This window comes from Triturus cristatus, chromosome 10 (assembly GCF_964204655.1).
Source record: "Triturus cristatus chromosome 10, aTriCri1.1, whole genome shotgun sequence".
In the NCBI taxonomy this organism is placed as follows: Eukaryota; Metazoa; Chordata; class Amphibia; order Caudata; family Salamandridae; genus Triturus; species Triturus cristatus.
Window position 1 is genome coordinate 201,108,272 of NC_140593.1, and position 1,066,216 is coordinate 202,174,487.

The window sequence follows — 1,066,216 nt, forward strand, 5'->3', positions numbered from 1 at the left end:
TTCGTCTGAACTTGACACTCCTCCGCGGAAAAAGGCTCGTAAGGACCACTTCGTGGACGCTCCCTCACATCCCCCTATACTCACTTTTGAACCCTCTGATATCGTTCATCCAAATTCTTCTTCTTGGTTGCCATCCCCTGCAGTGGAAGAATATGTACAGGCTCATATTCGCCAACCATTTGAGAAGGATGTCAGGGCCCGCTTGAGATCCGAATGTCCACGTCCTGATTTGGCTGACCATTTGGCCGAAACTCCAGAAGTGGATCCTACGATGGTCATGTATCTCAAAAAGTACGCCAAAGACCCCAAGAAGGGTCTTGACAGGTCCTGGCGTTCCTGCCAAGACAAATTGTTGGACTTGTTGGGCCCGCTTACTAAAATCTTGGAGTCCTCGCCAAGGAGTCTTCAGCCCTTGTTGATCCTGATGAGCTCATTGAATGGTCCCAGAGGGCTATTTGCCAGTTGGGCAATGCCAACTGTGCAATTTTGTGTGAGCGGCGCTGTTCCATTCTTCTCAAGCTCGATCCAAAGCTGGCGGAGCTCTCATCTTCCGAGTCCGGCCCCTTGGCTCAAGGACAGTTATTTGGTCAGCCGTTCCTGAAGGAGCTTACGCACTTTGTGGCCACTTTTAGTGGCATTGACAAGGCTCAAGCCTCGCTGCGGCGAGCATTTCGGCCGGTTTTTGCCAAGGCCGGACGACACAGGGGGCGCTCGTTCGGCCGTGGCTCTCAACAGAATTCCCAGAGATGATTCCAGTCCCACAGAGGGGGTGGTCAGGACTCCGGATTCACCACTCGTTCCAATTTCTATCCCTCTCGCAAAGGGAGAGGACAGTATAGGAAAGGTCGATTTGGTGGAAACCAAGGAGGTCACCAGGACTCCAACACTTCAGGTGAGGTTAATTCCAGCTTCCCAGGTGGTTTTGGGGGGCAGGATCCAATTTATTCTCCACAATTGGCATCTAATCTCCATCGATGCTTGGGTGCTGAAAACGGTTCAGGGTTACAAGATAGAGTTTTATCAGCCCCAGCCTTAAATCCTCCCTCCAACCCTGTTGTTTTTCTCCCTTCAGGATCAGGAGTTCATTTTAGCAGAAATAGCCTCCCTTCTCACAAAAGGGGCGATCCTTCGGACTACCCGTCATCCAAGAGGTTTTGTGAGCACGGTTTTTCTGGTTCAGAAACGAGGGGCCGGATCCCGTTTGGTTCTCAATTGAAGGAGTTCAATGGAGGGGTAGTTTATCGGCATTTCAAGATAGAAGGGATCCATCTGTTGCGAGATCTTCTCCGGGAAGGGGATTGGATGGTTCGCCTAGATCTCAAAGATGCGTATTTGTCGATTCCAATCTTCAGCCCCCATCGTCGGTTTCTTCAGTTCCATTGGCAGGGGAACTGGTTCGAATACAAAGTTCTCCCGTTCGGCCTCTCGTCAGCTCCTTGGTGCTTCACGAAGCTTCTGAGGCCCGTCGTGGAATGCTTGTGTGCTCGGGGTGTTCGCATGATTGTATACTTGGACGACATTCTGATCATGGCAGATTGTCACCGCAAGTTGATTTCACATCTGGAATGGTCGATCGACCTGTTACAATCTCTGGGATTTCTGGTGAATCCTCAGAAATCTGTTTTCACCCCTTCACAAGTGATAGATTTTCTGGGTTCCTGGTCAATTCTCCTGTCAGCTTCTCTTACCCAATCAGAAGATTTGTTACATCAAGAGGGAGTTGGCTTCGGTTATCTCCAAACAGACTGTATCGTTGAGATCTATAGCACGTGTCGTCGGACTATTGGCGTCTTTGATTCAGGCGATTTTCCCGGGCCCTCTGCATTACAGGGCGCTTCAACGTTTGAAGATCCGTCATCTCCAGAACGGCCTTCGCTATTCCGATCAAATTCCTCTCTCAGAGGAAGCGAGGTGGGAGATGCAATGGTGGTTGGACCACATGGAAGCCTGGAATGGGCGAGCCCTGTTCGTCTCTCCTCCTGAGATGGTGATAGAATCCGATGCCAGCCTGTGGGGTTGGGGAGCCCGGTGCGGTCCACTATCGACGGGGGGTCGGTGGTCTCCTCACGAGTTGACTCTCCACATAAATTGCCTGGAACTCCTGGCGGGGTCCTTTGCGATCCGTTGTTTCACTCCCCTTCCATCCAACTGTTGCATTCTTCTCCGCATGGACAATGTGTCAGTGGTTCGCTATGTCAACAAGTTGGGCGGCACGAAATCCAGGATTTTAGCAGAGATCGCCAAAGACTTTTGGCATTTTTGTCTACAAAACAAGATCACTGTTATTGCCGAATACCTTCCCGGTCGCAACAATCAGATGGCGGACTGGAATTCGCGTCACCTTCGGGATTTCAGTGATTGGAGGCTTCATCCTCGCATATTCCGTTCTCTTCTTCGGTTTTGGGGTCAGTGTCACATCGACCTGTTCGCTTCTCGCCTCAACACTCAGCTTCCTTGGTTCTTCAGCTGGAGGCCGGATCCGGAAGCCCTGGCCACGGACGCATTTCTATAGATCTGGCCATCCCTTCTGTGCTACGCCTTTCCCCCATTCATGATGATTACCAGAGTCCTGGCTTGCACAAAGCGTTATCATTCGGAACTGATTCTGATTGCTCCTCTGTGGAGGGCTCAAGCCTGGTTCCCAGTTCTCCTGGAAATGTGTTGTGCAGTGCCGCTCCTTCTTCCCCAGAAGTGGAATCTCTTGCTGGACCCTGTCGGCAATCCGCATCCCCTGATCCAGTCAGGCTCTCTCCTTCTTCTGGCATGGCGACTTTCGGGGACCGCTTGTAGGAAGGTGGAATCTGACTATATGGTTGCCCCCGCTTTTTTCCTGGTGTTTGAATGGTTTTTGACTAGTCTGGCTGGGATCCTGCTATCCAGGACCCCAGCCTATCTGCTTACTCCCTTAAATTATTGGTGTGCATCTTGGATGCACTAGTGATTGGATACTGTGGTACCTTATGAGCTCCTAGTATATGGTACCTTAGGTACCTAGGGCATTGGTACTTCACAGGCCTACCAGGGGCTGAAGCATGTATTATGCCACCCCTGGGAAGCATTCTCAATCAGACACCACAGGCCGGCTACTACAGCCTGTGTGAGGTAGTGTTAGCAATCCTCACTGAGGTATAGGTTCCTATATCTCACCATACACATGCATATAAACCTATCAGCCACCCCTATTGCAGGCCCTATCAATCCTAAGGGCAGGGTGCTTGGTTTACTATGTGAGGGGGTGCTTCTGCACGAGCAGGACCCCTCTGCAGCTGGCAGAGTCTATTCTCTGCTGCTGTTTGTGGATGCGGTTAAACCATATACTCTTAAGTGCATTATAACCTCGCGGTAAATGCTAACTTTGGAATGACTGCATCAAAACATGTTGTGTTTGGTGTCAAACAACTTGGAATCATACCCCCACACCAGTAACTGGTGTGGGAGTATGATCCCACCCTTCTAGAGGGGATGACATGTACCCACTGTACTAAACGGTAGAAATCTTCTAGAGCCCTGGCATCACAGAATGGATGCCACCAGCACAGACACTGGGCTGCCCTCCTGCTGCTGACCGAAACTCGCAGTGGAGGAAGCCCAACAAAAGGTATCCTGTCACAGGGAGGTGTCACCACCTCCCAGACAGGATTTAGTGTATTGGAGCTGGGTGGGTGCACTCTTAGAGTGCTTTGAAGTCCTGCACTGGGGGAGCAGTAGGCTCCTCTGTGCATATGCCAGCTCAAACCGGTTCAGGGGCTACCTGCCCCTGCTCTGGCGCAAAACTGGACAAAGGGAAGTGGGTGTAACCACCCACTACCCTGACCCTCCTAGAGGAGTGGTCATAGAGCTAGTCCCTCCCCTATCTTCACTATAAGATACCAAGCATTGCCAATGCAATTCAGATTACCCTGGACGACGCTCTACAAAGAAGAATCCTGGCCCTTCGACGTTCCACTATCTCTGGAAGACTGAAGAATCTCCATTGGAGTCAAGGAGTGACTCCCCTGCTTGGCAGGCACCTGTAACTTCAATCGACGGTTGCAAACTTCACCGCTCCCGCCGGAGTCCGAAGTCCCTGCGTCCCCTGAAGCAAATTTCCTGACCTCTCGACGGCCATTTTGAGTCCCCAGTGAAGCTGAGGCATCTGAACCCCACGAGTGACGAGGAACAGCAATACCAGGGAACCGTGCACTGGTTTCAAGTGCAAACCCTAAACAACGTTCTAAGAACTTGTGCTTTGGACCATCTGTAGTCCAAGTCCCTAGCAGGTCTGGTACCGAAAATCAGTGGCCTACCCCGTCCCAAGTGACCGTGGGCTCCTGTGGAACTTTTCCTGCAAAGGTGTCTTCGCAGTTACTTGCCTGTTGGCTAGTGACTCACCTGAAGACTTTCTCATCAACTTCAAGGGCTCTCCTAGTTGCTCTGGGCCTGCCCTCACTTACCCTTGCTGGGTAAGTCCATCAGACCTTGCTGGTCTGCATCATCGTCAATCTTCAGTCCACACAAGACTTGCAGTTGCCAAGGCTTGTTGGCTCCAATTCGGTTGCCGAGACTGTCATCAGCTGCAGACGTTGTGGGACACTCGGAATCCAGCTGCTGGTTATCATCAATCCCTCCTGGACCTTGTGAGCGAAGAGACAAATCACCATCGATGACCTGAAACGACGCGACATCAGTGGTCATCCATCCTGCTGGCCACCGGTCACTGGCAAGTGACTTTGAACACTGTCCCCTCAATTTTCAGGTCCTCTTCATCTTCAATCCATCTTCGGATTCCAGCGGACACCTCTTCAGTCGTCTCAAGCAGCAAGTCTTCATTGGTCTCCATTGAAAACAGCATTGCGACCCGACACCAAAAGACACCTATGCACCCGGCTTCCCTGGGTGAGGTAACTCGTGCACTCCAGTGCCCAAGTGTGTGTTGGCCCTCGACATACTTACCCTGTAAGTGGCTTGCTACTTGACTTCTTCGAAGTGCCCTAAAACTTTAAAATACAAACCGTGACTTGCTCCATTGTGACCTATAGGAAACCCGCGACTGTGTTTAGACACTGCATGCGTCTCCCGTGGGCTTGTTACTTACCTGCTAACACTGCAGTAGTGAAGCCCCAGCGATTCCCAAGGCCCTAGGCTTTGTCATTTTGCAAGTCGACTTTGTTAAACCATTTTTTTAGTATATGGTCTGGTACGCCCCTAGGGGTACAGCCATAGTTGTGCTTAATTTATTGAGAACTGTTGACATTTGAATGTGTATCTGGGTTCTAATCTCATAAAGAGATTAGTAGAGTGTATCTAGAAATAAATACATATATATTTGATATATATACCTGTGTGGTGTCCTTTTCATTTGGTAATTCAAGAGATTATAGGGTAAAACAAGCTGCTTTACATTCCTCAGAGACTTAGCCTGAAGGCTGCTCTCCACAGCTACCACTAGGATAGCTTTCTTTAAAAGGTTGTCTTAAACCTATCTACCATAAGAGTCGAATTGGACTGGTGCAAGGTGGCCACTATAACTAGTGACCAGCAGATGCCAGGCCAACTTCTCACATTGGTGGGCAGCGTGTGGGATTCCAGCTTGCCATTGTTTTACCAGAAAATATCTATTTGAATTACTAACTGAAAACCACTAAAGGTACTCAAGGTACATATAAAGTCAAGCTAGTATCAATAAGTTCTACTGAACTTAGAGCTGTTTGTTAAGGGATAAGCACACCCTTGCTACAGCTCAAGCTAGGTTCAGTAGGCCTCCACTAGTGTAGGTAGTACAACACTGCACAACACTAGTATGTCTCCCCAAGGTGGAGCCAGTGGGTCCACCCCATCTCAGTACAAATACATAGCCTACACTGACCTGAAGGCCTTATGCTTTGAAAGACAACTGAGGGTGGGCAGGAGTCCCTCTTCACAACACCTGATAGATCTGTTAGTAGCAGATGACCTGAAACAAGCTCTAGGAGCTAGTGGGTCTGCATCAGGGAGTGGGTCAGCCATAGGCTCTAGGTCTGATGATGAAAATCAAGATGACCTGGAGTCTGTGATTGAAGGGCCAGATCCAGAAAGGTCTGAAAGGAACAGAGGAATTCTCCTTAAGAGAACTGACAAAGTGGGAGATAGGCCTAGGTCCCCCTCAAGGGACTCTGACCAGTCATACCACTCTGGAAGAGAATCTGTTCCACAGAGGAACTCACACTATCCCAGAGAGACCTCCTCTGACAGAAGGTTCAAGATGCTCCAGTATGAGGAAGCTAGGCTTGCCCTCAGAACCAAGCAATTGGCCTTAGATAGGGAAGCCTTCGAGCTCCAAAGAGCTTCTAAGAAGGAGGGGTTAGATACTCCTGGTGGCAGCAACAGTGTCCCTAGAGGCAGAGATTACATTCCAGACCATAGGAACCTGTCCAAGGTTGTTCCTTCCTACCAGAGTGGGGATGATATCCACAAATGGATAACTGCTATGGAGAGGGCCTGTAGAGTTCAACAGGTCCCCCAGACACAGTGGGCAGCAATCTTGTGGCTCTCCTTTTCAGATAAAGGTAGAGACAAGCTCCTCACTGTTAGAGAAGAGGATGCTAATGACTATGAATCCCTGAAGAGTGCATTAATAGATGGGTTTGGCTTAACCACTGAACAATACAGGTTTAAGTTCAGAGACACCCAGATAGCACAGACTCAGGATTGGGTGGACTTTGTAGATTGTGCTACCAAGGCTCTGGAGGGTTGGATAGTTGGCAGTAGAGTCACTGACTTTAAAGGATTGTATAATTTGATTATGAGAGAGCAGATCCTTAATATTTGTCAAAGCCAACTCTTACACCAGTACCTGGTGGACTCTGATCTGACCTCTCCCCAAGAATTGGGAAAGAAGGCAGACAAATGGGTCAGAACCAGGGTTAGGCCCAAGAACCAAGGTGGTGACCAGAAGAAGGATTCCACTAAGCCCAAAGAGAAAGGTGGGGATAACAAAACAGAAAAGTCCTCTGAAGGGCCCCAAAAACCCAGTTCTGGGGGTGGGTCCCAAAATCCTTCCTCTTCCAATAAGAAACCATATTGCCATGTGTGCAAGCAACCTGGCCACTGGAAAACTGACTCCAGCTGTCCAAAGAAAGCCGGATAGAATATCGGGTGGCTCTCGGTACTTATAAATCTGCCATCAAGGCAGCGAAGGCTGTGTTTTTCGAGGAGAGAATAGGTCTCTCTTCCAACTCTTCGAAGGAATCCTTCAGGGTTATCAGAGAACTCCTGCAAACTCCTGAACCCCCGGTTACTCACGATAGCCCACGTGAGAAATGTTTCGAACTTGCTTCTTTCTTCAAGACCAAAGTTGAAAACATCTTGGCATCTCTTCCTCAGATAGCCCAGGAGACACACTCGGGTGGCAGCCCATGGCTTTGCCCCGGGCCGCGGGCAGTGGAGCTGGATTCCTTTGGCCTAGTCATGGTGGAGGAAGCTCTCGGGGTTTTGGCGACTGTGAAGAGTGGGTCACCGAGAGACCCTGTACCGATGAAATACCTGAAGCAGGTCGCCTCTATCATCGGCGGCCCTGTGACTGACCTTATAAATCTTTCTTTCTCCAAAGGAGTGGTGCCCCCCAGCTGGAAGGGAGCGGTTGTCAAGGCCCTTTTGAAGAAGCCTAGCCTGGACCCCGCCGACCTTGCTAATTTTAGGCCCATCTCTCTGCTCCCTGGCATTAGCAAGGTGGCGGAGAAACTCGTGAACAGGCGTCTATCGGGTTTCTTGGAATCTAATTCCCTCCTGGGTGATTCCCAAACGGGTTTTCGCCCTGGTCAGGGGACGGAAACTGCCCTGCTCGCAGACGTGAAGAATGCCAGGAGCATTTTGGATTCAGGGGGATCGGTGGCAGTGATCCTCCTGGACCTTAGTGCGGCATTTGACACCGTAGACCACCAGGTGTTACTCCAACGGCTGTCGGCGGTGGGGGTCTCCGGGATGGCCCTGAAATGGTTTGCGTCATTTTTGGAGGGCCGGACGTTTGAGGTTTGGGAAGGCCAGGAGAAATCAACATCTGTCCGTCTCCAGTGTGGTGTGCCACAGGGCTTATCGTTGAGCCCTACATTGTTGAACATTTATATGGCCCCACTGGAGAGTGTGGTGCTGCCACTGGGTATCAAGATTATCAGCTACGCTGATGATACCCAGCTGGTGGTAGGGCTCCCCCAGTCGGCAAACCAACCCGACCGGCTGCACACCTGTTTATCTCAGATCTTTACGTGGATGTGCAGCTCAGCACTCAAACTTAACGGTTCGAAAACCGAATTGATGATGCTGGGGAACTCCCCTCCCTCCCTCTCACCGAGCAGGTGGCCCAGCTGCCTGGGAGCGGCACCCACCCCCAAACAGGAGATTAAGAGCTTGGGGGTGTGGCTGGAGCAGGACCTCTCTTTTAGGACACACGCTAAAATAACAGCAGGCGTGTGCTTTGGTCTGCTCCGGGCTGCCCGGAAGATCTTACCTCTTCTCCCGATGGCTTCGAGGAGGCTGCTAATCCACGGACTCATCATCTCACGGTTGGATTTCAGCAATGCGCTGTTTCTGGGGGCCCCAGAAACAACCTTAAATAAACTGCAGCAAGTACAAAATGCTGCTGCTAGGCTCCTGACGGATCTTCCCAGGCGTCAATCTGCCCGCCCGGCGCTTAAGGTGCTTCACTGGCTTCCTATCAGAGAGAGGGTGAATTTTAAAGCACTCTGCATGGCCCACAAAATCCTGCAGGGTAAAGGACCACCCATCCTTCGGGAGATGGTTCAACCCTACAAGGCCCCTCTTACCTTGCGCTCGGATCATCAACATCTGCTGCAAGTTGCGAGAGTGAGGAAGGCCAGGTCCGGCGGCAGAAGATTTTCAATAAAGGTTGCAACTCTGTGGAATTCCCTTCCGTTATTCCTTCGCTCTGAAACGAGTACTTTACGTTTCCGAAAACTTTTAAAGACCCACCTGTTCCCTGCCTAATGCTGCTGTCCTGTGTTATGGTGTCTTTTTCTCTGGAAGAGCGCGGGGATGCCCAAGGGTAACCAGGCGCGATATAAAACTCAGTAATAATAATAATAATAATGTGTGCAAGCAACCTGGCCACTGGAAAACTGACTCCAGCTGTCCAAAGAATGGCAATAAAGAAAATGTTCCTCCCACTGCAGCTCCAACACCTCCTGTTACTACCAGTAGCAATCCCCCAGGTGGTGGGAGTGCACCCAAAAACTTAGTTGGGCTTTCTTGGGGAACTCAGGTGGACTCTGGCCTAACCAGGTCCCCTACACAAGCAACTCTAGTCTGTGATGGTGGCATGGGGTTTGCCAACTTTACCATGAGTCCCAATATCTTGGGCAGGTACAGACAAGAGCCCATGATCAATGGTCAGAAGGCTGTGGCCTACAGGGACACAGGGGCTAGTGTCACCATGGTGACAAAGAGACTAGTGCCCCTAGAACAGCTTTTACCTGAGTTTAGCTACCAGGTGACCAATATTGATGGAATTAGGACAGACCATCACATGGCAGTGGTAAATCTCAGCTGGGGAGGGGTCACTGGCCCAAAGAGAGTGGCAGTGTCCCCAACCTTGCCTGTGGATTGTCTACTGGGGAATGATCTGGAAATCTCAGACTGGGCTGAGGTAGACCACAATGCCCATTTAAGAATGTTAGGCATCCCTGAGAGAGTGGATGAGACCCTGAGGGCCTCACCTCCACCCCAGGAGAAATTAAGGGGAGTGAAGCCTGAAACTATGGATCACTCCACACAAACAGAGAGCATAGGGGGTGAGGAACAGTCCTCCCCCCACCAGACTAAAGGTAAGGGTCAGCTTTCTAAGGGAACTGACCCTGCCCCTTGTGAAGTAACTGCCCCAGAAGTGGTCAGGCCTGTCCTGGCCACAACTCTGATGGCAGGGGATCCTTCCAAGGTGGCACCCAGTCTGGAGCAGGTATCCTGCCCCTCTCTACTCTGCCTCAGCCAGCCCAGGGCTGCAGAGGTCAGGGAGGTCAGTGGACCCCTAGTGGGCCCCTGTCCAGAGGAACCCCCTCATCAGCAGATTAGGGACACCCAGCAGAGTAGTTCTAGCCAGGTAAATATTTCTCTACAAACTGAGGGATCCCCCTTACCCCTAGGTACAGGTACCCCCCAGATGGACTTTGTTGGGCACAGGGAAACCTGGGGCATAGTTGCCCCAAACATTCCAATGCCATCCACTATTCCAACCAGAGGGACCCAACCCCCAGCTGTAGGCAGCCAGAGGTTGACCCTTAGGGCCAGATATGACACAGTCATGGACAGAAAGGCTTCCATGGTGACCAGTGTCCTGAGGAGGTTGAGACCACCCCAAATAGGGCCTCACTTCCAGACTCAGACACCCCACCAGCCTACTTCTGTACCAGAAACCAATACAGGTAATTTCCCTAGACTTTGGAGAATCTCTAAAACCCCTTGGGGTAGGATTTCCCAAGTGGACCATGAGACAGGAAGCAACCATGCTAGTGCAGGTTCTTCCTTATATGGCCACTCAGGAAATAAAGGCTTAACTGGTCAAGGTTATCCTTATCTCCTTTCATTTGCGGGGGGAGGGGTGGTTATGTAGGAAGGTGGAATCTGACTATATGGTTGCCCCCACTTTTTTCCTGGTGTTTGCATGGTTTTTGACTAGTCTGGCTGGGATCCTGCTATCCAGGACCCCAGCCTATCTGCTTACTCCCTTAAATGATTGGTGTGCATATTGGATGCACTAGTAATTGGATACTGTGGTACCTTATGAGCCCCTAGTATATGGTACCTTAGGTATCTAGGGCATTGGTCCTTCACAGGCCTACCAGGGGCTAGACCCCTAGTGGGCCCCTGTCCAGAGGAACCCCCTCATCAGCAGATTAGGGACACCCAGCAGAGTAGTTCTAGCCAGGTGAATATTTCTCTACAAACTGAGGGATCTAGAGGGGATGACATGTACCCACTGTACTAAACGGTAGAAATCTTCTAGAGCCCTGGCATCACAAAATGGATGCCACCAGCACAGACACTGGGCTGCCCTCCTGCTGCTGACCGAAACTCGCAGTGGAGGAAGCCCAACAAAAGGTATCCTGCAAAAGGGAGGTGTCACCACCTCCCAGACAGGATTTAGTGTATTGGAGCTGGGTGGGTGCACTCTTGGAGTGCTTTGAAGCCCTGCACTGATTACCCTGGACGACACTCTACAAAGAAGAATCCTGGCCCTTCGACGTTCCACTATCTCTGGAAGACTGAAGAATCACCCTTGGAGTCAAGGAGTGACTGCCCTGCTTGGCAGGCACCTGTAACTTCAATCGAAGGTTGCAAACTTCACCGCTCCCGCCGGAGTCCGAAGTCCCTGCATCCCCTGAAGCAGATTTCCTGACCTCTCGACGGCCATTTTGAGTCCCCAGCGAAGCTGTGGAATCTGGACCCCACGAGTGACAAGGAACAGCAAAACCAGAGAACCGTGCACTGATTTCGAGTGCAAACCCTAAACAACGTTTTACAAACTTGAGTTTTGGACCATCTGTAGTCCAAGTCCCTAGCAGGTCTGGTACCGAAAATCAGCCGCCTACCCCATCCCGAGTGACCGTGGGCGCCTGTGGAACTTTTCCTGCAAAGGCATCTGTGCGGTTACTTGCCCGTTGGCTAGTGACTCACCCGAAGACTTTCTCATCAACTTCAAGGACTCTCCTGGTTGCTCCAGGCCTGCCCTCAGTTACCCTCACTGGGTAAGTCCATCAGACCTTGATGGTCTGCATCATCGTCAAGCTTTAGTCCACACGAGACTTGCAGTTGCCAAGGCTTGTTGGCTCCAATTCAGATGCCGACACCGTCATCAGCTACAGACGTCATGGGACACTCCGAATCCAGCTGCTGGTCATCGTCGATTGTTCCTGGACCTTGTGAGCGCAGAGACAAATTACCATCGACGACCTGAAACGACGCGACATCAGTGGTCATCCATCCTGCTGGCCACCGGTCACTGGCAAGTGACTTTGAACACTGTCCCCTCAATTTTCAGGTTCTCTTCATCTTCAATCCATCTTCGGATTCCAGCGGACACCTCTTCAGTCGTCTCAAGCAGCAAGTCTTCATTGGTCTCCATTGAAAACAGCATCGCGACCCGACACCAAAAGACACCTATGCACCCGGCTTCCCTGGGTGAGGTAACTCGTGCACTCCAGTGCCCAAGTGTGTGTTGGCCCTCGACATACTTACCCTGTAAGTGGCTTGCTACTTGACTTCTTCGAAGTGCCCTAAAACTTTAAAATACAAACCGTGACTTGCTCCATTGTGACCTATAGGAAACCCGCGACTGTGTTTAGACACTGCATGCGTCTCCCGTGGGCTTGTTACTTACCTGCTAACACTGCAGTAGTGAAGCCCCAGCGATTCCCAAGGCCCTAGGCTTTGTCATTTTGCAAGTCGACTTTGTTAAACCATTTTTTTAGTATATGGTCTGGTACGCCCCTAGGGGTACAGCCATAGTTGTGCTTAATTTATTGAGAACTGTTGACATTTGAATGTGTATCTGGGTTCTAATCTCATAAAGAGATTAGTAGAGTGTATCTAGAAATAAATACATATATATTTGATATATATACCTGTGTGGTGTCCTTTTCATTTGGTAATTCAAGAGATTATAGGGTAAAACAAGCTGCTTTACATTCCTCAGAGACTTAGCCTGAAGGCTGCTCTCCACAGCTACCACTAGGATAGCTTTCTTTAAAAGGTTGTCTTAAACCTATCTACCATAAGAGTTGAATTGGACTGGTGCAAGGTGGCCACTATAACTAGTGACCAGCATATGCCAGGCCAACTTCTCACACCGCTGGACGGTCCCAGGCCTTTCACGAGACGCTTTCAAGTTTATCAGTGGATCTTGGGCACCCAACACTCATAAACGCTACTCAGGTTCCTGGAAACGATGGTGTGCTTGGTGTGTTCAACGGGAGACTGATCCCGCTGCGGCGGATGTATCTCTGATCATTCATTTTTTAGCATCTCTTGCTTTCTCCGGTTTGGCTTATCGGACGGTTAATAATTTCCATTCCGCCATTTCGGCAGGCCACTTTCCTATTGATGGTAAACCCGCGGGTGAACATCCTTTGATTGCCAAATTGCTTAAGGGTATTCGTCTGGCGACACCCCATGTCCTAAGTACGTTTCTTTATGGGTTGTATCCATTGTTTTGAAGTTCTTGGAAGCCTGGCCTTCCAATTCTTTGCTTTTCCGTAAACAACTGTCAGCAAACTGACCATGTTGTTATGCCTTGTTTCTTGCAAACGGGTGTCTGATGTTCGTGCTTTGGACTTGGCAGGTCGCAGTTTTACACCTGAAGGTCTCACATTTCGTCTTTCCAAACGTACCAAAACGAATACTTCCTCAATTACCTACCCTTCCTTGCCTAATCATCCCAACCTTTGCGTGGTTCAATGCGTCAAGGATTATGAGGTATGTACTGCTCATTTACGTTCAGATATGCATGGTCAACTGTTGATTGCTTTGCAGAAGCCTTTTCGCGCTGTTACCCCAGCTACATTGGCTCGCTGGGTTAGATGGCTCATGTCTGAAGCTGGCATTGATGTTTCCATTTTTGGTGCTCATTCGGCACGTGGGGCTATGGCTTCTAAGGCATTCTCGATGGATGTTACTTTATTTGACATCATGAAGGCCGCAGATTGGTCTTCTGATTCCGTGTTCAAAACCTTTTATTACAAACCAATTGATCATATTGTTTCTGTGTTGGGGGATCAGCTTTGAACAAGCATAATCGGAGCCTCCTGTCCTGACATAGAATTCAAAATTTGCGAATATACGTGACAAGAATTTTCAATTCTATTAAGGACAAGGAGGCGAGGATTATCCCACCCATTGCTATTGTTTTCTGCACATGTTATGTATTTATACTGTTGCTTTTTGCATATGCATTATGTTTAGTGCAATTCATTATTTCTCTACCCCCCCCCCCTTTTTATGACCTCATTCTATATACTGGATGTGTATTACGGCTGTATGTATCTTTTCAGGTTCTGACCCGAAGTAACGGTGTTGCTGTTCCATCTGGCTTATCCTGTTTTCGATGGTCTTCTGTTTCCGGTGTTCTACTGCCGCCGAGTCCTGTGCTCTTCAAAGTGGATTTCTGCTGCTGCTGATTGTCTTTCTATCCCTGGTGTTCAACGTTTTTTCTTGGACTTCCTGTTTTAATTGAACTGTTTTTTCTCAACAAAGAAAGAGGATGTGATACTTTCTACATGACCTTTTATACTATGGTCTCTATGGTTGGTCACGTGATACCCTGGTGTTTATGGGTACTGTAGTTTTCTCTTTTATCTACTGTTTTCTAATTGGCTGCTGAGCATTTCTAATAAAGAAATGAGAAAGCATAATCCTCGCCTCCTTGTCCTTAATAGAATTGAAAATTCTTGTCACGTATGTTCACTAATTTTGAATTCTCCGTTTTTCTTCCCGCTTACTTAGCGGAGTGCAACAGGCAGGGGAGTTGTTTCCATTGGTGCAGCAGGTGCAGTGACACCGAGGCCCAGAGGAGCCCACTAAATTCTTATTATTGCTGTATTTTATCAATAAAACAGCAGCTGGGGGCAGGGTATTTCCTTCCTTGCACACTGGTTACGCTTATGGAAACAGAGACGACGCGAAAATTGAGATTTGCAAATGCTAAACAGATTGCGACATGAAAATATAAGCCCGTTTCTAACAATAACCCCCAGACGCTTCCTTGAAACATCTGGTTCATCATTTCTGCTGCTTCGTTATGTTAAGCTGCCGATTTCTTTTTCTCAGCGGACTGCAGACCCGCCCCTAGAGATGCATTACAGGCATCTTCCCCAGCCTATGGAATCATACTTCCTGGTTTCCATCGTCAACGACTACAAAAGCCACTCACTGTACGTGACCCAGTGTACTCCTGCCTGCGCCTTTAAACATAGGAGGGAGCTCTAAGGAGTCGCTGCGTTCTTCTGATCCCCACCTAAAAGGTCAGCACAGCAGATTTCATGCACGGATTACGTGCAATAGCTGACGCCTCACACGTATTTACGCAGCCAGCGAAACAGACTGCTCTCAATAACAAATAGCGATTGTATGACCTGCCTTCTGACGTGCACGTACCGTGTAGTCAAATGTAATCACATATGTCTAGGAATGGTGTATTTTAAATCCTGATAACTATGATAATTTTAAATATTTCTTCTTGACAACTTGATCTGTAAATTGTAGATCGGATTTAGGGCACATAAACTCAGATAACGCTTTTCTTTGGCTCAGAACAACTATACTCATTTTACATCATGTTTCAATGGTATGTTGAGCATTACGTTTGCAATGCCTATCATTTCTAAAATATAGAATGATTTGTATTTGTTAGTATGTACTAAGTGCTCCAAGTAGGCTACTTTGCGAATGACTTGCGAAACATAAGAATTTCTGAACATGGAAAGACAATCAAACAAAGAAGTTTGTTAAGTTTCAGCAAGTTTTTGCAACATTGATCCTTTGCTGCTTAACTTACAGCATGTCTATTATTGACTCTTTGATCAGTGCCTCCGCTATGGAGAACCCAAGTGGTGTATCTAACTCGCGGTTCAACCACGGTGTTAGGAGACGGTGCACTGCAGTAGTCTGAAGCACAGAGTTCCTCGTAGGTATCTTGTAGTCTCCCTTCACCTGCCATATTTGTATTGTTTGCATGCCAAGAATCTCCTTGCACTGATATCAGAAGTTGTCACGTGTTTCAATTACCCTTACTCTTCCCTAAACAATTCTAAGTTTGCCATGAACTGGCTTTTATTAGGTTTCTTATAAAAATATATTGCCTGCTTTCATAGCAAGTCTGTAATTTAATCAGAATGGCAGCCTGATATATGTTTTACGGCAGTTAAGAAACTTACATTTTGCCTGAAGCACATTTTAAATTGGAGACATTTGGTAGAACTGGAACTGTTTCCCTGTTAAGTGAGCTAACTACAGCAAGTCTTAAAGCTCCTCAGAGAGTTAGGGTTTTGGTAGTAGTGCCTTTGCCCCATTGATTCACCTGTATTGAACCAACAAAATGTGAAGCGAGCCCATTGAGCCCACTTTGAGCCAAGGCTTAAAACACTACCTCCTGCCAATCAAAGCTGATTGGCACCGCTGCACCTGCATTTCTGACTAGTAGCTGATGCATTCAGATTTCATGTTTAAAAGCTTTGTTGAGCAATAGAAAAAGTAGTGAAAAAAAAATTTCCTTATAGAAAACAAGAGTACAGTATATCCTCAATAATCGGTGGAATTCGAAACAATTTACAAATCAAGTATTCATAATGTCTTCTATTTTTGTGAGGGGGAAGCGAGAAGAAGGGGAGGGATAGGAACCAGGGATTGATTGTACAGAGTGTAAAAAAGGTTAACCAATAAATACATAGAGGCCAGAAAGTACATTTATCCTATAGAGACGACTAATATAATAACATACATATTCAAGCACCGGGCATTATAGAGAGAATATCAAAGTGTTTATTGTGGCTTTAAGATTCTCTGATAATGTACAAAGCATTTTGGTCCGAACGGTATCTCTAGGCTCTCCAAAAATAGGAGAAGCAATGGGGACAGGCTAGACCCAAGACCACAATGCTAATATCAAGCCTTGGCATTTGAAACACACCTTATTTTAGCTGGAGCTGTTACTGTCCAGTGCTTTTTTATCACTTAGAATTCAAACCAGCATCATCTGATTTCAAAATTAACTTGGCAGAAACAACTATTATTTTCAATACACAGGATGCAGAAGATAAAATCTAGTCTCAGCTCTAAACTCGTCTCCAAGCTAGCTACATGCCCTTCTGGATCTGCAGTAATGAGTCTGAGGTACCCTTAGGAGGGCCTTTTATGGCTTTCTCTAATTACTGTTTTAAACACAGAATTGTTGTAGGCCTTTAAACCATTAACCCTGTGTAGCAAAGTGGATTATTATTTACCATGGCCAGTCACCCACCTCAAAGGAAAATAACACTAACTTTGAAGGGTGAACCCCCCAAAAAAGTAAATTAACTTGAGGTCAAAACCCTGGTAGCTAAGTCACAGAGCAGATAGCCTTAAATTAGATCAATGTATAAAGTAGTTCTGCAGTACCAAACAATGATAAAGCCAAAGCACTAAACAATAGAAATTCAAACAAAATTAGAAAAGTAGAATACATTTTAATAAAGAAGAATGATGCCAAAATGGCAAAAATACAAGAGGAACCAGAGATATGATTTTGTAAAAAAGAATTTAAGTGAAAATAGCACTAAAAAGCAATAGGCACCAATGATAGTCTGTTAGACTTGGTATCTTTGGCATGGTTTTGCCTCTACCTCCTGTATTTTTTATGCTGTGCTGGATTTCGTTTTTGCTGGCTTAGATGCTTTGGGCACTTTGCCACTGCTTATCACTGTCAAATTGCAAGTGTTCCCAGTGTAAATTGTGATTACAATTGTTTTTCACTGATTGGCATATTTGATTTTCCCGTAAGTCCCTAGTAAGTCCCTAGTAAAGTGCACTGAGTGTGCAAGGGCCTGTAAATCAAATCCTACTAGTAGGCCTGCAGTACTGATTTTGCCACCCACATGAGTCGCCCTGAAAAGGTATCTCAGACCTGCCAATGCAGTGTCTGTGTGCAGTTTTTCAACTGCCATGTTGACTTGGCAAGTGCACCTACTTGTCAGGCCCTAACCTTCCCTTTTCTGACATTTAACATACCCCTATGGTAGGCCCAAGGTGCCCCCATGGGCATGGTGCAGTGTAGGTGAAAGGTAGGATATGTACTGGTGTGTGTGACATGTCCTGATAGTGAAATACTGCCATTTTCGTTTTTCACTATTGAAAGGCTATCTGTCCCATAGGATAGAATTGCAAATACTTTGCAACATCTTACAGGTATAACTTCCAATTGGGACAAGATTGAGAAATAAAGTTTAGGCTCTCTGAACTCAGAATTTATTAACACATCTTTAAGTAAAGATGGTTTATAAATTGTGTGTTTGAAAATGCCACTTTTAGAAACTAAAACAGAGAAACAAGGGAACCCTACTCACTTGGAGCCTGGGCAGTAAATCTAGAAAGAAAACAATGGCTCCTATGGAAAAATCTTTTAACAACTATTTGATACAAACAGGCACAATGAAGAAAGAAAGTTTGCTATACATATCAGACTAAACAATGCATGATAATACTCTTTTATATTTTTAAATAAGCAACAGATAAACAGTGTATAAATACACAATTAATTACAATAACAAACTTAACAATTCATCATATAAAAAAGATCATAAAAAAGGTGTCCCAGTGAGAAAGTGATTGAACCTAAACTAAAAGTGACATTTACTGTGACATATATACAAGGTTTCAATTATTAAACATAAGAGCGACCATCTGGAATAAAGCAATATAATTCACAAAACTTCTTAGTCATAGGTGTTGTATAATGATTCGCGCTTGTCTATTGTCGACGACGTTTCAACCCTATATTGGATGTAGGGTCTTTTCAGGACCTTAAGATGTAGGGACACCTAAAAGGAGAATGGAATAATACCATCAAAACCAGGTACATAGTAGAAAGATGGTATGAGCCAAAACTACTAGTTTGGGTGTACCTGAATGGTTGGATGCACCACCTGATGCAGAAAGATTAGTGACACCGTGAGTCTAGTGAAATAAACGGAACTCACAGGGTACCCGTCCGGGTGCTGTAAAAAGAATACATATACAGGTATCAATATTGAAAAAAGGGGAAGAAAAGGCTTGCCTGAGTCCCGAGATGATAGTTGCAGAAGCAGAAATAACTTACCCCTTATGAGGGTGATGTCAGGCAGTGAGATCGGAGAACTATTGTGGAGTCTCCGTTGTGTTCATAGATGTAAATAATCGGATGTAGTAAACCAAGGAGCGTGTGGTAGCGCTCTGTTGGCGGGGAAGTTGGAGGACTTTGTATAGTAAAAGTACCCAAAATGCGTGATAGTTCCTCTTATTGTGCACCTATTTGGTTATACGCTGAAAGAAAATACAACCAAACATTACTATAAGGTGTTAAATTATACCTTTACGGAGTGGTGTGTAAGTTATAGGTAAGGTCAATACCTGTCATACGGTGATTACGTAGACTCGAGTGCCCGCTGGTGAGTAGAACATAAGAGCGTCCGTCTCTCTGCATGGTACGATGACAGTGAGCAATGGCAGGGACGCGGTATTTCAAAGTGAGTCGCTGTCAGAATGCAATGCGACAGACCAAACTAAGGAGCGCGAAACAAGGATCCAATCAACGTATCTGCGTGCCGTAACTAAGCAACCGGTGACGTTGCAGAAAGGCTGCGTGTCACCCGGAAGCGGGGATGTAAATTGGAATAGCTATGTGTAGAGTGCCAGTATAATCGCAAAAAACCATTGATAGACACTATGAAGTGTCTACCCATTGGCAATAGTAAGAACATGATGTTACAAGCTAAAGAACACCAAAATACATTACATATGCCAATTTTACTGTTTTAGGGAATGAGCACACACACTTTAGTACTGGTTAGCAGTGGTAAAGTGCACAGAGTCATAACACCAACAAAAACAAATTCAGCAAAATAGGAGGGGTGAAGGCATAACAAAAGAATTGGGGTAAGACCACCCTAAGGCTCACAGGTCTAACAGACTGAAATTCTTTCTTTCAAAGGAAACAAAGCTCTCAAATTTGGATTAATAAACAAAGTAAAGAAAATTAGATATGCATCCCCCACAAAACACATTCTGACAATAAACTAATAGACTCTATACCATTGTTTGTTGCACTTGTAAAATATAGTGATTCTCTTTGGAGGGGTGAGGGTTCAGTATGACCCCTCTGAAGGAATTCAGATTTCCATGTAGCTAAAATGTAATATTTATCTCAGGGTTGTGTCAGATCTTATGTCATCCTCTGGTTTGGCATGATACTCAACAGAGCCCAGCTTCAGACATCACTGACTCTGACAGCAGTTGTGTACAGAGTACTAATGTGGCCAGAAAAGGGGGAAGGGATGCTAGGAAGGAGCAAATCAGAAGGAGAGCTGAAGTGACAAAAATGTACACTGAGTCTAGATCTAACTATAGCATTGATTTTTAAGAAATCCCTATTTTCTCCATGATCATCCCAAATTGTAACTTTTTTATAGATCATATTTTTGCTACCTGCCTTAGCTTTCAGAAGGCAATTAGAATTAGCCTCCGCCAACTCCCAGCCTGATTTCAGGCTTTAAGGAGTTGGGAAATTCCTCCCAAGAACCACATAATGGATAGGTGTGATTGATAGGTCAAGCTGAACGGGCAGAAATGGGCCACCTGACCTCAGCAGAAGGGTGGAGGCTGCCATCCTGTGTTCACAATAGAACCTAACCCTGCCTGATAAGTCTCTCATGTAAAACATTGGCACACTTGACAGGAAGCAAAAAGGATTCCAGGCCAGTTCTTGTGTACCCCGTCTCAGTGCAACAAGACCCTGCTGTTGCCCTACCAGACTTCTGTCTCCTAGTTTGTTGGGAGACAGTGCCTGCTTCAAACCAGATGTTAGTGTTAGGTATGAGAGGACACTAGTGATTTCCTTATGACACTAACACACACACACCCAGACCTCAGTGCCATACGGTTTCCTATGAATCAAGTAGGACTGTGTATCCGTACTACATAACTGTCAAAATATGGGGAGAGTGTGTTGGCCTAATTCCTCACAGTGCGCCAGCTGGACCCCTGATCTTACAGGATACTAGATGGTATCGGTCACCTCAGAACATGACCACTGTAATTCCACAAAGAAATCATGGATACAGATCTGCCCTTTCATTGTTACTCAGGCATGCCTTAAGGGAGACGCAAGAAATATACAAATTGGCTTTTCAATCATTTATTGAAGCAATTGTATTCTTGTGTAAAAAGAGTGAGCTGCAATTATTAGTAGGATGAAACATTCCATTGTTACCAGCATTACAAAAATGATAAAGAAGATGAAAAGTTCAACCATCGTACCGTTAGTGTGATTATATAATTTTATGATAACATATCATGTTTAGACTCTTACCTAATGCTACCTACTCTATTTCAAGCATAGTAGGAGTACCCGCTGCCAGATCTCTTGGGACAACGGAACCCTATACAAGTGTGTGATGTATCAGGAGGCCGATATGGTGTAGAGCAGGTTACCGTCTATAGCAGGCTAGAGATTAATGTCAGTTGGGCTGCATCTCAGGCACAGCATTCCAGGATAATCTCCGGTGAAGTGGTCCTTTGCCGAATTTGGCTCAGAGGTGGTTTATATAAAAAAAGCACTGTTCCAGTCGCACTGTGTCACAGGTGCAAAGCTCATGTGTTTTTTTGTCGTTCGACTTAGAACGGTCTTCAACTGGACAACAAACAGCATCGCTTACAGTGTTCCTTAGTCTTGGACAGTGTGTACGAATGACATGATGAACGCTTACCAAGAAATACGCTGCAAGCTGAATACTTGCTCAGTATGTTATATAAGTGCAAAGCATGTAAAAAGTAATTTCTACAAAGATGTCAAATTTAAACGTGTGTTTTAAAATGGAGATGTTGTGTTCGTGCCCTGTTGAACCATGCAACATCAGAGCCTAAGTTTATTGTGGTTGAAGACTTTTGCATTCTTGAAAATGCGTTGGTGCATGGCATTTTTTGGAAACAGAAACTACTGAAAAAGTGAACAGGTTTGCCCCTAGGAACTTTTACCCCATTGGCTAAGGAGTGCTCAGGATTCATCCACACCTAGGACCTGGTTTCAGGCGTAAATATGACACCCCAAGGTACTATCCTCAGAAGACCCACCCGCTTCTCCCGCTCCTTGTTGTTGCAGCCACATGGGGATGCCACTCCCGCACAGCTCTCCGGCTCCCCAGAGCATCTGGCTATATCTTTGCTAGTGCAGGAGCTGGCAACCTTCCTTTCCCTACTTGCTCCATGCAGGCAGGGTGCAGCATCCTACAGTGGCCGCCCCGCTCACCCCTAGACACTGGGCGCTCTACCTGCTCCATGCGGTCAGGGTGCAGCGTCCGGCAGTGTCCCCAGCTCAGCCCAGGCACTGGGCACAGGGGTGAGACAATCGATATTGAGGGAGGGGGAACAGCACTTCCACATCCTCCTTGATTCCTGGGGCCTGGAGTTGGGCCTGTATGCGTCAGCCCCTGGGGGGATGAGGTCCCCGGGGGCAATTCATGTATAGGGACAGAGGAGCCACGCATGCCCTCACCCCCCAAAAGAATGTATTAACAAGCTGGTGCGGGGTCCTGGCCCACCATGGGGGCAATATTTTGCAGAGCCCCAAAGTCACCAACTTTGAAACGGCCATAACTCAGGTGATCCAAAAAGCAAAAAGTCTGGGAGTGATAAATTGGCGGAATCCATTTTGTAGCACTAGGCAAAGGTCTAAAGCACATTTTTGTGGTGAGAAAGCAATTCCAAGCACATACGATGCAAGTAACTGCTTAGTTCAAACAGTTTTGATTACAGATTACCTTTGGTCTATTGAAAAACAGTTTTCCATGTCAGAAAAATATGAACTTGCTATTCTTGAGCAAGACCCAACAATGCACTAGAGATTCTACTGCCTATATGAAAGATTGGTTCCTCTAATGAACTTTTATAAACATTGGCCACTGATAATGTGCTAGACATGCAAGAAGAAACTGTTAAACATTGCATTATTCTACTGTTTCTTGCAGTGTCTAGCTACGTCTCAGTACGTTGCTCACCTCTACTGCAATACACCTACTTACTCACCCTAATGTGCACTTCAAAGAAGCAATCCACGCACCAAGCACATTCTAAACAAGGAACTGCTTCACCTCAATGTTAGTCATCTGGCATGAATTGCTCTTTATAGCAACAGACATATTGCCTTGGTAGATACTAGTAATTATTTGTGAAATTATTAAAAACTGTTTCAAATTGATCGACGGAAGTGTAATTGTGCAAACTGAAAATTTAGTGTTCTCCGCGTGTTGCTCATAGAAACTAAAAGCACCTCACAGATTATATTATAAAACCATTACAAACAAAATACCAACTTTGTTTATCCTCACAATTCCTTGTTATTGTTATTCTATTACAGAGCATAAATCTATTGCATTTGTCCTCTGGTTATGGATAAATATCCTTGTGTACAACCTCTGCACATGTAAACATAGCATGGCATAAACCGTAAATTTGATCCACGGAGTGTAATACCCAACACTTTTATACATGAACATTGGATATTTGAGAAATACTCTCATTTAAAACTTAACAGTTACATGTAAAGGTTCTAGATTTCTAAATAACGTTGCCTCCCGTAGTTGGTAGGTGCATAAAATGAAGAAGTACAAAGAAACATAAATGTATTCCTGACCTCTGGTTCAAAGGAGTTGAGTATACAAAGTTGCAGGCAACTCTCCATGTAAGTTCCAATAGTTTAATCAGAAAGTTAAATGTGGTGAAATCTCTGGTTGCACATTCTTCTCAAGGGAAGGAAAGTCAGCATTTCAAGGCTTGTTTGACTTGGAAGTTTTGTGGTAAATAATTTAATTACCGGGACTTAATTTGATGCGGAAAATATATAATAATAGTTCAGTAAAATAAGAGGCAGAATCCGTGGTATTAGAGGTTCAGAACGGGTTTTATTCCTATACAAAGGAACATAATTCGAATTATGGGCCTTCTATTCCATCACCACGAGAGTTCAGGAAGGAAGGAACATATATTATTGACAGATAATCAGTTTTATAGAAAAGACATTACAGTGGAACAGATGCAGGAGGCGTAACAGTTGAAAACAGAGATAAAAGCATACATGCGTAACTAAAATGGGTGTAACTAGGCGTAACTAAAGAACGTCATTAGATGTGATGTCATAAATGGGTGGTTCCATGAAAGAATTTCGCAATGTCAGCAAAAATACTTGGCAGAGATGCGCGCGCAGCCGCATGACGTGTGATTGACGTGTAACTAGAGGGTGAAAGGGACTTGACATTTAGCTCTACATGTGGAGACAAAAGTCTGGGGTTATGTCAACCTAATCCCAAATCATATCTAACATCCTATGTTTAAAGAACAGTGTTATCCAAAAAGAGAGGTCTCTTAGGATAGAATCTTATTCTATACTGACTATACTAACTGTTAGTGCGTGTACAAGCGTTTAAGTGTCTACACTAGATGCGAGGGGGTAGGAATATTCCATGGTAACAGGGCTATGAATTACTTGCATGAGGGCAGCGAGGCCTGGTCCTTTGCACGGTAGCTGGAGGAATGTTTACCTAAACTACCAGACAGGAATGCATCGGATGAGGAGCGGAGCAGAGCAGATAATCTTGAAGGTGACATACAGTTTTTGGCAGGCAGATAGGCCGACAGGCCGAGTCAGGCACCGTTAGCCGCGCAGGGAGTAGGACAAAGTTCATGGATACAGATGCGAGCTCAGACTGGAGCTTTCAGAGGCAGAAGGCAGGAAAAAGCTTAATGGCAGAATCAGGGCCTACTCGCCTGGACTGTAAAATTGGATAAGTGAACCATATAAAGCCGGTGGCCTTTCATACTTAGGAATAGAATATCCGGCCCATTCATGGCGGATCTGAAAGAGGACATGTTGACGGTGGACGCACATGTGTTTGCGTCTTCATAACTGGAACTGGAGGGAACATACATGTACTTGTGATTTATACATGAAACCGTTGGGGTCCAAGATAGGGGACATAACCGACCATAAAAATCCATATTTCCACATTCCCTCCTTGTCCCCTACTTGCCCTTAGGAGATATCAATCTTCATCAATCCATCGATCTGTTCATATAACATCATTTGTTCTTCTTTCTTCTTCCGGGATCTTGAACGAAAACTTGGATGTGGGATACACGAGGTGGCACATAGACCACAAATCGCTGGCCCACATTGTAGACATAAGCAGCAACTGAATAGTATGAGAAAGCCAATACCTAGGAAGGATAGTATTCTCCATCCCCAGGCTGACAACACGCCCCAGAACCAACCGGACCAAGTCCAGGTGCCTGGATTCTGGTGTATCTGGCTTACAATCTTATGAAGGCGGGTTATGGCTTTATATACTGACGGTGAATTTTCTGGTATGAAAATGCAACAACTTGATCCGATGACCCTACAAGCTCCGCCCCTATCGGCCAGGATGACGTCAAGGACAAGACGATTTTGAAGCACAACAATCCGCATAGCAGACTGTTCTTCTGTTAAATTGCCTAAGGCGGAAATAGTTTCGTTCACTACTGCTTCAAGGGTTCTGGTTAATCTACGTATCAACTTACTATTAGTGACGGTACCTATATAAGGAAAGAAGCCTTTATTGAAATCTGTGTATTTCTCCCATGCTGTTTCAGTGTAATCGACTATTGGGAGATCTCTCTGCTGTCTATTGTGTACTAAATGAGTATTTCTATGATAATCAGGAGGAGCTAGGAAAACAGGTGGTAGAAGGAATGCTATGTAACAGGTACCATCCCAATCTAAAGGTAGGCGTATATATGCGGTCTGTCCACATATAAAGTAGGAATGACGAGAAGCTCTAAATGTAGACTTGCCTTGATCACTGAATTTTATCACAGTGGTGCATTTACTATGGCCCATGTGTATGGAGCCATTCTTTCTTATGCATAGTTCCCCTTTAACTGGGAATACGGACATGGCGGGCAAAATTGGTGTAGCTTCAGATTCAACGTTCAGGATCATGAGGTTAAGTGTAAAATTACCTAATCCATATACTTCATTTTCTAGATCAGTTCCTGTTCTTTTGGGAAGTCCCTCCTTGTTAGGGTAGCAGACTTTAAGCAAAACTAAGTTCAGGTTTCCCCATACCCAGTTGTCTTGATAAACTGCTGAGTTTGTATCTAAGGAATTAATTAAACTAAACCATGCTCCACAGGAGCCATTGTGTGTGAACGGATATGGAAAGAGGGGCAAAACTCCCTTATAGTTCTGATAGGGAGGGAGTCGGCCACATATCCAACAATTTGTAGCATTGCTAGTCTGATGGGAATGATGTAACATACTAATAAAAGTGTTGTTGCGCAGCGCAAATCTATATGACAACTCATGCGGGGGTAATTCACTAAAAGAATGTTCAGCAGTAACATTATAAATATGTTTAGAAATAGGATAATATATGTGCAACAATATACTTGCAGCGATTATTAAAAGACATAAGAAAAATAAAATTAATAACGTCACTGTGCAATGACTACGCAGTGATTTACAGTACGCATGTTTTTTCAACCTCATTTGATTATTTCTTTCTCTATTCCGGTCCAGAGGATACATGTCAGAGACAAATTCAACCGATTCACCTTGGAGAGGACTTAAACAATCAAATTGTCTGACTGACTGGACCTCAATTTTAGTCTGTATAGTTCTGAGTTCGTTTGCTCAACCAAAGGGAGCTTTGAGTCTGTCTTTGAAGAAACACAGGGTTTAGTCTCTATATCGGATGGTAGTCCATGAAATTTCTTGATATGACTCGAATGTATCCAACCTTTGCGACCTTCGATCTTCACGGCTGTCCTCGTGGTGAGCAGAACAAGTTGAGGCGATTTCCACCTCGGATCCAGCTGAGTCTTCCGGTCAAAATTCCGCACCAACACCAAGTCCCCGGGAACTACGTCGTGGGGTTTCACCTCGGTATTGTCGGGAAAGGCTGCAGCTACCTGTGAACGACAAGATTGTAGTGCAGACATCAAGGAAACCAGGTAATCTGTCAGCATATTACAGTCAACGTCAGTGATTTTACGAGGTATAGGCGTCCCCCACATATTTGGTGGTCTACCGAAGATCACCTCATACGGGGATAGCCCTGTTCGAGAATGTGCTACCATTCTCATGTAAAAGAGTGCAACTGGTAAGGCTACTACCCAATCGACACCTTTCTGTCTACATATTTTGGACAATCTAATTTTCAGAGTTTGATTATGTCGTTCCACGAGACCTGCTGCCTCGGGGTGTCGGACACAGTGAAATCTCCATTGATAACCTAACAAAAGTGAAACGTGTTTCATTAGTTCGGATGAGAACGGCTGGCCGTTATCTGAGTAGACAGCACGTGGTAAACCGTACCGTGGGAAGAATTCTCGAACTAACTGTTTGGCAGTAGTCGGGGCAGTGTAATCTGAAACCGGGTATGCCTCTGTCCAACGGGAAAGAGCACAAACAACTACAAGAACATATTTGAATCCTCGACATCGTTCCATCTGGATATAATCCATCTGGAGGACTTCAAAAGGGTGATCAGGAGGCTGAAATCCACCCTGTTCTACGGGAATGCTTTTACCTGGGTTAAACTGACAACAGATCATACAGGTACGAACCTTTTGTTTAGCTGCTGCTCGTAAATGTTTGTTGAACCAAATGTGTTGAATGCTGTCTAGCATAGCCTTTTCTCCTAGGTGCGCTGGACTATGTATTGTATTAATGATAACTTGGACCATTGAGTCGGGAAGAAACCATATAGATTTTTCCTTCGTCATCCATCCCTGATCAGTTTGGATCCCTCCTAATTCAGTCCATTTCTTTATTTCTTCTGGTGTAGCATGTGTCTGTATGTCAATTACGTCAAGAGCGGGATCCTTAACCGTCATGCAATGTGTTGGCGTCAGAACTGTTGTCTTTGTCATATCAGATGTCTGAGTTTGAGCAGTCTGTTTAGCTGTTCTGTCAGCTAGGTCATTGCCTTGGGAAATGATATCAGTAACTTTCGTATGAGCTTTACATTTCATAATTGATATTGCAGTGGGTAGATGTATTGCATCTAATAAGGCATGAATGAGGGGTCCGTGCTGAATGTGGGCACCGTGAGAAGTTAAATAACCTCTCTCTCGCCATAGTACGCCGAAGTCATGGACGACTCCGAATGCATAACGTGAATCTGTGTATATGTTGACTTTCTTATTTGTGGCTTGAATACAGGCTTGTGTCAGAGCGATGAGCTCTGCTGCTTGAGCTGACAAGGTATCAATACAATTTGTTTCAATAATTTCAGTGTCTGTTGTGACTGCATACGCGGCCACTAGCTCTCCTGTACTTGTTCTCATACATGAACCATCTACATACAACGTCAGGTCTGGATCTGTCAATGGGACGTCTGTCAAGTCTTGTCTGGGTTTCGTCGTGATAGTAATAACTTCAATACAATCATGTGCTAGTGGGTCTGTTCCGTTTACTGGCAAAAGTGTGGCAGGATTCAATGTACTACAACGTCTGATTTCTATGTGTGGCTGAAACAATGTCAGTTCGTAACCGGTGAGTCTTGCTATAGTCAAGTGTTGTGTTTGCGTGCGGTTCAAGAGAACCTCCACTGCGTGTGGTACTTGTACTGTCAATGGATGTCCTAACACTATGGCATCGCTTTGTCTGATTGCTAAAGCTGTCGCTGCCACTGACTTCAGGCACGCAGGCAGAGCCTGAGCTACGGGATCTAGTGTACTAGAAAAATAAGCACATGGTTTATGTGATCCTGCTTGTTCCTGTGTGAGTACTGACAAAGCAGTACCTTCGCGTTCTGTAACAAAGAGTGTAAACTGTTTACTGTAACATGGTGTTGCTAGGACAGGTGCTTGACATAAAGCTTTCTTTAAACTTTCAAAGGCGTGTGTATGTTCTTGAGTCCAAGGGAGGACAGTCGATGTGGCTGCCTCCTGTGTTGTCAACTGAATGAGTGGTTTTGCTAGAAATGCATACTGAGGGATCCACTGCCTACAATATGTAGTGAGGCCTATAAAAGCCCGCACCTCCTTTTGTGTCTTGGGTACTGACATGTTATCAATTAACTGTATGCGGTCGGGTGTAAGCTGCCTTCCCTCCTTGGACAGCGAGTGACCAAGGTAAACAACTCGCTGGACACAGAATTGCAGCTTAGAAGGGGACACCTTGTGCCCCTTTTCGGCCAAAAAATGTAAAACCGTCAGTGAGGCTTTTTCACATTCAGGTTCGCTTCTAGCGGTGATCAGCAGATCATCGACATATTGAAGCAGGGCAGTGTTGACTGGCATGTGGATACTGTCAAGTTCTCGTTTCAGTGCTTGGCTATAGATGCTGGGGCTTTCTGTGAATCCTTGAGGTGCGCGTGTGAATTTAAAGCTTCGTCCATTTAAACTAAATCCGAACAAGTATTGACTTTCCGGATCTATTGGGACGCTAAAAAAGGCATTCTTGAGATCAATTACAGTAAAGAATGTTGCTTCGGAATCAATGGCTGTCAGTAATGAAGAAATGTCTGGAACTACGGGGTATTGTGGTACAATACATTTATTTAATTCGCGCAGATCAATAACCAATCGATATACTGGCGGGGCTTTTGGATCAGTTCGTTTAAGAATCGGAATTATCGGGGAATTACATACATTGGAGTCGGTTTCCACAACCACTCCTTGGGTAATAAGCTCGTCAATGATTTGTAGTAAAGCCACTACAGCATCTGGGGGTAACTTGTATTGTCGCATTCGTGGTAGTACCACTCCTGTCTTTAGTGTGACTCGATATGGTGTAATGGTCATGCAACCAACATCTGTAGGGCCTTGTGCCCATAAGTGTGTGGGTAAAGTCTGCAGTCGGTAATCCATGTCTCGGGACACATAGTGCCCTTTGAAATCACGTAAAAACAATCTTACTCCTTCCGGAGAACAACATATTATAGCTCCTAGAGCTTTCAATGTTTTTATACCTAACAAGTTTTCTGGACATGATTTAGTAAGCAATAAATCTGTAGTTTGTGTCAAAGGACCAATCGTAAGGGGAAGAGGCTGTGATACTTCGTTAATGATGGGTTTTCCTGAAAAACCAAGGGAAATATTCTGTGAGCCTGAGAGGGGTGCCCCTGGAACTTCACTACGTTTTATGGTTGTTCGGCTTGCCCCTGTATCAAGTAAAAATTTTCTATCCTGGCCTAATAGTTCACTGTATACATAAGGTCCTTCTTGATCTACAGGGACCTCGATAAGGGGTAAGCCAAGTTCCCTCTCTAGGCTGTTTCATGAGTATCGTTGATAATCAGGATAGTCATACTGTGCAGTCTGGTACATCTGTCGTGTCGTTGTTGGTGTAGCAGCAATAGGCTGCGGTGGTGGAGCTGGCATAGACTGTTGCGGAGCTGGCATGGCCTGTGCATGCTGCGGAGCTCATTGTTGGTTCTGATCCTGTCTAAGTGGTCGTGGTCTTTCTTTTGTATTACCTATGGCGATATTATGTTTTAAAACTGGACAATCGTGTACATAATGACCTGGCTGTTTACAATAGTTGCATGTCCCCTTTACAGAACCTGCTGAAACACTGGACTGTGTCATACCCTTTTTATGACCGTCAGCTGGAACTGTCTGGGAAACTAGCATTTTCATTTTCGTGTCTTTCATGCGTCTTTGTTCATGTTCTTGTTCCTCTCTAATTCTATTGTGATGGTACTGTAGCATTTGTAACATTTGTGACGGAGTGTTACCTTGCCAGGTACTCTCGAATTTCAATACTCTATTCTTAACTTGGGGCAGGGCATTTTCAACTAATTTTGTCACAAACAGATGTGGATACGATTCGCTACTTGCTTTTATTCCACTATTTATACCAAAACATTTTTCGAATCGGGCATAAAAGTCACTAGTGTCTTCATCTTGCTTTTGTTTACAGGCTGAGATTGCACCCCAGTCTTCCTTTTTCGTAGTTAATAAACGTGGTAGTACCTGTACTAGTAAACCTGGTAGTATTTTGGTCTTGTCCCCAAGCCCTAGACCTGGACCTCGAGCTGTTTCTTCGTTTTCTAATGCTGTCCAATCTATCTTTTGGTCTCCCACCTCCCAATCCTTTTCTTTCAGTTTTTCATAAATGCCCGCAGGCATTAATACCTTTAATATTTTCATAATGTCGGGATAGGTATACTCTCCCATGAGCAACATGTCTTTAATTTCACGGTGGAAACCCGCTGGGTCTTTGTCATGACTGGGTACCACTTTCTTCATTTCTAATAGTTCCATTTTAGATATGGGTGTGTATACAAACACACGTTTAAACTGGTTGTCATCACCTTTTATCGGGTGCACTTCGCGTAAGGGATTCTGTCTATCCATATAATACGTCGTTCTTTCCTTGATGGGCAGTGAGACATGTTCGGGGCATACAAAAAGAATGTACTGCTTTCTGGATTCTAGTATTTCTCTAATTAACTCAGTACCTGAACCTCTCCATTTATTCGTGAGTAATTCAGTCAATATATCAGGTAAGGGACCAGGATCGGAGTGTTGGCTTTTATATAATGTAAGGAGTTGTTGAATCATGTAGATACCAGCTAAACGCTGTTCATCTGGGTTGAGGTTCAAAAACGTGTGTGCTAGTGTATCATCACTATATTTTCCGGGACTGTCAACCCAGTGAACGGCTGACCTGGCTAATTCTTGTTCGTCCATAGAATCGAGTATTCTCGGAGTAATTTGTCAGCGGCTTGGAACGAATGTTCGGGGGACCTTATATTTATTATAGGTGTTTGGAAATTTCTGTTATTATCTGGACGTATCGGACGTATCGGATCAGTAAAGCATCTAGTATTATTACAAGATCTTCCTCTACCTACATAGGCCATAGTTTCTAACTGTCCTGGGGGCAGTTCTATTTCTTCCTCCTCTTCGGTTTGTTCATGCTGGTCTACTGCTAATCTTTCTTCGTGTATTCGTTCTACTTCTTTGCGGATTTTTCGGCACATAGCTATTATACTTAATCGTTTATCATGTCTCCCTTCTGATATATTCCGACTCCATGTGGTAAGAATTTGCATTTCTTCCGGATTTACCCCTGGTCGGTCTTGATTTCTGACCACACAATTTATGAGGAAACGTAACAGTTCTCCCTGTATCTCCACTTTCTGGTACTCCATGGCTCTATTAATACTTTCAGAATCTCGCCCTGACTGGACAAAATGATATATATTTTCTAAATGTGTAGTCATTCCTGGTAGCCTCCCTAAATATATTGCAGCTCGTCGGATACGTAATGATGCCAGCAGCATTTCATCCTTTTTGCCGGGCACAGGATCATATCTACAATCTATTAGAAGTTCCTTAAGCGTGTCGGGAGTTACTAGTTTGGGCGTACGTTGGTGGGCTAATTCTTGAAAGGAAAGTTTATTTACTCTGGGTGGCGTGGAGAAAATGTTTGTTGTACTTCCTGTAGCACCGCCTGGGGTGCTGGGTGTGAAAGGATTCGTTGAACGTGATATAGCAACCATAGGTGTGGGTACAGCTGTGGAAACAGATGTGCTTGCCGGAACTTGTGTCGGAATTTGTTGTTGCGGAGGTACAGACGGAGGGTCTTGGCGTTGAACCCCCTCGGTAGGCGGTCTATGTGGTGCAGTATTAGCATACTCGGGAGCTGCGTCGTCTAAATAAGAGGAAAGGAAAACATCTTCTGCGGTTCTGGGATGCCCTTTGGGATGTGCTTTTATCGGAAACAATGGGGGTGGCAAGTCTTTGGGTATCTCCAGAGTAGCCTTAGGTAACCCTTCGGCCAGAAGAGGATACATACCATTCATAAGGGCATTTCTTTGTCTGTCTACTTGTTCTGCTTTTGCTCGGGTACCTTCTTCAATTAGTAGATTTTCTCGCATTTTATCTGAATTCTCCTTACTCTTCTCTTCCTGTCTACGTGCTTTTTCTGTACGTCTATACGATTCTTTACGCCATAATTCAATGGCATCTTTCTGTGATTGTCTAGCTTTCTTTTTCCATAATTCTTCCTCTACTTTCATGATGCAATCTGCATCCCAGGTCCCAATTGCGGGCCACCTCTGACTTTCTGGTAATTCCTTGGTGTAGTCTACCCATAAATCAAGAAATAATATGGCGTCTAGGCCATGTTTATGATACATGAAGTACCCTGGAGTGTCCCTAGGAGGAATGGGAACAGCTTCTTCGAGTACCCCTTTTCTAGTTTTGATCTGTCTTAATTTCGAAAAGAGCGGCATATTGAGAACTGATCTGATACCTAATTTTGAACACGTTTAATACAACAAAACACAATAATGAACAGTCATTCACACCACAATATGCAGAACGTATTTAAAACATTTAACATTTAATATTTAATGAACAACAATGATGGCCATTTAGGGATCTAGTCACTAAGCATAATACTCGACACTAACTAGGTAATTCTGAATTATATACTAGACATACTTGATATACTGCTGAACAGTACAGATACACTGCTGAAACAGTGCAGACCGGATTTGTGTACCCAAACCCGTCTTGACCGGCACAACCTATGTGCACGTCAGAACGCCTCCCCGATAATGGTACTCACCGGGTAGCTCGGAACGGAAGGCCTCGGAACTGAACTGAACTGGACTCGGACTCGGACCGGACTGGACTCGACTCGAAACTTCGGAACTTCGGAACCTGGTGGGCCTCTGTATACCTCGGATCTTGCTCTCTCAGCTAGGCTCTGGTCGGGATACTTCGCACTTCTCACCGCCTCGTCTGGGTGTTGATCGCAGCCTCAGTTACCCCCGCTCGGCAGGAGGGAGATACAGGAAATCCTGTGGGTACGCGTTGTTGTCCGTCCAGCTGTGACAGGAGACCGGGCCTGCAACGCACCTCCGGCGCGTGAGATGAGAAAGTGTCCCTATTCGGGCGCCATTTATGTGGTAAATAATTTAATTACCGGGACTTAATTTGATGCGGAAAATATATAATAATAGTTCAGTAAAATAAGAGGCAGAATCCGTGGTATTAGAGGTTCAGAACGGGTTTTATTCCTATACAAAGGAACATAATTCGAATTATGGGCCTTCTATTCCATCACCACGAGAGTTCAGGAAGGAAGGAACATATATTATTGACAGATAATCAGTTTTATAGAAAAGACATTACAGTGGAACAGATGCAGGAGGCGTAACAGTTGAAAACAGAGATAAAAGCATACATGCGTAACTAAAATGGGTGTAACTAGGCGTAACTAAAGAACGTCATTAGATGTGATGTCATAAATGGGTGGTTCCATGAAAGAATTTCGCAATGTCAGCAAAAATACTTGGCAGAGATGCGCGCGCAGCCGCATGACGTGTGATTGACGTGTAACTAGAGGGTGAAAGGGACTTGACATTTAGCTCTACATGTGGAGACAAAAGTCTGGGGTTATGTCAACCTAATCCCAAATCATATCTAACATCCTATGTTTAAAGAACAGTGTTATCCAAAAAGAGAGGTCTCTTAGGATAGAATCTTATTCTATACTGACTATACTAACTGTTAGTGCGTGTACAAGCGTCTAAGTGTCTACACTAGATGCGAGGGGGTAGGAATATTCCATGGTAACAGGGCTATGAATTACTTGCATGAGGGCAGCGAGGCCTGGTCCTTTGCACGGTAGCTGGAGGAATGTTTACCTAAACTACCAGACAGGAATGCATCGGATGAGGAGCGGAGCAGAGCAGATAATCTTGAAGGTGACATACAGTTTTTGGCAGGCAGATAGGCCGACAGGCCGAGTCAGGCACCGTTAGCCGCGCAGGGAGTAGGACAAAGTTCATGGATACAGATGCGAGCTCAGACTGGAGCTTTCAGAGGCAGAAGGCAGGAAAAAGCTTAATGGCAGAATCAGGGCCTACTCGCCTGGACTGTAAAATGGGATAAGTGAACCATATAAAGCCGGTGGCCTTTCATACTTAGGAATAGAATATCCGGCCCATTCATGGCGGATCTGAAAGAGGACATGTTGACGGTGGACGCACATGTGTTTGCGTCTTCATAACTGGAACTGGAGGGAACATACATGTACTTGTGATTTATACATGAAACCGTTGGGGTCCAAGATAGGGGACATAACCGACCATAAAAATCCATATTTCCACAGTTTGAGAATGCCAACAAACAGATAGAACTGCTAACTTAACACCGTGCTTATTTTTGCAAAGATAGAGTTTGTCCCAATATCCCTCCTGTGTCCTATTTTCATTACCAAACAATCGAACCGTGTATATGTATATACGTTTCATAATGTACTGTCTTATGAGCTTGTTCAATAAAAAGCATTAAAAAAATTAAAAAAAGACAATGCCAACAAACATGTAAATTTGTGGGTATTTCCAAGTTCCACTCTGACAAGTCCCTCCCTTGAACTGGTCGGAGTGGCTGGACTAACTCCCTTTCCAGGACGGAAAGGTGAACTGATCCCCCCGAGATTTGCTGGGTGTTTAGGGGAAGGGTTTTTTCCCCGCAGAGAAAAATGTGCAATTGCACAGGAGGCTCCATTCCTCTCCATGGAGAACTCTGCACAGGACCAATAGGAGCATTCAGGCAAAGTACCATGGCATGCCCATTAGTATGCTAGGAAAGCTGTGCCCAGCGCTGGGATTGGTGTGAAGAGAAAAAAACCTTAAAAGCACGCTCATGCGGAGGTTCCAAATATACACCTGAACATGTATACCTTTTTTTGTGAAGAGGACCCTTAACTCTAATCTGTGAAGGGGAAGCCTCCAGGGCCAGCCAAGTCCCAGCCTTCTGCGACTGTATCTGTTAACTCACATTCGATTGTGCACTGCATTCCGGCAGGGGCGGAACACAGGCCCCCGCATCCCCTGCAGTTCGGGGGGCCCCGAGCTGCAGGGGGCCCCCTCCGCCCAGTACTCGCGCCTTAGAGGTCCGGATTAAATCCGGAATGGGGGGCACTCCGTGTACCTTGCAGTGGGGCCCCCTCAGCTTTCGTCACGCCAGTGCATTCCGGAACCTAAACATGAGTTTTCACATCCACTCGGGCCACGTGATCACGGAGCCATAATTCCGAGTGCATCTGTGCTTGTGATGTGCAATTTAAGAGACTGAAGTTTGACCTTAAACCTGAGCAGAGCGCATGATCTAACCATTTAAAGTCTTTCACGAAACACTATAAGACTACACATTAATGAATGAATACATGTTGTCTTAATGACAGTAAATAACGAGAATCAAAGTTGGAGTATATGTTTTACGTTAGCATTGTAGGTCATTGGTAAGACTTGTTTCAAGTTTATACAAAGTGTTCTGCCTTTAAACAAGGCTTAATATTTGTCCTTGTGCGGGTTATTTTCGAAGGCATCCTGTTGTTAATGTACTACTGAAAAGTGCATCCAGTTTGCTCACGGATCTATTTATTTTATTTTATTTATTTTAAAAATTGTATATAGCGCTAGCTTGACCCGTAGGTATCAGAGCGCTTTACATACATACTGTAAAGAAAAACAGACGGAAATTGCATTACATAGAAGGCAGGCAGTAAGAAAGCAAAACAAATAAAAAAAATACAGCAAGGGAGATAAGGTGGTTAACATAGTCCGGTCACCAACTATCCTTGAATGTCAAGAGAGAGGAGTAAACTCGGATCATACGTTTTCATTAAAATAATAAATACAAACTAAGAAAAATGCGAGCCATAGGTGCTGCATCACACACTACTGTAGATTCCTTATTCTGTGAGAGGAGGGACGTTGGCAGCACCTGGACCTCAAGCATCCCTGGACATCTTCTTTATGAACTGGCTGATGTCACACCAGAGGGTTGGATCCGCACCTCAATCAATGGGTTCCAGGCGCGCAACACCCATTGGACTCACAGGGCTTCAGCCCTCCCCCACCCGTCGTGTGTGACAGCCCGGGATGAGACAGCTTCCCGGCGCGCACACAGCCGCACCCGAGCACTTCACAGGTCTTTAGAAGACCATTTGCTTGTTAATGAGGCCTCGCTGTTGTTTCACCCCTTCTAGGAGCCCCTGCAGCTCCACTCTGCCTATGGCTTAAAAGATTCAGCCCCCCGCGAAACATTTCTAAGCCCCCCCCCCCTCCCCCCCGAAATTTGGCCATTGGGTCCTGCTAGGCTGGGGCTAATCTGGCAGAGCATGGCATTCACTGACTGAGCGATAATTGAACAGCAACAGATACACGAACATCGATTTATAGGCGTAATCCCGCAGTAGATGCTGATGAAAGTTTTACAGTAAATATAGAAAACATCTGAGTTCATCTTGTAATTGTGCGTTTGTTACCCGATCGGATCCCATGACTCTGAAAGATGGCAGCAATAGGTCAAAGGTGTCAATGAGCCGGAAGTCGTGACAGATCCCCAAGCCCAAAGTTTTAGTTTACTCCCTCAGATGCAATGCCTGGGAGGGTTCACTTTAAATCATTTCAGATCAATTAACTTAAATGTTATTTCATTTTTTTCGCAACTGTTAAACTTTACATCAGAGAAGCAAGTCAATCCAATCCGAAAGCGCGCCAGTGATATCTGTAGCTCACAAGTTACCTAAGGCTGCTTTGCACGCGTTGCTATCTTATCTTCATAACGATGGGTGTGCTCTGCACTTTTTTGCTGTGCCTCATTCTCAAATTGAACTTTGCCCCGGTGAATCAACCGTGTCTCTCTCTCTCAGCGCCAGATCACGTTTGGATGACAGCTGGAGTGGAGGCAGCAGATGGACCGGCACTGAGACTGGCATTGACCTGGTCACTGAGAAGCACAGAGCGTGCCCTCGCTGTGCGCTCTGTCTGCAGCCACAGACTGCCCCTTCCTCCTCTGGACAATCATGGACCACTACGCAGGCGGAAGTGAGCTGTCCTTCTCCCAGGGCGCCCGCATGATGTTCTACGTGCTGCGGCCCAATGAGACGTCATTCAAAACAATTGAGGAAGTTCCTGATTATGTAGATAAGGTACGTCACAACGTATGCAAAACTTAAGTCAATTTCTGTTTCCAATTATTAACCAGTGGCGGCTGGTGACATTTGAAAGTTGTGAGGCGTAAAACCTCTGTATGGTTGCCCGGTGGCGAGCAAGCGTAGCGAGCACCCCCGACCATCATAAGAGTTTTTTTAAAATAAAAGAGTGGGCATATGGTGCATTCCAAGTAAATTTGAGAAAGCAAGAAATTGATAAAGCAATTGTGAAAGAGTAGTTGTGACATCACATCAATAAAGAGATTTCATAGGATAATAACATAGGTAGCTGCTTACGTAATGAGCAGGTATTATGGGCAATTTTAAAGTGACATTCTTTGTTAAAAAAGTGCACATCTTTAATTCCAGCTACATGCACATCGTGTTATTCCACTTAAACAATCATGTTTTGCTTTCAGGATGCCCGCATGATCCCTTGTAGGGTGACCAACCGTCCGTAAATTTCACGGACAGTCCGTAATTTCGGACGTCTGTCCGTTGTCCGTGAAGGATTGTTTAACGGACGCCATTTGTCCGTAATTTTAACCGGGCAGCGGTCGCACCACCCTAAAGCCGGCACAGCTTCCAACCACCTCCCTGCTTGACTCCGATGCTGCTGAGGTCGGGTGTAACAGACTCCGATGCAGCACCAAAGCTCAGATACCCAGCAGCATTGGAGAGGCACAGCGGGATGGCAACCCTCACACCTTTCGCTCTTGATGAGCTGTTAAGAGGTGTTTGAAGGTGAGGGAGGGGCTGCAGCTTCAGGAGCAGGGGCATCTATTCAGATGCAAACAGCCCTGAATGCGTCATGTCTCTACAATTTAGAGGCGCCTCATACATTCCCTTTCTGCCCAGGGCCCCAAACACCCTAGAACCGGCCCTGATTACACCAGGCAGCACGTGGATCTCTTCACAGAGCTTAATTACTGTCACTAAATTGTAAGCAAACCTCGGTTCTGCAAACATGCAGTCTATAATGTAATAAAATAAAGAAATGGCACAATCACACCCACACTGATTAACAAAGTATGGAGGACAATCAGTTATCTTGGAGTATCTCCTTTAAGTACTGTACATCACAGTGAGGGGGGGGGGTGGGTGGCAAAACAAACATTTTGGAAAGAGAGCCTGTCTTCTTGTCTCGTTGTCTTGTCCAGGAGGGGGTGAGGAGCCCTACCCCACCCTGGAAGAGACCAAGATGATACTAGAGTACTGCATGCCCACCCCTGTGCCCACCCTGGTGGATCCTGTTCCCCCTCCTGTGATGGCTCCTGCCTCCCCCCCCCCATGGCTCCTGTTCCCCCATGCGGTGGCTCCTGTCGCCACCCCCCCCACCTGTGATGGCTCCATGTCCCCCCCCTGTGGTGGATCCTGTCTCCGCCCTGGGTGGCTTCTGTTCCAGTCATGGAATGGCTCCTGCAGCGAGGGTGAAGTTCTTGATGGGCGTCTTCTCAAAAAGGCTCAGCTCAAAATTATTATGAAAAGGTGAGCGAGAGAGTAAGTGAAGGGGTGGCTGGATGGCTGGATGAATTAGTGAAAGGGTGAATGGATGAATGAAAGTTTGAATAGATGGATAATGAGAGAGGATGGATGGATTGATGAGTGAGTGGAAGGATGGATGAGAGAAAAGGTAAATAGCCGGATGTATGGGTCGAAGGGTAGCTGGATGGGTAAAAGGGTGGATGGATGAGTGAAAGGATGGATGAGTGAAATGGTGGATGATGAGTGAGTGGGTGGATGGATGAGTGAAATGATGGATGGATTGATGGATTGATAAGTGAAAGGGTGAATGGATGGACTGATGAGTGAAAGGGTGGATGTAATGATGGATGAGTGAGTGAAAGGGAGTGTAGGTGGACAAAAGGATGAATAGATGAGTGAAGGAGTGAAAGGATAAATTGATGAGAGAAAGGATGGATGAGTGATATGGTCACTGGATGGATTCATGAGTGGATGAGTAGATGGGTGGGTGGATGGATGGAAGGAAGGATGGCTAAGTGAAAGGGTCGATGAAGAGAGAAAGGGAGGATGGATGGATGACTGAAAGGGTGGATGGGTGAAAGGGTAAATGGCTGGATGGATGAGTGAATGAATGGATGGGTAGAAGAGTGGATGGATGAGTGTACAGATGGATAGGGTGAAAGGGTGGATGGATGGATGAGTGAAAGGATGGATGAAGGGATGGATGAGTGAAATGATAGATGGAAGGATACATGATGGATAGGCTTGCAAATGGTTGAATATGTATGGATATGTCTGGGCTTACTTATATACTATTGCGCAACCTCCTCTGATGTGTCTGTAAAACGTACCTATTGTCCTGAAGTTTTGTCCTGAATTTTGATCTCCTGTCCTGAATTTGTGTCCTGAATTTTGGCCCTTTGTCCTGAATTTTTACACTCACCGTCCTGAATTTGCACCAATGCCAGTTGGTCACCCTAATCCCTTGTGTGCGGATGGAATGGCTGCTTCTTTCCCGCCTATACAATATAGATGACATACGTCTTGTAAGAACATCTTTTTGCAGAACCAATGTACGTGTCCCTTCCTTTGAAAGTAATCCCTGTGCTAAGAATATTCTGCTATGTTTTATCTCGTACCAGGGGAGAGTTTCTGCAAGAGAAGCCCGTCAGACTCTTGTTGAGACAAGCACAATTCAAATGTTTGCCTTTCTTTAGGTGTGCTGCTTCCCCTTGCACCAAATCTACTCCCACCCCCTTCTCAGCTACTCGGCACCTTCACAGCGACCTTGTCTGACCTCTTTCCAAACAAGGTACCGAAAATGCTGTTTTTATGGTCCTTTTCAACATTACTGGTGAATATGTCACTGTCTTGGGTACAGCGGCCCCTACTCCCGGCCCAGGCCTCCCTCCCTCCAGCGCAGTTAGCCCTGCCCCTGGAGAATGTGCCAACTCTCACTGTGCCCTTGGTCCATGCTGGTGTCTATCTCGCTAGTGAACGTGTTTCAATCTCTGAATGCAGATGTCCCTCAGCAGCACGCGGCAGTCTCTCGCTCTCGTGCAGGCCTCCCTTTCTCTAGTGCAGCTCTCCCTCTCCAGGTCTCCCCCATGAACGGGCCCCTCTCGCTAGTGCAGCATCCCCTACCCCGGAGTAGGTCTCCCTCTCCTGGTCGCCCCCCCCCCTTCCCTCCCCTACTGTGAATGGGCCCCTCTTCTCTGGTGCAGCACCCAGTCTCCGGAGCAGCAGGAGTCTTTCTTCCATGTCTAGCACTCAGTAACCAGCTGCTTTATGCCCCGGCACGGCTCGGCCCCGGCCTCTGAGATCATTTACACGCACTTTATGGCTCTGCTGGGCCGGGCGCATGAATTACCATACATTACCAACTTAATATGCTTTTAAAGTCTTTAGAGCACGCTTAAACCTATTTATCGTTATTTAGGACTCATATAACGAATTAAATCGTGTAACTTAACTGCTCTAAGGGCCAGATCACACACCCCTCCCCAGGGCATGCAAGGCTGTGTACACTAGCAAACACACCAAATGCCAGGATTACCTCTGGGGCCAAAGCCTGGCCGATCTGCTGCACCCCCTCCCTGCAGCCTCCCCCACCCCCCCCACACACACACACAACCTCCCAGGCTGGGACAAAGGGTTTTTAAGTAAGTGGCTAATTCAATTGCGGTCCAAAGGTGAAGTGATCGAAGATTCGAATTACAGAATTCCCAGAGAAATGCGAGTTTATTTAAGGAGATCAGAGGCGTGATAAAAACTTTAAAAAAAACACACTCAATATTTCGTTTAGGTATTGGGGGTTTTGATTTCCTGCCGTTTTTCCAGCCATGGGAAAAAAGACTGCGGACACCCTGTCACGGCCGGAATTGCGGGTGGGGGGAATGGAAATGGGGTTGTCGCGGGGGAATGGTGGGAAGCGGGAGGGGTTTAATTAAATACAATGAATTATCAAATAAAAAACTTTTAAAAAGTACTTACTCAGCTTATGGATGGGTCCGGGTCCGACTCCAACCGTCCTACGGAAAATTCCTGCAGCTCTCCTCGTGAGTCTGACCTCGTCATCAGGAAAGGAAGCCTCCCTCCCTCTGCCTCCGCCAATCCCGACGCTGCTGAGGCGCTGGGGAGAGCGCCCCAGCCGCGCCATTTTCTCCCGCATAGAGAACAAGGGAGAGTGGGCAGTCGCGCTGGAGGGCAGGGGGGGAGTGGCTTACCCAGTGTTGTGGGTACTGGCTGTTTGGTCGGCTCCAGGGACCGACCAAACAGTCAGTACCCACAACAGTGGGTAAGCCACTCCCCCCCTGCCCTCAAGCACGACCGCCCACCCTTCCATCCCCAACCAGGCACTTCTGCTTTCTCGCAGTGCGAGAATCAGAAACATAAAATGGTAGTTTTTACCATTTTATGTTTCTGCCTTCTCGCACTGCGAGAAAGCGGGGGGCGACACCCAAACGCCCCTATGAAGGAGCCGCCACTGTTATTAACCCGCTCGTTCGTCACTATGACAACAGCATTAGATTGGGCAGAAGTTGAACAGGTTCAACTGAAAATATTACAACCAAGGCAGTACGCCTCACCTGTGGGATAAACGTGAAAAGCATATGTTAGTCATTTAAGGGTGCATTGTTTTACTTTGTATTAATTCCCACAGAGACTCCTTTTTTATGCAGAATCTCAGATTGAATCGATGGAGAGTGCTTGGATAAGTGACAGAGTCCATGTAAAATGACATACTGAGGGGCTTATTTACAAGAGGCCTGCACCACGGAGTGTCACTTTTTTTGACTCGCCCGTAGCGCAGGCCTCTCAATCATATCTATGAGGCGGTGTAAATCCAAAGCACGTGGCTTGCATGGACTCATAGATATGGAGTAAAGCAAGGCAATGCAAAGCGCTGTGTTGCCTTACTCTGCATCACGGAGGCGGTCCATGGGCTCTGCGGAGGGTGTTCCCACGCAACACCCATGGGTTTTGATGCGGCTCCAGATTTATAAAATCACGTAGACATGGGGCAGTGCCAAAACCATACGCCTCCCCAGAGCAGCCATAACAAGGAGATATGTTATCATTTCTCCTTGTTATTGCCTCTTTCCTTGTGTGCTGCATTAGAATGAGGAAAACACTTTTTGGGATTGTTTTTGTGCAGGAAGGTGCCCCTTCCTGTACAAAAACAATCCTGCCAACAATGCAGACACCCTTGCACCAAATTGTGCATGGGTGCTGGCTGAAAGGACAGGAATGCATGTGTCTCATAAATATGGTGCAGTCTTGCCCTTTCAAATTGGCGTTTGGCAGCGCAGCAAAAAGACTTGTGGCGCTTCCCTGTGCCAATTGTTTGTAAATATGCCCCTTCCGAAGTGACACTTTCAGTTATAAGCCAAAGCATGTTTTTATTCTGCAATAGAGAAAGATTCTTGTAAGCAAATGTTTTTTGGGAGGTACTAACTTGACATTAATTAATTGATGTCATGCTTCCAACGTGCCCGCTATAAAGTTCTGCATAGGCCCATGAATTACAAATGTGTCTCTTAGATGCAATCTCCTGCCCCCATTTATTTATGCAACTCTTTTCCAAAGCGATGAAACAAAGTTCTAAATTTTGCCTGATAATAATTCAAATATCTGCCTTTAGTTATTTTTGAAAAAAATTACTTTCATATTATATATTGTGAGTTATTTTACCATCTGTGAAAATCAAGCAGTTTCCCTTTTCCGATCTTTTATAAGGAATGAAAATAAGATCAATGAGGTTAAGATTCCAGCTGAAACATTGAGGGTATTGGTAGATTGCTGAAATTACCAGTATAGGTATTAATTTTGTCAGGGTAAGTTCCTGCGAACTCCAATCTGATATCCCTGGTTGCACGCACATTTAGGAAACCTTGATCAGCCTAGCAAGTTCCTTCCAACGGGGGAGCAACCTAAAGAAGTAATTCCCATTCTCAGCTCAATATTTCCCATGCATCTTGGAACAATAGCACAGGCTCTAGGAGTGCTTTGAAATCAAGCACAGTCTCTTTCCGGGTCAGGGAATCAGTCCCCTTTGAGATGTGAGATGACTTATTATGAAACATTGTGGGGAGGCTCATGCTCTTCCTTATCCTCCCAAACAATCCAACAACTATGTTTCTGGTGCCCCTGCCCATCTTGGGTCACCACAGGGCCAGTATTGAAATTTAGTGGGCCCTTTCTGGGGCTTATGGAGCACTCCTTCACCCAGTGGTATAAATAATAGATTAACAGTATCCCTGCTGTTGGTGCTTTTTTGTTAGGGAGCCTGGGTTTACTGCTCCCTTGTCAGACCTTTTCTTTGTCTGGGCTCCTGGTTCTCTCTCCTGCTTGGAGGGGGGGGGGGGGTGTCTTTCACAGCCCCTTGAGCGCAAGCCAGAAGAACACCTCCCTGGCACACTCTGAAGGCCCCACAACCTCCTGGCTTCTTGAAGGGCACTTGTGTGTCAGTGAAATCAAGGACCTCTCCAGGAAAGTCCCCCAGCAGGTCCATATCCCCAAATATTCCTAAGGGGCCTTAAAGGGGCAAGAGTGACTGGCCCTGGAGAGACAGATCCTAGTCCTTGGGGTCAGCTGGAGTTAAAGTCCTTCAGTCTATCCCTGCAGTGGGATCGGGTCGCTTCTTCCAGCTGGGCATTCTTTCATCATTGTCGCACCAAGATACAGTGTCTTCTCATCAGGCTCTCCCTTATGCAGGAGTTTTCAAGTGAAGGTGGAAAGTTCCATTAGCCAGGTACCCCTGGACAATCCTTGGGTGCCAAATCATCATCTCAACCCTTCTGTCCGGCATTCTGAAACATACTAACATGGCAACTTCAAGTTGTCTACGGAAAGAGCTTGCCTAAAGGACTCAGCTATGCCACAACTAACATAGCTGCTTGATCCCTTACCACTAAATCCTCAAAGAGGAGCCCCTTGTGTGTTTGGCTGCAGAGGTCTGGCCCTCTTCCTTTGTTTCTGGGACAGCCCAGATGCAGCGTGACAACCTGATTAACAGATGCAGATTTCCTCCTCACCGCTTCCATTTAGTGGAACTGGGTCAAGCACTGTTTCTGGCTCTCTTATGTGTGGAGGCATTTGATCATCCTGATAGCCAGCAGAATAATTACCTTGGCCCTGTGGTAAGGAGAACGACCTGGAATCTGTCCTTGAAGGGTCCCTTCTGCACCATGCTACCTGCACGCAGATACCAGGCTGTGCAAAACTGTAGATTCACATGCACAGCCCACTCATATTGGCACACATTGTGTGCTCATGTGCTCACGTGTAACCAGCCTAGAGCGTTTGCCTTAGTTATGCAGCAATAACCTTATCTTAAAAGGTGAACACTGGCAGTTACCACTCTCTGTTCATTTATTGTGAATTTACTGTGAGTGAGACTCAGGTAGTGAGTAAAAACCCCAAAACGGAGTAGTCAAAAGCGGAAATTCCAGCGGGGATTAAATGGGTATACAGTAGGTACGTATTTAAATGTGAAATTTCGGCGCCCCCGAAACATGGTGTATCCATTTTGATTTGGAAATACTGACCCATGTTGGGCTTAAAACCTGTGTTGATCCGGAGGGTCGCTATCTATTCGTCAACTAAAGATCAATGGAAAGGTATTATGCATAGGTTGAGTGTATGCGCCTTCATTCTTCAACTCACCCAAGTATTGACGGGAATAGATATTGCGATCATCCTTATAGGTGTGTATTGGAATCTGGCCTGGGATGTGGTCTTAGATGGATGTATCCAGTATTGCAGACAGAGCCCTCTTAGGAGATCTTGGGGCTGATCATGGCCTTAATGACGCATGGCATCTCTTACATCCAATAGACTGGTAAAGCACATACTTGTCCCCGGTTCAAGGCAAACAAACACAGCTGGATTTTTTTTGATGTCACATCCATTGCTTCCCCTTCTTTGTGAGCCTTCAGTACTAGAAAGAGCACTCTGGGACCACTCCTCTATTGCCCCACAGGTTGATATAGGCCTGTCATGGCCAATTCGTAAGCCCCGTTGTCTTAATCTGTCCCACTACAACCACCCAGTAGGTAAGAACCAGCTTAAAACCCACATGTATACCTACCTGGAGAACAATGATGGCTCGGTTGACTCTGCTTTGACATTATGGCTGGGGTGAAGGTGACCATCGAGGGGCAGCTGATGAGGGACACAGCCCTGTCCAATAGACAGAGGTAGGAGCATCAAAAGGCTCTGGAGGTGGTTATAGTCTGCCTAACACAAGCTTACACAGCTCCCCCTTCTGCTATTGGCAGGAACAACCTTGAGAAGGTGCGTATGGACCTCAATGCTCTTTCTACCTCCAAAGCCGAGTATGCGTTATGGACGTTGAAATACTGGCACTCCGAACAGGGAGAGAAGGCGGGGTGGCTACTGGTGGCGCAGCTCAGGCAGAGGGAGGTGGGCATGGCCATTCCTGCCATCATCACTGACTCAGGGGTGTTAGTCACTAAGCCACAGGAAATTGCAGACACGTTCGCATCCTACTATAGGGCCCTTTACTCACCGGAAATTATCCAGGGATCAGCGCAGATTAACGCCTTTTTGGATGGTATTCACTCACCGTGCCTCTCGGAGTAATAGAGGCAACTGCTTCAGGGCACAATCACTAAAGAGGAGATTGAGCAGGCCATCTCTGATCTACCCTATCATTAAACCTGGGCGAAGACGGCTTCCTGGCAGTGTTTAAAAAATGGACCAAATCTGAGGTGGTGGATCATCTCCATGATGCCTTCTCTGAGGCTGAACGCTTGAGCTCCTTGGGTTTAGTTTCCAAGTGGGTGCTGATTTAAGTCCTTCCCAAATCAGGAAAATACCCCCTTCTTCCCAGCAGTTATTGCCCCATATGCACAAGCAGGTCCTCCCTTCTCGTATTTACCATTCACATGTAAGTTTTGTCCCAGTTCGCTCATCCTGTGATTATCTTTGCACGTTAGCTCATGCGGTGTGGCTAGCAAATGGTCTTTTGGAGGAGGCCTTGACGCTGTCGATGGGCGTTGAGAAGGCCTTTGACTGTTTGCCGTACTTTAGAAATTTGGACTTGATGACGACTTCATCTCCAGAGTGAGGTGGCTCTGCAATTCCCCCTCACCACAGGTCAATTGTAGGGGATTTCTTTCTGATTCCTTCCCAGTCCACAGGGGTACCCGACAGGGTTGCCCACTCTCCCCCTGCTATTTCTCCTTGCAGTGGAGCCTTTAGCGGTGTCCCTACGTCAATTACACCAGATCATAGGTATCCCGATGCCCGGAGGTCTCTCAACATTGTATTTATATGCATATGACATTTTACTCACCCTATCAGCCTTACCTTCCTCCATTTCCATGGTATTAGAGATCATTGAGGCTTTTGTGATAATATTCAGCTACAAGGTGAACTGGGGAAAGGGTGAGGTCTCGCCTTTATCGTGAATCACCACATGTGCTACCCTCACCGGTTAGCCATTCTTGGGCATCCTAGTTAACAGAGGCCTGGAGCGCATTGTGGCAGATAACCAGGACTCACTTATGGAGCAAATGCGAATGGACTTCAGGAAATGGTCTCACCTGAATCTCTCTCTCTAGGGACAGACTCAAACAGTGAAAGGGTTACCTTCCCCCTAAATATGTATGTGTTGGGCATGCCTCCCCAACTAACACCCCTCTCGACCCTCTATCAGATAGACAAGTCTATTAAGACTTCATCTGGTGTTCAGCAAGACCACACTCGGCAACCCGGAAGCTTATCACCCATAGATCAGAAGGAGGATCTGTGGATCATTATTGTCTAGCCTTACAATTGGCACAAATGCCCAAATGCATCAAAACCCTCAGCAACAAAAGAACCAACAAGCACTCCAAATGTTTCACCCCAAACTCAAAGCAGAAAAACCCCACTACGCCATTAGAGAAGCAAAGAAAGGAGCACTCGCCACCCCCCTCCAGTCCACCAACCGCACCAAAGAACTATTCCACATCCTCAGAGAATTCTCCCTGGAAACCGTCAAAAACACCATCTAGCCCTCCCAGTCCCTGTGCAACTCACTCGCCAACTTCTTCCACACCAAGATTGCCAACATCTACAAGAACTTTGAACCCCAACCACCCCACTCTGACCTCCCCTCTCTTCCCACCATCCTCCTGCTCTATCTCCTAACTAAGTGGACACCTCTCTGCACCGAAACCACAACATCCATCATGTCCTCCATCCATTATAGAGCACAAACTGACCCCTGCCCACTCCATGCCTTCAACCTCAGACACAAAGAAATTGTACCCTGCTCACTGGCATCATCAACTTAGTGCTCAGATCCGCCACCTTCCTAGAATTATGGAAGCATGCAGAAGTCAAGCGACCTCTGAAGAAACCCACAGCGTACCCATCAGACCTCAAGAACTACAGCCCCATCTCGCTCAATCCCTTCCCGGCCAAGGTTCTGGAGAAAGCTGTCAATCATCCACTCACAGGCTACCTGGAATCCAACCACCTGCTCGACCCCTCCCAATCCGGGTTCCTCTCAAACCACTACACTGAAACTGCCCTTATAGCCACCACAGACAACGTCAGAGCCATCCTTCACCATGGTGAGTCAGCAGCCCTGATCCTCCTCGACCTGTCAGCGGCCTTCAACACAGTCTCCCTCACCTTCTCATCCAAAGACTTCATTGCATCACCATCCACGGCAATGCCCTCAAGCTATCCTCTTTTCTCACCAGATGCACTCAGAGAATCTGCCTCATGCCACACAGCTCTGTCCCCATGAGCATCATCTGCGGTGTACCCCAGGACTCCTCACTTAGCCCCACAGTGTTCAACGTCTACATGACGCCACTGGCACCCATTGCCCACAGCCATGGTCTCAACATCATCGCCTACACAGACAACACGCAGCTGATACACTTGCTTACCAGATACACAGACACCACTAGAGAAAACTTCAAGAATGCCATGACTGATGTCGCCGACTGGATGACAGGCTACTGCCTCAAACTCAACTCCGACAAACCAATGTTCTCTTCTTCAGAAGATCTCCCTCACCGTGGGACAACTACTGGTGCCCCTCTGTCCTTGGACCAGCTCCACCCCCACCATCCACGCCTGCTACCTCAGTATCATCTTCGACAGCAAGCTCTCCATGAGGCAACAGGTCAACTCTGTCGCCTCCACCTGCTTCAATACCCTCAGAATGCTCTCTAAAGTCCTCAGATGAATCCCATCAGACACCAGAAGAACTGTTACACAAGCCCTCATCACCAGTCCACTTGGCTATTGGAACAACGTCTACTCAGGAACCACCACCCACCTCTTTAAGTGCCTCCAAACTATCCAGAACGCAGCATCAAGAGTGATCCTAGACCTGCCCAGATGATCCCACATCACTCCTACTTCCGTAGCCTTCAATGGCTCCCGGTCAAGAAGAGATGCCACTTCAAACTGCTCAGGCACACCTACAAAGCCCTCCACAACGCAAGACCACAATACCTGAACAACCGCCTGACACATGTAGTCTGCCTCCTTTCTCTGGCCCTCGCCACCATCCCCCGCATCCATCACTCCAGAGCCTGAGGACGCGCCTTCTCCCACATCACCGCCAAGGCCTGGAATGACCTCCCCATCCACCTCCGAACCTCTATCTCCCTCGCCAAATTCAGGAGCCGCTTCAAGACCTGGCTGTTCGAATAAGCCCCATGCAGCGCCTGATACTCCCCGGGGTGATGAGCGCTATACAAATACTGATTGATTAATTGATTGATTGATTGAAATGACGTACCTGCACTCTCGGGTCCAAGATCCCCGTTATGGGTTGCAATCAAACTCAGACTTCAAGAAGCCTCGTTCCGACTACAGGTCCTCTATCATCCTGGCCCAGCCACCAAATCCCCCAACTCTATGCTGAATGGCATGTACGCCACCTGGATACGGGCTTACAAGCTATTTTCAGTTGGTGCAAATCTCCATGACAAGGCTTACCTCTAAAACAATACTGGTATTTGCATGGGGGGGCATGCGTTACTGGGTCCCCTGACATAGAGCTGGGATTCTAACCCTCAAGCACCTGGTTTCTGGCAGCGAACTCAAGGTCTTTGAGATGCTGCAGGACAAATTTGTCTTGCAGCATACTCAACAATGGCGCTATATACAGTTATGTCACTGCCAACAAACTGAGTCCTGAACACTGGACCATATCGTGTTACCTGGTGTTCTCTTACCTTAACACTTGGGATCAGTTTAAAGTTGTGATGTCCAGGTTCTACAATCTTCTGATTTGCCACCTCTACTCCTAGCCACAATTGGCTAGCCTCAGGATGACCTGGCAGGCTCGCCTGTAGGTGGAATATGATGAGGAGGGCTGGTTAGAACTCATGGAAGCCCTAGAATGGGGAGTCTGGGAAGTACGGATGAAGTTCAATCTATTTAAGATTCTTCGGGACTGGATCCCGGCAAGGGTTTAGGTCGGAGGGTTGCTCCCTCACTCTACCTGCTGGTAATACGATCACTCTCCCTGTGATATAGTTGATATATTACTGGATTGTCCTGCCATTCATCCCTTCTGGACAGCAGTAGGGTCTATGCTCCTGGAATCCACGGATTTGCCCTCACCCCTTCCAGACCCCCTAATTATCCTCCATGACTTACCAGACCTTTTCAAGCTGACCCACCATGCCTGTTGTCTGATCGTCACTGCCCTTACTTTATCCAAGATATGTCCCTCTATGACATTGGCGTTCTCCACAACTGGCATTGCATGAAGAATGGCTCACAGAAAAGTCCAAGATCGATTCCTATAAAAAGATAATTTACAACTTAATGGACAAAGCAGATATATTTCCTCTCACATGGTCTCCCTTTCTGTAGGATGCCCCCCCAATTCGCCACGACTCCTGATTCTGTCTTGTCATTGTCACTGCAATCCCCCCCCCCAGCATTACTATACTTGGGCTTCGTCTGAATGATCATTTCCCTCCCCTCTCTACCCTGCTTTGTAGTTTAGTCTCATCTTCCCTCATGTCCTTTTTCCTTTCTTTTCTTTTCTTCTCTCTATCCATGGCTTATTTACTCACACCTCTCCATCTTTTTTCTTCCTTTCTTATATTTTAGCAACTGTTGGTATTGGTACAGGTATTGCAAGCAGGATTTGTATCTTGCTATTGATTTATGCTAGACTTGCATGTCATTGAATTTGCTGATATTTCTTTTTTGGCACTTAATTTATGCCAATAAAATAATTGACAAAAAAAGTCAGCTCTTTTTACCCAGATCATGTGCATGCTATGAATGCAGTTATGACAGCTCTTCCCTATCAAATGTTACTGATTTAATATTTAAGTACTTTTATACATTATTAATGTGCCATACAGCTGGCTGTTCGGAGCAACCCGAACATAAAATCACATACTATATTAGTTGGCTGTAAACATGTTAGCTGTAAAATGTCTTGACATAAGTAGTGACATAGTGTGATGTCCGTAGAATGTAAGAATAGTACAATTTTATGTTTCGAAAACAGTGCAGGTCTAGTTATGCAAGGACAGGGAATGGAGCTGCCATACATATATGCTGTTACTACATACTATTTGTCAAGAATATTTTTCAAGGATTGAATATCCTGACTGCTTTATTTTTCATGAAGCGCTTGTCTACATGCACCATTATAGTGAGTATGACACCACTGATAACTTTTTATTTCATGGTACACAGGCTAAGGAGAAGAGGAAACATTATGCAGGTAAGAAACAAATAGACAAGAAGAAAGATAGCAAATTGGAGATTTAGTGATAGTTAAACAACAGCAAATGAGGAAGTTGTACTGTAAAATCAATCCATCCCAATTGAAAATAGTGAAAACAATTCAAACAGTGGTGTAACACACCACACAGTATGCTACCCTTCAAGTCTCTTATCGTTAATAGTGCCCATTTCTAGTATTGTACATGCCAGGTACACCCTGCACCTCAAAAAACACTCAACCATCCCATCATGAGGCCCATATTTGTTCCCATTTTCTGAGTTAGCCACAATATTTTGAAACAGCTTTTTCTACTCCCATGCACCAGTCCATCATGGTGCTTTTGAGTGGTGGCAAAATATATCCTTCCGTCCTTGTTATCGATACTCTGTGCAAATGTGCTGGGGTCCGCAGACACAAAGCTATATTATCAAAGGGAACTTATAACAATTTAGGAATAGGTAAATGGCTGCCCTTTTAAACAGAGTGACTATGACAGTGCCATTAGTAGCCCTTGCAGAATCTCCTCGCTTTAGCAAGGGTATACCAGATAAAAACCTTGCCCGCAGCTAAGCTTTGTCCAATAATAGCGCATAGTTCTCTTCGACTGAGGATCAGCGGAAATAGCCTGGGTTTGCTTTACCACTGAATAGGAAAAATTCTTCACATGGGGCAAGGTTGATTTGCCATAGAAAACAGTGCCTAGGACCATCTTCCATTGGGTCCTCAGGTCACAATGATGGTTCCCTCGAATTATCTAGAACTGGGCGACAATCACTCTTACTATCTAGCTGCATCTAAGACATGATGGTTCTGAGCAGAGATATTCCACAGTGCTCGCCGTGCAGAATGAAAAGTCTTCATGCCTGTCTAGGACATTGTTATTTTGCTGTGCAAAAACAAATTCCCACTGGAAGTATTACTTTAGAAATCTGTTAAGAACGTCTGGGGCCTCAAAAAGTGTGGGCTCTTGTGCTTAATGCCCCTTTGCTCCAAACACCCAACAACTTTCTAGCCGTTCATTCACTGCTCTTGCCCAGACTGTATCTCCAGAAGTCTTTCCTGGCTGTGTCATAGGACGTACGCTGACCCTCCTTCCATTGACACCCCTAATTGTCTCCAATTATGCCTCAAAGTAAAAGGGTACAGGCTATGGCGTTTAGGTGATGGGGGTCCTAGTGTCTAAAATATGTTGAGCTGGTGGGTGGTTGGCTCAGGGCGTAGAGCAGCCAGAAATGATGGGTGCAGAAACAGAAATCTCTGCTTTCCCTTTGCCTCGGGCAAATACACATGTGCTGAAGATGCTGTCTATTGCTGTCCTTTTATCATGTCAGCGTTTTGGTATTTCATTCCTGATTTCAGAGTCATGCGTGGGCATCCACAATATTATCACAGTCATTGTCAAACCATTATTACTGATGGTTTATACATGGTCAAATATGGTTGCCAATAATTTAACCATTATTTGTACCATACATGTGATCAAGGTATTCTTGCTCTAACCCGTGTCCCACAGTCTGGTGCCTCGGTTGCTTGTAACTTTCACATGGGTCCTTTAGTGTTTTGGGTACATCAGGGTACATCAGCCAAATGTGGTGACAGGGGTCTGGGATTTGAGGTGCTGAATCAGCCATGGTATATCCCCCTCCAAAGATGCCCCGGAGTGTGGATATTATTAGATAAACAATGGCTATCTATAAGGGGCCATTTCACAAGTGTTTTCTGTTAGAGAATATATTGCAGGTAATGTGTAGCTTCAGTGCACTTCTCTTGCCAGTTTTTAGGTAGGTTTGGTCAGTTTTGTGGCATTTGTGACTCTTTGAATGGTTTCCACACCAAATGTCAGTGGTTTAGCCATTTACGGGTAGGAGGAGTGCTTACCTTGCCATTTTTTGCTTCTTTGATGACTCCCAAAGTCCTCTCAAAGTGGGATGGTCATGTGCATTACAGGAGGGGATTCAGAATGGCTCTGGTTGCTCAGGACAGGTCAGTAATATTGTAGTGAAGAAGCTGTTCATATCACATTTTCATTCTACATCCAAGCCTGATCAGGTAGCCTGGTTGGCATTCCCTGCAACACCACATTGGCAGAAACCCTATCTCAGTTGAATGTTTCACCTGCACCAGAGCTTCAACAGAGCAAAGAACATGGAGGCAAGTGATTGACATTAATACTATGATGGATATTGACTTTGCAAGTTTGGAGCGTGTCTGTGGGAGAAACAATTTTGAGGATTGGTTGAGCAAAAAGGGGGTTTTAGCTGCTATCTCGAGTATGAAATCTTCAAGAAACTAGTAGTGAGAAAATTGGCTGTTGTTTGGTTCAGTGCTTTAGCTACACAAACATTGCAAGTATGTCTGTCACATCCCTGTATTGTTTAAATAGTGTATTTAAGAGCTGGCAAAAGCGTAACATTGTACTCCCAATTCTGCCGTTTTGTGTACTGAAGCATTAAGAATATTGTTGGCCTTCATCCCATTATCACTGGAAGGTTTTAAATTAATCTCATTAAATCACACAAAAAAAAATGATGCCTGCTACTTAAATAAGCATAAACGACGGTGCTCTAAATCTTTCTTTTGGGACTCAGTTTACTGTAAGTATATCTGGGTCAACGTAAGTACTTTTTTACACTTTTACTTTTTTACTCTTTGTAAAATACTAACTAGCACGTAAACACGTTCTGTTGTGCATGGTGCTGTGAATATATTATCTTATTTCCTTTTAAAGGCTACTCCATATTTCGTCGCAATGCTGGCGCTGGAATTTGTTCTAAGCTGGCTTTGGAAAGGGAAACCTCTTCGGATAAACGACGGGCTAACATCTCTCTCTGCAGGTGTTGTGTCACGACTTCCAGAGTAAGTGCAACTATTACATTCATATTTTTTTGTGAAAAACAATAATTGTTTTCATTGTACATTGTAATAGCATTCAGTCTGAAAAACGAGCCGCCCTTGTGAGGGTTACATGCAATTAATTAAACCCATGTCCCTTACTGATAGAAAGCACTTTTTGATTTCCATGCCTAGATTTTCATCATTTATATTCCAGTTACTTTATTGATAATACATGAATATTCCTCTAAGAGCACAGAGAGCTGATTGATGTTGGTAACTCTTGCAGGAATGAACTAAAATGTGGCCAATGGTTATGGAAAAAATATTTTACAAATCTTTTTAAATGTGTAGGGTAAGGATAATTATCCAGTCCTTCCTTATCTGCTATTTGTAACCAAAATTTCCAGCATAGTAAGACCAACCCACAAACCTTGACAGAAATACTTCAAGTAGAATAAAGTTGTAAAGGGGCAGTATTGAGCCTGACATATTTGGATCAATTTTTTTTGTAAATCAACTGAAGGTAAGCCGGAAAGCAATGATTATCTGTCTTTAGTGTGACCCTAAGCTTCTCTGTCAACCAATGAAATGAGCATATAACCGAATGAAGAAAAGTCCTTCCCTAACCCTCATTTCCTTGCAACATCTGGGTTACCTGAAAGTGCCTCAACAAGTAGGATACGAGACAGTGCATTTCTATAATCAAGTGTGGCATTTAATAGTGATTGTAGCACAGATAGGTGAGGATTAGCAAGATCATACGTAAGTCAGAAACTTTCACAGCAAGCCCTTAAATAAACTAACTGAGTACCACACACTCTGGACATTCATAATGATTGTAATCATACCAGAGAAGATGTTGACCGAAAATCAGAGGATGCCAAAATCATGCAACCTTACTGATAATTTGTTATGCTCCAGAGGTGGCATTTGCGGTTGAACACCATTCAATTTATGGTTGCATACAGACATTCTATCCTACACAGATTACAGGGCCCTAGCACAGAAGCAGTGTACAAGCTGATGACGGCGATTTAGAAATATATGAGTGTCTTACGCACAAGGGTTGCAAGACAAACCTAGCAGCATGGTAAATAAACCCATATTTGGTATCATATAATGTTGACTGAGTGGTAGGTTAGAGGGAAGTATGGAGGATGTCACACTAGCAAGATAGTTATGGTATATTTTCGTCTGCACACCGTTTGTCCCTAGTGTTGTTAGATGTGCTCACTCTTATGGGTGAACCGAAAAACCCAAGTCTATACATATAACAAAACAGTGGTCTATAGTGGAATGACCTTCTTTGAATCCCCCCTGTTCAACCGGTACCACTGAATTCTGGTCTGCCCAATCTTTTAGTTTACCTAATACTATTTTTGCGAAGATCTTTTCCCAATATCTATTAGATTAATTAATCTATAGTTTTTTGGGACTTGCATATCGCCTTTCTTGTGTAAGGGCCTTATTATTGCACCCTTCCAATTATTAGGGAACTTCCCAGTTTCTAAAATAACTTGGAACATCTCAGCAAAGAATTCTGCCCACCAGTCCAACTGAGTTTTAATTACCAGGGCAAGGAGGTTGTCTGGACCTGCTGCCCTTGTTAGATTCAAACGTTTTATCGTGTTTTTCACTTCAGAGGCCGAAAAGTCGGGTTTTAAAACTGCTACCAGACCGCTCAAATCTGGTTGCAAACCCTCTTCCGGTTCTCTGCCTGGGCTATATAATTCCAGCAAGTATTCCTCCCAAGCTGCTTCTTCTACGACACAGTTCATTGTGGCCGCAGAGCGGTCTACTGCTGATTGAATTCGTTTCCAGAACTGGCGTATATTCTTTGTTTCTATTGCCTCAAGCAGCTCTTTCCAACAGTCTTCTTTAACTCTCTTTTTGCCCTCCTAATTAACATATTTATATTCTCTTTTTAATTTCATGAGGATATCAGCCTTACCCTGATCATACTTTATACTTAGGCTACGTGCTGTTCTCCTCAATTCTCTCTTCTTTTTCAAACAATTCTTTGTAAACCACCTTCCTTGTCCCTCCGGCTTTCTTTGGTTCCTTTTATCATTTATTTTGTCTTTCCTCAGACCATCGCTGAGGCTTTGGACCACTTCTTCAATTTTATCCACATACCAATCCAAGCTCTGGCCACTTAATGTGCCCAGAACTAGGTTCTGCTGCAATTTTACTAGCTGGGCTACATACTCTTCTGTTAGTCTTGTGGTGATTCGCCTGGGGTATCCCACCTGTTGTTCAATAACTTTATCACAGGGGTTCAAATGTACGTCTAGGAGCTCTAGTTCTAAGAGGTTATGGCACTCCCTTCTCTATTAGTGATCCTAAAATCTTTGAATTAGATGGAAGCACCAGGGTGACGTAAATACATAGTCTATTGGGCAGTTTTGCAAACCTAATTTAAATGTTTTCTTTGCTGGACAGTCTAATATTGATCTTCCGTTTAGTCCCCAAATAATTTCCCAACTGAATATCATTGAATGTACATACACAGTTTGGGAAAGTTGCTTGTGTTATATCATACGCCTCCAGCAATTCTTGGAACCAACAATCTACTTTCTTTGGGTCCAGTTTGTGATTAAAGTCACCCATTAGTATGATCAGATCCATACCATATTTTTCACAGATTGTGTCCATATCATATTTAAAATTCCCCATTTCGACTGCATATTCCTCTCTGGTACCCCATTGCATATACACATTTAACAGCGCCATTGTATTCTTTTTATCAGAGGTAGATAAAGTTACCCTACATGCAAGTAGCCATTTACACTTTACAGTTATTTCGATCACCTTTTTCACTATTTTGGTTGATAGCAATGTCATTAATCCCCCTACTGGGCACCCACATCTTTGCTTCTTCGCTAAGCGATTAAACTGGCGGAAGCCAACGAATGTCGGGGTCTTGCCGCATAGCCAAGTTTCCTGGATACAGATGATCTCGGTGTTTTTTCCTAGTTCCCTTATATTTTCTTGTTTGGATTGATCTCCGAGACCACTTATGTTCCAGGAAGCTATTCTTATGCCATGCGGCATGCCCTTTACCTATTCGACGTCATCTAGGGATCCTTCCTCCCCACGCCCCTCAATATACCTGTTTGAGGGACCTTCGTGGCTTAATCCCTGGCTCCAGTTTCCCCACCAATTTTCCACATCTGAATTATTTACTATTATTTTTAGGTTTCCCAAGTCAACTCCTTCATCTTCTTCCATATCAATTATCCTTACCTGTCTCTTTCTTAATCCTGCATGGTACCTTAAAAGATTCTTACCCTGCAGCTCTTTCCCTTATACTTCTATTTGTACTTCCTCTTCGGATAGTATCCGTATCCATTCTTTCTGTAACTCACTCTCCGCTTTTTCAATCATAATCTTTATCAGGTCCGAGTACATCAATACTCTGGTCACATCCTTTCCTTCTATATTTTGCCTAAATCCCACTTGTCTTAAATCATGTGACCCTTTACCTTTCAAATTTGGACACTTGGTGAACACTTGCAGAAGTTGTGACCTGTTCAACGGCAACCTCTTCCTTAACTTCTTACCCCCTTTACCTGTTGGTATTGGTTCAAAATATAACCACTTACCCTCCTTCCTTGCACCTTTTAATGCCTGCTGTTGTATCACTTGTATCTTATTTATCTGATTTGTTGGCCTATTAGTTCCTACCACCGGAATATTCCCGGTTCGAAGGCTTCCTCCGTAGCCATGACACAGGCAACTACTGTGATTTTTAGGCTGAGTTGGGGTTTTATTCCTAACTTGTTTCTCCTGCGTACTTAAGTTACTATCTAATTGCGCCGTTATGTTTTGTTTCTTTGGGATTTTCTTCTTCATTATACTCCTGATGGGGTTGAGTGCCTTTATTTCTTGCACCCTACCCTAACCTCTCGCCTCGACCTCACCCACCCTTGATCTTTTCACTGTCTTGTTACTCCCCTTTCTTAATGGTTTCCTTCCTACTCGCCCTGCTCTATTTGCTGGCGTAAATCTAGAGATCTTGCCTATTTTTATTACTCTCATTGGCCATATTTAGATATAAACCTCCGGTTTTTCTTTAGATAAATCAGCTGGATCGAGGTGTTCCTCTACCATAGGCTGTGGATCGATATCTGGGACAGGTCTTACCATAGAAGGCATTTGGCATCTAATCCCCTGTAGCTCACCCTCTATCTTAGCTAGGTACTTTTTCTGTACTTTTAAAATGTCATTGTTTGTCAGCGTGACTTCTAGAAGACCTTGTAGAGTTCTCTGTAGTATTAACATAAGGTCCAACATCGACGAAGCGGGTGTAGCAGAAAGTTCCAAATTTAGTTCAGAGTTTAGATTCAATTCCACGCTTTGTTCTATCACTGTTTCTTTCGAGTTCTCAAGCGGGCTTTGCTTTTCTTTCCTTCTTTGCCTAAGCTCTCTACCAGGTGCATCCTCCTCCTCTATCCTCGAGTCCTCCTCTGAAATCAGGGTATCCCGGTGTCCTGTCTCTGGTTCATAAATAAAAAGACTTCGCAGTGAAGAGGACATCCGTGGTGATGATAAAATGAGTTGTAGAGACTGATTGGCCAGAGTTACTGATTCTATTATGTGATCCTCAAGCGGTAGGGAGATGTTCTCAATCCCGTTCCCACTTTTACTCATACTCTCATTCTGCGGCGCAGCCTCTATTATTTCTGTGTCAGGGGCCTTTGCTGGTGAGAAAACATTTTTGAAATGTTTCCCCACAAATTCTTTTAGCGAGTTTGAGGTGATACCACCCTGTTTTTTGCTTATGGCCATACATCTCTTTGCTCTTTTCTTTGCCTTTTTCTCTGGGCTCGGCTCAGGGCACTCTCCACTTCCTTCTGAGGCACTCGGGTTAACTAGGGTCACTCTTGGTCTCAGTTTAAGTTCCAGGTTCTTTTTGAGTTTCTTGGGGGCCATCCCTAACGCTTGGTTTAGGTTAAGGTTTCACAGTCTCTATAAACCCCAAATTAGATTCTTGCTCTTTTAGGGTACAGCCTTTAAACCCTTTTAAAAGTCCAGTAACCTTTAACCAGTCTTTTAGTTCCAGTATCCAGAGGCACTGCCTCTGCTGCTCACGCTATTGCTGTCACTGACTTCAGACGTGTAGCGTAGGGCTGGGCTACTGCAACGGGGGAGTGGAATTCTCGGCGTTTGGCACAACAGAGTAGTTCCTCTTTTTCAGTCACAAATCACCAGAGCTGGAACATACGTACAGATTTTGTATCATAATAATAGTTAACATGCAAGAAGTTTTTTTGCCTGCCTTGCTTTTCTCCGCTTTTCTCCGCTCCTGTGCAAGTTCCTATACAACCCCCACCCAAACAGTGTGAGCCAACACCTTACGCACAAAGCTCCTGGTACCTTGCACCTTGTACCTTGTGCCTTGCTATAGGTCTGCTATAAACTTCTGCACCCCCTGCTGGCTCTAGCGCCGCATCCTGTTCCCTGCTCCCTACTGGTTTCCTTACTTTCCTGCAGAGTGCTGAGTGCTTCGCTGCTCCTCGCTCTGTCTGTGCCCCTGCCTCGCAGTTGCACAGGATCCGGCAGGTTCGAGCGCTAGGTTGAGCGCCGGTTATTGTGCACAGAATCGGGTGCAACAGAATCTCGCCTCCGCTGGATGTCTTCAAACCTCCGGCAGTCACCGCACTCACCGGTGTTTGCGCTGGTCCGATCGCAGACTGCCGATCGCATCCGCCATCTTGGATTCGTTATCGCGGTTGTCACTAGCACTGCCGCCAGAACGGGCGCACAAACGATAGCTTCAGGAGTTATTATCCTCGGTATACTATACGTATATCTTCACACTGATGCCGCTCACATTCGTTACTACTACGGCCGCGGGGGCTCCACACAGCAAACGCGGCTCCGCCCACCGTCTCCTCACTGCCTCGACCGATTGTAGTGGCTTAATGCAGGGGCTGCTTCCCGGGAGGGGGGCGCCCGCACCTCCGAGCCGCAGATTGAATGATCTGGAGGGACCTCCACCTCGCCCTTGCTCGGCGTCCTGCGTCTCGCACGGTGTGCCGCTCAGGAGGTTTTCTCAACTAGAGAACTATTGGCCAGGCGGAAAGCCCAGAGAGTAGATTTGGAAAAAGGTTAGGAGCCATTATTCAAAAGTAAGGTGTTTAAGAAGTCACACATTGATGAGATGCTCCTTGACTATCTGAGTATTGACATCTTTAATGGTGCATGGGGCTTACTGGGATGTAATTTCATATCCATTGGACATAGCAGATGTCATGATATCTGTTTTTTCCCTTCATGTAAATCCTGGAATGTAGTCTCATACTGATATTGCTGCAGGTTTTTCAGAATCCTCCTTGCGGAGCCTATTCATAAAGGTATTTTTGGCCATCAAAATCTATTCATGGCCAAAAATACCATACCTTCATTTATGTCTACTTGGAGGTTACAAAGGGCATTCCTATCTGACGTTAATTAATTAATTACTGCAAATATTTCAGCAGCCAGTGCAGAACAATCCACAATTGTAAATCCCACTCAATGGGTTAGAAGTGGGCATTGCAGGCCATGGTTTCCTTTAAAAGTTTAGGAACGTCTAGAAACGTGTACCGTTCTGTGCAAATCCAACCACTGAACCAACCACTTCCTATGCTGGAAATGTTCAGAGATTTACTCCAGCCATGGGCTGAAATTACTTCCCTTCCTTTATGAGAACAATAACAGATCACCCCTAGATTATCTGGGGGCGTAAAGGCCTTTTCAAATGGGGAAAATAATTCTCCCAAGAAGAAAAATATCTGTATTTGAACAGAAGGCTACTTTTTCCCCTGTAGAGAATTCTGTCATATATCGAATTCCACAGAGAGATAAATATGACTTTGTGGGACATGTCACATGACATTCTGAGTTGTATGCCTGGAAACCTGTGCCTGTTGGAGCTTTCCAGTCACACTACCAGGAATTTTGGCAAATAGTGAAAAGTAGTAGATCTGCATGTGGACGTAGGCTTAATTTGAATGGGACAAATTTACATCCTTTTTGGTGAAATTGGGCGTATGTCTTGATTTTGGATGTCAGTTATGATAGAGTGTCATAAACGATGCATCGGGTCTTGCAGATGAGGTTGGTTATCAATGGGAGCCAATGGAGATTTATAAATGTAGGTGTTATTTCCCTGAAATTTCTGAGACCTTGATGAGGGTTGCTGCAGTATGGAGGATACTTTTCAGAGGCAACAGGTAGGTGCCTGGGATTCTTTCAAGTTGGACATTATCTCCATTGAGGTTAGAGAAGCTTATGTTTTGTGCTGGCACTATGAAGTCTTTTTTTTTTTTATGAATGGGTTCACATTATGCAGTAACGATAATGAAGGTCTTGATTTTGTCAGTGCATGTCTTCTGAAGGTGAATTTGCTCTTGATATAAATCTCAAGGCATTTGCTGCTGTTGACAAGTTGTAGACTGAATTTGGTTCATCAAGTCCAGCCACCTGGACCTGTACTTCTTATAGGCATTAGTGATGAGAACACATTTGATTTTCGGTAGATTCAGCCTGGGATAAGCAATGGACGTCCAGTCTGGCATGGTTGTAAGGTGAGTTTAAAGTTTGATGATTCAGTGATTTAATGTGACCCTTATGAAAGCTGTGTGTTCTTTTGTATATTGGTGAAAGATGCAATTGTGAGGTTTCATGTGTAATAGGAATAGTATTTGTAATAGAATGGAGCCAAGTGGAATACCTCATGTACTAGCAATGGGATAGGATCTGGCAGAACTGATCAGACTATTTTGGATCTGTTCATCAAGTATGATCTCAACTACAATAGGAGTGTGTCTTTAAAGTGCGTTTGATGTCATAAGTATTTATCATGGCCCCGTGACCAATAGTTTTGAATGCTACAGTGAGACTGAGTAGAAAGAGAAGGTAGGGATCACTTTTTTTCTGCCATCACTTGAACAAATGCTGTCTTAATGCTGCACCATTGTCTGTAGCTGGACTGGCAGGACTTTTGAAGAATGTTGGATTTATCTTTTTGTGGAGCTGATCGATAATACTTTCATAATATATTCATGAAGACTGAAAGATTCAGGACTTGTTTGGTGGTAGTTGCCAGATGTGCTGTTTGTCAGTTTTGTTCATGATTGATGTTGGGACAGTGGCATGTTGGGGTCTTATATCCAGCAACATTCCTTTTTAAGATCTGGAGTAAACAATTTGACCTACAGATATGATGTACATTTGCATCTTGAACACAGCCTCTGCAGCACTGTTCAAATGATCCGGGATAAATAGTTCTATTACAGATCTTTGTAGTATAACTTGTATCAGACAGTATCTGTAGCTGAGTTATAAATATCAATTAAGTATGTTTCCTTAATTGAAAACACTTGGCTGTTTAAATTACTTGCAGAGTTGAGCCTGTTTTCCTTAATTAACACACAATCATTCACAAGCTGTTGTGGCACATTATAGTGTAACATTATATTTAAAAGTGCTCTTTTGTTCTTATGTTTCAGAAGCATATCCTTCCATATTAGGGATTTAGCAGCACTATGGTCAAACTGGACTAACAGCATTAAAATGAAGTCAAAGGAATTTAATGGAGAATCATTGGCAATTATCTTTCAATGACCTCATCAAGATAATTAGCACTAATTGAACCAGATCTCTCCAAAATTAAATGTTGCCTGTACATCGATACACTTTCCTTCCCCTACAATTGAAAAGAAACACAAAAAAGAATATCATACACAAAGGAAATCACAATGATCATATGTTGCAAAATAGACAATTTGAGATGTGAAAGTGGAACATCAAATGCTCTAATCAATTTTTAGAGTTCCCTTAAACTAGCTGTTGTCTTTCCATACTCTTGCCTGATTCACAAAGGTGACTTACACTTTTGACAATGTACAGTTTTTTTAGTAAGTTTACTACGTTTTGTTTATTCACAAAATCCGAGTGTAAGTTTCTACTAAAAAAGACCAGCACCAAACAAGGCCAGCGACTGGTACTGCATCACGCTTCCATTGAAAACAATGGAGGTGAGGAATTAAAATAAGACACCATAGGAAATAATGTTATTTTACATTAAATTATTTAGAATAGTTTAACATATACATAAATATAAATTAATGTGAAAAATATATACATATAGTACACATTTATTATTTATTTATAAAATATTGTATTATTCTAGTTTGAATTTAAAAATGTATATAACGTTAAACTTAGTCAAAAGTGTAAATCACAAAGATAACTTACACTTTTGAGTAGTTTACATATTGGAGTAAGTTTGCTACCCTAGAATTATTTTTTGGAGGCCTGTGAGCTACGGGTAACTGAGTGACTTTTTCTAGCATCAACATGATTTGGGGCTTTGCATTATGTAGTTCTATTAAGGACTGGGAGAAGGCACAAAACATCTCCGAGACAGGCCCATCCTTTCAAGCTAATGATGGCTGATTTGGTCTACTTTGAGCTTTTCCATCAAAGTTTGAAGTTGCTGTGGGACCGGATGAATGTAAGTGTCTGACCCACTGGAGCCCTTGTCAAATACAGCCTCCTACTTTGCTCAGCAGGAAATCTCTCAGAACTAAAAAAAACACTAAGGTGGTAATTACAGATTAATGAATGCTGAACATCTTCCAAAAATGTATGGCTGATATGTCCACCCTATTTATAGTTTATAGCCAGCTATACACTCTAAATGGGATGGATGGGACATCTGCCTCGTTTTGGGGATGTAATACAACAGCAAAATTCAGAATGAGCCCCAAAGTTTAAATGTAGGATTTGGACATGTGGTAGGGTGGTAAAGGCAAATAAAACAAGCATTTGCAATGCAATAGGTCTCGCATTTAGAAGAGTTGGAGCTATTGGCGTTGTAGATGATAATGTATTTTATTTGCGTGTTTGCCTTTGGGACCTTATAAGTGTTTAGCCATGCAGCACATTATCCATAACTTCTCCACACACCCACATATCGGTAGGTGCACTGCAGATGGAGTATTGCTTAACATACTGGAATTTTTTGTCCTTGCAATGCTGGCAACTTCTTCCTGTCTGTTCTAATGCTTGTTTGTTATAGCTTTTGTTGTTGTTGCTTATGGGGGGAATATAAACAATGGTATGGTGAAGGTTGAGAAATAGTACCTGAATTGCAACATGAGCAGCAGATGGCAACTAGGGTAGAATCAACAGATGCCATATTCCGAGGTCAGACTGCACTTATGGCAATTGGGCACTTTAGAAACTGTGTGGATAGTCTGAAATCTGTATAAAATTTAATAAATAGAAGTGCTGATGCCAGAGATTGAGAATGAAACACTGAGGTAAGAGTATGTATATGAGGTAAGAAATAAACGGTTGAGAAAGACAGACTGCGTTAGTATGAGAGGAGATCAATAGGATAGAAATAAAGATACCCACAGGAAGGTCAAAGGGTGACAGAGAAAGAGAAACAAGAGAGAGAGCGCAAGAAATTGTGTGTGTGTATGTTCTTCAAGAGAGATAGAGGTGGTTCTGCGCTGGTGCTTAGGTGGTGCTTCGCTGTGGCTGATTGATGCTGAGGTGGTGTTGTGGTGGGGCTCAGGTGTTGCTAAGTAATGCTTAGGCAGTGCTGTGGTCGTGCTGAGTGACGCTGAATGGTGCTGAAGTGGTGGTGCAGAGGTGCTGAGGTGGTGTTACACTGCTGCTGAGGTGGTGTTGCACTGGTGCTGAGGTGATGCTGCAGTGGTGCTCAGGTGGTGCTAAAGTGGTGCTGTGCTGTTGCTGAGTAATGGCTAGGTGGTGCTGAGTGTTGCTTAAGTTGTGCTGCATTGATGTTGAGGTGGTGCTGCGATAGAGCTGAGTTGTGTTGAGGTGATATTCCACTGATGCACTGGTGCTGAGGTGGTGCTAGAGTGGTGCTAGAGTGGTGCTGTGCTTGTGCTGAGTGATGTTGAGGTGGTGCTCAGGTGGAGCTGCACTGGTGCTAAGTTATGCTGAGGTGGTGCTCCCAACCCATGAATATACGTACACGTATGCACGAAGTTACTTTGTAAAGTGCTCATGAACTTGTCCCTTTTGATGACAATATGCCTCTGAATCTGAGTGAGGCACCTCAACTCAGATGGCCACACCAGCACAGACGTTCTGGGACAAAAAAGATATTATGCAGCACTCCTTATGCCTCACCTTTGAGAAACACTGCATGGGTGCCAGACTTGGGCAATGATGTCAACGTGCACAGTGCACTCAAAGCTTCTGAATGCACAGCCTACAGATATAAGCTGGTTAACCGGGGACCATTCAATCCAGCTCAACAAGTGCAGCACTAGGCATCCATAATCTTGCTCAAGTTAACTTTAGACTCTGGACTCCACAGATTTAACAGTCTGGTGGTTGTGAAAAACTAGTGTGGCTGCTATTCAGTATGGCTACAAGTTATTGGTGTGAAGGGGCATGGAGTGAAGTGTTCTAAAGTTGAGTAGAGTGTAGTGTTGTGGAGGGGTGTTGCGTGGAACGGCGTGGCGAAAATGTAGTAGCGTTGCGTAGCATGGCATTGTGTAGAGTGGTGTTGCATAGAGTGGCACTGAGTAGAGCAACGTGGCGTAGAGTGGAGTGCAGTTGCATGGAGTGGCGTTGTGTGGAGTGGCAATGCGTAGAGTGGCATTGTGTAGAGTGGCATTGCATAGAGTGGCATTGTGTAGAGCGGCATGGTGTGGCATGAATTGGTCTGCAGTTGCGTTGATTGGCATTGCGTAGAGTGGAGTGACGTTGAGTGGAGTGCAGTTTTATGGAATTGTGTGGTGTAGAGTGGAGTGGAGTTGCGTGGAGTAGCATTGTGTACAGTGAAGTGGCATTGGGTGGAGCTGAGTGGCATTGGGTGAAGCTGAGTGGCATTGGATGAAGCTGAGTGGCATTGGGTGAAGCTGAGTGACATTGGGTGGAGCTGAGTGGCATTGCATGGAGTGGAGTGGGGTTGAGTAGAGTGTAGTAGTGTAGAGTGGAGTGCAGTTGTGTGGAGTAACATGGTGTTGTGTAAGGTGGAGTTGCATTGCATAATGCCGAGTGGCATTGCATACATCGTGTGTATTGGTAGCTGTTTCCTCACAACATTAATGATAATATTGCACCAAAAAATCTAATATGGATGTCCAAGATTCAATATAATATATGTGCAATCCAAAGTCTGCTATGCAGAGAAATTAGTGCACATGGAAAAAAACGTTATATGCCCAACACCACACCATTTTATAGAGGTGAGAAGCCGTAACCAGAAACCATGAAGTAGAAACAAGAGTTTGCAGTCCAGGTATTTGTCAACCCCAGTGTCAAGTGGCCAGCTCCTAAGAAAAATGTTTTGCCCCTGCAAATTTTTAATAAGAAATTAGGGACTGGATAAATCTACAACTCAAAATATTACCAAGTGACGAACATTAGATTACATTGTTTAAATGTCACCACATCGTCGTTGCCCCAACACACTCGAGAAATCTAAACTCACTAGGACATTTATCAAAATACAGAGCTACCAATTTGCTTCAAACCATAGTCCCCACTTATTGCACCAATTACATGCAAACAGTAGTTTGGAAAGTGAACGAGGCATGCCCATGAAAATGAATGCAATATTTAGCACCGCCCGATCTTAAGCTAACAGGTTCTATCAGCAGATTGTTATGCAACACAACACACACCACTGCATACAACAAGAAGTGAAAGAAATTGAAGAAGGTTACCTCCTTTAATCAAGGTCAAACACATAATATTAAAAATGTAGATCCCTCATTGTAGGATAAGCTTGGAGAGTCTGTGCAAGGTTCTGGTTAATACAATGTTGCCCCCACCACACGCAAAATAAAAAAACACGCTTTAATGGACATCACTAGAATTTGCATTGAGCTATAGCTACAGTGATATTTTGCCAACACTGACGATGCTTGGCAAAGCCAATAGGTTGTGACACATTAAAGAAGATCCCTGAACATTAGCAAATGCGGATAACTGCCTTCCATCTGTCTGGAAAAAAGAAGTCTAGACAGAACACTCTTATCAGGTTTTTTTATGTAGCTGCTCAGATATAAGCCATTCTAAAATGCTCAGAGATGAGCCCTTCTAAAATGTAAGTATAGATGCTGGTATAAGATGAGTTCCCCATCAGCTGCATGCCCTCTTCTGTCTGCAATCAAAAGAAGCCGAGATCTTGTGGCCTGTCCAATAATTACACTGGCACCATAAACAGGAACTTCAGTCAGCGAACTACAAATGTGTCTGGTTCCAAAATAATTCAAACAACTCTGCTTTAACAGCCTCTCCCAAGCCACGTGTGCACTTAAGCTCAGTTTAATTAGGAATGTGTGTAAACAACACTCTGTTTTGAGAATTATTACTTAACAGTGGGCATCAGGAGCAGAATATAACATTTGGGTTTGCAACATATTGTACAGCTTGGTACATGTTTTCCATGGACAGCCGATAATAGCTGATTTAAAACGGTATATATGTTCAAGAATGGGAAAATGAACACAAAAGTAATTATTAACTAATAAGAGAGCAGTAGCATGTGTTATGAAACAGAAATAATCAGTTTGAGGATGGCACAACAGCCACCTCTTTTGCAGAGATCCGAGAGTATGAGACGCTATTAAGGTAGCGTAAAGCGCTACACAGCTAACCAGCTGCTGATGATGTCCTGCCATGAAGAGGAGAAGGGCACTTATTCCCGGAGCGCGCTTTAATTATATATAGTGTAGTTATCTTTTTAAAGTCTCTGATGTTTGGTTGGATGCGTGATTTGTGCATTCTCTTTAAAATAGGCATATTAAATCAGTATCCTGCAGAAATATGTGCCACACCTATCACATGTTTTGTGAAAGGTTTGTAGATGCTCTGCAGACCCTGCTTTTCCTTGCATGCGTGTACTTATAGTTTGTTTTTCTCCTTTCTACCAGAAGCGCTGGGTGAACTCCTCACCCGCTCTTAATATGAGCCGGCGGTTTCTGGTCATCAGCACCAGCACTTAATCATCAACACTGCTGCTTGAGCACCATTTAAGGACTCCAAAGTTGGCAGCTCTGACCATTAGGCCACATCCTCTCCCCACTTGTAAGGTTTGTTGGTGCTGTGTTAGGCAGTGCTAACATGACAAATGGGCTAGTCAAAACTGCCTCCTGATAAGAGCCTTGGCACTTCTTTTTTAGGTCTCGCCTGGTGTTGCAGCGCGCATGCGCCGCACACTTTGCGAGGATATACAATAGCGGGTAAGCTTCGTGGAAGCTCCGCTCACTCTCCGCCCATCTTGTTGTTTGGGTTAGATTGTAAATACTGTTAGTCCCTCCTCCTGATGGCCATGTCGTTATTTGTATACTTCTGAGGCTATCAGCCCCTCCAACACATTTTTCTTTCCTGTGTTCTCCGCCCCCTCCCGCAGTCCATGACTTTTCGCCCCCCCCTCACCCCCCACTCACGTTCGTGCCTTCATCAACGCCCCCACGGTTTTAATGCAATATGTCTCGTGTAAATACGAGTCCTATTGGTTTTTAAATGCTTGTTTATTGGGGGATTGGCTGGGTGAATTTGCACTCTTTTTTGGTGTCACGCGCTGCTGACGGCTTATTTTGCCTGACCAAAAGACGGCTGTTTCCAGAACACATGCGCAATCCAAGCATACAATTTTTTTAGCGCCTCCGGTTCAGGACAAGCCCTAGCAGTCGCCGAAGGGTAGCATCATATTTCACTTCAAATCCCCTGCCCTAGGCCTCTCGTGTTCGATGGGAAGACCGCAACAACACAAATCCTCACTGCCATAATATCCGTATTACAATACGTGCACTGATTACACTAATCTCTATGAAACTGCCCGACACTGCTGTACATTAAAGAACAGAATCGAACCCAAAGTAAAATGGACATCATGTGCTTCCAGGTTAACCTGTTCAAGCCTTTTATTTGCAGCTAAGCAGCGCACCGAGAGTGTAGGGTTCAATCTTTCAGCTGAAGCGTGTCTGGTCTCTTCAGGAACAGTGGTGACAACACATGCAGCCCTCTGTTTCATCGTGCCTGACCCCTGGTTGTCAAACAGCACATATTTCTAGCTGTGCAGAGCTTAATGCTGATTCGGGTTTTGGGGGAAAAGGATCGAGGGCAGCAGGGTGAGTTACACTTGTTTTTTAAAAGGTTCTGCACTTTGCCAAAAACTCTCCAGAGATTAAAAACGTGAATAGTCTATGTTGTTTGATGTCTTGGCCAGAAACTTTACAAGATGGGCAGCTAGTGATTAACGCACACATGCACTCTCTCCCTTTGAGATAAGGGAAGGTTTAGTCAGTGCCCCGTCTCAAGATTCAATTCTTCCACCTTAAAACATTCAGCTGTACGTGTGGCGTGCAGAAAATTTTGCCTGCTTATCGTGTGTCCTGTGATTTTGTTTTATTCATATATAAATATTGTCTTGACATAGAAAGAGCACTGCAAAAAAAAGACTTTCGTCCCAATTACTTTTTATGGTATATCTCTGCTCTCCATAAACGTGTAAAGAAGTTGCATAAAAGTACCTCATTATATAAGATGGTATGTTTTCCAAAATTGCCGTGATTGGGCTAGAATATAAGTGTCCTGTAACAGCCAGTCTAAAACAGTCAGCGGCAGCAGGTCACGCATCACTTGGGGTAGACGCTGCAGTTCTTGCTTCACTTAACAGCTGCATGTAGTATAATGGCTGCAGCTCCTGCTGCTGGTTAGGGGGCTTAAAAACTGCAGCTCTTGTTACAAGGTGGCAGCATTAAGGCTCTATAAACCCAAGAAGCAGCCATTGCCCTACTGCAATCAGCCTTAATGCTGCGTTTCACTGTGTAGCCAGTCTACAATCTGCGGTTCTTGCTTCAGTTATCTGGAAGTTCCCCAAAGGAACAACCGGCCGACAGTGAGATGCTGCAATGTGAACTCCCCTAGAAGGCTAAAACCTCTTATCAGTGGTCGCTGCACACGAAACAGAATACGCAGTAATATGCAATAATATCCAGCATAGGTAAATACTTATAAGGTCCCAAAGGGAGACCGATTGCATTGTAAATGCTTGTTTTACAAAGTAACCACTGCTCCTCACACAGACATGTAACAACTGCATAGGTATTTGCTATTTCACCTCAGAGCTGTTGCAGGAAGCCATGTACATTTGTTATTTGTAGTCTGGTTCAAACAGGAACAGTGACTAGCAAACATTCCTCCGTGGAGTTTAAAACACACTGCCTGACATAACTTGCAGCTATTCCTTCTTGTGCCCCGGCCTGCTGTCACATGTAATGTGTTACAACAATGAAATGATGGACGGAATGCTGACAATGCATACATTCTCCCCCAGTCAAGAGATCTGGGTTAAATCCATCGTTCTTTTGCCCACTACACCACCCCAGTTCAGACATGGCCATATGCAAATCAGTCTTGACCCTGTGCCTCATGGGAACAGTCCAGCCCGAACTGCCAAGCCATGTCTTCCCTGGACCGGAATCAAGCATCCTAGGACCGGTTTCTGGCTATCAGCCGTCATCAGCCAGGATAGCTTGACTCCAGTGGCGTAGTGAGCACGGGTCCCACGTCTGGGAATACCCATCCCACTTAGGGCGAAAAGCGTTACAACAATCAAATGATGGACGGAATGCTGACAATGCATACATTCTCCCCCAGTCAAGAGATCTGGGTTAAATCCATCGTTCTTTTGCCCACTACACCACCCCAGTTCAGACATGGCCATATGCAAATCAGTCTTGACCCTGTGCCTCATGGGAACAGTCCAGCCCGAACTGCCAAGCCATGTCTTCCCTGGACCGGAATCAAGCATCCTAGGACCGGTTTCTGGCTATCAGCCGTCATCAGCCAGGATAGCTTGACTCCAGTGGCGTAGTGAGCACGGGTCCCACGTCTGGGAATACCCATCCCACTTAGGGCGAAAAGCGTTACAACAATCAAATGATGGACGGAATGCTGACAATGCATACATTCTCCCCCAGTCAAGAGATCTGGGTTAAATCCATCGTTCTTTTGCCCACTACACCACCCCAGTTCAGACATGGCCATATGCAAATCAGTCTTGACCCTGTGCCTCATGGGAACAGTCCAGCCCGAACTGCCAAGCCATGTCTTCCCTGGACCGGAATCAAGCATCCTAGGACCGGTTTCTGGCTATCAGCCGTCATCAGCCAGGATAGCTTGACTCCAGTGGCGTAGTGAGCACGGGTCCCACGTCTGGGAATACCCATCCCACTTAGGGCGAAAAGCGTTACAACAATCAAATGATGGACGGAATGCTGACAATGCATACATTCTCCCCCAGTCAAGAGATCTGGGGTAAATCCATCGTTCTTTTGCCCACTACACCACCCCAGTTCAGACATGGCCATATGCAAATCAGTCTTGACCCTGTGCCTCATGGGAACAGTCCAGCCCGAACTGCCAAGCCATGTCTTCCCTGGACCGGAATCAAGCATCCTAGGACCGGTTTCTGGCTATCAGCCGTCATCAGCCAGGATAGCTTGACTCCAGTGGCGTAGTGAGCACGGGTCCCACGTCTGGGAATACCCATCCCACTTAGGGCGAAAAGCGTTACAACAATCAAATGATGGACGGAATGCTGACAATGCATACATTCTCCCCCAGTCAAGAGATCTGGGTTAAATCCATCGTTCTTTTGCCCACTACACCACCCCAGTTCAGACATGGCCATATGCAAATCAGTCTTGACCCTGTGCCTCATGGGAACAGTCCAGCCCGAACTGCCAAGCCATGTCTTCCCTGGACCGGAATCAAGCACCCTAGGACCGGTTTCTGGCTATCAGCCGTCATCAGCCAGGATAGCTTGACTCCAGTGGCGTAGTGAGCACGGGTCCCACGTCTGGGAATACCCATCCCACTTAGGGCGAAAAGCGTTACAACAATCAAATGATGGACGGAATGCTGACAATGCATACATTCTCCCCCAGTCAAGAGATCTGGGTTAAATCCATCGTTCTTTTGCCCACTACACCACCCCAGTTCAGACATGGCCATATGCAAATCAGTCTTGACCCTGTGCCTCATGGGAACAGTCCAGCCCGAACTGCCAAGCCATGTCTTCCCTGGACCGGAATCAAGCATCCTAGGACCGGTTTCTGGCTATCAGCCGTCATCAGCCAGGATAGCTTGACTCCAGTGGCGTAGTGAGCACGGGTCCCACGTCTGGGAATACCCATCCCACTTAGGGCGAAAAGCGTTACAACAATCAAATGATGGACGGAATGCTGACAATGCATACATTCTCCCCCAGTCAAGAGATCTGGGTTAAATCCATCGTTCTTTTGCCCACTACACCACCCCAGTTCAGACATGGCCATATGCAAATCAGTCTTGACCCTGTGCCTCATGGGAACAGTCCAGCCCGAACTGCCAAGCCATGTCTTCCCTGGACCGGAATCAAGCATCCTAGGACCGGTTTCTGGCTATCAGCCGTCATCAGCCAGGATAGCTTGACTCCAGTGGCGTAGTGAGCACGGGTCCCACGTCTGGGAATACCCATCCCACTTAGGGCGAAAAGCGTTACAACAATCAAATGATGGACGGAATGCTGACAATGCATACATTCTCCCCCAGTCAAGAGATCTGGGTTAAATCCATCGTTCTTTTGCCCACTACACCACCCCAGTTCAGACATTCTCTGTACTGGGGTGAATGTATGACATTGTTCTGCATTCTGTCCATCAATTTTTGTTTTTGCATTTGTCACCCCGAGTGGGAAGGGTATGCTCAGACGTGAGTCCCTTGCTCTCCATGCCACTGGAATCAAGCTATCCTGGCTGACGAGGGCTGAAAGCCCGAAACCGGTCCTAGGATGCTTGTTTCCAGTCCAGGGAGGACCTGGCTTGGCAGTTCAGGCTGGACTGTTCCCATGGGGCACAGGGTCAAGACTGATTTGCATATGGCTGGGTTCAAACTGGAATGGCATGGTGAGCAAAAAAACGATGGATTTAGGCCCAGATCTCTGTACTGGGGTGAATGTATGACATTGTTCTGCATTCTGTCCATCAATTGTTGTTTTTGCATTTGTCACCCCGAGTGGGAAGGGTATGCTCAGACGTGAGTCCCTTGCTCTCCATGCCACTGGAATCAAGCTATCCTGGCTGACGAGGGCTGAAAGCCCGAAACCGGTCCTAGGATGCTTGTTTCCAGTCCAGGGAGGACCTGGCTTGGCAGTTCAGGCTGGACTGTTCCCATGGGGCACAGGGTCAAGACTGATTTGCATATGGCTGGGTTCAAACTGGAATGGCATGGTGAGCAAAAAAACGATGGATTTAGGCCCAGATCTCTGTACTGGGGTGAATGTATGACATTGTTCTGCATTCTGTCCATCAATTGTTGTTTTTGCATTTGTCACCCCGAGTGGGAAGGGTATGCTCAGACGTGAGTCCCTTGCTCTCCATGCCACTGGAATCAAGCTATCCTGGCTGACGAGGGCTGAAAGCCCGAAACCGGTCCTAGGATGCTTGTTTCCAGTCCAGGGAGGACCTGGCTTGGCAGTTCAGGCTGGACTGTTCCCATGGGGCACAGGGTCAAGACTGATTTGCATATGGCTGGGTTCAAACTGGAATGGCATGGTGAGCAAAAAAACGATGGATTTAGGCCCAGATCTCTGTACTGGGGTGAATGTATGACATTGTTCTGCATTCTGTCCATCAATTGTTGTTTTTGCATTTGTCACCCCGAGTGGGAAGGGTATGCTCAGACGTGAGTCCCTTGCTCTCCATGCCACTGGAATCAAGCTATCCTGGCTGACGAGGGCTGAAAGCCCGAAACCGGTCCTAGGATGCTTGTTTCCAGTCCAGGGAGGACCTGGCTTGGCAGTTCAGGCTGGACTGTTCCCATGGGGCACAGGGTCAAGACTGATTTGCATATGGCTGGGTTCAAACTGGAATGGCATGGTGAGCAAAAAAACGATGGATTTAGGCCCAGATCTCTGTACTGGGGTGAATGTATGACATTGTTCTGCATTCTGTCCATCAATTGTTGTTTTTGCATTTGTCACATGTAATGTGAGCAACGAAAACAATGTGCTCCTGCTGGAAAGAAAAAACACACTAAAAACTTGATGTCAAATGCCAGTGGGCACATCCTGCAAGACCTGGGTTTCTAAGAAGCATTTATTGCTGAGAAATGAACCCACAAAATCAGCCCCAACACATCAAATGCGAAGAAAATGCTCAGGGTCACTGCACAACCTCATCCTAGCCACCCACTTGTGTGTGTTCTGAAAGTGTGAGCTGCTCTTTACACAAATATGTTAAAAATGAGTATACCACAACTCCACTACAATCATTACCACCATAATAGCACCTCCCAGTAGCAATACGTCCTCCTGTTAGGTTAATACGATCAACTGACTGCTGACCATACCTTATTTCATACCTCAAATCCACACTACCACTTCAGTACCTGGCTAGCACATCAAGCTGTATACTTCTAAATCTAAACAGAAGACTACTGTCATTCTCCATAATTCCCACATTACAGTACTACCACAGTACAATAACATGTCATACACCTCCTCTACCACCCAAACACCAGTATTTTACTACTGTTCTCATTACTACACTACCTCTTCACAGTACTTCCTTACCGCTCTTAAATAGGGAATATGAACACCAAGTATTGTACTAGCACCTCCTATAGCCACAGTATAACTCCCCAATCATCACAACACCATCTCCAGCAGCACATGATAACCGGAGCACCATCCATCGCTACAATGTAATCTCAAAGCCCAGCAAGCCTCTGCTGCTTTACCAACCAGCACTTTGCTATTACCAAAATCAAGTCACAGCACTACCCTTCCAAACCACCTAACGATTTCTCTGCATGGTAGTACCACCTCACAGTACTGGGCTGCCACCCCTGACTGTAGCACCCAAGATCACAGCATTGCTACATCACCACACCACTCCACCAAGCATCTGTACTTGGATATCACCTATCTCAGAAGTGCCACACAGATAATCTCTGCTACTACATTCTACTGCACCAACTCTCAAATACCATGTAGAGCCACGCCACTAATTCAAGCAGCACACAACCTCCTGGTCCATGCTGTCATGATACACTGCAATTCTACATGCAGTTTTCCACTACTGCTCCTAGTTTAGTTCAGTCTCACCTCACACTTGCATGCTCAATTAGAAATAGAAAACCAGCACGCGTACCAACATTTCAAGCACTGCTCTATCTAAACTACCATACTACCCAACCATATTGCCACTGTACATCACTGAATGTCACCACCTAGTACCACAATACCACCGTCATACACTACGCTACTATGAAACTCAACTACACTGGAATAGAACTCCCAAATGTATAATAGCACAGCTACTCTAAGCACACTATCTGAGACAAACCTAAGACATACTTTCATTGCTGAGTTTGTGACAAACAACCTAACTAGTGTATCCAGCAAATAGCACAACTTCAATACTGCCCCACAGCTGTAGCCAACACCGCATGTCTGTCACACACACTGCAGTTCTAGCACTATACATCACCACACTACCACCCCCACAGTGCACGAATATCCCAGGCACACCACTGCCCTGGTACACTACTCCGCACTATTGGTCATACAAAGCTCACACCCTCTCAAAGTACCATACTTTCATCCTTGAGTACTACCAACAGGAGAACAACCATCCCCAACCAATACTCTTCCCAGACATCACTGATCTCTCACTCTCCAGCACCACCCATTCATCATTACCACAGCTTTCCAATATGATGACAACCACACAGCTCCCTTCCACCACCATCTATCACTTTACCAATTAATCAAAAAATATATGGAAAAAAATACAGATTCTTTTTGTTACTTAGTAGTGTATTTTATGATAATTTGTAAAATACATTTATAAAAATGCAGAAAGTACATATTTTTCTGTGGATTTGTTAATTTTATTAAAAATATTTCTTTAAAAAACACAGTGTGCAAACTTTAAAAATGGGTTTTTACATATTTTTAATTGTTTATATTACAGTTATTACATATAAATTATAACAAACATGTTTGCTGCTCTGAGTCATGTCCTAGTAAAATGTTCTGAAAGAGCAAACCTTTTGACTTTTATTACTCTAACTCCAATATTTAACATTCGCAAAAGTGCTTAACATGAAAGGGTCCGATTCACTACTATAACTCCAGCCCTACCTGGAGAAAAGGGAATACATTTGTGGGATCAGACATCCCACTCTAACTACAGTCTTAACATTATTTAAAGCATCATACCTAACACGTAGCCTGGCATTTTACTCCTCGGAAACCCGCAAACTCAGCTGCGGAATGCATCAAGGTTCATTGCTCAGCCTCACCCTCTTCAACGCATATATAATCCCTCTAACCAACGTCATCCACACACACACAGCATCAACCTCCTCAGTCTTATCTCCTGAAGCCCCTTGTCGTGAGTATTCAGGAGTTATTCCCAGTCATCATCTGAGTATTTCTTGGCCAGCATGTCACACCATCTTTCCTTCAGTAGTGACCAGACTAGCTGTGATGGTGCTCCTTGAGAAACATTTTGTATAGTCCGGAAACAACTTCCATATTGGAGCTCCAAATCTGCAAGTAGTCATGGATAATCGCTCAAGGAAAGGCATCTGGCAGTAGCTGCAAGGTGTTGGATATGTAGTGGGACAATTCCAGGTATCGCCAGTATTGTCCGGCATTAGGGTGAAATTTCTCCCGGAGGGAGGGAAATGATTTGAATGCTCCATTTCGAACTAGTTGGTCCACTGTGAAAAATAGCTTGGTTCCAGTGACACAGTGAGCATGGGACTCACATCTGGGCATACCCATACCACTTAAGGCACTACATGAAAAACACAAAGAATTTCACAAGCTGCTTCTCTGAGGGCAGTTGCTGGGGGGGAAAATGACTATTCTAACTCCACCGGATACGTACCTCAAGGAAGGTGCTGGACAGTGTCTGGGGTAAAATTAATATTCTAACTCCACCAGGTCGTTACCTCAGGGAAGGGTCTGGACAGTGGCTGTTTTGCAAAATTACTATTTGAACTCCACCAAATACTTCCCTCAGGGCAAGTGTCTGTGGTGCAAAATGTTGTGTTCTAACTCCTCTAGGCAAGTGAAGGACAGTGGCTAAATTTTAAATTAGTACTCTAATTGTGCCAGATACTTCCCTCAGGCCAATTGCTGAACAATGACTGGGGTGCTAAATTACTATTCTAACTTCAACGCATATTATCCTCAGGGTAGATGCTGGCCAGTGATTAGGGGGAAATATTACTATTCTAACTCCACCAAATACTTACCTCAGGGAAGGTGCTGGACAGTGTCTGGGGGATAACATTTCTGTTCTAACTCCACCTGATACTTGCCTCAGGGAAGTTGCTAGACACTGACTGTGGTGCCAAATTATTATTCGAACTCCACCGAGTACTTCCCTCAGGGCAAGTGGTGAACAGTGGCTGGAGTTTAAAATTACTATTTCAACTCCGCCAGACACTTTTGTCAAAGCAGATCCTGGACAGTGACTGTGGTCCAAAATGACTATTCTAACTCCACCAAGCACTTACCTCAGGGCAGGAGGTGGACAGTGACTAGGGGTCAACATTACTATTCTAGCTCCACCAGGTACTTACCTCAGGGCAGGTCATGGACAGTGATTGGGGGGCAAAATTACTATTCTAACTCCACCAGATACTTACCTCAGGAAAGGTGCGGGACAGGGGCTGCAGAGCAAAATTAGTACTCTAACCACCAGATACTTCCCTCAGGGAAAATGTTGCTGAACCATGACTGGGTTTGTAAAATAAATACTAAAACAACATGTATTTTGTTTCTTATTAAAACAGATACATCTACATACATTAACACTACAAATACATCAAACTGCAGAACACATTCTACCCAAAAAAACAATTTTCCAAGTAAGTATTGTATAAAGTGATAATAAATAATAAGAAATTCACCAAAAATGTCAAAGTCAAATAATACATTATGAAATGCATTTTTCTCTTTTTAACAGATAACCTAACTGAAAAAAGATTAATCTTCCAAAAGAACACTTCAAAGTAGAAAACACCTACTACCAATTGCCTCCATCAAAATCAAACAACACACCAATCTCCATGTAAAAAAACTAGGCCTTACATTTCTTCTAACATTACAAACAATGTATTTTCTAAAAAATTAACAAACTATAAGAATTATTTTTCAACAGAGCAGCCAACTTTTTTCTTTCTCCTCAGAATGCAAACATTAACAATACATTTTTTCATTTGTTTGACAGGCAAAACACTAAGGTGCCGATCACGATCCGGTAAAAACCGGGTACGAACCGTCGGACGGAGCATATTCTCCGTCCGACGCGTACCCGGTCGTCAATTTCTACAAACAAGGAATTACGAATCGCACGGGTACACCATGACCGTACGATTCGTAAAAAAGTCCGACCGAACAAAAAAACACCTACCAATGCGATCCGGGAAAGTGCCGACCTGACGTCGGGACGCTCACAGCCAGCCATTCACGACCCAGGAATCACGATTCGCACCGACGTCACCCCGCACGGTGAATATTTTGCGGCAGCCAAAAACTGCCGGGAAATCAGGACGACGCGAACAAGGACCACCAGTACGCGACGGACAGACGACGACGCGAACAAGGAGGACCAGTACGTGACGGACACACAGGACGACGCCACCAAGGAGGACCCGTACGCGACAGGACGACGCGATTGGAGTACCAGTACGCGACGGACAGACATGGACCCGAACCTACGAGTCATCCCTGCCCTCATAGCAGTCCACCTGCTCTACAGGCACCGACGCAGACGCCGCAGAAGGTCAGAATAACTAAGGGAGGGGGGAAAGTGGGGTGGGGTGGGGGTGGCACGACCAGGGCAGACCACAAAACAACCACATAAGTCACACATGGCCTGGACATACCTGACTCCCATGCCCTGGTCACCACGAGGGGGTGGGGGTGTGTCCTGATAAGCCAGCGACCGCCACAACGGAAGTCCGTCACCACGCGAACCGGCAACACAACCAGACAGGTACGTCCCGTACCCACGCCTCAAGAGCGTGGGTACGAGTCGTACCACGCCCACACACACGTCACCCCAACAATGGCGGGACGGATCGTACCCACGTGGCAAAGGCCTCGGTACGGCCCGCACAAGCATCACATAGCGTGGGGACGGATATGTACGGACCCTACCCCCACCCGCGTATGCATGGAGCGTACCCCCACCCCAACAGTGTAAGTACGACTCGAACCCTCACCCGCGGACGTACGGACCGTACCCCCCATGCCAACAGTGGAAGTACGACCCGTACCCCCACCCGCGTATGCATGGAGCGTACCCCCCATGCCAACAGTGTAAGTACGACCCGTACCCCCACCCGCGTATGCATGGAGCGTACCCCCACCCCCACCAGTGTAAGTACGACCCGTACCCCCACCCGCGTATGCAAGGAGCGTACCCCCCACCCCAACAGTGTAAGTACGACTCGAACCCTCACCCGCGGACGTACGGACCGTACCCCCACCCCCACCAGTGTAAGTATGACCCGTACCCCCACCCGCGTATGCATGGAGCGTACCCCCCATGCCAACAGTGTAAGTACGACACGAACCCTCACCCGCGTATGCATGGAGCGTACCCCCCCACCCCAACAGTGTAAGTACGACCCGTACCCCCAACCGCGTATGCATGGAGCGTACCCCCCACCCCAACAGTGTAAGTACGACCCGTACCCCCAACCGCGTATGCATGGAGCGTACCCCCCACCCCAACAGTGTAAGTACGACCCGTACCCTCACCTCGAATGCATGGAGCGCACCCACACCGTGTATGTCCCAAGCGTACATATCCAGAAATTGGAGGTGTGTGTGCAGAGTCCTCCCAGCAGTGCCCTGAGACAGGAGGGGTGGGTGCCCATCACTCCCAGCAGTGCCCTGATACAGGAGGGGTGTAACACATGTGTGTGAGGCCAGAATTATCCACATGCATACTGGCTACAAGGGAACATGTCCCCATGAACTCATGTCAACAGACTCCACACACAAGTACAGTGATCACCAAGGATGCCACGATTGTCGCAGGTGGAGACATGGCCCTGCATGCATGGCCAAAGTAGAAGGGCTCCGTCACACACACAGCTCATGTAGACACAGCTCTGCGCTAAACATTGGGAACACCCTGCAGGGAAGAAAGCTGGGTACACAGAGGAAGGAATACACCCTGGGACAAGTGCACCATGCAGTAACTGCTTACATGAACAAAGAAAGTTAGCCAACACCTTGTGATGGCACACAGATCACAGGGTCCCACCAATGAGCAGTACACTACTACACATCCCACACACCCAAACCCTTACACACCACCCAAAACCATGTAGCAGCCCCACCAACACCAATACCAGCATAGCAGTAGTGTGATAATGAAAACAAAATTAAGCTTTATTCAGCATGAGCACAATGTCCGTGGATCGCAGGCAGTTCAATCTTCACAAAGCCCATAGGGCAGTCAATGATTCTCAGCTGGATGGGGGACACAGTGGGATGCGTGTCCCCTACATTGCCTGCACAGTCAAATGGCATCGTCTTCCACACTGGTGAGGGCATCAGGGGGGGGAGAAGCAACAGGCACCGCAGGGACATCAGGGCAAAGGGGCGGCGTTGTGGGTGCAGGGATGGAGGACTCCACCACAGGGGGTGGGTCAGTGCCAAAGGCGGAGGCCAGGATGGCACTACACACCTTTGCAAGGTCCTCCAGGGAGTCCCCTGCACCCGAAGGGACCTCAGGCCCCAAGGAGGGGGGGGGGGTCAGAGGGATGGGTCGCAGCGCCACCGGGGGAGGGTGGAGACAGGGGGGGAGACTCAACCACCCTGACCGGGGACCTCCTTGACCGCTTGCGTGGTGGTGTAACTGTGGGGCTCAGGGACAGAGCGGCCATGAAGGTGTCCTTGGGGGAGATGTGGCCAGGAGAGCTGAGGGGAGGGGATTTGGAGGGAGTGGACTGGGTGGAATGCGGACTCCCACTATGGCTGCGTGTCACACGTTTGCCCCCCGACCCAGTGGGTGTGCCTACCTCACCCTGTGTGTGCGTGTCAGGAGGAGTGCGGTGGACCTTCCCTGCTGGTGTGGTGCCCGTGTCCGTTGATGTGGGTGCATGCCGACGTCTGGGTGTACGTGTGACAGGCATGGGAGCGGGAAGTGTGGATGGGGCAGGGGTAGGTGGGGGGAGGTCGCGCTGCAGGAGACCCACTGCTGCAGTCAGTGTGGAGTCGATGGACCTCAGCAAGTTGCGTTGGTCAGCCTGCGATGAATGAATGCCCTCCAAGAAAGCCTCGATGTTGGTGAGGGTTTTGCCGTGGGCATGGAGGACATTAAGGATCGCAGCCTGACCAACCTGCAGTTGCCGCTGGATGTCCACAGACTCTGCATTGGCGGCAGCAGTGGAGACAGGGGCAGGGGGTGCGGTGCCTGGCAGGAAGGAGACATGCTGTGACCGGGCACGCTGGGAAGGGACACGAGCAAGTGGGAGGCGGCTGGTGGAAACTGAGGGGGCGGTGCGAGGTGTTGTTCCGCTGTCAGCTGCTGGTGCAGCCTCCGCCCACTCGGAGACATCGTCCCCGGACCTGTCAGCTTCGTAGTCTGATGTGCCAGTCGACAGGTCCTCGGCCACACTCTCCTCCGCCTCTGTACCACTCGATGTGCCAGACCCGATGTCACGGCTGGCACTGGTGCTCGGTCCCTCCGCCTGGTCTGTGTCCATGTCTCCCTCTGTGTCCCCCGACGATGCTGTGGGCAGGGTGGAGAGACAGAAATAATCAGACATCTGTACACATCTGTCACATGAGTCCAATCCACATAGGTAACATTGCATGGCCTGAAAAGGAAGATCCCTAACATCTACTGAACAGGGTACCGATGTAGGGCATGAAACACACAGTTGGTTGAGCCACCATGCCACTGAAATACCATGGAGAGCATGAGACAATAGCTAAACACAGGAAAAGGAGTCTGACATAGCACCCAGGCCCTGGGGACAATCCAGCACTGCATCTGCACCACACAGCGTTGGCGAAAATACCGATGACCAGGGACCATATCCATGAACTTGAGACACATGCTGCATAGGTAATGCTGAAAACATGCACAACATGACTCTGTCACTGCACATTGCGTGTGTGTCCAGACACATCACACACTGCCCAGACCCAGCAAGTGGTAATCAGGATTTAACACATAGGCATTGCCCGCCCCAACAAGACCCTACACGAGGCAAATTGTTGAGACACAGGTGGCACCAACATCTCATAGTCTGGGTGATACACACAGGGGCAGGCAAAAAGCGAGATTGAACGCCAAACAGCCAAGGTGCGCCTGTACAAATAATGTGGTACCAGTGCCCATCCTCAGATGAGTATAGCAAGACACACAGGCACTGGCAACTGTGAGTATGAAGAAGGACAATCAGGTCAGGCTGCACAGTGGACACCTGTACAAAATAGCACGTCTATATACATGGTGACAGGGGACAATGGCAGAGAGCACAACTTACGCTGTAGACACTGACAGTGGCCACGTTTATGATGACACATACACCACTGAGGAAAAGGTGCCCCAGGGGACAGTAGTGGGCACGCAACTACATGCTACTGAATGGTAATGACTGCAACACACGTCACCATCCCTGCACTATGTGTATCGCACACTCATGCACATCATGTCACAGGCCACTACATGGGACATGCGCGCTGTAAGGCATGACACATGAGAGACCAACTCCCATGTCTGGAGTCAGCATCAGTGCCAACTGATATGGAACCCACATGCAGTGAACTTGACAGTGCACAGGCAATGTCCCACAACCTGTTACACACCACCCCCACACATGATGCTACAGACATTGTTCCCGTGGACAAAGCGCGAGCCTACATTACCCTGTGGAGGAGTGACTACACACAGACCAGGGAACACATTGCAAGGAGGGGAAGGGTGGCAGGGGCACAGCGCTATACTGGGGCAAACAGGATCTGCACAGCACCTTTAAACCCTGCCAGTGAATTCATGCTACTGTGCCCTTACAAATGCCGGTGACACACAACAAACACAAATGTACCTACCCCCTTCCGGCTGCTGCATCGCCTGTAAGCGCCTCTCCAGGTCTGGAAAGACCACCGGCAGCACACGCCTGTGGAGGTGGCTCAGACGGCGGCGGCCGCGGTTCTTGTGGCTCTCAGGTGAGTCCCCCAGCAGGAGCCGTGCAATCCTCCGCGTCCAGCACCGGATATCCTGCCAGCGTTTCCTCACCTGGGGAAGGCTCCGCCTCCGACCATCCACACGCCTCACGGCACTGACGGCGGTCAGCCAGATCTGCTCCTTGGCAGTGGCGCCTACCTGTGAGGTAGAACAAGTGACACCACATCAATACACCAGCCACATGTCACAGAGAGACATATGGGTACAAATTAGCTGGTTACAACAAGGCATGTCATGCAGCCAACGCATTGCACCTTTGTCATAGGGACATCATCCCCTGTTGAGGGGAAAAAGCACTACGTGCCACAGTGGGTACACAGGTGGAATGATGGCAATGTCACAATCAATGATCAAGGCTCACACTGTGCATCACACCCACCCCTCCTGTCTCAGGGCACTGCTGTTAGTGACAGGCACACACCCCTCCTGTCTCAGGGCACTGCTGGGAGCACACTGTACCCACCCCTCCTGTCTCAGGGCACTGCTGGGAGCACTCTGTACCCACCCCTCCTGTCTCAGGGCACTGCTGGGAGCACTCTGTACCCACCCCTCCTGTCTCAGGGCACTGCTGTTAGTGATAGGCACACACCCCTCCTGTCTCAGGGCACTGCTGGGAGCACACTGTACCCACCCCTCCTGTCTCAGGGCACTGCTGGGAGCACTCTGTACCCACCCCTCCTGTCTCAGGGCACTGCTGGGAGCACTCTGTACCCACCCCTCCTGTCTCAGGGCACTGCTGTTAGTGATAGGCACACACCCCTCCTGTCTCAGGGCACTGCTGGGAGCACACTGTACCCACCCCTCCTGTCTCAGGGCACTGCTGGGAGCACTCTGGACCCACCCCTCCTGTCTCAGGGCACTGCTGTGAGTGATAGGCCCCCACCCCTCCTGTCTCAGGGCACTGCTGGGAGACATCAGGCACCCCCCCCTGGGACCCCCCCGACAGTACATGGCATGTGTGTTACACCTGGACGCAATGGCAGAAGTCACAGTCACAACATAGGGACAGTCTGTGGCAGTGGCCTATGCACTCACCTGATACCCTGGTCGCCCATACAGCATGGGGTACTGTGGGAGGATCACATCCAGCAGAGCCATGTTTTCCTCCAGGGTGAATGGCTGTGTCCTCTCCACAGCCCTTGACATGGTTCCAGGGAATCAGTAGCAGCAGCTGGGTCGACGAATGCAAAGATGTGCAGGCAAGTGCTCCCTCATGGGACCTGGCTGCCTTATATGTGCCCTTCTGCCCAGTCTCATGCACAGGAGTACAGAGAGATTGGTCACTCACATTTGCATCCTATGTTTCCACCAATCCCTACAAACCTAGCAGTCTGTGTGTTCTCTATCGGTTTCATTCTCCTGCATGATGTCAGCCCCACAAACACATTGCAACAAAGTAGACAAATTCCAACTGACTTCTGCTGTGCACCTTCCAGAACAATTTCGAATTTTGAACTTGGTCTCCATGACAACCAGCATGCATGTAGGCCTTAATACTTGTCCCCTATGTAATTTGGAGCATCACACACAGGTACGGTGCGTGTGGGGGCCCTAGGGCACCCCAAATGCATGGCAACGGCCCGTACATGCATGCCTACCCTCTCCATCACTATGGGTCTGCACGCGTATGCGTACCCGTAGTGGTACGGACCGTACACTCGCATCTACGCTCACTATCACTATGGGTCTGCACGCGTATGCGTACCCGTAGTGGTACGGACCGTACACTCGCATCTACGCTCTCCATCACTATGGGTCTGCACGCGTATGCGTACTCGTAGTGATAGTGAGCGTAGATGCGAGTGTACGGTCCGTACCACTACGGGTACGCATACGCGTGCAGACCCATAGTGATAGTGAGCGTAGATGCGAGTGTACGGTCCGTACCACTACGGGTACGCATACGCGTGCAGACCCATAGTGATAGTGAGCGTAGATGCGAGTGTACGGTCCGTACCACTACGGGTACGCATACGCGTGCAGGCCCATAGTGATAGTGAGCGTAGATGCGAGTGTACGGTCCGTACCACTACGGGTACGCATACGCGTGCAGACCCATAGTGATAGTGAGCGTAGATGCGAGTGTACGGTCCGTACCACTACGGGTACGCATACGCGTGCAGGCCCATAGTGATAGTGAGCGTAGATGCGAGTGTACGGTCCGTACCACTACGGGTACGCATACGCGTGCAGACCCATAGTGATAGTGAGCGTAGATGCGAGTGTACGGTCCGTACCACTACGGGTACGCATACGCGTGCAGACCCATAGTGATAGGGCCGTACACTCGCATCTACGCTCTCCATCACTATGGGTCTGCACGCGTATGCGTACTCGTAGTGATAGTGAGCGTAGATGCGAGTGTACGGTCCGTACCACTACGGGTACGCATACGCGTGCAGACCCATAGTGATAGTGAGCGTAGATGCGAGTGTACGGTCCGTACCACTACGGGTACGCATACGCGTGCAGACCCATAGTGATAGTGAGCGTAGATGCGAGTGTACGGTCCGTACCACTACGGGTACGCATACGCGTGCAGACCCATAGTGATAGTGAGCGTAGATGCGAGTGTACGGTCCGTACCACTACGGGTACGCATACGCGTGCAGACCCATAGTGATAGGGCCGTACACTCGCATCTACGCTCTCCATCACTATGGGTCTGCACGCGTATGCGTACCCGTAGTGACACGGACCGTACACTCGCATCCACGCTCGCCATCACGATGGGTACACATACGGCAGCACTCCCACAGTGATTTGGGAACATGCACAGGCCCTCTCAGCAGCAGTACGGCGGATTTTACACATCACTGTGGTGATAGGCGACACACATGTAGGAATAGGGCGGACATACTTGTCCATGGATGGACATACTTGTCCAGGAATGGACATCAAGGCATCGTCTGTGCATTACCACATGTGTGGGGCACAGGTGTCACAGGCTGTGATGTGGAACATGCCTCCTGAGTGGAGAAGGCACCAGATGTATGATGAGATGTGTACATGTGTACTGTGTGAGGGTGCAATGTGTGCCAGGCATGCCCTTGACTCCTTTGACATGTGTGCATGTGGGACTGCGCACTTGGGGTGAGCGTCACTGGCATGGCACCGACACCAACACACGGAAGTGTCCCATGATGCCAGGTACAGGGTTCATGACACATGACTTATCACTACCCACAGTGCACAATGTGACTATGCCATATATGTGTCCGGGATTTACATCAGGTTGATGTTGTAGCACCCTCAAAAGCTGCAGCCGTTGCAGCAACCAACATGTGGCTGTGTGTAGATTGTCATTGCACACTGTTCCCAACACCATGCCACATGTGTTCTCGGATGTGAGGTGCACATGTATGCAAGGGACACGGAGTAGCGTGACAAGGCCATGTCAGCAAACTCACAAGGAATGTGTGGTGAGTCATGACATGTGCACCTTCATGGCAAGGTGTGTGGGCTGGACTAGTGTAATGTCATGTGACCTGTGGCTCAAGTGTTCCGCTGCCAGTCTCTGCAATCGGCATCACACTTCTGCTGATGTGTGGGTGTATGTCACTCCTGTCTTGCGTCGGGCAGTGCACTTGCACTGGGACACAGCTATTTCCATGGCGTGGCATGGGGAGGTTCTCAATCACCGTGTGTAGCAGGGTCTTGGAAGGAGTGTCACCTTGCATCCATACGTGTCCTGGGCATGTAGCACATGCCTGACTCCCTATGTGGCATGTGTGTATTGCCAGATTTACATGTGCTCAGTAGACATGAGTTGTTCTCGTAGTGCACTCACTCTTCCTTGTCACTTCCAAATTACTGCAGAGCGCCTCCTGTTGCCCGAAGAATTCCAGACTTGGCCACCATGCAGGAGAATGACAGGATCCGGCTCTACCGCTTCACCCAACCGTTGATTCTGGAGCTGACGGCGAGACTGGCACCACACCTGCAACCGCAGCACAGGTATCCTACGGCACTGACACCCCAGCTGAAGGTAATGGCTGCCCTACATTTCCTTGCCACGGGTACCTTCCAAAATACCATAGCTCATGTTGGTGGCATGTCCCAGAGCATGTTCAGCGGTGTGCTGCATGATTTCTTGGAGGCCATGTTGATTCACCTGGATGACTTCATCAAGTTCCCAACCCCTGAACAGATGACTGAGGTCAAGCGTGGTTTCTATGCCCTGGGAGGGATGCCCCATGTCATTGGGTCCATAGATGGGACACATGTAGGTTTGGTACCACCACACGCACGGGAGGTGGCGTACCGCAATCGGAAGCACTACCACTCCATCAATGCCCTTGTGGTGTGTCTGTCCAACATGGTGATTTCACATGTCTGTGCTCGTTTCCCAGGATCAGCACACGATGCCTACATCATGAGGCGTAGCGGGATGCCTGATATGATGATGCAGCTAAGCAACGAACGAGCATGTGTTGTTGGTGGGTACAGTCTGTCTGTCCTGTATTCTGTTTGGCCGAGCAGCACTACCGCTTCGCCAGTTCTAACGATGTCCATGTGCTTCCCATGTAGGGGACGCTGGCTATCCCAACATGCCTTGGCTGCTGACACCTCTCCGCAACCCCCTCACGCCGGCCCAGCTCCGCTACAACACCGCCCATGGCCGGACAAGGCGAGTGATAGAGAGGACGTTTGGCATGCTGAAGAGCCGATTCCGGTGCCTCCACAAGACCGGCGGCGCACTCCCATATGCCCCGGCAAAGGTTTGCAAGATCTTCATGGTCTGCTGCATGCTGCACAACATGGCAGTTGAAAGAGCTGTGCCACTCATCCTGAATCAACATGACGAGGACCATCCACCCGTGGAGGACGAAGGGCTTGGCAATGGGGCTAGTGATGTGGAGGATGTGGAGCCGCAAGAGGACATCCGGACTCGGCTCATACGCGACTTCTTTGCTTAGTGGTGAGTACCAGTGTCTGAGTGTGCACGCCTTGGTCCCCGTGTGGCATGTGTTGTGATGTGTGTGTCCACCTGCATGTATGGCACGTGAGTCAGAGGTGTGTGTGGGTGTGTCACTGGAGTGATGGTGGCAGTGATGGTAGTATTTCCCCAGTCATAATTGTGACCTAGCATGTTGTCATCCATACATGTGTCGAGTCAATGCACATGCAAGTGGCTGTGCTTTTTGTGGCTGACTTCTTGTGTGTCTCTCTTCCCCAGGTACATGCGCATGCCATCTGCTGGTTGCATTGTTGTGGCACTGCTATTCCTCATGGACATGGCATCGTGGGCTGACTCAGCGTTACAGGCACGGACACGTTTGGAAGTCTCCATGGGGTAAGGGATGCATCTGGGGTGTATTGGGTGTGGCAGTTGTTCACGATGTGTGCACACTGCCCAGGTCGGGGTTTGGTTCCTCTGCAGTCATGTTGCATCCCCATGGGACACGACATGCAGCTGGGTACACCAGAATAGATGGGCTGCCTGGTTGTCAGTCATCAGTGATGGGATGGTGGATTGTGATGATGGCATCAATGTGTGTGACACTGCCCTCGGACACATACGGTTGACATTGGCTTGACATGGCGTGGGACTTCCACATCAGCGGATCTATGGTGTATGGCAGGCTCTCCGTGTGCAGCTGTGGGTATTTAGCTGTTAGCCGACGCTTGTGTGCCAGTACCATGGCTATCACGCATTTGTGCTGCAGAAGGGGGGTGCCAGTGTTTGAGCCACATGTTACTCCACATGATGTGTTCATGTGTACTTCAAGTTGCCTCTGCAATCCCAAAAACATGACTATTAAAGGTGTCCCTATGCCTCCAAGGTGCCTCTGCTCAGTCAATGCTGGTGTGTTGGCACGGTGCATCCTGCATGTCTGGCATGGTATTCCCAGATTGTGGCTATGTGTCAATGTGTCGAGTGGCAAGATGCAAGCTGTGTGTGTGTGCTGAGACTGTGTATTGGGCATGATGTCCATGACTGTGTGGGTAGTGTGACATGTGCCATCCCCATGCATCCAACGTTGTCCAGGCCCCCATTCTCTGCATCCACCGGACTCAAGCTTGCAGGACATGGTTCTGCCACCTGTCTACACGTACCTGGGTGCCCCCCAGGACACGGGCCAGGTTCCCTGACCTCTGCGCATGACTGTTGCTGTACTCAATGTGTCTGTCAGCACGGTTGTTCGGCCACCCCCTCAGCTGGTTCTGCACATCACGGGTGTGTATGGTGCTCCATGTCTGTCTTGCCTAATAAACTGTGACCCATGTGTCCTGTGCCAGACTCAGGCCCCAGGGTGTGGATGGTTGAAGTGAACAGATGACTCAGGCATGTTTAGACTGTACAAGACACATGTTAGGTAATAATGCTACCAGCAGGCATCTACTCTTAATAGTGTGATTTATTAGGGGGGGGGGGACAAAGTGGGGGGCTTTCCGGGATTAGGGAATCCAAAGTTCAGTAGGGGAGTTGGTGTCCTTGCCATTGGAAATCCTCATAGTCCATGCCACAGTCTTTGTCAACATTGGTCAGCCAGTGACCAGCAGGGCCATGTGGCAGAGAATGTCTCTTGATGCTGTGATGCTGTTGCTCCAGTGGGCCAGGTGCCAGGCCAGGTGTCCTGGGAGATGGTGATGTAGCAGCCACCCTCACGGTCCTTTCCGTGGACGACCCGGCTTCCTGCGGGGAACCTCAGCAGCAGGCCGTGACGACGTCTGGGATGCTCCGTCGGATGTTTCCTCCTCCTCCTCATGATCCCTCCCTGTGGGTGGTGATGTTCTCCGCCTTCTGGCACAGGGAGGGTCGGCCATGGTGTCGGCCATCCGACGGAGTTCAGCGTGAATCCCCTGGGACGCCGTCACTTGCTCAGCCTGTCTGTCCTCCATCCTCCGTTGGTGTAGCTGTAGACAGGCTATTAGCTCCGCATGTTGCTGGGCCTGCTGGACCTTGATCCCCTCGAGGACGGACACAACCTGGGCCATGCCCGTGGTGTCCTGCCGGTATGAGTCCAGGATGTTACGGACATGTGAAAATACCGGATCCCCAGCCAACTGGTCAGGCTCGCGCCTCCGCCGTCCTCCACTCCCACCACCCCTGCCCACTTGCGTCTGGCCTGCACTTGTGGGCACATCGGGTCTCCGGGACCCCTGAGGGGTGGCATTGGCGTTGTCGCCTGCCTCCTCCTGGGTGCCCGGGACACCGTGTCCCTCCTGGCGAGCCTGGCTGCATTGTGGTGTTGGGGCAGGGATCCTGGGTGTCTCCTGGGATGTGGCAGGAGTGGGGGTGGTGGTTGGCACGGTTGTACCTGACGCAGGTGCTGCAGGTGGTTGGACACCAGAGGGGCCAGGTCGGTCGGGGTCGTCCGCAGAGTGGTGAGAGTGGTCGCTGCCGGTGGGATCGGTCTCCTGCAGATCCGGGTCCTGTGAGTGTTCCCCCCCAGTGTTGGGGGGTGCAGCACGACGTTGACCTGTGTGTGAGAGAGAAAATGTTAATTTTGATCCATGCAACATCCATGTTTCATCCGTTACAAAGTTGGCACATTTCCTCTTGGAATTAGGATCTGTCTTGCATTCCACTCACAGTGCACTTGTGCATGTGTGTGTCCCTTGGGCACCAATTTGGCCCCTTTAACTATGTGTGGCACAGTCTTACTTGCTGCGTCAAGTGTGACTGCAGTCAGCAGTGGAGTGTGCATGTGTGCCGAGCTATGCATTTGCGCCTTCCTTGTAGCACTGTACATGTGCACATGGAGTGGATCCACACACTCATATGATGCAGGTGGCTGTCCTTGTGCTCGTGTACAGGTTGTGACATGGCCCTGCGTTTTGCCATGATGAAGAGGGGGGGTTCTGGCACTGGCCACCCTTGTCTACATGCACGCAGTCCACCTGCTGACGAGCAGACATTCCCACACACCACAGGACTGATTTGCTCTCCCTGTGTCTCCCTCCTTCTCTGTCCCCCTCTCCCTCCCTCTCTGTCCCCCTCTCCCTCCCTCTGTGTCCCCCTCTCCCTCCCTCTGTGTCCCCCTCTCCCTCCCTCTGTGTCCCCCTCTCCCTCCCTCTGTGTGTCAGCCTCCTCCCTCTGTCCATCTTCCTGTGTCTCCCTCCCTCTGTGTCCCCCTCTCCCTCCCTCTGTGTGTCAGCCTCCTCCCTCTGTCCATCTTCCTGTGTCTCCCTCCCTCTGTGTCCCCCTCTCCCTCCCTCTGTGTGTCAGCCTCCTCCCTCTGTCCATCTTCCTGTGTCTCCCTCCCTCTCTGTCCCCCTCTCCCTCCCTCTCTGTCCCCCTCTCCCTCCCTCTCTGTCCCCCTCTCCCTCCCTCTGTGTGTCAGCCTCCTCCCTCTGTCCATCTTCCTGTGTCTCCCTCCCTCTCTGTCCCCCTCTCCCTCCCTCTCTGTCCCCCTCTCCCTCCCTCTGTGTGTCAGCCTCCTCCCTCTGTCCATCTTCCTGTGTCTCCCTCCCTCTCAGTCCCCCTCTCCCTCCCTCTGTGTCCCCCTCTCCCTCCCTCCGTGTGTCACCCTCTGTCACCTTGGCCCAGCTTCCTGGGCACACACTGTTAGCAGATCTTTGAGTGGCCCTTGGCCTGTTGATGTGAGTTTGTTTCTGATCTCCAGGCACCCATTTTGTCTGCTGTGTGTCTGTGCGCTGCTGCTGTGGTGGTGTGTGCTGCCACTCTTTCACACTGTTGGCTGTTCATTAGCTGCTGGCATGTGCAAAACAGTGCCTTCACCCCCATGTGTTGATGCAAGGCATCCGCCATTTGCTGGCAAGTCATTCCTGTGTTGGGACACAGTGTTTGTCTGGCTGTGACCTAGGCCATATGGGCAGAGGGCATTGTTGTCTGCTTTGGAGTCGCACTATGTGATTCTTGGTGCCCAGCCTCCCGCCATCCGGGTTACCGTGTCATGTGTTGTTGTCTTCTGTGGCCTGTGACTGGACATTGTCCAGCTGGGTGCATGGGGCATGGTGGCAGCAGTGGCATGTGCCTGCTCATGGAGTGTGGTTGAGTAATGCGATGGCTTGTGGTGGTTGCGTGCCTGTTATTAATTTTGGTTGTGGTTGCAGTTCCCCCCATGTGAGGTGCGATGTTTGTGTACTCACCCGGGTCTCGGAGTCCTTCTACTCCTTCAACTGCCTCCACCGGCAGTATGGCCATCACCCTCTCCTCCCAGGGATGGTACTGTACGGGTCTGCGGGAGGGCCCTCCTCCGGTGGCGTTGGCCTGGTCGTGTTCCTCCTGTCTCTTGGCTCTGACCCTCCTCTGCAGATCGTACCACCTGTTCTGGCAATCCTGCTTGGTCCTCCTGGTGTCCGCAACAGCATTCACAGCATCGACGATGGTCTGCCACATGGCTGTTTTGGCTGCCTGGCTGGTGCTTCTGACCAATGTTCCAAAGATCTGTGGCTCGACTCTGAGGATTTGATCAACAAGGACCTCCAACTCTCGGTGACTGAACTTTGGATTCTTGGTAGTGGGCATGGTGAGGGGTGTGGGTGGGGATGGTGTGGGTGTGGGGGGTGTGTGGATGTTGGGGGGGGGTGTGGATGGTTGTGTGTGTGTGTGAATGTGATGAGAGGGTGTTTGTGAGGGTGGTCGTGTGAAGGTGTGCAAGTGTAAGATGTGGTGTCGCTTGTAGTCTGGTTCTGTGGTGTCTGGCAGCAGTGGGTCTGTTGCAAAGGCTCATGGTTTGTGTGTGTGGGCCCTTTTTATTGGTCCATGGGTGGGTGTGGCAGTGTTTGAATTTTGGGTGGGTGTGTTATAAGGAGTGGTGGTGTATTGGGCCTCTGTTTGTTTTTGACAGTTGCAGGTCAGTGATTGTGTTATTTTAGTGGTTGTTGGCCATGTTTAGTGGCTGTGTGCCTTTCGAATGGTGTATTGTTGAGTTGTTTTGTTTTGTCCTTGTTGTGTACGTGCGTTTTGAGCGTGTGTACGGTGTGTACATGGGCCATTTGGTTGTACGATTTGGTCCTTGTGTGTGGCTTTGTACGACTCGTACATGCGGTTGTGATGTTGGGGCATGGGGTGCGCTCCGTACTTAGGTGGTTGTGTTGGGGGTGCGCCAGGAACGTACTGGGGCGGGGGTACGACTGGAACGTACTGGGGTGTACATAGACGGTGGTACGACACGTACAGGGGTGGGGGGGTGTACATTGACGGTGGTACGACACGTACTGGGGTGGGGGTACGACTGGAACGTACTGGGGTGTACATAGACGGTGGTACGACACGTACAGGGGTGGGGGGGTGTACATTGACGGTGGTACGACACGTACAGGGGTGGGGGGGTGTACATTGACGGTGGTACGACACGTACAGGGGTGGGGGGGTGTACATAGACGGTGGTACGACACGTACAGGGGTGGGGGGGTGTACATTGACGGTGGTACGACACGTACAGGGGTGGGGGGGTGTACATTGACGGTGGTACGACACGTACAGGGGTGGGGGGGTGTACATTGACGGTGGTACGACACGTACAGGGGTGGGGGGGTGTACATTGACGGTGGTACGACACGTACTGGGGTGGGGGTACGACTGGAACGTACTGGGGTGTACATAGACGGTGGTACGACACGTACAGGGGTGGGGGGGTGTACATTGACGGTGGTACGACACGTACAGGGGTGGGGGGGTGTACATTGACGGTGGTACGACACGTACTGGGGTGGGGGTACGACTGGAACGTACTAGGGTGTAGGTAGACGGGGCTATGACACGTACTGGGGTGGGGGTGTGGCTCGAACGTACTGGGGTGTAGGTACACGGGGGGTACGACACGTACTGGGGTGGGGGTACGACTGGAACGTACTGGGGTGTAGGTAGACGGGGCTGTGACACGTACTGGGGTGGGGGTGTGGCTCGAACGTACTGGGGTGTAGGTACACGGGGGGTACGACACGTACTGGGGTGGGGGTGCGACTGGAACGTACTGGGGTGTACATAGACGGTGGTACGACACGTACAGGGGTGGGGGGTGTACATTGACGGTGGTACGACACGTACTGGGGTGGGGGTACGACTGGAACGTACTGGGGTGTACATAGACGGGTGGGGGTATACATATACGGGGGGTACGTGTCGGACGTACGGGGGCTGGGGGGAGTGTTGGGCGCGTATGCGGGCACATGTCTCCATGGTTGCTATTGGTGTTCGGTGCGGACGGTGTTTTTTCCATACGGTTGTAGGCTCGGACGCACGGGATGGATCGTGATTCCTCGGTCGGACTTGGATTTTTACGTTTGTAAGGTAAATCGTCCGAGGACGTGTCGGACACATTTTCCGACCCGAGGACGTGTGGGGAATGATTCCCGGTGCGGTTCGTATGGACTTTTTACCATGCGAATCGTGATTGCCAGTTCGTACGGCACTTGTACGATTCGTACGGTAAAAAGACCCGATACGAGTCGCACGGGGGAATTTTTTACCGGATCGTGATCGGCACCTAAATATAAAAATACATAAAACAGCAAAAGCATTTGCTTATACTTTTTTTTATTTCTCTTTTTTAACAGAACCATCATCAGTAGCATCAGCTAATCAAGCAAGTTCTGTCAAATCCCGGAGAGGCAACATACTCTTAAAGTGTACTGGGTACATTTGCTTTAAAGACCTGTTAACGGAGCCTAGGTGTCACTGGAGGTGTGTGCAGTATTTATTATCCCATTCCACAGGCAGAGTAGTTACTCTGGAAGACTCTGTAGTCAGGACAACAGAGCATAACCACTCCACCTCTGCAATGGAGATTGAAGTACGTGAAAAAGTACAAAAGATTAAAGAACTTGCAATCACCTCCAATGAGCCCTGTTGCTCAATTTTGAGACAGGTTTCCAAAACCATTCCCATGCATGTAGCTAATAGTATGCCCACAATTCCCAGTATTTGGTACAAAGACAAAAACAGCCAAGTAATCTCCAACGAGTAACACTACCCACTTATTCTGACATTAACACCCCCCGCATTAACTGTTACATTCTCTGATAAACCTTTCCTATTGCATGGCAATGCAAAGCATCAGAAAAGAATAATAATATTTAGCAGAGCCCATAGCATTTTAACCCTTGAGAATAATGAAATTTGGATGATAGATGGGACTTTTAAATCAACATCCCATCCATTTGTCCAAATATATGCTATTCACGCTAAAATAAATAACACAACTGTCCCATTAGTGTATAGTTTACTCCCTGATCAGCAATCCTCAACATACACTGAAATATTAATGGTTGTAAAATCCAAAACAATGAATAAAAGTCCTAGAAAAGTAATAATTGAATTATCAATGATTAATACAATTACAGACATTTACTCTAACACCCAACTTCAAGGATGCTTTTTCTTTTTTCAAAGGCGTATTGGTGAAAAAAGAAAAAATCTTCCTTAGTTGAGGATTACTTATCAAACAGTAAACTTCAGTACAAGTTAAAAAAACAAATTGCCCTGTGCTTTGTACCTCCTGACAGTGTGGATGAGTTAAACACAACAGTTTCAGAATCAGTGTATTTCACAAAAAATGCAGTGAAATCGGTCCCCCTTCTAAACTTTTTCGAAAGATACATGGATTGGCCATATAAGCAGGTCACACCACAGGAGGAAGCCAAGGTTTCCCACTGAATGGTGGAACTGTTACATGACCTTCTTAGAGGGAGGTGCAAAGATTAAGAATGCCATTTTAGAATTGCACAGTTCCTTCAATAAATCAATTGGCAGACTTAACACAAACCTATATAATTTTTGGGAAATTTTGAAGGAGCAAAGTTTCCAAGAAATGAGACTTGCACAGTCACTGTCAGGAAGACTTAATCAACATGTTTTCCAAAAAAGTAAAGGAATGTCCGAGAGACTATTGGCTCAAATTCAATAATTTTCGTTGATGGTGGCTTCAGACTACCTGGACAGTATTGCATACATATTACATTACTAATCCTCACTAACAATTCTCTAAATTACTTGCCAGTTTTTAACAACTGTATACAATTCAATTGGCATTTTTCCAAACATGGTTTTAGTAAATTAAAGGAATTTTGGGGTTCCTACCTGTAGTTGTCTTCTTTATTCCAATCTTGGTGACTGTTTCAAGAGTCAGCAGTACTCCATTAATCCATAACGCTTGATTTTAAATGTAAAACCATCACCTACAACCCAATTATTAGAATTGTATGCAAATTAAATACCAAAAACACAATAGCATAAGTGTAATGCATACATGTTGAATTTTTTGATTTCTTTTATTCACATCTGTATCAAAAACTCTGTTGAGTAAAGCATAACTATCAAAATTAGCAGTTTCCAAATAGAAATTTCCAAAAATCAACCCTGTAGTAGTCGATGAACAACATCCATTTTCGTCCTGCAGCCATATGATCTTCATCCCAATAATTCTCCGAACAGTTTCAAAAGCCTAGCCCAAAAAATGTAGATATTTCTTTCAACTTTTCGAAACCTGCATTGAAAAAACCCTCCTGATGTGAGCATTTGAACACAACCTGCATGGGAATGGAAAAATGGAAAAACACATAAACATACAATTTATTACTATCTACCATCTAACTACCTCCCCCTTCTACCTAACAATAAATGTAGCCATCTATGTACTTAATAATGTGAAAGAAATGTTTTTTACCTCGCCGCAACTATTCCTAGCTTCCGACCTTGACCATGAGCATCATATCCCAAAGGAAGAATAAACAAAATGCAATATTCACCATTGAAATCAATGGAAAACAGTTGGAAAATACATCTAAATTGTAAAAACTAAAGTGCACACATTTATAATTTTTTAAAAATCTTTTTGTAAAATATATTATATGGTTTATTAGTTTTATTAAATTTTTGTCTATTTTATACTATTTATGAATACATATAAATATTACCCCTTGTATTTTGTCTATATGTAATTTTTTTATATGAAATTGTTTTTTACTATTTTTTTAAAATCATTTGGTTTATTGCTACTTAATTCAACTAAGTTTTAAAATTACTACCACCTTTTTAAATTAAATAAATTATATTTACGTATTAATATTCAAGTATGAAAATTAATACCTGAGTATTAATACACTTCCCCACCAACATTTTTTTAACACTTAATATTAATATTAATTTACGTGGATTATAATGCTTAAATATTAATACTCAAATAAAAATAATAATAGCTGAGTATACACTTAGCCCACACAACCCCTATTTCCCTTGCTTCCATTCCTAAAACAATGTATTATAGTTACCATTTTTCTAAACTATTAACATTAATCTGAATTAACAGAAACCTCATTATCAATATATTAATATTCCAGTATTAAAAGTAATACCTGAATATTCAAACGCTTCCCACCCAATACCCGTATGCCCCTTGCATCCATCCCTGAAAAATAGTATTATAATTAAAAAAATTGTAACCATTAATATTATTCTGAATTAACATAAAGTGCATTATTGAAATATTAATACTTCAGCTTTAAAATTAATATCCAAGTATTAATACACGTCCCAACCCAATACCCCTATATCCCTTGCATCCCTTCACTAAATAGTAATGTTACAATTGTTAAAAAAGCATGAAAATGTAAAATGTATATTATTTACAACAATTGCAAGTCTTATATATCAATACTCAAGTATTAAAATGAATACCTGTGCATTGATGCACTTCTTCACCCAACACCCCTAAATCCCTTGCATCCCATCCCTAAAATATTGCATTACAGTTGCTAAAATGGATTTAAACTATTAACATTAATCTGAATTAAATATTCAAATTAGTAACTGATTATTCATATACTTTGCCAACCAATACCTCTATATCCCTTCTCTTAAAGTTATTGTGCATTTAAAAAGAATTATCTAAAATAATTCTAAAAATGAATATTTACCAAATATCTATAACATATACTTACTTCTATATTTACCCTTATACTTACAGATTAATGTGTTGTAAAACATTTGTGGTAATGACACTAGTTGTAAAAATATGCATGCTAATGAGACTAGTGGTAAATACTTGCGTGGTAAATGTCTAGATCTAAAATACTTTGTAAAGTCATGCGTGGTAATGACACTTTTGGTGAAGACATATGCGTTGTTTTAACCTGCGTGGTAAAGACTTAAGTGTGTATAAGACTTCATTATAAAGGTACTTCGTGGTTTAGACTGCGTTATAAATGATGTTTGCTGCTGGTCACTATCGGGCTGGGCCGTGAGGTCCAGGGTGATCATACAATGTGGCGCCTTTGTGCTTGCCGCCTTATGGACACGATCGTGGTTGACTATCTGTCACAGGCGTTAGTTACGTTTCTGCAACTCAATGTTGAGTCCATGAGGTAAGGCGTATATGAGAGTTATAGCCCCTACACTTTTTCGCGCTCAGGACCGTCTTTGGCTGCTGCAGGTGGAAGGGCTTGAACTCTGTATTGCTCAGGCAGAAAAAGCATCTGTGACGGACCCTGTTGAATCTCACCAGCTTGCCTAAGACTGGCTTCTGCTGCACCAATTGAGCCTAGATGAGGCTCGGCAATGCTGACCTGCCTCTCAGAGCAGTGTATTCGGCTGGGGCGATAAATCTAGAAAACTTTCATATTGGTTGATCCATCTGAACAGTGCTGGCCTTTTCAAACCAATGGGGCACTAGACCGGGATTTCCCCTCTCTCTGCTGTTCGCTCTCGGTGACGTGGTTTTATTGCGATGCACAGGTTCAGGGCATTTGGTGGGGTGGTGATGTGCCGGAGGAATGCATCGCACTCTATGTAGATGATGTGGAGCTATTCTTACATGAACCCTTGCTGTCAGGTCCTCGAGCCCTGGACATGCTCACTTTCTATGGCCAAGCATCTGTGCTCCTGGTTAACTGCTGTAAATCTGTGTTGATATCATTGACGGGCCTACTGCAAGATCATAGCTGGAGCAGCTCTATAACCCTGTGCCGACTGTGCTTTCCTTACTTAAACATATACAACTCATTGGTGTCCGCTTTGTCATGGTTGCTGAACATTACTCCTCTGATGGCATGCATGAAGACAGATCTTAACTGTTGGGCATCCCTGCCCCTCAATCTATTTGGCAGGATTGATCTTTTTAAAATAATGGTCTTGCCCCAATTCCTTTATGTATTACTGAACTTCCCCCAAGGTATTCTCTCAGCGTTTTTACGCTCAGTTCAGGCACTTATCCACCCCTACTTGTGGCACCACAGATTTCCACATATAGCTTTCCGCAACTGTGTGCAATTCACCTTTGATGGGGGCCTAGCTGCAGCTGATCTGCGGCTTTACTATTGGGCTTCCCACTTTGTGGTCTTAGATTATTATTTCAATGGGGGATGGACAGGAGGACCCAGCATACCGTGCAGTACTTTCACTTATAACATGGGAGTTGACTACGGATCACCTATAAGGGTCACCAATTCCCAGAGATCTGCCTGATCTTACAGGGATGGTTTATTGGAAATGGCAGGAGGCTACTAACTGGACTGGTTGGGGTGAAGGATAAAACTACAGGTTCCCCTTTGGAGTAGCATTCTTCTCCGTCACGTAAGGGGCCTTGGAGTGTTCAGACAATGGGACCTAATTGGCATCTCCCAGCTTGGTGATGTATGGCAGGGCTCTGCTGTGCGCTCCTTCTCAGAGTTACAGGCTGAGTTTACTTACAACATATGCAGTTCTTCCGTTTTTTCCAGATCCGTCAAGTCTTATTTTATCATCAGTTAAAACTTAGAGAGGTCCCTAGTACAGCCCCATGTACATAAAGGTCCTTATGTCCCCCCTGGGTCCTGGGGGTCTCCCAGATTTACCTGTCCATGGCCATAAACTCCCAGACTTATTTTTTCCTCTCCATACTGGTTGGGAGGCTTGACTGAGTTCCCTGGCGGATGGGAAGTGGAGGGAAGCACTCATGGTGCCTCGGGAGCTGGCTATTACCGCCCAGCTTCGCATGATCCAATTTAATGTGCTTCATATGACTTATCTGATGCCAGAACAAGTATAGAAGGTGGGTAAACTCCCATCACCCACATGCCATTGTTGCGGTGCTGATACTGCAGATTTATATCATATGATTTGGCTGTGCTGATTAAAACAGAGATTTTGGTCCCAGCAACTGGTGGTCTTATCAGATGTGTTGGGAAAACCAATAGACTGCTCACCTCGGATTGTGGTTTTGGGCCTGATGGAAAAGCTGGGGGGCAGATAATGTGAAAGTTACTTGTTGGGGACCCTGATGGGGAAATGTGTGATTACTTGAAACTTGATCTTGAGGACTGCTTTGGACTTACATGCATGGCAGAATACCATGGACTGGTGTTCGAAGATGGAGGTACCTGTGTATGCAGTGCGTGGCTGCCCTCACAAAGACTGTAAATTATGGGGCATTTGGTGGGACTATTTTGGGCTCAAGGGATTGTGATGTGGATCCTTCCACTCCTTTGTGTTCAGGGATTATCGCTGCTTGCCTGTGCTCTGTTGTTTCTGTTGTTTCAAATACGTTCTCTAATTTTGTAAACTAATAAAAAATATTTTATAAAAAACAGTGCTTGTACTCTCTTTAAATGTGGTGGAATTGGCTTCTACCCAATTACCACATTAACTTTACTTGTAAGACCCTAGTAAGGTGGACGGCATGTACCCTGGGCCTGTAAATTAAATGCTCTTAGTAGGCCTGCAGCACTTATGGTGTCACCCACTTAAGTCACCCTTTAAACATGTCTCAGGCCTGCCGGTTTAAACTACCATTTTGACCTTCCAAAAGCAACCTTTAGCCAGATTCAAACATTTCTTTTTTAATTCAAGTAAGTCACCACTAGGGTAGGTCCTGGGCAGCCCAGATGGCAGGGTGCAGTGTATTTAAAAGGTTGGACATGTACTTTTCAGTTTTAGCTGTCCTGGTAGGGAAAACTTGCAAATTCATTTTCCACTATTGCAAGGCCTACCTCTCCCATAGGATAACATTGGAGTTCCCTTATTATATTTAATAAGTGATAGCTTCCAAATGGGAACAGGTAACCAATTCATGTTTGGTGTCTTTGGAATTGTAATTCAAAAGCCTCCCTTATCGTAAGGTAAGATTTTAAATTACAATTTTGAAAATGCCACTTTTAGAAAGTTTCATTGAAAGCTGATGACCGGTTTGGTTCAACAGTCCCAAGGTGTACAGCCATATTAACTGCTAGTTTGCTATTAAACTTATTTAATCAATTTTGTATCATTTAATTTAATTTGAGTCCAATTTAAACAAGATGCAACATTGATATCCAAGTCTGAGTTCTATTGTCAACATGATAATCACAAGCTGTAAAATCCACTGTGGTTGATTCTTTTTTGAATGACACTTTACTGTTCAAACCAAACCGGTCATCAGTTTTCAATTAAGCAATTCACATGCATGGGCAGAGCACTTATCAGGAGCTGCATGCCACAATTCTTGCCTTAGTGCGTAGGTTAAACATTTTTTGAAAATGGGGTATGCATTCTTCTATGTATACTGACTTTTAGAAAGTTGACTTTTTCCTCCCCTAGCCATTTAGTGCCTGCAGCCTGTCTCTGTGTTACATGACTGAGTGTAGCTGACAGTTGGGCTATATGTATTCCTTCTAGACAGCCACACACAGTAAAGAGCTTAGGTGTGCCTGGATGGGCATCACTAACAAGATAGATGACGGGAGGCACTTGATATAAATATTGGACCTCAGACACAAACTCTTCAGTACACTTGTGGACCTGTGGAGACTCTGCCTGTAAGAAGGGCTGCTGTGCTGCTGTAATGACTGCCACTCTGGTGAACTGCTGCATTACTGGACTGCTGTCTTGTTTTTTTGCTGCTCTGCCACCCTGCCCCCCTACAGCCAGTCAGAGGAATTGGACCTGCAACTGAAACAGGACTTCTAGAGTGACTCCAAGAACTAGTCTGCTGGCCTTCTTTTCAGAGCTTCAGTGACATAGCATAATCCCTACGTCCTGAACCAGCACCCAGATCCATCTGGAGTAAATCCCTGACCAACAAGTGGTGCACCTCAGGTCCCGCACCTTTGGTGTGGCCTCAGTAGAGCTGAACCGAAGTTTTTCTGCTTTTATGACTGCGAACAGTCCTGTTGGCACCAAAACCTTGTCGCTTGCACTGCCAGTGCAAAGTTCTGGCAACCAAACCTTTTGCGCTACAGCATTGGCCATTCAGGAAGAGTGCAACTGCAAAAGCTTTGGCCTGACTGTTCACAAGGACAACAGGATCTTCGTGCTACAGTGATGATCATCTGCAATGCCAGGTCAGCTCTTTGCGTTATTTGTCAACCATCCACAACGCTTCCCTCCTCCTTGTGGACCCCTCCAACATGAACAGGACTCTTTGCGCTGGAAGGAGAAGGGCACTTTTTAGCAGGTCTTTCCTTGTCCCTGCATCCAACCCTGAACCCATTGTGGTCAGCCTGAACTTGTGACTTTCTCCCGGTCGCGCACAACCAGATCGCTGTTTGTGGCACTTTCTGCTTTTTGGTGCTATTTTTACTTAAATATTTAGAATTGCATATCTCCGGTTCTACTGATTGGATTTTTAGTGTATTGGTCTTGAAATATTTACTAAACTGTGCTCTGCTATTCTAACCTGTTGTCTGATTTTTTGTGTGTTTTGTTTTCACTTTAAAACTGTTGAAAGCGCTGCATAAATACTTTACAAATTGCCTCTATGTTAAGCCTGACTGCTCTGTGCCAAGCTACCAGAAGGTTGAGTACAGATTAATTTGGTGTTTGCTTGTGACTCACCAAGAAAAGGATTGTAGTTGCTGCTTGAGTATGGTTTCATCCCCCTCAAACAGTAACCCAGTTTCTCGCAAGCATACATTTTGCTGTGCTCAGATTTACTATTCTACCCCTAGCCTTACCAAAAACATATACATTGGTGGTAATTAAATCTTCCACTCTATCTCCTATATAAGTATGATAGTTAAAGTTAAAGTTTATTTTATTCACATAGTTAATGAAAACCATTACAAACAGTAAACTAGCCAATAAAACCATGAAAATACACAGTATTCAAAATACACACAAATAGATAATAATGGCTCCCGGAGAGCAAGTACCAGTTACAAATGTGATCATCGTGCACAGTTTTGTAATTGCCTGGGCGAGATTAAAAAGGGGTGGCATTGTCAGATGGCAGCCAATCTCGTCTCACTAGGCCGAATGCAAAGTCAAGCGCAGAGTGCACCATGTGCAATGAAGCGTCTCAGATGTTTATAAAGTGCTAAGTCACAGATTTCTTCCCAACATGAGATACTCAGCAAAGTCAAGGCAATCAGGGCTCGGTGTAATATTTTCGCCTGACACCCACTAAAGTACAAGCTGCCCAGGTGAGAGGATCCCTTTGATCAGCACACTCCTCCCTCAGGCCACTTACTAAGCTCGAAGGATAGAGTGATATTAGGGCCAGACAGACTCTAGGACCAAGTGCATAAAACACATAGTACAATGTGCATAAGAGCTTAAAGTGCCAAGTACAGGGATAATTGCCAGCGATCAGAAGGTGGAAAGATGTCAGAGATGGCCAAACTCTAGTTCCAAGTGTAAGAGCGCTGAGTGCAAGGTGGGGCAGAACGTAAAGTGCAGGTTTCAACCTTGTAGTATCTTTGAACCATGATGGGATGATAGGAGCAGACGTAGTTTTGGCCTGTCACCTCTTAAGGTGTGAGTTGAATCATATTCTGGGCTTCTAGTTGTTGTTTGACATTTTATTGGCCACAAGTGCAAGGAATTTTACTAAACAACAGTTCAGCTGTGGATCCTCAGACGTGAAGCAGGCCAGCATGGCCTGCCTCCACGTGCAGATCCCTCTTTTGTTGAAGAGGATCATTAACCACTGTCTCCTTTTCTCCAACAGCTCTTTGCAGTTGCATCGCAAGTGCGGCAGGTCATACTGTGTTCCTACTTGTACCGAATTGTTGTATCGCCTGGAGGGTTTCTGGTGAAACTAACAGGGCCGCCATCTTGGGGGTTAGCAGACCAGCTTTTTCTATGCAGGGTGGACTAAAAGGCACGCTGATGCAGACGAGCAGCAGACACGCACAGCGGGCATGCCTAAGGCAAGCCCGTCTGCACCCGTCCGTTCTTGAACCGGGCACAGGGCCCTTCCCCCTGGCCATTTCTTTTCAAATACGACGGCTTACACTAGAAAAGAACTCGTTAGATTAAACCCGCATGGGGGATTGATGGGTGCTCCTGTATTCTCTTTAAGGCTAAGCCCAACCACCTTAGAAGTATTTGCCCTAATTGCAACACTCTTCTGCCACACATTCTGGATCTTTCGCCCTCCGGCCCTAAAGATATAATAGGAAGGAGAGATAATACAGCGGACCAACCTCCTCTTGGCTGTTTACTGCTGAATGCCAGATCTCTCATTAAACATAGCATGGAGTGTGCGCTGCTTATTGAGGAATAAGATATCAAATTGGCCTTCATAACTGAATCCTGGTCAGGCGTCCGGTCCTGATTTATCTAATGTGACCCCACTGGGATTCCACTGTCAAAACTTTGGACAGACCTCATGGGAGAGGAGGGGGACTAGCAGTCATTTACCATGATTCACTGAAGCCCACTTTTCACACTGCTTCAAATGCCACGCGTGAGGCTCTCTCATTTAGCTTACGCACATCACACCATAGCACATTTAAGGGGATACTCCTCTACCACCCTCCAGGCCCCAGGGGTGGATTTTTAGAACTGCTGGGGACACTGCTCGAAAAAGGGCTATGTGCAGATTCCTTTACGGTGCTGGAGGATTTTAATTTCTATCTGGAGGATCAATCCAATTCAGACACCATCACACTGGGGCAAGTGATGGAGGCTGGGGAACTGAAGCAGTTGATCGGAGTACCAACACACAACAAGAGGCACACGCTGGATGGGATCTATTCCAACAATCCTACACTGGGAGTCTCTTCTTGTACTCCCTTTGGTGTGGTCTGATCATTGTGCCATCCTCTTCGAGGTGAAAGAGTCTAAGGACCACAAACTTAGATCAGTACCCACAGGGACCATCGGAAAAAGAATTTGGAAAAACTTAAACTGCGTAGAGTTAGGAGAGGCATTGAAAAATACCAAGTGTCCTCTCCCTGCAGAGGTAGATGAAGCTACCTCTGCATTCACGGAGTGGCTAAAAGTAGCATGTGACAAACTCGCCCCAGTTAAAGTGTGGAGGGCTCATCCATCCGCCCCCTGGTTTTCGGATGAACTAAAAAACCAAAAAAATCAGGCCTGTAAACGTTTAGAAAGGGTGTGGAGGAAAGGCTACAAAAACGTGGACAAAGAAAGTTATAAGCTAAGCCTTAGACAGTACAAGGAAAAACTCTCGGAAACCAAAAAGAAGTTCTTTGCTGAACAAATCTCCCAGGCGAAATCCAATCCTAAAGAACTCTTTAAAACTATCACTAAACTAGCGGCCTCAAAGGCCCCCAAGAGCCAAAGTAGCCCAGAGCTCTGTGAAAAATTGGCAACATTTTTCCAACAAAAAGTGTAATCCATCTTTTCCTCATTTAACTAGCTCAAAGGGGGATAAGAACGATGCCTCCAAACATGGAACCAAACAAACCGGCATTAGCCAATTTCTCTCTGTTAGAGACTCCAGATACAATCAAACTTCTGAGTTCCATTCGGTCTGGATCCCCGATGGATCCATGTCCGGCATCGTTATTAAAGCAAATCCCAGAAGTTATAGGATCGACCCTTACACCGTTGTTGAACAACATAATTAAAATGGGCAAATTCCCCAGCAGCTGGAAGAAGGCTTCTATCCTTCCCCTATTAAAATAACCTAGCCTGGACCCTAGTGATCCAAACAACTATAGGCCAATCTCAAGACTCCCGCTTCCCACCAAAATTATTGAAAAGGCCATGAACACCCAGCTCAGCTCATTTCTGCTAACTAACAATCTACTTGACTCATCGCAATATTGTTTTAGAGCAGAGCACAGTACTGAGCTGGCCCTAATCAAATCCACAGAGGAGGTGCGGGAGGCGTTAGACAGAGGAGGAAAGGCAATTCTGATTGTGTTAGATCTGTCAGCAGCCTTTGACATGGTCCATCATGAAGTTCTGATGGACCGGTTGTCTGAAGTAGGAGTACACGGTACCGCTTGGAACCTGCTACAGTCCTTCCTCTCTGGAAGAACGCAAACAGTGGAACTGGACAACCACAGGTCAAAGCCTTTCTCACTCCCGTGCAGGGTGCCATAGGGCTCATCGATAAGTCAGACACTCTTCAACGTATATGTGATCTCCTGGGCTGGCCTAATTAAATCCTACGGCTTCCAAATTACCTCCTTTGCAGACGACATGCAAATAGTGCTGTCAATTAGAAACGGGGAAGAAAAGGAAAGAGGGGCTCGCTTTCATGATTGCATGAGGGCCATCTCAGGATGGATGTCTTCCAACTGCCTGAAATTAAATTCAGGGAAAACAGAGGTTATTATGTTTGGAAACAACCCTAACCTGTGGACGCCAAATTAATGATTATGGAAAATAAGCTCCCCTTTGGCGATCACATAAGCTCGGTGGTCTCGACATGTTTCTTAATCCTGAGAATCATAAGGAAAAAAAAGTTCTTTCTTCCGGAGAACAGTCTCAGGACAGTGATCATGGCCCTTATTATGGCATGGATTAACTACTGTAATAGTCTATATTTAAATGCCCAAACACAGCATGTTAACAGGCTCCAGATTGCACAGAATGCTGCAGCCAGAATGCTTACAGGTACTCCCAAATTCATCATTGTAAAGAAGGAGTTAAAACAACTACACTGGCTCCCCATGAAGCTTAGGGTACGCTTTAAGGCCCTCTGCATGGCTTTTAAAGCCCTCAATGGAATCGGCCCCAACCATCTGAGGCAAAAATTCAAATGGTATGTCCCCGAAGGAACCTTCGGTCCACTGGAGCAAAACAAGTCCTAGTCCCTCTGATTAAAAAGGCCAGTTGGGGGGGCAGAAGTTTAATTACTTGTGCCTCTAAGACATGGAATAAGCTCCCATTCCATTTGAGGAACTTAGCAGATCTTCTTTCCTTCAGAAGGGGGCTGAAAACTTGGCTTTTCTCACAGTAAAACTCCCATCGATGACTACCAGCAGGTATGCTCAGCGCCAGGACACCCTAGGGTAACCGTGCACTATATAAGCTCAAATAACATAACATAACATAACATAACATAACTTGCAGTTGATGGTAATTAGCATTTCCTAAATATGAAGTCGCATTTAGGAAAGGCTTGTTGCATCCCAAATAGGGAATCGCAATTTCCGATACCCTAAATGCATTCGCAATTTAGGTAATCGCAAATTTTGCGATTACCTATTTTGCAAATTTGCATTTGGGTTGATGCATCCCAAATGCCAAAATACCGGTCGCAAAGAGGACTCCTCTCCTGACATAGTCCAGGGTATGCCGCAAGCTTTTTCTGTGGACAGAGAAGATAGGCTTTATAAAAGAGGTGACGGAAATGCAATTATTTTTAAGAACAAGTTTCAATGTTCCTTTTCTGAACTTTCTATTAAGGGCTGCGAACCTGCCTTAATTTCCCAAGTGTTTTCTAACAACTTTGCAATATCAGGAGTGCTTGTTTATCGCTCTCCAAGTCCACTGATGAAGTTCTCCACCTTACTAGTGGACACATTGTCTCCATCAGGCATGCGCAACTCTAACCCACTATTATTAGGGGGTTTTAATGTTCATCTGGATGATACCTGCTTTACCACGGTTACAACTCTTGTTGAGGATTTTGAGAGTTTTCAGCCGTTGCAGCGCGCCTTTGCACCCACACATAAGCTGGGACACGCACTCTGTTCACTAATATGGCCTGTGCCAAAACCCTGCCCCCTATTCCACTGATGTGGTCAGATAATCTGGAGATCCCAATGATTATTTCCATAGAATGATATCGGGAAACTCTGCCTTTCACCGCATATGGACACCGAAATGGTTGAAGATAACCCCTGAGAGGCTTAATAATAACTACCTGACCTTTGATAGCTGTGTCGACAAAGCTAGTATGAAATTTGATGATTGGCTTAGGGGTGCATTAGATCAGATTGCTCCTATTACTAAGATGGTCGTCCACGGAAGTAAACGATCTGTGGCATGGTTCTCTGCTGAACTTTTACTTCTTTAAAATGAATGCAAAAAAACTTGAATGCATCTCTGGTGTAAATCTTATGACCAATGTAGCTGAGATAATTATAAGACAGCTCTGAGAGCCTATCATGTGACTATAATTCAGGCACTTAGAGAATATTATTCTAAGGAAATCCCTGCTTCCAAGAACTTGTCACGTGCGATTTTTCAGATTATTGAATCTCTCACCTCACGACGGTTGCACGTTCCTCATGCCCCACGGTGGAGAGCTGTGACCCTTTTGCCTTCTTTGTCTCTAAAAAGGTGCAAAATATCTACTCTTCTTTCTGATCAGAGGCAAGAGACCAGCCACAGCTAGAGATGTGGTTTGACCTGACAGATAATAGCATTAAGTTTCATCATTACCCTCCTATTCAAATGGAGGAATGAACAAACCTCTTCTCCACTGTTAAATTAGGGTACCTAGTTGACCTCATTTTTCCCCCATCTTGGAGCAGGGCTGTGAAACCATCCACCAGGCCCTGTGTGAACCTATTAATCTGTCCCTGACCTCTGGATGTGTTCCCCAGCAATGGAAGCATGCCTTAGTGGGACTGCTTTTGAAAACTACCGGCATATATCATTGCTTCCACTTTTTTCTAAAATAACTGAGAAACATGTAACGAAGTAGCTGTCAAGCTATTTGGAGGACAATAAGCTCCTGCATGAGACCCAATCAGGTTTTCGCCACTTATAGCACTGAATGTGCCTTACTGCTGGCTTCCAAATCAGTTCTTTGGATTTTGGATGAGGGAGACACCGCGGCCATCTTGATGCAGGACCTTAGCACCACCTTTGACACTGTATCACATAATACTCTGTTAAAGAGGCTTTGGTCCTGTGGAATCAGTGGCAATGCACTGCGCTGGTTGTCCTCTTTTCTCTCAGGACCCACCTTTCAGGTTTCTCAGAAAACTTTTAAGTCTACAGTTCGTCCCCTGCAGCAGGGAGTCCCTCAAGCCTCCTCACTCAGCCTGACTCTCTTTAATGTATATGTGCGCCTGTTGGTGGAGGTTGTGGAGCTGCATGATTTCTCTATTATTTCCTACGCTGATGACACATAAATCATCATCACCCTGTCACAGAACGGCGCCACTGTGGCCTCCTCCCTCCGTGAATGTCTATCAGAAGTAGCTCCATGGATGGATCTAAACTGTCTGAAACTTAAATCTGGGAAGACGGAGGTTGTGGTGCTAGGCAAGCATATTGACATTTGGTCCAATGCCTGGTGGCCTGATGGCCTACGTCCTCTACCCTTCCCCAAGGTCAAAAACCTAGACATCTTGTTTGATGCCAAATTATCTTTTAAACCTCAAAACACTACCCTTGCTGGGGAGTGCTTTGGATTATTAAGATCACTGAGGAAAGTGCTGCATTTCCTTCAAGAGTATGCCCAGAAAACTGTTATACAGGCACTGGTCACCTCCAGGCTCGATGGTTGCAACATACTCTATCTGGGGGCATCCCAAGCCCAGTTAAACTGACATCAAGGGGTCCAGATCTCAGTGGCTCAAGTATTGTTGAAGCTTCTGAGTTGGGCCTCTGTCAGACCTGTGTTGCGGAAACTACATTGGCTTTCAATAAAGCATAGGGTTCTTTTTAAAGCACTCTGTTACTGTTTTAAGGCTCTCTCCTCCCAGTGTCCTCGTTATCTTCAGAGGATGGTGAAACCTTTCGTGCCCATTAGAAATCTGCGATCAGCGGTCGCCAAGCAGGTCATTGTTCTGAGTTTCAAACGTGTCAGAGCATTAGGCAGATTGTTTGGCTTTTTAGCTTCCACTGCATGGAATAACCTTCCCATGGAAATTGGGCCAATCACATCTGAACCCCTTTTTAGGAAGAAGACAAAGACCTGGCTTTTTGGCTTAAAGGGAACATTTATATCAGTTTAAGTTCCCCCTTCGATGCACTGTGTCAGCAGCCTTGTGCTGGGACACTCCAGTGGAGTAGCCATGCACTTTATAAATGTTATTATTATTGTTAAAACACACAATAAATGGACTCATTATCCCAGTACATGCTTCCAGAACTATTCTCTCTAAAACTGTACTGAGTGCAGACTCCTTTCTAATTTAAAAGTCTGTGCTTCCCAGGTCTTTCTCCCTAATCACAATTAATCAAAATCGTATTCCTAACTTTGTACTTAGCCTACATATCACAGCATCCTCAAGAGATTTATGCTTTATGCATTACCTTAATGCCATCATGCTTTGTACTTCATACTGCTTTTGCAAAGTATCTCTGACAACTCCATGAAATACCCCACCAAGGACCTAAATGTGTCCAAATGTCAGAACCTGTATCACTACTGTGAGGCTAGTTTCTAAAAACAAAACCAAAAAACGCTTTTTGTTTAACCATTACGCCTTACATCTTTATTGCCTAGATCACCCTTTCAGCTGAGAGTGAATGCCAGCCCATTCACCTCCGACTCAAGCCAGGAAAGTGTTCTAGAAAGGAATGGCCAAGGCTTCCTGTCCTAGCCCTGAGCAATATGTGAAAAGGACTTTCTGTACTCCATGTGCTTCCTCTGTTCTTCCTCACCTGTGGGTGTAGCCCAAACTGCCACTATCAGTCCTGGATCTCATACGATTCACCAACACACACAGGTAAGATAGTGTTAAGTGGAAAGATGTTTCATTCAGTGGGTGTTTGCATGATGAGTTTAATGTTCAGTGCCAAGTCCCACCACACACCTAACTTCAAACCTCCTCCAGGCCAGAGCCCCAAATGCTCAAAAAGAATTTCAGGGTCAAATGTAAAATCCAATTCATTATCAATCAGTCAATCAATCAATCAGGATTTGTTACGCATGGCTTATCACCCATTCACCCATAAGGGTATTTAGGTGCTAGGTTCTTGCTTGGCTCAGTCGAAAAGCCAGTTGTCGAGTCCCTTTCTGAATTCTGAAGGACGATGTTCGGAGGTAGAGGGGAAGGTCCAGGACTTGGCGGCGAGGTAGGAGAAGGAGCGTCTTCCACTGTTGCTTCGGCTGATGCGGGGAGTGTGCGTAAGGGTGAGGGAGGTGGAGCTCAGGTGTCTGGAGGGTTGGTGGAAGTTCCGGTGGTGGTTGTGTATGCTGGTCCTTGGTCATGGTGGGCCTTGTAGGCATGAATCAGCATCTTGAATTAGCCTCTTTTCAGAATGGGGAACCAGTGGAGGTTGCTGAGGAGAGGGGTGATGTTGGTTCATTTGAGGAGGTCGAGGATGACTCTGGCAGCTGAATTCTTTATCGTCTTGAGTCTCTTCAAGAGCTGGGTGGTGATTCCTGCATAGAACACATTGCTGTATTCCAGCAGGCTGGTGAGTAGGGCTTGAATGGTGGTTTTCCTGGTGTTGACGGGGAGTCATCTCAAGATCTTTCATAGCATTTTGATGGTGTGTTCCACAGGGATGAGTTGGTCCCGAAAATCAGCACTTCTGTCTTGTCCAGGTTGAGTTTTAGTCAGTTGATCTTCATCCAGTCTGCAACACCCCTCATGCAGTTGTGGAAGTTTGTACTGGTGGTAGAGGGGTCTTCTGAGAGTGAGAGGATGAGCTGGGTGTCATCAGCGTAGGATATGATGTTGATGCCGTGGGATCTGACGCTGTTGGCCAGGGTCGACATGTAAGAATTGAACAGGGTGGGGCTGAGGGATGAACCTTGAGGGATGCTGCAGATGATGCTCTTGGGTTCCGTGGTGAAGTGTGGTAGGTGGATTCTCTGGGTTTGTCCTTTGAGGAAGGATGCAGTCCATTTGAGGGTGTCTCTCTGTATCTTGTGTGGTGGAGTCTTTTGATGAGTGTGTGGTGGGAGACTGTGCCTAACACTGCTGAGAGGGCGAGGAGGGTCAGGACCGCTCTTTCTCACTAGTCAAGGAGGGCCCTGATTTCGGTGGCAGCGATCAGGGTGGTCTTGGTGCTGTGGTTGACTCAGAACCCTGATTGTACTGCAGATTTGATGCCTGCTCCGTGTGGACTGTTATCACTCTGTACCTTTTTGAGTGCTGTGACTCCAAGTGGGACATTTTGATGCCATGTCCTGACTGCACAGGTAGATATCCTATCTCATGCCCTTCTGGCTAGCCTCAGTGAACAGTGTTGGGGGAATGGCATGGGGCCACCAGGGGTCTGTAAACCTGGCCTGGCAAAGCATATGGAGTCCCAAGATAGTTGTGTCCCAATGTATTTGAGTGTGGGGTGCATGCTAGCAGACCTAGGTGCATGCTAGGGATTATATGTAAGGGATTCATCTGTCTGAGTCCTGCTCGGGATCTGTGCTGGATCCTTCACATGTTGTTATTCCTGACACATCCAACATCCCATTCTGGTTGTGACTCCCTATGATGACCTGGCTATATGTCCTGCGGTGAGGCTAAGATAATGGTGGACGTAGGCTTTGGTGGATACCTGCTCGGACACTGCTGTACTAATCAGGACACAGGATGTGGGACTGTGCGATTGGGCTAATGGGGCAGTGGCAGGAAAAGGTTAGACTGTAGTAGTCAATTTGTTGTTTAGAGTCATGTATTGATCTTTCGACAATTTGTGCATCAGGTAAAGTGAGGTGTGAGATAGTAAAGAAGCTAGTCTTAGGTTTTCCATCTGATTGAGTGGATGTATTGTATTGCTACTTGGTAGATCAGCCATATAGTTTGACTTCATTTTCCTGTGAGGTTTATACATGTTGTCGTTTAATTTCAAGTTATACAGAGTAGATCATGTGCTTCTTGCTATGGTGTTTGGGAAATGGCAAGGTATTTAGGATAAATGATGTCACTTCCTACAATGTGACTTCCTCTGACATGAGATGTAGTGGTCTTTGTATGCGTTTCAGATATTTGGGTTTTGCTTGAGGAAATTATGCATGTAGATGCGGGTATCATGCCTGTGCATATGTCTCTGTGGACATACTTTTGTGAGTGCATTGAAGTGCTGTTGCCCTGTGATGTTTCGTTGTGTGCTGTGGTGTACTCATGCATTCATTTTGTTATACATACATATATGTAGCTATGGGCATTTCAAATTCAAACATAAAATATGTGTTTCTCCCATGATTTGGCGGTCTCACTGTACATACCTGATGATGACATTCCCTCATTTACCATACACAACATGCTACGGAACACTTTCTACTGCATTGACTTTCGCTGGGTAGTTACGTTAATCTGTAGGGGTCTTACTTACTGGCAGCGACGGCCGCGTCTGTTGGGGTTGTAAACTTAATCGTATGGTAGAGGGATGACATGCATGATGGACTCCATAGCTGCACAGCATCGTTTGCAGGAAGCGCGTTGTGATGATATTCGGAGTTAAAATACTCCCCTTCCGCCTGCTCTGACGAGGTGGTTGGTACGACAGATTTGACACGTAGGAAATATGCATCGTAATAGGGCGGGCAGTTTCGTACTCGGAAGTGGCTACGAACGACTCTATTTGACATTTCCGATGGCTTCCCAGTCAGAATATCCAGTCAGATTTGGATAAAAATAGACAGCACAGTGAGCAAAATGCAGACAGCAATGAGTGCACAGCAGAGGAGAAACGCACCAGTGAGCAGGTGCAAAGAGCCCGCAGTCAGAGTCCGGGAGACCTGCTAAGCCGCAAGAGGGGAACAGATCGAGGATCATTACAATGAGTAGTGCGGAATTTGTTTGTCTGTCAGATATGGATGTGAATTGCCCTTTCTCACAGTACTCACATCTACCTTCATCACATGGCCTGTTGCCTCTGTTTACTACAAGCCAATCAGAACGGGTCTGACTCATTGCCATATTTTGATTGTTTGAATGGGTCCCTGTTTCAGGAACATTCTGATGGCAATCAATCAGAATGCCTTTGGCATGGCCATGTTTTAATGACCCACCCTTAACACAGATTTCTTCGGCATTAGTGCTTTAAATAACTCATTTTTGGAATCTCCCATTCAGAGAACATTTAGTTTTTTTTATCCCAGTTTCACTCAGGAGGGAAAACTAAAAAAAAATTGTTCGGCAAATGTTGACTAATTTGTAATTTGGTGAACCTTTTCACCCAAGTTACCCAGGAGCACTGCGTACCTGAAGGCACTTTTCTACAAATACAGAAACTTTTATGGTAAAAATGTGGGCACTCCTGGTTGAAAATGCAAACGTTACGAAATAGCTCCTTTCACTGTAACTGATATGATGAGCATTGCTTTATAATTTTTCCCTTACTTGCCTGACAGATTTCTGGACTGTAGAAATGGATAAACTGCATATTGCATGCCCAAAAGATTACATGGCTGCAGAATGCTCAGGGGTGAGCTTATGCATTTTCATCAAGTTAGGTGGAGGCGCCTCACAAGTAGGGGGGTATCTGCAATGCCAGCTCCCTTAAGGACACAGGATCTCATGTGCAGCAAATGAGAGGCTGCTGGCAGTCCCCTTTCTTGCTCAATGACCTACATCTGCCATTTTGAAAGAGCATTGGGAGCACACAGGAATGCTTGTGGAGGTGACTCTCATATTTGCCCAGAACTAAAGATGGAAACTGAGCTTTGGTCTACAAGCTGGGGCCCAGGGTGTGGCTGATTTCTCTTACCCATGCATACAAAGGACATCAAGAGATTATTTGGTGGCCTAGGCTGGCTAGATGGTTTCCTATCAGGACAGAATGTTAAGGTAGAGCTATGGACAGGCAGAACCCTCAGTGGGTTAGGCAGAAAACCCTTGGTGGAAATTCTGGAAAGGGGAACTGTCATTCGAGACTTGACGGGGGCCTATCCGAGGCAAGAGATGATTCTGTCTATATGGTGGTGGCTTCCACCTTGAAGCCTGTGGGGAGATTATTAGTAGAATCATTTTACCCTTAATCCCTTCACCCTCAAGGAGATGGAGGGCAAGCATAGTTGATCAGTGACTTGATCTCTCGTGGGCAAGTACAATATAAACCTGTCCCATGGTGATTGGGGGAAGACTGTGCAGTAGCACTGGATACTTTTTAACAACTCGGCTGGGCATTTATGAGCAAACGGTCTGGCTAGGTCCATCTGAGGATGCATTCAGTAAATTTCGATGACATCTTGAACCTAAGATTGACTGTCATGAAGCCTTTTTCTAAGAGCTGGAAATAGAAGGTGAGGCTAGCTGGGAACTGGGGCTCAGGCAGCAAGTTCAAAACGTGCTTTCTGAGTGAGGGCCTGAAGCTCAGTTGGACCAGGGCACAGAGGACTGCCAAAATGATTTGGAGGGTTTCTGTCCCTGAAAATTCAGTGGAATGGGAGCATTTGGAGAGAGTGATACAATAAATCCAGTGCAAGCACAGGAAGCCACAGGATAAGGATGTGTTTAATAGTCTTAAAGGGAAACACCCATGCCCCTTGCTGGGAAGAATGTTGGCCAGACATCTAAACTGGGCACAAGAATCTCAACCTTTCCAGGAAAATTCTTGAACGATCTCAAGGCAGGAAAGTTAGATCCTAATGGGGCTGATATGACAAACTTCTTGATATGGGAGGGCCACTGATGAAAATCACGGAGGATAGAGATGGAACCAGAGACCATGTGTGGTTGAATCCAGTTATACAGGCTGAAAAGAGAAAGGTGCTGCTTCACATGATCAATTCCAGGTTCGCAGGGTTAGCCTAATCAGAGCTGGGAAGAATAAACCAAAGGTCAATTGTATTGATCCTTTTGTAAAGGAGTTGTCAAAGTTTGGTACTACTTTCAACACACAGAATAAAACTCAAAGGACTAGATGTACTAACATTGGTATTGCTGATTTCCTAATTGCGATTCTATCTGAATCGCAATTAGGAAATCGGTATTCCTAATGTAGGAAACTCTCCTGAGTTTCATTAGCAATTCCTAGTGGGTCGCAAATAGACCTACCTCATGCATATTAATGAGGTAGGTTGCAGTTTGCGACCCATTAGGAATCACAGCCATCACAGGGATGGTGGCCTGTTTAGGTCAGCAGATCACCATGTCTGTGATTGCTTTTGATAAAGCAATTTTTTTTTTTTAATGCAGCGCATTTTTCTGGTCAAAAACAGCCCGATTCTGTGAATCGGCCTATTTGCGACCGTAAAAATGCTGTGTACATCTGCCCCAAAGTTACATCATGTGGATCTTCGGCCCATTCTTAGAAAGGTGAAGGAGACTGCAGAAGTAGCTTCACTCAGGAGAGATATTTCAAGGATTCTTTCCCTATAGAGCCAGAGGTAACTTCAGCTGTTCGCATGGCCAAGGAGGCTGTGCCAATATAAGTGTAGGTGAACATTCTCCAGTTTAACCCACGTTTTTTGGGAGGAAGTATTCTTTTCAAGACAAAAAGATAGAAATGACAGTGGATGAGTAGATCCTGCAGAGGGTCAACTATCCACTAGTTTGAATTTTCCAGAACCCAAGAGCAACCCAAATAGAGAGACTGATTTGGTTTGCCAAGAAAGAGCAAGCACTAATTTTCACAGAATTAGAGACAATGGAGTACATATTCCTATTTGCAGGACTACGGCACACTCTCTGGGATGGATGTCGTCCAACTGCCTGAAATTAAATTCAGGGAAAACAGAGGTTATTATGTTTGGAAACAACCCTAACCTGTGGACGCCAAATTAATGATTATGGAAAATAAGCTCCCCTTTGGCGATCACATAAGCTCGGTGGTCTCGACATGTTTCTTAATCCTGAGAATCATAAGGAAAAAAAAGTTCTTTCTTCCGGAGAACAGTCTCAGGACAATGATCATGGCCCTTATTATGGCATGGATTAACTACTGTAATAGTCTATATTTAAATGCCCAAACACAGCATGTTAACAGGCTCCAGATTGCACAGAATGCTGCAGCCAGAATGCTTACAGGTACTCCCAAATTCATCATTGTAAAGAAGGAGTTAAAACAACTACACTGGCTCCCCATGAAGCTTAGGGTACGCTTTAAGGCCCTCTGCATGGCTTTTAAAGCCCTCAATGGAATCGGCCCCAACCATCTGAGGCAAAAATTCAAATGGTATGTCCCCGAAGGAACCTTCGGTCCACTGGAGCAAAACAAGTCCTAGTCCCTCTGATTAAAAAGGCCAGTTGGGGGGGCAGAAGTTTAATTACTTGCGCCTCTAAGACATGGAATAAGCTCCCATTCCATTTGAGGAACTTAGCAGATCTTCTTTCCTTCAGAAGGGGGCTGAAAACTTGGCTTTTCTCACAGTAAAACTCCCATCGATGACTACCAGCATGTATGCTCAGCGCCCGGACACCCTAGGGTAACCGTGCGCTATATAAGCTCAAATAACATAACATAACATAACATAACTTGCAGTTGATGGTAATTAGCATTTCCTAAATATGAAGTCGCATTTAGGAAAGGCTTGTTGCATCCCAAATAGGGAATCGCAATTTCCGATACCCTAAATGCATTCGCAATTTAGGTAATCGCAAATTTTGCGATTACCTATTTTGCAAATTTGCATTTGGGTTGATGCATCCCAAATGCCAAAATACCGGTCGCAAAGAGGACTCCTCTCCCGACATAGTCCAGGGTATGCCGCAAGCTTTTTCTGTGGACAGAGAAGATAGGCTTTATAAAAGAGGTGACGGAAATGCAATTATTTTTAAGAACAAGTTTCAATGTTCCTTTTCTGAACTTTCTATTAAGGGCTGCGAACCTGCCTTAATTTCCCAAGTGTTTTCTAACAACTTTGCAATATCAGGAGTGCTTGTTTATCGCTCTCCAAGTCCACTGATGAAGTTCTCCACCTTACTAGTGGACACATTGTCTCCATCAGGCATGCGCAACTCTAACCCACTATTATTAGGGGGTTTTAATGTTCATCTGGATGATACCTGCTTTACCACGGTTACAACTCTTGTTGAGGATTTTGAGAGTTTTCAGCCGTTGCAGCGCGCCTTTGCACCCACACATAAGCTGGGACACGCACTCTGTTCACTAATATGGCCTGTGCCAAAACCCTGCCCCCTATTCCACTGATGTGGTCAGATAATCTGGAGATCCCAATGATTATTTCCATAGAATGATATCGGGAAACTCTGCCTTTCACGGCATATGGACACCGAAATGGTTGAAGATAACCCCTGAGAGGCTTAATAATAACTACCTGACCTTTGATAGCTGTGTCGACAAAGCTAGTATGAAATTCGATGATTGGCTTAGGGGTGCATTAGATCAGATTGCTCCTATTACTAAGATGGTCGTCCACGGAAGTAAACGATCTGTGGCATGGTTCTCTGCTGAACTTTTACTTCTTTAAAATGAATGCAAAAAAACTTGAATGCATCTCTGGTGTAAATCTTATGACCAATGTAGCTGAGATAATTATAAGACAGCTCTGAGAGCCTATCATGTGACTATAATTCAGGCACTTAGAGAATATTATTCTAAGGAAATCCCTGCTTCCAAGAACTTGTCACGTGCGATTTTTCAGATTATTGAATCTCTCACCTCACGACGGTTGCACGTTCCTCATGCCCCACGGTGGAGAGCTGTGACCCTTTTGCCTTCTTTGTCTCTAAAAAGGTGCAAAATATCTACTCTTCTTTCTGATCAGAGGCAAGAGACCAGCCACAGCTAGAGATGTGGTTTGACCTGACAGATAATAGCATTAAGTTTCATCATTACCCTCCTATTCAAATGGAGGAATGAACAAACCTCTTCTCCACTGTTAAATTAGGGTACCTAGTTGACCTCATTTTTCCCCCATCTTGGAGCAGGGCTGTGAAACCATCCACCAGGCCCTATGTGAACCTATTAATCTGTCCCTGACCTCTGGATGTGTTCCCCAGCAATGGAAGCATGCCTTAGTGGGACTGCTTTTGAAAAAAAACCTCTTCTCAATTCTTCCAAACAGGAAAACTACCGGCATATATCATTGCTTCCACTTTTTTCTAAAATAACTGAGAAACATGTAACGAAGTAGCTGTCAAGCTATTTGGAGGACAATAAGCTCCTGCATGAGACCCAATCAGGTTTTCGCCACTTACATAGCACTGAATGTGCCTTACTGCTGGCTTCCAAATCAGTTCTTTGGATTTTGGATGAGGGAGACACCGCGGCCATCTTGATGCAGGACCTTAGCACCACCTTTGACACTGTATCACATAATACTCTGTTAAAGAGGCTTTGGTCCTGTGGAATCAGTGGCAATGCACTGCGCTGGTTGTCCTCTTTTCTCTCAGGACCCACCTTTCAGGTTTCTCAGAAAACTTTTAAGTCTACACTTCGTCCCCTGCAGCAGGGAGTCCCTCAAGCCTCCTCACTCAGCCTGACTCTCTTTAATGTATATGTGCGCCTGTTGGTGGAGGTTGTGGAGCTGCATGATTTCTCTATTATTTCCTACGCTGATGACACATAAATCATCATCACCCTGTCACAGAACGGCGCCACTGTGGCCTCCTCCCTCCGTGAATGTCTATCAGAAGTAGCTCCATGGATGGATCTAAACTGTCTGAAACTTAAATCTGGGAAGACGGAGGTTGTGGTCCTAGGCAAGCATATTGACATTTGGTCCAATGCCTGGTGGCCTGATGGCCTACGTCCTCTACCCTTCCCCAAGGTCAAAAACCTAGACATCTTGTTTGATGCAAAATTATCTTTTAAACCTCAAAACACTACCCTTGCTGGGGAGTGCTTTGGATTATTAAGATCACTGAGGAAAGTGCTGCATTTCCTTCAAGAGTATGCCCAGAAAACTGTTATACAGGCACTGGTCACCTCCAGGCTCGATGGTTGCAACATCCTCTATCTGGGGGCATCCCAAGCCCAGTTAAACTGACATCAAGGGGTCCAGATCTCAGTGGCTCAAGTATTGTTGAAGCTTCTGAGTTGGGCCTCTGTCAGACCTGTGTTGCGGAAACTACATTGGCTTCCAATAAAGCATAGGGTTCTTTTTAAAGCACTCTGTTTCTGTTTTAAGGCTCTCTCCTCCCAGTGTCCTCGTTATCTTCAGAGGATGGTGAAACCTTTCGTGCCCATTAGAAATCTGCGATCAGCGGTAGCCAAGCAGGTCACTGTTCTGAGTTTCAAACGTTTCAGAGCATTAGGCAGATTGTTTGGCTTTTTAGCTTCCACTGCATGGAATAACCTTCCCATGGAAATTGGGCCAATCACATCTGAACCCCTTTTTAGGAAGAAGACAAAGACCTGGCTTTTTGGCTTAAAGGGAACATTTATATCAGTTTAAGTTCCCACTTCGATGCACTGTGTCAGCAGCCTTGTGCTGAGACACTCCAGTGGAGTAGCCATGCACTTTATAAATGTTATTATTATTGTTAAAACACACAATAAATGGACTCATTATCCCAGTACATGCTTCCAGAACTATTCTCTCTTAAACTGTACTGAGTGCAGACTCCTTTCTAATTTAAAAGTCTGTGCTTCCCAGGTCTTTCTCCCTAATCACAATTAATCAAAACCGTATTCCTAACTTTGTACTTAGCCTACATATCACAGCATCCTCAAGAGATTTATGCTTTATGCATTACCTTAATGCCATCATGCTTTGTACTTCATACTGCTTTTGCAAAGTATCTCTGACAACTCCATGAAATACCCCACCAAGGACCTAAATGTGTCCAAATGTCATAACCTGTATCACTACTGTGAGGCTAGTTTCTAAAAACAAAACCAAAAAACGCTATTTGTTTAACCATTACGCCTTACATCTTTATTGCCTAGATCACCCTTTCAGCTGAGAGTGAATGCCAGCCCATTCACCTCCGACTAAAGCCAGGAAAGTGTTCTAGAAAGGAATGGCCAAGGCTTCCTGTCCTAGCCCTGAGCAGTATGTGAAAAGGACTTTCTGTACTCCATGTGCTTCCTCTGTTCTTCCTCACCTGTGGGTGTAGCCCAAACTGCCACTATCAGTCCTGGATCTCATACGATTCACCAACGCACACAGGTAAGATAGTGTTAAGTGGAAAGATGTTTCATTCAGTGGGTGTTTGCATGTGCCAAGTCCCACCATATACCCAACTTCAAACCTCCTCCAGGCCAGAGCCCCAAATGCTCAAAAAGAATTTCAGGGTCAAGCGTAAAATCCAATTCATTATCAATCAGTCAATCAATCAATCAGGATTTGGAAAGCATGGCTTATCACCCATTCACCCATAAGGGTATTTAGGTGCTAGGTTCTTGCTTGGCTCAGCCGAAAAGCCAGTTTTCGAGTCCCTTTCTGAATTCTGAATAACGATGTTCGGAGGTAGAGGGGAAGGTCCAGGACTTGGCGGTGAGGTAGGAGAAGGAGCGTCCTCCACTGTTGCTTCGGCTGATGCGGGGAGTGTGCGTAAGGGTGAGGGATGTGGAGCGCAGGTGTCTGGAGGGTTGGTGGAAGTTCCGGTGGTGGTTGTGTATGCTGGTCCTTGGTCATGGTGGGCCTTGTAGGCATGAATCAGCATCTTGAATTAGCCTCTTTTCAGAATGGGGTACCAGTGGAGGTTGCTGAGGAGAGGGGTGATGTTGGTTCATTTGAGGAGGTCGAGGATGACTCTGGCAGCTGAATTCTTTATTGTCTTGAGTCTCTTCAGGAGCTGGGTGGTGATTCCTGCATAGAACGCATTGCTGTATTCCAGCAGGCTGGTGAGTAGGGCTTGAATGGTGGTTTTCCTGGTGTTGACGGGGAGTCATCTCAAGATCTTTCATAGCATTTTGATGGTGTGTTCCACAGGGATGAGTTGGTCCCGAAAATCAGCACTTCTGTCTTGTCCAGGTTGAGTTTTAGTCAGTTGATCTTCATCCAGTCTGCAACACCCGTCATGCAGTTGTGGAAGTTTGTACTGGTGGTAGAGGGGTCTTCTGAGAGTGAGAGGATGAGCTGGGTGTCATCAGCGTAGGATATGATGTTGATGCCGTGGGATCTGACGCTGTTGGCCAGGGGCGACATGTAAGAATTGAACAGGCTGGGGCTGAGGGATGAACCTTGAGGGATGCTGCAGATGATGCTCTTGGGTTCCGTGGTGAAGGGTGGTAGGTGGATTCTCTGGGTTTGTCCTTTGAGGAAGGATGCAGTCCATTTGAGGGTGTCTCTCTGTATCTTGTGTGGTGGAGTCTGTTGATGAGTGTGTGGTGGGATACTGTGCCTAACACTGCTGAGAGGCCGAGGAGGGTCAGGACCGCTGTTTCTCACTGGTCAAGGAGGGCCCTGATTTCGGTGGCAGCGATCAGGGTGGTCTTGGTGCTGTGGTTGACTCAGAACCCTGATTGTACTGCAGATTTGATGCCTGCTCCGTGTGGACTGTTATCACTCTGTACCTTTTTGAGTGCTGTGACTCCAAGTGGGACATTTTGATGCCATGTCCTGACTGCACAGGTAGGTATCCTATCTCATGCCCTTCTGGCTAGCCTCAGTGAACAGTGTTGGGGGAATGGCTTGGGTCCACCAGGGGTCTGTAAACCTGGCCTGGCAAAGCATATGGAGTCCCAAGATAGTTGTGTCCCAATGTATTTGAGTGTGGGGTGCATGCTAGCAGACCTAGGTGCATGCTAGGGATTATATGTAAGGGATTCATCTGTCTGAGTCCTGCTCTGGATCTGTGCTGGATCCTTCACATGTTGTTATTCCTGACACATCCAACATCCCATTCTGGTTGTGACTCCCTATGATGACCTGGCTATATGACCTGCGGTGACGCTAAGATAATGGTGGACGTAGGCTTTGGTGGATACCTGCTCGGACACTGCTGTACTAATCAGAACACAGGATGTGGGACTGTGTGATTGGGCTAATGGGGGAGTGGCAGGACAGGTTAGACTGTAGTAGTAAATTTGTTGTTTAGAGTCATGTATTGATCTGTCAACAATTTGTGCATCAGGTAAAGTTAGGTGTGAGATAGTAAATAAGCTAGTCTTAGGTTTTCCATCTGATTGAGTGGATGTATTGTATTGCTACTTGGTAGATCAGCCATATAATTTGACTTCATTTTCCTGTGAGGTTTATACATGTTGTCGTTTAATTTCAAGTTATACAGAGTAGATCATGTGCTTCTTGCTATGGTGTTTGGGAAATGGCAAGGTAATTAGGATAAATGATGTCACTTCCTGCAATGTGACTTCCTCTGACATGAGATGTAGTGGTCTTTGTATGCGTTTCAGATATTTGGGTTTTGCCTGAGGAAATGATGCATGTAGATGTGGGTATCGTGCCTGTGCATATGTCTCTGTGGACATACTTTTGTGAGTGCATTGAAGTGCTGTTGCCCTGTGATGTTTCGTTGTGTGCTATGGTGTACTCATGCATTCATTTTGTTATACATACATATATGTAGCTAAGGGCATTTCAAATTCAAACATAAAATATGTGTTTCTCCCATGATTTGGCGGTCTCACTGTACATACCTGATGATGACATTCCCTCATTTACCATACACAACATGCTACGGAACACTTTCTACTGCATTGACTTTCGCTGGGTAGTTACGTTAATCTGTAGGGGTCTTACTTACTGGCAGCGACGGCCGCGTCAGTTGGGGTTGTAAACTTAATCGTATGGTAGAGGGATGACATGCATGATGGACTCCATAGCTGCACAGCATCGGTTGCAGGAAGCGCGTTGTGATGAGATTTGGAGTTAAAATACTCCCCTTCCGCCTGCTCTGACGAGGTGGTTGGTACGACAGATTTGGCACATAGGAAATATGCATCGTAATAGGGCGGGCAGTTTCGTACTCGGAAGTGGCTACGAACGACTCTATTTGACATTTCCGATGGCTTCCCAGTCAGAATATCCAGTCAGATTTGGATAAAAATAGACAGCACAGTGAGAAAAATGCAGACAGCAACGAGTGCACAGCAGAGGAGAAACGCACCAGTGAGCAGGTGCAAAGAGCCCGCAGTCAGAGTCCGGGAGACCTGCTAAGCAGCAAGAGGGGAACAGATCGAGGATCATTACAATGAGTAGTGCGGAATTTGTTTGTCTGTCAGATATGGATGTGAATTGCCCTTTCTCACAGTACTCACATCTACCTTCATCACATGGCCTGTTGCATCTGTTTACTACAAGCCAATCAGAATGGGTCTGACTCATTGCCATATTTTGATTGTTTGAATGGGTCCCTGTGTCAGGAACATTCTAATGGCAATCAATCAGAATGCCTTTGGCATGGCCATGTTTTAATGACCCACCCTTAACACAGATTTCTCCGGCATTAGTGCTTTAAATAACTCATTTTTGGAAGCTCCCATTCAGAGAACATTTAGTTTTTTTTTTTATCCCAATTTCACTCAGGAGGGAAAACTAAAAACAAATTGTTCGGCAAATGTTGACTAATTTGTAATTTGGTGAACCTTTTCACCCAACTTACCCAGGAGCACTGCGTACCTGAAGGCACTTTTCTACAAATACAGAAACTTTTATGGTAAAAATGTGGGCAGTCCTGGTTGAAAATGCAAACGTTACGAAATAGCTCCTTTCACTGTAACTGATATGATAATTTTTCCCTTACTTGCCTGACAGATTACTGGACTGTAGAAATGGCTAAACTGCATATTGCATGCCCAAAATATTACATGGCTGCAGAATGCTCAGGGGTGAGCTTATGCATTTTCATCAAGTTAGGTGGAGGCACCTCACAAGGAGGGGGGTATCTGCAATGCCAGCTCCCTTAAGGACACAGGATCTCATGTGCAGCAAATGAGAGGCTGCTGGCAGTCCCCTTTCTTGCTCAATGACCTACATCTGCCATTTTGAAAGAGCATTGGGAGCACACAGGAATGCTTGTGGAGGTGGCTCTCATATTTGCCCAGAACTAAAGATGGAAACTGAGCTTTGGTCTTCAAGCTGGGGCCCAGGGTGTGGCTGTTTTCTCTTACCCATGCATACAAAGGACATCAAGAGATTATTTGGTGGCCTAGGCTGGCTAGATGGTTTCCTATCAGGACAGAATGTTAAGGTAGAGCTATGGACAGGCAGAACCCTCAGTGGGTTAGGCAGAAAACCCTTGGTGGAAATTCTGGAAAGGGGAACTGTCATTCGAGACTTGTCGGGGGCCTATCCGAGGCCAGAGATGATTCTGTCTATATGTTGGTGGCTTCCACCTTGAAGCCTGTGGGGAGATTATTAGTAGAATCATTTTATCCCTAATCCCTTCACCCTCAAGGAGATGGAGGGCAAGCATAGTTGATCAGTGACTTGATCTCTCGTGGGCAAGTACAATATAAACCTGTCCCATGGTGATTGGGGGAAGACTGTGCAGTAGCATTGGATACTTTTTAACAACTCGGCTGGGCATTTATGAGCAAACAGTCTGGCTAGGTCCATCTAAGGATGCATTCAGTAAATTTGGATGACATCTTGAACCTAAGATTGACTGTCATGAAGCCTTTTTCTAAGAGCTGGAAATAGAAGGTGAGGCTAGCTGGGAACTGGGGCTCAGGCAGCAAGTTCAAAACGTGCTTTCGGAGTGAGGGCCTGAAGCTCAGTTGGACCAGGGCACAGAGGACTGCCAAAAAGATTTGGAGGGTTTCTGTCCCTGAAAGTTCAGTGGAATGGGAGCATTTGGAGAGAGTGATACAGTAAATCCAGTCCAAGCACAGGAAGCCACAGGATAAGGATGTGTTTAATAGTCTTAAAGGGAAACACCCATGCCCCTCGCTGGGAAGAATGTTGGCCAGACAACTAAACTGGGCACAAGAATCTTAACCTTTCCAGGAAAATTCTTGAACGATCTCAAGACAGGAAAGTTAGATCCTAGTGGGGCTGATATGACAAACTTCTTGATATGGGAGGGCCACTGATTAAAATCACGGAGGATAGAGATGGAACCAGAGACCATGTGTGGTTGAATCCAGTTATACAGGCTGAAAAGAGAAAGGTGCTGCTTCACATGATCAATTCCAGGTTCGCAGAGTTGGCCTAGTCAGAGCTGGGAAGAATAAACCAAAGGTCAATTGCATTGATCCTTTTGTAAAGGAGTTGTCAAAGTTTGTTACTACTTTCAACACACAGAATAAAACTCAAAGGACTAGATGTACTAACATTGGTATTGCTGATTTCCTAATTGCGATTCTATCTGAATCGCAATTAGGAAATCGTTATTCCTAATGTAGGAAACTCTCCTGAGTTTCATTAGCAATTCCTAGTGGCTCACAAATAGACCTACCTCATGCATATTAATGAGGTAGGTTGCAGTTTGCGACCCATTAGGAATCACAGCCATCACAGGGATGGTGGCCTGTTTAGGTCAGCAGATCACCATGTCTGTGATTGCTTTTTGATAAAGCAATTTTTTTTTTAATGCAGCGCATTTTTCTGGTCAAAAACAGCCTGATTCTGTGAATCGGCCTATTTGCGACCGTAAAAATGCTTTGTACATCTGCCCCAAAGTTACATCATGTGGATCTTCGGCCCATTCTTAGAAAGGTAAAGGAGACTGCAGAAGTAGCTTCACTCAGGAGAGATATTCTTTCCCTATAGAGCCAGAGGTTACTTCAGCTGTTCCCATGGCCAAGGAGGCTGTGCCAATATAAGTGTAGGTGAACATTCTCCAGTTTAACCCACGTTTTTTGGGAGGAAGTATTCTTTTCAAGACAAAAAGATAGAAATGACAGTGGATGAGTAGATCCTGCAGAGGGTCAACTATCCACTAGTTTGAATTTTCCAGAACCCAAGAGCAACCCAAATAGAGAGACTGATTGTGTTTGCCAAGAAAGAGCAAGCACTAATTTTCACAGAAGTAGAGAAAATGGAGTACATATTCCTATTTGCAGGACTACGTCACACTCTCTGGGATTCCAGAGCAATATATTTCTGGTGGAGAAAAAAGACATAGACATCATTTTGCAAGAGTTCAACGCCTGCTGGGTGTATCACCATTTCAAGATGGAGGGCATCCAAGCACTCATAGACCTCGTAAGGTCAAGCAACTGAATAGTGCACTTGGACCGGAAAAACACCTACATTACTGTCCCCTCGGGAGGATTTTCTATTTTGAATGACAGGGGCAGGTCTTGGGATTTACCTCTTTAATATTAATACTGTCGTTTCAGCAAACTGCAAAGGCCGATAACGGCCCTCCTGTTACCGACAAAAGCTATAGTAGTTAAATACTCCTGTTAAAGGTGCCACTTTCTGGCCCAGTCGTCTTCTGTAAGCTTCTGTAAATGTAAGCACCATCCAGCTCCATTCAGATAAGTGAGTTGATCAAACCCATAGAGAGTTGAAATGTCCTATGCATATTTCTTTGTAGGTGTAATCAACCGCGGCGCATGCAGGTAAGAGGGGTGCGGCGTTGGGGCCGGGTAGGGGGTATTTCGACAGACCATGATGAGGGCAAATTAAATATTTATTTAATTCTCCCTTGTCATCGTCCGTCGAAATCCCCCCTCCACCCGGCTCCACCGCTCTTACCCGCACCGGCCGCGGCTGGGTGTAATCTTGCACGTTACAAGTGTAATTTAGCTGTTGTGGTCCTTTGGCCACTGTAACCCTACAAACGATAATCATGGAATTCTTGAAAATGGGACAAAGGACAGCAAGTAGTATTCAGTAGTACATTTGATGGCCAAACATATTTTGGTTATGGATGGACAAGATACATTTTCCACACAGCTACAGTAAGTAGTGATAGGCCAAACAAGTAACAATTGCCATCTTTTCTAAGATTTTGGAAAATAACTATGCATACTCTTATGAATTTTCAACAAATATCCGATGATGAGTTGTGATACATTTAGTGCTGTGTCATAAATTCACAATTAAGGTACAGTATCGATTTCATATTTTTTTTAAATAAAATATACGAAACAGTGGTTTGCTGGGGAACCGTGTCCTTCCTCAAAATATGCTCGAATTAATACAGGTACGAGTATTCACAAATGATTTTTACACATGCCCTTGAAATTACAGTCAACATGCAGAGTTTTAAGTAAGTTTCATGTTGTGCTTTTGGATCTGAATACTTCTGGAGGGGGCGGGTATTTGTGCTGTCCTCTCTTTCTTGCAGAGTGTGAACGCATTACTTAGAATCGATTATGTTGATGTTTCACAGATGAACAGTCGCATATTGGTGGCTAGAATTTCTGAACATGTAGGTGTTATTTCCTGCAATTAGAGCTTTCCAGAACTTGCTCGTCATTTCCCACCCGACTTCTTTTGCTAGCTTGTATTTGTTTTTTTGGATGTTTCATTGCGGTTTCTCCACTTTAATAATCGGAATGCATCAACACAATTGTTGCTGAGGGAAAGCAGAGAATAGGACTCGCATCCCATTCTCTGCTTCTCCTTTGTGGAACATGTGGAAATCTTTTTTGTTAAAAAAGTGAAAAATGACTCATGCTTCAGTAAGTAATGCATGTTTGAGTTCATTTTCTGGTGTCTATAATATGCCCATTGACAAGGTAATAAGTGGGCCTGGCACCTGCACAGGAAGTGCACTGGAATTCCACCTGGAAGTAATTATAGTGTTTGTGGCCATTAGTAGAGCTCAACACGATTCATCTTCTCTTTCACATTCTTACGAATTGTTTTATCATATTACCGGTCAAACATAGATTGTTAAAACAACTTACATTGCAGATTTTATTAAACTGTGGATTTTTGGACACCTAGAAATACCTTTAAAACTAAAAAATTAGGCATCGATGCAATTCGTATGTAGCATGTTCTGCTCTCCGGCCGTAATATGGATTTTACCTTGGCCCACTTATGGATCAATTTAGCGACCTCTACGATTACCACATTCAATCGCCAGGAAAGATTTGCGAAACTCAAAGTGCAGAATTGAAATGCTCAAGTTGTTTAGTGCAGACCTGCCCTCTCGTTGCAAGAGGGATCGATTTTATTTTTCATATAGTGTATCTTTCGGCGGGTGTAACTATGTAATTTAATCTGTAGATGTAATAAACACAGTTACGGCGAGAATACAAGGTATTGCACGTTTTTTCACGCCAGATAAGGAGCACTCGTGAAACCGATGCTTTTTGCAATGTTTTTATAATCAGAACACTGACAATGTTTATTGCCTTTCTGTAAGTTATATTGTGAGTACTGCTGGAGCAGCACACGTGGGAATCGCATACATGCTGCCTGCTGCTGCCTCTACCACAGCACACACTTGATGAACGATTATCACTTCTGTAGTTGTGCAACCAAGGTCGGCCAGGGCGGAGGAGGTGCATGCAAGCAGCAGACATTGCTGGGTTTGATTTTGGAGCAGGGCAGAGGCGAGGATACACTGCTATTAGCCTTCTCCTGGGACTGTGTGAATTGTGGTTGTGTTTCTGCAGAGGTGTAGAAGCATGAACCATGCAGCCGTGGGAACTTGACAGTGGAAGAGAAGCTTTCTCATTGAATACCCTTGTTATTTGAAGCTATTACACAGAGCTGTTTTGTAAATAGTCTCGTCACACCTTACTTGTTTTTTCGGTTGAATTACTCCTTAATTTCCAGGCATGGTTCATTAACGGGCAATTCACAGGAAAAGCAGTATATCAGAACCCTTAAAGTTACTCCTTAATGGGAAAATGGGGGTGTAGGAAGGATTTAGCCATTGGAGGAGGCATGTTTTTGTTGTATAGGAACTATTGAGTCCATGATACCAGAGATAGTGGAGTTATAGAAGTCAGTGAGATCATGTACATCAGTCATGTCATCTTGCTGGAGACAAGGCATTTTTATCTTCGATAGCTAGGCAGTCCGTGTTAATATTCCTGAGGTCCCTTTTCCACTGTTTAATTTTCTTAGGTTGGGCCCTTTTCCGTATCACCTCCCTGTTGATAAAGAAGAAGATGCTGTAGTTGTCAGACCAATCACAAAGGGTAATGTCATTCAATGTGATGGTATTAACTTTTGAAATATTGAGGTCCAGAATTTCTCATTTGTTGTGAGTTGGCCCGTCACAGAATTGGGTAATGTCCAGATCAGATAAGAATGCATTAAGGCTGATCACCACTTGGCCATTAGGTTTAGACCAGTTAAGGTTGAAATCACTGAGGAAGATTTGGGATACTGAGGGGTCGTCTTTGGAAGAGGTAATTTCCATTAGTTGTTTTATGAAGAGGAAGTTATCGCCAGGAGGGTGGTAGAAAGTATGAAGTTTGCAAACAGGGAGGTGATTGCTAGAGATGTTGAGGCAAAGGTATTCAACCACGGATGAGGTGGAGGTCTCCATGTGGGAGACAGATAGTGTGTTCCGGTGTATACAAGCTAGTCCACCACCCTGTTTCGTGGTTCTGTCTAGACAGATTATGTCATGACTAGAAGGTCTAAAATGGGGGTGGAGGGAGGATTTAGGTAAATTTCCGTGAGGATGATGATATCTAGCTCAGTGATTTGAATGATGTCCAAGATTTCTGAAGCATGTTTTTTTGCTGATCTACAATTGAGTGGTACGCATTTCAAAAACATATCTCGTACTGTGCCTCTAAAGGTACACCAGTCACAGATTTTGAAGCATACTTCTGGGAAAGTCTCTGTTGTCTCTGTTTCTAGATCAGTTAATTGTGCAGCACAGGTTCACCAGATTACAGTAGTGACAAGGGTTGCAGCAACATCAATACATTTTCCTGTCCGTGTCCACCATGCAACACATTGAAGATCTTGGAAGGGAGAATAAAAATGGCCCAAAGCACAGGTAGCAAAACTTCCTCTCGTCACACAAATCCCCATTTTGGGGGCTTGTTTCTGAGAACCCAAATGAAATGCAGAGGCGCATGATATAGTATGGCATTGCCTCCGCATTCAGATATGGTTACAATGCCTCTACTGAAGTCACAGAGATCTTAGCCAGTTAGGCAAGGATCTCTAAATATGGTGATCGGTTCACAGTCGCAGGGAATGTTGGACAACTATCCTTTGTAATGTTTTGGTCGCATTTCAGTGACAGGGCAGAGTGTGACTTGGTCTTTGAAAAGGGCCTTCAGACAGGCACATTGCCACCTGTCAAGTAGGAGAGTACAGTAGAAATTTGAATATGTTTCCACTAGTGGGAAGACTGTGATATCTCTTTTTCATAGAGAAGCCCATTGGCGAGATTGAGGAGATAAGACAGCTGAGTTAGCATTTCACAAAATATTAAGAATAGTGCTTTCCCTAATGATTTTGGAAATCAGGCAGATAAAGTTCTAAAAAGTTAGAAAGGGTCCCATGTGGGGCTCATAACAGGCTAAGCTAATGGATTTCTACCACCCACCTCTGCATTTCTCCTATATTTGGAATTCTCACTGCCTGTAAATAAGACGACTCCTGAAACTAGAAGATGCAATATAGAGTTATCAGAATAGTACAGTCTGCCTTTGGAAAGACCAAAGTTCTGAAGGAGATTCTTAAGGGACAGAGAACCTGGGCTCCTGTTGTCAACTGGGGGATGAAATATAAGGCGGCAATTTACAAGAAGAACCAGCCAACAAGTATGGAAGGGAATTTGGCTGGTGCCTTAGCTGAAGAAAGGGAGTAATCCTGACACCCATCTGTCCTGTGGTGCACTAGAAGCTATATCTTCATGTGTGTAATACTTAGGAGAGACCAATTGGAATATATTCCCCTTTCTGGAAATATTTAGGAGTCCCAAGAGGCAAGAGTTTCCGAGTTCGTTCAGCTCAACAGACTTTTTTCCTGTGAAGCTCTAAGCTCTTGAAGGATAGTGGGAAGCATGTATCTGACTTCACGTAGCACAACACAAACCAAGTCCCACCACACAGCACAAGAACCAGAAAAATCGCCAAAGTGCGCTCCTTGGAGAAGTTGCAACAGGGTATATGTTTTTCCTGCTCTGAGCTTTTAGTGCTAAAATTCGTCGTAGCTTTATTGAGCTCCCAAATGTTATGTGCCAGTCTTGTGGGCCCTCTTTTGTCCACGGTGTCCTAAGGGAACCATTTTAAATATTCTGGCTTTGGTTTTAGAGATTAAGTATGAAAGTAAAACTGTTGACTGGGGTGAACCATAGCACTTTACCCAATCCTCACTCCATCACAGTTTTCCTGAAAATGCACCCAGGTCCCAGTCACCCATGTCCTACTGATTAACATCAACTTTTCCATTTTTAATTGGAGTCAATAGCTGATTTTTACATTTTTTTAAGGGAATTGCCTTTATCTCCCGCTTAATCAAAGTTCACTGAGTTGGTTATGTTTTAATAATAAAATGGTGTTCCTTTTCATTAGTTTAGAATTGCGTCTGTTTTATGTTTTATCACTAATACACAATGTCCACATAGAGGAAACTGTCAATTTGAATCTAAGCAATTATGTCAGAAACTATTCTTCTATGAAATGTGGTTGCGCTCTAAATACCGTAGATTGTTTAACTTTGTGGAATTCCCAGTTAACAATCCAGTTTCTCAGAGACCAGTTGAGGTAAATCACTTTCAGAGATAAAGGAAATGGCTGTAAATATGAATATGTTCTATCATATTCATATGACTTTTGTAAAGGATACCTACACATGGAAGTGTTTGTGGTGCGGATGTGGGAAAAGTACGATGAGTCACTTAATTATAGGCTGTTAAGAATGATAGGTCTTTAATGAGGGTGGGATGAGTGATGAGTTACACACTATATTGAATAGCATTTCTTTTGGGTTCCTGGGTGCATTTGGGTCTTTCTTGTTTGATGGTTGTTTGACTTGAATGGCCTTGTTTGAAATGCTATTATCAGTTGTTATGTGGTAATGAAATTAAATGTACATCAGTAAATTCTGTTTCCAGGGAGTACATTTCATGTTACCTCATTTGTTTGAACAGGCACATGCTTGTAAATAGCCATGAGTACCATACCCATGTTGTTCCTTATGCTACCCTGGTTATTGATTTTACCTGCCATCATGATAAATCTGGTTTGGGAGATCCCAATTCAATCAAAAGTTACTGGGCCTCGGTTCTGTCAGTGTCAATTCTTTCTACATCAGATTACCTGTTTCTCCTGCTTGGCGGTGATCCAGCACACTTCAAACCCCTGCCTTGGTCCTCCGAACAGGACTTCTAGGCCCTGTCAGACCAGCGTCATCTCTTCCTCCCTTCTGTGCTTCGACTTGTCTTCTGCTGTCTATTGGTTTGTACCTTCACCTCTGCTGTCCTGGGGTATCCACACTTTGAAGCCCCAGACTGGGGACCCCTTTTAAAAATTACCTTTCATGGTAGTTAGGCAAACCAGTCCAAGAAGTGAAATTGCTGGGGGCTAGTGTCCCCAAACTCAGCAACACACACAGTAACACCAAAAAAAACATTGTCCAGTTAGGGCCGTCTATAAGATAATGGAAAGTACTTTAATGCATGCTAAATAACTAACAAGTAAATGCTATGCTGGCAAATAATTGCAAGATTGGAGCTGGAGGTACACATTTGAACCTTCCTAAATAGGCCTCACAGAATAATCACGGAGCAAACCATGTACCTTAATAATATAATACAGCGTGACTGGGAACGGATCTGAAATCGACTCATTTAGTCGTACCCTTGCTGTGGGGATAGTGCAGAGAAGCTTCACCTGCTTGGTAACCTTAGTTAAAAAGCCCTGTTGATGCAAAAGGGGGAATAAATAGCTCCAACGAACAGAAGGCCTTAGTGGCATCCAACAAGGCAACCACTGCCTGTAAATGGTGCGTAAGTTATGAGAAGTGGAACGGCCCGGAACAAATCCCGACTGGTCCGGGCTCATGATGATGGGCAAAAGAGGTTGTAATCAATTAGCTAGATGCTTTGCTAGCTAGTGTGGTAATATTGTTGCTCTAGTGATTTAATGTTTTTTTCAAGACTCAACAGTCTTTCTCTAATAACTTTCAAGACTACTGATTGCTTCGCAATGCAGGCCCCCCGAACCACCACCTTTAATGCCTCCCAGAGGGTGGAGACTGATTTAAGTGTTCCCACATTCTGTGCGATGAATTCCAGCATCTCTGTGCAGATTTCCTCCTTACAAAACTGCATCTAGAAGTGCTCTGGCTGGTAAACGCCAGCTAAAAGCTTGGAAGAGCTCACGGGGGATGAGCTGTTTTAGCAGCACTGGAGCATGATCAGAGAAACTACATGGCAAGTGAGAGACAGAGGTGGTCCAAGTTCCGACAGCCCTAGATACCAACCAATAATCAAGTCTGGACCATGAGTTATGAAAACACGAAATGCATGTGCTCTCCCATGTCTGTGTATGTGTTTGCCTTCAGACCTCTGACAAATAGTTATCTGTTACAATCACATTAAGGGTAGCAGTGGCACACGGGTGTAGACTTCTAGATGTGCCACGTTGATCTAAGTGATCGTCCATGACATTGTTAAAATCTCCACCCAAAATGTATTCTCGAGGGCCAAGATGATCTATTTTGCCCATATTTCCATGAAGAAGTCGAGATCATCACAGTTGGGCTTATATATCGGAGCTAGCGTAATTGGCTGTCCATATAAAGTGCCCGCTAGCAAAACATATCTCACCTCAGGGTCTATCAGGGATTGTGATAGTTGCTATAGACTCTCCCTACAAAATAGCACTGCAATGCCTCTGGTGTAGTGAGAGTACGCTGCAGATTAAACCTCCCCCAACACAGGGCACGTAGGCCAGGTGATCGGTGATTCCTAAAATGTTTCTTCTGAAAGAAGCAGACATCTATTTTTGGATATTCAAGGCAGAGTAGGAGTGTTTTTCCCATTTTAATAATCACTCATGATCACTTCCATTCGTATATGGCTGCATTTATTATTAACAGGACAGTCATTTCAATGTCCAATGAAGCTGGAGAGCAGCCAACACGTGTTTTGCTCCTTGGTGCTGTTAAGCCTAGGGTTTTCTCAAGGCTTAATTACGTAGGTTAATATCATCATGTTCTTTGTTAAATTAAAGTCACAGTTCTGTATATATCTCGTCCCTGGACATGTTGCTTGCGAGTCAAGCAGTAGCTTGGGACCTCAGTATTCCAACTGTCTTGTCAAGCTGTGACTCGTATCAGAAACAGAGCTTCCAACTCTCCCTTTGGGGGAAGAACACTCCTACACTGCCTTGAATAGATACATAAGCGGGTATTAAGGGTCTGCACTCCTTTGGTGTGAACTCCCATCGAAGAGAAGGGATCTTAAATGGCGGGCAGAGGGTGCAAGACCCCTAAATGGTGCACTTGATCTATTTTTTGTATACTTAAATAGACGTGTTTTCCTGTAGTCATTTAGTCTGCAAATATTCCATGTACAACATGAATTATTAGATGTTATGATAAAGGTGTGGCGTCAAAATATATATATCAAATGAAGGGTCGTGATGCGCATACAATGTTGATTCTTAGCAATGTGAGATAAGGGAATAGTGCGGCTAGAAACAACACAAAAGTGAAAAAAAAGGAACGTGAAACTGTGCATTCCCAGTCAGTCCCACCCCACTCCAACTCCATCCACCCAATTTTGGTTGAGATAAATTTCCCACACTTACCCGCAAAGAACAATTTACAGACAATAGCTGTGATTTGTGAATCTTCCCTTGGGGGCAGGGAAACAACGGGCAAAAAAACCCAGCCTGTGGTGGCAGAACTAGAAGTCAAGGAGACACCTATATATAATGCAATAGCAGCAGCGATAGTCCATTAACAGAACCTATGACAATGATACCACTGGAGTACAATTAACGCTGAACTTGACATTCACAGTAACATCCAGTAAGCCCTCCTTATGCATCCCAGATGTACAGCAAATCACCACGAGTAGTGGCATTCAATCATTATCACTGAGTTGAGTCTTAGCAGGGGAGTGAGGCGACACCTAAGGGGACTTTCGAGCCTTAGCAACATGTTTGGTAAACTTTTAAGCTGCTTTAGCTTCTATGAAAAAGTGCGGCTTGCCATCAATGGAAATCCGTAATTTGGCTGGAAAAGGAGGGCATAAGTAATGCCTGCCTGTTGTAGGATATTCTTGGCTGGTAGGAATTCACAGAGGGCCGCCTGAACCTATTGGGTGAAGTCTTGATAAAATGATAAGTTATTACCTTGGTGTTGGATTGATCCATGTTCTCGAGCTTGCCGTAGGAAGATGTCTCGGTCCTGATAGGTCAGACGTCTGGCTATGGGGCATGCCGGAGCACCCACAGGTGGTTTTGGATCGAGAGAACAGTGGGCTCGTTTCACAATGAATACAGCAGAGGTGACCACCAAACAGGTCAGGCAACACATTTCTGACATAGTCCTCCATTTTTGAAATATCTGTGGTTTCTGGGTTCCCAGTTAAGCAAAGATTGTTGCGCCTAAAGTGTGTCTCTAGATCTTCATTCTAGGCTTTAATCAAGTTGAGCACCTTGTCCATCTATCACAAGTGTTTGCAGGGTTCTGTTTGAATATCATCCACATCCAAAATATGATTCAGGGTGGGCATGAAAGGCAGATGGGATAGCTGCATCATGGCACCTGTGATGCAGCATCAGTGGATAGGTGTTAGACCTGGCACCATTGGCGTGGGTTTCCCCTGCATTTTTGCCTTTGCCTTCTGTGTTTTTCCTGTTTGTTGGACTCCGTTTTGCTGGTCTAGATGCATTGGGCACTTTGCCACTGCTGTTCAGTGCCAAAGTGCAAGTGCTCCCTTTGTAAATTGTTGTTATGGATTAGTGATTCTATGATTGGACATTTAGTCTGCAAATATTCCATGTACAACATGAATTATTAGATGTTATGATAAAGGTGTGGCGTCAAAATATATATATCAAATGAAGGGTCGTGATGCGCATACAATGTTGATTCTTAGCAATGTGAGATAAGGGAATAGTGCGGCTAGAAACAACACAAAAGTGAAAAAAAAGGAACGTGAAACTGTGCATTCCCAGTCAGTCCCACCCCACTCCAACTCCATCCACCCAATTTTGGTTGAGATAAATTTCCCACACTTACCCGCAAAGAACAATTTACAGACAATAGCTGTGATTTGTGAATCTTCCCTTGGGGGCAGGGAAACAACGGGCAAAAAAACCCAGCCTGTGGTGGCAGAACTAGAAGTCAAGGAGACACCTATATATAATGCAATAGCAGCAGCGATAGTCCATTAACAGAACCTATGACAATGATACCACTGAAGTACAATTAACGCTGAACTTGACATTCACAGTAACATCCAGTAAGCCCTCCTTATGCATCCCAGATGTACAGCAAATCACCACGAGTAGTGGCATTCAATCATTATCATTATTATTATTATTAAGGGGCATTTATAGAGCGCCTGGTTACGCAGAATGCGTGTCCCCGCGCTGAACTGAAGCACTCTGAAAGAGAAGTAGGGGAGGAGCCCACTATTTTGAGAAGAGGTAAGTTTTTAATTTCCTCCGGAAACTAGATTCGGAGGGGTCCAGTCGGAGGTTGAGAGGTAAATTATTCCAGCTTTTTGCCGCCAGGTATCGGAAGGATCTACCTCCCATACGGGCCTTTTTCACCCTAGGGACCTTAAGCAAGCCTCCTTGCGAGGAGCGCAATGCACGAGTTGGTGCATACCTTGTAATGAGGTTCTGGAGTGGTGCTGGCGCCTTCTTAGCGAGGATACGGTGGCAGGTGCAGAGGGACTTAAATTCAGCTCTGCTCCTCACCGGCAGCCAATGGAGTGACTGGAGGGCGGCCTTGGAGTTCGATCTTTTAGGGAGGTTTAAGATAAGGCGGGCTGCAGCATTCTGTAGCACCTGAAGTCGATTTATCGCTTTACAGGTAGCTCCCAAATAAAGTAGGTTGCCAAAGTCTAGGCATGAGGTGACAAGGGCGTGCACCAGTGTTCTGCGGGCGGCCGTAGGAAGGAGAATTAGGACCTTCCGCAGAGTTTTTAGAATGCTGAAGCAAATGCCCGTCACCCTATTGATCTGTGGTCCGAAAGACAGATCAGTATCTAGCCAGACTCCGAGATTTCTGACTTCTTTCCGAGGTGTGGGGGCCTCACCTAGACAAGGTGGCCACCATGCCGACGTCCAGACAGATGGGCTGCCTCCCACCACGAGCACCTCGGTCTTGTTGCCATTTAATTTCAGGCAGTTGGTGGACATCCAGGTTGCAAGATCTTGCATGCAAGCCCTGAAACTGTCCATAGCAAGGCCGGGTGTACGCGAGAGGGATACAACTAACTGTGTGTCGTCGGCATAGGTAACAATTTGTAGTCCGTGTCCCACTACAATTGGAGCCACTGGGGAGACATAGAGATTAAAAAGAGTTGGGCTCAGGGACGAACCCTGAGGAACGCCCTGACCCAATTCTATGTCTCGGGAATAGTGGTCCCCTTGACGGACCTGGAAACTTCTCCCCGTCAGGAAGGATTGGATCCATTGGAGTGCGGCTCCAGTTATACCTCCATCATTCAGACACTGTAGCAAGGTGGAGTGAGCTACAGTGTCGAATGTCGCACTCAGGTCCAGTAGGATAAGGGCCATAGTGTGACCTTCATCCACCCCCTGTCTTAGGGATTCCACAGCAGTCAGTAGTGCCGATTCCGTAGAATGGCGGGGGCGGAAGCCAAATTGGGTGTCGTGCAGTAAGGCAGCTTTGTCTATGAAATCCATAAGTTGGATATTGACCGTTTTTTCTGCTACCTTGGCCAGATATGGTAAGAGAGAGATGGGCCGCAAATTATCTAATTTATCAAAGCTGATGGTAGGTTTTTTCCTGAGAGGAAGGACCACCGCTTTTTTCCATTCTTTAGGCACCGTCTTTGTCGTAAAAGACACATCCAGTAGATGCCTAATGTAGGGCTCCAAGGCCCCCAGGCTGTCTTTTAGGCGTTTGGGAGTGGTAGGGTCCCGTGGGGAACCTGACTTTACAGATCTGCAGATTTTTAGGAGAGTTTCTGTGGGTGGGGTAACAAAGTTGGTAAGGGTGGGTGAGTTTCCCCTATCCCTAGAGTTTTCTACAAACTCTATCCCATTCGTGGGTTGAGTTGGGAAAGCCGAGTAAATTTTAGATATTTTCTCAGCAAAGAAGTCTGCGATTCTGTCACAAGATTCAGGCGAACAGTCATCAGGGACAGTGGCGGATTTTCCACTAGAGAGAGTTTTGTAAAGTAGAAATAACTCCTTCGTCGAGTTACCTGCTTCGTTGATCTTAGTCTCATAGTGTGTAGTTTTCGCCTTTCTAATCAGTCCATGGTAGACTCGCCTCTCTGACAGATAGACCTCTCTAGTATCTTTGGAGAAAGCCCGACGCCATTGCCTTTCAGCTCTCTTCAATAAGGTTTTAGCATTCCGCAGTTCAGTAGTAAACCAGGGTGCGGTTTTTTGAGCACGGTCACTGGGATTAGTTTCGGATAGCGGGGCTGTGAGATCTAGTGCATCGTTGATGCGTTTGCAGAGGTTGGAGTTAGCTGTGTCTGCATCATCTCCCCCTGGGTCGCCTCCTTTTGTTAGTTCCTCGCAGAACTTAGACTGGGAGAAGGAGGCCCATTTTCGCCTTAGGTGGTATAATGCTGTGGGTTGTCGGGCTCTACCTTCAGGAATTTGAATGGTAAAAGGTACCAGGTGATGATCCGACCAGGGGATAGGGATGGGAGTCTTCGCTTCTACTTCCCCCCAGTTAACAAATATGGGATCTAGTAAGTTCCCTAACTGGTGGGTGGGCCCGCTTACAATTTGATTTAGTTGTAAAGCTTCTAATACTTGGCAGAGTTTTTTACTGGTGTTGTCGGATGGATTGTTGAAATGGAGGTTAAGGTCACCAAGTACCATGAATTTATTTTTGCATATCGAGGTCTCTATAATGCATTCAGCTAGACTCTCCTCGAACCTAGTTGAGGGGCCGGGGGGTCTGTAAATTAACATTCCTTCCAGTGTGTGGTTGTTATTCACTTTTATTGTGAAGCTCCCTGCCTCACTGTCCAAGATAGGCACATGATTAAGTTGGCAGCGTAGACTTTCCTGTGCAACTATTGCAATGCCCCCTCCTCTGCCTATGGGTCTGTCTTGTCTGTATATTGTATATCCCTCTGGGAGTGCCTCTAGGGCATCAGGCGTGGATTCCTCATCCAGCCAAGTTTCGGTTAGAAATGTCAGGTCCCATTGTGTTTCAGTAAGTAGATCGTATAGATCTAGCTTGTGTTTGCGTAAAGAGCGGACATTAATCAGTCCGCATTCTAGGGTGTTGTACGTAGTGGCCATACTCCTACCAGGATCATAGGAGAAGTGACAATGTTCGCAACCTATGTTGTCCTCTGCTTTTAGTTTGTGCTTGCACAGCTCAGTAGTGCTAGGGCAAAGCGCTAGCAGTTCTAACTTACTCCACCGTGTATGGTTCACACGAGGGACATGGGGTATAGCCCTAGACCGCGTGCGATCGTGGACGGGCGCAGACGGGCTTGCCCCAAGCGCGCCTTCGGCGCGCAAACGGCGCTCCCGCTGCGCTCGTCCGCTGCGCTTGTGCTGGAGGCACATTTAGGGAGAAAGGTTAAGGGCGTGGCCTGGCTGGGGGCGTGGCCTCGTGTCGCGAGGGTGAGGCGTTCGTGCTCCGACTCTGGCACCAGACAGCGCTATGTCCGCTGTAAGTGGAGTGGTAGCCTGTCCTTTTTGATCAAGTTCAGGTCGTTTAAAACAGATAAACAATAACAAGTAAGTGTTTATTTTTAAAAAGAGCGTCAAACCTCCGGCTTCCGCCTCAGAGGGTGTCAGTTTCAATAAGACGCGCTATTGGTCTGCGCGGTCTTATAGGCGGGAAAAGTGGGCGTGGCCTGGCTGGGGGCGTGGCCTCGTGTCGCGAGGGTGAGGCGTTCGTGCTCCGACTCTGGCACCAGACAGCGCTATGTCCGCTGTAAGTGGAGTGGTAGCCTGTCCTTTTTGATCAAGTTCAGGTCGTTTAAAACAGATAAACAATAACAAGTAAGTGTTTATTTTTAAAAAGAGGGTCAAACCTCCGGCTTCCGCCTCAGAGGGTGTCAGTTTCAATAAGACGCGCTATTGGTCTGCGCGGTCTTATAGGTGGGAAAAGTGGGCGTGGCCTGGCTGGGGGTGTGGCCTCGTGTCGCGAGGGTGAGGCGTTCGTGCTCCGACTCTGGCACCAGACAGCGCTATGTCCGCTGTAAGTGGAGTGGTAGCCTGTCCTTTTTGATCAAGTTCAGGTCGTTTAAAACAGATAAACAATAACAAGTAAGTGTTTATTTTTAAAAAGAGCGTCAAACCTCCGGCTTCCGCCTCAGAGGGTGTCAGTTTCATTATCACTGAGTTGAGTCTTAGCAGGGGAGTGAGGCGACACCTAAGGGGACTTTCGAGCCTTAGCAACATGTTTGGTAAACTTTTAAGCTGCTTTAGCTTCTATGAAAAAGTGCGGCTTGCCATCAATGGAAATCCGTAATTTGGCTGGAAAAGGAGGGCATAAGTAATGCCTGCCTGTTGTAGGATATTCTTGGCTGGTAGGAATTCACAGAGGGCCGCCTGAACCTATTGGGTGAAGTCTTGGTAAAATGATAAGTTATTACCTTGGTGTTGGATTGATCCATGTTCTCGAGCTTGCCGTAGGAAGATGTCTCGGTCCTGATAGGTCAGACGTCTGGCTATGGGGCATGCCGGAGCACCCACAGGTGGTTTTGGATCGAGAGAACAGTGGGCTCGTTTCACAATGAATACAGCAGAGGTGACCACCAAACAGGTCACGCAACACATTTTTGACATAGTCCTCCATTTTTGAAATATCTGTGGTTTCTGGTTTCCCAGTTATGCAAAGATTGTTGCGCCTAAAGTGTGTCTCTAGATCTTCATTCTAGGCTTTAATCAAGTTGAGCACCTTGTCCATCTATCACAAGTGTTTGCAGGGTTCTGTTTGAATATCATCCACATCCAAAATATGATTCAGGGTGGGCATGAAAGGCAGATGGGATAGCTGCATCATGGCACCTGTGATGCAGCATCAGTGGGTAGGTGTTAGACCTGGCACCATTGGCGTGGGTTTCCCCTGCATTTTTGCCTTTGCCTTCTGTGTTTTTCCTGTTTGTTGGACTCCGTTTTGCTGGTCTAGATGCATTGGGCACTTTGCCACTGCTGTTCAGTGCCAAAGTGCAAGTGCTCCCTTTGTAAATTGTTGTTATGGATTAGTGATTCTATGATTGGCATATCTGATTTACTTGTCAGACCATAGTATAGTGCACTGTGTGTGCCCAGGGCCTGTAAATCAAATGCTGCTAGTGGGCTGCAGCACTGATTGTGCCACCCACAGAAGCAGCCTGTAAATGTAACTCTGGCCTGCCATTGCAGAGCCGGTGTACAGTCTGGACTGTCATATCGACTTGGCAACTGTACACACTTGCCAGTCCCTAAACTTTCCCTTTTCTACATATTAGTCACCCCTAAGGTAGACCCAAGGTACCCCGGTGGGCAGGGTGCATTTTATGTGAAAGGTAGGACATGCCCTGATGTGTGTGGCATATCCTGATATACTGCCAATCTCATTTTTCACTATTGCAAGGCTACCTGTTCCCATAGGACAGAATAGTGAGTTTGTTTATAACATCTTATAAACATAACTGGCCCTAGGAACAAGGTAGAAAAATAAAGTTTAGTATGCCTGAACTCAGAATGTTAAAATGCACCTTTTAGTGAGTGGGATTTTAACATTCTGTGTTTGAAAATACCACTATTAGAAAGTAGGTATTTTCTTGTCTCACCATCCAGTGTGCCTCTGCTAGGTTTGTGTATTGCATGTCTGGCTTTTGGATGACAGGGGCTGGAGAGGGGCAGCGGGTCCAGAAGTCTAATGATTTAGGGATGGGCTGAATAGACCGGGGCTGCATTTAGAGTAGGGGGAGGAGATTTCCTTTCACCTGAATGGGTCTGGTTGGCCTTCAACAATGCTGTCTCCAGCTCCTGCCAGGAAGATGCGCTAGTGAGGACAGAACTGGTTTTGGCTAGGTACAGATACTCTCAGCCTTTAGAGAACAAAGGACTCTGGTGCATAAAAAGATGGGCCCAGACCCCAGACTTTTAGATCACTTCTGGGAATCAAGAGGAATCTTTGCCAAGGAGAAGAGCCAGAGAAGCTGAGTAGGAATAGTGTCACTGCGCTGTTTGCTGTCTGGGGTTGGCCTGCAGTGGCTGCTTGCTGCCAAGGAAACGAAAAAGGACTTTTTCTGTTTGCTTTGTCTCCTGCTTGAAAGAAGATCTCAAAGGGCCTGAAACTGAGCTTGCCTCCTGTTCTGAAGTCTCTGGGACACATAGACTTCACCACCAGCTCCGATGAATTTCCTTGTTGGGAATTCTAATCTGCATAGAGATGGCTGCTGCTGTTCCGGAACTCTAGAGACTGTTTTCCGCTGGGAGCTGTAAAAGGGACGCAACTTTGAAGAAGTGAAACGCATTGCACCTCTTTCCGACGCATCGTCGAAGAAACCGTCACACCGCGCCTGCGCAGCTCGAGAAATCACCGCACGCCGCATCGAGTGCACCGATCTCCGAAGTCTGAGATCACCGCACTGAGTCTGCTGCAAGGCCAGCTGTGCGGCCGCACAAGTTTACACATCGTCACCGGATCGTCACACCACATCGAGGTGCCAAGTCTGTCGCATCATTGGGGGACGCAGTAAAAAACTGATCCATCACCTCCCCACGCTGTAAGAAACTGATGCATCACCTCCTCTTCGGTAAGGAACCGACGCATCACCTTCCCTGCACTGCAGTAAAGAACTGATGTATCACCTCCCCCGGAGCAAGGAACCAATGCATCACCTTCCCTGAGTGTAAGGAACCGATGCATCACCTTCCCTGCTTCCCGTTTGTTTGTTTGCGTGACGCATCCCAGGTACTTTGTGAGAAAAGTGTTGCATCTGCAATTTTGCTTGAACTGAACTATTTCTACCATCTGACAGTCATATTTTTATTACTATATTGTGGATTTTTCGCATTTGGTCTTGTTTTTGGTTTAGATAAAGATAAATGGGTGTGGTGTCCATTTGTAATGTTTTCACTGTATTACTGTATGTGTTCACAAATGCTTTACACACTGCCTCTGAGATAAGCCTGTCTGCTTGTGCCAAGCTACCAAGGGGGTGAGCTGGGGTTATTTTAGTGTATCCTTCTGACCCTGACTAGAAGCAAGGGTCCCTATTTGGACAAAGGTGCCTACCTCTGCCAACCCCCATTTCTAACAGCAGGCCTGCGTAGGTGAAACTGAAAATATTAGGGTGTAATCATCTGAGCTTAGAAAAGACCTTGGCAGCCTCCAAGTTCAATACCACCGGTCCGCCATGAGGCCTTTCAGCCCACACCATACCATAGCTATCTGATACCGGCCACCTCGTATATAGTTTAGCGATGAGGTGCAGTCGTGGGATAGTCGTTCTTATATGAGGGTGAAGTTTGTGGTCATCCAATGCCACTATGCTCCTCAAATGGCAGTGGGGCCAGAAAACTCACTAAAGCATACCCCAGGTGCCGGATTGCAGTCATGACTCCAGCCGACCCCAGCTCCACCACAGATCCTCCTCCAGGAAACAATGTGTCAATCCCTGGGCCAACACGCCCCTCAAAGCCAGGGCCCTTGCTCTTCATCAGCATTCGGGCTTGATAAACAAATCTCTCCTGACTGGGTCGTCAAAATGTTGTTCAGATATTAATTTGTCTTAAAGTAATGAAAAAACAAGAGGTGTTTGGCAAAACAGGAACACGTTGGTTTAATAAACACAGCGTCCAGGAGAGTCTTGACAGAATGTGTCTGAGGAAAGTCTCTCGGTGTGCAAAGTTTTGTCTGAAATGATATACATCCTGTGAACTACAATAAAGTAATTTCTGCATTCCTGAAAAGTATTTCAGTAATAAATTGCCAAGTGGAGCATCTGATAAGGACACAGATGGCTCTTGACCTCGGAGAGAGCTTAGTTTGGACCACTGTGTATGTGTCCAGATGTCCAGCATGAGGAGCATGTGATCACTACGTGTGGTGTGCATGTCGTGTCCTGATTGTGAGCCTTTGGCAAAACATGTTTTATTGAATCCAATTTCCTCTGACCTGTTTGTGGCACAAATATCTATCTGTGGGATCGATCAGAGTTTTCTCTGGGTGTGCAATTGTCTTTGGGTTAAGAGAGACTCCACCTGTGAATGGTTATTCAATAGGCATGTGGTTCGCAGGGCCTGCCTGACCTCATATCTCTGACTCGGGGTTGATGGGTAGTCACTTTGGGTGAATCCGACAGCAATGTTGCGAGTTCATTGGAACTCCTGAAAATAATATGGCAGTCATTGGTATAACGACATTCTCAACATTGTCCACACAGTTGTCATAACATACATTGACTGTTATGCTTGCCTAGGTCACAGCGTACATCGACACTTCTACTGGTAAAAGCATTGTCGTTTATGCATGGATTATGGCATACATTGACATCATTACTGCCGGTATCAGCACTGTTGTGCAGGCACAGGTTATGTAATATATATATAGACATTGCATTTAAGGGGATTGACATTTTAATGCGGGCACAGGTCATGATATTCACTGACATTATTTTTACTCATTCAAACACATTGCTCTACTGAGGGATTGTTGAGGGAACAAGGAGATTCCTTGTGACGTCAGAGCTGCTGCGACCCACCCCCGGTGGCATTCTGGCTTCAGATAACGCAGAGCCTGCTTCCGAGGCCCATCAATGCCTGTGCAAGACCACTCGAAGGAGTTCCTCTGGTCTGCATAGCTCTCCCCTCATGCCTGAAAGTTACTGAGGGTGAGTTGGGCTGGGGAAGCTGTAAAGCCGTTCTGTGCTCCATCGTGAGTGACTTCTTTCCTTGGGAGGAGGGGCATCCGAGCAGCTCTGTTCCTTTGTGGCATCGATAGTGAGTCTGAGTGGCCACTAAGGGCCCCTTGACTTGACTGAACTTGGGGCAATGTACTTTTTCTGCATTATGAGGTAAAAGCTCCATAGAGGACCCTGAGAGAGACGTGGGACCGCCTCCCCAACAATAAACTGTCTTGTGTGGTTTCTATCATTGGAGTGTCACTGCAATTACCGTATAAATTGTTATCGGAGTGCGGGTGATCTGTGCCCTATGTGTTCACTGCGATTTGTGAGTGATTTACCCTAACAACTTGACTCACTTGCAAAGTCGTTTTTGATGTGTATCGGTTTGGTCTTGCTCTGATCGTGATAACGAGTACTATCTGAAATGATGCATATTTTGAAAAGCATATATTTATGTTGTTTTGGCCTTACTGTGGTTATAATATAATAAGCTTTTTTATATACCCATGTGTGGAGTCTCTTTTGTGGTGTATTCTTTGTGTTGCTATGAGAGCATGTTACACAAACGCTTTACACATTGCCTCTGATGAAAAGCCTGACTGATGTGTGCCAAACTACGAGAGGGTGAGCACAGGTTATCTTGGTGTGTATCCGACTTGGCCTGACTAGAAGGATGGGTTGTGCCTTGCTAGGTGCATACAATAAGCGTCACTTTACAGGAGCAGTTACCCTCCAGTGATTTCGGCATACCATAAGCAGCCAGAAACTCAATTTCTAGCACTGGTGATCAGTGGTAAGGATAGGATTGCGTTTGTGTGATGCCCATAGTAACTCATTGTTTCATAACAACGCTGCACTAAGACCATTATGGGTTTTGTTTTCTACTGTTCTCTAACGTTAGCCATTTTTTTTATTGTTTACTCCTGCTTCATCTTCTTACACCTGGGACTATTTTATGCACCAGTAGTTAGCACCTTACCAAAATGGAATCTACTTTAATCTCCATGAACTATTGACTTACAATTTGGGGGAGTTAAGGGTTTCTGCAGGGAGAAGGAACTACCTGCAAGTGAGGGATCCACTGAGTGGTGCCTTCGGAAAGCCCTGTTTAATTTTGACACGGCACACTGGGTAGAAATTTCCAAAGAGGATCAGGAGGCTGATAATTCTGAGGAGGACTATGACGGGGAGGACCCCTTTGGAATTCTTAAGGATCCTAAGCCTCCAAATCTCCTAGAAGATTCTGAACCAGAATACAAAGAGGGCAGTGGCCCAGAGGAGTTTGAGAGACAAAATGACTGGGCAGAGACAGCAGTGGAGAGAGGGAGCCCCATAGATAGGGAGTCCCTTGCTGGGTCTATTGCCGGGGTCGGTGTCACCTTTCACACCCTGTCACCTGAGGAACTCAAGGATGGACAGGGTGAGAGGGAACAGAGGCTGCAGCTGTTCTAGTTGGTTGTAGAGGAGAGGATGGCTGAGGCAGACAGAGCGTTAGCTGAGGAGAGTATGAAAGAGCATTCACCAGGGAAAAACTGGCTCTTGAGGAAAGGAAATTGGCCCATGAGTGCACTTCGAATGTTCTGTACTCACAAGCACTGCAAGTAGAGTCCAGTGTTAAAGATGCCATTCACCTACTCAGAGACTTGGGTGCCCAGCTTCAAGAAGGGGGACGACATGCATCTGTGGTTTCAGGAGTATAGTGCACCTCTAGAGGTGCACAGGATCCCTGAGGAGGTTTGGGAAACTGTCATGTGGAGTTTTATTCCTGATGATAGGAGGGATACCCTACTGGCCCTAAAAGGGAAAGGCAGAGGTACACACCATAAAGTATGTCCTGTTAAAGAGTGTGGATTCACCCCTGAAGAGTACTGGTTGAGGTTTAGGGTCAGTCTCACTAGTCTTGGGAGGTTTTTGTGGAGGACTTTTGCAGAGCTGATGGTTGGGTGAAGGGTGGCACAGTAAACATTTTTGAAGAGCTGTACAATCTGATTGCCAGAGAGCACATGTTCCATTGTTGTTTTCCAGGGCTTTGCCAACACTTGTTGGAATATAGGGTCTCTCGTCCCAGGGACTTTGCAAAGGAGGCAGACCTCTGTGTGAGTACCAGAGGGTCTGGACTGGCATTGGGAGGGATGTAAATGTGAGTGGCTCTGGTTCCCCCCAGCCGAGGGCAGGGGAGGTTCAGAATAGTCCAGACAGGTCCCAGTGTGGGGGGGGGGGGGTAAAGGGAACGCTGCCCCTTCTCAGAGAAGGAGAGTTGAGGTGGGGTGGACATAGTGCCAGGGTGCTCTGTACCCAGTCTCGGAGCCTAGATAGTTCCCCGAGGGGGCACCAGGAGGGGAGTTTAGTCTGTACTGGGAGACCATCCACAGAGGGGAGAACTTGGGGGAGGTGACTGATACCAGCATCTAACCAGTATTGGTGTCTGGCAATACCACTCCACAGAGGAGGGTGCAGAAGCACAGAAGGAGATATAGGGGGAGGATGAACCTACCCTTAACCCCTGTTCAGCCTAAGGGTAAAGACCCTAGGTTGGAAGACCAGTTGCAGGATAGCACACCTAAACTGATGGGAAAACTGAGCAGGACTGCTGCCACAAGAGCACTGACAGATCTGGATTCTCGGGGTACAGCTCCCAAAAGGAGGGTACAGACCCCCAGAAGGAGGGGCAGGGGGAGGAAGGACTTATCCCTGACTCCTGGAGGACCAGTCTCAGGATTCCACCCCTGAACTCATGAGAGTTGGAGTGGAAAAAAGAATGCATGCACCTGGGACTACCACCTCCCCACTCAGAAAAACCACAGAGGGCAGATACCCCTGGATGGCCTGGGGCCTGTATCTGGACAGTGACAGCTGTCAGTTTCTTCAGTTGGTTGCTGTATTTATGGACAGAGTTTTCCTTGAGTTGGGGACAGAAGTTAGACCCAAGAGGTGGAATAGGCCACATCACTCTGTTGGCCATGGTTGTACAGCTTGCCTACTGGGATACATCTGTGAACAACTTAATTAACCATTTCACAGAAGGAGTCCACAAATGAGGATAAGGATTCCCTTGTGTTAGCTTAGTGGGCTCTGAGAGTATGGACAGAGAGATCTAACTGGGTTCAGAGAGGTGTAGAACTGGCACGTGCCCCTGCAGTAGCGGGGCAAGGTCCATGTTCTAGCGCCCTGAGCAGGGAAGCCCATCAAGGTATTGATTAGTCTACTCTGGCTTTCGGCTGGAAGAGGTTTGTGCTAAACCTGGCCCTTTCTTAAGGGTTAACCCCAAACTTTTAACCTTCCTACGCCTATTTTTTTTTTTACCTTCTTTTTTGTTGGCTTTAGGACTCTGGACACTTTAGCACTGCTAATCAGTGCTAAAGTGCATGTGCTCTCTTCTCTAAACATGGTATGATTGGTTTACACCTGTTTGGTATATTTGATTTACTTCTAAGTCCTTTGTAAAGTGGTATACCATATACCCAGAACCTGCAAATTAAATGATACTAGTGGGCCTGCAGCACTTTCCGCAAGGGTTTAAAGACCTGGCTGTTTCTGCCTTTAAACTAGAATCTAGATCATTGAGTGCCTCTATATGTGCCTAGCACTCACAGCATGTAACTTCCCAGGCAGCTCCACTGCGATGTCTGAATTAGCGTGGGGTCACACCTCTGGTGTAACCATGCACTTTACAAATTAATTAAATAAATAAATTGTGTTACCCTTAGAAGTAGCTTGTGAAACATGTCTAAGGCCTGCCACCACAGGGGCTATGTGTGCAGTTTCCTGACACATCAACTTGGCATTTAAAACTACTTGCCGAGATCTAAACTCCCCTTTTTTACAGATTTACAGATAGGTCACCCCTAAGGTAGGCCCTAGGTAGTCTTATGGACACAGAGATGTGTAAATAAAAGAGAGGACATGTGTCTTTATGTGTGGCATGTCCCAGTAGTGCCCAAAATCCTATTTCATTTTCACTGCTGTTACCTTACTTCTCTCATAGGCTAGCATCGGGAATTCCCTTATATACTTTTAAGTGGTAATTCCTGATCAGAAAGGAGTGGCGATGCCATGTTTGGTATGTTTAGAATGGTAGTAATAAATCCTACTTACTGTTGAAGCTGGATTTTACCTTGCTATTTTAGAAATGCCGCTTTTGCACAGTGGGCATTTCTCTGTGCTTATGACTCTTAGTGCTCTACAGCCTGTCTCCAATACACGTCTGGGATGGGTGAGAGCTACACTTTGTGCATTCTCTCTACTAGACAGCCACAATACAGAAAGCAATGGGTGTGGCAGGGGTTACATCTGCATTCATCTGCATACTGATACGTCTTCCTAGTGCAGAGAGATGGAGTGGTGGTTCACACTTACATTTGAATAGGTTGTCCTGCCCTCACACAAAGGGCTTATTTAACCCTACTGATTGTCCGGGGCCTGGGGTGGGCTGAAAGGGACCTTTGTGTACTTTTGAGGGTTCTTTTGAAGTCACCTCTACATCTAAAGCATTTTTGAGTATAAGTACTTGGGCTCTGACCCCATGTTTTTAGACACTACTTGGGGCTTGTAACTAGCTGCTACTGGCTCTACAATCAATCTGCACCTTCTCAGAGGAATGCAGTGCTACCAGGAGGGTCCACCATATTACTAACTGCTTTTCTATGTTGGGATGCTGATTGCTGGGCTGCAGGTGGGACTGCCACTTTACAACCTGACCTAAATGTGCAGGCCTGCTGCTTCCATAGTGCCCCCAAGTGTTTCCCAAGGGCTTGTTAGCTTGCCACCTGTTTCTGCAATATCAGGATCATAAAAGATTGCTGTTGGACTCTCTCATGAAGGAGCCATGACTGACTGCGCCTTGTTTTGCCTGCTTCTAAAATCTGCGTGTGTAAGTCCCTTGCCCTTCCTTAGTGTGTGTTGAGCACTTCATCTTTCTCTCTCTAGAAGCAGCTTGTAACTTGTGCTTCCTCTGGGAAAGGAGTTTCATAATCAGCTCATGACTGATCCTCAGTTTGGCATGGGCAGATCAGGTGCTTCCTGTCATGTTGGGGCGAGTGCTGGACAAAGAATCAGCAGTTGCCCAATTTGTGCACTCTGAGCGCCAAGTCGCGTTCTTCTACCGAGAATTTGCAGAGGCAACAAGAAGACTCCTTGTGATGTCAGAGCTACTGTGACCCGGCCCCAAGGGAACCCTGGGTTCGGACAACGCGGGCCCTGCTTTCGAGGCCCGCTGATGCTTGTGCAGCACTGCTCAAAGGAGTTCCCTGTTGCCTACGGAGCTTCCCCCATCTGCCCCCAAAAGCTACTGGGAGTGAGTAGGGCTGGGGAAGCAGTAAAGCTGTCCTGCTCTCCATCACAAGTGATTCCGTTCCTTGGGAGGGGGCGACCAAGCAGGTCTGTTCCTTTGGGGCATTGGTAGTGAGACCGAGCCGCCACGAAGGACCCCGGGCTTGCTGGAACTTGGGACAGTGAACTTTGTTTGCATTGCAGAACAACATTGTGGGCCTGCCTTCCCTACAATAAACTGGCTCGTATGGTTTCTATCATTAGGGTTTCACCACAGTTACACTATAAAGCGTTATAGGAGCGCAGGAGCTTTGTGACAGTTGTGTTCACTTCGATTTGTGAGTGATTACCCTAACAAACTGCATCACTTGCAAAATCTTTTTTGATGTATGTCATTATAGTCTTGTTCTGAACAGGATAACACGTACTATCTAAAAAGATGCATATTTTGAAAAGCATATTATGTATTTATGTTGTTTTGTCCTTAATCTGGTTATAATATAATATAATAAGCTATTTTTATATACCCTGTGTGGAGTCTCGCTTTTGTGGTGTATTCTTTGTGTTGCTATGAGAATATGTTACAGGATCGCTCCACATTGCCTCTGATGATAAGGCTGCCTTCTCTGGGACATTCTACCAGAAAGGGTGAGCATAGGTGATCTTGGTGTGTAAGGGACGTACCCTGACTAAAGTGGTAGGTTATGCCTGGCTTAGGTGCATACTCTAGCCAACCAGAAACCCAATTTCTAACACAGTGCTTGACTGCAGAGAAAAGTACTTTCCCCATCACTCAGGCAGTAACCACTGTGCCTGTCATTCGCAAACTACAATTGGCAACAGTTTTCATAGGAACCGGGTTTGTATCCCGGCCTCACCTCAGTATCCTGTGGATACCGGCAAATCTCCCTTTGCCAGAAATAAAAAACATATAAAGAAGTCTCTGTCTGGAGTGAAGTGCTTTGTTGCTTATGGCCGATTATTGCGCTATGTAAAACTGCCCACATTAATATGTGGATCATGTCTGACAATACGCTCTAATTTAGTCCTTCAAGAATTAAGGACAAGGCCTTAAACATCGTTGTCAGAAAGAGATACCATATTGTGGCTGAATTGCACAGTGTCAAACTGGATAATCTAGGATTAATCCCAGTTTTCCTGCTTGATCAATTTATGTGATCCTAGGCAAATAGTTAATATCTGAAAGAGACAGTTCTTGTAGATTCCTTACCTTAGAATTACCCCCAGGCGTCAGACTGGATCTTCAGAATTTTTTCTTTGCAGTACCCCTGTGTGTCAGAAGGTGGCGTTGGTCGACTCTGCATCCGTCGTTGTGTTCGCTGGGATGACGTAGCGGGTCCTACTTAGATACCGCCCCTGCATGCTGATGTTAGTTCTTTATTTTTCCGCGCCAGCCTAGCGCAGATATAGAGAGAGCTACCCTTTAGTCATTTTTTGACTAAATTTATTCGACGTTTTTAGGTCTCGCTGAGCCAAAGGCTCGAAGAGACATTTTGTCTGTGGGATTTTCAAAGTGCTACCCACAGTCTTTTGGCTGGCCTAAACCTTGAGTGCACGATCACTTGCATGTGCACAGCTGCTCCCACTCCCCCTCCCTTCTCTATAGCTTTCTTACACTTTAGCCGCTTTGACCCTTGCATTCCCCCCTCCCTTCTCACCCAGCCCTTTGATGCTCTGCTGGATTACTTTCACTTTCGCCACTTTGATGTTTGATTTATATTGCCTTTGTTTATGTGACGGAGATCCATTGCATTTGGCAGAACATTTCTGGGGCCGTATTGCATTAAATACACTAGGTGGCGCTAACGTGTTTTACAGAGCACCATACAGCATTTTGTTCTGCGTTAAAAACAAGCATTTGCAATGCAATAGGTCTTGCATTTATGCAGTTTGAGCTATTGGCATTGTACATGACAATGCCCTTTATTTATGTTTTGGTTTTCAAAACATAAATAAAAGGCATTGTCATATACAATGCCAATAGCTTAAACCCGCGTAAATGCGAGACCTATTGCATTGCAAATGCTTGTTTTTACTTCTTTTTTTGAGTCTTCGACTCCTGGTGCACGAGGGCTGTCCCAATGCTGGACCTGGTTCAAGCCTTGTGACTCCTTTCACAAGCTGACGTCTGTGATGGATCTGCACCTTGTGTGCCTCTGATGTCTGGAGCGCGACCACGACCCAAAGTCATACTCTGACTGCCGGGCCATGAATCCACTGATTGATGAGTACTGAAAGTTACTGGAGGCCCGTTGGTCGACTCTGCATCATTCCTGGTCTTAGTTTAAAGGAAGTTCTTGGGGCCGCTTGCGGAGCCCCGACACCTCATCGCACTCTAAGTCTTCGAGGTCTTCGGGTAAGTCCAAGAAGAAGAAGGCGAAGAAGCACCGCTCTTTGCCTTTTCCCTGTCTGTGGATGATGCGATGCGGGACTCGGAGTGTCATTGGTCAAAGGCTCCATCTCCGGTGCCTACTTCAGGGATGACGCTTCACCTCCTCCTGTTTCCGGGAGCTAGAGTGTTTCCTGACCATCTCTGCAAGTTCTACCAGGACCTCCGCCTCGTCTTTGGGCGGTCCAACTCTACCGGTGTGCCTTCGGGCCCCACGGAGCTGGTTGGGGGCCGTGGACCTTGATCCAGATTGACGCCGGTTGATCTCACTCAGCCTTCCCATGCGCCTGCCGTTTCCGGCGATCACGCCTCAGGTGCTGGCCCCATCCACACCTCCAAGATGGACTCGGAGCCAGAACTACGTTGGACCCAATGCTGGAGGCATTTTGTTCTGCTGTTCATCCCTGGTGTTCCCTACCGCCCAGAAGATGGTGATGAGGACTGGGAGGGGTCGCTGGACCCTTTAGCAGATCAGCTGGAAAAAACAGACTGGAGAGAGGACCTGGGTGATGCCAGCGGTCTGGACACTTCTCTCCGGATCCAGTCTGATTCCTGGGGGTAATTCTAAGGTAAGGAATCTACAACTAACCTACGTCTTTTACAGATACATCGTTACCGAAGGTAAGTTACCAAACCTCCTTTTGTTCACTATCCCATATGTGAGCTTAGGGTGTTCTCGTAACAAAAGACATTTTTTGCAGTTTTATATAGTGTAATCTCGACCCAAAGGCATTTGAGTGCTTTACTTTAGCACCAATTACATTACACAACACCACAGGGAGATTAAGTGATTTTCCCAGAATCACAGGATGTTTAGCCAAGTCGAGTCTTAAACCTGGTTCATCAATTGTTGTGTTTGTATTTGATATAATAGCCTATAAGTTGCTCCGTTTATAATAAGAATCTAGGCATACATTAAGGTATACATGATGATTGACCTTCTTAGTTTAAGAACAGCATTGTCATCACGGCAGGGTCAGGAATGTGTAGTAATCTGGTCTTTGTTCTATCGCCTTATGACGCTCTGTGCAGAAGGTTTGTTGTGGAGGTAATATTCGATAAAATGTTCATATTTGAATAGTTGGGAGTTGGGTGAGTGGTGTTACGAGGAGAAAGTGCTTGTGAGCAGCTTGGGGTGGATACCTCTATCGTGACCCGATCAAATGAACGTACGCATCTCAATCATTCTAGCTCCAGTGTTATGCAGTATATGAGGCAATGAGGATGGGATACGAACCCATGTGTGCATGTTTAGACGAGCCCTTAAGACCTGGATCTTTGGCCTAACAGATGTCTGTTCCTTGGCTATGATTTAGTTTGGACATTATAGTTAGTCTAGTTATCTGCAGCGCCAGGAGACTCCGTCAGGAGTGACAGTCGCGCTATATAAATCTTTCTTTTCATTTCATTTCTTACATTATCTAACAAGCCCAATCTCCCATAAACACAACCACGTCAACAATGCTTCAGCTGCCATTTTGGAACATTGGGCTAATTTGTATGCAGTGTTATGGTAATCACGATATAACTGCACGCAAGATCGGAAGGTTGCAGCAGAGTCAAATTAATGTTGTGCCCTTCACGGTGCTAAGCACACATGCGGAGATTAATATAGGCTCACTATTGTTCCCAAGAGCATAAGTGCTGCCCTGTACCCATTGTGTTTAACCCCTTCCCGGCTCATGACGGAACCGCTCCGTCATGAGCCACGGTTGCCGTGTGCTCATGACAGAGCGGTTCCGTCATGCCGCGACCGTTGGCGGCCGCTCCGCCCAAGAGGCGCTGTTTCCCCGCCTGTGCGGGGGGACAATGCAACTGGGCGGAGTCATGACAGAACCACTCCATCATGAGCACAGCTCAACCGTGGCTCATGACGGAGTGGCTCCGTCATGAGCACAGCGCCACCGCGCTGCCGCCCCACACCCCCCAGCGCTGCGGCGGAATTCCCGCCGCAGCGAAGGGGTTAATGGCTGTTCTCCATGTGGTACTTCTAAATGTCGTTTTTAATCGTACAATCTTAAACTCGGATGGCACAAATCGATATGGCAATGTGTACACCATTTTGATGGTAGCATATACAGCAGTAAATTGTGCAAACTTGTTTGCATAACTTTAAGACAAAATTAATTGCTAATTGCTTACTAACAAGTTTTTGAACTTGTACATATACTTTGGTGCTCACATTGTGCCTGGACCTGCAATATGTTAACCCTCCACCACCATTCATAGACACACCGGGACATCCATCTATTCCCTGGAGGCAGTGGTTTGATGCATTCAAGATGTATTTAGGGGACGGGGGGCATCAAGGCTAAGACCAGAATGAAAGAAGATTTTGCTACATCATTCTCTCAGATTCTAAGGAAGGTCAACTTATAAGCACCTACCTGAAGTTGAGATAGTGGAGGGTGAGGAACATAACGAGTTTCAGGAGGAAGTCGAGAAGCTTTCAAAAAGATTTGATGTGCCACCAAGTTTAGTTGTTTCCAGAATTACATTTTTCAAGAGAATCCAAAGGCCCAAGAAGAACGTAGACACATACATGTCAGCACTGCGCAAACTGGTTGCTGAATGCCAATTTGAAAATGTCAGTTACCAACTAGTATGTGATACATTCATCTGCCATTGTGCTGATTTCCTTGAACTGTAGAAAACTCAATCCCATATACTAAAACACCATTTTGGCTCCCCTTGTTAATTCATGTAAATCACCAGAAACAGCTTCAGAGTCATCACTGCTTTTACTGTTTATGTGTCTAGAAACAAGCATCTAACTTTTAACAGGAATATAAGCAACGTTGTACTATGCTTGCCCTTGTGCTATTTGAAATTCCTTCATATTTGCAAGCAAGTTGTAATTTAGAATAAAGGGAGCAAAACTGGTTAGAATGGTTTGTGGTCAAATAAATGAAATTGTCCTGGAGCACTCTTTTGTGAACAAGCCTGTGCCAGTCTTCCAATGTAATTGACAAAACTAAAGATGCATATACATTCAAAGTTGACACACTTTGTTCTTCTGTTTTCAGTGTACTCTACAGGGGTATTGAGCTGAGTACTTACATCTATTTCTGGAATAACTACAGACTCTTTGAGTTGCCGTGGGACTCGCCGTGGACATGGTGGTTGACTTTTATTGGGGTCGACTTTGGATACTATTGGTTTCACCGCATGGCCCATGGTAAGAACTAAACATTTAAAGAATCCGTCTCAATTCTTCTTTTACCATTAAGATCTTGCTTTGAGGTTATTGAACAGAGAAAATGAAAAGGCCAACAATTGTCCAATTAACTTCATTAAATATTTATGCATTTACATGTACTTTGGAGTATTTTATCATGCACATCTAACCACAAAGGGAGCATATCAGTTTAATATGACTAAACGCAACAAATATACGGCATGTGTCAGAAAGTGGGTTATTAATTTGAGTGGATGTAAGTATACAACAGAATTAGTCAAGCAACCTTTTATGGTAATACACAGTTTCAATAATTTAACCTGGGCATATCCCCATGGTAACTATGGCACAGAGCAGACAGGCTTTACTTAGGATAATGTGTAAAATATTTAGCAGTAATAAAACAGTTACAAAGTCAAAACGCAACACAATAAAAACCCTGCAACCTATTTAGAAAAATCGGGAAACATTTAGGGGTCGATTCCGATCCTGTATTTTTTTTTCCCGTACGACTCGTATCCGTAAATTTTTCCATACAAATCGTACAAGTCCCGTCCGACCCATGAAGTACAAATCGTATGTGAAAAATACATACGGATCTGCCCTATCTGTACGAATCAGATCGGGAAAAGTTGTACGAGACGGACCCGGACACTTTTCCGTACGAAGCCTAAAAATACAGTCCGACCGTACAAGTACGATCCGGACCGGCTTTCCGATTTACGAATTGTACGGGGAATGACTTGTACATATGCAATGTCCGTGTACGCACCGTACATACGCAATGTTGTTGTACGCACCAATGTTGTTGTATGCACCAATGTTGTAGTATGCACCGTACATATGCTATGGTGGTGTACGCACCGTACATACCCAATGGCGGTGTACGCACGTACATACGCAATGGCGGTGTACGCACCGTACATAGCAATGTCGGTGTACGCACCGTACATACGCAATGGCAGTGTACGCACCGTACATAGCAATGTCGGTGTACGCACCGTACATACACAATGGCGGTGTACGCACCGTACATAGCAATGTCGGTGTACGTACCGTACATATGCAATGGCGGTGTACGCACCATACATAGCAATGTCCGTGTACGCACCGTACATACACAATGCATGGGGGTGTGTGCCTGTACGACTCGTACCCCTGTACCGCACTGAACCACGGACACTGTAAAACAGCACAAGAAGGGTCTATTCGACTCGCACAACACCACAAAATACGTCTACAGTGCACAAAAGTGGAAATGACTGACCTGGACACATCCAAACAGGCAAAGAGAGGGGCAAACTAACAAGCACCCCTTATAACACACCCACCAAAAATTCAAACTGAGGCCCACCCACAAATGGACCAATAAAAAGGGCCCACACACACAAACCACAAGCCTTTGCAACAGACTCACTGCAGCTAGAGAGCACACCCCAACAACTGCACCCATCCACCTTAACATATACACCTTCACACATCCTCCTTCACACATACCCCCTCTTCACATTCAGACCCACACCGTCACATTCAGACCCACACACCCACAACCATCCAAACCATCACCCCACACCATGCCCACAGACAAGAATCCAAAGTTCACAAGGGAGGAGCTGGAGATCCTTGTCAATGAAGTCATCAGAGTCGAGCCACAGCTGTTTGGAACATTGGTCAAACAGACCAGCATAGCCGAAATATCACGCATGTGGCAGAGGATCATCGATAGGGTGAATGCTGTTGCACCCATCAGAAGGACCAGGACTGAATGCCAAGCCAGGTGGTACGATCTGCGGAGGGCGGTCAAGCGCAAAATGAATGATGACTACGCCCAGAGCAACATCACTGGAGGTGGTGGGCCTCTCAGACCAGTACATTTCCATCCCTGGGAGGAGAAGGTGATGGCCCTGCTTCTGCCGGTGGGAGTACATGGACTTCAAGGACTTCCAGAGCCTGGTGAGTACACAAACAACTTATGTAACATGGGGGTAATGGCATCCACACCCCAACTACACCAAATGCACGCAACTACCCCCAAGCCCTCACCGGCCAGAACCACAGTCAAAAACAATGCTAATGCAAATCACATGTGTATGCCCCATTGAGAAAGCAAGGCCATGCTATGTCCCATGCTACACGAAGCACCAACCCAAGAATGGGAGGGTGGGTGGCACAAAACACATTGTTGAACACCAAATCAGACACAATTGCTCTCATCCCATATGGCCCAGGTACATACCCATGCACCATGCGCAATGCACAGGGATTGGGAAAGTACTGACAAGATAGCTCACACTCGGCCCGGGTGTAGGCAGCACAAGGCCCTCCTTTGACCAGTCCAAACACCAACACCAAGACAACAAGGTCAGATATCTAGGACAGGAACTCACACTCACTGTCATGGCAGCATGCTCCATGGGAGGACAGCTACATCACCTGGGAGCCCCAGGGCCAAATCACACTACACATACCAGCAGGCTCTGCCACACACACCCCTTACACAAGCAGACACCCCTGGGACAGGCAATGGATTTACCCACTGTCACAATGGACATGTAACTCAACAAGACCAATACATAGCCGAAGAAGCATCCAAGCCAAAAATCTACATGTCAAAGACTCAGGAGAACATATCAATCTGTCCCCTGCAACATACCCATCCACAAGTGAACTTTGAGGAGAATGCTAGGCACATACAACTACCTGGAGGAACAGTGCCAACTTGAATGTGTATGAAACATGCATGTTGCATGAAACAGCATTACCATTGTCTGTCTCTCACACACAGGGCAACGTAATGAATCTCCCCCCAACAATGGGGGTGAAGAATCACAGTCCGAGGCTCGGGAGGAACCTGATCCCACCGGCAGCGACGCCTCTCAACACTCTGCGGATGACCCCGACCGACCTGGACCCTCTGGTGTCCAAGCCCCTGCAGAACCTGGTTCAGGAACATCTGTGCCAACCACCACCCACATTCCTGCCACATCCCAGGAGACACCGAGGAGCCCTACCCGCAGTGAACAACTGAGCCAGTCTGACCAGGAGGGAGAAGGTGCGGCGGGCACCCAGGAGGAGGCAGACAACACCGCCACTGCCATCCCTCAGGGGTCCCGTAGACCCGATGTGCCCACAACGACAGGCCAGGCTCGTGTGGGCAGGGGTGGTGGGAGTGGAGGCAGGCGGAGGCGAGAACCTGACCAGCCAGCTGAAGGGACCGGTATGTCACACATACACAACATCATGGATGCATACCAACGTGACACCGGGAGTTCAGCCAGGTAGTGGTGACCCTCACAGAGATGAAGAACCAGCAGGCCGAGCAACACGCCAGTCAACAAGAACACCAAGGACGGATGGAGGCAAGACTGGTTGAGCTCCTGGCGGTGCAAAGGGACATAAGCCATTTACTCCGTCGGATTGCCGACAACATGGGCAACCCTCCCTGTGCCACCAGGCGAAGACCACCACCAGTCACAGGGAGGGAGGAGGAGGAGGATTCGTCCGACGGAGCGTCCCAAGCATCGTCAAGGCCTGCATCTGAGGGTCCCGCGAGGAAGGTGAGTCGTCCGCGGAAAAGACCGTGAAAGGCAGCAGCCCATCCACATCTCCCAGGTCACCTGGCCTGGCACCTGGCCATCATGTGCGACAGCATCACCTCATTGACTGACATCATCTGCCACATGGACTTGCTGGTACCAGTCTGACCAATGATGCCAAACACTGTGGTCTGGACTCTGATGACTTCAAATGGCAAGGATCCCATCTCCCCCTGTGAACTTTGGATTCTATGGTCCCTGTTTTCCACCTTTTTCTTTGCACAAATCACGCCCCAGAGCTATAATTAAAAAAATAATACTTAAAATGTTATGTTGCAGTCATTTAGCATGAGTCCACAACATACGTGTCGGGATATGTCAAAGTATGCCTGAGTGTGGAACTAACTCCAGCCATCCATACACTTGGATCTGAGTCCGGTCGAGGACACACATGGGTCACAATGTATCACCAAATACAGACATGGAGCCCAATACTCACCCATGATGGCCTCAAGCTGCTGAGGGGGGGGCTTGCAATACTGCTCAGACAGACCAATTTGGAAGAGTATCATGAAGGTGTAGAGGTCATGGGTCATGTTGATGTGCCCGGGGAGGGAGTCCCAGGTCTGTTTGGCGAGGTGGGAGAACTAGTTCCTGGATGCAGTTTTTATGTGGATGTGATGAATGGTGGCCAGGGCAAGGTGGGCTGCATGGAGTTGGGCCAACGGGGTGTTGGATGACAGACGTCCAAGGTTGGTTTTGGGTCTGGGGTTGTGGACTGCTTCCTGAGTGTGGTTGAGGAGTCTGAAGGTGATCCTGCAGCAGACAGTGAGCCATTGTAGCTATCTCAGGTGGACGGTGATGTGGCTGGGGCGGGGGATGTTGAAGATATGGTGTGCGGATGCACCCTGGATGTTGACAAGTTCTCATGCAGTTTTGCTGTTGTTCTCCATAGAGGCCGGTGCTGTGGTTGAGCCGGCTAGTGTCGTGGACCTTGGGGACGGTCTGTCTTGCCTTGGAGTGTATCTATCTGTGGATCATTTGCAGCATGCGGAGAGTGTTCTAGCATGAGGTACAGATGGTGGTGAGTTGCATGGTAATTGTGAGCGATGGGTCCATGATGAACACCAGCTTGCGTGCGTGGCCACTGGGTGCTGGTGCAGTGCCCAGACCAGTGGGACACAAGGAGTTGACCCAGCCGTAAGGGGAAAATCCTCAGATGATGACCTCAGTCCTGTCCAAGTCCAGCCTCAGGTGGCTGATGTTCAGCCATTCGTCAACAGATCTCATGCCTTCTTGAAGTTTGGATCTGGCAATGGCTGGGTCTTTGGTGAGTTTGAGGAGCAGCTGGGTGTCAGTGGCATACGCGATGATGATGAGGTTGTGTGCGCATGTGATGGTGGAGATGGGGGTCATGGAGACATTGAAGATCGTCACGCTGAGAGAAGAGCCCTGGGGCATGGGCCAGATGACCCCAGTGTACTACATGCTGCAGGGTGGAGGCCGACTCCCTGCGCCTTGCTGGTGAGCTACTTGTTGATTTAATCCTGGGTCCTCCTCTGGATACCAGTGTTGGAGATGTGTGAGCTGACAGTGTGGTAGCACATAGTGTAGAATGCCGTTGAGAGGTCAAGAGGGGTGGGCTCACCATTGTTGAGCAGGGCAAAGTTGTCATTGGTGTTGGCAATGATGACGGTTGCAGTGGTGTGATTACTGTGGAAGATGGTCTGGTGCCGGTTGCCTGGAGCTGTTTGTGTGGAGGAAGTTTGTCAAGTTGCTCGTTGGGTGTCTTCCTGATTACATTTGCTGGGTAGGGAAGCAGGGTGATGTCCCAGGAGATCCTGCGGGACTGCTGTCCATTGTTTAACAAGGGCCTGGGTCTCTGCATGCCTCCAGCTCCCATGGGATGTGGCTAACTCAAAGGAGACATTCTTGACGCGCTGGACGTGGGCTTCAAGGATGGGGAATGATGTGGTTGAGATGTTGTGTGGGAAGGGGCCTGATGGAGAGCCAGAGTGGATGGTGTACATGAGCCAGGTGGTGTATTTGCTGCTGACGGGAGTCCAGAACCTGAGTGGTGTTTGTCCTGCAGATAATAGTGCTGTATGCCTCTGTGTGCCAAGGCTGTCATGTATGGCCATGAGCTTGCAGTGGTAGAAAGTTGCAATGGATGTGATCTGCCTTGCAAGGGTGGGGTGTCTTTTGGATGGAGATCTGCTGTCAGTTCACTCACAATGCTGATGAGCACTTTGATGTCGTGTGTTTTGGTGCCTCTGCCCTATCTGAAGGATCTCCACTTGTCCTTGCTGATGATATGGTGATGGCTGTGTGTGGCGTTTTCCAGGGCTGTAAGGCAACTGATGGTTCTTTGTGTTGCAAGGTTTGCACAAGAGTCCGACTAGATCTGTATGAGTCCAGTAGGTCTGCCTTGTCCCAGGTGGCTTAACTGTTGTTGTGCTTCACAGGAAAGTCTGTCAATGTGGCAAGATTGTTGGATCAGTTGCTGATCCAGTGTGTGAGGTTGCAGGGTGTGGCCGTGGTGTTGTTTTGAGTGTCCCACACAGCTTCTCTGTGGGGGATCGGTAGCGGGGTGTGGGGCAGTGTGTTGCTTGACGGAGACGTGGATGCAAATGTTGATGGACCAATGATGGATGGTGGTGTGGTTCTCCTCCAGCAAGAAGTTACTGGCCCCCAGCCACATGTAGCCTGTGGAGGTGAGGGCGTGCTTGCAGATGTACCTGTTGATGGCTTAGCGGAATTGTGGATGTAGGCCTGGAGATCTGTAGATAAGTGTTACTCTGAGGGTTGCCAGGGGGTTGGTGCTAAACCGGATTTGTGACTCTGAGGGTGTACTTGGGAATAAATTGCAATTCATCCTCCGGGATTGTTGGTGCCGTCCCTGCGGGTGATCTTGTATCCGTCTGAGATGGCAATGAAGAAGTTGTGTGCTGAGGATGCTTTTGTCCAGGTTACTGTCATGAAGGTGATGTGTGGGGCTGTTGTGTTGAGGAGGTAACAGAATCCAACGGAGTGCTGGTGGATGGAGCGGGTGTGGAGTTGGAGGCACATGACCTGGTTCTGACAGGGTCTGGTAGGCTGGGCAGCGTTGTGTAGGCAGTTGGAGTTGCACACTCAGCATGCGAAGGTGTCGTGTGTGTGCTTAGGGGTTGCCTGATAGCAGGCGGTTGATTGTCTGGAGGACATTGCTTGGAGGGTGGCTGCAGCATGAGCCTGTTGAGTGACGTGGGTCATGCAAAGACCAGAGGGTCGTGCACTGTGCACGTTGCAGGCGCAGACGGTCCTGCCTTTGGCATGGCGTTGGCGCAACAGTGGCACAGAAAAACTGCTGGCTGCATTTAAAATGGGTGGAGGGGGAAGGGAGGAGCATTTTGGAGGCGTGTGGGTTGCAGAATTTGGGCACTCGGTGGGGAGGTGCCGCAGGTGAGGCAGCAGCAGGCAGAAGGGGTGAGTAATTAGGCAAAAGACAAGGAGGTCAGAAAGGCCCAGTGCAACAGGTGTATGTAAAGGAAGGAGTGTCAGGTTACTCATGGGTCACTCCGAGAAAATGTATGAACAATCACCAGAAATTACGGCCACAGGATCAGGCAACAAAATGCGGAGCTGCGAACAGGAGACACACCGTCAGCAGGCGTTGACGTCCCGTTGTGTGGAGCAACCTGCGCAAATACATACACAACCAGGTATTTCATGCACAATAGATATTATCAGCCATGAAGAACTGCATGCATGTTGCCGAAGTACACATACACTCATATGCTCAATCTTTGATAAATATGCCATAGATCACGCATGCAAACTGGCAAGAGAGCTGCACTGACAGAGATGAGGCACTTGGGATTGTGCTGAACACCTTTATTCCACAAACACACACAAAGGGAAAAGCATCCATATGAACAGACTCACAGGTCAGTTGACCTAACATGTGGGACATACGCTGGACCCCCCCTTCACAACACGGATGATGTAAATCCCAATGAACTGGCACACAAGTTATGGGGATGAGCCAAACACATCCTGCTGCACACGGAGAGGCTGCAATTCCCCAAAGAGCCTGTTGTTGTGATGTACCACACTATGTCCACCCGTAGCATCCGCAATGTTTCAGAGGCAAGGTTTACACACATTGATGCCTTCATCAGACGCCACACTCCACTACAGATGACTATCAAGAAGGGTGACTTACATGTCATGGGAGTGATGCTACATGTGCTATGCTCCATGGTGAGAAGACATGTATGCATGGTACCACAACATGCATAGAAGCAGGCCCACACATTCCCAACCCGTACCAACACCAAAAAGCCTTGCTGCAATCCTTACCCAAACTGACATTTCCACATGTCCGTGCATGGAACGCTGATTCAGCACACGTTGCAATCCTCATGAGGAATAGCAGGAGAACAACGATGACACGAGCAGACAACAGGCGCAAAAACCTGGGAATGACAGACACACAATAAGTCACCTGAGACAATTCTCTCCGCACACATGGACATTTACGAAACATGAACAATGTTGCACACATGCAAATTTCAAACAAAGTCTCTCCGCTAAACTGTGTGGCATGACATCATCACTCGAGTGACACATCTGAACACACATCAAAGTCACCTTGCATTCAGTCTGCTGGACACACACAATGCAACACATGCCACTCAATGCTACAAGCTTGCACACTCATACCCAGTGACTCACCATTATGAGAAGAAGTTGCGTATGAGCTGACTCCAGATATCATCCTCCTCCTCATCACTAGCCTCGTGACCAAGCCCTTGATCCTCCACGGGTGGATGTTCCTGCTCATCCGGATCCAGGATGAGTGGCACTGCGTTCTGAACTGCCATGTTGTGCAGCATGCAGCACACGAGGAAGATTTGGCAGACTTTCTCCGGTGGATATGGGAGGGACCCTCCTGTTTTGTCAAGACCGGAATCCGCTCTTCAGGAGTCCAAACGTCCTCTCAATCACTCGCCTGGTCTGCCCGTGTGCATTGTTGTACTGGTGATCTGCAGCTGTTCTTGGGTTGCGGAGAGGTGTCAGCAGCCATGGCATGTTGGGATAGCCAGAGTCCCCTACATGGAAACATCATGTAAATAAGTGGGTCAGGAGATGCAGTAAGAGACAAAGATACCGCAACACACAGGACAAACAGAGTATACCCACCAACAAGACATGCTCGTTCATTGTGCAGCCGCAGCATCATTTGTGGCACCCTGCTTCGCCTCATGATGTAGGCATTGTGTGCTGATCCTGGAAAACGTGCACAGACATGGGAAATCAGCATGTTAGCAAGACACACCACAAGGGCATTTATCGAGTGGTAATGTTTTCTATTGCGATAGACTTGCTTCTGTGCCTGTGGTGGTACCAAAGCCACATGTGTCCCATCAATGGACCCAATTACATGGGGCATCCCTCCCAGGGCATAGAAATCACCCTTGACATCTGTCAACTCCTCAGGAGTAGGACATTTGATGAATTCATCAAGGTGCTCCAACATGGCTGCCAAAACATCACGCAGGACACGGCTGAACATTGTCTGTGACATCCCACCAACATCAGCTATCGTCGATTTAAACTTACCTGTGGCAAAAAAATGTAGGGCTGCCATCACCTTCATCTTAGGGGTCAGCGCAGTAGGATACCTGTGTCGCAGTTGGAGGTGTGGTGCCAGCTTGTTTGTCAAGTCCTCAATCAACTGGCGAGAGAATCTGTAACGGCAGATGCAGGCACGTTCCCTCATGGCACCCAAGTCTGGCATTGGTCTTGGGACAGGCGGTGCCCTGCAAAACATTGTTTGGAAGACTGAAGATTGAGAGTCGGGCAACATCAATGTCAATGAACATAGCACATGCCACACTGTTAATACACATCAGGTAACTATGGAGTCGGGTGTGTGCAATACTTCCAGGACACATATGCCAGCTTGCTGGCACTCCTACAAAAAGCCAGATACACCTGTTTATTGTCAAGTCTACATGACATGCCCTGAAATGAGCTGGGGGCCAGTCTGAGTGAACAGCCAGAGGACTCACCGGAGTGACACACAACCACATAGCTGCATTGGAAGGATGTCATCTCATCCAGACAGCTGACTGCAAGGCACACGCACAGGTCACATGGAATGTCAAATGTACATATCAAACACATTGCGATGAAGGGGTACACGTGACAACAGAAAAACACAGCCATTGAGACAACGCAGACATGTATGCCTGGGAAAATATGATGTCCGATGCACACAGATCCTACAGACGTGAGAATACACATGTGGCATGGTGTGCGTAGATGTGTGCCATGCCCATCTACACACAGACCCATGTTGGATGCACCAACAGCAGATGCAGTTGACGGAACACTGACAGCAAGCTCATGGGAACACATGACACACACCTGACATAGTCACAAAGGGGCACGCTGATCGTGACATGTCAGTTGATAGATTGTCCCTGTCCCTGGCATCAGGAGACAGGTGCGGGTGTTGTTGAATGTGCCATCCCACTGCTGCTGTGCATGACACAGTTGGACTACAGACATACATGTGTCAAGTGTCAAGGTGATGTGTGCCACATAGTGCCCCATCACACATGACATGTGTCCACAGATCATCACACATCAATTGTGCAACTAGATGAGATGACCTGTGCAATATCACTGTCTGCCACACCTAGGGCCTGCACATGTAAGTATGCAATGACAAGTACTTGATGGACATCCATGTGCGACTCGTAGCCCTCCATTCCTGGCATGTGTACGCCTGTATTACCATTGTAAGCATGTGAAACGCACTGTACAACTATTGCCGTAGGGGTACGTTTGAAAAGCACCGTTCATCTAGTGCGCACATGTACATGTGAAACGCACCGTTCAACTAGTGCGTACATGTACGTTTGAGAAGCACCGTTCAACTAGTGCGTACATGTACGTGTGAAATGCAACGTTCAACTAGTGCGTACATGTACGTGTGAAATGCACCGTTTAACTAGTGTGTACATGTATGTTTGAAAAGCACCGTTCAACTATTGCCGTAGGGGTACGTTTGAAAAGCACAGTTCAACTATTGCCGTAGGGGTACATGTGAAACGCACCGTTCAACTAGTGCGTACATGTATGTTTGAAATGCACCGTTTAACTAGTGCGTACATGTACGTGTGAAACGCACCGTTCAACTAGTGCGTAAATGTACGTTTGAGAAGCACTGTTCAACTAGTGCGTACATGTACGTGTGAAATGCACTGTTCAACTAGTGCGTACATGTACATTTGAAAAGCACTGTTCAACTATTGCCGTAGGGGTACGTGTGAAACGCACCATTCAACTAGTGCGTACATGTCCGTTTGAAATGCACCGTTCAACTAGTGCGTACATGTACGTGTGAAACGCACCGTTCAACTAGGGCGTACATGTATGTGTGAAATGCACCGTTCAACTAGTGCGTACATGTACGTTTGAAAAGCACCGTTCAACTATTGCCGTAGGGGTACGTTTGAAAAGCACTGTTCAACTATTGCCGTTGGGGTACGTGTGAAACGCACCGTACCCACGCATTCATTGTGTGTGTACGGTCAGTATCACAGTTCTAATGGTGCCGTAGAGGTACGTGTGAAACGCACCGTACCCACGCATCCATTGCGTGTGTACTGTCCGTATCACAGTTCTAATGGTGCCGTAGGGGTACGTGTGGAACGCACTGTACCCACGCATTCATTGCGTGTGTACGCATCGTATCACTATTGTGCTGGTGCCTATGGGTACGTGTGCAACACACCGTACACGTCCACTTCCGTTGATGCGGTACGCAGGGGTTGCTGGACATGCCCCCCCAAGTGACCAGACCCTGGTGGTAATGTATGGGCTCCATATTATAGGTTTGGCTTTGGGTATTGGGTATGTTTCCTGCCCCTCACCCCCACCCTGGCCCCTGGGTGTTGTTCTCACCTTCTTCGGCGTGTGCGTCGGGTCCGGTGCACCAGGTCGTAGGCCAAGAGGACCAGGATGACACGTAAGACGGGGTTCATTGTGTGTACGTCGCGTACCGGGGCTCCGTTTGTAGGATTCTGCTTTCACGGCTGTTTTTCGCTCCCGTAATCAAAGAGACGTACGTAGTGCCATAGGGACGAATCGTACTTGCTGGGCCGGAAACCGCTGCTTAAATACGTCCGGACGTCGCGTACAAGCTGTTCCGGATAAGAATCATTTTTTTTTTGCCGTATGGTCTTTTGTATGATTCTTACGGAAAAAGGCTTTCTGTACGAATCGTACTTCCTAGGTTGTAAGAAGAGTTTACCGGGTACGAGTCGTACTGAGAAAACGCTCCGTACAACGATTCGCACAGCCTTTTTCCAGGATTGGAATTGGCCCCTTAATGACACCAAAACAATACAAATCCAATAAGGGACAATGGAGATATGTTTAAGATTTAAGGCAAAAAGTGCCAAGAAATAGTAAAGCACCAATCAGTATTCACTGTCCATGAGTTATCAGGACCTAGGAGAGATTTCAGGCTGACCACAATGGAGCGTGGGTCTGATACTTTAAGGGGGTCATCCCTGTCAAAGATTACATTTCTTACTTAGTCTCTGAAGTAGAAGTCAAAGTTCCTCCCGATGTACAAGGTTGCAGGCTGGGTCCAACAAAGTCATCCCTACATTACAACGCAAGTCGTTAGAACGACTTGTGCTAGAGGCGCTGGACTTAGGAATAGTATGATTTACTATTCCAATTCCAGCCTACGTAACAGTTGGGAAGGGGTTGCAATAGTAAATCATACTATTCCTTAGTGTATAGCGCCATTCAGCGCAAATCGTTGTAACGACTTGCGTTGTAATGGCCACGTTGTAAACGTATCGCGGTGCAAAAGACTGCATTGTAATGGATGTCTCCCATCTATAATTGATGCCTTCAAAGTGAGAATGTCAGCAAGCAGGAGTTATTGGACGGTGCATGTCTAGAAACCCTCGATGCCAGGGCTGCCTCCATGTTGTGGCAGAATTTTGGCCGACCTCCAGGTCTAAAGGTTGGTCATCACTGGCAGGGGCAGTGTCTTATGGAGAATAGGAGCAGTTAAGCCCAGGGAATCAGTTTTGCTGTCAGTATCAATCTAAGTATGTATATTCAGAGGGTTAAGCTGCTATGTACAAAAGGTTTGAAGTTGTATGTGTTTTTCCTCATGTTTTTTTCAGTTTGTGGTTACCTTATGGTAGTTTGTAACTCTTTAGAAAGCCGTCAAACATAATAAATCAAATGAAAGGACAAACTTCTCTCTGTTCCCCTTAGAGCTTTACAATCAGAAGCTTCTACTCATATGCCAACCAGCCATATCTGTGGTCCACTACTCACCCTTCTTGCTAATTTCATTAGCTGTTCTCGTCACTGGTAGTGTCCTGGCCTCATTAAAATGTTAGATCTGTAGGTCTAGTGACTCGAATAGTCTACTCAACCTAATTATAATGCAATTTACCTGTAAATGCTCTCAAATTGTGTGATTTTAGGCAAATGTTTTATTTTATAGACACATCTTTTTCTTCATTATCACTTATGAGAGCACCTTCAAATATGTGAGTTAAGCTAGTCTCTGTACAAAAAACTCTTTTATTTGATTTAATAGACTAAACCTTTACACCATGCACATCATTAAGTAAGGGTTCTGATTTGTTTTGATCCTCTTAAAATCTTTGTTTCCAATACAAGTTACAAAAAATGTGTTGTACTAACTTTTGAAAAATATTTTGAAATATTTTTAAGTTCATTTACAAGTAATTTAAAGGTTGTGTGTTAGAAAGAAATCATGTCTTCCAACAGCCTTTAATTCCACACTGGTTTACATCATGATTGTCAGACAGTTCACTTTACAAATTCCTGTCATTTTGCAGTCAGGTTCTGAAAAGTAAATGCCAACTTCCAGTATGAAAAAAGCAGCAAATTGTAGAAAGACATACGCTGACATTGGACCTCTGTCTTTGAACTCTCAGCAAATGTGACAAGATAAAAAGAAGATTCAAAAGCATCTGTTCGAGGCATATGAGCTGCAGATTGTACACTTAGCATAGGTCGCCATCTGGTGTTGGGCCCGGATGTTTGCAGTTTGTTTTTCTTCTTGGACCGTCTTTGGAAGTCACGAGTTTGGTGACTCCTCCTTCGGTCCGTACTGCGCATGGGCTTCGGCTCCATCCTCAGATTGTTTTTTTCCGCCATCGGGCTCGGATGTGATCCTTCGTACTCCGGCTTCGAACTTCTACGGTTCCAGCCTCGACGGAAAATCCTCGATTCTTCGAGTTCCTTCATCATCTTCATCTCTCGAAGCGGCACTTTTTCCATCCCGTACATCGACACCGGCCTTCGGGCCCTCCGCGACTCCGGTCCCGGCCGATGGAAAGGACTCCGTTTAAAAAGTGCCCAAAATGTGGGTCTAAATTTCCCCACACCGACCTCCATCAGGTGTGTAACCTTTGCCTCTCTCCGGAACACGAGGCTCGAGACTGCCCCGCCTGCAAGTCTTTTCGATCGAAGAAAACGATCCGAGATCGAAAGGCTCGACGCACCATGGCGCACTCATCCTCGACAGTTCCACCGGACATCTTCGGAGACGACGCCGAAGCTTCGGGGCAGACACACACCGAACTGGGAGAAGACATCGTCAGCGCTTCCGAGGCCGACGACTCCGACCTGGAGGACGTAACACCAGGACAGCGGGCCGTGAGTACAATGCCCCCTCCCAGCCCCGCACCGAAAACCAAAGAGACTCCGGTTACTCCCTCGCCTGCCGGCCTGGGCAAAACCAAAACCAAAGCCTCGATCACCCCACCTTCGGGCCCGGTGTCGAAGCACTCAAAGTCTCACGGCAGCTCGGGATCGAGCCAGCCGACGCCCGGTGCCGATAAACACCACTCGGCACCGAAGCCTGCAAAATCCAGCTCGACTCCGAAACCACCGGTGCCGAAGCCTGGACACTCGGCGCCGACCAAACACAAACAGAAATCGGTCGGCACCGACGCTCCGGCGCCGAAACAGCATTCGACGCCGAAACACACGGAGACCTCCAAAAAGCAGGGCGTACACAGAACATCGAAACCTCCGGTTCCGAAATCGCCGGTGCCGACAGACGACTCGGCGCCATTGGCTCTGTTTACACCAGACCCTTTACAAAAGACTTTGTCCAGAGATCCAAAGACTGGCCTTTTGACTGTGATTACTAAGAAGCGTCGCCTTGAGGCTCCGGCTCCTCCTCCTCCACCCAAAAAGAGGGACTCAGCTACTTCTCCCCTTAGAGTACCCTCCCCACTGCCACCCCCCCTCCCACCACCACCCCCTCCACCTTTACCTCACTACGATCCGGCCCCATCCCCAGACCCGGATGACGGGGACCCGGACAATGACCCAGGGGACGCCCCAATGGATCCCACTCCACCAGGGACCCCAGATCCATGGGAGGATTATAATAACCCTGATGTACCCAATGTACCTCAAGACGACCTATACCCATCAAGGCCGTCTCCTCCAGACGACTCTTTAGGGTTTCACCATTTAGTGCAGAGAGCAGCACACTACCATGGGGTGGACATGCACACGGAACCAGTGGAAGAAGACTTCCTACTGGATACATTTGATTTACAAGATCGTTCCACTGCTATTTTACCCATGCTTAAGGGTGTCACCAAGCACGCTACAGAGGTATTCAAAGACCCTGTCAGAGCCAGAGTACTAAACCCTAGAATAGAGAAGAAGTACAAGGCGGCACCCACAGACCCTGCATACATCAAGGGCCCTGCTCCTCTAGATTCCCTAGTTGTCTCCACAGCTAGAAAGAGGGCTAACTCCCAATCCTCAGGAGATGCCCCACCACCAGACAAGGAATCTAAACTTCTGGACGCGTCTGGTAAACGCACCGCCTACCAGGCTGCAAACATGTGGCGCATTGCAAATACACAAGCACTGCTTGCGCGATATGATAGAGCACACTATGATGAATTAGAGGCTCTTATGCAGCACCTTCCAGAGAAATACAAACGCCAAGCTCATGACCTGATACAGGAGGGCAAACTAATCACAAACACCTCCATTAAGTGTGCCCTCGATGCAGCAGACACTGCTTCTAGAGCCATAAACACCAGTGTCCTGCTTCGACGCCATGCCTGGCTCAGGATATCAGGGTTCAAGCCTGAGGTCCAGACATCAATACTTAATCACACCTTTGACCAGCAAACACTCTTTGGCCCAAAGGTAGACGAAGCGCTCGAAAAAATGAAGAAAGATACAGACACAGCGAAGTCTATGGGAGCGCTCCAGACCCAAGCCTCTAAGCGTTCCTTTCGACGCTCGTCCTTTCGTGGCACAGGTAGAGGCTCCTCCACCGATAATGCCTCTACCTCCTACAAATCCCCTCCTCAAAATACCTTTTCAAAGGGCAACCAAAGAGGTGGTTACAGAGGCAACAACAATAAGGGCAGGGGCAAAACCAACAATACCCGTTCTGCCACCCCACCCGCACAATGACTCCCCTTCGCTCCCCCCAGACCATTCCACTCCGGTCGGGGGCAGACTACAAGATTTTATCCACGTATGGGAGTCCATAACATCGGACAAATGGGTGACCCAAATCATTCGGTCAGGGTACTGCCTCGAGCTAACATCTACCCCACCCAATATCCCACCAAGGCACCGTCCAATGTCCCAAGAGCATTCCACACTGCTCAAACAAGAGGTACTCTCGCTCCTCCAGAAACACGCCATAGAGCAGGTACCCGACAATCAACGAAATCTAGGGGTCTACTCCCTATATTTCTTAATCCCAAAGAAAGACGAGACCCTCAGACCCATTCTGGATCTCCGGCCTCTAAATGCCTACATACATTCAGACCACTTTCACATGGTCACCTTACAACAAGTCCTCCCACTCCTCTGCCAGGGAGACTTTCTCACAACACTGGATCTGAAAGACGCGTACTTTCACATTCCAATACACCCCTCTCACAGAAAATACCTCAGGTTCGTGGTGGACGGGCAACATTACCAATTCAAGGTTCTCCCCTTCGGGGTCACCACTGCACCACGGGTGTTTACCAAATGCCTAGCAGTAGTAGCAGCACACCTCAGACGTCAACATGTTCACGTCTTCCCTTACTTAGACGACTGGCTCATAAAAGCCGCGTCCTACCACCAATGCGTGCAACATACAAACAGCACCATCCAACTGCTTCATCAGCTAGGCTTCACGGTGAACTACCAAAAGTCCCACCTCATACCATCTCACACAAAGCAATATCTCGGGGCCACCATAGACACCTCAAAAGGTATTGCCTATCCAAACTCAGCCAGAATCACAAGCATTCTAGCCTTACGCAAAATATTCCTTCCTCAACACTCTCTACCAGCAAGAGTGTTTATGAAGCTCATAGGGATGATGGCGTCTTGCATCTTCATAGTGCCCCATGCAAGACTCCACATGCGTCCACTTCAGGAGTGCCTAGCACAACAGTGGAACCAGGCCCAGGGTCAGCTGACGGATCTGGTGTTGGTGGACGGCCGCACACATCACTCTCTGCAGTGGTGGAACACCACAAACCTTTCCAAGGGACGGCCGTTCCTGGACCCGGTTCCCCAAGTGACTCTAACAGCGGACGCATCGCTCTCCGGCTGGGGAGCGCACCTCTTACACCTCACAATGCAAGGTCTATGGACGCCACAGCAAAAAACGCTCCACATCAACCATCTGGAGCTTTTGGCGATCTTTCTAGCCCTAAAATCTTTCCAAAAGCAGATTTCAGGCAAAGCAGTCCTCATTCGCACAGACAACATGACTGCGATGTATTATATACAGAAACAGGGGGGGACACACTCTCCCCAGCTCTCCCGCTTAGCCCAGAGCATATGGAGATGGGCAATTCCCCAAAACATTTTTCTCCTGGCACAACATGTTCCAGGCGTACAAAACACCATAGCAGATCTGCTCAGCAGACAGACTCAACAACTACACGAATGGGAACTGCATCCACAAGTTCTTCACCCATTCTTCCGACAGTGGGGGCATCCTCAAATAGACCTCTTCGCCACCCACGAAAACAAAAAATGCCCAAGCTTCGCCGCCAGATACCCACACCCATTGTCCAAGGGCAATGCGATATGGATGAACTGGTCAGGCAGATTTGCATACGCCTTTCCACCTCTCCCACTAATTCCATTAGTGGTCAGGAAACTACAACAGCACTCCCTCACACTCATTCTGGTAGCTCCGACGTGGGCCAGACAGCCGTGGTACACCACGCTACTACAACTATCAGTGGTACCACATCAAAAACTGCACCTTTCCCCATGCCTCCTAACCCAGAACCATGGAGAAATCAGGCACCCGGACCCAGCTCAGCTCAACCTGGCGATCTGGCTCCTGAAATCTTAGAATTCGGGTACCTTAACCTTCCCCCTGATTGCATGAACATCATCATGGAAGCCAGACGTCCTACCACTAGAGCATGCTATGCCGCAAAGTGGAAAAGATTTGTAATGTACTGCCGTAACAATACAATCAACCCTCTAGATGCATCCATACAACACATCATATGCTATCTGCTCCATCTTCACAGGTGTAACCTGGCGTATTCATCCATACGCCTACACCTAGCAGCGATCGCTGCCTATCTACAAAACAGACAGCATTTGTCACTCTTCAGAGTGCCCGCTATTAAAGCCTTCATGGAAGGCCTCAAACGAGTAATTCCTCCCAGGGCACCACCCTCCCCTGTATGGAATCTAAATTTGGTCCTTACACGACTAATGGGTCCGCCCTTCGAACCAATGCACAAATGTGAGCTACAATTTCTCACCTGGAAAACAGCTTTCCTTGTAGCTATCACTTCCCTTAGAAGGGTTGGTGAAATACAAGCGTTCACCATACAGGAACCTTACATACAAATGCATCACAGCAAGGTCATACTTCGAACTAATCCGAAGTTCCTGCCCAAAGTCATTACCCCCTTCCACCTCAATCAATCAGTGGAATTACCTGTCTTCTTTTCGCAACCCCAATCTGTTGCGGAAAGGGCCTTACACACACTAGATGTGAAAAGAGCGTTGCTATATTACATACAAAGAACGCAACCCTTCAGGAAGACCAAACAGTTGTTCGTCTCCTTTTCTCCACCACATAAAGGCAACCCCATCTCAAAATCAGGGATAGCTAGGTGGATTGTAAAATGCATACAAATTTGCTATCAGAAGGCAAAGAGAACATTATCTGTTCCCCCTAAAGCCCACTCTACAAGAAAGTTAGGGGCTTCTATGGCTTTTCTAGGGAATATACCCTTAGATGACATATGCAAGGCAGCCACATGGTCTACACCGCACACATTCACAAAACACTACTGTGTAGATGTGCATTCCCAGCAGCAAGCTAGGGTGGGCCAGGCTGTACTAAAAACACTCTTTCAAACAGCTGCAACGCATACCGGTGGTCGCCGCTAAGGTTGGGTACTGCTATATAATCTATGCTAAGTGTACAATCTGCAGCTCATATGCCTCGAACGGAATATGCTACTTACCAGTATGCATCTGTTCTTGGCATGTAGAGCTGCAGAGTTGTACACGCCCACCCGCCTCCCCGGCTACCTGTATCCGTTCCAGTCCATCTTATTTAGATACAACACACATGGGTTTCTCACTGTTATTACTACGCTCCATCATTTCCCTGTTGGCGAAAAACAATCTGAGGATGGAGCCGAAGCCCATGCGCAGTACGGACCGAAGGAGGAGTCACCAAACTCGTGACTTCCAAAGACGGTCCAAGAAGAAAAACAAACTGCAAACATCCGGGCCCAACACCAGATGGCGACCTATGCTAAGTGTACAACTCTGCAGCTCTACATGCCAAGAACAGATGCATACTGGTAAGTAGCATATTCCTTATTCCTCATTCACTTTCTGAATGAACTGAACACCTTTTCTTTCTCAGCTTTCCAGAACAGACTAGTAGGCCCTAAACATAGCTTGCCCAGATAAAATCTGATTTTCTGTAGCAAGTACAAGCAGACTTCTGGAGGCCTATTGTCGATCACATTTTGTGGCCATTTTCTTGTTTTTTGTTACATCTTTATGCAGGTTTACTATAGAGTTCTCCACAGGCATTTTATTTTATTGCACTTTGCTCCTTTTTGATATTGATGAAAATGATCCTTTTATAGTTCCAAGTTCTATACATTTAAGTTTGTTATTATGAGTAGAATAAAACTATTCTACTCATTTACTATGTTTAGATTCCTATACAGTGGCCACATATGCCCTGACTTTTTGTGAATGAAATAGTATTTTACATACCACTCTATTTTGCAAATAGTTCAAGTTACAAAACACTAAATTGCATGAGGTAGCAAAAAGATCTGCCTAATTAATATTCATTCGTCAGGTCACAATTTGCTGCCGCCTTACAATTGGCCACAATCACATGGATGGTGGCCCGCAAGGGTGAGCAGCACACCACAATGTTTGGAATTGTTTTCAAATAAAGGAATCTTTTTCTTAAAAAAAAAAAGAGATCAGCAAGTTTTTCTTTATAAAAATGGCACTGCATTAAAACAAAAAGATTTCTTTTTGTAAAAAGTTTCCCTGAGTGTTGTCAATGGTCCCGTGAACCACTGTCTACTCTCCCAAACACTTTTTTAAGATTCTTAAAGGGAAGAGGTCCAAAGAGATCCCCTTCCCATTTCAGAATCAGTTACCACCCAATTCCCAACTTGGGGTAGGTAACTTTTCAATGTTTTGCAACCGGTTTGTGGTGGCAAAACATGGATACATCAGAGTCAGAATCACTATTTGTAAGACCAGCCCCTTTCAAATAGCATTCCTGAAAACATTTCTAAACCCATTTAACAATTTGGAAAAATGTTTCCTAATTGCTAAGTGGGTTTTGTACATTTAAAAACGAGTTTTAAGGTTCTCAAACCCTCTGATTTAGCGAGTGTGAGGGTTTTCAAAAGTTAAAACCCTTCGTACATGAGGGCATAAATTGCCAAGCCTCAAAATAGTAGATGTGGGATCTAGCTTCGTTCTGAGGTCCTAATTGCTCATTAGAATATGGGAGTGTTCATGCATGAAAGCAGAAAGTGTAAGCACACTATAAACCTTGTACCTAACACTCTGCCACAGGTAGCTAAAAGTACTCTGTGGTCAGAAAACCTGACCACAGAGCAGCAAATTCTACTAAGTTCTTGCCACTAACGGAGTAACGCTGACAACACCCACGAACCTACCTGTGCTCATTTGGTCCCTGCTGAGGTCCCTGTTGCTTGTTCTTTCTCCCTCCCGCTGCCGCAGGACAGCGCGGCCGCTGTGTGGAGGGCAGTAAGGACTACACTTCCCAAGACCCCTTGCACGGAAGCGGAAGCGACGGATTTCGCGCCCGCAGGCGCTGCAAAAGTGAACCTTCCCCCGGCAAAGCGGGGGGTTCTTGCCACTAACGGAGTAACGCTGACAACACCCACAAACCTACCTGTGCTCATTTGGTCCCTGCTGAGGTCCCTGTTGCTTGTTTTTTCTCCCTCCCGCTGCCGCAGGACAGCGCGGCCGCTGTGTGGAGGGCAGTAAGGACTACACTTCCCAAGACCCCTTGCACGGAAGCGGAAGCGACGGATTTCGCGCCCGCAGGCGCTACAAAAGTGAACCTTCCCCCGGCAAAGCGGGGGGTTCTTGCCACTAACGGAGTAACGCTGACAACACCCACGAACTTACCTGTGCTCATTTGGTCCCTGCTGAGGTCCCTGCTGCTTGTTCTTTCTCCCTCCCGCTGCCGCAGGACAGCGCGGCCGCTGTGTGGAGGGCAGTAAGGACTACACTTCCCAAGACCCCTTGCACGGAAGCGGAAGCGACGGATTTCGCGCCCGCAGGCGCTACAAAAGTGAACCTTCCCCCGGCAAAGCGGGGGGTTCTTGCCACTAACGGAGTAACGCTGACAACACCCACGAACTTACCTGTGCTCATTTGGTCCCTGCTGAGGTCCCTGCTGCTTGTTCTTTCTCCCTCCCGCTGCCGCAGGACAGCGCGGCCGCTGTGTGGAGGGCAGTAAGGACTACACTTCCCAAGACCCCTTGCACGGAAGCGGAAGCGACGGATTTCGCGCCCGCAGGCGCTACAAAAGTGAACCTTCCCCCGGCAAAGCGGGGGGTTCTTGCCACTAACGGAGTAACGCTGACAACACCCACGAACCTACCTGTGCTCATTTGGTCCCTGCTGAGGTCCCTGTTGCTTGTTCTTTCTCCCTCCCGCTGCCGCAGGACAGCGCGGCCGCTGTGTGGAGGGCAGTAAGGACTACACTTCCCAAGACCCCTTGCACGGAAGCGGAAGCGACGGATTTCGCACCCGCAGGCGCTACAAAAGTGAACCTTCCCCCGGCAAAGCGGGGGGTTCTTGCCACTAACGGAGTAACGCTGACAACACCCACGAACCTACCTGTGCTCATTTGGTCCCTGCTGAGGTCCCTGTTGCTTGTTCTTTCTCCCTCCTGCTGCCGCAGGACAGCGCGGCCGCTGTGTGGAGGGCAGTAAGGACTACACTTCCCAAGACCCCTTGCACGGAAGCGGAAGCGACGGATTTCGCGCCCGCAGGCGCTACAAAAGTGAACCTTCCCCCCGCGTCGCGGGGCCGCGCGCGGGCACCGCCGGGCTAAGCCCGGGCAAAGGGCGGGCCCTCTGTGGCCCTCAGAGGCACAAGGAGGCCGGGCTGGGCCATTTCCATTTCATGTCCCACCAATCATTGTTGCAAAAGTTGGGCATTGGAGTTGCTTAGATAATCAGAGCCCTGCAGCCAACTTGTTGAATTGGTAGCAGTGTTCGGTTTGCGCAGCACCCATAGGTTGACTACTATGGTGATTGTGAAGCACATTGGACAACACTGTAATTGATATATACGAGGTCCATTGATTTCACAAGTAGGTAATTGTTGTTTAATACATATTGACCAATATCTGACCACTTAGTCCTGCTTGTATTAGGGGAAAAGTGGGTTATCAACAGAAAGGGTGTCATGGCTTCTAAACCGAAGACTAGATCGACCAAGCGCAAAGCATGCACCCCGCTGATTACGACAAATAGCCAATCTAACACAGATACTCTTGTTGGCTATTCTGCACCCCCAACGGCCATAGATTTAATGTTACGGAAGGTCATTGGTGCAGTAAACGGGGAAATTGAACGCACTCAGAGACGTTTATCATTGAACCATACGCAAAACTCCCATATACAAACACACAGTAGTCCTCTGCTAGCCCCACAAGTAAACCTTTGTGACAGTCCTTTGGATAAAAGCCCGGATATCTCAATTGAAAATTTACCTTGTGGCCAACAGCTAATAGAGGCCGACCCATTAATTGGCAAGGTAACAAAAAGACCTGACCCAATTAAGTCTAGGTTGCCTAAAAGAGGTCCCAAGAATACACAAGCTAGGAAGCCAAAACCCACCAATAAAGGGGGGAAGAAACAACTAAGGGAGGATGAGCTCATAGAAGTAGATACGTCAACACCATTAAGTCCTCCAGGATGGCTACAATTAGTTATAGACGATCTGCAAAAACATATAGAAACTTTCATCATTGCTCAAATAAAACCTCTTTGCAGCAAACTAGATAAAATTACTAATGAGCTCCACAAACAGACGAAGCTGAAGGAAAGTAACTCTAACTCTACTGGAAATTTAACTCCAACTGTAACCTCCTCCCCAAGACTACTTCCTAGGGAGAATATTGGTACCAGAAATGAGCTATGCATTACTGCACAGGTTCATGCCCCACCCATAAGTGTAGACCAGCTACAGGGTAGATGCCGCCCTGAAAGTATGAAAGACTGTCTCCCTATAAATAAGGACCAGCTTAGGAGACCGCAGTTAAAGTCAGGTCAGGCTGTGTCTCATGAGCAGAGGGATGTATGGCAGAAAGTTCCTGTTAGCAAGGGAAAATCCCCCCCTTCCCCCCCTGGAGTAAATTTACCACCTGAAGCAAACCCCTATGTTGTGATTTTCGCCGGGGTCCCCGAACTCAGGGGGGGTCAAAGGGAGACACACCTTGAATTAAAAAATAAGATTATATACTGGTTGAATATACACAGACCTCTCCAAGGGAAGGATAGGGGAGAAATTATCCATGTGAGAAGAGTACCATGGTTGGGCAACAGAGGAAAGGACATCGAAGGTGATTGCATTATTGCAAATTTCAGGAATCCAAAGTTAGTGGAGTATATACTGGGAAATTATAATAAAAATATAACCAGTACTATTCAAACTATGCCTCTGGCCTATTTCTATCCGAGACACGTCCTTACATATCCTTTGGCTCACAATTTGGGTGGGAAGGGAGGAGGATTAGTTGGAGGTTGGAGAAGAAATTGTGAATATATTGATCTACCACTATTACAATCCAATGGCCCGCAGTGGGAGAATAGATTCAGTCCCCTCCAATCGTTGGATGAAAATGATTGACTGACTAATCCAGAGGCATGTCTGGCAGGGACGGAAATAAGGACATCTACGAAAATAACTGAACTTACATCAGTGGGAAGGCACACATTGAACCACAGTGAAATTTGCCCGCAAAACCAGATTGGGGAGAGGCGAAACCCACCACTAGAGGGGAAGGAGGCACATGAATTGGATACCCATGATCGAAGGCTGTCTGGGACACAGGGACCACGGGTGGTAATAACATCCTGGAATATTGCAGGCCTAGCGGGGAAAATAAGTAACATAGAGTGGAAGAATCAATTAAGGGACTCCCATATAATAGCCCTACAGGAGACATGGGCAGTTGATCCCGATAATTATCATTTAGAGGGATTTAAGTCCTTCTTTGTACCAGCTCAGGAGAGCAGGGCTGGCAGAGCAAAGGGAGGCCTAATAATATATGCTGATGTAAATTTGAAGGGGAGATGGATTTTGCCATCTTGGACCTCAGATAACTTGCAAGCAGTAACCTTCCAGGGACAGGGGCTGAGGGTACAATTATTCAATTTTTATAACCCTGCCCCAGGAAGCGGCATTAATGCCGCACTTGAGGAACTAGACCTTAGACTAAAACAAGAATCTGATCTAAGAATAGGCGGTGAAAACTCATTTGTACTCTTAATGGGGGACCTAAACTGTCATCTTTGCCCACGCTTGACACCGGTAACTATCCACTGGGATCCCTGCCCAATCAAAAAGGGCCCACATCTGGAGCACACAGCTGAGGGTATATTAATAACAAAAATATTAGGGAGTCACTCACTAGCGCATACTATTGATCTGGTAACTCCTGAACCAGGGGGCACTCTGATACCAACTTTTAAAGGAAGGGGATGTTCGTCTATTATAGACTACATCTTTATATCCACCTTTGCCAAACATCGGATCAGGAAGGTAAACGCTAAATGGAGTGCCTTTAGCGACCATAACCCCTTGGTTATAGAAATACTATATAAGGATCTTTCCGAAATGAATAAGCAGCTGGATACCATTTTACAACCCACCGATCAGGGAAGGCGTCTAAAATGGACAAAAATCAATGCCCCTGATTTTTATATTGCATTAGTACAAAAGGGGAGAAAGTGGCTTGAGGAGTGTTTAGATCTGCAAATAGAGGGAGTTGATTTAATTGCCGCCTTTAGGGAGCTGACTAAATGTGCTGGGCAACTATTGGTGGCAAAAGGCCCTAGAAAACTAGTGACCCACCCAAGATGGTTTGATGTAGAATGTGCGCGAGCACTAAGAAATCTCAAGTTAAGTCTTAAGACAAACCCGAGAGACTCAGTGGAGGTGGCAAAAAATAGGAAAATCTACAGAACTAAGATTAAAGAAAGAAAAACCATCTTAAAAGTGGAATTATGGGCTGACCTAAGAGAGGCTGGTGAAAACAGGGATTTCACCGAATTCTGGAGGATTATAAATAGGCCCTCTCTCTATGATTGCAATACACCGGTCCTTAGTACAAATATCCTTCCACAGCAATGGGTAGCTCACTTTGAGAAGCTTTATAATCATACCAAGGCTTGCAAACAAGAAGGGGAATGGGTTGGCAATAGGAATAAGGCTCAGGACTTTACACTCACTGAGATCGTGCAAGCAATTAACGGTTTGACACCAAATAAAGCACCTGGGCCTGATGGCACTCCCCCAGATTTGTACAGAAGCAATGTTGACTTGTGGGCACCAATTTTAATGAGAGTGCTAAATGCAGCTATCAAAACAGGCCTCCCGAGGTCATGGTCCACTGCCTTAATAGTTCCTATTTTTAAAAAAGGAAATAAGGACAATCCCCAGTGCTATAGACCTACATAATTAATTGATGTTTCAGCTAAAATACTGGGGCGGGTGGTCCTAAATCGCTTAATGGCCTGGACTGAAGAGCAGCACACAATCGTTGACACCCAGTATGGCTTTAGAGCAGGAAAGTCGACCAGCGATCAATGCCTAAACTTATATCTTCTGGTCGCTAAATACACTATTGCAAGTAATGGGACCATTTACATGGGATTTATGGATCTAGCAGCTGCTTTTGATAACGTGAATAGAAGTAAGCTCTGGGAAATGATGACCTCCCTGGGGATTGACCAGGGATTGATAAACATTTTGAGAGAGTTACACTGGAACACTACAGCGAGGGTTCGATATAGTATGGAGGGGGGGCAAACTGACTCCTTCCAATGTTCCAGTGGCGTAAGGCAGGGGTGCATTCTTGCCCCCTTCCTATTCTCACTATACATGAATGACCTGGAGTCAACCCTCATAGCTAAGGCAGTCGATTGTCCTAGGGTAGGAAAGCGCCAAATACCAGTCCTCCTTTATGCGGACGACGCGGTTCTCCTTGCCCGGACACCGCGTAGTCTCCAAATACTGATCAATGGATTTGTTGATTTTATGAAAAAATTAGATCTGTCAGTTAATCTGACAAAATCCTTTGCGCTGATCGCAGGCAAAAAACCGATCAAAAAACCGACATTTAATATTGGGACCCATGCTATGGAAATAGTAACCACCTTCCCGTATTTAGGTCTACTGTTTGACAGCAAAATTCAGTTTGATAAGTTGTTGGAGGAACGCTGCATTAAATTAGTTTCGTCATGTGGTGCAATCATGAACTTTGCACAAAGATTAGGCTACTGGTCCCCTGAGCAAGTAATGACCTTATATAATTCAATTAGTATAGCCAAAGCGGCATATGGAGCAGAGGTCTGGGGCTTCAGGGATGTTAAACAGCTGCAACTGGAAGAAAATAAATTCATCCGTAGAATTCTGAAGATCCCACACACGATACCAGCTGAAATTGCACTCTCTGAACTCGGTATCCCATACATTGCCGATTTGGTTAAAACTAAGCCAGTTTTGGCGTGGCTCAGCATATGGGCTAACCCGGATGCTGAACTAAGCAAGGAAATTATTAATGATTGCTTACAAAGGGATAAAGGAATGTCAATCCCATGGCTGAAATATGTTAAAGTAACCTTAGAATCTGTAGGCCAACATGCACTCTTTAGTACCCCTACTTTAATCACAAGAAATAGTAAAATGCAAATTAAAAGATTGTTGCTGGACAAAATGGAATCCCATAGGGAAACTAAAGCTCTCACATCAAAACGCTCAGTGGTAGCCCACTGTTTAGTCAAAGAGACAGTGGGCATGGAACCCTATCTATTTTTGCTGTATAATCAACAAGAGAGATTTTTAATGTGTCATTTTAGGCTCAATTTGTTGCATAATATTTTATCTTATCCATCGGGTTTTTCTGCGACTATTGAGCAGAAGGGGGCCTGCGGCTGCGACAATTTGTCTCCGCAGGACACCCTTCATTTTGTATTGTTGTGCCCATTTTATTGTCTCCCTAGACGCATGTTTTTAATTAATATTTTAAAATGTGGGAAGTTTCGACATGCGAAGGTAGCTTTGTTGTTCCTTCAAAGAGCAAATGATATGTACACTCTATGCTCAGTGATAAGCTTCTTGAAAGCTGCTGTAAGATTAAGGAACACTAGAGATTAGCTTACTTTTCGCATTGTGATAAAGTGTAACAGTTCAGTTGATGGTTATTTTTTATATTAATGAATTGTATAATTATATGTGCTGTTGTGTTTTTTAATATGTACTTTTTATGATGATTTTTTAACCATCGAAATAAAGAATTTGAACTGAACTGAACTATTATTTGTGATATTCATGGTCACTCCATTTTTAAGCATCTAATGGGCTAAGAAGTCTGCATTACAGATCATGTTTATTTTTTAGCAGTATAGATTCTCAGCTATGCTGGAACAACCTTCTGCTCTGACACTTGTCTGAAGCATCATAAAAAGATAGAATTCATCAGTATGCGTGTCTACCCTGCAGTGAATTGTTTTGGGTGAGCTGCTCTTTGCAAGCAGGTTTTCAAGCCCCTTTTTATCCAGAAATTTCTTCAAGAAATGTCTAGGTGCATGGAATGACCCAAGCCCTTCCATTGTTTTGTTGGTTACATAGCTGTTCATGTTTCATTGTCATGGATGAACCGGTAAAAGGCGAAATCACCTGCCAGTTTTACTGTGCCTTTTTTCACTAATTGAGTTTACCAGCACACCTCTTTCTCCTCCCAGTTCACCTCCCGGGATATCTCCACAAGCCCAGGTGCAATAGTGCGCTTCACCACCCTTATCCATCTTATTTCCAAGAAGTCCCAGCAGATGCAAGACATGGCTTCACCAGCCTCATCAAGGCCTGGATAACTTACTGCCACCTCACCTTCTTCTCCTTGTAGTCTACCCAGCAGGATTCCACAAATGTGCTGCCAGTTTTGTGACAAGGACATTGGCTGTGTCAGTAATGTTGGTCCACCCTGAGACTTTTAAGGCCGCACACTGGGTTCACTACACTATGGCATTGACCACCAAACCAGTGAGACTCACAAGGCCAGTGGAAGGTCAGTCACTGAAGTTGACAGGAATGAACCTAGCCTGGTGAATAATGATGGTTTATGTGATGTTTAGAGTAGGGTATTGCCTTGTGCCATAGCCTGTTTGCAAGCTGCTGCTAACCAATAACAAGCAGAAAATGCTTAGTTAAACACCTGCCATGTACTGCTGTAGCACATCTGCTATCATAGAGCAAATGTCAGCCCCTTGGGAGAATTACATTTAAAATCTAGAATGAGCCAGGAGCCTAGTGTGTATTGAGATGATGGGCTATCTTGTCAGCCACAGAACAGGCGTTCAGACCCATTTTCTACTTTCCTTACAGCATCTGGGATGCTCGGGGTACTAACCAGTTCTGGTCCCTGAAAATAAGCACATTAACCACTGATTTTGTCATCTGGGACTAGCCACAAGTAATGTTTTCCTCACATGCTTCTTTCGCATCCATGTGGTGTGCAGTTAGTCTCTAAACCAGAGTTTGTAAGTTATGAAATCCACTTTAAAGTAACTCATTGGTGTCTCTAGGTGCCTGCCACAAGGTGCAGGGTACAACAGGGGGCACTACAGATGCCCCCTCTGCCTCCAACCGGAAGCCATGCACCAAAGGGGCCCCTGCTAGGGGCCCTTAAACACACTTTCCGACATTGTTTCCATGTCGGAAACCGTGATCGTAATCTCAAGGGCAGAAAGACTTTTCACCCTTGAGATTACTGGCCGGCTTCTGACTGGCGGACGGGCTCTCCAAGCCAGTCGTAAGCCAGCCAGAATGACCGCTGGTGTCCTTTTCCACAGCCTCCAACATAAAGAGGCGGTTGGAAAGGAAACATAGCGACCCATTACGATGTGGCCCTAAAGGCTCCAACCGTCGGTCAGAGCCTTTACGGGCCACATTGTAATCAGCCCATATATATTTATGTGCCTGTATTGACTTCTGTTCCTCTAAAGTTGCTTCCAGGTGCATGGCAACCATCAAAGAAATGTAATAAATGGATGAAAAATAGATGAACACGGTAACTGGAAATAAATAATGGGTCTATCTCTAATGCTTTATGTTCAACACGATTACTTTTATGACTTTCATAATAATATATTCAATGAAAAAGAAACTAATTACCAACTTTTTGGTGTGTTTCTGTCTGTATGCTAATATTATTGCTCCTGGTCTTCAGTCAGAAAAAGGTTACCTATGAATTGGAATTCTTTGCTTTAGCAGAGGAATCTGTGTTGTGACCATATAAGCAGAAGACATATTTTGTATAATCAGATACAACATGGTGATATACTTGCCAACTATACTAGAAATCAAATAAAACCACTAAGAACCTCCAAAGAGCAATACTGTTTGCTTGGAACGGGGATATCTAAACCGTTACAATTTTTCATGGATAATTGCACACAGCCCACCTAAAACACCATGGCATTTTTGATAAATGAGTTGTGAACTGAGTGAAACTATATTTGGATGTACATATTTCTGAAGGGAATATCAAACTTCCATCAAAGGAAGTTAGTTCCAGATTTTAAGAGACCTTTGTTGCGTGTCATGTTTCTTTCTTTCTTATTGGCCTTTTTTGAGTTTTTGCATATGGGATTATTTACAAAATGTCAGTCTTTAGATTACAGATGATCACTTTAATGTTGCAGTGTATGCACATATGACATGATTTTAGTCCAAAATGTGTATCCTGCATAAGAAAGTGAAGAAATGCTTGTTATATAGACTTCAGCCAAGGCTCTCCGTTGGATGCTTAGCTTCTGGTAATGTATTTTTGGTCTGTTATGTCCTGTGTAGAGTTGAAATTATTAATTTGCTAGTGGAAAGTTTGCTGTCAGTAAGAAAAACAATTTTGCAGCCTGAGATAATGTTGTCTTGTTTCAACCATTGGTAAATTTGTTTTTAGTTACACATTTTTTATAAATAGTGGGAGCTCTGTACTTCAAGCCCATTATGTCCGAAGCGATCAGTTGGGTCATGTCAGACACTATTGGAATATGATTTGCAACAAGACGCCATTTCCCTGGGTCACTATCAGTTTTCTCGTTCTTCTGATATTTTTATGTTACACAATTTGGGAATATCATCAGATTATAGGAATGATTATTGGATCACATGAAATCCACATATATCCTTATGCCCATAATATTTTGTTGTTGTTGGTAAATCACATTTTTATAATTTCTAAGTAATTGTAATCTATTATTGATTGGTAAGTAACACAAAACAATTTCTACAATAAAGCTATATCTGGTTTATTTTATTTGAAAATATTTTCCCGTTCATATAGTCTCAGAGACTAAATAAACTTTGTGATAGTAAAACAGTTTTTGTTGAATGGCTACAAAGTAGTTGCATTATAAGTAACATTTTCAATATGCCAATTAATGCATTGTTTTAACATATTAGGATGTCAAAGCATCCAGTTATGGGGAATTGTACAGTACAATCTACACATTTTCAAAAACCTATCACTAACGACTCATAATCCTTTTCTTTTCATTTTAAGACTCTTTGAATTTAAAAACACATTTTAGTTATCTGGCTAATGCTATGCACATGTCTTTATTCTAAATTCTAACTTGTGTTATTTGTGTATAACGTTTTCCCTATTTTTAACTAAAGAATGTTTGGCGATAAATTCATAAAAATAATAGGAAGCAGGAACATGGAGATAATTATGTTGATTACTCCTATTTGCTCCACTCTGGAACCTCTGGGATCTCGATTTCTCAAAATATCATTTAATAATATCCTGCCATGGTAATGGATCTGGAGCAAAGCCCAACTAACCTTCAGAATTGAGCACTGTGTGCATGGAAAGTGACACTTGTGTCTTTTTTACGTTTAAGTTCAGTGCCTTAATATTCATGGCTTAGTGAAACTCTCTAACATTAGTTTATATCAAGGACTCTAAAGCAAAGTTTTCTTGGCTTTGCACTTATCAAACAGATATGAATCTCTGGATTTTAGTTGGTTTATAAAGAGACATCATGTAACAAAGACAATGCCATGCAATAGCCATTGTTGATAATACGCCCAAAGACAAACCACTTCAAATACATTCATTTTCTTACTATTATCCAAAAGAAATGAGTAAAAGAAATAATCAAAAACCTATTCAAAATATGTAAAAATGTTGAAGAAATTAATATTACAAGTTGAGAATTGGCAAAAAGATGTCTTAATTCATGTGTGTTTTTGTATGGATCCCAAGAAATTTTAGTTGGGACATAAGAGTTATTTAAAATACATTTTACACTTTCAGATTTTTAAACCCTATTTTTATGCATGCAATTAAATAATAATAAAGTATCTTTAATTCCATAAACAGTTGATTTATTTTAAATAGACTTTAGACAATTCTAAAACCATGCTACATTGTAATAAAGGTGTTATTTTTGTTACCTACTTGCTTGAAGATGTAGTGGCTTATTCACTATCTGTATTTTATAGTGCGGAAGGTAGTACTGCAGTAGTGCTTTTCATGTACAAATACTGTTCTCAAACCTGCTGCTGGACACTTCCCCCTCTTCTATCTTTTCTGTAAGGTAATCTCAGTCAAGAGATCTTCGAACACATAGGTATACATTTTTGTAGTAAATGTGGGAGGGACACGAGGAAGTGGAGCATACTTACTAGTAAATAGGAGAGGGCTAGTGACATTTAAGGAGCGATTTAAGGAGGAAAATGTTAATACAAACACACACCTGCAAAAAAGTAAAAACATTCCTGTTCAGAAACCACACTTCTAAAGTTACTGCAGCCTTAAAGGCATCAAAACAGGCTCAAATGTACTTCAGCTGACACTTCATTGGAGTAAGTGAAGCACCAGTCACGGCTTCTCACAGGTACTGCAGCACACTCTCAGATGCATATATATCTATACCCTCCTCAGTTTCTTCCTGAAACGTTTTGGGGTGATCCATAAATTAATGTTTTTTTTAGAGTTCTATGGATCTGAGGATCCTCCGCAAGCCCCAGTGTAGCCTTTGGAGAATTATGGTGCATGTCTATCGCTGTGAGCAGCCTCTCCCTGTGGCCAACCTCCTGCAGTTTTCTAATTCCACACTGCATACAAACTACGGCGATGGACATCTTTTATTGTGTTGAAAAAACATAGAAATTGACTGGGGAAAAAACAAAGGTTAAAGTTACATTATTGTTAGGAATTATAATAATATCTTAGGGCCTGATTCCGACTTTGGTGCAGCGGCGACGGCACAATGTCGCATCCGCCGGCCAAAGATACGCAAGCACCGCCAACCGTATTCTGGGTTGCAAATGTGCAACTCATAGTACGGTCAGCGGTTCTTTGCTATTCCCATGGCTGTGCCTGGAAAACAGGCACCGCAATGGGAACAGCAAGTAAGTTCCAGTATGGCATGGATGTGGACGTCCATGCTGTGCTGGAACTGTGTGGAGGTACAGACAGCGGTGCACATGTTGTGCCCCCCTGAATGTATCCCCTTGGAGGGGGGGCCATGAGGGTCCTGTAGGGCTCCCTTGGTTCCTGCACTGCCAGCCTTTTCATGGCGGGGTTCTGCCATGAAAAGGCTGGCAGTCCAGTAACTCGTAATATGCTGTGTGGGACTATGCCAGTCCCTGCCCAGCATATGGCGTTGTGGCGCAACTGCACCACCGCCAAGGAACAACTGTTCCCTGGCACAGCTGATGGTCCACCGTCCAATGATTTTAGAAGTTGTAATATGGTGGATGGTGGACTGCCACTGCTGCGCCACTGCAAGTCTGGCAGTCGGAAGACTGCCAGACTTGGTATGAGGTCCTTAGTTATCAGTTAAAACATAATAGGACTGATTACGATAGCGTGTGGTTGACTGCTGCATTACAATGTGACTGCCGAGCTCCTTTACTCAGCAACTTGTGATTCAGTCCAGGGCCACAGCACAAGTCGCCTTAAATGGCGCATAGTGGATGGAGGTGAGTAGGGCCACTACATGTGCACCTGGGCCAATTTACTGTGGCCCATGATGGACATGGGCCCTGTTTGGGGCCCCCACAATCTTTTTGCCATGAAAAGGCTGCTGGAAAGGGATATCGTAATCAGATGAAGCTGTCGTAGGTGGCTGTCTTCCTCCCAAATGCCTAGGGTCTGACTGCCTGCATTGAAATGTGGTGGTCGGGCCGCCACAGAGAGACTGTTGGTGTGCGGTTCCTACCGGCATCATAATCTGGGCCAATGTTTTAAAACAAGAGAAATTCACCAGTTATATTTATTTTAAGTAACTAAAACTCGTACCCTAAAGTAACTATAATTCACCCTCTCGCCATGCACTGATAACATCCCTAATGATATTTGAAATTACATCATTGATAACAACTCTGTACTGTGCATTGCAAGGAGCAAGTTTAACTGGCACATGCATCAAGCTAGGATTTTGCGAGTCCTTAATAGCGAATATTAAGGATTCGCAATTAAGGACTCGCAAAATCCTATGCATGTAGGAATCGCTATAATAATAGCGATTCCTATACATTCCTTATTTGCGACTCGCAAATTGCGGGTCGCAAATAAGGAATAGCTTCCCATTCATTCCTATGGGCCTACAAGCCCATAGGAATAAATAGGAAATTGCAAGCGCAATTTGCGAGTACCAATAGGTACTCGAAAATTGCGCATGCAATTTCAGGGTCCAAGGGTGTCAAAAGGACACCCTGTTGCATCCCTGGAATTGACCTGTGCACATATGTTGCACACACACATGCCCTAAGGGCATGTGTGTGCGCAACATGAAACTTTGATAAATGCACAAAAGTGCTTTTTTCAAAGGTTTTGCAAATTACCATGAAGTTGAACTTCATGGTAATTTGCACCCCCTATTAGCAAAATCACTAATTTTTTTACTTTAATGCATTGCATTTAAGGAATCTCAATTTGGGATTCCTTAAATACAATCGCAATTTAAGTAATCGCAATTTAGAGATTACTTTAAATAGCGATTTTTGCATTTGGAATGATGCATCCCAAATGCAAAAATACCGGTCGCAAAGGGGCAGATTCTGGGAATCTGCCCGTTTGCGACCGTTTTTTCTTTTGATGCATGTGCCTGATAGTCACTTGTGATAGGTATGACTGGTGAATTTCAGTATATAATTTAAATATGTATTTTTACACCATAATAATCTAATAATATTCTGCAAAATAAATGAATCGGTTTTAAACAATAGTGCGTTCTTTTAAACTTGAGTTGGCACTTATGGCTTGATTATGAGACTGGCAGACCACCATTGCACTGCCGCAACAGCCAGGGATCAGAGATCCCTGGTGGTGACCCGGCGATCTGAGGGTAGCAATATGGTTGGTGGATATCACCATGCATAGCACAACTTTCTCACGTGAACAGTCATATAGATGTTCTTCCTCCGTGAATCTGCCGGTGGAGAGGTAAGAAAGGGGGCCCCGCAGGGCCCCCTCTTGCCCCCTGTGCATGGTGGCGCATGCAAGGGGGAATATGTGGTGTTGCCCTGTAATTTTGCACCCCCAGTTCCTGCATGGAAAGGAATGCATGACATGGTGAATTTCTTCCTGTTATGGAACATGAACTGGCGGTCCCACTGCAGTGCAGTTTATGACTCACTATGAGCCTTTAAAGTGCACCACCACTGGACACCCACGCCGCCCTCCTGCCAGACCACAAAAATAATTGTAGTCTGAAGGGCATGTGGTGGTGAGTTTTAGCGGTGCAGGAGTGTGGCAGTGGCGTGCCACTTGCTCCCGCACCACCAAAACACGAAATTAGGCCCTGTGGAAAGCTACTCTGCATCAATGTGTTCACAATATAAGGCAACTTTGTAAGTACAGGAGTAATACATTAATCATTGCGTGTCAATGCTGCTCTGCATGGAGCAATATGAAATATAAATATGTGTGTAAAATATCAGAGATTAGCAAACATTTAATTTGCACTCTGCCCTAATATCACTGTTGAACTAATACATTGTCTGCAACTGCAAAATGGTGTACGTTCAGGACCATGTGACAGAATGCACATCATGGCCAAAACCCACATCCGCTGTGCATAAGATCTGCTTATTTCCAGGTTTCAGATCTAATGAGATATTTCCAAAATTTTGACAAAAGAATAGTATAATATTTTTTCCTTTCTCCTGGGAAATATTGAGCTAAAGTTGCTGACGGTTTTTGGACAAGCTCTGGGAAAGGATGAGTTTATAGACATATCCAGATGTGTGCTTACCAGATGTATGATGTTAAATCTCTGAAGGCATGAAATACCTGTGTCTTAGTAGAAGAGAGGAAATAGTAAACTGTATACACAGACATATATTGCATTCCTTTAGAGAGTGTTAACATATTTTTGTGTTCATTCATGAAATGAAGAACAATAGCTTTCTTATCCTCTCAGCAAATGGGTACTTGACATCAGTTATAATAATTAACATAAATAACAAAACGTTTGCTGCCCATTATGCTTTGTGCATTTTTAGGACTAAAAACTTGGAATCAATAACATACAACAACTAGATGATAAGATATATTATTTTGTACTTAGGTAACCAGCCATTGGACTTGCACTAAGAGTAGTGTCATATATGCTTAAATAAAGATAACCACATGCATACAGGTCTACAACCATAACTGTGTCCAAGATAGACAATATCCTTAATCTTTGGTTTGATCAAAACTGAAAATTCTCATTGGTCCAATTCAAGTCCCATATAAATTTGTTCGAGGCATGTGCTGTAGATTCACATGCTTTGCATAATCCTCCCTTCTAGTGTTGGGTCCGGATGTTTGCAGGTTGTTTTTGTTCGAAGAAGTGTTTTCCAGTCACAAGGTAAGGAAACACCTCCTTTCTGTGACATTGCGAATGGATATCGAGTCCATTGTTAGATTGTTTTCTTTCTGCCATCGGGTTCGGACGTGTATTGCAGCTCTCCGATTCTAAACTGACAATTGGGATCCCTTCAGTGCGCAATTCACTCTACCCTCGTCGGTATTGTTTTGATTGCATCTTCCCCTTTTTTGTGTTGAAATTTATGAAAAATCTACCAATCAAAAACATTCTAACCATGGCTTTCAGGCCTAGCTCATTTCCCCGATCGGCTTCTAATTGAAAACCCAGCGTGCAGCCTTCCGCCCTTGGAACAGACGCTGTTTCAATTATGTCCTCAATGCCATTCCAAATATCCACACACCGACGAGCATAAGGTCTGTAACCTCTGTCTCTCCCCGGAACATAAAGAGGAAGACTGGACATGTGTCAGTCGTTCCAATCCAAAAAGACTCTGCGGGACAGTAGGGCGCGACGAAGAGACAGCTGCAGAGTATCGAGGGCACCCCTGATATCTTCAGAGAAGATATTGAGCAAGAAGAGATGGAAGGGTCGACAGTGGACGAAGAAAATGCCTTCTCCCTCCAGGACTCAGAATCCGATTTGGATATTGAACTAGAGTCCCACCACATTCCAGCTGCAGAGGGTGCCGTGAGTACCAAAGCCCCTTTACCCACCAAACCAGTGTCTACTAAAACAAAGGCTGGGGGGCCACCACTGCCATCAGTCCATGGTAGGCACTGTGACTCTGATTCACATGCTCCGCCTTCTGGCTCAGCACCGAAACTGCAAGTCAAGCCTCTGGCTCGGGTCCGAGCCAGAAGGCTTCACTTGCAGCTTCAGTTCTGAAATATTCCAGATCAAAAGAAAAAAAAGACCAATCCAGCTTGGCACCCAAAATTTTGGCACGGAAACAAAAATACACTCCCTTAGGAAAAAATGAAAGAAAAGCTGGATCCCAAACAGAAGAAGATTCATATAAATCCTGAAACCGGACAAATAACAGCCAAACCAGTTATACCTTCACAAAGGAAGGCAAACAATAAATACAGAATTCCTCTCAAAAAGAAAATGGACATAGCTACCAGCCCTATTAACGTTCCTCAAACCCCTCCACCTTCTTCACCAATGCCCATTGTACCAGATACAGATACTCTACACATTACACCATTAGGTTCTCCTAACACAAATCCTGATTTAGGAGAGGATGATGACAATTATAATCAGTCACCATCTGATCCATGGGATGACTGTAATATAGATCCACATCAAGATACAGACCCTGATCTAAATCCAGCAAAACCTTCCTCTCCTGATGATAATACTGTATATCAGGAATTAATTGCTAGGGCAGCCAATTACCATGGAGTGCCTTTACACAAAGAAGCACTAGAAGAAGATTTCCTATTCGAAACCTTAGGAAACACGCCCAAAACAACACAAATGTTGCCTATCCTAAAAGGTATGATGAGGCATACTAATGATATCTTTAAAGACCCAGTTAGGGCACGTATATTAACACCAACTGTGGACAAAAAATATAAACCCCCACCACCTGTCCCAGTTTTTATTAGGGGCCAGTTGCCTTTGGATTCCTTAGTGGTCTCTAATGCCCATAAAAGGGCAAATTCACAAACATCAGAGGAGGCACAACCCCCAGAGAAAGAATCCAAGCTGATAGATGCATCAGGGAAGAGAGTAGCTGCTCAATCAGTCAACCATTGGCGTATAGGTAATACGCAAGGTCTATTGTCAATATACGATAGAGCTCACTGGGATGAGATGGAAGAATTATTGCAATATCTCCCAGAGAACACAACAAAGGGGGCAGGAAGTAGTGCAGGAAGGAAAACGTATTTCTAATTCCTCGGCAGCTAGAGGAATCAACACTAGCATGCTGCTTAGGAGACATGCATTGCTCAGAATTTCTGGCTTCAAACAAGAAGTGCAGCATACCATCTTTAATGCACCCTTTGATGAGGAACACCTCTTTGGGCCTCAAATAGATGAATCCCTTGAAAAGATGAAAAAGGATACATAAGTAGCAACATCTATGGGAGCAGCTCAATCTCCTTCTACCAGAGGTTCCTTTTGTCGCTCCTTTTACAAGGGAGGTTCCAAAACTAATACCACAGTTGCAGCCACATCTTCATACACAACACAAGCACTATCATCTGCCTCTAGAGGATTCTACAAGGGTGGAAATAGATAGAACAATTTGAAAGGGAGAGGTAGAGGTACTCCCCAGCCCATTAACAAGCAGTGACTTGCTAACACTTCCCCCGACTATTCATCACCTGTCAGGGGAAGATAACAATAGTTTCTTCCCATTTGGCAATCAATAACATCAGACAAATGGGTTTTGGATATTATCCAACAAGGGTATTGCCTGGAGCTTATCAGCAATCCTCCTAATATTCCACCTCGCATTCACAAACTCTTGCTACAACTCCAACAGCTTCTCACACAAGAAGTACAAGTTCAAAAAGGAGCTCTAGAACCAGTTCCATTAGAACACCAAGGAGCAGGAGTTTACGCACTTTATTTCCCAGTCCCCAAAAAGGACGGGTCTCTAAGACCAATCTTAGATCTCAGAACGTTAAACCTATACATACTGTCAGAACACTTCCATATGGTTACCCTTCAACAAGTGCTTCCACTTCTACAAGGTGACTTTATGTCCACACTAGACTTAAAGGACACATTTTTTTATATTCCTATACACCCAGCACATCGCAAATATCAGAGATTTGTGATAGTAGGAAATCACTATCAATTGAAAGTACTCCCATGCAGAGTGACTACTGCACCCAGAGTAGTTACAAAATGTCTAGCAGTAGTAGCAGCTCATTTAGCATAACAACAAATTCCTGTCTTCCCATATTTGGATGATTGGCTCATCAAAGCCAGCACACAGCAAAGGTGTTTACAACACACTCAACTACCATAAACCTACTCCATCAATTGAGATTTACAGTCAATGCACACAAATCCCACCTTCAACCCTCAAAATTGCAACCATATCTGGGAACAGCTCTAAACACTCCCACAGTTCTAGACTTTCCCAGTGCAGCCAGAATTTAAAACTTTCAAACTTTATTGCTACAGTATCAAAACAACCAAAACCTAAAAGTCAAAGCTTTCATGCAAATGTTAGGGATGATGGCATCATGCATTGCAATAGTGCCTCAAGCAAGATTACACATGCATTCTCTACAAGAATGCTTAGGATGTAAGTGGAATCAATCACAGGGTCAATTAACTGATCTAGTGTTGGTTTACAGCCGCACTCATCGTTCTCTGTCGTTGTGGAACACACAAACGGCAGCCCTCCATCGACCCGATTCCACAATTCGTACTAACAGCAGATGCATCTCTCACAGGTTGGGGTGCCCATCTCCAACATCTAACAATTCAAGGTTTGTTGGACACCCAGCACAAGAGTCTCCACATCAATTAATTGGAGCGTCTAGCTGTTTATCCAGCACTAAAAGCTATTCAGCCCCACCTTATAGGGAAAGTTGTCTTAGTCCGGACGGACAATATGACAGCTACATACTTTGTACAAAAACAGGGGGGCACTCTCTACAGTTGTAACGCTTCTCTCAGACCATTTGGCGCTGGGCAATACATCACAAGATTTATCTTCTGGCAGAACACCTTCTAGGTATGCACAACCAATTTGCCAACCTCCTCAGCAGGATGCGGCAACAAGTACACGAATGGGAGAGTCATCCCCAGGTTCATCGTTCCATACTTCCAAAAATAGGGGTTCCCACAAATAGACCTTTTTGCCACAGCAAAAAAACTCAAAATGCCCAAACTTCACCTCCAGATTCCCACACCATCTATCCGAAGGCAATGCCTTATAGACGAGCTGGTCAGGGATTGTTGCTTACGCTTTTCCGCCTCTCCCTCTCCTTTCATTTCTGGTTTGGAAACTCAAGCAGACACCACTCACGCTGATTCTAGTAGCTCCCACATGGGCTCATCAACCAGGTTTCACCACACTACTAGAACTGTCAGTGGGTTCACAACAGAAGCTGCACCTTCCTTCCAACCTTCTCACACAGAATCATGGAGAAATCAGACATCCAAACCCCAAGGAGCTCAATCTAGTGATCTGACTCCTGAAGTCATAGAGTTCGGTTACCTAAACCTACCACCAGAGTGTATGACAATTCTTAAAGAAGCAAGAAAGCCTACCAGTAGGGTATGTTATGCAGTAAAGTTGAAAAGGTTTGTTATATATTGTAGTAATAACACAATTGATCCGCTAGATGCATCGATATAGAATATTATTTGTTATCTTTTGCATTTACAGCAAGCTGGCTTAGCCTAGACATCTATTTGACAACGGCAAACACAAGGAGATGATGGACGGAGTGCTGAAAATTTTCAGACACTCACCCCCAGTCACAGATCTGGGTTGAATCCATCATCATTCTTTAGCTCACTTTGCCACCCCAGTTCAGACACAGCTATATGCAAATCAGTCTTAACCCTGTGCAGCAAGGGAGCAGTCCAGCCTGAATTGCCAAGCCATGACTTCCCTGGACCAGAAACAAGCATCCTGGGACCAGTTTTGAGCTAACAGCCCTCATCAGCTAGGCTAGCTTGAATCCAGTGGTAAAGTGAGCAAGGGACCCATGTCTGGGCATACCCTGCCAACTTAGGGCAAACAAAGCAAACACAAGGAGATGATGGACGAAGTGCCGAAACTTTTCAGACACTCACCCCCAGTCACAGATTTGGGTTGAATCCATCATCATTCTTTAGCTCACTCTGCCACCCCAGTTCAGACACAGCTATATGCAAATCCGTCTTAACCCTGTGCCTCATGGGAACAGTCCAATCCGAATTGCCAAGCCATGTCTTCCCTGGACCGGAAACAAGCATCCTGGGACCTATTCCGGGCTAACAGCCGTCATCAGCCAGGCTAGCTTGAATCCAGTGGCAAAGTGAGCAAGGGACGCACGTCTTGGCATACCCTGCCAACTTAGGACAAACAACGCAAACACAAGGAGATACACACTCAATGTTAAAAGAATACTGTTATACTATATCGATACAACACATTTTTTCACAAAACAAAACAAATTTTTGTTGCATTTGCTCCACCTCATAAAGGAAATCCTACCTCTAAATCTGATATGTCTAGGTGGATTGTCAAATGTATTCAAACTTGCTATGTAAAAGCTAAAAGAACCTTAACTACACTTCCTAGAGCACATTCTACTCGCAAAATGGGAGCATCTAGGCGACCCCAGGGAGGACTCAGCATCTAAAGATTTCACTGCCACACTCCAGTGTCTTAACTTCTTTTCTCATGTCTTGGTTCCCACCCACACCCAGGGCCATATTCTCGATCAAATTTGGTCCTCTCGCTGCAATATATCATCTACTTCTGTCCTCCCTTGTGTCTGGTCGGACCATTCCATGATCTCCTTCTCTATCCATCTGGGTCCCGCCGAGAAGGCCCCTTTGCCTAAGACCATCTTGGCTCGTAGTTGGAACCAGATCGATATTAATGCTCTCTCCTCTTCTCTGGCCCTATCTGCTCCTGACCTGACTGCTTTGCCACTGGATGATCAGGCTGATGCTATCAATATGTGGCTTTTCTCCTCCTGCGATCAGGCCGCCCCGCTTAAGAAGGTCAAATCGGTCCGTCCCTATGACGCCCACAAATGGTTTACCAGCGACTTAAAAGCCCAAAAACTTGATCTTAGGCGCTCGGAACGTCAGTGGAGACGGAACTACTGCCCCACTCTCCGGCTTAAATATAAAACCCTTCTTAATGAGTATAAAAGAGCCATTTTAGTGGCCAAGACTAAATACTTTACTGAGAGAGTTGCTTCCTCCGCCAACAAATCTCGTGAAATTTTTTCACTTGTCCATATCCTTGCCTTTTCCGATCGTGTGTGCACTTCCCTTCTTCCATCTCAAACCCTATGCTCCTCACTTAATGACTATTTCATTGATAAGATCTCTAACATTAAGGCCAACATCCCCGCTGTATCTCAACCCGTACTCTCTGCTTCTCTTCTTCCACCCCCTTCTTCTCTTAACCACTTCCAACTCATTTCCCCTCAGCTTTTTCTGGACCTGCTTGTTAAGGTTAAGTCTGGCTCTCCCACGGATTGCGCTCCCGCACGCATCCTCAGAGTACTCTACACCAGCTGCCCTGACCCACCTCTTGCTCTTCTCAATGCTTCTCTTACTTTGGGTTCTGTCCCTTCTTCATTCAAATCTGCTATTGTTCTCCCTATTCTTAAAAAACCTAGTCTGGATCCTTCTCTTTCATCTAACTTTAGACCTATCTCTTTGCTTCCCTATCTTGGGAAGATCCTTGAAAGCCATGTCACATCCTGCTTGTCCACCTATCTCGAGGAGAACCATCTTTTGGCCACCCATCAGGCGGGTTTCCGCCCAGGCCACTCCACTGAGGGAGTGGTGCTTGCGGTCATGGATGAACTTAAGGGGAAAGCTGACCTGAATCTCCCCCAAGCTCTGGTCCTCCTCGACTTGTCCGCTGCGTTTGACACGGTCGATCATACCATTCTTCTCGACCGTGTCAGCACAGCGGGCATTCAGGGCATTGCCCTTTCTTGGATCGCGTCCTTCCTTCAAGGCAGGACGCAAGCAGTTCACCTTTCCGGTTTCTCTGCTCCCCCTCGTTCGTTTTCCTGTGGGGTTCCGCAGGGCTCTTCCCTCTCTCCTCTTCTTTTCAATCTCTATATTCGTCCTCTTGTCTTCTCTCTTCTCGAGCTGGGGGTCTCTGTGTATAATTACGCCGATGACCTCCAGCTCGTCTTTGATCTCTCTTCTCCTCTTGTTTCCCTCCCCAAGCTCTGTTCCACTCTAGTTTTCATCTCTCAGTGGATGAGCTCCAATCATCTGAAGCTTAATCCAGATAAAACGGAGCTTGTCCTCACGGGTGGTCCCTCCAATCCCTGGTCCCTTGCTCATTGGCCCCTTTCTTTTGGTCCCCCCCCGGTTCCGGTTTCTTCTGTCCGGACCTTGGGCATTAAGATTAGCCATGACCTGTCCATGCATTCACAAATCAGTTCCGTTGTCTCTTCGTGTTTTTTTTCCCTTCGTCTTATTCGTAAGAGTTCTCGTTTTTTTTCTGTTGATGCCCTCAAAACCATAGTCATCGCTCTTGTCATCTCTCGCCTTGACTATGGAAATGGCCTGTACGTTGGCATCCCCGCCTATGAAACTCGTCGTCTTCAGGCCATTCAAAACCAGGCGGCCCGTCTTATCTTTCGCCTACCCAAATTTTCTCACATAACATCCACTCTTAAGTCTCTTCATTGGCTCCCTGTTTATTTTAGATCCTTCTTAAAACTTGCCTGTTTGGCCTTTCGGGCTCATCATCATTCTGCCCCTCATTTCATCAATTCCCTCATCACTTCCCACGCTCCCAGACGAACTCTTCGGTCCTCATCACTTTCTTTGCTTCACGTCCCCCGCTTTCGCAAAACTCGCACTGGGGGCACCCGCTTCTCGGTCTTGGCCCCCCGGTTTTGGAATAGTCTTCCTCTCTCTATTCGTTCCATTCCCATCTACACCCACTTCTGTAAGGCCCTCAAAACTTTCCTGTTTTCTCAGGCTTTTCCTAGCTAGTCCTTTTGGGTTTCTTTGTGAGCTTGGATGAGTCCTTAGCGCCAGGAAGCCGCTTGGCCACAGTGCGCTTAATCAAATTCCCCTTTTCATTTCATTTCATTTCATCTATGGTCTTTTTAGGTTACATTCCCATAGATGACATATGAAAGGCAGCTACATGGTCAACACCACACACATTTACCAAACATTATTGCGTGGATGTATTAGCACATCAGCAAGCTAATGTAGGACAAGCAGTGCTAAAAACACTTTTTCAAACAACTGCAAAAACCTACGGGTTAGCCACCGCTTTGGGAGAATACTGCTATATAATGCATGCAAAACATGTGTATCTACAGCACACATGACTCAAACGGATTATCTAATTTCTCAAACGGATTATCTAATTTACCCTGTGAGCATCTGTTCTTGGCATGTAGAGCTGTAGATTCACATGTGCCCTCCCTCCTCCCCGGACACCTGTGGTTGTTCATGTTCTTATTGTTCACATTACATACACATGGTCATCTCGGTACTACACTTACTGATTCCATTCCCACCCTCCTGAGGGAAAACAATCTAACAATAGAGTTGATGCCCGTGCACACTATCATTGAAAGGAGGAGTCACCTTACCTTGTGACTGGAAAGCAGTACTTCAAACAAAAACAACTTGCAAACATCCAAACACAACACTAGATGGCAGGCGTATGCAAAACATGTGAATCTACAGCTCTACATGCCAAGAACAGATGCTTGCAGGGTAAGTAACATAATCCTTATTCCTCAGTAACACTATTGTCAATATAAGTGTCTCTTGATGATTCATGATATGAAGAGTTGCTATTTGTGATAGTTTTAATTGATTCTGGGGTGCTGTGATGAGTCACGTTGCCTCGGGTCCGTCTATTCTCCGACCATGAGGATAAAAGGTGCTGCAATGCGAGGCTCTGCATCGCCACTCACTGTTCTACATTGAATCTTGTGAAGCTGCCGGTCAGAAGCTGCTGTGATGTGAGATTATGCATCGTTTTGCACCTTGTCGAATCCGGTGAAGGCACTGCTTAGGAGCTGCGAGGTGCTGCGATGTGAGGTGCTGCGATGTGAGGTGCTGTGTCTGATCCGGTGAAGCCGCCACTCATGTAGGTGCTGAAATGCAAGTCCCTGTACCTTCCTGCCAATGCATCTGTTCTTCTGTTAAGCAGTAAGGGGAACACTAACAAAATATTGATGCATACAATATTGAAACACAAAAATATTGGAAATTAAATGTTGATAACAAAAATATTGAATTCCTTTACTTAACTACTAAAATCACAAATATCGAAAACACAAATAGTATTGTTAAATAAATTGACTTTTAAGTATATTGAAAACAAAAATATTGGATACAAACCTATCATTACCTTCAAATATAAATATAGTCTGCCAAAAATATAAATTCACACAATATTGATTATAATATTATTGACAACATAATTAAATAATCAGTGATAAATACATAAACATTTTTATTTTACATAGAACAGTTATCAAATATAACCAAAATAGTTCAATTAATTAAAAATGTATTGCATCAAATAAATCTTAACTATCCACCTTAAAAAATATAGAACTAAAATTATAATTCCACACCAAGTAGCCTCGCCTTCCGGGTCAGGGCCGGTTCGGTGGTCGCCACCGTCTAAATATTCCACAAGTAATCCTTATTCGAGTATGATAGGAAAACAGCCACTCCAACAGAGCAAGGGTTCAATCAAATATTTTTAATCCAGCAACTGAAACAGACACATTTCGACCAAACGGTCTTGATCACATGATCCCAAATTCAAACTTTTCAGCATTTATAGTGCTTTACACAGGACCCATTTCAAAACAACATAAAGAAAATACTGCTCGAGTGAATCACTCTACTATTTCTTCCATTTAAAAAGGTGTAACTTTATCCGATACCTACTCCTCAACAATGCATTGTAACTTTATTAGTTGTAACAATGTGACAACCGTATAATGTACCAAATTGCTATCTCGCAATTCTGTGCTATCTTTTGTCGTGACGCATAGTCAAAATGTCTAGATACCAATCTGACTTGTAAAAAAAACATTTACATCTTGAGAGTGTTTGTAATTGAACGTGTAAAACTCTCATTCATTTTAAATATCCCCGCTAGTGGCAATGAAAACACCAATCGATGCAATATTCGTGTGATTTACTGGGTGTAATCCCCAAATAATTGCAGTGTAGACAGCAATTCCATAATCAATCTAATTTCTTTGCCATAATGGTTACTACTGTGGCATGGCCACGTGCGCAAGACATCTGGATTGGCCTGCAGTTTTCTTTAATTGCGTGATTGGTGTTTGCATACTTTAATATCTCTCATAGTATAGTGCTCTAAACATGGTCAGCTAGATGCCGGAAGGATTTGTATTGCAGTGATACAACCTCTATATGTGTCTACGCAGAATAGTTGCGATATCAAAGCAATTAATTAATTTGTACAAGTTACACAAATATAGTACCAATATTAAAGATAACTGTGGGAATCTATGTAATGCCAAAGGATTTCCACCTCATGGTTAGTCTTCCTCGCATAGTCTACTCATCAGATGTGATCGTGTCAATTTGTCCTCCATATGGAACTTCATTATTTCTGTAAAGAGAACAGATCTATATAGTTATAGGATATATATGCTCACAATAAAACTATATGTCAAAACCTAGGAGTCATGGGGACCTTGTTGTATCTACCTAGAATATGGGAAAGAAAACAAATATTCCACAAACAATAACAAACTTTACATACTCTGTGAGTTACAAAAAGGAGCCTTCCTAATTTATAAGTGTGTGTGTAACTCTTCATCGCTATTCATACCATGGAGGATCAAACATCCTGACTGTAGGATATATTGAGATTCGAATCTGCTTAAAGCAGAGATCCTATTACCTCCTCAGGGGTGTTTGATTACTGTATCAATTTCAAAGTACTTTGCTTTAGTCCAATCCCCTTCATGGTATTGTCTGAAGTGTCTTGCTGTATTGCTACTCAAGTCAGAATTTGTGATCACTCTCCAGTGCTCTAATACATGCTTTTGTACTGGGAATGTCATCGAACCTATGTACCATAGGCCACATGGACAGGTGATCACATAGACGACATAGTCAGTCTTACATGTTATTAATTTAGAGATTTGGTGTCTCTCCTTCACCGTCTCAAGAATAGGCTCCTGAATGTTAGTGCTATGTTTACATGCCTTACAATTTCCACATCTTTTAAAAGCTTTGCTTTGCTTAAGCTAACTCGTACCCCTTGCAGTTAGATAGCTATGCACCAACATATCCTTCAAAGTTAGATTCCGCTGGAAAGTTATGTTAGGCACTTTCCCTATTTTTGTCCTCAACAATGTATCTTGTGCGAGTATAGTCCATATACTCTTCAAGATTTTCCTCTGATTGGTTGTTGACTATTACATTTGGTAATGAACCGTATAGGTTCTTTTCCGGATTCATTCTGTCTTTGGGGTTTCCCTTTTAGGAGTTCCTCCCTAGTCTTTTGATCTACTCTCCTACTTGTTTTCAAGAGGCTTTTTTTTAGGTACTTCCTGACTGAGAAGAGGGTTAATTGGGTCCTTATGTATCGTAGGTAGCAAATACAAGGTAGGAATAGTGGGTGTGTCATTCTTCAAGAACTGTAATTCATCCCAACTAAGAAGTTGCTGTTCATGCCAATACAGAAGTCTTTGAGTATAGTTAGTATGTGCATTCTGAAGGTAAATCCTGTCAATTTTGGTATAACATGTAATGTTTCTTACTTGCCTCAGCCCTTCTTTAACATAGTTCTCCCTGTCCATTATGACTATGTTGCCTCCTTTGTCTGAGGGTTTTATAACTATAGTCTAGTCCATTTGGAGAGCTGTTAAGACCAACCACTGAGTTTTGCTCAAATTGTTATGTGTCTGGGGTTTCTTACTCAATACTAAGATATCATTAGCAATAACGTCCAAGAACGCATCAATATTGTTCCTCTGAAGTTGAGGTATGGATCTGGAAGGTAATCTAAAGACTGTTTCCTGAGTTCCTACTGTGTCAATGCCAAATCTATTGTTGATAGTTTCCAAGCTATCTGGATCAAAAGGATCAATCGTATTTATTGGTGTTGAGTCTATTCCTTCTGTTGCTTCCAAGTTATGTAGTATTTGCAGTGTGTCTATATCTCAGACAGTTAGATTACATGTTCTAGATTGAGACTAGGATGCCGGTCTGTCAGAACTGTTGCTATATTTGAGAGAATGTACTTTAAACAATTTTAGCTGTCTTACAAATTTATATAGATCTATACTTAGCTGTGCATAATTAATTCTCACATCAGGGCAAAAAGAAAGTCCCAACTTTAAAGTCTCATTTTCCATGCTTGAAAGTGTCTTCTTCAATAAATTGAGTACCGTTAATTTGTTTGGATTTGCTGCCAATATGTCTTTTGTTGTACTCGGCCCCTCGTTCCCACACCGCTGCTTCCTTCCTTGTCTGTGCTCTTGTCGCGTTTGGCTTTAGTTTTTGTGCCTCTGCCCCTTCCTCTTTGTTTTCCTTTGAAGGAATGCTCATGTTACCTTTGTAACATCCAGAGTTCCTCGGAAAAAGAAAACTTTGTAATTGGGTTCCTGCTTAGATCTTCCATGGTCTCCAAATCCGAACTTAAATCAGGACCACATTCTGATCTTCCTTCATCTAGGGCTCCCAAGGTTCTGTCCTTCGCAATCTCCTGTCGTGTTTTGTCAAACTTATTTGCAAAGGTTAGGATCCTCCCTGTCGCCTAGTCTTGCTTGTCTCTTTGAAACTTTCCTTGCTTCTTCTGGATGACTTTTTTCTCATGTATCTTAATGTGGTCATCAACGACTTTCAAATTCTTTTTGACCGATTCATGATCAGTCTCTTTATCAAATTCATCCATCAGTGCATTAATTTGTATAGTTAATTGGCTGTGTTCTTCCCACGCATGTTTGATAAGTATTCTTAACATTGTTTTTGAGCAAGCATTCATTTTATCAGTCCAATCTTATAATAATTCAGGTTTCGGAATGGTCAGTGTTGGAATAATAAAGATCGTAAGTCCTCTAGGGATACTGTCCACTTCAACAATTCTGGAGGGAAGACGCTTCCCACCAGCAGTTGAATCTCTCGAGTATATTGCCCCTCTGTTTAATGCTCATAGTTGTCCCACTCTCACTAGAGGTATCAACATTGGACTGACTGAGTTCAATAGATTTACATTTAAATATTCAGAGGGCTGATGCCTCTTGCTCCTTTAACATTTAATTTGCCATTTTTAATATATTCACTTGCTCCATCTCGTAGAGTTCAATCTTCACAGACGTGAGATTTCCCAATTGTTAAGCAACATTAAACCCCCAATAGACACTATTACAGTCTCACTGATATTCTTACCCGGTCTTAATAAAGCTGACTTGTAGTCCCAGGCTCCAGCCGTGGTGCGGGGGAAATGTATTTGGACGCTTGATGTGACCCGTGGGCTCCCTCTCCCTTCCGGTTCAGGGCCGATTTGGCAGTCACCACCTCCTATATATTCGACAAATAATCCTTATTTGAGTATGATAGGAAAACAACCACTCCAACAGAGCAAGGGTTCAGTCAAATATTTTTAATCTGGCAACTGAAACAGATGCGTTTTGACCAAACGCTCTCGATCACATGATCCTACATGCAAACCTTCCAGCATTTTTAGCGCGTCACACATAGATATATATATATATATATATACATATATATATATGCACTGAAAAATCCATAGGTTTCAGGGACGTTATAGTTAGAAATTAACATTTAAAAACCTTAGAAATTCACTGAAAAAAAACATAGGTTTCATGGAAATTATAGTTAGTTGGACATTTCACTTGTACAAAACCAGAGAAATTTGAACGTTATAGTTAGTAGAGCTAACTATAACTTGCGCCCCCGCAATGCACTGCTGATGACGTCACATATTACATCCCTCATGACAAGGTCAGTGACATCATTGATGACATCACTGATGACATCTCAAATGACATCACTGATGACAACACTGGTGACATCATCCAGTGAATGTGTGTTTCTGTAAAGTTTAAATATATTTTATATATGTTAATGGCAAAGTGTATTGAAGAATGAGTTGGTGTATAAGTGTGTGGGTGGAGGATTTAATAAGTGTGTGACTGACTGTATAAGTTAGTGATTAAATGTGTCTTACTGAATGCATGGGTTAGTGACTAAACTGTGTGAATGTCTGTGTCAGTCTCTCAGTTGTTGTGTAAGCTACTGCATGGGTTGATGATTAGGTGCATGACTGTCTATATGGGTTACTTATTAGTTGCATCAGTATCTGTATGGGTGCCTCAGTGTTTGTGTGTGTGGGTGGGTGGGTGGGCGGGCGGTATGTGACTTTCTGCCTACATGTGTGAGTGGATAATTTACTGAGTGTATGGGTTCAATAGTGCATGTGGAAATAGCTGTATAGGTGAGTGAGTGTGTGTATCAGTGTGTTGGTGAGTGAATGTATGTCTCACTGGTATATGTGTGAGTAACTACATATGTGAAAGGCAGTATATGTTAAGTGTTGGAGTATATAAATGACTATACGTATGAGTGAGTAATTGTGAGAGAGGCTGTATAAATGAGTGTGTGCTTGTGTCAGTTATTGTATAAGAGAGGAAGTATATGTTAGTATCTGTATGAATAGGTTAGATGGTGAGTGTATAACGGTATAGGTGAGCAAATGGCAGTGTTATTGATTCTTTACATGACTAGCTAGGTGTGTCAATAACTCTATGGATGAGTGACAGTGTATGAGTGTTTGTATAGGTGTATGAGTACATAAGATAGTACTGTATTGATGAGTGACTGCATGTATGAGTAACTGTATGGGTGAATAAATTAATGTGTGTGTATATCTAGGAATTAGTCAGTGGGTTTATAGTAACTGCTATTGATTTGTCTATGGTTTCGGAAATGGTAGTCTGTATTTTAGAGTGGGTGCATCAAAGGTTATATTAGGGTGTGAGGAGGTGCATCAGATTATCACGTGGATGATGTCATAAGTGATGTCATTTGAGATGTCATCAGTTATGTCATCAATGATGTCACTGACCATGTCATGAATGATGTAATATTTGACGTCAGCAGCAGTGCATTGTGGGGGTGCGAGTTATAGTTAGCTGAACTAACTATAACAGTGCAATTTCTTTGGTTTTGTACAAGTGAAATGTCCAACTAACTATAACGTCCCTGAAACCTATGGTTTTTTCAGTGAGAAAAAAAAATAAAGAAATATATATATATATATATATATATATATATATATATATATATATATATATATATATATTACCTACTGGCGGTCGCCAGTAGGTAGTTATAGTTAGGACCCCTTTTCCATAGGAAATCCGCAACATTCTATTTTGAATAACTTTGGCGCCGGTCGATGAATCCTCGCGAATTTCTCAAAATAGGTGGGGCGATACGCTCCGCTCCTACCCTGAAAGTCTCGGGGGGATTCGTCAAGCGGGGGCTGAGATAAAAGGGGGGTCCCAAAACGCGTTTTTCCCATGCATTTTTCCATAGGACCTTTAGACAGGGCTACAGCCCGAACGGCTGAACAGAATTACTAGAAATTTGGTAGAGAGGTAGTCCCTAGGTCAAGGAAGTGCCTTTTGTAGGTTTGGTGTAAATCTGTTCAGTAGATTCTGAGAAAATAGCCTTTAAATCAATATATATATCTGAGCCAGCTTATGGTACGCGTACCGTAAGCTTACCGTACGCGTACGGTGGCGTGCGCGAGCCCGATTCTGATTGGCTGTTAGATCTTAGTAAACATTCGAATCGGCCGAAACCAGGAAGCGGCGGCCGCCATTTCGTGTGTTTCACTCAGAAAAAAAAAGAGTGAAAACAAGAAAAGGGGGCAAGGAGGAGAGTTACAGACCCCCTTACATTTGTGAGGGGGTCAAAGAAGGACTGTAAAGTTCAAAGAAAACATTTATTGATTTTTAAAAAAATCACGGGGTACGCGTACGGTAAGCTTACGGTAAGCGTACGGAAGAAAAAATAAATTAAAAAAGAAATGAAATGCAGATTTAAGAGTTTAGATATTAGGGAGCTCTAAAAAGAGCCGTTGTGTTTATGAAGTCATTTTTTTAGTGGTACCTACAAGTAAGTACCGATGCAGAGTCTAAGGTTCAAGAGGAAGACTCTGTTCCCTTCACCATTGAAGTGCACACCATCTCCTCTATAAATGTCTTGCATGTCATAACGCAAGTTGTTGTGGTAAATGGCACCCATACCATAGTCACGGAGGAAAGCAGAAACAGATTTGTTGACGTGCTTTCTTGCTTTGTCAATCTGCGGACAGAAATGATTGGACCAGTTCCATTTTTGCCTTTGGCATATGTTGGAAAACACAAAGGCAGTTTTAGGGAAAAGTGAAAACAGTTGTGCAAAGGTGTCCTTCATAAGCATTTCCAGACCTACCCCAGTCAAAGTGCCTAGGTCATTGCCACCACAGTGCACTATTATGAGGTCAGGGTGTTGGATTTGCATGAAGGATTTCACCAATGGCATCAATTGGTGCCACTTTAACCCTCTCTGACCAATCCATTTAATGTCTACATTTGGCAAAGCAAGGTCTCTCACCATACCTGTTTTCTCTGCAAACTTTTTACTCCAGAAGACATAGCTGTGCCCTACAATCCACACTGTGAACATCTTCAAAGGAGAACTGGATGCACTCAGGAGGTGTCTTTCAGTAGAATGGCAATATGAAAAGAAAGACAGTTTGGAAATGGAGGCATACATATTTTTTTCAAAACAAAAAGAACTGATTGGCTGTTTCATACCATTCTAGAATAAAAACTAGGCTGTATGTGTAAATTAATAGAAGCATGTTTTGTATTGGTACAAAAAAATGTGTTACCAAAGAACAGTACTATGGATTTGCTGTTAGGTTTGAAAAGTCAAGCACTCTTGCTCTGTGGAATTGAAACATTGTGTGGCGAACTTCTGACCTAACTCCACACAGCAGTGTTCCATGAGCTGTTGCTATGGTAGCAGGCAGAAGTCAAGTTGGGGGAAGGGTACTAGGCAGAAGTCAAGTTGGGGGCAGGGTACTTTTGGAAAAGGGTTGGTTTTCAACCAATAGAAATGTGTGATTACATTTGAAAAAAAGGGGGAAGCACTGAGATTGGAAACTTACATGTATATGTGTGGAAAAATAGAGGGAAAGTTTGCCATTATCTGGTTCTGCTGAGAGGAGAGAGGTGTACAGCTCTGAGATCCTGGCTCTGCTAATCTGCTGTTTGAGTGCCACATTTCTTTCACAACTAACTAATTTTAAAGGTGAGGTTAGAGTTTGAGAGGAGATGTATATGGTAAATTAAGAAATGAATAATAGAAATGGAAATCCTTTTGTTGAAGTTGCGTTTATCATTTTCTGTTTTGGGAGAAATTTAAATGTGAGGAACATGTAAAATAATATAGACTATGTTTTCACGATAAATTAAGGTGTACTGGAAAAAAAAAGAATAGTTTAAGGGTTTGAGGTTGGACTCAGTAATGCAAATACATTCAGCATCACTAAGGCTGGTTGCCCTTGCTGGAATGTAGGCAGCCACCCAGGTTACACATGGTGGTGGTCTGAAAAAGCAGTTTGGACATGTGCATTTAAAAAAATCAAAAAAGTGGATTCATAATGTGTCAGTCTGTAAAAGTGATTTTAACTTGCCAAAAAAAAAGAGCAGTAAGTGTGCATTCAAATTGGCAAAGAAATTTCGTTTTGGGACTAATGTGAAAACATGACTCTGTGTGGAAATAGGAATTACAGGCAGAGATTTATTGCGTTTTGCTCTGGTGATTTCACAGTTGCATTAGTAGGAAAAAGGGGGAGCGATTTTTTGGTGCAGAAGCAGACTCTTAGCACACACCCAGCTGCTTGCCATGTATAATCATGCACAGTATTTACAAGCGAGTGGGGTTTTCAGGTTTCAGTCTGTAATGCAAATACATTCAGCATCACTAAGGCTGGTTGCCCTTGCTGGAATGTAGGCAGCCACCCAGGTTACACATGGTGGTGGTCTGAAAAAGCAGTTTGGACATGTGCATTTTAAAAAATCAAAAAAGTGGATTCATAATGTGTCAGTCTGTAAAAGTGATTTTCACTTGCCAAAAAAAAAGAGCAGTAAGTGTGCTTTCAAATTGGCAAAGAAATTTCGTTTTGGGACTAATGTGAAAACATGACTCTGTGTGGAAATAGGAATTACAGGCAGAGATTTATTGCGTTTTTCTCTGGTAATTTCACAGTTGCATTAGTAGGAAAAAGGGGGAGCGATTTTTTGGGGGAAGAAGCAGACTCTTAGCACACACCCAGCTGCTTGCCATGTATAATCATGCACAGTATTTACAAGCGAGTGGGGTTTTCAGGTTTCAGTCTGTAATGCAAATACATTCAGCATCACTAAGGCTGGTTGCCCTTGCTGGAATGTAGGCAGCCACCCAGGTTACACATGGTGGTGGTCTGAAAAAGCAGTTTGGACATGTGCATTTTAAAAAATCTGAAAAGTGGATTCATAATGTGTCAGTCTGTAAAAGTGATTTTCACTTGCCAAAAAAAAAGAGCAGTAAGTGTGCTTTCAAATTGGCAAAGAAATTTCGTTTTGGGACTAATGTGAAAACATGACTCTGTGTGGAAATAGGAATTACAGGCAGAGATTTATTGCGTATTGCTCTGGTGATTTCACAGTTGCATTAGTAGGAAAAAGGGGGAGCGATTTTTTGGTGCAGAAGCAGACTCTTAGCACACACCCAGCTGCTTGCCATGTATAATCATGCACAGTATTTACAAGCGAGTGGGGTTTTCAGGTTTCAGTCTGTAATGCAAATACATTCAGCATCACTAAGGCTGGTTGCCCTTGCTGGAATGTAGGCAGCCACCCAGGTTACACATGGTGGTGGTCTGAAAAAGCAGTCTGGACATGGGCTTTTTAAAAAAACTGAAAAGTGGTTTCATAATGTGTCAGTCTGTAAAAGTGATTTTCACTTGCCAAAAAAAAAGAGTAGTAAGTGTGCATTCAAATTGGCAAAGAAATTTCGTTTTGGGACTAATGTGAAAACATGACTCTGTGTGCAAATAGGAATTACAGGCAGAGATTTATTGCGTTTTGCTCTGGTGATTTCACAGTTGCATTAGTAGGAAAAAGGGGGAGCGATTTTTTGGGGGAAGAAGCAGACTCTTAGCACACACCCAGCTGCTTGCCATGTATAATCATGCACAGTATTTACAAGCGAGTGGGGTTTTCAGGTTTCAGTCTGTAATGCAAATACATTCAGCATCACTAAGGCTGGTTGCCCTTGAAGGAGTGTAGGCAGTCACTGAGGATACACATGGTGGTGGTCTGAAAAAGCAGTCTGGTCATGGGCTTTTTAAAAAAACTGAAAAGTGGTTTCATAATGTGTTAGTCTGTAAAAGTGATTTTAACTTGCGGAAAAAAAAGAGCAGTAAGTGTGCATTCAAATTGGCAAAGAAATTTCGTTTTGGGACTAATGTGAAAACATGACTCTGTGTGCAAATAGGAATTACAGGCAGAGATTTATTGCGTTTTGCTCTGGTGATTTCACAGTTGCATTAGTAGGAAAAAGGGGGAGCGATTTTTTGGGGGAAGAAGCAGACTCTTAGCACACACCCAGCTCCTTTCCATGTATAATCATGCACAGTATTTAGAAGCGAGTGGGGTTTTCAGGTTTCAGTCTGTAATGCAAATACATTCAGCATCACTAAGGCTGGTTGCCCTTGCTGGAGTGTAGGTAGTCACCGAGGATACACATGGTGGTGGTCTGAAAAAGCAGTCTGGACATGGGCTTTTTAAAAAAACTGAAAAGTGGTTTCATAATGTGTCAGTCTGTAAAAGTGATTTTCACTTGCCAAAAAAAAAGAGTAGTAAGTGTGCATTCAAATTGGCAAAGAAATTTCGTTTTGGGACTAATGTGAAAACATGACTCTGTGTGCAAATAGGAATTACAGGCAGAGATTTATTGCGTTTTGCTCTGGTGATTTCACAGTTGCATTAGTAGGAAAAAGGGGGAGCGATTTTTTTGGTGCAGAAGCAGACTCTTAGCACACACCCAGCTCCTTTCCATGTATAATCATGCACAGTATTTAGAAGCGAGTGGGGTTTTGAGGTTTCAGTCTGTAATGCAAATACATTCAGCATCACTAAGGCTGGTTGCCCTTGCTGGAGTGTAGCAGTCTGGACATGGGCTTTTTAAAAAATCTGAAAAGTGGTTTCATAATGTGTCAGTCTGTAAAAGTGATTTTCACTTGCCAAAAAAAAGAGCAGTAAGTGTGCATTCAAATTGGCAAAGAAATTTCGTTTTGTGACTATCGTGAAAAGAAATGTAGTAATATATTTAAATAAAATAAAGGAATTTTTTTTTTAGTTTTTTTCAGGTATTGCTGAAGAGCAGTGAACAAAATTTAAAGATGCCTACAAAATCCAGAGTTCAAAAAACGCTAAAAAAAAAACTATATTTGAAGACAACTAGAGGACCAAAGTTAGTAGAAGATGCTGATGTTGGGAAAAAGAAAAAATCTTCTGGTAAGCACAAAAAACAATTTCTTAAAAATATATTCAAAATAATGAAAAATGTACAAAATGTCTGTACTCGAAAGGATGTTTTTAAAAAAAAAGGAGAGGAAAAAATTGACAATTTAGTTAATGCAAATATACCTTCAGCAACTGAAAAGATTTATATAAATAGAAAAACAGCGTTTAAAGAGATACGTAGAAAAATGTTTCAGAGAAGAGTTATGTCTAATTTGATGAAGGATGTGAAGAAATATAAGAAAAAGACAAAGTTTTATAAAAGAAAAAAAGAAATAGAAGCCATTGCAGCAAAGGCATTAGAATTAAAAAGGAAACTATTCATATTAATTTTGAATAGGATGCGTACATTAGACAAAATGGTTAATGTACTGAAATCACATAGCAAAAGGAAAAGAGTAGTGAACAGAACAAACTTTTGTAAAGTGTTTTTAGGCAAGTGGATGCATAGTTCAAGTAGTGAACCTTTTTTTAATGAAGAAAGCTATTTTCAAAGTAATAGTTTGCTGCATGCAGTTGACACCAGAGGTCGTTCATACGAAGTAAAAAATGGTTGCATAATGGAGAAGGAGATAATGGTTCCAAGAGATGAGGTACAAGTGATGGCAGATGAGGCAATGGGGAGACGTCCTAAAGCCCCAGTGTACACTTGGAATTGTAGTAGTATTTGCACTGTGCGTCAGGAATCTATTGACAAATTTCGAGAGTTTCTAAGAGAATATAGTAAAAAAAGTATAAAACAGAAGATTAAGGTGCTTCAAAGTCTGGATCCATGCAGAGTGAGAGAGAATACTGGTTTGCAGGGTCATTCTCTGGCTTGTCTATCTAGAAAAGTGTGCAATAGTGTTTTCCATCATTTTAGGATGCTGGCTGTTCATCATACTGAAATGAGAAAGTTTGTGAGACGGTTGTATTTTGCTAAAAGTCCAGCAATAAAGTTAAATGAATTGAATAGGGCTCTGTTCCGAGGAACGGTATCAGATGTAGAGAAGGTTGTTGATGAAATTCAGTTTTGTTACTTTGGTCCTGAACAAAACAGTGCAGAGAAGGACACACTAAATGAGGAAGAAGTGGAAGAGAATGTACAACCATTTGTAAGTAAGACATTTAATGATCACATAACAAAATTTGAAAAAATCTCTAATGAAAGACCAAATATTACTTGTATTTGTTGCCGCAGAACTCATTATAGAAAACAAACCAGGTATGTTGATCTGTACAGAAAGAGTGAAAATGAAGATAATTATAAGTGGAAGGATTTTGCCACATATATATTTCTTGAAAATTGTTTTGAATTGGGTGAAGTTCAGCGTATTTGTAAATACTGTTACAACAAGTTAGAAGAAAATAGAATGCCGACCAGAGCTGTACATAATAATTTAGAATTGGATGCTATTCCTGCTGAACTTTCTGAATTAAATACTTATGAGTCTATACTTATTCAATGTGTTCATCCGTTCCAGACCATAGTACGTATGGAGCCCAAAACTGGTAAATTACCTCCTTCTGATTTACTGAGAGGTTTAAAAGGTAGAGTGGTGTATTTGCCCTTGGATTTGAAAAAAAATATGGAAACTATTGATGCGGATACTTTGGAAACTGAACCATTAGTTATTCTGGTTAATGGTGTACCTACAAAGAATAAGAAGATTTGGCAGGAGCTGGTAGATGTACGGAAAGTACAAAGAGCAAATTTGTATTTGAAAAGGAATAACAAATGGTATGAATCAATTTATATAGAAGAAGAAGAAGAAGAAGAAGATTTACAAGAAGACACAGAAACACCAACTGGACAAATTGAAAAAGTGGACAAGTCAAAGGAAGAAGAAATTTATGAACATTTTAGCATACATCCTCTTCATTCAAAAGAAGTTATGGGAGACAATATTGATCTCTTTCAGATGAATAAAGCAAAAGGGACTCCCGTGAGTGTATGGGAGGAGAGCTTGGAAGCTCGATGTTTTCCCCAGCTGTTTCCTAAAGGAAAAGGAGGACGATACGATGAACGTCCAGAACAGATTCCAGCTTCTGAGTATCGGACTACAAGACTATATGCTGAAGATCCCAGATTTCGACAAAGTATTCCTTATTTGTTCCATCTTTTATTTGAAAGCGACTTGTCTGCACTGTCTTATGCAGTAAATCACATTTTAAAAAGTGGAGTACATTTACAAAATGTGTCTGCTAAGGATTTTATGGAGAAAGTGCAGCACCGAGATGATCATTTGGAAACACAACTGATCAATCTGATGGCTTGTCAGCGTGGGACAAATGAATATTGGTACCGACGCCATGGTGAATTAAAATGCATGTTACGGAATTTAGGAACTCCAACATGGTTCCTTACCCTAAGCTGTGCCGAGTACGCTTGGGATGATTTACTGGATTTTCTACGAGAGGCAAATTCAAACATTAAAAACATCGAATACAAGACAGCAGGAGAACTGTGCTCATTGGATCCGGTTAATGTTTGCAGATATTTCAATCATAGATTTGAGGCTATGATGTCCTTCATCTGCAATAAAAAAAATCCACCTCTTGGAGAAGTAGTGGATTTCTTTTGGAGAAAAGAGTACCAGGCAAGAGGTGCTCCTCATATTCATATGCTGTTGTGGATCAAGGATGCCCCAAAGTTTGGAACAGATACTGATGAAGCAGTGTTATCTTACATTGAAGAATATGCAACATGTGCTATACCAAAAAGCACAGAAGAGAAAAAGTTAAAGGAGCAAGTTTTACGTTTCCAAAGTCATCGGTGTGGAAAATACTGTCGACGGAAATACAAGAGCAAAGAAAAATACTACACTAAATGTCGATTTGGATTTCCTAGACCTGTTCTTTCAAATGGAAGAGTTAACAGTTTTATGTCAGCTGTGAGACATACTATCACAAGAAAATCACCTAAGAATACCTACAACCTTAAAAGAAAAGAAGAATCAAAAAATATAAATGACTACAACCCAGTCATTTTATTTATGTGGAACGCTAACATGGATATACAGTATGTAGCTGACAATTCCATTGCTGTTGCTCGATATGTAACGTCTTACATTACGAAATCAGAAAAAACAGAATTGAAGGAAATGTGGGAAGAGATTTCTCACGAGAAGACTGTCAGTAAGAAGCTGTACAGTTTCAGTTTGAAGATGTTATCGCATCGAGAAATTGGATCCTACGAATGTTCAGATAGGTTATCTTCTGCAAGTCTCTACTCGAAGTCAAGAAGAATAATTTGGGCAAGTTTAGGCCTTGCAGCAATGAGAAATCGGGTACTGAAATCTGTAGGAGAAATTGAATATTTGGCCGAGAATGACCCAGAAAGTACAGATATTTTGAAATCAAACATGTTGGACACTTATTATCCCAAGAGAAGTCAACATCTGGAGAACATGTGTCTCTATGAAGTGCTGCAGAACTACATTTATTCACGGAAAGCCGCAGAAGACATCAACAATGGAAAATATAAAGTCGTTGGTGAAGAAGGATGTTTGGTGAAGCAAACAAAAGGAAGTTTGATAAATCACAGGAAGCTGAGTTGCGACACTACTGACAAGAAGGAATTTTACTACTTGGCTCTTTTACAGTTGTTTAAACCATGGCGTACAGAGGATGAACTACTGGGAAAATTTCAAAGCTATGAAGATTCTTTTAATGCTTGCAAAGACAGCATACAATGCAGTACATTCTCAACTTATCTGCAAATGTTAAATGAAGAAATTGAACAGGAAACTACAATTGCAGCAGAAATAGCTAGAGACAGTTCTCAGGACAGCCAAAGTTCAGGAACACTCTGTCAAGATCCCCTAGGACAACCAATCGTTGAAAATGAAGCATCAATGGCCATGAATGAAGTGGAAACGGCTATGAATCAAGCTCAAGAAGAATTTATAGACTTACAAAATTTGGAAAGACAACTGAATGAAGAGCAGCAACAAATTTATGAAGAGATCAGAAGCAAAATTGATCACGGATTTCTACATGAAAAAAAAGAGTGCTCATGCACATCATTTCATCCAATCAGGATGTATGTAAGCGGACAAGCTGGAACTGGAAAAAGTTTCCTAATCAAAGTCATCAGAAGCTACCTACAGCAAAAAACGGATTCTACTTTGTCTTGTGTGGTTACTGCTCCAACTGGGTTAGCAGCATATAACATAAAAGGAATCACCTTACATCGTTTGCTAATGTTACCAGTGGAGCATGAGAACAAAATACAATACAACAAGCTAACTGGAGAAGCATCCTTGGAAGTTTCAAGAATATTGAAGAAGATGCAAGTTCTCATTATTGATGAGGTGAGCATGGTATCAAACTTAATGCTTGCCTTTGTGCATTTAAGAATGCAGCAAATTTTGAAGACAGACTATGACATGTTATTTGGTGGAAAACACGTCATAGTTTTTGGAGATCTTTTGCAACTTACTCCAGTTAAAGGACAACCAGTGTTTAATACTGTCACACATGAAGACACGAAGAAGTCATTAGGAAGCATCGGAAATACAAATATTTGGTCCTTCTTTGAGTACAAGGAACTTACTACTAATATGAGGCAAGCAAGCGATGAAGAATATGGAAGTATTCTGAAAGATATCAGAATTGGACTACTCACAGAAGTTGGCAAAAAAGCATTACAGAGTCGGCTGCTACATAATTTATTTCCAAAGGAAGAAATAGTTGCAGAGAAAATATACAAGAATATTGCAGAAAACAAAAGTGTCATCTGCTTAATGCCAACTCTACGTGAATGCTCAATATTTAATGAGGAGCTTTTGAAATTGGAAAAGGAAGAGATCAGGAAATTGGAAGCAGTGGACAAAATTGAGGATGGAAGAATTACTGTCACAGTAACAGGCAAACTGAAAAATAAATTGGACTCACTAGAGAAGAACATCTCCAAAACAGCTGGATTAGAAAAAAATCTATATGTTTGCATGAACTGTAGAGTATTTTTAAGAAGAAATTTGGATGTTGAAAAAGGTTTAGTTAATGGAGCTATGGGAAGAGTTGTGGGTTTTTATTAATTATCAGAAAAAAGATGGAATTGAATGTTTAAAAATAAAATTTGATCAGATAGAAGAAGTTAAAGATATTTGTCGTTGTACAGTTCGTTTCATGCTTGTGAAAGACTTATATGTACGTAGGAAGCAGTTTCCGTTTTCTCTAGCATATGCTGTAACTATTCACAAGTCTCAAGGATTGACTGTAGATTGTGCATTTGTGAACATTGGTTCAACTGTGTTCAAAGAAGGTATGGCATATGTTGCTTTGTCACGAGTGAAAACATTATCAGGTTTATTCATGATAGACTTTGATGATTCAAAAGTTAGTGCTGATACAAACTGTGTAAAGGAGTATAATAGATTAAGAAGAAGCTATGCTCCTCATTTAGGTCAGTATCCTGTGTTGGAGAAACGTGTAGTTTCTCGTAAAAGAAAAAATGAGAATATCTGTAATGAAGATGTAGAGAAGAGGAAAAAAAAGAGGAGTGATGTAATTGCAAGAAAAAAGAAAAAGGAAAATGAAGAACAGGTTGTAGGATGTCATTTTGAAAATAGCTCTGGTGTCAACTGCTACGCAAATGTAGTGCTGAATGTTGCATTTTATCTGGAAAGTTTGCAAGAGCAGATAATAGTAAATCAGGGAAAAAGATTCTGTTCTGAGCTGAGTCTCCTTTTTCAAAAGCTGAGTAAAGATAAAACTCAAATAGAAAGTGCTACTGAAATTAGAAAACTTTTAGATATATGTTCAGGACGAACACAGTTTTCTCAAAATGAACAGCAAGATGCACACGAATTTTTGATGTATTTTCTTCAGGTACTGGAAGAAGAAGGGGTTCCCATTGAAAATATGTTTGGTCTCTCTTATAAATGGGAACATAGTTGTGAAAACTGTTATAATATATGTGGCTCTAATGTTGATAATGAAAGGTTTATTTATTTGACATTGCCAGAGAGTAAAACAGTCACTTTTGCAAAATTAGTTAAAGATGCTAATCATAGCATGAAATGCGGTGAGTGTAAATCTGACATGTTTTCAACATTAATTTTAAAGGAATACGGACAGTATGTAATTTTAATGATGCAACGATGTAGAGCTGATGGTTCAAAATTGGATACTTTAATAAAGAAGTTTACAGGACAGCAATTATCAATTTCAGGAAAAACTTTTGTAACTTTTGCAATAATTTTCCATGATGGACCTACTGTTACTTCTGGACATTACACAGTTTATCTTAAATGTGAAAAAGGCTGGACACTGTGTAATGATTCCCAATTGATTTTCAAACAACGTTTGCCTTTTGATTTAGCAAATTCCTATCTAATCTTCCTGAAACCTAAATTTTAGAGAGATTTGGCAAGATCTGGACAAAATAATTTTACCATTTTACTGGATTACCATTGGAATTTTGTAAAAAAAAGATTTTTTAAATTATCATTTGGCCTAATGGAAAGATAACCAATTGTAATGTGGACTTTTTTAATTTTTAATGAAACTTTCAAAAACCAATAATTTAGAGATAATCAGTAACATCTGTACAATTTAAATTTTGGAATGTTATTGGAGTGCCATTGGAAATTTTTTCAAAAATGATTTTAAAAATTACTATTTGGCCATGCGGAAAAGTAACCAATTCTATTGTGGACTTAATAAATTATTCAAAAATTTTTCGTGAACCAAAATGTTACAGAGAATCGGTGAGATCTGGACAAATTAAACTTTAGAATTTTATTGGATTACCGTTGGAAATTTATTCCCAAAACATTTTTAAAATTACTATTTGGCCTAAAGGAAATGGAATCAGATGTATTGTGAAGTTATTTGAGATATAATATTGTGATTATACTTCTGAAACAAACATATCAGACGGTATTTTAAAGAAATAAGTATTGGTGTTAGATGATATTTTTTTAGAATATTATGCATTTCTATAATGTTAAGTTTAAGTAAAAAGAGATTCTGGGCTTTTTTAATACAATCTTTGAGATTGTTATTTTTTTTTGCCCGCTGTAAAATGATGAATGCAATTGCTTTCACAATTTATAGTGAAATGCAATATATTCTGAAAACAGCAAAAATAAGGCAAAAATATTTTTTGAAAAATATATAAATATGTGTACTGTATTATAAAATGTTTTACAAATATTAATACTTTTTTCTTTTTTTTCAGATTGATATAGAAAAATTTCGAAAACTAGAACCATTTTTCAAGCAATTTTTTTTTAAAACAAATGAATAAATATTTTTTTGAGTGGGTATGGTAAGTCAATAATAATAATTGTAGTCTCTCAAGGACCTTGTAATGTGATAATTGATTTTTAGTGTTTTTAAAAAAAAAAAAAAAAAAATTACGCGTACCGTACGCGTACAGTAAAAAAAAAAAAAAAAAAAGTTTTTAAAAAACATATGTAAAAAAAAGATGAAAGATAAGGTTGGCTCTTAAAAGAGCCGTTGTGTTCATGCAGGGACAGAGGAAAGAAAGACTGGGAAAATTAGTCAAAGCGACAAGTGTGCTGATCTATTTTGTTGTTCACTAGGGAAACACTGGTCTCCCTATGACAAATTAGATCATGACAAGAGGCGCATCGAATATCAACCCTCGCAAACCGAGGGTTAATTTCCAGAGGGCCAGCAAAAGGAGATGCTCCCCCCACAGATGAAGGGCTCACCTGACCTGCAGAAGAAGGAGTCAGCCCTGCAGATGATGGTCCAGGCTGAGCTGCTGTGGATGTGCTTGGTTGACTTTCTGAAGAGTTACCTCCAAAAAGTCGAGCATGTGTCCTTCTGTGTACATCCTTGAGGTGTCTCTTCATGTTATGATTCCCAAAGGAATACTTCTTGTCAGGATTACCTCTTGAAAGTACACGCTTACACAGCTTACAAGTTACTAAAGGTGCATTTACCTTTTGCTGGCCTTCAGGAAAAGTAAAATAATCCCATACATAAGAGGGCTTTTGTTTCCTCGCTCTCTGCCTCAAGGTAGTGCTGCTAGTGCTAGCCTCACTCTCAGAAGAGCTCTGCTGTTCTGCCATAGTATCACAAAGACAACCCAGCTCCTTCTCCTAAGGGATCACAAGCAGAAATGAGAGGAATGGGTGTGGTGTAGGAGAGTTCTAGAACTGAAAGTAGTTTCAACCAATCAAAAGTTGTGTTTCATGATCACATGACCTACCGTACGCTTACGGTACGCTTACGGTACGCTTACGGCAAAAGTGCGCATGCGCGTAAAAAAGACACGCGCTTGCGCGCATGCGCATAACAGTCACTACCCGACACTTCCGCGTAACGTGCGCGTGTAGCGTACGCGCGCACGCGTCCCACGTGGAGTACGCGCGGCTACGCAAATTGCGTAACTATACGCAAGCAGCGTAGAAAAATTACGGGCGTTGCGTAAACCGTACGCTTACCGTAAGCTTACGGTACGCGTACTAAAAAAAATAATAAAAAAAATATAAAAAATGTACTGCAAATAAATTTTACATGTTTATTTTAAAAAATATATTAAAAAAAAACATATTAAAGAATTTTAAAAATTTAACCATAGTCTTTATAAAAGGTAAGAAAATTAAAAAAAAAATATGTTTAAAAAAAATAGAAGAAAAAAAAAAATTAGCATTTAAAAAACCTTGCAAATTCACTGAAAAAACCATGGGTTTCACACACGTTATAGTTAGGAATTAGCATTTAAAAAACCTTAGAAATTCAGTGAAAAAACCATAGGTTTCACACACGTTATAGTTAGGAATTAGCATTTAAAAAACCTTAGAAATTCAGTGAAAAAACCATAGGTTTCACACATGTTATAGTTAGCTGGACATTTTACTCGTAAAAAACCAATGAAATTCCCCCGTTATAGTTAGTTCAGCTAACTATAACTCGCGCGCCCGCAATGCACTGCTGATGACGTCACATATTACATCACTCATGACATGGTCAGTGACATCACTCATGACATCACTGATGACATCTCAAATGACATCACTGATGACATCACTGATGACATCATCCTTGTGATAGAGTGGCAGACCTCCTCTTCCCCTAATATAACCTTTGATACACACATTCAAAAATAGAGACTAAAATTTTCAAAACAATGGACATACCAATAACAGTTACAACAACCTCTTCAGTAATTCTAAGATCCACATACACATCCACTCATTCACCAACAGCCCTCTACAGTCACTCATACATGTACTCACTTATCATATGTACTCATACACCTATACATCCTGTTACACAATGCCACTCATCCATAGAGCTACTCACACACATAGTCACTCATGCTAATAAAGAATCAAACATACATTTACTTGCATATACAGTTATACACACACCACCACACTTACTTCTACAGAAACTTACACATACTTAGTCTTTTAAACAATCACTTATAGAAATACATACTTATTCATACAGGAACTCTTTCAATCTCTCACTCTCACATATACTCACTTATATACACCAATAGTCACATATACTAGTTTAAAACATATGTAGTTACTCATAAAGACATTATTGAGACAGTCATTCACTCACTAACACACCCATACACACACTCATCCACCCATGCAGTCCTGCACACATGCTCTGTTCAACACATACAAACAGTGAGTCACTCATTCATGCACCTATGCACTACGTCATACCCCCCACCGAACCATGCAGACACTCAGACTAATACTCAAAAAACCAACTAATAACCTATATAGACACCCATGTAGCTACTCACCAACCCATGCAGCCACTTATACACAAAGTGAAAAAATGATACAGATATTTACATATTTAAACATTACTCACTAAGCCATGTATTCACTATGATACACTTAATCAGTCAGTTACACAATCAATTTTTTTTAAAAAAATCATCCATTTAGACAGTAATATACCCATTTATTCTTCCATCGACCTTGAGATATACATATATAAAACATATTTAATTTTCAGAAAAACACACATTCACTGGATGATGTCATCAGTGATGTCATCAGTGATGTCATTTGAGATGTCATCAGTGATGTCATGAGTGATGTCACTGACCATGTCATGAGTGATGTAATATGTGACGTCATCAGCAGTGCATTGCGGGCGCGCGAGTTATAGTTAGCTGAACTAACTATAACGGGGGAATTTCATTGGTTTTTTACGAGTAAAATGTCCAGCTAACTATAACATGTGTGAAACCTACGGTTTTTTCACTGAATTTCTAAGGTTTTTTAAATGCTAATTCCTAACTATAACGTGTGTGAAACCTATGGTTTTTTCACTGAATATATATATATATATATATATATATATATATATATATATATTCACTGAAAAAACCATAGGTTTCACACATGTTATAGTTAGCTGTACATTTCACTCGTAAAAAACCAATGAAATTCCACGTTATAGTTAGATCAGGTAACTATAACTTGCGCGACCGCAATCCACTGCTGATGACGTCACATATTACATCACTCATGACAGGGTCAGTGACATCACTCATCACATCAATGATGACATCTCAAATGACACATTGTGGATTGTGGTCGCGCAAGTTATAGTTACCTGATCTAACTATAACGTGGAATTTCATTGGTTTTTTACGAGTGAAATGTACAGCTAACTATAACATGTGTGAAACCTATGGTTTTTTCAGTGAATTTGCAAGGTTTTTTAAATGCTAATTCCTAACTATAACGTGTGTGAAACCTATGGTTTTTTCAGTGAATTTGTACGTTTTTTTAATTGCTAAGTTATGTATTTATTTTTAATTTTTGCGCGCACGGTGCGCTTCGCGCACCGAGCGGCCACGTTGCGCATTTCGTACCGTGCACGCCTCGCCATTTTTTACAAAATATCAATTGTTTTTTTCTCTCTTGGGGGTCCTTAGATTTATATACTAAATGTGATTGTTAATTCTTTTTTTTTTTTTTTTTTTTTTTTTTTACCGTACGCGCACCCCGCGATTTTTTTTAAAAATTATTAAATTTATTTTTCATACTTTTTGGTCCTTCGTGAACCCCCTGACGAACGCTAGGGGGTCTGCAACTCTCTTCGTTGCCCCCTTTTCATGTTATCAACCTTTTTTTTTCAGTGCGAGAGACAGAAAATGGCGGCCGATACTTCCTGGTTTCGACCGATTCGAATGTTTACTTTGATCTAACAACCAATCAGAATCACGCTCGCGCACGGCACCGTACGCGTACGGTAAGTTTACCGTAAGCGCACGGAGCACGCTTACAGATATATATATTGATTTAAATGCTATTTTCTCAGGAACTCCTGAACAGATTTACACCAGACCTACAAAAGGCACATCCTTGACCTGCGGACTACCTCTCTGCCAAATTACAAGTAATTCTGTTCAGCCGTTCGGGCTGTAGCTGTGTCTAAAGGTCCTATGGAAAAATGCATGGGGAAAACGCGTTTTGGGACCCCCCTTTTTTCTCAGCCCCCGCTTGACGAATCACCCCGAGACTTTCAGGGTAGGAGCGGAGCGTAGCGCCCCATTAGTTTTGAAAATTTCGCGAGGATTCGTCAACCGGTGCCAAAGTTATTCAAAATAGAATTTTCTGATTTCCTATGGAAACACGGTCCTAACTATAACTATCTACTGGCGACCGCCAGTAGATAATATATATATATACATATATATATATATATATATATATATATTCACAGAAAAAATCATAGGTTTCAGGCATGTTATAGTTAGGAATTAGCATTTAAAAAAACCTCAGAAATTCACTGAAAAAACCATAGGTTTCAGGGGTGTTATAGTTAGCTGGACTTTTCACTTGTACAAAACCATTGAAATTCCCCCGTTATAGTTAGTTCAGCTAACTATAACTCGCGCGCCCGCAATGCACTGCTGATGACATCACATATTACATCACTCATGACATGGTCAGTGACATCACTCATGACATCACTGATGACATCTCAAATGACATCACTGATTACATCACTGATGACATCCTCCAGTGAATGTCTGTTTTTCTGAAAATTAAATATGTTTTATATATGTATATCTCAAGGTCGATGGAAGAATAAATGGGTATATAAGTGTCTAAATGGATGATTTGTTTTTGAAAAATTGATTGTGTAACTGACTGATTAAGTGTATCATAGTGAATACATGGCTTAGTGAGTAATGTTTAAATATGTAAATATCTGTATCAGTCTCTCACTTTGTGTATAAGTGGCTGCATGGGTTGGTGAGTAGCTACATGGGTGTCTATATAGGTTATTAGTTGGTTTTTTGAGTATCAGTCTGAGTGTCTGCATGGTTCGGTGGGGGGTATTACGTAGTCCATAGGTGCATGAATGAGTGACTCACTGTTTGTATGTGTTGAAGACAGCATGTGTGCAGGACTGTATGGGTGGCTGAGTGTGTGTATGGGTATGTTAGTGAGTGAATGACTGTCTCAATAGTGTCTTTATGAGTAACTACATATGTTTTAAACTAGTATATGTGACTATTGGTGTGTATAAGTGAGTATATGTGAGAGTGAGAGATTGAAAGAGTTCCTGTATGAATAAGTATGTGTTTCTATAAGTGATTGTTTAAAAGACTAAGTATGTGTAAGTTTCCGTAGAAGTAAGTGTGGTGGTGTGTGTATAACTGTATATGCAAGTAAATGTATGTTTGATTCTTTATTAGCATGAGTGACTATGTGTGTGAGTAACTCTATGGATGAGTGGCATTGTGTAAAAGGATGTATAAGTGTATGAGTACATATGATGAGTGAGTACATGTATGAGTGACTGTATAGGACTGTTGGTGAATGAGTGGATGTGTATGTGGATCTTAGAATTACTGAAGAGGTTGTTGTAACTGGTATTGGTATGTCCATTGTTTTGAAAATTTTAGTCTCTATTTTTGAATGTGTGTATCAAAGTTTATATTAGGGTGAGAGGAGGTCTGCCACTCTATCACAAGGATGATGTCATCAGTGATGTCATCAGTGATGTCATTTGAGATCTCATCAGTGATGTCATGAGTGATGTCACTGACCATGTCATGAGTGATGTAATATGTGACGTCATCAGCAGTGCATTGCGGGTGCGCGAGTTATAGTTAGCTGAACTAACTATAACGGGGGAATTTCAATGGTTTTGTACAAGTGAAAAGTCCAGCTAACTATAACACCCCTGAAACCTATGGTTTTTTCAGTGAATTTCTGAGGTTTTTTAAATGCTAATTCCTAACTATAACGTGCCTGAAACCTATGGTTTTTTCTGTGAATTTCAAAGGTTTTTTAAATGCTAATTTCTAACTATGCCTACAGAGATAGGACATGTGAAGAAAGAAGAAAAATGCACAGAAAGAAAAAAAAGAAGTGCAGAAAGAAGCAACAGAAGTCCTCAAAGACGAAGAAAAGTGCAGGAAGAAGGATAATGTGCAGAAAGAACAAAAAGAAGAGCAGAAAGAATCCTTGTTGCAAAATCATCCTGTACCCTCAACTTTTTCAGATGGATACTGGTGGTAACTGAGTCTGACTAACCAGTCCTAGAGACAGTGCTATGTTAAAAGACACTTAGAATACAGTGAAAACACCTACATACACTAGGGAACATTATGCGTTGGGGTCCCCCTGTGATTTGCATGACCTCCTCTGTAAGCCCCTAGTATATAATAGGGCAGGGGGATTAAAACGACCTCTTAAAACAGGCCACAGGGCGTTTTTGCACACGTTAACTCAGGCCCCGTCCCCTCCCTTCACCACTGTGTAAACACGCCCTGTGTTCGTTTTTAGTTGGGAGATTAAGTTCATTTGAATCCTGAGGGTCCCTAGGGTCCAACTAGCCCACTAGGTACCTCCAGTAAGTGCCACAGAGCTGCGTTGCAGAGAGGTGTAAAAGGTGGCACAGCCTGGACCACCTCTCTGCAATGCAGCTCAGCGGCGCTTACTGGAAGCACTTGGTGGGCTAGTTAGCCCCCAGGGGCCCTCAGTATTGAAGGGAAATTATATCCCCAATTTAAAACGTGCCATAGTGCGTGTTTGCACACGTCACCTCAGGCCCCGTCCCCTCCCTTCACCACTGTGTAAACGCGCCCTGTGGCTGTTCTAAGTTGAGAGATTAAGTCCCCTTGAATCCTAAGGGTCCCTAGGGTCAAACTAGACCACTAGGTACCTCCAGTAAGCGCCACAGAGCTGCGTTGCAGAGAGGTGTAAAAAGGGGCTTGGCCTCAGAACACCTGTCTGCAGCGCAGCTCCCTGGCGCATACTGGAGATGCCTGTTGGGCTAGTTGGCCCTCAGGGACCCTCAGTATTGAAGAGGAATTAATTCTCCAACTTACAACTCACCAGGGGGCGCGTTTGCAGAGTGCTGCAAGGAGGGGGCGTGGCCTCCGGCACAATGCCAGTCTTATTTATTTAAATTTTTTAAGAAGGGGGGCTGTGTGGTTCCACTTCTTATTCTAATTTATTGGCCCTGATGACCCGATCCCCCAGGGCCTGTCTCCTAATTATATTTTTTTGACGCCAATCCCCAGGGCCGGCCACTGTTTTTTATTATTTTAAAAAAATATATATTTATAGACACACCTAGGACATGCTGGACAAACCGTACGTACCTATCACCATTTGAGTGATATTCATTAAAAGGCGACTATGCATACAATGAATCCACGTGGAATGTATTTACACCATTAGTAAAGCTCTGACATGTCTGATGCCCTACCGTGCCTAATCCCGGTAGACACCCTTGTCGTTTATTTATACAAACATGGGTAGCTATTGACGGGCACATTTAATACACATGCACACCAAGCCATTCAAAGGGGATTCGACAAAAATTCGACCAAAACTATGTAAGAAACCCCCCTCACGGTTAATAAAGCACACATCCACTGCCGGATGTGTAATACTTTTTATTTTACTCTCTGGAAAGGGGACGAACATCACTTGAGAGTCACAGCGCGCTCCTGGCAGAGCCCAATGCTGTGTTACACTCACCATTGCCTGCCGAGTGCCACACACCTCTGTGTTGTATTCCACCAGCTAGTGCATATGCTATGACACTCTCTAGCCCATGTGCACTGTAACACCACCCCGTGAATATGTCATGCCACACTTGTCTTCGCACGGGTTATATTGCCCCATCTAACGTGCCTTCCTCGATGCCTATGTTATAACGCACAGTGCTATGCCATACATATTACAATCTGGGATCCATATCTTTGTCACAGTGCAAATGCAACGTTACACTCCTCAGCACATATTTTATATTACAACTTTAGAGACTAGTTAGGTTACACAACACTGCCCTGTGCATATTACACTCCAAGGCGCACATCGCATAGCACGCGCTAGTGCCTGTGCTATCTCGCACTCTCCAATGAATCTGTCATTGCGCACAATGTATTGCATATTATATTTCACGCCCGGTTCATTTATATCACACTTTTTGGTGCATAGTTTATACCATACACTATATCTAGTTTTCATTTTCAATCGTGCTCTCAGGACTATGTTCTATATAACACTGTGTTCACCTACCCTTTTCACGGGCATTACATTTTGCGATAGGGGGTGGAGGGTCAGGGGGTGTTTCTGCCAAGTGAGCCCGGAGTCACAGTCACAAACGTCCTCTTCTTCCTGAATAAAAGTGAGATTATGCTGCATACTTGTTCATATTTTAAGTAGTTCACACAGACACACGTTTTAAAAACAATAAAGTTCCTAATACCCGCCCTCTCTGAACAGTTAGCTTGCTGCCCCATCCCCCTCCTCCCTATCCTCTGTTGTGTGAATCCATGGACTAGCCTCCTCCCTCCTGCCATGCATGGTCTGATGTGCTGCCACTGCCCTCAATTTAGTATGATGTACCAGTCCCCTCCTCCTGCCCTCCATTGCCCAATTCTATGCCCCATCATTGACCTCCTGCTTAAACTCTGTGCTTAGCTTGCTGCCCCTATTCTCCTTCCCCCTGCCCTCCAATGTCTTTGTGCATGCCCCTGCTCCATCCTTTTTGCCCACCATGTTCCATGGACCTGCCACTCCTATCTACTCTGAGTGTTCTGTTGAGCTGCCACTCCCCTCCCACCTGCCTAGCATTGTCAGATGACTGTAACCTGTCCCTGCCACCTCCACCCTGCCTGTCCACATGCCATGCCCCTATCCTCTTCCTCCTGTCCTACATGGTCCATTGTACTGCCACACCCTTCTGCCCTCCCTGGTCTGTTGTGCTGCAACTGCTCCTCCTGCCTGCCCCGTGCGGTCTGTTGTGAGGCCCCTTCCCCTGAACTTTCTTGTCTGTGCACAGGTCCTGACCCTCCCTTCTATCCTCCATCGTCCTTTGTGCATGCCCCTGCACCCTCCTTCTTGCCCATCATAGCCATTGTGCTGCCACTAACCCTCCCACTTGCCATGCATGGTCTTCTGTGCTGCCATGGCCCCTCCCACCTTCCCTGTGTGGTCAGTTAGCTGCCCCTGACCCCCTCCCACCTTCCCTCCATGGTCTGTGTGTATGCCATCACAGTCTCACTGTTGCTCTTCATGGTGTGTCTTGCTTCTAGTGCCCATCCTGCCTGACCTCCATGGCTATCTTGCTGCTCCTGCCCTGCCCCCTTGCCCCCAGCCCTCTGTTTACATGTGCAGACCCCTACTCCCTCCCTCCTGGCTTGTCTGTTCCATTGTAATGCCCCTGATCCGTCCCTCCTGCCCTTTATGGTCTGTTATGCTGCAGCTTTCTCTCCTGTCTGTCCATTATGGTCAGCTAGCTACCATTGCCTCTTGCCCCTCTGTTCTCTGTTGTCCATGTGCATGGTCCTGTCCCCTCCCTCTTGCTTTCTATGGATTGTTGTGCTGCACTCCCGTCCCGCATGCCCTGTGTGGTGTATTGTGCTGCTGCAAACCCTGATGCCTGCTCTGCAGGGTCAGTTTGGTGCACCTCTCCATGTCCCTCCTGTCCTCTGTTATCCAAGTCCATGTCCCTACCCCATTTACTTCCATGATCCAATGTACCATACTTGCGAACATTTTGAACTTGGTAAGAGGGAGATTTTGAAAAAAAACTGGGGTATTGATTTTCCCCTTTGAGTTACATTGAAAAAGAGGAGATTGTAGACAGGAGACAGATCAAATAAAGCCCATTTGAGCTTAAAAACATTGGACGTTTCCTGACTGAATCGGGTCTGTTGGCATGTATGGTTGTACTACCATTGCCTCTTCCTTCTGCCCACAATGCTCTATTACATTGCCACAGCCTCTCTTGCAAGTCCTGTATTGTTGGTTTGTTGCCCCTGCCCCCCTTTCCACTGCCCTCCATAGTCTGTTGTGCTGCCACGGCCCTTCCTGCCTGCTCAGTGTGGTTAAATTGTTGCCTTTGCACCCTCCTACCTGCCTTGAATTTTCAGAGTCTGTGCCCCTGGCCTCTGCCTCTCAACAGTATCCTAATGAACAACTAGATTGCTAACATTCTATATTTATTACAAAAGTGTTGAACGCCTGACGTCATCTTGATGTAATCAAAACTGTAATACCTAGAGCATTTCCTTTAGAAATTACATATATGAGAGGGTCTTATTGGCATCAAAATTATGGTTAGTGCTCTAAAAGACTAAAATAAGGACATATTCTCTGAGTTTTCAAATAGCGACAAAGCACTTTTAAATTATTTGTTTTTTTATCCAGTTGACCACTTGATTAAATGTTGCACTTAGGGGAGAGGATGTGGTGTTACTTCCAGAACTGCAGACTTTGCAACTGGGAAACCAGGTTGGAGTTTCTGCTTCAGCTCGACATTCTGTGATTCTTGTCAAATCACTTAGTCTCCCCATGTCTACAACCAAAATGAATTTGTTCTTGTGTGATGTAACCAATGCTCATGTAAAGCACTCCAATACCTGACAAGTCTGCACTATATAACACTGCAAAAACACAAAATAATAAGTGTTTTGCACACTTCTGTCATTGGGCTATATGTGGGCTAGATCTGGGTGATTGTGGGCTACATTTGGGCTCTTTTGTCTCCGGTGGCCATCTTGGGAGATTTATTTGTTATGAAGTTTCCTAATTTCCTCAAGTACTGCAGTCCCCTCAGTAGGAAATGCTTTCAGTTTTTTACTTTGATTCCATCATGAAGGTATTCAGATATGTCACACATTTGCCATAAATTCTGAAAGTTAGCACTCTAGTTGCTCATTAGATCACTGTAGTAAAACTACTGTTCACCATGCAAGTCTGCTCCTGGTATTAAAATTGCATGTTTCAGTCTGCATGTCAGAATTTTTTAATGAAATAGAAGAGAATTTGAGAAGTCACTCAAAATGTGCCCTCATTTTCTTTCTGCAGCATCAATCATAATTTCTATGGCAAAATGAACCCCCTCATTGTGTTCCTTTTTAAATTAAATGTTTTAAGTGTTACCAGTTTATTCCAATCAAGATGGCTTCAGGTGTGCCATACTTTTGTCATATTGAAGACAGTAAGCGCTCTAGTTGTTTTTAAGAACACTCTGGGACATTCTGTCATTGGGCTATACTTGGGCTACATCTGGGTGATATTTGGGCTACATTTGGGCTCTTTTGTCTCTGGTGGCCATCTTGGGAGACTTATTTGTTATGAAGTTTCCTAATTTCCTCATTTACTGCAGTCTCCTCAGTAGGAAATACTTTCAGTTTTTTACTTTGATTCCATCAAGAAGGCATTCAGATGTGTCACACATTTGCCATAAATTCAGAATGTTAGCACTCTTTTTGCTCATTAGATCACTGTAGTAAAGCTACTGCTCACCAGGGAAAACTGCTGCTGGTATTGAAAGTGCATGTTTCAGTCTGCATGTCAGAATTTTTTAATGAAATAAAAGAGGATTTCAGAAGTCAAAATGTGCCCTAGTTTTTCTTTCTGCAGCACTAATCATACTTGTTATGGAAAAATGAACCCCCTCATGTTGTTCCTTTTTAAATTAAATGTTTTAAGAGTTACCACTTTAATCCAAGCAAGATGGCTTCAGGTGTGCCATACGTTTATCATAAGTAGGACTGTTAGCGCTCTAGTTGTTCTTTGGAACACTCTGGGAAGCTGCAGTAGAACACAAAGGAATCAACTGACAGTCTCTGCCCTTGTTGGATGTACATGTTTTACTGAGAATGTCAGACTTCATTCTCACATGACTGAGAAAGATAATGTGAATTTACAGAAAATAAGCTCTCAGTTTAGCTTATAGATCACCTTCCAAACCTCTGTGGGAAAAGCATGAGAAAATATTTTTCTCTCAATCATGATATCCCAGCAGAAGGCTTTTTCACATGGTGAAATCACCTTAGAACATACCACAATTCCTAAAATGAGTATGGTACCATCAACAAATGATTTATAATGTAACTAAAGTCTTAAAACCTTCAATTACCTGCAATGCTTTTTAATGAGGTGCTATCATGTATATTGGTCCCAAGATGGCTGCCAACACTTCTTGGATGAAATGCTGACAGCCCATCAGATCTCAGGATGAGATGTGTGGTTAGGCTCCGCCCACATATGTATATGATTTTACTTTTGATTTTCTCAGGAACTACTGAACAGATTGACACCAGACCTGCAAAAGGCACTTCCCTGAGCTGAGGACTACCTCTCTGCCAAATTTCAAGTAATTCTGTTCAGCCGTTCGGGCTGCACCTTGGACTAAAGGTCCCTGTGGAAAATTGCATGGGGAAAACGCGTTTTGGGACCCCCCTTTTTTCTCAGCCCCCGCTTGACGTATCCCCCCGAGACTTTCAGGGTAGGAGCGGAGCATAGCGCCCCACCTATTTTGAAAATTTTGCGAGGATTCGTCAACCGGCGCCAAAGTTATTTCAAATAGAATGTTGCGGATTTCCTATGGAAACACGGTCCTAACTATAACTATCTACTGGCGACCGCCAGTAGATAATATATATATATATATATATATATATATATATATATATATATATATATCCAACATAAAAGGTACCCTTATTAGAAGAGCCACAAACAGGTGGATATGAATATCGTTTTATTCTTGGAAGCTGCAACACGAAGACAAGGGATTCTTTTCAAAAGTTCACGTGCCTGACGCGTTTCATGCGCTCTCGCATTTCCTCAGAGGCACTTTTGAAACACTGCGTGCAGCCTCAAACAATCTTTAAATACACGAAATTACCTGCCCTTGTGGGCGTAGACTCCCGCTGAGCCTGCTGGTCAAGGTAGTGCACAACTATTTGTCAGGTGAGTAACTTCAAATGCACCATTACCGGCACATGTGGGCGTTGGCTCCTGCGCAGTCTGTTTGTTGAGGTAATGCAAAAGTTATTTCTCCAGTGAGTGGCTTACAACGAAGTGAAAATGTTCAAAAGTAAAAAACCCCAGTGGGTCAGAAAAAAGTCTCTAGTGCCTCGTCTTGCAGTACCTTTCTTCCAAGAAACGATCCTCCTGCCCTTGTAGATGCTGCTCAATTTCTTTGCTGCACCAGTCCACTCAATGATGGCCGGGCTCTTCAAAACGACCGGGACAGCCGCCAAATATCCAACGTAAAAGGTACCCTTATTAGAAGAGCCACAAACAGGTGGATATGAATATCGTTTTATTCTTGGAAGCTGCAACACGAAGACAAGGGATTCTTTTCAAAAGTTCACGTGCCTGACGCGTTTCATGCGCTCTTGCATTTCCTCAGAGGCACCTTTGAAACACTGCGTGCAGCCTCAAACAATCTTTAAATACACGCAATTACCTGCCCTTGTGGGCGTAGACTCCCGCTGAGCCTGCTGGTCAAGGTAGTGCACAACTATTTGTCAGGTGAGTAACTTCAAATGCACCATTACCGGCCCATGTGGGCGTTGGCTCCTGCGCAGTCTGTTTGTTGAGGTAATGCAAAAGTTATTTCTCCAGTGAGTGGCTTACAACGAAGTGAAAATGTTCAAAAGTAAAAAACCCCAGTGGGTCAGAAAAAAGTCTCTAGTGCCTCGTCTTGCAGTACCTTTCTTCCAAGAAACGATCCTCCTGCCCTTGTAGATGCTGCTCAATTTCTTTGCTGCACCAGTCCACTCAATGATGGCCGGGCTCTTCAAAACGACCGGGACAGCCGCCAAATATCCAACGTAAAAGGTACCCTTATTAGAAGAGCCACAAACAGGTGGATATGAATATCGTTTTATTCTTGGAAGCTGCAACACGAAGACAAGGGATTCTTTTCAAAAGTTCCCGTGCCTGACGTGTTTCATGCGCTCTCGCATTTCCTCAGAGGCACCTTTGAAACACTGCGTGCAGCCTCAAACAATCTTTAAATACACGCAATTACCTGCCCTTGTGGGCGTAGACTCCCGCTGAGCCTGCTGGTCAAGGTAGTGCACAACTATTTGTCAGGTGAGTAACTTCAAATGCACCATTACCGGCCCATGTGGGCGTTGGCTATATATATATATATATATATATATCAAACGCCAAGGTTGCCCAAAAGAGGGGGTCACGCACCCTGAGATATCCGCACACTCTCCGCAGGTGGCAACAGTGGTAGCAGGCTGCACACGTTTTAAGCCATACGCGTTTCAAGCTCCCTCGAGCTCTTGATCACTGGCAGGAATGAGGCTGGAAACAGACGTTGAAGAACGAACTTTATTAAATTAAGAGTCCCGCCCCAGTGGGCGCAATGGCATTGTGGTCCTGGTAGTCCAATTATGCTGCCACAACGAACTCAATGAATGTTCTCTCACCAAGTGGCCTGTCGTTTCCGCCTCAGAGTTAAATTTTCATTCAATTAAAATGCATAACAGCACCGCTTGCACGCTGCCAAGTCTTCCTGCGGTTCAGGCTCCCAAGGTCCTTGACGGCGCTTGTAGTAACAAGCACCAAGGAACGCTCCAGCGGCATCGGGACCTCCTCACGGCCGGACTAGCCGCTTAACATCAAACGCCAAGGTTGCCCAAAAGAGGGGGTCACGCACCCTGAGATATCCGCACACTCTCCGCAGGCGGCAACAGTGGTAGCAGGCTGCACACGTTTTAAGCCATACGCGTTTCGAGCTCCCTCGAGCTCTTGATCACTGGCAGGAATGAGGCTGGAAACAGACGTTGAAGAACGAACTTTATTAAATAAAGAGTCCCGCCCCAGTGGGCGCAATGGCATTGTGGTCCTGGTAGTCCAATTATGCTGCCACAACGAACTCAATGGGATGATATTTTTAAACAGAGTCACAGATGTACCCACTGGGGTTGTGCACGGAGTTTGGCTATAAGAACAGCAACTACCATAATGCTTTGCCACAGCCCACATGGGCGGGACTCAAATAATTAAATAAAACACGTGCATGTAATCAAGCAGACTGTTTCCCGTTTGTGCAGCCAGTGACCAAGGGCGCAGAGACGCTCGAAACGCGTATGGCACCACAGGAGAGGAGCGAGACAGGCTGTGAAGCTGCTGCCAGTGACACGTGTGTGTGAACCCCTTCGTGTGTAGCATTCCTACGAGGGCAACCTTTTTTGTGAATAAATTTGTGGCCAGTCCAGCCACGGGAATGCTCCACCGCTGCTTCAGGCGGATCTCTACTGTTCAAGGAATTCGAGCAGTGTGGAGAACGAGGGGGGCCTGAGCCACTGGAAGATATTGGCAACCCAGCAGCGCTGTTTACTTCTTCCAACCACTTGGGATGATATTTTTAAACGGAGTCACAGATGTACCCACTGGGGTTGTGCACGGAGTTTGGCTATAAGAACAGCAACTACCATAATGCTTTGCCACAGCCCACATGGGCGGGACTCAAATAATTAAATAAAACACGTGCATGTAATCAAGCAGACTGTTTCCCGTTTGTGCAGCCAGTGACCAAGGGCGCAGAGACGCTCGAAACGCGTATGGCACCACAGGAGAGGAGCGAGACAGGCTGTGAAGCTGTTGCCAGTGACACGTGTGTGTGAACCCCTTCGTGTGTAGCATTCCTACGAGGGCAACCTTTTTTGTGAATAAATTTGTGGCCAGTCCAGCCACGGGAATGCTCCACCGCTGCTTCAGGCGGATCTCTACTGTTCAAGGAATTCGAGCAGTGTGGAGAACGAGGGGGGCCTGAGCCACTGGAAGATATTGGCAACCCAGCAGCGCTGTTTACTTCTTCCAACCACTTGGGATGATATTTTTAAACGGAGTCACAGATGTACCCACTGGGGTTGTGCACGGAGTTTGGCTATAAGAACAGCAACTACCATAATGCTTTGCCACAGCCCACATGGGCGGGACTCAAATAATTAAATAAAACACGTGCATGTAATCAAGCAGACTGTTTCCCGTTTGTGCAGCCAGTGACCAAGGGCGCAGAGACGCTCGAAACGCGTATGGCACCACAGGAGAGGAGCGAGACAGGCTGTGAAGCTGCTGCCAGTGACACGTGTGTGTGAACCCCTTCGTGTGTAGCATTCCTACGAGGGCAACCTTTTTTGTGAATACATTTGTGGCCAGTCCAGCCACGGGAATGCTCCACCGCTGCTTCAGGCGGATCTCTACTGTTCAAGGAATTCGAGCAGTGTGGAGAACGAGGGGGGCCTGATCCACTGGAAGATATTGGCAACCCAGCAGCGCTGTTTACTTCTTCCAACCACTTGGGATGATATTTTTAAACGGAGTCACAGATGTACCCACTGGGGTTGTGCACGGAGTTTGGCTATAAGAACAGCAACTACCATAATGCTTTGCCACAGCCCACATGGGCGGGACTCAAATAATTAAATAAAACACGTGCATGTAATCAAGCACACTGTTTCCCGTTTGTGCAGCCAGTGACCAAGGGCGCAGAGACGCTCGAAACACGTATGGCACCACAGGAGAGGAGCGAGACAGGCTGTGAAGCTGCTGCCAGTGACACGTGTGTGTGAACCCCTTCGTGTGTAGCATTCCTACGAGGGCAACCTTTTTTGTGAATATATATATATATATATATATATGGTCCATCGGAGGGGGGATGTCTCAAGGGTGGGCCCCCTCATCTCTCTTTCCGGGTTTTCTTGCCTCTCTGTTTGCTTTCAAAATACAAAGTATTGGCAGTTGTGGTGAATGTAGTCTGGTTTTTGCAAACTATGAGCCTGGAACTGCTAGAGTTAAAGCGGATTCCCCAAAGAAGGTGCCCGGTTTGATTGCAAGTTATACGGCATGTGACATGAATCCGAGTCTTTTGACTAATGAGGTATAGTGCATCAGGATGTGTTGTTTAAGGAACACTACACAGTATATTTCATGGGACAAATAAATCACAGGAATAAGTTTGATGGATTATGAATATCAGGCGGTGATACCCCTGTTAGTAATTGCTGACAGCTGGAGAAAACAAGAGCAATTGCTCAAGGAAATGTTCGATGAGGGTGAGCTGGTTTCTACGTAAGCCAATGTACGACCTACTGGAACCACACATTCACCGAAAAACAACAACTGAAGGAGTTGGAACAGGCGAGAATTATGGAGATAAACAATTGGTGGGAAAGTATGACTCTGAAAAAATAAATTGACTGTAAACGTATTCCTAGGGGCTTGAGGATTCTTGTTCTACTTACCTCAAGTGATCTGGATCCGGATCTATTTTTGCAATGGCAAACAGGTACCACAGAATGCTCCATGAAGCTCATTAACACTTTGATGATGCATGCTGAAAGGAGGTTAGCACAGGCAAATGAAAAGATTAAGAATCTGGAGAAATCCCTTTAAAAAATGTTAAGAATCGACTGGAGGAATTAAACTCTATGAAGAATTGGAAAAAAGTCTTGATAAACACGAAAGAGAAGTACAGAATAAAAAAATCAGGAAGTTCCATCGTGATAGAGTTGACTACGCAATAGGAAGAGTTTATACTTTCGAGCATCATTTCGATGCGAACTACACAAGTCAATCTATAGACAAAGTCCAAGAACGGGAACAAATTAGAATGTCAAGTGCAGAAAGCTCTGAGATTAGTTCCGGGGATGAGGGTCCAACTGACACGCAAGAAAGGATGGATATTTCAGGGGAGATGAAACTTCTTTGAATGAGCACACGTGGGAAAGGCAGAGGATTTGCACCAAAGAAAGAAAATCAACAACAACAAAAAGAGACAAAAACAAAAGAGGCAAGGATGCAAAGAAATAATTAAGGGAACAAGCTTAGATCCTGATTTAGCCAAAGAGGAACTGGTCATCAATTTGTCATCCAAAAATCGAAATCAGAAGCATCTAAATCTTTTTAAAAAAGGACTAACTTTTTGCCCCTCGACTAGCATTGATTTAGCTATGACGAGATTGGATGTTTGTAAGTTTTGTCGTAAGTTAAAATTGAAAAAACACTTTGTCAACCAACTTCCAAAACCAATGGAACATGGGGAGTCAGACACTTTGTCAACATTGACCATAAGTGACATCACACCACTAAGGAACTTACACAGTTTGGAATGTGAAAATCAGGAGGAGATCGTTTCATCCACAATGGAAGATCTGACCAATGAACAACTACATAGGAGGATGGCGATTGAAACAAATAAATCACTCTGTAGTAGATGTAAAAAGTATTCCAAATACTGTACACAACTTGCATCGGGTAATAGAGTGGACATCTTTTAGGAACTGATAACTGAGGATCTTTGCAACATTAAAGGAAATAATAGATAATTAATTGAAAATACGCAATATGACAAATGAGGACAACTAGGCTCTAAAAGATCTTCGGGCAAATATGATATCATCATATCATCATCAAACCCTCAGATAAGGCCGGTAACATCGTAGTGATGGACAGCATTTGGGCACCAATACCACATATTATGCAAATATATCGTAATATGTTGAGAGAGTGCTATACGCAAGACCTGTTGGATGATGATGAGTTTCAGTATCTTTTAACAACACGGCCCTACTCCCACCATATATGTATTACCCAAAGTTCATAAAAGCCTGAAAAATCCCCCTGGGCTACCCATTGTTGGCTCATGTGGTTAATTGTTGGAGAATACATCTAGATTTATAGACATCTTCCTCTTCCCATATGTTGAAAATTTACCATCCTATATCTGTTCACAATGGACTTTTTAAACCGTATTGGAGGTATACCACGGAAGAAGAGCTTTGTGATGGCCACCATTGATGTGGTATTGTTATATACCTCTATCAAATATGATGATGAGATAAAAGCATGTAAGTTCTTTCTGAGGACGTGATCTTTCAGTTTACTTAATCATACCCAAATGATTCTGGATATGATGCAATTCTGATTGAAGAATAATGTGTTTGTCTTTGACAAAATATTTTACAAGCTAAATAGAAGTACAGCAATGGAAACATCCTTTGCACCCACTTATGCCAATTTTACAATGGGTTACTGGGAGGCCGAATATGTCTGGTCTGAAAAGTACAAAGAAATAACAGACAAAGTGGTATTTTGGGTACGTTATATAGACAATCTGTTTCTGAATTGAGAAGTTACAACTGAGGAACTGGAATTGTTTTTAAAATCTCTTAACAGTGCCCTTCAACTGAATTTCACCTATGTTCTGAGCCAACTGGAGATAGATTATCTGGACATACACATTTATATAGAAGGTGACAAAATATATACCACTTTGTTTTCTATAAACCAACAGCTTGCAATAGTATTCTTGCAGCCAACAGTGCCCACCCTAAACCACTGAAATGGATTGCACCCTAAGGCGAGTTCCTGTGTGCTCACAGGAATTGCTCAGAAGAAAAGGAAATCTTTACACAAATGGATCAGGTGTATGCTAGATTTCTGAGAAGGGGATACCCTTTGATGGTTTTAGATAACGCAGAATTGAGAGCCATTAATAGGAAGAGGGATTCCTTGTTATATCTCAAAAACAGGGGTGGTAACAAAGGAAGTACCCAAGATGACCTCAGGTTCATTACACAATTTAACATTTCAAGTGGAGCAATCAGAGGTGCTTTATAAAACCAATGGAGAGTACCCAGGAAAGATGAGGATTTGAGGGCTTGCGCAACAGAACATCTTAATATCACATACAGAAAAGCACCCTCATTGGGTGACTTATTAACACAGAGCTACTTTCAAAATTCTGGGCAAAGTGATTGAAAGTTGGATTGGATGAAAACAAATGGATTTTTTAAATGCCACAAATGTAAAGCTTGCAAGTATGGCCAGAACCTCCAGGAATTTGTGACTTTCACTGGTGATAGGAGAAAATTTAAGGAAAGGATCTTATGCAAGACTACACACGTGGTATATGTTTTGGAATGTCAGTGTGGAAAACAATATATAGGCAGTACTGTAAATAAATTGATGCTGTGAATTTTACATCACATAAGAGCAATATTAAACAAAGACTTCACATATGTTAATATGTTATATCAAAACACATTTGGAAAGATCATTTGGGAGATTTGAAGAAATTTTAATTTTTTGGCATTGAACATATCCCCTGGAGAATCAGAGGAGGGGATTGTGAATTGGCCTTAAGAAAAGCAGAATCCAAATGGATCATAACAGTGGGAACTGAGGTTCCACTGATGCTGAGCTACATGCATTTCTATGAACTGGATAAAGAATCCACTGTTCCTGCTATTTTTGATCTGTCACTTTTTCCCCGTTCTCCTCTGCCTCTCCTCCTATTTCTCTCTTCCCCTTTTCTTCTTCTCTCTCTTTTCTTCTCTTTTTTCCCTCCCTTGTGGGTGTCCTTTCCCTTATGCTCCTTTTCAGATGTTTTGATGTAGAAGTTTCCTTAGTATTAGAAACTTGATTAATTTTGATTGAAAGGAATATATGTAATTCATCAGGGAGGATTTTGTGATAGTTCAGTTTACAATCATACTTTGCAACAATCATGGCTGGATGTTATCATTAAGATATTTTATCGTGATGAAAAACTGGTATAGAGCCAAGTATCAAGAATCTTACTTTGCACCAGCACTTTAGGATGTGTGATTCATTGCAGTGGGTTTTATTCTTAGCGGGCATTATAACCTATGTTGTGCTTATAGCACATATATCCATGAGGAGAATTTGACACTTGCAATTTAAGTTCTTGAACATAGAAGCCAGCCCACTGTTGTTGATTTGGATTTGTCTCTTGTGATTTGCACATATAGTGATGAATAGCACTTTTCATTTGCACTTTATTGGTATTTTTCATACCAATAGGATTAATGGAATATTTATTCTTAAGGCACTGACACTTTATATTTATAGAGCAGTCTAGATATATTTGAATGTTAATGACAAATTGGTCATATATATCTGGTCTAAGGAAATAGATACTTCAATGGATAGGTATACTAAAATAGAGCAGAAAAGTTTTATTACAGCTAATAGTTAATCATGAGAAAGAGGATAAAACAGGTTAACAGGTTCAACCTTATTGAAAACATACCTCTTCTGATGTGATTTCTATTCTTATTTATAATTATCACTTTCTATATATCCAAGATAGATTACACGTGAAGTGTTCCTTTAAATGTATTTTAATGGGTGAAGGAAGGGGCTAGTGTAGTCCCCTTCAAATGACACTCTGCACTGTAGACTTGATGACCCAGATGAAAGCCTGTGCCCGAAATACTTAGGTCATTTGTTACCTGTATGCACGTACAATTTGCTATTGAAATGAAGGAAAATCAATAAAAGATAGGAAATTACAAATCTCAGATTGTGTCCCTGCTGTTTGGTGCCGTCTTCCTGTGTTTGCCCTCCCATACTAGTGGAGTGGAGTGTGGATGGAAAGAGCAGAATCTGTGTATTATATATATATATATATATATATATATATATTACCTAGGGTCGCCAGTAGGTAGTTATAGTTAGGACCTTGTTTGTATTCAAATAGCGTTTTTTCTTTTGCCAATATCTGTGGCGCAGTTTGAAGAATCTTCGCAAAATCTTTAAAACTAGTGGTGTGCTCCGGTCAGCTCTGGTCTTGAAAGATTCGGGGTGATTCGTCAAGCGTGGCCTGAGAAAAAGGGAGGTCTCAAAACGCGTTTTCCCCATGTTAATTTCCATAGGAACTGCTGAACGGAATTACACAAAATTTGGCAAAAAGGTAGGTCTTGATTCAGAAAGAGCCCTTTTTTAAATGGTGTAAATCTGTTTGTTAGTTTCTGAGAAATTAGAGAAAGAAAAGTTTTGATATCTGAGCAACGGGGAGGGTTTGCGAACCCTCCCGGGCACAAGCTTCACTCTGGTAGGCTGCCAACACTCCAAACCAGGAAGTGTTGGCAGCCATCTGTGACTCGGAAACTTAGTCACAAGTAAAGAGTAAATAAAAAGGTGAAAAACAAGAAAAGGGGGAAGGGTACAAACACCCTGACCCCCCAGGCCTGCTCAGCGGGTCCCAAATTGACCGTCAGGGTTAAAAAAATCATTTTTTTTAAAGAAAATCGGCCAAATTTGCGTTGGGGTCGCGAATCCGGACGAGAAAATAAAAAAAAATTGAAAAAATGAAGCGCTTCGTTATTCGTAAGCCTCTGGGACCCACTTGGAATGATGATGGATTAAACACGGATGCTTGTTTCCGGTCCAGGGAAGACATGGTTTGGCAGTTCGGGCTGGACTGTTCCCATGACGCACAGGATCAGACTGATTTGCATATGGCCATGTCTGAACTGGGGTGGCGGAGTGAGCTAATGAATGATGATGGATTAAACCCAGATCAGTTGACTGGGGGTGAGTGCTTGCAATGTTCAACACTCCATCCATCATCCCCTTTGGTTTCTCTTTGTTCGCCCTAAGTTGGCAGGGAATGCCCAGACGTGGGTCCCTTGCTCACTTTGCCACTGGATTTAAGCTAGCCTGGCTGATGACAGCTGATTAGCCAGAAACCGGTCCCAGGATGCTTGTTTCCGGTCCAGGGAAGACATGGCTTGGCATTTCGTGCTGGACTGTTCCCATGAGGCACATGGTGAGACTGATTTGCATATGGCTATGTCTGAACTGGGGTAGCGGAGTGAGCTAAAGAATGATGATGGATTAAACCCAGATCAGTTGACTGGGGTGAGTGCTTGCAATGTTCAATACTCCGTCCATCATCCCCTTTGGTTTTACTTAAAATTATACGGCATACTTGAAGTGTACATCTCCATGGACCAATACAAGCTAACCTAATCACTAATCCTTCTACCAACAAGTCTTAAACCTCACTTTTGTGCTGCACCTTCACTGGCTTGGCAGTTCGGGCTGGACTGTTCCCATGAGGCACAGGGTCAAGACTGATTTGCATATGGCTGGGTTCAAACTGGAACGGCATGGTGAGCAAAAAAACGATGGATTTAGGCCCAGATCTCTGTACTGGGGTGAATGTATGACATTGTTCTGCATTCTGTCCATCAACTGTTGTTTTTGCATTTGTCACCCTGAGTGGGAAGGGTATGCCCAGACGTGGGTCCCGTGCTCACCATGCCACTGGAATCAAGCTATCCTGGCTGAAGAGGAGGTGAAACCCCAAAACCGGTCCTAGGATGCTTGTTTCTAGTCCAGGGAGGACCTGGCTTGGCAGTTCGGGCTGGACTGTTCCCATGAGGCACAGGGTCAAGACTGATTTGCATATGGCTGTGTTCAAACTGGAACGGCATGGTGAGCAAAAAAACGATGGATTTAGGCCCAAATCTCTGTACTGGGGTGAATGTATGACATTGTTCTGCATTCTGTCCATCAACTGTTGTTTTTGCATTTGTGACCCTGAGTGGAAAGTGTATGCCCAGACGTGGGTCCCGTGCTCACCATGCCACTGGAATCAAGCTATCCTGGCTGAAGAGGGGTGAAACCCCAAAACCGGTCCTAGGATGCTTGTTTCCAGTCCAGGGAGGACCTGGCTTGACAGTTCGGTCTGGACTGTTCCCATGAGGCACAGCATGGATTTAGGCCCAGATCTCTGGACTGGGGTGAATGTATGACATTGTTCTGCATTCTGTCCATCAACTGTTGTTTTTGCACCTTCACTTTTCAGCAAGTACTCTGAGTGTTCATACTAGCCAAATATAAATCAGCAACTTTTTCAATGTGTCTGTTAAAAGTCTCACCATATTCCAGAGAGCATGCATGCTTGTGTCTGTACCTTTTAAAAGAGGCATCATATATCAAAGAAACATACACATAGATAAGTAGTGGGTAGTGCCTGAGTGAATAGATGACTTGATGGGTAGTGCCTGAGTGAAAGGTTAAGTGCAAGAGTACTGCCTGGGTGAATGCATGAGAGCAGCAGCACTGAATGGGTGATTAGAACTGTGCAGCAAAAATACCTTAGACAAACCATGAGTGCAAGGCTAATGCATGGTTAAATACAAAAGTATATGATTAGTGCTTGAAAGAATAAAAAAGTGCATGAGTACTGCCTGAGTATTTCTATGACTGCAGTGGTAGTAGATGGATGATTAAGTATGAGAAGTACAAGAGAGAAAATATGAGTGTAAATGTAATGTTTGGGACATTCCAACAGGGCATCAGTAGTACCTCAGTTTTGGACTGCACCTTCACTATTCAGTAACTACTCAGAGTGTTGGACCTAAGCAAATGCAAAGCAGCCACCTTTTGAATATATTTGTTAAAAGTCTCCCAATATTTCAGAAAGCACACCGGCATATGTCTTTTAATAGTGCAATCATATATCAAAGAAACATAAAAATAGATGGGTAGTGAGTAGTGCTTGAGAGAATAAATGACTGGATGAGTAGCACCACACTGAATAGTTCAGTGCAACAGTACTGCCTGGGTGATTGCATGAGAGCAGTAGTACTGAATGGGTGATTAGAACAGTGCAGGGGAAATAACTTAGACAATCCATGAGTGCAAAACGAACGCATGTTTTTTTTTTTTTTTTTTTTGTCCTCATCTATGTCATGACTGCAAAGACCTAGCTGAACAAGCAAGGCAACACGGGCTTGTGAGATAGGAGACTCAGTGATAAAGCTGGTAAGGATGGCGGCTGATCACGGAGGGCCCAACCCTTGTGCAATTGCCAAACATGTACAGCCCGGAGCCAAGATGTTAAGCCGGCAACTGCCAATACTGCCAGAACTGACCATTTGGGCAGGTATAAGCTACATAAAGTAGCAAAACGTGTCATGGCAAGATAATCATCGCACTGGGGGGAAAAAAAAAACCAAACCCCCGCTACTTGCACAATCCAATCTAGCAACAGCCAGAATGCTCTTTTCCTAGGATTTCCAGACCTGGCCAAATCAAGTTTCGAGATTTGGAAAATCGATGAACACCAGTCAGATAAAGTAGGGGGATCAGCTTCTTTCCAACGCTTGCAAATTTCCCTACGTGCTGCCAACATACAGTAAAAGATGAGATTATTGACTGGACTCTGAACCGAGTCCAGAATACCAAAGACTACTAGCTTGAGATCTATAATGACTGAAAAACCCAGAGAAGATGTAAGATTCTTGCCAATAGCGTCCCAATAGGATGACAATTGGGGGCATTCAAAAAACATGTGGGGGTCAGAAGCGGATATAAGACCACATCGGGGACAAGACACCTGAGCGGCTCCAGAAAACTTAGACAGCCTCTGTGGGGAGTAGTATGCCCTATGTATAGTAAATAAGTGATTTCTTCGAAGCCAAGCTGGCTTAACTACGTCCCACATAACTGTGCAGGATTTTATCCAAAGATCATGCAGATTGCAGCTAGATATCACAGAGCCCCAGAGTTGTTCAGGTAGATTAAATTCCCCGTCAAGTTCCTCAAGTATTGAGTTATACCACAGGGAGATCTCCTTTAAGACAGGTGGTTTGTCCATTAAAAGAGATACCAGTTGACTACTGCCCCCAACAGGAAAATTCTTACAGCGAGGATTTTGACTATGAAGAGCCTGTGCCCAGCTTGATATTTGAAGAAATTTAAATCTAGAAAAATTGGGACCTATTTTATTACTCAAGAATTCCCAAGGAAGCAGCACCCCATCAGTAAACAGGTGCCCCCAAACTGATATGCCTGCCTCTTTCAAAGGGGCTGATAGTACATCCTTCGACCAGGCCGGGGGCACCGGTAAATCCCAAATGGGTGCTCTGTCTGAATAGTATCCCAATTTAATCGATGATCTGATGTTAAACCAAGTTTTGGCAAAACTCTGTAACACCTTGAGTTTAACCTTCTTAAAGTACTTGGGATCACCAAACTTAAATAAAAAACCAGACTGCCCAATTCCTTCCACCTCCAACATAGTGGAAAACATTGTCCCTATCCCCTGATCAGATGGCATTTTTAAGAGCATACGGGCATGGGATAACTGGAAAGCCCATGCGTAAATCTGTAGATCAGGTCCTGCTTGTCCCCCCTTCTCACGACGCCGCCTGATTTTTTTCCATGCAATCCTAACATTTTTTTTTTTCCAAATGAAAGAACTAATGTTGGCCTGTAACTTGGACAAAGAAAGTTTATCGAAATATAATGGAATAGTATTAAATAAAAACGTGAATTTTGGCAATATGGACATTTTGACCAGATTTGCACGTCCCAGAACTGACAGGGAGAGGTGTCCCCAAGCATCCATTAGTTTCCGACATTCTTTAGCAACCACAGATAGATTAGTAGACGCAATTAAATTGATGTCTTTAACGATTCAATTATCTCAAGCTTGTGCTAAATGGTACGGTGACTCCAGTCATATCAGTATTCCAAGCCATAATTTCGGTTTTTGAGGCATTCACCTCGTACCCCGAAACATTCCCAAATTCAAGGGCTAGCTTGATGGCAGTGGGAAAGGCAGTACTGATATCTGATGTTAAGATCATAACGTCGTCCGCATACAGGGCCACCTTCTTCTCCCATGTTTTGAACTTAAAGGGCTTGATGGTATCATTATCCCGTAATAACTGAGCGAAGGGCTCAATATACAGATCGAAAAGCAAGGGAGAAAGAGGGCAGCCCTGCCGCGTTCCTCTTGTGATGTTAAAGGACTCGGATAGGCCCCCATTAACCAAAACAGATGCTGATGGACACTGATATAAGAGTCGTATGGCTCTGCAGAAACCTTCACCCACGTTGAACTTAGCCAAGGCGCCCGACAGGTACATCCAGTTGACTCTGTCGAATGCCTTGGTAGCGTCCAACGTGAGGATAGCAAATGGTAAAGAGTTAGCAGTAGCCATATCTATAGCTCCCACCAGATCGTAGGTTAATTCAAAGAGCTGGCGACCCTTTACAAAACCCTTCTGGTTAGGATGCAGAATATCAGGGGCAACCTTACCCAGTCTCATAGCCAAAAGAGCGGCAAAGATTTTATAATCGGCATTGAGAATGGAAATTGGACAATATGATCCGCACTCTGAGGGGGGCTTGCCAGACTTAAGTATTAAAGTGATAAAGGCGTTATTCCAGGAGCTGGGAGGAAGTGTCCCTTCCTGTAGTATTTGGTTGAACAGCAAAACCAGAAAAGGAGAAATCTCTTCCACCAGCTGCTTATATATTTCAACTGGTAGGCCATCTGGCCCTGCTGCCTTGCCACTCTTACTTCCGCAGATTACGGCTACCACCTCTTCCTTCGTAACTGGCATATCTAAAAAAGCTCTTTGATCTGACGAGAGCGAGGGCAAAGATATATTATTTAGCCACTCTCTAATATACTCTGGGGAGATGACCTTTTCCTCTTGATAGATCTCCTGAAAGAAATCTTTAAATGCCTTTCTAATTTCTGGATCCGACGTTAAGGACCCAGAACCAGAGTTGATAGAATAAATTGTATTGCGAACCTGGTCAGTTCTGGACTTCCAAGCGAGCAATTTGCCAGCCCCTTCACCAAATTCAAATTGGGCCAGTTTACTAGCTTCCCATCTGCGAAGCAGGCGTTGCCTTAAAACCGAAGCCAATTGTGTTTTAAGCACCAGCAATTTCTCTTTACTGGTCGAGATAAGGCTAGAATTGTTATTACTACTACTGAGATCGAATTCTGCCTGCGCTAATAAAAGATTGGCTTCGATAGAAGCTACTTCCTGGGTATACTGCTTTCTACGAAATATGACCTTGTTTTTAATCGCACCACGCAGGAAGCATTTGAACGCATCCCATACAGTGTTCGTGGATGCTGTAGTGATGTTAAGTTGCATAAATTCACGTGTCTCCAATTTTAGATAAGCAACATCATCCAATGATGAAAGAAAAATGCGATCGAAAGACCATGATCTGTTAGGGAGCTGCACAATGCCTGCAAGATCTAACTTTACTGCAGAATGGTCCGACAGATGGGAAGGGAGATAACTAACATTCTTTATGGAGCCTTGCAAGTTGCGGCTCATCAAAAAGAAATCGATCCTAGACTGGTGGTGATATTTAAGATTCCGAAAAGAAAAACCAGTTTGCTGACCTGCCCTTACCCGCCAAATATCAATGTACCCATATTGCTGCATAAGATTAAGTAGTAGCGCTCTAGATTTAGAGAGGACTTGCTGTCGACTCGATGGCGTTTTATCCAGAGCGTAATCAAGCACGATGTTAAAATCCCCTGCGATGATAATAGGTTCAGGGAAGTGCAAAAGCTGTGAAAATAGAGATTCCAATACTGAAGGATCATCTCTATTGGGCCCATAATATCCTACCAGTGTTATTCGAAGACCCCCTATCTCTACCATAGCAATTGCCCATCTACCAGCTGGATCTACCAGTTGACTAACCAATCTGGTGGTAATAGTTTTCTTTAAAAAAATGGATACACCTCTCACATTAAGCGACTGGGAGGTGCAAACGGGTATGTCTATCCACCTGTTATTTTTAACCAAAGCAAGTATCTCGCTCTCCACCAAATGGGTCTCCTGTAGAATAATGACCTGCGCATCAGAATCACGCAGATATTGTAAGATTCTATTTGCCTTAGGCTTGGTGCGCAGGCCATTAACATTCCAGGAGAGGATCCTAAGGTCACTCATAGCCATGAAATCTAAAAAGAAAAAGCTTACAATTCTTAGCCAAGTTATCCAACATTATGAAAAAAGAACATGTCTGCAACCAATACAAAGATGAGGATCTGTTTTGTTTTTGTGCCCTCCCCCGCCCATTCACACCCACACCCAAACCCTGGCCCAAGCACCCTCCCCCCACCCATGAGGAACCCTGATTCTACCTAACCGGATCAAGCCCGGTTTGTGGTACTCCCAGCCCTCTACGGAGCCCACACAGGGCGCCGCTAACTAAGTGCTATACTATAGTTATAGAGCAGCAGTCCTCACAAATTCCTTTATAAAAGAAAAGAAACCCCCTATTTTTATTTTCCTCTTCTTCCCCTTCCCCTTTTCTTCCCGTTTTCTTCCCTTTCCATTTCCCCCTTTGCCTTCCCTTTTTCTTATATTGCCCCTTTTCTTCTCTTTACTCATTTGCTTCCCTTTCCTCCTTTCATTTTTTTTTTTTTTTTTTTTTAAAGCCCTTCCCTTTTTTTTATTTTGATTTTCCAACTTATAGATTATTTTCCACCAAGTCTATCTAAGTTAAACTGAACTTGCCCATAAGCACATGAACACTTGCTAACAGAACAAAAGAAAGTAGATGAAATCTGTTATAGGGACAAGAAAAAAAATAAAGGAAAATAGAGGAAAGAGGTAAAGGGAAATTGCATTAATGCTTCCAAAGAGATCAAAGACAGAGATAATAAGATAATGAGAACAAGGTCTCAAGAAGGGCACAAAAAGGGCACAAAAAGGACAGGACCATCCTTAAACCCCCTCCAATGACCTCAGAAGATCGTCTGCAGCCTGTACTGTTCGAATATTGTGCATTTTGTTATTGATCATAATTTTAAGGGCAGCAGGAAACCCCATCTGAACAGATGCACCAAGCTTTCTAAAAGCCTCCATTCTACTACCTAACTCCCACTGTCTCTCGAGGGTGACCCTTGACAGGTCGGATCGAATTTGAAAAGTGAAACCCACCCCTGCCAGGGATTTTTGCTTAAGTGCAAGGTTGAGGACATGTTCTTTCAGTGAGTAGGTATGAAAGTTCAATAGAATCTTCCTTGGTTTTATCCGTTGTGGGTTCCGCCTAAATGGCTCTCTGTGTACTCGCTGTATCTCAGATGACAATTCCTCCTCCGATTGGTCCAATTTAAGGGAGTGTTTCAAGAGGGTGACAATGTAGCGCTTAATATCAGATCCTTCGCTACCCTCAGGCACATGCAAAATTCGAATGTTGCTCCGTCTAGCGTTATTTTCAAGGGTCTCCATTCTATCGGCAATAGCAGTATCAACTATCTTAAGACTCTCAATTTCCTCCTTAGCTTTGTCAAGCTGTGCCGACATGCTAGCCACTGTCTCTTCTAGAACTCCTGTTCTCATGCAGAGTCCATCGATCTTGGTATCAAGAAATTCGCAGTAGTTTCTTATCTCCCGCTGGTTAGATGCGGACTCATCAAAGCCCCTCTTGATGTCCGCTGAGAGAGTAGTGAACATGTGCTGAAGGGGGGAATCTGGAAAGTCTGGAGGAGAAAGGCCTGCAATCAAACCACTCTTAAGGTTGATAGTGCTAACTGAGTTAGGATTCAAGTGTAACATTTCAATGGCAGGCGAGAGCTCCTGTTGGACAGCGGGATCAAGAACCTGCCCTTCGTCCTTTCCAGTAGGCATACCTACACCTCCATCCAAGTCAGAAACGCCTGGATCCTCGTTGCTAGAGACTGAAGGATCATGTTGTAGTACCCTACTAATTTCACCACCAGAAGATGCCCGAAACTGGATAACTTTAAGTTTAAGGCCAGAAGCAACCGGTGGAGACGACGGAAGATCCAGCTCTAGCGGGGGTAAATCAGCTGGGGGTTGGGCATACATTGGTTTGCTTGCGGAGCTCCCCAGGATCAATAGGCGCCTTAGAGAGATCATTCACTGCCGGGGCTAGAGCCAATGCTAAAGATAAGTCAGCCGCAGGAGTGCAAGCCCTTACAGATGGAACCAGGGGTGCACCAGACACCAGAGCTACCAATTGAGGAGACAGCTCAGAGGAACCAGAAAAACCCCCTGCAATTGAAGTGGCCGACATATCAGCCGACATATCAGCTGGTATTAACAAGGAGGCGGAGACAAAGGGAGTCTGAGACAAAAGTTGAGGTTGAGGTTGAGCCAAATCCAATAGTTGAGGAACAACCTTGAAATATGAACGTAGTGAAGGTGTAATTCTTGAGGAGGAATCTAAAAGCGGTTTGGCAGATTTATTCACCTTAGCTGCTTTTCCTGACCTCTTCGTGTGCTTGGCTTTGACTTCAACATGCAAATATGAAGAAGTTTTGGAGGGGATCTGGGATTCAGGAGGTTTTGTTTTATGGGAAGGTGCGGTAAATTCACTACCCCCTTTTATTCCACCCTGGGGATCGCTAGTGCAATCCAGCTTTGTAACTGAGTTATAGCCAGCCTCAACAGCCGGCACAACAAAGGGCCTCCTGGGCAGCTTACTTAAGCATGTGCGTCTTCTTTCTGCCTTATTTTTAAATTTCTCTCCCAAAGATTTAGTTATAAATAACCCCTTATTAGTAGGAGACAAAGGTGTTTCTATCTTTTGGGAGTAAACCGCACGTGCATTGGCTCTAGCAGTGGCTCTCGTAGTGACCCTCGTGGAGTTACTAATCCCCGCCACCCCGGCTCTAAAGCAGAGATTACCTGGCACTTGTAAAGGGGGCCTCTCTGAACTCCCGGCTGCGTGGAACAACTCCTCACAAATAAATAACTCCCTGTCAGGGATCTTACCCGAAACCTGTTTGACCGAGTTAAAGCAAGCAGCTGTACACTCAATATTACTTCCCTCTTGCTGTTTAAAAATAGCACTGCAACGGTGAACGCAGGTTCCAGGTTGAAAGTCACGGCGAGAGCTCCACTGTCTCCTCCCACGACAGAGTTCCAGAGCAGCCCGGAACCAGGGCCACAAACTATGCTGATCGTTAGCTGACGGTGGAGCTACTGAGGCCGAGTCCTCGAGAAATGTTTGCACCACGCCTAACCTCGGAGTCATGAAGGTAGACAGAGGACCGCCCTGCACGGCTGCTCGGCAAACTCAACTCCCAAAAAAGCACCGAAGTAAGTAATTTGGTTAAAAAGACCAAAGCTGGCTCATTAATCTCAGATAGGGGGATCCCCAATTATTCAGAATGCTAAAAAACGGTCAGAAAGTCCGAGAATAGCGGCGAGGAAACTGCATTTAAACCTAAGCCCTGCTGGATTCTCGGAGCAGAGTACCGCGGCAGCTAGCCTGCTGCCGCCATGTTCCTCCCACCAAAACGAACGCATGGTTGAAGACAAAAGTGTATGAGAAGTGCTCGAAAGAATAAAAACATGCATAGGTACTGCCTGAGTGATTCTATGGCTGCAGTGTTTGTAACTGGATGATTGTATGAGTGTATGGGAAGTACCTGAGAGAAAAAATGAGTGTAACAGTAATGCTTAGGCCATTGCATGAGTGCATCAGTAGTACATGAGTGAGTAGATAAGAGCATGGGTAGTGCCTGACTGAATGTTTGAGTGGGATAGTAGTGCCTAGATGAATGCACAAATCTATGGTAAATGACTGAGGGATTACATGGTATGCATGTGTCTGTGCCTTTTCCTAGTGGCATCATATATAAAAGAAACATACAAATACATGTATACCAGAGTTTTATACCTCTATCATATATTAAGTCATAACACGTGAGAGACTACATGTGCAAACAGACACACACTTCAGTCATAAGCCTAAAAAGTGCATTAAACTTAAAAGAGTGCGCATCCCATTTTAAAAAGACACCTAAAATTATGCGGCATATTTGAAGTATACATCTCCACATACCAATACAAGCTAAGCTAATCACTAATCCCTCTGCCAAGATGTCTTAAACCTCAGTTTTGGACTGCAGCTTCACTATTCATTAACTACTCAGAGTGTTGGACCAAAGCAAATACAAAGCAGCAACATTTTCAATCCATCTGTTAAAAGTCTTACAGTATTCCAGAAAGCATGCTTGCAAGTGTCTGTACCTTTTCAAAGTGGCATCATATATCAAAGAAATATACAAATAGATGTGTAGTGGGTAGTGCCTGAGAGAATGCATGACTAGATGGGGAGCGACCCTTGACCCTGTTCCAGGCAGGTCGCTCCCCACGCCGCACAGCTCCATCTGCTGCGCCCGTGTCCCTGCATCTGGATCTCGCTGCTGATGCGAGTTCGAGGCCCTCCTCCACCCGCAGGCTCCCGCCTGCACCTCATCCCTGGTGGCCCAGTGGTGAGCCATAAGTATCGGTCTGCTCGCTCTGTCCCTTTGTTTGTATTTCTTTATTTCCTTTTTGTATTTCTTAGCTGTAATTGTACTGTATTTGTAATTGTAATTGTATTGTAATTCCGCTGTAGTCTGTTTTCTACTGCCCCTGTATTTCGTTCTCTGTCCGTTTTTCCCCTTCAGCCCTTCCTATTGTGTTCGGCCTTCTCCTCTCCCACCGCTGCTTCCCCTGCTGCCCCGTCCCCCTCGCTCGCCCAATCGCTCCCACCTCCCAGCTGCTCCTCCCTCCCACCTCCCATTCGTATGGTGGCCACCGCGCCGAAGGTGCGCCTAAGGCAAGCCCGTCTGCGTCCATCCGCTCCAGGACCGCACCCAGCTCCAGACCCCCTGGCCCCTGTGAACGCCACCCGCCGCCACTACGATGCCAGCACCCTCCACGTACTCTACACCGGCCGATCTTACATCTGCTTCCAGGCCAACCCGAAGCACACCCCAGGATCCTTCTCCTGCCAGAACTGCAGCTACACCAGCCTCCAAGCCCCCACCACGCCCACCGGGGTAGGCCGCAACAACCTCCAGTGCATACTACTCAACACTCGCTCCGCCCACAAGCACACCATCAAACTCTGGGACCTACTCAACTCTTCCTCCCCGGACGTCGCCTTCCTGATGGAAACCTGGATGAACCCCTCCTCGGCACCCCACATCGCCATAGCCATTCCTGACGGCTACAAGATCACCCGCAGGGACCGCACTAACGGAGCAGGAGGAGGAATCGCCATCTTCCACAGAAACACCCTCAGAATCTCCACCAGCGCCAACACCTGCCCTTCCAGATACACATCGACCCAAACACCACCCTCAGAGGAACTCTCATCGACAGATCCCCCGGCCTCCGGTCACAATTCAGCGACTCCATTGCCGACTTCGTCAGCACGCATGCCCTTGCGTCCACGAACTTCATCCTTCTCGGTGATCTGAACTTCCACCTCGAGAATACCAACGACAGCAACTACACCACCCTGCTCGACAACCTCGACAACCTCAGACTCAAACAGCTCTGCCATGACTCCCACCTACTCCGCCGGACACACGCTCGACCCCATCTTCTCTCCCAGCAACAACGTCACCTTCAGCCACACCACCGAACTCCACTGGACCTACCACCGCTGCATCCACTTCACCTTCGAGAAGCCCACCTTGCACTACCACACTCAACGGGCCCCCCACCGCTGCTTTAGCAAAGTCACCGAAGACCAGCTGAACACCGCCCTCGCCTGCAACCCACCTACTGACACCACCGACACCGACACGGCTGCCTACAACCTCAGGCAATGGATCGACAACTGCACCAACACTCTCGCCCCGATCAAGAAACCCTCAAACAGACACACTGACAGAAAGGCCAACTTGTTCACTGACGACCTCCAGGCTTCCAAGCAGGCCTGCTGCATGCTTGAGAAGAAGTGGCACCACGCACAGACTCCGGACAGCAATGCAGCCAACAAGAGCGCCATCCGCAGACACCACCAACTCATCCGAACCACCAAAAGGACCGAATTCAAAGAATGCATCGACAACAACGCACACAACAGCAAAGAGCTCTTCAACATCGTGAAGGAATTCTCCAACCCCAGTGCCAACTCCAACGACACCCTGCCAACGCAAGACCTCTGTGACTCCCGAGCCACCTTCTTCCATCGCAAGATCGCAGACATCCACGACAGCTTCAGCAACCAGGCGCACCCAACAGATACCGACACCTCAGACTCACCGCCACCCAGCCACACCGACCCCCTGCTTTCCTGGAACGCGTCAATGTTGAAGACACCATCAAAATCATGAACACCATCCACTCCGGCTCACCATCAGACCCCTGCCCGCACCACATCTTCAACAATGCAAGCTCCACCATCGCACCCCATCTCCGCAAGATCATCAATAACTCCTTTGAGACCGCCTCCTTCCTGGAGCGCTGGAAGCACGCTGAGATCAACGCTCTACTCAAGAAACCCATGGCGGACCCCAAGGACCTCAAGAACTTCCGGCCTATCTCCTTACTCCCGTTCCCAGCGAAAGTAATCGAGAAGATTGTCAACAGGCAACTGACCTCTTTCCTCGAAGAGAACAACATCCTGGACCCGTCCCAATCCGGATTCCGCAGCAACCACAGCACCGAAAAAGCCCTCATCGCTGCCACCGACGACATCAGAGCCCTGCTGGACAATGGAGAAACCGCAGCCCTCATCCTTCTGGACCTTTCGGCCACCTTCAACACCATCTGCCACCACACCCTATGTACTCGCCTCCACAATGCAGGGATCTGCGACAAAGCCCTGGACTGGACCTCCTCCATCCTCACCGGCAGAACCCAGAATTTCCGCCTCCCTCCATTCCGATATAAAGACACCAAGATCATCTGCGGCATACCCCAAGGCTCGTCCCTCAGCCCGACACTCTTCAACATCTACATGGCACCGCTCGCCAAGATTGTCCGATCGCATGACCTCAACATCATCTCATACGCCGAAGACACCCAGCACATCCTCTCCCTCACCAAGGCCCCCACCACCGCCAAAACCAACCTCCACGAAGGTATGAAGGCCATCGCCAAATGGATGAAGAACAGTCGCCTGAAACTGAAATCGGGCAAGACAGAGGTCCTCATCATTGGATCCAACCCCTCTGCCTGGGACGACTCATGGTGGCCGGCTGCACTGGGAGCTGCACCGACACCCACCGACCACGCATGCAACCTGGGGGTCATCCTGGACTCTTCGCTGTCTATGACCCAGCAAGTCAACGCCATCTCCTCCTCCTGCTTCAACACCCTCTGCATGCTCCGCAAGATCTACAGATGGATCCCCACCGAAACGAGAATGACAGTCACCCAGGCCCTCGTCAGCTGCAGGCTTGACTACAGCAACGCCCTCTATGCGGGAACCTCAGGCAAACTCCAGAAACGACTACAACGCATACATAACGCCTCTGCACGCCTCATCCACGACATCCCCACCACAGCCACATCACAGCCCACCTGAAAGACCTGCACTTGCTCCCTGTCAACAAGAGGATCACCTTCAAGCTCCTCACCCACGCTCACAAAGCACTCCACAACGCCGGACCAGCGTACCTCAACGAACGACTCCCCTTCTACACCCCGAACCGCCAGCTTCACTCCTCTGACCTTGCCACCGTCCCTAGCATCCGACGAGCGACCACCGGCGGCAGATCCTTCTCCCACCTCGCCGTTAAGACTTGGAACACCCTCCCCCTCCGCCTACGACAGACCCAGGACCTGCTGACCTTCAGGAGACTTCTCAAGACCTGGCTGTTCGAGCAGTAGCAGCACCTTTCTCAACCTCCCCCCCAGCGCCTTGAGACCCTCACAGGTGAATAGTGCACTCTGTAAATGAATTGATTTATTGATTGAGTGCCTCAGTGAAAAGTTCAGTACAAGAATACTGCCTGGATAATTTCAGAAAGCCAACACTAATCCTTCTACCATGATAGTATCTACAAACTATTTCAAAAACTCTTTTCATTACAATAATACAAAGTACAATAGAGAGCTGTACATTTCATAACATATTACCTACATTACATTTGTCTCACAGTTTTAACACTTGGATTTTCTTTTATTTTTTTTAAAGGAAAAATATCACTATAAACAATAAAGCAGTGCAGAATAATATATGATACACCTTAAAAACTGGTTACTCATGTTTGAGTTTGAATTGCAGAATACCAAATATCAGAAACTCTTTACAGATTTTCTTCTCCAAACTAGAAATGTAATGCTTTCCCTCTGTTTTTTCACTCAAATAAATGTAAGTATCAAATCACATTGCTCCCTTCATTATTTCAAATTGTAAAACACACTTCTATTGGTTAGATATATTAACCCTTTCTAACTGTCTTCAAATGATAACCAAACTGCTTCTGTAATTTTCAGAAGTCGCGACTCCACTGCAGTGGTGCTGCGACTCTATATGGGAGTTCAAAAACCTATTTCTAATAATACTAGTATAGATTTTCAGCAACACACTACTTCTCCACATACCACTGTCTTTGAAAACCTTAATGTACTATCTTTTCACTTATATTTAAGTATCCATTTCACATTTCAAGTCCACAGTTAAGTTTCAACCCTTCCCCCATTCTACGTGATTCCAGTTTCCATAGTAGCAGTTCATGGACCTTTCAACTGTACTGGCAGGTCACAAGTTCACTGTAGTTCACTGTAGTTTCAAGTTCAGCACACAAGCTTACTAGTGCATACAGAAGGTGTAGTTGACTTTTGCAAAATATTACCTTATGGTATCAACTGTACCTTTCAAACATTTTTTAACTACAAATCATAAACATGATTTGTAAGCAAAGTAACATGCATCCTATTTTTGGGTGCCCAATCTTGAAGAACAGCCAATCACTAATCAACTATTTAAAAAACAACATGTTCTCGATTTTAGATACCTCTCATTCTATCAGCTGACTACCTGAGCTACAGACATCTTTTGATTACTTCGAGCCATCTCTTCAAGATTCGCACAGTGTTAATTGCAGGGCACAGCTATGTTTTCTGGTGCAAAAGGTATGCTGAACGCAGGGATATTGCCCAAAACCTAGGTTTTGAAAATGTGGACATTAAATGGATTGCACAGTGTAGGAGAGTGGAATCTGACTAATGGTTGCCCCCAACTTTGCCTGGTATTTGAGTGGTTTTTGACTAGTCTGACTGGGATCCTGCTATCCAGGACCCCAGCCTATCTGCTTTCTCCCTAAAACTGATGTAAGTACTTTAGGTACAAACCTAATTGGATGCTGGGCATGCCCTACCAGTCCCTTGTAGATGGTACCCTAGGTACCCAGGGCATGGGTCCCCCAGTAGGCCTACCAGGGCTGAAGCACTTATTGTGCCACCCTGGGACAGCCACCCAAACTGACACCACCAGACCACTACTGTAGTCTGGGTAAGGTGGTGCTAGCACCCCTTACAGGGATGTAGGTACCCTATATCCCACACCATTACAACACATATACTCTCATAGGTCACCCCTATGGCAGGCCCTGGTAATCCTACAGGGCTGGGTGCTGAGGTATGTGTGAGGGGGGACCCCAACGTGAGTAGGACCTCTCTGCAACCTTCGTAAAATGGTTACTGGGTTGTTTGTAGTGTAGCCATACCATATACTCTTAACCGCATTATAAGTAAATCACGTCATCGCGATAACTTGAGAATGGCTACACAGAACCATATCGTGTTTGGTGTCAAACATGAAGGAATCATACCCCCAGTCCAGCCATGGGCATGAGGGTACGATTCCCCCTTGCTAGAAGGGCGATATCGGAAAAGCGGTAGAATTTAGACACCAATTTAAAAGTGCACAAGTTACACAAAATGGCTACTGCCCGCCACCTACACGACCCTGGCTGGCTGTTGCTGGGGAAAACCCCACCCTCGCCAGCTGGACAATAGGGCTCCTGTGACAGGGAGGTGCTAGCATCTCCCCAGACAGGATAATGTGGATTGGAACAGAGTGGGTGCACCAAATGCCCATTCAGAGTTGCACGTAGGCAGCTGCAGAGCCCCAATTCTGCATACACCGCCTGGAACCGGTTCAGGGGCATCCTGCCCCTCGCCCAGGCGGGAAACACACAAAGGGGAGTGGGTGTAGCCACCCTTTCCCGCCTCTACTCTGATTGGTAGGCTCTTGTTGGGACCATCCCCTAATCTTGGGGATATATGTGAATAACCTGGCCCCAGAGCCTCAGATTAATCCAGAACTTTACAGAACTGACCTTCGACAAGCTGCTGCCCAGCTGACTGAAGAAATCTCCCTTGGGATAAAGGAGTCATCCCCCTGCTTGGCAGGCACCTGAAAGACTGCAAGATACCCGGTTGGAACTTCGCTACTCTCATGAACTTCGACGTCTTCCAGCAACCTTAAGGTGGGTCTCCAGAGCATCCCAGAGTCCTGTGAGCGTGCCCAGCAAGTCTGAGCACCGTGGACCACATGGGTGCCGAGATCCCTGCATACCCCGAGACCCCGGCCACCTCTTGCATAGCACACGACCCCGACCAGTGGGGAAGTTGTGCTTTGGCCCATTTCTGAGCCAACCTTCCAGCAGCATCCGTGCCAAATCTCAGCTCCCTAGCCCGCTCCGGTGGCCCGTGGGAGCCCTTTTCCGCACTCCATTTTGCTGCCTTCCGCGGTCCCTTGTCTCTCGACTTGTGGGCCCTGGCGGAGGACAATCTTCACATCCAAGAGTTCCCCTGGTTGCTCCAGGCCTGCTCTGCGTTCTCTCTAAAGGAGAGCACCCTCAGACCTCGTGGGTCTGCACCAGTAGCTGCTTTGTTCATCTTGCGTGGGTTGCGGTTGCCAAGGCTTAGTGGATTCAATCGGGACACTAACACCGCAGCGACCTTCATCCGACGTGGGAGAGTCGCCTTCCAGAAGCTGGCCTTCCTTGAATCCTCCCGGAGCCCGTCACTGCAGAGCCAAGCTGCATCTTCCTCACCTGAAGCACCCGACATCGAAGGGCTCCTTGCTGTGAGCCCCCTGGTCACTGTGCCGTGACCCAGACTCTGTCCCCTCTGCTTTCAGGTTCTTCTCTACATTTTCTACATCTTAGATCTTCACGACTTCATTGACGCTTTCAGCTAGCAGCAGTTTGGACTCCTTTTCCATTGAAAATCAGCCCGCGACCCGACACCAGAATCGACCTATGCACCCGGCTTCCCTGGGGCAGGTAACAGTGGTACTTCGGTACTCCCGTGGTGGTGGGCTCTCCAAAGCCTTAAGTCTCAAGCCTTAACTTTGTACTACTGCTCGAAGTGTCTTTAAACTGTAAATATTCAACCGCGACATTCTCCATAGGCTAACATTGCGATCCCGATAGCAGCTCTTTGCACTGCACGCGTCTCCCGTGGGTCCCCTTCCTCTTAACTGTGGGTGGATTCTGAAGGGGCAAGCGATCCTGAATGCCCTAGGCATTGCCTGTAGAATTGTCGTGGTTCTTATACCACTATTTTAGTATATGGTTTGGTCCCCCCCGGGGCCCATTGATTTCTGTGCTATTTATTGTGTTTATAAATGCTTGTTTGAAGTGTAACATTGCCACTAGCCACATAAGGTGACTGTGGGATTCTGTCTAGAAAAAATACATATATTTTATATATATACCTGTGTGGGCTACTCTTTCATTTGGTCATTCAAGAGGTTATTATGGTAAAACAATAAGCTTAACACTCCTTCAAGACTTAGCCTGAAGGCTGCTCTCCACAGCTACCACTAGGATAGCTTTCTTTAAAGGTTGTCTTAAACCTATCATCAATAAGAGTCGAATTGGACTGGTGCAAGGTGTCCCTATAACTAGGAACAGCATATGCCAGGCCAACTTCTCACACACAGAGAGGGTTAAAGTGGCACCAATTGTTGCCTCTGGTTAAAACCTTTTTGCATCTCCAACCCCCAGACCTCATGATTGTGCACTGTGGTGGCAATGACCTAGACACATTGACTGGGGTAGGTCTGGAAATGATAATGAAGGACACCTTTGCACAATTGATGTTGCTTTTGCCTCAAACTGTCTTTGTATACTCTAACATATGCCAAAGACAGAAATGGAACTTGTCAAATCAATTCTGTCCACAGTTTGAGAAAGCTAGGAAGAATGTCAATAATGCTTTTCTGCATACCTCAGAGATCATAGAATGAGGTCCATCTACAACAACAATCTGTGTTTTGATATGAAAGACATCTACAGAAGTGATGAGTGCAGTTCACAGATCAAGGAAACAGAGTCTTCCTCAACAACCTAAAGCTGTGCATCCGCACTTACATGTAGCTACAACAAACTCATAATGAAAATAAGGGCTCTTTTTAGAGCCACCCTATAACCCAACAGTTAATCTTACGTTTATAAAAAACATACATACTCTTTTTTAAATTTAGCTTGGAGTCACAAATCCATCGCCGTTACACAGGGGGGCCGCGCTGAGAGCCCCGATGGAGTAGTGACTCCAAGCACGTGAGAAAAAAAATTCCCCCCATTTTTATAACTCAAATTCTGCCTCAGGGACCTAATCCCCCGAGGCCCAGCCGTTAAAAAAAAATTCAACTACCTCCCTTTCCCAAGGGCTTTTACTGCCATGGGGACCCCATCCTCCGGGGCATTGCCTCGTTTAATAGAAAATATATATATATTTTTCCCCATAGGAGGGCCGTGTGGCCCCCCTCTCTTGGGCCACTTTTGGCCCCGGGGACCCCATCGCCCAGGCCCGGCCCTTACAATGTTCCCGCGGTCCCTGCCGTCACCCCACCTCCTGCGGGAGCCGCCATTGCTTTTGGACAAGGAGAGCTGCTGATATGCAGCTCCCCTTGTCCAAAAGCAATACTGCTATGCTTCGTGGAAGCAAGAGCAGGTTTCCTGCTCTTGCTTACATGAAGCAAAAGCAGAGTTTGCAGAGTTTGCAATGAAAGGGCAGGAGCAGTGCTTCCGCACTGCCATTGCAAACTGCACCCCGGGATATTGCCAGAGCCGGCCCTGGGGGGTGGCGGTCCCTAGGGCCAATGTAGGGCTTCAGGAGGGGGGCCGTGGGGTCCCCATCCCAACATGTATGCAGCCCCGGGGAGGGAGTGGTCGCTGGGGCTGGCTGTCTGCAATGGACACCCGCAATACAATAAGTAGAGCCCTAGGGAAGCGGCGGTCCCCGAGGCTTGGGGGGGGGGGCCTCGAACAATTAATCATTGCCGCCGGGATCTGGCCCACCCGGGGGCTCATTAAAATGAAGCACGGCATTGGCACGCTTAGTGGAACACCAGACATTCTTGAGCACGAGGCCGAGCACTTTTGAGATGAAATGGGATTAAATTGCCACCAGCACGACATGGAATAATACCTTGATGCAAGTAAGGATGGGCAATTTCTTTCTCTTATTTATTGATTGAGACTTACAAACACAATTGCAAAGCATTTTGGATGTTGCAGTTCGGTTACGGATATTACTATGATCAGAGCATTACAAACTTGGACATTGTTTTGAAATGGCTGCACTATGCAATGTACGTTTTGAAAGTACTATCAAAAATAAGCTCTGACTGCAAACTGCATTTAACAACGAACAAATCAATGTAAAGGTTTTACTTTAAATCTGATGTTTGTACATTGTGTTCTCCCTTGCTGTTTACTATCCCAGCATATTTAAATTGAGAACAGCTGGTGCTCGGTGCTGCATATGATTAAGACCTTTTTTAGGTTGAAACGCGTTATCCTGTACTACCTGGCTTGCCTGCGATTAATAAAAATCGAACCTCTCCTGTTGTGCTGCAAGTTCGGCATGATTCTTCATATAGAATATTGAAGGCAGTGATGTCGCCAGAAAGCCCTGACCCGCTTGGAAGGGCGTTCTCCTTGTCGCAAATTCATATGGATATATATATATGTGATCAAGGCCGGTAATCGGCTGAAACACGGCATGGCGGCATGGTGTTGTATTGAATAAACACTAATTGCACTGAAAATCGGGTCTACTCTCGTTCTTCGCGTAAGAAGCATTGGGTGAGCTTTTCTGGATACTTACCGGATTGACCTCCTCCGGTTGTGTGGACCCCCTCTCTCCAAGTTGACTTTGTGGTTGGCAGGTCAAATCTTCTGGCGGAACCTGGTCGTCGGTATCACTTGGTGTCGGTGTCACTGGTGAACCCGGAAGTGGATAGAAGTTGTTCTGGGTACAGAATCCACGGAAGCCCCCTGTGAATATGCGCAATTCAATATCGGAAGGAGAAACAGCGGGAGCAGATCTCATGTGAAGGAGTAAGCTCGGAGGAGCGCAGTCACATAGGAGACCACAGCATCGCTGGAATTCATCCACGATAATCAAGGTACGCGATATTGCGCATTTGGACTAAACAGGCGCGGAGGTGTGTACTTTTAGTCATTTTCCCTCTGTATCAACATAGCGGGCAAAGACAATAAGCACTGACATTTGAAAAAAACAGTACTCACCATGTCCGCCCCAGCGCTTAGAGATCGCTTGTCGGCAGTGGAGGAAATGTTTTCGGACACTCCCTCGCAGGGACAGCGGCAAAATGAAAATAATGTCATAGAAATGTCAGGAAATACCAAAAGCTTAAAGGATACTTATCGCATTCTGGAAAAATATATGCGGCAAGAAACAGCTAAGTGGTGGGAAGCAAAATCCCTCCAAAAATACCTAGACGTGGGAAGGATACCCAGGGGGCTGCGGATCATGTTAGCCCCCAGTTACGACACACCTAACCCTCGTATGATGGCTGAGTGGGCGGAATGCAACCTTGAGTCCTCGCGGTCAAATATGCAGAGTCAGACCGGGTTGAACTCCAGGCTAAGATTGACGCCCTTAATGAGGAGTTTAAAACACAAGGTGAGCCACAACAGAGGAAAAAACTTCATTTGCATTTCCCTGTAAGTATGATTCATTCAGAAACGCAACGATAAAAAACAAAATATTTGCACCACAAAGAAATGAGGAGCAAGGAGGGGCTACATCGGCATCAGCATCTGACCTTAGCTCGACTGTTGAAAGTGAATCAGAGGTGGAAACAGCGACGGACAGACGTGATCAAAGAGCTATAAAGCTATCACTGGGAGAGGAGTTGGACTACCTAAGGAGAAGTGTAAGGGAGACCCTAACACCAAGAGCAAATAAACCAGCAAAAAACGATGGACAGAGAGTAGGCGGCAACGTTGGCAGGCTGCCAGAAAACGGGGGCAACAGTAACAATCCAAAACCGACGAGAGGACCGGGCCAATGGGACGCAAATACTAACGTCTCTTAGTTCCCCAAAAACAATCTCCAAAGACAATACTATTATTAATTTAACTAACGTAAATTTGAATGCAGCAGAACAACAACTACTTGCTCCAGGACTGTCCTTTTGTCCTGAAACCAACTTTGACTATACAAACACAAGGGCGGATATTTACAAATTTATAAGAAAATTAAAACTAAAGATGTTTCACCAGTTGCAGACTAAACAACATGAGCAAATGCGGGATACAGATACCCCACATTTAACACCGATTACTCCAATTGTACAAAATCTCACTGTAGCAGAGTTGGCTATACTTAAGGACCTCCACAACTTGGAACAAAATCAAGAAGATGGGGGGGAAGTCTGCACAAATCAACAACTGGATATAAACACACAAGATCTTATGTCTCCGCCCTATACAACGTGTATTAAGCCAGTGACTGCATTCAAAGTAAAATCCAAATGTGTCCCCATTATGCCGGGAGACTCTTTAGACCTATTTAATGAACATGTGGTGGCGCAAGTGAAAAAACAATATATGGATACTAGCAAAACCAAAAGAACGATAACTAACCAGGAAAGACAATATCATCAACTGACAGAAAAATTAAGGAAAGAAAAAGAAGCAGTTGTCAGGAATGCTGATAAGGGGGAAACATAGTGTTGTGACCCTCAAGTACTATATGGAGGAAGCAGCTTTGCAACTAAATGATACTGACTGCTACCATAAAAGTTCTATGCAAAAATTCAAAAGCACACAAGACAATTTAGTAAAAACACTCTTGGCATGGAAAAGCCTGGACCTCCTGAACTTAGAGCAATACAAGTATTTCAAAAAGGAAAATCCAATGATTCCAGTAATTTATTTTGTTCCTAAAGTTCACAAATGTTTAAACAAACCGCCAGGGAGGCCCATCATTTCGGCCTGTGATGGGCCATTGGAAAATATGTCTATCTATATTGACTCATTCCTACAAGAACATGTTAAAAAAACTAAAATCGTATGTGCAGGATACCAGTGATTTTATAAGGAAAATTGATACAATCAAGTGGCAAGCTGGCTACCATTTGATAGCACTGGATGTATCTGCACTAAATACATGCATCAGGAACAAAGATGGCATCAAGGCGGTAGACTATTTCTTAGCCAGTAGGCCCAGGAAGTTTGCCAAATATAATCAAACGCTGATCGATATGTTATTATTTTGTCTGGAAAACTATTTATTTATGTATAAAAATCAGTTGTATCAGCAAATACAGGGTGTAGCAATGGGGACCGGCTTCTCTCCCAGCTATGCCTGTTTGTTTATGGGCTGGTGGGAGCAGCTGGTTCTCATGAAACAATATGAAAGCACCTACAATGAAAAGGTAATATCATGGCTAAGATTCATAGACAATTTATTTATTGAATGGAATGGCTCAGAGCAGAGCGCTCGAGATTTTTTAGCACAAATCAACAACAATAATGTGAACTTGAATTTTACTTTTTCTATCAGCTGTGAAAATTTAACATTTTTGGATGTTCAAGTGTACATAATGAACAACAAACTAGCAACTTCTCTCTTTCATAAACACACTGCTGGCAATGCAGTATTGCATGCATCAAGCACCCACCCTCCCCATCTTATACAAAGCATCCCCTACGGGCAGATGCTGAGGATAAGACGCATTTGCAGTGAGGAAAATGACGCACAAGATAAACAAAGCCAATGCAAGGAATAGATTCCTTTAAAGGGGTTACAGATCTAGAACCATAGATGCAGCAAATTCAAAATCAAAAAGCCAAGCCAGACAGGATTTACTCAAGTATAGATCGCAAACTCAACGTGCAAAAGATAACACACTAAATGAGCCTACATGGTTAATACTCTCATATTCAAAACAGGAAGGACAGATAAGATCTATTATAAGACGCAACTGGCCTATAATATTGGGAGACCCAATAATTGGAGGTTTACTTTCCAAAAAGCCATCAATAACATATAGAAGAACGGCGTCAACGGGCAATGCTTTGGTTAAAAATAGCCCAGAAGATCTAGAAACAGGCTCTTGGTTAACAGCTAGAAAGGGGTTTTACAAGTGTTCGAGCTGTAAAGCTTGCCAGTTCGGAATAAATAAGATCTCATATAAAACAGCTTTTAGTGACCGTACCCAAATGATTAGCCAACATCTGTCCTGCAAACCCAAATATGCGGTTTATGCACTAGTTTGTAGTTGCAATTTGTATTACATAGGCAGCACAAAATTGGCGATGCATAAAAGGAAATTTCAGCACACCAGAGCCATTGTGAATAACAACCCTAGTTATCCTGTTGTCAGGCATTTTAAAGAAATACATAAAGGCAGTCTGAAACATTTTAATTACTTTGTTTTAGACACAGTACCGCCACACAAAACAGGAGGCAACAGGGAAGCAATGTGTCGGCACTCCTGTTTATTGCAGAAATTATATTTATTTAGAAGATTAAGTAATCCATGAATTTCGACTGCCAGGCACAGCCTTGTTCATGATTACAAGCGCCATGTTGATATGTGTTTATGTATAAGTAATAGAAAGAAAAGAAGGAAATAATGTGCAACATCAATATACACTACAAGTAAGAATATCAGTGCCATTTTGTAACATGCAAATATATTCCTTTGAACAGTACATTTTGACTTAATTCCTCAGGTAATAATCCTGCTATTTTTTTTATCTTTTCTGTTTTTCTTTCGTTGTATGCTCTTATCTAAAACACATCATGAATAATTTAATTTCTTATCCTCATAAAAGTTTTTCACTTTTGTAACTAAATAACATATTAAGACATTCAATTCTTGGAATAATCACACACATATGTCTTATTTCTGTGAGTAAAAAATATATATACAAGCATATTTTCATGTTTTTATTTTATATCTATCTATATATATATACACACACAGACAGACACACACACATATACATATTAGAAAGTATCAAACTATATATCATTCATCAAAAATACTACCGAAATTTGCATTTACGATAGAAAGATTGATGGATAAAAAAAGAAATCAAACTAAACAAACCAGTAAAATCTATAAACAACTTTAATCAATAAAATCAAACAAACAATTAAATCAACAATATAAAAGTCACACTAATTTAAACAACTAACTATTATAAAATGACAAACTCTGCAAGACAAGTAAACTCTGAGAAATGTTCTGCCTAGACCATTACAGAAGAAATATATACATTTCAACAACTGCTGAACCAAGTTTTATTTGAACAAAAATATTTTTTTTATTAAACATAAAAACTTTAAAAAACAAAATACTTGCCAACTACTACCTCTTTACATAGACTTCCTAAAAGAAAATCCCACGCCTTGAAACAGCAATAAACTGCCAGAAAATAACTACTGTTACAAACCTGCAAAAAGATATCAGAAAGTAAGCATACATAAATTAATACAAAACTAGCAAGCAAAAATAAAACTAACGATCTCAACCTCTACAAGCTACCAACATATTAACATTTAAAATGAAATGTATGATTTTGTCCATCTAGCAGAAAAGAAAGCACCTGCTCCACATCAGAACACCCCAATGGAAACGCTACAAAATAGTATGAAACTTCTAAACAGAACATACATGCAAGTTTATGAATTAGAAGTAACTGCATATATTTACATGTAAATAATACATGTGAAAACTTTAACATGTTACATATATTTATACTATTACACTACTTTCAGGTACAATTACAGAAGGTGCAAAGTATATCACTTTGAAGTAAGCAAAGCAGTTACTACATCACATGGGCCACACCAATAGCCAAGAAAATGCATCAACAAAAACTATAAACTGGAAATGTATAAGATATTATTCTAATGCATGCTGTGTGAGGGCGACTACAAAATATGCTGTTGTAATTAATGTAAGAGAGCACAGCCATCCTTCTAATATCACAGAAAAAGAAGAAAGACATATATTGCAGGATATAAGAGAGACAAGCGCTAGCTCCCAGAAACCCATAAGCAAAATCCTTAAAGATATACTACATAAAGTCCACAAACACAAGCCATTTGCCTCCTATCCCCACTTTAAAATATTTAATTCCCTGAACTACAGAAGTGACCGGTGATACCCCACCTGCCCCAAGAAGAGACCAAGTTATACACATACCTGAACATTTAACAATGACAGGTAATGAGGAACCTTTCCTTTTACATGACAACGGTAAGACTCCTGAGGCGGAAAGCCGGGAGCGAGGAAATACGCTAATTTTAAAAACCTTTTAAAATTGATTGTGATACTGTGCTTGTGACTATCCCCCTCACCTACCTGCACTCCTAGCACCCTGAACAGCGCTTCACGCTGCAACGACTCCCTTCTTGGCAGCCATTCTCGAGGGCGCGGCGCGGTAATCAGACACGCCCCCTCGGTTGGCCACGCCCCCTCACCAGATCACATATATAGTGCGCGCCGACGCTAGGCGTTGCACTAACGGTAAGACTCCTGAGGCGGAAAGCCGGGAGCGAGGAATTACGCTAATTTTAAAAACCTTTTAAAATTGATTGTGATACTGTGCTTGTGACTATCCCCCTCACCTACCTGCACTCCTAGCACCCTGAACAGCGCTTCACGCTGCAACGACTCCCTTCTTGGCAGCCATTCTCGAGGGCGCGGCGCGGTAATCAGACACGCCCCCTCGGTTAGCCACGCCCCCTCGCCAGATCACATATATAGTGCGCGCCGACGCTAGGCGTTGCACTAACGGTAAGACTCCTGAGGCGGAAAGCCGGGAGCGAGGAATTACGCTAATTTTAAAAACCTTTTAAAATTGATTGTGACACTGTGCTTGTGACTATCCCCCTCACCTACCTGCACTCCTAGCACCCTGAACAGCGCTTCACGCTGCAACGACTCCCTTCTTGGCAGCCATTCTCGAGGGCGCGGCGCGGTAAGCAGACACGCCCCCTCGGTTGGCCACGCCCCCTCCAACCTCCTGGGGCTATAAATCATGTGTCTTGGTAGGACGCGCAGCGGACGAGCGCAGCGGGCGCGTCGATTGCGCACCGAAGGCGCGCACAAGGCAAGCCCGTCTGCGCCCGTCCGCGGCCGGACGGGGCAAGGGGCACGACTTCATGCCAAAATGATGTCTTATTCCTCAAAAGAACTCATTGCCCTTCAAGGCCACTGGCCACTCCCCGATCCTACCCGCAGGCTCGTCTCCGCATTGGGCCTCGCTTCTTCCTCTTCCTCTTCCTCCCTCACGACAACACACCCTCCGTTGCATACTTCCCCGTCACCATGTCCCCTCCCACCTGACCCTCATCCCACCACTCCGCCTTTGTCTGTATTCCTACTCAACACCAGGTCAGCGGTCAAACACCACCACGAGCTGTTCGTTCTACTCGATTCAGAGAAACCTGACCTACTGCTCCTGACCGAAACCTGGTATTGTGATTCTTCACTTCCTGTTCTCCTGGCCACCCTACCCCCCTCCTATGTGGCCTTACGCGCCGACCGCCCAGCAGGTAGGGCCGGTGGTGGGGTCGCCTTAATCGCTAGGTCGGAATTGAACTTTCAATCACTTCCCTTCCCCCCTATCCCCCCTGCTGACTTTTTGGTTGTCCGTTCTCTTCTATCCTCCCCTCCTATTACTTGCCTTCTAATGTACCGCCCTCCTCAGCCTTCGCCCTCATTCCTACCGGCATTTCAAGACCTGTTGGCCAACTTGGTGGTTAACTACGCCTCGGTCTTGGTGCTGGGGGACTTCAATTATTGGCCCTCAGACCCTCATGAGTGTACGGCCTCCAAAGAATTCACAGAATCTCTCCTGTCTCTCAACTTTGCTCCACATATAACTGTCCCTACTCACTCCCATGGGCATATACTCGACCAGGTCTGGTCCCTCAACCTCCCAGTGGCTTCGGCAGCAGTCTCTCCCTGCCCCTGGTCTGACCATGCCCTCATTTCCCTCTCCATTCTCCGCAACCCGGTATCAAAAACTCCGCATGCCAAAAACACCTGGGCGCGTAACTGGAACAAACTGGATTTTCCCTCCCTGACCTCCCTGCTTCGAAATTCCACTCCCACCCTCTCTGGCTTATCATCTACCTCTCAAGCCAAGGCCATAAACACCTGGCTGGCTGGTGGCTGTGAGTCAGTGGCTCCCTTACGTCGCATTTCCATCCGTCGGCCTAAGGATTCCAACAGATGGTTTAACGACCACCTGAAAGAGCTTAAACTGAGCGTCCGACGGGCGGAGAGGCATTGGAGGAAAAATTACTGTCCTTTATTAAAAACTCACTTCCTCACATCACTGGCCAAATATAAAATAGCAATTCTCGCCGCAAAAACCACCCATTTCTCTGCACAAATAACGTCTGCTGAAAATAAACCCAGGGAAATTTTTGGCATAGTGAATGACCTGGCATTCTCAGATCGAACCTCACCCCAAATCCCCCCCTCCCAGCTGCTCTGTGATCAACTTAACGCCTACTTCCTGGATAAGATCGTTACCATCAAGGCCAACATTTCACCACCTTCACCTGCATTCATTGATCCTTCCCCCCCCACTGTTCAATGCCCTCTCACCTCCATTCCCCCCCTTACTCAGGAATCTTTTCTGGAGATTCTTCCCAAAGTGAAGTCGGGGTCTCCGGCGGATGTCTGCCCGGCTCGTATCCTGCAGCAAATTTACTCCTGCTGTTCTGAACCCCCCATCGCCTTCCTCAACAGCTCTCTAGCACAGGGTGTAGTGCCCCCCGCGCTAAAGGCAGCCACTATAGTACCCATCTTGAAGAAACCTGGCGCGGACCCTTCCATCTTGGCCAACTATCGCCCCATCTCCCTGCTGCCCCTCTTGGGCAAGGTGATGGAACGCCACGTCACCGCGGTACTCAGCGCCCATATTGAGACCAATGGGGGGCTGGCATCTCGCCAGGCCGGTTTCCGTCCCAGACATTCGACCGAATCAGTTGTGGTCTCAGTCCTAGACAACCTCAGAAAGGGTATGGATGATAACAAACTCCAGGCACTGGTCCTCCTTGACTTGTCCGCCGCCTTTGACACGGTGGACCATACCATCTTACTGTCCCGGGTCAGGGCGGCTGGAATCGGGGGATCAGCCCAGGTTTGGCTCTCCTCCTTTCTGAGGGACCGCAGTCAGGCAGTGCGGCTAGGCGACTTTCCTGCCACTCCCCTCCCTGTCACTTGTGGCGTTCCCCAGGGATCCTCTCTTTCCCCCCTGCTTTTCAACCTCTATATCTTCCCTCTTATCTTCGCGCTTCAGCAGCTGGAGGTCACCGTGTATAACTACGCGGATGATCTCCAGCTCATCTTTGATCTGTCCCCTTCTCCCCTTTCTGTCTCAAATTTCCAGTCTACTATGACATTCATCAGGGACTGGATGAACCACAACCACCTTAAACTGAACCCGGAGAAAACCGAATTGGTTCTCACCGGTGGTTCATCCAGCCCCTGGAACTCTCTTTTCTGGCCCCCCTCTCTCGGGCCCGCACCTTCCCCCTCAACCACGGTCAAAACACTGGGTGTCAAAGTGAATAATCAGCTCACTCTTCACCCGCAAATCAGCTCCCTGGTTTCCTCTTGTTTCCTCACTCTCCGCACCATCCGTTCTGTTTCCCGCTTCTTTTCCCCTCAGGCACTCAAGATTATTATGGCCGCCCTGGTGATATCAAAGCTTGATTACGCCAATGCCCTCTATCACGGCATTCCAGCTTACAGCCTGCGAAGACTTCAGTCGATCCAGAACCAGGCGGCCCGGCTGGTTTACGGCCTCCCACGCTATCACCATTCCACCCCCCTTCTCCGGGAGCTTCACTGGCTTCCCGTAAAAGAACGCTCCCTTTTTAAGACGGGCTGCATGGTCTTTCAGGCCCGCCAGGGCACTGCCCCCGCCTTTATCTCTTCTTTAATAAAACCCTATGTTCCCACAAGAGAGCTCCGCTCTTCCTCTAAGTCCCTTCTTCAGATCCCCCGCTTCACACGTAAAAAGTGGGGTGGGGCCAACTTTTCCACCTTGGCTCCAACATTCTGGAACTCCCTTCCTGACCATCTCCGTTCTGCTACCCAGTACCTCTCCTTTCGCAAAGATTTAAAAACTTTCCTCTTCAATCAGGCTTTCCCTGCCTAGCTCTTCATTCCTATCACTCTTGTCTTTTCCCTCAGTTGCCGAGCTGCCGATCCTGCTTACTAGCGCCAAGAAACCGCATGGTGTACGCTGCGCTTTAGAAATGTTTTAAATTAGAAATTAGAAATTAGAAATTACAATCTAAATGAAGAAAAGTGAATCCTAATATTCTCTACAGTAGAGAATGTTCTAAAGCTGAGACAGTGTGAAACGTGGATGATGCATGGTACTGTCAAAAGGTGTCCAAACCATTCACTCACATACACATCATACATGGTGAATATCAAAACCCATATATCCTTTTTGTATATTCCCTACTAACAAATAACCAAAGCAGCACATACTACGACCTTTTAAACCGTTTAAACCATATAAAAAATAAAACAAATGAGTACTACCCCCAAAAAATAATCATTGATTTGAGCAAGTCAGTATATACACCATTTTCAGAATTTACCCTTACACAGCCATACAAAGCTGATACTATCATTTCAATCAGAGTATATGGGGGACACCTCCAAAAATCTGCACTAAGTGTAAAATATTCTACAGACAGCTAATTTGCTTTTGAAATTACTAGGAATGGTAACACTAGGCTATCTCCCTGTCACAGAGGTAGCCAACCACTATAATTTACTAGCAGAAAGCCCTTTCTACGAACAAATTTAAGACAGAATTAGGTCTAGAATGGACTATTTTGAAGACACTTGGTTTGGCACACTGCATCGCTCAGGACACAGGCACCATCCCAAATTCCAAATACTATGATGGAATGTCTATAACAGCACCTTGGCACATGAAGCCAAAACATAAAATGCAGGGGAAGGATGGCACAATGCTTTCCAATCCACATTAGGCAAAACCCAACCTACACTATGCAAATTTAAAAAAGCATTGCAAAGAGTGCAAAGCTACCAACAACTAAGAATGGTATAATCTGTTACCCAAATTGCTCCTAAACTTATTAAACAAATGGAGAAAAAAAATTGATAAGCTACAATTTAAAGTCAGGCTGTTCATAAATAACAAAAGAGTATATTACTTAAATAATAGCCAAAAGATTATTCCAAAATAAATAGTAAATTAACACATTCCTCAAAAACGATGGCAATATCTAAACCAACATACCAAATCTTTTTAATAATAAATGATAAATGTAATAATGTATTACATGGGTCAAAAAATGTATTAAAATGTCAAACGTAATAAAGACTGATGAATAAAATTATATATAAATTATTTCAAATAAAATGTAACATTCACCACCCAAGAAAGTAAAAACAAACTCAATCAATCACATAAATTAATTACAACACATAAACCAAAAAATTCCAAATAACAATCAAATAATATTATTACAAACATTATAAAATTATATTTCCCACCCAAAAGGATTTAAATAAATCTTACTGTTCTGTAGCTGAAGATCTTTTTCTGTATCCACATAGTGAAAAATAGTAATCCACCAAAAATGGTAAACATATTGCCCAAATAGCCATAAAAAATTAAAAACTGAAACAAACCCGATAGAAATCCCCTGAAGCAATCCAAAGTATCTAGGAACAAGAAAATCCCCAGAAAAGTGTTTTAAATAAAAAATGCTGCAGGAAAACCAAAAAAAGAAAATCTAAGTATGAAGCTTTGCTTTATTATAAACCAAAACTGATTTCCTTTAAAAAGAATGTAAACTACTAATGCCCATAGGACACATTTGTAGATAAAAGCCTCTAAATAATTTTTTTTAAAACACCAATTAAACACGACTCTCCCAAATATACATATACATAACAGGTAACCATGATAGTATAAGATAACTTAATTTAACATCAAATAGCGATACATACTAAACTGCTGTAAAAAAAATTCTAAACTACAAACTTGTGAAAAACAATAACAGTAACACATAGAACTATACAAAAACCAACAAAAAAGACTATAGCAACTTTCTGGACCTCTCGCTTAAACCTCCTCTGCCCTCAAAACCCTTTAGGAATCCTTAAAAAAGGAATTACCTGTTCTGATGAACAGCATCTCCTTACTGTGACCTAGTTCCGGGAAAATAGTCTAAAAAACACAGATAGGTTACAAAATAGAAGGTAGGGGAAACAAAAATGTCCACTAAATTCAACAAAAAATAGCTCCCAATAGAAGGGAAATATTGTAAAAAATTTTAATAATTGCATAGTAAATGTTAACAAATATTATATATAAAAAGTATGTAAAAAATGTTCTGATAAAGTATAAAAATGTATAAAACAAAAATTAAATAGTATAAAATATTTACAATTATTTCATATATACTTAAAAAACAAAAGTAAAATAATTTAGGCAATATGTATATTATTATTTTTTTAAATGTTTAAAAACTTAATGGAAAATACATGTTGAAAAAATACACCATGCAGTGGTTTGTAAATATAATTTCCATTTTTTTATTAACTAAAGAATAAAACAAAATGTTATTTTTGCTTAGCTTTATAGAAATGTTTGTTTTTGAGATGAAATATATGTAATAAAAAATGACAAAATGTACAACAAAAACATAACGTAAATAAAATTATAAAGATATGTGACATCTTTATTATACAAAACAATGTAATTGATAACATTACTGTTTAGAAACATGCAACTAACTTTTTAAAATGATATTTGGAATTACCAACAATACTAACAAAATAATTAAGGTATTTCTACTACATACAACTAAAAATAAGTAAAAGATTTCAGAATAGCAATATAAAATTAAATAATCACACTGCAACATAATACCTTTTTTTTAATTATTGGACACTGGAGAAGGCACATTTACTATTCCCACTCCGATGTATACTAATTTGGGGAAGGTGTTGGACACCAAAGGGGTGACATTTACTATTCCCATTCCAATCTGTACCATATTGAGGAAGGTGTTGGACTCTAAATGGGTGACATTTACTATTCCCACTCCAATCAAACCACATTGGGGAAGGTGTAGGACACTAAAGGGGCGTTATTTGCTGTTCCCATTCCAATCTAACAATATGAGGGAAAAGTGTTGGTCTCTAAATGATTGAAATTTACAATTTCCTCTCCAATCTAAACCAATTTTGAGAAGGTGTTGGACACTGAAGAGGTGACATTTACTATTTTTATTCCTATCTTAAACAATTTGGGGAAGGTGTTGGACACTAAAGGGGTGGCCTTTACTATTCCCACTCCAATCTAACCATATTGGGGGGAGGTGTGGGTCACTAAAGGGCTGACTTTTACTTTTACTATTTGAACCAATTTTAAGAAGCTGTTGGACACTGAAGTGATGACATTTACTATTCCCACTCCCAAGCGGCCCTATCTATATTATGAATATGTTACCACCCCAATTTAGGAGTCAGTAACTTTTCAATGTGTTGCAACAGGATTACTCCTGCATCCATTAACAAATCGTTATTTGGAAGGGACACCCTAAACACAGTGCTTCCATAGAGCAATTTGTTTTGAGTTTTGACGCCTATTTTGCGATTCAGTAACCTGTAAATAAATAGCAAAATAGCTTTAGTACGGAAGAAATGGCCATTTGTGTTTGGATTACCCTGTCAGTCAGTCAAACCCCTTTATTCGATTATTTAAAATCATACAAGTACAATACACAATACAATAGACAAAATCTTATTATCATTAAATACATATGAACGATGTTAAAAAAAAGAGTAAGAACATCTACAACAGTTTGATCATTCATCAGGGCTAAAAGAAGTATAAAATAAAAACAAAATTTCAGTAGGATATAAAATAGGGGATTTCATACATCATAAAGCATAGGATATCTTTTTTTCCTGAGGCGTACAGCTGCAACAAGAAAACTAGCAATATTAAAAATGTTCTGTGTATTATCAAGCATTTGAAGATAAATGAATGCTGGTCTAACCTGTAAAAAGCCATTTCCCTTCAATAGAGGGACTAAAAACCTCCTCCGAATTTCCTTGTAATAGTCACAAAACATCATGAAGTGCAATGTGTTCTTTGGTGAGAAGTTGTCGCAATGACACGGCCATGTATCTTCTGGTTTACACCACCCCGGGAGGTTACCCAGCGAGAAATGAATTAAATTGAAACAGAACCAGGTCAGGAGCCAACGATGGAAAGGCTTTGTCACAGATCTCAAATAAGGCTCAATTAATAGAGAGGTTTTTATCAAATAATGAGCCCTGACCAAGGGCTTTTGTAGCTCCAACTCTTCCCGTTCCATCATCAGTATGTTCAAAAATTGAGATTTAACCCATTTCACGTCTTCTTTTCTAATCCCTTCCGGAACATTAAAAAGTTCGGGACGCCCCAATTTAAAAAACATAAGCTTAACGTAGGACAACCATGGAATGCTGCTGGCTTTATCCAAGGAAACACAATCCCGCAAAATCTGATGATTCAGGGTAATATCTGGATTAAGCCAGGTTTTAAGCCAGCAGACCAACGGGGCTATTCTCAGCGAATCAGTCACATAACCCAGCCCCAATTCCTGATGGATAGCAAAAGTTGGGGTTGATTGGGGTACGCACAGAAGAGTACGTAAAAGTCTGTTTTCAGCCATCTGCGCCCCTACCAACTGTTTATAACCCCAAATGGCAGATTACCCTGTGAATTCGCAAAGCGCAGGTGTTGCAACCTAAAAATTACTTTGTAATCAGGCCTTTAGTTCCCAAGTATATGATGGTTTCTACTTTCTACAAGCCCTCGGAATTATACCAAATGGTTTGTCTCTAGTGGTTTGAGGGCATAGCGATATCACCTCAGATTTGCAGATATACATTTTGACGCCATGTAACTGGCTAATATCTTGTGGAAGATGATGGAAAGAAAATGTTTTAGATTGTGGCTTTTACTTGTGGTCCACAAAATAATTATGGGTCTTTTTATGACTTTGGAGGTGTGGGAGTGGGGCTGCCACGCTGCCGCCCTGCTCCCACACCTCCAAAGCCAAAACAGACCACCCGGCAGATTACGACTTTTTACGTCACTGGTGGTCAGTTCTTTGGCGTTCTCATGGTGGTGCCTTTAAATTAGGCACTCTATGGGAACGTCAAAGCATGTTCCTGCATGGACCGAAATGCAAAAAGTTGTACATTTCGTTTCGTGTAGGAACATGGGGGTGCATGCAGACTGGGGGAACACACAATGTGCCCCTCTGCATGGACCCCATAGTGCAGAAGCACAGGTGTTTCCTCATCACCACACTTTTAATGGGAGTCGCACCGCCATGAAAAGTGCTGCATTGAGAAACCTCCTAATATGCTTGGCGGTGCCGCAGCGTCACCACCAGTATATTAGGAGCCTCAGATCGCTGTGCCGCCGCAGTAGCGGTCCCGTGGAAGTTCAACTGCCACAGTCCTAATTCAGTGTGTGGACCGCCAATCTGGCGGCGCACGGACCACCACCATGGGTATGCCGGTCCATTGGACCGCCAAAGTCGTAATATAGCCCTATGAACTGTAGAATTACACATTATGGTATAAACTCGACATAGCTGTTTTAATGTACCTCTGTCCTGGAAACATAAAGCAAAACTGTGGATTTACCTGTCATTTTCTGGTTTGTGTGTGTCACAGAAAGCTAACATTACTATCAATTGTCAACCATGTGTTTTGTGGTTACAATGCTTTGAATCCTCTACGCACAGCATCATTTATTTGGCACCGTGAGCACAATTTAATGGTATTAGAGACATCTTTCCAGGGCTTTGGAGAAATATTTTTTGCAAAGCCCTGCTTTGTCTTGACAGTTGCATGGGAGCACGATGCACTGTAAAATTATCATTCCCTACCGTCTGTGAAAAATGAAAAATAAAATGAGTCCATTAATTGCTGTCTCCTGGTATTTCCTAGGAAATGTTACATAATATTTGAACAGTATAGGCCCACTTATCATTTCTCTACATGAAACATAGTAAGTGACATGATTTGCAGCAGTTAATGTCTACAAACTATTTCGAATAGTAGAGAGTTTTTCAAATTGCTGTGTTCACCATAGTTTGAAGAATTTAATGCATGCTTACTGGAAAGTCATTCCAAGACACAAAAGGAGATCCAGACAAAAGCGCTAAGGCGATTTATTACTTTATATCACGTGGATTACATGCTTTTTATTTTAAAATTGGCAATTATTTCAGCTTAATGTGCCAGCTGAGAAGACATCTAAATCAACACTGTTCAGAAAATTTGGTATATTGCATTTTGCATCATTCTCAGCAGCATTTTCACTTAATTTGGCTTCCTTGTTGGTATTGTGTTAGCAAAAAGGCAATGGCCTGCTTTTCATAGCAGGAACATCTTTAACAGAGGGACACTATCTATTGGAAGCCCATTCGAATAACAGGGTCAGAACTCAATGTGTAAAGGAGAAGGGAACATGGAGTCAGTTCTCCAAAAACCAAAGGGTAGCAGAAGTGACACCAATTGCCCTTTGGCCCTGATGACATCACAGGAAGTGGTAAGATTACATTTGAAGCAGATGACATTATGGAAAACAATAACACCTGAAGGTTTTTATTTTAAAGTGCAATAAGTGCAAAATTAACAAAGTAGCAGAAAAGTTACTAATCCTAGTAAATACCAAGTATTGTAACTACTGATATAGTAGCAAGGTGTTTCCATGATGTGCTCTGCAGCAAACAGCAGCTGGTGAACCTTTTAGCACATGGGGCATTAACGAGTAACTCTGCTTATAGCTGTCCCTTATTTCCAACACTGAATCAAAAGCAGAGGAAAACAATATGTATAAAATGCCACCTTTTGAGTCGATAATATGTCTTTTCCAAAACCCTACACCTCCTCGCTTTTTAATTTTTATTACTGCATTCTCCCATTTATACTGGTTTTCTGTCTTTTTCTTCTTTTTCCTTTTTTTATCATGCTGCAGTTCAAAGACTACGGTAGATAAACAAGTCCTGATTTCCCCATCACCTGCAACCATCGGTACAAATTAGGCACTGCAAAGAGGTCTACATTTGAGGCATGTCTGACCCTAGGGAACGTGCCGTGCATAATATAATCATCTGGGAGGCACAATAGACTCTTCACAGTGCGTACAGAGATTCACTGACCTATGAAGTGTGCTTTCCCCAGAGGGGAATGTGGGATTACAGGAAACAGAATCAGCCATATTTGCTGATCTGTTGAAAGACCAGGGAGACACTGCAGGTGTGATGATGAAGGCTCTTGACTTCCTACCAAGGTTTTGGCTAGCAGAGGAAAGGTTGGTGGTGCAGTGCAGATGGCGTCAACCCCCCCGGAGACAGAAACAGTGTGCTAAAAGTAGTTTTGCAACGGAAATATTGGGAATATCCTGGAAGTCCGGGGTCTCTGCCCAGAAGCTCTGCGGAGGGAAGATTCTCTCCTGGAAAGTTATTGAACTTTGGAGTATTGGTAACTGGTTTCCATCATGCCTACCTAAGGATGCTACATGAAGAGAAAACATACATATTTATTCAAGTGTGTTGGAATCCTTTCAGAACGATCAACTTATTTCTATGTGCCTTCATCCCTTAACCTGCTTTACCAAGGTTCTAATGCCTGTCATTATTAGGAGTTCTGTTTTTTTTACTCAAACTCAGCATGTAACAGGGAGCAACATGCAAGTTTCTTCCTAGCACATTAAGAAAGTGGAGTGATGAGAGGCATTTGGCCATCCAGAACGTCCATCATTGTGGAACATCTTTTTTATGGACTTCTGCTCCCTGGCTATCATCTGACTTTAACGTAGGCGAGATCTCTCTTAAGTATTTTCTTGTACTCATTCTGGTTCTGTTGTCACTCTGCCACTTCTTTTTTTTACTTCACCGCCACCAATCCCGTGGAAGGGCGGATGTCAGCCATTGACCAGATGTCTCAAATGTCTTGAAATTAAAAGGACACGTACCAGTAACAAGGCATGATTTCTATTAAATTCTGGGCAGAACTCTCCATGTCCAGTGCCTCTTGCCTGCAGTGCAGGTTTGTAGAAGAACTGGTAGAAACAATGTTACTTGCAAAAACTTTGGGAAAAAGTTCAAAATATGCTGGAGAAAGACTGCTTTAAATGTTAGTGTTAGATCAGCCTTTTCTTTCATTTTTGAGAGCAGTTTGTCATTGGGCCTTGTTCATAGTTATGGTCATACTTTGAGACCAAGACCCAAAGACCGCATGAATGTTAAACATTTAAACCACACAGACCATATAGTTGATAAATGTAAGAAATTGGGTTGTTGATTGACAGAGGTATGAGCCCTGGTCAAGCAGCAACCAAAGTCATCCTCACCCCAGATTAACATGTGCTCAGGCCCCTGGCAGCTTGACACAGAGCAGTCAGGCTTAACTTGAAGGCAATTTTTTAAATTGTATTTGTGTAACACTTCAAAGAGTAACTCAGTGAAATCACACTGCAAATGGAGCCCATAACAGAATTAGAAAAAAAGATAGATTTTTAGTAAATAAATCTCTACCAAAAGGCCAAAAATCCAAGCAGTAGAACTGCTGATATAAAATTTTAGGTTTTTAGGACAAATAGCACCAAAAGGGATAAAGTGCCACTGTGGATATCTAGTCTCATCACCTTTTGTGCATTTCATGTACCACCCTAAATGGCATGGTAATGCCCAGACCTGGACCCCATGCTCGCTTTATCCCTGGATCTAAGCTTTACCCGACTGATGAAACCATAACTAGGGTGAAACCATTTCTGGTTCAGGGAGGACTTGGCATGGCAGTTCTGGCTGGACGGTTCTCATGAGAAACAGGTTCAAGACTGATTTGCCTGTAGCTTGGTCCAAACTGAGGAGACATGGTGAGCAATAGAACGATGGGTGGGAGTGCTACCCCAAACTATTGCAGGTGGTTAAACTCATCTCCTTTTGTGTCTTTCATGTACTGCCCTTTGTGGCATGGGTGTGATTAGACGTGGGTCCCATGCTCACTGTGTCACTGGAACTATGCTTTACCTAGCTGATTAGCCCATAACTAGTGTGAAACTGGTCCTGGGTTGCTTGTGTTCAGATTCAGGGAGGACCTGACTTGGCAGTTCAGGCTGTACTGTTCCCATGAGGAACAGGGTTAAGACTGATTTGCATATGTCTGAGTGCAAACTGAGGTGCGATGGTGAGCAAAAGAACTATGGGGTGGAGTGCTACCCCAAGTTATTACCAGTGGTCACACTTAATCCACAGCAGCCTCTCATCACCTTTTATGTGTTTTAGAAAGTTCACACTTTTCTGCCCTTAGCCATTTGTGCCTGCCGCCTGTCATGAGTCAAATGACTGTGTGTAGCTGACAGACTTTATGAACTCATCCCAGACAGTCACACAATAGATAGAGGTAATATGTGTGGATCAATGGGCCTTCTACTGGCAGAATGGTGTTGGCAGAACTGAGCACAGCCCCACTTGCAACTGAATAGGATGTGCTGTGCTTCCACATTGCCACTGCAGCCAGCTTGGAGCCAGGGCAGGGAAGACAGGAAATTCCATGCACTTCGAAGCACCTTTCTAGACGCTTCTCCCACCTTCCAGAAGAAGGGCACTATGGTATAAAAATCAGACATTCAGACCCACTCTTCAGTTCACTACTGGACCTGTGGAAGGACTCTTAGAGGGCAGCTTCCTGCTATGACCTGCTGTGCACTCTGCAAGACTGCTGCTGTACCTGGAAGTACTGTTTTGCTGTCTGGAGCCTCCATTAAAATCCTAGAGGCTAGCTTTGCTGTTGAGCCCTGCATCTTCACCTGAACTCAGGAGTATCAGAGTGACTCCGATGGCTAGTTTTCTGGCCTCCTGTTCAGAGCCACAGGTACACAAAAGGCTTCCACCTTCTTGAACCTACACCTGGACCCAGCCTTAGTGAGTCAATGAATCCCCAAAACGTGTCCCACCCGCCTCGGACACTGGGTTGTGGTCGTAAAGGTGCCAAGATGGCTGAATCACAAAACTGAGAACTTAGAAAAATGTTGGCCAAAATCTGCTCTGAGGACTAGGGGGAGCCCGGGACCAACCTGCTTGCCTATTTGTCTGAGGTGCATCGCCTTTTGGATTCATTTTGAGGCCTCTCGCGCTATGTTCTCCACTGCAGCAATTTATGTTTTAGTGGTCCTTCACCAAAGGGATATATCTGTCCTTGTGAAACCGTTGCTGGCTCCTGCACTCTGCCTCATCTCGCTGGAGATTTTCGCAGGCCATCTGATGACGACACTCCCTCTTCAGACAACTCCTGCAGCCATGCTCTGCTGAACGTTACCTTCTCAGACATTTTTTCTCAGAATTTCTTCTTAGTCCGATTTCTTATATCCAAACTGTGATTGTGGGCGGCCATATTCTTTAACTGTGACCCGGTCTCGCGTGACTAGATAGCCACAGTTGCTGCTTTGGTCTTTTTTAAAAACTTTAAAAAATCATTAATCTGGTTCTACTCATTGGATTTTTGCCATTTTTATGTCAAATAATTTATCGAAATGTAGTCTATTTTCTAAATGTGTTTGGGATTTGTCTTCTGTTGTGTTTTCTCTTTATTACTGTTTGCGTACTGCAAAAAAACTTTACACATTGCCTCTAAGTTAATCCTCACTGCTTTCTTTACCAAGCTTTGTCTGACAGCTATCTGGTGTTGTGGACCCCTTCTCCGCTACAGCCTGCTGTCTTGACCTGCTGAGAATTTATGATTTCCCTTTAAAATACAAATTCAGAGGGTAAAACATCCGACTGGGACAATCCTGATTTCTTTATCAGACCCGTGCTCCATCACTGTTGGCCTTAAATTGCACCTAGGTACCAGTCAAGCACAACCAAGTGACTGTGTTTGGTGTTCAAAGCTTTATGGCACTATTTTCATTTATAACTTTAAAAATGTTTATCTCTGGTTCCACTTAGAGGATTTTTGTTGTTTTCCTGTCAGTTTGTTCATTACAATATTCTCTATTTGTATCTGTTTCTGGTAGTTCGAACTGCTTTACACATTTTCTTAAGTTATGTCTGTCTGTTCTGTGCCACAGCTTCCAGCGGTGGAACTCGGGTTTAATTTACTAAAACCTTTACCCAGACCAAACAAGAATGGTAACATTATTGCTTGTGGTGGACTACCATGCATCTCAACTAATAATCCACTTTCTTACAAAGTTAAAGTTACAACCCTCTCAATATCAAATGTTAGTACTTCTTAGATTTTGGATTGTGTATGCATTTAATTTCACATGGACCTGCATTTTTGGGGAATCAGTCATATAGCACATAAAAGGACCTCCTCCCCTGACAGTTAACCTTGCCTCCTCAGAAATAACCAGATGTAATTTGATTTGTAAACTACAAGGAAACAGCAATAGCTTCAATACAAATCACCATCAGTCATACCAAGAAAACCTACATTAAGCAATTTAACCTCCTAAAAGTTGCTTTTACTAATAGTCTCACATGCATGTCAAGTAGAAGAAATGCCTTCCTTGCAAAATTGATGATCTAATCATAACATGCTCAAATACTGCCTATCTGTGCATATGGAATTGAAGACCTATTCAACATCCCATTTAACATGCACAACAAATAGTCCAACTCAAACCCACCTTGCAACATTATTACTCACCTAATTATACGTAAGAAGGAAATACTCATGCATGCTACCAAATGCCACGCATGTCGGAGGTAATATCAACCCACTCCTGAACTCGAAACCCAAAATACATGCCAGAATAGAATACTTCATTCTTTACTGCACCAAACGTTTCACCAACACCAGGCAGGCAATTCACAAATATGAAAATAAATAACAGAATTTACAAAGACTTTATAGAACTAAAAAGTCTTGCCCCAAAAAACAACAGCATCATCCATACCACCCCTTAAGTATCTTACTTTTTACCGCCATAGCTAGGTCTGTGCAGTTTTTGTATTATAATTGCAAAATTCCCTAAATTGTGTGAATTCTTTCTGTTGCAAATTTTTGTACATTCTTGTTCAATTCAATAAATAATTGTCTGAGAATGAGCAAATATTTTGTGGGAGACCTATTCCTCTTGAGCCAGTTCTTTTGTTAGTATCCCATGTAACCTTTGAATGCAAAGTGTGTCTGTTTGATTCTCACATGAGATAAAGCTTCAGAGCATTTTTCAAAATTTCATAAGCCAATGTATTGCACAGACCAATGAAATACCTGCAACGTCTCGTTTATTTCCTCAAAACAAATCCTATGTGGTTTCAATAACTCATTTGATTCACTGAATGGTGTTCTTTGGTCATATTAAGAATCTATCTCGATTAGGCGAATTATGTAGTCTTACATGTCCAATGCATTTCAGATTTGTTAAATTCTTCATCATGGAAATACCCCCTTAATTTACAAAGTGCAATTCAAATTCCTAAAACGTTAAACCAGTCAAATGAACAAACAATTAGGAAATTTACCTGATTGCAATTCAAGCAGTTTCTGAACATTTTATAGCTATCCGCATCTGATTTGTCTCCCTAACTCTTGCTTATAATTAAATACCCATTCACATGATCTTACTTCCTTTCATTTGTCAAGCTGAGACACCAAGGAACATTACCAAGAAATATCAGCATTATTTCATTACTGTTTATAGTCCTTCTACTGTCACTGAATTGTAAACCAGACATAGGTAATAACTCATAGCCATCTTGAATGCCACCTCACTATTTCTAGTCTGCTGTACATTTTTATAATCCCCCAGGTTTAGTAATATTGACGTTCACAAACATCCAGTATATTATGTTCTAAGAGTATTTTCATATCCATTTTAGCATTGTGTTTATCCTACCAATTAAACTCATAGTTTTTGCTCATCAAATGACCACGCTGCTGGCCGTCATAACTGCCCTTTGCAACATTTCAACTGTATATCCTCACTTCTAGTCCTTCTATGGTATCTTCATTCTCCACCCTATAGGTATTTTCAAGATTACAACTGCAAGTATAGCTCTTCAACACATGACATCTTTCTTGTATTTCTACATTGTTCTCAATGTTGGTGGTATTAAAATTGTGCCATACCGTCTATTTCAAAGTTGAGCATTTTCACATTGTATTGAGGCATTTTTATTAAATACCATGAAAGAGAATGTATTATTTGTTTTTTCTCTTTGAGTTTCTGAGTGGAAATCTTGTTTCACATAATGTGGGGCAGCTATTGTACTAATTAGTCGCATTGCAAAGTTTATATTTGCAAAACATTGAAAAACCTTCTGGCACTTTAATATTTAGGAAGAACGATACGTTTTTTGACCCTTTGTGAATGAGGATGCTGGGGATGGGGTCCACCCTAATTAATAGAAACAAAGATAAAATATGAAGCAACAGTCCAGATCACACCACCAATAAAGAATGTAATGCACACATAGAGGTGGTACAGGAGAGGGTTTATCCAATGTAGATTGAGGACAAAGTAGCAAGGATATTGGCATAAGGGTGACATCCTACAAAAGATTGTCATTCCCTGGGCTATTGGTGAGAATCAGCCCACAAGACAGGACTTGAACCTCTGTTTTACCTTACAGTCAATTGAAATTAGATGTAGGAAAGACTAGGAGGGTGAGAAGCGGTCCAGGAGATGGGACCTGGACATCTGTTTTACCTTACAGGTGCCCAAGAAAAAGTGTAGGATGCCTGTAGGACGAAAACCCCAAAAGGGTGACATTTTGTTTTGATCACGTTTGTGTGGACTGGAAGGAGAATATATAGAAGTCTGGCATTGTTATATGATATAAGGCAAGGGAAGTATGAAGTAACATTACTGTAGTAAACTACGTTTGGCATCTTACCATGAAGTGAACTGCTGTAGTTTTGGATAATATTGGAATCACTTAGGAAAATGTTTGAGACTGAAAGTATTGATTGGTAATGTGTTCATTGTATTGTTCAGTAAATATAATATCATCATCTGGGGTGATAGATGACATTTAATCTGATGGAGACACGTGTGTTGGATGGATTTCAAGAATTTCAAAAATATTCTTGAACAAAAATGAGTGATATAAGTGTCGAAGCAGGATTAAGGAGGGTACAAGATGGCAAACTAGATGAAGAAACAGAGTTTAAATTACCTGACAGGGTGGCAAAAAAGGTTTGGAGGGGAGGATTTGCGATGCAAGAAGGGAGGTGAAGTGTGGCATGGAGGCATCAAGAATAGTAGGAAGAGTAGGGATAGTGTAGAAAAGGGGAATAAAGGGGAAAGAGAAGCAAAGGATATTGCAGAGTTCACAGATAATACACATGCTAGGAGTTATGGCTTAAGTAGTGTTGGAGAGCCAAAGGGAAAACGGCTCTGGAGAAAAGAATTGATGCAAGCAGTGAGTGAGTTAATGGGCTTACGGCAACTGCAGGGTGAGGGCAGTGAAACCTGGTGACCAGTTACTGTTAAGGCAGCCTGAAGGAGGGGGTAGAGGTTAAGCAACATCAAAAGAAATGGAGAGAAAGACATGGTGTGTTAGTTAGAGATGCGAAATCAAGTGGATTCTGGGGGGATCTGTCATGAGAAGATAGGGTAGAGGGGGTAAAGTTGCAATTAATTATGGAAGTGAAGAAGGGCTGAGAGAACAAACATGAAATGATAATCATCCACAGGGCCGGACTGGTCATTCCGGGCACCGGGCAATCCCCCGGTAGGCTGGATGGGGTGGGGGCCGGATTTGTGACAGCGGGCCGGTCCTGTTTTGCTGGGGCCGATTTGGACCGACCGGGAGTCAGACCAAAACTTACATTAAGCACAACCAGGCTGCCTGCCTGTCTGAGCATAACGATTCTCATGCTGGTGCTCCGTCCGTGTCCGCCGATTTCAATTTCATTTATTTAAGGCAGCAGGCAGGCTACTATGAATGACCAGGCCGCCGTCATTATAATTTATTGAAAACCACCTGACCATGATGACGTAGTTTAGGTAGACGCGCGCAGCGCGCAGATGTCACCGCCTCTGCGTCTGCGCGCCACAGTTTTACAGTTAGTTCAGCCTTAGTTAGGGTGGGGTCTGCTGCCTGGTGGTGAATGATGCTCATGCGCATTGGGGAGAAAAGTGCGCGTGACTGTGAGGCGAGGTCGAGGGCTCGAGGCAGGCATCTCAGAGGCCAGAGACAGGGACTGGGAAAGAGAGGCACGCACCCCATAATTTAATTCCCCCTGTCTGACTGCCGCCCGCAGGTGAGTCTGTCTATTTACGACTTTAAAATTGCATGCAATCCTGCCCTGATCCTCCTGCTCCTGATGATCGGAGTCATGGGTGGTGGCACTGTGTCTGTGAGCGTCGCAACTGGGCCAGAATTAAAAGCAAAAGGAGCCTAAGGAAGGGGCAAGGGCCTTGGCCCAGCCCGGTTCCACAGAGCAGTGGCTTTTGTTTGTTCGGGAGCGAGGGTGGTGGCTGGCCTCAGGCTCAGCCTTGCTCTAGTCTAGGCCACACTCTAGTACGTCTTTGGCATTGTTTCTAGGATTGCCGTTGGCCTGTTGCAGAGTGTGTCGTCTAACAAACACATGCAGAAAGTTGTAGCAAAATCTGCCGATTCAAGCATGCTACAGTGTGCATGCTAAGTACATTATCAGACTTCAGTAACTGTACTGTACATGTGACTATTCCATTTGGGTGCCTCATAATGTTTTCAAAGAATTTTAGACCGTGTTCTCATTTGCACCTCTGCAACAGCATGCCTGCATACTACATGCCTGTTTACCAGTTCTACACAGCGGCTAGCCTACTAAACTATGTCTGCCCTCTGATTGTTGACTCGACGGCCATCCCGGACCTCAGCCGCGGCCCAATCGATCCTCCATGTAATAGCCAGCCATGAGCCATCACCCCTTCGAGGTCGAAACATGCTACATGCATAATGCATCAGGCCTGACATGCATGCAACCTGGAATCCAGACCAGGAGGAGGATCTCGGAGTCGGACTGGGTCCCAGACCTCGAGGGGTGAATGTGATGGCTAAGTTTGCGCTGTCGCCCGTCACTGATTTCCCATTCCCACGTCTCACCGGACCCGGTTCTAGTGGGTGGACCAGGCCCACCCAAACATGACCCTTGGCCGTCCCAAGTCACGGTAGAAATGCCAATGCAAAATACACCCATTAACGTCTCCTGTGTCATTGCTGAACCTTGCAGTGTTTTCCAGTCCCTGCTTACCGGAGTTGCGTGATTGGGCCAGGCTTTGGGTCTCAAAGGAGACCCAATCAGGCATCTCCTTTTAGAAAGGTGGTCTTTGTCTCCTCTTACGAATGCAGGTTCATTAGGGGCTTGGAGAGGGGAGTAAATCTGTTCCTCTCTTCGGGGCACGGATGGGGTAATTTAGATTTCCATATGCTCTATGTGAGCTGCAGAAATATGTTTTACTGCTGTTTGGAACGCCATCCTGTTGCGCCTGATCCGATCGTGCTGGGGAGGAGGGGGCGTTTGATTTTAGGGATCAAAGAAGGTACATACTGGTGTGTGTGGGAGGGACAGCTACATGGGGGTGAGTTGGGTAGGCTGACACATTTCCACAGGAAAAAAACTGCTTATTCACATATTTTAGGTTCTGCAAAGGTTGGAACATGACCCATCAATAAAACTTAACGTTAAAGATATTTGTTTTCATTAAACCATTCCTTTTCTGATTTTGTTAATTTCAATTATCATTCGCATATATATGTGCAACTGTGAACACATTTAGAAGTGCATTTTCTTATTTTTTTGCTGTTTTAAGTGTGAATGGGGAAACAATATCGGCCTTGGGTGATTTTACAAATCGTTCTGCCAGTGAGGCCTGCGTAAAACAGGCAATACAGTAAACCTATGTGTCGGAAATAACATCTCTAAATGTTTGAATTTTGAGCTGCAGGATATAGACTGTGAGGCTTTGACCTGTTTTACAGAGATTGAATATTTTGGGAGAGTGTTAGAGATGTTGATGTGAGGAGTGATAGGACAGGTACCCTGGTAAGCAGAAGACAAGAGAGACCAGGGTGCAGCTGGTGCATAGGCACCGGGTCCAGGGCAAGAAGGAGCCACAGAACCCTAAATAATGCAGTATTTCACAGTTTAAATAGGGGTCCCATTTTCTTCATTGCACTAGGACCCGTAACACACTGGCAGATACCGGAGATGAAGACTCTTTGGAGTGAGGCTTTTAACGTTTTTTTTTTTCTTCGAGATTCATATTACAGGCAAACACTGTCACTTCTTCCTCAACTATTGGAGGTCTTGTGATGTGGGAACACAGTGCACCTTTTTAAGACAGCAGTGGGATCGGCTGACTGGTGTTGTAGGATCACCTGGACCCTAATGGAGACAGATCATTCCCAGTGGTGTAACATAAAGTGATGAGGCCCCCATGCAGAATGTGATGAGGGACCCCTGACCCTCTCATATCTCACATAGATTAATTGGATTAGTGATGAATAGGGTCCCTTGAAGGGTCGGGGGCCCATCTGTACCACATGGGCTACATTACACCCTTGATCATTCCATTGAAAGCTATAATCAAAGTAGACATATGCAGAACTTAGGTGCTCTGGGACACCACACTCACAATTTTAAATGCCAAAATGAAAATTGGAGTTTATCAATGAAAAGATTGACACACCGTGATAAGTAGAACAGACCAATTCTAATCAGCTCCTTTGGACTTTCATTGGTGGAAATGCACAGATCATTAATGGAGTATCCGTGGTTGCCGTTCGTAGGTAATTGTATGTTTGGGGTGATTGTTCGAGTCTCGAAGAAGGAGTGTAGCTCCTACTTAGGGGCATAGGGTTTGATCTCCTGCAGTAAGTGGCAACCAACTCTTGTGAAAGAGGCAAACGCCCTAAAGGTGATGTAGGCTGACCTGTGAGCCAGGTGCAGGCCAGGTGCTTGTGGTGATGATTTCAATGGCATCTTGAATCTCATAGGATAGGCGTTCTTCTGAGCTTGTCCATGGTTATTGTGTAGATTTCTGTTATGTTAACCTACTCTTGCTCCATTTACTCAGTAGTCTGAGATGGTAAAAATGTGGTTTTAACATTTCCACGTAATATTGTGTCCTCGAACTCCCATGCAAAGGACACGAGGATTGTAACCCTGCCAGTTGAAGATTTGAGTTCCAATTCCAGAAGCTCTCTCTAGGCCCCATTCTGTTTAGGAAGCTTTCTCCCATGAAAATATGAAGAAATCAGAAGCCATTGTCTGTGTATGGTGACAACTTCCCTCCTTGTAACCAGACAGTGCTTCCAATCCTACACTTTAAACTCACAAATTATTGCTATTCGTTGTTTGTCTCATTCATTTGATAGAAGCAAACTAAGACTGCAACACACAAACTGCTTACATACCTTTAGCACTACCCACTTCTAAACCCTAAAATTACCCTTAACTAAATTTACCACTACCCACCCCTAAAGCTATCCTTACCCCCTAATAAACTTACTTAATTTAATTATAATTATCATGTGTTGTAAAGGCTTATGCATGATAAAAGCATGTGTAGTAAAGGCTTCACCGTAAAGGCGTTGCTTGGTAAAGACAGTGTTGTAGATCTGTTTTCCCAAGAAATATGAGCCGTTTTTGTGATTAAAGCTACCTTCACTATAATGAATATAGGTATCAGACTACAGGCTGCAATTGAGTACTTACTGCACATATAACCCACCTGAAAAGGGATACCTTATCACAGAGTGTATTATATTGTTTGGCACTTGGGAAAAGCAGGGTCATATTAGTAATGCATTACATTTACAATGACAACCTGTATCTGGTGCAAGCATTAAGCCGTCCCTCTGTCGTTCTTGGGTGGATGCAGAGTGTATATATGCTGGCTGCCTATAACCCCTTCAATCCTTTAATGCGTTGTATTGCTACTCTGTTGATGCTAGATGAATCTACCTTCTTATTTCAAGCTCATGTCTGTGCTGTACTTTCTTCTTTCTCCTGCATGGAACCTAGACAAATCTCCTCTGGCTGCCTATAACTGGTGCACTCCTTTGGATCACTTGTCATCACTGCTGGTTGACATCAAGATTATTTGCCATGGCTGGCATGTACACAGTACATGTCTGCTGGGTGCTCGCCTAATCTGGGGTTTATACAGAGATGTACCACGACTATTGTTATAGAGACCAAGTCGTTTATCACTCATCTGTTGTAGCTAGGTGGATCCTAATATGACGTTCTAAATCCGATATTGTACATTTTATGCATTCCATCTCTCACTCCTTCCTGCTATTATGCATCAAGTTAATTGCTACCAAGTAAGTTTCACAGGTCAGTGCATGACTAAATAGACTAGTCGCTTTACTTTTCCTGTGAAGCGGTAGCTGCTTTCCTACCTGCCTGCCCTGGACACGAAGTCTGCGCTTGGTGACGGTCTCCCTCCCGCCGCCGCCTTGTCTTTGCGGTCGCCGTGAGGAGAGGGGACTACACTCCCCAGCATCCCCTGCGGCGGAACAGGAAGCCGCCCCTTGTTCTTTCGCGCCTGGAGGCGCTACAAACAGCAGCTGGGCTTCTGACCGAGCGGGTCTCTTTACTTTTCCTGTGAAGCGGTAGCTGCTTTCCTACCTGCCTGCCCTGGACACGAAGTCTGCGCTTGGTGACGGTCTCCCTCCCGCCGCCGCCTTGTCTTTGCGGTCGCCGTGAGGAGAGGGGACTACACTCCCCAGCATCCCCTGCGGCGGAACAGGAAGCCGCCCCTTGTTCTTTCGCGCCTGGAGGCGCTACAAACAGCAGCTGGGCTTCTGACCGAGCGGGTCTCTTTACTTTTCCTGTGAAGCGGTAGCTGCTTTCCTACCTGCCTGCCCTGGACACGAAGTCTGCGCTTGGTGACGGTCTCCCTCCCGCCGCCGCCTTGTCTTTGCGGTCGCCGTGAGGAGAGGGGACTACACTCCCCAGCATCCCCTGCGGCGGAACAGGAAGCCGCCCCTTGTTCTTTCGCGCCTGGAGGCGCTACAAACAGCAGCTGGGCTTCTGACCGAGCGGGTCTCTTTACTTTTCCTGTGAAGCGGTAGCTGCTTTCCTACCTGCCTGCCCTGGACACGAAGTCTGCGCTTGGTGACGGTCTCCCTCCCGCCGCCGCCTTGTCTTTGCGGTCGCCGTGAGGAGAGGGGACTACACTCCCCAGCATCCCCTGCGGCGGAACAGGAAGCCGCCCCTTGTTCTTTCGCGCCTGGAGGCGCTACAAACAGCAGCTGGGTTTCCGCCTCGCGGGACCGCGCGCGGGCGGCGCCGGGCTAAGCCCGGGCAAAGGGCGGGCCCTCTGTGGCCCTCAGTGACCGAGGTAGGCCGGGCCGGGCCCGGTCCCTTACTTTCCATATTCATTCATTGTACTTTGTTACACTGTTAGTGTTTGTTTGCATTCGTGCCCAATTAGAGTAGTAGGGTAATGTGATGCAAACACTGTGATAGTTATACTGCACCCTTCCTGCTGCGCCAGTGACTGACTCAACTCCAGATTTTATTCATTTTATATTGTCACATTTCTTACCAATTACTGTGGAAAATGTCTAAAACGTTACGTTCAGGAAGGGTAGTGGGAGAAAATCCTGCCCAGACTTCAACTACCTTCCATATAAAAGACAAGGATGAAACCATCCCACCTTTAAAAAGACAATGTTTGTTATCTGAACTTTGGATGCCATCTGGTATAAAAAAGCCAAAATGCGCAACTCCACACAATCTGGATCCTAAAGCCTTGGAAGTATATGCACCAACTACCTCTGTGCCTCGATCTTTCCAGGTCCAGCAGGGGGCCCCCCAAATCATGGTACAAGGGTCTCCTGTGCGGGACTCTACAGATGGGAAGTTGATGAATATAAGTGACCCAGTGCACATACCATCGACCCCTCAGTTCTCAATGAATGACAGGCAGGGGGATGACCTGTCTGCACTATCCATTGATTTGGAACTTTGGGGACGTTACGTTAGCCCTGCTAAAGTGGAATCCCTGGAGCAATTTAAAGGTCAGGGGGGAGCCACCCCATCAGGGTTAATGCTGTATAGTAGCACCCCGTTGCTAAATAGCCATGAGATTTCTGACTTGTTAAACTCTTCCAAGAGCCCTGACCTCAACCTCCTGGATAACATCCGTACTGCAGAAGCACGAGAAAAGCCGATCTCCGAGTCTATGATCGCGCTGGAACAACTCCTTGCCTCAATCTTGTTGCTTCTAGGGAAGTTCGTTGGCAGCTCGGATTGCATCCTTGATTCAGTTACCCAGATATTAAAGGTATTGCTGCAGATAGTGCCGGATGCGAGTAAGGTCATTCCCCCTAAGTCTGAACAAGCTGCATCTGAGAGGAAACTTAAAGACACTAGAAGCGAACTAAATAAGAAAAATGAAGAGTCTTCTATGGTCCCTCATAAGGAGTTGACTTATACTGCAGCCTCTAACTGTATCAAGAATTTAGTCCTGGAGATAGAGGAGGAGGATGAAGTTTTGCCAGGACCTAAACCGGTTCAGGAATTATTCCCAATCTTTGTCTCGGATGGTGGAAAAGACCTCTTGGTCGATAAATTAGAGGTCAACAAAGAAAAGAGAACATATGGTAAACAAAAAAGTACCAAAGCTAGCAAGAGGAAACCCACACGAAAGTATAGAAAGAAGAAGCAACGGAGGATCATTTTCCAAAAAAGCCCAGAGACAAGGGAGAATGAAATAAGGAATGGGGAATCCTTTTCTACTGCTTTAAAAGTGGACATTGGTGTGAATTTACCCTCTTCAGCTTTGGTGGAGGAGGAATTTGAACAAAGCAGCCTGCCTCCCCAGGAGGATTTACCACTTATTGGGGGCTCTCTCCCAGGCTCTCCTTCTCGGAGTGCTTGTGAAGGTCCAACTTCTAACTTATCTGGGTTTTTAAACCCTTTGGCCCCCCCCTTTGTGGTAACTATTGACTCTGAAATGACTTGCCCTCCGGCCCGGCCTGCAAGTATGTATAAGGCTCCTGTGGATGTGCGTGTATTAGATTTCGTCCCATTATTTGATACTGACCTCTTATTGAATAGAGCCTGGCTTCTTAAGTGTTTTAGTGAAATTGAATGTCTCTATCACATCCAGTCTAGAGACATTGAACTGGTAACCTTGTTGGGTAGTAGTCGGGTTCTGAGTACTCGGGTGAAATTTTATTCCCCCATTATAACAAATCTGATACTAGAACAGGCCGAAAATTTTCAACGCTTAGGTATTGATATACTACCTATATCTACCCCAGGCAAGCCAAATTTTTTCGATAAGCAGGGGTTGAGGGGTGGTGAACAAAACGGGGTAACCTCTCCTCCTCTGAGAGACCTGAAAATTTGGGTATCCAGGGGAAAACGTATAGTATCGCACGTGAAGCCTCTTCCACTAATTGAGAATTCTATACATAATGATGATAATAATCGGTGGAATTGGCTACATAGTGCACTCTCAACAAAAAACAAGGATAACCCCAAACTGTTCCACCATCTTTAACCCAGCCTTAAATATAATTTCCTGGAATGCGGCCGGATTCCATAGCAGCCCGGAGAAAATGACTTTTTTATCTACTCTGGAGGCGGATATACTGTGCATTCAGGAAACATGGTGCACAGATAGGTTAACGCCTCTAAAAGATTTTTATGTTCTGGAAGTTCCGGCTGCACCCTCAAAGAAAGGGCATGCTAGGGGGGGGCTTGCCTGTTTACTGTCAAATAAGTTTCAATGGAGATTTTCACATTATATTGATCCCAGTAGACTCTTCCACACAATAACTCTAGAAAATATGTTCTATGACAATATAAAATATTCCATGGTAATTTTTAATGTGTATATTCCGCCTGAGGAATGTTTTAATGATAATTTGCAGCGGGTTCTCCAGTACATGGATAAGATAAAAAATTCGCCCCCTTTTCCTGTAACTTTGCTTATCGGTGACTTGAATTGTAAAGTTTCAAACGCTAGTCTAAACCTTTTCAGGGATAAAGCTAAGGAGGAAGCATACTGCATCCCCCAGACGCTCTTCCCTGAAAATTTAAAGACAAATAAAAGGGGGAAGATTTTGCTAAAAGAATTAGTGATCGGGGATGGCATTATCTTAAATGGTAGATTTCCATCCGACGCCCCCGCAAGCCATACCCATAAATCCCCCTTTGGGTCATCAATTTTGGACTATGCTGTCGCCAGCTATAGTCTGTTCCCCCAGATTCTTGACTTAGAGATTATACCCACGACCCTGAGCGACCATAGTATACTGTCATTATTAATTGCATTAAACTCTATGAATACGGCGTCCTGGTCGCTAAAGGGCAGGGAGGCTACCTTCCAATCGTCATCTGGAAGATGCTTCTGGAATAATGCTGCCATTAATGGGGTCCAGGAGTTACTGACCGATACCCTTAGGGAATTAGAAGAGTGGAACGGAAATGAAATAGTTTGTTTTGAGGAATTCATGGCAAAAATTTTATTGAATGCTAATAAAACTGTTCCCCCTAAGAAAAAAGGAGAGGTAGTTTCTCTAACTCTCCGTAAGCTGAATAGGGAATTAAACAAACTTATCCGGGCACAGTACCTTGAAAGGGTATTGGAACGTGGGAAAGATATTGCTAGGTTAAAAAGAAAGAGAAGCAGACTTAAGCGAAAAAGTAAAAGGGACAGGGAGGATGAAGTATGGATTAAATTAAGGGAATCTGCTGCTTATGGCAACAGTAAAGATTTTTGGGCAATAATCGGGAAAGGATGTGGTACTCGTCACTCCCCTACTCCCGTAGCTATATCAGAAGATCTATGGTCCTCTCACATCCGAGAATTGTATGCAGGAATTGGGACCATGGGTGTGGATAATTTTATGCATATCGCACCTGAGGCCTCAGTCTTCTCTCCCTCTGAGAAGGAAATCGAGTTGGCTATAAAAAACATGAGATCCTCTGGGGCTATGGGACCGGATGAGCTTCCGATGACGGTCCTAAAACAAGACCCTTCAACCTGGAGTAAAATCTTGTACCCCCTGTTTAGGGCATGCCATTTTTCTAAATGTGTCCCTGCATCGTGGAGGGGAAGCATTCTGGTCCCTATCTTCAAAAAGGGAGCAAGGGACAATCCCAGTAACTATCGCATGATTGCGCTCCTCGACTCCATCGGAAAGGTCTTTGCGAAATGTCTCCTGAGATCTCTCTCCGATTGGGTCGAGGAGCACAACATTTTGCCGCTGGAACAGACTGGCTTCCGTAGGGAACATGGCACTCTGGATAACCTTACAGCCCTTCAGGTTATTACTGATAAATATGTCCAGGTTAGAGGGGGTGTTGTATATGTCGCTTTCATTGACTTCTCCACAGCGTTCGATAAAGTGGATCGGGGTACGCTGTGGAGAAAATTGATGGGGATGGGTGTCCCTCCTCCCCTACTGGAATTGGTACGGGCTCTACACACTGAGACCTGGTGCAGGGTCTTAATGGGGGGTGAAAGGGGGTTGTCGGCTAAAATACCATCTCTGAATGGCCTTAAACAGGGCTGCTTATTGGCGCCCTTGTTGTTCTCCCTATACACAACTGACCTCCCTGCAGTTGTGTCCCGTAGTGAGGGGATCGCACCGTTGATAGGAGGGGTGCCAATAGCCTGTCTGATGTATGCCGATGATGTCTTATTGCTCGATTTAACTCCTGCGGGTCTGGCCAATAGGCTTCAGGCTCTTCAGGACTTTGCTGGCGAGCATTATATGAAGATCAATATTAATAAAAGTAAAGTGATGTGTATTGCGGGTAGGAAGAAATGTCGCTCTACAAATTTCGGTTGGGCCATCGGAGGGCTTAGATTGGAGGTCGTAACTTGTTATACGTTTTTAGGGAAAATATTCTCATCCAACATGAGCGAGAATTCTCATATAGAGCATTGCTCCTGCAAAGCTCTTGCCCAAGGTAATGGGTTAAAGTCCCTATACCTGGCAACGGGGAAAAGACATTTCTCTAGTCTTCTAGAAGTATTTAGAGCTAAAATCCCCGCAACCATCTTGTACGGTATAGAAATAATTGAGATAAAATATTGGGACTTTTGCCATAAGACCGAGGGAAAACTCCTAAGATCCCTCTCGAATTTTAATAATGCTTGTTCACTGGCTGCGTGTAGGCTGGAGTTCGGACTCAGGAGTGCCTGGGTTCAGGGGCTGTGCGCCTTAATAAGGTGGGTAGCCAACTTAGCCAGAGCGAGAGAAGGAACCCTGCGAGTCTTACTCAAAAATGAACTTTTGGGCAATTTTAAGGAGTTCTCTAAACTTGTCAACAATTTTAGAAGGGCTGTGAATATCCTTAGATTGGATGAAAGCGCTCTTTTCTCCTACTCTCCCACGCAGTTAAAGCAGGTCCTTAGGGAGGCCTCGTGGGAGCATTGTTTTCAATCCGACAAAAAAACAGTTGGAGATAAAAGGAATGTGGAGCTGCTGGTCTCCTCCTATAGGTTGAAACAGCCCCAACCGTATGCCCAGTGGAATCTGCCACATGGGATTCGTAGGTTTTGGTTTTTATTACGTTATGACTTAATCCCTCTTAATGTGTTGTTGTCTAAATGGTATGGCACTTCACCGCTGTGCAACCTATGTAAATTAAATAATCAGGACTGTATACATGTACTTTTGATTTGTCCTATGTTACGAAGCTTGCGCAAGAGATGGCTTAAAGTAATTTGTCTTCGCCTTAGCATTGTCACTTTACAAGATTTTCTTCATGCACTTTATTGCCCACCAAATGAAATGTTTTGTGCCTATGTTTTTAACTTTTTTAAAGGATTTTTAGATATTTATTAAATTTTCTGGAAGATTGTGCCGGCCTGGCCATGTGGGACTGTTGGTCTGCAGTGTACCTATTACGATTTGAATACTATGTCTTATAATTTTTGTATTTTAGATGACTGTGTTGTTTTGTTTGCACATGCTTATGTGGCCCTCTTTGAGAGCCAAAACATAATAAATAAATTTGAAAAATTTGAAATTTGACTAGTCGCACTTTTTTCTTAAAATTTTGGGACTTGTAGTTCTAGTTGTATACTAGATTAAATAAGAATACAAGTCCCAGAATTCTAATTGAAAAACAAAACTGGACTGGCCTTGCTAACATGAACCTGTAAAGAATGTCTATGGGTACATATGACTGGGTGGGTAACCTGGTGCTCTTTAAGGTCATCATTTACTGTGATTTGAAAGTTGATGCAATTGAATATGTAATGAAAAATGTGCTTTAAAATTCACCATTTTGGTCTTTCTTTTTCCAAAATTTTCTTGGGGGAAGAACACCCCCAAACCCCCCTAGTAGCGGTCGGGCTCGCTTGCTGCGCTCGCTCGCTACGCACCGGACAGGGGCTGGTCTGGCAAAATTTGCCAGGGCTGCTTTCAGTTCCCAGTCCGGCCCTGATCATCCAGGATTTAATCATATTGTGTCAGTTGTAGCTAAAGACAGAAAGAGTACCACTGAAGAATGATGAGGGAGTTCCTTTAGAAGACGTCCTACCACTAGAGTGAGGTGTTGTGATAGCAAAAGAAAAGATTGGTTTTTAATTTCCCTTGCACATGAAGTGACATTTAGTTTTTCGGCATATCCCTTGATAACCTTATGTTTAAATAAAGAAAGTGCCATGCTCAATCAAGAAAAAAGTGGAAATAGAGTACAAATAAAAGGAAATTGTTCCAATTAAACTAGAAGATAGAGGTAAGCCACAGATGTGTATGAGGATAAATAAAACAAGGATACAACTTAAAGGTCCTGACAAAGTACACCTCGATTCACATAGAAACTTGAGTATTAAGGAGGGTCACAGTTGTTGGTCCCAAAGATAATCAGTAAAAGTTATATGACATAGAACTAAATAATGGTTATAGAATGAAAATAGGGAGATTCTCTGACAAAGTGCCTATGAAGAGTGCAAAGAATGAGCTAGTGACATCCGACGTACTACACCCAGACAAGTACAAAAACCCAAAGACAAAAACATATTTTGTGCACTAACATACATGGCAACACTCCCTATTTAGGTGGGAGATTGCTAACTACTGAGCAAAAATGGCTTGGCTGCAGAGCATCCCCCACTTCAGTGGACTTTCTATAGGAAAAATCTGTCCCTGACTTATTCCTAACTCGCCCATTTTAGGGCCAAAAAAATGCTGCTGCTCTTTGACTATCTTATGTGCACAGAGAAGCGTTTCCAGTGCCAGGTAGAGTCAACTCAGGAAAACAAGAACAGTGGTTCTGCTTCTCTCTCACGTGTGTCTGCAGCTACTAGTGCCCGTTAGGCGAGGCGGGGGCTATGGTGCCAATTGAAATCTTCCATCCCTGGGCAATGACTTATGGTTTCCATCCTTGTCTTTCTGTGATTGTTTTTTGTACAGTTCCAGTGGGCTGGGTCTCCTAGATATGTGAAGGGTCTCGGCTTTAAACATTTGTGAGATCAATTCCAGAAATCAGCGGTTTAAAAAATAAGTTTATTTGGAAAATGTGCAGTCTCCTTCAAGGAGCATGCACTGCTTTATAAGAAATGTTGGCCATATGGGGTTGGGAATGCTGGGGGGTGGTTTGTTGTTCTTTGCAGACCACCTTCCATGTGGTTGTGGCTGTCCCTCCTTCGACGAGTTTCTAAAATGAAGAAAGCCAGCCTAGCGATTATAGGCTGATAAAACTTCATTTTAGGGAAAAGTTGAAATGACGAAATACAGGCGCACAAAATTATAATGTTAAGTGAAAAAGGAAAGTCTTCATTAAAAAGGGCAGCATGACAAAGAGTTATAAAGGGAAAAGAGTGAGGCGTTTATTGACAAGGAGATATAGCGAGCGGGTTGTGAAGAAGAAAGAAGGGGAGTAAAGGACGGGAGATAAGGGGTTTGTAAAAAATGGGGGTGAAGCCATAATTACCCTCCAACACACATTGTAATCATTAGGTGAGGAAAAAATATTAAATCGTGTTCCCCTTTTTTTTTTTGCAACATTTGTTTGGATATGTTAATAGGTGTATGTTGCAATTTTGAAATGTGTGTCACGCTGATGCTCAGCTCATAGGGTTGTCACAGAGTAGACAAATTACAGACATCTACACTACTGTGCCTTACGAAAAAGCAGGACACCCCTGCTGGAACCGAGAGCTCTTCTAAATTCTAGTTGTTAAGAAAAACACACAATGATATTGCCAAGACAGACCCGCCCTACAGAGCTGTGAATGGATGTTATTATTTTTAAGACGAGGTCCTTTTGGTGATAAAACAAAGATGACCCCTGCTGGTGGCTGCTTCATAAATCTTTCCTGACTGAAAGTTCCTGGCTGTGTAGGTTGGAGGGTGGACAAAAAAATCAAAAGTCAGGATGTGAAGTCTCTGTACTGTACATGTGAGAATTTCCAGTGGGACACTAGAATAATACAGCCAGTTCCAAGACGGTATTGCACAGCTTCAAGACACTGTCTGGTTTCCACTGCTTTTATAATATTGTACAGTGTGAACATTTAAGACGTCTTCTTTCTTAGACAATATTATCCTTTGTTAGGAAAGATGCTTTCCATATTTATGATACAATCGAGTAACCCTACTGATGGCAAATATAAATACATGTTGATTTTTGTGCATATTATGAGTAAATATTCCTATTTAAAATCACATGCAGCGAAAAAACGGAGGTTTTATTTCAAGAATTTCAAGGTGGGTAGACAGACTGGCAATGACTTAACTCAACCACAGAGTTGATCAAAACCATGCTTAGTTGGTCGTAAAGAGGAGCGTAATCTTTGTACACAATTTCACCAGGTGAAAGATGAAACTTACTAAACAAACAAGGGTTTCACAAGTGCATCTGGCGGGCTTGCATGCAGTTTTCTAATAATTCATGATTTGCTGAGAGAAGCTGGTCCTCCATATATATTGTCTTTGTCATTTACATATACTCAGTGCTTAATTTGAGCTGGAGGTTGCAGGTGGAGTCCAGCGGCACTCATTTTTGTGGACTGGCACTTACTTTGCCTCCTCCGACATTGACCAAGGACAAGAGAGAGAAAACACAAATGGGGGAAAGGAAGAGGATGTGAAAGATAGAAAAACTGACAAAGAGGGAAAGCAAGGATAAAAAAGAACCTGCTAGAGTGAAGTAACAGGGCAGGGAGTGTATGGTGGGGGAAGAAAGTGGCATGAGGTGGAATCCAGACTTTGACAACTTGGTTTTTGGCACGCCAACATTCGTCAGCGCTGGGTGCGGGCACCAACACTTATTATTTTACAAATTAAGCATCGTGGTCATAATGTCATAAGATGCTGTACTCACAAATGGACAAAGTATTGACATGAGTAATGCTATTTCTGTTACAAGCGTCGAAACTGCATTTTTAATCTAAAATCAACTTCATATATTTTAATGTTCCCAGACATTTTGCCATACATATAAAATGTAAATCACTTGGACGAAGTAAACATGTTAGTTCACAATCAGACATACAGAAAATAAAACCAGCTGAAAACATATGACTCATTCCTCAGAGTAAGTTGTTACCCTAACCAGAGACGTTTTAAGACATGGACAAAGTGGACCATTGCCCAAGCACCCACCTTCAAAGGGGCCCTGGAAAAGTAAACTTTCACTCTTACATACTTCTATTTCTCCATCTCATCCTTTGCATATAATTGAAAATTGTTTCTTTTCCAGAGGGCAGTAAGACCACATGGGCGATGCCACATGACATCCCCAGTAGTATGTATTAAAAACAGCGCCTGGTTTGGCTTTCCAGATGTACTACTGGGATTAGTGGGGAACAACAAAAAGTAGTACACTTACACCTGCTTGCAAGCGCACTTCTAGGGCCGCTGATTTAGAGGCTGATTATGAGTTTGGCGGTCCATGTGACTCGCGGTGGAGGTGCGATGGCAGTCGGAGACCATGGCACCAGTGGTCCCACTACCGCACTTTACATGAGCACCAGTTGTGTTACCGATGAACAAATTCATTTTTGTTGGGCACGGGGAGATTAAGTGTTTTGCCCAGAATCACAGGATGTTGAGCGTCGTTGCCGAGACTGAAACCCGGTTCCTCAGCTTCGAGGTTAACCGCTCTAGCCATAAGACAACATCCTCCCTCATTATGAGTATGATGGTAGGACCTCCAGATAACCGCCGCAACCACCAGGGATCTAGGATCCCTGGCATGGTACAGCATTCTAGGAAAGCAATATGTTTGGCGGTGCCACTGTGACACCGCCAAGCATATTACAAGTTGCACCACCACCAGCCTTTTCATAGAACTGAGCCTGTCATGAACAGACTGGCTGTGGGAAAACAAAAGCCCCTGTGCATGGGGATGCATGCAGGGCGGCACATGTAGTGCCCCCTGTGTGCATGCACCCCATTTCCTGCACCGCATGGACTGCACAGTCCATGCTGTGCAGTAACAGCTTTTGACACGTCCATTGTGGTGTCTTTCTTATAGGCACCGATGTTGGACCACCTCGCCACCACCCCACCAGACCACGAAAACTAGTAATCTGGTGGGCGGACAGCAGCCCGCCTTGGCAGTGTGGGAGTGGGACGTGACATAGTGGGCCCACTCCCTCACAGCCAAATTAGTAATCAGACCCTCAGTAATTTGTTCGTAAATAGAGCCCAATGCACTTGTGAGGGGGAGGAACTGATTAGAAAGGCATACTTAAATATGTCTGCTATTCTGTTAAGGACTTCAAGATGCATAAGGCCACATGTACAGAAGCTTTTAGTGGTTGCAAACGGAGAATCGGGTTATTTACAGCCGCTAAATAGCTTTTTGACATGTACTAACCCTATTTTGCGATTTGGTAACCTATTACTGGATCACAAAATAGGGTTTACGAGTCGGTATTAGGAAGGGACGTATTGAGGGCATCCCTTCCTAATAGCGAGTTGCAGGGGGATGTATGAATGTTTTTTGACTGTAATGCAATCGCAAAATAGTCACAGTTTACCCATTTACAAAGTTTTTTAAGAGCAGGCAGTGGTCTCACCAACTACTGCCTACACTTAAAAAATGAACAGAAAACTTTTCATTTTTGTTTTTGAAATGCATCTCTTTCTTCTTTAAGGAAAACAGGCTGCATTTCCCCCCAAATATTGCTTTATTGAAAAAGCAATCACAGACATACAGTCTGCTGACCCCAGCAGGCCACCATTGCTATGATTTCGGTCATTCCTAAAGGGTCGCAAATAAAGATCTGCCTCATTAATATTGATGAGGCAGGTCCATTTGTGATCCACTAGGAATCTTAAACAGTGCCAAACACACGGTTGTAAATCACATTTGCAACTTCCTACTTGCGAGTCGCAAAAGTCGCAATTAGGAACTCGCAAAATGTAGCGATCATGCATGTGGCCCAAAGTCCATTATGAAAGACTTCTTCCCTGATGATAGAAAAGTAGCTACGTTTATGTGCCCTTCGGCATGAAACTTACTTTGTAAATGCCGACGTATGATTGTTTTAAGAATAGCATATTATTTTTAAGCACTTCACCTAAAAATAGTAATTTTTAAACAGATTTTAGTGTACACAAGTGCATTTTACACACCATTTTACCACGGTGCAGAATGAGGTCCCAGATCCATCCACATGCAACTCCCAACTATTTGCAGGCAGCATGCGTATAAGGTACATAATATCCATTTAAGAGTTCAATGTGAATTAAAACATCTCTCTGGCAGTTATTTAATGCTACTTCAGGTTTTTATGGTTACCATTCTCATTACTTGGAGGAGAAAATGTTGCTTTTTGAAAAAAAGTGTGGATATTTTTATTGAAACAGCATTCCCAAAAATGTCCTTAAATGTATAAAGAGATAGTGTCATTAATACTGAAGTGAAGATGAAGTGTTAAATGACTATGCATTTCCAACATGGAGTCTGTGATACATAACAAATAGGGCATCCTTTGGGAACTCTGCGTTTCCCAGAAATGAAATATTTACCGTAATTTTCCTTTGAATGCTGAGGTTTTGTGCAGACACAGGGATGAGGCCAATTATTTAATTTGAAATCTGAATTAAATGAAGATGATTAAAAACTACAGTTCAGAGACCAGCTTGGAAAATGTAAACAAATGGGATTTGCCTTTTCATACTCTTTTCCACATTCACATTCTGAGCATGAAAATAGACGAGCAAGCCAAAGCAGTGATCACTTTAACACATGGCTAGAATCCTTGAATTACTCGTTGAGATGACATCATGCGTCTGCAAGATCACTTATCAGTTTGCAGCAGAAATCATTTGCTTGAAAAGCAGGAGGATGCCTTCAAAATGCTATTTGGATTCATAATAGATGAAATTCGAGTAAAGAAGCTGTAATAAAACGGTCAAGGGTACTATCTGCAGAAGTCCACAGGTAAATCTTCCGTTAAGAGATAGTATTCAAGAATAGGGACATATACATTGCAATATTTTTTTTGTTGGCTTCGACAATGCGCAGTATATCACTTATAATACTTCATTGTTTGTAATATCTCAAAGTGTTAGCATTTTTATAGTTATTCCTTGTGATAATTGCCATTCCATCTTCTCTCGGTCGAGAACCTGCCAAAATAGCATAGATCCATAAAGGAGAGAAAAAGACATAATAGTTCCAAGTCTAGCACAACACCGTGCAGTAGCTGAAGACATAGTTTACTATGTGTATGTAGATATGTAATATCAGCAATCGACAATAATGTAAACAAATATGACATCTACACTCTTGTTCAATGACGTAACCATTGGAAGACAGAGTGGAAAATATTTTTTGGGCAATGTACCTGGCCGTGAGGACTTTTCTGCATCTATAGTCATCGTCAATTAGTGTGGAGGCAGATGCCTCAGAGTGCTTTAAAATGGATCCTAGGTAGCGGAATAATCTGACATCTTTCATTGCCTTGTGGACAATGGGAAACAATTAAGGTTTTGTCAATGGCAGATGTTAAAGAGTTATCCAAAGAAAGGGACAGGGGGCTAGTTTAACGAGGTCCACAGTATGAGCCCCAGGAGACTGTATGCTAACAGAAGTACAATGTTCATCAGAATCAAAGAAAAAGGGAGGGGGGGGTTGTGTGGGGAGGGTAGAGATACTGAATGATGGGGGAACAGAAAAGGGGGGGGGGAAATCCCCTTGTTGGAACTAGAGCTCTCACATACCCAGCAAGCTAGGTGTCATGCTTCATAATATGAGCTTGCCCCTCGTCAGGTCGGCGCTGCAATACCCGACGGGCTCCCGAACCGGGGCTCTTTGGCGGGGATCTTTTGTTCCTGCCGGTTGGTGTGGTGGGGGTAAGGGGTCTAGTGTGTGTAGATGTGAGTGAAAAGTGGATTAAAACAGGTCAGTCTATCCTAGCCATTATTTTATTCATAAGGTAAGCTGCCTGGTTAAAAGGGTGGAGAGTGGCAGAATACTAGATGTAAGGTGTCTAGTCATGTAGCTCTACTCTCAAGATCAACATGTTTCATGCCCCTTTAGTCAGGAGGATCTGGGCACTTCTTCAGGATCAAGAAACAAAAACCTATATACACTATGTGGTAAAATGTACTCTACATACCACGTTCACAGGTCCGTGACCTGAAATGTAAACATGGATAAATGTTAGACGGAACATAAAGGGTGATCATATCGTATCTCGGCTGCCCTTAATAGTGGACACAAGTATGTTATTAAAGAGTGGAGTACGGTATTAGCATGATCATAGTGGAAATGCTCTAGGCGTGGGTCCCCGTACCGTGTATAATCGTTAAAAGCATCCTATCACCTACTAGTGCTAGTAAGAGTGCAATCACTCAGGGTGGTGAGTAGTAAAAGGGTAAAAATACATGGAAACAATAATTAATAAAACTTCATGGTAAGGCTTAAGACTGAAATGGGCGACAGATGGATAAACTCACCTGGTCTGTTGCCTAGTGAACGTGGTATGTAGAGTACATTTTACCACATAGTGTCGATAGGTTTTTGTTTCTTGATCCTGAAGAAGTGCCCAGATCCTCCTGACTAAAGAGGCATGAAACATGTTGATCTTGAGAGTAGGGCTACATGACTAGACACCTTACATCTAGTATTCTGCCACTCTCCACTCTTTTAACCAGGCAGCTTACCTTATGAATAAAATAATGGCTAGGATAGACTGACCTGTTTTAATCCACTTTTCACTCACATCTACACACACTAGACCCCTTACCCCCACCGCACCAACCGGCAGGAACAAAAGATCCCCGCCAAAGAGCCCCGGTTCAGGAGCCCGTCGGGTATTAAAGCGCCGACCTGACGAGGGGCAAGCTCATCTGATGAAGCATGACACCTAGCTTGCTGGGTGTGTGAGAGCTCTAGTTCCAACAAGGGGATTTCCCCCCCTTTTCTGTTCCCCCCATCATTCAGTATCTCTACCCCCCCCCCACACACAATCCCCCCCTTTTTTCTTTGATTCTGAGGAACATTGTACTTCTTTTTGCATACAGATGTTAAAGAGTGTCTGGGCTGACAACGTGTAAATGTACTGGTAAAACAAAAGGGTGAATTGGTTATAGACTCCTGGCTCTGAACTGTGACAGTTTCCAAAAGGCAGAAGAACCTTTAGTAATGTAGAAAGAGTGCTCTTAGGTGAGCAGAATGGCAGATGGTGTTCATGTAGGGAGATGAAGACATGTAGATAATGCATGTAAGGGCTAACCATGGCCATAGGTGTTTAGTTGCTGGCCATGTTTGTCTGAGTCTGTGGAGAGTCTGAAATAGGGAGTTCTCATTAACTGTGGTTCAGTGTGAGCAGGACATTGACCAGAACGTATGTTTTAGCACTATAATATTTCATCAGATATACTGTTGAGGAAGGCACCTACATTTATTGCGGTAAGTAGTGTCGCAATCTATGAGCAAACCACCTTTTCTTTTAACTCAATGGCACAGGCAGTGTTTTGGCAGATGAGGTCAGAGAGATGGTATAGAATTGCCAAAGTTTGTTGAAAAGTCAAGATTGATTACTTGACTGATCCCACCTGTGCCCTTGGGAATTCAGAGGCCACACATTTAGAGATGCTCTTAACAATTCAGTTGTTTCTGCTAGGCAGCATTTTTCTCATAAATAGCCAGATAAGTTTTGCATTTCAAAAAGGTTTCTTGATAGCTGAGTGTCAACAGTGTGGTTTTGTACTTCTGCGGTATGCAGTAATTTTAGTTGGGTTCAAAAAAAGTCATTCTGATGAGTCTTTAGGTGATGTGTGTTTGCTTTAAGATAGTAAGGACTTTTAAGTAGGAGAGTTTGATGATGAGTTTGATTTGAGGGTTAGAGATATTTGTAATGTCACTGAGGTTTTCTGGCATGTCATTCCGACATTCCTTCACCATCCACAGCACCCCTTCGACCTATGCACCCACGCTGGACACTGGCACCAACGAAGCCCTGAAATGCTTCCTCCTCAACTTGTGCTCCCTGCACAGACACACCATCAATGGGGTATTCCCAAATAATCCCTGGACCTGGGTATCGGTTATTATCAAGAAACAATGGTCCTGGACCAATTATTCAAGGAAGAGTTAGATTGACAGAATTATCAACTTATTTGAGCTTACATTAATTAGCTCACAAACGTCTATAAATCGTAATAACAGATGTGCAAAAAAACCACTAAGTATTATTACAATATATTTATTTGATCATTTAAAGGAACAATCATTAGAGGGTCAAGAAGGTAGGAGAATGTTCTAGGGAACGTGTAAGAAAGAGTTCTCAACTGTATATATAGGAGTCAAGAGAGCTCAAAGTGTATAGAAAAGTAAAGGGCATATATTTACAAAACTGTACAAAACTGGTATCCAATAAACAGTTAGATGCAACCTGGCCACATGCAAATTATTCATTCGAAATATATTTTTTAAAGTTGTAAGGAGAGTTTCCTTAAGGCTGAAAACAGGGATAATGGGGAAGGGGAAATTGGTCCAGGTGCGGTGGGGGGTAGAGTCGATGTTTCGATCCAGCTTATCGGCAACCGAGGGACTTTAATACCTCCACCAATGACATCTGCATGCTACTCGACCAAGGACACATGCGGCCCCATCGTGCTAGACCTCTCCGCCGCCTTCAACACCGTCTCCCACCGCACTCTTGCAATGAGACTCCACGACGCCGGCATACAACGACTCGTCCTCGATTGGATCCGCTCCTTCCTTACTGGCAGAATCCAACTAATCAAACTGCCACCCTTCCTCTCTGAACCCACAGAGATCAACTGCCGAGTAGCCCAAGGATCATCGCTCAGCCCCACGCTCTTCAACATCTACATGGCCCCCCTCGACACCATCGTGAGACAGCATGGGCTCAGCATAGTATCATACGCTGACAAAACCCAGCTCATCCTCTCCCTTACAAAGAACCCCGAAGACACCAGACTCAGCTTCCAAGAAGGAATGAAAGACATTGCAGCCTGGATGAGATGCCTAAAACTGAACTCAGAGAAAACAGTGGTCCTCATCCTTGGACCGTGGGACAGTGGGACCGTGGGTGCTGTCCCTCTGCGTGGGACAGCACCTGGTGGCCCACCACCCTCAGATGCACACCCACCCTGACGGACCATGCCCGGAACCTCGGCATCATACTGGACTCCTCCCTCACCATGACTCCCCAGCTCAACGCCGTCGCCTCCACCTGCTGCAATTCCCTCCACAAGACCTTCAAGTGGATCCCACCCGAAGGCAGAAAAATGTCACCCATGCACTCATCACCAGCAGATTGGACTACAGAAACACCCTGTACGCAGGAATCAACAAATCCCTGCTAAAGAAACTCCAGACCACTGTGAGAAGTTGGCCTGGTATATGCTGTCCACTAGTTATAGTGGGCACCCGGTACCAGTCCAAACAACCCTTTATTGGTTATAGGTTAAAGACAACCTTTATTGAAAGCTATCCTAGTGGTACCTATGGAGAGCAGCCTTCAGGCTAAGTCTTGAAGGAATGTAAAGCAGCTTGTTTTACCAGTCTGTAATCTCTTGAGTGCCTAAACGAAAGACAACCACACCAGGTATATATATAAAATATATGTTTTTATTTCTAAACACACCCTCCTAGACTCTTTATGAGACTAGAGGTCAAAACACATAAGTTACACTTCAAATATGAATGTAGAATAGCACGTCAGGCCCTATGGGCGAGCCAAACCATATACTAAAATAGTGGTATAAGAACCACGACTTAACTAGACACAAGGCCTAGAGCCTGTAGAATCGCTGGAACCCCAAGGAACCACTGAAGGTAGTGACACAGGGGACCCACGGTGGCCGTGTGCAGTGTGAGAACACAGCCGTGAGCTCCCGTTAGCTTCTATTGGGAAAGTCGCGGTTAGATTTTTAAAGATTAGGGACAATTAGAAACGAGTCAGGACCAAACCCTTTGAGACTTAGGAAGTTCTAGGGCCAACACCCACGGGAGCACTGGAGTACTTGAGGTACCACACCCAGGGAAGCCAGGTGCATTGCTGTCAAATGGTGTCAGGTCGCATCGTCGATTTCAATGAGAGCTGGCAAAGAAGTGCTGCTGCCGGGAAGATGCGAAGTGTCCAAAGAGATCCAAGCCTGGATCGAAGTCGAGAAGAACCTGAAAGCAGAGGGGACAGGGTCTGGGTCACTTGCCTGTGACCAGGAAGGCGATAGGCGGATGCCCAACGATGTCAGGTGATTTCAGGTGAAGAAGGTGAAGCTTGACTCTTCAGCCACGAGGACCAGGAGGTGTCGAGGATGACCAGGAGCTGGATTCAAGCTGTTCCATGAAGGATGTCGAGTCCTGCAGCATCGGTGCCCGGATTGGACACAACAAGCCTTGACAACAGCAACCCACGCAGAAAGGAGAAAGATGCTTCGGTCCAGACCAGCAAGGTATGAGGGACTCACCACTCAGTAGGGAGTCAGGGCACGTCTGGAGCAACCAGGGAAGCCCAAGGAAATTCAAAGTTACCCCCTCTGGGCCCCACCAGTCGACAGACCATGGAACGCGAAAGGACCTTGAGAGGAAACACAAAATGGCGGCCCACGGGTCACTCGGGTGACTATGCCGACAATCTTCGATGGATCTTTTGCTCGAGGTGGGGGATACAAGTAACCTCAAGCACGACTTCAAGAGACGTCGAGAAGTCAATGCACTTGCAAAAGTGCACGGTGACCAGGAGTTCCGGTTCCAGGCTACTCACGAGGGCTGCAGGTCTCAGCTTTGCTGGGGACTCAAGTCGGCCTCTGAGATGTCTGGAAATCCTCTTCCTGGCTGCAACTACTTCGGAGTCCGGCGGGAGCTTCAGAGATGCAGACCGGAAAAATGCTTTGTTGGTGCCAAGGGAGATTTCTTCAGTCCTCTAGTCTTTAGTAGAGCATCAAAGTTCCAGGATTCAGCTTCAGAGTTTCATCCAGGGATATCTAAAGTTCTGGTTACAGAGGTTCCTTACCTATACCTAAGGAAGGAGTTGGACTAGCTCTGGGGACCCACCTATGAGAGGGTTTGGAAAGAGTGGTGACTACACCTATTTCTTTTGTCCAGTTTCGCGACAGAGCAGGGGCTGGAAGGCCCCGAACCGGTTTGAGCTTGACTATGCACAGGGACACCAAATGTGCCCTCAGTGCAGGACTTCAAAGCACTCAGAGAGTGCTCCCACCCAGCCCCAATACACATAAGCCTGTCTGGGAGGTGGTTACACCTCCCTGTGACAGAAAACCTGTTGTGCAGGCCTCCCCTGCCGGAGTTTCGGTCAGCAGCAGGAGGCCAGACCCGTGTCTGTAGCTGCAGCTTCCTTTTTGTGATGCCAGGGCTCTATTAGATTTCTACCGGGTATACCAGTACTGTCATATCTCTCCCTCTAGAAGGGTGGGATCATACTCCCACATCAAGAACTGATGTGGGGGTATGATTCCAAGGTGTTTGACACCAAACACGACATGTTTCCGTGCAGTCAGCCCAAAATTAGCATTAACTGTTTAAGATATAATGCACTTAAGAATATATGGTCAGGCTGCACCACTGAAAACCCCAGAGAAGAGATTCCGAAGGCTGCAGAGGGGCTCAGCTCATGCCTGGGCACCCTCTCACATATAACCAGCACACTGCCTTCAGGATTGATAAGGCCTGCCATAGGGGTGACTGATAGGTTACTATGTGCAGTGATAGGTTAGGTATAGTGAACCTATACTTCAGTAAGGGATGCATGCACCACCTTATCCAGGCTGCAGTAGCAGACCTGTGGTGTCATTTTGCATGGCTTTCCAGGGATGGCACAATACATGCTTCAGCCCCTGGTAGGCCTCCGTAGTACCTATGCCTTGGGTACATAGTATACCATATACTAGGGACTCACAAGGGTACCCCAGAATACAATCTGGAGTGTACCTAAATTACATGCAATCAATTTAGAGAGGAAGCAGCTAGGCTGGGGCCATGAATAGCAGGGTCCCAGCCAGACTAAAGTTCAAAAACAGTGAAACACCAGCAAAAGTGGGGGTAAACATGTGAAGCAGATCCTTTTTTCCTACAACCACTGCGGCCAGACTCGTCCTCGGCACCTCACAACATGCGCACATGACCCAACACCTGCGAGACCTACACTGGCTCCCCATCGAGAAGAGAGTAACCTTCAAACTACTCACCCACGCCTACAAATCCCTCCACGACATCGGACCCAAATACCTCAAGGAAATAATCTGTTTCCACGCACCCAAAAGAACCCTCAGTTCTGTCTACCTCGCCCTAGCAACGACCCTGCGCATCCGCAGAACCAGAGCCGGGCAAAGGGCCTTCTCCTACTTTGCAGCCAAAGCCTGGAACCAACTCCCAGTCAACATCAGACGCTTCCCCACCCTGCACACCTTCAGGAAGAGCCTCAAGACCTGGCTCTTCAGCTTACCCAGAGCTGCAACCAGTGCCTTGAGACCCTCAAGGGTGAGTAGTGCACTTATAAACCCCTGATTGATTGATTGATTGATTGATTGATTGATTGATTGATTGATTGATTGATTGATTGATTGATTGATTGATTGGTTGAAGTACAGTACAACAACTGATGTGGTCAGCTTGTATGAAGAGGCCAAGAAGAGAGTCAAGGATTGGTTTGACTATTTTCATGAGAAGCCTAACTGGGGCAAAGGGGCAGTGTAGTTAGCTTAACACAGTGTAAAACTGATTTTTTCTGGGTAAACATGACCAAAAAGGAATTCACAGGGTCATATTCTTAATAGTATTGTAAAGGAATTGGTTAACACAGAAGTATATGATGTAGAACGGAGCAGGTGTATTTGGTCAACGTTACATGTTTGGAAAATGCATTTGTAAATTGACTCAAAGGTGCATTTTTATTTATACATCTAATAAGTAAATAAACTATCATTATTATGTATTTCTGCTTGATCTAAAACCTCTCAATACTACAGTGTAGTAAACCATACGCATGAAACTTAATGCACAATTTGCAAAGGAAATTCTATGTGTGGCAGTCTCTGCCAGTGCTTAGTTTGAAAAATAAAGAGTGTTGATGCCCAAAGCTCTTCTCAGTAGCCAGCCGCCAGTGCTAGTAAATGTTGGTATGCCACCTCATGCCCCAGTCCATATGCCACTTTAATCCACCACCAGAAACACCCTGTCCTCTTTTCTCTCTGGTGTTGGTTCCTGCTTTTGCCTTGGATGACAGTTTGTCTGTCGTTTTCGTCTTCCTTCTTTACCCTGTGTTTGAGTTTTTCCTCTGTTGCTCTTGTTTAATGCCTGATAGAGAAATATAAGTGTCAGTCCCCATAAATGTGTGCTAGTGGGCCCACATGCCACCTGCGGCTCCAATTAAGCACTGGCTCTGTACACATAGAGGTCTGCCTCTAAATGGATGGTAATTTCCTACCGGATTAAATGTACAAATTCTGGTGTGAATTTCCACCCTGTAGCAGGAGCCCATGGAGAATCTTACCACATAAATTACAATTGTACAGTTACTACAGATAACTTTATAACCAGATTTCATAGTTACCTTTTAGATGGAACTCACCTCCTTGTAGATAAAGATCTGACCTCTGCTATGAAAAGCCCTCAATGGAAAAACATAGCAAGCAGCATTCACCTCACCTCACTCACACACACCTGAAAAATCTTAATCCTTCAAGCACATATATTCAACCCACACTGTGGGCTCTGGCTTCTTTCACTTGATCTATGTGACTTTGATTTAGTACCTGAGTCAGACCCACTAATCATCTACAGCTACCTTAATGCTGCCAACTCGAATTAATAGGAACAGGTACTTCAAAGAAAAGGAGACATGGCTTTTAGTTAAGTTTTGTTAGGACAGAAATGGCCCCTGCATGGAATAAGGCCAATATCACTGCCCTGATTGCCACACTGAAAGTGTATCTGGGATACTGACTTTCTTTTTTGGCATTGCCGTCATGGTAATGTAGCCTGTATGCAGATACCTAGGCTTGTACATGACTACTATTAGAGGTTCAAGAAATGTCCTGTTACTTGTAGTGGAGCACCATGCTTGCCCCCCATCCCTCTTAGTGGACAAAAGGTTACTGTGCCTGTCGTGGGTTTAGCACATAAGGAGATGGTAGCAGCTAGAATGTTTTGTGATGTCATGTAGCAGACAGGACCTTTTAATCTGTATCAGTGATAGTGTGGCCTACTTACTCCTCTTGTGTAAAGTTCTCCTGTTATGTGATACTCAAAAACTTTCTTTCACATCCTGTGTGTATGCCGAGTGCATGTGCATGTATGATAATGTGTGTAGTGTATGTGTTAGTAGGACTTTGTGTGTGTATCTCTCTGAGCATATCAAATGCACCTAGTTTAGCATTGCAGAAGATGGAGGATGACTACAGCTTCTCTAGACCAATAAATGTATTGCCTGTATTCCTGTGGCTGGAGGGTGGCGATTCAGATACTGATGTGAGGAGTATGTAGACAGGGCCACCTTTAGGGGCTGATCATTGGTTCTTACTAAGCACTTGAGCACTTCTGCCATTTGAAGTTTCTTTGTCAAGGTGAAGAAGTTAATAGGTCAGGCTTTTTGTCTATCCCTGAGTGCTGCTTCAGAGACAGCCAGGTACAGACGTCTCTTACTTCATGGTGCCCACCTTGTGGGTGCTCCAGTTTGGAGATACCCCAGTAATACCCGCTGTTACAAGCATCACTTCACACAAAAGCTGTGTCTGGAGAGCAGCCTGAGAAGGGCACTTGAAAGAGAACGACCTAAGCCACTTCTGTAGTTTGAGATAGTTGATTCACATCCCTGTCTAGAAAATGCGTACAAAAATGGGACTCAAGCGTCTCTGCTTTGTTCCAGTTCCAAATTCTTCTTCTCCAATGATGGTAGATCTCCACATAGAAGGACTGCTAAGTGATCAAGGTCGGTGTCCACCTGACAGCCAGACTCCAAGAGGTGAGGGGACACTACCTGAATTTTGCACTTTCCACTGGAAGATCTGAGAGGTTTTCCAGTACCTAAATGCCTGCCTGCTGAGAGAGGAAAGGTGTCTGCCTGGCAATGCAGAAGAGACTGCCCAGTTGGAGGCCCAGCCTGATCCCTGCCTGAGTAAGACGCAGGGAAAGCAGACTTCCCAAGAGAAGGAATCTAGGAGTGGTCTATTCTGCAATGAGTCTCCCCATCTCACGCCATTCTTCCCATTGAAAAGTGTGAAATCCTGCATACATTCAGACATCAGCAACTAATACATCTCTCTAACTCTGTTTGGTAACTGGTACTTCGTAATGATTTTTGTCTATCTCATTTCTACAAGTTTTACAGCCTCAACATCTTTTAAAGCCAGTAAGATGCCAATTAGGCTCTGTTGCCCTCTCTGGTTGAAGGTAGCTCCAGCCAGAGTTTCCATCAGAGTAATAGGCTACAGTCGGTGAAGCACCAATAGTATCTGAACTGACTCCTTTCCTAAACTGCACAAAAATGTGCAATATCAAAATGTAGTGGTTATGTGTTGTTTATGGCATGCTTTGTGCAGCTTCATTATACAATGCTAAAATAATAAATGGCGCATTTTTATCTACTGTGCCACATACTGCTAACAAGTAACAGTCTCAGATGGTAAATTTGCGGATACATGTAGGAAAAGGATTAGGATTCAGGTCAGAAGGCAGAGATGCTTTATTGGCACCACGGCCTACATTTGATTTGGCAAAATAATGTACATCTTAAGGGGATCCTTTGGCTAAATAAAAATAAATTGGTGCAAAGATAAGAAATAGGAGTTCAAATGGAGAAATAACATTTTAGAAGCCTTCTTATGCCATTTTCTCTCTTTCACTAATCTCCTCTAAAATGTAAGGAATTAAAGAGAAATTAAACTTTTTTATGTTGCAGTGTTTATTGTGATTCTTTGAACAGCATCAAACATAATAGCAATAATGCTTTTTCCACTAAAAGCAATAGCTAGCCATAACCACCACGGTGCTATTGCTGTCTCTGAAACACATACACATATATAAGCATATATAAATCATAAAGGTTTTCATAAATGATTGCATTGTAAATGTAATTTTCTAGCATAACAAGACCAGCTGCTTCAATCATCCATCCGTAGCATAGGCAAACATATAAATATGACGAATTATTCGATTTGTTTTTTATTCCATTGAAAAGGTACATTCATGTAACATCAAACACTATTTTTGCACAGTGTTCTTAAATGTTTTCTTTGTGGCTGGGATTCCAAGTGTATTGCAGAAAGGCAATATTTAATTTGGCTATGTCTGTTATAGGGAAACACAAGCGTGCACAAGAAAATTGTAAGAGTTATATTAATCCCTCTGGTCTTCACCAAGTAAAAACCTAATCATGTTTGAAATATCAAAATGTTTGAAAATACTCTTTCTTTCAAGATCTTTATTTCAGCAGTAAGAAACAGCCATAAAAACAGCCATAAAAGCACAATACAGTTAGACAAAGCGTCCTTAAAACAGAATAAAAATCACAGTGTATCATTAATTTAAAGTAAATAAATAAATACACAGTAAAATATTAAGAAAAAAACCTGCGTAAAATACCAGCAAAACACAATGGTAAGCTATCAAAAAGCCATTGTTTTCTCCTACTAAGCTCACTTTTTTGAAACCGAACAAACGGAGCAGAGGGCAGGGGAATTCAAAGATTGCAGGTACAAGAAGGCCTCCACACTTTTTCTAATGCCACAGGCTCTTATTACTGGAACTAGAAACTTTTTGGAAAGGGCCTATAATTTTTTTTTTAAAGTGAAGTGGAGCAAGCTTTTGGGGGAAGACTCATCACAGGGACACATTATCACATTAGTATAATTAAATTGACCCAGTGGAAAGCTTAAATGCCACCTTACTAAGCCCAGCCTAACCCCACCTTACTAAGCCTAGCTTAAATATTGTTAACAGGACTTTGTCCCAAGTGGTGCCCATCCAGGATAAATAAGGTTCCATATGGGTGGGTACATAGCAAATGGTCATATTCCCTAACAGAAATGTTGGCTTTTTCAAGTTCCTTTCTACGCAGGCGCTTCCTGTTTGTGAAAGCATTTTTAACCCAAGATATATCAGAATTGGATATACAAGTAGGGGCGGTAAAAAGCTCGAGTCTGCTCAGACCAGTCAATTCCTGTTTGATATAGGACAACCAAGGAACAGCTAAGCCTCTGTCACAAGCAAGGCAATCAAAGATCACCTTCCTGTTCAAGCCTGAGTGTCGGTTCGGGTCACTGAAATGGCACACCAAAGTGACAGTGAAACCAGTTTAATAAGGTCTTCAACGAAACCAATGCCAAGCTCCCGATGGACAATATAAGAGGCGCATAATGGAGGTACGCACAGGAGGAGACACAGTACCCTATTCTATTCTATTGGAAGAGCGGAGATGTTAGAGTCGCCCCATATGCCAGCCCCATAAGTGAGAGTAGGCAGACATTTACTCCTAAAAACTGCCAGCAAGTGAGCTGTAAGTTTTCTACCAATTGTGAAGCTAAACTATAAATAAAGCAAGTAGCACCTGAAAACCTCTGAGCTGTTATGTTCTTTCAGGTGCCCCAATTGCCCTTGACATCAACAACCACCCCCAGATATGAAAACTCCTGGGTGAAAGCAACCTGATATGACCTTGGAGGTGGACATTGCTTTGTTTTATGGATTTGGGCCTCAAACGAGTGTAAGTTTTGGTGTGACTGGTGGTGGATAGGCCCAAAGACCCCATGAGGTCCACTGATTTCTGGGAGAGAGTGTTTAGACTCATGTGGGCTCTAATCATTAGGACACCATCATCTGCGTAAAGAAACACAGGAACTTTTTTCCCACCCACCACTGCAATGTGCACCACACAGGTGGACAGAGTTTTCTCAAGGCCATTGATATACAGCAGGAAGACTATAGTGGCCAGTACACATACCTGGCAAACACCCTCATCCAGAGGGAAGCTGTATGGGCACTGTACAGTAGGGCATACCTAACAGACGCTGATAAGTCAAAATTGAGTGCATGCAGAAATCAATCTAACTCATGGTCCACCCTCAAATCACTCAGCATGTCCCACAGCTTAGACCTACCCACACAGTCTAAGGCACTAGACAGGTGTATGAAGGACAGGCAGATGGAGCCCTGCTTAGCAATGGTGTATTTGCTAATGAGCAAGTGAAGATTGAGACATTGTCATTTTCCAGGGTGAATCTGATAGGAATTGGATAGGCCACATCAGCCTCTTGAGAATCCTGTGGCATACCTGAGTGACCGAGAGCACGGAAGTGTCTCTCCTAAACATCTGGGCTTATGGTGGTGATAACTGAATTGTCCCTGGATCCCAAAGAGCTAAAATTCTTAATAGTCCTCCAGAAGGTCATAGAATCCTTATTCCTGCAGGACGACATCAACCTCGCCCAATGCTCTGTTTTAATTTCTCTGCACCTCTTACTCAGTGACAAGAGGCCTATTCAAAAGTATGATTACACAGTCTCCTTCAAAGGTTTCCTCATCCTTTCCTAACCAGCTTACCCTACATACCATGTTATTCCGATCCCCGGCACATGCCCCCATAGAAGTGTTTGAATCCAACCAATGTGAGACCTTGTTCTTCAGTGGGTTAAAACCTTCCAAGTTCCATCTTTAAGGAGTAGCTTCAGGGGGTAAATTAAGAATAACAGAGTTAGATGGAAGAGGCAACAAACTCACGTCAAGAGGAGGTGTTATCCGGGGCCCCTGCAAATGAACTGTGCAAGGTGCCATGTGATCGGACACGCCACCCCACTAGGAATTCCTACCCCCGCTATGGCTAAAGAAGTTGACTTTTCCGCTAGAGCTTGTCAGCCCAGGCAAATCTGCACATTAGTGACTGGATGGGGACCAGATGTGATGGATGCAGTATTTCCCTGCGCATAAGACACACCCCTTTCGTCCACCATAGCTAGGGTCGAAAATGAGAAAGCAGCGATAGGAGGGTGAATAGGCATGTGGGTAGATGTAGGAGCTCCAAACATTTCCACAAATACTCAAATCACAATTCTCCCCAAGAAAGGGCTAGCAAATTTGCAAGGAACATATGTAAACTGATCAAATACTTATCAAGCTCCAAGTCTAACTTTTCACTCCTGCACAGGCACACATATAAACACACACACTGAAGTGCATAAAAAGAAATTACAAAGTAACTTTCCACTCATGTGTTACTGTACTGCTCGATTTTTCCGGTCTTATTGTGTTGAAGGGTGATTTAGGTGACTTCAGTCTCTTTCCATTCAAGTCTAAGGGTTAGAGTAGTGTATAGAGCCTATTTATTAGGCACTTCGACATGATCCTATGTTCTTCCCCATAGATCAGGGTTTGCATACATATCCTAGGGGATAGATTCGTTAGCATTAGGGGTAATCTGTTCTGTAGTGAGGGTATTTCATGGAGCCGTGCTGAATTCAGGCCTGGTAGGCCTTAAACGGGAGAGACTCCATCTTTCTTCCTGCTCTGGCAGCTTGGGATGTTTCTAGGTCATAGGCAGTGTTTTAGTTAGGAGGTGTTATTCGCTTGGAGAGAACCGGTTCAGGCCGGCCCTTATCGAAGGATTGTATTTTTCTTCATGCCGAAGACACTACATCAGGCCGGCCGGCTGGGAAAGTGTCCTTGGTACGGGGAGGTACAAGAATTTGGTGGGCGGCAGGTTACGGGCTGGAATTTTCCATGAGGAAATGCACATCTATATTAGTAAAAGTTTGAGGCAGATACTGGCACTTGCTTCTAGTCCATGGGCGGCACCTGGCCGTTAGTAGTAAAGCTGCTACTTATTCCAGGGAAGACAGATGACAAACTTGGAGGTGGAGAAAAACCGAGAAATAGATATTCCAAAGAGAAGAGAGTAGCCGATGAGGAAGAGGTCCCAGTGACTCGGAGAGGGAGACGGGAGTAAACCCGTGATTACGGAGGTGTGACTTCCAGGCGAAGCCGAGGCGCAGACGAGAAGGGAACCTAGATGACCATTGAGTGCAGGCTACATACGACCAAGGTGATGTCAACCCCTTACTATTAGAGTGTACAACTTAATCTTTCACTTTTCTTTGCAGGTTATGTGATATGTATTATGTTCCGTGAGTGTGCATGTAATAACTAAATAAAGTATTCAGTTTGTAGTAAAGCAATATGTGCTACGTGTTCTTGTGTAAGAGGGTAACCTATTCTTCTAGTCAGCTGTGACTTGACATGAACAGATGTTAATCCTGATCAGGTAGGTGGTAACTGAATAAGGGAGAAAGGAGCCCTTCGAACTGGGGAACAAGTTGTGCTCAACTAGCTGTCTTTGTGTGATCTGATATATAGTAACACTGATTCCCTTGTTGTATGTCGTGGTAATTATAGGATGAACTCGTGCTAAGGCTGCCGTCTGGGCAGGAAGTCCTCGGTCCGTTTGGGACCGCGAGGCTGTGACTGCCGTCTGGGCAGGAAGTCTGTGGCTGCCGTCTGGGCAGGAAGTCCTGGGTCCGTTTGGGACCGCGAGGCTGTGACTTGTCTAAGGCTGCCGTCTGGGCAGGAAGTCCTGGGTCCGTTTGGGACCGCGAGGCTGTGGCTGCCGTCTGGGCAGGAAGTCCTGGGTCCATTTGGGACCGCGAGGCTGTGACTGCCGTCTGGGCAGGAAGTCTGTGGCTGCCGTCTGAGCAGGAAGTCCTGGGTCCGTTTGGGACCGCGAGGCTGTGACTTGTAGGTCTTGGTATATATAGTAGGAATCCCCTGTCCTTAGGTGGTACATATATGTGGTTATTTAGGTGTGAATAGGCCCTAGGGAGGGGGTAACGTTCTGGTTTGGGTTAGAGAGGCTCTGCTGAGCGGGTTCTATCTGATCCGAAAACCCAAGCAGAACATTTGGCGTCACGAACCGTTTACGAAACCTGTGTGCGTTGTGGTTGTCTTGTGTTTGCTTTCGGCGCGTGCGTGGTTTTATTTGCATTTTATTTTTGTATATTTCTGTGTATAGTTTTTATTTTTCTTCCTTCTTTTCTTTTTCTTCTTTTCTTCTTTTTCCTTTTTCACGATGTTTTCTAGAAGGTCTAAAGCTACTTTTAAGTTGCCCGTTGACATTCCCGGATGGGATTCAACGCCTTATGAAGCCTTGGCCCGTGAGTGGGCTGATTCTACTGGTTTGAGTGAGAATTGGAATTCTTCTTTGGAGCTGGCAGAGCCGGCTGATGTGATTGCTTGTTTGCAGAAGGCACCCGTATCGAAGGGTGAGGAGATTCCCATTTTGGGGCGCAGAGGTTGGATTCTTTTGTCTGCATACAGGATTCTGCATGAGAGATTGTTGAAGTTACAGATATCTCTTAAAGATGTGGAAGCGCACTTTGTTGAGATTCAGAATTCTCATACTTTGTTGCGGTGTCAAAATAAGTTGCTTGCTGATAAACTTGAGACTTACCAAACTATTGCCGAACGGGCGGCTGTGCGAATTGCTCGTTATAAATACAAGAACAGGCGCGGTCGGGTTTCGACGCGAAAGGTGCGTCTGGTCGTGGCGACAGCCGGGCTGGATTGGAATCCTGATGAATGGGATGGTAATATCTGGAACTCGACTGATTCTTGTTCCTCGGGTGAGGAGTCTGCCAAGCGCGAGTCTTCTCGCTCCCGCCATGATTGTAAGTCTGCTTCTCGCACCTTTGATGGTGCACCCCGTGATTACGCTCGTTCTTCGAGTGGGATCAATGCTTCTTACACTGATTGTCCCTCTACGAGTACTGATCGGGCTCCTTGTGATGCTCGTCCCGCGGTTTCTGCGCATCCAGTTTTCCGTCGGAAGTTGCAGCAGTCTCCCAATGCTCCGCAGGGTATTTCTTTGGACTGTTTAGAAGACTTTACTCAGCAGGAAATTAGTGATATTTTGCAGCGATTTCGGCAGCGAGCTGGTGAGTCCTTGCTCACATGGATGGTGCGCCTTTATGAACTGGGCGCTGCTGGTATTATGTTGGATACTGGCGATTGTTTAAAGTTCTGTTCCTTGAGTTTGGATTCTACTGTGCAGGATCATTTTCGTAACTATAATGGTGTTGGTCAGATTTCTTTACTCCAATTGGCGACTGAGGGTTGTAATCTAAAATATCCTACTGAATCTGACTGGCCTGTGAATGACAAACCTTGGTATACTTTGCGTGATGCTGCTCAACGTCTCAAAGAGGAGGTGATGAAAACGGCAATTTTTCTGGGTACTGCTGACAGGTTGCTTGATGGTTCGTTGACATCTTCTGTGCGGAACCGTATCATTCGATCTTCCCCTGTTGCCTATAAGCAGGTCATGATGACTTTATTGATTAATCAGACTGGTAATGTGTTATCTACGGTTTTGGAATCCGTGCGCCACCTCGGTGAGTTGGGTGAGTGGTTTAAACCTGAACGTCAGTCCCGGCCTGACACTCGTACTCCTGGTGAAAATAAACTTACTAGACGTGATATTTTTTCTGGTCTTCTGGCTGATGGTGTGCGGAGGGAGGACATTGATGGTGAGACTACCGCTCGTTTGTGGGAGTTGTTTCGCAAACGTGGCTTGGATCGAAAGGAGGGTGCCCGGCGTGTTCGGACCACTGAGTGTGATTGTGGTGATTCTGACGGTAGCGGTGATGATGACCGCCGTGGGCGCTCTGTTCGTCGTGATGATCGACGTTCTGCACGTGATGTGTCCCCCCGTCGAGAGAGAGACAGGGAGAGAGAGGGGGAAAGAGAAAGGGGGAGAACTGACTATGTTTACAGCAGACGTAGAGATGATAGGGATCAATCCCCTGAGTTGAGGAGGAGAGAGGATCGTCACAGTTTGGTCGATCGTAACCCGCAGTACAATGCAGAAGATACGAATCCGTTCCGTACTGGGAATGGATATGAACAGGAGGTACCGATACCTAAGAAGCGTGAGAGTCTTTATCCTGATTTATCCTGGTATACAGAATGCAGTAAGAATGATTAGGAAAGAGGTCAAGCTCCGGTACACAGATGGGCTCACAGAGATAATAGACCCTATGTAGATATTGACATTTATTGGAGACATCGTAATATCCAAAGGGCCCGAGCATTGGTAGATACAGGAGCGGAGGCCACTCTTATTCATGGGAAATCGAAGAAGTTTACAGGTCAGCCTTTTACTATTACCGGATTAGGTGGAAAAGAAACCCCTGCAGTTCAAACTTTGCTTGAAATGAGAATAGGTAGAATTCCTAGAAAAGAGTATTCTGTACTAGTAGTGCCACTTCTAGAATTCATAATTGGGATTGATATTTTGAGAGGAATGACTTTGCATCTAGATGACGGATGTTACCAATTTGGAACAACGCATTATATATCGTCCAGACCTATACGGGTTGGTCGTTTAAGAATGCCCCCCATACAAGTTCCCCATGCGACAAAAGTGGTTTGTCAGAAGCAGTATCGTATTCCAGGTGGTCATGAGGAGATTAGTACCACTATTCAGGAGTTAGTGGAGGCAGGAGTCATAACCCCAGTTACTTCTGCTTGGAATAATCCTGTTTGGCCGGTGCGTAAGAGTGATAACTCTTGGCGCATGACCGTTGATTATCGAGAATTGAACAAGCACACACCCTCTTTGACTGTTGCAGTACCGGATGTTATTACACTAATTGAGAGAATCCAAAAGCATCCAGGTACATGGTACGCGTCCATTGATATTGCTAATGCTTTCTTTTCAATTCCGATTGCCCCAGAGTGTCAGGAACAATTCAGTTTTACGTGGAACGGGCGTCAGATGACGTTTAGAAGTCTTCCCCAGGGCTATGTGCATAGTCCTACGATATGTCACCGGCTGGTGGCAGAGCATTTGGCTGAGGTACCGGTTCATCCCCAAATTCAGATATGTCATTATATTGATGATGTTTTGATCCAAGGCGAAACACAAGAGGAAGTTCAGACCCAATTAGACAGAGTCATTGAGTGCCTGCGTGAGAAAGGTTGGGAAATCAACCCAGATAAATTGCAAGGTCCGTCCCAGGCTGTAAAATTTTTGGGTATTAATTGGCATGAAGGGCACCGTGAAGTGATACCTCAGGTTAAACAGAAGATTCTTGATTTTGCAGTTCCTAGAAATAGGAAAGAAGCCCAGAGCTTCATTGGTCTGTTTGGCTTTTGGCGCCAGCATATTCCTCATTTGAGTCAAATATTGGCCCCCTTGTACCGGGTCACGCGTAAAAAGAATGCATTTGAATGGGATAAACCACAGCAAGATGTGTTTAGTCTGGCAAAAGAGGCAATTCAACATGCTCTGGATTTATGGCCTGTACGTGATGGTGACGTGGATTTGAATGTGTCTGTACAGGGCCTTTATGCAAATTGGAGTTTGTGGCAGAAACAAGGCAGGAGTAAAGTACCGTTAGGTTTTTGGACCAAAAAGTTACCTGATGCTGGTGAGCGTTACACACCCTTTGAGAAACAGTTACTTGCTTGTTATTGGGCTCTGGTGGATACCGAGCAATTGACTTTGGAACATGATATAGTTCTGCGTCCGGAAATTCCTATCATGCAGTGGGTTCTGAGTTCGCCGAAAACTCACCGAATTGGACACGCTCAAGAGGCGAGTGTGATTAAATGGAAATGGTACATACAAGACAGGGCACGTGTGGGCCCGAAAGGAGTTGCTTCTTTACATGAGCAGGTGGCGCGAGCGCCATAGACTGAGAGTGAATGTTCCGTACCTTTAGCACAGGAGTCTCCTGTCAAGTGGGGTAAGCCTTTTGATGATTTGTCCGCAGCGGAAAGAAACCATGTTTGGTTCACTGATGGTTCAGCGAGGTTTATAGGGATGACACGGCACTGGAAGGCGGTGTCCTATAATCCGGTCACACAGAAATTGTTGAGCACAACTGGTGAAGGTAAAAGCAGCCAATTTGCCGAGCTTTACGCTGTTTACCAAGTTTTGAAACAAGAGTTACCTGGTACATGTCATATTTTCACTGATTCTTGGTCTACTGCCAATGGACTGGCTGTTTGGTTGCCAACTTGGCATTCCCATAATTGGAAGTTACATTCCAAAGAATTATGGGGAAAAGAGTTATGGCAAGAAATTTGGGAGATGCTCCCACAGAGTACTGTTACAATCTTCCATGTGGACGCTCACACCCCGATAGATTCTCTTGACAAATTTTTTCATAACATTGCAGATGAGAAGTCTAAAATTGCTGAGGCAGTGGTGGACAGGCAAGATTCTGATATTGCGGGATTGGCGAAATGGGCACACCAGAAGGCAGGACATTTTGGAGAGAAGGCCACTAGCAGGTGGGCTGCTGATCGAGGAATTTATATTCCCTTAGATTTAATCAAAAATGTTATTTTACACTGCCCCGTTTGTCAGCATATCAGACGGCGTAAGGTGCCCCAAATTGTTAAAGGTCATTTACATCGCGGCAAACTGCCCGCTCAAATTTGGCAGATCGATTACATTGGTCCACTTCCCATGAGTAGGAATTGTCAATATATTTGCACTATTGTTGATACATACAGTGGCCTGCTGGTAGCCCTTCCCTGTAAGCAAGCTACCCAATTGAATACCATTAAAACATTAGAATTAATTATGATGTACTATGGTGTGCCATTCCAAATTCAATCTGATAATGCATCCCATTTTCGTGGAAGATTGGTACAGGAATTCTGTGCGGAAAACAATATTGAATGGATATTCCATATCCCCTACTACCCACAGGCCTCGGGCCTGATGGAGAGATTGAATGGCCTGCTAAAGGACCAGCTGCGTAAGTTAACGGATGACAAGTATAAAAATTGGCGAGACTTTTTGCCCCAAGCACTATTGATTTTGAATAATCGTCCTTTTTTAAATGCTGAATCTCCACTTATGCGTTTGTTTCCCCCGAATGCTGAGGCTATGCCTAATGAAATCAGAGAAACTGTAATGTATTGGGAAATTACTCCCGGAGCTTTGGCTCCATGTAGAGCGACCCCAGGGTCGGCAGGTTTAGACTTGCATGCTATGGATGACATTGTTATAAAAAGTAGAGATCGAGTCGTCATAGAGACAGGTGTTGGTGTTCAGATACCACCTGGAAATTTCGGATTGATCGCCCCTAGATCGGGGTTGGCTGTAAAAGGCATTCAGGTGCTTGGAGGAATTATCGACAGTGATTATCAGGGAGAGATTAAGGTGCTCCTGCTGAATAGCAGTGAGGTTGACTTACTGATACGTCGCACTGACCGAGTGGCTCAATTACTCATAATGCCTGTTTTCAGTGGTGTACTAATGAAAGGCACTGCTCCAACGTTGCTAACTGTACGTGGCCAGAAAGGTTTTGGCTCCACGGATAATCCTGGGGCCAGAGTTTGGGTGCAGTCGCCTAAGAATCCCCCTGAACAAGCAGAGGTCATTGCCACCGGTCAGGATAATACCATTTTGGTTATGAGACCAGGGAAAGATAGCTGGGAAGCGGTCCCGGCTGATAAATGTTATTTACGAGAATGATTAATGCCTGTATTTGGTTCTCTTTCAGATCATTCTTTGGATTGTTGCTGCAGGATGTGTCGGAGCCGGACTGTTTTCGGACTGGTACGACGAGAAAGGAGGGATCCTATCAACCCGGGATGAACTGGGAACCCGAGTGTTGCGTTCCTTCGCTGCATGGGATTCATCATCGAACTTTTGGACCGCACTTGCTAAGAGGGTGACTGACGCCCCTCACTTCTGTTTGACACCGATGAGATCTGTACATGACATTCTGGCGACCTGCCTGGTTGCTGTCCCCGCCTCATTGGAAACTTTAACTCATATTTTTAATGTCTCGAAGGCCCGTCCCAATATTCTCCTGGGTGATTTTGCTACCCATGTATATTGCCCCCTATGTATTGAATTGCCGAACGAGCAAACCCCCATCCAGTCCCAAATACTTACTTATAATATCACACAAGGTGATTTGTGCTTCTTTCTTACGTGTAATCCTAGTGCGATCTCTGAATGTCTACGCCTCAAACTAGAAGGCGCCACTTCATTTACCGCTCACGAACGGACTTTGTGCTTTCAAAGGACACCGACCACATGTGTTTCAGTTCAGAACAATATGACTTGTAATAGTTTGGTAGTTACCCCCAGTCACTATCGCACGATGTTACTACCTGCCGGATGGCTTTTCTCATGTGGTAATACTTCCTGGCCATTTGTCCCTGCAAACATTTCCGGAGGCCCTTGTGCCATTACGAGACTCAGTTTGTTGATGTTTGCATCGCATCCGAATGCCAACTCTCGTGTGCTTCGAGATACTGTAATGTTACAGGAGGATTGTGACCCATCTTTGCATTTATATTCCAAGTCTGAATACCTTAGCTTAGCTGTTTCAATTATTGGTGTTCCTGCTTTGGCGGTTTATAATGCCAAATCTATTGGGAAAATGGCCTGCTGGATGGTGAAATCTATTAATCATACTTCTACAATTTTGTCTGACATGCTATTAGACGCCCAGGGTGAACGTAGGGCCATTTTGCAAAATAGAGCAGCCATTGATTATCTTTTGCTTAAACATGGACATGATTGCTCGGACTTCGAAGGTCTCTGTTGTTTTAACTTGTCTGACCATACACAATCCATTCGTGCTCACATCGACAAGTTGCGTGACTTAACAGAAGAAGTTAGAAAACACATTGACCAGGGCTGGTTTGACTGGCTCTTTAATTGGTTACCTGATATACACATGCTACGCCAAATATTAGGTGGTATTTTGATTGCTGTTGCTGTTTTGATTTCTATCTGTTGCTTGATTCAGTGTATTCCTTCATTACTTCAATTCTGCACACTTGGTACTAGACATAGATCAGTTAGCTTTGTTTCATATTATTCTTCCACAGATGTTAGCTCCATTTAATGAATGTATAATAGACTGAAGTCAAGGGTGAAATGTACTGCTCGATTTTTCCGGTCTTATTGTGTTGAAGGGTTATTTAGGTGACTTCAGTCTCTTTCCATTCAAGTCTAAGGGTTAGAGTAGTGTATAGAGCCTATTTATTAGGCACTTCGACATGATCCTATGTTCTTCCCCATAGATCAGGGTTTGCATACATATCCTAGGGGATAGATTCGTTAGCATTAGGGGTAATCTGTTCTGTAGTGAGGGTATTTCATGGAGCCGTGCTGAATTCAGGCCTGGTAGGCCTTAAACATGAGAGACTCCATCTTTCTTCCTGCTCTGGCAGCTTGGGATGTTTCTAGGTCATAGGCAGTGTTTTAGTTAGGAGGTGTTATTCGCTTGGAGAGAACCGGTTCAGGCCGGCCCTTATCGAAGGATTGTATTTTTCTTCATGCCGAAGACACTACATCAGGCCGGCCGGCTGGGAAAGTGTCCTTGGTACGGGGAGGTACAAGAATTTGGTGGGCGGCAGGTTACGGGCTGGAATTTTCCATGAGGAAATGCACATCTATATTAGTAAAAGTTTGAGGCAGATACTGGCACTTGCTTCTAGTCCATGGGCGGCACCTGGCCGTTAGTAGTAAAGCTGCTACTTATTCCAGGGAAGACAGATGACAAACTTGGAGGTGGAGAAAAACCGAGAAATAGATATTCCAAAGAGAAGAGAGTAGCCGATGAGGAAGAGGTCCCAGTGACTCGGAGAGGGAGACGGGAGTAAACCCGTGATTACGGAGGTGTGACTTCCAGGCGAAGCCGAGGCGCAGACGAGAAGGGAACCTAGATGACCATTGAGTGCAGGCTACATACGACCAAGGTGATGTCAACCCCTTACTATTAGAGTGTACAACTTAATCTTTCACTTTTCTTTGCAGGTTATGTGATATGTATTATGTTCCGTGAGTGTGCATGTAATAACTAAATAAAGTATTCAGTTTGTAGTAAAGCAATATGTGCTACGTGTTCTTGTGTAAGAGGGTAACCTATTCTTCTAGTCAGCTGTGACTTGACATGAACAGATGTTAATCCTGATCAGGTAGGTGGTAACTGAATAAGGGAGAAAGGAGCCCTTCGAACTGGGGAACAAGTTGTGCTCAACTAGCTGTCTTTGTGTGATCTGATATATAGTAACACTGATTCCCTTGTTGTATGTCGTGGTAATTATAGGATGAACTCGTGCTAAGGCTGCCGTCTGGGCAGGAAGTCCTGGGTCCGTTTGGGACCGCGAGGCTGTGACTGCCGTCTGGGCAGGAAGTCTGTGGCTGCCGTCTGGGCAGGAAGTCCTGGGTCCGTTTGGGACCGCGAGGCTGTGACTTGTCTAAGGCTGCCGTCTGGGCAGGAAGTCCTGGGTCCGTTTGGGACCGCGAGGCTGTGGCTGCCGTCTGGGCAGGAAGTCCTGGGTCCGTTTGGGACCGCGAGGCTGTGGCTGCCGTCTGGGCAGGAAGTCCTGGGTCCATTTGGGACCGCGAGGCTGTGACTGCCGTCTGGGCAGGAAGTCTGTGGCTGCCGTCTGGGCAGGAAGTCCTGGGTCCGTTTGGGACCGCGAGGCTGTGACTTGTCTAAGGCTGCCGTCTGGGCAGGAAGTCCTGGGTCCGTTTGGGGCCGCGAGGCTGTGGCTGCCGTCTGGGCAGGAAGTCCTGGGTCCATTTGGGACCGCGAGGCTGTGACTGCCGTCTGGGCAGGAAGTCTGTGGCTGCCGTCTGAGCAGGAAGTCCTGGGTCCGTTTGGGACCGCGAGGCTGTGACTTGTAGGTCTTGGTATATATAGTAGGAATCCCCTGTCCTTAGGTGGTACATATATGTGGTTATTTAGGTGTGAATAGGCCCTAGGGAGGGGGTAACGTTCTGGTTTGGGTTAGAGAGGCTCTGCTGAGCGGGTTCTATCTGATCCGAAAACCCAAGCAGAACAGTTACTCAGTTCTTCCCAGTGAGCTTGGACATCATGGCTCACTGCCTACATCGAGGACACATCTTCAAAGTGCCTACAAATTCCATGTGAAGTCAGTGACACCTCACAAAGACATTACAAAATGTTATATCTTTCCACACCTCATTAAATAAGGTCAATACATTCACGGCCATAGGTGCACTCCTAGGTTTCATGTAATTAACATTTACATAAGAACTTCGATTTCCAACTTTATGTAATTCAGAGTTACAGAAATGCCCATGGAAACCTGTAAAAGATCCAAGTCCCCTTCCTTGTCCAACTCTAGAATTGTACTTACTCCTCCCCTTCTCCAGAGTAAGTTTACATGCAGTTGCAGGATGGCAAACTGCCTTTGAGAGCTATCTGAACACCCAAAGACTTGTGAGTTGTGGGTGTTTACCTGCTTCCAGAGGTTGGCTCACCTTAAAATGGTTAGCTCTGTAACTAATATTTATTTATTTAGGAAGGTTATAGAGTGTGCAGCTATCCAAAAGGGTCTCCTGGCGCTATCGGCGGACAATAGCAGAGGCCTAGCAGGCAGAATACCAAGGTGGCGGGGATTAGTCAGCTGAAGAGCATAGTTTTTAGGAACTGAAGCCATGAGTTACATGATCTGAGAGCAATCGGAAGAGACTTCCAGAGTTTTGGGTCTAAAACAGAGAAGGAACACCCCTTAAAAAGTCTGCGAAATCTGGGTACATTAAACAGTGCGAGATTGATCTCAGCGCTTGGGAAGGGACATACGGAGATACCAGATCTTGGATATAAGAAGGAGCGAGACCGTGTCTAATATGAAACATGAAACAAAAGGCCTTGAAATTAATCAATTTGTCCACTCTCAGCAAGTGCAGTTTATGAAGCAAGGGAGAGACGGAAGAATATCTCGGCAGATGAAAAAGAAGGTCGGCAGCCAAGTTCTGGATGATCGGCAAGCACTGTATCAAGGCTTTATCAGCACCCAGATAACGAACATTCCCATAATCCAATCTGGAAGTAACCAGGGCCTGCAGAACAGTCCTCTGTGAACATAGAGGAATCAGCCATTTCAGAATGGAAAAACAGGAGGCTGTGAGCTTGGAGACCTGCGGTGTCAGGGAGAGATTTTTATCGATAATAAAGCTGAGATTCTTAACCTTATCCACCGGAGTGGGTAAAGGCCCCAGCATGACATGCCAGTGGACTTCGGTTTTGTTGCCATTGAGTTTGAGGATGTTTCTGTTTATCCAGAGGGCGACATCAGCCAGGCCTTGCCTGAGAGGGGAAGGATCTTTATTTTGAGCATCAGATAGTGATAAAATGATCTGAGAATCATCCGCATACAAAAAAAAATGAGACTGGATTCTTCAATCACATCCATCAAGGGGCGTAGGTAGATGTTAAACAGCAAAGGGCTCAGAATAAAACCTTGAGAAACCCCCAAGGTCAGTGTTGGGGTAGTAGAGGTGTTGTTAGCTGATGAGACCTGAATAGTGCGATCTTTCAGAAAGGAACATAGCCACTTCAAGGCTATGCTGGCAATGCCTGAGGCCTCCAGTATATCTAGATGAGTGGAATATGAGATCGTATCAAAGGCCGCAGTTAAATCCAGGAGGACAAGGGCGGCTGTCCCACCAGAGTCGAGCTCTTGCCTCAGAAATTCTGTAACTACAAGTAGGACAGATTCAGTGCTAAAGCCCTCCCTGAACCCCAACTTGGATGGACGCAGCAAGTTGTGAGTGGTAACAAAGGAAGAGTGGTGAGTGATGAAATGTTTTTCTTAAGTTTTGAAGAAAACAGAGAGAAGCGAAGTTGGCCTAAAGTTAGACCAGCACTGAGGGTCAAGGTCCCTTTTCTTGAGCAGAGGGAGAACCAAGGGAAGGTTCCAGTTCTGAGGTACCACACCTGTGATCAAGGAGGAATTAAGGAGATCCAAAACAACCAAGAGGGCCACCTCCAATAGCAATCTAAGTTTTGTGGGAGAAGTTTGCAGTCGTGCAAGATCCAAAAGTGGCCAGGCATTGATTCCCGAGGGTTTATATGACTTAACTGGATGTGGGACTAAAGGCCCGGGTGGTAGAGACAAAACAATTGAGGGTGTCACAAACAAAGAAGCTTCTGATTCTAGTTGCCGGTGAATTAGCTCGACTTTGTTTGGAAAAAACAAGACAAGTTTGTCACACTGTTGTTGGGAAAGTGTAAATGTGCTAGCTGCAGACAGATCCTTTACTACTTTAAACAAAGTTTTTTAACAATCATGAGCGTTGGCAATCAGTTCTGTGTAGTAGGCTGCCCGTGCAGTTTTGCAGGAAGCATGATATTTTCTCAAGGCTGCTGCAAATCCAGCCTTGGCCGCAGTTGCATAGTGTTTCCTCCAGACCCTTTCAAGAAATGTACAGGCCTTTTTTTCAGAGCGAAGGCAGTCTTTAAACCAGGGTGCCGGAGGGCACATTCTTCCCTGTGATTTATATAATTGAGGCAGATTTGAATCCGTGGCCCTTTCGAAACAGTGGTGTACAGTGATTTGATCAGTATCCAGTGTAGAAATCAGGGCAGGGATGGTATGTAAAAGTAGTTCATTTAATTCCTCATGTCCAGTTTAGCCCAGTGCCTGTTGGTAGTTTGTCTCGTTGACCAAGTAGAGGAAGAAAAAGGAACTATAATATTGAAAAGTACTGCATAATGGTTGGTCCAGCGAAGTTGGAGCGGAGGGTGGACAGAGAAGGGGGAGAGGTTAGAGAAAATAGGGTCCAAAAGATGGCCCGCAGTGTGTGTGGCTGCAGAATTCAAAAGAGAAAGATTAAGAGATCTCAAATTCTATATAAGGGTTACAGATAGCTTAACTTTGGGGTTCTCAAGATGCAAATAATGTCTCTAAGCAAAGTAAAATTACCTGCCTGTAAAATATGTGGTGCCAAATAGTCTGGTAAACTTGCACACCAGTTACTAGGCGGTCCTGGGGGACAGTAAATAAGGGAACATGAAAGAGTGAATTTGGGTGAGACTAAAAGAGAGAAATTAAGCGCCTCAGAATTAGGGATTTGAAGGTCTTTAATACTACATTTAAAATCCATTTTGTAAATAATGGCAATGCCACCACCTGTTCTGTGAGGTCTGTTGATCCCCGTAAAAACAAAGTTACAAATCAGGTGAGGAGCCAATCATGGAGCCATGTTTTAGTTAAAAAGATTTTATCAGGGTCCATATCACAAATACAATGAAATAGATAAGTCTGGTTTTGAGGGAGCGATAGTTTAGATCAAAACACCTAAGCAATTTACTTGGGGAAGGGTAAGCTAAGTCCTTAGCCTTAGGCTGGGAAGCCGCCTCCTGGTGAGGAAAGGCTGGTGTCGCCGGGAAATGAAAAGCCGGCCATTCAAACTGACCACATGCGCAAAGGAATTGGTGAGCCTCGGAAGAAAAAATCTGGCATGAGGCATTAACTTTGGGCATTAGATTGTGAAGGGCCTGTGAGGTGTAGACTGAGGGGGCTGGTGAAAGAGGACCAGGCTCTCTGGCCCCTGGCCCCGGCCAGACGTGGACGGACGCAGATGGGGTTGCTCTAGGCACGCCTTCAGTACGCCAGCGGCTTTCCTGCTGTGCGCCTGCACAAGCATTGGTTTAAGTAGGCAGCCAACATCAGCTAGAATGCTGCCTGACCAGAAATTCACAGTCGGAAATGGTGTGGGCATGCCCTCTGCCCTCCGCACAATCAACGATGACATTGCCGCGGAACCGAGCAGGAGCAACAGTGAAGGTTGCAAGTAAGTGCAATGAAGATCTTAAAAAATGACACAACAATATAGCCAATTAAGAAGTTAAACGCATAAACATCGTGTCCCAAGTTGATAAAGAGGAGCGTCAATGGTGAGGCGAGGCACAAGCAGACCCTGCACTGTCCACTGCGTGCCCGCACAAGCATTGGTTTAAGTAGGCAGGCGACAACAGCTAGAATGCTGCCTGCCCAGAAATGCACAGCCGGGAATGGTGTGGGCCTGCCCTCTACCCTCCGCACAATCGTCGATGACGACGAGGCGGACCGAAGCAGGAGGCACAGTGAAGGTTGCAAGTAAGTGAAGATCTTAAAAAAATACACAACAATATACACAAGCCAATTAAAAAGTTACAAAACCTAAACTACATGTACCAAGGTGACAAAGAGGAGAGTGAATGGTGAGGTGAGGTGAGGTGCAAGCAGACTCTGCCACTGTCAACTACACCTACGTTTATATGAAAGTGGAAAAATCCACCATGCAGTCTGAATTTCAGCTGTCATATTTATACTTTATGACTGTAAAATTTCACCAGTTCTGATTCTGTCAATCAGGAGGTGGAATGTGGGGTTATAAGATGCTCTGTTTGTACACCTGTGTTCAACTTGGGTGTTTCTGAATCTGCCCACACAAACAATACACCAAGAGCACCAGAATCAAAATACATACTCAAGCAACACTTCACAGGGCACAAAATGAACTTTCATTCGGTATCCATGCACACCCTAGAGCCATGGGGTATGGGCATGATCATGTGGCAACTACAGCTAACAAGTGTGAGGGAAGCCATGCAATTAGCTTTATTCATGCTTTTAGCAGTTACAGACAAGAAAGGTTTATCTGGAAACATACACAGCCAATGCATGCAGAGACTCTACCAAGATAAATCTGCAATTGAGTTGAGAACACAGATGGAAGCCAGACAATCAGAAAGTGATGCACATCCATACCTGGTGCAAAAGAAGCGTCCAGATTTCTCTAAGTCTTAGTTACTCAACTCTATTGGCTAGCTTTTAAGGAAATTCTGAAGTAATATATGTGGTATTTATGTAGAGCAAGTGAGTAAAAGACAGCAGAACACAGTACAGGGTGCAAGGTGCAAGGCAAAGACACAATCAACGTATGATTGGAGGGATAGCTGCTTTCTAGAAGTGAAAGCGGACAGATACTCTATGAAAACAAATTCAACCAGAGATCAATACAACCATTTCCACGGATAATGATACAAAATGTACAGATAATTACTGTCACATGCGTGCCAATCACCACAAAGAAACTATCTCTATTGAAAGTGATTCCTTTAAAAGCCAATGACTACACAAAAATGAGGAAGAACTGTCTCACCAATTGAATCCTCAAACCTTTAGCACCATCACTACATCATCCTTGTAGAGAATATGCACAGTCCTATGTAATTTATCTAACATACTAGAGACCAAATGTAATGGTGAGTCTATAAACACTTGGAGATTTTCTGTACCACACAACCTACCTTGACACAGGACATCAATCCACTATTCCTGAAGACTTCGATGACTTCCTTCCAGTCAGTCTCCATCAAGTCTTTTAGATCACCTGTCGGTGTACAGCCAGTGAAAAGACTGCATGATCATAGTAAATGTCCCATTGAATCAAAATACACCTGTTCTGTGAACTAGCAAGGGACTCATTCATTAAAAATGACTCACAGGAAAAGCATATGAGCAGCACTGACCGTCACTCTATCAGGTTACAGCAACAACATTTGCAACAACATTTGCAGAGAGTCTCATGTGACACACGTGAATCTAATGGAACATGCTATCACCTAATAGAGTGGGATAGAGTTTTTGTGAATGACAAATATGATATCTTCAGGGGCACCAACTTCATAACCACTGACTCAATGCCAACTGTCTCCAGAAAGGGAGACTTGAAGAGATAAGATGTAGTAGCTTGAGTACCCTGATCTCACCAAATATGAAAATGCTGTTCATGCACAGTTAAATTACAAGCCGCTATACGATTATGTTAATGCCAGGACAGTTTTGCTAAAGCTCAGAATGAATTCCATCTTCAGCATCAATCTTCAACTGCAACTATAGGCTCAGAGAGGGACAGACACATGGCTATACTCCAATGTTCTTCTTACTGCACTTATCCTGGTCTTATGGCTAGATTAACAGAATAAAGCTGATATATACTGAAGGCACTCATTAAAGCTCTACTGATTGCATCCCGCTTAGATGCAATTAAGTTAATTGTATTAAATACAGGAGTCCTCACAATATACCAAAACAAGTAAACAGTCCTAATAATTTAAACTAATGTCATAATAAGGAATGAAGAGCAAGACCATTGCATTTAGGCAACATATGTGCTTCACAATAAAGTGTATCAGTCTCAGACAATTGAATAAGTATAATTTATAACGAAATTACAAAGCCCGCAGATGGATGAATGAACCTCCTAACCTACCCCACAAAAATGAAAGAAAGGGGTGTATATCTAACAAGCAATTAACTGGCTAGATTCATAAAGGAGGCAATGAGAAAGATCATGTAGAGACCTCACTAAGCAAAACTTCCCTCATCTAGACAGGCGTAAGCTGGAAATCCCATCTGAAGTTCAGCAAAGTTCACAAAAGTCGCTTTTAATCTTTCAAATTTTGAGTTCTCCTCATGCAGTAGGTATTGTGTTTTAACTGAATATATCTGAGAAAATCTGATGGATCCAGTAAAATAAAAACATGCAAACAGTAGCAAGTTGCAGAGAGTCGATGGAATTGTGATTCTTTTGACATATTTTTTATTAACTGGTGATAAGCTCTAATGCAAAATAAAAAGTGAAAAACTCAACTAAAAATGACACAATGCAGATTACATAATATGAACCATGCCATCACTCAGCGAAGGGCTTATATATAAAGCAAAATAAGTGCAGAGGTCAAATGTTTTCTTAAAAGCTCGCCACCAACACTGGAGAATGCCATGTTGCCAAATATTAATGCAAAAAGAGCAGATGGAGGACGTATGCTGAACAAATCAAACAGTCACTGATCTGGGTTAAATCCATTGCATTTGTGCTTGTCAGGTCAATTCAGTTTGGGGCCAGCCATATGCATATCAGTCTTGACCCTTCTCTATATGGAAACAGTCCAGCCCAACCTGCCAGGGCAGGTCCTCCCTGAACCGAAAAACAAGTATCCTGGGACTGGACCAGTGACAGATCTAGGTTAAATCCATTGTCTTTTTCCTTACCACGCAACCCCAATTTGGAGACGATGGATTTAACCCAGATATGTGACTGGGGGTCAAATGTTTGATTTGTTCAACATTCCGTCCATCATCTGTTTGTTTTGCATCCGTCGGTTTAAGTGGGAATGGTATGCCCAGATGTGGATCCCATGTTCGCTATGCCACTTTATTCAAGCTAGCCTGGCTGATGAAGGGTAATACCCTGAAACTGGTCCCAGGATGCTTGTTTCTAGTCCAGGGAGGACCTGGACTGGAACCTCTTGGCAGAGCAGGACTCAGCAGGACTCAGAGCAGAGTCCAGGTGCTGATTGCAGAGCAAAGTCTTTGATCTCCCAGAGACTTCAGGAATAGTATGCAAGCCAACAAGCCCCTGGAGATACTTTGGTTTTGGGATGTAGAGTTAGGATATAGAGCTGCAGGTCCAGGACTTCTCGTTCCCAGGCAAGAAGCAACAGGCCATCACAGCAAAGCAGTTCAGCAAAGTGGCAGCCCCTCTTGGCAGCACAACAGTCCTTCTTCCTGGTAGATTGTCCTCAGTTTCAGAACAGTTCTGATTTGGTGGTGTGTCAGAGGTCCAGTACTTCTACCCGGGGTGGATCTTCAATTAAGGTGGTGGAGCGTCGTCCCACTAACTAAATTACCCCAGAGATGGAAAAATAAAATGGTAATAACATTAATTTATTGCCATTTTATTTTTCAAAACCCCATCAAGAGCCAAGTGTCAGGAACGGAGGGGGGGGGGGGATCTTTCTGATTTCTGCTGCAGTGATGGTCAGGGCACTTTAAGTTTAAATTGTGCATGTCTCTTTGGCAGGCCGTCTTACGACGGCCCGCTAGACATACGCATTTTAAACCTCTCTAACTCGGCTGTCTTTGACAGCTGGGTTAGAGACAGCGTAGGGCTCCGAAGTCCTCTGGAGCAGCGAAGGAGACCAGTCCCTCTAATCCTGGCGCTTCTTTCATGCTGCATGAGAGCAGCACCAGGATTGATTACTTCAGTTTCCTGGGTCTCGCGTTGGAGCCTGCCTGCCTGGAGGACGTCGTGCCAGGAAGGTAAGTGTAATTGTTTTGCAACTTAGTTTTTACTTTTATTTTTGTCCCTTCCAGCCCCACACCTTCTGTACATGCGGGGACACTGCAGGCGGAAACATTGTGTCAGCTTGGCAAACAGGGCACTCTCCTGTGTTCAAGTACCAAGTCTGCCAAACTCTTCAATGAGACCCTGTATCTCCGACTGTTTCAGAGTGGGAAAAACCAGTGAAACGTTCGTAAATTCTAAGTAACAAATATATTTATTTGTGTTGCCACAGTTTTGCTGAATTCACTGAAAAAATAAAATATTCCCGATTACAATTTCAAGTGTGAAAATGATTACACATTTGATTACTCTTAGAAATCGGAGTTGCACAATTCTAGACCACCATTGGAATTATTTGACAGTTCCAAGAAAGTCAGACTATTTGTCACAAAGGCATTGGTAACCCTAAAGCCACACACTTCCGTCTTTCACATCAGCCAGCATTCCTTCAAGGGTTAAGCCCTTATGTATGTTTAATGTCACAGGATGAAATACAAAGTGATATAATAAAAGTGCACACTTACATAGTAAATACTTCTGAATGACACCTCTCTACATTATTTACGGGGAATTACGTGAATTGAATTGGTACTCTGTTTTTAGGTCAACTCCCTCTGCCAACAATAAGGAAGAGCACCACGACTGTCTCGTTGTGTGTGTGTAGTTAATTAAAATGACCTCAAGGACTCTGGGAAATATGTTTGACTGCCTACATGACTGCATGCCTATATGGAAACTTCTTTTTGAAAGCCTGCATTCAGCATTAAAGCAGGCTACTTTTGCTGGCAGGGCAGTAAGAACAGCATTAAGCCCTGCGATGACAGCGCATGGGATGCCCTGTGTCTTAAGGGCAGCTGATTGTTTTGGTTGGCCAGCTCAAGGCAACAAATTCTGCCAGGTTTTTTCACTCCATTGACTGTACTGACAGGAAGAGAACTCAGCCAAGAGACGGAAAATTCAACGACGCGGTAGTATAATGCACTATGTGTATCTGATGAGTGTAAATATTGCACAAAATAACCAATATCAACTACTTCCATTTCCGAATCCAGGCTTTTAAAGAGATAGCAGTGAATGTATCAATTTAGCCCTATTTAACTTTACAGTGCGCTTTGGAAGTGTCTAGGCTCCAAAGGTTAATGATTTGCGTATTCTGTTCCTGTTAACAAATTATAGCTAACGTTTTCATGCTGTTACTTATACTGCTTTATTTGAACAGCTCTTTAAGCGAGTACTACAAATAGAATTGACTCAATCCAATTAAACATATCTCCTGACAAAATAACTCAAACCCAAGAAAGTTTTAATTGTTCCATTATGCAGTGAAACATACATAAATTGTCTGTTTCTTATTATTGTGCACAACATCAAGTTATTTTTTCCTCTCCATTATATTCCTTTATTTGTAAAACCCATCTCTGCTCCCATTTAAAAATTCTTCCCTACTCTAAATGGAGAAATTTTTACAGCTTACAAAATCTTCAGCCTGAACTAGAGCTAGGTGTAAATGGACAGTTCACCAAAAAATAAAAATGTCCATCCTCATCTACCTTTCATCACCTCATTTAGATGGTGGTGATAGATGTTGGTGTTCCCGTTAGCAAAACTAATGGCTGTTCCCTCATTGGAGCGCTCCCATGTCAGCCATTACGCTGATGTCGTAGAGTGGCCTTCCAGTGTATGGTCCATCGGACCCTGCCACTGCACGGGGCTTTATTCGATGGGCTGTTATTTAAAGCATCAATAACTTCTTCAAGAAAAAAATTCAGGTTAGTATGTGTGCTAACGAGGTCTAAATAAAAATATTGTCACTGTTACTACTGAAGAATGGCTTGAAATGGTTAACTCATAAGTCAGCAGTGATATCTGCGTGCAGCCTACAATCCTCAATGCCACCTTTATCATATCTTCCAATAATCACCTCCCAGAATGCAGCAATTTCTTCAGCTGCACTGGCACTACATACACTCTCTCCAGCCTAGTACACGTTTATGTTCTTTAATGGCTGGTTTACAAACCTGTCTACAACTCTTCACTTCATCATACATCTGAGGAGAGTGCTTCAAGGCTATCCTTTAATTTCACTTGGCTTTACCGCAATCATTGCTAAACCATTTACCTGGGACACTGTGAGTTTTGCTGTAAGGGGAAACCCTAAATTCGAGCTGAATAACCTGTATTTTTGAAATAAAAGCATTTACTTCACCAGTCCCCATAAATACATCTTGCAAATAGCAAATAATATTAGTTACTAGTATTTCTTCTTATGACAGTGGGGGATCAACCGGTCCCCACTGCTCTTTTCTACCTGCCTCAGTGACATTCTCATAATGAGTCTGACATCATGGACATACTCTACTATGCACTGTACATCCACCAACACCACGATTGGGTTATGATCACTATGCTTGCTCTCCAAGCGTTGTAACTTAGAATGTATCATAACAATATTACTAGAGGATACACTTGCTGTGAATGTCGAAGGGTAGAACCTAGCTGGCTAAAACATGCTTCGAGCATTACATGAATTCCACGTATAGAGCATCTACTGCACGAGGTAACATGCCTGGCTCTCGGCTATCTAAAGTAAGCACCTCTTCAGAAGACTCATCTAATTTAACAATAAAATCATACGTCAGAATGATGGATAATTCTTCCTAGCTAAGACACAAATCAACAGACATAAAATAATCCCAAACAGTCAATTACTTCAGAACATTTTGGATTAAAAATGTCCTTCTGGAAATTGACAGACAGATAGTTCCCTTACTTTTTGCAATTTAGTTCCAAGACCTGGATGTTACCTACATCCAAAATCTATCCATTACAGCACAATGAATTGCTAATGCAACCTGTATGAATAAATCCACCTTGGCTCTTCCAGAGGATGATGGTGTCCCCGGAACTGCACCTGTATACGAAGCATACCCCTCCAGAGTCACATTGTAGTACAACCAGGTTTCTTGTTGAACAATTTTCTGATGTTGTGTGATGAAATACCAAGCTTTGACTGCAGTCCAGAGGTATTCCATGAAATAAGATTAATACCCTCTGATCATTTTGGTACCTGCAATTCATTGAAAAGCCTTCTGCAGAACCAGCAAAACAAATATTTTTGTGTTCTGAGGAATCATTGACAATTTCAAGTACTTACATTTGGTCACATTTGGTCGGCTCCCACAATACTCACAATGGGTTTGGCTTCCGCGGTTGCTTATTCTGAGTGCAAATGTCCTTATACCTCCCTAGCTGGAAAATTAGCTGGGTGGCTTGCAATGTCCTTATACTGTAGGGCGGGGTTACCTTATCCGATATATCATGTTGTGATGTGGTATTATTTCATCACAGTTTGGCTTTACAGCAAACCATTAAAAGCAAATAATGTATACATAACCCGATTACCACAGTTTTTAATTGTTTCTTCTTACCACAAAGTGAGATCCTTGCTCCCTTTGTTCAGCTTTTGTCAGCATTCTGTTGCGTGTCTACCCTGCTCCCCTTCACAATTTATTTTAATGTTTTATTATTCTTAAATGAACTCTACATTCCATTGTAGATAGTCTTTCTTCTCGGTGATATTTAAACAAATGCGTAAACGATTTATTCTTGCAATTGTGTAAAAAAAAAACATGCATTATTTGTCTATTTCGAAACTATGTTTAAAATTGGCCCGATTCACACTAATCAGGGAATACAAATTTAGACATTTGATCACGTCCAATTTCTTTTGGACAAATTGCTTTGTTTAGATGCCCCTTCAAATCGATTTATATTTTTCTGCTGCTGTATTGTTGTGAAGAGATGTGGACAAGATTGATTTAGGAAATTTAAGTTCATACAAAGAATTAACAAATTATGTTCACCCTGATGTGCAAACGTGACCGTGTTATTTATCATCCAGTCGAAGTCGAACTTTCATTTTGTGTCGAACATATATTTCTCCTGGGCATTGGAGGCGCGCACCCTTTCATCATAATGAAAGGCGTGCTGGGAATTTCAGCTGCCGCCATTTTCAACATCCGAGTCAAAGTGAGCCAACGACTCAAACCATGCAAGGAGCCCTCATTGATTGCTTTCGGGGTTGACACTGTGTGTGAAGTCATGGTTACAAGCTGCTACAAGATAGAGTGTTGAACAGAGCACAGGGAGTCTTTGTTTCTTTATGAATGGCAGTGGCCTCGTGTGTCTTTCACGACGTGCTGTCTGTCTTTTTCGTCCTCAGTTCTTTTCAACTAAAAACCTGACAGTTTTATTTTTGGTTTTCCTCACATTGATAGGTAACCGTGAGGGGTTCTTTAATATTGAAATTGTAAAGTGAGCTGGTGTTAGCAATGTCTGCAGAAAAGTATGAAGAGGAGGATATGAGACAGTTTGCGTCTGGATTTATTGCACCATATTATATAAGTAAAGACGGTATTGTAGTATTTGGTATACTTCATATTTGGTTCATATTTTTTTTTTAAAAAAAGTAAATGTGCAGTTTTGCTTAGAGATTTTTCAAGACATCGTGCAGGGAGTAAAACACTTCAATTCACAAGTTAAAACCACTGGAAAGTGATCTAACGTTGTGAAATTGTCTGTTGAATCCATTGTGTCGCTACGAAACTTTTGTTTGTGTGACCAGGTTCATGAAAAGAGAGGTTTGCAAGATTCTCAGGCAACATATTTGTGAGAATGCTTTAGATACGTTTTCAAATACATAAGGATTCTACCAGTTCTGTCATTTCAGCAGAATTTTAGTAAGATTAAAGATATTGACCTATTTCTAAACGATTCAGGAAAAGCAGGAAACAATAGTGCTAACACTGCAACCATTAATACATTGGGGCTAGTAATCACGTCATGTATTGGTGTGGGGTGCTAATGTGGCACACATTTGGTGAATTTCTGTCTTTTGGAAGGTAAAATCTGGCAAAATCTGTGCATGAGAAAACTGCACTACACTGCGTTTTGCTGTTCAGACCAACCGAGAACATGTAGAATCAATGTGTCATTCATGTTTTTGACTTGCTGTAGTCAGAATGGTGAGATAGTGTTGCACTGGTAGAAAACTGAACCCCACTGCATTTGTATTTACCCCCAAGATGAGAGTCATAGATGGCAATATGTAAGGGCATAATTTATAGTTTGATAGATGCGTGACTCCCTTGATGGGTATCTCATCCACCTTATTACAAGAACCATAGGATCCAATACAGTTGTTATAATGTGGACGGGATGTTCCTCACATTTCAGATAGGGCAACCTATTCGCCAAACCCTAAACCAGGCCCTAAGTGTTCAAATGTGGCAGGATGATATACTTTCTTCATGTCAATGTTGAGTACTGCATATAAGAATATTGTGCTGCTTAAGGAGACAAAGGGCCCCAGTTAGAGTTTGGCAAATGATTACTTTGTCACAAACATTAGGGATGTATTATCCAGCCTATTGCAAGTGCATTGTTTCCTATGGCACTTGTAATAATGTAGATGAGATATTCATCAAGTTTGTGACACAGTACCAGTCCGCCAAACTCTAAATCAGCCCTAAATTTAATATAAATGCTGATCTCACTACTATCAGCTAGGGTTAAACCAAAGACAGAGCTGCACTTTTGCCATTGATGATTGCGCAAAAGCTAAAGATGTCATACTAAGACGTGTGATTAATTCATAATGAGTACATTAGTGGTCATTTTTAGTATATATCAGATTTTTCATGGTTCTTCCTAATATTGATTGAGCAAAAAGAGTATTTTTTCAGTTGAACTATTGAATTGCATCTTAATTGCCTTTGCAATTACTGAAACGTTGTGAATGTATGGTTTTCTAGGGAGACTTCATGCTCACCATCTATTCATTTTGACTTTAGAGGCTTTGAAATGCATTGTAATTGCCTTCCTTTATCCAATTCGTCATATCAAATACTGTTTTATAAAATGTGACCCCATTTAGTTTATATTTTCAGGTCTGTCTCTTCTGAGAACCATCTAAGCACAATTGATGCCTCTCCTTTCCAACAAATATAGAATTGTCTCAATTAATTCAATAATTATTCATGTTTACCTTATTTTATATTTAGCGCTGTTTTCTTGTCTTCATTCAGGAAATGATTCATCACGATGTAGACCAACTAAGCAATACCACAAAACATATTTCTTATTTGAGAGAAAACATTTCTTCTAATGTAACATTTTGTTTTGTTTTTTATAAACCTTTGTATGAAAAATATTGTATATGGAAAAAATTACATTACTGTGATACACTTTCCTTATTATACATACAAACTGTTCTCATCATGGAACATACCCAGAGTACTGGTAATGAAAACCTCTTGTTGATTGAAAATCTCAACTGATGTCCCATCCAATTCATATTATCAATTACTGATCTAAGACATGAACAACCTTGGCATCCTACCAATGGTTAACCACCCCATTCATGAAGTGGTTTAGTTTCATGACCTCATTTTCTGACAGATTTCAGATTTTGCCCTATATTACTACTAAAGCGTGTCTAGTTGGAACATACTTTTATAAATCCATCCATTTCAGATGAGTTCACCTCAACTCAATAAAAGCTTTATTCGGAAAGCAAAGCACATCCATAAAAGCAAAGTACAAAATACAGCATGATTAAAAAGTTATCAATGTCAATGTTCCATTCAGACTTTAACAGACAGAATATTTCATGAAGGACTATTCTTTAGTATAAAAGTTTATCAAACAATGGAATTACAATGCATGTCAGGAACGCAATATCTTATTAATAAACATCATTCATTTGAAAATGAATTAAGAAAGTAGTTTTGACACTCAATTTTTAAGAAACAACTGGCGAACTAGAGTTTACAGTTGAAGAGTCGTTCGGTGCTTTATACAGAATTTTAAAAACTTTGCAATGTTAAAACATATTGCAGGAGAATCCAGCATTTGTAGAGCCAGAAGGGCGGGACGGCATTCACGTAGAGACATTTGTAGCAAAAGAGGTTTCAGCCAGCGTTTTCTAGGTTCACAAAAAAATTTACAAAAGAAAGTAACATGTAGAAGGGACTGTAAAGAAATATCGTCACAGGGGCAGGTGGAAAGTTCCCTTGACCAGTCGTTAGTATTGGGAAAGGTAATGAGTCGGTGAAAATTGTTGAGTCTAAATCTAATAAGTATAAATACGTCGTAAGTTGGCAAATTTAGGATAAGGTAGGGCTCTATATTGTAGGAGGTTTGAATTAGTAGAGAATGCTGGACAGAAGGTTTGCTGACTTCAACAGCCAAGCGGAGATCGTCAAGATGTTTTAGACAATCCGCTTTGAACAGTTTTCTAGGAATCTTTAACATGTCTAGGGGGGTAGTGTGGAAATTAGGATGTCCCAGATCGTTAGAAAATTTGTAAACATAATGTAGCCAAGGAATTTTATGAAAATATGTCAGTTTTTGGCAGTCCCTAATGATTGCTTGAGTTAAACGCAGTTTTTCTGAGCACCAAATACGATGCCACAACATGATTGGTTGCAAGCGGATGGTATCAGTGATATATGGCAGACCAAGTTCTTGATGGCAAAAAAAAGTTGATGAGGATTTGGGGATTGATAATAGGTATCTCAAGAAACTGTTTTCGGTTTTTTGAATGGAATCTACTTCGGCATATCCCCATATGCCCGCACCATAAGTGGCTGTGGTGATACATTTTGGGCGGTAGATTTCCAGGGTTTCTTTGGGAGGTCTCTTTCCAAGTCTCTGAGTGAAAGAGACTAGGGCCATGGAAGACTTCAAAAACTGGAGATTTCTGGCCTCGATTGCCCTTTTCCAGGTCCCCCTTTCGTCGATCACCACTCCTAGATAGGGATATGTTGTTGTGTGATCGATCTTGGTGTTGGCGATATAAATACCAAGTCCCTTTACTGTTTTTTTGCCAGAGGTCATGATGAATGTTTTGGAGGGGTTGATTTTCAGGTTTACGTTGGACATAAAATTATAGTAACGATTCAGGGAGCGTTGTAGTTCTAATGGGGTACGAGCGAGGATTACCGCATCATCTGCATATAGTAATGCAGGAATTAAACGGTTGTTGATCTGGGGGAGGTCCTGGTTCCCTTCCAACATGGCTGCCTCCAGGCCGTTGTTATAGATGGTAAAAAGAAAAGGAGCCAGAACACAACCCTGCCTGACTCCCCGTTCGACCCTAAATGGCGAGGATAACTGGCCCTCTGTACCAAACCTCACTTTGGCGGTAGCGCCAGAGTAGAGATCTCTAATATAGTTAACTATTGCTATGTCCACCCCCATATTCACCATAATAGACCATAGTTTAGTGTGTGAAACACAGTCAAACACAGTCAAACGCTGCAGAGAGGTCGACATAAGCCATATAAAAGTTTCCTCCCTTTGCGTTGACGTATTTCCCTCTTAATAGGACCAGGTTCAAGACCTGGTCAGTGGTACTCATACCCTCCCTGAAACCGTATTGAAGGTCGGAGATGGTATTGTTATAATCCGTCCAACATTGCAGCCGGTCGAGTAAAATACGGCCCACCACCTTACCTAAAGAATCAAGTAAGGAGATGGGTCGATAACAGGACGGGCTGTTTCGATCCCCCTTCTTAAAAATAGGAACCAAAATGGACTCTGACCATGAGTCCAATGGTCCGGTTTCACTAGTGGCTTTCACCACTCTAAGTAGGAGGGGGGCCCATAGTTCAATGTTGGATTTAAATAAGTCCACTGGAACCCCGTCCGGGCCTGAAGCCTTCCCTCCCCGGCTAGCTTTGAGTGCTAAGATAGTATCAGCCAAACCGAAATCTATAGGGGGAACATTGGAGGGATGGGAAGGGACTGGCAGCGTCTGAGCAAGGGGGGGGGGGGAGGTGGAGAAATGGGATCTGTAAAACTAAACATGTGCGAGAAATGGTTAATCCATTCGTTCTCAGTTATGGTAATCTCTAGAGTACCACATTCTTTTGGGCCATAGAGGAATGAGGAATTTATAACCTCCCAAAAAGCGGAAGAGTCCTTTAATTTAGAGCTATTTTGAAGGGCAAGCCAAAGTTCTTCTTTTAGTTCTTTTTTACGATTCTTAAGGGACTCATTATATATTTTTCTCCGTTGGGAAACCTCTGCTTTGTCTCTCGGAACTCTCTTTAGGGCCATTTTAAGTGCTTTGTGAGCCTTGGAGCAAGTAGAGTTGAACCAGCTAATTATTGGTTTCTTTTTGAATTTTGGAAAAGTAGTAAGAGCCTTTTTTATCTCTGTAATGATGGTTATTAGATGGAATATTAAAAGACTTAGTAGTCGTAGCTAGTCAATCTACCTCCTCTATTAATGACAATGTATCGAATCTGTTTTGCGTAAGAATGGAGCCATTTGAAATTTTTGATAAGTCGGGGAGTGGCCGGTAGAAAAAGCCAAGTGGTACGGAGAGAATTGCAGTTGGAATAGGCGAGGGTTCTTCCTTCTGAGCTAAGATAGAACGTGCAGCTCTGGGGGTTCTAAAATTAACAATAATGCAGTCGCCCTGGATGGTTTTCAAAGAGGAACCGATCCAGGCGACTCTCCGTACCATGATAATTTGATTGGAATTTAACACATTAAAGTGTTTGTGTTTGGCTAGCAAATCCACCATTTTGTTTCGCAAAGAGACCCAGGATTCTGTCACTCCTTGGGCTAGAGGGGGAACGCCCGTTAAAACTACAATGTATGGGCAGGTGGCAAATTTGGGTGTTCTGAGTTAAATTGGGAACTTGTATTAGCGTTATTAGAATTACTAACTGGGTAAGCTTTCATTGGTTGAGAATATATCGTGGGTAGGTTCTTGACTTTCGTACTCCTATCAGGTGGAGGGTAAATGGATTGTTGTGATGTTCCAATAAACAAAGAACGAGTATGGTCCTCAGGATGGCAAGAGGGTTTAGTCTGAGAAACAGAATGAATAGAGGGTTTGAGTAGGTCATCAGAACTCAGTGCACTCGATCTGGGTGAATCTTTAGTTTCTAAAATGTGCTTCAATTTTAGCTCAAGGGACTTAAATGTGTTATTTAGTTTTGAAAAAAGACTGAGAGCCATGGACTCAAGTTTGCGGTCGTGGATAATCTGTATTTCATCTGTAAAATATTTAAGATTTGATTGCAAAACGTTATCAGGTGAAGTTACATTGAGAGTGGGATGGGCCACAGAGAAGGGTGGTCCTTGGTCAGTTTGTGTGCCCAGAGATAGCATTTTCGGTTTGGAAGGGTTGTTACGTTGTTTAGTTGCCCTACTCTTTTTCTCAGTACACCCCAAGGCCGTAACTTGTGGATGTTTCACTTTTCCTCGGGTCTGTGGTCCCTTCGTACAAGGTGTAACAGGAAGAGGGTAGGAGTCGCTAGCGCCAGATTGAATTTGTGTAATAGGGATAATAGGCATTAGGGAAGAACTGGGAGAGGACGAGGTGGAAGGGAGAAGAAGGGTACTTTGAGGTAGCAATCTGAGTGGGGACTGTTGGGAAGGGTCAATGGAGGGTCTGCGCTCTATTAGGTTTATTTCTTTACTTATAATAGAGTCGGCCCGAAGGAGATAGGCGTCCAATGTCCCCGCAGAGCTATTGTGAGACTCCATATTTTTTTGCACAAGTAGTATTACAACAAAGTATCACAGATGTAACCAGAACCAGTTAAAAATGGGCAAGGTTAAAACCAAACAGTACTCACAGGGCTTAAGCCAGGACGGAATAGATGCAATATAAGCAAGTGGGCCGTGTTCATGAAGCAGCACAAGAGGAAATGGCAGATGACAGGGACCTGGCCCAGCCCAGCCTCCGTCAGCCTACGACGGCCTCAGACGGTCCCGCCCTTGTCCCGGGCTTCTCCCGGCGCGACCTGCGCGCGTCCTCGCGGGAGGAGGGACCAGTCACGCCTTTGTAGCGCCTCCTGGCGCGCTTCGAGATTGCTGTCAGCTGTGCCGCCTGGGTGAGGGCTGCGGGGCTGCTGGTAGTTGTGGTCCTGGTGAGGGAAGGTGCTAAGCCTGGGCGGCACTGGAGCATGAAATGGATGTGCTCCTGTGCCTCAGCGGAGCTCTGGCAAATTCGCGCTGCTCCCCCACGAAAGAATGTCTCCCCAGAGAATCGGTCCCAGACACGCCTTTGTAGCGCCTCCTGGCGCGCTTCGAGATTGCTGTCAGCTGTGCCGCCTGGGTGAGGGCTGCGGGGCTGCTGGTAGTTGTGGTCCTGGTGTGGGAAGGGGCTAAGCCCGGCCGGCACTGGAGCGGGAAATGGATGTGCTCCTGTGCCTCAGCGGAGCTCTGGCAAATTTGCGCTGCTCCCCCACGAAAGAATGTCTCCCCAGAGAGTCGGTCCCAGACACGCCTTTGTAGCGCCTCCTGGCGCGCTTCGAGATTGCTGTCAGCTGTGCCGCCTGGGTGAGGGCTGCGGGGCTGCTGGTAGTTGTGGTCCTGGTGAGGGAAGGTGCTAAGCCCGGCCGGCACTGGAGCGTGAAATGGATGTGCTCCTGTGCCTCAGCGGAGCTCTGGTAAATTCGTGCTGCTCCCCCACGAAAGAATGTCTCAATTAATTCAATAATTATTCATGTTTACCTTATTTTATATTTAGCACTGTTTTCTTGTCTTTATTCAGGAAATGATTCATCAAGATGTAGACCAACTAAGCAATACCACAAAACATATTTCTTATTTGAGAGAAAACATTTCTTCTAATGTAACATTTTGTTTTGTTTACTATAAACCTTTGTATGAAAAATATTGTATATGGAAAAAATTACATTACTGTGATACACTTTCCTTATTATACATACAAACTGTTCTCATCTTGGAACATACCCAGAGTACTGGTAATGAATACCTCTTGTTGATTGAAAATCTCAACTGATGTCCCATCCAATTCATATTATCAATTACTGATCTAAGACATGAACAACCTCGGCATCCTACCCATGGTTAACCACCCCATTCATGAAGCGGTTTAGTTTCATGACCTCATTTTCTGACAGATTTCAGATTTTGCCCTATATTACTACTAAAGCTTGTCTAGTTGGAACATACTTTTATAAATCCATCCATTTCAGATGAGTTCACCTCCAAGAAGACCATTCTGATCTCTCCTACTTGAAAAACAGGAGTAGACATTCTTCAACAAACTTCAGACACTCTGGGCACACAGGTATTTTTGCAGTGCTTAATAAGAACATGACCACCACACATGACCAGTTGGCATGGATTATTTTCACTGGCTCCCTGTAGCCAAACATATTAAGTTCAAATCACTGACAATAACACATAGAACTTTCCATCACATTAGCCCATATACACTTTGACACAAACTTCAACGCAACACTCCCACTAAATCACTATGCTCTGTGAATGCCAATTTGATTACATTTCCCAAATAAAAAAAGCTCTAATCGGCGGTAGAGCATTTTCTGTAAAGGTGGCCAGTTTATGGAACAGCATGCCAACATTTCTTCACTCTATTAGCAACCATTATGCCTTCAGGAAATCCTTAAAGATCTGGCTCTATAAGCTCTAGGGTTTATACATGTATGGATTGGTTTATTTTAGTTTGAACCAGGATGCCTCTTTATGGTAACAGTTTGCACTATATAAATAATGTTATTAATATTAATAATTCTGTAACACAAACGATTTTCAGAGGAGTCTGTCTCTTTAAAGTTCAAGGGCATGTGCTAGAGAGATGAATAAATGAAAACCATCTTTTGAGTAAATGACATGTTGGAGAGACACGACCATGGAATTAAAAAAGGTTCTTTGCAGAACTGTAAGGATCTTATTTCGCACTTCCAATACCAAAATAGACACTTGTAGACACTCAGAGCCAGTGCCTCAGCCACTGTGTGACTGCTTCTTCGATTTCCTCTTTTCTTCTTCTAATTTACTGTTGTGGTGTCCATGATTATCAGTTCTCTAAAAGTCTTGGCCCCCAACCCAGCAAAACTAACATCATTACTTTTTGCCAGCGGGCGCAATGGGCATTCATCACAAAGTTCATCAATGCCATTATGTTGTACAAAGGAACATTTCTGGCAACACAAACATGCATTGATTATTTGCTGATGAATCTGTGTGTTAATCTTGAGAGATTCGACAGCTACAGCTATTAGAAAGAACGCCCCAAATGCCAGCTGTTTTGTAGATTAGAAAATCATTGAATGTTCCAGCCTGGATTGAAGATGTAGAGTCCTAAAAACAGGCAATATGTAGAAACTCCTGGACAATATTAAACATTTCTTATGGGAGTCTGCTGACAAGCTATGTTTGATTACCTACAAGGTGCTCCTGAACAGAAAGTTTGAAAGTTATATTACTATGTAACAACCAACGGGGCATGCAGTGTAAGCCTAAGAACCAAGGTAAAAGTAATGTATCAAACAACAGTGGTTCAGTTGAGGGGACCTAAGTGAGCCACTGTTCTTTGATGCATTAGTCCTATTGGTTGGGTACCACCTTCCTGCAGGACACATCATCTGTATTCAGCAGAGTAGGAGGCGTTCTTAGGAATCCGTAGCTCATTTTGGAACGATAGTTACAAGCCAGTGTGTTGCAGCCCTATTGATACACTGAGACCAAACATTTGATACCGCAGTATTAACTTAAACACAGCAGAAGACATTTGAGCTGCTAAATAAAGTACTCAATAAGAAAGGGACACAAGCAAAAAGAAACATAAATAGACATTTCCAATTAACGCAAGCAGTGACAAAGAGTAACTTGATCACAAATCAGATGGAGTGCACCAGTAAACAATATGTTCAGAAAAATACAAACTTGTGCCCTCCAGTGTGAAGAAGTTCAACCAGTGTCATGACTAATCTGACATGTTGCCTTGATGAGTCTTTTCCAGCAGCTGCTGCCAATTACCATGTTGATGTTCTCACATTCAATTTTTAACAACTCCTTGCTGACAGTGCTGGGTCCTCCTAAATTGATGTTTCTATGATCACCCTTCTGCTTAACAGGACATATCCCTTTATGCTGTAGTTGTCAAAAACATTTGTCCCATTGCTTTCTTGTCCTGCCTAGAAAATATTCTTGTGTAGGTTTACAAACCACAGGCATGTCTTCATCAACAACACTTACTAGACTCCGTTTTGTACACAATTTTTCTTCAGCATTGGGCTTGGACTGCAGAAGTCTCTGCTAGATGTTTCTGCAGCATTACACATGGGCAATCATACTATATTGGTCTACTTCTTAGGTTTGGTGGCTAGAGCTGAAGAACTGACTCTGAAACAATGTGGATGTTTTTTTACACTAGGAATCTCTACATCTTCACTGTTCTGAGCTGTGAGGCCTACCTGTCACAATGTTCCAATAGCTTTGTGAGCCATTATTGGTCATTCTCAGTAGTCTGCATATGTATTACAATGGATTACCTATCACATGCTGGTGATACTTATATGTCATTGTTGGTCTTATGATATCTTTAATAATGTCTCATTACAACTGAACTAGATTGCAACTTGCTAGGGACATGGAAAGTTCAATCCTAATTCTAAAAACAATGAGCTGATTGTGATGGGTCCCAATTGGAGAACTGACTTTCTATCCTAAGTCCCCTAGGCTGCTGGTTCATAATGTTTGGCACAAAGTCAGAAACTTGAACTCCCTTTAAAATTTGGCTGTTTGCCAGAAGCACAGAAACCAAATGTACACTAACTGAAGGGCGACAATGTAGTGACAACTTTTTGGTCTGCAAGAATGGGAATTATCTCGTATGAGCTTCATTATTTTATGCATTCCCATAAAGTCTGATTCTGATGCTAGTATTCTAGCGTCTACACAGGAGGTGGGGTTCTATCTACCTATTAAATTACTGTGTGTAATTTATTCAGAGCATTGCCCTATGTTGACCAGGTCTTTCCCTCATAATAGAAGATTTTCTGTTCTTGTCTGTGAAGCATGTACATTCTTCTATTTTATGTACAACTAATAAAGTCCTGTGTTTGTTCAAGCGGGTGATTTACAGTTGTTTATTTTGTTCCATTTATTTGACACTCCTCTATATATCTCTTTATTTTCTGCTTTTTATTGGGTGTACCCAGATGCAACTGAGCCTGTAGTGTAAGTGTAGATAATATTAACTGATAACGTCTCTGCCCAGCTATTTATAGATAATCATAGGGAGTTGGGTTGTCAAGTTATGGGGAGAGAAAGCACATCATCTTAAGGTAAGCTGTAACTGACTGAGCTTTCTCTTCCTTCTATCACCAAACTATGCTCTAGACTTCCTTTTGGTCTGCCTTCAGTCTTCTATCCTTGGCACACAATCTTAAAGGAGAAGGATGCTGCAAGGGCTCTTCAGAGGCATATATGACCTATGAATGCTTAGGCTTAATTTTGAGTTGTGAAATGCTAAACTGCTACATAGGCATGAAGAAGCAGACACTTCAGCAAAGACTATATATGCTGCTTGTTAAGAAATCAACTGAGTTCAGCCAAAATCTATTTTCTAATAACAAATGCAAAGGCTTACAGGGAATAGACTCTATCCATGCTACTGCGCAGTTCAACACTGAACTTCCATATAGTGCTAATTTAGTTTTCATTGTGTTTTCTTATTAAAGATAACTAAATTCATATTTTTAATGTAGGTCACATGCTGCCGCTATCTCTGGCAGAGCACATACTCCTTTAAATGTATATGTTACCTTATAGGTGTAGATAGAAACATTTTCTCTTCCCTATAGTTCATGTCTGAACTTGGCACAATGATTCGAGAAATCTGCAAACACGAAATTAATTTTCCAAAGAAACAGGTATGGAAATTTGGAATAGAACCATTTGCCCATTTCTGATATGGTTGTAACCCATTTACCTGCACTCCAGATACTGCAGAGTTAAAAATACAGATATGAAGAACCAAAGCAAGTATGTGCTAATAAAGAATAGAACAATGTGCTAAGAGATTTCCTGTCAAGCTACTGCCCTCAACCGGGAACTCATAAAATTCAGAGTAACATCAGTAAGTAATTACTTTTTCTAGTGAATCAGGGTGAAAAGCAATGCTTTTATTTAGCCGGACCTCTACGCTGCTTTTGTCAAGATTGACCAAAAGAAACTCCAACAACAACTTTCTATATATGGTGGTTTTGTTAGAAAAATACTTTTTCTCTCATTCCCATCTTATTTGTCTTGCTGTGGTAACTTGTCATTGTACACTTGAACAACAAATAACATCATCTAAGGGGCTCCATAAGAATATGCCCTCCCGTAAAGACTCTTCAATACCTAACTGACACATTTTGCAGATGTCTTTAGAAGTTTCAAAAAGAACTACAACATATATGCTGATGATACTCAGATTCTTTTCAGAGTGTCAAATTGAAATAGTTTGTTTCATAGTAACCAGGACCGCTGCCCTCATTTTCAAAGCTGGGCACTAGAAACAGATAACTGAACGGGTTAAAGACCCAGACCATAACACCATATTTTACCAAACCAAACGTTCTTAGATTTGTGTACTCAGAGATGACCACCTCTCAAAATGTCCCCTACCTTGAAATCATACTTGATTCTTATCTCTGTAAATATATATTGGGGTATGTGCAGAATGCAACATGTGTGTACCATTTTCATTTGAGTGTAAGAGTCATTGAGGGGCGTTTGTGTAGCAATGAGGTTAGCATGCAAAAAGAACGAAAAAAATAAATCTTTAGGAATACTGCTTGTAACTATCGTAGGTGTGAGGAGAATTTTAAGTGGGGTGCTCTCTTACTTTAGTATATGTATTATTGGATTGTCCAGTATTTAAGATAGGAGCATCATTTTTCTTTGCTGGCTATAGTATTTGAAAAGGTATTTCATGGTCTGAAAAGGTATTTCACTATGTTGAGAGCATAATGATATTAAGAGAAAAAGGTGTTTTATTTTGTATTATGTCCTTGTAGTGAGAGATCTGATCTTATATAAAATCGAAAAAATATGATTAGCGTGAGAAAATCACTAGGTCATCTCTATCAGAAGCAGGTTTGGCTTAACTTACTAATGGTGCAGCAGAATTAGGAATGTTTGAATATTTATGTGTCTGTGATGCAGAAGGGGGCATGATATATTGGTACTGGTGGTTAGTTCAGTGCCTAATGTAACCTACGCAAGGTCACATGATCTATTGGTCGTAAGTCTTCATTGAAGTCTTTAAGTTTTTAAGCAGAATGAGCTCCTATTTTGGTTGTGATTAATGTGCTTTTGGTTGGTCTTTTATTCAGCAAATTGTTTATCAAGGTGGCTGAGCAGGTAAAGGTGTGATTTGTCTCTGATAGTCATTGCCTTAGTTAGGTTATCAGGGATGAGCTGGTTGAGGATGAGAATGTGCATAAATAGGTAGCATCTAGTGGATAGGTATGACCATGACAATGACTATATCCACCTTTTTAAAGACAATGGCACATCTCCTTTGGAGGTGGATCTTTTCAGGAGTTTGACAGAGTACTTTCATGCAGTGTGGCACATGTTTCCATCAGGAACAGGAAGTCATTTTTGTTATCAGTGCCAGGGTCATAGTTGAAGCATGGAAATAATTGAGGAAAGTGCATTAGAGTGAAAATGAGCTCACTCAGACTTTGTGGACAGGTGTTGGCAGTGTAGTTTGGTAATGATGTTTAGGAAACTGGAGGAATACCTGTAGAGATGATTGGTTGGTGGAATGAAGTGGGTAGTGATAGAATCCTTGAAGAGCTCAAAAACAAATTGTCATATCCTGGTACTCCGTAAGGTCATCATGTTACTATCTTTAAAAGCTAGTACAATTGAAAATTTTATGAAAAGTATGAACAATGAACTGGTTGATGGATGGAAGGACGGACTGACTGATGGGATGCTGACAAGTAAAATGTGTCTTAGATATGTATAAATTGAACAGTTAGAATAACAGTGCAATATACGTAGTGCTCATCATGCTCAATAATTATATTTGGCATTACCATGGTGCAACATCATGGTCACTGAGGTTCAAAGTGAAGTGTTCTAAATCTTTTTTAGTACCTTCTAAGTGAAATTGGTTCCCAGACAATCACAAAACTTCAGCTGGATACAGTTTTCCCTTCTCAGAGAAGGTATTGCTGCCAGTAAAATGATGGATTACTTTGTAAACAATGGAACCATAGAGTTCCAGAATGTCTTACTTCCGATTCTGATGATTGTTCTGAAAAGGATCAGCCCGGGATGCCCAGCCATCCTTTTGATGTCAACATGGCTTCATCAAATCTATTTCTCAGGGTGGTCATCTGCTGCAGAAGGAGCATATTCACTCCTAACAGATGAAATGCCACCTACCCACGAGTTGGGGAATGTGGTAGTGTTAAACCCATCCCTAACAACACCTAAGTTGAGTGTATGGTTCCTCAAGAGCTAAAATGTTCTTGTTTGTGCTTCTCCACACAGAATGTAGATGTTCTGGCAGCTGGCAGATATACTTCCACTAAGCGCGCAATGCAAGAGCATGTGGCTGAGGTTCTGCCTTTTGGCCATTTCAAAAGAAATCATTCTGTTTACATGCTTGGTGGACAAATTCATGCCACCTGGCCGAGTCAGGTGTTTAAAGTCCACATGGTAGCCATAAACCATTAGTTCAGACTAAAGGTGTCCTTCTAAACAGTCACAAGTCATTTGACAACTTTGACACAGCTGGTCTTAGCTTGATTGAGAAATATTTTGAGGTATTGGCCTTAAATGATATCGAGCTCCGGTCATGAAATCCATCTTTTTTGGTTTGCCAGCCAGGTACACAACTGAACTACAGCTCCTATTCAGATCAGAACCTTCCACTGAATTTCACTGTTCTGTTACACGTCCACTTGAATGAGGAAGACACTTTCAAAGATGCAGAGTACAGCTGGAATGCCAGGCTCATACTTGATCTTTTAAAGTGACAGAGTTGGTGTTCTGCATTCCCTTTTTTGTGACATTTGGAGGCTACTGGTGCTGTTTGAGTGCCATATTATGCTATAATTGCAAGATACATACTGTTATGTGTCACAGATTGCTATGCGTTCATGTAGTTGATCCTCTATCCAGTGTTCATGCATACCTTCAAGGTTAAGGTTGCATTTGCAGTTTTCTCAAGGTATGTAAGTGTCCTTTAAGTCTTGCAGGTAGTTATGTGGGTTACTGCCCATACATTCAACTGCCCATATTTATGCAAACAAGGCATCACCGGAAACAGTATTACATTTTAGATGAATCTTTTCCACATCCTAGGGCTACAGTGTCTGCTTTCTTATCCTTCCCTTTTCATTCTCAGTTACTGCTGAATGTAACCACATGTTGAGAATAGCAAATCAGCATGAAGCACACGTAAGAAACCTTTATGGTTGTTCATTTACTCTTAGCCTAAAGGTTTCTTTCCCGTTATCAACAGCATCCCTGTGACCTCCACCAACACCCTCCAGAATAGGCCAAAAATATGCAAAGTGGGACATGTGTCTGGAGAAAGGACCAACATCTTTCAGAAAACCATCCATTGAAGACCGTTGCATGACAGGGATAATTTGGTGGTAAAGTGATAAGGAGCTTAATGTCAAGTTGTGAAACTCAGAGCGCCAAACTTTATCTTTGCTAGGCAAAAAAGTACAAGGCTGTCGCATTCCAGAGTTCCATGTATGCCACTATGCCACTAATCAATTTGTGCAATTGAATTGGGTGTGCCAGTGGTACTTTAATAGGCACCCTTCTTACTAACAAAGTATGACATGGCCCAGGAAAGTCTCTGTGTCTCCGGTTCATGTCACGGTGCAGCAAGTCTTTCTTCTATCTACATACCTGAGGTGGTGGGCAGTCCAAATTGCAAAGCAGATAGCCTCTTTTGGTCTGATCACAACTGGCACTGCATTACGTAGAACTGTTCAAACAGACATGAGCTTGGTGTAGAATCCTGAAATAAGAGGAATGCATTGAAATTAATATGATAAGAGTTTATGCAAAGCTTTTCTCTTTCTCCATTACTTTGTGCCTTAGGAACAGCTGTAGAATTATAAAATAAATGGGATTGCTAATTGAGTAGTTAGGTTCATTGGAATCAAGGTGTCTAATAGAAGGCAATTTGCAGCAGCAAATATTAAAACAAGGCAAGGAGTCCTTTGTGTGTTTAGAATAATCAATCAAATCTACATTCTCACTAAGGTGGATGTTTGACATTACGTTCACAAACTACTAGACTTGAATGGTTATTTCACTTATAACATAGGGAACAGTACCTTCTAATCTGGTGCTTATTATGCGTAGCTTGTTAAATTGTGATCGATGTGCAAACACCCTCTGCATACACCCTTGTTCCATCCGAATTGGAAAAGAAAATGCCAGGCCTCCTGCTACTCACCCCTAAAACCCATAACACCTTCCTCACCAATAATGGTGAAAACCATGCCACTGTCACATTGGGAGTCGAGAGCCATCCCTTTACTGACAAATGTTCTGTTACAACCACTGGGCAGTCCAGCCTTTTCCCTTTTTTGTCAGTGTGGTTCTGCAGAGGCCAATGTTGACAAGGGAATATGGGGGTTGACACAGTCATAGTTCTGCCCACATTCTCCCATCTTCCTCAGGTCTCTGGGGACCCAGGATGGGCAGAAAATGCTAGATGAGGCCACCAACCACCATTCACTGGTCGAAATGGGGGAGAACAAGAAAAGCAAGTGCCTCCCCTGGTGATGCAGCAACAATGAGAAACAACTTTTCTTTTGTAATTACATTGGATAACTTGATACACCACAAAGCATAAGTATGAACTTCAATGCGTCAATGTAGAATTGAAGCAGAGGCATTGAGAGTCAAAGAACAACTTGATATGTTTCCACTTATTGTTTTATTCCTGGCTTTTTAAAAGTAAAAAAATAAACCTCTGTTGTGGCCTTGGGCCTGTTTAACAGGTTGTCTGTCAATGTTCTCTGCTAAACAATTATGCACGAAACTAAAAAGGGCCCTGAGCCCTAGACTCGGGAAAGCTTAGCCCACACGAACCCTAAAGCCCAGCCAAATCTGGCCAACTCCAATATGCATGAAACTAAAACAGGCCCTGACCCATAGACTCCGGAAACCCTAGCTCACACCACTAAGTCCTAAAAACTACCCCGACGCCCCCCCTCCTGAGCCTTTAAAACTGCCCACCCCCCCTAAAAACTACTCCCTTCCTCTCCTCTCCTGAAACCCAAACCCATCCCCATTCCATCTTACCTGTATGCATCGAGCCTTCTGTCCGGACGATTCCTATTCCTCTCTACGCCCATCCATGCATCTGGACCGCACATAGCCTTAACCACACATATGTTGTTGGAACATGTGTTGCTCTGCTTGTGTTGTTCCCACTGTTTCCTTTTTCTCTATGATAAGACAAATATCAACATCCTTACTTCTTCTGCGCCCCCTCCCTCAATGACATAATGTCATTGTTCAGCTTCTCCCACAACCTCTTTTCTTGAGCTACGCAAATGGCATATTGTTTCCATACTTTCCCTGGCCAATTCAGGATCTGCTTATCACCTTCTTCAATGGGATACAGCACTGCCAATGTGTAGTGCTATGCCCATGTATTTAAAAACTGAAACAGCAACCCTCCTTTTCACTTTATGACCCCCCCCATCGCTTATTCTCATCTCCTTAATGTATACTACAACATAAACATGCTACTCAGCACCATATAAGTTCCAAGACCAATAAAACAGATAAGCATTTTTAATCAGAACTGTTTCAAATATTGGTAAATTAATCAAAACACTAGTCAACACTTAACAGACTGGGCATTCAAATACCCATCTCAGCAGACCCAAGAAATACTTGTCATTGACATTGGAAAAGTCCTAAATATTGTCAACTGCACAAACATCATCCTGTCTCAATGCTCATCTACTTTTTCCTGTAAGAAACAAGTCAGTTGGCTCACAGTGTAGAACAGATCAATATACACAGCGCTTGTCTGTGATACACATCTGTTTCCGTTCATCCTACCGCTCTAGTAGAACCCTGCCCCACTCTACTCTATGATATCTCTAATACAACACCTGTAAAGCCCTAGTTATATATGCACCACGTCTCGCTTCAAATAACATCCTGTTTCTGAACTGTCCCAGAGGCCACCTCCCCAAATGCCTTCAAAATGGCCAAAGGAAGCAGATTTTCTACTTGGGGACACCTTAAGACTCAGCAGTCAACGAAGTATAAAATGCTAGTTGGTACAGCAGAGATTCATCCTGCTCCCTTTCAAACCTGAAAATATTCTTTTCTACTGCCCAGCTACTCATGAGCACTGCCTTCCTCAGTCAGGCAACATTTGTCATTATTGTTAAATGCTCATGTACCATGGTCTTTGTATGTATAGCCTTTCTTGTTGAATTGTTATACTAACTCATAATGAGGTGGTTTCTCCACATTCAATCCAGGATGCAGGAAACCAGAGGTATCAACCCACGTTGCCTGCCTGATGCATTGTGAAATGGCCCCTACGAAACAATTTGTGAAACATTCAGGGGTATATTAACTAATGGATTGCATAGTTGTTGCTTGAAGCAAGGTATTGCAAGGCAACACAAGTCCTTAAACTGTATTAACAAAGCCACACAAGGGGCTATTTGAGGGTCCTGTGTGACTTTGTATAGAAATATAACGCAATGCGGAAGCTTGCACTGCGTTGCATCACATTTTGTTATTGACGGTGTTCCATTGGTAGAGCTTGGGCATTCCTGTGCATCCACCCATGAACTTGATGCAATACCAGAGATACTAAAGGCTGTAAACCTGGGATTGCGGCAATATGGTGTGCTTACCACTCAGAGGGATGACAAAGACAGTGCACCAGCGCTAGAAGAGAGCAGAATTGTGCATTATCATAGTAAATATGGAACATTTCTGCTCTCTCCCTTTCGCACAGTGCAACACAGCTAGTTGCCTTGCTGCCTTCTGTTCCCTAAAATATTAATAAACCTACCCCTCAATATGTTCAATATAAACTAGCCAATATGGCAAAATACATGTTGTGGGCTTTACACAGCCATTTGCAAAACAATTGCAGTAGCTTGTTCAAGAGAACTAAAGATGCCCTTTTGACAACTACTGATGTAAAAATTGTAGTGTCCATAACATTGCATGGGGGTAGAATCATTTATGATATGTGATTGTACCAGAGGCGCCTGGAACGTATATGCACCAGTGGGGTGGGTGACTAAGTGGTGGGTGGGTGTGTGCATGCAGGCAATGCTATAGGCAAATAACAAAACTTAATGTCACCTACCTTGCCTACTGCACATCCAACGTCCTCCTCGGTCCCATTCTCTGTCGGATCCGTGGGCTCCAGCCTCCAGGAAGTTTCACTAACCAATCCTGGCGCTACTCTCACCTCACCAGCATGAGAGTAGCACCAAGACTGGATGGATCGTCCTTGCTGGATGCTCCTTCAGGCCCTTTAGGCCTGTGTTTGTTTTCCATCACACTGTCTAAGACAGCTGAGTCGAGAGCTGCAAAGTGTGCACGTCACTTTGGCTGGCTCAAGGGACATGTACTTTGGAGCGTCCATCTTGCTCCTCCAGTCCTCTATGCAGCCAATCGGTAGCAGAGGAGGACACGCCCCCATTTGTCCCAGCTGGAGGCTCCTGCGTACTAAGCATGAAAAATAGAATGACAATGAAATCCTTTCATTGCCATTTTACTATTCATTTAGCGCCTCTGCAATGGGTAGGAGGGCCGATGCCCCCACGAAAAAAACACAGCTGTATTTTACTACTGTTGATTTACATGTTTCTGCAACTGCTAACTTCATGAATGACCTCTTGTATACTACCACAAATAGTGTGATTTGCAGTGTCACATGTGGTACTCAGAAAACCTAAAGTTGAGCCAGTAATTAAAACAAATAACAGCTAAAAGTGTAAGCTTTCCTTCATTGATAAAGATGTTAATATCGCTAACAATAAGGCGTTTTAGTGTTTAATTATTTTATTCTGTGCTTTTCTTCATCTTAACTTGGGTGTTTGGGGTCAGAAGACATGAAATCCTCATTGGTTTGTTAATCTATTAATTACTTTGCTTTCCCTATGCTATACTTAGGCATATGTTAGGAGAGGTTTATTTTCATTTAATTATTACATCTACTCTATATCTCACAACAAGAAGACTTGCAGTTCCCTTATTTGTCCAATGTGCCTGTGGTCTCAAAAAGTTCCCCTAAAAAAGTTTTATGTTGCATAACGTATGAACAATCAGCGTTTTCAGCATTGTGGGAAAGGTTGTACTGGCATTGAGTCTTTCCATTTAAGTGTTTCCCATCTGAATATTAGCTGCCAAAGTATGTGGTATCCCGCTGAGCAGGAAGATGAGGACATGTATTGCAATGGAGCCGAACAGTTTGCACTTCCTTGCAGTGACACCAGACATCAATCTTCAGTTCGAGGCAGCACAGCACACACGAAAATAGCAGCTTTCCCAGTAGAAATAATGGCAGAATTCACTTTTTATAATGCTCAACTCTATTGCGGCAGCTTTTACAAAAAATATAGCAGAAGACAATTATATTTTCAAAATCCACATTTCTTTAGACCAAGATGTTTTTAATAATTTCCGAAATACGTCCTGTTAAAATGAGGTTTTAGCTTGTTTCAGGACTGTAAACTGACTTTTGGAATTCAATCATGATTTCCTGTTCCAATATTACTTTAACAGTCCATGTCATTTTTGGAAGTCATTAAAGGACATGAGATTGCAGTAAGGCACTATTGCTATTTTGGATAAAAATATAATAATACTATATACTGATTGCATTACTATTGCCTATCAAACAAGCGTCCATGAAAGTCAGAGAATGTTGATGAACCTTCATTAGAAGATTTACTCGATGAATACAAAAGTGTGTTTAGTGTAATCATTTCTACAATGACGTGAGGTGCTGAGTTGCTAGGACATCCTTGTGTCCCAAAGTGAAAATAGGGAACGTGACATCATATGGCTACTGAGCCTTATGATATCTCAGGATGTGACTACATCGCAGCCAAGACCTAGAACAAGCTCCCTGTGAGCATCAGATGCTCCCCGACCCTGCACACGTTCAGGAAGGACCTCAAGACCTGGCTCTTTGACTGATCCGGAGCTGCCCCCCCCAGTGCCTTGAGACCCTCACGGGTGAGTAGCACACTTTGTAAACCCCTGATTGATTGATTGATTGATGGAAAACTGCACAGTAAATGCAATACTAATATACTGACACTGCTAACTCGCTATAGTAGTTACAATTCCCCAAAATAAATACTGTTGCCTCAAATCCCAGATTCCCAGTCCCTCTTAAAGACCCCTAATGAAGGTATTTTAGTCTTCCATATTCTTCCCTCTCCAGTTGTCCCTTTGCTGCATCCGATTCACAGAGCTTCAATGCGCTTGGAATTAGTAGTAAATATGATTTTGATTCTTATGCTTTGGTGATCCAGGACACCGCCTATAGAGACTGAAATCCGAGCCAGTGATCTTTAGCTCAAATGACAAAATAAGCATAACTAAAGCCAACAGGACTGACCTGTTTTGGGTGCATCTATTCTTTGTTGTAACATGTGCAGTGTTCTGTATGATATGCTTCGATGCTCAAATAGAAACCACACAAATAGTGACCAATATTCATACATGCCACACCAATATGCAGATATACACTCTCTGACAACTCACATACAGACACATTTAATGAGACAATATACATGTAGGCACATGGAGACACAGGTGAAGGAATAATGGTTAGATGATGGCTTTGTGATTACATATGAGAAGTAATGTCTGTAGATGGAGTGGTGAATAGGTCAGATCATGAGTGGAGGGAGAAATGGTTGTGGCTGAAGAGATTGTTGCATTGTTGAGAGTGGAAGGATGAGTGGATGTTCTCGCATATTTTAAGTCAATCCAGAGTACTCCGGCTTGTGAATAGTAACCTTTTTATGTACACAATATCCAAATATGCCCTGACTCTGGGTTTGACAAACATTAGCTACCAAGATCCTTACCTGGACCCCACAATAAACCTTAATGCCTACGAAGTGACTTCTTAGACTGTCAGTAGTCCTTCGCGAACAAGTACCAGTCACATTGTCTGCAGACTGTTGTAATAAAGAGAAAAAAGGGCTTGAAATTACACAGTGAGCTATCAAGACTCTAACTTGTAGGTTTACAAAGGATGAACATTATGTGTTTTTGCCCTTAGCCAACTAGGGAACCATTGTAATATAAAATGCATCTGCAAAACTCCTTTTGGGCCAAATGGCCCAAAGACCTCCAGAATGTGGTGCTCCACTTTGTCTCAGGTCAGGGTCCAATAATCTTACAAGATACTCCTGCTGAAAGTATGCCAGATAATAGTGGAATGGCATTGAGAACCTGCGGAGATAACGCATGGGACAATAAGAAACAGTCACTCACAATTGAAGCAAATGAACAGAGGTTTGAGACAGCTAAAGACTGTTTTTTACAGAAAGCATACAAATCCCCTTTCTCACTGCAAAGCCCTACAAGTAAACATAGCACAGGCGAGCAGACCCTAAACACTGGTCCTGTTACATATGCACTTGGAACGCTCCAGAGACATGGTTATGTTGGTTGGACTCCACGTTCTGTGAGGCGAAGGCATTTCATATCTGTTCTGTGCGCTCGAATAAGTCCAATAAGACAGAGTTTCCATGGACTTCATGAATTGCACACCAAAAGGCATTTTCTCTTATGCCACTCAATCACTGATGTGTTTTCCATTGTGCGGTCACCCATAGAGCTGTTATGTGGCTTGTGAAAAGCAGTGGCCTGGGAATGTGGTGGTCAAAACATTGAGGTTTAAAGTAGCCATGCCTCTGAATATGTAGACGTGGCTAGCCTTAAATATAGGCCTATCTAGGATGCTTGTTTTTCCTGTGGTCAACCTTTTTTTCCTGTGATGTTGTATCCTGCTTGTATCACAAATAATGAGACACTGCCTTGAGGTGTATGTCTCCCTTTTTTTGTTACGCTTTCTTCACCCACTTCTCTGCCTTTTAGTCCTTGATTTTTGGCCTACTTTTTAAGCAGCAGAATTCCTTATGGATCTCCTTGTTTTGAAATACTTATGATGATGTTGTTCACAACTGTCAGATTTATGGTTCCACTGCCAAGATGTATGGACTATGATGTTGCTTCATCTCATCCACCTTGTAACCTGAGGAGGAAAGAGGCTACTCCAAAGAATACAGTGGGAAAAGGGAATTGGGACAGACACACGTCACTGCATAGCACCCTTTCTTGGACTTGGTATGGATTCATCTCATGCATTTGAGTTCTGAAGAGAGTAAACAAATGACATTTATTATATAGCCACCTAAACTACACTATCTAAAGATACTGGATATGACATATCTTTTAGAGTTGGATGACACTCTCCAGCTGTTTGCTTGTGAATATAAATGGTTTGCCTGCAACATATAAAATATTAATTTAGAGTATCACACTTCTGCGGTGTGATGATGTATGCTTACAGAACATAATCCTTCCACTGCCTTGAATAATACTAAAAGCAGTTTACAACATGTTCAGAAAATCAAACCAAGTACGTGGTTTAAAGTATTTAGAAGGAATGGGAGATTGTTACTCTTCAGGCGAAAACAAATATGGCGACGCACCAACATTCATCTTTTCCACTGTAGAATTTCAGCTGATACAAAGAAGAGTAATATCCAGAGATGATTATAGCACAATTCTTCACAATTAGCAAGACACGAGCATACAGGCATGGCCAGTGGGAAGTGTGGTTCTTCAGGTTAAGCCCCTAGATATACTAGAGTTCAAAGATGGCAGCTACATTCCAGTTCCTATTACTTTCAATTTACACATCAATCTTACTATGTGGGGGCCATCTTGGTTTGTGAAAGATACACCAGATACTCATTCCAGCTTCTCTCTTAGAAGTATAGAACGGAACTTAAATATGTGTCCGATATTAAATACATCTAATCAATATACAAGAGATTCATAAATGTAGCTAACGTCTATGTGCATGTGCCTCTATTGCCCACCATGAGATATCCTATCCTACTCTGACACAAGTAAGGATTACTTTGTTGAAGTTCCTGACATCAACTCTGATTAGTGGCTTGTGTTCAACACATCTGTCATCTTAATCAAGAATGACCAATATTGACAATGAAGTCCTTTATGGCTCATTCCTCGTAACTGAGTCCCTGTAAGGAGAAACATGACACCTTTCACTTGTATATTAGTGTTCAGGGTGGCACTGTGGATAGTAGAATGTGCCCCCTCTTCATCAGGGCAGAAAAAAAGGCAACCAGAGAGATATTCACTGTGTCTCTGGGCTTAATAGGCTCTTGTATTGGAGCACTACATGTCATTCAAATGCAGTTCTACTCAGTAACTCTGAGGCTTGATGATCAAGAACAATCCAATGCTGGGTCATGAAATGGATTTAAACCAAGAGTAGGTATAGTGCGCAATGAGTAAACATGGCATTTATGATGTTCATAGATTTCTGACTTTCAGGGGGATTCACAAAACTCCCTGGTTGAAGCACAGCTAATGACCAGTCCGTGTACCTCTCATTTAAACATGAACCCTGACTCTTCTGCTGACATACATATGTCCAGCAAACACAATTATCTTATGCAGTAAAGTAATAGGATGAAGAACAGGTTTGAGAGTACAGAGTTAATTTATGTAGAATCTGGAACTCATCTATTTGTCTTGAAGCTCAAGATAGAATAATTTGCCAAGTTTGAAGTCAAGGTACTTAGCTCAAGTGATTTCTTTTGGTGAAGGAGCCAGGATATTCATTTGTATCATTTAGTCAGTGGGGATTTCTTGGCAGGAGATAGGGTGAAATGGAGATAGAGTGTCTCCTATTACTTAAGTTAAAGTCCATATTTCTATTCCGGGTTTAAGCACTAAAGGGAAGATGTTAAGTCCTCCAGTATTTTTAAGCATCCAATCTAGATGTATAGCTGGCTTTTATTAGCATATTGGTAAATTACACAGAAGTCCCCTGGTTTTTGAAACCTTATTTGGTTTGTTTGCACGAAGATTGCCAAATAGTGGTGCAAGGATGAAGAAAAAGATGCACATGGCCCATCAAAGGTGCTCTGGAAGGCATGGTTTGATATCATAGCACCATAAGGACTTCAGAGTGTGCCTTATAGAGATGGTTGAATGTCATCGGATGTGAAATTTTAAGTTTCAGTGTTAGCAAAGACTTTATTCAGTGTATTTGATGAAATGGGGTTAAAGACACTTTTGAGGTTAGAAATGGATCTTTCTTATTGGAACTGCAATTTTATGTTCCCACAAGGGATGTGAGTTTGAGTAGGACCTTCCGCATTGCCAAGATTATATGTGGAGAAAATGGAGACTTAGGGCCTAAGTACAAGTTCTGCAGTCCATGGGACCGGCGAACCAGTGGTGGCAGTCCCTGGACCGCCAAACTGGTGTCCACCCACCACATTACAACTACATCGCTGGAACTGCCACAGCACCTCAGTTACCACCGGGATCCTTGATCCTGTGGTGGTGGTGAAGCAGACTGAGGCCATAATATGCTGGTGGTGCAGCTGGTGCACCGCCCTAGCGTATTATGAGTTTTCATACTGTCCTCCTTTTCATGGCAATGAGCCAGACATGAAGTGGATGGCAGTGAGGAAACTGGTGCCTCTGTGCATGGGGTTTGTATGCAGGAGTGCCCCCGTCTGTATGCACCCCCATGTTCCTGCACAGAACAATATGCACAACATTGTGCATTTCGGTCCAGGCAGGAACGTGCTTTGGTGTTCCTATTGCAGGTCCTTTCTAAGGCTCACCTCCCGGACAGCCAAAGCCCCGCTCGCTAGACCAGGAGAAAACTCCTAATTTGGCAGGCAGTTGGCTGTCGACTTTGGCGGTATCGCAGCGGGGCACTGACTTGGCCTTCAAAGTCGTAATCAGGCCCTAAGTGTTTCTGTACTGTTTGGCAAGTGGCCTGAATGCCTCTATGTTGGCACAGGCCCTTGCTTTCATGTCCAGTGGAGTACCTCACACCATATCTAAAGATCCCCATGTGATTAGGAGGTATATCTGTCAGGAAAGTTTGTATGCAGTGGCTTTCATCACTGTTGAATGCTAGGTGGACTAGATGATTTTTGTTTGCTTTTCCGTATCAAATCCCCAAAGTGAGTGTTTGTTGCCGAAAATAAAAATGATAACCCTATTAGGCCAGCAATATTCTTCCTGCTTTTCAGGGACATTTTTACATTTACTTTCTGGGACCTTCCTCACCTACATGTCTGGCCTGACATTGCCGGGAAGGAAAAATCAGTGGTGGTATTCACCCACCAAAAATTTTTATTCTACTGCCTTTGTGACCTCCCGACCCTCTGGTAGAAGGGCTACTAGGTCAAGTATTTCCTAAGGGGAAGCCTGAAAATATCCCACCTGTGGAAAGAATGAGTCTGGTGGAGCTGGAGCACCCCCAATTTATGGTGATTCTCCCACCAGTCTAAACTCTAAATTAGACCCTAAGTCTAAATATTTGAATGCTAAAAGTAGAGTTAGGATAGATTTTATGGGTTGTTTTTGTATGGTTTGAATGAGTTCTCTTGAACTATCTGTTGTTCAAAGTTTCAGTTTTACAATGGGGAATTTTGTGTGGTATGTAGTTTGGGGATTAAAATCAGACCTGGGCGTAGTTCGCTGAGTTTTGCTACGTAAAACTCTGCAAAGTTACAAAAAAACTCAGTTGTGTTCCGCTCGTGGTGGAATGCAATGCGAACTTCTGTTTGCGCTGGTCTTGCTGCCGCTTGGGTAGAAATTCTACCCGAGAGCCAGCTCACGCTCACGAACTTACCGTTCGCGAACGCGAGCAAGGAGAAAACTCTGCTGCACTAGGCGAACTGGAGTCTTCTCCTTGCTCTTCAAACTCTGCGAACAGAGCAGAGTTCACTGCCCAGGCCTAATTGAAATGAGTAGTTTATTGTCTTAACCAGTTTTCATTTCGGGGCTCTTTGTGATTAAAGGCAAACATTACCATTTTATAGGGTGTAGGATGTACCCTAATATACGATAAAGTTAAATAGTGAAATGTATGTATGTGTGTGGTATTTCTGTGGTGTGAATTTGCTTTGAACCACAATTCAGGAGGGCAGCTTTGGTGAAATGTGTTGGGATGGGTCAGTAGGTTGAGACAAGGCGATTTCGATGAGGTTACTTTAGCAAATTGATATTTTTGTTTAGGGCATTCGCTCTAGAAATTGTGGTAGTAGGATGTGTTATGGATTCTGAAACTATGAGGTGTTTAGGTGTATCATGTGTTAGAGGTAATGTGCGCGGGACACTGCTTTGACGTTTTTGGAGTTGATATCTGCGTTGGACTTCTCAGGAGTCTGTGTTTTAAGTTTGGCATAATAGGGTGGTGAAAGAAGATATCACTGATAGGAGAGTACTTTTGGGAGAGACAGACAGAGAGGGTGCTTATCAGGCATTGTTTTATTTTATGCAAATGTAACAACTTTAGTTTGACATCAAGCATCTCATGTCAATCTGTTCATTTTGATGAGTGGACAGAAATGTATGGACTTGGTAGTAGCAAGTCACCTTAAGTATATATGAGGTAAATATTCACCTATCTCATGTAACTTACCTATGTATCATTGGGTCCATCTGTGGAAAGTATGTTTATGTGCTGTCATTGTGGTGTAGCAGGACTGCATCACAAGTTTAGTTGACAAAGAGAATCTGTATTGAGAGATGGAAGTGGGTACTGGCAAGGTTTGATCCAAGAAATTATTTGAGTCTGTGTTAGTGAGACAGTCACTTTGTTCCAGGTAATGCTCCCAAATACCTTGATGATGACTATAGACAATTATAGCTACATATAGATAGATACAGATATACATTCCTATATCATCCCAGCAAAGCAATAAATTGATACTTTTACTAAGTTAACAAAAATATTATTTGCAATCATTCACAACTGCTTCTAAGCGCTTCATGTGACAAGAGTCGGACAGTTAATACAAATCTCTACATGTTTAAAATGTTTTAAAATTCCCCCAAGAGCAAGAGGGATGGGCAGTTCCAAATGTACTTTAACACTACTGGCCGACAATGCTAAAACATATGGGCATTCTGTTTTTGGCAGATAAAGGCGACAAGAGGCATATGGGAACGCATGAACCTGAAGTCCCTCCAACTATATATCAACTGGCTAGCGGGAGAGCAGCACATGGGATATTGCTATGGCAGTTGGAAGCCAGCTACTACAAAAAGACACAATTTAAGCCCCTTAGAGCCGCATGGAATGGATGGCATTAGGCTAGCAGATTGGTGAAGATACCTAGACTTCATAAATATATAGCCCTTTGGCGCTCACCAGTCTTTTCGGCCCCTCTCTCTGATGGGATAGGGAAACTCTGGGAGAAAGCAGGTATTAATAGTATAGGGGATATTGTGGGTACGGACAGCATGATCTCCTTTGCCAAGCTACAGGAGCACCCTGATTTCGATCCATGGTCCCACTTTAAGTATGTTCAAAATAAAGAAACCATCAGATTGGCTATGGCAGGAATGAGATTAATAGACAAGATTCCTCTGCTAGAAGTCATCCTGTATAAAGACTCCCGAATAAAGGATATATATAGTATTTTCATAAAATCTGCACCGAATGATTTAGCAAAAACAGAAACTAACTGGGCTTACAAGCTAGGCGGTAACAACACGGATCTATGTATGTCCCAACACTACAATACGGTCTTCAATCCGTACTTCACTCCGGCCAAGCTTTTTAGGTGGGGAAAAAGGGAAAACAACCAGAGTCCGAGAAGTGGGCAAAGTACCGCAGATCTGATCCATATGTTCTTTGACTGTGGCAAACTAGACCTCTTAAAAAGGGGGATAGAAATATTTCTTCAAGAAACACTAGGAAGAGGGGTGACCATTAAGCCAACTATGATGATATTAGGCTTCGATAAGAAGGCACAGTTAGAACAGACACATGTATATTTTTGCTTATCTCGGTGGCAGTAGCCCGATTGATTGCGTCAAGGTGGAAGGACTCGGACTCCCCGTCTTATTCTGGTTGGTATGCCCCGATACTTCACATCCATAATCTGGAGGTCGCTTTATACAATTATAAGGGGCGGAGATCTAAGAAACGTGGCGGTAAAGTCTGCGGTTCCATGCTCACCTAACACCTCTTACAAAAAACTAGGACCATCGGGTTCCCCTTAGCTGTTTTCTCACTCAGTCAGCTACATAAAGGAGCTAATTCCCATAATAAACAAGATAATCTGCATATATTGTAATAATTTCATCACTGGATGACGCTATCTTTTAGTATGGACATGTATTGGATATGTTTATTAATGTATATAGATGGAATAAGCCTAGGTGCCTTGCTTTATATATCTTTTTTTCCTTGAAATTTGTAGATGGATGCTCCTCTTTTTTCTTTAATGTATACTACATGCCCTCTATCTGAGCAAATCATCCTGTTTTATATACACCATTTTATGCATCGTTATGTTTTACCTCTTGCATTGGTCCTTCTTTCTCACCTTTTGTATGATCTTAGCTACACTGTGCTTTCTTTAACATGTACTGTAAACCGCTGCTTTATCTGGGATAAATAATAAATATATTTAAAAAAGTAAAATAAAGTGTTTTAAAATTAGTTAGCCTAAAAGCCATAGGTAACCTGAAATAAAGACATCTACAGCCCCCTCCAGAACACCAGGAAGAAGTTTTATGTGTATGTTGAAAGGGAATGTATTTCCAGTGGCCTTGAGTATGTAAACATTCCCCACAGGCTATTTTGACTTACCCATTTGAATTGCTGGGAGGCTGTCCATAGGCATCTGGTGACCTTGCAAGGACTTAGTAACCTTGTGAGGCAACCTTCCACCTTTCTGGATTATGCAGGAAGTCTTGCATTGAGAGTGTTATAGGCAAAATTTGATTTTGCTTTAAACTGCTCTAAAGACATTTTCCTTAAGCATTAGTCTGCAAAGGTTGTTAAAGAGTTGGACTTTTACTTTTGCCCAGGATTGACATAAATCACCCTGAAGATGGCAGGGGGAATGAATTTCTCCTAGATTTTGAGAAGGAAGGTTGTTCTCAGAAGGAAAAAAATGTGTTCTCTGCAGAGAAAAAAAATGCTTATTTGCATAGGGGACCCTATTTCAGTCTGCATAGATCTCTGCTATGAAGACCTCCACACAGCGCGAATAGGATCCCTCTGAAAGTGCCACATACCTTTCCCAGGAATGGACTTGAAAATTATATGTTGACCCAGTTTTCTGTATGTTTTAATGTGAATGTGAATTAAAGAAAAACAGTAAATGTAAACTTTAATTTAGATATATTGTGGATTTACTACTCTTTGTGAATAGCATTTAGTTTCTGCATTGTGAATGTAACAATTTAAAATATTGCAAACAGATCATCGACATAACATCAATTCACGCAATATCAAAACACAAAAATTTCGGAAACAAATATCGATCACAGAAATTTCGACTTCCTATCCTTCATTAGTCATACACAAATATTGAGAACAAAAATATAATTGCTAAAAATATTGATTGTTAACTATTTCAAAAACAAAAATATCAGATACAAAAATATCGTTACTGTTACATAAAAATATAATATGCCAATAAACACAATATTAATAGTAATATCACCAATATAATTGAATAATAACTATATAAAAAGCACTTTTAATATGAAAACAGTTATGCAAAATAAAACTCAATTGTTTTATATACAAACTCAAATTAAACAAAAATATAGTACATTTACTTTTCACACCCTTTAAAATATCTAACTCAAATTATAACAATAGAAACCAAAATAATATAAGCATAAAGTAGAATCATTTAAAGTGCAACCTAACTATTAATATATATATGTGTATATATACATATATTTATATATATATGTATATATATACACACACACACACACATATATATATATACACACCTATATATATAAACGTATATTAAAAAATAGCAAATTGTATATTATACATCAAAAATAATACCTAAACTAGAATTTGCCAGAAATTCAAACTAAACCAACCAATTAAATAAAACTATATAAACAACTTTAACCAGTAAAATCAAACAAGCAATTAAATCAACAATATAAAAGGCACACTAATGTAAACAACTAACTACTTCCAAAACAGCAAGCACTATAAGACGAGGAAACTCTGCCAGATTTTCTCACCATACTTTCACAGAAAAAGTATATACATTTCAACAACTACCTAACCAAGTAAGTAAAACTTATATTTAAACTAAAACATGATTGCTGTTAAACTTAAACATGTTAAACAATAAATAATTAATTAAATACTATCCAACTTCTATCTTTGTGCATAGACTTCCTTAAAGATAACCCCACGCCTGGAAACATAAAATAATTGCCTGAAAATAACAACTATCAAAAATCACCAAAAAGATATAAGAAGGTAAGTGTATATAAATTAACATAAAAGTATAAACTCACCCAAACAGTGATCAAAAATAAACCTAATGACCAACCTAGCAACAAATTAACAATTAAAGTGAAACTTATGATTTTTTTCATCCAACAGAAAGAAAGCACATGCTCCACATAACACCGCCAATGGAAAAGCAGCAAAAGCATGAGAAACATCTATACACAACACACATGTAAATATACAAAATACAAGTAAATGCATAATTTCAAATGTAAATAATAAATATACAAATGTTAAAATATTCTATATATTTACACTATTACTCTGATTTCAGATACAATGACAGAAGCTGCAAAGTATATTCACTTTGCAGAAAGGAAAGCAGGCACTAAATCACAAGAGCTGCACCTACAGCCAAGAAACTGCATCAACAGAAACTATAAACCTCAAATGTACTAAATAATATTGGTGCCGCTTGCAGCTACTGACTCTGGGACACATTGCTGCTAACCTCTGTTCTGCCCGTGATTCCGGACTCAAGGGGAGTTTACGTCGCTCCTGGAAGGGGCGCTACGGAGGTTTCAACACCGGGACTGCGAGGACCAGGGTGCCTGTTGTCCAGCTTATACTGCACACCTGTCTCCTCTTCCCGGCCCCGCCTCCATCGACAACACCACTCCTCGCGGCCCCCGCTTCGCGGGCGCCGCTCGCAGCTACTGACTCTGGGACACATTGCTGCTAACCTCTGTTCTGCCCGTGATTCCGGACTCGAGGGGAGTTTACGTCGCTCCTGGAAGGGGCGCTACGGAGGTTTCAACACCGGAACTGCGAGGACCAGGGTGCCTGTTGTCCAGCTTATACTGCACACCTGTCTCCTCTTCCCGGCCCCGCCTTCTCCCTCACCTCTTACTTCTTTAAGGGCCCCGTATCCACGCGCTAGCGGGACGCGCGCGGGGCGAAGACCAGGAAAAGAGCGGGCCGTTTGAGGCCGTTCGAGGACGGGAGAGGCAGGGACAGGGCCAATCCCCTGCGCTCCCTTGAATACATAGGACACGGACGAGGAGTCGACCACACATCATGTCTGCCAGAGAAACTCAGAGTAAAACTGCGCAGGTCGCAGCAAAGCCCACAGGTACTCTGGACTTGTATTTTGCCAAGGCTGGTTCTCTATTGATTGATGACATAACAACTCTAGGAAGGCGTATTTCTCTTGAAATAGATTGGGTTAGAAGATCGTCATTAGGTCCTCTTAAACATGTTACCTCCCCATTACAACTGCCTGAAATAGCCACTTCTGTTGTGGGGGGGGAACCCGGATCTCATATACCTCTGGACCCAAATATCTCGTCTCTATCGCTTGGAGACTGCGATATCTCTGCCCCTGTTGATTTTAGCACATTACCCTTTCCGCCCCCCAGGGTTTCTACCGTTTCAGTCACTCGCAAAACAGATACTGCTACTAAGGCAGTTACTGTTGATAGTGGCAACTCAACTATACAGTCATCAAAGGGGGACCGAGAGGGAGCAATTCCTAAAAGAAAAAGAGGGGCCCAAACTGTAGGGGGGCGCAGGCCAAAGATCCCAAAGCTTAACCCTAGGGGCGAAACAAATCATTCGGGTGTGGCTTGTAGGGGGCAGGAGTTATCTCTAACTCAGGCTAATAGACCTTCCAACCCAAACATTACAACACGGGAGGAGGGCCCTTTACTCCTTGACATAAAATCTCTCATGAACAAAATGCTCACCCCCTTAATAGATCGTCTTGTAAATTTGGAATTATGCCTAACACATATTCAAAAGGGAATTGATCAGCTTATGGCTGCTTCCAAATTAGTTAATGAAAGTACGAATCCTGCTGCAGCACCCCTACACAGGGATGGTTGTGGTACACAAAAACGTGCTTATCAACACCCTTCCAGATCATCTCTTTCCCAAATTGCTAGACCTATTACTCCATTTCGCAAACTCTCTCCCAGCCCCTGTGATATGCCAATACTATCTCCAACACGGCTGCAGGGCCAAGATAATAGTCATAGACCAGTTAATCTCCCACCCGAATCAGCTCCATATACAGTTATTTTGGTGGGCATTCCGGAACTAAATCCACCTATTGGCGAGCCAGTGATGGCCTTGAAAAACAAGGTCATTCACTGGCTCTCCAAAAATAGGCCCTTACCTAGGGGTATTAACAGCGAGATCCTTATGGTGAGGAGACTCTCGTGGCTTGGGAACACCAAAAAAACCATAAAGGGTGATTGTGTACTGATTAATTTCAGAGACCCTCGCACGGTATCACATATATGCAGCTGGCCACATTCTACACCGGGATCTTCTATTCAGTCCCTTCCCCTCTCTTTTTTCTATCCTCCCACAATTGTTGAACGAGCTGAGGAAGGGTGGAATTTTGTAACTAGGAGAAATGGGAGTAGGGGCCACAGGGCTGGCAGGGAATGCCCGACCATAGCTTGCCCCCAACTAGATCATATTCCAACCCATAACCGATTTAGTACCCTTGACATGGTGGATTGACCGTTGGTGTTAGAGGGTGGTGCTGCTATGAGTAAAAATAATAATAGCCAACCAGCACTTCCCAAGGAGAAGGAGCACCCCCTGCATACCATAGTCAGCGGGGAGGTAGGCTTGGGGATAAATCATTCCATCTCTACCATGCTATCCGAGAGGATTACTCACGGAAACAACAATGGCCTAACCCACTCCCGGAGGATGGACCCGGAAGTGGCTGTACCTCCAAGTTCATGCCCCGAGGTAATAAATTCGTCCCCCCTTAGGATTTTATCCTGGAATGTTGCGGGCTTACCTAACAAATTGGATGACCCGTCTTGGAGCTCTTTTATTGAGCAGAAAGATATTTGCCTGCTTCAAGAGACGTGGGCAAGAGAAGACATTGCCCACATGGGCTTCGCAACATTATCAACACATGCAACCTGGGGGGGAAGAGGGCGCCCCTCGGGCGGCCTCGCAATATGGGTGGCCACCGACTTGAGTTGTAAGGCTGATGTACTTCACACAAACACGCCAGATATTCTTGCTGTGATGCTTGAATGGCCAAACGCCCAAAGTCTCCTGTTGATTAATATTTATTCCAGGCCAACTAACATCACCCAGGAGTCACCCACTATTGCAGGGCTTGCCTTGGTCTTGAACGACATAACAGAGGGTACTCCCTATTTGATAGGAGGAGATTTCAACTGCCATTATGAGCCCCTCTTAGGCACCAAGGAGGGTTTGGCTAGGGAGGAGGATCTTCTGTGGCACATACCGCCCCCACAGGCTCCGGCACCAAAAATTTGGTCCCCCTTGGCCCTACAAATTACCTCTTTAACTTTGAAATATGGCCTTCGGGCCTGTAATGGAAGGTTTGGCTCAGACATCCCGGCAAGATGCACTTTTAACAGACTTGGCAGTGAGTCGAGATTGGACTATGTTTTGGTCCCCCTGTCTTCCTGGCCTTATATTAAAGACTTTTGGGTTACCTCTAGGGACGACAGTGATCACAACGCCCTTGAACTCAATTATAGACATCCCGGTCTCACAGCCAGGGGGACCCCGATAAGGACAACTGAGGAAAGTCTGGTTCTTGAGAATAATAGGCGCAGAGTGAAGTGGGAGCAAATATCTCCCCACCTGGCTAAGTTATCCAACTTATATGTGCAAGCAGTGCCCTTATTTGAAATAGTTGAGGCGCTTATTGAGAAAGCCAGTACGGAGGATATCTATCCTCAACTGGGACAGCTACATGCTGCCCTGGTTGAATCTCTCTCTGAACTTTTAACTAAAAAAATAACCCGGCCTAGTGTAAAAACATCTGGCCCTTTATCGTATAATGGTGCTTGCCGCAAGGCAAAAACTGACCTTGTGAGATCAATTAAAGAAGGGAAGGGCAGCGAGGACATTAGGGCAAGGCGACTAGCCTATAAGTATTTGACCTCTAATGCCAAAACTGAGTGGGAAGACGAAAAATGGATCAAACTCACCAAGTCCCTGGCTTGTGCGGACTCGCGCAAATTTTGGCGCTGCGTCAACACAGGCTCAGAGGACTTGATTTCCGCCATAGAACCTAATATTCCAGCTAAGGTATGGCAGGACCATTTTCAGTCTCTTTATAAACCACCCGAGGACGAGGGGGCAAACTTTAGTCAACCTCATTGCCCAGTCGTGATTGGCGAACCATTCACACTCAAGGAGGTACGTGCTGCTCTACTTGGACTCGCATCAGGAAAGGCCCCAGGGTTAGACGGGCTCCCGGGCGATCTGTTCAAACAAGAACCAGATGTCTGGTCTCCCTATCTCATGATTCTCTTCAATGCCATTCTGGGAGGCATGGCTGTGCCAGGTACTTGGCTGGGCGCAGAGATTGTCCCAATTTTTAAAAAGGGTTCACCTCTGCTCCCAGCCAACTATAGACCTATTAGTCTTATAGATGTACCACAGAAGATCTTTGGCAGACTTATTTTAAACCGTCTCCAGGAATGGATTGAAGACATGGCGATTATGAGTCCCTACCAAGCGGGTTTCCGAAGGGGTATTTCGACTACTGATCAAATCTTCCGCTTAAACCTTTTATACTGGAAGACGGCGCTGATCGAGGGTGGCAGTCTTTACACAGTATTTGTGGACCTCCGTGCCGCCTTTGATCTGGTGCCCAGGGCCAAATTATGGGCGGTGTTAATGGACCTGGGGGTTCCCGCTGACATTCTCTCAATTTTGAGAAGATTGCACCAGGGGAACTTCGCAAAGGTAAGATGCGGAAGAGGAGGCACCCTATCGGAGGCTTTTCCCGTTGACAGGGGGGTCAGACAAGGATGTGTCCTTGCCCCGACCCTTTTTTGCCTTTTTGTCAACGGGATAATAGACCATCTTTAGTGCCCTGAGTAACATCGATGCCCCAAAGTTGGACGGCAGCAGGGTTCCTGCAATTATGTTTGCAGATGATACCCTGCTGCTTTCCAAATCCCCTATGGGACTCCAACGGGTCCTGGATGGGTTCGCGGGCTTCTGTGTGGATCGCGGTTTGGAGATCAACGCTGCCAAAACCAAATACATGATCTTCAACCCGCCCCCCTCTACACGCGCGAGTCCCTCCCTGGGGTCCTCCAGACTAGAGAGGGTTTACACTTTTGAATATTTGGGGATAGTCATTAATCAGTCTATGACCTGGGATTCACATAAAACAAGGGCAAACATGAAATTGACCCAGCTGGTGGGTGGAATTACCAGGATGACCAAAAGACTGACTTATAGACCTTTTGGTCCACATATCCAAATTTACAAAGTCCAGGCCAGGGGGGCTGTTTCTTATGGAGCAGAAATCTGGGGGCATACGCCAACGCAGAAGCTCCAGGTAACGGAAAACACCTTTCTCAGGCAGCTGGCAGCCCTGCCTGTAAGTACACCTCTCCTGCCACTCAGATTAGATCTGGGTTTAAGACCGATTTCAGAGGAGTTGGGCCTAAAACCCCTCACCCTCTGGTGTAAAATTTGGTCTTTGCCGGAACTCTCCAAATGTAGAGCGGAGTTGTCAGAGATTTTGCGTCTCCAAAAGAATACACATGTACCATGGTTAAGTTATATAAAGCATACTTGTGAGTTATTAGATAGATCAGATTTGTGGTATGATCCTGAGACCACATGCCCTAGGGTCTCACGTAAACTCATCTCGAAGGCTTACCATGAGTACCACCTAAGAGGTGCCTTTAAGAATGCGCAGGAGGGGTCTCACATCGCATATTTTCTGTCCTTTAAAGATTCTTACCACCTAGAGTTGACTTTTAATGATATAGGTCCGCCACTCACAAGGAAGCTTTATATGCAATGGCGTTACAATACCCTCCCCCTTAGGGCGCACACGGCACTTTGGGCACACTCAGATCACACACCCTTATGCCCCTTCTGCAAACAAATCCCAGAGACAGATTTGCATGTTATATTCTTTTGTCCACTGTACCATAGAGCAAGGATATATTGGCTGTGCCCTCTCCTCAGGAATTTAGGTTTTAGAGAGTATTCCCCTGCACTTAGAATATTGAAGACTGATCTTTCGGCCCCAATCGTTTTTGCTGTTGCTAAATTTTTAACGTCTATGTGGTTTACACGCTCACGTCATGTCAAAACTATTTCAGCAAATGATCTATTGACCTGATTTATTTATTTTAAATTGTGTTATGCTTAAATTTCAACTGAAACATGATTTTATGCATATTGTAATGAGTTTTTACTTGTATTTTGCTGTATTCTTTTATGGTCTGAGTGACCGAAATAAAGATAAATAAAGCTTGAAGCTTGAAATAATATTCTAAAGTATGCTGTGGGAGGGCAACTATAACAGAAGATGTTGTAATTCATGTAAGAGAGCACAACGCCCCCAACTATGACAGAAATAGAAGTAAGCGAGATATACACTCAAAATCCTTAATGATTTACTCCCTTAAGTCCCGAACACATAAGAGGCCAACTACCTACTATCCCCACTTTAAAATGTTTACTTGCAAGAACTAAAAGAGCCTCTAGCAATAAGACATACACACATCTGAACACTTAACAATGGTACATAGTACATAATGAAGAACCTTTCCTTTCACATGACAACCTAAATAATGAAAAACAAATCATAATATTCTCTACAGCAGATAACTTACTAAAACTGGTACAAAATCCCTTTTATATATGCTCTACTACCAAATAAACAAAGCAGCACTTACAACAAGCTCCTAAACCATATCAAATACAAAGCAAATAATTGCTACCCCTAAAAAATAATCATAGACTTTTAGCAAGCTATGACTCAAGCGATTCTAAAAATGCACCCTTACAAAGCCACACAAGGTTGTTATTATGATTTCAATCAAATTATATGGAGACACCTCCAAAATTCTGTAATGTACAATATTTTACAAACAGGAAATGTGCTTTTTAATTAAAATGTTTATGGCACTAGCCTATGCCCTTGTCACAGAGGTAGCCAGCCTCTCCAATTTACTAGTAGAAGCCACTTTCTAACAAAAAAGTGAAGACAAACATAGCCACCTAAATGTTATGAAATTTTAGAAGACACCTAGTTTGGCAGACCGCATCACTCAGGACACAGACACCACCCAAAATTCCAAATACCTCTTGTCTATAACAGCACCTTGGCACAAGAAGGCAAAAGAAACAATGTAGTGGAAGGGTGGCACAATACTTTCCAATACACATTAGGCAGAACCCGATCTACACTGTACACATTTATAGGAACATTATAAAAAGAGCAAAGCTACCAACAATAAAGAATGGAGCAATCTATTAGCCAAATGGGTAGATTACTTAGAAATGACAGCTAAAAGTGTTTACAAAATAAATAGTAACCCACCAGAGTCCTCAAAAACTCTGACAATTTCTTAACCAACATACTAAACCTCGTAACCAATATAAAATATATTTTTAAACTAAAATTACAATTTAAAAAAATATGAAAACATTGCTACAATTTTGACATAAGACGTTTTTTAAATATTATTTTTATAAAAAATGTGTACTTTGTTTACATTTTCACATATACCATTGATATATATTCATGAAAATAAAATATTTGCTAAATATTAAAAATGTAACATTATTTTTTTTTTTAAATATACATTTCCCTGCCCTAATCCTCTAAAAACCCAATGTCCCGCTGCAAAAAAAGCGCAATTACTATATATATTATTACAATTAAATATACAGATTTCAACTATTTCATAACTAAAAGTTTAACTTACTAAAAACACTAATCTAAAAAAATATAAACAAATACAAAAAACACGATACAATAATTTACATACTAATTGACACAAACGATAATTCAAAGAAAAATATTTTCTACATAGATATTTTTACAATATCAAAACAACACTAAAAACAATGTTTTTACCTTTGATATTCCTGTCAATTAATTTTTTTTATGTCCCAATATTCTGGACACAATATTTTTGAATCACAAGATTTTTTATCCGTTATTCTATCCAAATATCATTGGATACATGATAGAAAATATTGCATTTTCTTAATTTATGAAGTATAGATTTATTTAGTTGGATTTCAGAGTGAGGGTAACATAACAGAGAAAAATCATGCACAATGCTAGAAATTCACGTAGCATTTTTAAAGGAAATAGAAACAAACATATTGTTTAACAAACATTCAGGATAACAAGAATGTGTCTGTAGATGAAACAGATGGCTTACAATTACATTGCACTTTGACAATCTTCTGTGGCAAGACAACATTCAACTTTAATGATCTTATGTTCTCCTCATTACTTAGATCACAGTGTCAGGGTTGGTGTTGCAGACACTGATCTTAATTGTTTTCCGATGAGCCTACAAATGTGTAGGAGTGTATGTTGCCTAAGAAGAAAGAGGCCAGTGGCAAGACACTGCGGGTAACGAGAAGCCTCTGAGTACTCACTTTGTTGAAGAAAGTTGTGTAATTGTAGTCTAAGGGTTAGTGGTATAGGAATGTGTTGGGGTAACATAGGGGTAGCTAGAAGAGCACAACCAACAATATATTACAGAGAGTGCTGACATGGAGATGTGAGCTTCTGGAGGTCTATTTGCAGTCATTCTGAAGTAGGTTACACAGAGCTGTGTCCTTTGTCTTACATTTTAAACCTGTAGGGGAATTTAACTGATAATTTAAAATACTGTTGCTTGCGAACACACCATTTTGAAATGGGGTGGAAAGTAGAGCTTGCCCAACCTACTAATAAAGATGTTTACAAATGGAATTAACATTAAGGGCCCAATTCTGATGTGGGTTGGAAAGCTTCCCAACCAAATCGGTTTGGAAATGGTGCCTGACCAACTCGGATCGGGAGAGTCCGACCGACCGAGTACGATCCATCCGGATGCTTCCAGATATGATTTTGTTGTACTCCCATTGACTTCAGTGGGAGCATATGTTCCTAACAGCATCGTAATTGGGCCCTCAGTTGGGAAGACAAGTTCCCGATCCGATTTGGAAGGAGCAAATGCCGTTAGGAGGCCTTCCTAACCACATCGTAATCGGGCCCTAGGTGGGATAGCTTTCCTAACCGCATCAGAATCAGGGCCTTACTGAGACATTTTTAGCTGTCATTTACATCTATTAATTCTTGCATGGCACTATAAAAGGAAATGTTATTTCCTTGCAGGGTTTGACTGAGAAACCGAAGTAGCCCTGGTAACATGCCAAAATCAGCCTCACTCTCTCTTGCCATCAATCCATTCTCTCTCTCTTCTCCTCTCTCTCTCTCTCTCTCTCTCTCTCTCTCTCTCGCTCTCACACTCTCTCTCTCTCTGCTTTCTCTGATCACTTTCTCTCTGCGTTCCCTCCCCTCTCTCTTGCAGCCTCATGATGCCTGCTGCTATTAACCTCTGGGACCTTGGGAAAGTTACAAAGGCACCAGGAATGACCCCCTGCCATACAAACCTGACATCAACCAATGGCATAAAAAACCTGTCCAGCCCGTTTCTCTAGTGTATACGTGGCTGTCAATGTATTGGAAAAGAATGCAGGCCTCTCCTTTAATAACTTAAACTGAAAGCAATATGTGATGATCATTCATTTAACCCTTCATTTTGATGCAAATGGTGGAGTTATGGGACATATGTATAGTGCTGTACCTCATTGAGTGGGTTATTAGGTTAAACACAATTTATGAATTACATTAATGCTTTAAGAACAACCAAAGAGTCATGACTTTTATCATCACAATTTGAGATTCCTTTTTACACTTCTCTAACTACTGTTAAATGGAAAGACCTTTAAGAAGCAGTAAAAATGTTAATACAAATATACTTTCCCTTCTGAATAAAAAAAGAAGAATGGGAGTAAAATATATATCAATATTGAAGTAGACTTGACTTTTGTATAAAAATAAAATATACTGCTCTTTGCAATCAATGTTTTGACTACAGCCATATACATGCGTCTACTCAAGTGATAACATAACATTTTGGAAACATATTTTTACCTAGGTTGTCCATTTAGGCTTCTTAAACAATATCCATACTTTTATTGATTTTGGTCTGACCCATTTCATATTCTATTCTAGTTCTTTTTGAAAAAAAGTGCATTCTCTCAAAGTCTTGATAAAGAACCAGAAATTCATTAGTTTATTTACATTACATTAGTCTGTCCCTTTCTCCCTATTTCTACTCGTAAAACCCTTATCCAATCATTGATCATCAGCAGGCTAGAATACTGCAATGCCTTATTAATTGCAGCCAAGGAAAAATCCTTAAACAAATTGCAGGTGGTCCAGAACAACGCAGCCCGCTTAGTAAACAATGCACCTCCCAGGATCCCTTCAGCCCCTCTGCTCCGTGACCTTCATTGGCTCCCTATAAAAAAGAGAGTCAGGTTTAAAATCTGTTGTATGGTTTTCAAATCCTTACATAACTTAGGTCCCGGTTACCTGGCTCGTAAACTTATTAGATACACTCCTACTAGACTGTTGAGATCAAGCCATCTTGCATACTTATGTACCCCTCGTATCAAACTGGCACGGATGGGAGGGAAGGCGTTCTCTCATCTGGCGCCCCATTACTGGAATCTTCTCCCATTACATCTGCGTCAATGCACCAACCTACTGGTCTTCAGGAAATTGTTGAAAACAGAACTTTTCTAAACTGTACTCTCTGTAGTGGTCATTCGGCTGTCCTAAGCGCAGAGATACCCCGTATGGGGTGATTCAGGCGCTATATAAAACCCATAAATAAATAAATACAAGAAATAAATCCCAAGGTGCTATAATCTTTTCCGTACATAATAGATATCATTAGGCTTTCATGCTTCACATCAAAATGAAAATCACAACTTTTACTTTAATGTAGTTTGCAAGTATAATTATGTAATGCTTAGGCATTGGTCCTATATAGATAAAGTTCAGAACAAAAACATTAAGGGGCACATTATGAGCCCAAAACTTTACTAAATATTCCACATGGAGTACAGGTGTTACATGTAATCTAAGAGGTGGGTGAGAGATTTCTTAGTTTTCCATGTTTTGGGTAAAGCCAGGCAGGAATTTGGCTTTCCATGTAAATCCTTTCAGGTTTGCCCTGGTACTTCATCTACCTTAGCCTGTCATTGCTATTACCTGACATTGCCTTCCTCCAGCTGGTGAAATATCTGGGTGAGAAATACCAGACAAATGGTTTTCCCAGAAAAATTGGCTGGTAAACCCCATCACCAGCCTCTTTTGGATTACCCGGGCACTCTTAAAAAGGACCCATGATGTCATGCAGAGCTGGTGAATAATGGGACATTTGTCAAACATTGGTGGATGTCCCAGTGTGCCAGATCTGTTTTCCCGCTTCATTCAGTGCCCTGTGCGTCTGATTCCAGATCAACAACCATCCATGCCATTGGAACAATCCTCTACTGCAATGGGACTTTCAGCTGACATGGTGTGTAAATGCCCATCCTATTTAAGTCAGGCCTACTGATGTCAAAATATGTATTAATTTTGGTGCCTGTGATGATTAATCATGGCATGGTGGATCTGGGAACAACATTTTCAGGACCTGTTTGAGTGGGTTTATCTTTGGAAACAAAAAAAAAATAGTTTCTAGTTGCACTATAGCACGAGAGACAGTGTACATTGTTTTACCAACACAGTTCTTGCCATAGGACACAGTTTCAGAGGACAAAACCCACCCTATCAGCAAGAAGCAATACATTTGGTGTGATGACTGGGGCTCAGCCACTTAGAGGCTGGTTCACCATAGCATAAATGAAAGTCTTATGCCATGATTTAAAGCTGTGCTGTAAATACCAAAACCTGTACAAACAGCATAATTATCACACCCTTCCACTTTTCTTATGACACATTGCAAGAGGCCAGACCTTCTGAAATGTATTGGGAAGGGAAGCATGGACAATAAGCCAAAACATGCATAATTCAATGGTTTAAAATGCAGATTCTACATGTAACGCTTATTATCAAGTGAAAAACGTGGAATTAGAGAAACTAACCACACCTAATAAATGCCTCACCTTTTTTGTTCCTCTTTATTGTTGGGGCATTCGTTTTTTTTCTAGGTTACATCAAAAGAGTGAATATGGAGGGAAAGGGAAAGAACAGCATGCAGAAAACCTCTTATTTAAAAGAACCCTCACTCACCAACCTAGTTGGTGACATGCTTCATCATTGGGTTCACACCAGAGAGTCTGAGTGCCTCCCTGGTATGCTTCAACGCCTGAATTACAGCGGAGCAGGTTTTAGTGAGATGGTGTCAGTGCAACAGTGAAAATAGTGCAAATTAAAAGATGTCTGGTTTTATCGCAAAACAATTTTAATGGTGGAAAACCAGATATCATTAAAAACAGGTGAGATAGACGTTAACTGTCTGATTAAATTGACCAGGCACATCCAAATTAGTCTAAAAGTGATTGGTGGTCGACATGTTTCTGCTTGTAAAGTGTGTTTTGCTAAGCATTCATCAGGACCAGGTCTCCACGGCGGGGTATGCTCTCTAAGGCATACCCTAACCTGTGGAGGTGTATGAATGGTAAAACTCACGGTTTTACCACGCTGCCATCTGGAGTTCCAAAAAGCAAAAGGACTCTGTAAGAAAAAAACACACATAAAAACACAAACGACAGTTAAGTGAGTTCAGTGGTATTTCTTGCCAGGCTTTCAGGAGGTCTAATGTAATTAGCGACCTCGTGCTGTGAATTACCAATATGTGTTTGAAGGTAATACCACGCATACCCCTCAATCAGGCAATCGTGTCAAACATACTGCCACTCCGTGTGTACTTGTCTCCGGAGGGGTCGTCGTTATGGGTAACTACCAGTAACCTTTGCGCATTCAATATTGCGCGTGTTTTTTGCATTATCAGTTATGCATCAAAGTTTTTAAAGCGCTAGTGACGGGCCCATTCAAAAAAGCCCGAATGGTTGGTAAGCACGTTTTTAAATAAGCAATTGAAATAGAAGATTGCAAAACATGGAAAAATCAGGGCTTATGTGAAGAAGCAACTGTCTTGGGTCCGGGTGGGGGTTAGCGATGCTGGTGGAATCTATGCGGGGGAAAGGAGAAGAAATCAGTGAAAATCCCAGTGCCAAGTGTGACCGGTCACCGCCCAGAAAAAAACTCCTAGCCCACTTACTTCCAAATCAGCACTCTCCCGCATCAAACCTATCTGGACTAGTCCTTGGACCCGAATGTTACTGCGGTGTTGCAGCCGGTGAATGAAATACCGGTTTCCGGTCACGTGACCAAGGCATGTACCGCGGGATGCGGCACGTATGAGGAACATTACTAAAAAACACTAGACCGTGAAGGACAATGTTTAAAGCAAAAACTTTATTGTTCTCAAATACAACCGATCCATACAGTTTAGTTTTTTTCCCCTGCCTCAATTCATTGCTCATAGTAGAACTTTGTGTAAGGTAAAATTACAGGGAAAATATCAAAATATCTGTATATGTTTGCAGGTGTGCCTAGAAAGGCTTAGAAAAACTTAAAATTGCAGAAAATATGTCTGCAAAAACTTTCCAGCTTGCTATGGTTAGGATTTGCTTTGTTGGCAATTATGACTGAGATTCACATCGGCCACAGAAATCGACCATAGGGAAAACGTTTTCAACTGTCCACCATGCAAGACAAGGGCAGTTTTTCTGTTAATCAAAAAACCAGCAGTTCCTGTCGTTTAATTAACAGAGTACAGAGTTTAGTCTCAAGCAGGCAAAGCTTCAAAATGCACTTTTATACAAAACTTTGCCCCACAAGCAAAAATGTTTTACTTCTGGAAGGACATCCACTATCAGTCCTATGTCTAGAGTAAGACAGTTATTCAAAGAAAATACATTATAAATAGGACGTGGATATATAGGTTCTGCAAACATGAAGGAGTTACAAACATGAAGGGCAGGAGTAAATCACAGTTGCCCATCCTCACTGGCCTGGTCACATATGTATATGTCTTGACAAGGTGTCAGCGGATACCCTTATGAAGTGCTGTTAATTTTTTGTCTCCCAAAGAGGAACAAAGTCCTCCTGGTGCTGTGGTTTTGGAGTTTGCTAGTGGCGATAACTGCCTTAGTGAGGCAGTACCATGCTCACTTCTGATTTGCCTTAATAATATGCAAGTGACATCGCTAATAATGTCACACACACATATCGGATAGATCAAAGAGATATTCTCTAGCTCCTCCTAGGTCTTTTCAATGATCAAGCTTGTGTTTATTGGAGGGGTAAGGACAGCTATTACTGCCTCCAGCTCCTACCTGGCAATGCTATAAACCCAACCTACTTTTTTAGGAGGAGCCTAGTCAGTGTCATTATGCATGCATTCTTTAACAGTTGTTTGGAGACACTTTTTTTTTTAAATATGGCTTTCCGTCATTGCTGCTTGTTTTAATTGTTGCTTTCCTTGAATGTTTTGCTTCCCCCCTCTGCTTCATCATGAACCCTTACCCCACCCTCTTAGCACCAAAGCAGAGATTCCCTACATCAGAAGGCTTGTCAGCTAGGCTCAGCACACCCTGCAACAATTAGGCCTACCCGCATACTCCCACCCTCACATACAGGGAAGCCCTTCGCAGCTGGGGGCACCTCACAACCACATATCATCTACCTATCCAAGCTGCCCCCCCCTTTGCACATGAACACCATGGATAAGGTGCTTCACCTACAAAGATAACGGCTGCCCGCGTACTCCCACTTGCATGGGCATGGAGACCCGAAGGGTAGCTGCACGGCCGCCTGGCCCAAAATCACCATCGGATCTCAGAAACCTCCCTCAGTGAGACCCCCTTTCTTCTGCAGTTACAGCTAGGGCATCTTATGACCTCATCTCGCAAACCCCCATTCAGCGCTGCCCCCAGATGCTGCATCTTGCAAGCCCCCTTGCAGTAATGCCCTCTCCATCACACACGTAACTGTGCTTTTCAGTGTTTGAAGTCCTTCAACTTCAAAGCCCCAACCCAAGTAGCCTCTGTTCAATGCCGGGTTGTATAAACAGAAGTGGTCCTGGTGAGTGTGCACCCTTCACTACAGCTAATATTAGTCTGGGTCAAACAGGGAGTTCTAGCTGGTGTGGGATGCCATGACTTTACAATGCAGCACACATGTGGGAAGGGACTAGATTTGACCTAATCAGCATTCCTCTTGTAGTCAGCCATATTGTAATCATTTGGCAAGTATAGCAATAGAAATCAATTGACCTTCCCTGACCTTAAGAAGGCTGTATTTTAGGACAAAATTCTCATGCCCTTCATTATTTGTAAATATGTATAGGTGTAGTTGTAAGCTTGTTTAAGCCATTGTTATAGGGCATGCACTTTTAATGTGGGCATCTATCCCTTGTAAAACACCATCGCCCTCCTACTCCCGCCATCCAATCATTTTATCATGCTACCCCCAGCTTTCTCTAAACTCGCCTCACCGTCCTCCTCCTGCTGCACATTCTGTGTTCCCCACCCTCCTTATTCATGCTGTTTGCCAGCCCCAAATACCCCCTCTGTTTTAGAACATTGCACTTCACTTCGCATAGCAGCACAGTCGATAAAATGACACAAAAACGCTATTCCCAGTCAATGCTGGCTGCATCATAGTGCTTTTTAAAAAACTTTTATTATTCATTATGTTGCTGTTGTGCTCTTGTCTACAATGCAAGCATTGTCTTCAGATATAAATATGATTGTTCGTAGTGTTATGACCCCTGGGTCTCAGTGGTCATTCAGATCACAGCGAGGTGTAGCAGTATCTGACACTTCAAGCATCCTTGAAGCCTTTATATGTTTTTGAATATTTATACCAGTACCCGTGAGAAGACCTCTTTTGGGATCAGGTTCAAAGTGTGTGATGTTTGAAACTTTTCAAAACAGACCTTCAGATTACAGTGGGGCTATAATCCCATACCATCCATTGCCAGCTCATGGTCCTGTGACTCAGGTGTGTTAAAACTGCAAAATCACTCTGTGCAGTGTTCCGTTAATTACTGAAATGGTAGTAGATTAGTGAAGGCAAATAAAAACTCACTCTGAAAATATTATTTGTACGTGAATATTTTGCCCCGAAATCTTATAGAAGAGCCTTCAGCCACCTGTGTGTTTTTATATATATTATTATTTAATAATATGTTGTCCCTGTCACCTACTATACATTCCATCCTACATTTTAAAATCCTTTTTTTGTATATGTATTCATCCATTGACACCCTTTTATGTTAACATAGCCATGGCTTTACTGTATAGAACCTATAAAAGCTTATACTATGATACAGTGTGCACTTATAATATGGTACAGTGTGCACTTTTTTTCTTTAATTAATCACTATACTGCAAACAAAAAACATAAATAAAAAACAATGTCATTTTCAATCCCAACAGCTACAACTCCAACAAATGTGAGACCTATTTAATTGTAAATTCTTGTTTCTTCTGGATGGAGGGGGGGAGGTAGGAGAGAGGACAGGAGGGCAACTTAGATCCTACCACTCTCCTTCCCACCACTGCTCCCACCCCACCAATAGAAGAAATTAACCAGGTGGTGGGGGTTGCAAGGAGTTGGTCTAGAAATGTTCTAATTCCACTCCTTCCAAACTCTACTTCCTGATTCAGTTTAACACTGCTCCTTCATTTTGCAATGTGGCTGTCCCCTAGCAAAAAACCATAAACTGTTTGCATTGTTTTAGACATGCAGATAATATCCAAACATTGTCTGAGTCTTTGCTGGGGCACAGACACACACTTGTGCTTCCCAACAAGGAGCCAGAGACTGTTTGGATCTTTTCTAGCCTAAGAAAAAATCCAAATAGAGTGGAACTGCTTCCTGGAGCACAGAAAAACCTAAGAAAATATGTCTCACTTCTTTCCTGGGCACAGAATTGAGATTCTGTATCCCACAAAGGATTCAAACAATGTTTGATATTTGTTCTTAGATAAATTCCAGTCTGCATCTGGCCCCTTGCAGGGGCACAGAACTGCATGCCTGTGCCCCAATCTAAAGGAAATAGTGGAGCGAAAAACATCCCTTGCATTCTTATGACTCTGATAATATCCTGTGGCCCCTATGTGTTAAATTGTTATTCTAGATGTTAGATTTAATACATTTTGTAGACAAATAGAACATTCGCAAAAACTTCTAAACCAAGGGACTTTAAAAATACCCCCAATATTCATTCAAAAACATTTTAAGGAAAGTATTGTAAGTAAATTTAACACATGCATAACAAATGTGCACAGCTTACAATTTTTATTTTGAATTCCCAATGTGGGACATGCAAACTAACATGTGCAGCACATTTATCAGTAGGGAAAAAGGAGGATAATATTGTTGCTTCTAAACCTTTCAGCTGTATGCACATTGGGTATTGGATGTGTACTTTAACGTGTAATCAAATGTAGTTTGTATATGGTTACAGAGTTCTTTGGAAGAGAGTGCAATGAAACTCTAATTCTAATCTGTTGATGGGCTTTTCGAACACATAATATACACTCAGCCACAGCCCATGCGAGTGAGGTAACTGGTTGAAAAATTGAGCATAGACGATTCTTTGCATGTAATATATTTTCAATGCATCCCGGACACCTCTTTGAAATGGAAAGTGAATTACTACTTCTGTGGTTTATTCTGTCCTCCCTTGCCATGAAATTCATTATGTTACAATAAGGAACATAACAATAACTACTCAAATGCTTGTTCTTCAGATTTCTTATATACTACTTTGTTAACAGCTCTTTCTGTTTAGACTTGGCCCCAAAAAACGTAATAATACATTATAAAATGAAAACCTGGCAGTCTGTGCAATAACTCATGTTGCTCAAGCTTTGGTAAATCATAATGCTGTGGTTATCTTGTTATCAAAGACACTCATTTTTGACATGCATATCTTTACTACTTCGGTCATAAATATTTAGGATCACAATCACTTTCCAAGCTATTCTTTAATTTTATGGAACATTTTGTGTTACTGTATCATTTTGTCTTTCATTCTTTATTCACCTATTTCTTTCCTTTTTCTTTCATTACTTTTTTGTTCTTACCTTTTTTCTTTCATTCCTTCTTTCCTTTTCTTGCTTTCCTTATTTTTTCATTCCTTGTTTTTTCTTCCTTGCTTTCATTTTTTCTTTCATAACTTCTTTCCAGCTTGCTTACTTTTTCTTTCATTCCTTCTTTCCTTGTATACTTCATTGTTGCTTTCTTACCCTTGTCTCTTCTTTCTTTCCCTCTTTACTCCTTTCTGGCTTTTATTTATTTTTCTTTCTTTTTTTCTTTCTTTCTTTCTTACTTTCTTTCTTTCTTTCTTTCTGTCTGGTTTTTTCTTTCTTTCTTTCTTTCTTTCTTTCTTTCTTTCTTTCTTTCTTTCTTTCTTTCTTTCTTTATTTCTTTCTTTCTTTCTCTCTTTCTTTCTGTCTTTCTTTCTTTCTTTCTCTCTTTCTTTCTCTCTTTCTTTGTTTCTTTCTTTCCTCCTTCTCTCATTCCATCTTTCATTCATTCCATCTTTCATTCATTCTATCTTTGATTCATTCCTTCTTTCATTCATTCCTTCTTTCATTCATTCTTGCCTTCCCTTCATGCTTTCCTGCTTTCCTTCTAGCCTTCTTTCTTGCCTTCCTTTTTTCTTTCCTGCTTTCTTGCCTGTTTTTCTTCCTTATTTCTTTATCAAAGGCAAGAGGGTGGCAGCCAATGGCATACCAATTGGCTTTTTTAGGTCTGTGTTAGCCAAGAACTTTTGATTTTACTAAAATGATGTGTATGATGTAGTGACTTATATGGATTTTCATCCACACTTCATCCACTTGTCTGTGGTTGTGTCATTCACGTTTTTCTCCAATTCACTGGGGCATGCATCAAGGGATAACTCGCCACCCAACTTCAGCCATTATCTAAATTCACTATTTGAGTTATGGCATGCTGCTATTCCACAAGGATGGGTTTGAAATGCGTCAACAGTTTTTCCTTAGCTAAAAAAGTGTTTTGTGCAAAGTATACCACTGTAACTCAGGTGTAATTAAACCATATAGACTCATAATTCGTATATGAAAATATCTCTTTTGAGCTCAGTAGGGTCACTGTTTGGTGGCATGCCCTTGTAAGAAAAAACGTAAAAATATTTTTTGCGGTTGGTAGTCTACAAGGTTGACAATTATAATTTCTGTATTGTTTAATCTTAATCTTTATCTGTACAGAACCAAAGAGAAAAACAAAGAATTTATTGTGTTTGTTGTTGTTATTGTATTGTTTATTGTAATCTTGATTTGTTCAGTGTTGCATGTTTTGTAAGTGAGTTTGTATTGTAAGGTCATTGATTTCAATGAAATGTGTATAAATTAATCAGTTTTGATGAAAATAATGTTTTACTAAATAATTAGAAAATGGAAAAATATGGTCTGAATAAATTTAAAGGATCATAATAATTAGAATGTGTGATCTTTAAGATGAATGATTGATTGAAAGATTATCAGTATTGTCAATTGTTTTGTTGATTAACGCTATTTCACCAGGAGGGCACACACACACACACACACAAAGTAGTTCCCTTCAGTGGCAGGGATTACTATGGTAATGTGCAGAGCGCCCTCAAAGTGGTTGGATAGAAATTTGGCACCTTTGCTGGTAGTAATGAATTAAATGAGGCATAAGCGTACCCTTTTAAGTTCACTGGTCAGTACCTGGATGAGCAGGGACTGGCCCCTGAACACAAACATCCCCCAGCGCACCTAAATCACCCGTAGCTTACCTGCCTCATGCAGATGATGGTTTTGTTGATGTGTGCCAGCAGAGGTCAGAGGGTGAAGGAAGGGCAAGGGAGTGCGGGCTAAGGGGGTGTTAAAAACAATGCCCTTCGTATGATAATGAAGGACTGAAAACACTTCAAACTGGCAAATCAGACAGAAACAAACATCCTGTGACTCTGGGAAATAGCTCCCTTATTCTCCCTGACAGTCCCCCAGCACCCGGATACCCTCAGGGGTGATACATTTGGGCTTATCAAATGTGGAAGAGTTTTACTGGCATAACTTTCAGGAGAGGATCGAGAGTTGGGCCCTTCAGTTTCTTGCGCAGGGTGCTTAGAGCAGCAATTAGGGTATTGCTTTTGTTTGTGATGGCTCTGAGCTGTTGTTTGGCCAGACCCTTTTCATCTATTAACTCACCTAGGTACTTTTATTCTTTTACTGTCTCTAGGCAGTAAAACTCCACCAGCACTCCTGCCACCACCATTCCCAAGCATTTTGCACACCCAATCAGTCTGACTAATGTACGTAAACAGCATTGTTTTGTGTCTTTGATTCCATGCCTTCTTGTATTAAACACATCCTATTGGCTTTGCCAATGCATGTTCTTCTCAGCTTTTGTTGAAGTGGAAAGTGAAAACTTTGACAATGTCGGCATTGTTACTCTTTAAGTGTAGTATTTCTTTATTTTCTCTCATTGTTCAATAGTAACTGGATTGGCTACAGGTCATGTTTTTATACACTTAAAGTTATATATATTAATTTGTAGTCTGACATTCATTTTTATTGTTTTGCAGAGGTTAATTTTTTGTGGGCTGGACACCAGGCACACCATAGTGCTGAAGATTACAACTTAACAACCGCACTGAGGCAGTCCTTCCTGCAGAAATACACGTCGTTTGTAAGTACTGAATCACTGAAGCTCATTTTCTGAAATATCGACAATTCAAACACTAGATCTAATTTGTTTGGTGTGTCTGTTTTATCTTAAAAAGATAATGCTGCATGTACCTGCTGTATAAAAATTTCAAAAGTACGCTGTAGGAAATTGGCTTACTGGTTACACCAAATAACTTGGTTGAGGGGGGTGAAACCATTCTCGAGCAGCAACCACAATTCCTGTCACAGTGAATTCACAAGCACACCCAAAATTAACCTTTTCTTAACCCTCTGGTCGCTTCGCACAAAAGCAGTCAGGCTTAATTTAGAGGCAATGTGTAATGTATTTATGCAGCAATTCAAACAGTAATAAAGTTAAATGCATAGCTCAATTAAAATTCCACAACAAGCGCCAGCTGTGGCTATCCGGTTGCGCTGGACTGGGACAAAGTCACAAGCTCAGGCCGTCTGTTTTGGAGTGTGGGCCGAAAACAAGGACAATGTTTGGCTGACTGAACAAGGTACCCTAAATCTGGGTTGCGCAGCGTTGTGAGCTACTGTGTGAAGTATGCGTCCTGCAACAGCAGTTCTGATCAGCCTCGGGCTGCGATGCAAGGTCCAGCATTGAGGATGCATCGCGCAGTGGCAGTTCCAGGGAGCTGTGGGGCTTTGATGCATGATCCTACATCAAGGATAAATCACCAGTGGGTGTTCTGAGGAGTTGCGGTGCTATGATGCGAGGTCCTACATTGAGAAGGCATCGTGCAACAGCGTTTCCAAAGATCTGCGGTGTTCAGCAGTGGTTCCGATGCGGAGCTGCAAATCGCGCTGGGTCAGTTCTCCTTGGTCCACACCTGGGTTGGCAGAGCACCTTCAGGACCAAGGTCGAGGATCGAGGAGGCACAACTTCGGGTGTAAGACTTACAGCAGACCGATGTATAACAGAACCATGATGGCATTTACAACAAATGCCTTTACCATGACACCGGAAGAATGATGCAGCCTTTACAATGAAAGTGTTTTAACAACTTTTTTTACTACGAGTATGCCTTTACCACAAAAAAATATGTATTTTACTAGCAAGTATAAACGCTTTCTATATAAATGTATATTTGTATATATATATGTTTTGCATATATATCTATATATATCTGTATATATATCTATATTCACTGAAAAAAACATAGGTTTCAGGGGTGTTACAGTTAGCTGGACATTACCCTCGTACAAAACCCTAGAAATTCCCCTGTTATAGTTAGTTCAGCTAACTATAACTCGCGCCCCCGCAATGCACTGCTGATGACATCACATATTACATCACTCATGACATGGTCAGTGACATCACTGATGACATCACTGATGACATCTCAAATGACATCACTGATGACATCACTGATAACGTCATCCATTGAGTATGTGTTTCTGAACAGTTTTATTATGTTTAATATATATAGGGAAAGGCCTGTTGAAAAATAAGTGGGTGTACAAGTGTGTGAATGGATGATTTTCTAGGTGCGTAACTGAGTCTATAAGTGATTCATTAAATGTATCTTACTGCAGACTAGTGACTAAACTGTGTGAATGTCTGTATGTGTCTGTGTGTTGGTGTATAAGTGGCTGCATGGTTTTGTGAATAGCTATATGAGTGTTTATATGGGTTATTGATTGGTTGTCTGAGTATCTGTATGGGTGCCTGAGTGTTTGTGTGGGTAGGGTGTGTGTGACTCTGTGACGAGATGTGTGAGTGGGTGATTCAGTGGGTGCATGTTTTTAAGAGTGCATCTGTGATGGACTGTATGGTTGGGTGAGTGTATGTATGGGTGTGTTAGTGATTGAATGTATATCTCAGTTGTACATGTGTCAGTAACTACATATGTGAAACGCAGTGTATATGTGTGTAAGAGTATATAACTATCTATATGTGAGAGTGTGTGATTTTGGGAGTGGCTGTATGCGCCATTGTGCAAGGATATCTGTGTCATGTGCTGTTTGTTTTTCTGCAGGAAGACACAGAATTTGTTAGTATTTTTATGAGTAAGTGAACTTGAGTGTTTTTAAGTGTATAGGTGAGTAAATTTTACTGTGATTAATTATTTGCATGACTGACTCGATGTGTCAGTACCTCAATGGATGATTGGCGGTGTGTGAGTGTCTATATAGGTGTATAAATGCACAGAGTGACTGTAAGTATGAGTGACTGTACAGGTGAGTAAGTGGAGATGTATGTAGACCTAAAAGTCAATGAGTGGGTGAGTAGTTATTGGTATTGGAGTATCTATGGTTGTCAAAATGGCCGTCTGAAATTTTGAGTCGGTGTATCAAAGGTTATATTAGGGTGTGAGAAGATGCACTAATTTATCACATGGATGACGTCATCAGTGATGTCATTTGAGATGTCACCAGTGATGTCATCAGTGATGTCACTGACCATGTCATGAGTGATGTAATATGTGACGTCATCAGCAGTGCATTGCGGGGGCGCGAGTTATAGTTAGCTGAACTAACTATAACAGGGGAATTTCTAGGGTTTTGTATGAGGGAAATGTCCAGCTAACTATAACACCCCTGAAACCTATGGTTTTTTCAGTGAATTTCTAAGGTTTTTTAAATGCCAATTCCTAAGTATAACGCCCCTGAAACCTTTGGTTTTTTCAGTGAATTTCAAAGGTTTTTTAAATGCCAATTCCTAACTATAACGTGCATGAAACCTATGGTTTTTTCAGTGAATTGCAAAGGTTTTTTAAATGCTAATTCCTATCTATAACTTATCTCTGAAGATATCATGAAAAGCATTTTTTTTTAAAGTAGGGTGCACATTAGTTTTGTGGAAAAGCATCTTTGTGATTGGTTAAGAAAAAGCAGTTACACCGTGGAGTACATATCATTGGATACAATTTGCTCAGCTCAACCACACCTGCTACTTGCATTTGGAAGGCACTGTTCGAACTTAAAACAATCGTCAACTTTTAACCTGCATGTGTCATTAAATGTTCAAGAAAATGTTACAAAAAAATATCATAAAGTTTTAAAAAATTGATGAACTTTTAACCTGCACGTATTGTAGAATGTTCTAGAAAGTGTGTTGATAGAATACGTTGCACTTCTGACTTCTATGTGTTGTTGAATATTAAAAAAAACGGTTCATATGGAAAATTAAAAAGAAACCAATAGAGAAGTTTTGAAACCTAAAAGAATCAAGGAACTATTCTAATTTATTCTTTACATGTATTTATGTGTACAGCAACAAAATTATAGACACAACAGCACTAGGAAGAGGAAGAAGCAGGGAGTGGGGGGAGGGGTGGAGATGGGCAGAATGGCACACATGCAGAATTAAGTACAACACACATATAGACTAACAATGGCCAAAATAAAACACACCAACAAGGAGCACAAGTCACACAACCTGCCAACATCACACCACTGAACGAGCATAGAAGTGAAAACCACGCTGCATTCATACAGGATGTGTACAAAGGCCAGTCGTTTGTGTTGTGGGATGTCTGCGACCGTGGTCATCATGGATGAGATGCCCAGCATGTCGCACATGGTCGAGTTCACTGTGTTATGTTGCCAAACAGCTGCTCCTCCCTCCCACGAGCCCCCACACTTTTGTACGGTGAGCTGTTGTATCTCATGCACTCGTACGGCACGCCATTGTAATGCCTATTTGCGCATGTCCTGCTTCAATCCAACAACAACATCACAGTGCCGTTTGGAGGTGGTGCATGCCACTTTACAACATCGACTTCTGTGGCTCTTGTAACAGGCCACACCAGAACACAGAGACACACTTACCGCACTTCCTGTACACGGACATGTCTGAGACACCCCGTTCCCCTTGCCGGATAGGCACACCCTTGCACTGACCTGTGAACCCCAGACCAGCACACGCCAGTTGTGCATGCAGGAGGATGCGTACGTAGCTACACATCCAGGCTCACTGCCAACGCTGAGGTGACAGCACACTATGATGTTGCTTGGCTCGTGCCTATCATGCTAAGACAATGACCACAGGGACACACTTACTAAGATGTGGGTTTGGGGGGCATTGGCGGTCCTGGAGTTGTTGAGATGAGTCTTCTGGCCCTCATGGGTATCCCTGTATCATGCTCATTGACTCTATGGCACCTGTGGGTGTTCTGGTGTGGCTCTTGGCTGTGTTCCCTTTCATGGTGCAGGTAGTTGTCCTGCTTATCACCAGCAGAAAGCAGGTGTAAAATCCCTGGTGCTAACGTGTCTTATCGCCGGAATTTGTTTCTCAATGCAATTGGTGTGAAAGTTGTGATGTGATTTTTTTCGTGTGCACAACAATATACGAACTGAGCAGTGTATCTCGTCAAGATCCACCACCTGATGCACTATTCCCAATCAATATAAATACAATGAGATTTCTTAATAGATTTAGTGTGTACACTGTAAGTGCAGCCAATACCTCAGTGCAATACAATACAGGATTTTAGTATTTAGAATAAATCGCAAAGGTGCACCTCATGTCTTTTTGCACGGGAACGTCTACTCTCCATTTCATTATCAGCACTTTAACGGAAGTAAAGTTGAGATAAATCTAACACACTATTCAGAAGTTGGTGCAAACTGCAGATATCACTAGTATTCCAGAGATAAGTGCCCCAAAATTTAACACCATGGTGGACTCCATCAAATAACAGTAATAAGAACAAGAGTCACACAGCAGTTAAGAGAACAACCCAAAACATTATTAATTTTTTTTTCAAACTTTATTTTTTATAATAATAAATATATAAACGATAAACTATTTTCAAACTTTATTTTTTTATTAACATAAATATAAACAATAAACTAATAAACAAATGTAACAACAATAATACAAAACAACAAAGCGGAACACTCCTGTGGGAACCACGGATGTCGACGACAGACCTGGAAAATCAAAAAGATGGTTAAAAAAAAAACAACATGGTATTCTCAACAAAATACCACAAGAAACAAATCACAGATATATAAAATGTATACAGCTAACAACATTTTATAAGTTTAACTTACAAAAACTGTAAATGTTGCCGCTTTAAAATATTTACCGAATCTGATGAAATTTTTTTGCAGAAGGCACCACGCCCACAACGTTTTTCTTCAGTGGTGAAGAAATATTTAACTTTTTCCAAGAGGCAAACAAAGACCAATGCCACCTTCTTCATTCGCAAGATTTGCCAAAGAGTTCTGTTACGAGGGGATCCTAACAAAAAATACTCGTGCGGCACAGCAAGTATGATGAAACACCTAAGGACCTTTCATCCAAACAATCTTGCACGAGAAGAGTGCAAACAGATGAGAAACACTCCTGTTCTGTGTCTGTAAAAAAGAATCACAAATAAATGGATATTAATAACTTTCAAATTTATACTATTCCATTACTGTACAAACACATTTTATATAAAAACTGACTAAGAAACTATAGCCCTGAACCACAAGTGTGACGATCGTTAAAACACTACATGCATAGTGCATACTACTTTGAAGCAGTTCATGCCCTAAAGCCTACCTCACTAAAAGACTACATGCTAACTGACTAAATGATTACAGTACAATAAGGAGACACACTGGGTGAGTGACAGGGTGTTTGCTAGAAGAGTATGAATACTAACTAGGGAATTGAAGGTGTGAAACACAACTGTGTAGGTGATTAGAGGACTGCATCAATACTGCATAGGCATTTAAAGCATTCCATGTGCTAAGGCCTGGCTCACTGCATGACTACTTGGGTACTGACTGAATGATTGGAGTACAGCAAGGAGAGTGCCTAGTTGAATTTATAAGTGCTAGGCTTTTCGCACAGGGAATGGATTAGTACTTGGTACTGAATGAGTCACTAGAGGAGTGCAAAGGCAGTCACAAGTGCTGGACTGTATGGATACTGACTAGGAAATTTAAAGTGTGAAAGACAAGTGTCTAGGTGGTTAGAAGACTGCATGCATAGTGCATAGGGGTTTGAAGCAGTCCATGTGCTAAGGCCTGGCTCAGTGTATGAATACTTAGGAACTGACTGAATGATTAGAGTACTGCAAAGATAGTATATTGGTGAATTTATGAGTGTTTGGGTTTTAGCACAGTGAATGGATTAGTACATGGTGCTCAATAGGTCACTAGAGAACTGCAAAGGGAGTGACAGGGTATTTCCTGGAAGTGTATGGATACTGACTAGGGAATTGAAGGTGAGAAAGACAATTGTGTAGGTGGTTAGAGGACTGCATGCATAGTGGATAAGGGTTTGAAGCAGTCCATATACTAAGGCCTGGGTCACTGGATGAGTACTTGGGTACTGACTGAATGATTAGAGTGCTGCAAGGAGAGTGGCTGGGTGAATTTATTAGGGTTTGGCTCAGTGAATGGATTAGTACATGATGCTGAATGGGTCACTAGAGGAGTGCAAATGGAGTGACAGGGTGTTTGCTGGAAGTGAACGGATAGAGACTGGGGAATTGAAGGTGTGAAAGACAAGTGTGTAGGTGCTTAGAGGACTGCATGCATAGTGGATAGGGGTTTGAAGAAGTCCATATGCTAAGACCTGGCTCTGTGCATGAATACTTAGGCAGTGACTGAATCATTAGAGTACTGGAAAGAGAGTGTCTTGGTGAATTTATAAATGTTTGGGTTTTGGCACAGTGAATGAATTATTACATGCTGTTGAATGGGTCTCTAGAGGACTGCAAAGGAAGTGACAGGATATTTCCTGGAAGTGTATGGATACTGACTAGGGAATTGAAGGTGTAAAAGACAAGTGTATAGTATGTTAGAACACTACATGCATACTTCATAGACATTTGAAGCAGTCTATTTGGTACTTAGAAACTGACTAAATAATCAGACTACTTCTAGGACAGTGCTTAGGTAAAACTTTTAAATTTTCAGTTCTGCCACAGTGAACAGAATAGTACATGGTACTGCACCTTAGTGTCAAACCCTGGCTCATTTTATCAATGCATAAGCAAAGACTAGCTTCTAATGCTACTAAAACTTGACAACATGAGAGGTTTTAAATTAGTTATCTGTCAGCAAATACACGATGTTATCAAATGCTTCTCTCACAGTGGTTTTCAAATGCACACAGACTCACAGTGTGATTCTAGACAACAACCACTATACATAGGAGTTTACCAAAAATCATTCACTACTGTGGAAGTGGTAAGCGAACTGCACACAATCTTCATATTTAATGACTGCACTTTTATGTCAAAGCCTGACTCATATAATCAAAGCATAAGCAAAGACTGGCTTCTAATGCTACTAAAACTTCACAACATGACCGGTTTTAAAAGAGGTATATGTCAGCAAATACACGATGTTACCAAATGCTTCTCTCACAATCCTTACCCAAATGCACACAGACTCACTGTGTGATTCTAGACAAGCACCACTATCCCTATGAGTTTACCAAAACTCATTCACTACAGTGCAAGTGGTAAGGGAACTGCACACAATCTACATATTTCACAACTGCAATTTACAGTCAATGCCTGACTCATATAATGAAAGCATAAGCCATAACTGTCTTCTAATGCTACTAAAACTTAACAACATGACATGTTTTACAACACTAATCTGTCAGCAAATACATGATGTTACCAAACACTTCTCTCACAGTGGTTCCCAAATGCACACAGACTCACAGTGTGATTCTAGACAAACAGCACTATCCCTAGGAGTTTACCAAAACTCATTCACTACAGTGGAAGTGGTAAAGGAACTGCACACAATCTACATATTTCATGACTACACTTTAATGTCAATGCCTGACTAATTTAATCAACGCATAAGCAAAGACTGGCTTCTAATGCTACTAAAACTTGACAACATGACAGGTTTTAAAACAGTTATCTGTCAGTAAATACACGATGTTACCAAATGCTTCTCTCACAATCCTTACCCAAATGTACACAGACTCACAGTGTGATTTTAGACAATCAACACTATCCTAGGACTTTACCAAAACTCATTCACTACTGTGGAAGGGGTAGGGGGACTGCACACAATCTACATATTTAAGTACAGCACATCAGTGTCAAGGCATGACTCATTTAATCAACGCATAACCAAAGACTGGATTCTAATGCTACTAAAACTTCACAACATGACAGGTTTTAAAAAGGTTATCTGTAAGCAAACACATGATATCACCAAATGCTTCTCTCACACTGATCCCAAATACACACTAACTCACACTGTGATTCTAGACATGCACCACTATCCCTAGGAGTTTACCAAAACTCATTCACTACAGTGCAACTGGTAAGGGAACTGCACACAATCTACATATTTCAGGACTGCACTTTTCTGTCAAAGCCTGACTCATTTAATCAAATCATAAGCCATAACTGTCTTCTAATGCTACTAAAACTTCACAACATGACAAGTTAAAACAGTTATCTGTCAGCAAATACACAATGTTACCAAATGCTTCTCTCACAGTGGTTCCCAAATGCACACAGACTCACTGTGTGATTCTAGAGAAACAACACTATCCCTTGCACCTTACCAAAACTCATTTCTTCATCTAGAAGTAGTACTACATTTTAGTATAGAAACATAACATAACTCATTTCACATATTCATAAACAATGACTGGTTTCTAATTCTACCAAAATATGAAAACTGCACAGTTATCTGTTTACAAACACATGAAAAACACAAATGCTTATCACAGAATGGTTTCTACATGCACACACATTGTAGAGAAAAAAAATACTCCCTACACTTTAGCAGGAAAAATACATTAGTCTGATTAAAATCAAAAAAGTCTACATACATCCCCTCACAATTAAATAACTCATCTTTCAAGTTATTTTGTAGATTAAGAAGTATATCAATCACTCACTATATTTTCTTTTACAGAATCTCTGCACTGTGCACCTCTCAGCAAAAGCAAAGAATGAAAAAGTTTCCCTTTCATTTTCCACACATATACATGTAAACATCAAATCACAATCCTTCGCACATAAACTCAAAAGCAAACACACATTTCTATTGGTTAAACATTTCAACCCTTTCCAACTGAAATACATTTCAACCCTTCCCCCAATCTGCCTTCTGCCTGTTACCATAGAAACATGTCATGGAACACTGCATTGAGCTCACAGGTCACAAGTTCAGCACACAATGTTCCTACACAAGACAGGAAGTGTGCTTGACTTTTCAACATATCAGCTTATCATATATTATGTTCCTTACAATCTGTTTTTTTAACGAATAACAATCATACCTTTAAAAAACAGAAATATACACCCTACCTTTCAGTGTAGAATGTTGTCATACAACCAATGATTTCTTGTCGTTTTTCAGAAAACGTTGCCGTGGATCCGCGCACCCACCGCGAGAGAATCCGTGCAACCAATGCGATAGGATGCACGCACCGTGCGCGCATTTCCCCGTGTACTTTTTTTTTAAAAAGGGGGCCCCAGGGGGTCCTTCTGGGACCCCTAAGCACCTCTAGAGTGTCGGAGTATTTCCACTCTGCCCCCTTTATATGTTTTACACACTTATTCCCCTTGCATCTTCAGCCTCGCTTCTACCGAGGCAGAAAATGGCTGCCAACAGTTCCTGGTTTCGAATGTAGAGAGACACTCGACAGCCAATTAGCATTCAGCGCGCGATCGGGAAGGTGCGCGCTCGGTTTGGGAAGGGTGCGCGCTCGGTTCGGGGAGGGTGCGCTTACGGTGCGGGTAGGGTCCGCGGATCCTCCGTGGCCATAGATATCACTAACATTTTTACCCTCATTTTCTCAGGAACTACTGAACAGATTCACACCATATATGCAAAAGGCACGAGTCCGAACTGAGGACTACCGCTTTGCCAAATTTGGTGTCATTCCGTTCAGCGGTTCGGGCTGTAGCTGCGACAACAGATCCTATGGGAAATTGCATGGGGAAAACGCGTTTTGGGACCCCCCTTTTTCTCGGCCCCTGCTTGACGGATCACTGCAAATCTTTCAGGGTAGGAGCGGAGCTGGCCAAAAGTTTGGAAACTTTCGCGAGGATTCGTCAACCGGCGCTAACGTTATTCCAAATAGAATGTTGCGGATTTCCTATGGAAAATAGGTCCTAACTATAACTATCTACTGGCGACTGCCAGTAGATAATCTATATCTATATATATATTCACTGAAAAAACCATAGGTTTCAGGGGCGTTATAGTTAGCTGGACTTTTCACTCGTACAAAACCATTGAAATTCCCCCGTTATAGTTAGTTCAGCTAACTATAACTCGCGCGCACGCAATGCACTGCTGATGACGTCACATATTACATCACTCATGACATGGTCAGTGACATCACTAATGACATCACTGATGACATCTCAAATGACATCACTGATGACATCACTGATGACATCATCCAGTGAATGTGTGTTTTTCTGAAAATTAAATATGTTTTATATATGTATATCTCAAGGTCGATGGAAGAATAAATGGGTATATAAGTGTCTAAATGGATAATTTGTTTTTGAAAAATTGATTGTATAACGGACTGATTAAGTGTATCTTAGTGAATACATGGCTTAGTGAGTAATGTTTAAATATGTAAATATTTGTATCAGTCTCTCACTTTGTGTATAAGTGGCTGCATGGGTTGGTGAGTAGCTACATGAGTGTCTATATAGGTTATTAGTTGGTTTTTTGAGTATCAGTATGAGTGTCTGAGTGTCTGTATGGTTCGGTGGGGGGTATTACGTAGTGCATAGGTGCATGAATGAGTGACTCACTGTTTGTATGTGTTGAAGACAGCATGTATGCAGGACTGTATAGGTGGATGAGTGTGTGCATGGGTGTGTTAGTGAGTGAATGACTGTCTCAATAGTGTCTTTATGAGTAACTACATATGTTTTAAACTAGTATATGTGACTATTGGTGTATATAAGTGAGTATATGTGACAGTGAGAGATTGAAAGAGTTCCTGTATGAATAAGTATGTGTTTCTATAAATGATTGTTTAAAAGACTAAGTATGTGTAAGTTTCTGTAGAAGTAAGTGTGGTGGTGTGTGTATAACTGTATATGCAAGTAAATGGATGTTTGAGTCTTTATTAGCACGAGTGACTATGTGTGTGAGTAACTCTATGGATAAATGGCGTTGTGTGACAGGATGTATGAGTACATATGATGAGTGAGTACATGTATGAGTGACTGTATAGGACTGTTGGTGAATGAGTGTATGTGTATGTGGATCTTAGAATTACTGAATAGGTTGTTGTAACTGGTATTGGTATGTCCATTGTTTTGAAAATTTTAGTTTCTATTTTTGAATGTGTGTATCAAAGGTTATATTAGGGGGAGAGGAGGTCTGCCACTCTATCACAAGGATGATGTCATCAGTGATGTCATCAGTGATGTCATTTGAGACGTCATCAGTGATGACATGAGTGATGTCACTGACCATGTCATGAGTGATGTAATATGTGACGTCATCAGCAGTGCATTGCGGGCGCGCGAGTTATAGTTAGCTGAATTAACTATAACGGGGGAATTTCAATGGTTTTGTACGAGTGAAAAGTCCAACTAACTATAACGCCCCTGAAACCTATGGTTTTTTCAGTGAATTTCTAAGGTTTTTTAAATGCTAATTCCTAACTATAACGTGCCTGAAACCTATGATTTTTTCAGTGAATTGCAAAGCTTTTTTAAATGCTAATTTCTAACTATGCCTACTGAGATAGGACATGTGAAGAAGGAAGAAAATACGCATAGAAAGAAAAAAAAGAAATGCAGAAAGAAGCAACAGCAGTCCTCAAAGACGAAGAAAAGTGCAGGAAGAAGGATAACGTGCCGAAAGAACAAACAGAAGAGCAGAAAGAAACCTTGTTGCAAAATCATCCTGTACCCTCAACTTTTTCAGGCGGATACTGGTGGTAACTGAGTCTGACTAACCAGTCCTACAGCCAGTGCTATGTTAAAAGACACTCAGAATACAGTGAAAACACCTACATACACTAGGGAACACTATGCGTTGGGGTCCCCCTGTGATTAGCATGACCTCCTCTGTAAGCCCCTAGTATATAATAGGGCAGGAGACTAAAAGTACCTCTTAAAACACGCCACAGGGCGTGTTTGCACACGTCACCTCAGGCCCCATCCCCTCCCTTCCCCACTGTGTAAACACGCCCTGTGGCCGTTTTAAGTTGGGAGATTAAGTCCCCTTGAATCCTGAGGGTCCCTAGGGCCCAACTAGACCACTAGCTACCTCCAGTAAGCGCCACTGAGCTGCGTTGCAGAGAGATGTAAAAAGGTGCACTGCCTAGACCACCTCTCTGCAACGCAGCACAGTGGCGCTTACTGGAAGCACCTGGTGGGCTAGTTGGCCACCAGGGTCCCTCAGGATTGAAGGGGAATTATTTCCCCAACCTAAAACGCGCCATAGGGCGTGTTTGCACACGGCACCTCAGGCCCCGTCCCCTCCCTTCACCACTGTGTAGACGCGCCCTGTGGCCATTTTTAAAGTTGAGAGATTAAGTCCCCTTGAATCCTAAGGGTCCCTAGGGTCAAACTAGCCCACTAGGTACCACCAGTAAGCGCCACAGAGCTGTGCTGCATAAAGGTGTAAAAAGGGGTGTGGCCTCAGAACACCTGTCTGCAACGCAGCTCCCTGGCGCATACTGGAGATACCTGTTGGGCTAGTTGGCCCCCAGGGACCCTCAGTATTGAAGGGGAATTAATTCCTAAACTTACAACTGGCCAGGGGGTGTGTTTGCAGAGTGCTGCAAGGAGGGGGTGTGCCCTCCGGCGCGATGCCGTCTTTTATTTATTTTATTTTTTTAAGAAGGAGGGCTGTGTGGCCCCCCTTCTTTTTCTAATTTATTGGCCCTAGGGACCCCATCCCCCAGGGCCTGCACCCTAATTTTTTTTGTTGAAAAAAATAAATGTGGCCCTCCCAAGGCCTTAATCGGCCCCGGGGACCCCAACCCCCAGGTCATGGCCTTTGTTTTTTTTTTATTCTTTTGGAGGGGGGCTGCGTTGCCCCCCTGCTCAGGCCACTTATGGCCCCGGGGACCCCATCCCCCGGGGCTGGCCTTTGTTTTTTAATATTTGTTTTAAAAATATATTTATAGAAACACCTAGAACATGCTGGACAAACCGTATGTACCTATCACCATGATGATTTGCGTGATATTCATTAAAAGGCGACTATGCATACAATGAATCCACGTGGAATGTATTTACACCGCTAGTGAAGCTCTGACGTGTCTGACGCCCTACCGTGCCTAATCCCGGCGCCCCCGTCGGTGGGTACTCTCCAAGTAGACACCCTTGTCGTTTATGTATACAAACATGGGTAGCTATTGATGGGCACATTTAATACACACGCACACCAAGCCATTCAAAGGGGATTTGACAAAAATTCGACCAAACTATGCAAGAAACCCCCCTCACGGTTAATAAAACACACATCCACCGCCGGATGTGTAATACTTTTTATTTTACTCTCTGGAAAGGAGACAAAACTCTCTTGAGAGTCACAGCGTGCTCCTGGCTGGACCCAATGCTGTATTACACCCACCAGTGCCCGCCGAGTGCCACACACCTCTGTGTTGTATTCCACCAGCTAGTGCGTATGCTATGACACTCTCTAGCCCATGTGCACTGTAACACCACCCCGTGAATATGTCATGCCACACTTGCCTTCGCACGGGTTATATTGCCCTATCTAACGTGCCTTCATCGATGCCTATGTTATAACGCACAGCGCTATGCCATACATATTACAATCTGGGATCCACATCTTTGTCACAGTGCATATGCGACGTTACACTCCCCAGCACATATTTTATATTACAACTTTTGAGACTAGTTAGGTTACACAACACTGCCCTGTGCATATTTCACTCCAAGGCACATATCACATAGCACGCGCTAGTGCCTGTGCTATCTCGCGCTCTCCAAGGAATCTGTCATTGCGCACAGTGTATTGCATATTATATTTCACGCCCCGGTTCATCATATATCACACTTTTTGGTGCATAGTTTATACCATATACTATATCTAGTTTTCATTTTCAATCGTGCTCTCAGGATTATGTTCTATATAACACTGCGCCCACCTACCCTTTTCACGGGCATTACATTTTGCGATGGGGGGTGGAGGGTCAGGGGGTGTTTCTGCCAAGTGAGCCCGGAGTCACAGTCATAAACGTCCTCTTCTTCCTGAATAAAAGTGAGATTATGCTGCATACTTGTTCATATTTTAAGTAGTTCGCACAGACACACATTTTAAAAACAATAAAGTTCCTAATACCCACCTTCTCTGAACAGTTAGCTTGCTGCCCCATCCACCTCCTCCCTATCCTCTGTTGTCTGAATCCATGGACTAGCCTCCTCCCTCCTGCCATGCATGGTCTGATGTGCTGCCACTGCCATCCATTTAGCATGATGTACCAGTCCACTCCTCCTGCCCTCCATTGCCCAATTCTATGGCCCATCATTGACCTCCTGCTTAGCCTCTGTGCTTAGCTTGCTGCCCCTATTCTCCTTCCCCCTGCCCTCCGATGTCTTTGTGCATGCCGCTGCTCCATCCTTTTTGCCCACCATGTTCCATGGACCTGCCATTCCTATCTACTCTGAGTGTTCTGTTAAGCTGCCACTCCCCTCCCACCTGCCTAGCATTGTCAGATGACTGTAACCTGTCCCTGCCACCTCCACCCTGTCTGTCCACATGCCATGCCCCTATCCCCTTCCTCCTGTCCTCCATGGTACATTTTACTGCCACACCCTTCTGCCCTCCCTGGTCTGTTGTGCTGCAACTGCTCCTCTTGCCTGCCCCGCGTGGTCTGTTGTGAGGCACCTTCCCCTGAACTCTCTTGTCTGCGCCCAGGTCCTGACCCTCCCTTCTATCCTCCATGGTCCTTTGTGCATGCCCCTGCACACTCCTTCTTGCCCATCATAGCCATTGTGCTGCCACTAACCCTCCTGCTTGCCATGCATGGTCTTCTGTGCTGCCATGGCCCCTCCCACCTTCCCTGTGTGGTCAACTAGCTGCCTCTGACCCCCTCCCACCTTCCCTCCATGGTCTGTGTGTATGCCATCATAGTCTCATTGTTGCTCTCCATGGTGTGTTTTGTTTCTAGTGCCCATCCTGCCTGACCTCCATGGTCATCTTGCTGCTCCTACCCTGCCCCCTTGCTGGCAGCCCTCTGTTTCCATGTGCATACCCCTATTCCCTCCTTCCTGGCTTGTCTGTTCCATTGTAATGCCCCTGATCCGTCCCTCCTGCCCTTTATGGTCTGTTATGCTGCAGCTTTCTCTCCTGTCTGTCCATTATGGTCAGCTAGCTGCCATTGCCACTTTCCCCTCTGTTCTCTGTTGTCCATGTGCATGGTCCTGTCCCCTCCCTATTGCTTTATATGGATTGTTGTGCTGCACTCCCGTCCCGCATGCCCTGGGTGGTGTAATGTGCTGCTGCAAACCCTGCCTGATGCCTGCCCTGTAGGGTCAGTTTGGTGCACCTCTCCATATCCCTCCAGTCCTCTGTTATCCAAGTCCATGTCCCTACCCCAATTCCTCCTGCTTACCATGATCCAATGTACCATACTTGCGTACATTTTGAACTTGGTAAGAGGGAGATTTTGAAAATAACTGGTGTATTGATTTTCCCCTTTGAGTTACATTGAAAAAGAGGAGATTGTAGACAGGAGACAGATCAAATAAAGTCCATTTGAGCTTAAAAACATTGGATGTTTCCTGGCTGAAACAGGCCTGTTGGCATGTATGGTTGTACTACCACTGCCTCTTCCTTCTTCCCACAATGGTCTATTATATTGCCACAGCCTCTCTTGACAGTCCTGTATTGTTGGTTTGTTGCCCCTGCCCCCCTTTCTTCCACTGCCCTCCATAGTCTGTTGTGCTGCCACTGCCCTTCCTGCCTGCCCAGTGTGGTCAAGTTGTTGCCTCTGCACTCTCCTACCTGCCTTCAATTTTCAGAGCCCGTGCCCCTGGCCTCTGCCTCTCAACAGTATCCCAATGAACAACTAGATTGCTAACATTCTATATTTATTACAAAAGTGTGAAACGCTTTACGTCGTCTTGATGTGATCAAAACTGTAATACCTAGAGCATTTCCTTTAGAAATTACATATATAAGAGGGTCTTATTTGCATCAAAATAATGGTTAGTGCTCTAAAGAACTAAAATGAGGACATATTTTCTGAGTTTTCAAATAGCGACAAAGAACTTTTAAATTATTTGTAATCTTTATGTTTTTTTATCCAGTTGACCACTTGATTAAATGTTGCACCTAGGGGAGAGGATGTGGTGTTACTTCCAGAGCTGCAGACTTTGCAACTGGGGAACCAGGTTGGAGTTTCTGCGTCAGCTCAACATTCTGTGATTCTGGTCAAATCACTTAATCTCCCACTGTCTACAACCAAAATGAATTTGATCTTGTGTGATGTAACCAATGCTCATGTAAAGCACTCCAATACCTGACAAGTCTGCCCTATATAAAACTGCAAATACACATAAAATAAGTGTTTTGCACACTTCTGTCATTGGGCTACATGTGGGCTACATCTGGGTGATATTTGTGCTGCATTTGGGCTCTTTTGTCTCTGGTGGCCATCTTGGGAGATGTATGTATTTATTTATTTCATAATTTCCTCCTTTACTGCAGTCTCCTCAGTAGGAAATGCTTTCAGTTTTTTACTTTGATTCCATCAAGAAGGTATTCAGATATGTCACACATTTGCCATAAATTCTGAATGTTAGCACTCTAGTTGCTCATTAGATCACTGTAGTAAAGCTACTGCTCACCACAGAAGTCTGCTGCTGGTATTAAAAGTGCATGTTTCAGTCTGCATATCAGAATTTTTTAATGAAATAGAAGAGGATTTGAGAAGTCACTCAAAATGTGCCCTAATATTTCTTTCTTCAGCATACATCATAATTTCTATGGCAAAATGAACCCCCTCATTGTGTTCCATTTTAAATTAAATGTTTTAAGTGTTACCGGTTTATTCCAATCAAGATGGCTTCAGGTGTGCCATACTTTTGGCATAAGTATTACAGTAAGTGCTCTAGTTGTTCTTAAGAACACTCTGGGACATTCTGTAATTGGGCAATACTTGGGCTACATCTGGGTGATATTTGGGCTACATTTGGGCTCTTTTGTCTCTGGTGGCCATCTTGGGAGATTTAGTTGTTATGAAGTTTCCTAATTTCCTCATTTACTGCAGTCTCCTCAGTCGGAAATACTTTCAGTTTTTTATTTTGGTTCCATCAAGAAGGCATTCAGATGTGTCACACATTTGCCATAAATTCTGAATGTTAGCACTCTAGTTGCTCATTAGATCACTGTAGTAAAGCTACTGCTCACCAGGGAAGTGTGCTGCTGGTATTCAAAGTGCATGTTTCAGTCTGCATGTCAGAATTTTTTAATGAAATAGAAGAGGATTTGAGAAGTCACTCAAAATATGCCCTAATTTTTCTTTCTGCAGCACTAATCATAATTTCTATGGCAAAATGAACCCCCTCATTGTGTTCCTTTTTAAATTAAATGTTTTAAGAGTTACCACTTTAGTCCAATCATGATGGTTTCAGGTGTGCAATACGTTTGTCATAAGTAGGACTGTTAGCTCTATAGTTGTTCTTTAGAACACTCTGGGAAGCTGCAGTAGAACACAAAGGAATCCACTGACAGTCTCTGCCCTTGTTGGATGTACATGTTTTACTGAGAATGTCAGACTTCATTCTCACATGACTGAGAAAGATAATGTGAATTTACAGAAAATATGCTCTCAGTTTAGCTTATAGATCACCTTCCAAACCTCTGTGGGAAAAGCATGGGAAAATAGTTTTCTCTCAAACATGATTCATGATATCACAGCAGAAGGCTTTTTCACATGGTAAAATCACCTTAGAACACACCACAGTTTCTTAAATGAGTATGGTACCATCAACAAATGATTTATAATGTAACTAGAGTCTTAAAACCTTCTATTAACTGCAATGCTTTTAATGAGGTGCTATCATGTATATTGGTCCCAAGATGGCTGCCAACACTTCTTGGATGAAGTACTGACAGCCAATCAGATCTCACGATGGGATGTGTGGTTAGGCTCCGCCCAGATATATCTATCTTTTTAACTCTAATTGTCTCAGGAACTACTGAACGGATTTACACCATTTAAGCAAAAGGCATGAGTCTGAACTGAGGGCTACCTCTTTGCCAAATTTGGTGTAATTCCGTTCAGCAGTTCGGGCTGTAGCTGCGCCGACATGTCCTATGGGAAAATGCATGGGGAAAATGCGTTTTGGGACCCCCCTTTTTTCTCGGCCCCTGCTTGACGAATCACCGTGAAGTTTTCAGGATAGGAGCGGACCGGAGCTGGCCAACAGTTTGGAAAATTTCACGAAGATTCCTCAATCGGCGCCAACGTTATTCCAAATAGAATGTTGCGGATTTCCCATGGAAAATAGGTCCTAACTATAACTACCTACTGGCGACTGCCAGTAGGTAATATATATATATATATATATATATCAAAACGAAAGAGTTGCCTCCAGGTAAGAAGGTCACACACGGCAGGTTTAATCCATTTATTCTGAGGATAACAAAAGCAAACAGCCTGGCGTTCCTCACACAAATAACGTAGCCAAACGCGTTTCGGGCGTACTCCCGCCCTTGATCACTGGCCAGAAGGAAACAGCGGCAGGTGAGCTACGCACATTAATGTCCCCGCCCCAGTGGGCGTATGCGCTATGAATCTTGGTTCTTGTAGTCCAACCTTTAAATAAAACCACAATGGGCGCCACAGTACCTTCAAAATATCCATATTTAACCCCAGTGGGTGTGTTAAGGGTGCCCAGGTCGAAGCATTGCCATGAACCATCCTCAAAACGGACCCGTCGTACTTGCAGCACCTCTTTGTCACTGGTGCCGTAGTCCCGCAAAATAAGCAGTGGGACCTTCTCGCGGCTGGGCAAGCCGCAAACATCAAAACGAAAGAGTTGCCTCCAGGTAAGAAGGTCACACACGGCAGGTTTAATCCATTTATTCTGAGGATAACAAAAGCAAACAGCCTGGCGTTCCTCACACAAATAACGTAGCCAAACGCGTTTCGGGCGTACTCCCGCCCTTGATCACTGGCCAGAAGGAAACAGCGGCAGGTGAGCTACGCACATTAATGTCCCCGCCCCAGTGGGCGTATGCGCTATGAATCTTGGTTCTTGTAGTCCAACCTTTAAATAAAACCACAATGGGCGCCACAGTACCTTCAAAATATCCATATTTAACCCCAGTGGGTGTGTTAAGGGTGCCCAGGTCGAAGCATTGCCATGAACCATCCTCAAAACGGACCCGTCGTACTTGCAGCACCTCTTTGTCACTGGTGCCGTAGTCCCGCAAAATAAGCAGTGGGACCTTCTCGCGGCTGGGCAAGCCGCAAACATCAAAACGAAAGAGTTGCCTCCAGGTAAGAAGGTCACACACGGCAGGTTTAATCCATTTATTCTGAGGATAACAAAAGCAAACAGCCTGGCGTTCCTCACACAAATAACGTAGCCAAACGCGTTTCGGGCGTACTCCCGCCCTTGATCACTGGCCAGAAGGAAACAGCGGCAGGTGAGCTACGCACATTAATGTCCCCGCCCCAGTGGGCGTATGCGCTATGAATCTTGGTTCTTGTAGTCCAACCTTTAAATAAAACCACAATGGGCGCCACAGTACCTTCAAAATATCCATATTTAACCCCAGTGGGTGTGTTAAGGGTGCCCAGGTCGAAGCATTGCCATGAACCATCCTCAAAACGGACCCGTCGTACTTGCAGCACCTCTTTGTCACTGGTGCCGTAGTCCCGCAAAATAAGCAGTGGGACCTTCTCGCGGCTGGGCAAGCCGCAAACATCAAAACGAAAGAGTTGCCTCCAGGTAAGAAGGTCACACACGGCAGGTTTAATCCATTTATTCTGAGGATAACAAAAGCAAACAGCCTGGCGTTCCTCACACAAATGACGTAGCCAAACGCGTTTCGGGCGTACTCCCGCCCTTGATCACTGGCCAGAAGGAAACAGCGGCAGGTGAGCTACGCACATTAATGTCCCCGCCCCAGTGGGCGTATGCGCTATGAATCTTGGTTCTTGTAGTCCAACCTTTAAATAAAACCACAATGGGCGCCACAGTACCTTCAAAATATCCATATTTAACCCCAGTGGGTGTGTTAAGGGTGCCCAGGTCGAAGCATTGCCATGAACCATCCTCAAAACGGACCCGTCGTACTTGCAGCACCTCTTTGTCACTGGTGCCGTAGTCCCGCAAAATAAGCAGTGGGACCTTCTCGCGGCTGGGCAAGCCGCAAACATCAAAACGAAAGAGTTGCCTCCAGGTAAGAAGGTCACACACGGCAGGTTTAATCCATTTATTCTGAGGATAACAAAAGCAAACAGCCTGGCGTTCCTCACACAAATAACGTAGCCAAACGCGTTTCGGGCGTACTCCCGCCCTTGATCACTGGCCAGAAGGAAACAGCGGCAGGTGAGCTACGCACATTAATGTCCCCGCCCCAGTGGGCGTATGCGCTATGAATCTTGGTTCTTGTAGTCCAACCTTTAAATAAAACCACAATGGGCGCCACAGTACCTTCAAAATATCCATATTTAACCCCAGTGGGTGTGTTAAGGGTGCCCAGGTCGAAGCATTGCCATGAACCATCCTCAAAACGGACCCGTCGTACTTGCAGCACCTCTTTGTCACTGGTGCCGTAGTCCCGCAAAATAAGCAGTGGGACCTTCTCGCGGCTGGGCAAGCCGCAAACATCAAAACGAAAGAGTTGCCTCCAGGTAAGAAGGTCACACACGGCAGGTTTAATCCATTTATTCTGAGGATAACAAAAGCAAACAGCCTGGCGTTCCTCACACAAATAACGTAGCCAAACGCGTTTCGGGCGTACTCCCGCCCTTGATCACTGGCCAGAAGGAAACAGCGGCAGGTGAGCTACGCACATTAATGTCCCCGCCCCAGTGGGCGTATGCGCTATGAATCTTGGTTCTTGTAGTCCAACCTTTAAATAAAACCACAATGGGCGCCACAGTACCTTCAAAATATCCATATTTAACCCCAGTGGGTGTGTTAAGGGTGCCCAGGTCGAAGCATTGCCATGAACCATCCTCAAAACGGACCCGTCGTACTTGCAGCACCTCTTTGTCACTGGTGCCGTAGTCCCGCAAAATAAGCAGTGGGACCTTCTCGCGGCTGGGCAAGCCGCAAACATCAAAACCAAAGAGTTGCCTCCAGTTAAGATGGTCACACACGGCAGGTTTAATCCATTTATTCTGAGGATAACAAAAGCAAACAGCCTGGCGTTCCTCACACAAATAACGTAGCCAAACGCGTTTCGGGCGTACTCCCGCCCTTGATCACTGGCCAGAAGGAAACAGCGGCAGGTGAGCTACGCACAATAATGTCCCCGCCCCAGTGGTCGTATGCGCTATGAATCTTGGTTCTTGTAGTCCAACCTTTAAATAAAACCACAATGGGCGCCACAGTACCTTCAAAATATCCATATTTAACCCCAGTGGGTGTGTTAAGGGTGCCCAGGTCGAAGCATTGCCATGAACCATCCTCAAAACGGACCCGTCGTACTTGCAGCACCTCTTTGTCACTGGTGCCGTAGTCCCGCAAAATAAGCAGTGGGACCTTCTCGCGGCTGGGCAAGCCGCAAACATCAAAACGAAAGAGTTGCCTCCAGGTAAGAAGGTTTTATTTAAAGGTTTTATTTAAAGGTTGGACTACAAGAACCAAGATTCATAGCGCATACGCCCACTGGGGCGGGGACATTAATGTGCGTAGCTCACCTGCCGCTGTTTCCTTCTGGCCAGTGATCAAGGGCGGGAGTACGCCCGAAACGCGTTTGGCTACGTTATTTGTGTGAGGAACGCCAGGCTGTTTGCTTTTGTTATCCTCAGAATAAATGGATTACACCTGCCGTGTGTGACCTTCTTACCTGGAGGCAACTCTTTCGTTTTGATGTTTGCGGCTTGCCCAGCCACGAGAAGGTCCCACTGCTTATTTTGCGGGACTACGGCACCAGTGACAAAGAGGTGCTGCAAGTACGACGGGTCCGTTTTGAGGATGGTTCATGGCAATGCTTCGACCTGGGCACCCTTAACACACCCACTGGGGTTAAATATGGATATTTTGAAGGTACTGTGGCGCCCATTTTGGTTTTATTTAAAGGTTGGACTACAAGAACCAAGATTCATAGCGCATACGCCCACTGGGGCGGGGACATTAATGTGCGTAGCTCACCTGCCGCTGTTTCCTTCTGGCCAGTGATCAAGGGCGGGAGTACGCCCGAAACGCGTTTGGCTACGTTATTTGTGTGAGGAACGCCAGGCTGTTTGCTTTTGTTATCCTCAGAATAAATGGATTAAACCTGCCGTGTGTGACCTTCTTACCTGGAGGCAACTCTTTCGTTTTGATGTTTGCGGCTTGCCCAGCCGCGAGAAGGTCCCACTGCTTATTTTGCGGGACTACGGCACCAGTGACAAAGAGGTGCTGCAAGTACGACGGGTCCGTTTTGAGGATGGTTCATGGCAATGCTTCGACCTGGGCACCCTTAACACACCCACTGGGGTTAAATATGGATATTTTGAAGGTACTGTGGCGCCCATTTTGGTTTTATTTAAAGGTTGGACTACAAGAACCAAGATTCATAGCGCATACGCCCACAGGGGCGGGGACATTAATGTGCGTAGCTCACCTGCCGCTGTTTCCTTCTGGCCAGTGATCAAGGGCGGGAGTACGCCCGAAACGCGTTTGGCTACGTTATTTGTGTGAGGAACGCCAGGCTGTTTGCTTTTGTTATCCTCAGAATAAATGGATTAAACCTGCCGTGTGTGACCTTCTTACCTGGAGGCAACTCTTTCGTTTTGATATATATATATATATATATATATATGCAAAACAGAAGCAGAGAACGCTGGGTAGTTCTCAGGTTTAGGTGGAAAGCAGCTCATGCATAGAGCACTCTCAACACCAGCGACACTCTAAATCTTCTCACCTTAAAATGTATTTAAGCATAGGATTAGCACAGTGCAATCTACTCCGCAATAGAAAGGGAGAAAGTCTTTTGTCATTTCTACAGCAAAGTATTTAAGCATAGGATTAGCACAGTGCTATCCATGCCGAGCTGTAAAATGTCCAAAGCCTTTTACCACTCCAGGCACAGTATTACAGCTTTGGATTGTTAAAATACCATCCAAGCCAACCTTAATTTAATAAAAGCAACCCCTGACACGTGTTCTTCTGTCATTAGAGCTCTTCAGAAAGGTATAGCTTTGTTCAGATACAAGTGAGCACCCAGTATAAGCGAAAACAAAACCCTTTCAGGTATAGAGTGATGCATAAATTATGCAAAATAGAAGTAGAGAACCCTGGGTAGTTCTCATGTTTAGGTGGAAAGAAGCTCCTGTATAGAGCACTCGCAATACCAGTGACACTCTAAATGTACTCACCTCAAATGTCTGCTTTTCTGTCAAAGTCTTTAATCATAGGATTAGCACGGTGCCATCCATGCAGAGCTAGAAAGGGACAAAGTATTTTGCCATTTCTACAGAAAAGTCTTTAAGCATAGAATTAGCACATTGCTATCATTGCCAAGCTGTAAAATGCCCAAAGCCTTTTACCACTCCAGGCACATTATTACAGCTTTGGATTGGTAAAATACCATCCAAGCCAACCCGAAATGAATAAAAACAACCCCTGACACGTGTTTCGCTCTCATTAGAGCTCTTAAGAGAGGTATAGCTTTGTCCAGACACAAGGGAGCACCCAGTATAAGTCAAAGCAAAACCCTTTAAGGCATAGAGTGATGCATAAATTATGCAAAATAGAAGCAGAGAACTCTGGGTAGCTCTCAGGCGTAGGTGGAAAGCAGCTCCTGTATAGAGCACTCTCAACACCAGCGACACTCTAAATTTGCCTACCTAAAAAGTCTGCAACAATTCCCTACCATGTCAGCTACATTTCTTGACATATAGTTACAATAAATAACAAATGCTGTCTGTGTGTGATGGATGCTGGAGCATGCACATAAGATGGGTGGACTCTCAAGTTTATGAAGTGGAATTTGGGTATGAATTTGCCTTAACAAATGGAGGTGCCTGATTGAAGGTCATGGTGAGTATGCCATGCCAAACTGTGTCAAGTTCAGCATAGAGGTCAAGAAGAGTATGGCTTAGAGAGAGAGGTGGTCGACCGAGATTATGATGAGGCTAGAAGTATGTATGATAGCTATTGCATTAGAGTGGTCTTTAGTGGAGATTTGCACAGTGGCCATTGATATGTATAAAGAACACCACAGTGAACACTTTTTAAATAAGAGCTGCTGATACAAAACAACACCCCTGCTGAGGCGGCTAAAGTCACCATTTTTGTCCAGAAGAAGACATCTGTTGTGGATAGCGGATATTGCATAAAAGGACAGAGTTGCCAACGTTGGAACTAGGGAACCAGATTCCATCTTGGCATCAGCTCAGCATCCTGTGATTTCTTCCCATGCCTACAAAATTAATGTGACCTTGCGTAATGTAAGAGATGCTCATGTAAAGCACTCCAATACCTACAGGTCGAGTTTATGCTATATAAAACTGCAAAACAAAAATAAATTCCGCCCTGAACTATTTACTGGATTTTAGTGCAGACTGACTTCACAACACAATACACTGGCTTCCAATAAATGATCCTTTGCCCAGAAGATACTATTGCAACATGTAGAATATTTTAAAATTCCTGGTTAAAAAAAGATGAAAGTTTGATATGGATTCCATCAGTGTCTTACACATTTGTTCCTTGAAAATATGAAAGTAGCTGAATTTGTCTGTGGCATTTGTACCTTGCCTAGATCTGATTCAAGTCGCAGAATATTTGGGCTGCCATATCTCTTGGGAATAAGAATGCCTTGGTGAGCGTAGGGAGCTGCCATCTACTAATACTCTAGAAATCTGCTTTTACTCACTTTATTTAAGGACAACATATATAAACAGGTGAGAATTTATGAACACTGTACTGGTGTTAGAATTTGGGCTGTTGGTTGACTGGGGTGTGAGCCCTGGTCAAGCAACAGCCACAATCTCTTGCAGCACCAAATGGAGGGCAAGCCCAATATACCCTTGAGGGCTTAGGCGGATAAATTGATAAAGTGAAGCTGCCGACAAGGGATTTTGTTTGTAATAAAGTAATTACTTGGTTCTATTTCTTAGTGAATCATTTTAAGGGTATATTTAAACAAATTATACACCAACAGTAAATTTATCGACAAGAACAATCTTCAGATAAAGAGTACACACACGGGAATTCTTTTTTTGTGAATAAAACACAAATCTTTTTATATATAAATCAGAATAAAAAGGAGTACAAAAGAACCATTGGTTTGAGCAATAAATCATGAAAAGCGGGTTAAATCAGATCCACATTTCATCAACAGACATCTATTTCAGTACAGTTTTAACAGAGACCAATCTCATCGTTGAGAAAATAATCAACTGCATTTATCGAATATTACGAAAATAGATGATGGAGTCGACGTTTCAGTCTTGGATGGCAGAAGTCCGTCAGACCATCTTCAGGACAGTTAGTTATTGCATAATAAGACCCTTCGTGAGTTCTAGGAATCCCACGATACTTGTGTTTTGTTGTTTTATTGTTGTCAGGGCGTTCTGGTTGATACTATAACCTATCAGTTTTCAAAATTTCTCATGACAAGAAATTGAACGGGGGGAATCCTTACTCGTTCTGTTTTAAAGAGATTTCTTGCTTCGATTCAAACGCGCAAAAGTCTGCCGAGGTCAGGGACGCCCCTGACCTCGGCAGACTTTTGCGCGTTTGCCCGTTCAATCTCTTGTCATGAGAAATTTTGAAAACTGATAGGTTATAGTATCAACCAGAACGCCCAGACAACAATAAAACAACAAACACAAGTATCGTGGGATTCCTAGAACTCACGAAGGGTCTTATTATGCAATAACTAACTGTCCTGAAGATGGTCTGACGGACTTCTGCCATCCAAGACCGAAACGTCGACTCCATCATCTATTTTCGTGATATTCGATAAATGCAGTTGATTATTTTATCAACGATGAGATTGGTCTCTGTTAAAACTGTACTGAAATAGATGTCTGTTGATGAAATGTGGATCTGATTTAACCCGCTTTTCATGATTTATTGCTCAAACCAATGGTTCTTTTGTACTCCTTTTTATTCTGATTTATATATAAAAAGATTTGTGTTTTATTCACAAAAAAAGAATTCCAGTGTGTGTACTCTTTATCTGAAGATTATTCTTGTCGATAAATTTACTGTTGGTGTATAATTTGTTTAAATACACCCTTAAAATGATTCACTAAGAAATAGAACCAAGTAATTACTTTATTACAAACAAAATCCCTTGTCGGCAGCTTCACTTTAACAATCTCTTGCAGGCATAACCACAAACAGTCACTAAATTAACCTGTGCTTAACTCTTGGTAGCTTGGAACAAAAAGAAGTCAGGTCTAACTTAGATGCAATGAGGAAAGAATTTATGCAACACACAAACAGTAATAAAGTGAGAACACATCATAATAAAAATCCCAAACCTATTTAGAAAAATAAGATGTATTGTAATCAATTATTTGACATCAAACGGACAAAAAGTCCAATCAGTAGAACCGGAGCTATGAATTTTAAAAATATTTAGTAAAAACTAGCACCTAAAAGATCAAAGCACTAACCATGGACATGTAGTTGTGCGAAACCGGGTCAAAGTTGAAAAATATGTCCCCAACAGTGATGGAGTGCAGTTCAGATACAAGAAGTGGATTAAGCCCTGTCAGCGCTTATAATAATCCACATTATTGGCACCGCCTCCATTCTCTGCCACTTTCAACATTGTTGCCCCATCAGGATCCATTATTCTGGCAGCTGGTGCTGCAGCAGGCTGGTGTCAGTCTGACCACCATGCTCCAAATATGGCGGTCGGACTGAGGGGCGGTCTGACCGCCTGTGACGGGCTGGCTGCGGTCCGACCTCCATGCTCCTAATTAGGCCCTTAGTAGTCAAGATGAAAGTCAAAAATCTTCAACAGGACAAGGCACAGGGCTTTAGCCGAAGTCAATTCCATGAGATTAAATACCCCTTTGGCAAAGGGTTTCTGAAAAGTATTTGTTGCTGTGGAGAAGAACGTAGAGGTAGAAGCCGCTATGTCAATCCGATTAGTGATGCACCTCATGCGGATAGGTGAGCATGTTGGTCCTGGTCTCCTCCTGGTTCTCAGAGCAGTTTTTTGCCCAAAAATGTCAAAGTCCCCACGTTTAGTTTCTGGCTATGTGGGCACCTTTAACATCATTTCCAAGGGGTCAGTACTCACTCAGGCTGGGTCCAGATGCTGGTTAAAGATGGAGGAAGCCTTTTGTGTCCCTGTGACTCTAACAGGAGGCCAGCAAACTAACCCTTGAAATTCACTCTGGAGGTCCTGGGACAGTTGCAGATCCAGACCTCGTCCCCAGGCAGAAGGCAGCAGAGCAGCAGGACAATCAGGGCAGCAATCCAGCAGAGCAGCAGTCTTTCAGAACAGTAGTCCAGCAGAGTGGCAGTCATTCCAGCAACATAGCAGTCCTCCATTCTAGCATGGTCAGAAGTGTAATGAAGAGTTGGTGTCTGAGGTCCTACTTTTATACTCTGGTGGCCTGGTATTAGAAGGTGGGAGAAGCTTCTAGACAGTGGCATTAAAGTGCATGGAATTTCCTGCCTCCCCTGCCCTGGTTCCAAACTGACTACAGTAACAATGTGAGGTTATTAGACCCTTTGTGTGAAGGGAGAGCACAGGCTATTCAGTTGTGAGTGGGGCTATGCTCAGCTCCCCACTTATCCTGCCAGCAGATGGCCCATTCAGGCACACCTAATCCTTTTGTAGCCTGTCTGGGAGGAATTCACAAAGTCTAACTGTTAGTTACTCCCAGTCATGGGATCCAGGCCAGACTGCAGGCAGAAAAGGGCTACGGGCAGAAAAGGGCTAAGGATAGGTAAATGTTGTGGGAAAGTCAGCCTCTTTGCCCTGGTCACCCACATTGTTTGACTGACTCGGAAAGTGGTCTGGGCTCTGCTAACCAGGACTAGGGCCAGTGCTCTGTACTCTAAAGATGTTTGGCAATTGGGATAATTCTAATTGGCAAAGACAAGCTACCTGTAAGTTCCTAGTATATGGTAGGGCATGTAGGCATTGAGACCCCAGTGGACCTAGAACACTTACCTGTCCACTGCTGTAGTGTCTGATTTCATTTTAAAGCCAGGTCTACCTTGCAGGCTGGTTATAAACTAAATCTATGTCCTAATTTGATTTTGGAATTAAAAGTACTTATAAATTCCATACCTTCCTTTTTATGACTGATAAGCCACCCCTAATGTCTACCCTGGGAGCAGGGCGGCAGTGTGCCACCCCACTCCCACACCATCAAACACATAATCACACCATACGTCATCCAGGACTGGGACCTAGCTGTCAGCCTATCTTACCAGCACTCCATCATGGTCATCCTAAAACTTTGACTTTTTCTTGATTCAGTGCGACCAGATAGCAGCGAGTTGCATTTATGCTTTTTGGTGCTAGAATGCACAATGTTTGATTTAATCTTTAATTCATATCTCCTGTTCACTACATTGTATGTTTGTTGTTGTATTGTGATTTTAAAGATACAAATATTCTCCCCAGAGAATTCAATTTAAAGCCCTTTGCCTACTGTTCAAGGCCTTACACGGACAGGGGCCTACATCTCTGCAGGAAAGTGTTAGCTGGTACACTCCGTGTTGGCCGCTTCGTTCTTCCTCATCTAATCTTGTGAGGGTGCGGAGAGCTAGGAAAGTTAAGTCAGGAGGTCGAGCTTTCTGTATAGCAGCTCCTCGACTCTGGAATACACTGCCACTGGATATTAGACAAATAGACAATCTGACGCAGTTCAGAAAGAGAATTAAAACGTGGCTATATCCCCGGGCCATCTCCCAGTTTTCCCGTTAATTCTACGCTGATAGTTTTCTTGTTCTCTCAACACACACTCTAACATAGCGCCAGGTTACCCGTAGGGTGTCAGTAGCGCTCTACAAGCAACTATAATAATAATAATTCTTATAAATTGGTGTTGGGTTTTTTATTCTATTGTTTCTTTTACTAATTAACTGTTTTGGCAGGATTAAAAGCTTTACATATACCTGTCTCCTATGTTAAGCCTGACTGCTCGTTTGCTAAGCTACCAGAGGTTCAGCAAGGATTAATTTAATAAAACTTGAATGGCCCTATTAGTGATCATTGTATTATCACTAGCTAAGTGTGAATACCTCCACCCCAACTAGTAACCCACTTTATTACAAATGCCAACTTTCTTAAAGTGATATTTTTTAAATTATTGTCAAAAATCCGACTTTACCAGTAAATAGGGCTTTCCACCACAATTTGAAAGACAATAAACATGACATAGTTGCCTTCTCCCAATTGGAAGTTACAGCTTATTAAATGTAATCAGGAATCCCCAATGTTTTCCAATGGGACGGATAGGCCTCACAGTTGGGAAAAACAAATGTAGGAGTGTTTCACTACCAGGACATGTAAAACGTAAAAGTACATGTCCAGCCATTTAATTACACAGCACCCTGTCCTATGGGCAACCTAGGGCATACCTTATGGATGGCTTATATGTGTAATAAAAGGGGAGTTTAAGACTAGACAAGCGGGTTTTAATGCCAAGTTGACATGGCAGTTTAAAACTGCATTCAGCTGTAGTGGGAGGCCTGGAACATGTTTTAAGAGGCTACTTAAATGGGTGACACAATATATGCTGTAGGCCCACTTGTAGCATTTAATTTACAGGCTCTGGGCATATGGCATCCCATTCTACAAGTAAATTAAATATGTCAATTGGGTATAAGTCAAGCACTTTCGCTCTGATTAGCAGTCATAGAGTTCACAGCATTCTAAGGCCAACAAAAACTAATCCAGCTAAAAAATAGAGGGTCATGGCAAAACGTTTGTAGGTGACCCTGCAGAGAGGGCCAGGTCCAGCAGTTGGATATTTTAAATGCCAACAAACAAGTTAAGCTCAAATAAACCGACAAGCTAAAATTCACCAAACTTTAAGGAGAATGTCGAGGCAAAGCAGCCACAAATTAGGCCTTCAAAAACTCCTCAATGCCTATCTCTAAGTGGCTACTGCTTTAGTTTAATCTGCTATTACTGATATTGTTAAAACGAGCTGTGTGTGTAAAGTTGAGACTTTTTCTGTTACAATTTTCCCAACTTTGCGTAATTCTCACTGATATTATCATTAAAACCAAGGTGTCCTGAAGTTCTCAGCATGCGATTTTAACTGAATATCAGGAGCTCTTCACCCCATTTAGGTTGTTGCAAGAAACAAAATCAAATCAGCAACACCCCTCCAGTTTCCAAGCCTCTAGGAAAAGGATTATTTAGTTTTGTCATGATAGATCGATAGATAGATAGATAGATAGATAGATAGATAGATAGATAGATAGATAGATAGATAGATAGATAGATAGATAGATAGATAGATAGATAGATAGATAGATAGATAGATAGATAGATAGATAGATAGATAGATAGATAGATTCCAGCGTTCACTTTCTGAGCACTGGCTGCTGGTTTTTGTGGGGCCTAGGTTCACATACTAGAAAAGCCTCTGGACCTCCCTGTACAAATTCTTGGCCAGAGGCCCATAGCAGAGAGAATACGCTTCACATTTATTTTTTTAATAAATAAGGTTTTTAAGACATTACTAATGAGCATGTCAATAGGGTTGCCAAGAACTGTTGGTGAGCCTCCATTTAGTTGAAGTGGCTTTTTAAAACGTCATGATGATTAACTCCTTGAGAACATTGAATTTCTATATCTGTACTGCATTTGGACGTTGCTGTTAATGGTTTGTACTGAGCTTAGCAAACTTTAAAGCTTCTTGAAAATAAGAACTCTGCAGATATTATAGAGAGTTTAAAGTCAATAGACCATTTTGTATTGCTATATGGTGTGACTACTAATTGTTTTATTTGATTACTGGTTTCCACAGGAGAATACCATTTTCATTGAGAGTTTATATTTTCATTCCCTCATAATTTTGAAGAGGTCAATGAATTAACACTCATCTTACTTCAAGCCACTTCCTATGTTAAAGCAGCATGAGAATGGAGCTGTATCCCACCTAGTTTGCCAAGCACTTCTTAAAACCACATTTTGACTAGGCAGTAGGGCTGTCTGTCCATAGCGTTTTGCCCTCACAGTTGTTTGTTTCTAAAACTCCCAGCTCACAATAGCCATTGCTTTTTTAATTGAACTCACCAATTTAATGGTGGGACCTGACCAATGTCGCCAACTTTTAATCACCTCCTGCTCCTCTGGTATCTGACTCCATTCCTGTGATTACCAGCTCCATACAATACTAACCATGTTATCACCAAAAGCATCATTCCAGCTTTTGTTCACTGATGGGTTCAGTCATCCAGCCATCAACACCCTCATTCTGCTTTGAATTGTGGGCTAAGATCAGTGGCTGAAAGCCTAGTGGCCTTCACTGCTCAGAGCCAGCTGATTTCTAGTCTCCTCTCCAGCACGACCGGGTGGTGCTCTGCTCTAGTCATGGAGAACAAGCCACAACCCTCCAACCCGAGGAGTAGATCCTAGAACGATCATCCCTAACCATCGAACTATCAGCAGTATGACCCACCTGGGAGTCATTGTGAAAAGAGTTGATTAATTTTATGCATAGAGATGAGGGCTGCACTAAACAGACCCAGATATGCAAGCCAATTTTGGTAGAATGCAGACATGGTCAATTTAAAAGCCCACACCTCACTAAAGATCTTCCATAGTCCATCATATAGAGCACATTGCTATTCATTCATTGTAGTCCAACCATTAAAATTTAGGTTGACCATTTACTGCTGTATAGATTTGATTACATTTAACCATGCCAGGACATGGGTCCATCAAAAAACAAGTCCTAATTTATTCTAATTTAATTGATTCCATTTTATTTTTCCATCAATCGTTTATTGTTGGAAATCTGCCTTTTTTTGCATGGATACTATAGATTATTTGCCTTATTCCAGACTCTATTTTTGGTAGCCCTTTAGAACTATGTGCAGTGTTACCCCTGCTAAAGAGGAGTTATGTGCTTGTGCTCCCTCTTTAAACATGATTACATTGGCTTATCCCTGATTGAAATATTTAGCTTGCCTGTAAGTCCCTGACTAGTATATAGTGTAGAAAATGCACCCAGGGCCTGGAAATTAAATGCCCCCTGTGGACTGCAGCGCTGATTTAGGGCTGTAAAACATTGCTTCCTACCATGTGTAGCCTGACTGCAGCAGTCTAAGAGACTGCTGTTAAACCTCTCAAAATAATCTTTTTTGACAGTAAGGAAACCCTCTTTTAAATATTAGTAAGAAACGCCCAAGTACACCTTTTTGCCCACAAAATAGGGTGTCTGAACTTTAGATTTTTTTTCTTAAACCCAACATATTTTTCACTATGGCACTGGATTCCAGCTAGCCTGGCTGATGAGGGTTGATACATCGAAACCGGTCCCAGGATGCTTGTTTTCTGGTCCACGGAGGACTTGACCTGGCAGTTTGGGCTGGATTGTTCGCATGGGGAGCAGGGTCAAGACTGATTTGCATATGGTTGGGTCAAAACTGGGGTGTCATGGTGAGCAAAAATAAAAATGGATTTAAACCAGATCTGTGACTGGGGGTGAATGTTTGACAATGTTCAGCATTCCGTCCATCATCTTTTTGTGTTGCTGTGATCTCAGCTTTATCAATCACTTATATTCTAGAAATTATTTTAAGAATTTTATTGAGTAATTCGTATGACACACACCTGGCTCCTAAAAACACTTTATTCCTACATGAAAGTGGGCCTAACCTCTATATCTTGAGGATGTTCACTACCAGACTAATAATAAATTCCACCTTATTTGGCAGTAACCTGTGATTCCTAGTCCTTAAGTCCCACTCCTCTTACTTCTTTATATACATGAATTGAGTGAGGCCATGGTTGGGGAAAGACATAAGTGAGTCAGCACTCGTACAATAATGTGACCGTTTCACAAAACCACTTATTCCCACATACACTTGCAAGCTTTTGTTATTCGGCCCAACGTTCCTAACATGCTCCTAGTGAAATTGCAGAGAAGTCACAGTTGTTGCTATTTATATTAATTGCATATGAATGTTCCTTTAATGTTTTCATTCTTTTCCGTGTTAGTAGTTTTGGGGCATATTCACAAAGGTATGTAAGAGTATGTAATGACTACTACATGAGAATTAATTTACATGCTCAAAATGGCTTTGCCAACAGGTCCAATTATATGGAAGTAAGCTAGACTTACACATGTAAATAGCTTTAGAAATGAAACACCTAGGGGCTAATTCACAAAGTCATTTATGAGTAAGGGAAGAAGTACTACTGGAGTAGTCTTCTGTGTATGCTTTTGAGAATTGGCCCCAAAACGCCCCACCCTCTATTTGTAAAAGTTGTGACAAGGACATTCCTTTCACTTGTAGTAATTGTATCTGAAAATTATGGGAATAACCATAATTTATTCCTATTTAAGATATTTTGGGTCTGATTCACAAAGGCATGTAAGTGTATGTAAAAGAGTACCTAAAACAGGAGCACTCTACCCTTAGATGACTTTTTGAAATAGCCCCAGAGGCTTCACATTGCTGTGTTTTTTGTTGCTGGTATTTTTTAAATAGGGGGCCATTACTGAACACGAGAAAATGAAATATTTCGTGATACAAAGTTAGAGAAATGTGCCGCAGGAGGTCTTCTGTTAGAGTATTTGTGGTTAATTGTCGGAAAAAGGCAACTTGATCAGGCCAAGAATGGAAGATGTGGCAATACGAAACTGTAAACTGATATGTTAACTATAATATTTTTCGAAAATTACAAATGCATCTGTTGAAAAGAAACTTGTGACTTTGTTGTTAGTGTGTGGATGGCGTCCAAAAGTCACTTTATCTGCGGTCTAATACAATATTAAACCCTCAAAACCTTTAGAGTGTTTTTTAAGCATTTAATAAGCATTTGTGGAAACAGACCGAGCCATGTGTTTTGTTGTAAAGCAGTGTTTAGAGTCGGTTCAAATTCAGTTTTAGAACTGTAAGCATGCCTATTTGTCTCTGTTCAGAGTCGAGTTCCTTTTGGGGAGATTTTACCATGGCAAGTATGTTATTCTGTCATTAGTCACTGCTTCCTTTCTTTCATTGTTAAGTGCTTACAATAATTACTGGAAAAATAAAGAAATAAAGAAAATGTAAATTGTTAATGTTTTCTTTTGACAGGTTTTCTATTGGCCGCTGGCACTGTTTATTCCTCCATCTGTGTTTGCTGTTCATATGCAGTTCAACCTTCTGTACCAGTTCTGGATACACACAGAGGTAAATCCCTTTCTGTGTCAAAACTTAAGAAACAGCCCTGGGCACTGGCCTGGAAATGCATACTGTAGATTTATTGTGTAAGAAAAACTCCTTCTCTGACCTTTTTAAGGCAGGCCATCTGTTCAACTTTATTCTTTTCTATGAATATATATTGCTTTGTTTATAAGACACAATGAGGCCAGTTGGTCCCAATTAGATCTAAAAATTCAAATATCAAACTTGCTGCTATTTCTGTATCTCGCAGATTTGCGAACTTTAATGACAAACACATATTGACATTGACTTTTTATACGGAGTAAAATGCAGTGAGCATACTATCACAGTCAGGTGTTTTAGCTGTTAGTAACTCACATTTGCCCATGGTTACTCTTGGAAATGGACTGCATATAATTGGTAGATCTTTTGTTTAAACAATACTCAAACACCAGAGTGTAGGAAATGGACCAATATATTCCTCTCATTCAGTATGTTTTTCTAACCGGCTGGCTGTACCCCTCTGTCTCTTTATTTCTCTCTCTCTCTCTCTCTCTCTCTCTCTCTCTCTCTCTCTCTCTCTCTCTCTCTTTCTCTCTCTCTCTCTCTTCTCTCCCTTTCTCTCTCTCTTTCGCTCGCTCGTGTGTGTAGTCGCGGTTGGTGTTTACCAGAGAGGAAAAAGTCTTAAAATTTAATATAAATACATGCTTCCCAAGTGACATTAGGTCACATAAAGATAGTAAGCAACAGAGGCCAACAAATAGCAGAGGCACTAGACCACTGCGTCAACTAAATCCACTGCAGAGTGATTTCACACTTGCAAGCCAGGATGAAGTTTAAATTAAACAAAAACATAGAACCCAGTCAGCCAAACAGGATGGGTCGATCTGAAACACCCTTTCACTTCCTGAACTAATAAAATGAACTGGCCAATAGCCATAAACAAGAAACGAAGTGGAAAGAAAATCACAAGACACAGGGCAACAAATGGGTGGGTGTTAAAGTTGCAAAGATTCCAGGCTTCATCCAAGGAGATGTTTACATTCAACCCAACCGTATTTCTTTTACACGGCTATGCTGCCCAAGATGGAAGGAACTTTAAGCTCAAGACATTTTTCACGTTGTATTCAGGGGTGCTAGTACCCTTAAGTGGTAGAGGGGAAACAGTGTATTCAGCTCACAGAGGGCACATCACACCATTGCTTTCCCCCGGGACCTCTGGCCATTGGACTTTGGCAGCTGAGAATGGAATGTGCCTAGGTCTGCAAGAGGCAAATGGCTGCCAGGTAGTGAGATTCAAGGGTGTAACAAAGGCCCTTGCAGGCTCAGCGGCACAGGGTAGGCCCCCACCCTTTCAGAGGGATCCCATTCCTCAGAAGACCAAGGATTATGTGTGAAATATGGAAGACTCAGGGCCTCTCGTCACATTCTGCAAGGGGGGGCTTCATTTTACGTTATGCCTCTGGTGAGATCACAACCATTCTTCCTGACACCTTTGTACCTTATTTTTTAATATTAAAACAAATGTTCACACATTGAAAAGCTGATGAAAGTGGCAATTAATTTTCATTTGAAAACGTGTCAAGTTGGGCATCACTTTAGTGCTAATCTTCACATCACTTTAAAAGCGAGATCATAAGCTTACTGAACTGCCAATCAGAACAATCCCAAATAAGTGACCATTAACAGGTATACCTCATGTGCGTGAGGGGGCTGGATTCTCCTTCAGGACACATTGGCCCCGCCTCCCATTCCTTCTTGCATATTATTATGTTTGTTTCCTAATGAAAGGTATGGTGTCTACTTGCTTCTCCTTTCACCAAACTTATGAAAAGATGTATGACAGAGTGGAAGGATGATTGAGACTGCAGCAGTGGTTTCGAGTCTCAACATAACATCCCCCACATTTATATACGGCCAAAGTTGGAATTTAGTTGAACCTATTTGTCAATATACCTCTGATAAATACATTGTGATGCTACTGATGGAGCTTTGGTGCCACATTGTGGACTACATTTTGTGTGACAAGAATATTTACTCCTTAATGTCATAAAAAAATATAATAAGTTAATTATGATAATAAACAAAATCTGCACACAATACAGTGGTATTTTTGTAAACGATATTTAGAACACAATTTTTATGTCAGATGATATTTTTCAAAGTGATAGTCTGACAAACATCCATGGTGGATCGCAACCTTAGGCCTCAGTCACCCAGGCGCGCTACTGTACTTCATGAATGGTATCATGGGACCATGACATGAACAAGTGTGCTGGCGCAGAGCACATATGTGCCCCTGTGATGTTCACCAAAGCACATGCCCATAACTCAAAAATACACAGAAGCTGACCCTCAAAGGCAATTTTCAGTGTGTTAAGTAGTAATGCAAGGGTACTTTTCAATGCTCTTACATGCCCTCGTGAATCGCTTCTAAAACGTCCATCTTCCTGTTAGTAAAAGTACAAAGATGGCACAGTCCTTTCTATTTGCATTCATAATATATGAATATCCCCTGCATATGTATTTGGATGCAGAAGGTAAAAGATTGATTTTAGAGAGGCAAGCGGTAAAAGTGAGAGAGAGGGGGGAGAGTGCGGGAGAAGCAAGAGAGAGGGACAACAGGAAGAAGGTTTAGAGAGATAAGCCACATTGCCTTGGATTGTTTGGGTAATTATGAGGGCATTTGATTGTCACAAATTTCCCCCGCACAAAAAGTTCAACTAGAGATGAGGTCAAGGGAGTGGCAGGCGTGCATCTCACTGGATTCAAGATTAATGAAAGGAATGAATTGAGATGTATGCATTAGTGCAGGGTCAGAGTAGGAGAACAAAATAAATATGGACATATGACACAAATGCACCAGGAATGGTGTGGAATAGTGTATGGCATTACCACTAGCCAGATGCAAGAGAACGAGAGTTTTATAGCAATTCTGAAGTAACTCTCTGAAAGAAACAGTTTTATTTTCTGTAAAAGAGAGAGCTGGTGCCAGAACTCTTTGGTATTTCAGCAAAGTGTTCTTTGGAGGTGAGGTTGGTGTCCGAGGTGACTCCAAGTGACTTGGTATTCAGTGAAATTTGGAGTTTGAAGCTGTCATGGTTCATGTCATTTAAGCAATATATATTATTTCTTGCATTTGGAATTCTGTCTGGGTTGTGTTGGGCTTCAGGTAGGTGCTGGGTATTCAGGTCTGGATATGGTGCAGCAGTGTTTGAGGCATTGGAAATCTGGCCCAGAAGAGACTTTAAGGTAGAGGTGTGTATCATCAGTATTTTGGTGAATTGTCATGATGTTATCAGCAAGTAGAGTATTCAGAGGCCCCATGAAGAACTTGAAGATGACAGGAGACAATATAGAACCATGGGGGACTCCGTGGATGAAAGGGATGTTTTGGGACCTGGAGCTGCCCATGTGAACACACTGATGTTGATTCAAAAGGTAGGAGAAGATCCAATGTGTGATTGATGGTTGGATGGTACTTTGTCAAAGACTGCTGAGAGGTCCAGCAATATCTGGAGGCATGGGTAATCTCCATCTATGGTCAACTGTGTGTAATGTAGTAGTCTCTATGCTGCAGCATGATGCTGAGGAAGATTGGCAGTCATGGAGGAGATGGTTAGCATTGATGTGAATTGAGTGTAGACCGCCATTTCAATCAATATTACTGGTAAACTGGTAAGTGAATTATGGGGCGAAAGTTTTTTTTTCATTTTCTGTCCTGTCTGCAGATGAAGTGTTTATTGTCATGGTCTTTAGAGTAGCAGGGTTCTAAATATTTTAATTTTAACTTAAACTTGTACTTTCATATTTTTGTTGGAGCATGAATGGTCTCATAATTTACTAGTTAAGCGTTGACGCCATTTAAAAGGGTGGTGGTATCATACATGGAGTTGACTGGATGAGAAATAAATTCCTGTATTAAGTTGTCAATGGAAAGGTCTTCGAAGCATCTGAAAGATTAGTTGTCTTTTGGGTTGTCGATCAGATGCTGATCAGGAGACCGGAATGACAATGTGGTCGGTCCAGCCTAGGAGTATGGGTGGTTTGCATTCGATTGCTGGTGAAGTTAAACAGATGAGGTTCAGGATGTGGCCTTTCAGAGTGTATAGCTGGGTGACTTGCAGTACCACATAGAGTGTCAATGAGGTTGAGGTTTCTTGATTGTTTTCTTGCTTGTTTTGTCTGGGGAGTTGATGCCACACAAGTGGTGGTGTGGTTGTGTTGGATGGATGAGATAGCAAGGATATCTGAGAATTCATCAATTAAGTCTTTGTTCTGCCTGGGAGGACTCTTATGATGGAAGTTGGTGTAGAGTGCCGGACCTGGGGATATACATATGTGCATGGTCCACACAATCGAGGCTGTAGCCTGTGGGGAGAAGGACGCCTAGGATCTGTGAGGATTAATTTAGATTGTGAGGATGAGGTGTGAGGATGTGGGGGTGAATTTGTTTTTTTATGATGAAGAATGCTTTGATCTTGTGGTAGTTGATGAGGTCTATGATATTAGTGCATGGAGTACTGCAGAGCGAGCATTCATGGGCATGAGTTGGAATGTGTATTTTATAGTTTGAGGGTGTGTGGTAGTTAGTGTAATATGTACCAGCTTGGTGAATGAGTTGTGAGTTTGCTAAGTGATTGGGGTGTCTCAGTATGCATGTGATTTTGTGGGAATTTGCAGTGTGGGGGACTGGGTGAGGCACATGAATATATCTTACCTTGTAGGTTTTAGTGGAACAGAGGTTCTTGCCCATGCCCATCCCTGACCTTACCAGGCTCCAACATGCAATGCCCTTGTCTATGTCTATGTCTGCCCTTTGTCAGAAATTCCCGGGTGGCGTGCCCTGAAGAGCTGACTGAAGTGAGGTAAAGGCAAGAAGTGATTTCACTTCCTGTGCTGAGGGATGATGAGAAATGCAGTGACATCACTTCCTATTCAGATGGGTGATGAGATATTCCATGATGTTGCTTCCTATGTAGAAGGTTTATGGAAAATAAAATGATCTTGGTTGACTTCTTATCTTAAAGATTGGTTTTGTTTGCAAACCAGTGATGTCACTTTGTGTGCAGGTGGATAATGGGAAATGCAATGAGGCCACTTCCTGTGAATATGAATGATGGGAAATAAAGTCCTAGTGTCTGTCTTCTTTAAGAGATTGTTTTGGTTTTGAACAGTCTTTGAGTTATCTTACCCCTCCTCGGGATAGGCGATTTGACTTGATTTCTTTGTGATCTGCCTTTTCCCATGGTGGCTCAGTTATATATTAGGCAGGATTCACAGAGAACCAAATGTCTTTTGGAGGGTGTAAGAGCTGGAGATGGGCTGTCTCAGCTAGCGCACCCACCCAACCCCTGCTACAGAGGATGTGGCACCACATCCCCTGTGCAGGTGTAGGAGCAGGTGTGGCCGCACCACCCGACCAGGTGCAGCCTTTGAATTGGGCAGTTGGCAGTCTCAGAAGCTTGCAGTCCCACACTATCTCTAGCTTGGCTGAAAGCAGTCATGCTGTTTCAGCCCTCGTCCAGACCTGTAGCAATTACACAGTTGCAGCTCCCACCCTTGCTGACAGAATAAAGCAGTTGTAGTGTTTGTCCAAGCCTAGGTTAATAATACAGTCATAGCCTGGACTGGGTCTAAGAGGTGCACAGTGTCATTGTTTCTGACTGGAACTGTAGTCAGAGACTAGAGATTCCACATAAACTGGTGTTCTCTCTGGATCACTCTCAAGCAGTCTGCGACTCAGCCGCGGTATGTGCAGGTAACAACGGTGGGGCAGTGTGGCCGGGTAAGGGGGGTTTGAGGGACGATGCCATGGCCAAATTAATTATTTATTTAATTTTCCCTCGACATCGTCCCTCAAACTCCCCCTCACCAGGCCCCACCACCCCACCGCTGCAAACCGCACGGACCGCTGCTGCTGCTACTACCTGCGTGTCCCACAGCCACCCAGAATGTGCAAGATCTCCTACTAAACTGCCTCTCCTTTTGCAGAGCCAGGCAGATTCCTTCATTCTTTCAGGAAGAATTCCAAGTATTTCTGGGCAGGTGCATAGCTTCCCCCGTAGAAAGAAAAGATTTCAGGAATGTCCCTTTTAGAGTCTGGTTGTCGGTTAGACTCTGCCCTGACTGCATAGTAGTCATTTGAATATTCTGTGGAGCTGCCCTTTCTTTGTTTATAAAGAACTTGGAATGGGAACAAAGTGGGTGGTTTGGGTTTTAGATTTATACAGCACTTCTAGACAGTTAATGTGGATATACTGTCTCAAACTGTAGAACCGCTTTGGGTTGGTTCTCTTTTCAGGTGTCCTCTCCAGGATGTTCTTTAGAATCTTACCTATTGTAGAGTGATTCTTCTCACAGCTGGAAGTACTTGGGCTGTCCCCGTCGGCAGACATTGCTGATATTCTGTGAAGACAACCAGTCTTTCCTTTAGTGAAATGGACTTAGTGCAGAAATGTTTGAATTACTGTGACCCCCATGTCTGCAGAGCAACTAGCCTCCTCCCTACTTACACAACATCATTGTAGCAACAAAACACATGCAGGGGCTACACAATGTAGCAGGAGCCTCCTTGGAGCTTTAAGCACCAAAACTGAAGGCTCCTGTGAGAGTCGCCACTCAACATATTCGACTTTGTGCGGCATCTTGCCTTTTTGGAGGAGTTTGACTTCCAGAGATTGTCTTATTAATTGGTGGGGAACACCTGCTCTCAAATACTATTTTAAAATATCACAGCCTCCAGGATCACTGGTTTTCCAAGATGGGTTACTGTGTCATTACAACACCTTGTATTGGCTTGCCTTTACGGCTCAGCTCATTGTCCAATTTTCTATCCCATCTTGATGAAATTGTGGTTTTGAAGGTTGATGCTGCATCTTTTTGTTACATATTGAATGTGCCAAACCAATTGTGCTCACAGATAAGTTACTGCATAGACACTGCACAAAGTACTTGCTGTTCCACACCCAGTGGCTATGTAACAGCTCGAAGAGCATCACTTTTAATTATAGGTGGGGGTCACCGCAGTGTTCAAAAGGCATTCAAGGCAATTACAACTCATGTACTCCATAGTTTTTACTGGCGCTTTCCTCAGTCTGCACTATGATAACTGGTATTTTGCTTCCAAACAAATAAAGTCAGTTTCCTGTATATGTGGCATGGTATACATAGTGCAAAAATATTCAAGTGTACAGAACGTGTCATACAGTTTTCAAACTAACATAATAGTGTAATGTACCACATACTGTTGGAGCTGCTTAGCTACATAAAATTAAAGGGAATATATCAGTGTCACATACACAGATTCATGTCTCAATAAATTCTTATTACAATCTAGTCAGCTCTTGTGAAGGTATACGTCAGCAGAGAGACCATGAGAAGTAGCGCTTGCTACATTCTTTCCCACCATACGTGGAGTAAGAGCTGCATGGGGCAATGCATATTTACACCCCTGTGCAGAAGGACTCAATATGCAGTGCTTGAATGGGAGGGGGCTTATGTGCATGGGAATCTAAAGTGCAGGTGTTCTCACTACAGACATGTTTGGTCCCAAAACTTCCATAAACAAAAAGAATCTAGCAATGTTGCTGTACCCGTTTGTGAACTGGATGCTTTGGATGTCACCTAATTTGCTAAAAGTTGCTTCTGGTGAGTGATGTGTTCTGGCCTACAAGATTGCACAGTAAAGAGAATCTTATTAGGACTAGATCCACTTTGATCTTATGTGACAGCTTTCATGGATCATGCCAACACTCACACACAGACTTGCATACATTGACCCAAAACTAGTCATTATAATTCACATAATTTAGTGTCTGTAACTGATATGAGGATGCCCTGATTTGTTCTCTCTCCAGAGCTCTGATCTAATCATTTCAAGGTTCCTGTGTTTTTCCTGCCACAGGGATACATTCTCTGCTAAATAAATGGGAACACTCTTGTGGGAGAGGCATTGCATGCCTATTTTCTTCATTGGAGCAGACACAGTCAATGGACTACCAATCATGCCTGCTCATTAGACATCTAGGTTGGACCTGGAAGATGGCCAGGATTGGGGGCAGCATCTACCTAGGACAGATGGTTGGGGATCATCTGACCCAATGCCTGCCACACCGAAACATTCGGTGGATTGAGTCTAAACAGACATGTCTGGTCTGCCTAATGTCCTCCTCCTATGATCGTTTGTGCCTGCCAGGACTTGGCCTTTTCTTTACTCTGAAACAGTTCAGATAATGAAGAATTTTCCAAAGTATCTTGCTCTTTTTGCTCATAAACATCCAAGTGCTCATGGGTTCTGTTCATGGAGCCTCATCTTACATTTGGGCCCCTTCTCCTCTCCCTTAACTAGAGATTGCGTAGATGACGTTGTTCATAAAGGTGGAGTGACCCCAAAGATGGCACTCCCAAGGAGTGGTTTAGGCTACTTTCCACCATAGGAAGTATATGTATATATGTCAGAGGTGTTTTGCAGTGTGAGATTGGGTCTTACCGCCTCCATTTAACCCAAGTCCATTACTGTAGACTCATGTGTCAATTTCCTGGTCCCAGGCAGACTTTTTTTCTGAATGACAAGGCCAGTGCTGTTCCATATAGTATACATTTCTGGTAGAGTAATCATATTGAGATTGTAAGAATGAAATGTTTCTTATTTGAAATGTTTCGTTTTAACCCATTATTTCATCAGCTGAAGTTGAGTCGCCTACTTGCACCTGTCGCCTCTTATAAGGGAACAAATTGGTCTTCAACTGTCCTTCAACTGTCCTGCTTCTACTAAGCTGTACAGCAATGTACCAATGATGTTATGTCTGTTAATTATCTGCATGCTTTCATTAAGAAATGACGTTTCTTGAGCCTGTTTCCCTGTTCCGCGTGTTTTCCATCTCGCGCTCCCATTTAACATGACACATTGTTTGTAATTATCACAATTTCTAGCCACCTATTTCTGTGTTCTCCTTTTTTCTAAGACACTTGGTCCCCTTTCTCGTTGTCCATAGCCTTGGCTCTCGGCATACTGAACGACCTCTAGTTCACTCGGAGCACTATCAGCATGCTGGAACGTAAAATGGGGTTACCCAACAAACCTTGCCCTTCTACTGCTTTAAAATGTTGGTGCCAGCCCTTGCAGCAGCTTTATTAATCCAGTCTATAAGATGGGCATTTCTCCCTAGTTTTTCAAGAGAGACCTTAATTTCCCGCTTGTGAATAGTTGGTCTGGATCCAAACAAACTGAAGAACTTCAGACCTATCACCCTTCTTCCACCCCTCTTCAAAAACTATGGACCGCCTTGTAACATTATGTCTAGGTAAGAGACTAAAAAATTGTGAACTTCCCATTCTGTCTCAGTTTGGTTTTAGAGAATGCCACAGTACTGCATTAGTGACAGTTCTTCATTCCCTCTGCCCACCTGGGTCAGGACGCCCCCGCAGGTCTGATTCTGGACCTCTCCGCAGCATTTGATACGGTAGACCACTCCATTCTTTTTAACCAATTGAAAGGGATAGGCCTTGTATTTTCAGCACTAGACTGGTTTTCATTTTTCAACCTGAACACAGTTGGTTTCTCTCCCACCGTTTTGATCCAAAGAGTGGGAGGTGAACAGTGAAATGCCGCATGGGTCTGCCTTCTCACTGGTCCTTTTCAATATTTGGGAGAACTGATTGTGAGCTTCGGCTTCCAGATTGTGTTGTATACAGATGAAACCCAAGTCTTGCTCAGATTTTATGAAGTAGCCTCAGTCTACGACATCCCTCAGCAGCTCCACCTCCTCATAGTCCAGGACTGGATGGTGATTCATTTCCTTAAGTTGAAAGGGGACGAAACAGAAATACTCAAGATCAGGGTTTCCTCGTCAACTCGGAATCATACTCCCTGGTTGTGCCCACGGGGCACGCTGCCTATTTTTTCCAAGGAACTAAAAATCTGGATTTCTGGTTCAACAATAATCTTTCCCTGAATGCTTAAAGTCAGTAAACCTGTACATCTTGTTTTGTGCTATTAAGCATGCTGAGAAAAAGTATCCCTTCCGTTGCTCAAAAATGCTGCGTCTTACAACTGATAGCTGCTATTTTATCATGCCTTGACCTTGGCGATATCTCATACCCTGGATTGTCTGAATACTAAATGCCAATTTCAAAATAATTAAAAACATGGCCATTTTGCAGACAGCTGGTCCCAGGAAGTGTGATCAGGTATCGGAAGTATGTCGCAACCTCCACTGGTTGCCGATTAGGAGCTCAACGTATTTCTAAACTTCTTTTATCCAGACTATGTCAGTGTACTCTCATCATATCGCTCAGATCAAAAGCCAAGCCCCTTCTGCAGTTCCCACTTTTCCTCTGCTCCTATATTGGTGGGTGCGCTTTCAGTGCCCTTGGCCCACACTCTGGAAAAGCGTACCCTAGTTTGATCTCTGTTAAATTCCTATACATGCATACACACACACACATGCACGCAAACAACCTCTCCTGTCTCTCTTTTGTTCCCCTCTCTTTGATGTTATTTTTTGTTGCCCCCTCTCCTGTTGCTGCACCATGATGCCTTTGGGTGTCAACCGCTACACATAAATACCATGACCATTGATACGGATGGTTCTTCTTCTGGGTTTTTGTCACTCAGAATCATCTGGATGCATGGGAGAGGACCACCACTCCTTCCTGTGGTCACCCATCTAGCCCACCCCATCAAGGCAGCTAATGCAGAGTCCATTGTCATCCTTCAGGCAAACACTAATGACTTGTGAAAGGTGTTCCCTAACAGCAGTAAACATATTTATATCAGTCCTCTTACATAGCACCAGCCTCAATTTGCCCGTATGCTGAATTAATTTACCAGATTAATTGTTAATGTAGAGCACGATAAAATAAAGTGTAAAGGCAAATAACACCGTCGGAAAATTCTTTAAAAAACAAGCTACGTGTATTTTTATTTTGCCACTATTATGACGACATTCGCGCTTTGAACCTTTGACTCGCATTGACACGTCCAGATGAATGTGTTGGCCTCCATGCTGAGAGCTAAAACGAGACGCCGTGCCAATAGTCTCACTTAAAATCATTAATCATGGATGCATTCTGTTTAAATGCGGTGTTTATTGTATAAACATGTCATGCGCTTTGCTGCTTAATAGTCCTAGCCTTGTTCCTTCGTTACAAGCTTATCAGAGCTGAGCCCCCTAGGAGGAATTTTATGATTCCAGCCACATCGACGCCCTTGAAGTGTTTGATTTTTAAATTATAAATATTGTTATTTCACTCTCCAGTATGGAAATTTGGCCATCCCCATTTTGTATGCTTGCCGGACTAGAAAGCTCTTTCATCGGATAGGAAAAACAACTTGGAGGGATATAAATCAGTGGTTTCTGAGGGATTCAAAGTGTGAACCCGGTCTGCTAAGGACAGACCCCTGGAGGTCTGCCTGCCCCCGACCCCCTGCGGAGACCCCACATGGCAGCAGCGGCCACCAGAGCCATCTGTGTAAATACTTAGATCTCTTTTCTTTGCAATGCACGACACCCTTAGTAGGGCCCGCAGTTAAATGCTTTATTTTTATATTTCCTCTCCAGCTGGTCCAGAATATTGGCTAATCCATGGCGCCCTCATGCTTCTGCGAGCGCATTAAAAAGGGCGATGCTTAAAATGAAAGATGCATTACTAGGAAAAACAGGTGGATTTAAAGTTTCTTAACTACTTGAGGCCATTACTTCATTTGTCTCATTGATGTGAATTCAGGTTCTCCATGATGGCACATCGCAGCCATCACTAGCTGCCTTAATGCATATGTGTTACAAATTTACAGTTTCCTTTTCTTCCAAAAAACTGTGATATTGAAGAATAGCAGACAAAAACATTAATTTGGTATGTACAATAAGGTGTTGGGCCAGATGTATGCCACAGGTCTTCCTCTTATGCCTCTGTTTTTCTTGACTGTCGAAAAAAAACCCCATAAAAAAGAGCATGTCTTATAGCCATCGTTAAAATGTTCCCACATGAGCACTGCTAAGGCTTCATGTGTGCATGAAGTCACACTGCAGACAACCACTGCTGTTTTTTGTTTTATTATAGTCTATGGACTGTTGATTTTTTTCATGTCTTGATAACTAAGGCTACCCCGGTGCAGATTTCCTTACTCTATCCACCTACACACAGAGGTTCAAATACATGAGCCAAGATTACATAAATCTACCAGTTTACCTAATATGGGACCGCACAAATGGACTATGGACCACTTCATCAACATAAAAATCGGGGTGTGGAACTCGCGGAGTTACAGAAAAACTCTGTGGGTTTCAGCAGAATTCCGCCCAGGGGTGAAAAATATGCAGCTCGCGCTGCTCTTGCTGCAATTTAGTGGCAGTAATGCGAGCAGCGCTGAAAATCAGCAGGAACGGCACAGTGTGTTGCGCAAGAGCGTGTGGCCATTCGAGCTGATTTTGCTGCTTCTTGAGTAGAAAATCTACGCGAGCAGCAGGAAACCCCTCGTAAACTCTGGCGACCGTCCATATTAGAAAATCATGATAGGGGATGCCAAATCATGCTCGCCAATGTGCCTATTCTGCAGCCTCCCTGGAGAAAATTCCACCACACGTTGATTTGTGGAATTTGGCCAAAACTCCGCATTAAAGAGTAATGCGGAGTGGCCAAAATTCCGCTAGCAGAACTGAACATTCCAGCCATCGCTACATAAAAACCCTTAGAACAAAAAAGAAGTGTATTGTGAAATAACGCAAAAATACAAGGTACCTATCCTGTTTATGATTCCTGGTACATATAAAACTGCTTTTTACCGGTGAAATAACACCGCTCGAGACTAAACGGAAATAAATAAACTGTGATTTGCATTATTTATGCTGCATTCATGAAATACCTTACCACACTGAATTCACAGGCCAATAGAAATTGTTTTTTTTTCTAACCGTAGCCTTATTTGTGTGATTAGTTGCAGTGGTTTGACAGTTCCCTTGGATATCTGTACAGATTGTTATGGAAAATGACAATAAAGACTAATTTAAGAACAAAATACGCTCCATTCATAACAAGTGACGTGCCAAGGCAGATTTTCATATGCTTGAACTCTGTAATGAAAGAGACGAGTTGAACAATTAAGGAATAGAATGGCCCAACATTAGTTATTGAGCCCTGCTATAAGGGTAAAAAACGTCTCCCATATGGTAAACCTATCAGATTTCATATGGTGATAGAAACAAGTGGCATGAAAAGCAAAACATATCCAAATTTGGCTTTTGTACTAGAGAGCTCTTGATGAAAATGATAAGCTTATGTTTGTGTTGTGCAAAAATATATTCACTAAAAGTACAAAGTTTGTGTTATGGTACAAAAATGTTATTTTATTCACAAAAGTACATTATTTTATTGGGGTGACTTTATTCATGTATTTGGTAGCAAAATGAGTGTCAGGCACTGGTCTGATGCTGTTTGGGTATAAAGGATTTGCTAATTATATCGATATTGGAGACTGTGATCTTTGTTTAGTTGGTCATACTGAGTTTGGGATGGTAATGAAAAATGTCCTAGTAACCATGACGGAAAGTTTCAATTCTATTAAGGACGCGGAGGCGAGGATTATGCTGTAACTTCCTTTATTCCTACAGCCAGCAGTATTCAAGTCCAACAATAACAAAAAACTAGCACTCTCAAGGTGCTCTGGGTAGTTCATAGTGTCCACCAATCAGCATGCCTCGTCATCCCCGAAGGCGTGTGCTTCCCGGGTCAACTCCTCTTTCTTTCCTGCTGCCACGCAGTTAAGTTGGGTTTTCTCTTTTCTCTCAAGATTATGGTGTCTTGTTGTTAATATTGTATTGTGCTTTAGGCGCTTATAATGTTCTAATGCTTGACGATTGCTGCCTGTGGCTTGGTGCTAATATTTACGTTTGTAGGGAGAGTTTCCCTGTTTTCGCACGTGTGTGTTTCCTCTCGCGCCACCCTATTTATGTGGCGGGGGCGGTAGGGGGGGGCACACGCCGCGATTCTGTCAGGCGGCTGTCTTTTTCGTCTTCTTCACGGACGCATTCTTTGCCGGTGCTGAGACGCGCTTGTAAATTATTAAGTAGGGGCCGCGGGAGCGTTCGCGGTGAGCTCCGCTCGCGGCCCCGTTTTCCCGCTCACAGTGTGTCATCGCTGGGGGGCGCATATGTCGTCTCGCTGGTCAGGATCGCTTCCTGTGCCGGGGACCAGCGAGTTCGAGCGCGCCCGCGTTTTTTAGACGCAGTTAACGCGGCGGAGAGTCTGGGACCTTTGACACCTGATATCAGGTTGATAATTGCTTGAGTGGCATTGAATATCACAGCGGGACGCCCTTTGGGGTCAGACATTTGTCGTGAGGCAGTTGCGGGCAGAAGGCATCCTCGTCAGCTCGCTTGCTGTGGTAAGGGGCAGGCCCAGACTTTAGACACCCGGTGAGCACAGGGTGAGTCGCCCCTTTCTCTGACCAGCCGCTGGGCGGCACAAAATAGCACTTCGCGCACTTAACACCCGAGTTCTGGCCCTGTACCACGGGGATTGTAGTTACGGACACAAGTTCCTACTGCACAATGGAGGCAGAGTACGCAGAAGAAGAGACCCTCCAAGTCATTCCTTTGGATGACGAGTTTTGTGAGGTGGTCGATACGTCCATTCATAGGGCGGTAGAAGCGGCAATGGGGCCTTTTGAGTGCCGAATTATGAAATATGCCCATGCTATCCACTCCGAGCCGCCCCAACGTGCTGAGAAGCGGAAGCTGGCCAAAGGGCCCGACCCAGGGGCGTTTGAGCGCCTGAAAACGGCGTTTCTGGCCAAATCTCAGCATCTGGAGCAAGATTTGTTCTCGGAACCCCCGGAGGAATCGCAGTCCTGACATAGAATCAGTGATCTTCTTTCCATCGCACCATGACACCCACTCTACGCTTAATGGCAATATGGAGGCATTTTATCATTAATATTGATGAAGCATTTCATGATATTATCAAATGTTCTCATTGAAGCCTTAATATGAACGTGAGGTGCAAGCTTTTTACTATCCCATCGTGAAACATCCCTGTTGATTGGTTGGCGACATTGCTGTTAAAGCCTGTAGGATTTAGTTAGCTCTACTCTCTATGACTTGCGATTGTAATATTTTTGCAGACTGAACATTTTCCATCCTACAAATTGAAAGCAGATGCATTTCATGAACATAATGGCATGGAACTATGAAAAGAAGAAATGACAAAATACTATTCACCTTTAAAAAAACATAAAGGCCATGTCCAATTGCATCCACATATTATTTGAACTGTCTCTTGTACCCATAGCTCTGTAGTCAACCTTTACAGGAAACTTCCCCATTTCACAAATATTTTGCTATGACTAGGTGCTACTTACTTTTGTAGACATCTTGACATACTACCAAATTTCAAATGTAAACCATGAGTATTCCTTACTTATTCTTGGCTTACTATTGGAAATCAGAAATGAGTCGGGAGTACTATAAAAGTAGTCTAATCAGAATCTTTATAAATCGGGTGCAAATAAATGCCCTATTTTTCCACCTTCTTTAAAAATGTTCTTAGGCTGATATCCCATCATCCCTGGGAAGGGTGAGAGTTATAAGATTTATCTTGAACATTATGGCATCATTAAAATATTGTACTCCTCTTATACCAAAGTGTTCTTGCAAGAAGTTGGGCTTGTTCACTTTGCTCACTGTAATATGGAATGTAAATTTGAAGTTCATAAATGGCCATTTGCTGTAGGTGTAAGATGGCATTGTTCATAACAACCAAGATAGATGTGCCACTATTTACAAGGAAGGGGCTTTAAGGGATGCCAGTCTTTATTCGCGACCGCCAAACATTAGATGAATACCGTCTACGTCAAGATTCAAGAAGGAGGCTAAGATCTTCCTAATGAGTAAATTCCTTCTATAACTTCCTACAAAAGCAATCACCTAACATTTGCTTAATGATCATCGACCGTTCGCAATGGGTATATAATCCGCTAACCCACAAGACCTCCAAAATGGAGATCATAGGGAACTATACAACCTCTTTCAGAGATGCCAATCACGTAACATACTGAGGCAGATGCTCAGCTAATCTGTGAATGTTAGTACTTTCTTTTTTTTTTTTATTTCTTTATCATTCAGTCCATAGCAAATAACATATATGAATCAATCAATTAAATCATAGAAATATTACACAATTGCATGTAGTAGCGCCAAGCATAAATCACATTAAAGCAAACATAAGAGAGAAAACAATAATAATAGAAAAGCAGCTGCATTTTAAGTCAACATCTCCATATATTGTAGCATTGGCTGGCAATCCCTAGTTGTTTCTTCCTCTAAGATCTTATGCGGTAGAGGCTGAATTCAAGATTAAACACGTTATAAAACTTAGCACGCCACATTTCATATGATAGCGCCTCTGATTCCAACCACATAGAAGCGACACATAATCGGGCAACAGCCATAGCTATAAATATAAAATATCGAAAAGGATAGCAAATATGCGTAGGTTCAATATCCTCGCCCACACCTAATAACATAATCTCTCTAGAGATATGGACATCAACCCCGGTAGTTTGCAATAGAAATTCTGAGATGTCAGCTAAGAATTGTTTTAAAACTATACAATCAAAGAATATACGTACAATATCAGCTTTCTCCGCCTGGCACCTGAAGCATTTCCCATCGTACATCCCACCCCACTTCATCATCTTAACAGGTGTATAATATAAATTAAACAAAGTTTTATAGTGTTGGGTGCATAGATTTGCCGTCAATATAACTTTACTTGCCATATCAATTGATGATTGCACATATGAGCCAGTATTACCAAATCTATCCCTCCACTTCACATCATGCATCTCAATATCATCCCGCTGAGTCGCCAATAATATGTCATACAGTGCCCCAATTTTGGCTTTTTTAGACAATGGCTCTAATAAATCATTGGTTGTTTGTTATAGACGTGTATCTGCAATGTTTGTTAATAAAGTCACGAATTTGCAAATATTTGAAGAAGTCATGCTTAGATATTTTATGTCGTTCCACTAAATCAGAAAAAGGAATAATTATCCCATCCCTGTAAATATCCCCTAGGCGTCGTATCCCCTTACCCATCCAAATAGCCATCTTTGTATCCCAGAACACAGAAGGAAAAATTTCCATAGGATTGAACAGTGTATAGTAACCTATCCGATTTATAGATACAATTTTGCGTATCATCTTCTAGGCTCTATATGCAGCAGATACGGTTTTAAATCGAGTTCTTTTAAAATAGCTTGGTTCATAGAACTTAAGCAGGGCCTCACTTGCCTGAGTCCCCAACAGCATCTGATATATGTTAGGAGCTTCGAATGGCCTTGCTTCAGCCCCAATCACCAGATCCTTCATATTCTGCAGAAAGCAAACTAGATAATAAAAAACAAAATTCGGCACCCCCATCCACCACGTGTCAGTGGAAGCGTCATATATTTTAAAGCACGCCGATTTTTCTTCCACCCCCATATAAACCTATCGGCAATAGACTGAAGCTGCATTAATTGTACTCGTGTCAGCTCTAGCAATACTGTCCTAAAATGGTACATTACCGGGGGGAGTATACACATTTTTAAAACATTGCGACGTCCTACCATTGATAAATGGAGACACTCTACCTTTTCCAATTGACTTTTGGCAGCAGCAAGTATATCTACCCAGTTCACTTCAACTATCTCTTGAAGTGACATCCTGATCTTTATGCCCAAATATCTCGCTTCAGGTGTGACACGGACATCACCAGGACAAAGTCCCTCAGTACAAGCAGCCTGGGTTTTAGAAATATTTAGCTTATATCCAGCAACTTCCCCGTACTGCTGAGTCTGAGTCTCGATCTCCCTTAGTGCTTGGTCTGGGTCAGATGTTATTACCACTATATCATCAGCGTAAGCGAGGACACACGTCTGATATTGCCCCACTACCATCGACTGTATACCATTGGTGGTCTCCAGTATTTGCAACAATGGGTTAATGTAAATAGCAAAAAGTAGAGGCGAACAGGGGCATCCCTGCCGGGTCCCCTAGATATATATACAAAAGATGACTCTTTCCCCATCGTATAAATTCTTGCCCGCGGTCGTTTATACATAGTCTGTAATGCTAACAAAAATTGGGGACCAAACCCCATCTTTCGCATTGTAGCCCACAAAAACGACCACGATACACGATCGAATGCTTTTTCGGCATCTAAAAAAATTACACCTATATGCTTTTGGCATATGGTAGCATAGTCTATCAGCGAGATTACCCTATGTATATGATTTACCGTACTCCTACCAGGCAAAAAGCCATGCTGGTACCGAGATACCAACGATGATATAACTTGTGCTAGCCGAGTTGCAAGGATTTTTTAATACACCTTACTATCAGCATTTATTAATGATATCAGTCTGTACGACCCCGGGAGCCTAGGGGGCTTATCCTGCTTCTTAAAAATCACTATATTGGAATCATCCCAAGATGGTGGGGGGTTCCCACATTGAGCTTCTAAAAACGTGGCTAGCATATCATCCTTGATGATTGAAAAGATGATCCGATAAACCTCCAAAGGGAGCTTATCCGGCCCTGCCGCTAGCGCTAATCCCGCTAACGCTGTCTGAAGTTCTAGCATGGTTATAGGAGCCTCTAGCTCCTCCCGTTCAGCTAGTCCTATTTCAGTTAAGTCTAAGTTGCGGAGATATCGCTCTATAATGTTCTTTATAGTATGAATGAAGTACCTCCATTATGCCTTCCATAGTCTCAACTACACCCCCTTTACCATCTTCCAAAATGTCTATTCGCTGGGAGGTTTGTCTGCCCCGCAGCCTTTGAGCTAAACATCTGCCAGTTGTCTCCCCATATTCATATCTTTCTGTCTTATAGATTTTAAACTGAGCAGCAATTTCTTGGCTCCATATCCCATTAATTCTAGCCTTGCAACAGGCCGTCTTAGCTTGCATCTCTTTACTATCCACATTTGCTCTAACCGCTTGTATAAGTTCACATTCAGCCTTCTTTAAATCCTCACATAAACCCAGCATTTGTTCTTTCTGTTTTTTCTGCTTAGCCCAACCATAACTAAATGTTTCACCCCTTAGCCCTGCTTTCAAGGAATCCCAAATCATTGGTTGAGCAGCCGATCCTTTATTACTCTTTAGAAACAATGTAGCCCAAGTTTGAATATGATGAATATATTCCTCATCACTTAAAAGATTTTTATTAAATGTGAAAGGTCGCTGCTCCCTTGAGAGGGTAAAGCTAACAAGATCCATAACCACAGGTCCATGATCTGATGAAATACGGGGCCACACCTGTATCTTTGAGCCCACAGTCAAAAAACGAGGTAAAAAAATATAATCTAACCGAACAAACTTATTATGTGGGGATGAATAAAATGTATACCCAAGATCACCATCTCCATGATTCCCTACCGTCCATCCATCAACTAATCCATGATTCTGTAACAATTGTTGCAAAGCCCTAAACACTTTAGGCTTACGCCCTTTGTAATTAGTAAAATAGGGTTCCCATGTCTGTGCTTCCCCGTGTATATTAAAGTCCCCAACTAACATCAATGGGGTCCCCCAAAGAGCCAGCTCAACATCTAAAAACTCCAAAGTCTCAGCCTCATTCAAATTTGAACCATAAACTGCGCATAGCACAGTCTTAATCCCCCCTAAAATATATTCAATAATGGCCCACCTCCCAAAATTATCCACCCTCTCTTTACCCGTGCTGGTTATACCATGACGTGCCATAATCGCCACCCCTTTATTGATAGTAGATTGCTTGGAAGTTGATAGTAATTTAAATCCCAGCTCAGATAATGTCCTACGATTATCCCAGGGGACATGTGTCTCCTGCAAACAGAGAATATCAGGGTTAATTAACCGCAACTCAGCAGTAACACGCTTCCTCTTAAGAACATTGTTTAACCCACAAACATTAAATGTACATATGCGCAGCCTCCTATCTGCCATTACTATATAAATACCACATGGCCATAAATATTCCCGAAAAATAAATTCTATATATTCGTACAACTCATGCTATAAACTGAGTTTTTACCCTTTAACACCTTCCCACCCAATCCTCTACTCCCCAGGTGACACTCTAGACCCCCCTGACACCACCCCACAAATTCCCCCACCCACCCTGACCGTGACCCTCCCCAAACAATAGGGCTTTGGGGCCAATTGCCCTTGTGATGCTTGGTGAATAGCCCACTAGTACTCGCCTCTTTTATATTTATATATATAAGTATATATGACTAAGAAAGAAAAAAACAGAAAGCAGACAAACAGAAAATAGCAAAAACTAATCCAAAAAGAAAATCATGTCGTTCAATATAAAGTCCATTGCCTATATAATTATCCTCAGCCCAAAGATAGAAGATATTCTTTGGCTACAACATCAGAAGTAAAAAAACGTGTCTGCCCCCTGTTTACAATATTTAAAGTAGCTGGTTGTAATAGAAAAGCTTGTGCGCTTTTTGCTTGAAAAGGAGTAATCAACTGCCGCAATTGCCATCTCCTCTCCACTGTAGAATGACAGTAGTCAGGTCTCACAAAGAATTGCGTCCCTTTACCAGCTCTCTTCTTATTTGGTCTGGCCAAATCGTACAGTGCCTGCCTAGCCAGAAAATTATTGAGGGAAATCAGAAAAGCCCTTGGCTGTTGCAATACTTGCCCACTCCTTACGGGCCGTTGTCGAAGCGGAAACCTATGTGTCCGCTGTATTTCCTGCGACCAGTTCCATTATTTCAACTCAGGGAATGCTTCCTCAAACAGCTCGACTACAAATTTTCGGGCGTCTTGCCCCTCAAATCCTTCTGGCTCCCCCAAAATGCGCAGATTATTACGACGCAGGTGGTTTTCTAAATCGACCAGCTTATCATGCATATCATCTTTATTGGCTTTTATGTCTGCAACAGCATCCTTTTGAGCCACCATCTGATCTTCTAGCAGCGAAATACGGGTCTCTGCTTCCCCCCATCTGGGCAGTAAAGTCATTGCAAGTTTTTGCCAACCGTCTAACTGTATTTTGCAGCTTTCTACATGCATTATGTGTTATTACATTTTCTGCCCGCAGTTCCAACCTATGCGCTGAGATTAACCTATAAATCGCTTCCAGTGATGCATGACCTTGTATCTCCTCTACCGGGCCCCCACTGGCTTGGTCAGATAAATCCAGACCTTCGAGCAGCCGCCCTCCACTGGAGAGTTCCCAATCAGAGGTTTCTGTCATCGCTAATCCGGTCATTCCATCCTTAGCTTTCTTCCGTACAGTTTGTACTTCTATAGACATACCCCCCAAAGAAGGATTTTTAGTGTGGTTGCCTACCATAGAGGTAACATCACCAAGCCCCTCCTCGTGAAATTGGAGATTTCCTTCTAAATCAGACTCTTCCGATTCTTCCGAATGCTCTGAAAGCGAATAAAATTCACTATCCTTACTACTAATAATAGGTTCATTCCTATCATTACTAATAATACCAATCTCATCCATTAATGCCGGTTCATTAAGAGTGTCAATAATGCCCTGTGGTGGTACAGCATATTCCAAAGGTAAGCAACTCTCCTCAATAAATGAACCAAGCAGCTCACCCCCCCCCCTTGTTGGGCATTAAGGGTATCAAATTTTGAAGAAACAGTCACAGAAGTCACCGCTTTTTTGCCGGCAGCCGCTTGAAAAATCTGCGGTATCTTAGGTGTCCCTTGTACAGTACCCTGTGGAGTACTATCCTGACACTCAACGCCAAACAGTTCTTTAGAGCCTTTTGCGGCAAGTGCAGCACGTGTTCCTACCGCAGCCTCCCCAGTGGCTCTTGTTTTCCCTCCTCGAGCAGTTTTAGGTGCCATATCAAGCCTCCAGTAGTGTCCAGCAATGTCCCAAAGCACACAAAAACAATACATTTCAAATACCCCAGCTGTTATATTGTGTTGCTTTTTCTTTTTTTTACACAGGTTTAGTGCAGAGGATTAATATAGAATTGATTAGATTAAAAAAAAATGTGTCCAAAAGGCTCTTCCCGTCGTTTTTCCCGTACTCTGCCAACTCACAGCCAAGACCAAGTTATTTTATTTTACGGAAGGTTTATCAGAAACTTTACCTAAATGCACTGTTCTCTCCAAGCCGGCAAACCAACCATGATTACACACCCAGCTGCTCTCAGATTTCCAAGCGCAACCACGAGCCCGGCCGGGGGCTGCAGGTTCCACAGGCTGCCGTTAACAATCCAGCTCAGGTGAGGCTGCAATCCGATCCCGCTCCTCCTCAGTGGCTACCGTATAGCAGTATGGGTAAGCACGCGCCTGTCCACATACTAATACAGCTACGAAAACATCCACATTGAAGAATCCCAGCACACTCTGAATAAACCGATGTTGTCTTCTACATCGCCGCGCGTCTAACTCCGCAAATTGAACGGGAGAGACGAGTCACCCAGGAGCTCCTCACACACACGTCCGTCATGCGGATGCCATCTTGCCCCGTTAGTACTTTCTTATGGTGATTCAGTTGATTGTAAAAAATTGTAATACAATATATTCTTTCAGGTAAGCGCACATGTCTTTTCCTGACCATTGATTGTAATGTTTACACTTGTGTGTTTTATATAATGCTTGATACTGTCACAATGGGACCACTATATCACTGTTAAGCTCTCTGACACCCTAATGGGTAATGTTTCTGCTATATAAAACACTAAATAAATAAAGCCCCCCCCTACCACAGACCATTAAAAAAGTGTCCTTTTACCTTGAAATCAAGGTTGGAAGGTTGCTTGTCTGGCAATTCATCTGCAGCAACGTTTCTTCACTTAATCACCATCAGAGTTCAGTAAAAGTGAAAAGTTCGACTCTCTCTGTCCTTCCTATTCCCATATTTAATGATAATGCATTTACATGTGTTAGACTTGTCAGCCTTAGGGCGGTCCTCTTCCCAACTTTTTGTCTTTCTCCTCCATTTTTTTATCTAGTTTTTGCTGGCATTAGGCCTCAAGCAAAAAGAACAATTGTTGGACGGAATGCAGAACAAATCAAACATTCACCCCCAGTCACAGATCTGGGTTTAATCCACCATTTATTTCCTTACAACGCCACCCCAGTTTGGACCCAGCCATTTGCAAATCAGTCTTGACCCTCCTCCCCATGGGAACAGTCCAGCCCTAACTTCCAGGCCAGATCCTACCTGTGCAGGAAACAAGCATCCTGGGACTGGTTTCAGGGTATCACACCTCAGCAGCCAGACTAGCTTTAACCCGGTGGCACAGTGAGCAGGGGGCCCAAGCCTGGGCAAACCCTTCCCAGTTGGGGTGACAAAAGCAAAAACAACAAATAATGGATGGAATGCTGAACAAATAAAACATTCACCCCAGTCACAGATCTGAGTTTTATCCATAGTTTTCTTGCTCAAAACACCACCACAGTTTGGACCCAGCCATATGCAAATCAGTCTTGTCCCTGCTCCCCATGGGAACAGTCCAGCCAGAACTGCCAGGCCAAGTCGTCCATAGACCTGAAACAAGCATCCTGGGACCGGTTTCAGTGTATCATCCCTCATCAGCCAGGCTAACTTGAATGCAATGGCACAGTGAGCACGGGACACACATCTGGGACATACCCTTCCCACTTAGGGCAACAAAAGCAAAAAGAACACACAATGGACTGAATGCTGAACAAATCAAACATTCACCCCAGTCAGAGATCTGGGTTGAATCCATTATTTTTTGCTCTTAACACAACCCCAGTTTGGGCCCAGCCATATACAAATCAGTCTTGACTCTGTTCCTCATGGAAAGAGTCCAGGCCGAACTGCCAGGACACGTGGTTCATGGACGGAAACAAGCATCCCTGGACTGGTTTGGGGGTATCACCCCTCATCAGCCAGGCTAGCTTGGATCTTGTGGTACAGTGAGCACGGCACCCATGCCTGGGCAGGGATCGAAAAATCATCTTGCTATGGGAAGCTAGGTCTAATCAGGGCGAGCTATTTTTATGGCAAGCAGACAACAGGTGTTCTACTTGCTCACAAAGAGTGAATGAGCAATAAATATGCCTTTAAATCTTGTTATCTTGTCACATTTACGCAGCTTTTAGAGACAGAGTTCAAAAGTTCAAGCTAGCCTGGCTGAGGCTAATCTGGGACTGTATCCGGCCTGCGCTCCTGTGCGGTCGGCTTAAACATTTGAATTTGACCTGGTCCAGCACGACCATATACCCCCGGTTGGCGGTTTATGCTTTTAGGTGCTTTTTTCAGTTTATTCCCAAAAAATGAATAATTCTGGTTCTACTAATTGGATGTTTATTGGTTTAGTCTTGTGTTATTTATTAAATTAAGCTCTATCATTCTAACCTGGTGTAGGATCTTTTTGTGTGGAGTTTTCACTGTTTAACTGTTTGAAGTGCTGTAAAATACTTTACTCATTGCCTGTAGGTTAAGCCTGACTGCTGTGTGCCAAGCTACCAGGGGGTTGAGCACAGGTGAATTTGGGATTTGATTGTGCCTTACCCTGACTAGGATTGTTGTTGCTGCTTGACCAGGCTTAAACCCCAGTCAACCAGTAATCAATATTCTAACAACATGGACAGTCAACACATTCACAGTGGCATTTTGCTATTAGACACCACCTAGTTCCTTATAGTCCTTGGTGTTGCCCAACCCATCCTACTAGTTGACTTACAGGTACATTCTCGATGACCTTGACCCACAATTACACCTTCTTCAGTATAAGGAATTGCGTTCACTCTGTTCACCAACATGAAATATTTTGTTTTAGACGAACCTCTTCTGTTTGGCTAGTATCGATTTTTCAATAAATAGTCATTCTCTTCAAAGTGCTTTCCTCTATTGTGCCTTTTAGGATGCCAAACTGATTCCTCTGGTGGGGGATCCATGGAAAAGAAATAGGGAGCTAGCACAATGGTTCAGTGTTGCCATGCTGGTTTGCAAACTTCACCTCTCACTTGGTTGGTTGTGATCCATCCTTAAAATTGTTTTATATTACTTTTTGGTAATTAAAATTTATTGTACATCTGTTCCCAAACACAACTATTAAATGTGTATTTCAGATGCATTCTTCTTATGTCATTTGCCAAATGCATTAAGTGGGGCCTTGCTTCCAATACAGTGATTGTCAGGAAATGAAGAATGGGATGCCACTACCTTGTTTCACTTGTTAGTATCATTAAGTTATTATTGAAAGATTATTGATGATGTCCGCACTCTCGTTGTGACAGACAAAGCACTGTTATTAACACCTCACCCAGTGCTAATATTTTCCTCGTGCAAACCTCCAACTCAATTATACTCAGATCAAATTACTTTGTATCTCCCCCAAAGGCACATTTAGCATGGTACTCATCAATATGCATCGAAGTTATCCTACCCCTTCCATCTGTGGACCCTACATCAACCCCGGGTGTGATATTTGACAGCACCTGATTCTCTAGGAGCAGAACATTACTGACAGTCCAGATCTTGACAGCACATACTCTTTGTTAAAAGCAGCATAAAAGTTTCAAGTGGACACATATGAAGTGGCTGGATGGAAGGAGAAAATGCTCAAGGGATGGCTTGAACACCACATTTACAGGATATGTAAATAACAGTAATTGTTAGAACCATACATGGTACTTCACTCTCCAGTGTGGGATACGGGGTATAAACCAGAAGTATTTAGTTTTCTTAGTCGTACCAAGGCATTCATAAGTAGTATGAATGTGTGCAATGAATAATTACTACTTTGCAGAAAGTATGATCATGTGGTTAGCTACTTGGTAGGTGTAGTCATTTGAGTTGACCTCATGTACCACTGAAAATGATTGTCAGTTTCCTACAATGAGAACAAGATAAATTGCAGAATCCGGTGAACCACAGTGTTGGCTTGATGGCTGAGAGAGTCGCAGGAGTCTCTTTCAGAGAAACTTTGCAGCTCACAAATGTGCAAGAAACAAACTGAATCTTGGTGCCAGGAGTTTAGTTTCTCTGCCTCGTAAATCGGCTTTGGAGAAACAGTCCCAAGTAGTGTACCTCAAGTTTGTCTCTCACAGAGAATGCTTGAATTTGTAGTCCTAGTGAGTTGCGAAGTCTGTATCTTCAAATTGTTCCACAGAGTTTTGTTTTCAAGCACGGCAGTCCATGCTGCTATCCGGTGCCAATACCCAACATTGTCTCGACTGAGTATGGTCTTCACTGGTGCCAGCAACATCTGAATGGCCACAAATCAGAGTGCCCTGTGACACTACTGAAGCATACTGTAAGAAAGCTGCAACCATAAGTGCACTGGCAGTAGCACTATCTTCTTCACAGTCGATATGGTGAAGATACCACCTGCTTGTGTCCACAATGCAAATGCTGACATTGTGTCCAATTGACCCTACATGCAGACATGTTCATCCCAATGATTGGCCACATGAGTTGTAAGTACATGCCATACATTTGGGAGCACATGTCATATATGTGACACATTATTAGATAAATGAACAAATGAATGTAGGAATGATTGAAGGAACTGTGACATTTATTTAGCACAATAACTACTTAGGCTCTTGCTTGTATCATCTGGGTTACCTAGAACAAGTGCAAATCAACAATTTTATTTAGCAAGCTCAGAGACGTTATTTGTAGTAGGTCATTTGGAAAGGAGTTCCCTTGTACAAAAATGGCGCTCCCTCCTCTGCTTTAAGTATAGCTTTTCAGATGAACACCTGGAATTGAATACACTTACATACACTGGCGATAAGTGGGTGCATGCACCTGCTTTCTGTACTCTAGAAGCACTTTGATATTACAGCATGTACACTTGTGTAGTCTTTTCTGTAATACATTCATTCCGGCAGTATATGGGCACCAGTATAATCTCAAGGGGGCATTCCCTCATTTGCATGGGGTTGTGGCACCATATATTTCCCCCACATCATCTTGAGCATGTAAACAAGAGCATGATCACGCATGTGCCTCACATTACTCTCTCACAATTTCAACTATAACAGTCATATTTTTGGTGTGACTCACTATCCTATGCCTATGTTGTGAAATCTGCCTCAGAGTATTCTGCCACAATTTTGTGCAAATGCAAACATATCATTACCTTTGTATTTTAAAGAGGCAATTTTGAACATGACATAGATTTTGCTCATTCTATGTGAACAACTATGTATTCATGTGTTCTGTTTCAGAGAGTTGCAAAATGTTTCCTTATTACTCATTCAATGCTTTATGTTTTAGATAATAAGTAACCTTGGACCTTTAGAACTGATTCTTAATACGCCTAGTCATCACAGAGTTCATCATGGTAAGTCATGAAATGTTTTATATCAATTGTTTTCACAAGATATGAACCTTAATTTTAATAATACATTGAGTGGTGCTAGACCTGGCATCCTTGACATGATTTGCCCCTAACTTATGCCTTCAGACCTCCTGTTTTTCCTGCCTTCAGTTCTGCTGGCCTTAGGACTCTGCACATTTTTCTACTGCTGACCAGTGCTAAAGTGCTTGAGTGATTGTGCTCTTTCCCGAAAAAATTGTAACATTGGCTATACCCAATTGGCACATTTAATTTACTTACGAGTCCTTAGTAAAGTCCACCACATATGCCAAGTGCCCGTAAATTAAATGCTACTAGTGGGCCTGCAGCACTGATTGTGCCACCCACTTAGTAGCCCTTTAAGCATCGCTCAGGTCTGTCTTTGCAGAGCCTATGTGTACAGTTTTAACCTACCATGTCGAACTAGTGAAATACTCCTTTTTGCCAAACCCACACCTTCCTTTTTAATACATACAAGTTACCCTTAATGTCGGCCCTGGACAGACCCAGGGGCAGGGTGCGGTGTATTTAAAAGGTTGGACATGTACTTTTAAGTTTTATATGTCATGGTATTGAAAAAAGCTTAAATTCGTTTTTCCGTTGTACAAAGTCTAGCTCTCCCATAAGATAACCTTGGAGTTGTTTTTTTACATTTCTATAAGTGTATTTTCCACATGGGAAGCGATAACTGGTTTATGTTTGGTGTCTCTGGAATTCTAATTCAAAATCCTAACTTATGGTGAAGACAAAATTATAATGCCACTTTTAGTAAGTTGCCATTTTCTTGCCTTTGCCATTTGGTGCCTGCAGCCTGTCTCTGGTCACAGGAATGGGTCTAGTTAGCAGTTGGATTTTGTGTATTCTTCCTAGTGAACCACACATAATGGGAGCTTAGGTGAGACTGGATGAGCCTTCACTGGCAGGGTTGGACAGATGGTGATTTTCACCTTTAAAAATCAATATCTCCAGTTTTACTAATTGAATTTTTGTCGGGTTGGTCTTGTTTTGTTTAGTAAGGTAAGCCTTATTATTCTAACCTGGTGTGGGAGTCCATTTGTGTGGCATTGTCACTCTTTAGGTTGTGGTTGCTGCTTGACCAGGGCTCACATCGCGGTTAACCAGTGGTGATTAGCAATGAGGATCAGGACTTGTATTTGTGCGGTACTACACAGTGATTTGGTGTACACTATCATAAAATATCCAAGATCAATTCTTTTTGATTGGCTTCTTTTTTTTTGTTCCAAATTCTTCACCTGAATGTTGTGAGTGAAACTGTTAGAAATTCGGCTTCTGATTTGCAGAGGTATGCATCCTGTCCAAGCAGGAACCACAATCCTAGTCAGGGTTAGTCACAAACACACCCTAAATGAATGTGTGTTCACCCCCTGGTAGCCTGGCACAGAGCAGTCAGGCTTAACGTAAGAGGCATGGTGTAAAGTTTGTATGCAACACTTCAAACAGTAAAACAGTAAATACAGTGCACACAATGATACCACAACTCATTAGAAAAATAGAGCTAAATGTAATGAGCAAAAGAAAAACAAAATGACAAAAATCCAATAAGTAGAACCGAAGTTATGAAATTTGTAAGAATAAACTGAAGTGTACTGCTTAAAAGCATAAAAGCGCTAACCAGGGCTATATGGTAGCGCTAGACCGGGGCCCACTCCAAAAGTTAAGACTAACCACAATGGAACACATGTTGGGTACAGAGACCAGCCCTGGGCCACTGAAACAGTACCTTGGTTTGCGGTTGAGTTGATGTGGAGGATGAACTGCAAGGAGTAAAGGAAGCCATGCGTCGGCGTCAATCCTTGGGATGTAGGCGAAGGAGTCGGCTCCCAGCTGTACAAAGACAGAGATGCATCAGGAATTTAGTGATGCGCTGCATCGTTAGTGATATAATGCATCGTTGGTGATGTGATGTCTTGGATCCTAGCAGCAGTGGTGATGCGTCAGCATCAGTGGTGATGTGCCTGTTCCCAGTGGCGCAGTGGTGTAGATGCATGGATTTCCACTGGAGCAGCACTTGATACCTACTTCCAAGGGCCCAGGACTGGATTGGCACTTTTTGGCAGGGTAAGACTCACAGATGACAGCGTCAAGATGCTATAGCAGGGTGTTTGGAAGTCTTTGATGTCCCTGAGAATTCGGAACAGAAGGCAAGCAGAAAAGCCCTTTAGTCACTTTAGTTCTGCACTGGAGAGATGCAGGTCGAGTACATCTCACTCCCTGGCAAGAGGGCAACAGGCGGCAGGTCAGCAAAGCAAAGCAAAAGTCCATGGAGTAGTAGCAGCCAGAGGTGAGTGCCTTCTTAGGTCTAACCGGCTACTACAAGAGATTTGTAAAGGGTTATAGCACCGTTGTTGCATTCTTGACAGAGTTGACTTCCAAGAAGCTGCCGCATCAGGTGATCTGGACAGAGACATGCCAGAAAGCTTTTGACACCCTGAAGGAGTCCATGTGTCCAAGCCCCCTGACATATACCTCAGAGCATAGCATACAGGCCGTGCTCTCATAGCTAAATGAAGAGGGTTTTGATAAACCCACAGTCTTTATGAGTAGGAGGTTACTTCCCTGGGAACAGAGGTGGAGTGCAATAGAGAGAAAAGTCTTCGCAGTGGTCTGGGCACTGCATAAACTGAGACCATAACTGTTTGGTGCTCACTTCTGGGTTCAGACAGACCTCAGACCCCTCAGATAGGTACTGGAGATGATGGGTGAGAATCCCAATCTGTTCAGATTGGTTATCTCCCAACAGGGAATAGACTTTATGGTGGAACCCCATCCTAGAACACCCTAGCCAATGCTGATGGTCTATCCAGGTTCTTCCGTGTTAGGTAGTTCTCCCCATTTTCATCCGGGGTGGACATGTTAGACCTGGTATCCATGACGTGGTTTCCCCCTAACTTTTTGCCTACAGACTGCTTGTTTATGCTGACTAAAATGATTGTGCTCGTTCTCAAAATAAATGGTAACATTGGCTATACCCAATTGGCATATGTAATTTACTTAAACGCTCCTAGAAAAGTGCACTACATGTGTCTAGGCCCTGTAAATTAAATGCTACTAATAGCCATCAACACTGACTGTGCCACCTACTCAAGTAGCCCTTTAAACATGTCTCAGGTCTTTTGGTTAACTGCTTCACATGGCAGTTGGCAGAGTTTGGCCAGAACTCAACTTTACAGGCATAATCTGGAGTTGTTAAAACTCAGCAAACTTTTCTGCAGAGCAGAATTTATCACTCACCCGTAGTTTTAACCTGCCATGCCGACCTGGCAAAAAACCTTTTTATTGGCCTAAACCTTCTTTTTTAATACATATGTCACCCTTAAGGTAGGCCCTGGACAGCCCCAGGGGCAGGGTGCAGTGTATTTAAAAAGTTGGACATGTACTTTTTAGTTTTACATGTTATGGTTGTGAAAAACTCTTCAATTGTTTTTTCACTACTGCAAGGCCTATCCCTCCCATAGGATGATTTTGGAGTTGCCATATTACATTTTATAAGTATAATTTCCAAATGGAAAAAGATAACTGATTCTTGTTTGGTGTCTGTTGAAACCCAAATTTAAAAACCTAACTTATGGTGAAGACGAATTTTAAATAACAATTCTGAAAATGACACTTTTAGAAAGTTCGCATTTTCTTGCCTTATCCATTTGGTGCCTGGAGTCTGTCTCTGGTCACAAGGCAGTTGGGTTTTATGTATTCATCCTAGGGCAGCCACACACACAATGGGAGCTTAGGTGTGACTGGATGGGCCATTACTGGCAGGATGGGAAGGAAGACCTGGGCCCAGCCTCACTTACAACTAAATAGGGAGTGTCCTGCCTCCACACCAAGGGTTACATACCCCTGTAGTTAGTATGGAGCCAAGGCAAGGTATCTGTCCACATCAAAAGCATTCCTCTAGAAGCTTCTCCCCTCTTTAACAGCACAACTGTGCATAAAAAATGACCTCAGACATGACCACTTCAGTACACTTCTGGACCTGTGAATACTCTTCCAGGGAGAAGGACGGATGTGCTGCTACAAGGACTGCCACTCCGCTGGACGTCTGCTTTGAAGGAACTGCTTCTCTGCTGTGCTGACCTGCTGTCTGCTGCCCTCTTGGTTGGGTGAGAAAGAGTGGACCTGAATCACATGAGCCCAAACCCCAGAGTAACTTCATTGACTAGTTGGCTGGCCTCCTGATCTGAAGTATCAGGGACATAATAGGCTTCCAATAACCTTGCATCTGCACCTGGACTCTGTCATCTGTGAGTTTGCCCTGCCAAGTAGTGCCACCCCAGTCCTGGGCACTTGGAAGTGAGCTTAAGGTCCTTTACTAGCCTCTGTGAATCCAGTTGAACAGACGCATCACCTCTGCTTTGCAATCCTGAGCAGAAGACACATCTCTGCTACTGCATGGATTGGACCCATCACAAAGACCTGCAACGCTTCAGCAGTTCTCTTCACCTTTGGAACCCCCACTGTGTGATGCATCCTTGGCGCAGGCCCTCACATTTGCGATCGACGGCAGCCTCTATGACGAGACCGTACTCCGCATCGCAGCTTCTCAGCTCGATGGACCAGACGCCTCGTCCCAAATGCGTTGCATCCACGACGACAGACTTTGCATTGCAAGCCCCTTCGACAGGATCCTTGATGTTGGCGCAACAGGATCTCACTCTGCAGCCTCGCCGCATCTCAAAACCAATGCTGTGCGGCGCATCTTCGCAGATTCCCTGCAACGTTCCCCAGGCCAGGATTTAAGGAACTCTGTTCATCGGACCTAACTGAGTTTCTGTAGCTGGCCCGCACTTTATTGCGATCGGCTTGAACTTGTGCCTTTGTTCCAGTCCGGCGCAACCAGATATCCTCATTTGGTGCTTTTCACCTTTGCCGCTATTTTCTTTGAAACTTTAAAATGTAATATCTCTGGTTCTAGTAGTTGGATTCTTATAGTTCTAGTCTAATTTTATTTATGAAATTAAGCTTTATTATTTTAACCTGGCATGGGAATCCTTTTATGTAATATTGTCACTGTTTTACTGTTTGAAGTGTTGCCTAAATACTTAACACATTGCCTCTAAGTTAAGCCTGACTGCTCTGTGGCAAGCTACCAGAGGGATGAGCATAGGTTTTGCTTGTGCCTTCCCCTGACTAGGATTGCAGTTGCTGCTTGACGAGGGCTCACACCCCAGTCAACCAGTAACTCAATTTCTAGCAAGTAGGAAATGACCATCTTTTCACTTGCGTCCCCCTCAATTTGCCCTATCTGTTTGATGGCATTAGAACTCTGTGCCCTTGATCCCTGCTAAACAGGACTAAAGTGCATGTGCTCCCAATTTAAACATGTTGAAATTAGCTTCAACCTGATTGGCTCTATTAACTTACCAATATGGCAATAGTATATGGTGGAGCAAAACACCCCTGGCATGGAACCTTCATTTTCCACCAGTGGACAGCAACTTCTTCTGTGCCATCCACTAAGATGAGAGTGAAAACCTGACCATATATAGCCAGACTGCCTAAGGTTGAACCCTGCTGCACCAACCTTTCAAACTACTCTTTTTACAGGTAGGAACAACTAGTAAATAAGTCACCCCTAAGCACAACTTGCTGCCCACAAGGTGTGTTGCATAATATTTAACAGTGGAAGTTGTTTGACATTACAAATGGTATGTTTCCCCAGTGGCTAAGCCCAAAGCTGGCACATAAGAAAAGTTACTGTTACCTCTACCAAGTGGTTAATTTGTAAAGAAAATAAGTGTGGTGGCTCTCATCAGGAGGCAGCTTTGATCAGCGTATTTCTCCTGTTAGAGCTGCCTAACACATAACCAACTACTGACATAGCAATCCTGCAAGTAAGGTGTGTATTTTGCATAATGGCCAGAGATGCCGACTTCAGAGCTGGGGAACCAGGTTCGAGTTTCAGTGTCGGTTCAACATCCTGTGATTCTGGGCAAATCTCTTAATCCCCCTGTGCCTACCAAAAATAAATGTGTTCTTAACTGATGTTCAAGTGCAGTGTTGATGATTAAGTGTCAGTGCTGAGCATCCAAAACCACAGGCTCAAATTAAGCACTGCCTTTACCCTGCCTGAAGGTTAATTCCCAATAGCTCTCCAGATTGTTGCCAGTCTGTCCTTGGTCTCAATGTTGTGTGAAAGAGGTGTGAAAATTGGACCAAGAGCAGAGATAATTGCCTGGGAGTGGGAGGTGTTTTTATTCCTCTGGCAGGAAGACCAGGTTGTGTTAGTAAGTAACTTAATTAAATTCAAAGGGGCCTGCTCTGTCACAAGTAAATGCTAGGTAATACCTTTAAAGGGCCTTATCTTTGTCCCCCCAGACCCAGTGGAGGAAAGCTTTCCCCAGAATGTTTTCAAGTGACCACGTAGGACTGGACTGCACATTACCCTGCCCAAACCTCTGGGTGGGCACACAGGCTCTGCACAAGGGAAGAATTTCTTGAATTATGTAGGTGAGAAGCACTGTGGGATTAATTACAGTGAGGTAGAGAGAAACTGCTGAAAAAGTGTAGGGTTACCATGAGAATCTGCAGAACATTAGAAGAGGACTGCAGCTGCTGTCTGTGACCCGATAGTATCCCTAAAGGACTGAACCAGATTCCTCATGTATCCAGAATAAAGAAGCAGACTTAAGAAGTCTGTTGGCTGACCTCCCTTGTGCCTACATAGACACAACAAGCTGCAAGAGGAAATTCCCTGACCAGTGGCAAGTGGACCAGGACTTCCTGCCACCCTGATATTTTGTAATTGCCTATTCTGCGGTCCTGTGAGCTTTGGAAGTGTACTCCTGTGGTTGTTTGGCACCAGAAGAAAGTATGGAATGTTTTGAAAACTTTTCCTTCAGATCTCCTGAGATATGTGGAAATATGGATTTTTCTGATCAGTTATGTCCCCTATCTTGGACCCCAACGGTTTCATGTATGAATCACAAGTACATGTATATTCCCTCCAGTTCCAGTTATGAAGACGCAAACTCATGTGCGTCCACCGTTAACATGTCCTCTTTCAGATCCGCCATGAATAGACTGGATATTCCATTCCTAAGTATGAAAGGCCACCGGCTTTACATGGTTCACTTATGCCATTTTACAGTCCAGGCAAGTAGGCCCTGATTCTGTCATCAAGCTTTTCTTGCTTTCTGCCTCTGAAGCTCCAGTCTGAGCCTGCATCTGTGACCATGAACTTTGTCTCATTCCCTGCACGGCTCACGATGCCTGACATCAGCCTGTTGCCTGCCAAGAAACTGTATTTCACCTTCGAAATTATCTGCTCCGCTCCCTGCCCAATGCATTCCTGTCTAGTAGTTTAAGTAAACATTCTTCCAGCTACCGAGCAAAGGCCCGGCTTCTCTGTCTTTATGCAAGTAATTCATAGCCCTATTATTATGGAAGGTTTCTGCCCTCGCATCTAGTGTAGACACTTAGACGCTTGTACACGCACTAACAGTCAGTATAGTCAGTATAGAATAAGATTCTACTCCAAGAAGACCTCTCTTTTGGATAACATAGTTCTTTAAACATAGGATGTTAGATATGATTTGGGATTAGGTTGACTTGACCCTCCAGACATCTGTCGCCACATGTAGAGCTAAATGTCAAGTCCCCTTCACCCCCTAGTTGCACGTCAATCACACGTCATGCTGCTGTGCGCGCATTTCTGCCAAGTATTTCTGCTGACATTGCGAAATTCTTTCATGGAACCACCCTATTATGACATCACACCTGATGACGTTCTTTAGTCACACCCAGTTACACCTACTTTTGCTACACTATCAATTGTTACGCCTCTTGCATTTGCTTCACTGTAATGCCTATTGTATAAAAGTGATTAATTATCAATAATGTATGTACTTCACTTCCTGAACCTTCGTGGTGATGGAACTTGGAGCAACCGATTCGAATCGTCCATTGGAATAAAGCCCATTCCGAACCTCTAATACCACGGATTCTGCCTCTTATTTATTGAGCTATTTTTATTATGTTTCTGTATCAAATTAAGTCCCGGTAATTAAATTATTTACCACAGATACAGCAGGACTCACTGTAAAAAGTATCCAACTGGCAGGTCAGCAGCATTGGAATGGATTTCAGATTCATTCCACTCAAAGGTCCCCACCCCCCAAAAAAATGACTAAGTCCCTTTCTGTGTAACGACGTGGAAAGGTATCAGACAGAAATCTCCAAAGATCCAGAGTTCCAGCAGGACCACCCTGTTTCAAGTATCCGGCCATTGGTTCCAATGCGATGGCTACAATCCAGCCTGCTTGGGGGAGCATTTTTCTTCTTAAAAAGTGACAAAGTCCCTTTCTGTTTTGGAACTTAAGAGATATTTCTGTGCTTTTCTTCCCAAAAGTGACAAATTCCCTTTCTGAAGAGGGACTTGCTGTCTTTCCACAGGGGACCAATCCACTTGGTGTATCCAACCAGGGCTCTATCGCCGTCAGCCTCAAATCACACCTAGGTCGGGGTCTACCGCTTCCATAGACTTTCATTGATGCTTAGTTCTTTTTGGTGCTGCTTCTACTTAAATTTAAACATATATATATATATATACTGTTCCCCTTATTGGATTTTTGTCATTTTGGTGTTTTTCTTTACTAATTTGTTTTGGTACTGCATAAATAGTTTTCACATTATGCTAAGTTAAGCCTATCTGCTCTGCGCTACAGCTACCAATGAATTGAGCTCAGAATAATTTAATGACCTTGAGAGCCAACCCTGACAAGAAATATTAATAATTATTGATGTGGATGGTCTTTCTTAAACGTTTTTTTACTATTCCTCAACAAATAAATGAAAGGACATGTAGCTTTTATATATACATACACAATCCACACATGTTGGAAGATGTAGTGTCTAATTTCAAGTTTGTTTCAGTGAGTTTCCAATTGTGCAACCTCAGCTGGAAATCTATGGCCCCTCTCCTATAATGCCTCTCATTCAACGCAAAGTATTTGAGGTCGTCTTCAAACTCATATTTTTCCTCTCCTTGACTACAATGTGTGGTGTGGTAGAACTGGGCAGGAAAGGTTATAAATTTCCACACCATTAAATGCGAAAACTTCCTGTGCTTCAAGGCCATTGTGTTTTTTGTTTCTCAGTACAAATGGTAGAAAACACTGCTTAGTCAGTTTTCCTAGCAAGGAAGACTGTCCAATAATTACTGTTTTTGTCCTCAATCACCATAATAACGTGAGCACATTGATTGAAAAAGGCCCAACAGAGAGGTGGGGGTCATAGATATTATGAATGGTCTTCCATGGGCAATAGTCATGCCTCAACACCCCCTAGCTAAACTTTAGATCACACAAGAGTCTAAATGCCCCCCTCTTTCTTGACTGTTGATCTCCATGGGCATTCGCGACCTCCATTAGTTACTAGTAACCAAGAGGGTTACATTCAAAGGCTTTCGCACTGCTCAAATATCCTTGTATACTGGAGGTCATGCATGTTTTCAGCAGTATATCTCCTGGCATGTAAGGCATCATAATCGAAGTTACAGCACTGGTAAATTAGTAGTGGTCCCAAAAATGAAGAAATCTAAATGGGGATGAAGTTTTTCATTCTTGGCCTGCAGGTTGAGAAATTCCTTACTTCCTTATTGCACTGAGATCGCAATCTAGTATTTCTTTGTACAGTTTCTATTCTGCTTTGCAGTTTGCACCTAACAACGGCAGGTGCAGGAGTTTCATGCGCACACCATCTCTCATCATTTTCGGATAATTACAAGAGGAGCATAGCAGTGATGTGCGGCCATTGTGGTCTGCCGTTGTTTGTTACTTATTATTTGCTCAGAAAAGTGTTAAACACCTGGTTTTTCTCAGTTCATTATTAGTAGATCTATTTTTGTTCTATCCAGTTGGAATACTTAGCTCTAAAACACATCGGTAATAGAGACTTGATAAAAACCACAAAATTAAAAAATTAAAATGACTCACTGAACTTTCAGTATAAGAAATCACTATGTTGTCTACTGATACTTCCCAATAGATACTACATCACAGAGCATGCTAGGCCAATACATGATATTATGATTTTCTTTGAAGATAAAATATGTAATCCTCAACCTAAAGCTCACTGTAGAGTTTGACACAGACTCCCAATCTATCCTCATTCAATACCTACACAACCCGGAATACAATGACATGCATTCCGATGGATCTGCTCCTTCCATACAGGAAGGACACAGTCAGTCAACCTTGCACCAAACAACTCAGGTACCCGCGACCTCATCTTCGTAGTTCCACAAAGATTCTCGCTGGTCCCAACCCTCTTCAGCGCATTCATGATCGATTTAGCCATCATCATTCACTCTCACAACATCATCACTTTCTCTGACACCACACAACTCATTGTTTCTCTCACAGACAAGACACCCAGTATCTGGATCATGACTGAAATTGCCCACTGGATGAAGATCAACTGTCTGAAGCTGAAAACCGACAAGACCGAAATCAGGATCTACTGGAATAGCATTTCTTTGTGGGACTCCACCTGGGAGCAAACAGAGATGGGACAGACCCCCACCCCCAACACCAAGAAGCTTGGGTTCATCATCAACAGTAATCATGCTTGACCACCCAAGTCAATGTCATCACTGTCCATGGTTCCATAAATGGCTCTCAATCTGCACTAAGAAAGGTGTCATGCATATTGTCATGCATGCAACACCCAACACTGCACTCCCATCACACAACCCTTGAAGGCGCTTAATTGGGCCCCCATACACAACCAATGACCTGCTGCTACACATAAGAGTCTCCTACTCGCTTCTTGAATTCCTCTAGAAGTTGAAGACTTGGCTTTGCGAAAAGTCCAATTAGGTGCTAAGTTTCACTGAACTCGCACCTACTCAGTGTCAGGATACACACCCAGGTGATGGTGCGCTCAACAAATTGGCACAACATAACACCACATATGTTAATTAGTACGGAGTGGTTTTTATCCTGATGACACAAAACCACTACCCTTTGTATCTCCATTTATTATTTAGACAATATTTGCATAAATAATTATAAATAAAATGTATATCTTTTGCCTAGATAAAATGGTGTTCTAATCAGCACAATATGTTAGATGTGCTTATTCACAAACAGGAGAATTATTGTATTCTACTGACTACTGACTACTGAGGCTAGCAGGTTGGTGTTGTTACTAGATCCTGTACAATGGATACTATATTTGATGAGAAATAAATATAAGCATAACTAGTTATGTGTCTATTGACATATTGGGAATGTTTCACTTTGATATAAATTGTTAGACCTTTATTTAGACTGTGACTTCAACAGGAAATAACCTTAACTTTATTAAACACTTAATGGATATCCTAGCCACAAATGCCGGACACCAGAACACTCAGATATTCCTAGGGGACTTCAACCTTCACTGGAATAACCCTGACGACCCTGAGGTTAATAGCCTCAAAGCTTTCTTGACTGATCTTAACCTGGCCCAAATTTGTGACCGCCCCACCCATGAATAAGGCTCAACCCTAGATCTAGTAATCTCCAAAGTGGACTCCATACAGCTGGATTCGATCCTCCCATGTGACTGGTCTGACCATCACATCATCACTTTCCATATCAATGAATCAGTTAAACTACTCTCTGTCCAACCCAAGGGATCGAAAATCTGGAAGAGAAACCTAAATAACGTCAATCCTATCTCACTTGCAATGGCTAGTCCTATACTAACGCCTCCTCCTGACAGTTTACATGACGTACACGATCTGACTAATCACTACTTTCAGTCTATGAAAATGTTATTAGACAATATAGCTCCAATACAATTGAAAAGTGTCTCCAATAAAGTCTCAAACCCATGGTATGGGTAGGCTAAATAAAGACAGAAGAGCACTAAGAACAATTGAACGTCAATGGAGAGCAGCACCATCCTCTACTCACCTCAAATTACTCAGAAGCATGAGAAATGGCTATTACAGAAAAATCAGATGATCAAAAACTGACTTCATTAGTAAACAATTGGACCAATCCAAGAATCGTCCTAAAAGACTTTTCGAAATAATCAAAGCTCAATCAAAGGGTGTCTCCCACTCACCTCAAGTTAATCCAGAAACACTCCCCAACTGGGAGATATTCACATCCTATTTCACAACAAAAACGGAAAACATAAAGACAGACCTACTTAACGATCTATTAGCCCTCACCGACCCTCACATGATCGCCACCAGGACCCCCCTCATGAACACGCTTACTTGTTCCGTAAAGCTCGACCTCAAAAACAACGCTGACTGGGGCTCCTTCAACTTCTACAGTGAAGAAACTATTCTAAAAACGCTCACGGCCTTGAATCCCTCCAATCACTTCTTGGACCCACTCCCAGCATCCCACCTAAAAGACTTCATTCCGACGTTAGTGCCTCTTTGGACTAGGATTATAAACACCTCTCTGCTGCAAGGAACCATCCCAGACATCCTTAAAGCTGGTCAGGTATCCCCCATCTTAAAGAAACCATTGGCTGACCCAGAGGTCTAAATAACTATCGCCCTATATCCAGCATCCCTACCATTGGCCAAATTATTAGAAACATGTGTTCATACACAGCTCACCAACCAAATTGACCCCTTCAACCTGCTTGATAAATTCCAATCTGGCTCTCGATCAGGGCACAGTACAGAATCTGCCATGACCCACATAATAGACGACACATTAAAAATATTGGACCAAAACAAAGCCTGTTTACTAATCCTGCTGGACCTATCCTCTGCCTTCAACACCATCAAACACAACACTCTACTAGACCTCCTGAAACATAGAATGGGTCTATCTGGAACAGTTCTCAACTGGTTCACTTCCTTCCTTCAAAATAGAACACAAAGATTCAAGGCCAATCAATCTTTATCCAAAACCAATCTAGTCACTTTAGGAGTACCCCAAGGATCTTCCCTCTCCCCGACACTCTTCAGTTTGTTTATGGAACCACTCACCAAGCTTCTTAATTCTTCAAATGTCCAATACCATATGTGTGCAGACGACACACAGCTCCACATTAAGGTCCACTCACTTGAGGACATCAAGTCCCTCAACACAACGTTCCATAAATGCAATCCTGGCTGGCAAATAACCACTTAAAATTAAACACCCTAAAAACAGAATTCCTCCTAATAGCACCCCCAGCCAAACAACCATCATCAGGGAATGGATGAAGCACCTAACAGCACTCGACGGCCAACACCATAATATCGACTCAGCCAAATCACTAGGAATAACTCTGGACAATAAGCTAAATATGCAGAAGCACATCAGCGTAGCAACTAAAGGAGCACATTTTCTATGGAACACATTAAGAAGACTGAAACCTTTATTCCCGCAAATGACTTTAAACAGGCAGTCCAAATTCTAGTAATCCCGAGAGTGGAATATGGGAGTGCCGCTCTCTGTGGCCTTCCCACATCAACGACAGCCTCTCTAAGAGCGACAATCAATGCAGCCGCCAGATTAATCACAGGCTCCAAAAGAAACTGTCACATCTCCGCGGACCTGCGTACCCTTAACTGGCTACCCTTTGATGCCAGAATCAATTTGAAAATCGCCTGTATGACACATAAGGCACTGCATCACAAAACCCCATGATACCTTGCGATGAAATTAGTACTATCGGGTGGTAACAGAAGCACTAGGAGTTCTTATAAGCTGCTACTGAAACCACAACGATTTTCCAAGAAGAAAACTTATAACCGCACCTTTTCAGGAAATGCCCCTAGGATTTGGAATGTTTTGCTCCCAAAAACAAGACAGAACTGTAACACAGCACTCTTCAAAAAAGAAGTGAAATCGATTCTCTTAGCCAAATTCACATGAACTATTGGATGCAGTCTTGTAAAATATTTGTTATGCTGTAATAGTCACCACTGTCGGACTATTTCTAATAGTATTTTGTATGTATATATCTATTTTCTATATGTGTTGTAAAGCGCTCTGATACCCGCAAGGGTCTTGTTCACGCTATATAAAACCGTCATAATAAAAAATTAATACAAATAAAAATAAGTTCTTTGTCAATTCACAATATTTTAAAGAGGTGTTTCATTATCTTGATTACTCTGAAAACGGTGGTTGTATGCAAAATCCAAAATCCACTTCCATGACATTGGCCTAGCACTCTGAATGTTTCATGCACTCTTTCTTCCCCCTGCTCATTCTGCCCTTTCCTCTGCGTCTACTCAGGCTTGGGGTATCAAGGCCCTGGTCCAAGGAGAGCAAGGTGTGGTCACTGACTGATGCATAAGCAGCACAGAAGAGGAATACGGCATGTAAAACAGTGAAAGGCCATTGATTAACAGTTGCTGGTAACTAATATGGGGCCACCTTACTCATTCCACCAATATTTACAAGGGAGCTTCCAAATAAGGCTGTTAGCTCCACATGGAGTATAATGCTGATGCATGAAGGTGTCAGCAATTAGCTTCTGATTGGAGTCCAGTGTTTCTTCACCAGTACCAAACCACCAAGCATAGGGGCTCCAGTTCTGTTATTTGACAACCTGCAATGCAATGTAATGTTGCACAATCTGAATTTATCTCAAGTACTGTAATGCCGTTTTTGGGGTTTATTGGCAATGTTAGTTTCATATGTGGGGTTGCACACCACAATGAATCATGGCTTCTCTCTTGCCCCTCTGCTAGCAAGCGTAACTTCTACCCTTTGGGTGATCTAACAGTTGCAATGGTAAAGGCAACTGACTGCTCTGACAGCTCTGATAGCCAGGTAAAAAGACTTAATTTGCATTGGCCTTGCCCTTTTAAAAATGGGTCCTGTGCTCTGCAAAATATGCCATTACAATTTTGTGCTAGATTATTTTTGCATGAAGGAAAACACACCATAACACCATAATTGCACTTAGCATGTATACCTCTGTAAAATACTGGCTTGCATGCGTATTTACTCCTGGCACAATGTTCACAATGGTGTCCCAATGGGTGTATTTTTATAGTTTTATTAAGATACATTTTGTAAACATTATCCAAACAACGAATTGGAACAACCCTTAAGAATGCATGTGTCGACAGTAAGGGTGGCGTGTAACCAACGCTTTAATATGTGTTATGGAACCCTTCCATAACAAACTCACCAGGCAATTCCTCACAAGCGGTCTTTTCAAAATGTATGTGTTGGCTCTCCACTTACTAGCTTGACGAAGCCAAACAAAGATTTACACAGAAATACAATTAAGAAATAAAGAAGTAAAAGTTCTAAATCTCAATTTTGAAACATGTGAAAATATCTTAACTTGATGTCACTAAATCTAGGAATGTAAAATGTAACAAATGGAAAATAAAGAGTAGGTCCTAGCATTCCAAATAAACAGCAGTGGGTCCAAACGTCAACATGGTATTTTTGGACCAATGTTAATCCAGTGGAAAAGATTGCGATCTTACAAAAATGACATCGCAGCTTGTGGGGCTAATGACCCATTTAAGCCCAAGCCTATTTAAGTCCATTAAGTTGTGCCTGAATGAGAGTTTTGGCCCAATGAAAAAGTTCCTTTTTGAATGGTTATATCCGGTGGGACAGAGCTTCTGGTGATGGCTGAAAAAGGACCTACATCTACATGAACTCTTGGCATGAGGCCACATTGGAGCAGAAATACCTGAGGGCAAAATCTTATGATGGCAGAAGTGCTTCTTAGAATATGATACTCGGTGTGAGGATACTGGATCTGATTGACACCCGGCATGGTCAGTATGTTTTTGCTAGTTCTATGGATTGTAGACAAACTCATGGCCATTGATTATGGAGTAATGCTGAAGAGGGCTCCTCGGGAGGTCAGACTAGGATAATTTCATGTCTTTTTATTTAAATTAGCCTTCCTGCATACAGGCCAGTAGACCTAAATGGTATCAAACCCACACCCATGTTAACAACGTAGACATCAAAGGGATGAATTGTTGTTTTCATTTACAATCACATATTGTGTATAATACAAGCATTTGTATGGAAAGGGGATTTTTGCAGGTTTACCTCTTCACCTTTTGTTCCTATTTTCACTACTAGGTACTTGTGAAATAGCTTTGAAATGCCCTGAGCTCTACTAAACAGGACTCAGCGCATGTGCTCTGACCCTTGAAAAGGTTGATGTTCAATTGGCTTGTTCCCAATTGGCATAACCCCACTTACTTCTAAGTCCTTAGTATATGATACCAGGGGTGCTTAGAGCCTGTAGGTTGAGGTTTCTGTAGTGGGCTGCAGCACTAGATGTGCCCTGACAAGTCCGACAAGGTAAACCATGGCTCCCACTCTGCCACTGCAGAATGGAAGGGCAGTTTAAAACTGCTAACTCGACTTTGCCATTTGAAGTAATGGCAAAGCCAAACCTCCCTTTTTAATGTATGTACGTCACCCCTATGGCAGCGCTAAGGAGCCCTAAGGCAAGGTGCTGTGTGTTAAAAAGCAGAACCTGTACTTTTAAATGTTTCAGCAGTAAAAACCCTAAATTGTTGTTTTTTACTATGCTAAAGCTAGTAGCCTCATCTGCAAGTACAGAGTTACCAGCTGGCACCCTAGCCCTGCTAACTTCTGAATAGGGCTACTAAGGTTGGCACTGTTTGCTATCAAAAGAAACAGTGCATGAATTCTGATTTATTGGTTAAATCAAATTTAATGTCGCCGGTGGTCAAAGTACAACTTTAGATGGTTTCCAGTGCCTGTTTACTTATGAACACAGGCTTGTCCTTCAGCCAGCTTTCTGGCCTCCTAGGCAGATGTGCTAAAGACTTCTAGCAAAGGATACATCAAAGGTCTGCATGGGAGTGTGGTGTTACCTCCCTCCTCCAGTAGTTATGTTATGTTAATAACATTTGTAAAGCGCAACGGTTACCCTAAGGTGTCCTGGCGCTGTATTGTTGCCTGACCGGAGGGGGTGGACAATCATTGAGTAAAAACCCAGGTCATCAAACCCTTCCTGAACAGAAGAAGACTGGGGGCGTTCCTCAAGGAGAAAGGCAAGTTATTCCACGCCACTGATGCACCGGCCCTGAAGCTCCTACCACCCCAGCTGGCCTTCTTAACAAAAGGCGTTAGAACTTTTTTCGCGCTAGAGGACTGAAGGGTCCTAGTAGGAACATACCATATAAACTTGCCCTGCAAGTACTGAGGGCCAGTCCGATTTAAGGCCTTAAAACTGTGCAAAGGGCCTTAAAACAAACTCTTTGCTTCACCGGAAGCCAGTGCAGCCTGCCTAACTCATTTTTTACCGAAGCAAATTTAGGAATACCCAGTAACAGCCTTGCCGCCGCATTTTGAGCCATCTGCAGCCTGTTAACCAGGTGCTGACGGGCATTCATAAGAATGCCGTTGCAGTAATCCAGTCTTGACATGATAAGCACCGTGACCACCGTCCTGAAGTTCCCCACCGAAAGGTATGGTTTGATTTCCTTAGAATTCGTAGCCACATAAAACAGGCGGAGACCACGGTACTTATATGATCGCTAAAGGTCAGTTTACAATCGACAGTTACGCCTAGATTTTTTGCTTTCGCCGAGGGAATGGGGCAGCTGCCCAGGTCCATCGGCCAGCAGTCAGCAGTCAGGGGTCCAAACATTGGGATTATTTCCGAAGACAATAATCTCAGTTTTGGACGAATTGAGTTTCAGGCAATTCGAGGCCATCCATCCAGCGATCTCCTTCATGCAATCATGAAAGCGCAGTCCCGATTCTTTTTCCATGCCGTCCTTGAAGGATAACACTATTTGAGTGTCGTCCGCGTAGTACGTTAGCTGAAAGCCATGGGATTTTATAAGAGTGGCCAGCGGAATCATATAAATATTAAAAAGGGTGGGACTTAGTGAGGATCCCTGAGGGACCCCACATGGAAGACTAAATGAATCAGAATTATGATCACCCAGGTTGACAGTCTGGGATCTATCAGAGAGAAACCAGCGTAGCAGTTTCCAAGCCACCCCTTGAACTCCCACCTCCGACAAACGATCCATCAAAATCACATGATGGACCGTGTCGAAGGCTGCTGAAAGATCCAACAAGACCATCACAGCTCTGCCACCACCATCCAGGGCCTCCCTAACTTCGTCTAAAGATTTAATTAGGGCCAGTTCAGTATTATGTTCGGTTCTGAAACCGAGTCGAGTATATGGTTGGTATGTAGATAGGTGCTCAACTGGCTATTTATAGCCTTTTCCATGATTTTTGCAGGCATTGAAAGCCGCGAACTCGGCCTATAGCTGCCTGTATCAGAGGGGTCCAGGGTTGGCTTTTTCAATAGGGGAAGAATGGAAGCAGTTTTCCAAGCTTTCGGGAAATACCCCGAGATCAGAATGTCATTGATCAGTGGGTGTAAGGCCCCCCCCCCAATCAATTCCAAGACGGTTTTCGCAATAAAGACAGGACAAGGATCAGTGGGGGAACCCGAACTAATTGAGTTAAAAAATGTTTGCGTTTCAATGCTTTCTAAAGGGAGGAACCGGTCAAGGGTCGGCCCAGTTCAGCAATCTACCATACTCTTACTATGGGAGGAGGTTCCAATACCAGATTGGCCTATAGAGAAGGAAGAGTAAATACCACCCACCTTTTGTTGAAACCAGAATGCCAGTTTGTTGCACAAGCCTGGACTGCTAATAACCTTCGGCGAATTCGGCACCGCTAGCTTCTTCACTGTTTTGAATAATTCTTTTGCATTTGATTTTGCAAGGAGAATTTAATGCGCATAGGACTCCTTTTTTGATTCCAGCAGTAGGTCTTTATAACTTCTGAGGCTCGGTTTATAGATTTCTTTATCTGCGCTTTTGTATTCCTTCCTCCACTTTTTCAAAGGGACCAGTTTTTTACAGGCTTTGTCAAGCTAGTCCGAGTAACCCTCTACTGCCTTATCAATATCCGACGGGAAAGGAAGAAAGGAACTCTTAAGTTCCTCTTCAAACCGAGCCACATGTAAATCCCTCCAGGATCTAAGTTCCAACATCTTAGGAGACCCCGGACTGGGTATCGGTACTTTGGAGTCAGACAATTCAAAAATAACTGGCCTATGATCTGACCAAGCCAGAGGAACTTCCTCAAGTACAGAGAGATCGGGGTCATTAGTATAAATCCCACCTAAAGTGTGCCCCTTGAGGTGCGTGGGACCTTCCACCTGTTGTTTCAAGTCCCCGGTCTCCAAGATTTTATTGAGGTTTAACGTATCTGAGTCCCCTAGATCCTCCAGAATGAAGTAAAAGTCCCCCAGAACTGTGAATGAGTCTGCACACATTCCTTCTTCTAATAGGGTGCCTATTGTATCCAGGACCCCTGTTCTCTGACTTGGTGGACGATAGAGCAATAGCCCCTTAAAACTTTTGGAATGCTTCAAGTTAAAATTAAACCATAGTGCCCCACAAAAGGTATTGGATGCTGGCTGAAAAGTGGGGTTCAAATCATCCTGCCAGGAGTCACGTGGGTGTTAGCCCAAAAGGTGAGCTTCAAAGGAGAAGACGCCTTTGAAGAGCCCACTCGTAAATCTGGCACCCAATATTAATTAACATATTATATTTTTATCCCCTGCCTCTTTTCCTCTGCAAGCCGAATATTCTATGACAGATTGTAGTATTTTAGAGTAGACAGATGAAACCACAATTGATTATGATAGGTGTCCATTTGTCAAGATGTTCATAAAAAGCCTTAATCAACACATTTTACAGTCCAGAATCTGTCACTTGTTTACTTTCTATTTGCCTTCAATGTTCAAAACCATTTAATCCTGCTAAATCTTTCTTGTCATTAAAATCAACAAAGCCATCTAGATGACAATTTTGTAAACCAGCAATTTGAAATGAGACTCACCTTTCATGTCCCGAGGCCATCACTGGGCTGTTGTTTGGTTATTTGCCTGAAGTTGTTATCAATATGGACTGTCTATTTAGGACCTTTTGATCAGCATTTTGTGTAGATCGTTGCTTTAAAAAAGGGGAGCTTGCAGCATATAATTGTGGTCTTCGTTTTTTAATTACTTATGTTTTTAGTGTGTATAAAAAATCACTAGGACCGAGATGGAAGAGAACTAGAAGATTAGTGCACCATAATATCCAGACCCAACGGTTCCTAACAGAGTAATAAGTTAGAGCAAGAAGAGGTTCCACAAAATGACTTGAGCAAATATCAGAATAATTAGAAACAAATTTAATGAAAAGACTTAATATAATATCTTATTTAAGCTGATAGTGATCATAAACTGTTCTGAACTATTCTACTTTTCACCCTGAATTATTATTACTGGAAATGGGGAAATGTTGATACCTGGCCTGCTCAAAACATATATGATTGAAAATAGTAAACAACCACGTGCTCAGTTACATTAAGCAGAGCGGGTCACAGAAAAGGTCCAAAGTAGACTCTGAAGCATTGAATTGTCATTATAGGAGGTAAGGTAAGGTATATTTTATTGTTTAGTTAATTAAAACCATAACAATTTTGGCATAAAAGAAACAAGATAAACTCTAGCTTCATAGTTGGAATGAGACTTAATAAACACTTCATCTAACATTAATCATTGTACAGAAATGGTTGAATAATATTCTCAATTTAAAGGCGTAAAGTGTGTAAGGCTAACAGGAGCTGGAAAATGTAGGTTTGATTCTTAAATTGAGACATGATAAACATTTAATCAAAAAAATTATTTGATGTGAAAAAAGAGCCAGATAAACACAAATTTCGTCCTTGAGTAGAGACATGATAAACACTGCATCTACAAATTCCTTCCATATCCCAGAAAGGGCAAGTAACTCCTCATGTTGTATGAGCATAAAGTGCATTGTGCTGGCTAAACCTATCATGCTGTCTTTATTCTTTCAATGAAACATGTTCAATACTTCATCTAAAAGTTGATTCAATGTGCAAAATGAGGAAGATAAACACAAACTTCGTTCTTCAATTGAGATGTGATAAACACTACATCTAACAAGCATTGGCATAGCCAATAGGTCTCGCCTTTGGGACCTTATAAGTGTTTAGCCATGCAACAGTTGATGTTGTTGCACCAAGGATTTTGTGCTGGATAACTAAACACTTATAAGGTCTCAAAGGGGAGACCTATTGGCTCTGCCAATGCTTGTTTTCTTAGTGTTAAACATAATATCAGGGGGGGTAGGTGGTATGTGGAAGTGCACTACTGACAGCGCCAGTCAAAATCTCAAAATATACCCCGTACAATAATATGAAACCTGTATGGTAACATATCCAAAGCAAAACAAATAAATACCTTTACTAGAAGAAAAAAAACATTTGTCACCAAAAATGTTATTTATCATTTTGAAGTGGAGTGTGCATAAAAACAACAATATCTTGCTGTATGGTTTCAAGGATGAGCACATCACCAGGGCGCTGTATGAATAGCTGCTCGCTGGCCCATTCCTGCCAGATTTCTTCATTGTTTGTGGTATTGTGACATCGGATGTACAAGTCTCGCGCTCTCGTGCACTGCTTTCCCATTCCTCGTCAGAGCGGGGCGCGCACCAATCAGCTGGGGCTTAACGCGGGAACCGAAGCTTAGAGTCCAGACTGCCAGCTTTGATAGTGCTTAGTAGGTGGGAAGAGTCAGAAGTGATTTAGAAGCAAAACAATGTGATTGGCGCAATCCCCCTTCCCCCGAATACCTCGGCCAGCCACACGGTAAGTGGAAGTGGTACATTAACTAAGGAATAAAGGAGAGGAAGAAAAAGCCAAATCACATTTCTGTGCAACATGGGAGGCTTTTTTTTTTTTTAACAAAGAACAAGCCTGCCCACCAGCACTGCCTCGGGCAGCGTTAGAATGAGTAAGGCGTCTTGACAGATGCAGGGACTCTAAAATACAAACATTGTGGTCCTATGTGTCTTTAGTGCATAAGCATTCACTTGGGACACTGGGAGCGCGTGTGAGAGAGAGAAAGGGGGAGCAGTAGGTGCGCGCGCAGTCTGCTCTTTTTGGAAGCACATAATCGTGCTTGTGTCGCGCCCTTGCGCGCTCCCGCAAGGTGGATGCCGCCATAAGCACGAATATGTGCTTCAAAAAAGAGCAGAACAGCTAAAGGTCCTCCTAAGTAGCGCGTGCGCACTGCGTAGGCGAGACCTAAAAATTGATTCAATGCGCACAAAGAGCCAGTAACTCTTCCTATTGTAAGGGGGTAAAGTGCATTTTGCTGGCTAGGGCTATCCCATTAGACCGTCCTCTTTTTGCATGTCCCATAATCTATATAGCTAGCTAAATACTGTTAAAAGTGTAAAAGTATAAAAAAGGTGCAATGTGCCATATGAGGGGAGAACCTTGGAAATTAGATGTTAAGCGTTGACAAGGCATACTTATTCATAAATTTAAAAGCATCCTTCAGGAATTTAAAAAATCTAGCCATTAACTGGGCATGTGTCCCACTTAGACATGTTGCTATTGCATTTTGACGTTGCCTGATTCCTAAAACACAAAATACAGGAGTCAACCATAATACCTGAAGCTATCCAATTTGTGACACACACAAACTACATACAACAATGATTCGAGTTTGTAATTGCACAGCCTGCAGGGTTAAAATGCTGCATCTCAATAGGCGATCGCAATAAAACAATGTTTAAGTGAAGCGACTAATCATGGTTAGAGACAACACAACATGAGTTCAAAGAGGATATGGAGCCCTGAGTTCAAAGTTGCAGGCTTCTTCTTGTTGGACCTCTCAAATACACATTTCTGTGGCTTTGCTCTGTTATGCAGAGTTAAATCATAGATGATGTCTGAAATCAGCTTCACAGTCTTTGTGGAGTAGATGCAAGGAACTTCGAGATGGGCTACTGTAAGTGGGATTTCATGTAAGAATTCAGGCACAGCAAGAGTCGGAAGCATAGTGTAAAGTCCTCATTCTGTTTCCCTTCTTTTGTCTTCATTGAAAGATCGGGGAGTGTGATCACATAGCATATCTCACAAAAACTTCTATTACTTTGGAGGGCTCCTTTTCCTGATGTGATGACTCCTCCTTATCTTACAGCTAATGGGTTTGGTGCACTATTGACACTAAGACGTGCCATTTGATGATAATATTTTTCATGTGCGTGGCTTGTGGCCTGACAACTAGCATCATGGGCCTTCCCTCTCTGATTGTATTCCCTTGAGTGAAAGCTGGAAGTAATAAGAAGTCAGTATTTGGAAAATGTATATGTAATAATATGGGTATTTTGTAGAGCTCAAACCTAGATACAAAGCATCATGATGCTGTTCTTAGGTAAAGGTACAATTGAGAGTACAGAGGTGAGGCGAGTATTTAGGGAAAGACATGCATAGTGGATTTTGGAGGAGAAGAGAACATTTTCAGCTGTGTCTATCACTTTGAGCTTGTATATGTTAGTTACATGTTTCATAAAGTTGTGAGTCTTAGTTCCTTCCTGTCATGCAAGAGTAAAAGGGCTTTCTGTATCTAAGTGGGGCGGGTTCTGGAGATCAGACTGACAGCGGAAGGCTTAATGACTTTTTTCTCCTTTATGAATTTAGTTTTTAAATCCTAACTATTTTGCTGGAAAAGGTAATATTTTGCACAGTGTAGAACGTGAGTATATTTGCCTGATAAGGCTTGATAGTGTATTGTACTGCTTAATTTTTAGAAATTCATTTAGTCAATCTGAACCAGGTTCACTGAGATTGCAATTAAGCCTGACAGCCCCAGTGAACCCTTAGGCATACATAGAAACCTTTCAGTATCCTATGATCCCTTTATATCAGAACGTTTTCCATAACTGAATTTTGGTCGTGGTTGCTGTTGTTGTATACCACATGTAATTCAAATTTTCCCCTCCTTCCCCATCCTTTAGAACACTTTTCAGCAGTTTTATACACTTTATAAATCAAATAAACTTTCTTACTCTTGTGAAAATCATCATACTCTGTGAAACCACCTGATTCCGTTTGTTTTACAGGACGAAACCCTTACTGTATTGACTCAAACTATGCAGGTACCCTCATTATCTGGGACAGGATGTTTGGTAAGTAGGAGTTGTGTACACTATCCACTAAAATCCTATATTCTCCCCATTATTGTTTTTTTAATTAATGTAATTGTCATTTTTTTTAGGAACATTTGTACCAGAAAAAGAGAAGGTTGTTTATGGCCTTACACACCCAATAAACACATTTCATCCTTTCCAAGTACAGGTAATATCAATAGTTTAATATTGAATGCCATAAGTGCGTACTTAATGCAGTTGTTAAAAAGGCAAATAGTATTTCAAGATTTTTACCTGTCTAAAGTGATATGGGATTGCTGCTTAAAATGACCCTAGGTAAAACCTTTCTTCTCTTGTATTCAAACGCTGATTAGTACAAATGAAAAATATTGTAAATCCCCATCTCTCCTGTTAAGGTTGGCTTAGTGTAGATCTCTTCAGCCTTCTTTCATGCCAAATGGTTGGAAGATGTGAAGATCAGTGTAGAGGATGTTTTATATAGAGTTGTGGGATTTGTTATAGGAAGAAGCAGAGGAATTGTGCAGGTTTTTTACACAATGCTTCTCACATGTTCTGGGTGTTGTAGCCATTGTTGAAAATTGGGTCGTTTCTTTACGAAAACTGTATAGAAACGAGATAAGTGTTCAATTACAAAGCTAGGGAGTCTATTTTTGTCATGTACCATTACAACGATTAATTTCAAGGGCCTCTTTGCTTCGGCAGAGAAACGTGAACACAGGCAAATGCAAAAGCTTGAGACCTGGTCAAAGTAAAATAGTTTGTTTTGATTAAACATATCAATTGGACTGACGATTACTATTTGGTTAAACACCTTATATGCCTCAAATGCTGCCTCCTCCACTTTTAATTACTCACAGTAAAATGTATACGAGATCAAAATGAAAGAAACACAGCAAAAGGATGTGAGATGCTAATAAAAGAAATACCTTTGCTCTAAATGAATTGAACCCTCTATGTTGCCAGATGTGTTCAACCGTATGGGCACAATCTAAGTTATTTCAAGTATGAGGTCATCATCAATACTTTATTGTTTAAGTTAATAAAAATATTTTAACAAAACAATTAAAATGGCATATAAACATTGTCAGGTGTCATTAAAAATACAAACAAGGGAAGAGTGTTTTACTGTATCAGTTACTGTGATCACACCAGTCCTCGGTCCAAAGTGCTTTGGTGTCATTAAAATCCAAACAATAAGATTGCATTTGTGACAGAGGCCTCGACTACAAAGTACCAATGTAAAAACAAATTACAACTAGACAATGATTCATGGTATTCGAGTACATTTTAGCGGTGTGACCATCAGGTGAAATTAAGTAGACAGTGATCATCACAGGGCGCTAAGTTTTCCCTCAGACCATATTACTTATTCATAAAACATCAAAAATGTCATAATTTTGCAACTGTTATTTTTTCCCATTGTCAGCTTTGCGCCACTCAAAATCAGTCACTCAAATGCATTTTACTTTTATCTAGTGTTGCCCATAGCCCTGTGACCTACACTGCACCATTGTAATAGCTAGTTACATGCTTAGCTGAGTAATGCTCTGTTCTGCCTATTGCTTCTCACAAGGTGCTACTCTCTTCAGCTCACAGTGTCTCACCTAATGCACTAGGCTCAGGACCTGCAAATAAATGGTGCTTCTTAGATGTATAAAGCCCACTGCTCTCCGTGGTGAACAATACTTATTACATTACGTCTATGTTGTTCTGTGTAAATAGACATCTCTAGTTGCATTGCTCTATTGGCATGAACCCTCCATTTGTGACATTTTGTGCAACTGTACTGTACACAATTCAAACTTGTGGGCATTGCCAATGCTTAATCTATCAGTTTCATACTCAAGTACAGATCTTCAATCACTTTCAAGGCATAAAGCTAACTGCATTTTAGGCAGACCGTATTGTGGAATATTTCAGTTTCTGGAGTATCCGCTGTTCCATGCATCTCTTTACTACTAGTAACATGTTTTTGCTGTATTTTATTATACAAAGTTTATTAAAGACTATTTTCACCATGAAGAATAAATGTTATCTGCAACTCTGACTGCAAGCAAAACTGCATAATTGAAGTACCTATCCTCAAACACTTTTTTATTGTAGAATCATTTTATACAGCCTAAAGTACTACCTGAGCTTTTCCATCACACCACCTTGTATTCCCCAGGGTATCTAGTTTTCAAAAATGAGGAAGCTTGCTAGGTTTCCCTAGGTGGTGCTGAGCCAGAGCCCAAAATCCACGGCTATCCACATTGAAAAAATGTCTGTTTTCACTGGAAAATGTTGTGTTTTGGGCTGTTTCCTCTTACCGGCACTAGGCCTACCCACAGAAGGGAGGTTCTATTTGTTTTGGAAAACATATGGGAGCAAAGAATAGTAGAACATTTGTTATTACCAAATAGATTTTGCTGTATTTGTGCCTTCTGAATGTAAGCCAGTGTGTAAGAAGGAAGATATTTTGAAAAATACCCTCTAAATCGTATGCTATTATACGTACCCACAAAGTCAGAGATGTACAAATAACCACTGCTCCTAAACTCCATATATAATGGCAATTTCAGAAATACATAGGTTTCCTTGCTACTCATTTCTCTATTAAAATATTTCACTGTATGAATTGTTCTATACACGATATACAATGAAAAACCATTGTATGGTGCAACAGAGTTGTTGACTCCAGGTACCTTGGTCTGTTGGAGAATATACAAACCCTATATAACCCTACAACCTTAAGGGTCTACAGACGTAATGCTATATTGCTTTTGTAAATCAGCCATCATGACTAAAAGTTACAGATGAAAACGTTGTCACAAATGGCTGTTTTGTTCCTACTCATTTTCAATATTTCTTTATTTCACAAGTTAGTTTCTCTAAGAAAACCTTGAGGAATCTACACATATGAACCCTTGCTGAATTCAGAATGTTGTCTGCATTCCAGAAATCTATAGGTGTCCTGGATCACCCATACCTTTCTCTGACAAATGGCAAAACTGTTGTAAAAAATATTTTTTTATTCAGCTCTGCATGTTCCTGAAGGCCGGGAAGATGATGAATTTAACTCCGTGAACTGTTCGTTAATGCAATTTTTAGGAAACATATCGGAAACTTTTATCCGGAGCACTTTTTTCCCTGATAAGCTCAAACTTTAACTATATTTTTCCTATTTTCTAAGACTTGCAAGGGAAATCCACAAAACCTGGGTTCCTTTACAATCCCAAGGATATTGGGGAAAAAAGGAGGCAAAGTTGGTTTTGGAAGATGGTGTACTAGTAGGTGTAGGTAGGACCTACCACTAGTAATAAGGCCACAATCACACTATGAGATCCAGTCAAGGTCCCAATCAATGATACCCTTAGTAACTGGCAATGATCAGGCAGGCTTAACTTAGGCGAAGGTGTGCATAGCATTTAAAACACCAATACATTAAATAAGTAGAAATTAACACAGAAAAAAATCCAACACTAATTTATACAAATGTGAAATATTTTTATTATGAAAAATAACAACCAAAATGACAAAAATCCAATGTAGGGAACCGAAGATATACATTTTCAAAGACTGAACACATCAAGTGCCTAAAAGCCAAAGCGCCACTTTAGGATGTCTTGTCATGCTTGACCAGGTCAAAGTCAAAGTGTCAGGTCAACTGCAATGGAGCGTGGATTGGATGCACTTAACCGTAGAGCCTGGTAAAGTTTTTACCTTCTGACTTGGAGCTTTTCTCTTGACATCAAGCAAGGCTCCGCGTCCGGCTTGGTTTCGGTTCGATGACAGGGACTTGGCTCAGCATGAGGCTTTGGTGAAATTGTTGAAGGCTTAAGGTCTGGAGCTTTCAGTGTGACAAACCTGAAAGCCGGGTTGTGGTTCGATGTCGGCAGCTTGTCTCTTGTCGACAAGTCGATCACCTTATGGAGCTTTTTACCAAAAATTCCCCAATCTTCTCCAAACTTCTGGATCTTTTTCCAGAAGGTTCCTTTGTAGGTTTACACTTCCAGAACCCCAATCCAAGGGTCTAGAACATCTGAGAAGGTCCATGGGATGTTGCTACTATGTTTTCCACTATGCAGCAGGCCAAATCCTTAAAATTCCACTGGAGACTGTCCAGCGGAGATATTCTTGGTGGAGCTGATGCAGGTGGAGCTTTTTAACCTGTTGCTTTGAGGTAGTCCACTCCTTCACTTTTAGAAGCAAGGCAAAGTCCTTAGGGCTATAGTTCCACAGTGTGCAGCAGGTGCATTTTGGGCCAATGGAAGTGGGTAACCAGGCGATGATAGGTTTTGTCTTGGCCTAAGTGTCCTGCCAGGGGTACATCATGGGCTAGGCCTAGGAGGAAACTTCGGAAACGCAGGGGTACCACCAGTACCCGGGCCGATCCCAGCTCAGCCGACTTCTGTTCGCTGTACAGGAGGCCGTTTTCCCAATATACCCAGTGGGTTCCGGACTGGTCACCTGCTGCCTGGGCTTCGGCCTGCTGTCGGGGTCCAATGAGGGAAGGGCAGGTGGCTTGTTCCTTGCAGAATTCTTCTCGGGAGGAACCTCCCTCGCAGTGCCAATGGGCCATCTTGGGTAGGTCCCCGAGCTCGGTCAGTTGCTCGGGGTCTGGATGCACTGACCCGTCATCGGGAACGGGTTCTTCCTCCGGAAGAGGGTCGTCGGGCTCGGGTAGCGCATCCCGGTCCTCGGGGACGGCGACTGGGTTCAGGGGTAAGGCCTCAACTCCCTCGGAGGAAGGCGATCGGGCAGACATGGAGCGCGTGGTGGCGCATACCCATTCGGGTAGGCCCATCATCTCCAGATGGGCTCTTCGTTCCACTTGTCCCCACAGGGAGCTCTCGAGGTCGTTGCCCAGGAGGCAGTCTACTGGTTGGGAGGTTCGGACTGCCACTCTCAATTTACCGGTGACTCCCCCCATTCGAAGGGTACCAGGGCCATCCGGCAGAGGCTCTCGGAATAGTCCGAAGATATGACTGGACAGAAGGCGTCGGGCAGGATCTGGTCTTCGGAGACCAGGTGGTAGTGGACCGCTGTGACACTCGCCCCGGTGTCGCGGAGGGCCTCGACTCGGTGACCGTTGACCGTCACTTGTTGTCGGTACTTCTTCGTGTTGACGGGTAGGGGTGTTCCAGGAACCATCTCTCGGTCTCCTATGGAGACCAGGGCCATGGCTGCTGGTTCCCACTCTTCGGAGTCTTCCATCTCTTCTCCTAGGGCTACGGAGGCCATTTGTCGGGCTGGAGGGGCTGTTGTTGCGGGTCGTTGGTACATGGGACACTGGGGGTCACTGGCATAGTGTCCGGTCTGTTGGCAGTGGAAACAGGTGATCTTGACTCGGGGCCCCTGCCTCCCCGGGTGCCCTGTGCTGGCTGGAGGTGGGGCTGGAAAGTGCGGGGGTTGACCTCTGGGGGGACTGTGCTGGGAGCCCACCTGGGATTCCCTCAGTCGGCCTTGGTTCCCTCCGCCCCTCTGGCGGGGGGGGTCCCTGACTGTGGCGACCGTAGTCTCCCACGGGTCCCCGGGAGGCCCGGGTGTTCACCCATCGGTCAGCTTCGACTGCCAGTTTCCGAGGATCAGTGAGCTTGCTGTCCAGGAGGTGCTGGCGTAACTCCAGAAAGCAATTTGCGGACAAGTGTTCCCATGCTATTAGGTCAAACAGTTCCTCAAAGGTGGAGACCTTGCTGCCCTTGATCCACCCGTCCAAATCCCGGCTGTAAAAGTTCACGTATTCCACCCACGTAGTACCGGGTATCTTTTTGCAGTCTCAGAACCGTTGTCGGTACATCTCGGGGGTGAGTCCATATCTGGCTAAGAGGGCCTCTTTCATGTGGCTGTAGGAATTCAGCACCCTGGAGGGCAAATCCAGCAGGGTATCTCTCCCCTCGCTCAGGAACCGGCCCCACAAGCCAGCCCCCCAATCCTTCTGCGGAACTCGGTGGGAGGTCATGGCGACTTCGTAGGCCTTGAATCACTGCTGGATGTCGTGGTTCTTGTAGTATTCCTTCACCACATCCTTGGGGAAGTGGACCTTTGGTTCCACTGCGGAGGAGGGCGGTTGGTTTCCCGTGGTTCTGGACTCCTCATTTTTGGCCTTGAGTTCGATCTCTTTTAGGCTGCGTTCATGTTCTAGTTGAAGTTTTCTTTCTTCGTGTTCTCGCTGGCATTTCTTTTCCTCGAGTTCTCCTTGTAGGCGTAATTGTTCTACGGCTAACTTTTTTTCGGCCAATTTTAGCTCTCCCTCTATTTTTAGTTTGGCTAGTTCTAGTTTGTGGTTGCGGCCCCTCTCTCGGTCCGCTAGCTCTTCCGGGGATAGGCCCCCCCTCTGGGGCGTTGCTCCTTACCTGGATGCTTCGTGGTTCGTTTGGCGGCTCTCTTTCGGTTTGGGGCAGGGAAGCTCCTGCCTCGACCCGGTTTTCAATGCTTCCTGGAAATCTTCTTTGGTGCTTAATCCGGTGGTAGCGATTCCAAGGTCTTTGCAGAACTGTTTTTGTTCTCGATGCGTATAGTATTCCAACTGGTCCTCTCGGAACGTCAGGCTTGTGTTGGTTCCTGCGGTACTCATGGTGGTTTCTCCTTCCATCTCCTTTTGGTAGTGCGTCAGCCGTTGACTGTACGATCTCTAGGTGTCGGCTCGGATCCCGTCGTCTGCCACCAAATGTTGGAAGGGCGTTCTCCAGGGGGCTTCGGAATACGTTCCTGACCACCCTTTGACCCACCTCTCCCAGAGTTAGGCCGAGCAATGGCGGGGAGGCCCTTCCTGGAAGGGTCTCGTTTCTAGGATCGTACACGCTGAGCTTACACTATTTGACAGAGTGACACCACACAGTAGTTCTTAGTAAGACAGTATGCTTTATCGATAGTTTCAGGGGATCTTTATGATCCGTGATGCAGCTGTTGGATCAATGCCACAAGCGGCGGCGGTTTCGTGATGTGGGTATTGGGGTAGCGGGACAGTCTTTAAGTTCAGTGTCTCTGCGGAGTATCCTTCGCACAGCTCTCAATCCTCGAGCTGGGGGATTTGGGTCCACTCGGCAATCTCCGCCGATTCTCCTGGAGGGGAGCGCCGCGAGTCTCTCAGCAGGCACAGGTGGTTTCAGATTCTCGGGAGCCGCGACGGTGTCAGCAGGGCTCAGATGGTTCAGAGTTCGGGGAGCCGCGACAGCGTCAGCAGGGCTCAGATGGTTTCAGAGTTCGGGGAGCCGCGACAGCGTCAGCAGGGCTCAGATGGTTTCAGAGTTCGGGGAGCCGCGACAGCTCAGCAGGGCTCAGATGGTTTCAGAGTTCGGGGAGCCGCGACAGCATCAGCAGGGCTCAGATGGTTTCAGAGTTCGGGGAGCCGCGACAGCGTCAGCAGGGCTCAGATGGTTTCAGAGTTCGGGGAGCCGCGACAGCGTCAGCAGGGCTCAGATGGTTTCAGAGTTTGGGGAGCCGCGACAGCTCAGCAGGGCTCAGATGGTTTCAGAGTTCGGGGAGCCGTGACAGCATCAGCAGGGCTCAGATGGTTTCAGAGTTCGGGGAGCCACGGCCGCAACAGCGTCAGCAGGGCTCAGATGGTTTCAGAGTTCGGGGAGCCGCGACATCGTCAGCAGGGCTCAGATGGTTTCAGAGGTCGGGGAGCCGCGACAGCGTCAGCAGGGCTCAGATGGTTTCAGAGGTCGGGTAGCGACCCTGGGTTCAGAAACACTGCTGCACGCCTCACACTGCTGCACGCCTCACACTGCTGCACGCCACACACTGCTGCATGCCACACACTGCTGCACGCCTCACACTGCTGCACGCCTCACACTGCTGCAAGCCGCACACTGCTGCACGCCTCACACTGCTGCACGCTTCACACTGCTGCACGCCGCACACTGGTACACACCACACACTGCTGCACACCACACACTGCTGCATGCCGCTGCACGCCACTCACTGCTGCACGCCACACACTGCTGCACGCCGCACACTACTGCACGCCGCACACTGCTGCATGCCGCACACTGCTGCACGCCGCACAATGCTACACGAAACACTGCTGCATGCCACACACTGCTGCCCCGCCTCGCTACTCCAAGCGGTGAGTTTTGGATCCACTCCGGTTGTTGTCATTTGGTTTTGACTACTTTGCTCCCCTTCCCTCCTCCCCTCCCCTACACCCCAGGTGATGTTCCGTTCCCTTTGCCTTCCAGAGACCTTTTCGCTCATTTACCTCTGACGTACAGTCCAACCTGAATTGCGACCACTTCGTGGCCTGCCTTCACGTCTACTTTGATTCCTCTTCCACGCCAGCGCTTCATTTCACGCACCTCAGGTAGGCACATGTTAGTCCTCCCTCCCGCTCCTATTAACTTCAATTAAGGTCTGTTCTAAACCGCTCTGATACTCACCTTCATTTACACAGCACTCCTTGAATAGGCGACCTTGGTCCTGAAGATGATCCTAATTAAATAGGATCGAAACGCCGTCGACCTCTGCCCACCAGCTCCAACTCCCTTGGCGCCTCTTGACCTCTTGGTTCTTTAACATATTTGTGAGACCGGCCTCACGGCGTAGGCCCTCCCGATCATCCAGCCAACCTTCAACCACCCCAAGACACGGCATCTCCGACTCCGGCCGCCCCAACCACGCAGACCCGAGGGCCGGCCAGAGCCCCCGCCAGACTCGACACCCTACAACGCATGTCTGACCAAGGGAGCGTGAACTCCCCGAGCCAGACCAAGAGGCGCCAGCCCAGTCACACCTCGGAACGCCTTCCCCCGGGAGGGCTCGATCGGCCACCAGGCCCCTGTGGCGCAGGCGCCTCGCCTGCCGAGCGTCTAGGGTCCCTCCCAGACCCACCTGAAAAGACCAAAGGAACGAGTGGCAGGAAATCCCGCCGAACCCCCTCAGTCACCAAAGGCCCCTCTCTGCGAGGACTCCGGACTTCAAAGGGCAGGGGGAGTATAATAGGGGGTGCCGGAGGGACGAATGGCAGAGAAGACCTGGAACCACCGGAGCCCTGCTGACGCTGTCGCGGCTCCCGAACACCGAACCACCTGGGCCTGCTGAGTGACTCACGGCCTCCAGCCATTGCACCATCTGATGCCTGCTGATGCGGTCGCGGCTCCCGAACTCCGAACCACCTGTGCCTGCTGAGTGACTCGCGGCCCCCGACCATTGAACCACCTGAGCCCTGCTGACGAGGTCGCGGCTCCCGAACTCCGAACTACCTGTGCCTGCTGAGTGACTCGCGGCTCTCTCCTCGAGGAAGAATTGGCAAGAGATTGCCAAGAGAAACAACACCCTCCAGCTCGAGGATTGTGAGCTGTCCGCAGGGTACTTGGCAGAGACACTACCTTCAAAGACTGTCCCGCTACCCCCATTCCCCTACCACCGATTTGTAGTCTCTTGTGCCACTGATGTACTACTTGCAACTTGGATCATAAAGATCCCTTGAAACCTTCGATAAAAGAACCTATCGACCTACGAAGAAATACGTGTGGTGTCCCTCTGTTCGTAGTGTAAGCTCAGGGTGTGCGCGCCTGGTTCGGCCTACTTGGGAGAGGTGGATCAAAGGGGTGGGCAAGACGTGTATCGTACCCCTCTCCGGCGAACGCCTTTCCAACATTTGGTGGCAGACGACGGGATCCGAGCGGACACCGAAAGAGAGCATGCAGTGAACGACTAACGCACTACCAAACAGAGATGGAAGGAGAAACCTCCCTGGGTGCCGCAGGTACCGAAATGAGCTCGACGTTCCGAGAGGATCAATTGGACTATTATACGCATAGAGAATTAAAACAATTTTGCAAAGACCTTGGAATCGCTACCACCGGATTAAGCACAAAGGAAGACTTCCAGAAAGTATTGAAGACCTGGGTCGAGACAGGGGCGTCCCCGACCCAAACAGAAGGAGATTCCGCCCAGGAACCACGAAGCATCCCGGTGAGAAACAGCGGGCCAGAGGGGAACCTGTCCCCCGAGGAACTAGCAGACCGAGAGAGAGGCCGCAACCAGGAACTTGAACTGGCCAAGCTGAAAATCGAGGGAGAAATAAAACTGGCCGAGAAAAAGTTAGCCGTCGAGCAGTTACGGCTACAAGGGGAACTCGAGGAAAAGAGACGCCAAAGAGAGCACGAAGAAAAGAAACTCCAGCTGGAACATGAACGCAGCCTAAAAGAGATCGAGTTGAGGGCTAAAAATGAAGAGTCACGACCCTCCGGGAATCTACCATCCGCTTCCACCGTAGAAGCCAAAGTCCACATCCCCAAGGATGTGGTAAAGGAGTATTACAAAAACGACGATATCCAGCAGTGGTTTAAGGCCTACGAAGTCGCCATGACCTCTCACCGAGTCCCGCAGAAGGATTGGGGGGCTGGGCTATGGGGCCGGTTTCTAAGCGAAGGAAGAGATACCCTGCTGGATCTGCCCTCCACGGTCATGAACTCCTACAGCCACATGAAAGAGGCCCTCGTGGGCCGATATGGACTCACCCCCGAAATGTACCGGCAACGGTTCCGAGATTGCAAAAAGATACCGGGCACCACATGGGTAGAATACGTGAACTTTTACAGCCGGGCCTTGGACGGGTGGGTCAAGGGCAGCAAGGTCTCCACCTTCGAAGAGCTGTTTGATCTGATAGCCTGGGAACATTTAGCGGCCAATTGCTTTGTAGAACTGCGCCAACATCTCCTGGACAGTAAACTCACTGACCCTCGAAAGCTGGCCGCCGAGGCTGACCGTTGGGTGAACACCCGGGCCACCCGAGGCCCCGTGGGGGACTACGGTCGCCACAGTCAAGGACCCACCCCGCCAGAGGGGCGGAGGAAACCAAGGCCGGCCGAGAGACTTCCAAGGGGGGCCTCCGCACAGCCCTCCCAGCAGCCCATCGGCGGCAGGTCCAGCCCCGTCCCCAGCCAGCGCCGGAGCCCCGGGGCGGCTAGGGCCACGAACCAGGACCACCTGCTTCCGCTGCCAACAGCCCGGACACTACGCCAATGACCCCCAGTGTCCTCTGTATCAACGACCCGCAACGACCAACCCTCCGGCCCGGCAGATGGCCTCCGTGGCCCTAGGGGAAGAGATAGAGGACTCCGAAGAGTGGGAACCAGCTGCCATGGCCCTGGTCTCCCTTGGGGATCGAGAAATGGTCCCCGGAACACCCTTGCCCGCCAACACGAAGAAGTACCGACAGCAGGTGACCATCAACGGCCACCGAGTCGAGGGCCTCCGCGATACCGGGGCAAGTGTCACCGCGGTCCACCGCAACCTAATCTCTGAAGACCAGATCCTACCCGATGCCCTCTGTCCGGTCATATCCTCCGACAATTCCGAGAGCCTCTGCCAGATGGCTCTGGTGCCTTTCGAGTGGGGAGGAGTCTCCGGAGAATTGAAGGTAGCCGTCCGAACATCACAGCCCGTAGACTGCCTCCTGGGCAATGACCTTGAGAGTTCCCCGTGGGGGCAAGTAGAACGAAGAGCCCATCTCGAGATGATGGGCCTACCAGAATGGGTCTGCGCCACCACGCGCTCCATGACCGCGCGAGTGCCTCTCTCCGAGGGCGTTGAGGCCCTCCCACGGAACACTGTCCCCGAGAAACGGGACACCCTACCGGAAACAGACAACCCTCCTCCGGAAGGAGAAGAAGACACTAACCCGGACGAGGGATCGGAACCTTCCGCCCCTGAGGCACTGACTGAGCTCGGAGAACTGCCCGAGATGGCCCAGTGGCGCTGTGAGGGAGGTCCCTCCCGTGAAGAGTTCTGCCAAGAACAGGCCACCTGCCCTTCCCTCGTGGGACTCCGACAACAAGCCGAAGCCCAGACCGCCGGTGACCGGTCCGGAACCCACTGGGTATATTGGGACAATGGCCTCCTATACAGCGAACAAAAGTCCGCCGAGCTAGGCACAGCCCGAGTACTGGTAGTACCCCTGCGCTTCCGAAGCCTCCTCCTGGGCCTGGCTCACGATGTACCCTTGGCAGGACACTTAGGACAAGACAAAACATATCAGCGATTAGTTACCCACTTCTATTGGCCCAAGATGCGAGCAAATGTAGAGGCCCACTGTAAATCCTGCCTCACGTGCCAGGGCAGTGGGAAAAGTGGCAGAAAGCGCAAGGCTCCATTACAACCCTTTCCCGTTGTGAGTACCCCGTTTGAGCGGGTTGGCATCGACATCGTGGGACCCCTGGATCCGAAGACCGCCCAGGGCCACAGATTTATCCTCGTCCTGGTGGACCATGCCACCCGCTACCCCTAGGCCATTCCCCTCCGCACCGTGACGGCTCCAGTGGTGAGCCGGGCTCTCATGGGGATCTTCTCCCGTGTAGGATTCCCTCGTGAGGTTGTGAGTGATCGCGGCACTAACTTCATATCCCGCTACATGAAGTCCCTGTGGCAGCAGTGCGGAGTAACATATAAGTTCACGACCCCCTACCACCCCCAGGGCAACGGCCTGGTGGAACGCTTTAACAGAACCCTGAAAGGGATGATCCTGTGCCTCGAAGAACCCCTGCCCGACCCCCTGTGCGCTAAAGAAATAGATGGTTCCGTGGAGGGAGTGAAACTGTCGACCACCCTCACCCCCCAACAGTCCGACGACTGTCGCCAGCTGCTCAGACAATTCGCAGACCTCTTCTCCCTAATCCCAAGGGTCACCGACTGGTGTGTCCACGACGTGGACACCGGCGACAGCCCACCTGTGAGACACCGAGCCTACCGGGTGCCTGACCGGGTCCGCACCTGCATCAAGACCGAAGTACAAGTACAGAAGATGTTGACCCTTGGAGTGATCGAACCCTCCGATAGCCCCTGGGCCAGCCCGGTAGTCCTGGTCCCGAAAGCGGCCGCCCCTGGGGTCGCCTCCGAACTAAGATTCTGTGTGGACTACCGGGGGCTCAATGCGGTCACCCGAGCGGACGCTCATCCTATCCCCCGCGCCGACGAGCTCATCGACCGCCTTGGGGCCGCTCGTTTCCTCAGCACCTTCGACCTGACCTGCGGATAATGGCAGATTGCGCTCACGGAGGGAGCAAAGGAACGCTCCGCCTTCTCCACACCCGATGGACACTACCGCTTCAGGGTCATGCCGTTCGGAATGAAAAATGCCCCGGCCACCTTCCAGCGGTTGGTAAACAAGGTCTTGGCCGGACTCGAGGGGTTCAGCGCAGCGTACCTTGACGACATAGCCGTATTCAGCTCTCAATGGCACGGGCATCTCCAGCACCTCCGGCAAGTACTACTGGCCCTGCGCCAAGCCGGCCTAACCGTGAAGGCCAGCAAATGTCAGCTCGGGCAAGGCTCCGTGGTCTATCTGGGGCATCAGGTGGGCAGCGGGCAGGTCGCCCCCCTCCAACCAAAGGTCGACGCCATCAAGTCCTGGGAGCCCCCCACCACTCAGACGGAAGACCGGGCCTTCCTGGGCCTCACAGGATACTACCGGAGGTTCATTAAAAACTATGGTAGCCTCGCAGGGCCCCTCACGGAGTTGACTTCCAAAAAGCTCCCGAAGAAGGTGCAGTGGACCCCCCCGTGCCAGCAAGCGTTCGACGCCTTGAAAACCACCATATGCACCGCCCCAGTACTCAAGGCCCCCGACTACTCCCAAGAGTTTGTGGTCCAGACCGACGCATCCGAGCACGGCATCGGGGCCGTCCTCTCGCAGTTCAACGACAAGGGCATAGATCAGCCTATAGCCTTCATCAGCCGAAGGCTGCTGCCTCGAGAGCAGCGTTGGAGTACCATAGAACGAGAGACCTTCGCCGTAGTTTGGGCCCTCAAGAAACTACGGCCCTACTTGTTCGGAACCCACTTCCGAGTGCAGACGGACCACCGGCCCTTGCGGTGGCTGATGCAGATGAGGGGATAGAACCCCAAGCTATTACGATGGTCAATCTCCCTCCAAGGGATGGACTTCACTGTCGAGCATCGCCCCGGGACGGATCATGCCAACGCCGACGGCCTGTCCCGATTCTTCCGCTTCGGCGAGGAGAACCCCCCAGTGGATGGGTAGTTCTCCACGCCTTTCAGCTGGGGGGGACGCGTGTGAGACCGGCCTCACGGCGTAGGCCCTCCCGATCATCCAGCCAACCTGCAACCACCCCAAGACACGGCATCTCCGACTCCGGCCGCCCCAGCCACGCAGACCCGAGGGCCGGCCAGAGCCCCCGCCAGACTCGACACCCTACCACGCATGTCCGACCAAGGGAGCGGGAACCCCCCGAGCCAGACCAAGAGGCGCCAGCCCAGTCACACCTCGGATCGCCTTCCCCCGGGAGGGCTCGATCGGCCACCAGGCCCCTGTGGCGCAGGCGCCTCGCCTGCCGAGCGTCTAGGGTCCCTCCCAGACCCACCTGAAAAGACCAAAGGAACGAGCGGCAGGAAATCCCGCCGAACCCCCTCAGTCACCAAAGGCCCCTCTCTGCGAGGACTCCGGACTTCAAAGGGCAGGGGGAGTATAATAGGGGGTGCCGGAGGGACGAATGGCAGAGAAGACCTGGAACCACAGGAGCCCTGCTGACGCTGTCGCGGCTCCCGAACACCGAACCACCTGGGCCTGCTGAGTGACTCGCGGCCTCCAGCCATTGCACCATCTGAGCCCTGCTGACGCGGTCGCGGCTCCCGAACTCCGAACCACCTGTGCCTGCTGAGTGACTCGCGGCCCCCGACCATTGAACCACCTGAGCCCTGCTGACGAGGTCGCGGCTCCCGAACTCCGAACTACCTGTGCCTGCTGAGTGACTCGCGGCTCTCTCCTCGAGGAAGAATTGGCAAGAGATCGCCAAGAGAAACAACACCCTCCAGCTCGAGGATTGTGAGCTGTCCGCAGGGTACTTGGCAGAGACACTACCTTCAAAGACTGTCCCGCTACCCCCATTCCCCTACCACCGATTTGTAGTCTCTTGTGCCACTGATGTACTACTTGCAACTTGGATCATAAAGATCCCTTGAAACCTTCGATAAAAGAACCTATCGTCCTACGAAGAAATACGTGTGGTGTCCCTCTGTTCGTAGTGTAAGCTCAGGGTGTGCGCGCCTGGTTCGGCCTACTTGGGAGAGGTGGATCAAAGGGGTGGGCAAGACGTGTATCGTACCCCTCTCCGGCGAACGCCTTTCCAACAATATTGAAAACTATCAATTGAATAACTGAATAACCTTATGTTTGAACCTTTTATCTTGTATATATATTGTAAAAAATTGTCCTGCGCCTTTCGCTGTGGTTTTTCACGTTGTCACTTACGCCGTCACTTCTCTGTCACGAGCACTTTGTACACTTTCCTTTAGGGTTGCCTTGGTATTTATACCTAACAGTGCTTTAACTACTATTTTGTATATTTTCTGATCTTCTCAAAATACATGACGCCTAAGGGCGCATTAATTGAATTATTTGAAGCCTCTTGTCTTTTGTTCGTTGATTGTAATGTCCTGTACATACAATTATAAGTAGTCTCAATGTTGGACAGGCCACATGAGGGGCTTGCTCCCCCCCGCATGACAAGGCCCGCGCCCCGGACTCCCAGGTGTTACCCACAAGGGCAACCCGCACCCCGTCTCCCAACGGGACTCCTGCCCCCGGACATCCATGTATCATGGGGCCGAACCACTACCGGCTCCCCCGGCCGGATCAGCCGCCATCTTGGACACCGCGCCACGAGGCCGCGTGGCCTCCGCCCGACCCTAACCCTGGGCCTGGCCCGGCCCCGACATCCCGGCACCACCATCCACCCAGGAGGTGAACGGACCACTTGGCAGGTCAATGGGAGAAAGAAGTGTCGATGGCTCTCCCCCGCCAGGTGCCGATCGCCCTCCAGCTCCCCCAGGCGCTGGCTCCACCCCCTGCTGGGTGTCTGGACTCCCTCATCCCGGACCCCCCGACCTCCAAGTGCGAGGGACCGGACATCAAAGGGCGCCAGACCTATAACTAGGGCGGCTCCAGAGCAGGAAGGCAGTTGTATCCTGGAGTCGAGAGACACCGAGAAGAACTCAGACTTGACGGACTACCGGCGCTGCCGTAGCCCTACCTTGTGAACTATCGTCCTGCCTGCTGGCGCTGCCGCGGCCTTCTGCATCCTCCTTCCTCGTCGGGACCTGCTGGCGCTGCCGCGGACCGTTGCAACAACACCTTCATCGGGACCTGCTGGTGCTGCCGCGGACCGTGTAACGACCACCTTCACCGGGACCTGCTGGCGCTGCCGCGGACCGTGTAACGACCACCTTCACCGGGACCTGCTGGCGCTGCCGCGGCCCGTCCAAGCTAGAACATCGAGCTCGAGGATTGTGAGCTATCCACCCTTCCATCTCAGCTACCAGATTGGTAATCAGACTGTCCCGCTACCCCCTTTTCCCCAACCAAGAGACTAGAATCGAGGGGATCCATGAGTCCAGACCTCCTTGTATCATTCCATTGTACCTTAAGAAATCGCTTATAAAGAACGTTAAATCCTATCCTTGTGTGGTGTATATCTGTGGGGGGGAAGTTACTCATCTGTACGATCGCTGGAGACGGCTCTCCCCGGAGACCTCTCCCCTTGTCCTCGGCCGACCCTCCCGGTCCGTCTAACATTGGTGGCCAGCGGCACGATCCGAATCAACGCGTAATCGTACAGAGAGTAGCTCACCCCACGACAAAACCACGATGTCAACCAAAGAGAGCGGATCCACCGAGAAATTCCAGATGGATAAATTGGAAGAGTATAGCCATCGCGAACTGAAACAATTCTGCATGGAACTAGGCATTGCTACCACCGGCCTGAGTACCAAAGACGATCTTAAGCACGCCATTGAGTCGTGGGCGGAAACCGGGGTCGCCGGATCCCCAGACCAAAACGATGCAGCATCGGAGAGGAACGCCACGGCTCCCGAAGAGCGAGGAACGGGCCTCTCGCAGGAGGAGATCCAAGAAAGGGAAAAAAACAGATTACATGAATTGGAAATGGCACGACTCAAAATGGACGGTGAACTAAAATTAGCCGAGCAAAAACTGAACCTAGAACATCTGCGGCTCCGAGAAGAACGGGAAGAAAAACAGAGGCAGAGAGAGCTCGAAGAAAAAAGACTAACATTCGAACACGAGCGCAAACTGGCAGAAATAGAACTACGGAAGCAGAACAAAGAACCAGAGGTGCCCGAGCGACCGCGCACCCCGGGAGCAACCGAAAAGAAAGTCCACATCCCCAAGGATGTTGTCCGAGAGTATGTCCGAGAGGACGACATACAACAGTGGTTCAAAGCCTACGAGATCGCCATGACATCCCACCGGATCGATCAGAGTGACTGGGGAGCCGGCCTATGGGGGAGGTTCGTCAACGAAGGCCGCGATGCCCTACTGCAGCTCCCAGACCATCAGATGTCATCCTATGACCACATGAAGGCTGCCCTCCTCACCCGATATGGGCTCACACCCGAAATGTACCGCCAGAGGTTTCGGGACTGCACCCGGATCCCGGGTACAACGTGGGTGGAATATGTCAACTATTTCAGCCGAGCCTTCGAGGGTTGGATCAAGGGAAGCCACGTAACGACCTACGAGCAACTTTTCAACCTCATGGTGTGGGAGCACCTGTCTAACAACTGCTTCGTCGAGCTCCGGCAGCACCTCCTCGACAGTAAATTAACTGACCCACGGCAACTCGCCGCCGAAGCTGACCGGTGGGAAAGCACCCGAGTGGGCCGGAGAGGGCCACACGAGCAAAACCGGAACAACCAAGGTCAGCACCGTCCCCGAGGAGGAGGAGGAGGCCAGGGGCGAGGGAGAGACACCGTCCCAGCCACTCCCGCGGCCAGCACCCCGCCCCCGGCCGGCCGGGGCAACCCCCCGATGCGCCCGGGGTTCCGAGCCAACGTCACGTGTCACCGATGCCAGCGAGTCGGCCACTACGCCAATGACCCGAACTGTCCGCAGAACCAAACGCCAAGACCCCGCCAGGTATCTGCCGCCGCCCTGGGGGGAGAACAAATTTCCGAGGAACAAGAAGAATATGAGCAGGCACAACAGGAGTGGGAACCGGCCGCCATGGTTCTAGCGTGCCTAGGGGGAAAAGACATGGTCCCGCGGGCTCCCCTACCCGCCAACACCAGAAAATATAGCCAGTGGGTGAACATTAATGGGCGCCGGGCCGAAGCACTATGTGACACGGGGGCCAGTGTGACGGCCGTCCGCTGTCACCTGGTAAAACCAGAGCAGATCCTGCCGAACATTCTCTGCCCCGTCCGCTCAGCCGACAATTCCGAAAGTCTATGTCGGATGGCCTGCGTCCCCTTCGAATGGGGAGGGGTCTCCGGCATGTTGAAGGTGACGGTCCGGGATGATGCCCCCGTGGACTGTCTCCTGGGGAATGATCTTGAGAGTTCCCCGTGGGCCGCCGTCGAAAGAAGAGAGCACCTGGGGATGCTGGGCCTCCTGGACTGGGCGTGCGTAACCACCCGATCCATGGCCGCCCGTGCCATCCCCCGACCAGAAGAACCCGAATGGCCTGCACCTCCTCCACCGATCGCTCCAGTAGAGGACACCGACGATACCGACCCCCCAGAGCCAACCCCCGAAGGGGTCGCCCAGCCCCAGGACCTTCCCGACCTGGCTCAGTGGCGTCAAGAAGGGGGGCCCACCCAGGAACAGTTCCGCCAGGAGCAGAAGACCTGTCCCTCCCTCGAGGGACTCCGCCAGCAAGCCATCGCCCAGAGCGCAGGGGACTCCACCGGCGCCCATTGGGTCTATTGGGATAACGACCTGTTATACAGTGAACAAAGAATCGCGGAGTTAGGGGCCAGTCGAGTGCTGGTGGTGCCCCTCCGTTTCAGAGACTTCCTGCTAAATCTGGCCCATGATGTCCCCCTGGCTGGACACCTGGGCCAGGACAAAACCTACAGTCGCCTGGTGACCCACTTTTTCTGGCCGAAGATGCGAAACGACGTCCTCAACCACTGCCGGTCCTGCCCCACGTGCCAGGCCAGCGGGAAGAGCGGCCGCAAGCTCAAAGCACCTCTGCAACCCTTCCCAGTGGTCACCACCCCGTTCGAGAGTGTAGGTATAGACATTGTGGGGCCCCTGGACCCCCGCACAGCACAAGGACATCGGTTCATCCTGGTACTGGTGGACCACGCCACCCGCTACCCCGAGGCTGTGCCCCTGCGAACTGTAACAGCTCCGGTGGTCGGCCGGGCCTTAATGGGGATCTTCTCCCGGGTGGGCTTCCCCCGAGAAGTCGTCAGCGACCGAGGCACAAACTTTATCTCGAAATATATGAAGTCCCTCTGGCAACAGTGCGGGGTCACCTACCGATTCACGACCCCCTATCATCCTCAAGGGAACGGACTAGTGGAGCGATTCAACCGCACCCTCAAGGTAATGATTGGGGGATTGGAAGAGCCCCTCCGTCGTCAGTGGGATGTATTACTTCCGTGCCTCCTCTTCGCCTATCGGGAAGTTCCCCAGAAGTCCCTCGGATTTAGCCCTTTCGAACTCCTGTACGGGCACCCTGTGCGAGGGCCCCTCAGCCTAGTCAAAGAAGGGTGGGAGATGCCCCCCCTAAAGACCCCTCCAGACGTCTTCAAGTACCTCCTGGCCCTACGCAATCAGACCAGGCGATTCAGGGAAATGGCAAAAGCAAATCTTGAGGCCAGTCAGGAGGACATGAAAAAATGGTACGATCAGAATGCCTCCTTCGTCGAATTTGAACCTGGTCAACAAGTGTGGGTGATGTCCCCCACCGAACCATGTGCCTTGCAAGACAAGTGGACGGGGCCCTTCAAAGTGGTCGAACGCAAGAGCCCCGTCACCTATCTCATCGATATGGAGTCTCCCCGGAACCCCCTCCGGGTCCTCCACACCAACAGACTCAAACCCCACTTTGTGCGCTCGGAACTCAGCCTCCTGATGGCTACAGACAGTGGGGCGGAAGAAGACTCCGAGCCTCTCCCTGATCTCCTGAAGACTCAGGAGAAAGACGGTTCCGTGGACGGAGTCCGGCTCTCCGGTGCCCTCACCCCAGAGCAACGCCAGGGCTGCCGGGACCTCCTGCTGCAGTTTGCTCCTCTGTTTTCCCTCACCCCAGGGGTCACCCCCTGGTGCTTGCACGACGTGGACACTGGGGACAGTCCCCCTATCCGACACCGGGCCTACCGCGTACCAGATCGGGTGCGGGCCTGCATCCAAGCGGAAGTGTCCAAGATGCTCACGCTCGGGGTCATCGAGCCCTCGGACAGCCCCTGGGCCAGCCCGGTCGTGCTGGTCCCGAAAGCCGCTGCCCCCGGCACCACTCCTGAACTCCGATTCTGCGTCGACTATCGGGGCTTGAACGCTGTCACCAGGACCGACGCTCATCCCATCCCCCGAGCGGATGAATTGATCGACCGCATGGGGGTTGCCCGCTACCTCAGCATCTTCGACCTGACAGCGGGCTACTGGCAGATCGGTCTCACACCCCGAGCCCAAGAACGGTCCGCCTTTTCTACCCCCGATGGCCACTACCACTTCAAGGTCATGCCCTTCGGCATGAAGAATGCCCCAGCTACTTTTCAGCGACTAGTGAACCAGGTCTTGGCGGGGCTCGAAGAGTTCAGCGCCGCCTACCTGGACGATATCGCTGTGTACAGCCGCCACTGGTCCGACCACCTCCACCACCTCCGAGAGGTCCTGCAAGCCCTCCAGCGGGCCGGCCTCACAATCAAGGCCGGCAAGTGCCAAATTGGTCAGGGGTCCGTGACCTACCTCGGACACCAGGTGGGAAGCGGCCTGGTGGCCCCTCTGCAACTCAAAATTGCTGCCATCCAGTCCTGGCAACCCCCAGTCACGCAGACCGAGGTCCGAGCCTTCTTGGGACTCACCGGCTACTACCGGCGGTTCGTGAAGGACTATGGCAGCATTGTGGGGCCCCTCACGGGTCTCACGTCCAAAAACCACCCAAAGAAGATTAACTGGACCCCCGACTGTCAAACGGCCTTCGAGAAGCTGAAAACCGCCCTGTGCACCGCCCCGGTGCTCCAGGCCCCCGATTACAGTCGGGAGTTCATTGTGCAAATGGACGCCTCCGACCACGGCATCGGGGCGGTTCTCTCCCAGCTGAACCCCGAGGGTCTTGACCAGCCGGTGGCCTTCATCAGCAGACGCCTCCTGGCCCGAGAGCAGCGCTGGAGCACAATCGAGAGGGAGGCCTTCGCAGTAGTGTGGGCCCTCAAAAAGCTCCGGCCCTATCTCTTCGGTACCCACTTCCGGGTGCAAACCGATCATCGACCCCTGCAGTGGCTAATGCAGATGCGGGGGGAAAACCCAAAACTATTGCGCTGGTCCATCTCCCTGCAGGGGATGGACTTCACTGTGGAACATCGACCGGGCCAAGACCACGCCAACGCAGATGGCCTGTCACGCTTTTTCCGCCTCGACGAGGAGAGTCCCCAAGAGGATGGGTGACTCTCCCCGCCTTCAGCTGGGGGGGACGCATGTTGGACAGGCCACATGAGGGGCTTGCTCCCCCCCCGCATGACAAGGCCCGCGCCCCGGACTCCCAGGTGTTACCCACAAGGGCAACCCGCACCCCGTCTCCCAACGGAACTCCTGCCCCCGGACATCCATGTATCATGGGGCCGAACCACTACCGGCTCCCCCGGCCGGATCAGCCGCCATCTTGGACACCGCGCCACGAGGCCGCGTGGCCTCCGCCCGACCCTTACCCTGGGCCTGGCCCGGCCCCGACATCCCGGCACCACCATCCACCCAGGAGGTGAACGGACCACTTGGCAGGTCAATGGGAGAAAGAAGTGTCGATGGCTCTCCCCCGCCAGGTGCCGATCGCCCTCCAGCTCCCCCAGGCGCTGGCTCCACCCCCTGCTGGGTGTCTGGACTCCCTCATCCCGGACCCCCCGACCTCCAAGTGCGAGGGTCCGGACATCAAAGGGCGCCAGACCTATAACTAGGGCGGCTCCAGAGCAGGAAGGCAGTTGTATCCTGGAGTCGAGAGACACCGAGAAGAATTCAGCCTTGACGGACTACCGGCGCTGCCGTAGCCCTACCTTGTGAACTATCGTCCTGCCTGCTGGCGCTGCCGCGGCCTTCTGCATCCTCCTTCCTCGTCGGGACCTGCTGGCGCTGCCGTGGACCGTTGCAACAACACCTTCATCGGGACCTGCTGGCGCTGCCGCGGACCATGTAACGACCACCTTCACCGGGACCTGCTGGCGCTGCCGCGGACCGTGTAACGACCACCTTCACCGGGACCTGCTGGCGCTGCCGCGGCCCGTCCAAGCTAGAACATCGAGCTCGAGGATTGTGAGCTATCCACCCTTCCATCTCAGCTACCAGATTGGTAATCAGACTGTCCCGCTACCCCCTTTTCCCCAACCAAGAGACTAGAATCGAGGGGACCCCTGAGTCCAGACCTCCTTGTACCATTCCATCGTACCTTAAGAAATCGCTTATAAAGAACGTTAAATCCTATCCTTGTGTGGTGTATATCTGTGGGGGGGAAGTTACTCATCTGTACGATCGCTGGAGACGGCTCTCCCCGGAGACCTCTCCCCTTGTCCTCGGCCGACCCTCCCGGTCCGTCTAACACTCAATAATCCCTGCTGCGATATTGTTGCATTTATACAATAACACACTGCTGCACGGCACACACTGCTGCACGCCGCACACTGCTGCATGCCACACACTGCTGCACACTGTTGCATTACTCACTGCTGCATGCTGCACGACACTGCTGCATGCAGCACACTGCTGCACGCAGCACACTGCTGCACGCCGCACACTGCTACATGCCACACACTGCTGCATGCCGCTGCATGCCACAGTGCTGCATGCCTAACACTGCTACACGAAACACTGCTACACGCCACACACTGCTGCACGCCGCACACTGCTGCACGCCACACACTGCTGCATGCCTCACACTGCTGCACGCCTCACACTGCTGCACGCCTCACACTGCTGCACGCCTCACACTGCTGCATGCCGCACACTACCGCATGCCACACACTGCTGCGCACACTGCTGCATTACACACTGCTGCATTACACACTGCTGCATGCCGCACACACCTGCACTCCGCACACTGCTGCACGCCGCACACTGTGGCATGCAGCACACTGCTGCACGCCGCACACTACCGCACGCAGCACACTGCTGCACGTCGCACACTGCTGCATGCCACACACTGCTGCATGCCTCACACTGCTGCACGCCTCACACTGCAGCACGCCTCACACTGCTGTATGCCGCACACTACTGCATGCCACACACTGCTGCTCACACTGCTGCATTACACACTGCTGCATTACACACTGCTGCACGCCGCACACTGCTGCACACCGCACACTGCTGCACACCGCACACTGCTACACAAAACACTGCTGCACACCTCACACTGCTGCACGCCTCACACTGCTGCACGCCACACACTGCTGCACGCCACACACTGCTGCACGCCACTGTGAGACCGGCCTCGTGGCGTGGGCCCTCCCGACCAGCAGGTTACTCTGCCACCACGCCGAACCTCGTTGATACAGCCTTCCGGCCACCATGGGCCAACATCCCGAGGGCCGACCAGATCCCCAACACGCATGCCCGGCCGAGGGAGAGCGAAACCCCCCCAAACCAGACCGAGAGGCGCCGACCCTGTCACACCTCTGGTCTCTCCCCGAGGGAGGTTTCGATCGGCCACCAGGCCCCCGGGGAGCAGGCGCCTCGACCGCTGGGTGTCTGGAGTCCCTCCCGGACCCACCTGAACAGATCAAAGGGCCGAGCGACAGGAAACCCCGACACACCGCCCCCCAGGCACCAGACCCCTCTCCGCGAGGACTCCGGACTTCAAAGAGGAGGGGGAGTATAACAAGGGGTGCTGAAGGGACGAGAGCAGAGAAGACCTGGACTGACGAGAGCCTGCTGACCTGGTCGCGGCTCGATCGCTCCCCGAACCGAAGAACGCTACCCGAACTCTGAACCATCTGAGCCCTGCTGACGCTGTCGCGGCTCCCCGAACTCTGAACCATCTGAGCCCTGCTTACGCTGTCGCGGCTCCCCGAACTCTGAACCATCTGAGCCCTGCTGACGCTGTCGCGGCTCCCCGAACTCTGAACCATCTGAGCCCTGCTGACGCTGTCGCGGCTCCCCGAACTCTGAACCATCTGAGCCCTGCTGACGCTGTCGCGGCTCCCCGAACTCTGAACCATCTGAGCCCTGCTGACGCTGTCGCGGCTCCCCGAACTCTGAACCATCCGAGCCCTGCTGACGTCGTCGCGGCTCCCCGAACTACGAACCTCCAGTGCCTGCTGAGGGACTCGCGGCCTGCTCCTCCAAGAGAATCGGCAGAGATTGCCGAGAGAAGCAACAACCCCTCAGCTCGAGGATTGAGAGCTGTGCGCCGGATACCTCGCAGAGACACTGATTCAAAGACTGTCCCGCTACCCCTTTTTCCCTCATCACGAGATCGCTGCCGCTTGTGGCATTAATTCTGCACCTGCCTGCCGGATCATAAAGATCCCTGACAACTACCGATAAAAGCATATTGTCTTACAACGAATTACTGTGTGGTGTTTCTCTATCCGAAGAGAGAGTAAGCGCAGCGTGTGCGATCCTAGGTACGAGACCCTTCCAGGAAGGGCCTCCCCGCTCTTGCTCGGACTAACTCTGGGTAAGGTGAGCCTCCGGGTGGTCGGGAACGCATTCCGTAGCCTCCCCGGGGAACGCCTTCCAACAGCCACACATTGCTGCACGCCTCCTACTGCTGCATGCCGCACACTGCTGCACGCCACACACTGCTGCACGCCGCACACTGCTGCATGCCTCACACTGCTGCACGCCGCACACTGCTGCATGCCGCACACTGCTGCACGCAGCACACTGCTGCACACCGCACACTACCGCACACCACACACTGCTGCGCACACTGCTGCATTAGACACTGCTGCATTACACACTGCTGCACGCCGCACACTGCTACACGCCTTACACTGCTACACGAAACACTGCTGCATGCCTCACACTGCTGCACGCCTCACACTGCTGCACGCCACACTCTGCTGCACGCCACACACTGCTGCACGCCACACACTGCTGCACGCCTCACACTGCTGCACACCTCACACTGCTGCACACCGCACAATGCTGCACACCGCACACTGCTGCACGCTGCACACTGCTGCATGCCACACACTGCTGCACGCAGCACACTGCTGCATGTCGCACACTGCTGCACACCACACACTGCTGCACGCCACACACTGTTGCACGCCGCTGCAAGCTACACAGTGCTGCACGCCACACACTGCTGCACGCCACACACTGCTGCACGCAGCACACTGCTGCACGCCGCACACTGCTGCACGCCACACACTGGTGCACGGCACACACTGCTGCATGCTGCACACTGCTGCACGCAACACACTGCTGCATTACTCACTGCTGCATGCTGCACGACACTGCTGCACGCAGCACACTGCTGCACGCCGCACACTTCTGCACGCCGCACACTGTTGCACGCCGCTGCACGCTACACAGTGCTGCATGCCTCACACTGCTACGCGAAACACTGCTGCACGCCGCACACTGCTACACAAAACACTGCTGCATGCCTCAGACTGCTGCACGCCTCACACTGCTGCACGCCACACGCTGCTGCACGCCACAAACTGCTGCACGGCTCACACTGCTGCACACCTCACACTGCTGCACGCCTCACACTGCTGCACGCCGCACACTGCTGCACGCCTCACACTGCTGCACGCTTCACACTGCTGCACGCCACACACTGCTACACGCCACACACTGCTGCACACCACACACTGCTGCATGCCACTGCATGCTACACACTGCTGCACGCCACACACTGCTGCATGCCGCACACTGCTGCACGCCACACACTGTTGCATGCCGCACACTGCTGCACGCCGCACAATGCTACACGAAACACTGCTGCATGCCACACACTGCTGCATGGCACACACTGCTGCACGCCGCACACTGCTGCACACCACACACTGCTACACACTGTTACATTACCCACTGCTGCATGCTGCACGTCACTGCTGCACACAGCACACTGCTGCATGCCGCACACTGCTGCACGCCGCACACTGCTGCACGCCGCTGCACGCCACAGTGCTGCATGCCTCACACTGCTACACGAAACACTGCTGCACACCACACACTGCTGCACGCCGCACACGCACGCCACACACTGCTGCACGCCTCAGTGCTGCATGCCTCACACTGCTACACGAAACACTGCTGCACACCACACACTGCTGCACGCCGCACACGCACGCCACACACTGCTGCACGCCTCACACTGCTGCACTCCTCACACTGCTGCACTCCTCACACTGCTGCACACCTCACACTGCTGCACGCCTCACACTGCTGCACACCGCACACTACCGCACGCCACACACTGCTGCGCACACTGCTGCATTACACACTGCTGCATTACACACTGCTGCATGCCGCACACTGCTGCACGCCGCACACTGCTGCATGCCAAACACTGCAACACGAAACACTGCTGCACGCCTCACACTGCTGCATGCCTCACACTGCTGCACGCCACACACTGCTGCACACCACACACTGCTGCCCGCCACACACTGCTGCACGCATCATACTGCTGCACGCCGCACACTGCTGCACACCGCACACTGCTGCATGCTGCACACTGCTGCACGCCTCACACTGCTGCGCACCGCACACAGCTGCACGCCGCACACTGCTGCACGCCGCACACTGCTACATGCGGCACACTGCTGCACGCCGCACACTGCTGCACGCCACACACTGCTGCATGCCGCTGCACGCCACACACTGCTGCACGCCACACACTGCTGCACGCAGCACACTGCTGCACACCGCACACTTCTGCACGCCGCACGCTACTGCACGCCACACACTGCTGCGCACACTGTTGCATTACACACTGCTGCATTACACACTGCTGCATGCTGCACACTGCTGCATGCCTCACACTGCTACACAAAACACTGCTGCACGCCTCACACTGCTGCACGCCTCACACTGCTGCACGCCGTACAATGCTGCATGCCGCACACTGCTGCATGCCGCACACTGCTGCATGCCACACACTGCTGCACGCCTCACACTGCTGAATGCCGCACACTGCTGCACGCCTCACACTGCTGCACGCTTCACACTGCTGCACGCCGCACACTGCTACACGCCACACACTGCTGCACACCACACACTGCTGCATGCCGCTGCACACCACACACTGCTGCATGCCACACACTGCTGCACGTCGCACACTGTTACACGCCGCACACTGCTGCATGCCGCACACTGCTGCATGCCGCACACTGCTGCATGCCGCACAATGCTACACGAAACACTGCTGGATGCCACACACTGCTGCACGGCACACACTGCTGCACGCCGCACACTGCTGCAGTGTGTAATGCAGCAGTGTGTAATGCAGCAGTGTGCACACTGCTGCATGCCGCTGCATGCCACACACTGCTGCATGCCGCACACTGCTGCACGCCGCTGCACGCCACAGTGCTGCATGCCTCACACTGCTACACGAAACACTGCTGCACACCACACACTGCTGCACGCCGCACACGCACGCCACACACTGCTGCACGCCTCACACTGCTGCACTCCTCACACTGCTGCACACCTCACACTGCTGCACGCCTCACACTGCTGCACGCCGCACACTACCGCACGCCACACACTGCTGCGCACACTGCTGCATTACACACTGCTGCATTACACACTGCTGCACGCCGCACACTGCTGCACGCCGCACACTGCTGCATGCCAAACACTGCTACACGAAACACTGCTGCACGCCTCACAATGCTGCACGCCTCACACTGCTGCACGCCACACACTGCTGCACACCACACACTGCTGCACGCATCATACTGCTGCATGCCGCACACTGCTGCACGCCACACACTGCTGCACGCCGCACACTGCTACACGTGGCACACTGCTGCACGCCGCACACTGCTGCACGCCACACACTGCTGCATGCCGCTGCACGCCACACACTGCTGCACGCCACACACTGCTGCACACAGCACACTGCTGCACACCGCACACTGCTGCACGCCGCACACTACTGCACGCCACACACTGCTGCGCACACTGTTGCATTACACACTGCTGCATTACACACTGCTGCACGCTGCACACTGCTGCACGCCTCACACTGCTACACAAAACACTGCTGCACGCCTCACACTGCTGCACGCCTCACACTGCTGCACGCCGCACAATGCTGCACGCCGCACACTGCTGCATGCCGCACACTGCTGCACGCCACACACTGCTGCACGCCTCACACTGCTGAATGCCGCACACTGCTGCACACCTCACACTGCTGCACGCTTCACACTGCTGCACGCCGCACACTGCTACACGCCACACACTGCTGCACACCACACACTGCTGCATGCCGCTGCACACCACACACTGCTGCATGCCACACACTGCTGCACGTCGCACACTGTTGCACGCCGCACACTGCTTCATGCCGCACACTGCTGCATGCCGCACAATGCTACACGAAACACTGCTGGATGCCACACACTGCTGCACGGCACACACTGCTGCACACCGCACACTGCTGCAGTGTGTAATGCAGCAGTGTGTAATGCAGCAGTGTGCACACTGCTGCATGCCGCTGCATGCCACACACTGCTGCACGCCACACACTGCTGCATGCAGCACACTGCTGCACGCCGCACACTGCTGCACGCCGCTGCACGCCACACACTGCTGCACATCACACACTGCTGCACGCCGCACACTGCTACACGAAACACTGCTGCACGCCTCACACTGCTGCATGCCACACACTGCTGCGCACACTGCTGCATTACACACTGCTGCATTACACATTGCTGTATGCCGCACACTGCTGCATGCCGCACACTGCTGCACGCCTCACACTGCTACATGAAACACTGCTGCACGCCTCACACCTCACACTGCTGCATGCCTCACACTGCTGCACACCTCACACTGCTGCATGCCTCACACTGCTGCACACCTCACACTGCTGCACGCCTGTTGGAAAGGCGTTCGCCGGAGGGGAGTTCGGTACATGTCTTGCCCACCCCTTTGACCCACCTTTCCCAAGTAGGCCGAACCAGGCGCGCACACCCTGAACTGACACTACGAACAGAGAGACACCACACGTATTCTTCGTAGGACGATAGTTTCTTTTATCGAAGGGTTCAAGGGATCTTTATGATCCAAGGAGTAAGTAGTACATCAGCGGCACATGATACTACAAATCGGTGGTAGGGGAATGGGGGTAGCGGGACAGTCTTTGAAGGTAGTGTCTCTGCAAAGTACCCTGCGGATAGCTCACAATCCTCGAGCTGGAGGGTGTCGTTTCTCTGGGCGATCTCTTGCCAAGTCGTCCTCGAGGGGAGCGCCGCGAGTCACTCAGCAGGCACAGATAGTCGGAGTTCGGGAGCCGCGATCTCGTCAGCAGGGCTCAGATGGTTCAATGGCTGGGGGCCGCGAGTCACTCAGCAGGCCCAGGTGGTTCGGAGTTCGGGAGCCGCGATCTCGTCAGCAGGGCTCAGATGGTTCAATGGCTGGGGGCCGCAAGTCACTCAGCAGGCCCAGGTGGTTCGGAGTTCGGGAGCCGCGATCTCGTCAGCAGGGCTCAGATGGTTCAATGGCTGGGGGCCGCGAGTCACTCAGCAGGCAAAAGGTGGTTCAGTATTCGGGGGCCACGACAGCGTCAGCAGGCTTCGATAGTTCCAGGTCTTCTCTGCCATTCGTCCCTCCGGCACCCCCTATTATACTCCCCCTGCCCTTTGATGTCCGGAGTCCTCGCAGAGAGGGGTCTTTGGTGACTGAGGGGGTTCGGCGGGATTTCCTGCCACTCGTTTCTTTGGTCTTTTCAGGTGGGTCTGGGAGGGTCCCCAGACACTCGGCAGGCGTGGCGCCTGCTCCCCAGGGGCCTGGTGGCCGATCGAGCCCTCCCGGGGGAAGGCGATCCGAGGTGCGACTGGGCTGGCGCCCCTTGGTCTGGCTCGGGGGTTCCCGCTCCCTCGGTCGGACATGCGTGGTAGGGTGTCGAGTCTGTCGGGGACTCTGGCCGGCCCTCGGATCTGTGTGGCTGGGGCGGCCGGAGTCGGAGATGCCGTGTCTTGGGGGTGGTTGCAGGTTGGCGGGATGATCGGGAGGGCATACGCCGTGAGGCCGGTCTCACACGCGTCCCCCCCAGCTGAAAGGCGTGGAGAACTACCCATCCACTGGGGGGTTCTCCTCGCCGAAGCGGAAGAACCGGGACAGGCCGTCGGCGTTGGCATGATCCGTCCCGGGGCGATGCTCGACAGTGAAGTCCATCCCTTGGAGGGAGATTGACCATCGTAATAGCTTGGGGTTCTCTCCCCGCATCTGCATCAGCCACCGCAAGGGCCGGTGGTCCGTCTGCACTCGGAAGTGGGTTCCGAACAGATAGGGTCGTAGTTTCTTAAGGGCCCAGACTACGGCGAAGGTCTCTCGTTCTATGGTACTCCAACGTTGTTCTCGAGGCAGCAGCCTTCGGCTGATGAAGGCTATGGGCTGATCTATGCCCTTGTCGTTGAACTGCGAGAGGACGGCTCCGATGCTGTGTTCGGACGCGTCGGTCTGGACCACAAACTCCTGGGAGTAGTCGGGGGCCTTGAGTACTGGGGCGGTGCACATGGCGGTTTTCAAGGCGTCGAACGCCTGCTGGCACGGGGGGGTCCACTGCACCTTCTTCGGGAGTTTTTTGGAGGTCAACTCTGTGAGAGGCCCCGCGAGGCTACCATAGTTTTTAATGAACCGCCGGCAGTATACTGTGAGGCCCAGGAAGGCCCGGACTTCCGTCTGAGTGGTGGGGGGCTCCCAGGACTTGATGGCGTCGATCTTTGGTTGGAGGGGGGCAACCTGCCCGCTGCCCACCTGATGCCCCAGGTAGACCACGGAGCCTTGCCCGAGCTGGCATTTGCTGGCCTTCACTGTTAGGCCGGCTCGGCGCAGGGCCAGCAGTACTTGTCGGAGGTGCTGGAGATGCTCGTGCCATTGAGAGCTGAATACGGCTATGTCATCCAGGTACGCTGCGCTGAACTCCTCGAGTCCGGCCAGGACCTTGTTTACCAACCGCTGGAAAGTGGCCGGGGCATTTTTCATCCCGAACGGCATGACCCTGAAACGGTAGTGTTCATCGGGTGTGGAGAAGGCGGAGCGTTCTTTCGCCCCCTCCGTGAGCGCAATCTGCCAGTAACCGCAGGTCAGGTCGAAGGTGCTGAGGAAACGTGCGGCCCCAAGGCGGTCGATGAGCTCGTCAGCGCGGGGAATAGGGTGAGCGTCCGCCCGGGTGACCGCATTGAGCCCCCGGTAGTCCACACAGAATCTTAGTTCGGGGGCGACCCCAAGGGCGGCCGCTTTCGGGACCAGGACTACCGGACTGGCCCAGGGGCTATCGGAGGGTTCGATCACTCCAAGGGTTAACATCTTCTGTACCTCGGTCTTGATACAGGTGCGGACCCGGTCAGGCACCCGGTAGGCTCGGTGTCTCACAGGTGGGCTGTCGCCGGTGTCTACGTCGTGGACACACCAGTCGGTGACTCTTGGGATGAGGGAGAAGAGGTCTGCGAATTGTCTGAGCAGCTGGCGACAGTCGTCGGACTGTTGGGGAGTGAGGGTGGTTGACAGCTTCACTCCCTCCACGGAACCATCCAGTTCTTTTGCGCACAGGGGGTCGGGCAGGGGTTCAGTGTCTTCTTCCGCCCCGTCATCGGTGGCCAGTAACAAACTCAACTCCGTTCTCACAAAGTAGGGCTTGAGACGGTTCACGTGGAGAACCCGGAGGGGGTTCCGTGGGGACTGTACATCGATCAGGTACGTGACCTGACTCTTCCGCTCGATCACCTTGAAGGGGCCAGTCCATTTGTCCTGTAGGGCGCAGGGCTTCACCGGGGCCATGACCCAAACCTGCTGGCCCGGCTGGAACTCGACCAGAGTTGCGTTCTGGTCATACCAGCGCTTCATCTCTTCTTGGCTGGCCTCGAGGTTAGCCTCAGCGAGTTCTCTGAACTTCCGGGTCTGGTTGCGGAGCGCCAGGATGTAGCGGAACTGTTAGACGGACCGGGAGGGTCGGCCGAGGACAAGGGAAGAGGTCTCCGGGGAGAGCCGTCTCCAGCGATCGTACAGACGAGTAACTTCCCCCCCACAGATGTACACCACACAAGGATAGGATTTAACGTTCTTTATAAGCGATTTCTTAAGGTACGATGGAATGGTACAAGGAGGTCTGGACTCAGGGGTCCCCTCGATTCTAGTCTCTTGGTTTGGGAAAGGGGGTAGCGGGACAGTCTGGTTACCAATCTGGTAGATGCGATGATGGATAGCTCACAATCCTCGAGCTCGGTGTTCTAGCTTGGACGGGCCGCGGCAGCGCCAGCAGGTCCCGGTGAAGGTGGTCGTTACACGGTCCGCGGCAGCGCCAGCAGGTCCCGATGAAGGTGGTCGTTACACGGTCCGCGGCAGCGCCAGCAGGTCCCGATGAAGGTGGTGGTTACAACGGTCCGCGGCAGCGCCAGCAGGTCCCGACAAAGGTAGTAGTTACAACGGTCCGCGGCAGCGCCAGCAGGTCCCAACGAGGATGGAGGATGCAGAAGGCCGCGGCAGCGCCAGCAGGCAGGACGACAGTTCACAAGGCAGGGCTACGGCAGCGCCGGTAGTCCGTCAAGGATGAGTTCTTCTCGGTGTCTCTCGACTCCAGGATACAACTGCCTTCCTGCTCTGGAGCTGCCCTAGTTATAGGTCTGGCGCCCTTTGATGTCCGGACCCTCGCACTTGGAGGTCGGGAGGTCCGGGATGAGGGAGTCCAGACACCCAGCAGGGGGGTGGAGCCAGCGCCCGGGGGAGCTGGAGGGCGATCGGCACCTGGCGGGGGAGAGCCATCGACACTTCTTTCTCCCATCGACCTGCCAAGTGGTCCGTTCACCTCCTGGGTGGATGGTGGTGCCGGGATGTCGGGGCCTGGCCAGGCCCAGGGTTAGGGTCGAGCTGAGGCCATGCGGCCTCGTGGTGCAGTGTCCAAGATGGCGGCTGGTCCGGCCGGGGGAGCCGGTAGTGGTTCGGCCCCATGATACATAGATGTCCGGGGGCAGGAGTTCCGTCGGGAGACGGGGTGCGGGTTGTTTCTGTGGGTAACACCTGGAGGGCCGGGGCTTGGGCCCTGTCATGCGGGGAGGGAGCAAGCCCTTCATGTGGCCTGTCCAACAGGAACACATCAGGGGGGTCCCCCGGGGGCTTGTCTCCCAGCCCTCTTTGACCAGGCTCAGGGGCCCCCGGACGGGGTGTCCGTATAGTAGTTCAAATGGGCTGAACCCCAGGGACTTTTGGGGAACTTCCCGGTACGCGAACAGGAGGCAAGGGAGGAGGACGTCCCATCTTCGGCGTAGGGGCTCCTCGAGGCCCAGGATCATCCCCTTCAGGGTTCGGTTGAAGCGTTCCACCAGGCCGTTGCCCTGGGGGTGGTAGGGGGTCGTGAATTTATAGGTTACTCCGCACTGCTGCCACAGGGACTTCATGTAGCGGGATATGAAGTTAGTGCCGCGATCACTCACAACCTCGCGAGGGAATCCGACACGGGAGAAGATCCCCATGAGAGCCCGGCCCACCACGGGAGCCGTCACAGTGCGGAGGGGAATGGCCTCGGGGTAGCGGGTGGCATGGTCCACCAGGACGAGGATGAATCTGTGGCCCTGGGCGGTCTTCGGATCCAGGGGTCCCACGATGTCGATGCCGACCCGCTCAAACGGGGTACTCACAACGGGGAAGGGTTGTAATGGAGCCTTGCGCTTTCCGCCACTTTTCCCACTGCCCTGGCACGTGAGGCAGGATTTACAGTGGACTTCTACATTTGCTCGCATCTTGGGCCAATAGAAGTGTGTAACTAATCGCTGATATGTTTTGTCTTGGCCCAGGTGTCCTGCCAAGGGTACATCGTGGGCCAGGCCCAGGAGGAGGCTTCTGAAGCGCAGGGGTACCACCAGTACTCGGGCTGCGCCTAGCTCGGCTGACTTTTGTTCACTATATAGGAGGCCATTGTCCCAATAGACCCAGTGGGTCCCGGTTCGGTCACCGGCGGTCTGGGCTTCTGCTTGTTGTCGGAGTCCCACGAGTAAAGGCCAGGTGGCCTGTTCCTGGCAGAACTCTTCACGGGAGGGCCCTCCCTCACAGCGCCACTGGGCCATCTCGGGCAGTTCTCCGAGCTCAGTCAGTGTCTCAAGGGCGGAAGGCTCCGGCCCTTCTCCTGGGGTAGGGTCTTCTTCTCCCTCCGAAGGAGGGTTGTCCGTTTTCGGTAGGGTGTCCCGGTTCTCGGGGACAGTGTTCGGTGGGAGGGCCTCACCGCCCTCAGAGGGAGGCAATCGCGCGGTCATGGAGCGCGTGGTGGCGCAGACCCATTCGGGTAGGCCCATCATCCCGAGATGGGCTCTTCGTTCCACTTGCCCCCATGGGGAACTCTCAAGGTCGTTGCCCAGGAGGCAGTCTACGGGCTGTGATGTTCGGACGGCTACCTTCAATTCTCCGGAGACTCCTCCCCACTCGAAAGGCACCAGAGCCATCTGGCAGAGGCTCTCAGAATTGTCGGAGGATATGACCGGACAGAGGGCACCAGGTAGGATCTGGTCTTCAGAGATTAGGTTGCGGTGGACCGCGGTGACACTTGCTCCGGTATCGCGGAGGCCCTCGACTCGGTGGCCGGTAATGGTCACCTGCTGTCGGTACTTCTTCGTGTTGGCGGGCAAGGGTGTCCCGGGGACCATCTCTCGATCACCAAGGGAGACCAGGGCCATGGCAGCTGGTTCCCACTCTTCAGAGTCCTCTATCTCTTCTCCTAGGGCCACGGAGGCCATCTGCCGGGCCGGGGGGTTGGTCGTTGCGGTTCGTTGATACTGGGGACACTGGGGGTCATTGGCGTAGTGTCCGGGCTGTTGGCAGCGGAAGCAGGTGATCCTGGTTCGGGGCCCTAGCCGCCCCGGGGCTCCGGTGCTGGCTGGGGACGGAGCTGGACCTGCCGCTGGTGGGCTGCTGGGAGGGCTGTGCCGGGGCCCCCCTGGGAAGTCTCTTGGTCGGCCGTGGTTTCCTCCGCCCCTCTGGCGGGGGGGTCCTTGACTGTGGTGACCGTAGTCTCTCACGGGGCCTCGTGTGGCCCGGGTGTTCACCCAACGGTCAGCCTCGGCGGCCAGCTTTCGAGGGTCGGTGAGTTTACTGTCCAAGAGATGTTGGCGCAGTTCTACAAAGCAATTGGCTGCTAAATGTTCCCAGGCGATCAAATCAAACAGCTCTTCGAAGGTGGAGACCTTGCTACCCTTGATCCACCCGTCCAAGGCCCGGCTGTAAAAGTTCACGTATTCTACCCATGTGGTGCCCGGTATCTTTTTGCAATCTCGGAACCATTGCCGGTACATCTCGGGAGTGAGTCCATACCGGCCCACAAGGGCTTCTTTCATGTGGCTGTAGGAGTTCATGACCGTGGAGGGCAGATCCAGCAGGGTATCTCTTCCTTCGCTTAAGAACCGGCCCCACAGGCCAGCCCCCCAATCCTTCTGCGGGACTCGGTGAGAGGTCATGGCGACTTCGTAGGCCTTAAACCACTGCTGGATATCGTCGTTCTTGTAATACTCCTTTACCACATCCTTGGGGATGTGGACTTTGGCTTCTACGGTGGAAGCGGATGGTAGATTCCCGGAAGGTCGGGACTCTTCGCTTTTAGCCCTCAACTCGATCTCTTTCAGGCTGCGTTCATGTTCCAGCTGGAGTTTCTTTTCGTCGTGCTCTCTTTGGCGTCTCTTCTCCTCGAGTTCCCCCTGTAGCCGTAACTGCTCGACGGCTAACTTTTTCTCGGCCAGTTTTATTTCTCCCTCGATTTTCAGCTTGGCCAGTTCAAGTTCGTGGTTGCGGTTTCTCTCTCGGTCTGCTAGTTCCTCGGGGGACAGGTTCCCCTCTGGCCCGTTGTTTCTCACCGGGATGCTCCGTGGTTCATGGGCGGAGTCTCCTTCCGTTTGGGTCTGGGGCGCCCCCGTCTCGACCCAGGTCTTCAATACTTTCTGGAAGTCTTCCTTTGTGCTTAATCCGGTGGTAGCGATTCCAAGGTCTTTGCAAAATTGCTTTAATTCTCTATGCGTATAATAGTCCAATTGATCCTCTCGGAACGGTGAGCTCATTTCGGTACCTGCGGCACCCAGGGAGGTTTCTCCTTCCATCTCTGTTTGGTAGTGCGTCAGTCGTTCTCTGCACGCTCTCTTTCGGTGTCGGCTCGTATCCCGTCGTCTGCCACCAAATGTTGGAAAGGCGTTCGCCGGAGGGGGGTTCGGTACACGTCTTGCCCACCCCTTTGACCCACCTTTCCCAAGTAGGCCGAACCAGGCGCGCACACCCTGAACTGACACTACGAACAGAGAGACACCACACGTATTCTTCGTAGGACGATAGTTTCTTTTATCGAAGGGTTCAAGGGATCTTTATGATCCAAGGAGTAAGTAGTACATCAGCGGCACAAGATACTACAAATCGGTGGTAGGGGAATGGGGGTAGCGGGACAGTCTTTGAAGGTAGTGTCTCTGCAAAGTACCCTGCGGATAGCTCACAATCCTCGAGCTGGAGGGTGTCGTTTCTCTGGGCGATCTCTTGCCAAGTCGTCCTCGAGGGGAGCGCCGCGAGTCACTCAGCAGGCACAGATAGTTGGAGCTCGGGAGCCGCGATCTCGACAGCAGGGCTCAGATGGTTCAATGGCTGGGGGCCGCGAGTCACTCAGCAGGCCCAGGTGGTTCGGAGTTCGGGAGCCGCGATCTCGTCAGCAGGGCTCAGATGGTTCAATGGCTGGGGGCCGCGAGTCACTCAGCAGGCCTAGGTGGTTCAGTATTCGGGGGCCGCGACAGCGTCAGCAGGCTTCGATAGATCCAGGTCTTCTCTGTCATTCGTCCCTCCGGCACCCCTATTATACTCCCCCTGCCCTTTGAAGTCCGGAGTCCTCGCAGAGAGGGGTCTTTGGTGACTGAGGGGGTTCGGCGGGATTTCCTGCCGCTCGTTTCTTTGGTCTTTTCAGGTGGGTCTGGGAGGGTCCCCAGACACTCGGCAGGCGAGGCGCCTGCTCCCCAGGGGCCTGGTGGCCGATCGAGCCCTCCCGGGGGAAGGCGATCCGAGGTGCGACTGGGCTGGCGCCCCTTGGTCTGGCTCGGGGGTTCCCGCTCCCTCGGTCGGACATGCGTGGTAGGGTGTCGAGTCTGTCGGGGACTCTGGCTGGCCCTCGGATCTGTGTGGCTGGGGCGGCCGGAGTCGGAGATGCCGTGTCTTGGGGGTGGTTGCAGGTTGGCGGGATGATCGGGAGGGCATACGCCGTGAGGCCGGTCTCACAACGCCACACAGTGCTGCATGCCACACACTGCTGCACGCCTCACACTGCTGCATGCCTCACACTGCTGAACGCCTCACACTGCTGCATGCAGCACACTGCTGCACGCTGCACACTGCTGCACACCGCACACTGCTGCACGCCGCACACTGCTGCATGCCACGCACTGCTGCATGCCGCTGCATGCCACACACTGCTGCACGCCACATACTGCTGCACGCAGCACACTGCTGCACACCGCACACTGCTGCACTCCGCACACTGCTACACAAAACACTGCTGAGCGCGTCACACACTGCTGCACGCCACACACTGCTGCACGCCACACAATGCTACACGAAACACTGCTGCACGCCACACCCTGCTGCACGCCACACACTGCTGCACGATGCACACTGCTGCACACCACACACTGCTGCACACTGCTGCATTACTCACTGCTGCATGCTGCACGACACTGCTGCACGCAGCACACTGCTGCACGCAGCACACTACTGCACGCCGCACACTGCTGCATGCCGCTGCACGCCACAGTGCTGCATGCCTCACACTGCTACACGAAACACTGCTGCACGCCACACACTGCTGCACGCCGCACACTGCTGTACGCCACACACTGCTGCACGCCACACACTGCTGCACGCCGCACACTGCTGCACGCCGCACACTATCGCACGCCACACACTGCTGCGCACACTGCTACATTACACACTGCTGCATTACACACTGCTGCACGCCGCACACTGCTGCATGCCACACACTGCTACACGAAACACTGCTGCACGCCTCACACTGCTGCATGCCTCACACTGCTGCACGCCACACACTGCTGCATGCCTCACACTGCTGCACGCCTCACACTGCTGCATGCCGCACACTGCTGCACGCTGCACACTGCTACACGCCACACACTGCTGCACGCCACACACTGCTGCACGCCGCTGCACGCCACACACTGCTGCACGCCACACACTGCTGCATGCCACACACTGATGCACGCAGCACACTGCTGCGCGCCGCACACTGCTGCATGCCACACACTGCTGCACGCCACACACTGCTGCACGCCACTCACTGCTGCACGGCGCACAATGCTACATGAAACACTGCTGCACGGCACACACTGCTGCATGGCACACACTGCTGCACGCCTCTCACTGCTGCATGCCACACACTGCTGCACACTGCTGCATTACTCACTGCTGCATGCTGCACGACACTGCTGCACGCAGCACACTGCTGCACGCCGCACACTGCTGCACGCTGCTGCACGCCACACAGTGCTGCATGCCTCACACTGCTACACAAAACACTGCTGCACGCACACACTGCTGCACGCCGCACACTGCTGCACGCCGCACACTGCTGCATGCCACACACTGCTGCACACTGCTGCATTACTCACTGCTGCATGCTGCACGACACTGCTGCACGCAGCACACTGCTGCACGCCGCACACTGCTGCACACTGCTGCACGCTGCTGCACCCCACACAGTGCTGCATGCCTCACACTGCTACACAAAACACAGCTGCACGCCACACACTGCTGCACGCCGCACACTGCTGCACGCCGCACACTGCTGCATGCCTCACACTGCTGCACGCCTCACACTGCTGCACGCCACACACTGCTGGACGCCGCACACTGCTGCACGCCGCATACTGCTGCACGCCGCACACTGCTGCACTCCACACACTGCTTTTATGCGAGTTTATGCTTCTGACATTGTAAATGACAATGCCTTTTATTTGTTTTAAAACCAAAACATAAATAAAAGGCATTGTAATTTTACAATGCCAATAGCTCAAACTCTTATAAATGCGAGACCTATTGCATTGCAAATGCTTGTTCTTCTCCTTGTTTCATGCAGGGTTCTGAGTTGCTGGGCAGCTCTCCCATTTTCACCCAGTGTCCCTGGCCGAGAAGCAGGGTGCACCACTGACAAATTGGCTATGGGGTGAGACCAAGAAATATGACAACATCCTCCAAAGTGTGGCATCTTCTTGACCCAGAAAGCACTATTCTTCCAAAATCAAAAATGGAGAAACTCTTTCCTAGAAGTTAAGTTCTGGCTACATTTGCCTAACACTCCCCTTCCAGCACCTCTGCTGATCTTACTGAGATTCCTGCCTGGCTGGGGTGATAGGATGTGGGGGTGAGACCAGTTTGGCTTCTCCATTCCCATCCTGCCTTTTGCTCTACAGTTCAAGTTCTCCTCTCCCCAGACTCTTCCTTTGTCTCAGCTCAGGCCACTTCAAACCTCATTAAGGCAGCTTGACTCTGCCTGTCAGGGGCTGGTCAATCAGACCAGGGCTCCTGGAAGACTGGATTTTGGTTCATCAAAAAAGCAAGTTCTATACCTTATTTTCTGTGATAGTTCTAATAAATCCAACAGTGGTAAGTTGCTGGGTTCATTCTAACTACCACTTTTATACTTTGAAGTACATTTCAACGCACTTCTAGCAATAGGTATGCTTCATTAAAGTATTCCCACGTTAGCCTATGGAGCCAATTGTGCTACAATGGGCAAAACGAAATTGACAGTTTCCCCCCTCATCATGGCATATAAATAGGCTTTCCTGTTTTCAGTTTCTATTTTTGGTAAATTCTGGTGGAGTTTTTTCCGTTTTTTCAATACCGTAAAAAACGGTGGTTATCAGCGTTTACATATTTCCGCGCCATTAAAAACAACAGAAACAGTGTTTTTCCGGTGTTTATGGAATTTTAATTTAATTTTAATTATTGCTTGCTTTCTGCACTGATAGTGCATGTGTATAGGTAGCCTATGCACAGGGTAGATGACGTCTAAACACATTTTTACTGCACCAGAATTGACCACAAAGTCAATAGTATTCTTCATTAACTCTGTAGATTGTAAAGGTGCTTTCAGCATAACATCTAGCAAGTGACGAGGATCTCTTACAGGGAAGCACTTCAGCTCAGGTATCGATTTTGACAGGCCATCATACATCTTTTTCATATACGTAGATGAATTACTGCAAATACAAACAATATCACTCCAATCTGTATTGAACTTGGAAGGAACTTTTTTCAGCAGCATTCCAAGTGACACTGCGTTCCATGTTTACCAAACGCCTGGTGTCATGTTTCCATCACTATCTCAGATGCTTGGTGACAACATTCTTTTCACATATAGCAGTCACTACACCTTGAATTGATTGTTTAAAGACTGGGGTGTTTGGCAATTCACTTACAATCAATACTGACTCACTAGGAAAGGGGGCTGATGTATCAAAGGATTTCACCCATTCTCTGTCTGTGGGTTAATGTGATGGTAGATATTAGGAATGATTTTTATGAAACCAGCCATTTTACCTATCAGTGAAATCAAATGTAACCAACATTTCAAATATGATTTTGATATTTCCCGATTCTCTACAGTTTATAAAATAACTAAATAAGACCTAAAACATGCTTCTAAACACTGCATCTTTATACCAAAGACAACAAAACTGAAAAAAGTAGAAGAAAGAAGAGACGATGTTTTAGTGACATCCCTAAACAACAAAACTCAAGCAGAATACCGTTAGCCCAGTCTTACTTGATGTTACCGTGTATAAAAAAGTTACAATGTACTGGCCCTTTCAGGAAGAAATAAAAATGACTTTCACTCATCTGTTCCTTTCTATCAATGGCACTTAGTTTGTGGTTGCAAAGGTGTTTTTTTCAGTGTTTATATGTTTATGCCGATGATGGCTATTTTCCTTTCGGTGGGGTTTTATCAGTTATTATAGGTTTAAACCTAAAACCAGATAGCCTACATATAAAACATCTTTTATAATGCCCATGCTTATAGTGACATTTGTAAGAATAAGGTAGGTTGAGACTTCGGAAGTACCTTTAATTCCAAAGTCAAATTTTCATATCATCTACATTTAAAAGCAGCCTGCAAAGCAGGGCTGCCTTTAAAATGACATCAGGCAACCCATCGGTGCACAATTAAGTGCATTAAATCTGCTGGGCCTCTAAACCCCCATGCCCTGCCATATATTAGGAGCATACAGGTAGGTTGTCATACCAATTGTGTTGTAGTTACACCTAACCATTATATACCTTTTACACATAACACTGGCCTTGGGTCTGGGTAGCAGAGCCCAGGGCACAATCTGAGTCCGTTATCACCAGTATCAATCAAAACAGAGGGGTGATCAGGGCAAAAAGGATGACTTTCTCACAATACTTTATGTGGAAGCAATCTATGGAGCCCTAATCTCGAACTACCCCAAATAGCTAATAAAAAGGCCCAGCTCTGGGGGACAGGGGGGCAGCTGTTAAGGGGTCAAACAGCTGCTTTAATTATGCTCAATGACCTGACCTGCCTTTCACTTCAGCTGCTGGCTCTGGCAGCAGGTATTGTGATGCCAGAACTCAACTGTATTAACCTTATAATAGTAGAGATCTGATGTCTATTCTTTATAGTCGGCAACTTGGTGCGTCACAAGTCACTGATTAAAAAGAAATTAGTGACTGTGTTTATACAAGGAATACATGTCTTATAAGGTTTAATTTGTCTTCACAGTTTCAACACTTGGTCTATATGTGGAACCTGGTGTGGGTCACTCCCGGATTCTGGAATAAGGTTTCAGTTGTATTCAAGGGACCAGGCTGGGGTCCCGGCAAACCTCGGCTCGGCCTCCCCGAGGAACTCCCAGAGGTAGGAAGAAGTGAAAGATTGTTGCTGTTTTTACAAATATTATATTGAATCGTTTATTTACTGTGTGATTTCAGTATTATGGTGCTTCTAGCGCCAAATTAGCACTCAGGTCCTTATAAAGAAGATTGAAGAACATTTTAAAGAAATATAATACAGAAATCTTTTGTTTGAAATTCCGTGTTAGACATTTCAATTTGGAGATCATTCGACCATTTGATTTTAAAAGTATCATACCTGAACGCAAATATTTTCATAAGAGATCACAGTATGACACTCATGGAGTGTATTTTCTTTCAGGTTACTGGAGAAGAGGTTCCTTACAACACCAAACCTACTGTGCTTCTTCAAGTCTATGCTGTTGTTCACTTTATACTAATGTTGGGACTATACCAGCATTTGTTTTCTGCCAAAATAGTAAGTACCTCTCACATCAGGGAAATTGAAGCCTTTTCACTTAGAATTGGCTGGTTCAAAAAGGACATTCAAAAGACACTGCTACTTGTAGGTGCATTTTTAAACATTCGATTTGACATCATGAAGAATTTGATGTTTCCTTTGTGTCTTTAAAAGCTTCCAAAATGAATAGTGTTTTTATAGTTGCCATGGTTCATATGTATTCTATTGCTTTAGCCAGGTTTTCAGGTTTTGGTGTGATTTTCAAGTTATGTCGTTGATTGTGAAGTTTTAATTAATTCAATGCATACAACCATCACCTATGGTCCTCATTGTGAGGGGTTTGTTATTACCAATATTGGTGAACTAATAAGTACGTGCTTTTTGCCTCCCTAATCCTTGTTATGTACCTGGAATGGGGGCTAACTCTTTAGTGCTACATTTTTCTCTCATTTTCTTTTTCTCAGGCCGCAACAGAGATGCACTCATGTTGTCTGCATCCCCGGGCACTGTTGTATTGCAGAATGGCCACAGACACATGTGCAGCCTCTTCTTTAATACTGATAGCTCCAGCAGACACATAGCATCACTACTATCTTAATGGCCATTCCCTCTTTTGCAAAGAGACATGGCCTCCTGGAGGGAAACACTTTACTCCTGCACCTGTGCAATGTTTTGGGCACGGGAGCAGAGGCAAAGAGACCTTTGTAAGTCCCTTGCTTGAGTGGAATATGCAAGTTGTATACCTACCTGAGAGTGAACATTTCTGTCAGGCATCATGTTTCTGAGATGAAATAAGATGGCTTAGGGAACGCAAATGATGGGCCTTTACTAATGAACCTTTACTTACACTCCTGTATTTGCCTGCGGTGAATATTCAAGCAAAGTCTCACAAAACGTGTTTCATTGGAGTCCCAATAAATTCATAGTTTGAGACTCTGATTTAATGTGTCACTACCAAACCAATAGAAATAATATTCCTTCTAGCCCTCTCCGTGATAACCTGGGCTTTACCTGCTCCTAACAACATGCTTAGATTCTGGCTACAAGGAATATTCAGTGGATAAGGTCATAATGACATTTACTCTGTTTGGATATAATAAAAACATGTGTAGTAAAAACTGAACAGTCTCTAATATTACATTCCCCTCAATGCAGTCATTATAAGTACCCTATGAGCCTCATTTATTAAAGATGAGTAAAACCACTATTGATATTCCCACACGAGGAAGTACCAATATCACATGAATCTGTATTTGGAGGTGTGCGAATACAGCAGAGTGATTAGTGATTGTTAGCTGCTGGATTAAACATTTTGGATGTGAGGCTCCACCAACATAATGACGCAACATCTTGTGAAGCCACAGAAGGTCTAATGTGAAAACTCATTTTTTAACTCATTGGTAACTATGGCATACAGAAGAAGGATTTAACCCAAAGAAATGGGTGTTAGGTATTAACCCCTTCGATGCGCATGACGGAGCGGTTCCATCATGCGCATCGGTTGTGCTTTGCATATGACGGAACCGCTCCGTCATGGCCCCGCCCGCGCAATAGAACCTTCAGCACAGCGCGGTAATCCGCGCCGCGCTGAAGGGGTTAAAGCAGGACACCAAAAATGTTTGTGCACCCTGAACATGGAATCTTGGTCTTCCAAGATTTCAACTTTCCTGAGATGCATCAGCAACTTGTGCCTTCTCTCCGAAGGTCCAAATGTGGGACATTCCCTCATCTATTCTATATGTATCTCTTTTTTTGACTACAGCTCCCAAACTTCCACAGAAGACTCCTAAGGGCTAGGTCTCACCTCAGCAAAGGCTCTAGTAAGTCCATATGTTGCAAAGGTCCAACTAGACAGTATGATCTCTATCACACATAAAACCCATCTTCATCATTTTCTGTCCCTATGGTTATAGGAGACCTGCTAGCTGACCCCTGGAGAAAATCTCAAGTCACAGGAGGCAAGTAGAGAGTAGGTCATATGTTATTTCTCCTTTGAGGAAGACCTAGACTTAACTTCCTCTTTCTGTTTCTTTACCAGGTCTTATTATGTTCTAAGGGACCGGTGGTGTGAAGGCAGTTATGCTAATAATGAGTGCCGTCCACTAATCCAAGCCCAAAATAATTCTTGCTGCTCATACTCATTAATTATTTGCAGTTTTTATTTTATTTCCTGCAAGTGTCAGATTGCCCTGATCTGGTATATTCCGAGGATCCAAACCCTTTATGTATTATCCAGAGTCCTCTACTCCACATAGGGTCTGTCTTATTGAAATGATTATATTCCCATGCTTAATCTTCAATGACTGCTTTTGTTTTTAAAACAGGTTTCTCCCTGCAGAAAGTAGAAATTGGATGACTGGGATGGATCCCAGTTTTTTAAAGCCTTCCTCACCTGCCCTGTTTAATGTAAATTTCTGAGAGTGGTCCAGCCTTGTCCTTTGTGCTGCCATCTGGATTCCTGTTGACTCCTAGTTCCCACATTCCACGATAAATGACCAGCGATGACTCTCACCAGTTATCTTGTTCTCTGAGCCAGCTATATTCCCTCTAGTATTCCTCACCTTATCTGAGGGAGAACCACTGCCCAGTAGCACTGAATTAATTACTCTTTAAGCCTAGAGTCCACACAAAATATGCGTTCACTCTATATTTATAAAATTCTCCCTTCACCCCAAACTAGAATGTTGACAAGTATTAAAAATAAACATTAAATTTACTTTGCAGTATTTTCCTAACCTTAGAGCAGTGAGACGATGCTCCTCCGTGTCATAGTCAATGAATGAGTCTACCTATTTTTTGTGTGTTTTTTTTATGAAGTTCTACATTTTTACTGCCCTACTGCATGAACCGCATCAATATTACAGTCAAATACTGTTGGACAGGCCACATGAAGGGCTTGCTCCCTCCCCGCATGACAGGGCCCAAGCCCCGGCCCCCCAGGTGTTACCCACAGAAACAACCCGCACCCCGTCTCCAGACGGAGCTCCTGTCCCCGGACATCTATGTATCATGGGGCCGAACCACTACCGGCTCCCCCGGCCGGACCGGCCGCCATCTTGGACACTGCACCACGAGGCCGCGTGGCCTCAGCTCGACCCTAACCCTGGGCCTGGCCAGGCCTCGACATCCCGGCACCACCATCCACCCAGGAGGTGAACGGACCACTTGGCAGGTCAATGGGAGAAAGAAGTGTCGATGGCTCTCCCCCGCCAGGTGCCGATCGCCCTCCAGCTCCCCCGGGCGCTGGCTCCACCCCCCTGCTGGGTGTCTGGACTCCCTCATCCCGGACCTCCCGACCTCCAAGTGCGAGGGTCCGGACATCAAAGGGCGCCAGACCTATAACTAGGGCAGCTCCAGAGCAGGAAGGCAGTTGTATCCTGGAGTCGAGAGACACCGAGAAGAACTCATCCTTGACGGACTACCGGCGCTGCCGTAGCCCTGCCTTGTGAACTATCGTCCTGCCTGCTGGCGCTGCCGCGGCCTTCTGCATCCTCCATCCTCGTCGGGACCTGCTGGCGCTGCCGCGGACCGTTGTACTTACTACCTTTGTCGGGACCTGCTGGCGCTGCCGCGGACCGTTGTAACCACCACCTTCATCGGGACCTGCTGGCGCTGCCGCGGACTGTGTAACGACCACCTTCATCGGGACCTGCTGGCGCTGCCGCGGACCGTGTAACGACCACCTTCACCGGGACCTGCTGGCGCTGCCGCGGCCCGTCCAAGCTAGAACACCGAGCTCGAGGATTGTGAGCTATCCATCATCGCCTCTACCAGATTGGTAACCAGACTGTCCCGCTACCCCCTTTCCCAAACCAAAAGACTAGAATCGAGGGGACCCCTGAGTCCAGACCTCCTTGTACCATTCCATCGTACCTAAGAGATCGCTTATAAAGAACGTTAAACCTTATCCTTGTGTGGTGTACATCTGTGGGGGGGAAGTTACTCGTCTGTACGATCGCTGGAGACGGCTCTCCCCGGAGACCTCTCCCCTTGTCCTCGGCCGACCCTCCCGGTCCGTCTAACATTGGTGGCCAGCGGCGCAATCCGAATCAACGCATAATCGTACAGAGAGTAGCTCACCCCACGACAAAACCACAATGTCAACCAAAGAGAGCGGATCCACCGAGAAATTCCAGATGGAGAAATTGGAAGAGTACAGCCATCGTGAATTGAAACAATTCTGCATGGAACTAGGCATTGCTACCACCGGCCTGAGTACCAAAGACGATTTCAAGCACGCCATTGAGTCGTGGGCAGAAACCGGGGCCGCCAGATCCCCGGACCGAAACATTGCAGCATCAGAGAGGAACGCCACGGCTCCCGAGGAGCGAGGAACGGGCCTCTCGCAGCAAGAGATCCAAGAAAGAGAAAAAAACAGACTACATGAGTTAGAAATGGCACGGCTCAAGATGGACGGTGAACTAAAATTAGCCGAGCAAAAACTGAACCTAGAACATCTGCGGCTCTGAGAAGAACGGGAAGAAAAACAGAGGCAGAGAGAGCTCGAAGAAAAGAGACTAGCATACGAACACGAGCGCAAACTGGCAGAAATAGACCTACGGAAGCAGAACAAAGAACCGGAGGTGCCCGAGCGACCGCGCACCCCGGGAGCGACAGAAAAGAAAGTCCACATCCCCAAGGATGTCGTTCGAGAGTATGTCCGAGAGGACGACATACAACAGTGGTTCAAGGCCTACGAGATCGCCATGACCTCCCACCGGATCGATAGAAGTGACTGGGGAGCCGGTCTATGGGGGAGGTTCGTCAACGAAGGCCGCGATGCCCTGCTACAGCTACCAGACCATCAGATGTCATCCTATGACCACATGAAGGCTGCCCTCCTCACCCGATATGGGCTCACACCCGAAATGTACCGCCAGAGGTTTCGAGACTGCACCCGGATCCCGGGTACAACTTGGGTGGAATATGTCAACTATTTCAGCCGAGCCTTCGAGGGTTGGATCAAGGGAAGCCACGTAACGACCTAAGAGCAACTTTTTAATCTCATGGTGTGGGAGCACCTCTCTAACAACTGCTTCGTCGAGCTCAGGCAGCACCTCCTCGACAGTAAATTGACTGACCCACGGCAACTCGCCGCCGAAGCTGACCGGTGGGAAAGCACCCGAGTGGGCCGGAGAGGGCCACACGAACAGAACCGGAACAACCAAGGTCAGCACCGTCCCCGAGGAGGAGGAGGAGGCCAGGGACGAGGAAGAGACACCATCCCGGCCGCTCCCGCTGCCAGCACCCCGCCCCCGGCCAGCCGGGGCAACCCCCCGATGCGCCCGGGGTTCCGAGCCAACGTCACGTGTCACCGATGCCAGCGAGTCGGCCACTACGCCTATGATCCGAACTGTCCACAGAACCAAACTCCAAAACCCCGCCAGGTAGCTGCTGCCGCCCTGGGGGGAGAACAAATCTCCGAAGAACAAGAAGAATACGAGCAGGCACAACAAGAGTGGGAACCGGCCGCCATGGTTCTAGCGTGCCTAGGGGGAAAAGACATGGTCCCGCGGGCTCCCCTACCCGCCAACACCAGAAACTATAGCCAGTGGGTGAACATTAATGGGCGCCGGGCCGAAGCACTACGTGACACGGGGGCCAGTGTGACGGCCGTCCGCTGTCACCTGGTAAAACCAGAGCAGATCCTGCCGAACATTCTCTGCCCCGTCCGTTCAGCCGACAATTCAGAGAGTCTATGTCGGATGGCCTGCGTCCCCTTCGAATGGGGAGGAGTCTCCGGCATGTTGAAGGTGACGGTCCGGGATGATGCCCCCGTGGACTGTCTCCTGGGGAATGATCTGGAGAGTTCCCCGTGGGCCGCCGTCGAAAGAAGAGAACACCTGGGGATGTTGGGCCTCCCGGACTGGGCGTGCGTAACCACCCGGTCCATGGCCGCCCGTGCCATCCCCCGACCAGAAGAACCAGAATGGCCTGCACCTCCTCCCCCGATCGCTCCAGTAGAGGACACCGACTATACCGACCCCCCAGAGCAAACCCCCGAAGGGGTCGCTCAGCCCCAGGACCTTCCCGACCTGGCTCAGTGGCGTCAAGAAGGGGGGCCCACCCAGGAACAGTTCCGTCAAGAACAGAAGACCTGTCCCTCCCTCGAGGGACTCCGCCAGCAAGCCCTCGCCCAAAGCGCAGGGGACACCACCGGAGCCCATTGGATCTATTGGGACAACGACCTATTGTACAGCGAACAGAGAATCGCGGAGTTAGGGGCCAGTCGAGTGCTGGTGGTGCCCCTCCGTTTTAGAGACTTCCTGTTAAATTTGGCCCACGATGTCCCCCTGGCTGGACACCTGGGCCAGGACAAAACCTACAGTCGCCTGGTGACCCACTTTTTCTGGCCGAAGATGAGAAACGACGTCCTCAACCACTGCCGGTCCTGCCCCACGTGCCAGGCCAGCGGGAAGAGCGGCCGCAAACTCAAAGCACCTCTGCAACCCTTCCCAGTTGTCACCACCCCGTTCGAGAGGGTGGGAATAGACATTGTGGGGCCCCTGGACCCCCGTACAGCACAAGGACATCGGTTCATCCTGGTACTGGTGGACCACGCCACCCGCTACCCCGAAGCTGTGCCCCTGCGAACTGTAACAGCCCCGGTGGTCGGCCGGGCCTTAATGGGGATCTTCTCCCGGGTGGGCTTCCCCCGAGAAGTCGTCAGCGACAGAGGCACAAACTTTATTTCGAAATATATGAAGTCCCTCTGGCAACAGTGCGGGGTCACCTACCAATTCACGACCCCCTATCACCCTCAAGGAAACGGACTAGTTGAGCGATTCAACCGCACGCTCAAGGGAATGATTGGGGGGTTGGAAGAGCCCCTCCGTCGCCAGTGGGATGTACTACTCCCGTGCCTCCTCTTCGCCTATCGAGAAGTTCCCCAGAAGTCCCTCGGCTTTAGCCCTTTCGAACTCTTGTACGGGCACCCTGTGCGAGGGCCCCTCAGCCTAGTCAAAGAAGGTTGGGAGATGGCCCCCCTAAAGACCCCTCCAGACGTCTTCAAGTACCTCCTGACCCTACGCAATCAGACCAGGCGATTCAGGGAAATGGCAAAAGCGAATCTTGAGGCCAGTCAGGAGGACATGAAAAAATGGTACGATCAAAATGCCTCCTCCGTCGAATTCGAACCTGGTCAACAAGTGTGGGTGATGTCCCCCACCGAACCATGTGCCTTGCAGGACAAGTGGACGGGGCCCTTCAAAGTGGTCGAACGCAAGAGCCCCGTCACCTATCTCATCTATATGGAATCTCCCCGGAACCCCCTCCGGGTCCTCCACACTAACAGACTCAAGCCCCACTTTGTGCGCTCGGAGCTCAGCCTCCTGATGGCTACAGACAGTGGAGCGGAAGAAGACTCCGAGCCTCTCCCTGATCTCCTGAAGACTCGGGAGAAAGATGGTTCCGTGGACGGGGTCCGGCTCTCCGATGCCCTCACCCCAGAGCAGCGCCAAGGCTGCCGGGACCTCCTGCTGCAGTTTGCTACCTTGTTTTCCCTCACCCCAGGGGTCACCCCCTGGTGCTTGCACGACGTGGACACTGGGGACAGTCCCCCTATCAGACACCGGGCATACCGCGTACCAGATCGGGTGCGGGCCTGCATCCAAGAGGAAGTATCCAAGATGCTCACGCTCGGGGTCATCGAGCCCTCGGACAGCCCCTGGGCCAGCCCGGTCGTGCTGGTCCCCAAAGCGGCTGCCCCCGGCACCACTCCTGAACTCCGATTCTGCGTCGACTATCGGGGCTTGAATGCTGTCACCAGGACCGACGCTCATCCCATCCCCCGAGCGGATTAATTGATCGACCGCATGGGGGCTGCCCGCTACCTCAGCATCTTCGACCTGACAGCGGGCTACTGGCAGATCGGCCTCACACCCCGGGCCCAAGACCGGTCCGCCTTTTCTACCCCCGATGGCCACTACCACTTCAAAGTCATGCCCTTCGGCATGAAGAATGCCACAGCTACTTTTCAGCGACTAGTGAACCAGGTCTTGGCGGGGCTCGAGGAGTTCAGCGCCGCCTACCTGGACGATATCGCTGTGTACAGCCGCCACTGGTCCGACCACCTCCACCACCTCCGAGAGGTCCTGCAGGCCCTCCAGCGGGCCGGCCTCACAATCAAGGCCAGCAAGTGCCAAATTGGTCAGGGATCCGTGACCTACCTCGGACACCAGGTGGGAAGCGGTCTGGTGGCCCCCCTGCAACTCAAAATTGCTGCCATCCAGTCCTGGCAGCCCCCAGTCACGCAGACCGAGGTCCGAGCCTTCTTGGGGCTCACCGGCTACTACCGGCGGTTCGTGAGGGACTATGGCAGCATTGTGGGGCCCCTCACGGGACTCACATCCAAAAACCACCCGAAGAAGATTAACTGGACCCCAGACTGTCAAGCGGCCTTCGAGAAGCTGAAAGCCGCCATGTGCACTGCCCCTGTGCTCCAGGCCCCCGACTACAGTCGGGAATTCATTGTGCAAACGGATGCCTCCGACCATGGCATCGGGGCGGTCCTCTCCCAGCTGAACTCCGAGGGACTTGACCAACCGGGTGCCTTCATCAGCAGACGCCTCCTGGCCCGAGAACAGCGCTGGAGCACAATCGAGAGGGAGGCCTTCGCAGTGGTGTGGGCCCTCAAAAAGCTCCGGCCCTATCTCTTCGGTACCCACTTCCGGGTGCAAACAGATCATCGACCCCTGCAGTGGCTAATGCAGATGCGGGGGGAAAACCCCAAACTATTGCGCTGGTCCATCTCCCTGCAGGGGATGGACTTCACTGTGGAACATCGACCGGGCCAAGACCACGCCAACGCAGATGGCCTGTCACGCTTTTTCCACCTCGACGAGGAGAGTCCCCAAGAGGATGGGTGACTCTCCCCACCTTCAGCTGGGGGGGACGCATGTTGGACAGGCCACATGAAGGGCTTGCTCCCTCCCCGCATGACAGGGCCCAAGCCCCGGCCCCCCAGGTGTTACCCACAGAAACAACCCGCACCCCGTCTCCAGACGGAGCTCCTGCCCCCGGACATCTATGTATCATGGGGCCGAACCACTACCGGCTCCCCCGGCCGGACTAGCCGCCATCTTGGACACTGCACCACGAGGCCGCGTGGCCTCAGCTCGACCCTAACCCTGGGCCTGGCCAGGCCCCGACATCCCGGCACCACCATCCACCCAGGAGGTGAACGGACCACTTGGCAGGTCAATGGGAGAAAGAAGTGTCGATGGCTCTCCCCCGCCAGGTGCCGATCGCCCTCCAGCTCCCCCGGGCGCTGGCTCCACCCCCCTGCTGGGTGTCTGGACTCCCTCATCCCGGACCTCCCGACCTCCAAGTGCGAGGGTCCGGACATCAAAGGGCGCCAGACCTATAACTAGGGCAGCTCCAGAGCAGGAAGGCAGTTGTATCCTGGAGTCGAGAGACACCGAGAAGAACTCATCCTTGACGGACTACCGGCGCTGCCGTAGCCCTGCCTTGTGAACTATCGTCCTGCCTGCTGGCGCTGCCGCGGCCTTCTGCATCCTCCATCCTCGTCGGGACCTGCTGGCGCTGCCGCGGACCGTTGTACTTACTACCTTTGTCGGGACCTGCTGGCGCTGCCGCGGACCGTTGTAACCACCACCTTCATCGGGACCTGCTGGCGCTGCCGCGGACCGTGTAACGACCACCTTCATCGGGACCTGCTGGCGCTGCCGCGGACCGTGTAACGACCACCTTCACCGGGACCTGCTGGCGCTGCCGCGGCCCGTCCAAGCTAGAACACCGAGCTCGAGGATTGTGAGCTATCCATCATCGCCTCTACCAGATTGGTAACCAGACTGTCCCGCTACCCCCTTTCCCAAACCAAGAGACTAGAATCGAGGGGACCCCTGAGTCCAGACCTCCTTGTACCATTCCATCGTACCTAAGAGATCGCTTATAAAGAACGTTAAACCTTATCCTTGTGTGGTGTACATCTGTGGGGGGGAAGTTACTCGTCTGTACGATCGCTGGAGACGGCTCTCCCCGGAGACCTCTCCCCTTGTCCTCGGCCGACCCTCCCGGTCCGTCTAACAAATACATTTTACGTAATATGTCTGGCATGTATCTTAGTCATGTACCCTTTGTATTTCTGAATTTTAAGTATCTGGTTTCCTCTGGCTCATTGGCAGATCTGCTACATAAAGTATGTATGTGTAAATACTTATAATGGCATTTTTGAAGATGAATCCCCTATTGACCTTATGAGTATGAAAATGTTCTTAAACCTAGATAATTTTACTTAATCTTTTGCCTGCACTACTTTACACTTCCATGCCTTTCGACCAACAAAGAATGCTTCAGATTAGGGATATTTTATGCCTTGTATAATGCAGACACATCAGAAGCATTGTGAAATCACATGAATTATTGACTGACAATTGCAGAATAAATGTTTATTCAAATTTATTACATAATCCACTAAATGATAAATGCATGACAAACAATAAAATCAGGGCATTGAAAGACAATGGAAAATGTATCATTAAGAAGATAATTTTTTTATGTAGCAATATAGCAAATACTTAGGGCCTAATTACAAGTATGGAGGTCCACTGGACCGCTATACTTGCAGTGGCGGTCTCACCACTGCCACAACTGCGGGCCCGTCTGCAGTATTCTGAGTGTAGTGATGGGACTGCCACATGACGGCCACGTCCACCGGGATCCAGGATACAGCAGGAGTGGCACAGTGGTCATTAACAGTAATATGCTGATGGTGCTACTTCGGCACCGCTGAGCATATTACGAATTGCATGTCCACCGCCCATTTCATGGCAGTGAACCTGCAATGAAAAGGGTGATGAATAGGCAACTAAGGGGGCCCTAACAGGACCCCCTGTCACTTCTGGGGCTGGGGATTTGTGCGGGGGTGCATGTTGCCCCCCCCTGGAATTGAACACATGTTCCTGCACAGTATGGCATGCATGACATGGTTCATGCCACACCATGCAGGAACGTGCTGCAGGTGCTGTCACGGAGGTGGTGTGCATGTTAGACTTCCCTATGAGCCTAACACACCACCGCCCTGACACCGTTGCAGCACCGGCTGCCCAACCTGGATTTGAGTTGTAATCCGGCGGGTGGGCGCACTACAAGCTTGCCGGTCTTCCTGTCAGTGCAGCGGTGGCCGGCCATCTGGAGGACAGCCAAACTCGTAATCAGGGCCTTAATCTTAGTTTGATAAAGTAAAAAGAGAGAATTGAATAAATATAGACATGCATGTTCTTGCTTCTTTTCAAATAAAATGGGGATCCCACTCTGTCGTAGACTTTCTGTCGCAAACCTAGGACCCACAGACTGCTCTGTCAAAGAATCTCCGACTCAATCTTCCCCAATCCCTGGTAGCCCAGCACTTGAAGCAAAACATAGCTCTTAAAATGCACCTCTGCCTAAACGTGCACCATTCTATTTTGCCCACACAGAGATACAGACAGCACTACTATGCTAGTGCACATCAGTTTCGTCGCGGAGCACCCCTGAGATTCAAATACTGTAACACACAGCTGTATCAGTGCCCCACAGACCTCACCCACAGTAACACTTACCTGCCAGTTCATTGACCCATTGCTTTTTCAGTACAGAGATTCAAGCACAGTCCTGACAATTTTTCATCAGTTATCACTGACATGTGCCCTTGCCCTTCGTTTCAAGTACTACAAGATAGTGATGCTGAGTCCTGACAATTAGGACATACTGGAACCACACAGAGCTCTGTCAGTACATAGTATATACCTATGGCACACATTGCATATTTAGCATTAGGACTGAGACACAACCATGTGCATACACCAACATAGTGGCCTAGCTATACATGCATAACTGTAATTTAACATATTGATAATTGTTTACTGAGTGGACTAACAAAACACAGTTTGTATGTTTTGCACTTAGTTTTAGAATCATTTATTTAAGTTACCATTGTCGTGTCCTTTAGGATAGTCCCATCATGTACATACCAATTGCATACGATTTTGTCCCATCCACGCGACATAACGTTCAGGTCAGCGTACAGGTGACCTTTTACCTAACAGCTCACTTCTGTCTCTCCGACAGCAGGCTCTTGGTACCCTACCTAAATCCCTGTACCTGATGTACATAAACATGTCCCCAGGCACTTCAGATTTATTCTGTATACGGGTCAATACTTTTTTCATCCATGGCCAACAGCCAGCTGTGCATGATCATGTTTGTTTAGAAAAGGATTAGCAGAGGATTAGCAAATGTTTTCCAAACATATCGATTCTAGAAGAAACCCTCGAGTGACCACTTTAATATAAAAGATCCTCACTCCCCCTTACTAGTAGAGGAAAAGTCCCTCTAGACTGGACCGAGACTCTGCAGGCTGATCGTTCGACAGGCAGAGACCTGACATCCCTTGCTGGGTGCCATCCTCGACGGGGACGGGGTCCTTCATTCAGAACCACCAAGTGAGGGGTTAGTACTTCCCAGGGGGTTTCTTGGCTCCATTAGGATATATCCTACCACTTACATACACCGGCTTCATCTACATATCTAGGCTAGGTACATTTAGGTAGGTTACGCATCGTAGGAGTACGCCAATGCTATTGTTTTATATAATCTGCTTTTATTAATCTTATTAGCACTATGGTAGAAATGTATCTGCTATTTAGCATATTGGTGCTAGCGGTCTTATTTGTCTGCTCCTGCCTTTTGATTGTTACAGCAAATATGTTTCATACTAGACTGACGCTTGACCAATAAAAAATTATTGAAACCATTCCAATCATCATTCTTTGTTTATTCTGAGAAAAGTAAGCACGAGTGACTGAGCAAACTATACCGTATTGTTTTCCATGATACCTGAGGAATCAGGGTTGTCATGTTCAGTGGTTGCCAGAAACTACCTACACCATTGTAGAATACAGGGGGTTGGTAGTGGCACTGTAGAGCTAGCTGGTTCAACGGCTGACTCATCCAGTGGGGGTTTCCAGACTCTGTCTGCACACCAAGCCCTCAGTTTATGTCAAACACGCAGGTCCTAGGAGGGTCATAGGAACTACACAACACCATACCTTACACTGCCTCCCCACACAACATGTCAAAATCCATATTTCGCATGAGCACAAGATAGTCCTATCTGGCTTTTTGTTTGGCAGCTGTTGTGTACAGTGCTTGATTGCCTATTTTGATCTTGAAGTTGTTACAAAACCATGATATTTGGTAGGCCCTTAGCTGGGAGCAAAATCCTAATGGTGTCAGAGCTTTTGCCAAACAGCACCATCTCATCAATTTCTTCCTTCTATGACAAATGTTATTTATGACGTGGCGAATGTATAATTTTACTCCAATTGTGGTAGCTCTTAATTGCATCAAATTGCTTTTGGGCAGGCAGCAGAACCACCCATCAAGGTTCATGCTATATCCAGAATTCATATGTTTGGCTATGAAGCTCTTCCAAATGGATGGTTATTGATAACGTAGAGATGAAGATATTACTTTCTGCTGATGTCCTGTTAACCACTTTGTCAGAATTAGATGAGATGCTACACTTTCTAATGAATGTCGTCAGTGACTTTGGTACACTTTCAGGGTATAAAGTGAGCTTCGCTCTCAGTATAAAGTGACAAGTAAGTCTTTACGAAGTTAAGAAATCCCATCAGGGCTTGTAACTTTCTTAACGTATTTGGAGGCTGTAAGGTGGCACACTTCAGCAGGGAGTCCGGTGTTTATTCAGCATTGCTCTATGTTGGTTTTTTTTATTCTTATTTTTATTACAAACACGACTTATGAGTAATATCGCCCATAAATTAGTAGAGACATGTACAAGAATATAAGTTGTTTTCATCACAACTGATTTGTCCATGATTCATATACAATTCTGAAGAGATCATTACACCCAATGTTCTTATTGATTGACACAGCATATTAAGTACTGTCATCTGTCAGGAGATCAGTTGTCGGCGCTGTACAGATATTCCCTCTAAATTTATTCCAGCCTCCCCACACCCGCTCTCATTTTTTGGGACACCCTCTGTGTATATACATCGCTTTTCCCACCACCATGGCCAAGTCCATGTCATTACACCACTCCCGTATGTTGGCACCAGCATTGCTCTATGTTGATGTTAATCTAGATTCCCTAAAAACAGAAATGAATTAAATTTGCAAAGGCTTATAAACTGATCAACAATAATGAATTTGAAGGATTCAGTGGGCCAGAGTTAGCACAACCTACTTGTACTTCCCTCGAGTTCTTGTCCAAAGCCAGGATGCACTTAATTATAGCTATGTTCCTGAGATGATTATCCATGCTACATATTTTCTCCTGCAGTATGACTTCTAGAATGGCAAATCCCTGTTTTCCCACAATGTTGGAACTTTCAAAAATATTATCTTATAATGGCCTGCAGTAATAGACATAGGGGGGCGAATTTGTAGACTATATTCATGAATGTCACATTTCTCTTTTGCTATTTCGAGCCAATGCCACCTCTGAAAGATTAAGGTACTAAAGGTTAGCCTGACATTAGTTGGAAGGCAACTCCTTGAATTATTCATTATTAAAGTGAAGTAAGCAGGCACCTCCAGTGTCAAATGTCCCATCATCCTGGTGGGTCTCCATTGATAACATTATGGCTAGACCCCAAACCCTCCTTTCTCTTTTTCATATAATTGTCTACCTTCTTAGAAATAGCATTGAGTCCAAGGTAGTGGCGGCTTCTACCAAAACGAAGCGCTGGGGGATTGTAGGAATAATATATGAAAAAAAGGACTTACTTGCTGCTGCTGGAGTCAGTGTCCATCTTCTTCCAGGATTGCTACTGCACAGCCTTTCAGATTTCCACCCAATCCAGATGCTGATCTCATGGTATTATACAGCATGAGAGGAGTGCTGGGATTGGTTTGAATAGGATGGACAGATGCTTGCTCAGAGAGAGAGAGCCTGTGCCTCTTCTCCCTTCCGGCTGTGCAACACAGCTCGGTTGGGGAAATGTAAGTGCGCATGTCAGTTAGGCCATCTTAAGACAGCTTGCCAAACCGACATGCACACTTACATGCAACTCTCCTACTCCCTCCTCAGTTTGCTGCCATCATAGACGACGGCCCCACCCTAGACTCAGGCACTCGGCTCAGACACTGAAAAATTAAATTATAATAAATGGTTTTATTGTCATACTCTGTTTTTTTATGCCCTGGCTCAGACTAGTGGAGCGACGCTCTTCCACCATAATGGAGGAGCCGCTGCTGGTCCAAGGTCAAGTCACCCTGACAGGTTAAGACATGTAAGAATGCAACATTGATAAGTGCATTTTCCATTTTACAAATAAGTGCCTTTAGCATATATGTTTAAGAAAAAAAACATGTTGTTAATTTTTAACCAATGCAGCAATTGAGAACTATTTCAGCCAAAAGTACTCTGTTACAGACAGTTCGGCATGCTTCTGTGTGACACTGCAATTGCCTGACTTGTACTCTTTTAACTTTAGAAATGTCTTTGTTTGATTGCTTCCTAGGCATTATCAAATACAGCTATTCTTCTAAGGATATGCTACATACTCCTCACATTGACGTCTATTGGAGTTCTCATGGAAAAAAGGCAAGATATACTACACATTTTGATAAATATACTTTTTCTTTCGTCTTTAACAACAATATCTTGTTTGATTGATTTCCATTAATTTATTTAAATGGAAAGCAGAAAGGGAGAAGCAATTCGCTTTGAGGGAGGATGCATAAGATAATGGGTGCCATGGACGCTTTAGTTTAATCGTTTATTGGGTTTTTCTCTAGAGAGGATTCTGCCCGTTAGCACATTAAATCATCGTATAGCAGTTTATAATATAGTCTATGTAGGACATTTATAATTGAATGATAACTTATCAAGTTATAAGTATGCCTAATTAGCATGTTTTTGGGCCATCTTTATAGTGGATATATATATATATATATATATATATATATATATATATATATATATATATACACATTTATATATATATCTTCGTTTCACTCTCACACCAAAAAGCTCCAAACTTAAGGCGGGTGCTAAAATCCACTGCGAGTACGGGAACTAGCTTTGCTCTACCGTAACGTTCACGAAAAACTGGAGCACTGAAAGAAACAAAGGTTAAAGGAATGCTATAGTTAGGTGTAAATGTCAGTTCAGTTGAAACATATTGTTTTAAACAAACAGCACCACTGAAATTCACCAGTTATAGTTATCTCAATTTAGTGTTGTCATCTATGATGTAATTCTAGATGTTGCAGCGATGTTATCTATGATGTCATACAACGTGTCATGAGGGATGTATTGTAGGAGGCAATTAACAGTGTATGGCCAGGGCGTGGTAATTGTGCAAAATGGTATGTTATGCATGGTACCCATTATGCCTTTTTTATATCACATGTATATTTTGGGGACGTTAGCATGAAAAGCTATTCTGATGGATTCTTCTTACCACAAGTTTCTCCTCTTTGGAATAGCCTCAGATTTGATCAGGTGAATTCTTCAGCAATGCTCCCACACACTTCTAGGTAGTGATGTGTTGTTCAGCAGTGACTCTGAACTGCCCCAAAAGTGTCTGTGTAGAACTGCATATAAGCTCCATCCCCTGTGCACTGACATAGTTATTTTCTGTATGCTTCATACTACATGAATCCAGAGCTCCACTCCCAACTTCATTGTTTTTTCCAACACATCCAAACCTTTACGTAGTGTGCCAAGGAACAATGACTCTACTGAAAACGAGAGAATTCAAATTGGACTGAGACTGCAGAAAGTTGATGTTGGCCACAGACCTGCATGAGGTGTGTCGTGGTGCTTATAGGCGGGCATGATTTTAAGTCATGCAAAAAGTAAAACTTAGTCACAGAGCACAAGAATAGGTAGAGTTTGAAGCATAGGTTCCTCTGTCTCTCCAAACCACTTTTCCGTTCAAGGTCCCTCTTTCGATGCTCCTCCCATGAGAAATTCATTACTCAGTTGAAGTATTCCAGTAAGTTTAAATACTAGACTCAAGTGCAAGAAGCCTACGCAGAACTCATTCCCATCCCGCCACTATGTGTCTAGTGAGTCATAATGAGGATCACATTCCTTTGATGTCTCCTGAGTCCGCGCTGAATGTGCAGCTGGTCACGGCTCACCCCAAACTCCTCGAAATATCCTGAACCTGACAGTAAATGGAGGCTTTCAAAGAGGCCATACTACAGATTTGTGGTGTAAATATAGATCCCTCTAGTGCACCGTCTTGCCTCAAGGAGCACAAGGTTCTCCAGTTAGACCTCTGATGGCAGCTCTGCACCCAATGCCATCTTCCCCTGCGGTGTCTGCTACTTGCTTCAGCACTGATTTCTACTCCATCGTCAGGTTTTCATGCTGGTTCTTTCTGTACCAATGCTAATATACACCCTACTGGGTCTGCTCCATGATCCTATACCAATGTCAATATCTGACCCCGATCCGGGCCTGTGACATGCTATGAAATTACAAAAGCACAACTGATGGTTATGTTGCAAGATTGTAATCCAGTTCCCTTGCCCAACACCAGTACCAGCAGCGTATACATTCCCTTTTTCCTTTTGATTCAGGCCCAGTCCAGAAGGCACCAATTGTCCCTCTAGACAATGGCAATGATGAAGAACAGAACAGGTTGTTCACCCCCTCATTAAACAAAGAATTAATTAAATGTTGACTTACCATATGCCAGTGTGGTAGATACATCTCCAGAAATGGAGCTAAACTCGCTACCTGGGCAATGCATCCCAGTCGTTCAACCAGGGTCTAAGCAACTTAGACCAGCCCCCAGTGACCCAGACCTCCTAACCAAGCATCCTACACGAGAGAGCCTGATTGTCCAAGTATTGACAAGTAAGTTTAAACCAAAGTCCTTTCTGACCAACTTGACAGACTGGGCATCAAAAAGGATTGATACATTAAAAATTGACACTTAGATCTATTAATAGAGTTTGCTTTCTGGGGAGGTACACTCAGGCACTGTGGGAAATGCCCAGCAATATCTAGCCATCCGTCCTGGAGGACCTCAGTATATCACTTGCCCAAACCATACAGAATGGTCAGTACGTAGCCAATCATATAATATGAGCTCCTCTGGACCCTACAGACTACATCAACAGAGCAAGACCAATTGGCATTTGTACAGGAGGCATGTCTGGATCACCCTTCCTCCCACACTGGAGTGACTTTCAGATAAGCACCCAAACCTTTAATGCAGGAAGTCAACCTTTTGTTCTCAAAAGGTACCGTCAAATGGGTGCCGGACTTGGAGATGGGATGATCATTCTACTCGCTTTACTTCTTCATTGCAAAGAATCAAAGAAACCTCTGGCCCATTTTGGACCACTGCCAGCCGAACACCTGTCTGAGGAAGGGCAGGTTCAAATCGCTCACTCTGGCCCTGATCCTGTAAGCTGTTGACCAAGGAGACTGACTGGCGTCTCGGACTTGCACTACACATATTTCCATATATGCATCCAGAATTCCCACTGGCATTACCTGCAGTTCAAGATGGGTCATAGAATTTTTTAATTAACTATGCTCCCCTTCAACTTTATATGAAATGAAAGGAAACAAAATAAATATATAAAACGTGTAATGGCCACAGGCATCAAAGCACGTATGTTCACAAAACACTATTGCCTTGACAACCAGGTTTGTAGAGAGCTTTTCACCCTTTCTCCTGCAAAGCTTCCAAATCGAGTCCACTCCTCAGATCCTCCACCTTGAAAGATACTGCTATGATATTGATTCTAAAGGTGAGGAATCTGTAGTTAGCAGTATCCATCAGAGAAATAAGTTACTTGCCTTCCACAACCCTCTTTCTCGTTGATACTCCAACCTCCCTGCTCTGTATACTGGCTTCTTTGTCATCCAAAAGGGTCTCAAGTTAAGAACCAGCACACTGCCTCAAATACTTCTACCTACGTGCTGTTTCTGAGGCTGTGAAAGGAGAAAGATATAAGAAATTGAAGTCAGTGCACAGGAGTAGCCCTGGCAATGTTAAAGTCCTGCACAGTGGTTTAGGGACTGTCATTATGATAACAATATCTGTATTTCACGGCAAGTATTAAATGTTTCCTATATTTCACAGGTCCTGATGAAATATGTTTTACGCCACTGCATTTTGTGCAAGAAAAGCACTAAAATACATATATGCAAGCATCAATACAAAAAAGTATTTTAAAATGCCACAATGGCAGAATATTAGTGCACCTCTCCCACAAACACATATTAGGGAAAAAACAACAAGTAGAGTTCAAGGGTTTTGGGGATAGGGGGCTGCCCCCTTTGGAACAAATAAACGGAAAACACTCCAGAAGAAATACTGTTTTTCTGCGAGAAACATTTTCACCAGATTGATTTTGTCAACCAGGTGAAAGCCATTCCTAAAGAAACATTTTTGAAAATGGGTTCGATAAAAAAAAAAATCACCAGAACTAGTTTCTTCAGGTATACAACTATTAGCGTCTGGCAGCTATACTATACACATGCAATGTACTCCTGTTATTTACTTTGCATCTGACTGATTAAAATTCAAGTGTTGTGCCAACATTTGATTAAAAATATGTTAAACATCCAAGGCATTCCTTTTCACGTGTTTTACCATTTAACGAGCACATATGTGCGATTTTGTTCAGTTTGGCATGATTATGATACCTACATTGTAATACTTTCCAGATGGTTGAATTTGAATATGTTATGTACCCCTCATTAATCTGCCATGACTTTTTGAGTCTCTCCTGCAGTCATGTTTAACATACCCAGACATGCTTTTCTCAAAATGTAAATATCTTGTAATCATGTGGCCAGCTCCAAATGGGGAGTAGCTCGTATTGGGTGCTTTGGGTCCAGCTTAGACTCCAAGACCGACCTCATCAGACGGTGCCATTATAATCCTATCAAGCACTTATGGATTCATTGAGGAGAGAGCTTTTGAAAGACGTGGAAACAAGTCAAAATTGTTGTTTAGTTGGAGTGCTGCATAGGGGAAATAAGTATATATGAAGACTTAAGCATGTACAATTCCCTAGGAAATGAAGGAGAATTAATTTGAACCGGAGTAAAGAGTAAAAGGGTGAGGGAATAAGGAGACTAAGGTTGACAAAAGAGCAATAAGGTTGACAGATGAGCATTGATGAGCCAACAGTGAGAAAGCACCTCAGGTGAGAGTGGAATTAAATGGAACAAACATTGGCAAGGCCAATAGATCTGGCGTCTTCTGCCAGCCTTTTGGCAATTCTTGTTTTGTTTTGTCATGGTTTTTGGAAAACTTTAGTTTTTTGGCAAGATGCTGGGAGTTTGTCACTCTAAAAAAAATAACATTGACTAAACCCCAAAAAAATTTGGGTCTCAAAAAGCACACATTACCATGTTACTCCCAGGCACTGAAGGGAACTACTTTGTGTGTGGATTTGCTCTATGTGACAGGGAAGTAACTCATTGTTAAGCCAGCCAATAGCTGAAGTGGGTGACGCGTTGCCCCTAGATGCATGTTTGAGTGGATTGAATAAATAATTGAGAAGCAGAGAAATGGATGACAGCAGAGAAATGGATGAAGTGTGTCTCATAAACCTCTAAGTAACATTGTTATGCACATATTTTAGTAATCTAAAAAGGTCTAGGCTAACACACTTAAAAAAGAGTATCGTCATTGGCTTCCAAACTTTTGCCTTTGAGAAAGAAAGAAAGAAAAAAGAAATAAGAAAGAAAGAAAGAAAGAAATAGAGACAGCAAGAAAGAAGGGAAGAAAGAAGGCAAGCAAGAAAGAAGGCAAGAAAAAAGAATGCACGAAATAAGAAACAAAAACAAAAGAAAAAAAGAAGGTAAGAAAGAAGAAAGGAAAGAGATGGAAAGAAGGCTAGAAAGACCACAAGCAACAAAGGATGAAACAAGAAATGAAAGCTAGAAAGAAGGAAAGAAGGAATACAAGCACAAAAGAAAGAGAATAAGAAGGGAAAAGAGAGGAAAAAAAGAAACATAGAAAGAAAAGGAAAGAAAGAAAGGAAAAGAAGGAAAGAAAGAGGAAGGAAGGAAACAAAAGAAAAAGCAAGACGGAAAGTAAGATAGGCAATAGTGAAGGAAGGAAAGAAAGGAATGCTAGAAAGAAGGTAGGGAAGCAAGAAAGAAGGAAAGAAGTATTATAAGCAAGAAATAAGGAATGAAAGCATGGAAAGAATGAAAGGAAGAAGGCAAGAGAGACAAAAAGCAGGAAAAAGTAAAGAAGGAATGAAAGAAAAAAGAAAGCAAGAAAGAAGGAATGAAAGAAAAAAGGAAAGAAGAAATGAAAGAATGAATGAATAAGGAAAGAAAAAAGAAGAAATAAATCAATGAAAGAGTGAAAGATAACAGGAAAAGAAGCAATAACAGAAAAAGAAACCAAGAAAGAAGGAATGAAATAGTGAAGCAAAAAGGAAAGAAGGAACGAAAGGCAAATTGAAAGAAAGAAGGAATGAAAGGAAAAGGAATAAGAGAATGAAAGGAAAGAAAGAAATGATTGAAGGAATGAAAGAAAAAAGGGGCGAAAGAAGAAAACGGAAATTAAACAAATTAAGAACACAAGAAAGAAGGAAAGAGACAAACAAAGATAGAAGGAAACAGGAAAGTAAGAAGGAAGAAAAGCAGGCAATAAAAAATTGTTATAAGTGCTGGTATTCTACCTGGGCAAAGTTTATTAGAGAACTATTGGTGATACTGAGTCCACAATAAACAAGTTCTGAAGAATTATCCACATATGAATTCACTTGTATAATACTGCCGCTTTCAACAACTCAATACAGTACAGTTTCAAACGGACACAATTCTGATACGAAATACCAGCGGTCAAACCATAAACAAACAACACTCCAATTTACAGCATAGGCAAGAAATAGTGTTGTGATTTCCATATGGGACCCACTTTGGTTCTCTCTTATGTTAGTCTATCTGTAGGTTGTATGCATCTTTTGATTTGCACACATTACGAAGTAACACGTTTTTTTTTGTGTTACACTAATATTTTAGAAATAGGCTGCACATGTTTTTGTTATTCAGCACTTCTTCCTGGGACTCAATCTGAACATTTTGTACATGGTCTAACAACATTGTGCCCAGTTTTTCTCTGTGGCTGGTCACTAACACATTCTAACACATAAACGTAACAGAGGAACCCGGCTGCTGTTTTCTAGCATGGCACTTCTTATCATATAAGCCGAGACTTGCCGTTTTGAAAACAGAGAGGAGGATTTCTAGCAGAGGAAAGATCCCGAGACGAGCACGCTAGCTCTGCGCAATCTGAGATGCGAGACTAGCTAATGGCAAATGCCAGGTATGGGGTCTGGTTCCAATCCCAGAGATCTCTGATAAATCACTGTTCTCGTGCAGGGAGGTTAGATTTAGGCATATATAATTTGCCACGATTGGGCTTTTCATTTTATACAGATTACTGGTAATGCTAATTACTATGCTCGGTTGTACATGTTTTCTAATTGCAGCACAGTTGCTTCATGATAGAGCACAATAGTTTTAATAAATATTGTAAACTTTCCTCCTGTCTTTTCTTTGTTTATTATGGACATGCATGAGTGAAAGAACAAAAGGTGATGAGTTGTTTGTGCTGTTCGCCTGGGTGACTAGAGTGATGTGGTCTGGGGTGCTAACTTACCTGTTACTCTGGGAAGCTTAGGAGGGCAGATAAGACACTCTGAGCTGGTCAGGATTTGAGCCCACAGGTACTGATGTGGTACAGTGACTCTGTCCCTACATACTGGTGTTCCGTGATCCCAGGCATAGTTCTGTTTCCAAATAGAATCCCTGCAACAATAGCAACTGATAAAGCGTAGAATGTGGCCTGTGCTAACATCTGATATATCACCATTCTTTCACATCAGACTCTAAACACATAAGCAACATCAAAGTAATACATTTACTAAGAACAATTGGCACAGAAAGAAACTAGCTTGTGTGCAGATGTGTCCTTGTAAGAGAGCAAAATGCAGTCACTCAAAGTGAAGTTATCCAGGGGCTAATGTGCGCTGATTCCCTGCCCCATGCTGTATGCTGTAATGGGTGGAAGCAAAATGTGAATGACACCCCAACAAACCAATGGATGAAGAAAGCTCGCTAAAAACCCCATTAAATAAGTATTTTGTACATATATTTTCTTTTAAAGACCAAAAAAACAGCCTACACGCTGGCACTTTCAAGCTACCTCATCTGACAGTGCCAGACAGCCTGACAGGCCACTCCAACACTGCACAGAGAAAGAAATAATGAAGTGGACTAAATAATTGACACTGGATGCTAGTTCATGAAGGAGGAAGGAAAAAGAATGGTGTTCGTAAAATGTGTTCAAGTTGATGAAGCATATAGAATGTAGGATTGTGCCTGGTGGAGGATGGACACAACATGGATATTGATTGATGATCCAAGGAGGAAGAAGGGGCACGTATTGAGAATTGATAGCTATGAACAAAATAGAAGGCCCTGGAGGAGAAAGGATACAAAGAAGGGAGAAGAAATTGATTAGAGAATGGTGCACAGGGGCAGTTGATTAGTGCATGGGGAACTGAGGATGAAGGAGATATCATGGTAAATGGTTAGTTTATTGTGTAGGAAAAAGAGAGCATGGGGTGGCATTTTGCACAGCGTGTAGGAAAGAATATGGTGCATGCTGGAGGAATGAGGGTGTTTGGAGAGGCAGGGAATGAAAATGGCACAAGAAATTTGAGAACATAGACCACTGCACAGGATTAATGTAGCATAGTGGAAGTAACTTGAAGGAGGCAACATGTGAGATTAAAAATCAAAAGTGGATTATGAAGTCGGGAAAATCAGGTATTGGAGAAGAAAGAGTGAAGCGTGGAAGACAGATTATGGAGCTTGAAGGACAGCAGTTGTGGAGAAGAGAGACTGTAGGCAAGGGAACATTAAGCTATGTCGGTTACTTTGTATTTCTAAAACACTTATGCCATTGCTGTGACTTTGTGGCAGTCTGGTCTCTTGTGGGGTGTCTTTTTTCTTGGGTTTGGCATTTGGTACAGACTAGAGTTTGTTTTTCAAAGGTCTGTGCCCATGTCAAAGGGCCATGCATCTTTCCCATGCCTCCCCGTGTTTCTATGGGACAATGTCTCACTCTGTCTCTCCATAATCCCCCTTGGTTAATGCATCTCCAACTTCTATTCCCGTTGCTAGTCTGTTTCCCTGTGTTCTTGGCTCTTTTCTCCCTGTGTTTCCCCTTATTTTTCTTTACTTCGTACGCATTCCGCCTATATACCCCATTTTCCCAGTCAGGCAATAGCCTCCATATCCCTCCATCAGTCCCTCATTGTGCTCGGACCTCCCCCGCCTGTGCCTTTCCTATGCTCGTGTGTGCATTCACAAATATCTGCCCATATCCATGCAACCACCAGTCTGGTTCTACCTGCTATGGTCACGTGCGGTACAGAATGACACGTGACACAGAAGTTGGAGACTGGGCAGGTGAATAGAGATTACAATTAAAATATGATGACATATACTTAGAAGTAAAAGGCAGATTGTCTGTTGGAGAAGGGAACACACTCATTCCCAATGGATACTAAAGGTGCCAAAATATGTTTTTATTGAGTCAATGCGTTTTTAAGGTGTATGTCATTAATAATTACACATATAACTGGAGCCCATAGTTTTCACAGCACTTTGTATGACAGCTCTCAATGAATCCTGCAGTGACTTTAAAGGTAATATTGATACGAGGTGATCAGCTGACAAAGGGTTAAATTAGAGTGCATCAATATAATCCCATTCCCTCTCTGCCACAGACAAAGCGCAGCCATCTGGGAAACCCTACACTGCGGTGCCTTTCTTCTGCTGCACACATTCGGCTACCTAACAACTGACATCCCATCTTTGGAATTTGCTTTTGAGGTAAGACCTTCATTTTAACTGCTTCTGAGGTATTTTTGGATTCTAAAAGTGGTGGAAACTTCAAAAACAATCATTGGAACGCCAAGAGCTAATCAATCTCCAGCCACAATGGACAGCCCGACACTCACCCACTGCATTCACCGACCAAACAATTGTGGTACACTCATCCACAAAACCCACCGACCCAGCAATTATGGTAGTCAAAGGGAACTTTTTGCAAATATATACATGTTTGACTAATACATGCAGTGAGATTTACCTTAAACTGTCAGATTCTCTGGCACTGTACCGAGTGTTAAATTTGCACCACCCTTTGCATCGTTGAATGTTAACGCCCCCAGGCTCTAAGGGCCAATAATGGGCCCTTGCTCTAAGAATGAATGGCCCATGGGTGGTTGGCTGATATTTGGTAGCCCACACCTTGCCCAGTGGTGGAGTCTATTTGCTAGGCTTTTCACAGTGCCCCAAGGTGGTGGGTTGTTTGGCACCACCCCATACTTGCTAAGGTTGGTGGATTATTTTTCACTCATTTGGTGCCCTAAAGCCAGTGTGTACTTTGTAGTCCGTTCTTCCAAGGCGATGGAGGAATTTAGTGCATGTGTTCTTGTCCACGGGTGGGCAGAATTTGTACTCCCTTCATCTTGCGCAAGGCTCAGAGGTGATTGTCATGTCCCCCTACCTTGACCATGGGAACGGGGTGCATTTTGTAGACTGCACTACCTTGATGAAGAGGAGTGTGTTTCGTGTTCTCTCCAACTTTTCTCAATAGTGTGTGATACATCGGTAGCACTCCTTGGCCATAGCCCATTGTAGTTTTCTTGTACCCCAGATCTGCTTTGCTGGGGAACAGCGGGATATTTTCTAGTAGCCCTATGTACCTGCCGGTATAGTTGTAGCCCTCAGGCCTTGCCCAAGGGTCTAGAATTATTAGTAGCCCTCGCCTGCTGTGCCCTAGTGGAAGGTGGTATTTATAGTCTACCCACCTAGCCCAAGGGTAAGTGGGGCCCTGAACCTTCCCATTCACCACTGGCCACAGTAGGAGAGCAGATATTACCTGTGCTGATCCTCCATGCTCCACAATGTTGTGCAGCCACAGATGGAACAGCTGACTGCTGTCCAAGCATCCTGTTGTCAATAGATTACAGGGCCCTTGAGCAGGTGTCACTTGTCATCGTGTATTCAAAATATGTCTCCATCACTTTAGTTTGGAACAATCCATTATGCCAAAATGTGCTAGATTGGGGGTAGCCTGACCATTTCCTACCACTAGTTCTGAGCACGCTCAGTGTGATGTCACGGCCAACAGGAAGCAATATGCACAGCAGTGGAGGCGATGCTTACAGATAGAGGCAGCTGCAATTTCGATTCAGAATGAAAATCACTGAGCTAATAAAAATGTGTCCTTGGCAGGACCCTGTAATAAATGCCCCTTGTTCTTGGCAGGACCCTGTAATAAATGCCCCAGGTCCTTGGCAGGACCCTGTAATAAATGCCCCTGGTCCTTGGCAGGACCCTGTAATAAATGCCCCTGGTTCTGCTGCAAAAGAAAGTACACAGCAATGACAGGGAGTGAAAAATAATGAATCAAGGGCCATAAACAGCATATTTAACCTGAGGGCACTGAATGCCTCCTGAAGTTTCAAAAAGCTATACGACTGCCCGCACTTAGATTGTAATCGCCTTGACTTCTAAATAGATTGCCTTACTTAGATAACTCAAAACGTGTGACTAGTCCCTGGACAGTGCGCATTTTGGGTTGTTAGAGCAATGTTTGGCAAGCTATGACCAATTTTCATCTCCCTGGTTTTGGCATATTTATGTTCACAGCCCATGTGCTGCAGTCTGCACTTAGTTCCTTTACTCTGCTCAGTTCCGCTGCAGGATCACACAGCACATCATAAACAATTGCATGCTCCAGAGGGGCTTTCCAAGGTGTTCTTCCAGTCCTTAGCAGGTATGGGGGATAGTGTTTTTCAAGATGGAGGTATGAGTAGTTTATGAAGTGCCACAGGACTGCAGAGAAGGCTATAAAGTGGAAACCAATTGTTTTCAGTCCTGGCAAGAATAAACTCTGCTTCGAATGAGATACTGCTGCTTTCGGGCAAGAATGCTTTCAAGCATTTTTTCCCGAAAAAAGGGACTTCCTTGAAAAAACAGGATGCTCTAGCTCATTTTCGCTGCGAGCAGGAAAACATTAAAAAGTGAACTGTACGAGAAAGACTTTGAAAATTCCCCCTCTGGCAATTATGTTGCTTTTTCTGACTGAATGTTGGAGTACCAATCAAGGAAAAAACTGTTTGTTATTGTTTCTCTTTTCCCATAAAGCAGGAAACAATACTTTGAAATGAATGTCGGGCTTGTTAGCAAGTGTCAGTAGAATTGTTTTGAAATGTTAAGTCAATGCTTAATGTAGAAGGTGACATTATTGGAAAAAATTGTGGTTTCAATTTCCAATAAGTTGTCCTTCAAGTCCCTCCAGATGTTTGCCTATTTGATGTTGTTTGTGTGTGCATAATGTTCTTTGGAGCATTGGGGAGCATTTCGTGAGGATGTAGGATGTGAGGGGCGAATCGACTGTGGCTAAGGGCTTGGTTTAGAGTTTGGAAGATGGGCACTCTGTTACAAAGTGAAAGATATCCCGGCTGCCCTATTACAAGTACACACATGTATTCCTTCACAAACGGTTTGTGATTTAGAGTTTTGAGGATGGGTACACCATCACAAAGTTGATGAATATCCCGTCCACCTTATTACAACTGTGCACATGTATTTCGTCACAAATGGTTCATGATTTAGAGTTAGGAGGACAGGTCACAAATGTGATGGATATCCTGTCCACCTTATTACAAACATGCACCTCGAGCCTTATGTGTCCTAAAAAGTACTCTAAGGTCCTTTAACAATCCCATTTTAGGTTCTGGAACTGAGCTGCTCTACTTATGTTTTTTTATATGTTTTGCATATTAATTTTCCAGCAGACTAAACTAATTGATTTCAGAGATTAATAAGGAAATAGGAAATACAAAAAAATTAATAATCAAAGTTTGACAGCCAAAAGAAGTATTTGTGTGCTAGTGTCTACCTGTTTGTCTATTTGCATATGCAAGTGTTCATGCATGCATATGTTTGTGTCTGTACTTAAATTAAGTGCTTCTATGTTTGCAGAAGTGCCTGACTATGTGTATCCTCCATCTAATGACCCATAAATTGTCTTTTAGAGACAGATTCACAACATACGTTTTCTACCTACTTTTCGTATAGTCGCCAAAACATGATCTGTGGCTGACCCAAAAAAATCTTGATTCATAGAATCAGTATCTGTCAAAATGTACAATGCTAGATGCGGCCTACAATATCAGAATATCTGCCCATATGGAATAATTTACTCAGTTTTAGATCTTAGAGACGAAAACTAGGTGATCCCAGGGGAAGAACAGGTGCGGCAAAATTGGAAATTTTGAAAAATGCATACTAAATCGTAATTTAATGAATAATCCGTGACATTCCCAACACTTTCCACATTCATTATGTACTCCTAACTTGAGTCTGTAAAATGAAAAAGTAAGCATGAATATTAGGCACGGGAAAAACCCAAACACTATATTTACCATGGTTGAAGGGTAAGGGGTTTCATTACTGGGGACAAAAATAGTGTGGATGGAAAAAGCTAAATAAAGGTCTGGGGCATTTACACCCTATCTGTTTCAGTAAGATGTCCAATTTACAAGTGCATGAGCCATCACTTTGAAGACAGGTGTAGCACAACCATCTAAGATTTTTTTGTCAGTTTAGATGTGTATGCAAAGAGAATTTCTTGGGGAAACGTATTGACATTATCAACATCATGTGCTAAGTCCACAGGTTATAAACGTAATACTACTTTTGTGAATTTGCCCTTTAAGAGTGTTTGGGGAATTACTCAAGGCTCTACCGGACAGCAGAATCCACCCTGACAAAATTGTTCAAACTAGGCCCATTCTGCAGGGACCTGTGGTGCCTTGGACCAAGGTCTTGGCAACATGAACACAGTCCTGTAGATGGCAGTCTAATGGGAAAATGCCAGAGAGGCAGAATGCCCAATCCGATTTTGGAGTTAAAAATAAAAAGGGATTGAGAGGATAATGGTTAGAGGATTACATGAAGTAGAGGCTGTAAGTGCTACTTAATATAAGATTCTGTGGAAGGAAATCTCTGTAAGGTTACTACATTTGTCTATGGACTCAATGAGAAACGCTACACTCATAAGCATGAACTCAGTCAAGTCCAAAATGAAAGTCAGGATGCCAGTTTTGAATACAGTCAGGCACTCGGGGCAGGGGTGTACACCCCTTTGCAATACAGGGTACATCCCCCTTCCAAATCCATTGAAAGATGTCCACAATGAATGCATGTGTATCCACAATGGCCACCTTTGAATACAGTTTCTAGTTTTTGAAGACACCTCAATCAAAATTACTATAGTGGATAGGTGCACATTCACGTAACCATCTCTTGTAAAAAATATATTATTGTCTAATCCGCATGTTTCACGTCGGATATCTACTGGTTTCGTAGTTTTGATTAATTTATAAAGCCTTCTAACTGCTATTATGTATGTGGTAAAATAAACGTTGAATGTTAATTTCATTTTTTCATTTTTCCATTTGTGATAATAGTATGTTTTTTGTCGCACCCATAAAGTTAGAACACAAATTAAATATAACAATCCTATGATCTCCCCACATATGAAACTGCACACATGATCCAAAGCTCACTTTCTAAACTGTATAAGAAGTATGCATTTGACATACTTCATTTAATCTGTTGATTGCAAAATATAATGAATAATAGCAGTGCATAGATTCTTAAAGAAAACTGTCCAGTCCTCACTGTGTATATATTATTGCATGACAGGTTTTATTGAATGGTTATAGATCTATGAATTATTTTTTAAATGTAAACTTTTTATATTGCCACAAACATTCTTTGCTTTTCAATGAAAGGTAGATGGGGTTGAGTGATTGAATTTATGTACATTATTTGTTGTTTGTACCTGAGCTATGACTGCAAAGGAAAGTAGGTAAGGTTGTGACAGTTCTTACTATGAAGAAGTGATACCCTTGGCTTGTACCATGCGTTCTTGGTTCAAGAGGGTAGCTTGAGTGTCCAGAGTTAATTGGTTAGAGCTATACAAACTGAAGATGCGAGTGGTTTAGGAATTGCCCTGGAGTCTGGGTCAGATGCTCCTTCGTGGGTCTTTGCCTTGAGCCATCGGGCACTTGAGTGAGAGCCTTCTACGGTCCATGCTTGTCTACTTGCCTCGATGGACCTGATCGTGTGATCTATGGCGTGTGCCCAGCAATAATCGGGTAAATATTTTGGCAAAACTAAATTTCATGACTTTGCTGTTTGTGCTAATCAGTTGTTGAGCAGTAGGCATATATTGCAAGTGATAAACACTTCATGGCTGCTCGTTGTAGCTTGGTGGTGTATAATATATTCAATAATTTTATAACACTTTTGTACCATACTAGATGTGTGCATGCCAGCTAAACAAGTGATTGTGAGCCCCACACACGCTGCACACACACTTTGCACATGCTATGCACATGGTAAGAGGTGTTTCTGTTTTATTAAACCCATGGATATAGTAAGGAAAACGATAAATCACTAGTACTTGTAATCAGAAACCTTAAGATGGTGCCCTTTATCACACGGAGGATAGTTCTATAAAGACACGTCCGTTTTCAACGCCTTGAAGCTGGTCTGTTTTTTTGTGCTTAATAAATATCACATCAAAAAATAATAGATTTTTGCAACAACTTGAGACGGGGGCGTTCACGTTGCATATGTTTTTACTCTTTGTCTAATCTCACAAAGTGATGTCACATACATGGTGCATTGAAAGCACCATGTAGGAGGAGGATTGAAGGATGCTTTTTGCTCACACAAATGGCTTTTTTCACCATGGTAACATTGATTTCTTTGGAGAGTGCTGCGGTTGATCTAATTCTGTTTTGATGTGCAGAGTGCCACATTTAGTCCTGGTATTGTTAATCATGACACAAGATTCACGTGCAGTGCTGAGAACATAGTGCGTGTTTTATGTACTAAAGATAGTAGCCAAGATCTTAAACGCAGGGGGCGCGACTTGCTATTGAAAGATACATTTCAGCTAATGCTGTGTTTTTCTGTTTGAGAGACAAGATATCAGGTCTTGCTGGTGGCAGTTCTTCTGGCCAGAGATGTAAAATGGAAGCGGAATTGAAAGCATACAAAATAAAGTGTTGCAGTCATCGCCATCCCACTCTCTAAGCAGATTGTAGCTGTTTTTAAAAAATGCAATGACTTTGAGAACGTTTTTATCAATTAGCCATTGTATCAAACCCTTTTACTTTTGCCTTCGTTTACTTTATTTAGTGGGTAATTCGAAAATGTTTCTTCCTAGGACTGGCTGGATAACTGTATAAGGATTCCTGAATATATTAGATACTCTTATGCGTTTAAAACATAAAATAATTACATATAGAGGATTGTGCAAAAACACTGAACACCGTTCGATGCATTGGTCCTAAAACCTCTATACCTGTGTTCTATTTTCTGTTTATCGCCACTTTTTGTTACTTTTTGTACACTTGGTTAAATCAATTAATTTGCCCATATTTCTATGTTTAATATTTAGTCGTAAAACATATATCAAGAAATGGGCCAATTTTAGATAATACTGTGCATATTCCATCTGTTCAATGTGTAATTGTTGAGTCTCTTTCTCGAACGGTGTCACTAGTCTCAAGCTTACCATTGGCACTCGCTGTATGAGGCCCATCGATGTTGTTGTGCAAGCTTGCACCTGATATCGCAGGTGCAGGAATAGTCACCGGCAAGCGGCTGGCGTCCAATAAATATTTGCAGCACATTTATCATGAAACCCCTCTCCCTGAACGTGTACACACTGCACACAACCTGCCACCAGTGCTTTGTCCTCTAAAAGCTTTGGTTATGTTTGGAAGAGGGAACATCTTTCTGGCTTGCAGACTGCAGTCCCTGATTAATACTGTTTCTGAATTAACTCAGAATGAGCAGTAGGTGGTAATTTCACTTTCTCTTTGTTTTTCTTTCCCCTTTAAAAGTTGTTCAAATAATACCATGCATGACTGGTCTCTTGTTCCAGATCTAGTTATGCATGTTACATTTTATTTTTTTCGTTTTATGAACTGTTACCTGTGGCAGTTGAAGAAACTTTAGTGTAGTCAACGTCTTTGTTTGTACATATAAATCCCCCACCCCCACCTCCGGCATTTCGCCTACATTTTGTCTTTCTCCCTGCTCTACTGCTTTTCAAAGATTAAAAACACTTGCATTTAGCAGGAGACTGCTGATAACTGATTGCATTAACTAAGGTCTTGCTCTCAGTACTTTCAACACTATGGTTCTACCCACTTCTACCTTGTCCTATGTACTTCTTTGTGTGTAGCTTCATTAATTCATTATTGTGTGAATGTCAACTAAGTCTGTAGTTCTAGCACCAACATGTAAAGTAAACTTTAAAATATAGTACATATTATTTATGAATTTATTTATTTATGTGTTTATAAAATGCTACATTCAACTGAGGAAATATAGGATCTAGCAACCAACAGCCCCTAACAGGCCCGCTAGAGAGATGGAAATGGGAAGAGATCACAAATGAGATCATTCCATAATTCTGAAAATATATGTTTGTTGTTAGCATACGTACAATGAAGAAACTTAAGTAGGTCCAGTGAGACAGATCGTACATACTATAGGGCTATTCAGAAAGGTAACTTTACACTTAAATAAACCTACACATGTAAGTTTACTCTTAGACTTTTGACTAACTTTATTACTTTTAACTGTTCATCATTTATGTGTCTAAAGTTACACTAATGGGGCTAGAGCCAGTAAAACATCATTTACAACCATAAAGGTACTACTAGTACTTCCACACACTTGGGGGAAACGTCCGCAATTGAGGCAGAGATTGCCCTGTGGTAAAGTATAGGAACATTTTGAAAAATAAAATGAAGTTTAACCTTTTTGAAATATTTGTAAGTTAAATGTTAATGTAAAATAATTCCATATATATATATATATATATATATATATATATATATATATATATATATATATATATATATATATATATATTTATATTTAAAATATGAAATTTGGAACAATGCTAAAGCACTATTAACTACATTATTAATTAAAAAAGCAAGTCATTTAAATATATTAAATACAAAATATTTGTAAGATTCATTTAAAAGCACCCACCTAAGTGAAAGGTTTTAATGTATTTATTATCTAATAAAAGTTGACAAAATTCAAGCAAAATGTAGAGGTGGGTGTAAAAGTCCGCTCTGCCAGGGGAGTTTGCAGAGTTTTGCCCACTCCGCGCTATGCGAGAATCATGGAGTTCCTGCAAACTCCACCACGTGCGGAGTTTTTACTCGTGCGCACCTCGCCAACGTTAAGTTGGCGATTGAGAATTTGCGGCACTGTCAGATCTCCTGCTAAGATTTTATTGGCTGTCCTATGCCAACCAGGAAGTTGTGGCAGCCATTTGAGAAATCTGGACTCTGTCCTGATTCCTAAAAAGAACACAAAAAAAGAAATGGGGGGTACAGTAAGGACACTCTGTCCCCTAGGCCTAGGGCCAGAGTCCCAGAGGTGCTTCCCCGCAGGCCAAAAATGTATTTTGTTTATTTTGTTGCAATTCTGTGGAGGATACACAAATCTGCAGCAAAAGGTTTTTAAAAAATCAATCATTGGCTTTGCACTAGTTTCACTGAGCCAACCCCCAGGACACAGTAGTTTCCATGACCACACTGGCGTGGGCAGGGAAACATGTTTGCTCCCATCTAATGGGAGCATTTTAAAATCTTCCGCCAAACAGGAGCAAACATGGAAGTCTGCTCCCACCCGACGCAAGATTTAAAGATGCTCGCACTGGCTGGAAGCAGACTTCTGTTCTGTTTCACTGCCTGCATTCCAACACAGATTGCTCCCACCTGGGGGGAGCAACCAGAAAACTCCTTCTGGGCGGGAGCAGTGCTGACTCCTGCACCATGCGGCGGACTGGCTAGGAATGTGGGGGTCATGGAGCTCCCCTCAATATTGTTTTTGGGTGCCCCATGTGGGCACATCAGCACCCACCTCTTATAAAGAGAGGCCCCGGGGATGGGGCTCCTGGGGCCCAAGAAGGCACTTTTTTTTAACATATACAAGGAATGCAAAAATATAAATAGGTACAAGATACACAATGGATGCAGTGAGTCACAAATACAAACATTTAAATACACAAGATATTACGTAATTACACAGAAAATACAGAAATGATTAAAAAATTCGAGGCCATTTACATAAAGCCATACTTGTCCTGATGAAGACCCGTGGTGATGTTAGATCTGAACATATAACATAATTGGGTTGAAACATTGACAGTTACTAGAGGTGTTCCATATCATCATTAAGCATACCCCACATCCTAACAATAAGGACATATACTTGAATCTATTTGAACTATCATTGGAAACCATCATTGAATCATTTCTGTATTTTCTGTGTAATTATGTAATGTCTTGTGTATTTAAATGTTTATATTTGTGACTCACTGCACCCATTGTGTATCTTGTGTCCATTGTTCTTTTTGCATTCTTTGTATATGTCAAAACAATAGTCCTGTGTACTATTGTGAGCCTGTATGGTGTATGAATATTATTATACCTCATTATTCTTTATCAATCTCTGTGTCAATGACTGTATATATATATATATTCACTGAAAAAACCATAGGTTTCACACATGTTATAGTTAGCTGGACATTTTACTGATAAAAAACCAATGAAATTCCCCCGTTATAGTTACTGTAGGCAACTATAACTCACGCGACCGTAATCCTCTGCTGATGCTAATACTGTATTTAGACACTTATTTGCCCATGTCTTCTTCCATTAAATTTTAGCTATACATATATTACAAATATTTTTTTTTCATAAAGACACATATGTCATCAGCAGAGGATTACGGTCGCGTGAGTTATAGTTGCCTACAGTAACTATAACGGGGGAATTTCATTGGTTTTTTATCAGTAAAATGTCCAGCTAACTATAACATGTGTGAAACCTATGGTTTTTTCAGTGAATTTGCAAGGTTTTTTAAATGCTAATTCCTCACTATAACGTGTGTGAAACCTATGGTTTTTTCAGTGAATTTGTACGGTTTTTTAAATGCTAAGTTACTTTACGCCATTTGTGGCGTGCGCGCCCACTTAACGCAGTTCGTTCCGTGCGCGCACGGTGCGCTTCGCGCACCGCGTTCCCACGTTACGCTAGATGGGCCATGAACGCACGATGCGCTTCGCGCACCGTGCGCACATGGAGGACATATGATGAGCATCGTTGTGACAGGTAAAATATATGTTTTGTTTAGCTCTAATAAGCCATGCGCACACGGGGTGGGGTAATGTGGATTTTTTTTTTTTTTTTATTATTATTTCTTACCGTACGCGTACGATAAGCGTAATCGGCGAAATTTTCGAAAAAATTCAAATTGCCTTTTTTCACTTGGGGGATCGTTGGGGACTCCCTCGACATGGCTAGGTGCTTGGGAGCTGTGTAAACAGCCCCTTTACATGTTTTTTCACTTGGTTTTTCAACCCCCTGTCAGAGTGCGAGAGAGAAAATGGCGGCCGTCGCTTCCTGGTTTCGACCGATTCGAATGTTTACTAAGATCTAAGGGCCAATCAGAATCGCTCTCGCGCACGCCACCGTACGCGTACGGTAAGCGCACCGTAAGCGCACCGTAAGCTGGCTCAGATATATATATTGATTTAAAGGCTATTTTCTCAGAATCTACTGAACAGATTTACACCAAACCTACAAAAGGCACTTCCTTGACCTGAGGACTACCTCTCTGCCAAATTTCAAGTAATTCTGTACAGCCGTTCGGGCTGTAGCTGTGTCTAAAGGTCCTATGGAAAAATGCATGGGAAAAACGCGTTTTGGGACCCCCCTTTTATCTCAGCCCCCGCTTGACGAATCCCCCCGAGACTTTCAGGGTAGGAGCGGAGCGTAGCGCCCCACCTATTTTGAAAAATTCGCGAGGATTCGTCAACCGGCGCCAAAGTTATTCAAAATAGAATGTTGCGGATTTCCTATGGAAACGTGGTCCTAACTATAACTACCTACTGGCGACCGCCAGTAGGTAATATATATATATATATATATATTACCTACTGGCGGTCACCAGTAGGTAGTTACAGTTAGGACCCCTTTTCCATAGGACATCCGCAACATTCTATTTTGAATAACTTTGGCGCCGGTCGATGAATCCTCGCGAATTTCTCAAAATAGGTGGGGCGCTACGCTCCGCTCCTACCCTGAAAGTCTCGGGGGGATTCGTCAAGCGGGGGCTGAGATAAAAGGGGGGTCCCAAAACGCGTTTTTCCCATGCATTTTTCCATAGGACCTTTAGACAGAGCTACAGCCCGAACGGCTGAACAAAATTACTAGAAATTTGGCAGAGAGGTAGTCCCTAGGTCAAGGAAGTGCCTTTTGTAGGTTTGGTGTAAATCTGTTCAGTAGATTCTGAGAAAATAGCCTTTAAATCAATATATATATCTGAGCCCGCTTACGGTACGCTTACCGTACGCTTACCGTACGCGTACGGTGGCGTGCGCGAGCGCGATTCTGATTGGCTCTTAGATCTTAGTAAACATTCGAATCGGCCGAAACCAGGAAGCGGCGTCCGCCATTTTGTCTCTCGCACTGAGTGTTATTTATCAAACATGATGCCCAAAAACATGTTACGGGGCTGTTTTGACAACTCCCTCCCACACAGTCATGTTGAGGGAGTCCCCAAACATCCCCCAAGAGCAAAAACGTTTTTTTTTTTTTTTCGGCAATTTCGGCGAGTACGCTTACCGTACGCTTACCGTACGCGTACGGTTAAAAAAAAAAAAAAAAAAAAAAACACTATCCACACTTACCCCACCCCCTGTGCTTTTGGTGGCCGCAGGCCACCAAATGTACAGGGCTTATAAGACCTGTGAAAAAAAACTAAATTTTGGCAACATGAAATTATAAAATCGAAATAAAAAAAACACTATCCACATTGACCCCACCCCCTGTGCTTTTGGTGGCCGAAGGCCACCAAATGTACAGGGCTTATTAAAGTTGCTAAAAACCGTGCACGGAACGAACTGCGTTAAGTGGGCGCGCACGCCTCGAATGGCGTAAAGTAACTTAGCATTTAAAAAACCGTACAAATTCACTGAAAAAACCATAGGTTTCACACACGTTATAGTTAGGAATTAGCATTTAAAAAACCTTGCAAATTCACTGAAAAAACCATAGGTTTCACACATGTTATAGTTAGCGGAAATTTTACTGATAAAAAACCAATGAAATTGCCCCGTTATAGTTAGTGCTGGCAACTATAACTCACGCGACCGCAATCTTCTGCTGATGACATATGTGTCTTTATAAAAAAAAATATTTGTAATATATGTATAGCTAAAAATGTATGGAAGAAGACATGGGCAAATAAGTGTCTAAATACAGTATTAGCATCAGCAGAGGATTGCGGTCGCGTGAGTTATAGTTGCCAGCACTAACTATAACGGGGCAATTTCATTGGTTTTTTATCAGTAAAATTTCCGCTAACTATAACATGTGTGAAACCTATGGTTTTTTAAGTGAATATATATATATCTATAGATATATATATATATATATATATATATATATCAGTTTTATTTTTTCCAGAGAGGTGGCCATTCCTAATTAAACATGGAACTAAGTGTCCTACAGAACCAACTGTTGTTCATACCAATTTTGATTTCCCAGGTTACCCCATTAGACATAACAGCCCAGACTGAGTGAAGCCTGGGCAGTAAGGCAGGAAATTCTAGGACCATCTGTTGGGAAAAAACTTTATAAGTTTCTTCCACTTCAAACTGGCACCAGGTATAAAAATAAAAACCTCCGACCAACTCCCCAGTAATTTTCTGGACTTGTGGCGGACTCTTAAAGGACTGCCTTGCTGCCTGTGGCTTGCGCTTTGTACGTCAGAGGACTGCCCTGCTGCTTCAAGAGAAGTGTCCTGCTGTCTGAAGCCTACCCTGTGCTCCCAGAGGACAGCTCTACTGATTGGGACCTGCTTTTCTGATTGCACCCAGGACCATTAGAACAGCTCAAAGAGCTAGTTTTCTGGCCTCCTGTTCAGAGCTACATTGACACAAGAAGCTCCAACAACTTTTAAAGTGCACCTTGGTCCATTCTGAAGTGAGACCTGACCCTCCAAGTGGTGCCCCTCCAGTCCTGGACCAAGATCTAAAACCTGGGACATAGAACATTTTCCGCCAAAAAGTGCTCTGAAAACCGAGAGTGGACCAATCAATCAATCAATCAATCAATCAATCAATCAATCAATCAATCAATCAAACAGGGGTTTGTAAAGTGCTACTCACCCCTGAGGGTCTCAAGGCGCTGGGGGGCGGCTCCAGATCAGTCGAAGAGCCAGGTCTTGAGGTCCTTCCTGAACGTGTGCAGGGTCGGGGAGCATCTGATGTTCACAGGGAGCTTGTTCCAGGTTTTGGCTGCAATGTAGGAGAAAGCTCTCCCGCCGGTTCTGTTTCTGCGGATGCGGGGGACCTCTGCCAGGGCAAGGTCAGGTACGTGGAAGGATACTCTCTCAATATATATGGGTCCGATGTTGTGGAGGGATTTGTAGGCGTGGGTGAGGAGTTTGAAGGTGACCCTCTTCTCGACGGGGAGCCAGTGGAGGCCTCGTAGGTGTTTGGTCATGTGCTCATGGCGCGGTGTCCCGAGGACGAGTCTGGCTTCAGCGTTCTGGATGGTTTGGAGCCTGTGCAGAAGAGTCTTGTTGATTCTGGCATAGAGGGCATTGCCGTAGTCCAGTCTGCTGGTAATGAGTGCATGGGTGACGGTCCTTCTGTAGTCGGGGGGGATCCACTTGAAGTCTTGCGGAGGATGCAAAGGCAGTTGAAACTAGTGGAGGCAACGGCGTTGATCTGGCGGTTCATGGAGAGGGAGGAGTCAAGGATGATGCCGAGGTTCTGAGCATGGTCTGTAGGGGTGGGTGAGCTCCCAAGGGCAGAGGGCCACCAGGTGTTGTCCCAGGCAGAGGTGCAGGGACCGAGGATGAGGACCTCGGTCTTCTCTGAGTTAAGCTTCAGGCAGCTGTCCTTCATCCAGGCTGCCACGTTCTTCATACCTTCCATGAACCAGAGTCTGGTGTCTTCGGGATTCTTCGTGAGCGAGAGGATGAGCTGGGTGTCGTCGGCGTAGGGTACGATGCTGAGCCCATGCTGTCTGACGATGGCGGTGAGGGGGCCATGTAGATGTTGAAAAGCGTGGGGCTGAGTGATGATCCCTGGGGTACTCCGCAGTTGATTTCCGTGGGTTTGGAGAAGAAGCGAGGGAGTCGGATCCTCTGGGTTCTGCCGGAGAGGGAGGATTGGATCCAGTCGAGGGTGGCTCCTTATATTCCCGCGTCGTGCAGTCTGGCTGCAAGATTGCGATGAGAAATGGTGTCGAAGACTGTGGAGAGGCCTAGAAGGATGATTGCCGCGGTGTGTCCCTGGTTGAGTAGCATGCGGATGTCATCCGTGGTGGTGAGGAGGGCAGTCTCGGTGCTGTGGTTGCTGTTGGGGCTCCTGAATGGGTTTTCTTCATGGTCCCTGTGATGAGTTTGATGGTGATCCCAGGACATGATGGTCGGCTTATCGGCGGCGGTGGGTAGGGGAGTGCTTGTTGTTGGTTCGCTGAAGTTGTCGTAGAGGGGCTTGATCTTAAGATGGAAGTTGGAACTGAGCTTGTCGCAGAGTTCCTGGGAAGGTGTGATGTCCGTGGCTTCACAGGTGGGTTTTGCGAACTGCTGTATGACGTTGAACAGTTCCTTGGCGTTGGTCACGTTGGTCTGGTCTCTTATGAAGGTCCGTTTGGTGTCTTTTATGTGTTGGTGGTATTCCTTCAGGGAGCTCTTGTGGTTGTTCCGTGCTTCTGTGTTTTTCAGGTTTTCGTCAAGTTTTCTCTAGGCGTCTGCATGAGCGTTTGGCTTCTTGAAGTTCTGTGGTGAACCAGGCGGCTTTCAGCGGGCGTTGTTTGGCGGGGCAGAGGATTGCGAGCTTGTCAGCGCAGCAGGAGATCCAGCAGTGAAATTCTACCTGCTCACCAAGCCGACAGAGGTGCATAACCAGTCAGCCTGACTTCACGGTAGCTCCCTCTACATTCTTCTCTGCAGCAGCAAATCATGTTCAGCAGCTCTTCGTTGGAAGGGTATTTGGCCTTCTGGAGTCCTCATTGGCTGCAGCCTGAAGCTTCAACCTGCTGGAAATTTTCCAACTTACAAAAATGAAACTGAGGACCTGATTATGATCTTGGCGGACAGGGTTTCTCCGTCACAAATGGGAGGGATATTCCATCCACCAAATTACAATTCCATCATATCCTGTGGAGCTTGTAATTTAGTGAACTTGATATCTCGCATGTTTTTGATGGAGTATCCCATCTGCCAAGATTGTAACCAGGCCCTAAGTCCCAATATAGCAATGTAGCAATCCTCACTGCATCCTTTTCCAGTGGCTCCCTGGCGACGAGTCCTCGCCCCGGTGAACTTTACCTTATCAGACATAACGCCCCTATATTTAGTCCAATTGTAAGCCAGGACCGGGTACGATTGCTTCATATATCTCGACCAAGCTCCATCACATTTGGCAATAACATTTGACTTTGCCCCGGTCTCGCATGACTTGATGTCCGTCGTTGACACTTTGATCATTTAGGCACTAAATTGCCCTGAAATGTTTAAAAATTCATAACTCCAGTTTTACTGATCGGAATGTTGTAGTATTGATTTTAAATAATTTATTAAATGTTACTATATGTTTCTAATTTGGTGGGGGATTTTCTTTTGTTGTGTTTTCACTTTATTACTGTTTGATTGCGTTATAAATACTTTACTCATTGCCTATAGGTTAAGACTGACTGCTTTTGTGCCAAGCTACCAGAAGGTTAAGCAAGCGTCAATTTAGTGACTTTATATGGTTCACCCTGACAGTTATTGTGGGTGTTGCTTAAGTAGGGTTTAACCCCCCCTCTACCAACAACCCAATTTCAAATATGTGTCCTACATGTTTTATGCAGGTGTTTAAGCAATAGCTTAAGTTGAAGCCACCCAATCCGCCATGATTTATCAAATCTCAGCTGTGGATTGTATGCATGTATACTTCAGCACACATGTGATACCAAAGTTATTTCCCCACTAGTGTACATCCTGTGCCAACCTCCTTTGGTCTTACCTAAAGTTTAAAAAGACTACAAGTGTAAATAATTTTTGGACCGGGTACATGCCCTTGGAGACTGAATTGCTTCTCATAGTGCCCAGAGAGAAAATGCCATCAAAACCATTTGAAAAGGCAAAAGAAACAGTTGATACTACATAGAAAGATGATATTTCTATAAGGGACTAGCAATTTGACTTTAAAACACTGCCACCGTATCAAGTAGGCACAGTGGATATGGCAACACACCTAACAGAGGATCCTTTGTTTTACTGGAAGCCAGTTAAAATATCTTTGCCCTTATAAAATATGGTTACACTTCTAAATCATTCTTGTTTATTGTTTTAACAGTTTAATAAAAATCCTATGTACCACTATAGACATAGTTGAAGCCCAATAAGATACAGGGTCTCAAAACCATAGATTAAAATTCAACAGAAACGTATCAGTATTTTTAAGACATTATGGCTATCCAGTTGTGTATCGCCTCCAAACAGTCAACTGTCCAAATGAAGAATTGTCCGCATTCAAGTTAAATCACAGCATTGGATGAGTATTGCCTGCATAGTCGTTCCTTATGGATATCCACATCCTTTTTAAAAAAAAAAAAAAAAGCTGCCAGCTGATAGCATGAAAGTTGAGAGGGTACAGAGTGGGTCACACAGTAAGATGTAGATGAAAAGGATCCAGAGAAAAGGAACAGCTACCATTGCTTATATCTGCTGGAAGAGACACAATAACTTACAAAAGCAGTGTTAGCAGAGTGCATACAACCTCAATAGTGTTGGCGCTGAGCCTTGTATTGTACCTACTTAACCTTTGATTTAACACAACCTCAATTTTCTTTCCGATTGTCGCAACTGTGTATGCTCACTCTTCAATTTTGATGTAAATCTTTGATTCAGATATTTACTACAAAAAGATGCAGTTGGGAACTTAAGATCTGATTTAGATTTCAGTGGATGGGTTACTCCATCACAACAGTGAAGGATATCCCGCCCGCCGAAATATAAATCCAATGGGATTTATATTTTGGTGGACGGGATATGCGTCACTGTTGTGATGGATTAACCCACACGCCCTTAATTACCATGATTAAGGCAAAATTCGAGGAGCTCATTTATGAGGACACATCACCAGCCTAAGCGACTACAAGAATAGATATTGCAAGTTCAGCTCCACTCTATTTGTGTCAGGTCATCTCCTTTTCCAGTATGTAACTTTCCCATTAGGGCAGCAGCCCTTCCAGATACTAAACAATCCTCCAACCTCAAAAGAGACCAAATGGTAATCTGACCATATGGCCAGGTTGAGGCTAGCCAAGGAGTTGGCAAATGCCAGGTCAAGTATTTTCCTCACTAAGTGCATTGGTTTATTAACCCGCTGTACTGTGTTGTTTCCATGCCCCTGGAGAGGGTTTTACCTATGAGTCTCAATAACGTATAATTTACTATAGGTTAGGTATAGTACCTCACTAACTACCCTTACTAATGGTCTTTTAAGTGTATGCCAAATGACCTAACAATGTTTGTTGTGTTCATAATGCCATAAGACAATGACATGACTGACCCAGTGGAATTCCAGTGGTGGAATGCTTAAGTCAAAGTCGCATATACCTAATAACAATGGGTGCCGCTGTTATGTGATACGTTAACATCTACATCTTTATGCTTCTGTACATATAACTGAGCATTAAGAGGCTGTCATACCAACATGATTATTGATGGAGCTCTTGGAGACCATGCCACTAACGCTAGACAGCCTAGGTAATAGAGCACAAATCTATATCCCTTCATCCCTCCCATGAGGGAGGGAGACCATCTGCTGTGTGCCTGAGAGCCATGCTCGACCAATTATGTTTTTCCTCTGATAACGCAACAGCCTAGACTTATGGGCCAAACAAAGGTATGCAGGGTGGGTTTACATGACTAAAGACATGCTATACTAGATTAGTTGTTAATGAACCCTCACTACATAATTTCTTGCTTATTTGTAGTTATGACCGAAAAGATCGGGATTGGGGTAAGGCCCTCATCAGACCCTAGGCGTTCTGTAGAAGGTCTTTTATCCTCCAAACATCAGTCCCACACAAGAGGTGTGAGGTTGCAGTCAATTTTTTCCTCACTCATAGAGGAATGGCCACTTCCCAAACACGGGGGTCTAGAGAAATATAACTGGAAGTCTCTAAAATGAGGGAAGGGTTACAAACGTCCGTTGACTCAAGTTTGGCATTGACCTGTCCATTCTCTCTGTCTGAATCGTTGTCCAAGTGGAGTTTAAAATCCCACACATGTAACTTGCAGTTTTCTGTTCATGGGTGCTAAACTTCAATCCTCTAATTCTAAGCAACATATAAGAATGATATTACAACCTAAAGGCATTATCACCTAGCGTATGACTTTGGCTGCCAATAAATGCTTCCGGATCATTTCATCAGTAAGTGACATGTTTTGCCTTTTACATTCTGATATTGCTCACATTTCTTGATCGTCATGCAGCTCCGCATCGGGATCAGATAATGGCGTACCCAACACAATTCATAACCGCCCGTTTCAATCTCCTTGTCTAAATCCTGCATTTCACCTTGATCTGGATTATGTAAGGCTCTTGGGAGCACAGTCTGCATTTGCATCATACTCTTTCACTCCCACAGCACCGTGGAGCACCTTTTTGCAGATACCACCTGTAATACCACTGTGTGAGTCCATGGTTTGTGCCTTTGCGAGGTGAAGGGGTTTTAGACCTCATCAGTGACTCAAAGGTTGAGTCCAATGTCACAGTGAGCACAAGTCCCACGTCCAGACATACATGTAGCTATTAGGGATTCTTACTAAGAAGAATTAAAAAGTGATACCTCGAGAGGGCTAATTAATCTCATGCACAGCTAATAAATCAGACGGCACTCCAGTGCATCGTGTTTTTGTTGGTAAGTCGGTCGTCTTCCTATAGAAACAAACTGGCCCAACCTCCCAAGCCACATCCCTGCTTGATGTGCACTAAAGCAACCCAAGACCAATTTCGGCCTATTCGGTCCTCATCGGCCCAACTTCACCCCAGTGGCACAGTGGGCGCCGCACTGTTGTGCATACAGTAGCTATCAGTGTTTCAGTCGGGAAGACAAATAAATTTAAAAATAATAATTTTGCCAGTGGATCCTAATGCTCTGTGATATATGCTACTCTTGATTCACACTCTTTCCAAAGACGCGGCGGCTACTATCCGAGAAAACAATTTGTCATTATCTGTATGTTTTTGCTCAATAATTAATAATTTCCTCACTCTTTGTAAGTATTACAAACACAGCCTGCCTGTGTGTGCCTCGCTGGCTTGTGAAGCGCAGTTCTCGGGCATTCATACCTTGCAGAATATTGCACTAGTAACTCTGAACAGACACATTTTGCACCGCGGACAAGCACCGCCCCCGCTTGAAGCCGTTTCAGCACGTTTAGAATTAAACAAATAACAGTTGTAATCCTTACTTTCCGTGTTAGCTTTGCTTCTGAGGGCCGCCTTGTTGAGTACAGTCACTCCATCTTGTGAACCCCGGATTTAATGTTCTCGACAGCTACCCTGTGGGGACTAATGTCTCATTAAAAAAAAGAGTCGAAGTAAAACGTGTGATTGGTTTAAGTCAGCGTGCCTTTAGATGTGACAGATGATTCATTGCTGACTCCGGGCAGCACCAGCATGTAAGCAGGCCTCGCCACCATGCGGTTAAACCTGTGTGATGTATGTGTCCAGATGCTGCAGGCAATTGACCGTAAAATTGCTGGACGTTTCTGGCAGGGCGAGCAGTTAACTTTGCTGTTCCATGCCTGCCCCTTGCAACAACTCTTTCCTTCCCAGTCATGTGCTGTTCTGCTGTATAATCTGCTCATTACTCTTCCCCTGCTCCCCTGATCTCAGAGAAAAGGAGAAAGGGAAGGAAATCTCTGTGTTCAATTAAGAAGGCTTCCCCTTGATGCGTTTTGCACGTGAGCCGTGGTTTGTGAGCCTTTGATGGTGCCGGCCACAGCTGCAACTGCAGGCGACAGGGCGCCTTTTACAGGGCCTACCACACACATGATATATTGCACATAAAAACAAGACACGGGCATTGTTCTCTTGCACAGTTCTCATTAATTTTCAATTTAAAATGCCTTTTTTGTTGCAAGTTGTGTCTGAAAGATAATGCAACACTGCATAAGAGATGCATTGTCAACACCCCTGAATCGGCCATGTTTCATAGTTGTGATGAATTAGAAGCAGTATTGTGATAGAAGGAAGCACCTGCTGTTGTTTTTATCACCTTCGTGATGCGACAGGTTAGAAGGAAAACTTGTGCTAAAATACATGAGAAACGTTGTAAAAGATGAATGAAGTGATCAGCCTCAGCTGTGAAAGGGGAAACGCTTTCTGCTGCTCACAGTTATGCCCAAATGAAGTAAAAAGGAGCCAACAACTTAGGAGGAATGAAGTAGATAAACTTCTAGGTGGCCGATGGGAACAGAGGATACTTGATTCGGTAAATAAAAATGTTATTTTTTTGTGTGAACGCACTAATTAAAAGAAAAAAGTACAATGGGTGTTGGAAAGTGGGCAGGAACGGAGGAGAGGGTTTTTATTTATTTATTGTGTTTTATAAAGCGCAAACATGATCATCGTGGTATTCAGAGGGCTGTACAGAGAGGGAGCGGTAGAGGGTTGCAGTACATTAAAAACACCTGACACTATGTACAAAGAATTTGAGAAGCAAGTTATAAAACAATAGGATACAGTATAAAATAAGGAACGCTGTATATAGAGTTCAACCAATCAATCATTCCGGGTTTTTGTAAAGCGCACCTAATCCCCCGTTCAAACTAAAAATATAAGAACATAAAGTTACCTGCCACCTGATGCAGTTACATTCGGTCAATTGTTATGTATATGTTTCCCCTTTTATTTTTTTTTAAGTTTTAGAGTTGCATTGGATGGATAACACTTTCATTGTATGTAGTATTGGGGCAAATTAGAGCACCAATATGCTCACTAATATATCTTTCTGTCCACTTAATACGTCCCTTCTAAATGGCAACATACCACGTCTTTTCCTTGGGATGATGTTGGACGCAGGCATTAGCAGCACATGACCTATCACTAGCACATGTGGCTGTAGGACACCTTCATCTAAGGACCAGGTCATAACATAAACAAAATAACCTTCAAGGAGTTTGATACAGAATTCTAAGCTGCTGACCACATGCGAGGCTTTTTGTTTTGCAATCCCACCTGACTCCGCGGTAAGTCCTGGGCATTGCATCAGCCTGTGTCTGGCTACTCTTTTGAATTTAGACTTTCTATGTAGAGATCGATGAGGAACAGAGCCTCAGAAGAAAGAGATGACATTGTCTATTAAAGTCAAAAGTTACACATTACATGTGGCCAGGTCACTCCATGAGATACATGTCATCTCTTCTGACCAATCCCTTTCTGGACTTAGCCCTACCGTAAATGCACCCTTCTTTGTGTCAATGCCCCATACTCTGTCTTCAAGTACTAACCAGAATTGTTCAGTGGGGAAGTTCTTCTAGGCCTCCCATCTGTATCTATTATCTCCTGCAAGAATTCATCCCTCACTTTTCACGTCATTAATTGAATGACCCAAATATGATCAAAAATCAAGCCACTGCCCTGTACACAAAATAGTGATTCCACCCTTACTTGTCCTTAGGCATGTATTTAGCCCATCGTCAGCATCATCAGTGCATTTGTAGAGTGATCAACTGATTGAACATTAGTGTGTTCTACAAAAAGCTTTGAGTCAGCCAATCTGGCATGTGTGTGCAGTATGAGACAGACTGCCATCTTTCAGTAAATGTAAACCTTTAAGAATTTCCCTAAAGATAGAAGTGACCCAGAGCAGCTTATATGTTCCAGATAGGCATAATCTCTCCCCACCCTGGCACGGGGCTAGGTGGGAATGGCTCATCTATCGTCCCATACTATTTTTTATTTAAACAGGACTTGAAAACTTTTATGCTGCACCTTGAGTATTTGAGAGGGTGGTATGCCTGTAGTCCGCTGTTTGTCTCTAACTTATGTGCCTGAGCAACTATGTCTAGAAGCAAGATCCAGTGCATCCATATTTGGGCTGATGTAGTCTGCATGCTTCTAGATAAATTTGCCTGAGATGCTGAGCTCTGCAGTACTTGTATTTTATACATTTTATGCTTAACTTCTAGCATTAATTTGAAATAATAATAATTATTATTTTAAAAACCATATTTACATTTTGCTGTTTGTGTATCAAGATCCTCACAGTAATTCTTTTGTAATCACAGTAGGTAAAAGCGTTGGAAATTTTATATTTCATATTGTCCTATTCAGAAAAGATGAAACAAAGAAGAAACCTAAAAGAGTAAAGGATGAAGGAAAAAAGGCTATGCTAATTATGTTTTTCATAATTTTCTCAAGATAATAAATGTCAATGCATCAAGCATGCCCACACTTTCTTTATAATTGAAAGCCCATTTTATAGAGAAAGTTAGGCCTTGTGCATTGAATGTCAGGATAATTGGCATTTGTTTATGCTCATTGTCTTAGCTGATGGTCCTTTTTTGTATTTCCCTTCTGAACACACCACCACCCCTGGTTAGGGGAGCCACAATGGTAGACCTGGGGCTTCCTGTGGAACCCTACACCTCCCCTTCTCTCTGGACTCTTTTGCCTAGAGTAGGGGACAGGAGGGAGCCAAACATTGATGTAGTGATGAGTTTCCTCCATCCTCCATCTGCCCTCCGCCTCATGCTAGGCGAGACCAGTGGATGAAAAGATGAAGGAGTGGGGGCAATGTGCGCATCATCGGGGTCCTAATTCGTGGGAGCTGAAATCACTTTTATGACAGTGCCATCTTTGATGCATCCACTTTTCCCTTGTGACGTCAGGACCAGTACAGTGTAGATTGGCACACCTGCACAAATTCGCACCTGCAGCCTTGACCTTCTCCTGTGTGACTTGCACTGGCCTTGCATCTGATGCCACCATTCCGGGATGGGCGGCCCTTTCCTGGTTTCCTCTGGACACCAGAAGCAGAACAAACAGCATGCCTCCCGCTTTCATCTTGAGATTTGGTGCAGTTGCGGACACCCCAACCTGCCCTGGAGGAGTAGCAATAAGTTTGAGGAGGCAAGGAAGTGGGGAAGAGAAGATTACCTCTAGAGACCCATGCAAGAGGGGGCAATGATTGATTGAAAGTCTCTGGGCTCAGCACAGCTAGTGGCCCACACATTAAAGGTCCCTTGTGGCTAACTGTCATTTACTTAAGGGCTTAAACTCTCCCTCTGAATTTATGGGTTTGATTCCTGCTATTTATAGTGCAAGGTGTCTGCTCCATTGCAAAAGACAGTTTCTCTGATGGTAATTCCTTGGATTTTTCAATGAAGGCTTTTCACTGATGGTAAGTCCTTGGAATTTTCAATGAAGGCTTAGCATTTCATCTCACATTGCATATGTAGCTAGGATGTATGGGAATCTTCTCTATTGTTCAGCAGGTCTTTTCGCCTCTTACTGTTTATTGAGTTGCCCCTTCTTCTTTCTAGGTCTCCGTCACTGCTATCCTTTAATATTTCTTCTATTCTAGCTTGTTCAGGTTCTAAGTTTAACAGTGTGACTGCTTCTTCTCTTGAGGAAATTGAGATTAGCTTGTCATGATGGCAGAAAAGTATTTTAAAGTGGAAAGCCCACATGGATGGGCTCTGTTTGGCTCGCAATTGGTCACTTGCTATTTGAAGTGATTTTCCTTTTGCCAATGTCAAAGCTTTCACGTCTTCATAGAATGCATAGCTTCCCTTTCTGATCTGCTTCAAAAATGACCTTTAAGAAATGGACTTGAGTTAGAATGTCTAGAGTCAAATTGTTCCCAGATTGGTGGCTGCTGCATACTCTATTTACTTGATCTGGTCTGATGGCCATTTTTTCTCAGGCTTTGTAAAATAGATAGTAAGAGGCACCTGAAGAATTCTCATTCTGAATCTGAGAGTTCTTCCATAATTACTTATGTTGTTCCTACATTATCTGTGTGCTTCACCGTCAACATTGACTATTAGGGCTTGATGTCTCTGTTCCTGTTTTGCCACTCTGCTCTCCAATTTATCGCTCTCATGTGCTACTTGTCGAAATTCAGTCTAACATTGCTTCCATAAGTCAAGTTATGAGAAGGGGTGGTATGGCCAGACAGGCAGGGTGTTTTTAAGACAGCAAGTGATAAATCCATGGGAAATTGTATTAAGTTCAGTGGTGGAATAAAGCAGTCCAAGATGGCCACTGTTTTAGAATGAATGTTCAAAGCACCTTTTGATAGAACGTTCACGAGAATTCTTTCATGCTCACCGTTGTGCGAGCTGCGCTCAGCGCACACTCGGTTTAGTCTCCTGAGGTGACTAGCTGCTCTTCCTCTCTCTTCAGTGAGAGTTCCTGTTTCGTGGGAGGATTAGCATTTTCTTTCCAATCATTAGCTGTGCTGAGGGTGCAATGTTCCTGTTCAGTGCATCCTCAGATCCCTGCCTTTAGGTCCGCCTTCCTTGCCTCCTTGGATGTGGAGCAGTGTCCCTTGCTGGAACCCAGGGTGACGTTCTTTATCTGCTGTTTGTGAACGAAGCAGACAGTCAGAGGAGAGCTTCCCAGCTGCTGAGGAACTGTTCAAAGATGAAGCCAGTAAGCAAATGACGCTCTCAGCACTTGAATTTGCGGCGTACCATCAGCACTCTTACATTTCCCTTCACGGTGCCTTTCCTGTCATTTCCTTCCCCTCTCTTTCCCTTTTTCTCTATTGCACAATATGTCGTCTGACAGGAAGGAACTTTGGAACTTGTGCATTCTATTTTCTCCTCCGCTCCACTATAGAGTGAGAAACAGATCGATATTGGAGCTTGAAGTGAATCTGAAAACTGAAGTTTCAGTCAATGCTGAACTGAAAAGTGGAGCCTAATAATAATTGTGAATTCTTCATTGTAGAAATACTCCAATGGTCATAACTTTGGCTTACAAGTTTGTGTTCCTTCATGAAAATATCACCCCTCTAGCATATGTGTATACATAAATGTTCATTATTTCACTGTACGGTAAATTTAATCAAAGGCTAAATTTAGCAAAACATTATTGTTGAATGAAAATGTCATTTACCTCAACATTGATCCATTCAAAATAGCCCATATATCATTTAGAGCGGGGGGCTATATACATAAGTAAAACAAGGAAGTGGGAGGTCAGATTTCATATGGTGGTATGGGAATGGGAAAGGCATGAAGGGCAGCAGGGGGTAGGACATTATTCTCATCAATTTTCTTACTTATCCTGATCTAAAAATATAGCATCCTGCCAAAGATTATTGGATTCTTTAGAAAGGAAATGTAGAAATCCATTCATCTATGTAAAGATCACAGACAAATATCTATATTGCACCATAAACTGATCAATTTCATCAGGGCTGTTTAGCCCTTCAGTGACAGTTTATGTTTTATATTTTTGGATTCTTTGAAGCACAACTAACACCTCTTCAGTTTGTACCATGACACTGAGCTCATAGGACTCAAAGGACCTAAGACATAAACGAAAAGCATTACTCATTAAGAGAGATACAGACATTACAGAGATCTCACAGAAACACATAGCTACCTTTTGGAAAGAGTGGGGCCTTGAGGCCCATCCTGAGTCTAAAAAAGTTGGATTATTTTGCAAAAAAAAAGTCCTGAAGATGGTGCCACCTTTTTTGCAGTGGCAACCAAGAAAGCTCAGATGCCCAAGGATGTGCATTGAATGTGAGTAACTTCCATCAGTCAGTTATCACTATATCTGAGAGATCGTATGGGCTTACCACTCAAAATGACCCTTGTTGTTTATACATAGGGTTATGACAGTTCAGATATTTTCTATATATCTTGCTACTAAATTTGATAAATGCCTCTCAAAATTTCCCATTCTCTGATCAAATTTCAGAACGTCTAAAACTGACCATTTTAGTTAGAAGAGTGATGTAATTGTATTGTTGAACAGGAAGGTATTCAGTATGCTGCAGTTCAAATGGGTTCTCAGCTGTTTCTTCAATCCTTGCGTAGTCAAGCTTATGTGGGCTTTGTTACACTGGCATGAACTTGTAGTATTGCATAAATAATGGGTTTACTGTTACAATTGAAAAATGAATTTTGTATGTGCTCTTGCCCATTAATATGTATCTTCTTGCTGTTACATTTATTCACACCTAAACATGTTCCATGTTTGTAATGCCCCATGAATTTGAGAAAACCCCACATCTCTGTCAATTATATATGTTCCATGGAACACTGTTCTCTCAAAGGAGGATCTTAAATTTCAACCTCACTGAAATGCAAACGAGGTTTACACTGGTTTAGGGTTGATAAATGTTCCATTACCTTTTAATAGGCTTTTGGTTTACTTTGATGTTGGACTAAATGTGGTTTCACAATTTTAAGGGGCAGTGTGGTATATGACTTTAGGACAAAGTAAGTTTCCTTAGGGGAACCAAGCTCTTTTTAGACATTTGCTTATCAATTTAATGGGATACCTCTTATCGTAAGGCTCTTCCTCAATGTGCAGGTGCTCGAAAATATTGTTGTTTGTTATCAGTTTTGCCTGATTCATAAAAATTGCTCAAATGGCAAATTGTATTTTAGAGTTCTTGAGTAATAGCCAACACATGTAGCAGTATGTTTCTGTGAGTAGGTTTGGTATATAAACCCATATTGAATGTACCACCAAACGTCTACTCCCTATTTATGAATAGCCTCCAAGTTGTGGCATTGTCACATGAACATCCTTGACAATTATGCCATATGAGGAACTCCTTGTGACCGATGCCCTTGAAAGTGTGATTCTGTATGCTAAAGAATTAACTCCTTTAAAGCATGGGTATACAGGGACAAGAGACATAATTATATTTTCAGGCCTTTGAGCCACTTCCCCTTGAGTTGTTTCATGTGTCTCAACTGTTAATACTTGCCCTTTGTGAAGATGTAATCTTTCATTATGGCTTGCAATCTCAAAAAATAGCCAATTTGACCTTTGATAACTCAAGATGAAAGGATGGCATGAGACATTCAGTCTGGATTTCAATTTCTGTAATTGTATTTCTCACAAATATATTGCACCAGTTCTTACACTAATGGTGCTACTTCTATGTACACAATGCAGTTTTGTACCTTTCATGTTTTTTTAATTCTTTCTCTCGGCAACAATTTGTTGAGATGAACTTTGAAAACCCTTGTGCCAGTCAACCAGATGATCATAATGACTGTCACCCATATCTGTAACTCTGGACATACTTATCCATAGATGCCAGTAATCCAGTCTCTTTGCCCTGCTCAGACAAGTCGGCCAATAAATGGAATGCAAAATGCCAGTGGGTGGCACTAGAATCAGTGCTCTACCAGAACAAGAATAATGTAAAAATATCTGTCTTGTTACATATGTCTGCCATCTTATTTATTTAGTTCATTAACTCATATAGGTTCAGAGCTTATGGACTACTTAAACATAGAACTACTTAAGAAGTCTGGTTCTTTAAAACAACCCAGATTGGTACCATTTTTGGACCATAGATTGATATATTGATTGCCATGGAACCAGAGGAAGGCTGCTACATAATGATAAAAACGCTGAAACATGTCAATATCTCCATTGTATGACAAACATTGGAAACCTTTTCTGGATAATTCTTATTATGCATGTTGTTTTGTGGAGAATCAAATCCTGGATTCAATTTGGCCTGAAAAGATTATGTGCCTGATTATGAGTTTGGGGGTCTGTGGACTGCCAAACTCATGGTGGCGTGGCGGTGGTGGTCCGGCCACTGCTGCAACAGCGGTCCGATCGCCATTTTACAACTTTGACGGTCAGACCAACATTGGACCGCCAGGGAACCATGTTCCCTCATGATGGCGCACCGGTCAGGGGCTCACAACCTGCTAGTAGTTCCCCTGTGGCATCGCCATGCATATTACGAGTTTCCTCACTGCCAGTGGTCTAATGGAGGTTCTTACTCCATTAAACTGCTGGTGGTGAGAAAACAATGCAAGGTGGGCACATGTTGTGCCCGTCTGTGTGCATGCAACCCCAGTTCTAGCATGGCTTATACTTCACAGTCCAGGCCCTGCTGGAACGCGCTGTGGTGGTCCCACAGTGGTGCAGTATTAAGGCTCACATCTGAGTCTTTTTACGGCACCGCTGCAGGACCACCACACCACTCGCCTGCCAGGCCACGAAAATATTTGTAATTTGGTGGGCGGTCAGGCACGGCCCTGTTTGGAGGTGTGGGAACAGGGTGGTGCCATGGCAGCCCGCTTCCACACCGTTAAACTCGTAATCAAGCCCTAAATCTGATATCAAATCTCAGCACCTAATTTATTGTTTGTGTTTTGCCATATGTAATATAATGTTTCAGAAGCAGTGTGAATGAATTAATAAGGCTCACACTTGTGACTGAAGAACTAGGCCTAGAACTTCAAAAGGAACATAGACAAAACTCAGGATGGAATGGAGGAGTACTTGAACGTAGAGTGGGTAATTTGTCTTCCTAGCCAAACATATTCCCTCAGCTATGTTTGAAAAAGTTAGTGGGGTTATTTTGATTCCACTAGTCATATTCCCCATGTAGGAATCACATAATGATGTAACAATGTTGGGAGTGAGCAGTGTGACAACCTTTTAGATATCTGATTAGGCTAACCCACCAATCGCATAAATGTTATTTTAAATACCCATTCCTAGCCCATTGGCACTTGAGAACCAACCCTGAATAAAAGAATCACTAGACAGTTTTCCGATTTGATCTTCTGCGATTTTGCCCACCCTTACTGGGCACAGACACTCCTCAGGAGATCATGAAGTCCAAGAAGTTGGCAAAGATTCAAAACCGAATCATCATCATCAATTTGTCTTTATTTCGGTCACCAAGACCATAAAAGAGTACAAATAATGCAACAATAATTATACAGAGTAAAATAGCAATAATGATTCAGAAACATAAACAATTAAACTAAAATCATCAAAAGAATTCATTCGATTGAGAGGACTTAAGACAGTGTGTAAGGATAAACCACATTGAGGTTACAAATTTCGCAACCGCAAATACAATAGGAGCAGAAAGATCTGATTTCAATATTCTGTAAGCTGGTGCATACTGTCTGAAACCCATATTTCTGAGAAGGGGACGGAGCCAGTAATTCCTTGGTCTTTGATAGGCCGGGCAGAAAAATATAACATGCAAATCTGTTTCAGAGAAGTGCGCACAAGTGGGGCAATGGGCTGTGTGATTTGAATGTGCCCAGAAAGCCGTGTGTGCCCTAAGCGGTAATGTGTTAAAGCGCCATTGCATGAAAAGTTTCCTAGTCAATGATGGGCCCATATCATCAAATGTAAGCTCCAGATGAAAGAAATCTTTGAACCCCAAGAAATGAGCTGTAAGGGAGCCCTCACGGGAGCTCAAGATGGCAGCTTTCAAATTGTGTTCATAATAAGCCTTCGAAATGAGCTTTCGGGAAACCCTGGGACAAGCAGATGCTGGATCATACCATAGTTCTGGTCTGCCAACTGCCTCACAAATGCGCTTAATATAGCTGAGCCATGGGATTTGGATGGTTTTGCAAAGGCGCAGAATCTCCGACAGCTCAGCTCTATATTTCAGAAGATCCGGGGAAGACCATATTTTACACCAGAAAGTTAAGGGTTTGAGACCCAGAACCTCTGAGATCGGTCTTAAGCCCAGATCCAATCTGAGAGGCAAGAGTGGGGTGCTAGATGGTAGAGCTGTTAGTTGCCTAAGGAAATTTTTCTCCGTGGTCTGGAGCTTCTGCCCTGACGTATGGCCCCATAATTCAGCTCCATAAGTCACTGTTGCTCTGGCCTGGGTTTTATAAATTTGCAAACGGGGTGTGAATGGCCTATAGATTAGTCCTTTCGTCATCCTTGCAATACCCCCCACAAACTGAGAGAGTTTCATATTTGCCTTAGTTTTGTAGGTGTCCCACGACATGGACTGATTGATTACTACCCCCAAGTATTCAATCGTATGAACCCGCTCTAATCTTGAGGTCCCTATAAGGGGGGATTCGCGGGTTTTGGGGGGCGGGTTGAAGATCATATACTTAGTTTTTCCAGCATTGATCTACAGTCCGCGGTCTGCGCAAAACCGCGTGAACCCATCCAAAACCCGCTGCAAGCCCATGGGGGATTTAGAAAGCAGCAGGGTATCATCGGCAAACATGATTGCGGGAACCCTGCTGCCGTCAAGCTTAGGGGCATCGATGTTGCTCAGCTCATTGAGATAACTTATAACCCCGTTGACGAAGAGGCAGAAAAGGGTAGGTGCAAGGACACAACCCTGCCTAACCCCCCTGTCGATGGGGAAGGCATCCGAGAGAGAGCCCCCCCTGCCACATCTTACCCTGGCAAAGTTTCCCTGATGCAGTCTCCTCAAGATTGTTAAAATGTCCGCGGGAACCTCAAGGTCCAGTAATACAGCCCACAATTTGTCCCTGGGGACTAGGTCAAAGGCGGCACGTAAATCCACGAAAACCGTGTATAAACTGCCGCCCTCGAACAGCACCGTCTTCCAGTAGATGAGGTTCAGGCGGAAGATTTGATCAGTAGTTGAAATACCCCTTTGGAACCCTGCCTGATAAGGGCTAATGATCGCATTCACCTCGATCCAATCCTGGAGGCGATTTAATATAAGTCTGCCAAAGATCTTTTGTGGCACATCAATAAGGCTAATAGGTCTGTAGTTGGCTGGGAGCAGAGGAGAACCCTTTTTAAAGATTGGGACAATCTCTGCGCCCAGCCAAGTACCTGGTATAGCCATGCCTTCAAGGATAGCATTGAAAAGGATCGTGAAGTAGGGCGCCCAAACATCCGGCTCCTGCTTAAATAGGTCACCAGGCATGCCATCCAGGCCTGGTGCCTTTCCAGAAGCCAGACCAACTACAGCCGCTCGCACCTCACCCACCGTAAACAACTCCCCAGTCCCAACTAGACAGGACATAGGGGTGGAGCATGTCAAAAGTCATCCCGTGGTAATTTATATAGAGACTTAAAGTGGTCTTGCCATACCTTAGGTGATATATTAGGTTGTATGGCAGAGGCAAGCTCCACCGAGCCCGTGTTAACACAACACCAAAATTTGCGTGAGTCCCTTCTAGCCAGAAAAATAGTGAGTCTTGCCCATTTGTCGTGCTCCAATTCACTTTTGGCATTAGTAATCAAAGACTTATAGGCAGCTCTTCTTGCCCTGACTTCCTCTTTGCCCTTTCCCTCTTTAATTGAGAGCAAAAGTTCGGTTTTTGCCTTTCGGCAAGTGTTATTATACCAATGGGGGCCGGCAATTTTTCTGTTAGGCCTATTTATATTCTGGGTTAGGCATTCGGAGAGTGATTTCACCAGATCGCCATGAATCTGCCCCAATTGGGTGAGTGTGTCCTGGGAAGTTTCTTCCATCTTGAGTGCTTGGAGCTTTTCAAAGACGGGGATTACCTGCGCATATAGTTTGGGTATCTTCCCAGGGTGTGAAGCCAGTTGCTCCCATTTCACTCTACGCCTGTTGCTTGCAAGAGCCAGGCCGTCCTCATGGTGCACCCTTTGTGGATCTCTGGCCTCAAGCCCCGGATGATCATAAGCTAATTCGAGGGCATTGTGGTCACTGTCATCCCTAATTATGACACAAAAGTCTCTGATATGTAACCATGAAGTCAGGGGAACCAGGACGTAATCTAAACGTGATTCACTGCCCACTCGTTTAAAAGTGCATCTGGAAGGGATATCCGATTGAAACCTTCCATTGCATGCCCGAAGGCCAAATTTCAGGGACAAGGAAGTAATTTGTAGGGCTAAGGGGAACACGATCTTAGGACTGGAGCCTGTGGGGGCGGGATGGACCACAAAAGGTCCTCCTCCAAGGAGAGTCCTTCCAATATGCCTGGGAGGAGCTCGTACTGGCAGTTTAAATCACCTCCAATTAAAAAAGGGGTACCCTCTGGAATTACATCAAGGACCGACACAAGCTCCGCAATTGTAAGTGATTCCTGTGTAAGTGATTCCTGTGTGATGTTAGTTGGCCTTGAGTAAATATTTATCAATAGGAGGCTTTGGGAATTAGGCCATTCCAGCAAAACAGCTAGGATGTCTTCTGAGTTAGTCGGGAAGATGAAAGCCCTACAACCCAAATCAGTTGCCACCCATATTGCTAGGCCACCTGAGGGGCGCCCTTTTCCCCCCCAAATTGCATGAGTAGAAAATGCTGCAAAACCCACATGGGTGGTGTCTTCCCTTGCCCAAGTCTCTTGGAGTAGACAAATATCTTTGCCCTCAATAAAAGGGCTCCAGGCCGGATTATTCCATTTAGTAGCTAGGCCTGCGACGTTCCAAGATAAAATCTTGAGGGGAGACTGGACGACTGTCGCAGGATGTACAATTGAATCAAATACCGGACCAGAATTCGACCCCATAGATAGGTTAGAAGCAAAATTGCATTCATGGGTACACCTGTTCATGGCCAATTTGGATGCAGGGCTAATAATCCCTAAGCATCCTTCTGCTTGCGATTGGCTGTGTTCCAGGTGCTCCTTCTCGGTGGAAGTGTCTGGGTAAATGAGGGATGTGTAAGGCTTGCTTTGGTTCAGGTCACCACCACCCCGCGTGGCAGACGGTCAATCCACCATATCTAAAGTGCTAAACCTGTTATATATGGGAAGGTCGTCAAAACGAGGAGGTCCCATAGCAGGGTGTTCCCTTCTTGTCCCTTGGCCACCCCTGTTCCCTCTCCTACCTACTAATACCCATCGTTCCTCCTCCTGGTCAGACATCGTATGCGGGTAAAAGAATGATAGTGGAAGGGATTGAATGGAGGGCCCCTGGGAATTATAGGGCCAACTGCATATATGGGAGACCGTACGGGGGTCCCTGAAGTTGATCAATACACAGTCTCCATAGATGGTTTTCCTGGTGTTTCCTAGCCAAGGAACTCTCCTCACCATGAGGACCTCACTATGAATACCCTGCGGGAGGGGTCTATTTGAGGAGAGCCAGTAGATGACCTTATTTTTTAGAGCCTCAACTGGTTCCTTTACAGATGGTTGGAGTTCCGGAATGCCGGTTAGGATGACTGTGTAGGTGACTGCCTCCGGAGGTAGATTAATTGGCCTACATCTAGTACCATTGCCTTGTAACACTGTTGTAGGTTCTGCTGTCGTCCCATGAGAGCTAGAATTAGTGATACAAGGTGGAGTCAGAGATTTTAATATGTGAGGGGTGGATGGCCTGGGGTGATGAATTTGGGAGGGCTTAAGTAGAGGACAACCTTCCTTAACTGGGGGTGCTTGCGTAGGATTCGCATGTTGGTTAGCCACTCTAGAAACATCCAGAAGTAAGTCAATTCCCTTCTGGAGGTTCGCTAAGGATGTTTCTAGTTGTGCCAGATGGTCTACTAATGGGGTGAGTGATTTCTTTAAAAGAGAATTTACATCCGAGAGAGAGAGACCAGCCTCTCTCGGTGTAACATTATAACTCTGGAGTATGTGATCAGATATGTCTAGTAGGTTAGTCCCTGTATCAGTTACTCCTAGTTGATTGTCTTCACTCCGCGGATTAGGCTTTGCAATCTTTGTCTTTTGCCCCCTTATATTTTGTGCCCTTCTTTTCCTCTTCGGGATTGCACCTTCCCGCTCCCCCTGACTTGGCGATTTAGTTAAATGCTTTCTAGCCAGAGTGAGAACCTGGTCAGAGGTACTAAGTTCCGGGATAGCTTGAGCAGGGTGGGGTCTTAGTGGTGGAAGGGATAGAATACTAAGCTCTGTTGGAACTGAGATGTCACAATCTGCGACTGAGGTGATCAAAGTGTTTGGCTCAGGGATGCCAGGTTCAGCCCCCACATTAAAGGCCACTGGGGAGGTAACCTGTGCAAGAGGTCCCAGGGAGGATCTCCTCACCCAATCGATTTCCTGAGAGATACGCCTTTCCAAGTTAGTTATTTCATCGATCAACAAGGAACCTGCCTTGGAAAAGTACATATCCAGGGTGCCAATGGCCGCTCCAGCGGCCAGCGCTGATTTACTCCTGGTTTCTCTGGGAGACATAATCTGTGCGGCAAAACCTCAGATAGATCCCTGATATACGATTGTTGAACTAGGGGGTGGGGCCTAGGTCTACCTCGACCGTACTCGAACGGCCTCAAACGGCCCGCTCTTTGCCCGGTCTTCGCCCCGGGCTACGTCCCGCGCGCGTCCCGCTGGCGCGTGAAGGCGGGACTCTACTATTAAAGAAGGGGGCAGAATGAGGAGGAGTCAGGAAGAGGAACCAGCAGCAAGTGAGCCCAGCTAGTGAAAAGAGAGTCAGAGCCTGCGAGCGGCTCCCGCGAAGCAGGGGCCGCAAGGCGTCAAGTACCTGCTGGGGGAGGAGTCGGGAAGAGGAACCAGGTGAGGTGACCACAATGCAGCCTGGTCCTCGCAGTCCCGAATATGGTGTAGTCCTGGTAAAAGCAGTGTCCCCTTGCGAGCAGCGTAGCGTCCTCTTATGAAATCGAGCAGCAAGTGAGCCCAGCTAGTGAAAAGAGAGTCAGAGCCTGCGAGCGGCACCGAATCAGGCTATTTACCAGGTCACAGAATCAAAGGTAGCAGAGGTGCATCTGGGAAGACAGTGGAAGGCCTAGACTACTTTGGTGAAGGGTACTCCTTCAAGTTATTTAAAGATTACTGAGAACTCTGGGTCTTATTTGCATGCCGGTCTGACCGCCACTGACAGCTTGTCGGTGGTTCCACCGGCTGACAGCCCTACAGTCCGACTGCTGGTTTATGATACCGGTGGTTGGACCACTTGTCATGGGGAAGACCGTCACCTCCGACAAGATGCCGTCAGGGTGGCAGTCGGAATCATTTAGAGGCGGTAGGTATTGGGATGTCCCTTTCTGACTGCATTTCATGGTGGTCCGAACGCCATAAAAAGACAGACGGAAATGGACTTTGGGGGCCCCAAGCACTGTCCCCATGGACATGTAGTGCCCGCCACACAACCGTGCACCTTGTGCCAGGCACCTTATGGTGCCGGGAACACGGTGCATTAATGTGCACAAAGTGCTTTATTCTAGTGCGGCTTGTGCTGCAGCTCTTCTCCTGGGCCGCAGCTCATGCCGCACTAGAAGAAAGAACTCCCCAACCCCCACCATAGTGGTCATTTTGAAATAGGGTGGGTGGAACCCCTGACTCATTGTAGGACGGTCTCCTATCCGATACGATAGAGGTCCGACTGACCTCCATCGTATTGAGGTCCTCTGTAACCAGTGTAGAAGAATCCAGATGGAAAAACTCTTCAAGGAACTAATATCTATTTGACATATGTAGGCCATTTGTTTGATTTGTGGGGAAAAGTGGTAGTGGACTACTGTGACACAGGATTATCCTTCTCCCCCAGGCACAATTTTCATATAGCCATAGTATCAGTTCAAACCTAAAGATTTTCTTTTCTCACAAAAATTGTTGACTGAGTTCTCACACAAAGTGTAACCAATCATATAAAATATCTCTTGGAAAACATCATCCAGTTTGTCCTGCTGGACCTCAAACAAATCCAAAAAAGAGTTTATGTCTAAACAAGGTGATTATCACCAATCCCAACTGCTCCATTTGATTTGGCAAGAGTGATTCACAGTTGTGTTCCATGTCAACCACTTATATCACTAAGTTGGTTCCATTTGACAGCCAGCATTCACTGAGGGATTTCTTCATATATGTAACCCGCTTGCCTGGATGCCCGCAATCCCTGAGCTCTTTCTTCAAATATATGACTGCTTGCCTGGGTGCAGTTGAAATTTGGTTCTGCTTGACTTCTTATTCCAAATATATTTCTCGGTATGAACGCAGAATACTAAGAGCCTGATTATGAGTTTGTCAAACCCATGGTGGAGGTGCGGTGGCAGTCGGGGACCGCCGTACCATTGGTCCAACCGCCGTACTACAAGTACGGCAGTCGGACCATTTAGGGACTGCTACAACCGCCAGGGAACCACTTTCCCTGGTGGTGGTGCGGTGGTTAGGGGCTTCAATATGCTTGAACTGCCAAGGATATTCTGAGTTTCCCCACAGCCAGCCTTTTCATGGTGGTGAGCCCGCCATGAAAAGGTTGGCAGTGGGGAAACAAAAGGGGCCCAAAAGGGCCTCCTGTTTACCAGGTACATTGGGATGCATGCAGAGGGGCACATGGTGTTCCCCCCTGTGTGCATGCACGCCCAGTTCCTGCACGGCATGGACTAAACAGCCCATGCCATGCAGGAACTTGCTTTGGCGTTCCCATTGTGATGCCTTATTCAAAGGTACTGCCATATGAATGCCAAAGGATCACCTGCTAGACCAGGAGAAAACTCCAAATTTGGTGGGTGGCGGTCGACTTTTGCGGTGCGGGAGCTGGCAGTGGCATGTCGCCCCTTTTCTGCACCGCCAAAGTTGTAATCAGCCCCATTACCAGATCTAATCACTGCATCCATGTTCTCTCCTCTGCTTGCATTCACACCATAGCCATGTGAGATGCCTAAATCCCCCGTCCCTGTGAATTACATTTTCAGATTGTTTTCCACATTTTCGATTGACTTTCAGTGCAATACGTTTCTTTCTTTTTGCTTAACTGTTTTACTCCTCCAATTTTTCCTTTTTTTAAATCTAACACAAATGTTGCAGACTCTTTGGTTTTTAGGGCCTGATTAGGATAGCTATCAGCAGTCCTGCAACCTTCAAGGCAGTCGCAATGTGTATCTGTTGTATTGCGGCGTGTGCTGCGGGCTGCAGCACATGCTGCAGTACAAAATATACACTCTGTACATATCCCTCCACTATGTGGCAGGCACCACGCGGTGTCTGTCACGTGGTGCAGGGATATGTGGGGCCCATGTCAGAGGGCCAGTGGGAAAGGGGGGCCACTACAGGGCCCCAATGTCCCTCTCTGCCAAACGGCTGGTGGGAAGGGACATCGTAATTGCTATGCTGGTGCCTGACAAGCCCCGCCACCATTGTAGGGATAGCCAACCCTTCGATGGTGCGACGGCCTCCTTGAGCATTTTGGATTTGTGGCGGCCAACCATCCGACTGCCATCATAATGCGATGGGGGGTAATGCTGGGTCCGATGGCAGTGGGACCACCACCGACAGGCTGACGGTGGCAATCTCACTGCCATCGTAATGAGGCTGTTAGTTTGGTCAACTGCAATGTTACTTGTTAGATTTGTTACTCTATGTACTTCGTAAGTAGATGTGAACATTTTCTTACTCCTCTGGTCACGTTAAGTTTCCATATTGAAACTTGTTCACCTCTTTTTAATCAGTAAGTGAACTTCGCAGTGGCTCATTTCAAGAATGGACCATCTCTTTCTCTGACCCTGGTAGTCGATTTTCCTATGAACTGGTGTTCAGTTATCTGGGTATAGAAATCTGGGGTATTAGTTGATGGGTTGAGCACCCACCTGAGGTAACTCAACCCTTATCAAGGTCACTAAATTAACCTGAGCTAAACTCTTTGGTAGCTATGGCACAGAGCAGAGAGGCTTAACTTAGAGACAATGTGTTGAGTATTTATGCAGTACCAAAAGAGTAAAGTCAAAAACAACACAAGAACAATTCCAATCCATTTTAGAAATCTTGAAAAATAGAGAATATTTGAATGCATAAAAGGATACCAAAATAGCAAAAGTCCAATCAGGGAAATGGAGTTATGAATTTTTGTAACTTTAAATATAGAAATAATCCCAAAAATTGTTAAGCGACAACGCAATCATTTTGTTGTACTTGACTGGTACCTAGGAGGAAGTCAAGAATGACTGTGATGGAGCACGGGTCGGATACAGAAACAGGTTTTAGCCGGTTGGAAGTTTTACCTTTCGACTCAAGGCCCTGATTCACAAAGCTAACTAAGGGCCTTATTGAGTCTGGTGGTCCATGGACCTACAGACTCATGGGGCACAGTGGTGGCAGCTCAGCCACCTCTGCACCAGCGGTCTTACCACCATATTATAAGTTTGGCATTTGGACCACCATCTGACCACTGCAACATCCAGTGGCGCGGCAGTCAGGGGCTCAGAATATGCTGGCGGTGTTGCTGCAGCACCTCCATGCATATTTTGAGTTTCCCGACACCCAGTCTTACAGTGCGGTCAACACCGCCATGTAAAAGCTGTCAGTGGCGAAAAAAAGGTGGCCCTACAACGATTTGTATCGTAATGTGGCAGGCGGGCAGCGTTCGGGTGTGGCTGTGCCCGAGCAGGGTGGTCGTGAACCACCCCGCTCCTGCACCGCCAAATGTGTAATGAGGCCCTTAGACTTTTGAGTAAGTTTACACTTTTGAGTCAGTTTACTATTTTTGGTTATTTACAGAATCTGAGTGCAAGTTACAACTAAAAAAAACCTAAAGAAAAAATAGTAGCACGTCCAGCACAACACATGGTCAACCATAGGAAGTAATGTTAAATCACATAAAATTATTTAAAACATGTATAAATATAAATGAATGTAAAAAAGTATATAAAAAGAATACACATTTATTATGCAATTCTAAAATATTTTATTAACCTTTTTTGAATTTAAAAAAAATGTATCAATCATTTTTATAAAGAAATAAATGAATTTAAATTAATTCTCTAAATCACTTTTAATAAAGATTAATGCAGAATAAACATATTTTCTTTCTTCAGGAGAAGATGTATTTTTACTTTAAATTTAATCAAATACATTTTTAGTTAATTTAAGATATTTATTTTAAAGATTTAATACAAAATTAGCTATTTTAATAATAGTTCTGGAATACATATTTTTTATTTTGTTCTACATTTAAAATAAACATATAAAATGATATGGAGTCTCCGCATGGTAAAGTATAGAGACATTTTTCAAAATGTATGTAACTCAAAAATAAACATATTTTTACTTGAAATGTTAATAGGAAATTCATTTCAAATATTACAGGAGGCTAAAATTGCATTTGCTCTCCTACTTCTGCCAACCAATTAATTAGCATATGAATAGTGTGAAAAAAGCTGTACAGTGCTTCCTAGAAGTAAACAATAGGCTGACCTGAATGGGCACCCTGCTGTTGACTATTGATACTTAAAAGGGAGGTCTTAACCTGTCACAAGGGTTTATTTTGACAGATCACATTGCATTTACACTGCTACAACCAGGCACCACTGGTAAGCTTGAATCCATGCTTTAAGCTGTCACTGTAGTAGAACGCACAATAGTTGCTGCATTGTACTAGTGACTTTTAATTACAGATCCTATGTACACTTTGTAGCATATACTGATATACTATGCTAAGGTAAGGCAATTAGAGGTATGCCAGTCCGCCCCTGTTTAAAGAAGAAGCACATGCACTTTACCACTGACTAGCAGGGATAAAGTGCACAGAGTTCTAAAGTAAGCAAAAGTATTATGTTCAGCAAAAGGCAGACAATTCGGGGTGACCACACATAAAAGTCAGATTTCCTACAATGGACATTTACATGTGACTTAACAAAAGGTAAATCATTTTGAATGGAAGGCATTACCCTTTGCATCAACTTTTTTCTGATGCACTGAATTGAATGGAATTCATGCAGTAATTATCCTGTTTACCTCTAATCAGTATGAATTACATTCCATGACATGCTCTTTGATTATAGAAGAAGGGTGTTTATTTGGGCATATTTAGGTTAATGTCCATGACTATTTTTATTGGGGCACAACCCAGAATTTTGATATTCCTTCAATGTGATGTTTTGCCCTGCTTTTGGATCCAGGAAAACACTTTCACAATGAAGCCGGACAAGGAAACAATAACTTTACTGTCATGATTATGGCACTTGTTTTTAGTCTAGCAGAATCTCACATATGCTGGCAGTTCTCTGCTCTTGTTCTTTTCTGTATGACGTTTGAATTAGAGTGTGCGTGCTTGGCATACTGTGATTTTTCTCGCTAGCCAAATAAAAATTGCTTCACAAGAAAAGATTAACAAAGTTTGTTCTGTGGGCCAGTTCTCCGTGCCCAGAATGCAGTAAACACATTGTATGTTTAAATTTCAAAATAGGTGTTAGATTTAAAAATAATACACAAAGCAGTAGTTGTTTGCAAAATTAATCACATATGTCTTAAAGAAAATGGCTATTTAGACTCAGCGGAGTTTGTGAGTAATCACATCTGTCCAGAGAGCAGTGTTTTATCCTGATGTTGAAACCTGTGCTTGCGCTGCTGATTCTGAACAATACACAGTTATAAACTTCAGTTTCTAGTTTAGAAATGTGATGTTGATATACACCACAGTATTGCTATTTTACTCATCACTTAAATATTGAGAATTGCAGCACTTCATGTGCAAATAAGAGTCCAGAAATTAAAATGTGGCTATATTCACTTCAATGTTTTCTACATTTGAAACACTATACAATCTGTAGTTTTACCCATTCCAATATTTGTCAAACACACCTCCATGCAGATGAATAGATTGATAACAACCGAGTGCATGCATTACAAAAATATCAATAATAATTATGACTTCAGCAACTACAATAATAATACTAGTTGTAATAATAACTATAAAAATAACAATAATAATAGCAACAGTAATCATAATAATAATATTATTAATAACAATAATACAGTAATAATCACAGTAATGCTAACAATAAATAACAATGATAATATTTATAATAATAACAATAATAATAATACTAACATTAACACAATAATAATACATTTATGGTAGCACTTAATGCAATAGTGGTCATTGCTCTTTGTAGGCAAAACCCAAACAAGTTAAAATGTGATGTAGCTGCATAAAATGGAAAACACCTCAGAGATGAGTAGTTACTTAAATGTCATATCAAACACCAATCGTATTCTCTATGTGGAGAAAGTGGTGGAATGACACTGCACCCATGTGGTGATACCTTGGTCTTAGTTTAAAATGAAGGGTGTGGCTAGCTGTGACATTATATCACCTATTGAGGAGGTTTTGGCAGAACTCCTTCCACGGAGCAGACTGCATGGCTGGGAACAGAATTCAGGGGTCAGTGATGTGACAACACTCCAGCAGGGGGAGTCAACCGACTTTTAAGCAAACCAGATTCTGGCTGAATAATTACCTCTGCAACTCCCAGGACAAATTACCTGGCTCATATAGCGGATGGATCACTGGGGGCTATGAGACTGGAGCAGAAACAGTGAACCTGGAAGTTGTCCTGCACCCCCTCTTGTAGGGGTGCAGGAGGAATTGCTGCTGGGGCTAACCAAAGATGTTAGACCAGTTTAATGTTAGACCCTGCCATTTGGTTTCCTGATAGAAGTGACATATGCATATATAGAAGGGTTTCCTCGCTCCTCTAAAAAAAATAAACTTCTAATCAAGTCAAAGAATTATTTTTCTCTCCAAAGGATCCGTGTGGCAGGGAAAATTACAGAAGCAGACTCTTTTTCCTCAAAACTAGGGGGCTGCCTCTTCCAAAGGGGCAGTCCCTATTCATGATAATGCTGAGAAAATTACAAGCAATTTCTCTGCACATTGAGAATAAGATGTTATCACTGGTGAAAACGATGGTGGGAATAAGAGCAGGACGTTGAAGGACTGGATTTTGGTTTACAGAGTTAAGGAAAAATGTGCTGGACCCCCGGGGTATCTCAATTGCACATTAAGGTGGATGCACTTTAGACTTAATTTTTGAATGTATGTTTATTGTCCTTGATGGACCTTACAGTAAAGGCTATGAAGTCAATCAAAATGATTCCTAGATTCACATAAGCTGCGAGATGACCAGGTGAATCGATATCTATGCATGTTTGGTGTACCAGCATGTCTTAAAACTGTGGATCTGTGGACAATCGGAAGGCATTTTATGAATAGATGTAATAGAATAATGTGTTGTTTAGCAACTGGTAGGAATTTCAATTCAGATGTGTTCTGCTATGGTGAACTTTACATTTGTATAGGCCACAAGATATTCTATTACATAATTACTGGTTTACACTTTACCCCTAATGCACTTTTCTATGATAGACAGGCTGAGCAATGTTCAAACCTTTCTATTTCTGTATTGCACTTTACTATGACATGTGGGTGAAGAAGGATGGAATAGATGAATATGCACCCTAGAAGGGACAAGGAGCAGATGTCCCCACAAGAAAAAAAATGTTATGCCACTGTTTAGCTCATTGTTGCTATGTATTAAAAAATGAGGTTGCATTGAGGTACTTAACCCAGGAATGTTATCCTCTAGTATTATTTGCCACAGATATATAAGTTGAAAAAAATCCTTACTATCCACCTAGATTCCCCTCAGGACAGTTGTACATATAATATCACCCTAATGGATTTGCGAAGGAAGGAAGAGAAACATCAAAATGGTGGAGAGCGAAACTGTGACTTAGATATACGTGCAGTCTAGTTGTTTTTAAGAGTTGGTGGTGTATGAACATTGTTCCTTTAAATGGGCAGTCTGCACCAAGAAACTCTATGGCCCAGTAGAAGCCTCTGGCCGAAATGCGTCGGCCATTCTTGCACTATTGAATGTTTTATGGAGATGTAATCTAACATTGTAATGTAACGTAAGAAGTCAGATTTTAATCAGATTTGAAGCAACCCGATTGCCGTCATGCCTTTTTCTTTGGGCCTGTGTTTGGAACTGGTACTGTTTGAATTGCTACATATGGAGGAACGCAAACAATATATATATATATATATATATATATATATATATATATATATATATATATATATATTATCTACTGGCGGTCACCAGTAGATAGTTATAGTTAGGACCCTGTTTCCATAGGAAAACCGCAACATTCTATTTGGAATAACTTTGGCGCCGGTCGACGAATCCTCGCGAAATTTTCAAAATAGGTGGGGCGCTACGCTCCTACCCTGAAAGTCTCGGGGGGATTCGTCAAGCGGGGGCTGAGAAAAAAGGGGGGTCCCAAAACGCGTTTTTCCCATGTATTTTTCCATAGGACCTTTAGACACAGCTACAGCGCGAATGGCTGAACAGAGTTACTTCAAATTTGGCAGAGAGGTAGTCTACAGGTCAAGGAAGTGCCTTTTGTAGGTCTGGTGTAAATCTGTTCAGTAGTTCCTGAGAAAATAGCATTTAAATCAATATATATATCTGTGGCAGCTTACGGTGCGCTTACCGTCTGCTTAATAAATTACCTTTCACAACGAAGCGCATAATATGTCCTCCATGTGCGGACGGTGCGCGAAGCGCATCGTCCGTACATGGCCCATCCAGCGTAACGTGCACTAACTGCCTAAAGTGGGCGCGCGGTGCGCGAAGCGCACCGCGTGCTCACGGTGCGCGCAGGGTGCGCGAAGCGCTCCGTGCGCGCACGGAACGAACTGCGTTAAGTGGGCGCGCACGCCACAAATGGCGTAAAGTAACTTAGCATTTAAAAAACCGTACAAATTCACTGAAAAAACCATAGGTTTCACACACGTTATAGTTAGGAATTAGCATTTAAAAAACCTTGCAAATTTAGTGAAAAAACCATAGGTTTCACACACGTTATAGTTAGCTGGACATTTTACTCGTAAAAAACCATTGAAATTCCCCCGTTATAGTTAGTGCAGGCAACTATAACTCACGCGACCGCAATCCTCTGCTGATGACATATGTGTCTTTATGAAAAAAAAATATATGTAATACATGTATAGCTAAAATTTAATGGAAGAAGACATGGGCAAATAAGTGTCTAAATACAGTATTAGCATCAGCAGAGGATTGCGGTCGCGTGAATTATAGTTGCCTGCACTAACTATAACGGGGGAATTTCAATGGTTTTTTACGAGTAAAATGTCCAGCTAACTATAACGTGTGTGAAACCTATGGTTTTTTCACTGAATATATATATATATATATATTATCTACTGGCGGTCGCCAGTAGATAGTTATAGTTAGGACCGTGTTTCCATAGGAAATCCGCAACATTCTATTTGGAATAACTTTGGCGCCGGTTGACGAATCCTCGCGAACTTTTCAAAATAGGTGGGGCGCTCCGCTCCGCTCCTACCCTGAAAGTCTCGAGGGGATTCGTCAAGCGGGGGCTGAGAAAAAAGGGGGGTCCCAAAAACACGTTTTCCCCATGCAATTTTCCATAGGGACCTTTAGTCCAAGGTACAGCCCGAACGGCTGAACAGAATTACTTGAAATTTGGCAAAAAGGTAGTCCTCAGGTCAGGGAAGTGCCTTTTGCAGGTCTGGTGTCAATCTGTTCAGTAGTTCCTGAGAAAATCAAAAGTAAAATCATATATATGTGGGCGGAGCCTAACCACACATCTCATCCTGAGATCTGATTGGCTGTCAGCACTTCATCCAAGAAGTGTTGGCAGCCATCTTGGGACCAATATACATGATAGCACCTCATTAAAAAGCATTGCAGTTAATAGAGGGTTTTAAGACTTTAGTTACATTATAAATCATTTGTTGATGGTACCATACTCATTTTAGGAATTGTGGTATGTTCTAAGGTGATTTCACCATGTGAAAAAGCCTTCTGCTGGGATATCATGATTAAGAGAAAAATATTTTCTCATGCTTTTCCCACAGAGTTTTGGAAGGTGATCTATAAGCTAAGCTGAGAGCTTATTTTCTGTAAATTCACATTATCTTTCTCAGTCATGTGAGAATGAAGTCTGACATTCTCAGTAAAACATGTACATCCAACAAGGGCAGAGACTGTCAGTTGATTCCTTTGTGTTCTACTGCAGCTTCCCAGAGTGTTCTAAAGAACTACTAGAGCGCTAACAGTCCTACTTATGATAAACGTATGGCACACCTGAAGCCATCTTGCTTGGATAAAAGTGGTAACTCTTAAAACATTTAATTTAAAAAGGAACAAAATGAGGGGGTTCATTTTTCCATAACAAGTATGATTAGTGCTGCAGAAAGAAAAATTAGGGCACATTTTGAGTGACTTCTCAAATCCTCTTCTATTTCATTAAAAAATTCTGACATGCAGACTGAAACATGCACTTTCAATACCAGCAGCAGTTTTCCCTGGTGAGCAGTATCTTTACTACAGTGATCTAATGAGCAAAAAGAGTGCTAACATTCTGAATTTAGGGAAAATGTGTGACACATCTGAATGCCTTTTTGATGGAATCAAAGTAAAAAACTGAAAGTATTTCCTATTGAGGAGACTGCAGTAAATGAGGAAATTAGGAAACTTCATAACAAATAAGTCTCCCAAGATGGCCACCAGAGACAAAAGAGCCCAAATGTAGCCCAAATATCACCCAGATGTAGCCCAAGTATAGCCCAATGACAGAATGTCCCAGAGTGTTCTTAAAAACAACTAGAGCGCTTACTGTCTTCATTATGACAAAAGTATGGCACACCTGAAGCCATCTTGATTGGCATAAACTGGTAACACTTAAAACATTTAATTTAAAAAGGAACACAATGAGGGGGTTCATTTTGCCATAGAAATTATGATTAATGCTGAAGAAAGAAAATGAGAGCACATTTTGAGTGACTTCTCAAATCCTCTTCTATTTCATTAAAAAATTCTGACATGCAGACTGAAACATGCACTTTTAATACCAGGAGCAGACTTCCAGTTTTACTACAGTGATGTAATGAGCAACTAGAGTGCTAACATTCAGAATTTATGGCAAATGTGTGACATATCTGTATACCTTCATGATGGAATCAAAGTAAAAAACTGAAAGCATTTCCTACTGAGGAGACTGCAGTACATGAGGAAATTAGGAAACTTCATAACAAATAAATCTTCCAAGATGGCCACCGGAGACAAAAGAGCCCAAATGTAGCCCAAAATCACCCAGATGTAGCCCAAATATAGCCCAATGACAGAAGTGTGCAAAACACTTATTATTTTGTGTTTTTGCAGTGTTATATAGTGCAGACTTGTCAGGTATTGGAGTGCTTTACATGAGCATTGGTTACATCACATAAGAACAAATTCATGTTGGTTGTAGACATGGGGAGACTAAGTGATTTGACCAGAATCACAGAATGTCGAGCTGAAGCAGAAACTCCAACCTGGTTCCCCAGTTGCCAAGTCTGCAGTTCTGGAAGTAACACCACATCCTCTCCCCTAAGTGCAACATTTAATCAAGTGGTCAACTGGATAAAAAAACTTAAAGATAACAAATAATTTAAAAGTGCTTTGTCGCTATTTGAAAACTCAGAAAATATGTCCTTATTTTAGTCTTTTAGAGCACTAACCATAATTTTGATGCCAATAAGACCCTCTCATATATGTAATTTCTAAAGGAAATGCTCTAGGTATTACAGTTTTGATTTCATCAAGATGACGTCAGGCGTTCCACACTTTTGTAATAAATATAGAATGTTAGCAATCTAGTTGTTCATTAGGATACTGTTGAGAGGCAGAGGCCAGGGGCACGGACTCTGAAAATTGAAGGCAGGTAGGAGGGTGCAAAGGCAACAATTTAACCACACTGAGCAGGCAGGAAGGGCGGTGGAAGCACAACAGACTATGGAGGGCAGTGGAAAGGGGGGCAGGGGCAACAAATAAAACAATACAGGGCTTGCAAGAGAGGCTGTGGCAATGTAATAGACCATTGTGGGCAGAAGGAAGAGGCAATGGTAGTACAACCATACATGCCAACAGACCCGATTCAGCCAGGAAACGTCCAATGTTTTTAAGCTCAAATGGGCTTTATTTGACCTGTCTCCTGTCTACAATCTCCTCTTTTTCAGTGTAACTCAAAGGGGAAAATCAATACCCCAGTTTTTTTTCAAAATCTCCCTCTTACCAAGTTCAAAATGTTCGCAAGTATGGTACATTGGATCATGGAAGGAAATGGGGTAGGGACATGGACTTGGATAACAGAGGACAGGAGGGACATGGAGAGGTGCACCAAACTGACCCTGCAGGGCAGGCATCAGGGTTTGCAGCAGCACAATACACCACACAGGGCATGCGGGACGGGAGTGCAGCACAACAATCCATAGAAAGCAAGAAGGAAGAGACAGGACCATGCACATGGACAACAGAGAACTGAGGGGCAAGAGGCAATGGTAGCTAGCTGACCATAATGGACAGACAGGAGAGAAAGCTGCAGCATAACAGACCATAAAGGGCAGGAGGGACGGATCAGGGGCATTACAATGGAACAGACAAGCCAGGAGGGAGGGAGTAGGGGTCTGCACAAGTAAACAGAGGGCTGGGGGCAAGGGGGCAGGGCAGGAGCAGCAAGATAGCCATGGAGGCCAGGCAGGATGGGCACTAGAAGCAAGACACACCATGAAGAGCAACAGTGAGACTGTGATGGCATACACACAGACCATGGAGGGAAGGGGGGAGGGGGTCAGGGGCAGCTAACTGACCACACAGGGAAGGTGGGAGGGGCCATGGCAGCACAGAAGACCATGCATGGCAAGTGGGAGGGTTAGTGGCAGCACAATGGCTATGATGGGCAAGAAGGAGGGTGCAAGGGCATGCACAAAGGACGATGGAGGATAGAAGGGAGGGTCAGGACCTGTGCACAGACAAGAAAGTTCAGGGGAAGGGGCCTCACAACAGACCGCACGGGGCAAGCAGGAGGAGCAGTTGCAGCACAACAGACCAGGGAGGGCAGAAGGGTGTGGCAGTACAATGGACCATGTAGGACAGGAGGAAGAGGATAGGGGCATGGCATGTGGACAGGCAGGGTGGAGGTGGCAGGGACAGGTTACAGTCATCTGACAATGCTAAGCAGGTGGGAGGGGAGGGGCAGCTCAACAGAACACTCAGAGTAGATAGGAGTGGCAGGTCCATGGAACATGGTGGGCAAAAAAGATGGAGCAGGGGCATGCACAAAGACATCGGAGGGCAGGGGGAAGGAGAATAGGGGCAGCAAGCTAAGCACAGAGTTTAAGCAGGAGGTCAATGATGGGGCATAGAATTGGGCAATGGAGGGCAGGAGGAGTGGACTGGTACATCATACTAAATTGAGGGCAGTGGCAGCACATCAGACCATGCATGGCAGGAGGGAGGAGGCTAGTCCATGGATTCACACAACAGAGGATAGGGAGGAGGGGGATGGGGCAGCAAGCTAACTGTTCAGAGAAGGCGGGTATTAGGAACTTTATTGTTTTTAAAACGTGTGTCTGTGCGAACTACTTAAAATATGAACAAGTATGCAGCATAATCTCACTTTTATTCAGGAAGAAGAGGACGTTTGTGACTGTGACTCCGGGCTCACTTGGCAGAAACACCCCCTGACCCTCCACCCCCTATCGCAAAATGTAATGCCAGTGAAAAGGGTAGGTGAACACAGTGTTATATAGAACATAGTCCTGAGAGCACGATTGAAAATGAAAACTAGATATAGTGTATGGTATAAACTATGCACCAAAAAGTGTGATATAAGATGAACCGGGCGTGAAATTTAATATGCAATACATTGTGCGCAATGACAGATTCATTGGAGAACGCGAGATAGCACAGGCACTAGCGCGTGCTATGCGATATGCGCCTTGGAGTGTAATATGCACAGGGCAGTGTTGTGTAACCTAACTAGTCTCTAAAGTTGTAATATAAAATATGTGCTGGGGAGTGTAACGTTGCATATGCACTGTGACAAAGATTTGGATCCTAGATTGTAATATGTATGGCATAGCACTGTGCGTTATAACATAGGCATCGAGGAAGGCACGTTAGATGGGGCAATATAACCCGTGCGAAGACAAGTGTGGCATGACATATTCACGGGGTGGTGTTACAGTGCACATGGGCTAGAGAGTGTCATAGCATATGCACTAGCTAGTGGAATACAACACAGAGGTGTGTGGCACTCAGCAGGCAATGGTGGGTGTAATACAGCATTGGGCTCTGCCAGGAGCGCGCTGTGACTCTCAAGTGATGTTCGTCCCCTTTCCAGAGAGTAAAATAAAAAGTATTACACATCCGGCAGTGGATGTGTGTTTTATTAACCGTGAGGGGGGTTTCTTGCAAAGTTTTGGTCGAATTTTTGTCGAATCCCCTTTGAATGGCTTGGTGTGCATGTGTATTAAATGTGCCCGTCAATAGCTACCCATGTTTGTATAAATAAACAACAAGGGTGTCTACCGGGATTAGGCACGGTAGGGCATCAGACATGTCAGAGCTTCACTAGTGGTGTAAATACATTCCACGTGGATTCATTGTATGCATAGTCACCTTTTAATGAATATCACGCAAATCGTCATGTTGATAGGTACGTACGGTTTGTCCAGCATGTCCTAGGTGTGTCTATAAATATATATTTTTTAAAAATAATAAAAAACAGTGGCCGGTCCTGGGGATTGGGGTCAAAAAAATATAATTAGGAGACAGGCCCTGGGGGATGGGGTCATCAGGGCCAATAAATTAGAATAAGAAGGGGAACCACACAGCCCCCCTTCTTAAAAAATGAAAATAAATAAAAGACTGGCATCGTGCCGGAGGCCATGCCCCCTCCTTGCAGCACTCTGCAAACGCACCCCCTGGCGAGTTGTAAGTTGGGGAATTAATTCCTCTTCAATACTGAGGGTCCCTGAGGGCCAACTAGCCCAACAGGCATCTCCAGTATGCGCTAGGGAGCTGCGCTGCAGACAGGTGTTCTGAGGCCAAGCCCCTTTTTACACCTCTCTGCAACGCAGCTCTGTGGCGCTTACTGGAGGTACCTAGTGGTCTAGTTTGACCCTAGGGACCCTTAGGATTCAAGGGGACTTAATCTCTCAACGTAGAACAGCCACAGGGCGCGTTTACACAGTGGTGAAGGGAGGGGACTGGGCCTGAGGTGACGTGTGCAAACACGCACTATGGCACGTTTTAAATTGGGGATATAATTTCCCTTCAATACTGAGGGCCCCTGGGGGCTAACTAGCCCACCAAGTGCTTCCAGTAAGCGCCACTGAGCTGCATTGCAGAGAGGTGGTCCAGGCCGTGCCACTTTTTACACCTCTCTGCAACGCAGCTCTGTGGCACTTACTGGAGGTACCTAGTGGGCTAGTTGGAGCCTAGGGACCCTCAGGATTCAAATGAACTTAATCTCCCAACTAAAAACAGACACAGGGCGTGTTTACACAGTGGTGAAGGGAGGGGACAGGGCCTGAGTTAACTTGTGCAAAAACGCCCTGTGGCCTGTTTTAAGAGGTAGTTTTAATCCCCCTGCCCTATTATATACTAGGGGCTTACAGAGGAGGTCATGCTAATCACAGGGGGACCCCAGCGCATAATGTTCCCTAGTGTATGTAGGTGTTTTCACTGTATTCTAAGTGTCTTTTAACATAGCACTGGCTCTAGGACTGGTTAGTCAGACTCAGTTACCACCAGTATCCGTCTGAAAAAGTTGAGGGTACAGGATGATTTTGCAACAAGGCTTCTTTCTGCTCTTCTTTTTGTTCTTTCTGCACGTTATCCTTCTTCCTGCACTTTTCTTTGTCTTTGAGGACTTCTGTTGCTTCTTTCTGCACTTCTTTTTTTTCTTTCTGTGCATTTTATCTTCTTTCTTCACATGTCCTATCTCTGTAGGCATAGTTAGAAATGTATAGGTGTATGAGTACATATGATGAGTGAGTACATGTATGAGTGACTGTATAGGACTGTTGGTGAATGAGTGGATGTGTATGTGGATCTTAGAATTACTGAAGAGGTTGTTGTAACTGGTATTGGTATGTCCATTGTTTTGAAAATTTTAGTCTCTATTTTTGAATGTGTGTATCAAAGGTTAAATTAGGGTGAGAGGAGGTCTGCCACTCTATCACAAGGATGATGTCATCAGTGATGTCATCAGTGATGTCATTTGAGATGTCATCAGTGATGTCATGAGTGATGTCACTGACCATGTCATGAGTGATGTAATATGTGACGTCATCAGCAGTGCATTGCGGGTGCGCGAGTTATAGTTAGCTAAACTAACTATAACGGGGGAATTTCAATGGTTTTGTACGAGTGAAAAGTCCAGCTAACTATAACACCCCTGAAACCTATGGTTTTTTCAGTGAAATTCTGAGGTTTTTTAAATGCTAATTCCTAACTATAACGTGCCTGAAACCTATGTTTTTTTCTGTGAATATATATATATATATGTATATATATAATGCACAATTTTACAATCCCAGAAAGAACCTTGATTCGGAACTGTTAAGAAGGAAACGGACTCCAGTTTCTCGGTGCAAAAATTCTGGTTTATTTCGGGCAAAATGTTGCCAATGTCGCGTTTCGTGCTTTGCAGCCCTTGATCACATGACATGACTCAAACTTTCGCTCCCTTTTAAAGTGCTATTGCAACAAACGACCATGAAGACAGACTATCGTACTGTCTTAAAGTTTTCCGCCAAGCAGAAAGTTAATGATACTTTTATGGAAAAGTTAACCCATATTGTAACATTGTCCGTACATTTGCAATCATTAATAATATCTGTATAAATACATAATGATCACAATTTTTAAATGTACTGACTGTTATAAAATTGAACACAAAAGGGGTTGATAAAACGACAAATTAAAAACATCATGTATAGCAATCACAAATTTTGGATACATTGCACAAATTGGAAAGTCGGAGACATACTAAAATTCTATGACTTAAACATGAATAATCATATATTTTCCATTAATGTCCCAACTTTTCTAACATGACCAGTTGTATACACTTTAAGTACCACAGGTTGATATGGCCCAAGTGGTCAATGACTAAAGCTGCATTGTATTGGCATATGTACAATTGACATGGTCGTAAAAATGACTGCATTAGAAAAGTGCTAGTAAAGTGCCTAAGTGCAAAGACTGTTTTAAAAACAGTACAAATTGTGCTAAGAAGATTTAAAAAGTTAGGAAGAATAAGTACAGGGATATTGGGTGATTTGGATAACAAATAGTCATCTCATTTTTAAATGTCTTTGGCCATAAAGTTAATATGTTCTATTGTATCTGAATGTGAGGTATGGCTATACTTAATATGTTTAAATATTTATAGCCATGTGTATAAGTCCTCAGTTGTATTGAGACCATTGGGACTCCTACTGTCAAACTCTAGAATGTATTTCGTTTCAAGTTTCCTGAGGTTAGCCTCCCTGTTGCCACCACGCCTTAATGGAGGTATAGAGTCCACGACAAAATACTTGAGTTCTTGTATTTGATTGTTGTGGACCTCTTTAAAGTGGCGTGCCACTGGATAGCTCGGATCTGAATTGGAGATGGCTCTTACGTGTTGGAGGATTCTCTTGTGGACCTGCAGTTTTGTACTGCCTATGTAACGAAGTCCACAAGAGCACTCCAACACCTAGATGTCAAATTCAATTTTGCAAGTTAAAAATGTAGAAATCATGGTGGGAGCAGATTTAAAAGGTGTGACGTATGAGGTTTTATTTATACCCAACTTGCAGGCCTTGCATGTGGAGCATTTCTTGAAACCTTTTTGCCCTAATAGCCAATTTTTGTTGGAGGATAATTCCGGGCTACTATTCACAAAAAATCACTGGTTGATGGAGCCCTTCTGTACGTTATGGTTGGTTTTTGGGAAATGATTCCCTAATTGCAGGGTCATTACCTACAATATGCCAGTTCTTCCTTACAGCCCGACATATGTCATCTCTCTGCCTGTTGTATGTTAGAATTAGTCTCGGATTGCTCGAAGCAGATGTTGGACTTTTGGGATTCGGGTCTGATTTACCAACAGGTTTCAATAGTAGATCCTCCCTGCACAATTGTTTAGTTTTTCTTTTTGCTGCACCAATTGTCTGTTTAGAGTAGCCCCTAGATAAGAAACGCTTTTTGCATTCCTCCTGAGCTTGGTTAAGATCTACTTCCCTACTGCAAATTCGGCGCACCCGAAGCATTTCCCCATAGGGATGCTATGTATTGTGTGTTTTGGGTGAAAGCTAGATACATGCAATAGGGTGTTGCCTGCAGTGGCTTTACCGTGTAGACTTGTTTCAAGACTATCATTGGCCACAAATACTTCCACATCTAGAAAACATACAGAATGCTCACTGATGTTGCATGTGAGATGTAAATTGATTTGTTGAGGGTAGTGATGAATTCTACTGCACTTTCTCTACTGCCTTGCCAAATTAAGAACAAGTCGTCAATATATCTGACCCATTCAATCACGTGGTTGGAAAGTATGTCACCATATAATACATTCACAATCATTTCCTCTCACCACTCATATGGAGGCAAGCATAACTGGGAGAAAAGCTTGCCACCATAGCCACTCCTCGTACTTGTTGACAGATTTGGGTTTGGAAGAGGAAATAGTTGTTATTCAAACAAAATTCAGTTAGATTGATTATCATTTTGTTATGATTGTAGAACTGAATTGGTCGCTTATCCAGGAAATGTTTGAGTGCCCTCATACCATCCTTATGGTGTATGCTAGTGTAAAAATTTGATACATCTATATTTATTAACAGATAATCATAACACCATTGACACTCATGTATCTTTTTAAAAAAATCAGTAGTGTCTTGAATAAAGGAAGGTAGGGCACTCACATATTCCTGTAAGAACGAATCAATAAAAATGGATACGTTTTCCAATTAACTTTGTTTGGCAGAAATAATAGGTCTTCCCGGAGGTTTGTTGATATCTTTGTGTATATTCGGGATGAAAGAAATCACAGGCGTGACGGAAAATTATTTATTTTAAACTTGTACTCATCTTGGTTTAAAAGGCCAGCACTTTTCCATGCCAAGAGTCTTTTAATTAGTTCATTTTGTGCCATCAAAGTTGTTAATTTTTTACTGAGTTTGTAGCACGTCCGATCGTATAATTGCATGAGTGCTTGTTCCAAATAGAGTTTTTGGGCCAGAGCACCACATTGCCTCCTTTGTCAGAATTCTTTATGACTAAAGAGTCATTTGCTTGTCATTTTTTGATTAATTGATGGTATTGGTGTTGGCGCGCTTTTTGATACTTGGTCATTGCTTGCGTTTTATAGTTTCGTTTTTTTATTTCTGTCAAAATTGCCTCATTAAATGCATCAATAGAATCCCTTGGTAAAATAGGGATGAATGTTGATTTGGGTTTGAAGCCTGTATTTACAGTAGCATTGGCTTGTATAGATTGATTTGCAAGGATTTGGTCTGTGGTTGCTGAATCCACCACTAGAGAATCGTCACTTTGTAAGGCTTGTATGCCACACAAAAGATCTACATCAGACACTGTTAGTGCAAAAGTTGTATCTTGAGCCATGAGATCAGATGTTTGCTGTGATACTTTGGCTTGTCTTAGATTGTGATACTTTTTCAATTTTAGTTTTCCTATGTATTTATAGATATCCACCCTGGTCTGTGTGTATTCAAAATCTGATTCGGGACAATATGAAAGACCCAACGAGAGAAGCTGTTGTTCGGCCTCACTTAAAACTACTTCTAAGAGGTTGATTATGGTATTTACATTGTGTGATGTCTGATTCACTTGTGCCTCCAGTTCCTTTTCGCCGTTTTTGTTGTTGTTGTGGAGACGCAATGTTTCATTGGCGCCTTGCTCGGCATCTCTCACGGTGTTTGGCATTCCTCCTTTGCCTGCCCTGATATTTATAGTCCTGGGGTGCAGTGTTGAGCGCCGTTCTTCCTGTAAAAAAACCTATTTCTTCAACCAGAGTATGTTTAGATTTTTGTGTGTTGGAACCTGTGCGGCGCCTGTGCATAATTCAGCTTCCGACTCACTTTTGACAGGGGAGCTTAGGTCTGACATTGATGAAGCTGTTGGTACCTCATTGCTAGGACCTGCTCGGTTGCCACGATCTGTAGTGAATCTTACTGCTTTCGGAATGGCTTTAACAGCGTCGTATTTGTGCGCAAATGTAAAGATTTGGCCTCTCTTATAGTCAATTTTATCTTGTTGGAATTTAAAAGTTTTGCGCTTTTTAATTATGTCCTCCTCTTTTTTGGGACGTGCCAACATTGCCTCTCTCACATTAGATGTTGTGGTCCTGTTTTCTAGAAGTGCAATTTGCTCATTAATCTTGTCGATTTTATTTTGCAAATCCACTCTGTCACTGACTGCATATTTGATTAGGATTATCATGAGGTTTCTGGAAGCCTCCAAATAGCTCTCTGCCCACTCACGCAGCATATTAGGGTTGGGTTTCTCATAACTAGGAGCAAGCATATTTTGGAGACCTCGTGGAATCCTGCCCACTTCTAAATATTTTGATAGTGACTTATGCTCCCACCATTGGGCTTGCTGGGTTTTCATGAGCTTCTCCAGTTGTTTATATAGTTCTTTTATGTTTGAAGGCTGTCTTGTTATTCCCACGTTAGTAGCTTGTGTTTGTGTTAGGGTACTAGGGCATTCATTGAACATTTCATCCGCCGCCTCCTCCCTGCCTTGTAACATGTCGGCTGAGTGGGTGTATCAAAGGTTATATTAGGGTTTGAGGAGGTGCATCAGAATATCACATGGATGATGTCTTCAGTGATGTCATATGAGATGTCATCAGTGATGTCATCAGTGATGTCACTGACCATGTCATGAGTGATGTAATATGTGATGTCATCAGCAGTGCATTGCAGGGGCGTGATTTATAGTTAGCTGAACTAACTCTAACGGACGAATTTCACTGGTTTTGTACGAGTGAAATGTCCAACTAGCTATCAAGTCCCTCAGAAGTAAATTGGACTTCATCCCCCATCCCGTAGTCTGCCAGGAGGCGCATTTTCAGAGTGTTGGAGAAAGGGAGGCATGGCCTCCGAAGACGTCTTAGCAATCACACTGTGTGGGACTTACTGGAGGTAACAAAAGGGGTAGTTGGCCCACAAGGACATCCTTGGTGGTCAACTACCCCTCCTTTAACCTCTAGTAAGCCCCACACAGCAGGATTACTAAGTTCTCATAGCAGGCCATGCCCCCTTTGCCCACCACTCTGCAAACACGCTGCCTGGCACGCTCATGGAAGGGAATTGAAGTCTCCTTTGCTGCTGGGGGTCCTTTAGGGGCCAACTAGCCTACCTCTTACCTCCAGTAAGCCCTCACAGTGGGATTGCTGAGAGGTAGACATAGCACACGCCCCCTTTCCCCCCCACTCTGCAATAGCGCCTCCTGGTGCGTTCTAAGTTGGGGTATTAAAGTCCACTTCATTCCTGAGGGTCCCTGGGGCCAACTAGCCCACCAGGTACCGCCAGTAAGCGCCACACTCCTGGATTGCTGAGAGTGGTCGGAGGCCACGTCCGCTTTTTACACCACTCTTTAAGCACAGCTCCTGGCGAATTGCTGCTCGGGGGATGAAGTCCACTTGTTTACTGAGGTCCTCAGGACACAAGAGGACCTCATCGCCCCACCACCAGTGCGCCAAGAGGCGTGTTTGCAGAGTGGTGTAAAAAGGGGTGTGGCCTCGGACCACCTTTCTGCAACGCAGCTCTGTGGTGCATACTGGAGGTACCCAGTGGGCTAGTTGGCCCCAGGGACCTTCAGGATTCAAGGGGAATTAATTACCTAACTTACAGCGCACCAGGGGGGCACATTTACAGAGTGGTGCAGGGAGGGGGCGGGGCCTCTGGCGAGATGCCGGCTTTTTTTTTTTTTTTTAGATGGGGGCTGTGTGGCCCCCCTTCTTTTACCATTTTTGGGGCCTTGGGGACCCCTTCCCACTGGGCCTGACCCCTTTTTATAAAATAAGAAGAAAGAAAAATGGGAAGGGGTCACGTGGCCCCCCTCCCGGGCCAATTTCAGCCCCGAGGACCCCCCTCCCCTGGGGCCGGCCTTTCAGATTTTTCTAAAATGTATTTCTTGATTACAGGTGAGGGGGTCCGCGTGGCCCCCTCCCGGGCCACTTCTGGCCCCAGGGACCCCATCCCCTGGGGCCTGGCCTCTCTGTTGGTTATCGTGGGGGCAGCCCCAATGCCCCCATTATCCCGCCGGTGCCACGTGTCCTGCGGGAGCCAGCATTGCTTTTGCACAAGGGGAGCTGCTGACATGCAGCTCCCGTTGTACTAAAGCAATTCTGCTTTGGTTTTTGGAAGCAAAAGCAGGTTTCCTTCTCTCACCTCCAATAACCAAAGCAGAGTTTGCTATGACAGGGCAGGGGGCCGCGTGCCCCCCACATAAAATTGAATAAACCCCGGGGAGGTGGCGGTCCCTGGGGCTGCAGGGGCCCCCACGGGCCCCCGCAAATGAATTGGTGAGTGCCCCTGGGAGCTGCCCCACCCGGGGGTTAATAGAAAACGAAGTGCGGGAGTCCGCGCTTTGTTTTTATTAAATTTTCTCTGCCAAATTCGCGAACGCAAGGCAAATTTGGTTGTTTTTTTTTTTAATTCTTTTTTTTGGTCTGGGGGTCCTTAAGGGACCCCCTCAGCAGGCCTAGGGGGTCAGGGTGCTTCTACCCTGCCCCCTTTTCTTGTTTTTCACCATTTTTTGTTACCAAGTCACAAGATGGCTGCCAACACATTCTGGCTTGGGGTGTTGGCAGCCAATCAGAATGAAGCTCGTGCTCGGGAGGGTTCGCGATTCCTCCTCGGTGCTCAGATATCGATATTTTTTCTATTTTTAATTTCTCAGGAACTAATGAACAGATTTACACCATTTAAAAAAAGAGCTACCTTTTTGCCAAGTTTAGTGTAATTCCGTTCAGCAGTTCGGGTTGTAGCCTGTTCCAAAAATTCATATGGAAATTAACATGGGGAGAATGCGCTTTGGGACCCCCCTTTTTTCCCAGCCCCCGCTTGATGAATCACCCTGAAACTTTAAGCACAGAAGCTCCCCACCAGTTTTGACAATTTCGCAAAGATTCATCAAACGGCACCAAAGATATTGGCAAATCAAAAAACGCTTTTCCTATAGATAATAGTTCCCAACTATTACTACCTACTGGCGACCGCCAGTAGGGAATACCCGTCCCCATGCCCGTGGGGTTTGGATGCAGGGCCTGGCTACAGACCAAGCCCCGAGCCCAAACCCCTGCCTTGCACAGCCAAAGGCCATACAGGGTGTGGATTGGCTTTGTGTATGGAATAAAATATTACTTCCCCTTAAAAAACAACCTAGAAATGCACTGAAAAAAGCAAAGGTTAAAGTAATGTTATAGTTAGGCGAAGATGTCATTAAAAAAATGCTGTTTCAAACATACAAATCACTGAATTTTACCAGTACCTCTAGTACTTATAGCTCACACCCTTGCATGCACTGCTAATTACACCTCAAATGACATCACATGAGTTATAGTTACCTTAGGTCACAAGGTGTGACAAAAATAACTGGTGAATTTTAGTGGTTTTGTACATTTAAAACAGTATTTTCTTTACTGACGCCTAACTATAGCATCACTTTAACCTTTGGGTTTTACATTGAATATGTATGTCTTTGCCTTCAGAGGATCCATCTTCAGAGGAGCCTCCACGACAATTCCTCTGAAGGCACTGTACATTTGCTGCGCATCTGCCATGTTTCATGCTGCTGTTGAGAAACCTTTTTTTGCTTCACAAAAACAAACTTCCAAAGCAGGAATTTGCTTTTGCAAAAGAAAAACTTAACTATGGCTCTCAAACATGGGAAGTTTTCTCACATAGTATGAGGGTCATTTTTTTTTCTGGTCTGGACCACCAGTTTTTCCTGGCGGTCCTGAACAGGAAAAAACAGTACATCAGACTATCTGCTCTAAATAGGTGGGTTGCACTGAGAGTTTTAGACTGAAAGCCTGCACTTCATTGGGCCATTGATCTATGGTTTTCTCCGGAAGAGCCAGTGGGGCTACCTTCAGTAGAAACATCACAGTCCTCCTGACTCTAAATAGTCAGATGACTTGCGGCGAAGTAGCCTGTCTTCCATACTCTAAATAAACCCATACTAGATAACCTGCTAGCCTAGTTTGTTGAAACAAAAAGGTATTTTTGCTTCTGTGTCACAATAAATGATAGCTACCGTTTGCTGCTATATATTCTGTATACTTCTAAGAAGTATCTTTTTGAACACTTAAAGATTTTTGTTGTCCAACCTGCATTGTTTAATGAGTTATTTGAGTGTAATCCACACAACTGTCTATTGTATACAAGTACATCTTGCGATGACTAATGTGGATCTTTCCTTTGGAAAATACTTATAAAAACACTTGATTTTCTCAGGTTTGGCCTGGTAAACCTATTGGCTTTACATTCTCACACCCAGCTGCATCCATTGCATGTCTGTTTTCTTTTGTGAAATATGCAGAATGCAGTGAAATATCCAGTTTATATCGAAAGCAAGCCTTATAGTTGCTAGTTATTTCTTTAATCGGCTCATGAAAATTCAGAGCACATGTCATGAGGGCACAATTCAACAACAACGGCAGGGATTGTTAAAAGAGAAACGTTAAACCCTGCTTGCTTATTTAATTCTAGATAATCTGTTTTATGTCGCTGAGTTTGATTTGGTGAGGCTCAATATGCTGTGTTTTCGCTAATGTGCATTCTTGCTATATATATATTAGTTTTTATTTTGCTCGGTATCCCCCTGTAATGGTTCAAGATGCGTTACTTAAATTAGTTGCTATACTCATAAGAGCTCTATTTAATATAATAGTTCCTTGCACACTGGTGTTCATAAGATTTAAGGAAAATTATGTTTCCGCAATAGTCACCAAATATTCTAACATCCAAAGCCAAATTGGGACATTGAGTGTGGGCCTGAACGGCCAACGCCGGAACAGTTGAAATGATGAACAGTGCACACATAAATACATCATGTGTAACTAAGAAGGTTAAGAAAATACACACTAAAATCCTTCCCCACTCGAATATACTCAGATAATGGAAGAACTGTGTTTCCGATTGAAATCCAGTCTTTATAGATGGATTGCTGAGCCATTTTTGTATGTTTTTTAAGTTAATGTTTCCGGGCTGGTCCAGTGTGTTGCTTTGGGGCAGAAAAGGCTAACTATCAATTCATGAAGTGGGTTTTAAACACTGCCATCTTTGTTACTAATAAATCATTGAGTGCAGGCATATGTTTTAAACATTGCACTCCAAAAGGTCATCTTCGTTTGCCCACTTACTCAGAAGTGCACAATGCACTACCCCTTACTTAGTGTGGTGTTACAATGGTAGGAGAAACTTAAGAAAGGAACAAACCCCAGCCATACTTAAAATAATTCCTTTTTTCTGCAATCACAATTGGGAGCAGGGAGTCTATCTGTCCTCGGGAGGCGAAGAACAATGTGAAATGGGAATGTGTTTCTTCATATTGCCTAATCTAGTTTAGATAGTGCCTCAATGCATTTACATTGAAAGGTTAACCAGCACAACTTTACAAAAATCTAAATGTTTTTAAAGTAACTTCCTTCAATTCGTCTGAAGATGCTAGCCATGTCTAGCTTACTTTATATAGGCTCGTTCTGCAGACATGCTATACTGCCAACTGAGACTTCACAGGCTCAGGCATATCCATTAAGTTAGGAGCAACAAAAGCTATATGTAATGCTAATAATGTCACACAAATCTGTAAATATAAGTCAATAAAAATAAACCAAAATATGGTTCCGCTTGAGGTTTGAAATGTTGCACTGTTTAAATGTTAGCATAATATCAGCAGTGACAGCCCCAAATCAACAAGATTTTGCATCCAATAGCAAGTCCAAATATATTTAGGGACTGCACTAATTTTAACAAAAACATTGGCATTTCTACTTCTGAAAGTACTTCACGTTTCCCTTAAATGCAACCTTTTACTATATACCAGATAAAACAACTGCTACCTCAAACAAAGCCTTTAAAATACAGCTGCATACTATGATAAAATAATTCATTTTACAATACAAATCTTTTCATTCTATTTTATGGTAAACAAACTATTTTAACTTCGTTTTAACATTTATCTAGCTTATAATACCAGCTATTAATCATTTGCATCCATTTTCCCCTAACAAAAGCTTGATGGTTTGTTACAGAAAATGCACTATGTATTACTTCAAAATATCCTCTTTTCATTCTAGTAAAAACCCATTTTATTTACGAAACTTGCCTCTTCAGTTTCAGAAAATACAGATATTTTCCCATGAAATCCACAATGAAATGTGAACCTTTCTGCCTGTCATGTTCATTAGCCACACTAGCACATTAGCCCGCCCCTCCCCCCGTGGATACTGCTCACATTGACTAGTAAGACCATTCACTTCTATGATATGCCTTGGTTTCGCAGTGCATGCCCAGGTGTAGACTATTATAGTATGCCCCTTACCAATTTATTTTCATAATTCTTGTATAGTGCAATACCAGAAAATGTGTGCACTTTTCAAATAACAGCAAAGAATTGGAAATTTTCGTAGCATTTGATGATGGTGCATAAATGAAAGGTCGAAGATGGTTGCATAAAATACAAGTAGATATTCACTTTATTAGGTAACTTTATAACACGTGTTTTCAACAGTTTCTGAAAGCAGAGGGGATCCGGTTAAGTCCCAGATGGGGAAGTGAGATGGATGCAGCACTACTACAGAATTTATTTTCTGCAGAATTATCTGTTCAGAATTTCCAATCGAGGAATTTCCTGGCTAGGTATTCCCTTTAATACTCCAGGTATGTTTGTCTCACCAGTTATGTCGTTGAGAAGCTTTAAAGTAGGCATCTCTGTGGTGGAGCCAGCTCTGCAACTTGATTGATGGTTTTGTTTCTGCCTTTCATAAGCTGGTGGTGTAGTTATTATTTTTATTGCAAGTGTATGCAACAAAAATAGAAAGAAAAAAAAGAGAGCATGCCGCCGCCTAAATTTGGTGTCCATATCCTTGAAATAAAATGTTTTTTCTAGCCATGACGAGAGCTGGTCTGGAAACCCAAATCAGCCCTGCCAATTTTATCGGACCGGCCCCTACACCCAGGGGTGGATGGGGGATACGGGACCTGTGTGACAAGCATGAAGAACTGGTGCTAAATAAAATCGGCCCCCAGCTCTGCTGCGTTTGTTACTGGGGACCAATATTGCAGCATTGCTGCAAAACCGGCACGCAGTAACATAACCGGCCCCCACTGCTTCAAAACCAGCCTCCACCACTCCAAAACCAGCTCCTACCCTTCCAGCCTCCTGCGCAAACGCCTGATGCCGGCTAAGGCCAGTCTGGCCCACATCATGATAAGTCAGTTGTAGGTCTAAAGTTTTTTTGCATGTCCCACACTTATTAGTGCACGTTCTCAGAAGCTCACCTGACATTGCCACCCTCTTCTATTCATCTGTCCTACCAGCTGACAGTCACTGTCTGCTCCTATATCTCAGGTGTGTGAAGTCTCCTTTTCAGTAAATGTTTGCAAGCTGCCAGCTGCTCTTATTAAATACAGTTGAGATGCCACAAGTCTTTCCCAGAGAAACTGCAATTGCCCTGAGGCTATTTTGTGGCGATGCTGCATTGTGCAAAGTCTCATGCGCTGGCTTCTTTCATGCCCTAAGTTTCTTCAGTGGAAACCTGGAACTAAAGCCTGAAAATCTGAGATTTGTAGCATAAAATGATTAATATTCTTGGCAAATGTCTGCAATTCTTTGTGAAATGTTCAAGTGATTACAACATTTAAGACACATTGGCAAAGCCTGTAGGCCTGGCTGGATTGGGAAGCTGGTATTTCTTTTTTTGCAATCATGAAAAGAGAAAGATGAAAAACAAAAGCATGCAGCCAACTAAATGTGGCAACCATATGTTTGCAATAAAAAAATTGCATTTAAAAAGCGCATACAATTTTATGAGAAACTAATGGGTGCTTCCTAGCATGCTGACACTACTGTAGGTTTAATCCACTTCACAGGGATAAATGATTCCTTTTGGTGTAAACAAAAGCTTTTATTATTTGTAAATGAATGTAAGCTGAAGACATTTTAGAAAAAGAAACCAAAAGATAAAGAATGGCTGTGGTGCTTCAATACATTGTGTTTTTGGTTAATTCACACTTGTGATCAGGCAAAATGCTGTCATTCACTGTACAAGAGCTTCACTGTCTGCAGTGGGTTGACTGATTGCTTCATGCCATATGCTGTGGTGGGTAGAGGCAAAATGTGAATGACAGTTGAACAAACCACAAACCAATGTTTAGTTTAGTTTAGTTTTATCCATTTATAGAGCGCTTGGTTACACCAAACGGTGTGTCCCCGCGCTAAGACACATGAGAGAGAGCTGTTACAGAAAAGGAGAGGCGCTAGCTATATATCTATGGGAGTTCGGTCCTTCTGTACAGCCAAGTTTTTAGTTGTTTGCGGAAATATTTTTCGGATGTCTCTGTTCTTAGGGCTATCGGCAGAGGGTTCCAGGTTTTTGCCGCCCTTTAGCTGAAGGAGCGGGCTCCTAGTCTGGCCTTGTATATCCTTGGTACTTTAACCAAGGCCTTACCTAAGGACCGCAGATTCCGACCAGGTGTGTATTCTATTATGAGAGAATGAAGGTATTTGGGGCCGGACTTCCTGAGGATGCGGTGGCCATAGCACAATGCCTTAAAAATGACCCTCTTTTCTACTGGCAACCAGTGCAGTTGCTTCAGGGCATTCTCCGAGTTTGCTCTTCTTGGTAGGCCGAGTACAAGTCGAGCAGCGGCATTTTGTACCCGCTGTAGTTTGGCTAATCCCCCTTTAGTAGCTCAGAGATATAGGATATTGCCATAATCCAGTTGCGAGGTTATTGTCGCATGGACAATTGTTTTCCTGTCACTAGAAGGCAGGAGATCAAGGATCTTTCGCAGGCTTTTTATAGCTCCATAGCATTTGCCCGCAACCCTGTGAATCTGGTTGATGAAGTTCAGCTCAGAGTCAAAGTAGATTCCTAGATTTTTAACTTCGGTTTTCGGGTTGGGCAGTTGGCCTAAAGATTCTGGCCACCAAGCAGATGACCAAATGGTTGGCAACCTGCCCACAACCATTACCTCAGTTTTATTTCCATTTAATTTGAGGCAGTGGTTGGACATCCAGTTCGCGACTTCTGATAGGCATTTGGAGAAACGGTTGGATGCTTGCTCATCGTTTTGAGATAACAGAACAATTAGCTGCGTGTCATCAGCGTATGAAACAATCGATATGTTATGTTGTTCCACATACTCAGCTAGGGAGACTTACATATAGATTGAAAAGAGTAGGACTCAGTATAGAGCCCTGAGGAACCCCCTGAGTAAGAGGCATACTCTTGGATAGGTAAGGTGTTTGAAACACTCTAAAGCTACGACCAGAGAGGAAGAACACCAACCAGCTCAAGGCTTTATTCCTAATGCCACATGCTTCCAGTCTTTGTAGGAGCAGCTGATGTGATACGGTGTCAAAAGCCGCACTGAGATCAAGGAGGATCAGTGCGGCAGTATCACCTTCATGGCATGTTTCCACAGCGCTTCCGTGGCATGAAGCAGTGCCGATTCGGTTGAGTGAGCGCTTCTAAAACCTGACTGTGAGGGGTGTAGTAGATCGTATTTATTTATGTATATCAACTAATTGTTTGTTGGTTATCTTCTCCGCAATCTTTGCTACAAAAGGCAGTAGAGAAATCGGGCGTAGGTTTTCTAGTACAGTATGTTTAATTTGAGTATTCTTTTTCAATGGTTGACATTAGCTTGTTTCCATTTCGCAGGCACCACACCTTCATGGAAGGAGCGAGAGATAATATCTAAAATATATGGCATAATGGGGTTGGCTCCTTCCATAATTATATCTGGTCTTTCAACATCTACGGGGGAGCCAGATTTTATTCCTCTGGCTATGTCCGTAAGTACCGCTAGACTGTAAATGGTAAATTCATCCAGCGTCCCTTCTACGGGAGGTTTTTTGTCAGAGTTATTTGTGCTGGTACCTAAGCTGGCTTCTATAGGGAAGGTTTCATAGATGTTCTTTACCTTCGCGGCAAAGAACTCAGCTATCGTATCGCAGCTTTCCCTAGAGGTAGGTTGTTCATTGGACTCTTTCTGCGTTTTCAGTGACTTCAATATGGTAAATAGTTCTTTAGGGGCATTTCTGGCTCTTTCAATTTTTTAATAGAATGTGCCTCTGACTTTCTTAATTTGTGAGTGATATCGTTTGAGCTTGTGCTTATACTCTTCTCTGGCCTTATTGCAATAGTCCTTCCTCCATGTTCGTTCAAGCTTTTTACATAGTTTTTTGGCCTGCGCTAGTTCCTTATTAAACCATGGAGCGGTAGCACTCTGCCTTTTCGGGATCCCCGTACTGCAAGGTGCTATCTCATTTAGCATCTCGGAGATCCATGAATCTAGTTGGTCATTGGCACGGTTAGTGTCTTTGTCCAATCTGGGTTCCCTCTTTATTAATGCCTGAGAAAAGGAAGTGGAGTTAAATTTGTTCCAATTCCTTGTAGTAATCATCTTTTTAGGTTGTTTACGTCTCTGTGTGTGGATAATATGGCTTACCAAAAGCTTCTCTCTCTCTCTCTCTCTCTCTACATATATATATATATATATGTATATATATATATATATATTATCTACTTGCGGTTGCCAGTAGATAGTTATAGTTAGGACCTATTTTCCATAGGAAATCCGCAACATTCTATTGGGAATATCTGTGGCGCCGATTGACGAATCTTCGCAAAATTTTCCAAACTTTTGGCCAGCTCCGCTCCGCTCCTTCCCTTGATTCGTCAAGCGGGGGCCGAGAAAAAAGGGGGGTCCCAAAACGCGTTTTCCTAATGCAATTTCCCATAGGATCTGTTGTCGCAGCTACAGCCCGAACCGCTGAACGAAATGACACCAAATTTGGCAAAGAGGTAGTCCTCAGATCAGACTCGTGCCTTTTGCATAAATGGTGGGAATCTGTTCAGTAGTTCCTGAGAAATTAAGGTAAAAAAGTTAGTGATATCCATGGCCGCGGATGATCCGCGGATCCTCCACGCACCCTCCCCGAACCCTCCCGAGCACGAGCTGAATGCTAATTGGCTGCCAACACTCTGAATCAGGAAGTGTTGGCAGCGATCTTGTGCCTCGGTAGAACCGAGGCACAAGAAAGCACAAAAACAAAGACGCAAAACGCAAGAAGGGGGCTGTGTAGAAACACCCTGACCCCCTAGGCCTGCTCAGGGGGTCCCACAAGGACCCCCAAGGCCCAAAAAAATTATTGTTTTGTTTTTTAAATCGCGGGATGGCGAAGGGTCCGTGCATCCCGCTAACGAAAAAAAAACGAAGCGCGGGCTCCCGCGCTTCATTTAGATTTAGCCCCCGGGGGGGCCACGTCCTGGGGGCAATATGGTTTTATAATGGGGGGCCCAGAGGGGCCCCCCAGCCCCGGGGACCACCACCCCCAGTGGCTTATGTTAATGTATGCGGGGGGGCTCATGGCCCCCCGCAGCCCCGGGGACCGCCACCCCGTGGCTTTTTTTAAAAAATAAAACCCTGTGTGGGGGGGGGCTCGAGCCCCCCCACTCGCCCCGGGGACCGCCACCTCCACAGGGCACTGAATATGTAAAATAGGGGGTCCGATACGGACCCCCAAGCCCCGGGGACCACCACCCCCGGGGGCTTTAACTTAAGTGAGGGGGCCGCACGGCCCCCCCCTGGAGCCAATGATGGCCCTGGGGACCACCACCCCCCAGGGCCGGCTCCTGCAGTGTCCCGGGGTGCCCACCCCCGGGACACTGCTGTTTGCTATGGCAGGGTGGGAGCCTTGTGGCTCCCGCCCTGCCATAGCAAACCTGCTTTGCTATTTGGAAGAGAGAGCAGGAAACCTGCTCTCTCTTCCAAATACCAAAGACGATTGCTTTTCCACACGGGGAGCAGCATGTTAGCTGCTCCCCATGTGGAAAAGCAATGCCGGCTCCCGCAGGACGCGGGGAGCCGGCGGGGCCGTGGGGGGATTGGGGACCCCCCCACGGCCCCCAATGGAGGTCAGGCCCCGGGGGATGGGGTCCCCGGGGCCATAGGTGGCACAGGAGAGGGCCTATGCAGCCCCCCTCCATAAAATGTTTTTTTTTTTAAAGGGCCATGCCCCGGGGGATGGGGTCCCCGGGGCAAATTATGGCCTGGGGAGGGGAGCCACGCGGCCCCCTTCCCGTTTAAAAAAAAAATATATCAAAATTGGGGGCAGGCCCTGGGGGATGGGGTCCCCAGGGCCAAAAAATAAGAAAAAGAAGGGGGGCTACACAGCCCCCCTTCTAAAAAACAGAGGGGGGGAAGGATCGGGCCAAAGGCCACGCCCCCTCCTTACACCACTCTGCAAACACGCCCCCTGGCGCGTTTGCAGAGGGGGAACGAATTACCCTTCAATACTGGGGTCCCTGGGGGCCAACTAGCCCACCAGGAACCTCCAGTATGCGCCAGGGGGCTGCGTTGCAGAGAGGTGTAATGAGGCCACGCCCCTTTTTACACATCTCTGCAACGCAGCTCCCTGGCGCTTACTGGAGGTACCTGGTGGGCTAGTTGGCCGCCAGGGGACCTCAGGATTCAAGGGGACTTAATCTCCCAACTTAAAACACGCCACGGGGTGAAGGTAGGGGGCGGGGCCTGAGGTGATACTGTGCAAACACGCCCTGTGGCTCGTTTTAAGTTGGGAAATTCATTCCTCTTCAATCCAGATGTCCCCTAGGGGACAAATAGCCCACCAGGTACCTCCACTAAGCGCCACGGAGCTGCGTTGCAGAGTGTTGTAAAAAGGGGTGTAGCCTCTGAAGACCTCTCTGCAAGGCAGCTCCCTGGCGCTTACTGGAGGTACCTGGTGGGCTAGTTGGCCGCCAGGGGACCTCAGGATTCAAGGGGACTTAATCCCCCAACTTAAAACACCCCACGGGGCGCGTTTGCACAGTGGTGAAGGTAGAGGGCGGGGCCTGAGGTGAGATCTGTGCAAACACGCACTGTGGCGCTTTTTAAGTTGGGGAATAAATTCCTCTTCAATCCTGAGGGTCCCTGGGGACCAACTAGCCCACCAGGTACCTCCAGTAAGTGCCACGGAGCTGTGTTGCAGAGTGTTGTAAAAAGGGGCGTGGCCTCTGAATACCTCTCTGCAATGCAGTTTCCTGGCGCATACTGGAGGTACCTGGTGGGCTAGTTGGCAACCAGGGGACCTCAGGATTGAAGAAGAATTAATTCCCCAACTTAAAACGCGCCACAGGGCGTGTTTGCACACGTCACCTCAGGCCCCTCCCCTTCCTTCACCATTGTACAAATATTCCTCTAAAATCAGCCGAACTACGAATTCCGATTTACTCACCTGTAATCAGGAGAGAACCCAGTGCGGCATCTTTTAGCCCAGCACTGACCCTGAAAAGTAATTCTAAGCGTACTTACCAGTAACTTGTATTTCCTTCCATAGGAATCCATTGTGTGGTTTTCGCAAGAAAATTTTCTAAGTGTCCATTTTTGAAACGTACAAATATTCCTCTAAAATCAGCCGAACTACGAATTCCGATTTACTCACCTGTTATCAGGAGAGAACCCAGGGCTGCATCATTTAGCTCAGCACTGACCCTGAAAAGTAATTCTAAGCGTACTTACCAGTAACTTGTATTTCCTTCCATAGGAATCCATTGTGTGGTTTTCACCAGAAAAGTTTCTAAGGGCCATATGTAGGTAAATAACATTTACCGATTCTTAAATACCGAATTTTACCGATTCGGTATTTATGAATCGGTAAATGTAATGTAGGTAAACAATCGGTAATTATTACCGATTCGGTAAATATCGGTATTTAAGAATCGGTATTTACCGAATCATTAATAATGCATCCCTTCCCATTCATTCCTATGAGCCTGGAGGCCCATAGGAATGACTGGGAAGCCAGTTACCATTACCAATTCGGTAAATATCGAATCGGTAATAGGGGAGGCATTATCATGGGTGGCAGGGTGTCACATTGACACCCTGTTGCACCCCTGATTCGTGCATGTGTGCACATGTGGCGCACATACATGCCCTAAGGGCATGTATGTCTGCCACATGGCACTTTTCAAATGGCACAAAAAGGCTTTTTTAAAGGTATTCGTCATTTACCATCAACTTGGAGTTGGTGGTAAATAACGAATCCAGACACCAATGATGCACTCACTTGAGTGCCCCCTACATGTCATTTCTGGATTCGGTATTTACCGAATCGGTATTTTACCGATTTCTTAAAATCCGATTCGGTAAATACCGAATCCAGTAATCAGCCACCTACATCGCAAATGCCTAAATACCGGTCGGTAACGGGATATTTACCGAATTTCGGCCGTTACCGACCGGTATTTGGCTACCTACATGAGGCCCTTAGTGTCTATTTTCACAAATTAAAATATTCCTAAAAAATCGTCTGTATGACTTAAACACATTCTTTCAACTGTTTACAGGAGGTTGGCCAGTGCTGGATCCAGGATCCACCACTGAGTAAGAAAAAGTAACGATAACACTACTTACCTGCTAAGTGAATTTTCTGCCACAGGATAACATTGGTGATTCTATGGGAAAAGTTTCAAAGTGTCAACTTTTAAAATACAATAATATTCCTTAAAAATCACTACTGTAACGAAAGCGCTTTTACTCAACTGTTTACAGGAGATGTCCAAGGACTGAATCTAGGATTCAGTCATGTGGTTAGAAAAGTAATCCATAAAGTAACTAATTGCATTTAACTAGAAATTCACATTGAGCTCAATGGTGCTTTGTCTCTGAAATTGTGTTGCCCATTGCAACAACTGTAACTACTGTACTTAAAAGTCTGTTGCCTATTTGCCAAGTATTTAAACTAAAGTAATTCATTCTGAGAAAGTATATTTTGTATTGTAATGTAATTATAATGTAATTAAAAAAAATATCTACAAATAAATAGTTTAAAAAATGTAGTAAATCAGTATCAAAAAAATCAGTATAACAATTAATACATTCAAAATTGTCATTTAGAAAACCTTTGAAATTCACTGAAAAAACCATAGGTTTCAGGCCTGATATAGTTAGGAATTAGCATTTAAAAACCTTTGAAATTTACTGAAAAAAACATAGGTTTCAGGGGCGTTATAGTTAGGAATTGGCATTTAAAAAACCTTAGAAATTCACTGAAAAAACCATAGGTTTCAAGGGCGGTATAGTTAGCTGGACATTTCCCTCATACAAAACCCTAGAAATTCCCCTGTTATAGTTAGTTCAGCTAACTATAACTCGCGCCCCCGCAATGCACTGCTGATGACGTCACATATTACATCACTCATGACATGGTCAGTGACATCACTCATGACATCACTGATGACATCTGAAATGACAAATAAAATAAAAACATAACTTAGCATTTAAAAAACCGTACAAATTCACTGAAAAAACCATAGGTTTCACACACGTTATAGTTACGAATTAGCATTTAAAAAACCTTGCAAATTCACTTAAAAAACCATAGGTTTCACACATGTTATAGTTAGCTGGACGTTTCACTCGTAAAAAACCAATGAAATTCCCCCGTTATAGTTACTGCGGGCAACTATAACTCACGCGACCGCAATCCTCTGCTGATGACGTCAGATATTACATCACTGTATTTAGACACTTATTTACCCATGTCTTCTTCCATTAATCTTTAGCTATACATATATTACAAATATTTATTTTTCAGAAAGACACATATGTCATCAGTGATGTAATATCTGACGTCATCAGCAGAGGATTGCGGTCGCGTGAGTTATAGTTGCCTGCAGTAACTATAACGGGGGAATTTCATTGGTTTTTTACGAGTGAAATGTCCAGCTAACTATAACATGTGTGAAACCTATGGTTTTTTAAGTGAATCTATATATATATATATATATATATATATCTATATTCACTTAAAAAACCATAGGTTTCACACATGTTATAGTTAGCTGGGCATTTTCCTCATGAAAAACCAATGAAATTCCCCCGTTTTAGTTAGTGCAGGCAACTATAACTCACGCGACCGTAATCCGCTGCTGATGACGTCAGATATTACATCACTGTATTTACACATTTATATACCCATGTCTTCTTCCTTTTTTTTTTAGCTATACATATATATATTTTTTTTTTTTTCAGAAAGACACATATGTCATCAGTGATGTAATATCTGACGTCATCAGCAGCGGATTACGGTCGCGTGAGTTATAGTTGCCTGCACTAACTATAACGGGGGAATTTCATTGGTTTTTCATGAGGAAAATGCCCAACTAACTATAACACGTGTGAAACCTATGGTTTTTTAAGTGAATTTGCAAGGTTTTTTAAATGCTAATTCCTAACTATAACGTGTGTGAAACCTATGGTTTTTTCAGTGAATTTGTACGTTTTTTTAAATGCTAAGTTACTTTACGCCGTTCGTGCCGTGCGCGCACGGTGCGCTTCGCGCACGGTGCGTGCTCGGTGGGCACGCGGTGCGCATTGCGCACCACACGCCCACTTCACGCAGTTCGTTCCGTGCGCGCACGGTGAGCACGCGGTGCACTTTGCGCACCTCGCGCCCACTTTACGCAGTTAGTGCCGTGCACGCACGGTGCACTTTGCGCACCGTGCACGCACGGTGGGCACGCAGTGCGCTACGCGCACCGCGCGCCCACGTTACGCTTAATGGGCCATGTACGCACGGTGCACTTCGCGCACCGTCCGCACAAGGAGGACACATGATACGCTTTGTTGTTAAGGGTTTTGGTATAAACTGTTACTGATATCATAAGCCATGCATACACACCGCGCTGCACGCAGCGTGTGCACACGGGGGGATTGACATTGCGATTTTATTTTAAAGCATTTATACCGTGCACGCACGCTGCGCGAACCTCGCGGAATTTGTTTCATTTCTATAGTGCGCGCACGCTTCGCGCACTCGGCGAATTACCGAAAAAAATTACATTTTTTTAATTGCCCTTGGGGGACTTCCTGGGACCCCTTGACCCCTGCTAGGGGGTCAGGAACTGTCAAGCGTGCCCCCTTTACATGTTTTTCTCCTTTGTGTTTCACCCCCCTCTCAGTGCGAGAGACAAAATGGCGGCCGACACTTCCTGGTTTCGACCGATTCGAATGTTTACTAAGATGTAACAACCAATCAGAAGTGCGCTCGCGGACGGCCGAGTGCGCGCACCCTGCGCGCACGCTGCGCGTGTATAGATATATATATTGATTTAAATGCTATTTTCTCAGAAAATACTGAACAGATTTACACCAAACCTGCAAAAGGCACCAAACGGACCTTATGGCTACCTCTCTGCCAAATTTCACGTAATTCTGTTCAGCCGTTCGGGCTGTAGCTGCGACTAAAGTCCCTATGGAAAAATCCATGGGGAAAACGTATTTTGGGACCCCCCCTTTTTCTCGGTCCCCGCTTGACGAATCACCCCAAGACTTTCAGGGTAGGAGCGGAGCGCCCCATTAGTTTTGAAAATTTCGCGAAGATTCGTCAATCGGCGCCAAAGTTTTTCAAAATAGAATTTTGAGATTTCCTATGGAAACTCGGTCCTAACTATAACTATCTACTGGCGACCGCCAGTAGATAATATATATATATATTCACTGAAAAAATCAATGATTACAGTAACTTTATACCTACATGAATTCGTATAATGTTTTGAACTACTGCAGCCAATCCCCCACTTGCAGTCAACCCCACACCATTCGCAGTGGGGGGTTGACCACAAGTCCTGGGCTGCAGTATCCAGCACTGTGGCCGGCCCCCTGAAAGCCAGCCAAACCCACACTGTGTGGTGGGGGTCATCCACAGGGGCCCCATCCCCCAGGAACCTTTTTTTAAAGGGTAGGGGTGCTGCATGGCCTCCCTCCCCAAACATAATATGGCCCTGGGGACCCCATCCCCCAGGGCAATATACATTGTTAAGGGAAGGGGGGCTGTGTGCTCCCCCTCTTTGAGCCCTATCAAGCCCTGCGGACCCCATCCCCCAGGCTGTATTTATTTTAAAGGGGTGGGGGCCATGTACCCCCGAGTCTTGTTAGGTCCTGGGGACTCCATCCCCAGGGCAATTTCCAAGAATTAAGGAGAGGGGGGCTGGGTGCCCCCTGAGCTTTGTTTGGCCCCTTTATAAATACAGCCCCGGGGGTAGTCTCTTCAGGGCATAACCCTTTTAAATACGGACTGGCCACCATTTTTTTCTTTTATCAAATCCTATGGGACTGCAGTAATAGTTGCCATTTTCTTTTCATTTTGGCCCCAGGGGGTTTCCTCTGGGCCTCCATCATGGGGCGTAGGGGGTCAGGGTATCCCTACCCTGCTCCCTTATATTTGTTTTTTAATCATGTTCAGGAAAGGGGACTAAGTCCTGTAATGGCTGCCAGCATAATTTTTCTCCTGTTGCGGGCAGCTTAGCAGAGCGCTTGCTCCTGTGTGAGTCTGACTCCCATGAGAGTGAGATAGCCCAATGGAAATAAAGTTCCCTTGCCCAATCATAATGCCCAGTTTTTAAATTGGCTGTCCATCGGGAGTCAGAAACTACTGATCTCAAAAAGCACAATATGAGGACCAAGCTCTACCTTCCTGCCAAATATGGTGTAATTCTGTTCAGCAGTTTTTGCTGTAGCCTTGTATAAAAAAAGTCTATGGAAAATGCACAGGGATTTTGTGTTTTGGGACCCCCCTTTGTTCTTGGTCCCCACTTGAAGGATCACCCCAAAGCTTTCAAAACACAAACTAGTCAAAAAGTAGCACCTTTTTTGGTAAGTTTTGTGGAGATTTGCCAAACGATGCTAAAATTATTAGCAACAAAAAACATTTTTCCTATGGAACAGCTGACCTAACTAGAACTACCTAGTAGGGGCTCCCTCTAGGTAATGTGTCCATTTTGTATGATATAATAATTACATTTGCTACATGAGGCTGGCAAAAAAAGCTACATCTATCTCAAGGCTGATACTAATAATGTCCCTTTTAGAATGACTTCAACAAGTACAATAAACTCTGTGTTTATGCGTGGCAATGTGCTTGTATTTGCCTGTAGCCTTCAAAAAGAAAACTTGCTTTCTGTAATACAGGGTGCTGGTTATTATTATAGCAGTTAGATTGCAAAGTCCTAAGGGCAGGCTTCTGCGTGTTAATTCACAAAAACCCAGGTCTGTGCACACATGAGCATATACAATTTAAATTGTGTCTCTGTGTTAGCTGTCTCATTGTGGGTCTCGTAAATTTGTGGTAGGTGTTTGTAATCTCCAAGATTGCTTTGAAAACCATGCACAAACAAAGGATATACAGAAAGAGCCAGTCGCCAAATAGACACCATACAAATAGTCTGCTTATTAATGTGTGCCTCTGATTGCATGTGTTGCATATTAAATCAGGACCTTAGTCAACTGATCGGTTTAGATGAATTTTAAGAGACACAATATTGGGGAGAGATTTGGTGGCTGGTTGGAGGAGCTATGGGCAGATATATCACAAGGGCTTCTGGGGGAGTACACCAACCCCTCAAGGGAAACACACTCCTCATGAGTTGTACAAGAGTCTGCATGGCACAGATCTCCAGCTTCCTGTCCAGCTGACAGAGCATGAAGACCCCCCCAGGCCAGAAGTGGCTTCACCAGGGTCAGTCCTGAGGTGCTCTGACCTCAGAGCTGGCAACCACTGACCCACGGGACCTTCCACTGGGGACTGCATCCTCCCTCACCCTTTTCTCTGGACTCATGCACTCTCCCAACTGGAGAGGTGCTGCCAGACACCAGACCTAGTGGAACGCTTGTTACAGCAGTCACCCCCAGCTCACCTGACACTTTGGGATTCCCCTCAGGGGATGGCCTTCTGGTACAGACTAGGCCCCCCTCCTGGTGTTCACTCATGGAACCAACCAGGCCCTGGGACTGGGTTTCGGACACCTTGGAACTCAGCCCACCCCTATTCTCTCTACTCGGAGACAGGACATGGGACTCCTTACCCATCCCACTACACTGGGGCCTATCTGGGTTACTTCAAAACCTCCCCAACCTCATCTAGTTGGGGAAAACCTGAGCCACCCCCTTCAGGATCACTCTCAAAAGCTTCCTCAGACCCTCTTGAACCCACCAAAAGGTATGCTTCTAGTACAAGCTCTTTGGGAGTCATAGAACTTGCACGCCACCTGGTGTTGTCATAACTCTGGAAAACTGGGAATTAAAATATGCTCTCCAACAATTGAATCACACAGCCACACACAAGTTTTAACCAATCTACTCTTCACCTCACCATCTAGTGCCTCACACAGGTTCCTCATATCACCCTCCTGAGACTGGCAAAACAGTGTCTGGCTGTTTCTGTCACTCAACCCAAACTGTTCTGGGCGGTGTCCACACATATGTACCAGGACTTCTACCATGGGGAAAAACCTATCCCTGTACCTCTCGTCTAGAGTCAGTAGAATGTCCCTCCCACCACTAGGAATAGGATCTCCTGTGCCAGTTCCCCAATCCACCTCAGGGACACTGTGCACCACTGGAGCTATCTCATAAACCTGAACCTTCTGGTGAATGTCACTCAACCTCCTTCTAGTCAGGTGCCACACATTTAGGTGTGTACTTCTCCCTCAGCACTAAACATCACATATTTACTGCCACCATCTGAGCTGGACTCACCCCAGCAAAGCTCACTTCCTGAGCAACACACATTTCGTTTTCTTGGGCAAAGGCCCTTTTGGCCTCGGCCCTCTGGAGCTCCTCATCAAGCTCTCTCATTCTCATTTCATGCACCAAAATCAATTTATTCTCTTCCATGGCATTTTGCCTTCATACTCTCCTCTGCCTTTGCTTGGAGTCTCATAACCTCCAACTCATGATCCCTGACCCTTTGCCGTTCCTCCATTTCGTCTGGAGCCAAATTCCTGGAAAAAATATTTCTGCCAACCACAGAGGCTTCTCTCCTAACAGGTAAATCCTGGGATCTGAAGCTGCCCTCTGGCACAACCTCATACACATTTGCATCATCTGCCTCCCCAGCTTCTTTGGCCTTCCACCAGGCACTTAAGGCCTTCTGCAGCTCCTCTTTCCTAGTGGTGCTTTTAATGTAGCATCCAAAGTTTTTGCAAATTTGCTTGATCTGATCTACTTTATAGGTATGCAACATTTCAATGCTAAACTCCAATTCTGCTTTCTCTGCTCGTTCACCAATTAGAGACATGGTGTGTAGATACTTCAAGGGTCAGATCAAAAATAGAACCAAAAATACAGTATGTGGTTGCGTAATGGTCTGACCTAAACTAGTGATGTACACCAATCACTGTGGGTCAAGTACAAATACAAGTTCAATCCTCACCACTGACCACCAATTTTAGAACTGGGGATCTCTAATTGGCAGAGGTAGGTACCTTTGTCCAAGTAGGCACCGAGGCTTCTAGTCAGGGTAAGGGGGATACACATTTTAGATAACCTCTGCTCACCCCCTTGGTAGCTTGGCTCCAGCAGACATGCTTATCCCAAAGGCAATGTGTGAAATGAAATGAAAAGGAGTTTTAAAAAGCGCGACTGATGCCCAGGGGCGTCCAAGCGCTACAAGAAGAAGATAGTACCTCATAATGCAAAGACACCGGGGGTGATTAGTCAGTGAAAGAGAAATGTTTTGAGCTTTTTTCGAAAGGAAAGCAAGTTTGGGTCGCGTCTGAGTTGTAGAGGGAGGGAATTCCAAAGCTTGGCCGCGTTGTGTGAAAATGATCTGCCTCCTGCTCTTGATCTCCTAATCCTGGGGGCTACAGCCAGGAAAGCATTAGCAGATCGGAGTTGTTTACTTGGTTGATACGGGGCTAGAAGACAGTGGTTAATCCTTGGACCCGTGTTCCAAAATGCCTGATGCGAAATGCAAAGGGCTTTAAATTTGATTCTGTCCCTCACAGGGAGCCAGTGAAGTTTCTTTAGTCCTGGCTCCACTGATGTTTTACGAGGGAGTTGTAGCAGGAAGCGGGCAGCGCAATTCTGGATGCGTTGCAATTTCAGCAATACGTATTCTGGGGAACCTAGGTATAGGGCGTTTCTAAAATCTAATCTGGATTGAATTAGGCCCTGTATCGCAACCTGCTTGGCTTCGAAAGGTAGAAGCGGAAGAATTTTCCTTAGCATTCTAATTATTCCGAAGCAGGTTGCAGAGATCTTAGTTGCTTGGGTGTTCAGAGTTAGAGAGTCGTCCAACCAGACTCACAGACTTTTTATGTTGGTTTTTGGGATGGGCGGGGCACCCAAGCTAGGGGGCCATAACAGGTCCAAGGTAGCGGGTGCTGATGGTCCAAGTAGCATGAGTTCGGTCTTATCACCGTTGAGTTTGAGGGACGAAGCTGTCATCCAGATTTTAATTGCTTCCATGCAGGCAGTCAGATTGGTCTGAGCCGAGCCACTGTTCTCCTGTGCAAGGGAGACCACGAGCTGAGTGTCATCCGCATATGTAATGATTTTAATACCATATGGGTGAACAATCTCAGCCAGGGGTCTCATGTACACATTGAACAGGGCTGGGCTAAGAGACGAGCCCTGCGGAACCCCACAAGCCAGGGGTTTGCTTGATGAAAAGCAGTCTCCATCAAAAACCTGGAAGGTTCTTCCAGACAGGAAGGATCTAAACCAGGCTAAAGCATTCCCTGAAACTCCCAGATCAAGGAGTCGATCCAGTAGGGTTTTGTGACTAACTGTATCAAAGGCTGCACTTAGATCGAGGAGGATTACTGCCACTGATCCTCCCCGATCCAAGATTCCCCTGGTTTCCTCTGTTACGGCCAACAAGGCCGTTTCTGTCCCATGTTTAGGGCGGAACCCCGTCTGGGAGGTGTCCAGTAAATTATTATTCTCGAATAATACAGTCAGATGTGAGTTTATGTATTTTTCCAGAATTTTACTTGCCCAAGGTAGCAAGGAGATGGGGCGATAATTGCTGTAGTCCGTGGGGTCGAAGGTAGGCTTTTTCAGCAGTGCCTTTACCATGGCTTGTTTCCATGTGGGTGGAACAGTGCAGGTTGTTAAGGAGGTGTTAAGCAAATCTAACAAAGTGGGAAGAATAATTTGACTGACCGAGACCATAGTGCAAGGGGGGGCGGGGTCACGTGGGGAGCCAGATTTCACTAGAGTCTCTAGTGTGTCTTGTTTGATCAGGGGGAAGTGATCTAGAGTTATACGTGTGGATTGAGTCTCTTCCAGGATAGGAGACAAGTTCTTAGGAAGGGGTTCTTGATCAGAGACTACAAATGAAGAATACATTTTGTTAATTTTCTGGTAGAAAAATTCTGCCAGCTCATTACAGCGGAATAGGGTATTGTCACTGGGTGTCACAGGAGAGGGGAGTTTAGTGAGATTTTTCATAATGTGAAAGATCTCACTAGGTTTAGACCGAGCCTTCATAATTTTGGTGCTGTAATATGCGGCTTGGCTAGATTTAATTTTTTATTTATATGCTCTGATGGCCTCTGTGTAGGTGATTTTATCTGTAAAAGAGTAGCCCAACCGCCATTTCCTTTCGAGCTTTCTACAGTGCTGCTTCAAAGTTCTAAGCTCTTCAGTATACCATGGGGCTGTTTCTCGCACCCTCTTTAGACTGATTTCCTTTACAGGAAGTACTGAGTCAAGCTCACGGCTTATCCAGTCATTGAATTCCCTATTATCCACTAAAACATTCTGTGAGGGAAGGGGTCTGTTAGTTATCAGATGATTGATCCATAGATCCAGAGGGAGTTTGGACCAATTTCTCATTTTGCGTGGCTTGGGAATGACGGAGACACTTTTGTCCACAGACCAGTGAAAGGGAATTAGAGAATGATCCATCCATGGAAGGTGGATAAGGGGCTCTATCTTAAGCTCTGTGCTGTTACTGAATATCGGGTCCAACAGGTGTCCCTTGATATGTGTTGGGACCGGGACTAGTTGTGACAGCTGAACTGCGGCCAGACTTGCCGTCAGTTCGGTGGCAACATTGTCTGACTTGTCATCGAAATGAATATTAAGGTCGCCCAGTAAGGTAAAATTAGAGGACGAAGCCGACACTTCAGCTACGTAGGAGGGTAGTGCTATGTGAAATTGATTCAGGGGTCCTGGGGGGCGGTAAATAAGAGTCCCTGAGAAGCAATTGTTGGGAGAGAATTTAATAGAGAAGGGTAGACTTTCACAATCTGGGATAGATTCTGAGGTGCATAGGCATGAGTATTGTGTTTTATAGATTATCGCCAGTCCCCCGCCTCTTCCCTGGGCACGGTCTCTGTGTATGATCTGATAGCCCGGGGGAAGTGTTTGTACTAGGTCGGGGTCGGAATCTGGCATTAGCCAAGTTTCTGTTAGGAAAATGGCGTCGGGTGCAAGATCCTCCAACAATAAGAAGATTTCCGTAGCGTGTCTTGGAAGGGACCTGCAGTTTAGAAGAGACATTTTAATGACTTTAGAGGCGTCTTCCTTTGGCTCAGGTTTAAGGTTTACGTTACACGTCTGCCAGATAGCGGGAACATCAAGTGGGTGGAGGATATGGCGGCAGTTGGTTTCAACGGGGGGTCGGAGGCTGAGCAGGGCATCTGAAGTGTATGTTTACATCTGGATGGAGCAGCGACCAGGGGTTATGGCCCCGGGCCCCGGTCGGCCGCGGACGGGCGCAGACGGGCTTGCCTTGTGTGCGCCTTCGGCGCGCCCGCTGCGCGCGTCCGCTGCGCGGTCGACGAGGAGTGTACATAATATAGTGGGGGAGGGAGAGACCCAACGACTATGCCGTGATCCCAACTCTACACCCAATATGGCGGCGGCGTGGTCCCGATCCGAGGGACGAGGGCCGCTTCAAGTAGGAGAGAGGTGAGTGGCAGGGAGGAGGGAATGGGGGGTTTGTGCAAAATAGCAAGCGTTGTGCAATGGGCGATCAGCTTTGTCACCACACGTCAACACACACGTCTAAAAACAAGTTTTAAAATCACGTTAAAACACTGTCACACACACCTAACCTCCCGGCTTCCGCCTCAGGAGGATCCTATCAAGTTCTGGGGGAGGACGTTAGGGCGGCGATTAAATACTTGCTGTCAGTCGGGAGGACCCAACGACTATGCCGTGATCCCAACTCTACACCCAATATGGCGGCGGCGTGGTCCCGATCCGAGGGACGAGGGCCGCTTCAAGTAGGAGAGAGGTGAGTGGCAGGGAGGAGGGAATGGGGGGTTTGTGCAAAATAGCAAGCGTTGTGCAATGGGCGATCAGCTTTGTCACCACACGTCAACACACACGTCTAAAACCAAGTTTTAAAATCACGTTAAAACACTGTCACACACACCTAACCTCCCGGCTTCCGCCTCAGGAGGATCCTATCAAGTTCTGGGGGAGGACGTTAGGGCGGCGATTAAATACTTGCCGTCAGTCGGGAGGACCCAACGACTATGCCGTGATCCCAACTCTACACCCAATATGGCGGCGGCGTGGTCCCGATCCGAGGGACGAGGGCCGCTTCAAGTAAGTAGTAGAGAGGTGAGTGGCAGGGAGGAGGGAATGGGGGGTTTGTGCAAAATAGCAAGCGTTGTGCAATGGGCGATCAGCTTTGTCACCACACGTCAACACACACGTCTAAAAACAAGTTTTAAAATCACGTTAAAACACTGTCACACACACCTAACCTCCCGGCTTCCGCCTCAGGAGGATCCTATCAAGTTCAAAGTATTTGTACCCAAAACACACAGTAGCACATTGATAACACCACAAATGGACACCACACCAGTTTAGAAAAATAAAGTATCTTTATCTAACAGTTAACAAGACCTAAATGACAAAAATCCAGCATACATGTAGTAAAATAGCACTTCAAAACTGTTATTTAAAAAATAAAGCTTGTAGAGTACAAATACCTCCACCTGGGGCTATTACGACGCAGTGACAGCAATAAATTCAAAGTACGGCGCTGACACCGAGGTGCGCGGTGTCGGGCACGGAATCACACAAACCCCTAAACAAACAGTACCTTAAAAAATGAAGTCAATATCGGTGCACAGCGTCGTGGAGCTTAGACATTGGTGCCGAGGTCGAGGCCAGCTCCCTGGCTGCCACAGGGGATGCGAGGTGTAGTGTCCATGAGAAGGGGGTGTGTCGAATCCAGGACAATGGAAATCGGTTGCATCGGCGATGAGGCGTCGGTTCTGGTGAGGTGATGCGAAGTCGGCGAGTTCGTGGAGTCAACCTCGGTGGTCGTCAGCGCCATGATAACAGAATACAGGTGCTGGCGATGAAGAAGTCAGTGCGAGCGTCTGGGTTGGGAAAACCAATAACTGCAGACGTGGGCAGATGTCGAAGAGCGTCAGAGCTGCGGTGCAGGCCAGATGGTGCGTCGTGCACTTCACGAGCGGTGCCATTGGCCTCGGTGCAGGTTGCAGCGCCACAGTGGCATCGCTGACGGCATCAGAGATTGCTTTTCTTGCTTCTTTTAGGTTTCTCCCAGATCCCAACAACAGAAATAACCTCCAGAGGCCCAAAACTGGAAGAGACACCTCCTGGCAGGTCAAAACTCTCAGCAATAGAGTTCAGGGGAGCTGGGGGTGAAGTCTTTGTGACCCAGAGACTTCAGAACAGGAGGCTAGCACCCACAAGCACTTGGAGATTCTTCTTCAGGAAGGTTTCTCAGCAAAGATCCAGTCTTTGTCCTTTCATTGGGAGAAGCAACAACTGCAGGCCAACCCCATACAGCACAAAGCAAAAGGGCAATACTCATCCTCACAGCTCTTCAGCTCTTATCTTTGGCAAAGGTTCCTCTTGAGTCAGAACTGATCTAAAGTTTTGAGGTTTAAGGTCTACTACTTATACCCCATTTTGTCTATGTTCTTCTTTGTGCAAGGGTTTCTGAGCCCAGTCTAAACCATTTCTGTCCTCACTGGTGCAGTATCACCACAGGGGATGGAGACAGCATTGTGCAAGGGAGACAGGCCCTATTCAGGTGCAAGGAAATCACCTCCCACTACTCTAGATGCAGTCAAGGTATATTCGGCTCAGCTCTGAGACATCCAGGAAGGGCCAGGCACACCTCAACCCCCCTAGTGGCTGTCTACAGTGAATGCACATCCCCAACCCCTGTCACTCCAAAACCAGATAGTCAATCCACAAACAGGCAGAGGCCCACAGAATTGTTAAAGAAGAAAATGCCCGCTTTCTAAAAGTGGCATTTTCAAACGCACAATCTATAAACCATCTTTTCTAAAAGATGTGTTATTAAATCCTGAGTTTAGAGAGCCTGAACCTTATTCTTCTTCCTTGTCGCAATGGGAAGTTATACTTGTAAGATGTTACAAGGTATCCTATATGATAGATAGCCTTTCAATAGTGAAAAATTAAATTGGAAGTATTTCACTATCAGGACATGTCACACACACCAGTACATATCCTACCTTTCACATACACTGCACCCTGCCCATGGAGGTACTTTGGGCCTACCTGAGGGGTACCTTATATGTAAGAACAAGGAATTTTAGGGCCTGGCAAGTGGGTGCACTTGCCAGGTCGACATGGCAGTTTAAAACTGTGTGCGCAGACACTACAGTGTTAGGATCAAGACACATTTACAGAGCTACTCATGTGGGTGGCACAACCAGTGCTGCAAGCCCACTAGTAGCATTTGATTCACAGGCCCAGCACACTCAGTGCACTTTAGTAGGGACTTGCATGTAAAGTGCCCAGAATCCTATAGCCAACTAAAACAGGTCAGGAAAAATAGGAGGAAGAAGCAAAAAGTTTGGGGATATCCCTGCAAAAAGGGCCATTTACATCAGTGGCCTGTAGAATTAATTGATAGTTTTGACAGTTTAACTTGCTAGATAGTGGTTGCTTTATCCACGCCTAGTCTGTCTTGTATTTTGAGTTACATTTGGAAAGATATCTGATTCTTAGTCTGACTTGTTTTGTAGCTTGTATGTGGGTTTGGTATTTTTAACAGATAGGCAAGTTACGGCACAAGCGTTTTGTGGAGTTTCAACATCTGTGATTGTATTGTTCATGACCAGTTATGTCTGCAACTTTATATCTAAGCAAATATTAGTGATAGGTGTTATAATGTGTAACATTGGGCCAATTTGGAGATCACCAGTTGGGACCCTATATAAGTTATGTAACTCTTTGTTGAACTTTTGCAAACATTTCCTGGTTTCCGTCAATGTGAATTAATCAAACTTTGATTTGTGCAGTATCTTAAAATCCCCCCAAATTCTTAAACATTCAAATGCCATTTGGGTGGGTGAATGATGTAGTATAAGTACATTGACACTGCCATATATGTACTGACTTATCTGAGGATTGAAAAGAAACATTAGAATACTCGAGACAAACACATACTACTACATTTATAGTTGGTGAAAATGTGGTTTTATAGGGTAAAACATAAGGAAAAAGTGCAGTTGGTATTTGTGCTTTTTCCTCCTATTTTAACTGCACCGACAGAGAAAGGGCAGCAAAGCAGGCCAGAAAGAAAATGTGAAGTTGAGGAAAATAGGTGTTAAGACAGCGGATGTTTTAAACACTGTTTTAGCACACAATTGCCTCTAACCACTGATTTATGGTTGTAGTGAGTTTAACCTTGATGGAGGGGAAAATCGTTAAGCCCCGCTTGTGCCGCAGTGGCAGTTTTTGGGAATAAACAGGTAGTGGCGCTGAAAAAGCATACCCCTGTTCTTTCCTCGGGCCGTCATGCCTGGCTACTCCACTGGGAACTTTCCGTGGCCCATATCTATATACCAATGAGTGCCCGTGGGCAGCAGGACAGAGACCTAAGCTTGGCTCCCACTGTGGGGTTGTGACTGCTGAGCAGTGGAGGGAGTTCTTTCCTCGGGTGCTCCATACACCTCAACCAATGTTTACTTTTCAGAAGGTGCGTGCAACAGTAAACAGGGTTTACCTTTGTGCGTCCACATGCCCCCCCAAAAAATTTAAACCAGGAATTGTGCTCACTCACATGCATCCTGTTTCTGCACCAGTTGCGCAAAATATCTGCCAACTCACTGCATGTAGTTGGAGCCCACTGCATCATCAGAAAAACTCTTTTTTAGATAAAATGCAATTTGCTTAAAACTTTTCTCCCAACCATTATCTGCTCATACACAATCATTAAGCCCATATGAGCAGACAATGAACGATAGACACAAAGGATATTTTTTTTTTATTTTTTTTTATTGAGCAGAGCAGAGAACCAAACAAAATAACAAAACATTGATCGTCAAGGAGCAACAGCACTCATATTTCCAAATTTAACGCACATATATTATATATACAATTAAACATACGTCCAACACCTATATCATATATACAATTAAAACCTGGAATCCTTCAGACAAAGAAAAAAAAGAGTCCGGAAAACCCTATGGTCATAAACATCCAGAAAGCAATTAATTACACCCTCCACATCTAAAACTACCCTAAAGTGACTAGTGCCAAGTAATCGTCAAGAATACAAGTAAATCAGTTGGTAGACACAAAGGATATTTACAAGGAAATGGCGGAGCCCGGCACTGCTGCAAATTTCGCAGTGTCGTGCTCCACCATTTCCAAAATGCAGGGATGTGCCGTATTTACAACAATACGGTGAACCCTTGTGCTTTCCCTAGTGCTAAAAATAGCTAACTAGCGCCAACACAGACACCCTTGTGCCATAGTGCGAAGGTGCAAGGAATGCCACTTTGTAAATATGGTGCAGGGCACTGCGCCACCAGAACATTGGTAAAACTGATGTTCCAGTGGTGCAATCTCCTTGCAAATATGCCCCAAAGTTGGCAGACTATATCTGAGGGCCACAGGGCGGTGGTTTAATAATAGTCATCACCAGGGCAAAGAAATGTAATTTAAGCCGATCAACGCCTGGAAAACATAAGTTGAAGCTCCCTTAACAGAACCAATTATAAAATAAACAGACATTTCATTATGGTGTGGGACATTCCCGCTTCAAGAGATCCTGCCTTAACTGGGAGTCAGCTTTCACTCTTTGACCATTCGCACACATTGGGGAGTCTGCCATTTTATAGTCAAGTCTCTCATTCCTGTTGTTTAAAGTAGCACATATGGAAAGCACACCAAGGATGTGCTGTAATTCGATTTTAATGATCTCACACTTGGTTCCAGGCAGCTTTTGGAAAGTTGCAGCTACATTACTTTAGCACTTTTGACGATGCACGGTCTGTAACAATTAGATCCCGGCTTTCAATAAGGACTGTTGGCGGGCTAGTCGGGAATGAAGTCATGGCAATTTTAGAAACCAGAGCTCATAAAAATCCACCTGCCAGGCATTGGAAAACAAACCTCTCATATATGTGCTTTGAAGTTAGGTGGGGCCCTGTTCATTAACAAACACATTGTGATGTTCTAATCCCTTTCCCCATGGGAGGACGTGGCTTAGTGAAGGCCATTTTAGCCACAGATTTTTAAGACCCACCTTTAGAGCCATGTGGGAAAATGCACATGATGAAGTAATAATAAAAGAAGAACTGGTACAAGATTGGAGACTGGAAATCCTGAAAACAAAGCTTACAAGCTGGAAATAGAATGAAGAACAACACACTGAATCACTTACGGAAAATTCATGCGAGGTGCAAAGAAACAGTGGCGCTTTGTCGCATAGAACTCACGTTGACCTGTTGTGCATTATTGAACTAATGTTTTTGGTTTGAATTTAGAGCTGTTGCTATTTTTGTAATTAAAGTGGCAATAGTAGTTGTTTCTTCTTACGTTTAAGCAGTGTTTCTCCTTTGGTGCATCAGAATATACTTCACTAGCTTTTTGCACACTAAGTGGAGGTTGCATACAAAATAGAGCTGTGCCAAATTCGTGTAATTTACTTTTGTGTAATTACATGAAATTTAAATAAAATTGCAAAAACTACACGAAATTAAATGTTAATAGATTAAATGCAAATCCGCTATTAGTGCTATATTCTACTGTGAAATGCGTCCTAATGTGAACTTTTGACACGAGGATTCATTTTGTGCAATAATTTGATGAAAAGCACAATGAATTGTGGCGATCAGTTCCTGCTCACGTTCTCGTTGTTCGTGTTCTTTCTGTGCTCATGCCAGTGGTCGAAGTGGGCGGGAACGGCAGGGCACGGCGTGCCCCTACTTCTTTAATTCTATAGATTCCGTTCCCCTACTTTTTTATTTTGAACATGCGTCCCTGGACCTCAGAAATATCCAAGGCCTGCAGAGAAGGCCCGACATTTGTGGCTGTTCGGGGACGGGCGGGGAGCAGAGAAGGAAAAGGTCCTGCCCAGACAAGACAAGGAAGGTGTCCGCTTCTGCTCTCCCGCTGGCAGCTGCCCCCCCACCTCTTTCTTACCCTTATTCCCTCTCTCGGTCTTAACTCCTCTTCACTTACCGAAAACCTTGACTCAAGAAATGGTTCTCACCCTCTTTCTTCCTGTCGTTCATTTGTTCCCCTGTGAAATGGATGCAAGAAAGAAAACCACTTTTGCTGGAAATGCCGTTTTGACATTTTTCTATTCCAAAGTGCAGCCACGGAAATAAAAGGTTCAAAATATGAAAAATCCATAACTAAATAAAGCAAGATGGAGTGTTCTTAAAGTGGCCAGATCGGTTTTATTCAAATCCCAAAAACATTAGCGTCACTTTACTGAGTTTGCCAGTGAAGCGCTGTTTTTCCCCGGTGGGGAAGTGCGCCAAACCTGGAGGTACTGCAATACCTGGTTGATGGGTGGATTGGAAAACAAAATGTGTAGGGCGGCTTTGTGTTCACAGATGTGGTCTTTTTAAACCATACTGCTTACGTTTTGGCTGCATATTGCTCTTGCCTAGTGCGTAATTTGAATTGAGTCGCATTCAGTTGTTTATAGCAGGTCAAATTGGATTGTTGTTGAAGGCAGTGTGAATTTCTCTCAGTGGGGCAGTATGGTGTTCAGTGAGGGAGCGGATGTAGCACTATGGTCAGAGCTGCCGAATTTAGAACTGGGGAACCAGGTTCAGCCTTTATGACCAGTCCCCCAGACCATTCTCCTGAGAGAGCACATTCCCATGCTAAACCTTAGAAGGCCCCGCAAATCCGGAAAAGCCCTGGTGTCTTAATACCAGCAGGTGGACCCTAGCAGTGGCAAGTGTGGGTTCACCTTGAACGCTTGCCCACCACAATCTATGCTGAAGTTCACCTCCAGTCTTGCAGGCAGGCCTACGAAGTAGCAGACCCTAGAGCAACAGTGACTCTGTCACTGAGGTCACAGGACCCCTGAGAAGAGCTGGCCCTAGGGCAGTGCGACTGGTGTGACCGCAACGGGTGCTGGCTTTGAGTGGGGGCGTTGTATATTATGGGTTTTAAAACCACTTGCAGCCTCCTTCCTGGCCTACAGCAATTTTCGGCAATAATAAAAATGTCATGATAACTCCGGTGAATAAACGGCTTCCTAGAGCGAGATCGGAGTTTTGTCTAGTGGAAGGTTTGACTCATGGAAAGATAGGGTTAATGTGCCTGCTGCTAAGAACATGTACCATGCCCATCACAAAGTGCACATATTGTAAATAGGTCAGTGGGTTATTGCTTTTGTCAGTGAGATCCTTTTGCTACTTGCAGTTTATAAGTTAAAATCCTAACAAAGAACAGTGAGCTATTAACTTTCATCTTAGAGCTGCATACAAACTGCAAGGTATAAACTAGAGCTTTATGGGTTTTTTCCCCAAGCCTTTGATTATCCTAATATTGCAAAAAGTGTTCATTTGGATAGAAATCAATAATGATTATTAAAGTGAACCCCCAAACATGGTATTAAGTTTTAAATTCTGAGTTTGTGTTTCTCCAGATCAATCACTATTAAACTATACTGCCTACTAATATGGTTGTCATGTGACTCCTACACCTTGTTGTCCTTTGTCTTATGTAACATTTCCCATACAGTGATTTACAGACGTAAAATTGATTGTCTCTGTGTATATTGCGGACGACAAAAAATCCATGGCTCGGAAACAAATGGCTTGTGCTTCCACTTTTAAGCATATTTGGGACATTCTGTGATAAAAAACATATCCCACTTTGTGAATTTATTTTAATGTCAATAACTCATATTAATCGTTAAATAATACTGTGTATCCATTGGTTGAATTACATAACATATTAAGCTGTAACTAGTCAATGAAATGGCAAACAAATACTAAAGATTGGGATGTTTTGCCAATCCTGGCCACACCTCTAACTCCGCCCACTGATCCAATCCTCAGATTAATCCCACCCTCTGATTCTCCACCCACAGTTCCCCTACTTTTTTTCCCCCACTTCGACCACTGGCTCATGCACTATAATTTCTGTGCAAACAGCACCGAAAACACACGATGTGCCAAAACAGCATAATTTCGGAACATTAATAAAATAAGGGTAACATGAAATTCAATAAATTTCCCGAATTACACCGGGATAATTTACATTTCACCCCGGCCTAATCTGCAATCCATTTCCTACCAGATGATTTTTTAACCAATTAATTGATTCTTAGCCTGCCCTTCTTTTTATACATGATGTAAATCTGCATAGGCACCAGCCAGAACAACACTCAAAGTCAAACGTTTTGGGGATTTGAATAGACTCAGCATACAGAGGTATAAAAAATAACAAAGCATGTGCGCACAAACCCTCACATCTGCAAATGGACATTTTAATTAAGTCCAACATTATACAGCCACTCATGCACAAAGCACACTCTACCATTTATATGCACCAACTAACTGTGAAACATGACCCTGACATCAGAAGGCTATGTTGATCGCATGCAGTAGCTGGCTCAGTGTGATGTGATACGGGGTCTCAGGGTGATTTAAAACAATCAAAGGGTGTTGCACTTCAAGGGGAAATATGGGGACGTGAAAAGGAGGTGTTGTAGCGTTAACATTTTGGGCCTCATGAACTAATTTACTGATTTATTTTTCTCCAATCTCTATTCAAGCCTCAGCTACCATACCAAACCTATTAGGTCCTCCGATGGACCTTGTTCTGTGCTGAAAGGGACTGGAATATTTTAGAGGATGAGCAATTATCATATGAGTACCTGGAATAAGATAATTGTTATCACTTAAACATGGAGTGTAAACTCCCAAACTAACCCACCACTAATTAGGTTAACCTCCAAAACATATTGAATTTAGCCACAACAAATAATGAGACAGAATCAGCAGAGTAATTTATCTTAAATTGTATTTCTATTTGGATTCAAATAATTCGCATAAATTCTAGATTTAAAATATATCAGATTTAATAAGCATTTGCCAGCTCTGCAAGATGAAGGAACTATCATCCTCAGCCAAGGGAGACTTTTTTCCTAAGAAAATGAGTTTGGATGAGAAATCACTAGCCCCTCTTACCAACCCTATTAGGCAAGTTGAGTAAGTCCCATATGACCAGTTCCAGTTTATGGACAGAATCGTCTGTCCCCGTCCGCACTGCAGAAACAATACCACAGCTGCTCTGACGCAAACCCTCTCAGCCAATAAGGTTTCACTATGTTAGCATACCAGCCGTCAACAAATCGCAGTATTTTGTCACAGTCAACAAGAGGATCACGTTCAGGCTCCTCACCCACGCACACAAATCCCTCCACGACCTGGGCCCAAGGTACCTCAACGACCGCCTGACCTTCTACACGCCCACCCGACAGCTACGATCCGCGAACCTCGCCCTCGCCGTCGTCCCTCGCATCCAGAGAGCCACCGCTGGAGGAAGATCCTTCTCCTACCTGGCGGCTAAGACATGGAACTCCCTACCCGTCCACCTGCGGCTGACCCAGGACCACCTCGCCTTCAGGAAACAGCTCAAGACCTGGCTGTTCGAGCAGTAGCAGACCCCCTCCCCCTAGCGCCTTGAGACCCTTCCGGGTGAGTAGTGCGCGATACAAATTCCTTGATTGATTGATTGAGTTTCAATTGTTTCTGGAAGTCCCAATCATCAGTCTCTGTACCGCAAAATGGGTAAAGGGGTAACACCCCTTCGTTAAAAATTGAGGCAATTATACTCCATCGATTGCAGGTTTACACTCCTTGACATCACCTTATTTGTCAGACAAATCTGTCCCATTGGTTGCCCACGATAGGATGAGATGATGTAGTAGGTAAAAGTATACAAATCTGGAAGAATTTGGTGATCCATTACTTGCAATTTCGTTAGGACCACTGTAATTTAGTCATATGATTGGTTGTAGCATTTAGGAAGTAGGCGAGTTCATGCTCTCATCCCTTGTCAGTCCATTCCCAAGCATGTGCTCTAAGAAGGAACACTTGTGTTGCAAGTGAACTTTACGAAAAGTTCCCATAGGCTTCAGATATTTAAATTCATAAGTTCATACTAGGAAAGGAAGGAAAGTTTGAGGCCTTCATGCAATGAAGCTCATGAACGATGATATTGTGCTAAAATATGAATCTCACATTACATAGAACAGTGCATTAATTCTTCAATTAAGCATATCAATATTATTGCAATACGAATTCTCAATTCATGTAAGTATAGGGTACTCATAAACTTTCTTTTTAATATTCACTCTCATTTCACGTATAATTGAAAGTCTCCTTTGCATGTTCTATGATAATACATGATACAGAATTCTAAGGCACATCAGCAATGAACTTTTACAAAGTGCACGTTATAACCAAACCTTGTGTACCACCTCGTTTCCTTGTCAATGCCAGCTTTCACGTTACACATTCTAGGGTTATTAACCATTTTCTAACAAAAGAAGCAATTTTATTCTTAGATAGAAATTTTCTGTATCATCGTTTATTTACCAAGTGAATCTAAGCATATGAACACATGTCATTATAATGTTAAATTTCACATCAGCTTATTTACTTTTAGGTGTTGTCAGAAATCTACTTCTAACATTCTACATGCTTTTAGGATGCAGTAGCTAAATCAGAATTTCATTGGTGTGTTTCTTGATCGATGGACACCTAGCACACAAGTTGTCCTTATCATGTAAAATATTATCATAATCCATTTTTGGGTAAAAGTGAATGTAAATAAATGAATGAATGATAACATCTCTGCTCTATTAGGGATCACTAGAATAGCACATCAGAGGATACTGATGGGTCACTGGGTCATGAGCTTCAGAAGCGCACTGTTCATGTGTCTCACTTTGTTAAATTTACTGCATATCTCTGCCAGAGGTTTGAAAAGTTCTACAAAGTGCAATGAAGCAGCGTTGGCAAAACATTGCCTACTTGCGTCAATACATGTAAATACCTGCATGTTGTCTACAGTCTTCCTACAAAACTGTTTTCAAATGTAAAACATTGTTTAAAACATTATTCTCACATATGTTTGACAGTGAAATGCTATTGTTAGAAATTGGGTCTCTAGTTGGCAGAGGTATGCACGCTGGCCAAGTAAGGGGCCACAATCCTAGTCAGGGTAAATCAGATGCACACCCTAAATTAACCTGTGCTCATCCTCTGGTAGCTTAGCGCATAGCAGTCAGGCTTAACTTAAGAGGCAATATGTAAAATATATGTGTAACACATCAAACAGAGCCACAGTGAAAACGCCATAACAAAAACTTTTCACCAGTTTCGAAATATAGAGAATAATTTTATGGATAAAACAAAGCCCAACTCAACACAAATCCAATAAGTAGATCCTAAAATGTGCAGTTTTGAAGATTTAGGTGAAAATAGCACATAAAAGCACTGGACCCGGACAAAGTAAAGAGTTCAGGCTAACTGCGATGGATTGCGGGCCAGATACAGGGAACCACTTGGGCCTGCTGAATACAGTACCATAAATCCTAGTGCGAGCCTTTGCGTGGCATTGCTTTACGAGACTTTGCAGCATTCCGATGAGGACAGCAGAGGGCAGAGCACCTTGGCCCACTTCCAAGGGCCAAGGACTGGGGAAGTACCACTTGGCAGGGCAGACTCACATATGGTAGACCCATGTAGCAGGAGCAGGTTGGTTGCAAGTCCTTTGTGTCCTTGAGACTTCAGAAAACAGAAGGACAGTCAGCTGGCCCATGAAGTCTCTCTGGGTTCTGGGTTGTAGAGATGCAGATCCAGTCCTTCTCACTCCCAGGCAAGAGGGCAGCAAACACAGGTCAGCAAAGCAAAGTAGAAGTCCAGTAAAGTAGCAGTCCAGCAGAATGGCAGTCCTTTCTGCAGCACAGCAGTCCTTTTTCTGGCAGATTATGCAGAGGTCTGACTTGTACTGAAGTGGTGGGACTGAGTTCCAGTGCCCTGGTTCTGTAAGGTGGGAGAAGTTTCTAGACAGTGACTTTGAAGTGCAGGGAATCACCTTCCTCCCCTGCCATGGCTCCAAGCTGGCTGGAGTGACAATACAGGGTTGTTAGGCCTATTGTGTGGAGACAGGGCAAAACGTATTGTGTGTGGCTGTCTAGAGGAAATGCACAAGGCCCAGCTGTCAGCCACCCAGATATGTGTTCAGAGACAGGCAGAAGGCACAGGATGATTAAAGTAAGAAAACGCCAACTTTGTTAAAGCGGCATTCTTAGACGTGCAACTTGAAATCTAACTTTGCCATAAGTTGTGATTTTATATTGTGAGTCCAGAGACACTAAACTCAATATATTTCTCTTTTCCCAATTGAAAATTACACTTATAAAATGTAATAAGGTAATCCCAATGTTAACCTACAGGAGAGATAGGCCTTAATTACACTTATAAAATGTAATAAGGTAATCCCAATATTAACCTACAGGATAGATAGGCCTTGCAGTAGTGAAAAATGAATGTAGTTTTTTACTATCTGGACATGTAAAACTTAAAAGTGCATGCCCAACTTTTTAAATACACTGCACCCTGGCTGTAGGTCTACCTACGGCCTACCTTAGGGCTGACATATGTATTAAAAAGGAGTATCTGAAAGAGACCGTAGTTATAGATTCCTTACCTTAGAATTAGCTCCTGGCGTCAGACTGGATCCAGAGACATTTTTTTGTAGTAGTACCCCTGCATGGTCGCCGGGATGATGTTGCAGTGTCTACTTAGACGCAGCCCCTGCGTGCTGACATTAGTTCTTTCTTTTTCTGCGCCAGCCAGCACAGATCCAGAGAGAGAGTGCCCTTAGTCACTTTTTGACTAACTCTTTTTTTACTTTTGTCAACATCTTTTTGAGTCTTCAATTCCTGGTGCACGAGGGTTGTCCAGCCATCGGCCCAGTTTCAATCCCTGTGATTCCTGTCACAAGTTGATGTCGGTCACCGATCCGCACCTTGTATGTCTCTGGTGCCTGGAGCACAACCACGACCCAAATTCATTCTCTGACTGCCTGGCTCTTAACCCAAAATCCCTTGCGGGAGTGATCGCGAGAGCTTTTGGAGGCCCGGCAGTCCGCTTTACACCATTCGGTATGGGGGAGGAGACTGCCCCTTGAGAGCAAAGCCATTGCGCATTCCTCCGCAGGCGGCTCGGCTGTTGACCTAGCTTGGGTTGCAGTGGCCTCAGAGGGCTTCAGACTCAATCTAGTGTAGACCGGAGTCACTGGATGTTTTGCAGTTGCACAGCGCAGTCGGGGCAGCTTTATTTGAGCCACTTGATGTGAAGTCGCCCCGGATTGGGGAAAGCCACCACAAGCTAGGAGCAAACTACCTCCCTGGAGCCTGGCTCCAAGGTTTTTAAAAGCTTATTGCCTGATTATGGAACTGATGAGGACCCTGGATGATTCATGTATTTTCATTCACTGTCTACTGCATTGCATGCCCTAAGGTAAGATGAATGTTTGGCCCAAACCTTACACAGACAGGATAACAAGTATCCTTTTTAGGAAATGCAGAATATGTACAGGGATGGTGTAATGTGTTGTTATGCATGATGTTCTCATGATGGTTTTGTCTTTTGTGACATGTGTAACTTATAAGTGTTTGCTTGAGTGCACTACCTGTATAGGACAATAACCTAGTTGGCAAAGTGATACAGGATCTATGTATTGTTATTACAATGGCCTAGTGGTAAAGTGAATTATATGATTGTGGTCTTTGTGTTTTATATACAATATATGAGATATTTTGAAATCACCTTGTGTGGAGTATCTTTTGTGGTGTATCTGTTGGGTCATTGGTGTGCATGTTGCGCAAGCGCTTTACACAGTGCCTCTGGGATAAGCCTGACTGCTCTGCCAAGCTACCAACGGGGTGAGCAGGCGTTATCTTGGGTGTGTACCTCCCTTACCCTGGCTAGAGTGGTGGGTTCTGCCTGGCTTAGGTGCATACCCTAGCAAACCACAAACCCCATTTCTAACATTCATATGAATGCACGCAAAGCTTTAAAAAAATTAAACAAGCTATTGAGAATGCTACTGAAATGGCATAATTTGATCCAAAGCCTCATATCGAGGTTGTTGTTAATGCTAGCCCCGTTGCCTCAGGTGCAATCCCTACACGGCCCAGAGGACACCCAAATGCTCATAGACATATTGTACGTTAAAGCAAAGGGTAAACCCACAAATCACTGGGACCTGGGTAATAGAGCAGTATAAGGGAGAAAGGGTCCCAGGATATACAAACTTTTTTTTAAAAAACAAACACAAGAGCAATCACAGAAGAATACAAAAAGAATACAACGAAAGCTGCCCAAGTGTTATTTAATCACACTTTGGGAAAGTACACATTTGCTAATAAATACAATAGACTTTGATCAAATAGTGCGGGTGCCAAGGAAGGGAAAAAGGTGGATAGTGATTTGAGTGAGGTATGGGGGGTAAGTGACATATAAATTATAAACACGTCACAATTTGATTGCAAGGCAGAACAATTTCAAGCCATAACATCTAGATCAAATTCATTGGATTGAATAATAGAATTATTTACAACAACCATGTACAAGCAAGAGCACAGTGTACATTACACTGTTGGCAGTACTGGCAATGGAGTATTGTCGACGTTTCGACCCCTGGACATAGGTAGGTAAGTCGGCTCCTTACTAACGGGGTCTTCTTCAGGACAAAGACAGTGTGACAAGGGGAGTGGCACCTAAAGAAATATATATAGTATTAAAAAATATTAGTTCGGAATCCCAAATGGATTGAATCAAAGGGACTCAAAATGGGGCAAGTAACCATATTTACCCAAAACAAGGGTGAGCAAGTAATCGATAACTTCTTGGCGTCAGAAGGCACAGGGGCTGGTAAGCTCCCGAAGGGGGTAGAGTGAGTGACACCTAAAAGGAAATTATAAAGTGTCATAGTGGAGATCCATAAAGCACATATAGGATTCAAAATTGATTCAGTAAAAAGAACTTACTTAATTGCCAATCTCAGAAAAGCCGGGGAATTTTATATCTCCCGAATCAGACGCCATGGCGCATTCTCAATGGCGACAGTGGAATTTATCCCAGAAGAATCCAGTCTCTAAAGGTGAAATAGAGGAGTAATAATACTAAAGTCTTAAAAAACCCCAGCCTAAAGGAAGTACAGCTAAAAGAGCAAAGAAACCACGCCATGTCACCAAACAACATTGCTTTACAACGTGCGCTAATAATCGGCCCCTATCAAAAGGATGTCAGCGGGGATGATAAAAGTATACACAAGGTATTTGGCCAACAGGTTACTTAAATAAAGTCAAGTGAGCTGAATACCAGAACCCACCCTTACATGCTAGGCAAGTCAGCGGATGCAGGATGATGTTAACTCAAGAAACCGCCAAGAAAGGGAATTAAATTAAACGGTACGAGCTGGCAGCCGGAAAAGTGGAAAGTATCTCGGCAACTCAGCATACAGTAGCAGGGGAGAGATGTGACCCTTACCGTAGGAAGCGGCGACACCCACTGTCCTCGTAGTTCATTGGGAGATCACAGAGACTGCACTGTTTGTGCACGGAAATAGACAGACGCTCCGCGTGACGTTAGATGCGGCGCAGACGCTAGATGCCTGCGGTCTACAATGTATTAGAAGAAAGACAACGGGAGTTGTTTTCTCAAGATGATTTGAAAGTCATTATTTAGTTAAAACAGGGGGAAGCAGCATTATTGGTGATGTGATGATCTTGGGCTCATAAATAGTTATATTGTACACAATTACAACTGGAGCGAACAGGGTCAAATGAATCATTGGGACATGTAAATGAGTAAACAGCATAGGTCTGATTAAAGAAACATCGTGCCGAAAAATACATGGGTAAACATGAACTCAACATCAATTGTCATGTAAGTGAGTAAACAGCAAATGGCTGATCATTACCGGAATGGATACATGGGTGAACATGAACTCGAACACAGTTATCATAGTCAAAAGACCAGCAGTGTAAACACAGATAAACTGTATACATATAGACACATATTTGATATGTATTAGTGGCCTTCGAAAAATGCCAGAGATAGTAAAAGGAAGGGTCCATAGTTAAAATCAAGAGACATCAGTAGGTAATTAGATTTTTTGCTGAAAACAGAAATATACACGAATGGATCAGAGGTGAAATACAAAGGGTTGTACAGTGAGCTAGTACATAGATCTGAAGGGAACCCACATTGGTCCATTGAAAGGTCTAACTCAGCATCAAGCTAAATCCCAGAGAGGCCAAGGAGCCAAAGGTACCTAAGTGTTTAAACTGGCTAGCTGAGCATTGCTAAGGTCCTGCTCATTTAAACCCATATTGATTGTGTCAAAGCGAATCATCCATTTGCACTCCCTGACAGTAAGTATAGAGGATATATCTCCTCCCCTTGGCCCCAGTCTTGTTTTTTCTAACACAATCCACTGCATTTGGTCTGGGCGATGTCCCACCTGTTTGTAATGTTCAACTAAAGGCGCCCCAATGACCTGGCATCTTATTCTGCTTTGGTGCTGTAGTATTCTCACTTTTATCTTCTGTTGTGTCTGGCCAATATACAGTTGGCCACATGGACAGAGGATCCCATAAATAACGTCAGTAGAGTTACAGTTAGTGTGGGAATCAAGTGTAACAACATGATGTTTGTATGCAAAAGTTCTAGCTTGAATCGTTGTTGGACATGCCTTGCAAGATCCACATTTGAAATGGCCTATAATAGGTGGTAGGTTCCACAGTGACTGTATAGTTGGTTTCACTGGGTCTTCAAGAAATGAATGGACAACATGATCTTTGATACTCATTCCTTTTTTGAAGGAATGCATAGGTAACGATGGTTGATCAATCTCAGTTGACACAAGGCTCCAGTGTTTGTTAATTATCCTCTTCACTGCGTTGCTTCTGGTTGAGAAAGTTGTAACGCAAATCATTTTCTGATGGGCTGAGGCGGCAGGTTCTTTGGCTGTTAGTAAGGTTTCCCGTGGATTGAACCACGCCCTCTTCTGGGCCCTTTTGACCAGGCGCTTTGGGTATCCCCTTGAGATGAGTCTGATGCTTAGATCTTCAGATTCCGTTAAGTAATCAGACCTCTTGGTGCAATTTCTACGGATCCGTAAAAATTGTCCCACCGGCAAATTGTCTCTTAAACCTCGGGGGTGGTAACAACTGTATCTTAGAAGTGAATTCCGTTCAGTGGGTTTTCGGTACAGGGTCGTACAAAGCTTGTCATCTTCACTGAAAATCTTTAGATCCAGGAATGGTATCTCCAGGGGGTCAGACTGAATAGTGAACTGAATGTCCTGATCACACAGGTTAAGCCATTCATGGAATACATTAAGTTGAATTATATCGCCATTCCAGATCAGTAATATATCGTCGATATATCTCTTCCATAGATCTATTTTTCGGGAGAAGGGGTTGTTGTTAAAGACATGTCGCTGTTCAAAATTGTCCATATACAATATCGCCAGATCTGGGGCAAATGCAGCTCCCATCGCTACTCCTTTCCTTTGGATGTAGTAGTTTCCCTGAAAGTAGAAAAAATTCTTTTTCATTGCAATAGCAAGAAGTGCAATGATGAAATCCGTGGGTACCCTCATTGGAGCTGGTCTGGAATTCAAAACTTCTCTCATCACATTCAAAGCTGGTTCCTGAGGGATGCTGGTATAAAGTGATACGATATCACAGGTGACAAGTAATTGTTCCATGGGGTTGAAAGATTTTTGGTCAATGATGGTAATTACTTGCATGGTATCGCGTAGGTAAGTCGTTGTTTGCTCAGCCAGTGGTTTCAAAAAGAAATCAATATATTTACAGAGAGGTTCCAGTAGTGAACCGCAGCCGGATACAATTGGACGACCGGGTGGATGAAGCAGGTCCTTATGTATCTTTGGTAGGGTGTATATAGTAGGTAGGCGTGGGTTCCTCTGATTGAGATAGTCAAATTCCAATTTGCTTAGAAAACCAGAGTGTAATGCCTCAAGAGTGATGTGGTGAATTTCCTCCGCCAAATCCTTAGTGGGATTAGACTTGAGTAAAGAATAGCTAACACTATCGTGAAGTTGTCTCATGATTTCAGATTTGTATGTCATAGTGTCCTGAACAACTATCGCCCCACCCTTGTCAGCAGACTTAATGACAATGTCCTTGTTGTTCTTGAGACTCTGAAGGGCCGCTTTCTCAACTTTGCTCGTATTAGGTATCGTATGCTTGTAGGTTGATAGTAGGTTGTTAACATCACTTAGAACCATATTCTCATACGCCAGAATTCTATTACTCATTGTATGAGTAGGCGGTACGAACTTAGATGGAGGACGTAGTCCAGTAAAAGATTTAGAGGGAGTGTCATCGGAGTTCTTAAAGAAATATCTCAGACGGATCTTTCGAAAGAAACCATGGAGTTCTGTTTTTAGGTTGAAAGCATTGGGATGGGCTGTAGGAACAAATGACAACCCTTTGGAAAGAACGGATTGCTCCTCTGTATTCAAGGTGTATGTGGAAATGTTGACTACTGGATTAATATTGGAATTCACCACCGATACACTTTGCGTCTCGTGGAGATCTCCCCGTGGTTCTCTGATTGAAACCGGACCTGTTTGGGGATCGCCCCCCTGCCTCTGTCCCAGTTCGTGCTCCCTGGATTCTGTTGGCCTCTCGGTGGTCCTCTTGGCCAATTGCCTCGACCCCGTGGTGGTCTCCATTGGCCTTCCCCTAAAAAAGGGAGATATCCTTGAGGGGGATACCAGTTATCCTTGTAGGTATAGTCGTAGCCTGGGCCCGAAGTTTCCTGTTCGCTATCCGAGCTCACCGATGAATTAGAGAAGGTGGTGTAGTTCCTTCTACCCCTAAAGGCTCCTCTGCCTCTCCCTGTGAAACGACCTGAATTATCTTGTTTGTAATAATCCTCGTTGAGGTAAGGATAAGTGATCTTTTTGTCATAAAATCTGATATCCTTAGAGAGTTTGTCCAACTTTTTGTTCTGAGTTGTAGTCTCAAAATCTTTTAGGGATTTATCAAGATTTTCAAGGGCACTTTTAGCATTAATCAAAGTAGCATCCCCCGCTATTTCCTGTTTCAGGGCAGCGATCTCTCTTGACAACACTTGGACCTGTTCTGCCGCTGTTTCCACCCCTAGTACCATCCAATGTCGTGAGGCGTTATTGGCAATAAAACTAAAGCCTTCTTTAAATTTGGGGATATCTACAAAGATTGCTGGTTCAATTTTAATCTGCAAACCAACCGGTATTATATTAGCCTGTAGATATTTGGTAAGTAAATGACCGTGAAGTTTAGTACGAATTAACTTCTTTTCTAGACGTTCAAGTCTCGCAATTTTATCATTGAGTGTAAAGTCAATGTTATGTGTGTCTGATGAAAGGAAAAGGTTCCTCGGGTCTTGTAGCAGCTGGTTAATATACTCCTCGGAATAGGAAAGGGTCTCACTCTCCACCATTTTAAGAAGGGGGAAGAGTCACATAAGATACCTCGCAGGTGTGCACCTGCCCATGAGTACGTTAAAGCAAAGGGTAAACCCACAAATCACTGGGACCTGGGTAATAGAGCAGTATAAGGGAGAAAGGGTCCCAGGATACACAAACTTTTTTTAAAAAAACAAACACAAGAGCAATCACAGAAGAATACAAAAAGAATACAACGAAAGCTGCCCAAGTGTTATTTAATCACACTTTGGGAAAGTACACATTTGCTAATAAATACAATAGACTTTGATCAAATAGTGCGGGGTGCCAAGGAAGGGAAAAAGGTGGATAGTGATTTGAGTGAGGTATGGGGGGTAAGTGACATATAAATTATAAACACGTCACAATTTGATTGCAAGGCAGAACAATTTCAAGCCATAACATCTAGATCAAATTCATTGGATTGAATAATAGAACTATTTACAACAACCATGTACAAGCAAGAGCACAGTGTACATTACACTGTTGGCAGTACTGGCAATGGAGTATTGTCGACGTTTCGACCCCTGGACATAGGTAGGTAAGTCGGCTCCTTACTAACGGGGTCTTCTTCAGGACAAAGACAGTGTGACAAGGGGAGTGGCACCTAAAGAAATATATATAGTATTAAAAAATATTAGTTCGGAATCCCAAATGGATTGAATCAAAGGGACTCAAAATGGGGCAAGTAACCATATTTACCCAAAACAAGGGTGAGCAAGTAATCGATAACTTCTTGGCGTCAGAAGGCGCAGGGGCTGGTAAGCTCCCGAAGGGGGTAGAGTGAGTGACACCTAAAAGGAAATTATAAAGTGTCATAGTGGAGATCCATAAAGCACATATAGGATTCAAAATTGATTCAGTAAAAAGAACTTACTTAATTGCCAATCTCAGAAAAGCCGGGGAATTTTATATCTCCCGAATCAGACGCCATGGCGCATTCTCAATGGCGACAGTGGAATTTATCCCAGAAGAATCCAGTCTCTAAAGGTAAAATAGAGGAGTAATAATACTAAAGTCTTAAAAAACCCCAGCCTAAAGGAAGTACAGCTAAAAGAGCAAAGAAATTATATGATTGTGGTCTTTGTGTTTTATATACAATATATGAGATATTTTGAAATCACCTTGTGTGGAGTATCTTTTGTGGTGTATCTGTTGGGTCATTGGTGTGCATGTTGCGCAAGCGCTTTACACAGTGCCTCTGGGATAAGCCTGACTGCTCTGCCAAGCTACCAACGGGGTGAGCAGGCGTTATCTTGGGTGTGTACCTCCCTTACCCTGGCTAGAGTGGTGGGTTCTGCCTGGCTTAGGTGCATACCCTAGCAAACCACAAACCTCATTTCTAACATTCATATGAATGCACGCAAAGCTTTAAAAAAATTAAACAAGCTATTGAGAATGCTACTGAAATGGCATAATTTGATCCAAAGCCTCATATCGAGGTTGTTGTTAATGCTAGCCCCGTTGCCTCAGGTGCAATCCCTACACGGCCCAGAGGACACCCAAATGCTCATAGACATATTGTGGCATATGCAAGCAGATGTTTGTCCCAAAATGAACATGCTTATTCACACTCTGTGAAAGAAAGTTTAGCAGTGGTGTGGGCTTGTGAACATTTCTATGTATTTTATTTGGCAAGCCTTTCACACTTGTGACATATCATTAAGCATTGTTGACTATCTTTGGCAATCCGAAGGCAAAGAGACCTCCTCGCATTGAACGTTGGGGTCAAAGATTACAAGAATACATCTATACAATTGTGCACGGTCCAGGGAAAGATCAAAACCCTGCTGACTACCTCTCACTAGTACCTCTACAGTGCTTGGTACACCTTCTAAGATAGCTGAAGCCTACATAGATTTCATTGTGAAATCAAGCACAATCAATCAATCAGGGTTGGTGAAGAACAACTACTCAACCGTGAGGGTCTCAAGGTGTTTTTGCTGCAACAGATTGCGATTGCCACGAGTCAAGATAGTGGCATGTTAAAACTAAAAGACATTATCACGGATCAGCCTTGGAACCAGTACACTCGACCTCTTACCAGTGACAATGAGTACTAAAAGTTTAAACACATGAAAGATTAACTTTCTTTTACCTGCGAAGGCATTCTCCTGAGAGGTATGAGAATTGTTATTCTGGAGAGTCTGCAACAACAGTTAATCGAAGTTGCTGCGAAGGACATTGTGGAATCATTCCCATAAAATGAACTCTCCGAGACTTAGTCTGGTTTCCTCATCTTGATGATGGAGTTGAAAGAGAATTGAAGGCCACTTAACATACCTTAAATGTGTCAGAGTTGCCTAAGCATGCATGAGATAGAATTATCCTTAACTTCTTCGGTCCTATTGACAGTGAACATCACCTGATGGTGATCGTTGATGAATACTGTACTGCCTTTCAACAGTTGGGAAATCAGAGACTTTCTCAGTCATCCTAATGTAAAGCATCAGGAGAGCACCCCCTCTTTGGCCACAGGCAATTACCTTGTCGAACTCTTCATGAGTAACCATAAGAAAGCTGTTCAGCGTGCTGCATTGGAAAAGCTCAACCTTTAAACTGTCTTGAATTCTACATTTTGAGCTTACCGTTTGAACCTTCACTCGACCACAAGCAAAAGCCCTACAGCCTTGATGCTCGGGAGAGTCATGATGACCTCAATGGACCAACAGAAGATCAAGTACTGAGGAAGAAACCTGCTTAAAAAACTTGGATCGAAAAAAAACATCTTCAAAACAATTTGTGGTTAGCAGATTGAATACCTTACAAAATTAACAAATGCAATGTAAAGCAAGATTATCAAACACCAACACTGATGTTTTTCAGTACATTATTCAAGAAGCAATTAGGACCACACACTGCACATAGATATTGTAAATGTAGTTAGTCTTTTTTTTGCAATCGCCTTAAGATGATATCTTTAGGTCGTTGCAGTAGGCAAGTGATTGACGTTTAGTTTTTGGCTTTAATATCCTCCAGCTTTCACATCTGCTCTTAGCGACTGATGGAAAATGCGCAACTTCAATCAATGCCATCACTGCCACAAAAAGAATCTCTTTTAATGCTACTGTTTGTGCAAACACATTTATCTGCCTGACTTTTCCCAAAGTTCTGTGTACGTTTCATTGTCACTCGAACGCACATGTTTGGAAAAATTGGACTGAGGTTTTGAAAGAGGCTGTGCACAGGAAGCAAAGTTCGGGCTAGAACAGCATCAACACAGTTACAAGCTATAATGGGGACATATCTGTAAACTTGCATCTCAGTGCTGACATTGCACGTTTTCAAGTTGGTCCTTCTGTTCTGTTGATGAGGGTCTCCTGCGGAGGTCACATATTCCTTGTTTCATTTGTATTGCTAGGGCTTTTATATCGATGTGGGAAGTTAGAGGGAAACTTGTTTGACTAAAGTGCGTTTAGAATTCTGAATTCTCTGCTCTTTGGATAATATTGCAACCTGGAGATCCCAGCCAAAACGAGAAGTTGGACAGCAGAAAACAGGCGATTTACAAGCCTCGGAGGATTAATAAATCTCTTCATATTCCTTGGAATCCCAAAGAACTTGGGAGCCCAATAAGACAAAGGTCACATGGCTCTTGCAATCCTCATAGTTTCCTCAAAGCGGAAAAGAACTTCATTTTACAGAACAGATGTCTTCTTTGTCATGATTTATGGGCCCTGTTATTTTAGTTGTCTCTGCTTGTTTCCTGTCAGGCTTGTTCACATCTATGCCAGCACGCGGATAGCGCGCATTCACTCCAGCAGTAGTCTAGTAAACCGAGCTATGCTTCTTTAACACAAGGAAGCTTGTTAATAGTTAGACAAGCCCCTGTGCCAAAAGATCATATTATTATTAATGCTTGAAGGGGACTGACCGCCTCATTTTATGGCTTCTAATTCCATTCATATTTTACACCCCACACTCCCATCCACTCCCAAAGTGTGCACGATTTCTACACCATATCCAAGTTGGCTTCAATGGAGTCTTCAGAAATTATGTGCAGCACTAGAACACTGGTACCCCCAATCGGGTTATGTGCATACTGTGCACCGAGCACCCTACCAAAACAAAAGGGCCTCCTGTAGAGAAAATATTATTGTTATACGGCCCAATTGTAGGTGGGGCAGAGTCTTGCATGGGGATACTGTGTCGTCTGAAAAAATATTTCTTGCCCGTATTTCCATATATAAATTCGTCTATTTCAGGATAATTCCAACGGAATGGGGAATAACTGAGTAGACCAGTTTTTTTCCCTTGACAACGTCTACATCGAATTCACGATTTCGTGGGTATTAATGCTCCCACTTACTATCTGCCCCTGGCAGTTCGTAAATGGGTGTTTTTTGGGGAGGGGTGCAAGGAATGGGGTGGTTGAAAGGTTATGGAAAGGTGCGAAGGGACACAGGAGGAAGTTGGTTTCTAGGGGAGAACAATGCACGCCCCCCATGCCTTTGGAGGGATGCTGGGCAAGAACCAGGGACTGATTCCAGGCGGCTCTTGCAGCCCCTGCTTACAGCGATTTAACAGCTGGATTTTACAGCTGGTAAAGTTGGGTCGGAATTCCCACACTCAGGAAATCTGGGTGCGGGATCACCAGGACCATTACAGTTGGGTGGAATGCTATTCCACAAGGGGTAGCACTCTTCCCAACGTCCAATCGTAGCCATGATGTGCTCAATTAGTAAGTTAATGAGGCAATGATAGTACTTTGCATTAGGGATGTTTTGGGCATCTCTGCGTTATCAGCCACCACCTTTTTAGGTCTCGCCTGACCCAGCGCATGCGCTGGTCTGGCGAGACTTATTGAGAGGGCTCCAAAAAGTGCTACCAGGCCAGCCTAGAGCTACAGTGCATGTGCGCGGGCGCGCGCGCCTCTTTTATCGTGATTACTTTCACTTTCACGGCCGCTTTGATGTTTGATCGCTCACTTTTGCGGCCGCACGGCCGCTTGGCATAGCCAATAGGTCTCACTTTTGGGACCTTATAAGTGTTTAGTTATGCAACTGTTGCATGGCTAAACACTTATAAGGTCCCAAAGGCGAGACCTATTGGCTATGCCAATGCTTGTTTTAAACTAGCAGATTACAATATTTTGTAGTTGAGTTTCGAGACACATCATGGCCCTATCCAGCATTTTTTGCCTCCATAAGTGAAGTATTATTTTACTTCTTCTTTAGTTGCATCTAGTAAAAATGTCGACCCCCTGCCCTTGGAGCTCTAATGACAGCTTGGTATTACCTTACTCTTCAAACGGCCCTATGCTGTCCAAAATATTTGTTATGAAGGCCACGGAAGTTAAGCGGCACGGGAGGACCAAAGTATGCGGCAAGAAAAGGCAAATTATGCGGTGTAATGTGGCATATTTTGAAGCATTATTTCTTTACTATTTTGTCTTTGTTACACATTTTAACACTGCACCAGTTAGGACTTCACATCACTTATATCGATTTAACACCTAAATCCAGCAATCGCAAAGGTGACCTTTCTGTACAAGAAAAAGGACTGCCATTGTGGCAACAGATGTAGTTTCACATTTCTGTAATTTTGGTTTTGTTTGAGCTAGAAATATATTATTTGTTAAAATCTGCAGTTTATGCTGAAGATGATGAATTATGAGACAATTGGGGCAAATCGACAATTGTTGGGAAAACGCTGCATCTGCAAAATTACATAATTTCAGTTGCGCTCTTTAAATAGGTGTTTCTTTTGCAAATATTTTTATTATGCTTTGTTCTATCTTTCCTCCATATATTTATTTGTTTCATAAAGTTCTAAGAAGCACATTTTAATCTGCATTAGAGGCATAAAAATAAATTTGATATTTAATATATACCCGCAAAACAAGTAAGGTTCATTTTAGAAATCCACTCATTTTTTTCTGAGAATTTATAGATTTTCTTGCTTAAGATACTGTAGTAGCACTTTGATTGCAATGAGTGATTATGAAAATTGTTAACTTTTGAACTATATTTGGAGTTCAGAAATATACATTTCTGGAAGCAACTATTCCATCAAATCCTAAGCGCATTACCATTTAAAAGTACTTCAAACCACACACAGTGATGGTTGTAGTTACAAAAGACTTTGATTTGATTTATGCGTTTTTAGCAGAAGGAAGATTTCTATAATGCTTAATGTTGCACCCTGTTTCCTGGCTGTTATCCATCAAAACAAACTTTTTATGAATCATAAAAGATCTACCCGCGCATCCTACAAATAAACAATTGATATAATGAACAGGCACTTAATTAAAAACTTCCCCGCTTAAATTAGGAAAAGCACAACAAGATATTGACCTAACAATGGAACTCATTATGATAGCGGTCAGACGTGCATCTGACCACCATTGATTCAGCCACAGTATTGTCCAAAAAAAAGTTGGCCGTCCGACAGTCCAATTCGGATACGACCGCTGTGTAGGTGATTGTAAACCGTGCCTGTTTCTATTGTGGCTTGTGCTGCGGCCCGGAAAGGCCACCGCAAAAGCCGCAAGAGAAAAAGGGATGTTTTTAAAACATCCATGCACTGTGTGCCAGGCACCATGTGATACCTGGCACATGGTGCACAGAAGTTCGGGGGGGCACCATATGTGCATCCCAGGCCCCATAGCGGAGGCCTATGGGGGGCTGGGGCCCTGCTAGGGGCCCCCAACGTCTGTTTCTGACAGCCTTTTCATGGCAGTCAGACCACCATGAAAATGCTGTTGTAAAGGAATATCCTAATCCCTATGGCGGTGCCTGCATGGCACCACCCATTGTATGGATTACGGTCTGACCGACGCCCCGACGGGCTCTTTGAGCCTGTCAGAGGCATTGGTATGTCCCTCCGATCGCCAGCATCCTAATCTGTTGGTCGGACCGCAGCCTCAGATGACGGACAGACCGTCACCGATGGCCTGTCGGTGTCGATCCGCATGACATCATAATGAGGCCCTATATTTATTGGTAATTTCAGTCTCATTCTTGACTGATCACTGTTCTGTTGTGTGCATATATGAAAAGTTCTCGTCCGAATTTCTGGATGATTGTAGTTGACACTTGGATAAAACATTGAAATAACATTAATGTGAAGTGAATAAATTATATTATCAAAATACTTAAGAAAATTCACCGACATGGGCACAATGGAAATACCACAATCACCTCCTTCCATGTAGAAAAGGTTGGCTTCATCATGGTAAAACCATTGAAAATAACTAGGAATACCGTAAATTCATTGTGAGAAATTGGGTTATCAGTTAAAGGGAAGTAACTACCCAACTTAAAATAAACTCACACTATGTATGGGGGTGAGGAAGGGGAGACTGTAGGAGCACTACTGTGTTAAGACGAGAATCCTCACTCACCCAAGGGTGACATGCTTCATCATAGGGTCCCCTCTTCACACTGGGACTGCAGGGCTCCCAGTGTGGGCTACAACTCTCCCACATGAGAGGAGTGGGGGTATCACAAGCACTGAAGTACTATGTAGGGAGGGAGGGCAGAGTGCAGAACTATCAAAGGGTCAAGTGAATAAAACTATCTCTTGGTGGGCAAAACATGTTTATTCTGGTGCCCCCAGTGGATAGGGCTTAAAAAAGAGAGCTAAGTGAAATAAGGATATGGATATTGCCCTATTGTGTGGTCAACATGTTTCTGCTGTGTTAGACATAAAGTTCATGCATTCCTCAGGACCAAGAATATGTCACTCCGCTATATAAAATAAACAACAAACCATACAGTCACAGTATTTGTTGTTCTTGTGGCACCAACATCTTGTAGGGTCCTTTAAATGCTGAAAATAAACATCATATGTATGTCAAGGTCTGATCTACCGTCATTGGTCCCTTAAGAGCAGTGCAGAGCTTCGGTGTCTTGGTACATCGCGTCTTGTAAAGGGCCAGTGGGAGGGGACCCACCTTAAATAACAGACGTAATCCTTGTCAGGGTCAATTACTAAAGTCACAAAATTAATCAGTATTTTTGCATTTACAAAACAGTAATAAAGTGGGAATGTAAAACAATAAAAATCCTAATCCCAAGTCTGAAAGATAGAGTAACATCTAAGGAAGAAAATGACACCAAAATGACAAAAATCAAATAAGGGGAACAGGAGATATGGAGTTTTACATTTTTAAGTATGAATAGTGCCAGGAAGCATAAAGTGCCAAAGATTGATCGGGATCTAGAAGCAATTTGACATTGACAACAATGGAAATCAGCTTGGACACAACAACCATGTTTGTTCACGTGAACACAGCTAGTAATGCATCATCTTCTGTTTGAAAGCACTGACTCAAAATTAGTAAATAAAATAACTGTTTTAACCCATGGAGTGCCGGCTTCTGTTTCACGATGTGCAATGTACATATGTAAGGAGCTCTTTAAACACACAAGAGGCACACTCATGTATACCATGCACCTGCTGTGTTCTGGCTGCTTCCCGGCAAGGTTGCAGACATTGGATTATATGCATTCACATACATATATACATAGCTCCTTTGCAAAAAGTGCTTGTTTGCATATCAGCCGACCAACCCGCCACGTTTCGAATAAATATAGTCTTGTCTTGGTAGACGCCATCTTAAATTTTGTCATTTACGTGAACAAGTGAATTCATCAAAAGTAAGAAAGGACAAATAACAAAGAAGATCCTTCCTGACTGAGACTTTTTTCTCTTTTTGTAGTCCATTGTAGTTTTACACCGAAATCAAGCTTAGGTAAATGTTAGCATACAAAATTATTGTTGTATGACCGGGGTTTGCACCAGTTCATAAATTGTGAACTTTTTGCATAATCATTAAATCATGAGTTCATCAACATAATTCATGTTACAAAAGGTAATCTATAATGCTTTTGGTCATAGGACACACGGTTAAGACATCAGTCAAAATCATTATATGCAAAGGCAAAAGAACCAGCAGTCCACCCAGATAAGGCCAAAAAGCTGTTTAAAATGGCCCATAGTGATACTGACACCCTTTTCAAAGAGATGCGCTGAAATGAAATTCATATACATCTGACGTCCATGCTGTGGCAATGCTTCTTGAGTAGGAATGGTGCTAAAAGCAAAAGGAGATTCTAACAAAGGATCAAACTTCATCACATTACAGACTGAAATATTTTACAGGGATAAGGAATTCAGAAAAGGGGACCAGGCACAGTTAGGTGAAATGCTAGATTTCACGACATCCATAACATATTCAAGAAAGATACAGAATAAAGGGTGAGTTACCTTTGGAGCCATTGCTGGATTAAGTAGGAACTCCATTATAAATACATATAGCTCTTGGGTCTTTTGTGGCTACTCCTTTCCTCAACATCAATCCTCTCTCATCTTTTCTAAGGCCATCTATTGACGCTTAATCCCTATCTCAAATAGGGGTTGGATAAGGGAGGTATGAAATATTGGCGATAGAAAAATGTAATAAGGAGAAAGACGAAATAGAGAGGAAATTCGTTCTTCTCTGTGTTTTCAAAATGATTGAATTTAATGTGTGCTCTGGAGGGCTCTTAAAATCAAATAAAGGATTGGAAGGCCTCTAGAGGGTGAGAGCTCACAATTCCTTAGTCTTCCTCCATTGCAAGTCAATGTGGTGGTAGGTCACAAATACAGAGAAGTTGGAACATTGGGTCTTGACCAAGGCATTGCCTTGGTTGTTGAAACTGAAGCCTCAAATGGAAAGAAGTAATTTGAGAAGTTCTGAATCATGGTTCCATTGCTTGAGGGAGAAGTTGGCCGCTGAAGTATAAATAGCAAGGAAAGACAGTAGGGAAGTCTCAAGCAAAGTGAATCATATGAACTGATCAATTCTCCAGTGTGGTTATGTGCAATTAGCCAATCTTAATGCTGTGAAATGAATGTTTACTGAGAGCGTTTTAACCTGTGGGCAGTACAGAGCACACCATTCTGAGCACATCTGTGCACTGGCACACTGTTAAACTAGCCCCAGTGCATGTGCTGTGAACCCTAAAACAAGTTGAAATGGCTAATATTCAAGTGGCATATTTAACTTCCCCATAAGTCTATAGTATATATTGATAAAACAACACAAATGTAATGGAAAGATACATTTCACCTATTGACCTCCGCACTAATGTGCCATCCACTGCTGTGACCAGGCAAGCATGACTCCAGTCCTTCCACTGCAGCCTGGCAGCTGCAGTTTAAAATTGCAACACAACTGGTCAAAATACATCCTTTAGACAGGTCTAAACTATCCTCTTTAGCATTAGGAATTCACCCCTAAGAGGGTCCGCTGCCCCTAATGCAGGGTATATTGTATTTAAAAGCAGAAATTGTAGGATGTTAATATTAGACATGTCGTTCAGTGACTTTGAATTTAAAAACGATTTTCTCTGTAGCAAGGCTGGCCGTTCAATAGAGAAACCCACTGTTAAATTTAATCACGCTATCTTCGGCTAAGAAACACTCGCAAAATGTTATTCTTGGACTCTTTGTAATATTTATTAAAAGCCCAATTCACTGATAATGTTTCATTTGAATAAATATAGCAAAAATGACTTGTAGAAAGTTAAATTGTCCCTGCCTAAAGCCGCATTAGTCTCCAGATGAAGCCTGAAATGAGTTATGAAAACTGGGCCCAGAGCAGAGACAAAGGCCTGGGTTTGGGGATGTCTTTCTGTTCATCCGGCAGGATGACCATTAGGTCAGTGCTCAGGAACTGAATTAACTCCAAAAGTGCCTCTCATGTCACAGCCAGATGTCAGATGAAACCTGAACAGGTCCCTTTCTCTGTTCCCCCCAGTCAGGCAGGCTCCAATCCCAATGGGGATGGAGCTGCCCCCAAAACTAGTTTGAAGTGACCAAAGAGAGGGATTGCTCATTTGCCTGGCCACACCTCTGAGTTGGGCACTCAGCCTCTGCACAAGGGGAGATCAGATTTAATAGGCGCTCTGAGGTGTGTAAGACATTGGATTATTATTTGGGAAAGGTGCCTACCCACCTCAAAGAACAAGCACAACCCTTGTCAGGTTGAAACTCAAAGTCACTAAATTACCCTGAGCTTAACCTCTGGTACCTGTGGCATTGAGCAGACAGAATTAACTTATGGCAATAGTGTAAAGGAGTTATGCAGTACCAAAACAGAAATAATGGCGAAATGCTAAATAATAAAAATCCAGAATGAGAAAAGTACAATTTATTACATTTAATTAACAAATGACAAAAATGCAATAAGGTGAATCAAAGATATGGAGTTTTAAAATTTGAATAGCACCGACAAACATAAAGTGGCAATGATACACCAGTATGTAGCCGCAATTTAATACTGACAGCAATGGGGTGCGGGTCGGATACACCAACCAGGTTTGTCCTGGTCAAAGATTTGACTTTCTAAATGTAGTCCTTCAAGTCCCAATCCACCATAATATTCTAAAGTTCCCCAGAATCTCACAGGGTGTCAGACAGCAGAGGTCAAACAGCAGGGCCTAGTGCTGGTCAATTTGCTGCTGTGCAGTTGGGCAATTCCAAGAAAAGGACTCTTGTAGCTTGGTTTGTCTCTGTAGTTTTCACGGGTCAGTCTTTTGACATTTAGAGTCCATTTCTTTGTCCTGAGTACAAGAGGGACCATGTTCCGTCCTCCACGGCTCCTATGCAGTCACACACAGCAGGTCAGATCCAGGAGTGTTCTGCAGTGGCTGCCTAGAAGTACCAGATTCATTGCTGGCATGAACTAGTGGATGGGAATGACTCCAAAGTGCTTGCTTACTAATGGGGTAAAAGTTCACTAGTGACATTTAACTTACAAGCCGGCCTGGGTACACTCTGTACCATATACTAGGAACTTATAGGTAAGTTAAATATGCAAATTGGGGGGGGGGGCAATTTCACCATATTGAAAAGGGGAGCACAGGCACTGTATCACTGGTTATCAGAGTTATACAGCCAGCAAAAATATATGGTCGAGCAAAAGGCAAAGATATTGGGGTCACCCTGCAGAAAGGGCAAATTTATATCCCCTGACGCCGGTGTCAAAAGAAACAACAGACAAAGATTTACTTTTAAACACATAAAGCAATTCCTTAATTGGCTTTTCCCAATTCTTTTAGAGAATCTAAAAAACGCTTCTATGGACCTTTGAAATTGCATTGCCCTAACACTCAGCACTCCCAAGTAAGAAAAGTGTTTTTTTTCCTGATTTCTTCCCCTCCTAATATAAACGTCCTTGTGTTTTTTGGTGCCACACTTCATAACAAATGATTTAGTGAGAATCATAAATACATTAAAAGCGTCCAAGAAGGATAGGAGTCTATTTACTTTTCTCACTATCAGAACAGCATCATCTGCATATAAGAGAACCAGTATTTGGCATTCATTTACCCTCGGGGTATCCTTCCCCTTCTAATGCAAATATTCACCCAGCCCATTAATATAAAGCAAGAATTGGAATGGTGCTAACACACACCCCTGTCTGACTCCAACAGTGGAGGGAAATGCTTCAGTTAGGTCACCGGTCCTGCTATAGCAGACTCTTACTGATGTTTGGTCGTGAAGCCTGGTGAGTAGTGTGATAATGGATCCTTGAAGCCCCATCTTTGACATGAGTGCCCATAATTTAGAGTGATCCACTGTATCAAAGGCACATGTTAAATCCATAACACTAGATGGACACAGCCTTTCTGTGGCTTTGTATGCTATTGAATTGATAAAGAGAAGATAAGGGTCCGTTCTACTGTGCCTAGCCACGGGCAAAACCCACATTGGAAATCTGACAGTACTTGGGTCTCTGTAGCCCACAATTCCGGTATTGCCAGAATCACCCAGCCTAGTATTTTCACTGTACTGTCAATAAGGGAGATAGGACGTAAGCAGTGTGGCTGACTCTTATTTCCCTTTTTTAAAATTTGATGATAACGGCTTCCTACCCGGTCTTAATATGGGGCCTTCTATTCCACTTCTAATGACATTGGTATTATCGGGGCACATAATTGTGAGAGATGTTTGTAAAGTCATTCTCATACTCTTCATTCTAGTCCTAGTCTTGCTGACTTTATCCTGAAGTGGCAAGGTCTCCTGCTACAGGCAGGACAATGGGGTATTTAGTGCTTGACAGGTGTGCATTTGAGCATATTCACACAATCACTCTCAAACGATACCTTCCACTTTAGGGCCCTTCCTACTGGATGCTGGGATCTTCCTCCTGGATGTTGCATGCTGTAAAAAGTAGGGGTGGGCGGAATTTTTAATTCCTCCGGTGCCATTGGAGCAATTCAGTAATTCTGCAATACTCATGTAATGCGGAAATGCTAATTCATTCTGCTGGTGGAATTAAATTGAATCAGGCTGTTCAATAGCCTAAGGATTAGGGTTTAGACAAGTAGGGAGTCTGAGATTGCCTTACAATCTCAGAGCGACCAAGGCCTCACGTGTGCACGGAAGATAAAGGTGTCAAACCCTGTGCAGTGGGCCTTTTGTCTATGTTTGCAGTGGAGACCTCTGGCCCCACTCGAATCCTCTATCAATGTTTCTGACCCTGTGAAGGGTTACAGAGAACCCTGCTACGGAGGCCTGTTCATGAGGAGGAGTAGGTGGGTGAGCTGCATGCACCATGAGCAGGATTGGCAGCGGAGGCCTCGGGGTAGCGGACAGAGTGGAGGCCAGAGTGCGCACAGCCCCGTACCAAGCGCACAGCCCCGGCCTGCCCTGCCCAGGAGGCTGATGAGTATCGGAGCATTCCCACGGGGGCAGCGGGCATCAGTGACGGGGTGAATATTTCAAATTAGTGTTCTTGAAGTTTTACCTAGAAGTGGATGGCTTTCTTTTGCTTAAGACTGTTTCAATACAAGCATTGTTTTTCTAGTTGTAGAATGGTGAAATATCCTGGATATATTTATAATTTATTCTGTTGAAAAATCATGCCATCTCTTTGACCTATCCGTAAATGTAGATTTTGAGGTATTAGGTCACCCCGAGCTAATACAAGAAAAGGGATCTCCAGCAATTCTGATGGAACAAATTGTGCATTATCTGTTTGTACTTCTTTTTGTTAATAAAAAAAGAAAAAGCAATGAAATGTACGTGTTCAGTATGTGAGCTGTACAACAAAATCTCTTAGCTTTCGATTTAATAGACCATAATGTTCATCCTTTCACTTAGCAAATGCCTCTGCCATTCCGCCCACCCCTAAAGATCCTGTATCCTTTCTCTTTGCTTGTGATACCCTCTAGCAGCCTTTTAGCAGCATGTAGCACCTTATAAATCACTAATAAATAATAATAAAACATATATTCTTGACAACTCACTGAGTTTCTTGGTGTTTCCTTTTCCTTTTGTGGATGTCCTCCTGAGTGATGGTTGTCATAACCTATGGGTACTCACAACCATTTTCCAAGGGGCCAATAAGTTTGGTTTGTGATGTGGTTGAGGGCCGTATAGATGTCATCCTGGTGGCGGTTGGGCAGGGGGATTTGGCGGTAAGGTGGGTATAAGGGAAGCAAAGCATAATTGCACAATGTGAAACCAGAACACCTGGGATTAATCTCGGCTTCCCTACTTTATCAAATTGTGTGACCCTAGGCAATTGTTTTATTTCACTATCCCTCCTACTTCTTCATTATCATGAACAGGAGGACCTCAAAATAAATGACTTAAGGATGTGCACTGTACAAAACCTTCTCCTGTGTTTGATTTAATAAACTAAAATGTTGTTCGTTTATAATAGGAACCAGGTGACCCGAGAGTGCACTAACACCTGAGTTGCCTCTTTAGTTCACCATTGGCATTATTGTCAGGGTGGAGGGAAGAACTAATGTTTATAAAGTCATGTGTGAAAACCATCACTTTTAAAAGAATACTTCTCAATGCAGTGATATAATCTGAATAACTGAGGTGAAATGGTTCTCTGTATGTTAACTAAATACACTTTAGAATTTTGAAGAGACTATTATATTCATACTCTTTTGCTGCAAGATGTCTTTAAAAATGAGGAAGTACTTAAAGTTGAGCAGTGCAGGACTCCCTAGTTACATCCTTTCTTTCACACAAATTAACATTTAAATAAATCCCTGCCTGTTTATTTAGCATCTTTTTATTGTTAGTGCCAAGACCAGTAAACAGCAGCCCAGAGCTGCCGTTGACCAGGGCGCTGCATGTGAAGGTCAGAAGGGCCGCATTCGGCCCCCTGGCCGTACTTTGAATATCAGTGTCTTAGTCAGTGCTTAATTTGTAAAATTATGAGCGCCTGTGCCCAAAGCGCTGCTCAGAGGCCGTGGCTGGTGCTATGAAATGTCAGTGCACCGAATACCAAAGCTACCTAGTCCAAATCCATCTGCACCCCCCTTAATCCTCGGCCAGACAATGCCTGCCCCTTTATTTCACTCCTGCAGCTTCTACGTTCTCCCTTTGTGATGGTTTATCCATCTTTCTCTTCCTCCTTTTTTCCCAATTTGTGTGTTTTTCTACCTTCTGTTCTTAGGAAATGTCTGATCCTGAAATTAGTGCCTGTCCCTAAAAATGTGTGCCAGTGGCCCCCACTGGCAACCAATGGCTCAAATTAAGTATAGGTCTTAACCCCTGTCCAGCCACTAGAATCAATGGCAGTCTGACCATTTATTCAAAGGGTGACTGACTATGCAACAGGCTTGGCTCCAATAAATTCTCTGGGATTGTACTGGTGTAGGGCTGCTTGATTTGGTCTTCACATTCCTCGTTGTGAGTAACTCCAGAGGTGAAAACGAGTTTCTAAAGCTGTTTTTAGCTGTGCATGAGCTTGTGCTGCAGGTTCAGGCACCTCTGTGCCTGAACCTGCAGCCTCGGCTGGAAGTCTTCTGGAGAGACATCCAGCCGAGGCTTCTTGAGGGACATCCGGACGAGGATTCTAAAAATCTAGCCCAGGGTGTTTGAGGCTTCTCAGTCCATGCTGGTTACAACTGTGAGCTCAAATCCAAGTTGTCATCTGCAGGTGAATATCACCAATGGGCAGCAATGCCTTTATGTTCTGGGACAGTGGTCCTTGATAAGACTCAGTATTAATAGAAATGACTATAGAATGCAATCTCTTCTATATAGTCACTGTCCATCCGGACAGTTACATTTAATCAATAAATATGTTGAGAATTTCTGATTTCATATTTATTGATTGAAAAGATTGCATTCTATATTCATTTCTATTAATACTGAGTCTTATCAAGGACCACTGTTTCTGGAAAAGATCACGACCCAAGGTCCTTGTTTTACCTAATGGGTACCCTTGTCTTTGTATAAATTTGTTTTCTGGGAGCCATTATTTTATCTTGTTAACTCTGTAAAATTTGGGGAGAGGTTGAGTAATAATGCAGGAGTCAAAAAGCTACATTCTCGATTCAGCCAGTAACCCATATTCCAATAGGTTTCAAGTAATTAATTGAGTTTAGGCAGTCCAAAACATGCAATCAGCAATCTGCATTATTTATTAGAATTAGAAGCAGAAATGTGTCTGTCTTGGGAAATGGATAATAGCTGCTAGCAGGCAAAGGGAGGCTGGTGTTCACTCTACTACTGCAGGTTGACGCTAAAATATAAAGCACAGAGGCGGAGAGCCACGAAAAGCCCCAGTGGGACTATTACAGTCTGGGAAATGCCTGTGTTGCAATATATTGTAATGATTACCTGACCATATTGGAATGTATGTAAATATTGCATTGCATTAGAGAGTTCTGCTACTTGGAAATTGTCCACTTGCCGCATTTTTTATTGAAATGAAAGGGCGTGAAAGTTTTATAGTGCAACAGAGAAATTAAACATGCTGCTCAAAACATATATATTTCTGCTTAGGACTGTTCTGGTTGAAAAAATGAACTTGTTTGAGGAGGTTCTAAAAGGTTCTGTTACATTCATACAACAAATACAACTGTCATTACATGCAACCAGGGGCCTATGCACTGAAATACAGCACTACCGTTTTGGGATCTGACTCAGATGTGACCTATGTTATAGGTCACATCAGTGGGTTGCGAAATGACCTCCCTAATGGAAATTAAGCAGGTCAATATTTGCGAATATTTGTCTACAAACACAAAGATGGTGGCCTGCAAGAAACATCAGACCACCATCACTGCATTTGCATTCTGACTGATAAAAACAAAAAAAGTGCTCATTTTTTAAAAAAAGGCTTCTGTTTAAGAACACATCCATAGGAACAGGCAGTGGTCCTTGTGAACACTGCCAGCTTTCCCTGAGGTTCTTGGCAGGATTTTGAAAGGGGAAGGTGACCAGAGGAGACCCCTTCCACTTTGCAAATCAGTTACTGTAAGAGATTGGGTTGTTGTTTGACTGAGGTGTAAGCCCTGGTCAAGCAACAACCACAATCCTAGTTAGAATAAGGCACAAGTATACCCCAAATTATCCTCTGCTCAATCCCCTGGTAGTGTGGCACAAGGCAGTCAGACTTAACTTAGAGGCAAAGTGTAAAGTACTTGTGCAGCGATTCAAACAGTAAAAGAGTGAAAACCACCACACAAAAGCGATTGCAGAACAGGTTAGAGGAAAAGGTAAATTTAATAAATAAAACAAGACTTTCACAACAAAAATACAATCAGTAGAACTAAAGTTAAGAATTGTGAAAGAATAAACTGAAAAATAGCACCTAAAAGCATAAATTGCCAGCTGCGGCAACCTGGTTTTGCTGGACATGGTCAAAGTCAAAAGTAAAGGCCGTCCTCGATGGCGCAAGGGTCGGATACAGTCTTAGGACAGTCCCACTGAAGTTTTACTTTCTCATGTTTTGTGTACCGTTCGAATTGTAGAGGGTCGCAGGGAGCAGCGAGAGCATTGCAGGCATTTGTTGGTGCAGCCCAGGCATTGCAGACTGGCGGGCTGGAGCTTCATGTTGGCAGGCCTAAGTAGGCGATAAATGCTTGCTGTGCAAACAGATGTGCTAGCTGTGGTTAGTGCTGAATTTTTGAGGGAGCGGTGAGGTCTCAGAGCGGCAGGCCAATTTACGGATGCAAAGAGCCCAAAAGCTTGATTTTAAGAGCACTAAGCCACACCAAGGACCACCACCTGGGGGATAGAAACCTACTGCACCTGGGTCCAAGAGCTAGTTCGGGAGCTTTTTGGTGTGGATTCTAAAACATGACGGAACAATACAGTTTATCGTACACAGAGGACTATATCCAAAGATTATTAAATCCACCAGCACTATTTTCTTCAATTTCTTTAAGTTCTACTGCTAAACAACAGAATGATCTGAGAAACTAATTAGATTACAAAAGAAGCAAATCAGGATTAAATTGCAAGGTCATTTCTTAAAAAAGCAGGCACTATACCATTCGTATTACAGATACAGAATATTCTGGTGATTTTTACAGAGGATCCAGTACATAAAAAAGGTTACAGCTGTATCGGCACAAAATGCAGCAGAGATTTAATGGTGTTGACTGTTGAAATCGCCCAATAATTATCACAACAGCAGCTATCAGAAATTGTGACTTTAGAACAAGAGATTAAAGAGAGCCAATCAATAACGGATGTCAAATCTCTATTGACAAAGATTGAGGAAGAAAAGAGTTTCACAACTTCACAATACATTTTAAAAAGTTCTAAATTCGAAAAGGACAAAAAGAACTTTAATTTGGAGATGACATATCTTTATCTTCAGACGGATTTTTATTCTCGACCAGATTCAAAAAGATTTCTACCGGACTATCAGGATAGGTCAAGACATACATTTATTTCCTTTTTTGGACACTTTGTCCTCCTCAGACAAGGAATCTGATACTGGAGCAGGCAGTTCAAATTATAACCAACAAGGTAGGAACCAACAGGGTAGAAATCAACTGTCATGTCCTTTAGGCTAGTCCTGTCATGTAAACCCCTATTGCATACATTTATCCCATCCACACAACAATAATGATTCTAAACTGGTGACCTTTTACCTAGTAGCTTGGTCCTGTCTCTTCGACACTAGGCTCTAAGTTTTCTACCATAATCCCTGTACCTGACATACATAAACATGTCCCCAGGCACGGCAGAATTATTCTGTAAAGGGGTCACCACTTGTTTTCATCCTTGGCCAACAGCCATCTGTGCATGTTCACACTTGTTTAGAAAAGCATTGGTGATTGTTTTCAAACCATTTATGATTGTTTTGAAAACCTCCATGATTGTTTTAAAAAGATATTGGTTCTAGAAAAAACCCTGGAGTGACCACTTTCGTATAAAAGACTCTCAATCTCCCCTGCACATTAGAGCAGCAGTCTGAGATGGGGACCATCAGGTGAGGGGTTTGGTTCATCCTTAGGGGTTTCTTGGATACAGATACACATAGCTATACACTCATACACCTACACATCCAGGTTAGGCTAGGTACATTTTTGGCAAATTACTTAGGGTACACAAGTGCTACTGTATTTATCTGAACTGCTTATGTTCATCTTATTAGCAGTATGGTAGAAATGTATCTACTATTTACTATATTGGTAGTAGCAATCTCTTTCATATGCTTCTGTCTCTCGATTGTCGCAGCACATATGTTTTACACAAGATTGTCGCTGGACCAATAAATACTTAGTGAAATGTCCTAATTGCTAACCTGTGTATTTTCTGAGAGAAAGCAAGCACGAGTGCCTGGGTGAAAGTTCTGTACTGTTTTCCACGATCCTTGAGGAATCAGGGTTGACATGTTCAGTGGTTGCCAGAGACTACTGTAGTACATGCTTAGTGTTTCTATGCTCATGGAATGTTTATTCTCTTATGTTCTTCCCTGTCCTGTGAGTTCTAGGTTCTCTTCCAAGACAGTTGCTGTTGGCTTCTGTCGTGGAGAGTCCGTTCTTGTGTCTGCTCTGTCTCATTAAACTGCTCTTCAAGAAGATACCTATCTATGCCTACTTATTTGCTACAATTTGGCGACGACTGGCTTTTAACCCATACGCTGCATTTCCAAGGCACACAGCAGTTTCTGCACAAGAGCGGAAGATCTTCACCCTTCACACCCACTCTTACCTTTTGGTGCCCACTTCCTGATCCAAGCCTTCATCGGACCCAGGCTTGATTTTGCGATGTTCTGTCGGCGTTGAGGTTGTCAGTCTGATGGTCCTGACTTCATAGCTCATAGCTCATTTGGCAGCTTGGAAGTGCTTCGAGTCGCCCTGACTCCGATCTGGTGGTGTGTGAGGCTGAGCCAAGTCGTTGTTGTCTCCAGCTGCAAGTTCCTGCGCATCGGTGTCTTCAGTTTCTTCTCGGTGCCGTGTGGCTTTGAAGTTGACGGTTGGTGCAGTTGGTGCAGCGGGAGCTTCGTTCCTCTTCGAGGCAGCAGCTGAATGATGACGTCGTGGAATCTTGCAGTGCAATCCTCGGCGTTCTGTGTGAGGTTCTAAGGGGTTCTTACACTCTGACGCTGTGACGCTGTGATGCTCTGACGTCCTCTACGTGGCGGCCATCTTTGTTTACATCGTTGTCATCACTACGGACACGGACGTGTTTCAGCTCCGTCTCACAGTGTTCCAGTGCAGTGTAACAGCGGCGATACACACGTCTTGTGTATTGTGAAGAAACGGTCTGTTCCAGTGTCCTGGTAACAGCGGCGATACACACGCTTTGTGTATTGTGAGGAGACACACAGGTACTGTTGATTCTTTTTGTGTGTGTATACTCCGCCTTGCATCAGTACAGTGGCAATACTCACGCAGGTTCTGTTGTTCTTCCTGTGTGTGTATTCTATTCCTGTGTGTGCCTACGCATTGTTTTAATTACAATGTCCAACGAAAATCCCTCGATAGTTCTTCCTCCAAGTTTCTTGGTTAGTCCCGGTCAACCCAGCATCTCGTGGGATGATTGGTTCCCAATGTTTGATAATTATCTAGATGCTTTGGATGCACAGGAGTATTCTGCAAAAAGGAAGAAAGCCTTGCTTTTGAGTTCTTTGGGCAAGGAAGGTCAACGCATTTTTCGCTATTTACCACAGGCACTACAGGCTAATGGACAACCTGTCCCAGATGAGTATAAGGAAGCAATTTGTCGCTTAGAAGTCCGATATGCCAAAGAGGAGAATTTGGTCATGAATAGGTATAGATTTTATACCAAGGGTCAAAAGATGGGTGAAACTATCGACAATTTTGTGGAAAGACTTAGAGAAATGTCGGTCAAGTGTAAGTTTGGCAATATGACTGATGAGCTCATTAGAGATCAACTTATTGTTCAATGTAACAATAAGAAAGTTCAGGAGCGTCTTTGGGCGGCTAAAAATCCTAACTTACAAACCGCTATTGAATTAGCTAAAATTGTAGAAGATTCACAAGGATATATGAAAGAACTGGAGAAGAAGCCGTCTAGTGATGTTAATGAAGTCTCGATCCAAGAGTACTCAGAACAAACTTTTGCTTCTGGTGAACTGTCTGATGTTGCTGCAGTTAAGAACAAAAATGTCTTTAAAAAGAACTTTACTTCCAAACCACCAATTACACAAAAGTTGTCTTCACCTCGTATGTGTAACAGATGTGGTAGCTCTGTCCATTCCTCTGACTCAAAATTCTGTTTTGCAGCTAAACAAGAGTGTCTTAAGTGTGGTAAAATGGGTCATTATGCCAGAGTTTGTCGCGGCAAACCTCGCTCTTCTGTCACCACTGTTGAAGATTCCATTCTATTTGATGAGGAGGGCCATAAAATTTTGGTCATTGATGAGGATTCTGCAGGGCAAGTTGATGATAGGCGTAAGGTTAGGCCTAAAGCTCTCTTCTCCATTGATAGTAAAGAAGTGTACTTAATGGTGGATACGGGTTCTAGGTACACTATCATTCCTTATGAACTTTTCAAGGACAAATGGGGTTCTAGGGGTCTTTTACCCAAAGACATCTCCCCGGGTGGTTATCAAGGTGAGACCATTGACATTGTGGGGTATTTCACAGCGGACATTATTTTTTCATACAGGAAAATACATGGCAAGGTTTATGTGTCCAAGATTGGTCCAGCTATACTTGGGTGGATTCATCAATATGACTTAGGGATAATTGTCAATCCCCGTGCTTCCCCACAAGTAATGGTTGTTGAAGATAGTGGTTTACTGGATATTCTAGAGAAGGCCAACTTGGTATTCAGAGAGGGTTTGGGTCAGCTCAAGGGCTATTCCCATCGTATTATCTTAAAAGAGAATTCTGTTCCTGTGCAACACAAAGCCAGGCGCATTCCGATAGTGGTTAGGCAAGAAGTTAAGAGTATGATTGATGACATGCTTGTTTCTGGGATTATTGAACCTGTGGAGGCTTCACCTTGGGTTTCTCCCATTGTCGTCACAAAAAAATCGGATGGCAAACTCCGTTTCTGTGTTGACTTGAGGTCGTTGAATGATTGTGTGATTGCGGATACTTTTCCACTCCCTAATATTTCGGAACTGGTCACTACTCTGCATGGTGCTAGGGTGTTTTCTAAGTTGGATCTTAGAAGTGCTTATCACCAAATTAATCTTCATAAGGACTCTAAACACTTGACAGCCTTTATCACACCGTTTGGCACGTTTCAATTTACACGGTTGCCCTTTGGTCTCATTTCGGCTGCCAGTGTGTTTCAGAGGATGGTAACTGATCTTTTTGAAGGTGTTGGTAATACTGTGTTTTTCCAAGACGACATTTTGGTTTATGGTGACTCTGAAGAGCAACACAATGTCATTCTCAGGCTGGTTTTGGACAGACTTTTGTCAGCCGGCTTGACGTTGCGTAGGGACAAGTGCAAGTTTTTGACTGAACAGATAGATTATCTAGGTTACACTATTAGTGCGAGTGGTGTACGTCCGAAACAGGACTTATGTCGTGCTATTCACTCTGCTCCCAGGCCTAAGGACAAAGATCAGTTGCGTTCCTTTATGGGACTTATTGAATATTACTCAAAGTTTGTGAAAAAATTTTCAGATAAAACTGTTTCTATGAGGTCACTCCTCAAGAGAGGTGTTAGTTTTGTTTGGTCTTCCCAGTTGCAAGAGTCTTTTGAGGCCATCAAAAGAGAGATTTGTAATGCAAAAGTGCTTACTCCTTTTGATATTAAAAAGACTTCTGTGGTGACCGTAGATGCTAGTGCTACTGGTTTAGGGGCTATGCTATCTCAAGTTTATGATCAATCTGAGTGTACAGTGGCTTTTGCCTCTAGAACTTTAACTGATGCGGAGAAAAATTATTCAGTAATTGAGAGGGAGGCCCTAGCTGCTGCTTGGGTAGTGGAACACTTTAGAACTTATTTGTGGGGTTTGAAGTTTGTGCTGAAGACGGATCATAAGCCCCTCATAAAAGTTCTCTCTCCCGGGGGCACGGGCAAAGGCTCTGCTAGACTGGCGAGGCTTGCTTCTAAGCTCCAAGAATTTCAATACTCTGTTCAACATATCCAGGGCTGGAAGAACACTCAAGCGGATTGTCTTTCAAGGTTATCTTTGGATTGGAGGTCAGTTCTTGATTCTTCCACTTCTAGCTCCTCTAATGATATTGCTGTAGCTTCAGTGGAAGATGCTGTGTTTGTTGGTGAAGGGGCTTTCCAGGCTTGTGATTGGGAGAGAGAGAGATGGCTGTGGATGTGACGTTGCAGGAGGTTATCAAACTTATTTCGCTTGGTTCTAGAAGGGAGAGTGCGGTGTCGGTTTCTGTGCGTCCTTTTCTCAAGGTCTTGGATGATCTTTCCTTAGTTGGGGACAATCTTATCGCTAAAGGGGAGAGGTTCATACCTCCTTGTGGTCTAAGGAGCAAACTTTTGGCCTTGGCACATGAGGGGCATTTGGGTCAAACTCTCACTCAGCGTCGTCTCAAAGACAATTTCTGGTGGCCTGGCATGGATTCTCAAGTTGTGGATTGGGTGGAGAATTGTCCAACATGCAGAGAGGGGGAAAAGAGACTCAAGGTTTGTCCTGGTACTTCGCAGGGGCATCTACCTAATCCAGGTTCCCCGTGGCACACCATTTGTTTAGATTTTATTGGTCCCATGGGTGAGTTACATGAGAGAGACAGATTTGCCATAGTGGTGGTGGATGTTTTTTCAAAATGGTTAGTTGTGGAATTTACCAACAATATCACTACTGATACCACTATCAGATTCTTAGGAAATTTGTTCAAGGATGAGGGCCTTCCTTCTATAATCATTACTGATAATGGTACTCAATTGATTTCTTCTGATATGCAATCTTTTCTCATGGGATGTGGGATATCTCACCATCGCACATCTTTGTACAACCCACAAGACAATGGGATTTGTGAAAGGGCCAATAGGGTGGTAAAGGGCATCATACAGATGGCTTTTTCTGATGGTTCTATTGTTCGGAAAATGGTCAATGAAATGTTGTGGGCATATCGCACTACACCTCTGATTGATGGTCAGCTGTCTCCTTTTCAAATAATGAGGGGGCGGGTTCCTGGCTCTAAATTGATTCCGGCCTGGATGAAGAAGGTGGTTGCTGGGGAAAAGGATCTTGCTGTGTTGCTGCCTACTTCTTCTGTGCGTCCTTTTTGTGTGGGGGATTTGGTCAAGGTAAAAAGGGGCAGGATAATCAAAGGGTTGTCAAAATTTCAGGGTCCTTTTACGGTCAAGAAGGTTTTGGATCATTGTGTCATTCTTAACAATGGGGAATGTTGGAATTTCAGGCGGGTAGCTTTGTATCGGAGAGGTGCTTCTTTGGAAGGTCTTGGAGACTCTCCTGGGGAATCTCCTTCTTCTGAAGAAGGAAGCAGTGGGTATCTTTTGGCTTCTCTGCCTTCGGAGTCTCACTCTGCTGGTGCTGCACCTCTGGTGGTTGGGGGTGCTGGGGATTCGTCAACATCTAATCCTATTCCTCTACCTGTACCTTTGGTCTCCAATCGCACTCCACGTTTTAGGAGGGCTCCAACCTACTTGCAAGATTTTGTTTGTTGATGTGTTTTTTGTTTTTTTTTTGTTTGTTTTTGTTCTGTTTTCTTTAGAAGGGAAGAAGATGTGTAGTACATGCTTAGTGTTTCTATGCTCATGGAATGTTTATTCTCTTATGTTCTTCCCTGTCCTGTGAGTTCTAGGTTCTCTTCCAAGACAGTTGCTGTTGGCTTCTGTCGTGGAGAGTCCGTTCTTGTGTCTGCTCTGTCTCATTAAACTGCTCTTCAAGAAGATACCTATCTATGCCTACTTATTTGCTACAACTACCTACACCACTGTAGAATACAGGGGGGTGGTAGTGGCACTCTAGAACTAGCTGGTCTAACCGCTGACATATCCTGTGGGAGTGTCCGGAAGCGGTTGGGACACCATACAAAACATTATGGCTCTTCTTCATCGGAGTTTAGAGATAGGCTATGGCCATCGGATTTCCCTCAACCAACTACAAGTAAAAGCGCCGTAAAAAACTTGGTGTATGGTTCGAGGAAAACCTGAATTTTTCGACACAGGTGAAGAAGCTGGCCAGTACCTGCTTTGGCACTCTTAGATCCCTGAGGAAGTTTCTTCCTCTGTTGCCAGGTAGTGCCGGGGAAACTGTGGTCCGTGCCGTCATTTTATCACGTTTGGACTATGCGAACGCCCTTCTGGTGGGCAGCCCTGGTTTTTTAGTTAAGAAACTGCAGGTTGTTCAAAACTCGGCGGTCAGGCTGCTTCTGGGCCTGCGATCTAGGCTTAGTGTTCGCACTCACCTGAGCTCTTTGCACTGGCTCCCAGTCGAAGCCCGTCTAAAATACAAAATGTTATCCATTGCCCATCGGGCCCTTTATGGCCTGGGACCCATCTATCTGCGGAAGAGGTTTGCCTTTTACACACCAGGAAGACAGCTGCGCTCGTCTGCTCAGCTGCTGGTTCAGACCCCCAGGTTTAATCGTCAAAGACTTGGAGGTATTCCTTCGTACGCAAAGCTGGCCTTGCCTGGAATTTATTGCCCTTGGCACTTCGGGCTACTCAGGACCCTCTTCTGTTTAAGAAAAAACTAAAAACACTGCTTTTTTAGTCTGGTTTTGGTATGCATTTCTTTTTTTCCTTTTTCCGAAGCTAGCACCGGGACACTTTCGAGTAGCCGTGCGCTGTATAAATTAAATATAACATAACATAACAACTCCTAGGAACTACACAACACTACAACTACCGCCTTCTTCTTTTTAGGGAGAGTCCAGCATCGACCACGAGGAAGAAACAGGTACATGAATCAACCATGGGAAATGGCAACGAGACGGCATTATTACAAAACATAGTTAGCTCTCCCATTTTTAATCTATCTGATCAATCACTGTCTAAAGCAGAAGAAAGTATCCTAGGAAAAGGGGTGCCGTTCGTGGTAGGAGTCTGAGACTGGTTTTAACAAAGTGCTTTTAACGGAGGGGTCTATCCAAGGCTGAGGAACGGAGGAGCCGCCTGAAACCTCATTGGAGGCTGTCACCCGAGGAAGCGAGTGTAATGCGGGACTGCGAGGACCAGCAGCCCCGCGATTGAACACAGCTGTGTCCTCTTCCCGTACTCCCGCCCTCCCGCCCTGACGCTATAACACTCCTCACGGCCCCGCTTCGCGGGAGCCGTTCGTGGTAGGAGTCTGAGACTGGTTTTAACAAAGTGCTTTTAACGGAGGGGTCTATCCAAGGCTGAGGAACGGAGGAGCCGCCTGAAACCTCATTGGAGGCTGTCACCCGAGGAAGCGAGTGTAATGCGGGACTGCGAGGACCAGCAGCCCCGCGATTGAACACAGCTGTGTCCTCTTCCCGTACTCCCGCCCTCCCGCCCTGACGCTATAACACTCCTCACGGCCCCCACTTCGCGGGTGCCGTTCGTGGTAGGAGTCTGAGACTGGTTTTAACAAAGTGATTTTAACGGAGGGGTCTATCCAAGGCTGAGGAACGGAGGAGCCGCCTGAAACCTCATTGGAGGCTGTCACCCGAGGAAGCGAGTGTAATGCGGGACTGCGAGGACCAGCAGCCCCGCGATTGAACACAGCTGTGTCCTCTTCCCGTACTCCCGCCCTCCCGCCCTGACGCTATAACACTCCTCACGGCCCCCGCTTCGCGGGCGCCGTTCGTGGTAGGAGTCTGAGACTGGTTTTAACAAAGTGCTTTTAACGGAGGGGTCTATCCAAGGCTGAGGAACGGAGGAGCCGCCTGAAACCTCATTGGAGGCTGTCACCCGAGGAAGCGAGTGTAATGCGGGATTGCGAGGACCAGCAGCCCCGCGATTGAACACAGCTGTGTCCTCTTCCCGTACTCCCGCCCTCCCGCCCTGACGCTATAACACTCAGCACGGTCCCCGCTTCGCGGGACGCGCGCGGGCGCGCGCCGGGCGAAGCCCGGGCCAAGGGCGGGCCCGTCTGAGCCCGTCCGAGTACGTCAGAGAACGGAACGGGACCCTTCTCTAACACTTGCTGCTTGTAACTTTGGGTGCCTGGTAAGTGCAAGTTAATTACTGCACCTTTGTAACTCAGAGGGACTTTGTCTTAAGACGTGGTAACTAGATGACAAAAATGGATAAAACGCAGAAAAGGGATGGTCCTATTTTGCAATCGACTGGGGGCGCCCTAATGGGAACATTGGACAATTTCTTGGTGAGAGTGCAGTCAGCCCTTGCTAAGGACATTGAATTAACTGAGAAAAGACTATCACTAGACATTCTCTGTGACAAGAGGTCCTCTTTGGGGAATATGGCTAACTCAAAATCACCTCCTTGTGGTCAGCCTGTAAGGTTGGATTCCTCGAGTCCAGTGTCTCCCGTGATGGAAGAACAAACTAATGAGTCAATGATTTGCCCCATGTCTCTGATCGAAATAATGGACGATAATGTTGACACTGTTAATATGGGTAATGGGGTTCCCACTTCCGAACCTTTGTTAGGTGTTAAGACCCGCTCAACCAGCAACCTAAATGCGGCTTCCGGCAAGCAACAACCAGCCATTACCCTGAAAAAAAACTGTAGGGGTAATCAAAAGAAAGCCGCTGGGAAGATCGTTAACACTAAGGTTGGTCAATCCCTCGCCTCTGTTTCAACGAAGGCTACACCTTCACACCCCAAACCCCAAACAACTGAAACAAGGTCACATCCATTACCACCATTGGGGACGTTAGATGTGGAAGTAACAGACACAGTACCTTTTTGGGTCAAAATGGAAAGTATTGTTAAGAAATTATGTGATCCCATCTACGAAAGATTAGGTTCTATTGAGAGTAGACTTGTATGTATGGAACTCTCACTTGCATCGGGTAATTCTCGGGGTGGCAAACAAGGCCTGAGCTTGTTAAAAGAGCGTTCTGGCATAACAGGACAACGGATTGTGACCAAATCCACTGCCAGTAATTTGGTTAATTCTGCACTAGATAATCGACCTATCCCCCAGGAGTCTAATCCGACTTCAGTAGTGGACACTCGGATAGTAGATGAACATCTCTCCCCACACCCGATACCAACTAGCCCTAGGGAAAGTAGAGTAAGAACTGACAGGCAGCTTCCAATCATTCAGCCTGCAGCACAGGCCTCTCCAGGCCTAATTGATCTACATTTACCCCCTGAAGCTGCCCCCTATGTGGTGATTTTAACTGGGGTTCCCAACCTGGCGAAGGGAGCAAGGGAATCCTATTGGGATTTAAAGAACAAATGTACACATTGGCTTAATGCCAACCGACCAATGCCGGCCCAGATGCGTGCTGAGATCTTATATGCAAGGCGTGTAAACTGGGTGGGCAGAAGTACCAAGTCATCTAAGGGGGATTGTGTTGTTATTAATTTCAGGGATAGGCGGTGTGTGGAATATATTTGTTCTTGGCCCCAAAATGCTTCTTCGTCTATGATATGTACAATGCCACTGTCTTACTTTTATGTATCTAAGTCACAGCCTACAGGTGGGAATACACGCAGGGGCCCCTTGACTAATGGAACCTTTCTCGAGGACATAAGATCGATTAACAGATTTGATGTACTCTCTGGGCTAGCGGACTGTGACTGACTGTTTGATGGTAGAATACACTCTAATGATGTTATACCACGTGTATCCTTAATAACATCTGGTAAATGTGGAAAAACAAATGTGGTTTTAACGGCAGATGAGGGTGTGTGTGATAGTGATCCGCCTAATGGTAGAGATGTTAACATATCCCTTGTCCAAGGAAATATGACAGGGATCAGAGAACAAGGCATCCTTGTTGAATGTCAAAACGAAATTTCAGGCATTAATCCCATGCCTTGTCTTGGGCAAGATATAGCCCCTTCCCCTATATCTATCACAGGGAGTATGGAAGGGGGATTCTTCATCTCTGCAGGCCACGTATTGTTTTTATCTTGGAATGTGGCGGGTATAAACTCTAAGCTATCATCTCCCCTTTGGGTAGATTTTATCAGTAAGCACGACATTTGTCTTTTCCAAGAGACATGGTCAGTGGACCCGGTGTTCATGCTGGGATATTTGAATTTTTTTGTTCCGGCAGAGAAAAAACCCAGGGGACGGGCATCAGGAGGCCTGATCATCTGGGTTAAACAGAATCTGGAATGCAAAGTTCAAACTACTCAAACACAGAACCCCGACATATTGGGAATTAGGCTGACCAGTCCGCAAAACCTTAAAATTGACATTTTTAATGTATATGTAAGGGGCTTACCAGGCGGGAAAAAATCTGAGGTGATATCTGCATTAAACACCATTGTAGAATCTAGCCCCATTGATGTGCTCCCACTTATTGCGGGAGATTTTAATACGACCTTCGAGCCACTCGGATCTCAAGACATGCTTCTGACAGAGGAAGAGGATGCAAAATGGGGTGTCCCACAGCTTGAGGCAAAGACAGTCGGCAAATGGACTGAGGCGGCCCTGTACCTGAAAGGGTTCTGCCTGGGCAACCAGTTGAGGGCAGCCAATGGCAGAACCAAATCAGACAGGATGTGTAACAAAACGTAGAACAATGGTACTAGGGCAAGTAATATAGATTACCTCTTAGTCCATTTGAGGATGTGGCATACGTTAGTGGACATGGTGGTCGAGACACGGATTGAAAGCGACCACAATCCCCTAGTAGCCGCGTTTGATTTGGGAATGGGAGCTAGTAAAGATCAAACTCCTGATAAGAATGGCCCAGCTGTAGTTCTATCAAATAACGAACGCCACCTCAAATGGCGTTACGTAGTAGAACACCCAGATTTGTTAGGTAGTATAGAGTCCCATGTTGAAGAGGCGCTGTCGTCAATTACGGCAGTAGGTAATTTAGGACAACCCTCAGTAACATTTGAGGAAATTCATGGAAAATTAGTTGAAAAACTAAAATCATGTTTTTGCAGACCCCCTGTAGTGCAGAAAGCCCCAAGAAGCAAACAGGAGGGTTGGTATAATGCCTCCTGTAAACAAGCTCGTACCGAGCTGGGACTTGCTCTAATATCAAAAGATTCGAGCAAGATTAAATTTGCTCGTAATATTCATAAAAAAGTTTTATGGAAAGCAAAAAAGGATTGGAACGAATGTGAGTGGCAAGACCTAAAAGCAGCATGTGCTGATAAAGACCAGAAAAAATTCTGGAATATTTTTAAATGGAAAAAGGGCGAAATAGTTGACAGTCCTCACAATCATGTACCCCAGAGTTCTTGGGTAGATTTTTTTAAGTCTCAGTACTCGATAGGCCCTGAGGAAGCTAGCAAGCCTTTTCAGGTGAGGCCGTTTTATGATACCCCTGTGTTTAGTGTCGGGGAGGTTGACATTGCGCTTGATAAGGTCACCCAGGGTCGTGCGCCCGGCATGGATTGTATCCCGGCCGATGTATTTTTGTATAAAAGAGCGAGGTGGTCATTATATATCATGCACCTAGCAAATGCTATTGCTCAGGGAATGGCGATCCCGTACTCTTGGAAAGGTGCAGAAATCGTCCCAATATATAAAAAAGGGGATAAATCGTTGGCTTGCAATTATAGACCCATTAGCTTGATAGATGCTTTACAAAAGATTTTGGGAATGGAATCCAGTAATGTGCTAAGTCCATTGCAGGCGGGGTTTCGCCCTAAAACCAGCACCATAGACCAGGTCTTTAGGTTCATTGTCCTCTATTGGAGGACAGTGGTCCTAGAAAAAGGGGTTTTGTACACTGTGTTCGTCGACCTGCGGGCGGCCTTCGACTTGGTCCCACGTGACAAGCTGTGGCAAGTGTTGGAGGGTTTGGGGATGGCGCCGGAGTTATTGGCATTGGTCGTCCGCTTACATGAGAGCAACCTTGCTCGGGTCCGGTGGGGAAAGCAGGGCGAGGTTACGGAGTCTTTCCCCGTGGAGCGAGGAGTGCGGCAAGGCTGTGTCTTGGCACCGACCTTGTTCTCACTCTTCGTGAACGGGGTGGTCGAGTTCCTCTCCCGGGTCCCTTCAGACGCTCCGGCAATGTCCGGTACCCCCATTCCTGTCCTCATGTTCGCGGACGACACTCTGCTGATTTCTAAAACTCCGAGTGGCCTACAGCTAACCCTCCGGCGCTTTGAAGAATTCTGCTTGCTACGTGGCTTGGAAATTAACGTCTCTAAGACCAAGTTCATGGTTCTGAATAGTCCGAACCCGTGTAGATCGTACAAACCCTTCAGTAGCGTAATTGTTATGAATGGCTCTCCCCTGGAACAGGTGGATGCCTTCACTTATTTGGGAGTAACACTACAGAAGAATATGCGTTGGAAAAGCCAAATAGACTCTTCTATTTTGAAGTTCAAACAACAGACAGGTTTCCTTTTAAAAAGATTCAAAACCTCGCAGACCCAGCCTATAGCCCCACTCCTTGAGGTCTATACGATGAAGATACGTAGCTCATCCTTATATGGTTCTGAGCTATGGGGATACGGAAGTAACCCAAAAAGATTGAATGTCATGGAGAGCGAGTTTATAAGGAAAGTTGTTGGCGTACCGCAAAGTACTCCCTTGCTACCCCTTTTTTGGGACCTAGGTTTGAAAACCATACAAGATACCGCCAACTTGCGACCATTGCTGTACTGGCGTAGGATCTGGTCAACTGAGGAGCTAAAGCATTATGCGCTGGGCCTAAAAGAAATAATGGAGAAAGATCACTTCCATAGAATAGACTGGTTGAGGTCCATTAAGGTGTTACTCTATAGATTGGGATGGAACAACCTTTGGGATGATCCTCAAAATGCTGTTTTTCCCCCAAAGGAAATTGTTAAAGCCAAGTACTGGGAATTTATTGCCATGGAATCTGCTGCAAAGGGGTGTACTTCCCAGCTAACAGCTAGATATCTAGAGATTAAGGCTTATCCCAGTCAGGAACTTTATTGGGATTTGATAGAAGCACCAACTGATCGTAAATTTTACTTTCAGTTTAGGATAGGTACTCTCCCTATTTGCTCATTTACATCTAAATGGACAAAAGGGTCCCCGGATAAATGCCCAAAATGTAGGGATATGATTGAATCTTTGAGCCATTTTTTTTTTTTTTGTCCTCTCTATGAGCTCCCACGGAAAAAATGGTTATTACCTGTCTGTCGCCTTTTAGGCACCCGAAGACACGTAGAGGCATTAAGAATCTTGTGTTCAGATCTGAGCCCATTAATTGCAATTGCAATGGCAAAGTATATAAAGTGGGCCTGGATAATACGATCCAGACAGACAAATATTAAAAGTGCCTAATGTAGTGGCGCTTGTTCGAAGTCATGTATTATGTATCTTTTATCTTCTAGTTTCGGATTTATCTGCTTAATTTAAATTAAATTAGGAAGTTTTTCTAATCAATTGTCTCACTAGATATTATTGTTGTTTATGTAAATTGATGTTTAGCACAGGAGTAAGTCCGAAAATCATGTGCCTATGGAAATATGTTATGTATTGTTTTAATTTATGTTTTAGCATGTGTATGTAGTTGGATAATGTATGATACTTTCATGACTTAATTGTCGAATAAAGTTTTTTCAAATCGAAAAGAATTGTCCTTTGTACCCAAAAAAAAGACTGATTTTGTCAAAAATATAACTGAAGTAACAGAGTTTTGCTGCAAGATATGACTCAAGGCATTTTTATTAAACAAGGATTTTACAGCTAACATTGAGAGTTCAGGACTTAGGAATAAATCAACGTTTTGTCCTCCATCAAATAAAATTCGTAAAGAGATTTTGACATTTGAACATACAGTGCTATCAGCTATCAATGATATGGAGAAGAAAAAGAACTTTGTCAATCACAACATTTCAAAAAAAGAAAGAGAGGCTTTAACATTTCTTAAGAATGATTCTTCAATTGTTATCAAACCAGGCAATATAGGTGGTGTCATTGTGGTCTGGTCCACCTCAAACTATCAAATAGAAGTGCTGAGACAAACAAGTATTCAAGAATTCTATAAGAAAGTTCAAACTCATCCTACACGAGAAATCCAAGGTAAACTATCTGAAATACTGAAAGAAGGTTTTGACCAATGCTTTATTAGACCGAAGGAGTATGAGTTTATTGTTACATAGAAACATCCAAGAACACCAGTGATATATATGTTGCCCAAAGTGCACAAGAGACAGCACACCCCGGTTGGCTAATAGTCTCTGGATGAAAGTCTGTCTTAGAACCAATATCAAAACATGTAGACATTTTTTTAAAACCATTTTTGGAAGAAGTCCCCTCTTATTTAAGAGATACCATGGCATTTATTAATAAAATTGAAACTATAGAGTTCTCTGAGACTAATCAAAGACTAGTCGCTTTTGATGTGGTTTCATTATACACACAAATGCCACAAGAGGATGGCCTAGTGGCAATTGAATTGCTCCTGGAGACTAAACCTAAGCCAGAACAAGTACTCACAAAGTTTTCACGCTTTGCCCCAAAGAAAAAAAAAATGACTTCAGATTTGGCAACGATTTTTACTTCCAAGTAAATGGGACTGCCATAGGCTGTCCATTCGCACCAGAGCTAGCAGTATTGTACATGGCAAAATTTGAAGAATAATAACCCATATCAATATCAAATTATGAGTTGGGTAAGATACATCTACAATATATTTTTCATATGGACAGGATCAGAAGACACATTGGAACAATTACTCTGCTGGTTAAATGAGTGAACCCCAGACATTAAGTTTTGTGTCCATCATAATTCCTCGAGAATTACATTCTTTGATGTTGAAGTATATGCATCAGATGGTCTATTAATGACAATGTTACATACTAAGCCGACCAATGGAAATAAAGCTTGACATTATTCCATTCACCACCCACGCTGTCTTCGGGACAATTTACTTTTCAGTCAGTTTTTAGAGATACAAAGAAATTGATCCCACAAAAGTGATTACCATTTTCATGCAACAAATTTGATGAATAAACTAAAAGAATGTGGATATGCCAAATGATTTCTAAAACATTCCATGAAAAGAGCGTGGTGGACACCAAGGAAGAAACTTTTAAGAAAAAGAGACAGTCCAAAGTCGGACCGTCTTGTTTGTATATCAACATTTTGCACAAAGACTAATCATTTGAAAAAGTTCATCAATCAAAATTGCCATTTGATTGCGAATCTGGACCACTCCTTTACTAAACCGCTGTTCCCACTCAATAAGGAAGGAAGCTTTGGCAACCAAGTGGTTTGTGCAACGCTGCCAACATTATCTGCGAAAACAGTCTGCGAAATGTTTTTTATCTACCACCAATGCAAGGACATCATAAGTGTGGCACATGTACTTTCTGTAATCAAACCATTGATAGGAGTGTGTTTGCACACAAAAACGTCTTTTGGAAGCACAATGCGTTTTCCAACTGTAAGACAAAAAATGTGGTATAGGGAGTACCCTGCCCATGTAATATGTTATACATTGGTAAAATGAACCAGGAAGTGCACCAACGGATTACTCAGCACAAGTCCAGAATTCATAAAAAGTTACTCACTGCACCATTGCCTAATCATTGGAGAAACCACAAACACATAAAAATTGATTTGTGGTGGTTGTGGTGGACTGTTTTATCATCAGTAGAATCTGAGAATCACGGCGGAATCCTGGAAAGGCATCTAATTCAGAGAGAGGCTTTCTTAGTTGTGAAAGTTAACTCCATAACTTATAACAGTCCTAAGGGCATTACTTGATATGTATCTGAAATCGCCATAAAGATCTTGGGGAGGGTCCAGTTTCTATTACAAAATAGTGTGGGCATTTTTTTATTGCACACATTTTTTTATTGATTATGATTTGGTCATGACTAATCCTACATTCGCCATGGCTTCATACTTGTGGTTTGGCCATTAGAGCCTGTGCGAGGACATTAGAATCGACCATAATCCCACTAATTTGTCAATATTAAAAATATGCTGGCTCTTTTTGCTACCAAATAACAACTGAGACAACATTTCCCAGAATTCTGTGGGCACACACAATTTGTTCATTTAAATTATTTAATTTTTTTGCGTTGATATATAATAATATATTTTTTGTGCAGACATATAATAAATTTTAACCTTAATTGAAAGTGCAACATATGTAAAAATATTCATTACTCCAAAAAGACCGTCTTCCATACGTATTTTAAAGGACGAACCGGAACATCAGACCCGGTAGTACTTCAATCAACCGCACGTAACTAAAAGCCGAAACTTTCTCGTCCGAGACACCTCCCTGCAGTAGCTGCTACATAGTTGACTTTTGTCTGGACAAACTAAAGTAAATTAGACGAGGTACATTCTGGTCGGAGATAGTTTGTCAAGTTATCTTAGGTTTTTGAAGTAGTTTGATAGAATGGTGGGCCGGAGGTTTAACTCGGCATTTATAAAGTTGACTTTTACAAGGCTAGTGTTTCACATGTTCAGAGTTATGATAAGACGTAACAAGTTGGCAACTAAATGAATATTGTGTTATTTTGTGACATTAGTTACCTTTGTTGGTTCACAGGAATGTGGTAATGAAATGAGAGAAGGTTATGGACCCTCAATGATTGATTTCCTGGGAATAATGTTCCTTGTAGATGTGAGTTCTCCTTTTGTTGATTCTCAATATATTAGCAATCTAGAATTGGATGGAGAAAAATCAGCTTTTTTTGTCCCCTTTTTTCTTTTGTGTTCTCAGATGGAGGTGGAGTAAAAGTTGAATTTGTATTCAAACTTAAATCTTGGAGAAATAGATAGTACGGTTTAGCAGTAGTGTGATGAATTAGATTTGGATGGCAATGAATCAATACAATTGTTTGGTAAATATGATTGTGATGTATTATTTTTCAGCTCATTTGTGTTCTGAGTCCTGAGGAGAACCCGAAAAAAGACATAGAAGGGTTCAAAACGCTTCAACTGTTTTTTCACCACCAAAGAAGTGCTGTACACATGCAGTACCACTGTGCTCATTATTAATTGTTTTGATTTGTGACTGTCTCCTATGAGCTCAGTAGGGGCACTGTTTGGTTGCAGCCTTGTTGAAAAAAATAGGATTATTATACTTCAGCACTAGTCTCAAGGCCATTTTTTGTTCCTAAATAAGGTTTTACTTTAACAGAACTTGAGCTCAAAACTGGAGGTGTAATATTTTTTTGTGATATGTTATTTGTTTTGTGTATTGTCTATATAATTTGTTCATTGTTGTAAATATTGTATTATTAATGTCCCTGTGTAAATGTGAAAAATGTGGATATAAATTTTGATAAAATGCTTGTTCTAAATTGATGAACTATATATGTGGCTTCTCGCCTCTGAAATGGCCTGCCACTCACGTTGAGGAAATCCCATGATCTCCTCACTTTCAGAAGGAAATTAAAAACGTGGTTTATCCAACAGCAGCCTTAAACTGAAGTACTTTGGCTCGGTGTTGCAGGTCTTTTGCATTGAGCACCGGGACACTCCCAGGAGTAGCCATGCGCTTGATAAATACCTGTTAACATAACATAACATTTCTTGAGAAAAAAAAGTAAATATGAAAAAATATTGATATGGTCATGGCAATTGAGGTGTGTGATCATGAGGTATGAAAGAAATGAAGAAGTGATATCTGTATTGGCATTTGAGGTGTTGTTTGACAACTTTATAAAAGTGGCATTTTCAAAATTGCAATTCAAAACTGGACTTCACCAAATGTTAGGATTCTAAATTGTGATTTCAGAGACACCAACATCAGCTGGTTATCCCTTCTCATTCGGATATTACACCTATAAAATATAATAAGGCAACTCGAATGTTATCCTAAGGAAAAGATAGTCCTTGCAGTAGTGAAAAAATTGTTTACGGGTTTTTCACTACCAGGTCATGTAAAACTTAAAAGTACATGTCCTACTTTTTAAATACATTGCATCCTGCCCTCTGGGCTGCCCAGGGCCTACCCAGTGAAGACTTATCTGCATTAAAAAGAAAGATTTGGGCCTGGCAAATGGTTTATTTTGTTAGGTAAAATGGCACTTTAAACTACACACACACAGGCTGCAACTGCAGCTCCTGAAATTGGGTGGCACAATCAGTGCTGCAGGCCCACTAGTAGCATTTCATTTATAGGCCCTGGGCACATGTAGAGCCACTTTACTAGGGATGTATAAGTAAATTAAATATAAAAAATGGGAATAAGTCAAAATTGTACCATGATTAGAGGAGAGAGCACAAACACTTTAACACTGGTTAGCAAAGCAAAAAAAAGATCAGGAGAAATGAATCGGGAAGGCAAAAGGTTTTAGGGAAGACTACCCTAAGGCTGAGAGATCTAAGAGATACTCTCTTCTTTGAGGTGCTGGTAACTCATCAATGGTTTGTGACTGCAGTCATGGTCGCAAGCAACTAAAACTTCCCATTGTGATCGACTGTCAAATGTATGTAAAATGACAAGTAACAGAATAAGGGAGCATTTAGTCCTGACAATTCACTGAACATGCAAAAACACAGCAAAAGGCTGCCACGCAAAATAAATAAAAATTGTAACATTGTGTAATAGCTTGAAATTGTTTGGGTTTCAGTTAACTACATGTGCTGCAAAGATGAGTTGGTATCTTCATCTTTGCTGTGACTAGACCTGTGACGAATGTGAGGTGTTATTTTTTCATTCAATAAAAGAAAAGTGCCATTTCCTACATTACTGACAACCCAGTGGAAATTAAGATAAAACATACCAGCATTTTTCAATACCCAAATCAAATACGATAGATTTGATTTGTGTTTCAAGTATATCTCACACACAGTTTCAGATCCCACTGTGCGACAAAATGCAGCAACTATTCCCTATTTTTCTCCTGCAAATGGCCAGTGTTGGATGATTTCTCACCACGAAATCCCTTACAGTCTGATTTTTGAAGTGAAAATTCCTGCTCTCACCTTCTTTATGGGAAAATGCTTTGGCGAGGTTGTGCTTGAAAAATTGAGGTTACTTAAGGGACTCATGTTTTTTACTGCACGCCTGTGGAGTTTTTTAAAGTATAAATTCCACTCATTTCCGCATCTGTGCATTTCAGTTGTCCCAGGTCCAGTGTTAAAAACTGTTCGAATCACTGCTATTTTCCCATAAAGTATCTCAATTTTATAATGGCAGGGTGGTGAATGCTTTTATGTCTGTTATTGTAGAGCAGTGATTTACAAATCGATCGAAACACTAAACTAGATTTTCTTCCATAAAACTACCCAAAATATCTAATACTACTTGAATTCATGACACAGGAATGGTAGAAAAATACAGCCTTGTAGCCCACCACTGTGGACTTTCCTAGTCATTAAAGGGGCACTCTAGTCCTATTGGCTAATGACAAGATGTTGGACTCTAAAGGTCACTGTAACAAACTGTGGAAGGCTGTAAGGATATCAGAACAATCCATACTATTGTCAGTATGACTTAACTGGAAAAAAAAAAAATGTCTCCCTGCATCTTGCTCCTGCCTTCTCTTTTGGCTCCTGTGATCAGTGACTGGTGCTAGGAGCACATACCAGTGTGCAGGGCTCAAGCAGCTTTTATTTATGCACATCTTGGACTGTATGAGTAGGGAGTCACCTCTTCAATGTATTGAACACTAGCTCTACATCTCTCTTGCAAAATTTAACATTTGAGGAGAAGGAGAAGGCTCTAGAACGAGGCAATAGAATGTCAATATTCATAGATCATTGCCACTCCATTTTTATAGTTGAGCTCTCCACCAGTGTAATACACTGTTACAATTACAATCCACTGTTGCTTCAGAGCAGTAAGTTGATGATTTCAATATATGTTATTTCCTGGTAGAAAGTACTCTTGGTTTTATTTCTGTTATGGCTCTAGTTCATCATACTCCTATTTCTAACCAAAGGGAATGACAATAACATATTTTTGTATCAAATATCTAATTATATATTTATTAATTTAAATGTTTTAGGGAAAACCCCAACATATGGACAGTGGGCAAAATCCACATATTCCTGGAGAGATGTATATGAAGGTGTTTTGAGAGTCTTAAATGCTTTGTTGTTGCAGGAAACATCTAGGCTAAGATATAAGTTGTTTCTTATGTTCTGAATCTCTCCCACAAAGACATTTGTCTCTTCTTTAGACCATTATCACAGGGAGATGGATTTTTTTATATGCAACACATTCTGAAGGCAACTTGGACCTCGAAGTGTAGCCCAGGATGGCTTGTTAGTATTGTGACTAGTGTTTTTCTGCTTTTTATAGAGAAATGCAGCTCTGTATTTGCAGATGCCCCCTTGCAAGTTTTGAAAGGTATGGACGGTTTATTTGGTTGACCTGCTTCTGCTCTCAGATTCTTGCCAGTCTCTGGTCAGGCACATTTGACAAGACAGCTCTTAGGTGGATGCCAGTGATAATGATTTTGATGTATCTTTGGCCATGAGTCAAATTGCAAAGTGCAGTTATATTTACATCATCAGTCATAATAGCGAGCTCTTCTTTCCAGATACAATCTCCTCTGGATACTAATGATATTGTTTAGTAACTCCCACTTTGAATGGTTGATTTTGCTGTTTTAAAAATAGTCAACAGTGTAACATGCCTCGTCATCAAATATGGCTGCAGTGTCTTTAGTTACCAATTGCATAACATACAACTTACTGTAGTAATAAGGCTAATAACCCCGTTTCAAAATCTCCAGGGCATGAGCCATCATCTTAAAATTTCCCCTTGATCCAGTGTAAGTGGTGGGCCTAGGGCAGAGAAGAGCATGCATGGTCAGCCATCTGTCCATGCATACCCAACCCTACAGAATAGGTTTAGTGCCCTGGATGCAGTAGATTGACTGCACTGTAGCAAGACAAATTCTGGAACAAGAACTCTACAGGATCATAAAGACAGTCTAGGTGGAGTGGCACAGATGCTCAAACAGGATCCCCCAAGCCCCCAGATAGATTCACATATACTAATAGGGGAACTTGCACTGGAAACAGGTAACGAGGATCTAGATAGCTTAGCATTACCCCATGAAACACTGTCTTCCCAGCTGAATTCTGTGGAAGGTGCCCGCCCCTCCCAAAGATAAAGAAAATGACTATATTGTCCTGGAATGTCGCAGGCTTGTCAAATAAGTTAAATTGCACAGAGTGGGGATTTTTGGTGGACCACAAGGACATTTGTCTCTTTCAGGAGACTTGGGCCAGGGAGGGACATCCCAGAGAGGGCTTTGCAACTTTTTATATCCCTGCTAGGTGGGCTGGCAGAGGGCGGCCGTCAGGTGGTCTTGCAATTTGGGTAGCCACCCACTTGGGCTGTACAGCAGAGATCAAGTCCACGCGCTCTCCAGACCTTCAGTGTATATTTCTTAATTGGCCTAATGCTTATAAACTGGCCATTGTGAATGTGTATTCTCGCTCGGTCGGTCTGAACATGGACTCGCCAACTATAACTGAATTGTTACACTTTATTAGCTCACTTCCTGGCAATTGTCGCCTTCTTGTGGCAGGAGATGTCAATTGCCAGTTTGAGCCGTTATTGGGAATGAGTGAGGGTGCCCTTATGGCCGAGGACGACCATTGGGTGATTCCACCATGTCAATCACCATACTTAAAATTGTGGTCTCCTCTAGCGGTTCAGATTATGTCGTTCACACTAAATAATTCCCTGAGGGCCTGTAACGGGCTTACCCAGTCTGATAGCCCTTCAGTGTGTACCTTTAATAGGAAAGGGCAGGAATCGCGGATAGACTACATCTTAGTGGAGGCGAGCATGTGGTCCAAGGTTCTTGATTTTAGAGTAATTCCAAGGGCCGACAGTGACCACAATGCTCTTTGCCTGGATATGGTGTTCCCTGGCCCGAGTACAACTCCTATTCCAGAAATGGAAGATTTGGGGGAAGGAGCGTTAGTTTTATCTAACAACAGGCGAAGGGTAAAATGGGGCAAAATAATAGATTCACCACAAAAAATAGCAAAAATGTATGACTTGGTCTACCCACGACTCATAGAGGTAGATAGCCTGATTAGCCAACCCAAGTCTATAGAATATAATGAGAAATTGGGTTCTATTCATGCAGATTTAGTTACTGGGCTAGGAGATGTCTTTAATCCCCTGGCACCCAAAAGGAAGAATAAGTCTCCTGTATCAGCCTGGTATAACTCTGCATGTACAAAAGCCAAGACTGAGTTGATTCTTGCAATCAAGTCTGATATCGAGAAAAATAAAATACATCATCTTAGACGGCGCTACAAAGAGGTGATGGTACATGCAAAGAGAGAATGGGACTGGGACAGGTGGCACAATTTAACACGGGCTCTGGATTCAAGAGATGCACGCAGTTTCTGGTCCATAATAAATACAGGGTCAGGGGATCCTAAAGCTGCAATAGATCCAAACATTGATGTCTCGATCTGGGAGTCCCACTTCAAGGCTCTCTATTGTGAAGAACCTTGCACACAAACACCCATTGATATAAAAGACTTAAATGTACAATATGAACCTTTACAGTTTACGCTGGGTGAAGTGCATAAAGCGATAGGGAGACTTGCTAGGGGCAAGGCCCCAGGTCTAGATAGACTGCCTGGGGATTTATTTAAGCATGAACCTGAGATCTGGGCTCCTTACTTACTTATTCTCTTTGATGCAATTTCTAGGGGTATGGAGATTCCCTGTACATGGCTGGGAGCTGAGATAGTCCCAATTTTTAAAAAGGGTTCTCCCCTGCTCCCAGCCAACTACAGGCCAATAAGTTTGATTGATGTCCCTCAAAAACTTTTTGCACGCCTGGTATTGGACCATCTTCTGGATTGGATGGAGGATAATAAGGTTTTAAGTCCATTGCAAGCGGGGTTCAGGAGGAATACATCTACTATGGACCAAGTCTTTCGCCTTATTCTCCTTTACTGGAAAACGACAAAGATAGAGGGTGGCAGCCTCTACATTGTTTTTGTGGACCTCAGGGCCGCGTTCGCTTTAGTCTCAAGGAAGAAACTGCGGCTGGTTCTTCAGGAGTTGGATGTTCCACCACATATCTTGCATACATTAATAAGGCTCCATGATGGGAACTTTGCCCAGGTCAGATGCGGAAGGAATGGGACATTGTCATCTAGGTTCCCGATTGGCAGAGGGGTGAGACAGGGTTGTGTCTTAGCACCAACCCTGTTTTGCCTTTATGTCAATGGTGTAATTTCGCATCTTGACACTGTCCCCAATAATGACGCACCAAGGTTGGGGGGCAGGCGGGTACCGGCAATCATGTTTGCTGATGACACCCTCCTGCTCTCCAAATCCCCTATGGGGATACAGCGGATATTGGATGGGTTTGGGGAGTTTTGCAGATCTAGGGGTCTCGAGATAAATGCTGATAAAACCAAGTTCATGATATTCAATCCTACGGCTTCCAAGCGCTTAAACCCGACCCTGGGGCCTGTACGGTTGGAAAGGGTTAATACGTTTCACTATCTCGGGGTAACACTACATGAAAACCTTTCTTGGGGTCCACAACAAGCAAAATCCCGTTTAAAGTTGTCCCAACTGGTGGGTGGTATCCTGAAGGTTTCAAATTCATCTACATTTAAGCCAGTAAGTCCAGCTCTGGAGATTTACAAGACTCAATCCAGGGCTGCAGCACTATATGGTGGAGAGTTGTGGGGTTACTCTGCCTGTCCCAAAATCTCTAAATTGGAATCCAATTATGTTAGACGGCTATTGTCACTCCCACAAAGTACTCCACTCTTTCCGCTAAGACTAGATCTGGGTCTCCTACCCATAGGAGATGAATTAGCATTGAAACCACTCAGGTTCTGGCACAGGCTATGGACCACTGTGGAACTGTCATGCAATAGACAGGAGCTAAAGGAGGTATTGAACCGTTCTAACCCAGATAAAATACCTTGGCTGGCTTTTGTTAAACGAGAACTCCTACGTCTGGGTTTGCATGACATGTGGAGTGACCCGGATAGGGGATGTCTAGAGTTATCCTGCAGGACCTTGGCAGGTCTCTTTAAGGAGAAGAGCCTGAATTCGGCGCTATGCACTCCTAATGGTGGCACTCTTACTGCATCTTTTTTTACTTTTAAAAGTTCCTATAAATTTGAGGACTTTATGGATATTGTTTTTCCAATTCTAGCAAGAAAACTTTTTATTCAATGGAGATATGGTACTCTCCCTCTTAAAGTTTTTACTAGCAAATGGTCAACTGCAATAGACACGATCTCTCCAGGCTGTAATTGCAGTACGGAAGATGAAATGCATGTGCTCTTCTTCTGTCCTGCCTATAGTAAGCATAGGAAGTACTGGCTGATCCCTCTATGCAGAAACCTAGGCTTTAGAAACTGCATACAATCATTTAGAATTTTAAAGACCAGTACCTTGAATTCTGTTGTGTTTGCAGTAAGCAAGTTTTTGACAGCCATGTGGATGAGAAGACGAAAACTAATGTCTAGTTAACGTAAACTAGGGAATTGCATTAATATGGACAATATTTTTGATTTGTAATTTGCAATCCTACGGACCGTTTTGATGTGAGTTTATACCCATTTGTATATAATGTTAATGGTTTTACTGTTGAAAACTAATGTCTAGTTAATCCAAACTGGGGATTGTATAAATATGGATACTATTTTTATCTGCAATTTGCAATCCTATGGATTGTTTTTATGTGAGATTATACTTATTTGTATATAATGTTAATGGTTACACTGCTGTATCTTTTATGGCCTATAATGGCCGAAATAAAGAATTTTTGGATTGGATTGGTATAAATATTTTTAGTTTTAGTTTTCAATGTACTACTTACTGATCTGTCCCTCTAACTGTACTGTGCCTCTTACAGTTAGACGGATCACAGTATTACACTAACCACAGAGGCAAATTGTTCTCTGATGGATCTTTCTCCTCCAATAGGAGGGGTGGGTATTAGGATGTCCAAAAACACAACCTTAGCCACCCAATGAGGACCACTAATTGGTGTCTAACTCAAAAGTTTGAAATAAGGTTCAAATACACTACTCTCAAACCCATACTGTAAAAAGAAAGTATCACTATAGAGAGACCCAATCTCCTAGAGAAATTTAGTGTAACCAGAATGATACAAGCAATAAGCCCTGCTATTTCAAAACAGAATAAAAGAAACAGAACCTGATATTCTGAGAAGATTTACTGATTCTCTCAACAAAGCATTTAGATCAAACAAGTAATTTTAGCACAGTTTCAAATAAAGAATATCAGGACACAATCATAGACTCAGGTAATTTAGGTAGTTTAGTTATTGTACTAATGTTCCAAAATCAATACAGATAAGCAATTTCTCAAGTATCTCAGTCAAGAATATTAAAACATATAGTGCAAGACTATGCATTTAGTCAGAAGTTCAAATCCACAAGGATGGTTTAAAATAAGCATCAGATATGATGTTACAGATTCCTACCACCATTAAAGGCAGTAGGATAGTTTAGTGCTGTTTAACAGCATCTAAAGAGTTAAAGCAAAGGGGTAAAAAATGATCTTTTTAAAGTCCTTTTAGGATGAGCCCATGACATAGGCAAAAAGGGGAAATAAAGCAAAATCAATTAGTTTAGCAAAGAAGGATTCCGGGTGAACTGCATAAAGGCAGCAGCTTTAGCAAAAAGGTAGTCCAAGATAGGGAAACATTAGGGTGTTATACCCCTCCTTTGGCATTTCCTCTTATATAGTCCTTATGACACCTTAATGGCATGGTCTCACTCAACTAGTCAGTCCATCGTATGCTTAGTTTATGCATGTATTCACCAAATAAAATTAAGTTACTCCTACATTCTTTCCCAAGCACTTCATGAGAATAAATAGGCTTTCCAGTCATCACAGGAAAGAAATATACAGTGTAACAGATTATGGCATTGGCTTGGAGTGGATTTTACCACCAAGACATCTCAGAGTAAACTTCAAAAGAATGTCTTTTGAATGTAAGATGAAACATACACAGAGCAAATAATGCAACATTTGCGGAAACGCCAATGAATTATAATGCTTGCTATGGGAAAATTGAAACTCAAGAAAGAACACATTTTAAAGCCTAAAATGCATATATCCGCTTTAAATGAATGAAACCCTAATTTGAATCACATGTAATGCATCAAATCATCATTTTATAATAAGAGAAAATAATAATCGTTTCACTAATGTAGTATTACACAAAATTGTTTAACGTTACCTATGACCTACTGCCACAATTTTTAAGATCGATACATCTAAATTATTCTTAAAAACCATTATACTAAAATTGTTTCCTAATTTTTAAAATTATTAGGGTATCTAATATCATATCTGTAAGTTTCAATTTCCTAACTAATTTTATTGCATAATTGCACCACAGTCTATTTATAATGCATTTGCAAGGAAGGGCAATGGGACTGTTAGGTCTCATCAATAGATTCATTAATTTTCATTAGTACATGAATAATAAAACATAATTTTGTGAGAAATCTTGTTATTAAAATCTATTAATAAGCATTATAACTATTTAGCAATGTATTTTCTCCTTTGCAAAATCTTTCAAGCACGCATTTACGGTGCTGCTACTGCACTTATCTCTACTGCTGTATCACTTTGTTCATCTTCTGCAATGTGCACATTCAGATTTTGTGTCTAAATCGGCAAACTTGTCTTGTAAAGTAATTTTGAAATATAAGCACTACCAAGTTTACCTCTGATGGCGGCTCAAGCTATCACAATATCTACTCATCCGATCTCATCACAGATTATGGGTTTATTTTCTTTAACCTCTTTCTTCTTCTCTCGTCTAAGATTTTCTTTTCCCATATTTGATTTCTCTTTCAAAATATTTAACATGATACATTTTTGGAAAAACTATTCCTATATTACAACTTCCATACCAACCTCTCTGTAATCTATAAAAAGCATTCTTTCAACAAATATAATGCACTCCAGGAAAGATGAGATCAACTCCCTCTAAGGGTTATATGATGGAACAATGCATGTATTCACGACGCATGCCTTTACAACTCGTACACTAATACTCATGACCTACTGCCACACACCCCATTACAATGCATGCATGTCATTACAACAAACTTTCATAAGCACATATTAAAAGCGCCTTTACTGCACATACAGTAACCACGCATACCAAAACATTGCATGCTTTTACCTTGAAATTGCGGTACTGCTTTACTGTGTTGTGCCTTTCCGAAGTCACATCAGCTCTCTGGGTTACTTTCATACTTTCATATGACATGGCTTTGGACCAAAAGATGATGTGTTCATGCGACGTGTCCCTGGAAATGAGCGATGCTGGCTAATTTGTTTGTAGGAGTTTATTAGGCTGGCAAAAGGACATGGTGTACTAGCTTGAGAGGGTGAATCGTAAGCATGCCATAGCTCATCTAGTCTGATCCTATGCTCCATTGTGCACTCCTTTCCAGATAATGTAAATTGCGCCAGGCTAAAACCAAGCAGTAAGAGACACTACACATCGGCAGTGCACTCAAATAAGGGAGCTTTTAAAAGGCCTGGCTTTGATGGGCGTTCATTTTGGATTATTAGTGCTCAGTTCCTGTTTGCACACTGAAGCTTCTATCTCTGTATCACCACGTAACTGAGGTTGCATGTCGCACCGCATGCTTGCGCTGATCTACTTTAATTATGGCAGGGAAGGCAAGCATTCCAACACCCCTCCGTCTGCCTCCATGTGCGTTTATTCTTTCTTACCTCTCACCCATACCCTCTCAGCTTTGTGAGTGAAGGAAACAGTGGTGCTGAGGTAGCGTATCACAATTTGAATGACTATCTGGAAGCCAGTAAGTGGAGGGTCTTTATTTCAGTGCATTACAGTTCCTTTACCACGCATATACCTAAACCTTTACCACGCATATGCCTTCATCATGCATACTTTTAGAATGAAATTCATTGTAAAGGCATGCATGATATACGAACATTCGTGGTAAAGGCATGCGTGCTAAAGGCATGCATGGTAAAGGCATGTGCGGGTTAATGCATCGTGGTAAAGGCCACCCGTGGTTTTCACTGCATTGCAATAGCTGTTTCTCCCTCTAAGTATCTTCCCCAGTTCTCATATATTTCAAAAGTATGTTCACATTCACTACAACTTAAAAAAGTATGTTAATATTTGATCTATTTCTATATATACAAAGTCTACCTTTATGTTGCCAGTCTAAAGATAATAAAGTAATTCCTTATAATATTTTGTTTTCTTTCTGTGGTAATTTTCAAGGGGTTAATTTTGGCAACATATTTATAGATATATTATCTCATCTGCTTTCTAAGTTTATAAACATTTTCTCAGCTCTCTTTAATTCACATTAGGTTATTTCTCAGTGCATAAGCCATGTCCAAAGTTTAAGTCTTTCTAAATATATAGCCCATAGTTTCGGTGTATGAAGCTTCATAATGTGGATTTAAGTGTTTTGACACCAGAAGTTCAGAAAGGACCCGATCTTGATTAGAAAAATAATACTGTAATTGACCAGTGCCGTAGAACAAGCTAATTAATACATGGCATTAAATTCCATATGTCAAAGGCAAGCTATCATAGGTTATGCTCTCAGCACCTGAAGAAGGTATTTGCGTACATACATACCAACATTCATGGTATTAACATATCCACATAGTAATATAGTATATACAGTTGCTGACACACCAGGTATTGTAACATTATTATGTAAAGCTTTAACATTCAAATTGATAAAATCAGTGTCATTAATCTATGTAGTTTTGAAAGAAATTATAAGTTTAGAATCTTTTACAGGAATATAGTGTGGCAAATTTAAAACGATAATCAAAGCAAGTAATATCAGAGAAATAATAGACAATATTCCAGTATATTTACCGTTTGCATCTAGAGCGATTTCAGTGTTTGACTCCATGGCTTCTCAATGTTCAGATTGTTTAACTAGGGAAGTTAAAAAAAACAGCAGTGTTTGAGTTATTTGGCAAAGTTCAGCACAAAAAACAGTGAAGGCACAGTTCAGCAGCTTCTTTCAAGGCGGACATTTTCTCATATCAGGTTCTCATCTCATGATGAGTATATTCAAGAAACATTGTATCTGTACTTCAATTGGTACACCAAACTTCATTTTAAGGAGGTTCAGGTGTATTCATATTGTTGATACAATGGGTAATAAACTCCTGTTCCCATTCATTTGCTGCCAGGTAAGTCCATTCAGGAGATGAGTACTTTTGACTGGGTGCTCTTGCTCTTTTTGATCTCCTCACAGCTGTTTGCTCACCATCTGTATCACTTTGTTCAGACTGCTCAGAACGTTCTGGAGCAGTTGGTGGTACTCGTCCTGTTGTCAGGCACCTTCTCAGAAACTCATGCCTTCTGGGCCAACAGTCTTCGGGTACAACTCACTTTCTTGCTGCACTAGGCCCTTCAAGAAGGTCTGTATCTCTCACAGTCAACTTTGTCTGCTTAGACCCTTCTGTACCTACAGTAGACTCTCTCAGAACCCCTTATGCCAAACGAGTGCCCTCCCAGCAGCCTGCTGGTCGCCAACAGCTTGACTAACTTGATCCCTCTGTCTCACTGTAACCACCAGTATATCAGGAACAGGTGCTGTTGTATTATCAAGGGGACTTGGGACTCTGAAAGTGTAGCTGGCATCTACCTATTTCGAGAGACAATGCACTTCACAGTGGTGTTGGTGACTAGGATCACCTTGAAAGGCCCTCTCCAGCATGGTTCCAGACATGTTTTGCGCACATTTTTCTTCCCCATTATCCAGTTACCAGGGCTGAGGTCATGGCAATGCTCCTGTTGAACCACAATAGCAGCTTTGCCAACCTGTTGAGACAAAGAATGTACCACATTTTGCAGTAATCCAAAATAGGGTTATATTAACTATGGGTGGGCAGAGTTTGCAGAGTTGCACTATGTGGAATTCCGCAGAATTCAGAAAAACTTCATGGAATTCCGCAGAGTTCCACTCAGTCCTAGAAACGAGTACGGATACACACAGTAAAGTAAAGCATGCCCCACCAGCGCATTGCGGCAGCGTCTGTACCCTCCCTACCCCCACTGGCACTGCCCCATCCCCCATGGAAGCCCCCCCTTACCAGTCGCTGCTGGACCTGCCATTCCAGGAGCATGGCTGCCTCAGGTAATGTCTCCCTCCAGTCCAAGCTCAGCACAAAGCAGGGCGACAAGATGAGAGTTGTGAAGGAGAGCCATGCTGGGGAAAAGCTTGAGCAGGAGTAAGGGAGGAGTGCTGGGCTACAGAGGAGGGTTTGGAGATGCGCTCCAATTCTGTTATGGGTATTGAGGAAAGAACTCCTGGAGATCGTTCAGCAGGCTTTGCAAGCAGCACACGTTTGATTGGCTGCTATATGCTGATGCACCTTGTGTCAAATGTTTTATTGGTAATGGGCCTCTTGCTCCACGCCCCAGTGTAGTGATTTGTGTTAGACAACCTCAGCGAGTTCACCTCCACGTAAATTTTAGCCATAGACTTGCCCCCACCATTATGTCATGAAGATGTAAAAGAGGACATACAGGTATACTGTGCACATCATATAATCACATCACTTCAAAGCGCTTAACAGGTTTGAAAATGGGTGAACGAAAGAATATTTGCATAATCTTACACAACCACTGAGTGACATCCCAGGGATTTCTATCACAATGACAACACACTGACATTAGGCTTGAGATCGCTGATTTCTGATGAGGCTTGTCATTCTTGGGACACCAGCGCTTTGTGGCTGGGGGCACAGAGGAAGCCCGATGCTTTCTGAGGAAGCCTGGAGGGAGGGGAGAGACAAGCATTTTTCTGTCATTGGAGTGGGAAGCCTCTGTGCACATGGGTACGTTTCAATTACAGGCTAGGGGGTGCTCTGGATTGGTCAGGGCCGGGAAAGGGTGGGGCAGAGCTGCACTACTTTTGGAGCGGACTGCCATGGTCACCTACACATGGTTCTCAACACTGTTGTGACCTGGCCAAAGGATCACAAAGAGCAAGGAGTACTGCAGCTAACATTGGCTTTTGGTTGGGACACAGCCCCGGCCTCTGCTGTTCACTTAGGCCGACGGCCACCCACAACTACATCTACTGCCCATGCCAACTGACCTAGGGGACCAAGAAACATACAAGAATGGAACCCGAGATGAGTGGCATCCAGATCCATCTGCGCAATCACCAAGTTTGTGCGCACTACTCTTGGAGTGTCACCTGTGCGTAGCACGAATTTCCTAAGGGTGGCCTTCCACTCCAGTGCCACTGTTGCCTGTGACCATTAGCCCACAGGAGTATAGAGTGTGTGCAATTTAGGGGTGGGCCAGCGGCAGCGCTAGTAAACTCCGATACACTATGTGGGAAGCAGAGTTTTTCGCTGAACTTTGTGCTCCAAGCGGAGCAAGGAGTGAGGAAAACTTTGCAAGTTCCTCCAGCGTAGTTGACTTCATTGCGCATAGCTGATAGTAGCATTTGCATTAGCAGGAACAGCTGGCAGACTCATCACTCGGCCCATTATAACTTTGGGCACCAACAATCCTGTTCTCCTGTCCGTTGTACTTCTCAAACTCATCAACACAAGAGGTAATGCATCAGGCCACTCCAAAGACATTTAAGTGCACAATTTCGCCGATCTGAATTTCAATGTGCCATTGACTTGCTCCACAATCCAGAAGCTTCTGGCCGGTAAATGCAATGGAGCTTCTGGTCAACCTTTACCGCTGCATACAACATTTTCAGAACCTCATTATTAGAACGAGTTCCTCGATCGGACTCAAGAGAAGTCAGGAATCCGAACCTCAGAATCAATTCTCTTGACAATAATTTTGCCACAGTCAAGCTGTCATTCCTTCACATTGGATAGGCTTCAACCCATTTTGAGAAAATATACACAATTACCAAAACGTATCTCAGACCATTGCAAAGGGGCATTTCAATGAAGTCGACTTGCATCAGGTTTAAGTAACCTGTGGATTTACCAATATTACTCATGAAAATCTGTATTTTTCTTCCAGGATATTATTGTTGAGACACTACACACCTGTGTCACATTGTCTCTGCAGTTACTCTGAATCTAGGATTAAACCACTCCTGTTAGAAAGGCGCGGCGCATCATTGAATTTCTCCTCACATGTGCAGGATTGAGATAATGTTTCACTCTATGCGGTAATAGACTGTCAGGCAAGACAGGTCTGCCATTCATGTAAACCCAGACATTATCTTCTCTTTTGTTACATCCTGCTCGCACCCAACCATGTCGTTCTGTTTCTGACACTTCCTCTTTCAGTCTCCTCCCCTCATCCCAGGTATCTACTGCTGATAACAATAAAAATCAATTTGTGATGTCTGATGTTTCTTTCAAGATTTGCTCATTAAAATTATGCACACTTAATGCACTGTATTTCGCCATTTCATCAGCATATCGATTTCCAAAGGTGAAATAGGCATGGCCCTGCCTATGAGCACCACACTTCACTACTGTAATTTGAGCAGGCAATTCTAGGGACCACAAAAGGTTTTTCATGCACACTCCATTTCGTATTGGTGAACCAGGGAATGTTATGAACCCACTCTGTGACCACAATTGCCCAACGTCATGTACGCCCAAAGCGTAAGAGCTATCAGTGTAAATTGTAACTCTGAGATGCTCTGATATGCTGCAAGCCCACGTCAAGGCGACACGTTCTGCAACTTGTGCAGAGTACTCTCCTTGCAACCACACTGCTTCCACAATGCCTCCACCTGTACATACAGCATAATCAGCTTTCAAATTTCCTTCATTCTCTCTCAAACAGGATCCTTCAACAAACAGCACATGATCAGATTCAGGCAATCATTCATCCAAAATATCAGGACCAGTTTGGTACATAATTCAGTCACATCAAAGAAATTATGTTCAACTTGATCAGTCACATCATTTCCAGGCAGTGGTCTCAAAGTAGCTGTTTTCAAAATCAGGCATCTTTTAGCGTTACATTTTCTGCACCAACCAAAATCTGTTCATACATAATCAACCAACTATTTATCAGATACTGTGTACGAGTGCATGTCAACATCTCCACTGAATGAGGTACAAATGCAGTCAGTGGATGTCTGATGATTATACTTTCACACTATTCAAGACTCACACATGCACCTGCAACCGCTTTCAAGTATCTAGGCAATGCAGCTGCAACAGGGTCAAGAGTTGCTGAAGAATAGGCAATGGGTCTGCGATTACTTCCATGTATCTGAGTCAAGCACTGAAAGAGTGCAGCATTCCCTTTCACTGCAAAACATCACAAACTATTTATTGTAATCAGGCTTTCCCAATGCTGGCAAAGGCATTCTTGCAGCACGAAGAAAGCTGTCATACAACTGCCATCCCAAGGTACTGTATCAGACATGTCTTTGCGTGTCAACCTCTGAATAGGTTTTGCTGTCAATGAAAATTTCGGAATCCACTGCCAACAATAGCCCACCATTCCTAAAAACATGTGGACATCCTTTTCGATGGATTAATGCTAAGAATTGCTGCAATCCTTTTCTGTGACACTTTTCTCACTACTTTTTCAATGTGATGTCCTAAGCACAAAACTTCTGTTTTGTAAAACTGTAACTTGGTCGGGGATACTTTATGTCTGTTCTCTACCAAGTGATTCAGAAGTGCAATAGTATCAATCCTGCAAACTTCTTTTGTATTTAACACCACCAGGAGGTTGTCAATGTACTGAACTATTCCTGAATGACTTGGCATTACCAGAGACTCAAGATTCTTTTTAAGTATTTGGTTAAAGATTGAGGAGCCTTTTGTATACCCTTGTGGAACTCAGCACCATGCCAAAACACAACTGCCAAAACAGAAAGCAAAGAGATACTGAGTATCCTCTTGCAACAGAAATGAGAAAAATGCCTGACATAAGTAGGTAATGGAAAACCATTCAGCTTCACATGGAATTTGTAACAATATCATAGCTGGATTTGGTACCAGAGGATGACATGGAACAACAATCAAAGTCACCATCCATAAATCCTGCACAATACGATACTTGCCATTTGGCTTCTATAAGCTGACAATGGGAGAGTTGCATGGACTTCTCATTATCTCGTTAAACTCATTTATCTTGTTCAGTCATTGAGTCAATCTTAGGAGTAATTCCGGAAATATTATCTGGAGTCAAATTGTATTGTAGGATTCTTGGAAATTCTGCATTTGGTATAACCATCATTCAGACTGGTTCAACACCTTTGATTAGTCCAATATCTTTACCTGTAAAATCCCAGTTTTCAGGTAAAAGAGTGTCTCTCAATTCAATGGGTATATCCTCACTCATCATTAGAGGATACATTCCCTCGTCAGTTTTCTTCCAACAAGTTTAAAAAGATAATATTCATCAGTTGTGTGAAACTCAATACCTCTTGGTGTGCAGTAAATGTAATAATTCAATTTATTCAGTAAGTCACATCCAAGCATTCACTGCACTTGCATCACACACCACAAATCTATGTCAGTCCTCAAAGTATCCTATTTGAACTGAGACAGGTTCTCAAACTTGGGTGACCATTTATTTTTGTGACTCCTACAACTTGAATAGTTTATCCTGAGAGGGGTAGGTTAGGAAACTCTGCTGTTCTTACTGTCAAGTCGGTAGCACCAGTGTCGACAAGGAATGAGACATGATTCCTATCTACCTCTCCATCCAGATAGGGACCTCTTTCGTCTACCTCTAAGGCTGTGCCAAGCACGCTGTCCTCCTCCCCTTTCAGGCACCTTCAGGCCGACGGGTCCTGGTCAAAATTGTCTAAGTGAATGAAATACTGTAGTGACACATTCTAGCTCTGGAAAGAGTTTCTGTTCAACTGTTGATTCTGATTTACATTATACCTTTGCACCTGTACATTGTGTTGAGGCATTGGAGCCTGGGGCATTCGCATTGACTGAGATACATTGGGATTTTGCATTCTCTGACCTTGTGCCTGTTGAGTCTATGTCATTTAATTCCCTTGTGACTGTGCATATTCTATATTCTGCATCTGATTCCCTACATTATACGCAGTTGACTTACACTCACATTTCCAATGCCCAATATTTCCGCAAGCATGACATGGATTACATTTCTTCAAAAGTGACACATCAACACCGGTTTCTTGGATCTACTGGATTACCATGACCTCTACCTTGTTACTAAACATTCTGTTGTTGTAAACCATTTACACCCTACATAATCAGAACTTGATTATATCATCCCTGTACCGGGGAGATGTTGTCAAAACACATCTGATTCTGACCTTTCTGCATTGCTCTTATATCAGCAACCATCAACTTTTACTTAAGCTTCTTGTGTTTCATCTTAATCTCATCCCACAATATTTTGCTTAACGCAAAATCTCATCTAATGGTCTGCTTTGCCAGCAAAGTAATTGCTGTTCAATCATGTTAGAAATCTCAGGTTTCAAACCATGCACAAATCTGTAAACAAAATGTCCCATATCCTTTTCGGGATATTATCCAAGCCACTATATTGTTTGAAAGCCTATCAATCTCTCATGACAGGCATGTACTCTCTCTTTTAGTTCATGAGTTGTTCTGTCAGTCTATTCCCAATCAATCTTTTTAGGAGAAATTTTAATCTTTAAGTGATTTTTCACCTGCTGGTATTAATTCAATACCACCTGAGAGCGGGGTCTTCTTGGATCCCTCTCTGATTCTGCCTCGGGCCAATCCATGGCAACTTTATATTTGGCCCACAATCTACTTGGATCCACAATATTAAACAAAATATTCAAATGAATCCACAGAACATTTGAAATGTTCACAAATCTTTCACTCTGTCTGTACCGTTCCACTGGATTTTCTCTCAATTTCAGGCAATCATTTGTAAGTGACCAGATATCCGATCTTGCCCATGGCACATGAACATAACCTCCACCAGGTACTTCTCATTGGGAACTTCTATATTTCCAGCTAAGGCATCAGGTGTTGAAGAACCCTAACTCATTTTATCTTTCTTTTTCAACCATCTGCCTTCTCCCATTTCTCTCTCACTCCATTAGTGTCATCAGCTCTTTAATCTGCAACTTCATTGCAGGAGCTCTCAAATTCACAATGTCTTTGTCACTAAAGTCTAACTTGTATGATCTTTGTTAAACCTTTGACTTTTGAATATCTACATCATATTTTTTAGCCAATTCAGTCAATTTCCCAAATGTTAATATTGCTATTCGAGTTATGTCTATACAGAGAAACAATAGTTCCTCATCCTGATATGTATCTAATCATGAAGGACTAATTGTTCCTAAGATCATTTCTTCCAGTTCCACTTTTAGCCTACTCACATCAATAACCATTCTTTTTCTTGAACTGGATTTTTTAATTGAACTTAGACTTGGAACTGAAATCAAAGCTAGAGCTGAAAAAGAAACTGGAGCTTGTACAGGACCTGGATCTAAACTTGAGGCTGTAGCTGAAATTGAAGAATTCTCAACATTTTGATTACTATTCCTTTAAGCAATTTCTCAGGAGTAAATGCTGATTGCTCTCATAGAGTATTTCAACTAATTCCTCCATTGCTCAAATATGCACCCATTCCAGGTTGCATATTAAATGCAGTGAATCTGGAACTGTACTTACCATTGTCATGGTCATGTCAGAAGCATGATAAGTCATTTCAAGAGGTCAACTCGGTGTGGGGCAATCAAAAGACGAACTCCTCTGAAACATTCTTCTCATCTGGTTACATTGAGTCTGATTTGAAATGTAACCTACATTTCTGGCTTCTGTAGCAGTATTGCTTCGAATTGAAGCCATAGGTGTCTCAAGCAACAATCTTGTCAATTCTACTTTATTCTCTTGAGCTATATTTACTCCAGTAGGTGCTGCCAAATTATAGACGGTATTTACCTGTAACCCAGATTCGTAAAGAGGTACATCAGGCCCAATAGTAACGGAAATAGTTAAAGCATCTGGAGAATAAGTGTCAATCAGATTCATTGGAGCCGTAAATTCTGTCCTCCCTTTTACAGGAGTAACAAGTGAATGTTCTTTAGGCATGTCATGAATTAAGGTGCATTCCGCATCTCAGCTGTAGTAGCGTTTATCAAACCCTTACTCTGAATCTCATTGTAAGGTGGTATAGACGATTTATCAATAAATCATATAAAAGTCCATCACCTAAGTCACTCTCTTCTCCTTGTTTCCCGATGTCATTGTTTTCTGTCTCTGCATGTTTCTTTTTCTATGTTCTTGTTCCCTTGTCATCTCCTTTAACTTCTAAAACAGGATATAATCTTGTACCATTTACAATGTCTGCTCTCCGCTTTTTCTGGTGTGCATTCCATCTAGCTTCTGCGTAATGATCCATAGTTCTCCTATATCTACCTTGATACTTCTCTTTCTTATGTGGCATGTGTTCCCATGTATTTAATGCTTCAAATACGGTAGGTCTAGAAGGTGGTTTTGTACATTTTCCTCCTTAAATTCTTAATAATTCTCAAATTGAATGTCCCATAGCACAGAAATTGTAAACCCTCATCTTCTGCTTTAAGTGGGTGCCAAAACTCAAGCCACATACATGGGTGTAATCCTTTGTCCATCATGATAGTGTGTTCTGACGTACCCTCAGGTGGTGCTTCTACCTTTGCTCTAACAGATATAGTCTTAGCTGTCTTTACCATTTTCTGTAATGCTTTCAAAATGTCATCTTATTTTAAAATTCTGTATTTTCCGCAAAATCCAGGAAATGTATTTCTCCCACAATTCACTTGTTCGGCTATGTCAACCAGTAACAGAATGAATTTATGATGTAGTCAACCAATCCCAGCGCGACCTTATACCAACCGACCAATTACAGTGCGACACACTATGATGTCAATCTCTCTCTCTGTAGCAGCTCACCCTCCTTTACAATTTTCTTTAGCACATATTCTCGAAGCAAAATCACAATACAAGGCAAGCAACAAATACATCTGTCTGCTCCACTATAGGAAATACACTCTCACAAGGTAACTACATTTTTCTTCCATCATTTACTTCAATGGAATATCGATCAGCATGATTTCACCCTAATTGATACAGCTATTCCTTGTGCACCTGAGATTAACTATACCAATCGATTACCACTATCACACAAAGAATACCCTTTACCAAGTTGTTGTCGCCAACATCTCACAACCAACATCACAAAATTGCAGACAACTTACTCAGTGTCTTTTACACAGAGACAACCCATAGGTAATTATCTTGAGATCTTAGGACACAACGGACCCATTTAGAACTTCAACTTCTTTGCATCAAGCACCACAATCATTCATTGACTTTACCCATGTGGACTCTAACCCCTTCACTCTGCTCAACGACACACAGCCATTTAAAAAACCGCAATCTTAGCAAAAGCAATAGCAATGGGCATCCCCATTAATACTCACACTCCTTTGTTGCTACACGTTGACTTCATCAGGACCAATACTCCATCAGCACTCATCATTCCTTCTCTTAGCCGCATGAAAATGTTGGGCTCTTTGGACTTTTACAATAATTTCCCTGTCTTATTCAACACCCTAAAACCTCACTTCTCTAGGCAGAACCATAGCTTTGCTACAAAAGATTTGATCCAGCATGAGCATTATAAATATTTTAGGTTTCACTTTCAATTCAGTACTTACTCATTTGTCTCTCAAACTGTATTGGGCCCCCTACAGTTAGACGCATCATAGCATTACCCTTACCACAGAGACAAATGGTCCTCTGATGGTCCTTTCTCCACTGATAGGAGGGGTGTGAATTAAAATGACCAAAAACACAGTGTTAGCCATCCAATGAGGACCATTGATTGCTGACTCACTCTCAAGTTTGAAATAAGGTTTAAATGCACAACTCTCAGAACCATAATGTAAAAATAAAGTATCCCTGTAGGGAGTCCCATTCTCCCAAAGAAATTTAGTCTTACCGGAATGATACAAACTAGAAGCTCTCCTATTGCAAGGCAGAATAAAAGAAGCAAGACCTGATATTTCGAAAAGATTCCCTGATTCTCCTTACAACGCATTTAGGTCAAAAGAGTAATTTTAGTTCAATTAGGACACAATAATAGACTAAGGAAATGTATATAGTTTAGTTATTGTATTAATGTTCCAAAATCAATACAGATCAGTAGTTTCTTAAGTATCTTAGTCAAGATTATTAAAGCATATAGTGCAAGACTATGCATTTAGTCAGAAGTGCAAATCCAAAGAGGATGATGTAAAACTAACATCAGATTCGAGGTTACAGATTGCTACCACAAATGTTTTCTGTGTATGTCTGTTGGGAGACCAAATTTTGAATGCACCTACTTTTCCTTTTCCCGCAAGTGTGCTTACTTTGTCACATCCAGAAAACATATGGAGACCTATCATAGCTGGGCAAACATTTTCACCAAGAGTTGAAGCTTTTTTCTGAATGTCAAGGACTCGCATGCATATTTTAGTACCACATTTCATAAACAATTTAGCCACGATTCTGTCATGGAATCCCAAACACAAAATAAACACTTCAGTACCTTTTTAGACGGGTTTCAATGTTACAATATTCCAGCCAATGGTGCCCGTTCTGGCCGTGCATCAGGTGGTCTATCAGTATGGCTGAATATAGCCCTGGGTGGTCATGTGGTGGTCCTGGAGACCGCCAGTACTAGCTTTCAAGTGCTGTGTTGGAAAACCTATTTTAATCTCTCTTGGTTAATTTTTATAATAATGATTTTATCAGTGTACCAAATCCAATGTTTTCAGAATTAACACATTTTCTCACCAACTTATCTGACAGGGTTATCACTGAGGGCCAGGGACTACATCTTTGCCTTGCTGGTGATTTCAATGCTCACCTCCTTAATTGTAGAAATACTTTGGGTCTTACACGGGGCTGGACCCCAGAAGTCAAAAGTTGGAGTTGATAGTGGAATCCCATGACCTATTAGATATTATGGTAACTGAAGGGAAAGATGCTACTACTCCAGCCACTTATAAAGGTAGAGGTCCCCCTCTACGATCAATTTTATATTTATCACCAGGATCCTTGAACAGATCTTGCTTCATGGTTCAGGTGTTGAATCTACATTTAGTGACCATAATTCAAATGAGGCTGTTCTTTTAAGGCTCCAAGGTAAGTGTATGAGAGGAAGATAGGGGCCAGAGACCTCAAACCCTCGACGGACAATTTAAAACTGGTATGGAGAACACGTGAACCAGTCCGAACCTTAGAGAAAATTGTAAAAGAAAACAGGAGATTAGTGGAGACCTGTCTATCAGCAAAGGATAGCGCTATCAACATAGTGGGTGCCTTCAACGATCTTTGTATAGGCATAAAAAATACTCTTCTTAGACTATTATGCCCATCTAATAAGCTGCATGGCTGGTGTGACCATGATTGCACAGCAGCTAACCAAGAACTAATGACAACATTAGGGAAAAAGCCCAGAAATCAAGAACTAATTGTTGCCTTGAGGAAACATTACAAGGCTGTTACGGCTAAGCTCTGGCAGCAAGTTCTAACAGATCACTGGGTGACACTTGCATAAGAAGCTACTATGAATGATAGTAAGTATTTCTGGGCTACAGTTTCTGATATGAGACGCAAAAATCTGACAGTCTCTCCGAACTCTTGCCATATCACAAGTCAATAATAGCAACGTTTATGCCTCCCCCCCAATAGGGATATTTTTACTGTAGATAACAGAAAGCTAACAGAAGTAAGGATTACAGTGGATGAGTTAGAAGAGGCCCTCTCTTATAGAATTGTTGGTAAAGCGACGGGCGTGATGGAGTACCAATTGATTTATTCAAAGTTAATACCAAATTATGGTCCCCCATTTTAACCAATGTGTTTAGTAAATTGTCACACACAGACATCCCGGACTTCTGGTGCACCTCTACTATCATCCCTATATTTAAGAAAGGCAATTGAGAAGACCGCAGTTGTTATAGACCAATATCATTGATCGATACAACTGTAAAAGTCCTGGGACGTGTCATTTATAATAGAATTCGGTATGAGCCCAAGCAACGTCCATTTTACATCTTTCCCAGCATGGATTTAGAAGCAAGGTTGGGACAATTGAGCAATGTGCCATTTTGAACGTAATAACAGGTAAATACACAGTCACCAAGCGTGTGCCTTTATACATGACTTTTATGGATTAAATCACCGCTTTCGACTGCGTGAATCAAACACAATTATGGCACATGTGTAAGGGTTTGGATGCCCCCTCTTACATTTCCTTGCATTTCTCCATGGCGGCATTAGAGCCAGAGTTAGCCTAAGTGACAATCGGAATGTATCTAAGGGTATCAAGATTGGCAGAGTGGTCCTACAAGGGTGTGTGTTAACCCCGCTTCTGTTTGTACTATTCATCAATGATCTCCACCCGGCTTTATCCATCATAACCAGCGAAGTCCCATCTGTTAAAGGGAAAACCCTACCCACACTCTTATATGCGGATGACGCAGTGCTAATGGCTTGGACCCCCAATGCACTGCACCTCCTAGATTCAGCATTTATTGATTTTATGTCTAATTTAGATCTTTGAACCAGCTTTGTAAAATCGCTTATTATGGCATGAGGACAATAGTGTATTATATTGTCCACTATGCAAGTCGGAGATAATTCCCTAACAAGTGTTAAGACTTTTCCATATTTAGGAGTCATGTTTTTCGGCCTCTGGAGCTTGGTCACCTAACATCGCACACCGTAGAATGCTATTCTCAAAGGCAAGTGGTTCACTATTCTCCATTACGCAACCCCATGGTGGGGGGCAATTGAAAGCCATGCTGCAAATCTATACATTTCAATGTGTCTCAATTGCCACCGACAAGTCTGCAATTTGGGGGGCGCAAACTGCAAAACCATACATTTACAAGAAAATAGGTTCTGCAGGCGACCACTCGGAGTACCATTTTCCTCCCCCCATATTATTTGTCATAAAGAGCTAAACTTGTTACATATAATTGATTTTATTAGAGATAGGCCATTGTTATTCTGGCTATCCATTTGGAATAACAAGCCGGCAGTACTTACAAGAGATATACTAAATGACTGCCTCTCTTGTGATAATGGACTCCGAGTTCCATGGTTGGCATATATTAAATTGAAATTTGTAAAAATTGGTTTGGAGAGAGTTTTTACAGAGGGAGGTTTTGCCCTACTTTTAACAAAAAGGAAGTAGCTTTAGCTTTTTATGATCAAGTGTGGGAAAGTCGTTTTAGAAGTGTAGCAAGGAAACAATTGATAACCACATGCTTGTCATTGAGTATCTCGCTGCCATCACCCGTCTAATCAGAGCAGCCATGCATAAGGTGGGAGCGCTCTCTGTTATTTAGGTTTCAAGCTGACACTGCCAAATACTTACTGTGTTTTCCTTTTCGGTACCAACCGAAATCTGCTGGTATTCCTTGCCCATGTAATACCAAGTCAGGCCACACTTTGATAAATTTTTTACTGTTCGGCAAATTTTATTTTATGCAAGGTTATTTTTTATTCCACTTTTTAAAAGGAGATACCGTGATATTCGGCAAAGTGGAGCCATGTTTATATCTATTATCCACCTGACAGTGAAACATGCTTACACATAGGCTCATTTTTAAGATATGCTGTGTGGGCACGTGGCACTTTATTAATTTAACAATCTGCTGTTATTTATTATTCTTTCTTGATAATATTCACTTATGCTTTTAACTGGATGAAAAGTTGATTGTTATATGCATGTACTTTTATGGAAGGGAAAACCTTCCTAATAAACTGTCAAACTGAACTAAACACTTCAGTGTCATCTGAGCTTATCAGTACTGCCTCAAAACCCTTATTAGCAGCATGTGCAGCATGCAGCAACAGACAACTGTCTGCTTCTTTGAGTGTACTGTTGAGATCAAGCATTTCGTGGCTCCCTTCAGATGTGAATTTGCACCATTTATTTTCACAGTTTGCAAAGAATGTTTATTCTCAAGTTTTTCAAAATACTCTGGTTTCCTCCATTCTTAAACAAGAAATGCGATGAGAGTTGTTTTACTCCTTACGTGGTTTAGGAATTACCTCCACTGTCTGAAAATCTGGGAAGGTGAGATGCTCTGTGACTGGTGCCCGAGTTCTTCCCCTCTGATTGTCTTTTCGATTGTCCTTTCACTGTTCTTAATAGACATCTCATTGTACATATCAAAGACAACATCTATTCTTTGACTCCTATTTCCTTTCTGCAAAGCCATGGAAGAGACAGACATTGCGACCTCACCAATGTTTGATTTCTCTCCTTTTACTCTCTGAACAACAACCATACAATTGATCTGCATTGCTGAATAGCTTGGTATTTCCTCAAGTATGTTACTTACACAGCTTTGTTTGTCTTTCACAACAGACCTTCTGGATTTGTGGAGTTCTTAAAGCCCGTGGTAAAGGTCATAAGGGATGAGAGAGTACACCTGCCATTTGAATGTTCTGCTTCTGTGCTTACACAATGATTTAACCAAATAGTGTTTTGCCTGCTTTCATGATGATTGTCCTGCCATTGCTTTTCACTGCCTTCTTCTTGGACATGTTAGTGAAGGTTTTTAGTTTGTTCATTTTCATTGGGTCATGAAACTTCTTAATAGGTGGATTATTCTCAAATCGCTCAAGTTTGAAGACTGTATAGCACTGTTCACCTATTTCATGCGCCTTCATTATGTTGGATCCTATGTCTTCCGATGCCTTTTTTTGCCATGGATAGACTAATGAGATCATGTAGCCCAACAAATGGGTTTATCCAGCTTTGAACCACTCCAGCAGCTCTAGTAAGAGTATCTACATATTTTTCAATTCGTGACTTATGTAGGTATGCCTCAGTACGATCTGATCTTTTGTTATAAACTATTTCCCTTATCTGATCCACAAAGGCACTTCTGTGTTCAGCCGTCATATAATATCTATTCACAGCACCGCCTTGACTTTGAACCTTGTCCTAGCAACCAGAGTCCGTGAGTCTTTGTGGACTGTTACCTCTATTGCTTGATCGACTGGAATTTGTCCAGACTGATTAGCATCTGACAGTTGAACTGAAAAGCATCCGTTGATGAAGTTGTGGTATATCTCTGGATGTTTCACTGCAAGTAATGTCATTTTGGCATAGTATGCAGGAAAACATCTAGCGTAGTTCATTCTGTAATATGCAAAGCACCATTGGATCATAGAATGTATGGCCATAGGATGTAAATTCCAATTTCTTCTCTAGCAGCATGCAGCATAGACAGCAAGACATTTTCAACAATATCCACATATAACATCCAAAATGCAGAGATCTCCATTGTCATGATGAAGATGTTCCAGGAATACATTCCCCAGCAGAGACTTTAACATCCTCAATGAAGGATTAGACTACTTGAATATTCTCTTCATAAATTCTTCTCCACCAGGGGATGAATTCCAATCAAGCCAGTCTCAACATAGCTTCATACACGTACTTGTGAACTCTAACTGCATGATTGTACATACGACCTTCTAGTACTGATGATATTGATCCTTCTGCTACCAAGTGATGCAGCGGAATGTTGGGGAAAAATCTATCTTTCTTACTTTTATACTTACATCATTTTCATCATATCTCAATCTATTTTCTCTCTGGGCCCATAATAAACCACTAAACTGCCATTGGTCCTCCAGTGGATCTTTTATGTGAGCTTACAGGGACTTGGAAATTTAGAGAACGTGAGGCAAATCCTTACGAGGACCTGGAATAAGAAAATGTCAGATTCATGCTGACAACAAACAACCATTTCTGTAGTCACTATAATGATAAGACTTACAACAAGAAGGTTCACAATAAGAATGACCCAAATACAATAAAGTTTGCTCATATAAACCATTTATCTAAGCCTCAATTTGAATGGTCAAGAACATCAATCACATTTATGATTCAGTTTCATAGAATTCATTTAGTACAATTAGTCACTTAATGTCATTTAGATTCAATATAATGGAAATTTGCTGACTACTTAGAGAGAGAAGAGACAAAGAGAGACATGAGGAAAAGTCCAATTTCAGCATTTAGGTTACACAAACCAAATATGCAGAGTTGAAGCATAAGGAGTCACTGAATAAGTCCATAAACTCTACAGACGAAGAGCTGTACCTGCGCACTTTACCAGCCGACATAGTACAGATTGAGTCAGTTCGGAAAGTTCAGTTCAAATTGGTGTGGCATAGGAAAGAAAATCAGAGTTTAGTCCGACAGCGTGCCAGTCAGGGAAACTGAAAATGACAACCAGCCCGACTCCTCCTCCAAGGGGGCAATTATACTTTCAAACATTCTCGCCCACAAAGTATCCTTTCCATCATTTGATATGTTTTCCATTAGTTGTCCACAGTGGGCAGTTCATGGTGTGATCAATACCTCACTAAGAAATCCGGAAGCATTAAGTCATCCTTTTGCAAAATAATCAATTTCAACAACATAATTTCATCCTTTCCTCTGAAGAAAGAAGATTCACTTTTTTCACTGTCTGTCAGTTTCCAGACGCTCTCTCTGGGTTTGCAATTGTATTGATACAATACATTTCTGTCAAAAGTGTTGCTGAATCAGAAATGAGTCTATTGTTAACATGCGTACAAAGAAACTTCATGAAAAGTTCTCATAGCATCTAAAATTACTACTTCAGCTAGAATCTGCTTTTTGAACGCGGAAGAAAAATAAGCATTTGCGGCCTACATGAAAATCTGTTGAATCTTTATCATATTATGATTTTTAAAACATTATTTATTATTCAACTTTCTTAGTTAATTCGCTCATTATTCTTTTCTTAAGAAGTTACATGTCATTATTAGGTACCACTAAAAGAAAATCTCGCACGTTTTTTAATTTCAACACAGATTAACATGTGTCTCATTTCTGTTATGTATGTCTGTATCACATAAGGGTAAAGTAAAACTGCGAATCTTTATATTGTCAAGCATATTTAAACTAGACAGTTTAATCATTTTTCAAATGTCTCATTACGTAAGCATTAGTTTTCCTTTAGCACATTTTAGAAATCATCGACAGTTCATTATCTAAGTTAACTATTTTTAAATTCTTAAGCATGTGATTAAATTGCATGAACAAATAACTTTTTCTCTCTCTTTATTTATGTCTTTCACATTTTTATGTTTCGGAACACTTCTGCATGCTTTTACGGTGCATTAGAAAGTCTCATGTTTTTCATTTTCAACCACTTTGCACATTTTTCATCAAAAATTATAATTGTAAATCTCATTAAATAGTGAGTATTGATAGAGGCAACCGTCATTAAACTGTTACGCTCCATCGCATGTCTGCTGCAATGCAAAGGTCACGAAGGCCGGCGCCTTGAAAGTGTTTTCCAAGAATGGACATGACATTGCAAATGGTGTGAAAGGTGCCCATTGGAAGAATGATTCTGTAGTACGTTGATTTATGCTTCCACATGATCTCAGTTGCTTTTGCTTGGAAAACTTGTTCCATGACCTCTACAATTTTTGCCAAATGCAGTGATTCCCTTATCAGCTCTAATGATTTCAAAATTTCAGAAAAAATTGTCAACTTAGTTGCAGGGGCATTAATAGGGTGCAAGTAGCCAATCGAATCCTGTGATACACTAATTAAGTCTTTAGTACTGATGTTAAATCCTGTCCAACTTTGTATTATCTGTGCAAGGCTTGCTTCTTGTCTTGTAACAACCCAGAATAAGTTTTTATTTTGTGCAAGCTTCAATGGGGCAAAACATTCTGGTATGACTTCGATACTTGTATTCAATGGCTGAGGCCCAACTCTTTCACCAGAAACACACATGAACAATTCTCCAGTTTTTGTGGTGCTCAATGTTCTTTGCTCTTGTTTCTAAATGCTTGGGAGAGGAACTTTGAAAAGTTGTGGTTCAAACAACTTGGGCTACACAGCTCTACCGTTGATTCGATGAGGTTGTCTCCTTACCAGTAAGAGTCTCTTCCAGCCTATCAGTGTTATCCCATGCTAAGCTAGTGAAGACATGAGGCAGCAAGAACAATTTGTTCATTTAAGGTAGCAGTTCCTGAAGATACAAGGTGGTTTCATTATCTTCTAGTTGAGAGTGTAAAATCCCATAACTAGGTCAGTGTAGAGTGCGAATGATTTCAACATTTCCTGTCCTGTCAGTTTTTTATGGTGTATAGGAGCAACAATTGCTTGGGGGGTTTTTGCTGGCCATTTTTCACTACATATTTAATGTCCTGACTGAATGATTGATTAAGTAAGGCGGCCCTTTTGGACAACCTTTATTTTCTTGAGCTCTAGTCAGAAGTCCTAATAGGAAACGTTTAAGGTAATCAAGCACTGTAAATTAATCTTTGTCAACGTCTGATGGATGATATGCCCATGGTGCTGATGCTAAGTTTGTGTTAATCATTGTTCTTGTGTGTGATGATGTTTTATCAATGATCTTGTTCATGTGTGTTGCCTCAACCTTTAAACCTGATAATTTTCTTTTCAAACTCTGGTTTTCTCTTACAACGTCCTATAGTATGACACTATCAGGTTTGGCTAATAATTTTCCTTGGTTGTCTGGGAATATGTGAAGGCTGTCACCGAACTCGAAGTCCAATTTACTTCTAATATGCTTCTTGGTTGACTTGTCTATTCCCTGTATCCCTCTGTGTGTCATGAGGGTTTTAAGCATTTCAGTGAGAGTTGTCACACGTATTACCTCTTTGTTAGGAATAATCACAGTTCTAATGTATTGAAATAGTTCATCATATGCTTCATCTCTCATTTTGTAGTGAACCTGGGTTTAAATGCTAGATGCATGGTATTCCTCCTTTGTTTTAACCTTTGAATAGTTCCTATAACAGGATGAATGATAATGAGCTTCTGCAGCCACAATATCTCTACTACAAACTGCTAATTTCTTTGAATCACAATTAATGGTTGCACACTCTTCAAGCCTTTTGTCAGCTCCATGGCCTTGATTGATTTCTCACATGTTGATGTTCCCTTGTAGCATTTTATCTTTCCACAAAATATACATTCTTTAGAATACACTTTTGACTTTAATGATGTTCTGTTTAATTGTTTACTTGTGTTTTCACTCATTCCAGCATCATCACTGACACTTGCTTCAACATTTCGCTTAAAAGTCTGTAAATTCGTATTCATGGTTAAGATGATCCTTCACTTCCTGTGGTAAAAGTTCTTGAAGAAAGGTGTTGCTTTCCACATTTCCCACAATGTCTAACAGTGGAATGTGATTACTTACTTGAACTGCCTCTAACAAAGTTTTCCATGATGAGTAGCCCTGCAGATATGTCAGCGTAACTCCATGTTGGATATTTGACCAAAAGTTAATTATACACAGGGGATCAGAGGGACAATCACCACCAATCACCACCAGCTCTGGAAAAATAAATAAATTAAAACATTTATACATTTACCTGATCTACTTAATATAAAATCATAATTACTATTATAATTCGTAATAATAAACTTCACAATAATAACAATTATGAAAACATTAAATTTACCTCAAGGTATCTTGGAAGTGGAATGGTACCACACAAAAGGCAAAGAGTTATTTATTTATAAATTATTTATTTTGAGTTTTTATAGAGCACGAACTTGACCCGTTAGGGTATCAGAGCGCTTTACAGGAATCAGCAGTAGTAGACAACAATCATGGAGGGGGGTGACTGGATACATAGGGGAGAAAAGGACAAGCAATTAAATGTACATGTACATTTTATGAGAAACGAAGTTCCCTGGGTCCATGGAGGGATGCCCGAAAGTTCCGTGTGGATAGTGTCAGGGTACTCCAGGGGGATGCATTCGACGGAAGTAGAGCAAGGTCTTTGGATGATTAGAAGGCAAAACTTAGGCAAGGAATTTGCCCATTAGGAAGGTTTTGGCATCCTTTTTGAAGCGAGCCAGAGAAGGGATTCTTCTAATGGCGGGTGGGAGTGAGTTCCATATTCCCGGTGCGGCCCCAGAGAAGGCCCGATTGTAAGTTTTCTTTTTCCGAAAACGTGCAGGTTGGAGCAAGAGGTCTCTGGTGGATCAGGAGTTTCTGGTTTCTCCAGATTTCATGAGTTTCTGGGCAAGATATGCAGGGGAATTTGAGTATAATGCCTTCTGCGTGATACATGCTAATTTGAGTTGGATTCTGGCCTGTAGAGGAAGCCAGTTCAGAGCTTTCAGATGTGGTGAAATATGGTTGAATTTCCTTGAGCCTGTTAGTAGTCTAGCGGCCGCGTTGAGGCAGGCTTTTAAAGGTGCCAGGGAGATCTTGGGTAGACCCGAAAGGGTAGAGCAGCCATATTCGAGTCTAGAGATGACTAGTGACTGGACTGCCATTTATATGTCGGGAGTATCAAGGAAGGGTTTCAGTTTCCTTAGGTTGCTCAGGTGGAATCTGGCTGATTTGGCCATCAAATTGATGTGGTCCTGCATGCTCAAGTTACAGTCCAGGGTTAGACCAAGCGATTTGGCCAAGTCCACGATGGTCGGAGGGCAGTTTAAGGCTGTGATGGCCTTAATCCATTCCTGAGTCTCAGGGTTGGTTTTGGGTGGGGAAATTAGTAGAAATTCTGCCTTCTTTGCATTGAGTTTTAGTTGATTGGAGGAGAGCCATTGGACAGTCAGTTTCAAGGCTTCATTCAGGGAAAGAATCTCCTCAAGGGAGGAGATTTTGATGTAGATCTGGGTGTCGTCAGCGTACATATGGTAGGGGATATTTGCGGTGTGCATTACTTCGGCAAGCATTTCAAGGTAAAGGTTGAAGAGGGTGGGGGACAAGGTTGATCCTTGGGGGACTCCAACTGTGACCGGAGAGGGAGGAGACAGGTTACTGTTAATTAGGAATATCTGAGACTGGTTGTGGAGGAAGGACCTAAACCAATCAAGAACAGAGCCATCCATTCCTATCCTGAGTTTGAGACGTTCAAGTAGTTCTTCATGGTTGACCGTGTCAAAGGCCGAGGATAGACCCAGGAGGATTAGGAGACAGTTTTTGCCTTGGTCAAGGGCTTGGAGGGCATCATCCATGATGTGGAGAATGGTGGTTTCCGTGCTGTGCCCAGGCCTGAAGCCAGATTGGAAGTCACCTAGAAGGTGGAAGTTGGTGATGTGTTGGCTCAGCTGCTGTTGAACACACTTCTCTAGAACTTTAGCTAAGAGTGGGTTGTTAGAAATAGATCTAAAATTGTCAGGGGAGGCAGGGTCAAGCCCCTTTTTTTTAAGATGGGTAGGACTTGGCCGGCTTTCAGAGAGTCGGGTATCGATCCCTGAAGCAGGGAGGCATTAATTATTGCAGTACAGCTAGAAATGATGGATTGGGTGGTGGCAGCTAGGCAGTCAGAGGGACTGGGTCATTAAAGTGGTTGTTCGGGTTTAAGGTGGATAGGATTTTCGAGACGGAGTGTTCATCATAGATTTTGAAGTCGGTCCAGTGCGCTTGGTTTTTGGGAGACGGAGGAGGCAGATCTAGAAGGGGTTGAGAGCAATGTTCCCTCTAATTTTTTTCCTCTGTGTGCGGCAGAGTAAGGTCTCTGTGCGCTGCAGCCAAGGCTATGTGCGCCAAGAACTCGACCGCACATGTAGACCAGGGCTTTAAGTGGGATGAAACAACTTGGGGGGGGGATCTCTCAAAGGGGCGTGACCGGTGCAATTAAGGGCATAGCTTTAAAGCAATTAAGCAAAAAATCTGTGTTTAGCATAGTGTGACACCTGACTGATATTTTGCTTCTTCTGTCATTGCATCCAAATATATAATACAGGTAACATTACACCTACAAGAAGCCGGGACTATTGGGTTTGTCAATGGTTGTTTGTTGCATAAAATTGTATATAATATTGAAAATGCTTCAGCTCTTGTGGTAGAGGTTGTGGCTTAATGCTCGAGCTGCTAATTTAGGAGATGGGTTTTGAGTTTCGGTCAGATTAACATCCTGTGATTCTCAGCAAATCAATTAATCACCCCATGCATACAAAAATAAATAAATCATTTAAATCGCTCCAATACTTTTGGATTGAGTTCGCACTATATAAAAATTGCTGCATTTCTTTTTTAAATGTGGGGTTGATGGTTTGCTTTTTGAAAGAATTTATGTTAAATGCAGCCCATGACGGACGCTGTGAGCAGGGGAGCAACTAGTTCTGAACTTTGGTGGCTAACACTCCCAGCCAGGGCTGGCTCTGCATTGGTCACACACTGTGCAACAGTCTTTTTTTTACACCCATTCCCTCCTCCTTCATGAATTCGCTCACTACCACTCACCAACAATGCACCTGATCTCTCTATAGCACCTTTCTGACAAACATTTCATTTTTTAATAACGCTGTTCCTAGTTTACTCACACTCAGGTCTGTGATCTGCATGGTACACGTTCTTTGTAGCAGGCACATTAACCCTCTGCGCTGTGTGGGTGGCAGACATGCCCATGTGAATGCACGGTGAGTGATGCAACAGTGTAAGAGTAGGTAGGGTAAGAGGAGTGACTGCAGGGCGAGTGAGGGGATCATATGAAATTGGGTGTGGATGTAAGTGCAGAGTGGGACAAATGAGTGCACTGCTCGTGATGGGCTTGTTTGAGTGAGATTGCAGATTGAGCAGTGAGAGGCACAGGTGAGTGAAGTATCACATGAGTGCATGGTGAGTAGTGTGCTCCTGTGACTGCAGGGTGATATACAGGCTGAACAGCGCAAGTGTATTGTGAGTGCAGAGTGATCAATGTGAGGGCTGGGTGAGCGAGTGAATGGTGTCAGTGCATGGTGATCAGTGTGAGTGCATTGTGATCGCTGTGAGTGTATTGTGATCGCTGTGAGTGTATTGTGATTGCTGTGAGTGCAGGGTGAGCGGGAAAGTGAAGGGCGAGAATGAGGAGTGAGTTGTCTGAATGCAGGGTGCATTTCAGGACACAGACAGTATATGACCTGAAGGTGTGTGTATATGGTGCAAGGCTGTAGGAGAAGGTGATTGAAAATGAGTGAGAGAACGTTTGTCAGTGTCCATACATTCAATGAAGCTATAGTAATGGCACATTGTGTACTGTACAAAAGCTGAACAAAAATACCCAGGGCCCCTAGAATTCTGCAGCAGAGGAAAGCACCAAATTATGCAGCAGTGTTGGCTAAATTATGGAATAAGAATAGGCAAATTATGTGTGATAGAGCACATGCTTTCTTAGTGTTACTTCATTCTTTTATAATTTTTTTATACATGGTAATCCTGTCTGCACAAATATTTCACCTCCTTAGGACTGGTTTATAAACCAAATACAGACGTAAGCAACTGAAAGATGCCCAGCCAACCTTTGCGAGGAGCCTTCCATACCCGCAAACATATGTCTCAACTTTGTTTAGTAACTTTTGATCTTTTGATTTGTTTAAGCTAAAAACTATTTTTATTTGGTTTAAATCTACAGATTTCTGTTTCAGATGATGGATTATGTGGCATATCCATAATTATGCAAATATAAAGCATAATTCCAGTGGCCCTGGTAATACCTTATACCTGGGATTACTGGATGAGGCTGTAAACAGGTAGGCTTTAGCGCTGCTGGAACCCAGTGTGACAATCGTTTTGTCAGCCCCCAACTGACCACCTTGTCCTTGAATTCAATTACTACCATCATTCAACAGTACCCTTCACATCTATAAAACTTATCTCTGGCATACATTTCTTTTTTTATAGGTCTACTCATTGTTCACTCACTCATTGTTCATTCACAGTCAGTTCTCTGATCATGGTGCGTCAGTCACACGTTCTTTGCAGCAGGCACATGAACCTTTGAGAGTTCCAGCAGGAGCATTAATCACTGTCATTATCTTGAAATGTTTAACGTTGCCTCATTACTGATGGCCACCCAAGGAAACTAGCAGCACCTGCTTTCAAACTTAAAAGCTATTGTAAAAACACAGTGACCCCACCCCACACACCTCACAGGGTCAGTGCCAGGTGCGACTGCACTAACGTCCTAAATCTGGCCCTGATTGAACACACACAGCAATGACATTAATCCATCCTGTGTTATGTGAAACAAAGAAAACATTTTAAAAATTCATTTGTGAGCTTTTGAATAACCGCAACATTCACCAACGTCTTCCTGCTGGTCAGTGCATGGAACCAGCTCCCAGTCTGATGTGAAAACATAACAATTTGATTATTTATTTTTAGCAGCATCGACCAGAGAGAGGCATTTGTACAGCACACTTTCCAAAATGTAAGTGAAAAGCAGCCCTGATCCTACATTGTGAACAGGCGCTCAACGCCCATAGTGCTCAAAGTGCTTCTGCCCCTAGCCCCTAAACCCCCCCCCCCTTCCCGTCGTGTGTGCCAGCCCGAGCTGAGCCAGCTTCCCGGGTACAAAGAACGTCCTTGAGCTGCCAGCCACACCGAGTACTTCACAGGTCTTTACCAGGCCATTCTCGTGTTAATGAGGCTTTGCTGTTTTTTCTCCGCTTCTTAGAGCGTCCCAACTCCGCCTTTGGCTGGAAGAATTAGTCCCCCCGCCCCTCCACCCCTCCTGAGACATTCCACACCACAGGCCGATGGCAAGAGTAACCTGAGCCCTAATTTCACTGCAAAGTTAAGAAAATACCACACCTTTCACGGCGCTCACATTTAAAGGCCGTGGCTGTCGTTAATCCACTACGTGCGCGCTTTGCAATAGTCTGTGCGCGCTGATGAAATGCTCTGTGCGCGCGCGCACAAGCGCGCAGGTTACTGGGAACGATGGTTGAGAGTAGGTAGCGGATCTAAGCTCATTACCTAAGGCTGTGATTTTGTCAGAGAAAAAAGAGGAGAATTCCTCAGATGATATTAGTGACTTGGGGGTTTCTTTTGATGTTTTGGCCAGTTTGTTGGATTGGCATTTGACCAGTTCAAAGAGTTTGCGGGGTCTGTTCTTGGCGTTCCCCAGCTCATACCTGAATAATTCTTTTTTAAAGTTGGTGATGTTCCTGTTTTAGGCATTTCTGGCCTTGCGGAGAAGTTTTTAATTTGTGGCTGAGGGGTGCTGTCTCCAGATTCTTTCTGACTGCCGGAGGGATTTCCTCTCAGTGTTGAGAGACCCATTGAACCAGGGGTTTCTGTCTTTGATTTGGGTTCTTTTTAGTTTTAGCGGGGCAAGGTCATCAAGAATGTTAGTTATATTCGCAGAGTAATGATCATTGAGGTCACTGACCATTGTGATATGGAGGGGAGGAGGTCAGACTTGCAACGAGCTGCCAGTTCCCTGGGATCAAGGTTCTTGGTGTCCCTAACCCAATGTTTAGGGATCACCTGTTGCGGTGCCCTAGTCTTGTGGATGCCAGGTAATGAGAAAATGATAGCGTTGTGGTTCGACCAGTCACAAGGGTCTATAGCGATAAGCTTGACTGTTGATTCCTTCCAGTCTAGAGTGGCGCCTTTCGAGTGTGTAGGGAGCGAGCAGGCTTGGGTTAGGGCTTGGTCGGCCAGGAAATCTTTGATGGCGTTGACATGAGGATCCTTGGGGTCGTTCCAATGCAGGTTGAAGTCACCAAGGAAAATGTCTTCAGAGTTAGAGGACACCTTGGCTGTGATGATTTCCAAGAGGTGGTCAGTGAAGGCGTCATTCATGCCTGGGGGGTGGTAAAAGATGTGCAGATTGCACAGTTGGGTGATGTTGCTGCATATGGAAATTGCGAGGTATTCACAGGAGTCTGTGGTATCTGCCAGGAGTTCCATGACGAGGAGGTTAGAGCAGCAAGTGCAGGTGATGCCTCCCCGTTTTTTGCTAGATTGCCTGTCCAGCCTTGCAATATTGTAGTTGGGAGGGACTAGGAGGTCCAGGCATGAAGATGAGGCGTTGAGCCACGATTCAGTCAGGATTGCTAAGTCAAAGTTTTGTCTCAGTATGAGGTCTGCGACATTGGCGGCATGCTGAACTTCTGAGCGGCAATTAATAAGGAGGCCAGACAGAGGGGGGTCAGAGAGGGTGTCATGCGAAGAGGCAGAAAGGGGTATTGGCGCTAGGTTGCTGTCAACCACACTGTTGCGGAGGGTTACTGATCTGTTGGGGTTGATTGCGACCGTGCCGATGGCATGTTCGACATTCACGTCTAGTGGACTGGGGGTTACTGGGGCAGAGTTGTAAGAAGGGAGGATGCCTAGAATTTCCTATTCAGTAAGGTCTAGCGGACTACGGGTGACAAAGGTAGAGTTGTAGGAGAGGAGGAGAGTTAGAATTTCCTCCTTCGAGAGGTGGCATGGTTGCTTGCGAGGGCAAAGGTGTCTCAAGGATAGCGGTAGTGGGTGATTGGGGGGCTCTGTGATAGGGAGGGGGGTGGTGTTCCACAGAGGCTTGAAATTAGAGAAGGATTGTTCAGTGAGGTGAAGGATGTTCTTTAGATCCAGAATGGAGTTATGGATGCTCTGTGTTAATTTGGCTGCTCTCTAGTGCAGAGATTCAATATCAATATAAGAGGGAGGCGCTTGAGGACAGGGAGACAGTGGTTTGGTAACAGTTCTATTGGCATGCAGTGGGGGTAGGGTAGAGGGGCTGGGTGACTTGTGTCATAGGCCAATGGAAGAGTGTCAGTCTCAAAGATATAACTTGCTATCACATATTTTCCATCTCTAGGCATCCTTACCTTGCCAATAAATCATATGAGAACCCATTCCCCCAAGTGGTACCGATAACATGGTTGGCTCTAGCCCTAAACAGGAAGTGCATAATCCCAGCCTATTTAAGAGATTATGTTAAGTAGATGTTATCTTAATAGTTGGGTAAACTTTAAGATGTTGTAAATATTGTCCTTTGACTATATACATTTATATTGATTGAGATGACTGTGACATTGAACTTGTATTTCAATTTTGAAAGTAGGGATGGAGGGGGGGGTGTAATAGCCATTACTAATTGGTAGTCTGAGCCCCATCACCTGCTCTCCTTGTGGAATGTGGTGAAGTCCTATAGAATGTGGGGACAGGACTGTGAGGCAGATGCAGAAGGGCAGTTGACAGGATTGGATGGAATCTCTTGTACCCAATAAACATATTTCTACATTCTCCTCCTGGTCCTGGATTATTTGGCTTACTACCTTGTTACAAAAGTACTAGCTCTGTTTGGTACCTGGGCCTTCATTGAGAGTTGCTGATCCATATACACCCTTAAAACATGTATTCCTATAAATGTAAAATGTTTTGGCCAAGCAACATATGGATCTTTTATTTGAAGCCACTGTTTTTCAACTGAGTCTGGGTGCCCAACTGTATGACTTAGGTCTTACTCACATTCAGTTATAGTCACTTGATTTGTACATAGGGATCAATAACAGCAAGTAATTATAGTCAAGTGGAAGAATTGATAGGGGAATCTTCTGAGTGCAATAATAATGGGTTGTCATCAGCATAACTTTGAAATTGATGTACCTTCTCTCTATAATGGAATGGATAGTCCAGTATTGGAAATAAAGAAGGACACGTGAAACTCCTCATAACAGTTTAGCTGCAGCCTTCCATTGATAACTGATTTGGTCATAAATGAGTGGACTAAAGATAGATGAGGACCATAGGCTCAGTAAGCACGTGCATGAGAATAGTACGAACCATGGTGTTAAGCGACACAAACATGGCTATATGCTGTTCAGTGTCCAAAATTTATATTTTCAACTGATGGTCACTGTAATGTTCAGATGGGTATATTCGGTTCTGTGAAATTCTCAAAATATAAATTGGCTAGGTCTTAGGATAGATTATCAATCTAAATTGCACTGAAACTGTGTAATGTACAGGCCTGAGACATCTTTTCAGAGCTACTCATGTGGGTGGCACAATCAGTGCAGCAGGCCCACTAGTAGCATTTGATTTTCCAGCCCTGGCACACTCAGTGCACTTTCCTAGGGACCTACTGGTAAAACAAATATGCCAATCAGGGAGAACAAATCACAATAACAATTTACACAGAGAGCATATGCACTTTAGCACTGACCAGCAGTGGTAAAGTGCCCAGAGTCCTTTAGCCAACAACAACAGGTCAGGAAAAAAAAGGAGGAAGAAGCAAAAAGTTTGGAGATAACCCTGCAAAAAGGGCCATTTCCATCACTAATGTGCTCTTCAAATGTGAATTTAGCATATACAACTGATAGACCTGTCATCCTTATGGTGGTCTTTCCCCAAATGTTTTGCCTTTTACCTCCTGTTTTGCTGATTCTTTTTTGGGGCCTTAGGACTCTGTGCACTTTACCACTGCTAACCATGTCTAAAGTGCATATGCCTCTCACCTAAACATGCTGACATTGGTGTATACCCGATTGGCCTATTTTATTTACTAGTAAGTCCCTTGTAAAGTGGTATAACGTATACCCAGGTCATGCAAGTCAAATGCTACTAGTGGACCTGCAATACTATTTGTGCCACCCACTTACATATCCTTTCAAACCTGTCCCAGGCCTTCCATAGTGTTGCCTGTGTGTGCATTTTACTACAATTTCAACTTGCCATTTAACACTACTTGCCACACCTCAATCTCCCCTTTTATTATATATAAGTCACCCCTAAGGTAGGCCCTAAGTTATCCTAAGGGCAGGGGGCCATGTAAGTAAAAGGTAGGACATGTGTGTATAATCTTTACATGTCTTGGTAGTAGCAAACACAAACATTAAGACCTATCCTCTCATAGGCTAGCATTGGAATTACTTAATATACTTTTGAGCTGAAATTCCTAATCAGAGAGGAGCGGCTTTTTCATGCTTCATATCTTTGGAATGGTAATGATAAATCCTCCTCACTGATAAAGTTGTATTTAATATTACTGTTATAAAAATGCCACTTTTAGAAAGTGGACCTTTATCTGCACTTTCTGCACTGTGTGCCTGACAGTCTGTCTTCAATACACGTCAGGGGTGGGTGATGGTTACACTTAGTGCATTCCCTCTAGATGGTGTGTCTGAGTATCCATCTACATACATCTGCATTCTGATGGCTTTGCCTGGGCAAGATAGAAGGGAGGGGTGAACACTTCTCTTGATTAGGCAGTTTCCTGTCGCCGTGCAAAGGACTGATTATCCCCCACAGATAGCCTGGCAGACAGGACTGGCTTGAAGGGGATACTTGTGCTTTTCAGAGAGCTGCTTTGAAGTCACCCCCACATCAAAGGCACTTTTGGGTATAAGTGCTGGGTCTCTGAGTCCATATATTCAGACACTACTGGACTTTTAACAAAAGCTCCGCTAATTACAACTTTGCCTGACCACACTCTATGTGGGTTCTCCGTGCGAGGCACTCGACATTCTCACCTTACCCTGATTGGCCATACAGGATCTGTACTTGAGGCTGCTACTATTGCTATATTTTAAGCTGGTTTTATACCCTTTTACCCCTGAGATGTTTTCCTTAAAAATTCCTGGGAGCACTTATAGAGAGCTATTGCTCTAGTTGTTATTTGGGAGCTAGCTGCCTTTATGTGCAAGCCTGCAGCACTGACATGCAGCAGACAAACCCACCAGTGGGCCGCTGGTTCCTTGAAATCCAGTCTGCACCCATCTTAGTCCATTCCGTGGCCAGCACCAGCCACTATGTCGAATACAACACCGGTGAAGCCGTAACCTCAGATTTTTTTAAAAGGTCTTAGGCCTACACCAAAAACCAATTGACATATCTGTGACCCAGAATGCATACTGTGCCTGGTTGTTTGTTATGATTGTAGGAAAGCGTTTGGTCTTCCCAATAAGCCTCCTTCTGTCAGCCTATCCTAACTTACTCCAATATCCCACTCTTTGCAGGCAGGCCTGATTAATGTCTGTTCATTAAGTAAACATGCACAGTAAGTAAACAACTTAATCATCGATAACCAAATCACTGCTTTATTTATCAGTGAAACCTGGTTAAAGTCTTTGACCAATCCAAATATTGTGACTGCCCTTCCCCTGGGTACTCGATTATGAGACATGACAGACAGGAAGGCCTTGGGGGTGTAATATCCATTATTCTTTGTGATTCATTGCAATGTTGTTCCTTCGATACTGATTATCCTAAAGGAGCCGAGTGCTTAGGTGTTTGCCTAAAAGTCAACCCATCACAGACTGCCATTTAAGGGCAGCCCTTCCCCTCTTTTAATCCAATACGCTAACTTTGCTGTCATGGGAGATTTTAACTTTCATTTCAATGATTCTTTGAACCCAGAAGTTATAAATCTGTTAGACACCCTTAGGATATTAGGGCTGTCTCAAAAGGTGACTGCTCCTACTCACATGTTAGGTCACTTCCTTGACTGGATTTGCTCAAACCAACCTGGGCTATCCATTGATGATCCTGTCCCTCAATTCTGGTCTCACCACAGTTTAATCCTATTAAAACTTCCTGGCATCATACATAAATCACCGAATCTTGAGAAAGACATGAGTTAGAGGTGTCGCAAATGGGGAGCAATGAAAATCAATCTGAACTTAAACACGATTTTTCTAAAATGACCCCTATTCTAACCGGAAAAGTTGTTGAAGATCTTGACCTATTTAATAATTGAAGTCTTAATTTTGCCTCCAAATTAGCTCCAGAACTGATGCCCAAACGTTTTGGCCACTTTGTGCGCCCCAGCTCAGGCTGCGTTAAAGCACCACTGTAAATTATTAGAATGCATATAGCACCTTGCTTACAATCATTGTGATCTGGATCAGCTCAGTACTGGCCCAAAAAATTACATAAATCAATTAAGGCATAAAAAAATACTATTACACTCAAAACATTGAAGAGGCCAGGTACAATTCAAAGTTCATCTTTAACATTGCTAACTCATTTCTTTAACCTACACTGCATGCTAGGGACATCCCTTCCTCCCAGGTCCTTTGTAATCTCATCACTGCCTTTTTCGAAAATAAGATATCTATCATCCAACAAGGCTTCACTCCATCTTCGATCTTAGACCTTTCAAAAATCCACTCATTGATGTGTAGGTATTATCAACCCAACGGCAGGGCTAGCTGTAGTGCAAGAGGTCTCTTTAACACAGTGTCGTCAAACCAAATTGACATGTAAATCAGGGTCCCCTCTGAATCCCTGTTCACCATCCATACTGCGTGCAGCTATTGACATGGTCAATCCCATCATTAACCAGATGATAAATTCATCTCTTGCAGAAGCAGTGCCCTCCTCAGAGTGGAAACTAGCAATTGTTAAGCCTATGCAAAAGAAAGCATTAGCAGATCTCACTGCCCTGCCCAATTTAAGGCCCATTTCTCTTCACCCAATGCCGAGCAAAAGCTCGGTAAAATAGTCAATCAACAATTTATGACTTTCCTTGAGAACTCTTATCTTCCCCACTCTCAAAAATCTGGCTTTACGCCTAATCACTCAATGGAGTCAGCACTTCTTGAAGTCTCATAAACTACAAAAATGACTTTATATTTGAGAAAAAATGTAGTCCTGATTTTATTAGACCCTTCCACCGCATGTGATACCATCTTCCATGTCATTCTAGTGCAGCGAATCCAGAATATCAGAATGTCTCATAAAGCCTTAGCCTGGATAAAATCTTTTTTAACCTTCAGAAGTCAAACAGTATCCCTTGGGCAATTTTTGTCATCTGAAAGAGCAGTTGCGCTGGGTGAGCCTCAGGGCCCTTCTTTGAACCCTGCCCCTTTTAACATCTATATGGCTCCTCTCACCTCATTAATTGCATCACATGGTATTACAACCACATCGTATGCCGATGAGATGCAATTTATTTTGACCTTGGATGAAAATGTATCGGCCTCTGAAAACTAATTTCTGGAACTGTCTTGCTAGCATCATTTTGTGGTTGCAGAATAATCATCTCAAATGTATTTCCAATAAGACGGAAATTCTGCTCTTTGGCAAACCCTACTTTGTCCCCTACAAAATGGTGGGCAAAATTTGTCACTCCTCCCCCAAAAACTGTAAAGGTTGAAAAGAACCTTGGAGGTAAATTTGACACTGAATTATCTTTTCTTCTACAAGCTTTGGCAGTGGCAGGAATATGTTTTTTAATGGTATAAATTCTTTAAAAAAATGTTTCCATTTCCTACCTTTGACTGCCAGGAAAATGGTTGCTTTTGCCCTTGTTTCTTCTAGACTGGAATAGTGTAACAATCTTTAGGCAGGCAGCACTAAACGTCTTATCCTAGTAGAGAGCTTCAGCCAGTTGGAGTGGTTTCTTCTGGCCTCCTGACCTCTAAATCTAGCAATTTTTAGGGAGCCTGAATTCTACTGGAATTCCTCCTCCCACAGGATCTGTCTTTTGTTTGGATGCTGTTAGATTTGGGAGAGGTAGGTACCTTTGATCAACTAGGGGCGCCCTTGCGTCTAGTCTGGGTTAGGGGATACACTCCTAAAATAACCCCTGCTCACCCCCTTGGTAGCTTGGCAAAAGCAGACAGGCTTATCTCAGAGGCAGTGTGTAAAGCATTTGTGAACAAAGTAATACAGTGACAACACTACAGAAGGACATCACACAGGTTGTATTATAAAAAATAAGTATCTTTATATAGGCTTAACACAAGGCCACAAATGACAGAAATCCTCAATACTGTACTTTGGAATGGTAGAAATAGCTTAGTTCTCTTTAGATGTTAAATGCGTCACTTTACGTTCAATGTACCTTTGGGTGCGTAACGCTGTACAAAAAAAAGGGTTGCAGGGATGGTGATGCGTTGGTTCCTTACATGCAAGAACGGTGATGCGTCGGTTCCTTGCTTCGGGGGAGGTGATGCGTCGGTTCCCTACTGCTGCGTAGGGGATGTCGATGCGTCGGTTCCTTATGCAGAGGAGATGATGCGTCGGATCTTCACCGCTTGGGGAGGTGATGTGTCGGTTTCTTACTGCGCTTCTGTGGCGATGCGACTTACAACGCCACGATGCAATGAAGACCCGGTCCAATGAACAGAAATGTCGTCTTCTTGATGTTGCGACAACGAAAGAGTGATGCGTGCACGCCCAACGGCCGTGCGGCGCCTCGGTGACTCTTCTTGAGCCGCGACAGGCCCTGCGACACGCCTGTCCGGTGATTTGATGGTGTCTGCTGTGACGGCGACACTCTTCGGCGATGTGATGGTGAGAGCGGCAGCAGCGGCACGCTTCCTCAGCGATGCAATGGCGACAGCGGTAGCAGCGGCACGCATCCTCCGCGATGCGACGACAACTGCTGCAGCGGTGATACGCTTCTTCGTCTTGAGTCGCGCTTCCAGCTCCCAGCAACACACAGTCTCTCAGAAGGCCTCGCTCAACAGCAGGCACTTCAGATTAACAGCAAGTGAACTCAGGGGGAGCTGGTTGGTGAAGTCTTGTATCCCTGAGACTTCAGCCAGGAGGCAAGCTCTAGTTCAAGCCGTTGGAGATCTTCTTATAAGTTGATGAAAGTAGCACAAAGTCCTTTCTCCTTTCTTTGGCAATCAGGTAACCACTGCAGGCCAATCCTCAAACAGCACACAGCATAGGGATAGTCTCCTCCTGCAGTCTCTGTCTCTGGTTTCTCTCCTCAGTAAAGGTTTTTCTTGTTTCCCAGAAGTGATCTAAAGTCTAACTTAATGTTAAAACCAACTTCACTAAAAGATGCATTTTATCATTCTGAATTCAGGCACACTAAACTCAAATTTCTACCATGTTTGCTGGGTCAGTTAGGATTATAGGATATTGTAATCAAACTGCCCATTCTGACCTACGGGGAACAGGTAGCCTTGCAATAGTAAAAAACGGAAATGGCTGTAATTCACTATTAGGACATGCCACACACACCAGGGCATGTCCTACCTTATACTTACATTGCACCCTGCCCTTGGGCCTACCTTAGGGGTGTCTGATATGAAGAAAAGGGAAGGTTTAGGGACTGGCAAGTGGGTGCACTTGCCCAGTCAACATGGCAGTCACCGACTGCACACAGGCTCTGCAATGGCAGGCCTGAGACACTTTACAAGCTGCGTCTGTGGGTGGCACAACCAGTGCTGCATGCAACATATGAGGGGTGGGTGCAGAGGACTCCCAGCAGTGGCCTGCAATATGAGGAGTGGGTGCATATCACTCCCAGCAGTAGACAGACATGTGAGGGGTGGGTGCAGAGGACTCCCAGCAGTGGGCAGACATGGGGGTGGGTGCAGAGGACTCCCAGCAGTGGCCTGCAATATGAGGGGTGGGTGCATATCACTCCCAGCAGTGGCCTGCAATATGAGGGGTGGGTGCATATCACTCCCAGCAGTGGACAGAGACATGGGGGACCACACTGCTGCTGTCTGTGCTTCCTCTGGCACCATGTCGCGGACTGTGGAGAGGGCCCAGCCATTCACACTTGAGGAGAATAAGGCCTTGCTGAATGTCCTCCTCCCATAGTACCCCAGCCTGAATGGGAGACCAGGGGAGCAGGTGAGTGCTGACCCCACTACCTTTGACTGTGCACCTGTTTTGTGGCTGTCACTTCTGGCATTGTGTCCAGGTGTGTCAGGCATGCAATGAGGTTTAGAGTGGGTCCCGGGGGGGGGGGGGGAAGGCTTATGTCTGTCGTGCAGAGCATGAAGTAATTCATGTGTGCACTCCTCACTTGCATTGTGCTTACTGTGACATTCACTGCATTGTGCATGACACATTCAGCCTGGCAAGTCCTTGGTGTCATTTTTTGGATATTGTCGTGAGGTGATTCAGTTGTCCCCCCGGTGTGACAGGTGACTGTACCCACAGATGTGTATGAGTTGAGGGGAGCTGTGGTGAGAGTGTCCAAGTGATGTGTACGCCCTTGTGTGAAGGTTCCTTGTCATGAGGGTGAGTGTCCATGTGAAGTGTTGCACCACAGCTGCATGGAGGAGGCAACAGCTCTACCCATCTGATGTGAGGAGTAAGCTTTTAGCGGCACGCCCACCGTATTGAGTTAGGCTGTGTATGTTTTTACCCACCACTATACTCTAGTTGCACGTGGGTTCCCTTTTACCAGGGCTATCGGGATATTTCCCGTTTTACCCCCGGTTACACTGGTGCACTGGTACATTTGTACTCTTATCAGAGTACTTTGATGCCCACGACTTTGATATTCGTATGAGTGGGTATGGAATTGTTGTGTATGGCTCGTGTTCACTACTTATTTAGGTATGTGACTTCTGATCACTTACATTATATTTGTTACTGTTTGTCTGAGTCGTCACCCTCATCTTTGGTGAGGTTAGCCTAGGACTGCACGTCTGTGTTACGCACACCGTATTTCTTTTGGCAATAAGTATGAGCACTGACTCAACGAATAGAGTGACGATTATGTGTTGTATATGTTTGTCCTTTGTTCGTTTGTCTTTCATTACAGATTTTTCCCTTTCGACAAGTGGAGGAAGGCTTTCCTAACCGTGAGTAGCGGGTTAGGCTTCAATCACGGATCCAGGTCACGTTTCATGGTCCTGACGAAAACCTAAGCAATAGCTACCTATGGTTGAAACATGTAGACCTATTATATATTTTTCTCACTCCTTTTGTTTATCATCAGATACCATAGGTCAATTTAACCTTTGTTGGCATCTTCACTATTTTTTAACTATTGTCCATATTACCCTGGAATAAAATTATTTTAATTGGGTTAAATTTGGCCAATTTTTATCTAAATTCACTATTTACCTTCATCCCCAAACAAACCAGCTCCACTGTAGTCAGGTGTCGCAGCACACCCGGATGGCACTCGGCTATCTGGGTGGGACCTCGATGAAGAAGCATGTCACCAACCAGGTTGGTGAGTGAGAGGTCTTCTTAAGAAATATTTTTTCTGCTCCACGTGCAAACACCCTTTAGACAGTTTTCTGTCAACTGGGAGTACTCCCTATCTTTGTTTGAAAGTATATTAATTAGGGGACCGGGAGTAACCCCCTCCAATGGTCACCCATTGTGAGAATCCCTTTCTCTCCATTTTGTTATGAAATTGATGACCTGTGTACACATGTCATGTGTGGTGGGGCATTATGTGGCACACTTCCCCTTCACACTTTGCACATGTGTGCCTGTAGTACAAACGTGTCAAGCACAGCATCACTGGTATAGCACAGTCACCACCACCCGCAACTGTCCCCTGATGCCAGGGATAGGGACACTAACAACTGACATTTCACAATCAGCGTGCCCCGATGTGACTATGTCATGTGTGTGTCATGTTTTCCCATGAGCTTGCTGTTACTGTTCCGTCAACTACATCTGCTGTTGCTGCCTCCAACATGTGTCTGTGTGGAGACGGGCATGACACACATCTACGCACACCATGCCGCATGTGGATTCCCACGTAAGCAGGGTCTGTATGCATCGGACATGATATTTTCACATGAGGACATATCTGCGTCGTCTCAATGTCTGTGTTTTCTGTTTTCACGTGTACCTCTTCATCGCAATGTGTGTGATCTGTACATTTGACATTCCATGTGACCTGTGCGTCTAGCTTGCCGTCAGCTGTCTGTATGAGATGACATCCTTTAAATGCAGCTATGTGGATGTATGTCACTCCTGTGATGTCTCTGGCTGTTCACTCAGACTGGCCCCAAGCTCGTTTCAGGCCATGTCATGTAGACTTGCCAATCAACGGGTGTATCTGGCTTTTCGTAGGAGTATCACCAAGCTAGCATACGTGTCCTGGATGTATTGCACACACCAGACTCTGTATTTAGCAGATGTGTAGTAGCAGTTGAGCATGTGCTCTGTTCATTGACATTGATGTTGTTATGCTCTCAATCTTCATCATTCATCACAATTTTCTGCAGGGCACCACCTGCCCCCCGACCAATGCCAGACTTGGGTGCCATGAGGGAACGTGCCTGCATCCGACGTTACAGATTCATTCAACAGTTGATTGAGGACTTGACCGCCAAGGTGGCACCACACCTCCAACCGCGACACAGGTATCCCACTGCGCTGACCCCCAAGATGAAGGTGATGGCAGCCCTACATTTTTGTGCCACAGGTACGTTTCAATTCACCATAGCTGATGTTGGTGGCATGTCACAGACAATGTTCAGCCGTGTCCTGTGTGATGTTTTGGCAGCCATGTTGGAGCACCTTGATGAATTCATCCATTTTCCGACTCCTGAGGAGTTGACAGGTGTCAAGGGTGATTTCTATGCCCTGGGAGGGATGCCCCATGTCATTGGGTCCATTGATGGGACACATGTGGCTTTGGTACCACCACAGGCACAGGAGATAGCCTATCACAACCGTAAACATTACCACTCTATAAATGCCCTTGTGGTGTGTCTTGCTAACATGCTGATTTCCCATGTCTGTGCACGTTTTCCAGGGTCAGCACACGATGCCTACATCATGAGGCGTAGCAGGGTGCCACAAATGATGCTGTGGCTGCACAACGAATGATCATGTCTTGTTGGTGGGTATACTCTGTTTGACCTGTGTGTTGCGGTATCTCTGGCTCTTACGGCATCTCCTGACCCACTTATTTACATGATGTTTCCATGTAGGGGACTCTGGCTATCCCAACATGCCATGGCTAATGACGCCTCTCCTCAACCCAAGATCAGCTGCAGATCACCGGTACAACAATGCACACGGGCAGACCAGGCGAGTGATTGAGAGGACGTTTGGCCTCCTGAAGAGCCGATTCCGGTGCCTTCACAAGACAGGCGGGTCCCTCCCATATGCACCGGCGAAGGTCTGCAAAATCTTCATCTTGTGCTGCATGCTGCACAACATGGCAGTGGAGAAGGCAGTGCCACTCATCCTGGAGCAGGATGAGCAGGAACATCCACCCGTGGAGGATGAAGGGCTTGGTCACGAGGCAAGTGAGGAGGAGGAGGAGGAGTAGGATATCCGGAGTCAGCTCATACGCAACTTCTTCTCATAATGGTGAGTCACTGGGTCTGAGTGTGCACACTTGGAGCCTTGGGTGGCATGTGTTATGTGTGTGTCCATCTGACTGTATGCAAAGTGACTTAGATATGTGTTCTGATGTGTCACTCGAGTGATGATGTCATTCCACACATTTTAGCAGGGACACTTTCTTTTAAATTAGCATGGGGACAACATTGTTCCTGTTTAGTAAATGACCATGTATGCGGAGAAAAATCTTTTAGCTGACTTCTTGTGTTTCTGTCATTCCCAGGTTCTTGTGCATGTTGTCTGCTCGTGTCATCGTTGTCCTCCTGCTATTCCTCATGAGAGCTGAATCAGCGTTCCATGCACGGACATGGGGAAAATTCATTTTGGGTAAGGATTGCAGCAAGGCATTTTGGGGGTGGTACGTGTTTGGAATGTGTGGGGACTGCCTCTGTGCATGTTGTGTTACCATGCATACATGTTGACTCACCATGGGGCACATAACATGTAGCATGACTCCTATGAATTGACAGTCACCCTTCGTGACAGTCATCTGTAATGGTTTTTGGATTCTGATGAAGGCATCAATGTGTGTAGCAATTCCCTCTGAAACATACGGGATGCTACGGGTGGACATAGTGTGGGACATCCCCATGACAGGCTCAATGGGGAATTGCAGCCTCTCCGTGTGCAGCAGGAGGTGTTTCGCTCATCCCCTTAACTTGTGTGCCAGTTCATTTGGATTTACAACATCCGTGTTGTGAAGGCGGTGTCCAGCGTAGGTCCCACATGTTCAGTCAAATGACCTGTGAGTCTGTTCATATTGATGCATTTCCCACAGTGTGAGCTTGAGTAATAAAGGTGTTCCTCACCCTCCGAAGTGCCTCATCTCTGTCAATGCAGGACTCTTTGCATGCGTCATCTCTGGCATAGTTGTCAAAGATTGTGCATATGAGTGTATGTGTAGTTCGGCAACATGCATGCAGTTCTTCATGGATAATAATCTCTATTGTGCATGAAGTTCATGGTTGTGTATGTATTTGGGCAGGTTGCTCCCACCAACGGGCCATCAACGCCTGCTGAGGGTGTGTCTCCTCTGTGCAGCTCAGCCTTCTGTTTCCTGATCCTGTGTCAGTCATCTTTGGTGATTGTTCATCCATTTTCTCTGGGTGAACCACGAGTAACCTGACACTCCTTCCTTTACATGCACCTGTTGCAGTTGTCCTTTCTGACATCCTTGTCTTTGTGTGCTACTTTTGGCCTAGTTTCCAGTACATGTCGCCTGCTGCTGTGGGCCCTGCGGCAAGGGCCCACCAATTTCCCCAATTCTGCAACCCACACGCCTCCAAGATGCTCCTCCCTTCCACCCTCCACCCATTCATTAGGCTGTCATCAGCTTGTCTGTTTCACTGTTGCGGCCAGGCGGTGCCAAAGGCAGGACCGTCAGCGCATGCAACGTGCACATTGCACGACCCTCATGTCCTTGCATGACTCACATCACACAACAGTCTCATGTTGCAGCCACCCTCCAAGCAATGTCCAAGCGAAAATCAACCGCCTGCTCTCAGGCATACCCTAAGCGCACACACCACACCTTTGCATGCTGAGTGTGCAACTCCAACTGCCTACACAGCGCTGCCCCACCTTCCAGGCCCTGTCACAACCAGGTCATGTCCCTCCTACTCCACACTGGCTCCGTCCAACAGCACGCCATTGGACTCTGTTACCTCCTCAACACAACACAACTGGCCCACACATCACCATCATGACTGTGACCTGGATGAAAGCATCCTCAGCACACAACCATCTCAGACGGATACAAGAGCACCCGCAGGCACGGCACAAACCCCCTGCAAACCCTCAGAGTAACACTCATCTACAGATCTCCAGGCCTACATCCACAATTCCGCAAAGCCATCAACACGTCCATCGTCACGCACGCCCTCACATCTACAGGACACATGTTGCTGTGGGGAAGGAACTTCTGGCTGGATGAGAACCACACCAGCATCCATCATTGGTCCATCCACATTAGCATCCACATCTCCGACGGGCAACACATTACCACACACCCCGCTACCAATCCCCCGAAGATGCTTGATGTAAGTCAACACACACATGCTGTGTGGGACACTGGAACCAACACCACTGCCACACCCTGCAACCTCACACACTGGATCAGCAACTGATCCAACAATCCAGCCACGTTGACGGACTTTCCTGTGACGCACATCAACAATTAAGCCACCTGGGACAAGGCAGACCTACTGGACTCATACACGTCTAGCAGGACTCTTGTGCACAGCTTGCAACACAAATTACCATTAGTGGCCGTACAACCCTGGAAAACAGCACACACAGCCATCACCATATCATCAGCAAGGACAATTGTTGATCCTTCAGATGGGGACAAGGCCAAAAAACAGCACGACATCAAGGAGCTCATCAGCATCGTGAGTGCACTGACATCAGTTCTCCATCCAAACGATACCCCACCCTTGCAAGGCTGAGCCAATCCCTTGCAACTTTCTACCACTGCAAGCTCATGGACATACACGCAAGCCTTGGCACACAGAGGCAGAACGCACTATTATATGCGGGACCAACCACCCTCAGGTTTTGGACTTCCATCATCAGCAGATACAACACCCGGCTCATGTGCAACATCCCCTGGGGATCTCCATCAGGACCCTTCCCACACAACATCTCAACCACATCATTCCCCATCCTTGCGGCCCCCATCCAGCACGTCATGTATGTATCTTTGGAGTTAGCCACATTCCATGGTAGATAGAGGCATGCAGTGACGCAAGCCCTTCTTAGACAATAGACGGCAGGAACGCTGGCTCTCAAGGAACCTCAACGTGCTTCCCTAGCCAGCAAATGTAATCAGGAATACAGTCAACGAGCAACTGACAAACTTCCTCCTCAAAAAGAGCTCCAGGCAACCTGCACAAGACCGTCTTCCACAGTAATCACCCCACTGCAACCATCATCATTGCCACCAACACTCACAACTTTGCCCTGCTCAACAATGGTATGGCCACCCCCCTTGACCTCTCCACAGCATTACGCACGACATGCTCACACACTGTCAGCTCACACATCTCCAACACTGGTATCCAGGGGATGGACCAGGATGAAATCACCAAGTGGCTCACCAGCAAGGCCATGAGAGTGGGACTCAAGCCTTCAGCATGTAGTACAGTGGCGTCATCTGGCACATGGCCCAGGGCTCATCTCTCAGCGTGTCAATCTTCAATATGTCCATGAGCCCCCTCTCCACCATCACATGCGCACACAACCTCATCATCATCTCGTATGCCATTGACAGCCAGCTGCTCCTCACCCTCACCAAAGACACAGCCATTGCCAGTTCCAACCTCCAAGAAGGCATGAGGTCCGTTGATGAATGACTGAACATCAGCCACTTGAGGCTGGACTTGTACAGGACTGAGGTAATCATCTGAGGATTGTCCCCTTACAGCTGGGTCAACTCCTTCTGTCCCACCCACCAGGGCACTGCACCAGCACCTAGTGGCCACGCACACAAGATGGTGTGCATAATGGACTCGTCGCTCACAATTGCCATGCAACTCACCAGCATCTGTACCTCATGCTGCAACACCCTCCGCATGATGCACATGACCCACAGATAGATCCACTCCAAGGCAAGACAGACTGTCCCCCAGGTCCACGACACCAGCCGAGTCAGCTAGAGCCCTGCCCTCCACGGAGTAAGTACAGCCAAACTCCCGGAAAACTTGTCCACATCCAGGGTGCATCTGCACACCTCAGCTTCAACATCCCGCGCCCTAGCCACATCACCGTCCACCTGAGATAGCTGCAATGGATCATTGTGTGCTGCAGGATGACCTTCACACTCCTCACCCACACTCAGGAGGCAGTCCACAACCACAGACCTCAAACCAACCTTGGACGTCTGTCATCCAAGACCCCGTAGGGCCAACTCCGTGCATCCAACCTTGCCCTGGCCAACATTCTTCACATCCACCGAAGTCCAGCATGCAGGACATAGTTCTCCCACCTGGCTAAACATACCTGGGACTCCCTCCCCGGGCACCTCCACATGAGCCATGACCTCTACACCTTAATGATGCTCTTCCAAATTGGTCTGTCCGCACAGTATTGCAAGCCCCCCCTCAGCAGCTTGAGGCTATCACGGGTGAGTATTGTGCTCCATGTCTGTATTGGATGATACATTGTGACCCATGTGTGTCCTGTACCGGACTCAGATCCCAGGGTATGGATGGCTGGAGTTAGTTCAACACTCAGGCATAGTTTGACATTTCCCCACACATATGTTGCGGACTCATGCAAAATGACTGCAACATCTAATTAAAGAAATGTAGTTTTATTCACAGTGGGGGGTGTCTATAGTGGGTAAAAATAGGTGCTATGCAGTGTGCCTAGAATCCAAAGTTCACAGGGGGAGATGGGATCCTTTGCATTTGAAGTCATCAGAGTCCAGAACACAGTGTTTGTCATCATTGGTCAGACTGTGACTAGCAAGTCCATGTGGCAGAGAATGTCAGTGAATGAGGTGCTGCTGTTGCGCATGAAGGCCAGGTGCCAGGCCAGGTGACCTGGGAGATGTGGATGGTCCACTGCCTCTCACGGTTTGTTCCGTGGACGACCCACCTTCCTCGCGGGACCCTCAGATGCAGGCCTTGACGATGCTTGGGACGCTCCGTCGGACAAATCCTCCTCCTCCTCCCTCCCTGTGGCTGGTGTTGGTCTTCACCTGGTGGCACAGGGAGGGTTGCCCATGTTGTCGGCGATCCGACGGAGTGAACGGCTTATGTCCGTTTGCACCGCCAGGAGCTCAGCCAGTCTTGCCTCCATCCGTCCTTGGTGTTGTTGTTGACTGGCGTGTTGCTCGGCCTGCTGGTTCTTAATATCTGTGAGGGGCTCCACTACCTGGCTGATGGCCCTGGTGTCACGCCGGTATGCGTCCATGATGTTGTGTATTTGTGACATATCGGTCCCTTCAGCTGACTGGTCAGTTTCTCGCCTCTGCCCTCCTCCACTCCCACCACACCTGCGCACACGAGCCTGGCCTGCCATTGTGGGCACATTGGGTCTACGGGACCCCTGAGGGATGGCAGTTGGGGGGTTGTCTGCCTCCTCCTAGGTGCCCGGCGAACCTTCTCCCTCCAGGTCAGACTGGCTCAGTTGTTCAGTGAGGGCAGGGCACCTGGGTGTCTCCTGGGATGTGGCAGGAATGGGGGTGGTGGTTGGCACAGATGTACCTGGCCAGGTGCTGCAGGGGCTTGGACACCAGAGGGTCCAGGTGGGTTGGGGTAATCCGCGGAGTGTTGAGAGGCGTCGCTGCCGGTGGGATCAGGTTCCTCCCGAGCCTGGGACTGTGATTCTTCCCCCCATTGTTGGGGGGAGATCCATGACGTTGCCCTGTGTGAGAGAGAGAGACAATGTTAATGCTGTTTTATGCGACATCCATGTTTCATACATATTCAAGTTGGCACAGTTCCTCCAGGTAGTTGTATGTGCCTAGCATTCCCCTCACTGTTCACTTGTGGATGGGTATGTTGCGGGGGACGGATTGATATGTTCTCCTGAGTGTTTGACATGTAGATTTTTGGCTTGGATGCTTCTTTGACTATGGATTGATCTTGTTGTGTCACATGTCCATTGTGAGAGTGGGTAAATCCATTGCCCGCCCTGGGGGTGTGTGCTTGTGTAAGGGGTGTGTGTGACAGGGCCTGCTGGTGAGTGTAGTGTGATTTGGCTGTGGGACTCCCAGGTGATGTATCTGTCCCCTCATGGTGCATGCTGGCATGAAAGTGAGTGTGAGTTCCTGTCCTAGATATCTGAGCTTGTGGTGTTGGTGTTTGAGTTTACAGTGGTCACAGGAGGGCCTTGTGCTGGCTACAGCAGGGCCAAGTGTCAGCTACCTTGTCAGTACTTTGCCAGTCCCTGTGCATTGAGCATGGTGCATGGGTATGTACCTGGGCCATATGGGCTGAGGGCAATGTTGTCTGATTCAGAGTTGAACAATGTGTTTTGTGATCCCCACCCTCCCAGCATCCCGGACATCCAGTCTTGGGTTTGTGCTTCGTGTAGCCTGGGACATGGCATGGCCTTGCTTTGTGGATGGGGCATACACATGTTAGTGGTATGAGCGTTGTTTTTGAGTGTGGTGGTGTCCGCTGAGGGCTTGGGGGTAGTTGCGTGCATTTGGTGTAGTTGGGGTGGGGATGCCATTACCCCCATGTTATGTAAGTTGTTTGTGTACTCACCAGGCTCTGCAACTCCTTCGACTTCGTGTACTCCCACCAGCGGAGGCAGGGCCATCACTTTCTCCTCCCAGGGATGGTAATGTACCGGTCTGCGGGGCAGCCCACCTCCAGTGATGTTGCTCTGGGCGTAGTCCTCGTTCATTTTGTGCTTGACTGCCCTCCGCAGATCGTACCACCTGGCTTGGCATTCATTCCTGGTCCTTCTGATGGGTGCAACAGCATTCACCCTATCGACGATCCTCTGCCACAGGCGTGATTTTTCGGCTATGCTGGTCTGTCTGACCAATGTTCCAAAGAGCTGTGGCTCGACTCTGATGACTTCGTTGACAAGGATGTCCAGCTCCTCCCTTGTGAACTTTGGATTCTTGTCTGTGGGCATGGTGTGGGGTGAGGGTGTGGATGGTTGTGGGTGTGTGGGTGTGAATGTGAAGGTGTGTGTGGGAATGTGGAGAGGGTGTTTGTGTGAAGGAGTGTGTGTGAAGGTGTATATGTTAAGGTGTATGGGTGCAGTTGTTGGGGCGTGCTCTGTAGCTGCAGTGAGTCTGTTGCAAAGGCTCATGGTTTGTGTGTGTGGGCCCTTTTTATTGGTCCATTTGTGGGTGGGCCTGAGTTTGAATTTTTGGTGGGTGTGTTATAAGAGGTGGTTGTGAGTTTGGGCCTCTGTTTACCTGTTTGGATGTGCCAGGTCAGTCATTTTTATGTTTTTTGTACTGTAGACGTGTTTTGTTGTGTTGTGCGAGCCGAATTGACCCTCCTTGTGCTGTTTTACAGTGTCCTGGTTCAGTACGAGTTGTTTTCGCGTATGTAAGGTGCGTCCATACGCGATGTTGTTGTACCGTGCTCGCATACGCAATGTTGTTGTAAGGTCCGTACATACGCGATGCTGGGGGACGGTGCTGGGGTACGGTGCGTCCAAGTACAGGGCCGGGGTACGGTGCTGGGGTACGGTGCGTCCAAGTACGGGGCTGTGGTACGGTAATGGGGTACGGTGCGTCCAAGTATGGGGCTGGGGAACGGTGCTGGGGTATGGTGCGTCAAAGTACGGGGCTGGGGTACGGTGCTGGGGTACGGTGCGCCCAAGTACGGGGCTGGGGTACGGTGCTGGGGTACGGTGCGTCCAAGTACAGGGCTGGGGTACGGTGCTGGGGTACGGTGCTGGGGTATGGTGCGTCCAAGTACGGGGCTGGGGTATGGTGCTGGGGTACGGTGCATACAAGTACGGTGCTGGGGTACGGTGCATCCAAGTACGGGGCTGGGGTACGGTGCTGGGGTACGGTGCGTCCAAGTACGGGGCTGGGGTATGGTGCTGGGGTACGGTGCGTCCAAGTACGGGGCTGGGGTACGGTGCTGGGGTACGGTGTGTCCAAGTATGGGGCTGGGGTACGGTGCTGGGGTACGGTGCGTACAAGTACGGTGCTGGGGTACAGTGCGCCCAAGTACGGGGCTGGGGTATGGTGCTGGAGTATGGTGCGTACAAGTAGGGGGCTGGGGTACGGTGCTGGGGTACGGTGCATCCATGTACGGGACTGGGGTACGGTGCGTCCAAGTACAGGGCTGGGGTACGGTGCTGGGGTACGGTGCGTCCAAGTACAGGGCTGGGGTACGGTGCTGGGGTACGGTGCGTTCAAGTACGGGGCTGTGGTACGGTGCTGGGGTACGGTGCGTCCAAGTATGGGGCTGGGGAACGGTGCTGGGGTACGGTGCGTCACAGTACGGAGCTGGGGTACGGTGCTGGGGTACGGTGCGCCCAAGTACGGGGCTGGGGTACGGTGCTGGGGTACGGTGCGTCCAAGTACAGGGCTGGGGTACGGTGCTGGGGTACGGTGTGTCCAAGTACGGGGCTGGGGTACGGTGCTGGGGTACGGTGCGTACAAGTACGGTGCTGGGGTACAGTGCGCCCAAGTACGGGGCTGGGGTACGGTGCTGGAGTATGGTGCGTACAAGTAGGGGGCTGGGGTACGGTGCTGGGGTACGGTGCATCCATGTATGGGACTGGGGTACGGTGCGTCCAAGTACAGGGCTGGGGTACGGTGCTGGGGTACAGTGCGTCCAAGTACAGGGCTGGGGTACGGTGCTGGGGTACGGTGCGTTCAAGTACGGGGCTGGGGTACCGTGCTGGGGTACGGTGCGTCCAAGTACGGGGCTGGGGTACCGTGCTGGGGTACGGTGCGTCCAAGTACGGGGCTGTGGTACGGTGCTGGGGTATGCTGCGTCCAAGTATGGGGCTGGGGAACGGTGCTGGAGTACGGTGCGTCAAAGTACGGGGCTGGGGTACGGTGCTGGGGTACGGTGCGCCCAAGTACGGGGCTGGGGTACGGTGCTGGGGTACGGTGCGTCCAAGTACAGGGCTGGGGTACGGTGCTGGGGTATGGTGCGTCCAAGTACGGGGCTCGGGTATGGTGCTGGGGTACGGTGCTGGGGTACGGTGCATCCAAGTACGGGGCTGGGGTACGGTGCTGGGGTACGGTGCGTCCAAGTACGGGGCTGGGGTATGGTGCTGGGGTACGGTGCGTCCAAGTACGGGGCTGGGGTACGGTGCTGGGGTACGGTGTGTCCAAGTACGGGGCTGGGGTACGGTGCTGGGGTACGGTGCGTACAAGTACGGTGCTGGGGTACAGTGCGCCCAAGTACGGGGCTGGGGTACGGTGCTGGAGTATGGTGCGTACAAGTAGGGGGCTGGGGTACGGTGCTGGGGTACGGTGCATCCATGTACGGGACTGGGGTACGGTGCGTCCAAGTACAGGGCTGGGGTACGGTGCTGGGGTACGGTGCGTCCAAGTACAGGGCTGGGGTACGGTGCTGGGGTACAGTGCGTCCAAGTACAGGGCTGGGGTACGGTGCTGGGGTACGGTGCGTTCAAGTACGGGGCTGGGGTACCGTGCTGGGGTACGGTGCGTCCAAGTACGGGGCTGGGGTACCGTGCTGGGGTACGGTGCGTCCAAGTACGGGGCTGTGGTACGGTGCTGGGGTACGCTGCGTCCAAGTATGGGGCTGGGGAACGGTGCTGGGGTACGGTGCGTCAAAGTACGGGGCTGGGGTACGGTGCTGGGGTACGGTGCGCCCAAGTACGGGGCTGGGGTACGGTGCTGGGGTACGGTGCGTCCAAGTACAGGGCTGGGGTACGGTGCTGGGGTATGGTGCGTCCAAGTACGGGGCTCGGGTATGGTGCTGGGGTACGGTGCTGGGGTACAGTGCGTCCAAGTACAGGGCTGGGGTACGGTGCTGGGGTACGGTGCATCCAAGTACGGGGCTGGGGTATGGTGCTGGGGTACGGTGCGTCCAAGTACGGGGCTGGGGTACGGTGCTGGGGTACGGTGTGTCCAAGTACGGGGCTCGGGTATGGTGCTGGGGTACGGTGCTGGGGTACGGTGCATCCAAGTACGGGGCTGGGGTACGGTGCTGGGGTACGGTGCGTCCAAGTACGGGGCTGGGGTATGGTGCTGGGGTACGGTGCGTCCAAGTACGGGGCTGGGGTACGGTGCTGGGGTACGGTGTGTCCAAGTACGGGGCTGGGGTACGGTGCTGGGGTACGGTGCGTACAAGTACGGTGCTGGGGTACAGTGCGCCCAAGTACGGGGCTGGGGTACGGTGCTGGAGTATGGTGCGTACAAGTAGGGGGCTGGGGTACGGTGCTGGGGTACGGTGCATCCATGTACGGGACTGGGGTACGGTGCGTCCAAGTACAGGGCTGGGGTACGGTGCTGGGGTACGGTGCGTCCAAGTACAGGGCTGGGGTACGGTGCTGGGGTACAGTGCGTCCAAGTACAGGGCTGGGGTACGGTGCTGGGGTACGGTGCGTTCAAGTACGGGGCTGGGGTATGGTGCTGGGGTACGGTGCGTCCAAGTACGGGGCTGGGGTACGGTGCTGGGGTACGGTGTGTCCAAGTACGGGGCTGGGGTACGGTGCTGGGGTACGGTGCGTACAAGTACGGTGCTGGGGTACAGTGCGCCCAAGTACGGGGCTGGGGTACGGTGCTGGAGTATGGTGCGTACAAGTAGGGGGCTGGGGTACGGTGCTGGGGTACGGTGCATCCATGTACGGGACTGGGGTACGGTGCGTCCAAGTACAGGGCTGGGGTACGGTGCTGGGGTACGGTGCGTCCAAGTACAGGGCTGGGGTACGGTGCTGGGGTACGGTGCGTTCAAGTACGGGGCTGGGGTACCGTGCTGGGGTACGGTGCGTCCAAGTACGGGGCTGGGGTACCGTGCTGGGGTACGGTGCGTACAAGTACGGAGCTGGGGTATGGTGCGGACATTGGGGGGGTACCGTACTGACATACGGGGGTACGGTGCTGACATACGGGGGAGGACGTGCGGACATACGTGGGCGGGAGTGGGGGTCTGTATGACTCGTATCCCGGGCACAAGTTTACCCGGGATACGAGTGGTACAGAGTTCGCTCTGTACAGGATGTTTTACATACGCTTGTATATTCGGAAGGGCATTACGGATCGTACTTGTGCGCTCGGACTTCAGTTTTACGATTTGTATGTAAAACTGTCTGGGTACGTCTCGTAGACCTTTTCCAGAAGCGATTTGTATGTATTTTTCACGTACGGATCGTACTTCACCGGTGGGACGGGACTTGTACGATTCGTACGTAAAAATATACGGATACGAGTCGTACGGGAAAAATTTTTACTCGATCGGAATCGCACCTTAGTGTATTATACAGTGAAGCACGCACACTTTCCAGTAATAACTACAGATGTACGTACTCAGTCTCCTAATGGCCAATCATTTTAAAAGGCCTGCTCAGGTCAGCCCCAATTCCTGAAGGGTCTCTTCTGTGACAGGCTACTTGGGCACAGATAGGGTCTGTTAGACAATAGCCTCACACAGTCAGCCCATACATATGTCATACACAAGTGTATTCTTGAGTGCTAAGAAAACATAAATCACAATGAAGTTTCTATAAATTTGACTCATATGCCTTTTATTGAGCCAGGTTGCTTAGCAAACGTTTAACCAAGAAAATCAGTAGGTCCATTCACTACCAGACCACACCAAAATGCCAACCCTAGAAGCACTTAAAACAGTCCCATCCTCACCCAGGTTCATTAACTCTCCTTCCCCGTAAGACCTATCTTGCCATGCTAATGTAGATATGTGGTGCAGGATTTGTAGAGGCTTGCCAATATTTTAGGATGGCCCCATGGAACACGTTTAGTGGCGCATCTGCCCTTGTAGAGCAACATGACAGACAATATGGAAATGTATCAGCTCTCTCCAAAGCGTTATGGGATGCTACTTCAGCCCATGGATTTCCTCTCTGCATAGGCCATGAGGGGTGGTAAATTCTCCTATTTCCTTTCTAACTTTTTCTAAACTTGATTCACAATGTGGGTCCTACAGAAGTGCTCTTGTCCTCCTAGTGGGTTGTATGATACAACCATGCATGCCTAAACCACGCATGCCTTAACAACGCAGTCTGAACTTCGACAGCATCTTTACAACGGATGCCTTTACCACACATGCCTTTACAACTAATTGTGTTGTAAAGGCATGATTGCTAAAGGGATATGCATGCACCTTCCATGCGCCCTAACACCCGATACCCCAGCCCTGTAATTCACCCTGCCACAGCCCTTAAAACGACCCTGACCCCTCACCCTAAGCCTTAACACTCTTTGCCCCAAAAGCTACCCCGAACTGCCTGCCCTCAGCCCTGAAATCCTGACCTTACCCCGACCCCCATGTTGGGCCCTAAAACCAACTTCGCCCTGCCCTTCCAACTACCCTTTTCACTCCCTATGCCCTGGGACCTAACACCCTGCCCCCTGCCAAAAACTATCCTGAGCACAGCCCCCCAAAATGAGCCCTAAAACAGCCCCCCCTGAAAACTGCCTCTTTCCCCACCCTGACCCTAAAATCTAGCCCCCTTCCAAAAAAAACTACCCCAACCCCCTAGCCCTGAGCCCTAACACTGACCCCCACCCCTAAAAACTACTCCCCCCAAACCCGGCCCCACTTACCTGTCTGCATCTGGAACTCCCTGTCCCAACATTTCGTGTTCCTCTCTCCATACATCCGGAGATCTAGACCGATGTGTGCCTTAACCACGCAGATGCGGCATGAGTGACTCAGCCTGAATTGTAAAGACTGTTTCCCGTCCTAGGGGCCTGTGCATAGTAAAAAGAATTACTGTATATCATAATATCCTGCTAGTACTACAGCTTTGAATCCCTCCAAATGGGGCGAATTTTGCAAGGAACAAATTAGCATCAACTGACCCCACAAATCTCATACTTTTTCAGTATCACTGGGTTTCCATGTTACATTTTATGTGTCTGTGGTCCCTAACATCACTAAGTAACAACATCCTGTAATGACCTTCAACCTTCAACCTATAACATTTGCTTTTCACTATCAAAATGGTAGCCCTACATGCTTTTTTAAGTAATTGACATTACTTCTGCCATTAATAATGACTTTTCTTGAAAAATAGGATTAAAGACTTTAATATTATCATGATGGGCCACATGTATCAAATAAGCATTTTGCGATTTACAAATAGCTAATTTTTCTGAATTGCTATTTGGTAATCGCAAAATGCTATTTATGTAAGGAATCGCCAAATATTTGGCAATTCCTTAATATTGCCTAACGGCGATTCGGTAAATTTTGAATCGCTATTTGGTCATATTACTCCATTTGTTATTATGGGCTGAAAGTCCGAATGGTTCTGCATTATCTAATTTGTGATTACCTAATTTATAATGGCAAATTAGGTAATGCAAAGCCAAGGGTGCCCGGGGGGGCCTAAGACCCCTCCTGAAGCACATCCCCAAAAACTAAATGTACACATGTAAAGCGCACACATATGCTAAGGGCATGTGTATGCTGCATGGCACTTTGAAAAATGCAGTTTTGCGCATTTTACAAAGTTTGCACATAGTTACCATCGATTTGAAGTAGATGGTAATTGCATTTTTCAAGATGCGCAGTTTGCATTTTTAAATGCTTCACACATGTGCTAAGGCAATCACAAATTGCGATTCCCTATTTGTAGTTGCAATTTTATGGTTATTGCAATTTTTGTGATTACCTAAAATTACGGCTACAAAGCCTTTCATACATCAAGAATGGCTATTTTGCATTCGCAAGTGGGTGATTTTACGAAATTGCACTGTTTGTGATGGGCAAAAAAAAGTTTCGTACATGTGGCCCGATATCTCTACCTGCAGAAACCATACGGATTCCAGGTAGCTCTAAAAAAGAAAATGTTTACATAAAGCCGCTCTGGTAAAAAGCACCATTAAAAGTAATGGGGTAACCCAGTGACCCTCAGAACCTGGGTATGTATATAAAGCAAAAATAGTGGTTCTGTTGGGAGTACGCTCAGTTTAACTGACATTAAATGTTTTTAGATGAATATTGGATTTTTTACTTAATCACTTTTATACACACACACACAGAGATAAGTAATTTGAAAAAACTGAGAGATCAATTTCCTTTTTAAACTGTATTTAGCTCCACATATATATGAATACTGTACAGGACTGACCAAAAAACATATAAATCACAACGTATATAATGACCAACAATGCATAATGACATGACAATTGACATACATTACATCAGACTAAATAAACATAAACTTAAACAAAAATGTGTTTTAAATGAAGTTGATCCAAAGTAAATTGCATATGACACCACAGTAATTATCTTCTGTTTTGGAATGATGAAATTGCATGGACCAATCTGATGAACAACGTCAACGTTTCGACCCTAGATTAATGTGCGAATTTGTACGCATCAATGGCGGGTCTTCCTCAGGACAATAATCTAAATGTCAGCCTGTAATGACAAAACGTATAGTCACAAGGTCTGTGTGTGTGTGATATGTACTATACCTAGAGCACGTGTGAAACTCAGGCTCACCTGAAAACTCAAAAAAATTAATTAATCAATCGTACTGTCACATCTGATGAATTCGATGGACTTTAATCTTCGTCTGTTCGATTTCAATTCTACAATAAATAAATGAGGAATAATAACCATTTTGAATGGCTATATGTAGTATTCACAATTATTATTTATGCGAATACCTGACATCAACTACATACCTTAGGAGTTGAGCAGTCACGAGTCAAGTGACGGTGCCGTCAAAACGATCACCGAAATCTAAAAGTGGGGAAAAAACGGACTAAAATAAGTCACTATTTATTTAATCTATAGGGACCTGATAGTAAAAACTCACAAGTTTCACCCCAGTAGAATCCAGCTAGTACCCAAACTTTAAGTGAAAAATCCTTTAAAGGCATTGATTCCAAACGACTAAAAAGTCGTTTACAAAGTCCCAGCCTTAACCATGAAAGAGGTCATTTTCCCGCTGTATAAAGGCATCATTTGTTTAAACGCAATGGAAACTAAAGATTACATTTGAATGTAGATCTACGAGTATATCTACAGTGAATTCTCCAACGAACCAAGTGTCGTCTCAGTCTAAAGACTACACTTAAAAGTTGGACTACGAGTGTATCAACAGTGCATTCTCCAACGAGCCAAGTGTCGTGACGGTCCCATCCCCAAAACACCACACTTAATTACTCACTCGGAGCGAAAGAAATCAGCTTCCAGTTCTCGACGTGCCGGACAGGAAATGTTCGAACGCGAGAAAAGGAATCAGCTGTTTATATGCGCGGGCGTGATCATTGCGTCAGCTTATTCGAAAAAATGGCATGGATTCATTTAAAGTGATCGTAAAAACCCGGAAAGTCTCAGTTATTTGTCAAAATATTCAAAAAGCGGTACGGACTATTTGTAAACTCAAACGTATGTTTAAATACTCACTCGGAGCGCAGTACATACGCTTCCAATGATCAACGCGTCGGAAAACAATGTTCGAGCGCGAAAGAAAGATTACGCCGTTTTTATTCATATGTGTAGCCAAGGCAACGGCTATTCTAAAACAATGTCATGTACTTGCATTTGTAGATTTTCACCCGATTTTAAAGACATGTGACATCCCGTTGGTCTGGAAGAATGTCAGAGCGCTCATAGAACATTAAGGATCATTGATAGTTTCAGTGATACAGTTATAATCTCCACCCATGTACGTGGAAATATGTTGATAAAAGAACCGGCCGTGTACAATCATTGCTCTTTTACTATACATAAAGAAATGTGTAGCAACTCTCCTAGACCACTGAATGAAGGGCGTTATCAATCAAATTCGTCCATGCTTACACAAATATATCTATATAGTTTAGCATATCATGTAGAGAAAACTGAAACTTAGATACTCACATTAGCAATTGTCACAATATTCAATAAGGTTGATTACAACTTAAGCAAATCAGATATTAGAATACAGATGAGGCCACATTCGTATTTGGGTTGGGCTCAGGTGTCAACACTTATTCTATTTGAATAATTCTTATCGGATGTACAGATAACATTTCAAAATAAGCTAAACGCAACCCAATCAGGATTATATCCCTTATAGCTTGCTCATCTGAATATAGGTCTCCTCGTGTTCATTAAGACCATGATTAACCGTTTCGAGGACATGTATCCAACGGCATTCCTTATAATTAAGGGAGCCCGTGATGTTACCGCCTCTCTGGTGTATGACAATTTTTTCAATCACCCACCACTCAATTTGTTCATGAGTATGACCTAACCTAGAGTAATGTTCTACAAGGGGAGCTCCCTGTGTCTTACATTTTACTCTACTTATGTGTTGAAGAATTCTATTCTTCACTTTTTGGGTCGTTTGTCCTACATAGATTAAACTACAAGGGCATCTGATTGCATAAATTACATTTTGGCTATTGCAGTTTGTAAATTGTTCAAGGCCATATGTTTTGCCCCGATGCACAAAGTTATCTCCAGATAAGGTGTATTGACAAGCTTTGCAGTGACTACATCTATGATGTCCAGTTATAGGTGGTAAATTGAAATGTGTTCTAATATCTGGTTGGGACGGTGGTTCTAAATATGACGACACCACATGGTCTTTAACGTTCTTTGCACGTTTGAATGCAAATAAAGGTGGTTTGGGCATTTTGATTTCAGGACCCACCAGGTTCCAATACTTTCTGATCACCTTTTTGATCTCGTTACTGCGGGTGTTAAAGGTGGTAACGCATACTAGCTTTTCCATTTCTTGGTTCTTTGGCAATATCTCAAGTAAGGTTTCCCTCGGTCTGTACCAGGCTCTTTTTCTGGCTCTGTTAAGGAGTCCTTTTGGATATCCCCTCTCCCTCATTTTTGCAATGAGGATGTCGGTTTCCTTGAAGTAGTCACCTCTTCTGCTACAATTGCGACGTAGCCGCAAAAATTGTCCATAAGGGAGGTTATCCCTAAGATTCCTAGGGTGATGTGAATGGTATTGTAAGAGGGTGTTCCTATCCGTTGGCTTTTTGTATAGATTCATTATTATTTTACCATTCTCTTCCTCCAATGTCAGATCTAGGAATGGAATCGAATCCGTATTGTAAGTTCTGGTGAATTGAATGTCGGTGCTGCAGGAATTAAGCCAAGTCAAAAATGATGTCAATTGTTCCACGGTTCCTGTCCAAAGCATAACAACATCGTCAATATATCGCTTCCAAGCTGATATATTATTAAGGTATGGATTGTGGTTCGAGTAGATGATCTTGTCCTCAAAATCGTCCATGAACAGGTTCGCTAGGCTTGGCGCGAACCCTGCGCCCATAGCTACACCTTTGCACTGGTAATAGAAGACATTCTGAAAGATGAAATAATTTTTCGTCATCGCGATCCGTAGAAGTTGTACCAAAAACTCAGTGGGGATCCAATGGGGTTTTGGACGAGTATCCAAGATATTACTGATGACTTCAATTGCTTCTCTTTGTGGAATACTCGTATAGAGTGAGCACACATCCAGTGTGACAAACAGTTGTATAGATTTGTCAAACGGTTGGTCTTCAAACAACTGAATAGTGTGCATTGTGTCACGGAGGTACGATCTTGTTTCCTGTACAAAAGGCTTTAGAAAGCTGTCAAGGTATTGATTCAGGGGCTCCAGCACTGATCCACATCCGGATACGATTGGTCTTCCCGGAGGTTTATGTAGGTTTTTATGTATTTTAGGAATTGTATATATTGTGGGGATCCTCGGATTGGTTTTATTGAGGAACTTACATTCAGGTTCCGAGAGGAAGCCTTCCTCAACTCCTCGGTTCGTAAGGTCTCGGATCAGTTTGGCAATTTCTTTAGTGGGGTCACCAGGGATACGGGCATAGCTTGTTGTACAGCTGAGTTGTTGGTTAATCTCATATACATAGTCCTCTGTATTTTGCACTACCACTGCTCCCCCCTTATCCGCAGTTTTAATCACAATCATCTTGTTTTCATTAAGTGAATGGAGGGCGAGCCTTTCCTCCTTCGTGATGTTATATCTAATGTATTTTGTATTGTTCAATAAATCCATGACCTCACTTACAACAATTTTTTCAAAGGCTATAATTCTTTCGTTCATTAAGTACCCAGCTGGTGTAAATGTGGATGCCGGACGAAAGTCTGTTGCCGCTAACTTCTTGTTGTAATCACCTTTCTTTAAGAAATAGTGCTTTAAACGAATTTTTCTGAAGAATTGCTGCAATTCCAGTTTGATGTTAAACGAATTCGGTATAGTGGTAGGTACAAAAGACAACCCTCGTGCTAATACGTCATGTTCAGCCTTATTCAAAGTATAATTTGAAATATTCACAATAGGATCTTTTTGATTGTCAAAACTAGATGGAACAGCTTCAACTTCATTTATCAATGTGGGAATTACCAGCGGTATGTCTGACGTCTGGTTCGAATTTCGCCATGGTTCTGTGGTGGCTGTGTTTGAAAACGGACTCTCGTGTTGCCGCGTTGATTGCCCTTCCCTTGGTTCCATCTCTGAGGTCTCCTCCAATTCTGGTCCCGACTTGTCCAGATGGGTTCCCCTAAAAAAGGAGAAGATGAAGTAGAAGGCCCAAAGTTATCTTGATATGTAGAATGTGATTGGTATATTGGTCCCTGTTGAAGACTCAATTCTTGTGGCTGAAACCGTGGTCCTGAGGAGTAAGTACGTACGTCTGAACTTGTACTGGGTTGGTCTAATTCGTTGTCTGACCCACTACCAAAGGAAGAATTTGAAAAAGTGGCAAACCTTCTTGTATTTTGTCTACCACGATTAGTAAAGTATCCTTGTGCGTCCTGAATGTAATAGTCGTCGCATATGTAGGGATACGTAATCTTCTTATCGTATAGCCTGATATCCTTGGCCAATTTTTCCAGTTTTTTGCTTAATGTTGTGGTATTGAATTCGGCTGTCGCCTTTTCAGCTCTTTCCAAGGCTTCCCGTGCGTTCTTTAGTCCTTTGTCTTCCAGGATCTCCTTTTTAAGGTTGGCTATCTCCTGCATCAATTTTTTAGCATATTCCAGTGCAGTTTCTACTCCTAACACCATCCAGTGTCGGGAGCAGTTGTTTGCCACAAAGCTGAATCCCTCACGGAATTTAGGTAAATCAATGAAGATAGCTGGTTCGTTGCGTACTTGTAATCCCTTCTGTATGATGTTCGCTTGTAGATATTTTGTCAACAAATGGCCATGCAAACGGGTACGTATTAGCTTCTTCTCTAATCTCTCTAGTCTTGACAATTTATCATTCAATGTAGTATCTATTGGATTTAGGCCTGTGCCTAAATAGTCAAATTCTGCCTGTTCTTGTATCAATTTGTTAATATAGTCCTCGCTGTAGGACAGTGTTTCTTTCTCAGACATAATATGATGTGATTTTTTTAAGTCAATAAATGAAGAAAGACCCTCGCAGGTAAAAACCTGCACCAGATAACCATTAAAAGTAATGGGGTAACCCAGTGACCCTCAGAACCTGGGTATGTATATAAAGCAAAAATAGTGGTTCTGTTGGGAGTACGCTCAGTTTAACTGACATTAAATGTTTTTAGATGAATATTGGATTTTTTACTTAATCACTTTTATACACACACACACAGAGATAAGTAATTTGAAAAAACTGAGAGATCAATTTCCTTTTTAAACTGTATTTAGCTCCACATATATATGAATACTGTACAGGACTGACCAAAAAACATATAAATCACAACGTATATAATGACCAACAATGTATAATGACATGACAATTGACATACATTACATCAGACTAAATAAACATAAACTTAAACAAAAATGTGTTTTAAATGAAGTTGATCCAAAGTAAATTGCATATGACACCACAGTAATTATCTTCTGTTTTGGAATGATGAAATTGCATGGACCAATCTGATGAACAACGTCGACGTTTCGTCCCTAGATTAATGTGCGAATTTGTACGCATCAATGGCGGGTCTTCCTCAGGACAATAATCTAAATGTCAGCCTGTAATGACAAAACGTATAGTCACAAGGTCTGTGTGTGTGTGATATGTACTATACCTAGAGCATGTGTGAAACTCAGGCTCACCTGAAAACTCGAAAAAATTAATTAATCAATCGTACTGTCACATCTGATGAATTCGATGGACTTTAATCTTCGTCTGTTCGATATCAATTCTACAATAAATAAATGAGGAATAATAACCATTTTGAATGGCTATATGTAGTATTCACAATTATTATTTATGCGAATACCTGACATCAACTACATACCTTAGGAGTTGAGCAGTCACGAGTCAAGTGACGGTGCCGTCAAAACGATCACCGAAATCTAAAAGTGGGGAAAAAACGGACTAAAATAAGTCACTATTTATTTAATCTATAGGGACCTGATAGTAAAAACTCACAAGTTTCACCCCAGTAGAATCAAGCTAGTACCCAAACTTTAAGTGAAAAATCCTTTAAAGGCATTGATTCCAAACGACTAAAAAGTCGTTTACAAAGTCCCAGCCTTAACCATGAAAGAGGTCATTTTCCCGCTGTATAAAGGCATCATTTGTTTAAACGCAATGGAAACTAAAGATTACATTTGAATGTAGATCTACGAGTATATCTACAGTGAATTCTCCAACGAACCAAGTGTCGTCTCAGTCTAAAGACTACACTTAAAAGTTGGACTACGAGTGTATCAACAGTGCATTCTCCAACGAGCCAAGTGTCGTGACGGTCCCATCCCCAAAACACCACACCTAATTACTCACTCGGAGCGAAAGAAATCAGCTTCCAGTTCTCGACGTGCCGGACAGGAAATGTTCGAATGCGAGAAAAGGAATCAGCTGTTTATATGCGCGGGCGTGATCATTGCGTCAGCTTATTCGAAAAAATGGCATGGATTCATTTAAAGTGATCGTAAAAACCCGGAAAGTCTCAGTTATTTGTCAAAATATTCAAAAAGCGGTACGGACTATTTGTAAACTCAAACGTATGTTTAAATACTCACTCGGAGCGCAGTACATACGCTTCCAATGATCAACGCGTCGGAAAACAATGTTCGAGCGCGAAAGAAAGATTACGCCGTTTTTATTCATATGTGTAGCCAAGGCAACGGCTATTCTAAAACAATGTCATGTACTTGCATTTGTAGATTTTCACCCGATTTTAAAGACATGTGACATCCCGTTGGTCTGGAAGAATGTCAGAGCGCTCATAGAACATTAAGGATCATTGATAGTTTCAGTGATACAGTTATAATCTCCACCCATGTACGTGGAAATATGTTGATAAAAGAACCGGCCGTGTACAATCATTGCTCTTTTACTATACATAAAGAAATGTGTAGCAACTCTCCTACACCACTGAATGAAGGGCGTTATCAATCAAATTCGTCCATGCTTACACAAATATATCTATATAGTTTAACATATCATGTAGAGAAAACTGAAACTTAGATACTCACATTAGCAATTGTCACAATATTCAATAAGGTTGATTACAACTTAAGCAAATCAGATATTAGAATACAGATGAGGCCACATTCGTATTTGGGTTGGGCTCAGGTGTCAACACTTATTCTATTTGAATAATTCTTATCGGATGTACAGATAACATTTCAAAATAAGCTAAACGCAACCCAATCAGGATTATATCCCTTATAGCTTGCTCATCTGAATATAGGTCTCCTCGTGTTCATTAAGACCATGATTAACCGTTTCGAGGACATGTATCCAACGGCATTCCTTATAATTAAGGGAGCCCGTGATGTTACCGCCTCTCTGGTGTATGACAATTTTTTCAATCACCCACCACTCAATTTGTTCATGAGTATGACCTAACCTAGAGTAATGTTCTACAAGGGGAGCTCCCTGTGTCTTACATTTTACTCTACTTATGTGTTGAAGAATTCTATTCTTCACTTTTTGGGTCGTTTGTCCTACATAGATTAAACTACAAGGGCATCTGATTGCATAAATTACATTTTGGCTATTGCAGTTTGTAAATTGTTCAAGGCCATATGTTTTGCCCCGATGCACAAAGTTATCTCCAGATAAGGTGTATTGACAAGCTTTGCAGTGACTACATCTATGATGTCCAGTTATAGGTGGTAAATTGAAATGTGTTCTAATATCTGGTTGGGACGGTGGTTCTAAATATGACGACACCACATGGTCTTTAACGTTCTTTGCACGTTTGAATGCAAATAAAGGTGGTTTGGGCATTTTGATTTCAGGACCCACCAGGTTCCAATACTTTCTGATCACCTTTTTGATCTCGTTACTGCGGGTGTTAAAGGTGGTAACGCATACTAGCTTTTCCATTTCTTGGTTCTTTGGCAATATCTCAAGTAAGGTTTCCCTCGGTCTGTACCAGGCTCTTTTTCTGGCTCTGTTAAGGAGTCCTTTTGGATATCCCCTCTCCCTCATTTTTGCAATGAGGATGTCGGTTTCCTTGAAGTAGTCACCTCTTCTGCTACAATTGCGACGTAGCCGCAAAAATTGTCCATAAGGGAGGTTATCCCTAAGATTCCTAGGGTGATGTGAATGGTATTGTAAGAGGGTGTTCCTATCCGTTGGCTTTTTGTATAGATTCATTATTATTTTACCATTCTCTTCCTCCAATGTCAGATCTAGGAATGGAATCGAATCCGTATTGTAAGTTCTGGTGAATTGAATGTCGGTGCTGCAGGAATTAAGCCAAGTCAAAAATGATGTCAATTGGTCAGGTATTCGCATAAATAATAATTGTGAATACTACATATAGCCATTCAAAATGGTTATTATTCCTCATTTATTTATTGTAGAATTGATATCGAACAGACGAAGATTAAAGTCCATCGAATTCATCAGATGTGACAGTACGATTGATTAATTAATTTTTTCGAGTTTTCAGGTGAGCCTGAGTTTCACACGTGCTCTAGGTATAGTACATATCACACACACACAGACCTTGTGACTATACGTTTTGTCATTACAGGCTGACATTTAGATTATTGTCCTGAGGAAGACCCGCCATTGATGCGTACAAATTCGCACATTAATCTAGGGTCGAAACGTTGACGTTGTTCATCAGATTGGTCCATGCAATTTCATCATTCCAAAACAGAAGATAATTACTGTGGTGTCATATGCAATTTACTTTGGATCAACTTCATTTAAAACACATTTTTGTTTAAGTTTATGTTTATTTAGTCTGATGTAATGTATGTCAATTGTCATGTCATTATGCATTGTTGGTCATTATATACGTTGTGATTTATATGTTTTTTGGTCAGTCCTGTACAGTATTCATATATATGTGGAGCTAAATACAGTTTAAAAAGGAAATTGATCTCTCAGTTTTTTCAAATTACTTATCTCTGTGTGTGTGTGTATAAAAGTGATTAAGTAAAAAATCCAATATTCATCTAAAAACATTTAATGTCAGTTAAACTGAGCGTACTCCCAACAGAACCACTATTTTTGCTTTATACTGGTAAAAAGCACATCATAGAAAATATTATCAGGAGGGCTCTTCTATGTGTGACTTCATAATCATTGACCAGGCACAATGTTTGTAATCTATGCTGTTCCTGGTTGCTTAACAGACAGGATGCTCTGTAGTTAGATACATATCTTCTGTCTTTAATGTGGATGTGCAGAGTTTACTTTCTTTGTACTTAGTTTAATTTTGGAGTTTAAAGTGGCAAGCCACACATGGTGGATTATTATGTCAGCAGGAAATCATGCTCATGAAATTCACAACCTCTCCTCTTTCTCCAGGAGCAGAATCTTAATCTACCTGAAAAGCGGCCAATGTTTCAATGGCGTCTTTGATATGCCAACTAGTGGCCACTGCATTAACTCCACTCAGCAAGGTACCAAAGGGTGAATGTCATTAGTGGCTAACTCCGAGAAATATGTGTTTTACTCAAGAATATATAAAAATAAATCTGCGCTAAAAATAACCATATGTCTGGATTCTGAATCCAAGAAAATACGTACATACCTGCTACATTAGTCCTTGTAAAACATACCATTCGAAATGGTGTTGTAATACAGTGTTAAACATGAAGTTCACAATTGAGAAAAACATCACGGATCATAAACTTTACCAAAAAGGAATGCTGCATTCCCTTTCAGTAACTATTAGACTTCACCTCATCAGCGGCAGCTGCTGCCATTCCGACGTGGAGGGGCAGCGCGGGAAAAACTAAATAATAAAAATGTTGACTTACCTTTTCTGCCAGTCGCCGCAACCTTCTGCTCCCGCGCCACGCTGCTCCTCTGCTCCCCTCCCGGCACTGCAACTCCTATGAGCCCAGGCTACCAGACCCACGCAAGCCCAGCGCTTCTCTCATACCATTACTCCCAACATGAGAGCTTAATTTGTAAAATATGAAGTGCAGGTGCTCAAATGTTTGTCAGAGGCCACACCCATTTTCTCTGGCTCCACCCACTTCCTCCACTGGCTCCACCCACTTACTATATTAGCTCCACCCACATTGTCAACTGGCAGTGCTAAAAGTCAGATGTAATATATACCTGATCTAAATTTCTCCAAGGGGGTCTTCCTTATAATAAAGTGCATTTAAAGCACAATTTTGGAATAAATTAGCCAAAATCACTAATGCATTGAAAAGGGACAATTTCAGTGCTGTATGTGCTGATTTGGGGAAAGGACAATACTGGTGTAGGGTATGCCATTTTTAACAGAGTCTATGATTTAAAAGGTACAACTTTGACATAGCTTATGTGGCAAAATAAACAAAAATTTTGTGAAAACACTAAACAGATAAACTGAATAAAATCAGGCAATACACTTGAATGAGTCAGTCACAGTCACTACCAGTGGCCGAAGGGGTATGGGGTTATTCAGTATAGTAGAGTATTAAAACATATTACATCATGCTACTACTACCACGCGGTGACGTGACCTGCTGCGATCGGCATCACGCCACCACCACACTGCACATTATGCAATATTCCTGCCCTTTGCAAAAGGTTACTTCGCTCAGGGCCGGCTTTAACACTGGTGGCGGCGTGGCGCCCTGTGTGACATTGTTGGTGCTCCCCAATGACCACCCCTCACACGCATTCCCTCAGTACAACCCTTTAACACTGCCCTTCAAGTCTCCATAACATAACCACTGTCTCTCAGATTAATTTAGTTTTATAGTGCCTCTGACACCAGTGTAAGGCGTCAGAGCACTTTTTTATCATACACACACTGCATAGATACAATCCTACGTGTGTAAATCAGTATATAGGGAATGTTACATCAGACAGGACTACAAGGTATAGGAGTCACATGTCATCCATGATTGTCATTGTAGGCAATATAGTTTAAGTGTTGTAAGTCTGGAAAAGCGCAAATTCAGAATTTAAAAACATAACAGCATTGTTAGGGTTGCTTTCCAATAAGAATTTTTTTTCTACCCAAATGAACCCTTTTTGCAAGATTAGGATAATGAAAGATTGGGCAAAAAAATCATATAGGTGTAATATATAACTTGCAGTTTGCATGCAGCTCTTTGATGACACTCAGACTAGTTAATAGCTTGCTGTTCTATGATAGGATTTTAACTTACAAACTGCAGGTAACAAAAGGATCTCTCTGACAGAAGCAGTAACACACTGACCTACTTTACATTATATGCACTTTTTCATCTGCATGGTAAACGTTTAATGCAGCAGGTATATTAACCATCTGTACTACCTTACAAGCAGTCACAACTCCTCCTAGACAAAACTCCTGTCTCTCTCCAGGAAGACAATTAATCACCAGAGGCAGAGTTAACTTGACATTTTAATTTATGCCTGAATATTACTGGAGGCCAGGATGGAACTCGGCAGCACTCGGTGGGCTGTTTTGAATAGCGTCCAAGGGACCCATAATGTATGCTACCTTTAGCCAGTAAAAGGTTTTAAAGAACTAGCAGAACACAATGCGTTGTAGGACTTTTAGTTTTACTTTATAACATTGCAAGAATGTGTGCTAATGACAGAAAACAGGACTACTTGAATGTGCCAAATGTGCAAAATAAATCTTTTTTTTTTACTTAAAAGCCAGCAGCAGTGGAGGAATAACTACATCCGTGGACCCACGCTATAAAAAGTAATTTAACATAATGCAGACAAATATAACACTGAACACTAGTACACAGCTGATGGCAAAAAAACAAGAAAATCAAGTCTACCTTAACGTGCCAGTGTTCAGTGTTATATCTGTCTACAAAGTATTCAAATGGCTTAGTATGCTAAATAATGTTTTATAGTGTGTGGGGCTCACAGCTGCAGTTCTTCCGCCACTGCTACCAGCTTTTAACTTGAAAAAATATGTCTTTCGTTGCAAAAGTTAAAAGCCAGCAGCAGTGGAGGAAGAGCTGCGGCCGTGAGCACCACATACTATAAAATGTTATATAGAATAATCAGCCACTTTGTAGACAAATATAACACTGAACACTGGCACACAGCTGATTAGAGAAAAACAAGATTAACTGAACGTGCCACTCAAGGCATTTTTTTGCCGCCAGTACTCAGGGCTCACGCCAACACTGATGCACACCAAGAAGACAGGACCTATAGCGACGAGAACCGCGCTTCAGAGCAGAGTCAAGAGCACTCGTCCAACATCAAGCACCAGCCTGGAAAAGGTAAGCTGTTCTCTCGGGTGCTGCTCCTGCAACTCAGGGGTAGAGTTGTTGGTTAAAATGGGAGTGTCTCCTCCATTGCATCGTAGAGTGCGTGCTTGGCAGCCTGAGACTTAGTGAGCAGAGCGGCTCCTCTAGATCAGCGACGATGTGCTTGGTTAAGAGCCCAAGGGTTATTGAGAGGCCCTGCCCAGTAGTTGTAGAGTGCTTGGTTAGAAGTCCAGGGGTCACCTTTAGAGTGCTTGGTTAGAAGTCCAGCCCTACTGCATTTTTATTATCATTTATTTTTAATGAATAAAATACTTCCTTTCTGTAGGAACTTTGAAAAAACTGTGGGTGGAGCATCCAGAGCAAGGATCAAGTAGGGGAGACACAGCACAGACATGGCAGGCATATTACAAGCAGAGTGGGCCAGGACAGGCACGACTGGTATAGTACGGCCAAAGCAGGCACAGCAGCAGCATTAACACGCGCAGAGAGCAGGCCGGACAGTTGTAGCGTAAGTGGGGCAAACTGTGAGCAGACATAGTGCAGGTGTAGGGCAGATCTAGAGGACAGGCAGGGCACACGGAGGCAACGTGCAAAATCTATTGTTGTGAATTGTTTTTTCCTCCGGTAGTGGTTTGAAAAACTGATACATTCAATCAGAACAGTGAAGTAATCAGTCCATTAACAGGGAAAGACAAATCCAACGTCCAGAGTTTGCCCAAAAGGTGATACAAAATCTCGCCAAATTTTGTCCTGTGATTTAAAGTACTCGTGCTGGTGTTTCTAGGGTATGCAAAGTCACCGCTCTTTGAGGGTGGGCTCGTATTTGCTAAGGTTTTGCACAGGCAGTCATGGTGCAAAAAGCTATGCAAAACGTGTCGATATACTAATCATTAAAAAGCACGCAGGAGCAGCGCAAAATTGTGCAGCGGTCACGAGTACCAGCGCTACCCATAGTAAATATAAGACTTCCGGTCCCGTGTTTGCGCAAAATATGGTCAGTGGTCTTGATTATGTGGCTATAACAAAAACCACAAAATCACTGTGCCCATGGAACCAAACGAACGCTAATTTAACAAATTAAGCACTGGGCATAGTGCAGGTGCTGCAGATCGGCGCATATAAAATCTCCCTGCTTCCACAGACAGAGTAAATCTGGATCGTTCCGGGAACCCTGGAATAGCGCGGGGGTGATTGCTGGTGCCTTGCCTTGCCCTGAAGTGCTCGCCACACTGTCGCTGCTGTCCTGCTGGGTGTCCCTGCCGTTGTTGTTGCCGCATCTCCATTCAGCGGCCCCGGCGTGGGAAGACCACAACTCCCAGGCGCCCTAGCGCCATTCTGACGCCTGCTAAGCGCCCGGAGGCGCTCAAAAGAACGCCGCTCCTTCCGCGTCGCGGGACGCGCGCGGGCGGGCGCCGGACGAAGCCCGGACCAAGGGCGGGCCCGTTTGAGCCCGTTAGAGGCTGTGTAAGGTCGGGTCGGGCCCACCCTCTGCGAAGAACCCTGGAGTAGAACCCTGGAGATCCTCACCAAGGTCAGTCACGCCAACGCAATCCCTCACAGTGTAATACATAGTTAAAGTGTCCTGCAAAAGATGTCTGCTGTTCCCGATACGAGACGAAAGTCTCTGGTTGGCACACTCGATCAATTCCTTGTAAGGGTATCATCCATATTGGACAAAGAGATTGACTACACCGAAAAACGTTTGTCACTTGGTCCCTTCACAGACAAGCGCTCCTCATTGGGCCACCTCATTCATGCCCATTCCCCGTTGCAAAATGCAGACCAGATCCCAGATAATGATGTGAGCATAATGCTGGTAGCACCGGATAATGTTGATGATGATCTTTCCCCACAGAGAAATGTACCCCATTGTATTCCAGCCTCTGAAGGAGCCAATCTCAATACCAGGAAAAAAAGGGGCCAACCAAAGTCGCCACGACAAACTGATGTAACTGAGAGTGTAAAGACTCGCTCCACTTTGAACCCTAAATATAAGAAAATTTCCCCAAAGAGCAAGGAAAGTATGAAAACAGAGAGATCCAAAAGGAAACGCAAAGAACCACCAAACAATGCCCTAACCGCTAAGTCTAGGAGAATAACTCCTGCGGACATTGTTGAAAAATCAACCTTATGCCTAGAAGTAGCTTTGGAGAATGGGAAAGAGAGTGCCCAAATGTCTCATGTATCCCCCCCCCCCGAGGAACAGTACAATGTGGGCGATGATTTCTGGGAGAAAATAGAGGCAATATTCTTTAAAACGTGCCGACCAATCTATGATAGACTTGATGGGATTGAAAATAGACTATCCTGTTTGGAGCTGCAGTACTCGGCAGCACAGTCACGGCAGAATAAAACTAGTAAATGCCGGGCACGTGATAATTCACCTACAGTTATGCCCCCTAATAAGAATGCCACTATTATCAATGCTATACCCACCATCTCTACATCTAAAACAAGTACCAACTCACAAGAGTCGGGTCTGGTAACCCGGGGCACCACCAAGACTATTACACCAGGTAGTACCATGAGTGGGGGGAAGGGTCCTGCTGGAGTACGCAGTGACCTGGTATTAAAACATCCGGGCAGGGAAGTATGTAGAGACCCAGTGATAAGAAAACTCCCAAACATACATCTCCCCCTAGAGTCTAGACCCTATGTGATAATACTGGTAGGAGTCAAGCCCTTGGGTACCGATACTAGGGAGGATTACGGGGAATTGAGGAACAAATGTGTTTATTGGTTAAATTGTAATCGCCCCCTGCCTCCAAATGTCTCAACAGAAATCCTTTTTGTGCGCCGGGTAAACTGGGTTGGTTCATCGAAGAAAACGATAGAAGGTGATTGTATCATAATTAATTTTAGAGACACCAAGGCAGTGGAGCATATCTGCCATTGGCGAAACCCAAGTTCCTGCAGTCCAATCCTTTCACTGCCTTTGTCCTTCTTCTATTGCAACAACCAACCACGCGACTTAGTGGGCTCTGGCCAGAGAGATAACAACTGGCGGCCTAGTAATCCAAGTGAACCTAATATGCAGCACAAGACAATCGGGTCTTCCGGATTGGAAGACTGCGATTGACGACTAAACTCTCACTATAAAAAGAATAGTACATGTGAATCCGTTATAACCCCCGGGGAAAAGCGGGTAGTATGTTCTACTTTAACAGAGAAAGGTGCGTTTAGTAAAAACCCTATCATGGAAACACCACTAGACCAGCGCCAGAAGTGGGCAAAATCTCTATTAACAAGTGAGCCTGGGGTGCTAGTATCGCCTAGTTGCACTGTAGCCTTGGCTGGCTCTGATGGGAAAGCCGCTTCTGGCGACACATTCAACTCGAGTACTACTGGTAGCAATGACTCGGTCTACCCACAGAGAGAAAGCCTAAGCTCACCACGATTGAGCTTAGGACTAGTTAATGGAGGTTGTGCCGAGAGTGGCCCATTGACCATAATATCTTGGAATATAGCCGGCCTAGGCCCAAAAATGGCTGATCCTGAATGGTTGGGTTTTATATCCAAATTTGACATATGTCTCTTCCAAGAGACATGGCTACTAGCCCCCCTTATATGTATTGGATTCCTCAACTTTCATATCCCAGCCATAAAAAGCAAAAGAGGCCGGCCGTCTGGCGGGCTAACTATATGGCTAAAGCAAAATTTAGGATGCCGAGTAACCCAAAGTCCCTGCGTGAGTGATGATATCTTATCCGTAAAGATTGTCCCGAAGTCTGGGATTAACTTAGAAATTTTTAATGTCTATGCGCGAGGTATTCCTGGGGGAAAACGGTCCCCAGTTGTTCATTCACTGGAAGAAACAATCGATTCCCTACCCTCTAATATCCTGCCTATTATAGCAGGTGATTTTAACACATCGTTCGAACCACTATACTTAGATGACATAACGCAGCTTACAGAGGAAGAAGATGCTAAATGGGGAATTCCACCTCTGGCGATTGTACCAGCAAAAAGGTGGACGGAGGCCGCAATCCAATTAAACGGCCTCTGTTTAGGCAATCACATGAGAGCAGCAAACGGCAGAAGTCCGTCCGACAAATTAGGTGCAAACACCTTTGATAACGGACGTAGGGCTAGTAGGATTGATTACTTATTGATCCATGTACAACTCTGGACCCACTTTAAAGATATGGAGGTAGTTAGTCGGCAAGAGAGCGATCACCATCCACTAGTCTCGTCATTTAATGCGTCCTTGCTCGGTTGTTCATCCCCAGTACAAGCCACGTATGAGTCTGAGCATCTCCTGTCTAATAATACACGTTATCTAAAATGGGACCGGATTGCGGAGGACCCAAAGACTGTGCAGGCAATAAATGGAGAAGCACTTTCTGCTCTAGAAGTATTGGGTGTACAAGTTGAGGGCCCAATTCCATCTTATCTAGTGGCAGAAATCCATACCAGGCTTTTTGCGAGTTTGCGGAAATACTTCCTTAAACCCATCTCCGGTAGAAATCCAAAACCCCAAAAAAAAAGAAGGCTGGTACAACAACGAGTGTCGGGAAGCCCGGTTAGAGCTTGGCAGTGCACTCAAGTCGAAAGATGCATCGCTTGTAAGGATTGCCAGGACCCGATATGGGAAGACATTGAAAGAGGCAAAGGTAACCTGGGACACCGAAATGTGGAAGGACCTACTGGATGCTTCTAGGGATAAGAATAGTAAAGCTTTCTGGGATACATATAAATGGGGCAGGGGTGGAATTGCAGAGCGGCCGCAAAACAATGTGGCACAAAATGACTGGGTTGATTACTTCAAACCCCAGTACGCCGCACCATGTGAAACCAGCCCTTGTGAGATTTCTCCATCTGTAGCTTACACAGAGGCCCCGTTTATAATAAAAGATGTAAATAGAGCCTTGGACAAAGTGGTCAGAGGAAAAGCCCCTGGCATGGATGGTATCCCTGCAGACATGTTCCTTAACAATAGAAGTCTTTGGTCTAGTTATATTTTGGAACTTGCAAATGCAATTGCCCAGGGAGCTGACATCCCGTGTTCATGGAAGGGCGCTGAAATCGTCCCAGTATATAAAAAGGGGGATAAAACGAAGGCAAGTAACTATAGGCCAATCAGTCTAATCGACTCGATCCAAAAGATTATAGGCCGCTTGTTCCTCCATAAAATCCAACTCTGGATTGACGACCATGACATTTTGAGCCCAATGCAGGCAGGGTTCCGTTCCCGGATAAGTACCATTGACCAAGTCTTCCGTTTTGCCAACATATACTGGAAGACCGTGGTCCTGGGGAGGGGTGCTCTTTATGCAGTATTCGTGGACCTAAGGGCCGCCTTTGACCTGGTCCCAAGGAGCAGGCTGTGGCAGGTTTTGGGGGAAATGGGTATTGCTCCTGAGCTCCTTTCCGTGATTGTCCGCTTACATGAGGGAAACGTTGCCCGAGTACGGTGGGGGGGCATGGGAGAGGTGACTGAGGACTTCCCGGTCGGCAGGGGTGTGCGGCAGGGGTGTGTCCTGGCACCGACCCTCTTCTCACTGTTTGTCGACGGGGTGGTCGATCGACTCTCTTTAACCCCGACCGATGCACCTGCTCTGGCTGGCGAACGTATTCCCATCCTCATGTTCGCGGATGACACGTTGATTATCTCTAAGACCCCTAGTGGCCTATCGAAGGCCCTCCGGTGTTTTGAAGAATTCTGCACTGCAAGGGGCCTGGAAGTAAACACGGGAAAAACCAAATTTATGTCATTTAATGGATCAAAATCCTTCAAGGGGAAAATATTCATGAATAAGTTACCCTTGGAGGAGGTTACCTCATTTACTTACCTGGGGATTGCGTTACAAAAAGATATGCGCTGGGATTGCCAACTTGACCGTGCTATCTTGCAACATAAACAAAAGTCAGGGGCTCTTCTATCCAGGTTTAAAAACTCACTAACTAAGCCAATCTCCCCAGTTCTGGAAATCTATGGAACGTCGGTCCTGGGCTCATGCCTTTATGGGGCCGAGCTCTGGGGCTTTACCAACCTGAATAGGCTGAAGGCCCTAGAAAATGCTTTTATCCGCAAAATCACAAATCTTCCACCAAGTACGCCATTGCGCCCCCTACTATTGGATCTTGGCAAAAAACCCCTAGAACATCTGGCGAGGTTACGTCCAATATTATATTGGCGTAGACTCTGGTGCACTGATGAACTCTTGCACTATAGGAGCGGTTTTGTGGATATAATTGAATCCGATAAGTCCCAAAAAATATCCTGGCTGCTTGAGATCAAATCCATATTAGGCAGTTTAGGCCTGAATGAACTCTGGAAAAATCCGACAAGTGCAGCTTTTCCTCCGAAAGAAAAGCTGAAAATGATGTACTGGGAATGGGTTTATAAACTAGAAATTGCCCAAGGCCTTTCCTCTCAATTAACGTCCCGCTTCCTAGAGTTCAAATTCCAACCCCTCAAAGAGAAGTTCTGGGACATCATTGAAAAAACCACTGATCGCAAGCTATACTTTCAATTGCGGGTGGGTACACTACCCGTTGCAGACTTCACCTCTAGATGGGGGGGAGCAGGTACTAGCAAGGATAGGTGCTTTAGATGCGTAGACGAATGCGAAAATATAGGTCATGTACTATTCTTCTGCCCATTGTATGCAATTCCGAGGGAAAAATGGATAAAACCAATTTGCAAGCTGATGGGCATTAAAAGATATGCTATTGCCCTTCGCATTTTATGCACCGACCCTGCACCTCCGATCTGTGTAGCCGTAGCTAAGTTTATAGGATGGGCCTGGGGCATAAGGTTAAAAGCTTTGAAACTTAATGTTAATTTCTGACCCATAAATAACCTAACATCCTGTTAACACTACCCGCTGCTGTTATTATCATAAGTAGGATTCAGGGTGCCCACAATGTTATATTATGTTATTCCCTGTGCAATTTAAGCTGATATGAGCTGGTTCGAATTTTATGATTATGGTGCTCTTTTTTAACTGTTTTTTCTTAAAGCATGAATTAGCTTGACGGACATTGGAAAATTTAATTGGAATTTTACCCTCTTTTTAGGTAATTTATATAATTGTAAATAAATGTTTGTATTGTGCTTTTATGTCTTAATTGCCGAATAAAGCTGATTGAATTGAATTGAATTGAGTAAATCTACAGTCACACGCACATTCATACATCATACGCTAGGGCCCATCACACTAAAACTCATTCTATTTACTCTATCCACGTTAAATAAAGGAGTGAAACCTAAACCAATCTGCATTTACAATGAGGTCAATGCAACCATAAAGTTATTGCCCTGAGTCGTGATTTTAAACATAGGAAATACATTGGAAACTCAATAAATGACAAGAAATGAACACCCGACACTGTAATTCAAACAAATGCTCATTTATCTAAATCAATTCAAATGGAAAGTCAATCATTAGCAAAATCATTATTCTCATAGTTACCTATTCTAGCTAAATGGGTCAGGACAGGTCTCTCGGTAAAGTCTCTCGAGCTGCCGTCCTCAGCATAGGTTCAGGAAGAAGTCCAAACGCATGTGAACGCAATGAACGCGATGGACGCAATGGGAACCCAAAGAATGAACGAACAAACGCGAATGGGACCCAAACCCTCTCTAGTCTAGCATTTTATATGAAAAATAACAAATAAAAGTAACAAACTAATGTTGAATATCCGTTGAGCCGCTGAGCAGAGCAAGCAGGAAAGGATGTCACTCAGTTACATTTAGAAAACCTCCGCTCAGGGAAAATCACAAAAATAAAAAGACGGAAGAAGGAAACTCGAGTTTGCAAATGTATCTTTCGTAAATGTTCTTTTCTTGATATCTTAGCAGAGCCACCGCAGACTGGTTATTGTTCATTGTGACTTTATCCTTTGTCCAAGGGCATCTGGAATCGTTCCCAGAGCTACTGTCCTCACGGAAAACTTTCTAACCAGGCAAAGGCTGCAGTCAGGTGACTCTCGACCATATTCAGCAAGGCCTCCCATCAAAATTCAATCACTCGAGTGCAGGCTGTAAAAGGCAGCCATCTTGGTTTAGGCCAAACGGACCATCTTTATTAAAAGAAACACAAAACAACGTTACCACAGCATAATGATTAAACAATGTCAATCCCCACTAATACCCATATGTGTATGTAATTATCTAGCCTTCTGCAACGCAATAAAGCATTAGTACACGTTATTTTTAAAAGCGTTTGTGCTTTAAACAAATAGCACTTTGCAACATTCATTTAATTAGAACCGCACATTATTATTAAGCAACATATATGCATTCCCACGTGTAGTTTCTCTCATTAGTAATGTTGGTTAGTCTGACCTTAACAAGACAAACTATTAATTAGTGTTTTTAAACTAATATTTTTAATCAAAACATATAGACAAAACTGGAGCTTAAAACCCAATACATTTTCAACAGAAATCTCTGCTCCAGCAATCCCCCCTTTGGTGATATCTTATCACCACAAAAATCAACCCAAAAAAAAAATTTTAGTCCCAATTTTTAGGAGAAATCGAAAATGTCTTTTATAACACAACATTAAACACCAGACTCCCTCACATCATCCCTCTTTGACTCCAAGTAAACACTCTCCCTCAATTCTTCTAATTCTATTTCTTGTGGGTCTCTCTTTGACCTCTTTTGTTTCTTTTCAGTATTTCTTCTAATTATTCTCTTTTTCCCTCCCCTGTTTTTACAACACAAACACCCCAATCTTAGTAACAATGAAGCAACCATTACGCATGTCAAAGGAAATAACATTTTACCAATAAAGGTACTACCTATTTTAGCAATAAAATTCTTAATAGCAACTATCTTATTAGCTATTTTGGTCCAGACACTTTCAGCTTCCAGTGGTACTAATTCTTCATGTAAATCAGTAATATTTTTGATATAGACCTTTAGGTCTTTGCTTTCGTCAGGAATGTAAGTGCAACAATGTTGAACTTTCAGCATTCCACAGACTCCACCCTCCTTGGCCAATAGAATATCAAGGGCAAGTCGATTTTGCATAGACATGGCACGTACGGCAATCATCTCCGTATTTACCAAAAGAAACCCTCCAGCGGTACTTGTCGATAAGCGATCCACCACTGTTGACAGTTTCCGAATCCCATATGCATTTAAAGAAATTTCCACTGCTGGAATTAAAGCACCAAAAATATCACCCACTATTTCTGACCAAGTTTCTCTTTTAAAACGTGTTAGTAAATTAATGTGTTCTACATCTTCTATTTTATCTATATGAAAAATCTTTGGAAAAACCAGGCCCACATAACACGTGCCATACCAATGATCAGGCAACTTGTAATAAGCCTTGTTCCCACAAACATAATACACTCCTGGGAAAACTGGATCTTCTCCACCTTTAAAACCCCATCCTGTTGCAATGAAGTATGTATCATGACACTCACTAGTCCCAACAAAATATGTATCATATTGAGACTTCTTTCTGGTAATGCATAGTTTACCCTTTTGTGGTGCATCTAAAGCTAAAGTTGGACTAGCTCCATTCTTCAATTCTCTTCCCATTTCAATGTCCCAAATTGTCTCACTCACTTTATATTTCCCTGCCTTTTCATGCATGCTCATTCTCCTTTCCTCTACCATGTTTAGGAAAGCCTTTTCTTCTTCTTTCAAACTGCAAGTTAAATTGTTTCTAAAAATGTAATCTAATGTTAATTCTTCTTTCTCAATAAAAATTTCACCAAAAATGTTAGCTTCTTTAGCTGGATTCAGCTTTTTGTTCATAGGCAATTCCCCAAAAATATTATCTTTGTTAGACATTTCATAATCTATTTTCCCTAACAAATAAAAAACACTACTTAGCACACTACATGAAATCCCATACGTAGCTGGTAAATGGTGATAAGTAACACCTTCTGAAACGGATGCAGGTAATTGCATACATATGTAGCAATCCCTAACTTCCATTGTCTTTACGTATTCGTACAATAACTTTGAAAAAACATTGCTAGAAAAATCATTAATTGACCTATCTTTATGTATGTAAATGTTACTAATTCTAGTTGGAACTACATTTTGTGAACTCTTCTCTACATTTGTCATATTCTCAGTGTGCATTCCAAAAGTGTCTATTGTAACTCTAAAAGTAACTAGTTAAGCTAGTACACCCCATAGTAGCATTAATAATCCAGTACAGCAGCAGCACATTCTACACCATCTTTTCAAGAAGACACATCTACTTTTATTATTCTCTGTGTTAGCCATTTTACTACTTTGACAGTGTCTTTTGACTTAGCCTCTTCTACTCCACTACTGAGTTATAAAAACTCTAGATTATTCCAAAAAGCTAATTTCAGATTTTCTTCTTTTCACTTCTCCAAGTGATTCCTTTAGTTTACTCAATTTGGATTTTCATCATTTTTCACTTCTTCTTCAGCAACATCAAATTGTATCAGATCATCAACAACATCCTGTGCATCCGACTCTTCTCAGTATTCCAACAGATTTTCCCTCTCCCTCAACCACTTTTCTCAAGATCCCCTCCGGATTGTCTTGACTCTCTGCCTCCTCTTCTTCTCCTTCAGGCAGTGCCACATAAGTCCATTCCGGTGATCTGTACTTTTGGTTGGGTTTTCTAATTCTTTTGATTTCCTCTGGTTCCTTTGATTTCCTTTGCTCCTCTTCCTTCGCTTGATTTCGACTCGACACCTCGTTCACTTGTTCAGCTTTTGATGAATCCACTCGTGTCAGTCGATACCTCAGCCTCTTTATCCTGTTAGGCCAAAGATCACCTCTTACACTCCTTTTCGGTCTCACTTCTTTATTATTCCTTTCTCCAATCCAAGTTCTCTTTCTCAGAACTCGACCCTCTGATTTCTCATTCTCACTCTCATCTGATTCTGTTTCATTTGCCCTTTGTTCTTCCGCAATTTTCTTTTGTTCCACAGTCTTTACCACCACTGATTGAGATTTCCCTAATTCTGTCCCTCCTCGGGTCTCCGACACGCAATCTTCTTGCTGTCTACTTGTCCCTTCACCTAGCTTACCAGAAGTGTTCCCTACACCTCCTCGGGGGTCTTCCGCAATCTGTCCCTCTCTATCTTCTTCTGACCCTGCTTCTTCAGGTATAATCTCAAGTGGAATTTCAACCTCCTCATCTGATTCAGGAGTAGTCTCTGTGGAATTGTTCCTTTCTTCTCTTTCTTCTCCACTGCTCGTTGAAACTTCAGGCACTCTTACAGAATCCGACCTCTTCTCTGAGGCTCTCAGTGTTTCTCTTGGAAAGAAAGAATCACTAGACTCTCTTTCTTCTTCACCCCTTACAGGATTCTTCCCTCTTCTCACTGGTTCAGTGTCTGGATCATCACTGGAATCTGATTCTTCAAAATACTCTTTACCAGTCCCTTCTTTCGGATTTGGAACTCTCAGAGTATGACTCGCATGCACCCAGTTTTTCACACCGGCACACTTTACTGCAGTTGTCGTAGTCAGAATAACTTGTCTTGGCCTTCCCCACCTTGGAACCAAGCAATTTCTTCTTCTGTGTACCTTAATCCTCACCCAGTCTCCTGGACTCAGATCATGGGCTTGCTTCTTCTCAAGTGTGGTAGCGTCTTCTCCACCCTGGTGAAACACAGAATGAACTGCGTCAGCCAGGCCTTTACAGTAATCCAAAATCATGTCATCAGTTATTGTCATCAACTTGTTGACAGGCACAAATGCATGTCTCATCGCACGTCCCATTAAGATTTCGTGCGGACTCAAACCTGTAGTTCTATCTGGAGTAGACCTAATAGTCATCAGCACTAGAGGCAAGACATCAGGCCATTTCATTCCAGTGGCTAAACACATCTTACCAATACGGTTTTTTATTGTGCCATTCATCTGTTCAACGACGCCAGAAGCCTCTGGTCTGTATGCACAATGTAGCTTCTGCTGTATGCTCAATGCTTCACAAATTAAACCCATGAGCTCATTATAGAAGTGTCCACCTCTGTCTGACTCAATTGTCACTGGGAACCCGTACCTAGGAATCAACTCTCTCAACAGTAATTTTGCAACCGTTATACCATCATTTCTCCTAGTCGGATAGGCCTCCACCCATCTTGAGAACAAACAGACTACCACTAGAACATACCTCAATTTGTTCACTTGGGGCATTTCAATGAAATCTATTTGCATTCTGGTAAAAGGACCTCCTTCTCTGCCTATTGTTCCTAGACTCACCACTGTCTTTTTCCCAGTATTGAACTGTTGACAAATCAAACATCTCTGACAGATGCTTTCTGCAATCAACCTGAACTTTGCATTATACCAGGTTTGCTTGAATGACCTAATCATTGCGTCCCTCCCCAGATGTCCCTGGCCATGATACATTCTTGCCATTGTTCACAGCATGGAGTTTGGCATGACTGGTCTACCATCTCTATAGATCCAAACATGATCTGTCTCTCTTGGGGCACAACCTGCCTTGATCCAATCTCTCATTTCCTCATTTCCTGCCTCATCCTGCAACTGTTTCACTTCATCCCACGTTTCTAGGACATTAGTAAACATCACAGAACAAAAAGACATTTCCTTTTCTCGTGCCCTATTAATCGAATGATTATGTTTCGCACAATACTGCGCTATGTCATTGGCAAATCTATTACCAAGAGTAACAAAATCATCTCCTTGTCCATGAGCAGCACACTTCACAACTGCTAATTCTTTAGGCAGCTGTATCGCCTCAAGCAATTTTCCAATCACCTCAGCATTCTTTATCGGAGTCCCACTCGATGTCAAGAAACCTCTCTGTAGCCAAAGCTGGCCAAAGTCATGAACGACTCCAAATCCATACTGACTATCAGTCATCACAGTCACTCTCAGATTCTTCCCAATTTTACAAGCTTTCGTCAATGCCACCAATTCAGCCACTTGAGCAGATCTCACTCCTTTCAAAGGCGAAGCTTCCATAACTTCTGAAACCTTGCACACCGCATATGCTGCACTCAGCACACCATCATCAGTCCTCAGACAGGATCCATCCACAAACAACACATGATCACTCTCAGGCAATGGTAAATCTCTTATGTCTGGTCTTGGTTTTGTGCAGTAGTCAAGCACATCCAAACAATCATGATCAACATCATCTCCAACATTCACATTATCAGCATCTGGTAACAACGTTGCTGGATTCACATTCACACATCTCTCAAGAGTCACATTTGATGCTCCCAGAATGATTTTCTCATATTTAGTCAGCCGACTATGTGACATGTACTGAGTCCTGCTTCTTGTCAAAAGAATAGCCACATCATGAGGTACGAATACCCTTACAGGATATCCCATTATTATACCCTCACTCTGTTCCAAGCTTCTGCATGTAGCAGCTACTGCTTTTAGACAACCTGGCAAACCCACAGCTACGGGGTCAAGTGTCGATGAGAAGTACGCAATAGGCCTTCGCAGTTGTCCATGCTTCTGGATTAACACTGAAAGAGCACACCCATTTCTCTCACTGCAGTACAACTCAAACTCTTTCTCATAGTCTGGCATTCCCAAAGCAGGGGCTTCACACATTCTGCTCTTTAACTCTTCAAATGCTGCCATTTGTTCTCCATCTAATTCCAATGGGTCTCTCACCTCACATTTTGTCAATTTAATCAGTGGTTTCGCTATCAGGGAAAAATTACTTATCCACTGACGACAATAACCCACCATTCCCAGAAACATCCTCACTTCTCTCTGGGTCATCGGGGCTCTCATTCCTCTGATAATTTTGATCCTGTCATCGGTCACCTTTCTCAAACCTTTTTCAATATTGTGTCCAAGATAATGCACCTCTTTCTTGCAAAATTGCAATTTGGCTGGAGATACCTTTAACCCTCCATCTGCCAGATGATTCAGTAAAGCTATGGTATCTACTTCACAAGCTTCACGTGTCTTCGATGCCACAAGTAAGTCATCGATGTATTGCACTAGCACTGAGCTTTCAGGCATGATCAAACTCTCCAAAGATTTCTTCAATAACTGATTGAATATCGAAGGACTCTCTATATACCCCTGTGGGATACGACACCATGCTAAAATACGCTGGCCAAACCGAAATGCAAAAATCGGCTGTCTGTCATGATGTAATGGGATTGAAAAGAAAGCGTGACACAAATCAATCACTGTGTACCACTCAGCATCATGAGGAATCTGATACAAAATCACTGAAGGATTTGGCACAATGGGACAACATGCCACCACAATCTTGTTAACTTTTCTCAAATCTTGTACAATCCTGAACTTTCCATTAGGTTTCTTTAGCCCCATTATCGGTGAATTACACGGGCTACTCAGTATTTCTCTCAAAACACCCTGTTGAATCATTTTGTCAATTATAGGTGTTATTCCCTCAATTATTTCTGGTGTCAATCTATACTGAGGAATATTAGGATAAACAATCCCTTCTTTCACTGAAATCTTCACTGGATCTACATTATTCATCAATCCCACATCTTCTCCAGTAAAATCCCAGACTGCTGTTTTCACTGTGTGTCTCAACTCCTGAGGCAAATCATCTGGATTAAACACTGCATATGTACCAACAATCTCACTCTCTCTATTGTCTAGAGTCATCCGGTACAAAACATCCTCATCTGGTGTCTCAAAAGCTATTCCATCAGGAGTACAAAAAATTGTACAATTCATCTTGCACAGTAGATCCCTACCTAACAAGTTCACTGGACTAGTGTCACAGACAACAAATCTGTGCATGTCTGAAAATTTCTCTATTCTCACCCTTACTGGTTCATTAAGATGAGTCTTAATCTGTGTATTTGCTACACCAACCACTTGGATTGCTTCGTCCGAGAGAGGAAGATTTCTAATATCTGCTGACCTGACAGTTGATCTCGTCGCTCCTGTGTCTACCAAAAAAGTAACACTCTCCCCATTTATTTTCCCATCTACAAATGGTCCTGCCTGGTCTATTTCTAGAGTTCACCAAGTATGCACTCTTCCTCCTCTCTTCGGCACCGTCAATAGTCCCCTTCAGACTCACTCCCCTCATTTTTTAACCAGTACTGTTGTACCGGGTTTGAACGTCTCGGTTTGTTTACCTGCTCATCATTGTAGAATCCTGAGTCCTGGTTATACTTTTGGGACCCTCTATTCTGCGGCAAGGGCGGTTTTGGCTCTTGACTCTGCTGTCTGACAACCTTCTGCTGTTGCTGCTGTTGATTACACCCCTCGTTCTGCACCTGTTGATTTAAGGATTTATTTTCATTACTCACTAATGGTGGATTGGTGCACTCGGATCTCCAATGCCCCAATTGTCCACAGTTGTGACAAGGGAACTTCTTTTTGGCCTCCTCTAAATTCCCTTTCCCTTTTCCCGCATATCTGGGTCTAATCCCTGGATTATTTGCCTGTTCTACCAACTGTGCTTCTTGTCTCTCAGCAACTTTCACCTGTGCCCACATTGCCTTTTCTTTCAACTTTCTCTGTTTTGCTTCAATCTCATCACTGAAGTATTTTGCATGTCTCAAGATTTCATCAATCTTTTTACTCTGCCAATCAACTGTATGTTCACGTATTCTCTCACTTATTTCAGGTCTCAGGCCATATACAAATCTGTATACAAAATGACTCAAATCCTTGTCACCCAGGTGTTCATCTCCACTGAACTGTTTAAAAGCCAGTATCAGCCTCTCGTAAAAAGCATGAACTGATTCTTTCGCTTCCTGATGTGTTCGATCTATCTTAACCCAATCTGTCTCTTTCGGGGGTACTTTATTTTTCAGGAACACAATAACCTGATCATACTTCTTCATAACCTCTGGATCTGGTGCTCCTGTCTTCGGATCTCTTGGATACTCTTTTGCAGGCCAATCTATAACTATCTTACACTCTGCCCACAAGTCTGCTGGAACAATTATATCAAACAGACTATTTAGGTTAATCCACAGCACTTTTGACAATTTCACAAACCTGTCTACCTGTCTATACCACTCGACGGGCTTTTCTCTCAGTCGAGGGAAATCATTCGTAAATGATAAAATATCCTGTCTAGTCCAAGGAACATGTACATATCCTCCTCCATGAATTTCTCTCATAGGATAGGCATGCACTGTTTTTTCCTTTTCTCTCATGGGAAATGCTGAGTAAGTCCTGTCCACTGAATCTTCCCTTTTCTTGTACCACCTATCCTTCCACTTTTCTACATCACCCCATTTTCGCAATAAGGCAATCATTTCCTTAATCTGTCCTGTTCTGCCAGCACCATTTAGATTCTCAATATCCTTGTCGGTGAAATCCATCCTGTAAGACTTCTGCAAAGCTTTCACCTTATCCATGTCAACTCCTTGTTCACTCGCCATTGCCCTTAACCTGTCATGGGTACTTTTAGCCCTCCAGGTGATGCTCTTACACATGAATAACAACTCTCCATCATGATGATTTTTGAGTATATCTGTAGGAATTGTTCCTGCAATAAGCTCCTCCAGTTCTATGCGCAACCTGGCTACATCAATTGCCTGTGAATCTTTATCCTTTTTTTGAAGAACTTTCAACCAATCATTCAAATCCTCAGCTGTTATTTCAGTAGACTTTTTCACTGCACCCACTTGTTCTATCACCCTCTGTGGTTCCAGAATTGTTCCTCCCAAACAACCAGTATTCAACCCTGAATTAGGCTGCACATCTAATCCTCCACTATATGTGTCATGTCTCGACTGTCTCAAGTTATTTTCACCAGTTCTCATTCCCGATTCCTCCAAAGAACAAGTACCAACCAAACCATTTCCAACATAGGGAATTGTCAAACCATTTTCACCCATTCTTTGCTTATCAAAAATAGGCACAACCGGACCAATAGTTACAGGCACTGTAACTGCTTCAAGATTTTTCGTCAGCTCTCGGATTTTCTCAGTCAGCTCAGATGTTGTTCTGGCTAATTCTCTTGTTTTCTCATCACTGACTCGATTCTCTCTCTCTCGCTCTCTCTCTCTTTCCCTTTCCGTGAAAGAGCTATCACTTTTCAGATCAGGTGTCACAACCTCAGTTTTAATAATCCGTAAAGTATCTCTTATTGGAGTAGCAACTGGCGTGCTCTCTTCTGGTTCTGGTCTATATGGAGGTGGTCTCTTGTAAATCATGTCATCCAAGACCTCATCCTCATAATCATTAACTCCATATCTTCTCACCTCTGCGTCTGGCACCTTCGCTGCACCTTTCCTCCCTTCCGCTTCTTCAACTGTTCTCATAGGATATAATCCCTCTGACATACTAGCATCTCGCCATCTCCTCATTCGATCATGATGAGTTTCCCGATTATATTTCCTCCCAAAAAGGTACCTATAATTGCCTCCACTCCTCTGCTTTTCTCGCTCATGCACCTCATCTTCCCATTCCACCAACGCCTCGAACTGTGTCTGCCTTGGTCTAGGCTCTAGACACATCATCTTTTCTCGTAAATTTCTCAACACGGCCAGATTAAATGAACCATGTTCCGGAAACGCTAAGACACCATCTTCCTTAGTATACTTAGCCCAGTTATCTAACCAAATACAGGTATGATACCCATATTTCGCAGCCATGAAGGATGCAGGAGTTCTCGTTGGAGGTAGCAATTCACCCTCTCTGGTTATTATGTTCTTATCCTTGTCGAACCACCTCTTTATTTTACCGAACAAGGATTTCTTCTTCCTTTCCTCCGGTTGGTAATACATTTTAATGTTTACCAATATCCTCTAGTCCCTTCCGTACAGTTGCGGATCTTTTGTCCAATAACAGCGCGACTCACACCAACGCACCAATCCTGGAGCGTCTACGTCACTCTGTACTCCTTCCAATCCCTGCGCGGCTCACACTAACGCACCAATCCTAGCGCGAGCACTGTTCTGATCCACTACCCAATCAGAGCGCGGTCTGTATGACGTCAACAGTCGCTGACTGCAGCTTCTGCTCTGTCTCCTGTCAGCCAACTCGTCTACCCCTCCTTTACAAAGCCTTCTCAGTAGACTTCGTTTCAGATTCTACAAAATCTATTAGTTACAACATATAAACATCTCCATTGACTGTTTCGCTAACCACAGAATAGTAAAGGAAATCTTTTTCACAAGAATCCCGCTTCTCTCTAGAACAGCGCTTATCTCTGCTCCACCACGGAATTATTACTCTCGTTGACACAGTAGCACATCCCTCTACTCTGCCCTTCTAACATGCATCTATTAACTGTTTCCTCTAGGACTGCTCCAAAGAGTCTTACAATCAACTAAATGCTCATACATTCAAGCACTTTCACACCAGAAAATATAGCACAATCACACAGAATCCTGCCTTTCCCGAGAACAGCGAACAGTCTGTCCCACTACAGAATTATAACACGCGTTAACCAAGCAGCGCTTACCTCTGCCCAGTCCTTCAGACAAGCTCAGAGTATACCTATTACTCCTCCCGCGATAAGCTTTAACGGCAAACCTTACGGATCCCTGGGACTTAAGACCAGAGTTTCACAGATAACCTTCGCTACCATACACACTTCTTTTATACCGAAAATATGTCCCTAATAGTAACACACGACGATGTCACTGATTCCGAACCCAGACAATGTGACGCGCAACTTCAATTGTCACACGTTTTTCCTGCATACGTACAGGTAATTCCAACAATCCCGTCTTTCCCGAGAGCAGCACACACTTCCCTCTGCCCTACTACGGAACCGTCACCAGCTCCCAAGTTCCAGAAGCACTACATAAAACTCAACATGACTACTTCAACATATAGTATTAGTACATATACCAACATCAATCAATAAATCAATGAATCAAAAGCCTATGTACAAGCAATCTAATCAGATCAAGACAATAATCTAACCATCATACTGCTACCAGGAAACTGCTGCAGATCGGCGCATATAAAATCTCCCTGCTTCCACAGACAGAGTAAATCTACAGTCACACGCACATTCATACATCATACGCTAGGGCCCATCACACTAAAACTCATTCTATTTACTCTATCCATGCTAAATAAAGGAGTGAAACCTAAACCAATCTGTATTTACAATGAGGTCAATGCAACCATAAAGTTATTGCCCTGAGTCGTGATTTTAAACATAGGAAATACATTGGAAACTCAATAAATGACAAGAAATGAACACCCGACACTGTAATTCAAACAAATGCTCATTTATCTAAATCAATTCAAATGGAAAGTCAATCATTAGCAAAATCATTATTCTCATAGTTACCTATTCTAGCTAAATGGGTCAGGACAGGTCTCTCGGTAAAGTCTCTCGAGCTGCCGTCCTCAGCATAGGTTCAGGAAGAAGTCCAAACGCATGTGAACGCAATGAACGCGATGGACGCAATGGGAACCCAAAGAATGAACGAACAAACGCGAATGGGACCCAAACCCTCTCTGGTCTAGCATTTTATAGGAAAAATAACAAATAAAAGTAACAAACTAATGTTGAATATCCGTTGAGCCGCTGAGCAGAGCAAGCAGGAAAGGATGTCACTCAGTTACATGTAGAAAACCTCCGCTCAGGGAAAATCACAAAAATAAAAAGACGGAAGAAGGAAACTCGAGTTTGCAAATGTATCTTTCGTAAATGTTCTTTCCTTGATATCTTAGCAGAGCCACCGCAGACTGGTTATTGTTCATTGTGACTTTATCCTTTGTCCAAGGGCAGCTGGAATCGTTCCCTGAGCTACTGTCCTCACAGAAAACTTTCTAACCAGGCAAAGGCTGCGGTCAGGTGACTCTCGACCATATTCAGCAAGGCCTCCCATCAAAATTCAATCACTCGAGTGCAGGCTGTAAAAGGCAGCCATCTTGGTTTAGGCCAAACGGACCATCTTAATTAAAAGAAACACAAAACAACGTTACCACAGCATAATGATTAAACAATGTCAATCCCCACTAATACCCATATGTGTATGTAATTATCTAGCCTTCTGCAAAGCAATAAAGCATTAGTACACGTTATTTTAAAAAGCGTTTGTGCTTTAAACAAATAGCACTTTGCAACATTCATTTAATTAGAACCGCACATTATTATTAAGCAACATATATGCATTCACACATGTAGTTTCTCTCATTAGTAATGTTGGTTAGTCTGACCTTAACAAGACAAACTATTAATTAGTGTTTTTAAACTAATATTTTTAATCAAAACATATAGACAAAACTGGAGCTTAAAACCCAATAAATTTTCAACAGAAAACTCTGCTCCAGCACAGGTGTAGGGCAGATCGAGAGGGCAGGCAGGGCACACGGAGGCAACGTGCAGCTAGGAGAGGAACAGAGCAGACAGGGCATATGCCAAGAGCATGCAGGGTAGACTAGAGACACAGTCCAGACAGAGTGGGCACAACCTTGGCAGGACAAGTACAGTGCAGGCAGAACGATATGACACCACGGACAGAGCTGGCACAGCGCCTACACAGAAGGCAGAGGCACAGGCCGCACAGCACAGAAAGAGCAAGCATGGCTCGGGCACCGCTTAGTCAGGACAGCACAACAGGACAGTGGCAGAACAGGCAGGAACAGCGCAGAGCTGCTTTAAGGTGAGAGGCAGTACCGGGGTCACTGTTAACTCCCATTCTCCTCTTGCCCTCAGGCCTGCTGCGGCCTGCTGCGTCTCTTCCTCTCTGCAGAAACTGCTGGCATCACACGGGGCCACCGGACGGACTGCCTGCCCACGCCTATCTGTCTACAAAGCATTCACATTGCTTATTTTGCAAAATAACATTTTATTGTGTGGGGCCCACAGCTGCTGTTCTTCCGCCACTGCAGCTGGCTTTAACTTTAAAAAAAAAGATTTTGATGCAAAAGTTAAAAGCCAGCAGCAGTGGAGGAAGAGCTGCAGCCACGGGTCCAACACTATAAAATGTTATTTAGCATAATAATACATTTCAAAGATAACATTGCAGACAAATATAACGCTGCTAAAAGGCATTACTTACTGGCACTGCGGGACGGCCTTTTTCATTTTAATTAATCTGCGACGGATGAGGCCTGCTGCAAGACACGCTGATTGCCTCTGACTTCGAATAATGATTAAGGCGGCAGCTGCGCAGTATGCTGGGCGGGCCGCGGGTGAAAACACTTCTCATTGGTCCAATGCGGGACACAAACTTGATGATTCGACAAGGAGGGACGGGGCAGGCTACTAATATGTTTTGCAATCGGTTATTGGTAGTGCACTATGCTAGCGCGAGCGGCGCTACCAATCATGAATGACTGCAGAATGGGGCGTGACGGTGTTGGTGACCTACGTCGAGACAGGGACCCACGCTGCTTCAATTTCTGGTGGTAATCGTAATGTGTGTGGCTCATATTTAGGTGGGCGGCAGAGCCGCTGCAACCAATTTGAAATGTTTTAGGCACCCGCATTAATGTGCAACATCAGCGCTTCATGGGGGGGCGAGGGGAGGAGACTTGAACAGTCAGTGGCACCTACTCTGAGCAGCGCGCAGGCGCGTAACGAATACAATTATTATTCATACTGCATGTGGACTCAACCAGCCTGTAGACCCGGAGCTGAGAAATAAGTGCCGGTGCTAAGCACCGGAAAGCACCGGCACAAATTAAGCACTGGCTGGGATTGGGCAGCGCGGGCCGGTTTCGTGCTCCTGGAGGGACTAGGAGCCTGTGCCCCTAAGCCCTGTAGATATCTCCAAGGAACAGCCTGGAGATATCCAAGTGCGCATATCGGGTTGGCTGACACTAAGAACATGGCCCCCTCCCTGCCCTAGATTCACGCACTGGAAGAGAAAAGTAAAATGACAATAAAATAGTTTTATTGTCATTTTATGTTTCTTCTGTCTGCTGCATTTCAGCAGTGGGGCAGCACTCCTCTGCCATAGTGGAGTTCCCGTCCCTGGACCTCATCTACCACAGAACTGCCTGTAAACAGACGATAGAATGAGTGAGTTAATCCTCTTATGCTTTCAGATGTGCACCGTTCTGCATTACAAGCAGTCTATGCCAAACCCCTCACTCCAGATGCACATCGCAGCTGACCATTTGTTGAAAGGTGAGCACTGGAAGTTGCAGATCTTAGTCTGTTTCCATTGAAAATTACATCATTGAGACTCCATTTTGGAGTCTCACACCACACCAGAACTCAAGAACTCATAGTCCGACAGTGAAAAATAAATTAGATTTTCACAGGTGAAGCCCACTTTGCTACACCTCTCTGCAAACTATGTCTTAGCAGGTCCCCCAAGCTGCCCTGGAAAGCCGCAGGGGCTCTGTGGGTCACCTTTGCGACCCATAGCAAGTCCCCAGCATCCTAGTCAGCAGTGAGCACAAGCAACCGCACCTTTGACCTTGCTATGCAAGACCTGCTGCTTCACACTGCTGGGAAACACCCTGGCATTGTAGAAGTAAATCCCATACACAGACACATTTTACATTTCCAAGGGGTAATTCAGACTGCTTAATTACTTGGGATAATGTTGCATGTGATAATGCAAAATGCTAATGTGGGAGCAAATTATTAGGAGTGCTCTTGTAATATGGCCCACAGTGTTTGAGATGTTATTTTATATCAAATAAACATACGTCTCAACCAGAGCTGATGTATCATTAGTATCGTCAAAATGTATTCAAATAATATTTTCATACCTTCAATTCAAAAATAAAGAATAAGAGCATTACTTACTTTCTCCTTCCTCATCAAGCGTTGAATGCAGTGTATTTTTAAAGCTGCATATTTCGTCCCTATGGGCCCATTGTAGCCAAAGAATAAACAGTCAAAATAAAAGTGAATGCAGCTAATTGTTTGTTTCAGTCCCAGGTTTTCCTTAATTACCTTGATGCACTTGTGGCTTATTATTATTATTATATTTGAATTTGTAAGGCGCAACAGCTACCCAGAGGTTTTCCGGCGCCAGCCTGAGAAGGACAGAGCAAGAAAAGATTTAGAATAAAAAGATTTTTGAATGAGTAAGCAGAGACAGTTATTGATCAAATAACAACGTCTTTACCAATTTGCGAAATTTCACATAGGCGGGTTCAGTGCGAAAAGACAGAGGGAGAGTTCCATAATGAAGGGCCCACATAGGCAAAGGAGCGGCCCCGCATACGAGAAAGTTTGATCCCTATCAGCCACTTGTGTACTAAGGCTTGTAGATACTGAGGAGCTGTACCAGATTTGATTTTGAACATAAAAGTGAGGGCCTTAAACTTAATCCGGTTCTCCACCCTGAGCCAGTGGAGATCTCATAGGGCTCCAGAATCAGAGGCCGCTCTCGGAAGCTGACAGAGCAGTCTGGCCGCGGTGCTCTGCACCATCTGCAGCTTGCGGATCACTTCCTTATTGAATCCAAGAAAAAGGACGTTACCGTAGTCTAATCTAGAGGTGACCATGGCCTCGACTCTGTTTTTTTTAAACCAACCAGCGAATTATGTCACACTAGGGGGCATATTCTCAAGAACGTGTGATAACCATCACAAAAGTAACTTGACGCAACTCTTAACATCGCAGTCTATCGCAGTAAAATTACTCTGTGTCAACTAAGTATTCACAACATGGCGATACCATGCGATAGTCACCAGATAATGCGTCAAATGGCCACGTTAAAATCAACGCCACGCCGCAAAAATGCGAAACACGAACACAAAAAAAGCTGCGATGAGGCCAATCACGATACAAAAAGCTGCAAAAACCAGCAGCAGGCCTGCAAATCCCACGTGTCTGGCGGGAAAATGCACTATAAAAGCTACAAAAACAACACACCAGAAACAATCCAAAGTGTGTAGCAATATGTATGCACCCTGACCGAGCACAGAGGCCAATGCGAACCCCAGAACCCCCACAGACCACCAGCAAGGTACAACTGGGTCGGGGAAGGCCAGGGAGAAGAGTGAGAGGAAGACGGGGTGCAGTCCATAGCAAAACCAGATCAGCGTCACGGAGGTGACAGCACACTACCATCAAGTGACCCCCCATTATACCACCGGGAATGCAGTCGGAGTGTCGAGGAGGCCAATGAAAGAGGCCAAGAGGTGCTGGCATGATGTGAAAATCTAAACCAGGCACAAAGCCGCTGCCAACAGGAAGGCAGCAATTGCGAAAGAAGGTGGGAGTCCTGCGCCACAGGAGAAGCTGGAGGAAATGGAGGCCACAGTCAACAGTGTGGAGACGGTGCAAGGAGTTGGGAGTGAGGACACAGCTTGGGAGGACCTGACAAAACATCAACCGGGTGAGTAAAGACCAGGGACTTGGGGGACGGGGGGAGATGAGCACAATGGCACACATGCACAACAATGTGTTGCACACTGCACACCCACAATGACCCTGGATCATGTCCCTCATCCCCGTGGCACACTGCAGCACACACACATAGCAATAACAGCACATCCACATTGACGATAATGTGGTACAATTTGCAACCCCGACACTGCAGAACAGAGGACACAACTGGCTCCTCACATGCGCAGAAACAGGCCTACTACATCTGACAGAGCTGGAAACTGTGAAATGGAAATGTACGCGTACAACCTCACATCCGTCATGTAGTCCAATTGTACACTGTCCCGCATCTAAATCCTGCACCACCAAAACATGTCACAATGTACATTTTCATACAGTCTGCATGTAAACAAGAACAATGCTCCAACATACATGTCAACACAATGTCAACATGCATCTCCCCTTCACATTGCAGAGGGACACACAACACCTCCAGCAGAGCACAGAAGACCACACATCAGTGATGCTGGAGAGGACCACCACATCTTCGACACCGACGCCCTACAACAGCCCATGGACATCCCACGCAACCCACCACCAGGACCAGGGCAGCCAAGCTACTTAGAGGAGAACCCAGCCCCTGCAACAGACCACACAGCATGAAGCACCCACAAGCACGGCTGGCTCACAACGCTTCACTGACTCACACATGGCACCCCAATGCCAGGTGTCAGAACACCAAAAGGAGGTGGCCAAACAGGTGCGGGCGTGGTCCGAACCCATGGAAGGCGAACTAGATCACATATGTGGGTGTATATTACCCTTCAGGGACCACCTACACCCCACAAAGGAGACCCACTCTGCCATAGAGACACATGCAGATGCACATTCCCAGTACAGAACCACGCCCATGGGCACGCACATATCAGTCACACACCCACGTTGCCTCTGCGTACGATGGCCCAGTCCACTCCCCTTACGAATTGAGTGGGTGACGACAAAGCTACGTGTCCTAGCTCTAACCCGCTGCCTGCGGTGACATGTAATGTAGTAGGGCCCGGGCCCTAATGCATACAACAAGACCACAAGGTCACATGCAGATATTATGTTGAACTTGCTACGGGCACATGCGGCCCTTTTATTGGCCGGGCCACATGTACAGTGACGCCTGTGCTGGATGTGTGTGGGGTGAGTATAAGCCAGCCCGCCCGAGTGCTTGGTGCTGGCAACAACTTGAAAAGTGGACACCAGTGCAATGGAAACAGAAAACACCTGCATAATAGAGTCAACTGCTGAGCAATATGGAGGGAGCCGGAGCAAATACAGAGGTCACCCAACATACAAACAGAAGTGTTCGTGAGTTGCAGTGCACTGAGATTGGGGCAGTAGAGCTGCACGAGCTCATGTGATGAAAATGACTAGGATTGTGTCTTTTTGGGATATTCCTGATGCAGATGCAGTGGGGTGTGTTAGACCTGCATCAAATTCCTTATCAACATCCCACACTGCCTGCGCAACCTCTCCACAGCACAAAACTCAATCAGTAACGGTCCATGGGTTGCGGTGCACTGATTCAGTGGCACCTGGAGTGCTGAGCAGGGGATCAGGCAGATGATGGCATCCTTGACAGGTCTGAGCAACTCCGTTAGTCTGCCAGTATCACTGTTTTGACTCTGGCAGATGGTGGTTGGAGTTGGCCTTGGCGATGGTGGCATGTGCCTCCTGCGGGGATGCGACGTCCGGGCCGTTCCGGACTCGATTTGTTGTGTGATCCCTGGTGGTCCACAGTTGAGGCCGGAGGCAGCGGACAGTGCAGAGCCACATGCACATGGCGTCGATGACCCCAAGACCACCATCACAGAGGTCATCCAATATTCATTCAGACAGGATCCCTGACTTGAGCTGCACAGAGTTAGTGGCCCCAGATATACAGTGGACGGCACAGGCACACTGCCACGGGACGGTGACTTACGGTCCACTGAGGTAGGGCCAGGCAGACTGAGCGGGTCCTCGTCGATGTCGAAGGTGAATGTGGTGGAGGGTTGTGGGGGACAGTGGAAGGTGTCCTCCAGGGCATGATGCAGAGGGCAGAAGCTATCCGGCAGCAGGAAATGGAGGAGTGAAAAGCGACAGCCTTGTTGTCACCACCAATTCGGTATCAGCTGCATGAGGATGAAAACTACCCCCTTGTCCATAGACTCAGACACCACCAATGTATGACCAGAGAGTGTCCATGAATGTCGGGGAACAGACTTAGTGGCACCGGGGCTGAGAGGGGATGCAGTCTGCAATGATGCCTGTACACTGATATGAACTTTGACATTGCCAAATCAAGACTCTGTGACCTTCTGGACCACAGTGTAGACCGGAGGCACCGGTCAGTAGTGGGCCTCAGCCACGTGTGGTAGGCTCGCAATGTACAGTTAGTAACCCCAGGGCAGTTGTCAGAAGTGTTCGATCACCTCTGTAACGATGATCCTTTTTTCCTCCAAAATGCAACGCGTCATCCTCTTACACCTCTCCTTGCATACAATGATATGTACTCTGCCTATGAATAATCGATGTTCAGTTCCAATTCTGTGACCTACTCGAGCGCAACATAAGCCGAAAGCAGTTGTCCGCGTGGGCCCACAGAATCTTGCGGTTGTGATGCACTACTAACACCTGGTGGCACCACATTAAAGGGTGTATAGTGACATACACTTAGCCATAATTGATGTGCTCTGTCATGATGTAATCAAGACTCAGTTCCAGATGTGTGACCTACTTGTCCGCTGTGCATGCCGGTGGAGTACGTCAACGAGAAAGGAGTACTGCGGGCCTGTGTTGCAGAGGCCTTGATGATCTGAGGAGGTTGCAGGCCCCGGGCTTGGAGATTGCACCGGCACGTGGTGGGCCCTCTCCGACACACGCCGGTGTTGGCAGGCGGGCATTGAGGCCTGGGTGCGCAGGGAGGGCAGGACTGGTTTGGGGACCACCGTCCCGGGGTGCAGCAGGCGCACAGGATCGCTGGCAACACTGCTCACGGCGTCGGCATTGTGGCGGGGTGAGAGGCGCCGCACTGGCAGAGACGTTGGGCATTCCGGAAGAGGACCACACCCAGTGTTACGTGCCTTTTATTCACACCCCTACGCTGGCCTGGTGTACTCCGGGCCAGTCCACTCCGCTCACGCTTATGGGGGGGACGTAACAAGCTACATTTCCGCGATCTTCCCCACTGGCTGGGGTAACATGGTTGCGTCCACTCTCCACTACACTCTAAACGCCAGCGGAGTGTGTGTCGACATGGATATGTGTGTGGTGTGCATACTGCAGTCTGGCCAGCACATTCACGCCACACTTGGCATTGTGTACAGTCTCATTCATTGGTCACTTGCCTCCTACGCACATGCCTGGTCCCCATCTCTTCCGACATTCTGCTATTGTGTTGCCGAGGTGCCATGCCGTTGGTGGCTAATGTACATGGCTGGCCTGTTAAATGGTAGCGGCAGTTTCAGTCGATAATCTTTCAAGTATTTGCCCGGCGGTAATCGCCTCTCATACCACTCGATGATTTACCAATAAAAGAGGCAGGCGCCGGAGACTGGAAGGCAGGAAACAAAGTTTTATTCCGTCGGAGCAGAACACATCAGATCAGACAGCAAGGTATCGTCACGAGGTGCTCTAACTGCATCTCTGAGACCTGGTCTCTTATACACTGGTTTATTGCTTTATTACATATAGTACATTCTTGAGATTCCCTTGATGCCTGAAAGAACATCCCCTGAAGCCCCGGCTCAGATCCGATCCCACACATAGATACAGTAGAAGTTCCCACCCTACCCGCAGTGGGAGATGGCTATCGCGCAGCAGGGAATTCCGCTAATTCCCGGGGGTGTGTGCAACTGGCCGGGTCTCAGGGGGTAGGGGCTTTGATCTACTGTAATCCCTTTGATGTGGGGTGTTTCCCTTACAGTAGGGGCAGTAAACTGCATCCGCAGGGCTAGGTGATGGCCTGGGACCAGTTCAGACAATGGGGCGCAGAGGAAGGGGGTTATCAAAGGAGAGGCATGACCATGTATGGGTTGTCGGTTGGAAGTGGTTCCGTAGCAGGGTCGCGCAGAAGGAGAGGGTTTATGGCCTGTATGAGAGAGCGGGGGGTGGCCGGCGCGCGGGGGATGCTTGCAGCGCCAAGGGAAAACGCTGGCGGTCGAGAGTGAGCGGGGAGAGAGTGGGGTGCCTAAAATGGCGGCTGTGCATTCGCTGCGCGTGGTGCTGGGGAGGGGCAAGATGGCGCAGATAATGTTCAGTTTGCGAGCTAAATTTCCACAGTCCTCCCTTTTAACATATCTCGCCAGCTTGTCCGGCCAATATTCGCCTTTGTTAGCCTTTCAGTTACAGTATCGTCAATGTTCGTCACACATTTAAAGATACAGAGTTTTTAGGGTAGGCAGGAGTAATCTGACACATTTGTACATTGTCTCATACAGTTTGATGAAGCAGGCGAGGAGGAAGTACATTCAAAGTTACAGTATAGTTGTGTACATGGCTGGTGTTGTATGAATGTTACTATACAAAGTTACATTTTCTTAACTTCTCAGTGTACAGTCGGAAGTGATTGATGCAACATCATGAAAACTTGATAAGAAGATAGTTAATATAATAAGGTGGTTGGGAGAGGATTTTCAACTTTGACATGGGTTCTTCTTTCCAGTGTCCTTGTTTATAAAGAGCTATCACTGGTAAGCTCTCATTGTTGTTCTTCTTTCGTTGGCACTGTTGAGCACCGGCGGTGGAACTAAGGTCCAGCTCAAATCCGATTTCTTCACGTGGCAGGGTGTGACCACTCACTGTTCTTTGATCATAGTCCTGTTCCTTAACACAGTTCACCACAGGTACTTTTGAGACAGGGTGCCGGCCTTTTGTTCCTCGGTAGTAGGTCAAAGTCATAGTCCAAATGAAAGAGGAAGAGAGAATGGGGTGGCATGGGATCAGATCAAAAATGCGGACCAAGGAGAGCAGAATCTTTTCAGCACTGGGCCCATCAATCGGGCCCGACGGGTTAAGACTTCAGGCACGCTGGTCAGTGAGCAGGGGCCTCGATGTAGCCCTTCGCGCTCATCGTTCTGATAAGGGTGCCTCGTCTCACACTCTTGTTGCTTCGTCGCTTCCCCCTTGGTCGATGTCATAGATGTTTTATGATCCGCAGCCAGACTGTGCGTCACATCCGACCCCTCTCTTCCGATGGCTGCAGGTTATCCTTGAATAGGTTATAAGAAACGAAAGTCTTAGAGATCTTGGCAGGGAAGACATTTACATACTTCATTCTCTCTCCCAACCACTGAGTAGTTGCGGAAATGGTCTTATCTGTTACTATATGATTGGTGTCTATTAACTCTGATGTTAATGTGCGTGTTTACTAATCTATTGATTACTGCTGTGGTGCAGGGTTCTGTGGGTGTCCCTGTCCATCGTCTGGCCTTCTAGGTGTCAGTTTCTGCGCCCTATAATGCAAGGTTTGGTAATACCCGTAAGTGCGAGGTGCTATGGTCATGCGTTCACGAGTATCCTTTTCATACAGTAGGTGACCCTTTATCAGTTTAAAACAGGGGCCATCAGCTGTTTTGTTCGGGATACTCTGAGACGGCTAGTATAGGGCTGGAGTTATCTTTGGGAGAACAGGGTGCTTTAGACATTTTATTCCGGGCCAATTGGTCAGGGGTAATTCTGGGTGGTGGAGATGGTGTCCTTTAAGAACAAAAACCACTGACATATAGTCCCCGTGTTGTGGGTCAGATTGGGAGACATCAGTCGTCTTACCTGTCCTTTCCTTCTCAGCCGATTAGGCTTAATGTTTGTAAAAAGGAGAGGTAGTAACGTGGTAAAGTATGGTCGTTTTTGTTTCTGTCAATTTGTTCGAACACCACTGTGTTCAGGCCAATTATACACTTACCAAAGGGGTGTATGTCGTTAATTTATTCAAGAAGAAAAGAGGGCAAGAGAGAGCCCTTTGCGAGGGAGGGGGAGAGAGAGAGAGAGAGAGAGAGAGAGAGAGAGAGAGAGAGAGAGAGAGAGAGAGAGAGAGAGAGAGAGAGAGAGAGAGAGAGAGAGAGAGAGAGAGAGAGAGAGAGAGAGAGAGAGAGAGAGAGAGAGAGAGAGAGACGTGTGCATCAAGTAGGCTATTTTGGCATACATACGACACAAAACGAGAGAGAGAGAGATGGGTAAGATAATAGGCCACTTGGTGCACACACAACATGGAGTAGCATGGGTCTGTTCCATGTAAGAAAACACAAGCGGGGAAAAGACATAAATTCGGTGATCATGTACACACAAATGCCGGATAGGGTATGACAGTACATGCAACAAGACGGAGACTCAGGGTTGCGTCGAGCACGGGGACCTCTCCTTTCCTGTCCTCTATTCCTATGCACGCTGCGTACCTTTAGTATTTTTGTAGTTTATCTTATGGGTTGTCTGACCCTTTTATTCTCCTCCCTTTGATCGGTGGACGCACACTTCAATCATACAATGACGCTCTCTTCAAGTGATCCGAACATGAAAGGCATACACATTCATATCGTATAATCGTAGTACACACGCACAATCATATCATACGGTTTTTCATGTTCTCAATGGTGGTCTGTTAATTTTACACACTATCTCACAACGTTTGTCTATGTTCTCCCTGATATAGAACTTGGTGCGGTCCATGTCCACTCCACTCTTCAGTCGGAACTTCGTCGTGACCTATAGAGGGGAAATAAGAGGGGAGGGGAGGTGCAGTAATCAAAATACCCCAGCGCGCGCGGACACGAAAGGTTCTACCTACCATGTACCAGGCTAGCCGCAGGGTTGGGTAATACCACGGACCCATTATTCTTTAGTTTGAGGCAAAGATGCTCTAGTTCATTCATCTCCTAAATTCGCGTTCCCTGGTCGTGCATGTATTTCTCAATTGGTCGTGTATTATGGTGCAGGATACCGTACCTTGCATGCGACATATACCTTAAGTTATAGTTCATTATTGATTTGACAATTCTTGGAAAAAGGGCAGGCGTGATGGGTACAAATTCCGTTAAACAAAAAGATTTTTAGGCAAATGGTGTCTGTATTATCTGTATGCTTTCGCTTAGGAGTAACAATCATTTATTCAAAAGAAAAACCTTCAACAACCTAGATGATTAGTCATGACACTGAGTTCGTAATTCCTTTTTAAGAAGCCCTTTATTTAAAACAATGTCAGTATGGAAATACGGGCCTACAGCCGCCACAGACCGGCCACGGTGTGAGAGGCGTCGAGCAACATGAGCAACACTGGATTAACATAAAAATCGGTTCCCCCCTCTCCCCCACCGCCATGTGTGAAAGCATCGCATACATGTATATATATCTCTTTTTAACACGAATGTCACGTGACTGGAACGCCACAAGGAGTTGTAGGCTACTCCTACATCAGCGCCATCTTAGGGCGGGGTCGGGCCAGTGCACAGTCTAAGTCTTTCCATGAATTAGCAGTTGAACCAGAATCCCTTTCGGTAGTTCGAGAACTTTCGTTAGCGTCAACTTTGCGTCACTGCAACCTTGTAGCAATGCCACGGTTTGTTCTTAGGGCGGGGCAGCAGGCGGGTTCTTCCGCCGACGCTTTACTGTCTCACTGTATCAAGCGGAGGCAAGGTGGCTGCCGCCCGGGGGCAAAAAGAGCAATGGTGGTGGTTTTGTCCTTACCGGAAGTCCGCAGGAGTCGAACGTCAAATGACTCCAACCAATTCTGCAAGGCTGAGGGGAGCTTTCTGTCAAGGGTGGGGCCCATGCCCTAGCAAACAAGCTTTCGAGTCCAGAATTGTCTCACGGTGGGCCAGGCCTGGAACCGGAGGGGTCGACCGCCGGAGTTCAAGGGCAGCAGTAGCAGCAGCTCTTCGGTACAGTCACCGGAGAGGAGCCAGCAGCAGTAACAGCAGCAGTTCGGGTGGTGCTGCCACCGGGGTGATTCCAGTAGCAGTGACGACAGCAGTTTGGATGGTATCACCACCGGGGTGGGTCCCCGATTACCTTGCTGCCGGGGCCCACTCCTCACGTCGGGCGCTAGCGGCAGTCCTGGTGAACCCGGTGCTTGGGTGGTTGCCTGGCGGCCGCGTGCAGGGGTGCCGGCTCAGCCGAACGGCGAATGAAGTGGCAGGGCGCAACTCAGCTGGCCGACGTGTGAAAGGTGTGGTTTGGGGTGCCCTCATCTGCTGGCGAGCCTCCACCTGGGGAGGTGGGGGAGGTCCGTCCGCGTCGCCTCCCCCCGCCAGGGCACCCTCCGTTATTGAAGGAAGAAGTGACTGGGAAGACCCGCACAGCGTGCCAGGGTGAAATTCAGCAGGCCGATGAAAAAGATGGCTGGGTGCAGCTTAGCTGGCCGGTGAGTGAAAGACGGTTGGGTGCAGCTTAGCTGGCCGGAGAGTTAAAGGCGGTTGGGGTGCCTGGCAAGCCTCCACCTGGGGAGGTGGGGGAGGTCCGTCCGCGTCGCCTCCCCCCGCCAGGGCAGCAGCCATAATTGAAGAAAGAAAGAAAACGGGAAGGTCCGCACAGCGTGGCGGGCTCTGCCTTGGTGTTGCCAGAACTTCGGCGCTTCGTATAGCCTCCGGCCTATTCGCACAATCGCTCGCCACTGATGTCAATGGATTTTTGCATGGCTTTTATAGCCCAAAGTCAACTAAGAGGGACCGCCCAAAACAGGCCAATGTTGCAATTTCGAGGAAGGAGAGGCGAGGACGGTGTCACGTGGACGTTAAGGCTTTGGGATGGAGGTTGCAGCAGACTGTCATGTAAATAGTTGTTTTAAAACGTGTTTTATCCTGTTCATTTTACCGGAATGTTGTTATACTTGTAATTTATTAAAAATGTTTGACCATACTATTTTGCTGGAGCGTTGTACGTATCAGCGATCTGATTAGCGTATTCGGAAAAAAATGGCGTTTGCTCGATTGCACGTGATCCTAATCAAGTGTGGTGACGTTGATGGTGGGTATCAACAAACTTCCGGTTGTGTCTATTGGGGTCCCTATTTTTGTTCAGTTCCAAAAGGACCGGGCACTGGGATTTCCAGTGTCCGAACCCTCTACAGAATGCACATTGATTTCCATCTAAGTCTCTCCGTCCGTTGTAGGGTGTAGGTGTATGGTCTCTAGGGGGTTTTTGTCCTGGTTCTCGCTGTTTATCTACGGTATCGAGTTGTACCCAGGTATATCCGAACGGCTCAGCGTGGTCAACTTTCCGGATTTGTTTCCACACATCAGCCGGCAGGCATAGCCCAAAGAACAAGTCGATATCTGCTAACGTCATTATCGTTGAGCCTAAGGCTGTGCCTAATTCAGTGTAGAAGGCAGTCGGGTTCTTTCTCAAGTCGGTTAGGGTCTTTCTAAAGGTCAAAATATCTTGCCGGTCCCACGGCTGGTAGACCCAGTTATATACAACCCTTCCCTTCGCATCTTGGTGGTTGATGTCGTCGTGTGTTCCCTGACCCCGTGGGGGGACCCAGTAGGGGGCAGCTTCTTTAATGGGCATCATGGCATCGGCCCTTCCTTCCTGGGGCTTAGTTGCTATGGGGGTTTCTGTTTTGGTGGTCTGTCCATGTTCTTTAAGGTGTCGGTAGACCTCGAGTGTACGAGTGAAGAGGTTCGTTACATCGCCCTCTCTTTCTTCCCCAATGTCTACCTTCCTATATAGGGCCGCTAGGCCTTCGGGACCTTTATCGTGGTACCTATCCTCATATGTATTCAGGGTGTGATAACAGAGCCGTACGACGAAGTGTCGTCTGCGGCTGCCGGCATACGATTTATACACGTCCGTTATATACTCCTCACTTTCTTTTCGCTCCACCAGCGTCCCTACTATCTTGTCAATTCCTGCTCGTTCATCTTTAGTTAACCGATTCATTCTGGTGGACTCTTTCTTTCCTATCTCATGGTCGTCTAGCGTTGTAGTCGACGTTAGGTTCAGTACAAGAGGCTCAGCCGGCGCGAAGGCCGTGAGGGCCGAGGCCCCTGTACTGCTTTCGTTCGTGTTCGGGGGTTGTGGGTGTTGCACTACCGATTGGGAGGGTGCATACGGAGGGGGCATGTAAATGGTCGGGGGACCTAACAGTAATTCGTCATTCGTTTGCTGCTTGGAGGACAATACAGGGTAGAGCAAAGAAGGGGTCCTAACAGCGTACTGGCCTGAGGTTTCGGGCTCCTGTCTTAGTTTAGTTTCCCTTCTCTCCTTTATGTCTTCTTCTAACTTTTTAGCGGCTAGGTGAGCTGCCTTTCGTAATTCCTTTTCTGCTTTTACTTCTTCCCTCTTTTTCCGTTGCGTCGCTTCTTTGCGCCACATGCCAATACTGTCAAGCATAGTAGGCGTCGTCTTATTGCTACGCAGAGCTACTTCTAGCGCTTCTATCTTGCGGTCGTCGAAGGATCCCATCAGTGGCCACTGACTTTCGGGGTCCTTCTTGGTATATTTATGCCACAGCTTGCTATAAGCTACGGCGACTAGTCCATATTTAGTGAACATGTCCTTATTAGGGGTGCCTTCCAGTGGAGCCGGATGGTTCACCTCTAATAAGCGGTCCGGGCAGAACCAACTACCAATCAGTGGGGAGAAGATAGGCATGACGGGTTTCAACGGGGACAAAAGTCAGCACTACCTATCTTTTCACTGCTTGCAAAGACTAGACAGAATATCTCTATTCTTCGTTATTTGTAAGCAGAGAATACCTCCAAAGAACCAATATCGAACAACTAGTGTTCGGACAATCAATCAATCAATCAATGGGGAGATAAAGATAGGCACGACGGGTTTCAACGGGGACAAAAGTCTGCGTTACCTACCCTTCACTATTTGCAAAGACTAGACAGAATATTCCTATTCTACGTTATTTGCAAACAGAGAATATCTCAAAAAGTACTATTCTTCAAAACAATCAATGTTCGGACAATCAATCAATGGGGAGATAAAGATAGGCACGACGGGTTTCAACGGGGACAAAAGTCTGCGTTACCTACCCTTCACTATCTGCAAAGGGAGAGAGAGAGAGTATTCCTACTCCTCCCCGTTTGTAGACAGCGAATATCTCAAAAAGAACAATCAATGAGCAATACTAGTATTCAAACAATCAATCAATTATTTCGCACTTTTGTCGTATTTCACGACCTTACCCGGACCGCATGGACAGTTTCTCGTCTTCCGCCTCCAGCGCCCGATCGTCCTCTATTCTCCGTATTTGCCGCGGCACTCCTGATGGTTCCCAGTCAGGACCGTAGATCACTCGAGAGAGGTCTGCTCGGAACCAGTGAAGTTCGGATGATCGGCTGCCAGACGAGGGTCTATTGGGCAGGAGCTCTCCCGATCGTTGCAGTCGTTCACTCTGTCGTCGGGACCTCTCCCACTGGATCCACGTGTCGCTGATGGGCCCCACGTTTGGGACGCCAATTGTTAAATGGTAGCGGCAGTTTCAGTCGATAATCTTTCAAGTATTTGCCCGGCGGTAATCGCCTCTCATACCACTCGATGATTTACCAATAAAAGAGGCAGGCGCCGGAGACTGGAAGGCAGGAAACAAAGTTTTATTCCGTCGGAGCAGAACACATCAGATCAGACAGCAAGGTATCGTCACGAGGTGCTCTAACTGCATCTCTGAGACCTGGTCTCTTATACACTGGTTTATTGCTTTATTACATATAGTACATTCTTGAGATTCCCTTGATGCCTGAAAGAACATCCCCTGAAGCCCCGGCTCAGATCCGATCCCACACATAGATACAGTAGAAGTTCCCACCCTACCCGCAGTGGGAGATGGCTATCGCGCAGCAGGGAATTCCGCTAATTCCCGGGGGTGTGTGCAACTGGCCGGGTCTCAGGGGGTAGGGGCTTTGATCTACTGTAATCCCTTTGATGTGGGGTGTTTCCCTTACAGTAGGGGCAGTAAACTGCATCCGCAGGGCTAGGTGATGGCCTGGGACCAGTTCAGACAATGGGGCGCAGAGGAAGGGGGTTATCAAAGGAGAGGCATGACCATGTATGGGTTGTCGGTTGGAAGTGGTTCCGTAGCAGGGTCGCGCAGAAGGAGAGGGTTTATGGCCTGTATGAGAGAGCGGGGGGTGGCCGGCGCGCGGGGGATGCTTGCAGCGCCAAGGGAAAACGCTGGCGGTCGAGAGTGAGCGGGGAGAGAGTGGGGTGCCTAAAATGGCGGCTGTGCATTCGCTGCGCGTGGTGCTGGGGAGGGGCAAGATGGCGCAGATAATGTTCAGTTTGCGAGCTAAATTTCCACAGTCCTCCCTTTTAACATATCTCGCCAGCTTGTCCGGCCAATATTCGCCTTTGTTAGCCTTTCAGTTACAGTATCGTCAATGTTCGTCACACATTTAAAGATACAGAGTTTTTAGGGTAGGCAGGAGTAATCTGACACATTTGTACATTGTCTCATACAGTTTGATGAAGCAGGCGAGGAGGAAGTACATTCAAAGTTACAGTATAGTTGTGTACATGGCTGGTGTTGTATGAATGTTACTATACAAAGTTACATTTTCTTAACTTCTCAGTGTACAGTCGGAAGTGATTGATGCAACATCATGAAAACTTGATAAGAAGATAGTTAATATAATAAGGTGGTTGGGAGAGGATTTTCAACTTTGACATGGGTTCTTCTTTCCAGTGTCCTTGTTTATAAAGAGCTATCACTGGTAAGCTCTCATTGTTGTTCTTCTTTCGTTGGCACTGTTGAGCACCGGCGGTGGAACTAAGGTCCAGCTCAAATCCGATTTCTTCACGTGGCAGGGTGTGACCACTCACTGTTCTTTGATCATAGTCCTGTTCCTTAACACAGTTCACCACAGGTACTTTTGAGACAGGGTGCCGGCCTTTTGTTCCTCGGTAGTAGGTCAAAGTCATAGTCCAAATGAAAGAGGAAGAGAGAATGGGGTGGCATGGGATCAGATCAAAAATGCGGACCAAGGAGAGCAGAATCTTTTCAGCACTGGGCCCATCAATCGGGCCCGACGGGTTAAGACTTCAGGCACGCTGGTCAGTGAGCAGGGGCCTCGATGTAGCCCTTCGCGCTCATCGTTCTGATAAGGGTGCCTCGTCTCACACTCTTGTTGCTTCGTCGCTTCCCCCTTGGTCGATGTCATAGATGTTTTATGATCCGCAGCCAGACTGTGCGTCACATCCGACCCCTCTCTTCCGATGGCTGCAGGTTATCCTTGAATAGGTTATAAGAAACGAAAGTCTTAGAGATCTTGGCAGGGAAGACATTTACATACTTCATTCTCTCTCCCAACCACTGAGTAGTTGCGGAAATGGTCTTATCTGTTACTATATGATTGGTGTCTATTAACTCTGATGTTAATGTGCGTGTTTACTAATCTATTGATTACTGCTGTGGTGCAGGGTTCTGTGGGTGTCCCTGTCCATCGTCTGGCCTTCTAGGTGTCAGTTTCTGCGCCCTATAATGCAAGGTTTGGTAATACCCGTAAGTGCGAGGTGCTATGGTCATGCGTTCACGAGTATCCTTTTCATACAGTAGGTGACCCTTTATCAGTTTAAAACAGGGGCCATCAGCTGTTTTGTTCGGGATACTCTGAGACGGCTAGTATAGGGCTGGAGTTATCTTTGGGAGAACAGGGTGCTTTAGACATTTTATTCCGGGCCAATTGGTCAGGGGTAATTCTGGGTGGTGGAGATGGTGTCCTTTAAGAACAAAAACCACTGACATATAGTCCCCGTGTTGTGGGTCAGATTGGGAGACATCAGTCGTCTTACCTGTCCTTTCCTTCTCAGCCGATTAGGCTTAATGTTTGTAAAAAGGAGAGGTAGTAACGTGGTAAAGTATGGTCGTTTTTGTTTCTGTCAATTTGTTCGAACACCACTGTGTTCAGGCCAATTATACACTTACCAAAGGGGTGTATGTCGTTAATTTATTCAAGAAGAAAAGAGGGCAAGAGAGAGCCCTTTGCGAGGGAGGGGGAGAGAGAGAGAGAGAGAGAGAGAGAGAGAGAGAGAGAGAGAGAGAGAGAGAGAGAGAGAGAGAGAGAGAGAGAGAGAGAGAGAGAGAGAGAGAGAGAGAGAGAGAGAGAGAGAGAGAGAGAGAGAGAGAGAGAGAGAGAGAGAGAGAGAGAGAGAGACGTGTGCATCAAGTAGGCTATTTTGGCATACATACGACACAAAACGAGAGAGAGAGAGATGGGTAAGATAATAGGCCACTTGGTGCACACACAACATGGAGTAGCATGGGTCTGTTCCATGTAAGAAAACACAAGCGGGGAAAAGACATAAATTCGGTGATCATGTACACACAAATGCCGGATAGGGTATGACAGTACATGCAACAAGACGGAGACTCAGGGTTGCGTCGAGCACGGGGACCTCTCCTTTCCTGTCCTCTATTCCTATGCACGCTGCGTACCTTTAGTATTTTTGTAGTTTATCTTATGGGTTGTCTGACCCTTTTATTCTCCTCCCTTTGATCGGTGGACGCACACTTCAATCATACAATGACGCTCTCTTCAAGTGATCCGAACATGAAAGGCATACACATTCATATCGTATAATCGTAGTACACACGCACAATCATATCATACGGTTTTTCATGTTCTCAATGGTGGTCTGTTAATTTTACACACTATCTCACAACGTTTGTCTATGTTCTCCCTGATATAGAACTTGGTGCGGTCCATGTCCACTCCACTCTTCAGTCGGAACTTCGTCGTGACCTATAGAGGGGAAATAAGAGGGGAGGGGAGGTGCAGTAATCAAAATACCCCAGCGCGCGCGGACACGAAAGGTTCTACCTACCATGTACCAGGCTAGCCGCAGGGTTGGGTAATACCACGGACCCATTATTCTTTAGTTTGAGGCAAAGATGCTCTAGTTCATTCATCTCCTAAATTCGCGTTCCCTGGTCGTGCATGTATTTCTCAATTGGTCGTGTATTATGGTGCAGGATACCGTACCTTGCATGCGACATATACCTTAAGTTATAGTTCATTATTGATTTGACAATTCTTGGAAAAAGGGCAGGCGTGATGGGTACAAATTCCGTTAAACAAAAAGATTTTTAGGCAAATGGTGTCTGTATTATCTGTATGCTTTCGCTTAGGAGTAACAATCATTTATTCAAAAGAAAAACCTTCAACAACCTAGATGATTAGTCATGACACTGAGTTCGTAATTCCTTTTTAAGAAGCCCTTTATTTAAAACAATGTCAGTATGGAAATACGGGCCTACAGCCGCCACAGACCGGCCACGGTGTGAGAGGCGTCGAGCAACATGAGCAACACTGGATTAACATAAAAATCGGTTCCCCCCTCTCCCCCACCGCCATGTGTGAAAGCATCGCATACATGTATATATATCTCTTTTTAACACGAATGTCACGTGACTGGAACGCCACAAGGAGTTGTAGGCTACTCCTACATCAGCGCCATCTTAGGGCGGGGTCGGGCCAGTGCACAGTCTAAGTCTTTCCATGAATTAGCAGTTGAACCAGAATCCCTTTCGGTAGTTCGAGAACTTTCGTTAGCGTCAACTTTGCGTCACTGCAACCTTGTAGCAATGCCACGGTTTGTTCTTAGGGCGGGGCAGCAGGCGGGTTCTTCCGCCGACGCTTTACTGTCTCACTGTATCAAGCGGAGGCAAGGTGGCTGCCGCCCGGGGGCAAAAAGAGCAATGGTGGTGGTTTTGTCCTTACCGGAAGTCCGCAGGAGTCGAACGTCAAATGACTCCAACCAATTCTGCAAGGCTGAGGGGAGCTTTCTGTCAAGGGTGGGGCCCATGCCCTAGCAAACAAGCTTTCGAGTCCAGAATTGTCTCACGGTGGGCCAGGCCTGGAACCGGAGGGGTCGACCGCCGGAGTTCAAGGGCAGCAGTAGCAGCAGCTCTTCGGTACAGTCACCGGAGAGGAGCCAGCAGCAGTAACAGCAGCAGTTCGGGTGGTGCTGCCACCGGGGTGATTCCAGTAGCAGTGACGACAGCAGTTTGGATGGTATCACCACCGGGGTGGGTCCCCGATTACCTTGCTGCCGGGGCCCACTCCTCACGTCGGGCGCTAGCGGCAGTCCTGGTGAACCCGGTGCTTGGGTGGTTGCCTGGCGGCCGCGTGCAGGGGTGCCGGCTCAGCCGAACGGCGAATGAAGTGGCAGGGCGCAACTCAGCTGGCCGACGTGTGAAAGGTGTGGTTTGGGGTGCCCTCATCTGCTGGCGAGCCTCCACCTGGGGAGGTGGGGGAGGTCCGTCCGCGTCGCCTCCCCCCGCCAGGGCACCCTCCGTTATTGAAGGAAGAAGTGACTGGGAAGACCCGCACAGCGTGCCAGGGTGAAATTCAGCAGGCCGATGAAAAAGATGGCTGGGTGCAGCTTAGCTGGCCGGTGAGTGAAAGACGGTTGGGTGCAGCTTAGCTGGCCGGAGAGTTAAAGGCGGTTGGGGTGCCTGGCAAGCCTCCACCTGGGGAGGTGGGGGAGGTCCGTCCGCGTCGCCTCCCCCCGCCAGGGCAGCAGCCATAATTGAAGAAAGAAAGAAAACGGGAAGGTCCGCACAGCGTGGCGGGCTCTGCCTTGGTGTTGCCAGAACTTCGGCGCTTCGTATAGCCTCCGGCCTATTCGCACAATCGCTCGCCACTGATGTCAATGGATTTTTGCATGGCTTTTATAGCCCAAAGTCAACTAAGAGGGACCGCCCAAAACAGGCCAATGTTGCAATTTCGAGGAAGGAGAGGCGAGGACGGTGTCACGTGGACGTTAAGGCTTTGGGATGGAGGTTGCAGCAGACTGTCATGTAAATAGTTGTTTTAAAACGTGTTTTATCCTGTTCATTTTACCGGAATGTTGTTATACTTGTAATTTATTAAAAATGTTTGACCATACTATTTTGCTGGAGCGTTGTACGTATCAGCGATCTGGTTAGCGTATTCGGAAAAAAATGGCGTTTGCTCGATTGCACGTGATCCTAATCAAGTGTGGTGACGTTGATGGTGGGTATCAACAAACTTCCGGTTGTGTCTATTGGGGTCCCTATTTTTGTTCAGTTCCAAAAGGACCGGGCACTGGGATTTCCAGTGTCCGAACCCTCTACAGAATGCACATTGATTTCCATCTAAGTCTCTCCGTCCGTTGTAGGGTGTAGGTGTATGGTCTCTAGGGGGTTTTTGTCCTGGTTCTCGCTGTTTATCTACGGTATCGAGTTGTACCCAGGTATATCCGAACGGCTCAGCGTGGTCAACTTTCCGGATTTGTTTCCACACATCAGCCGGCAGGCATAGCCCAAAGAACAAGTCGATATCTGCTAACGTCATTATCGTTGAGCCTAAGGCTGTGCCTAATTCAGTGTAGAAGGCAGTCGGGTTCTTTCTCAAGTCGGTTAGGGTCTTTCTAAAGGTCAAAATATCTTGCCGGTCCCACGGCTGGTAGACCCAGTTATATACAACCCTTCCCTTCGCATCTTGGTGGTTGATGTCGTCGTGTGTTCCCTGACCCCGTGGGGGGACCCAGTAGGGGGCAGCTTCTTTAATGGGCATCATGGCATCGGCCCTTCCTTCCTGGGGCTTAGTTGCTATGGGGGTTTCTGTTTTGGTGGTCTGTCCATGTTCTTTAAGGTGTCGGTAGACCTCGAGTGTACGAGTGAAGAGGTTCGTTACATCGCCCTCTCTTTCTTCCCCAATGTCTACCTTCCTATATAGGGCCGCTAGGCCTTCGGGACCTTTATCGTGGTACCTATCCTCATATGTATTCAGGGTGTGATAACAGAGCCGTACGACGAAGTGTCGTCTGCGGCTGCCGGCATACGATTTATACACGTCCGTTATATACTCCTCACTTTCTTTTCGCTCCACCAGCGTCCCTACTATCTTGTCAATTCCTGCTCGTTCATCTTTAGTTAACCGATTCATTCTGGTGGACTCTTTCTTTCCTATCTCATGGTCGTCTAGCGTTGTAGTCGACGTTAGGTTCAGTACAAGAGGCTCAGCCGGCGCGAAGGCCGTGAGGGCCGAGGCCCCTGTACTGCTTTCGTTCGTGTTCGGGGGTTGTGGGTGTTGCACTACCGATTGGGAGGGTGCATACGGAGGGGGCATGTAAATGGTCGGGGGACCTAACAGTAATTCGTCATTCGTTTGCTGCTTGGAGGACAATACAGGGTAGAGCAAAGAAGGGGTCCTAACAGCGTACTGGCCTGAGGTTTCGGGCTCCTGTCTTAGTTTAGTTTCCCTTCTCTCCTTTATGTCTTCTTCTAACTTTTTAGCGGCTAGGTGAGCTGCCTTTCGTAATTCCTTTTCTGCTTTTACTTCTTCCCTCTTTTTCCGTTGCGTCGCTTCTTTGCGCCACATGCCAATACTGTCAAGCATAGTAGGCGTCGTCTTATTGCTACGCAGAGCTACTTCTAGCGCTTCTATCTTGCGGTCGTCGAAGGATCCCATCAGTGGCCACTGACTTTCGGGGTCCTTCTTGGTATATTTATGCCACAGCTTGCTATAAGCTACGGCGACTAGTCCATATTTAGTGAACATGTCCTTATTAGGGGTGCCTTCCAGTGGAGCCGGATGGTTCACCTCTAATAAGCGGTCCGGGCAGAACCAACTACCAATCAGTGGGGAGAAGATAGGCATGACGGGTTTCAACGGGGACAAAAGTCAGCACTACCTATCTTTTCACTGCTTGCAAAGACTAGACAGAATATCTCTATTCTTCGTTATTTGTAAGCAGAGAATACCTCCAAAGAACCAATATCGAACAACTAGTGTTCGGACAATCAATCAATCAATCAATGGGGAGATAAAGATAGGCACGACGGGTTTCAACGGGGACAAAAGTCTGCGTTACCTACCCTTCACTATTTGCAAAGACTAGACAGAATATTCCTATTCTACGTTATTTGCAAACAGAGAATATCTCAAAAAGTACTATTCTTCAAAACAATCAATGTTCGGACAATCAATCAATGGGGAGATAAAGATAGGCACGACGGGTTTCAACGGGGACAAAAGTCTGCGTTACCTACCCTTCACTATCTGCAAAGGGAGAGAGAGAGAGTATTCCTACTCCTCCCCGTTTGTAGACAGCGAATATCTCAAAAAGAACAATCAATGAGCAATACTAGTATTCAAACAATCAATCAATTATTTCGCACTTTTGTCGTATTTCACGACCTTACCCGGACCGCATGGACAGTTTCTCGTCTTCCGCCTCCAGCGCCCGATCGTCCTCTATTCTCCGTATTTGCCGCGGCACTCCTGATGGTTCCCAGTCAGGACCGTAGATCACTCGAGAGAGGTCTGCTCGGAACCAGTGAAGTTCGGATGATCGGCTGCCAGACGAGGGTCTATTGGGCAGGAGCTCTCCCGATCGTTGCAGTCGTTCACTCTGTCGTCGGGACCTCTCCCACTGGATCCACGTGTCGCTGATGGGCCCCACGTTTGGGACGCCAATTGTTAAATGGTAGCGGCAGTTTCAGTCGATAATCTTTCAAGTATTTGCCCGGCGGTAATCGCCTCTCATACCACTCGATGATTTACCAATAAAAGAGGCAGGCGCCGGAGACTGGAAGGCAGGAAACAAAGTTTTATTCCGTCGGAGCAGAACACATCAGATCAGACAGCAAGGTATCGTCACGAGGTGCTCTAACTGCATCTCTGAGACCTGGTCTCTTATACACTGGTTTATTGCTTTATTACATATAGTACATTCTTGAGATTCCCTTGATGCCTGAAAGAACATCCCCTGAAGCCCCGGCTCAGATCCGATCCCACACATAGATACAGTAGAAGTTCCCACCCTACCCGCAGTGGGAGATGGCTATCGCGCAGCAGGGAATTCCGCTAATTCCCGGGGGTGTGTGCAACTGGCCGGGTCTCAGGGGGTAGGGGCTTTGATCTACTGTAATCCCTTTGATGTGGGGTGTTTCCCTTACAGTAGGGGCAGTAAACTGCATCCGCAGGGCTAGGTGATGGCCTGGGACCAGTTCAGACAATGGGGCGCAGAGGAAGGGGGTTATCAAAGGAGAGGCATGACCATGTATGGGTTGTCGGTTGGAAGTGGTTCCGTAGCAGGGTCGCGCAGAAGGAGAGGGTTTATGGCCTGTATGAGAGAGCGGGGGGTGGCCGGCGCGCGGGGGATGCTTGCAGCGCCAAGGGAAAACGCTGGCGGTCGAGAGTGAGCGGGGAGAGAGTGGGGTGCCTAAAATGGCGGCTGTGCATTCGCTGCGCGTGGTGCTGGGGAGGGGCAAGATGGCGCAGATAATGTTCAGTTTGCGAGCTAAATTTCCACAGGCCCACAGTGAGTTGTGCTGTTGTGTCTGATGGATGTGATGTTGTATGTTTGCTTGTGACGTGTGCATTTCCAGTGTTGCATGATTGTGGAGTTGAGGTGTGTGGTGTGTGCATTTGGTATTGGCCAACGAGCAGTGCATTTCCGTGGGTGCCATCCTGGTGGCGCAGGTTGATGACGGACTGTTGGAAGGTGTAGGAATCATGCACACTGCCTGAGTGGTTGGCAGCGGCTTTGGCGGAGATTCCCCGGTGGTCCACTATTGCCTGCACATTAGTGGGATATGTGCACTTTCTGTTGCGCTTATTGTGTGCAGTGTTGCCAGGGGCCACTAGTAGGACATGTGTGCAGTCAATTGCCCCTGACACATGTGGGAAGCCAGCTGTGGCGTACACGCCTTGGTTGGTGTGAGAAGTTGGCCTGGCATATGCTGTCTCCTAGTTATAGGGGACACCTTGCACCAGTCCAATTTGACTCTTATTGATGATAGGTTTAAGACAACCTTTAAAGAAAGCTATCCTAGTGGTAGCTGTGGAGAGCAGCCTTCAGGCTAAGTCTTGAAGGAGTGTTAAGCTTATTGTTTTACCATAGATAACCTCTTGAATGACCAAATGAAAGAGTAGCCCACACAGGTATATATATAAAATATATGTATTTATTCTAAACAGAATTCCACCAGTCTCTTTATGAGGCTGAGGCAAAGTTACAATTCAAACAAGCATTGATAGATACAATAAATAGCACTGGAATCATAGGGCCCCAGGCGGGGACCAACCCATATATCAAAAAAGTGGTATAAGAACCACGACAATTCTACAGACAATGCCTAGGGCATTTAGGATCGCTGGCCCCTTAAGAATCCACCCCAGGTGATGAGGAAGGGGACCCACGGGAGGCGCGTGTAGTGGAAATAGCTGCTGTCGGGATCTCTATTAAAGCCTATGGAGAATGTCGCGGTTTGATTTAAACAGATTAAAGTCACTTCTAGCAGGAGTACAAAGTTAAAACTTTAGAGTTAAGATTTTGAGGAGCCCACTACCACGAGAGTACCGAGGTACCACTGTTACCTGCCCCAGGGAAGCCGGGTGCATAGGTCGTTTTCGATGTCGGGTCGCGGGCTGATTTTCAATGGGAAAATGTACAAAACTGCTGCTAGCCAAAAGCGTCGATGATGCCGTGAAGATTGAAGTTGTAGATCTTGTAGAGAAGAACCTGAAAGCAGAGGGGACAGAGTCTGGGTCACGGCACAGTGACCAGGGAGCTCAAAGGAAAGAGCGCTTCAATGTCGGGTGCTTCAAGTGGAAAGAGGTGTAGCTTGGATCTGCAGCCACGGGCTCTGGGAGGCGTCAAGGAAGGCCAGCTTTGGGAGGGCAACTGTCGCACGTCAGATGAGGGTCACTGCTGTGTTAGTGTCCGGATTGGATCCACTAAGCCTTGGCAACCGCAACCCATGCAAGATGAACAAATCAGCTACTAGTGCAGACCCACGAGGTCTGTGAGAGGTCTCCTTTGGAGAGACTGTAGAGCAGGCCTGGAGCAATCAGCGGAACTCTTAAATGTCGAGATTGTCCTCCGCTCGGACAACTTCCCCACTGGTCAGGGTCGTGTGCTATGCGAGAGGTGGCCAGTGTCCTGGGGTATTGGGAATCTCGGCACCCACGCGGTCCACGGTGCTCAAGTTTGCTGTGCACACTCACTGGCCTCTGGGATGCTTAGGAAACCCACCTCGAGGTTGCTGGAAGTCAACGAAGTTCGTAAGAGCAGTGAAGTTCCAACCGGGTCACTTGCAGTGTTTCAGGTGCCTGCTAAGCAGGGGGGTAACTCCTTTACCCCAAGGAAGATTTCTTCAGTCAGCTGGGCAGCAGCTCGTTGAAGGTCAAGTCTGTGAAGTCCAAGATTAATCTGAGGCTCTGGGGCCACGTTATTCACCTTTATCCCCAAGATTAGGGGAGTGTCCAGAGTAGTGTCCACCAATGAGAGGTGAGGCGGGAAAGGGTGGCTACACCTTCTCGCCTTTGTGTGTTTCCCACCTGGGCGATGGGCAGGATGCCCCTGAACCGGTTCCAGGCGGTGTATGCAGAATGTAGGCGATGTAGCTGCCTACGTGCAACTCTGAAAGGCAACATATGGTGCACCCACCCTGTTCCAATCCACATATCCTGTCTGGGGAGATGCTAGCACCTCCCTGCCACAGGAGCCCTATTGTCCAGCTGGAGAGGCTGGGATTTTCCCCAGCGACAGCCAGCCAGAGTCGTGTGGGTGGCGGGTAGTAGCCATTTTGTACTACGTGTGCACTTTTAAATTGGTGTCTGAGTTCTGCCGCTTTTCCCATATCTCCCCTCTAGCAGGGGGAATCGTGCCCTCATGCCCATGGCTGGACTGGGGGTAGGATTCCTACATGTTTGACACCAAACACGATATGGTTCTGTGTAGCCATTCTCAAGTTATCACGCTATCGCGATAGACTTATAATGCGGTTAAGAGTAAATGGTATGGCTACACTACAAACAACCCAGCAATGATTTTACAAGGGTTGCAGAGAGGCCCTACTCAGGTAGGGGTCCCCCCTCACACATACCCCAGCACCCTGCCTTGTAGGATTAGCAAGGCCTGCTATAGGGGTGACCTACGAGAGTATATGTGTTGTAATGGGGTGGGATATAGGGTACCTATATCCCTGTAAGGGGTGCTAGCACCACCTTACCCAGACTACAGTATTGGTCTGGTGGTGTCAGTTTGTATGGCTGTCCCAGGGTGGCACAATAAGTGCTGCAGCCCTGGTAGGCCTACTGAGGGACCCATGCCCTGGGTACCTAGGGTACCATCTACAAGGGACTGTCAGGGCATCCTCAGCATCCAACTGGTTTGTACCTAGGGTACTCACATCGTTTAACAGAGGAAGCAGATAGGCTGGGGTCCTGGATAGCAGGGCCACAGCCTGGCTAAAGTCATAAAACATCAGCAAAAAGTTGGGGGCAACTATGCAGTCGATGCCACTCTCCTACAGTTGGTCTCCGGCTGTTCCTGTGCAGTGTGTGGGAAGTAAAGATAGTGGGGTACCAAGCTGATGGTGTCATCCATAACCGTTGTGAGGGACTTGGATTGGCCTGGCTGTGTGACTCCTCCATCTCAGGCGGATGTTGCTTGGAGGGTACCAGAGGCCAACACGTGCAGAAGGGCCAGCAGCTTTGTTTGAGGTGGGATGTTGGTTTTCCACTGTGTTGGTACTGTCAGCCTGTAGGCAATGGTGGTCAGGATGCGGAGGAGGGTTGTTCTTTTGAGCATGTAGTGGGCAATGACATTCTCTGGTGTTGGGTCTGGTGTTGGGTCTGTGAGGTTGGTGCATTTTTGGAGGGTCACTGTCTTTGTCTGCGCTGCCTCAGTGTTGGCCCGGGGGGGGGGGTCGGTGGGTGTCCAGGGGCGTGGGGGTGCTGCTGGTGGTGGTGGTGGTGGCGGTGGGTGTTGCGGCCCTCTTGGGTGTCCGTCACGCATGTTCAGAGGCTCCATGGCATCTGTTGTTCTTCAGGTGTGGGTCTGAGCTGGGTTCCCTTTTCTGGTGCAGGCTGCCGTCCGACTTTACACCACGTCAGAGCAGGTGTTAATTTCCTGTTGCTAACGCCCCTTATCGCATGTTTTGTGGTCTTTTTGCCAATCTGGCTGGCCGTTGAGAATGTTGCGGAGTGGTGTTGTCGTGGCTTTTGGCACGGGAATGTCTACTCTGCATCTCATTAGCGATAGTTGCCAGGGTCATCTGTGGCAAAGGTTTTTGCGGCTGCTATCACTAGTAAAATGGTGTTATGGGCTGTTAACACCAGCTTGCGAACGGGGCGATAATTTTATCGCAACTTTGGCCGCGAATAAGTGCCGTTAACTCGGCGATAGCTCCTTGAGAATATGCCCCTCAGTCTCAAAACCTCAGCTGACATCATCAAACAAACCATCTTTCTAAAATTCCTATTGGTGGAGAATGTTAGCGGTATAGGACTGTGTAAAGACAAGTGTGTTTTTTTTTGTACCCAGATTGCCTATATACACTTGGCCATGTAGCTGTTATAAAATTCCATGCTCATTGTTCAGTCCTGGAATTATAATAAAAAAAACAGAATGGACATACTGTGGGTTAACTGAAGATGGCATATTACCTGTACAAACTCATTGTTAGTTCTCTCATTTTCAAGAGAAGATTCGATCGCCTTGCACGCGCATTGAAATGAGGCGAGTGCACAAGTGCTGGGATCAATGCAGAGGGGCCTGCAAAGCCTTATCACGGCCTCCCACAGCAGAAACAATTACAGTGACAAGAACACTGGCCTTAATCTCATTCCTTTTTCACTAGCAACATACCAGTGGCTTATTGGCATTCAAATAGCTTATTCTGCAAAATAAAAACACCTATTCAGTCATCACCCCTTTACTGAGAGAAAAATGGCTGTGTGCTGGTTCAAACTTCAATTTAGCGCATACTCGGCATTCCTTTCCTCGAGAAGTCTCATGAAAGAAAGATTACGCTCGAAAAAAAAAAAAAAAAAAAAGAACGCTCGAGCTTTCATCAGTGCTGGCAAAGGTTCCTCGTCCTCGTCCAACTTCATAATTACACTCGGGCGCACTCCAACTATTTGCAGAAAAGTGCACATGTGCGCTTCATTACCTGCCGCTTTTGGCACACTTTGAACATTTCGAAGCACACTTTAAATTCTACCTTTGCTGAAAGCCAGGCTTGTTGAGTTGCCCTTTATTTTATTTTTGGTGGTCTGCTTTGCACGCTGTCCCCAATCCCAGCGTTTCTCCTCTGAAGCCTATTGGAAAGTAATGACGTCGTCTGCCTTGCACCACGCATGTGATGCTTTCATTGGCATTTCAAAAGAATTCCAGATTATCATTTCCAAATGTTAAACCATTCCCGGCAGAATGTAATCTTTAATCTGCACACTGATTATTTCACTTAAAACGCATTTTAAGTTGTTGATTAGGTGTCTTTCATGCAGTTGGCATCGTTTTAAGACTGTTAAAATTTTGAATTATGCTTGTGAAATTCACAAAATCCCAAACTTTGTTTCACCTGAAAATCCACACACTTTGCTTTACCTAAAAAATCTCAAAATGTAAGAATATGCAGTTGGCTTCATCTTTTGCCTGCTAGAGACTGGTCAGAGGTATTATCTGCTGGAAAGTTTCCGTGTGACTTTCTACACGAGGTGTATCAGTCACTCAAGACACAGCAGAACCACATTTCACACAACTTGCATAATTTTTGTGTAATTGCCAATCATCATATAAAATTTCACACATTCCTACATTTGGTAGAAGATCCCTGCCACGTGTATAACGATTTTAAAATGTCATGTATATAACCCACTAGACAACACTGAATGAATGACATCAACACAGGAAATGACCTCCGGACGGCCACTTGCACCCCATCAATAATCAGCTCCCTAAAAACTATAATAATCCCCCCAGATTCTCTTATGCTGTGGTCAGTGTCTCATTTCACCACCACAACGCACTCACACTAGTGGAATATTCAAGTCATGAAGTTAAAGCTCACTTAAATATGTCTTTTTTTTTGGGGGGGGGGGGGGGCGATTATAGCGCAAACTCGACCCGAAGGTATCAGAGCGCATTATATGAGCACCAACTACTTTACAGACAGACATATTCATTTTTGTTAGGCACGGGGCGATTAAGTGATTTGCCCAGAATCACAGGATATTGAGCGCCCCTGCCGAAACTCAGCTTCAAGGTAGACAGCTCTAGCCGTTAGGACACATCCTTTCCCCAAATTACGCCCTGTTGTTCTCGACATTAAACATGCAGTCAGTAAGGCTGTAAGTTATTTAGATTTGTGAGGCGGTAATATGGTAATGAGGCAGAATTTGACCTTTAGACTGTGGTAATAAGTTTTTAACCAAGGGTTCATAAGTATAATTGTTTCCAGTAAAAAAAAATTGTCCTCCTTCATTTTCACCCCCCTGGCGAGTATACATTACACACGTTTTATATTTAGGTCCGTTTAGTTGGCATTACATTTGTATTGCTACTTGAAGAACGTTGATTTTTGAGAGAAAGTAATTTGTAATCTCTAGTCAAAAGATCAGGAATTGATTGCCCCCATGTGTTATTTAATAACGAGCACAGCCGGCAACACTGAGAAGAACCTCGAAGAAGTAGGGATAAAGGGGCCCACTAAAGAAACCAATAGGCAAAAAACAGGTAATGACCATACAGTGGCCATTGTACAAGAATCAGATCCAAAAGGGACAATGTTACTCCCTCGCACCGGCAAATTAACACTAGACTACCGTTCTTCTACCTTAGCCGAGACCGAACATTTTGGCTCCACACCAGCTGACATCAAGAGGCAAATAGCTAGGGGCAGACCAACAGTTGCCCCCAGTCAAAATGGAATCCCACCAATGCTTTATAAAACAGACGCGAAATTCTGGAGTGTAGCATTAACACCGATTTTTAAAAACATAAAGGATACCTTGATACTACCAGAGTCCTGGTTTGGATCGGTAATAAGCCCAATTTTCAAACAGGGTGATGGGAAACTGCCAAATCATTACTGGCTTATTGCCCTTATAGAAGTGGAGGCTAAGTATTTTGCAGGAACCGTACTGGAGCAGTTAACATCATGGGCATCTGAACATTCCATCATCCCAATCAATCAAACAGGCTTCTACCGGGGTCAGGGGACCATAACAAATATCATGGCACTGACCCTGCTGATGGATGCAGCAAAAGAGACCAAATCTCCCCTTTTCCTTTGTTTCATTGACTATACTGGCGCTTTCGACCCTGTCGATCGAAATAAGCTCTGGCGCAAATTGAAAAAGTGGGGAATACCTAAACGACTTCTAGACCAGTTGATATTACTGCACACAAACACCTGGATTAAGGTTAAATTAGGAGTAGGCACACACCTCTCTGAACCCATTCCGACAGCAAAAGGGTTAAAACAGGGTTGCGTTCTGGCCCCGCTTTAATTTAACCTTTTTCTTGCAGATCTGCCAGGAGAACTCGACAACTGTCCCTGTCTTGCACCAAAAAAACAGGGAAAAATTTCCCTGTCCAATCTGCTGTATGCGGACGACCTGATAAGCCAGACTCTGAACGGCCTCCAATATCTCTTGAATGTAACTCACTCCTTTTCGGAAAAGGAACTGCTTGCAAATAAACTTCACTAAATCCAAAGTTACGGCAGTGAAATACAGGAAAAAGAAGAAAATCAATTGGCATCTAAATGGGAAAGGGCTGGATTTGGTAACCACTTACAATTATCTGGGAGTAATCATGGACCATAAGAACTCGTTTAAACCCCAATTGGAGTCCTTGCGAGGGAAGGGAACTGTGACTTAGCTGGCGATAACATTTTTAAAGGTCAAACTTCCCGACCTAATGCTCAACCCCTTGCTCCAGGTTCTGCATGCAAAGCTACAGCCGACATACGGAAGTGAACCTCTTCAAGGTAAGGATGCTGCACTATTGGGCATAGTGATAGCTAATTCATATAGGGCAATCTTTAACCTGCCAAGATACTTTTCTCCAGCGCAAATTCGGTTAGAATTTGGCCTTTTAAAACAAACACTGGACAGACGGAGCGCGTATGTTACCAGCTGGCACAAGATTCACAGCACCGAAGTTTGTTCTTTAAACTCCAACTTATGGGAAAAGTTGCTCCGGCATCGAAAATCTTCAGCCAGAGATTATTTATTTGATTCGCTCCATACCATGGGACTGTCAGACCGTTGGGGGACCTCCTCTGATCTCTTGTCTTTTAAAAAAATTGCGAAAAATTCAGCACAAATCATTTCCTCCATTGAGGATAAGGAGGCATTAACCAAAAGAACGCATGGCTGGATCACGCTCAGTGATTATAGAACATTGCAATATGAAGCATTCCTTAATATTGGAATGAACCAAAAGACGAAAGAAAAGTTTTTAAAATGATGTCTTGGAGTAATTCCAGTTGCCCCTCATTTGCCGCCTTGGGAAAGAAAAAACTGCCCACAGGAGTGCCGCTTATGCGGAGCTGACAAGGAAGATATTGTTCATGTTATTTGCATTTGCCTTAAACTAAAGGATTTGAGGAACAGCTTACTATGTCCATCCTTCAAACTACATGGTGTTCGAACATGTAGGCAGGCAGTTAAACTGTGTTTTAACCCAACTAAAACTAAACTAAACTGTCAGGTCACAAAGGTTTTTGAACTAGTAGCAAAAAGGTACAAGAGTACGCTGATTGCAGATCAACAAAAGATAGCTCAAACAGTTCCTTGATGGCAGCTTGAAACATCTGAAGATGCACCACGGGCACCAGACATCGAGGCAACTATCGAGTATGGTACAATGTGGGGAAGTACAGCTTCCTAAAAGAACAAAACTACAAAAAAGGTACAAGAGCAAGTTAAGTGCGTCTTAAAAAGAGATAGCGCGATCTGCCCCTTGATGACAATCTGACATACTTTTTTTTAAAAATTCTTTTTTTTTATCCAACCAGTAGTTACATTTGCTTTAGAACCATCATATTACTTAACATAGTATTTTTACTATGCACTTGAGAGTACAATCGACATCCAATATTACACATTTGTCATTGTGCAGCTCCATTTGTACGACAGATGACACACTGTTTTCTTGAGAAAAAACTTCCACCATCCTAGTTCGCATACATTAGATCTTGTAAATCTCCCCACTGCTTTGTCCCCTTTGTACAGCCATATTTTGCGTCCCTAGTGTGTTCGTGTAGGTCAAGTTATGGTATCGGGTTCTGCGGTTGTCTGCAGGTATTGAACAAGTGGTTCCCAGAAATCTCTGGGCCTCGAGGCTTGTGGAAGATCTTCTGCATAGGTCTCTAACATTGACTTACTGTATGTCATGTCTGTGATCCAGTCTTTGAGCCTAGGTGGGCTTTTGCTCCCCCAGCGCATGGCTATTCTTCTATTAGCAAGTAAGAGTGTGACCGCTAAAAATGTCCTATGTCTTGCGTATTTAAGCTTCCTGACTCCTAATAGACACACTAGGGGTGTGTTGGGAATCTGTTCCGATAGCATTTCAGTGAGTGTGTTGGTGACGTCTTGCCAATATGCCTGCAACTGATGGCATGACCAGGACGTATGTAAGAAGTCCGCGCCCGCGACATTGCATCTCTGGCATCTGTCTGTCTCCCTAAGTCCAAAGCTATGCAACTTAGTCTACGTGTAATATAGTTGGTGAAGAAACTTAAAATGAATAATGCGCAAATTGCAGTTTGACGTGAACAGTGTGAGTTGCGTGCAGCTATACTGCCAGTCTTGTTCATCTATTGTCTCACCCAGTGCTGCTTCCCATCTAAGCGCCGCACTATTTGACCTCTCTGTCTGTTCTTCTTGGGCCGCGTTGTAGAGGCGCGTCACCAAGTTCTGACGCGTAGATGCTGTCAATACAATTTGTAGCGTGTTTAATTGCAAAGGTTCTTCCGGAAATGTGGTGTACAATGTCCGCAGAGCTGTGCGCAGCCATAGATATGCAAATTTCTTCAAAGGGGACAGGTGGGTACAAAGTGACGGATCTGTCAAGTTAATAAATTTATTATGTGGGAATATGGTGCCCATGGTGGTCAGTCCCATCTCTACTAAGAGATCATACATTTTCTTTTCCTGCGTAACCGTTAGTTTGGGATGTCTTGCCATGGGTAGAGCCCTTGCGTAAATCGGGAGCTTATGTGCCCTGTGTGCCAGCGCGTGCCATGCTCTTGAGGTGCATTTAACAGCCTGTATCGTATCTCATGGTATGTACGTCATCGGGTCCGCTATGAGTGTAGTCATAGCGGACCCGATGACGTACATACCACGAGATACGATACAGACTGTTAAATGCACCTCAAGAGCATGGCATGGTGTGGGATGTACGCTGTCCTTTTCCACCGCTATATGTGGGATATGTGCATGTGGTTTCGTCCAGTAGTGTGCATGCTGTGCTTGTGCACAGAAGAAATATAATTGGAAATCTGGCGCCCCAAATCGTCCTAGATGGTACGGTTGGGTCAGTGTTCTCCAGCTAGTCCTAGCCTGCTTTCCTGCCCATTTTAATTGTTGCAATATATAGCGTATCTTGACAAAGAAAGCCTTAGTCAACCATATCTGTATGTTCCAGAATAGGTACCAAAACCTAGGCAGTATAACCATTTTCTGTATCGCTATTCTGTCTGCTAGAGAGAGAGGCAGTTTGATCCACTTATCCACCTGTTCTTCCAACCTCACCAGCACTTTGCCATAGTTTTCTCTGACTACCAGTTCTGGATCACGATGTATTCAGATTCCCAAGTATTTAACTGGATCTGTTTGCCACTTTATCGGATATTCTAAGTCAGGTTCTGGAGTGTCAGCAGTGAGGGGTATCACTACTGACTTATCCCAGTTTATGCGGAGGCCTGAGTATTTCTCGTATCGGATATATTCCCTTATGAGCGGGTTTAAATTCTTGTCAGGGTGCGTGGCGTAAATGACCATGTCGTCTGCATATAGCGCAATACCAATGGGTCGCAGGCCAAATTGCAGGGCGGCCTCAGAGTGCTTCTGCCTAATTTTGCAGGCCAATGGTTCCAGAATTAGTGCAAATAGCATTGGTGATAAGGGGCAGCCTTGTCTGGTACCTCTTGTAATCTCTATTGGGCTGGACGTGTTCCCGTTGATTCTAACCTGTGCTTAAGGCGTGGCATACAATAATGATATCCATTTTAGAAATGGTTCTAGGAACCCCATCCTCCGGAGAGTGACATACATGAAGTCCCATTCCGCAGAGTCAAATGCCTTGGCTGCGTCCAATAGGGCCGCAGTCGCTGGCATGTCTGGGTCTAGTTGGTGGAACAACGCAAATATGGTGCGTATATTATGAGTGGTGGATCGTGTTGGCATGAAACCTGCGTGATCCGGCAGTACTAGATTACACAGCATTGGTTGTATTCTGTTCGCTATTTTTTTGGCCAGTATCTTGGCATCTATGTTTATCAGGGATAATGGCCTATACGAGTCACATTCAGTTTGGTCTTTCCCGTGTTTCGGGAGTGCTTTCAAAAGTGCCTCACTTAATGACGCCGGTAGTGTGCCTTCCTCATATGCTTCCTCCAGCATTTCAGCTAGGTGTGGGATCAGCAAATCTCGGAACTCCTTATAAAATTCTCCCGGGAGTCCATCTAGTCCAGGGGCCTTATTATTTGGGAGAGAATTAATTACATCTACAATTTCTTCTTTTCTTATATGATGACAGAAGTACTCTCGGTGTGTATCTGACAGCCACGCCAGCGCCACATCATCCAAGTATTCATGTATTTCATCTATCGGAACCTGCGCCTGTGCCTCGTATAGTTTAGCGTAGTATTTAGTGAAGCAATCCAGTATTGCCGGAGTATCATATACCGGTTGACCCTGATCATTTTGCATCTGAGTTACGTATGTAGTGGCGTGATTGGGTCTGATTTTGTGTGATAGTGCTCGTCCTGGACTCCCGCCCTCTCCATAGTTTCTGGCCGTGTATTTACGCGAAATGTATTTTACCTCATCATCGGCAAACTCATTGTATTTGTCTATCTGTGTCCGGATGTCAGCTAGCAGCGATTTATTGCGTGTGTTTTCAAATTCTCGTTCCAACCTGTTGATGTCGGCTTCTATCTATGTCAGTTGTTGCTGAATGTCTCTTAGGATGCCTGCATGTTTGCTAATACAGTGTCCCCTAATGGTGGCCTTAAAAGCCTCCCAAATTGTCTTTGTGCTAGTGACCAATCCGGAATTATGGTCAAAGTATTCTATTATCGCCTGTCGAAGCTCCTCTCGGTACACTTGGTCTTGAAGCGCAATGTGTCTTAGCCTCCATGTGAATTGCCCCGGGGTGTGTGTCGGAATTGCCAATTTGATTCTTACTGGGGCGTGATCTGACAGTGTTTTGGGTAAGTGATCAATGGTAGTAGTCCATGTACACACATCCTGGGTCCCTAGCCAATAATCCAGCCTGGACCAAGTAAGGTGTGTTAGTGAAAAACAGGTACCTTCTCGTCGGTCGGGGTTTCTTAACCTCCGAATCTACACCATGTCCCAATCCTCCATCCCCTCCCTTAAGACTTTTGCCGAGTGTTTACCGTATGTTTCTTTTCCGGTGGATTTGTCTAGCGCGGGGTCTAAGCAGGTATTAAAGTCCCCCGCCCCATAGAACGGCTTTAGGTTGTAATTCACTAAGCTGCGTCCAGATTTGTGTATAAAAAGATGGGTCATCAGTGTTCGGTCCATAGACATTGACAATTGTTAATACTGTGCAACCAAAGCATCCTTTCACTATAACATAGCGCCCTTGGTCATCCTTTACTGATTTAATATGTGTCAAAGGTGTATTGCACTTTCAAAAAGAAAACAAGGCCGGTTCCATAGGTATATAACAGGTCCTAATAAATAGGTACTTGATAGGAAACACGACAAAGCTGGAACCGAGTTAGACAACCAAAGATCAAGAATACTCGTAAAAAATACTATAAGTGTGAAGATACAAATTTAGTGTTTATTTTGCTTTTTTTGTAGAAAAATTCATTTTCAATTTATACAGATATTTCTCATCAGGAAAAACAACTATGTGAGTATATTTTGATTTTTTATAGAAAAGTTCTTTTTCAATTTATACAGAAATTTATCATCAGGCAAAAAAACACAAATGAATTTAATATAAACAATCACATTCCATCAATAAATATACATTGGTCAAAAACATAGTGCGCGCCCCACTCAAAACATCAACTCAACCATACAAACATTCAGTCATAACCACATTCGTAACCTCAAAACGCATTGTGAATAAACACAAATTATCCTTGGGTGTTCAAGTGGATGAATTGGTTGTATCTCATCCAAAGGAAGCCAGATGGTACTTCAAGAAGGGAGAAGGTCATCGAATAAAGCGCCAACGCGCGTTTCGGTATAGGACCCGCAGGGGGCCCCACCTTCATCAGGGCGTAGACCAGGGATAATGGGGGGCAAACACACGATCTAAAATTCCAAACAAATAAATATAATAAGGTGACTTAATCTAATACAATAATCTATTTACAAAATTGCAATTTATACAACAAATCTGGTGTCTTTTAAGTCAAAACACGTTTCCAGTTGTGTCACAGATGGCTTGCATATAAACAGCTTGGTATATATGGCCCAATGGGTCCAACAGTAGCTTAAAAGAATAGATCACCGCTAATACATAAGTGTGATATAGGAAGAAAAAGTGAATCAAACCACCCAATGGAAAAGAATAGGGATCAGAATAAGTCTGCACCAAAAGGAAGATAGAACAAAGAAAGATTGTCAAAGCTTCAAATTGAAGCGAACGTAATTAAAGAAAGGATGATTGAAAGGAGGAAATACCGAACCAGAAAAGAATTGGAGCCATTAACAGAGACTGCCACTTATAAAATGAATTACGAATAACAAATCAAATACGCATATAGGAACAAAGAAGATCTACATACTAAAACAATATATTTTAATTTAATTCCTTTTATCCAGCCTTCTCCTATTTTGATAAGTTTGTTTAAAGAGACAGGGGCACATTGTTGAGTACTCATTATATCTTGTATTCTTATTGCCTCCTCTCTCTAGATTTCTGGTGATTATAATTTAAGTGCTTACTCCTCGTCTGTTGCTATTAGTGAGCCTCACCTGACGCTCCGACGGGACCCTGATTCGTGTTGCCATATAGGCTTGGAGGTGTAGTATCCACGGCCCTCCAAAGACGTTTGTTTTAGTATGTAGATCTTCTTTGTTCCTATATGCGTATTTGATTTGTTATTCGTAATTCATTTTATAAGTGGCAGTCTCTGTTAATGGCTATGCGTTGGCGTTTTATTCGATGACCTTCTCCCTTCTTGAAGTACCATCTGGCTTCCTTTGGATGAGATACAACCAATTCATCCACTTGAACACCCAAGGATAATTTGTGTTTATTCACAATGCGTTTTGAGGTTACGAATGTGGTTATGACTGAATGTTTGTATGGTTGAGTTGATGTTTTGAGTGGGGCGCGCACTATGTTTTTGACCAATGTATATTTATTGATGGAATGTGATTGTTTATATTAAATTCATTTGTGTTTTTTTGCCTGATGATAAATTTCTGTATAAATTGAAAAAGAACTTTTCTATAAAAAAAATCAAAATATACTCACATAGTTGTTTTTCCTGATGAGAAATATCTGTATAAATTGAAAATGAATTTTTCTACAAAAAAAGCAAAATAAACACTAAATTTGTATCTTCACACTTATGGTATTTTTTACGAGTATTCTTGATCTTTGGTTGTCTAACTCGGTTCCAGCTTTGTCGTGTTTCCTATCAAGTACCTATTTATTAGGACCTGTTATATACCTATGGAACCGGCCTTGTTTTCTTTTTGAAAGTATTTTGCCCTTTACCCCGCGCTCACCGGTTCTTTATCGTATTATTGGGGTCCCCCTTTCTCAAAGGTGTATTGCACTTCACTAACAGCAGAACCCCTCTGGCGTATGAGGAGTAAGACAATGCCAGCCTGTATGCTGACCATCTGGCCCCTATCTGCTGCTCTCTAAGGTCTGTCAGGTGTGTTTCCTGTATACAGGCCACGTCCACTTTGTGTCTGTCTAAGTATGCCAATACTTTATGTATTTTCTGTGGGTTGTGGAGGCCTCTGACATTCCACGTCAGGAACGTCAGTGTTCTGTGTGGATTCAGTGTGTCAGTCGTCTGTCGCGTCGCTGCCATCCTGCCATTCGCAGTGTCTCTGATATGTCTCATGTTGTCTCCCCTGTGCTTGTATGTCGCTGTAACACTGGTCAGAATTTTCCCCCTTAACTCCCTTACCCTCCCCCTCCCACTCCACCCTTCCCTTACTAGTGGAGACATTCCCAACAAAACTAACAGTCATGTACCCTTATGAACTGCAGGAGAAAGAGAGAAGAAAATACAATGCCAGCCTGTATGCTGACCATCTGGCCCCTATCTGCTGCTCTCTAAGGTCTGTCAGGTGTGTTTCCTGTATACATGCCACGTCCACTTTGTGTCTAAGTATGCCAATACTTTATGTATTTTCTGTGGGTTGTGGAGGCCTCTGACATTCCACGTCAGCAACGTCAGTGTTCTGTGTGGATTCAGTGTGTCAGTCATCTGTCGCGTCGCTGCCATCCTGCCATTCGCAGTGTCTGATATGTCTCATGTTGTCTCCCCTGTGCTTGTATGTCGCTGTAACACTGGTCAGAATTTTCCCCCTTAACTCCCTTACCCTCCCCCTCCCACTCCACCCTTCCCTTACTAGTGGAGACATTCCCATCAAAACTAACAGTCATGTACCCTTATGAACTGCAGGAGAAAGAGAGAAAAAAAAAAGAAAAAACAACTATAAGTAACTTTTGTGGTTTACACGAAGGGCTCGGAGCTGCCTCCCCTTTTCTTGTGGCATAGGCCACATGGGTAGACGCCATGCCTGTACATATATCAGAGTTCAAAACACGTTACAGTGCCTATCGAGTAGTGCTATGGAGTGCACTTTTTACGGCAGCATTCAACATTCCTGTGCATGGCAACAACAATTATAGTCATCATTTCCCAAACATAATAGAAACTGAAGACATTGCCTATAAAACGTATCTGGTCCTTCTGAGGGTAATCCACCCCTCTTCCAAGTGTTTCTCCAATGTCTTTTGTCGCTTTCATCATCCAAAAGTGAATTACGGCGCAACATCGCACCCGACAACTGTTGCTGTGTCTGTCACATGGCCGTAAAAAGTCCGCTTATTCGACATCCAACAGTGAAGGCTGGTCTGGGTGCTCTCCTCTTGGCGATCTTCTCCTTGCACTCGTCTGTCCTTTTGTGTTGTATGAACTTCAACACTTCCTGAGGCTCAGTGTAGATTCTCGACTTTCTGTCGTCTGTGACCCTGAGTCTTGCTGGGTATAGCATAGCATACGGTATGTTTAAGTCTCTCAATTTTTGTTTCGCTATGCCGAACTTCTTCCTCGCCTCCTGCACAGATGCTGTGAAGTCTGGGTACAGAGAGATGTCCATCCCTTCATGAGTCAATTTGCCCAGCTCTCTAGCCTTGCGAAGCGCTGGATCCCTGTCCCTATAATTTAGGATTCTGTCAATGATCGGTCTCGGACGGGATCCAGTAGGAGGCTTGGGCGCCAGGGATCTGTGAGCTCTCTCGACTATGAAAGGTCTGAGAAAGTGTCTCTTCCCAACATAGAGATAAGTAATTGCTCCACGTAGCGCTCCATCGGTCCGGTGTTTGTTGTTTCCAAAACTCCCGTTTGTCGTATGTTGTTTCTCCGGGACCTTGCTTCCAATTCCTCAGCACTTCGCCGTCATTGCCACAAGTTGTTTCTCCATCTTTGTTTGTTTCGCATCCATCTGTAATTGTCCATCTTCAGCTTCGGATATCCTGCGCTCTGCCATTTCTATGCGGTCTGTGTGTTTATCCATGCGTTCAGACATTCTATCGACTCTGTACGTCAAAGAATCTTTTTTCCCATCAATGTTTGTTAGTGCGGCTTGTATCGTGGTAAACATAGTTTGTATATCATCATTCAACACTCCGCCTGTCGCCCCCTCCACAGCCTGCCCTGGTATCTGCTCTCCAGGGCCGCGATCCTGCTGTTTCTTCGCCTGTTCAAAGTTTATTTTGGGCTGAGTGCGATCTGTTTTACCCATGGTGGCGATGGCGTTTGCGATCTTATTCGTAGTTCCAAGTGCGCAGTAGCGTCCAAGTGTGCAGTTTCAGATAGATCACCCAGCAGGTCCACAAATGTATTGCTGACCCGCTGTCGCGTGTGTTACCCGGCGTGCGCGCTGTCTCTTTTTCAGGGGCCGCTTGTGACTCACAGTTACAGTACTGGGCTCTTCAATCATAGGGCGGTGTAGGCGCGTGTCCTTTGTGCCCCAATTACAGCTTTAGTGCGCCCGTGCTTGTTATTGCTGATTTCACTAGGTGCACCTGCGCCAGACCTCCTGCAACGCCCACTTCCCAGAACCCGAAACAGCCGAGTCACTGTCCTACCCTCACAATCCACTCGAGGCAATGTGGGTTCTCTCTGGGCCTCCACCGGTGCCCCGCAGCAGCGTAGGACAAGAGCGGGGGGACAACGCAATGTGCAAAGGGCTCCGTAGCCTCACAGTTCTGTGCCCGGGTACAGGCTGGGTTGTAGCGCTGAAAACTGTGTGTCCCTACTCCCTTCTGCCACCTTTCCTATTCTCCACTTTTTATGTAAGGACTCCCACTTACGCAGGCCTCAGGCCCCTTGTCCTGTGTCTTGTTGCGCATTTACTCCAAATTTAACACCTGGGAAATGGCTTCATACAGCGCAGTTGGCCATTTGTCTGTGGCATTTCCAAGTTGCATAAAATGTATATCGCCCCCTGCTCCGAGCGCTGTTTTGTCCCTTTTTTCCTTTATTGTGGTCCCCACTTATGTGCTTCGTCGTTCTTCTGGTTAGGGGGAAGGCGCGGCAGCCCCCCAAGCAGGCGCCCCAGAAAGCTGGCAGCGTCCGCCCCGAGATCCAGCCCTCGCTTGTTTCATTGGTGCCTGTAGCGCCTCCTCTGCACAGCCAGGGTTCCGTTATTCCACCACTTGTGTACCCCACCGCCTCGCTCACTCACTGCCTTGCCAGCCCCGGTTCGTATTTCCAGCCGTGTCGCTGACCCCGCAGACCTCCAGGGCCGACACCGGGCACGCAGCGAACTCGGCCTCTCGACGCGGCCGCGTACGTGCTTTATGTCACGGCTGGGATAACTACTGTCGGCCGCGACTTCCGTTTCACTTTCGCCGCTCAGGCCTCAGTGCGTCGATCATCTGGTTTTCTGCGCGCATAGATATTTCACATCTTTTTCAGCAGTCTGGCGCCTGCATCTTCTTCTCACTCCGTTACGCTCCAATTTTAGCCGTGTTTCATCTGTTTTTGCAAGGATTTTGAAGAATAAATCGGGCGTCCACGAGGAGCTCGCTCAGTCAGCGACTATCTCGTTCCGTGGCTAGCTCCGCCCCCCGACAATCTGACATACTTAAAGACACACCACGGACACTCAAAGTAGAGATAACCATGGAACAATGGTACAAAGCAGAGAGTATTTTCTCCCTAAAACCTACTTTTCAGTGACGTTGATGAACTAACGTAATGCTAATTCTTTTCTTCTTAGTTTTATTGATAATTACAAACTGACATTAAGCAATTTTAAAATTTTAGAAAACTGCATACAATTAATTTTTAGCAATTTTAGCAATGTTTTACTTGTTTTGCAAAGGTTTTAATTAACCATGTACAAATAAAAATTACCTTACCTTACCTTACCCATGTGTTATTTAATAACAATGTTTTTCAGTTTTTGAATCAAAATATATGCATATGTGAGGCATTCCGCAGCTTGCCTTTGAGATGTGCAGCTAACATGAAGGGCTGAATGCACAACAGAATGGTTATGTCTGGTGTGCATGATGACAATGCTAATTCCACTAAGGTCGATGATCCCATGTTTTTAGGACACTGTCATATGCAGAAGATAAATAGCTGGTGACATGGAAAGGAGAGCTAGAAGAACTAATTATCTATAATTTCCATAGGGTGAAATCTTACTCCTATACTAAAATATATTTTAGGGACTAAATAAACAGTGCATTTTAAATTTAGTGATGAGTGAGAACGCATGCAATGCATTCAGCGGCACAACCCCAGTAGTGTGTTTTAAAAGGCTTTTGGCCAAACTTATATCTCTCTAGGTTAAGGGCCTGCCCCTTTGGCCAGCTCAGCTATCAGCATCAGTTCTCAAAGTTCCAATCTCTATGACGTTTGCTGATGATTCAAAAACCAAAGGAAATGATGGACGGAGTGTTGAACATTGCAAGCACTCTCCCCCAGTCAACTGATCTGGGTTTAATCCATCACCGTTCTTTAGCCCACTCTGCCACCCCAGTTCAGACATGGCCATATGCAAATCAGTCTGACCCTGTGCCTCACGGGAACAGTCCAGCCCGAACTGCCAAGCCATGTCTTCCCTGGACCGGAAACAAGCTTCCTAGGACCGGTTTCTGGCAATTCAGCCGTCTTCAGCCAGGCTTGCTTGAATCCAGTGGCAAAGTGAGCAAGGGACTCACGTCTGAGCATACCCTGCCAACTTATGGCGAACAAAGCAAAAACCAAAGGAAATGATGGACGGAGTGTTGAAAATTGCAAGCACTCACCCCCAGTCAACTGATCTGGGTTTAATCCATCACCGTTCTTTAGCCCACTCTGCCACCCCAGGTCAGACATGGCCATATGCAAATCAGTCTGACCCTGTGTCTCATGGGAAAAGTCCAGCCCGAACTGCCAAGCCATGTCTTCCCTGGACCGGAAACAAGCTTCCTAGGACCGGTTTCTGGCATTTCAGCCGTCTTCAGCCAGGCTTGCTTGAATCCAGTGGCAAAGTGAGCAAGGGACTCACGTCTGAGCATACCCTGCCAACTTATGGCGAACAAAGCAAAAACCAAAGGAAATGATGGACGGAGTGTTGAACATTGCAAGCACTCACCCCCAGTCAACTGATCTGGGTTTAATCCATCACCGTTCTTTAGCCCACTCTGCCACCCCAGTTCATACATGGCCATATGCAAATCAGTCTGACCCTGTGCCTCATGGGAACAGTCCAGCCCGAACTGCCAAGCCATGTCTTCCCTGGACCGGAAACAAGCTTCCTAGGACCGGTTTCTGGCATTTCAGCCGTCTTCAGCCAGGCTTGCTTGAATCCAGTGGCAAAGTGAGCAAGGGACTCACGTCTGAGCATACCCTGCCAACTTATGGCGAACAAAGCAAAAACCAAAGGAAATGATGGACGGAGTGTTGAACATTGCAAGCACTCACCCCCAGTCAACTGATCTGGGTTTAATCCATCACTGTTCTTTAGCCCACTCTGCCACCCCAGTTCAGACATGGCCATATGCAAATCAGTCTGACCCTGTGCCTCATGGGAACAGTCCAGCCCGAACTGCCAAGCCATGTCTTCCCTGGACCGGAAACAAGCTTCCTAGGACCGGTTTCTGGCATTTCAGCCGTCTTCAGCCAGGCTTGCTTGAATCCAGTGGCAAAGTGAGCAAGGGACTCACGTCTGAGCATACCCTGCCAACTTATGGCACACAAAGCAAAAACCAAAGGAAATGATGGATGGAGTGTTGAACATTGCAAGCACTCACCCCCAGTCAACTGATCTGGGTTTAATCCATCACCGTTCTTTAGCCCACTCTGCCACCCCAGTTCAGACATGGCCATATGCAAATCAGTCTGACCCTGTGCCTCATGGGAACAGTCCAGCCCGAACTGCCAAGCCATGTCTTCCCTGGACCGGAAACAAGTTTCCTAGGACCGGTTTCTGGCATTTCAGCCGTCTTCATCCAGGCTTGCTTGAATCCAGTGGCAAAGTGAGCAAGGGACTCACGTCTGAGCATACCCTGCCAACTTATGGCCAACAAAGCAAAAACCAAAGGAAATGATGGACGGAGTGTTGAACATTGCAAGCACTCACCCCCAGTCAACTGATCTGGGTTTAATCCATCACCGTTCTTTAGCCCACTCTGCCACCCCAGATCAGACATGGCCATATGCAAATCAGTCTGACCCTGTGCCTCATGGGAAAAGTCCAGCCCGAACTGCCAAGCCATGTCTTCCCTGGACTGGAAACAAGCTTCCTAGGACCGGTTTCTGGCATTTCAGCAGTCTTCAGCCAGGCTTGCTTGAATCCAGTGGCAAAGTGAGCAAGGGACTCACGTCTGAGCATACCCTGCCAACTTATGGCAAACAAAGCAAAAACCAAAGGAAATGATGGACGGAGTGTTGAACATTGCAAGCACTCACCCCCAGTCAACTGATCTGGGTTTAATCCATCACCGTTCTTTAGCCCACTCTGCCACCCCAGTTCAGACATGGCCATATGCAAATCAGTCTGACCCTGTGCCTCATGGGAACAGTCCAGCCTGAACTGCCAAACCATGTCTTCCCTGGACCGGAAACGAGCTTCCTAGGACCGGTTTCTGGCATTTCAGCCATCTTCAGCCAGGCTTGCTTGAATCCAGTGGCAAAGTGAGCAAGGGACTCACGTCTGAGCATACCCTGCCAACTTATGGCGAACAAAGCAAAAACCAAAGGAAATGATGGACGGAGTGTTGAACATTGCAAGCACTCAGCCCCAGTCAACTGATCTGGGTTTAATCCATCACCGTTCTTTAGCCCACTCTGCCACCCCAGTTCAGACATGGCCATATGCAAATCAGTCTGACCCTGTGCCTCATGGGAACAGTCCAGCCCGAACTGCCAAGCTATGTCTTCCCTGGACAGGAAACAAGCTTCCTAGGACCGGTTTCTGGCATTTCAGCCGTCTTCATCCAGGCTTGCTTGAATCCAGTGGCAAAGTGAGCAAGGGACTCACGTCTGAGCATACCCTGCCAACTTATGGCGAACAAAGCAAAAACCAAAGGAAATGATGGACGGAGTGTTGAACATTGCATGCACTCACCCCCAGTCAACTGATCTGGGTTTAATCCATCACCGTTCTTTAGCCCACTCTGCCACCCCAGTTCAGACATGGCCATATGCAAATCAGTCTGACCCTGTGCCTCTTGGGAAAAGTACAGCCCGAACTGCCAAGCCATGTCTTCCCTGGACTGGAAACAAGCTTCCTAGGACCGGTTTCTGGCATTTCAGCAGTCTTCAGCCAGGCTTGCTTGAATCCAGTGGCAAAGTGAGCAAGGGACTCACGTCTGAGCATACCCTGCCAACTTATGGCAAACAAAGCAAAAACCAAAGGAAATGATGGACGGAGTGTTGAACATTGCAAGCACTCACCCCCAGTCAACTGATCTGGGTTTAATCCATCACCGTTCTTTAGCCCACTCTGCCACCCCAGTTCAGACATGGCCATATGCAAATCAGTCTGACCCTGTGCCTCATGGGAACAGTCCAGCCTGAACTGCCAAGCCATGTCTTCCCTGGACCGGAAACAAGCTTCCTAGGACCGGTTTCTGGCATTTCAGCCGTCTTCAGCCAGGCTTGCTTGAATCCAGTGGCAAAGTGAGCAAGGGACTCATGTCTGAGCATACCCTGCCAACTTATGGCGAACAAAGCAAAAACCAAAGGAAATGATGGACGGAGTGTTGAACATTGCAAGCACTCAGCCCCAGTCAACTGATCTGGGTTTAATCCATCACCGTTCTTTAGCCCACTCTGCCACCCCAGTTCAGACATGGCCATATGCAAATCAGTCTGACCCTGTGCCTCATGGGAACAGTCCAGCCCGAACTGCCAAGCTATGTCTTCCCTGGACCGGAAACAAGCTTCCTAGGACCGGTTTCTAGCATTTCAGCCATCTTCAGCCAGGCTTGCTTGAATCCAGTGGCAAAGTGAGCAAGGGACTCACGTCTGAGAATACCCTGCCAACTTATGGCGAACAAAGCAAAAACCAAAGGAAATGATGGACGGAGTGTTGAACATTGCAAGCACTCACCCCCAGTCAACTGATCTGGGTTTAATCCATCACCGTTCTTTAGCCCACTCTGCCACCCCAGTTCAGACATGGCCATATGCAAATCAGTCTGACCCTGTGCCTCATGGGAAAAGTCCAGCCCGAACTGCCAAGCCATGTCTTCCCTGGACTGGAAACAAGCTTCCTAGGACCGGTTTCTAGCATTTCAGCAGTCTTCAGCCAGGCTTGCTTGAATCCAGTGGCAAAGTGAGCAAGGGACTCACGTTTGAGCATACCCTGCCAACTTATGGCAAACAAAGCAAAAACCAAAGGAAATGATGGACGGAGTGTTGAACATTGCAAGCACTCACCCCCAGTCAACTGATCTGGGTTTAATCCATCACCGTTCTTTAGCCCACTCTGCCACCCCAGTTCAGACATGGCCATATGCAAATCAGTCTGACCCTGTGCCTCATGGGAACAGTCCAGCCTGAACTGCCAAGCCATGTCTTCCCTGGACCGGAAACAAGCTTCCTAGGACCGGTTTCTGGCATTTCAGCCATCTTCAGCCAGGCTTGCTTGAATCCAGTGGCAAAGTGAGCAAGGGACTCACGTCTGAGCATACCCTGCCAACTTATGGCGAACAAAGCAAAAACCAAAGGAAATGATGGACGGAGTGTTGAACATTGCAAGCACTCACCCCCAGTCAACTGATCTGGGTTTAATCCATCACCGTTCTTTAGCCCACTCTGCCACCCCAGTTCAGACATGGCCATATGCAAATCAGTCTGACCCTGTGCCTCATGGGAACAGTCCAGCCCGAACTGCCAAGCTATGTCTTCCCTGGACCGGAAACAAGCTTCCTAGGACCGGTTTCTGGCATTTCAGCCGTCTTCAGCCAGGCTTGCTTGAATCCAGTGGCAAAGTGAGCAAGGGAATCACGTCTGAGAATACCCTGCCAACTTATAGCGAACAAAGCAAAAACCAAAGGAAATGATGGACGGAGTGTTTAACATTGCAAGCACTCACCCCCAGTCAACTGATCTGGGTTTAATCCATCACCGTTCTTTAGCCCACTCTGCCACCCCAGTTCAGACATGGCCATATGCAAATCAGTCTGACCCTGTGCCTCATGGGAACAGTCCAGCCCGAACTGCCAAGCCATGTCTTCCCTGGACCGGAAACAAGCTTCCTAGGACCGGTTTCTGGCATTTCAGCCATCTTCAGCCAGGCTTGCTTGAATCCAGTGGCAAAGTGAGCAAGGGACTCCCGTCTGAGCATACCCTGCCAACTTATGGCGATCAAAGCAAAAACCAAAGGAAATGATGGACGGAGTGTTGAACATTGCAAGCACTCACCCCCAGTCAACTGATCTGGGTTTAATCCATCACCGTTCTTTAGCCCACTCTGCCACCCCAGTTCAGACATGGCCATATGCAAATCAGTCTGACCCTGTGCCTCATGGGAACAGTCCAGCCCGAACTGCCAAGCCATGTCTTCCCTGGACCGGAAACAAGCTTCCTAGGACCGGTTTCTGGCATTTCAGCCGTCTTCAGCCAGGCTTGCTTGAATCCAGTGGCAAAGTGAGCAAGGGACTCACGTCTGAGCATACCCTGCCAACTTATGGCGAACAAAGCAAAAACCAAAGGAAATGATGGACGGAGTGTTGAACATTGCAAGCACTCACCCCTAGTCAACTGATCTGGGTTTAATCCATCACCGTTCTTTAGCCCACTCTGCCACCCCAGTTCAGACATGGCCATATGCAAATCAGTCTGACCCTGTGCCTCATGGGAACAGTCCAGCCCGAACTGCCAAGCCATGTCTTCCCTGGACCGGAAACAAGCTTTCTAGGACCGGTTTCTGGCATTTCAGCCGTTTTCAGCCAGGCTTGCTTGAATCCAGTGGCAAAGTGAGCAAGGGACTCACGTCTGAGCATACCCTGCCAACTTATGGCGAACAAAGCAAAAACCAAAGAAAATGATGGACGGAGTATTGAACATTGCAAGCTGTCACCCCAGTCAACTGATCTGGGTTTAATCCATCACCGTTCTTTAGCCCACTCTGTCACCCCAGTTCAGACATGGCCATATGCAAATCAGTCTGACCCTGTGCCTCATGGGAAAAGTCCAGCCCGAACTGCCAAGCCATGTCTTCCCTGGACCGGAAACAAGCTTCCTAGGAACGGTTTCTGGCATTTCAGCCGTCTTCAGCCAGGCTTGCTTGAATCCAGTGGCAAAGTGAGCAAGGGACTCACGTCTGAGCATACCCTGCCAACTTATGGCGAACAAAGCAAAAACCAAAGGAAATGATGGACGGAGTGTTGAACATTGCAAGCACTCACCCCCAGTCAACTGATCTGGGTTTAATCCATCACCGTTCTTTAGCCCACTCTGCCACCCCAGTTCATACATGGCCATATGCAAATCAGTCTGACCCTGTGCCTCATGGGAACAGTCCAGCCCGAACTGCCAAGCCATGTCTTCCCTGGACCGGAAACAAGCTTCCTAGGACCGGTTTCTGGCATTTCAGCCGTCTTCAGCCAGGCTTGCTTTAATCCAGTGGCAAAGTGAGCAAGGGACTCACGTCTGAGCATACCCTGCCAACTTATGGCGAACAAAGCAAAAACCAAAGGAAATGATGGACGGAGTGTTGAACATTGCAAGCACTCACCCCCAGTCAACTGATCTGGGTTTAATCCATCACTGTTCTTTAGCCCACTCTGCCACCCCAGTTCAGACATGGCCATATGCAAATCAGTCTGACCCTGTGCCTCATGGGAACAGTCCAGCCCGAACTGCCAAGCCATGTCTTCCCTGGACCGGAAACAAGCTTCCTAGGACCGGTTTCTGGCATTTCAGCCATCTTCAGCCAGGCTTGCTTGAATCCAGTGGCAAAGTGAGCAAGGGACTCACGTCTGAGCATACCCTGCCAACTTATGGCAAACAAAGCAAAAACCAAAGGAAATGATGGATGGAGTGTTGAACATTGCAAGCACTCACCCCCAGTCAACTGATCTGGGTTTAATCCATCACCGTTCTTTAGCCCACTCTGCCACCCCAGTTCAGACATTGCCATATGCAAATCAGTCTGACCCTGTGGCTCATGGGAACAGTCCAGCCCGAACTGCCAAGCCATGTCTTCCCTGGAACGGAAACAAGCTTCCTAGGACCGGTTTCTGGCATTTCAGTCGTCTTCATCCAGGCTTGCTTGAATCCAGTGGCAAAGTGAGCAAGGGACTCACGTCTGAGCATACCCTGCCAACTTATGGCGAACAAAGCAAAAACCAAAGGAAATGATGGACGGAGTGTTGAACATTGCAAGCGCTCACCCCCAGTCAACTGATCTGGGTTTAATCCATCACCGTTCTTTAACCCACTCTGCCACCCCAGTTCAGACATGGCCATATGCAAATCAGTCTGACCCTGTGCCTCATGGGAAAAGTCCAGCCCAAACTGCCAAGCCATGTCTTCCCTGGACTGGAAACAAGCTTCCTAGGACCGGTTTCTGGCATTTCAGCAGTCTTCAGCCAGGCTTGCTTGAATCCAGTGGCAAAGTGAGCAAGGGACTCACGTCTGAGCATACCCTGCCAACTTATGGCAAACAAAGCAAAAACCAAAGGAAATGATGGATGGAGTGTTGAACATTGCAAGCACTCACCCCCAGTCAACTGATCTGGGTTTAATCCATCACCGTTCTTTAGCCCACTCTGCCACCCCAGTTCAGACATGGCCATATGCAAATCAGTCTGACCCTGTGCCTCATGGGAACAGTCCAGCCTGAACTGCCAAGCCATGTCTTCCCTGGACTGGAAACAAGCTTTCTAGGACCGGTTTCTGGCATTTCAGCCGTCTTCAGCCAGGCTTGCTTGAATCCAGTGGCAAAGTGAGCAAGGGACTCACGTCTGAGCATACCCTGCCAACTTATGGCGAACAAAGGAAAAACCCTATGGAAATGCTGATGATTAGCATAGCCCAGTCATGAGCAGTGCAACAGGAGAATTATAGATGTGCAGACATGCATAACTTTTGAATTTCAAGACGATCTTAGGTTTGAAATCATTCCCACAATACCAATTCAATTTTGTTTTTAGAGTAAAGATTTATAGCTCCCCTTTGAGAAATTGGTTTACCAAGTGTTTGTGGTTCCTATATACTATAGTTTGGCCCTTTTCCAAAGCATCCATAAGGCCATGCCATCTCTGTGTGCCCGTTGCCCAAGTAAACCTACTGTTCAAAGCCATGTGACATGCAGAGGGGTGCTGGATGTATGGTGTAGCCTTCAGCCATGTGATGTACCCAGTATGCCTTCCAACAGAATTCTGAGTGTATGGCTTTGGTCTTTTGGGCTCTGGGCACAGGGAGTAGTCTTTGGCCACAACATACAATATTGCTTTCAGTCTGTATTGTCATTCTGGGACGGTGGCGTGCTTTTATTTCCCTCATAAGGTCCATGCTGATTTATTTCTGTAACACGTTAATCGCTTGGGTTGGAGAGGCATTCCACATTGTGTAATGGAACTGCTGCAAATATTTGGAAGTATTTGCTGTCACTTAGACTTTCCCGGCTTTTGAACTATTCAAAGAGGTTTATGGACCTCTGATGTGGTCCTCGAGCCTAACGTCTAAAGAAAATAACTGCACATGCCAAAAATGTTATTATGATACCTCCTTCCACTTCCACTACTAGAGTGGCCCACCCCCCCCCCACTGGTGTGGGCAGTTCATTCACAGGAACCTCCATATATTGTGAGTGAAGCAATACTTTGGTTGTGGCTGACATCAAGGCACTTGACAAAATCAGCCTCCACCATTTCAGTCACAGTGTATGGAAGTTCCTATGAATATATTGGAGACAGAGGCCCATATTTCCATTTTTTTTAACACAAAACAGCTCTAGAACCAACATTGCTGTGATTTGCAAAATGGGGAAAACACTAGGGGTGGGTGGAACTTGTGGTCCACGCAGGTCCATAAAAACAGCGAGATTCTTTGAAGTTCTGTGAGCGGGCGGAATTTGGCATGTCATGCTGCTTTCGCTGATTTTTATGCCAGGAGCTTGTTCTCGCTGCAAAATCAGGCAAGTGGTACCACAAGGTGTGTCAGAGGGTGCTGATTCTTTCTGCCGCTAAAGTAAATTTTGTACTATAGCGGCAGCTTTCTCAACCTGAACGGTCACAAACTGCCGTGACCATCTGCGTTGAGAAATCTCATTGGACGACGTTCTAGCACGAGAAAATCATACTAGGGTATGAAATTGTTGCTCGCACTTGCCAACATAACGTTAGTGGGCAGCACATGGTAAAAAAACTCTGCCAAAAGGCGGTTGGAGTAGTTTTGCCAGAACTGCATGTTCTAAGCAGAACACAGAGTGTGCAAAAACCTGCAAACTCCCCCAGCAGAGCAAAATTTTTGACTCACTCCTAGAAAACACAGCGAAGAGCTACATCTATTATTACCCCCTGTCCTTGTCACTCTAAGAGTCAGCCCTGACTGTCGCACAGCCTCACAGAGGTGTTTGTGTGCTGTATAACATAGGATTTGAAGGGGAAGCAGCAACTTCCAATACGTATTTCCTGAGTCTAGACAATCATAAAAGGATCCCAAGCACTTGATGTGTTCTGTGCACTTCAGAAAACATGCAATGCTTAGGTTTTTTTGAGAAATGAAAACATTTCTGTTTGTTAGTGCCTGCTTCAAAGAGACATTAGTTTTTGACACAAAGACACACCTGGCTGATTCAGTAGATCAGGCTTTGCATCAAAGCCTGTGGGTGTTTTGGCTAATCCACCCAGATAACACCCCAGTAACTCCCTATTGACAAGAAGTGATGAAAAGTAGAGCTAAGTACTTTTTGTGCTGAGAAAATTGCACCTGCCAAGCTCAAAATAATTTCTGTGCTGGAAAATAAATACCATGCGCCACTTTGTGTCACATTGCATTACTCTGAGCAAGTGTCGAGCCATAGTAAGTCCAGGCCAGAGACGGCATTTTATATTAGTGAGCTGCAGTTTTTAATTTTGCCAGAAGGCGGTTCAAGGCTACTATAACTATCATATTTTTCAGTGCTTTTTTCATATAATCTTTGATGTCTTAGACTGCTGCCAGTTGGACACATTTATGGTGTCCTGGTCCCCTAAAAGACATGCTGATGGTGCCCACCAGCAACCATTAGTTCCAAATAAGTACTGCGTGTTCCACAGACCCCGAACAAACTTTTGCGCAATTTGACAGATCTTCACAAAATGTTCCAAAAAAGAAGCCCAAAAATTTCCCATAGGAAAATTGAACAGTGATATTGTAAAAACTGCTGAATGGAATTAGACCAAATCTGGCAGAATGCTAGATCTTGGTCCAGGAAGTGTGCGTTTTGTGATTTGGTGTAGTTCCATTCAGTAATTTTTGAGAAATTAAGGATAAAAACGTATATTTCACATTTCGGAGGAGCTGCAGAGCTGACGGATCTTAAGATAGGATCTGATTCGCTACCACCACATCAACAAAGATGCGATGACAGACATTTTAGTATGTGAGAACTGGGTCCTCAGTCCTGGAAACAAGTAAGTACCCATAAGCCTGGTGGGGGCCCTCCCCCCCCCCCGAGAGACCCCTCCGAGGGCCAAAACCTTAATTTAAAAAGCATTTACCACAAATTTGCGTTGGAGCCTTTAGAAAAAACCCAGGAAGGGGCAGGAACTGGGGGGCAGCGTGGTTATGGTTAAGGGATAGGGCTTGTAGGCCCCTTCCTGAGCCTTCTTGAGGCCCTGGGACCCCATCCCTGGGGTCTGTTTGAATGAACAACTTAGGGGGGTGCACAGCCATCCTGAGGCCCCAGGGACCCAATCCCAATCCCATGGGCTATTATTTTAATTTTGGAGAGGTGGAATGCAGCCCCCTCCCCAAACCTATATCAGCCCCGGTGACCCCATCCCCCGGGGCCCGATTGTGAATGTATGCGATATAACATCATACATTCCTTGACAATATATATCTTCAAGGTAGGTAGATTTGGAGTAAAGAATGGTAAATCTATCCGTACCTATTTGCTCTTACCTTTTCAATAGTTTGGTCCTCGATATTCTGTCTACACAATTATTTTCTGTCAATATTCTGTCAGAAAAACCTGGCCGGAGCATATGCACTGTGGCACTCATTAGCACTGTCACAGTGCACACAGTTCTAACATCAACAAAAATAGGTCAAGAGAAAGGCAATGGATCTGGTGGTGACTTAAGCAAAAGCGAAAGGAAATGATGGACGGAGTGTTGAACATTGCAAGCACTCACCCCCAGTCAACTGATCTGGGTTTAATCCATCACCGTTCTTTAGCCCACTCTGCCACCCCAGTTCCGACATGGCCTTATGCAAATCAGTCTGCCCTGTGCCTCATGGGAACAGTCCAGCCCGAACTGCCAAGCCATGTCTTCCCTGGACCGGACACAAGCTTCCTAGGACCGGTTTCTGGCATTTCAGCCGTCTTCAGCCAGGCTTGCTTGAATCCAGTGGCAAAGTGAGCAAGGGACTCACGTCTGAGCATACCCTGCCAACTTATGGCGAACAAAGCAAAAACCAAAGGAAATGATGGACGGAGTGTTGAACATTGCAAGCACTCACCCCCAGTCAACTGATCTGGGTTTAATCCATCACCGTTCTTTAGCCCACTCTGCCACCCCAGTTCCGACATGGCCTTATGCAAATCAGTCTGACCCTGTGCCTCATGGGAACAGTCCAGCCCGAACTGCCAAGTCATGTCTTCCCTGGACCGGAAACAAGCTTCCTAGGACCGGTTTCTGGCATTTCAGCCGTCTTCAGCCAGGCTTGCTTGAATCCAGTGGCACAGTGAGCAAGAGACTCACGTCTGAGCATACCCTGCCAACTTATGACGAACAAAGCAAAAAACAAAGGAAATGATGGACGGAGTGTTGAACATTGCAAGCACTCACCCCCAGTCAACTGATCTGGGTTTAATCCATCACCGTTCTTTAGCCCACTCTGCCACCCCAGTTCCGACATGGCCTTATGCAAATCAGTCTGACCCTGTGCCTCTTGGGAACAGTCCAGCCCGAACTGCCAAGCCATGTCTTCCCTGGACCGGAAACAAGCTTCCTAGGACCGGTTTCTGGCATTTCAGTCGTCTTCAGCCAGGCTTGCTTGAATCCAGTGGCAAAGTGAGCAAGGGACTCACGTCTGAGCATACCCTGCCAACTTATGGCGAACAAAGCAAAAACCAAAGGAAATGATGGACGGAGTGTTGAACATTGCAAGAACTCACCCCCAGTCAACTGATCTGGGTTTAATCCATCACCGTTCTTTAGCCCACTCTGCCACCCCAGTTCCAACATGGCCTTATGCAAATCAGTTTGACCCTGTGCCTCATGGGAACAGTCCAGCCCGAACTGCCAAGCCATGTCTTGCCTGGACCGGAACAAGCTTCCTGGTGGTGACTTAACAGAAAAATAGTGTTTGCTACAAGGACATAATTTATTAACAGTTTAGGGGTCGATTCCGATCCGGTGTTTTTTTTTCCGGTACGACTCGTATCCGTAATTTTTTCCATACTAATCGTACAAGTCCCGTCCGACCCGTGAAGTGCGATTCGTGCGGGAAAAATACATACGGATCGGCCCGATCCGTACGAATCGGATCGGGAAAAGTTGTATGGGACGGACCCGGACACTTTTCCGTACGAATCGTAAAAATGCAGTCCGACCGTACTAGTACGATCCGGACCGGCTTTCCGACTTACGATTCGTACGGAAAACGTCCCGTACACGGGGAATGCCTTTACCCGCTACGAAGCGAACTTTGTACGACTCGTATCCCGGGAAGCGTTGTTCCCGGGGTGCGAGTCGTACAGGGGTACAAGTCATATAGGCATACACCCCATGCGTTGTGTATGTATGGTGCGTACCCCCAACATGGCGTAAGTATGGTGCGTACCCCCAACATGGCGTATGTACGGTGCGTACCCCCAACATCACGTATGTACGGTGTGTACCCCCAACATTGCGTATGTACGCACCTTACAACAACATCGCATATGTACGCACCGTACATACGCCATGTTGGGGGTACGCATTGTACATACGCCATGTTGGGGGTACGCACCGTACATACGCGATGTTGGGGGTACGCACCGTACATACGCCATGTTGGGGGTACGCACCGTACATACACCATGTTGGGGTACGCACCGTCCATACACAACACATCAGGGTGTATGCCTATACGACTCGTACCCCTGGGGACTCTGCTTTTACGGCTGTTTTTGGCTCCCGTAAGAAAAGAGCCGTACAGAGTGCTGTAGGGACGAATCGTACTTGCTGGGCCGGAAAACGGTGCTTAAATATGTCCGGACATCGCGTACATGTTGTTCCGGATCAGATTCGTTGTGTTTTTTTACCTGTACGGTCTTTTGTACGATTCGTACAGAAAGAGGCTTTCTGTACGAATCGTACTTCCGTGGTTGTACGGAAAGTTTACCGGGTACGAGTCGTACGGAGAAAACGCTCCGTACAACGATTCGTACAGCCTTTTTCCAGGATTGGAACCGGCCCCTTAATAGGGGTATCCTGATAAATATCATTGCCCTCAACATATCTTTCAAGTATGCATCACATTTCTGGGGTAATTCTATATTGGATGAAAATTTAAATTTTCTGTTTAATATTCTTCGTTTACTTATGGATTCACTTATAATAACCTAAACCAGCATAAAGTTTGAGATCATTGCCACAAATTCCTCAATTCTGCTGACACTCACACTGATGACATGAGACATACTTTTGGCTTGGGGTGCCTATAAGCACCTTAAGCATGGTCAGTGACAAAATCGCCTTTTGTATTTTCTTCAAAATCTGAGCAGTAGAAGATATATAACAGAGTATTATTATATATAATCCTTTTAGTCCACCGTGGGTGGATATCACCATTTAGTACTTTCTGTAAGAAATCCAATATGGATAGGCGCAGTTATTCTACTCATGTTTGAATACATCATCTGGTGTCTTTTTTTTCTGCGTCTTCACTCCGTATAATGTTTGGACTATCTATCCAAATGAGATTAATGTTAAACAAATGCGGTGCATGCTTCTTTGCTTCCCACCCTAAACATGTTATATCATTTCCCTTCTCTTTTGTATGCATGCATGTATATTGTATTTTTATTGTGCCTAGCCAAAAGGCACTGGAGCACTGTACATGGTTAAAGACAAGCCTAAAGTACATGAGTAATGAGGAAGGCCAGGCTGTGGACAGTTAATGCATTATAATGTAGTGTTCTTTATAGTGGTGAGTCTTCAACTCTATCCTAAATTGGAACAGCATCGGGTTGTCCTGATGGATACGGGCATGTTGGTCCAGATCCCGGGCGCATAGATGAACAAGCATTTGCAATGCAATCTGTCTCGCCTTTGGGACCTTAAATGTATTTAGCTATGCAGCACATTAGCCTGGGTGCTGAAACATCTACTGTTCTTTAACACAGAGGGAAAGTAAGCACCAAACTGTGTGACACACCAGGTATGACACATGGAGAGAAATATTGCCTTTCAGCGGGAAATGGTATAGTCCAAAGCTCTATTTTTAATATAAAATCAGGGCCCTCGGTGGTCATATTACTGAAAATACAAGATTTGAAAAAAATATTATTGTCTACAGGTGCTCGTGGAAGACAATTTCTATGGACTGGAATCTAGAGAATGATAAAGTGATTCTGGTATATTACTGACCTCTGCTGCTCGTTTTCTATCAAGAAAGTTAAATAGAGGCAGTTGCCAGAAAAATTAAAAAAAGAAAGTCCCTCAGCAGAAAGCAATTCTGGCATTTCACTGATCTCTACTGGTCGTTTACTATCAAGACAGTTAAATAGAGGCAGTTGAACAGAAAAGAAGTCCCTAAGCGAAAGGAGAGAAGTCCTAGGGCTGATCTCCAGAGCCCACAGAGTACATAAACATATAAGTATATACTAAAGTATATACAAGATTTCTCGAAAGCTCGACCTAAAAAGGTCTGCTATCTTGTGTTTTTTGCCTTTTTTGCACTTCCTAGTATGCAGCGTTATTGTGTCCTGTTTAATTTAATGAGCATACCTGGTGTAGACCCTTGGAGCAGAGAAGGGATAAAATGTGATTCAAACAAAAATGATATGTCCTTTCTTCTGAACACACTTTTTTAGTGTTGGTCTTTGCCCATGCCTCTGAACAAAAATAATATTTTTATTTTGCCTACTGGATGCTGTAGCTGTGCTAATAAGTTATCTGGGTCAAAGATCTTTCGTGGGAATACATTTATTTTTCCTCACATGCAAAGCTTGCACACAGCAATTAACCTGGATGCACATAAAAGATTTGTAAAGAGACAACTAGTAGAAGAAAGAAAGGAAATGTATTAATTAAAATAGTAGTTGGTATGCAAAGGATAAAACAGCCATAGAAACTGAAGCAGACATAAGATTCACTGTGAATGAATAATACATTTGTAAAGTAAAACCCCGGAACACAATCTTGTTACTTCAGAGAATGAAAGAGAAGATTATGAACTCTGTTATGAATTATGTGCCAAATAAACAGTGATCAGAGTTTTTCCATAAATTACAATTTAGTGAAACTGTAATCCCACTCACTAGAAAAAAGAATAAAGATCCCCCAATTATACCATATGGTTTTCTTATGTTCAGCTTCACTTCCTCTTAGCAATCAAGTAACAGCTGTGGTTCTGCCTTATACACTAATACCTTTTCAAAATCTGAGGATGTGTGGTTACAATAAATTAGAGACGTGGAATGAAAAGGAAAATAGAGGCAAATGTATGATGAAACATAAAATATATCAAATTTAAGAGATAGACTAACAGAATCATTTTAGCGATGATGAGATTCAGGCAAATGGCCGAGAATACATGTCTAAAATTGAATATTTACTGGAGTATAACAGAATATAGCTCAAACCTTTATTTATTGTTGAACAGTGTTTGTGGTTCCAACTTTTTTATGGCAGGGCGCTTAACATTAAATGGAGAGAAGTGACATACCTGATAATAAGTTTTTTTTCTAGTAGCAATGTCTCACACATACGCATTATTTGTTCTAATCTTTGAACATGAGAGCAATAAATATTTAACATATGCTCACCATCAAATTGTGCAAAGTGTGTTCACTAAATGTATATATACACACAGTTAAAATTGGATAGCAAAATAAAAAGACAAGCATTTGCAATGTAATTGGTCTCGCAGTTGTGGGAGTTTGAGCTATTGGCTTTGTATATGGCCATGCCTTTTATTTATACATGTTGGTTTTTAAAACACAAAATAAAAGGCATTGTCATTCAATGTGGGGACCAGTGATGACCTATATGAGTCTGTAAATCTCAACCTTATGTGTAAAAATCTTGTGTTTTATTTTGTTAATATTGGTGTTGCTGCCCTGTAATAACTCGGAAACCCTGCCTGTTTCTCTGTGTTTTCTTTTTCTTCTTTTTTTTTTGTTTATTTTTGCCGCTGACGTGTCCTTATGTTCTAATTTCTTTTCTCTTCTCTGTACGTTCATGGATTATCAATAAAATCATTAAAAAACAAAAAAGGAAGAGGTTCATACTCGAAGTTCATGTCCTGTATTCTGAGCCCATTTCACAGGGCATACAACTACTTGTAGTAGGTTTAGGAGCATGAAAACTGGGGATAGGGCATTCCCAAAGGCCACAGGCTGCCTCCATGGTTAGTGCATATCTCTAAAGTGTACAATTTGGAGTCAGGGATACGATACGTGCGTGCAGGTTGAGTTCCAAGTTGTGCTTTGTATAGGCAAGTGGTTCCTCTTTCCTGATAAAAATGTTTTTTTTTTAGATATTGCAATACTGAATACTAAGGATGATATTACAACCTTCAATTTCTCATTTAAAGTAGTTATTCGAGTTTACATATCACTGGCTCCGAATTTTGGCAACAGTAGATTCATTTTCTGTAAAGGCAAGTACCAATTATACATCTTGACATAGTACTGCTATGCCATGGTAGTGCGTTGAAAATAGAAGGCAAATGAGAAGCTCCCTGAGATTGAAGCAAACCCCCTACAGAAATTGAGGTGAATGTTCCATGCACCAAAATGTTGCATGTAACTTTATGTTCTGAAGAAGAGGGTAGTTTAAATTGACCATTTTCCACCAAAATATGTCAACGTTTTTAGCGTGGAGTTTCTGGATGGAACCACAGTGTACCCGAGTCTTCAATTAACTGAATGTGAACTGTAAAGGGATCCTTTTATGCCATAGATCTGTTTTACAAATGTTAGAGCATTTGTGTGAATGAAAGGTTGAGATATAGTGGGTTTACTAAGGCTATATTATGTTAATCTTTTGATATTTTTTGAATATGTTATAATATTGATAATAAACATTAAAACTTTTTTTGAATATATAAATGTGATTATGTTGTAAACTTCGAATCAATTTACATTTCTGCTAAATTTGAAATATAGGGATCAAGCATTTGTTTGCTGATGCTTGAAGGTCAGGACTATACTTGTCTTCCAGTAGGTAGTCACTGTACATGGTCAAGAGTGTGCAAATTGTGTTTGAGCACATGTGGAATGAGTACGTGACTAGAACATACAGGCCATGGCAGAGAACCACATCGTGTACCCATCCACCACCGCACACACCCGAAGACAGTGTGCAATAGAGTCGGGCCACCTGGTAGTGTCACTTGATGTAGATGATGAACGGTGGTGCACTCATTGCCTGCTCTGCAGTTTTGAAGACAGACAAAGTGAAATAGGTATGAGAGGGATGGAGGGTGGGAGCAGGATGTTAGAAAAGAACCGTGCCCCACATTTATTACCAGCTGCATTACACTGGATATGTACAATATGTTTTGTAAGTCCGGGGAATTTTCACAGTATGCTGTCCAAGCTTACATCTTGCACCCTGGTCCCACTGGGTATGGATGAATGTTATGAGTAGTTGGTTTTGAGGGCACAGACATCATATGAAATAATTGAAAATCACTGCAAAGACATCAATTAGTGAATAGATAAGGCTACACAGTGAGCAGCTGGACAGCATAGCACTATAGCTAAAAAAAAGTTGAAAATCTGCTTTTACGAGATTTATGCAACCTTAACTCCCACTGTTATGCATTCACTGCTCATGACATCACAGATAACAGAGCAAATCATATCATTAATGAGTTAATTGTTGAAATTGGATATAACCATGAACATCATTGAAATCATCACTTAAGCTGCTAGCGGATCAAGAGTACCAGGCAAGGCCTGGGGTTCAATATTTATTTTTTGAGATTTTGCCTCATTACAAACTAGACCATAGAGCATCCGAGTGGTTTAAATATAAATCTGCACACAATATACAACCTTCATTTAAAAATTGGAGGAGAGAGTACTCCTGTGGGATAGGACAGTGATTAATCAATCAAACGTTCATGGGCTGAAAGTAACATGCAGGTATAAGTACTAACTGTCCGTAGGAGAGGCCTGCATTCTGTTGACAAAGAGAAACATAACGTCAAGTGGCAGTAAACTATGGAAGTAATTGGAGAACAGTTAAATAAATGGTGTTTAATATTAAGCCTGGGCGGAGTTCTTGGAGTTCTGCTATGCAGAACTCTGCAAAGTGCAAAATAAATTCAGCTGCGCTACACGGAGCCTAGCGAGCAGCAGAGTGCGTTAGATAAATGCCGTTTGCGGTGATTTTCAGTGCCAGGTGCTTGTCCTCACTGTGCAATCATCGCGAACGGCAATATGCACAGTGCAAGCAGGTGCTGCTTACTTTTTGCCGCTCAAGTAGATTTTTACTCAAGAAGCAGCTTTCTCAACGCGAGCGAACGGTTTCTCAATGCGAGCGGTCGTGAGCCTACGCGACCACTCGCAATGAGAAATTTGATCGCCCACATTGAGAAATCTCGCCGGGAGATTGATTTTCCACACTCGTGCTCGCCAACTTGATGTGGACGATCGCAAACGAGAAAAAATCTCACCAGCAGGGGATTTTCCTTGCTCGCGCTCACCAACTTGATGTTGACGAACACGAGCGAGGAAAAAAACTCTGCTCTGCTACGCAAAGCAGAGTTTTTGTGAACTCCACGAGCTCTGTGTAATGCGAGTGGAGTAGAGTTCACAGCCCAGACTTATTAATAAGACATCAAAACTAGTATTATGAGAGCAAGACTAAGGAGACAGTCACATTTCCCAGGAAGCAAACTATCATAAGGCATTACAAAGGTTCTAGTCCATAGGAAAGCTGACTTGGACTCTCATTCCAATCAGAAAGGAAAACGAGGATATAAGTTTGTCAACATAAGTGATTTACAGGCACTTAGGGTTCACAACACTATGCAGGTATGGAATTTGTAGAAGAAAACCTCTCTGAGCTCATTTCTGATTGCTGGTAAAGAAGCTAATGTCTGAATTTGTTGGGGAAACAGTCTCATATTCTGGGAGTGCAGCCAGAAAAGTGCTGTTTTAACCTATGTTGTTTCTTGAGGTCTGTACTTTAATGCTGATGAGATCGCCACAGAGATTTACTTTCTTGACCAGTCAGTGTGATTGATAAGAGTGGATATGAACCAGGCAAGCAACTTTGAACATGGATCTCCCTTCAGTCGATAGCCATCTTAAGGAATGCCGGATAGGGGTTATGTGGAAAGAGCGATCTAAACACCAGAAGTACTGTAGCCTGCAAGAAAGATTGAATCAGACCTAAATGTCATTGGTAATACCAGGAAGGATAGCGTTCCTTTAGTCAATGCTAGAGTGGCCCATCACTGACTGGGGCTAATCCTTCCAAGTAATGTTAAAGTAAGAGGGGTTTTATTCTGTGGGTGAGTTTAAGTTAGAAATTTGAGTGTCTTACCATAATATGGATATCATTGTAGCAATTCAGCCTGCTGTCCAAATTAAAAAATAGGGTTTTGGCATTGTCAGTAAGAAGTGTGTAGCAACCTATTCCTAGAATATTCATTGAATCCAACCACGCTTGCACAGACACTTGTGAAGTATGTGGTGAGAAGAAGAGGAACAATGTTTTTGGGCTTAAAACTTGAGATGGTGTGAACCATTGATATGAACATAAATTGGCCAAGATACGTGTGCCCACACTAGTTTGTACAGATGTTGAATGTGACATTCAGATCTTATGGACACTGCCATTGCATGCTCCATCTAAGGTTTGCTCTTCCACTGAGGTTCATCTTAGTAATTGGAAACATTACACATTGAAGATACTGGTTATGGTGGGAATAAAAACTTAGGGAAAATATTATGAATATGACTGAGAAAACTATTTGGGAAATCATTTTTCGTGATTCCAAACATGCTACTTCAATTAGGTACTAGTGTGGGATATGTCATATGCGATCAAGGGCAATTAGTAAACATTATGAGCACAGTGTGAATACTTGTCCTATCACATAACATTTGACACTGGTTATGTTATATATTATATCCTATGTGGTGAATGAGCATTGCATGCTAAGAGTGGCATAGTTCAAGGGCCTTCAAGTTTTGGTCATCTACACATAAACTGATCAGCTTAGATTTTGTCTAGCAACTTAATCTCATTGCTTACCAAATAACCTTAAATTGACCATAACTAATTATTGAGGGAAGGGACACATCGTGCTCTGACAGGTGCTTTCTCCAGTTTAGTCAATGTACACTAGATTAACTGTATATGTTGTCTTTCCTGTGGTAAGTTACTTTGTCAGTTATCCACTTGCAACTGTAATGTGAAAAATTATATAAAAAATAAGACTGCATAAACAATGACACATCTCACCCAATTTTACAAGTATCCATTTAAATGCTTTACTGTGTATGATGCATTTCTTAAATCAATGCTGCCTAGGTTATATATTGCATGCCAAACTTATCAATATCTTTATTTGCAGTTACAGGGCCATATCAGTAAAAGCGAGCACTGTGAGCAAGTTTAGAATCAGCCTCTGCCACCATTTTGGATAGACCGGTGTCTTAAATAGTTAAAGAGCTCAAGCAGCACATTTGTACCACATTAGACTGTGGGAAATAGTTGCTTGTAATGGGAAATGCAAAGTAATGTGCTGCATTTGGCTGGACATGTAGCAGCAGTTGTTGACGTGGCTAAAGTAACTATACAGATATACAATCAAAAATAACTTAGAGGTTAATTTAAAGAGGACTCAAGTGGCCACAGTTGGCAGGAAAGGGTTCCGAGGAGGTGGCTGGTCATTCAGTGATCTTCAGATCACATTAGAACAAACATATAAGTACTTCGGGATCCATATTGATGCGAAGGGCGCCTTTGTCAAGCATCGGAGAGAAATCGCCACAAAAGCTATGACCTCAAGTCAGCGTATCCAAACTCTACAGAAAGCTGTCAGGTCCTCTCTGAAATGCTCTTGGGTCTCTCTGAAATACTCTTGGGTAAGCTTAGCACCATGCTGAACCAACAGTTAACAAAGATTTACAAATCTGTGCTGCGGCTGCCGAAAACTTCATCTGCAGCCCAGATCCGCTTGGAGCTTGGCCTTCTTAACCACGAAGCGGTGGGTGCCGACGCCTTTCTTAACCTATGCTACAAGGTAAAATGGGCTAGCGTGGGCTCTTTGGAGTCCCTGCTATGGACAGACATTAGCTACTACGGAGCAGATGGATACCATCGTCAATTTTTAAACAACTGAATGGCGTAATTATCTGCTAATGAATTGTGGGAATTAAGTATAAAGAACCGTATCCATCTTTTTTCCTATTCCGCAGGCAGAGCAATCCTAGCCAAACGTAAGCAAGCATGGGCAGTCAGTAGTAATTATCTCATATCAGCCGGCGTCCCCATCATCATATCTTGCTTGTACATATTCTTTGTATTTAAAACAAAGAATTATGGTGCTCAGACTGGGTGAGTGACATTTCTTGAAACATTTAGCCCATTGGCGTCATCCATCAGAGGATAATAAATGTAGAGGTAGTGGCATATCAGACGAATCCTTGGAGCATGTACTGTGCATCTGCCCATTGATGGTGGATTCATGTAAATTAACACTAGGACTGAGTGGAATAAAATGGTAGTCCGAACATGTCGGCAGAGCATCATAGCACCTTAAACCCAGAAAATATGGCCCTAAAGATCTGGCTGGCACCCCTTAATAATGGTTATTTTAAACTTTTTAAGGTGTTTTTAGACATCTGATTGGAATTCCATGCTAATTCTTATAATCTGCTTTTTTATGATATCTTGTCAACTTATAACACGGATAGCGTTCTTGGCAGACCACTTGTGATTATCTTTTACCTTTTAACATTTGTTTCCTGCAATAACAATGCTGCTAGCACTTGAAGCCACTAGAAAATCACCCAATTTTTATGTATTTATTTAAAACTTGCTTTTATCTCAAATATTGATTTTTAATGTGGACGCTCTCTTGCACATTTTGTAAAGGTTTTAATAACCATATGCAAAAAAGAATCACTACATGGCTGAAGTAAGCAACAGAACATAGCACAATGACTTACACAAAGCAACATAACAACATATATATAGCTTAACAGGGGGACAATAATATCAAGCATTGGCAAAGCCTATATATCGGTCTGGCATTGCCCGCCAGCCTATTGGCAATTCCTGATTTTTTACAAAACTTCATTGTTTGGTAAGCTGCTGGGTGTTCGTCCATCTGAGAAAAAAATTGGGCAAGGCAAGAATGTTTTTGGGTCACTTCCTTGTGTGTGTTTGTCTCATTGGGATGGGCAGTGTGCCATAACTCATACTGAAGTCAGCCAATGGTTGAAGTGGGCTGACCCATTGCCACTTGATGCATGCTTGAGCGGGTTGTGGAAAATGTGAATGACACAACCACAGACAAATGGATAAAATTTAGCTGAAAACCCCTATAAGTATACATGTGATACACATATCTTTAGTAATAATCAAAACATCTTGGCTAACACAGACCTAAAAAGCCAATTTGTCTGCCATTGGCAGCATCCTCTGGCCTTTGAGAAAGAAGGAAATGAAGAAAGAAGAGAAGAAGGTAAGAATGAAAGAATGAAAGCAAGAAGAGATGAAAGCATAATAGAAAGCAAGAAAGATTGAAAGAAACATGCAAAAAAAGAAAATAATGATAGGATGGAAAAAAGGAAAGAAAGAAGGAATAAATTATTGAAGGACTGAATGATGAAAGAACACTAGTAAGAAGAAAAGAAAGCAAGAAATAATGAAATAAGGAGAGTAGGAACAAATGTAAGAATGGATAGAAAGAGGCAAATAAGTATGAAAAGAAAGAAAAAGAAACAAACAAACAAAGAAAGAAACAATCAAACAAAGAAACAAAGACAGAAAGAAAAAAGAAATTAATTAAGATAGAAAAAAATGTCAACAAGAAAATAAAGATGGAAAGATGGAAAGGAAGAAAGGATAAGGAGGAAGGAAAGAAAAAAGAAAGGACAATAAGAAGGAAAGAAAGAAAGAAAGAAAGAAAGAAGATGAAAGGAGAGAGGCAAAGAATGCAGGAAAAAGGAAAAAGAAAGAAGAAAGAAAGAAAGAAAGAAAGAAAGAAAGAAAGAAAGAAAGAAAGAAAGAAAGAAAGAAAGAAAGAAAGAAAGAAAGAAAGAGAAAGAAAGAAAGAAAGTTGGAAAGAGAAGGAAAGATGGAAAGAAAAAAGGAAATAAGGAAAGAAAGAAAGTGAAGAGAAGTAAGGCAAGAAAGCAAGAAAAAGAAAACAAACAGGGAAGAAGGAACTACATTAAAAATAGTTTTACTAGTGCTGCAAATTAAACACGATAAAAGCTGATTTTCTTCCTGAGCAAAGTTTATTTAAGAACCATGGGTGAAATTGAGTCCAGAATTAAAATGTTCTGACAAATTGTCCGGTTAAGACTGCTCATGTATAATATTGAAGCTTTTGTTTGTTTACTACATGCATAGTAAAAAGTGAATAACTACTGAACAGTTTCAAATGGACGCAATCTGCTATGCTGTGAAATACCAGCACTCAATTAAACAAAGGGATGTGGCATAATGTCGACTTTGGAATTTGTGGACCAGGTTCAAGTCTTCTCTGATTCTGGTCAATTTATTTAATTTCCCCATCCTCACGAAAAGGAGTGTGTCCTTCTGTAATGTAACGGGTTCTCACATAAAGCGCTCCAATCACTGGTGTAATGAAACTTGAGGGGCCCCCTCTGGACTCAGTCAGGAGCTCACCAGCCAGAGTTTTGTGCTGAGGAGGCCCCTGGTGCTTGTGGGCCCCCCCACACTGCGCGGTCTCTGGGGACCTGTGTTACGCCACTGGCTCCAGTACCGTTAGGTCGAGTTCACACTATGTAAAACTGCAAAGAAAAAAAGCAATTTACAATGGCATTGGCAGGAGAGAGGAACTGATAAAGCTGGAAAGGAGCATGTGCTCTCATCAAGTAGAAAGCATCCTGTATCACCTCAGCTCTAAACCCAAGAGCAACACTAAAGTAATTACAAAGTAAAAACAAAAACAGTGGCACTGAAGGGAACTATCTTGTGTGCGAAGTAGCTGAATGTGAAAGAGCAAAATTGAGTCACTCAAAGTGTAGCAAACTAGTCGCTGATGCGGGCTGTCCCATTGCCACTTGCTTCATGCTGTACAGGGCAGAAGCAAAATGTGAATGACACAACAACATCCCAAAGGGTGAAGAGAGGTGGCTTAGAGCCCCTTGAAGTGAGTATATTACTGTTGGAAAACGAGACAGCATCTGTGAGGCCTGCACAAATAACATGACTACATTTGTCCTTCACTGGGAACAAAACACCCAATTGTAGCGCCTGACTCTCAGAGGGTAGCGTTGCAGAGCAGTCTGAGGCCTACTCAAGGGAGGTGGTGTGGGCTAGTAATCGCCATTTGCAGGTGCACAAAAATAACACTCATTAATTGATTGTCGAGTCTGTACTTTGCTTTATAAAAGTAAGAGTTCATTTATTAAACACACACACTCCTCAATACTATGCACCAATTTACAAATATACATAAGCTTTGTGACATTGCATAACATCTCCACCCCTCCCGCAAAGGGGGGGTGGGGTCTAGTACCACCACTCCCATGTATGCACATCAACTTGCCCCCAATGCAGATAGTTGAACATAACCTGGAGCGAGGGCCCTGCGCACTGGCACCATCCCAGTGGTGACCCACCCCATTACCTCAACAAGCATTAATAAGGGGTAAACCTGCCTTGGTGAGACATGACCCTGACTGAGCATCTCCTACTGACCATAAAGTATGCACCTCTATATCTTAAGGGCTAGCAGTCTGGGGTCTTCACCTAAGCGCAGCAGCAAGAATCCATGTTTACGCACACTTTAGAATGACAGTACTCATCACCTTGGTTGATCATTTGAATGCATTGCAATTACAGCCCCTAAAGGCATCACAGATGAAATCACAGGATTGCGCATATACAGCCAGACACCCTAGCAGGACTGTCTGGCAACATAGCCCCACTTGGCTTATGACATCTCCTTACACATGTGACTTACAGTCCCTTCAAAAGAAGTACTCCTGGCAACTACACTTCTCCTGCAGTGCGCCTCTTCACTTTAAAAGGAATCACAGGTAAAAGCATGGGATTACGTAAATACAGCAACATAACTCCATTTAGCTTAACATCACTTTACACAGGTACTTCACATTACGCATGTGACTTTCAGACCACCTAAAAAGAAATAACCAATAGTAAATGCATTTTGGTGCAATTACACCACTTCACCTCCAGGGGATGCCCTTCTCCAGACATCTCCAACTCAGCCCTTCACTCCATGATGCACTTCATAGTACACCCTCAGCTGTAGAACATAAGTTCCAGCCTAGAAGGTGTTAAGGGCTGGCTGAGCCCTTGAGGGGTTATTCTTTCAGATGCCCCGTGCAACTTATGGGTGGACTGTTCTTCTTTATGCTGGGGGAGGCTGCGGTGCTCCTGCAGCCCCCCTGCACCCCTTTTCACACATGATGGTGACCCCCTCCTCTGGGGGGCACCAGGCACCAAAACGGCAGATTCCTTCGTGTTGGGGGGAGAAGACTGCGCTTCGGCAGCAGCTCCCCCAGCACCTTTTCACAAGTGAGAGTGACCCCCCTCCTCTGGGGGCCACAAAGCACCAAAACGGCAGATTTCCAAATGCCTGGCAAGGCATTATGGGGCGCTTCATGCTCTTCTTTACCAGCCCCAGCCACTGGGAACACTCTCCTCCGCCCTCGGGGTCTCTGTTTCAGCAGGGTGCTGTCTTCACTGGCTCCCTGCGCCAGCCTTTCACCAGGCTCTCCTCTGTGGTCTCTCTTCTCCCTACGCAGAGGCCACTGCTCCTGCGCACCGGTCCTGGGCTCTTCTTCTGGTGCTGTTAGGGTCCTGGGGGCAGTCAGGGGGTCTCTCCTTCAAACTGCCCATTGCGCCAGGCTCCAGCACCTTCAGCCTCAGCAGACCACACCCCAGAGAGAGCTTCTCTTCCTGTGCAAGCACTTTTTAAAAGTTGAGTAGGGGGCTGGCAGGAAGTCCCTGTTGGTCCTATCAAACAGCGACACATCACTTTCCTGCCCCTGCTCCCTCCTTCTTGTCCAGCCTCTGGGTTTCTTAAAAATGTCGTCGTCCAGTGTCTCTGGCCACATGGCCTCTGAAACCCAACTCCTTCCCTCCTTGGTGCAGCCTAGTGCCTGGCACCTAGTGATGGATGAGTCTGTAGCTCCACCCATCATCTCTTCATGGAGAGGAGGCCCTCGCTTGTGGAAGAAAGATTATCAATCCATCCAGCTGAGGTCAGCCCTCAGCCTGGGTCTGGTCATGGCTGGCTCAGAGAAATATGACAGTTCTGGATGACCCAAAAGCAGTACAAATATGACTTTGGACTATGCAGAATACTTATTTTCACATTCGCTACATTGGACTTAAGTGCGTGTCTGGAATCTGTAGGCCTAACGGAAGTTAATATAGCCATGGGCCCCACATCCCCATAGGGGAATAATGAAGTGAAAACACAGTAAAACACACTGACTTTCCCTGGCATGTTTCTTTTCAGTGTATAAAGCCTATTCCATGTCATCACCCAATACTGCCTAAGTCCTGCCACACCATTCACTTTGTAGCTGCTCCTGGACTGCGCACGCTAGGAATCTCCCCTGCGCAGCCCATACACGTGTGCACATGCATGTACACATGTGTCTGCATGTAACCAGCCCAATGTCCCTTACTCCAGCTGCTGTGCAGTGGCCTGGTCAAGCCAGGGGAACACCAGTAAAATCCCCTTGCAGTCTCTTACATCCTGAGTTCACTGTGGGTGAGTCCCAACTTATGAGGCTCCCCCACAGTAAAAGCTCAACAAATAGGTGCTCAAAAAGCGAAAAATCCGAGCGGCCCATAGTGTCAGAACCACCTTCTAACAATTACTGATTTAATTTTAATCAAATCAAAGGATCTAGGCTATTGTCAGACCTAAAAACTAAGGGTCATAATTATGAGCCCCTTACGCCGCCCTAGCATCCTTCATTCCTGACACTCTGGTGAGTCAAACCACCAAACCATATTTATGAGGATATGCAAAGCCACTTTGGGTGGCTTTGAATAGCTTCATAGATATGGAATAAGGCAGTGGAAATCTCTGTGTTGCCTTACTCGTTCCATGGGTGTTGCAGTTGGTGTTCTCACACAACACCCATGGATTTGACACTTACCCTGATTTACAAGACCATGTAAACCTGGGGTTGCGCCAAAACCTTTCACCTCCCGAAATGAGACGTGGCAAGGAGAAATTACTTTATTTCTCCTACTTTATTCCTCTTTCTACTTGTGCTACATTATGCTGCACACATAGAAAGAGGAACCTTCTCCTACATCGCAGCTAAGGCCTGAAACGAGCTCCCCTTTAACATCAGACGCTCCCCAACCTTACACTCGTTCAGTAAGCACCTCAAGACCTGGCTCTTCGACTGATCCGGAGCCGCTCCCCCCGCTAACCCCCCCCCCCCCCCCCGAAGCACCTTGAGACCCTCACGGGTGAGTAGCGCACTATATAAACCCCTGATTGATTGATTGAACCTGACTCAATGGATTATTTCTGTGCAGGAAAGTGCCCCTTCCTGCACTTAAAAAATCCTGCTAACAACACAGGCACCCTTGCACCATGGTTCAAAGGGTGCCTGTGTTGGCGCTAGGCTGCCGAAATGGCACCAGCACAGGGGGACAGGACAGTAATGCACCGTATTGGATAAATACTGTGCATTCCTGCCCTTTCACTTTGATGTAGGGCAGCGCGGAAAGGTTACTTGCTGGGCTGCCCTATGCCAAATCCCCATAAATATGCCCCTAAATGCATCACAACTAATGCAGTAGAATACAACACCACCACATTGTAATAAAGTACCACAAAAACACAGCAGCATAAAAACAACAGTACATATCAGCACCACAACAAACATTGTAAGCAAAGACATTCTAATCACACTTTACCACCGCCAAAGTCCTGTTTTCATAATGTGGTGGTGAAAGGTGTTTGGAGCAAGCACACCTTGCTCACCACCAAGTACATGAATAAGCACCAGTTAAAAATGTTTTGTGATGCAGCCTTCATCGTTTTCTTCTTGTTCAAAACAATGGTGAAATACATAATATAATAGAAAAAAGCAATACTCCAGGTAATATTCTGTAAGAAATTAACAACAACATTAAAGAACCTCTCGTAGCATTTTTCAGTTTAATTTGTGCTGACAAACAATTAAGTAAAGCAGTGTATTTCAAATTCGGGATACCTGGGGCTGTATTATACAAAGGCCTATGGACCCCCTAGACATCCCCTTGCAGTTGGGTGCAGTCACTCACTGCACCCGCCTGGAAGGAGATCTCTCACCCCTCTTAGAAGTGCAGGTGGGTTGCCACCTTCATAGTGAAACACGGAGTGGCTGCGTCAGAGCCACTCCGTATTTCACTTAAATGTGCTACCCCCAGAGCAGCATGAGTTTGACGCTGCCCCCAGGGCAGCTCATTCAATCTAATACGGTACACGGATGTATGACATTACAACGTGTGTCATTACAACGCGTGCAGTTACATCGCATGCGTTACAACGCATGCGATGTTACAACGCTATGCCATTACAACGCAAGTCTTTACATCGACTTGCGCTAGATGGCGTGCTAACATTAGAAAAGTGTAATTTACTATTCCAACTCCAGTCCACTTAACAGTAGGGAAGGTGTTGGGATAGTAAACTACACTGTTTGTAATCTTAGCACGCCATCTTGCACAAGTCGATGTAATGGCATTGCGTTGTAACATCGCATGCGTTGTAACGCATGCGATGTAAAAGCTGCGTGTGGTAAAAACTGCGTTGTAATGGCTGTTCCCCGGTACACTCTCCTTGTTAGCGCCCAAGCCCACCTTTTGAAGTGCACCCAGCTCTAAAAAGGGAAATGCGTCGCCTGGTGTAATACGGCCCCTGGTGAAATCGAATATTACCAGGCTTGTTATGTGTTATTGAGATGCTGCTCTAATCATTCGAAACTATATTGTTTTAACGTATTGTTTAGTGTGCTTATAAACAGAAACGTTTCACCTAGGACACACTTCGAAGTATTCAGAGACCATGGCAATAGTGCAAACATAGCTTATGGTCACAGTTTATTGGGAAAAACCCCTCTTTCCTCACAACTGACTATACTAGGAACTGTAAGAGGACAAACAACTTTTTGGCTTCACGTTTTTCCCAGATCCAGTTTCCGTTGTGCTTCTTTTAGAAAAAAAAAATCCCTAGAATTCATCGGGGAAACATGTTCTTGTAGCCTGAAGCTGGCATGGATTCCAGCCCACATGAAAACATTTGAGGTTTGTGAAATTCGTGAAATGCGAGAGGAACAGATTGTCATTGTCATATCGGGGTGAGTTATAACTCCCTTTAAAGTAAAAAAATAACAAAAACGAAGCTGGGGGTGGGGGTGGGGGGGTGTAAGACTTCCTTGGTGACAACAACAGAACACATATCTGTGGGAAAAATGCAGCAACATAGGACAATATGTCATTTATTCTTTACAGTCATAATACTTACAATATGGGAAGACCCAGATTGCTGTAACTACGTTGCCTACTCAGTACTGAAATGGATTTTATTTCATAATTTTTTTTTTCATTTTTAGTATTACAATTGAATTAGACAAATCTTATTTATTAATTTGATATGTTCATGATAACTGTTGTCCTTGTTAACTATAGCAAACCCAAAATACATTATTTTCCTGTTCAACACAATACAACTTATTTGTATATACGAGGGAGCCTGCATCTAAACATGATAAACCTCTTTAATTTGGACATCCTGGCATATGAATGGGGTAAATCCACGTGTTGCGGGTGGCTCACCATCAGATTTTAAATGAAATTCCATTAATTCTTACATATGTTCAGTATTACAATAGTCTGAACAAGAACATCAGGGGCATATCTATGGGAATAGTGGTGCAGGGCAGCGCACCAAGTTACTTTGCTGTGCTGCCCTGCGCCACAGTGAAGAGCAGGAATGCACGGTGTTTATCCACTTCGATGCATTCCTGTCCTTTCCCCCTGCGCTGGTGCCATTTTGGCAGCCTAGCACCAACACAGGCACCCTTACACCATGGTGCAAGGGGGCCTGTGTTGTTGGCAGGATTGTTTTTGTGCGGGAAGGGGCACCTTCTGCACAAAAACAATTCATGGAGGCGATTTCCTCTTTCTATGTATGCTGCAGAATGCAGCACACATAGAAAGAAGAAAAAACAAGGAGAAATAAAGATATCTCTACATGTTACGCCTCCCCTGGGGTGGCATAAGAGTTTGGCTCATCCTCAGGTTTACAAGTCCTTGTAAATCTGGTAATGCATCAAAAACCATGGGAGTTGTGTGGGAACATCCACTGCAACGCTCATGGAATGCCTCCCTTGCACAGATTGTCAACGTAACATTGCACTGCTTTATATCGCTCTATATTTGTGAAGCCATTCAAAGCCACGCAAAGTGGCTTTGTGTGTCTTCATAAATATGCCGTGGAGCTTTGCGTCGTGCATGTACCACTTTGCGTGGTGCAAGCATGATGTAAGGCCCTCGTACATATTCCCTTCAGTGTCTACTGCAAAGCGCATCAATCTAAAATGAAAAAGACAGACAGGGAAATGGAACCAAGGGAGGGGTAACTTGATAAACATGGGATGTATAAACATAGATTAACAGGAACCTGTATTATTCTTAAAGGAAACAATGAATGATTTCAGGTGTTAAGAGTATTTGGAAGGTGTGTAAAAGATTTTAACTTCTGTTTTCCCACTCTCATAACAAGTTACCTAAAATACTCCTGTTTTGTAATATCCTTAGTCCTCTTGTACCTTTATTCTGGTTTCTCTGATCATCAGTGTCTTACATGAGTCAAGTTAATCAATAGCCATAACATAGAAAGATCATTAGGTTTTTGAAGGACCACAGTGACATTATTAATCTGTAGAAACATGCCTTTAAAAATCTGGACACTAAATTCAAATATTGAAAAATTAAATTTCAGCTTTGTGATTTAAAAGAAAGAGCCATTTTGTTATATTTTGAGAATGCAGTCACTATTTAAATGCTGCAGATCCTTAGCATGATTGTATGTGAAAGGCTCATTGATCATCGTTTCTCAATCCCATCCGAAGAAGAGGCATTTTTCAGTCCTAAATCAATCTTTTAAAAGACACATTCACACATTCACAGGCCACTCACATTGTATATATGCCCCTAATTTATTAAAAAATGTGGGTCCAGAAACGCCATACTGATAGGAAGGGATTCAACAACGGTTAATGTCAAACACCCCATGGGCAATAAGGATTCTAGGATCAGCATGCAAAGTCCAACCTAACACACACACTAACAGATAAATTGTGTCTATGCTTCATGCCTGCAGTTCATGAACTGATAGAGTTCTCATACAACAGTAATGCCTCTATTCAAAGCAATAGGACTGATTGAGCCAGTGTATAGCGGGTGTAAATGCTGAAAAAAGAAGTGTACATAGAACAGAAGCATCTATAGATGGTTCTTTCGTTTCTATTCTTATGACCTGAAAGCAGAAGGCCATTCTGGGGACTCTGTATTTCTCTTGAAACCAACAAATATTTGCATGGGTATACTCACAATAAATTTTGTAAATTTATTTCTGAAACCCGTCACACATTTTGCAGTGGTAACACCAAGACATGTCTTGTTGTTAATATTAGTTCAACATTGGCATTGTGTATTTGAGGAAGTTACTCCAGACTCTTCAGGAGACCATAATACTAGCTAGTTTGCTTTATTCAAGTTTGAGAAGTCACAATAAAGACCCAGCTCACCCATTGGCCAAGAAGAAGAGGACAACAAAAACAAAATGAACTATGTATTTGATTATGACGTTCTGAGGGACAAAGCCTCATAATTGGATGAATAATTTAATTCCTAACTCTATATTAAGATTCAGCGTGGAATTCTTAACTTTTTCCTTGAACACGTCCTTGAAGACTGATCCTTAAAATGATCAAGTCCCACTTTTGCCCTTCTCACCAAATTGTTCATATAAACTAAATAATAATTCAGTAAAAAAAAGGTAGTCCCTGTGTAAGTATTCACTAGGGCTGATGTAATAGTGGTGCCCCACACTTATTCCTGTTGTTTCCCATTGGTTTTGCGGCCAAACTGTTCTTCTGCTTTTCCACTAAAACACAATTGGCTTTTTAGCTTTCTAGCAAGGCCATGGTAAACTGGCGCATTAAATACATCATTGGTGTGAAATTTTATTTCCATGAATGAGTTGCAATGCATATTTACCCCACCCACATTTATGACTACAATGTTGGGACCCAGAGCACAACACTGGGCTCTGGCTAGGCTGCAGTTTTAAAATCACTCCAGTGACCCATGGTAGGGAAAACTGATGTGTGATGAAAAAGTAGGAACTTTATTGTGTATGTTAGGTAATGTAGCAAATGGGTTCCACCAGAATTTTTCACTTTTGCCAACCCAGTTTGTGGACCTTTGCTATGGGAGAGCCTCACTACCTGAGTCTCACTCATGGTAAATTCATGGTAATTGGACAGAGCGTGGCAACTGCCAGTGTCTGTATTTTAAGATAAGACCACCTCTATGCAGCGATTGTAAGAGGTACTCGACTAGTTACATGTGATCATGTGTGCATGCATTTGTTTGGGCTGCACGTGTCAGACTACTGTCATGCACAGCCTGGTCATTGCACACAGCTAGCCTGGTACAGAAAAGACACTGTGAGAATTGGTGGTGACGTGGGGTAGGCCTTAGAATAATTTTTGCGTTTGTCGCCCTAAGTGGGAAGGGCATGCCCAGATGAGGGTCCTATGCTCACCATGCCACTGGAGTCAAGCTAGCCTGGCTGATGAGGGGTAATACCCTGAAACTGGTCCCAGGATGCTCATTTCCAGTCCAGGGAGGACCTGGCCTGGCAGTTCGGGCTGGACTCTTCCCATGGGGAGCAGGGTCAAGACGGCTGTCTATATGGCTGGGTCTAAACTGGAATGGGATGGTGAGCAAAACAACTATGAATTTAGGCTCAGATCTCTATAATGAGGGTGAATTTTTGACATTGTTTTAGCATTCCGTCCATCAATTGTTCTTTTTGCATTTGTGGCCCTAAGTGGGAAGGGTATGCCCTGACGTGGGTCCAGTGCTCGCCATGCCACTGGAGTCAAGCTAGCCTGGGTGATTCCCATGGGGAGCAGGTTCAAGATGAATTTGCATATGGCTGGGTCTAAACTGGAATGGCATGGTGAGCAAAAAACAATGGATTTAGGCTCAGATCTCTGTACTGGGGTAAATGTTTGATATTGTTTCATCATTCCGTCCGTCAATTGTTCTTTTTGCAATTTGGAGCAGTTTGGGAAAGGCCTGGACTCCACTGCCAACCCCACAGGTGTTCTGCAAGACAGCCAGGATTCTCTGAAGAGCAAAGACAGGAGATTGGTCTGCAGGCTGGTAGCGGAGGGGTTGTGCAAGGTGCCTCCACCAGAAGGCGAAGAGCACCAGGAGCCAGGCTGAGGAAGCGGCTGGTACAGGGAGCAAGAGAATCCAGCTCCCCACAAAATATAGCCCTTTAGAGGCCAGGATGGCTGTGGAAAATGCCTCTGGTGACTAGGCCTGGTCACCAGTTGCAAACTGAGCCAAGCACAATGGAAAGCGCCCAATGGGGCCAGAGTTATGCTTCTTTGAAGATTTGCGATAACCAAATGGGTGGCGCTATGCAACATTTCCAAAGATTACTCTGGATGTGGCCCAGGGCCCATGGGTTTGTTGGTATTTATTTCCCATTTCCCTATTTTATATTTCACTTTGGGGTGGGGTGGGGGCATGCATGGGGCTTCCTTTCCGAAGGCAACTTTTGGCCCCAAGGACCCCATCTCCTGGGGTTGCAACACCCCCTCTCCTAAGGCCTAGAAGAAGCTGGAGCCGGGCATGTTGCCTGCCCCAGGTGCCTGTGTCTGGACTGGTTGTGTTGCTCCAGCCTTCCGCTGCCCTGCCTGCACTCCTCAAGGATATGGGGAAGCAACACTGCTCCCACCATGGGTGGGAGCCAAGAAAAGAGCTGCTTCAGCCCAGTAGAAACAAATGAGACTGCTGGAGGAGCCCATGCCTGTTTTGGAAGGCACTCAGTGAGCCGGCTGGGGTGAAGAGGGACCTTGGGCCATCCCTGATGCCCACAACGGATAGATAAGGTTCTGGGTGCCTGGGATGGGACCAGGGCACCCAAATAATAAAAAAACGAAACCCCCTGCCACTGTGCAAGGCCACTTGAAAAATAGAGAGTGGTTGAGATGCACATCTAGTGTGCAGAGCTCACGAGAGGAATGCTCAATAATGCACCGCATAGGCTTATTTTTATATTTGTCTTGCTCTGTCATTCCCCAATTTGGCAGCGGCACCACTAATCTATGTTATGAGTGTTGTGGGGGGCAGCAGCCCCTGAAGTAATTTAAATGTTAAACCTAAGTCACTTGGGGCTTTATATCAATGACCCCAGGTGAGGTTTCCATTGACTGCTTTTGCCAAAAGCTCTGGAGTGCTGGCATCCTAGTGGTTGGTTCTATGGCTACATTACGCAGCCTGTAGCAATTAGAGGAAGACTTTGATACACATGTTGATTTTGAACTTAAACACTCTATTGACAATGTTTGTGGTGAACGACATATTGCCTATGCTTAGAACGAATGTAATTGAATGTGGTTATAGCTTTAATTAGTTTTTATGGTAATACAATGGTGGTATATTGCTCAAGAATAACATGTGGTTGCTGCTGTTAATGTGGTGACACCCTAACAAAGCCTGTAGACCTTTCTTATATAGTGGTGGTTGCCTCCGGGTAGTTACAGCTAGGACCATCTTTCCACAGGTAATGGATTTTTGGTCCTGCTAATAACTTTTGTGCCTTTTGACACATCTTACGAAACTTTCGAACAAAAATCTCATCCTTCTCAGATCCTTCTTAGAAAGTTTCTACGGGATACGTCAGGCAAGGGGCGAGAAAAAGCGGGAACCCAAAATGCTTTTCCCCTTGCAGTTTTTTATAGGTGTACTTAGCTGCAGTCAAAATGGTTAAATGGAATTGTACTAAATTTGGCAGAAAGCTAGATCTTTACCCAGAAAGCCTTATTTTGTGATTTAGTGTACATCCCTTCAATAGGTAATGAGAAATTAATGTAAAAATATTGGTATATGTCAGGTGGTGGAGGGTCCTTGGACCTGATAGATCCAAAGATTAGATCTGATTAGATGTCACAGCATCATCAAAAATGTGGCAGCAGCCATTTTATGACTTGGGGAAATTTTGACTGCAGTGAGCAGTTGGTTTGCATTCCCTTCCACGCCCGCTCCTTGCTGATAGGTCTGAAATAGTACCTAGATGCCCATATATGGTTAACATTGGCTTTTAATTGCTACTTTATGGTTTTTTGCCACTTGCTGCCATAAAACGTTGAAACTCCTTATCTCTGGTTTTCCTTAGTCAATTTTCCTGATTAAATTTGTATTGCTTTTTCAATTGATTGGTAAATTGTATTTGTTTTGTTCTCATCTTTAAGGCTGTCTGGATCTGCTTGTTCTTAAATATCTATGGGGAACTGACCAGACTGTGTTAACTATGTTAGTAGCAATGCCCATCTCCCAAATTAATAACTACATTTATGACATTCGGGCTTTAAGTATCTGCCAACTCAGCCCTCCTTTTGCATGCAGGTCATAATAATGATCTGTTAACAGGATACATGTACTTGAGCAGCTGTGAGAATTGGTTTCCTCCTTGCAGATGGTTTGATTTTTGAAGTAGGCAAATATGTTTATCTATCTGCATATTGGCCACCTAAGTGCCTTCTTCCAAAGTCAGTGGAGCCAGTTAGAATGTACCTAACTAAGAAACATTGAATCTGAATCCATTCAAGCAACAATTTAACACATTATTTTCTTTAGATGAAGGTTCAGCTTTTCTGAATGCTGCAAGTTTATATGATGAGGTATCTTCATACTTTGTTGCGAGTTAGAAACTTCCTCATCATGAAGTTTTGAAAAGTACATTGGAACACCTCTCTAAATGAGAGTGTCCAATGTTGGTCCAGGAGGCGTAAACACATGCCAGATTTTGAGGATAACATTATAAGAAAAATGTGCATAAAGTAAGGTGAAATGGAGCTGCAATACATTGTCAGACGGTATCAAACTTGCCCTCCACCACCTAAGTCGTACCCCAACATTACAGCGACTGGGGACTGGGGGGGAAAGGTTTGTCTCACGTAAAGTGCTGGTGTAATGAAGGGCCCGCATTGCAAAAACACTACGAAGAAATATGGAAGTATCGAAGTATTCTCCCTTCGGAGCATCCCATGGGAGCTGACACTTTCAAGAACATTTTCCAGATTGTTTTATGCTGCGTTGATAGAGGCACTGGACAGATCCAAACAGATGGGAAAGAAATACAGAGGGGAAGCCGGGTTTATCTTTTAATCCAAAGTCATCTGTAAAGCGCCGGCTTTATCAGCTGCAGATGGGCAACCACAAAATGGTTGTGATTTGTTTTTCGATTGTTCCACTTTCCATAACTTCTTCCCCGGCACGCGATGAAATTATGCCTGGAACTTCCTAATGTGGTGCTGAAGCGGAGGGCTGCGGCCCTGGGAATCACGGCTGTCTGTGGGCGGCTGATCCGGAGCTCACAGTGGAGGGGGGCCCAGATGTGCTCCGGAGAGCCTGTCGATCCGTGGGCAGTGGTCATTACCTGGCATGCAGGCGGCCCCGAGAAAGAAAGGGATGGAAACATCCTCTGCAGGTCATACATCACAAGGTTGACAGCAGAGTCCAGCTTGTTGTATTTAAATCATGAGTGCAGCTGCTCGGTTGGGGAGCCCCCCTCATTCGGAGAGCCGAGCGAAGTAAGCAGCCTGTGAGAGAGCGCTATAGTAACTAACTAGGGACGTGGTGTTCACGTGCGCACCTGTATTCCAACACCCCTAAAACATGTTGCCACTTTCCATTGTCACAAAGTTGCATTGATGATCTGGCCTGTCAGGGAATAAGAGATGAAAACCTTGGGGCAGATTTACGAGCCCCTTGCGCCACTTTTGCGTCACTTTTAAAATGAGAAAAGTGACGCAAAAGTGGCGCAAGGGGCTTGTAAATCTGCCCCCTTGTTTATTAATGGCGGAAAAATGGAGGCAAACCCTTCTTTTTTCTTTTTTTAGAGGTTTCTGAAGTCAAAAGGATCTTGGGGCAGATTTATCATTGAGTTGTGTTGCCCGTGCGCCACGCAAGGAGGGGCAAGTGCGACACAACTACCAAGTCAGATTTATCAAGCCATGCAAGGGCATGGCTTGAGAAATCTAGAGCAATGCAACGCAGCACAGATCGCTGTGTTGCGTTGCGTTACTCTGCCCCAGGGAGGCGTTACATGGGTGGAGCGTGGGTGTTCCCACGAATCCACCCATAGATTTTGATGCATTCCCAGATTTACCATGAGTGGTAGGTCTGGGAATGTGTCCCCAGGTGGGATTTAACGAGGAGAAAAAAAAATTTTTCCTCGTTTTTTCCTCTTTCTATGTTTGCTGCATTATGCAGCACACATAGAAAGAGGAAAGTGCCTCAGAGGATTGGTTTTGTGCCAGAAAACCTTGCAACATGGTGCGAAGGTGCCTGTATTGGGGCTCGGCAGCACATTGTGCGCCAGTGCAAGGAAAGGACAGGTATGTGCCGCATAGCATGTTAAATGAGGGGCATTCCGTCCCGTTCATGCCGTGCAGTGATTTGCTGCACTGCATTGCATGAAATAATAATAAATCTGCCCCCATATTGCTGCAAGATCTGAGTATAAAAGTGGGGTATGACCCCATCCATACACATTTTAAACGATAAATGTAATATTATGCATTTTTAGGCTATCACATCTGTGAGAGAGTGCCACTCACTGGCGCTCCCTTAGCTGTTCATTTCTTTTTTTTAAGTTCAAAAGATTTTTATTTGATAAATAAAGGTGTCGATACATAAGAAAACCTAAAGCATAACAGCAATATAAGAGGAGGAATAAAAAACATGACTATGAAAATGAACATAAGATTAAGAGATAACAAATAATTGAGGCTATATAACAGAAACAGTACTAGAAATAACATATAGTAAAATGGATTATAAAAAAAATGCAAAGGAACAAAAAAGGTCAATCAAGGTGGCTTAGAGACCTCCTGCTGGAAAGGAGGTAAATGAGAGGAGCGCTTAGCACAAATATCAAGGTACAAGGTCACAGGAAGCCAAAGATCATGTCGCTTTTTGACTAAACTGAGGGGATAAACAAAAACTGTATCTAGCCTGTGATTATGACATACGTTGTACCACCATGCTCTGAAAGAAATGTTAGCAAAATTTTTCCAATTAACGGTAATTTGTTGGAATGCAACAGCTAGCAACAAGTCAACAATTTGCACATTAAAATCAGTATCTGTCCAGCAGGGAGAGAGACTCCCTAAGAAAATATTAACGAGGGAGAAGGGAAATGCAGTGTGAAATATGACATTAATTTGAGCCCAAACTTGTTTCCAAAAATTGTGCGTAGCAGTACAAGAAAAAAGCATGTGAAAAAGAGTAGCCTTAGGTGTCGAACAGGACCAACAAAGGTCAGGGATTGAAGGGAACCTCTTACTCAGCATATGAGGTGAAAAGAGAAGTCTGTTATAGATAAAAAAGAGGGTTTGTGTGAGGGAAGCGGCCCTGGACGATTTGCGGAGTTTGGTCCACAGTTTATCCCAAAGAGAGGTGGGCCAAGAAATGTCAAAATCAGATTCCCATTGTTCCTCTACCGTGGATTTTGGCCTAGGTGTGAGAGTCTTGTGGAGTGAGTTGTAAATTGAGGAGGCTGTGGGATGAGTACGCAACAAGGAATGGAGGTGGAGAGTAGGATTAGGAGGATCAGATTGGGTGGGAGAGGTAGAGAATTGGGCAAAGGTGGACATAACTGCGTTCTTAAGCGTGCAGTACTTACGGGCAAAGGAATGAGGAAGATTACAATTTTGGCTAAGAACGGAAAAAGGTAAAAAATCAGAGCCAGAGAAAAGGTGGGATACCCAGATCAAACCCTTTTGTCTCCAAGATTTCCAATAAAGGGGTTTGTGATTAACGAGGATACTGTTATTATACCAAATGGTGGTTTTGAGAAATTCGGCTACAGAGGAAGGAGGGCTTGGGGAAGTGCAAAGAAGAAGTTTGGCTTTGAACTTATGAATAGGGGTGGAAAGAAACTGGAGCTTACGAGAAAATGAGAGATACTCAGCGAAAGTAAAGGGGGATAAAGAAAGACGCTCAATAACAAGCCATAAGGGGGAAGATTCAGCAGGATCCCGCAACCAAAGGGAGGCTTGCCGCAATAGGAATGCTTTATGATAAGTGGGAAAATCCGGGAAGTTGACCCCACCCTCTGATTTGGGTAATCGTAGTCTGAACAAGGACATACGCGCTTTTTTGCCGGACCAGAGGAAGGAAGAGAGAATAGTATTGATTTTCCTAAAAAATGTAGCTGGAATAGGAACTGGAATATTGGAGATAGTGTAAAGAACTATTGGGGAGAGCATCATTTTAATCAGGTCGAGGCGACCCCACCAGGAAAGGTAAAGCGGGTGCCACCTAGAAGTGAGGTCGGACAATTTCTGGGTACATTTATTAAGGCACAGCGAGACAGTATCGGAAAGAGAAGGGGTAATGTATAAACCAAGATATTTGATGTGTGAGGGACTCCAGGTGAAATTGGACGCAGCAAAATCAAGTTTGAAAGTAAATTTAGTAAGGGGTAGAATTTCACATTTGTCGTTATTCAACTTATAACCAGAAATTTGGTAATATTCATGAACTTCAGTTACAAATGCGGGAATAGAGATGGTAGGATTGGACATAAAAAGTAGAATATCATCTGCATATGCAGCAAGTTTTATGTTTGTTTGGGAGATTTGGAAACCATGTAAATTGGGATTTTGGCGGAGTTTTGAGAGAAAGGGCTCTAAAGCCAGATTAAAAAGGAAGGGGGAAAGGGGGCAGCCCTGACGGACCCCTCTACCTAAGTTGAAGAAAGAAGAGATTAGACCATTAGCACAAACCGCCGCTCTGGGACTGGAATATAGGAAAGAGACAAAGGAAATAAAATTAGGACCAAACCCAAACCATCTGAGGGCGGAAAAAAGGAAAGTCCACTCTACTCTATCAAACGCTTTTTCTGCGTCCAAAGCGATTGCCGCTAGTGAATCCTGGAACCGTGAGGATTTGGACAAGACATTAAACAAAAGTCTAGTATTATCTGTGATAAAACGACCCTTGACAAATCCAGATTGTTCCGGGCCCAACAGTTCAGGAAGAAAGGGGTCTAGTCTTAAGGCAAGGGATTTAGCATATATCTTATAATCAATGTTAACCAAGGACATTGGTATATAATTCTTGCAATGCTGGGTGTCTTTTCCTTCTTTGGGTATAATACATATGTGGGTGTCTGAGAAAGTACCTGAGGAAGTACCACTAAGAATAAAAGAATCAATAAGAGAATGGAGTCTGTGTAGTAGTAATTTAGAAAAGTGCAAGTAAAATTCAACTGTAAATCCATCCGGACCCGGGGCTTTATCTTTCTTGAGTGACTGAAATGCAGTGTGTAGTTCGGAACTAGAGATGGGCAGTTCAAGAATGGATAAGTCAACAGGAAAACTGTGAGGTGCCTGAATGGTGGAGAAAAAGGTAGCGAGTGAATGGGGAGTGGGGCGAGTTTCAGAAGAGTAAAGTGTGGAGTAAAAACAGGAAAATTCCTCTAAAATATCAACATCAGTGTGCCTTAAAACAGAATTAACATCATAGATAGACTCAATGTTCAATTTATGTTGCTTGACTTTTAAATAGTTGGCTAAAACCTTCCCCGCTTTGTTCTTTCCCCCATAGAATTTTGAACTAGATTTCAGCAAATATAACGAAGCATCATCAGTGGATTGTTTATTAAATTGCATCTTAGCTTCAATAAGAGTAGTCAAACTTTCCTGCGAGTGGGAAGTGTTGAAAGAGTGCTCCAGTTTTTTAATCGTGAGGAGAAGATCATTAGCACGCTTGCGGGCACTCTTATGTTTTCTAGCCACATGATCAATGATGAAACCCCTGGCTGCAGCCTTATAAGCGTCCAAATAGTATGCTTGGGCAGAGTGGGTGTGTCATTAATGGCAAAAAATTCTGTAGTAAATTCAACAAAGTAGGTGGTAAATTTGGGATCAAGGAGTAGAGTATTATTAAAGCGCCAACGTTTTGGCCCATTGGACTTGGGTAAGACATCAATGTTAACCAGTACAGGGGCGTGATCAGAAAACAAGATGGGACCAATATCGGCGTGAGTGAGGGACTGAGAGATATGATGGGAAAGAAAGATGTAATCAATACGGTACTGTGATTGGTGGGACGGGGAGTAAAAGGTAAACTCTTTAGTAGTAGGGTTACATAAACGCCAGGCATCAATGAGTTTGTGCTGGGATATTGCCTGAACAAACAATTTATGAGACTTATTAGGGATATAAGATGCTTTGGAGTGCCTATCTAAAAAGGGATCAAGGGGTAGATTGCAATCTCCTGCCATAATAAAGTTGTTATCAACGTATTCAGAGATACGGGGAGCCATTGTGCGCCAAAAAGCAGGGTCGCCACCAGTAGGTTCGTAAATATTGAAAAGGGAGATGGGAATACCCTTCGAGGAAAGTTTGACATACAACCATCTTCCTTCAGGGTCTGACTCAGAGGTTAAAAGCGAATGAGAGAGAGATTTGCGGATTAACACAGCCACACCATTTCTCTTACCATCACCAGGAGCAGAGAACACATCGCCTACCCAACCCCTCTTGAGCTTAGCAGCTTCAATATCAGACAAATGGGTTTCTTGTAAAAAGGCAATATCTACATTCAACTTGGCTAGATGAGAGAGAATTTTTTGCCTCTTAATAGGAAAATGAAGACCTTTAACGTTCCAAGAAGCAATACGTATTGACATTAAGGATTATTAAAAGAGTAAAGCAAAGAAAAATTAAGACATCGAGAAAAAGCCTTGCAAGAAATAAGAGCATAGGAGAAAGAAGAGAAGAAATAGGAGTAGAGAAGAAATGAAATGAGCAAGAGAAAGAAGAGTAAGAGAAGACTAAGAGATGTCGTAAAGATAAAGAGAAGCAAAGGTGTTACTAAGATCGGTGAAAAGATAAAATGAAGTCCAGAAATATTGAGAAGTAAGGTCCAGTAAAAGAGAAAAGAGAACATACGCAAAAAGACCAATGAACAAGCAAGATAAGAGAGAAGGAGGTCAAAGAGAGAAGAGTGTAAGTATGAGCCAAAGGAGAAGTGAAGTAACAGGGGAATGAAATATATAAAAAGAGAGAAGTATGACAAAGGGAGCCAATAAGCGATGAGGAGAAAGAAGAAGCGAAAGAGAAAAGAAGAAAAAGGTCGCGAAAGAGGTATTGACACCAATAAACTTGAAAATATGAAGGGAAAGATCAAAATGAGGAGAAACAAAATGAGAGCAAACATGTCAAAAAAGGGATGAGGAATACTTACAAAGGGCAATTTAGGGAAGATACGTTCAGGAACAAGGACAAGCAAGGACGTACGTGGAGGCGGGGGGAGGGAGGTAGGGCCAACTGGAAAAGGCAGGACACTCGGGGTCAGTGAGACGTTCAACCAGAGGAACAGGACGGAACGCGGAACATTAATCTGTGAAGGAAGGAAAAAAGGTAACAAGGTTAGGCGACGGCAAATGACAGGGGTACAAGACAAGCAATGAATGGGACGAACCAAAGAACCACAGCAACAGTAACCAATACTACAATGGGAAGCATAAACTCATCAAGAGAATATGCAAGTATGAGAACAGCTGAATTAGAGAAATCAGCAGACATAAAAAATTGGGACATCATAGTACAACAACAGAAAAAGTCATGGTGGAATAGAAGAGGAAGGCCCAGTAAGCTCCATGTCAGCCTGGCCGCAAGAGTTCAGGAAACTCCGAAGTCGCGTAGGCTCCTCATATGTCGTAGTCTTATTATTGTAGGTGACTTTGAATAAGCAAGGGTGGAAGAGACCATATCTGGCACCAATGGAGCGGAGGTCAGGTCTCATATCCAAGAAGGCCTTACGACGATTTGCAGTGGCTCTGGCGTAATCCTGCGCAAAAAACAAAGTGGAACCAGACCATGTGAGACGAGTAGAGGCTCTGGCTGCTGAAAGAACCCTCAGCAGATCTGTGTATTCCAGAAAATACATTATTACTCCCCTGGGCTTCACTGACGCGGATGAAGAGGAGGAAGCTCGACCAAGCCCCTGGGAGCATGCTGGATATTGTGCGGGGGATCCTCTGGCAAGTGTAAAAGTTTAGGAAGAAAGGATTTGAAAAAATTTATGGGATCGCTCCCCTCGCAGCCCTCCACCAGGCCGTAGAGGCGAAGGTTGTTGCGTCTGTTTCGGTTTTCCAAGTCCTCCACTTGCTTTTGGAGAGAGGAAATCTGCGTATCCATATGGGTGACCTTGGCAGCAGAGTCCTGAAGCGAGGAGACATCACGCTCCACCGACGTCATTCTCTCATCCATCGAAGCCCAATTATCAGTTAGGACCTGCAGCTTAGCGTTGGTTTCTTCCATGAAAGGACGCAGGGCCCGTATCTCTTCAAGGAGTAATTCCATCGAAATGGTCGAAGAGGACTTAGGAGGCGAAGGTGGATCTTTTTTTAACCTCTTAGGCGTCATTTTTACTGAAGACTGTGAAGAGGCTTCCATGTTCGACGTCGTCTCACTGGTAGGGAGAGACTGAGAGGCTTCTAAATGAGCCAGCTCCGTGAAAAGCTTGGAGTTTTTAATATAATTGCGTTTTTGGATCTTGCTGGAACAGTCAGCCATCAGTGTATCTATGGAGTGCAGGTTCTCAGAGAACACTCTGCCCGACTGAAAACAGAAACAAGTACTTTACGGGATCCTGAGAATGTGGAGAGCAAAAGAGGAGCAAATGGAAGGAGTTGGCCAGAAAAAATGCTAGGCCAGGGTAAAGGAAAGAGAAAAAAAAAAAACAATAAGAGGCAAGAACGTCACAGAACCAGGAAATGCAGGTTGAGGACCTAAAATGGCTGCCGCAATTGAAGAGCGCAAAAAATATCAGTTAAGTCCATGAAAAAGCCATAATGATTGATGAAAAGTCACCTAGAGATGCAGGTTTGTAACATCTGTGGAAGCTGGATACATTGCAGGATCAGCGAGGGAGCCAAGAATCCACTACACGATGAAACGCATTGCTGAGGGGCTCTCAAGCAGTCATCGGCAAAATCGACAAAATGGCGGCCGCGGCCAGTGCAGAGCCGTGACCGAGAGTAAGAAGGGCAGCAGAGTTGAAGGCAGGTCCGCCACAGTGCCAGAAGCGGGCTCAGTACACGCCCAGCACCTTCCGACGTCGAAGGCTTCCTTCCATTGTTCGCGTAGGAAGCGCGAACTGCCAGTGAGCTCTGGCACGAACGGAGCTCCTACGCCGACGCCGCCATCTTCCTTGGGCACCTAGCCACGCCCCCCTTAGCTGTTCATTTCTGTTACTCAATAATTCATTGCTCATGCCTTTCTTTTACAGAACCAAAAGAATGCAGATTCACTTCAGTTACTGAGTGATTTTCACATTCCTTCTCATTACTGTAGCAAACCATTGTGCATTCGTCTGCATTTCGTATTAAAACAGTGCATGACGCCTTTCATCTCTTAATAAATGAGTACATATTCTTTTTATTATGTTTCCAAACAATGCACATTCATTTCAATTAGTTAGTGAACATGTGAACATCTATTCCCATTACTGTAGCAAAATAATCTGCATTACTTTTAATTTTTTAATATATAGTTCACATCCATTCCATTTATACAGCCACACAATGTACAATTGTTTCGATTGCTAAATAAAAAGCGCATGCTCCTATTCGACCAGTTCAAGTTTCCGTTAAGAAATTTACTAGTGTGGGCAAGGAGCAGGATACTATACAGGCACACAGTTTGCATACATGTGTTTAAAACTGAACAGAGGGTGTCCTTGCACTTGAAGCTCCTCCATAATGTTTAGGGTTGGCAGCTACATAATGTAAGGGCAGGTCTTAGAATTTCACCACTGAATGGTGCCAAATTAAAACAAATGAGAACAAAATGGCTTTTTTGTAAGATAAGAGCACTGTAGCAGCAAAATTGCATTTTGCCTGGTTCGCTAAACATCCCTGAAAGGTCCTCTGAGCATCATCTGACAAGGGATTTTCCTCATTTCCCAACCAACAAACCCCTCTGCAGCAGATCATATTATGTTATATGTTATCTTATGTTATATTTAATTTATAAAGCGCACGGCTACTCAAAGTGTCCCGGCGCTTGCTCCAGAATGTAGACTGCACACAGATCAGAAGCTAAAAAAGCAACGTTTTAAGATTTTTCTTAAAAAGCAGAGGGTCCTGAATGCCCCTGAGTGCCAACGTTAGCATGTTCCAGGCCAAGCCGGCTTTACGAACAAAAGAACTCCCACCGAGCCTTTGGCGATTGAACCTGGGGGTCTGTATCAATAGCTGGTCGGACGAGCAAAGCTGTATACTAGGTTTATAAAAGGCAAATCTCTGCTGAAAATAGATGGGGCCTAGACCATAAAGGGCCCGATGTGCAATGGACATCATTTTGAATATTATCCGAGATTCAACTGGGAGCCAGTGCCAGTTGCGCAGATGGATACGAACACTATGTCTATATGATAGTCCCAGTAGCAATCTGGCTGCTGAATTTTGGACTACTTGCAATTTCCTTGCAAGGTAGCCTGGACTGCCAACCAAAAGAGCGTTGGCATAGTCCAGTCCGGACAGGATCAGAGTCCGGACCACAGTTTCCTTGGCACTATCAGGCAGAAGAGGGAGAAACTTCCTCAGGATTTTCAAAGTGCCAAAGCAGGTCCCTGCCAGTTTCTTCACTTGTGTCGAGAAGTTCAAGTTTTCGTCGAACCAGACACCAAGGTTTTTAGCAGTGCCCTTACCCTCGGTGGGTCGGGGGAAATCAGGGGGCCACAGCCTTTCTTTGAAGTCCACTGGGAACTAGCCATACAGGAGCACTTGGGATTTTCCTTCATTGCACTTCAACTGTCCACTCACCAACCAGTGAAACACAGAGGACAAACAGTGCTGCGCCGCCACAACAGAGTCGTCGCCCTTCCTCCAGGAGAACAAAAGCTGCGTATCATCTGCGTAGGCCATCTCTTTAGCCCCCAGTGACTCCGCGAGATAAAACCGGTGGAGTCACATAGATGTTCAAAAGGAGAGGGCTGAGTGATGACTAAGGGTGGGCGACAATTTCCTTTCCGCTCGCGGAACTTGCGAAATTTTGACATTTTCGCGTTCTGCGCGGAAGGCGAAAATGTCGAAACGTCCGCGATCCGCGGCGGAATGGAAATATGCAGGGCAGGATTCATTCTGGCACGATACTCCTCTCATTAAACCTCAACAGGAAGCACTTACAGATATAAATAAAGCAGGTGCCCGAGTTGAAGCTCAAATTCAGTAACGCATTAATCAGCACAAAAGATTTGTGAGCATGGTGGAGGCTAGGCAGGTGTGCTTTCTCTCCATATCTACCATCAACAATTTGCTGTAATCCTTTTTTTTTTTTTTTTTTTAATTTTTCCAAAACCTTTATTCAGTCTGAGATAAGCAGTACACAGCCCCTGTGCCTACAACCAGCAACTGGCCGGCAGCGTAATATACGAACTGGATGATGGTGAAGTACACAGCTGTCCGCCTACAACCCCTCCAGGGGCCGGCAGCGTTACAGTAAACATTAATGCAATAGTATGATATTCAATGGGGCTGCAACATACTTTACGTCATGTGGTTTGTATTTGTCATTAAACCTTATAAACCAGTACAATTTGTGCATAGGTTGAATCCGTATAGTGTAGTGGCCTCTTATGCCATACCTGAGGAATATAGTAGATCATGGTCACAGTGGTACCTGCTTAGTTGTCGATAGAAACATGAGGGATGGCCACAGTCCCGTCGCCCTCCTGCACCAACGAAGTGGGGCATGCCAGCTCTCGGAGGGACCACCATTTATAAACGGGAGCGCCGGCCTGCCGGTCAAGAGTGAGACCCAGGACATCCCCTACCCAACCGAGTCTCTACCTCCCACCGCTCAAGTAGTGCGACCCAGTGGAAGCAGCAGAGTAGAATCCGAGCAATCGGGTAAGTGAAGGTTTGCTATGTCTGCGGGTGTGATAATAGATATGTCGTAAGGGGACTCCAAATATCCACCGGTCTGGACGCTGTAGGCAGTAGCTCAGCATAGCAGAGCAGTGTATCTTGGCAGTGCACCATGTTTTCGATCCAGTCTTTGTATTTAGGAGCCCTGCCCCTCCCCCACCTGCAGGCGATTAGCCTCTTCGCAATGAGGAAAGCAATGGTGGCAAACCGACGAACCGGTTTCTTGATGGTTTTTGTGTAACCCAGAAGTGCCTGCACCGGAGATGGTGTCAGTGAGACTCCTATCATTTCCGAAATACCTGAATATATCTGTCGCCAATAGTCGGCTATTTCCCAGCAGCCCCAAGCCATGTGCAAAAAGTCTGCCGCTGGTGTGCGGCAGCGCCAACAGAGATCATCCCCTCGGAGGCCCACCCTACACATGTGAGCTGGAGTACAATAAAGCCGATGCAGGAACTTATAGTGGATAACCCTGAATCGACTACTGGAGGAGATCTGTGCGGTCTGTAGACAACAATAACTCCAAAGTTCGTCGTCTATGGGTATTCCTAAGTCAGCCTCCCATTTAGTACGTGCCCTGCAGATTCCCGGGTCTGACACCGTGCGTAGAGAATGATATAGATTGGAGACCGCGTGTGCCGGAGTGGCAGCTTTGAGCAGCTGATGTAAAGGTTCTAAAGTGGGTGGTTCTTCAGGAAATCCCTCGGTCAGCGAACGCACACCGTTACGCAGACGAATGTAAAGAAATGTATCCATGGGAGTAGGTGTGAGGTCTGCTAGCATGTGCGTCTGAGACCGAAATCGTCCGTTCTGATATAGGTCTCCCCACGTCTTAATGTTGAGTTTGGCCATAAATTTCTTAAATAATTGTTCCTGCAGAATGGGTAGCAGGGGATGGTATGCCAGGGGCAACAGAGGAGAATACAGCAGTGTTATACGGCCTTTTTTTTGCTATCTTTCGCCACGCGAGGGCTGAGCTGGAGACTGTGGTGTGGTGTGCAGCCCTAGCCTCCGGCGCACTAAATATGGCCCCCTCCAATGGGATGGGATCTGCTAACCAATGTTCCACCGCTATATGTGGCATAAAGGGAGTGGGGTGGATCCAATGGTGAACATAGTGGGCCTGAGCGCTGTAGTAGTAAAGTTCGAGCTCCGGTAAATCAAAGCCCCCCTGCGCGAATGGACGAGTCAAGATGTCCCAACTCAGGAGCGGCCGCTTCCCTCCCCACACCTGCCGGATGAGGTCAGAGCGCAGAAGACGGAAGAAGGACCTGCCCGGGTAATATGGGATATTTAAGGTAAAGTAGCTTGGGAAGGATCACCATCTTAATGAGAGATGCCCGCCCTGCGAAAGAGAGAGGCAGCGTTATCCATCTGGTCACGCAAGTTTGGATATGGTCAAATGTGCGGCCATAATTCATCCGCATCAATTCTTCCCGATCTCGAGAGAGTAGTATGCCCAGGTACCGGACCTCATCCTCACACCATCTCAGGGGGTAATCTAGTTGAAACGGCTGGGCGGCCGCGGTGAGCGGGAATATAGTGGATTTACCCCAATTAATGTGTATACCTGACATGCCAGCAAACCGAATGAATTCCCTCAAGATAGGGTTGAGGTTAGCAGCAGGGTCGCGGATGTACAGCGTGATGTCGTCCGCATACAATGATATAAGCACTTCCCTCTGAAGACATCGCAGAGCCTTGTCCCGGTGATGCTGTCGGAGACGAGCAGCAAGCGGTTCCATCGCTATGGCGAACAGCAATAGAGAGAGGGGGCACCCCTGACGAGTCCCCCTCGATACATCAAAGGCCTCAGAAATCCGACCGTTCACCCCCACCCGAGCCACCGGCCTTCGGTAAAGGACACCGATCCATTGCGTGAATCCTATCGGCATCCCCATGTTCCGCAGGATACATTGGAGATAGTCCCACTCTAGGGAGTCAAACGCCTTGGTGGCGTCCAGTAGGACAGCCGCTAGAGGCAAGTTAGGGTCCACATTGTCCACTATAGAGAAAAGGGTCCGGAGGTTGTGGGAGGTGGCTCTGCCGGGGACAAATCCCGCTTGGTCTGACAGTACCAGGCCCCCCAGTATCAGCCGCAAGCGATTGGCCAGCACTTTGGCCAAAATTTTTGCATCACAATTGATTAGTGAAAAGGGACGGTAGGAGTCGCAGTATTGAGGCGGTTTCCCGGGTTTTAGAAGCGAGGTAATTAGAGCTTCCTGCATAGAGGGCGGAAGTGTGCCGGACTCATGAGCCTCCATATAAACCTCACGAAGCACCGGCGCAAGTAGATCCACGTATGCCTTGTAGAAGTCCATAGGCAAGCCGTCCAGGCCAGGGGCCTTCCCGGGTGTCATATGACTGATAGCGTCCCTAATTTCATCCAGGCCTATGGGTTCAGCCAAGAACTCCCGGTGACGATCTGAAAGCCAACCCAGCGTCAGCTCCCTCAAGTATTCGTCCATATCCAGTGCACCCACTCTAGTAGTTGAGTAAAGGGCCGAATAATGGGCAGTGAAGGCAGCCAGAAGCGAGTCCGTGTCTCGCAGAGGTACCCCGTCGTCTCCCTCCAGCTCCAAAACGAAATTTGAGCCTCGTGGGGGCCGAACTATTCCCGCTAGAAACTTCCTGGGCCGCTCTCCTTCCCCATAAGCCCTCGCCCTGAAGTATTTGCCCCTGAATTTGACCTCTCTCTCGGCGGTGGAGGTGTAGTCTGATAGAGCCTTCCGGTATTGTGCCTGTGTATCCGAGTCGGTGGCATAGTCAGGTCGGGTTTCTAGCGTGTGTAATGTAGTTTCCAATGTGTGCAATGTGTCACGTAAAGTTCTCAGCACTCCGGAGCTCTTTTAGATGCAGATACCCCGCGCTGTGACCTTTAGCGCCTCCCACAGAGTAGCAACTCGCTCCACCGAACCCTTGTTATGAGTAAGGAAGTCGGCAATCTCCTGACCTAGTTCAGAGCGGAATAATTCGTCGAGTAAGATTTTGGGTTGGAGTCACCAGGAGGGTGGCCCTCCCATTATATCAGGTAAGCGGAGCTTAGCCAACACCGGGGAGTGGTCAGAAAACGTGCGACCCACGTGTTGGACCGCGACTAGTGAGGGTGCCAAACCTCTAGACACTAAAATGTAATCCAGTCTGGCCCACGTGGCATGAGCGGTATTCCAGTGTGTACCCTCCTTCTGAGTCGGATGTAAGTGGCGCCAGGCATCTACGATGTCCTGAGCGTCGCAAATGTCACGTAAGTATCTGTGTGTGTTGGTGTAGTGTTGGGCAGAGGGGTTGGACCTATCCAAAGCGGGATTAAGCACAGCATTAAAATCACCCCCCCAGATAAGATGTGTTGATCCCACCTCCCTGATCTTGTTCCAGAGAGCAATAAAGCTGCTCGGGTCATCACAATTAGGGCCATATGAGCAGGCCAAGGTGACAGTTTCAACTCCCATCCTACCCCAAGCCATGCAATACCGTCCCTCCCGGTCTACAGCGTCACCCAGGGGAGTGTACGGGACATTTCTTTTTATCAGGATAGCAGTGCCTCTCGCATAGGACGAGTAGGAAGCAAAGGCAGAGTGCCCTGCCCACCTGGTGGCAAAGGAGCCCCTGCGTCGGGGATCCATATGGGTCTCCTGCAAGAAGACAACCTGGGCCCCCAGCCTGTCAAGGGCTCCCAGAATTTGTCTCCGCTTTCTAGGGTCTCCCAGCCCCCTTACATTCCAGGTGACAGCGGAGAGCAGTCCCCCCCCTTTGATATCAAGGTTTGCGGCGTGACTCATGTCTGCAGATAGGTGAAGAACAGGTCAGGGGGCGCACTGTGCCGTCCCCTCTTTGGTGCCAGTGTGCCATTAAGGTGTCGAACGGCGTAACAACACTATGCAGAGTAACATTATCAGTATTTACTTCAAACCAAACAAGAACAACCCCTTGAAATCCTCCCCGCCCACCCACTCCGACATCCCCAACCCGTCGGGCATCTCCCCCACCCCACTTAATCCCACAACATGGAATCATATCCTACTGGGGAATACCCAATTGGGGGACACAAGGGCTCCGGACCTGCCTCCAACTCCCCCGGTATTGCACCCGCTGTCCGCAAGAGGTAGTAGCCTGCGGAAAACGCGGGAGGGGGAGGTAGGTGCCAGGGCAAAAACAGGTGTAGTACGCATCCAGGAAACCATGAGATAATTAAAGCTCAACAGTTTGTAGCCCATCGAGTCCAGGCTAGAGCATAGAGCAGCAAACATAGCGAGCGCCCGGGCCTAAACCCCAGGCGGGAGCAGAACATAACTTCAGCATAATGAGGAACCAGAGCAGCAGGCGCGAAGATCACGATCAGTCAAGAGCAGAAGTGGGTGAATGAGAGCCAGCCCTCTCCGACGGGGACCCAGCAGCTCCGCGGGCCCGCCTGTGGTCTTTCATAAAGAGTTCCACCTGAGAAGGGTCCTGAAAAATGTGGGGCTTGCCCTGATGGAACACCCTGAGACGAGCCGGGTACAACATGGAGTATTGGATTCCGCTTTGCATGAGTCGTTTCTTGACCGGTCCAAATTTACGGCGCGCCTCCTGCACCGATTGTGTGAAATCCGGAAAGAAGGAAAGGGTGGCGTTTTCGAACTGGACAGGCTGCTTCTCCCGGGCGAGGCGAAGTAGAGTATCGCGGTCTCTATAGTTCAGAAATCGGATAATGACAGGCCGTGGGGGGGCTCCCGGCACCGGGCGAGGGCCCAAGGTGCGATGCGCCCGCTCCACCACCAGCTGTGGAGAGAAGGCATCTGCGCCAAACAGGTCAGCAAGCAGTTTTTCAATGAAAAGTTCCATTTTGCCTACCGCGGTAGACTCCGCCAGCCCAAGAAGGCGCACGTTATTGCGGCGCGATCGCGCTTCTAAGTCCTCATTCTTGTCGGCGATCACCTTAAGCAATCTCTCCATCTGCGATACTTTGGCTTCGGTGACCGTTGCCCCATCCTCCAGGCCAGAGATCCGCTGTTCAGACTCCTTAACTCGCTCCTCCTGTTGATCAAGTCTATGCACCACTGAGTCGAGGCGGCGGGACATACCGTCAATTTTCGAGTCTATGGAGGTTAGGCTCGTTTGCATGTTAAGTAGAAGCGCCTTCCAGTCCACTTCCTCAGTATCCCTTCCATCAGAATCGCCGTCTCCCGGCGGCGGGGCACGGGATTTTTTCTTTGGAGTTTCAAAGGGGAGCCGAGACTGCTTAGTATCTGTCTTCCCCATTATAGTAAGATATCAGGTCAACGGTATGGGAAACCTTCTTCGGAGCTGCTATGACCACGCCGTGTAGTTTGATAGGGAGCAGCGTTCGCACCCGGCCCCACTTGTTGTCAGCAGATGAAAGGGCACTAGATTGTCAAGAGGGGGGGGCCACTCCATCCAAGGCGTCAACTGCAGTGCCCTATCTCGAAGAGGGAGCCCAGCGCACCGCCTCGAGCCCACCAGCCCCACTCCACAAAGTCCTCAGGAGCCCAGGGGGGACGGCACCATCCGGTTCAGCAAGGAGGAGCAACCCGGGTCAGGGTCCCAGTCCACCGGGCATATCTTCACGTGCTTTGGCAATGGAGAGGGCCAGCAGCGCCACTCTCCGTGGGCCCCACCGAACCTCAGGGGGCTAGCTGGTGTCGGAAGGATCGCACCCGCCGTAGGGTCCCCCCCGGGTCAGGCGTGGCGTAACCCAGGCAGCGAGTGACTCCCCGTTGTGGATCGGGAGGAGGAGGGGGGGGAATAAGGGGGGGGCCCCGGCAGCAAGGAGTCCAATCCTCTCGTATCTCCAGGGCAATAGTCGGGCCGGAGACGCAGCCCTCCCCCGTCCCCAGAGGCCGAGTTCTAGCAAGTAGGGGCCGTAAGCAGCTCAACCCCAACGACCCTCCAGCTCTTCTCCGCCTTACCGGCACTCTGGGAGGGCAGTCACAGCTTCCGGAGGTCCCGTCTCGAGCTCCGATCACCTCTTGCCCTCTCCTACAGACGCCGCGTCCCGCGGCCCTCAGCCCACGTGTAAGCCGCGGCTTCGCGTTCACGCCTACGCCGGCCGCCTCGCGTCGAAGGGTCCACAGCTGCTCCCGCTGGAAGTAACGGCGGCTATTTCTCTGGATGAACTAGGCAGATCGGCCCAGGACTCGCCAAAGATGCGCCGCGGCCCCAGCCCAACACTCGGCGTGGTCAGAAGTGGATTTCCAGGGTGTAGGATGGGCTGATGAAGCTATATCTTGCCCGGCTGGCGGGAGCCTCACGGATGTGCGGCCATTGCAGTCCGGCGCCCTCTAGCGCCCCAATTTGCTGTAATCCTTGATGGAGGTCTGTGCATCCATGAGTTTCTCGAGCGCAATCCCCGTGTAGTTCCTGACACCAGGAGGTCCTGTCTCCTCATCTGCTGCTCTGGTCGGTCACTGACCCTTTATAAACAAGAGGCATGTGAACTGTATAGAAGCCCCGCCTGTTTGGCCCCAGCCCACAAACCAGCAGTGTGCAACGTCTTCCTGCCCTTTCCCCACTGTGATGGACAGCTCACTCGAGGGACCCCGGCGCCCATCGGCGCGGTGGCAAAGGTTATAGACACACATGGTCGCTGGAGACAACTCTTCTGGCCCCTTACGCAGCTGTAGTGTAGGAAAAGCACTATACATTTACCCACCGAGGTAGCACTTACTGATTAGCCAGTAGAAAGTACTCCAGTTGAGTAGAGGTATTGCACAAAACGGTGGCATCTTCTTGGATAAATATGCAGGGCAGGATTCCTTCTGGCACGATGCTCCTGTCACAAAAATTAAACCTCAACAGGAAACACTTACAGATATAAATAAAGCAGGTGCCCGAGTTGAAGGTCAAATTCAGTAATGCATTAATCAGCACAAAAGATTTGTGAGCACGGTGGAGGCTAGGCAGGTGTGCTTTCTTCCCATATCTACCCTCAACAATTTGCTGTAATCCTTGATGGAGCTCTGTGCACCCATGAGTTTCTCAAGCGCAATCGCCGTGTAGTTCCTGACACCAGGAGGTCTGTCTCCTCATCTGCTGCTCTGATCGGTCTCTGGCCCTTTATAAACAAGAGGCATGTGAACTGCATGGAAGCCCCGCCCGTGTGGCCCCAGCCCACACACCAGCGGTGTGCAACGTCTTCCCGTCCTTTTCCCCACTATGCTGGACAGCTCACTCGAGGGACCCCGGCGCCTGTCGGCGCGGTGGCAATGTTACAGACACACATGGTCATGGGAGACAACTCTTCTGGCCCTTTACACAGCTGTAGTGTAGGAAAAGCACTATACATTTTCCCAACGAGGTAGCACTTACTGATTAGCCAGTAGAAAGTACTCCAGTTGAGTATAGGTATTGCACAAAACAGTGGCATCCTCTTGGGTAAATATGCAGGGCAGTATTCATTCTGGCACGATGCTCCTGTCACAAAAATTAAACCTCAACAGGAAGCACTTACAGATATAAATAAAGCAGGTGCCTGAGTTGAAGCTCAAATTCAGTAACACATTAATCAGCCCAAAATCTCCGCGAACACACAAAATTTCGCGTGTTCGCAGAGATTTTTTGCCGTTTCGCAAAATTTAGCAAAAGGCAATTTTGCAAATTCCGCCCACCCCTACTGATGACCCCTGCGGTATGCCAGTTGTCAGCTGCATAGGTATATAGGCACATGGAGGAAGCCAAACCTGCTGCAACCTATTTTCCAAGAAGGACATGATCCAACACAGCACCGATCCAGAAATACCAATTTCCACTAGGCGATCAAGGAGCAAAGAATGTGGCACCATGTCGAATGCCACCGAGAGATCAAGCATAACTAAGGCTGCTCTCCCGCCGGCATCCAGACACTCCTGGATTGCCTCTGTCACCTCCAACAGTGCTGACTCCGTGCTATAGGACTTAAACATAACTTAAAAGTTGCCCTCATGTGTTTCGTCATTGAGTACTAGACTAATGTTACTCTTACATTAGTATTCTATCTGATATGTAATTCTCAGCAAAGTAGTTAATTAGAGGGGTTAAATATTTTAAACCCAACTTAACAAACATTGGCAAAGTCAATAGGGCTGAAATTTCAGCTCTGCAATGTTAGTTTTTATTTGTTTATTTGTTTTGGAAACTTATGTGTTAGGTATTTAACGTTTAAAAAAATAGAAAGCACAATTGCTGCCATTTAATGGTGGTGTGCATATGTTTGTTAAAAATAAGTAAAAAATTATCCTTCACAAAAATAGAGTAAAATCTAAAGTGATAGCACACAATAAAGCAGAGGTATGCTGCTAGATATGGCTTCATTGGTGTGGTTTTCCCCCCTACTGTTTGCCCTCAGACCTCCTGTTTTGCTGACTTTGTTTTTGCTGGCTTTAGGACTCTGCACACTTTACCACTGCTTGTACTCTCGCCTTGAAATATGGTGAAATTGACTTCAACTAAATTGCCAAATTTAATTTACTTATTCCTATTAGAGTGGCACTACCTGTACCACGGGCCAGTAAATTAAACGCTACTATTTTACCTGCAAGAAAGAGCAACAATTCTCAACAGGTATTATTACGCTAGACAATTAAAATTGTATGTCCAAGACATTAGACCGAGGGGAAAAAAGGAAGACTCTTTGAAGAATTTTTGAAGAATGTATTTAAATCAAAACATCATTTGAGCGTCATTCGTGGGAACACGAGAAAGTAATTTTTACAGTTGTATCAGCACTGTAGAAATACATTTTTGAGAAAATAATAAATAGTAACAACCCAAATTGTACTTGGTGCCGGATGTGAAAGTGAAAGTGGCGACACAAGTGACAATTGTGAAAAACAGCGACGGCGGCGCAAGAGAAGTGACAAATAATGTACAGTGAGAACAATTTCATATAAAATATACTGTGGTCGAGGAAATAAATTGATTATTTATGGTAATTCAAGACAATCGTTTTGAAACGAGAAAACCATAAGAGAAATGTTGCGCGATTAATGGCGCTGAACGGTCGACGGCGTTTCGATCCTTCAGGTTAGGATCATCTTCAGGACCGGGTTGTTTGATTTACAAACGGTGCTGTACAGGGGGTAAGAACAGAAGGGCGTAAGGACAGAGAGGGGGAAGGTATGAGGAGAGGGAAAGGACCACAGTGGGCCCGAGTGCAAGGCGAGTTGTATTTGAAAAAGGCAAGGAAGAGGGGAGAAAAAGGGAGAAAGGACGTGGTGGAGTAAGGAAGAAATGAATTAACCTGAGGGTTCGTCGGACAGTCACGAAGGAGGGTCCGCGTCTGAAGGAGAGCGTTGTGTGCTGCAGTAAGGGGGGGGAACAGAGGACAAGGTTTAGGGTGAGAGAAGGACGAAGGGGGGACGAGGTTTCAGGCGAACCGGAGTGCGGGTTACCTGGTGATGTTCGTCAAATTAGTCTAGAGACGCGGGGCGCGTCTGAGGTAGAACGTCGCCGGGCGGTGAAAGGATCTTCGGGGCTTAGCCAGGTCCCGTCAGAGGTACTCCTAAATACAAAGGCCAATGAGATGCGATCCAGGGACATGAACTGGTGAACTAAATGGGAGGCCATCCACAAGTAGTGAGGTACTTACTGGGAGTGCGGAATGAATCCGGAGCAGATCGGGGGTGCAGCTTGACTTCGTGTGGCAATTCGAGTGGGGAGGCCTTGGCGGGGAAGTGTTGAAGTCAAAGCCGATGGGATCACGTGAGCGCGACTAGGGGGAGGGGCTAGCTGGCTAATTGGGCCCGGGGAAAGACTAGAAAGCGGAAAAGGGAAGAGGTGCGCGCGGGAAGAAGGGTACAACTCAGAGAAGACAGACTAAGGTAGAAGGATAGGTCATGTGTGAAAAGCATTAGAAGATGATAATACATTTGGAGACAACGATTTATAACACAATGCACTACAATAATGAGAGTGATTATACATTGTGATTGGTACAGGGAGGGGACAAAGGAAAAAGGGAGGGAAGAGGGGAAGAAAAAGGGGAATAAGGGGGGGAGGGGGGAATAAAGGCGAAAACACAACAATGAACACATTATCTCAGTTATGGAAGTAAGTCACAAGGGTGCGAAGGGTCAGGACAAGGTTCAGAGTAGAATGGTGCTATTCCATTCATCAAGTGTGTTCAGGCCCGCATGGACTGAGTTACAAGTGGAAATCCATTTACATTCGCATTTATTGAGGAGTGCTTTGATGTCGCCCCCTCTCAGCGGTAGTGTAGGTTGCTCTATTACTTGCCAAATCATATCAGTCTCGCAGTGGTTTTTGAGAATGTAATGAGAAACCAGGGGCGCAGTAAGGACCTTGCAGTGGATTCTACTTTTGTGTTGGATAATCCTTTGCTTGACCATTTGGGTGGTTTGTCCGATATAAATGAGGTTGCAAGGGCAGCGGACAGCATAAATCACATTTTGAGATTTGCAGTTGGTGAATGTTTTGAGTTTGTAGGTAAGATTGTCGGTTTTAAATTCTTTAGTATTGACTGTAAGGTCGCAGACACTGCAAGACGAACATTTATAGTGTCCGATGGCAGGAGGTAGGCCCCACATGGACGTGATAGTGTTTATTTTGGGGTCTGTGGTGGGCCATGTAATGGCATGTACCAGATGGGTAGCCAAATTACTCCCTCGTTGGTATGAAAACAGTGGAGGTTGGTCGAAGGTTTCAAAGGGTTGAAGTAGCTTCCAGTTACGCTTGATGATTTTGTTGACTTCGTTGCTGCAGGGACTGAACTTAGAGACAAAAGGAATCCTTGTCATAGATTTTTTGGGTTGTGGCATGAGTAAATGTTCACGGTGGCAGTACCAGGCTCTCTTGCGGGCTCTGGTAACTAGGCGTTTAGGGTAGCCCCTATCAAGAAGTTTCTGGATGAGAATGTCTGATTCTCTGAAGTAATCTTTGCGCCACTTACAGTTCCGGCGGATCCGTAGAAATTGCCCATATGGGAGGCCATCTCGGAGACTGCGTGGATGATAGCTGGAATATTGAAGTAAAGTATTTCTTTCAGTCGGTTTCCTGTATAAACTTGTGCCAATTTTGTCATCTTCCGCGTGTATTAGGACATCCAGGAAGGGCAGGTCATTGGATTTGGACTCATGGGTAAATGTGAGATGGGCCTGAGAATGATTCAGCCATTGAACAAAGTTCTCTAGAGTCTGTGTTGAACCTTTCCAGAGGAGGAGGACATCATCAATGTAGCGACGCCATAGGGTAATTTGGGTGATAAATGGGTTTTTTGTGTTGAGAATGAGGGTCATTTCCAGATTGTGGACGAACAGGATGGCAAAATTGGGAGCAAAGCAAGCGCCCATAGAAACTCCCTTAATTTGGAGGTAGAATGTATCGCGATACAGAAAATAGTTGTTTTCTAACGCCACTTGAAGTAGATCCATGATGAATTCCGTGGGAATTAAGGTGGGTCTCGGTCTGGATTCGAGTAAAGTTTTGATGACCTGTAGTCCCTCCTTGTGGGGAATGTTAGTATAGAGAGATTCAATGTCTAATCCCACCATCAGATCAGTTTTGGTGTCAAAAGGCCGGTCCTCTATAGTACAAATGAGGTCCATGGTGTCTTTAATGTATGTTTCAGTGGATGGAACAAATTCTTTTATAATGGCGTCAATGTATTTACCCAAGGGTTCGAGAATGGAGCCACACCCTGAGACGATGGGACGGCCTGGTGGGTTGATATTGTCTTTGTGGATCTTGGGAAGGATGTACAGGACTGGCGTCCTGGGGTTGGGATTGTTGAGAAACAGGTACTCTTTCTGGGAGATAATGTTCTGTACCAATCACAATGTATAATCACTCTCATTATTGTAGTGCATTGTGTTATAAATCGTTGTCTCCAAATGTATTATCATCTTCTAATGCTTTTCACACATGACCTATCCTTCTACCTTAGTCTGTCTTCTCTGAGTTGTACCCTTCTTCCCGCGCGCACCTCTTCCCTTTTCCGCTTTCTAGTCTTTCCCCGGGCCCAATTAGCCAGCTAGCCCCTCCCCCTAGTCGCGCTCACGTGATCCCATCGGCTTTGACTTCAACACTTCCCCGCCAAGGCCTCCCCACTCGAATTGCCACACGAAGTCAAGCTGCACCCCCGATCTGCTCCGGATTCATTCCGCACTCCCAGTAAGTACCTCACTACTTGTGGATGGCCTCCCATTTAGTTCACCAGTTCATGTCCCTGGATCGCATCTCATTGGCCTTTGTATTTAGGAGTACCTCTGACGGGACCTGGCTAAGCCCCGAAGATCCTTTCACCGCCCGGCGACGTTCTACCTCAGACGCGCCCCGCGTCTCTAGACTAATTTGACGAACATCACCAGGTAACCCGCACTCCGGTTCGCCTGAAACCTCGTCCCCCCTTCGTCCTTCTCTCACCCTAAACCTTGTCCTCTGTTCCCCCCCCTTACTGCAGCACACAACGCTCTCCTTCAGACGCGGACCCTCCTTCGTGACTGTCCGACGAACCCTCAGGTTAATTCATTTCTTCCTTACTCCACCACGTCCTTTCTCCCTTTTTCTCCCCTCTTCCTTGCCTTTTTCAAATACAACTCGCCTTGCACTCGGGCCCACTGTGGTCCTTTCCCTCTCCTCATACCTTCCCCCTCTCTGTCCTTACGCCCTTCTGTTCTTACCCCCTGTACAGCACCGTTTGTAAATCAAACAACCCGGTCCTGAAGATGATCCTAACCTGAAGGATCGAAACGCCGTCGACCGTTCAGCGCCATTAATCGCGCAACATTTCTCTTATGGTTTTCTCGTTTCAAAACGATTGTCTTGAATTACCATAAATAATCAATTTATTTCCTCGACCACAGTATATTTTATATGAAATTGTTCTCACTGTACATTATTTGTCACTTCTCTTGCGCCGCCGTCGCTGTTTTTCACAATTGTCACTTGTGTCGCCACTTTCACTTTCACATCCGGCACCAAGTACAATTTGGGTTGTTACTATTTATTATTTTCTCAAAAATGTATTTCTACAGTGCTGATACAACTGTAAAAATTACTTTCTCGTGTTCCCACGAATGACGCTCAAATGATGTTTTGATTTAAATACATTCTTCAAAAATTCTTCAAAGAGTCTTCCTTTTTTCCCCTCGGTCTAATGTCTTGGACATACAATTTTAATTGTCTAGCGTAATAATACCTGTTGAGAATTGTTGCTCTTTCTTACATACCTACCCACCTCTCAACGTGGTATATGGGTTATACTCCTGTTGTTATATACACTATTTTACCTGCAGCACTGCTTGTGCCACCCACCTAGGAAGCACTTTAAACATGTCCCAGGTCTGCCATTGTTTTTAAACTGTTAATCGACTTGGTAAAATAAACCTTTTGCCACCCCAAAAACTGCTTATTTTAATACATCTAAGTCACATCTTGGGTAGACCCTCGACTGCCCAGAAGGCAGGGTGCAATATATGTAAAGAGTAGGACGTACTTTTAAGTTTTACATGTCCTGGTTTTGAAAAACGCTCGTTAACTATTTTTTTATCACTACTGCAAGGCCTCCCTCTCCCATAGAATAACAGAGTTACCTTGTTACATTTCATAAGCTGTAACGTCCAAATAGGAGCAGGTAACTCATTCATGTTTATTGTCTTTGCATTATAATGAGAAATACTAACTTATGGTAAAGTCGGATTTTAAATTACAGTTTTGAAAATGCTACAGTTAGAAAGTTGGCATTTTCCTGGCTTAGCCATTTGGTACCTGTAACCTGTTTCTGGGTCACATTACTGGGTATAATTGACAGTTGGGTTTTGTGTATTCCTTCTAGACAGCCACACATAATAAGGAGTTTAGGCGTGCCTGGGTGGGCCATCTCTGGCAGGATGGGAGGAAGGAGCTGGGAACAACCCCACTTACACTTCAATAGGGTGTGCCCTGCCTCCACACAAAGGGCTACAACCCCATTTAGTCAGTCTGGAACCAGGGCCAGGAAGGCATGGCACCAGTGCACTTCAGAGGAACAACTGAGTATAAATACTGGACTTTAGACACCAGTATTTCAGTACAGTATTGGACCTGTGACTACTCTGCTAGGAAAAAGGGCTGCTGTGATGCTGAAAGGACTGCCACTCTTGCTGAACTACTGCTTTGAAGGACTGCTAGCCTCTTGCCTGGGTGAGAAGGACTTGACCTGTTGAATCCAGGACCACCAAAGTTACTTCAAGGGCTAGTTGGCTAGCCCCCTGAACCTCAGGGACTGAAAGCTCCAACAAACTCAACCCAAGTACCATCTGTAAATCTACCCTGCCAAGTGTTGCCACCCCAGTCCTGGACCCTTTGAGAGTGTGCCTAAAATTCTTTGCTAGGCTCTGTAGATCCAGTGGAACTGACACATTTCCTCTTTTGCGCGGCGCAACCCCAAGCAGAACGATGCATTGCCAGTGCTGCATGCAATGGACCCGATCACCATTGTGTAGCACATCGTCTGTGCAGACCCTCACATTCCTCTGCCGACGCCACAGCCTCAAGGACGACAGACTCTGCATTGCAGTCTTGCAGCTCTTCAGAACTGATGCATCGCAACAACTGCGTGACACATCCTTGATGCCGGACTTCGCATCGCAACCCCTCCTCAATGGTATCCTCGTCAACGATGCAGGACCTCAAGTTGCAGTCTCGTCGTACCTCAGAATCGATGCAACACCTTGGCTGCATGATGCATCTCCGGTGAGAATCCTTTCAATGCTCCACAAACCCGGATTTAAGGTACTTTGTTTAGCAGGCATAACTGGGTCCCTGTAGCCAGCTATGCTCCTTCGCTACTGCCCTGAACTTGTGACTTTGTCGCGTTTCGGCATGATTAGATGTCCACAATTGGCTCTTTGTGCTTTTCAGCACTATTTTAATTGGAATAATTAAACGTGCAAACCTCCTGTGCTACTAATTGGAATTTTGTCATTTTGGCATTGTGTTATTTATTAAAAATAACTTTATTTTCTAACTTTGTGTGGGATCCTTTTTGTGTGGCATTTTTCACTTTATTATTGTTTGAAGTGTTGCAAAAAAACTTTATACATTGCCTCTAAATTAAGCCTGACTGTTCTGTGGCAATCTACCAGAGGGTTTAGCACAGGTTAATTTAGGGTTGGCTTGTGCCTCACCCTTTCAAGGATTGTGGTTGTTGCTTGACCGGGGCTAACACCCCAGTCACCCAGCGACCCAATTTCTTACATTCACCCACCAGCCTTGTAACTGATGTAGGCTACTTTTTATGTGGATGTGCACATATGCACAAGCAAAATGCTGTCACTCACAGTGAAGACAGATAGTTCCTGATGTGGGCTGACTCACTGCTGTATGCTGTGATAAGGGAATGTAAAATGTGTATGACAGCTGAACAAAGCAATGCAGAGAGCTGAATGTGTAATCACGTGGAGAACTACATGGCACTCTACCGTAATAAAGGATTAGAATTAAAGGTGTACCTGCACTAAATTCCTGCATCACAGCAATGGGATTATGAGACTTATATTTGAGGATGTCCTGAAGAAATAAGCTGAAAGTGGAATTTCTAGAGCAGGATATGACCTAGAGAATGCTGTGCCACATAGGCTCATATCTCAAATGCACAAAAAGGCTATATTCTGTTGTTTTTCAGAAGGAAGCTGCACCTCAGACTAGTGGACATATGGGAAGAAAATAACACTTTTACCATGACATTTAAATGCACCCACAATCACAAAGGAAGACTTATTGGAAAGTCCACCAGAACCAAAGACAGGCTTTGATAAATCCCCCACTAAGGGGCTCCAGCAGGTGAAGTTGAATTCGGTTAATGATTCTGTCAGGTTGAAGAGGCTCTTGGATCCAAATGGAAGCAATGGAGTAGACATTTCAGTCCAGGTCAGACTTGGTGATGACATCAGTCGTAACCCTAGAAACCCACATGATAACCATCACTGACAGATGAAAATATCTAGAAAAGAGATTGCACAGAGGTAATGACTGAATCAAAAATCTTAGAGAGGAAGCAGAAGTGGAATACATATGCCAATCTCATTCTAAAAATGTGCTGATCGAGACAGACTTCTTCACAGTTGGTAGAGAGAGAAGCACACAGTCTGCAAGAAGTCAATTTAGGTGACTTACCATCTTTACATTTTGGCAAAATTATTGTCCTCTAATTGATGGAGTAGATTGTAAGGTGTGTGGGACCCATTCTCGAAATGTTCCCTGCACGCTGTTAGGATACCCTGCATCAGGATGACTTGGCTGCAACATCCCTGGCAGATAAGGGACTATAGGAGAGCTTAACAAAAAGCAAATAAGGTATACATAGCCCTTTTCAGAGCTTCTTCATTGTAAAATGGACAGAGAGGTGATAATGTTGGCATTGAATAAGCCAAAAACATTCATACATACAGAATTCACCAAAGGCAAGAGCACAAAGAACATAATTGAAGAGTAGGAGCCACCCCAGAGATAGGAGGTACCTGTGCCTCATGACTATAATTGTAAGTTCTCTAAAGAGAGCTGTGGATTTTTAGGGTGGGGCAGTGGGAAAAATTATGGTTTTGAGTTGATAGTTGGAGGAATCTCACAGGAGGCTTAGAACACATTATGGCCAGACCCTAATTCATCTGATAATCACCAGTGACAGAGCTTGGTGCTTGCACTGCAGCAAAGCTCAAATTGGGACTACATAATTGCTATGCAGGGAGTGGAAAATAATCATGAGGTTTGACCAGATGACAGTGATCATTACTTTTATGGGTCTAAATTTCAATGATGTTGTTGGAGAATGTCCTGTTCGTGGGACTGACATTGGAGGATGAATTTACAAGCACACCTGGAGAACTGCAATGATGTAAGGGACAGAAAAGTTGGATATATGCACGTTCTGGTTAATCATTCTCAACATGACAAGCCTCCAGTTTCCAAATACGAGTCAGAGCATTTGGCAGCAATTAAGGGTGCTAAATTCTGCCTTTGTGTGGATGCAGGAAGCTCACTTATTTCAAAGAGATCAACACTACCTGCGGAATGGGACCTTCTCCATTGTTAAACGGCCTCCGCCACCGCGAATGTAGCTGGGTGGCAATCTATATCAAACGTTATATCCCGATGACCAATCTACAAAGTAAAGACACCGTTCTGGAAGGATTCAGGTTCATCTAAGGAGCAAGAAGCTTATGCTGCTTATTGTAGCTGCAGCAAAGTTTGTCCAGGGTGTATTCATTACCAATACAGTTGCTGCACAAGACAGTCACGGGATAGGTGAGATAACTGTTGTAACATACTTCAATATGGTTTTGGATGAAGACATGAGCAAGCCCGAACATAGAGGAACTTTAAAAAAAGGAACCAGCAGGACATTGATGGCCCTGTTGAGGCATTTCTAATTGCTGGATATTTGCAGATGTCTACATCCTGATATTTACTCTTTCTTCTCTCATGTCCACTGGATATATACCCACAGAGTGAATGTATCTCTGTAATAAGGGCACCACCGGGAGGAGCTCTATCATGTTTCAAATCCAGTGTACATCATATGAGAGTAGTAGGGCACATCCCTTGGAAAAAGTGGATATTGCCTCCCAGATAAAGGAATTTTATGAGATGCAGAGTTAGCACCAGTGTATTAAAAAACTGGCAGCACATTGATTGCACATGAATGCTTGTACAACATAAAATATTCGTGTAATTGGAGACTTTAGAGGAAGGCAATAAGGCTGGGGGTTGTTTAGCAAAACCAATTAGCTTAACAGTAAACTAAACCTCTTCCATACCAACAAGGTTGCATGTATATTGCTAAGTATCCAACAGAAATGTTTGGAGAAAGGGAATGCATCTCTTAGGCAGCTAACTCTGCAACTACACACTGAGCAAATATATGAGATATAGCAAAGTTCTATTCACGGATTGGAGATTTGAATATTGATTTGCACCATAAACTAAAAGCATTCAGGGAATTCTACCGGTGTCCATATGCCAAGCTAGATGAAACCCTGTGGAAGGAGGTCAGATGTGATCTGATCTTCTGGTTGCTACCTTGCTTGAGAGAAAGAAAGAGGTCTCCTTGACTGCTCGAATAAGAAACAGAAATACTGGCAGCCACATTTGACCTGAGGACTACTAAAGACAAGGAAACGGATGTGTTTTATTGAAGTTTTACAAGATCTTTGCTAAGCCATTTGGCGGCCTCACACCCATGAGAACCCTTGTCAGAAAGGCCACACAGAAAGGTAATGGGAAACTGCCATCGTACTCTCTTGGCCGGAAAGAGCCAGCCGGGGGAGTACTGAAGGCTTTCTGAATGGCGAACAGGCTCCCTAAACCTGTTGGAAGCCATCCGGAAAACCGAGTCGGAATCCTTTCCAACCGAGCGCATCGGAATGGCTCAGTCGGAAAGGAATCCGAACAGGCAAGTCTGATGCGTTTAGGATGGCTCTGACCGAGGGTTCTAGCTATTCCTAACCACATTGGTGTTGGGCCCTATGGTGGAGTTGGATGTGTCTCTGATAAGGAAACCAGGGAAAGGCCCTGGGGACTGCAGATCATATAGGCTTTCAAAATGTCAAGTTTGAAATTTTTATGAAAGTGCGGGTACCTAAGTTGTATTAGTTATTTCTATTATCATAATAAAAGGCCACTCAGCTGATTGAAACAGTAATGAGGAATATTTTACCACTATGTATAATGAAACTTGATGTTGAAAAAGCACTTGACTGAGTGATCTGGTGCTTCCTTCGAGTGTTTCTTGAAAAAATGTGATTGGAAAATATACATCTGAGTAGGGCGATGCGACAGCGATGCCACCTGGCCTTGCTCCATTTCTCCTCTAATAATAGAGGCTTTGGAAGCCATACTTAGAGAAAGTGAAGACCTTAGATACATTCCGCTTGGAGGTACCCAACACAAGATCACTCCCTTTGCAAATGAGGCACTTTTATCCCAAACCAAATAACAAGCCTCATTCTGCAATTGTAACATTTTGGAGAGGTTTTTATCTTCAGCAATAAATTAGAGGTTCATAATTTGAAGCTTCCTACTGATAGGGTACAATAAACACAATGTACCTTACAATTTATATGGACAGTGGGCTTTATTAGACAGCTGTGCATGAACCTGACTAATTCAATGTCAATGGTACTAAGAATTATTTGGCATGAACTCACATAGAATTTAGTACAAGACTTGTCTGGAGCGAATCATTTAATTCCTCATTCATGTCATGGCAAGGATGGCTTATTACCATGAAAATGAGTGTACTACCTTAATTGCTTTACCATTTTTGAGCTAGCCCAGTAACCATTTTAACGCCTGATAGTGCTTTGTTACAAAATAAACTAGAGAAGCGTTTTACTGGGCGGGAAAACAGCAATTGTGCCTAAGAAAATCATGATGGCCCCTAAGACCAATACAAAACTGTCAAGCCCAGTATTTTGCCAAACTTAGGATTGCTTCAAATATGGGCATTGCAACAAAAAAAAGAATAAAAATATTGCTCTATGTGGATCAGGAAATGACTGTGGCTATGTAGTCTCTGGAGACTGAGGAATATCTTTGCCAATGTCATCACTCATACTGTCTTAGAAGGCAGAGATGCAAAGGTCGCCAGACTTAGCAATGTTTCCCTACCCTTTCAACCTAGTTCACAATAACTCTAATTTCATGATAACCTTGAAGGGGGAACAATTTCTTAAACTGAGAATCAGATTGTAGAGGTAAATTATACAGAGGTACAGTACAATGCGTACAGGTGTGCGTGGTAAAACACCTGTTGTAAAGTACTACAATGCAATAGGCTCCATTATAATGACTGATGTCTGTGCATGAGCTCCTCACATTGCACTCAACTTAAAATGGCTACTATTGCTCTTTCTTCTGCACTGTGCTTTCTGTCGTGACGTTTATGAATTAGTGAGTGCACTGTAAACACTTTCATTTCTTCAGAAATTGGTGCACAGTTCCAAACTGCCCCAGTGTACAAGCTCAGAACAAGTACATGGTATGGACGCTCGATTTCAGTTTCGCTGAATTGGTGAATGGTCATAATGGGCATCAACAGCTGATGGTCCGAGCTTCTCCGAAGTCTTGAACACCTACCTGTTCTCTATTATATTAATTCTTGTTTTCTTCCATCCTATCTTATCCGAGCACCCTTAAGCTATCTCTTGGTGGCTTGCTTGCAAAATACAAACCCTAAAGATACCAGATGCTACATATACCTACTATTAAAAAATGCTGCCTGGGATCTACATTATTGACTGCCATACAAATTGACATTTTCAATTTAATAGATGTAGTAATAGCGTTAATGATGACTTGGATTTGAATGGAGAACTGATTCATTAATACACATAAATCAGAATAGCTTCAATTATTATACTAGGCACTCAAAAAAGAAAGTGTTGGATGCTAATATAAAAATGATGAAAGCAATGATCTAAAAGCAAACGAAAGAACAGGAAAAAACATTAGGATTGCTGCTCATACTGTGGTAGGCATCTGAGATAAGAGGGCAATTCGATCATGTGTATTAATAATTAAACAGGTCTCGACACCTTATGGTTTTTGCAGGCATAGGTGTAAACTTATGTTTAGAGAAACCGGGATTTCTGCACCGACACATTCATCTACGTAGGAACTGTGGAGGACAGGGGGGATGTATCCCAAACTTTGGAGTGGGGGCAACGCAAAGGGCACAATCCCCCGAGGTTTTGAAGTGACACTGAAGATTAGACAGTGGCAAACATAAGCTGTCTCTCCGAAATCATGCTGCTCTGTGCCTCAGACTCACTGAAGCCGGAGGAGCAAACTCGACGGGGGTTCTATGACCACTTCGTTTGATTAATTATTGATTTGTGATAATTGAGGCATTGAGTCTCTCCTACAATTCTTGTTTGTCAAGTCAGCTCTCCAAGGAAGTGTTATTTTCAGCATGATTTCAGAAAGGCATGTTCCATCACTGTGTTTGATCTGAACCGTCTGTGAATTTATTCTGAACAGTAAAGCACACATTTAAATATTCTGACTAAGCAATATGCTTAATCTTTACCTGTGTGTGTGTGCGCATGCGCATGTACATTCAATTTGATTTAAGATGTGGTAAGTGTATTTAGGCTGGACACGAAACGTGAAACGCCTACTGGCTGCAATTGGGCTAGAGGGCTACTGGGATGCCAGACACCCGGCACTGCTTCCAAGAAAAGATTTTGTTAAAATGCAGTACTGGGACTGGGTAGCACAATTCATCATGGACTTTAAACTGACTACCTTTCTAGAATGCTATTTAGATATTATCCAGTCACCCTTAGATAGGAAACTGCATATGCAGTTCAGGTTTGGAACTCTCCCCTTGAACTCACTTACAGGCACCTCGCATCATTCAACCCCTTCCCGGTTCTGTTCCAGCTGCCCCTCAATGATAGAGACATCTTGCCATGAACTTTTCGCTTGTCCCACATACTCACTCCAGAGAACCAAATGGCTTGAACCAATATGTAAGCAGCTGGGTACCCGTATCCGTGGTGAAGCTCTCCGTATCCTCAGATCGGACACAAGACCGGTGGTTGCTTGTTCAAAAGCAAAATTCTTGGGACATATGTGGGCAATCAGGAGGAAACTACTGAAGCTGTGCAGGAGGTTTTCCTCCTTTTATCTGTTTTGAATTGTTTTAATCCAATAGCTTGCTCATACTTTATCAAAAGCATATAAAGTTTTTTATTTGTTGTGCACCCCGAGAACTCTGGCAGCATAGTGGGCCATTTTGTTCTCTGAAGAGTAGGCAGAGGTGTTTGTTGTCTTGGTCTCCATTGTGCAATAAGCGGTTATTTCATACATCCATTGCAATACAGATTAATACTTGACTGATGTTCTTATTATGCAATTCATATTTTTAATTTTTATCTTTTTTATTGTATTTATATGAGCTGTATTGCACTATGCACTTTTATGGTCGGATGACCGAAATAACGTTTTTATGATGTATTTATTGAACATAGAACTGCACAGTATTCAATTATTCAAACCTGGACTCAAATCCTGGCTTCCCCACAAACTGTGTGACCCATGGCTCATCCCTTTACTTCACCATGTTTCATAGTCATTAACTATCCAATTTGAAAGCATGCTGAAGTAATTCAGCACTCTACAAAACATCTCACTTATGTATGAATAATATAAAATAATCATACTTCACATTTAATAACAATATAGCCTATTTAAATAGCGAACATGACAACCTGACACATGTTAGGTAACGTGTCAACGTCGTCATGGCATGAGGGTGTTCTTGAATCTTTCGTGTTTTAAAAAAGTATTACGTTCAATAAATGGCATTCACTTGAGTGATACAATTGTATGTACTTATTTAAGACACTGAGATATGTTGAAAAATACATCCAAATCTCGATCAATTATTTCATGAAATGTGTTGCCTACTTTGACGCTTAGGGCCAATGAGGACCCTGGTTTGGCTCTCCCCAGGGCTGCCTCTCCCATAGGCCCCCCCCTCCCAGAATTATATTGTCTGCTACATCCTAGTGGCCCTTCTCATCATGAAAAGGCACAAAAAACTCCTTTTACAAAATAGAGGGAAAATGTTGTTTCCATGGGTGGGGTCGTCGCTCAAGAGGATCCCAGCTGTACCTTACTGATGATGCCTAATTAGGCTGAACATGGCCTGAGGTTGCTTGTACTCCCTTCTGGAGAAGGCATCAGGTTGGGATGCAGTGTTACCATAAGGATCGGGGCAGAAATTGATTTTCATAAGGCGGGCCTCTGTTTAAAGTTGCACATTAGTTGAGAAGGATGGGTGAAATGTTACACAGTGCAATCACCAGTGGTTTTGATTAATTGCAAGCATTCCTCATATTACCTTTTATAATTTTGATGTTTCCAGGTGGAAAAGTTTCCAAACCTAGTTTATAGTACATTGTCAAGGTAAAATGTTTGACTTCATATTTACAGTTTTCTTGCTGGCCTTCCCTTTTTTGCTAAAGTTTGTGGGTTGCAAGGTAGTATCGTGGACTTACACCTTCCTTTTAGGATAGATATCTTATTAGTTATTACTGTGAATTTCCCAGGGTTTATATAATCTGTAAATGCATTTATGCACCTATTTCAAACCTCTGCTCTCTTCCTTTTCTTCTGTTGGAAATTCTGCCAGAACAGGTAGTCAAATATGAAGGGGAGGAAAAAAAATTCAAGCATCTGTGTTCTCTCACAGGAACACAGCTGGAGCTTCCACGGAAAACACTCATTTTTCCAATTAGCCAAGATTCTGCATTCTCTTGGGTACCCTTGTTGGCAGCTCTTGCCAAGTAGGATGCAGTTTATGGCATAGAACCAATGAGACAAACATTTGGGCGGTCTCATCCTTGGCCGAACTTTGAGAGCAATTCCCAAGTTGCAAACCACATGTGTGTAGCTGACCTATAAGTCATGCACTGTGAGAGATGTTCACTATTTCAGATAAGTAAGTCATCTGTGTGAACAAAAAACAATGCATATCAGCAATTTAATGCTTTAGAGAAACAGCAAGACACCCTAACAAGGACATTTAGCCTATCAAATTATTGCTTGATATGCATCCCATCACTGTCTATCCACTAGTTAGCCCACCTGCCCTATGTCTGCCCATCTGCCATCCAGTCCATCAGCCCCCCCCCATTTTTCTACCTGCAGTTTCTCCTCTCTCCCTTTATAGTTTTCTTTCTCTGATTTTGCATCCATCCACCCACCCAACACATCATTCAACTATGCACCCGTTTAGCTACTTGTTGGTCACTTTGAGGTGCTCTTTTTCTGAAAGTCCATCCATCTACTCATCCTTTCATCCATCCATTCATGTATTTCTCACTAGTGCTCCTTTCTGTCATCCTTTTCTGTGATCAGCTGGCTTTTTATATAACTGCATATCTGCCTACCAACAAGGGAAGTGGTTCATATCATTGGTTAGCTCAACATTTTGTAGCAAGTCTCAATGTTTAATATTGTTTCTTTATTGACATATTTCTGAGATGAGTCACCATACCACAAGAGGCCTGTAACATATATTGCATCCCATGAACATTAATTGACCATCATCTTTCCTCCAGATTAGAGCAGGTCAGTGTAAGAATTTAGATTCGTAGCTGAGAGGAGTGGAAGTCCCACTCAGGCAACAACCACAATCCTTTTCAGGGTGAACCACAAAAGTCACTAAATTAAACTCTGCTTCACCATCTGGTAGCTTGGCACAAAATCAGTCAGTCATTACAGGCATTGTGTAAAGTATTTATGCAGCACACAAACAGCAATAAAGGGAGAACACAAAACAAGAAAAAGCAATATAGAACAATGGGGTAAATTGTAATAAATACAATGATACCAGAATGACAAGAATCGAATTAGTCGAACCTGAGATATAGAATTTATGGAGCTGAACTTTGGGGACATTATTCGTCTAACATTCTATCTGTAACAGAGAACACGTTCAGCAGGCAGCTGTTGGGTCTTCCCAAAAGTACTCCCTTAACCCCACTAAGGATGGATCTGGGCATTGGCCCCATTACCGACTTAATTGCCTTCCGTCCACTCCTATTCTGGTGTCGCTTATGGAGTACGCCCTAGTTAGAAACGTATAGGGAGGAATTGAAGGATGTTATGTCCATACTTGGAGTTGGGAACCTACCGTGGTTGTCTTATATTAGGAGTACATGCCACGCAATGGGGAGGGCAAACGTGTGCTAACACCAGAAGAGACCTGCCCCTCCGTCCCTAAAAAATCCTTATCCCTCACCTTTAAGGAATACAAATTTGCTCACCAGTCCCAGAGTATAAATTCTTGCTGCCTGACCTCTAGGTTCCTGGATACCAAACAGCATTACAAGTTGGAGTTGGCCTTTGATAGTATCCAACCTTTTATGGCAAAGAAATTGTTTTTACAATTTAGACACAGGACGCTCCGCGCATTCACAAACAAATGGAAGGGAGCCATCAAACTAGATTGCCCTGGGTGCACTTTAACAGAAGAAACAGAACTTCATGTTATACTTTTCTGTCCTGCCTACAGAAGGTCTGGGTTCAAGTGGGTCATCCAACTTTGTAGGAATCTGGGGCTTAGAAATTACATCGAGGTCTTTAGGCTACTGAAATATGAGACACATCCATTATTTGTAGTCGCAATCTCGAAATTCTTATTCGTGATGTGGTGCATACGTAGAGGCATTATAAAGGGAAGAAAATCTGGGTAATATTCAACAGTGCCTTCTTACTAACTGTCAGTGATTTGTATCTGCAAATATCTCCAACTAGAAAAATTTTAATGTTTTATTTTTAAATTATCTTTTTAAAAGAATTTTGTTTTTATTTTACTGTCTCAAATGTCTTTTACCCCTGCTTACAAGATAACTTGGCTACAGCTGATGCATAGGATAGTCAATCAAAGGGTGTGGAGTAGTAGTGGGGTTCGAAAATAAGTTATAAAATTGTAGTATATCGTCCATGGTGTTAATGGTCTTCAGTATCATCATTTTAATATTCAATTGTCGGGCACTATAAACTTTGTAAATCATGTACTGTTATAATTACGTGCTTTTATGGATGTATAGCCGAAATAAAGTTTTTTGACTGACTGACAATCCTTTTCAGGGTGAACCACAAAAGTCACTAAATTAAACTCTGCTTCACCATCTGGTAGCTTGGCACAAAATCAGTCAGTCATTAGAGGCAATGTGTAAAGTATTTATGCAGCACACAAACAGCAATAAAGGGAGAACACAACACAAGAAAAAACAATATAGAACAATGGAGTAAATTGTAATAAATGCAATGATACCAGAATGCCAAGAATCGAATTAGTGGAACCTGAGATATAGAATTTTAAGGTGTTAGGTAAAAATTGCACAAAGAATCAGAAAGTGCTTGACTGTAGGTATCTGGTTGTACTGTACTGGGACTAAGTCACTAGTTCAGACTGAACACAATGTAGCACAGGACAGGCACCGGACCGAGTTTCGCCCACTGGAAGTCGTACCTTATGTCTTTGTTGTGAGGTCTGCGTGGCATTGGTTTGCAAGGCTTCATGACACAGTCATGGCATTGTGCATTAGCTCCAATTAAGCTTTCAATTGGGCAACAAGGTTTTTGAAGGCTTCATGTCACTCGGCATCTGTTGCGATGAAGATTTCAGCTGTGCTGTGAGGCTTCACATCGCTCAGCATTGCTTCTGATGATGGTTTCAGTTGTGCAGTGAGGCTTTGCTGGACATTGTATCACTCACTGCCAGTTCAGATAAAGTTTTCACATGTGCAGTGAGACCTTATGGGGCTCTGTGTTAAAAGCTTTCAATTAGGCAGGAAGGAGTTCTCGCTGATGCCAGCTCAGGGTCTAGGAATTGGGTGGCACCTTTTGAGGATCAGGACTCACAACAGCAGAGGCCAACAGCAGGGCTCGAGCAGGTCAGTTGGTGCTGGTCAGCTGTACAGTTGCAGGGCAGGCTGCTGGAAGCTTGTTGTGCCCCCAACGCTCAAGCAAGAGGTCAGTTAACCGATCATTGGAGTCCTTCTGGAGAGCATGGGTTCAAGGCACGCAGGTCTAATCTTCCTTCTTCAGAGCTGCTGGGCTGTCCTTCTTCTGTATCATCTGCAGGTCCAGAAGTGTTCTAATGATAGGTTTTGAAGGGGCTAGCTATTGTGTGGTGAATCCCTTGACCTACCCCCAAAACTAGTTAGGGTCACTTCTTTTCCTTCTCTAAACTGTCTAGGGTAGTCATTTCCAACAGATCGATCACAAGCTACCAGTAGCTCACTGCCTGTATTGGAGTAGCTCGCTAGTCTCTCAACTGAGTGTGGTAGTATTCTGCTGCCTCCCTGCTGATGTTGCATTTTAAAATTCTGCACACCAACCTTGTGAGCAAGGGGGAGGTGGCAGGAGCAGCACGCAGCTCCCCTCTTCTTAAACAAACAATGTAATGCTGCTGCTGCAGATAACAGCACACTTTTAAAAACAAATTACCACCATGACCTACTGTTTTATTAAGCACAATGTAACATTTTTGGGAGGTTATTACATTCAAAACACATTTTTGTTCCTTTCTGTCTTCCTTTTTTCCTTTCTCTTCTTTCATCTTTCTTTCTCTCACCTTTCTTTTTCTCTCCTCATTCCTTTCTCAATCAATCAGTCTGGATTCATAAAGCATGGCTAATCACCCAATAGGGGGACCAGCCGCTTGCAGGTCCCGGAGGCTTATTCGAACAGCCAGGTCTTGAGAACTATTCAGAATTCCAGAAGTGAGGTGATGGTCCAGAGGTGAGTGGGGAGGCTGTTCCAGGTCTTTGCTGTGGGAGAAGGAGTGTTTTCACTTCTGCTTCGGTAGATGTGGGCCGTATGGGCAAGTGAAAGGGAGGCAGTGCAAAGTCTTCTCGATGGTTGGTGAAAGTTCAGGAGGTGGTTAATGTAGGCGAGTCCTTGGTTGTGTAGAGCCTTGTTTGCGTGGGTCAGCAGCTTGAACTGGCATCTCTTCTGTACGGGGGACAGCGGAGTTGCCTGAGGTGGAGTGTGATGTGGGTTCATTGCGGAAGGCCAAGGATGAGTCTGGTTGCAGCATTCTGTATGGTCTGAAGTCTCTGCAGGAGGTGTGTGGCAATTCCTACATAGAGGGCATTGCCTTAGTCCAGTCATCTAGTGATGAGGGTCTGTGTCATTCTGTCTCCTGTTCCGGTAGCCACTTGAAGATCTTATGTAGCATGCTCAGAGTGAGGAATCAGGCAGAGCAGACAGTGTTGATCTGTGATTTCAAGGTGAGCTTGTTGTCAATCATGGTTCCGAGCTATCTGGTGTGGTCAGAGGGAGTGGGTGCAAGTCCTAGGTCTGATGGTCACTAGGAATCATTCCATGTATTGCTACTTTTGCCAAAGATCAGTACTTCTGTCTAGTTTGCAGCTGCAGGCAGGTGTTCTTCATCCAGTTGGTGATATTTCGGTAGTCACAAAAGGCATTTAGTAGTAGTAAAATTAGGAGTCCTAACTTTACTACTACTAAATGCCTTCTGTGAATACCAAAAGTAGTAAGTTTAGGATTTTATTTCAGTTTATTAGTAGTAAAGTTAGGAGTCCTAACTTTACTGCTACTAAATGAAAGCTACTAAAATGAAAGTGTATGGAACCACACTTAGAATATATTATAGGTGTGGCGGAATAAAAAATATATATATTGTTTGAGATTCGCTTTTATGCCCTGAGGAAGTCGCCGGGCAACTCCCTCGAGACGAAACACGTGTTGGCTACCGATTTGACTTTGGCGTTTATAACCATGCCAATATATCACTATGGATTGACTTCAAATGAATGTGTGGAGAAGATTTGAGAAAAAAGAAAAAAAGGAGATTAAGGAAATAAAAGAAGAAAACCGTTTGTTGACTCATTGGACTCTAAATCACTGTTACTTAACTGGTATTGAGAATTGTTGTTTAAAGGCTAAATTGCCTTGCTTTTGCTCGGGAACGTCTCTTTGTATTTCACCAAAAGTAGTAAGTTTAGGATTTTATATCAGTTTAGTAGTAGTAAAGTTAGGAGTCCTAACTTTACTGCTACTAAATGCCTTCTGTGAATACCAAAAATAGTACGTTTAGGATTGTATCTCAGATTAGTTCTGTGAATCGACCCCACAGTTTTTAATTTCTCTCTTTCTTCCTTTCTCTTCACTTTTCCTGTTTCCTTTCCTACATTCTTTCAATTTTTCTTTCCTTCTTTTCTTCATTCTTCATACCTTTTTTCTTTCTCTCGTTAGTTAAGTCTCTCCTTGCTGTTTCTTTCTCTCTGCTTCTATGTTTCCTTGTTTGTCTCCCCTTTTTTATAGATCTCCTTTCAGTTTATTTGTTACCTCTCATTTTCATGTTTGTTTGTTTGTTTCTTTCCTTCATACCTTCTTTTTTTCTTTTTTTTTCTCTCCTGCATTCTCTGTTTCTCTCTGTCTCCCCTTTTTCTCCGTAGCCCCATATAACTTTTGTTCCGCCTCTTCTTTTTTGCTCCTTCTCTTCTTTGTTCATTTGTTCCTTCTTTCCTCCTTCTCTCCTTTCCACCTCCGCCCCTTTACTCCTTCTTTATTCCTTATTTCATTTCCTTCTTGTCATCTGTTTTTCTCTCCAATCCCTCACTTAATTGATTGTTGCACCTCATGCCCTTATTTTCTCCCACGTTTCACTTTTCTTTCTTCCTTTCATCCTCTCCATCTTTTTTTTCATTTTTTTTTCTTCCATTTCTCAAGTGCCCTTATGTTAATATTAGGCAGATGCTCAGGATGAATTCCTTTGAACAGAAGTATCTCTTTCTGTTGGGAAGATTGGTGACCCCTGGTCTAGGGTGACAAAGGCCAGGGAAGGCCTGGTATCAGGTTCCTTTGTCTGTGCTGCAGGCAGAGCCCTTTGAAGTGTAATCAGGGCAGAGTACAGTTCCTCCTCAGCGATCTTGTCAGAGAGACTCACTCCCCTCACACCTAGGGCATCTTTATTCATATACTGGAAGCAATACACAACCCAAAACAGCAGAGCTATTCACAGTCAGGTGACCCAGGGCACTGGCAGAAAGACACAGTTGGCTTTTAAAACTTTCTAAAAGTGGCATTTCAGAATAGTAACTTAAAATCCAACTTTACCATTAAAGAAGATTTTAAATTACTATGTATTTGAATGCAAACAGAATTTCTCTATCTGGTCCAAAACTGAAGTTAGTACTTATTTAGTGTAAAAAGGGAACTCAGTGTTAGTCTAATGGAGAGAAAACCTTACAACAGTGAAAATTGACTTTAGGCATTTTTGTAAGTATATGTAAAACTTAAGGACACATGTCCCACTTTCTAAATGTACCGCACACTGCCCTTTGTACTGTTTACGGCCTATCTTAGGGTGACTTATGTGTAGTAAAAATAGGTTTGAAGCCTACCAAAGGTGTATTTTGCTGGGTCAAAACTGCACTACAGGCTGCAGTGGCATGACTGAGTGGTATTGCAGGGCTACTTAAGTTGGTGGCACAGTGTATGCTGCTAGTCACTAGTAGCATTATATTTACAGGCCCTGGGTACCTCTTTTACTAAGGACTTATAGGTACATTAAATATGCCAATAAGGTCTAGGCCAATTTGAACACGTTTCAGGAAGAGAGCACAAGCACTTTACCACTGATTAACAGGGGTAATGTGCACAAAGTCCTAATATCAACACAGTGTAAAAATAGCATCTGGCAGAGAACTGTTTCAAAGTCAGTTTTTAATTACTGCTGAGTCCGTGCACTGGCAGGACTGGTCCTCTTAAAGCACTGAATGCACCTCACACATTTTCATGCCCTTTTAAACAAGCATTATAGCATGCCGTCATTGAAAAGAGGCAAAGGGTTTAGAAAGGAGTTAGTTGCATTAACGTAACAGTGAATGTCATTCCAGCATATTGGTGATTTAGTGTCTGCTTTGTCATTGATTGCTTATATGACCGGTGCATATAAAACTCTACACATTGTTGTTATCTAGAAAAATGTGTAAAAAAAGAAAATGCCAGTGCACTTTAAACGTGATCTGTTATATTTTGTAGAATGCATTCAAGCTGATCTGATCAATCTGATTACAACTAATATTCCATCCTAATAATAAATGAAGTGGTGGAAAATATATAAAATTGGATGAATTTTTCATCCTTTTCAAAATTTGGGCTCATGGTGTATAGGAGGCATTCACAAAACAATACTGTTGCTTGAGTGTAAGAAAATGGCATATTAAATGGGGTGAACGTGAGTCCCACCCAATTAATTAGTTGCCACAAACATGTCCGGCCAATATTCTGTTATGATAATTTAATCCTGAGCTCACATCTTGGTAGCTGTGGCACAGGGGAGACAGGTTACACATAAGGAATAGTGTGTAGAGTATTTAGCAACAAAAAGACAGTCAAAAAGTTAAAAAGCACAACTCAATAAAATTCCACAACCAATTTCTAAAAAGTAAGGAAACCGTAATAAGAAAAATGACACTGAAACAACTAATATCCAATAAGTAGGACCAGAGATATGATGTTTGAAGTTTTTAAGGGAAAAACTACTAAGACAAAATAGAGCACCAATCAGAAATCACTGTTTGCATTTGAATGGGATCCAAGCATAATGTCACGGAGACTGCAATGCAGCAGATTGTATAGCAAAGAGGTTGTCCCTGTCAAAGTCTTTACCTTCTGACCTAGGCCTGATTTTGTGCCAGATGTCCTGTCCTGTGCATAGTATCCTATGGCACTTGTAATATGGTGGACAGTATATCCATACATTTGTGATGAAGTAGCACATCCTCCAAACTCTTTAGTCATTAGTATTTTTTGTGGAAGTTTATATTGTACACTGGGGCAAAGTTAAAGGCTATATTCAATGAAGTCCTTTCCATGTCAAATAGTCAATGGCAAGGTCCGGCTGAAGCCACTGGTTTTGGTGGGAAAAAAATCCAGTAAGAAAATTCACATTTGAGGCTGCTTAAGTCCTCTTGTCAGTTTGTTAGCCTTTGCCCTGTTAAGATTTCTACCTTTGGGCTTAGGACCAGATTTAGAGTGTGGCAGATATGATACTCCATCACAAAAACATAATGAAGTACCCTGTTAGTCAAACCTTCATCTGTCCGCCTTACTTAGAATGAGGCGGACTATCAACTTTCATTCAGTAGAGCCCCCCTGTTGGCTATGTCCTTAGAAAGCTTCCTCAGATGGTGTAGGGGTCATCAGAGGAAAGCATTATATTGCCTGTCGTACATAGGGTAAGCCCTATGAAGTTATTTCTTTCCTGCCCATCAGCACCATGAAAAGTCTGGTGGTGAGGGACAGAAAAAACAAGTAATGACCCCCACAGTAAGGGAAAGAACTCCTAGGGTGCGGCTTTACTAGTCATTTGTTATTCAATATCAAAATCTCATTTTGAGAGTTTGTTTGATTTGCTTTTGAAAAACAAAAACTGCACAACGTTTGTTAAAACTTGTGGCAGACACAATCCAAATTTTTGTACCTAGACGGGAACCACCATGATGGCGGTTCCTATCAAGATACAGATATTGGCACTGGGCCAGCGGTGATCTCTAAATATGGTGGATGGTCCACATCAGGATGTCCTCTGCCACTCCAATGGACACCCACCAATCTTTAAGTCTGTCAATTTGTCTCTTTTTTTTTAAGCTGATTGGTTCTGGGACAGCTCCCTCCTACACTGAGACTGAAGCCAGAAGGGCTAATAGTTTATTCTTTGATAAAAAAGATCCCTTTTCTCTGGGTAGCTCTGATCACTAAGCTCCTCTAAAAGTACATATCTAACTCTGGTCCTGTTCAAGGTACTAAAATCCCTGGACTGACCTTAACTGTCATTCGTGGGTTAAACTTTGACACATTCCTCACCCAAGACATCCTGCCAGGCACAAGCTATTGTCTCTGCTCTGAGAACAGTATTTGATGCCTCTTGAAAGGCAGCACTAACAGGACAGCTTCAGGGAGGCAATGCTAATTAGAAGCTACAGCTTTAGGCAGGCAAAATTTACGTTTTTAAAAGTTAGGTTGACTGTATGTCTATCACAAGTTCAACATCACCATAGAACTGGATATTAATAAATATTAAAAATAGTGGTTTAAATGGACTGTGTGGCTTATTCTAAATGGAAAATCCAGAATTAGCATGTAAACTATAATTTAGCTTGTCTAACAGCAAAACCACAGAACTTATGTAGTGGAAAGAACTTTTGCGGCTAGCACTGCAGCAACATGCCAACCTTAACGTTTTACATGTTCCACTTTCAAATACTAGGCACCCTACCTTTTGGGCTGCAAGGTCTAATAAGGGATGACTTATTTAATGTTGAAAAGTAGTTTTCTTACATGTCAAAAAGGGTTTAAAGCTGTAGCACTCAGGCCTCACATGTTGACCCAAAGCCATGTTTTCCTTGCCAGTCTGGTGCTGCAGTCCACAGATGACATTTAACTTTTCATGCCATTGGTGCATTTCCTGCACCATATACTATAGATTTGCTGGAAAGTTAAATATGCCAGTTGGGGATTAACCAATGATACCACATTTTATTGATCAGGCCACATACACTGGGAACTCGACAGCAGTATCCCAGTGTGCAGAGTTAAAAAAATATCCATATCCGTCAGCAAAATATGGGAATGTCCACACAAAAAAGGGCTACCCGTCTGATCTGATACTTTTACCATGCATTAAATAATAAACCTCTTTATTATTTTACTTGTATCATACCTTACAACATCTCACTTTAACCTGTCATTTAATAAGATACCTTTACCAAGTCATTTAAATTTGGTTGAGTCACTCCATCTTTCACAAAACAATTGATAATCAGTTTCCGGTCTAATTTGAACCATATATTGCACCTATTGTATCTATTTAAAAAGAAATTTGAATTGATCAATGGCAACTTTCATCACACGTTCACCCTCACAATTTGCTTTCTCCAAATTAATCTGGATTCTGGCCAAAGCACTGAAATAAAGTGGCCTGTTATCCGTATTGAATACCATTATTATCATCATTGAAGCTCTTCAATGAAGCTCTTTTCTATTCTGGCACTTTTACATCTTTCTGTAGCTTGATCGCCATGTGGTGTTCGTCAGCACTTTTTTCTTGGTTCTTTATATTTTCACCATGTGTACTGGGCTTATTCTGTTATTTCTTCCTTTCAATTTCATGCACGTTTTATACTTCTTACATGCTTCTTTCCTTGTCTGTCTGCTACTGACAATTACATGGCTACATATTTCTTTTATTTAAGTCCATGAAAAAGAGATACTTTTCTTCCTTACTTTCCATTCTGTTAACCAGTCCTCTCTGATCACATTTCTTGCGTCTTCTCTGCCCATTATCATGGTCTGTCGTTGATTCTTTTTTTATGATCCTATTGCTTCAGTTTCATGTATTGGTCATCTCTGTTCTTTGATATTAAACAGATAAGACATGTTGTACCCCCTCTATGCCCCCCTGTTGCTTTCTTTTCTTGGAATTTGTACTTCAGAATATTCATAATTCTTCTCTCCATACATTCAATGGTAATGACCACTTTCCCCATATTTCTCATTAACAGCATTGCCTTCATTAGCATCCTACTTGTTTTGCAGTTCCAATTTCATTTTCCTTATTTTGTCTATATTATTTGCACTTTTTTATTGACTTTGACTTCTGACCAGCCACAATCTTTCTTCTGCTATCCTTATCTACTTACATGGTCATTGCCAAATTGTACTACTTGGAGGTTTAATGGTGCGCCCTCATGACACTTTAATCATGGAACTCTCTTCCTTTTGCTGTTATTCTGTCTCCATCGTTGAGCTTCTTTAAAGAATATTTGAAAGAAATGTAACTTCCCCTTTTATTTCAAATTTAATTGTATTTTCTGTCTTAGCTTAGTTTCATTGTATAGGTACTAAATACCCTGTTTAAATTATGTTCAATGTCTATCTATAAAAGCAATTTATAGATAGAAAATAAATACTGCTGGTTAGAATTTGCTTCATTTGTAATATCCAGGAGGCCAAGTGGATACCCTCTGTTATATAACACAGTGTCTTTGTCTTAAACATTAACTTTTTGATATTATGTGTAAAGTCAATATAGGCGATATTAATAGTTATGTTTATGCAAGACTTGGGGTTGCATGTCAATGTAAGTAAAACTTTTATTATGAAACTTTGGAAAAAATGCTGTAAGATCAGTTTCACATCAAACGTTTGATAATTAGGCATTTTATTTGATTGAGAGGGGACCTGGACATGTGCTATCAACTCCAGGAGGCTCCAATTTGTTAAAGGCATCTCTGCCCTGCTTAATTTCTCTAGGAAATTGAGTAAAAAGTCCTCAAAAGAGCTGATGATCATATATAAAGCTAAATGTTGGACTACCACTATGTATGGGGCACAGTTGTGGGGCTATGTCAATGTTCAATTACTGCAACTGGTTGAAAATGCTTTTTTAAGGATTCTCCTTGCTCTTCCCAAAAGTTACTCCACTTTTGCATCTAACTCAGAATTGGTTGTGCCCTTAATAACAGATCTGATTAAGATTCGGACTGTCTTGCTCTGGCACATGATCTGTACATCTGAGTTTACGGGATTAAACTGTGACATTATAAAGGACTGTCTCAAATCTTCTGTGCCCCTTAAAATCCCATGGCTCAAGTACGTTAAACATTTTTAGCAGATCTGGAACGTTCTGACTATTTTGATCATCCAGAGTCTTTGATTAGTATTTCTAGGAAAGAGCTAAAATCTGAATGTTTTTCTCTGCTTGAGCATTTAAGTTTATCTACAGAACTACTGAAATCTACTGTTCTCAAGTACCAACTGATTCTGACTACACATGATATGCAACCTTATTTAATAAATGTACATAACACTCATCATAGATTTGTATAAATATGACTCAGAATGGATATTTTGCATCACCTAACTAGTTTTCCTACTGTAAACGACTGGTCACAAGAGTAGGTAAAATGTTATTGTGACAATGCATCTGCCCAGAGCATCATGCACATTGTTATATTTTGTAAATATTGTTCAGCCCAGAGAAAATGTATAATATAGCCATTGTTAAGATCTCTAAACTTTGTGCACTTTCAATCAGCTTTTATGTTTTTAAAATCCCTTCCCAGTCTATATCTGTGTTGTTATGTCATGGTATCTTTTGGATATTATTACTCATAGAAAGTTTTTACAGATAAATGTATTGCCTATATAAAGTAATCATGCTTTTATCGTTTTTTTTAGCCATATTGTATATATATTTATCGTACTTTTTATAGAGAACTTTATTAACCCGAACGATGAACTAATCTTATCCTTTATACGCTTTTTTGATTTACAAGGTGTAATTGAATAAAGCTTATTTTTGATTCTAATAAATATATTTGTGTATATTTTACAAATTGTAATATATTTCCACATCCTTGTTTTTCCAGATTTGGTTTACAGCCTGCACTTTATTCTGGGGCATACAAAGCATTAAAGAATTTGCCTCAGATAAAAAGAAATCTGAATGAAGAAAACAGCAGTTTACTTTTGGAAAGCAACGTTTCGGCTCAATATCAGAAACAAGCTTTGAAAACAATATGTCTGAATATATGTTTCTTTCATACTGACATTTTCAAAGTCTATAAATGAACTTGTTATTGCAGTGTCAATAAAATAATAATTGCTTTGTTAATTATACGGAGTTGTGTACAGCATCCTTATTGTACTGTATTATGTTTTACAATTTTGAATAAATCTAAATATTCTTCGTACAAAATGATATGTATTGTGTTTTAGAGTGCTGTTAAATATGTGTAGATTCAATGGAACTTCAGTATAACATGGATAAGTGCAAAGTGGTAGAAATACAGAGAGAACAATGTATTTATAGTTTGATCCGCTAATTAAGAGATGTGAATGTTCACGTATTGAGCTTCAACATAGTACAGATATTATTAGAAGAAGAAAGTATACTGCAAGCTTTGCAAGAATAACATGTTGTCCGACTACGAGCAGTTAAAAGTGTCCAGTGTGAGGCTAGAAAGAGGAAGATGGTGGTATACAAAATGAGAATATAAGAGTCAGACAGGAGAGGAGTGAGCAGAGGTAGGTAGAAAACAGAGAATTGGAAAAGTAGAGTTCATGCAGATGTGTTACCGTATAGATTCATATGTATATATGTACCCAGAAATGTATATATGTACCCAGAGAAATGTAAGAACATAAAATTCCCATCATTAAAATGTAATATGTTAGCATTATTTACATTATTTATTATAGGGATATATGTGTGCTTTCCCTGCAGGACAGAAACAATTGGCGTCAAATGATACTGACTGAAACTTTAATATTTCAAATCTTGAAAATGTACTTGATAATAGATGTTCTGACTTTATTTACTTAAACACCGAAAGAATGAATGCTGTTTTATGCATGTATACATGTAGAACATTCTATCCATCATCGTATCTAGACGGGGTAGTTCTTAGTTTACTAGTGAAATCAGCAGTGTTCAATCTCAAAAAGAGATTTAAGGAATGAACGGTTTTACTCAGGTAGGGTGGGCGGTCCTGGCTCACTTTCTGTGATTGTGGCCCCTGATAACCTTAAAGTTTTATTTAAAGGTGAGCCTCCATAGTTCAGTTTTCAGGAGTTTTCTAAATCTCATGTGGTTTGCATCTCAGCAATAAGCAACAGACTTCTACATTGTTGGACCTGGAACTCCGAGCGATTTGTATCTATTTTCCGACCACTTGAATGGCTGCTGCTGGATCAGTTTGGTCACTGGGTTGTATTGTGGAGATACTTTAGGCCTTTTTTTCAATACGTTCTGTGCAGAGTACCTCTAATTTTATCCTGGTCTCGACTGGTTGCCATTGGATAAGTTTCAAAGCAGACTTGATATTGTCTCGCTTTTGTGGGCTAAGCAAATTATTGAAATATTTGTAGTCTGCCGAGCATTTTGGGAAGGCCCATCAAAATTATGATTAGGAAGTCCAGTTGGGACATGGTGAGGGCTGATCTGCTCCAACTAGTGATTTCTTTGAAGAGTGGGACTATTTATCAGAGCATGGAGAGTTGGATATTGACCCCTTTGGCCATTGGCTTTGGATGAAAGACATTTCTGAGTCAAAGGATATTCGTGGGTTCCTGATATGAGGTGTGGTGGAAGGGGTTGTCCTGATACCTGAGGCCACAGCAAGGTTAACAAGATAGGCTCACTGTCTTCATTTATGATAACCTCAATCTTGGTTTTATTCATGCATGGAATATCTGTGTCATGAAGTGGAGAACATGTTCCATTCTCAAGGTGATTTGGTTCTATTGTTTGGGTTAAAGTTTAGCCAAAAGTCTATCTGGTAGTCGTCTCTGTGTCATCTTTATATTACAAGTTGAGAAGTAGTGCAAGGGAAGAGGTAGATTGCAAAAACTACAGGGCAATAGGCAGGTGGATTATTCACCAGTTTAAATCCCGAAAAGCAATTGTACTAGGGCAAGCACCATGTTCATTATCTCTGCCTATTTTTCGGCACTGTCAGCAAGATTTCATGGTTAATAGTATGGTATGTCACTAACAGATCGAGGCGTAGGAGAACTGTTTTCCTCTCATCCTCCATTAAGAGGAAGCGGTCCCCCCTTACGTTTGAAGTGTATTGTTCTGTGCCTATCAGTTTTCTGAACCCGGACTCATGGTCACTGAGGAGTCAATTTAATTCGGCATGCTCTTCTCTCTGTCTCATGACAGCATCTTGAGGAAGAAAGGAAGTGTTAGAAATGAGGGTCTCTAGGTGGCAGTGATTTGCACCTTTGTCCAAGTAGAAACCCTTCCTTCTAGTCAGGATAAGGGGAATACACTACTGAAAAACCCCTGCTCACCCGCTTGGTAGCTTGGCACGAGCAGTCATGCTTATATCAGAGGCAGTGTGTAAAGCATTTGTACATAACCAACAGTAATACAGTGAAAGTACTACAAAATGACACCAAACCAGTTTAGAAACATATCCAATATTTTGTATACTTAGAACAAGACCAAAACGATAGAAATCCACATTAAAGTACTTAAAAATGCATACTTTGCAAGAATACTTGAAAAACACAGTTTGTACATGTCAGTAGCTCTGTCCGGGGCTACCGGGATGCTGAAAACAACAGATTCTAACAGTTCCAGACAACCGTGTCGGTATGGGTCAGCAAAAGCGGGGACAGACTCAGTAACAGTACCTTTCTCGTTGTGGTGGGCACGTTGATGGTAGCCGTCATGATCGCGTAGCAAAATGGAAGTGGTGCAGGGTGTGGCGCCTGCTCTATGCGGTGTAGGCAGCAGCTCAGCGACGATCATCCATACGACGTTAGTAAGACCAAGGCTTACTGTGCCAGGCGAAGCGATGCGGTCCTGGCAGGTTGCAGTGCAAGCGTCAGAGCCGGTTAGCGGGAGCTAGCATCGATCGGCCCGGACTGCTGTGTGGGACGAGGCCATGCGTCGTAAAACTTACGAGCGGTGCCCCCAGCCACGATGCGGTCATGGGTGTCGAAGTCAGCAGCAGCGACGGTGTTGGTGAGACCAGGATGGCAAAGTGAAGCGAGGCGGTGCGGAGTGCAGTGCTCACAAGTCATGGTGCAAACAGCGGCTCGGTGGCGGCGGTCATCATCGGTGAGCCCAGGGTTGCGGTGCAAGATGCGGACGGTGCCTTCTGCGGTGCTGTCAGTACAAACAGCCTGCAACGGAGTCTGTGACAGAGTCAGTTGCAATTCCCTTTTCTGTGGCAACTGAAACAGCAGTCCTAGAAGTGGTACCCAGAGGTTGGTGAAGACCTTGCAGTCCCTGAGACTTCAGAACAGGAGGCAAGTTCTGATTCAAGCCCTTGGAGATACTCAGCACAAGTAAAGAAAGTTCAGTCCAGTCCTTTGACTGTCCAAGGCAGAAGCAGCAACTGCAGGCCAACCCAACAAAGCAACAACACAGCAAAAGGGCAGTACTCCTCCTAGCAGCTCTTCCACCTCTTCCACTTGGCAGGTTCCTTGATTCCAGCGAGTTCTAAATTTCTGGGGTCTGGGCCCCAGTACTTATACCACAAAATCCTTTGTTCTCTCAGTCAGAGAGTGTCTGTGCTTAGTCCAAACCAGTTCTGTCGTCTCTGGCCCAGCTTCCAGGCAGGAGGTGGAGAGAGCATTGTGCAAGGCAGACCAGGCCCATTAAGGTGCCAGGAATTCTCTTCCCAACAACTCTGAATGCAGCGCATGTCTATTCAGCCCAGCCCTGACTCATCAGACTCTCTGGAGCCACTGCATGTACCCAGCCCCTGTCACCCTCAAAGCCAGACAGGCAATTCACATCCTAGCAGAGGCATACTGGATGGCTATGCAAGAAAATACCTACTTTTGTAGAAGTGGTATTTTCAATCACAAAATGTAATAACCACCTTCACTAAAAGATGCATTTTAACATTCTGAGTTCAGGCATACTACACTGTTTTTCCCTACCTGGTTCCCAGGGGTAGTCATGTTAATAAGCTATTATAAGCAAACTCCCCATTCTGTCCTATGGGAACAGGTAGCCTTGCAATAGTGAAAAATGAACTTGGCAGTATTTCACTATCAGGACATGCTACTCACACCAGGGCATGTCCTACCTTTCACATACACTGCACCCTGCCCACAGGGGTACCTTAGCCTACTTTAGATGTGGCTAACATGAAAGAAAAGGGAAGGTTAGGGCCTGGGAAGTGGGTGCACTTGCCAGGTTGACATGGCAGTGACAATCTGCGCGCAGACTCCGCATTGGCAGGTCTGAGTTTCCTGTACAGGGCTACTTCTGTGGGTGGCACAATCAGTGCTGCAAGCCTAAGAGTAGCATTTGATGTACAGTCCCTGGCACTCTCAGTGCACTTTACTAGGGGCTTACCAGTAAATCAAATATGCCAATCGTGGAAATACCAATCCATAACACACTTTACAACAGGGGCACTTGTTTAACACTGAACAGCAGTGAGAAAGTGCACAGAGACACTAAACCAGCAAAACAGAGTCAAAACCCGGTGGTCAGAAAGCAAAAAGATAGGGGAAACACGCCAAAAGATGCTAAGTCTAACACATGTCCCCTCCAGCTGAAAGTAGGAAGAACTACCCAACCTCCTGGGAGTTCTCTTTGCTAAGGCAGAAGAACATGGACAGACCACCTGTGTTGGTGTGTTCCGTGCCACCGTAAAGTCCATTCCCTGTAGGGAGATGGACCACCTCAACAGTTTTGGGTCCTCACCCCTCATTTGCATCAACTATCTGAGGGGCATGTGGTCTGTCTGAACTCGGAAGTAAGTCCAAACAGGTAGGGTCTTAGCTTCTTCAGTGCCCAGACCACAGCAAAAGCTTCTCTTTCTATGGCACTCCACCTCTGTTCCCTCGGGAGTACTCTCCTGCTAAGGAAGAGTACAGGCTGGTCTAGACCCTCTTTGTCAGTTGTGAGAGCACCGCTCCCACACCATACTCTGAAGCGTCAGTCTGCACGACAAATTCCTTGTAGAAGTTGGGTGCCTTGAGCACAGGCTCTGTGCACATGGCTCCCTTCAGGGCATCAAAAGCTTTCTGGCAGGACTCAGTCCAGATCACCTTCTTGGGCTGCTTCCTGGAATTCAGCTCGGTTAAGGGGGCAACAATGATGCCATAGCCCTTAACAAATGTCCTGTAGTAACTGATGAGACCTATAAATACTCTCACCTCTGTCTGGGTCTTGGAGAGCTCCCAAACCAGAATGGTGTCAATCTTGGGCTGTAGGGGCGCCACCTGACCACTTCCTACCTGGTGTCCCAAGTACACCACTGAGCACTGCCCGATCTTGCACATTCTGGCCTTTATCGTGAGGCCTGCCCTCTGCAGAGCATTCAATACTTCCCAGAGATGCCGCAAGTGTTCTTCCCAGCTGGAACTGAAAACTGAAATGTCATCCAGGTAGGCAGCACTGAAATCCTCCAGTCCATCCAACACCTGGTTGACCAACCTTTGAAAGGTGGCAGGGGCATTCTTCAATCCAGAGGGCATCACCCAGAATTGATAATGCCCCTCTGGGTTAGAAAATGCTGACCTCTCCTTGGTCCCATCGGTTAAATCAATCTGCCAGTACTCAGACATCAAATCAAATGTACTGAGGAACTTGGCAGCTCCCAAGCTCCCGATCAATGAGCTCATCAGCTCTGGGGATGGGGTGTGCATCAGTCCTGGTGATGGCATTGAGCCCACAGTATTCCACACAAAACTGTAGTTCTGGAGTGGCACTGGGTGCAGCAGCCTTTGGTATCAAGACCACTGGGCTGGCCCAAGGACTATTGGAGGGCTCTATCACCCCTAACGCCAACATCTTAGAGACATCCTGTTTGATGTTGGCCCTGACCTGGTCAGTCAATCTGTAAATCGTGTGCTTTACAGGAGGGCTGTCACCATGTCATGGGTACACCAGTGAGTAACACCAGGGGTCAGAGAGAACAGTGTGATGAACTGTCCCAACAACTGGCAACAGTTATTCTTCTGCTCTGGGGTCAGTGTAGGGAAGAGGATCACACCTTCCACTGACCCTTCACGCTCCTTGGTAGACAGGAGATCAGGGAGAGGTTCACTCTCCTCTTCCACCCCATCATCTATCGCCAAGTCAATGCTCACTTCGGACCTCTCAAAGTGAGACTTGAGGCGGTTCACATGGAGGACTTTCAAAGGTTCCTGGGAGTCTGCAAATTCACCAGGTAGGTGACATCACGTTTGCGCTCCACCACCTCAAAAGGCCCAGTCCACTTGTCCTGCAATGCACAATGTTCCACTGGGGCCATGACCCACACTTTCTGGCCAGACTGAAACTACCAGAATGGCATTCTGGTCGTACCAGCGTTTCATCTCCCCCTGGCTTGCTTCCAGGTTCACCTGAGGAAGTTTCCTGAAGTGGGCAGTTTGGTTCCTGAAGGCCAGCATGTAGCTAAATACATCCGGGGGAGTTTGTCCTGGGAGCTGCCTCCCAGCCTTCCTTGACCAAACTAAGAGGTCCTCTCACAGGGTGCCCATAAAAAGCTCAAAGGGGCTTAACCCTAGAGACTTCCGGTGTACCTCCCTGTATTCAAAGAGAAGGCATGGCAAGAGGACGTCTCACTTACGCCTCATGGGTTCTGTTGGACCCTTGACCAGGCCCTTCAAGATGTGCTTGAATCTCTACTCCAAACCCTTACCTTGTGGGTGGTAAGGAGTGGTGAACTTGCAGGTTACACCTCACTCCTTCCACAGTGATGTCATACACTTCGATATGAAATTGGTCCCATGGTCAGAAACCACCTCTCTGGGGAAACCCATGCGGGAAAAGATCCCCATTAACGCCCGGCCCACCACTGGTGCCGTCGTTGTCCTGAGAGGGATTGCCTCCGGGTACCAGGTGCCATGGTCCACCAAGACCAGAATGTACATGTTGCCCATGGCTGTCTTATGATCCAGTGGCCCCACAATGTCCATCCCAACCCTTTCAAAAGGGGTTCCAACAACTGGAAAAGGTTGGGGAAGAGCCTTACCCTTCCTCCCACTCTTACCACTTGCCTGGCAAGTTTGGCAAGACCTGCAATGTCCATCTGACTGCCTTCACTTTTGGGGCCAAAAAGAAGTGGGTAACAACCTGGTCAAAGGTCTTGTCCCACCCCAAATGTCCTGCCAAAGGCACGTCATCATCATCAAATACTTTTCGATCACAGAAATCTTATAAAGTGCAACGCTCCATACAAATTAATATTAGTATACACAATAAAAGAAATATTCACATAACAATATCCAGCAATAGTTTAAAAAACAGTACAAGGATAAAAGTCAATAAAAAATAGCCCAATACATAGGTTTATGAGAGCGGTATAAAACATTTGGAACGCTGATACATAATGCATGCCAAAATCTAGCCAGTCCAAAGACCACCACCCTGCATGTATCGGTGGCTAGAATTCTCATGAACTCCAAATAGTGCCCAGGTCCTATCAATCTGCATAAAGGCACAATCCACTTGATACGCAGGGTATTATAACAGGGACAGAAAAATAGCAAGTGGACTATTGTCTCTGAGCAAGTGTTACATGCAGGGCAAGTATCATCAACAGAGGATTTACTACACCACTTTTTACAAAATACTTTTGTTGGCAGAGTTTTAAAACGATATTGAAAAAATAATCTCCGAGCCAATGGCGGTACAATTTCATCAATAGTTTCCTCATAAAAAGGTACAAATTTAAAATTGGTAAAATCTTGATTCAGAGAACCCACCCATTTAGACACCTCCTTCTCCATGATAGTATCCTGCACAATAAAGCACTTTGCTTAATATACTTCGGAGTGTGCTCTCCACTTCTTGGCGTTTCAAAATCATTGCCTTGGTGTGTGCATAATAAGCAGCTCACCACCACTGGAGTTTTAGCCCCAGGGACAAGACGGAGTGGCGGAGGTGAATTCTTGTTTTACAATGTATATATATATATATATATATATATATATAAAAATAAACACTCCTCGCTCAGAAAAGGAATGACGACGCCACGTCTTGACAATCTATATCAGATTTTAATCTTCGGCAGTGTCGGACGCGTTTCGCCTGAACCAGCAGGCTTGTTCACCAACAAAGTTTTGTAAAAAAAAACACCATTTTAAAGCTGTGCATGTGACAAGTCACATGATAAACTACAAATAAAGTGCAATGAAAAACAGACTCGTAGTTCATTTAAAATTCACCATCAAAGCAAGAACAAGCATAACGGAATTGGTGTGAGTAAAAGTCAAAATAGTACATTTACTTTTAAGTTCTCCTGCATGAGTACACAATGAATGCTAAACTCCTTATTATTTAATTCGACACAAAACCGCAAATGTTGCCCTAGTGGGCATGCACAATGGTTCTTGCTAGCGTCTGTCAGATTTAGCCCTAGTGGGCATGCACTACACATAATTCTGCAACCTCTTATAGCAAATATGAACTTATCTTGTTTTATATAATACAGTGCTACCCAGTGTAAAACTAACAAAACATACAATTACAAACATATTTAAAAGAGAGATTACGGAAAGATAGCAGTAATAGCATCATACTAATGGCCTAATTGGTAACTTGTCTCAGTCCCTTATAGATGTGTATACAGGTCCTCTTCCATGGTAAGGCCTGATGGGGCTCTGCTGTTTAGTTCCAAAATATAGCGGGATTCCAGTTTTCTTAGGTCTTTTTCCCTATCACCTCCTCTAATATTTGGAGCAATCGCATCAATGACAAATTATGTGAGGCCTAGAACATTATTCTCATGGTATTTTGCAAAATGCCGAGCAACAGGGTACGCCTTCTCCCCGTTTTTAATAGCTCGAAGATGCTGCAGGATTCTTTTATGGACTGGTAAAATGGTGCTGCCCACGTATGATAAATTGCATGGACAGTTAAGTACATATACAGCAAAATCAGTTTTGCAATCATATTGCCCTTTTATATTCTTTTCAATTTTAGAGCAACCCGTTACATAATTTGAGGTATTTTTACCATGATGACACGCTTTGCACTTAGTGCATTTGATAAAACTATTCTTGCGTTGCAACCAAGAAGCTTTGGGATGTGCAGCTATGGGTTTGGGTGCCATGTTACTCACAAGCATTTGTTTGAAGGATCTAGCACTTCGGAACGTTATTAAAGGTCTGGCTGAAACTAACTTGTTTGACACAGGGTCATTACGGATCAGTTGCCAATGTCTTGCCAGAATATTTCTTACTTGACCATGTTGTTTATTATAGGTTGTTATCATTCTACACTCATTTGATCCATCTTCCCTGCTCTTGACTTTCTTGCTAGACCCAGTTTTTTAAAATAGAATATCTTCCCTTGTTTTATCCGTAACTTTATGGACAGCTGTTTGAATACATTCATCCCCATATCCTCGGGATATGAAGCGGGAATAAAGATATGTCAATTCAATCTCCCTGACTTCGTGCTCACTACGATTACGCATAGTTCTCAAGCATTCCCCATAGGGGATGCTGCTAATCAAATTGTGCGGATGAAAACTAGTTGCATGAAGCAACGTGTTTTCTGCCGTCGGTTTCCGATAGATTTTAGTATGTAGCTTGGCATCTTTTACATATACTGTAAGATCAAGGAAATTGACTTCTACATCACTGATAGTACTTGTGAATTTCAGATTTAGATTATTAATTTGCAGCTGTTTCACGAATTGCCTGGCTGATGATTCAGAACCTTTCCAGATGACAAATAATTTGTCTATATACCGACTCCAATTTAGGATGTTATTGTGCCATACCTCCTGGTGCTCTTGCCGGATCACCTGCTCCTCCCAGCAGCCCATATGCAAATTTGCATAGCTGGCGGCGAAGCAGGTGCCCATTGCAGTCCCACACAACTGATGAAATAGTTCCCCATTAAAAAGAAAAAAAATGTTCTTTAAACAGGTACCTATCATAGAAATCGGCATTTGTGTGTGTGCCCATAAAGAAATTTGCTGTGTGCCTAAAAAATGTTTGATGGCATTCACGCCATCTTCATGCCTGATACTTGTATACAGTGTTGTGACATCGATAGTTATTAAAAGCATGTCTTTTTCCCACGGTAAATCATAAATGCTTTTCAAAAAGTCTCCCGTATCTTGTATAAAAGAGGGTAACAATTTAACCATTGGGCATAGAAAGGAGTCAATGAATTTGGAGGTATTTTCCAAGGCACTTCCAATGGTCGAAATAATTGGCCTCCCCGGCGGATTATTAAGATCTTTATGCACCTTGGGTATTAGATAAAAAACTGGTACTATTGGATTGTTGATCTTTAAATACAAAAACTCTTCACGTGTTAACAAACTTTGATCAAACCATTGTTGCAATTGTGTATTGTACAACTGATGCCTCGCTATCATGATATTGGAGGGGACTCTAACATAATTAACTCTGTTGTTCAGTTGTTTGTATGCTTCGTCCAGGTATTTCTGTCTGCCCTACAGGACTATATTCCCACCTTTATCAGCATTTTGCACAATACAGTTATCATTCGTGGACAGTTTTTTAATCAAATCCATACACTCTTTCTGCTGTTGTGACCATTTTTTATATCTTGCGCCAGTACATTTCTCCAAGTTTTTCAAATCATTCACTACCAATTCATTAAAGACATATCATATCAAAACAACACACCATACATTGTCCACAATAGATTTTATGCCTGGGTATTTTACCGCAACAAGGCTAAAACAAGCATTATGCCAGTATTTTAACATCTTTTCTGACCAGTAACTGAATAATATACCATGAATGCACTAGCACTTTATTCACTACACACGTAATCGCTATTCAAATTTTGCATATGCTAATCACAACACGTAACAGATAAGTTACAATACAGCTGACATAAACCATGGAATATCCATTAGAACTTGAAGATATACTAACAATAAGGCTATATACCATACTCGTCATTCATCATTAGTCATTATTCGCAAATACAATGAGGAAGGTCACATATTTACATACAAGACAAAAGTTATATACCTACTTGGGATCAAGTAGAGAAAAATATGGACATTGTGACCAAGATAATATACATACACCAATGATTTTATTATAATTTATCGTGTCTTAAAATTGATTTTAAATTGATTTAATACATGATATTGTATTGCATCCCCTGGGGCCTGGCCATCCATTTTATTTTAATTTTTCTGAGGAGGGCAGCGTGGCCCCCTCCTCAGGCCAATTATGGCCCCATGGCCCCCTCCAAGGCCACTCCTGGCCCTGGGGACCCCATCCCCCATGGCCTGGCCTCTCCGTTGGGGACCATGGGGGGAGCCCCAATTCCTCCACGGTCCTGCCACATCAACCTTAAGCCTGGCAGGGTAAAGCATTCCATATTTCAATCCCAGGTTTCTGAGGGTGGCCTTCACCCCACTGAACTTGCGGCAGGCCTCTTGGACCATGACAGTGAAGTCAGGAAAGAAAGAAAGTTTAGAGCACTGCCAGTTGATGTCACCCCACTCTCGGGCTAGGCGCACGATTGAATCTCGATCTCTGAAGTTCATGATCCTCACAATAATGGGTCTCGGTGGGAGGCCCGGATTAGGCCTTGGGCCAAGGGATCCATGCGCCCGTTCTATGGCAGATCCCAGGGTGAAGGCCTCTCTTCCAAACCAATCAAATAGCAAGTGTTCCACGAAGAAGTCCATCCGCCCGGTAGCAGCAGTATCCGGCACGCCCAAAATGTGCACGCTGTTGCGCCGACTGCGCACCTCCAAGTCTTCATTTTTAATTGCAACCTCTTTCAAGATCCGTTCCACTCTGTCAAGGCATTTTAGTGACTGCGCCGTACTGTCCTCAATATCTGATACGCGGGCCTCTGCCACATCCAGGCGTCGGTCATGTGCCTGGACTTTGGCTCCCATATCGGCTAGGCTTTTGTCCAGTGCATCGAATCTGCCACCGAGAGCCTTGAAACCTGGCCTCATCTCCTGGAGCATTGATGCCGATAGTGAAGGAGAATTGTCCACAGCCTCCACACCCTGCTTTCCACCATGGTGGTGGCCTCCTCTGAAGTTTTATCCACTACTTTCCCGAAGGGCAGGGTCCTTTGTTTAGGGTCTTTGCGGCCCATGCCGTGGCGAGGAGATGTATTGTAAAGGCAGAGTGACCGTTAGGCCCAGGATATAATCGGCAGGAGCAGAACCCCACCAGGCGCCAAGCAGGATGAGTACAGCCACGGTTTAAGGAGAAATCCGTGACCCTGACCCAGTTCATCGCAGGACCAGCAGTCAGGAGGGAGTACTGCAGGTCGCGCAGGAGATCTCTCACAGCCAGGGCGGCACACCGAGACCGGGGAAGAGGAGAGGAAAGGCAGCACCAAGGATCACAGTAGGGTTAATGCAAGTCTGTGAGTGCCATGAGCTGAGGGCTGCCCCCTCAGCGCAGCAAGAGGCACAGGCCATGAGTTATCAGCATACCCGTTACTCACGTTGCCGCCGCCTGCCCCATCCCACCAACAGCAGTCCCTTGATGTGGTGCACCGTGGAACTCAGGGGGGACGCTGCAAACCACTCCCTCGAGACTTATTGAGATTCACCTCAGGCAGGCAGGCAGGCGGTAGATTAGCTGGTTGCGGAGATCAGTGGCTGCTAAATACAGGCATTGCGGGGAAGAGAGGTGTTCTATACATCCTCCGTAGTAGATCCTGGTCTCAAGGAGGCCAAGCGGCAAGAGCATAGGAATGACAGCGAGGCTAGAGATCACGATGGCGGCGATCTGTGGAGCAACAAGCAGGCCTCAGGTGAGGGGGAGTGAGAAGGAGCCGATCAGTCACGCGGCTGGCCGTGGCGATCTTGGGGATGCAGCCAGATAAGCAACCCCCCTTGCCTCCTGCTCCTCTGCACCCGTTTCGGTTATGTGCCATGGAGACCGATGGACTGAGTGGTTTTAACTTTGCACAGCGGCTTAATTGTTGCAATGTGGTGCAGGAGGGGGGGGCAATTCAATCAGCACGCTACGGCCACTGGAACGACAACAATGACCCACGGCCCCCACTCACCTCCGATCCGGGCCAGTCGGCCTACATCCAGCGACGCCAGCAGAGCCCTGGGCATCGCGCCTCATCTCTCCATGGCCTCAATGCACTGCCGCCATAACTCAGGAGCAGAGGCTTCACCGCGTCCCAGACTTGGATCGCTGGATGCAGGATCTCTTCATGCGGTCAGGAATGCTGCTTTCAGGCTAGTGACGTTGGGGCATTAGGAGGAAAATGCAGGATATGTTGTGCCAGCCGACAGAGCTTCAGTAGCAAGCGGCCACTTTGGACGCTTGCGTGGCCAAGCCCCCAAGTGGTCCAAATATTTAAGAAGAATTGGCATATTCTTTGGACTGATACCATTTTCCCAAACATTGGTAATATGCCCTTGAGAAATCCCATAGAAGCCCATTTTCTGGTGTCAACATGGGCTTCTATTGAAATTCTCTGCGGCATATTATCAAGCCCATTATCGCCGCTTTAGCGGCAGTTTTCTGCCGCTAAAGCGGCGATAATTTTAACGCCGTGCTTGATAATATGCCCCTTAGATCTTAAAACTGCTGTAAATTCATGAGGTGGCTGAGTCGTAATTACAACAAAATTATCAAAATATCATACATAGCAATCTGAAACCTTAGCAGATATGAAAGAGGGCGAGCATCACTTCACATGACATAGCATTGAAGACCATGCCCATACATCTGTTCTTGACACCGAGTCTTGTTTACTTAAATATTTCATAAAAGTGATAGGAAGTATGTGTTTTATTCTATTGCTATTTTATTGCTTCTCTTGTACAATGCTGATCATATAATAAACTTGTGAATTTTGGTTGGCATAATGTATTGACTAATTAGAATAAAAAGGCAGAAGCAATGCCAATTAGACGAAAAGAAAAGGAGCATGGTAAAACAAGGAGAATAAAACAAATCACTTTTACCAGGTGGTGTTTGTTGTCCAAGACGAGGCCATGCAAAAAATTAATGTGAGGGGAAAAGGTTTTTCACTTGGAGTGGAGTAAACGAAGGGGCAGATTTACAAGCCCCTTGTGCCTCATTTACGCTGCTGTTGCGTCACTTTTGTGACGCAGCGGCGGTGCAAATCCTGCGCCATGGTGCGGGGTACTTACAACGTGATGCATCTGGGAGATGCGTCACGTTGTAAAGCCCTGCGCCACATGTAGGCGTTCCTGCGCAGGGAGAGGCGTTCCGGCGCAGGAACGCCTCCTAAAAGTGGCTGAGTGAAATCTACAAGATTTCACTCAGTCGCTTTTAGGCCCATGCTGCGTCAAAACTAGGGGTGGGCGGAATTTGCGAAATTCACTTTAGCAAATTATCGCGAAAATGTTAAAAATCTCCGCAAACACGCGGAAATATCGCGAAGATGCGGAAGTTTTTTTCCCGCCCGTTCGCGGTATTTTCTGCGTGGTCGCGGCTCGCCAACTTACCCATGCGGTTGCTCGCAGGCGCGGTCATCTTGTTTTCACTTGTCTCGCGGTGCATGATCGCGAGAAGAAAGACGTGATCGCGCAACACATGACGTTACTGCGGGCGCGAACTGTTGCGAGACAGCGCAAATGGCTACCAACAATCCAACATCTCGTGGAGAACGCGACCGGATCGGGAAAACTTGTCGGCGAACACGGGGATTCAGGTAAGGCGATCGCGCGCACGCGAGAATGTATTATTTTACAGCGCGAGCAAGAAACAAATCATCACTAAGCTGCGGAATGCGGAAATTTTGACATTTTTGCGCTTTCCGCGGAACACGAAAATGCCAAATTATTGCAATTTCCGCGAACGGAACGGAATTTTGGCCCAGGCCTAGTCAAAACCCTGCGCCTGCCTGAAGCAGGCGTAAGGATTGATGCAGCATTACCAAGATAGGGCCCCCCAGAGCATTGCTGGAGCTGCGTCGCGCTTGCGACGCAGCTCCAGCAATGCACCACTTTTATGGCATAGACGCATCAAGCATCTGTGCCGTTTTTGCCCCATGGTGCGCCGCATTGTAAATGCGGCGCATCCGTGGTGGCGGGGCTGTGGCGCACTATAACTGGCGCATCCCTGCTGATATGCAGGGATGCGCCAGTTATTGTAAATATGCCCCCTAGTCGGTAAAGCTGTCACTGCAGGGGGCACCTTATTCTTAAGCGAATGCTGTAAGCAGGAAAATAAGACTTGTGAAGTGACTACTAATATTAGCCTCAGATGTCACCACTAGGAAAAAAAAAAGCGGACAGCTAGAAAGCAGGTCACATGGCTCCGCTCAGAATTAACACTAAAAGGAGCAAGGACTTGTGTTTATACTGCAGAACCACCTAACAGGGTGTGAGAGGCCCTAACACAGAGCCCAGCTGCCTCAGGGCCTAAAGTGTACTTCAATTAGAGTCAGCTGACTCGCGGACTCCGGCTGGCGCAGTTAGTAGTGTCATGACAGCAAGGTGCTGGGCAAGCTAAGAGAGGCTGGGAGATACACACAGCAGTCACAGCAGGCTGTATTATTTCAAAATGTAACACCAGTGAAGTGAGCAGTCCAGGGGTCTGGTGCACCACAGCTACACAATTCACTTACTTGAACGAGTCAATAAACTAAGAGAACTGCATGTACTCTGTAGTTCAGAGAAACCTTTTAAGTCATTTTTAAAACATACTTACTGCATAGTTGCAATGCCATGGGTTTTAGAACAAGATGTGCACGGTTCACCCTGCAGCAGAGCCTCTCTTCCTCCTGCATAGTACATATTCTTGCCCATGCTGTGACCTGAGAGAAATGTCTGGCAGCCCCAAGAGATTGTCACATACAGGAGACTGGTCAGGCCAGGAGAGGTAGGGGACACGTTTGGACTCAGCAAGGAATGTTCGATTATTTTTATTAAATCCTGATTGTTTATTTTCCAGTGTAAAAAACACTTAAGCCGCTCTTTTTAATGAATGGATAAACCTTTCCTCTTGAAGGAAGCAATATCGTGATCGGGTCAAGAGGATAATACTCCCTGGGGCGCACAATTGAAAATGTCTGAAATCAGTTCTTAAGCGTGTTGGATTGCTGAATTTTACTTAGCCCATATGTATGGAAATAGAGAATTTTCATATTCTGCAGTGTACATTGAAATTATGGTTCTGAGATGGAAAGTTTGATTGTCTTGAAAATAAATTGCTGCAAAGTCATTTTGCTTGGAGCTCTGCTGCCCTCTTGTGGGTTCTGTTGGCACTGACATTGGCGCGGCAAATAAGGGAAAGCCGGGTAGGTTATATAATGTTGTGACCCTAAAGCACTGCGTGAAACAGATTAGAATAATACCTACAACCATTGGCAATGCATTTACGCGAGACCTATTGCATTGCAAATAGCAATGCGTGCGAGCGACGAGGCACGGGTGGAAGGCAGAGGCGAGAAGGCATCAGACTGCGGGAGGGGGGCACAGGAAAAAAGTAGTCTGTGCTGTGAAGGGGCCAGTAGCCATGGAAGGACACAAATGACTGACATGGCTGTTATGGGGAGGGACTAACAAGCTTAAATCCAATCGGAAGGCAGCATTTAGATCCTAGGCCAATGAAGCAGATGGGCCAGAGAGTAGGCGGAGCTTCCACAAAGCTTCCACACTATAGTGTATACTGCATGCCTCACAAAGCGATGGCAACGCATTTGTGCTGAAACGCTAGGCGAGACCTAAGAAGTAGAAAGGAGTCTGTGCTGTGAACGGGCCAGTAGCCGTGGAAGGACACAAATGACTGACATGGCTGTTATGGGGAGGGACTAAAAAGTTTTAAACCAATCGGAAGGAAGCATTTAGAACCTAAGCCAATGAAGAAGATGGGCCGGAGAGTGGGCGGAGCTTCCACAAAGCTTCCACACTATAGTGTATACTTCATGCCTCGCAAAGTGATGGCAGCACATTTGCGCTGCAACACTAGGCAAGACCTAAAAATGGTGTACCTGTTATATATTGATATGTAATGGTCTGGAACAAGTTTAATGATGGCCTCCATGTATTCTGGTAACAAGATTGAGCCATTTTATATGGCTAGGATTTTAAATCGCGTAATGCATATTTATACTTTCAAATGGTGTTTTTCACTTGGTTTCACTGACATCAAGAAAGGCAGATTGCCGGAGCGCGTCTGTCAGTGGGGTGGGGTTCTTAGCACAATAAAAATTACATCCTGAGCAAGATCCTGTGAGTGCTCTCCTTTTAATGCCGAGCGGACGGTTTAGGCGTGTGGAGAAATATATATAGGTAGTTATAGTTAGAACTTAGTTTTCAGAGGAAGAACATTTTTTTATTTGTCAATAACTTTGGCATCATTTGACAAATCCTCACAAAAGTTTTAAAACTAATTTGCCACTCACTTCAGCTTCTGTCTTGAAATTTTTGGGGTCTGAACGGAATTAAACCACATTTGGCAGAAAGGTAGCTGCTGGTCCAGAAAGCAATCTTTTTGTTAAATGGTGTAAATCCATTCAGTAGTTTTTAAAAATATTAAGGAAAATTCAAATTTGTATATCTGGGGGACACAGTGGAACCGTGACCGCTCCTGATATCGTGCTCAGATCTGATTAGCTGCCAACACTTCAAACCAGGAAGTGTTGGCAGCCATCTTGTGACTCGGCTGAACATTTAAAAAAAAGGAAAGGGGGCAGGGTAGAAACACTGATTCTGTAGGGCCCAAAAACATTTTATTGAAAAAATTTCCAAGTGACTCACGTTGGATCCGCAAATCCCGCTGAAGATTTTTTTTAAAACAAAGCGCGGGCTCCTTCCCTTAGTTTCAAATCAGCCCCGTGTGGGCCAGGTCTTGAGGCATGTCCAAAATATGTAGGAGGTGGGTGCACGGTGCCCCCCTTCTAGGAGCCCTAAAGCCCCAGAAATTGCCACTTCCACTGGGCATTCTAAATCATCTATGCAGGGGTTGCCCTGGGGACCAACATCTCCCCAGGGTAAATGTTTTATTAATGCAAGGGGGGCTGGCCTCCTGAAGCCCTGAGGACTGCCACCTACCTGTCGCAAATGGTAAAAATGAAAGTGGGTGGCTGTGTGGCCCCCCACAGCCGGAGGACCACCAAATCCCCTGGGGCTGGGACCTGCAATAGAGGGGGGCCATGTGCCCCCCCCTTTGGGAGCCATAAATGTCCCCGGGAACTGTCACCACCCAGGGCTGGCATCTGATATGTCCTGGGGTGTTCACCTTCAGGACATAGCTGTTTGCTATGGCTTGGCAGGAGTTTTACTACAACCTACGAGTCTTAGCTAACTGTGCTCGCTTTCAGCAAGCAAGAGCATTGAAAATTCTCTTGCTTGCTGAAAGCATGCACAATTGCTTTGACAGAGAGGGAGCTGCATGTTAGCAGCTCCCTCTGTTTCAAACCAGTGCCGGCTATAGCAGGAGATGGGGAGCCAGCAGGGACCGTTGGGGCCTTGAGGCTCCACCTAGGTCCCGAACACTACAATGAGTGTGCTCTGGGTGAGACCAGGGCACCAACAAGTGAGGTCAGGCCCCGGGGGCTGGGGTCCCCCAGACTGATATGGGCCCAGGAGGGGGGGCATGTGCCCCCATTATATATATATAAAAAAATGAGGTTGGCCACCATCCCGTAATTAAAACTAACAAAATAAGAAAAAAACAGGCTGGGCCCCAGGGGATGGGATCCCTGGGGCTAAGATTTGCCCAGGAAAGGGGGGGGGCATGTGCCCCCCCTTCTGAAATAATAAAAAATACAAATGCAAAAAGGGACCAGCAAGTTGTCAGAGGCCCCACCCCCTTTTACGACTGCTCTGCAAATGCACCTCCTGTAATGAGTGGTGTAATATATGAGGTCATAAGCGGTGCATTGTGAGGACATAAGTTATAGTTAGCTCAGGAAACTATAACTGCTGGATTTCACTGGTTTTGTACGGGCAACATCTGACCCTCACTATAACGTCCCTATAACCTTTGTTTTTTCAGTACATTTCTATTTTTTTTTAATTCTATTTCCTAACTATAACATCTCAGTAACCTTTGTGTGTTTTAAATGATTTTCTAAGGTTTTTCAAACTCTGTTTCCTAACTATAGCACCTCTGTAAACTTTGTTTTTTTCAGTAAATTTACAAGGTTTTTAAAATTTTATTTCCTAACTATAACGTCTCTGTAACCTTTGTTTTTTTCAGTGAATTTCAATGATTTTTACTGGTATTTCCTAATGGATGCGTAAGTCTGAGTGGGTGTGTGAGTGGGTGTGTGAGTCTCTCAGTGGGTCTCTCAGTGGTCTCTCAGTGGTTACATAAAAGTCTAAGTTGGTGTCTGAGTGAATGCATAAATGTTTTAGTGGGTCTGTCAGTGGGTGCATCAGTGTCTAAGTGTGTCTGTGAGTGGGTTTATGAGTATCTGAGTTGGTCTGTGAGTGGGTGCATATGTTTATGAGTTGGATTGGGAGTGACTGCAGGAGTGTCTCAGTAGGTCTGTGAATGAGTGTGTGAGTTTCTGAGTGGATCTATGAATGGGTGTGTCAGTGTCTGAGTGGGTCTGGGACTGGGTGCATGAGTGTCTGAGTGGACCTGTGAGTGGATATATGACTCTTGAAGTGGGTCTGTGATTGGGTGTATGAGTGTTTGAGTGGGCCTTCAGTTGATGTGTCAGTGTCTACTTGGGTCTGTGATTGGGTCTATAAGTGTCTCAGTGGGTGTGTGAGTGGTTTTGGGAGTGGGTACATTAGTCTCTGAGTAGGTCTGTGAGTAGGTGCATGAGTTTTTGTGTAAGTTTGTAAGTGGGGGTCTTATTGTCTGTGTGGTAATGTGACTGATTGCAAGTCTCTCAATGCATGTGTCAATGGGTACATGACACTTTGTGATTGGATGTGTGAATGTGTAAGTAAAACTTGAGGGTGGTAGTGTGAATATCTTTTTTTTAAATGTCACAAATATTCATGAAGACATCACGATGGTCGTGAAATCATCGCAACATCACACAGGGGGGCCGCACTGACGGTCACAAATATCGCATATATGTTTAATAAAATTGATTTTCCATACATAACTTGTCTCACTAACACCCTCATTTGACAAACATGGGGTCAAAGTACCTCTACACCGAACCGTCATCTGAGCTTTATCACAAATTTGCAGGCCTGGGAACTGTTCTCCAATACATAAAACGGAAGGCACAACTTTATGGTCTGGTTGCAGCCAGCCCATCACAGGATTGGCAATAAATCATGAAAGAGTCGCAAAAAATCCGCAGCCACAGATATTACGAACTGCATTTTCTTAAATGTGTCAAAAACTGCTTATTGGATTTACACCAAATAAAAGAAAGTGGAATCTGCATCATGCAATCTAGTAACATACTAATTTAACTTTCTCCTTTGTTTGCATTAGTCGAAATAACTAAATCAAAAATGCATTTTCCTTCTTCACATCAACACTGAAGTTTGCAATGAAATCAGTAGTCATGAATATAAATGACAAAGTGAAAAAGGACCTCAAGAAGGCACTGCATGTAACCCCTCGAGATAAAACCCTAATTAAAAATGCAAGCCAGGATTATAAAACAACAATCAACCAGAGGAAAGAAGAACTGAGAAGATTGGCCTGGGAAGATTTAGAGAGAGCAAGTGCACTTAAAGACTCTAAGAGTTTTTGGGAGGTAATAAACCACCCCCTATTTTCGAAGGACGCAAGGGGTATGGACTGAACGATACCCGGGAAAGTTTGGGAATCTCATTTCTCAAACATATTTCACCCGAATGGAATTACATCTCAGGAGACATGCCTGGACGTCCCAATAGACCCAATTACCGCACACCATTTGACCTCCTCTCTGACAATGAGCGAGGTTGAGGATGCCCTTGCAAGGGGATATGCTTGAAAGCCACAGGTCCTGATGGGGTACCTCTTGATCTGTTTAAAAGCAATCCTCAACTCTGGGCACCCCTCCTGACAAGTGTCTTCAGAGCAGTAATAACTGGCCTCATCCCCTTATCCTGGAAAGAGGCCATAGTGGTACCTGTATACAAAAAGGGAAACAAGGATGATCGGCCTGTTATAGGCCCATTTCCCTATTTGACGCTACCGTCAAGGTGGTGGGGAGGGTCATTTTAGTGCGTCTCGAGACCTGGGCAGATGCCTCAGGGCTCATTTCCCAAACACAATATGTCTTTAGGAGAGGTATGGGGATGAACAAACAGTGCCTTAATTTGTCATTGATCATGGACAAGTACATGGGGGCAAGGAGGGGGTCAATCCACCTTGCCTTCATGGACTTGTCCAGTGCTTTTGATACAGTCAATAGGGAGAAATTATGGTCTCAGATCGGGAAAATGGGCTTTGAGGAATCTCTTATCACCCTCCTGCCCAGGCTGCATGCGTCCACCACTGTCGCCATACGATTTGGTCCTGGGGGAGAGAAGACCGGGCCTATTCTCTCTACGGAGGGAGTTTGCCAGGGGTGCATACTGCCCCCGTTTCTTTTCCTCCTGTAAACAAATGGCCTAGAGTCAACTCTAATAGAGAAGGCATTAGACTTCCCTAGAACTGGAGGCAATCCGGTCCCTTTGTTGTTGTACGCGAATGACACAGTCTTAATGGCCTTAACCGCCAATAGCCTACAGAAGTCTCTGAATGTTTTTACTGATTTTATGTTAGCATTAGACCTAAACGTGCATTTTACTAAATCTTTATCATGGTGTGTGGCCCGAGACAAACTAAAACAAGAAACTTTACTTTAAAGGGCAGGACTATTGATAAGGTGTCCAATTTTACATATCTGGGGAAAGTTTTTAACACTAAGTTTAATTGGGACCATCTTGTTACAGCTAGAGTACAGCACACCAGCCGCGTAGTAGAGGGTCTATTCCGCTTCGCTTGTAAGCTGGGCCACAAGCCAGTAGCGGAATTAATCACTTTATATAAATCAAAATGCTTGTCTGTCGAAACCTATGGGGCAGGAGTGTGGGGGCACCACAAAAGCACTCCATTGCAAACCTTAGAAAACAAGTTAATTAAATGATTGCTGATGACCCCAAAAAGTGCTCCCACAGTCTATTGTCACGCTGAGGTAGCGCTGGATTTTATAGCGGACCGAATCAACATCGCTCCATTGGTCCTTTGGGCTAAAATTTGGTTGTCAGAGAAATTAAAGTACACAAGGGAAATTATCAAGGATTGCATGATCCTTGATAATGCCCTAGCTATTCCACGGCTTTGTTTTGTCAAAGAAAAATTTAACAAATAGGTTTGGAGCATTACTATGATAAACCTGCTAGTACATAAACATGAAAATGATCATAAAAGAAACATATTTGGCTGAGTCGACCAGTTGCCGTCGGCAATCAGGATTGCAACATCATTTAGATGGGTCGCCTTTAGAACAACAATTTTACCTGTCTTTAACCACGAATGCACAGTTCCAATTTCTCATGACTAGGTTCCATCTTTGCACGTTGCACTTTCTTGTGGCCTTTTCTAAACAGGCTGGATGGTGCGAGAAACTTATTCCCTGTCCTTGTAATAATTAAGTCCAACAAAGCACCTTGCACTTTATGCTGTTTTGCACACTTTACAAAGAGCCAAGGGCAGGGTTCCCCAATCCTAAGAGAAATTTGCCCATGCATGTACCAGGAGGGCTTTAATTTCCTCCGCTCTTTGTCCAACGTTGTTATTTGCACTGCTGTATTAAATTTTATCAGAACTGCACTCTCAATAAGGAAACGGTATGAATTGTAAATGAAAATTGTGTTTTTTAAGCAGTTTAAAAAAAGACATTACTTCTTTTAAATGTTGAGCTTTAGAGTCATGAGTTACATTTTTCTATAAACTGGACATGATAACTTTAGGCATTAATATTGTATGTTATACTTTTATGATCCATTTGAACCGAATAAAGTTATCTTAAACTGACAAAGTGAAAAACATATACATATATATATATACATATATATATATATATATCATTTGAGATGTCATCAGTGATGTCATCAGTGATGTCACTGACCATGTCATGAATGATGTAATATGTGACATCATCAGCAGTGCATTGCGGGTGCGCGAGTTATAGTTAGCAGAACTAACAATAAAGGAGGAATTTCTATGGTTTTGTACGAGTGAAATGTCCAGCTAATTATAACACCCCTGAAACCTATGGTTTGTTCTGTGAATTTCTAAGGTTTTTTAAATGCTAATTTCTAACTATAACGTCTCTGAAACCTATGGTTTTTTCAGTGAATTTCAAACGTTTTTTAAATGCTAATTTTTAAGTGTAATAGTAGTTATACCTATTTTTTTGTACTCATTTTCTGCAGTTTTTAACTGTTTATTTATAAATATTTTATTCATTGAATAACATTATAGATTTTCCTGAGTTTTTTTATTACAAAATTCAAACTGAAATATTGTTTAATTTTTTTTGTTTTATTTTTTAATTTTAATATATTCATAATATTTTCTTTTTTTCCATTTTTTTTCCGGAGTTGTGCACCCAAAGCGTACACATCACGGTGGGTACGCGGATTCTAGCCGCCATTTTAGAAAAGTCATGAAGGATCCGCGTACGGTGTGCTACGGCTGCTTGTTTTTCAGTTACATCATATACATTTAATATTACGTGATGTGCGCGATTGGTATGCGACCAGTCCGTGACTCCTGCTCCTACGCATTTGTGACACATGCGCATTACGGTACGCTACGCTTGCGCAGTGGCGGGTCCCGCGTGTCGTCATATACGTGCTGGGACGTGCTGGCTGTTCTAAAATGATATGTATGTGTCTTTAATATACATATTAGGGCTAGAGATTATCTAAGATAATTATAAAAATTCATATTCATAAAAATAATATATTTGTACTTATAATAAACTTATATTATTTGTAAATATATTTTCGTGGAGTGCGTCGGGTGTGTGCTTTGTGAACGCAGAGTGCGCGGATCCCATGTGACCTAAAAAAAAATGATTTCATTGGTTCATAACATTTCCCATTGTAACTATTGAATGACCCCACCCATTTTAATCATTCTTTTTGGAGCATCTTTAGAGAGACATGTCTTTTCCTACAAGAACCCTTTTTGCTTGTTTTTTTTGGTGTTTTTCAAAAAATATCAAACAAAATGGCATCTGGACAGCAGCAGCAGGAGGAAGTTTCTTCTGAAGAAGACTTCTTGCAGGAGGCACCACGTCCACAGAGGCCGGAATCTGTTGTGTGGAAATTCTTCACTTTTCAACCTGGAGAGAAGAAAGTAAATGTGAGAAAGGTGACGTGCAAAATTTGAGTCCTATCACGAGGCAGTGAAAAAAATACTCTTGTGGCACTGCTTCTGTGTACAAGCATTTCGGAACCACACATCCTCTCAATCTTGCCAGGGAGGAAATGAGACGAGCTGCTTTGAACCCCTCACCTGCTGAGGCAAGTACGTCTGGAGCATCCTCAGGAACAACTGCAATGGACATTAACCAGAATTCGCCTTTCTCAAGCAACACAGCGTGAAGTGTAAGAAACTTATATGCTTCGGTGAGCAGTCGGTGGATGCAGTTTGTGCTGCGCAATGCAACCATCGTTAATTTTTTTTGTTTGTTTGTTTTTGGAATGATAAGTAATTCCAAAAGTTTCCTTTTTTTTGTTCATTTTTTTAAAAAACACAAAAAAATACAAAATTGTTCAGATTTTTTTTTTAAAAACTACAGAAGAAAAAAGGAAGAAAAAAAAAGTTCTTATCAGAACTACCTTATCTGGTTAAAGAAAGAACTATAATTGCAAGGTAATGTGTGAAAGTTTGGTTGAATATATGTATCCAGCATGATTGACTGAAAGAATGCATTAGTAGTGTATGGTGAATTTATAGGTGAAGATTTATGAGGAAGTACTGCTGCGTGACACTACAAGCTCTTTAGCTGCACTGCACTGTGGCACTTCCGAAGCACAGGGATGTGACATATGTACATGAATATGTTGCAACTCTGGGCTTCCCTCTGTACTGCTGCGCAAACTGCAGCCATGCGGTGACACAGGCACCCTTGCACCATGGTGCAAGGATGTCTGTGTCGTACGGAGATTGTTTTTGTGCAGGAAGGGACACCTTCCTGCACAAAAACAATCAGTAAAGGCATTTTCCTCTTTCAATGTATGCTGTGGAATGCAGCATGCACTGAAAGAGGAAAAAATGAGGAGAAATGAAAACAATTCTCCTCGTTGCGCCTTCCTACGCCAACTCTAGGATGGCGCAACATTCACACACATCTCCAGATTTACGATTTCTCATAAATCTGGAGATGTGTCTTGTTCTATGGGTGTTGCATAGGAACACCCACAGCAACACCTATGGAACGCCCCTTCAACGCAAAGTTCTGTGTCTGAAGGGGTCGTATTTACAAGGAGAGGAAAAACCATGCAGGGTGGCTCTCCTTGTAAATATGAAGGAGTGCCTGGCGTCATCCCTATGTTACAAAAAGTGACGTACTCATGGTGCAAGGTGCTCATAAATCTGCCCCATAAATGCTGAGGTATTGGCAGACTGATACAATAAGAACATAGGGGCAGATTTACAAGCCCCTTGTGACAGTTTTACACCACCATTGCGTCACTTTAGTGACGCAGCAGCGGCGTAAAGAATGCGCCACTATGCAACATATTTACAACGTGACTCATCTAGTGAGATGCGTCATGTTGTAAAGCCCTGCGCTACATTATACCTGCATCAGGTATAATGTATGCAGGGTGGGCTTTCCCTCGCAAGGAAGCCCCGTAAAAGTGATGCGGTAAAATCTACAAGATTTCACTGAGTCACTTTTACGTCCCCACAGTGTCAGATCCTTATGCCTGCTTGAAGCAGGCGTAAGGAGTGACGCAGCATATAAGGTATAGGGCACCCCTGAGCAGTGCTGGAGTTGCGTCGTGCTTGCGATACAACTCCAGCACTGCGTCACCCCTACGGCGACAGATGCGTCATGGATCTGTCTAACCATGCACCATGGTGCGTCGCATTGTAAATGTGGCGCATCCATGGTGGCGCAAGGGGGTTTTTGAGTCACGGAAAATAACTGGCACATCCTTGCTAAGATGGAGGGATGCGCCAGTTATTGTAAATCTGCCCCTTAGTGCTGGATGGGTGATTGAAGAATTGCATGAGACTGACAGGAGGTATCCTACGCTGCATGGGTACTACTTCAGTATTTAATGGAGTGGACCAATAGTATGTATCTGCTTAGAGATTTGTAGGGATTATGCACAGAATATTTTATGTGTACTTGTGTTGGTGCCTATGTCATTTTGTAAGAGTACCACTAGTAACTGGAATGATGACAGTTCTGCAAACAGAGTGAACACCTAATTTATAGGATACGTAGATAAGTGATTAAAGAAGTGCATGGGACAGACTGGACGATTCCTACACTGCATGAGTACTAACTGGGTATTTAGAAGAGTGTATCAATAGTATGTAGCTAGTTAGAGGTCTGCTTGTATAGTGCACAAAATATTATAGCTGTACTTGTGTTAGTAGCTAGGCTATTCCATAAGTTCATGACTAGTAACTAGAATAATTACAGTATTACAAACAGAGTGTATAGTGAATTTATAAGTGCTTAGGTATTGGTGGAGTGATAGGATACGTAGATAGTGCTGGATGGGTGAATGGAGAAATGCATGGGACAGACAAAAGGATTCCTAGACTTCATAGGTACTATCTTGGTATTTAGCAGAGCGTATCAATAGTATGTAGCTGGTTAGAGGTCTGCATGCATAGTGAACAGAATATTGTAGCTGTATTAGTATTGGTGTGTCTATGGTTTTGAGAATGGTAGTCTGTATTTTAGGGTGTGAGGAGGTGCATCAGATGATCACGTGGATGATGTCATCAGTGATGTCATTTGAGATGTCATCAGTGATGTCATCAGTGATGTCACTTACCATGCCATGAGTGATGTAATATATGACATCATCAGCAGTGCATTGCTGGGGCGCGAGTTATAGTTAGCACAACGAACTATAACGGCCGAATTTCTCTTGTTTTGTACGAGTGAAATGTCCAACTAACTATGACGTCCATGAAACCTGTGGTTTTTTCAGTGAATTTCTGAGGTTTTCTAAATGCTAATTTCTAACTATAATGTCCCTGAAACTTGTGTTTTTTTCAGTGAATTTTATATATATGTATTTAATTTCCTCCCACTCTTACAAGGAAGGAATCAGCACTCAGGTTGTAGTTTGGAAGTATTTAATCTGCAAAGGAAGTGATCCACGCGTTTCGGCTCGTCCGAACCTTGATAACAATACAAGACGTCATTGTAGCATCCTTATTTAAATGTACAAATGCCTAAAGTTGCAAACATTAACAAAGGACTGCATATTACTTTAATCCAAAAAGCTGGCCGCCATAATGGCCTGGTGACGATGTGAAAATTCAGGAATTGATACAATAAAGAAAAGAAAACAAGTGTTAATATGCACACAATCTCATTTCAGCATATCGTGCCCCGTGACCGCCATACCTGTAGGGGTGGGCGGAATTTGCGAAATTCACTTTCGCAAATTATCGCGAAAATGTTAAAAAATCTCCGCAAACATGTGGAAATATTGCGAAGATGCGGAAGTTTTTTTCCCGCCCGTTCACGGTATTTTCTGCATGGTCGTGGCTCGCCAACTTACCCATGCGGTTGCTCGCGGGCACGGCCATCTTGTTTTCACTTGTCTCGCGGTGCATGATCGCGAGAAGAAAGACGTGATCGCGCGACGCATGACGTTACTGCGGGCGCGAACTGTCGCGAGAAAGCGCAAATGGCTACCAACAATCCAACATCTCGTGGAGAACGTGACCGGATCGGGAAAACTTGTCAGCGAACGCGGGGATTCAGGTAAGGCGATCGCGTGCACGCGAGAATGTATTATTTTACAGCGCGAGTAAGAAACAAATTATCGCTAAGCTGCGGAATACGGAAATTTTGACATTCTCGCGCTTTCCGCGGAGTGCGAAATTATCGCAATTTCCGCGAACCGAATGGAATTTTGGCCCAGGCCTACATACCTGTATGTTCGTCAACTTGACTTATTCATAATAAACATACTTAGGATTGCAAACATCAACATAAACAATGGACTACACATTACTGTAAAGTGAAAGGCTATCGGCCATATTAATCTGGGCACGTTGCGTATTATAATGGTTCCTACACGAATGAAAAGAAAAAAAGGGGTTTTAATATAAACACACTGTCCCTAAATAAAGTTCTAGCGATTATAGTTGGATTCCATTCACAGCTCATTTGAGATGTCATGAGTGATGTCATGAGTGATGTAACTGACCATGTCATGAATGATGTAATGTCTGAGGTCATTAGCAGTACATTGTGGGGCCATAAGTTATAGTTAGCTCAGGTAACTATAACTGCTGAATTTCACTGGTTGTGTATGAGTCAAAACTGAGTCTAACTATACCGTCCCTGTAATCTTTGTTTTTTTCAGCAAATTTCTATTTTTTTTTACTGTTAAGTAAGATGCATATAACAATGGATGGTGGGGGTTGGAAGCAGGCCCTGACATTGTGCTGCCCCCACCCAAGCTTGCTGCTCCTGCCTTCCCTCCTCCTAGCCATCCATTGTCCAAGTCCATGTCCCTGCTCCCTAATTACAGCCCTGTGTGGCCATTGCTCTGCCACTGGCCTTCCCGCCTTCGCTAGACTAGCCTCCTCCCTCCTGCCATGCATGGTCTGATGTGCTGCCACTTTCCTCCATTTAGCATGATGTACCAGTCCACTCCTCCTGTCCTCCATTGCCCGATTCTATGCCCCATCATTGACCTCCTGCTTAGCCTCTGTGCTTAGCTTGCCGCCCCTATTCTCTTTCCCCCTGCCCTCCGATGTCTGTGTGCATGCCCCTGCTCCATCCTTTTTGCCCACCATGTTCCATGACCCTGCCACTCCTATCTACTCTGAGTGTTCTGTTGAGCTGCCACTCCCCTCCCACCTGCCTAGCATTGTCAGATGACTGTAACCTGTCTCTGCCACCTCCACCCTGCCTGTCCACACTCCATGCCCCTATCCCCTTCCTCCTGTCCCCCATGGTCCATTTTACTGCCGCACCCTTCTGCCCTCCCTGGTATGTTGTGCTGCAACTGCTCCTCCTGCCTGCACCGCGTGGTCTGTTGTGAGGCCTCTTCCCCTGAACTCGCTTGTCTGTGCCCAATTCCTGACCCTCCCTTCTATACTCCATGGTCCTTTGTGCTTGCCCCTGCACCCTCCTTCTTGCCCATCTTAGCCATTGTGCTGCCACTAACCCTCCTGCTTGCCATGCATGGTCTTCATTGCTGCCACGGCCAATCCCCCTTTCCCTGTGTGGTCAGCTAGCTGCACCTGACCCCGTCCCACCTTCCCTCCATGGTCTGTGTGCATGCCATTATAGTCTAACTGTTGCTCTCCATGGTGTGTCTTGCTTCTAGTGCCCATCCTGCATGACCTCCATGGTCATCTAGCTGCTTCTGCCCTGCCCCTTTGCCCCCAGCCCTCTGTTTCCATGTGCAGACCCCTATTCCCTCCCTCCTGGCTTGTCTGTTCCATTGTAATGCCCTTGATCCATCCCTCCTGCCCTTTATGGTCCGTTATGCTGCAGCTTTCTCTCATGTCTGTCCATTATGGTCAGCTAGCTACCATTGCCTCTTTCCCCTCTGTTCTCTGTTTTCCATGTGCATGGTCCTGTCACCTCCCTATTGCTTTCTATGGATTGTTATGCTGCACTCCCGTCCCGCATGCCCTGTGTGGTGTATTGTGCTGTTGCAAACCCTGATGCCTGCCCTGTAGGGTCAGTTTGGTGCACCTCTCCATGTCCCTCCTGTCCTCTGTTTTCCGAGTCCATGTCCCTACCCCAATTCCTCCTGCCTTCCATGATCTAATGTACCATATTTGCTAACATTTTGAACTTGGTAAGAGGGAGATTTTGAGAAGAAATTGGGGTATTGATTTTCCCCTTTGACTTACATTGAAAAAGAGGAGATTGTAGACAGGAAACAGATCAAATAAAGCCCATTTGAGCTTAAAAACATTGGACGTTTCCTGGCTAAATCGGGTCTGTTGGCAGGTATGCTTGTACTACCACTGACTCTTCCTTCTGCTCACAATGGTCTATTATATTGCCACAGCCTCTCTTGCCAGTCCTGTATTGTTAGTTTGTTGCCCCTGCCCCCCTTTCCACTGCCCTCCATAGTCTGTTGTGCTGCCACTGCCCTTCCTGCCTGCCCAGTGTGGTCAAATTGTTGCCTCTGCACTGCACCCTCCTATCTGCCTTCAATTTTCGCAGTACGTGCCCCTGGCCTCTGCCTCTCAACAGTATCCTAATGAACAACTAGATTGCTAACATTCTATATTTATTACAAAAGTGTGGAACGCCTGACGTCATCTTGATGTAATCAAAACTGTAATACCTAGAGCATTTCCTTTAGAAATTACATATATCAGAGGGTCTTATTTGCATCAAAATTATGGTTAGTGCTCTAAAAAACTAAAATGAGGACACATATTCTGAGTTTTCAAATAGCGACAAAGTACTTTTAAATTATTTGTTATCTTTATTTTTTTTATCCAGTTGACCACTTGATTAAATGTTGCACTTAGGGGAGAGGATGTGGTGTTACTTCCAGAACTGCAGACTTTGCAACTGGGGAACCAGGTTGAAGTTTCTGCTTCAGCTCGACATTCTGTGATTCTGGTCAAATCACTTAATCTCCCCATGTCTAAAACCAAAATGAATTTGTTCTTCTGTGATGTAACCAATGCTCATGTAAAGCACTCCAATACCTGACAAGTCTGCACTATATAAAACTGCAAAAACACAAAAAATAAAAAGTGTTTTGCACACTTCTGTCATTGGGCTACAAGTGGGCTAAATATGGGTGATATTTGTGCTACATCTGGGCTCTTTGTCTATGGTGGCCATCTTGGGAGATTTATTTGTTATGAAGTTTACTAATTTCCTCATTTACTGCAGTCTCCTCAGTAGGAAATGCTTTCAGTTGTTTTACTTTGATTCCATCAAAAAGGTATTCAGATATGTCACACATTTGCCATAAATTCTGAATGTTATCACTCTAGTTGCTTATTAGATCACTGTAGTAAAGCTACTGCTCACCACGGAAGTCTGTTGCTTGTATTAAAAGTGCATGTTTAAGTCTGCATGTCAACATTTTTTAATGAAATAGAAGAGGATTTGAGAGGTCACTCAAAATATGCCCTCATTTTTCTTTCTTCAGCACTAATCATAATTTCTATGGAAAAATGAACCCTCTCATTGTGTTCCATTTTAAATTAAATGTTTTAAGTGTTACCAGTTTATTCCAATCAAGATGGTTTCAGGTGTGCCATACTTGTGTCATAAGTAAGACAGTAAGCACTCCAGTTGTTCTTAAGAACACTCTGGGACATTCTGTCATTGAGCTATACGTGGGCTACATCTGGATGATATTTGTGCTACATTTGGGCTCTCTTGTCTCTGGTGGTCATCTTGGGAGACTTATTTGTTACGAAGTTTCCTAATTTCCTCATTTACTGCAGTCTCCTCAGTAGGAAATACTTTCAGTTTTTTACTTTGGTTCCATCAAGAAGGCATTGAGATGTGTCACACATTTGCCATAAATTCTGAATGTTAGCACTCTAGTTGCTTATTAGATCACTGTAGTAAAGCTACTGCTCACCAGGGAAGTCTACTGCTGGTATTGAAAGTGCATGTTTCAATCTGCATGTCTAATTTTTTTAATGAAATAGAAGAGGATTTGAGCAGTCACTCAAAATGGGCACTAATTTTTCTTTCTGCAGCACTAATCATACTTTCTATGGCAAAATGAACCCCCTCATTTTGTTCCTTTTTAAATTAAATGTGTTAAGTGTTATCAGTTTATTCCAATCAAGATGGCTTCAGGAGTGCCATACTTTTGTAATAAGTTAGACTGTTAGCGCTCTAGTTGTTCTTTAGAACACTCTGGAAAGCTGCAGCAGAACACAGAGGAATCAACTGACAGTCTCTGCCCTTTTTGGATGTACATGTTTTACTGAGAATGTCAGACTTCATTATCACATGACTGAGAAAGATAATGTGAATTTATAGAAAATATGCTCTCAGTTTAGCTTATAGATCACCTTCCAAACCTCTGTCGGAAAAGCATGAGAAAATAGTTTTCTCTCAAACATGATTCATGATATCCCACTAGAAGGCTTTTTCACATGGTAAAATCACCTTAGAACACAACTCAATTCCTAAAATGAGTATGGTACCATCAGCAAATGATTTATAATTTAACTAAAGTCTTAAAACTTTCTATTAACTGCATGCTTTTTAATGAGGTGCTATCATGTATATTGTGTGGTTAGGCTCCGCCCAGATATTGAAACCTTTTCTTTTTCTAATTTCTCATGAACTACCGAACGGATTTACACCATTTAACAAAAAGGTCTCTTTCTGAACCAAGGGCTACCTTTTTGCCAAATTTGGTGTAATTCCATTCAGCAGTTTGGGCTGTAGCCGTGTCTAAAGTTTCCTATGGAAAATTGCATCGAGAAAACACGTTTTGGGACCCCCCTTTTTTCTCGGCAAGATAGGAGTGGACCGGAGCGGCCCACGACTTTTTAAAATTTTGTGAAGATTCATCTATAACTACCTACTGCCAAACACCAGTAGGTTATATATATATATATATATATATATATATATATATATATATATATATATATATATATATATATATATATATATATATATATATATATATATATATATACATACATATTTTACATAAAGTTTGAGTCTAGCTGGTTAGTAACATTTTGGTTTAACTTTATTTTAACAACACCTTTATAATAAAGAACAGTTTAAAAAAATAACAAAATCTGAACTCACAAATAGAACGTAGCTACCAAACACCCATCAAACTATCCATTGTTACCCAAACTCATGGGGAATTAAAAACTGTTGCCAAACTAACGCAATGCACAATCTGAAAACATCACATGACCGTGAAATTAAGGAATGTCACTGGATAATATACTGTTCAGTAAAATGTATAGGAAGTATCCTTCTTGAACCTTTAAGGTGAGCAGGTGGTAGATCTTGGCTGGAGACTTTCCTTTGGACTCATGTGTGACGGTGTTCATGTTATATCTTCTTAAAACTTATCATATAAAACATCTCAAACTGCCGATGAAGCAGAAGGAAGCTGGAAGACCATCTACATCAGTGGCAGCAGCAACAATTCCCGGCTGGAAAGTACCTTCAAAGGTACAGACTACTACAACAGATATGGCTCCAGAGTGTTTAAGAATGGACACTAATTGCATGGAATATAGTGTTGTTATAAGAACTGGTGAGCAGTGTGTTACAGTTATTCGCAATGGTGCCAAAAATCATACATGGTCATTCTTTCGCCCTGTTATATTTTTTGCACATTTCATAAGACGAGTTCATAGTGAGCAGCAAGAAGGCAACGCAAAGCTGAAGAACCCTCAACTTTAATAGCAGCAAAACAACACCCAAGCAGAGAGTCCATTCAAAAGTTGAATCTCAACTTCAAGATTTGGCTCCACAGGTTTCCCCGAAGGCATCATACTGCATGGATTGTGGAGTTGTAATGACTGATGGAGAGCAGTCCATAACGGCCCTTCGCAATGCTGCAAAGAATAATAAATGTTGATTTTTGTTTTTTGGGGACCTTCATAGTTTTTCTTTAATAGCAGGCATTTTATTATCTTGCAAAATGGGTGTCTTATATCTATGTGTTGTTCATTTTATTATTGTCTAATTCATTGTAACACTACTTACATATAACTTGCTGTATAGACAAGTTACATTGTCCCTCTACAAAAACATACACAGGTAACCTTTGCCAGTTATCATTATTTACTTTTTCACTTTTTAAATATTTGTCAACAGTCTGTGTTAAAATCTTCTAGTAAGTGCATCAACAACATTTACAAACACACTCTGTTTTTTTAGACAACACTGTGTTACATTTTTTAATCTCTTCTTTAAAACAATCAACTGTAATATATGTGTCCTGTTCTGCAACTCCTCTTAACATCTCTTCATTTTCCTTAGAATCCTGCTCAGGACCACAAAAAAAAAGAAACTACACGTCACCACAAACCTTTTCTACATCTGCCACACTACCATGCAAAAGTGCTCTATTAATTTCTCCTAATCTTAAAGCAGGAGTATTCACATAATACAGCCTCCGACCTAAAGTTTGCATAGTTGAGTGGTTTAACTTATTTTGTGTTTTAAGCTCCGCTTTGGAAAGATACGTAGAATTGTTCTTAATATATCAATGGATTGCTGTCTAATTCTAGAAACACTATTACAATTCCATTTGTATACAGTGCCCAGACTCCACCTTCCTTGTACCTTAAAGATAGCCTCTGTTCAACAAGGATGTATCCATTCTCCAATCAAAACTGTACAACAATTACATCTATTCACTAATCTTTTCTTCAGGTTTTGTGTCCTCATGCACAACACTATTTTGTCAAGAGTCTTCATTCTATTCAGAATCAAAATGAAAAGATTTTGCTTCAAAGCAAAGGCCTTATCAACTACTCTCTCAACTGGCATTTCGTCTGGTGGCTGACACGGACCGGGGCTGATCTGAAAGGCCCTCTGAAAAGATTTTCAGCAACCTCTCGTGTTTCCTGCTTCGCGGGAAACGCTCGTTTATTTCTGCACCGGAGCAAAACCCAAGCAAGGACTACAGCGCCCACAAGGCAGTGGGGACTTCTGCCACGCCCAGCACACCCAGACCAGGTGAATATAATCATCACCGGACCGGTGGACAGTGGGAGAATACTGGCATTTCGTCTGGCGGCTGACACGGACCGGGGCTGATCTGAAAGGCCCTCTGAAAAGATTTTCAGCAACCTCTCGTGTTTCCCGCTTCGCGGGAAATGCTCGTTTATTTCTGCACCGGGTCAAAACCCAAGCAAGGACTACAGCACCCACAAGGCAGTGGGGACTTCTGCCACGCCCAGCACACCCAGACCAGGTGAATATAATCATCACCGGACCCGCGTACAGCGGGACGCGTGCGGGGCGGGACGCGCCGGACGAAGTCCGGACAAAAGGCGGACAGTCTGAGACAGTCTGAGACAGTCAGAGTCTGAAGGAGACTGGACTGGGCCATTCCCTTTGGTTGTCGGACACGGACATCGCATTGGTGGAGGGAAGAAGAAACCCACGTAAAGTACTGTATTGTTATCCCTAATTGTAGAGTGGTATCATTGTTTTTGACAAGTATAGAGATCAGCCTGTGAGTCAGGAAGCATGGCATCCAAAATATTGAAAGGCCAGAAACCGGGAAGCAAGGGAGGGGCAGGGGGGATTATAGGTCCCATAGATGCTTTTATCACCATGGCCGCCTCGGCTTTGGAAAAGGAGATCGACCAAACGGTGCAACGTCTATCTCTTGATCCCGCTCTCCAAAAAAGATCGTCACTTGGGAATATTGCTCTTGCAATGTCACCAACGTATGTTCAGATCCAGAGTGCTCCCCCAATTCACACTAATATGGAGCATTCTGTTATTTCTGACATAAGTGGGGTGGATGCTAGACTAGTTTCTTTTATGGCTTATCCGAGTACTGACATTGGGGTTAGGAAAAGTATATAGCCAGTCTTAGAACATCGAGCGGCACATAAGTCCCGAGAAAGTACGCCAGCGCCGGCTTCGAAGCGTAAACGCCTTGGCATAGTACAGAAGGGGGGTGCCGCAAGAAGACCAAAGCCACATTACCTGGGTATAAGGGAGGCACCCAGAAAGGTAATAAAATCACCTCTTTGCAGGAGGCGAACCATGTGTCCTCCCAAGTTAATTCCATTCTTGACAAAATGGATGTTGCCCCAGGTGGAGCTGGAGACACTGTTTGTTCATTAGAAAAGATTGAACACCTGGTAAAGTCACTAATTTTTCCAATAGTCGAACGACTTAGAAGGAGAGGTATGCAGTTAGATGCTCTTCAAAACGTTACCCTTGCTAACTCAAACATGCTTAAGAATTTGGGGGAAGCACAAAAGCCACAAACTAGCGCATCTACTTTAGTTAATCCTCCAAAAACTAGTCAGAAGCCCCCTCTTAAGGAAAAACCGGTTAAAGGGAATAGTGTACACTTTAAATCTGGCGGGGGGGGGAAACTAAAGGAAAGCCACCTCAGTTAGTAAGTGATATACAGATAGGTAACATAGCTGATAACCACTGTCAGATGACCCCGAAAAGTTCACAGAAAACCGACAATACTCAAGTTAAAGTGGCGCCTATGGTATCCAATGGTGTGAGCAATCATAAGGGAGTTGATCTCCCTGAGGAGTCTTATCCATTTGTGATTGTTCTGGTGGGGGTTCCAGAGTGGGTGAACAATGGGGCAGAGTCTTACCATGAACTAAAAAATAAGGTGATGTTCTGGTTAGGGAAAAACCGGCCATTGAGACGAGATTTACATGGGGAAATAGTGAATGTGAGACGGGTCTGTTGGGTAGGCCAGAAGGCAAAGGATATTGAGGGAGACTGCATTATAGTGAACTTCAGAAATCCACATGTAGTCCAGTTCATTAGCGGTTTCCCGAACTATAATAATGGGGGTGGAATTATGACCTTTGATCTGAGCTATTTTTATTCATGGCCCCCCCAAATGGCTGGCACGGAGAATCTTCTTATGCATTCCCTTGGGAGAAATTGTGCCCAAAGGAGGCACTTCGCTAAGACACTGTCCACCCCCCTATTGTACAGAGGTTATCCCCAACACAACCCTCGTCACATCTTGGGAACAGACAATCTCTTTAATGTCCCGGTCTTTAATCAGTATGATGCTCTGTCCAATCTAGGCTGAATAGATTGACTCCGGCATGGTTTAAGGAATCGAGTGATATCCGGCCCCCGGGAGGCAGGCGAGATTCAGGCCCCAAATGCTATGATGTCAAATGATGATGTAAACACCCCAGTGGGGACGATGGTAGTATCAGACAGGTTAGTCCATTCCTTAACCACTACCAATATAAAATTCGTAACCTGGAATATCGCTGGTTTTCAGAATAAATTGGACGATCCCATATGGAGAGAGTTTATGGGGACAGCGGACATTATTGGGCTACAAGAAACTTGGGACCTAGAAAATAATTTAAGTTTAGATGGTTACTCTACCTATTTCCTCCCGGCAATAGCTTCGGTTATGGGGAGGGCAAAGGGGTGTTAGTGACATTAATTGTGGCTACTATCCCAGGGACACATACACAGATAGAAGCAGGTATCCCATATTGTTTAGCAGTACAAATTGCCTGTGACGGGGCATGTAATATTTTAATTGTGAATTTTTATAATTCTTACGATAGATCAGGCCTGACTGACCATCTGGCCACTCTTGACTATTTCCTGGACAAATACAGGGAGGCAAATCAGTATCATTGTTCAATCATTCTTCTGGGCGATTTTAACATTCATGTGTGCCCAGAAAATTGCCCATCTGTGGACCAGTTGGGTCCTACAGAGCAAGGGGAAATTCACTTTGAGCACTCAGCACAAGGGGTATTTCTCGAAAAAATGTTGGCTGACCATGGTCTGATGCTCCCACAAAGGGAAGATGAGAATATACCTACCTTTAAAGGCAGAGGAAAAGGCTCAAATATTGATTATATTTTCATCAGCCTCACACTAGGGAACAATATTAATAGGTATAGCGCGGAGTGGTCTCACTTTAGCGATCACAACCCAGTAACCCTTAGAGTTGTAGATTTAATCAGAGTCCCTGAGAAAGGTCACAACAGGGCTGGTAAGAAAGATATTGTCCCAACGGATTAGGGCAGAAGGATAAAATGGGGTAAGGTTGTCCCTGAAGAATTTTTAATTAATCTTAGGGTTAATGTAGGTAGGGAGTTGGACATATGTAGGGATTTGGAAGCAGGGGATCAGGAGGTTTTAGATGCGTACCAAATAGTCTTCACTCAAATAGGGGCGGATCTTAAATGTCCAGGGAAAGCTAAAGACCTGGAGGGGGTCGGCTGGTTCGACCACAAATGTACACATGCCAATCAAAAACTACGAACGGCCCTGAGGGGTAATCCAGTTGATAGGTCGCTTGTGGCCTTCTTAAGAAAATTATATAAAAGGGCTGTAGAGACCAGAAAGCGCGAGATTAGGGAAACAGCCTGGGATGAACTGACCTCTATTGATGTGCTGAAGAACAGTGCTAAATTCTGGTCCGTTGTTAACAAACCCTTTTTTAATGATGTTTGTAATCATGCGCTAGATTGTAATATACAGGAACAGTCATGGCTTTTGCATTTTAAATCAGTTTACGAGGGGGCAAATTCTGGCAAGGAGGGCTTACCCGCCGTCACTTTGCACCCGTATATTTTTTCGGTCATAGAGGAAGAGGTGGCAGACGCCATTGGTAAAATGACTAGCAATAAGGCTCCGGGCCCGGATGGCGTTCCTGCTGACCTCTTCAAATCAGATGTCAAGTTATGGTCCAAAGTTTTAGCTAATGTTTTCAATAGAGTCTGTAAATCCGGTATTCCAACTACCTGGCCGGAATCAGTTATTGTGCTGATATTTAAAAAAGGTAATAGAGGGGATCCCAGCAACTATCGCCCGATCTCACTCATTGATTCTGCAGTGAAGGTCTTAGGACGGGTGGTCCTGAGTAAACTCTGTGATAAATTGGAAGAGACAAACACCCTCTCGGTTCTCCAATTCGGATTTAGGAAGGGTCATGGTACTATAGACCAAAGCCTTAACCTTCAACTTTTAATTGGGAAGTACACAATTGCCAAAAGGGGTTCACTACACATAGCATTTATGGACCTGTCATCGGCCTTTGACCGAGTGAATAGATCAAAATTGTGGGGCATACTCCTGAAGTTAGGCATTGATGAAAATATTGTGTACTTCCTGGCAGATCTCCACAGGGACCTTACTGCTACAGTTAGGTATGATTGTCAGGGTAACTGCACGGGCAAGATCGGGATTACGAATGGGGTTAGGCAAGGCTGTATTTTAGCCCCCCTTCTCTTTACCCTTTATGTTAATGACCTTGCTGTGGTCCTAGGGGAAGTATGTAAGGACATACCGAGGGCGGGTAAGTTTACCATACCGGCATTACTTTATGCAGATGATGCCGCTCTCTTGGCACGTACCTCGGTAGGATTACAGCTGCTTTTAAACTCATTTTATGATTTTATGAAAGTTTTAGATTTAAGTGTTAATTATTCTAAATCCCATGTAATGACTGTGGGACCGAAGGGCAAACAAACGAAGAATTTGTATTGTAATGGAAATGTCCTGTCTAAAGTTTCAAGATTTCCATACTTAGGGGTTATTTTTGATGATAGATCCTCATGGCTGCCCCAACTGGCTGCCAAGCGCAATGTTCTGTCTAGGGCAACCCTGTCAGTATTAGGATTTGCGCGGAAATTAGGTGTGAAACCACTGCAGGCTGTTCTAAAGGTGTATGATGCTAAATGTGTCTCTTTGGCCTTGTTTGGAGCAGATTTATGGGGTTTTAAAGATGTAAAATCATTGCAGTGTGTGGAGGACAAGTTCTTAAAGAGTATTTTACCGGTCCCCCAATCTACCCCGGGGTATATTGTCCACCAAGAATGTGGGTTGAAATACCTGGTGGACCGAATTGCAGTTGCACCACTCTTAAAATGGATTACAGTGTGGTTGAATGCAGACCTAGAACTAAATCATGAGGTATTAAGGGACTGCCTAGCCCTTGAGCGAAGCAATTCCATCCCGTGGCTGAACTATATTAAAAAGACAGCGGATACTTTAGGTCGTCCTGAATTGTATAGTCAGCCATCTAAATTAGTCAAGGGGGATGTGAAATGGGTAAAACACACATATATGCTCATCATGGGACTAGAAAGGGAAAATAAATAATTGTCTAAACCTACTGTAAGAGCACACCAGTTGTTAACAAACTCTGGGGAGATGAAATTGTACCTGAGAGTGGTTAACAATTCCAATCATAGATTTTTGTTGACCAGATTCAGGTTAAACAAAATGCATCTCCTTATTACAGGTCGTCCAGGTTGGACCAAGGTGAAGGATTTAGAGATTTGTCCTTGTGACGGATTTTCCATTATGGACACCACGCACTTCTTGTTTTTTTGCACATATTTTATCCCAATAAGGAAAAAGTTTATATTACCCCTAATTAAAGATAAAGGCCTTAGACAAGTAAAACCGGCCCTTCTGTACCTGCAATTGTTGTCAAACATTTGGGAAATTCTTAATATCTCGAGTTTTCTAACCATAGCTATGAGATTGAGCAAAAAAATAATTTAGAAGAGAGTAGCGTAGGGGGTTTTTGGGTTGTTTGTTTGATCCTTTTTTAGGGAGTATTTGGGTTAGGTTAGTTTTGTTTTTCTTCTCTCCCAAACTATTGCTCTCAAAATCTCACAAGAGACAAAGGTCAGATGAATTTTAGAATGATATTTATAATGTCTGTATTTATACTTTTTTAAAGCAAAAACAATGTATTATTATGGGACCTATTCTCGATGTTTGTATACTTTTATGGTTTTTGTAATGAACCGAATAAAGTACTTTTGATTGATTGATTGATTGGTCTACTCTCTCAACTTGTTCTTTCACTTTCACTGTATCTCTCCTTCTTCTAAACTTTTTCAAGTGTAGCACTAAATTTACAAGGATATAACCATGCAGTCATTATAGCATGTGCACAGAACCACCTATGCAGCCATCAAAACACCCACTTACAACCCATGCAGTCCTTGAAATACTGAGGCACACATGTGCACTGTTGAAACACTCAGGCTCTTCTCATGCACTCATCTAATTACGTAGAGAGTACCATTGTAGTAACCCATCCAGTACCTATGCAGTCAATTAATTACTGAAGCAATGGGTTTGCACTAATACAATCACCCCTGCATTACACTTACTTTCATCCAATCTCTGAAGATTTAACAATGGAATCATGTAAGTAGAATTATTGCATAGTAACAGCCTTGTTCATTACATAAATATGTCAATAGTTAGTACCTAGGTGGTTAGATGAATGTGTGGGTAGTGCCTGCATAGTTCAATGACTACATAGTTTCTGCCTGCCTGATTGCAAGAGTATATGTGTAGTGTATGGGTAATTGCATAACTCCATGCATAGTGAATAACTGATTTGATGACTGCGCAAGGGTGATTGCATGAGTGTCTGCATACTGCCTAACTGACTGTGAAAGTACCTTCATTGCTGTTAGATACATAACACTTTTCACTATATCTCTTATTCATTGGTTATCTCCTGTCAGTATCAAACTACCTGTTTTACTGTAAATATGCTTTTCTTCTGAGCTATGTGTGAGTGAAATCTAGGTATCCCACTTGATATATAATCGCATACATTGCTCTCCAGAAACATACATTGCTTTGTTACTGAGCATGCACATACATCCATAAGTTTCTAAAACAGAAAACAACATTTTGAACATTTTCAAAGCATAAAATATTTTGCGAATGGCATATCTACGTCATTTCTCAAATACTTCTTCTGCTTCTAAAACATATATTCAGCATATCTCAAACAAAAGTTACACTTGAAATGAAGCTAGCACATGAACTCTTGAGGCATTCTGCACTATTAAACCTTCTCAATTTTAAACATTTTCATCAGCCCTACTGAACATAGATCACAATGTAAACATATATGCGATTTCTTAATAGATGTGCAGCTTTAAGCCATCTTTCCAAAAATATATACCTTTCTGCATCTTTAATTAAACTCAAAACTCCAACTGTAGATATAGCTATGTACAAGCACAAAAACCACATCTCACCCTCTAAGCACTTGTAAATAGTTGATATAAAATAAAAACAACATTGACAAACACTTCCCAATACATACCTAACAAGTATTGCTTCTTTCTAATTTATATACAGGCGGACAACATGTTCCTATTTTTTATTTCTCACTACACTATTCCTGTTTAATAATATTACTAAAAGTACCACAACTCGCAGAATGCAAATAATTAAAACATTCTTAGTTCCTCATTGCAACTTTACAAAAGACTATACTGTTATTTTTCAATAAATTATACAATGTAATAAAGAGGCATTAATTCATTTTTCTGTTACTTTAAAAAACATTCACCACTAACCTTTTAAACACATACCCTCTAATAGATACAGTTCATCTCATATATTTTTTCACATCACTGTGATAATCCTTTTAATCAAACTCCCATATACATCTTCATTTCTAATGTACATTTTTAAAATAATTACAAAGTTATATACATATCAGTGAATTGAGTTTGTAGATTACATTGTTGTGTTACCTCTTTCTGGATAGTTTTCACACGGTTAAGATTTGTAAAAACTAAGCACAAGAATGGTACACCACGCTGAGTAAGGCAGCAAATGAAATCATGTGTTTCATTTTATACTACTGTATCTTCAGTTGTGAATGGTTAGTATCTGTTAACCCTTTCCCACTCTTTGAAAAAGAGGTTCCTTTCGGCATGTTTTCGCTATCATCGCAGGAATAATCGCTAAAAAAATGGGTGTTTAAATCTATATCTAGTTTAATTTTTCTGCAATTTAAATACTACACAACAGTTTATTACATAGTCCTGAGTTGGAAATTAAAACTTTGCATTACTTACATTGCGTCATCACTCATCAACTTCAAAAAAATGTTCTGTCTCTTTAAAACCCTTCCCCCAAATACACTCTTAGCTCAGTGTACTTCGCAACCCAGTGGAACCAATAGGTCACAAGTTTACAGCACATTCTAGAAGTAACATGCTACTTCCAAATAAGATACAGCAGGTGTGCTTTAATCCACAGATTCAAAAGCATATCCATGTCTGTATTACATTTCTTTTTCTTAAACAACGGACAATAATAAGACTTCTTGCTAAGGTATCCAACACACTGCCTAATTTTGTTCACATTCATGCTAACAGCATCCAATGAAATATATCTTTTTTTTAAAAATACATCTCCATTTGAACTGCTCCCAAGCTCCTCACCTCATGATTCTGCATTGTGTTGGCAATGGCCTAGGCACATTGACTGTGGTAGGCCTGGAAATCCTGATGAAAGAAATCTTTGCAGAACTGATGTCGCTTTTCCATCACACTGTCTCGATTATCTCTAATATATGCCAAAGACAGAAATGGAAGTGGTGAAATCAATTCTGTCCACAGATTGACAAAGCCAGGAAACATTTAATAAAATTGTTTTGCATTCCTCAGAGATCAGCGCATGGGCTGTAATTATAAAAACAATCTCCATTTTGACATGCATGGAATTTATAGAAATGATGGAGTACACTTTACAGAGTGTTTCTAAGTAACCTGAAAAACTGCCTCCGGTCTTATGTGTAGCAGCCATTAGTTTTTGAGGATCTTTGCGACTATGTTGCGATCCCCATCGCCACGTCGCGAAAACGGACAACAAAAGCAGACATTCAATGACCACCAACATACCCAAAAACAATATGCAAAAAAATTCATTCTGAACATTGCCCTACACATAATATTATATTCATACTTCTTCAAAGCATGTTAAAACTCTTATTTTTGTATTAAGTTTCTTTTAAAACCATCTTTCTGACCCATGTTCCATTTTCGCGGTTATTCAGGGCATCGTGAAATCGCTGTTAACCGCAACGGTCGCACCATTTTCATAAAGTGAAAACACATATATGCATATTACAGTATTATACACACTAGGGGTTTATTACTGTACTCTTCAAACTCATGTTTTATTAGTGTGTTTATCAAACAACCTTCTCTAAAACCATCTTTCCATTTTCGTGGTTGGGCCGGAGATCGCGATGAGCATCGTCATCATGATCCCCACGGTTATGTTGCGGAAGTGGAAAGCAAAAGCAGGAATTCAATTGCCACCACCACATAAAAAAAATTATAACTAAATAATTTATTCTAACCATCATAGTACATAACTCACTATATAAATAACTCTATAAAACATTTATCAATATCTCAATATCTCTATAACAATACATATTAATGATTCATTGAAATTTTTAAAATATTTTCACCAATTTCCACGACGACGTCAGTAAACGCGACAACCCTGCAATTATACATGGGGGGCCGCGCAGGTGGTTGCGGAGTCATCGTGAATATTGGGCACAAATAAAAAAAATCTATTTTGGAGACATAACTTGTGCCACTATCTCCCCCATTTCTCAACCGTGGGGTCAAAGTATATCCACCTTGACCCTTATGTGGCTTTTCACACAGATTTTCAGCCCCAGGAACCATTCCAGAGCGATAAAATGGTGGCCGCAACTTTCTGTTCAGTTTGCCTCCAACCAATCAGAACATTACCGTTGGCATGTGCATTCGCGATTCATCGCAACACCACTGCAAAATATCCGTGGCCAAAGATATCACTATAATTTTAAACTTACATTTCTCAATAACTACTTAACGGATTTAGACCAAAAAAGTAAAAAGGCACTTCTTTAACCGACATCTACCTCCCTGCCAAATTTGGTGTAAGTCTGTTTAGCAATTCGAGCTGGAGAGATGGCTAAAGATTCCTATGGGAATTAACATTACAAACACACCCTTATTTCGTGCCCCAAATTCTTGGTCCTCACTGCACGGATCATTCCAAAACGTTGCATAACAATAGTACCCACTGTGCCATTTTTTGGCAAAATTTCATGCAGATTGGTCAAAAGACGCCAAAGTTATAGCCAAGTCAAAAATGTTTTTCCTACGGAAACTAGGTCCTAACTATAACTACCTACTGGTGACCGCCAGTAGGTAATATATATATATTCAAAACACATACGGTATTGAAGCTGCAATTCGCAGAACACAAATTCATCTACTATTTAGTGGAAACAGATCATAAATACATGAGTACTGCTGAATCTTATTTTTTAATCCAACAAACCCAATGTGTTTCGGCGTAGATCACACCTTGATATATATTTAGGCAAGTAGCTGCTAGCGAGCTGTTGCGGTGATGTTTGTTTTTAAAGCTATTTCTTTTTAAACTTACATTTTATTTTACTGCTGTCCGCTTTGTGTGTTGGGCTCCCTTTCTCGCCTCGCTCTCCGGTCCATCACGGCACTGGCAATTTTTGTGGAGAGAGCGGGCGAAATCTTCCTCACTTCCGGGACCCAGGGGTTAACGCACTAGCTGTCTTATACCATTTACTCTATTTAGGAGATGGTGGCGCTGACACCCAGTAATTTCTAATGTAGGTAAGTAGCTGCTAGCGAGCTGTTGCGGTGAACGTTTGTTCTTAAAGCAATTTCTTTTTAAACTTACATTTTCTTTTAAACTTACTACTGTCTGCTTTGTTTGTTGGGCTGCCTTTCTCACCTCGCTCTCCGGTCCATCACAGCTCTGCCGATTGCTGTGGAGAGAGTGGGCAAAATCTTCCTCACTTCCAGGACGAGGGGGGTTAATGCACTAGCTGCCTTATACCATTTCCTAAGGTGCGCCAAAGGCAAGCCTGTCTGCGCCTTTCCGTGCCAATCCGTCGACAGGAGCCAGAAACCCTGTATCAAGCCCTTCCAATATAAGAAACCTTGCTAATATCTACTCAGCAGAGGAACTAGTTAAAATTGGGAACTATTCTTATAATTCTCTTACCTATTCACATTGTCACACACAAACCATAATAAACATCCTGGAAGGCCCTTTCTCCTTTCGTCAATGCTGACCAATTTTGAATCTATGTCGGTTCTCAGTTCTGACCCAGTGTCAGTACTCGGTTCAGATCCAATTCTTGAGGCTAACTCTACTCACAAAGGTCCTTCTAATCTTAATGTTACATCCACAAATGCATGGAAATGCCTTCTTTGCAATGTTAGATCACTGCCTAAGCACAAAATTGAAATCTAGGACATACTTCAGTCTCTCTCACCAGCTCTGGGGTTTTTCACAGAGACGTGGCTCAAACCGCACTCCCCCCCACTATTGCTATGGCCTTACCTTCTAACTATAATATACTTAGATTAGATAGGTTAGATAACATGGGAGGAGGACTAGCAAATATTTTTAATAATTCACTTAAAGTCACGATTACCGAATCTGTCTCCGAGGCATGGGCTGAGATATGTGTCTTTAAAATTGACTTCTCTCCCCAGAATAGATGGAAAAGAGCTCTTGTTCACCATCTCCCTGACCCCTTGGGACCTTTTAGTCATAAACTTATAGAGTTTATCGTGATACAGGCATTTTCCTCTAATACCTTTATTCTACTCGGGGATTTCAATGTCCATATGGACGAGCCTTCTAATGCAGAAGCACAACAACTCTGCTCTGACCTGGCTTCCCTAGGTCTCAAACAATATGTTTATGGGTCCCTCTCATATTGCTGTTCAAACGCTAAACCTGATCGTCACCAACTCCCCCTTGTTGTCCTATGAAGCCCCTTGTCCTCTTGTCTGGACAGACCACGCTCTAATAAATGTTCATATTTCAGTGTCTCACATGGCCGTATCTTGTAATAATCCCCCTAAACCAATCGGTAGCAGACAATGGCATCAAGTCTCTCCTGATGCCTTTATGAAAGCATTCACTATCCCTAACATAGAGAATGCAACAGACATGCAGGAAGCTTTCAAACTATTTCATACATCTCTCAATACTGCCATTGATACTCTAGCACTCGAAACATTTCTCTCCTCGCCAAGATTAACGCCACATACATCCTGGTATACGCCCGAATCTATGTAAGGAAAAAGCCCAATTTAAAGAGTTGGAAAGAAAATGGCGATCTATTCCCATACCTAATAATCGGGAAGCCTACAAAAAATCTTTACCGCATTACCACAGCAATATTAGGAAAGCACGGAAAAGTTTTATTGCACAGAAACTTGTGAGCGCTGGCAATTCCTCCAAGGAACTTTTTAAAACCCTTAATCCTTTTATCAATCCCCAGGCCTGCAATTACAATATTCCCCCATCACAAATACTTTGCGATCAGTTTGCCGATCACCTGGAGGATAAAGTAAATCTAATCTATAATACTCTTGCAAATTTGACTCACTGTTTTAACTCAGAGCCTATGTATGTTGGTAATAAGCAAATCTGCCCCTGCACACTTGAGAAGTCTGCTCCTTTTAGTGTAGAGTCCACTCTACTCACTCTAAAAATGGTTAAATCAGGTTCTCCTCAGCATCTTATTCCTGGAAAGAGAGAAGCCATGCTGTTTCAGCAATTGGCTCTGCCCATTAGCTCCCTGTTGAATCTTTCCTTGAGCATGGGCGTACTTCCAGCAGAGTGGAAAGTTGCTCGGGTTATCCCAATCCCAAAAAAAAGCAACCTTCCTACTACAGATGTTTCCAACTATCGTCCTATATCACTCCTTCCCTGGGATAGCAAAATAATCAAGAGTAACATCAACAAACAACTGATGGCCCATCTTGAGTCTACCAAGATCCTTGATTCATCTCAGTCAATCTTCAGACCTATGCACAGTACTGAGACTGCTCTCTTGGCTGTCACAGACCACATCAGAAACTGTCAAGACAAAAACCTGCCATCTATGCTGGTGCTGTTAGACCTGTCTGCGGCCTTCAACCCCATATCTCATCCTATATTGATACGGAGATTGTAGGAGATAGGTATCCAGGGCCCGGTGCTACAATGGTTAAAAAATTATTTGTCTGACCAAACTCAGACTATTCATTTAGGACCTTTCCGGTCACGTACCATGATTATAAATAAAGGAGTGCCCTAGGGCTCTTGTTTGAGCCCTACTCTGTTCAATATATATGTCATTCCTCTTGCAAACATCATAGGAGCTTATGGCTTCACACCTATTTCATACGCAGACGATACCCAACTTCTGTTAGCCTTTGATAAAGACCCGTCCAAAACAAGAGAGCATTTCACTGATGGCATGAAAGCTATTACAGCATGGATGGCTGCTAACACTCTCCAACAAAATGGTGGCAAAACTGAAATTATGCTTTTTGGGGCTGCTCAATGGTTATGGTCTCCCGAGTGGTGGCCACCGGAATTAGAACCACTACCCGTTCAAAAATTTTCTGTGAAGAATCTGGGCATAAAACTTGAACAGAAGCTAACCACTTCCACTACTTCCATTACTGGCTCATGTTTCCATGTCATGAGGCTATTACGAAGAGTCTTTCCAATGCACCCAATGGTAGTACGTAAGACCTTAGTCCATGCACTGGTGATCAGTCACCCGGACTATGGAAATGCTCTTCTGGCTGCGGTAAATGAATCCAACCTGGACAAGCTCCAGGTAGTCCAGAATACAGCAGCCTGTCTAATTCACAACCTTCCAGCGGGATCAGCCTCTGTCCCTCTACTACATGCACTACACTTATTAACAGTGCGGAAGCGGATTACCTTCAAGATCTGTTGCCTAGTGCACAAAGCACTTAATGGCAAGGGAACTAGTTACTTGAAGGAAAAACGTATTCCCTATCGTCCAACAAGATCTTTGAGATCTGCCAATAAGTCTCTTCTTATGGTACCACGCATTAAGAAAACACGCTCAGGGGGCTGTGCTTTCTCTTCCTTGGCTCCCCATCTTTGGAACAAACTTCCCCTACACCTGCGAGAATGCACCGTTCATTACAATCTTAGAAAATTATTAAAAACTGAATTATTTTAATCTATTAAGCTCCTTGCCATGCATCTTTTGATTTGATCCAGCTGCGCCGAGATATCCCTTCAGGGATGATTCATTCGCGTTACAAATGAATAAATATATATGAATATATATATATATATATATATATATATATATAAATATATATATATATATATATATATATATATATATATTTTACGATCCTGACAGCATCAAACAAACAGGCACCGACTCCGTGAGTAATTTAGCACAGAAGGATTTATTCCAACTTTAACGCAGACGCGTTTCGGCGGAAACAACCGCCTTGTTCACTGCATCCAGTTCTCTGTTAATAGTACATAGTTATATACAAATTATCTCTTCACTCTCTTAGGGTTGTCACAGCAACCACAGAAAAACGTAATAGACATAGTAAGGGTCATGTTAAAGTCAGTTGTTATAGCAACTGGAAAACAGACCCAGCTGGATAACGGTCACAGTTAACAAATACGAACACAAAATAACGTTTAAAGTAAAATTATGCTACGGTTAAATAGTCACACATTAGCAGTTGAAAAAATATATTTACAACATGTAAAGTGAGAAAATGTGTTACTGTTCTTATTTGTTAGATGTGTATATCTAAAGTGAAACGTGCCCAATGAAAAATAAAGAACACAAAATAGAGGAAATAATGACCTTCCTAATGTCATGAATTTCAAGGGCTCGGTGAATTGTAGATAAACGCACCAAATGCAGATGTAAATGTGAAATACTTGCCATTATCACTGGTTAATCCCATGTGTGAGAAAAATAGACGTTTTCAGTAAAGGAATAGTGTCTAGTGTCTCTAGGGACTGTACGTTTATTTCCGCCCAAGTGGGCATTTTAAAGAATACTCCATCCTGATGTTAGGCCCTAATCAAAGAGTCGTCTTGGGTACGTCAACCACAGTAAAAAGGAAAGTGAATAATAAAGAGAAAAATAAATTTAAAGTGTACGGAAACTAAACTCTAAGAGGAATGGGTCAGTAGAGCGGTTGATTATCAAAGATGAACACTAAGAGCTTCGTCGGCATTCATCCCGTGTGGGATTTTGGAGTTAAGGAGAATAATATATCTTGACTCCAGTCTCCTTAGCGCCAATTGCCTGTTGCCTCCCCTTGGATTTTTCGGAATATTGTCGATGACAAAATAGGATAGATCCTGGATCTTCCGGCATGTTTTGAGTCATCAGTGATGTCCTGAGTGATGTCCTGAGTGATGTCATCAGTGATGTCATCAGTGAAGTCACTGACCATGTCATGAGTGATGTAATATGTGATGTCATCAGCAGTGCATTGCGGGCGTGCAAGTTATAGTTAGCTCAACTAACTGTAACGGGGGAATTTCAATGGTTTTGTACGAGTGAAATGTCCAGCTAACTATAACGCCCCTGAAACCTATGGTTTTTTCAGTGAATTTCAAAGGTTTTTTAAATGCTAATTTCTAACTATGCCTAAAGAGATAGGAGTTGTGAAGAAAGAAGAGAAAACGCACAGAAAGAAAAAAAAGAAATGCAGAAAGAAGCAACAGAAGTCCTCAAAGACGAAGAAAAGTGCAGGAAGAAGGAAAACGTGCAGAAAGAACAAACAGAAGAGCAGAAAGAAGCCTTGTTGCAAAATCATCCTGTACCCTCAACATTTTCAGACAGATACTGGTGGTAACTGAGTTTGACTAACCAGGCGTAGAGCCAGTGCTATTCTTAAAGACACTTAGAATACAGTGAAAACACCTACATACACTAGGGAACACTATGTGTTGGGGTCCCCCTGTGATTAGCATGACCTCCTCTGTAAGCCCCTCATATATATTAGGGCAGGGGGATTAAAACTACCTCTTAATATGCACCACAGGGCGTGTTTGCACACGTCAGCTCAGGCCCAGTCCCCTCCCTTCACCACTGTGCAAACACGCTCTGTGGCCTTTTTAAGTTGGGAGATTAAGTCCCCTTGAATCGTGAGGGTCCCTAGGGTCCAACTAGCTCACTAGGTACCTCCAGTAAGCGCCACAGAGCTGTGTTGCAGAGAGGTGTAAAAATGGGCACCGCCTAGTCCACCTCTCTGCAATGCAGTGCAGTGGCGCTTACTGGAAGCACCTGGTGGGCTAGTAGGCCCCCAGGGACCCTCAGGATTGAAGGGGAATTATTTCCCCAACTTAAAACGCGCCACAGGGCGTGTTTGCACACGTTACCTCAGGCCCCGTCCCCTCCCTTCCCCACTGTGTAAACACGCCCTGTGGATGTTTTAAGTTGGGAGATTAAGTCCCCTTGAATCCTGAGGGTCCCTAGGGTCCAACTAGCCCACCAGGTACCTCCAGTAAGCGCCACAGAGATGTGCTGCAGAGAGGTGTAAAAAGGGGCATGGCCTAGTCCACCTCTCTGCAACGCAGTGCAGTGGCGCTTACCGGAAGCACCTGGTGGGCTAGTAGGCCCCCAGGGACCCTCAGGATTAAAGGGGAATTATTTCCCCAACTTAAAACTCGCCACAGGGTGTGTTTGCACATGTCACCTCAGGCCCCGTCCTCTCCCTTCCCCACTGTGTAAACACACCCTGTGGCCGTTTTTAGTTGGGAGATTAAGTTCATTTTAATCCTGAGGGTCCCTAGGGTCCAACTAACCCACTAGGTACCTCCAGTAAGTGCCACAGAGCTGTATTGCAGAGAGATGTAAAAAGGGGCACGGCCTAGACCACCTCTCTACAACGCAGCACAGTGGCGCTTACTGGAAGCACCTGGTGGGCTAGTGGGCCCCAGGGTCCCTCAGGATTGAAGGTGAATTATTTCCCCAACTTAACACGCGCCACAGGGCGTGTTTGTACACGTCACCTCAGGCTCCGTCCCCTCCCTTCCCCATTGTGTAAAGAAGCCCTGTGGCCGTTTTAAGTTGGGAGCTTAAGTCCCCTTGAATCCTGAGGGTCCCTAGGGTCCAAAGAGCCCACTAGGTACGCCCAGTAAGCGCCATTGCAGAGGTGTAAAAAGGGGCACGGCCTGCACCACCTCTCTGCAATGCAGCACTGTGGCGCTTACTGGAAGCACCTGGTGGGCTAGTTGGTCCCCAGGATCCCTCAGGATTGAAGGGGAAATATTTTCCCAACTTAAAACGCGCCACAGGACACGTCACTTCAGGCCCCCACCCTTCCATTCACCACTGTGTAAACTCGCGTTGTGGCCGTTCTAAGTTGAGAGATTAAGTCCCCTTGGTTCCTAAGGGTCCCTAGGGTCAAACTAGCCCACTAGATACCTCCAGTAAGCGCCACAGAGCTGCGTTGCTGAGAGGTGTAAAAAGGGGCGTGACCTCAGAACACCTGTCTGCAACGCAGCTCCCTGGCGCATACTGGAAATACCTGTTGGGCTAGTTGGCTCTCAGAGACCCTCAGTATTGAAGGGGAATTAATTCCCCAACTTACAACTCGCCACGGGGTGCGTTTGCACAATGGTGAAGGAAGGGGGCGTGTCCTGAGGTGACATGTCTGCAAACACACCCTGTGGTGCGTTTTAAGTTGGAGAAATAATTCCTCCTCAATCCTGAGGGTCCCTGGGGGCCAACTAGCCCACCAAGTACCTCCAGTATGCGCTAGAGAACTGCGTTGTAGAGAGATGTTCAGAGGCCACGCCCCTTTTTACAACACTCTGCAAAGCAGCTCTGTGGCGCTTACTGGTGGGCTAGTTGGCCACCAGGGACCCTCAGGATTGAAGAGGAATTAATTCCTCAACTTAAAACGTGCCACAAGGCATGTTTGCACACATGTCACCTCAGGCCCCGCCCCCTCCCTTCACCTGGCACGTTTTAAGTTGGGGGATTAACTCCCCTTGAATCCTGAGGGTCTGTGGGGTTCAACTAGCCCACCAGCTACCACCATTAAGCGCCACAGAGCTGCATTGCAGAGCGGTGTAAAAAGGGGCGTGGCGTCAGAACACCTCTCTGCAACGCAGCCCCATGGCGCATACTGGAGGTTCCTGGTGGGCTAGTTGGCTCCCAGGGACCCCCAGTATTCAAGGGGAATTCGTTCCCCATCTGTAAACGTGCCAGGGGGCGCGTTTGCAGAGTGCTGCAAGGAGGGGGCATGGCCTCCGGGGCGATGCCGGTCTTTTATTTTTAATTTTTTTTAAGAAGGGGGGCTGTGTGGCCCCCCTTCTTTTTCTAATTTATTGGCCCTGGGGACCTCATCTCCCAGGACCTACCCCTAATTTATTTTTTTAAAGAAAAATTTGGAAGGCCCCCCTCCCGAGGCCTTGATCGGCCCCGGGGACCCCATCCAAGGAATGGCCTTTTACAAAAAATAAAAAAAATCTTTACATTGCCCCTCTCCTCAGGCCACTTGTAGCCCCGGGGACCCCCTCCCCTGGGGCTGGCCCTCTCCGTTGGGGACCGTGGGGGTGTCCCCAATCCCCCCACAGGCTTGGTTTTTTATTTACGTTTTTTAATCAAATTTTGGGGAGAGGAGCCGCGTGGCCCCTCCCAGGCCACTTGTAGCCCTGGGGACCCCATCCCCCGGGGCTGGCCCTCTCTGTTGGGGACCATGGGGGGTCCCCAATCCCCCCACGGTCCCGCCGAGGCCCCCCAACATTAAATTAAGAAGCCCCAGGGGGTGGCGGTCCCCGGGGCTGTGGGGGGCAGTGTGCCCCCCCCACAATCACAATTCAGTAGAGCCCCAGGGGGTGGTGGTCCCCGGGGCTGGGAGGCCCCTCTGGGCCCCCATTACATGAATAATATTAAATACTAACGAAGCGTGGGGGACCGTGCTTAGTTTTTTTGAAAAATTTCTGCCGAAATTCGCGGTGAGTGCACGAATCTCGCCGATTTTTTTTTTTGTATGCTTTTTTGGGCCATGGGGGACCTTGTGGGATCCCCTGAGCAGGCCTAGGGGTCAGGTGTTTCTACCTTGCCCCCTTTTTGCGTTTTTTGCATTTGTTTCACTGATTTCTTGTGCCTCGGTTCTGATGGCTGCCAACACTTCCTGGTTTGGAGTGTTGACAGCCAATTAGCATAAAGCTCGTGCTCGGGAGGATTCGCGGCCCTAGATATATATGTGTTTTTACTTTTGAATTTCTCAGCAACTACTGAACGGATTTACACCAAGAACTTCCTCTTTGCCAAATTTGGTGTAATTCCGTTCAGCAGTTCGGGCTGTAGCCGTGTCTAAAGTTTCCTATGGGAAATTGCATGGGGAAAACATGTTTTGGGACCCCCCTTTTTTCTCGGCACCCGCTTGACGAATCACCCCAAAACTTTCAAGATAGGAGCGGACCGGAGCGCCCCACGAGTTTTGAAAAATGTCGCGAAGATTCGTCAATTTTCTTATCTACGGCACTATACCCTAAAGGGGCTGTAAAAGTGTACAGAGACGTGTTTGGGATACATCAGCAAAGCTTAAGTACGTGATTTAATTCTTTTATTAATGAACTTGTTCTTTCTATGTTTTTTAATTAAGTTTTATTGTGGACAACATTTCAAAATCTGACTTTAGGTTTAGGATAGATCAGTCCATTATGTGAGTCAGGTGGAGAACTAGTCTAGGACTAGGTACAGAGACAAGGCCAGGAAAGCTACACAGAATTATAATGATTACCCTAACATACAGTCATTCCTACAGCAAGTTAGGTATTGTTTGCGAAAAGAGAGATATGATTCTAAAAAACACCTCGCACCATAGCAGGCACCTTTGAACCATGGTGCAAGGGTGCCTGTGTTGTAGGGAGTATTGATTTTATGCAGGAGGAGGCACCTTCCTGCACAAAAACAATCCTGAGATTATTTTTCCTCTTTCTATGTGAAATTAAGATATCTCTCCTCATGAAGCCTCTCCTGGGGATGTTGTGCACTCAGTGTAGATCTATGCCACATGAGCACAAATACTGTCAGTGCATTTTGTCACATTTCTCTGTCAATTTATATGTCAACATTTACGTAACACTACTTTACAGTCATAAATCCAGACTATAATATGCATAACAGGACCTACCTTGTGTGCATCAAAATGTTGAAGTATGATCTATGCTGATGGTTGCATTTGCTGTGATTCATAAATTAATAGATTCATAGATTAAATGCAAAGTTTTTGATTTCAAATGGTTGCTTATTTTGCTAGTGGACATGCATTTGGTAACCCTCTAGATGAAGATGGTATGTCATCCCCCCATTATAAATATGTTGGGAGATGTGATTCTGGGTATTTCCACTCAAAGTACTTAAAGTCTTGGAAAGAGGCTTCTTGGCACTAAGTACCTCTGTAGACACATATGCTATTAGACAGATACTTGTATATTTACACTGTTAGACATAATGTCACGAAGACTAAGGGGCATGTTTACATTCTGCAGCACACATAGAAGGAGGAAACGCCGCTTTGATTGTTTCCATGCTGGAAGGTGCCCCTTTCTGCACAAAAACAATCCTGCCCACAAAACAGGCACCCTTGCCACATGGTGCAGTAGTGACTACGTTGGCACAAGGCTGCTGAAATGGCAATAGTGCAGAGGGGAAAGGACAAGATTGCACAGTATTGCATAAATATGGTTCATTCCTGCCCTTTCACTTTGGCGTAGGGCAGTGCAGCAAGATGACTTGCTTTGCTGACCTACACCAAATCCCCATAAGTGAGGTCTTAAAAGTTTCAGATTCATATTTAATTTTGACAAGGATGATATGTTTATGAGTGCCAAAGATCTAACCATACAGTCCTTTTTTCGTTAAATATTTTTTATTGAAAATTAAAGATAGTAAACAGTGCAATAGTTAATATAGCAAGTTAAACAGACCACAAAGTTAATAAACTCATTTGGATGAGGAATCCCTTAAAAACATAGAAATACAAATACAAATCTAGTAACGAGAAAAACTAAATGAACCAGTAATTATTATTTATGTTTTATGAGTTGTTTTTTACAAAAAGTAAGAGAGAGAAAAGGAAAGACTAGAAAGAGAAGAAAGGGAGGGAAAGAGAAGAAATGGAAAGAAAATCATGAATTTGAGGAAGTGTGAAGATAGAAAAGTAGAAAAAGGAAACCAAAGTAAATCAGATGTAATTATTTGAGACAGCAAAGAAGATGAGACAGTAGATATTCTGTGTTCATCACAGATAAGATTCCACCAAACCAATATACATAATTTAGAGTTATCCTTTCAACAATTTAGTACAACTTTAAAAGCAAGAGCAATAAAAAGGTCAAATAAAACAGGCTTTGAAGAAAGTTGATTGAAATCAGCAGATAAAGTACACCAAAAAATATTTTGAATAGAGAGTGGAATATTAAATGAAAAAATCAATAAACATTTTGACCATATGGCTTTCCAGAACTCGTTCACTTTAGAACAATATTTAAAGTAGATGAGTCAAAGTACCGTCAGAGGAAAGACATGACCAGCATAAGGGAGAGCTAGAGGAATCAATCTTATGAAGGAAGGAGGGAGTAATAACAGCTCTATTGTATACAAAAAATAAAGATTGTGTAATATTGGCAGCTTTGGAGGTACTAAAAATGTTATGCCACAATTGATCCCATTGCCGGACAGATAATGATCGAAAAAGATCTTTCTCCCATGAAAGTTTGATGGAGTATTTATTCCTCCTGGGGATAGGTGTGGATCGAGATTTATATATAAATGAAGCTCTGGGGGTAGAATCATTCGTAATATTGTATAAGGGTGTCATAGGGATAAATGGAGTGACATCAGATGTGAAGTTGTTGTTTAGTAAAAAAGATTGAAGTACAGGAAATTGTTGGTAATATTGTTGTAGGCACAAATCAGGAAAGCTATATTTCTCCTGCAACTATGGAAACAATAGTATAGAGTTTTGAGAGAGCATATGATAGACATAAAAAATACCCTTTTCCCTCCAATCTTAGAAGTAAAATGATTTATGACGAAATTTGATACATTTATTGTACCAAATAGAGGATGCATGGAAAGAGCGGCAAATATCAGATCCATGGGTAAATATTGTAATGAATAGATGTTGGGAGTATTTTTAAATTGGATTTTAGATATGAATGTACAATTAGACATGAAAACAATATCATGAAAAATAAATAATCATGCAATAAAGAGCATTCAAAAACAATCCACGTTGGTATAGGAGAATCATGGTATTCTTTAGACAAAGCATAAAATTGTAGAATTAAATAGGCAGTATGATATAACTTAAATTCAGGAAAACGTACACCACCTTCAGTCTTTGGCTGAATTAGCATAGATAAAGCAATATGGGCACGTTTGTTGTTCCAAAGGAATTTAGCACAGATAGAAGTGATTTGGGAAAACAAATAATTAGGAATTTTAAAGGGTAACATGGAGAGCATAAAAATAACCAGAGGGACAATCATCATTTTAATGGTATCCAATCTACCCCACCAGGATACAAATAGAGGAGACCAGGAATATAATAGCTTTTTGAGTTTGAATTTTAAAGCAGTAAAATTATGAGCTAGTGTACTGATATTGGTGGGGGAAGACCAGACCCCCAGGTATTTAATCTTATAGGGACACCATGTGAAATTAGTATTATCAAACATATAGCCATAACAGGAGGAGTTTAGTAGTAAAATCTCAATTTTAGAAAAATGTTGTTTGTAACCAGAAATACTGGAGTACAAACCAAGCTCTTGTAAAAAAGGATCAAGGGAGGTGGAGAGATTAGACAAATGAATTAGAATACAATCTGCATAGGCAGAGAGTTTGGTTTCTTGGGAATTGAATTTAAAACCAGTTATACAGGGATTACATCTAATACGTTCAAGAAAAGTTTCTAAACAAAAACTAATCATACAGTCCTATCAGAAATTAAAGCAACTGCTATTGTGGGGCTCAGTAACTACATGGCTGTCATTTACCATTTAGGGCAACAAGAAGAAATTGATGGATTGAATACTTGAATTAATCTCAGCCACTGACAATCACTCTGGGCGGTATTTCAGTCACTTTTTGCTCACTCTGACCCTCTAAACTCAGAATAGTCATATGTAAATGAGTCTAAAGTGACATAGTGGGAAAAAAATGATGGACTGGGATGCAGCCCAGAGCAATTGCCAGTGGCTGAGATTAGTTGAAGCATTCCATCCATCACTTTGTTCTTGTTGCAGTAGACTCCCTATGTGTGGGAGGTATGTTAAGATGTAGTTCCTATGCTCACAGTACCATAGGAGTCAAATTATACCTCGCAGACAAAACCTAAAGTATCACAAAAACGGTCTGGGATTGCTTGTGTTCCGGGCTGGAGGGGGCCTGGTCTGGCAGTTCGGGCTGAGCTGTTTCCATTGCAGCAGGAAAAAGATTGAATCCCATATGACTGGTAGCTGTGATTAAATCACACTTTGTCCCTTTTGGACTGCCCTTTAACAGCACCATTGTTTCTTTTTCCAGGTGAATGTTCGTCTTCTGCTCCAGATTGTATTTCAAGGGTCTTAGGTGCTCTAAAATTTGTAAAGAGGTCAATGTCCTGTGTTATGTTAGTCATAAGACCACACATCCTGATCTGTGTTCTGTGAAGTCTGCACCTAAACTCAAAGTCCAAGTGATGGGATGGCCAGAATAAACCAATTTCATTTTGGTCTGAAAGAAAGGATAAGGCAGGCTATGATAGAAGATAACGTCATTTAATGACCATTACCTTATTATTTGTCTCTATGTCTCCACTTTGCCAGGAACTATCCATGATTCTTGCTAGACTAAACAGACCCATATCACCGCATTAAAGGACTTCTCATATAACCATTTATAATACATTAATATGTGTGTGCACCTCATTTAAAGGATAGGCTTATTTAGGAAAGAGGTGCATTATGCTCCCAGATAAATCCTTACTTTTCTTTCTCTATGATTTTAAATCATGGGTATTGCCTATTTCATTTGCCAGTACCTCTGACAGGGCTAGATTTCCAGTTCAGCCACAATACCAAAAAGAGAAGAGTCCCTTAGCAACCCTTCAAGTCTGTGAATTTTTGTGTTTCTATTTTCTGCATAATCTGATGTAGGCTTTGCCTGCTTTTCCACCTCTGTCTGACCAAAGACATTTTAAGAGTTTATTTATTCTGGCTTGGCTACACATGTGGCTTCTTTCACTTCAACAAATTATGCAGCCCAGAGACAGCCGTGGCACAGGCCTGTGCCCTTTGCCATTTATTTTGTCAGAAATACTACTGATAATTCTCACACAGTGTCACCTATAGTCCTAGCATCTCCTTGACCCCGGTGATATTGATGATTACATTATGTATGGTTGCCACCCATACTCCAATAAGAGGACAACCTGCTACGTTTGTGGGACACCATCATTCCTCACTTCTCCAGTACTCTTCTTTCGTATGGCTGCATTTGCCTTGAATGCTGGTGTACTGACCCTGGGCTACAGGTGAATCATGGTCATCCTTTATTACCCACCGAGCTGGCCGCCAGACCCATTTTGGTCTGCTTGTTTTCAGAGCCTGTTGCATCTTTACTACACTTTTGGTACACTCAAATAATTTTTCCAATTAAACTTGATTATTTTAAACTATTTTACAAGAGCAAATATGGGGATGTTGTTTTTCTTCCTACAAATAAAGTTTTCCTACTCTGTTATATGTACTACGGTGTTAAGCAGCAGTATGGGGTGTTTACAGTTAGAAGTGAGGTACATGGCCACTGCTGTGTGCTTGCATCTGAGAGCAACTATTTAATCACTGAAATTCATCAGGAGGAGGACCTCTCCATTGTTCCTCATCATCAACCCTTGGCCACCAGAGTCTTCTTTTGGGAGCACTCAGTATTTCCACTCTTTGTCTCGAGCACTCAGCCCACAGACCACAGAGGTTGCTATAATCGGAAAGGATCTGGGAGTAGATCTCCAGCACATGGTAGTTGGCAGTGATATTGAACGTAATGTTAATTTTTCTGAAGTGTCTCTGGATCAGCCAATTCCACAAAAGAGAATTAGTGTTAGCTGACTTGCTCGTGCACTTTTCATGGCAACACCTTTTAAACTATGGGAGTCTAGGGAGCAATATCTCAAATGAGCATTTTTTTCCTCCCAACCGACCGACTTAAGTAGTTTGATACTGATGATGGATATCTCAGAGGTAGTCATTAATGTTTCTTTCAGCCCGTCTAAAGTCAATCTTGTAGGCTGATTTTAAAAAATCGCTAATTTTTTGCACAAGGAAAAATAATATAATTCTGAAACAGATATTAAAAATATTCGTGAAAAACAAAAACAAACTTTCCCTAGATTACACCGATAACTATGTAACAAAACTAACACATTTTTTAAAGCCATTGTTGGAGAAGAAAAAGAAAGAGCCTCGCTGTTGTAATATGGTTACTGCTTAGTGAAAAATATTGATTTCATGTAAATGTAAGTGCCTAAAAACATTAAAATACCTCTGTGCTAAACTAGAAGTTGAACAATTGTAAATAACTATGCATGGATAGACTATTTTCTTATGGAGTCCCTAATTAGAAGTGAGGGTGCTAATGGTGTCAACTTGTTTTAGGCAGGAAAACGAGAGCCATAACTGAAGTTTCAAACCGTAATCCTAGCAGAGTAAATACAAACAAGTCAAATAGATATTTTGAAATCCAAACGTGTTGGCAAATCTACTAGGATTTCCATGGGCTCATGCACTCACAGTAGCAGATGAGTGTATTTTACTAAAACAGTGAGAAACGCTAAAAAGGAAACAGTAGGAACACCGTTGCCTCAGCCATGCATATGCATGGTTAAGGCAGTGCGCGGTCTTGCTGCTGCAGGGACAGAAGCAGGAAGACCTCACCAGAAAGAGAGGTAGAGGACATGGTGGGGTAAGTGGGGCTGTGCTGGGGCAGGGGGTAGTTTTTGGGGATGTGCAGGCGGTGGAGGGTGATAATTTTTGTTCTGTGCTGGGGGTAGGGGGTAGTTTTGGGGCCTGTACTGGGGGTGGGGTAGTTATCAGGGATGTGCTGGGGGCGGGGTGTAGTTTTTAGGGCTTTGCTGGGGCTGGGGGCGTTTTCAGGGCTGTGCTGGGGGGACCTCACCAGAAAAAGAGGCAGAGGATGCAGTAAGTAGGGCTGTGCTGGGGTGTAGTTTTTGGGGCTGTGCTGTGAGCTGGGGATAGTTTTCAGTGCTGAGAAATGAGGGGGAGTTTTCACAGTTGGGGGTACGGAGTAGTTTTGAGGGCTGGGGGAGGGTTGGGGTAGTTTTGAGGGCTGGTGGTTGGGGTAGTTTTGAGAGCTGGGGGTGGGGTTGGGATAGTTTTGAGGGCTGGGGGTATGGGTAGTTTTGAGGACTTAGGGGAGGGTGGAGTAGTTATTATTGCTCAGGGGGGTTGAGGTGGATTTTTAAAACTAAGGGTTCGGGTGTTAGGCTTAATGACAGTGGAAGGGATTGGGTAGTTTAAGGAACAGTGTGGGGGTGGGCCAGGTAGTGTATGTAAAGAGGCAGAGTTTTAGAGTTCAGGGTAGGGGGAGGTGAGGGGAAGGGGTAGTTGGGGTTATTTTTAGGGCTTAGGGTAGTTTTTAGGGCTCAGTGGGTGCTTGTGGTAGTTTTTTTAATTAGGTGTTAGGGTTTTAGGCCTAAGGGCAGTGGAAGGGGTTGGGGTAGTTTAAGGGATGGGGCAGAGGTGGGAGGGGGTCAGGGTAGTGTATCTTAAGGGTTAGGTACATTTGTGATTCAGGGTGCGCGGTAGAGGCATTCATGGTTCAGCCATGGGTGCCTCTATAATACTAAAACAGAAAAAGCAGCCAGTGCAGTGAAGGATGCTAACAGAGGCACAAGAGGATTTCCCAAATCCCTAAGGCAAGATGTCAAGCCCATTTTAGAGATGTCAAAGGTTCACTAGAAAAGTTGCACTGCAAAGACAGACATGCTTCGAAGACAAGCATCCAAAGAAAATGTGTTGAGTATTTATAACAGTGCCACAAGAACAAAGATAAATTACAACATTTTATGGCATTAGCAAAACAAATTTGACTTGCCCTTTTAACACGAGTGTTGAGATTTTCTCTCTGCCGATGTTGGTTTGATTTAGTAGAGGCAAACATTACATTTAAAAGGGCTGTTGTGGCGTGCCCGTGTCCCAAAGTCACGATGCATGTGTGTGCCAAAGTGGCCATTTTGGAATGGGTTTTATTTATTTTTTTAAAGAAAAAAACATCAATCCAATATTCAAATGGTGTAAAATATTCCAAGAAAGCAGGGGTTGTGTGTGTATGCATCACAAAGCACCAGCGGCCATTTTGAAATGAATTATATGGGCCTGATTTACATAGGAAAACTTACAGAATTGTGTAAATTCACTATTTTTCTGTATTCACACAACTGTGATTTAACAGTAACTTTACGACTGCAGAGACTCAGCAGTTGAGGTGAAGAACTCTGCACACAAAAAGATAGGACAGGCCTATATTTTTATTTGTGGAATTCTCCACCCTGACTGCAGAATAAGTTGCGGTTTTTGTGAATACCTAAAAATAGTGAATTTACACAAGCTTGTAAGTTTACTTTTGTGAATCAGGTCATAAGTTGAATTTACTGTACATAGATGGCCAATTACTATTTTTTGTGTGGCAAACATCAAAAAAGTGAGAGCCTCGGCAACATGGTGCAGCTGCTGTCCCGTGACTAAAACATGTAGCTGTGTTTTTTTTAAATGATCAAAAAGTGGATCATGTTGGTCAGGGGTGGAGTATTTATGGATGAATTAAGGTGTGGGTGAACAAGGACAGAGAAGCCAGATAGTGGCGTGCAGTTGCAAAGCCGTCTCCAAAACGTTTAATGCAAAAGTTATAAGTAATAAAAATGGAACCAAAAATATGGTGTGTGTGGGAGCAACAATGAAGAAAGAAAGGTAAGACGGGCACTGACATTAAGTGTTAAAAGTCAAATACAAATTGTTCCCTGATGTCAAAGATGGAAGGATACAAGTCACCTAATAAGAAACACGGTAAAGAGCGGGAGACAGCAGTGGCAGTATTTAAACATTACGAAGAAACCTGCCTGGCAATAATTTGTGTTGTTTTGACTCTTCACTAGTTCGTTCAAGGTTTCAGTCCCTTAACTTTGTTATTTTCCTATTTTACAGATCCTCAGTATTCTGACCTTTTTGTCAGTTGCTCTGATCTTGTTTCCTTGGCACGCTAATGTGTTTTCCAGTGGCGGCTGGTGGAATTTGAAACTGGTGAGGCGTAGGCAGAACGAATCAACGTATGCGAGCGAGCCAGACGGCAATAAGGGAGGTTCGGGGGTTTTGCCCCCGTGAAGATTTTTTTTCAAATTGGCATATTTTTGGTGCGATTTTCAGCACTATTTCTGTGATAAATGGACTAAAAATTCAGTTCTTATAGGCATTCATAAAAGAAAACTCATACATTATTTCAGAGAATTTCTAGGTTGCCAAGCAAGTCTGACTTCTGAAGAGGGCTAGGGTACTAAGCAAGACTGCTTTGGCTCTACCCTTTCCAATAGAAAACACTAGTTAGCGATGTGAACAAGTTCAATGGACAAACCTGGGGTCTAGGGAGAGTCACTCTCCTGAAAAAGAAACTTAAAAAAGATTGGCAAATGGTGCATTTTAAAGCAAATGAATGGAGCGATAAAGCAAGGCTTATTAAGCCGTGGGAACATATAGTCTTGAAATATTAAACACATTAAAAACTGCCCCGAACAATACAATGAGGACTATAAACATGCAGCGTCTTGCCAAGGGATTAATCCGCGCCGCGATAATTACAAGTAGTCTGGTGCTTTTTTCTTCCTTCAGTGCCCTGGGGGTTATTGATGATAACTCAGTTGGCCTCACAACCTCGTTCTTTTTTACCCCTAAAATAGCATATCATGCTGCATTCCGTGGCTCGCATGTTAGGCATGCACGGCTGCAGCTGCGCGCTCCCTTATTCTGCATTTGACTACCTCCTGGCAGTCAGGACCCGATATATCTCAGAAAACACTGACAGACCTTAACATGTGAAGCTGCCGCAAGCTTGTTCCATTAAACGGGTGCCGCTGCCATCTACGGCCGTGACTGCACCAGTGCAACAAGTGCAGCGCGCCTCTCATCCTGCACATGGCGGCTACTGTCTGGTGAACTGCATATGCACGAGCCACTGAGACTAAAGCTTAACACATGCAACAGCTAATGGCCATGGAAAATCGATGTACATGTGCTTATGAGACTGAGATCCTGCCCGAGACGCAGAGACTGAAACACTACACATGTATGGCCAGCTGGGGCTGGCTGCTGCACCAGGATGAGCTAATGAGGCTGGAACACTGCTAATGCATTAGCTAAGGTCCCTGGAGTACTGAACATGCATAAGATTTGGAGGCTGCGATAATTTACATGTAGGCTGTATTGACACCTGATCTGTTCTCTATGCTTGCATGAGCTAATTACAATGAAACGCAATATGTTCATGCGCAGCGACTGCAATGCTGTCCATGCCAGGGCTGGTCACCTGTGATCTAGGGAAACTGTACATACAGGAATCACTGACACTGGATTCTGCACGTCTATGAGCTAATGAGACTGGAATGTTCACATGTGTGAGACAATAGGAAATAAACACGAAACACGCGATAATGAGAATGGAACACTGCATGTGTGGGGAAACCACCTGCATTAGCAATGAGTGAGAGGTAGGGGTGCACAAGTGAGAGTCAAAAGATGGGGGTAATATGAACGCAGGTACGTGACTTATATTGTCATGGAAACTGCACCTGTTTGAGTCAATTGGAGAAAACGCCGCACATAAACATAAAGACACACTGCACATATAAACTGAATGGAACACTGGCCACAGAGGAGTTAATTAGACCGGGGCACTACACGTTCGAGTTAAAATTAGACTGGAACACTACACGTGCACAGTCTAATAAAACTGAAACCGCACGCGTGTATAAACAAATGAAACTTGAACATTACCGCACACCCCCTGCACATGCCTGAGCTAATTACTGTGGAATATTGCATTCATGCACTGGGACTGCAACACTGCACATGATCGTGCTACTATGGCTGGATGATGCAAACGTATGGGCAAGTGGTAGTGAGCATGCATGAATCACTGACATGGGAGGTGCACGTTCATGAGCCATTTAGAGTAGTACGCCACACACTTAGGAGAAAGTAGTGAGAACTAAACACACCTCACACATGAGGAAATAAGAGTCGTATGTTGCGTGTGTAGACACTAATAGCATTTTGAGGCTTCACCTGTGTGAGCTTATGTGAAGGGGAGTGAGGAGAGTAGAAGACTACATGTGAGGGTCAAATGAGAGTGGAACTGCGCACACGTGTGAGCTAACAAGACAGAAACTGCACACCTGTATGAACTGATGGCAGCAAACAGAGCACATTAAAACATTTCATCTGGAGCTTTGCATGGCATGAGCAGAGGCTGGATCCGTGCACCTGTGAGAGTTACTGAGACTGGGGCACTCTGCACATTTAAGCTAAGAAAACTGACAAACTGCACATGTATAAGGCTAGATTTGTATACAAACTGGAACACTGCACACATATGAGTCAACGAGACACGAATGTTGTGCATGTTTGATCTAATGTGACTGGAGCACTGCACACGTATTAGTCAACGGGACTGGAACAATAGACATGTATGAGTTTAAAACAACTGGAATACTGCAAATGTATGAGCTACCGGAAGTGCAATAGGCCACACGATAGAGCTACTGGAGAACTAACGAGACCGGATAATTTCACGTGCATAATTTTATAGGGCCGGAGCTCTACTCGCGTGCAAGCCGAGAATGAAGCACTGATACGTATGAGCTAACCGGGCATTGAGGAGTGCAGTGGCGGCCGGCATGACTCGGGGGGTACGCATGGGGAGGGGGTTAATTTAATTAATAAAAACTTACCAGGCATCTCCTCAGGTCCCGTGTCGCATCACGTCTCCGCTGCAACGTAACTTCTCCCTGTTCTTTTCTTTTGCTGCTCAGGTCATGAAATACTATCTGCCAAATCAGGAGACTGGATGCGACAGGGGGCCGGGTGGCTGACCCTTGTTTACTCTTGTAGTGAATGAGCCACTTTTGTGGTCTGACACCCTATGATAACCCTCAACCACCACCATTTTGTACTGTCTTAAGTGTGTTATGTTACCCTAGCCTTAATGTAGGATGGGTTTGCATATGCCTGCTTCTCTTCTGTCCTGTAATCTTGCTGTCTTTTAGTAGAATAGTCTTGACAAGAATAAAAGGTATGGGATGTTGAGGTGCAGTGTTGTGGTTGGTGATGCACACATGTGCTCAATGTTGTATACTGAGGGATAAAGTCTATAGTGTTATTTGGGTTAGGTGAATTCTGACTTTACCTTGCTTTATGGCAGTGCTGACTTTTGCCTTTAACATGTTGTCATGTCATCTTGCTTTTCAATTCCATCTTGCTTTGGGCCTTTGTGTGCATGGCTTCTTAACTAACTCTGAAGCCATTTTCTGTGCCTGCACGAAGCTGCAGAGGTGAAGAGGGCATGTTTTGCTTTCCTCCTGTTTTTTGCACTTTACTAACTAGAGAGGACTGGTTCTTATCAGAGGAATGTACATGGTCTGTCTCTGAGCCATAGCAAAGGCCTGATCAACCGATGCTGTGGCCTTGGAGCAGGCTGGTACGGGCTCTCATGAGAACGAGGGGGCGAGGCTTGCTAGAAGCTTTGTTGTGTTTGAATTTGTATTAAAAAGGGGAGCCTACAATGGCCTGGTGAAAGTTCACGCCGTGGAGCAGACGTGCTGTCACGGAAGAGTGGAGGCTAGTGTCACCTCTGAGCTTTCGCCCGGTTCAAGCAATGGACTCCCCTTGAGCAAAGTGGGGTGAAATGATGAAGCAGGTGAGGCGTCTCTGCTACTAACTGTCTCTTGATTCTTTACTGATTCTTTCCTTTCTTCTTATTTTCTGATTCTTATATCCATACATATATATTTCTACATATGTGTTTGGCTTGATTGTGTTTCAATCATACTATTGATATGTTAGAGTCTGCTATGATAGGTGCATTTGGCTTACCGTGTGGTGCTATTTACTAATAAATACATCCCAGATATACCAATTCGTCTTTTCCTTGTAGCAGGAGGTGTGGACTCTTCTTGGACAAATATTCTGTTGTAGAAGGATGGGTGAATTCCCTTCTAGCAGGTAATTGTGTTATAGGAAGTTGTTCTACTCCTGGCAAGTGATGTGCAAAGTATATTTCGCTCTAGAGAAGTGCTGTGTATATATTGTTTTCTTGCCTTGCCTTTGGGGGAGTGTTGAAAGTTTGCCCACCTTAGGAAGTGCTGTGTATATGTTATATTCCATAAGTTTGGAACTGATATTCTCTCCCTGGGAAAGTGACGGTACATACCTTGGTCCAGGGGAGATCTGAGACCTTTCATTACAACTCTGTATCCCGGCATTTGATAGGGCATGGGGCTACTTTGCGGAAAAAAACACGTCACTGCCCGAGCAGGAGCCTATCTTCAGACGCCTGCACTACACTAGGCATGCGCAGCATACCTAATGGTTCGTGAATGTGAGTAAGGAGCAACGCTCCTCTCTCACATGCGCAGTCAGACCATCTTCTGGACTCCTGCTCTCGCCTGCATGAGCTGTGCCTTGACATGCGCACTTTCACCTGTGAAGCACAGGCCAGCCCGGAAATGGAAACAGACGAATTGTGAAAGCTGTCAATTAGTCTGCTTACATTCCTGTTGCCCGAACTGCAGTGAGCAGTTTCTTTAGTGGGGCGCTGCCCCTATGGACAAGCCGCCCCTGGTGTTTTCTATTATTGGCTTTAACGTCCTTGCCTGTTCTGCTGGACTCTGTTTCGGCTTTATCTTTTTGCTGTCTTTTACTCTATCAATTGGTGGTAAAGTGCCAAGAGTCCTAAAGCCAAATAAACAGGTCAGGGGGTATACAGGAGGAAGGCAACACATTTAGGAACAACCCTGCTAAAAGGGCCAGGTCCAAAATAATTTAATATGCCAGTCGCTTGCAATTGTTTCTGTAGTTGTTCTTCCTCTGGGCACAGAGGATCTCCCACTCAGGGAATTCCTCTTGCAATCCAAAGTTGGATGATGAACCATTTGTTGAAGGTCCTTGGCAAGAAAACTGAAATCTTAATCATTGGCAATGACTATACTGCCCAGTCCACTGCCTATGGATCACCTCCATGTGAAGCCTACCCAACTATGTGCAGAGGGTTACAAATGAGTCTCTTTGATATAGGTCTTTCTCTTTATTTTCACATCAAAAACTTCACACCTCCTCTCTGGGCTTTGTAAAAAGTATTTCCTTTCCCTCCATCTGAGTCTCATGTTCTGGTGGTTCAAATCAAACCAAACAGGATTTGTAGAGTGCACTAATCACCCATGAGGGTCTCCAGGCACTAGGACGAGGCTGCTCGGGGCTTCAGCCAGAAACCAGGTCTTGAGTCCCCTTCTGAACTCCTGGAGGGAGGGCAAGGTCTGAAGGTGGAAGGGGAGGCTCTTCCAGGATTTTGTGGCAAAATAGGGAAAGAAACTACCTAACTGTTGCTGAGGCTGGTGCAGGGGGTGCAGGCATGGGAATGCGAGGTGGAGCACAGGGGTCTGGAGGGTAGATGGAATCTCAGGGGATGATTGATGTACACTGGTCCTTGGTTGTGGAGGACTTTACAGGCATGCTTCAGAATTTTGAATTGACGTCTCTCGTGAACGAGAAGCCAGTGGAGTTTATGCAGGTGGGTGGCAATGTGGGTTCATCTGGGGAGGTCGAGGATGAGTCTGACCACCAAGTTCCATATGGTCTTAAGTGTTTTCAGGAGGTGAGATGTGATTCCAGCATAAAGTGTGTTGCCATTGTGCAGGCAGCTGGTGATGAGGGCTTGAGTAACGGTTTGTCTGGTGGAGACGGGGAGCCATTTGAAGATCTTTCAAAGCATGCCGAGGGTAAGAAAGCAGACAGAGGCGACTGCATTGATTTGGCTCATCATGGTGAATTTGCTGTCCAAAAAGCTGCTGAGGTTCTGGGTTTGGTCCACGGGGTGGGCGGGGGACCTAGGTCAGTGGGCCACCAGGAGTCATCCAAAGGTGAGATGCAGTTCCTGGAGGTGAAGACTTCCCTCTTGTTTGTGTTGAGTCTGAAGCAGTTGATTTTCATCCAGTTGGTGATGCTAGTCATGCGGAAGTGGAAGTTGGCCTTGGTTGTGGAGGCATCTATGGATATTGAGAGGATGAGCTGGGTGGTGTTCGCATAGAAGATCATGTTTAGTCTGTGTTTTCTGACGATGTTGGCCAGGGTGTTCAAGCAGGTATTGGAAAGGGTTGGGCTGAGGTATGAACCTTGAGGGACACCTCAGATTATGCTCTTGAACGTTGAGATGAAGGGAGGGTGGAGGACTCTCTGAGTTCTTCTGGAGAAGAAGGATTTGATCCACTTGAGGGCACCGTTTTGGATGCCGATCTGATGAAGTCTCTTGATCAGGGTTTGGTGGGAGACACGGTTGAATTCCGCAGAGAGGTCAAGGAGGATCAGGGCAGCCGAGTCTCCGTGGATAAGGAAGGTTCTGATGTCATCCGTCACAGCAATCTGAGTGGTTTTAGTGCTGTGGTTGGATTGGAATCCGGATTGGGATGCATCCAGAAGAATTCTAGGTATTCCATGAGTTGTTGGCTTTTTTGAGGACTTTGACAGGAAAGGAGAGGGGGCGATTTGTCGGTAGTTTTTGAGCTCTATGGGGTTGGCAGGTTTCTTGAGGTGGGGTTTTATCTCAGCCTATTTCAAATCCTCTGGGTATGTGGCTGAGGTGATGGATGTGTTGAAGATATCTGTGAGCTTGCTGCAGATGATGTTGTTGATGAAGTTGACCATGTTTTGTGGGCAGGGTTCATGGGAGATCCAGAGTGTATGGAGTGTATGATGTCGACAGAGCTCTGCGTGGTGAGCTGATTCCAGATGGTGATCCTATTGTCGGTAGGGGCATATGTGGGGTCTAGAAGGATGACGGTGTCATCATTGGCGGCGAGTTGGGTTTTGAAGATTTTGTAGATGATTGCTTTTTTGTCATGGGAGAAGTCAGCTAGGGAGTTGCTGAGTTCCTAGGAGGGGGTGATGCTGTTTTAAGTCAGAGGGCTGGAGAACTCCTTGATGATTCTGAAAAGTACTTTACGATGGATGGAGTGGGCTCCTATGTGGTTGGCTAAGGCATTCATTCTTGTGGTTTTCAGGAGTCTGTGGTACTAATTGTGTGATGTCTTGATAGTGGTATGGTCAGTGGGTTCCTTAGTTTTGTACCAACTCCTTTCCTGTTGTTTGCAGTTGTGTTTCGAGGCTTTTAGTTCTGGAGTGTATGGGATGGCTTGTTTGAAGGGTCTGTTGGGTTTGGAGGGTTTGCTGGCAGTGACTCAGTTGGCACAGATAGAGATCCAAGTCATGAAGTTTTTGATGGCTTGTTCGATGCTCGAGGAGTTGGGAGCATCCGTCCATTGGCTCTTGGATACTCTGTTTCAGCTGCGGTGAGAGGTGCTGACTGGTCTGGTGGCTTGGCTGGGGGCTGCGGTGCAGGTGAAGTGGAAAATTGTGTGGTTTGTCCGGGTAAGCTCAGTGATGTGACTGTATTTGACTTTGTTGCTGGCACTGAAGATAGTATCTAGAGTGTGTCCTGCGATGTGCATAGGGTCGGTGACTATCTGAGTGAGGTCTATGTTGGTCACACTGTCCAGAAGGTTGACGGTGTTGTTGTCATTGAGGTGGAAATTAAGGTCTCCAAGGAAAATGTAGTTTTCAGTGTCGATGGCATAGGAGACAATGAATTCGGGGATCGCCTCACAGAAGCTAGAGTGGGGTCTTGGAGGTCTGTAGGCAAGGGTGCCTCTGATGGTAGCTTTGCCATCTCTTCTGATTCTGAGCTGGATTTTGAGGTGTTCCATGATCATGGAATCGTCATCTGTAGCAGTGGTGCAGCGGATGGATTTCTTGTGGATGATGGTGATTCCATCTCCGTGTTTGTTGATGAAATCCTAGTGAGCAAACTTGTAGCCTAGGAGTGTGGCGTTATTGGGTGCAGAGGCAGAGTTCAGCCAAGTTTCGGTGAAGAAGGCCATGTCAGAGTTGAGGGTGGGGGTGGTGTCCCATATCTCGGTTGCATGTTTGCAGAGTGATTGAGAGAATAGCAAAAGGCAATGGAGTTGTTTGGGTGCATTTGAATTGTGTGAGGTGGTGGTGTTGGGGAACATGGGTGTGCCCAGGTGCAGCCCCCACAAGTAACAGTGATGGGGTAGTGATGGTAAATTGACAGTTGACAGGATAGGGAAAATAAAATTAAAAAAAATAATAAAACCACTTTCCCTATCCCGACGCTGGTCCACTTCACCCCACCCACCCTGCCCTGCCCCCACAAACCCCGCCACGCCCCACCACTGTTACCTGTGCTGGCTACGCTTTGGTGTGTCGGTGCTGCAGGAGAACTGGCAGAGGCGGCAGGTGTAGGGTCCTGATTTAGAGTGTGGAGAAGCCCAGCAGCAGTTCTCGCTGCTGGGTCTGAAGTTCAGGGTTCTGAGCTCGGTTGCAATTGTTGGGAGATCCAGGGTTACTGGCGCTGGGCACGGTCCAGGTGCAGATGGTAGGACAGACTTGGCTTTGGCATGCTAGTGACACTCCAGCTGCATGGCTGCGGTCCGGCCTTCATTAAGTAGGTCCCAGGAATGACACAGGGGAGGCAGGCGGAGGGAAGCGTGTAGTGGGAAGCAGGTGGTGGGAAGAAGTAACAGTGCAGAGTGGGCAAAAGAATCACAAGGAAAATGAAAACTGAAACTATCTGACAAGGCAGCTGACAAGGACAAACCAACACAGGGCAGGGGCAGCCCTAGTAGCAGTATGGAGGGAGGGGGCACACAGAGGACAGAGGCACTGCCAGCAGTGAGGGGGAGCTGGTGAGGACCTGCTCAATGGTGTCACGATGCGGCCTCCTTTAAGTAGATCCTGGGAGGGGCACTGGGGAGGCAGGTGGCAGGAAGGGGTTGGCGGGAAGCAGAAATGATGCAGGGCAGACAAAAGAATGGCAAAGAAAATGAAAACAAAAACTGGCTCACATGACAGGCTGGCTGGCAAGGACAATCCAGCACAGGGCAGGAGCAACCCTAGTAGCAGTATGGAGGGAGGAGGCAAACAGAGGACGGAGGCACTGCCAAGCAGCAAGTGGAAGCTGGTGAGGACCTGCTCAATGGGGTAACACTCCTGCCTCAGTTAAGTAGGTCCTGGGAGGGGGAAGGGCACCGGGGAGATGGGTGGCAGGAAGCGGATGGCAGAAAGCAGCAACGGGAAAGCAGGAACGGCATCCAACGGGCAAAAAAACAGCAAAGAAAAACTAAAACTGGCTGACAAGGCTGGCTGACAAAGACTAACCAGAACAGGGCAGGAGCACCCCTAGCAGCAGTATAGAGGGAGGAGGCACACGGAGGAAGGAGGCACTGCCAAGCAGCAAGGGAGGGTTGATGGTTGGATCCCTATTCCTATCTTACACTATCCTGGATTTCCTGAGGCTCAGATTGACAACCTACAGAAAACTCAAGATATTGCAATGTGGCTTGCTACTGCCCTCACAAATTTGATCTCATCTCTAGTGCTCAACGTAACTTGCATTGGTTTCTGGCCAAGAAGCTCATTCATTGATGCATTTTGCCCTTAACAAGCAGTAACCAAAATACTTTCTTAACTTTTGACCTTCCATGCTTATCCAATACCCCTTAGATCTAGTGTCTATTCCTTCTGAATATCCCACATCAAATGAAGTAACATAGCATAGAGAAGCCGTCCTGGGGACCTCATCCCCAGGACAGCAGCCAAGAAAAGACCCAGAGGGCCGCAAGTGCAATCATGCTCAACAACAACAAATGCCCTGGGCTGGCTGAGGCTGCAGGAGAGACCCCAAGCACCTGTCCCACCCCATTCCTCTGTCTGTGGGGAATGGGGGCAGATGACCCTCAAAGTCCAACACCCCACCTTTGTTTCCTGTTGGCAGGCGGAAGAAGTAGGACTGGCTCCCGCAATTGCTGCTGGAGTTGACAGTGTGCAAGGGAGACAGCGAGGTCAAAGGGCCCTTGGGGTTACCTCCACTTGTCCCAACAGTAATTTTGACTTTGGAGTATCCCAGTGGGACTGGGTCACCCATCCTAAAACAAAGAGCAAGAAAAACACAACAGAAGAACGCAGAGGAGCAGGAGACCCTTTATAAAATATGCACAATGCCATGGAGTGAGCTCCCACAATGTCCTGCAGGGCTTAATTTGCATTTAATTTTCTTCCTCGTGGTGCCGCAAGGAGGGGCATGGGCCCTACCTATGCACAATGTGTTTGCTGTGGGAGTTGTTGGGAGTGTAGCAGCCTCCCCAGAATGAATTGGAAATAGTAACCTAATGTTTTCCATATCATCGAATGCATGACCTGGGGAGACTTTCCACATTACTTCAAGCACTTTGGACTGGAGCTTTTGTTCTACTGCTTAGGAGTGCAGGGCTCATTAGAGGGTGGCCCTATGTTTAAGCTTTGTGAGGCTTAAGTGTTAAAAAAAAAGACTCTGATACATGTCATATTGTTTTCAATGCTTTTTTAAAGTACATTACTGATAATGACTTCTGGTGAACATTGCAATGTTTTTGCAATGTTTGTATTAATAATAATGATTGTGCTTATACTTGGTTAATTATTTCAGTGATCTGATGGTGACTTTTAACATGTGGTTATATATGCTTGCCTTATATTTTGATGAGGTGATCCCTAAACAAAACCAATAGGCCTGTTTAATATCAAATGACATCCACATATTTTATGATTGTGCATCTAGTATAGGTTGTCAGGGTAATGCCATTTTGGGGGTCATGACTCACTATGGTTCAAATGTGATTTCAGAATGTCACCCAACAATATTTCCACCTACCTGATGTACATATTTGTAAATACATTTATAGTATTTAGTAGAATGTGTGTAATAAATGAACTTTTCCTTTACTAAAGAAAAAGCACTGACTGGACAATCATTTATTGAGTGCTGTTTTTGCTTGCCATCAAAATGAGATTACTAGCCCGAACCATCCCCCTTCCCCCGAGTAGGCCTTGGACTGATTTGCTTAGCTAACCTGAGAGAGACAAGAGCTTCGATCAGTTGCTAATTTCCCAGACAGGAGACTGTTGTGTACCTACTACTTGCACGGGCCTCACATACTGAAAAACTAATAACCCTATTTCTTAAAGTCCTTTCTTTGTAAAAAGTTGAAATCGCAACTAGTAAACTAATTCTTGCTCCCTCTTTGTCATTTTTTTGTATGCTTTTTTTCTGAGTTTTATGTAGCACGAACTAGAACCAGATCACAGGATGCTGAGCATCTCTGCCGAGACTCCAACCTGGTACCCCAGCTCTGAGGTCGACCGCTCTATTATTTATTTATTTTATTTTAGTGTTTTATAGAGCGCGAACTTGACCCGTGAGGGTATCAGAGCGCTTTACATGATATACAGAGGTGTACAAACAAAGTCTGAGGTGCAGAAATATACAGTACTATACAAAGGATGGCGAGGGGTAGGGGTGTAGGGAACATATGGTATGATGGGGATGCAAAAGTAAGATTGCAATCATAGATAAAGTCAATAAAAAACATAAAGGCCACATAAATTCTCTGCGGGGAGAGCTCTAGCCATTAGAGCAGGCAGGGAGGGAGGTTGGGAGGGAGGGAGGGAGGGAGGGAGGGAGGAAGGAAGGAAGGAAGGAAGGAAGGAAGGAAGGAAGGAAGGAAGGAAGGAAGGAAGGAAGGAAGGAAGGAAGGAAGGAAGAGGAAGGAAGGAAGGAAGGAGGGAGGGAGGGAGGGAGGGAGGGAGGGAGGGAGGGAGGGAGGGAAGGAAGGAAGGAAGGAAGGAAGGAAGGAAGGAAGGAAGGAAGGAAGGAAGGAAGGAAGGAAGGAAGGAAGGAAGGAAGGAGCATCATTACTGGAATCTCCTTGACAATATACTTGAACAGTTTAATAGGATTAGCACACACCTTAGCACAGTCTACAACCAACAGTGACTAATAATGCAGACAAACTGGTCCTCCAACAAAATGGCCACACTTGATTTACACGTGGTTAGTAGATGCTGCAGGTGTTAGGATCTGGTGGCAAACTTCTTCCAAATAATCTTGATATGCAGAACAGCAAAGTATTCAATACAATCTCATAAATAAAAGAACAGAAAAACTGTTGAATATCCCTCAAATTGTTGTCAACAATGTTTCTTTGTTTACTTCGCTCACTTTATTTGATAAGCAATAGGTAAATATAACATATAAGATGGTAAACAGAAAGATTTTGCTGCCTAATTGTAAATATTCCATCAAGCTTTGCAAATACAACCAGTTTACTAGTGTGCAGGTTCTTCTTCCAGAAAAAAGGACTTTTCATACAGAGGATTGATCAAGAGTTCGCAATAAGATGATTTGTTTTTTCTCAACTTCGTTTGTTCCATCCTTTAGATTTTTGTGGTGGATGTTGTTTGTTTTAAAGGTTTTTTTCCGGCATATAAGGACCATCATAGTGCTTGTGTAAATACTTGCTGTTTGCCAACCTCAGATGCTACAATCGAAGCAATAAATAATACAATTTACTAAACATATTATATTTGTAGTTTCAAGACATTAATAACAGTTTATAATTTGCTAATCGATTTAATTATACGCATATAGGGGCATATTATCAAGCCAGGCGATACAATTATCGCCGATTTAGCGGCAGAAAACTGCCGCTAAAACGGCGATAATGGGCTTGATAATCTGCTCTATGGAATTCCAATTGAAGACCATGTTAGATGTGAAGGACAGCTAACCTGAGCTTCAATTGGAATTCCATAGAGCAAATTATCAAGCCCATTATCGCCGTTTTAGCGGCAGTTTTCTGCCGCTAAAGCGGCGATAATTGTATCGCCTGGCTTGATAAAACGCCCCTTTGTGTACCTTAAAATGATAAATAGCCGACCGGACATGCCAGCATTCCTCCTTCCTTTCCTGGCTGAATCTTCTGATTGATGCTGTAATGGGCTGATTTCTAGCCTGCTCATGTCTCCCAGGAGAAGGAGCCGGCAGTAATCCTTCTTTCCATAGTACAGTGGAGCGGTCTTGTGAGGCGAGCCCTCCAGACAGACACCAAACATTGACCCAGTTATGAAACTGCAAGGAAAAATTCTCAAGATCAGGTCCATGTAGATTTGCTGCCATCGTGTGGTCGGTGGCTATCCATTTAGTTTCTAGAGAAACATGAAATATTCCTAACAGAATTACAAACTGTGATCAGAGAGAGACGTCAATTTATTTTTGATCACCCGCATTGCAAATTTATGGGCACAGTACCAGAGTGTGATGAGAAATGCACAATCTTAGATAGCAAATACATTTTGAGGTGTTGCTTTACTCTAAACGCTCCTTATGCTGTTATGCCATTGGTCTTCGGCAAAGGAAGACTGTGGTTTGTCCAAAGGTCAAGTGTGAAAACATAATTTGAAGTCAGGTCTCCTGGTTCTACTGTCAACAATTTATTTCAATTAAAATATACAAACCGATTGAGGGTTTAAAGACTAATTACAAGTTGTCATTAGCATAAGAAAAACACACAATTAAGAAAGTGAGTTGAGAAAAACACCATGGCAAATTATGATTAATTACAACTTTTGATTTATAAAAACACAAGGGGAATGTTTCACATTTGCACATAATCTGATTGAATAAACACAATCCCAGGCTGTGAATAACCCCTAGGGGCATATTCACAAGGACTTATCTCAGATTTATCTCCACCTTAAGGCAACAAAAGTGGAGATATATTTAACACCCCATTCACAAGCTGGTGCAAACCGCAGACATCGCCAGTATTCCCACGATACCTGCCCCAAAATCTAACATCACAGCGGACACCACCAACTAACTCTAATGAGATGCAGAGTAGGCGTACCCGTGCAAAAACACATGAAAAAATAACAACCCACTTTCACGTCGAACAGCCAGAACCGCAAAGCGAACCAAAAACTGGCGATAAGCCGTGGTGGCCGCAGGTATTTAACACCTGCCTCAAGCAGGTGTAAAGTCGGACACCTACCTACAGTTGGTAATGGAGCCCCGCACACAACCATATCCGAAGAACAAACGACGCCATGGAGCTACTCATCATATAGCTCGGAGCCCCAACAGGGCCACAACACCCACAGCCACCACCCCCTAGACCACAACCACCCCCAGGACCCGGACCCGCCCCCCCTTGGACCACCACAGAGGCAGCGTAGAGTAAGACAGCAGACCTACTAAAAACGCACCACTCTCACAGACCTAACGCCCGCAGAAGTCATTGCCCACTACAGACTCAAAAGGACAACCATTCTCCGCATCATGACCCACATCGCCCACAGGCTGACAGTCCCAACACAGCGAGGACCAACATCCCACCTCAGACAAAGCTGCTGGCTGTGCTGCACCTGTTGGCCTCTGGTACCTTCCAACCAACAACTGCCAGAGTCGGAGGAGTCTCACAGCCAGCCCTATCAAAGTTCATCACACCTGTCCTGGATGCCATCCTCAGCTTCATACCTCAGTCCCTTCACTTCCCCAACACTGCGCAGGAACTGCTGGAGACAAAGCAAGGCTTCTACGCCATATCCAGATTCCGGGCCGTGTTGGGGGCAATTGACTGCACACATGTTCCAGTTGTGCCCCCTGCGGATACTGCACACCACTACCACAACAGAAAGCACACGCATTCCATCAATGTGCAGGCAATAGTGGACCACCGGGGACTCTTCACCAATATCGTTGCCAACTACCCAGGCAGTGGGCACGATTCCTTCATCTTCCGACAGTCCATCATCAACCAGCGCCTCCAGGATGGCACATATGGAACTGGATTGCTCGTTGGTAAGTACCAAATCAACACACCACACAGCCAACAACGCACAAAGCACATCAGTGGGGATGCACACGTGACCAAGCCATATTCAACTTGTCAGACTACACGACCACCTACTAGACATGACTACACCACTCCATGGTCATCCGGGGCTACTCTCTGAGGGCTGGCTTACACTCACCCCACACACAGCCAGCACAGGCGTCACTGACTTGGTGGGCCTGCCATCCCATCCTGCCGAACCAAGTATTGACTCTTTTCTCCCTGCACTGTCATAGGTGATCAAGGATATGCATTCTGCCCTTGGATGATGACACCCCTCCGAGACCCAAACACACCCGCCCAGAGGCAGTAGAATGCGGCCCACATATGCACCAGGGGCATCTTTGGACGCATATTTGGCGTGTTGAAGTCACATTTCAAGTGTCTGGACGGCACAGGTGGGAAGCTCCTGTACAGCCCGGACGTCGTGTGCAAGATGATCGTTGCATGTTGTGTGTTGCACGACATCTGTGCTAGCACCAGGGCCCCATAGATCCCAGTACCAGAGGTACCGAACGATGATGATGGTGATGGGGTAGGTGGGCCACATCCCACTGCAGTTGTGGCAGGAATGGCCCGTAGGAACTACATCATTGACACCTACTTCTCATAAGCACGTCACATTGTGTCGCTCCGTGGCAATCATGGGACAGTAGTAGATGTCCAATTGCACTGCATGTGTGAATTAAACATTTTTTCAGGTTAACGTTTGGAATTGTGCATTGTCATGTTACCTATCCCTGGGGTTACAGATGTGATTTGCCTGGTTGTGCACATTTGCCGGTCCATTTGTGTCCTGTGTTCAGTTGTGGAGGGGTTGCTGTTTATACCGGGATGTTGCCAATGTCGAAGTGCACTTCTGCTTATGTGCGTATGCTGTACGGTGGGTGTGTCGCTCCAGCGGCTCCGATTTGTCTGCCACTGGTCTCTTTCATGCGGTGTGCCTGTAGGTTCTGTCCTTCCACGGTGCTTGTATGTTGTGGTGTGCATGTTGTCCTCTGCAGTTGGCCAGGGTGCATCCGTGGTACTCTGCTGTTGTTGTATTTTGTTCAGTGGCTATTTCCGTATGCTGTTCTTGTGCTTGTTCCCACATTGAGCGTACGTATTGCTGCCCTCGCGCTGCTTATCCCTGCTTTCCTCATCACGGAAGAGCTAATCGCAGGTTTTCTGGTGTTGTGGGATTTTGCTTTTATCTCCGTCGGGGTGGTTGTATTCTCATGGCTATCACATGCTACCGCCTTGTTGTGAATTCCACGTTGACACAGGGTTATTTTCCCGCGCTAGCCTGCGATATTGAAAGTTGCGTTACGCTACTCTTGCGGTAGTTATCACACGTTCTTGTGAATATACCCCCTAGTGTTCCAAAAGCACATTTATGCGGTATGACTAACCCATAGTTTGCTAATGTTTATTCACGTCTCATTTCTAAGTTTTCACAACAGCATTTAGCACCACACACCTTAAATCACACTCCTTTGAATCATTGTCACTCTTGCAACGTGCAAAATGTTTCCCCCTAAACATCAACGACTTCAATCTCGCTCTAAACCTTCCTGGACATTTAACAAATCATTAAATTCTTGAGTGATTTTCATAATGTGCTGATAACTGCTTGTTAGGTTTCGACAAAGCCAAATTATCTGCAGGGGTGGCTGGTGTACACGGACGAGATGGGCGTCGCCCTGCCAACCCGGGGGACAAAAAGAAAAGGCCTGCAACACTGAGCAGCTAGCAATAAATTGTACTAGATTGGCTGCTTGGGCTCCTGACAAACATGGGCAAATCTGTGGTTTTCTTTAAGGGGGTGCGGGAGGATAGCCCTTTCTCTTTGCATGCTTTCGGCTGGGCAAAGATTTCTTCGACCTGGAGTCAGAAAGCAGGGCTGTGACGAAACACAGATGGGCAGGATCTGTGTCTCACTGCCAGAATGGAATTTGGATTTTGGGCGTTATTGGCTTGGCCCAGGGGGGAGTTGGAGGCCCTCCATTCATTTCAATGGCTGGGTGCGGGGCTGTCCGGCAGGCTTAGAGGTGTGTTATGTGTGGGGGTGTGGCAGTGGCCTTTGCCTCTTCCAGGAGACCCAGCAACACGTGCTTGTTGTTTTGCAAGTGTTTGGTTTGCTGGGGTCTGGAGGAGCAGTATTTTCCAGTTTTGGTTTTGGGCCTTTGGCTTCATCGTCGTGGATGGCTTGGCTTGTGTTCTGCGTGCGTGCTATACTGGCTGTTGTCACGCTGTCTGCAGTCTGTGTCTGCGCATTTCTTGACTACGGTTGTATGACTTTACAACGCATTCCATTGTAACGCATGCCTTTACCACGCATGCTTTACAACGCGAATGCCATCACCATGCATATCCTTTACCACGAAAATGCCTTTTACACGCATACTTTTACAACGATTTTCGTTGTTAAAATATGCATGTTAATGGCATTTTCATGTTAAAGGATATCACCCTAAAATATACCCATTAAATTTACCCCTGCACGTCACCACCCCCTCATTCCCCCTTACCTCTCCAGCGATCTTCTGAGGTGATGTTGCACGTTGTGAAGAGGAAGCTGAAGTGTCCTTCCATTTCCTCTAACGATGCTGATTGCCTCCACATCTTTTTCTTTAAACGACGGAAACAGGTGCGTTTATTTTTAATCATACGCTTTTTTGGGGGGGAGACTCCCCCAACCCCCCCTTTTTTACCTTTTAACTTTAACACACATGCCTTTACTACATATCTCGTAGTACAGATATGCGTGGCAAAGGCTATTCGCTGTAACCACGCATGCGTTGTAATGCATGCGTGGATATGGTTATGCGTGGAAACGGCCACGTTGTAGTGGCCGTTTCCCTTGACTACATTACTTACTACAGCCTGCAGTCCTGGTCACGAGTCACAACGAGGAGCCCGACTCGAGATTGAAGAACAGTGACAAAGCTGTCTGCCAGTGGACAAGGTAAGTGTAAGTGAGTCTCGTGAGTAAGTATGTCTCTTTTAATTTGGAAATAAAGAATGTGTAAAACACTGGTGTATGATACAAGGGCTGTGAGCGTAAACGGATCGCAGAGCCTGTTTGAGGGAAGAAGCCCCCCCCCCTTAATTCAATTGATAAAATGCGCAGCGGGTTTTGTCGTCATTACAACTTTAATAATTGTGTCCAACGCGATGGCCTCTGAGATGAAGCGGTGCCAAGGGAGGGGTTCCTCGGGCACAGGTTGAATCGTCAAAGGAATAAACTCGACCCTTCAACCACATGCTTCACATGCGTTCACTATATGGTCTGGTACTTACCCATGTCCCCTACTCTAACTACAGACACTGGGGTTATGGATGGCACTCCCCTCCCCTCCAGCATAACAGTTTGGAGACCACACCAATAGTTCAACATTTTTGGATATGGGGGGAGTAACCCCCCCCGGCCGTATTTATTAACATTAACAAACAAATTAAAAAACATTTTATACAGAAACTTTACGCAGAAAGTACAGATACATTTTGATAGTCAGATTTTCCACAGCTAACCTTAACACAGTCTAATACACAAGACACTCCTACCGTAAATCTATCAAAGCATGTATTTACTTTCTGCGTGTCCAATCTAGAGCTACGGCAAAGTCAATGACTGGCAGCTCCCCGGTCCTAATAAGGTTGCGCAGGGGGTTACAGCTTATCGGATGGATACTTTCCCCCGGGCCCCCCCTATGCCCTGTGCCTTACACTCCATTATGGGGGGCTGCAGACTTCTGCATAATGGTGCCTTGATGCACATGCACGTGCGGTGGTGTCCCCAGGCCCACTGGGAAGGATGACTCCCCCGGCCCCCGCATCCCAACAGCCTACCTACCGGCTGTCACTACCCCCTGGAGTTACATTGTGCTGACCGCTAAGGACCGAAGACTATGCTTACCAATCATTACCTTACCGCCTGACCAGAGACACTCTAAATACGACAATGTCTAACTGAAAGAGAAATTCAAACTTGTGCCTTTATTTATATGGTACTACAGAATCAGTTACATACAATCGCTTTGTTCCCTGCAAATAAATTTGGAAAAAAAGGGACAAAAATAATTATTCATAACACACAACCGAAAACCAACCTTCCAACAATACTTGCCTTAGGGGATGGTGGGTGGGAAAAGAAAGAAGATATTACGGGCCCGCAGACGGCCCGGTGAACGCTGCCTGTAGGGAGCAAGAACAAGAGACTGTTCTGCTCCCCACCACCCCCTTTTAAAGAGGGCACCCAGGCTGAACGGATGAGACCGGTCGGCCTGGGCGCAAGCTGGACGTTTCTGAGCCGGAAGCACCAAAGTGCTTCCGGCTCACAGAGGCCACCTCGCCCATTGGTCGTTGCGGGGGGGGGGGAGGGCGCCGCGTCATTTGCTTATGCGACCTCCCTCCCCTTCTGGTGGCCGGGGACTGGTGTGACCGCCATAATGGCGGCACGGTCTAGTCAGCCCTCGCCTTCTCCATATGGTCTGGTACTTACCCATGTCCCCTACTCTAACTACAGACCCTGGGGTTATGGATGGCACTTCCCTCCCCTCCAGCATAACAGTTTGGAGACCGCACCAATAGTTCTACATTTTTGGATTGGGGGGAGTAACCACCCTCGGCCGTATTTATTAACATTAACAAACAAATTAAAAAACATGATATACAGAAGCTTTACGCAGTAAGTACAGATACATTTTGATAGTCAGATATTCCACGGCTAACCTTAACACAGTCTAATACACAAGACACTCCTACCGTAAATCTATCAATGCATGTATTTACTTTCTGCGTGGCCCATCTAGAGCCTACGGCAAAGTCAATGTTATGTTATGTTATGTTATGTTAATAACACTTCTATAGCGCACAGCTGCCCCAGCCAAGGGGCGTCCCGGCGCTTAGAGAGAGGTCCCAACCACAACCGAGCTGTACAAGGGCAGAAGCGCGCAGATCAAAGTACTAAGATGAATGAGGGAACAAATGCGTTTTAATAGCCCTTCAAAACTTCAAAAGCTCATCCATTTCACGAATGTGGGACGGAAGAGAATTCCACAGTTTTGCAGCCAAAACCCGGAAGGACCAGCCTCCGGCCCTGCATAGCCTGAACCGTGGGACCACCACCAGGTTTTGACCCAGGGATCTCAAGGAACGCGAGGGCACATAAGGCACCAAAAGATTATCAAGAATCTGGGGAGAGGCCCACTTGAGGATCTTAAAAGAAAGACACAGGGTCTTAAAATGGATCCTCTGTGCCATAGGCAGCCAGTGCAGAGAACGGATGGTACTGTCCGCAGAGCAGAACCTCGGTAAACCTACCAGGGCTCTTACTGCGGCGTTCTGAACACGTTGCATCCGGGCAATTTCAACCTGGTTGGCCCCCAACAGGAGCGAACTGGCGTAGTCAAGCCGAGATAGTATGGATGCCTGTATGACCAACTGCCTGGTAGGAGCATCAAAGAACCTCAAGATAGGTCTCAACCCTCGTAAAATGCCGAAACAGGTGGCCGCCACTTTTTTTGTGTGGCCACTAAAACTGAGGGCAGGATCTAACCACACCCCCAGTCTGCAACTGGAAAAGGAGTTACACCCAGCTCAGGAGGCCACCACATGTCCCCCCAAAGATCTGTCCGCTTGCCCACAATCATGACCTCAGTTTTTTTAGCATTAAGCTGAAGACAGTTGGCATTCATCCAGCTAGCTACCGACAGGAGTCCATCCCGGAATCTGGGGGAGTCTTGGTCGGAGTCCCCACTCAGGGCGACCGCCAGCTGCGTGTCGTCAGCATAAGAGACCATAGTCATGCCCCAATGTTTGACGACAGCCGCTAGCGGTCTCACATAAAGTTTGAATAATGTGGGACTCAACGACGACCCCTGAGGCACACCCAGCTCCAGAGGATAGGACTTGGACTCAAAAGGCGGGGTAGCAACCTTGAAGGTCCGATCAGCAAGGAAGGAGCGGAACCAGTTGAGTGCAGTGTCCGTAATACCCGCCTCTCTGAGACGTTGAAGTAGGATCCTGTGCGAGACCGTATCAAACGCGGCACTAAGATCAAGTAATACCAGTGCCGCAGTCTGACCAGAGTCAAGCACAGATCGAAGATGTTCCGTCATTGAGAGCAAGACTGTCTCGGTGCTGTGACCAGCACGAAAGCCATTCTGGGAGGAGTCCAGAATGTTTGCCCTCACAAAATGTTCAGACAGCACCCCGTTCACATAGGCCTCAGCAACTTTCACGGCCCAGGGAAGGAGAGAGATCGGGCGATAGCTCTCGAGTTTAAGGGGGTCTATTGTAGACTTTTTCAATATGGGTGTCACAACAGCCTGTTTCCATTTAATTGGAACAACACCCGAGGCGAGAGAAAGATTTATGAGGTGGCGCAGTGGAGGAAGACAAATATCAGCAGAATCTCTGAACTGGGCTGGCCTCACAGGATCCGCTGGCGAGCCAGATTTTATCTTATATGCCAACTTATGAAATGTCCCCATCGACAAACTAGGAAGTGAGGCCAAGGCCTCACATATAGCCGGTGGCGGGCTAGTAGGCTCAGCTACCGTCTCAGTGATGGGGAAGGCACGATAAATAGCTTTGACCTTTTCAAGGAAGAAAGAGGCCAGATCTTCGCAATGGGCCACTGAACAAATTTCCGCCGCAGAAGCTCTTTTAGCCGTCAGGTCCTTTAGGACCTTAAAAATTAGCTTGGACGGATTGGGGCTAGTTCTAAATTCCTGGGAGTAATAGGCTGCAGGGCTCTACACACAGCTCTATGATAAGTTTTAATTTTAGAAAAATAAAGAGTTTTTTTCCCAGCCTCATAGGATTTGCGCCAGTCCCTTTCTGCCTGTTTACAAGCTTTTTTTAACGGCACCAGGGAACTGTCGTACCATGGGCTGGGTTCTCTGGGACGACATTTCGTCCAGACCGCAGGGATCAATACATCCAAGGCCCGAGAAACCCGATCACAAAAAAGGTCATACCCAGAATCTACATTAAGAAAAGGGCCTAGTGGGTTGACCTCCAGGAGATGGTGAAAATCTTCCAGTTTGAGTTTCTTCCAGTGGCGTTTATGCACTACTCTATCCAGGGGCTTGAAAGGATATTCTTTGATCAAAAGAAGAGTTTTCACTAAAAAGTGGTCGGACCAGGCAACTGGGCTGGGCCTAGCCACCTTGGCCCCTGTCAAGTATGTAAAAAAAGGATCAAGAATGTGGCCCCCCACGTGAGTGGGGGAGGTAACCAGCTGATTTAGCTGAAGGGCCTCCAAATCCGCCAGAGTACTACGAATGGCAGGGATATGACAGCAATCAAAATGGAGATTAAGGTCTCCAAGGATGCTGAAATTTGCGCAGCCCATTGCCAAAGAGCTGACACATTCCGGGAGAGCCTTTCTAAAAGCAGTGTCGCACCTGGGAGGACGGTAAATTAGGAGGCCAGACAAAGTAAAATGATGGCTAATAGAAATTCTGAAGAACGCACTTTCACATCCTACCAAATTCACTACCCTCCAGTCACAAGGGTAGCAGGATTTTACGAACACGGCGATGCCACCTCCCCTAGATGCCCGATTGTGAGTGAAGGAGTGCGAGATTCACGGTTGCCGTGTCCACTTCCTGAAGCCATGTTTCCGTCATGAAGAACACGTCAGGTGTCTCATCCCTTATAAGATCATGAAGTTCTGAGTGGTGCTTCAAAAGGGACCTGATGTTGAGATTCCAAATAGTAATATCTCGAGAGACCGGTGGTCTACTGCGAGAGGACTTAACCGGAGAGGACTCCGTCAGAACAGAGATCGAATAAGGGGCATTAAGCAACCAAATTCCACAGGCACACTTATACGGGCCACAGAGGGGGCTAAGAGGCCCATGTGCACAACATGGGACCGACTGCCCGATACCCAACAACTCATCCCTGGAATATCCACTCACCGAGGACATAACCTTAGAATGTTACAGACTCCCACGAGTAGAGTACCGACACCCCTCGTGCCCCCTTAGCGCTGACGGGCGCAGACGGGCAGGACTCTGGCACGACTCAGGCGCAATGAACACGCGCCCGCTGCGCGTTACCGCTGCACGCTTGAGGACTGGTTTAAATAGGCTGACCGCGTGTCTGCAACACCTCTAGACCGCTCAAAATGGCGCCCAGAAAACGTCACCACCACTCCCAAGATGGCGGCCAATTCTCCACAGTATCGGAACCCCCAGAACCGGACCCGCTAAAGCAGCGGTGAGTCAACAATTAAGGTGAAGGTAAGAGGGAGAATGCCCAGTCTAAAAATCAGGGGAGAACAAGCTAAAAAATTAACAGAAATACAAAACGGGTGAGTTAAAAAACGCAGCACACCTTCAGCACAGCGCTAAAGCACGCGAGTCCTCAAACGCTCTGAAGAGCTAGGGTACCTTATCCAGGCTGACCCCCTTGAGGGACCACCTTAAGTAGGGTGACCGCATGTCTGCAACACCACTAGACCGCTCAAAATGGCGCCCAGAAAACGTCACCACCACTCCCAAGATAGCGGCCGATTCTCCACAGTATCGGAACCCCCAGAACCGGACCCGCTAAAGCAGCGGTGAGTCAACAATTAAGGTGCAGGTAAGAGGGAGAATGCCCAGTCTTAAAATCAGGGGAGAACAAGCTAAAAAATTAACAGAAATACAAAACGGGTGAGTTAAAAAACGCAGCGCACCTTCAGCACAGCGCTAAAGCACGCAAGTCCTCAAACGCTCTGAAGAGCTAGGGTACCTTATCCAGGCTGACCCCCTTGAGGAACCGCCTTAAGTAGGGTGACCGCGTGTCTGCAACACCACTAGACCGTTCAAAATGGCGCCCAGAAAACGTCACCACCACTCCCAAGATGGCGGCCGATTCTCCACAGTATCGGAACCCCCAGAACCGGACCCGCTAAAGCAGCGGTGAGTCAACAATTAAGGTGCAGGTAAGAGGGAGAATGCCCAGTCTTAAAATCAGGGGAGAACAAGCAAAAAAATTAACAGAAATACAAAACGGGTGAGTTAAAAAACGCAGCGCACCTTCAGCACAGTGCTAAAGCACGTGAGTCCTCAAACGCTCTGAAGAGCTAGGGTACCTTGTGGTAAATATTTCGTTACCGGTACTATTTTTTATGCGGTAAAATCTATCAAGAATAACTCAGTAAATATAAGAGGCAGAATCCGTGGTATTAGAGGTTTTAAAAGGCTTTATTCCTATACAAAGGAAGACAATTCGAATTGTGGGCCTTCTGTTCCATCACCACGAAAGTTCAGGAAGGAAGGGAGCATATATTATTGACAGTTAAGCAGTTTTATAGAAAATACATTACAGTGAAACAGATGCAAGAGGCGTAACAGCTGATAAAAGGTGCATACGTAGCTAATAGAGGGCGTAATTCAAGAAACGTCACTAAACATGATGTCACAGGTGGGTGGATCCATAAAAGAATCCTGCAATGTCAGCAGAAATGTTTGGCAAAGATGCGCACGCAGCCGCATGACGTGTGATTGACGTGCAACTAGAGGGTGAAAGGGACTTGACATTTAGCTCTACATGTGGAGACAGAAGTCTGGGGTTATGTCAACCTAATTCCAAATCATATCTAATATCCTATGTTTAAAGAACTGTGTTATCCAAAAGGAAAGGTCTCTTAGGATAGAATCTTATTCTATACTGACTATACTGACTGTTAGTGCGTGTACAAGCGTCTAAGTGTCTACACTAGATGCGAGGGGGTAGGAATATTCCATGGTAACGGGGCTATGAATTACTTGCATGAGGACAGCGAGGCCTGGCCCTTTGCACGGTAGCTGGAGGAATGTTTACCTAAACTGCTAGACAGGAATGCATCGGATGAGGAGCGAAGGAGATAATCTCGAAGGTGAAATACAGTTTTTGGCAAGCGACAGGCTGGATCAGGCACCGTTAGCCGCGCAAGGAGTAAGACAAAGTTCATGGTCACAGATGCAGGCTCAGACTGGAGCTTTCAGAGGCAGAAGGCAGGAAAAGGCTTGATGACAGAATTCGGGCCTACTCGCCTGAATCTGTAAAATGTGGAAAGTGAACCATATAAAGTCGGTGGCCTTTCATACTTAGGAATGGAATATCTGACCCATTCATGGTGGATCTGAAAGAGGACATGTTGACGGTGGACACACATATATTTGCGTCTTCAAAAGTGGAATAGGAGGGAACATACATGTACTTATAGCATGCACATGGAGCCGTTGGGGTCTACGATAGGGGACATAACTGATCACAAAATTCATATTTCCTCATTCCCTCCTTGTCCCCTTCGGACCCTTAGGAGATATCGATCTTCATCAATCCATCGATCTGTTCATATAGCATCATTTGTTCTTCTTTCTTCTTCCGGGATCTCGAACGAAAACTTGGAGGTGGGATACACGAGGTGGCACACAGACCACAAATCGCTGGCCCACATTGTAGACATAAGCAGCAACTAAATAGTATGAGAAAGCCAATACCTAGGAAGGATAGTATTCTCCATCCCCAGGCTGACAACACGCCCCAGAACCAACCGGACCAAGTCCAGGTGCCTGGACTCTGGTGTATCTGGCTTATAATCTTATGAAGGCGGGTTATGGCTTTATATACAGACGGTGAATTTTCTGGTATGAAAATGCAACAACTTGATCCGATGACCCTACAAGCTCCGCCCCTATCGGCCAGGATGACGTCAAGGACAAGACGATTTTGAAGCACAACAATCCGCATAGCAGACTGCTCTTCTGTTAAATTGCCTAAGGCGGAAATAGTTTCGTTCACTACTGCTTCAAGGGTTCTGGTTAATCTACGTATCAGCTTACTATTAGTGACTGTACCTATATAGGGAAAGAAACCTTTATTGAAATCTGTGTATTTTTCCCATGCTGTTTCAGTGTAATCGACAATTGGGAGATCTCTCTGCTGTCTATTGTGTACTAAATGAGTATTTCTATGATAATCAGGAGGAGCTAGGAAAACAGGTGGCAGAAGGAATGCTATGTAACAGGTACCATCCCAATCTAAAGGTAGACATATATATGCGGTCTGGCCACATATGAAGTAGGAATGATGGGAAGCTCTAAATGTAGACTTGCCTTGATCACTGAATTCTATTACAGTGGTGCATTTACTATGGCCCATGTGTATGGAACCATTCTTTCTTATACATAATTCCCCTTTTACTGGGAATACTGACATGGCGGGCAAGATTGGTGTAGCTTCAGATTCAACGTTCAGGATCATAAGGTTAAGTGTAAAGTTACCTAATCCATATACTTCATTTTCTAGATCAGTTCCTGTTCTTTTGGGAAGTCCCTCCTTGTTAGGGTAGCAGACTTTAAGCAAAACTAGGTTCAGGTTTCCCCATACCCAGTTGTCTTGATAAACTGCGGAATTTGAATCTAGGGTATTAATCAAACTAAACCATGCTCCACAGGAGCCATTGTGTGTGAACGGATAGGGAAAGAGGGGCAAAACTCCCTTATAGTTCTGATAGGGAGGGAGTCGGACACATATCCAACAATTTGTGGCATTGCTGGTTTGGTGGGAATGATGTAGCATACTAATGAATGTGTTGTTGCGCAGCGCAAATCTATATGACAACTCATGCGGAGGAAATTCACTAAAAGAATGTTCTGCAGTTATATTATAAGCACGTTTAAGAATAGGGTAATACATATGCAATAGTATGCTGAAAATAATGATCAGAAGACTTAGAAAAAACAAAATTAATAACGTTACTGTACAGTGACTGCGAAGTGATTTACAATACGCATGCTTTTTCAGCTGTTTTCGCTGATTTCTTTCTCTATTCCGGTCTAGAGGATACATGTCAGAGACAAATTCAACCGATTCACCTTGGAGAGGACTTAAACAATCAAATTGTCTGACTTATTAGACCTCAATTTTAGTTTATAAATTTCTGAGTTCGATTGCTCAACCAAGGGGAGCTTTGAGTCTGTCTTTGAGGAAATACAGGATTGTGTATCTACACTGGGTGGTAGTCCATAAAATTTCTTGATATGACTCGAGTGCAACCACCCTTTCCTTCCTTCGATTTTCACGGCTGTCCTTGTGGTGAGTAGAACTAACTTCGGTGACTTCCACCTAGGATCCAGTTGGGTCTTCCGGTCAAAGTTCCTGACCAACACCAGATCACCAGGAACCACGTCATGGGGCTTCACCTCAGTATTGTCGGGAAAAGCTGCGGATACCTGTGAACGACAAGATTGTAGTGCAGACATCAAGGAAGCCAGGTAATCTGTCAGCATATTACAGTCAACGTCAGTGATTTTGCGAGGTATAGGCGTCCCCCACATATTTGGTGGTCTACCGAAGATCACCTCATACGGGGATAGCCCTGTTCGAGAATGTGCTACCATTCTCATGTAAAAGAGCGCAACTGGTAAGGCTACTATCCAATCGACTCCTTTTTCTCTACATATTTTGGACAATCTAATTTTCAAAGTTTGATTATGGCGTTCTACGAGACCTGCTGCCTCGGGATGTCGGACACAGTGAAATTTCCATTGATAGCCTAATAGAAGAGAAACGTGTTTCATTAGTTCGGATGAGAACGGCTGGCCGTTATCTGAATAGACAACACGTGGTAAACCGTACCGTGGGAAGAATTCTCGAACTAACTGTTTGGCAGTAGTCGGGGCAGTGTAATCTGAAACCGGGTATGCTTCTGTCCAACGGGAAAGAGCACAGACAACTACGAGAACATATTTGAATCCTCGACATCGTTCCATCTGGATATAATCCATCTGAAGGACTTCAAAAGCATGATTAGGAGGTTGAAATCCACCCTGCTCTACAGGGATGCTTTTACCTGGATTAAACTGACAACATATCATACAGGTACGAACTTTTTGTTTAGCTGCGGCTCGCAAGTGTTTGTTGAACCAAATGTGTTGAATGCTGTCTAGCATAGCTTTCTCTCCTAGGTGCGCTGGACTATGTATAGTGTTAATGATGACTTGGACCATTGAGTCGGGAAGAAACCATATAGATTTTTCCTTCGTCATCCATCCCTGATCTGTTTGGATCCCTCCTAATTCAGTCCATTTCTTTATTTCTTCTGGTGTAGCATGTGTCTGTATGTCAATTACATCAAGGGCAGGATCCTTAACTGTCATGCAATGTGTTAGTGTCGGGACTATTGTCTTTGTCGCGTCAATTGTGAGAGTCTGATTCTGAGCAGTCTGTTTAGCTGTTCTATCAGCTAGGTCATTACCCTGAGAAATGATATCGGTAACTTTTGTATGGGCTTTGCATTTCATAATCGATATTGCAGTAGGTAGATGAATCGCATCTAATAGGGCTTGAATAAGGGATCCGTGCTGGATGTGGGCACCGTGAGAAGTTAAATAACCTCTCTCTCGCCACAGTACGCCGAAGTCATGGACGACTCCGAAGGCATAACGTGAATCTGTATATATGTTGACTTTTTTATTTTTGGCTTGAATACAGGCTTGTGTCAGAGCGATGAGCTCTGCTGCTTGAGCTGACAAAGTGTTAATACAATTTGTTTCAATGACTTCAGTGTCTGTTGTGACTGCGTAAGCGGCCACTAGCTCTCCTGTACTTGTTCTCAAACATGACCCATCTACATACAATGTCAAGTCTGGATCTGACAAAGGGATATCTGTCAAGTCTTGTCTGGGTTTCGTCGTGATAGTGATAACTTCAACACAATCATGTGCCAATGGATCTGTTCCGCTCACTGGTAACAATGTGGCAGGATTTAACGTATTACAACGTCTGATTTCTATATGTGGCTGAAACAATGTTAATTCGTAACCGGTGAGTCTCGCTATAGTCAAGTGTTGTGTTTGTGTGCGGTTCAAGAGAACCTCTACTGCGTGTGGTACTTGTACTGTCAATTGATGTCCTAACACTATGGCATCGCTTTGTCTGATTGCTAAAGCTGTTGCTGCCACCGATTTCAGGCACGCAGGAAGAGCCTGAGCTACTGGATCTAATGTACTAGAGAAATAAGCACATGGTTTGTGTGATCCTGCTTGTTCCTGAGTGAGTACTGACAAGGCAGTACCTTCGCGTTCTGTAACAAAGAGTGTAAACTGTTTGCTGTAACATGGTGTTGCTAGGACAGGTGCTTGGCATAAAGCTTTCTTTAAGCTTTCAAAGGCGTGTGTATGTTCTTGAGTCCAAGGGAGGACAGTCGATGTGGCTGCCTCCTGTGTTGTCAACTGGATGAGTGGTTTTGCTAGAAATGCATATTGAGGGATCCACTGCCTACAGTATGAAGTGAGGCCTATAAAAGCCCGCACCTCCTTTTGTGTCTTGGGTGGTGGCATGTTAGCGATTAATTGGATGCGGTCGGGTGTAAGCTGCCTTCCCTCCTTAGACAGCGAGTGCCCAAGGTAAACAACTCGCTGGACACAGAATTGCAGCTTAGAAGGGGACACCTTGTGCCCCTTGTCAGCCAAAAATTTTAAAACCGTCAGTGACGCTTTTTCACATTCAGGTTCGCTTCGGGCGGTGATCAGCAGATCATTGACATATTGAAGCAAGGCAGTGTTAACTGGCATGTGGATACTGTCAAGTTCTCGTTTCAGTGCTTGGCTATAGATGCTGGGGCTTTCTGTAAATCCTTGAGGTGCGCGTGTGAATTTAAAACTTCGTCCATTCAAACTAAATCCGAATAAATATTGACTTTCCGGATCAATTGGGACACTAAAGAAAGCATTCTTGAGATCAATTACAGTGAAGAACGTAGCTTCTGAGTCAATAGCTGTGAGTAATGAAGAGATATCTGGGACCACGGGGTATTGTGGCACAATACATTTATTTAATTCGCGCAGATCAATAACTAATCGATATATTGGTGGAGCTTTTGGATCCGTTCTTTTAAGAATCGGAATTATCGTAGAATTACATACATTGGAGTCAGTTTCGACAACCACTCCTTGTGTAATGAGCTCGTCAATGATTTGCAGTAAAGCCACAACAGCATCGGGTGGTAACTTGTATTGTCGTATTCGTGGTAGTACTATTCCTGATTTCAGTGTAACTCGATATGGTGTAATATTCATGCAACCAACATCAGTGGGGCCTTGTGCCCATAAATGTGTAGGTAAATTCTGCAGTCGGTGATCCATGTCTCTGGATACGTAGTGACCTTTAAAGTCACGTAAAAATAGTCGTACTCCTTCCGGAGAACAACATATTATAGCTCCTAGAGCTTTCAATGTTTTTATGCCTAACAAGTTTTCTGGACATGATTTAGTAAGCAATAAATCTGTAGTACGTGTCAATGGACCAATCGTAAGTGGAAGAGGTTGTGTTACATCATTAATTATAGGTTTTCCTGAGAATCCAAGGGAAATATTCTGTGAGCCTGAGAGGGGTGCCCCTGGAACTTCACTACGTCTTATAGTTGTTCTGCTTGCCCCTGTATCAAGTAAAAACTTTCTGTCTTCCCCTAATAGTTCACTATGTACATAAGGTCCCTCTTGGTCTACAGGAACCTCTATAAGGGGTAAGCCAACTTCCCTCTCTAGGCTATCTCATGAGTATCGCTGATAATCGGGATAATGATAATCTGCTTGTGCATACTGATACATCTGTTGTGTCGTTGCTTGTGTTGCAGCAATAGGCTGCGCTTGTGGTGGTGCTACAATTTGTTGTGGAGCTGCCTGTTGCGGAGCTAGCTGTTGCGGAGCTAACCTAGGTTGTGCTTGCTGAGGTATTTGTTGTTGGTTCTGATCCTGTCTAGGTGGACGTGGTCTCTCATGTGTTCTACCTGTAGCAATATTATGTTTCAGGACTGGACAATCGTGTATATAATGACCTGGTTGTTTACAATAGTTGCATGTCCCTTTTGCAGGGCCTGCGAAATCACCCTTTTGATGACTATCGGCTGGAACCGACTGTGCAACAAGCATTTTCATTTTTGTATCTTTCATACGTCTTTGTTCGTGTTCTTGTTCTTCTTTAATTCTATTGTGATGATATTGTAACATCTGTAGCATCTGTGATGGGGTATTACCTTGCCAGGTACTTTCGAATTTCAATACTCTATTCTTAACTTGTATCAGAGAATTTTCAACTAATTTTGTCACAAACAGATGTGGGTATGACTCACTACTGGCTTTTATGCCACTATTTATACCAAAACATTTTTCAAATCGGGAATAGAAATCACTAGTATCTTCGTCTGGCTTTTGTTTACAGGCTGAGATTGCACCCCAGTCTTCCTTTTTCGTAGTTAATAAACGTGGCAGGACCTGTATTAGTAATCCTGCTAGTGCTGTAGTCTTTTCCCCAAGCCCTGCTCCTGCAGCTCGGGCCTTTTCTTCGTTTTCTAATGCTGTCCAATCTATCTTTTGGTCTCCCACCTCCCATTCTTTTTCTTTGAGTTTTTCATAAACACCGGCGGGTAGTAGGACTTTTAATATTTTCATAATGTCGGGGTAGGTATACTCTCCCATGAGTAACATGTCTTTTATCTCACGGTGGAAACCTGCTGGGTCTTTGTCATGGCTGGGTACTACTTTCTTCATTTCTAATAATTCTAATTTAGTTATAGGTGTGTACACAAATACGCGTGTAAAATTATCACCGGCACCTCTGATTGGGTGCACTTCGCGTAACGGGTTCTGTCTATCTATGTGATACATTTTTCTTCCCATAATGGGAACTGGAACGTGTTCTGGGCATACGAAATTTAAATATTGGTTTCGGGATTCTAGGATTTCCTTAATCAAATCAGTACCTGACCCTTTCCATATGTTCGTGAGTAGTTCTGTCAATATGTCAGGTAAGGGTCCTGGATCGGAGTGTTGGCTTTTATATAATATAAGGAGGTGTTGAATCATGTATATACTAGCTAAACGCTGTTCATATGGATCTAGATTCAGAAACGTGTGTGCAAGTACATCGTCATTGTATTCGCTGGGACTGTTAGCCCATTGTACTGCTGACCTGGCTAATTCTCGTTCGTCCATGGAATCGAGCATGTGGTACCCCCTTCGATCTCGGAGTAATTTATCAGCGGCTTGGAATAAGTGTTCGGGGGATTTTGTATTTAACATAGGGTTTGGAAAATGTCTACTATATTCTGGACGTATTGGACGTACCGGATCATTAAAACCTCTGGTATTATTATGGGGTCTTCCTCTACCTACATAAGCTATCGTTTCTACTTGCTCTGACTCTTGCTCCTCCTCTTCTCTGTTTAGGTTAGCGGCGTCTACCTCTAATCTTTCTTCGTGTATTCGTTCTACTTCTTTGCGGATCTTTCGGTACATGGCGACTATACATAACTGTTTATCATGTCTTCCTTCTGATATATGCTGACCCCAAGTGACAAGTTTTTGCATTTCTTCCGGATTTACCCCAGGCCGGTCTTGATTTCTGATTACACAGTTTATGAGGAAACGTAACAATTGTCCCTGTACCTCTGCTTTCTGGTACTCCATGGCTCTGCTAATACTTTCAGGACTTCGCCCTGACTGGACAAAGTGATACATATTTTCTAAATGTGTAGTCATTCCTGGTAGCTTCGTTAAATATATTGCAGCTCGTCGAATACGTAATGATGACAGCAGCATTTCGTCCCGTTTACCGGGCACAGGATCATATCTACAATCTACTAGAAGTTCCTTAAGCATGTCGGGATTTGCTAGTTTGGGCGTACGTTGGAGGGCTAAATCTCTAAGAGTCTGTTTATTTCGCGGCGGAGTGGCAAACATGTCTGTCGTACCTCCTGTAGCACCGTCTGAGGTGCTAGGCACGAAAGGATTCGTTGGGTGTAGGATAGAGATTGTAGACGCGGGAAAAACTGTAGAAACGGACGGGTCTGTTGGAACTTGTGTAGGAGTTTGTAATTGCGGGGATACAGACGGATGCTCTTGGTGTTGAACACCATCGGCAAGCGGTGTGGGTGGTATGGCATTAGCATACTCGGGAGCAGCGTCATCTAAATAGGAGGAAAGAAAAACGTCCTTTGCTGTTTTGGGATGTGATTTGGGATGTGCTTTTATCGGAAACAATGGAGGTGGCAAGTCTTTTGGTATTTCCGGAGTAGCCTTAGGTAACCCTTCAGCCAGAAGTGGATACATACCATTCATAAGGGTGTTTCTTTGTCTATCTACTTGTTCTGAGTTTACTCGAGTACCTTCCTCAAGTAATAGATTTTCTCGAGTTTTATTTGAATTCTCTCTACCTTTCTCTTCCTGTCTGTGTGCTTTTTCTGTACGTCTGTATGATTCTTTACGCCATAATTCAATAGCATCTTTCTGTGACTGTCTGGCTTTCTTTTTCCATAATTCTTCTTCTACTCTCATGATGCAATCTGCATCCCAGGTCCCCGCTGCGGGCCATCTCTGACTCTCTGGTAATTCTTTGGTGTAGTCCACCCATAAATCAAGAAATAATACGGCATCTAGACCATGCTTATGATACATAAAGTATCCTGGAGTATCCCTAGGTGGAATGGGAACAGCTTCTTCGAGTACACCTTTTCTAGTTTTGATCTGTCTTAGTTTCGAAAAGAGCGGCATTTTTTTTTTTTTTTTTTTTAGATCTTGTTTCTAGAACACACTTTATACAAGAAAACACAATAATGAACAGTCATTCACACCACAATATATAGAACGTATTAAAACATTTAACGCTTAATAGTTTTAACGAATAATGATAACTAATAGAAAACTAGTTATTGACATTATACTGACACTAGATAATACTTATTTATATGCAAGACATACTATATTACTATATATACTGCTAAACAGTACAGATACACTGCTGAAACAGTGCAGACCGGATTTGTGTACCCAAACCCGTCTTGACCGGCACAGACTATGTGCACGTAAAATGCCTCCCCGATAATGGTACTCACCGGGTAGCTCGGAACGGAAGGCCTCGGAACTGAACTGAAACTGGACCGGACTGGACTCGACTCGACTGGACTCGGAACTTCGGAACTCGGTGGGACTCAGTATACCTCGGATCTTGCTCTCTCAGCTAGGCTCTGGTCGGGATACTTCGCACTTCTCACCGCCTCGTCTGGGTGTTGATCGCAGCCTCAGTCGTCCCCGCTTGGCCGGAGGGAGATACAGGAAATCCTGCGGGTACGCGTTTTTGTCCGTTCAGCTGTGGCAGGAGACCGGGCCTGCAACGCACCGCCGGCGCGTGAGATGAGAAAGTGTCCCTGTTCGGGCGCCAATTTATGTGGTAAATATTTCGTTACCGGTACTATTTTTTATGCGGTAAAATCTATCAAGAATAACTCAGTAAATATAAGAGGCAGAATCCGTGGTATTAGAGGTTTTAAAAGGCTTTATTCCTATACAAAGGAAGACAATTCGAATTGTGGGCCTTCTGTTCCATCACCACGAAAGTTCAGGAAGGAAGGGAGCATATATTATTGACAGTTAAGCAGTTTTATAGAAAATACATTACAGTGAAACAGATGCAAGAGGCGTAACAGCTGATAAAAGGTGCATACGTAGCTAATAGAGGGCGTAATTCAAGAAACGTCACTAAACATGATGTCACAGGTGGGTGGATCCATAAAAGAATCCTGCAATGTCAGCAGAAATGTTTGGCAAAGATGCGCACGCAGCCGCATGACGTGTGATTGACGTGCAACTAGAGGGTGAAAGGGACTTGACATTTAGCTCTACATGTGGAGACAGAAGTCTGGGGTTATGTCAACCTAATTCCAAATCATATCTAATATCCTATGTTTAAAGAACTGTGTTATCCAAAAGGAAAGGTCTCTTAGGATAGAATCTTATTCTATACTGACTATACTGACTGTTAGTGCGTGTACAAGCGTCTAAGTGTCTACACTAGATGCGAGGGGGTAGGAATATTCCATGGTAACGGGGCTATGAATTACTTGCATGAGGACAACGAGGCCTGGCCCTTTGCACGGTAGCTGGAGGAATGTTTACCTAAACTGCTAGACAGGAATGCATCGGATGAGGAGCGAAGGAGATAATCTCGAAGGTGAAATACAGTTTTTGGCAAGCGACAGGCTGGATCAGGCACCGTTAGCCGCGCAAGGAGTAAGACAAAGTTCATGGTCACAGATGCAGGCTCAGACTGGAGCTTTCAGAGGCAGAAGGCAGGAAAAGGCTTGATGACAGAATTCGGGCCTACTCGCCTGAATCTGTAAAATGTGGAAAGTGAACCATATAAAGTCGGTGGCCTTTCATACTTAGGAATGGAATATCTGACCCATTCATGGTGGATCTGAAAGAGGACATGTTGACGGTGGACACACATATATTTGCGTCTTCAAAAGTGGAATAGGAGGGAACATACATGTACTTATAGCATGCACATGGAGCCGTTGGGGTCTACGATAGGGGACATAACTGATCACAAAATTCATATTTCCTCAACCTGACTGGCAGCTCTCCCGGTCCCAGTGTACTAATAAGGTTGCGCAGGGGGTTACAGCTTATCGGATGGATACTTTCCCCTGGGCCACCCCCACACCCTGTGCCTTACACTCCATTACGGGGGGGCTGCAGACTTCTGCATAATGACGCCTTGATGCGTATGCGCGTCTGGGGGTGGCCCCAGGCCCACTGGAAAGGATGACTCCCCCGGCCCCGCACACCGACAGCCTACCTACCGGCTGTCACTACCCCCTGGAGTTACATGGTGCTGACCGCTAAGGCCCGAAGACTATGCTTACCAATCATGACCTTACCGCCATAGGCCAGCGTAGTTGCCCGACTACCTGGCCTCCCCCTCACTCACTAGGAAGGTCATGTACTGCACCTTACACTCTCCACTCAAACTAGGATGTCCTCCATGAAAGCCTGATTCCCTTTATGTGAGAGGTGCACCCCGTCCTGCGGAAAAAACTGTTCCCCCTTGATGTATCTGTGTCCTATGAACCCTAGTCTAGGGGGCCTAAATAACTTATCAAATTTGTTGTTGATCCGCTTTACCGCATAATTCAACACTCGAACTGACTCGCCCCCCCCCCTCCATTGCGACCTGGGAATCATGTGGGACCACGCTATTATCGACTGGGGACACTGCTTCGCTAGCCACCCAACTTCTGTGAGTAGATCTTCCACTAGTACTCTCCTGCCTAATTGGGCCAACTCGTTACCCCCCAGGTGCAGGATCCAGATTGCCGGTGGTCCCATACTTGTTTTCAAAGCTCGGTTCACCAACTCCCTGAATTAACCTACGCACAAGCCACCCTGACCGATAAAGGATAAGTTTATCCCTAGCTGAGCGGCCCTAGTCTTGCTAGCCCCTGAAAAGAAATTCTTCAAACGGCGAACATATGAGTGCCCTATCACCCAAACATGTTGCTCTTCCTGGTGCGAAGAATGAACTTGCGCCACCATTTTTGTTGCTTGCCTGAAATTCAACGTCCGCCGCTCTTCTGCTTGCTCTTGCGGTTTGAGATTGCGAACGAGTCCAGGCTTCCCTCCTGAGTCACAGGATGAAGAAACTGCGATGGCGTTGAAACAAGAGAGCCAAAGGTAAGTGCCTTGCCATGTTGACATGGAACACACAAATTCCACAAAACTTCATCTAGCACTCAGATAGTGACATTGAAACCCCTTTCCCTGAGTAACAGGGAGAAAGGGAAAAAAAACATTGTGCACCTAAAATTGGACAGTCACACCGTGTTAGAGCATGTGCAGCCGCACATATCTCTTGTAACAGTTAGAGGACCACCTACCGATCCTTTTGAGACACTCGTCCCCCAGCCCTCTTGCTGCTGCTTCGGTGGCTGCTCCTATCCTGAACGAATGAGTCCCGAAGTCAGCAGGGTCTAGCTCGGCACTCTTCAATGCCAGGAGCATGACTTTCCTGAACTGTAACACCGTGAGTGGTGTCCCGTCCCCATGTATCAGGAGAGGCCCTCCCGTAGCTCGTGCCCGTTGGGTCATAAAGGCCTCAAGCCTGTAGACAGGGCAGCATGGTGTGTTCTCTGCCCTGTGTAATACTATGCTCTCTCCCTTACCCTCTTGATCGGTTTTTGATTTCCGGATGGAAATCAGCACTGAATCCTTCTTTATGTTAACGTGTCCCATCTGCAGGCCCCCCAGCCAATCTTCCTTATTCTTTGTGACTAGCTCGCCTACCCTAAAAGCGCAGTCAAATGCCAGGCAGAATGCTGCTTGAAACAAGATCACTTCGCCTGGGGAAGTGCAAACCTGCGGCAGAGCCCCCATTAGCTTCCCTAGTGTTTCTAAACCTATGGGCCTTCTGACATCCGGCTGCCCTCCCTGCAAGCGTTGCCATCCTTTCAGCACCTGGCGTACTACGAAGTTCTTTGTGGGATCCCCCTTTCCCTTCATCTTTGCAAAAAATGATATGGCTGAGATATGTCTTCTTGCCCCTGCTACCGTGCGCCCCTGAACACAAGATATTCAACTACTGACTCATGATCATGCCATTTGTGCGCCCACTGTTCCCCCAAGAACAAGCAAGAAGAGCCAAACGCCCCTTCGTAGGCACTCCTGGTTCTGGGCGCTAGGCTTGCTGCCACGAGGTTCGATACTCGGGGGCACCGAGCTGCCAAAGCTGTTCTGGGAAAGGTGATGGGTGCACTGCTGCCTCTGGAATATGTGACCTGAATGCCTGCATTTTAAAACGAGACAATGCGTCAGCCGCGTGGTTCAGAATACCTGGTACGTGTTTAGCTTTAAAAAGGACATTCAATTTCATGCACTGCAACACAATCTCCTTCAACAAACGCAGCATCATGCTGCATTTAGCTGTTTGGCTATTTACGCATTCTACTACTGCCATGTTGTCGGACCAGAATATTACAGACTGATTCTTTAAAACCTCTGCCCACACAATCAGTGCCACTAGAATTGGAAAAAGCTCTAAGAAACTTATGTTAGCGGTGAGTCCAGATTCCCTCCACCAGTCTGGCCAACGCTGAGCTACCCACTCGCACCCCAGGATGGCCCCGAAACCCTTGCTACCTGCAGCGTCAGTCACGAGACCCAGCTTCGGGCTGGACCTAGGTGGGCTGGGCCACACCACATCAACATGTCCTGCCTGACTTCGTCGGACAGCCTGGTGTGGTGATGCTTCTCCCTGAGGCCTGATTTTGCATGCGCGATAGAGCGAGAGAAAGGGCACGCCATTGGAATTATGCGTAGTTCGAAATTCAATTGCCCTACCACCTGCTGTAGCTGGTGCAGTGTAACTTTCTCTTTCTTGAGACAGTATTGCAAAGCCGCCCTGAAATCTTTGACTTTGTCAGCGGGTAATCTCGAGACCCCTTGGACAGAATCTAGGTCAATCCCCAGGAATTCAATTGCTGTGCTTGGGCCCACTGTCTTACCGGGCGCCAGGGGCACACCGAACTCCTGCATCAAAGTACAGAATTTTGACAATGATGCCCTGCATTCCCCAGATTGTGGCACCCCCAGAAACAGAAAATCGTCCAGGTAATGCAGCACCCATTGATGCCCTGACACCCTCCTGAATGCCCATTCCAAAAATGAGCTAAATTTCTCAAAGTAGGCACAGGACACTGAGCAACCCATTGGCATGCATTTGTCGACGTAATACTTCCCCTGGAACTGGAAACCCAGTAAGTGAAAATCTGCAGGGCGTACCGGTAGCAATCTAAATGCAGACTCAATGTCGGCCTTCGCCAGCAAAGCCCCCTGACCCAATGACCTAAGCATGTCCACCGCTTGGTCGAAAGATGCATATTTCACACTACAAAGTGTGTCAGAGTTGGCATCGTTCACTAAACTGCTCCTTGGTGCAGAAAGATTGTGACCCCGGGCTGGTATCCTGAAACCTTCAACAAACCCCTCCCTGATCGTCCTGGCTGCCTCGGGGCAATTGTAAGATTCTAACCAAGGTATCATAGTGCTAATGTTAACAGGAGATCTAGCCTTTCCTAGCAGCAGGTTGCTATTCTTGTTTCTTTCCCCCTTTGCCCCTGGACTTTTTGTGACACCTGGACTGTTAAAGATAAAACAGACGCCTTTTTTACCATTGCTCCCTGCCTTCCCAGTGAACCCCCCCGTGTTACCGGTGGGGCCTGTCTTAAAGGGCTGAGACCGCACTGCGTCAGGTACCTGCCCCCGCCCATTATCAGCTGCTCCCTGAACCAAATGTCTCAGATGAATAAATATGTCTGTCTGGTTCCATCTTAGGGTTGGATCCTACGCTTTTGCCCTTCTAAACTCCTTGTCATACTCTTTCCACCCATCGCCACCTTGTGTAGCATGGGCGACTGTGATCCTATTCTGATAACATGCCATCTCAGATCCAACCTCTGGGAGAGGCTCTAACATGACAGCCATGAATATAGTGAAACCCTGTATCCAATTGGTCAAATTCTCTTCTACTCTGTATTTCAGGACAATATTGGACCATTCTTTGTAGTGTGTTCATTCCTTGTTCTTTTTCGCCTCTTCTCTGTCTGCCTCATCAATCAAGAGGGAAAACATGCTAACATATTCCCCCTTCCAGATCCTTTCCTTAGTCCCTTTCGACAGATGCCGCCCCAACTGTTCCCTCCCGGAGCGCAACTCTCCCAAACCTAGTGGAGGTAGTGTTGCCCTCGTACCTGCTGGTGCTGCCGCATCAGCCGTCTTGCCCGCGTCTGTGTTCTTTGCGTCACTGATTATCTCCCGGACATCTTCGCCACCGGGGACTGGTGCTGCGGCAACGGGTGTTGCACCCCCTGCCGGTACTGCCGGCACCTAGCTTGGCCTCCCCTTTCCTAGCTCAGCCATCAATTTCTTTGCCCTTTCAATGGCATCCCCCCTCCAGTTGTCGCCCCTGCGGCATGAGACCAGTTCCCTACCATCTCCAGCCAAGGCAGGACTACTGCCAAGTTGGCGGCTATGTATGGCTCTGCCGGGGTTGCTCCCCCAGTCTCATCCCCCGGTGGAAGAGCGGGGTCAACAATGGGTCCCCCAGGCACAGCACCACTTGGGCCCCCTTCGCCCACGGGGCCTGGCGTGTCTGCTGGTGGGACTGCATCACCTGCGCCCCCCTCACCCTGAGGGCTTGGCACGGGTGCAGGCTCACTTCTTGGTGGCACCACTGCCCCTCTCCCACATGGCTTGCACCTGTACCTCTTTGGCAGTGGCGGGGAGTAGTGTCTTGGTGGGACAATAGGCCGCCTACCCCTCCCTTCTGGCACCTCAGGCCCTTCCACCTTATCTTGCAACCTGTTGAGGGTCTGCCCCATGACCTGGACTTGCTGCATTAAAGCCTCCAGCAGGACGTCCGTGCGCTTCTCGTGCCGCCGGACCGGAGGGGCCATGGCTAACAGATGTAAAATTATATGGGACCTGCCTGCACGCGTAACCGTAGCCCCAGATAGGTGACTGTATCACCCCTTACCTGTAGAAGCAGCAGCCACCAGCCAACCCTTGCACCCACGTAACCAGAGCCACGACCTACTGGCTAACCCAGTAGGCTCAGGTGAGCCACCTGCTCAAACCCTCTGTGGCTCCCAGAAGCGTGAGATGCCGGCTAGCCAGTGCCGCCCAAGCGTGTTCCTCCAATGACCACCAGAGATCTCCTTGGTCCTGGCACCGTCTTGTCCTCCCTTAATGTGTGCTGGGGCTGTGAACGCACAAAGAAAACCAGTTTTGCTGCGCAGCACCCTACCAGTTTGTTACCCCACCACTACTAATCATACTCCACTTAACGCGCTCCTCTGTACTGAGCAGCAGACCCCCAGCAACACACTTAATTATCTCCCCACTTGTAGTGGCGTAGATACCGTTGACCGATTGATTACCTAATCTGCAGTGAGCGTCAAAAAAGGCAACAGAACTTATTTCCTACTCTCCTAAAGGCAATACACTGCACAAACTTTACAATGAGTAACAGTGCATTGAAAAGCTATGGCAACAAATTGCACACAATTCAGAGAGCCAATGAGATAAAATCGCTATTTGTATAGCCCCACCGCTCCCAATATGCAGCTTTACATTTGAGGTGGTGACTGTGCTTCTGCCCTGGTTATGCTTTCACACAAAAGAGCTCTGCCTTACTCAAAAACCTTATGTCTTCCTCTTTACTACACAGGCGCTTTACCGACTGAGCCACAGCACCTACGTGCACAAAGAGCCAAGAAATATGCAGGCAGCATATTTAATCACACGCCACGGTATATAAATGATTATGTTTCTAAAATTCCTTTTAAAGCCCTACTAGAGAATCGAACTCTGGACCTTCCGATTACCAAACTGACGCTCTGCCCACTGTACTAAGCAGACTGTACATAGAGAACATAAAAAGAGCCTGAACACGGCAAAGCCTCCTCGATAGGGCTAAATGCAGGAGGGACCGTAATGTGCAATTTATCAGAGGCTAGCCAGGTCCTGCCTCCACCATTCTATATAGAATGCCCCCGCTTCTTGTCACGCCCGCAGCACACGCGTCTTACCGGGTTAGAGCGGGCAGGCTTCCGAAACCGGCACGGCAGCGATGCCTCACCACAGTGAGGATGTCGGGGAATTGGAATAGGGGTCCCCGCGTAGACACTGCTCCGGCACCGCGCCGCGTCTTCACTGCTCGCGTCGAACTTCCGCTGCGACTCCACCGAAACACCCCCACAACGACGTCGATCACCTGAAAAGAGAAAAAAGAAAGAAGATATTAAGGGCCAGCAGCCGGCCCGGTGAACGCTGCCTGTGGGGAGCAAGAACAAGAGACTGTTCTGCTCCCCACCACCCCCTTTTAAAGAGGGCGTGCAGGCTGACAGAATGAGACCGGTCAGGTCGGCCTGGGCGCAAGCTGGATGTTTCTGAGCCGGAAGCACCGAAGTGATCCCGGCTCACAGAGGTCGCCTCACCCTTTGGTCGTTGCGGGGGGAAGGGGGGGAAGGAGCGCCGCGTCATTTGCTGATGCGGCCTCCCTCCCCCTACTGGTGGCCGGGGACTGGTGTGACCGCCATAATGGCGGCACGGTCTAGTCAGCCCTCGCCTTCTCCAGGTTGCACAAGAATAGTGTACAGTGAGAGGATGCGTTCGTTGATCATATTCTTGAGGTGTCATTTTGATTGTTGGCAGCATACAACGCAACAGTGTCACATAACAGCGAGGATCACAGGGCTCTGAGAGTTTTCTATATAATATACGTAACAACTGTACATGGTGAGCTTTCTAAGTGCACAATTAATCCATTGTGCGAAGTAATCCCGGCCCCATGCCGTCTTTTTATGCCTGAGCAATTCACAGTATAAGACAGAGAGACAGTGACAAACATACAGCTGAAGATATTGGACAGAAAGCACAAGAAAGATTGAAATACTGCATTGCTGAGTCTTTACAGCAGGCAATAAACCGCTTCCAGGGTTTCTTTTTTTCCGGGAAATCAAAGGAAGGAATATTAACAAGGCCGGCTCCTCGGAAGCAGGTTTCATACACCTCAACTCCGTACGCACCTCCGGAACAGGGTGGGCCACGGGTTTTAAGAATGAATGTGTGAACGAGTGAAATGAAGGACTATAGACGCTTTTCAGCTGCTGTCCTTGTTATAGTAATATTGTGGGGTCCTGGAGTTGCGATCCACCCCCACAACATCCTCCTAGTCCTAATTAAAAAATTATAGGGGGTCACGCATGTGCAGGAACATACAGCGCCGGCACCATTTGTGTGGCAAAGGTCAAGGCCACATATCTCGCTCCGCGCCGCAGCATTTCACAAAGGGGCCTAACAGCAGTCAACTCAACAGAGCCCTCTGTGTGACTGTGAAATCTCTTTCCAGGTCCGTTGAGCCCCCCACAGTTCCCTTCAACTTGATTTTCTGAAAATGTCTGCTCTCATCTCCTCGAGGTCGAGGCCTTAGTTAATGAAGCCCTTCTCCTCCATGCCATTAACTGTGAGAAATAAATCCTCCCAGCAAGAAATGGAAAATAAACCAGCAGATTCCAATTGCGTGATGTATTATATTTTAATCCATAATATATGAAGCCAAATGGGATTTGTAGTGTAAGCATGCAATAGGGGCACTGTTGTGTTTTAGCTTGTAACTTTGTTTTAGTGTTTTTTTGTCACTGTGTCAGAGCGTCTGCTCACTCTGCTGCCTGCTTGGGCTGGTTTGCTGCGAAAAAGGGGCACAGGTAACTTGTAACTTTATTTTAGTGTTTTTTGTCACTGCGTCAGTGCGTCTGCTCACTCTGCTGCTTGCTTGGGTTGGTTTGCTGTGAAAAAGGGGCACTGTTAACTGGTTGTAACTTTATTTTAGTGCATCAGAGTGCGTCTGCTGTCCGCTTAGGAAGCTTTGCTGCGATAATTACTAATACTGACTGACGTCACGCCAGGCTGGGGGGTGAGTGACTTTGTTTCCGTGCAGTGGGCCATGGCAGTAGTTGTTGGGGGCTGTTAGATTTGGGGGTTTCTAGTTGGCATAGGTAGGTACCCTTGCGTCTAGTCAGGGTAAGGGGGTACACTCCTAAAATAACCCCTGCTCACCCCCTTGGTAGAGTGGCATGAGCAGACAGGCTTATCTCAGAGGCAGTGTGTAAAGCATTTGTGAACACATACAGTAATCAAGTGACAACACTACAGATGGACACCACACAAGTTTTATATCAAAAATAAGGAATTTTTATATAGATTTATCACAAGACCATAAACGACAAAAATCCACAATACTGTTACTTTAAAATGGTAGAATTTAGCTTAGTTCTCTTAAGATGGTAAATGCGACACTCAGAGTTCAATGTACCTTAAGATGCGGCACGCAGGGCAACGAAAGAGTTGCAAAGATGGTGAAGCGTTGAAGATCCGGTGCAAATAAACAAAGATGGCGCTTTCTTCTTGATGCGACACGCTTCCCGGTGATGCAGCCGCATCTGCGGCGACGTCGATCCTCTTCTCTGTTGATGAGCCGCGACAGTCCCTGCGACACGCTTCCCAGTGATGCGGCGGCATCTGCGGCGACGTCGATCCTCTCTCCTGGCGATGCGAGGCGCTTCGGTGGACCTGCGTTGACTCAAAGATTCTTTTGCGACCCGCTTCCCGGTGATACGGCGGCATCTGTGGCGACGTCGAGCCTCTTCTCCCGAGGCGCTTCGTGTTGTGACGCGGCAGCGGTAGTTCGGCGACACACTTCTAGTTCTTGAGTCGCACTTCAAACTCCTTGTGACACGCAAGTCCTCAAGAGGTCCAGCACAACTGCAGGCACTTTAAAAGAACTCTTGGGGAGATGGTGGGTGAAGTCTGTTGTCTCTGAGACTTCCGCAGGAGGTAGGCTCTTTTCCAAGCACTTGGAGATCCTTCACAAGTTGAATGAAAATGCACACAAAGTCCTTTCTCCTTTCTTTGGCAGTCAGGCAACCACTGCAGGCCAATCCCCCAAGCAGCACTTCAGCTTAGAGATAGTCTCTCCTCAGTTTCTTCTGGTTCCACTCCTCAGCAAAGGTTTCTTCTTGTTTCCCAATGTGGTCTAAAGTTCTTGGGTTTGGGTCCCCATATTTATACCAAGTTTCTCTTTGTTCTCTGAAGGCAGAGAGGCCTTTGCCTAGTCCAAACTGGTCAGTCCTGGAGCACTTTGTTTACATGACTCCTTCTTTCCTTTCAGAGAGCAGGGCAGAGACATAAGACGCACCACAGGAGGCGGAGCCAGCATTGTGGAGGGAAGGCACAGACCTATTCAGGTCCCAGGTGCAACTTCTCCCACCTATCTAGATGCAGATCTCTCTAATCAGCCCTGTGCTGACTCACCCTGTCTCCTGGAACCCCCCAGCCCCTGTCACTCAAACTCCAGACAAGGAATACACAGCGTAGCAGAGGCAGGTTTGGATTGTTAGACAAGAAAATACCTACTTTCTAAAAGTGGTATTTTCAAACACAGAATATTAAAACCAACTTCACTAAAAGATGTATTTTATCATTCTGAGTTCAGGCATACTAAATTCGAATTTCTACCATGTTCCCTGAGTCAGTTAGGATTATAAGATGTAATGATCACACTGCCCATTCTGGCCTCTGGAGAACAGGTAGCCTTGCAATAGTGAAAAACGAAAATGGCTGTCATTCACTATTAGAACATGCCACACACACCAGGGCATGTTCCACCTTATACTTACAATGCACCCTGCCATTGGGCCTACCATAGGGGTGTCTGATGAAAAGGGAAGGTTTAGGGACTGGCAAGTGGGTGCACTTGCCCAGTCCGCATGACAGTACCAGACTGCACACAGGCTCTGCAATGGCAGGCCTTAGACACACTTTTACAGGCTGCTTTTGTGGGTGGCGCAACCAGTGCTGCAAGCCCACCAGCAGTATTTGGATTACCAGCCCTGGGCACTCCTGGTGGACTGTACTAGGGTCTGACAGGTAAACCAAACCAACCAATCATGGAATCACTAATTCATGCATCAATTTACAATAGGGAGCACTTGCACTGTGGCACTGGTCAGCAGTGGCACAGTGCCCAAAGCATCTAACACCAGCAAAAACACATGAGGCAACAGCAAACATGGAAGGGAGACCCACGCCAAGGTTCCAGGTCTAACAGGGGCCTTCTGTCAGAACAGAAGCCAGGCAGCAGCGGATCCAGCAGCACTGCATGGCAGGGGTGATTGACTTTCAGTACACGGGCATAAGGCAGCATTGATCGTTTTGTGGAGGATTGCTGTAATGAGAAACTGAAAGGCTGGTGCAGGAACTTTGCCGCCCTAGATAAAGTAAGTTTGGTCTGCATGATGCAACATGCTGTAGTCCCAACTGTTAGTACCCCAGACCAGTACATCCCCATTGCCTTGGCCTGTAGCAGTGGTGTTCATCTTGGGCTCACAAGGGCAAATCCATGCTATATCTTCAGGTTATTCACTTGGGATAAATGTATATAAATTAGATGGGGATTATTTAGATAGGTTATCTTGAAAACCTGAATGGTCCAGTCCTCATGTACCTTTGTTGGACCCACCTGGGACCATATTAGATTCATATTTCAGGAGCACCCAGGCACACCATCAATTGTGAACGCTTGGTGTAGACCGAGATAGTAGTATGCTCAGCTGTGGAAAAAAGATGTGCTCTCCTTTGCACAGTAATAAACTCTGACAGGTCACCCTTGCGTTACGGGAAAAGCACATCAGTTAAAGACAAAGCCATTGTATGAAATGTGAGCTCAATCTTATACTGCTAGTGGACCTGGCCACATTTTCATGAGGGGGCAAGAGCAGTGTGTGCAGGGCCCACATTCAGGATAGATCGGATGTCTGGCTCCCTTATTTTTCCTTCGAAAAGCATTCCTTCATAGTGTGCACTGACTATGCACCGACCTTATTTGTGTAGCTCAATCTCAACACTTCCCGACAGCTTGTTTGCCCCAGTGTCCACATCAGTAGTATGCAACAACAAGGTGATGTATTGAATGCTTGAATTAATCTCAGTCACTGGCAATCACTCTGGGCCGCACTTCAGTCCACCGGTTTTTGCCCATTATGCCACCTCAGTCTGGACCCAGCCATTTGCAAATCAGTCTTGACCCTGTTCCAATGCGAATAGTCCAGCCAGAAGTACCAGGTCAGGTCCTCCCTGAACTGGAACACAAACAATGTAGGACCGGTGTTGCCCTGATTAGGGCTCTTCAGCCAGGTACAGGTTGGTTCCAGTGGACAGTGAGCATTGGACCCACATGTGGGCATTCCCGTCCCACTTAAAACGACACATTAAAGTATACAAAAAAGTTTAGGTTTGTGCCTTTTTTAAGGGAAATATCTCTATTTCTCCTAATTTTTCCTTTTTCTATGTGTGTTGCCTTCTGCAGCACACAGAGAAAGAGGAAAAAGCCTCTTGTGATTGCCCGCAACGCAGGCACCCTTGCACCATGGTGCAACGGGGCCTGCATTTGCGCACGGCAGCTCATTGTGTGCGGGTGCAGAGACAGGAATGCGCCGTATCTGATAGATACAGTGCATTCATGCCCATTTCTTTTGCCGCAGGGCAGCGCAGCAGGAAGGACTACTGTGCTGCCCTACAGCAAAAACCTCATAAATTAGACCCTAAATGCAGACTACTTTGTTCTGATTTTCATTTTTTTCCTTGTTATGCTCTACATTTATATAGGTTTTATTATTTATGTTTCAATTTAAAAATTAAACTTATTTTGTTAACTCCTTTTTCTCTATTGTAATTTCTGAAGCACTTTATAAACTATATCTGTCACTTTCAGTATATCTCTGCTTTCCATCCAAAATCTTGTCGTCAGGTTTGTATGTTTTGCACCTTAATTTCTGTTATGTGGACCTTCTGTCTGTGTACATTTATAGTATATATATGCTATATTTTACAAACTAAACACAGTTTTTTTAAATATAATCTGTTTGTCCGGCTAATCTTGAACAAGCATTAAAAATGCAACAGGTCTTGCCTTTTATTGAGTTAAAGCCATTTGCTTTGCTATACAATACCATTAGCAAAGCACATGGCTTTAACTTAAAGGCGAGACCTATTGCATTTTCAATGCTTGTTGCATATGTATGAGGTGTAAGGGTTTGGGAGCAAAACAGTTTGTTAAGAATAACATTCATGTTTAGGCGTGATGCTTTTCAAGCCTGTGGGCCATTGTTTCTGAGCTTTCTAGACGGGAGTACGCCAAAGTGCGGGACTATCTTCCAGTTCGTAAGACACTTGTGTGACCAGTTCCACGCGCCACAAGACCAGGTGGGATGAAGACAGATTTTTGATGAGAGGAATGAGAGGTCCGGAGACTGAGACGGGCAGACAAAGACTCAGAAAAAGAGCGAGAGAAGCGGCCATTGAACCAAAGGAGCTGAAATAGGTTCACTCAAGAGACAAGTGGCGGGAAAGAAGAGGGAGAGTGAAAGGGACAGAGAGCAAGTGACATAAACACAGATGGAAGAAAAACAAGCGCGGCCCGTCATGGGACAGACAGAAGATGTGCACAGTTTCTTCACTGTGTGCTTCGACTGATGCATGTGAACATGAAGGCGCGTTTCAGCGATACAAGAACTACGGCTGGGAAAGAAAGATCAGCTTATCTGACTGCTAGAAAGATTGCATTACACAATGAGTCACCAATTCACACATTCTCCGGAAGATTCTGATAGGGCACCCTTGTATCGGTAGACCGTGCACAAGAAGCCATACTCGAGATAGGCCCTTTGTGCTTTGATTGATGCCACTTAATTGATTGTAAATGCGTGTGGTAATGAAATTAGGGGCTATGAAGACGGATTTTATTAGATCCATGCTCATATGCTGGGCATAAAGAATGAGTGTGCAGTGTAAAAATAGATTCAGGTTGTTGGAGCCGGCATCAGCCTTCAGGCTGCTTCTACTCCGAAGTGCTGACAGGGGTTGGCGAGTCGTGACAAGCGCCAGTCAGTAGCATAAGCACATGGAAGCGCAGACAGGTAGTGCCCAGCATACCTCTGCGAAAGTGTGCTGCACAAGCCACAATGTATCAGAGGGTTACAATACAATTTGTATTTCAGTTTCTACTCATCAAAGCTGGTTCATCAAGTAGCTGTAGGGGCGGGCCAAGGTTATCCCAGAAGAGGAGGTTATCTACACGCACCACAACAGACTCCATCCCTTAGAAAGAATGGTAGCCCATCAAACGTAGGGGCAGGTAACAGATACAGCTGCAAACGTAACTCACCTGGGTAATCTGGCATGGTTCGCGTCCTCCTCAATCACCGTCGAACGTCTCTGATTGCTGATAAAAACCACAGACCTCACACCTATGGGTATTTATTGATCTCTGCATTTTGAAACGATTTCTGTAAGCGTCTGTCGCAATAAAAGCCCATAGTCTGCAGAACGTGGATTTTCCACAAGTTATTAAAGAAAGGTCCCATTATTCGCAGCGCTTAACAAAATGAGCACTCACAGAAAATCAAGGGGCATATTATCAAGCCAGGCGATAAAATTATCGCCGCTTTAGCGGCAGAAAACTGCCGCTAAAATGGGGATAATGGGCTTGATAAAATGCTCTATGGAATTCCAATTGAAGCCCATGTTAGAAGTCCTTCACATTTAACATGGGCTTCAATTGGAATTCCATAGAGCATATTATCAAGCCCATTATCGCCATTTTAGCGGCAGTTTTCTGCCGCTAAAGCGGCGATAATTTTATCGCCTGGCTTGATAATATCATATGCCCCCAAGTGCCTCTGAAGAAAAGCTATTTAAGAGATACACAAAGTGAGGAAAGAGCACATCTCACTTTAGAAAGCACGATCGCTGCCAGTGGGCTTGAAATAAAATAAAGCATCATTGTTCTAGCCCGATGTCAAGGGATCCTGCGCTCGAGGTGCTGCCCCCAGCACTTATGGGGCAGGCACGGCCTTCCAAGCACAGCCCTTCATTAAGACTCAGCCGTTACCAGGACTTTGAGATATGCACAACATTTGGCCAATGTATATTTTCTACAGTGCAACTGCAAGCAAAGCCGGGAACTGTACTGTCACCCTGGCTACTCAGAAAGACAAATACCGAAATACTTGGATTAATCGCGTCCATTTATTTTTGTACAATGCGACTTGAAAAACTGCACAGGTCTGGTCGCTCTGAGCTGGGAGAGCACAGTCTTTACAGAAGAACCACCATAACAATCTTATTCTATTCCAAATGATAAAAACCCTATTTTAGTATTCTACTCCATTTTAACAGAGCATCCTTACTGGCCGCTTGGCAGCGCTTTGTACTGGCACATACTGAACGCCTGGCAGCGATTTGTACTGGCATATACGGAACGCTTGGCAATGCTTTGTACTGGCATATACTGAACACTTGGCAGTGCTTTATACTGGCATATACTGAACGCTTGGCAGCATACTGAACGCTTGACAGTGCTGAGCACTGGCATATACGGAACGCTTGGCAGTGCTGAACACTGGTATATACTGAAAGCTTGGCAGCGCTTTGCACTTGGACAGACAGAAGATGTGGATGCGGGGACTGCCTTTACTCTGCTCCGCCAACCTCGCCCTTGCCACCGTACCGCGCATCCAACGAACAACCTCTGGCGGCAGATCTTTTTGTTTCCTCGCCGCCAAGACCTGGAACACCCTCCCCACCCATCTAGGACAGACCCAAGACCTGCTCACCTTCAGAAGGCTCCTCAAGACTTGGCTCTTCGAGCAGTAGCAGCACCCCGCCCCCCCCCTCCCCCAGCGCCTTGAGACCCTCACGGGTATGTAGCGCGCTTTACAAGTTCACTGATTGATTGATTGATTGATTGATTACTGGCGGCGAAATAAAAGTCCCCAGTGTATCACACCGCCAGTAAAGCATCCAATCCCCGCGGGCACATCCTCTGTCTCGTTTGTCTCCCCATGTGCACGCTGGAATCGTATCAATTCCAAAAGGCCTCTGCATGGCAGGGCACCGCATGCGCTGCGTTCGCCAGGCCGAGACCTAAAAAATCAAGGATGAATTGCAATCCTGGGATGGATCTCTTTCGCCAATCGCCATCTAAATTTTGTAAGTATTTGCAATATATCCAGTTACCAATGGTGTGAGCCTTGATGACTTCCTCAACCAATACAGTAAAGAGGCAGAGATGTGTTACAGGTAGAAAACACTTAGAGGGCTTGTTTCTATTGGTTGTGTGTGCTTGGCTTGGGTGTCATTTTTCAAGCAGATCAGTCAGAGGATTGGGCAAATTTTTGATGTTTCTAATGTTTACTTCACACTTGTGGTTTAAAATGCTATATTTGGATCCTGTTTTTGCAACAATTTGCAGTAAATATGCGATGTAAAAAGCCACCATTTGAATCCATTTTGTGCAAACATTTCTTGTGGGGGGAAACACCCCCCCCCCAACCTTTTCAGTTCAGGCTCGCTCGCTTCGCTCGCTGTACCAGAATACAATTTTTCGCCTCACCACTTTCAAAATCCACCAGCCGCCACTGATTATCTGGTGAAAAGTGACAGATTGCGGGTAAGTGACACATTAGGGTATCTAAGAATATTGCACATTATAGGTACAAAAGTTCACATCGCTATAGCATAAATTCAGATTCAGAATACTGTTGACATCTGCTAACTCGTGCACAAGTGACAAATTATGATTAACTCAGTCATTGTCAATGGCGTGCTCGCCCCAATGCTAAGCTGCATCTTTCATATTTTTTTCTTTTTCACATGAAACATACACAAACATTCTCACCCCGGTTGGGGATTAGTTATTTATTAGCCCAATATAACTGATATCCTGGATCGGGTCCGATAAAAATGTCATACCCTGAGTTTTCCCCATTATGGTCCACGATAGTAGGGGCCTGTTATTTTCTGACCCCCTGTTTAAGGAGGAATTGTAATTCCGAGTTTAGTGGTAGCTATCGAATGCCTTGGGAGTTTCCCCAGGTACACTTTGGCACTTAAAACCTGCTGAATTTTACCGGGGGAAGATGTTCGATTAATGCAGGTACGTGAGGAATTTTGTGTGCAAAGCATTAAAATCCACGAGTTATGCCGCATTGAAAGGGGCATAACAATCTGGTTAGTTGGCTTCTTCCACGAATGCGCAAGCCAAATCCATGGGGCTTTTCTTCAGTTGCTTTTCAGAGATATAGGGTCTCATTTATGGTGAATTGGCGTAGGGCAGCGCCACATGTCTGTTTGCTGCTCTGCCCTACGCCAATGTGAAAGGGACAAAATGCACCGTATTTATGAAATAAAAGACATTCCTGTCCTTTACTCCTGGTCTTGTACACATTTTTCTGCCTAGCACCAATGAAGGCAGCCTTGCACTATGGTGCAAGGGTGTATAGTGCAAGGGTGTCTACGTTGTAGGCAGGATTGTTTTTGTGCAGGAAGGGGCACCTTCCTGTATTAAAACAATTCCAAAGGGCTTTTTCCTCTTTCACACATAGAATGAGGAAAAAATGACTCTGGGGAGGGGATTTTGGCGCTGCCCCAGGTTTATGTAATTAAGTAAATCAGCGGCAACCTGAAATTCCATGGGTGTTGCATGAGAAAACCTACCACAATGCCCATGGAACGCCTCCCAAGTGCAGAGTAAGGTAACACAGCGATTTGTGCTGTGTTGCCTTACTTATGATTTATGAGGCCACTCAAAGACACGCAGGGTGGCTTCGCATGGTTTCATAAATCTTTTTAAGAGCCCTGCATCATGCATGTGGTGCAAATGTGACGCAGGGCTCTTATAAATAAGCCCAATAGTGCTCACTTGCACCATATGTACAACACCCTGTAGGACTTCCTGCCCTTCAATTTCAAGAGATTGCAAGGGAGGATTTCCTCCTCTTGAAGAACTTGTTTGGATTCTTTGGGAGACATAAGAGGGAAGGAGGCTTCCAGCACTGGAGAGTGATTTCTCATACCAAGGATGTCACCTCGCATGCTTATCTTTTAAAGAGGCCCTGTCTGATATTTGCCTTCTAGTGACTCCTACAAGACTTTGAAAGCATCATATAGCAAACATTTAAGGGTAGAGTGTTGACAAAGGTATAGGAACCAGTACAGTATTCCTACCAATAGCATGCCAGGATTTTCCCTTAAGAACATCTGTTCAGAAACATTTCCTCAGACCAAGAGTTTGGAACCACTTGGCAGGAGTACTTTCCTCGTTGTGAGAAGATTTTTTATATAGCGCATGAATGAGAAGATTTTTATATAGCGCATGGCTACCCGGGAGCATCCCAGCGCTGCGGACTATCGTTAGAGGAAGGAAGACGTTACGGGAATAGCCAGGTTTTTAGGTGCTTGCGGAAGGTGAGGAGGTTGGGTTCCATGCGGATGGGGGGAGGGAGTGCGTTCCAGAGCCGGGATGCATTGTATGAGAAGAGGCGTCCGCCTGTCCGCGCCTTCTTGATTCTGGGTGTATCAGTTAGGTAGAGATCATCTGACCGCAGATTTCTGGTGGCTTTGTAGGGTTTGATCAGGTTCTTAATGATCGGAGGACCCTTGCCCTGCAGATTTTTGTGTGTGATGCAGAGGGCCTTGAATTGTATTCTCTCCTGTATGGGGAGCCAGTGAAGTGTTTTTAGAGCGGGTTTGGTGGAGCAATGTTTTTTTGTATTAGTGAGGAGTCTTGCTGCCGAGTTCTGGACCACTTGGAGTTTGGAGATAACCGATACGGGGGCGCCTAGATACAGGCCATTGCCGTAGTCCAGCCGGGAGAGAACAAGCGACTGAATCAGGAGCTTTCTTGAGTGGGCAGGTAGGAGGGGCAGTATTTTCCGTGTAGTTCGAAGAAGACCATGGCAAGTGGCGGCGGTTTTTCTGGCTTGGGTTTTAAAAGTGAGCTCGTGGTCGAGCCAGATACCGAGGCTTTTTATTTCTTTTTTGGGTATAGGAGCCGGTCCCATGCATGAAGGCCACAATGAGTTGGGGTTGAATGATGGTTGATTCCCTAGCAGCATGAGCTCCGTCTTTTCGCCATTGAGTTTGAGGTGCGATGCACTCATCCAACTGTCTACTTCTTTGAGGCAGGTGCACAGATTCATTGAGGACTGTTCCGACTGATTGAGTGTTACGATTAATTGGGTGTCGTCTGCGTAAGTGACTATTTTGACACCAAAGGGGGTTACTATCTCAGCCAGAGGAGACATGTAAACATTAAAAAGAGTGGGGCTCAAGGATGAGCCCTGGGGAACCCCGCATTGAAGCGGCACTGGTAGGGATCGGGTGTTGCCTTCAAACACTTGGAAGGATCTTTCTTCCAGGAATGATTTGAGCCATGCTAGGGCCATGCCTGTTACTCCTGCCTTTCTGAGACGGTGGACCAGAGTGCAGTGGTTTACCGTGTCGAAGGCTGAGCTTAGATCCAGGAGGATAATGGCTGAGGATCCTCCCGAGTCTAAGATCTTTCTAGCCTCCTCCACTACCGCTATAAGCGCGGTTTCCGTACCCTGGCTGGGGCGGAAGCCAGTTTGAGAGGAGTGGAGTCTTCCGGAAGACTCAAGGTGGGCGGAGAGCAGTTGATTGACATATTTCTCTGCCATCTTGCTAACTCCTGGGAGTAAGGAGATGGGGCGGTAGTTAGCGATCTCTGTGGGATCTAAGTGGGGCTTTTTTAGTAATGCTTTAACCATTGCTTTTTTCCATTCTTGTGGGACCAGACCCTGTGATAGAGAGGCATTGATTAGTTTAGTGATGGGGGGGGATAAAAGTAGGTGTTGCTAACTTCAGAATGTTGATTGGTGCCACGTCCAGAGGGGATCCGCTCTTGATTGAGTCTATGATAGGGAAAAGGAGTTCTTCTGTGAGTGGAGTAAAATATTCCAGGCATGTAGGGTCGGCCTGAGATGTTGAAATGTGATGTTCACAGTGGGGTTCGTTGTTGTTGAATGGGAGGTGTGTAAGAATTTTTTGAATTTTGGTATGGAAGAAGTCTGCTAGTTCTTCACATCGTTGGCCAGATGGGTCGGGGGGGGGTGGAGGGTCGGGGACTTTCATGAGTTTTTTTACAATTTGGAAGGTTTCTCTGGAGGAATTGGATGCGGAGAGGATTTTTTCCTCATAATATGCTGCTTGAGTTGATTTTATTGCTGCTTTATAGGAGGCGATAGAAGACCTATATGTGGTCTTGGTTTCGCTGGCGAAGTCTTTCCTCCAGGCTCTTTCAAGTTTTTTGCATTGTTGTTTTAATTTTCGGAGTTCAGGAGTAAACCAGGGGAATTTATTTGGTCTAATTTTTTTTTGTGTGTCTTTTTTTGGAAGTACTAGGTCTAGCGTGTTCTCGATCCATGATGAAAATTTATTGTTTGCAGCTGAGGGGTCGGGGTCGTGGCTGGGTAAAGAAGCTTCTAGTGCCCGCGTCCAGTCTTCTATGTTTAGTTTTGGCCAGGGCTGAGCTTGGGAGCGAGGTGGTGGTTGATGGGGACCTGCGGTGGGAGGGTGCCAAATGAGCGGGACTAGAAAATGGTCCGTCCAAGGAAGGGGGATGGGGGCCCTACATTCTAAGTGAGTAATATTGGAGAAAATAGGGTCAAGGAGGTGACCTTTGATGTGTGTTGCTTGGTGAATCTTTAGATGTAGCTGGTAGGCTGCTAGATCTTGTGTGAGATCGTCAGCTGCAGTGTTTGGCGAGTTCTCAAAGTGGAGATTGAAGTCTCCAAGAAGGATGAAATTGGGTGCGGTACTGGCCAGGGAGAAGACGGATTCTAGTAGGGAGGTGCGGAATCGGCCCTGTGCTCCAGGGGGGCGGTATATGAGGATACCGGAGAAGGAGAGTAGCGGAGTAAATTCAATGGTGAATTGGGCGTTTTCGCAATCTAGGAGGGGGCTGTCCAAGATACGACAGTGAAGGTGGTCTTTGTAGATGATTGCGATCCCGCCGCCTTTGTTGCTGGTTCTATCTAAACGCTCAATTAAGTATCCAGGAGGTAGAGCCTGAATAATATCAGGGTCTGAGCTTGGGGTTAGCCATGTTTCCGTTAGGAACAGGACGTCGAGCTCTGAGTCGTTTAATAGCAGATTTATTTCAGTACTGTGTTTCGGTAGGGAACGACAGTTTAGAAGTGCCATTTTGAATGAGTTATCTGTTAGATGGGGAGTTGGCCTTTTTGGGATTACATAGGGGCAGTGGGCACATTTGTGGTGGGATTTTTCGACTGTGATGGAGTGGGAACATGAAGGCTTAAGGTTGCTGGATAGGTGAAGTAGGTGTTCTCTTGAATATCGGAGGGGGGGGAAGCTAGGGCATTAGGACTGGCCCCTGGGCCCGGTCTGGCGCGGACGGGCGCAGACGGGCTTGCCTTTGGCGCGCCAGCGGCGCGCCAGCGGCGCGCCCGCAGCGCGCGTCCGCTGCGCGTCGAGGCAAGCATGGGGTTTTAAGCAGTGGGTTAGGCAGCTAGACCGCTAACCTTCCCTGTGCCGATTTGAAGCACTTCCGGTCTGCGTTAGCCTTCCCTCCACTCAACCGGAACAATCCGTGGTGGACCGGGGAAGACGCTGACCTGTGCTGGTATGCGAGTGAGGGTGGAATAGGGTGAGTGCTCTTTTAAAAACTGATAAACATAGTATAGCTACGACGATATAAAATGCAATTTTTGTTTAAAAAGGTGCAAGCAGAGTCAAGCTGTGAGCGTCACATATATTTCACATTGCTTTCCACATAGCTTTCCACAATACTGCTGGTAACAGAGTGATAACAGAATAAAAAGTTTAGGAGCCCTTTACCAGGCGCTCCGTTCACTTCAGAGTTACCGTCTGACTCCTCTAGCGCGTCCGCTGCGCGTCGAGGCAAGCATGGGGTTTTAAGCAGTGGGTTAGGCAGCTAGACCGTTAACCTTCCCTGTGCCGATTTGAAGCACTTCCGGTCTGCGTTAGCCTTCCCTCCACTCAACCGGAACAATCCGTGGTGGACCGGGGAAGACGCTGACCTGTGCTGGTATGCGAGTGAGGGTGGAATAGGGTGAGTGCTCTTTTAAAAACTGATAAACACAGTATAGCTACGACGATATAAAATGCAATTTTTGTTTAAAAAGTTGCAAGCAGAGTCAAGCTGCTGATGATACCTATCACATGGTGGTGTGTTTTACATCAGTTCTACGAGGTGTGACAATTTCAGAGTAACCTGATAACTTGATTAATTTTTCTGGGTTATGTTGTGGCAGTGAAGAACACCTGTCTAGTTGCAAACTGAGGCCGATAAAGGCTCTCCCTTTTCATGCTTGCATACCTGCTCCAAGGACATGATCCAGTGCTGGGGAAGGCATTCCCTTAATTGACCACCATGGAAATGAAGCCCTGAGTCTGCTGTCAATGGAGTTCTTTATCTGCTGAAGGAACTCCGCTCTTGTGAGCTATAACACAGTCACCCTTTCACCATGGTGTGAGGCAGCAAACAGTGTGCCAGCAAAGGAAGAGAGCAGAAGTGCACCATATTTTAGTAGATGTGGTGCATTCCTGCTCTCTCCCCTTCATAAAATGCAGTGCAGCAACATGTCTTGTTGGACTGTGTTGCATGAAAATGCACCCATAGATATTAGTGGTAGAGATAATGGTAACGGTATAAACAAGAATGAAGGTAAAAGTTTATTTGCATCTTCTACGTATGTGAGATGGCTTTATGGGGAACAGGAAAGGACTAGAATTCACTCACAGAATACATATCACTTAGTTATATCGCAAGGTAAATACCCAATTCATAACAATACACAATAGAAGGCAAGACCTACTAAACTAAATGACCCTATCTATATAACCTATAGACTTACTAGGGTAGTAAGCTCTCAGCAGAAATCCGAGTCATGAGAGATCACAATCCCTAATGGTAAATTCAGGTTAAAGGTGTCAGGAAGCTGCAAGTGTCACAATGAAAACCGAGCAAAATGGTCAGAAGAGAAGGTTGTTCATAGGGAAAAAGCTCCCCAGAAACTGTGTACATCGAATTACATTGATAAGAGGTGTACAATGTGCCAACCCTCCTCTTGAGGAAATGATGCACTATTATTTCCAGTTTGCTTATTAAGACGGAAAGTGATGCAATGCATGTAACTTTACATTGGAACCCTTGGTCAATGGATCTTTGTTAACTGCTGAGAAGTGTAGATGGGAGAAACTATTCATTAACACAAATGAATCACTTTGAAAGAACAGGACCTTATAAGTGTTTAGCTATGCAACAGTTGCATAACTAAATACTTATAAGGTCCCAAAAGCGAGACCTATTGGCTATGCAAAGCGGCCGGGCGGCTGCTAAAGTGATCGCGATCAAACATCAAAGCGGCGGCCCTGAAAGTGAAAGTAATCGCGGTAAAGCGTGGCGCGGGCGCCCGCGCACATGCACTGTAGCTCCAGGCTGGCCTGATAGCACTTTTTGGAGCCTTCTCAATAAGTCTCGTCAGACCAGCGCATGCAGGCGAGACCTAATAACTGAATGTACAAGCCCCTCAAAACAAGGTTGTAGAAGTACATGGGAACTAATACAAATCCAAATCTAAGGGCTAGTTTTAGACGCTGGTTCATAAACAGAATGACAAATTCCAGAAATAGAACGCAGGCAATGATTGCCCCTACGTCAAGATCAGACTTCATCTGTGGCTGATGAGTCAAAAGCATTAGTGTGTCCCTACACTACCACTACCGTGACATCCCTACTTTGCATTCCCCAGGCAAGATCAGGAAAAAGGTGTCAGCGCATGAAGACTTCCTAAGAATTACACTCAGGTTGTATGGGTCAAGTAGCTTAAAGCTACAGAGCTCGTTCTAAGATGCTCCTTCTCTCTCCTTTGACCTTCTCACCTCCTCTCCTGACTCAACCCTGGGGCACTGTATCCCTAATATAAAACACAAAAATGTAGAACACACCCACAGATCACCTCATCTTCCTGGGCCCTTCTCATAGGTGATTTTCCTTTTAGTTTCTATACTCCCAGCTCCTGGCTCGATGACCTTGATTCTCAGGCCTCCTTCAGTGAGAAAGAACACTGGGGCATATTATCAACGGCCAGCGATAATTTTCGCTGGCCGTGCTTAGCGATAATAATATTATCGCATGCTATCTCTGGAATTTATCCCCCTGGTAGCGCGTTATTAACAACGCGTTTCTCCAGGGCGATAAAAATTCCAGAGACAGCGAGGTTATCGCCCTTTTGCAGGGAACATCGCTGGTTTTCCAGCGTTGTTCCCTGCAAAACAGCGATAACCTTGCTGATACGACCCACAGGGTCGTATCAGCATAATGCACCCCCTATGTTAGGGATGGCTAAGTCAGGATTTTAGCAGACGTTAGATTTTGGTGAAAACAGCTGTTTTCGCCAAAATCTAACGTCTGCTAAAATCATGTGGGCTGCCTTGTAAATATCGCGATGTAAACATCAGCGATATTTGCAAGGTAGGTAACGCCCACTTTGCATCTCATTTGAGATGCAAAGGGAGGCGTTGGGAAAAAGGGTGCTAACATGCGATTATGCATGTTAGCACCCTCTTGTAAATAGGGCGCTGGTTTATCTCCGCTTTTTTGGCTTTGAAAGCCAAAAAAGCGGAGATAAAGCCCTTGTAAATATGCCCCACTGTCTCCCAATTATCAACGTTCCTCGCATAAAAGTATCCTCTCCTCCTCGAGCCTAACTCCTAAAAGAAAAGGCGTTATTCTAACTAACAAAGACAACTTTGTCCACCTGCAACAGAAATGTGAGAACAGAAGAAATTCAACATGCACATAAAATTCATTAACAATCCTAACTCGAAAGTCTCCAGGGAAAAGACATTTCAGGCCTACGGAAATCGGCCAACATAAGAGTAAGGCACATTGGCCCTTCGAATACACACATAAGTGAACATTTCATTCAGGCTTTTCTAAATCATCATGCCATCTAAGCACAGCAAATGCATATTTCATTGCAAGCAATCTATGAACTCCATATGTTTAACACAATTAGTAGCATCTTCGTGCGAACTTTAATATGGTGCATGTTTACATCAAATGCATTACATTACATTTGAACAACTTCGTTAAGCAAATGCAAGCTACTACTAATGATTATATTACTCAGAACACAAATGCCATGTTGTTTCTTTACATGGCACGAAACATTACTATGATTACACTTTCACATGTTATTACTGAACACAATCTAATGACCAAATGTTATCACAACAAAAGAATATATGTGAGTGCGAACTTTCAGTAATTATGACGCACCCCTACAAATGAAAGAGCACCATTGCGCTCCATCACATGGTTTCTTGCCAGAAAGTCTGTGTAACATAGTACTCCTATAAGAATATGGGGGCTGTTATAAGCTGCCCAGCACAGAGATACAAGTGTGCAGAAACCACACAGAATGACCAAGAACACACCAGCACTGAGTTCTTGGGCAGCAGATGCAGGTCCTATGGAACTCCTTAGTAGGGGTGTCGGATAATGTTATTTCTTGAAGTTTGAGGTTCTTGAAATTTGCGAAAGCCCAAGAAAGCTTCTGGCTACAGATAATAATTTTCTGTAAACTGGCGTGTTGAGAAAATGATTTTGAACTATGCTGAAAGAAATTCTGAGCGACTGTTTTTCAAGAGAACTTTGATTACTGGGACATGCACTGAGGAGCCCAAGATGAAATCACACAAGGTAATTTGTTTTGTAATGCGAATTTGATTTGATAGTTTTTTGCCCTATTAGGGATCAAAAGTGTTAATTGTACTAGTTCAGGAGGGTAGTATGAATGGAGTAAACCCATCTGACACAGGTATAACCTAATTAAGTAGATGTACAGACTCAAAGAAAGAACACCATGATCTACAACAAACTGAGACTGCCCTTGTGTAGCCTCTGTTAGCATATCATCATCCTGAAGTTTCCAAACAAGGGTAACCAGGTCTGCAGGCACTCCACTGTCAGCTCAGAGCTACTAGTATAAGATATTCACGTTTGACAGTGGGATTTCACAACATACATCAGTACCACTTGCAACACTATTTGATTCATCCTCCAGATGGTTCTGCTGAAAACACCCTACAGCCAAAGATTTGAATAAGTACACATTGTAAATGTTCTGATCCAGAGGATCCATTTACTTCAAACCAACTGCACGCAACAGTTTGCCAGCCTTACATTGTGACCTTAGCCCACAAGGCAAGTTTTATGCATGGATTGTTTTGACTTTGCCAAGGATTTCAAAACCAGGTTCAAGTCATTTGGAAGCCTCTTCCAGAAAGTCACCAGTGCCACTGGGCATTTTTTGGCTATGCTATTTTTTCTCACTGCATACGTAGAATCCTTTGCTATGGTAAAACTTAAGCATCTGTTCAATCCCATCCATGGCCACCAATACTAACTTGGTCCCAGAGACCCCTTTAGAGGTAGCCATTTGTTTTACAGTTGCTTTGGTGTTTATTGCAACCATATTTCACATTGATTTTTATTGGTGACTTGCTTCTTTATTACATAAGATTTTGGCTCCTTATGCATTTTCCGTCACTTTGTAACATCTTTCTTACTAATGTATATTTCTGTCAATTAAACCTGAAGTGAACATTTATGGGTGAGAGAGATGATTGTGAATGCTCACAAACATACGAGTTTGAGGAAGTTCACTAAGTCACAAGGCAAACCACATTTTGATTTTTCCATTTTCCCACTTCTTTTGTTGGATTTAAATCTCTATACTTTTACACAGTCATAACTTTTTTCCCATCACCCATCAGCACAGAAAGTGTCATTACTGTTCTCCCATAATCCACATGCACAGAAAGTGACATCACTGAGTTTTCCATCATGTATTTGGACAGGAACTGACATTAAAGATTTTCCTGCAAAACCTTCTTTACAAAAAAAAAAGCTAGGCAGGGGACTTTATTTCCGAGCACCCAAAAGCACAGGAAATGACATCAAAGCCCTCTGCACGTCTCTTCCCTCCCAGGACCAGAATAGAAGCTGCAACACGGATGTGCAGCAGATGGCCACAATGGGCACGCAGCTGGTGCGTTAAAGGCAAGCCTGTCTGTGCCAGTCCATGCCTGGCCTGCGCCCAGGACCAACAACCCTGGTTGATCACCGCCCAGCAATACTCTGCAGCACTCCTTAGGTTGCTAGACTCGGACACAGTTCCTTCAACTGTAAGAGTTTTCACCTCTGTAGGAGCTTTCACCTGTGCAGGTTCTTCAGTAGTCAACACTCGAACCCCGCACAAATACTAACAATGCTCTTAACATCCCTTCCCAAAACACATGCCACTCAAGCACCAACAATGCCTAAAGTCCAACCTACACCACACGCAACAGCAAACCCACATATGAACACCCACTCACATGCATGTTGCTCGACACATGATCACTCAGCAAACACAAAAGCAAAATATAGGACCTGTTGAGCAGTGATGCACCTGACAACCTCTTCATCACAGAGACCAGGCACGGTTCCACATCGGCTCCTGACATTGCCACTGCCATTCCAGCGGGCTACAGGATCACTCGATAGGATCGCCTTCACAAGCCAGAAAGAGGACTCGCTATGATGTACAGGGAATTATTCAAATGCATAACATCCACAGAGAATTGCACCCCATTCATGGAATGCCTTCACTTCAAGCTGCAAATCTTGGAAAACTTCACCCTGAACAGAACCTTTCCCTTTTGACCAGCCAGACCACAAGCCGCTATTGTCAACCTCATCAGCGACTTCGTCACTCTGACCTCTCCTTTCACCTGTAAGACAGAGACAACCACTGCTCCACAACACTCCTCGAAAGCTTGAGCTACATCAGATACACCCATATCATCTCAGAACCAACCCACATTGCAGGGCACACTCTGGACCCCATCTTCACAATAAGCGACGACATCACATATAACTCCACCACACCGCTCACATGGAACGACCACTCCATCACCCACTTCCAAATTAACGCACTTCAAGTCAACGTCCCGACCAGGATCAGCCTTCAAAGCTGCAGCTGGCGCAATATCACAGAAACAGAACGGCTCAGCGCCCCCCACACAGTTCAACCTAGCCGCATAGACAACTTCGACAAGCACATCAACAACTTCAAGAACTGTGCAGACTCCCTCGTACCCATCATACCCAACAAGCATAGTAGATCAAACAAGCTGGCAGGCTGATACACAGAAGTCCTCCAAGACACCAAAGAACATTGTAAGCAGCTAAAAAGGAAATGGAGGGCCTGGCACATCACCACCATCAGAGCTACTTACATTTCTGCACTTAGGTGCTATCTCCAGTAAATAAGATAAAGCAAGTAAGAAGCACAAGTGGACTGCATTGAAGGAAGCTCAAACAGCTGCAAGGATATCATCTCCATCATCAAGGATTTCACCTCACCCTCAGCCACTGTCAACACCATGCTGCCTCTCAACAACCCTTTGACAACCTATCCAACTTGAAAACATCTAAAGCAACTTCACACACATTAACCCAAACCAAGAGACCTCATTTCTAATCTACCACCACCAACCAAGATGGTCACCTGTCCAAATAAACAACCCTCAGCAGGAATTACACAGTGGCAATCATGCGGACAATCCACTCAGCGGCCCAAAGATCCCATGCCCCCATCACATCTACAACCTTGGAACATCACCAATCAGCATCATCCTGACTCACATCATAAATACCTCCATCACGACTGCCACTTTCACTGGTAAATGGAAACCTGCAGAAACCAACGCCCTCCACAAGAAGCCCACAGTAGGCTTAAATCAACTGAGCAACTTCCAACCTATCTCCCTGCTCCCCTATCCAGCCAAAATCATTTAAAGGCCATCAACAAACAACTCACAATCCCCCTCGAACGTCTCCATCCTCTAAGCAACATTAATTTAGGATACAGAAAGAACCACAGCCCTGAAGCAGCCCTCATCCTGCCCAACATCTCCACAGCCTTCAGCACTGTCTCCAATAACACCCTCATTAGGAGGCTCCGTGAGATCGGCATACAAAGATTCGCTCTCAAATGAATCTGCTCCTTCCTTATGGGAAGAGCCCAAAGGATGAGGCTGCCCAGCCTTCAAATTACAGACCAAGAAACTGATATACGGAGTCCCACAAGGATCCTCCCTCAGCCCCACCCTTTTCAAAATATACATGATGACACTGCTTGCTAGCAGAATCCGATTACAAGGCACTGCCGTCATCTCATACATCAGTGACACCCAACTCATACATCAGTGACACCCAACTCACCCTCACCCTGACGGACCAGACAACCATCACTAGACCAACTTCACCAACTGCATGACAAAGGTAGCAGACAGGATGCAAACCAACTGCCTCAAGCTCAACTCTGGCAAGAAGGAAGTCCTGGTCTTTGGCAACAAGACCTCCAATGGGACTCCACCTGATGGCTGTTGGAGCTAGGACCAATACCCACAGACCACACAAGAAATCTAGGGGTCATCCTAGGCAACAAGCTCAACATGACGGCTCACTTCATCGCAGTGTGCAACTCCTAGTTCCACATCCGATGCATGCTGCAAAAAATCTTCAAATGAATGTCTTAGATCACTGGATGGACTCTCACACAGGCACTCTTCTTAAGCATATAATATAACTGGAAGCAACTGTTGTTTCACTGTTTTTCCAAAAAGTATACAGTACTGTAAGATCAGTTAATTACCGGGTGATCCTTCAAACAACTGGTATGTCCCGTAACCACTTCATATAATGGAATATCCAAAGATATTGAAGAAAACGCCTCACTCACTGAATAGTGACATGCTTCATCATAGGTGTCTTTCCACACCCAGGTAAGATGATACTAACTGGGCGGACTCAACCAACGATGTTCTGGGAGTTCTTATATAAAGTTACACTGGTTAAGCAGGGAACCAGAAAGCCTTCTTTTCGTTGGCTTTATAACTCTCTGCACTTTATCACTACTAACCAGTTCTAAAGGCCTTTTAAATCAAATGCTACTAGTGGGCCTGCAGCACTGATTGTGCCAACCACATGAGCAGCTTTGCAAACATGTCTCAGATCTGCCACTGCAGTGTCTGTGTGCAGTTTTAAACTGCCATTTCGACCTGGTAAGTGCATCCACTTGCTAGCGCCAAACCTTCCCTTTTGGTACATGTAGAGCACCCCTAAGATAGGCCCACGGTAGCCCCAAAGGCAGGGTAAAGTGTATTTAAAAGGTAGGAAATGTACTGCTCGTGTTTTACATATCCTGGTAGTGAAATAATGTGACTTTGTTTTTCACTACAGCAAGGTCTATCTCTCCCACAGGCTAGCATTGGAGCTGCCTTGAAACATCTTAAAAGTGTATCTTCCAATTCGGAGCTGATGGAAAATTGAAGTTTGGGTTCTTTAGAATCACGTAACTAATATACATCTGTTAGTAAAGTTGTTTTTTTAATTGCAGGTCTGAAAATTCAATTTTTAGAAAGTTGGTGTTTTCTTACTTTAATCATTCTGTGCCTCTGCCTGTCTGCAGAATGCATGTCTGCATTAGGATAACAGTTGGGCTGTTTGTGCATTCACTCTGGACAGTCATACAAAGGGAGGTGAGGTGTGCCCTACTCATCCTGATGGCCCATCCCCAGGCTGATGGGCCTTCCTGAGCTAGAGTGGTGGGATGAAACGTGTCTGCTGACATCATCCATGAAGAATTAATGGAAATATATCAACAGAACATTGCTAAACAATTGTATCTTAAATGAGAAGATTGATAAACAACTATGTCTAGATTGAAGAGCTATGTTGTGTCTGCGACACTAACTTTTAGTAAAAAGTCATTATTACCTACCTGAATGTCTGAAGTTTGCAATAATTTCAGGGATATTGTTTCTATACTATAAGAGTATCATGAGTGTTGCATATATTATGATGCAGTAATGGTTACACAGATGAACTTAAACAAACATGGTTAAAGTTGTACATACATCATGAGTGCTACACTATTCTGTATGTTTTGTTGATGACTGACCTGAGATATCTCTGGTCCAGGTTTACACATTATGGCAACAGGCGTGTTATAGCGTTAGAGCACCTCTACTTTAGCTTAAATCATAGTGCTCGAATTGAGAGGGATGTACAGCTGATGAATCAGTGTTGCCCATTTGTTTAAAGATAAAACTGCATTCAGGCTGCAATGATAGGCCTGGGGCATGTTTTACAATACTACTTAAATGGGTTGCACAATAGGTGCTGCTGGTCCACTATTAAAATTGAATTTACAGTCCCTGGGCATATGGTATGCCACTCTACATGGGACCTACAAGTAAATTAAGCATGCCAATTAAGAATAAGCCAATGTAACCATGTTTTAGGGGAGGGAGCACAAGCACTTTAGCACTGGTTAGCAGTGGTAAAGTGCACAGAGCCAGACGGCCAACAAAAATAAGTTTAGCAAAGATGGATGCGGTGTGGCAAAACGTTTGGGGGAAGACCACCCTAAAGCTGACAGCTCTAACAATAATAAAAACTGGCTACACTACTGCATGATGAAAGGAAAACAAGACATCAAGGCTGCACAAAATAAAGGGCCTTGAAATTATGAAACTCTATATATCATGAATGACAGTTACAATCAACCAATGCCTGGAAATGTGGACTGCTCAATATGTAAGTGACAATGCAACCATTGGCTGCGGGAAGTTGATGGAAATGAAATCAGAAACACAGGATAGGTCATAAAAGTTTAAAATATATTTAATGCAAAAAAGCAAGCAAACATCAAAAATAAGGTTAAGAAAAAATCGCCGTAGCAATGAACCAAAGCTTTGCCCTCCCCTCTGGGTAGTAGGAACATGCAGTGCTAAAATCCAAACATTTTCGTGCTAAATTCATACACTTGTTCTGAATACAAACAAATAAAAGAAAGAACAAACAATAAAAAGAAACTACAAATAGGCATTATTGAGAAGATCTCCTGAGGGAAGAAATAGGGAAGACCTTAAGGGTTAGACACAGTCTTCTCGAATAAAACAGCTACCTATGCTAACTTCTGCATTTCTCGATAGGTTGTACAATCTCCAAAATGAGACTACACTCACTAGGATAGCTGAGCTAGAATGTGCAGTGGAAGACTAAGTGGCAGTACATTTAAAATATTCCTTTAGTGGGCTTTCAGCAGGTATAAAAGTGGCATCGAAATTATTCCTGCAGAGAATGTTATAGAAACTTTTGGGGCAGATTTACAAGCCCCTTGCGTCACTTTTGCGTCACTTTTCCCATGTTAAAAGTGACGCAAAAGTGGCGCAAGGGGCTTGTAAATCTGCCCCTTTAAGTTTTCACAGACCTACAACTCTTCCATGTACATTGTGATAGCTCTACAAATTGTTTATAGTTTTCCCTACAAAGGTGGAAAGCGATGCATGTGCATGCATTCCACTTCTGAATATGGCTCCGAATATAATCCTGGAAGAGTGTTGGCTGTTTTGCTCATAGGAATCACGGAAGGGCTGGGACTGAAAAGAAACAAGTACACCAAAATAAATCTGGCCTACATCAGTGAATTTGAAAGCTAAAAAATGTCCCATGTTTGCAAATTTGGATCATTTTTACTTGCAGTGACATGCTATATAGGTCAGACCCCCCACGATTTTGCGGCTTTGAGTGGCAAATTCTATGGCAAACAAAGCAAAATTTGCGGCCCAAAACCTCAAAATTCGCTGCATTTTTGCAGTGGGCAAAGAATGTGCCCGCCACAAAAAAACCGATTGCTTGTGCTATCTCACTGCTGGAGACTGTGCTATGTCACAGTCTGTAACTTTGCAGAGTCTCCAGCAGCGCAAAGCCTGGAACTGCAGGGTGTCTGATACCAAAGAGAGCAGATTACAATATGAAACCTGCTCTTTGTGGCATCAGACAACGTATGCGTGCAGGGCAGCAGGGGTGAAGGGCTGGGAGGGATGGGGGTGGGTGTGGCAGCAGAGAAGGTTGAGAGTAGGTAAAACAAGCATTGGCATAGCCAATAGGTCTCGCTTTTGGGACCTTATAAGTATTTAGTTATGCAGCACAATATCCTTGGTGCAACAACATCAACCGCTGCATGGCTAAACACTTATAAGGTCTCAAAGGCAAGATCTATTGGCTATGCCAATGCTTGTTTCTGATAGTCACCTGGCATTTAACCTTCTTATTGAGCCCCAACCTAAGCACAAGGTACACCTTTTTAGCATTTGTCACTCAAGGCAGCAGAGTCAAGCAGCCCAAGGCTGACTTAGGGACTTGAAGTAGGGTTACAGACTCAGATGTCAAAAAAGCATTTAATAACAAGTAATTAATCAATTTACAGCTATTACTTACTAGTTTCAAGAAGGAAGCATTTTATTGCGCTCCGTTAGACGCCGGGATCCCTCATCACATTCTGCAGGGGACCCCCATCATTTTGCGTTACGCCACTGATTGTACACTTCGGGATTATTAAGCCGCCAGAGCCTCACCCTTAGCATTGGTGGCAAGCATGGGATGCCAACCAAGGCACATTTCAAAGCACGTTCCGTTATAAGAGCGGCAGCGCTCCTGTATCTGCCCACCCTCAAAAGGGAACGACCACCGATATCCGCGAGCGATGTCAACACACTACTAAACAAGATATTCTGAGCAGCTGGCGACAGCTACATCTCATTATCAAGTTCCGGGCGTGCTCATAAAAATAAAAATAAAAAAAACCTGAAAAACAAGGGGACGTCAGCGAGCTGTAAAGTGTCCCATCCAGCCGGTCGGCGGGAAAGTGATTTAGACAGTTGTATTAAAATGCAAATTTCTGCCTTGCTTGCTACTTTATCATCCAACTCGTTCTGCAATTTGCCAGTTATAGAAGAAAAATTACCATAATGAGCCCCTGGGGGATGCCAGCGGGAAAAAAATAGAAGAGACCAAACATTAGTTATCATAGCATTCTACAACAATTATCGGCATCTTTTGTTCTTTTTCGTGAAAAAAACACTGTGGGCTTGTGAATCAGTTTTGGGCGGTGCAGTTGCAGACTTAAAACGAGTCGGAGTGGTTGCCTGTATCAGATATGACAGATCGGCACATCGCTTCTCTCTCAAACACCTGATAATTGTTGAGGAACAAACAGAATTGAGGTTAAAGACCTGAGAGGCCCGAGGGCCGGTTGAGGCCAGGATCTGTGAGCCTGTCAGAAGCAGCAGAAAACTGGAAGAGTCAAGCTAAAAATGACAAGCAATGGGGAGGGAGTGGGCTGCAAAGGAACGGGGAGGTAAGAGATAAGGGGAGAACTATAAAGATGAAGATGAGAGATAGATAAACAGAAAGAGAGAGAATGAAGCAGAGAGGTGGGGAGACAAAAAGAGTTAAATCTCAAGAGAGAAGGCGAGAGAGTGAAGCAATCGAGAAAAAGAGAAGCAATTTGAAAAGAGAGTAAGACAGAGAAACGGTCAAAAGTCAAGAATAAGTAGCTACTGAAATATATGGAGAAAAGTGATTAGATGTAAAGAGGCAGCAGTAAGCTGAAAGAAGAGCACGAAACGAGTAGAATGGAATAAGACATCTCGTGGGTAAACAAAAAAATACTTATAAGGTCCCAAAAGCGAGACCTATTGGCTAAGTGATCGCGATCAAACATCAAAACGGCCGTGCGGCAGCGAAAGTGAAAGCAATTGCGGTCAAGTGCGGCGCGCGCCCCCGCGCACCTGCACTGTAGCCCTAGGCTGGCCTAGTAGCACTTTTTGAAGCCCTCTCAATAAGTCTCGCCAGACCAGCGCATGCGCTGGGTCAGGCGAGACCTAAAAAACACTAGGAGACATGGGAGGTTAGGGGTTAGTCCACAGAGGACACAAACGTGTGAGGCGGCAGGCTAACTGCTCAGGAGGGGGCTAGCTGCATTTCAAAGGCAGGCAGCAGAGGCCTCTAACACCTCTGCTGCCTGCTGGCCTTTGCTCACCCTCTCTTTACTGGATCAGTAGCAGTACAGAGCCAGTAAAGAAGGGGTGAACTGCAGTTTTTTTAAAAATATTTTGCGAGCACTTTTGTAAAAATCTCGGCATTTTTACAAAGATGCCGATTTCGCGATTTATTTGCTAATCGCAAAATCGCGTAATCCTGGGGGTGGGTGATCTGATAAGTGTGTTGCAAGGTATGGAAGACAGCATTAGATTTAGGCTTGCTGTAGGCAATGTTTCTTTTTATATCAGGGAACACATCAGTAAAAACCAGCACAGGAGGTTGTTAAACAGGTTCACAAACATTCAAAAAACCATCCCACACAGTGACCTGTCAGACACGCCCTTTGGTTACTGCCAGATTGCCCTGTTGACAGTCTGTGACTTGTAGGCAATATGTTTTGGGCACCCTAAATGTAGAGCATATCTACTATATTAGAGTGTGCAAAAGATTACAGTAATGCACATAGGACCGGATAGTGTTTCAGAAAGTGCCCCTGGTGCAACCGTTTGCAGCTGTTTCTGCCCCGGAGGCAGATTGCTATTACTGAATGGGTCTTGCTATTACTGAATGGGCAGCACACGTTTTCTGCCTGAGCATTAACAAAAACATAGTACGTCACTTGCAAGCGCACCTGGCCCTAGCCTTTGTAAACAGCCAGACAACAGGGACACTGATTGTGTGCCTTATGTTAGGTGATACAGAGTCAGTGCATTTCTCAAAGCACCTATTGTTAGGGGGAACCCCGGGCAGCCAAGCGCTGGCAGGTGCAGCTACAAACATGTTCTGCCAGCCTCTCTGCACTGAAAGGTTTCAAATCCGAACCCCTGTGCAAAATACAGGAAAAAGTGGATGAACATTTGAAATGATGCTGCCTGTTCTCGAATATTAACACCATCACTTATCAATTAACGTTTTGCTTTAAAATAAATATTATTAAGACAATTAAGTTACTCCGCTGCAGTCCTTCCGCTTTTACCTATGGTTTAATATCATTTAAATGATTCAGATCAACACCGGGGATCACGGCAATAGGAGCCCATTTTTAGGTCTCGCGTTTGGCAGCGCATGCGCTGCATGCGCTGTCTCAGCGAGACTTAAAGTAATCTGTATGTTGTCTTCAAGTTTGTGTAATTTCTCCTGCCCCTTTCGATTGGTTTAAATCTGGCATTGCTGTTGTTTTCTTGCTCTCTGTTGGCTGATGCTCCTATGGTAACTTCCTTGTAGTCCCGAGGCAGCGGCGCCTAACTACAGTTTTCCTCCGCTTCCTGGCACTTAATTGCCTGCAGTGTGCCATCTGTTGTTTACCCCTCCCTGACTGACGTGTGAGAGACCCTGCCGACAAATGTAAGCTCCGGTTGTGGTTGGGGGCGTGGCCCCCCTCTTCTACCTCCTCGCCTTGTTTTCACTGCTGCAGGACTGTGCTCGGCAGAGCGAAAAACTTTTCCACTGGCATTTTCCATCCGCTGCCCGCACCCCGAACCAAAGGGTTCCAGGGATGTAGGCGACTGATAGGCACGATGCGCAGTATGAACGGGCATTTTCATTAGCTTTGCACGTTACTTCTAGCATCATGAACTTTGTGGTGGGCGGCTGCCGCTTGCCCTTTCTTCCCCATAGCCTCCCAGCCCAGGCGCGCAATGCCCATTGACCCCCCTCTCTCCCTCCCTCCCTCCCTCCTGTGTGTCAGCCCGGGATGAGGTAGCTTCCCGGGCACACACACAGCCGCACCCAAGTACTTCACGGGTCTTTAAAAGACCATTTGCGTGTTAGCGAGGCTTTGTTGTTTTTCCACGCCTCCTTAGAGCCCATGCATATCCACTGACTATCGCTGGAAGAAGAATTAGCCACCCCGAAATTTTTACTAGCCCCCCCCCCGAAATGTGGCTCTAGGTGCGCTGTTTAATATATTTATGTTTATTTATTCATCATGCTAATCACGGCGCCCGCTTCACGCTGCACGCACAGCATATATGGACACCGGCGCATGTTCCAAAATATGGGTGCCTTTGTAGTACCTTGTGCTTTTTATTTTCCTTTGTGCGTTTATTAATTCATCACGGGCCCACTTCATGGACCGCCGCATGTGCAGCTTTTGTGTACTAAGGCGCTGCGCCCCCTTTTATGCATTTTCGTCTATTGTTAGCTACCGGTGATGTGTCCATGAGGCCGAGCGGTTTCCATGCTGCACACATAGCAGCGCTGCGGACATATTGAGCATTTGGCTCATAAAAGGGGGTGCCACGCATTACTACATAAAAGCTGTGCATGCGGCGAAGTCAGCAGATTGTGCCCTCGGGCGGCGGCTGCTTCAGGGATCAAAGGAGGCGGCAGCAGGGAAAGTAGCAGTGATACCTGGCCAACCTTAATACTGTAATGTCTCAGTGACAGTTTACTGGTTAGCTCTGCCTGAGAATATCTGATCGGCTCCAGTGCGCCACCAGCAAACACTGTTTGTCAGCTTGGTATCCGATTGGTTCGGCGCTGTTTACAACCAAGAGGCTGATTAGGGGGAAAACAAAGCACTCTTGCATACACGACTGCTGATGCATGTTTGTAAACAATATAAACAGTTCTGCAGTCTTCTTTTATAAAGTCTTACTGCCGACGCATAAAGTCATATTACAAAAATAAACAATATGCACTAACTACGTATAGTTAGCAAAAGTGCAGGAGCGCATGCGTTCTCTTCCTCCTGCGGACATGTTGTGCTTGTACTGGAGTAGATGTGTGCTGGGCAAGCTCTTGCAGGAGCTGCACACTTACCATCGCACCAACGTCAGTGGCAGAAGCAGAACGAGCTCAGCGAGCCGGAGATCGAGTACGATGCACAGTACGGCGACCCACTGGGCAAGCAGTTTATTTACTTATATATTTATTTTATGCGTTTTTTCATATAGCGCGGACTTTACCCGAAGGTGTCAGAGCGCTTCACAATAGGAATGCCTTAAATAGAGGTGCCAATCTCTGGTGCAACTCGTGAACGCTTTACGAATGGTTCACATGCACATAAAATTACTCGTAATATGTTTGAAGTTATATAGCGGTTAGACGCCTGCAGCTTCCAAGCACTGTACATCACGCATGCGGGTATTAGAGATGTAAACACCCACTTTCAATATTATATTTGTTTCATCCCATATCTCAGTACATCTGCGTTTTTTCAAACTTACCTAGATATATAGTTCATTAGACTAAAAGTGTCATTATTAACATAACAGTAAAATGCATAAAAAAGTGAAAACTATTTTCGTTATTATACAACAGGCTCAAACATTAAATTTAGCAAAGTCATGCAAGAATGTTCCACCTGCCAAATGCAATCGAGTGATGATGTATAGGAAATAATACACAAAACTTTAATTCAGCTCTCTTGAGATGCAATTTTCTCAGTTTGTGATAAAAAGGACATATTGGTAAGCAATATGCCAGCGTATCATTTCTACAAAGATGTACTGCACATAGTATCAAATCCTCGGCTTCTGGGTAGTCACTTAGGTCTTCCTTCAGTATCAAGCCCAATAATTTTTCAACAAAAAAAACTAGAGCACCGAAGCTTAACTGGAGGGGTTTGTTTGCCCAGGATTACCTGTGTGTGGGCGAGTGGAGAGCGCCGGGATTTAGGTGACAGCAATCTTACTCAGATCAGCAGAGTAAACTCCAAACTGAATCAGAAATGCCATAATTAGAACCAGGTCGCAAACAATCGTAGTTGGGATGCTTTGTGTGTAATTCTTGAAGAACAAGATTAGAGCATAGGTAACACGGGAGAACAATAAGCAGGGAGTGCCTTTCCCTCTTTCCACAACCCAGGTATCTCCCTCTACTCTCGGAATTCAGTGTCTCTCGGTCTTCCTTTCAGAAATCACTGCCCGTGTTCTCACGTAATCTTGTGTCTCTGCCTCTATCTTTCATAAATCAGCGCCCGTGTTATCAGTAATCTAATGTCTCTGCCTCTATCTTTTCAGAAATCAGCGCCCCGTGTTCTCACGTAATCTTGTGTCACAGTCTCTGCCTCTATCTTTCAGAAATCAGCGCCCCCTGTTCTCACGTAATCTTGTGTCTCTGCCTCTATCTTTCAGAAATCAGTGCCCTCATAAAAGTTTACTTTCCATTCCGTCTGTAATGTAACTGGTGCTCATGTAAAGTACTCTGATACCTATGGGTCGAGTTCGCGCTGTATAAAACAGCAAAAAAAAAACAAGCATTTGTAATGCAATAGGTCTCACATTACTGAATGTTTGAGCTATTGGTGTTTCATTATTATTAGCAATGCCAATAGCTCAAACTTACATAATGCGAGACCTATTGCATTGCAAATGCTTGTTGAAGATGTCATTATTAGTTTGAGTCATTTAGTCTGAGAAAACACAGCATTTCAACATTTCACCTTTAGCACCACAAGGGGGCACCGTTTTGTTAAATGAAAGCCCTATTACAAACCCGCACATATTTTTTAGAACAAACAACAACGTTCTACCAAATGCGACATAAATTACCGCATTTGTACGTGATATATTGACGTGATTCCCAGTGGTTCGGTAATCGCGCGTGCGTGTGGTATAAAATGTATCACATAACTCTTGCGTAACTGCTGGGACGCGTTAAGCCCTTTTCTTCGTCCTCATTCGGTAGCTCACTGATAATTGGGACGCCTCGTTTTGTTGTTGAATATATCTATTCAATGTAGATGAAGTTAAAAAAGCACACACACAGGACCGACTCTGCTGCCGCACGAGGTGAACTCAGCAGTTTATCTTTTGTGAAGTTGCCATGGGGATTACTCTATCATTACTCTTCATCAGGTGCCATAGTAACACGGAGAGAAAAGCAACCCACCTAGTACAGTCATCTTTAACCTAAAGCATGCTGAGAAACAAGCTTTTTTTCCGACGGACTTTGACTATTTGCTTAGGAAATGTTATTTACTAAAACTCGAATAATGCAAGAAAAATGAATACAGGGAGTTAATGAAAATCTTGGACATTTGAACGTGTCACTTAGTACTTCACAAATTCAGGCCCTAGTTTGCTAAGATGTTGCGTTAGGATTGTGTCACTTATATGGCGCAACCCAACTAGCCAGTTTGTTATTTACTAAGCCACGCAAAGTCGACAAGTGGGTTTGTGTAGTTTAGTAAATACACAACGCAGCGCATAGTGCTGCCTTGCGATACTTTGGTAAAGTAGGCATACAGGGGAGTTCCTGTGTGTTAGAAATGGGAGTCTCAGGTTGGGATGTTTGTACCCTGTCCAAGTAGGGACCCTTCCTTCTAGTCAGGATAAGGGGAATTACACATAACACACAGTAATACAGTGAAAACACTGCAAAAGGACACAACACCAGTTTTAGAAAATTAGCCAATATTTATCTGTGTAAAACAGAACCAAAATGATCAAATCCAACATACAGTAATAAAGGTATGAATTTTGCAAGAATAAACTTAAAAGACAGTTCCTTGAAGTTGATAGCTGCGTCCGGGGCTATCACAGCGTAGTGAACACATAAATCCAACAGTTCAGGCCGGCTGCGGCGTTGCGGGCCCGCTATGGTGTCCTGAAGACCCACAAACAGTACCTTGGAAAGGCAGGACGTTGTGGACCTTGCAAAGAGCTCTGAAGAGGCGTCGGTGGCGGCATTGGTTCTGAAGGTCGGTGCAGGAGTCATTGGGCCCTTGAAGTCTCACACGTTGCAGATCGAACTCCGTGAGTTTGAAGTTAGGAGCTCTGGCGTCAGCCGGCATTGGGACTGCGGTGCAAAGCGGAGCGTTATGGCGTGTGGTGCCCTCATGTCCCGGTTCAGGCAGTGGCTCAGTGACGGCATCCAGCGGCATAGGTGAGACCAGGGCTGTGGTGCGAAGTAGGGCAGTGCTCATCGTGGTGCTGACAGGTCACAGTGCAAGCACTGACATCGTCGTTGCTGAATTGCTGTCGTTGGTAGACAATCTGGCGTTGATGGTGCCGGTGTCGGTGTGCCAAGTCTGCGGTATGGGATAGTGTGCCATGTAACTTACGAGTGGTGCCCCCAGGCCAAGGTGCAGGCAGTGGCATCAATGTCAGCATGGAGTGGTGTCATCGTGGATACCAGGGCAGCGATGTGAAGGAAGGTGGTACAAAGTGCATTGCCCTCAGGTCAATATGCAAGAAGTGGCTCGGTGGCAGCATCGGTTGGAGTCATCTGTGAGACTAGGGTTGTAGTGCAAAGTGGGGTGTTGCTCTCGGCAGTGCCTTCAGGTCACGGAGCCTGCAGCAGTGCTATTGACGGGGTCAGAGTGTTTTTTTTGCTGTAGTACAAAACACACAGTTCCCATTGCTGTTGGCAGATGACCCTGAAGTCTTTGATGTTCCTGAGACTTCTTGAACAGGGGACAACTCTACCTCAAGCCCTTGGAGAAACTCAGGAAATAAGATGCAGAACGTTCAGTACAGTCCTTTCACTGCCCAAGATAGAAGCAGCAACTGCAGGCCAACCCAACAAAGCAAGACACAGTAAAAGGGCAGTACTTCTCCTGGCAGCTCTTCCGACTCTTCTTCTTGGCAGGTCCTTAGTCCAAAAGAGTTCTAAAGTTCTGGGGTCAGAGCCCCAATATTTATACTGCTTTTCCTTTTGATGTTTATGCAGCAAGTTCCTCTTGCTCAGTAGGAACAAGTTCTGTCCTCCCTAGTCCAGCGTCACTACATGAGGTGGAGACAGCATTGTGCAGAGCAGACATACCCTATTCAGGTGCTAGCGAAAACTCCTCCCACTACTCTAATTACAGAAAGGTCTATTCAAACTGGCTATAAGTCACACAGGAAAGGCAAGACAGACCTCAACCCCCCTTGTGACTGACTAGAGTGAATGCACATCCCCAGCTCCTGACACTGCAAAACCAGACGGTGAATACACAGGATGATTAAGCAAGAAAATGACCACTTTTTTAAAAGTGGCATTTTCAAACACACAATTTAAAAACCACTTTTACTAAAAGATGTGTTTTTAAATTCTGAGCTCAGGGGACCTAAACTCCATTACTCTATTGTGTGCCAAGTGAAAGTTACACGTGTATAAGGGTACAAGGAAGCTCCAATGATCACCTATGGGAGAGACAGCCTTTCAATAGTGAAAAACGAAATTGGCCGTATTTCACGACCAGGACCTACCTTTCGCATACACTGCATCCTGCCCATGGGGGTGCCTTGTGCCTACCTTAGGGGTGCCTTACACGTCATAAGAGGGAAGATTCGAGCTTGGCAAATGGGGGCATTTGTCAGGTCGACATGGCAGTTAAAACTTCACACAGACACTGCAGTGGCAGGTCTGAGACATCTTTGAAAGGCTACTTGTGTGGGTGGCACGACCAGTGCTGCAGGCCCACTGGCAACATTTGATTTACATGCCCTGGGCACACACAGTGCACCGTACTAGGGACTTATTAGTAAATCAAATATGCCAATCATGGAAAACCAATCAAAATACAATTTACAGCATGGGCACTTGCACTTTAACACTGAATAGCTGTGAAAAAGTGCGCAGAGACACCAGTAAAAACGAAGTCCGGCCTACCATAAAAATAGGAGGTTAGAAAACAAAAATACAGGGGAATCATGCCAAAAGAGACCAGGCCTAACACAATGCATCCACCCATGTATTAGGACACAAACCCAGATTTACAACCGCTTCTGTGTTTATGCCAAAATGGTGTGCCTACCTGACAGAGGTGTAATGAAGAGAAATATCATTTTTTTCTCCTTGTTATTCCCTCTTTCCATGTGTGCTGCATTCTGTGGCTCACCAAGAAAGGGGAATAAGGATTTTACCCTTCCTTCACAAAAACAATGCTGACCGTTATGCAGGCACCCTTGGACCATGGCGTAAGGATGCCTTTGTTAGCGTACAGAAGGAGCTGAACAGCACCTGATGTTGGTAATAGGGAGCTGCTCAGCTGTCTCCTGTCCACACAATGCAAGGCAACAACTTGATTGCTGTGCTGCGTTGCATGAATTATTAGCAAATCTGCACCTCAATGCCTCACTGGAAGACTCTTTGCAATAATTATATTTGTCATTTAACACTTTGTTTAACCCAAATTCAAACATTGTGCTTAGTTTCTGCTGATATCCAAACCAAATATGTTTATTTAAGATATAAAAGTCCCATTTACGCCTAGGACTGAGCAATGTCACAGATGAGATGCCACTAAGCTCGATCACAAAACACCTAGGGGCATACTTATGAGATCTTTCCATCATGCTTGCACCATGAAACGTGATACATGCACATTGCAAAGCCCTAAGTCACATTTATGAAGCCATCCAAAGCCACTTTGCATGGCTTAAAATGCATGAAGTAATGCAACGCTGCGCACATCGGTGCTTTGCATCACTCTACGCAAGGGAGGCATTCTATGTGTGTTGTGGTGGGTGTTCCCACACAAATCCCATGGTTTTTTGACACTTTCCCAGATTTACCAAACCTGGTAAATTGTGGGAATATGCCATGAAGATATACCTCCACAGGTGAGGTGTAATGAGGAGAAATTACTTTATTTCTCCTTGTTTTTTCCTCCTTTTATGTGTGCTGCATAGTGCAGCGCACATAGAAAGAGGAAAACGCCTCTATGGATTGTTTTTGTGGAGGAAGGTGCACCTTCCTGCACAAAAACTATTCTGCCTACAACACAGGCACCCTTGCACCATGGTGCAAGGGTGCCTGCATTGGCGCAAGGCTGCCAAAATGACACCAGCGCAGGGGGACAGGATATTGGATAAATGTGGCTCATTTCTGCCCTTTCTCTGTGATGCAGGGCAGTGCAACAATGTAACTTGCTGTGCTGCCCTGCATCACAGTTCTCATAAATATGCCCCCTAATGTTCTGGCACTTGGATTTTCATAATGTGAAAGCACCAGGCTGGAGTTTACGAACTGGAAAATCGGTTTAGTAAAAACATGTCAGGCAGAGGGTCAGGGTACAAGCACAGCATGTCCCCAGGTCACCCCTTACAGGACAGGGGGAGCAAGGAACACTCTACCCCTCCCTGGCTCCATCCTTCGTTGCCACTGATGCACTCCACAACCACACCTCTTTCGCCCCACCCCTAATAGTCCATGGTCTCGTTTACCACTTGCCACAGGCTAAAGTGGGAGTGGATTTGTGCATGGAAAGCAGATTCTGCATGTAGTTTTGGACCATAACATTCTGGATCTTATTCTCCATTCTAGTGAAGAAAACTTGAAATAGCAGATTAAGGTGTGGGGATACCACCTGTTCCTCCTGATGTTATCTTTCTCAACTGTCATCCACAAGTTTATCCCGAGCAAACGATACCACTTCCACAAGAACCACAAGTATCCCTCACTTCCTTATAAATGAATCCCTAAACACAACTCTCAGAAGGGGGGGATACATATCCAACAAACAAAAAGAACCAGACATCAAATGTTTATCTGAGATCTGGGCGGTACAGTAAACTCCCAGCTACCCCATCACTAAAGTCGTTCTAAACCCGCCACAGATATTCATCTAACTTGCATTCTGATAACTTGCAAATCTAAAACTGGCTCCGCTGCCGGGCTCTCAGTCTTCTGACAAAATATAACAAGCATTGGCATAGCCAATAGGTCTCGCTTTTGGGACCTTATAAGTACTTAGTTATGCAGCACAATATCCTTGGTGCAACAACATCAACTGTTGCATGGCTAAACACTTATATAAAGTCCCAAAAGCGAGACCTATTGGCTATGCAGTGGTGGTGGTGGTGGTGGTGGACGTGGTGGTGGTCATTGCAAAGAGAGTGATTGTCAGCCCTCCTGGACATATATCAGATACCCCTGCTGTAAAGAGACACATGTTAGAGAATTTAACCATCATCTTACCTCATTGTTAGTTAGAAAATGGGCAGTTTTGGGATGCGACCCTCCAGCCAAAGGATTAGTGCAATGCATTCCAGTGGAATGTTCAGTTTGGACCAGCAAAGCTCTTACATTTTCCAGCACTTTGTGCCAGTAGCTGTTCCAATCCAGGTGTCCAGGTTTTTTATTGGCATTTCTCTGTTTGTAAAACCAAAGGGGATGATGGACGGAGTGTTGAGTATTGCAAGCAATCACCCCCAGTCAACTGATCTGGGTTTAATCCATCATCATTCTTTAGCTCACTCCGCCACCCCGGTTTTGCATTCCTCTGTTTGTAGTCATGTTTATCCCAATACAACATCAGCACTATAAGTCACAGAAGTCAAAGAATAAATTTGTACTTTAAGCCCTACTCTGGGATGCACCTGGGAAACTAGAGAGCAATGCACCATGTCAATGCAAAGACTTAGCTCGTAGACAGTAGTGCTTTCAAGTTTCCTAGGTCCATGTGTGAGTAGGTTATCCTGTTCAAGTTTTTTTCTTTGCCTTTTGGCACTTGCAATCCTGATCTTATAATAGAATCAACTGTACTACAAATCCCAGAAGGCAAAGGATAAAACTTCTATTGGATGAGCTAATCATGCATGGAACTGGGAAACTTGAGGACTCTGTAAATAGCAAAGCTTTATAGCGTAGTGCTGAGGAAATATGAATTTTATGATCAGTTATGTCCCCTATCTTAGACCCCAACGGCTCCATGTACATGCTAGAAGTACATGTATGTTCCCTCCAGTTCCAGTTATGAAGACGCAAATACATGTGCGTCCAACGTCAACATGTCCTCTTTCAGATCCGCCATGAATGGGTCGAATATTCCATTCCTAAGTATGATTGGCCACCGACTTTATATGGTTCACTTTTCTAGTTTTAACAGTTCAGGCGAATAGGCCCTGAATTCTGTCATCAAGCCTTTTTCCTGCTTTTGCCTCTGAAATGCTCCAGCCTGGACCTGCATCCGTGTCCATGAACTTTGTCTTACTCCCTGCGCGGCTAACGGTGCCTGACGCGGCCTGTTGCCTGCCAAAAACTGTATTCAGCCTTCAAGTTATCTGCTCCGCTCCTCATCCCATGCATTCCTGTCTAGTAGTTTAGGTAAACACCCTTCCAGCTACCAAGCAAAGGGCCCGGCCTCGCTGTCTCTATACAAGTAATTCATAGCCCCTGTTACCATGGAAGATTCCTGCCCCCTCGCATCTCATGTAGACACATAGACGCTTGTACATGCACTAACAGTCAGTATAGAATAGATTCCGTCCGAGAGACCTTTCCTTTTGGATAAAACAGTTCCTTAAACAAAGATATTAGATACGATTTGGGATTAGGTTGACCTGACCCCCCAGACTTCTGTCTCCACATGTAGAGCTAAATGTCAATTCCCCTTCACCCTCTAGTTGCACGTCAATCACACGTCATGCGGCTGCGCGCGCATCTCTGCCAAATATTTCTGCTGACACTGCAGGATTCTCTTATGGATCCACCCACTTGTGACATCATTTTAAATGACGTTTCTAGTATACGCCTGTATTTACGCCTATTTTCATTACGTATGTGTATTCTTATCTGTATTATCAGCTGTTACGCCTCCTGCATCTGTCTTAATGCAATGCTTTTCATATATATATTGTTACTTGTCAATAATGTATTGCCTATCCCTTCCTGAACCTTCGTGGTGATGGAATAAGATTGCCTGGTTCGAACCATAATTCCTTTGTAAGGAATAAAGCCCTTTTCAGAACCTCTAATACCACGGATTCTGCCTCTTATTTTGACTGAGTTATTCTTACTAGACTTTACCGCATAAAAAATAGTACAGGTAATTTAAATATTTACCACATAAATTGGCGCCCGAACAGGGACACTTTCTCATCTCACGCGCCGGAGGTGCGTTGCAGGCCCGGTCCCCTGCCACAGCTGAACGGACAAAAACGCGTACCCACAGGATTTCCTGTATCTCCCTCCGGCCAAGCGGGGGTGACTGAGGCTGCGATCAACACCCAGACGAGGCGGTGAGAAGTGCGAAGTATCCCGACCAGAGCCTAGCTGAGAGAGCAAGATCCGAGGTATACAGAGGCCCCCCAGGTTCCGAAGTTCCGAGTCCAGTCGAGTCGAGTCCGGTCCAGTTCAGTTCAGTTCCGAGGCCTTCTGTTCCGTGCTACCCGGTGAGTACCGTTGCTGGGGAGGCAGTTAGACGTGCACATTAATTTGTGCTGGTCCTGACGGGTTTGGGTACACAGATCCGGTCTGCACTGTTTTAGCAGTGTATCTGTACTGTTTAGCAGTATATCCAGTATGTTCATGTATATAATTCAGTATTATCTAGTATTAGTATTATGTCAGTAACTAGTTTTCTTCTAATTATCATTGTTCGTTAAATGTTAAATGTTAAATGTTAAATGTTTTACTGTGTTCAAAAATTGTGGTATGAATGAGTGTTCATTATTGTGTTTATTGTATTAATTGTGTTCAAGTCCAGTTCAAGTAAGAATCAAGTAGCAAGGTTTAAAGATGCCGTTCTTTTCAAAATTAAGACAGATCAAAACTAGAAAAGGAGTACTCGAAGAAGCTGTTCCCATTCCACCTAGGGACACTCCAGGGTATTTCATGTATCATAAACATGGCCTAGATGCCGTATTATATCTTGACTTATGGGTGGACTACACCAAGGATCTAGTAGAAAGTCAGAGGTGGCCCGCAGCTGGGACATGGGATGCAGATTGCATCATGAGAGTAGAAGAAGAATTATGGAAAAAGAAAGCCAGACAGTCACAGAAAGATGCTATTGAGTTATGGCGTAAAGAATCGCATAGGCGCACAGAGAAAGCGCTCAGACTGGAAGAGAAAAGTAGGGAGAACTCAAATAAAGCCCAAGAAAATGTATTAGTTGAGGAAGGTATCCGAGTAAAAACGGAACAAGTAGACAGACAACGAAACGCTCCTATGAATGGTATGTATCCTCTTTTGGCCGAAGGTCTACCTAAGGCCACCCCGGAAATACCGAAAGATTTGCCACCCCCATTACTCCCGGTTAAAGCACATCCCAAGACCGCAAAAGATATTTTCCTTTCCTCCTATTTAGACGATGTTGCTCCTGAATATGTTAATGGTCCACCACACACGCCACCTATCGATGGTGCTCAACCCCGAGAACATCCGCCCCCAACTCCGCAACCACAAACTCCTCCGCATATTCCAATAGGTCCATCTGTTTCCACCGCTTTTCCTGCATCCACAGTTTCTACCTTGCATCCCACAAATCCTTTTGTGCCTAACACCTCAGAAGGTGCGACAGGAGGTGCGGCGGCAATTTTTGCCACGCCACCATCACGAAGCAAATCGTCTCTTAGAGATTTAGCAAACCAACGTACACCCCAGATAGCAACGTCCGACATGTTTAAAGAACATCTTGTAGATTGTAGATATGATCCAGTGCCCGGTAAAAATGACAGAATGCTGCTATCATCACTACGTATACGACGAGCTTCAATATATTTAACGACGCTACCAGGAATGATTAAACATTTAGACAATATATATCGCTTTGTCCAAACAGGGCAAGGCCCTGAAAGTATTGACGAAGCCATGGAATACCAGAAAGCGGATATACAGAGACAACTGTTACGTTTCTTCATAAACTGCTTGATCAGAGACAGAGATAGGTCCGAGGTAGACCAGGATGAAATGCAAGTACTTACCCGATGGGGTCAGAATATATCAGAGGGAAAACATGATAAACAGACATGTATAGTAGCTATGTGCCGAAAGATCCGCAAAGAAGTAGAACGAATACATAAAGCCAGATTGGAGGCAGACAAAACTGAATCAGAGGGAGAGGAGGAGGAAGAATCAGAAATGCCCACAGGACAATTAGAAACGATAGCCTATGTAGGTAGGGGAAGACCTTGTAACAATACCAGATACTTTAATGACCCGATACGCCCGATACGTCCAGAATGTAACAGACATTTTCAAGCCCCTATGCTAAATACGAAGTCCCCTGAACACTTATTCCAGGCTGCTGATAAATTACTCCGAGACCGAAGGGGGTTTCATATGCTCGATTCCATGGATGAACAAGAATTAGCCAGGTCAGCAGTACAATGGGCTGACAGTCCTGAAAAATACAGTGATGATGCGCTAGCACACACGTTTTTGAACCTTACCCCAGACGAACAGCGTTTAGCTGGTATATACATGATACAACACCTCGTTATATTGTATAGAAGCCAACATTCCGATCCTGGTCCCCTACCTGATATACTGATAGAATTACTCACGAATAAATGGAGAGGTTCAGGTACTGATTTAATTAAAGAAATTCTAGAATATCGACACCAGTACATTGTCTTCGTATGCCCAGAACATGTTTCAGTTCCCCCCAAGTTGGAAAGAAAAACGTACCACATAGACAGACAGAATCCCTTACGCGAAGTACACCCAATAAGAGGTGAAGACAATAATTTTAAACGCGTGTTTGTGTACGCGCCCATAACTAAAATTGAATTATTAGAAATGAAGAAAGTAGTACCTAGCCATGACAAAGACCCAGCAGGTTTCCACCGTGAGATAAAAGACATGTTACTCATGGGAGAGTATACTTATCCTGACATTATGAAAATATTAAAAGTTTTATTGCCTGCCGGTATTTACGAGAAACTCAAAGAAAAGGAATGGGAGGTAGGAGACCAAAAGATAGATTGGACAGCATTAGAAAACGAAGAAAAGGCCCGAGCTGCAGGTTCAGGGCTCGGGGAAAGGACTACAGCATTACCAGGATTATTAGTGCAGGTACTACCACGTCTATTAACTACGAAAAAGGAAGACTGGGGTGCAATTTCAGCCTGTAAACAAAAACTAGATGAAGACACTAGTGATTTCTATTCCCGATTTGAAAAATGTTTTGGTATTAATAGTGGCATAAAAGCAAGTAGTGAGTCGTATCCACATCTGTTTGTGACAAAATTAGTTGAAAATTCCCTGCCCCAAGTTAAGAGTAGAGTATTAAAATTCGAGAGTACTTGCCAAGGTAACACACCGTCACAGATGTTACAAATGTTACAATATCATCACAATAGAATTAGAGAAGAACAAGAACATGAACAAAGACGTATGAAAGACACGAAAATGAAAATGCTTGTTGCTCAGTCAGTTCCAGCTGACGGTCATAAAAAGGGTACGACACAGTCCAATGATTCAGTAGGTCCTGTTAGAGGGACATGCAACTATTGTAAACAGCCAGGTCATTATATACACGATTGCGCAGTTCTGAAACATAATATCTCTACGGGTATAACAAAAGAGAGACCACGTCCGCCTAGACAGGATCAGATTCAACAACAAGTACCTCAGAATATACAACCTATGCCAGTTCCACAACAGACCGCACCACAACTACAACAACAACCACAACAACAGCCACAGCCTATTGCTGCAACACAAAACACGACACAACAGATGTACCAGTATGCACAAAATGACTATCCAGAGTATCAGCGCTACACATGAAATAGCCTAGAGAGGGAAGTTGGCCTACCCCTTATTGAGGTTCCCATAGATCAAGAAGGTCCTTACGTACAGAGTCAAGTATTAGGGAAAGACAGAAAGTTTCTACTCGATACAGGGGCAAGCAGAACCACTATCAGTCATAGCGAAGTCCCAGGGGCACCCCTCTCAGGCTCACAAAATATTTCCCTTGGTTTTTCAGGAAAGCCCACTATTAACGAAGTATCGCAACCGCTTGCATTCACAGTCGGTCCATTGACACGGACTACAGATCTATTGCTTACAAAATCATGTCCAGAAAACTTGTTAGGTATAAAAACATTGAAGGCTCTAGGAGCTGTAATATGTTGTTCTCCGGAAGGAGTACGACTGTTTTTGCGTGACTTTAAAGGTCACTACGTGTCTAGAGACATGGATCACCGGTTACAGAATCTACCTGCACATTTATGGGCGCAAGGCCCCACTGATGTAGGTTGTATGCATATTACACCATATCGAGTCACACTCAAAACAGGAGTGGTACTACCACGAATACGACAATACAAGTTACCCCCAGATGCTGTTGTGGCTTTACTGCAAATCATTGACGAGCTCATTGCACAAGGAGTGGTTGTAGAAACCGACTCCAATGTATGTAATTCCCCGATAATTCCGATTCTTAAACGAACAGATCCAAAAGCACCACCAGTATATCGATTAGTTATTGATCTGCGAGAATTAAATAAATGCATTGTACCACAATATCCCGTGGTCCCAGATATCTCCTCATTGCTAACAGCCATAGATTCAGAAGCAACGTTCTTTACTGTAATTGATCTCAAGAACGCTTTCTTTAGCATCCCAATCGATCCGGAAAGCCAATATTTGTTCGGATTCAGTTTAAATGGACGAAGTTTTAAATTCGCACGCGCACCTCAAGGATTCACAGAAAGCCCCAGCATCTATAGCCAAGCACTGAAAAGAGAACTTGACAGTATCCACATGCCAGCTAACACTGCCCTGCTTCAATACGTCGATGATCTGCTGATCACCGCCCGAAGCGAACCTGAATGTGAAAAAGCATCACTGACGGTTTTACATTTCTTAGCCGACAAGGGGCACAAAGTGTCCCCTTCAAAGCTGCAATTCTGTGTCCAGCAAGTTGTGTACCTTGAGCACTTGCTGTCCAAGGGGGGAAGACAGCTTACACCCGACCGTATCCAGTTAATTGTTAACATGCCGCCACCCAAGACACAAAAGGAGGTACGGCATTCATAGGCCTCACTTCGTACTGTAGGCAGTGGATCCCTCAATATGCATTTCTAGCGAAACCACTCATTCAGTTGACAACACAGGAGGCAGCGACATCGACTGTCCTCCCTTGGACTCAGGAACATACGCAAGCTTTTGAAAGCTTAAAGAAAGCTTTATGCCAAGCACCTGTTTTAGCAACACCATGTTACAGAAAACGTTTTACACTCTTTGTTACAGAACGTGAAGGTACTGCTTTGTCAGTACTCACGCAGGAACAAGCAGGATCACACAAGCCATGTGCTTATTTTTCCAGTACATTAGATCCCGTAGCTCAGGCTCTTCCTGCGTGCCTGAAATCAGTCGCAGCAACAGCTTTAGCAATCAGACAAAGCGATGCCATAGTGTTAGGACATCAATTGACAGTACAAGTACCACACGCAGTAGAGGTTCTCTTGAACCGGACCCAAACACAACATTTGACTATAGCAAGACTGACGGGTTATGAATTGACATTGTTCCAGCCACACATAGAAATCAGACGTTGTAGTACATTAAATCCTGCCACACTTTTGCCATTAAGTGGAACAGACCCATTGGCACATGATTGTATTGAAGTTATTACTATTACAACGAAACCCAGACAAGACTTGACAGATATTCCATTATCAGATCCAGACCTGACACTGTATGTAGATGGTTCATGCATGAGAACAAACACAGGAGAGTTAGTGGCCGCTTATGCAGTCACAACAGACACTGAAGTTATTGAAACAAATTGTATCGATACCTTGTCAGCTCAAGCAGCAGAGCTCATCGCTCTGACACAAGCCTGTATTCAAGCCAAAAATAAGAAAGTTAACATATACACAGATTCACGTTATGCATTCGGAGTCGTCCATGACTTCGGTGTGCTGTGGCGAGAGAGAGGTTATTTGACTTCTCACGGTGCCCACATCCAGCACGGTCCCCTTATTCAAGCTCTGTTAGATGCAATACATCTGCCGACTGCAATATCGATTATGAAGTGTAAAGCCCATACAAAAGTGACTGACATTATTTCTCAGGGTAACGACCTAGCTGACAGAACAGCTAAACAGACTGCTCAGAATCAGACTCATACAACTGACACGACAAAGACAATAGTTCCGACACCAACACACTGCATGACAGTTAAGGATCCCGCCCTTGATGTAATTGACATACAGACACATGCTACACCAGAAGAAATAAAGAGATGGACTGAATTAGGAGGGATCCAAACGGATCAAGGATGGATGACGAAGGGAAAATCTATATGGTTTCTCCCCGACTCAATGGTTCAAGTCATCATTAACACAATACATAGTCCAGCGCACCTAGGAGAGAAAGCTATGCTAGACAGTATTCAACACATTTGGTTCAATAAACACTTGCGAGCAGCAGCTAAACAGAAAGTACGTACCTGTATGATTTGTTGTCAGTTCAATCCAGGAAAAGGCGTACCTGTAGAACAGGGTGGATTTCAACCCCCCGATCACCCTTTTGAAGTCCTCCAGATGGATTATATCCAGATGGAACGATGTCGAGGATTCAAATATGTCCTCGTAGTTGTATGCGCTCTTTCCCGGTGGACAGAGGCGTATCCCGTCTCAGATTACACTGCCCCGACTACTGCCAAACAGTTAGTTCGAGAATTCTTCCCACGGTATGGTTTGCCCCGTGTCGTGTACTCAGATAATGGCCAACCGTTCTCATCCGAGCTAATGAAACATGTTTCACTTTTGTTAGGCTATCAATGGAAATTCCACTGTGTCCGACATCCCGAGGCAGCAGGTCTCGTGGAGCGGCATAATCAAACTTTGAAAATTAGACTGTCCAAAGTATGTAGAGAAAAAGGTGTCGACTGGATAGTAGCTTTACCAGTTGCGCTCTTTTACATGAGAATGGTAGCACACTCTCGAACAGGGCTATCCCCGTATGAGGTGATCTTCGGTAGACCACCAAATATGTGGGGGACGCCTATACCCCGTAAAATAACTGATGTTGATTGTAATATGCTGACAGATTACTTGGCTTCCTTGATGTCTGCACTACAATCTTGTCGTTCACAGGTAGCTGCAGCTTTTCCCGATAACACTGAGGTGAAGCCCCATGACGTGGTTCCGGGAGATCTTGTACTTATAAGGAACTTCGACAGAAGGAACCCGCTGGAGCCTCGCTGGCAGTCGCCTAAACTCGTCTTATTGACTACAAGGACAGCTGTGAAGATTGAGGGACGTAAAGGGTGGTTGCACTCGAGCCATATCAAAAAATTTCATGGACTATCATCCGACTTGAATTTTCAGCCCTGCATTCCCTCACAGACTGACTCAAAACTCCCCCTGGTTGACAAGACAGAAAAAGAAAACTATAAACTGAAACTAAGGTCTAGCAAGTCAGACAATTTGATTGTTTAAGTCCTCTCCAAGGTGAATCGGTTGAATTTGTCTCTGACATGTATCCTCTAGACCGAAATAGAGAGAGAAATAGACAGAAACAGCTCAAGAAACATGCGTACTGTAAATCACTTCGTAGTCACTGCATAGTGACATTGTTAATTATGTTTTTTCTAAGTCTTCTGATTATCATTACCAGTATATTATTACACATGTATTACCCTATTTCCAAGGGCGCTTTCAATGCTACTGCCGAACATTCTTTTAGCGAATTACCCCCGCATGAGTTGTCCTATAGATTTGCGCTGCGCAACAACACATTCATTAGTATGTTACATCATTCTCATCAAACCAGCAATGCTACAAATTGTTGGATATGTGGCCGACTCCCTCCCTATCAGAAATACAAGGGAGTTCTGCCTCTCTTTCCGTATCCATTCACACACAATGGCTCCTGTGGAGCATGGTTTAGTTTGATTAATTCCCTAGATTCAAATTCAGTAGTTTATCAAGACAACTGGGTTTGGGGAAACCTGAACCTAGTTTTACTTAAAGTCTGCTACCCTAACAAGGAGGGACTTCCCAAAAGAACAGGAACTGATCTAGAAAATGAAGTATATGGATTAGGTAACTTTACACTTAACCTCATGATCCTGAATGTTGAATCCGAAGCTACACCAATCTTGCCCGCTATGTCAGTATTTCCAGTTAGAGGCGAATTATGTGTAAGAAAGAATGGTTCAATACACATGGGCCATAGTAAATGTACCACTGTAATAGAATTCAGTGATAAAGGCAAATCTACATTTAGAGCTTCTCGTCACTCCTACTTCATCTGTGGTCACACTGCATACATACGCCTACCCCTAGATTGGGATGGTACCTGTTACATTGCATTCCTTTTGCCACCTGTTTTCCTAGCCCCGCCTGATTACCATAGGAATACCCATTTAGTACACAATAGACAGCAGAGAGATCTCCCGATTGTCGATTACACCGAAACAGCATGGGAGCAATACACAGATTTCAATAAAGGTTTCTTTCCCTACATAGGTACAGTCACTAATAGTAAGTTGATACGTAGATTAACTAGAACCCTTGAAGCAGTAGTGAATGAAACTACTTCCGCCTTAGGCAACTTAACAGAGGAGCAGTCTGCGATGCGGATTGTTGTTCTTCAAAATCGTCTTGTCCTTGACGTCATCCTGGCCGATAGGGGCGGAGCTTGTAGGGTCATCGGATCAAGTTGCTGTGTTTTCATACCAGAAAACGCGCCGTCAGTATATAAAGCCATAACTCGACTTCATAAGATCGTAAGCCAGTGTACTGCTCGATTTTCCCGGCCCTATTGTGTTGATGGGTGATTAGGGTGACTTCAGTCTCTCTAACATTCAAGCCTAAGGGTTAGAGTAGTGAATGAAGTCTATTTTCTAGGCACTTCGACATGATCCTGTGTTCTTCCCCATAGATCAGGGCTTGCACACATATCCTAGGGGATAGATTCGTTAGTCTTAGGGATAACCTGCCCTGTAGTGAGGGTATTTCATGGAGCTGTGCTGAATTCAGGCCTGGTAGGCCTTAAACGGGAGAGACTCCATCTTTCTTTCCTCTCCGGCAGCTTGGAAAGTTTCTAGGTCGAGGGTGATGTTTTAGTTACGAGGTGTTATTCGCTTGGTGAGAACCGGTTCAGGCCGGCCCTTATCGAAGGATTGTATTTTTCTTCATGCCGAAGACACTACATCAGGCCGGCCGGCTGGGAACGTGTCCTTGGTACGGGGAGGTACAAGAATTTGGTGGGCGGCAGGTTACGGGCTGGAATTTTCCATGAGAAATTGCACCTCTATATTAGTGAAAGTCTGAGGCAGATACTGGCCCTTGCTTTTTAGTCCGTAGGCGGCACCTGGCCGTTAAGCAGTAAAGCTACTACTTATTCCAGGGAAGACAGATGACAAACTCGAAGGTGGAGAAAGAAAACCGAGAGATAGATATTCTTCTAACAGAATAGCCAAAGAAAAGAGAGTAGCCGATGAGGAAGAGGTCCCAGTGACTCGGAAAAGGAGAAGGGAGTAGATCCGTGACTGCGGAGGTGTGACTTCCAGGCGAAGCCGAGGCACAGACGAGAAGGGAACCTAGATGACCATTGAGTGCAGGCTACATACGACCAAGGTGATGTCAACCCCTTTATTATTAGAGTGTACAACTTAATCTATCGCTTTTCTTTGCAGGTCATATGTAATATGTAATATGTTCTGTGAGTGTGTATGTAGTGACTAAATAAAGTATACAGTTTGTAGTGAATCAACATGTACTGCGTATTCTTGTATAAGAGGGTAGCCTATTCTTCTAGTCAGTTGTGACTTGATATGAACAGATGTTAATCCTGATCAGGTAAGTGGTAACTGAATAAGGGAGAAAGGAGCCCCTCGAACTGGGGAACAGGTTGTGCTCAACTAGCAGTCTTTGTGTGATCTGATACATAGTAACACTGGTTCCCTTGTTGTATGTCATGGTAATTATAGGATGAACTTGTGAAGGCTGCCGTCTGGGCAGGAAGTCCTGGGTCTGTTTGGGACCGCGAGGCTGAGGCTGCCGTCTGGGTAGGAAGTCCTGGGTCCGTTTGGGACCGCGAGGCTAAGGCTGCCGTCTGGGCAGGAAGTCCTGGGTCCGTTTGGGACCGCGAGGCTGAGGCTGCCGTCTGGGCAGGAAGTCCTGGGTCCGTTTGGGACCGCGAGGCTGAGGCTGCCGTCTGGGTAGGAAGTCCTGGGTCCGTTTGGGACCGCGAGGCTAAGGCTGCCGTCTGGGCAGGAAGTCCTGGGTCCGTTTGGGACCGCGAGGCTGAGGCTGCCGTCTGGGCAGGAAGTCCTGGGTCCGTTTGGGACCGCGAGGCTGAGGCTGCCGTCTGGGTAGGAAGTCCTGGGTCCGTTTGGGACCGCGAGGCTAAGGCTGCCGTCTGGGCAGGAAGTCCTGGGTCCATTTGGAACCGCGAGGCCGCCACTTGTATTATAAGAGGTCTTGATATATATATATATATATATATATATATATATATATATATGTATGTATGTATGTATATATATATATAGTAGGAATTCCCTGTCCTTAGGTGGTATATATATATATATGTGGTTTCTTAGGTGAGGATAGGCCCTAGGGAGGGGGTAACGTTCTGGCTGGGTTATAGAGGCTCTGTTGAGCGGGTTCTATCTGATCCGAAAACCCAAGCAGAACATTTGGCGTCACGAACCGTTTACGAAACCTGTGTGCGTTGTGATTGTCTTGTATTTGCTTTCGGCGCGTGCGTGGTTTTGTTTGCATTTTATTTTTGTATACTTCTGTGTATAGTTTTATTTTTCTTCTTTCTTCTTTTTCTTCTTTTTTCTTTTCCGCGATGTTTTCTAGACGATCTAAATCTACTTTTAAGTTGCCCGTTGATATTCCCGGATGGGATTCAACGCCTTATGAAGCCTTGGCCCGTGAGTGGGCTGATTCTACTGGTTTGAGTGAGAATTGGAATTCTTCTTTGGAGCTGGCGGAGCCGGCTAATGTGATTACTTGTTTGCAGAAGGCACCCATATCGAAGGGTGAAGAGATTCCTATTTTGGGGCGCAGAGGTTGGATTGTTCTGTCTGCGTATCGGATTCTCCATGAGAGATTGTTGAAATTACAGATCTCTCTTAAAGATGTGGAAGCGCACTTTGTTGAGATTCAGAATTCCCATACTTTGTTGCGATGTCGAAATAAGTTGCTTGCTGATAAGCTGGAGACTTACCAAACTATTGCCGAAAGGGCGGCTGTGCGAATTGCTCGTTATAAATACAAGAACAGGCGCGGTCGAGTTTCGACGCGAAAGGTGCGTCTGGTCGTGGCGAAAGCCGGACTGGATTGGAATCCTGATGAATGGGATGGTAATATCTGGAATTCAAGTGATTCTTGTTCCTCGGGTGAGGAGTCTGCCAAGCGCGAGTCTTCTCGTTCCCGTCATGATTGTAAGTCTGCTTCTCGCACCTCTGCTGGTGCACCCCGTGATTGCGCTCGTTCTTCGGGTGGGATCGATACCTCTTACACTGATTATCCCTCTACGAGTACTGATCGGGCTCCTTGTGATGCTCGTCCCGCGGTCTCTGCGCATCCAGTTTTTCGTCGGAAGTTGCAGCAGTCTCCCGCTGCTCCGCAGGGTATTTCTTTGGACTCTTTAGAGGACTTTACGCAACAGGAAATTAGTGATATTTTGCAGCGATTTCGGCAGCGAGCTGGTGAGACCTTGCTCACATGGATGGTGCGCCTTTATGAACTGGGCGCTGCTGGTATTATGTTAGATATTGGCGATTGTTTGAAGTTTTGTTCCTTGAGTTCGGATTCTACTGTACAGGATCATTTTCGTAACTATAATGGTGGTGGTCAAATTTCTTTGCTTCAATTGGCGACTGAGGGTTGTAATCAAAAGTATCCTACTGAGTCTGATTGGCCTGTGAATGACAAACCGTGGTACACTTTGCGCGACGCTGCACAACGTCTCAAAGAGGAGGTGATGAAAACGGCAATTTTTCTGGGTACTGCTGACAGGTTGCTTGATGGTTTGTTGACATCTTCTGTGCGGAATCGCATTATTCGGTCTTCCCCTGATGCCTATAAGCAGGTCATGATGACTTTATTGATTAATCAGACTGGTAATGTGTTATCTACGGTACTGGAGTCGGTACGCCAACTCGGTGAGTTAGGTGAGTGGTTTAAACCTGAACGTCAGTCCCGGCCTGACACCCGTACTCCGGGTGAAAATAAACTTACTAGGCGTGATATCTTTTCTGGTCTTCTAGCTGATGGTGTGCGTAGGGAGGACATTGACGGTGAGACTACCGCTCGTTTGTGGGAGTTGTTTCGCAAACGTGGTTTGGATCGGAAGGAGGGTGCCCGGCGTGTTCGGACCACTGAGTGTGATCGTGGTGGTTCTGACGGTAGCGGTGATGACGACCGCCGTGGGCGCTCTGTTCGTCGTGATGATCGACGTTATGAACGTGATGTGTCCCCCCGTCGAGAGAGAGACAGGGAGAGAGAGGGGGAAAGAGAAAGGGGGAGAAATGATTATGTTTACAGCAGACGTAGAGATGATAGGGATCAATCCCCTGAGTTGAGGAGGAGAGAGGATCGTCACAGTTTGGTCGATCGTAACCTGCAGTACAATGCTGAAGACTCAAATCCGTTCCGTACGGGGAATGGATATGAACAGGAGGTACCGATACCTAAGAAACGTGAGAGTCTTTATCCTGATTTGTCCTGGTACACAGAATGCAGCAAGAATGACTAGGAAATAGGTCAAGCTCCGGTACACAGATGGGCTCACCGAGATAATAGACCCTATGTAGATATTGATATTTATTGGAGACATCGTAATATCCAAAGGGCCCGAGCATTGGTAGATACAGGAGCGGAGGCCACTCTTATTCATGGAAAATCAAAGAAGTTTACAGGTCAGCCTTTTACTATTACCGGATTAGGTGGAAAAGAAACCCCTGCAGTTCAAACTTTGCTTGAAATGAGAATAGGTAGAATCCCTAGAAAAGAATATTCTGTACTAGTGGTGCCACTCTTAGAATTCATAATTGGAATTGATATCTTGAAAGGAATGACGTTGCATCTAGACGATGGGTGTTACCAATTTGGAACCACGCATTATATATCGTCCAGACCTATACGGGTTGGTCGTTTAAGAATGCCTCCCATACAAGTTCCCCAGGCGACAAAAGTGGTTTGTCAAAAGCAGTATCGTATTCCAGGTGGCCATGAGGAGATTAGTACCACTATTCAGGAGTTGGTGGATGCAGGTGTTATAACCCCGGTTACTTCTGCTTGGAATAATCCTGTTTGGCCTGTACGTAAGAGTGATAATTCTTGGCGCATGACTGTTGATTATCGAGAATTGAACAAACACACGCCTTCTTTGACTGTTGCAGTGCCGGATGTTATTACCCTAATTGAAAGAATCCAAAAGCATCCAGGTACATGGTATGCGTCCATTGATATTGCTAATGCTTTCTTTTCTATTCCAATTGCCCCTGAGTGTCAGGAACAGTTCAGTTTTACGTGGAACGGGCGTCAGATGACGTTTAGGAGTCTTCCTCAGGGCTATGTGCATAGTCCCACAATATGTCACCGGCTGGTGGCAGAGCATTTGGCTGAGGTACCGGTTCATTCCCAAATTCAGATATGTCATTATATTGACGATGTTTTGATCCAAGGCGATACACAGGAGGAAGTTCAGACCCAATTGGACAGGATCATTGAGTGCCTGCGTGGGAAAGGTTGGGAAATCAACCCAGATAAATTGCAAGGTCCGTCCCAGTCTGTAAAATTTTTGGGTATTAATTGGCATGAAGGGCACCGTGAAGTGATCCCTCAGGTTAAACAGAAGATTCTTGATTTTGCAGTTCCGAGGAATAGGAAAGAAGCCCAGAGCTTCATTGGCCTGTTTGGTTTTTGGCGCCAGCATATTCCTCATTTGAGTCAAATATTGGCCCCCTTGTACCGGGTCACGCGTAAAAAGAATGCATTTGAATGGGGTAAACCACAGCAAGATGCGTTTAGTCTGGCAAAAGAAGCAATTCAACATGCTCTGGATTTATGGCCTGTACATGATGGTGATGTGGATTTGAATGTGTCTGTACAGGGCCCTTATGCAAATTGGAGTTTGTGGCAGAAACAAGGCAGGAGTAGAGTACCGTTAGGTTTTTGGACCAAAAAGTTACCTGATGCTGGTGAGCGTTATACACCCTTTGAGAAACAGTTACTTGCATGTTATTGGGCTCTGGTGGATACCGAGCAATTGACTTTGGGACATGATATAGTTTTGCGCCCTGAAATTCCTATCATGCAGTGGGTTTTGAGTTCGCCGAAAACTCACCGAATTGGACATGCTCAAGAGGCGAGTGTGATTAAATGGAAATGGTATATACAAGATAGGGCACGTGTGGGCCCGAAAGGAGTTGCTTCTTTACATGAGCAGGTGGCGCAAGCGCCGTCGACTGAGACTGAGAGTGAATGTTCCGTACCTTTAGCACAGGAGTCTCCTGTCAAGTGGGGTAAGCCTTTTGATGATTTGTCCGCAGCGGACAGAAACCATGTTTGGTTCACGGATGGTTCAGCGAGGTTTATAGGAACGACACGGCACTGGAAGGCGGTGTCCTATAATCCGGTTACACAGAAATTGCTGAGCACAACTGGTGAAGGTAAAAGCAGCCAATTTGCCGAGTTGTATGCTGTTTATCAAGTTTTGAAACAAGAGTTACCTGGTACATGTCATATTTTCACTGATTCTTGGTCTACTGCCAATGGACTGGCTGTTTGGTTGCCGACTTGGCATTCCCATAATTGGAAGTTACATTCCAAGGAATTGTGGGGAAAAGAGTTATGGCAAGAGATTTGGGAGATGCTCCCACAGAGTACTGTTACAATCTTCCATGTGGATGCCCACACCCCGATAGATTCTCTTGACAAATTTTTTCATAACATTGCAGATGAGAAATCTAAAATTGCTGAGGCAGTGGTGGACAGGCAAGATTCTGACATTGCGGGATTGGCGAAATGGGCACACCAGAAGGCAGGACATTTTGGAGAGAAGGCCACTAGCAGGTGGGCTGCTGATCGAGGAATTTATATTCCCCTAGATTTAATTAAAAATGTTATCTTACACTGTCCCGTTTGTCAACATATCAGACAGCGTAAAGTGCCCCAAATTGTTAAAGGTCATTTACATCGCGGAAAACTGCCCGCTCAAATCTGGCAGATTGATTACATTGGTCCACTTCCTATGAGTAGGAATTGTCAATATGTTTGCACTATTGTTGATACATACAGTGGCCTGCTGGTAGCCCTTCCCTGTAAGCAAGCTACCCAATTGAATACCATTAAAACATTAGAATTGATTATGATGTATTATGGTGTGCCATTCCAAATTCAATCTGATAATGCATCCCATTTTCGTGGAAGATTGGTACAGGAATTCTGTGCGGAAAACAATATTGAATGGATATTCCATATACCCTACTATCCACAGGCCTCGGGCCTGGTGGAGAGATTGAATGGCCTGCTAAAGGACCAGCTGCGTAAGTTAACAAATGACAAGTATAAGAATTGGCGAGACTTTTTGCCTCAAGCGTTATTGATTTTGAATAACCGTCCTTTCCTAAATGCTGAATCCCCACTTATGCGTTTGTTTCCTCCGAATGTTGATGCTAAGCCCAATGAAATAAGAGAGACTGTGATGTACTGGGAAATTACTCCTGGAGCTTTGGCTCCATGTAGAGCAACCCCAGGGTCGGCAGGTTTAGACTTGCATGCCATGGATGACACCGTTTTAAAAAGTAAGGATCGGGTCATCATTGCTACTGGTGTTGGTATTCATATACCACCTGGGAATTTCGGATTAATCGCCCCTAGATCGGGGCTGGCCGTAAAAGGCATTCAGGTGCTTGGAGGAATTATTGACAGTGATTATCCGGGAGAGATTAAGGTGCTCCTGCTGAATAGCAGTGAGGTTGACTTACTGATACACCGCACTGACCGAGTGGCTCAATTACTCATTATGCCTGTTTTCAGTGGTACATTAATGAAAGGCACTGCCCCAACTTTGCTAACTGTACGAGGCCAGAAAGGTTTTGGCTCTACGGATAACCCTGGGGCTAGGGTTTGGGTGCAGTCGCCTAAAAATCCCCCTGAACAAGCAGAGGTTATTGCCACTGGTCAGGACAATACCATTTTGGTTATGAGACCAGGGAAAGATAGCTGGGAGGCGGTCCCGGCTGACAAATGTTATTTACGAGAATGATTAATGCCTGTATTTGATTCTCTTTCAGATCATTCTTTGGACTGTTGCTGCAGGATGTGTCGGTACTGGACTCCTTTTGGGATGGTACGACGAGAAAGGAGGGATCCCGTCAACCCGGGATGAACTGAGTGTTGCGTTCCTTCGCTGCGTGGGATTCATCATCGAACTTTTGGACATCATTGGCCAGGAGGGTGACTGATGCCCCTCACTTCTGTTTGACACCGATGAGATCTGTACACGATATTCTGGCGACCTGTCTGGTTGCTGTCCCTGCCTCGTTGGAAACCCTAATTCACATTTTTAATGTTTCAAAGGCTCGTCCCAATGTTCTCCTGGGTGATTTTGCTACCCATGTATATTGCCCTTTATGTACTGAACTGCCGAACGAGCCACCCCCCATCCCGTCCCAAATAGTTACCTATAATATCACACAAGGTGATTTATGCTTCTTTCTTACGTGTAATCCTAGTGCGATCTCTGAATGTCTACGCCTCAAACTAAAAGGCGCCACTTCATTTACCGCTCATGAACGGACTTTGTGCTTTCAAAGGACACCGACCACATGTGTTTCAGTCCAGAACAATATGACTTGCAATAGTTTGGTAGTTACCCCCAGTCATTATCGCACGATGTTACTACCTGCCGGATGGCTTTTCTCATGTGGTAATACTTCCTGGCCATATGTCCCTGCAAACATTTCCGGAGGCCCTTGTGCTATTACGAGACTCAGTTTGTTAATGTTTTCATCACATCCGAATGCCAACTCTCGTGTGATTCGAGATACTGTGATGTTACAGGAGGATTGTGACTCATCTTTGCATTTATATTCCAAGTCTGAATACCTTAGCCTAGCTATTTCAATTATTGGTGTTCCTGCTCTGGCAGTTTATAATGCCAAATCCATTGGGAAAATGGCCTGTTGGATGGTGAAATCCATTAATCATACTTCTACAGTCCTGTCCGACATGTTACTGGATGCCCAGGGTGAACGTAGGGCCATTTTGCAAAACAGAGCGGCCATTGATTATCTTTTGCTTAAACACGGACATGACTGCTCCGATTTCGAAGGTCTCTGTTGTTTTAACTTGTCCGATCATACACAATCCATTCGTGCACACATTGACAAGTTGCGTGATTTAACGGAAGAAGTTAGAAAACACGTTGACCAGGGCTGGTTTGACTGGCTCTTTAATTGGTTGCCTGACGTATACATGCTACGTCAAACATTAGGTGGTATTCTGATTGCTGTTGCTGTTTTGATTTCTATCTGTTGCTTTATTCAGTGTATTCCTTCACTGCTTCAATTCTGTACACTCGGTACTAGACATAGATCAGTTAGTTTTGTTTCATATTATTCTTCCACCGATGTTAGTTCTGTTTAACGAATGTATAATAGACTGAAGTCAAGGGTGAAATGTACTGCTCGATTTTCCCGGCCCTATTGTGTTGATGGGTGATTAGGGTGACTTCAGTCTCTCTAACATTCAAGCCTAAGGGTTAGAGTAGTGAATGAAGTCTATTTTCTAGGCACTTCGACATGATCCTGTGTTCTTCCCCATAGATCAGGGCTTGCACACATATCCTAGGGGATAGATTCGTTAGTCTTAGGGATAACCTGCCCTGTAGTGAGGGTATTTCATGGAGCCGTGCTGAATTCAGGCCTGGTAGGCCTTAAACGGGAGAGACTCCATCTTTCTTTCCTCTCCGGCAGCTTGGAAAGTTTCTAGGTCGAGGGTGATGTTTTAGTTACGAGGTGTTATTCGCTTGGAGAGAACCGGTTCAGGCCGGCCCTTATCGAAGGATTGTATTTTTCTTCATGCCGAAGACACTACATCAGGCCGGCCGGCTGGGAACGTGTCCTTGGTACGGGGAGGTACAAGAAT

At 44.6% G+C, this 1,066,216-nt stretch overlaps 1 protein-coding gene across 4 annotated transcripts; it reads left to right on the forward strand.

Moving 5' to 3' along the window:
• The first annotated feature begins 14,843 nt into the window (after positions 1–14,843).
• Positions 14,844–905,064, forward strand: AGMO (alkylglycerol monooxygenase). Of its 4 annotated transcripts, none has more exons than XM_085630809.1 (15): positions 14,866–14,981; positions 37,412–37,690; positions 54,121–54,248; positions 156,809–156,960; positions 393,532–393,635; positions 427,948–428,043; positions 455,241–455,307; positions 479,216–479,281; positions 479,371–479,450; positions 521,122–521,256; positions 521,554–521,670; positions 537,144–537,226; positions 546,424–546,529; positions 608,131–608,279; positions 904,736–905,064. In XM_085630809.1, the coding sequence occupies exons 2-14, from the start codon at positions 37,565–37,567 to the stop codon at positions 608,269–608,271; spliced, it is 1,401 nt and encodes a 466-aa protein (XP_085486935.1). In that variant the 5' UTR covers positions 14,866–14,981; positions 37,412–37,564; the 3' UTR covers positions 608,272–608,279; positions 904,736–905,064. The 4 variants fall into 4 exon arrangements, with proteins under 4 accessions (XP_085486936.1, XP_085486935.1, XP_085486934.1 ...); XM_085630808.1 differs by lacking the exon at positions 608,131–608,279 and adding an exon at positions 758,124–758,243; XM_085630810.1 differs by lacking the exon at positions 608,131–608,279 and having other exon boundaries at positions 14,844–14,981.
• Positions 905,065–1,066,216: the final 161,152 nt, after the last annotated feature.

Bases quoted from the DNA above. Each gene is read 5' to 3' on its own strand.
- AGMO (XM_085630808.1), top strand. From the start codon at position 37,565: ATGGACCACTACGCAGGCGGAAGTGAGCTGTCCTTCTCCCAGGGCGCC. The intron at 54,249-156,808 runs GTAAGTGCAACT...TTCTGTTTTCAG, and splicing joins GTTGTGTCACGACTTCCAGA to TGTACTCTACAGGGGTATTG. The intron at 521,257-521,553 runs GTAGGAAGAAGT...ATTTTCTTTCAG, and splicing joins TCCCCGAGGAACTCCCAGAG to GTTACTGGAGAAGAGGTTCC.